The sequence below is a fragment of the Balaenoptera musculus genome, chromosome 1, assembly GCF_009873245.2.
Source record: "Balaenoptera musculus isolate JJ_BM4_2016_0621 chromosome 1, mBalMus1.pri.v3, whole genome shotgun sequence".
NCBI classification, from domain to species: Eukaryota; Metazoa; Chordata; class Mammalia; order Artiodactyla; family Balaenopteridae; genus Balaenoptera; species Balaenoptera musculus.
In genome coordinates, this window is record NC_045785.1 from 129,637,544 (window position 1) to 130,706,330 (window position 1,068,787).

Consider the following 1,068,787-nt stretch of genomic DNA (forward strand, 5'->3'; position numbering starts at 1 on the left):
AACTGTGATTTTTATGTGTGTATAGTAGATGAATCACCTGGAGGATCAGCAGGACACAGGCTTTGTGGGGAAGACCAGGCCTGGCACAACTTAATGTATAAACAACCCAGTCAAATCGTTCAGAGCAAGAAAGGCAGCATCATTTTTTATTGAACTAAAACCACTAATGGAGTTTCAGTGAGAGACTAATTATCCAGGTAACAACTTGTCTAGGTTTCCACAAGCAACACTTGGGCTTTTGCAACAAACAGTGCCAAAAAAAAAAAAAAAAAGAAGGGAGTGTTAGAGTCTATTAATAGCTACACCCTCAGTGTTACTGTCCCTGCGGGGACCAGTGCTTCAGCAACAAAGCAGTCCTACTCATTAACTGAAGCTTTGATTTAGTATCAAGGCAGAGAAAGTATGCCACAGGCTGACTCATCAACACAGTTTCCTACTGAGATTTCCCTGGAGGGTCTCTCCTTCAGGTGTGTAGCAGGCCAAGGCCTATTTTGCTAAAGAGGATGAAAGCTTCATTATTGTTATGTGGGCTGCTCTTTATATTAAAAACAAAAATAGAATCTATATTGGAAAAAATTGCAAAGAAAATGGACTCTTGCCTTTCTAAGTTGACTCACTGAACAATCAAGGCTACATCCCAACAAATGCTTTCCATTTTGGGGAGCCCACCTTTATTTTAGCTTTTTAGTACAGAAAATTTCAAATACAAACAAAAGTAGATAGAATGTTATAATCAAGACTCTAGATACCCATCACTTAACTAGCAATTTTCACGCACTTTGTTTTACCAACTATAGTCAAAGGATCTACTAAAGCTCAATTCAAAAGGCATGTCACTGACGTTGGAAGGGGAAGGTGGTAAACATTCTGATTTGGTGGGAGGGTGGGAAAAGAAACCCATAAGAATTGTTAAAGTTTAACACCAAAGTTAAGGCAAGGGAATTAGTCAAGTCTACCTGGCATTTGCTCCATTTGAAAGAACCCTAGATTTCGTAACATAACCAAATGAATAAATATATCATTTGTTCAGCAATACAATAATTAACCATAATTGCATAATAAAGCGTAATTTAACCTTCCTGCGGACATAATGCTAAGTTAAATCAGAAGCGGTGCAAAATAAGTCACCGTCAATGCATGCTCTAAATCCATTATAAGCTCATGCCATTCAAGGGCAGTGCATTAAACCTTGAGTTTTACTGGCTCAGTCATCCTTACCTTTTGTAGCAAATTGATTGTCAAGGGGTCAAAAGAGCAAGTGGGAGTTTGGCATATTTTTTGTAATTAAGGACCATGATCATTTTGTGTTCAGCTTCTATTGTTCAGTACTTTCCTTTAAAAAATATTTTATGAGAAAATTGTTTTATTTTAACCTTTTTTATCAATTTTACTTCATTAAAATTTTAATCAAAGTATTTATGCACATAATTTTTTAAAAATCAAATTGCACCAAATAAGTTATAAAGACAAACAGTAGTTTCTTGCCCCACCTCCTTCATATTACCTCCTAATGATTGCCTCAGAAACTATTACTTTTTTTTTTTTTTTTTTTTTTTGGCCACACTGCTTGGCTTGTGAAATCTTAGTTCAGGGATTGAACCCGGGCCCTCATCAGTGAAAGCATGGAGTCTTAACTACTGGACCACCAGGGAATTCCCAGAAATTATTACTTAAAAAAAAAAAATCATATTAACTGTTTCTTTGTGTGTGTATAAACGTATCTCTATATTCCTAGATGTGGAAGCCTCTGTCTTGTTTCAATCTGTATTGATTGCTCTCTGGGCCTGCTTCTTCCATGTTGCATTGCAATGTTTCCCAGATTCCATGTCTTTCTCTGTCTTGATCTATATCTCTCTTTTGTTGGAGTGCATCTTTAGTAAAATCCAGAGAAGGATGGACAGAAAATAAATTTTCTGAAACCCGCCCCCCAAAAAAACCCCCAAAACAACAACAACAAAAAAAGCTTGGGAATTCCCTGATGGTCCAGTGGTTAGGGCTCTGCACTTTCACCGCAGGGTGCAAGGGTGATCCCTGGTTGGGGAACTAAGATCCTGCTGTGCAGGCAAAAAAAAAAAATTCTGGGTCCTTGAAGCAATGAAAATATCTTACGGCTTGAATGGTACTTTTTCCTCAGAATTCTGAAAGCATTGCTTCATTATCTTCTAGCATTGTTATTGATAACAGAATTCCGAAGCCATTCTCTTTCTTGCTCCTTTGCATATGACCTGTTTTTCCTCTCTGGAAGCTTTTAGAATCTTTATCTCTGGTATTTAAAAATTTCACAATGTCACACTTTTGTGTGAGTGTTTCTTCAGCCACTGCTCAGAGTACCTGGGCTTTTTCAATTCATAGGCTCCTGTCATTTGGGTCTGGGGAATTTTCTAGTATTATTTCTTTGATAATTTACTCATCTCTATTTTCTCTTTTTGCAGAAATTTTATACTTAGTTTTTGGCCTTGCTGGATTCATCCTCTATATCTCTTTTATTTTCTCTTTTCTATCCTTCTCTGCTTTCTGGGAGATTAATTAACTTTCTCTTCCAACCCTCCTAATCACATTGTTATTTTGGCTATTATATTTTTAATTTCTAAGATAGCTTTTACATTTCCTGTTTATCTTTTTATAGAAGTCCTTTTGGGTTTTTTAATTGGTTGTCATATAATCTCTTACTTCCTTGAAGGTTTTAGAGTTTTAAAAAGAGTTTTCTTCTTCTTAGGTTGGCTCTGTCGTCTCTGGGCCCCTTTGTTCTATTTACTTAGTTTAGGATGATTAGGCAGGAGCCAGCCGTTTCACTGGAGGGTTAGAGAATGTATTTTTTTTCCTGGAGCTATTCAGTTTCTGCTCTGCAGAATCACTTAACTGCTACTTCATCTGATTTCAGTTTTCAAAAACTGTTGACGTCTTTTCTCTCTTGCTGTTTCTTCTCTCATTGTCTTAATTTTAGGGAGTTCTTAGGCAGGAGAAGAGAAATTCATATGATCAATCTGTCATCTTCAACTAGAATCTACTGGAGAAGTGTAAAAGCTCTCAGAAAGACAACTTTTGGATTACTCTTGCTGGTTGTCATTAACGGAGATAGCAAGATTTACAGAAGTAGTCTTTAAATCTCACTTTTAAGCTTTCTGTCTGAACCTATTAACTTAGCTGAGCAGAGCATGGTAAAATAATGCCAGGGTCATGAGTTTGATCTCCATGAAGGTCAATTAGCCTTACTTAATTTCACGGGCTCCATCTTCTCCCTCAACTCACAGAGAAAGTCAAGAATGTTGTTTTATGGGAAAGAAATCCAAAAAAGAGGGGAATATATGTACACATATAGCTGATTCATTTTGCTGTACAGTAGAAACTAACACAACATTGTAAAGCAGCTATACTCCAATAAAAGTTAATTAAAAAAAAAAGAATGTTGTTTTGGATAGCTATGAAATAGGTAAGAAATAATACAGCTTTCATTTTACTGCTGTTGTTAAGATTCTGTGTCCTATGCTGCTACAAGAACTTAAAGGGAACAAAAGTTTTCTGCTGGTGGAAAATCAAATCTGCCTTAGATTGTCTCCCCAGAAGCAGACTCTTAGAGGGTGATTTGTGGAGAAAGGTTTATTGAGAAGTAATCTAGGGACAACACCTGTAAAGAGTGAGGGCAGTGGGAAAAATTGATCTTTGATGCAGTCACAGCAGAGGCCTCAGCTGATCCCACAAGAAGTTTTGGATCTGGGAGTCCCTTCAGAGATGTTCTACCTTGAGACAAGAGATCAGACATTTATAACCTCACATTGACCAGTTGTTGGATGAGAACTATCCTTAGGAAAGAAGCATAAACTCCTGGGGAAGTGGCTCTCATTAGCTGATGGCAATTTCCAGAGTGTTTTGAAGTTTTGGTCACCAGTCAGTTGGGGTAGCAGACCATAGTATCATTTATACTATATAAAGTACTGACCTCTTGAAAGCTTAAGAGCTAAAATATTTGTTCTTCCTTTCACTTCTCCTAGATTCTTATGGGGAGAATAAAATGAGTGGTTAAATGGCAGAAGTGCAACTATATTTGGAGCGAGAAGGAACAAAGGATCTGTTCAGTCCGTAAACCAGATAATTAGCCTCCAAGAAACAAAATGAATGGAATAAACTCTCCAGGGGCTTGAGAATTTTTATTCCACATTATTTCTTGCATTTGTGCATTTTGAGTATATTTACTTTGGTCAACAATCATTCTTAGGTTTTATTTTTATTTATTTTTTTGGCCATGTCCCGCGGCTCACAGGATCTTATTAGTTCCCCAACCAGGGATCAAACCTGTGCCCTCCGCAGTGGAAGCGTGGAGTCCTAACCACTGGACAGCCAGGGAATTCCCAATTCTTAGGATTTAAACATGAAGCCAAAGTTGTTATGTTTATGGTGTTAAATTTGGGATAAGTTCAAAGAGCATACCTTCAGGAGAAAGAAAACACTCAATGTATTTCAAGTTCAGTTAACAGAGCACAGAAAAATAATAGTCAAAAATTCTCACTAATTTTTCACTCTTTATTTATGGAGAAAGCATAAACTAGTGACTCATTACTAAAATAGATGTCTTTAAGCATATATACAAAAAAACATTTTATTAGTACATTATATTAATGTTTATAGCAGTGATATATAATACTGCCTATAGGGACTTCCCTGGTGGCGCAGTGGTTAAGAATCTGCCTGCCACAAGAATATACAATGGAGAAAAGACAGCCTCTTCAATAAATGGTGCTGGGAAAACTGGACAGCTACAAGTAAAAGAATGAAATTAGAACACTCCCTAACACCATACACAAAAATAAACTCAAAATGGATAAAAGACCTAAATGTAAGGCCAGCTTTTGACCCACCTCCTAGAGAAATGGAAATACAAACAAAAATAAACAAATGGTACCTAATGAAACTTAAAAGCTTTTGTGCAGCAAAGGAAACCATAAACAAGACAAAAAGACAACCCTCAGAATGGGAGAAAATATTTGCAAACGAAGCAACTGACAAAGGATTAATCTCCATAATATACAAGTAGCTCATGCAGCTCAATATCAGAAAAACAAACAACCCAATCCAAAAATGGGTAGAAGACCTAAATAGACATTTCTCCAAAGAAGATATACAGATTGCCAACAAACACATGAAAGGAGGCTCAACATCACTAGTCATTAGAGAAATGCAAATCAAAACTACAGTGAGGTATCCCCTCACACCAGTCAGAATGGCCATGGTCAGAAAATCTACAAACAATAAATGCTGGAGAGGGCGTGGAGCAAAGGGAACCCTCTTGCACTGTTGGTGGGAATGTAAATTGATACAGCCACTATGGAGAACAGTATGGAGTTTCCTCAAAAAACTAAAAATAGAACTACCATACGACCAAGCAATCCCACTACTGGGCATATACTCTGAGAAAACCATAACTGAAAAAGAGTCATGTACCACAATGTTCATTGCAGCTCTATTTACAACAGCCAGGACCTGGAAGTAACCTAAATGTCCATCGACAGATTAATGGATAAAGAAGATGTGGCATATATACAATGGAATATTTTTCAGCCATGAAAAGAAACGAAACTGAGTTATTTGTAGTGAGGTGGATGGACATAGAGACCGTCATACAGAGTGAAGTAAGTCAGAAAGAGAAAAACAAATACAGTATGCTAACACATATATATGGGATCTAAAAAAAAAAAAAAGAAACTGGTTCTGAAGAACCTAGGGGCAGGACAGGAATAAAGACGCAGACATAGAGAATGGACTTGAGGACACGGGGAGCGGGAAGGGTAGGCTGGGATGAAGTGAGAGAGTGGCATGGACATATATACACTACCAAATGTAAAACAGATAGCTAGTGGGAAGCAGCCGCATAGCACAGGGAGATCAGCTCTGTGCTTTGTGTCCACCTAGAGGGGTGGGATAGGGAGGGTGGGAGGGAGACGCAAGACGGAGGAGATATGGGGATGTATGTATATGTATAGCTGATTCACTTTGTTATACAGCAGGAACTAACACACCATTGTAAAGCAATTATACTCCAATAACGATGTTAAACAACAACAACAACAAAAAATCCACCTGCCAATGCAGTGGACATGGGTTTGATCCCTGGTCCGGGAAGATCCCACATGCCGTGGAGCAACTAAGCCCATGTGCCACAACTACTGAGCCTGCGTGCTGCAACTACTGAAGCCCGTGCTCCTAGAGCCCACGCTCCGCAACAAGGGAAGCCACCGCAATAAGCCCACACACCACAACGAAGACCCAACACAGCCAGAAATAAATAAATAAATAAATAAATAATTAAAAAAAAAATACTGCCTATACTGTATGCTCTAAAATTGTGTTTTGTTGTTGTCAGTAAAAATATTTTTAATGCTTTAGAAAAAATGATCGAGGAAAATAGGATATCAGTTAGAGTACTTCCATTTCCAGCCTTCCTGCCCTACCACCAAGTCCATCTCAATCACTCTTCCCCTCTCCTGGACTAGGGTTTGTGTATGCTATTTTATCTCTAATAATTACATTTTACTCCTTGGAAAAGGTAGAGAATTTTAATAACATCTTCTGACGCATTTTGTTGTTGCTAAAAAGTCAGAAATTCAACATTTTCTAAGCAAAGATATATCAAAATCATTCAAAACATAGCTAAATAAAACAATGGTTTGAAACTTTAATTCTGTTTTCTCAAGCTTCAAGTCTGTGGAAAACCAAAGGTAAAGAACAATAAGGGAACTTCACAGCTTAAAAGCCTATTTCTCATTGTTGCTGGGAAACTGAAGAACATTAGTCAACTAACCCGAAACTTTAAAAGAGGGAGGGAGCAAATTTTTGTTAGGCGGTGACTTAATGGGTTCAACATGACAAGACGCATGTGAAGAGAAGCGGTGGCTGAGTCATGTGTAGGGAACAACTGAGCTTCAACGGGCAGCTGAATTCAGTGTCATGCGGTAATTGAGAACAACTTAAGCTGGTTTCTCTGTGTCACAATAAAGGCTGGGAAGATGGTTTCAGCATCATCTCAGAGAATCTTCAGGAAACTCTGGAGTTAGGCTCATTTGGTTGGATTTTGTTCCATATGCTCAATGGCTCCTGCCTTTGTGTCAGCAAGGGCTCCATCACCCATGAAATGTTAGAGCTGTAAAATTCAAAAGGTACTTTAGATAGACTGTGAAATATAAGTCTTCCTCCCTCCTCTAGAGTTCTCCAGCCTTCTCATTCCCTTGCCGGAGGCAAGCATTGCTTCCATTCCATTCCATTGTGTATTTGCCCCTAAGATATTCTAAAATGTAGGTTTTAAAAGGCCACACTTTCTATTTTTGCTGCCACTACCTCCTTGTCACTTAGAATCAATGTAATAATTTTGTCTTATGATTTTATAGTAAACCTCTGTTGGCTCTTAATGATCAATTACTATTTCTAAAAGTGATCCTAAACAATGTGTGTGGTTCCTTGAATTTCTGCTGGGACAGATTTCTGTGGTTTCTGGTTACGTACTGAAATTTCTTTGAGGGCCAGACAGGAAATCAAAATATGTAAAATGGCTGGGAGAAGACAACAGGAAGTGGAGGGCAGGGTACAAACTGAAGTGCCCAGTCTAAAGGTATTTCAAATACCAAGACTGTTATATACATATTACTACTAAACTATCTAGTTTTGTAGTCCTTTATTGTACAATTTACTCTTCTTAAAAATCATAAACATACTTACCCACCACCAGTCTTCTAGCACTTAGTCCATTTTTCCTAATTCATAATTACAAAAAGCAATTTAATAATTTTAGGATCCTGATAGATAATTTGGTTGGGTCCCAAGGGATTTAAATATGGTATGGAAGTGTCTTACTTTCATTAGGCAGAATCACAGCATGCTTAAGGACACAGGCTCTGAAGTCAGAGAGACCTGAGTTTGAACTTTGGCTTGGACATTGGCCAGCTGCGGCAAATTCCTTAAGCCTTTGGGCACTTACCTTCTTTATCTACAAAAGGGGATAACAATCCCTTTGCTTTGAAGATTGTATTAGATAACGTAGGTTAAGGGCTTAGCACAGTGCCTGGCACCTACTTGGTGATCAGTAAGTGATTGCAGTTATCATTACAGTACTTTGAAGACCTTGGTGCAAACTTATGCTGCTTTAGACTTGAATTCCCTCTTTTTTTTAAAGGTTTTTTTTTTTTTAAATTAATTAATTAATTAATTAATTTTTTGGCTGTGTTGGCCCTTTGTTGCTGCACGCGGGCTTTTCTCTAGTTTTGACGAGCTGGAGCTACTCTTCGTTGTGGCGCTCGGGCTTCTCATTGTGGTGGCTTCTCTTGTTGCCGAGCACGGGCTCTAGGCGCGCGGGCTTCAGTAGTTGCAGCACATGGGCTCAGTAGTTGTGGCTCGCGGTCTCTAGAGGGCAGGCTCAGTAGTTGTGGCGCACGGGCTTAGTTGCTCCGTGGCATGTGGGATCTTCCCAGACCAGGGCTCGAACCCGTGTCCCCTGCATTGACAGGCAGATTCTTAACCACTGCACCACCAGGGAAATCCCTTAAATTCCCTCTTAACCAATTGTTTCCTACTTTTTAAAAAAAAAATTATTATTATTATTTTAAATTAATTTATTTAATTATTTTTGGCTGTGTTGGGTCTTTGTTTCTGTGCGAGGGCTTTCTCCAGTTGCGGCAAGCGGGGGCCACTCTTCATCGCGGTGCGCAGGCCTCTCACTATCGCGGCCTCTCTTGTTGCGGAGCACAGGCTCCAGACGTGCAGGCTCAGTAGTTGTGGCTCACGGGCCTAGTTGCTCTGCGGCATGTGGGATCTTCCCAGACCAGGGCTCGAACCTGTGTCCCCTGCATTAGCAGGCAGATTCTCAACCACTGCGCCACCAGGGAAGCCCCCTTCCTACTTGTTTTAATCCAGAAGTCATTTCTGACAAAAGGCAGAAACAAGACAGGAATTGATTCATTCGATAATAAATATTTATTAGAATATCTTTTACATGACAGGTACGATTCCGGGCAGAGTATTGAAGACAAAACTCCTCTTCTCATGCAACTTACCTTAGAGTGAGGGAGACAGACAACAAACAAATTAACAATATATAATACAGTTTCAGGTATTGACAGGTGCTAAGATATAAAGTAAAGTAGAGTTAAGAGCCTAGGGTGTGAAGGTGGTGGGGGCAGAAAGGGACTAAAATATTGGTGAATCATAGTTGATGGGCTCCTTGCTGACACAGAGGCAGGAACCAATGAATTAACATTGCCATTGGACTCAAGAAGTAGGTTAGTCCGTTTTTCTTCACACCCTTCTTAGCATTTATTCACAAGGCTTATTTAGTTCATCTGGTTTCAGCCTTCCTGATAACTTTATGTTGGAGCCAATCTCTTATATTTATTCTTGGCTATGGACCCTACTTTCTGTCTTTTGTATTTTTTATTAAGAATTGAGATTACAATACGTTGCATACTTGAAACTAATATAATGTTATATGTCAATTATATCTCAGTTTAAAAAAATACAAAAAGGCGGGCTTCCCTGGTGGCACAGTGGTTAAGAATCCACCTGCCAATGCAGGGGACACGGGTTCGAGCCCTGGTCGAGGAAGATCCCACATGCCATGGAGCAGCTAAGCCCGTGAGCCACAACTACTGAAGCCCACACGCCTAGAGCCCGTGCTCGGCAACAAGAGAAGCCACCGCGATGAGAAGCCGGCGCGCGGCAACGAAGAGTAGCCCCTGCTCGCAGCAAATAGAGAAAACCCGCGCGCAGCAACGAAGACCCAATGCAGCCAAAAATAAAATTAAAAAAAAAAAAAAGGCAGTAATTGAACAACAAGCCGTTAAAAAAAAGAATTGATATTATCAGAGACCTTCCTGTGTAACCACAGTGACTTCCCTGGTTCCCTCTTGGTTTTAGTCTTCACCGGAGTTGTTTGCAAATGCTTCCCCTAACACTTTACTGGTGATACCCTATAGTCATGTAGCCATCCTTCCACAGACCGTGTCTGCCTTCTTGTACAAACCTTGAGACACAATTCATTTTTTTGTCACATTCCCTGAAAACAAATATGCTCCACAGAATATTGAGAAGGAAAGCCAGTTTTTACTAATGATTTCCTGGGAAGAAAAAGGTGTAGAGTTGCAAGGCATATCACACAACATATAACTTTCATTTCCCAGTTGGACATTTTTGTCGCCTTCCCCAAATACTGCGAGCCACCGGATCTCTCACTGTCTTCTAACCCTTTGTATACCCTCCCCTTAGAGTAATTTAGCACTTTTCAACTTCTCCAAGTTATAATTTTCAACCTTCCCTTAGACTTTTATTTTTTTAATGTTTTTGTTGAAGTATAGTTGATTTATAAACCTGGGAACCATCCTTGACTCTTCCCTCCTTTCTCATACCTTCTGTGTTATCACTGCTCCCATCCATTTAGCAATCAATTACCAGGTTCTGTTGAGTCTATTTCCCAAGATTTTTAAATCTACTTCTTTCCATCCTCACTAGCCATAATGAATGGGTTGCTTCTGCTGAAAAATGTACAACAGTGCTCATTGTTTCACAAATAAAATAAAAAGTTCTTTGCTTTTTAAAATGGATATTAACATGAAAACACTTTATTATGATCAGAGGGTTGTTAGGAGTTTCCCTCTCAAGAAAGCCATTTACACATTAATTTGTAAAGATTCCTTTCACTACCTCCTTCTCTTTTTAGTGTTTATCTTCATGAAAGATATATATGCCTCTAAAGAGAAAAATAATTTTATAAGGTTTGAAACTAAAATGAGCAGTCCCCTCACATCTCACCCATTCTTTCTCTGTAGAGGCAGCACTTTTCAACGCTTTAATTAATTCATTTGGTATTCTAGATCTGTAAGTGTGCTATCTTTCTACTTCTGAAATTTTTTTTAATTGAGGTATAGTTGGTTTACAATATTATATTAGTTTCAGGTGTATAACATAGTGATTCAAATTTTTTATAGATTATACTCCATTTAAAGTTATTATAAAATATTGGCTGTATTCCCTGTGTTATACAATATATCCTTGAAGCTTATTTATTTGATTTTATTATTTTTTTAATAGGTCTTTATTGGAGTATAATTGCTTCACAATACTGTTAGTTTCTGTTGTACAGCAAAGTGAATCAGCCATATGCATACATATACCCCCATATCCCCTCCCTCTTGAGCCTCCCTCCCCCCTCCCTATCCCACCTCTCTAATTCATCGCAAAGCACGGAGCTGATCTCCCTGTGCTATGCTGCTGCTTCCCACTAGCTAATTATTTTACAATTGGTAGTGTATATATGTTAATGCTACTCTCCCTTCGCCCCAGCTTCCCTCTCCACCCCCGGTGTCCTCAAGTACCTTCTCTATGTCTATGCCTTTATTCCTGCCCTACCACTAGGTTCATCAGTACCATTTTTTTTTTTTTTAGATTCCATATATATGTGTTGGCATACAGTATTTGTTTTTTCTTTCTGACTTACTTCACTCTGTATGACAGACTCTAGGTCCATCCACCTCACTACAAATAATTTCGTTTCTTTTTATGGCCAAGTAATATTCCATTCTATATATGTGCCACATCTTCTTTATCCATTCATCTGTTGACGGACATTTAGGTTGGTTCCATGTCCTGGCTATTGCAAATAGTGCTGCAATGAACATTGTGGTACATGACTCTTTTTGAATTATGGTTTTCACAAGGTATATGCCCAGTAGTGGAATTGCTGGGTCATATGGTAGTTCTATTTTTAGTTTTTTAAGGAAACTCCATACTGTTTTCCGTAGTGGCTGTATCAATTTACATTCCCACCAACAATGCAGGAGGGTTCCTTTTTCACCACACCCTTTCCAGCATTTATTCTTTCTAGATTTTTTGATAATGGCCATTCTGACTGGCGTGAGGTGATACCTCATGTAGTTTTGATTTGCATTTCTCTAATAATTAGTGATGTTGAGCATCTTTTCATGTGCCTCTTGGCCATCTGTATGTCTTCTTTGGTGAAATGTCTATTTAGGTCTTCCACCCATTTTTTAATTGAGTTGTTTGTTTTTTTGATATTGAGCTCCATGAGCTGTTTGTATATTTTGGAGATTAATCCTTTGTCCATTGTTTCTTTTGCAAATATCTTCTCCCATTCCGAGGGTTGTCTTTTTGTCTTGTTTATGGTTTCCTTTGCTGTGCAAAAGCTTTTAAGTTACATTAGGTACCATTTGTTTATTTTTGTTTTTATTTCCATTACTCTAGGAGGTGGGTCAAAAAAGATCTTGCTGTGGTTTATGTCAAAGAGTGTTTTTCCTATGTTTTCCTCTAAGAGTTTTGTAGTGTCTGGTCTATGTAGTGATTTAGGTCTTTAATCCATTTGGAGTTTATTTTTATATATGGTGTTAGGTAGTGTTCTAATTTCATTAACATGTAGCTGTCCAGTTTTCCCAGCACCACCTATTGAAGAGGCTGTTTTTTCTCCATTGTATATTCTTGCCTCCTTTGTGAAAGATAAGGTGACCATATGTGCATGGGTTTATCTCTGGGCTTTCTATCCTGTTCCATTGATCTATATTTCTGGTTTTGTGCCAGTGCCATACTATCTTGATTACTGTAGTTTTGTAGTATAGTCTGAAGTCAGGGAGCCTGATTCCTCCAGCTCCATTTTTCTTTCTCAAGATTGCTTTGGCTCTTCGGGGTCTTTTGTGTTTCCATACGAATTGTAAAATTTTTTGTTCTAATTCTGTGAAGAATGCCATTGGTAGTTTGATGGGGATTGCATTGAATCTGCAGATTGCTTTGGGTAGTATTGTCATTTTTACAGTATTGATTCTTCTAATCCAAGAACATGTTATATTTCTCCATCTGTCATCTTTGATTTCTTTCATCAGTGTTTTATAGTTTTCTGAGTACAAGTCTTTCACCTCCTTAGGTAGGTTTATTCCTAGGTATTTTATTCTTTTTGTTGCGATGGTAAATGGAATTGTTTCCTTCATCTCTCTTTCTGATTTTTTGTTGTTAGTGTAGGAATGCCAGAGATTTCTGTGCATTAATTTTGTATCCTGTAACCTTACCAAATTCATTGATTAGTTCTAGTAGTTTTCTGGTGGCATCTTATTTTTTTCTTTTTTTGAAATTAATTAATTAATTAATTAATTAATTATTTTTGGCTGCGTTGGGTCTTTGTTGCTGCGCGCGGGCTTTCTCTAGTTGCGTCGAGCAGGGGCTACTCTTTGTTGCTGTGCGCGGGCTTCTTATTACGGTGGCTTCTCTTGTTGCAGAGTGTGGGCTCTAGGCACACAGGCTTCAGTAGTTGTGGCTCGCGGGCTCTAGAGCGCAGGCATAGTAGTTGTGGCACACGAGCTTTGTTGCTCTGCAGCATGTGGGATCTTCCCAGACCAGGGATAGAACCCGTGTTCCCTGCATTGGCAGGCGGATTCTTAACCACTGTGCCATGAGGGAAATCCTGATGGCCTCTTTAGGATTTTCTATGTACAGTATCATGTCATCTGCAAACAGTGACAGTTTTACTTCTTCTTTTCCAATTTGGATTCCTTTTATTTCTTTTTCTTCTCTGACTGCCATGGCTAGGGCTTCCAAAACTATGTTGAATAAGAGTGGCGAGGGTGGACATCCTTGTCATGTTCCTGATCTTAGTGGAAATGCTTTCAGTTTTTCACCATTGAGTATGATGCTTGCTGTGGGTTTGTCATATATGGCCTTTATTATGTTGAGGTAGGTTCCCTCTATGCCCACTTTCTGGAGAGTTTTTATCATAAATGGGTGCTGAATTTTGTCAAAAGCTTTTTCTGCATCTATTGAGATGACCATATGGTTTTTATTCTTCAATTTGTTAATATGGTGTATCACATTCATTGATTTGCATGTATTGAAGAATCCTTGCACCCCTGGGATAAATCTCACTTGACCATGGTGTATGATCCTTTTAATATGTTGTTGGATCCTGTCTGCTAGTATTTTGTTCAGGATTTTTGCATCTATATTCATCAGTGATATTGGTCTCTAGTTTTCTTTTTTGTGATATCTTTTTCTGCTGTTGGTATCAGGGTGATGGTGGCTTTGTAGAGTGAATTTGGGAGTGTTCTTCCCTCTGCAGTTTTTGGAAGAGTTTGAGAAGGATTGTTGTTAGTTCTTCTCTAAACGTTTGATAGAATTCACCTGTGAAGCCATTTGGTCCCAGACTTTTGTTTGTTGGAACATTTTTAATTACAGTTTCAATTTCATTACTTGTGATAGGTCTGTTTATATTTTCTAATTCTTCCTGGTTCAGTCTTGGAAAATTGTTCCTTTCCAAGAATTTGTCCATTTCTTCATGGTTATCCATTTGATTGGCATATAGTTGTTTGTAGTTGTCTCTTATAATCCTTTGTATTTCTATGATGTCAGTTGTGACTTCTCCTTTTTCATTTCTAATTTTTTTTAAAAATTAATTTATTTATTTTAGTTATGGCTGTGTTGGGTCTTCATTTCTCTGCGAGGGCTTTCTCTAGTTGTGGCAAGCGGGGGCCACTCTTCATCGCGGTGCGTGGGCCTCTCACTATCGCGGCTTCTCTTGTTGCGGAGCACAGGCTCCAGACGCGCAGGCTCAGTAATTGTGGCTCACGGGCCCAGTTGCTCTGCAGCATGTGGGACCTTCCCAGACCAGGGCTCGAACCCATGTCCCCTGCATTGGCAGGCAGATTCTCAACCACTGCGCCACCAGGGAAGCCCCTTCATTTCTCATTTTATTGATTTGTGTCCTCTCCCTTTTTTTCTTGATGAGTCTGGCTAAGGGTTTATCAATTTTGTTTATCTTCTCAAAGAACCAGCTTTTAGTTTTATTGAGCTTTGCTACTGTGTTCTTAGTTTCTATTTCATTTATATCTGATCTGATCTTTATGATTTCTTTCCTTCTCCTGACTTTGGGTTTTCTTTGTTCTTCTTTCTCTAGTTGCTTTAGGTGTCGGGTTAGATTGTTTATTTGAGATTTTTCTTGTTTCTTGAGGTGAGATTGAATTGCTATACACTTCCCTCTTAGAACTGATTTTGCTGTGTCCCATAGGTTTTGGGTCGTTGTGTTTTCATTGTCATCTGTTTCTATGTGTTTTTCTTTGATTTCTTCAGTGATCTCTTGGTTATTTAGTAGCGCACTGTTTAGTCTCCATGTATTTGTGTTTTTTACAGTTTTTTTTCCTGTAATTGATTTCCAGTCTCATAGTGTTGTTGTCAGAAAAGATGTTTGATACGATTTCAATTTTCTTAAATTTTCAGAGGCCTGATTTGTGACCCAAGATGTGATCTATCCTGAAGAATGTTCCATGTGCACTTGAGAAGAAAGTGTATTCTGCCACTTTTGGGTGGAATGTTCTACAAATATCAATTAAATCTATCTGGTCTATTGTGTCATTTAAAGCTTGTGTTTCCTTATTTATTTTCTGTTTGGATGATCTGTCCATTGGTGTAAGTGGGGTGTTAAAGTCCCCTACTATTATTGTGTTCCTGTCGATTTCTCCTTTCATGGTTGTTAGCATTTGCCTTATGTATTGAGGTGCTCCTATGTTGGGTGAATAAATATTTATAATTGTTATGTCATCTTCTTGGATTGATCCCTTGATCATTATGTAGTGTCCTTTCTTATCTCATGTAACAGTCTTTATTTTAAAGTCTATTTTATCTGATGAGTATTGCTACTCCAGCTTTCTTTTGATTTCCATTTACATGGAATATTTTTTCCATCCCTTCACTTTCAGGCTGTATGTGTCCCTAGTTCTGAAGTGCATCTCTTGTAAACAGCGTATATATGGGTCTTCTTTTGTATCCATTCAGCCAGTCTGTGTCTTTTGGTTGGGGCATTTAATCCATTTACATTCAAGGTTATTATCAATAAGTGTGTTCCTGTTACCATTTTCTTAATTGTTTTGGGTTTTTTTATTTTTTAATTTTTTTTAAGCACTGTGAACACTTGCATGACCAAGATCAGGTTTAATTATTATTATTTTTTTTAAAAAAATTATTTATTTATTTATTTATTTTTGGCTGTGTTGGTTCTTCATTTCTGTGTGAGGGCTTTCTCTAGTTGTGGCAAGTGGGGGCCACTCCTCATCGCAGTGCGTGGGCCTCTCACTATCGTGGCCTCTCTTGTTGTGGAGAACAGGCTCCAGACACGCAGGCTCAGTAATTGTGGCTCACGGGCCCAGTTGCTCCGCGGCATGTGGGATCCTCCCAGACCAGGGCTTGAACCCGTGTCCCCTGCATTGGCAGGCAGATTCTCAACCACTGCACCACCAGGGAAGCCCCTTGGGTTTGTTTTTGTGGGTCTTTTTATTCTCTTGTGTTTCCTTCCTAGGGAAGTTTCTTTAGCATTTGTTGTTAAGCTGGTTTGGTGGTGCAGAATTCTCTTAGCTTTTGCTTGTCTGAAAAGCTTTTGATTTCTCCATCGGATCTGAATGAGATTCTTGCTGGGTAGGGTAATCTTGGTTGTAGGTTTTTCCCTTTCATCACTTTAAGTATATCCCTCCACTCCCTTCTGGCCTGTAGAATTTCTGCTGAAAAATCAGCTGATAACCTCATGGGGATTTCTTTGTATGTTATTTTTTGTGTTTCCCTTGCTTCTCTTAATATGTTTTCTTTGAATTTAATTTCTGTTAGTTTGATTAATATGTGTCTTGGTGTGTTTTTCCTAGGGTTATCCTGTATGGGACTCTCTGTGCTTCCTGGACTTGGGTGACTATTTCCACTGTAGTTTTCCACTATAATCTCTTCAAATATTTTCTCAGACCCTTTCTTTTCCTCTTCCTCTTCTGGGACCCCTATAATTCGAATGTTGGTGCATTTAGTGTTGTCCCACCGGTCTCTGAGATTGTCTTCAATCCTTTTCATTCTTTTTTCTTTACTCTGCTCCTCAGCAGTTATTTCCACCATTTTTTCTTCCAGCTCACTTATTCATTCTTCTGCCTCAGTTATTGTTATTGATTCCTTCTAGTGTACTTTTCATTTCATTTATTGTGTTGTTCATCTCTGTTTGTTTGTTCTTTAGTTCTTCTAGATCTTTTTTAAACATTTCTTGTATTTTCTCAATCCGTGCCTCCATTCTATATCCGAGATTCTGGATCATCATCTACTATCATTACTCTGAATTCTTTTTCAGGTAGATTGCCTATTTCCTCTTTTATTTGGTCTTGTAGGTTTCTACCTTGCTCCTTCATCTGTGACATATTTTTTTGCCATCTCATTTTTTTTTTTTTGCCTTTTTTTTATGAGTGGGATTGTATTCCTGTCTTACTGGTTGTTTAGCCTGAGGCTCCACCACTGAAGTTTGTAGGCTATTGGGTAGAGCTGGATCTTGGTGCTGAGATGACGACCTCCGGGAGACCTCACTCTGATGAATATTCCCTGGGGTCTGAGGTTCTCTGTTAGTCCAGTGGTTTGGACTCAGAGTTCCCGCTGCAGGAGCTTTAGCCCGACCCCTGGCTCGTGAACCAAGATCCCGCAAGCCGTGCAGGGAAGGAAAAAATAAAAATAAAAAAGGAGAACAATAACAAAGTAAAAATAAAATTAGACAAGGGAACTAACAGATATGTTAGAAAAAAAATAAAAATAAAAATATAAATGAAACAACAACCAGAAGGTAAAACAGAACCACAATAGTAAAAAAGAGGAAGAGAAAAAAAAAAATTTGGAAAAGGCCTTGGCTGTGGAGGGCAGGACCTAGGCAGGGGTGAGATTTGGGTGGTGGGCGGGGCCTATGCTTAGGACCCACAGGACCGGAAAAGGCCGTGGGTGGTGTGTGAGGGGGTGGTGCTTAGGCTCAGCAGAACAGAAGACACCCACGCCTGTTCTCAGAGAGCGGGGAACCCCATCTGGGAGCCCAGCAGCCTTCCTGGGTTTGAGCAGGCTCTTCTGCTCCTCCCGTTCTGGAGCGCCCCTCCTGCCTGCCTCTCCTGATCTCCCTGGCCTCCCTCCTACGTCCCCAGGACCAACCTGGCCCGGAGGGGACCTCTGAGGGCATAGGACCCGGTCTGAGAGCCAGGCAGACTTCCCCGGCCGATTGGACAGGGGAAACGCTGGGCCCAATCCCCTGCTCTGAGCCCCTGAGTGTCCCTCCAGGTGTGGGAACTCCTCCCCCCATCTCAGCCACCCCTCAGGGGTGCCAGTCCTGTCCAGCTTCCACTTCTCTTCCTCCCTCAGTCCCCCCACGTCCTACCTGTTCATTTGGGGGTTCTTCTCATCTCCTTGGGCGTCAGGGTGCCCCACCAGTGTCTGGCAGTTGCCCTAGTTGTGGGGAGACTCGAACTCTGCATCTTCCCACACCGGCATCTTGACTCTGCCCCCCTTATTTATTTTATACATAGTAGTTTTAACCTCTAAATCCTCTACCTCTATCTTGCTTCCCCTCCCCACTTGCCTCTCCTTGCTGGTAACCGCTAGTTTGTTCTCTATGTCTGTTGAGTCTGTTTCTGTTCTGTTATATCATTGGTTTGTTTTACTTGTTAGATTCCACAACTACTGCTTAATTTTGAGCTTTAGGTCTTCCTGCAATTTCACTGTGGTGAAATTTTCTATTATGACCACATAAAAACTATTAACAGTTAAGTCAAGTAATAAACTATGACAACAATTCTTGTACAACTTTCTGTTTCCCCTAGAATTAGTAAGTGTCTTTTTTGAGGCTGTTGTTATACAGTTAGCTTTCTATATACTTATCAATAATTCAACCCCAACTCTCCACCAAATATCTAAATCTCTTCTCTATTCCTTCAGCTATATTAGGTATTCTTTTAATTTAATCTTCATGGCAAAATGTCTCCAGAGCATTCTAAACTGCTCCAACATGGACTAGCTGTGTGGTGCATGTCATCCTGGGATCTCCCTTCACCAATATCCTGGGAATTTTCACACCTCTTCCTGTATACCACATATTCCTTTCTTGTTTTATTTCCCCCCCTAATTTTAATGCAGCACCCACCAGTAGCTTCCTAAGACAGGATACATGGGAGGTAAATTGTTGAGATCTTGTATGTCTGAAAATATCCTTAATTTACTCTAACAGCTAATTGGTAGTTTTGGTGAGGTATATAATTCTAGGTTAGAAATAACTTTTCTTCAGAATGTTGAGGGTGTCTCCATTGTTGTCTAGCTTCCATTGTTGCTGAGAAGCTGTATTCATTTTCTCTTGCTGTTAACAAATCACCACGAATCTAGAGGCTTAAGCAATACCCATTTATTAGCTCATAATTCCATAGTTCAGAAATCTGAGCACAGCACAACTGGATTCTCTGCTTAGGATATCACAAGGCTGAAATCACCTCCAGGCTCATTCAGGAAGTTGGCAGAATTCAGCTCTTTGTGGTCATAAGACTGAGACCCCTATTTCCTTGCTGGCTGGCAGCCAGGGACCCCTCTCAGCTACTACAGGCATTTCTTGCCATGTGGCCTCCTTGTCTTCAAAGCCAGCTATGGAGAATCTCCTTTGTCAGGAAGAGCCCCATCACTTTTAGGCATCCTTTTCATGCTGATTAGGTCAAGCCTTTCTTAAAGTCAGCTGTGCCATATAACACAACCTAGTTATGGGAGTGATATCCATCATATTCATAGTAAATATTTTCATAGTACACATGTACACAAGAGATGGGGAATCTTGAGGTTAGAATTATGCCCACCACAGAAGTCCAGATTTATTCTAATTCATGATCCATATTATATGTCCTATTTTTACCTGTGGAAGCTTGTAGAATTTTTCATTGTCTTCAGGTTTCTGAAATTTCATGATGTGCCTTCATATGGGTTTATTTTTATCTATTGTGTTGCACACTGTATGTCTTTTCAATCTGGAAACACACATCTTTCAATCCAATTTGAAGATGTTCATTGATTATTTCCTCCCTTTCATTTTCTCTTTTCTTGTTTTCTGGGACCCTAATTATTTGAATGTTGGTCCATCTGGATGAGTCTTCTTATTCTTTTTCCCACTCCTCTTCCCATTTTCTCTCTCTGTTTTTTTACTCTTTGCTGTACTTGTTTTTCTACAGCAGCATCTTCCAGATATTGAATTTTTATTTGGGTTGTTTAAGTCTTAATTTACAAGGGCTGATTTTGTTTTTTGTTTTGTTTTGTTTTGTTTGTTTGTCTTATGAATGTCTTTTTTATTTGGCATCATGTTCTTGTTTTATGGATGCAGTGTTTTCTCTTATTTCTCTGAGACTAATGAGGATTTTTTAAAAAAGAGTATTCTTCTCTCCACATGGTTTTTTTCCCCTCCAGTTACTTTTACATATTTGTTAGAGGCTTTTCTGAGATAACTGTGATCTTTACTCATCTGTTTAAACCACTGAAGAGCTGACTGTAAGCTTGAGCCCATGAGGAAGTCTCGCCTACTGTAAAGTGTACTGTAGAGTGAGCTGCTTTGGCCACTATGTTAAAGAACCCCCAATGCTAGTATCTTTACATCTCTCCTCTTGGACACCTCAAATAGTCCTGGAAATATATCTCAAAACTTTTAAAATCTCCTGCCTGGAGGCTGTTGGCCTAGTTTTCAGCTTCTTGGAGCTGAGTAGGGGAAAATAACTGAAGGAGTATATTCCTGGCAATGTGTCTGGAATTCAAAATTCTCTGGGTGTGGTATCAACATTAACATATGCCATGGTTTTCTATATTCACACCTGGTAGAGTGCTTAGAATGCACTCTTTGCCCCTCATCTTTGTCTATTGAATTTCCACCATTCTTCAGAGATCAGTTCAATTGATTTGCCTAGAAACAATCCTTCCCACTTTTGTGATGATTTAAAATATGGTTCATACCACTCATAGCACATTAAGCATGCTTGCTTTGAATCATATATAATAATTGTTTACTTATCTCTTTACTAGAGACAAACTCTTTGAGGGCAGTGACTGTGTCTATACAATGGAGGTTCATATCATAGTTATCCTGCCCTTTATAGGCTTTTAACAAATACCTGTAGAATGACCAGTGATCACAAAATTACATTAATATTCTCCAAGACATATCTCTACTGATTCTTTAGGGCTTTCTGAAGAGACAGTTTTGATCTTATTCATTTGGTTATAGAGACATCATTCAGAAAAGTGCATTGTGTGGTTGGAAATGTAACAGGAATAGAGATGTAATGGCCCACCATCTTCTTATATCAGGTAACTCCCACGTGGAACAGTAAGTGTCAAATATATAAATATTAAGATAAAACTCTTTTTCCATTTCCTTTTCTGAACTGCTGCCAAATTATTGTCAGACACTTCCATGGCAGCAGGTACTACCAATTCTTAAATAATTTGAAACCAACTACCAACATTAGCTATTTTATGAATGGTTGACAATGCTTATGATAAGATGTCTAGTCATTCTCATTCATTCTACATTTATAAAGCTCTGTTCAAATACAATTCAATGTGATCATCCTAATGCTATTCTCCAACAGAGATGCTCCAAAAACTCCTTTTTGATACTAGAAAAACATTTCCCCCAATATTATTGGCAATGTAGACAAGTGCCTGGAGTATCAGAAGAACTTTTTTTTTTTTTCTAGCTCCATCATTAATTTTTGTGGACATGTAACCTTCCTTCTCTTGGGCTCAGTTTCATTTTGTAAAAATGACAAATAAAATGCCCTAAATGTCAATCATCAAATCTCTTTTTAAAAAATATCTTGGAGGAAGCAACTTACAGAAACTCAATTTTCCTCTGCTTTCTTTTCTTTTTTTTTTTACATTTATTTTATTGAAGTATAGTTGATTTACAATGTTGTATTAATTTCTGCTGTACCACAAAGTGATTCAGTTATACATATATATTCTTTTTCATATTCTTTTCCATTATGATTTTGAATACAGGATATTGAATACAGTTCCCTGTGCTATCTAGTAGGACCTTGTTGTTTATCAATTCTATATATAATCGTTTTCATCTTCTAATCCGAAACTCCCAATCCATCCTCCCCAACACCCCCCCTTCCCCTCAGGCAACCACAAGTCTGTTCTCTATATCTGTGAATCTGTTTCATAGATAAGTTCATTTGTGTCATATTTCAGATTCAACATATAAATGATTCCCCTGCTTTCTGATTCACTACAGGGATTATGGTAGCAAACATAAAACCTCCTCCCACTTACTTTTTTTTAAAGGGAAATAATCTAGTATACATGTAAAGGGATTCGCTATAGTTAAGATATGGTCGATTTTTTTTTTTTTTTTTTAGAGTTTCACTTAATTTTATCTATTTATTTATTTATGGCTGTGTTGGGTCTTTGTTTCTGTGCGAGGGCTTTCTCCAGTTGTGGCAAGTGGGGGCCACCCTTCATCGCGGTGCACGGGCCTCTCACTATCGCGGCCTCTCTTGTTGTGGAGCACAGGCTCCAGACGGGCAGGCTCAGTAATTGTGGCCCACGGGCCCAGCTGCTCCGCGGCATGTGGGATCTTCCCAGACCAGGGCTCGAACCCGTGTCCCCTGCATTGGCAGGCAGATTCTTAACCACTGCGCCACCAGGGAAGCCCTCCTCCCACTTACTTTTCTGCCAGTTTTTACTTAATTTCCCTTCATTTGTCAAGCCTCAGCACAATGTTTACCCCCTTTAATAAGTAATCTCTCTTAACTGAAAAACAGTTTTGGAAATATAAAACAGAGAGGAGAATAAAAATGTGTAATCCTACCATTCAGAGAAAATAGTTTATAAATATTTTGGAATATCTTCTAATGCTTTTTTAGAGCATAAATATACTGTCTACATAATTTAATTAAAAATTATATATAAAGTTATATCAATATCTTGCATTTTTTAGCTTCAAAATTATAGTATGGGTATTTTCCCACATTGGAATGCTTTTCTGGAGATGGTATAGTTAAGAGCACAGGCTGTACAGTCAAATTCGTCTCTGGGTTTAAATCTCTCCTCTCCCACTTACTCGCTGTATGACTTTGAGTAAGTTACTTAACCTCTCTGTGCCAGTTTTCTTATCCCATAAAATGGAGATGGTAATGAAATACCTACTTCAGGATTTCTGTGTTTATTAAACAAATTACTATATATAAAACACTAGAAGAATACCTTGCAAATAGTAAGCACTAAATGAACATTAGCTATTACTATTTTAAAATATTTTTGAAATGTAATATAATACTGCATAATTTGAATATACTATAATTTATGTAATCAATCCCTTATTATTGGACATTTAGGTTGTTTCTAATTTTTTAATATTTTAACATTGTAATGTGTCTATATCCTTTTGCTCACACCTATGTCCATTTATCTAATTATTTACTTTGCTAAGTTCTTAGAAATTATGAGCCATATTAATTCATTTATTATTCATTATTTCTTCCTCAACTCCCTGCCCCTGTAAGAGTATGTTCCAGGAGGGCAGAAAATTTGTCTTTCTTGTTTAGTACTTAATTTCTAGTATCTGGAAGAGTTCCTGACAGGAACTTGATAAATATTGTTTGTCATACTGTTTGTTGAAAACAGTATGTCCAGTTTAAGATTCTTGCCGAATTAATCTCCATAAATTAACACTTTCTCCTGAGTGTGTGAGTGCCTGACCCATGCCTCCCTTTCTTGTCGGACAATGTAGTTTACATTCTTTGATAGTTACATATCTTTGATAGCATCCATGAGAGATTGCTCTTTTGGTATGCTGTTTATCATACTCCACTAGCTGTATGCTTGTTAAAGAGAGTGCCTAGCCTTATCCTTTTTCTGTCCTACTAAATGTTCTGTGTATAGAATGATCTTCTGCTTTAGTCAGTCCTGTTCATCATGATCATTCCCATTTTCATGACTGTGCTGGGCTCAGATAAGGCATATTCGTTCTAAGCAACTAACAAGGTGATTTAAGCAAACAGGGTAATTATTTTAAGGACATGGGGTTTTCTTACAGAACTCAAGGATAATGCAGTGAGAGACTCTGGAAGGGTGTAGTAGGCTCTTGAACCAAAAAAATCAGGATTTTTCTCTTGCTCCTTCTTTTTGCAGATCAGTTTTTCCCACTTCTCTGCCCTCTACTGCTCCTGACGTTACATGTCACAGTTCCAGCCATGCTTAAAGACTAACCTACCTATTTTGAGTCCCAATTCAGAATTTCTGAGATAGAAATTTGATTGGCCTGACTTGGTTTGGGTCCAGCATCCAGTGCGGTCTAGTCAGTCGTACCGTAAAGAGTAGGAATCATATAGTAAAACATGGCTGTCAGGTACTCATTCCTGTGAAGGGAGGGTCAGTTCTGAGAGAAAAGGGGAGAATTATTTTGAGCTGAGAAGAAATTCCCCAGAATATCTGCCACAATGGTCTTACACAAATCCTTTCCTTGTCTGAATTTGTTGGTTTACCTAAACTTTATGTATCCTTAAAATTCCAGAAAGAATCTCCTGTTTTAGAACCATAAAGATACAAATTATTATTATTTTTAAAATTTCTGTCCGTCTTGAGAACTTACTTTCTACCCTTAGTATTTAGTATTATGTTAAACAATAGGTTATTTTCTAATTGTTTAATTCAGGGAGTTTCCAATTTCCAAACTGGTACATGTTTTGAAGGGGAGGGAAATTTCTCAAATTTAATTTCTACACAGTTAGAAGGTGTTCAATTAATATTTGGTGAATTGATTACAGTGCTTGATAACAGCCTTGATTTCTTTGAAAGAGTTAAAAGAACTCATTCTGTCAAGTGAAAAGTTTGTATCTTGTGTACTATGCATAGAAACACTTCACTAATAACCAGTAGAACTATGAGTATCTATGATACACCTCAAGTTCCTGAACAACTTTTCATCTCCGTCACCACCTTCATTGAGTTCTTTGTCATCTATCTGAGAGGCTACTATTGCACTTCACTCTCATTCCATCTCCCTGTTGCCCCTCTTGCTCCTTTCCAACCCATTCTTCTCACAGTAGCAGAAAGAATCTTCTTAAAAATACAACTCCAGTCATGTCATTCTTCTCCTTAAAATTCTTCAGAGACTTCATATTGTACTTAGAATAAAATCCAAACTTTTCCATGGCCTGTAAAATTCAGTGTGATCTGACCCCACCATATGTCTTTTTTTTTTTTTTTTTGCTGCGTTGGGTCTTAGTTTCGGCGCACGGGATATTTGCTGAGGCATGCGGGATCTTTCGTTGCGGTGCACTGGCTTCTCTCTAGCTGTGACATGCGGGTTTGCTCTTCTCTAGTTGTGGCCTGAAGGCTCCAGGGTGCATGGGCTTTGTAGTTTCCGGTACACAGGCTCTCCAGTTGAGGGGCGCGAGCTCGGTAGTTGTGGTGTGAGGGCTTAGTTGCCCCCGCATGAGGGATCTTAATTCCCCAACCAGGGATCAAACCCACATCCCCTGCATTGGAAGGCAGATTCTTTACCACTGGACCACCAGGGAAGTCCCGCCACCATATGTCTTAAACCTCATTTTTCAAGTCACTCTCCCTTTGCTCGCCATGCTCTGACCATCCAGTTTTCTTTCAGCTCCTCGGGCACATCAGTATCTTTCTCTCCTCAGGGTCTTTGCACATGCTATTTATTGCCTCTGTCAAGAGAGGTGCAACCCTCACAACATTGCCGCTCTTTCAGGTCTCGGCTTAAATGTCACCATCTTTTCCTGACCTGACTCTTCCTCAGCACTCTCTCTAAGATCACGTTCCTCTGTTTGTTTCTATTTTAACATAATTCATGTTTATTTCTTTTCTTTATGGAATGTTCACAACTCACAGCTATTTTATTTTTCTCCTCACATTTTTTTTTTTGGTCTGTTTCCCCCTCCAGATTATAAACTTCATGAGTGTGTAGGGAATGTGCTGGTTTTTTCCCCCCTCCTTATTGTAGCTCTAGCACCTTCCACAGGGCCTGGCATATAGTAGCTGTTCGAAATATATTTGTTAATTTCATAACCAAATGAATAATAAGATAAATAGAATGGAACTTAGAATGCTAATTTTCCAGTAGTCTTATGTGATCCCAGTAGTTTCCAGTCGTTCTAGGATGATTAGAAGGCAAAAGTCCGTGATTGATACTATGTCATTTTAAGTAAATCATTTGATCTTTCTGTTCCTCAGTTTTCCCATGCATAAGTAAACTATAATCATACCCTATTAATTTGTTAATGGAAACATTACTCATCAAGGCATTTGGAAGTGATGTTGAGTGATCATACTGCTAATTAGGCATGCAAACGGAGTGTGTATGTGTGTGCATGTGTGTTTCGTGAAAAGTGTACAGCTGGATGTGCTTTCTTCCTGAAAACTGGAGAATTTGTCTGTGCAAGTTAATGAAAGTTTGTCGATAGAGATGATTACATCATAAAAAGATCTTTTAGCAAATCTTCATTAATTTGTACTTCTTCAATACTGGGGGTAGAAAAGAGACTTGAAAAATCTTTTTTTTTTTTTTAAATTAATTAATTAATTAATTAATTTTTGGCTGTGTTGGGTCTTTGTTTCTGTGCGAGGGCTTTCTTTAGTTGTGGCGAGCGGGGGCCACTCTTCATCGCAGTGCGCGGGCCTCTCACTGTCGCGGCCTCTCTTGTTGCGGAGCACAGGCTCCAGACGCGCAGGCTCAGTAGTTGTGGCTCACGGGCCCAGTTGCTCCGCAGCATGTGGGATCTTCCCAGACCAGGGCTCGAACCCGTGTCCCCTGCATTGGCAGGCAGATTCTCAACCACTGAGCCACCAGGGAAGCCCTGAAAAATCTTAAGAGGGGAGAAAGTGTCCTGAAATTGTGACGGTAGATTTCTGCCTTTTATCTCTGTCTACACTAGCAAGATATACACTATTGTCAGAAGGTTCTAAAGCCAATCTCCATAGGCCTGGAATCAAAAGGGTATATTGCATTTAGTTTCTGGAATTTCTTTTTCTAACAGCTTGAATTTTCACACTTTATAGTACCTTACATATTTACAACATTTTGCAATACATTTTTACATTCATAAACAGGGGAGAAATTATCAATATTTTAGAGGTATGGAACCTGAAATTACATAATTTGCCCTCAGGCCACATAATTAGTAAAAGCCAATGGGGTGGGGGTAGGGGAGGGGGATGGAGGTGGGTAAGTGCTCTTAAACTCTAGCCTTTTGACTTTTGACCCATAGTTCATTCCACTACCCTAGGCTATCTCTCTCACAAGTGCTAGGTGCTAAACTGACATTTCCTGGTGGCCCTAATACAGACTTGCAAATAAGTCATGAAAATCATTTTATAAATAGAATCACTCAAAAGAAATCTATAATTATGCAAGCATCTAGAATATTAACCTTAGTGATCTCACCAATATTCATATATTAATTTTCTTTGGTTCATGACTTACTCCAGTTTCGGAACCCTTGATATGCTTTTTAAGATAATGACTACGCAGTTCTAAAAAGATGCTTCTATTAACTATTTTGCCACCTGATGTTCAAAACTATCTCGATCGCCTAGTGCCCTCTACTGAAAGAGCCATAGTATAACAACTAATTTCTTCTAAGAAGCTGATTATCGTTTGTTCTCAGGATAGCAAAAGGCCTCCAATTTTGTAGTGGCCCTTCAACTAATTCTTCATTTCTAAGTACGTTATATTATATACGTGAAGAAATTGTATTGCCAGTACCCAGCTCAGTGACCAATTCAGAGGTCACTCAATAAGTGTTTGGTGAATTAGTTAACATGTGTTTTGGTTTATTCTAGTAGTGGTCATGTGACAGTCTGCAGTGGCATTCTTTTGTAAAGTAATATCATTCTTTTGCAGTGTTAATTGGTCCTCAGTAACTTTCTCTTCCACTCCTATAGTCCTACCTTGAGACTTGACAGCCAGAGTGATTTCTTTTTTTAAAAAAAATTTTTATTTATTTGTTTATTTATTTATGGCTATGTTGGGTCTTCGTTTCTGTGCGAGGGCTTTCTCTAGTGCGGCAAGTGGGGGCCACTCTTCATCGCGGTGCGCGGGCCTCTCACTATCGTGGCCTCTCTTGTTGCGGAGCACAGGCTCCAGATGTGCAGACTCAGTAACTGTGGCTCATGGGCCCAGTTGCTCCGCGGCATGTGGGATCTTCCCAGACCAGGGCTTGAACCCGTGTCCCCTGCATTGGCAGGCAGATTCTCAACCACTGCGCCACCAGGGAAGCCCCAGAGTGATTTCTTATCTTTCCCCATTCCCACCCCCAGCCCCCTGATTGTCAGTTTTGGTTTCATTCAAAATACACTGGAAGTTTATAAGAGCTTGGGCTTTTGAGTAAGATCTGAGTTTAAATCCAGACTGCCACTTCCCTGAATAAGTTACTCATCCTTTAAAAGATTTTCCCATATGTAGAATGGGGAAATAGTCAAATCTAACTCCTAGGATTATTGTGAGGATTCAAATGATGTAATGCAATAAAGTGCTCAGCACAATGCTCATCATTTAGCAACTGCTCAGTTACTGTTAGCTTTTACTATTATTTAATTATTTTTTGTTATATTTTAGCTTAAGCATTAGGTTTATCTTGAATATTGAATTCACTGGCTGAGTGAATGCACTGAAGGACTAGTTGTTGCTATACTTGACAGCATTTGCAGAATGTATTTGTTTAATAAAAATCTCTCTCGAGGGAGGACACTTCTGAAGAAGATCCCCACATTCTATAATTCTTTTTCATATCTCATGTTATAACAATTTTTAGCCAGAAAGACTTGCCCCAGATTCCTGTCCCTTCGGACCTCTTTATACTCGTCAAACATTTTTTATTAATTCTTCCCCATTCTTTGTGAAGGTGCTAAATAATCTTCATTTACTAAAATATGAGGGTCTAGAGCACAGAGAAGAGGAAACCTGGAAACCATGGAAGAAGATAGGACAAACAAGATTTTGTGTATTTTACTATACTGGTGTAAAGGAGTTGGCCACATTTTAATTTTGTTTTAATAAAAGAAAAATCTTCAGTTTGTTAGGGTTTTTATTTAATTTAAATTTTTGTCACATTAATGTATGTACATAGTCTAAAAAGCCAAATTGTACTATAAGGCTTGTAATGAAGAATGCAATGTCTGGACCCGTCTCTCCCCCAAGACTACCCCCTCTCCCTCCATTTCCCACGAGTCACTGCTTTCAAGTCTTTTAGCTGGCTGTTCTGGTATTTACACTCATATTTCTAAATAACATACCTATACTGCTATTTCTTAATATTTCAGTTTTAAATATTAACTATTTGTTGCTATTTATCACCCCCACATTCATAGACACAAATGTATTTCCCTCTTTTCATCCCCTCATCTGGTCATATTGTTAGATGAATACTCAATATTTGTTATTATGACCTTTATATACACATTATACTCATGGTTGAGTTAATTATGCAGACTCTTATTTTTCCTCCCTGGTACTACTTTTTATTTTTCTTCAGTTAATAGTTGCCTGGTTCCTTTGCTTAGTTTGCTGTACAACTATGACAAATTACTCTCCCAACTTTTAGGAAGAATTGTAAATATCCTTTCATAATATTAAACATATCAGGTAATCTGCTGTTTTCTTTTTCACTTTCTTTCTTTATTTAAAATTTAAGATACTCATCCTGTAATTCTCCAATGTCTTGTTCCAATCTGGATTATGTTACATAGGAGTCATCCAGGTATTCGCTTCATCTTCAAGTTGAGAAATCCTTTTGCCATGGTGCTGTATTGGATCCCATTTCCTGGATCCTGGGTCTCCCTCTGTACTAGATATATTCCAGTATTCCAGTTGCCTCACTCTCTTCCCTCAACTCCTCTGCTCCCTTTGCCACTCTGCTATGTACAGGCATACGTTGTTTTATTGCACTTTGTAGATAACGCATCTTTTACAAATTAAATGTTTGCGGCAACCCTGCATTGAGCAAGTCTTTCAGTACCGTTTTTCCAACAGCATTTGCTCACTTTGTATCTTGATGTTACATTTTGGTAATTCTTGCACTATTTCATACCCTCCTCCAGCAAAAAGATTATTACTCACTGAAGGCTCAGATGATGGTTAGCATTTTTTACCAATAAAGTTTTTTTTAATTAAGGTACATACATTTTTTGTTTGTTTTGTTTTGTTATTGTGTAAGAAATAATGCTACTGCTCACTTAATAGACTACAGTATAGTTTAAACATAACATTTATATGTACTGGGAAACCAAAAAATATGTGTGACTTGCTGCGATGTTTGCTTTATTGTGGTGGTCTGGAACCGACTCCTCAATAACTCTCAGATATGCCATTCTCTTTGGCTTTTGATTGGGTTTGGCCAATGGGAGACTCAGCATTCGATGTTAAGGAGAGAAGTGAGGATGGGGTATTTATTCTCCGGGCTTCTTCCCTCTGTCTGAAGCCACAGCTCCTGCCTGGTAGTCCTCTTCAGATAGCATTGTCTCTGGCTTCCAGTAACCACTCTCTCCCCCTGCCCCTTCAAGCCTAGGGCTGTTACTAGGCCCAGAGTGCTGTACTACTCCTTACTGCTTTCCCTAAGCCCTGTCCACACCCTTCTAAACAGTCCCTTTATTAAACTCTCTTCAGTTACCCAGTTTGAGTGTGTCATCTGGTTTGTTCCTTCTTTTTGGTGATAGGATCTCCAGCAGCTTCCTGAGAAAGGGTACGTGGGAAGTAAGTTGTTTAAAAAAAATCTTGTTAGTCCAAAAATATCTTAATTCTGTACTTACACATGACCAATAGTTTGGCAGGGATGGATATCTAGGTTAGAAACAATATTCCCTCATGCTGTTCTGGCTTCATTGCTTTCTAGCTTCAACTGTTGCTGTTGAAAAGTGTGAAGATATTCTGGTGTTTAACTCTTTGCATGTGACTTATTTTTTCTCTAACAGCTCTTAAATCATTTCCTAATCCCAGACCTGAAATTCAACAATGATGTGCCTTGATGTGGGTCTTTTTCGTTTGTTGTGCTGGATACTCAATGAGTTTCATTCAGTCCTAAAACTTGTCCTTCAATTATAGGAAATACTCTTGTGTTATTTCTTCAGTGATGTCCTATATGCTTTTTTCTTTTTCATTTCTTTCCAAATTTGGATGTTGTTCAGTTGACCCTTAAATTTTCTTTCTTTCTTTTTTTTCATCACTCATTTTCCTTCAGTTTATGGTTTTGTTTTATTTTCTGATAGGTTTCCTCAGTTTTATCTTTGAACTCTTCTATTGGGTGGGCCAAAAAGTTCCTTCAGTTTTTAAGTAAAAGACACATTTTTCATTTTCACCAAGGACTTTGTTGAACAGTGTTTTCACCCTTTTGTTCCACTACCTTCTGCTACTTTTCAGGCAACTTCATAATTCCATCTTCCCAAAATTTTTTATCTCTTTGAACCAAGAACTATTCCAGGTGCCTTTTACAGTCTTCCAGGGAATTGAAATTTTTTCCATTAAGAGAATTTTGTAAAGATCGAAATAAATGGAAATCTGAAGGTGCAATGTTTGGTGAATATGGTGGATGAATCAGAACTTCTCAGCCAAGCTGTAACAGTTTTTGCCTGGTCATCAAAGAAACATGTGGTCTTGCGTTGTCCTGATTGAAGATTATGCGTTTTCTGTTGACTAATTCCAGATGCTTTTCATCGAGTGCTGCTTTCAGTTGGCCTAACTGGGAGCAGTACTTGTTGGAATTAATCGTTTGGTTTTCTGGAAGGAGCTCTTAATAGAGGACTCCCTTCCAATCCCACCATGTACACAACATCACCTTCTTTGGATGAAGACCGGCCTTTGGTGTGGTTGGTGGTGGTTCATTTTGCTTGCCCCATGATCTCTTCCATTCCACATTGTTGTACAGTATCCACTTTTCATCGCCTGTCACAATTTATTTTAAAAACAGAACGTTTTTGTTACGTTTAAGTAAAGAATCGCATGCGGAAATATGGTCAAGAGGTTTTTTTCCGCTTAACTTACGTGGAACCCAAACATCAAAGTGATTAACATAACCAAGCTAGTGCAAATGATCTTCAACGTTTGATTTGGATATTTTGAGTATGTCAGCTACCTCCCACGTGGTATAAGGTTGATTGTTCTCAATTAATGTCTCAATTTGATCACTGTCAACTTCAACTGGTCTACCTGACTGTGGAGCATCGTCCAGTGAGAAATCTGCAGCACGAAACTCTGCAAACCACTTTTGACACGTTTGATCAGTCACAGCACCTTCTCCATACACTGCACAAATCTTTTTGTGCATTTCAGTTGCGTTTTTACCTTTCTTGAAATAATAAAGCATAATATGCCAAAAATGTTGCTTTTTTTCTCCCATCTTTAATATTAAAATGGCTACACAAAAATTCACCAATGTTTGGGACTTCCCTGGTGGTCCAGTGGGTAAGACTCCACGCTCCCAATGCAAGGGGCTCGGGTTCGATCCCTAGTTGGGGAACTAGATCCCACATGCATGCTGCAACTAAAAAATATCCTGCATGTCGCAACTAAAGATTCTGTATGCTGCAATGAAGATCCCGTGTGCCACAACTAAGACCCGACACAGCCAAAATAAATAAATAAATAAATAGACAAACAAAACTTTCTTTAAAAAAAATTCACCAATTTTGATTTTTAAAAAATATTTATTTATTTATTTATTTATTTATTTATTTATTTATTTATGTTTTTGGCTGCATGGGGTCTTAGCTGCGGCACGCAGGATCTTTTGTTGTGGCGTGTGGGCTTCTCTCTAGTTGTGGCGTGTGGGCTCCAGAGCACGTGGGCTCTGTAGTTGTGGCCTGCGGGCTTAGTTGCCCTGCGGTATGTGGGATCTTATTTCCCCAACCAGGGTTTGAACCTGGGTCCCCTGCATTGGATGGCGGATTCTTAACCACTGGACCACCAGGGAAGTCCCAGTAAGTTTTTTTTTTAATGCAGGCTGACATGACAGCTGTCACAATACAATCTAACAAGATTGTTTGGAATGAAGTTAAAGACGACTAAGCACTACTAGAGCCATCTTACGGAAAAAACCGAACGAACCTTTTGACCAAACTAATACTTAATTTTTATTATAATTATTGTTATATTTTCCATTTCCAAAAGTATTTTGTTGTTTTTGTTCTCTAAGTGTCATCCTTTCCAAAAATAGATTTATCATCTTATTTCATGGATGCTATCTCTTCTTTTTTCTCTTTGAGGATACATTACATTGTTGTTTTTTTTAATAGGATTTTTTTTCCTGTTACCTACTTTTCTTCAAGTTCCTTTTGACTATTTCTATTGGTCTCTTCCATGTTAGAGACTATCCTCAAATGTCTGATGATTCTTGATGTTCATTCACATTTAAAGTTAAATCTCCTTCAGGAATTCTAATTACATATATCTTAAGCTGCTTAAAATTGTCTCACAACTGATTTTCTATTCATTTTTTCCCATCTTTTGTTTTGTTTTTAATCTAGATATATACATAGAAAAATTATATTGGATAGTTTCTATTATTATCCCTACAAATTCACAAAAATTTTCTTCTGCAACGTCTAAACTGCTGTTATTTCCATCCTCATTAGAAGTTCAATTTGCGCCTTTTTACTATTTTCCATGTTTCTATTTATTATGCAGTCTTTCCTCTACCCTGTAGAACAAATGGAATATAGTTATAACAACTTTTAATATTCTTGTCTAGTAATTATATCACCTGTCTCATTTCTCAGTATGTTTCTATTTATTATTTTTTTTCTACTCATAATGGGTTGTATTTTCCTGCTTTCTTTATTTCTGGTAACTTTTTATTAGATGCTAGACATTGTTGTTTTACCTTGTTAGGTGCTGTATATTTTTGCACTCCTATAATTATTCCTGAGCTTTGTTTTGGACATAGTTAATTAGAAATATTTTGATCCTTTGAAGCTTGCTTTTAACTTCATTAGGTGCGACCAGAGTAACCTTTAATCCAGAGCTAATTTTTATTCCACTGCTGAGGCAATGCCTATGAAGTACAATTTTCCACCTTTTTATTTCACTATTTTCTTCTTCTTCTTTTTTTTTTTCAGCCATGCCATGCGGCATGCAGGATCTTAGTTCCCCAACCAGGGATTGAACCCATGCTCCTGCATTGGAAGCACAGAGTCCTAACCACTGGACCACCAGGGAATTCCCTCCACTATTTTCTATCCTTATAATTTTTCAGTATCCCCAGCTCTGAGTCCCAGGGCTTGTACCCTCTGCTCTTTTCAGTTGGTTATTTCCCTACCCTTAAGTAGTTTCTTCATAAACATGCTCTGATCAGAACTTAACTGAAAACTCAAAGGGTGACATTCTGTAGATCTCCAGAACTTTCTACTATGTATCTCTCTCCTCTCCAGTACTGTGCCCAGCATATCATACCTGCCTTGGCTTATCTGGACATCCTGCTCTGTCTCCTCAACTAAGGCATATCACTGGGCTCCACATAAGTTCTCTTTTCCTGTGCTCTGGCCTGAAAATTCTGTCCAGACAGTAAGCGGAGGCAATTGTTTGTTTCCTCTTTCTAAGGAATCACTGTTCTGTATAGCTTGATGGCCAATGTCTAAAAAATGTTGTTTTATATATTTTCTTTAATTGTTCAGCTGTTTTAGGTGGAAAGGTGAATCAGGCTTGGCTGAAATCAGAAGTCCCTTCTAGTCTTTTTTAAAAATAACACACACACGCATACATACATACATACACACACATACACACATATGTGTATTTAATAGGCTCTTTATCATATCACTTATACTCTTTTATGTTTTGCTTTTTTCAATAATGGTATATTCTGGTCATCTTCAAATATTTAAAAATATTTTTGAAGAACAAATTCAAAATTAAAAATGTAAAACCCTTAAAATGCCTAATATTGCACATAATTAAATATCAAGTTTTATGTTTGTAAATGCATACTTTTTAATGACTGATAAATTCTTTCTTACTTATTAATTTATTCATATCTTGGTGAATGGAATACCATCTAGGCCCCAAGTAGGTATGGTTAGTGTGTGGCTGGGAATATCTGCTCCAACATATCCATTTCCCTAGGCCTTAGGTTTCATTCTTACAGAATCCCAAAGAGGTTTTGGCATCTCAGTTTCATTCGCTACACGCCATCATTGAAGCCAGGCCCACTAGCAACCAAGCAAATTGTTAGAGTCATACACAGAGACTCAACAAACATATTAAATCTCCAATCCTAGGTAAGAACACCTATGTTAATAAATTTGGCCAGATCCTATCTTATTTTTTTCTAATTTTTTAATTGAATGAAAGATTCTTTAAATTCTATAGTGCTTTACAATTTTCAAAAGTTTCACACACATGATTTCATATAATCCCTTAATAATCTGTTTTTTCTTTTCCCCTACCCCTATGTTGCCCCTCCCCTCTTCCCTCTCCCCACTGGTAACCCCTAGTTTGTTCTCTTATGTCGGTGATTCTGTTTCTTTTTTCTTTTATTCACTGTTTGTTGTACGTGTTTAGATTCCACGTATAAGTGATATCATACAGTATTTGTCTTTCTCTGTCTGACTTATTTCACTTAGCATAATACCTTCCAAGTCCATCCATGTTGCTGCAAATGGCAAAATTTCATTCTTTTTTATGGCTGAGTAGTATCCCATTGTATATATACCACATCTTCTTTATACATTCATATGTAATGGACACTTAGGTTGTTTCCATACAGATCCTTCCTTACTTTTTTCCTTGGACTGACCCCTGAAGAATATACTCTAAACATGCTTCCCAGATTTCTGACAATGCAAGTTGTCCTTTAACTGCTGTGTTTTCTGTGTATATGGTAATTCCTCCTCTTCAGTATATTGTGCAACTTTCCTTCTGAGCTCTACTGGGAACTAGTTATTGTTGTGAGCTTGAAGCCTTGGTGGGATCCTTGATGTGGGTCTTGAGGAGATATATATATTTTTAATTTGGGTATTATCAGCATATAAATTATATTTAAGCCATAAGATTGGATGTGGCCACTTACTCACCAAGAAAGTGAGTTTAGACATGGAAGAAAAGAGGTGGAAGGGCCAAACCCAACATTTAGAGATCAGGTTGAGGAAGATGAACCAACAAAGGAGGAACGGCCAATGAGGTAAAAGGACAACTGATTCCTAAAAGCAAATGAAGAGTATGATTCAGGGAGAAAAGGGAGATCAATGAACTGAGAATTGACCATTAGATTTGGCCACATAAAGCCTATTGTTGATGTTGGCAGGTAGTTTGAGTTGAGTATTGGTGGCAAAACTCTGATTGGAGTAGGTTTAAGAGAATACATGGAAAGAACTTATAAAACAGAGAATACAGTCAACATTTTTGAAGAATTTTTTTAATAAAAAGAGTGGAGAACTAGAGTGGGAGCTGGAGGAAAGTGACAACTCAAGGGACAACTCCTCTCTCTCTGTTTTAGGATGAGATGTTTTAGAGCATGTTTCTATGCTGTGTGAATGATCCAGTAGAGACAGAAGAGTTAATGTGCAGGAGGGCATGGGGAGAATTACTAGAGTTATGTCCTTGATGAGCTGAGATGAGAAAGAATGGGATCTAGTGCTCAAATGGAGGGGTTGGCTTTAGGAGCACAGATAATTCATTTTTACAAACAGGAAGAAAGGCAGTATCTGGGCACATATATACAGTGGGTAGATGTGATAATAGTAGGAACTTGTGGAAATTCTCTTTTGAGTGCTTTTAATTTCTCAGTGCATTAGTAAATAAGGTCAATTTGGAAACAATATTTTTGAAAAATTCACTAAAATCTTACAAAACCTAGTTTTCATTAATTAATTTTATTGAGGTATAATTGACATAAAGTAAAATGTGCAGATCTTATGTGTATAGCTTGATCATTTAAGACAATTGTACACCCTCATGTAATAAACACCCCAGTCAAGACAAAAACAGGACATTTCCATCAACACAGCAAGGTGCCTCCAGCCGCTTCTTATTCAAGTCCCTCATGTCTCTCCCTTCCACCTCCTGCTGCCCAGCAATGCCAGGCAACAACTGTTCTAATTTTTATCAGTATAGATGCATTTTTCATCTTTTAAATCTTCATATAGATGGAATAATAAAGTAGGCAGTGTTTTGTGTCTAGCTTCTTTTCTCAATACAATGTTTTTGAAATCATCTATTTTATTATGTGTATCAATAGTTCATTATTTGTTATTGCTCAGTAGTATTCCATTGCATGAATATACCACAATGTGTATTTATTCCCCTATTGATGAACATTTGGGTTGTTTCTGGTTTGCGGCTACAGTGAATAAGGTGCTATGAACATTCTTGAGCTAATCTTTTTTTTTTTAATAGATCTTTTTCTTAAAAAAATAAATTTATTTACTTATATTTTTGGCTGCATTGGGTCTTCGTTGCTGTGTACAGGCTTTCTCTAGTTGCAGTGAGAGGGAGTTACTCTTCGTTGTGGTGTGCGGGCTTCTCATTGCAGTGGCTTCTCTTGTTGTGGAGAACAGGCTCTAGGCCATCAGTAGTTGTGGCACGCAGGCTCAGTGGTTGTGGCTCACGGGCTTAGTTGCTCTGTGGCATGTGGGATCTTCGCGGACCAGGGCTTGAACCTGTGTCCCCTGCATTGGCAGGTGGATTCTTAACCACTGTGCCACGAGGAGAGTCCCTTTAATAGATCTTTACTGGAGTATAATTGCTTCACAGTACCATGTTACTTTCTGTTGCACAACAAAGTGAATCAGCCATATGCATAGACATGTCCCCATATTCCCTTCCTCTTGAGAGTGCCTCCCATCCTCCCTATTCCACCCCTCTAGGTCATTGCAAAGCACCGAGCCCATCTCCCTGTGCTATGCTGCTGCTTCCCACCAGCCAACTATTTTACATTCTGTAGTATATATATGTCAATGCTACTCTCACTTCGTGCCAGCTTTGCCCTCCCACCCCATGTCATCAAGTCCATTCTCTATGTTTACCTCTTTATTCCTGCCCTGCAACTAGGTTCATCAGTAACATTTTTTTTTCTTAGATTCCATATATATGTGTTAGCATACGGTATTTGTTTTTCTCTTTCTGACTTCACTCTGTATGACAGACTCTAGGTCCATCCACCTCACTACAGATAACTCAATTTCGTTTCTTTTTATGGCTGAGTAATATTCCATTGTATATATGTGCCACATCTTCTTTATTCATTCATCTGTCGATGGACACTTTGGCTGCTTTCATGTCCTGGCTATTGTAAATAGTGCTGCAATGAATATTGTGGTGCATGACTCTTTTTGAATTATGGTTTTCTCAGGGTGTATGTCCAGTAGTGGGATTGCTGGGTCATATGGTAGTTCTATTTTTAGTTTTTTAAGGAACCTCCATACATTTTCCATAACGTCTGTATCAATTTACATTCCCACCAACAGTGCAAGAGGGTTCCTTTTTCTCCACACCCTCTCTCCAGCACTTATTTTTTGTAGATTTTTTGATGATGGCATTCTGACTGGTGTGAGGTGATACCTCATTGTAGTTTTGATTTGCATTTCTCTAATGATTAGTGATGTTGAGCATCCTTTCATGTGTTTGTTGGCAATCTGTATATCATTTCTAATTCTGTTGATTTGAGTCTTCTCCCTTTTTTGTCGATGAGTCTGGCTAATGGTTTATCAATTTTGTTTATCATCTCAAAGAACCAGCTTTTTGTTTTATTGATCTTTGCTATCATTTCCTTCATTTCTTTTTCATTTATTTCTGATCTGATCTTTATGATTTCTTTCCTTCTGCTAACTCTGGAATTTTTTTGTTCTTTGTTCTCTAATTGCTTTAGTTGTAAGGTTAGGTTGTTTATTTGAGATTTTTCTTGTTTCTTGAGATAGGATTGTATTGCTGTAAACTTCCCCTTAGAACTGCTTTTGCTGCATCCCATAGATTTTGGGTCGTTGTGTTTTCATTGTCATTTGTTTCTAGGTATTTTTTGATTTCCTCTTTGATTTCTTCAGTGAGCTCTTGGTTATTTAGTAGCATATTGTTTAGCCTCCATGTATTTGTATTTTTTTACAGTTTTTTTCCTGTAATTGATATCTAGTTTTATAGCATTGTGGTCAGAAAAGGTACTTGATAGGATTTCAATTTTCTTAAATTTACCAAGGCTTGGTCTGTGACCCAAGATATGATCTATCCTGGAGAATGTTCCATGAGCACTTGAGAAGGAAGTGTATTCTGTTGTTTTTGGATGGAATGTCTTATAAATATCAATTGATTTTCTTCTCAGCCATGCCGAAGTTGTGTGTGGAGTCTGTTTGACACCAGGACCCCCTAAGAGACGTTGATGTTGGGCACCGAAGGTGGCAAGGGATTCGTGGTGAAGGTCCGGGGCTTGTCTTGGTCTTGCTTGGCCGATGAAGTGCAGCGGTTTTTTTCTGACTGCAAAATTCAAAATGGGGCTCAAGGTATTCGTTTCATCTACACCAGAGAAGGCAGACCCAGTGTCGAGGATTTAGTTGAACTTGAATCAGAAGATGAAGTCAAATTGGCCTTGAAAAGAGACAGAGAAACTATGGGACACAGATATGTTGAAGTATTCAAGTCAAACAACGTTGAAATGGATTGGGTGTTGAAGCATACTGGTCCAAATAGTCCTGACACGGCCAATGATGGCTTTGTACGGCTTAGAGGACTCCCCTTTGGATGTAGCAAGGAAGAAATTGTTCAGTTCTTCTCAGGGTTGGAAATTGTGCCAAATGGGATAACATTGCCAGTGGACTTCCAGGGCAGCAGTATGGGGGAGGCCTTCGTGCAGTTTGCTTCACAGGAAATAGCTGAAAAGGCTCTAAAGAAACACAAGGAAAGAATAGGGCACAGGTATATTGAAATCTTTAAGAGAAGTTGAGCTGAAGTTAGAACTCACTATGATCCACCACGAAAACTTATGGCCATGCAGTGGCCAGGTCCCTATGACAGACCTGGGGCTGGTAGAGGGTATAACAGCGTTGGAAGAGGAGCTGGCTTTGTAAGGATGAGGCGTAGTGCTTATGGTGGAGGTTATGGAGGCTATGATGATTATAATGTCTATAATGATGGCTATGGATTTGGGTCAGATAGATTTGGAAGAGACCTCAATTATTGTTTTTCAGGAATGTCAGATCACAGATATGGGGATGGTGGCTCTACTTTCCAGAACACAACAGGACACTGTGTACACGTGTGGGGATTACCTTACAGAACTACTGAGAATGACATTTTTGGTGTCTTCCTGCAGTGGCTAAGGTTGGTTCAGTGGGTTGTGTAGGTTTCCTGGTGGAGGGGACTAGTGCCTGTGTTCTGGTGGATGAGGCTGGATCTTGTCTTTCTGGTGGGCAAGACCACGTCCAGTGGTGTGTTTTGGGGTGTCTGTGAACTTATTATGATTTTAGGCAGCCTCTCTGCTAATGGGTGGGATTGTGTTCCAGTCTTGATAGTTATTTGGCATGGGGATTCCAGCACTGGAGCTTGCTAGTCGTGGAGGGGAGCTGGGTCTTAGCACTGAGATGGAGACCTCAGGGAGAGCTCTTGCCAATTGATATTACATGGGGCCAGGAGTTCTCTGGTGGTCCAATGTCCTGAACTCGGCTCTCCCACCTTAGAGGCTCAGGCCTGACACCTGGCTGGAGCACCAAGACCCTGTCATTCACATGGTGAATGTCAAGACCATTAATCTTCTCCCTGCCAACAACTCCAGAATGTCAGCAGCCAGAGTTTGATGCTCCAGTCAGGAGATTGAATGGGTCATCTCACCATTGCTGCCTCTCCAACAGGCTCAAGGATTCTCCTCTAAACACTTTGAAGAAGCAGTGCTGTAGTCCAATGGGTTGGCAGGGGGGCAGTGGAGCTCCCCCCAATAGATCCTGAGAGAACTGCAGTAATTTTCACCTGTTCCTCATCCTCCACCAGTGCTATGGTGCTGCCATAATACTTCCATACAAAGGCCCTGCGTTTCTCTTTTTGAATTATGGTTTTCTCTGGGTGTATGCCCAGTAGTGGGATTGCTGGGTCATATGGTAGTTCTATTTTTAGTTTTTTAAGGAACCTCCATACTGTTTTCCATAGTGGTTGTATCAATTTACATTCCCATCAACAGTGTAGGAGGGTTCCCTTTTCAACACACCCTTTCCAGCATTTATTGTTTCTAGCTTTTTTGATAATGGCCATTCTGACTTGCGTGAGGTGATACCTCATTGTAGTTTTGATTTGCATTTCTCTAATAATTAGTGACGTTGAGCATCTTTTTATGTGCCTCTTGGCCATCTGCATGCCTTCCTTGGTGAAATGCCTATTTAGGTCTTCTGCGCATTTTTACCTGGATTGTTTGTTTTTTTGATGTTGAGCTCCATGAGCTGTTTGTATATTTTGGAGATTAATCCTTTGTTTGTTGTTTCATTTGCAAATATATCCTCCCATTCTGAGGGTTATCTTTTCATCTTGTTTATGGTTTCCTTTGCTGTGCAAAAGCTTTTAAGTTTCATTAAGGCCCATTTGTTTATTATTGTTTTTATTTCTGTTACTCTAGGAGGTGGGTCAAAAAATATCTTGCTGTAGCTTATGTCAAAGAGTGTTTTTTCTATGTTTTCCTCTAAAAGTTTTATAGTGTCTGGTCTTACATTTAAGTCTTTAATCCATTTGGAGTTTGTGTATGGTGTTAGGTAGTGTTCTAATTTCATTCTTTTACATGTAGTTGTTCAGTTTTCCCAGCATCACTTATTGAAGAGGCTGTCTTTTCTCCATTGTATGTTCTTGCCTCCTTTGTCGTAAATTAGGTGCCCATATGTGCGTGGGTTTATCTCTGGGCATTCTATCCTGTACGATTGATCTATATTTCTGTTTTTGTGCCAGTACCATACTGTCTTGATTACTGTAGCTTTGTGGTATAGTTTGAAGTCAGGGAGCCTGATTTCTCCAACTTCATTTTTCTTTCTCAAGATTGCTTTGACTATTCAGGGTCTTTTGTGTTTCCATACGAATTGTAAGATTTTTTTGTCCTAAATCTGTGAAAAATGCCATTGGTAGTTTGATAGGGATTGCACTGAATCTGTAGATTGCTTTGGGTAGTACAATTATTTTCACAAAGTCGATTCTTCCAATCCAAGAACATGGTATATTTCTCCATCTGTTTATGTCATCTTTTATTTCTTTTTTAAAAAATAAATTTATTTATTTATTTATTTTTGGCTGTGTTGGGTCTTCGTTGCTGCATGTGGGCTTTCTCTAGTTGTGGCAAGCAGGGGCTACTCTTTGTTGCGGTGTGTGGGCTTCTCATTGCTGTGGCTTCTCTTGTTGTGAGGCACAGGCTGCAGACATATGGGCTTCAGTAGTTGCGGTGCGTGGGCTCAGTAGCTTTGGCTTGTGGGCTCCGGAGCTCAGGCTCAGTAGTTGTGGCGCATGGACTTAGTTGCTCCATGACATGTGGGATCTTCCCAGACCAGAGCTTGAACCCATGTCCCCTGCATTGACAGGCAGAGTCTTAACCACTGTGCCACCAGAGAAGTCCTCTTTGATTTCTTTCATAAGTGTTTTATAGTTTTCTGAGTAGAAGTCTTTCACCTCCTTAGGTAGGTTTATTCCTAGGTATTTCATTCTTTTTGTTGCAGTGGTAAATGGGAGTGTTTCCTTAATTTCTTTTTCTGAGTTTTCATTGTTTGTGCATAGGAATGCCAGAGATTTCAGTGCATTAATTTTGTATCCTGCAACCTTGCCAAATTCATTGATTAGTTATAGTTGTTTTTTGGTGGCATCTTTAGGAATTTCTGTGTACAGTATCATGTCATCAGCAAACAGTGACAGCTTTACTTCTTCTTTTTCTATTTGTATTCCTTTTATTTCTTTTTCTTCTCTGATTGCTGTGGCTAGGACCTCCAAAGCTATGTTGAATAAGAGTGGCGAGAGTGGGGACTTCCCTGGTGGCACAGTGGTTAAGAATCCTCCTGCCAATGCAGGGGACATGGGTTCAAACCCTGGTCTGGGAAGATCCCACATGCCAGGGAACAACTAAGCCCTTGTGCCACAACTACTGAGCCTGTGCTCTTGAGCCACAACTACTGAGCCCACATGCCACAAGTACCAAAGCCCATGCCCCTAGAGCCTGTGCTCTGCAACAAGATAAGCCACCGCAATGAGAAGCCTGTGCACCGCAACAAACAGTAGCCCCTGCTGGCCGCAACTAGAGAAAGCCTGCACGCAGCAACAAAGACCTAGTGCAGCCAAAAATGAAAATAAGTAAATAAATTTACTAAAAAAAAAAAAGTGTGGCGAGAGTGGACATCCTTGTCTTGTCCCTGATCCTAGTGGAAATGCTTTCAGTTTTTCACCACTGAGTGTGATGCTTGCTGTGGGTTTGTCATATATGGCCTTTATTATGTTGAGGAGGTTCCCTCTATGCCCATTTTCGGGAGAATTTTTATCAAAAAGCAGTGTTGAGTTTTGGCAAAACTTTTTCTGCATGTATTGAGATGATCATATGGTTTTTATTCCTTAATTTGTTGATGTGGTGTATCACATTGATTGATCTGCGTATACTGAAGAATCCTTGCATCCCTGGGATAAATCCCACTTGATCATGGTGTATGATCCTTTTAATGTGCTGTTGGATTCTGTTGCTAGTATTTTGTTCACGATTTTTGCATCTATGTTCATCAGTGATATTGGTCTACAATTTTCTTTTTTTGTGATATCTTTTTCTGGTTTTGGTATCAGGGTGATGGTGGCTTCGTAGAATGAATTTGGGAGTGTTTCTCCCTCTGAAATTTTTTGGAAGAGTTTGAGAAGGATGGATGTTAGGTCTTCTCTAAATGTTTGATAGAATTCACCTGTGAAGCCATCTGGTCCTGGACTTTTGTTGGTTGGAAAATTTTTAATTATGGTTTCAATTTCATTACTTGTGATATGTCTGTTTATATTTTCTAATTCTTCCTGGTTCAGTATTGGAAAATTGTACCTTTCCAAGAATTCGTTCATTTCTTCGTGGTTGTCCATTTTATTGGCATATAGGTGTTTGTAGTAGTCTCTTATAATCCTTTGTATTTCTACAGTGTAAGTTGTGGTTTCTCCTTTTTCATTTCTAATTGTATTGATTTGCGTCCTCTCCTTTTTTTTTCTTGATGAGTCTGGCTCAGGGCTTATCAATTTTGTTTATCTTCTCAAAGAACCAGCTTTTAGTTTTATTGAGTTTTGCTACTGTTTTCTTAGTTTCTATTTCATTTATTTCTGCTCTGATCTTTATGGTTTCTTTCCTTCTGATGACTTTGGATTTTCTTTGTTATTCTTTCTCTAGTTGTTTTAAGTGTGGTATTAGATTGTTTATTTTAGATTTTTTTGTGTCTTGAGGTGAGATGGAATTGCTATAGACTTCCCTCTTAGAACTGCTTTTGCTGTGTCCCATAAGTTTTGGGTCATCTTGTTTTCGTTGTCATTTGTTTCTATGTATTTTTCTTTGATTTCTTCAGTGATCTCTTGGTTATTTACTAGCGTACTTTTTAGCTTCCATGTATTTGTGTTTTTTATAGTTTTTTTTTCTGTAATTGATTTCCAATCTCATAGTGTTGTGGTCAGAAAAGATGCTTGATGCAATTTCAATTTTCTCAAATTTTCCAAGGCTTGATTTGTGACCCAAGATATGATCTATCCTGGAGAATGTTCCATGTGCACTTGAGAAGAAAGTGTATTCTGCCACTTTTGGGTGGAGTGTTCTACAAATGTCAATTAGATTTATCTGGTCTATTGTGTCATTTAAAGCTTGTGTTTCCTGATTTATTTTCTGTTTGGATGATCTGTCCATTAGTGTAAGTGGGGTGTTAAAGTCCCCTACTATTATTGTGTTACTGTCGATTTTTCCTTTCCTGGTTGTTAGCATTTGCCTTATGTATTGAGGTGCTCCTATGCTGGGTGCATAAACATTTATAACTGTTATATCTTCTTCTTGGATTGATCCTTTGATCATTATGTAGTGTCCCTCCTTATCTCTTTTTTTTTTATGATTTTTATTTTATTTATTTATTTATTTATTTATGGCTGTGTTGGGTCTTCGTTTCTGTGCTAGGGCTTTCTCTAGTTGCGGCAAGTGGGGGCCACTCCTCATCGCGGTGCACGGGCCTCTCACTATCGCGGCCTCTCTTGTTGCGGAGCACAGGCTCCAGACGCGCAGGCTCAGTGATCGTGGCTCACGGGCCTAGTTGCTCCGCGGCATGTGGGATCTTCCCAGACCAGGGCTCGAACCCGTGTCCCCTCCATTGGCAGGCAGATTCTCAACCCCAGTGCCACCAGGGAAGCCCCCTCCTTATCTCTTGTAACAGTCTTTATTTTAAAGTCTATTTTATCTGATACAAGTATTGCTACCCCAGCTTTCTTTTGATTTCCATTTGCATGGAATATCGTTTTCCATCCCTTCACTTTCAGTCTGTATGTGTCCCGAGGTCTGAAGTGGGTCTCTTGTAGACAGCATATATACGAGTCTTGTTTTTATATCCATTCAGCCAGTCTGTGTCTTTTGGTTGGGGCATTTAATCAATTTCCATTCAAGGTTATTATCAATATGTATGTTCTTGCTACCATTTTCTTAATCATTCTGGATTTGTTTTTGTGGGTCTTTTTCTTCCCTTGTGTTTCCCACTTAGAGAGGTTTCTTTAGCATTTGTTGTAAAGCTGGTTTGGTGGTGCTGAATTCTCTTAGCTTTTGCTTGTCTGAAAAGCTTTTGATTTCTCCATCGAATCTGAATGAGATCCTTGCTGGGTAGAGGAATCTTGGTTGTAGGTTTTTCCCTTTCATCACTTTAAGTATATCCTGCCACTCCTTTCTGGTCTGCAGCGTTTCCGCTGAGAAATCAGCTGATAATCTTATGGGCATTCTTTTGTATGTTATTTTTTGTTTTTCCTTTGCTGCTTTTAATTTTTTTTCTTTGAATTTAATTTTTGTTAGTTTGATTAATATATGTCTTGGTGTGTTTTTCCTAGGGTTTATCCTGTATGGGACTCTCTGTGCTTCCTGGATTTGGGTGACTATTTCCTTTCCCATGTGAGGGAAGTTTTCAACTATAGTCTCTTCAAATATTTTCTCAGACCCTTTCATTTTCCTCTTCTTCTCTAGGACCCCTATAGTTTGAATGTTGGTGCATTTAGTGTTGTCCCAGAGGTCTCTGAGATTGTCTTCAATTCTTTTCATTATTTTCTCTTTATTCTGCTCTTTGGCAGTTATTTACACCATTTTGTCTTCCAGTTCACTTATTCATTCTTCTGCCTCAGTTATTCTGTTATAGATTCCTTCTAGTGTATTTTTCATTTCAGTTATTGTGTTTTTCATCTCTGTTTGTTTGTTTCTTCATTCTTCTAGATCTTGTTAAACATTTCTTGTATTTTCTCAATTCGTGCCTCCATTCTATTTCTGAGATTCTGGATCATCTTTACTATCATTACTCTGAATTCTTTTTCAGGTAGATTGCCTATTTCCTTTTCATTTATTTGGTCTTGTAGGTTTTTACCTTGCTCCTCATCCGTGACATATTTTTTTGCTGTCCCTTTTTTTTTTTTTAATTAATTTATTTATTTTTGGCTGTGTTGGGTCTTTGTTTCTTTTTTTTTTTTTTTTTTTTTTAAAAGGCAGTTTAACAAAGAGTTTTTTTTTTTTTTTTTTTTTTTTTTTTTTTATAGCTACTTTATTTTATTTATTTATTTATTTTTGGCTGTGTTGGGTCTTCGGTTCGTGTGAGGGCTTTCTCCAGTTGCGGCAAGCGGGGGCCACTCTTCATCGTGGTGCGGGGACCGCTCTTCATCGCGGTGCGCGGGCCTCTCACTATCGCGGCCTCTCTTGTTGCGGAGCACAGGCTCCAGACGCGCAGGCTCAGTAGTTGTGGCTCACGGGCCCAGCCACTCCGTGGCATGTGGGATCTTCCCAGACCAGGGCTCGAACCCGTGTCCCCCGCATTAGCAGGCAGATTCTCAACCACTGCGCCACCAGGGAAGCCCCAGGGTCTTTGTTTCTGTGCGAGGGCTTTCTCCAGCTGCGGCAAGCGGGGGCCACTCTTCATCGCGGTGCGCGGGCCTCTCACTATCGCGGCCTCTCTTGTTGCGGAGCACAGGCTCCAGACGCGCAGGCTCAGTAATTGTGGCTCACGGGCGGGGCCAGTTGCTCCGTGGCATGTGGGATCTTCCCAGACCAGGGCTCGAACCCGTGTCCCCTGCATTGGCAGGCAGATTCTCAACCACTGTGCCACCAGGGAAGCCCCCCCTTTTTTTTGAGTGGGATTGTTTTCCTGTTTTACTGGTTGTTTGGCCTGAGGCTTCCAACACTGGAGTTTGTAGGCTATTGTGTAGAGCTGGGTCTTGGTGCTGAGAAGAAGAACTCTGTGAGACCTCAGTCCGATGAATATTTCCTGGGGTCTGAGGTTCTCTGTTAATCCAGTGGTTCAGACTCAGAGCTCCCACCACAGGAGTTTCCGCCTGACCCTGGGCTTGTGAACCAAGATACCACAAGCCGCATGGGGTGGCAAAAAGAAAAAAGAAGAGAGAGAAGAATAACAAAATAAAAACTAAAATTAGACCAGGAAACTAACAGATATGTTAGAAAGAATGTAAAAATAAAAATATAGATGAATCAACAACTGGAAGGTACATCAGTACCACAATAGTAAAAAAATTGGAAGAGGGAAAAGAAAATAAAAAAAGAGAGGGAGGGAAGGCTTTGGCTGTGGAGAGTGGGGCCTAAGCAAGGGTGAGGTTTGGGCAGTGGGTGGGGCCTATGCTTAGGACCCACAGGGCTGGAAAAGGCCCTGGGGGCTGTGGCGTGTGGGCCTTAGGCTCAAGGAACAGAAGGGGCCCAGGTGTGCCCCCACCCCTGGTCACAGAGGGCAGGGCACCTCACCTGGGAGCTCAGCAGGCTCCCTGGGCCTGAGTGGGTGGAGCAATTGCCCTCTGCTCCTCTCCCTCTCCTCCTGGAGGACCCCTCCCACCTGCCTCTCCTGATGTCTGCTAATCTTTTTGACAACTGCTTTTTAACTCAAAAATCTATACATTGGGACAGATCTTTTCCCCTGAGAGGCAGATTCATATACCCAGTTGCCTACTTGAATGATTTCTAGGTTCCTCAAATCAAAATGTCCCCAACTGAACTATCTCCCTAACCTGATCCTTCTCTAATATCTCCCCTCTCAGCAGCAGCATGACTATCCAGCCAATAGCCCCTGCTAGAAACTACTAGTTAGTCTTAACTCCTCCTCTCCCTTTTCTGCAGTGTCTAATCATTCATCATGTCCTATTTTTTAAAAATTATTTATTTATTTATGGCTGCGTTGCGGGGGCTACTCTTTGTTGTGTTGCGCTGGCTTCTCATTGCAGTGGCTTCTCTTGTTGCGGAGCATGGGCTCTAGGTGCACAGGCTTCAGTAGTTGTGGCATGCGGGCTCAGTAGTTGTGGCTCGTGGTCTCTCAAGAGCAGGCTCAGTAGTTGTGGCGCATGGGCTTAGTTGCTCCGCGGCATGTGGGATCTTCCTGAACCAGGGCTCGAACCCGTGTCCCCTGCATTGGCAGGTGGATTTTTAACCACTGCACCACCAGGGAAGTCCCACCATATCCTATTGATTGTCTCCTAAATGTCTTTTTTTTTAAAATATCTTTTGAATCTACCCACGTACCTACGCTACAGTACAATCCATTATCTACATACAAGACATTTTTTCCTGAATTTTTTCAAATCAGATTTTCTCAAATCTGATCATCTATTTCCTGTTAAACTTTTCTATAATATTTTGACTTACCTTTAGGATAAAAGCCAACCCCCTTAGCATGGTTTACAGTCATTAACCAGGCCCAGACTATCTTTCTAGCCTGGTCTCCAAGTTTCAGCTACAGTGAACTTTTTTTTCTTTTTAGGTCACGCTGCACGGCTTGTGGGATCTTAGTTCCCTGACCAGGGATTGAACCCATGGCCTTGGCAGTGAAAGCACAGTGTCTTAACCACTGGACCGCCAGGGAATTCCCAAACATATTTCTATTCCTCAAATGTCCTGTATTGCTTCTGAGGCTTATAAGAGCTCTTCAGTTTGTCTAGAACACTCTCTCCCCTCCTTTTGTTTGCCTGGCTAATTCTTAGCAACCTTTTAGGTCTCAGTTAAGAATTTCATTTCTGGTTTATCCTCTTTGACCCCTAAAATAGGCTAGTTCCCTCTACTATATGCTTCATAGCACACATTGATGATTATAATTACTTGTTGAATTTTCTTTATTTCCCACTAACTCCTGGACAACGGTTTTGTTCACTGTTGCATTTCCAACGCTTATCACATAGTAATGGCTCAATAAATACTTGTTAAATGAATGAATGAATGAATGATGTTTAATGGGCTTTAATGTCCACTGCCCATATTTTATAGCACAACTTCCTCATTTGGAACTCTTATTTTGATTTCTTTCTTAATTAGTTGAATATATACTTAAGATTTCCTTAAAGAAGCGAATATGAATGGTATTCTTATTCTGAAGTCTCTCATTTTTCTCTTGCCATTACACATGAACACATTGGCCCACACTTGGTTCATACTTACACAATAGCTTGGATTTCAAATTGTATCCCTGCAAATTTGTTACAAAGTCTGTTACAGTGGAAGCTCTAAATGAGGACTACCAGATTTTTGGTCATTTATAAGTAATCTGTTTTAGTCTGCCTAATGCCTATAAAATCCTTGTTATCTAATTTTTTTCCCAAGGTATGTCTAGATGTGAGTCTTTTTCCATTAATTTCATTAATTTATTTTTAAGTCTTCTGTTAGGTCTGGACATTTTTATTCAATTTGTCTTTGATTTACTATTACTTCTGTCCAAATTCTTTTGGGTTACTCTTCAGACATACTCATAATTCTCAGTTTGGGTTTTATCTCATCTTCTCTTCCTTTGTCCTTCTGAATATGTTTTGGACAGGCCACAACTTCTTGCTTTCTTATTGAGGATGTCAAACAGTTTTCCAAATGAAAATCACTTTCAGAGATAAGTAAGACTCTGAATCTTTTGGACTATGTTCATTTTCCTTTTTCTATATTATTTTTTATATCTCTCTTGGGTGAGAAAAGGGCTTAGGTATCTGATATGGACCAGGGTTCCCAGGATTTGAGGCAAGTTGTATGCCAGTAGGCAGGGCTGGCCACTAGCTGTGGGTAGGGAGCAAAAGGTAACCCAAGTCTAAGAGCTTTGCAGTCTTGAGAAGCAGACAAATAATCTGAAACATGAAATCTGTGGGGTAAGGTGAACCAAGAACTGGATCTTTTTCAAGGATTGTCAGGCAAGATTGACCTTAGTTAGTAGGTGCTGGAGACAAAGCCAGGAATGCTAACCTGAGGAAATAAAACACATGAACATGTGATAGCTTTTCATAGTGCTAGATTTGGTGGAAATTATTAAGACCTTAAGTCAGTTTGGACAGTTTTCTCCGCTCTTTATTTTCTCATCTACAGGCAGTATACTCTTCATATGCCCAGGAGGAAGTATGGATTTCCTTTGGCTCTACTCTTAGATCTTTAGCTAGAGGCCAGATTAGTATGCCCACGTCCAGGGTAGCCCCTGTGTTTCTTCTTACCTTGCTCTGCTATACTTCGATGGGACATTGTGGTCCAAATGTTACTGCCTGAGGGATAGGAACTAACTGATTCTCTGACAAAACAAACCAATGGAATTCATGATGTGCTATCAGCTCAGAAAACACTGTGACCAGCACTCTGTCTGTAGACTTTGTTCATAGGGACAAATCTGCCAGGCCACAATGGACCACTACCTGCTTCTCCATTCCCACTCCATCCTTTCCCAATGAACTTTGGAAGTCGCAGTCTTCAGAAATACACAGAAGGATACTAGCCTCTAACAGTACTATAACCAAAAAGCATGATTTGGGATTTTGTAGGCAAAAGAGGGCTGACTGCTCAGTTTGCAGCTCTGTATGGATCCTGGCTTTCTGAGTCACCAAGCCAACAATGGGGGAAGGATGCTCAGACATCCTACCTTTTTTCAGAGGGTTGGATCTGCTCTGAATCATGAAGCAGACTGTGGGTGGGCCACTGAATGTTTTTCTGAATTCAACTCCATTGGCCTCATAAATCAGGATAATTCCTCTTGGCAATCAGCAACCTGTCAGTCTTCATGTTCTGCACTGGTATACATTTAATCATTTTTCTTTGTCTTCTAATGTAGGCAGCAGTTGGGAGAGGCTGAGTCAGGGGCTGCCAAATAACACTTAAAACTAGAAATGTCTCATTGATTTTTATTACAATTGCATCAGTCTGTTCTCATTCCATCGAGCCTCTGATTGCGGGATTTCCCAGGGCACAGTCTTTGGCTGGCTGTTCAGTCTGCATTCTCCTTCAGAGGATTAATCCTCTCTTACACCTTTACATCTGATACCTGATGACTCTCAAACTGCTGCCTCTAGTCCTGTCTTCTTACTTAAATTGTGATTCTTTATTTTCTGATTAAAAGACATTTCTACTTGTCCACTTCACAAAATTCTTATGTCCCTGAAGGATGTACTTCTACCCTAATTATTAAAACTGCTAAACTAGCAGAACCCAAAGTCATGGCGACAGGAAAGAAACACTTTGTGAAAGGGTCATGGTTAAACTGTGGGTGGCATAACCACCATTTCTACTATTTTGGTTCCTGGAGAGGAGAAAGGACATTATACACACACACACACACACGCGCGCGCGCGCGCGATTGTATGTATATATATATATATATATATTTTTTTTTTTTTTTTTGCCACACTGCGCGGCTTGTGGGATCTTAGATCCCCAACCAGGGTTCAAATCCAAGCCCTTGGCAGTGAAAGCACGGCGTCCTAACCATTGGACTACCAGGGGATTCCCAGGGCATCATATATTAATCAAAGGTTTAGAGAATTTATTTCATCCTGCAGGACCGCACCATCTTCACATCTCAATGTAGCATGATCCCCCAGTTGGCAATGTAACTGAGTTTTTAATAGCCATGTCACTGTTCTATAAGATCAGTACCAACTGCTTCTGAGTGATGGGATGCAAGACAAGACCTGTAAATCCAATGGATATCATACTGTTGACTTACAGAGCTCTTTTGTCTGCAGCAGTGTTATATGGAAAATTCATACCATATAAAATGTTTTCAGTTGCACGGAGCAGACTATCCACTAAGTTATAGTTCTTGAAGTTTTTCTCACAGGGAGGTACTTCTTTCACACTGCTCTTCAGGGTTCACCCAAATGGAGCTGAATGTAACAGAAGTCCTTTTAGGGCAAGAGCTACCATATCGTACAGAGCTTTCTACAAACTTTGTTAGATTTTTTTTTTTCCCCTCTGCAGGCAAGTGATCAGAAGCAAATAACCATGAGGCCACAGAAGTGGGATGTGGGAGGTATGGCAGTGAAGTCAGAAACATCATGCTGGGAATGTGAACCACCTATTTGTATAACTTCCTTGTGACTTTGGGACCTGCTTGGGTATAGTTCTGTTTACATTGTTTCCACTTGATGATGGTGTGCTGATGCTTGACTTTATGTCTAGTTAGATAATATTAAGTTTATGATGAATACAGGTATCTCATGGGCATGCATTCAGTACCCACCAGGGATCAATATCTACTAAGGCTCAGTATAGCAAGCCACAGGCTGTTTCTTTAAAAAGTGACATATATATGTATATACATATATATTTTTATTATATTTTATACAATATATTATATCTTATATAATATATTATATAATTTTTAATAAGCGAGCATAGATTTGTTTTGCTTTAAAGTCCTGGTATGATTCTCCTAACAAACTTTGGCACATTCTCTATATAACATAATCAAATGCACTTTGAGCACCACTGGCACAGAACTACTTGCACTTTAGCGTCAATAAGTTGGGATATTTCCTCTAAAATGAACATCAGGTTGCTACTCTACCTACCACTAAGAAAGAGACACATTGCTTGGTGAGCCCCCTTGGATTTTAGAGGCAACATATGCCACGTAAGTAAGCTGCTCTGACCCATTTTCAGGTTACTGCAAAAGGTTCTCAGCTTTGAGAGGGCTTCAAAGCAAGAGAAGTTTCTCTAGCTGATCAAGGCAGGTCCGGGAGCTGTATGGAGATGATGGAAAGTTCTAATAGGGGAATCAAAATGGAGGCATCCTATACTTTGGGAGAAAAACTACACCCTTTTTGGCAAGCAGCTATGCTATTTTTGATAAGCAACTCTTGTTTTGATACCGGTCTCTTATGTAGACTGAATATCTGACCGTAAGATACCAGGGGGCCATGAATTCTGAGGAGCCCTCCATAAACCAAGCCATAAAGTCTGATGTTCCCAGCAGCATTCCATCATCAAAAGAAGGTGGTTTATGTATGGCCATGAACAAGCAAAGTACAAGTAAGTGACATTTACAGCATCTTTTCTGCTCCTTTTTCCTCATCCCATACCTAGGGCTTCATGTGGAATTCTCTATGATCGTTCACTGAGGAGAAAAAAAATCCCATCCTGGCTTACATATATTCACGTTTTACAACCAGAAGGCTTACAGTTCTATTCAGCCAGAAGAACAGATCAGAGGCTTAATTTTGAACAAACTGAGTTTGAGACATGTATTATTCATCCAAGTGGTGATGTCTTCAGTTGGATACATGAGTCTGGATTTTTGGGAGTAGGATCAGGCTACAGCTCCATTTAGAGGTGATCCTGAAAGGCAGTGGAAGAGAGAACCCTTCCTACCCCCATCAATTAAATTTTAAGCAGGTCATTGCGTTGTTTACTTGGCTTAGAAAAAGAGGTGACAAGGTAAATATGTACATTGATTCACGGACAAGAACTCGTAGTTTTGATGAACGGTCAGAGACTTGGAAGTAAAATAATTGAAGAGTGGCTTACAAAGAGTTTTAGAAAAGCAGTATGAGGGCACATTTCTTAGAATGGGCCCGGAATGTTAGAATATTTATGTCCCATGAGAATGCTCACTGAAGATGCCCACTTCAGAGGAAGATCTCAATAATCAGGTAGACAAAATGTCCAATACTATAGATGAAACTCAGCCTCTTTTCCCATCCAACCAAGTATTTGCTGAGTGAGCTCATAAACACCTAGATTCAGTAACTGTCAACATTGTGTTACATTTGCTTTATTTCTCTTTCAGTTGCACTATTCATATACACATACACACACCTTTTTTTTTTTTTTTTTTTGCTGTTCCTTTGAGGGTTAGTTGGAGACATCAGAGCACTTCCTTCCTAAATAATTCAACATGCATCAGTTATGATACATACACTATGTAACCACAATGCAATTTTCACACTCAGGATAATTCACATTGGTGTGTATATCCAGTCTATTTTTAAATTTCCTCAATTGTCCCAATAATGTTTTTATAGCTGTTTTTAAAAATTTGACACAGCAGCCAATCTAGGAATATGCATTGCACTTAGTAGTCATGTCTCTTAACATTTTGAAGTCTAGAACAGTTCCCCAGCTTCTTTGTTTTTACTTTATAGCACTGATAGTTTTAAAGAGTCCATGCCAGTTGTTGATAAATATCTTCTAAATGAATGCATAATAGTCTCCTCAAAATGTTTTTGCTTCCTGTACCTACAGCTCTGAGCTCTGATCATTTATTAGTCTGAGAAAGCAAGAGAAGAATGCTTCTACCAGGGAATACAACAGTAAATTAATCAAATTTGAAACTCAGACGCTTATCTGGTCATTTCAGGTCACTTTTAACACTGGTCCAATTGACAAAAAAAAAAAAAAGGGGGAATTATGATGGTTTATTGAGGTAATTGATTTGGGATATCGGGGAAAAAAGGATTGCTACTCCAAAATGGGGGCAGGAGTAGTATAGATGGAGACCAGGTGATCATTTGGAGCTCCTTCTGTTATTGACATATTCAGAGGTATAAGGTAATGGAAGACTACAGGAAATTATACAGGCAGGACCACCAAAGGTTCAGATCTTTCAGGTATGAAGGATGAGTATCTGGTGACTATCTGGCTAAAGGCAATGAGAATGTGCAGGCTTCCTTTAAGAAGGAAGTTCATAAATATCTCCTATGCTCTCATGACTATTTTCAGGAAGAAGAACTGTAGCATAGATCTGTATTTTCTCCCCGGCTGTGTCACATCAGAGAAAGAGTCAAAGGTTTCATGATGACTTTTTTTTAAAAAATTTTATTTATTTATTTAATTTAGCCTGTGTTGGGTCTTTGTTGCTGTGCACAGGCTTTCTCTAGTTGCAGCGAGTGGGAGGCTACTCTTCGTTGTGGTGCAGGAGTTTCTCACTGCGGTGGCTCCTCTTGTTGCAGAGCACGGGCTCTAGGTGCGCAGGCTTTGGTAGTTGTGGCTCGTGGGCTCTAGAGCGCAGGCTCAGTAGTTCTGGTGCGTGGGCTTAGTTGCTCCGTGGCATGTGGGATCTTCCCGGACCAGGGCTCGAACCCATGCCTCCTGCGTTGGCAGGTGGATTCTTAACCACTGCGCCACCAGGGAAGTCCTTCATAATGACTTTTTTTTTTTTTTTTTTTTTTTTGGCTGTGTTGGGTCTTCGTTTCTGTGCGAGGGCTTTCTCTAGTTGCGGCAAGTGGGGGCCACTCTTCATCGCGGTGCGCGGGCCTCTCACTATCGTGGCCTCTCTTGCTGCGGAGCACAGGCTCCAGACGCGCAGGCTCAGTAATTGTGGCTCACGGGCCCAGTCGCTCCGCAGCATGTGGGATCCTCCCAGACCAGGACTCGAACCCGCGCCCCCTGCACCGGCAGGCAGACTCCCAACCACTGCGCCACCAGGGAAGCCCCATAATGACTTTTTGACTCTACATCATCTGGCTCCTTCTGATCTCATATTCTGTTACTCTCACCATCACCGGTTTTCTTCCTCAGGGCTTCAGTGCTTGCTGTTCCCCTTGTCTCAATTTTTCTTCCCCACATACCTGCATAACTCATATCTTATCTCATCTCATCATCTCTTTTAGGTCTTTATTCAATGTCAACTTCTCAACAAGGCCATCTTTGGTTACCCTGTCTAAATCTGCAACTCTATTGCTCTTCCATATATTTCCTTCCCCCACCCCCCATTTTATTTTTCTTCTCATCACTATCTGAATGGTATTTATTGCCTGTCACTCCTAATAGAAAGTTTGTTCACAGCTGTAACTCCAGTGTATAGAAGAGTGCACATGGTAAGTATTCAATAAACAGTTGTTGGGACTTCTCTGGTGGTCCAGTGGTTAAGACTTCACCTTCCAACGCAGGGGGTGCAGGTTTGATCCCTGGTTCGGGAGCTAAGATCCCACATGCCTCGGGGCCAAAAAACCAAAACGTAAAACAGAAGCAATATTGTAACAAATTCAATAAAGACTTTAAAAATGGTCCACATCAAAAAAAAATCTTTTTTTAAAAAAATGAACAATTGTTGAGTTAAGTAATAAAGTATATATTTATCTTTTTAAATTATTTAAAAATATTTTCTCTCTGTTTCCCCACTATTTTATATTGGATGTGTAGTTGGTGTCTGTCTTTATAAGTTAGTCTAGAGGTTACAGAATATTGTGATGGGATAATGATAGGATTAAAGGAACAATAGACATTACTCAGGAACCGTGGACTTGAAGTTGGATGAACTAATTCAGTGGTTGGTAAACTTTTTCTGTAAATGGTCAGATGGGAAATATTTTTGGCTTTGTGAGATGTACAGTCTTTTGCCACTGTTCAACTTTGACATTGCAGAACATAAGCAGCCACAGATTATGTGTAACAAATGGGAATGGCTGTGTTCCAATACAACTTTACTTACAAGAACAGCTTACAAAAAATTGTTTACCACCCCCTGCACCAACTGATGATGTCCCCATTTTGGGGAGATGGAGAACATGTTTTCAGTTGTTGAAGGATATATTGCAGTATATTGAGCAGAAGTAGTTAGTGGTACAAGAATGGGAAGAAGTATGTTTGCGTCTGTTGGGCAGTTACAAGAGTGAATTGCAGTGACATTTGCCTTTTTCTTTTTGGCTGCCTAGTATTTGAAGCTCTTTTGTATATATACAGGGCTTCCATCTTATATTAGAGAAGCTGACTATTCCAGATACTTGCTCTTCCAGCACGCTTTGCATTTATGGCACCAACCAGAGGCACTCTCCTAGAACATTTAGCAGGTGCTAGTGGTAATGAGACTATGAGAAACTCAGGGGAAATTGCTGAAAGATCAACTCCCTGGAGCAGAGTGGTAGAATTGTCTTTTGGTGACACAGTGTCTGGTGTTAATGGTATTGGTGGTGCAGGTTGTTGCAAATATTGCTTTGTGTAAGCAGGAATAGTGCCCTCACTGTACCAATTCGAGTTGTTGTTATGAGCATCACTTAAGGCTAGGTATCCCAGTGTCTGGTTCTCCAGTTCTCCAGTAGATTCTATAAGTTATCCAACATCTTTTCAATAAATTCCTTTTCTATTTGAATCAGCCAGAGTTGATTTCTATTGCCTAGAACTAATAACTCAGATTAAAATACATTCTTTCTACATTTACCAAATAATCCTTTGACACAGTCATGAAGCTCTTTTTATAAATGAGTATCAGCTAGATTAAGTAATTTTCCCTTGGGTTTTTCATTTCAATTAAGGTATTTTTTAGTTTCTAAAAGATCTAGTTGGTTTTCTTAATCTGCCTTAAAAAATAATATCTTATGGCCCTTTCCTACTATAGTTCCTTCCTGCATTTCTTTAAATAGCGTTAGATTTATGGTATCTAGAGTTTATGAATAGTACAACTCTGCTTCGCATCACTACTTTTCTTCAAAATGTCAACATGATAGCTCCAATTTAACTTGAGAGGTGCTATTTTAATTTGAGTACTTCAAAGATATTCTCATTACTTCACTACCAAGACACACACACACACGCACACACACACACACACACACACACACACACACACACAATCTGTCCTCTTATTAAACCAAATCTCTTCCAATACTTATTTAAAAATTCAGCTCCCTTTTTTCTAATTCCTTTTGTGCTTAATTTCTAAACTGCATAAATTATCAGGTTATTTTGTACTTCCACAATATTATTTGGGTAATATGGTCTTTTAAAGCAATTGTTTAATATATTTATTGATTGACTATATTGCCAGCTTTTGTACCCAGGGACAGTGTACTCAAGGACCTACATAGAGGTTGCTCAAAAATTATTTGTTGATTGACTTTTTCTGCCATCCACTAGGTAGTTCCTCCCACTGAGGACTCTATTTATTTATTTTTTTTGAGGACTCTACTTAATATTCAAAATAGTAACAGGAAGGAGGCCCTGAATGGGAAAGAAATGTTGTGACCTAGTTCTAAACATAAACTATTAGATCATCTAAATATCTAGGGGTCTTCCTGTGGTCTGAAGCAGGTTATTGCTACATTTGGCTCCTCAGAGCATAGAAATTTTCTCAAAGACCAGTAAAGGACTTCTAAATTCAGAGGGACTTTCCAGGCAGGGTGAAAATGAGATAATGAGCAGGGAGATATGAGATAATCTAGTTTAAAAGCCATTTGATAGCTTAAAATGCCTCTGACAGCTATTTGAGCAACAATGACTATAGCATCTCTGATTCCAGGAAGCCCTGTTATTAATGCATGTATGAATGTTTAACCAAACTGTATGACCTCTCTGTCTTCTTTTTAAGAATGGGGACTCTTGTAGCCTACATGAGTAAGCATAGGGTGTTCTGGAAAATTCTCTGAGCATATGGGGTCTTTCCTCACTGTTTTCACTTCCCTTGTAAGTAGAATGACCATATAGTTTATCTCCCAAATTGAGACAATTTTGATAATGAAGGGGACACTATTAATAATTACACTCAGACAACAGGCAAAAACTACCTCAGGCAAACTGGTTTGTATGGTCACATTATCTATGTCATCTCCTACCAGTTTCATGCTATTCTAAGGCACAGTCCACTAAATGGGATGTTGTTTACTTGTCTCTATGTGGAAAAACCTCCTACTCACAGAGATTTAAGTTACTGGATAAATCTTCCATAAACCAACCCCCCCCCGAATAAAATGCCCCAGGCTTGAGCCATTTATTTTGTAGTAGCATGCTTGAGGCCTCACCTAGATATTGAATGTTGCTTGATGCCACATAAATCATGCTGGGAAGTTTGGGAGTGGTGGTGAAAGGGAGTGAGAGTCTTTTGCTTCCATGCCCATAGTGCATGTGCAGTCTACAGTTCAGATTGCCTTTTTTATATTTCCACAGTATGAGTTGTAGGCATGCTGGTTTCATTAGTTCAAGGACTGATTAAATTACTCATGGAACCTCTCCCCAGATCAGAATTCTTCTCCCCGTTCTTATTCAACATCATAATAGAAGTCCTAACAAGTGTAATAAGACAAGAAAAAGAATTAAAAGGTATACAGATTGGGAAGGAAAATAAAAGCATCTTTGTTCACAGATGACATGATTGTTTATGTACAAAATCCCAAAGAATCAACAACCAAAAAATGCTTCTGAAACTAGTAAGCAACTATAGCAAGGTTGCAGGATACAAGGTTAATATACAAAAGCCAATTGTTTTCCTACATATTATCAAGGAATAATTGGATTTTGAACTTAAAAGCAAAACATCATTTATTTTGGCACAAATTGAGGGAGGGGGTGGAGAGAGAGAGAGGGAAATACTTAGGTGTAATCTAACTAAATATGTGTAAAATCTGTAAGAGGAAAGCTACATGTTCATGAATAGGAACACTCAATATCATTAAGATAAGTCACTTCTTCTCAACTTTATCTATAGATTTAATGCAATCCCAATCAAAATCCCAGAAAGTTGCTCTGTGGATATTGACAAACTTCCTCTAAAATTTATATGGGGAGGCAGAAGACTCAATAGCCAACCCAATACTGAAGAAGAAAAAAGTTTGAGGACTGACACTACCTGACTTTAAGACTTACTATAAAGCTACAGTAATCAAGACAGTGTGGTATTGATGAAAGAATAGACAAGTAGATCAACAGAAAAGTGTAGAGGTCCCAGAAATAGACCCACATATAGCCGATCTTTGATAAAGGAGCAAAGGCAATCCAAAAGAAAACAGATAGTCTTTTCAATAAATGGTACAGGAAAAACTGGACATTTACATGTAAAAATATGAATCTAGACACAGACATTACACCATTCACAAAAACTAACTCAAAATGGATCACAGGCTTAAATTTAAAATGTAAAACTATAAAACTTCTAGAAGATAACATAGGAGAAAATCTAGATGACCTTGGGTTTGGGGATGACTTTTTAGATACAACGCCTAAAGCAGGATCCATGAAAGAAAAGACTGATAAGTTGGACTTCACTACAATTCAAGACTGTTCTGTGAAAGACACTGTTAAGAGAATAAAAAGACAAGCCATCTGTTGGGAGAAAATATTTTCAAAAAACATAACTGATAAAGAACTTGTACCCACACAAAGAACACTTAGGATTCAACAATAAGAAAACAAACAACCCAATTTAAATATGGGCTAAAGATCTGAACAGACACCTCACCAAAGAAGATATACATTTGAGAAGCATGTGTGAAGAGATTCTCAACATCATATATCACTAGGGAATTGCAAATTAAAACAACAATGAGGGCCTACTACATATCTATTGGAACGGCTAAAATTCCAAACACTGGCAACACCAAATGCTGACAAGGATGAGGAACAGCAGGAACTCTTATTTATTTCTGATGGGAATGCAAAATGGTACAGCCACTTTGGAAGACAGCTCCTCAGTTTGTTAAAAAGCTAAACATAATCTTACCATCTAATCCAGCAATAGTGCCCTAGGTATTTACCCAGATAACCTGAAAATTCATGCCCACACAAGAACATATACACAAATGTTTACAGCAGTTTTATTCATAATTGCTAAAACTTGGAGCAACCAAGATGTTATTTGATAGGTGAGTAGATAAACAAACTGTGGTACATCCATACACTGGGTTGTTATGCAGCGATAAAAAGAAATAAGCTATCAATCCACAAAAAGATATGAAAAACCTTAAATGTGCATTAAGTGAAAGAAGCCAGTGTGAAAAGGCTGCATACTGTATAATATCAACAATATGACATTCTAGAAAAGGCAAAACTGTAGAGACAGTAAAAAGATCAGCAGTTGCCAGTGATTTGGAGAGGGGAAAAAAGGAAGGATTGAATAGTTGGTGCAAAGGGGATTTTTATGGTGATGAAACTATTTGGTATGATACTGTAGTGCTGGATATATGACACTATGCATTTTTCAAAACCAAAAAAAAAAAACAACTGTACAACACAAAGAATGAACCCTAAAGGAAACCACAGACTTTAATAGTGCATCGATATTGCTTCATCAATTGTAACAATGTACTCCACTAATGCAAGATGTTAATAATAGGAGAAACTGTATGGGGATAGAGAAGCGGGTATTTGGGAACTCTCTGTATTTTCTGTACAATTTTTCTGTAAACTTAAAACTGTTCTAAAAATAAAGTATTTTAATTAAAAAGCAGGCATTAATTTTTACTAATAGTACAGTCTAAATCAATGTTGTGGGAGGAAATATGTCATTGATTAGTAATGCTTCACCCTACCCATATTTTAATGGGCTTTCATTTTTTTGTGTGGAGCAACATGCCATTTTTTTCTCTTCATATCGGCCTACTGGAACAAGAGGAGAGCTACGTTAGCCTTTGTTGGTGTCTCTCTCATGATTTTGGTTTGGATTAAATTCCTTTGATTCACTAGTCTCCCAGCAAAAAAATAAATGGGGAGTTCTCAGTAAAAGGGAGAACCCTTTTGCATATGCATCTAATTTTGCTCCCTCCTGAAACTTCACTAAAACTTAGTTAAAAAAAAACTTAAGGCCATAAACTGACAAGCTAGAAAACAGGAGAATAAACAAAATTAATGACATTTCGTATGCTATGAAGTGGATAGGTTGGTGGTTACTGAGAGGAGTCCAGTGAAAACGGACTCCTAAACCAGCAGGGGGAAAGCCAAGAACTAAACTGATTTGCATTGCAGAAATGCTTAAAAAACCAGGAATTAGCAGGACCAGGTTCCTCTGGAAATAGAAGTAAAAGTAGGGAGAATGTTAAAAAAGGAATATTAGTTGAAAGGTAATGAAGAAACAGATAGCTGAATTTTATCTCTCACTCTATGCTGCTGATTGATTATCTACTCCCTGCCTCCCACAAAAGACTAGAGACTTTTTCTTTGTAGAGGGTCTCTGATCTGAGGGTCATCAGTCACAGTTGAATGTGGAGTACTGTACCAAACATGGGAGAATGTGAGTGTGTGAGGCCTAAGTCCTCTTACCACAGTTGACTCCAAAATACTGGCAGTCAGGCCTAGACCTTCTAGGCAGGAGATTGGAAGATCCTTCTCTGGGGATCAGACCAGGACATAAATAAAGCTAAAGATAACAATTCAGGGATTCCTTAACAAACAAATCAACCATATCATTTCACACTAGAACTCAGAGTTGACATGTTCAAAGCTTTCAATCAGCTTTTAGTGTCCTACTCTTAAATATGAGCAAAAAAGCAATTGAGTACCAGAAAGTTGAAGAAATCATATAATAGAAAGATAAAAACCAAAATGAATAAATACAAGAAAGAAAGTTTGAGGAGATAGCAACTAGGCAAGGAGAAAAAAACTTAAATACAAGAGAAGATATTACATTTATGAAACAAGATGCTACATAAAAATAGTACTCAGATAGCAAAAATTATTCTTTGGAATGAAAATCATGGTAGCATAAATGAAAATTTCAACAGAAAGCTTGCAAGATCCAGTTGAGGAAATCTTTCAGAGAGTAGAGCAAAAAGAGCAAGAGCTAGGAAATTAGAGAGAAGGGAAAAAAAAAAAATCCAGAAAACAAGTCCAAGAGGTCCAACAACTGAATAATAGGAGTTCCAGACAGAGGGAAATAAGAAAACAATTGGGAAGGAATTAACATGATTTACAAAGATTTCCCAGAACTGAAGCTCATGAGTTTTCAGATTGAAAGATCTCACTGAGTATATATGACCAGGGATGAAAAAAGATCATACCCAGGCACATGACCATGAATTTACACTGTAGACAAAGAGAAGATCCTATAAACTTCAAAAAAAAAAAAAAAAAAGGGAGGTCTCATACAAACGATCAAGAATCAGAATGTCTTTTGCTTTTTCAGAAGCAATACTAGAAGGCAGAAAGCAATGGTGAAATGGCCTCACAATCATGAAGGAAAATTATTTCCAACCTAGAATTCTATACTCAGTATGCAAGTAGAGGGGGAAAAAAAAGACGTTTTCAGACATGCAAGGTCTCAAAAAATTTGTTTCCCTTATATATATCCTTTCTCATGAACTTAATGAAGGTTGTGTTCCATCAAAACAGGACATCTGTTGTAGGAGAGAAGTGAAAGGAATCTCCAAGATGTTTGTCAAGGGAGATCCTAGGATGATAGTTATGCAACAAGTCCAAGCTGGAGTAGGTCAGAGGCCCTCGGACAGAAATATTTAGGAAAATGAAATTAATAGTATACATTAATAAATTTAAACACCTGACAGTTTGACTGAATTAAGGATTAGAAAATTAACTAAACTTAAATGGAAATTATTAACTCCAGAGAAAGCAAAACATTTTGCAAAAATGATCATAGTTGACTACTGTTCTGAAAACATATATACTCATAATAATATAAACACTATACACTTATGTAGTCAATATATTGTGATGATGAGGAATGGGAACTGACTGTGTGTGTATGTGTTTAATTGTGATGGAGTGAGGGAAGACAACAGAGAATACCTACAACTGAAAGAACATGATATAGCGATACAAGCATGTTATTTAAAGTATGGAGGTACATATGAAGAAAATCACCTACAGTTGAAAGTCATTTTCTTTGGAAACAGTGGAAGGACTGAGGACTCTTCTTTGTTTTAAATATCTTGTAAAACTTGTTGACTTTTTTAAAAACAAGTACAAAACATTAATTGATAATCACAGCATTTCAGAGATATTATTTAGGATGCTGCAATAGTAATTTTTTTTACCATGCCTTGTACATGGTGAGTACTCTCAATTGCACTGAATCTTTTAAAATGTGTCAGAAGTTGTTGTACCAAGTCATTACTAGGCTGTAATATCCTTGAGATCAGGGATTATTTCTTATACATTTTTATAGTTCCCTCAGGACATAGTGTGGGATCATTTGCATTTTACTTGTATTAATGTGTAGGATTTTGCATGTTTTAGTCTCATGAAGAACTACGTCAAATTCCTTCATATTCTTAGTTATAAACAATCCTGAGTTGAATGTTTAACTTTACAAATAGATCTATTATTTTCAGTACTGTGAATCTAAGTTCTGCATTGCAATCAAGAAATCAACCAACAAAATTATTATGGGCAAGACAGATCACATAGTTCTTTATTAACAATATCACATTCTCTAGGAAAAGAATCTGAGAGGTTGCTCAAGGTCACCCAGAGAAATAGGCAGTACCATCTCTGCAAATCAAACTATTTGCCTAAGCCAAACTTTTGTGATAAACACACTTAGAGTAGGTGTGAGGGAAAAGTCAGAAGGGTTTATCCCACTTGAGATTAACAGGCAGTGTAGTTTCTCTTCAGCTAAAGTGTTGATGGATAAAAGACAAAAACTGGTGTGTAAATTCAGCTTTCATTTTGTTGAAAGGGGATTAAAAATAGAAAGGAATTCTATTTAGGTTTAGACAGTGAATACTGAGATATAGAAAGAACTTTCATAAAGGAGTGGGATTGAGATATTTTTTCCTACTGAAGAGTCCCAATTATGAAGCTGCCAAAATAAGTATCTTGCCTGCTTGCTTGTATTTCTGGTATCTTGATTAATCACATGGCTGTCCTACATCAGCAGTTTTTAATCTATAAATTAACAGCTCCAGAGAGTTAATATGAGATTATCCAGACACTATTTAAAGGGCCAGAGATCAAGGAAACAAAGGAGCCTCTTCATAGGGGGTATGTGAGTACTTTTCTAGTCCTTAGGTGCTTGGTAATTTCACAAAGTAGATATGGTATATTTGTCAAGCAAATCTCTTTCAACAGATTCTCCTCCTCTCCATTTGTTCCCTCTCATTATAAATGGAGCTTATATTCTATACCTCCATTAGGGGGCAGTTATTTTAAGTAGAACAATTCTACTACTTTCTGTTTCCTGTATTAATGGTTGTTTCCTGTATACAATCTTACCTTGGACATCTTAGGTTAAAAAAAAAAAAACCCACAGAAGAGCATCCCCAGGACTTCAGGGACTATAAATATAATTCAGAAAACTTTTGAAAGAATGGCATTTAGGAAAGAGTAAGAGTAAGAAAACTGCATTAATAATTACTTAAAAATCTGCCATGCAGGGCTTCTCTGGTGGCACAGGGGTTGAGAATCTGCCTGCCAATGCGGGGGACACGAGTTCGAGCCCTGGTCCGGGAAGATCCCACATGCCGCGGAGCAACTAAGCCAGTGCGCCACAACTACTGAAGCCCGCGCGCCTAGAGCCCGTGCTCTGCAACAAGAGAAGCCACTGCAATGAGAAGCCCGCGCACCGCCATGAAGAGTAGCCCCCGCTCGCTGCAACTAGAGAAAGCCCACGAGCAGCGACGAAGACCCAACGCAGCCAAAAATAAATAAATAAAATAAATACATTTATAAAAAAAAAAATCTGCCATGCAGAAGATAACCACAAACTAAAAAGGACTCATCTATTAGCTTCTATAATTTTAAATTGATTTTCAGAGATATGTCTCCTAGATAAAAATCAAAGGAAGCACTCTGCATTTTTAGCACTAAATGCTGCAAGAGTAATTCAATAATAACACTTTGCTATACTTAACACTGTTCTATACTTTAAAAAATGCTTTTTCTCATATATATTTTGAAATAGATAGTGCAGGTATTATTATCATTTATAGATTGGGGAAACTGACACATGAGAATTTAAGTGATACCCTCAAGACTGCACAATTACACCATGAAAGGCAGGACCAGAATTCTTGGTCCATTGTTTTGTTGTTTACTATCAGTAGAAACTGTATCTTTGATTAAGTACAGGCATTCCCATTTTATAGTTCAGTATATGAAGACAAGACAAAAAATCTCAATGGGTTTGTTCCAGGTCATTCTGTAAGAGAAATGAAAAGCTACAAAAAATACATGAGCACTGACTTGAAATCCTTTGCTCAAATCACTTGATCACAGTAAACCTAAGAGTGAAGGCCAAAGGGTTATGCAGAACTCATTGTCCATTACTCTTCTTAAGGTTTGTCCTCGATAAAATGTTTCCATTCAAATCCATTTCTTCTTGGCAAACACTTGTCTCCTCTAGAAATATTAAAAACAAAAGAGAGAAAAAAATTTTCCTGGGTAAATAACGGAAAGGGAACCGTCCATTGTGGCGGACAAAAGTCAGAAGGATTAAATTTTTTACAACCTAAATATAGGATTATGTTTGTCACATAGTTGTAAAAGTTATCACAGGCGTAAACTATTTTGTGGCCAAGTAATTAAGATGGTATTACAGTAACATGCTGTTAATCTGACTTTTAAAGTTTAATTTTAAATCAAAGAAACTACTATATACCAAACGGTTGCCTTAGTGTTCTTAAATAAATAATATTAGAGAATTAAAAATAATTTGGATTCTGTAGTGGAAATTGGTCATTATTTGGGCCACCTAAACTGCTTTCCTATATTTAGAGAATTCCTCACCATGTAAATCTTGGTGGTGAGCAAAGATACCTCCCATAATGGAAGTGGAAGATGTCAGATAATCACTTTCTCTCCCTCCCTTGCAGCTAAGGTGAAGGCATGTGACCTAGGCTTTTCAATCAGACATCTGCTGGACTTTTGACTCAGCCCTGAAGATACAAGCAACAGTCTCTCTCCCTCTCTCTCTCTCTCTTAACCTACTGACAGGAAACATTTCTGCAATCTACAGTTTCCAATGTAGAGGTGGCCAAAGGGCAGACTGTGTGGTCTAGCACCTGATGTCCGTGGTGCTGGCTGCGGTGGGGCGTTGGGGGGGTGGGTAGGGGGAGACCATCTTTTCACAGTTTGCCTAGCACTTACCCAGTTTTAGCATGGAAAACTCTGAATCTCTGGAAACCATTCAGCCCCAGGAAAACCAGGACGGTTGGTTATTCTAGCCAACTTCCTCGTCAGATCAGTTCTGTGGGTGGTTTATTCCTCCTGCTTAGCTTCAAGCCTAGTTTTTCAAGCCCTCCCAGCAATTCTGTAAGCCACCCAATATCATTGTTAAAGATTATGGAAGTATAACCCAATGTCCTTTTTTTTTTTTAACGTCTTTATTGGAGTATAATTGCTTTACAATGGTGTGTTAGTTTCTGCTTTATAACAAAGTGAATCAGTTATACATATACATATGTTCCCATATCTCTTCCCTCTTGCATCTCCCTCCCTCCCGCCCTCCCTATCCCACACCTCTAGGTGGTCACAAAGCACAGAGCTGATCTCCCTGTGCTATGCGGTTGCTTCCCACTAGCTATCTATTTTACGTTTGGTAGTGTATATATGTCCATGCCACTCTCTCTCTTTGTCACATCTTACCCTTCCCCCTCCCCATATCCTCAAGTCCATTCTCTAGTAGGTCTGTGTCTTTATTCCCGTCTTGTCACTAGGTTCTTCATGACCTTTTTTTTTTTTTTCCCTTAGATTCCATATATATGTGTTAGCATACTGTATTGGTTTTTCTCTTTCTGACTTACTTCACTCTGTATGACAGACTCTAACTCCATCCACCTCACTACAAATAACTCCATTTCGTTTCTTTTCATGGCTGAGTAATATTCCATTGTATATATGTGCCACATCTTTATCCATTCATCCGATGATGGACACTTAGGTTGCTTCCATGTCCTGCCTATTGTAAATAGAGCTGCAATGAACATTTTGGTACATGACTCTTTTTGAATTATGGTTTTCTCAGGGTATATGCCCAGTAGTGGGATTGCTGGGTCGTATGGTAGTTCTATTTGTAGTTTTTTAAGGCACCTCCATACTGTTCTCCATAGTGGCTGTATCAATTTACATTCCCACCAACAGTGCAAGAGTGTTCCCTTTTCTCCACACCCTCTCCAGCATTTATTGTTTCTAGATTTTTTGATGATGGCCATTCTGACCGGTGTGAGATGATATCTCATTGTAGTTTTGATTTGCATTTCTCTAATGATTAATGATGTTGAGCATTCTTTCATGTGTTTGTTGGCAATCTGTATATCTTCTTTGGAGAGATGTCTATTTAGGTCTTCTGCCCATTTTTGGATTGGGTTTTTTGTTTTTTTGTTATTGAGCTGCATGAGCTGCTTGTAAATCTTGGAGATTAATCCTTTGTCAGTTGCTTCATTTGCAAATATTTTCTCCCATTCTGAGGGTTGTCTTTTGGTCTTGTTTATGGTTTCCTTTGCTGTGCAAAAGCTTTTAAGTTTCATTAGGTCCCATTTGTTTATTTTTGTTTTTATTTCCATTTCTCTAGGAGCTGGGTCAAAAAGGATCTTGCTGTGATTTATGTCATAGAGTGTTCTGCCTATGTTTTCCTCTAAGAGTTGGATAGTGTCTGGCCTTGCATTTAGGTCTTTAATCCATTTTGAGTTTATTTTTGTGTATGGTGTTAGGGAGTGTTCTAATTTCATACTTTTACATGTACCTGTCCAGTTTTCCCAGCACCACTTATTGAAGAGGCTGTCTTTTCTCCACTGTATATGCTACCCAATGTCCTTTTAATCCACTATTGATCTGCTGAAATCGGTGAGAGCTGGTCTCTATTACTGCTACCAAGAACCTTGATCGAAACAGACACTTTTGTGTGTCAGCAGTTTGGAAACCTGCATTTCATGATGACCCTATGAATCATATTGATTTGATTTGGCTCATAGGGTTATTACAGACACTATTTGATGTTAGTGATTTTTTTTTAACATTTTGAAAAGTGCTGCAAAGGCATCAATAATGATTATTCTTACTGTATTTTTGAAATCCTGAGATGTTTCTGATGGTCGAGACTATTGTGAACCATTTTCCCTTGGTGATGAGATAAACAAACACTGACAGAAGTAAAGTTGCTGACAGAAAATATTTGAATTTCCCCACTCCATCTCATCCCGTACCCCCAAATTTATGAATGCTTATTTCTCCAGATGAAGAATTTTTAAAGCCTCCCAAAATAGAAGCAAGGGGTGACCTAAAAATATCTCTGCTCATTTATTCATTTATGGAGCATATATAAAAGTTCTTTGTCATTTCTCCTGTTAGTTAGACATCCCTCCTGAACATATGCACTTCTCATTCAGCTTCACCTTCAGGACATCATACACCTGCACTCTGATTTTTCATCCTTTGGAGAGAAAACCTTCAGTGAGGATACTCCTGTTCATAAAATGGTCATTAAAATGTTATTATAGTGCTTACTTTGACAGCATATATACTAAAATTGGAATGATACAGAGAAGATTAGCATGGCCCCTGTGTGAGGATGACATGTAAATTTGTGAAGCATTCCATATTTTTTAGACTTATCATAGTGACCATTTCAATATATCTGAATATATATAATTACTATTTTGTACACCTGAAAGTAATATGATATTGTATATCAATTATACTTCAATTAAAATGTTATTACATAAACAGTACATCTTTACTAAAGAAAAATAGAAGATACAAGAAGACAAATAGAATAGGCATCTATAATTCTGTCACTGAGAACATTTTGGTATTTTTCTTTTTTTGTAAGCATTCATGTCTACAGCTATAGAATTTTTTAAAATTTGAGAGGTCAAACTATACATACTATTTCAGAACCTACTTTATTATTAGTATTATGAATTTCTTCCCATGTATATGCATATAGATATTTTAAATGACTGCACATTTTACAATGTATAGAGGTATCATCACATTCATTAATTAACTCTTGGACATTTTCAGCTTTGTAAACAATACTATTAAAATTATATATCTATCCTTGAACATTTTTCTGATTATTTCCCAAAAATAAATATTAGAAGTAGAATTTTTACATCAGATGCTCTGCTCATTTTTGAGATTTTTCTTATATTTTTCCAGAGTGCTTCCCAGAAAAGTCCTGGCTTTTATGCTCCCCCTAGTCATCTGTGAGACTACATACTTCTACCCTCAACAACACTGAGCATTATCATTTTTAAAAAATTTTATTTATTTATTTTTGGCTGTGTTGGGTCTTCGTTGCTGCGTGCAGGCTTTCTCTAGTTGCGGCGAGCAGGGGCTACTCTTTGTTGCAGTATGCGGGCTTCTCACTGCGGTGGCTTCTCTTGTTGCTGAGCACAGGCTCCAGGCGCGCGGGCTCAGTAGTTGCAGCGCACGGGCTTAGTTGTTCCGCGGCACGTGGGATCTTCCCAGACCAGGGCTTGAACCTGTGTTCCCTGCATTGGCAGGTGGATTCTTAACCACTGCATCACCAGGGATGTCCCTGAGCACTATCATTTTTTTAAATTTTTGTTAATTTGATAAACAAAGAGATTATCTCATTTCTTCTTTTTAAAACTATCTGCTCCTATCAAGATGCCCATTTTCCTCAACGTGAATGTATGGTATTAATCACTTCATTCTGTCATGAAATGCAAAGAAGTAAACTCAAATTCTGAAAATGTATCATCCGCTCCAAGAACTGTCATTATTTCTTTTGTCACCATCACCCAGTTATTTGATTTTCACAAATTACTTCCTCCCTGAAATAGGTTTCTAGTTGACTTTCACTCTTTTATTCCCTTCTCAAGTCCTTAGATTTTTAAAATTTATTTTCTCTTATCCTATGAAGTACACTATTTTAAATACAGGCCCTTAGGAGGTTATACCTTGTATAGGAAGAAGTCAAGCAGGTAGTACCAAAATGCAATTAACCTAATCCATTTTCTCTTTAGGTTAAAAGTATTGTCTCCCTTTCAAAAAGGAAGAACATCTTTTGTCTTTTTCTTCTATTTGAGGACCATACAAACTGTTGAATAAAATAGTTACAATGCTGGTATTTGTCATAAGGTGGGAGTTTAGAGGAAGTATAATCAGTATCTTTGCAGCAGTATTTGCTGCCTGTTTCCCCAACTACTTCACTGATTTTGCTGACCCTCACGTCCACTATTGCCTCAAAATCTATCATCACCCACTTCTAAAGCCTACCTGGTAGGCGTTGCTGGCTGCTGTTAATATCTGTCACACCAGAGAGAGGAGAATGGGCGAGAAACTCTTCAGGGGATCTTAGTTGGCTTCTATATGTTAGCTCTGTTTTTAACTCTCTGCAATCAATGTTGATGACATTAGACATTTGCTTAATCTCAGTGCTGTCAGTCACCCTTTCTTTGGCTTATTCCTCTCACACCTTAGAGCCTTCTCCCAAACTACACCCTACGCTTAGAGTGACCATATGCTCTCTTTTTCTGGAGAGTCCCAATTTCAAATATTCTGTCGTATTGCCAAATCAGATGTCAGACCATATGCTTCATATTTTCTTTGGGGAAATATATTCACCTATCTATGCATCAGTTCCCTAAAAACTCTGCTCATCAGGATTTCTACTGGTTTTGCTAGACAGTTTATGGAAAATGTTATTAATCCAAAATGCAGCTCAGATGTCTTCTCCTATGGGAAGCATTCCTTCAGAGCTTTCCTTCCTTAGATGTCGCTCATATGTGCTCCCAGAGCTCTCTATTCTTCCTTCTACAGGGCACAACCCAAACCTCAGATTTCCCTCAGCCACTCATTAGAATCGCCTTCCTTGGTATATTTGGGAAAATGAAGGGTAAGAGGTGTTGCACCACATCTATTATGGATTCACCCACATGCTCTCTGCTGCTCAGAAAGGCATTCTCTGTCCAATTAGAAAACACTCTTCATTTTTCTGCTGCTAATGGATTGTTTGAATCATAGATTATAGCCCACAGCCTCCTTCCCCCTCCTGATAGTCTGTGGATCTGAGTATCTCCTAGCAGCACATTTCCCCACCTTGCATGTTTCAATCTAGAATAATACCATGGAAAAGGCATGGGGGTTTCGGGTGCACTTTCTACTCTAAGTCCAGCTGCATAGTCTAGGATCTAGAAAGAACTTTGGTATTCTAAGGATTTAGGAGACAATTATCAGATAAGGCACACATACACACATTGATCTCCCAAGGACAAACGTCAATTTCCAGAGCAGAATTAAATAAAATGCTAGAAAATACAAACTAATCCTATATGACTGAAAGCAAATTAGAGGTTGATTAGGGCAGAGGTGGACAGGGAGAGGCAGGAGGGAGGGCTTAAAACGCGACAGTGAGAAAATTTAGGGTGGGGCTTCCCTGGTGACGCAGTGGTTAAGAATCCGCCTGCCAATGCAGGGGACATGGGTTCGAGCCCTGGTCCAGGAAAATCCTACATGCCAGGGAGCAACCAAGCCCGTGCGCCACAACTACTGAGCCTGCCCTCTAGAGGCCGCGAGCCACAACTACTGAGCCCGCATGCCACAACTACTGAAGGCTGCGCACCAAGAGCCCGTGCTCCGCAACAAGAGAAGCCACCGCAATGAGAAGCCCGTGCACCTCAAAGAAGGGTAGCCTAGCCCCTGTTCGCCACAACTAGAGAAAGCCTGCACACAGCAACGAAAACCCAACACAGCCAAAAATAAATAAATAAAATTATTAAAAATATATATATATATAAAAAAAAAGAAAATTTGGGGTGATGGATATGTTCATTATTTTGATCATGGTAATAGTTTAACAGGTAATAGTTTCATATATACATATGCCAAGAGGTATCAAATTGTACACTTTAAATATGTACAATTCATTCTACATCATTTCAATCTTAATAAAGCTATTAAATTTTGGAGGAAAAAGAGTTAAAGGAGGCTGTCTCCATGCCCTCACAAAGGCTTAAAAGTCTTTCTTCCCCATAGGTGAAGGGTAAGGCATGTGGCTTTCAATTCAGGTAGCCAGGTTTGGGCCAGGTACCTGGCCTAGCCTTCTGATGATGCCCTGGATCTCTTTAGAGGAACTTTTTTTGGGCCAGCTGAGATTCCTCACTGTGACTTTAAGTGGAGCTGCCTCTTACTCCTCCTTCCTAGATCCTCATTTGCTATTCTGAAAGCAAAGGTAAGAATGAATGGGTTGAGGCTTCTGGCCACCTGCAGATGAGGAAAAAAATTTATCAATTGATTACACTGAATGGAGTCTATATACTTTAAGACTGAAATTTTTATTTTCATTTGTTTGATAAGCATTTACTGAGCACCCACTAAATGCAAGATGTTGTGGACATATTTATTGAGCAAGTTCCCTACACCTTGAATGTGGGCCTTGTGATTTACTGTGACCAATACAATGTGGTAGAAGTAATATTTTGTGCCAGTTCTTAGCCTAGGCCTTAAGAGCCCTTGCATGCCTCTACTTTCATTCTTACAACCTTGACAGTCCATGGGCTGAGCCCAGGCTAGTCTGCCAGAGGATGAGAGACATATGGCTCAGCACCCCCCCACACCCGCCCAGCTGACAGCTTGCTAAGCCCCAGAAGCAGGACCTTTTAGCTGCCAGGCTCTTGACTGCAGACGCGTGAATGAGTCAAACTGAACCAGAAGAGCTACACGTGTAATCCCAGCCCAGATTGCTGAGCCATAAAACCGTGAGTTAAAGAAATGGTTGTTTTAAGTCTTAGACACACACACTTCCTATTCTTACTGTTAGTGCTTGAGTAACTTAGTCAAATTATTTAACTTGATTGTGCCTCCGTTTCCTCATTTTAAAAATGATTATAAAACATACCTGGCTCATAGGGTTGTTGTTGTTATTAAATGAGATAGCATTTGTAAAGTGCCTTACCTAGGGCTGGGCACATAGTATGCATTCAGAATATGGTGGTAATGATTTTTTTCCTTTTTTTTTTTGGCAATGATTTTCCAAGTCAGGACCCATATCTTACTCATCTTTGTTTCTCTAACAGCTAGCACAGGGTCTTCTTCATAAAAGGAACTCAGTAAATGTGACTATTTGGGGGAACTATAGTAAATTCAATGAGTATTCTGACTATAATCTTCTTAAGATAGTACCATATGTTTACCTAAAAGGCAGTAAGAAATCATCACCTCTATCACTGTGATTTTAAAAGCAAACAGACAAACAAAAAAAATCATAGTTGTCTTCATTTCCTTGAAACTCAGGATTGATACTGAATTGCTCACTTCTTATCTTCTTGACCCCATCAGCAGCATTCAGTACCAGCTGATCATTCCTTTCTCCTTGAAACACTATCTTCATTTGGCTCCCTGTACACCCACCCTTAATCTGATTTCCCTTCTACTCCACCAGCCACTCATCTGCAGTTTCCTTTTCGAGTTCGTCTTTATCTCTTCAGCCTCTAAATGTTAAACTGCTCTAGGGATCAGTCCTTGGTTCTTTTCTCTTCTCCATTTCTATTCCCTCTTGTGGTGATCTCTTTTAGCCTATGGCTTTAAATATTGTCCCTATATACTGGCAATCCCAAATTTATATATCTGTTTCAGGCTTCTCTCCTGAACTTCAGTCTCATAAATCCAACTTTGTATATCTAAGTACCTACTTGACATTTGTATTTGGTTATTTAATAGGCACCTGGAACTTTATGCATCCAAAAATGAACTCCTGATTCTGTCCCCTTCTATTTCCTCCTAAAATTTTCCCTATCTCAGTATGCAACAACTCTATCTTTCTAGTCTTCTCTACTGTTAGAAGAACCTAAAATGCAATTCTCCTGGGGTATTTCCCAATGTTCTGCTTCAGATTACACATAGCAGCCAGGGATGAAGAAGGGGAGATGAATTGCGACAGTTACAACAATTCTCAGAAGTTGTCAATCTCAGATTGAGCCCATTCGTGATCCTCTGCCTCTGCAGCAAAATTCCCCAGTCCTACTTTGCCTTTCCTTCTGGTCATTCTAGGTGTCAGGACAGATACTATGATAAACTGATTAGTTTTAAGGTGATATTCTTCAACAAGGTTTGTGTCCTTAAAGATCTTCCTCTTTATTAGTGGGTTTCCCTGCTGGTATCTTATAACAAGCCACTTTTCCTTGCTGAATTATTCCAAGATAATATGTACATGTTAACAGAAACCTTCAGTGTCTTTAATTCAAAGCATAAACATTAGCCACCATAGCATGACCAGTTGAGAATATATTATCGGGCAAGATAGTTTTTGGTACCAGTCAAAAATATCGTACTTGGCCATCTACTTATATTTCTCATAAACAAATTCCCCCTCTCCATGGAGGCTAGTTCTGGCTCAAAAGTATCATTTTAACATTATTCTATCTTCTTTCCTTCTTAAGAGTTTCATATGCAAGGAGCCTAATTCTTTTTCTGGAAGAGTATTCCTGAATGAAATGTAGTCTCTGCCCTTTTTCATAGATTTATCTAGAGTCTGGAAGAGTACTCAAAAGAGGGGTTAATCTGCATGGGTTGGCTTACATTGCATAAAATTTCAAAATTATTTTCCATCCACTTTCTTATCTAATTCCATTACTATCCTAATTCTAATACTATTTTATCCCAATTCTATTACTATTATTACTATTGTATAGTTACCACCACTGCCTTTCATCCCTGCCATGAGCTGGGACCACATCCTTCCAAACCGATTATTTGTATAGCTTCGTAACAGATTCTCTGACTCCCTATTCTTTGCTCTGATTCATTATGCATTCCTCTATTAAAAGAAACAAACCCTGATTATCGAATCTGGACTACTTTTTCTTCCTTTAATCCTTTCGCTTTTGCTTTGTATAAGACTTTACAATTTTCAAGGAGTTTTCATATTTATTATATTGCTTAATTCTTATAATAGCCCTGTAAAGTATTATTAATCCTCCTTTAACAGACAAGGCAGCAACACATGTAGAGAGTAACTATTAGCTAAGAAAATCACATGGGCAATGTATATCAGATCTGCAATTCAAACCCAGATCTTTTTTTAAAGTATAGTTGATGTACAATACCTTATAAGTTACAGATGTATTATATAACGATTCAAAATTTTTAAAGGTCATACTTCATTAATAGTTATTATAAAATATTGGCTGTATTCCCTGCATTGTACACATACTCCCAGATCTTCTTGTTCCAACTTGAGCATTTTTAAAAATAGAGACGTTTTTTATTTGACCCAAACTGAATCATTCAAATTCTCCATACCAGGAAATTGGAAATGGTTCACAGAGACTCTGATAAGTTATTGGGAACTAGCGCTAGGAGCTAGGGTGGGCTTTTTCCTATGTGCATGTTCTGGTGTTTACTTCTCGGAGGATCCAAACTGACACACCAGACTGGAGAGAAAGAGAAAAGAAATAGATAATGAAAAATAGGAATGAAGGAAAGAATAACCTTGGTTCTTAACTTTCTGGTTCCTGGTTCCACACACTTGTGTGGCCTAGATACACTTGCTACCCATTCTTGAATCTGTGAGAAATTTCTTTTTAAACAAATTCTGCTTTAAACATTATCAAGTGGATTTTTGCTCTTGCTGCCAAATGATATTTAAAACATGTTATTCTTGGGAGTTCCCTGGTGGTCTAGTGGTTAGGATTTGGTGCTTTCACTGTCGAGGCCCAGGTTCAATCCCTGGTCAGGGAACTGAGATCCTGCAAGCCATGTGGTGTGGCCAAAAAACAAACAAATAAACAAAAAACAATAAACCCCTAAATCTTAAAAAAAAAAATGTTATTCTTTCCACCCATTTTTTCCCTTCTTACCTCCATGTCTTTGTTCATGACATGCCTTCTGCCTGGAAAACTTTCTTATTCTATTCTCTCTCTTTCAAAATTCTGCCATCCTTCAAGTCCCAGTTGAAATACCATGTCTCTCTGTCTTCCTTAATGACTTCTTCATTCATTCCTGGAATGAACAATCACTCTGTGTAACTATAGATTCAATTTATATCAACAATATAATACTCATCATAAACTGCTTTATAGAATTATTTGTGTGTATGTCTCATCTAGCCTACTGTTGAGGAAACCTCTTGAGCGTAGAAAGCATAGCATATTAATTTTTTTGTCCCCTCACTGAGCCAACACAAGGCAGTTGTTCAAGTATTTGTAAGAGGATATACAATGAATGAATATACAAAGACCTTGACCCACGCAGTTCTAAAAGGGACTGAGGCCTAAGGCATATCTGGATGTTAAAAGTGGAGCCATCTGTGATATACACCTAACTATTCTCACAAAGTCAGTACCAATGGATTTTCCTATTGGCTTATACTATATTTGGAGTGAGATAATAAAATTACTGACCTAATAGCTATTTAAACTGTTGGTGCCTCAAGACAGAACAGAGGTGAGATGAGTCAAAATGGTTAATAGCCTCCTAGATGCAAAGGGAAAAATTTAGCCCAGAATTTCCTAAACTGCGTTCAGTTCTGAGATAAGAAACAATAGCCATTTATTATAGAGCTTATGGTTGTATAGTGAAAATATTGACGATGACAGTAATATTGATTTCTGAATTTATTTAGTATTTGTATCAATAATTCCTGCACACACAAACAATATTAACTCCAAATGTGACTGGCAATTATGGTTAAGAAGATAATATTTTATCTATCTATCACTACACATATACATATGTCACTATGGTGAAACTACTTTATAATTATTAAATTTTTATTACAATGCATTTTTAATTAAAAATTTTTTTTTTTTTTTTTTTTTTTTTGGTCTTGCCACACAGCATGCAGGATCTCAGTTCCCTGACCAGGGATCGAACCTGCTCCCCAACATTGGAATTGCAGAGTCTTAACCATTGGACTGCCGGGGAAGTCCCTAAAATGCATTTTTAAACATTATATGGCTAATATTTTTTAAACTCTTTCATGAGATGGTTTGTACTGTGAGCAGTCATAGCTCACACCCTCAACACGCTTGCCCTTCTCTCCTTTGGTATTTACTTGGCAAAACTCTAAGCCTGCTGTAATACAACTTCCCACCTCCTCAGTGCCTGCACCTAATCAGCTAGAGAAAAAAAGTCATCATGCTGACTGGACTCACTTTAAAATTATGGCCTCAAGTTTCAAGTGGATTCTCAGTGTTACCCAGCCATTCTTTACATTTCCCTAGTCATTTGTCTCTCCCATTCTTCCAGATGACGCCATTCCCCTCAAGAATCTTCCTCCCTTCTCCCTCTCAGCTGATGACCTTTCTTTTTATTTCTGAGAAAAAAGCAGCAGTCAGAAGGGAACTGTCACAGCTTCTCACCACTAATTCCACCCACCTACTTGCATTTCACCTTCCCTCCTATTATGAAGGCTGAACTGTTCCTGTTTCTGTTTGAATCCAAACTCTCCTCTTGTGCTCTGGGTCCTACCTCCTTTTGCCCATTCAAGAACTTTGCTCTTAAAATTATCCCATCTCTTTCCTGTATCAATTTTTCCCTCCCTGTGGGATCATTAACACTAACATACAACTATATTTAATATCTCTTAATTAATAAAAGAAACCCTCTCCATCTCACAACCCCCTTTAGCCACTCCCCCATTTCTTTACTCCTCTTTACAGAAAAACTCAGAAGAATTTTTCATATGTGCCGTCCCATATCATTAACTCTCATTCTGTTTTGAATTTACTCCAATTACATTTTTTCCCCTCACCATTTCACTGGTAATACTCTCATCAAATATACCTTTGCTCTCCATATCACTAAACCCAATGATAAAATCTTCTTCATTATGCTTCACCTTTTAGTAGTATTCAGTGCAGTTGACCTTTTTGCAACACATTCTACTTTGGCTTCCAAGAAACTTCTCTCTCCTGGTTTTACCCCATCTCTGGATCCTTCTTCACAGTGTACTTTTTTTGTTCCTCCTCATTATTTTGACAAGTAAATGTCAAAGTTGGAGTTCCCCCAAGGCTCAGTTCTCCTCTGTCCTCATTTCCTAGGAGATCTAACCAGTTTTGTGGCTTTGCAAACTATATATATGACTTTTCCTCTTTCTTTTACTTCCTTTTCCTTCCCAAAGCCATTAGGTAGGATAGAGCAAGGCTGGCATTGGGTTTGAGTTGGGAAGAATCAGAGAGCTCAGAGAGGGGTTTGGGGGCCATATGTGAAAGGAGGTGCCTATATTAGAGGACTGCCGAGTATGGACAGTCATAGACTGATTGAAGCGAGGAGGGTACCCATGCAGAGGGGCAGCCTGACACGGGCTATCAGGGATCCACACAGAAAACTGGCCATGCATGAGGGGTCAAAGCCTCAGCAGTATGAGGAGGACATTCATATCGTAGGGGCAGACAAGAGTTGTTGTCAGAGCCTGAATGGGTGAGGAGGATATCTATGTAGAAAAGGGAGTGGTGGTGACTCTGGAAGATCTGTTACTTACCAGGGAGTTGATTACATAAGTAAATACATTAAAAAGTTGGAACCAGGTTTCCCACTATCAGATGGAAAAAAAAGAAAACTAGAATAAACATTGTGGTGTTGGATTATTATTGGAGGTATTTGTGTGAATTCATGATTATATATCCAGAAAGATGATAGATAGATAGATAGACAGATATAAATAGATATAAAATAAATATAGATCTAAAAGTGTATATGTGGTTTTTACCTCTATATTTCCTAGCTCTGCCCACTGAAAGGGCCTGGGAGTAACAACACCCCAATACAATTGAGCACATCTATTCCCCAGATTTTGGCTTCTAAATACCATTCTCCACAACTGTAACCAGGCTTCTTGGAGAACTGGCTGATTCCAGTACTGGGGCAGCAAAAGTGCAAGATAAGCTTGGAACATCTTGCTGAGCCAGAAAGCAAAGTGCTCCAGGAATGATGGTGGTGGCGGGGGTGTATATCACAGAATCCAGCCTGAAAGGTCTCCATGGGCAAATCTGGTCCATTTTGAGCATTAAATTAAATATTGATGGAAATAGATTACAACCCATTACATAAAATAAGAAACCACGAGTCAATATATGGAAAGCTTTGACTAAGAAAGAAGAGGAGGTCTTTGAAGTAATATCCCTCAAAAGGCAGAGTTTTAGGGGTGAGTAATGGTGGTTATATTTTATGCTGGTTAGAGAAAAAAGTAATAAGGTAATCATGCCAGAGATACAAGTCTATTATATGCCTGCACGTTTTCTTTTCTTCTTTCTGTTTATCCACTTAGAAAAAAAGGAAAGTCTTTAGATAAGAGAAAGTTAAAATATGTAGAAGCAAGATGTAGAGAATGGACATATGGACACCAAGGGGGGGAAAACCGCGGTGGGGTGGGGATGGTGGTGTGCTGAATTGGGCGATTGGGATTGACATGTATACACTGATGTGTATAAAATTGATGCCTAATAAGAACCTGCAGTATAAAAAAACAAACAAACAAAACAACTAATACTAAACTTTCATTGGGTTATTTGTATGGAAATATGTTAATATAAATGTTTCAGACATTAAAAAAAAATGAAAAAAAAATATGTAGAAGCAGTAACACATATATCAAGAAGGGCTTTTGATTCTTAAAGAGGTGTTTGATTTTAAAGAGGGCCACCAAATATGTATTCTGAAAGATTTTTTTACTCTGAGAGGAAGAATTTAGGATTTGTTAGAGGAAGGTTTCTTAGTTCTGAAAGTATTCATGGTGGAGTGGGGAAGAGGATGTAGGAATTCAAAGAAACTACTGATAAGTTACCGATCAGAGAGAAAAATACCAAATTTTACTTTGAATATAAGTGACCACTTTGTGATTATTATCACCAGCTTATATTCCTGTTGTTCTAATAAAGGATTTTATTTTTTAAATCATAATTTTTTGGAAAATATGCTAGTTTTCTCTTGGTTAAACGAGTATCTGAAAAACCTGGCTCTTTGAATCCTGAAGCTGTAACAAATGTAACAGGAAGTTGCATAGGAAATTGTGACTGAAGCACTCCAACACAACAGGTGTGGTTTTTCAGAGTGAAGTACCAGACCACCAAGCAGAAATTTCAAACAAATTTCCACTGATTAGATGGTTCTTAAAAACCACAAGGGTCAGACAGCTGGATAGTGAGACTGCATTTGCGAAGAGGCATTCTTTAGAGAAAGCCATGCTGTGCATCCTAAGCCCTCTCACAAAGGTAAAGGAGGAGAGGGTGCTTGCCCTTTCACCTCCAGCCTAGTGAGTGTGGAATCTTACAGGATTATTCAGGGAACCGTGGTGGGAAGGAAGGAGAATAAAGGACTGAGGTCTGACTCCCCCCAACACTGCCCCGGGAAAATCTAGACGGCCAGAAAGAGATGGCCTGGCAGACTCTTTGTTATTGGAGAAGCTATACCCAATAGTACTGGGACCAGTAAGCTCTCTTAGAGTTTGTCAGGACAAAGGATGCATAAAGCTTCCTACAGAGCAGATGTGGGCCACGCAAGGGAGAAAGAATCAGTCCAGAGATCTTTTTGACTCCTGTCCAAGAAGAACTGACTAAAACGTCAGTTGGGCTCTGACAGAAAGAACCAAATGGTGTGGATGTCCAAGAAATCTGAGGATAAGGGAAAAGTGGCAGCAAGAGGAATAGGATATATGCCCAGTGTCAGGAGTTATTGGAGGAGCTGTGGCTTGATTGGTCAAGCATGTGAACTCCTGAAGACAAATAATCCGTTTTAAACATCTGTGAGTCCCAAAGAATACAAAGTCATCTTACTATAATGCCAGCCAATTAAGGGACATTTCTGCTCCCTTTTCCCTATTCGTTCCCTGTACTCCAACCCAGAGAGTCAGTAACAACAGCTACTGAGTAGGGAAGAAAGCAAGTAGGAAAGAGAGAAGCAGCTGACCACATTCCGTTTCTCTAAGGCTTTCCTTTCTAAATGTCAAACTGAGGCTGAATTTTGTGATTTAAAGTGATTGTAAGATAAGTGAGCAGAAAAGTCATGAGACTTGCTGGAATTTTCTTCTTAGTGGCAGAGGGTAAAAATCACCCCTCTGAATTAATTTCAAGAGAACAGTTATGTTTTGACTATATCTCACAAGTCACACTATCTCAATGTAATGAGTATACAGATTTTCCACTGTACGGTTAGTGGAAACCTTTCAGAACTCGCAGGTTCAGGTTTTAGGAGGAAATAAGCACTGCAAACCCAAATTTATAAAATAAAAAATTTACAATTCCTGTATTAGTTTTATTCACCAGTCACTACAATAGAATCCTGAAATAAATGAATATAGAATATTCAAACCTTATGGAAAAATAAATGTAAAATTTGAATGAGAAAGTTCAACCTCCCTAAGGCAGAGAGAAAATTCAGTGTACTTTCAGTAAAAAGAATATCAAACTCAAATCGACATAAAACATGCATTTTAGCCATGGTTATTAAGACAAAATAATTACTGAAATTCTCATCCAACCTTCCTGTATCAGCTATCCTAGGTATAATGGGTCTAAATAAAGAATTTCAATTTTAAAGGAATTACAGTATTACGAAACTATTTTAACTATTCTAAAATCATGTGAATCAATGAAGGAGTATGACCTTAAAATAAGGTTTAAGTATTGTAGCAGTGGTTAGATTTAGGTTCAGCTGCAGTGAGTAAAACCAAAAATAAAAAAATAGTAATGGATTAAAAATACAAGGTTTCATTCTGTATAAATGAAGTTTGGAAGTTGGTGTTCCAGGTGGGTTGGAGGTTCTACAAAGTCATCAGTTCATCACTCCTTCCAGTTCATCTAAACTGCTCTGAGTTCATTACTTCACCATTCCTATGGTGTGCATTTGTACTCTCGTTCAAGACGATTGCTAGATTCAACCACCACATCTATGTTCAGGGGAGCAGGAGGAATGAAAGGAGAGGAGCCCATTCCTTTTCTTTGAAGATAATTTCTCAGTTACTTGTCTTTTGCCAGAGTACATAGCTGCAAGGGAGTCCAGGAATTGTAATCTTTTAACTATGCACATTCTAATCTTGAATAAATTTGGGATTTTGTTATTAAGGTGGAAAGAGAAAATGAATGTTGAGGCAAGAAGTTAGGAGTCACTGGCATAGAGGCAAATATATTTCTTCTAATAAAGTAGCTAGGTCAAGTATTGATTGCTGATAAATAAGAATTATTGATAGAGATCCTTAATTGTATTGTTGATACAATTTTTAAAAAATGCTTGCTTTCTCTATGCAGAGAACATTTCTGTCGCTTGCAACCAAAGAAAGTAATTTATGATAAATTATCAGGAAACTCAGTAATTTGTTATATTACTTAAGTTCTCTGTTTCATTGAGAAGAGAAGCATTTCCAAGACAAATGTATGAATGCATTTTCAATTTTTCAAACAATAAACATCTACTAAATGTTTGGGTACTAGGGAAAAAAAAAAGACATGATTTTTGTCTTCAAAGAGATAAAATCTAGTGGAGATAGTCATGAAAAAATTTAAAGGTAAGAAAGTGTTATAGGTGCTGTAAGGAAGTATGTACCAGGTGTTGTGGGGATACAGAAGAGAGAGATATTAGTTCTACAAAAGAGATTGAAGGGTATGTATCCAAAGTAAAGCACAAAGTGACAGTGAAATTAAATTAAAAATTATTATGCCATTTTAAATATACCAAACGGCATAGAGAATAACATAATGAACATCACTCATTCTCCATTTATCTTATGAAATAAGATATTATGAATATGATCACAGGATATACTTTTTATGAAAAATACTCCTCAACTTTGGTATGAAGTTTGAAATTATTAGCAATGATGTATATAGGTATAAATATCATAAACAAATGATCTTCCACTAGAGGTTGTTATTGTCATCAAATCAAAGTATAAAGAGTAGTGAGAATCTTCCTGAAATTGGAGAAGTATTAGAGAAAGTGTTGGGAATCTTTTAATATATTCTAAAGCAACAGTGTCATTTGATAATTCTCAATTACTTTAATGTTAGACTCTCATAGAACTTTGACATAAATCTGTTTTTCAAATTTGCAGCTTATTTTTTAATGTGGCAAAGAGAAAAGGGACTAAAAGAATGTCTTGGGGGAGGGGTGGGAGGTGGTGGAGAGGGTGGATTTCCCATGAAAGTATTTGTAATTTTTGAAGTTGCTTAGAACATATGTATTTAAGGAATAATTACAAAACACATGTATTTAAGGAATATTTCTGGGACTTCCCTGGCAGTCCAGTGTTTAGGACTCCATGCTTCCACTGCAGAGGGCACGGGTTCAATCCCTGGTTGGGGAACTAGGATCCCACGTGCCACATGGCAAAAAAAAAAAAAAAAAAAAAAGAATATTTCTTATATGTCCAAAATCTAAATTCTAGTCCTCTGGCAAGTACTTCAAGGGAACTTGGGGTCACTGCCAAAGCTATGTTTGCATGCTTGGGGTCAGGAGTTCATCAGGGAGCAAGAACTCTGCTAAAATGGCTGACATCACATCAACACACAGGCAGGCTCCCCTCTTTGTATAGTTTCTTTGCATTGTTAAAAAATAGAGCTCCTTTTCAATAGTTTCTTTATATTGTTAAAAAGGAGTTTTTAAAAAAATTTGTTAAAAAATTAATCAAATTCAGAATAAAATGGCAAAGTCAGAAGTTGGCTGACAAAGACTCTCTACATTTCCAAAAATATTAACATGCTAGATAATAATGTAAAAAATTGAAAAAAATATATGTTGACAATTTCAATATTTTGAAATCAAAAAAGGGGAAATTGCCAGGTTCTAGAAAAAGGAAAACAGAAAAATGGAGTATTAGAGGGAGCTGAAGCCAAGTACATGCTGAAGCCCAATGGCTCACGCGGATACTGGAACTGGAAGCATGTCGTGAGACTGGAAGACTAAAAAGCAATGGCTATTGATACAGGAACAGCGAGGATGAATCTCAGAGTAATTCCACTGAGCGAAAGAAGCAACACCGAATAGAATACCTATTGTGTGATTCTATTTATAGAAAACTCTAGAACACGCAAACTAATCTAGAATGACAGCAGATCAGTGGTTGCCTGAGGATGGGGGAATAGGAGAGACAACTTACAAAGAGGCACAAGGAAACTTTTTTCAGAGATAAATACGTTTGCTGTCCTAACTGTTGTGATGGTTTCACAGGTGTATACATGTCAAAACTTGTCAAATTGTATACTTTACATATGTAGAGTTCATTGTATGGCAGTTATACTGCATGAAGCTGCAGTTAAAAAACAAACAAACAAAATGAAGATTCAAGCAATTTAAGCATATCCTCCTTCCTATTTTTATTTATGCAATATATTTGTTGAAGGAACTTGGTGGTTTGTCCCATAGAGTTTCCCACATTCTGGATTTTATTGATTGCAAAAAAAAAAAAAAATCCTTACCTTTTAGAATTATATAATGAAATATATATTTATCTTTTTTTATAGGTGAAATCCATGTGAGGGGTAGGGAAGAGGAGATTGGCCATATGGTGATAATTGTTCAAGCTGAATGATTGGCACATGAAGACATTATACTATTCTCTCTACTTTTTATGTGCTTAAACATTTTTTGTAATAAAAAGTTAAAATAAAACAAGTCCCAAGTCTCACCCCAGAGTTACTGAATCTCTTCGGGGTTGAGTATAGAAGTCTGCATTTAAAAAATAAACTCCCAAGGTGATTTTGTTATACATTAATGAGGATCACTGCCCCAGACCAAGAAAAGGACTCTGATAGTGAAGTGAATTTCAGACTCCTGCCACAAGGCATGGGAATAGTTTTTGGTAGGTGTCCTTTTCATTTCTTATCGAATCACAAAAGTAGTACATCAGCTCTTCTTCTTCAGAGAGATAGTTATGGCTCTGCTTGCCTCTTCTACTGCTGAGGAAATTTTCTTATCCTTATATACATATTGTTTGATTTCGTTCTTATTCAGTCTTAAAAGGGTGATTATAATATTGGTTTGATTTATCATATAGGCTTAGTATGATTTGCCTGAATTACTCTGAATTTCAGCCCTGCATAGAACTGTGAAATATAAAAATTTGTCTTCTATATCTGTAGTTAATTCTATTACATCTTTGCTGTCTCTGTGATTCCTTCCTTCCTCAGGTTCCCATTGTCTCTTTTTCTATCTTCCCACTAGTAAAAAAACCGTATGATAAACTCATTTATACAAGATTACTGATTAGAGTCATGAAGTGCTCTTCTCAGGGTAAGTTGATTTAAATAGGGCATAGGACTGAAGTCAAAGTTTTAAAAAAAAGTATAGTGAAGGATTCTAAGGCATAAGTTAACCTAGTCAGGGAAGGATTTTGGGGTGATGGTGGTGAAGTTCCTTTCAAGATCCTGTAAAATTTTATCACGTAGGTTGTTACCTATTCATCCCATTGGAAGTGTATCCTTAAAGAGTCAAATAATGCAACTACAGCCTTTTCTTCTGTAACATGCATGGAAAATTTAGCTTTGGCTGCAAGTAATAAAGAGCCAACTTCAAACTTTCTTAAGTAGCTAAGAAAATTTATTGGCTCAGGGAAGTTACTAAATCCAGAGGAAGGTGGTAGGTTTCAATCTGGGTTCAAGCTCTTGCACCATGTGTCAGCTTTAACTGCAGGCTGGCTTCCCTCATGGTAGCAAAGTGGCTACAATAACTGTGGGACTCACATGCATCCATCACACCAGGCAGAGAGAGAGAGAGAGAGAGAGAGACAGAGAGACAGAGAGACAGAGAGACAGAGAGAGAGAGACAGAGACAGACACAGAGACAGAGACAGAGAGAGGACTTTTCTTCTCCCAACAAACACAAGATCTGGCCTTCCTTATGACTGGACCAATTTAGACTTGTGTTAGTGTCGATCACTGACAGAGTCAGGTGAGGACCTGATTAGGCTGATTATGTACCTCAGTTAGGGTCTACACTTGGAGCTGGAGCTGGGCCTGTTCCCATTCAAATCATTAGCTAACTTACAATTGCAGAGGGGTGGAAATGCACACTTGGGTGGGAGTCAACCAATAGTGCTCATTATAAACGCAATATAATAATATTCCACTCCATTAAATACCATAGTTTAAACTCTTCCATTTTTGTTCAACGTTGAACTTGTTTCCAGTTTTTGATACAGTATTATGATATTTTAAATTTGGAATTGCAGACCCACATGAAGGAAACAGAGCAGTGTAAGGTACAATAAGGAATGTAAAGACTCTGGAAAAGAGACAAAGCATGTCCTGTAGCTTACTGTCCTCATGTGAAAATGTAGGCCCACTGTTTCCAAATCTTCCACTTTTTAAAAAGAACCCCGAAAAGCATGTGAAATCTTCTGGCTTTTAACTGTGGCTAATTTTTTAAGCACCATGCAGGCCAAGCAAAATGCATTTGTGGGTTAGATCTGGACCTAGGCCACCAGTTTCTGTCATGTTATGAATCGTGTTAGAACATTTTATAACACCTCCCCTCAAAGTAAGAGCTTCAGTCCTTTCATGGACCAGGGCTGCTAGTGTATGCTTAGTACTAAGAAAGTCATAGTGGGGAGAGAAGTGAGCATCACACATTATAGGAAGAATGCTTTGTTATTAGTTCTTTGGCATGTACTTAGAACTGTTTTTCTGGTAGTGAGGATGAGTTTGTACCAAATCACCTTCACTGTCTCTTATCTAGGTTCTCTTGTGACTTGTCTCTTATCTAGGTTCTCTTGTGACATCTCTTATCCAAGTTCTATTGTGAGGAACAGCTCGGTTTTACAGAATGACCCCTGGTGATTAGAGGTGTAACATGTGGCCATGGGACAGAGTTCTTTTCCTTGTAGCAAGCTGGCACATCAATTGATCCTGTAACAGTGACTTGGCTGTTATGCTCCACTTTAATAGGAGAATTAACTGGCAACAGCCAATGGTGGACACTGTTATTGCTGCCGAAGGCATATGGTCATGAATTTGGGAACACTAAACTTATTTGGGACTTGTGATTTAAAAATTTTATTTCCTTTTTCAGGGGCTGTTTCTTATTGAATGCAGATAATTATCACAGTGTTGCCATTTTTGTCAGAAAGCTTTTTTCTGGTTAGCAGATACCAGAAGGCAGAAACTGTCTTTTTCATCTATTGACTTTCTTATGGTGTCCAGTGTAACTTTACTAGTATTTCGTTTAGTAGAGGCTAAGTACATAGTTGTTGGCTTATTTATTAATAGATACAGATGTTTTGAGTTATATTTAACTTTATTAAATATCAAAAGACCAGCACTTATTGGGTCAGGCCCAGAGCTAGGTAGTCTCTTGGGTTACAGAGCTTAAAGAAGCCCAGCAGGTAGGGGAAACACAAAACATTTGCAATACTCTTAATATGTCCCAGCATCTATAAACATTTAAATTAGGAAAAAGGCGTGGTGGGGGGGCGCAGTGTGTGTGTGTGTGTGTGTGTGTGCGTGTGTGTGTAGAACTTGAGAGGGCTCTTTGGACAAATGTCTTATTTCTCAGGTAGCTTTTGGATCTAGGCGGGGAAATGAGTGCAGGGGAATTGAGGTAGGACAGAGGGAGAATTTTAAAGAAGTCACTCTAGAGCAGAAATCATTGGACATACACTTAACTCTTGCTGCAATATATTCACTTATTCATACAATAACATTAATGGAGTACTTTCTATGAGTCAGACACTATGCTAGGCATGGTGGAAGATAAAAATGAAGGAGGGCCTCAAAGATTCTCTAGTGGGATAAAGTATTGCACAGATTTACCCAGGTAAGGCTGAATATATTGGGCGCCACAAACCTATAGAAACAACGTGCTAAGGAAATTCAAAAATTTCCTGGTCATTTTTGCCTGCAGCATCTGGGAAGGAGGATATCCACAGTTGACGGATCAGTACAATATTAGTAGATGAAAAAGAGTTAGCTTATTTTATCTCTACTAGTTTGTGCCCCCAAATTTATGACCCCAAAGGATAAAAAGGTGCAAATGAGGGTACGTTTTCTTCATAAATACATAATAGTGCTTCCTGTTCATTCCACGCAGGTTATTTTCCTCTTCAATCTCCCCTGAGTCTCACACAACGAACCGGCAAGGGAGCACTTCATAAGTACACAAGACACCTTGAAAGAGGCACAGAAAAGAGTAACTGGAGAGAAAAGTTAGTATTCTTTAAAAGGTGACTTTCCTGAGGGTTACCGGGCATTATTAAGAATGAAAATATATGTAAGCCAGGTTTATGAGCAAGAACACAATCGCCCCAAACTCAGAATTATCTAAGAGCTCGGTAACCGCCGGGCAGGGCTTCAGCCCAACTCGCTAGGGGTTCGGGGTCGGCCTCAGCTAGCCCGCGCGGGCTGGCTCACGGCGCGGTTACCCTCCGGGAGGTTCTGAAGCGCCACGAGCGCCTCTAGCCCCTTCGCGGGTCCCTACTCGTAACAAGCCAGGTCGGCCGGGGTCTTCACTCGCGGACCCTAACCCAACCACGGCCAGGTGGGGACGTGTACGCGCGTGCGCACCCTCCGCCCAGGGCAGAGAAGGCGCCTCCGCCCTCAGGAGCGCGCACGCCGCGCCGAGGGGCCCGGACGCGCGCGCTCCCGATTCGTCACCGCCTCCTACTCCTCCTCCTCCCCGGCCCGCCCCCTCCCTCGCCTCTTCCTGCCGGGCGGCCCTCCTCCCCTCCCCTCTCCGCTCCCTCCGCCCTGCTCCCTCCGCCCTCCCAGGGCTCTGGCGGCGGCAGAGTGAACGGGACGGGCCCGGTCGCAGAGCGCGGGGCGGCGGGTGGGACCCGGGCGCCTGGCAGAGTTGTTCCGGCCCTGCCCGCGGAGACGTGAGGAGGTGAGGCGAGGGCGGCCTCCGAGGGGCCGGCGGGCAGACAAGAGACTGGGAGCCGGGCTGGGGGTGCTGGCGCCGGGGCAAGCCGGGGAGGGTAGCGGTGGGGGCCAGGCCCGGCACGGGATGCGAGAGGACCTCGGGAGGAAGGCTCAGGGAGGGTTCGGGACTGTCGGTGGCTTCCCGGACATCGCGGTTCTCCCGGGCGGCGGCTCTTCGCGGCCCGGGCGGGCCGGCTGTCGGGGTCGGCGCCCCTCACCTGGGGGCGGGGTTGGTGACTTGGGAGCTCGTTTCCAGCTGTGTCCTCCTGACATCGCAGCCGCCTCCGCCGCTGCCGCCCGCTGCTGCGCCGTGGCTGCTGCCGGGTTCGCAGTCCCAGCAGCCCCACGTCCGGGGGGCGTGTGGTTAGGTTATTTTCTTACCCACATTCAGGCATCTGTTCGTGACCGCGTCTTGCCCGCGCGCTCCCCCTGTCTCCGCCCGGGTCTTTGCTCCTCTCCTGCTGTTGATGCTTGTGGTTTTGCTGGATGGGATAGGCTGCGTCCTGGGCAGATCTCTACTTGCAAGAAATGCCCCGCTTCAAAGTTGACCGCCTGGCCATGCCAAACAACCCCCGTCCAGGTTGTGGGTGCTCAGTGTCCTGATAACTGAGTCAAAGTTTCTGAGACTGGACTGGTAGTTTGCACTGGTCGCCAACGGTGCAGGACTGGGCAGTGCGTCAGCATGTGGAAAGGGGCCACTGGCCAGCGGGAGGTGTCCGGGTGCTAGGGGACTGGACCGACAGGGTTTGTTTCTGATCCAGGGCAGTGTGTCCAGGTGCTTCTGTATTCTCCTTATACTTCTCAGGATCATCCTAGAAAATGTACTAGAATTCACCTGGTCACTTGCAGAACTGAGGGTTTCATGTAAGTGATAAGAATTGTCAACCTCATTATGCTAACGGTAAGGAGAACTTTTGCTTGCCGGACAGATTTCAGCGCTGACTGGAAACTGATTTCAGGGTCTGCATTTTTGGTACAGGAAGGTTTAGGGATTTTTAAAAATACATTTAAATTATCTTGTACATGGTGGGAGGTAAGTAGTTGCTTCTTAACGATTCTGACAACACGATATCGTGAAAACCTTCTGACTTTTCTCATAATAGTGTTTATATGTGGCTTCTGCTGCACTTCTGTAGAATATCCAGTAGTATGATGTCAGAAGATACAAACATGAAGTTTGCTTGTGGTCAAATTGGAAGTGGATTTTGTGCATGGAAAATATTGGTCCACAAGTTGCTCCTACTGGAAAACTGGCCTGTGATTCGTTATCTCAACAAAGTTCCATTTGAAACTGACAACGAAATTACAAAGGAGAAAGACCAGATGAATTTAATGTATGCATTATCTTCAAATTGTATTAAATGCTTGCTTGGTTGGGGAGTTAGTTGAGACTGAGTTAGACTGATGTCTCTCTTAAATCAGGTCAAAATGTGCCCTCGTATTATGTATTAACAAGTCATCTGGAGAGAAGTGGATGTAGTCTTTATAGGTGAATGTACTATATAGCCTACATTGTATTCTAGAAAGCTGGAAACAAGGTAGTAGGTCCCAGTACACTGGGACATGTAGTGAATATACCAGCCAACATAAAAAGGTGTAACTGTCAGTGTATGACTTTTTTTTTGGCCTGAGTTATTTGATGGGAATTTTTATACATTACAATTGTGATGTTCTGAGAATTTTTGTTCTTTTGCGAATTGTTTCATGATTCAGACCACTTTCTTTTCACTCTAGTAGTTTTTATGGTGTTTTTTAATTTGAATAACAGAATTTTATTGAGTATGTGAAACAGAAGTTTTTATGTTTATCAGCTCACCAATTCTAAATTAGTGACTTCTAAAAACTTATAATTAAAATTTTCTTTGCCTTAACCCAAAGTTGAACTCGTTCAATTACTGTATATTTATTTGAACTCAGATGATACAGCATTAAAGCTGATAGTCCTTTTATCCATTCTTTTGGAGTAGTCAAAAGAAGGAATTCTCTTGTGCCAAGTAAAAATATTATGAGTCGGAGATAGCCGGGTTTCTAGAGATTAGCTTTGAAGAGAGTAGTAGCGAAGTAGCAAAACTTTCTTGTATTGAGGGTGTAGAACTGGGTCTGCATTCTAGCCTACTATTGCCTTGAAGTGGTGTAGGGATGATTATGGATGGACAGAGGGTGTTTGGAGAATGACATAGATACTGGAGGCCATGGGATTGCCAGGCACAGAGGTTTTTTGCTATGTCTCACAAGTTTTAATGAGTTGCTACATGTGTATAGCTCTTGCTTTACATAAATAGGTCAGCCGGTGGGTCTGAGCATGACCAGCAGACCAAGGCTATTCCAGCCTCTGGTACTGCAAGGACAGCTCTGGAGTTTCTTATATAGATAGTCTTATGAGCATTTGGCACCACAGGTAGTGGAGGCAAAGAAAATCGAGCCTTGAGCCTGAGTTACGGTAAAACATACTCAGTTTTTTTTTTAATTTAAAATATTTACTTATTTATTTATTTGGTTGTGCCGGGTCTTAGTTGTGACTTGCGGGCTCCTTAGTTGCGGCTTACGGGCTCCTTAGTTGTGGCATGTGAACTCTTAGTTGCGGCATGCGTGTGGGATCTAGTTCCCTGGCCAGGGATGGAACCTGAGCCCCCTGCATTGGGAGTGCAGAGTCTTACCCACTGGACCACCAGGGAAGTCCCAAAACATACTCAGTTTTTAAGGAGAGGTTTAATATTGTGAGCATGGGGAAAGACATTGCTTGACCTGACTCTTGGCTTTTCAGAGTGGTTAATAATTTTCACTTTATGGTCAATATTTGAAATTAGGTGTAAGTACCTGACTATCAGTGGACCCTAATAAGAAATAGTTAATGGAATTAAGCAGAACTTGTATCTCAACATTCTCTTTTTCATACTTCATTTACTTTCCATATTGCACTCATTCAACAGATAGGATGCCATACTTGAGTATTGCAAGTTTGTGTTCTTGCTGACTTCTTTTTGTCATCTTTTGGTGTTTTTTGGTGTAATTTTTGGGATTTTCCTGGGAAACTTATAGGCATATATTCAGTTGATTTGGAGTTAGATTTGGGCTAAGATTATTAGCCCACTTGAAATTCTGAGCCTTCTTGTTTTCTAAATAACCTTAAAAATAGAAAACACAATTCTTTATAAACACTCATGAAAAATCTGGCTACAGACTGTGTTGTTGTGATAGACATAGTACAGCCAAAAATATATTCAAGAAACTTCCCTTCTCACCCAGTTTAGTAAGCTTAAATAAGAAGAAAATAAAGTATTTTTTTCAATAAAAGCCTAGTTTTCCCAGAATATCAAGTCTAACAACTGTTTGCTGTACTATTTTCCCCCTTGCCTCTTCTAAGTTCAACAAGTACTACATGTCTCTAGTCCATGGCAAAAACTTAATTTTAGTAGTAGGGGATTCTCAGTGCAGGCTTGTGCTGGAGAATTTGACAGGGAAACACCAGGTATGGAAATTTACTTTTTTTACGCACTGGTTTTCTCTGTACCCAGGTTCTTAGTGGAGTAGGGGAATGGACACATATCACAATTACATGGACCTTTTTTCATACTATATTTCCTTTTCCTCTCCTCCTCTTTCTCCTAACCCTTTGCTAAATGAGCCGTTGCTACTAGTAGGGTGTTGTAGCCCTCGGTTGTAACTGAACAAAGGCTGAGAACCTTGCCCTTTTGCTAATACTTCCTAAGCCAGATTTCCACTCCCTGTAATTTGCCTTCTGGCGGTATCAATAGGCACCTCTGTTACTCTCATTTTTGAAGAGACGTATCAATTTTGGTGGTGAAGAGATTACATATGTAACTAAGAGTGAGATTTATTGCATTGTGTAGCATACATGGAAGAGAGACTAGGAGATTGCTTAGCTGAACATTTATGAACTGTTTTGACTGTGGCTCACAGTAAGAAATACATCTTATACCCTGATTCAACACACACACACACACACACACACACACACACAGTTGAAAGAAAAGTTAGGTGAAATAATACTTATCTTTTCAGGACCTTGCTGGGGCTGGCTCATCAGTTGGCTTGTAAGAGCAATCGTGCCTCTCTTCCCACCGAACTCCATGTGTAGCTTGAAATTGGCCCTGGTGGGAGTATTTACACCAGGGACACCTGCAAATGTTACAGTTCGGAGCTTTTCTCTCTCCTCTGGATAGCCAGTTAAACATTTACAGCATACCGCAGCACTGCCTACAACACACTTTGGTATTTTCTATTTCATTTTATTAAAAAATGCTGGGTTTTGACACCCAAATTGATTTTACAGCCAGATAATGGATAACAGTTTATAGTTAAAAACTGGTTTAGTTCACCCTCTTCACTTTGTGGATGAACACACTAAAAGATTGAAGTTCAAGGTCACATAGCTAGTCATTAGCAAAGCCAGGTCTGGGGACTCCTAATCTGGAGTTGTTTCTAGTGGATTTATCTCTTTTCCTAACCCAAGCCATTCATGTAGCTCAATTAGAGTGTTTAATATATGTAAGACATTGTGTTAAGCAGTTTGAATAGAGATGAATAAGGCATGAACCTTGACCCTGAGGCATTATGCTTATGTGGGGGATTAAATATGGAAACAAAGATAATGTAAGGCAGAAAGTAATGTGTGCTAAAGAGATAAAGATAAGGCAGTACAAGTTAGAGAGAGGAGGGAGAGATTACTTTTAGTTGTAAGGATATGGGAAGAGGTGACATTTAAACCATGCTTTGAAGAATGGGTAGGATTTGGACATGTGGAAATAGGACAAATAGTATATAGAGAAAGGCCTTTCTGGGCCAGAGGCCAGGGCGATCAAAGGTATGGAGGGAAAGAGCTAGGCAAGAAAGAGTCAGTACCAGATGGTGAAGAGCCTTGAAGGCCAGTTTTCCTTTCTGCTTTTCAACTCGTCTTTCATTTTTGTCTCTGGAGTCATCTAGTACTTCTTAACGTTAAATAAGCTTTGTATGCTGTGCTCCTGATTAGACTATGACCCAGAGAACACTTAAGTATTCTTAGAGTAAAAGCTGAGGGAAAAATTATTAGTGTAAGAGAAACAACCTTGAGTTTATCAATCCTAAAACTGTTGGAAAGAAAGGGAAAATATTTTCTTTGTAAGGAGATGCCATTATTTTTTGTTTGGCCAAATAGACAGCATCAAATTGGCTGTAGCAGTACAGGAAGCAGTTTTGAAAGTCTTTTCAAAGCGTCTTTAAAAATGTGCTTTCTAAATGACTGGATCTTAATTTTTGGAGGCAGGTTTGGTTTAGGCAGAAAGGCAGTTTATACAGATCCACAGCTGAGCTGACTGCTTTTCACAATTTAGGGCAGCAAAGCAGGGTATTTCATACTATAGCCAGTTGTGAAGGGTAGATTTTTTACTCAAAGAAGTTCCTTTGATTTCAGCATTTATGTCTTTGACAGCCTGTATAACTGGAGATGTTTTGAAGTCTTGGATGGAGCTTGCTGTGTTCCACAGGGGAATTAGGTGGCTAGAAATGAAGGCAAATGACAGTAAGTTGTGTCTGTTAATCAAATTGAAGCTCTGGTGGTAGTTCTCAAGGTTTTCTGTCTGTTGATGATTTCATACTCACTGCTTCTAATTAAAATGATGCACACTCAATTTGAAGAAGCTTTACTTCTCTTTGACCTACCAGTTCTATAAAGCTAAAAGCCCTTTTTGAATGTTGCCCAGGTAACAACACATACAGACTGTTAAAAGTGTGTGGAAAATTTTGGTAATCTTGGTAATGAAGTTGCTATAGTAAAAAACTGCTTGGTTGGTAAAAAGCTGGGCTACTTCTGGATGGTTGACAAGGAATTTTTGGGATGAGCTTTGGTTCCAAAATAAATGTGAATTATGTCTTTGCCATACTGTTTTCCTCATTTATTTAAGCTTCTGATATGTAAAGTATATTGTCCTGTTACTTTAGGTTTTAGCAGTTTCATATGAACCTCTCCGCAAAATAGCACACCCCAAATAGCATGATAAGAGTTTAGATGCAGCATGCTTCAGATACCTCGCACCATTTGAATGGTGTAGCTAATCATGTCAGCACAGAGGTGGGTTTTTTTTTTTTTTTTTTTGAAGATGTGTTAGGTTTTACAAATTGAGTTTATTAAAATTCTTCCAAATTTTCTACCATCATTTTTTTGTGATACAAAGTGTGATGTTGATGTCCTTAATTTAAACTATGCAAACATTTTTCTAAAGATATACACATGCACATGGATGTGTGTGTTTATATGTACGTATAACACACACCCCACCCACTAGCTGTTGGAATTTATGACGAAAACACAGTCTACCTGGTAAATGACTAAAAATAAGTGGTCTGGCTCTTTGAAGACTATCTTTCAAGTCACAAATATGAAAGTAATGCAAACCCAAAGGGATTTTTTGAATGCCACATTTCCAGAAAAGTAGCACATTTTAAAAGGCAAGTGTAGAATTCATTCATGTACCAGTGAAGGATTTCTCAACCTCTCCCTTACCCTGTGTATTATGTACACCCATATTCTTCCCTCATTATCAGCAGTAGGCAAAATTACAGGAGTTTAAAAATCAAACTTCACCAGAGGGGATGCAAATAACAAACACTATTTTTAGTAAAAATACAAACTTGTGGTTTTCAGTTTTGGAGGTTTAAGAGACATGTAACACTAGTTTTTGATAAACAATGTAGAGTATTTATTCTGTGCTTCAAGATGTACTTTGTCATTTTTGAGTCCCCTTGCTAGGAGCATGGTATAAATGCAAATGGTTGTTAGAGTGGATATTAGGTATTTCCTTGAATAGTTTCTCTTTAGTAAATTTATCTTGGTATGACACTTTGAATGAATTATATTTTAGTTTAGTGAAAAGTCAACCATTGACAGGAGCCTATACATATACTGCCAGACAGTATGGTTTCTTAGGTTGTTTTATAGTAATTTTGTTGTCTCAGCAGCTAATAGCCATCAGACTGTATTCATTTATTATTTTATTTCCACAAAGATCTTCTCTCATGGACTGTATTCTTTCATTTAAAATCTTTGTCTCATATTTTGCCCTGCTGTTAGTGGTCAAATTTGGAACAATATTTTGATTTGACTTTGTCCTAGTCTTCCTATGCAAAGATGTATTACTGCCTATCAAGTTGGTACTAAATTGTAATTCAGTTAATGTCTTCTTTCCTCCATCCATTTTTTCCTCTCAATATTCTAGAATTGATTCCAACACTAACCCAAGCTTCCTGGTTAACATTAATGTGAAAAATGAGATTAGATGTTATTATTTAAATCCTAGGACCACCTGTTTGCCAGTAGTAGTGAACCTATAAAATTTTTATGCATGAGTTGGGCAGCTTAATTTTTCACTAATGAGTCTAGGCCTCTGATTATGTATTTATTTTATTTTATTTGGCTGCGTCGGGTCTTAGTTGCGGCATGTGGGATCTTTCGTTGTGGTGCGCGGGCTCAGTAGTTGTGGCACACGGGCTTAGTTGTCCTGCGGCACGTGGGATCTTAGTTCCCCAACCAGGGATTGAACCCGCGACCCCTGCATTGGAAGGTGGATTCTTAACCATTGGACCACCAGGGAAGTCCCCTATTTTATTTAATTTTCAAATTGAAGTATAGTTGATTTAAAAAGTGCTAGTTTCAGGTATACAGCAAAGTGATTCAGTTATACATATGTATATGTATATGCATATATATATATATATTCTTTTTCAGATTCTTTTCATTATAGATTATTACATGATATTGAATATAGTTCCCTGTGCTATATAGTAGGTCCTTGTTGTTTATCTATTTTATATATAGTAGTGTGTATATGTTAATCCCAAACTCCCAATTTACCCCTCCTCCCCCCCCCCCCTTTTCCCCTTGGTAACCATAAGTTTGTTTTCCATGTCTGTGAGTCTATTTCTGTTTTGTAAATAAGTTCATTTTTATCACTTTTTAGATTCCACATATTAGTGATATCATATGATATTTGTCTTTCTCTGTCTGGTTTACTTCACTTAGTATGATAATCTTTAGGTCCATCCATGTTGGTGCAAATGGCATTATTTCATTCTTTTTTATGGCTGAGTAATATTCCATTGTGTATGTATACCACATTTTCTTTATCCATTCATCTGTCAGTGGACACTTAGTTTGCTTCCATGTCTTGGCTATTGTAAATAGTGCTGCTATGAACAATGGGGTGTTCTAAGTTTTAAAAATTCTGACATGTGTTTTATATTTCTTGTCAATTTTGTCAATAGTTTTGATAGATGAAACAGGTTTCTCCTGTTGCACTTGGTTTCACAAACAAAATAGCAATTTCTACCATTTGAAAATATCAGGTAAAAGTTTTAAAAGATAATCTAACAATAGTAGGTTAGAGAAACCAGTTCGTTTAGCAATTAATATGATACTTCTCATTTTGTTTGTAAATTTCATTATGTTTGCATGCTAGATGTAGTAGAACTTTATTATGCTCCACTGAGAATTTACTTTTCTAGATAGAGAACTCTAGCAATTTTTGTACTTGTGAGAATTTCATTTGGAAGAGGAGCATGATAATAGTAGATTTTAGAAACTTTGGTTGGCCAAAGGGAATGGAAAAAAAAAATCAACTTTAAGCTGCAAATATAACTAAAAACATTTTTTGGTTTTGTGGAAGACAAGGTGGATAGAACGTAAGACCTTAGTTCTTGATCTAGTGCTGCTATGAGATTCTGAGAGCGTAAGTGATTTGCCACAGTTTTTTTCTCTTTGCATAATAATAATAATAATAAACTAACATTATTGAGTGTTTAATGGGTTAGTTATTATATTAGATAATATGCATTATCTAGTTAATTTTTGCAATAACTATCTAAGTTAGGAACTATTATAATGTCATTCCCAGTTTGCAGATGAGGGAACAGGCTTAGAGAAAGTAACTTATGATCACACAGCTCATAAGAGGCAGGTCTCTTGCTTCTAAATTTGCCTCATAGTGACTCTCAACTACTACTCTGTATTGATGATTCATTAAATGGGGTTGATGATACTTTCCTTGCCTATTTCATAGGGTGGTTATGAGGACCAAAAAGGTAAGGTTTACATAGGAACACCTATAAACGTGCCTGGTGTTTTCATTTTACTGGATGATTTTTGAGAAGCCAAAGAAGTCATTGAAATAGATAAGCATGTATATTACTTTTAATCACTAAAATAAGTCAAACCATAAAATAAAATAAGTAGAGCAAAATAAAATGGATCTTGAAAGGCTGCTATCTGCAAGGCAGAAGACATGTTTTGTGTGGGTCCAGAGGATTGGTGAGGGAAAGACGAAGGGAAGCAGAAATGTAGGGTGTATTGAATGAAAAGTGGATTGGATGCTCTCTACCAACCCGAACTCTTTCTGCAATGAGGAGGAGTATATAAATGACATTAGATGACCTCTGAGAGCCTTCCAACATCAAGATTTATGGCTGTTTGTAATGGGTGATTTTTATTTTAACACCTCAAAATAGCTAGATACACCCAAAAAACTTTTATTTTAGCTTGGATAATTAACAATCACCATTCCTTAAATGTCAGGTTTTTTTTGAACTTAGGGTGGGAAAAAAGTATATGGTTGCCTGGGAAAAATATAGTTACGTATTTTGCTTTCTTCCCCCCAAGATAAACAGATTTTTTTTGAGGGTGCGGTGGGTAAAACAGCTTAATAGTATGTTGTCACATGCTTGTGCTTAATACTTTTCTTGTGATTTTCCCTCAAGTTTATATTTCCTAAGTGTGTATTTTTTAAAAATATTTATTTATTTATTTATTTTTGACTGTGTTGGGTCTTCGTTTCTATGCGAGGGCTTTCTCTAGTTGTGGGAAGCGGGGGCCACTCTTCATCGCGGTGCACGGGCCTCTCACTATCGTGGCCTCTCTTTTTGTGGAGCACAGGCTCCAGACGTGCAGGCTCAGTAGTTGTGGCTCACGGACCTAGTTGCTCCGCGGCATGTGGGATCTTCCCAGACCAGGGCTCGAACCTGTGTCCCCTGCATTGGCAGGCAGATTCTCTACCACTGCGCCACCAGGGAAGCCCCCTAAGTGTGTATTTTCAGAAGAAAGTTAATATCATTATGAGTATGAAAGTTCGTTTTTATTGTATGGAGTGTTATGGTTTTATGGCTCTTTATACCGTTGGTTTCATTCTCTGACACTGTTTTATTCAGCAAGCATTTATAAGGCAGAGAATGGGTTCAGTGCTAGAGAAGGAGAGATAAGAGACTGTTAAGGAGCTGACAGTCATACTGGAGAAACATGCAAATGCAGTGGTGTGTAGCAAGGATGGGGCAGCTTAGGATATGTCTTACAGAAAGCTTCAGAAGGTTATGTAACCTGGTCTGGGGTTTCAGGTAGGGTTGCTTGGAATATCTGAGTTGAGTTTAAAGAAGGCAAGAGAGACATCTTAGATAGAGGTATGAAAATTTGAAGTTATAACTCTTCACTTATGTAGACCGAGTGGCAGCTCCTCATCTCTCTGAAACATGCAAAAACCCCAAAGTAGATATCATTTTTATAAGTAGTTACTTACAAATAAAGCTCTCACTGAGAACTTATTTTTATTTTATACATGATGCTTGTGGTTTCTAAGGTAATAGATTAAAAGGAATAATTTAGAATTGAAATGTTGTCATAAATATACATAATGATAATAACAGTGTGATTGCTGACATGATAGCAGCAAAGAAGTAGGAAAAACTAAAAACTGCAGATAGTAAAGGAAAACAGCCTTGCGCACCTACTTAGCTTTGGGTATCAGTTGTGTTTTTAATAGCATGGAATAATAATGAAAGTTTGTCATGTTCTCTCTTACAAGAAAAGGTTAAATATATGGTCTGTATAAATTTACAGGGGCATTAAAGTTTTTTCTTAAAAAGATTTTTTAATATGAAATAGTATGAAAACCAGAGGGTAAACTCTTAGTTCAGTTATCAAATTGTTTATCCTGAATGATTGATTTCCAAAGGGCGTTGAATAACCTTAGATTTAATTTTCTTCTTGTATATGATACATAGACCTGCATATTTTATGAGATACTAGACATAGTTCAGCACGTTCTTTGCTATATAACATTGGCTAAAATTATGTGCTTATATAAAATATCAAACTTAGGGTTCTTGACCATTTGGGTATCAGGTATTTTTAGAGAGTGTGGACCAGATTGTCTTTCTGTTCTGGATGGCTTATAGTTGTGGTCTCTCTCAGCCTAGATGTCATCATCTTGAAAACCTTCACTGAGACTATAGACTCTGTTAGTAATCTCTCATCTGTGCTTTTGGAGCATCCTATTTTCCCCCCTGTTGTGATACTAATAAACATTGCATTGTAGCTTGTCCGTTTCTGCTTTAGACTATAGGCTTTTCGAGAAACGCAAAAAAACAGAAACTACTTTGTTTAGGGCTCTGGAATTGGTCTCTCCTTGGTTTGAATCTTGGCTTTGTGTGGCATTGGGGATGCTATCTGTAAAGTGGGGATAATCTTACTGCAGAGGGTTATTTATCTTGAATAAGTTAATGAATGTAGAGGAGACATAACACAGTTCCTGGCACATTGTTTAGTTCTCATAAATGTTTCCTCCTCCTTCCTTTCTTTCTTGTTGTGTCTGGCACTTAGTAGGACTTTCAATAATACTTTTAAAATGGTTTCGTAAACTATGTTAGAGCTGAATTGGATCTATGTATCATTAACCTTATTAAATGAAAATTTCTTAAAATGAATAATAATGAGTATATAAAAATGCAGTCTTTGCGCTAGATGTCAGCAAATCATGTAGTCTCCAAATTAGATTGTCAGCATGAAAAAACTTTCTCCAGGCCTTCTCAAGCTTATAATTGTTGTGAGGCAGTGGGTTTAAAGTAGGTGGAAAAGATTGTGGAGTTCCTTTTTCTGGATTTGCTGCTTTCTGACCTTGTTCACTTGTGTTGGTGGCTCTGTCTCTTATTGCCATCATCTTGGCCTTTTTATGATGGGATGGTCATTGATCTGTTTCTTGGGAAGGAAAGAACCCTGAACCTGATAGACTAATTAACTGTGTGACCTTGGGTAAGTAACCTTACTTCTGGGTTTATATATCTGTATAATGAAAGTAATAATACCTCAAGACTCTGTGAAAGTCAAGAAATAGGTGCCTGGTTATAGAAGATGCTCCATAGATGGTAGGTATTCTTAGGACTTTTACCAAGCCAGAATCCTCAGTATTCCTTCTGTATTAGTAACTTTATTTGACAGCAGCAACCAAGAAATGGGGTGAGGGAGAACTGGATGACCTGGGGAATGATGGCAGAGATTTTGCACCAGCACTCGTGACCTCAGATGGGAGACACAGACGCGGAGGGCCTGTAGCTTTATGTGAAGGAGGACGGGTGGAACCAGATTGGATCAGATATGGCATAACATCTATAGTCTGGCTCAAAACCTCATAAACTGGTTGGGTGGTTTTTAATTTAATTAAATTTTAAAAGTTTTATTTATTTTTTAGTTATTAAAATGCTGACAGTACTAAACTACTTACTTGATTACAGAATGATTTTTCAGTGAGCTGGGTACAACTTATTCAAGGTTTATGAGCTGTAGAATTGTTCCTTTGTGATAATGTGTTAAGACATTTCTAGGAATGAAGTACTTTTCCCCCTTTCTTTCCCCTTTTAGTGCCACAAGCTGTTGAGATCTATACTGCTGCTACTCCTATTGGGATCTGCCCTTTCATTATATCTCTACTGTTAGGTGCTGTGGAGGAATGTAAAGAAGTATAAGGCATAAACCATGTATTTCAGTGATTGCAGTGGGGAAAGTGAAATATACATGTATTAAAAATAACTGATCTTTTAAAAAAGCAGAATTATTGACTGAAACATCTTATTCTCTTAGCCCAATATTTCTAGTGTCATTTAATATAAATATTAAATTTAAATTAAATTAAATTTTTCCTGGAAAAAAGTCTTAGGCTGTTGTATATGCAGGTGTCAAAAGTGGATTAGAAAAGTTGGAAACTGAAGTTTCTGACTAATGTTAATTTTCCATCTTATTTGAAAATCTTTATTAGCATTATCTTGTCCTGATTCCTTCACTGATATCTTCTAAGAATTTAAAAAATTATCTGTAAATCTTAAAGTGTCTTTACTTTGTCACCTTCAAATGCGATCATTGAAAAGTTGGTTAATTATTCTGTGTATCTTTTCAAAGTAGATTAAGTTAAATCATCATGATTTAGATATTTTCCTTTCATAGTATTTTATCTTAGTTTGTGTATCATTTGAAAAAAATCGTGTTAGTGCCATATTTATTATTGAATCTGTAGTATCTTTTATACTTAAATGGTACACATTTTGTTCAAATGAAGCATTGCCACCCTCCCTTTCACCCCCTGCTGTACCTTGACTAACATTTGGATATAAGAGAATCTCTAATCAGAATGCTCTCTCCTTTGATTTTCCTGTTGGTGACTTCTTGTTGTCATTCAGATCTCAGCTTTTAAAAAAATTTTCTCTGAGTCTTTCCCACACCACCCCATCTGAAGTGGTCCTTGATGCTCTAGGCTTGCTCTGCCATGTTGCCCTATGTATTTTAATTCAGAATACTTATCCCTATCAGAAACTTCCTTCCTTCCTTCCTTTCCTCCTTTCTCTCTTCCTTCCTCCCTCCCTCCCTCCTTTGTTCCTTCCTTCACTCCCTCCTTCCTTTCTTCCTTTCCCCAGTAGCATGTAAGCTCCTTGAGAGCAAGGACTTAACCGGTTTTTTCACTTCTCTTATCTCTAGAGCTTCAAATAATGCACTCAATAAAATTTTGTTATTACAGGATGAAGCAGATATTCTTTCCCTGAAGTAGTTTTATGACTGTCTTGAAAGTTTATTTCACTTCATTATGCCTTGGTTTCTTCCCCTGCAAAATGGGTGGGGGATGGGAGAGGAAAGAGATTGAATTAGGTTACTTCTAAAATCTCTGCCATTTAAAGGCTTGCTGTTAGCTTGATGTGAGCTTTGAGTTCTGCTCTAATGGTGTTGATGAAGTTTTGCTGAGCTACTTACTTTCTTACTCTGTCTTCTCTTGAAACCAGTAGTGCATATTTATGTTTGTAAGATTACTGACAGCATTGGAGAGGTAACTCTGTTTGCAGAATCAGAGTTTTTTGGTGTATCTAGATTATTAAAGAGATTAGATCTGCAACATGATTTCTGTTTTGATGATCAAATTTAGTTCTGTGGCATATCCAAGTACTAGGTTGAACTGACCTTTCTGGTATTTATTCTAAATATCAGGAAATTTCAGTCATCTCAACTTTTTAATTAATTTTAATTATGAGAGTTATGATTTCCGTGAAATGAACCTTGAGATAATATACATATAAATAAAATGAAAGTTTACATTAAAAGTATTTTTGTAGTAATTTCTGGAAGGCACTGGGAATTGTAGATATAAACTAGTTTTTCATTTGGTCCATGTGACTAGAATTTTAGACAGTTGGCTGTTTTAGTCTTCACTTGGGAAAGCTTTATTATTATAATGAACAAAAACATTTTTTGAAATGGGTAAAGGAAATGAGCAGACAGTTGATAGCAGAGGAAATACAACCTATAAGCAATTGTCAGAAGAATGTTAGATCTTCTCAGTAATCAAAGAAATGCTTATTAAAGCAAAATGGAATACTATTTTATACTTATTTCAGATTTTTTGAAAATAGTAATATGTAATGTTAGATTTTAGTAAAGCAGGCATATTCAAATATTGCTAGTGGATTGTAATTTGGCAGGATGTATCTAGAATTGTTAGACTATTCATAATCTTTTCATAAACCTTTGATTCAGTAATTTCACTTTTGAGAATATCCTAAAGAAATAACTACAGGAAAAAGAAAGGAAAAGATAAGAAACAGGTATATGCAGGAGGATATTCAGAGCAATGTTATTTATAGTAGCAGCATATTGGAAGCAACTTAAATTTTCAACAATAGGAGACTAAGTTATGATACATCTATTCCAAGAACCATTATGTAGCATGAAAATAATTACAAAGACTGTATCATTTTAAGGAAGGGTGAATGTAACCATTTAAAATACGTAAGTAAAAGATCAGGAATGTACTAAAATGCCAATTGTGTTAGCTTAGTAGGATTATGGACATTTTTATTTGTTTTCTAAATTTGTATAACTTTTTTAATGAAAAAGGTATAAGTAAAGTCAGATTTTGCTAGGTGTGATAATTTTGTTAGTATAACTAGGGTTGCCAGATTTAGCAAATAAAAATACATGCAATATTTGGGATGTACTTAGACTAAAAATTAATTGTTTTTCTGAAATTCAAGGTTAAACTGAGTGTCTTATGTTTTATCTGACAACCCCAAGTATAACACATTTTGGTTATAGTTGAATGTTGTTGAGAAATGCTGGGACACTCTATCTCCCAAATAATTCTAAATATTGTTTTAAATTCAGTTGACTTTTTAAAATAAAACAACTAGGATTATTTAGCTAGGAAAATTACCCTTATGGTCTAATTTTTTTTTCTAGACTTGTTTTTGAGTGATGCTTGAAGGAAATATGCTTCAATGTTTGGCAAGAGTAATTAAAAAATCTTGTTATTTAACAAAAACATAATATTGGATGCTGCCTGTTTACCTTAGATAGAAGGATGATTTGTTAAGCTAACAATTTTTTAGTCTTAAAAATAATGGCATTTCTGGAATTCCCTGGTGGTCCAGTGGTTAGGACTCCACCCTTTCACTGCGAGGAATCCTGTAAGCTGCTTGGCACGGTCAAAAAAAAAAAAAGCCATTTCTGCAATGAAATATCTTTATACATATATCTGGGAAGGTGCTTTCCCTATAGCAAACTTATTAATACAATGTTTGAGAGGTCAAGGAAATTAGAATAAGGGGGAAAGGGGAAATAGTGTTGTAACTACTCTGCTTTGAAAACTGGAACTTTTTGTTTGCAAGTTTCATATTTGAAGTGAAAATAAAATGACACTTGTTAAAAGTTCTAACAGTTTTCTAAATCTTAAAATAGATAATCTTCCCACAGGGTAACATGTCAGGACTTTTTGTATTGAAAAAATATCATGAAATTTTCTGGCCCAACTGAAGATAAATAATATGAAGATGAAGATCAATTTAGTAATCATCGTTGACAGAGTTAATGTATTCAATCAAGGCCTTTGATATAGCAGGCACTAAGTGAACAGATAGAGACCCTGCCCTCGTGGAATTTATAGTTTAATGAGGATGTAGGCAGCTACTGTGCTCTGTGGTAAGTACAATGATAGGCTATATGAGCTGCAGTGGTAGCTCAGAGGAGGGGCACCTTACCCGGAAGAGAGATTCTAAGATGAGAAGGAGTAGGAGTTAGCCAGGGAAATAGATGTGGGAGTACTGGAGATTGAGAGTAGATATGAAGGCCCAGAGGCAGGGAAGAACATAGCAAATTTGAAGAGTGAAAAAAGGAAGTTCAGTATGGATTGGACAGCAGTGTGTATGAAGGAAGGGGGAGAGCCTTACAAATGAGGCTCTAAAGATAAGCAAGGGCCTGGTGATGCTGGGTCCTACAGATCATTTAAGAAGTCTGGGCTTTATTCTAAGAATAGTACAGCATCAGATTTTGTTCTAGAGAGATTATTTTGGCCTGTGTAGAGTGAATTTGGAGAGAAGTAAGGCTGGACTCAGGAAGACAATTTAGAAAACTACTGCAGTAATCCAGGTAAGTGAACTAGGAGAGGAGTGGACAGATTTAAGAAGTTTTCATGAGACGAAATCATTAGGACTTTGTGATATGTTTGATTTAAGGGTGAAAGAGAAGGAGTCATAATTCTTGGGCAGCTTTACCAAGAGGGATTAAAGGAGGAACAGAGTTTTGGGGGAAGAAAATATGAGTTCAAGGTTTGATGTCTGTGAGGTAAACACTGTAGATGTCTGTAGGCAACTTGAAGAATGGTTATAAAACATGAGAAAGATGTCTGGGTTTGAAATATGCTAATTGAGATTAAGTGGGTAGAGTAGAAGAGACCCAGAATAGAACCCTGAGGAACTGCCTTTTAGAGATGGAAGAGGAACTTATTTAAAAAAAAAAAAAGATTGTTTCAAAAATCTTACATATTTGTATATTTTTCTTATTTGTGCTTATTGTGTTTACTTTGTTTTGTTACATGTCTTTCCTCTATTAGATCATAAGCCCCTTAAGAACAGGTCCGTGTCTCCTTTGTTCACCTCTGTATGCACAGTACTGGCACATAGGATACACTCGACAGATATTTGTGAAATGAATAGTTACAGTTTTCTCTATTATTTTTGTTCATCATTGGAGTCTTTTAGTTGTGTCATTCCTGTCATTTATTTCAGGAATCTCTCTTCTATTGTATGATCAGTTTTTCCTCTTTAAATCAGTATCATATGGGTATGTTTCCTTTTCACTTTTCATTGTGGAAAATTTCAAATTTATAAGAAGAGAAAGCTGTTTACTTAGTATCCACATAACAATCTAAATTGAACAATTCTTATGTTTCTCATTTTTGCTTCATCTCTTTTTTTGGTGTAGCACTGCAAATTACAGAAATTGTTTTATTTTTATCCCTAAATACTTGAATGTATCTCTCAAAAGTAAGAACATTTTCTTACATAACCATAATCACATTCTCACATTATCACACCTAACTAAATTAACAATTTCTTAATATCATCAGAAACCCAGCCCATATTAAAATTTTGCCCTTTGTACCCAAAATGTCTGTGTTAGTTTACTAGGACTGCTATAACAAAATACCACACACTGGGTGGCTTAAACGACAGAAATTAATTTTCTCACAGTTCTGGGGACTGTTAAGTCCAAGATCAAGGTGTTGGAAGGTTTTATTTCTCTTGAGGATCTCTCTCTGGCTTGCAGATGGCTGTCTTCTTTTTGTGTCCTCACATGGTCTTTCCTCTGTGTGTGCACATCCTTGGCATTTCTGTGTGTCCAAATTTCCTTCTTATAAGGGCACCAGTCAGATTGGATTAAGGCTCACCCTAATGGCCTCATTTTAACTTACCTTTTTAAAAGCCCTAACTCCAAATCTGAGGTACTGGGGGTTAGGGCTTCAACATACGAATTTTTTTGGGGCGGGGCACAATTCAGCCCACAACAATGTCTTTTATACTGCCGGTTTGTTCAAAGCAAGATTTACTTAAGGAGTGTGCAATTGCATTTAGTTGTAGATTTCTTATGTACATTTTAATCTACATGCATCTCCCCACTTTTTCCTTTTTCTTCTCATGACTGTTCAGATACCTAGCCAGTTGTCCTGTAAAATGTTTCACGTTTTGAACTTGTCTGATTTAATTCATTGTTTTCTATTTCCTGTAAACTGAAAGCTAGATGTAAAGGTTTAAAACATTTTGGGCACCAGTATTTATAGTTTGTGCTGTGTGTATCATAATGCATTGTATCTAGAGGCACATATTTCATTGTCCTACCCTTAGTGATGCTGATACTGATCACTGGGTAAAGTGGTGACCAAATCTAATTGTTCTATTATAAAGTTTATTTTTTCCCTTATCACCAACAAGTTATCTGTGGCACAGTGCTTTAAGTATCATATAGTTTTGATAATTGCTATTTAGGGTAATGTGCTTGCCTGAATGCCATCAATAAGGGTTGTTATGAATAGTGAACATTTCTCATTTTTGGCTTTTCAGCACTTGAACCCCTTTCCTGTATTTGGCAGACTTCCCCAATTTATGAGGCAGAGCCTTCTTTTCACTAGAAAAGCTGAAAATGTTTGATGCTTTATTCCCAGCCCCCTTTTCGTCTAGAGCATGGATTCCTGGGTTCCATCAATCAAATACCTATCTCCAATTTTGGACTGGAAGCTAGTATTATAAAGATGACACTGGAAAAAATCCATTCCAGTGAGAGTTGGTAGCAGTAGCCACAATCTCATTTAGTTTAAGAAGCAGCAGGGGCAGTGGTTCTAAGTGTGGCATCCACCCAGTGTCTAGACTGTTAGTAGTGTGGGCGGTACAAGCTCTGACATCTGTGCCAGCAGCAGTGGTGGCATCACAGGAAAGGCTGAGGCATGCTTTTGGGCATAGTCTTGGCTGTGTGGCCTTTTATATGTCCAGTTCCTTGCTTTTCTGGAGATATCTTTTTAATAAATTCCATTTGGCTTAGGTAGCTATAATTTATTTTTCTTCTTAATAACTAAGAACTCTTACTGGGAGAAATACTGAAGGGATAATTTAGATCAGAAGTTGGACCCAGTGTCATCTTAGGTCCTCTTTAAATCTGTAGTTATATTTGTCTACCCATTCTTAGTTTTTAAAAGTCACTTTATATTTATATTTATATTCTTGTTTCTTGTTCTTTGAGATATAATTTGTCATCGGTTGTTAAGTTTTAGAAGTATTCATTGCAAAAGCATTCATTTTATGCCCACTGTGAGCGGAGCTGGAGATGCAAGATGAATAATAATCTGCCCTCGAGGAAGATAAATCACATAGAGCTGTTAATCTTGAGAGAGGTTCAGATAAAGTACACTGGCAGCTCAAGTAGGAAGAAATCATTTGCAGTAGGAGGGGTAGGGGATGATGAAAGGGGTACAATTTGAGCTGAGTTTTGAAGGCTTGGTGTAGTGTCTAGTTATAGCCAGATGAGAGAGGAAAGGGGCTTTAAGTAAAGGGAGTAGTATGACCAAAGGTAAGATGTTGAATATGTATATGGGGATATTTGCTCTATTAGAAAATAAAATCGATAATTTAGAATGCTTATTTATTCATTAACAGTAATGGTAATAAATCCATTGCATGTTAACATAAATGACATATTTTAAAACAAAAAGTAACTATTTCTAAAACAAACAATTTAGTGAGAAGACAGCATGGTTTTACATTTCGCAAATCCCTTTATTGTCTGCCTTAGTAGAAGACAGATTCTCATATCTGCTACTGCATTCACCCTATTGTAGTATGTTGTTTGCGTTGAAGTATATGAGGAGAATCTGGCCATTTTCCTTTACCTTTAACCACCACTCATCTTGGGGCGAGGAGAGGGGAGCTGAGAATGTAGGTATTTGAAGGTCTCCTATGCATACTATTTAACCAGAATTAATAAGATAAACAGTGAAGATTTTGTGGAGGAGGTGAGATTTGAGATGAGGCTTGTAGGCACTAGATAAACAGGAGGAAATAGAAAGCTTTATTGTTGGGGCAAAATAGTATAAACAAAGTTATGGAAAATTAAATGTCTCAAGATCCAGAGATTGAAACAGTTGCCTTGAGTTCAAGAGGTAGAACAAAAGTAAAAATGATTGCCACATACTGGGATCTGATAAAGTCTAGAGGATAATTTAAAGACCATGGTACAATTAGTTGGCTGGTAATGATGGGAAGTAATAGTTGCTTGCCATTTATTGAGTGCTTTCTGTGTGTCAGTTACTGATCTAAGTATACTACATGTGTTCATTCATTTAATCTGCAAATAACCCTAGAAAGTTGGTGTTATTATTATTATCATCATCATCATTTTACACATGAGAAACTTGAGGCACAGAGAAATTATGTTACTCACCTGAGATCACACCATCAGTAAGTTGCCGAATTGGGATTTAAACTCAGGCAGCTGGGTTCCAAGGCCTGTGCTTTTATGGAACATACGAAATCGCCTCTTAAATATTAGGAAATAAGATTATATAAGGAGGATGGTACTAGCTTATGAAGGAATCTTAAAACAGAGGAATTTGAATTTGATACAGGAGACTCTCAATAAACGTTTGATTTTTTTAAGTTGAATTGATTTGAAATATTTATTGCAAAAATGTTTATTGAGTGCCAGCTATGTATGTGTCAGCCATTGCAGTGAGGATATAAGGACGAGTGTGGCAGAGCCTGCAGGTTGCCTCTCCACAGCTGCCTGTCCTTTCTTCTGAAGTAATAGCATTTTAGGCTGGGCTCGTGTTCGTCTAATAAAGACTACATCTCCCAGCCCTTCTTGAAAGCTGGAGTGGCTGTATAACTAACTAAGTTCAGACCCTTGGGATGTAAGTAGAAGTATCGTTGTAGCGACTTGTTGGAACTGGGCCTAAGTGATAGGTGGTATATAACCTTTGTTCTCTCTCTTTTTTTTTTTCCTTTTTTCTTTTTTCTTTTGATTTGGTCCTTTCCTCAGTCTTACAGGCTGTGAAATGTCAAAGGGAAAAGTGTTAAAAGGAAGAGAATAGAATCTTTTTGAATGGAAATTCTTATAAAGGATTGCGTAGAAGCCTGCTACAATGGCAGGTGAAGGAGAAAACTATCTGTCATAGGAATTAAAATTTGGTGGGGGCAGTAAGAATACCAAAGATGTGTGGAAAGCTGTTTTTTAGATTAGTAGTGCTCAGTTGGTGAATGTGAATCCGTTGATCCTGGAGCAGCAAACACCCCCCACTCCCAACCTGGCATTCTCAGGAATTTCAAACTCCTAAAGTTGATTGGCCAGAAAGGGCCATGATTATCTATTTGAAATATAAGCAAAGCTTGGGAGGAAAGTGGCAACATGGCTTTCAAGTTACACAAGCAACCCTCTTTTATCTTCTTGCTTTTAACCCCATGATGCTATTATTTTTATTTCTTTTAAATTTTTGAATAGACAATTTTCCAGAGAAGTTTTAGGTTCATAGCAAAATTGAACAGAAAGTACAGTTTCCATATACCCCCGCCCCACCCTTCATGGACAGCTTCCCCCACTATCAACATCAGACATCAAAGTGGTACATTTGTTACAATTGCTGAACTTACATTGATACATAGTAATCACCAAAGTCCATAGTGTACATTGGAATCCACTCTTAGTTTTGTACCTTTTATGAGTGTGGATGTATAACAACATGTATCCACCACTGTAGTATCATACAAAATAGTTTAACTGCCCTAAGAATCCTACATGCTCTGCCTTTTCATCCTTCCCTCCCCCGGACCCCTGGCAACCACTGATCTTTCTTCTGCCTCCATAATTTTGCATTTTCTAGAATGTTGACGTAGTTGGAGTCATATAGTATGTAGCCTTTTCAGATTGGCTTCTTTCATTTAGTATTATGAATTTGAAGTACTTCCATGTGTTTTCATTTCTTGATAGCTCATTTCTTTTTAGCACTGAATAATAGTCCACTGTCTGGATTATTTATTTATTTATTTATTTATTTATTATAATTAGTGTATAATTGCTTTACAATGTTGTGATAGTTTCTGCTGTACAAAGAAGTGAATCAGCTATATGTATACATATATTTATTATTTATCCATTCACCTACTGAAGGACATCTTGGTTGCTTCCACATTTCTGTAATTATGAATAAAGCTGTTGTAAACATACATGTGCAGGTTTTGTGTGGACATAATTTTTCATCTCCTTTGAGTAAATAACAAGGAGTGTGATCACCAGATCATATGGTTAAGAGCATGTTTAGTTTTGTGAGAAACCACCAAATTGTCTTCCAAAGTGGCCGTATCATTTTGCATTCCTGCCAGAAGTGACTGAGAATTCCTGTTCCTCCACGTTTTTGTCAGCAGTTGGTGTTGTCAGTATTCTGGATTTTAGTCATTCTACTAGGTGTGTAGTGGTATCCCATTGTTGTTTTAATTTGCATTTCCCTGGTGATTTATGATGTGGAGCATCTTTTCATATACTTATTTGCTATCTGTATATCTTCTTTGATGAGGTATGTGTTTAGATCTTTTGCCCATTTTAAAAATTGGGTTGTTCATTTCCCTAATCATGCTATTATTTTGATACCTTTTTCTAAGTCCCTTAGAATCAGATTGACTGTTAGAATCCTGTCTCCATCATTTAATAACTGTGACTTTGTGAAAGTTAAATAAGCTCTTTGTGCCTCAGGTTCCTTCTTGGTAAAAGAAGGGTTAATAATGTGTGGTGGTTAAATGAATTGATACATATAAAGGGCTTGGATTAGGGCCTGACCTGTAGTAAGTACTTAATAAATGTTAGTACATGGTATTTATTATTCCATCATTTCATATAGTCATCATCAATTGCTGCTTTTTACTGAATTCCCTCTAGAAGGCTTCTGCTAAACTTAGTCACACTAATTTGTGTATGATATTTAGGGATATTTATATTTTCAGTCTTTATTGAATTTTAAAAATCACATTGGTACCACATGAGCATATTCTCTTGGTAAAATATTCAATAAATACACAAGTATATCTAGTTAAAAATGAAAGTTCCCCTGCATGTAACACCCCCTCCCCCTACTTCCTCTTCTCTTTACAGATGTTAAGTACTGTTAACAGTTAATAGTAGGTTGAGGCTGAGCAGATAGGCCTGAGATGTTCCATATCAAAACTATTTTAAAATCTGAAGTCTCCTGGCAGCTGTTCTCATCTAGAGTCTCTTTTAGTAGAGAAGTTTCACGAAGCTCTGCAGTGTTAATCTCTTGTACTCTCCTCAGGACTTCTTTATCGGTCAGATTCCCAGACTAAGACCTACTGCTCTTTAACTACTTCTTCAGTTTGTGGTAGTCAAGGTATTTAGTTTTTGATTTTAGCACTTGTATGCTAAGAATGTCCACCTTATTTAAGAAGATGCTCAGCTTAAGTGGTGTGGAAGGTGATCCCATAGGTCACTCAAGGTTGGGGTGGAGTTGTGCTGGCAACCCTAACCTGCCCGTATTGACGTTTTCTGCATAGGGCATTGATTCTTGACTTCTTAGGCTTTGTGGGCTCCCCTGAAACGTGACTGTAGGGATAGGAGGGATCTATCAGTGCTCTCTGCCATCCTCCTGTTTCTGATAACAGGATCTGGGAAATGTAAGGAGACCTGGAGATGCCTTACAACCTTTCAGCTCTAACTCAGAGCCTACTGGGTAGGTACTGTTCAATAAGTAAGGCGACCTGGAGATGCCTTACAACCTTTCAGCTCTAACTCAGAGCCTACTGGGTAGGTACTGTTCAGTAAGTAAGGATCCCAGTTGAGATGCAGAAAATTGTATGCAGCTTGCTTTGAGAACGATAGAGCTAAAGTACTTTGAAGGGTAATTTAAAATTTTATTTCTCTTAGGTTTTACTTATAATTGAAATTATTTTTTTATTTTATTTAAAGAAATGTAAAATCATACGTTCAAATAATTATTTCTTGAAAATTTCCACCTTTACATTAAAATCCTGGGTAGTATATAATAATCATTGTAACATATTTAAAAGAAGAGTACAGGTAAAAAGTGAAATCTCCTTCTCCTTATACATTTTTTACTAATTCACACATTTAAAAAAAAGAAATGAGCTTACAATAGACTTAGTATATTTTGGATATCTTTCTGTGACAATTCTGTGGCAGCATAATAACACATAATTTTTTGAACTTTTTCCTTATTGTTAGATGTTTAGAGTCCCCCCTCCCCTGAAAGCAAATCTAATGTGAGTGTTCTCGTTATTGTATTTTCATATATTGGTGGGTATTTATATGGGACACATTTTTGCAGGTGGATCACTGGATCATTGTGTACCTTTACTTTAAAATTTGGTTAAAATTTTTAAAATTCTAGTAGAGTTAAATGTCAACTTCTAGATTTTTTGGGGGATCACTAATGCTCAAACTTGTTTTGTTAGAGATGAAAAATGTTTCAATGAACAATGAAAGATGTTTATCAAATAGAATATTGTAGGTAGAAACTCCCAAGGAAATTTCTACATAGTTGAGTTTCAGGTAGATGAAGATGTAAGGATAGTTAATCTCACAAAATAATGGCTAATACTCACGTTTTCATTTTAATTAAAAATTAAGTGGAAATAATTTCTGAAAGACTTGGTGATATTTTGGTAAGCAGCTACATCATTTTAAGCTGCTTCCTAGTGAGGAATGTAATATAATGTTCTGATTTAAAAAATAATGAATGCACATGGTTAAAATTTACACAGTTTCAGAATGTCTGTATCTTCTGCATAGAGCCCTGCTCCCATTCCACCCCAGCCTGCAGAAGAACTACTCAGCTTAGTTATTCAGAGGGTGGTTTCCCAGTTTGTCATTACATATCCATGTACTTTTTTTGTCTTTTTTCTTTTTTTTTAATTTATTTATTTTTATTTTTGGCTGCATTGGGTCTTCGTTGGTGCTCGCGGGCTTTCTCTAGTTGCGGCGAGCGGGAACTACTCTTTGTTGTGGTGCGTGGGCTCTAGGCGCACAGGCTTCAGTAGTTGTGGCACGTGGGCTCAGTAGATGTGGCTCACGGGCTCTAGAGCACAGGCTCAGTAGTTGTGGCACACGGGCTTAGTTGCTCTGCAGCATGTGGAATCTTCCTGGACCAGGGCTCGAATCCATGTCTCCTGCATTCTCAGGCGGATTCCCAGTGACTGTGCCACCAGGAAAGCCCCTCTTTTTTCTTGAGGTATAGTTGATTTATGATATTAAAACCAGATGTACAACATAGTGATTCACAATTTTTAAAGGTTCTGCTCCATTTATAGTTATTATAAAATATTGGCTATATTCCCTGTGCTGTGCAATATATCCTTGTACCTTATTTATTTTATACATAGTAGTTTGTACTTCTTAATCCCCTACCCCTATCTTGTCTCTCTCCTCTTCCCTTCCACTATTGGTAAGCACTGGTTTGTTCCCTGTATCTGTGAGTCTGTTTTTTTTTGTATATTCACTAATTTGTTTTATTCTTTAGATTCCACTTATAAGGGGTATCATACAGTGTTTGTCTTTCTCTGTCTGACTTATTTCACTTAGCATAATGCTCTCCAAGTCCATCCATGTTGCTGCAAATGGTAAAATTTCGTTCTTTTTCATGGCTGAGTAGTAGTTACCACATCTTTATCCATTCATCCTTAGGATTGGACCCTTAGGTTGTTTCCATATCTTGGCAATTGTAAATGATGCTGCTGTGAACATAGGGGTGCATGTATCTTTTCGAATTAGTGGTTTTTTTTGTTTTTTTTTTAACATCTTTATTGGAGTATAATTGCTTTACAATGGGGTGTTAGTTTCTGCATTATAACAAAGTGAATCAGCTATACATATACATATATTCCCCATACCTCTTCCCTCTTGCGTCTCCCTCCCTCCCACCCTCCCTATTCCACCCCTCTAGGTGGTCACAAAGCACCGAGCCGATCTCCCGTGCTATGCAGCTGCTTCCCGCTAGCTATTGGTTTTACATTTGGTAGTGTATATATGTCCATGCCACTCTCTCACGTCGTCCCAGTGTTTTTTTTTTTTTTTCCGGATGTATGCCCAGGAATGGAATTTCTGGGTCATATGGTAGTTCTATTTTTAGTTTTCTGAGGAACCTCCATATTCTTTTCCACAGTGGCTGCACCAATTTACATTCCCACCAACAGTGTAGGAGGGTTCCCTTTTCTCCACATCTCACATTTGTTATTTATGGTCTTTTTGCATATCCATGTACTTTTATTCTTCTTGTATTTAACCATTTTACTGCTCACTTGTATCTCTGCTAATGTGAACATATAAAGGGAAAGGGAAGATTGTGATCATGTCTGGTAGATGATGGGTTAATTGAAAAAGTTGTTTAAAGTAGGGAATCGTGAAAACATAACACAAATACACCTTTTAACATGTTAACTTGAAATCTATGTGTACCTTTATTTTCCAAGCTTTTGCTGTAGGGCCAAGGCCTTCTGGCATTCTGTACATTGGTCTTTCTTGCATACACCTCACCTATAATGCTTCATTTTAGATTTTTTAGTGCACTTAGAATAACACCTTAATTCTTTTTTTTTTGTTTTTTTTTTAAAGATTTATTTTATTGATTGAATGACTGATTGATTGCTATGTTGGGTCTTCGTTTCTGTGCTAGGGCTTTCTCTAGTTGTGGCAAGTGGGGGCCACTCTTCATCGCGGTGCGCGGGCCTCTCACTATCGTGGCCTCTCTTGCTGCGGAGCACAGGCTCCAGACGCGCAGGCTCAGTAGCTGTGGCTCACGGGCCCAGCCGCTCCGCGGCATGTGGGATCTTCCCAGACCAGGGCTCAAACCCATGTCCCCTGCATTAGCAGGCAGATTCTCAACCACCGTGCCACCAGGGAAGCCCAATTCTTTTGTTTTTTAACATCTTTATTGGAGTATAATTGCTTTACAATGGTGTATTAGTTTCTGCTTTATAACAAAGTGAATCAGCTATACATATACATATATCCCCATATCTCCTCCCTCTTGCCTCTCCCTCCCACCCTCCCTATCCCACCCCTCTGATGGTCACAGAGCATTGAGCTGATCTCTCTGTGCTATGTGGCTGCTTCCCACTAGCTATCTATTTTACATTTGGTAGTGTATATATGTCCATGCCACTCTCTCACTTCGTCCCAGCTTACCCTTCGCCCTCCTCGTGTCCTCAAGTAAATTCTCTATGTCTGTGTCTTTATTCCTGTCCTGCCCCGAGGTTCTTCAGAACCATTTTTTTTTTTTTTTTTAGATTCCATATATATGTGTTAGCATACGGTATTTGTTTTTCTCTTTCTGACTTACTTCACTCTGTATGACAGTCTCTAGGTCCATCCACCTCGCTACAAATAACTCAATTTTGTTTCTTTTTACGGCTGAGTAATATTCCATTGTATATATGTGCCACATTTTCTTTATCCATTCATCTGTCAGTGGACACTTAGGTTGCTTCCAAGTCCTGGCGATTGTAAATAGAGCTGCAGTGAACATTGTGGTACATGACTCTTTTTGAATTATGGTTTTCTCAGGGTATATGCCCAGTAGTGGGATTGCTGGGTCGTATGGTAGTTCTATTTTTAGTTTTTTAAGGAACCTCCATACTGTTCTTCATAGTGGCTGTATCAATTTACATTCCCACTAACAGTGTAGGAGGGTTCCCTTTTCTCCACACCCTCTCCAGCATTTATAGTTTGTAGACTTTTTGATGATGGCCATTCTGACTGGTGTGAGGTGATAACTCATTTTGGTTTTGACTTGCATTTCTCTAATGATTAGTAATGTTGAGCATCCTTTCATGTGTTTGTTGGCAGTCTGTATTATCTTCTTTGGAGAAATGTCTATTTAGGTCTTCTGCCCATTTTTGGATTGGGTTGTTTGTTTTTTTGATATTGAGCTGCATGAGCTGCTTGTATATTTTGGAGATTAATCCTTTGTCAGTTGCTTCATTCGCAAATATTTTCTCCCATTCTGAGGGTTGTCTTTTCGTCTTGTTTATGGTTTCCTTTGCTGTGCAGAGCTTTTAAGTTTCCTTAGGTCCCATTTGTTTATTCTTGTTTTTATTTCCATTTCTCTAGGAGGTGGATCAAGAAGGATCTTGCTGTGATTTATGTTATAGAGTTCTGCCTGTGTTTTCCTCTAAGAGATTTATAGTGTCTGGCCACACATTTCAGTCTTTAATCCATTTGGAGTTTATTTTTGTGTATGATGTGAGGGAGTGTTCTAATTTCATACTTTTACATGTAGCTGTCCAGTTTTCCCAGCACCACTTATTGAAGAGGCTGTCTTTTCTCCATTGTATATTCTTGTCTCCTTTATCAAAAATAAGGTGACCATATGTACGTGAGTTTATCTCTGGGCTTTCTATCCTGTTCCATTAATCTATATTTCTGTTTCTGTGCCAGTACCGTACTGTTTTGATTACTGTAGCTTTGTAGTATTGTCTGAAGTCAGGGAGCCTGATTCCTCCAGCTCCATGTTTCTTTCTCAAGATTGCTTGGGCTATTTGGGATCTTTTGTATTTCCATACAAATTGTGAAATTTTTTGTTCTAGTTCTGTGAAAAATGCCATTGTTAGTTTGATAGGGATTGCGTTGAATCTGTAGATTGCTTTGGGTAGTATAGTCATTTTCACAATGTTGATTCTTCCAATCCAAGAACATGGTGTATCTCTCCATCTCTTTGTATCATCTTTAATTTCTTTCATCAGTGTCTTATAGTTTTCTGCATATAGGTCTTTTGTCTCCTTTGATAGGTTTATTCCTAGGTATTTTATTCTTTTTGTTGCAGTGGTAAATGGGAGTGTTTCCTTAATTTCTCTTTCAGATTTTTCATCATTAGTGTATAGGAATGCAAGAGATTTCTGTGCATTAATTTTGTATCCTGCTACTTTACCAAATTCATTGATTAGCTCTAGTAGTTTTCTGGAAGCATCTTTAGGATTCCCTACGTATAGTATGATGTCATCTGCAAACAGTGACAGTTTTACTTCTTTTCTGATTTGGATTCCTTTTATTTCTTTTTCTTCTCTGATTGCTGTGGCTAAAACTTCCATAACTATGTTGAATAATAGTGGTGAGAGTGGACAACCTTGTCTTGTTCCTGATCTTAGAGGAAATGGTTTCAGTTTTTCACCACTGAGAACGATGTTGGCTGTGCGTTTGTCATATATGGCCTTTATTATGTTGAGGTAAGGTCCCTCTCTGCCCACTTTCTGGAGGGTTTTTATCATAAATGGGTGTTGAATTTTGTCAAAAGCTTTTTCTGCATCTATTGAGATGATCATGTGGTTTTTCTCCTTCAGTTTGTTAATATGTTTTATGACATTGATTGATTTGCATATATTGAAGAATCCTTACATTCCTGGGATAAACCCCACTTGATCATGGTGTATGATCCTTTTAATGTGGTGTTGGATTCTGTTTGCTAGTATTTTGTTGAGGATTTTTGCATCTATGTTCATCAGAGATATTGGCCTGTAATTTTCTTTTTTTGTCTGGTTTTGGTATCAGTGTGATGGTGGCCTTGTAGAATGAGTTTGGGAGTGTTCTTCCCTCTGCTATATTTTAGAAGAGTTTGAGAAGGATAGTTGTAAGCTCTTCCGTAAATGTTTGATAGAATTTGCCTGTGAAGCCATCTGGTCCTGGGCTTTTGTTTTTTGGAAGATTTATAATCACAGTCTCCCCTTAGTGCTTGTGATTGGTGTGTTTATATTTTCTCTTTCTTCCTGGTTCAGTCTCGTAAGGTTGTGCTTTTCTAAGAATTTGTCATTTCTTCCAGGTTGTCCATTTTATTAGCATATAGTTGCTTGTAGTAATCTCTCATGAACCTTTGTATTTCTGCAGTGTCAGTTGTTACTTCTCCTTTTTCATTTCTAATTCTATTGGTTTGAGTGTTCTCCCTTTTTTTCTTGATGAGTCTGGCTAATGGTTTATCAATTTTGTTTATCTTCTCAAAGAACCAGCTTTTAGTTTTATTGATCTTTACTATTGTTTCCTTCATTTCTTTTTCATTTATTTCTGATCTGATCTTTATGATTTCTTTCCTTCTGCTAACTTTGGGTTTTTTTGTTCTTCTTTCTCTAATTACTTTAGGTGTAAGTTTAGGTTGTTTACTTGAGGTGTTTCTTGTTTCTTGAAGTAGGAATGTATAGCTATAAACTTCCCTCTTAGGACTGCTTTTGCCGCATCCCATAGGTTTTGGGTCGTCGTGTTTTCATTGTCATTTGTTTCTAGGTATTTTTTGATTTCCTCAGTGATCTCTTGGTTATTTAGTAGTGTATTGTTTAGCCTCCATGTGTTAGTATGTTTTACAGATTTTTTCCTGTAATTGATATCTAGTCTCATAGCACTGTGGTTGGAAAAGGTACTTGATACGATTTCAATTTTCTTAAATTTACCAAGGCTTGATTTGTGGCCCAAGATATGATCTGTCCTGGAGAGTGTTCCATGAGCACTTGAGAAGAAAGTGTATTCTGTTGTTTTTGGATGGAATGTCCTATAAATATCAATTAAGTTCATCTTGTTTAATGTATCATTTAAAGCTTGTGTTTCCTTATTTATTTTCATTTTGGATGATCTGTCCATTGGTACAGTGGGGTGTTAAAGTCCCCTACTATGATTGTGTTCCTGTCGATTTCCCCTTTTATGGCTGTTAGCATTTGCCTTATGTATTGAGGTGCTTCTATGTTGGGTGCATAAATATTTACAATTGTTGTATCTTCTTCTTGGATTGATCTATTGATTATTATGTAGTGTCCTTCTTTGTCTCTTTTAATAGTTTTTATTATAAAGTCTATTTTGTCTGATATGAGAATTGCTACTCCAGCTTTCTTTTGATTTCCATTTGCGTGGAATATCTTTTTCCATCCCCTCACTTTCAGTCTTTACGTGTCCCTAGGTCTGAAATGGATCTCTTGTAGACAGCATATATACGGGTCTTGTTTTTGTACCCATTCAGCCAGTCTGTGTCTTTTGGTTGGAGCATTTAATCCATTTACATTTAAGGTAGTTATCGATATGTATGTTCCTATTACCATTTTCTTAATTGCTTTGGGTTTGTTATTGTAGGTCTTTTCCTTCTCTTGTGTTTCCTACCTAGAGAAGTTCCTTTAGCATTTGTTGTAAAGCTGGTTTGGTGTTGTGAATTCTTTTAGCTTTTGCTTGTCTGTAAGGGTTTTAATTTCTCTGTCGAGTCTGAATGAGATCCTTACTGGGTAGAGTAATCTTGGTTGTAGGTTTTTCTCTTTCATCACTTTAAGTATGTCCTGCCACTCCTTTCTGACTTGCAGAGTTTCTGCTGAAAGATCAGCTGTTAACCTTATGGGAATTCCCTTGTATGTTATTTGTTGTTTTTCCCTTGCTACTTTTAATATTTTTTTCTTTGTATTTAAGTTTTGATAGCTTGATTAAGATGTGTCTTGGCGTGTTTCTCCTTGGATTTATCCTGTATGGGAATCTCTGTGCTTCCTAGGCTTGATTGACTATTTCCTTTCCCGTATTTGGGAAGTTTTCAACTATAATCTCTTCAAATATTTTCTCAGTCCCTTTCTTTTTCTCTTCTTCTTCTGGGACCCCTGTAATTCAAATGTTGGTGCGTTTAATGTTGTCCCAGAGGTCTCTGAGACTGTCCTCAATTCTTTTTTCTTTATTCTGCTCTGCGGTAGTTCTTTCCACTATTTTGTCTTTCAGGTCACTTACCCATTCTTCTGCCTCAGTTATTCTGCTATTGATTCCTTCTAGAGAATTTTTAATTTCATTTATTGTGTTGTTCATCATTGTTTGTTTGCTGTTTAGTTCTTCTAGGTCCTTGTTAAATGTTTCTTGCATTTTCTCCATTCTATTTCCAAGATTTTGGATCATCTTTACTATCATTACTCTGAATTCTTTTTCGAGTAGACTGCCTACTTCCTCTTCATTTGTTTGGGCTGGTGGGTTTTCGCTTTGCTCCTTCACCTGCTGTGTGTTTCTCTGTCTCCTCATTTTGCTTAACTTACTGTGTTTGGGCTCTCTTTTTTGCAGGCTGCAGTTTCATAGTTCCCATTGTTTTTGGTGTCTGCCCCCAGTGGGTAAGGTTGGTTCAGTGTGTTGTGTAGGCTTCCTGGTGGAGGGGACTGGTACCTGTGTTCTGGTGGATGAGGCTGGATCTTGTCTTTCTGGTGGCCAGGACCACTTCTGGTGGTGTGTTTTGGGGTGTCTGTGACCTTATTATGATTTTAGGCAGCCTCTCTGCTAATAGGTGGGGTTGTGTTCCTGTCTTGCTAGTTGTTTGGCATGGGGATTCCAGCACTGGAGCTTGCTGGCCATTGGGTGGAGCTGGTACTTAGAGCTGAGATGGAGATCTCTGGGAGAGCTTTCACCATTTGATAGTACGTGGAGCCAGGATGTCTCTGGTGGACCAGTGTCCTGAACTCGGCTCTCCCACCTTAGAGGCACCGGTCTGACACCCAGCTGGAGCACTTAGGCCCTGTCAACCACACAGCTCAGAAGAAAAGGGAGAAAAAAAGAAAGAAAGAAAAATAAAATAAAGTTATTAAAATAAAAAATTTAAAAAATATTAAAAGTAAAAAAATTTAAAAGTAATAAAAAAGAAAGAAAGAAAGAAAGAGGAGAGCAACCAAACCAAAAAACAAATCCACCAATGATAGCAAGCACTAAAAAGTATACTAAAGGAGAAAAAAAAAAAAAAAAAAAAAAACAAGAAATGGACAGACAGAACCCTAGGACAAATGGTGAAAGCAAAGCTATACAGACAAAATCACCAAAGAAGCATACACATACACAGTCACGAGAAGAGAAAAGGTAAAAAAAAAGATATATCTATATATATTAAAAAAAAGGAAGAGACCAACCAAATCAATAAACAAATCTACCAATGATAGTAAACTCTAAATGCTAAACTATGTTAAACATAAAACCAGAAACAAATTAGATGCAGAAAGCAAACCCCAAGTCTACAGTTGCTCCCAAGGTCCACCGCCTCAATTTTGGGGTGATTCGTTGTCTATTCAGGTATTCCAGAGATGCAGGGTACATCAAGTTGATTGTGGAGATTTAATCCACTGCTCCTGAGGCTGCTGGGAAAATTTCCCTTTCTCTTCTTTGTTTGCACAGCTCCTGGGTTTCAGCTTTGGATTGGCCCTGCCTCTGTGTGTAGGTCGCCTTGGGGTGTCTGTTCTTTGCCCAGACAGGATGGGGTTAAAGTAGCAGCTGATTAGGGGGCTCTGGCTCACTCAGTCTAGGGGAGGGGGGGTACGGAATGTGGGGCGAGCCTGCGGTGGCAGAGGCGGGTATGACGTTGCAACAGCCTGAGGTGCGCCGTGTGTTCTCCCGTGGAAGTTGTCCCTGGATCACGGGACCCTGGCAGTGGCGGGCTTCACAGGCTCCTGGGAGGGCAGGTGTCAATAGTGACCTGTGCTTGCACACAGGCTTCTTGGTGGCTGCAGCAGCAGCCTTAGTGTTTCATGCCCATCTCTGGTGTCTGCGCTGGTAGCCGCGGCTCGCGCCCATCTCTGGAGCTCGTTTAGGCGGTGCTCTGAATCCCCTCTCCTTGCGCACCCCGAAACAATGGTCTGTTGCCTCTTAGGCAGGTCCAGACTTTTTCCCACACTCCCTCCCGGCTAGCTGTGGCGCACGAGCCCCCTTCAGGCTGTGTTCACGCAGCCAACCCCAGTCCTCTCCCTGGGATCTGACCTCCGAAGCCCGAGCCTCAGCTCCCAGCCCTGCCCTGCCCCGGCGGTTGAGCAGACAAGCCTCTTGGGCTGGTGAGTGCTGGTCGGCACCGATCCTCTGTGCGGGAAGCTCTCCGCTTTGCCCTCTGCACCCCTGTTGCTGTGCTCTCCTCTGTGGCTCTGAAGCTTCCCCCCCCACCGCCCCCCCGTCTCCACCAGTGAAGGGCCTTCCTAGTGTGTGAAACTTTTCCTCCTTCACAGCTCCCTCCCAGATGTGCAGGTCCCGTCCCTATTCTTTTGTCTGTTTTTCCTTCTTTCTTTTGCCCTACCCAGGTACGTGGGGAGTTTCTTGCCTTTTGGGAAGTCTGATGTCTTCTGCCAGCATTCAGTAGGTGTTCTGTAGGAGTTGTTCCACATGTAGATATATTTCTGATGCATTTGTGGGGAGGAAGGTGATCTCCATGTCTTACTCCTTCGCCATCTTGAAGGTCTCCCAACACCTTAAATCTTTAAATGTGGTACAGAACTGTGTACAGTCTTGCCCCTTGCCAGTTTCTAAGGAATCAACTCTTCCTCTGGTTTTCTGTGATCAAGTTATGCCGACTTTTCAATTTCTGAAACTTGCCCTAGGGCTTTTCCACATGTTGTTCCCATAACCTGAAATGATCTTTTCTTCAAATCTTTGAATGGAGAATCTTATCTCAAATGCCCTATTCTTCGAGAGGCATCCTTAATATTCCCTTAATACTCCAGTGTAAAGCAGGATTACCCCCATGCCCCACACCTACTAATATCACCTTATTGTTTTCCTTCATTCTACTTGCCACATTTGATAAGTATATATTAGTATGTTTGTTGAATTTTTGCCTTTTCATAAGACTGAAGGTGGTATGAAGGCAAGGGTCGTATCTGTTAGGTTTATCACGTTATAATAGCCTGTGCTTAGAGCAGTGCCTGCATAAAATAAACTTAAATATTTGTTGACTTAATTAATCAAATGTTTATTTTTTATTTTTTTATTTTTTAAAATGTTTATTTATTTATTTATTTATGGCTGTGTTGGGTCTTTGTTTCTGTGCAAGGGCTTTCTCTAGTTGTGGCAAGTGGGGGCCACTCTTCATCGTGGTGCGTGGGCCTCTCACCACCGCAGCCTCACTTGTTGCGGAGCACAGGCTCCAGACGCGCAGGCTCAGTAACTGTGGCTTACGGGCCCAGCTGCTCTGCGGCATGTGGGATCTTCCCAGACCAGGGCTTGAACCCGTGTCCCCTGCATTGGCAGGCAGGTTCTCAACCACTGCACCACCAGGGAAGCCCTCAAATGTTTATTAATTGCATATGTGTCAGGTACTGTGGGGGCATTAATTAATAAAATACCACTTAGTCACCTTATTGGTAGCCTATAGTATATTTTTAAATGGAAATGTGTACATTCAAGTATGCATCATGTTTAATAAAATATAGGACCTTAAAATTTTTCAGATGATAATATTAGAGAGAATATGCAAATTTTATACTAAAATAAATAGAACCCTTTTTAAAACATGGGAGAAAATGTTGCTTATCCTTTGAAAAGTAATCATTTTTTATTGACACTGTCTTGAGAATTCTGATCATCTTGTGGAAAGCTTTGAAAAGCTGGGAAGATTATAAACATTGTAGCCTTTTCTCCCCCTGAAGTAATTAAGATTTTCTTTGTGACTCTGCATAATGTAGTTGTATTTGCCCTCTGGAGAACCAAATAGGTTTAAAGTATAGAACTAGAAGTAGAGCATGGATCATTAAAGCTAAACTAACACACTGCAATTCTGATTTGTTGTCTCTTAAGATCTATTGTCCTTAATAAGGTGTACTGGGATAAACAGAATGACAGGCATCATTTGTAAAGGTTTTTAATCATAGTTTTGTTTTTGAATGACCAGAAATTCTTAGATTTGAAAGGGTATGCTTCATACAAGAGAACTGTGTGCAGTAAATGTTCAGCTTTTGTCTTTATATTAAGTTTATGGAATGTGGTTTCTTGACTCTGGGTGAGTGAATTAGCCGTTCAAATCCCATTATAGTTGTAAAGTGGATTTGGGTTTGGTATTTGTATGGGTTGTCTAATGTAATTAACATATTAACATTTTTTCCATGTTGACATGGTCTAGCTAGGGAGAAATTATTTTCGTCTTTGAAATGTGTAAGTTTAACCCATTCGTTCATTCATTCATTCAACAAGTGTGATATTGTCAGGTGGTGTACTATGTTCTTGACATTTTCCTAGGAGCTGGAAATAAAAGATGAATAGATGTATAGTTGCTGTCTGGGAGGAATTAGTTGTAATTGATGAGATAGACACATAAATAATTATGTGGTATGATAAATGCTAAAGTAGGAATATAAATTAATGTAGAATGTTGTAGAAGCACTGTAGAGGGAGTGATCTACTCTTTCTGGAAGGGTTGGAGAAATTTTCAGATTTGTTAGCCAGAAAAATCCAACTGTTGGGATTTTACCCTCCCAAATTTGTATAAAATAGGGCTTCTTAAGCTACCTGCAAAGAACGTCAAAGGCAGAGGAGAGTAAGTTGGAAGTTTAGAATATGCCTCTGAGCAGCTTGAAAATTTCTTAAATCTCTGTTTTATCTTAAGAATTCATGTGAATGTTATATTCTGTTGTATACTGATTATGTAAATATAGTAATATTTTACTGCCAGAAAAGAAAAAAACAATTCCTGCTGGTTTATTAATTTTGGAAAACGGGGGTGAATGAAGAAAGCTGACACTGCGTTTGAGACACCTTCATTGTCTTGGTGTATCCCCAGCATGTCTCAGTTTGTGCCTGGGGGTATATGTATACTGGTTGAGAAAAAACAGATTGATCAGTCAAATCATGGAACATTGCATTCTTCTTCCTCCTTTCCCTCCCACATTCCTGTTGCTTTCTTTCTCCTTTTCTTTACTCTGGTCTTGTAATTGCTTGGTATGCCATGATCATTTTGCTTACTGCCCTGCAGGTCTTTATGAGCCAGTGAATAGTGAACAATACTACAAGATGTTTGGGGCATAAGCAGGGATGTTCCTGGAATAGCAGAGAAAAGCCAAGTCAGGAGCATTCAATATACAAGGAAAGGATCAGATTTGGCGCATCAAAGTTAGCAAAAGTCTAGGAAGGCGAGTATATTAATAAAGGGAAAGAAGATGGGCCAGACTATAAAGTTTGTGTTTAGAATGTAGGACTGAGTGCATTGATAAAAGCCCAATTTCATAGCAGCAACAAAGCTAGTGGTGTCGACTTACTTTTTTCCAAAGTGGTCAGAGTTTTGGACCAAATGGTCTGAATATTTCATAGATTGAGTAGTGCATATTCAAAAATAGATTATCTTTGAAACTTTGTAGTTAAACATCAAAAGGAATTATGTTACTACTGGCTATTTTGTAGATGATAATACTCCTCCCTGTGGATCTCTTGATGTTGTTAGTGTGTTTCATTAATGACAGCTGCTTGATCTCTAACCTCCTCTATTTCTCTAACTCTGCTGTACATGTCAGTTGGAGTTTCAGAAGGGTCTGATGAAGTCACTTCTCCACCTTTCCAGGTTCTTAACTCATTGAGAACAGAAAAAAGGAGCCAAATGTGGGACAAAATACAAGTGTTGAGCTTTAGTACTAGTAAGGATGGGTTGGGAAATGTAGTAAGGATTCCAGTATTGCATTCTTCCTAGCAAGAAGGGAAAGCCCCCCCACAGAAGTAAGAGAACAGAAGAGTAGGGTTTTTTTGTTTTTGTTTTTTCAGTGCAGTGAAAACCTGCCACAGCCGGAGTTCATTCAGATGGAAACTTTGGTCAGGGAAGTAGGCAGGCGTGTTTTCAGCCATTTAACCTGGTCCCTTCCCTGATCACCGCCAGGCACCCAACCAGTGGGCAGTCCTTGTAGGAAACAGACTGCTGTAAAGTGAGATTGATTTGGTTGCTCTGACTCTGGACTCTGTATTTAATTAGCTGTATTAACTAGAACAAATTATTTAATCTTTTGAATGTATTCCTTCATTTGTAAGGTGAGAATACAGTTAGTTCAGTGATTGTTGTGAATGTAAATAACAAAAAGATAACTAAAATACCCAATACTGTTTGGTTCATAGTAAGCATTTAGTAAATAATAGTAATAAAATAACTGTTATTTATTCTCAACAAACTAGACCTTGAATGTTTAAATCTTTAAAAATGACAACTGCCACATTAAACACATAGTATGTGATACTTGTTACATTCTAAATTGTATTATTAATAGAAAACATGTATGCCTTCAAATTAATATTGCTTCTTTGACCTATTCATTTCATGAAAGCAAAGGCTACAGTTGTTTTTATGCTGATGTGCCCTTATATTGCAAACTTGACTGTATGAAGATTATACAGACCACCAGGTATAAGTTTTCATTTTCTTGTCAGAATGAAATCTCAATAATATTCTCCACATTTTTGGGGAAGGGAGCATATGGGTCAACCATGCATTAGTGAACACCTCTTTATCTTAACTGTCTTGTGTCATTTGAAATAGGAGCTTTAATTTGTTTGAGCCAACATGTTGATATTTTGAAAGAAAGGTATTATTTATATCAGTGTGTGGCAACACATCCCAAAAGCACTGACCTGCTTTAAACTTTATGTGAATGCCTTGCACATAATTATTGTCTACTAAATATTTCTTGACTGGCCTCTTGCTGTACATTTGTTTACTCAGATACTCAGATTAAGGGAGATCCTAAAGTACTTCATTAAGATTTGAATATGTGTAACAGGGTAAATAGTCCCTTTAGAGAACCTGCCGTGGCCGCCGCCGCTGCCGTCCCCGCTGCCACCGCTTCCTCCTCCCCCGCCGCCGCCGCCTCCTCCTCCTGCCCCTCGGCTACCTCTACACGACCCAGGCCCTCTGTCCTTGAGAGGAATCCGTATTCAGTCTCCTTCGCGGGCACGGGGCGCAGCTATGGCGGACGGCGGGGGCGGAGGGGGCACCGGCGCGGTGGGCGGCGGCGGCGCCGGCCAGGCCTCGGCGGGGGCGACGACAGGCGCGACGGGGGCCGGTGGGAGCGGCGGCCCCATCAACCCGGCCTCACTGCCTCCCGGCGACCCGCAGCTCATCGCGCTCATCGTGGAGCAGCTCAAGAGCCGGGGGCTGTTTGACAGCTTCCGCCGGGACTGCCTGGCCGACGTGGACACCAAGGTCAGGGATGTTGGAAGCTGGAGTGGACAGAATTATTTCCCAGGTGGTGGATCCCAAACTAAACCACATCTTCAGGCCACAGATAGAACGAGCAATTCACGAGTTCCTGGCGGCCCAGAAAAAAGAAGCTGTGCCAGCACCCCCTCCAGAGCCTGAAAGCCAGGACCCTCCAGCTCCATCCCAGGATGCTTCCTAAGAATATGCCTGACACGTTTTGGAAGCTCCATTGAATTAATGGTGAAGAACTGGATTCAGTTACATAAGAGTACAACTTCAGAGTGAAGACAGGCCAAGGTCATCACTGACTTCACAATTCAACGTTGACTGTGGGGCGATGTCCAGATAAAGTAGGGAGCCAGTGGGCCAGTAGCAGAGTTGACCATGTGGGCCCCACGTCGTGCTGCCCTCTGGCCAGCCTGTCCAAGGGGTGACACCTAGTAGACACTACAGATACATTAAGAAACACTACATCAACTTGGGGTTGTCCTGAAACAAACCTTTGTACTTGAACTTAGAGACTGTGTATGAATTTTGGGTTTGTTCTTGGGGATAAGCAAGAGCTACAATGAAGGAACATAACCAGTCCCAAAGATGCAATTTCAAAGAATGACAGTAAAGGTTAGCCAGGGGTAGGTATTTAACAATGCTTATTTGATACTGTTTCTCAGAGTTGCAAATAAGAGTGTACAAGCCATTAGCATCAGATAGCTTTAAGGTTGTCGTGACCCTCTTGTCCATGACTCTTTAGCTTCCGTTTCCTTTCCCCTGTAAGAGGTGTCAAAACACGGGACCCTAGAATGCATGAGGAAATGTAGACTTAGGTATAAGGAAAAACATTTGCAGGCTCTCTATCCAGGGCTTCTTCCTATCCTGCAAGGGCTAGTGAGTCTTGGGTGTGTTTATTTTATTCTCATGTTTGTGTTTTTTAGAAGGTGAATAATTAACAAGTGGCTTAAGTTTTGTAATTAAATCATTTGATACTCTGAAAAAAAAAAAAAAATAGTCCCTTTATCTATGGAACGAAATAAGGTTAAAACATAGGTTTAGTTGTATACAATCTGTTTGATGTTAGAAACTGTAACAAGGGCTGGGATTCCGGGTACTAAATTATGTTGTTCTTTGGATAAAGAAGTCTGGAGCTCTTCTGAGACCAGTTACTATTTACTGATTTGGTTTAAAAAATGTACATGAAGAAAGCCATTTAAGACATGGCTTTGCTGAGTTTCCTAAATTGTCTGCATTAAACCTTTCCCTTCCCCCCTTCCTCCCTTCTTCCTTCCCTCCCTCCCTCCCTTTCCCTCTCTCTCTTTCTCTGTTTCTTTCACTGGTTAAGACATTTTATTTAAAGAATTTATTTTGCAGAAGTTACTCTGCATTATGAAGTATGCTAATCTAAAATTTTGGCATTTGAAAGGTAGAAAATACTTCATAATGGAACTGAACTGAAAGGACAGCAGTTCCCCCAGGGGATTTCTAAGCGTTACTGGTTAGAAGCCAGAAAGTGAACAGATAGGTACCAGAAGTTAGTATTTAGGCTGTGGGAACATGCCTTTAACTGCATTTAGATGAACACATTTTCATAGAAGCCAGCCTTGGTCTACTGTGATGCTCGTGGATATTGTCACTGCCCAGATAGCCTTACTCTCTGGCCACTCCTTTTCTTATTGTTAGGGCACACATGAACTTTGTACAACATGTGTAAATACATCTCTTTGTGACCTGGGGTTTGGAATACTCTTGTACTTTTGTGAAGCAAGGAGGATATTGAGAATTTTTTTCTCCCAAAGCACAATGTACTGTTACTAGGTAGCTATATCTAAAACATAATAAATCGATTAGAATTTACTTCAGATGTAGTATTTGAGTTTTATTTCTGTATATATCAAATACGAGTTTCATTTCTGTGTTTCTCCAACTGTCTATTTTCATCATTCTCTTGATAGAACACATTGAAATATGTTCTTGGCTTACAGAAGTTTGATGTGTTTTGACAAGACTATGACAAGTTGTAAAAGGTCCCATCCTTTCATTTTTTAAACTTTCATCTTCTGGTTTGTCATAATATCAAGTGTTATTGAAGTTGTGTGCTAGGGCTATTATGAAAGACTAGTGATATTTAGCATATTAAGAACATATTACTTAAATGACATATATAAATAAAAAATAAAGTCAGAGACAGAGAATTTAAGGCCCTGAGGCGGGCTTTGACTAGTGGGAGGAAAGTTATTTGCTGATATTTGGGGGGGCGGGGGAAGTGAAGTTCAGATGTCAAGCTAACTACTCTGGTTTCTTTGCTGCTTTTTCTTGGAAACAATTTCCCATTTGTAGAACTTGGTTTAGAGGTGGTAATTTTGATATCATATATATGAGTTTTTATTGGAATTCCTTTGTTCAGAAGCAGGAGAGAATTCCTGCCTCTTTTTTTTTTTTTTACCTTTAGGGAAAAAGTACAACAAATAACATTTAGCGGTATGTTAAAAAGATAAGCTGGAGAATTTAAGTGGGGTTGGGGGGACCTTTGACTTCTTACTTTGTGCTTGGGTATTGGTTTACAGTTGTTAAATTCCCAAGTATAAACTTTGGGAATCAAGAAGGGATTGCTTGTATAAAGTAGCATTACTGTGTTTATGACTATATATTTAACTGTCTGGGCCTATTCATACCCTTTAGGAATAGTCAATTTTTATTTTGTATTTATAACCTAGGCTATGTTTTTTATGGTAGAAATACTTGTTTATTTCACTGTTATCTCAGCTGTGACTTAACTAGGTTAAAAGAAAATACCTTTGGTTAAACTGAACTCAAATTTCCCAACAATGTAGTAAAATAAAAATCCTTGGGGGGCTTCCCTGGTGGCGCAGTGGTTGAGAATCTGCCTGCCAATGCAGGGGACACGGGTTCCAGCCCTGGTCTGGGAGGATCCCACATGCCGCGGAGCGACTAGGCTCGTGAGCCACAATTCCTGAGCCTGCGCGTCTGGAGCCTGTGCTCCGCAACAAGAGAGGCCGCGATAGTGAGAGGCCCGCGCACCGCGATGAAGAGTGGCCCCCACTTGCCGCAACTAGAGAAAGCCCTCGCACAGAAACGAAGACCCAACACAGCCATAAATGAATGAATAAATAAATAAATGAATAAAAAAAAAAATCCTTGGGACAGCCAGAGTTTATCTTTCCAACTTAACTAAATAAGTGAGACTGTCATGTTGGAGGATCTATACCAGCTTTTAACTTATTAATTGATAGAATTAGGCTGAACGTTTTGTACATTTGTATTTGCTCCAAGCTTTTAGAATGAATGCTTTTAAAAATTTATTTATTTATTTATTTATTGGCTGCGTTTATTGGGTCTCCGTTGCTGGGCGCAGGTTTTCTCTAGTTGCGGTAAACGGAGGCTACTCTTCGTTGCGGTGCACGGACTTCTCATTGCGGTGGTGGGCTTCAGTAGATGCAGCACGTGGGCTCAGTAGTTGTGGCGCACAGGCTTAGTTGCTACGAGGCATGTGGGATCTTCCTGGACCAGGGCTCGAACCTGTGTCCCCTGCATTGGCAGGTGGATTCTTAACCACTGTGCCACCAGGGAAGTCCTGGAGTGCTTTTTTATATTTGAAGTTTTGACCATGGCTTTAAAATGTAACAATAGTCAGACTTTGGGAACTAGTTAGATCACTTTACTCACCAGCTTTAACCTATAACCTAAAGTATTTTATAACTTCTTGGTGGGATTTGGTTTTGGCATAGAAATATCGCTCAGTATAATTAACTAGAACTTTCTTTTATGTCTTTGTTCCATCTTATGTTTGTAAAAATCAGTACAGAGTTAAAAATTGTTATCCTGATGATTGAAGTTGTGAAAGCCTGGAGTATTTGAATTCAGATAAGACTGATTTTTGTTTTGTTTATGTTAAGTTTACATAGAAGCTGCGGGCTTTGTGACTTGCAATGTGATCTAAGGAACCAGTATTAAGAGGGGCTGTTTAAACTCCTCTAGATGAATGCTTCCATTTGTGAACCTGTTACATAGAACTAGTGCTGTCCCTTTAATTCTTATGTTTTGGAATATTCTCATTTTGATTTTGTGTCAAGTTCAATAACTGGCTTAGATAAATAGTTTGCTCTAAGAGTCTAAATAATATTTTGGGGGAGTAGGGGAGAATTGTTTGGAAGTGCTGAAATTTTTGTTTTCCTTTATTTTTAAAGAGATCAAGTAATCCCCAAAGCATATGTGGCAATTGGAGAAGCTTCAGGGACCCTCTATGCTGTTATAGGTATTAGGGTCTAAAAGAGCCCACAGGTTTGATTCATCCTCCAGCTAATAGTATTAAGTATATAATGGACTTCCAGTAAATGTTTGGATTAATGAATCCATGTCATGCACATTAAAAAAAGATTCTTTGGCATCTTTTACGCAAGTACTTAATTATTTTTCTTCCATTTTTAGGGGTTGTTTTCAGAAATTATGACATATTCTAGTGGTTCCATTTTCTCAAAGTTGGAAAGACATGACCATTTATAGAAATTTTTAGTTTTTATCCAGTGTTGCATGTTCTTGTACTTTTTCGTTGTTGTTAACCAGTTGATCATTTAAATGTTTCTTAAATAATTCAAAGATGGAGTGACTAGTTTCTGATTTCCAAGGTTATTCCTACTGTAAAATATAGGATCGCTCTGCCCTGCTCCCCCCTTTCTTCAACCTAGATACATCTCTTTTAATAAATTCCCTAGATTTTAAGGCATGGCATAATTTGAGAGTGGTATTTTGGAGTAGACCTGAGTTTACATCTCATTTCCATTGCTAACTGGTTGTGTAGTTCCTGGGTGAGTTACTTAATTCCTTTTCAATCCCAACTAACAAATTAATTAACAAATATAAAGCTCCTGGCAAAGCAACTGACAAATAGTAAAATGGTAAATGCTAATAATAACTATCAGCTTCTGACTGTATGTTAACTAAAGAAAAAGCAGAGTTAATCATGCAGATTTAGAATGTGTTTGTAGTTGAGGATGAAGGAAGATTGTACAATTGATAAAATTGTGGCAGCATAGTAAAAATTTATTTTTAATGTATTGAGGACTTTCTAAATTTGTCTTCTGGATTTAGGCTACTTTTTCTCTTAAACTTACCACTTAAAATTCATTGAAATGGCAAAGTAAAAGGCTGTTTTAGTTGAAGAATAATAGTTGCTGAACTTTTAAAAACCTAGAGTTTGTTTAGTTGTTCTTGGAGGGATTATGTGAGAAAGAGAAAGAAAAGTATACAGCACAGTGCCTGCTAGGTAATGAGCTTAATGAGTGGCAGTGCGTGCATGCCTGTGTGTGTGTGTGTGTGTGTGTGTGTGTGTGTGTGTGTGTAGTGGTTAAGAGTGTGGTCTCTCTGTTCAACTGCCATACTAGTCTTGTGACCTTGGGTAAATCATTTAGCATTCTGTTGTTTCTTCATTTATAAAAATGGATTAATGTTAGCTCTATCTTATATTGTGAGGGTTACATGAAATGGAATGTAAAGTGCATAGTACAAAATAAGCACTCAATAAATGTTAGATGTTATTATTGTATATATTTCTTTTGAGAGGTGTCATTTCATAGTGGAAAAAACAGAATCTTTGGGGTCTGGTTGAGTTGGTTTTGAGTTTTGCCTCAGCTATATACTAACACTGTGTCCTTGGGCAAATTACTTAACAACTATTCTTTTCCTGTTTTCATATCTATAAAGCGAAGATAATAGCTACCTTGTAGAGTTTTTGGAAGTATTGTAAATACACAGATACTCAGTAAATGGTAATTATCATAGGCGTGATGCCTGTAATTCAGGTCAGTTGTATTTTCTTAGGTTGGAAACGTGAGCCAGCTGGCTAGATTTTTCCCTGACACTGATGGCTGTCTGAATTGAGTACTTAGTCTACAGTGAAGTCAATTATACTTTTTCTATAAAAATAAACCTCTATAATGAACAGTTTAATATTTACTTATTTATAATATTTTCATATGAAATACAAATTAGGTATATTAGGTTATACTTTTGGGGGGTTCTCTTATTTATTTTTGTAGAACAGAGGTAAAAGCAGCATCACTTTGGACTCAGGATAAACAGATGCCATTCTGACTTCCCCTAGCTGCCTTCTGCCCTTTGTGTCCTGGAAAAGAGAAATCCTACTCGTATGGGGTTGTTTCTAGGCTCTAGAGGCTTTAGAGAAGTGACAGTTATCTGTCTGAGGTGGACAACCTAGAACTTGTCTTGCTTAGAACGCAGAGCTCCTCATCAGAAGTGGCAGGTGTCTCTTCTTTATTGTCACATTCTTTATTGTATGAACATAGCTGTAGCTGTCAGTGGGATCAGGCAGCCCAACTCCCAGCTTAGGTCTGCAAAGACATGAGCATTTTTCCCACAGTAGAGGATCCAGCTATTAGAATTTACTGAGCGTCAGTGACTAATGTGAAAAAAAACTAGTGACCAACCACTCTAAACTGAAACTATAGCAAGCTCTGACAAGGTTCTCTCACATAGAGACTGTTTATGGAGAATGTTAACAAAGGATTTACATGTCCATTCAGATACTCAAATCTTGTAGCTTATTAGGGAGACAAAATATGTACTTGTGCCCTTCCCCCCCTTTTTTTTGAGAAGAGAAATCTTGGAACATATAGAAGCTACAGCTTAATAGTAGATTCTTGCTAAACACAAAATTTCTGATGAGTAACATCATTTACATATATTTTCCATGTCTTGTTGGAAGGTTTTGCATATAAATGTCAGTTAGACGCTGATTTTTTGTTTTTGAGATATAGTTCACCATTTGAAAGTGTACAGTTGAGTGGTTTTTAGTATATTTACAAGGTTGTGCACCATTATCTAATTCCAGGTAGAGTATGCATTTTAAAGAAAGACATCTTTTATCATATTTTGATGAACTTACCTTTGATTTTCTTTTCTACCTTAAGGAAAACCTGTTTTGTCTTTGGGCTTATCTCTGACTGTTAAGTTGTTTGGAGTTGTGCTTTGTTTCAGTTTAGAGTGGTTGATCATCTGTTTTTTTCACATTAGTCACTGGTAGTCAGTAAATTCTAATAGCTGGATCTTCTTGAGGGAAAACTTTTATCAGCTTCAAGAAGTCCTCAAACATTTATTCCTGTGTTAATTTCATTTTTATTCTATTTCAGAATAAGAGAAGATGAAAACAATGTCATTTTGGATGACTTTGCCGCAAAGCTGAATGATTGTTATTTTTTGACATGGAGCATTTGTTTCATAACTTAATTATTCACTCCTTCCTCCTGCATGAGTAGTTAAGTTTTAATATAAACATTATTTTTTATAGACCAGCTAAAGATGATTATTTTTCTTCCTAGAGAAGCTTTACCTCTCTTTCTATCTGAACAGTTTCAGTAAGATTTGTACCGAGCAATATCATTTTCTAGCACATTTACTTTCCCTAGACAATAAAAATATGTGTTTATGTAACTTTTTAATATAAGTAGATAGAGGTCAACAATAGGTATAGAATTTAGCTTTATCTGCTATATTTGTCTAGCCTATTATATGTCTTAGTAACTTGTTCTTTGAACAATATTTTGTGTTGTTTTCCAATTTACTGTTATTTTTGATCCAAACTAAAATGGAATTATCTCATTAACTGCAAAGCATGTCTCTTCAAGTTCTTTAGCTTCTAGTGGAGTAAAAACTTTTTCACTTCTTCTAGAACCATTCCTTACCCTTTCCCTGACACCTGAGATCTCTGATAAGCCTCATGTCTGTATGGCCGTACTGTCCAGAGGGAGGGCAACTTCTTTTTCTTCTCTAGTACATTCTCTTATGGATTCAATGTGATGAGACAGTTAAGTTCTTATATTCTTTCCTGAACCGTTGTCAGGAAAATGCCCTGTTAATTGACTAAAGACTTAGCGCCCCTCTTGGAACAAAGTGTTCAAGTAAAAGGTATTAAGTTAATTGGCCTAGTGTTCATTAGAGACTGCCACCTCCATCCCCCCTCTGCATGCTTACCTCCCTCCTCCAGAGGCTAGGGATACAGCTGCTATACAGTTGGGGAAGAGATAGAATGGATGCTAAAATACATTTAATAATATATTCATTGGTCATTTGTCTTTTTATGTCCTCTATTTCATTTTTTATTGGAGTATTCATCTTTTTCTTATTTATTTCTAACAGCTTGTTATATATTTAGGATAATACCATTTTGTCATGTTCCAAACTTTTGCCTTTAAATTTTGCTCAGATTATTTGATATGTAGAAGTCTTAAATTTTTATGAACTTAAGTTTATCAGTCTTTTTCTTTATAACTTCTTCCTTTGTATTGTGCTTAGTCTTTCCCACACTGATATCAGAAATAGTCGTAGTTGTTTTTTTTTTCCCAGTCATGTTAATTTGTTGAACCAGAATCTTTTTAACATTTATTTGGAGTTTGATTTTAGGTAGGGATCAAATTTAATTTTTTCCCTAGTAGTTGTCCCATCACCTCTTATTGAATAATTCCTCTTTCCACTAATGTTTTGAATAAACTTGTCCTTTCACCAATGGTTTGTAACATGCCACTTTAATCCTATACCAGATTCTTACTTATACTGGTAGGCTCTTGAATTCTCTATTCTGTTTCTTTGATTTACCTGTGATTTCTTATACCAGTATTACATAATTTTAATTTATCTATCTTCTACTATGTGGTAACATACCTTCCCTGCTTACCCACATTTTCTTGATTATTTCCCCCCATATTTCCTCCCAAATATTTTTTTTTAATTAATTTTTATTGGAGTATAGTTGATTTACAATGTTGTGTTAGTTTCTGCTGTACAACAAAGTGAATCAGTTGATTCCACTTTATATTTACTGAGTGCATAATGTGGGCCAAGTTTTGTTTGTTTGTTTTTTTTTTAATGCATGTATTGGCACATTCAGTCTTCTTAACAACCCAATGATGTTGGTGTTGTATCACGATTTTAGAGACACAAAAATTGCGATGCTGAAAGGTTTAATGCTTAGTTTGAGATCACATTAAGCTGAGGGACCAGAATTCAAACCCAGGCAGTCTTCTGGCTTTAGAGCTCATGCCCTTAACCACCATCCTAAAGTTTAGATTATTTTGTTAAGTTTCACAAGAACTTCTTTTTAAAATTTTGATGTAATTCGACTGAACCTGTAAATCAACTTGGAGAAACTGGCATCTTTACACTATGTAGTTACCTAATGGTTTGTTTTCTGAATTTTACTATCCTGCACCATTGTCTCTATTTGTTGGAGTTTTTTTGGCTTCAGTAGAGTTTACTAGTATTTTTTGTAAGTCTGTATATTTAAGAAGTTTATTCTTAGACACTTATTTTATTGACTCTCATGAATGGGTTCCTCCCACCTCCTTTTTGACGTAGAGTAATGAGATACAGCTGGCCTAAAAGAAAACTATTGAATTAATGTATTTTATGTCTGGCAGGCTTGCTTAATAATAAAAACAATACTGATTATCTCCTATCTTCACAGAGAATATATTTCAGAAAAAGTTTAAAGATTAAATGTCTAATAGTAACATGATTGATTTATGTGTGCGTGTGGGGTGAATATATTCTATTTATACATAGCTAAGAAAGTGTGAAATCTCTAGATAACAGCCAGATACTGCTTTTAGGCTGAGGAAAATCCTGAGGCTGGTTGAATTTCTTTCCAGAGACTCAGGGTCCCTGGCGAGGGAGACCCACTCACTTTCCCACTACCTGGTTGGCCAAGGAAGCCTTTGGATGGGACCATACACCTGTCCTTGGTAGTGGTGAGGGTAGGGATTTTACTTGATGGGCACTGCTGCAGAAGAAATCTGACCTTTTTCCTCTGGGGCAGATGATGTCTCCATAGAAGAATAGGAAATAATCTTTGCCCTGTGGATATAAATTACTGCATTTGGCACTTATTATAAAAAGGTAGGCTGAGAGTGTCAATATATAAAGTAAAAAATTATGAAATGTGTGAAAGTAGAGAAATATCATAATAATAATGACTAGCACTATTTTTTGTACTTAGTGTCCTAAAAGATGTTATTTTTTTGAAATCTATTATTAGTTTTAATAGTTTTTCAGTTGACACTTTCAGATTGTGGCCGTTTTGCACAATAATATTACTGTAAAGATATTGTGGAACAAAACCAGCAAGATTTTGATATGTAGTATTCTCATTTTTACATTTTAAATAGTCTGTGATTGTAGCTCTGATGTGTTTATTGCCCCAAGTGTTCAGTGATTTTTAATTTTGTTAATTCAGTACATATTTGGTGTTTAGCATGTGGCAGACACTCTTAGGTACTTGAGATGTTTTTATATAAGCTCTTATGTAGGTGGTAGCTAACAATCTGGTATTCCTAGAATGTGAAACACATATATCACATCTTACTCTTTGGCAAATTAGCAGAGTAAGTTAGCATAAATAACAGTTTCTCTTCCTGATGGGAAAGTTTTATACCTTTTTGTACTTAGTCCATTAGATTTTTATCTCCAGTTACTTGAATGTGAATTAAAAAACCAACAAACATTTATCTGTACATGAGCTAATGTACAATTAGGCTAATATCATTTTACTAGAGTAGATTTAATCAGCTGTGGAGATTGTTGAAACTGCTTCCAGTGGTACAAGTTACATTTTGAAGAATACAAATTTTATTATTTTATTATATCTAGTTTATATTACCTTAATAGTTCAAAGATTTAAATTTTCTATGTCTTTAAAATTTTTTTGTTTACTTGATCTTTCTGGATTGAGATAGTGTTTGTTTCCCACTATATTTGTTTTCTACTCAATTTGATCCGTGTATTCTTTTTTTTGGCTGCGCCTCATGGCATGTGGGATCTTGGTTCCCCCCACCAGGGATTGAACCCATGTCCCCTGCAGTGGAAGCACGGAGTCTTAACCACTGGACCGCCAGGGAAGTCCTGATCCTTGTATTTCTAATAATTATGCTGCAGTGTTATTTGGTACATAAAATTTCAGCCATGTTCTCTTGTCCTTGTTGATTATATTTTGCATTTATATAAATGACCTTTTTGGAATATAGTGCAATGCCTTTTATCTTGAAAAAAGACGAAAAATCTTTTCATTGTATTCCCCATTCTGTCCCAGTCATCCGTACAAATCTGAAGTCACTGTGACCATCACAGTGAATGTCATTTTTTTTTTGACTCTGAAGGAGGGCCTCAGTTTGGTCACTAATTTTTGTTTTAATCTGCTCGTCCTTATGGTGGTTTATAGAAACTATTGTTTAGTTTTGACCTGTACTTTAGCCTTTCATCATTTATTTACTATTTAGGTGCCATGTAATGTGCTAGATGCTAAAGGAAATATAGGCTTTTGTTTTTGTGTTTTTATTTTTTTTAAACTTACTTTCCATATTATTATTACTTTGCTTTTTTCTTCCTTTTATTTTGGCAATTTCCAAACATATGCAAAATCAGGGCAAATGATATGTGTTCCTATGACCTTTTACCAACTTAGCAATTTTCAAATGATGGCGATCTAGTTTCCCCTGTGCTTACCCCAGATTATATGAAACAAATCTCAGATATCATATCATTTAATTTTGTAAATATTTCACTATGTATTGCTAAAAGACAAGGACTCCCTCGGAACAATACCACTATACTCACGCTCTCAAAAATACAACAACGTCTTAATATGACTGACTGTCTAGTCGGTGTTCTCATTATTGTTGCATAAATGGGAAATTCGGTGAGGAGGTCTCTAACATTTTAATTTACTCTGTCTTCTAGTTACCTCATTACATTATAAACCCCTGGAAGTTCTATATAATGTCAGAATGTATGCTGGTTAGTTACCCAATGAAAGAAACCATCAGTGTTCTCGTCATGTCCCTTTAGAGACAAAGTCCTGATCAGGATGGAGGGTACTAGATGGCTCTTTGGATTTTAGGAACTTTGAGTTTATTCATCTTGGACAGTCATTCATTCATTCATTCAGCAAATATTTACCTCTTTGCTACATGCCAGACATTCTTCTAGGTGCTAGGGTTACATCAAAGAATAAAACAAAGATCCTTGCCTTTGAAGATGCTGCATTCTAGTGGGAGAGAAAGACAATAAACGGTAAATATAATACAAAAGTGAAGTAGATTGTATGTTAGAAAATAAGTGTTCTGGAAAAAGAGAGTAAGTGGAGCAGGATAAAGGGGGATTGGAAGTTGGTGGTGGGGAAGCAGTGTTAGATAAAGTAATCAGGGTAAGTCAGGAAGATGAGATTTGAGTGAAGATATGAACAGGGGACTGAAAGTGTTAAGCAGACATCTGGGAGAAGAGTGTTCTGTTTGGGAACAACCAGAGCGTGTGTGCCAGGGTTGTTTGAGAGAAAGTAAGGAGATCATTTTAGGTAGAGTTGAGTCAACAAGGTGGAGAATTGTAGGGAATAAGTCACAAAGGTAGGGTAAGGTGGGGTGAGGGAAGTAGTGAGAAGGGGTAAGTTTGTAGTACAGGCAGGTAATGACTTTTGAAGGTCGTTTGGCTTTTATATGAGTGAAATGGGGGAGTGATTGGAGGGTTCTGATTGGAGGGTTCAGAGGACTGGTAAGAACTAAATTAAAAGGATCATTCTGGCTGCTTTTGAAAATAGACCATAGAGAAGCAAGTAAAGAAGCAGGGAGATTAGTTAGGAGGCTTTTAGAATAATCTAGGTAGGAGATGATGGTGGCTAAAACTGGGTAGTGGCAGGGGAAGTGATGAGAAATGGACGATTCTGGATGTGATTTAAACGTAGAGCCAAAGGAATTTGCTGACAGTATAGCTGTAAAATCAGAGGGAGGGAGGAAGAGAGAAAGATTGATGAAGGAGAGAAAGAGAAAGGAGTAGCATGACTCTAATGTTTTTGGCTGGAGTAACTAGAAGGATGGAGTTGCCATCAATCAAGATGAGAAAGTCTACAGGAGGGTGGTGTGGGTTGACTGGTAGGTTGATGAGGGAAAGATTGGAAGTATGATTTTTGAATGTGTTGAGTTTGAAATGTCTCTTGGATATACAGTTGGAGAAGACCATCTTATAACTATGCCTATCAAATAATGTGTTCAACATCAGCGACAACAATGAAAGTTTGTTAAAAAATTAACTGGGAGATTTCCCTCGTGGCGCAATGGTTATGAATCCGCCTGCCAGTGCAGGGGACACAAGTTCGAGCCCTGGTCTGGGAAGATCCTGCATGCCGCAGAGCAACTAATCCCGTGTGCCACAGCTACTGAGCCTGTGCTCTAGAGCCGGTGAGCCACAACTACTGAGCCCTCATGCCACAACTACTGAAGCCCGCGCACCTAGAGCCCGTGCTCCGCAACAAGAGAAGCCACTGCAATGAGAAGCCCGCGCACCACAAGGAAGAGTAGCCCCCGCTCACCGCAACTAGAGAAAGCCTGCGTGCATCAACGAAGACCCAACGCAGCCAAAAAATAAATAAATTCATTTAAAAAAATTAACTGGATTCTGTGTGAATGGCATTGGAGACCCTGAGGCTCTAGTATTCCATTCTTTGCCTTCAGTATGGCAGCAAGTCTACTGTGGCTTGTAGATTTCAAAGTCCTTTTTTTAGTATTTCAAAACTTGTTTTCACATTTCTTAACTTTCCCCATAAGCATCCTACTGAATCATTTTACTGAAAAAATTAGGAAGTAGTATGAAATGTATACTATTCCTTTGTTAGAAATTCTACCAAATCAGGGAAAAATGACTTTTCTTGAAACCTAGTTAATTTGAGGGATTTTCATGAATTCTAACTCTTTTATATGGATCAATAATTCTGTAGAACTAGGCAGATATAAATACCTACACACATACAAACGTACATTCACACTATATGCCAAGAAGCTTTTGGGTACCGTACATTTAAATTTCTTCTCATGAGCTAGAAGGTGTTAAGTCAAGCATATCTTAAGAATACTCAGTGTTCTAGTATACGCAGAAAGCTCTGTACTTCCAAGACAGAAGTCAGGTCTTTGCTTGTAGGCTTTAATAGAAAAAAAACACAAATCATTTGACTTGCTTTCCTGAGTTGTGTTGATGCTTGGGCAATGTCTTCTTGGGCAATGACTGGGTCTCCCCTGACTGCTGAGCTTGTGCGGATCAAATAGTCGAAGAGGGCAACAGGTAAACCCTTATTCTTTCCCTTAGCTTCAGGAACCATGTCTGGTTGCCAAGTTCATGAAGTTTTGGTTACTACTTTGAGTTTCTGTATACCAGAGGCAACAAATTGGTCACGACCACTTCTCCTGTTAACTTAGTGCCAGTTATGTGGGAAATACACAGTAAACATTAATTCACTCCTTTTCCCTCTTAATTCTGCTTGGTGTTATATTTTGGTATACTTTCATAGAGTTTAGTATGTGAAGGCAGAAGAGATAATTGGATGAAAATGTTTGTAATAGTGTTATAGTTTCCAGCCCTTGGAAAGTTAATATGCTAGTAAATAGATTTCTTAACTGAGGATTTCTAAATTCTACTTCTGACTCTGTAAATTTTTAGAGAAATTATTTAATTTCTCTGTGCCTCAGCCTTTTCATCTATATTTGATTTATTCTTCATCTACAGATATATACAGAAAATATGGACTTCCTGGCAATACAGTGGTTAAGACTTCGCCTTCTAATGCAGGGGGTGCCGGTTCGATCCCTGGTTGGGGAGCTAAGATCCCACATGTCTGTGGCCAAAAAACCAAAACATGAAACAGAAGCAATATTGTAACAAATTCAATAAAGAGTTTAAAATTGTCCACATCAAAAAAATCTTAAAAAAGAGAAAGAAAAGAAATAATGTGTACATTTTTTAGAGCTTAAGAGATTTTGGAGATCAACTAGTCAAACCCCTTATTTTTCAGATAAAGAAACCAGTGTGTTCATAGAAGTGAGATGTCTTTCCCATGGCAAGAAAGAGCTCAAGATTTTTGACTGTTACATGCTTTGTGCAGCAGCACACAACATATGAAGTATTAGGTGGTTTTACTAGACCAGCTGAAGAAGGGGGGCTATAGTTAAGTGGACTCTTTAGTGTAGTTTTTCATGCGATGGATTTTTTCCCTCTTGACCATATGTCTGTACCTGCTGGGCATAAAGCTGTTTATTAGTCTTAAGCCAAGTTTATGGAACACTGAATTGCTTAGCTGTTAATCCTTGGTTTTCCAGGCAAAAAGTGACTATATAATGTATATAATTTTATCAGCCTTACTCTTGAATAAATTACATATATACTTATGGCAGAAAAACCAAGAGAAAAATCTAGAGTTAAAAGTCAATCTTCAGGGCTTCCCAGGTGGCGCAGTGGTTGAGGATCTGCCTGCCAATGCGGGGGACATGGGTTCGAGCCCTGGTCTGGGAGGATCCCACATGCCGCGGAGCGGCTAGGCCCGTGAGCCACAACTGCTGAGCCTGCGCATCTGGAGCCTGTGCTCCGCAGCCGGAGAGGCCGCGATAGTGAGGGGCCCGCGCACCGCGATGAGGAGTGGCCTCCACTTGCCGCAACTGGAGAAAGCCCTCGCACAGCAACGAAGACCCAACACAGCAAAAATAAAAAAAAAAAAAAAAAAAAAAGTCAATCTTCATTAGAAGTTTTGATTTTATTTATTTTCAAAATATTTTTCATTTATATTATTGCCTAGGAGATATTGCTGAGTAGGCTTTTCTAAACTACAGTAGAATGCATGGGTCAAAGTTTTACACAGCTGAGTATACCTAGAGTTGAATATTAGTATTAGAAGGGTAGCCTCTTGAAGTACATTTTAATTCAGTGGAATATAAATGATAATTATAGAAACAACTAGATTTTTTAGGTAATAGTTGAAGAAGTATATTAATCTCTCCTTGGAGATTGATTTGTTAGTTGCAGTGTTAGCTTTTTCTGATTTTTATTTGAAAATAGTATAATAATGCTGAAGAAATTTAAAAATAGTAGGTCACTGAATTAGCTATTACGATGGTAATGCTGTGGAACAATGCTGGAATGTTTGATGGCTTACGAAAACAAACATTTAGGTTTTTTGTTTTGTTTTTTTAAAATAAGTTTATTTATTTATTTATTTATTTTTGGCTGTGTTGGATCTCCGTTTCTGTGCGAGGGCTCTCTCCAGCTGCGGCGAGCGGGGGCCACTCTTCATTGCGGTGCGCGGGCCTCTCACTGTTGCGGCCTCTCCCGTTGCGGAGCACAGGCTCCAGACGCGCAGGCTCAGTAGTTGTGGCTCACGGGCCTAGCCGCTCCGCAGCATGTGGGATCTTCCCGGACCGAGGCACGAACCCGCGTCCCCAAACATTTAGTTTTAACCTCATGGTTCTGTGGGTCTGGGAGGGAGACTCTTCCAGCTGTAGATTGGATCCAGGTCTTTTTCTCATGTTGCATTTTGGGGTCACTGGCTTCCTGGTACATGTTCTTCTCATGACAGTTGGCAGAAACTCAGGAGACCAAGCCAAAAAACTCAAGTATGTTTGAAGTCCTGCTCAAATTTTGTTTATTGATATTCATTGACCAAAGCAGATTACATGGCTAAGCCCAAACTTATTTGGGCAGGGAAATATTTTGCTTCACTTACTCTAACTGGAGATATTACCAAGTAAACATGGCAAGAGGAGTAAATGTACAATTCTGTAATAGGGAGGAAGTAAAAAATTGGTAACAGTAATCTGATCTACCACAGACACCCACACATCTCACCTTCCTAATATAAATTCATAAATAAAAATTTTTTCCTGTATTGCAGTCTGTTTTTATGACATAGGAATATTATGTAGCAATAATCATAATGTGCCTACCATTTTAAATTCTTCTTTGTCCTATGATGGCTTCCTATTTTGGTTATAAAGCGTTTTTCTATTGCCTTTTAAACCATGCTTTGACTGTAAGTACTTGTATTATCCTTTTATTTTCTATAATTATTTCAAGTAAGTGTTTTATGTACTTTTTTTTCTTTCTTTCATCACATTCACTGTACTGTTTATCTTGGAAATTATTGTCAGCTTTTCAGATTCTCTTGTCTTCTTCACGTAGATTTCTGTTTTCACAAATACTATATGAAACCATATGGCCATCTGCAACCTATTAAAATATATCTTGTGTCTCTTTTTGCTAGCATATAATTATGTTAGGACTTATTAGGCTTCACATGACAGAAACGCAATTTAAGCATGCTTATTCAAAAAGAATTTATAGAACGGGATATGGGTTAATTGGTCTAGTTTGGATTCAGTGCCCACCTTTGGATCTGTTTAGCCAAAGGGTTGAGGTTTCTTTAAAAGCCATGTGATTTGAATAGAGGGAAAGCATATTCTCAGAAAAAAAGGTTTGGAGAGTATTGCTGGACAAATAGAAACAGGTATCCACTAAAGTAAAGTGAGCTAATAAGGTCCTTCTGTGCCTTCAATCGGGGCAGGGACACACTTGCAGATATACATACATATTGGTGTGGCTCTTGCCTGAGAACTAGAATAGTGGATGGACTGTTTAGTAAAAAGAGGTCATGGTAGTTTTTTTCTAGGACTGACTCAATTCTTCAAAGCACAGAAGAATTATGGTTGGTAAATGATGTTTTAAATTATTCATGTCTGTTTTCTTTTTGTAAATTAAGCATATTTCCTGTTTCCACTTTTGTAATGGGCCTACTATAGTCATTCTAATTTCCATGCCCTGGTTATCCTCCCAGCTTATCCAATTTTGACTCACACTCATATTTTCAGTTTTCTATTTTAGTTTGAGTCACTTGAAAATGAATAGGTACAAGCACATAATCTAAAAGCAAGGAGTAGGCTAACCACATTCGGCACAGAAAGAAATTGGACCATGTATACAACGATTTTATAGTTTTGAATGTGTTTGGTTATTTTGGGAAGAAGATAGCTTCCAGTTAGACTTTGCTGAATGTTGTTATACTGTTTCTTGTACATGTGAAAATTGTAGTTTTAGGCCTCCAAGTGAGGTGTTAATTTAGATATCATATTGTTCCTTTGACAAAAATGACATGGCATTGAATTAAGAAATAAAAGCTATTTTAATAGAATTAGTACCATTACTATAGGTGTGGGGGATAAGTGTGTGTTTAAGTGATTTAAGTCAGTTAATTTATTGAGTTCCTTTGGGTTTGGAGCAGGGGAGAAGGAAGATGGATAGAAGAAACATTTATCAGATTTTCTGTAGCACTGCTTAGTTTTCTTATTCTCATATACTGTTAAAATGCCGTAAAAATAAAAATGTTTATGCCTAGACTCTAGTTCCCAGTATTGGTGTTTTTTTTTCTTCTTCTGTGCCTGAAGAAACATAAAAATCCTTTGTCAGATTTTACATTATAAATTTTGGGTTATGATAGGGCAGACTTTGAACAAAATGCTTTTAAAAGCAGCTTTGCTTTTGTGCACTGCTCTGTTTTACATGCTGAGTTGAAATGGATGTATTTATTAGTCTTGAGTTCACAGAACAGTGAGCTCCATGTTATTTAAAAGACTCCTGCAAATTTTCCAACTGCTGCTTCTTTTGATTTGACGTAATAGCAGATCCCCATATATAAAGAGAAGGTAACATTTTGCTTAGCATTCTGCTGCATAATCGTAGACTTAGGTTATATTTTGAATTGACATGTTGGAATGGAATTCTTCTACACATCACATAGAATGAGAATCTTAAGATTAAGTGCCTTTAGAATCCATTCAGTACAACTTCCTACCCGATGCAGGAGTCCAGCCTGCTATGTCCAAAATAATTGACTTGTTTATTAAACAGATATTTATTGAGCCCATACTGTGTGTAGGCACTGTGCTGGGGATGTGTTGGTGAATAAAATAAAAATAGACATGGTCCCTGTTCTTGTGTAGATAGTTTAGCTTATAGTTGAGTGCTCAGTCTGTTTATTCAGCCTCAGCAAGTTATTTTTTGAATCTAAGTACTCAAATTGGAAAGAATCGACATCTTAGCAATATTGAGTTTTCCAATCTGTGAATGTTGAGTATCTCTCCATCTATTTAGATCTTCTTTAATTTCTTTCATTAGTGTTTTGTAGGTTTCTACTTACAAATAGATCCTATAGATATTTTGTTAGATTTTTACATAAGTATTTCATTTTTTGGTGCTATTGTAAATGCTGTTGCTTTTTAAAAAACTAAAAATTCCCGTTGTTTATTGTTTGTATGTGGGGAAGAGATTGACTTTTGTGTATTGCCCTTGTATCCTGTGACTTTTCTGTACTCACTTATTCTAAGGTTTTTTTGGGTAGATTCTTTGGGATTTTCTGCATAGATAATTATGTAATCTGTGAATAAAGACAGTTTTATTTCTTCCTTTTCAATCTTTATAACTTTTATTTCTTATGATATTGAATCACAGGTGAGAGAGGGGCATCATTGCGTGGTTCCCAGTCTTAAGGGAAAGTGTCCAGTCTCTTTAGTCTCTCACAATTAAGTATAATGTTATCTATAGGTTTTTTTGTAGATATTTTGTACCAAGTTGAGGAAGTTCCATCAATTGCTAGTTTACTGAGAGTTTTTATAATGAATGGGTGTTGCATTTTATCAAATGCATTTTCTGCATCAATTGACATGATCATGATTTTACTTTAGCTTATTGATGTTTGATTACATTGATTAATTTTTGAGTCAGTCTTGCATCCCTGGGGTATAATTCTTTTTATACATTGTTGGAGATGATTTTATAATATTTTGTCTATAGTTTTCTTGTAATCTGGTTTTGGTATTAGGGTAATGCTGGCCTCATAGAATGAGTTAGGAAGTATTTCCTCTCCTGTTTTCTGGAAGAGATTACGGAGAATTGATACTATTTCTTCCTTAAATGTTTGGTGGAATTAACCAGTGAAGCCATCAGTGTCTGGTGCTTTCTTTTTTGGAAGCTTATTAATTATTGTTGGTTAAATTTATTTAAAAGTATAGAGCTATTCAGGTTATCTGTTTTTCCTGGTGTGAAGTTTGGTACTTTATGTCTTTCAAGGGACTCGTCCCGTTCATCTAAGTCACCAAATTTGTGGGCATAGAATTGCTTGTAGTATTCCTTTATTATCCTGTTAATGTCCAGGGGATTGGTAGTGATGACCTTCTTTCATTTTTTATATTGGTAATTTGTGTATTCTCTTTTTCTTGTTTAGCCTGGCTAGACTATTTATCAATTTTATTTATCTTTTTAAAGAACTGTCTTTTGGTTTTGATTTTTAAATTTTTTTGTATTGTTTTCTTGTTTCAATTTCATTGATTTCTGTTATATTTTTTATTTCTTTTAATCTGCTCTCTCTCTTTTTTTTTAGTTTCCTAAGGCTCCTAAGGAAGCATAAGTTTTTTTTATAATTTTAGGTGTTTTTTTCTTTCCTAGTATATGCATTCAATGCAACAGATTTCTAAGTACTGCTTTCACTGCATCCCACAACCTTTGATAAACTGTATTTTCATTTTTGTTTAGTTCAAAGTATTTTAAAATTTCTCTTGAGTCATCTTCTTTGACTCATGGTTATTTAGAAGTGTGTCATTTAATTTCCAAATATTTGGGAATTTCCAAGCTATCCGTTACAGATGTCTAGCTTAATTCTATTATGGTTTGACAATATTTATATGGGTTTAATTTTTAAAAATTTGCCAAGGTATGTTTTATGGCCCAGAATATGGTCTCCCTTGGTAAATGTTCTCTGTGAGAAAGTATATTCTTTTCTTGTTAGATTAGTATTTTGTAAATGTCAATTAGATCAAGTCGACTGATAGTGCTATTCAGGTCATCTATATCTTTGTTAATTTTCTGCCTGCTTGATCTGTGAGTCTCAGATAGGGGTGTTGAAGTCTCCAAGTATAATAGTAGATTTGTCTGTTTCTCCTTTCAGTTCTGTCAGTTTTTGCCTCAAGTACTTTAATTCTCTGTTCTTAGGTGCATATGCATTTCAGTTTCTTGTGTTTTCTTGGATAATTGGCCCTCTTATTATTATATAATACCCCTGTTTATCTCTGATAATCTTTCTAGTTCTGAAGTCTGCTTTGTCTAAAATCAATATAGTTATTCCAGCTTTCTCTTTTTTTTGAATGTTAGAAATTTCTTTATTATTACTTATTATTAAGTACCAACTAAATATGCAAAAAATTTGAAGCCACCCTTCCACTACCCACTCTCCCCTCTCACACCCAAATTCCACACTTAGCTTCCAGCAATTTGTCAAAATTATCATTTAAGTGTTTCTTCCAGTTTATGGCTCCAGCAGCTTCTGCTGCAGGTAAACAGATCTCAGTTGCTGTCTCTCTCTTGCTTGCCCCCCAATTTGGAATGGCAGTTTGTCCTGTGACCTCAGTTCTCTGATGGATCCAAGAAAAGCTATTGATTTTCAGTTTGTCCAACCTTTTCTTGTGATAGGGAAGGGAGTGATGACTTCCAGGCTCTTTAGCTGATACCAGAAGTTGAATTATTTGTCCTTTTTATTACTGACTTGTAAGAGTTCCTCATATAATCTGGATACTAGACCCTTATCAGATATATGACTTGCAAATATTTTCTCATCCTGTGGATTTTATTTTTACTTTCTTCATGGTGTCATTTTCAGCACATTTTAAATTTTGACGTAGTCCAGTTTAACTGTTTTTTCCTTTTGCCACTTGTGCTTTTGATGTCATATCAGAAACCATTCTTAACCCAAGGACATGAAGATTTACTCCTCTGTTTTCTTCTAACAGTTTTATAGTTTTAGTTCTTATATTTAGGTCTGTGATCCATTTTGAATTAAGTTTTGTGTATGGTGTGAGGTTGGGGTCCAACTTCATTCTTTTGCGTGTGGATATCTAATTGTCCCAACACCATTTATTGAAAAGACTATTCTTTCCCTATTTAAATCTTATTACTTGCCTGTGGAAATATTTTAAAGTATTGACTTTGCATTCTCAGATTTTGTGTTTGTGTGCAAATTTGATAAGCATGTCATCTCTATATTGAGGTTCAAAGCAGTCTTCAGTCCAATAAAGTAGCATTAGGTAAACTTCTAAAAGTATCCATAAGGCCCTTCAAGGCAGAGTTTTTATGGTTGTAGTGAGAGCTGTCTTAATTTTGAGTAGAATGAGATGTGGTGAGCTGTGTTCTGGAGAGGTCACAAAATTACATATGGTAAACTAATAGTTTTCTTGTTAGCATGGCAGAATATCTGACATTCACTTGGGCTAAAGAAAACCTCTGTTATAAATGGACATCTTATTTGAATTGAGCAACCATTAGTATTCATTCACATGCTAATTCAGAATTAACTATTAGTGTAAATATCACTTATCTAAGAAGAATGCTTTGGCAGAAGAGACAGCTAAGTTTTGAAGGAGGAGAGGTGTGGGGGAAGTTCAGTATGCAAAGTGATGTTCTATTGATACCAACCCTGGATCTCAAGAACAGATGAGGAGACTTTAAGAGACAGTATAATGTAGTGCTTTAGAGCATGTACTCTGAAGTCAGACTACCTAGTTCGAATACTGGCTCCACATTTGGTAGTTGTGAGATCTTTAGCCTGATTGGGGCTTTTAACATTTTTTTCAACACATTTATTAAATATCTACTATGTACTAGACACTAAAGTAGGAATGGGGTATTCCCTGGTGAACAAAACAGAGTTGGGATTGGGGAGGGAGTATATTTAGATAGCCTTAACATCAGGGGTGGCCTCAGGCTTCTCTGCCTTTCCTGTCTGTATTTCATCTCATACTAACTATAGTTGACCTTTGAACAACATGGGTTTGAACTGTCTGGGTCTGCTTATACACAGATTTTTTTCAATAAATACTACAATACTACACAATCTGTGGTTGGTTGAAGCCGCAGATGAGGAATCAAGGATATAGAGGGCCAGCTATGGTACTTGAGCATCTGTGGATTTTAGTGTCTGTGGTGGTTCCTAGAACCAATTCTCCATGGATACTGAGGGACAACTGTATTCTTACCCCCATACTCATTATTATGTAGCTATTATGCCCTCCTTTCTGTTCCTCGGTAAGCCTTTTCTTACATCTTGGCTTTTGTATTTGCTATTTCTTCTACTTGAAGTTCTTTCTCCGTAGTTCTTTCCATGGTTTGCTTATTCTTATTAAATCCAAATGTCAACTGAATCCATATTGCCCCCTGCCCCTTCTCATCATCTTTTCCAGTACTTATTCCAGTATGTGATCCTAGTTAATTTTCTTCTGTATTATTTATCACATCCATAAGAATGTTAGTTCTAAGAAGGCTGGGCCTACGTTCATCTCACTAATCATTTAGTCTCCAGTTCCCATTACAGTTTCTGTCACATAGTAGGGACTCATTAAATATTTGTTGAGTGGATGAAGCAAAGCTGATACCTGTAGGAGTCAGCCATATGAAGGTAGGAGATAAGAGCTAAGACCCTAAAGTGGGAAAAAACTTTCTATGACTAAAGAGCTGTAATGATAAAGTGACAGAGGCAAGGGTGTGTCAGGCCTTTAAGTCCTGGCAAGGAGTTTGGATTTTATTTGAATTTTAGTGAAAAGATTTTAGTCTGGAGTTTTAATGTAATCCAACTTACTTTCCGAAAGATTTCTTTGGCTGTTCTGTGAAGAGTAGATTAGGGAGAAAACTGGAGGTAGGAGATGGGTTAGGAGACTTTTATAGTAGATGAGATCATAGCTTGGATTAGGTTGGTAAAATGGATGTGGAGAAAGATGGGGATAGATGTGGGATTTATTTTGGAAGTGGGGCTGACATGACTTGGTAATGAGAGGAATGAAGAAGTGGAGATGCATCAAGGATGATAACCAGATTTTTTGTTTGAGCAACTTGGTGGAAGGTGGTGTTCTTTACTGAAATGGGAAATCTGAATAAGGAACAGCTTTGGAGGGGACATTAGGAATTCCATGTGGGTCACATTTTAAGATACTGATAAAAATTCCACATGGAAATATCAAATAAAGAGTTGGATTCCAAATCAGGAGTTTAGAGGAGACATTTGGGTTAGGATAGAAATTTGGGAGACTTTCAGCATATAGATGCTATTTAAATCCATGGCAATGAGAGATATTACTTAGAGTGTGTGGCAAGGAATCAGAAAAAAAAGCTCGGGACTTGAACTTGGGGAGTTTCCAACATTTAGAGGTCACATAGAGGAGTGGCAACTGAAGAAGATTTGGAGAAGGATTGGCCACAGAAAGAACACCTGGAATGTGTGATGTCTTGGCAATCAAGGATTTGTGGGGCAGCCTGAAGGGTAAAAACGTGGCTTCTAACACATACTGCATTTTCAGAAACATATAATATGCAAAATGAGAAAAACCTTTAGAGGACAGATGAATGTGCTTGAAGGGTTTTAAAAAGGAAGGATGTTTACATGCCTAACAAATAAATGAAGGCTAGCTAATTACACCGGCCTTGGAGTTTGCAGTAGTTATTCTTTGTTTTGATATTATTAGAAACTGATTTTTGATAACGTTAGGAAGTAATTTTTTAAAGTGTAACTTGAAGGGGGAAGTTATTATTTATTTATTTTTTCCTGAGAATAATGGTGTTACTGTCACCTAATGGCAAAATGAGATATTGCAGCCATATTTATATGAGGCAGTGAACAAAATAACCTAATTAGAAAGAGAAAAAGAACATTTCTGGGGGAATTTTTGGCATGGAGCAGACTTACCATGGTTACAAGGTCCTGCGTTCTTTAGCACTGGTCTACTTGTCCTACCTCTCTGTCACATTACCCCTTTGGTCACTGAGCAGATTGTTTAATATACAGTTCTTTTTTATCTTCCAGGTTTCAGCTCAAGTATTTCCCTTTCACAGAGTCCTTTCCTACCACCTTACTTAAAGTTGTCCGTGTATTCCTTACAGCTACTCTTTGTTACATAAGGCTGTTGTATTTTCTTCATAGCCTGAGAATGATTTGGGATTACCTTACTTGCTTGTTTCCTCACTAGACGTAAGCTCCACGAGAGGAGGCAACTTGTTTGCCTTATTCGCTCATGTAACCGCAGTTGTGAGTATAGTGACTGTTGTATAGTGTACATGTTCAGTTAAAATTAGTTGTGTGAATATTTGAATTTCTGGAAGTGATAGAGAATGTTGAGTTTCTATGGTGTAAAGTAGAGATCTATCCAGAAAACAGAATCACACTGTATTTGATTACTGCTGCATGAATGCAATGTGAAAGCTTTGCTCCCCTCACCTCCCCTGCTTTTTTTGCCTCCTGTAGATAAGTGGCTACATGTCTGGAAAAGAGATACATGGCTTAGGGTGTTGAATTCTATGTTAATCAGTCAACTTAAGTGACACAGAAAAAATATTTTAAGGTACAGTACTTAGTCTTGAGGAGATAAGTTTTTGCAGACATTTAGGTTTAGTTATAAAGTAATTTCAGTGAATGTATTTTTGTTTGTGTATGAATTTGTAGATACTTCTAGTTTATTTATTATTTATTTTTCTATTTATTAAAAAGAACAAAAAGTATTTCTAGGAGAAAAATGTAGAGCGCCAAATAGTAGTAAATCCTTTTAGTTGAGATATGGGCAGGTTTGTGTTGTTTTTCAGGGAACAACATGGTTCTTTTAGCCTGGAAACTCAGGGTACATTTCCATTATGTGGCCCAGCCCAAGAAGGTAGCCTCCCTAGTTTTGAGATAATTATCTAGCTAGCAGAATTCTTCCTTGCATGAACCAATTTTAAAGGCCAAAGATTGATCAGGTACTTAATAGTTCATGTTTTTATTCACTAATTTTTGTTCTTACTCCTTGTGATTTTGACCAGGTGGATGTGGGAAGAGAGGTTTGCAGCACTGAAATGGAGGTCAGAGCTTCATTACAGAAGATTAGTGGGTCATCGGATTCTGTGACTACACTGAACAGTGAAGAATTTGTTTTGGTTCCTCAGCATGCAGATGATACTTCTACAAAAGATGATGAAAAACCTGAACTGAAGGTATTTTTCCCTTTTCTACAAATGATATTATTTTAAATTATTATTGTTATTTTTAACTAGGTGAAACTTATCTCAGGAGATATATAAAATCCAAAGGTTTTTGTTGAGTACTGACCTCGAGAATAGAATCAGTGTTTGATTTATCCAGAGGCTAATTATTTGGTTTGTGTATTTTTAAAGTTTTTGCGTTCGGTTTTTTATCTTTTACTTTAGAATTCAGAAAGAAGGAATAGGAGGGAAAAAAGAAGAGAAAGGATAATTGGCAAGTTAGACAATGGTTACATCTTACATAAATTTAATTTATCTGGATATTTTTGTCTCTCTTACTGCTGCTGGATTTTAAAAATTAATTATATAAGTATGTAGTTATGTATTATTTTCACTTGAGAGACTTTTCTTTATGATTTTTATGTTTTAAGTCAGCTGGTAACATTCAAGTATGTGATTTAACACTTGTCTGAATATTTTTGAAGTATATGTTTTGTAATTTTAGCAGTTGAGTTTTTATTTGGTTGTGGTCCTTTTTCTTTTTCATTTTTATGTTGCCTTTCCTAACTCAAAAAAAAAGAAAAAAGAACCAAACAAACTCAGGTATACATGTATGGAAATTGCATAACCACTCTCTAGAAATAGGAAGAGAGAAATTAGCCAAAAATGCTGTATATTATTTATGACTTTTATTTAATATTAATTATATCAAAGGTATGTTAGTATGTTAATCTAATAAAATATCAATCTAATAAAATTTTATAAAAATTAGATTATTAAGTACTAATTTTACATTATGTTGAGGATATATATTTTTATAATTTTGTTAATCAATGAATTTCTTTAAATTTATTCAAATATCTGTATTTAAATAAACAGCTATTTAAATTCATTTAACTCTGTATTTTCATATTAATGTGTTTAAGGCATTTATTTACTTAGGCTTTGTGTCTCACTTGCTTTTAAGAAAAAGATGAGTCAACTTAAGTGTAAGGAAATTAGCAATACTCCTTGACGGCTCAAGCAGAATTTGTAAAGGAGTCAGAAATGTTTATGCTATGATAGCAAAAAATATGACCTTTTAAATGGTATCAACGCTACATATTATCTATTTAAATGTATCCATTTTCCTCTTGAAAACACATCAATTTAGGATTACCCAGTTTTTAGAATACGTTTCTAAAAGAGTAAAAGAAAAAAATAAGAAAAGAAAATATCTGTAAATAAGATCTTCGATCAGATAGAGTTGGAAACTGGGTGGTATGTTTCTGAAGAATCCTTTTCTGATACTAATAATCCTCTAATTTAGTTGAGTTTATAACTCAGGATTTTGTATGTATCTAATGAAATTAGGTACAGCTGTATAAATTCTTGGTATTCAGTAACTATATTTAAATTTAAATATTTAGATTGTTTAAATTTCTTCTAGAAATGAAATATTTTCATTAAGTTCCAGAACCATGTTATGATTGAAATGAATTGTCTTGCTTTGTCTGTAGATAGTTTCTAATGGTGATGAACAACTGGAAAAAGCCATGGAAGAGATTTTGAGAGATTCTGAGAAAGGGCAAAGCAGCCTTCTTGTTGATTGTCCGAGTTCCAGTGAGATTTCAGACCATTCATTTGGAGATGTTTCAGCCAGCCAAATAAATAAGCCGTCTCTTCAATTAATTTTGGATCCGTCGAATACAGGTACTGTATTGAACTCTTAGAAACTATAATAGAAATGGGATAAAGTGATAATGAAAATTTTAAGATGAATATTAGAAAATTTTATTAGCTTCATTTTCTAAGATCAAGGCCAGCAGCTTTTCAGTTCCCACTTTGGTTCTTATGTTTCTGTTTGTATCTCCACCTGTAAAATCAGTCTCAATGTTCTTTGAGAACTGGCTCTATGTCTGGGTATTCATTTTACCCCTAGTACTTGGCATATAGTAGGCCCTCAATAAATACTTATTGAACAAATGAATAAATTCTTGGGTATCAAAGAACAGTGTAATGGACACATTCTTTCATATAGTGTGACTTCTTACTCAGTTTGACTACAGTTATTTCAAATTACAATTTGTGAAAATTCTAAGTAAAATAGCATATCAACTCCATCAGTGTAATAATACTGTAAAAGTATTTATTACAGTGTAATAAATAATATGTACGTGCATGAATGAGTAGGATTTATAGTAGGAATACCAGCTTGTAAGTCAAAATGGTTTTGGATGCAAGAAAAGCCAAACCAAACCCAACCCAACCCCTACTTCAGCTGGTTTAAACACTGGAGGTGTGGTTTGATCTGGGCTCTGGTAGTATTTCTTTGTAAACTACTCAGCTTTGATCTTCTCCATGTCATCTTTCTCCTTAACTGGTTTCCTTTGTGGTCACAAAGTAGGTAGCTGCAGAAATTGATAAGTTAGGCTAGGTGATTTGTTCATGTCTGGTGGCCGAGAGAAAGGCTCTGATCTTTTACCCATTGAACAAAAGTTGTGAGTTTTACTCTGATTGGACCAACTGAACCATTTTCTAGTAGTCAGGGGAGTGATAAGAACCGATATGTGTAAGCCTTGGTTATATTCAAACTCCTCAATAAGTCATTCTGACAGAAGAGATGAGATCATCCTGATTGATTTAAGGCACTCATGATCCTTTTCTGAATGTTCGTATAGGGTAAGTGTAGATATAGGCCAAAGTGCTACACAGTGGAAACACGGTAGCCCTACCTTACACTGTACCCCAAATTTATTCCTAGTGAATCAAATATTTAAATGGGAAAAATGAACCTTTAAGAAGAAAATAATGAGAATATTTTTGTGATTGTCAGGGTAGGAAAAGCCAAATCATAAAGGAAAAGCTACTTGCATTTTAATACATAAAAGCTTAAATCTGAAGGAGAAAAGTACCATAATAAATATGGCTGAATGAAGCTCAGAGAAGATATTTGCCATGTGTTGGGGGTCCCCAAAAGTGCCCCTAGTTTAATGATTCATTATAAAGACTCATAGGTTTCAGTGTATATTCATATTCATGGCTAGATTTAAGTTCAAGGGGACTTTATATGTGTGTGTGTGTGTGTGTGTGTGTACACACAAGATTGGAAATAAGCCTTACAAAATATTAATTTTTGTAGTTCTTGATTGAGGGAACATGAGAGATTATATTTTTCATTGTGCTTTTCTTTATCTTTTGAATTTCTTAAATCTCTAGCCTTCCCCCAAACCCGAAGCATACTGACATCAACATTCCTGTAGTTATCTTTTTGGTTAATAGATTAATCAAAAGGAAGAAATACCTTTATCTTCTCATGTATTGATAGCTCTGATGGGTTGCTGGAATCAGTTGTCCTTTGCAATGGCCTAGATAATATTCTTATTTCTGAGCATATTTGATAGGGACCATGTATAATGTACTTTTGTGTTTTCAACACCCATTATATTAAATACATTAAAAAAAAATGTATCTTTCCCTGAAGATCTCAGTGGATAAGAATTTCCTTTGCTTTACAAGTAAGTTTTTAAAAAGCATTATTTTCTAGTTATATATTGTTTCTTTTCATTTTCAATGAAAAGACATATGTTTTGTGTTCTCCCCAAAATTAATATATTGAAATCCTAGCCCCCAAGGTGATGGTATTAGGACGTCGGGCCTTTGGGAGGCGATTAGGTCATGAGGGCAAAGCCCTCATAACTGGGATTATGTCCTTCGAAAACAGACTCCAGAGAGCTAGCTTGTGCCTTCTGCAGTGTGAGGACATAGTGAAAAGATGCCTAGAAAGTGAGCTCTCATGAGACACCAAATCTGCCAGAGCCTCAGCCTTGGACTTCCTAGCATCCAGAGCTGTGAGAAATAAATGTCTGTTGTTTATAAGCCACCCATGTGGTATTTTGTTACATAGCAGCCTGAAAGAACTATGACAAGACATTTCAGCTGCCTCTTCATAGTTGCAGTTTTTGTTAACAGAATTGTTGTGGTCGATTAAAATGACACATAACTTCAAAGGTAAGGAACTATCTGGAAAGTATCTAGATTTAAATGGACTAAAGTGAATATTAAAGATATGTAATTTGCCAATGATAAAATCAGATAGATAAGGACTTTTGTTTAAACATCATGATAACTCGTTGGTTTTTGTCATCTGGTGATCGTATGTCCTGGCTACTTGGATTCACCTCTACAGGGAATCTGCTAATTTACTGTAATGTACTAAAATACTGTGTGGATACATAGATGAGTCTTCTCTCTCATGCTCTTTGTTATTCTTTGCATCTTTCTGCTAAGGAAGGGATGATAGAATTGAAAAGTATGACTTGAATAGGACTGAATTTATATTTAGGAGGATATGAATTTCTTACGTCGATCTGTGATTTTACGAGATCTAAAAGTGTTGCCTTGCTAAAAATATTTTGCTATTTGCCTGCTTAACTTCAGATTTCCACTAGTGCTGAGTTTTGTCTACATGAAGGCTGCAGTTATGATACATTTAGTTGTGGATGAGATAGGATCTAGGTGGTACCCAGAGATGATGTGTGTTTGCCATTAATTGGTTGCTAAAAGGACCACTAGCTCTAAAAAATTTCATTTATTTACTGATTAATTCATCTGGCATATATTGAGTGTCTAGTCTTTTAGACACTTGTTATAAGTGCTGGGAATAAAAAGAGGATAGAACAGTTCCTTCCCTTGAAGAGCTGGTACTCTATAATTAAGGGCAGAATAAACTTCATTTTGATTTTAATTCATTCTATTTTAGACCTTTCATAGAGGCTAAGACATGATATCTGGAGTTCAGACCTAGATTTGAATCCAGGCTCTGTCTGCGTCTTGGGCAAGTTATTCAGCTTCTCTAATGATCAGTTATCTCATCTGTAAAATAGAGATAAAATAGAACCCGTTTCATAGGGATTTAGAAGTTTAAATGATACCATCCATATAAAGTATTTTGTAAAATGCCTGGCACAAAGTAAGTACCAAATAAAATGTTTGTCATCATCAATAGTTTTGGAAATCTTGAACCTCAGAATAAAATTACATACAGTTTTAGGTCAAAGCCCAGTAATTATAACATATCACTTAAAATGGGCATGGGGGGGACTTCCCTGGTGGTCCAGTGGTTAAGACTCCGTGCTTCCACTGCAGGGGGGCACGGTTTGATCCCTGGTCAGGGAACCAAGGTCCCGCATAGCGTGTGGCTCGGCCAAAAAAAAAAAAAAAAGCAAAGGGCATGGGGCAGGGTGTAGGCCCTTTACCTCCATTGACATACCTAACCCCTGGATTTCTATGGAGCAATGTTCTTTGAATACTCTAAAGATGTTGTCCTGCTGTCTTCTCTTCTCTGTCGTTTCTGATGAGAAATCTGCAGTCATTTGAATCACTTATTGTTCCCTTATCTGTAACATGCTGTTTGTCTACTTTCGATATTTTTTTCAATATTTTTGTTTTCCAGCAGTTTGATTATATGGGTGTGGTTTCCTTTGAATTTATCTTTGTTGGTGTCCACGGAGATTCTTGAATCTGTAAATTTCTATCTTTTATGAAATTTAGGAAGTTTTCAGGCATTTTTTAGAAAATTTTTTTGTGGGTAGTCTTTTTCTTTTCCCGTGACTCAGACAACAAAACTATTAGATGTTTTCATATTGTCCTGCAATTCCTAAGGCTCTTTTCATTGTTTTCCAATCTTTTTTTTTTCTCCCTTCTTTAGTTCAGAAAATTTCTGTTGATCTGTATTCCAGTTTACTGGCTCACTATTCTGTTATCTCCTTTCTTTTGAGCCCATCCAGTGAATTTTTAATTTTAGATATTCTATTTTTCTGGTCTTAAATTTACCTTTTATATTTTCTGTTCTTCCGCTGCGGATTTTAATATTTTCACTCATTCCAGGTTTGTTCACCTTTATGTCATAGATCATGGTTATAATACCAATTTTTTTTTTTTTTTTTTAAATTTATTTATTTATTTATTTATTTATGGCTGTGTTGGGTCTTCGTTTCTGTGCGAGGGCCTTCTCTAGTTGTGGCAAGTGGGGGCCACTCTTCATCGCGGTGCGCGGGCCTTTCACTATTGGCCTCTCTCGTTGCGGAGCACAGGCTCCAGATGCGCAGGCTCAGCAATTGTGGCTCACGGGCCTAGTCGCTCCGCGGCATGTGGGATCTTCCCAGACCAGGGCTCGAACCCGTGTCCCCTGCATTGGCAGGCAGATTCTCAACCACTGCGCCACCAGGGAAGCCCCTATAATACCAATTTTAAAGTCTTTGATAATTCCAGCAACTGCATCATTTTGGGATTGGTATCTGTTGATTGCTTTTCCCTTGACAATTTGTCACCTTTTTCTATTTTTGTTTTTTGTTTTTGTTTTTTTTGTTAGTTGAGTAACTGAATTGTTTTCCAGACTTTCTGAAACTTACGTTTTGAGATTCTGTTTCCAGAAAAAATCCTCTGAAGAATGTTGATTTTGTTTTATTTTAGCAGGCAGTCCACTTGGTTACATCCAGACTGCAAGTTCTCTCTTGCTTTCTGGTTCCAAAGTCAGTCAATTCCAAAACCTTTGCTATGCTTCTTTGATCTGTTCCACACACGTATAGCATGGTGGTGAACCCAAGACTTGTGTTAGTTTATACACAAAATTAGGGGATTACCTTCTCCAACTCTCCTCCTCAGGATTTCCCCCATACTCTCTGGCTTCTTGGGGCCCATTTTCCTTCTTCTCTTGCATAGAAAGACAGGTTTCTCACTTCAGGACAGAGTGGTGAGAGAAAAGAAAGAAAAAAAAATAGCAGAGGTTTCCTTTTCCTTTTTGAACCACAAGAGCCAAGCCCCTTTGTTTGGGTGTTCTAACCACTGAGAGGTTCCTTTTCTTCGAGTTGCATATGCTATGGCACTCCATCCTTTCCCCCCAGCCCCACTTCCCACATAGTGGTGCAGCTCCGACACTGGGGCTGGCCTTGTGGTAGAACTGGGAGAGAAAAAAGAGAGAGAGAAAAAAAATAAGTTATAATTCCCCAAACGTTCTCTGGTTTACAGGGACTCTTTTTTCCTGTCCTTTGGCCAGAAAAATTGGATTTTTCTCACAGTTTTGTTGCTCACTGCACAGTTCTGCAACTTGGGCTGCCCTTAGGTCAAATGTGGGATATAAAGGATGAAAAAATGTAAAAGGGAATTCAATACTATACTGGTAGTTCTTCAAGTTTTGACCTCTCTCCAATCTGTCTGTTGTTATTTGCTTTTTAAAAAAAACAATCCTGGGCTTCCCTGGTGGCGCAGTGGTTAAGAATCTGCCTGCCAATGCAGGGGACACGGGTTCGAGCCCTGGTCCTGGAAGATCCCACATGGCTGCAGAGCAACTAAGCCCGTGCACCACAACTACTGAGCCTGTGCTCTAGAGCCCGTGAGCCACAGCTACTGAGTCTGCGAGCCACAACTGCTGAAGCCCACACGCCTAGAGCCTGTGCTCCGCAACAAGAGAAGCCACCGCCATGAGAAGCCAGTGCACCACAATGAAGAGTAGCCCCCGCTTGCCGCAGCTAGAGAAAACCTGCGCACAGCAACAAAGACCCAATGCAGCCAAAAATAAATAAAATAAAATAAATTAAAAAAAATTAAAAACAACAACAACAACAAAAACAATCCTAAGGTAGTTACTTTTTATATTCTGCCTAGTGTTTTCAGTTAATACATAGAAGCTATAGCAGACTTGTTACTTCAATTTGACTGGTTCAGTTTGAGGATCTTCAGTTCTGCTAGTTTTTGCTTCAGGTATTTTGAAGCTCTGGTATTAGGGGCATAGCCACTTTTTAAATTATGTTTTTGTTATAAATTGACCCTTTTATCATTGTGAAATGTCTCTTTTTCTCCTGTTACTATTTGTTGTTTTTAAGTCTGATTTTTCTGATATTAATATAGCCATTCTGATTTTCTTATAATTAGTGTTTGCATGGTATATCTATTTATTTCCTCCCTCCCTCCTTCCCTCCCTCTCTTTCTTTCATCTTTTTTTTTGGCATTTTATTTTATTTAGTCATTTATTTTTATAAATAAATAAATGAATTTTTTGGCTGTGTTGGGTCTTCGTTGCTGCACACAGGCTTTCTCTAGTTGCAGCGAGCAGGGGCTACTCTTCGTTGTGGTGCACTGGCTTCTCATGGCGGTGGCTTCTCTTGTTTTGGAGCACAGGCTCTAGGCCTGTGGGGTTCAGTAGTTGTGGCATGCAGGCTCAGTAGTTGTAGCTTGTGGACGCTAGAGCACAGGCTCAGTAGTTGTGGTGCACAGGCTTAGTTGCTCCATGGCATGTGGAATCTTCCCAGACCAGGGCTTGAACCCGTGTCCCCTGCATTGGCAGGCAGATTCTTAACCACTGTGCCACCAGGGAAGTCCCTCTTTCTTTCATCTTTATGGAAGATCTTGGTGGCTGCAGTGTGGAGAATAAATTGGAGGAAAGAAAGACTGGAGGTTACTGCTGTAGTAATTTGGGTAATGACTATGGGGCCAAAGAAAGTGGGATGGATTCAAGAGTTACTCAAGGCATGAATAGTTGAGTGGACATCTAATGAATTCAATTTTGGATTGATAAGACTGATTAATAAGATTTCCAAATGGGGATGACCAGCAGTCTGTTGTATTTTAAAGAAATTAAACAGCAAGGAAAAAGTCGTTCCCTCATACTTATAACTTTTGGTGCTCTTCAGTTTCCCTCTAGTATCATTTTCCTTTAGCCCAAGGATCTTCTTTAATATTCTTGTTTTCTTATGCAAATTAGAATTAGTTGTTATATCCACCCAGGGAATATTTCATTTCAGATCTTGCATTTTTTAGCTCTAGAATTTCTTTTGGTTCTTTTTTTTCTGTCTTCCATTTTTCTCCTTCTTTTGTTAGGTGTTTTTCTTTAATTCCTCTATCATATTTATAATAGTTATTTTAATGGTTTTGTCTACAATTTTGTCATCTGTCTTTTTTGGATCCATTTATGTATTGTTTTTGTATTTGGGGTATACAGAGTTTCATGAATCTGTGAGCTACACAGATTTTGTAAAACATTTATTTCTTCAGAAAGCTTTTTCCCCACCCTTTCCTCTTTTGTAGGATTCCAGTTACACATACGTTAGACCATTTGAACTACTTGATCTACCGTGTTCATCAGTCACCAAAGCATAGTTTTTCAATAGAAAAAAAGTGGTGAAGGGTGCATGATTTAGTATAGTATTTGGGAGCTGGAGTGGGGAGGTTGGGGATGGCTTTTGTGAATTATTTATTAATATCCTGAAAGTGTAATCCTGGTAATGAGAATTAGAGCATGCCACAAGGATCTAGTTTGGGTGAGACAGGCTGCTTAATTTTGTACAGCATGGATGTGGGTAGTAGGAAGAGTTGGAGACTAGCTGAATGTGGGTTTTTAGGTGGGGATGGGGAGAGTGGCAGAGGGGAAGCTTTATACTACCTGATATATGCAGATATATACTCTCTAACCACAGTTGGGACTTTGCTACATGCATGCTGTGCTTAGAATTAAAGTGGATTTTTTTTTTTAAAGAATTGGGGGAAGCAATCATAGGATAATTCATCAAAATAATTATTTTGAGGAAAAATTTTTCATTGAAATACTTACATAATTTGTAGAAGCCAGCAAGCTAGGAAGGAGAAAAATAAGGAGCTTGACTTTTGTTGGTATTAGTATGAGATGGAACATTTTAACATTGTTGACTTTTGCTGAGGAATTTGGGCTGATTAATAAATTTGGTGCTATGCAGGATCTTTACCAGAGACACTTTTAACTGATTTTAGTTTTGTTTAATTCTCATTAGTTTTAGGGTAATTCACACTGTCTTTAGTGTAGTCTTTTCTCCTTATTGTTTTATATCATTTGAACTCCGTATTTTTGATTTTTTAAAATACAAAGCTTAGAACTTTGTTTTTCTTTTCCTCTAAAGAAGTTATAGCTAAGTAAGATAATACTTTGAGAGATCTGAAGTACAAAATGGCCAATTCCAGAACTCTAAGTTAAGATGTAGGATAAACATTAAAAGAAATGAAAACACAGAGAGACCTAAATTTTATTTGCAATTTTTCATTTGTTTTTGGGCAATAGGTGAAATTATACTGTGAAGTTTTATATTAACTTTTGAGTGTTTCTTTTTTTTTTTTCTTCAGAAATTTCTACACCCAGACCATCTTCTCCAAGTGGAATACCTGAAGAAGATAGTGTTTTATTTAACAAACTGACCTACTTAGGATGTATGAAGGTTTCTTCCCCACGTAATGAAGTGGAGGCTTTACGGGCAATGGCAACTATGAAATCTTCCAGTCAGCACCCCTTTCCTGTTACTCTGTATGTGCCAAATGTTCCGGAAGGTTCTGTGAGGTAAGCTCTAATCCTTTATTACCCCCTTAGACATGTGTGAAGTTTTTTTGGGTAGTGGTGATGATATTTTATCATAAGTGAGGCCTTGGACTTACTCTGAATTTACTTTTACTCTGTAGCCATGCAAAGTAAACATGTTTAGGTTTAGACTGTATTCCTTATTTGCAAGGGGCATTTGTAAAATTTGCTTAGAATACTATAAATGCAACTATAACTGTAAAAATACCTATGATTTGTGTTTCACCTTGTCACGTAACAGTGGTTCAAAAAACTAGAGTGATCCCTTGATTTCAAGCTCTTTACGTCAGACTGGAAAGAAGCAAAATGGCTTTTTCTCACATGCTTCACTAGGAGTAATATTTAATGTCATCTGAACCTTGAATTTCTTTAAATGTAAATCAGATAACTGTTATTTTCCTACATTCAGCCCTCCAGTAGCCTCCAGTCACACTTGTGATTATATTTGAAATTCTTACCATGTCTGGCCCTGATGATCTGCTTTGACCTGATCTTCTGCCCTTCTCCCCGCTCTTCCCTCCCTCCTTTGCTCTCTCACTTCTTTCACTACATTTACCTCATTCATTCATTCACTTCATTCATTTGCTACATTCCAGTCATAGTAGCCTCTTTGCTGTTTCTCAGACGCAGTCATGAATCCTGCCTCAGGGCCTATCAGTCAGGATTCCTACCTCAGGGCTTTTGTGTAGTCTCTTTACTTTGCCTGAACAAGCTTTCCTTGGTTTTCCAGTGGCTTTTTCACTTCTCTCTGGTTTCACCTCAGGAAACCTTTTTATCAAAAGAAGGCTTCTTTTTCTTCCTGCCTGTTTTTCTTAACAGGGTTTATTTTTTAGATCACTTTTAGGTTCACAGCAAAATTGAGCACAAAGTACAGAGATTTCCCATCTTCCAGATGTGCACCCCCCCACCTCCCCCAAACACACCTCTCACCATCAACATCCTCTTCCACGTGGTACATTTGTTACAATTTTTTATTTATTTTAAAATTATTTATTTATTTATTTATTTTTGGCTGTGTTGGGTCTTAGTTGTGGCACACGGGATCTTTCGTTGCGGCGTGCGGGCTCTTTGTTGTGGCGCGCGGGCTCTCTAGTTGTGGTGCACGGACTCCAGAGTGCGTGGGCTTTGTAGTTGCGGCGTGCTGGCTTAGTTGCCCTGCGGCATGTGGGATCTTAGTTCCTGGACCAGGGATCGAACCCATGTCCCCTGCATTGGAAGGTGGATTCTTAACCACTGGACCACCAGGGAAGTCCCCACATTTGTTACAGTTGATGAACCTACATTGACATAATTTTCCAAAGTCCATAGTTTACCTTAGGGTTCACTCTTGGTGTTGTACATTCTATGGGTTTGGACAAATATATAATGACATATATCCACCATTAGAGTATCATACAGAGTACTTTCACTGTTCGAAAATTCCTGCCTTCTGCCTGATCATCTGTCCCTCCCTGCAGCTGCTGGCAACCACTGATCTTTTTACTGTCTCCGTAGTTTTGCCTTTTCCAGTAAATTATATAGTTGGAATCATGTAATAAGTAGCCCTTTCAGATTGGCTTCTTTTACTTAATAATAGGCATTTAAGGTTCCTTCATGTCTTTTTGTGGCTTGATAGCTCGTTTCTTTTTAGTGCTGAATAATATGCTATTGTCTGGGTGTACCACAGTTTATTTTTCCATTTGCCTATGGGAGGACATTCTGATTGCATCCAAGTTTTGGCGATTATGAATAAAGCTTCTGTAAGCATCTGTGTGTGGGGTTTTGTGTAGACGTAAGTTTTTAACTCATTTGAATAAACACCAAGGAGTGTAATTGCTACATCATATAGTATGGGTATATTTAGTTTTGTAAGAAACTGCCAAATTGTCAAAAGAAGCCTCCTTTGATCATAACTATCACTCTTTCTTTTTACTGGGCCTTTTTTCCTCATAGAACTTTTCTTTGACTTGATATTATATATTTATTTGCTTATTTGTTTATTGTCTATCTTTCTCACTAGAATATAAGTTCCATGGGGGCAGGTTATTGGTATTTTTTCCTGCTACAGCTTCTGTCTGATAGTACTGTCTAGAGCAGTATCAGTCCATAGCAGGTTTTTAGTAAATATTTGCTGAATGAACAAATAAATGAACCAGGTCTGGGAAATTAGGTTGAATGTGTCTTGAACCTATACTATTCTCTGAAGACTGTTTTAATCTTTTCCAAACCCTTTCTGATTTGCCTCATTTTCTGAAGTTTAGAATGTGAGAAAAGTTCTAAGTACCAAACTAATAGCAATTTAAATTTACAAGGTTTTGATAAAAATGCTTTGACTTTTTCAGGAAAGCATTTTGTAGGTATATTGTTTGTATGATATCTCTTAACAGTAAAAGGCATTTTGATATTTGTATCTATTGAGTTTCAAAGTGCCAAACATACCTTAACAAAGACTTAGTGTTTTGATTTGCCTCTCTATTCCGAGTAGGTCCTCCTCAGTTCTACAATTTGAGATCCTGAGGTGGTCTTGAGGTTTTGGATCAAACTAGGGCTTAGGATTTGTACAGGGAAAGTCAGAGAAATCTTTGCTCCTAAGTTCCACAAACTCCTTTTACCTCTTAAATTCCATTGTTAAGTTTATCTTTGGAACCACTCTGACCTTCTTTAGGGTAAGAGAAGTCTTTGTTGAACGATGAATGACCTGGACTTGGATAAACTTACAGGTGCTGCTTTAAATAGAAATGAACTCTCCAGAGATGGTCTGTGCTATTTTTTACTGGCATTGCTCTTGCCATAACAGAACAAGACTAGCATTTAGGGATGCGTGACATCGATTTTACCAGGCAGTGTATACTTGGCTTTGAAAGTAAATGAATTCGATCATAGGACACAAAAATGAAGTAATTGTCAAAAGAAGGTGAAGAATTTGTGTGTTTGTGTGTGTGTATAGCAAAAATATGAAGATAATTGTTTTCTTGCTTTATTAGTACCAGTTTATTTTTGTGATTTTAAGATAATTATTTTGTATGTTATTGGCATAGTAAAACTGTTTGCCTTTGTTCTTTGATAGTTAATATTTTATCCCATTTTTCATCACTGTTCTGCAGAATCATAGACCAATCCAACAACATGGAGATAGCATCTTTTCCAATTTATAAGGTGTTATTCTGTGCACGTGGACATGATGGGACAGTAGAGAGCAATTGCTTTGCATTTACAGAGAGTTCCCATGGTTCAGAAGAATTCCAGATACATGTTTTCTCCTGTGAAATTAAAGAGGCAGTAAGTATAATATGTTGTAGCAATTCGCTATTGAGGTGAATTAGGGTAATATTTTCAAACTCTAATTTCACTGTCATATAATTTAGTATATATGACCATATACCATATTACATAAATTTGGAATATCTTTCTGAAGAGAAAGTTAATATTTATAATGGCATAGAACCGCATCATAGGGAAAGCTAAATCTGATAACTCTGTGCACTAAAGTGGTACTCTCAGTTTAACATATGTAACAGAAAAATCCCCCTTGATAAGCTGTCCTCCCACCCCACCATGGTAGTAATTGCTCAGACTTAGAAGGGAGGAATATTTTTTGCCCCTCTTTTATTGTTTTTCCTAAGTTGGTTGGTCTATGTGACTTTAAAAAATGTCTGTAACAATACCTGTTTCTCTGCTGGGCCTTTCACTTAGATACTGCAGTAAGATTGTTTCATAGATGTCTGTGATTTTCACTGGTGATCATTTATTATGCGCATTCATTCAGAGGCTGGCTTTTGCTCTATAGAACTGGTATTAGTTATAAATACAAATGCTCCCATACAGCAGGGTTGTCAACCTGTAGTCCTTTGAAGATGCCAGTGAGTTCCTCTTACCAATTACTAAATGGTAGTTTATTCTTAGACTCAGAATCAAATGGCTGTTACATACATGGAGAAATTGCCTTCTTTTCTGTATCTATTGATTTCTCCCCAAATTAAAAATAATTTGCACTTTTAGAACTTTAGTACTTATACAACCATTTCAAAGGCATTAATAAATGGACTTGGATGGGCAAGGTCTCAGGTGTGTTTGCTTTTGAAAATATAAATTGTCAGCAGAAAATGCTGAAAGTAGCAGTTGTTCTATTTTCTCTTTACTATGAAACATAAATAAACCATTGTATTAACAGGAGTTCTGAGAGTTTATTTCTGGCCACAACGTGGGAACTCATAGAAATGTAGATTTCTGTGTGTCTGATACTAAGCGTGAGGGGTATGTCAGTTGTTATGCCCTGGTGATTAATTTTTTTTACACTAAAATGAACATGTACAGACATAGAAGTCCTCTGTCAGAACCATGCCTGTGTAAGAAGTTCAAATTTGTTTCTTTTTGTTTGTTTTTTATATAGTTCTGAATCTATTTCATCCCAATGTGTGTATGTATATATACCTACACACACATACGTAATACCTATACATATACCGATACTGACTACTTGGCCAAGTGTGTGATAGGTAGAGTGAATGAGTACAAGTTTGCCTGGCACATAGCAGGCAGTGAATATAAATATGTTGAAAGAATGTGTGTGTGTGTTTGTAAACTGGGGGGGTCTATTTCTGATCCTTACAACTCCACTACAGAGGTGGGGAAGCAGATGGTAGAGTCCTGGCGTTTCATGTTGGCAACCATCATTTAACATACCCGTGTGGATTCTGGATAATTGGTGCTCAACAGTAAGAAAGAGAACTTTGAAGAATTGGAGAACCTGCTGCTTGGAGAGGCAGAAACACTGCTGTAGAAGGAAATTGAAAGGCACCTGGTTGCAAGCATTTTTCATAACTGTGATGGTATGAAACTCTCTTTTTGGATTATAGCATCCACTTGTTTATGGGGGGGGGGGAATATTTGTCATTTTTGAGAGCTTTAACAGTGGGTAAGCAGTGGATAAAACTGGGGGGGAATTCTCGGCCTGACCATTTTGGATATAGTATTAAATAGTATTAATTGTATTTCTGGAGAGGATATTTGGTACATTGCAGGTTGTGATAAAGTGATGTCCATTTATTATTTAATTTTTTTGAGTAAATTTTTCAGAGTGTTACATTCTGGGACATTGGTGGTAAAATTCATTGTTTGAAGGAGAAATAAATGACAGTTTTTATTGGACTTTATTATGAGAGATCATTTCTGTAACAACCCGGTATAAATATAGGGCTTATGACTGGCACTGCGCTAAGCATTTACTTGATACTCATGACATTTCCATAATATAGATGGTATTTATTTAGACTAGTGACCTTATGCTCCTCTTTGCCTGGAGCAGTCCTAGTTTATGCCTGTTGTCCAAGTATATTATTAAAGCACTTCATTTTATTCTCAAAAGTGCTCTGGTTTGGCTGACAGGTTTTATGGTTGGTTACCCTTTCCTTATCCAAAGGCTGAGAGAATAGATGATAAAGCTGGTTTCCTAAGGAAGTTTATGACTCTGAAGACCCATTTAATTTTCAGTCACAGCTTTCCTGTTGCTTTATTATAAAAAGTAAATACGGATTTTTACCTTTCAGTTATGCTTTTATAAAGGGATTTCTCGTTCATATAGCTTGCATTCCAGCAACCTTTGGGTTTTACTCATGCCTTTTATAGAATGTCTGACATCGTCCTCTCTCCCCTCAAAAAATAATTACTCATCTTTTTGTTTCATTTACTGGTTGTCTAGTTATCTGGTTCCTGGAGGTTTCTTGTTGTGTGGTGAAGGGACAACATTAGTCCTTAGTATTTGGGTCCCTCTTAATGGACACAGACAATTGGCAAAGACAGCTCAGGAACAGATGACAGACATTCTTATGGCTTAAATACGTACCATGCAGCAGTGGCACTAATTTGTTTTCCATTGTTTGCAGAGTCCCTGATGAGATTTGAAGAAGTTTGTCAGTTAAAGGCAAGAAGACATCTTCTCAAGAGGGACTAGCAGCATGGCTGCCACTAGCAGTTACCACTGTGATGTGCTCTTATTTCACCATAATATCCCACAAGCAGCAGGCACCAACAGTGGTAGAGGGGAGGCCCAGTGAGGGTGATGGCTTTGTTGGACCCGTGACGCAAGGATTAGGGGTTCCCACAGAAGGGTTAGGACACATTTGACTTACTGCCCTGGCTGTTCTCCTGTGGGACTCTGCTGGAGTGGATCTCAATTATCTATGGCAAAGGAGTTGGGGAATCCAGCCAGAAGTATCTTGATGCTGATGATCTTTGTACAGGGAGAATGATGTGCTAGAGTTCTGCTGAAGAATTACAGACAGGGCAGAGTATCAGAAAGCACAGTGCAAAAAGCCAGAGAGGCACCTATTCTTGTTGCATCTTTACGAATATATTACACAAAACTGTTTTTAAAGATAATTAGTCGACTCTCTTTAAGAATTTGTTTCTACTACTCAGTGTAACCATTTTCTTCAAAACAGATTTTGCTGTTTGTTTGTATGTTATGACATACTTACCATTACTAGCAATTCTCCGTGTTGTGTTCTAGAAGCAGGTTGTTATCAGCTGGTGTTACAGGCATTCAGAGGTATTTCATAATACCAAGGGTATCATTAGGAACATCTTTACTCTTAATGCATTGGTCTTTCTTAGGGTTGCTGGTACACTACTATATAAAAGAAAACCTAATTCCTTGTATGAGAAAATATTATTGCTAAACTATATTTATTGAGATGGTATTTTAGCAAAATGCCTTATTTTGGAAATTAATTTAGAAGTTATATTGTTTTTCTCAAATAAATTGATTTTTGTAATTAAAAAAATTCTTGTATGATTGCCACTTGTTTTAGCTCCTTTCAATTAGTAATATATTTGAGCAAGTTGTTTTTAAAATTTTAACACATATTTTTCTGGGTATCTTTTATAGGATGACTTTTCTACATTTACTTTTTTTGGGTGAACATTTTCTTGATAAATGTTTTTAAAAGAGTTGCTCCTTTTTCACTAATATTAGTGAAAAGGCTTTATCTTAGAAGAATTTGCTATGTTATTTTACTTTATTTTTAATTAATTTATTTTAAAATATTTTATTTATTTATTTATTTGGCTGCGTCGGGTCTTAGTTGTGGCACACGGGATCTTTTGTTGTGGTGTGCGGGCTGTTTGTTGTGGCGCGCGGGTTTCTCTCTAGTTGCGACAGGCGGGCTCAGTAGTTGCGGCATGCAGGCTGTCTAGTTGTGGTGCAGGCTCTAGGGTGCACGGGCTTAGTTGCCCCTCTGCATGTGGGATCTTAGTTCCCTGACCAGGGGTTGAACCTGCGTCCCCTGCATTGGAAGGCGGATTCTTAACCACTGGACCCCCAGAGAAGTCCCCCTGTATTACTTATTTTAAGTAAATATTTCATTTAATAGCATTTCTTGGACTGTTAATGTGTAATACATAATTGAGAATTTGGAAAATACTGAAATACAAAAGAAAATAAAAGTTACTCAGAATTCCATCAGAATTAAGATTTTGGTGTATCTCCTTTCCACATATTTACATGTGTCCTCCTGCCCACCTCTTCAAAAACAACAACAACTCCAAGAGATAGTTTTGTGTTTAACTAATGCTTTCTGTAGGTAGGTGCTGCCTCTGGGGAAAAATTGTACTGTATTATTTGTCAATAAACCTTTTGACTTCTGCAAAGAAAATGCCTGTTCTAGATTATTGTGTGTGCGTGTGTGTTTGTGTGTGTGTATTTAATAGTGTGACATGTATAGAAATGTTTTCCATGGTATTATGTTTTAAATTTTTTCATGATGAAATTGGTTACCCAGTTTGTTCCAATAACTATAGACATTGATAATCATTGTTTTTGAAACTACTCTACCTTACCAATTCTTGGATCATCATTCCAGCTTATTCACAGACTCTAGAAGTCACAAATGATTTTAACCTTGTTGTTGGAAATAGCAACTTCTAAGACATGGTCAGGATTAAATGCAGTTTGATTGCTGTTAATGTACTGTTGTGTCCTTCCTCCAAGAAGAGAGAAAGGTGTAGTCTGATTTCCCCCCCATCATTCTCTACCACTCTGGCTCAGCCCCATATGCTTAGCCTTTTTAAAAAGAAATTCCTGAGCCTTGCCCATCTACTTTAGAATTCGCCAAGTTCTTTGACTTTTTTTTGGTGTGGCCTGATGTGTAGGCTTGTGGACAGCTCTGATACAAAGAAAATGAAATAGAAGAATATAGGAGAGAAGAAAAAATAATAAATAGGGTTGGGGTTTAACTTTACTAATGTATCAAAACCTAAGTACAGGTATTCTATTTTCACATATAATGTTTTCTTAAAAATATGCTTAAAAATGTTTTCTTAAATACACATAAAATGTAAATAAGAGACGTCACATTTTATTTGGAGTTAGGAAGTGGGGAGTACTCAAAGAACTGAAAATAGTTTAAAGTCCCTGTTTACACTTTACCTTGTAGGCATAATCTTCAGTGACTTATTTCTAGCATGTTCTTTGATTCTGTTTTCCTCTATAACATTTAAATTATTGAGCTAAGTCCAATAAGGGTCCAGTTGAGGCTGAACATATCTGTTTTTGCCTTAGCTAATGATTCCTCCCATTCACCCCAAGCACATTCAACTTACATGTGCTGAAATGAAAGCTCCATGTACACAGCTGTATCCCTCTCTCCTAGAATAATACTTAGTACACAGAAGGCACTCACAACGTATTGGTTGAATGAATGAGTGAACTTATCATTGTCTTAATTGTATAAGATTTGAGGTCTACAGTTCTTATTAATATCAATCCTTTGCTGCTTTGTTGTTTTTACTCATTTACATAAAATTATAATGAGATAACACTAACATATTAAAAAATTTTACAAATGCTGTGATACAAATATGATGCTATTGATTGAAGTTGAACTTTAGGCTGGCAGGCAGCATTCTTATACAGTTAACCTGTGTAAGTCAGTTAATTTAGGAAACTATTGATTTGGCACTGGAAAGGCAGTTTAGGGTAGTCATTGATTACTAGATGTAAGTGTGGCCATTGGAAGTTTGAGGACCATTGTGTTAGAGTATGTGTGTGTGAGAAAAGGTAGAATGTATGAATATAATAAAAATAGAATATTAAGGAAAGACCCCCATACTTGAAGAAATTCTACTGTTAATGAGAGTGCTCTTATTTCAAGCAAATTATAAAATATTATCATCTTAGATTAATACAAAGAATAATTTGAATTCACTTTATCTAAAGTGAAGGATTTAATATTCAGAGAAGTTTCTTTACTAGTACCCCCCAGTGTGAGATTTTGAAAATATGACCTTTGTTCAAACCCTTCTTATTTCATCTCGTTTTTATTTGTTCAACCCATGAGGGGCCTGAGAGATTTGGAAGGTCTTTTGTGTTTGAAGCGGACAAGTTTGAGATGGTATGATGTTTCTTTTGGAACCAAGGAAGAGAATACCATCTGGAAGAGTGTGGGATGTAGAGTAAAAGCCATCCATATATATACACACATACATATATTTCTGTATGTGTGTGTATATAAAGTCACCAGGGTGGCTTAATACTAATAAATTAGATAAGAACATTTCAGGATCATTCATTCTGCGACACATTTATACAACAACAACAACGTTGAGTAACAGCACTGGAAGCTCTTTCAATTGTGCTCTTTAAATTTTTAAATCATGTTTTCTTTTTGCAAAAAACAGTATTTATTCTATGCCTCAGGATCTAGCCCCCTGAAGCTGAGAGAAGTGAAAAGAGAAATTGACACCTTGGGCTAAAACCTTGTGTGTGTTCATTGGGAAGGTTTAGATGCCAGTATCATTCTAGTAATTCTCTTAGGATTCATTCATTGCAATATAGTATCTTAGGGGTCATAGAAACATCTATACATACATACAGCTTCTTTTGTGACTTTAAATTAAACGTCTTTATTTTGGTGTTTAAATGCCAGATTGAAAGAAGCAAAGTACAGTTGACCCTTGAACAGTGTGCTGGGGCTGGGGTGTGGGGTGTGGTAGGGGCACTGACCGTCTGCCCAGTCAAAAATTCATGTATAATTTATAGCTGGCCCTCCATATTAGCGGTTCCTCCTTATCCACTGTTCTGCATCTGCCACTTCAACCAACCGTGGCTTGTATACTACTGTAGTATTTACTGTTGAAAAAAATCTGCATATAAGGGGACCCATGCAGTTCAAACCCATGTTGTTTAGGGGTCAGCTGTGTGTGTGTATATATGCTTATACTGTGTATATATACACACTATATATTACAAACTGTGTGTGTGTGTGTGTGTGTGTGTGTGTGTGTGTGTGTGTATATGCTTAGACTATATCTACTTTATCTGCTAAAGAGCATTGTGACCATGGGAAATTATAGATTCAAGAATTAGGGAAGCAGTGTATTAAAATGCAGTTAAATCTTTGTCTAATATTGTTTCTATTTTTATTCTTTTAGGTAAGCAGAATTTTGTATAGTTTCTGTACAGCTTTCAAACGGTCTTCTAGACAAGTATCTGATGTTAAAGACTCAGTTATTCCTACCCCTGACAGTGATGTATTTACCTTCAGTGTCTCCTTGGAGGTAAAAGAAGATGATGGAAAAGGAAACTTTAGGTGAGGTTGTTTGGAAAGATTAAAAATTGGTATTGTGTCTGAAATATAATATTGGCTAATTTAAAGTTTCCAGAATATACAATGTTGGTATAAAGCTTTAGGATGATAAAGAAATATTTCACTGGTGAATGCATGGTTCACTTTTGTCATGCTTTTCAGATATTTTATGTAAATTATTTTCTTAATATTTTAAAATACTGATTTTTACTGTAGAAAATTTAGTAAAATAATAAAATTAGAGTAAAAAGCTATGGTTTTGTCAGCCACAATCACTTTTTTTTTAAAAACTTTTTTTTTTAAAATTTATTTATTTATTTATTTATTTTTAATTTATGGCTATGTTGGGTCTTCGTTTCTGTGCGAGGGCTTTCACTAGTTGTGGCAAGGGGGGGCCCCTCTTCATCGCCGTGCGCGGGCCTCTCACCATCGCGGCCTCTCTTGTTGCGGAGCACAGGCTCCAGACACGCAGGCTCAGCAATTGTGGCTCACGGGCCCAGCCGCTCCGCGGCATGTGGGATCCTCCCAGACCAGGGCTCGAACCCGTGTTCCCTGCATTAGCAGGCAGACTCTCAACCACTGCGCCACCAGGGAAGCCCCACAATCACTTTTAATATTTGATTTCTAGAGTATTTTTATACAGTTGTATATGTATATATAGTTTTTTCTTTTAACTTCATGATACAAGAATTTTTCAAATAAAATATTCTTAAAATCATTTTTAATGGTCACTGGCAGTATGTTGTATGGTTTGACCATCATTTAATTAACCATTTCCTTCTGTATATTTGGAATGTTTTTCTTTAGTTCAAAAATAGGCAGATAATAGGAAACAGTTATACTCTTTAATGATCAGTTATGTGCCTTTACTTTGCCTTTGTTTCTGACCATAATTGTTAGGTAGGTATTTTATCTGTTTTTTACAGATACAGAAATTGAGTCTTAGGTCAAATAAGTTGCTAAAGGTATTTTTCCTTTTCAGATAAGGCAACCTATATTTTAGACACTTAACTGTTTTTGTTTTGTTTCTTTTAGACACTTATTGTTTTAATGAACTAATTCTTGAGAATTGTCAGTCTGGCCTAGGCTAGAATTTAACTTGCCCTGATCTGTACCTCTTTGTTCATCTTTTATTTATATTTACTTGGATTTGTCACAGTCATCTCATATTCTAGATGTTTAAAAGTAAGCTCTTCTCAATTTTTGCCTTGGGTTTCACTCTGTTAAAGGCATTCATGCAACCAGCTAAACCAGAAATGTGACAGTCTTAAAAGTAATTAAATAAACCATGTTCCTAAATTTGTTAAAATTTAAAAACTAAAAGTTGAAATGATGTCATTTAAAAAGTTTTGTTTTTAATCTCGGTTAGGGATAAATTATAAGGCTCTTGTAAACCCAGTTTAAAAATTAATAACACTCTGTTTTGCTGACTGTAAAGTTTGTCGTTACTCTGTGGCAAGATGAGAGTTAGGATATCTTAAGAATAAGGGTGTTGTTGCTTAAATAGTTTGTTGGCTCATTCTAACCTTGAAAGAGAGATCTTTTTTATTGTTTTTAATTATTTTTAATTCCTGTTCTTTTTGCTTGTTTCAGTCCTGTGCCTAAGGATAGAGATAAATTTTATTTCAAATTAAAACAAGGAATAGAGAAGAAGGTTGTGATTACAGTGCAGCAACTTTCTAACAAAGAATTAGCTATTGAAAGGTAAGCAGCTTGCTCCTAAATGCTACCAAAACTTGTATTGACATTGTTACTGTGTTTCAAGAGACTTACTATTGAATCTCAGCTGTATTACTTACTGTGGCTTTTCACCATGCTTCAGTTTCTCCATTTAAAAATGAGAATGAGAAACCTAATGCTTTCCCCTCTTAAATAAGTTAGATATAACTGGTTCATTGAAAATGTCAATTGATGGGGGGAATAAACATGAAATGGCTTTGTTTTATCAGTAATAACTGCTTCTACCCTATTTGGGCTTTTTCCGTCTCTCCCTTATTTACATATAGGACAAATACCTTAACTTCTCAATCATTTTGATTATTAAAAAGTCCATTTAGTTACTGAGATATCAGAATCTTTAAGAGCTATATCTTTAAAATATATAAACACACATGCACATATGTACACACACATGTGTCTGCATGCGTTTGTATATTTATGTCTATATTTTATTTTTTTTGTTAGCAGTAGACATAGCAATATTTTAATGTTTTTATTTAGAGGTAATTTCAAACTTACAGAAGAGTTAAAAAAAAAAGAAAAAAAAACCTAGTACAGAGAACACCTGCATGCTCTTTACTCAGAATCACTTATTAATAACATTTTACCCCATTTGCTTTGCACCCACTTTCTCAATCTCTCTCTCTCTCTGTCTCTCAGTCTTTCTCTCCCTCCCTCCCCCACAACACACACACGCACACACGTGATTGTTTTTCTAAACAATTTAAGAGTAAGTTACATACATCATGGTGTTTTATCCCTATCTACTTCCTTAGGAAATCTATATTTCCTAAAAATAGGGATACGAATATCTCTTATTTAACCACATTATTTGTATCAACCTCAGTAAATTTAGCTTTCATGCAATACTTTTAATCTAACCTACTATTCATCTCTAATTTTGTCAGTTAACCCAATACCATCCTTTCCCCCCCATCCAATTTGGGATTTACATTAGGGTCAGATATTGCATTTAGCTGCCAAATGTCTTTAGGTTTCTTTAATTTGGAAAGATTTCCACAGTCTTTCTCTCTCTTTTAAAACATGGACTTTTTTTTTTCAATAAATAAATTTATTTATTTATTATTTTTGGCTGCATTGGGTCTTTGTTGCTGCATGCGGGCTTTATCTAGTTGTGGTGAGCAGGGACTACTCTTTGTTGTGGTGTGCAGGATTCTCATTGCGGTGGCTTCTCTAGTTGCGGAGCACGGGCTCTAGGTGCGCGGGCTTCAGTAGTTGTGGCTTGTGGGCTCTAGAGCGCAGGCTTAGTAGTTGTGGCGCACGGGCTTAGTTGCTCCACGGCATGTGGGGTCTTCCTAGACCACGGATCGAACCTGTGTCCCCTGCATTGGCAGGCAGATTCTTAACCACTGTGCCACCAGGGAAGTCCCATCAACATGGACATTTTTGAAGAATACATCCCTTTCCCTCTTTTTATTTTTCTTATTTCTTATACTATTTTTATTTTTATTTATTTTTTGCATCTTTATTGGAGTATAATTGCTTTACAATGTTGTGTTAGTTTCTACTGTACAACAAAGTGAATCAGCTATATATATATATACATGTATCCCCATATCCCCTTCCTCTTGAGCCTCCCTCCCACCCTCCCTATCCCACCCCTCTAGGTGGTCACAAAGCGTCGAGCTGATCTCCCTGTGCTATGCAGAAGCTTCCCACTAGCCATCCATTTTACATTTGGTAGTGTATATATGTCAATGATACTCTCTCACTTAGTCCCAGCTTCCCCTTCCCCTGCTGTGTCCTCAAGTCTGTCCTATACATCTGCATCTTTATTGCTGCCCTGCCACTAGGTTCATCAGTACCATTTTCTTAGATTCCATATATATGCGTTAGCATATGGTATTTGTTTTTCTGACTTACTTCACTCTTATGACAGTCTCTAGGTCCATCCACGTCTCTACAAATGACCCAATTTCGTTCCTTTTAATGGCTGAGTAATATTCCATTGTATATGTGCCACATCTTCTTTATCCATTCATCTGTCAGTAGACATTTAGGTTGCTTCCATGTCCTGGCTGTTGTAAATAGTGCTGCAGTGAACATTGTGGTACATGTATCTTTTTGAATTATGGTTTTCTCAGGGTATATGCCCAGTAGTGGGATTGCTGGGTCATATGGTAGTTCTATTTTTAGTTTAAGGAACCTCCATGCTGTTCTCCATAGTGGCTGTATCAATTTACATTCCCACCAACAGTGCAGGAGGGTTCTCTTTTCTCCACACCCTCTCTAGCATTTATTGTTTGTAGATTTTTTGATGATGACCATTCTGACCAGTGTGAGGTGATACCTCATTGTGGTTTTGACTTGCGTTTCTCTAATGATTAGTGATGTTGAGCATCTTTTCATGTGTTTGTTGGCAATGTGTATGTCTTCTTTGGAGAAATGTCTGTTTAGGTCTTCCATCCATTTTTGGATTGGGTTGTTTATGTTTTTGAAATTGAGCTGCATGAGCTGCTTGTGGATTTTGGAGATTAATCCTTTGTCAGCCGCTTCATTTGCAAATATCTTCTCCTATTCTGAGGGTTGTCTTTTCGTCTTGTTTATGGTTTCCTTTGCTGTGCAAAAGCTTTGAAGTTTCATTAGGTCCCATTTGTTTATTTTTGTTTTTATTTCCATTACTCTAGGAGGTGGATCAAAAAAGATCTTGCTGTGATTTATGTCAAAGAGTGTTCTTCCTATGTTTTCCTCTAAGAGTTTTATAGTGTCTGGTCTTACATTTAGGTCTCGAATCCATTTTGAGTTTATTTTTGTGTATGGTGTTAGGGAGTGTTCTAATTTCATTCTTTTCCATGTAGCTGTCTGGTTTTCCCAGCACCACTTATTGAAGAGGCTGTCTTTTCTCCATTGTATATACTTGCCTCCTTTGTCAAAGATAATGTGACCATAGTTGCATGGGTTTATCTCTGGGCTTTCTATCCTGTTCCATTGATCTATGTTTCTGTTTTTGTGCCAGTACCATACTGTCTTGATTACTGTAGCTTTGTAGTATAGTCTGAAGTCTGCGAGCCTTAATTTTGCACATTAATTTTGTATCCTGCTACTTTACCAAATTCATTGATTAGCTCTGGTAGTTTTCTGGTGTCATCTTTAGGATTTTCTATGTACAGTATCATGTTATCTGCAAACAGTGAGAGATGTATTTCTTCTTTTCTAATTTGGATTCCTTTTATTTCTTTTTCTTCTCTGATTGCTGTGGCTAAAACTTCCAAAACTATGTTGAATAATAGTGGTGAGAGTGGGCACCCTTTGTCTTGTTCCTGATGTTAGAGGAAATGGTTTCAGTTTTTCAGCATTGAGAATGATGTTCGCTGTGGGTTTGTCATATATGGCTTTTATTATGTCATGTAGGTTCCCTCTGTGCCCACTCTCTGTACAGTGTTTATCAAAAATGTGTTTTGAATTTTGTCAAAAGCTTTTTCTACATCTATTGAGATTATCATATGGTTTTTACCCTTCAGTTTGTTAATATTGTGTATCACATTGATTGATTTGTGTATATTGAAGAATCCTTGCATTCCTGGGATAAACCCCAGTTGATCATGGTGTATGATCCTTTTAATGTGCTGTTGGATTCTGTTTGCTAGTATTTTGTTGAGGATTTTTGCATCTATGTTCATCAGAGATACTGGCCTGTAGTTTTCTTTTTTTGTGACATCTTTGTCTGGTTTTGGTATCAAGGTGATAGTGGCCTCGTAGAATGAATTTGGGAGTGTCCCTCCCTCCACTATATTTTGGAAGAGTTTGAGAAGGATAGGTGTTAGCTCTTCTCTAAATGCTTGATAGAATTTGCCTGTGAAGCCATCTGATCCTGGACCTTTGTTTGTTGGAATATTTTTAATTACAGTTTCAATTTCAGTGCTTGTGATTGGTGTGTTTATATTTTCTTTTTCTTCCTGGTTCAGTCTTGGAAGGTTGTACTTTTCTAAGAATTTGTCCATTTCTTCCAGGTTGTCCATTTTATTGGCATATAGTTGCTTGTAGTAGTCTGTCATGATCCTGTGTATTTCTGAGGTGTCAGTTGTTACTTCTTTTTCATTTCTAATTCTGTTGATTTGAGTCTTCTCCTTTTTTTTCCTGATGAGTCTGGCTAATGGTTTATCAATTTTGTTTATTTTTTCAAAGAACCAGCTTTTAGTTTTATTGATCTTTGCTGTTGTTTCTGATATTTCTTTTTTCATTTATTTCTGATCGATCTTTATGATTTCTTTCCTTCTGCTAATTTTAGGTGTTTCTTGTTCTTCTTTCTGTAAGTGCTTTAGGAGTAAGGTTAGGTTGTTTATTTGAGATTCTTCTTGTTTCTTGAGGTAGGATTGTATTGCTGTAAACTTCCCTCTTAAAACTGCTTTTGCTGCATCCCATATGTTTTGTGTCATCGTGTTTTCATTGTCATTTGTTTCTAGGTATTTTTTGATTTCCTCTTTGATTTCTTCAGTGATCTCTTGGTTGTTTAACAGCATATTGTTTAACCTCCATGTGTTTGTATTTTTTTACACTTTTTTTCCTGTAATTGATATCTAGTCTCATAGCGTTGTGGTTGGAAAAGATGCTTGATATGATTTCAATTTTCTTAAATTTACCAAGGCTTGATTTGTGACCCAAGTTGTGATCTGTCCTGGAGAATGTTCCATGTGCACTTGAGAAGAAAGGGTATTCTGTTTTTTTTAAAAAATAAATTTATTTATTTTTTGGCTGCATTGGGTCTTCGTTGCTGTGTGTGGGCTTTTGTAGTTGTGGCGAGCAGTGGCTACTCTTCCTTGTGGTGCATGGTTTTCTCATTGTGATGGCTTCTCCTTGTTGTGGAGCATGGGCTCTAGGCTTGCGGGCTTCAGTAGTTGTGGCAAGCGGGCTGTAGAATGCAGGCTCAGTAGTTGCAGTGCACAGGTTTAGTTGCTCCGCGGCATGTGGGATCTTCCCAGACCAGGGCTCGAACCCATGTCTCCTGCATTGGCAGGCAGATTCTTAACCAGTGTGCCACGAGGGAAGTCCTATTCTGTTGTTTTGGGATGGAATGTCCTATAAATATCAATTAAGTCTATCTGGTCTAATATGTCATTTAAAGCTTGTGTTTCCTTATTGATTTTCTGCTTGGGTGATCTATCCATTGGTGTAAGTGGGGTGTTAAAGTCCCCTACTATTATTGTGTTACTGTCGATTTCCCCTCTTATAGCATTTGTCTTACGTATTGAGGTGCTCCTGTGTTGGGTGCATAGATATTTACAGTTGTTATATCTTCTTCTTCGATTGATCCCTCGATCATTATGTAGTGTCCTTCTTTGTCTCTTGTAATAGTCTTTATGTTATAGACTATTTTGTTTGATATGAATATTGCTACTCCAGCTTTGTTTTGATTTCCATTTTTATGGACTATCTTTTTCCATCCCCTCACTTTCAGTCTGTATGTGTCCCTAGGTCTGAAGTGGGTCTCTTGTAGACAGCATATATATGGGTCTTGTTTTTGTATCCATTCAGCCAGTCTGTGTCTTTTGGTTGGAGCATTTAATCCATTTACATTTAAAGTAATTATTGATATGTATGTTCCTATTACCATTTTCTTAATTGTTTGGGGTTTATTTTTGTAGGTTTTTTCCTTTGCTTGTGTTTCCTGTCTAGAGAAGTTCCTTTAGCATTTGTTGTAAAGCTGGTTTGCTGGTGCTGAATTCTCTTAACTTTTCCTTGTCTGTAAACCTTTGATTTCTCTGTTGAATCTGAATGAGATCCTTGCTGGGTAGAGTAATCTTGGTTGTAGGTTTTTCCCTTTCATCACTTTAAATATATCTTGCCCCTCCCTTCTGGCCTGTAGAGCTTCTGCTGAAATATCAGCTGTTTACCTTATGGGGATTCCCTTGTATGTTATTTGTTGCTTTTCCCTTGCTGCTTTTAATATTTTTTCTTTGTGTTTAATTTTTGTTAGTTTGATTAATATGTGTCTTGGCATGTTTCTCCTTGGGTTTATCCTGTATGGTACTCTCTGCACTTCCCGGACTTGATTGGCTATTTCCTTTCCAATGTTGGGGAAGTTTTCGACTATAATCTCTTCAAATATTTCCTCAGACCCTTTCTTTTTTTCTTCTTCTTCTGGGACGCCTATAATTCAAATGTTGGTGCACTTAATGTTGTCCCAGAGGTCTCTAAGACTGTCCTCCATTATTTTCATTCTTTTTTCTTTACTCTGCTTTGCGGCAGTTATTTCCACCATTCTGTCTTCCTGCTCACTTATCTGTTCTTCTGCCTCAGTTGTTCTGCTGTTGATTCCTCTTGGAGTATTTTTTTTTAAATTTTATTTATTTATGGCTGTGTTGGGTCTTCGTTTCTGTGCGAGGGCTTTCACTAGTTGTGGCAAGTGGGGGCCACCCTTCATCGCGGTGCGCGGGCCTCTCACTATCGTGGCCTCTCTTGTTGCGGAGCACAGGCTCCAGACGCGCAGGCTCAGCAGTTGTGGCTCACGGGCCTAGTCGCTCCACAGCATGTGGGATCTTCCCAGACCAGGGCTCAAACCCGTGTCCCCTGCATTGGCAGGCAGATTCTCAACCACTGCACCACCAGGGAAGCCCTTTTTGGAGTATTTTTAATTTCCGTTATTGTATTGTCCATTACTGTTTGTTTGCTGTTTAGTTCTTCTAGGTCCTTGTTAAACATTTCTTATATTTTCTCTGTTCTATTTCTGAGATTTTGTGTCATCTTTACTGTCATTACTCTGAATTCTTTTTCAGGTAGTTTGCCTATTTCCTCTTCATTTATTCAGTCTTGTGCGTTTTTATCTTGCTCCTTTGCCTGGAAGATATTTCTCTGTCTTATCATTTTGTCTGATTTACAGTATTTGAGGTTTCCTTTCCCTAGGCTGCAGGGTCATAGTTCCTCTTGCTTCTGTTAGCTCTGCTCCTGGTGGTGAGGTTGGTCCAGTGGCTTGCGTAGGCTTTGTGATGGGAGGGACTTGTGCCTGCGTTCTGGTGGGTGGAGTTGAGTCTTTTCCCCCTGTTGAACAGGGCCGTTTCAGGTGGTGCGTTTTGGGGTGTCTGTGAGCTTAGTATGACTTTAGGTAGTCTGTGTACTGATGGGTGGGTTTGTGTTCCTGTCTTTGTTTGTTGTTTTATGTGAGGCATCCAGTGCTGGAGGCTGCTGGCAGTTGGGTGGAGCCAGGTCTTGGATTCAGACAGAGACCTCTGTGAGAGGTCTTGGTGGTTAATCTTCCCTGTGGCCAGGAATTCTCTAGTGGTCCAGTGTCCTGGACTTGGTGCTCCCACCTCAGAGCCTGAGGCCCGACTTCTAGTCAAGGAACCAAGACCCCACAAGTTGTTCATACCAGTTATGCAGGGATCTTTACAGTCCTTTCCGGTGTCCATGGTCTTCTGCTAGTGTTCAGCCGGCGTTCTATGAGAGTTGTTGCATCTATAGATGTATTCCTGATGCATCCGTGGAGAGAGATGAACTCCATGTCCTCCTATTCCTCCTTTCCCCTCTTTTTAATATAACATTGCTCAGTTTGGGTTTATCAAATATTTCCTCATGATTAGATTCAGATAGTTTATTGCTGCATAGGTGATGTTCTCTCCTTCACAGTGTGTCACATTTGGAGGCGCTTGATAACCATTTGTCCCTTTCTGGTGATGTTAAATTTGATTACCAGTCAAGATGTCTGGTTTCTCCATTGTAATTCCTTTTTTTTCCCCCTCCCTTGCAGCTAGTAAGCAGTTTGTGGGGAGACCCATGAAAATATCTTGCTTCTCATCAAAATTTCCTCCTTGGTTTAGCTTTCATTCATAATTCTTGTCTGATCCAGTCTTGGATTAACTTAAATATAGAAACCTTGGTGAATATAGGTGAAATAGTCAGATACCTAATTATGTTTCTTTGTTAACTTAGATAAAAATTTACGCATACATTTAAAATATATTATACATAATAACTTAGAAATGTTGCTTTTTGCCCACTCTCATGTTCATAAGACAAACTTATTCAGACTCTCCACAATAATCTTCGACATCAGTGTCTTCATCATCACTTAAGCTACTTTTTGAATAATTTTAAGGCATTTTTCCAGAGCACATTATCTCAACTTCTGCCTAAGTTGTTTGAGATAAAGCACTTTTTGAATCAGTATATATCATTATCATTAGAAATTCTACCTAAGCCGGAATTTTACCTACCATTTGTATAGCATTAAGATAGCTAAAAAAATTCATTCCATATATAACCACTTAATATATTGCTTTTATTTTAATATAATTGATGTCGATGATAATAATATTTAACAACTATGGGTTCATATGCTCAGCAGTAATTACCAAATCTGTTAAGTGTTTTTGCCTCCTTTTTCACACATTCTGTCAGATGACCTCTAAACATCCAAACTAAAATTAACTTGAGATTGCTTCAGGCTAATGGGTCTTCCTCAAAGAATACTTTGTTCAACATAGCAGACAGAATTTCCTGTGATATGGGGTATTTTTTAAATACTTCAATTTATCTTTTTTTTTTCAAAAAAGAAACTCTTGCTTTTTATTGGATTATATGTGGTACTTAATGTGTTTAAATCACAAAATGTAAGTAGTGGAATTTAAGGTAATCCAGTAGGTGGCAGTCTTGTCAAGAGAATTCTTAACCTCTGATTTTTTTTTTTTTTTTTTTTTTTTTAAACATTGCTGCTGACAAAGTTCAGTTATAGTATAAAGACATCGGTGTGAAAGTAAATCCTTCAAATTACATAATTTTGGCTTACTTTCTGAGAAAATGATTTTTAAAAACAACTTCCTATTATGTGAAATTTCCAACATGCACACAAGTAGAAAGAATAATATATTGAATGGCAGTGTACCCATCACCCATTCTGAATGTTAATTTTCAGTATTTTGGCTTTTAAAAATATTAGTTTTTATCATGAAAAAATCTATTTCTCTGTGCATTCAAGGGTTCAAGCATTCCTCATGCATAGATATTTGACGAATTATACTCTGATTATTGGTCTCAACCCCTTTGAAGGCAAGTACTGTGTCATTTATCTCAGAATCTCCAATATCTAGCCCTGTGCTAGGAACCAGAGCTTTGTAGTTACTTAGTCCTTACTTAGCACTTTCTCTGTGCTGAGCACTGTTCTAGGTGCTACTTATGAGGTATAGGTACTATTATCTTCATTGTACAGTCAGGGAAACTGAGGCACAGAGAGGTTAAATAGCTTTCTCAAGGTCATACAATTAAATACCAAGTCTATCTGGTCCCGAATAAATATTCTTACTCTCTACTTCGTTTTAAAAACTTGTTGAGTAAATGAATAAAAAGTATATAAAAATTTTATAAAGTTAAGAGTATTGACTACATTCACTGTAACATGCAGAGAGTAATAGAACATTGCACCCAATAGAATCCTAACCTGTTTAGAGGGTATGTGAAAACTGCTCTCATATTTTGCAAATTTCTAATGTTCTTTTGCTTTTCTCAGTCACCTGTGTTAGATTTTACAAGTTAAGCTTTATTTAGGAACTGGACGTAAGAAAGAAAATAATATTAACATTTTTGTGTGATGGCCATTGTAAAATTTAATTGTCATAACAACATATGAGGAAAACATTTTAATTATTACCCTATTTTTTTTTTTTTCAGAAGATGAGACAGAGGCTTAATGAGATTAAGTAACTTGGTCACTTAGCCAGGAACTGGTAGAGCCAGGGTTTAAACCAAGGCCATCTGACTTCTAGTGTATACTTTTGGAGACTGTACCGAATTAAATTTTGATTATGTGCTAAGTTTAAAATTAATCAAACCAGTTAGAAAATAAATGGATTGGCATTCCTTGGTGTATTTCCAGCAGAATTTGAAAGTGAGAGTATAGATGGGCATCCAAGTGATTGTTCAGTGACTTCAAACCCAGGGGCACCATGCCCTGGGAGAAAAGCTGATAGATTTGTAGAAGAGAAGACCAACAATAAGAGCTGAGAGGAGAAAGCAAGATGATTGTAATCTGAAATGTGTGAGAAGAGCAGCCTAAGCCTAATTATTGAGAGGCTCCAGTTAAAATGTTAAAGCAGATCTGATCAGGTCAGTCTCTTTCTGGTGTTTCCAAAGTGGAGATAGCAATCTTCTCTGTCCCTCTCCAGCTGGCATTTTCATGGGTTTTGGTCTCATCGTGTGTAGAAATACTGCAAAAGAATTTCTTACGTACTACTAAATTGATACGGATTTTTAAAGCTTTATTTAGTATTTAAAATACTCTAGCACTATTATATAGCACCCACATCAATGCTTTGAATAGATTGCTGGTTTTGTTAGATACCCGAAAAGCGAGGGGGAAATTTTTCATTTTTTGCTGTATTAATTTTCTGACTAGTTGATTTTTACCAAGTGTTACTTCTTAATTTGTCATAAAATAATTCAGGGAAAATAATACCATATACATTTGGAAAATGGGTCTCTTTACAGTTCCCTAACAAGAAGTGGAGTTCTAATGATGGTAATTCCAGACCTTTTGGAGGGTTAGTTGGGAAGAGAATTTTGGCTTCAGGGTTTTATGCCTGTCAGATCACTTTGTTCCCAGGGATCTGCCCTGATGCTTGCTGTGTGAACCAGAATGAAGTATTGATACAGCAAGCAGAGTATAATTACTAGATTTGTTTTAAGTATACAGCTTTGTTTGTACTGAGTAACATGGGCCATTACTGCTAGGAAGAAAGAATTTCCATGAATCGCTTTTATCTGATCCTAATTTCGGGGAGTACAATCATTACATATACATTAAAGTATATATATATATAATATAAAACACATCATTACTAGAAGGCAGTTTGATCATTTGTAGAGTGATTCAGAGATGTGCCTGTTTTGATAATAAATTCTGCTTCAGTTCTTAATTTGTGCTTTCTGGCTTGCAGCAAAAACTACATAGTGAGAAGTTGAAGTGTTAAGTACCATACCTCATAGCATGAGTGATTGACAGGTACCTTTCCTTGTGTTATTTTCTTGAGGAAAAGATTTCCAAGCCATGGAGTACTGAAAAAAAAAATCACCTAGGGCTCTTTTCTTCTCACAGAATAAGCAATTTTCTAATATGTTTGACATCACTAAAGTAGATAGATAGTAGAACCTGAACTGTTAATTATTTTGGGGCTGATATAATTGGATGTGAGACCATTCTGAGGGTCTTTTGCTGAATTTATGTAGCACTTATTTTTGCCTTCACCCTAGCAAGTTGTTAAATAGTTTTATTTAGAAAGGAGCTCAAGTCACTGACTTTAAGTTGCCTAGATGTAAAATCAAGAGTTTTAGATGTCTTAATAATTTTTCTTTCATTTTTCTCCAACCTGAAAATGAGAAAAAGTTAGTGGAGTGACCCAAAGTCTGAATAATATATATTTCTTAAATTAATTAATTAATTTATTGTTTATTTTTGTCTGCATTGGGTCTTTGTTGTTGCACATGGCTTTCTCTAGTTGCGGTGAGTGGGGGCTACTCTTCGTTGCGGTGTGCAGGCTTCTCACTGCAGTGGCTTCTCTTGTTGCGGAGCACGGGCTCTAGGTGCATGGGCTTCAGTAGTTGTGGCACGTGGGCTCAGTAGTTGTGGCTCACGGGCTCTAGAGCGCAGGCTCAGTAGTTGTGGCACTCGGGCTTAGTTGCTCCACGGCATGTGAGATCTTCCTGGACCAGGGCTTGAACCCGTGTTGGCTGCATTGGCAGGAGGATTCTTAACCACTGCACCACCAGGGAAGCCCCTGCATAATATTTTACAAGCTGTTTTTGAACTTACTCATTTGTCCTCTTTGAGTTTTCATATAAGGCAGTAGAAAGGTAACTCTCTTTTACCTTAGAAAAACAGGATATATTTATACAAAATACTTTCATTGTTCTCTGATAGTTATTTCAAGTGACAATTGATAAAGAGTTATCGGCGTCATCAGGTGCTTTGGAGAATGAGAAATTGGAAGCTTCTATCTTCTCTCAGCTTTTGGACTGGAACTTGTAATTAGGACAGAATTTTCAGTGTCTTCCATTGCTAGCTTTTGCTGGCACCCAGTAGGGGGGGTGGTGGCACTCCAGAGGTATGTATATAATACGATTACATTTTTAGCATCGTATCTTAAGAACTACTTTTTTAATATTAGCAATGAAAACGTACATTGCTTTCTGTCAAACGTTTTTCTAAGTTTATTCTAGATGTCTTGGGGCTCATTTTTTAATGAACTTTTAAATGTGAAATAATTACAGACTCACAGGGAGTTAAAATAATAGTATAGAGAGGCCCCATGTACACTTCACCCAGCTTCCGCCAATAGTAACATGTTACATAACTATAGTATAATGTACAAACTAGGAAATTGACATTGGTACAATCGATAGACCTCTACTGGAGCTCTTTTTGAATCCTTTTGTAAATCATAGTATGCTTCTATAATATAATAATAATTTCTTAATTAATTAATTGTTTTTCCAGTGGCAAAAGATCTTTACTTAGCTTTATTTAACTTAAGGTGACTAATCAAGATAGTTATGGACAAAGGGGCTACCAGGTCCTAGCAGAGGAGAGAGTTCCAGGTTGTTCAAATGTAGTAGTTTGTTTTTTTTAAACTGAAATATATTTGACATATAACATTGTGTAAACTTAAGGTATACAACATGTTGATTTGATACATTTATATATTGTAATATGATTGCCATTGTAGCAGTAGTTAACACCTCTGTCATTTCATATAATTATCAATTATTTCTTCTTTGTGGTTGGAATAATTAAGATCTAGTCTCTTAGAAAGTTTGATTATATACAGTGTTGTTGTCTATATTCACTATACTGTGCGTTAGATCTCTAGGACTTATTTACTACTAGTTGCAAGTCTGTACTCTTAAACAACATCTCTCCTGTTCCCCCGCTCCCCAGTAACCACCAGTTTACTCTTTGTTTTTACAAGTTTCACGTTTTTAGATTCCACATATAAGTAATATCATACAGTTTTATCTGTCTCTGTCTGGCTTATCTCACTTAACATAATGTCCTCAAGATCCACTTTTGTTGTTGCAAATGGTGGAATGTCCTTCTTTCTCATGGTTGAATAATATTCCACTGTATATACCACATCCTCTTTATGTATTCATCTATTGCCAGGCCCTTAGGGTGTTTCCATATCACGGCTGTTGCAAATAATGCTGCGATAAACATGAGAGTGCATTTATCTCTTTGATATCCTGTTTTCATTTCCTTTGGGTATATACCCAGAAGTGGAATTGCTGGATCATATGGTAGATCTATTTTTAACTTTTTGAGCAATCTTCATATTGTTTTCCATAGTGGCTATAACAATTTACATTCTTGATTTACATTAAGAAAATAACTTCTTAATTTATTGGTTTAAGAAATTTTGATTTCTAACCCGGCTGTTAAGTTATTAGAAGAGATGAGGTATTTTAACTGTATCCTATGCCAATTATCAATTTATGGCCTCTTGGTTCCAAATCTAGCCTCTTACTTGATCTGCATTAGTGCAACTTTATGCATCTTCTTTGCAGCAAGCACAGTATTAAATTATGCCAGTAGAGGGTGCTGGAGAGATACCGCAGGAGGGAGGGACTTTTCTTGGTTCTGGTGTGCTGTGATTGTTTCTTGCTCTTGCTACAAGATGCTGGGACATCCAGTGCTGCTGTGCTCCAGCTATGCACACAGTGCATGCATTCCCTCTGTGAACTCATAGTCCTGGTCCTGGCTCAGCGAGATCTTCCTGCAGCCCTCCAGATACAGACACTGTGGGCCTCAGGCTTTGTACCACTCTGCCTCTGAGCTGCCTCCGGGAGTCCTGATTTCCTTTGTTCACCTGCCTGCCACCCTTGGCTACCTGCACCCTAGAGGGTTGTTTCCTGTTTGCTTGTGGTCCAGCTTTGCCTGGGCAGTCCAGAAAACTTCTTTGTCATCCACTGGGCTGCAGTCATATCTTCTACAGTGAGATCAGAATACCAGCTTTAGGGAGAGGATCTTCTTTCCAAGTTTGCTCTTCTTTGGGGTACTCTTCCTCAGCCTGAGGTTGTTCTTTAGAATTCTCTTTATAGTCACTCTCCTATTACAGAGAATAATTTTTTATAATAAAGTTTTCCTGTTCAAATTATTTCTGTGCTCTCTCTCCTATTTGGACCTATACTGACAGTATCTAATTGAACTAGTATCTAATGAAATTAACCAGTCCCACAGATAAAGTTTCTGATACATTTCTGGGGGAAAAAAGTGTTTATTTTAGACAGTCTTTTTAACTGATAGCCTTTTAATTGTCATAATAATGGCAAGGATAATAACCACTATTTAATGATTTCTACCATATGTTGACATCCATCCCAAGTGTTCATTGCATAGTGTTTTTCATACTAAAGCAAGGAATCCTATAAAGTAAATTATCTTTTTATTTACTTTTTTTTTGGCAGAGGGAGGAAACTAAAGCATGTTATTTTGCCTGCTAAGAAACAGCTAAGAAGAGGCAACATGAGGATTTGAATCCAGGGATTTTTGCTAGTCTTCCTAAAGTCTTTGTATTTGTCTCTTTTGTATGACTTTTTTTGGGGGAGGGATGAGGGGAGGTATTAAGTATCTATAGATACGATATAATTATTTTATATCACTAGTAAACACTGCTTAGTTACTAATATTTTGTTCTTATTTATAATGGCAGCATTTTTTTTTTTTAAAGATCTTGGCTGATTTGAAGGGAAGTGGGAGGAATGACTACATAAAATGTTATTTTTATTTAGTAGGACTTTAGGCAATTAATTAACAAAAGTGAAATAACAGGGGGTGCAGGTTCGATCCCTGGTTGGGGAACTAAGATCCCACATGCTGTGCAACCAAAAAAAAAAAAGCAAGTCAACAAAAGTTAAATAAGTCTTATGTGTGAATATTGTATTTGTGTTTTAAATATTAATTTGATTTTTTCTATTTTTAATATATTTTAATAAGTTTACCCATCCTCTTTATTCTCATATTATTTTTTAATTGTTCTTTACCTGTTTTCTTTAAGGTTTATATATTTAGGTAAATTATTCCATTATTCCATTGTACCATAGAAAATTGTTATGCTTTTGATAATTGATGAAAGCTTTATATGGCTTGATTCAACTGTTTTAAATGGAATCGAGCTTCTGAGGAATCCATATTATTTTACACACAGATGATATTGTTTTGAATTAAATTTTTTTTTTACTTAAAATGTAAATACCAAAATAGGGCTGTACAGAAAAGAGTTAACATAGGAGGAATGACACTACTATTCCTAGAAGATCTGCTTATAAGGTTGGTTCTTGACTGGTATTTGGAAACTTGGCTTTCGGGAGGGTTTCCACCATTCCCAGAACTGAGAATAGTGGCTCACCGTGCCTAAACTTTTAGCACAAGCAATGTGGTTTGTGCTGAACACCAGCTTTCCTTCTGGAGTCTGGATTTTTGGTACATGCTAGGCAGAGGATGCCTATGTGACCAGCCCTGAGAAGAACTGAGTCTCTATAAGCGTGTTGCATATGTGACATGTGACATTTCATCTTTATTTTTCCATCAATTAAGCCTAAAGCCATGCAAGATATGCAGAATTTTTGGTGTCTGTATGGATGGTAACTTGGTGTTAAAAGCTGTTTAAAGTTCTGTTTTGAGAAAAGACTCACTGGGCAGTATGGAAGGTCAAACTTCTCTTCTACATAATAGTGGCAGTTGTAATAATAATTTATAATCTGCAACAGCTCTAGAATTTACAGTGTACTTTCCCTGTGAGTTTTTTCATTTCAGCTTTACATTAACATAGTCAACCTATAAGCAAGTCATATTTGTGTTTCAGAAATGTGGAAAGTGAGACTTTGAAGTGTGTGACTTGCCCAGGATCACACAGGGAATTTATAATCTTTTCTACTGATAGGCTAGGGAGGTGGCAGAGTATAATGTGTAAAAGACTCTGCAGTTTTGGAGTCATAGTCACGGGCTTAATGGCTATGTGGTTTGGACAAATCACTTCTACTTTCCAGAAACCAGTTTTATTATTTGTTATATGGAGGTTGTTTTAAATGTAAATGCAACAATATAGTAATGTCTGACAAAGCATTCAATAAACAGCTGCTATAATTAATATGATAATTATTATTAATATGATAACACCATCATCCCATTCTTAGGAGGTTTGATTTCAAATTTTGGGTCAAGTTAGCTATTTGCTATATTATAAATAATGTTGGGTGTGTCTTCTCTCTGCTTTGTTAACATTCTGTACTTACGGCTATCGTAGAACTTACCGTACAGGTTGTCATTGTCCGTTTACTTATTTTCCTCCCCTACTAGACTGTGACATCCTTGAGAAAATAGGTGTAATAGCAGTTTGCTTTCTACATTATCTATGGAGTTAATAAGAGAAGATTGAACGCTTTGAACTCCCCAATGAAACATTTAATATTCGCATTAGGTGTTTGTGGTGCTAATAATATCTATCTAATTTCTGACATGTTATTCATAATAGACCTTGCTTGTCTCTGTAGGAAACCTTATGTGCTTTAATGAAATATAATTTTGGAAATGACTAATACAGCTTGATAGAAAAAAATTACGCAGTTTTAGTGCTGGAAGAATCCTTAGAGTTCATGTATTGTTACCTCTCCCATTTTCTAGAAGAGGAAGCAGAGGCCCAAGGGGGTTAGGTGCTTTCTCTAGGGTCGCACTGTTGGTTGGTGGCAGGATTTTTAATTTATAACCCAGGAAAAAAGCAGTGCATCAAAGATCATCAAAATAAGGTGATGTGTGTTCCCATTTAAGGAAAACGTAAATTTCCTTTTGCAATGGAGTTTAAGATAGGACATTATCTTAGGAAAATTGTACCCATTTTGCCACTTACCTGTGAGTGCTTGACAAACAATATAAAACTTTAAATTTTCAAAAAGAGCAAAAGAAAGGTAGGGAGGGTGCATACTAAACTCTTAGTATTGGTTCCAAAGGGTCTGAGATTAGAGAGAGAAAGGAGAAATTATTTTTTCCCTATACACTTTGGTATTCATTAGCTTTTTACAATGAGTATATATAATAGTTTTGTAACTTAAAAACCATAATATAGAAAATAGTATTTTAAAACCCAAGAGAGGTGCAAGCTGAAGCAAAGTATGTAAGGAATGTGAGAGAAGTCTTCTGTCCTCATTGACCCGACTTTTAAGTTGAGGGAACTAAATTTTATATCTGAAAAAGAATTAACTCTTTTATTCTTATAAGGAATTTAAGGCAAACTTAGAAGAAATAGTACAATAAAGTACGTGATTAATTAGCATTTAATTTGTATAGACAGTGTTTATTATAGGAGTTCATAGAGAGTTCACAGCACTTTAAAGGAATCATATTAAAATTATGAATATTAGATTATAATAATTTCTATTTTAGTAAGTTATATTTTGTTCACTGGTACAATAATATATCTGGAATTTCCTCAGAACTTACTGACTTTATCTTTGTTATATACTTGATCTTTTTGAATGCCTTGTGCAAGGTATCCTCAAATATTCACAGGAAGTATTATATATATATTTTTACTACTTACTAAGCTCATATTTGGACAGGACTAATCTCTTGTCTTGTTTATGGGAAAAAAAGCCATGCTACTAGAAAAGTAAACCTTTAGAAAACAAGGATCAGATTAAGTATTGACTGCTCAGCTGCCGCTATTTTGAAACTTAAAAAATGGTATATTTAATTTGTTTATAGTCTTCTTGTATAAAATGCTCCATAGCATACTTTTAAATTTTGGAAAGCTACAATGAAAACACTCTATTCTAGTAAGTGTGGGTATGCATTGTTGGCAGAGAGAGGCACACTGTGGGCAGATCACATTGTCTCTCGAGTACAAGACCTACTTAATAACCACATAAATTTGAGTAAAATAACTTTTCTGGACTTTACGTTTCTTACCTATAAAGAAGAAATGACAATAATATCCTAAAAAATATAAAAAAATGTTCGAATTAGCTGAATTTTAGAGTTTATGAAAATCCTTTACAAACAAAGTGGTAGTGTTGATGGGATTCCTAAAGCTTCCCTAGCATTAGGAAGCACAGAATAAAGTAGTTAATAGTATACAGTATGTTGGATAATATCTTCACTAATATAATAGCATTTTTAGTAATGAGTTTCATATAACTTTTTTTTTTTTTTTTCAAACTGAGGATATAGTATTTCAAACTGAGGATGTAGGCTACTCAGTGAACATGACTGTTGAGGGCCAGGGTGACTGTTTCTATTAATCTGGCTTGATGCAAAGAGAGAGTACAGTGTCTTATTCTAATTTTTAAAAAAATTTTCTTTCTTTTAATTTAACTAGGTTAGTTGATCTTGACCAATATGTTTGGAGTAACTCTAAAGCAAATACAATCTCATTTTTACCTAGAAATGAATTTATATGTCACTACTGTATTTTGTTTCAGTTAACAATTTATGGCTATTTTTATCACAAGTTTCTGATCGTTGGTAATCTTTTACATGCAAAAATAAAGATCTGGGAATTTAGGTAACTTATTTCTATGTGATTTTATTATGTATCTTAATGAATTCTTATTTGTGATGTTTCTCTAAAAAATGAAAGCTATTTGTAAGTACAGAGCTCAGATTGTATCGTTACTATTGAGGCTTTTGCTCACTGGGCTTCTATATATTCTTGATACCTTATTTCTCCTTTTTTTTTTCCCCCAATATTTTCAGATGTTTTGGAATGTTATTAAGCCCAGGTCGAAACGTGAAGAACAGTGACATGCATTTACTGGATATGGTAATGAAAATCTCAAGCACCTTAACGAAGTATAGATGATAGTTATTTTATATTTTTAAAGTATTTTCTATTTTGAAATTTTGTCATTTTGTCAAAATTGTTTCTAACTTTCAGCTATCAGTTACTATGATAGTAGTAATTTAATTTGGAACCCCAAACTTAAAGTTACTTATGAGGGAGAGATTTAGGAAAACTTTCATAAAGAAAGCATATGCAAGTGGGAAGCAAATAAAAGGATAGTGTAATGAAAATATCCATCTATTCATCTGTTTGGCTTCTTTGGAATGTGTCTCTTCTTTGAGCCAAAATAACAAATACATGATTATAACAGGCACAATGTTATAAGTGAATATGGTGCCTTTCATTTTTTTTAATGCAATATTATTAATTTGAGTACCGTGATGGATGCTTCTGTTTTCTTTAAAGCGTTTCCCTTTCTGAATTTTTCCTTCTTGATTACATTTCATTAGCAAAGTATATTTACTGTAGGAGTGGTACTTATTTAAGGAGTGCCCTTGAAGGTTAATATATATTTAAGAGTTAGTATTTGATGTAAAAATAGCAAGCCATCTTAACTTTTAAAGAGAAATACCTGCTAATATTGCAGTTAATGAAAACATTTACTTTGTGGTTTAGAAATGTTATAGGAAATAGTTATCTTAGTATAAGTATAAAGTTTTTTACTTACTTAACTGAGATTTTTTGAGGTAGCACTACATGTTTTCTTCCTTTCAGCTGTATTTTGCAAATGTCAGTTAAATACCACAAATTATATCAACTTTTTCTTTGAGTTATTTCATGGTAACATCACATTGATTTTCTACTGGTAGTAGAATGGTTTATTCAGCCTTTTTGAGGACCTAATTTTGTGCCAAGTATTGTGTGAAGTGCTGGTGTTACAGACATGGTAAAACAGTTCTTACCGTCTGTGGGTTCATAATCTTGTGATGGAAATAGATCTTTTAAGTATGTAATGACAGCAGTGGGTTAAGTGCTCTCATAGAGTTCGTACAATGAGCCACAGAAATATAGAGGAAGCACTGCGTGGGTAGGTAAGGTAAGGACAACCAGTTACTTTAAATGTGAAAATGAATTAGCTATTGGTTCATCTCTCTTCCCTCGCTCTTTACAGCATATCAGTAATGCAAGTGGTTTTACTTAAGGCAGGACATAGCATTTTGGAGCCCTGAAAATTCCGTGAGGAGGTAGTTTCAGGGACATTAAACACTTATAAGCTCCTAGATCCTAATTAGTAATGATTTTTCAGAGTTTAAAAGATTAAGATGAATCACTGGCAAAGATTTTTCTGTTAAACCTAAGTTTAGATTATAGAGTTACAGACCTGGCATGAACTTCTGACCCGCCTTGGTCTTAGTGTCTTGCTTGTGGTGCAGCCCTCCACCTTTAAGAGTCCATATTGAAATCAAAGGACTTGTCAGCACTGAAGCTCCTGGAAAGAGCAGTGGGCTTACCTGTGCCACAAATAGTTGGTCAAGTTGGAGGGTTTATATGTACAATTATCAGCAATTGTGATTTGTTATTACCCAATGCTATTAATCTTCATGCTATCTTTAATACACGGTTATTGAGCTTTAGCTAGATTACATCTAATAAAAAGGAACTGGTTACCTTATAATGAAGACTATGGGACAGTTCTGGTTATTACAGGTTATACCTTTGTAATCACCTGAAATCATATTCCTTGTAACTTTGCCTAATTAGTCTTATTTCTTCCCTCTAGAGCCAGATGTTAATACTTTTTCTTCTATGACATCCAAATACATGTACACTTTGAAAACAAATTTCACCTTGCACTTTATTCTGACAAACTTTAAAAGTGTATAATTATATTTAATTTCAGAATTTGTGAGACTTTTCTATTTGACTTGAATAATTTTTAAGGAATGCTGACTTTCTTCCCTGAATGCTAAATAAGCAAGATGAAGTGAGACTTTTCTATAAATTTATAAATTTTGTTTAATATAAAATCTGCATGAAAGAGGAAGTTATACTTATAAATGAAATATATTCTTTAGTCAAATAGCCAAATTACTTATATATATATTATACATAGTATGTAAATAAAATCATATATAAATAAAATTAGTTAGGTTTTTTTGTGGGTACAGATAACAGACTCTCAATTTTCTCCCGGTAGTGAGTGAGAATAGTTTGGGGAAGATACTTGTAGTAGGAATAAGGAAATGAGAATTTTTAATTCATAGCCATTGATACCTAGGAAAAGCCTAACAGGAATGTACCAAAAAGCTGAAAACTAGGTAGAGTCAGATTTCTTGGAACTGGAGCACAACTTAAAGTCCTATACGGCAGAAACTAACACAACATTGTAAAGCAATTATACTCCAGTAAAGATGTTAAAAAAAAAAATCAAGTCACAGAAGACTAAAAACAATGTAATACCATTTTTATAAAAGCTCAGAAGCAGGTAAAATAAAATAATATTAAAAAAAAAGTTCTAGAGATGCCACAGAAAGTTTGTGGATCTTCACAATTAACTATTTATTGACATTAGGCTAGTAGCTGGACTCAGAAATAAAATTTACATTGTAATCCAATACACTTGTAATCTTTACGTATAAAAAAGCTAAAGTAAAATTTTTATGAAACAATTCTTAACCCTTACATGTGTGATGAAATCTGCAATTTTTTTCCTCTACTTGATTAAAAAGTCTGGTCATAATCCACTAAATTGATTTTATGATCCACAAATGGGTCACAAACTGCTGGTTGGAAATCATTAGCCTGTCAGCTCCATAAAGTCAGGACCATTTTGTTTTGTTTGCCTTGCTGGATACTCACAGGTATAGAGCATGACTCACAGTAGGCTCAAATTTGCTTAATGAATGGATGGATTAGAATGAACTTACATTTTTAATTTTTATTTTTTTGTGTTATCTCCTCCTTCTGATGCCACCTGTGTGCTTTACCCTGCTGTCTGCCTACTTGACCTCATAGCTTCAGCTTAGTCATAACTTGACAGTAGTTCATTCATGGCTTAGTATGGATTAGTATGATTCTTCAGCTTACGTTTCCATTGCAAAGTGGCACATTCTCATTATATTTCCCAGTTTATTTTCTTAAGAAGAGGGCATCTGGTGGTTCCAGCCTGGCCTAGTTTGGGCAGAGGCTTTTGTTGTCCAGATTGCCTTTACCTGATGTCCCTGATCTTGTCAGCCTTCTTGGGGGAGCCGGGGCATGCAGAGGAGTCAGGAAAGAACTCTAGAGCAAAGACTGTGACAGTATCTTCATAAGGGGATGGGAGCAAGCCAGGCTATGTAATAGAAATGTCTAGTTCAGTATCAAAAATGACTTGATGAAGAGAAACTTTTATTGAGGGCTTTTGATGTGTAAGACAGTATTATTGTGGTTGTATGTTGTGAGGACTAAAAAGAAATAAAAATATGCTTAATTTGGTTAGGCTGTTCTGGTTACAAGAAACAAAGATTCACTTAGAGCACCTTAAAGGCAAAAGAGGTTATTGATCTTCGTGAAATTATACCTAAACCTGCAAAGTGGTCTCTGTCTGGTCTTTTCCTGTCTGCCTCTCCTCCTGCCATGGGCTTACTCTTTCTGTGAGACTCTTTATTGGTGCCCCTGTTCTCTCAACCTCTGGTGCTCCACCCCCCCTTCTGTCTTTCTGCACCTTCTCCTCTCTCCCCCTCCCTGCCTCCCTTCCTCCCTCCATTCCCCCCTTCTTTCCTTCTCTTCCCTCTTTCTCCCTCTCCTCCCCTTCTCCCTCCTTGCCCTTTTCTCTCCCTCCCTGCCTTTTCTCTGCCCTTCTCTTTCCTCCCCTTCAACTTGCCTCCTTTGTATCTGCCTTTGTTTTTTGACTACATGATTAATTATTTTTAAGGATTTTTTCGGTGTTTGTTTTCTCCATTTCTCTCTTACCACTTAGCAGTTTCCTAGTACTCTGCTGTTCTTTATATATTTTTCCCTACCTTAAATTCTGTTATAACTTCGTTTTGTATGTGGCCTGACATCACCTGACTTCTTATCAAAACCTTTCAGCCCCGCTGCTAACTGCCCACTTTCCTTGGTATTTGTTAATTGAAAGAAAGAATTTGACTGGTCTAGCTCATTTTTTTGGACTCAAGCATAGCACGAGCTCTTGTCCAGAAATGGACTGGAATTTTTTGGGTCAGGTGCTCATTCTTGTTCTGAACGTCTAATTAGACAGTAGAGAGAGAGAATAGGCACATGGAAGGGAGTGAGGGAGAGAGAGAGAGAAAGATATGAATATATAAGTGTGTTGGAGGTACTGAGTGGGTTTCCTTTACATGGCCTTGAGTGTATTTCACCTCTGGAATTCAGGGTCCCTGCACTTAAGCTATACAATCTGATTAGTGAAATATCACGAGTACACTAGAAAAATGTACATAGTAATTGCCAAATGACTACAATAATTTCATAGGGATTCAGAGAAGCATCTGTGTGGGGGAAATATTGAAAACAAAGTTTTTTCTTTTAGTCTGACCCTTTTCGCACTCTCCGTTTATAATATAAGGAAATCGGTACAGAAAATTGAAAGTACTGTGGATAATACTCTTTTGCATGTGCACATATTTGTATACATGTGCTGTTCTCCCACGGGACAACCTCTAAGCTCCCTCACACTACATACACACACACACACACACACACACACACACACAACTACGTGTGGTCTTGCTTTCAAGGCCACATATAGTTGTGGAGTTGCTGCTTTAGCGAGAGTCAAGAGCTGGCTTGGTAAAAGTCTTAAGTAGTGGAGGAAATGAAGAAGAAGAGGAGAAGGAGAGAACAGAAGAAGGAGAATAAGTATGAGGGTAGAGGAAGATAGTTAATTACCTTGAGTGCTGATTACAAACCAGTATTAGTCTCCTAATGTTGATTTATGATTGTTAGAAGGTGTACCTATATCTGGCATATAGGCAATAAAAAGTATTAACTTTAAAGGTATTCCTTGTGATAAAGTACATTAATATTTTAAGAATATATTAAAAATTAGAATATTGGAAGAAAAATCCTGACTTATTTTCCTGTGATTAGCTATTAATTCAGTTTAACTGTCTTCAGTGAGATCCGTACTATAGTTTTAATAGAAACTTCATATATCCTGTATGTGTAGGTATGTGAGATTTTGACAACCAGCCTAAGATAAAGTTAAATATAACTTCATACCAGTATTATGTTTTTGTGAGTCAGCATGTAAGGGTATACCTCCTTTTATCCAAGAGTATGTGTCTCTAAATAGAAACTCTGGAGAAAGCTGTAGGAGAATTTAATATTTAAAGAAATGCTTCTGTGGGATGAAAAAAATTTACAAAGAAAATAAGTCCCCTGTTTGTAAATTCAAATTTTAATAAATTGGATTGCTTAAAGTAAGATATACTTATAATTTAAAATGATGATTTTTTGATGTATATATTCTCAGTGCTTCCTGTTTGAACTTTTATAGGAATCCATGGGAAAGAGCTATGATGGGAGAGCTTATGTTATCACCGGCATGTGGAACCCCAATGCACCAATATTTATGGCACTTAATGAAGAAACCCCAAAAGGTGAATTTTCTTAAAAAATTCCTTATTATTTACTTTAAAATTTACATTATGGACAGTATTGTTTTGCCATGTTTAAAAAAATTCTGGTGCTCATTTTAAATGGAATTATTCTTGTTTTCATGCTTTATACATCTATGGGGAAAACCTCCACTATTCAAAAGAAAGCCCCCCCAATGATATGTGGATTAATTTTATTACATTATGTAGGAAAGTATTTGGGCTTTGTGTTTCATATGTCATTATAGAGTTGTTTTATTTAAGGGGGAAATGATGGAAGAATATGAAAGAAATGATGAAGCAAATTCTGGAATTTTCCCATATCTGATAACTATTTTAACTTTTTTCCTCTATATTACAGATTACTTATATCTTTTCATTTACTATTATTCATTCCAGTCTTTTGACCTTCGGGAACTTAGTAATGTATATTTAGGATTTCATTTGTGGCAAATACTTTTTTCCAAGTTGTTTACCTTTTCATTTTGTTTAATATGTTAGTGTTGAACAGAATTTATAGATGGTAAGTAGGCTCATTTGTCATTTTTCCCATTGTATTTATTTTTATTCCTACTTTATCCAGATATCTGTTAATTGCCCATGTGGTTTTTTTTTTCCCCTCCACCATCTGCCTTTAAACTAAAATTTAGTTTTATCTCATGAGTTATAATCTTCTACTAAATGCTATACTGTGATTCAACCAATAATTTATATTGAGAAAATAATGGATCAGCTTGTTTGATCTTTAGTTTTATATTATTTACTTTATACACACAATAGACTTTCGGTTAAAGACAGGAGCGTTAGTGAATACTGATATGGAAATATAATATATTAATGAAGAACATTAAATGATAATTATTTTTGAATTTCCTTAATAAAAGTATTTACCAGTTCCATAAATTGCATGCATTTGATCACACATCAAGCTATTTCAAAATGAGGGCTAAAAGAGAGAAAAATAATGATGATTATGTAAAATTTAGCTTTTCATATATTAGGAATAAACAATTTTTACACCACAGTTTGTTATTTCTGGATACAGGTTTGTGAATACCAGTCTGTAAACTTCTTCCTTATAATCATTCAGAAAATCAACGTGAAAATGGAAAAAATAAGCCAGTTGATAATTTTGAAGTAAAATATAGAAATTTCAAATAATACCTTATAAAAACACTTTTTACCTGTTCTTAACACATAGTTCAGTTTCATTTTGTATTTTAATACCTATTTGGTCCTCAATTAAAAATAATATATTTTAGGGACTTCCCTGGCGGTCCAGTGGTTAAGGCTCTGCCTTCCAATTCAGGGGGTGCAGGTTCGATCCCTGGTTGGGGAACTAAGATCCCACATGTTGTGAAGTGTGGCCCCAAAATAATAATAATAGTAAAAAAAAAAAAAGAATTATATATTTTAAAAATACACATTTTAAAATTTATTTGTTCAATTAAAAGAAACTACAAAAAAAAAAAAAAGAAACTACATAGTACTATATTACAATAATATTCTAATACAAAAGATAATGTATTTTAAATTTAAAATCATTTCATATGCCACACATAAATGTTGACCTAATTTCTTAAATTTTTAAATGGTGTTCTTGAAATTATAAATTACTCAGAGGAGTCATGAATCAAAACTACAAAAGTTGAAGCCCTGAGAGATGAAATGTCTTGGATCTTTTCACTACGTCAAGTTGTATATTGTATTCTGTGTTTTGTTATTTTCTCTAACCCCTCTACTTTACTCCCCTGAGACTTTATAAGGTCCTTAGGTCAAGTACAATGTCTAGAGAATCCTAGTTCATCTTGAATTGGCAGATAGAATGCTTGTATTTAGTACGAATGTAATACATTTTTTGTTGAGTTTAATGATATTAATAGAAGTGTAGTTGATGAGTATAAATGTTGTATAATGGTTAAAAAGACACTATTGAAGGTTTCTTCTAATGGTAGGCTTGGTTATTTGAACTTTCCTTTAACTGAGAAATGAAAATGGTAGACAATATAAATTTTAAAAATACTTTAAAAATAATGAAATGACAAAATGATATGGAATAAACAAACCACAGTTTCAAAAACCCCAATGAATTTCAAGCAGGGTAAATAGAATAAAATGAAATCCATATTTCAACCTATCATAGCGAAACGGAAGAAAACCAATAGACACTGATCTAGAAAGTCTAGATTCAAATTAGAGGAAGGCTATGGTGAAGAAAACATTTTAAATAGTAACTGAAATTTTGACTGATAACAGTATACTGTTGTCTAAAAGCACTTGCCAGGACTCTGATATATATTTTATGTATATAAAATATATATACATACTATAAATATGTAGTGTGTATATATACTCTCTATATGTAGAGAGAGTATATATGTGTATGTGTACTCTATATGTTATATATAGAGAGAGTATATATAGCATATTTTATATGTTATATATAGAGTATATATATGAAAATTACGCATTAGAGCTTTGGTCAATGATTTTCCTGATGGTTAATATGTATTATGGGCAATGAGGGTACTGACAAATCTCTAGGGACTTCCCTTAAAGCATACAACATTGAAATATTAATAAAATTTTCCCAAACAAATTTAACATAATGAAGGTTGAGCATCTCTTCTCATTTGACAGTCCTTTGCATGCAACTTATCAAACAGACCTAATAATTTCTAGTATCTCTTTTTATAAAATGAAAGGGCAGATCTTTGTGATTTTTCAGGTTTTTTTTTTAAACCTGAAAGATAGTTTTAGTGTAAAAGACATTCTGAAATTTCTATTTTATTTATTTTTTTATATTAAGGGCCTGATTTTGAGAAGGAAAAATTAAAGTTGTCAGAGGAGATTTGAACATTTGATTAAGGTGGGATCAGGAGTGTTGAGAAACATACTTGGGAAACTTGGTTACCTACTTAATCTAAGTGACAATAAAACATTTAAAATTAGACATAGCAGGTAACAGGAGTATAAAGAACCTTAGTCCTTTAACTTTGTTTTCTTAAATAAGTAATAATAAAGCTGGCATAAAACACAGAAAATTTCTACTGCAGATAAACGAGTGTACATGACTGTGGCGGTGGATATGGTAGTCACGGAGGTGGTGGAGCCTGTCCGCTTTCTCCTGGAGACAGTAGTACGCGTGTACCCTGCAAACGAGCGATTTTGGTATTTCAGCAGAAAGACTTTCACGGAGACTTTCTTCATGAGGTTGAAACAGGTAGGACCTTTTTGTTCTTTTCACATAATACATTTTTTCCACCATTTTTTCTTTAATGCCAACATAATTTCTTAAATAGCAATAAAAAGCAATAGAATTCCTCAGATAATCAAATGATATTTAGAGTCAACCAACAGAGTATTTGAAAAATCCATATGTAGGTAATGTCAGTTGAAAAAAAACAACTAGTAATAATTATGTAGAAATTTGTTTTAGAAACCTGTAATGTGTACCTATAAAGTATCAACATACTTAATAGAAATAACGAATCTATATCTAAAACAACTTTTCTTCCTTTTATATACAATTACATAAAACCAAAAAGAAAGGGCACAGAAACATCGTATTAAGTAATAGTGAAAAAATTATGAAGTAATACATGACTAATTGTTATAGTTATTTCTACCTATATAATATTATGTGAAGGTGTTGTTTGACTTATTAGTAAGGTTATAAAATTATTTTAATATTAAATGAACAAAAGTAGGGTTTCTGTGAAGTTCTTAAATTAGGCAGTATAAGTAGGTAAAATACACTTTTTGTTATGTAATAAAGGAAGAAGGTAACAGTGAAAAATAATTTGAGTTCTAGTAGTGTCCATTTTATGAAATCAGAGTAAAATATTCTATTTGAGTGATGGAAATCCTTTTCATCCTGTTCAGTGCTCCCTCTCTCCCAAGTTTAAAAAAATGCTTGTTGCTTCATATACTATAATATGCAAAATGTAATGTGGTAAAAGCAAGCATCAGTTCAGTGAACAAATATAGAAGCCACTTAACCATTTTCATATTAAAAAAAAACTTGTCATTGCTCAGTTAGGCTTCATATATTAGATGCTTTGAAATTGTTGTGGTTTTCATCTTTCATAAAATTATTAGAGCTGTGGTTTGACACAGCTTTTATTACTGTGTAGACTGTTTTTTTTCTTTTAGTTTTTGTAGCATATTCTGATGAAGATAATATGAACAATATTTAAAATTTTAGTGTCCTGAGCATATTTTCATATTTTATTCTGAGATATTTTTCTCCCTTCCTTCTTTCTTTCTTTTCTTTTCTTTTTTTTTTTTTGGTAGCTTAATTGTTAATGACTATCAAAGAATTCATTTGTCATTTTGAGCCAAAGGATTATTCAGAGTTGCATAAGAGTGAATAAAGGAGCTGTATACAAAGTGGTTGTCATCATTCTAGTGACAATTAATATATTATTATGCTGTGAATTTTTCTTCCTTGAGACTTGATAAAAAGTTAGTTTCCCCCTCCCGCCCTGCCCCCCAAATTAGCTTTTTCTATATATATATATATGGCAAGATAAACAAGAGTACTGGAATTTATATATTTATATAAATTTCAAGAATATATATATTAGAGTGGATTTTTATTATTAAATGTTATTTTCGTATTTTTAAAACTACTGATGTTGAGTGACTGAGTGGTAAGTACCATGAGTTAAGAATTTCTTAGTACTAAAACATTAAAAATACTATTTGAGGCCATTTCATGTGAAATAAAAAGATTAAATTAGATTCACTTGTAATATTCAGCTCCAATAAATGTGAGACTGATTTAAATGAATATCAAATAAGAACATGGTTTCTAACTTTAGTGGTATAATTTAATTTCTTCAGTAGATATTGTGTTGTTCTGTTTATTATTATTTTTATTTCTTCTTGAGTCATTTTTGGTGATTTGTGTCTTTCAAGGAATCTTCAGTTTAATCAAGGATATTTAATTTATTGCTTAAAATATTACCTTTTTATTTTTAATGTTTTTAGGATCTGTAGGATCTGCTTTTATTTCTGATATTGGTAATTTATATATTCTCTCTTGTTTTTTGTTTTATCAGCCTAGCTAGAGGTCTATTAATTTTACTGATTTTATTCCCCCCCAAAGAACCAGATTTTGGGTTCATTGATTTCCCTATTGTTTTTCTGTTTTATCTTCTGTTGATTCCTTTTGCTTTCTTTTTTATTTCCTTTTTTTTTTTTCTGCTTTGGATTTAACTTGTTTTTCTAGCTTCTTCACATGAAGATTATATCACTGATTTTTTTTAAAAACTTTTTTTCCTAATATCTTTTAATTTTTAATGTTATAACTTTCCCTCTAACTTCTCAGAGTTGTTACAAGAAAACTCTGTTTCCTTTACTACTATTCACACCACTTCATTTCTGACACCAGATGGGTGAGTGTTTTTCCTATAGCAATTAATTCTCCAATTGGACACCAATTGGATGGCCTTACAATACAATTATGACACTAACTACCTGGAGTAGGCACAGACCCCACAGGTTAAGGGCTCAGTTCCACTAGACTGTGCCCCTCTTCCTTACTTCAGACACCAGTTGCAGGTCCAGGTTGTCCCCTGTGTTTCTGACCAACCAGCTATAACTTGGAGGTTCCCACAACCTCCTCCTCAGGTTTGATAATTTGCTAGAATGACTCACAGAACTCAGGAAAACAGTTTACTTAGTAGATTACCAGTTTATTATAAAAGGATACAGCTCTAGAACAGCCAGCTAGAAGAGATGCACAGGGCAAGGTATGGGGGAAGGTGTATGGAGTTTCCATGCCCTTTACATGCTCGCCACCCTCTCAGTACCTCCATGTGTTCACCAACCCAGAAGTTCTCTGAACACCTAAGTTAGGGTTTTTTATGGATGCTTCATTCTGTAGGCACAATTGAGTAAATCACTGGCTATTAGTGATTAACTCAAGTACCAGCTCCTTCCCCTTTCCTGGAGGTTGGGGGAGTGGGGCTGAAAGTTCCAACCTTCTATCGTGTGATTGATTCCTCTAGCATCCATCTTCCCCATCCCCCTGTATCCTCAGGGGCTTTCCAAAAGTCACCGCATTAACATAAATTCAAGTGTGTTTGAAAGAAGCTCATTAGGAATAACAAAAGATGCTCCTTTCACCTTTATTGCTCTGGAACTATTTCAGAAATGGGATAAAAACCAAATATTATAACAGAAGATGTTTCTTTCGCCTTTATTGCTATGGCACTGTTTCAGGAGCCAGGATGAATACCAAAATATATATTTCTTATTATATCACAGTATCACAGTTGTCATGATGAATAAATATGAATTCATGTTAGGCCCTTTAGGACAGTGCTTGTCACCTGGTGCATGTTCAGTAAATGTTAGCTATTATTGTTTTTATTAATGTTAATTAATACTTGTTTGTCTTCTATCTAGTCTCTATTTTTTTTGGGCAGAATCCTTTGTTTCTTAAGCCTAAAATAAATGAATGAATAAATGAACCAATAAATGAATAACTAACTCTGGTAGAAAGGTCAGGATTTTGGAGTGTGGTAAGGCAGAGGAGGGCATTTCAGTCAGAGACAAGAGTTGAGTCAGGTCATAGAACTCTGATGTAACATGATATGTTCAAGTTCTGTAGGAAATTAGATATTGCCGAAGCATCAGTGGGCATGGTGGGTAATTATTCTGAATAGGTAGGTCAGTACCATGCTTAGTCCTTTATCCTCAGGTTGGGAGAATTTTAAGCTGTGAATGACACTATATTTATAATTGGGAAAGGTCACTGTGACAGCAGTGAAAAAGATATTGATATTGGAGGCAATAAATATGAAGTAAGAAGGCTATTGTGGCCAAGATGAGAAATGATGGCGTGAAGAAAGGCGGTGGCAGTGGGGATAGTAGAAAAGATGAATTTGAGAGGCCTTAGGGAAGTAAGAATCAAGATCTGGTGTTTGATGTGACTTGAGGTTGAGGGAAAACAAGGGATCTAGGATTACTTTCAGGTGACTGGGTGGTTGTTGATCCTTTTGATTGAGATGTTACGGATTCCAAGCTTGCTCTGCTTGCTGCAATGAATCGGGGACGAGGTGTTGAGGCAAGGAATACGACTTTATTCAGAAAGCCGGCAGACGGAGAAGATGCCAGGCTAGTGTCTCTGATAAACCATCTTATCGGGGTTTGGATGCCAGCTTCTTTTATAGCACAGAGAGGGGGAGGAGATGAGTAAGTAAAGTCAAAAGGCCATAAGTTTTGCAAATACCCCCGTGGAATGGCCAGCCTCACGAGGGGATGTGTTAATTTCTTCTTCTTTCTTGAGACATCCACAGGTGGGTGGGGTGAGGTTGTCTCCCTGTGAACTGAACAGAGGCACTTTAGTTTAACATTCAGGCAGAGGGGCAGGTTTCCCTGAGGCAGGCCATTATGTATGATTATAATAACAAAAGCAACAATAAGCAAAGGTTAAAGTCAAAGAAACAGATCGAACCTGGAGTCCGATTTAGCTTTTCCCTGTTACAGAAATAGACTTTCAAGGAGAAATGTTTCGAGGCTCATGAGGAAAGCTAGCGGAGTTTCAGATATGCTGAATTTCACATTTCTGTGGAACTATTAGGTTTAGTAAGCAGTTGGATATTTGTATCCTAAGCTTGGGAAATAAAGATTTTAAAAGTGGTTAAAGCTTGAGAATTGTGACTAGGAGTAGGTAAATTACCCTGTGGCCAAGTGTTGAATGGGGAGACATTGAAAAGATTGGTATAGGAAGAGGATTGAGCCAAGTGAATGTAGAAGGATAAGCACAGATCTAGGGGTAAAATCACAAGAGCACGAGGCCAGGAAAGGTGAGGGAGGAAACTGTTTCCAGCAGGAGAGAATGCCTGCAGCATTAGGTACTTCAGGAAGGTTAGCTAAGGATTTGATTGGTAAATAAGAGACAAAGATCTTAGACTGTAAAACTTGGACAATTTCAGAGGAGTAATGGGGCAGAAGTTAGACTGCAGTTGATTGAGGCTTGAATGGGAGACAAAATGTCATAATTCACCTCTGCAACTGGGAACAAAAGAGAAGCTGGGTACAAATCCAAAGTATTAGGGTACACTTTATTTTATATACAACTTTTATATACAAAGTTAGAATTTTAGAAAATTCAGTCTCTGTTTCTATTTTTCCTGGGTTTGGAAGTCAAACCCTCTGCTAGTGATTTTGCTGAATGAATACCCATCAAAATATGGAGTCAAGTGCTGAAAACCTTTTGTTGCCAACATTTAGAGGAATGTCATAGCAGGTATTTTGAAAGTGAACTAATTTCTTTCTTCAGAAATAGTATAGTTAAGATATTATGTACAAACTGGCAACTAGTAGATAAAAAAGTTCTGGAGGTCTAATGCACAGCTTAGTGATTGTAGTCAGCAGTCTAGTGTGCCCTTTTTCCACGGATTCCTCAAGGGTGGATTCAGTCAACCATTAATCAGTCTGTGGATCAGTCCATGGATCAGTTCCTAGTTGGTTGAATCTGTGGATGCAGAACCTGCAGATACATAGGGCCAACTGTACTATGTCCCTTTTATATAAGGGACACAAGCATCCATAGATTTTTGTGTCCATGGAGGGGTCCTGAATCCAATCTTTCCATAGATAGCAAGGAATGACTGTACTGTATTATAAATTTTAAAGTTGCTAATAGACTAGATCATAATTGTTCTCACCACAAGAAAGAAATGATAAAGATGTGACATGATAGAGGTGTTAGCTAATGCTACAGTGGTAATCGTATTGCAGTATATAAATGTATCAACACGTTGTACACTTTACACAATGTTACATGTCAGTTATATCTCAATAAAAAAGAAATTATGCATCACTTGATATTTTCTTTTTTTAAAAATTTATTAATTCATGGGAGGACTTTCAAAACAGCTGAAAGCAAAATTAGAATTTTGGAAGGTTCTGCTGCTTCAAATTTTATGTGCTTATTATTCTGTCATTTCAAAGTGATTTTTTTTTTTTTTTTTTTTTTTTTTTAGAAATTTCATGTAATGTCTGAAACATTTATATTAACATATTTCCATACAAATAACCCAATGAAAGTTTAGTATTAGTTGTTTTGTTTGTTTTTTTTATACTGCAGGTTCTTATTAGGCATCAGTTTTATACACATCAGTGTATACATGTCAATCCCAATTGCCCAATTCAGCACACCACCATCCCCACCTCACCGCAGTTTTCCCCCCTTGGTGTCCATATGACCATTCTCTACATTTGTGTCTCAACTTCTGCCCTGCAAACTGGCTCATCTGTACCATTTTTCTAGGTTCCACATACATGCATTAATATACGATATTTGTTTTTCTCTTTCTGACTTACTTCACTCTGTATGACAGTCTCTAGATCCATCCACGTCTCAACAAATGACTCAATTTCGTTCCTTTTTATGGCTGATCAAAGTGATTTTTTAAATGACAGTTTTGAAGTACCCCAAAATAGAATTCATATTGAAGATACTCATAACTTTAAACTATAGTGACATCACCTGTTGCTACACTAATAAATTGCCGAAGAAGTAATTTGATGAATTATTATTTCTTCCTTTTCCTATTACTGAAAATAAATGCTGTGAGTCCCATCATAAGATGTTTATTGGCAGGATTCTTTGATAGGAAAGTTATAACCTTTGTAGTAGTGTTTTTGTTTTGTTTTGTTTTATAATTTTTAAAATCATAGAATAATTTTATATTCTTCTGGTTGTATTTTGCCTAAAGAACGATAAGACATTTAGGTGTTACCACTTACTTTCAGATTTGCTTTGTATTGTACTATACAGTGTATCTTACTATGAGACTACATCAAAGGAAATAAAATTGAATAAAGCAGTATTTCATTCTGGGTACTGAAATGAGAATAGGTCAGTTATTATAGGCCTTCATTGAAAACTTGAGGAGTTATTAGTTGATTGAAAAGGATTTATTCTGAAAAATTAGTATTTAAAGATTTGAAATGGTAAGCCAGAAAGGAGAGAATCCTTATGTACATATACTCTTTTGCAATGCATTTAAAAAGTAATATGCCAGTTGTTAAGAAAAGCAAGATGGCAAGCACAGTGACTTGGGATCCTTTCATTAAGTGTTAGCATTCCTTTCCCTTGTCTTTCATTTGTGGAGTTTAAGAAATTACACATTACTACATTACCAAGGCCACATTACCAAGTGGCCTATTAGTGAGGAATAAATGATCCTCATATCTAAAGACTTTTAGTGTGTTGAAGATTTAATAAATAAAACAAAAGGCTTATCACCTGGAGAAAAATGTGACAAGGAAGAGCTACTTGGGCATGATGGGGAAGTAGCAACCTAATTGATATTTAATAATGAAATTTTGCTTATTTCATAGTCAGATATACTTACTTTAGGTCCAGATAATATTCTTGTACTTAAGACTATGGTCTTACTCTTAAAATACTACTTGTTTGAAATTTTGAAATGAAATTATTTTTTATGGACAGAAGTACCTGCTTTTGTTCACAGTAATGGTGTGCAACATTTTTAGCTGTGTTGTTCTTCATAAAAATATTTTCTACTTTTTGCTTGTGCCAAAATGTAGTAAAAATTGATAACAGCAGTTATGTTAGGCATAAAAGAGCAGAAGCATATGGAGATGGGAGCTTGGAAAATGCAACACTTAACTTCATTGAACTCAGTGATCTTTTATTTTATAAATTAGGCATTTATGAATACTATAGAGTTTCAAGAAAAATAGGAGCAGATTTAGCTGCTTAGATGAAGTTAGTGTAAAATAGAGTTCAGTTGTCAAGGGGTCAGCTGAGTCAGCAGCATTGAAAACATGTAGGGGGTGGTTCTTGAATTCTTGCTTAATTTGGGAATGTGTGATAAACTACAAAGAACAATTTGAGGCAATTGAGAAAAAACAGTGTTATGAAGAAAGAAATGCTTATATAATATTCATTTTAAAGATACTTTTAACAAATGTTGTTTACATTAGATTAGTTTAGGAAATCCAGAAGATTTTGAGGCCAGCTCATGTTTTAGTGTAGATTTTTTTTTTAATTTTTTAAATTTTTTAAAAAATTTTTTAGTGTAGATTGACATTTCTTCAGATACAAAGCACATGTTGTAGAATTAGTAAGGTTTAAATAATTTAAATAATTTCTATTAGCATATCTGATTATCATGATGAACAAATTTTCTGAAAAAAAAATGTGTTGCTGCTTATTATGGAGATTTTTAAAATCTAATAATAATAAAAAATTAAGTTATGTTTAGTTATTGGAGCATCTGGCCTAAAAAGACATAGTGAAATTTACATTTGATTGAGAAGGAATCACCTATTCCAGTTTAGATACGTAGTGTATGTGGGTTAATAGTATTCCTGAATTTTTTTTTCATCTCTAAAATTGTATGCCATTTGAATTAGTGAATTATATAAACAGTTTTTAGCACAAATAATTCCATGACTGTTGTAGTCAAGTTAATTCAAAGTTAATTTATAATATCTATTGTAGTGGCACAGCAAGGATAAGATATTTAAAATACAACCTTATCCCCAAAGGAACTTTGTATCACCTCCTATTAATAAGGAAATATATAAAGATTACCATTTTACAAGGAGGGTTATGATAAATACTAGGTGAAAATAATGTACAGAATGCTGTGGGGTTTAGAAAAAGGAGGGACAATAGTAGTAGAATGACACAAAGTGGTGGTTAAAAGGAGTTCCTTTGAGGGTATATGTGAGTCGTTTTCTGTGATCACAGCACAGAGGGAATATTGTAGGGGTGGAAAAAATTTCCCTTCTTCCCTTTTAGATTCTTTGGCTTATCTAATATTTAAATAAATATAAGGCAGATTAACAGGAGGAAAATTTAATTATGTACATATGGGAGCACCATAAAGATATGAAGACACAAAAGGTTGCTGGTAATTGAAACTTATATACCATCCTGAGCCAAAGAAAGGGGAGGGATCTATGGATACAAAGGGGAGGGAGGCCATTCACAAGAAGGGACAGATGTTTGGAAAACAAAGGTTGCCCTATTATACAGATAAGTTTCTTAGGTAAAAAGGTATCTCTGGTAATAGCTCTCTTCCTTTGCTCTGTAAATTTAGGCAATTGAGGGAGAGGTAAAAGAGCTTTCCTGAATCTGCTAGGTTTTGATTGCCTTTAGCTCAAAATAGTAATCCTTATGCTTGTCACTGAACTCATGTTTGGCTGCTCGCCGCTCGCTGCTCGAAAGCCAATACTCATGTGAAAGCCAATACTCGTTGTTTAGAAAGGAAAGGTTGCTTTATTCAGGAGGCCGGCAACCTGGGGAGAAGGCAGACTCGTGTCCAAGAACCAATTCCTAAGATTCTGCTTGACCATGAAAGTTTTTTAAAGGGAGAAAGGGGAAGCTAATCGCATTTAATCATTTGGGGAGGGGATCAGAGTCTGTGTTATCTTCCACTGTGTCCAGACTTTCTTCTCATTGGTTGGTGGTGAGGTAACAGGGTGGTGTTCCAGGAATCTGGTGCTCTACCTGGGGGGGGGGGGGGCCTTAGTTCCTGCAGAAGAACTCAAAGATATGTTGTTATGTATATTCCTTGAGCAAGAACCACGTCTCTGTCCTATGCTGCACTGTTGTTTCTTGACTGTTCCTCATTTCTTTCTGCATTCCCACCCTTCCCTAATTAGTACCTGTTTGAATCTTCCCTTTGGTACTCAGGGAAGATCTGGGAGGCTGAATGAAGCTCATTTCCTACAAACAAGAAATGGGGAACACGGAAAGGATTTGTACCCTAGAGCAGCAGTCCCCAACCTTTTTGGCACCCAGGACCGGTTTCTTTGAAGACAATTTTTCCACGGACCGGGGTGGGGGTGGGTGATGGTTCAGGCGGTAATGAAAGCTATGGGGAGCGATGGGGAGTGGCAGAGGAAGCTTCGCTCACTCACCCACTGCTCACCTCCTGCTGTGTGGCCCGGCTCCTGACAGGCTGCGGACTAGTACGGGGATTGGAGACTCCTGCCCTAGAGCGCCCCATAGGGTCCTGCTTGGTTTCATGCTAATGTGGCATATTTTGGGGTGACAAATTCTGCTCCCCTGCAGTATATTTGAGCATGTAAGATACTGTCTGTGCTATCACTTTGTAGACTGTAAAGTGACACAAAAGGGTAACCCCAAATATTAATGATTTGATTCTGATAGTAGGCATGAGGCTAGTTCCCCATTCTGTCATTTGGTAGTTGTGTCCATGAGCTTCAACTGCTTCATGTGTAAAATGCAGGTAAAAATAATACCTACCATGTAGCGTTGTTTGCTCATTTACTTATTAATTAAATAAACATTTATTAAGTGCCTGCTCTGACAGATCACTATTGTAGACATTGGGGATATAGTGGTAAATGCTGCAGATGAAGTCCCTGCTTCATGAAGCTTACATTCTATGTATGGAGGATACATGGAGGGGACAGACGGGCAGGCAAACAAATGGCAAGATAGCAGATAGTAACAGAGTGCTATGATGACTTGGTGGATATTGGGTGGTCAAGGAAGGCCTCTGTAAGAAAGTGTCATTTAAATGTCTGGGATCTGAGTGACAAGAGGGGACTTACCAAATGAAGATCCAGGGAAAAAGACCTTTCAAGGGATGAGCTTGGGTTGCTGCCAGGATTGAATGCTTGCTATCCTTATTGTTATTAACATAATTATTTGCCCAGAAAGATTTCTAGAAGAGCACTAGAATAGGATATGGAAGCCACTTTTGCTTCTTAGTTATTCTGCATATTGTACCACAGGTTAGACATCTCATGCCTCAAAGTGTTATATCATTTAACAGCACAAAACAGTAACCAGAAGTAACACTTCTATAGCACTTACTATGTGCTGAGTACTGTTCCAAGTACTTTACCTGTTTTTTTTGGTTTTTTTTTTTTTGCGTCTGCTAGGAATAAAATTTACCTTCAGAAAAGAGAAGTCTCATGAAACAGGAGAGAAGGGTGTTAGGGTGGAAGAAATTTTCCTCTACTCTTTTAGGTTCTTCTGGCTGGCCTAAGAATTACATTGACATGAGATAGATTAACAGGAGAAAATCAAACAAAAGTTTAGTAACATGTATACATGGTAGAGACCCAGGAAAACTGAGTAATTCTCCAAAATGGCTGAAGCCCTTCCTTCAATACTATCTTCAGTTGAAGACAAAAGAGGATGTTGGGGGTAGCGTTTTGGAACTTCAGAGGGAAAAAAGGCAGTTCGCATGGAGATGGAAAAGCAAATATTTGGTAAATAGATGTTTGCTGGGCCATGCAGAGACAGTGGGACACAGAATGGACTGTGACCTCTAGGCCCTGCTGAGTTTCCCCCAGCACACCTAGCCCATATCCTTTGCAGACATCTCTTATTGCAGCTCTGTTCCACGAACAGGCCCTCTATCTAAATTTAGGCAGTTAGGGAGAAGGTCAAAGATTTTTCCTGAGTCTTTTTGGCCTTGATTTGTTCCATCTCTAAATAACTTGCATGCCAAAGAGACATTTTGGGGTGGCAAATTTTGCTCCCCTACAAGGGGAAGTTACAGAGAAATGAGAGGCAGAGTCATAATGTCCAAGAGACCTAAAGTAAGACTGGAGGTCAAGTGTTAAGGGGGAGGAGAAGCTTCTCTCTTGACAAGTCTGTTCTCCAAAGGCCATCATCCTGTTTTGTGTTTTCAGTCAAGAGATAGTTTAGAGGGAGGAGGCTTGTCTGAAGAAAAGGGTAGGTTTTAGGGAATGACAAAAGTTCATCACAGTCTTATCTGCTCTCAGAAGCTCCTGTGGCTTGGCCCTTAATAGCGGAAAGTGAGCCACCTCTTCTTTCCTCTCTAGGAGAGCATGAGCCAGGCTGGAAGTAGAAGTAGCTGCCCTTTCTTAGATCTTTTTTCCTAGCACAGGCCTCATTTAGGCTTTTTATGGGCTCTGGGCTAAATATAGGTTTAATGTTAAAATAACTTTTTTTTTGGTCCTCCTCCCAAATCTCTTCTTTGCTTTCAGGTGCCTTAACATTCCTTTCAGTTGGAGGCAAAGTCTTTTATCAGTTATTAGAGTTAAAAAGCATAAAAGGAAAATTCCCTTTTGAAGATGCATGTTGATTTGAACCTGTTTAAATCAAAGTATAATCAGTTGGAATGGATAAATTGGGAATTTGGGATTAGCAGATACACACTACTATATAAATTAGATAAAAACAAGGACCTACTGTATAGCACAGGGAACTATATTCAATATCTTGTAATAATGTATAATTGAAAGAAATCTGGAAAAGAATATATACATATATATATACACACACACATACACACATGCTTATAAAACTGAATCACTTTGCTGTATACCTGAAACATTGTAAATCAACTATACTTCAATTGAAAAAAGTATAATCAGTAAATTACCAAGAGTAACTATGTGAGGTGAAGGATGTTATTGTGGTAGTTATTTTGCAATATATATTGATATAGTGTATCAGATCATTATGCTGTACACCTTAAACTTGGTGCATTTTTTCTAAGTTGTCCAATTAATATGCATAGGGCCATTTGCAGTATTTATTTATTATCCATTTGATGTCATGGGGTCTGTAGTGATATCCACTCTTTTGTTCCTGGTATTGGTAATTTGTATCTTCTTTCTTTTTCACTTTGTGAATTTTAGAGGTTTATCAATTTATTGGTCTTTGTAAAGAACTACCTTTTGGTTTCATTGATTTTTAATTTTTTCTGCCCCCGGTTTTATTGATTTGTGCTGTTATCTTTATTTTCTCACTTCTGCTAGTTTTAGATTATTTTGCACTTCTTTTCCGAGTTTCTTAAGGTGGAAGTTTAGGTTATTGATTTTTGGATGCCTCACTTGAAATACTTATAAGCATTTATAGCTCTAAATCTCCCTATGTACGCTGTTTAGATGTATCCCACTAATTTTGATTTATTGTATTTTCGTTCAGTTCAAAATATTTTCTGATTTGAGCCTTCCTCTTTGGCTTAGATCCATGGAGTATTTAGAAGTGTGTTATTTTATTCCCAAGTATTTGGGGATTTTTCAGATGTATTTCTGTTGTTGATTTCCAGTTTACTTGTATCACGGTCACTAAACATATTATTTCACATTTAAAAATTTTCTTAAAGTTTGTTTTATAATCCAGGAAATGGTTTGTTTTGGTGAATGTTCCATGTGCATTTGAAAAGAATGTGTACTCTGCTGTTACTCGGTGGAGTGGTATATAAATATCAGATCCTGCTGTTGATGGTGTTCAGTTCTTCTATAACATTGCTGAATTTTTGTAAACTTCTTTTCATTACTGTGAGAGGAATGTTCACGTCTCCAATTATAAATGTGAATTGGTCCATCTCCTTTCATTTCTATGAATTTTTCGCTTCATATGTTTGAGAGCCTGTTGTTAGGTGCATACACTTACAAGATTCTTATGTGTTCTTGTTGGATTCATCCTTTTAACATGGTGCAGTGTCCTTCTTTATACGTAGTGATTTTTTTTTCTTGCTTGGTAGTCTGCTTTGTCTTTTATTAATATAGTCTCTTCAGCTTTCTTTTGATTAGTGTTTTTGTGGTATGTCTTCTAAGCTCTTCAACTTGCCTATGTCACTATATTTAAAGTGGGTTTTTTTGTAGACAGAAAATAGTTTTCTTTTTTTAAGCATAATCTGAGAATTTTGTTTTTTAATTGTTTAGGCAGTTTATATTTAACATAAATATTGATATGTTTAAGTTTACCATTTTATTATTTGTTTCCTACTTGTTTCTTATTTTACATTTCTTTATTTCTCCTTTGCTGTCATCTTTTGGATTATTTGAACAGTTAGTATTTCATTTTTATTATATTTCTTTATATAATTATTTTAATGGTTGCTCTAGGGTTTGAGGTCTTTGTTTCTTAAATATAACAGAAATGCAATAAAAATTTGGTTGGTTTAAACGTCACCACTTAACTTTTCATGGCTGTCTTCTTTTTTTTTCTATGTTTAATGTAGTAGAGAGTTTTACATTTCATTATTTGCTAAATGATTTGAAAAAGTACCCGAAATTTGATTTATGGTTCAAAAGTAATTCTTGAAAACAGTGAATAATTAAAGTAGTTTTATATTTATAATTTAAATGGATTACAGTACAGGTAGATGTTAGAGATATTATTTCTCTATCTATGCCTATATTATTCTTTTTTTTTGATTTTTAGAATTTTATTTATTTTTTTATACAGCAGGTACTCATTAGTTATCCATTTTACACACATCAGTGTATACATGTCAATCCTAATCGCCCAATTCATCACACCACCCCCCCCCCCCACCCCCCCACCACTTTTCCCCCTTGGTGTCCATATGTCTGTTCTCTACATCTGTGTCTCTATTTCTGCCCTGCAGACCAGTTCATCTGTACCATTTTTCTAGATTCCACATATATGCATTAATATACGATATTTGTTTTTATCTCTTTCTGACTTACTTCACTCTGTATGACAGTCTCTAGATCCATCCACGTCTCTACAAATGACCCAATTTCATTCCATTTTATGGCTGAGTCATATTCCATTGTATATATGTACCACATCTTCTTTATCCATTCGTATGTTGATGGGCATTTAGGTTGCTTCCATGTCTCGGCTATTGTAAATAGTGCTGCAGTGAACATTGGGGTACATATGTCCCTTTGAATTATGGTTTTCTCTGGGTATATGCCCAGTAGTTGGATTGCTGGGTCGTATGGTAATTCTATTTTTAGTTTTTTAAGGAACCTCCATACTGTTCTCCATAGTGGCTGTATCAGTTTACATTCCCACCAATAGTGAAAGAGGGTTCCCTTTTCTCCACACCCTCTCCAGCATTTGTTGTTTGTAGATTTTCTGATGATGCCCATTCTAACTGGTGTGAGGTGATACCTCATTGTAGTTTTGATTTACATTTCTCTAATAATTAGTGATGTTGAGCAGCTTTTCATGTGCTTCTTGGCCATCTGTATGTCTTCTTTGGAGAAATGTCTATTTAGGTCTTCTGCCCATTTTTGGATTGGGTTGTTTTTTTTTTTAACATTGAGCTGTATGAGCTGTTTATGTATTTTGGAGATTAATCCATTTATTATTTCCATTACTCTAGGAGGTGGATCAAAAAAGATCTTGCTGTGATTTATGTCAAAGAGTGTTCTTCCTGTGTTTTCCTCTAAGAGTTTTATAGTGTCCGGTCTTACATTTAGGTCTCGAATCCATTTTGAGTTTATTTTTGTGTATGGTGTTAAGGAGTGTTCTAATTTCATTCTTTTCCATGTAACTGTCCAGTTTTCCCAGCACCACTTATTGAAGAGGCTGTCTTTTCTCCATTGTATATCCTTGCCTCCTTTGTCATAGATTAGTTGACCATAGGTGCGTGGGTTTATCTCTGGGCTTTCTATCCTGTTCCATTGATCTATATTTCTATTTTTGTGCCAGTACCATATTGTCTTGATTACTGTGGCTTTGTAGTATAGTCTGAAGTCAGGGAGTCTGATTCCTCCAGCTCCCTTTTTTTCCCCTCAAGACTGCTTTGGCTGTTTGGGGTCTTTTGTGTCTTCAAACAAATTTGAAGATTTTTTGTTCTAGTTCTGTAAAACATGCCAGTGGTAACTTGGTAGGGATTGCATTGAATCTGTAGATTGCTTTGGGTAGTATAGTCATTTTCCCAATATTGATTCTTCCAATACAAGAACATGGTATATCTCTCTATCTGTTTGTATCATCTTTAATTTCTTTCATCAGTGTCTTATAGTTTTCTGCGTACAGGTCTTTTGTCTCCCTAGGTAGGTTTATTCCTAGGTATTTTATTCTTTTTGTTGCAATGGTGAATGGGAGTGTTTCCATAATTTCTCTTTCAGATTTTTCATCAATAGTGTATAGGAATGCAAGATATTTCTGTGCATTAATTTTGTATCCTGCAACTTTACCAAATTCATTAATTAGCTCTATTAGTTTTCTGGTGGTATCCTTAGGATTCTCTATGTATAGTATCATGTCATCTGCAAACAGTGACAACTTTACTTCTTCTTTTCTGATTTGGATTCCTTTTATTTCTTTTTCTTCTCTGATTGCCATGGCTAGGACTTTCAAAACTATGTTGAGTAATAGTGGTGAGAGTGGACATCCTTGTCTTGTTCCTCATCTTAGAGGAAATGGTTTCAATTTTTCACCATTGAGAGTGATGTTTGCTGTGGGTTTATCATATATGGCCTTTATTATGTTGAGGTAGGTTCCCTCTATGCCCACTTTCTGGAGAGTTTTTATCATAAATGGGTGTTGAATTTTGTCAAAAGCTTTTTCTGCATCTATTGAGATGATCATATGGTTTTTATTCTTCAGTTTGTTAATATGGTGTAACACATTGATTGATTTGCGTATATTGAACAATCCTTGCATCCCTGGGATAAATCCCACTTGATCATGGTGTATGATCCTTTTAATGTGTTGTTGGATTCTGTTTGCTAGTATTTTGTTGAGGATTTTTGCATCTATATTCATGAGTGATATTGATCTGTGATTTTCTTTTTTTGTAGTATCTTTGTCTGGTTTTGGTATCAGGGTGATGGTGGCCTCATAGAATGCATTTGGGAGTGTTCCTTTCTCTGCAATTGTTTGGAAGAGTTTGAGAAGGATGGGTGTTAGCTCTTCTCTAAATGTTTGATAGAATTCACCTGTGAAGCCATCTGGTCCTGGACTTTTGTTTGTTGGAAGATTTTTAATCACAGTTTCAATTTCATTACTTGTGATTGGTCTGTTCATATTTTCTGTTTTTTCCTGGTTCAGTCTTGGAAGGTTATACCTTTCTAAGAATTTGTCCATTTTTTCCAGGTTGTCCATTTTATTGGCATAGAGTTGCTTGTGGTAGTCTCCTAGGATGCTTTGTATTTCTGCGGTGTCTGTTGTAACTTCTCCGTTATCATTTCTAATTTTGTTGTTTTGAGTCCTCCCCCTCTTTTTCTTGAGTCTAGCTAATGGTTTATCAATTTTGTTTAACTTCTCAAAGAACCAGCTTTTAGTTTTATTGATCTTTGCTATTGTTTTCTTTGTTTCTATTTCATTTATTTCTGCTCTGTTCTTTATGATTTCTTTCCTTCTGCTAACTTTGGGTTTTGTTTGTTCTTCTTTCTCTAGTTCCTTTAGGTGTAAAGTTAGATTTATTTATTTATTTATTTTTTAAACATCTTTATTGAAGTATAATTGCTTCACAATGGTGTGTTAGTTTCTGCTTTATAACAAAGTGAATCAGCTACCCATATACACACGTTCCCATATCTCCTCCCTCCTGCATCTCCCTCCCTCCCATCCTCCCCATCCCACCCCCCCAGGCGGTCACAAAGCACTGAGCTGATCTCCCTGTGCTATGCGGCTGCTTCCCACTAGCTATCTATTTTATATTTGGTAGTGTATATATGTCCATGACACTCTCTCACCCTGTCACATCTCACCCTTCCCCCTCCCCATATCCTCAAGTCCATTCTTTAGTAAGTCTGTGTCTTTATTCCCATCTTGCCACTAGGTTCTTCATGACCTTTTTTTTTTTTTTTTCCTTAGATTCCATATATATGTGTTAGCATTCTGTATGTATTTTTCTCTTTCTGACTTACTTCACTCTGTATGACAGACTCTAACTCCATCCACCTCATTACAAATACCTCCATTTCATTTCTTTTTATGGCTGAGTAATATTCCATTGTATATATGTGCCACATCTTCTTTATCCATTCATCCGATGATGGACACTTAGGTTGCTTCCATGTCCTGGCTATTGTAAATAGAGCTGCAATGAACATTGTGGTACATGACTCTTTTTGAATTATGGTTTTCTCAGGGTATATGCCCAGTAGTGGGATTGCTGGGTCGTATGGTAGTTCTATTTTTAGTTTTTTAAGGAACCTCCATACTGTTCTCCATAGTGGCTGTATCAATTTACATTCCCACCAACAGTGCAAGAGTGTTCCCTTTTCTCCACACCCTCTCCAGCATTTATTGTTTGTAGATTTTTTGATGATGGCCATTCTGACCGGTGTGAGATGATACCTCATTGTAGTTTTGATTTGCATTTCTCTAATGATTAATGATGTTGAGCATTCTTTCATGTGTCTGTTGGCCATCTGTATATCTTCTTTGGAGAAATGTCTATTTAAGTCATCTGCCCATTTTTGGATTGGGTTTTTTGTTTTTTTGTTATTGAGCTGCATGAGCTGCTTGTAAATCTTGGAGTTTAATCCTTTGTCAGTTGCTTCATTTGCAAATATTTTCTCCCATTCTGAGGGTTGTCTTTTGGTCTTGTTTATGGTTTCCTTTGCTGTGCAAAAGCTTTTAAGTTTCATTAGGTCCCATTTGTTTATTTTTGTTTTTATTTCCATTTCTCTAGGAGCTGGGTCAAAAAGGATCTTGCTGTGATTTATGTCATAGAGTGTTCTGCCTATGTTTTCCTCTAAGAGTTTGATAGTGTCTGGCTTTACACTTAGGTCTTTAATCCATCTTGAGTTTATTTTTGTGTATGGTGTCAGGGAGTGTTCTAATTTCATACTTTTACATGTACCTGTCCAATTTTCCCAGCACCACTTATTGAAGAGGCTGTCTTTTCTCCACTGTATATGCTTGCCTCCTTTATCAATGATAAGGTGACCATATGTGCGTGGGTTTATCTCTGGGCTTTCTATCCTGTTCCATTGATCTATATTTCTGTTTTTGTGCCAGTACCAAACTGTCTTGATTACTGTAGCTTTGTAATATAGTTTGAAGTCAGGGAGCCTGATTCCTCCAGCTCCATTTTTCGTTCTCAAGATTGCTTTGGCTATTCGAGGTCTTTTGTGTCTCCATACAAATTGTGAAATTTTTTGTTCTAGTTCTGTGAAAAATGCCAGTGGTAGTTTGATAGGGATTGCATTGAATCTGTAGATTGCTTTGGGTAGTAGAGTCATTTTCACAGTGTTGATTCTTCCAATCCAAGAACATGGTATATCTCTCCATCTATTTGTATCTCTTTAATTTCTTTCATCAGTGTCCTATAATTTTCTGCATACAGGTCTTTTGTCTCCTTAGGTAGGTTTATTCCTAGATATTTTATTCTTTTTGTTGCAATGGTAAACGGGAGTGTTTTCTTAATTTCATAAAGTTAGATTTATATTATTCTTATTTTGTTTAGAGTCTCGTATGTTGGTATAAACATTGAAATAATAATAATAGTAGTAAAAATTTGTTCCAGGCACTTTGGTTTATGTTCAAAGTATTGTTATATTTAATCTTCTGAATAATTTTAAGGTGGTTTATTTCCATTTTATTGATATAGATACTGTGACTCAGCAAAGTTAAGTGTTTTGTCCAAGAGCACACTCTTATTAGTAGTGAAATTTGAGTTCAGATTCAGATCTATTTGACTCTAAAATTCATGTTTTACCATTAGTCTAGTCATTCTTTCCACTGATATTTGTTGAGTACCTTCTATGCGTCAGATACCATATTATTTCTGATTGAAAGTCAACATAATCCTTGTGCATATGATGCTTCCTCTCTTCTGGATGAGATAGCCATTAAACAAATAAATATAATAATAAGAAATATGTTTAGTTATATTGTAGTAAGTTCAGTGAAGGAGAAGGACAAGGTATGCTGGGAATCAAAAACATGGAAACTTAGTTTAGATTCTTTGTAAAGTGACATTATGAGGTAAGGATCCAGGATTGATGGGAGTTAGCAAAGAGTAGGAGGAAAAGCTGTATTGGCAGAGAGAAAAGGATGTCCCAAGACCTTGAGTGGGGAAAGAATTTAAAATTCCCAGAGCTGAAACAAGGCCGGAGTGGCTGAAATGTAGTAACAGTCTTTGGGTGTGAGATGAGGCTTGAGAGAGAGGCAAGATCCAATTTATCTACGGCTTTGTAGGCCATGCTAGGTTGGTTAATTGTCTGTTGCCTTAATTTTTCCTCCTTAACCAAAGGCCATTTAGAATATAAACCATTTTTACGGTGAAAAGTATCTACTTCCATGAATTAGCTGAGAGATATAGCTGGTATCTCTTTACCTCAGAGCAAGGTAGTCAGTCCTGAGAATCCAGCATCACTTGCTTATCTGTCTGCCCTGGAATCCGTGGTGTCTCAGGTTTTTCTGATAAAAGAAATTGAGTTTTCTCAAAATGGTTAGTAGGTTTCATTGTATTGGTTAAAATAATACTAAAAGAACCATACATTTAGAATATTATGTGAAGAACGATATACTTCAAAAATTTTTCTCAACTTCAGACATGCTGTAGATCAAACATGACATGCTGATTTGACATGACATTTTAGCTCTTTTTAATGACCACTGAAAGATACTATCTTTCAATGTTTTCTTCAAATTTCCTTTTTTTAAAAAAAAATTTGTTTATTTGGCTGCGCTGGGTCTTAGTTGCAGCATATGGGATCTAGTTCCCTAACCAGGGATTGAACCTGGGCCCCTTCCATTGGGAGCGTGGAGTCTTAACCACTGGACCACCAGGGAAGTCCCTCCTTCAAATTTCTAATGTTGAAACATGTGTTTATATCTTTCTCAGTCTGAGGGAAAAGGCCATACCAATGCTGGAGATGCAATATATGAGGTGGTGAGTCTACAGCGAGAGTCTGAGAAGGAGGAACCAATCACTCCTACTAGTGGAGGGGGCCCATTGTCACCCCAGGAAGATGAAGCAGAAGAGGGTAAGAAGTGAAATTTATTCAGTTCCCTCTCTTTACATAGCTGCTTTACTTATAATCCTCAACGATGTGTGTGGTGTGTGTGTATGTGTGTGTGTGTGTGTGTGTATGTGTGTGCACGTGCGCACGCACGTGCCTACAGGAGGGATAGAGCGAGGAGTGGTGATTCTCTGTAGTCTTTGCTACTCTTAGACTAGATTCTACTAGATGCAGAAGAGAATTTGGTCTATTTGGTTCCTTGGTTGAATACTCCCCAGTCCCACTTATGCAACTATTTAAATTTGACAGCCTAACTTTGCTGTCTTGCTCCCTATTTTAAGTACTTTTGAAGTGTTTAATGAGAAATTTCAAATTCTCTCAAGTGTTTTTAGAATTTCAGTGATATGTCATGTCCTACTCCTCATTTGACATTCAGTTCTGACTTTTTTTTTGTTGTTGCCTTTTCAGTTACCATTCACTTTTTTGAAATACTAGCTGGTATCTGCTCTGTTTACTACTTGAATGCTGCTGAGAGATGCTAACCAACCTCACGAGAGTCACACTTCATTTGGCTCTGTGCTCAGTACTTTTTATAGAAATTAGAGCTAAATGACAGATCTTTACTTTTAACCTTTATATTATCTGCTTACAGGGTAGGGTTTATTAAAAGAAAATTTCTTAATTTATGTTATCTTTGAAAAGGGCATTTTAGAATTCTCAGTCTTTCTCTCTATGAAACCATTCCTTTCTTTGATTGCCATAAAAATAAGTTATTTTTAGCTAATATTTGTTGAGTGCTTAGTATGCTAGACATTATTCTGAGTGTTTTCATTTAAAAAATTTATGAAGGTATAAATTACATACAATAGAATGTACACATTTTAACTGTATGGTTCATCAAATTTTGACAAATAGATATACATCTGTACAACTACCACAAGAATCATGACATAAAACATTTCCATTAACCACCCCTCCCTCCCCCCTCCCCCCTGGCCAAATTTCCCTCATGCCCCTTTACAGTCCATCTTTTCCCCTCACTTTTGGTCTTTGTCAATCACTGATCTGTGTTCTGTCACTGTGTTTTGCCTTTTCTACAATTTCATATAAAATGAATCATATAGTACAGGCTTTTGTATTGATACATAGCATCTTTCACATAGCGTAATACTTTTGAGATTTATGTATGTTGTATCAATAGGTGGTTCCTTTTTATTGTTAGTAGTAATCTGTTGTAAAGATATGCCACGATTTGTTTACCTATCAATTCACCAGTTAATGGACCTTTTAGTTGTTTTTAGCTATTGGCTATTAGGAATAGAGCTGCTATGAACATTTGAGTATGAGTCTTTGGTGAATATGTGCTTTCATTTCTCTTGGGTAAACACCTAGGAGTGGAATGGCTATGTCTTACAGTAAGTGTATGTTGATAACTTTGTAGGAAACAACTGAGCTGTTTTTCAAAGTAGCTGTGCCATTTTCCTTCCTGATGAGTCAGTTGCTTTGTATCCTTATCAACATTCGGCACTGTCAGTTTTTAAAATTTTAGCCATTCTAGAGGGTGTATCATCGTATCTTGTGATATTAAGTTGAATTTCTCTAATGACTAATGCTGTCGTGCATTTTTCTATGGTATTTGCCATCTGTTTATCTTCTTGGTCAAGACTGTATTCAAATCTGTTTCCCATTTTAAAATTGGGTTATTTGTCTCCTTGTTGATTTTTAAGATTTCTTTATATACGTTGGCAAAGGTCCTTTATCGGATATGGTTTGCAAATATTTTCTCCCTCTCTGTAGTTTGCCTTTTCATTTTCTGAACAATATCTTCTTTTTTTTTTAACATCTTTATTGGAGTATAATTGCTTTACAATGGTGTGTTAGTTTCTGCTTTATAACAAAGTGAATCAGCTATACTTACACATATATCCCCATATCTCTTCCCTCTTGTGCCTCCCTCCCACCCTCCCGATCCCACCCCTCTAGGTGGTCACAAAGCATGGAGCTGATCTCCCTGTGCTATGCGGCTGCTTCCCACTAGCTATCTATTTTACATTTGGTAGTGTATGTAAGTCCATGCCACTCTCTCACTTCATCCCAGCTTACCCTTCCTGCTCCCTGTGTCCTCAAGTCCATTCTCTACGTCTGCGTCTTTATTCCCGTCCTGCCCCTAGGTTCTTCATAACCACTTTTTCTTTTTTTTTGGGTTCCATATATATGTGTTAGCATATGGTATTTGTTTTTCTCATTCTGACTTACTTCACTCTGTATGACAGACTCTAGGTCCATCCACCTCACTCCCAGCAATCCCACTACTGGGCATATACCCTGAGAAAACCGTAATTCAAAAAGAGTCATGTACCACAATGTTCACTGCAGCTCTATTTACAATAGCCAGGACATGGAAGCAACCTAAGTGTCCATTGACAGATGAATAGATAAAGAAGATGTGGCACATATATACAATGGAATATTACTCAACCATAAAAAGAAATGAACAGTGTCTTTTGAGAAACAAAAGTTTAATTTTTATGAAGTCTAATTTGTCTTTTTTTTTTTTTTTTGGCTGTGCCATGCAGCTTGAGAGATCTTAGTTCCCTGACCCAGGATCGAACCTGGGCCCCCTGCAGTGGAAGCATGGAGTCCTAACCACTGGACCGCCAGGGAATTCCCTGTCAGTTTTTTTCCTTAATGATTTGTCTGTGATCTATTTAAATTTTTACATGTGGTTGGAAGTAATTTTTTTTTTGACTTAAAAAACATTTATTATCTCATGGTTTCTGTGGGTCAGGAATTAGGCTTGTCTGGTCAATTCTGGCTAAGAGTTTCTTAGGAAGAGTCGGATATTATCTGGGGGATATAGTTATCCGAAGACTTCATTGGGTGGGATTGAAAGCTTGGAGGAGCTTCCAAGGGGCTGATTCACATGGCTGCCAAAATGATGCTGGCGGTTGGCAAGAAACTTCACTTCCTCTCCACATAGGCCTCCCCATGGTTCTGGTTGGGTGTCCTTATGGTATAATGGTTAGCTTTCCCCAGATGGCAATCCCCGAAACCAAGGTGGAAGTTGCAGTGCCTTTTATGTCCTAGCCTTGGAGTCACAGAACATCACTTCCTTAGTATTCTAGTGATCACAGAGTTCAGCCCTCACTTCCATTGTGTGACTCCATTATATTTTATATGACTTCGGGAACACTGTTGTCATCTCTATCCCAGCCAACATGAAGAGGAAAAGACCAGAGATCACATGAAGGAGAATTTTGGGCCAGACGTAGAAGCTGTGCACATTCTTTTCTGCTAAACAAGAACCACAGGGGTGGTTGGGGAATATAATTGAGCTGTGTGCTCAGGAAGAAGAATAAATAGGTGTGACAAGTATCTACCAGAAAGTTACTTGAACACAAGATTTCAGGTAATGTCTTGCAAAAATGCCATTTCCTTTAGAAATGAAAAAATATATGAAGCTAGAATTGGGAAAGAAGAAAAATGATAGAATGACTCAGCCCTACTCAGTAAAAATATATTATACAATTTAGTATCACATAATTATGCCTTTTATTCTAATTTAGTAAATAAAAATTCCTCACTTCTATCCACTAACTTAAAAGAAGGATAACTAACTAAAATGGATTAAATATCTGCTTTGTGTATATAATATATTTGATATTTAATAGACCTAGTTTCATATTTTACTCACATTAGTCCTGAGAAATGACGATTATCATCTTTATATTACATGTGAGGAAATAGACTAAAAAAATTTTAAGTAAATTATTCGAGGTCATAGGGCTAAAAAAGTATAATCTACAGAATTCAAACCTATGGCAGTCTTACCCTAAAGCACATGAATTTTCATGACACACAAAATCAAAGTACAGGCATACCTTGGAGGTATTGTGGGTTCTGTTCCAGACCACTGCAATAAAGCAAATATCATAATAAAGTGAGTCACATGAATTTTTTGGTTTCCCAGTGCATATAAAAGTTATGTTTACACTACACTGTAGTCTATTAAGTGTGCAATAGCATTATAGCTAAAAACAGTATACATACCTTAATTAAAAAATACTTTTTTGCTAAAAAATGCTAACCATCATCTGAGCCTTCAGCAAGTTATAATCTTTTTGCAATAGTAACATCAAATCATTGATCACAGATCACCATAACAAATGTAATAATAATGAAAAAGTTTGAAATATTGTGAGAATTACCAAAATGTGACACAGGGACTTGATGTGAGCAAATACTATTGGAAAAATGCTGCCGATAGACTTGCTGGACCCAGGATTGCCACTAACCTTCAATTTGTAAAGTTCACAATGTGTGCCAAGAGCAGTAAAGCAAAGACCAATAAAATGAGGCATGCCTGTATTCTTCTTTAAACCACTGAATTGTAACTCTCCTTCTAATTGCTTAAAAGGTAGTATTTTTAGTATTCCCTTTACAGACAAGATATTGTAGATCTTACATTTTCTAGATCATATTTTACATCTGTCTAAAATCATGACCTTTGGATAGAAGGATGTAATGCAATATAATATGAAAATATAACATGAGACCTATTTTCCAAATAGCGTTGTTTTATGTGAAAGCATTTTGAAGAGTGATTTCAAGCATGCAGACAAACTGGTGCATTAAAAAGAAAAAGAACTTTAGATATAGAATATTTTAAATACGTCAGCTAGAAGCCACACATACTTCTTTAAATGACAGGTTGTAGAAAATCTATTGGAAGCCAAAATATTCACTTCAAAAGAAGTCTTTCAGACACAGAAGCACACCATTAGTTTATTTACCATGCATTTTGTCCGACATATTACTCAGTGCCATTCAAGTCTTGGAAAGGTATTTTTTGATCCAGTGAAAATTACTTTAGGGTTGATGAGATTTGAAAGTTGTATAGATGTGTACTTAAAGGGAAGAACCATTTACTTATGGAAAGTAACATTACTAGAAAACGGATACATTTAGAAGTAAATGGCAAACCAAATGATCCCAGTGTTGGTTTGTTATTAATCAGCAAAATATTTAGAAACATTCACTGCCAGAATCTTAAAATCATGTAGGAAGTATTGGCTAGGCCATCATTTTCCAGTCTTGGCAGAGGGCTAAATTGGGCTCACGCTTCATTTCTTTTTTTTTTAATAGATCTTTATTGGAGTGTAATTGCTTCACAGTACCCTGTTAGTTTCTGTTGCACAACAAAGCGAATCAGCCATACGCGTACCCGTGTCCCCATGTCCCCTCCCTCTTGAGCCTCCCTCCCACCCTCCCTCTCCCACCCCTCCAGGTGGTCACAAAGCACCAAGCCCATCTCCCTGTGCTATGCTGTCAAGCTTCATTTCTGACATAGCCATTTTGACAAAGTTCTTTTGACACAGTTGTGTCAAAATGACTACCTCAAAATGTAAGGAATGAGGGGGTAAAAGAGATTTGCGACTATTCCTGAGGTTAAAGCAGTGGGGCTTGTAACTTAATTGGATGTCATGGGCAGCAGAAGAGAAGGGAGGAGAAAGAATCATAGATTCAATCTAGGTTTGTAGCTGAGGTGACTGGATGATGTGGATGCCAACAATTGGAATAGGGAACCCCTGGGAAGAGTCGGCTTTTGGGGGTGGGGGTAAGATTCATTCAGTTTCAGACACTGATGAATTTGAACTCACTGTGGAACATTAAAGTGGAACTACTTTTCAGTTATTAGGAATAGTCTTAAATTGTGAGAGAAGTTTTACAACTGGAGGTAAAGGTTTGAGAGTCATCAGTGTGAAGCAGTGATAATGGCCGAAATTTCCTTGGGAGAAATGTGGGGGGGGTGGCGGTTTAGAAGTAGAGTTTAAGAGATCCTTTAAGTGCAGCTAAAGGACTTATCTGCAGAAAAATGATCAGAACAATATGAGGAGAGCTAAGACAATGGAGTCATAGACTAAGGAGTGGAGATTCAGAAGGAAGGAGTGATGTGCAGTACTGACAAATGGAACAAGAGTTTCAGTACGATTAAGGACCAACAATTGCTAATTGGATTTGGTAAATCTGAGAGATTACTGAACCCCTCTGAGGGTAATTTTAGTAAAGCTGGGAAGGAAACCTTATTGTAGTGGATTGAGGATTGAGTAGAGGTGAGGAAGGGGAGAAGTTTGAATAGTGTTCAAACTATTCTTTCAAGAAGGTTGATGGAGAAGACGAGAAAAGAGATTGGAGTAAAAACATTGGATTGCATCTGGCCAACAAAGGGCATTTTTAGGGTGTAAGAGATTTGAGCTCATCTGTAGTAGGAAAGGGAGAGCTAAAAATAGTTACCCACCCAACACTTAACCATGCAGTTCCCTGACGTGCTTCTGTGTCTTTGCAAATGCTATTTACTCTGCTTAGAGGCTTTTTCTACTTAAGGTCACCTGAGTAAGCTCTTCAACAAAGGCATGTTAACAGTCAAAAGAAAATAGTGATTTTAGCATACTGGCAATTTCCGTACTTAGAAATGTTTAAAAATATTTTCTATGACATTTTTTAGTAGGTTGCTCAGGCAAATTACATTTAAAATGTATTTAGTGCAGAATGGCTTGGGTGAGGAGCTTGGCAAATCCGCTCATCAAAAAGCAATCATAAATGTCAATAAAATTGTCAGAAAACAGCCAGTTAAGGTCTTGAGAAAGTGATCAAATTATATAAAAAATTGAGAAGCATTTATTTAAGAAAAACCACTGAACCTTGGGTGAGAACAGTCTGTGGTGTTTTAGTGCTTGAGGCTGCTCCCATTCTGCTCATTCCCACCACTGGCTTATTATCGTGGTGGTTTTGCTAGGGTGGGGCAAGCTGTGAAAACTAGTAGCTTTGTTTTCACCCCTGGAAGGGACTCACTTGATTTGGAGCAAATGTAGAAAAACCCCGTATTTCTAGAACGTTGTTGGAAACAATAGTGATTTTTTTATGGCAAAAGAATGGGAAGACCAATGTTTTAAGTAGCATGAGATTGTAATTCTGGTTGGGGAAAGCCACAGATTGACCAGAATTTTAATAAGGAGACTTAAGGAATGAATGGACCTCATTAGATTCTACATATCACTGGTGGTCTGGGAGGCTGTGTACACATGCAGGGCTGTGCACACACTCAGAAAGACCAGAGGGGTTCCTAGCTAGTCACAGATCCATGCTGGACGTGAGGCCTTGCATGTGTACGATGGTTTTGCTTCTCTCTTTTCTATTCTACGGAGAGGATGTGTTCCAGGTGGAGTAAATGGGTGAAGGCTGATTCTCCCACAACCAAGCCTTTAGTCTTCCCCTGTCAGCAGGTGGCAACTCCTAGGCTCCAAATCTTAGAATCCAGACTCTGACCTCTCTCTGGCCCTGTCATTTCTTGTCCTGGATTATCGCAGTACCTCCTGATGGGTCTGCTGCCTTCCACCCTTGTCCACAACCCCTTAGTCTGTGTTCCATATCACCATAGTCATCCTTTTGAAATCTGTCAGATCACATTTCTTCTCTTTCAAAAATCCTCCGTTGGCTTTTCATTTCACTTGCCAAAGTTCTTCACCATAGTTTACATGGCTGTTTGTGATTTTGCTGTCTGCTTTTAACCTTTCTGACCTTATTTCCTGTCACTTTCTGCCCCACAAATTCCACCCTTGTCCTTTGCTATTCTTCAAACACACCAGGTGTACTCTGCCTCTGAGCTGTTGCACTTGCTGTACCCTCTGGCTGGAACTCCTTCCTAGATTGCCACATGGGTCTCTCCTTCCTCTCCTTCTAATCTTTCCTCAAATGCCACCTTCTCAATGAGATTCAGTAAACAATATGAAAAATAATAAATGAAGGAATAAATAATAAGTAAATATAAATATATTTATTATAATAAAATTATAGTAATAAATGAATAAATATTTTTCCTTTTACATTGCTTCAAAATGATTTCATACTGAGAAAGACTAGAAAAAAAGAGGTAACATTTATGGAATTGCAATTGAAAATATGAAAAACATACATAAAAATTTCAATTTCTCATTCTTATATATGGTCTGAATAAGAACAAGTCATCAGATTTCTGTTTTTCCCTAAAAACTTTTCACTTCTGTTCTTAACAGTTTTTCACTGTTTGAGATGTCACCTTGTCTTTTGAAAATCTATTAGCCATCACCTGTATTAAAAAAGCTACAAAAATCACAGAGTAGGAAGTAATAGTTTCTTTTCTTTTATAGATCAGACACTTCATACATTTTCAATACACTTTATTATTAGTTCTGTAATTGACATTTCTGTCAACGCAAATATCAAAAGTTAGAACTGGAGGTGGCATAGAAATGTGTTCCTGCTGGGGGGAATTAGAGTATTCTTTTATTTAATTATTTTCAGCAATTTGCCTGTCAAAGCAAAAGTGGAAGTTCAAGTCACTCTAAATTGTCTTACCTTAGCCTGTAATTTAACTAAAAAGGGATGCAGATTTAAAAGGACTAAAGTTGCTCTTAATTTCCTGGGAAACATCTAAAGTAAAATGAGTTAAGGTACCTTTGCATATTTTTCAAATGCTGTTCAAAAAGTGAAGTGTGTTAAAGGGTATTAATTTGAATGCAAGGAATCTTAGCAGAAAGTTAAGTCCATCAATGCAACATCATGGGGATTATTATTATTTTTTTAAATTTATTTTATTTTTGGCTGCGTTGGGTATTTGTTGGTGCGTTCAGGCTTTCTTTAGTTGCGGCGAGCGGGGGCTTCTTGTTGCGGTGGCTTCTCTTGTTGAGGAGCACGGGCTATAGCCACGTGGGCTTCAGTAGTTGTGGCACACAGGCTCAGTAGTTGTGGCTCGCAGGCTCTAGAGCGCAGGCTCAGTAGTTGTGGCCCACGGGCTTAGCTCTCCGCAGCATGTGGGATCCTCCCGGACCAGGAGCTCGAACCTGTGTTCCCTGCCTTGGCAGGCGGATTCTTAACCACTGCGCTACCAGGGAAGCCCTATAGGGATTGTCTTTAAAATACCTTGTCATGTTTATGTACTCCCACAAGTTCTGAATTGCTCCTGCTTTTGAAACTTGAGATGCACTTGGTATTGCTTCCTTTGGATTTCAAACTGGCTTTCTGTTTGTTGACCTCAGAATTGTATTTAGTTACTTGTAAAATGGATAGTAAGTTACAAGAAGGCAACGGATGGCAAATACAGTGTGATTTCCTTTAAGACACATGCCCAAGTAATTGTAAAAGACCAGATTCACAGTAATATTAGGCAAGCTTCACACTTGGTTGTACTTTTTATGTTTCGTGTAATCTGCATTTTTTGTTTTTGTATTTGGATTGGTTAAATGCTATCTAGAAAAAAAAATTTTCCCCTTGATCTGAGTGACTGTTAGCTGTCTAATACTACTTCTAACTCATTTTGAGTAGAGAGCAAAATAGTCTCAAACTCAACTAGAGGTTTATTTTCTTTGAATTTCTTAATTCATAGTCTGATTAGAGAAAAGATAATCACAAACAGCTTTTACTATAGAAATCAGTTTGCAAATGAAATTTCTTTATATTCAAATGAAAAGAAGATAGAGAGTATAGAAAAGAAATGAGTTTTTTAAGAAATATAATGATCATATTGCACTTACATGAGTGATAAGTGCTCATTAATGAAGTGCTTCTTAAACTTTAAATGTGCACATGTATTACCTGGAGATCTTGTTAAAATGAAGTCTTACTAAAAAAAAAAAAAATCTTCTACCAGATGCCATTGCTCTTGGTCACACCAGACTTTGAGTAACAAGAATTTAAGTTGCCTACGGACATTAATTCATTTAATCCTCTTATCAATCCTATAAGGTCAATACTATTATTATATCATTTTACAGATGAGGAAATGTGTTCCAATAAAATAATATTGGTATGCTAGATACTGTTTCTTTTCCAATCAGATACTTTCTATATTTATAAAATTGGTGTGTGTGTGTGTGCATGCGCACGCATGTGTATGAGAGAGAGAGAGAGTGAGTGAGAGGGAGGAAAGGACTTTATAATATTGTTGTTTCATTCTTGCATTTTTACATTATCTGTTTCAACAAATTAAAATGATTAAAAAATACACTTGATAAGGGAAGGTGTTTGAGAGAAAGTAGAGGGAGAGAGTGTATTAATTAGCTTTATATTGCTCCATAACAAGTTACAAAAAAATTTAGCACCTTAAAGTAACACACATTTATTATCTCACAGTTTCCATGGATCGAGAGTCTGGGCATGGCTTAGCTGGGTCCTCTGTTCATGGTCTCATGAAGCTGCAATCAACGTTTCGGTTGGGGCTTCAATCTCATCTAAGACTTGGGGTTCCCTTCAGAGCTCACAGAATTCATTTCTTTGCAGTTGTAGCACTCATGGGGGCTTGCTTCAAGGCTAGCAGGAGAATCTCTCTAAGGGAAGGCCCAAGGCCTCTTTTAAGGGTTTACCTGATTAGGTCAGGCTCATCTGGGATAGACTCCCTTTGATTAACTTAAAGCCAAAGTGGTTAGGGACTTTATATCTGCAGCATCCCTTCACCTTTGACATGTAACACAATGTGATCACAGCCATGACATCCATCATATTCATATGTCCCACCCACACTCAAGTGTAGGGACTTTATAGGGTTTTTATACCAGGAGGCAGGAATCTTAGGGGTCATTTTAGAACTGCCTGTAACAAAGAGTTAGGTACCAGAAATGAAGGAAACTATCCGTTTTCAAGCATCTGTTAATGTAGTAGCCACTTTTGCATACATGTTACCTCACTTGTTACCTGGTCCTGTTAGACCAGGCCCTATCAAGGGTATAAATATATGCAGTATTAGCTAAACAAAAAATGACCTAGATGCTGGACACCTAAACTTTATACAGTACTGTATGTCATTTATATCTCAATACAACTGGAAAAAAAATTAAATTCTAAAAAAAAAAAAAAAGACCAAAAAATGATGTAGACAACTTCAAAACAGTACGTGATGAATTTCCAAATGAATTATAAGAGCATTGATTGCTGTAGGTTTCGAGTGTCTTTTATTGAGCTATTTCCATTACTTGTGAAGTCCTTCCCATCTCTGCCTTTTGAAGCCAAGGTTCAGCTATCAGTTTAAATGATGTTTATCTCATGATACTTCTACTTATCCCCAGTCAGAAGTAATCTCTTGTTCCCTGACTACAGATTCCACTATAATTCTACTTATACATTTTTAGTGTCATTTATGATATTCCATATTAAATTATAGTTACATGTGTCTTCTCTCTCCAAGTGACTGTAAATTCCTCTGAGAAGCTCAATTCTTACTCATCTTTGTGGGTCTGTCAGAGAGTTCCATGCAGTGGGTCTCCGGTAAATGCTAGTTTCAATTCATTTTCAAATGACCAAGTCTGGGAAAGTTTGAAAGAGTTAGTGGGATTTGCAAGAGTAGAAAGTAAGAAGCATAGCATTTTGACATATGTGAAAGCAAAAAGTACAGACATGAACAGAATCTTCAGTATGCCTAGGAGACAGTGAATGTGAGGTTGGAGAGGCAGGTTGAGAGCAGGCCTTGGAGAAACTCCCTAGAAACACTGAACAGCACAGACTTTGTGTAAAGCAGTGGAGAATCTTAGAGGGATTTTGAGCTTGGGCATGGCATGAGCAAAGGTTTGAGTTAGGAAGATTAAGCTGGCAGTATATTATGTAAAATGCAGTTTAGAATAGTGAAGAATCCATGATATATACGTCTAATTTGAGGAGATAAAGCTTGAACTAGGGTGCTGATCCTGGAAATAAAAAATGACCGATTTTAGAGAAATAATTGACGGGAAAAGGTGACTGAGTCATACCTGTCTTTAATTGCCATATTTAAAGGCTTAGTGCTAGGTTAGTTCACCCTGGAAGAGAGCATATTTGTATATTAATTAATTTCATTCATTTATTTAAGAAATATTTGTGTACCTACATATTTTAGCATTATGCTTGGTACTGAGAGTGACAAAAATTCCTTTAAGGTTACTTACGTTTTAGGTGGGAATAAACATTTTAAATCATTGCAGGAATTAAGTAATAATATGCCACATCACAGTGTGTATTGCATTTGACCTAAGTATAATCAAGTGCCAAATATGTGGCTTAGATCCTAAGTGCTGTGAGATTAGGAGTATTGTTTGGGCTTTTGACCTTTTCCCCTGCAAATAACCGGTGGTGTTTCAGAAAACACTGAGATCTAACCAGTGGATGATTGAGTATGATTGGGTCCCATATCAGCTGAACTCAAGCATTTAATTTCCTCCCCTGTGATTTGTATTTCATTTAGAAATCTAAAATACAAAATTGTAGTGTTTAATTCATGAATACAGTCTGTTAAGGTCTAATCTTATTCCACCTCAATCATGTAGCAATCTTTATATTTTAAAATACAGTACCTCCAAGGATGAATATCTGTAGCATTCAGTGGAAAGTAAACTACATTCTCATGTTTCTAGGTTGCATGTCTTTTACCTCCTGTCCACCCTCCCAAAAAACGACAAAAGTTCTCATGCAGTTTTAAAGAGTAATTGACCTTTCAGTTGACAAAGAATATATTTTAATTCATTTCCTGCAGTATTTTTTTTTGCCTGGAAAGTTTATTATCCTGTCTTTAACTTGTGGAAAATTCACTGGGATCTAGAGTTTTATTTTTCTAAGTGATAAGATTCTTGAATTTGGCAGATCGAACTCTGATTCTAACATGTTCAATGTGTATGGGAATGATTTATATTTAGATAGTCTAGTCTTTTATATTACTGTAGGTATACCCTTACTTTTAATGAAATTAATTCCTTTGGAAAATGTAGTGTTGGGCATTTAAAAATTCTTTCATCTTTAATATTTTGAAGCAAATAGGAATGAATAGCTACTTTGAAAGGGAAGGGTCCTAGGGCTGGCAGACTATAGCCTACTGGCAAATCTGGCCCACAGCTTGTTTTTTCTTGTATGGCTTCTGTGCCAAGAATGGTTTTTATATTTTTATACAGTCTTCCCCAGCCCTCCTCCCCCACAAAAAAAAGAAATAAGAAAGATAAGAACATGTGAGAGTCGAAAATATTTACTATTTGGCCCTTTACAGAAAAATTGGCCAACCCTGACAGTCACAGCATATTTATGAATAGCTTTAAGTATGCTTTATGTAATTTTTGAAACTATGGAATGTTCTGTTATAACTGTACTGTCCTTTGTGTACAAAACATGGGGCCACATTATAGTTGCTGTTACTTTTTGCTAGTTACATTTTATTACATAATAAATGCCCTTTTTATTAGTGCTTGAAAATAAACTGTTCTTATAAAACTTTTACTATGTATAGTGTGTTACAGTAAAGTTTTAGTGTATTTCTAGTGGAAAGTATCTAAAAAATAATTTTTTTTTCATTTTGGAATGACCTTAAGCAGAGCAACTCAAATTTCATGAATTGATTTTGTTCTTAATAGAAAATATATTTGAAAGGAAATATGAGAAGTAGCAAGAAGAAAAAGAAAAGCATGCTAGAGTTAGTGTTTTATCACATAGGTGTGATGGCAAGCACTCATCGTCTCATTTAGTTACTTAAGTGTGCCTGAACAATTTGTTAATATTCAAGGTACAATTGTGCTGTTGGTTGTTTTGGCAAGTCCGAAATGTTTATTTAATTCAAACTGTCATAAATGGATAATCTAATGAAAAAGTACACCTTAAGATCATAAAAATATTTTTTCGTATTGATCCAGGGAGGATTGCTCTTCAAGGTTAGTACAGTGCAGAATCTTTGGTAAGAAAATCAGACTTTAAGACATTTTATCCAAAAGATTTTAAAATATAAATATATTGCATGAAACTTAAATTGTAACCTTATAGTAAGCATAAGATTGTGAATATAGTAAATATGAGTTGTGGGTTTTTATATTGTATGTTTTTATTTATTTATTGTTTCTTTTTGTATTGTATGCTTTTAGAAAAGAATTAATTAAATAAATGTTTATTTTAAAATGCTCCTATTTGGTTTTTAAACTTTTATCGGTTTGATTTTCCTTTGGTGTTCCTTTTTTTTTCTTTTGGTGTTTTTGTTTTCATGCTGGTGTCAAATTTGGTTCATTTAGTACTTTGTAGATATACTATTTACATTATCTGGAACATTATTAATGTAAAGATACGCTTTCGAGCCTTAATTGATCATGTTCACCTTTCTTTATTTCTTTCTAATTTATTTAAAATATTTATTTCACAAGTTAGAAAATTAGTTTTGAATTAACCAGTACTCCTGTAGAAACTTATCCCTAGTTCTTTCTAATTAGTGCTATTTTCATGTCATTCCGATATGCATGCAGCTGTCCTTCATCATTTTTCTAACTTCAGTGTGATGAATTCTTCATGTGTCCCAACCCCCCAAATTCTCCTGAATGCCAAATAATGTGATACTTCATTGCCTGATTTCATGTCTTAAACTTCTTGATAGATGGAGGTTAAAATTAATTTATAATTTACTTAGGGACATTGTCACAATGTTGCCTTTGTAATTTCCCTATCAACACTTTCTATAAATATTATAGAATAGGATAGATTGGAGAGGAAAGAATATTAGAAGATAAGAGGGAGATTGAATTCTATAAAATTTGGTTGTGCAAATTGTTGGATGTAGCACCAAGGCTAGTGCTACATCAAGTATGGATGAAAACTTGACCACTTACTCATGTTTCTTATCATATTATTCAGAATTCGCATTACATACAAAGGTGTTTTTATTTGAAATCCCAGAAATTTAACTGATATGGGATTCCCCTCCTTCATGAAAACCCCTTTTTCCTACTTAATTTAAGGGAATTGAGGGAAAATCTTTGATATCTAAAGTTTTAGGTTAATAACAAAATTTCTTTCTTGTCGTTTCTTTTTAAAGGAAAGTAATCATCTCATAACCTGAGGATTTTTATTTTAATGAAATATGTTCAAAGTACAGAATTCTCACACATTTATGTGCACATTAGTCATATTCTAAATAAAGTTATATACTGGTACTTTTTTGAAAATTGGAAGGCTTAATTTAATCTTATAAATGTCATTATTGATAGTAGGGCTGACTTTTAAATGAACCTTGTACTTGAAGGGTCAGTGCAGCTGGCTAAATTCCACACAGTTTTTGTAGAAATTTGACTTGATTTTATTCATCTTTCTATTAACGTTTTTGGTGTAATTATATTTTCCTGAGTGGTTCAGTAAAAGTGAACCAAAAAGTGGTTCATGTGTTTGAAAAGGTTGTTTAGATCCAGCATGCTAAGAGAGAGATGAATATTTATTCACAATGGCTTCAGCTTAATATGATAGCAATAACATTTTAAATGGTAGCCTAATAAAGAGAGGAGATTTGTTAGAAACAGGCTAGAGTTCTTAAAATAATTATTGCTGTTGACAAATGATGAACCAAATGTAAAAAACCCCAAGTGGATTTTCTCTGAGGTAAACTTATAATAGCATGTTCTATTTTTCCCTTGCAAATATTATTGATATGTTTGTCATTTCAATTTAACCAAGCACATGAATCAACTAAAATGGGTTTTGACTGAGAAAATCATTTACTTAATCAAATCTTTAAGACATTTAAATATATTAACAGTACTACTGAAAAATCAGCTGTGTAAAGCCAGTCACTGATTTATGATTTGGGAAGAATAATCATCTTTGTATTACTTAAAAAACAAACACACAAAAATACATGGAGTTTTCTTTCTCTTTTTCATTGCTTAAATTTTTAAAATAAATATAAAATGGACTCCTATTGTCCACCAATGCTAATTCTCAAGAGAAATCATTTAACAGTTTATGTATTGGTTTCCAAAAGGAACATTGTGTATATCGTGTATATCATGTTTGGCAACTTGATTTTCTCATTAAACAATTTATTATGAACACTACATTAAACTATTTCTCACTTTTTCAAATTGCATAGTATTCTGTGGCACGGTTATAGCATAACTTACTTTTCCATTTCTCTTTTGAAGGTTCTAACAGCAATTTCCATTCTTCTTTTTTGCTATTACAGATGTCGTAAAGAATAGTCTTCTTTGTATATATACTCTGAAGCGCAATCTGGTTTTTGATAGGTACTACTAAATTGCTCTCTACAAAGACTGCAAATGTATGCCCCTTCCAGTAGTTTATCTGAGCACCCTTTACCTCCTACCTTCAACAACAGGAGATATTATCAGTCTTTAAATATTTACCATTCTGATTGGTGATAAATAGCATCTCATTTTGTTTACATTTCCTTGATTATAAATGAGATTGAACATGTTTTATATGCTTATTAGGCTAATAGATTTTAATTTTATAAGTGCCTATTTGGTTGTTAAACCTCATATAAATTGCTCTTCCTGTCAGAGATTTAGTATTTCACAATACCTATAGTCAAATTCTAAAAATCTCATTTGGTTGATATATCTGCCTGAATATTAGTCTAAAGGGAAATCAGAAAGAGAGGGAGCATTTTTATTGTGTTAATGTGGGGGAAGAGTCATGAAAAAACATTGCTTCTGTCTACTCGCACCCACTCCTTTTGGATTTTTATCTGTTAAGAGGTATATATTGTTTTGGGATCCCATCAAACCATGGATATACAGATCAAAAGTACTAGGAACCCAGAAATAATACATTGTATTTGAGGGAAAGGGATTTTTGCTTTCCCCTTGGATTCTCTCTCTCCCTCCCAGATGTTTATTGAGTGCCTACTCTGTCAGCACTGTGGTCACTTAAGCTTGCTTCATCTTTGACCAGCACCTGCTTTACTTGGTGTGGTGGTAATAAACCATAACAAAATGTATTTGTGTTAGATTAAGACATTTTAATCATGCTTCAACTGACTGAAGAAATTTAAATGTTCTGGAGAATGATCTCTAGTGAAATCTGGAGACCCTACAGTTTGCCAGCAGTGTTAAGGTATATAGGGTGCCTGAAAGCCTATAGTACTTGAAACTTATTTTTGTGATAGTCCCCAGAGACTGCTTCTATGACATGATAATAACAATAATAGAAGCTAACTTTATTGAACATATCCATGTGCCTGGGGCTATTATCAGCATTTTATTGCTGTTCTCCATATTGCGAAGTGAGCCTTCTCTAGCCTCTGGACTTTTATTCCCATAAGTAATAGCAGATGGTAGTTATGCAATGCCCATTTCAGAGACCTTGCGTCTAGTGTTTGCATGGCCACCTTACCCCCTTTTGCTGCTAACTTAGTGATTAAGATACAGACTGTAAGATTGTAGTGACTACCTTGGTGTGATCATTCACACACCCTGGTGATGGTGATGGTGATACAGCTGCATATTTTCAGTGAACCTTTGAATTAGAAGAGATCTTAGAGTCATCTACTGCTTGCCCTCTCCTGAGGTAGAATGTCCTTAATACTTGGTAGGTAGACTGGTCCCTGGAAACAGGTTGAGTAACTGATTCATAAGGCAGTTAATTCAACTTTCTAGTTATTAATAATAATGAAAAATATGTATGGAAAACTATGTGAATTATCTATTTAATTCTCACATCAGTCCTGTGAGGTGGTATTTTATCCATTTTTTTTTAGTATAGAAAAAAAAGCTTAGGAAGGTTAAGCAGCTTGCCCAAGGTCACACGGTTTATGGGTGGTTTTCATGCTAAAACGTTTTCTTTGTTTTTCAGACTAGCACCTTACTTGAATCTCCCTTTTCCTCCTCAGGCACTGCCCCCATTTCAGGTGGGAGCTGAGTATGTCAGACTGCCATTCTTTATCAGCCTCGTGCTGGGGTTTGGGTTGAAGCCAGAAATTACTGAGAGCAACTATGACTCCCAAGGGCAGGGCTTGGGGAGGTAGGTGCCTGAGGAAAATCCCTGAGGAGGAGGGTGCTAGTTGTTGGGTTCTCTCTCTATTTCAATCAGGACAATTTTGATAACCTCAAATCATTAAAATATTTAAATGTTGGAGCCTGGCAACAATTTAGGCATTATATATTTGCACACAGAATGTACTCAATAAATGTTATTTGAATTTAATTATACTGAACTATCTCATTTGAAGTTCTGGAAACTGAGACTCTGAGATCAAGCGACAGTGTCCAGACCAGAATCTAGTCTCCCGATTACTTTATAATTGCATTTTGTAAACAGTTAACTCCTTTAGCTGAAGCAAGACTGAGAGTTTATTAACTATTTGCAGAAATATTATGGAACTAATTCATATGCGATTCTCTTTAGCATTCTCTCTTTCGGAACTAATTCATGTGCCGTTCTCTCTTTTCCTAAAAGGAAAGGGCTTAATTTTTCAGTTGGAGAAATTATGGCTCTTGTTACACCAGGGGGATATGGTGTTCTAATGATTTGAATATGGCTCTGGGAGTTGAGTGACTCAGATCTCTTATAACTACAGGAGGAAAGCTGAGCTTTCTCAAAACTTAGTGCTAAAAATACCACACTGGCTTTAGTATTTGGGCTGGAGTAAATATTTGTAAAGTGTATGTCAGCAGAAGGTCTACATAATACAGTACTGTTAGTGTTTCCATTATACTGTAAGTAGAGACAGACAAATTATTCAATAAAAATTCTAAGTGGTACCCATTTGAGCACATTAAAATTTTTTGAGTGGTATTTAAAAAATAAAACAGAAGTTTGGCTTTAGATAATCAGAGCTTTAATTTGTCTTTTTTCTTTGTACAAAAACCACAAACAAATTTTACATCAGAGAAATAAGGGTATTAGTTTATTTATATCTCTTCAGAATTGCCCAGCTATAACCTGGTTAATAGCCTTTTCACTCGTCTTTCTCCCCATACCTTTATGGCTCTCTAGTGTTAGTTTTCTTTTCCTTGCTTCCATCATTCCCAAACTTTGCTCTGTTCTACTTACCTTTCCTTTTCAGATTCTGTTCTTTCATCCTTCCTACATTCCATTATATTTAGAACCTGCTCTATGCAAGGCATATATTAAATGCTGTATTAAATGCTTAAGATCAGTTCCTATCTTCAAGGAGCTTACAGTCTAACGATGGAAAGAGACATGTGTAAAATAAATGCAAGCTATTAGAAGTACAGACACTCAGAGAAGGATGAGTTGAATTCCAATAGTTAGAATTTGGATACCTCTTGAAGGCTTTGTACTTACGATCATTTCCAAAGTAAGATTTCTGTTGAATATTTATAACGTCATGTTAATGCAGTTAAGGGATTAAAACTCCATAATTTAAGAAATCTTGAGTTTCAAAATGGATTAAAGACCTAAATGTAAGGCCAGACACTATAAAACTCTTAGAGGAAAAGATAGGCAGAACACTGTATGACATAATCACAGCAAGATCCTTTTTGACCCACCTCCTAGAGTAATGAGAATAAAAACAAAAATAAACAAATGGGACCTAATGAAACTTAAAAGCTTTTGCACAGCAAAGGGAACCATAAACAAGATGAAAAGACAACCCAAAGAATGGGAGAAAATATTTGCAAATGAAGCAACTGACAAAGGATTAATCTCCAAAATATACAAGCAGCTCATGCAGCTCAATATCAAAAAAAACAAACAGTCCAATCCAAAAATGGGCAGAAGACCTAAATAGACATTTCTCCAAAGAAGATAAACAGATTGCCAACAAACACATGAAAGGATGCTCAACATCACTGATCATTAGACAAATGCAAATCAAAACTACAATGAGGTATCACCTCACACTGGTCAGAATGTCCATCATCAAAAGGTCTAAAAACAATAAATGCTGGAGAGGGTGTGGAGAAAAGAGAACCCTATTGCACTGTTGGTGGGAATGTAAATTGATACAGCCACTATGGAGAACAATATGGAGGTCCTTAAAAAACTAAAAATAGAACTACCATATGACCCAGCAATCCCACTACTGGGCATATACCCTGAGAAAACCATAATTCAAAAAGTCATGTACCACAATGTTCATTGCAGCACTATTTACAATAGCCAGGACATGGAGGCAACCTAAGTGTCCATTGACAGATGAATGGATAAAGAAGATGTGGCACATATATACAATGGAATATTACTCAGCCATAAAAAGAAGTGAAATTGAGTTATTTGTAGTGAGGTGGTTGGACCTAGAGTCTGTCATACAGAGTGAAGTAAGTCAGAAAGAGGAAAACAAATACCATACGCTAACACATATATATGGAATCTGAAAAAAAAAAAAAAAGGTTCTGAAGAACTTGGGGGCAGGACAGGAATAAAGACGCAGATGTAGAGAATGGACTTGAGAACACGGGAAGAGGGAAGGGTAAGCTGGGAAGAAGTGAGAGAGTAGCATTGACATATATACACTACCAAATGTAAAATAGCTAGTGGGAAGCAGCCACATAGCACAGGGAGATCAGCTCAGTGCTTTGTGACCACCTAGAGGAGTGGGTTAGGGAGGGTGGGAGGGAGAATCAAGAGGGAGGTGATATGGGGGTATATGTATATGTATAGCTGATTCACTTTGTTATACAGCAGAAACTAACACACCATTGTAAAGCAATTATACTCCAATAAAGATGTTAAAAAAAAAGAGAAATCTTGAATTTCATTCTCACAACTTTTCTTGAAAAGAGGATGATATTTTGCATAAGTAGAATAATACACCTTAATCATAGAATGATGCAATAGATTTCCATTTCTCTCACTATGACTAGCAACCAGATTTTAGGGCAAAGGAGCAGATTGTAGTTTGAATTTAATAGAATGTTTGACCTTCACATAAGTCACGTTTTGTATGTTGGCCTTTATCACATTTAAAAAAAAATGTATTATAAGTTATAAATATACTCATAAAAAGATCAACATATCAAATCCTATGTGATGTTTTCAAATTGAAATAATATATATAGATCAGTAATTCTCAATATATGGAAGTGCCTTGTTACTTCAGAAGTGTGTGTTCTAAGTTGAGAATTCACTGTGTATGTTGAAAAATATAATTCATGAGAATGGGCTACATATGTGAATAATATAGAGGCAGAAAGAATTGAGAACCATTGATTATAGAAGATCACCTGTTCTGAGATTCAGTGGCCCTCAATCCAAGTGGGTATACATGGAAGGCTCTTTGACTTGTGCAGCACAATTTCATTTTACCACTCACTCACCTAAGAAGTGCACAGAACAACTGGATCTTCTCTCTTTCGCCGTACAGACCACAGGTACATTTGGCACTTGCTAATGATCTCCGTTTTGAAGACTCTGTACTATAGACTGTGAAAAATGTAGACTATTGATATTTAGGATGTTCCCTTTAAAGAAAATTAATGATTTATTCTTCTAAGTTTTTCAAATGTGATTCCTGGATCAGTTGCGATCATTAGAAAGCCATCTGTAACTCAAATTTGTTTTTCAGTAGGTTTTATCAAAATTGTAAAAGTTTAATAAACTTTTAGGGGGCACCCACTTGTCTGCTAAGTGCTGTGGACACAAAAATAAGATGTGACTTATCCTTGAGGAGCTTATAGTCTGGTTGAAGAAGAAGACCCATAAATAGATAATTTTAGTAAAATATAGTAAATGCAGTACAGTCATCCCTGTATATTTGCAGGGGATTGGTTATAGGACTCCTTGCAGATACCAAAATCCTTGGATTCCCAAGTTCCTTACAGATGATCCACGATTGTTTGAATCCATGAATGCAGACCCTGCGGATGAGGAGGGCCAACTTCAATAAGATGAGAACAGGGTATAATGTGAACTGACTAAAAGGAACTTAGTTTAGCCTGAAAATTCAGGGAAGCTGTCTTGAAAATTATGCCTCTGAGTTCAGTCTTGATTAATGCATATTATTTAGCTAGAAGTATTTGGACGCTATAGTAAGGGAGCCTTTCCAGGTGGAGGAAAATTTCAGGTGATGGGAAATAGCATTATGAGTGCAGTAAAATATGCATAGTTCACCTGTAAGGGTGGGAAATGAGATTAGAGCGAATACAGAGGTTGGATAATGGAGGGCCTTTTATGTCATACTAATTTTGTATTTTCTACTTTAATCAAAGGTTGGTGTAATAGATATTTCTACAGTTGAGTTAAAAATGTCTTCTTAGACATGATTTATTTTATTCAGTGTAAAAGATTTAGCAGATAAATTGCTTACACAGCTTAGGAAAAAGTATCTCTCTTAATGAAGTTTTAAAAAATCTTTTATCGGTAAGATTTGTGTATATAACCCTTCATTTTTTTCCCTTATTTGCCTTTTTTTTTTTTTTTTTTTGAACAGGTTAAGGCTTAGTTTTTCATTTACCTGTTGTATGTTGCTTTAGCTTAGGTGTTCTGATCTAAGGCATGTTTCCTACCCCACTCCAGCCATTGACTTTTCTGTTCCTGTTTCTGTTATAGCACATATTCTGCTTTGCTCTCATGTGTCTACATCCATTTCCTTTTTTTTCCTACTAGAACATAAAGTCCTCAAAGTTAGGAGGCATGTCTGTTTCACCTTTTTAAGTTTGGCAGTGTAGTGTGTACTTAGTAAATATTTGAATCAATGAATAATTAGTTGATTTTTGCTTCATTTTACTTGTACTATTTTTAACTTCTGCCTAAAAACATTTTTTTTTTTTTGGTAAATGAATAGGGTAGACATAAATAATATATAAATGTACTAGTGGTATGGGCTTCATGTATCTAATCTCTAAAATCATCAGTTTCTTAATACATGGAGAGGACATGATACTGTACTAATAGGTACCGTTTATCAAATGTTTACTGTATTTTAGGTATTTAGAGCTTTCCCTTTAATGGACCTTTCTCAGTGCCATTGCATATGTTACTATTTGTTTGGAAGGTACTTTGATCAGAACTTCTGCTGGCTGCCTTTTCCTTATCATTCAGATCTCAGCTCAAGGCTCAAGTGTTACCCCTTCAGATAATCTTGTTTGACCATTTCTAGCTAAAGTAGGCCCTTTCTTCTCTCTCTTAATTTTTTCTGGAAGTTTTTTTCTTACACACTGAGGCAGTGTTAGTCTTTCTGCCATTATGTTCTAATGGTACTTTGGATACACCACTTAATAATTCTTAAAATACTTGATTATAAATATGGTCTTTTAAATTCATTTCTCTCACCTTCTAGAGTGTGAGTTCCTAAGGTGCAGATGGTATTTTATTATTTTTTGAGTTCCCTATGCCTAGCATGTGGCAAGTGTTAAGTAAATATTTGTTTAATGAGTGGAAATCTCTTTGAAATGTTAGATTCAGAGAAGAGAAACATTTTTGTTTTAAAAATCTGTTAATGGAAGTTAGAATAGGTGATATAGGGGTTAATAAACGTGCAGAAATGAGTTAACATAGCAGGCTTCAGACTGCTGTCCCTAGAAGAGCCTGCTTGCAAGGTTGGCCCTTGGCTGGTATTGGTAAACTTAGATTTAAGGAGGGTTCCCACGTTCCCTAACTGAGAAGAGTGGCTCACTGTGCCTAAACTGTTTGTACTAACAGTGTGGTTTATGCTGAACACCTGCTTTCCTTCTGGCTTCTGAAATTTTGGTGCATGCTAAGCATAGGGTACTTACATGACCAGCCCCTAGAAAAACTTCAGGCACAGAGTCTCTCATGAGCTTTCCTGGTAGACAACATTTCACACATGCTGTCACAACTCATTGCTGGAGGAATTAAGTGTGTCCTCTGGGAGAGGATTCCACTGGGAGAGGACTCTCGGAAGTTTGTACCTTCTTTCCTCCAGACTTCATCCAATGTGCCGTTTCCCTTTGCTTATTTTTCTTTCTGTCCATTCACTGTAATAAATCATAAGTGTTGGGTTTCCCTGGTGGCGCAGTGGTTGAGAGTCGGCCTGCCAATGCAGGGGACACGGGTTTGAGCCCTGGTCTGGGAGGATCCCACATGCCGCGGAGCAACTGGGCCCATGAGCCACAATTACTGAGCCTGCGCGTCTGGAGCCTGTGCTCCGCAAGGAGAGGCCGCGACAGTGAGAGGCCCGCGCAGCGCCATGAAGAGTGGCCCCCGCTCGCCGCAATTGGAGAAAGCCCTCGCACAGAAACGAAGACCCAACACAGCCAAAAATAAAAATAAATAAATAAATTTATTAAAAAAAAAAAAAGAAAATCATAAGTGTTAAGTACAACTATAAGCTGAGTCCTGTGAGTCCTCCTAGTGAATCATTGAACCTGGCAGTGATCTTGAAGACCTCTGACATAATAAGATAGATAAATTTTCTCTACTTATGATTGGGAGAGAGATGACAGATAATAAATAAGAAAAATATCAAGAACTAATGATGCTTGATAGGTCTGGACCACCTTTAGATTAGGTGGTCAGCAAAAAATTTCTCTGAGGAGGTGGCATTTAAATTGAGATCTGAGTGACAAGGGAAAACCAGCAATTGGAAGGTGGGGAAAGGGCACCTTTCCATTGGAAGGTGGGGAAAGGAGGGGGGACAGTTGGTACAGAGGCTCAAAGGTGAAAGTGTGCCTGGTTTGTTTGAAGAGGAGGAAGGGAGGACAGATGACCGAAGGGTAGGGGACAAGCAAGGGAGTAGTACAAGCAGATGTGTACAGGGAGCCAGGGGACATCATGTAATTCCTATAAGCCAAAGGGAGGAGTTTTTCCTTTTTTCCTTTTTGAAGCCTTTGAAGGGTTCTAAGCTGGAAAGGACAAAAATTTGATTCATGATTTCAGAACACAGCATCAGCTGTATACATGGAGAATGGAGTTCAGCAGAGCATGGATGGAATCAGGGAGACCATTTGGGAGACTCTTATAGTAATCTCTGTCAAAATGTTGGAGGCTGGGGTTAGAGTTGTATTTGGAAAGGGAGAAAAGTAGGTAGATTCGAGTTAACGTTTTGGAGGTGGAGTCCACAGGGTTGAGTAATTAAATGTATTTATGTAATGAGGGTACAAGGTTTCAAGAATAACTTGTAGATTTTCAATGTAAACAACTGAATAGTGCTGTCATTTATGAAAATGGTGAGGAAGGGTGGGAAATCAGGCAAATACAGGTATGGGAAGAAAATTAAGCATTTTATTTTGAAATCTTATTAGATATCCAAATGGAAATATTATGTAGGCAGTTGATATAGGTTCTGAAAATATTGCATTCCTTATTTTATTCATCAAACATTTACTGAGTGCTTACCAGTTGCCAAGTACTTAAAAAAAATTATTTTATATTGGAGCATAGTTGATGAACAATGTTGTGTCAGCTTCAGGTGTACAGCAAAGTGATTTAGTTATACATATACATGTATCTATTCTTTTTCAAATTCTTCCCCCATTTAGGTTATTAAAGTCTATTAAAGTCTATTGAGCAGCGTTCCCTGTGCTATACAGTAGGTCCTTGTTGGTTATATATTTTAAATATAGTGGTGTGTACATGTCAATCCCAAACTCCCAATCTATCCCTCCCCCCACCCCTTACCCCCAGGTAACCATAAGTTGGTTCTCTAAGTCTGTGAGTGTGTTTCTGTTTTGTAAATGAGTTCATTTATATCATTTAAAAAAAAAGATTCCACATATAAGCGATATCATATGATATTTGTCTTTTTCTGTCTGACTTAGTTCACTTAGTATGATAATCTCCAGGTCTATCTGTGTTGCTGCAAGTGGCATTATTTCATTCTTTTTAATGGCTGAGTAATTTTCCATTGTATATATTACCACATCTTTATCCATTCATCTGTTGATGGACATTTAGGTTGCTTCCATGTCTTGGCTATTGTAAACAGCACTGCAGCAAACACTGGGGTGCATGTATCCTTTCAAACCATGTTTTTCTCCAGATATATGCCCAGGAGTGGGATTGCTGGATCATATGGTAGCTCTATTTTTAGTTTCTTAAGGAACCTCCATACTGTTCTCCGTAGTGGCTGTATCAATTTACATTCCCACCAACAGTGTAGGAGGGTTCCCTTTTCTCCACACCCTCTCCAGCATTTATTGTTTGTAGATTTTTTGATGATGGTCGTTCTGACTGGTGAGAGGTGATACCTCATTGTAGTTTTGATTTGCATTTCTCTGATAATTAGGGATGTTGAGCATCTTTTCATTTGCCTCTTGGCCATCTCTATGTCTTCTTTGAAGAAATGTCTATTTAGGTCTTCTGTCTATTTTTTGATTGGGTTGTTTATTTTTTTGATATTGAGCTGCATGAGCTGTTTGTTAATTTTGGAGACTAATCTGTTATCAGTTGCATCGTTTGCAAATTTCTCCCATTCTTCGGGTTGTCTTTTCATTTTGTTTATGGTTTCCTTTGCTTTGCAAAAGCTTTTGAGTTTAATTAGGTCCCATTTGTTTATTTTTGTTTTTATTTCCATTATTCTAGGAGATGGCTTGGAAAAGATCTTGCTGCATTTTATGTCATAGAGTGTTCTGCCTATGTTTTCCCTTAGTGTTCCCCTAGGATTCAGATTGCTAGTATTTTGTTGAGGATTTTTGTGTCTGTGTTCATCAGTGATAATTGGCCTGTAATTTTCTCTTTTTTGTGATATCTTTGTCTGGTTTTGGTTTCAGGGTGTTGGTGGCCTCAAAGAATGAGCATGGGAGTGTTCCTTCCTCTACAGTTTTTTTGGAGGAGTTTGAGAAGTATAGGTGTTAACTCTGTAAATGTTTGATAGGATTCGCCTGTCAAGCCAGCTGGTCCTGGATTTTGTTTGTTGGGAGTTTTTCAGTCACAGTTTCAATTGCAGTACTTCTGATTGGTCTGTTCATATCTTCTATTTCTTCTTGTTTCAGTCTTGAGAGATTGTACCTTTCTAAGAATTTATCCATTTCTTCCAGGTTGTCCATTTTATTGGCATATAGTTCTTGTAGTAGTCTCTTATGATCCTTTCTGTGGTGTATTTCTGTGGTGTCCATTGTAACTTCTTTTTCATTTCTAATTTTATTGATTTGAGCCCTCTCCCTTTTTTTGTGATGAGTCTGGCTAAAGGTTTATCAATTTTGTTTATCTTCTCAAAGAACCAGCTTTTAGTTTCATTGATCTTTTCTATTGTTTTCTTTGTTTCTATTTCATGTATTTCTGCTCTGATCTTTATGATTTCTCTCCTTCTAACTTTGGGTTTTGTTTGCTCTTTTTCTAGTTGCTTTAGGTGTAAGATTAGGTTGTTTATTTGTGAGTTTTCTTGTTTCCTAAGGTAAGATTGTATTGCTATAAACTTCCCTCTTAGCTACGTCCCATGGGTTTTTGATAGTCATGCTTTCATTTTCATTTGTCTCTAGGTATTTTTTGATTTCCTCTTTGATTTTTTTCAGTAATCCATAGGTTGTTTAGTAGCATGCTGTTTAGCCTCTACATGTTTGTGTTTTTTACAGTTTTTTTCTTGTAGTTGATTTGTAACCTCATAGTGCTGTGGTTGGAAAAGATGCTTGATATGATTTCAGTTTTCTTAAGTTTACCGAGGCTTGCTTTGTGGCCCAGCATGTGATCAATCCTGGAGAATGTTCCATGTGCACTTGAAAAGAATGTGTATTCTGCTGCTTTTGGATAGAATGCTCTGTAAATATCAATTAAGTCCATCTGGTCTAATGTGTCATTTAAGGCCTGTGTTTCCTTATTGATCTTCTGTTTGGATGATCTGTCCATTGATGAAAGTGGCGTGTTAAAGTCCTGCACTATTATTGTGTTACTGTTGATTTCTCCTTTTATGGCTGTTAGTATTTGCCTTACATACTGGAGTGCTCCTATGTTGGGTACATATATATTTATAATTGTTATATCTTCTTCCTGGATTGATCCTGTGATCATTATGTAGTGTCCTTCTTTGTCTCTTGTAACAGTCTTTATTTTAAAGTCTGTTTTATCTGATATGAGTATTGCTACTCTGGCCTTCTTTTGATTTCCATTTGCATGGAATACCTTCTTCCTTCCCCTCGCTTTCAGTCTGTATGTGTCCCTAGATCTCAAGTCGTTTCTTGTAGACAGTATATATATGGGTCTTGTTTTCATATCCATTCAGCCAGTCTGTGTCTTTTGGTTGGAGCATTTAATTCATTTACATTTAAGGCAGTTATCACTACGTATGTTCCTATTGCCATTTTCTTAGAAGTCTGTATATAAACAAGATTGTTTTAAGTTGCTGCTTTTTTTTTTTAAGATTTTTTTTGATGTGGCTCATTTTAAAGTCTTAATTGAATTTGTTACAATATTGCTTCTGTTTTACATTTTTTTGTTTTTTTTTGGCCGTAAGGCATGTGGGATCTTAATTCCCCGTCCAGATAGGGAAGAATACAGTGATGACTAGAACACAGTCTCTTACATAAGTGACTAGGTTAGTCTCGAAAGGAAGGCAGACAAATATTCAGGCCATTATAGGGAGACGTATTATCCTAGGGCCATGCAAAGAATGCTTAGCAGGCTCAACAAAATGGAGCGTACATTCCAAAACCTTGAGTTTTTCTCAAAAATCCATTATTTACTGTTGTTTTCACAAATACTTTTGTTGCCGCGTTTGAATTTTAAGATCCTATGTGTAAGAGATAGTCTGTATTAAAAACTAACCTAAGTCTATTTTGGCAGTTTCTGCTTTTCCCCCCATTGTGTTCTATACTTGGCCATCTGTTCATCACTTAATATGCTTTCCCTTAAAGGGATCCATTTCCTCCAGAGTTTACATCCCCCACCTCCCTAATTTTGGAAACATGTATTCCATCTCTCTTTTGCCCTCCCTCCTTCTCTTCCTCTCCATATATATGTGTGTGTGTGTGTGTGTGTGTGTGTTCATATGTGTGCCCATATATGTGTTATATATACATACATACAGATAGATAGTTACTCAGTCTTTATCATGTCTAGTTTTCTGATTTTTTCAGTAACTCAACTGGGTTCATATTCAGAAGTATAGACTCTCAGGGGAATATAAAAAAAAAAACCCAAATGCAGACATGAACCTGATCTTACTGTTACTTCCTTGACTGCCTGACTTCATGTGGCTGCTTTGGCAAGTTTTGTGGTCATTTCCCCTTCCTTTCTTATTTATTTGTGAGTATTTTCCCTTTCAGAGTTACACTCTTGGTTGAAGAGGGTGATCTGCTCAGAGGACTCTTGAGTATGTTGTGCATCACATGGTAGATGTCAGTGAGTTCCCTTTCCACCTGTTAGTTAGTTGTGACCTATTCTAATGAGTTCTTTCTTCTCTTGCTCCTCCTTGTTTCTAGTTATCTCTAACCCTTGCTAAATTTTTTTTCTCTAATTGATTAGCTGCCTTTAAAAAAGTCATTCTGCAAAGCTAAGGAGTGGCATGGACATATATACGCTACCAAATGTAAAATAGATAGCTAGTGGGAAGCAGCTGCATAGCACAGGGAGGTCAGCTTGGTGCTTTGTGACCCCCTAGGGGGTGGGATAGGGAGGGTGGGATAGGGAGGGTGGGAGGGAGACGCAAGAGGGAGGAGATATGGGGATATATGTATGCATATGGCTGATTCACTTTGTTATACAGCAGAAACTAACACACCACTATAAAGCAGTTATACTCCAATAAAGATGTTAAAAAAAAAGTCATTTGAATAATATGTTTTAACCTTTAGTATAACTATTCATATATGTTCTTTTTTTAATCTGCCAGATACTGTTTTCCTCTTTCGCCACCTCAGTTTATTTTGAAGAGGCGTAGATAATACATTCAAATAGACATTGCTCATATTTCTTATTCTAAGACTATACTAGCCTTTCCAAACACATCAACTTTTATACATTAAATATCTACAGTTTTTTGTATGTCAGTCATACATAATACACTTTAAAAAAAAGGAAAATGGAAGGAAAATTAAAATGCATTTGCAAAAAAACTGAAATTCAAAATATAAATAACTAAATAAATTCTAACTCATTAACATCCCAGAAAAATGTAAAATGAAACACACATATACACATACAAAGGAATATACTAGTGTCATGATTAAGAAAGCAGTTTGCTTAATGATGTTAATTGTCCTTCAGGTATGGTGTATTGGCTGCCCTAGTTCTCTTGAGTGTGGTTGACAGGTTTCAACAATTAATGATACATTTTTATTAATCACTTACACTTAGCAACTACAGGGATTATTAATTAGAAACTTGTAATTAGATTCAGAATGACAGTGATGATGATTTAGTTGGAAAGAAACATGCAATTTGTGGTCTCCTCTACCATGGATCTTCTCTCTATAATAAATCAGCTTGCTTTTGACAGTGGGAAATGTTAGAACATTTCAGAAATTAAGGAATATCTTTTGTTTTACATTAATGACTTACATTTATATATAAGCTTCTATATAGAACAAGTATATTCTGGCTCTGTGATGTGAGAAAGAGTTAGAGATTATATTATATTAAGTCATTAAAATGTAGCTTTATTGTTTGGCTGTCAAAAGTGACATTATTTACAACTAATTAATCAAAATGAATCACTTTTGTACTATTCCAGGTTGGCAGGTATCGTTATACAAACCTGTGTTCCTGCAGATTTTGCACAATCAGTAAGGTTTTGGGTTTTTTCTCCCCAGTGTGTTTAGAAGAGAGTTTATACCAACCTGTGGTTGCCTATATTACTTTCAACAAACATTTATTACTTATTAAGAAAGACCAAAATTAAGGGGAAAAATCTCTGAAAACCCTCAGTAGTCACATTTTGTCTGTGCTTACTTTGCAGCCTTTTATTTTATGAGTAATTCTTTAGTTGAAAAGAAAAGAAAATGAGATTTTGTGCTTATTTGTCCCTGATTTTGTAATTTATTTTTAACTTTGTTTGAAAAAAAAAGCATTGTGTATGTGTGTGTCTGTATTTTTTTTTTCCTTTTATGATGTTTGTTGATACTAGTTCTGAAATTTTTCTTTTATGATTAGGATGAAAAACATTGCTAACAGAAACACGGTTTTTTTCAAAGCAGGGAGTGGCCAAAGTTAAGAGACCCTTTAAATTATTTTGATTGCAGTATCATACATATTTATTTTGTTTGATCTAAAAATTTACATCTATTGTATCTTCTTTTGGTGTTGCACAATTGGTTTCTGCTCTCTGCATGCTAGGAATCAGTGGATAAGACAAAGCAAACCTGGGATGCTTTTTTAGTTACTTTGAAGTGCTGCTGGGCAGGCTACTGAGGACTCAATAACATTAAGAATAAAAATGATAGCTAACACTTGAGTACTACTATGTGCCAGGCACCGTGTGTAGTACCTCACATGCATTTTCATTTAATTTTTACAACACTACCTGACTGATTCTCTATTTCACTGATGTTTAGGTTAAAGAAAGTAATAGTCCTACAGTATGAGTCCAATGACATCTGAAATGCTCTGTATGGTCCTGCTTTCTGAAGGAGACCAGTAGCTGCAGGGAAATTGAAATCCATGAGGAAAACATTCATGAGAAGGAGTTGAAATTATTCATATTAGAAGAGTCTCTACCAAATCCTACTCTCTAAGTTAAGGAGAGTCTGTCAGAGACCTCTCCTAAAGTTAAACTTTATACAGGAAGTTGAAACTGTTAGCTACAAATTTCCTCAACTAACTCTCTTAACATTGTCAAACTTCATCAAAGCCTCATATCTAGTCGGAATAGGAAATGTCCTCCTTGTCAGTCAACACTCACAAACCTGGGCAATTTCATGTCTTTAGAGAGAATTTGCCTGATTTCTCATTTTCCTCTCTCCAGTGTTTTCGTTCCCAATTACCTTAAGTGTATGAACATATTCTAAAAATAAAGCAACAATGAACTAACTAATCCTTCCATTCATTCCACAGTTGAGTGTTACTATGTGCTAAAGGCTATTATATAAAGGCAAATAAGACATAATCCCAGCCCTCCCAGAGCTTGGGTTTTAAGAGTGGGACATGAATGTTATAGATATTAAATACATGACTAGATAATGTAAACAGGCATGTTTTCATGGAAGTCTTGTAAATATTATTGTAGGAGTCTATATAAGGCCAAAAAGGAAGAAGTGGCCAATTTGGTGGGGAATCGGAGTTGATAAGGGAAATGTAATGCTTGAATTAACCCTGCAGTTCCCTTTAGCTCTATTACTCTCTCACCTCCCATATTTCATTAGTTTGCATAAAGAAAAATCTACATTTAATATCTTTACTTCCCACTCATTCATTCCTCAAACCTTGCACTCCAGATTCTACCCCAGCACTCTACATCATAGGCATTCATATTGTTTGGGTGAAGATAGCTTTTTTTTTTTTTAAACATCTTTATTGGAGTATAATTGCTCTACAATGATGTGTCAATTTCTGCTTTATAACAAAATGAATCAGCTATACATATACACACCTCCCCATATCTCCTCCCTCTTGCATCTCCCTCCCACCCCTCTAGGTGGTCACAAAGCACCGAGCTGATCTCCCTGTGCTATGCAGCTGCTTCCCACTAGCTATCTATTTTACATTTGGTAGTATATATAAGTCTATGCCACTCTCTCACTTCGTCCCAGCTTACCCTTCCCCCTCCCCATGTCCTGAAGTCCACTCTCTATGTCTGTGTCTTTATTCCTGTCCTGCCCCTAGGTTCTTCATAACTTTTTTTTTTTTTTTTAGATTCCATATATATGTGTTAGCATACGGTATTTGTTTTTCTCTTTCTGACTTCACTCTGTATGACAGTCTCTAGGTCCATCCACCTCACTACAAATAACTCAATTTCATTTCTTTTTATGGCTGAGTAATATTCCATTGTATATATGTGCCACATCTTCTTTATCCATTCATCTGTTGATGGAGACTTAGGTTGCTTCCATGTCCTGGCTATTGTAAATAGAGCTGCAGTGAACATTGTGGTACATGATTCTTTTTGAATTATGGTTTTCTCAGGGTATATGCCCAGTAGTGGAATTGCTGCTGGGTCGTATGGTAGTTCTATTTTTAGTTTTTTAAGGAACCTCCATACTGTTCTCCATAGTGGCTGTATCAATTTACATTCCCACCAACAGTGCAAGAGGGTTCCCTTTTCTCCACACCCTCTCCAGCATTAGTTGTTTGTAGATTTTCTTATGATGCCCATTCTAACTGGTGTGAGGTGATACCTCACTGTAGTTTTGATTTGCATTTCTCTAATGATTACTGTTGTTGAGCATTCTTTCATGTGTTTGTTGGCAATCTGTATATCTTCTTTGCAGAAATGTCTGTTTAGGTCTTCTGCCCTTTTTTGGATTGGGTTGTTTTGTTTTCTTTGATATTGAGCTGCATGACCTGCTTGTAAATTTTGGATATTAATCCTTTGTCAGTTGCTTCATTTGCAAATATTTTCTCCCATTCTGAGGGTTGTCTTTTCATCTTGTTTATGGTTTCCTTTGCTGTGCAGAAGCTTTTAAGTTTCATTAGGTCCCATTTGTTTATTTTTATTTCCATTTCTCTAGGAGGTGGGTCAAAAAGGATCTTGCTGTGATTTATGTCATAGGGTGTTCTGCCTATGTTTTCCTCTAAGAGATTTATAGTGTCTGGCCTTACATTTAGGTCTTTAATCCATTTTGAGTTTATTTTGTGTATGGTGTTAGGAAGTGTTCTAAATTTCATTCTTTTACATGTAGCTGTCCAGTTTTCCCAGCACCACTTATTGAAGAGGCTGTCTTTTCTCCATTGGATATTCTTGCCTCCTTTATCAAAAATAAGGTGACCATATGTGCATGGGTTTATCTCTGGGCTTTCTATCTGGTTCTGTTGATCTATATTTCTGTTTTTGTGCCAGTACCATATTGTCTTGATTACTGTAGCTTTGTAGTATAGCCTGAAGTCAGGGAGCCTGATTCCTCCAGCTCCGTTTTTCTTTCTCAAGATTGCTGTGGCTATTCGGGGTCTTTTGCGTTTCCATGCAAATTGTGAAATGTTTTGTTCTAGTTCTGTGAAAAATGCCAGTGGTAGTTTGATAGGGATTGCATTGAATCTGTAGATTGCTTTGGGCAGTAGAGTCATTTTCACAATGTTGATTCTTCCAATCCAAGAACATGGTATATCTCTCCGTCAATTTGTATCATCTTTAATTTCTTTCATCAGTGTCTTATAGTTTTCTGCATACTGGTCTTTTGTCTCCTTAGGTAGGTTTATTCCTGGATATTTTATTCTTTTTGTTGCAATGGTAAATGGGAGTGTTTCCTTAATTTCTCTTTCAGATTTTTCATCATTAGCGTAAAGGAATGCAAGAGATTTCTGTGCATTAATTTTGTATCCTGCTACTTTACCAAATTCATTGATTAGCTCTAGTAGTTTTCTGGTGGCATCTTTAGGATTCTCTATGTATAGTATCATGTCATCTGCAAACAGTGACAGCTTAACTTCTTCTTTTCTGATTTGGATTCCTTTTATTTCTTTTTCTTCTCTGATTGCCGTGGCTAGGACTTTCAAAACTATGTTGAGTAATAGTGGCGAGAGTGGACATCCTTGTCTTGTTCCTGATCTTAGAGGAAATGGTTTCAATTTTTCACCATTGAGAGTGATGTTTGCTGTGGGTTTGTCATATATGGCCTTTATTATGTTGAGGTAAGTTCCCTCTATGCCTACTTTCTGGAGGGTTTTTATCATAAATGGTGTTGAATTTTGTCAAAAGCTTTTTCTGCATCTATTGAGATGATCATATAGTTTTTCTCCTTCAATTTGTTAATATGGTTTATCACATTGATTGATTTGCATATATTGAAGAATCCTTGCATTCCTGGGGTAAACCCCACTTGATCGTGGTATATGATCCTTTTAATGTGCTGTTGGATTCTGTTTGCTAGTATTTTGTTGAGGATTTTTGCCTCTATGTTCATCAGTGATATTGGCCTATAGATTTCTTTCTTTGTGACATCTTTGTCTGGTTTTGGTATCAGGGTGATCGTGGCCTCATAGAATGAGCATGGGAGTGTTCCTCCCTCTGCTGTATTTTGGAAGAGTTTGAGAAGGATGGGTGTTAGCTCTTCTCTAAATGTTTGTTAGAATTTGCCTGTGAAGCCGTCTGGTCCTGGGCTTTTGTTTGTTGGAAGATTTTTAATCACAGTCTCCCCTTAGTGCTTGTGATAGGTCTGTTTATATTTTCTATTTCTTCCTGGTTCAGTCTCGGAAGGTTGTGCTTTTCTAAGAATTTGTCCATTTCTTCCAGGTTGTCCATTTTATTGGCATATAGTTGTTTGTAGTAATCTCTCATGATCCTTTGCAGTGTCAGTTGTTACTTCTCCTTTTTCATTTCTAATTCTATTGATTTGAGTCTTCTCCCTTTTTTTCTTGATGAGTCTGGCTAATGGTTTATCAATTTTGTTTATCTTCTCAAAGAACCAGCTTTTAGTTTTATTGATCTTTGCTATTGTTCCTTCATTTCTTTTTCATTTATTTCTGATCTAATCTTTATGATTTCTTTCCTTCTGCTGACTCTGGATTTTTTTTGTTCTTCTTTCTGTAATTGCTTTAGGTAAGGTTTGGTTGTTTATTTGAGGTGTTTCTTGTTTCTTGAGGTAAGATTGTATTGCTAACAACTTCCTTCTTAGAACTGCTTTTGCTGCATCCCATAGGTTTTGGGTCGTCGTGTTTTCATTGTCATTTGTTTCTAGGTATTTTTTGATTTCCTCTTTCATTTCTTCAGTGATCTCTTGGTTATTAAGTAGTGTATTGTTTAGCCTCCATGTGTTTTTATTTTTTACAGATTTTTTTTCCTGTAATTGATATCTAGTCTCATAGCGTTGTGGTCGGAAAGATACTTGATACGATTTCAATTTTCTTGAATTTACCAAGGCTTGATTTGTGACCCAAGATATGATCTATCCTGCAGAATGTTCCATGAGCACTTGAGAAGAACGTGTATTCTGTTGATTTGGGATGGAATGTCCTATACATATCAATTAAGTCCATCTTGTTTAATGTGTTATTTAAAGCTTGTGTTTCCTTATTTATTTTCATTTTGGATGATCTGTCCATTGGTGAAAGTGGAGTGTTAAGGTCCCCTAACTATGGTTGTGTTACTGTCGATTTCCCCTTTTATGGCTTTAGCGTTTGCCTTGTGTATTGAGGTGCTCCTATGTTGGGTGCCTAAATATTTACAATTGTTCTATCTTCTTCTTGGATTGATCCCTTGATCATTATGTAGTGTCTTTCTTTGTCTCTTGTAATAGTCTTTATTTTAAAGTCTGTTTTGTCTGATATTAGAATTGCTACTCCATCTTTCTTTTTATTTCCATTTGCATGGAATATCTTTTTCCATCCCTTCACTTTCAGTCTGTATGTGTCCCTAGGTCTGAAGTGGGTCTCTTGTAGACAGCATATATACGGGTCTTGTTTTTGTATCCATTCAGCCAGTCTGTGTCTTTTGGTTGGAGCATTTAATCCATTTACATTTAAGGTAATTATTGATATGTATGTTCCTATTACCATTTTCCTAATTGTTTTGTGTTTATTTTGTAGGTCTTTTCCTTTGCTTGTATTTCCTTTCTAGAGAAGTTCCATTAGCATTTGTTGTAAAGCTGGTTTGGTTGTGCTGAATTCTCTTAACTTTTGCTTGCCTATAAACCTTTGATTTCTCTGTCAAATCTGAATGAGATCCTTGCTGGGTAGAGTAATCTTGGTTGTAGGTTTTTCCCTTTCATCACTTTAAATATGTCTTGCCACTCCCTTCTGGCTTGCAGAGTTTCTGCTGAAAGATCAGCTGTTAACCTTCTGGGGATTCCCTTGTATATTATTTGTTGCTTTTCCCTTGGTGCTTTTAATATTTTTCCTTTGTATTTAATTTTTGATAGTTTAATTAATATGTGTCTTGGTGTGTTTCTCCTTGGCTTTATCCTATATAGGACTCTCTGCGCTTCTTGGATTTGGTTGACTATTTCCTTTCCCATATTAGGGAAGTTTTCAACTATAATCTCTTCAAATATTTCTCAGTCCCTTTCTTTTTCTCTTCTTCTTCTGGGACCTCTATAGTTTGAAATTGGTGCGTTTAATCTTGTCCCAGAGGTCTCTGAAACTGTCCTCAATTCTTTTCATTCTTTTTTCTTTAATCTGTTCTGCAGTAGTTATTTCCACTATTTTATCTTCCAGGTCACTTATCCATTCTTCTGCCTCTGTTATTCTGCTTTTGATTCCTTCTAGAGAATTTTAAATATCATTTATTGTGTTGTTCATCATTTTTTGTTTGCTCTTTAGTTCTTCTAGGTCGTTGTTAAACGTTTCTTGTATTTTCTCCATTCTATTTCCAAGATTTTGGATCATTTTTACTATCATTACTCTGAATTCTTTTTCAGGTAGACTGCCTATTTCCTCTTCATTTGTTTGGTCTGTTGGGTTTTTACCTTGCTCCTTCATCTGCTGTGTGTTTCTTTTTCTTCTCATTTTGCTTAACTTACTGTGTTTGGGGTCTCTTTTTTGCAGCCTGCAGGTTTGTAGTTCCCATTGTTTTCGGTGTCTGCCCCCAGTGGCTAAGGTTGGTTCATTGTGTTGTGTAGGCTTCCTGGTGGAGGGAACTGGTGCCTGTGTTCTGGTGGATGAGGCTGGATCTTGTCTTTCTGGTGGGCAGGACCACATCCGGTTGTGTTTTGGGATGTCTGTTACCTTATTATGATTTTAGGCAGCTTCTCTGCTAATGGGTGGGGTTGTGTGTGTTTCTGTCTTCCTGGTTGTTTGGCATGGGGTGTTCAGCACTGGAGCTTGCTGGTCGTTGAGTGGAGCTGGGTCATAGCTTTGAGATGGAAATCTCTGGGAGAGTTTTTACCATTTGTTATTATGTGGAGCTGGGAGGTCTCTGGTGGACCAATGTCCTGAACTCGGCTCTCCCACCTCAGAGGCACAGGTATGACACCTGGCCGGAGCACCAAGACCCTATCAGCCACATGGCTTGGTCAGCTGTCCTGTCACAGAGTCACCTGAGGGCCAGGCATCCTGTCGGGGGCTCCTCTCCTTGCATCCTGGAGACACCTGTAGGCGGCCTCCTGTCAGGGGCTTCCCAGTGAGGTGCAGTCACCTGAGGGCCGGATGTCGGGTCTGAGTCATGCAGGGTGCTGGGTGCTCGCCTTCTCTGCTCCTGAGCGCAGCATTGGGGGGTTTGGACGGCGTCTGAGGCCCAGGTTATGGCTTCCACTCAGGTTTACATCTAGCCCACAGGTTTACATCTGGGCTCCATGTTTACGACTTGGGGGGTTTACGTCTGAGGGTTTACTTCCGGAACCCAGTTTTACATCTGGGCCCGGTTTACCACTTGGGGGTTTACGTCTGCGGGGTTTGCGTGTGGACTCCAGGTTTATGTCTCAAGATAGCTTTAATAGCTAACATTTATATAGCTCTTGCCTTTTGCCAGCCACTGTAATATGTGTTTTGCATATAGTAACTTGCCTAATTCCTACAACTACTCTATAAGATAGATACTGTTATTATTCTCATTTTAGAAATAGGCTGCTGAAGTATAGAGAGGTTAAGTAATTTGACCAGGATCACAGCTAGTAAGTGGTGGAACTGAGTTTCAAATGCATGCAGTTTGGCTCCAGGACCAGTTATGAATGACTGAATGAACCTGGTTCCCATTTACCCATGTCTGCACACAGATGCTCATATACTAAATGTCACTAATTTTCAAGGCATTACTTTTTAATTTTTTTTTCTAGTTGTAATGGATTTTCCTTCTTCCCCTCCCCTCTGATTATCCATTTAGGAAACTTTTATCGGTCTTATGGCCAAGTACTAATCTAGGCACTGGCAATATAGAAATAAAAGTTAGTCTCCACTGCCAAGAAACTGAGTCTGATGGGAGAAGATGTAGAGGATAACAGACAATTATAATAGGATGTGGTAAGTGCTATGATTGAAGATGCCTAGAGGGGGCACACTTAGCCTAGCCAGAAGAGGGTAACTCCTGACCTGAATTTTGATGGAGTAGGATTTAGCCAAGGATAGGAATCCCAGCCTTCTTTCATTTGTCCTCACTATCTCTCTTTTTTTTTCTCTTTATGTAGAATGGAGTGCAGTTGCTTTTTCAGAACCTTCAGAGTTATCCTTTTATGTATCTGCATGATTCCATTGTTCCTTCTCTCTTCTTCTTTGTCACGTTTTACTTGCCAACCTCCTCACTATGTTTTCCACCACACTTTGTGTCTTTTTTCTTTCTTATTTCCTTCTTAGTTTATTTCTTTAGTCCTCCCTAGAAACTCTGTCTTATCTAATATAGTAGAGACTTAAATTTACTTTTCTTTAGCCCCCTTTCTTCCTGTCTAGCAGGATGGCCAGTAAATATATAAGACTCATGGTCAGTAGTATTTAACCTCTCTGTGCCACAGTTTCCTCACCTTTAAAGTGGGCACACTAGTAGTGACTACCTCGTTAGGTTGTTTAGAGGATAAAATGAATTAATGCCTGCAAAACTTAGAAGAGTGCCTGGAATATAAATAAAAAAGGCAGACAATCAATAAAAGGTTGGGACTCCTATCTTCCTTGGCTAAGTCCTATTTTTGTCCAAATATTTTGCCCCTGACTTGCTGTTGTTTCTGCCTTAATTGTTCATCAGGGATCTGGTTTTACTTCAGTGTGCCCATTTTCTTTTCTTCTCCTTGAGGTTCACCTTTGCTAGTCTAGGTGCTTTCAGTTCTGATTTCCTTTTTGTGGTGCACAGTAACTTGGGAAGTTGTCAGGAAGACAAGACATTGTCTTGTCATGTTTCATGACATATTAGTAGGGGTTTATAATAATAAAATAGGTTTTTGTTTCATATAGCAACAGGGTTCATTAAAAGATTAAACTCCTTTCCCCATTCTTATTAGTTATGCATACTTATTTTTTTTTTAAACTGTTCTTTGTTTTTTTAACAAACCATGTATTGTTAAACTATCTTTAAATTTTTATTTATTTATTTATTTTTGGCTGTGTTGGGTCCTCATTTCTGTGCGAGGGCTTTCTCCAGTCGGGGCAAGCGGGGGCCACTCCTCATCGCGGCGCGCGGGCCTCTCACTATCGCGGCCTCTCTTGTTGCGGAGCACAGGCTCCAGGCGCGCAGGCTCAGCAATTGTGGCTCACGGGCCTAGTTGCTCCGCGGCATGTGGGATCTTCCCAGACCAGGGCTCGAACCCGTGTCCCCTGCATTGGCAGGCAGATTCTCAACCACTGTGCACCAGGGAAGCCCCATACTTATTTTAAAAGATAAAAATATTACAGAAATATTAAACTTAGAAGTGAAAGATGCATTCACTAAATATATATTGAGTGCCTACTATGTGATAAGATACTGTTAGGTGCTGGAACATAATTGCTGTTAATAGTTTGTTGTATATGCTTACAGCTATTTTTAAAGGTCTTTGTAATCATATAAGTAATAATATTTACTAAAATAAAACCATACTTAAAATTACTCTTTTGTTTCTTTTCATCACCAAATAATATATTTTAGGTGATTTTCATGTTAGCATATAAAGATTCACCAATTCTTTTAAACTACCGGATAGTATTCTTTTGAATGGATATACTATAATTTAGTTAATAAAACTCCTATTGATGGATTCCTGATAGTTTTCAATTCCTTATTATTATAAGCAGTGATGCAATGAAAATCCTCTTACATATATATTTTTGGCATATGTATTTCTGGATAATAAATTTCTAGAAGTGGAGTTGCTGGATCAAATGGTATATTAATTTAGAATCTTAATAAATTAAAAAAGATTGCTCATTTAAACATCAACCTTCTTGTCTGTTTCCCCATACTTTTATCAACACTAGGTATTATTATTCTTTATACTGTCTGCCAGTCTAATTGGTGAATATGTTTCATTGTTTTAATTTGCATTGAAAAATTATTGAGATAGGGCTTTCTTTAATATCTTTATTGGCTAGTTGTATTTTATATTTTTTGACCTGTACTATGTTCATGTCCTTGGCCCAATTTTCTGTTGGATTGTTCTTTATTTTATTGCTTAGTAAGATCTTGGTATATTAGGTAAAATAGCCCTGTCATATGTTGGAAAAATTTTTTTGCTTATTTTTTAATATATATTGTACCTTACTTCATAGAAGTTTTTAATTTATAGGTAGTTATATTTCTTATTCTTTCTTATAGCATCTTGGTTTTGTTTCATGCTTAGGGATTCCTTTCCCAACAAGAATAATAAGAATCTGAAAGATTCTCTATATCAGTAGTACTTTTTGAGTTTTATCATAATCAAGATTAATGATGTCCATCAGTGTTTGTTTCCTTTTTTCTTTTTCCTTTTCATTGTGTTCTTAGATTTTGGTCTCCAGTTTAGCATGTACAACTTCATCAAATAATTTGGCACCTTGGTGTATTATGATTTACTGTGTAGCAAATTAGAGTATAAAGTAGGATCATCTTGGACCCTGCTTAATTGAATATCAATTTATAAGTACTTAATATTATGCTTGGTACTAATTAATAAGAGGGGTGACCAGCAGTCTGTTTGCCTGAGATAGTCTAAGTTTAACCTGTTTTCCAGTGTAACTTTTAATAGTGTCCCTTTTCCCTGTTGATTTTAAACAAACAAAACCAGCCAATTATTTTACCAGCAAAATAAGTTTATTTTGGAATAGCTGAGACGTGCAGTTTGGGACAAGCAAAAAATGGTGAACTATAGGCATATCTGGAGAATGGATGAGAGGGCCTTGCTTTTATAGAGGAAAGGAGGAAATTGGGGAGGGCTGTGGGGGTTCTTCATTGGCTGCAGATGGCAGACAGCTTGTCCGTGCTGGATCAGGAGGAAATCTTTCTTCCTGCTGGGGTCTGTAAGCTGCGGTGAATGATACATGTGTGAGAACTGCCCCTTCATGGCTTCCTGACTTCACTTTAAATGAGGTTTCCTTTATTCATTTTATATTACTCTCAGAAGTGCCTCAGTTCAGTTTAAAAAATTATAAGGATTATAAGGGGTAGTAGTTCACATTAGGATATTTTAATATTAAGGCTTCAGTTGGTTCTGTTTACCTTATTCCTCCAGTACTTAGTAATACTTCATGTGCTTTAGCTTTAAAAAAATCTCTCATTTCTATTATTTTCATGATGAACTTGTTGCAAAGTTCATAGGGTTGCTTATGTGAGGTATTTCTAGAGCAGTGATGTTAGTGTATATCCTTTTAACCTTCATCCCACCATCCAGAATAATGCTTACTTTTTTTTAAAATTTTGGCTTTCATTAGTTTTTTTGTTTTGTTTTGTTTTTTAATAAATTTATTTACTTATTTTTGGCTGCATTGGGTCTTCGTTGCTGCGTGCGGGCTTTCTCTAGTTGCGGTGAGCGGGGGCTTCTCTTTGTTGCGGTGTGCAGGCTTCTCATTGCAGTGGCTTCTCTTGTTGCAGAGCACGGGCTCTAGGTGCGTGGGCTTCAGTAGTTGTGGCATGTGGGCTCAGTAGTTGTGGCTCACGGGCTCTAGAGCTCAGGCTCAGTAGTTGTGGCACACGGGCTTAGTTGCTCCATGGCATGTGGGATCTTCCCGGACCAGGGCTCGAACCCATGTCCCCTGCATTGGCAGGCAGATTCTTAACCACTGCGCCACCAGGGAAGTCCCAATACTTACTTTTTGAATAAAATGTCCCTCGTGATTCTTGTTTATCCAGTATCGTCCTAAAGATGGTGAAGCATTTGTCTGTGTGTGTGCATAGAGTTTGTTTATATTTTACTAAATATGTGATAAAATCTTTTCGGATGGATATGACCAAATCTTTTAACCTGGCCATATAAACCTTTATTTATCACATTAATTTTTGGTGTTGAATATATCCACTGATACATGAATGAGTTTATGCTTGGATCATGGGATTTGTAGCATGCTAAGTAAAACTGTTCTTAACACAGATCCCAATGTGATTCACTTAATGCCAATCCCTATTATACTGTAACAGAATTGATTAAACCTTAGTAATTGCCATCAGCCAGACAGATTTTTATCTAGCTTATTTCATCATTCAGACAATACTTCTTCAGCCTTTTCTTAGGTAGTACTGTGTCAAAGGCTTTGTTATAATGTAGGTGAATTGTGCCCATTACATCTTTCTCTACCAACTCTGTTACCACTCAAAAGATTTATAGACCTTAGAATTACTCATTTTCACCACTGATTGTAAACTGTAACTCAACCTATCTTATTCTTTCTGAAACTATTACTTTACATCTTGGGATGTTTTATACAGTTGCCATTTTAAAAGGCCAAATAGTTTCATCTTTCCTTAGTCAAAAATATCTTGTACTTATCAATATATCTTTAAAAAACCTTAAAGAATTTTTTTTAGATATCTGGTTGTGTGTTTGTATCATATTATAAATGCTTCTCAGTGTTATATATTGATATATATGTCTGACTCTTGTTTTTAGTATTTATTTGTCTCACTAAATATTAATAACTATAGTAATAAAAAAATATAAATAATTTACATAAAATATTAATATCTGAGAATGTTCAACTGATGAGTAAAGTGCCATATAGGAATTTCTAATCGTGTTACCATTAGCTTTTAAATTTTCTCTCTTTGGGTAAAGATATTTATTTATAGGTATTTTCAATTTCACACTGTATAAACTGTAGACAAGAATTTTCATAAAAACTTGTGATTTGAAAATATTTATTTAGGCACTAAAGATAAAATGTTATCAATGAAATACTGTTATTTTTGCAATGGGTGTAATAATTAAGCAAGAGTATTTGATTGTTCATTAGACACACAGTCATGTTTCTTGTTTTAAAATACATTAATATCTAATATAGTATGTAATATAATGTTTGTTCTTTTTGTATTTCTTCTGCAGAGAGTGATAATGAACTCTCGAGTGGAACAGGTGATGTGTCTAAGGATTGCCCTGAGAAGATCCTATATTCTTGGGGAGAATTGCTAGGAAGATGGTAAAATTTTTTTTTTAATTGAAAATTTTATATTTACATAATTGATGTTAATTTGATTTATTAATTAAAATCTATGTGTTTATATATCTTACTCTTGAGATTACTTAGGCAGTCAATATAGATAGTCATCTAGGGGTTGAGCCCTCAACCACTCCAGTGTTTGGCAGTTGGAAAGATGAGTAGGAAAGATCGTGCAAAGGAGTCCAAGAAAGGTCCTTTGGAGGAGGAGAACCAAGGGTAGGAGGAGAACCAAGGTAGAAATCAAGTGAATTAAGGCTATTAAGAAGGAGAAAGTGATCAACTGCTGATAGGTCAAGTCAGAGGAAGCCTGAGAATTTCGCTGGGTCCAGCGATTTGAATGTCACTGGTTACTTGGACAAGAACCCCTCTGTGGAGAGGTAGGAATGGAAGCCTGATTGGACTATGTCTAAGAGGAAAGGTAATCAGCAGTTATAGATAGATAGGTCTTCAGAGAAGTTTTGCTAGAAGGAGAGGATAAGGAATAGGGACATAATTAGGAAGTGGATGTGGGTTGAGAGATTTTTCTGAAAATTAAGATGGCCAATATAGCCTGTACATTGTATGTTGTTGGAAATGATCTAGTAGGAAGAAAAATTTGATAATGCCAGAGGAAGAGGGCACAGTTGCAAGAGAAGTCGATGAATAGGCAAGAAGAGATGGACTTGTTGACTAGTGGAGGAGTTGTATTTAGAAGCGCAGAACATTCACTGTAACAGAAGGAAAGGTGAGGCATGGCTACAAAAGTAATAGCTGGCTTAAGTGTACTTACTGTGTGTCTAGTGCTGTTCTAAGCACTTTAGATACCTTAGTTAATTATCATCATGACAACCCTCTGACTTAGGGATTATTATTATCTTCATTTTACAGATGAGAAAACGGAGGCACAGCTATGTAAGGTAGCTAGTATAAAAATACACAACAAATAATGGCAGCAAATAGGTAACTTGCTCAAGAGCCCATGGTCAATAAATAATTTGCCCATGATCATGCAGCAAGTAAATGACAGAATTTGAACTTAGGCAGTCTGGCTCCAGAGCCAGAACTTTTTAACCAGTTGGACAGGCTACCATTTCTATAATGTACATAGGTTTCTGGATTACTTTTTATAGGAGCATGTAGAAGTTTTAGTACAAGAGAGAATAAACTAGGAAAATTGATACCCTTCCCAGACTTCTTGTATGAGTTCAAAGAGAGATCATGAAAATGACAGTATGGTGGACAGGAAAACAAAATACTTTTATGACTAATTAAACAGCCAATTGAGATCTTTATTTATAAAAAACAAGATTTATAACTTGGTTCAATATACAGCATCCTCTTAGGTTCTAGGAGATACATAGATAAATACACAGTTCCTACGTTTGAGGTTCATAATCAAGAAGGGTGGGAATATACACTCATAACAGACCATTTTAACAAAACAACTGAAACACTGAGGTTGTTTCAAATTTCTTAACCATTTTGTTAAGAAAATAGTTAAGACATTTCTTTTTTATAAAATGACAATCACTTGATTTTTTTACCCAACTTAAAAAATTCATCTATTCTCTCTTAGGAATTGTATGCTGATTTAAAGATGAATAGGAGATAATTCCTACCCCCAAAGAGTTTACCATCTTATAGAGGCATATAGACATTTAAACAGATAATTGTGACATGATGGATAAATGCTTCTGTTAGCACTGAGGACCCAATGGAAATTTTCGAATGAACACAAAAGTAGAAAAAAAAAATACAATAAATGTGATAAAGAAAATCCCCAACAAATATTTTAAAGGTGAAATTGCTATGATGCTTTTTATTATTTAGAAAGGCAATTTTGGAGTAGGAAGAAACTGTTAATAGAGAAGCTAGTTAGGGTGTAATTGCATGGGTTGATGAGGTCTATACCAAACTCATGGGTCTTTTGTATGGAGAGGAGTTCCAAACAGAGAAAGAATTCTGAAGTAGAGTTGATGGGATTTCTCAGCTATCATTCAGTGTACATTTTTTGCAGAAATAAAATACCATCTTTCTACATTATATTTTTAGTAGTGGGCTTCAAGAAACTCATTGAAAGAATCTGAGGGAGCTATTTTAAAGGACTAAGATAACTGATTTTTAGACCTTTAGAAAACTTGCTGGATCTTTTACAATTCAAGTATGTATTTTTATTTTATTTGGCTTATTATTGCAGTTGTGTCATGACAATTCATATGAAAATGATAAAATTTGCCTATTTGAGAGTTTATATCTATTACACAAGAAGTGACAAAATCTTTAAATTGCTCTTGGAATATCTTTTTTAAACATTCATCTTTTTTAGATTTAGAGCTTTTCAGTGAGTCTTAGGAATACTAGCTTAGGGACTTACATGAAGATATTTTTGTGATTTATTTAGGTAAAGCACCTTTTGGGGAAAACACTACACTTTGTGCTTTGGGGAGATTTTTATGAGGAGACAGCCTGTGTTCTCAAGGAACTTTTAAATAAAACATAGTTGAAAGTATTTTTAACTTATTATAAAACAACTAGGTCACTCTATTAAAATAAAGTGAAGCTTTTATGGATAAAATCAGAATTCAAAAAATGAAATATACTATTAGAAAGATATAAAGGAAGACTCTTTAATACTAATTTGTAATTATCAGAAAAAAATAAGGATACTATGGAAAAGAAAATGGAAAACAGACTGTAAAATGTTCAGTAATGGAGGTCTTCATACAAGACTGGAGTTAAAGTGTCTTGATGAAGGAACTAAATAAAAAAAAAAAGAGGAAACAAGGATTGAGAGAGGAGAGGGAGAGGGTCAGGGAGAGAGGAAATGAGGAAATGTTTGTGAAGGGAGGACTTGGAAACACCAAACTGAAGTGGTAGCAAGATTTCTTTTTTCTGAATATATTCAGAATGGTAATGCTGATGACTTATACATTAAATTATTTAAAGAATTTAAGGAATTGGGGCAGAATTATTTCTGGATAGCTTAAGAAAGCAGAGTGCTGATGCTGAACCCTTAGATGTAAGTCAGCTTTTGTGGCAGGAAGATTTTCTAACCAAAAAAATGAAGTGAACCTCTGAGGTAAAAATTGAGTATTAATTTATTATATATAAATAAAACCATCTTCAAACTATTCATTCTCTTTTATTAGACTTTCAGAAAATCAGTATGCATTTAATAGGCACTCTGATTGTACTTTTCATGGCTATACATATTATCACAGTGGGAAAATGTGTTCTTAGTCTGTGGTTTCTCAACCTAGCTGAGCATCAGCAAACTGACAGGGGAAAAAAAAAATCTAACTTGGGAAACATGAAGGATTTGAATCACTAAGCATGAACATCCATAGCTTCCTTCCTTTTCACATCAATATAATGTTCCACTTTTTTGACTGATGAAAAAACCCGGCCAAAACATATACAAATCAGAATAAAATATGTGCTCTTGATTTTCCCAGTGACCTTTAATCTGTCTCTTTTCTTGAAACTTTTCTTCATGTAGCTTGTTTAACTTAAAGTAAGACCTAGGTTGACATATCTAGGTCTTATCATTAATGGGGGAAGGACAGATCCCTAACTTTACTTGATGTTCTCCATCTTTTAGTTTCAGTTCTAGCTATTCCCTTTTCTGAGAAAACCTTCTAAAATGGGTCAGGCTGCTGCCCTCACATTCTCATATCTTCTAAGCACTTACTTCCACCTCCCCTCTATCAAAACTGCCCTAATTCCATCAGTGACCACTCAGTTTCATTCAATGGCTTTTCTTCTCATCTCTTGATTTCTCTGCTGTTTTTGTTAGAAATGATAGCTTCCCTTTGAAATTGTCTTCTGGACAGCTTTCACAATAGAGAAAGTTCTTACATGCCCAGATAGTTTCAAGAAAAGATGCCTCTTTGAAGGTAACTAGATGAATATAAAACAGCTTTATGATCCTATTAGAATCAAGGAGAATGTTTGCTTTTAAAAAAGCATTCTTTAGCTTAGCCTTAGTAGTTGATCATATTAATTTAGTTTCATAAATCTATTCATTTACCTAAAATGTACTGAAGACCTTTTATATGCCAGGTACTGTTGTAGGTGCTTGGGATACATAACTAAAGAAGACAGAGATTCCTGCCCTTGTGGAGTTTATATTCATGCATTAAAAACTGCCCGATTACTACTCGTTTAGTATATGTCTGGTTTATGTGTGACTTTTTGAATAATTTGATACCTATCTTGCTTCTAGTGCAGAGTTCAGCACCTGTCATAACTAGCCTATTTCCAAGTCTCTTGATAGCTGCAGTTAATGTTGTACGCTATTAAAGCAATGGCCATATGTAGTTATATTTTTATTAGAAATATTGAAACAATGATTATTTCTATAGATTGTTCTTTTGTTTGGGTCTTCTCTGGTCATAGATGTATACTAGTAGCATTTGGCTTAGTATCCACTAGTATCTCTTAAGTACTAGGGTGCTATATGCAATATAATTACTGTGTCATTACAAGAATAATCAGTAAATTAAAGCTGTTAATCATGTTGTGTTATGAATGACCTAGTTCTTTTTAAATGTCAGTCTGTAAAGATAAATAGTGCCTGGGTTTTTAAGAGAGGAGAAAAGACTTTTCTATTATACCCAGCCAAACAGATGGCTGAGGGTCAGCTAGAAGCTGAATGTTGGTTAAGTTGAATCATATTGTGGTAAAATGTGTATTAGGGACTGTTGACTATTAACCTTAAGGTGTGTGTATGCATGAGTAGGAAGAGATACTCCAGGTTCAAAATCTTATATAAATCATTATACAAAGTAATTTGAGCCAACATAACACTTAATCAAGCTGTTTGTCCTTTTCATTTTGTCTGCCGTATTGGAAGCATATCGTAGAAGGATGAGTGGATGTTAGGAGGTCATTGTAGAGGTTGTAGAGTGACTACAGTTGGTGGCAGTGGAAGTAGAAGTGCATGGATTTTGGACAGGTTGGGAAAATAAAATGCATTAGACTTCTTGATGGATTAGTAAAGGATTATGGGACAGAGAGTAATGTCAACCATAACTCCTAGGTTTCAAATTTGGTTGGATTGTAGTGACAGTCACTGAGGTAGGATACCCTGGAAAACGATGAGGTTTAGGAAGAAAGAATATGAGTTTAGATTTGAGCATGTTGATTTCTGGAGCTCAGAATACATGGGCATGGATGATAATGCCCAGAGGCAAGAGACTGAAGAGAATTAGATCACTGAGGGAAACTGGAGAGATTAAAAGCTCAGAATACTTAAGAGGTTAATAGAGGAGAAGCAATCATCAGTGGGGTTTGTGGGAGGGGGGGAAAGAGAGTGCTTTGTTATTGAAGCCAAGGGAAACAAAGTGGTCAACAGTGAAAGGAGTGAAAAATATGTCTTTTGTATTTAGTGGCATAGAGAGAGGTCATGTATTGCTTAAGTGAAAACTGTTTCTAGGAGAGATAGAGAAGCCATGCTGAATTGAGCTGAGGGATGAGTGTGAGGGGAAGAAATAGAGATAGTGAGTATACAGCGATCCTTTAGAGAAATTTGATGTGCAAGGTAGGAGACAGTATGATATCTAGAGTGTGATGTGGGGTGGAATAAAGGTTTCTTTTATAGGAGATATTTATTGGAATTTTCATAGCTGTAGATACACAGTGATGACCTTGATTTCTGTATAACATGTAATCTATTTAATTAATTTGAATTCTTATATGATATTGTACATTATGGGACTCATAATTCAGCATATTTTGCATTTAATTTCATAGGAAATGAGCTTAGCCCTTTGCACACTGTTGTTTTTAGTTAACTCATTTTTTTTTTTACATTAGGAGTACAGAAACTTTCTTAGCCCTCAAACCACATATGTTTTTCCTATTCAAAAGTATAATCAGAATCAAATAATAAATTACAAAAAAGACCCTTTTATGACTGATCCTGGCTCTCTTGTGGTGCAGTATTCTTTTGCTAATCTTTTTTTTTATAGCTTTTTAAAATAATTAATTAATTACTTTATTTATGGCTGTGTTGGGTCTTTGTTTCTGTGCGAGGGCTTTCTCTAGTTGCGGCAAGTGGGGGCCACTCTTCATCGCGGTGCGTGGGCCTCTCACTATCGCGGCCTCTCTTGTTGCGGAGCACAGGCTCCAGACGCGCAGGCTCAGCAATTGTGGCTCACGGGTCTAGTCGCTCCGCCGCATGTGGGATCTTCCCAGACCAGGGCTCGAACCCGTGTCCCCTGCATTGGCAGGCAGATTCTCAACCACTGCGCCACCAGGGAGGCCCCTCTTTTGCTAATCTTAAATTCAGTTGGATAGTGAAGAAGAGGCAGTAGGAAGGAAATCCATGTGTCATACAGTTTACTCAGGTATAAGTCTTCTCAAGAATAATTAATACTCTATCTACTTGACATATTTTATGGAACATATTTAGCTATGGTGTTTTTCCAAATTAACTAAATTTATATTTTAATTGAAGTCCATGAGAGAAATTTAAAGACCTGAAATGGGTTTTTTGGTGTATTATTATAAAAACATTCAAGACCGTTGTAAATATTTCAAACAGTATAGGAAAATAAAAGGAGTACTTTCTCTCTTAATTCCATTACATAGATATTTTGGCGTTTATTCTTCCATATTCTTTCCCTATGCATGTCAAAAGCAGGTTTCAAAATAGTATGTGTTAGGGAGAGAGTGTGAGAGAGAGAATGTGTATTTTAAATAATACCATATATACTATTTTGAAACCTGCTTTTTTCACTTAGCAGCATAATTATGTTCTTTAATGGTGCCGTAGCATGTTACATCATGTAAGCTCTACCTCTTTTTACTTTGTTTTGCTTCAAGCCTGTCAGTATTATCAGCTTAGGTTCCCTAACTCAACAATATAAACGTTTTCCTTTATGAGGCTGAAAGAAAGCAGAATGGTCATACATTTGATGGTTTATTAAAGATATTAATGAGATGAGTTTACTTGAACTTTCGAGTTATGGAACTTACTACAGTTTTTCCAAGATAGCTGGACTATGAGAGGATGGGGAAAGCATGGAACATATTTTCAGATGAAGGGCATGCCAAAACTGAGGTCTGGCCTGGAGCTGGAAGAGTGTGTAAAGATAGAGAAGTAGGTAAAGTAGATGGGAGGCCAATTTTAGAAAATAGACATGTGGTTTCTATGACTTTTCAGGCTTAAAACTTGAAACCAGAACCTGGGATGTTAACCAAACCAGAGTACCTCATTAAGGTTTGGAGTCCAGATGGTTACACTAGGATCAGCTCTAAGAGATCAAAGGTGAGCAGCGAAGTAGAGATAAAGTCTGAACAAAAAGGCATAGAACATAGCTCCAGGTTCAAGCTAGGCATAGACTGGGAACTACAGTTCAGTTTCTTGTTCAGTTGGACAGATTATCATAGTAGCATACCTACTATGTGGTCATTGACTTCATGACAATGTATTTGTCATTGTTCCAATTCTAAACACCCTTGGAAATGGGTAAGGCTGATAAGTGTATGTTGCTGGGGAGTTGGATAGGTTGTATATGTTTTGTAGGAAAGGGCTAGGTTCTTCCTTTAGGAAGCACTTTGGGTCAGGATGTAGAGGTATATAATCAAGGTGTGATAGGCCCCTGATCTACTTTCAGCATCCCTTGTCCCCAACCCTTACCATACACACGTCATTAGCCAACTTGTCATACATTCATCTTAGGGGATTCAAATGGCTCTTTTTATGCCTTGGAATGCTGCCTAGAAATATATACTTAACACATTCATTATTCTGAATAGGTTCATAGGATGATTAAAAAGTAAATGAGGAGAAGAAAGAACTTTCCTTGTGGGTGGAATAACATGGTTCACTAATAAAGAAGATGCAATCAAGAAAAAAAAGTTGAAGACATTACTAAACTTAAACACTACTATTATTATTTCATGCCCCTCCCTGCCATTTTTCTCCTGATCCAGTCTTGCACTTTTATATAAACTCATCAATATACTTTTCATAACAACAGCAGGTCAGCAGTGGCGAAGGGAGTATGAATGGTTTATTTTCTTGTTTTCTCAGGCACAGTAATCTTGGTGCGCGACCAAAAGGGCTATCTACTCTGGTGAAGAGTGGTGTTCCTGAAGCATTGAGGGCAGAGGTATGGCAATTATTAGCAGGCTGCCATGACAACCAGGCAATGCTGGATAGGTACCGACTTCTTATCACAAAGGTAGGAGATCTTTTCATATTATTCTCATGCAACAGTATATTAAGTAAATCCTGTTTTCATAGCTCCAGTAAGTCATAAATGCTTTGAACTTCTTTAAAAACTCTATTGTTGTTCAGTGAATAGTTGCCTTTTGTTCTAAACACTTGTTGGACAGTGATAAACAATGCACTGTAGTGATCTATGAACACTTAATGCCTTGGCTTTCATTTTTTTGTTCTAGTAACTTTATAACTATTTACTAAGTTGGAATATACTTATATTTCAAGTACTCTCAATTAACCTTTCTTACTGTATGAGATTTATGTACAGTTGTACACAGTATAACTGTACTCTAGTATAATTTTAAAGTCAAATTAACTTAAAATGAAATTATAAGCCCTTCTGTGCTTATGTAACCTTACACTTAAATGATGTGGATAGTTGCCCATATCCTTATCCTGTCAGGAGCCTCTGGTTCCAATGTAAATTCCTTTGCTTATGCCCAAAGAACTGATTTTAGAGCACAGGTAAGGGTAATCCTCGATCCTAGGCTCTCTTCTTAGGTCTTACCTCCTAATTTCTTAATCTACTCTAATAAATCATGGATTTTAAAATAATGGTAACATTTTGTTTGTTTTTTAGAAAATCTCTATTCATAAATGAATTTTTTTGATAAGTAAGACTTTATTCCTCAGGCTATATCAACTTTTAAAATTCTTTAGCCCCTCTGATTCCTTCTTCCCTTCCTTACCTCTTTGCCGCCCTCCCTTTCACAAATATTTTCTGAGTGCCTAGTATATTCAGTCACTGCTAAATTCATGCATTTTTTTTTTTAAAAACCTTTATACCATTTTTTATGATTAGTATTTTCTATAGTGGGATGTGCAAGATGATCCATTGATGTCGGGGGCAGAGATGTCTAAAGTTCCATTTGCATTTTTTAAGTTACAAATGCAAAATGTTATTCAGCTATACTAATATTTGTTGTGCCATGCTAGGTCCTTGGGTCTGATGGCCACTTGTCCCGTGTGGTTCAGGAGTGACCTGGGGGAAGAAGGGATTTGCACACCTTGGAATGGAATAACAGTGGTGCTCACGCTCGTATATTCGCTTTTAGAATACTCAGTTTTCTTGCAGTTTGCTTGTGTTAGATTAGGTGGATTTACAGGTTATCTAGTTTTAAATCTTTATAGGGTAGGTGGGTGGTTCATAAAGACTGCTGTCACAGGATGTTACATGTCAAGATATTTAAAAAAAATAAACACACTAATCTGTCCTTCAAGCAAAAATTAATGTTATGGTAATGGATGACAAAGCAACTACTTTGGGAAATAAATTCATGTTATAGAGAAGGATGTTTGAAACATTTAGCAATTTAAACATTACTATGTGATTTTGTGACTGAAAACTACATGCCTGTGTTATTACCAAACTCTTACCATTTTCTTACTTTAAAATCTGGAATCAGAAATTTCAGGTATGTTTAAAACTTGTGCAAATGGTTGCAGAGAATTTGAGACTGTGTTAAAAATATGAAAATACAACACCTTCTGGTTTATTTGTAAGAATACTTTGAGAAAATGAGTACTCTCCTAGCCAAATTTCAACAAAATGGTTGATGGGTGGGACTGAAACAAATGATGTGCCTCTGCTTGGATCTATTGCTCTTTGTTATTATTTTCCAGATATGATCATGATTAAAACCATGAACCAAAAAACTGATTTTGGAAAGTTTTCAAACTGTCATTTTATAAACTGCTAAACAAACATATCAAAAGATGAGGAGTCATATTGTATGATTCTATTTATATGAGATGTTTGGAATAGACAAATATAGAGAGACAGAAAGTAGACTAATGTTTGCCAGGGGATGGGGAAGGGAGGAATTGGGAGTGACTGCTAACAGGTGTGGGGTTACTTTTTGGGGTGATGGAAATATTCTGGAGTTAGAGGTGATGGTTGCACAACATTGTGAATATACTAAAAACCACTGAGTTGTACACTTTAAAATGGTGAATTTTATGTCATGTGAAGTTTATCTCAATAGAAAAATTACACAAAATAAAAAAATTGTAAATGACCCATGTTCAATATTGAATAGTATTTTTGTAGCATTTTATTTAAACAAACATTTTTCATTTTTAAATTTTTCTCTACATTTCTATGCTCTATAGTATTTATATTAGTACAGTAGCACTTGTGAATAATAAAAATAAATAATAAATATACGTATATTGGAAGTTTATGCTCAGACATTTTTATTGATGAGGATATCTGAGCAAAAATGTCCAGAGACCATAACTCTTGGCGTCAAATCACTTTTGCACGTAATTAACAAGCTGTATACCTTTAGTGGCTGCTCATGGCATAGCAGCGACTGTCATATTCCTTCCTCCACTAAGAGGCTTTGTTAGTTCATACCTTTTAATATTTCAGACTTTGGGAGAAAAATGAAAATAGTCTCCCAAAATATTATTTATAAACTCCTGACAATACATATGTTCATATATGTGATACAAGCTTTACCATATATACCAAGCAACATGGTAGTTTTGAATATACAATTTTTAGGAAAAAGTTTAAGATCAAGAGACAGAATGACATAAATGTTTTCACTGAATAAAATATTCCTGGACTCCTTTCACTGTGGGATTCTGGCTGTGATTTACTTTCTGCCTGTGAAGACTGGAGGGAGGGAAAAAAAGCCACATTATTTTTCTCTGGCAGTGGTGGGCAGATGCCTGGGCCTTGCCAGTTGTGAGATTTTGCATCTGCTCTGGGCGTTCCATTCTGAGTCACATGCCTTCATTCTGTAGTTCCTTTTTCCTGCGGTTTCCTATCCCGAGTAGCAATATCAACCTCCTGATTCTTTGGACTGTAGCTGTGGTGGCAAACCTGAAAGCTAGCAGTGATGTTCCCAATCTTTTGGTCTTCCAGTGTGTAAGTGCCTAAGTCCTTGCATTAAATCCTTTTTGAAATACGTAGAGTGGGTTCTGTGTCCCTGAGTGAACCCTGTCTGATATACTTGGCATATGCCTGCCACCTTGTTGTCACAAGATGGCTGCTCTGCATCAAGTGTTGTGTCCAGAAAAGAGAAGAGAAAAGACAAAGGCAGCCAGACTTGAGGCTAAGGGAACAGTCCTCCAGACTGCCAAGTCTGCCCAAGATTCTGACACCAGCTGCAAGTTTGGGGGGGGGTCCCCAGAACCATTCTCACTTCATACCAGTTGGCTACAAATTTGGGCGTCCCCATAGACTTCCTCAAGCATGTAGCAAAGTGTTATACTTACCATTACAGTTCTTTTTTTTTTAAATAGCAAAAGGATGCGTATCAGATATAAATCAGAACGAGCCAAAGGAAGAAATACATTGGGCAGAATCTGGGACTGAGAGGGTTCCAGACAGGAAGTTTGCATTGTCCTCAGGGACATATTACCTTCCCAGCATCAATCTGCAGTAGTACCTATCACCATCCCAGGCATTTCAGCAAGCTTTGGTATCCAGAGTTTTTACTGGGGTTTCATCATATGTATATATGATTGATTGAATCATTGCCCACTTGGTTGAACTCAGTCTTTAGCCTTCTCTTGTTCCCTCCCCTGAGACTGTATTGATATCACCTGGCTCAACACCCCTATCCTCTAATTACATGGTTGGCCAGCTCCCATGCTTAGTCCTCTTATTAGCATAAGCTCTCTAGGGCCCTTCCATGAGTCACCCAAAATGTAAGTATAAACTGTCAGATGTGGTTGGAGGGGCCCACCATGAATAACAAAGATGTCCCTGTCATTTGGGAAATTCCAAGCTTTTAGAGGTTACGTCCCATGAGCCTGGACCTTCCATGAGCCTGAACCTTCCATGAGCCTAGACCTCTTTTTGGCATACCTCTTTTTGACAGAACCAGGTCTGTCACCCTTTTAAATATTTTTTCCTTAAGCCCCAAACAGCAGCTTCCACTTAATCTCCTTGATCAGGATTCTGTTACATGGCTATCTCGATAGAAAGCTGGGAAATATTTTTTTAAGATGGTACATTGCTGCTCCTCTTCGTCCACTGAAATACAAGTTTATTAATAAGGAAGAAAGAGAATAGATACTAGGTAGACAGCTACCTTTCTCTGCTACAGCTGCCTTGTTAGTAGAGACAGAAGTTGAGATCTGTTGTGCAATAATTTATTATGAAAAGCATGTAAACCTAGTAGTTTATTTATTTTAGGACAGCAAATGTTTACTAATTGCCACTTGAGATTGACTAATAATGTACAATTTAAGATAGTATAATAAATATTTCCAACTTTGCTTTATAAGTCAATGACCACATAAAATTTTTAATGTTATTTCTATCATTAACAGTGCAGTTTATCAAAAACATTTTCATACAAACAATGTAGAAATGTGTGGCTCTGATCATGTGCCTTTATTCAGGCTCTCAAGTCATAACATTTCTGTGAGAGGAAGTACAGTGGTATATTTAATTTCATTGTCTTCCTTGCTTCATAGCCAAACATAATAAAAATAAGATGAATAATGTCAGTATTTAAAAAATAATTTTGTTCTTTCTCTATGCTTATAGGTAGAAATGAGACAGCAAGTGCTTGTAGCCAAGAGCATTAAGAATGCACTTTGGTGGTGAATGCATATGAGCTTAGGAGCTGCTCAGGAGAAAGAACATAAACACCCAGAGGATTTTCAGTAAGAAGTACCTGCATATTTGGCACTTTCTTGCCCAAAGCTGGTAGTATTTTCTTTTGGTCCAGTTGATTTTTCCTCTCTTATTAAGGGAACGGAAAGATTTCAAGGTCAGTTAATAACATGGTTCAGCTTGAGCATATAAACTTGCTAAAGACCTCCCAAAGACATCAGATTATATAGGGAAGAAGGAATACGAAGTATTTACAGAAAACCTACTAAGATTTGGCTTCTATGAGAAAGTAGTCTGTTTATCATTAAATCCTATAGTATATAGTGCGCTAGTCCACAATTTGAAAAAACAAATCTCATTCTGAAGCATCCTTTTCAGGTTAGATGGCATATAGCAGGCTGGATCCAGCCTATCATATGCTTTGTGTAATCATCAATAAATACATTAAAGAATAATATACATTTCTGGCTCAAGCTTGTACTTTCTGTTTTGCCATAGACATACTACTCTTTATTACTTACTCTCTGTTCTTCATACATTGTAACACCTGACCAGCCCTCAAATATATTTGATTTTGTGACTCCATTATATTAGCATATCGACCATTGCCTCAGGGGAGGGAGCTGTCACAGTGTGCTTTTAGTTGATTAAGGTCTACTTCACCAGTAGACTCTAAACTCCAGGGGAGCAAGGACCACAACTGTTTTACTCTTTGTGGATACCCTGTGTCTGGTATAGGGCCTGGCATGTACTGGATGAGCAGTAAAATTTGTTTTTGTCCCTCTCACGAGGGACCCAAGGTCATTTGTTGACTTATTCATATAGTCATTTATCTCTTTTTTTTTTCTTCTTCCCCTAAATTGTAAGCCTTACATTGTGTTGTGGATAAAGCTGGTAAAGTGTGAAGCACAGTGTCTTTTCCCAGGAATTTTATCATCTAGTTGGGGAGAGCACAGCAATGGGTTAATTTGAGCAGCAGGTCCTGGTGTGCTAGCCTATGTTGTTTTGCCAGGGAGTAGGTAGGAGCCACTCAGAATTACTGGCATAGAGAGTCTTGCAATGGCCAGTGGGGCATGTAGATCGAGCCACCCTGAATCTTAGTAGGTCAAGGCTAGAGAGTAATATTGAACAGGGAAGAGGGCTGGGGTTACGGTGTGGAACAGTCACTCTCTCTGGCCTTGTTGTTTTTGTAGTGTAATCTATGGAAAATAAAACTTTGCAAATCTTTTTGACCGATCGGAGAAGACTCTAGGGACCAAAGGTTTAAAAAGGATGAAACACTCTAGACTAGATTTAAGATGAAGCAGGACAGGAGCTGCAGGCTAACTGGTAACCTTAATCTGGAGCCGAGGACCAAGCAGGACCAGCCAAGAGAGCTGATCCATCTAAATAATGGAGAAATTCTGTTGATCCCACTGGCAGCATCCAGGAGCTTCTAGGCACAGCTTGCCTTGGTGAAGGCTGCAGCTCCACTTTGGGAGGAAATGTTGGTGCTCACTCTGGAGGGAGACCGTGGGTTCAGATTTCAAGCTCTGCTGGTTAGTAGCTTGTGACCTTGGGCAAGTCCCTTAATTATCCTTAGTCTCAATTCCCTCATTTGTAAAATGGGCTTAATAATACATATCGTACAGAATTGTTGTGAGGATTGAATAAGATAATTCACGTAAAGCACTCAGAGCATGCCTAATATATGGTAAGCACTCATTGTGATAGGGGACGGGGAAAATTATAAAGCAGTGTATGCTTCAGTGTTAAATGAGTGGCACAGAAAAGAACTTTAGGAAATACGGAGATTACTGTGGGTTCTTGACGTCTGTGCAGGTTTCAGGACACCCATCTGAGAAATCAAGAGAAAGAAGGAAAACAAGATGTGTGTAACACTCTGTTATGTACTTGTGCCACTAATTCATTCTTTCATTTATTAAACATTAAGGTGTCTTCTGTGTTAAGAGTAACACTGATATCCTACCTTGTAGGAACGTACAGTCCAGTGTAGGAGGCAGTCCGGAAAGCAGAGAAATGGTGATGACATGGTTAAGTGCTGTGACAGAGATATGAACAAGGTGATAAGGGAGCACAGAGACTGGAGCAGCCAACTCTGCCCAGGAACAAAGAACAGGAGGGTATGTTTAGTCTGAGGCAATGCCACTCCCAAAGACACAGAGTTGTGAAAGGTCCTGCCATGGTCAGAGGCTGTGGGAAGTTCAGTATGACCCACGGGGACACTCTACACCGTAAACTCTAAGTCAGCAAGGATTGTGTATGGATTTTGCTCACCGCTGTGATCTTACCACTCAACGCTAGGACTGCCCTCTAGCAGATGCTAGAAAACACTTGCTGAGAGAAGTAGTGGAGTGTGTGATGGGCATTATGTCTAGTGCTTTCATATGCCCTTTCCATGTAAACCTGACAGCTTTAGTGATATAACTCCCATTTTTACCATCAGTGAGATAGGAGGTTCAGAGAGTTTAAGAGACACACAGTTACTAAATAGCAGAGTCAGTATTTGAATCCACAAAGTAGAAAACTCTAAAATAGAAATGAAAGAGAGCATTCTTACATTTTGTCTTTTAAAGATCCTTTGGAAGGGAAAACTCTTTCTCTCTATTTTCCCCATCATTTAATCCTTAAGGGTAATAAAAGTTTAAAGAAATAAAAGCAGTACTATCCCTTTTCTCTACTTTTGCTATTCATTGTATGGAAATGAAATTTATAATTTACTTGAGGAATTATTCTGTTTATATCAAGACACATGTGTAAACCTTCTAAATGATGGAAATGTTCTAAACAGTACTTTCTAGAATTAGTGATAGAAAAGCCGAAATCACCTAACTTCAAGCCGTCCCTTTTAAAGTGGGTCTTCACACCATCTGTCCTAAAGTGGACTTGCGGCTTCAACCACTGTCTGCTGCTACATGATTTCTGCCAGAGGCTGAGGGCACCAACACGTTGATGAATCAGTGGCAGACTTGTACCGCATATTTCTGCAAGTGTAAGTTCTTTATTGCTTATCATTGAGATTTCTTGTTATTTCTATTAAATTAAGATTCTTTATAATATTGAGGTGATCTGAAAGGACGATGGAAGGATTGTGACCTTGCTGCCCCTTATAGAAACAAACAGAATTTAAAGCTTCTAAACTTAGGATTAAATCTTAATTGCTGGCTTTAGGAGCCACTGAGTAAATGATCACATTTTCACACAGTATGAGCCATTTGACATAGGGAAGATCGTGTGTGTTTTAGGGAAACCTGAATTTTATGTAGCTTTACAGAACTGTATGTGTTATTTTAGTAATTACATGGTATGTGTGGTATAGTTTATCAAGTCTGCTGATACTGCTTATGTAGCATAGGAAATATTAGACTATAATTCTGTGCTTTTTCGTAGAAGTGATCTAATTGATAGCATTCATACTTTATATTTTGTTAAAATCAAAACAAGTTTTTAATTGATAAGCTTTCAGAAATATCATCATAACTCATTTCCTTCTCTCACTTGAATTTGTTTTTTTCCAAATGAATCTTCTCTTCAAGAAGTATATGTATATATGTGCACACACACATACATTTTCTTTTTAAAGGACTTAAGTTCTAGTGTTAGATTGGCCTGGATTTGAGTCTTGCACCTCCCATGTATTAACTTGTGATCTTGAGAAGTTATCCCAACTTTCTAAGCCTCAGTTTCATCGTTTGTAAAGCAGGGATAATAATAGTACCTACTGTGATTGTTGCGGGAATTAAATAAAATGATAAAGTGCTTGGTACGTAGTAAGTATTCAAGATATGAATGCGTGATATTAGTAATAATGGATATTGGTATCAGTGTATATTTCTACTTTAATATGTGTTTGACAACTTCCAGTCGCATAATTTTCATGAGAGCATATTATGTGAACAACAGCTGATGGAATTGAGAAGTGATCTTTTTAGAAGTATGAAAAGTCAGATTTGTCTTTTTCTAATTTTTTTTTTTCTGACTAGTGAATATCTTGGAATGTTTGCATCCTTAGGCTTGACTTTGTAATGATTATATGAATTATTATTTCAGTGATTATGCATATTCAAGTATATCATAAAGTCAAATGATATTCTCTAAAAATCACTCCTGATGCCTGTATGATCTAATCAAGACTGCAAGGCAGATATCAATCTCATTCACTTATTAATTCACTCATTTAGTAACTCTTTATTGAGCATCTTTTATGGGCCAGGCTCTGTGTGGTTTCTAGGCCTATGTAGACAAAACGGGCTCTCAACCTTGAGGAGCGTGGTCTAGGGAAAGCTAGGCCAGTACACAGATAGATCAAATATATGATGATACAGGTTATAACACGTATCTTAATCAAGTGTGTGGAATACAAAAGAGGCAGTGACAACTCTGCTTGGGTAAGTCAGGGAAGACTTCATGGGGAAGTTAATGTCTGAGGTGGGAATTAAATATGTCTGAGCAAGATAGGAGAGGGAGTACAGTATAGGAGTGGCTTATGTAATGATTCAGCTGCCATTTCGTGACTTAGCTTGGATTATCCTGGAAGCCTTAGGAAGTGAAGTCAATGTGCTCCTTCCTTCCCTCACTTCCACCTCAATTGGCCAACCAAATCCACTATTTATGGGTCAGTGCTTGTCCCCTGGTAAAATGGGAAGAACATAATACAAGTTTATTCTTGTTGTAATAAATATGTGAAGTGAAAAACCTCAGGAAATATATTAAAATGATATATTTAGTTGATTACCTAGGGTCGACGTAATAGAATTTTAACAAGTAATTTTACAGTACCTATTTAATAAATGTTTGAGTACCTATTGTGTGCCAGGTACTGTGCTAGGATGGTAATGCATATTAATTTTTAAAATCAATGAACTGAAAAGTACCATCTATTGGCTAAATACAAAACAGTATAAACTTGCAAAGACAAAGTCTAATTTGGTAAAGTACAGAGAGCATGTGTTTAAACCTCTATCAGAGAGTAAAAAGGGCAAAGTTGCAAGTATTACTTTGGTAGTTGCTGCCAAAAATCTTTTTTGGAATATAAATAGAAAACAATGATAAGAGTGGCCTGTTTTAAGATTCTGCAAGTTCTCTGTTTTCTTGAGCATTGTATAGACAGATGAAGCTTCACTGTGTTTATTCTTGTCAGATTATTGGTACCGCTCAGAGTAAAGCCTGTCTTCTCTCTGTTCTCCAGTGCATTATTGTAGCAGATGGCTTTTAATAAAACATGTAGCTAAAGAAAAATTTTTACCCTATTTTAGTGGAACGTACTATAATTATAAATACTGGACAGTCTCAAGAGGAAATGTTTAAATTGGTATTTTTCTTATGATCAAATAACATTTAGTGAATATTTAATTGAAAAGTCAAATTATGGTATCAGTTATGTATTTTTTTAATTTAAGTTTCCACAACTAAATTAAACTTTGTACATCATTTAGCCAGGTAGATATTTGCTTTTTCTTTACGTGGTTTATTTTTTAAAAATTCAATGCTGTATGTTAGTCAAATAACACTCAACACTAGTTTTGTTGAGAGGCAGGGCATTGCTTAATTACATAGCTGCTCTGTTCTCTGTCATCACCTTGTCTAGTTGTAGGAAATGAGCTTTTTGATAGAATGGGGTTACTCCTGCTGAGTCTGTACCATTGGTATTATAAAAATCACAGACTCTTGTACTGGTATATTACTGATGTAGCCATAAAATTTAAAAATTTCTCCAGAAAATTCGTAGTTCTTTAAAATTTATTAACCAAAAAAAATAAAGGAGGCAAGGATACTAAAGAATACTCACTGTGTTGTAATGTAAATGACTTGAACATGTACGTAGTAGAAGGTCTTTACTAAAGGAAACTAAGAATTATTGAGATTCTTTAAGAAAATGTACCTTTTATTTCCTCTTCTCTTGCATAATAAGGGCGATGGTTTCTTACTACATAATTATACCTTTGCTTATTATTTTTTTCACAGCATAATTTTTATTAAATTTTCTTTGTGCTCATTACCTGAGGTCTTTCATTTTCTATCATATCAATATTGACACCTACATGTGTAAAAACTATGATTATATATGTGAATCTGAGAACTCAGAGTTTTCCCGCCAGCATTGATATGTTTCTGTAAAAATTTAAAAATATACTCTTAATTGTTTTCATGTATTTAAGTGATAATGTTCTGCTTCTAGTGGTAAGTGTTGTTTTTGTTATTCTTTAAACATAGTACATGGTTTTGAGGTTAATTAAGGAAAAGATGATTTTGTAATGAATTAGAGTAGGAGTACACTGTTTTGAGGGAAGACTGGGCTATTGCTGAGCATGGATCCGTGACATAAAAGCTATATTTATAGCCATAGAATTAAGGATAAGAGGAAAGCATTGATATTTTTCTTAAATCTCACAATTTTCAAGAGCCTGAGATTATAATGTGATTCCTGGATCCCAGTTTCATCATAACTTTATGGACTTATCTGCACATATTTCTAGAGCATATTTGTATTTTATTGGGTAACGTAGTGTGCTGAGTTTTCTCCAGGGTTTTGCTTTGGCTTTGATTTACTTTTCCATTCAAATTTATGTTTAGATAGGTTTACCGTTAATTAGTGCCAAGGTTAAAAAAGGAAGAGACAGCGGATACCTATGAGGCAGGCACCAAGACTCCCTCCCCAACATATCACACGTTTCTGCTTGTATTTTGGTGACAGTTCTATTTGCAGCTTCTTGCTTGATTACTTCATGAATTTCTCAGTATCTTCCCTTTCTCTTTTTGTGTCTCTTTATAGTTTATATTTCTTTGTCTCTCCATCATATCTTTCATTCTTTTTTTTACCTGCCTCCCTTTCTTAATTGTCATAATGTAGCTCTGAAAAGTGATTTTTTGTTATTTGTTGTTTTATATTTGCTGGGTTTCATGTTCCCTTGAATTTCTCAGATTAGGCTGCTTTTTACTCGCATGGCTTTTAGTTGATTTTTAAACTAACAAGACAGTAGACTGTGTCATCATAGAGTAGAGAAACTGTCATTTTGTTGTACTTTGTATCCCCAGAGCCTGGTATTAGTCCTTAATAAATATTTGTTGAATGACTGTATGAATTAAATTCTATAGGTCAGTGCTCCATGATTCGAATAGAAAAAGTAGGGGTTAATGGCTATGGCATTGTGGTGAAGAATTTGATTAGAATTTATGAATGTTGTTTTTTTTTTTAATAGAACATTTCAAGTTATAGACCAGAGATGATTAATTGAAGTCTCACTTTTTTCATCACATTTAATGAGTAGCTCTTAGGGACCAGATACAAGACTGGCCCTTGAAAAGTTGTCTTTTTAATTTATTCTTTTTTGTTATAAAATAAATAATTACTTCTTTCGAGCTTATGGAGTTGATATTTAATTGTTAATATACGCACACAAAGACCCCAAAATATGACATGGAGAATGTCTCCTATTGCAAACTCATCCTAGTTCCTACTTCCTTTTTCCGTCAAATAGGAAAAGAATAAACAAATGGAAAAAACCAAAAGAATCAATGAATAAATTTAAGGTTATTGTAGGCCTTAGAAAAATTCAGTTTCTTTGTGAAATTTCTTGAGCTTCTTCAACAAAAGATACTAGGTAAAAATACCATGTTGGGGATACTATTGATGCTGCAAAATTTTTTCAGACTTCAAAGCTTTATTTTATAAACTGGCTTTTGGTTTAATTAATATATTCATTCCATAGAGTGTTTCAAACTTAAGTATTGTAATTAATTCAACATGTTGCAATTTTAAAAGAATAGTTATACCATAACACCTTATTATGATTCTCATTTGATTCCTTTTTATATCTGTATTAAATCTTTACTTTTTCCAGTGTCACAATTTATTTTATTAGTTATACTTCTATTAAGCACACAATGGACTTTAATTTTTTATATACAAACATTTTTATTCCTAGTGAAGGATGAATAGACTAGGTAAAAGTTGCTCAAAACTTTTTAATATCTGGATTGGAATATTATGGGTATGCACACTTTCTTCTACAAGAGAGAGCTTTACTTGTTATTACTGTCAGAATAATTCAATCACTTCTACCCTTTAAGAGGATGATCTCTGACATGTTTATAAAAGCTACTTAATCTTTTAATAGATGACTAATTTTTTGAAGACAGCATCATGAAGCTTTTACCTTGATACCTGCAAAGACGATGTGAAAAGGAGCAATTCCATTGAACTCTTTAAACCTTCAGTTCTCGTTTGAAAAAGTATAATGGTAATTTTTAATTGAATGCTTATCTTAATTTTTCTACCCATCTGTCTAGTTGGTACTTAGGTACTCTAAGTAAGGTTCTGTCTTTTCATACAGATTATTTAATCAAAGTCTCTGAGGCTCTCTTACTTTACTTTCTAGGGACCTCAGATCTTTACTTTGAAGAGTTTCAAAGCTCAGGTATATGCAAAGATGATTTGGGTATGTTTACAAAATTTGTCTCATTCAGTCCTATAGAGTTGATCATGCAGTCAAAAGGGAAATTGATCTTTATTACATACTATTTAAAATCAAGATTTTCTAAGTAAATAAAACTATACCAGAAAAAAAAAAAGAAAAAAAAAACTATAACAGAATCTTAAATTAAGGAGGTAAAGGAATTCCCCTAGATAATCTACATGTTCTTTTTTCCTGTTGGGGCTGATGACATACCTCTCCACGTTGAGCTATAGTTTTCCAGCTCACTCTTTCTGAGAAAAGATCCTTTCCCATTGGAACAGAAATTAGATTGAGCTTGATCCTAGAGAAAAGGTGATACCTAGTTGTACCATGAGGAGAATTGTTGTTCGTCCCAGTGGCACAGTGTAGTCTTGCATTAAGTGTTCTGAGACTAATTAATCAGGAAATGACTCTAATTAAAAAGGAAACTGCTCATCAGCTGCCTTCTCAGGCTATTTTACAGAAAGAAACTGTAGACTTAGCTACTTGCTCTCTAGCTTCTAGCAACATTCTTTAACTGCTTATGTCCCAGGTGAAAGGGGTAATTTAGGGATTTCTAGCAGATTATTTTGTAGTAATAAACTTTGATATTTAATGGACTTGTTTTCAGATGTAAATTTACATAATAGCAATAATACTGGAGTTAGAATATTTTGGTTGATCTGCAAGGCTTTTTAACTTATAATCTTATCATGTTTTTTAAATCCTGGAACAAGCCATGCTATATAGAAAGAGTATTAGTAGATAACATTTGGGTTTGTATGTAGATACATATAAATACAAACAAACATATATATGACATACAAGATCAAAATAAACATAAATATCTAACAACGATTAGTGAATTTACCTATTTAAATCACAATGGCATTTCTGTTAACTTAACAGTCTATTTGGCTTACCTGAAGTCGTCTTAGAGAATTACTGTATAAGGGAAGTTACTTCACAAGGGTGTGTGCTTTATGTATTATATGTCTTGTTTCCCAGGCCTGTTTATGTTTGTATGATGATTATTATATCCAGCATATCAGGTATTTCTTAATTTACCAAATGGTAATTGATTATGAACTACTAATAAAAACTTTATAATTTTTCCTGGTGTTGCTTTTGTTAATTTTACTTCCAATCTTTTGATATTTGTCCTAATACACAGAGGTTTATTAATTTCTAAAATGGGCAGGTAGTTGGAAAAATTAGGGAGGTAAGAGCTGGAAAGCTACCCTCAGCAAGGGCGGGAATTGTAACTTACTCTTCCGTGTATCCTTACCACCCTCCTATTCCCAACCATTGGCACATGGTAGAGTCAGAGCATATGAAGCTGATTTGAATTGTGGCCTTTTGGGGATCAATTTATTCTGTGCCATTATTTCAGATCAGTTGTAGTTCAAGGTGGTAAATCTTGTACAAATGATTGCTGGTACAACACAATCTAATATTTACAAACCTCATGGCATGCTTAGCCAGGGCAAACATAGTCTTATGAAAGAAGGAGCAATTGCTTTTTAAAGGTAGATGAATTTCTATTAGACCTGTAGTTTGTGGAAACAAAGGAAGAAAAGTTATTAACCCCAAAATGCCACTAACCTACATTATACGTGATGGGTCTGATGGGAGCAAGACAGTGTCTTGAACAAGAACAGTATTAAAGCCAGGAGCCATAGCTTTTATTCAGGTTTTATATCCAGTCTTATTTTTGTTTCGGGTTTTCTTTGAACTTTAGGTGTATGGATTTGTGTTAATATGAATAACTCAGTTACTCAAATGTTCACCTTATTTGAAGTATTCTCATATGTTTATTTAATACATTAATTTTAAGAATTGAGTTAGAAACATTTATTAATTTATCTTTGTGACTTATCTATGGAATAGATTGATTTCAAGTAATAGTATTACAAGTTAATGCAGAAGTCTAAAGGTTTAAATATTCAGCCCAAGGTCAAATGTGTGTCAGAAATAGAAATAAAAACTGGACTTACCTTAATTTATCTGTGGTTTCTAACTCTCTTTTTAATGTTTTGCATTGAACATTGCTTGGAGCATACGGTCATAGAGAATATTTCTTCTTTATATTGTGATAAAACTGCAGGATTATTAAAGTTTTCATTAATAAATACTACCTCCTGAGACTAAACACTAAGAAGCAACTTGCTGGCTTTCCAGAGCTGGCCTTTTGAATGCTGAGGCATGACAACACATGTGTACAACTTGTTTTGTTTGTTATCTGAGTTGCTCACCAGTGTTGATACCTACCCTCCAAGGTGTACACATGGCAGTGGATGAAAACTGTGTCTTACCCCAAAATGATGCTGAACTGTTCCAAATTAGGCACTCAAGTCCTTAATTTTCTTAGGTAACAGGTCATATTCAGATTTAGCAAGGTAGTAGATATTATTTCCACTTATATTGTTTGTGGAACTCTACATAGAATGACTTTATTACCATATAAGAGAGATTCTCTTGGTATTAAATTCTGTCCAGTTTGTACCAAATTCGTTGGTGTCTTAAGTCACTGACAATTCTTGAATATAGGGTCCTCTGGTGACATATTAATACTTTGATAGAATGGTTACGATTAAATCATGACTATGTCTTTTTATTCTGGAGATAGAGATAGATGGTCTTTAACAATGCCTACAGCAGTGAAGCATCCTTGAAAAACAAGAGAAACCCATGTCTTATAGCGGTAATTTTAAAGGTGATTTAAGAATCGTATAATGCTTCAGGGCCACTCCAAAGAGTCTTTAAAGAGTGTTTAGTCCCATGAAAATATGTCAGTAAAACTAAATGCCAGCATTACGTCACTTTGATCCTATGTAGAGTATAAACTTAGAATACAGTCTAAGATGCTGATTCCATATCCCTCTGCAAGTTTTGATTTAATCATTAAACACTGAGTCAGTTCTTGAGAATCTGTTTTTGGTTTGTTTGCATTCAGTTCTAAGTTCACTGTCGCCTTTTTTTCTTCTTGCCAGAAACATTATCTAGGACAGACCTCTACATTTAACGGGCATTCAGAATACCTGTGGATCTTGTTAAAACGCAGATTCTGATTCAATAAGTCTGGGATGGGGATGGCGATGCTCATTTCTAACAACCCATCAGGTGATGCCAACACTGCTACTGGTCCATGAACCACACTTTGAGTAGCAAAGGTCTGGGTCCTAGACCTTAAACTCTAGAATGTTTCTGAAGTATTTTTTGAATGATTATTAGCTCAGTGAATGGGTGTAATGACTCCTGGCTTATTTTAGTTAAGAAAGATAAAAATGATAAAAAGCCATAACATAGTTTACTATTTACTGCAAAATAGTTAAATTTTTTTTATAATCACGGATAGCCTTCATTAATAGAGAGTTTACAGATGGACAGATGAGACAATATAGTTTAAAAAGTAAAATAGTTATACAGTAGTTCCTTATCAAAAGAATACTATGTAAATAAATATAAAATGGATTAAATATAGTTGCCTTATAAGGTTTAAGGTTTTTTCGTTAATTTATGCTTTATGTAACAAACAAATCATGTGATATTTGGCTTTTACTTGATGCAAAAGAAGGAATGAAAGTCAGAGAATCAGAGAAGTAGAAGATGATTCTTCTGAACAATTTTTCTCTCCTGGGTTTTGGCTGTCTACTTTCATTTTTGATTCAGGCTTCTTCTTTAATTCTCAAAATGTGTGGAGCCTTTTACGTTTTCCACTTGAGCCTAAAGAACAGAATTAAATTTTACTTCCATTAATCTGCATTCCTGTATTACTCGACCCATCACATTTAAAACCGTAATACATTTTACTTCCCAGGAAGAAAAGTCCTGTTTCCCATTCCTTCTGTTGGGTTATACTGGAGAGGAGTCCTTCAGTGAAAGAGCCAACCACATTCATTTGAAATGTTCTGTCTTGGAGATAGTAGCTTAACACAGAGTTTAAGGTTATTGGAGGGCTTTTTTTTCTTTTTGGAAATGGGTGAATATGTAGCCAGAAAAATACTGTGACAAACAGCCCTCTGGGGAAACCCGGCCAGTGCCTTTGCTGTGGAAGTGAAGTGACGCATATAAAATGCATTAACCCCCAAAGCCTCTTTATTTATATTACCTTTTAGAAATCACTCCCAGGAAGAAAATGAGTTTAGATATTCTTCATGACATATTTGATCACTGACATAGATATAATTGTATGAATCTTGAACATACTACGTATTAATCTAGATTATTGATTTAGAGACCATTAGGTTGAATGTTACTAATTTAATTTGCGGGAGTGCTTTTTAAATGATACTCGTTGTTCAAGACATGTTTGGTATTATGCTAAATACCCAAGAGGATTTATAAACTAGCTTTTAATTTTCATTTCTAATATACCTTTCATCTCTGCCTTTTATGCTACTTAGTTTTGTCTGCGTAGCCAATGTGAATTCAGATTTTGGGCTTGAAGCATATATAATTTTTTTGGGGGGGAGCAGGGGAAGCTTTTTAAGGAAAATAATCTTTTTTTGCAAATTTTACCAAAGCATATAATAATGTGAACATATTTCTGGGACCCTTCCAGAACAGAATGAAGCTTAAGCTAAGCTTTATCTTTTGCCAGTATCTCAAACTGAGAAAATACTTTGTACTTTTTTTCCTGTCGAAATGTAGCCCAGTATAGTTGGAAAGAGCATAGTTAGGATTCAAACATGGGCTTTCTCCATCTTTGCTATTGCTAGAGCCTTAGGTACATCTTTTTCCAAGATGACAACAGTAACTTTCTCAATGGTCTTCCCAATTCCATTTTTTCATACCCCGCCCCCTTCCCTACAGCCTGTTTTCCATATTATGGCCAGAAAACGCTTTTTTAAAAAACTTCCATTGATGCATTTAGGATAAGGAACAAAATCCAGATATTTATTACTATTTTCAGTGTTCTTCATTCATTCCTGAAGATCCATGTTTTCTCTCTGCTGTCATTATCCTTGAGCCTTTCTTTAGCATTTCTTATGGTGCTGGTCTGTTGGTAACAACATAGTTTTCTATTATCTGAAAATGTCTTTATTTTGCCTTTATTCTTAAAGGGTATTTTCCCTGGATGTAGACTATTGGGTTGACAGTTTTTTCTTTCAGCATTTTAAGGATGTTGTTTACTGTCTTTGGCTTCCATAATTCCTGATGAAAGTAAATGATCATTTCAGAGTCGATTTCATGGGCATGTGACCTGTGCAGGTGCATAGAGTCCCATATTTAGAAAGGATCTGTGATTGGTTACAGTTTCTTCAGTTGCTGTCTTGAAATTCTTAATAGTTTTGAACAATGGGCTCCGTATATTCATTTTGCACTGACACTCACAAATTATATAGCTGGTCCTGCATCATTCATATAATCATCCTTCATATCTCCAGTATGTAATACGTTGTCTTTCTTAGGCTGCTTTCAAGATTTTCTCTTTCACTTTAGTTTTCAACAATTTGACTATGATATGCCTAGGCATGGTTTTCTTCATTGTTAATCCTGCTTGGGGCTGTAAATCTATAAATTTACGTCTTTCACCAGATTAGGAAAAATTGGGGGCATTATTTTTTTAAATATCTCTTACACCCCAATTCTTTCCTCTACTACTGGAATTCTAAGTATTGGTATTGTGCCCTCACATCCCTGGAGTTCTTTATTTTTTGTCAGTTGTTTTTTTTTTCTTCTTTAGATAGGATAACTTTTGTTGATTTTTCTTCAAGTTTACTTACCTTTTATTTTTTATCTCAATTCTTAGTCCATCTAGTGAATTTTCATTGCATGTTTATATTCTAGAATTTTCATTTGGATCTTTTTTATATTTCAGTTTCTCTATTGAAATTTCTTCTCTTTTTAGTCATTGCAACTATAATTTTCTTTCCATCACTGAGCATAGTTATAATAGCCTCTTTTTTCCCCCTGCAAAGATATGTTTAATAAAACAGATTAAAAATGAGGTGATGATGACACTGGAGTGAAGAGAAGAAAGCATAATAACATATTTAATCAGGGTATAATTGTTATATAGAAATGTTTTTGACTTTTTAAAAATAATTTAGTTTTCTGAACATATTTTTAACTAACGCTGGGGCTACTTTGCTGATAGCTCCATGTACAGCCCATGCTTATTCACGGAATACATTTAAAAATGTTATTTTTATTTTTTTTATGAGGTAACAATTTATTCACAAAATCTCATGCATGAATGAGGCCCAGTATCACCTTGTGATATAAACAAAATAACTATTTCATATAGGCAACAGTTTCTATGAATAAAAGCATTCAGGAAGTGAAGCCATTTACTTATTTTGCATTATTTATACATGTATAATAGCCTCTTAAAAGTCCTTGTCTGGTAATTTCAACATTTGGATCATCTTAAAGTTGGCTTCTTTTGATTGCCTTTTCCTTTGCAAATGGGTTACAGTTTCCTGGTATTTGTTTGTCAAATAATTTTGGAATTCTCTTCTGGAAAGTGTGAATGTTATGAGAGTATTGATTTTTTGTTTTAGCAAGTGTTTAATTTTGTTTTACTTAAACTATAAACTCTGTCTTGCCTGTGGTGGTCAGCAGCCCAATTCTCAGTTCAGTCCATTTATCTTGAGCCTACCAGTTTGTAGTTTGTCATATGTGTGCTTGATTTGGGGGTTACCAGAGACTTGGGCAGATACTATACACAGAATTTAGAGTTCTCATTTTCTAACTCTGTTTCCCCATTATTTCCCTCCTCACTGTGGCAGTTGTAATTACCCTGGGTATTGTCCCTGGTTCCTCAGTCAAAAAAGATACAGTAGTGGGCTTTCTTTTGGAACTTCAGCCACCCTGCATCACACTGTCAATGTGACCTGCCCTCAGGCCAAAGCTGCAAAAATGTGAACTTAGCTATTTCCTTTCTTCAAGTTTTGACTGCCTCTCCAAAGTACTCCTGCTCTTTTTCTCTCTCTAGAGTCCTCAGTGAGTTGTTTTTTTGTATTTAGTCTAGAGCTTATACTTGGTCTGTTAAGGCTTACCCTGTCATACCAGAAGTATAGCTGCTGTATGTATCAAGCTTTAGTACTTTTGAAGGGAAGCAAGAGTGATTCTTCTGAGGCTTATTAGCATATGGTGCTAAGAAGGTAGAAATTTTATAATTTTTATAATTATAGTATTAAATTATATTTAAATATAAATATTAATGATATATAATAATGATAGTTAATAATTTTGAGTATTTACTATTGAATGCATTAACTCATTTAATCTTACCCTATGAGGTTGCTATTGAAGCAGAAAGATTTTATATAACTTGCCCAAAGTTATAATAAACAGTAGAGATGTCTGGTTTAAGAGCACATGCTTTAGATTACTTTTCATAAGGAAAAAAGAGCTTTCTGTGGTTTCTTTCAGTTTGGAGACTTGTAAATGTAACAAAGGAGAATCTCTTCTCTGCCTATTGGGTAAGAATCGCCTTGTGTCTAGGCTTCCTGTGCCTGATTAATGAGGATCATCAAGATTTAAGTAATTTTGTTTTTTAACATTTGAACAACTTCAAAAAAAGTTGTAGGAATAGAAACTTAAATTCTTAGTACTTATTTCATAGCTGTCTTAGTCCACTTGGGCTATTATAACAAAATACCATAAAGTAGGTGGCTTACAAACAACAGAAATTTACTTCTCACAGTTTTGGAGGCTAGGAATTCCAAGATCATGGCATTGGCAGATTCAGTGTCTGATAAAGGCCCACTTCCTGGTTCATAGACAGTACCTTCTTGCTTTGTCTTCTCATGGTGGAAGGGGCACACTTTCTTGGACTGCATTTATAATCACTTCCGAAAGACCCCATTTCCTAATATTTTAAAATTCAAATTTCAAGATACGAATTTTGTTGGGACAGAAACATTAAGTTCATAGAAATAGCCCTTCATAGTTTATAAGATTTTTTATATCTAGTTTCTAGTTTTATCCTTATGAAAGCCTCATATAATACTGAGTTAGGCCAGTAATAATTCTACCCCCTTTATTGATGTGGAAATAGAGGCCCAGTGGAAGTTATATGAAATAGTCTTATGTTGGTCAGGTCCATTCTTCTTTAACTTAAATCTGCTTTAAAATATTTTCCTTTAAGTATTATTAGTAAAAATAATGACATTTTTAACATACTTTATATTTTTCTCAAAATGTTTTATAAATATTTTGTCAATTAATATTCCAAGTAACCATCTGAGAGAAGATGGTTACACAAAACAATTGGTGTATTACCCTATTTTCAGATGAGAAATCAAAGATACAAGAACTTATTTGTATGGGATACGTAGTACATAGTGATAATTATAACATCTGAAGCTATAGCCTAGATCTCCAACACTAAGTTCTGGGTCCATTCTTCTATACCACACTATCTTCTTTTGCTTGTAGGTAACTATGCCAGTATAGAATATACCCTTATCTCACCAACATTTTTCCATAGTATCTTTAGACTGCACCTGACATTGTGGGAAGCACTTAACACTTTACTGAATTGACAGGTAATGAATACAGATAAATATTTTGGCACTGTCTCCTGATGTCTTTTGGACTTTTCTTCATTCTCTTCTGGAAAATGTACTCTGAGTAAAACTGCTTTTTCTTTATCTCAAAATGAACCGCATAGTATTTCCAAAATGCTATGTACCTGTACTTTGAATTTTGAGTCAACTAATAAAAAAATTTAAAAGACTTCTGGGCCAGAGGGGCTATTTAATTGCTAAGTAATATGCTTTGGGATGAAAATGCATTATAAATATTTATGTTTAATAATTTTCCTAAAATTCCTTTTTTGGAAGTCTTTTGAACATTTCTTTTTTGTTTGCGCCTTTCTTTCCTCTTTTCCCTCCTCCCTCCTTCCTTTCTTTCCTCCCTCTTTCCCTTCTTAGTATAGAGGACATTTCTGTAAAAGCTATATTCTATATTCTGCCAAGCCCTCAAATCTAATTTTGGAAGAACTTCTGTAGGTAATTTAAGTACAGAAGGCAGACTAAGTGTTCATTTTACTTTTGACTTATATATGACATCTGTTTAGAACTCGACTTTCTCTCTTTTCAGAAATAGGAAAAATATTATTTGGGGACATGTAGGCCAAAGGCAAATGATCTGAGAAGTAAGCATCCTTGTTCCTAAAGGAAAAGTCACTTCAGTTTATAAGAAAAGATTATTTGACCAAAACCAAAGGATTTCAAAAAGAAAGCATGGTATATAGTAGTCTTTCAAGAAGTTTACTGAATGATGAATGAAGAAAAATGTGTGTCTACGTTTTTATGGCCTACCTACGATGTAAGATATATCTTTTTTCTTTCTGACCCAGTACCAAAGAAAGGTTGTAAAATTGCTGTGTTCAGTAGTATTGGCCTTGAACAAGATGTGCTTATGGTGTGAAAGTAATAACCTTTATGTGTCTTACTCTCAGACTTCATGCCCTTAGAGTAAGTAGAGATACTGGCTCCTAGTTTAACTTCTGCTACTTTTCCGTTCTCAACTTGGCATTTTAAATTAGTAAACTGCAGATTTAACCTTCATTTATTTCCTCAAGTCCATGTCATTTCTCTATTTCTTTAGTTATTAAATGCTTTTTGATAGTGGTAAAATACACATTTTATTGACTTTTAGAAATGTTTTATCATACATTTTTCAGACTTTAATGTAAGGCATTTAGTCACGTGTACTCAACCATATTTTAAGTAAACAAATAATAACTGTATTTTAAATCAAAATTGCTGGAAAAAGGTGCTGAGTAATTTAAGCCACATTCAGTATAGTAATCTCCTTGAAATCACATTCTTTCTGAAGTGTCTTATTGCTAATATGAAATAAAAAGAGGAATAAATTCCAGCCTTTATTGCATTTTATTGACCTGTATATAGCATCAGTTATGGTACACCTTTATGTTCCATTTATGCCCATGATTAACACTTTATTGGCATTATTATTGTTATAAAATTGTAGTATACAATGGAATTCAAGCTTCTGTGGAATTAAAATAAGCCAACAATAGGATTATGATTTAACATTTAGAACAGAATGATTAGATCATCCTTGTTGGTCAGTGTAAGCAAATAATAGGGGACTTTCTAGCTTTTTTTCCCTTTTTCTTTTTTTCTGTTTCAGTTGGTAAGGAACACTGTTACATGCGGAATATTATTTGAGATGTTTAGGTCATCAGCCACAGCACTGGGAATCTTTTTGTCATGCTGAGTTTTTTCATTGGAATTTGTTATGGCATTTGCTGTAAATAGGATTAGACCTGTAAAACCAGCAGATACTGTAGTATGTTATTCTTTATTAGTAGTTTTCTGTAACTTTCATGTCTGCAGTCTTTGTGTTTGAGCCCACCTTTATTATGTTCTTAATAGGCACTGTTTTGGATGCAAAAATTTCAGGGCTCTCAAGAACTCTAAAAAAGGATCTAGTGCATGCTTCATATGTTAAGCATCTCATTTTATAAATGAGGCGAGGCATTTGGGACTGGGAGAAGTCAAGGGACTTTCTCCATATCATGCAATGAATAAGTGAGCCAGAGCTTTCTTCTCTCATTTCCAGTAGTGTTTGGCTAAGACATGAAGAGCAGTTTTAACTATTGTATTCAGAATTCTCCACAAACTTGAATTCTTATGTGAAGCCCCCCAAATATAAGGAGCAAATTAGACATAGCTTAATATTTTTAATTTTAATAGATTGAAAAAGTAAATAAAACAAAACAGAAACAAACCCCTTAGTCTGATTGTCCTATCTATTGTCTTATATTAATGGTGGGGTTTAGGCCAATGTTTTCCATAAATACAGTTAATCCTTATGTTACCTAGTAATTGACATTTTTCTCTTGATGCTGTTCATTTTGGTTAAACTCATTTTATGCAAAGTTAAAATTGATAAATGTAAAGACATTCCATGGATATTGGGTAAATGGTTTGTCTGAAAATTTCCAAAACTTTTCTAACACCCATTTTGTGTGCAAAAACCTTAATTGTAGTAGTGCCATACATCTAGTTTATTAGGAAGCTCAAAGGGTTAGAGTTATATTTATAATTAACTTTCATCTACTTAGAGGGAAGAAGCTTTATTGGTGGAATAACACTTATTATTGTAATTGTTATTGCTCAAAAGGCATAATTTTACTGTATGTTACAGTCTATTGGCCACCATCATTCTCATGAAGTTCTTTAAGAAATTTTTCGTATTTAATACCTTTGCTCTTGAATAACACCAATAATTTCATTTCCCTTTGGGGCATACAGCTGTTTCCAGCCTACTCAGTGTCATGTCAGGGCATAAAATCATCTTGACAGAAAGGTCTAAATTATAAATAGTCCCATAATGACATTCAGCTTGGGCGGTACATTTATAAAAGGAGTTATTAAAGAAAATGTCATTCTAACCTATTACTATAACTAGAATCCTTCACATTTCTGCAGCCATCTTTTGGTACAGAAATTTGGTAATACTTGCATATGTAAAACATTTAAACAGGACTATTAAATTTACAAGTATAAAGACATACTAGGGATGTTAGATAAGTGGTTTCCTAAAATTTTCCAAAACTTTTCTATCACAAATACATGTCTTTTCCCTGTCAAGACTGCTGAAAAACGGAGTATTAAGACTCCAGGTTTTGGGACTTCCCTGGTGGCGCAGTGGTTAAGAATCCGCCTGCCAATGCAGGGGACACAGGTTTGATCCCTGGTCCGGGAAGATCCCACATGCCGCGGAGCAACTAAGCCAGTGCGCCACAACTACTGAGCCTGAGTGCCACAACTACTGAAGCCCGCATGCCTAGAGCCCATGCTCTGCAACAAGAGAAGCCACCACAATGAGAAGCACGCGCACCGTGACGAGAGTAGACCCCGCTCTCTGCAACTAGAGAAATCTTGCATGCAGCAACGAAGACCCAACGCAGCTGAAAAAAAAAAATAGTGTATGTTGTTTTTAAAAAAGAAAAAAGACTACAAGGTTTGATATTATTCAAATAGCATAGCACAGGAAATATATGATAAAAGAAAAAATATATGATAAACATATATATATATGAAAAAAGAAAAAAAAAAACACCAGAGGTTGATTTATCTCGTTGTTAGCATAACAATACTTCATTATGAGATAGCAGTCAGATTATCAGAATCTACTTCTAGTAATGCTTTTAAATTGTTGTGGAAATAAAAATTGAAAATTAAAAAATGCTAATAAGCATGGATTAAGAATAAAGTAAGATATTACAGATCATTCATGTAAAGGATCATAACATTTATTTTTAATAAAAAGCAATAGAATTGTATTGGCCTCAGGATCAAAACAGTAGTGGTCATCAGTAGTCATTTTCTTTACTGGGTAAGGTAGGTAAGAGAAGAGTTTGTGCTTTTGTAATCATTCTTTTTCTATAGAGTTATCAGACTATATATATTATATGTAACAGGAGGCTTTACTAATCAGCAGGTACACCAACTCTCCCTTTCTAGGTCTAAGGCAAATGATGGCCCTCTTTCCCACTGAGTCCAGTCTGAACTTCTCAAGTCGTTGTCACTAGCTCACAAGATAAATCACTGCTAGTTTAAAAATAAGCCGATGGTTTTAGCGGGCAAATGCTGAAAAGCAGATGGATACAAATAAAACAGGGGTATCACGGAGTCTATTCCCGGCCAGTTCTCTTCAGTCCATAAATGCTGGAGAGATGTGCTATGTTAGCACCATATGTTACTACATTTGTTACCTGAATCTTGGTCGTTAGTTATTAGAAAGGAACAAATGAAACTGTGAAAGTGAAGACTTATCTTGATTTTCTAATGTGAAGCACGTATATCTGAAGTTTTAATTTCTTAATCTGGGCATCTCTGAGAAAACAATAAATTTATGTTACCTCATGGTTTAAATCCTTCAAAGATCTTACCACTGCTTATAGGAAGGACCTTTATGAATTTTTCCTTGATAATCTCATTATATTCCTTCATTGTGCTTTACATTTCAGTGATGGTGACCTGTTTTAGTTCTTCTCTACTAGACTGTGAACTCTGTGAAAAAAAAGTCCCAGAACCTTGCACAATACCTAGCATGCAGTAGGACTTCAATAAATTTTTAAATTAATTGAACTCTAATTGGATGAATCTGGGCAAAGCACTTTGGCAGTGAATAAATTTTTTCCCCACTTTTAGTGTTTTCTAGAGCAAAACAGTGAAGACTGGAGGTAAGAAGCAAGTTAGAAAATCAGAAAATCCAGATTTTGTGCCAACTCTGAATAGTTGAGTTTAATTCAACATGCATTTATTGTTTTTTAATTTGGACTCCAGAGACAACTTGTAAAGACAAGAGCATGAGTACTTCAAATTTTCTTTCGAAAACTGAGTCATAGATGTTGCATTTCAAGCCAAGTAAAGGTTTGATTATTTTACACTTCATGGCTTTTTAAAATTCCAGTTGCTATAACAACTTTGATATTTCTTTATTATTTTTAGCACTTCAGTTGCCATAACAATAAGATATCTTAAAAAAATAGCAATTTTCTTTTATAAGGGAAAAATCTCTTTCAATTAAAAATGAATTTGAATCAACATTTCTTTCCTATAATGTGAACCCATTATTTAAAATGTACTTGTGCTGTTCTGTTTTCATATAATTTTAACAGACTTTCCCAGGAAAAGTTTTAAGGTTTAACTTTTCCCTCTATGTTTTTATTGTATAAAAATTAAAGGGAGGTAACTGTATTCAACCCATTCTGTGAGATAATATTAATACTTGATGGGATTTCATTGATATAAAAATCTTCTTAAACAATTTAATTTCCAGATTTGTTGTTGTATAAAGTAAGAAAAGAACATGAATGATTGATAGCTCTTACATGAAAGATGTAAGAAAGCTTGGAATTTCCTTTTTTCCTGTGTTATTTTTAAGTGTATTTATTATGTCTATTGCCTTACTAAAATAGTTACCACCTCACTTACCTAGAAATAACTGACAGTTCAGACCTGAGCTATGACACTTTACTCATAGAGCAGTACTTCTGTTTACTCTTGGATAAAAAATTCTTATAAGCTTAGTTTCTGATTTTTAATCCTCTAGAAAATTAAAGATAGCAAATTAGAAGAGGAATGAAGAGTACTGCTATATTTATATAGAGTCAAAAATATAGGGAGCTATGTATTCCTTTCTATGCAAATAGAGTCAGAAAATATAGGGTGCTATATATTCTTATCTAGGTACCTAGTTACTTGTAGAAATTAAAGTCTCTCTTGATTCAATATACATATATATTGAATCCAAGGTATGATTGTGTTATAAGATAGTATTCTAACTGACATTAACAGTGATGATCCCAGCCTACCAGGCAAACATTAAATTATGTTCAGAATTCTCAATTTAAGAAGGCAAAAGAGTGGATGATACATCTTATAAAGATTTAAATGTAAAATTGGATAAAGTAAAACAAAATTTAAAAAATTAAAAAAGAGAAACCTTCAATTATCTGGGAATTGCAGGATCCATGTAACTGAGATTTTTATGGACCAAGGTTTGGTAATTCTTATATTACTGTGTTGCTAATCACATAAATTTCATAAAATGTGTGGTCAGGTTCAGATAATGTGTTTCTTTTAAGAAGGTACTTTTTAAAAGGAATGTTGAGGGAGTTGGCAACTCAAGAGAAAAGTGAAAGTATTGTATTAAATTTCCTAATCTCAACAGGTTACTGTGGGTGTGGTTTCTTAAGGAGAAATGACTAAACAAAAAGCCTGTAGATAGTAAAGAATATGTTTAACTTCATTATCAGTGAGCTTTGAGTGAACAACTGCTATATGCTTTTTCTGGTTTATTTTTAATTACTAATTTTCATAACCAACTTTAAAAGTTAAGTATTATTATCTCAATTTTACAGATGGAAACTGAGACATGTGGAGAGAATGATGTACCCAAGGCCTCACAGTTAATAAGTGCTACAGCCAGTGCCAACCCAGATCTGGCTCATTCTAAAGCCTACATTTTCTTCTCTAAGTCACAGTCTTTCCTAGTCTTCAAACTAAATAAATGTTTATTAAAGGTAATAACATAACTTGGGGAAAATGGAAGGAAAGATCCTACAGTGCATAGTTTTATTTTATTGTTCTGCATACTATTTTTGACCAATTAATTTGATTTTAAGTATATATTTTATATTTGAGGGTTTCCCCCACTAAGAGTTAAACATCCCCATAAGATAGTATTTCCTTTGTCCATTTTCCTTTGTGATTGACTAAAAATAATGGATTCTCTCAAAGGTTTTGCTTTCTCAGACAGTTGTCTTAGGTCCCAGCTAGCTAAGGCAGTCTCAGAGTGTTGTATAACTGGCATTTAATAAAAAGTCTTTCTCACTCAGTGTCTCACTTGCATCTGGGCTGTTGTGTCTGTGAGTACAAACAGTGAGCCATGAGTCAGGTATAATGATTGAGAGACTGTGAAAGTAGACACGGGCTAAATGTACTTATTCTGTCCAGCAGTATCTGTTCTTTTAGACATTTCAGTAGCCCTTATTCTTGATGGGACTTTGCTTCTGAGGATTCTGATATTTTTCTTTTTCAACATCAATATTTATGATTTCCTGGCAATGCCTTAAAATGCACTCAAGTAATTTAGGTCTCTAATTTGATGGCATTGCACTGAAATGGGGGCACTTGAAAAAAGCAAATGCAATCATCTTTATCATTCTCTTCAGCTATCACTTACATATGGGTGAAATGCACAGATCTTAAGTGTGAACATTTTGGTGAGTTCAACACATATGCATGTATATAGCCCACAGCTATTAAGATAGAAAATCTTTCCATCGTCCCTGAAAGTTTCCTTATACCTCTTGCCAGTAAACACACACGCATACACAGACACACACACACATACCCCTGAAGCAAGTATGTTCTGACTTCTTTCATCAAAAATTAGTTTTGCCTGTTCCAGAACTTCATTGTATGGACATATCACATTTCCGTTTATCCATTCCCCTGTTGATGGATGTATGGGTTGTTTCTAGGTTTGGGCTATTAAAAATAAAGCTGCTATGTACATTTTTATACAAGTCTTTTACGGATATATGTTTCTGTTTCTATTGGATGGGATTGATGGGTCATAGGGCAGATTTGTTTAATGTTATAAGCAACTCCCAAACTATTTCAAAAATTTCCAAGTTGGGCCATTTTACATTACCACTAGCAATTTATGAGAGTTTCAGTTGTTCTACATCCTGACCAACATTTAGTGTTTATCAGTGGCTTAATTGTATCCATTCAAATGGGTATATAGTGGTATCTCATTGTGATTTTACTTGGTCTTTTCTTGATGACTATTGATGCTGAGCACTTTTTCATTTTCTTGAATGGCCATCTGTATATCTTCCTTTGTGAAGTGTCTATGTCTGTATTTTTCCATTTTGATTGAGTTATTTGTATTTTTATTAACAAATTGTAGGAGTCAGTTATGTATTTTGGATACAAGTTCTTTGTAGGATATATGTTTTACTAGTATTTTCTCTCAGTCTTTTGACTTGCTTACTGATTTTCTTAATGACATCTTTTGAAAAGCAGAATTTTAATTTTAAGTATAATTTATTTTTTATGTTTAGATCTGTGATCATTTCAAATAATTTTTTGTGTATGGTATGCGAAAGGGGTCTAAGTTTATCTTCCTGCAGATAGTCAAAATTTTCTAGTACCCTTTACTGAAAAAATTTTCTTTTCACCTTGACTTGTTTTAGAGTCTGTTGAAATTCAATTGGCAATTATGGGTTTATTTTTGGACTGTCTATTCTTTTAAGTCATCTGTTTGCCTGTCCTTATGCCATTCTTGATTATTGTGGCTTTATAGTAAGTCTTGAAATCAGGTTGTACCAGTCCTCCAAATTTTTTCTTATCCTTTCCCAAGATTGTTTTAGCTATCGTAGGTCCTTTGTGTTTATATGTAAATTTTAGAATCAACTTAGTTCTACCAAAAGCCTACTTGGATTTTAATTGGAATAGCAATAAATCTGTAGATCAATTTGAGAAAAACAAATATTCATAACAATATTGAGTCTTCTAATCCATAAAGATGACATATCTCTCCATTTACGTAGGACCTTTTAATTTTTCTCAATGACATTTTATAGTTTTTAGGATAGAGGTCTTACATGTCTTTTGTTAAATTTATTCATATTTTCTGTGTTTTGAGGCTGTTGTAAATAGTTTATTGTTTAAAAATTTCATTTACTATTGTTTGTTGCAAGTATATAGAAATGCAGTGATTTTTGTGTATTAACCTTGTATTATGACAAAATTTACTCATTAGTTCTAATGGGATTTTGGGTAGATTTTGGGGGGGCGTATTTCTTATGTATACAATCATGTCTTCCTTTTCTTGTATTGCTTAACTATTTCTTTATCTTGCTTATTATACTGGTTGGGACCTCCAGAACATTGTGCATAGAAGTGGTGCGAGCAGACATCTTTGCCTTGTTTCCAGTTTTAAAGAGAAAGCATTTACTCTTTCACCATTAAATGTCATGTTAGCTGTAGGCTTTCCCATATAGTGTCTTTGTCAGGCTGAGGAAGTTTTCTTCTGTAGTGCCATTAACTTAACATTTGTTAAATATTTTTAATTGTTAATAATTTGCCTCCTAATAAAATGAAGTTAACTTACAAACTTGTTTTCTGCTCTTGAGGGGTCACGAAATCAGTGGATTCTAACATGTCCCACTTTAGAGAGTTTATTTTTTCCTTAGCACTTAGACCAAGTTGCTTTAATACTACATTTGATAGTACATTTAAAATATATTGATACTGCATTTTGCAGCATTTGACATTCTTAAAATGATAGGTAAATAATCATTATCTCTTGCTAGATATGACTTTTCTAATCAGTAGTCAAATATTCATATTGAATTGGGTTTAGGTAGAGGTATAGATGAATAATATTGCCCTTACTTTGAATATATTAGGAGGCTAATTATTTTCCCCCTGCAATCTGGTCATATAATTTATAGCTTTCTTGTGAATCTTGTATGTCATACAAGGGATTGCAAGGAACTTTGCATATTCGACCTTCACAAAACTGGTTATTAGTGTTTTTCTGTCTTTTTATAGACTCGTCAAGCTATTTGATATGCTTTATATTAACATTATACTAAACACTTATTTGTTCAACTCCTATTCTTTGCCCAACACTGTAGTGTAGGCACTGGAGATATAAGGAGGAACAAAACAGATGTTCTTCCCCTCATGGAGCTTGCAATCCAGTCAGGAAGACAAAACTGAACGAAAACATACTATAAACTATGGTACATGTGGAATCTGGTCTAATCTGGGAATTCAAGGACGGTTCCTCTGAGGAAGTGGTATTTGAACTGAAGCCTGAAGATTGTATCTGAATTAATAACTAAAAGAAATGTGATGGCATATTAAGCAGCAGGTTCAAATACCCTGAAGCAGTAAGGAGCATAGCACATATGTGTGGGACGGGGAAAGGGTGGAGTGGAGGGAGGTAGAGCCAGTTTAGCTAATCCTAAATAATGTAGAAGAGAAGTTAGATTGAATAGATATAAGGAGACCAGATTTTATAGGACCTGTTAGTATTTTATCCTAAGGGCAGTGTAAAACCACTGAAGTATTTTAAATGAGAGTGGTATCATCTCATTTGCATTTTGGAAAGGTTATTCTGCCTGTTTTGCACATAATGGATTGAAGAGAGGCCACAGACCACTCAGGAAGACCAGATTGGCAGCCACTATAGTGGTTCACACACAAGATGATGCTAGTTTGTTTAGGGTAGTGGAGGTGGAGAAAAGTTAACAGATGGGAGGAATAGTTGAAGAAATAAATTCTGAATCCATACACCTTTTTGTACCTTTAAAAAACCTTTTACTTTACCCTCCATTTGTTTTTTACAATATTGGTTGCTCATTTCTCCTTGATAATCATTGCCTACCGTCTATCCTATTTACCGTCGGTGGCTAATGATCCTCTCTTGCTTTGCTGTTTAGATCCTATTGAGTAGTTGCTTGAGTTGCTCAGATGTCTAATAATGAAATATTGATACATATAAAAGGACATATAAGACATATTTAAGGTATAAATGAAAAATTAAACATCTGTGATGTATCACCTCAAGAAGTTATACAGTTTTAGCTATTAGAAGGAATTCTGAAGTAATTCCAAATAATGGTTCCTCTTAGATATTTCACAGCTAGTGTTCATCAGTTGAAAGGAGAGGGGGGTGGTTGATAATGACTAATAAGAATGACAATAATAAAACACCTAATGACCCCTAAAATGAAGAGGATTATGCATAATATAAAAACAAAGAGTGCTTTATGTAATGAGCTGTGTAAATATGATATTAATGCTCTTGTTATTAGAGCTTCACATTATAAATTAGTTTCTATTATAATCAGATCAGAAAAAAGGATGGAAAGGAAAAAAAGTGAGGGGCTAGTAAAAAGAGTCAGTCTCAGAAAAGAAGAAAATTATCTTGTTTGAACTCCTGAAGCTGTTTTTTTGAAGTTGGTAGAAGAAAAGAAGGAAGCTTGGTGGGTCAAAGCTATCGCTTCTTAAACTCTCCCTCTCATATTATCATATACCTTTGGCAGCATGTACAACTAGGGATTATTTACAGTATTCTTAGACTCAAATCCCTACCAGTGATTATTTGTTGGAAATAAATGTGTCAAACTAAAGTGATCTAGTATTTGAATTTCCCTAAATGATATTTTTTGCCATTTCTCTGATTTAAAAAATATTATGATTCAAAACTTGAAAAATAATGCACAGTCTATACTTTTAGAAGGATTTTTTTTTTTTTGAGTTTGGTGATGAGGTAGCTTTAATTATTAATAGCATTGTATTTTTCAATGGTTTTATAGTAAAACTTCGTATTTAAAAAAGCTTCGTATTTAACTGTCTACATTCATGAATATTTATCACCTGTAATTTTTATTTTGAATATTTATTATTATTGTGAAAGAGAGTTTTAGTTAAATAGAATCTTGTTTGATTTCCATGCTTTTCCTAAAAGTCAAAATGCTTCCCTGTAAAACAGGACTTTCTAGCCTTTTTATATTAAATTTAAATATTTACTTTCAAATCTCAATATGGTACTCATTCTAAGATTGTTATTCTAACTTATTTCATACATTTTTCTGGTAATGAGCAATGTGCTTCCATTCTATATTCCACCTAACTCCCTGAAGATTTTAACAGTAATATGATCTTCCTGAAAGGCAGTTCAACATGGAGGAAAGCATAGATCTTCTATTATTTAGAAATCATTTTTTGAAATCCAAAATAATTCTTCTTAAACATTTCCTGACTAGCTGCTCTAGTGGAAAAGAGAGGGAATGAGGGAGGGGTTCATCAAAATGGTGTTAAGGATGACAATTTTGATCTGTTTCATTCCTAGTTTCATGGCTGTGTAATAGTGAGCAAGTTATACTTACCTTCTCTAGGTACCCACTTTCTTCCTTTGGAAAATGATAATGATAGGTATCTACTTCATAGAGATTTAATATTTTTATTGAGACAAAAATGTAAAGCATATAGCATAATGCTTGGCACATAGAATGTGCTCTAAGTGTTGGTTATCCATTTTCATCTCAAATTTCCTGATTCAATTCTGAAATAATGTGTAAAGTAATTCTAAGTCACTTTTAAGAAAATTGCTGACCCCATAAGAAATAGTTTTAAAATAGTGAATGTTTGTCTATAGTAAGTCAAAATAAATGGAAATATTTTTAACCTCCATTATATAAATGAGCTTAATTACTTTCTTCTGACTTGGGTATGAGTAGCTCAAGCAGTGTATGACAAAGTTCTTTGACTCTTTGACTCTTTTTCTATTAGGATAAAAAGTGGACTAAGCAGTCATTCTATTTATTTCTAATGTCTTCTCTTCTGAGGTCATATTTGACCTTAAATATTCCAGCAAGTAGATTTTAGTATAGAGGTGTTAGTTCCAATACTTTGTTTGTACAGTTAAATACATCAGATTCAGCAATTTAGTGTGGGTGTGGCAGGGATTGGAGAGATTACAAAATAACTTCTGTTAATCAAAATATAATATATTTTAAAGAGTAAAAATAGTAGCTCTATCACTTGAGTTCATGAAGACTTAGATGATTTTTAATAATTAATAGGTTTTTTTCTGCCAATGAGCATTAGATTACTGCTGACTTTTTAGTGTCCTAGTACCTTGTGGTAGTTTCTCTACAGGGTTTAAAGGTGTATCTCAGGGTTTGTTTTTTTTTTCTGTCCTGCTCATAGGAAATAATCTTTACACATGCTATAAGGAAAATACCTCTAGAAATTCATACATGTCATTAATATGTTATAAGGATCGGTCAGTTCCATTGTGTTCTTTTGTCAATCTTGATCGGAGCTTGCCGAGTAAGTCTATAAGCCTGCATGTGCCTGGCAACTGTTACCTAGTGACAGTTTCAGCTGCAGTAGCCATTGGCTGTGCTGTTGATTGGGGCAGGAGGACCGAGTCACCTTTCTGATGGTGAGTTCTTCTGCATCAGCTCAGGATGAGGAGGAGGAGCAGGGCTTCGGCTCAGGTGGAGGCAGTGATACTGAGAGATTGTGAAGAATACACCGACAGCATCTCGGTAACTGCATCACAGTAAATCGGACTTCTGAATCAAGCAGCCCAGCCTAGCAGCTGATAAGAGTGAATGTAGGTGAGAAGCATTGTTTTATTCCTGTAACAAGAACTATTTTGTGATAAGTGAAACTAGGAATGTGCAAGGAGGAATATCCTGTGGCTCTTATTATAAAAGAAGAAGGACTTCCCTGAATGACTTGGTGGTGCACAAGAAAATAACTTTAAGAAGAATGCTTTCTGTTAAGCTCCTGCATTGTTCCTGAAGGAGATGTTTCTATTTCTAATGCATGTTCTTTCTTCAAAAGGTATGACAGCAAAGACTGACAAGAGACTCTCTGAAATGCCTGTACTTTAAAAAAGACTTTTGACAAATGTTAACCTCATATCAGAATGACCTTGGAAGCATTTTGGATGGATTCTATCCTGCCAGTCTTTCAGTATTTCAAACTCTAGGATTTAAACTCATCTTGATGCTTTAGAAGTATTTTAAAACGAGAACATCTTATAACCTATCTAATGGCCCCTGTATTAATTGAGCACTTGCTCAAAATAGAATACAGAACTAGAAGAGGCATTTTCTTAACATATGGCTGCTATATAACTGCAAATATAACAAACAAGGTAATTTTCCACTTTGAAAAGGTTTAGTTGAAGTAATGATTTAATGTGTTAATCATTTAATGAAAACAGAAAAGATATAGCAATATAGATTAGAAAGCCTACTAGAAATACCTAAGTAATAAATAATGGCAGCATTTCTAGTCAGAAGCTCAGAGGATATAGGAAAGTTTCTATTGTCTAAATTTCATATATATTTACATATATTTGTGAGATATAGGTGTGGTTGCAAAGGTGAGAAATAACTTTGAGCTGTATATTTTATGATCATGCTCCATTATAAGGAAGGTGGTGTATCAGATAATGAAGGTTGTTTTCAGTTATTGATGCTGAAATTAATAGCAAAAAATGATTTTATTTTCCTTTTGAAAAGGAAGGAGTATAAATTACGATGCTGGTGGTAGCACCAGTAAACTGTAATGGACTAAAACGCTTTTCATCTGAATGCTTAAAAAATGCATGCAGAATTAAAACTTCAGAAGTTCTTCCTATTTTGTCAGTGTTGACCCATTGTGTATTATCTTCTCTACTGGAAGTATGCTTTTTTTTCTCTTATGAGAGTTACAGGGCAATCTGGAGTCCATTACCGCTGTTCTGCTCCTTTGTGCCCCAGTAGAGATGAGTCTTTTAGAATTAATCTTGTTGGAGAAGGGGGTTCTTAGCTTTTGAGAGAAAAGAGAGAGAAATGGATCATAAAGTTGACCCACCAGCATCAAACCCTGAACTGAGCCAAAGACACTCTTTGCCACAATGAACTTTTTCTTAGCTTTCCAACCAAATCTGAGATCTTAACTATTTAAATTCTAAAATATGAATCCATTTCTCCTGAAAGATGAAACAGGAAGCCTGAGCCTATTTAAGGTTTTTTTTCTCACTCTTTCGAGTTGATCCCTAAGAAACTACCTTTCTGAGGAGAATAAACGGCCCACAAGAGCTTTTCTTCCTTTGGCAATTGCTTTTTTTTCTTTTACAGATTTAATTTTTCATAGTGCAAGGTATTATTAAAAAGTCCGTTTTCTCTAGAAGTGCCTTGTGTCTGCAAAAAGTTGTTTGAAAGCACCGGAGGAAGCTAATCGGTGACCTTTTTTTCACCTCCTTTCTAGCTTATCCCCCTTCCTCCCCCCTCCCAAAGCTGAGGTGTGTTACTGCTGCACTGAGGCTGATGAAGAGACTTGAGTACTCCCTGGGATGCTCAGCTGTGACAGAAGCGCTGCCACTGTCTACTGAAGCTGATTCTGAGACACTCATGGGCAGAGTTTAGCAGATGCTAGGCAGGGCACCTGCTTGCTGTAGCCAAAGCTGCAGGTTCTTTTAATTCCAAGCCATGAATGAATCCAGATGGACTGAATGGAGGATCCTGAACATGAGCAGTGGCATTTTGAATGTGTCCGAACGTCACTCTTGCCCACTTGGATTTGGCCACTACAGTGCGGTGGATGTCTGCATCTTCGAGACAGTTGTTATTGTCTTGCTGACATTTCTGATCATTGCTGGGAATTTAACGGTCATCTTTGTCTTTCACTGTGCTCCACTCTTACACCATTATACGACCAGCTATTTCATTCAGACAATGGCATATGCTGATCTTTTCGTTGGAGTGAGCTGCTTGGTTCCTACTCTCTCACTTCTCCACTACTCCACAGGTATCCACGAGTCACTGACTTGCCAGGTTTTTGGATATATCATCTCAGTTCTAAAAAGTGTTTCTATGGCATGTCTTGCTTGCATAAGTGTGGATCGCTATCTTGCAATTACCAAGCCTCTTTCCTACAATCAACTGGTCACCCCTTGTCGCCTGAGAATTTGCATTGTTTTAATCTGGATCTACTCTTGCCTAATTTTCTTGCCTTCCTTTTTTGGCTGGGGGAAACCTGGTTACCACGGTGACATTTTTGAATGGTGTGCCACCTCTTGGCTCACCAGTGCCTATTTTACTGGCTTTATTGTTTGTTTACTTTATGCTCCTGCTGCCTTTGTTGTCTGCTTCACTTATTTCCACATTTTCACAATTTGCCGGCAGCACACCAAAGAGATAAATGACCGGAGGGCCCGATTCCCTAGCCACGAAGTCGCTGCCTCTGGAGAGACTGGGCATAGCCCTGACCGTCGCTACGCCATGGTTTTGTTTCGGATAACCAGTGTGTTTTACGTGCTCTGGCTCCCGTATATCATATACTTTCTTCTAGAAAGCTCCCGGGTCTTGGACAATCCAACACTGTCCTTCCTAACAACCTGGCTTGCTATAAGTAATAGTTTTTGTAACTGTGTAATATACAGCCTCTCCAACAGTGTTTTCCGGCTAGGCCTCCGAAGACTGTCCGAGACAATGTGCACGTCTTGTATGTGTGTGAAGGATCAGGAAGCACGAGACCCCCAACCTAGGAAACGGGCTAATTCCTGCTCTATTTGAAGAAAACTACACAGTAAATCAAATGTAATCTGACAGTAGTTTGGGATTATATTCTTGCTTCATCTGGAAATTTGCCACTAGAGAAATATTTACTTTAATAGTTGACTATGAGAGGAAGGGACTAAAGGTGTTTTTTTCATGGAAAAAAAAAACATCCTGAAGAAAAGGATGTATAGAGGGTAATCTCGTGAGATAACTGCAGTGTGTGAGTATGAATGTGCAGTAATAGGCAAAATCAAGCACTGAGGATGGAAAAGTACCTCAGATCTTCCACAGGGCATGAGCAAAGCCCCTGGCGTCTGTCTCTCTCTCTGACTGGACTCTGTCCTCTGTCTCTGTCTCTCTCATTCTGTCTGTCTCTGTCTCTCTCACTCTCTTTGTGTTTGTGGAAATTATTTACATAAATTGCCCTTTACAGAAAAATGCTACATATTATATATGTGGTAAAGTATAATTTTTTGCATCAAAGTGTACTTGTTTATAAACTCACTTACCTACAATCCCTAAACAGTCTCTCCATGGAGGATGCATAATAAGCATTGTATTTTATTACCTGCCACACAACCATTTTGCTTGCGTTTTTATAATATCCGTAGCACAAAATTTCTGCTATGAACAAAAAGAAACAGTATTTTTGTTTCTTCTGGGTAAAATTATGCTCCCTCCTCCTTCCTAACAGCCTATTTTTTTTTTTCTCCATTTTTCTTGATCTGCATCCTTTGGTACCTTAATCCAGAAGTGTCTTAGCTAATGAAAGAATCTGCTATATAAAAGTCATAATGTTGAATGATTTATTCCTTCCAAAAAAGCATTCTATAGGTTGTTTGAGATACTGTGTTAAGTATTTTTAATGGCTTTGGGAAACCTTTTTATTTGTTTTCTTTTGAATTAGTTCATGTGCCCAAAGTGGTGTCTTTTTGTTTTTTGCAGGGGCTATAGTTAAGCTTTGTTTTTCTTTAAGATAATTCACAAATAATTCTAATGCAGATGCAGAGTACTCACTCAGAAGTGAGGTATTGCTCTTAAAGCTACTTGTGTCCTTTTTTTTTTTTTAAAGAGTAAAATATTAACCTTTTTATGTTAGATTTACAAAGCTTATTGTTGTGTCTGCTAATTATTTGTGTGATAATGCATTTGCACATACTATATTTTTTACAACAAAGAAAATGTAAATTACATTATGTGATCTGTGCCTAATGTCTTCTTAGCACACTATATAGATCAGTGTTGCTTAAGTCATCAACATTGGACAAAAATATACAAAAACTTCTTTTAAGAGAAAAATACTTTTGTGTAGTTGTTATTTAGATATTTCTATTAGACCAAGCTGCATTCTTAGTGATGCTGAGAATAAAATATACTTAATTATCAAATACAGGTAAGAACTGTCAGTATTTTCTTTTGTAATGATCTGTTTTCATATTCAGAGATTAAATTAACTTATTTTTTAGTGTGCTACATGGCATTGTGTAGTAAATTGTCAGGGGTTTAGATGTAGCAAAACGGCATTTGGGAAATTAGTAGTGAAGCAGGTGTAAGTGCTGAAACATCTAAATCTTACTTTTTTTACCATAAGTTTCCTGCCTGACAGATATTTTAAAATTTATATCAAACTACTGAGTATTTTTCTTCTCAGCATTTTTTATTTCTTTATTTTATGAAATGCATTTAGTGAAATGTGCCTATGACTCTTCAAATTGGAAGCCAACCATGTTTGCACACTGGTGGTTTGACTTCAGAGGTCTTTTAGTAAAAGAAATGTCATCATTTTATTGAGGTTGTTCTGAACCCATGTATATTTTTAAACATGTAAGGAAGGTTTAAAATAAAGAATAAAACAGTATTCTACATATTCAAAATCAGACTTTGCTTCAGTTTAATAAAACACTTAGAATAAGAGTTTACTGTTGGGGAATCAAAATTTGTTTCACATTTTTGTGGTTTGGGTTGTTTACATTAATTCTCATCCCGTTTGCCATTGACATCTTGGATAAGTTGAAATGTGCCTTTTGAGTTCAGACCCGTTTAAGGAAAACAAACTTCAAGGAAACATAATGCTGCTGACTTTTCAGGTGGCGTAAATAGAACTTTCAACATTATGTGTATTATTTGGGAATCAGATTTTGATCCTTTAGTTTGGTGTGTAAGTATAATTAGAAAAGACTCCATAGATCCTCTGTACAGAAAACCTGAGGCTGTGTTTATTGCATTTTCCTCTTCTGGCTTTTCCCCGTGGTAGTTAATAACAATAATTATATGCCAGGCACTGTGTGAAGTTTTACATATATGAAAACATTTAATCCTCACTACAACCCGTGGAGATAGGTACTGTTTTTATCCCCATCCTAAAGATGGGGAAACCAAAGAAAAGTGATTTATACAAGGTCAGTCACTCAATTAATCAGTGGTAGAGGTTCATTCACACTCAATTAACCATTATGCTATGCTGCCTTTTCCCCCCAAAGCCTCCAGACCTTTGTACCTCTGTCTATACCTTTTCCCTACAGAACTTGTTTGAGTTTTCTTTTTTTCTCACTTAAATCTTTTGCTTCAGGTCTTTCCTTGTGATACCTTTTTCCTTGATCTTAAAAATCTCTTTTATTAAAGTAGCAATCTGGTAAGCCCACACTTACCAGTTTAGTCTTCAATCAAACTGAAACCCTGGGGCATGACATTCCCTTGACATTACTTTTGTTCATTTTTGTTAAGTTTTCATTGAATATCTTTTTCAAGTCTCTATAAATTTCTTATTGAAAAAAATGTGTTTTGAAGGAAAAGAGTGGAGAAGGAAATCTCTGTTTTAGGCTGAAAGGAGAGCCTCTAGAAGGCAAGTTCTCGGTTTAGATTCTTCATTTATTTTAATGTTTCATGTGCAACTCCAGGGCAAGCCACTTAACTTGCTTTTGACATATTTTAATATGTGTTTATATAATAATACTTATTTTGAAATTATTCTGTCTTTTAGATGAATATGTTTTAAGAATAGAAAGCATAACCATTATTCTTATTATATTGTATTCTATGGTAATTATCCAATTTGGTTATAAATGACAACCAAACAATAATGATGTAGTCTATTACTAAAGGTTCTATTATCTGTGATGTTGTTTCTAAAGTTATATAGTGTTGGAAGGCTTTATAACCTACTAGTTTGTGAAACCTGCACTGAAACCCTGGCCCTCATAAGCTGTTTAGCCCTAGGAAAAATACTGAAATGTTCCACGTCTCCTGTTTTCTCATCAGGAAGATCCAGAGACTTGTACCTTCCTAGTAGGCTGGATTTGAGGACTAAATGAGATAAAGTAATCTCTGTGTTCAGCATGGCTCCTGACACATAGAAAGTATTTGGAATGTGGTAGCTCCTGTTTTATCATCTTTGTGGATGCCAGATTTATTGCCATCACAACTTAAAGATCACTAATTGCAATTTAAGAAAATTGTATTTTATAACAATTAGAGTTTTCTAAAATGGCATTTTTCCCCAAATCTGTCTAAACTTAGATTTTGGCCTAAACTCAGATATTTTTAAATGTAGAAAACTTCCATCATCTCTGAAAGCTCATTTTCCAGGAATAGTTATTCATGAAGATATCATTTGAGATTAAAGACATCCAGCAAGCAGATGATGGGATGAGACAGGAATGATTCTGAGATTAACCTACCTCCTTACTTTATTGTATTAAATATGCTTAAATATTTTTCTTTCATCAGGTTGGCAATAGAAGGAAAGCATTGTTCAGGAATATCTTGCCATTTGTCTTCGCATTTTAGTTTTCCTCATTTACTAAAATGGAATTTAAAGTATTTTGTCATGTACATGTTACCTCGAAGAAACAAAGATTAATAAATAGATTCGCTCTACATGTATCTTCTATAATGAAGATTAGAAATGATGTTGCTGCCTTAAATTAAATGACTTTCCTCTGTCTCTCCCTACCCTGGAAGCTAATCATTAGATGTGAAAAAGTTATAAATATGCGATAAACAGAGAAGATTAAGATGTGGGGAATTTGCTTGTATAACATGCTGAGCGTAGCATCATTTGTGTCCAGGTAGGACCATCACAATGCACAGGAGATTATGTTACTGAGTTGATGCTCTATTCTGATGTATAGGTTCCAAAAGTTGCTCTTTTGCCTGAGTAAAACTTTAAGATTAGAAGGACATGTAGAAAGTTGCATAATCATCAACCAAATATATAGACACTGAGGAAAACAAAATGACTTGAAAAGAAAAAAAATATAAATCCCCTTTTCAGTGTTTCTTATATATGAAAGTTTTATCCAGGGCTAGTTTTGCTCTATAATTTAAAATATTTTAACTTTATTTAATAGTGTAAATGATTGTCTTTTAAAATATTAAAAGTGATGTGATTAAGTTTTTCTTCTTTATTAATATTCTGTTTAAAAATTTTTTACAGTGAGTGTTTACTTATGTTATAATGGGAAACTCGTTTTGTTAAAAAGAATGCTGACTGTTTAAAAAATATTTTGATGTTTCACAAAATTTTTGTTGATTCTACAAGTAACATTATCCAATTTTGTCTCAATACTATATTCTTTTGAAGACAGTTTACGCAGTTTCTGACTTGTGTAATATTTGTTATTTCACGTAAACTTTTTAGAGAAGTTTGATGCCCTTCTGCTTATGATATTAGATGTCCTTGACGTAATTTTGCTTCAGCACAATCAGTTTGAAGTGTTATTTGCTGAATCTGAAAGGGATCTCAATCACCTACCACTTTTCTACTGCACCATTTTTTTAATGCACTGTTGTTGGCACCTTTTAGCATTTTTCACATCTTCAAATAACAGAAGGATGACCTTGCATTAGGGAAATAGGGTCCCGCTGGTGTGTTAACTGCATTTCACAGATAGGCAAGATTCTGCTTTCAGTCCCCCATCCCCAAAGATCATATCTATAACTTTTTAATAGTAACTTTTATTCTGTTTTTATATATGATTCCCTATGAAGGTGAAGAAAATCAGAGTAATAAATTCAGCAGGAGTCTGTTATGTCTGATAGCAGAAAGGCATATGTGATATCAGTATCTTCACTATAGTAAACGGGACCACCAGATTAGTTTCGGAGATTGTAAATTTTTAAAATATGTTGGTGATAAATATCAAGAAACATAGTGCATAATGGTAGAACTTATTGAATGGAAATATTTGCTTAAATTCTAAAACTTCCCCAAATGCTCTTTTATGCAAGAGAAATCACATTTATCTTTGACTTTAGAAATTTGACTCCAATTTTACTGTTTTCTACTTAAGCAAGTATAAATGATGTTGATGCTGGTAAAAAGTGCCCAGATATACTTTATAAATTCAAAGTGGTGGCATTATTTTAGGTGGAAGGCCCACACACAACAAATCAAGTACAAAGTTATATAGCCTGTTCTTTAAAATTCAAAATGTATCTTTGAATGCAGTGCAGACTGTAGCATGACCAGTGCATTTGTCTGAGGTTATGCCTGACACAAGCAAGTGTTCGTGTATATACTCTGTGTAAAATACAGTTTTAAAACATTTACTTATGTTTCTAATAGAGTTTGAAGTTTAAAATAGGTATTAGATTATGCATTTTATAATAGTAAATAGCCTCTTCACAGTTATTCCATTTACTCTTCCAGGAGTTTTATAATTAAAAATAGTAAATTGGTAAAATTGATATTATAAATGATAGATTTTGCTAAGGTTAAAATATAATTTGTGAAGAAGCAGGTTAAAAAAATCCTGAAAATCCTTGTTTTAATATTTTAACAAGTTAAATTATATTTGGATTGTTCTTAAATTTATTATTTTGGCAAGGAAAAGATGGTTCAAAATTCTGTCTTTAAAATTGCTTTAAGTTACCAATTTCAAAATAAAGCATAGTTTCTTATTTGCAAGAAAACAGCTTCTGTATAATGTATATCTAGGTTTTTGTGAAATGTTCTTGCCGTAAGTTAGATTTTAAAATGTAATAAAAATTACAAATAAATATGCATTTAACTTTTTGCTCTCTTCAAACAGAATCTGAGGAAAAACTTGACACCCCAAAGATTAGATTTATCACACTTCTGCTTCTATTTCCCCAACACAATTTTTTTAAACACTTATTACATGTCCAAGGTCTTAAAACTTTACTGGATTTTTAGATGTATTTACTTGGAGATAAACCTGGAAAAGTACATTTTAAAGATTCATATTTAGAGTGTTTTATTATTAAATGGGTCTTGTAATGGCTTCTGTTATTTCAATCATCAGCTTCACTTACAGCCCTACTTTCTCAGTTTCTAAATGTGATTTAACACTTATCATTGAACAAACTATTAAAATTTATTAGAGGACTATACCTTGATTGACTTTTATAGATTTTGAAGTCCAGGACATCCTGTGGTAGCATTTATTTGTGGGACAAGATAAAGGTGTGTGCATGTGGGTATGTGTGTATTTGTTATAATGATTTTACCAATGTTACAAACTTAGAAAAAAATCCCTGAATGTCAATTTGCAGTCATTGTAGAGTGTTTAATTACTTTGCCATAGTTAAAGGTACACATTTTTTTTTTAATAGAAAACTTATTAGGATTTGAAGTAACATTCTTTGGTGAGATTACCCATGATGTCTTAGTTTTGGAATGTTACTATGAGATATATTCAAATGATTCCGTGTGCAATGAGGAAAATGGAGACAAGTACCTGCCTCTCCTATCAAGTGTGTTAAGAAATTATTAGAAAACGCTGCACGTTAAAATTCGAAAAAGCTTAAAATGCCCTCGGCGTTATGAATTAGATGTATTCTAAAAGCTTCTGTGAGTACGCCCTATCTCATTTCACATATAGAAATCTGAGATAAGATTTTTAAGTGACCCTCACGAGATCACATAACCAGATAGAGATACTACTGACCATATGTCTTGTGCAGCAATAGTTTTGCCTGTGATAAAGTTCTTGAATAATGTATTTATGGATGGCTGGTGGTTGAGTGACCTGACCCTTCTTCCTTCAGTAGCAAATGAAGACTTAGTTGATACAGGAAAATTCCATATAAAATTTTATCTTTTAATTTTTAAAGTGGGAAAGATTACCTTAAGGTTGACTATATGTTGAAGGTGGGATTTTGAGGTCATGGAAATTTTTAATAAAATGTATTCTCAGCACTGCTAATTGTGTTGATATTTCTTAAAGCAATTTCTTATCCGTAGAGGGTAATGAAAATTTATCTCTCCTTTTAAAAACGTAACAGTTTGAAAACATCTGCTGAATTTATTGAGAGCTATATAGACTGAATTCAGCTGTATTAGTTATGTATTTAAAAACTATAACCTTGATGAAGAATTGTCAGAAACACACTACTATATTCATATAACTACTTCTGAAAAGTAAACATGTCATAGCTGTGCACTTTGTGTTCTGAATGTTCTTTGTAATGGACTTGCGATGTTGTTGAAGTCATAATAGGATGGGTTTTTCTGAAGCATTATGATGGAAAAGATTTTGACATTTCTGGCTACAGTGCTTTATAAAGTCCTATATATGTTTGTGTATAGTCTAAAAAATAGAACTCAGGGAATCAGAGAGAACAGTCTGAATTAGTGATGTTTTACCTAAAACCTTATTAATATATAATTCAGTTTTCTTTCAATGAAATAATATGTTTATAGAAAAATTAAAGGAACTCAAATTAGGCTAACACAGGATTGTCTTATAAATGTCCTTAGATGAAACCTTTCCTTAGTTTCGAAAGTACATGCATCAGTTGAATATAACTGCATTCTACTGAGTTATTTGAAGTTTGTTGCCTTAAATATTTTTATTTATTTATTTATTTATTTATTTATTTATGGCTGTGTTGGGTCTTCGTTTCTGTGCGAGGGCTTTCTCCAGTTGCGGCAAGTGGGGGCCACTCTTCATCACGGCGCGCAGGCCTCTCACTATCGCGGCCTCTCTTGTTGCGGAGAACAGGCTCCAGACGCGCAGGCTCAGCAACTGTGGCTCACGGGCCCAGTTGCTCTGCGGCATGTGGGATCCTCCCAGACCAGGGCTCGAACCCGTGTCCCCTGCATTGGCAGGCAGATTCTCAACCACTGCGCCACCAGGGAAGCCCTGTTGCCTTAAATATTTAAGATTTTTGTGAGAATTTATGACTATTTAATTTACGGTACTCATTAAAAGGGTTTGCAAGATGAGTCATTGCAAAATTCAAATTATTGCAGTCTGAATTAACCAGATATGTTTGCATTCCATATCAACAAATTAGGGCAATAAATATTTATTGATTGTGTTTTATGTGACATGAATTGTGGTTCTACAGATACTCCTGGACGCTTTTAAGTCCAAAGAATAACTTATTGAATTGTGGGAAGCAAGCAAGGGGGCAGATTATCTAATTTCTAGAATTTGAGGGAGAGATTTTAGGAACAATGCAATAGATTGAAGAATTAGAGGGATTGATTTATTTTAAAAGATGAATTGACCTAAATATTTAGCCATGTGTTTAGATGCTTTAGTCTCAGAAGATACCTTGGGATACTTGAGAAGTTATTAAAATGAAAGGAAAGGAAATGTTCACTGTTTAACATAGTATTGTTGAGAGAAATACACAATAACTTTGGGATACAGTATATTAAAAATAAAATATTCTTTTATATGGATTAAATCTAATTGGAGTAAAATCGTTAGGTATAAGCTTTGAGATTAGGACAAGAATATTAACATGGGTAGAAGTAGCTTCAGGGACTGTACATGGGAACGACACGTTCTACCAACTCAGGTATCATCCTAAACCACTACTACTAGTTTTTCCCTAATATTTGTCATCTGATTATCGATGAATCTTACTTTATGAAGGCTTTTTTAGTGACAGGCAGGTTTTAATTTGTCTGCTACTAAGCTAATCATATGATGTATACCTGATATTTTTTGATTAATAGAATCATTTATGCATTTGTTCCTTAAGTATTTATCAGGTTTTTCCTGTGTAAAAACTATACAGGGACTATACTAAATTCTATGCAAGACAGTGAGATTTATAAGTAAAACAGGTTTTCAGTTCTCTAAGAGCATATAGACTAATAGGGGATAGATGGACCACATATAGGTAACTATAGTATAAGATAGGAGTTGACAAAGTCTACTGCTTACTATTGTAAATAAACTTTTATAGAAACATAGTTGCACCCATTCATTTATAAATCAACCTCTGGCTGACTTCATATTTCATACTGGAATGGCAGAGTTAAGTAGTTGTGACAGATTTTATGTCCTACAAAACCTAAAATATTTACTATTTGGCCCTTTCAGAAAAACATTTACTGACCCCTGATATAAGACATTATATATACCTTGTACATGGTACTCACAGTAATAGAACATTGTGCTTTTATCATTGCTAAGGATCTCATAAGGAGGAGTGATTGTTAATTTCAACCTGATTCACCCAAGTATCAGGAAAATTTCCAGCATATGGGTAAAACCATAGATATTGAGTCTTCCTCTATGATTCCAGTGGTTTGTCAACCGATTACCTCACTCTAAATGAAACAAAGAACTATTCTTTCTAATTAATTAATTCTTACCTTTTACAGTTAATCTACATACTTATTATATTTACACCTTTTCCTATTTGGCTAAAATTCTTTGCATATGAAACTTACTTCCTAGTCTCTTTATTCAACTGCTAATGTATATAGTCATACATTATTTTACCTTTAAATATGGAGCCAATAATACTTAATATTGAATGTAGTTTTCAAATATCAAAAGCATTTGTTAAACTTTCCTTCAGTAAGTGATAACCTTATAGTCTGAACAAATTGATTCACTTATAAATAAGCAGGCCTCTTTTGTAGTGCTCTAATAGGCAGTGAAACAGAAGATCTAGCTATGTAAGAGCCACACTTGTATGCAACTCTAAAATGTATATGATTTAAGAGAGTTTATAGGGATTCCCTGGCAATCCAGTGGTTAGGACTTGGCGCTTTCACTGCCCTGGCCGGGGTTCAATCCCTGGTTGGGGACCTAAGATCCCACAAGTGCTGCGTGGCCAAAATATAAAAAAAAATTTAAAAAGAGAGTTTATAATTCTGCATTTATAGATAACATTATTAGTAGGCTCTTGGTAATATATGTGAGAAAATTAATGGATATAGTTGCACTCATGGCTAAGAGTGCCTACATCAAAAAGAATTTTATGGTGTTTGACATTGTCAGTTGTCAAAGGTGTTTTAAACTAACCTGTCAGAGCGTTTTGGTTTTCCTCAAGTTTAGTCAAATGGGTGAGAAAATGAATAAATGATCTTGAAACTTCTTTGAAGACACACTTCATTTGGTTCATTAGAATAAAAGCAAACAGTTATATATGCTTTCCATGCACTAGGTACTTTTCCATATCAGAGGTAGGAGAGCCATCATTTGAACCCATATAGTCTGGCTGAACACCATAATAATTTATTTATTGTATATTTTTCTCTAAATGAATGAAAGGAAAATTTCTTGTAAAGCTGGATGTTAAAAAATAGTAAATTGTCAGGTTTCCATTAGTTGATTTTAAATGAAAGATCTCGAAGGATTATTAGGATTATTGTTGCCTTTTTTGGAACAGTCAGTAGACTGGAAGACTTTAAGGGAAAACCTCAAGGATTTTTTATAGAGATAATTTGAGTGTTAAGATATTGTCTCTGCTTCTTTATATATCCACCAACTTGCCCTTCCATAATTAGCACTTTTTAATTTCACACAACTCTATAAAAGGACAAGTTATAGCTAACTGCTGAAAACTTATCTCAAAATCCTGCCTTTTCTAATTCTCATCCCTTCTGCATAGCTAATTTCCATTTTTTCATCCTCAATCAAGATTCATTTTAGTTGCTTTTATTTTTAATTTTTAAAGAAATATTACTCCTTAAGGAAATACAGGGAATATTTAAAAGGATAAAAAAGAGACTAAATCACCCATAATTCCATTACCCATATATACTTAGATATAGCAACTCTTCATTTTTTTTTCCCCTTCCATTTTTCCCCCGTGGACCAGGACTTCTTCTATGTAAAGGATTTTTTAATGTAGTTATTTATATCTTAAGGACTTTTCTATTTTATTGAATACTTTTTATGAACATCTTTATAAATAAAACTTTGTCCCTATTTAGTATTATTTTCTTAGAATTTTTAAGAAAGAGAAATACTGAGTCAAACTTATGAAAATATTTTAAGATTATTTATACACGTTGCCAAATTACTTTCCAAAAGAAGTGAGCCGGTTTATCTTCATACCAGTAACTATCAACCTACCTTGCTTCACCACAAACTTGCCAGCAGCAATTCTAATTAACAAGTAAATTAAGGGAATTGATTTTCACTTTATCCCCTCTGAGCCCCTACAGAGGTTGCTTTGCTTAATATGTTTTTTGTGGTATTTTTCTTCCTTGCACTAAAAAAACCAAAAACCAACCAAACAAACAAACCTAAAACTGAGATGGGCCTGCTGAGCCTCATTTAAACCAGTGTACTCAAATTCTTTATTTCAAAGAGGGAGGAGATATGGGGATGTACGTATATGTATAGATGATTCACTTTGTTATAAAGCAGAAACTAACACACCATTGTAAAGCAATTATACTCCAATAAAGATGTTAAAAAAATATAAAAAAATAAAAGAGACTAAAGAAACATAAAAAAAAAAAAGCCTTTGAGCTCAGGTCATCGTCTCACTTTTATTAGCTCACCATTTACTCTGTGTTGCTGCCTTGTTAAGACCAGGTGTTATTTTAAGAATGTTGAATTCTGACAATGCTGTTGTCCCGTTATTGGTACTGTCTTCAGCATTTCCTATTCATTGCATGTGGTGTGTGCCACACAGCTGCCTATATTGGAGTTTGAGAAAGACCTAGAACATTTTCCCCCTTGTATTCTTCTGCCTCTGTGAGGGAGGATCTCTTCCTAAGCATAGACTTTTGAGGCCTGTGTCTTTGGGGTGTATATGGACATCAAGACTTCAGCTGTTAAGGGCTGAGAACCCCAGGCCTGGTTTTGATACTTGGGATTTTTCTAACCCACAGAACCATGGGTATAGTTCCCACAGTGGTGACTGGAGCTGTGGTAAGCCAGTGAGTGGCTTTACCACTTTGGAGCTGGCACACCTGCTGTGGATGTCTATGGAGCAGGGGATGCTTGTAAGTCTGCACCTTTTCTCCCTGTTCTGTCTTTTACATTGCCCTGGTTCCTCAGAGTACTTTGTATATAGGCTACTCAGTTCTTTGTTGAGCTGAGTATAAAGTGCTCTCTATTATAGTTAAGTCATTTATTTGTTGAGTTGAATTCAATTTAATTGTTTGGCTTAACTGCATTTTGAGATCTTTCTCCGTTTCTCCCCCACTCAGTTGAGCACTGGTTGGACTGAAAATTACATCAAAATCCTTTCCCCCTGCCTTTCTAGTAGAGTATATATGAGGGAGCATGGAAAAGAGTACATTAGAAGAGATGAAAGGTTATTTAATGTAGGTATCATTTAATATAGCTACCTACTCTAATTGAATTCTTCCGTCCAAAATCCACATTCAGTGGACTTGGTAGGCTTTGAATACGTGTTTTAAAGGTAGGTGAATGCACTTTGGGGTAACTTTGGATTCAGAATAATTTTTATATTCAGCTGAAATGAATGTCTTTCTGATTTCTTCTCACTGTGATTATATAGAAAAAATTAGCATTTCTATTTTACCCAAGAACCTTCTGTATACATTAGTAGAATCATTGTTCCTATCTCTAGTCTTCTCTTAGTCTTGAGCCATTCCTTGTAAAATATGGTTTTGGAGCTCATCACCAGCTTTTTCATGAATTTGCTCTAATATATTCTTCTTTAAATAGATGAATATAATGTTCTGTATGCGATATGACCAGTAACAGAGGATAATGGAATTATTATTTCCCCTTGGTTTACATACTATACTGCTTTTTTCAGCACAGAAGTAAATTAGATATCTTTGATAGTTATATTTTACCATTTAACATACTGAGTTTATTTTCAAAAAACCCCTAGGTCTTTTTCATACTTACTTAATTACATGTTCCTTCTCCCTACATGCACAGTAGTTCATTTTTTTTTAAATTATTTGCTTTATTTATTTATTTTAAAAATTTATTTATTTATTTATTTATTTATGGCTGTGTTGGGTCTTCGTTTCTGTGCGAGGGCTTTCTCTAGTTGCGACGAGCGGGGGCCGCTCTTCATTGCGGTGCGCGGGCCTCTCTCTACCGCGGCCTCTCTTGTTGCGGAGCACAGGCTCCAGACGCGCAGGCTCAGCAATTGTGGCTCACGGGCCTAGTCCCTCCGCGGCATGTGAGATCTTCCCAGACCAGGACTCGAACCCGTGTCCCCTGCATTGGCAGGCAGACTCTCAACCACTGCGCCACCAGGGAAGCCCAGTTCATGTTTTTTTAAACACAATTTTAGACTATCTTTATCTCTCTTAAATTTCATCATGTTAGACTTGGCTCAGTTGTTCCAGCCTTTTTGAAACGTCATCGTATCTTCTAATATAGTCATTAAACTTTTGCCTTCTGCATATGTGATAAACATCTTTAATGTGTAAATCCAGGTAATTGATGTTGTCTCAAACTATCTTTGTCATTGGTCCCCAAGACCATCCTCAGATTTGGTGTTTTGTTGGAAGGACTCAAGATTTAGTGTATTGTTGTACTCATGGTTAAGATTTATTACAGCAAAAGGGTATAAAGCAAAATTAGCAAAGGGAATCAGGCAGAAGCTTTTTTTTTTTTTTTTTAAACTTTATTTATTTATTTATGGCTGTGTTGGATCTCCGTTTCTGTGCAAGGGCTTTCTCCAGTTGCGGCAAGCGGGGGCCACTGTTCATCGCGGTACGCGGGCCTCTCACTATTGCAGCCTCTCCTGCTGCGGAGCACAGGCTCCAGACGGGCAGGCTCAGTAATTGTGGCCCACGGGCCCATTTGCTCCGCGGCATGTGGGATCCTCCCGGACCAGGACCCAAACCCGTGTCCCCTGCACTGGCAGGCAGACTCCCAACCACTGCGCCACCAGGGAAGCCCGGGCAGAAGCTTTTAAGAGCCCTCTTCCAATGGAGTCACAGAGTATACACTTAATTCCTCCAGCTACTTGTGACAACACGTGCAAAGTGTTGTGTACCAGTGAATCTCATTAGAGACTCAGTGTTCAAGGATTTTACTCAGGGCTGGTCATGTAGGCATCCTTTACCCAGCACCTACCAGAATCCCAGGCTCCCAGAAGAACAGATATTTCACATAAACCATATTGTTTGCACAAACAGTCCAGGCATAATGAATCATCCTTGTCGTTTAGGGGAAGCTTTATATGATTGTAGGGAAATGTTTATCAGCCAAGTTTCCGGAAGCTAGCCAAGGGCCAGCCTTACAAGGAGGCTGTTCTAAGGACAGGCAGTCTCAGGCCTGCTGTATTAACTCTTTTCTATACATTATGTTATGTTGACATTTACTGTGTGTGTGTGTGTGTGTGTATGTGTGTATGTGTATATATATATATGTATATAGTGTAAATGTTTTAGGATATTGGTGGGATACAATTTCCTATAGTATTCACCAAGGGGAGTCATTCAGTTCTTTTTATGTTTGTAGAAATAACTGACTGTAGGCCTTTTGATTAGATTAGACCTGTTATTTTTACAGCAGTAGACCTTTTACTTCAAATACACCTTACCTTACCACTTATATTGATTTCTTCTAAACAGTTTTAGTGATATAATATTTTGATAAGAATGTTGAACATTTGCATCTCCTTTTTCTTCCTGACTTTTAATTGCAAAATACTTAATTTTGTAGTTTCCAGACTTCCAAGTGGCTAAATTACAAAGATGCTATACAACTTTTAAAACCTACTTTTCCTGTAATTTTTATTATTCTTTTAACCTTGTTTATGATTGGGTAAGGTTGAGAAGAGAATTAACAATAACAACAGCAACAAATCACAATTTGGATAAAAATCAACCACTAGATCTTCATAATGTAAATTTCTCAATTTGGTTTAAAAGCAACAACTAGATCTTCATAATGTAAATTTCATTAATTATATTGTCTTAAGTTGATGCAGAAAGTTACTGTTTATTTTAGAACACTGGGGCATTTATGGAAATGCAGAAACCTTTTTTCACTGTTTAAGAAGTTCTTAATTTGTTATAATACAGATAGATATTTTGGACTTGTTAGAAGAGAATATGTTATTTTCTAAGCTTATATATTGAATTATAAATTTTTAAAAGGCCAAGAAAAAAGTGTTTAAGTCCTTCTGCTTATTTATTTAGCAAATCAAAATATAATTTAATATATGATTATGTGATAACATTTACTGCAAGAAAATTTACCATTTGTATTCCATAACTACATTTAAAATATGGAAAGATTTTAATGCAGATATCTTTACTGTTTGGAACATATTTTGCAGGAAGACTTTTAAGAATGCATTTTAGTGGAGATTTTAAGAAGGTGAATGATAATAACCTTTGGAGTTTTTATTTAAGTGGACTTCTGCCTGAGGACAAATGAATGATTAGATGGCATTTAAGAATGATTCTTACAGAGCTATAATTTTGATGCTCTCCTTGTCCTTCATTTATTGTTCCCGTTGAATATTTCCGCAGAAAGCTCATCCATTCTCAGGGACTGAAGTACCATTCTTTTAGCAAGTATTTTTAAATGGAGCTCTTTAAATCTGGCCTTGTACCTACTTTCCAGTCATGTATATTTTGCCTTTTTACTCTGGATTTCTCCTAAAATTTGAAACCCAAACAATTACAAAGGGAATTCATTATTGCCAACTCTTATTCCTTAAACTGACCATCTCCTTTTGTTTTGTTTTGTTTTCTTATTGATTTCATTGGGACCTTCCTAGTATCTTCCTAGATCTCCACATTATAGCTCTGTGTATTTAATAAATGCTCATTGAATAAAAGACTATCAGGACTTTTCTTCTCCCTCATTCTCCATTTCATTCAGAATCCAATTTGTACTGATTTTTTCTTACTGTCTTTAAGATACTGTCTCTGAGAAACCCCACTTAGATCAATTTCTTTCAGTCTTCATGTATGGTTTTATTATATTCTTAATGTAAATACTTTAAATCATAGGAGATTTAGTTTACCTGATAACTTATGGACACACCTAGGAATCCTTTTGTGACTTGTAAGGTGACCTCTTTTTTTTTTTTTTACATCTTTATTGGAGTATAATCGCTTTACAATGGTGTGTTAGTTTCTGCTTTATAACAAAGTGAATCAGTTATACATATACATATGTTCCCATATCTCTTCCCTCTTGCATCTCCCTCCCTCCCACCCTCCCTATCCCACCCCTCTAGGTGGTCACAAAGCACCGAGCTGATCTCCCTGTGCTATGCGGCTGCTTCCCACTAGCCATCTATTTTACATTTGGTAGTATATATATGTCCATGCCACTCTCTCACCCTGTCACATCTCACCCCTCCCCCTCCCCATATCCTCAAGTCCATTCTCTAGTAGGTCTGTGTCTTTATTCCCGTCTTGCCCCTAGGTTCTTCATGACCATTTTTTTTCCCCTTAGAGTCCATATCTATGTGTTAGCATACTGTATTTATTTTTCTCTTTCTGACTTACTTCATTCTGTATGACAGACTCTAGGTCCATCCACCTCAGTACAAATAACTCAATTTCATTTCTTTTTATGGCTGAGTCATATTCCATTGTATATATGTGCCACATCTTCTTTATCCATTCATCTGTTGATGGAGACTTAGGTTGCTTCCATGTCCTGGCTATTGTAAATAGAGCTGCAATGAACATTGTGGTACATGACTCTTTTTGAATTACGGTTTTCTCAGGGTATATGCCCAGTAGTGGGATTGCTGGGTCGTATGGTAGTTCTATTTTTAGTATTTTAAGGAACCTCCATACTGTTCTCCATAGTGGCTGTATCAATTTACATTCCCACCAACAGTGCAAGAGGGTTCCCTTTTCTCCACACCCTCTCCAGCATTTATTGTTTCTAGATTTTTTGATGATGGCCATTCTGACTGGTGTGAGATGATATCTCATTGTAGTTTTGATTTGCATTTCTCTAATGATTAATGATGTTGAGCATTCTTTCATGTGTTTGTTGGCAGTCTGTATATCTTCTTTGGAGAAATGTCTAGTTAGGTCTTCTGCCCATTTTTGGACTGGGTTGTTTGTTTTTTTGATATTGAGCTGCATGAGCTGCTTGTAAATTTTGGAGATTAATCCTTTGTCAGTTGCTTCATTTGCAAATATTTTCTCCCGTTCTGAGGGTTGTCTTTTGGTCTTGTTTATGGTTTCCTTTGCTGTGCAAAAGCTTTTAAGTTTCATTACGTCCCATTTGTTTATTTTTGTTTTTATTTCCATTTCTCTAGGAGGTGGGTCAACAAGGATCTTGCTGTGATTTATGTCAAAGAGTGTTCTGCCTACGTTTTCCTCTAAGAGTTTGATAGTGTCTGGCCTTACATTTAGGTCTTTAATCCATTTTGAGTTTATTTTTGTGTATGGTGTTAGGGAGTGTTCTAATTTCATACTTTTACATGTTCCTGTCCAGTTTTCCCAGCACCACTTATTGAAGAGACTGTCTTTTCTCCACTCTATATGCTTGCCTCCTTTATCAAAGGTAAGGTGACCATATGTGCATGGGTTTATCTCTGGGCTTTCTAACCTGTTCCATTGATCTATGTTTCTGGTTTTGTGCCAGTACCATACTGTCTTGATTACTGTAGCTTTGTAGTATAGTCTGAAGTCAGGGCACCTGATTCCTCCAGCTTCATTTTTCTTTCTCAAGATTGCTTTGGCTATTTGGGGTCTTTTGCGTTTCCATGCAAATTGTGAAATGTTTTGTTCTAGTTCTGTGAAAAATGCCAGTGGTAGTTTGATAGGGATTGCATTGAATCTGTAGATTGCTTTGGGTAGTAGAGTCATTTTCACAATGTTGATTCTTCCAATCCAAGAACATGGTATATCTCTCCGTCTATTTGTATCATCTTTAATTTCTTTCATCAGTGTCTTATAGTTTTCTGCATACAGAAAACTATATTTCTTTTTTGTCTCCTTAGGTAGGTTTATTCCTAGATATTTTATTCTTTTTGTTGCAATGGTAAATGGGAGTGTTTCCTTAATTTCTCTTTCAGATTTTTCATCATTAGTGTATAGGAATGCAAGAGATTTCTGTGCATTAATTTTGTATCCTGCTGCTTTACCAAATTCATTGATTAGCTCTAGTAGTTTTCTGGTAGCATCTTTAGGATTCTCTATGTATAGTATCATGTCATCTGCAAACAGTGACAGCTCTACTTCTTCTTTTCTGATTTGGATTCCTTTTATTTCTTTTTCTTCTCTGATTGCTGTGGCTAAAACTTCCAAAACTATGTTGAATCATAGTGGTGAGAGTGGGAAACCTTCTCTTGTTCCTGATCTTAGTGGAAATGGTTTCAGTTTTTCAACATAGAGGACAATCTTGGCTGTGGGTTTGTCATATATGGCCTTTATTATGTTGAGGAAAGTTTGTAAGGTGGCCTTTTTAATTGTTAGACAGCTGTATGACTTAGAATATGTTTCCTAATAGTGAGCCCAAATCTTTTTTCTTGAAATGTCCACCATTTGATCCTATGTCATCTTTCTGGAGAAAACAGAAATAAGTCTTTTCCTTTTTTCAATACAGGTCTTCTCATATATGAAAACTGCTCTTATATCTTCCTCCTCTTCCCAGATTAAACATCTTTATTTCCCCACACTTTGTTCATTTGTTCATTCAGCAGATATTTATTTAGTACCTCTTAGGTGCAAGTCAGTTTGAAATACTTGCAATATGGTGGTGAACAAGAATGACTAGCTCTCTTTTCTCATAGGGCTTATGTCCAAATAGAGGTAAACAAAAAGTATTCCAGATTAAGACATTGACAAGTAAAATATAAGATAATTTTGGATTATGATAAATGCCATGAAGAAAATAAAACAGGGTTATAGGAGAAAGTGGGCATGGAGATGGGAGGTGACTTCTCCATTTACTTTGGTTTCCAAATGTTTCATCATCTTGGTTGCCCTCCACCACAACAACATGCCTGGCCTTTGGCACTTTTCAGATCCCTGTAATGATGGACTTATCACCTGCTAATGTCCTCTGTGTACATAGGAAGGTAGACAGAGGACATTATATGTGAGATAGAGCCAGATAGACTACAGCATCAGTAAGGCCACTATTAAAAAGGAAGACACAGAAATTTAGATCTCTGGGGTTATTGTTGGACTTAGAGGCACAGCATTCTCTGGCCCAGTGTGCTCTTACATAGTACAGTGGGACTAGTAGTTGCCATATCTATACAGTGTGCTTTCATTAGTGTGGTCCCAGATATATACTTAGCTGTTTCAACAGCAGGGTCATCCTAGGTTTGTAGTGAACTTTTTAAGGTCTGTCATTTTTTAACTATTCTTCAACCAGATTTTTCATATCCGGAACTTGGAAAATTAATTTATTGAACCTAATTGCAGGGCTTTATAGTCATCCCTGTAACATTTAATCTTACTAGCCCTTCCTTCTAGTTTTATGTGATATTTTTGAATCTTGTTATAGATTTGAGAAGCTTACCTTTTCTGTTGTCCTTCAAGTTAGCAATCATGATGTAAGCAGAATAGCAAGAAGGGAACTTACTAAAAAGGTTCCTTCTAAATGGCTTATACTTTATTTAATTAGCACATTTTGAGTGTAGTTGTGTGTCTACCGCTAACTCTACCTAATATCTAGTTCCCATTTTATCTAGTGTTAATATCTAGTTCCCATTTTTCCCTTTTTTTTTTTTTTTAATATTTATTTATTTATTTATTTATTGGTTGTGTTGGGTCTTCGTTTCTGTGCGAGGGCTTTCTCCAGTTGCGGCGAGCGGGGGCCACTCTTCATCGCGGTGCGCAGGCCTCTCACTATCGCGGCCTCTCTTGTTGCGGAGCACAGGCTCCAGACACGCAGGCTCAGTAGTTGGGGCTCACGGGCCCAGTTGCTCCGCGGCACGTGGGATCTTCCCGGACCAGGGCTCGAACCCGTGTCCCCTGCATTGGCAGGCAGATTCTCAACCACTGCGCCACCAGGGAAGCCCCCATTTTTCCCTTTTATGTTCAATTATTTCATGAGATGTTTGCTAAAGAGAGTGAAACATAGTCATTCAGCCTGCATTCCAGAGTCAAACTGATTTGGGTTTTAACTTTTCATTTTGTCTATTGTTATCTGTGTAGTACTGGGCGTGTTACCTAACCTCTCTGAACCTTGGTTTCCTAATAATTATACTTGCTTCATGGGGTTACATGAGATAATGAATGTAAATCACCTATCATAGTGCCTGTCATATAAAAGAGTCCAATGAATATTAGCAACAGCAACTGTAGTCATTGTTGTTGTCCAGCCCTGCAGAAATTAAATGTATTCTGTCTCAGGTTTGCCAGATCTAAAACCCTTTAAATGCATGTGCACATACACAAAGGTAATCATAGCTAGATTGTTGCCATTTTTTCCTCAGTGATGGGCACAGTGAAACATCTTTGTTTCTTAAGTTTTATAAGCCATCTGTCTAGAATTTTACTAGATGAAGCATCAAACTTACTTTATCTGAAATCCGTATTTTCTGATTTACAGCTTAAACTTTATCTTCTTTCTAGTTATTTATCATCTTTCTGCTGGTTCACAATTTCTCAAAGGTTAGCAATAATACTAATCTTTTAATAGCTACCTTGGTTTATCTTTGTTTAAGCCTAGCTGAAAGTGAGGCATGGGCATGGGATGCTGAAAGTAAGTTTGCAGGTTGCTTGGGTATTTCATTAGCATGGTTCTCATCTCTGTTAGCACAGAGAATAAAATTATAGCGGGGAATACAACATTGTAAATCAACTATACTTCAAATAAAATTATAGCGGGGAAGAGAAATAGCACTTACAACACAGCTACTCTGTGACAAGCATTATGAAAACATCTTCATATATTATTTTATTCAACTCTTTTAGTAAGTCTATTTCACAGGCAAGGAAATTGAGCCTTGAAATTTAAATACCTACATCACCTCACATCTATTAAGTAGTGGAATCTATAGAATTTGAATCCAGTTTTGTCTGACACCAAAACCGTTTCCTTTCCACTCTATTTCCTTTCCGTTGCCTCTCTGTTTCCCCTTTTATTTGGCAGTTAACCTGAAGCCACTATTCTTTTCTTTTGTTAGGCATCTATCCTTGGAAAACTAATAGAGGGTTGCTGTAGAGGAGATTTTCAAAGTCAGAGAATTGATGAGGATCATCACTAAAGTTGGCAAATTTTCCTAGATAGGAAATCTTTAGCATTTTAGAGATATTATAGAATCATGGACTCTTAGAGTTGGAAGAGACCTTCTTGGTCATGAGTTTTGTTTTCTGGCCATTTAACAGTTATAAATGTGGGGTATATATATTATAAAGAGGTTATTTTAGTGTTTTTGTATCTGAAATGTTTTGATTGTGATTTAAGGTCAATTTTTGCCTTCTCTACAATTTTATTTCTCTACAATACATTGTATTTTATTTTATTTATTTATTTTTTAACTTCTTTATTGGAGTATAATTGCTTTACAATGTTGTGTTAGTTTCTGCTTTATAACAAAGTGAATCAGCTATACATATACATATATCCCCATATCTCCTCCCTCTTGTGTCTCTCTCCCACCCTCCCTGTCCCACCCCTCTAGGTGGTCACAAAGTACCGAGCTGATCTCCCTGTGCTATGTGGCTGCCTCCCACTAGCTATCTGTTTTACATTTGGTAGTGTATATATGTCCATGCCACTCTCTCACTTCGTCCCAGCTTACCCTTCCCCCTTCCCGTGTCCTCAAGTCCATTGTCTATGTCTGATTCCTGTCCTGCCCCTAGGTTCTTCAGAACCATTTTTTTTTTTTAGATTCCATATATATGTGTTAGCATATGGTATTTGTTTTTCTCTTTCTGGCTTACTTCACTCTGTATGACAGTCTCTAGGTCCATCCACCTCACTACAAATAACTCAATATCATTTCTTTTTATGGCTGAGTAATATTCCATTGTATATATGTGCCACATCTTCTTTATCCATTCATCTGTTGATGGACACTTAGGTTGCTTCCATGTCCTGGCTATTGTAAATAGAGCTGCAATGAACATTGTGGTACATGACTCTTTTTGAATTATGGTTTTCTCTGGGTATATGCCTAGTAGTGGGATTGCTGGGTCATATGGTAGTTCTATTTTTAGTTTTATAAGGAACCTCCATACTGTTCTCCATAGTGGCTGTATCAATTTACATTTCCACCAACAGTGCCAGAGGGTTCCCTTTTCTCCACACCCTCTCCAGCATTTATTGTTTGTAGATTTTTTGATAATGGCCATTCTGACTGGTGTGAGGTGATACCTCATTGTAGTTTTGACTTGCATTTCTCTAATGATTAGTGATGTTGAACATCCTTTCAGTACATTGTATTTTAAAAGTTTCTTTTGTATTTCTAAATCTAAAGGTTACACAAACCTGATATATATGAATAAGGATAAATGAATAGAAATTTTAGAATTCTTTTTTTGTGTGTGAGAGATACCACGGTGCTCCAGTTCATCCAATGACCTAATGATAAAATTCTGCAAGAGAGTTTTACACACACACATAAAAAGTACTGGTAGGCTGATTTTACACTAGATAATTCTGCTTTTTAAAAATTTTTTGTGTGGTACATCTAAGCTTCTAATAGTAGTTTATTTCATCTTTCTGTCAACCATATTTATTAAAAATTACTTTAAAATATTGAAATAAAATGGGCATTATCCTTATTCTCTGATATCCCAATTTTACCATCTTTCCCCCCATCTTTTCCCCCCAGCTTTTCCCCCCAGCTTTATTGAGATATAATTGACAAATAAAATTTTATATATTTAAAATGTGCTTTATTTTTTTATAAGACTTCATCCTGATCATTGTTCAATGATGGCTTCACATTCTACATTGTTTTTATAATCTTGCAGTGTTATAGGATAATATATAATAGTTACTAGCTACTTTGAGTGTAAACAAATATGATTGATGAGATAAAATTAAGCAGGATCCATATGATGGAATAGACAGATATTGTGGTATAAATATCACACAGTGAATTTCAAATAGTGGTTAGTTCCTTAGGCTAGCATTGGACATTATTACCTTAAAGAATCTAAAGAAAAAATTTAAAAAACCTGGAGGAGAAAGAATAGACATTGACATATATATGTAAAATCATTCCAATTTCCTCTTTGTAGAACCTTACATTCCATGGGGACAGGGACTTTGTCACATTCATCACTGTATCCCTGTCACCCAAAGCAGCACCCTGTATGGGGTAGGTGTTCAGTAAGTATTTGTAGACACACTGAATATCTTGGATTTATAGGTGAGCGCTATACAAAAATGAGAATATTTTTGCTTTTGATTAGATTACACTGCTAATTATTTTGGAGTTATGCTTGAATATTTCTAAGAATTTATGATTCTTTCCCCTGAATTTCTAGATGCTACTAGCAGAGTGTTTTACACAAAGTCTAAGAACAGAGCATACTTATTTGAGGTAACTATACCAAACACATGCTTGTGTGTGTTTATGCTTATGTCTTTTTATCTGATATTAGAAAAAGACAGTTGTGACTGTAAACAGCGTCTCATAAATTGCTGAATGTCAGGTAAGTGCTGCTTTGATTTATTGTCCTAGGTAGTAGGCTCAAATATTTGTGTGTATATATAATTTTACAGAGATACATTGGTGATAAAGGGTTTTATTTTGGTTACCAAATATCAGAAGGTTTCATGTTGTTGCCTATATATTTCTAGCAAAGATATCTTTACTACTTTCTAATAAATAAGGTCTTTTCTGATGTGAATTAATCACTAATCTAGCATTTCCCGAAAGTGTAGACTATGAACAGTTTACATCAGATTTGCTGGTAGTGCTTCTTAGAACTGAGGATTCCCTGAAACCACCTTAGAACCACTACATCAGAATATTTGGGATGTGGGTCTCTGGAACCTGAATTTTTAAAAAAATTTTTATTGGAGTATGCTGATTTACAATGTTGTGTTCGTTTCAGGTGTACAGCATAGTGATTCAGTTATACATATACATATATTCATTCTTTGTCAGATTCTTTTCCCATTTAGGTTATTACAGAATATTGAGTAGAGTTCCCTGTGCTATACAGTAGGTCCTTGTTGGTTATCTGTTTTATATATAGTAGTGTGTGTATGTTCATCCCAAGCTCCTAATTCCACCCCTTCCACACACACACATTTCCCCTTTGGTAACCATAAGTTTGTTTTCTACATCTGTGACTCTATTTCTGTTTTAAATAAGTTCATTTGTACCATTTTTTTAGATTTCACATCTGAGTGATGTCATATGATACTTGTTTTTCTCTGTCTGACTTCCTTCACTCAGTATGACAATCTCTGGGTCCATCCATGTTACTGCAAATGGCATTATTTTGTTCTTATTTTATGGCTGAGTAATATTCCATTGTATATATATGTACTACATCTTCTTTATCCATTCTTCTGTTGATGGACATTTAGGTTACTTCCATGTCCTGGTTATTGTAAATAGTGCTTCAGTGAACATTGGGGTGCATGTATCTTTTCGAATTATGGTTTTCTCTGGGTATATGCCCAGGAGTGGGATTGCTGGATCATATGGTAGCTCTGTTTTTAGTTTTTTAATATATTTGTCTTTCTCTCTCTGACTTACTTCACTTAGTATGGTAATCTCTAGGTCCATCCATGTTGTTGCAACTGGCAATATTTTTAATGGCTGAGTAATATTCCATCGTATATTACTCCTACTCCTAGCAATGCCCAGGAGTGGGATTGCTTTATCATATCATAGTTCTGTTTTTAGCTTTTTAAGGAACCTCCATACTGTTCTCCATAGTGGCTGCACCAATTTACATTCCCACCAACAGTGTAGGAAGGTTCCCTTTTCTCCACACCCTCTCCAGCATTTATTGTTTGTGGACTTTTTGATGATGGCCATTCTGACTGCTGTGAGGTGATACTTCATTGTATTGATAGTTTTGATTTGAATTTCTCTAATATTTAGCAATGTTGAGCATCTTTTCATGTGCTTTTTTTGGAACCTGAATTTTTGACTAAGTATTTCTCTTTGCACTCCGAAGATTGAGAGTCGCTGTATTAAATTTTGCTAAAAGTGTCTGCCCTGGGGAGAGGCTGGATCTTGGGGCTCTGCAGAAGGAATCCCTTACCATAAGTGCTCTGTCCCACTTAAGTCCCAAACTAATCAGTTTTAAGACACTAATTGTGTCAATGTGAGTTGGAACCAAACATGCACTATTTTCTAAATCTATTGGACTGGAACAAAACAGGTACATCATAATTGCTCACTAGACCAATACTGAAAGGAAACAAAATTTCACTCAGTTCCAGTTTCCGACAGCATCCTGGGAAGTGGCTCAGCTGCCTTCACTGGGGATTGTCACTTCCAAACAGACCTTACTTACCTTTTGAAGCCTAAGAGAGCCAAATACTATAGAACTAAGTTGCCTAGAGAAGAAAAAAAGCTCTATTTATTCCAGACCTACAAGAGCAGAGCTCTCTCTGGTACACAGAACTTCAACCCAAGCATGCCTTGTGTGTTTGATCATTTCTTGACTCTAGTTGTATGATAAAGTTCTCTCTACAGCCATGACCCACCTTCATGCTCTTACCAGTCGCATAGGACCACTACTGCATTTGGCAGGTACCTACCAAAATGTCCTGGCTCAGCATCACCCCATCTCACAGAATAGGTACCATTTCACGTATTCATACACCTTTTTCTCGCCTATCATCAACTACATCCATGTTGTAATGCCTGGCCCTCCTTGAATTCAGGGACGTTCTAGAACACAGTGTTTAGGGAACAGAGCATACCAATTATCATAGATTAAACCAATGACTTCATTGGCATTGTGCCCTAGCCAAGTTAACTAGCCTCAGAAGTTGGATTTTCCCTTTATATTTGTCGTATTTTCCTAGTCAAGAGTTAAGAGGGCTGACACTATGTATTAAGCTTTTATGTATCCACCGAAGTAACTAATTAGCACAGTGGCTTACATGTAGCAGAAATGTAGAAAAAAAAATCTTGATGTATTGATACTGATTGTTTCAGTACAAGGGCATTTTAGCCACTTTGCATGGATTTCTTTGAGAAAGATTCACTAGGATTTAAAAAATTTATTCCTGTTCTATGTAGTTTTTTGTGTTTAAATTCAGTTATACTTAGCACTTAGCTGTCATTTTGCTGAGGCTCCTTTTTGATTGAATATGATTATTTTACTGACGGTATATTAGTTGTCTTGAAGAATTAATATTCCTTTCTAGTTCAATTAAAAAAGTTTATTGTAAGACTATGACGTGACTTAGACTGGAGATACAAAATTGATATTAAGACAATGTTCACCTTCTCTAACAGGGAAGGAAGGTAAAATATTCAGCTTGCTTTCAAATACCCAGTATACCTATTAGGGAGTAATTTATTTAGGAAGATGATAAGTTCTTCATATATTAGAAATTTTGCTAAGTTAGACAATATCTTAGAAAAGTAGGTATTTATTAGAATTTAATACTAGGCAATTAATATTCTTGAAAAAATTTGAACATATCCAAATCAGAACTAAATACTGATACAGACTACTCTAATTTATTGACCTCCAAAGTAAATCCCATTCTGATGTTAGATGTTGACTCTGTGGTCGCCAGATTAAGTACTTGTTCTGTATACCATAGATGTTGGAGATCCCTCCTTGGTGACTACAGTCTCCTAGGAAGCTTAATCTGGCTGCAGAATGCAGAATTTATTACAGAAGGCAGAGAGACCAGATAGGAGAATGTTATAGACTGAGTGTTTATCTTACACACACACACACACACACACACACACACACACAGGCCCCAAATTCATGTGTTGAAACTCTAACACCCAGTGTGACTGTATTTAGAAATAGGCCTGTGAGAAAGTGGTAAAGGTTAAATGAGGTCATAAGGGTGGGACCCTAATATGATAGGGCTGGCTCCCTTATAAGAAGAGGAAGAGATACCAGAGTGCTCTCTGTCTACTGTGTAAGGACACACTAAGAAGGTAACTGTCTTCAAGTCAGGAAGAGAGCTCTCTCCAGGAAGTAAATTGGTCAGCACCTTGATCTTGGACTTCCTGGCCTCCAGAACTGTGAGAAATAAATTTCTGTTGTTTAAGCCACCCCATCTGTAGTAAGTAAGTCCCCTACATACGAACCTTCAAGTTGTGAACTTTCAAAGATGCAAACATGCGTTCATGTGTCCAATCACGTGAGCTAGTTCATGTGTCTGGCATACATTGTCACATGTGTGCATCCTCTACAAGTGGTTGTGCTTTTATGTGCTTTACTCTGCAGTACTGTATAGAGTACAGTAGTACAGTATCTTTATTTCTTGCCTGTTCACTCGATGCCAGCCCCTGTATGCCAGATGTTGCACTGTACTATGGTACTTTTCAAGGTACTGTAGTATAAGATGAAAAATGTTTATTTTTTAGTGTTTGTTTGTTTTTTATGTATCATTTGTGTGAAAAGTATTATAAACCTATTACAATACAGTACTATATAGCCAATCATGTTAGTTTGGTACCTAGGCTAACTGTTGGACTTACGAACCAATTGGACTTACAAATGTGCTCTTGGAACGGAGCTCATTCATATGTAGGGGACTTACTGTAATTTGTTAGGCAGCCAGAGCAGAATGAGAGACCATTGTCATAATCTGAGCTTGAGGCGATAAGGGGAGTGGTGACTGGAAAGAAATCAAGGGGATTGGTATGGTGGAAATGGAGAGAAAGTAATATAAAAAAAGAGAGTCTACAGGACCTGGTGCCTGACCACATATAGGGGGCAAAGGTTGAGGTACAGATTTCTGATGAGTCTTGAAATGGATTATTTATCTACTTTTCCTAAAGTGGTGAAAAGTGTAATCATGTTGCGTTCCCAAGACCAGGGCAGGTTTGGTGATTTGCTAAAAGGACTCGCAGGACTCAGCATATAGTCACATTCATGGCTATGATTTGTTACAATAAAAGGGATACAAAGCAAAATTAGCAAAGGAAAAAGGCACATGGGGCAAAGTCTGGAGGAAACCAGGCACAGGTTTCCAAAATTCCTCTCTCAGCTGGGTTCTCCAAGACAGGCTCACCTGAGCCTAGAAGTCCAGGGTTTTTATCAAGAGTTAGTCACATAGACACCCTTTATCTAGTGTGTACCAAAATTTCAGACTCCTAGAAGGAACGTAGGTGTTCAATATAAAATGCATGTTTGTACAAACAGTTTAGGTATACTTATCAGTTAGAGAGTGGTGGGACCCCTCCCCAAATTCAAGTTCCCAGATGCCAGCAAATGGCCAACCTTGAAAGCAGGCCCTTCTAAGGATAGCAGTCTCAGGCTTGCTGTGTTGACTGATTTCTGCACAGTAATATTTTAAACTAGAAAGAGAAAATTACATTTATGTCATTCTGTTTTCATTAACGAAGTTTATACATAATAGAAACAGATTTTAACGCATCATTGTCTTCAGTTGGTCACACATATTATAAGGATACTTTTGACAAGTATTAGGAAGAGAAAACAATTCTGAATACAGTGAAATGTTGCCATGTCTTTAAAGTCAAAGCATGGAGCAATATTTTAGATTACATCGGCTTATGTAGTAAGAGTATCTTTACAATACCTTTAGTAATAAATACCTAGACAGGTCAAAGAGGTATGGCCACTTTATAATAAATTAAATGCCTGGGTTCTTTATCTACATTTTTATTAGATTCGTTTCTTTATTATCAATTTGCAGGAGAATTCCTTATTTAGTAGGAATATTAACCCTTTTTCATATATAGTATATTGTTACCTTCTCTCCCTATCCCTGCCAGAATGTTAAGTCAAAGAATTCAAAATTTTTATTCTGTCTCTAGAAGGACTCTATAACTTACCATGAGTTGAGCTTTTGCATGGTTGCTAAAAAATAGGCATGACTAAAATGTGAACATGTTGAAAATCAAATGGGCTGTTAATTTAATTTCCAGGAGAGCCATTTGAGCAGTTTAGTGTTTGTGAAAATTTACGCCCTATTTAAATGGACTTTTAACTTTCTTCATATGAAATGAGGCATGAGCTAGCACATTAGGTGATTTTGAAAAACTCAGCATCAAGAAAAAAACAGCATCAAGTGTTATGCAGGACCATTTCCAGAATAATATTTAGTTGAAATTTGAAAATGGAGATTGTTATTTCTTGAGTTTTATGACATGAATGTGTCTTAAATGTTTGTCGAAGGTCTTGCTGTTTACTTATTGACATTGAACAAGAAAAACACAAAGATCCATTTGAGCTGAGTGATGAAAATGTTGTAAGTGTAATCAAGAATTCTGACAGGGAAAGAAAAAATAATTACAATAAAGAGGATTTGACCTGGTCTCTGATTTTTGTCATAAAGTCAGAAGAGTAACATTCATGTTGTTCGTTGTACTCTGTGAAATCTTTTCAAATAATTGGATACAGGTAGTTTTTTATGGTCTCCAAAATAATGCTAAGAACTGAACTCTCTGCAAGAGAAATAACGAACTAGCAAATTTACTCCCTCCGAAAAATCAAGTACAGTAAACAAAGTTGGCCAGTCATTTCTCTTTGTTGTTGTATTTTCCAACATGCTATTTCATCTATTACCTGCCAGTCATAAAATTATGTTTCCTAACCATAACAGGGGCAAAATTATGGTATAGGAATGTTCACATGGTTTTTGGTATTTTTCTGATTCTGCCCTGTCAACGTTCTCCCCATTGCTTGTATATTCAAGAGCCCAGTTGGTCCTATCTACCTTTCTCTTCTGCCCCGGCTTTCATATTCTTGCAGCCACAGCAGTTTGGTGACATCCACTTCTGCCTCCTGGGAGGCCGCTGCTATTTGATGTTTGTGCTGTGAGTACTGCCTCTTGATAACATAGGACCTCTGTGAACCGTGCTGGTGTGCAGAATTCCTCGTATGCCAGGTGTGTGTTGCTTTCTCTGGGGCTCTGCAGAAGCATGCTGCATTCTGTGTTACCTTAGTAAATCCAGCTCTTTCCACCCCAAAAAAGTGTATTTATTATAATCCACTACATGGATTCCAAAGCTTTCCTGCCTTGTACTCTGAGTGTCTCAAAGAGATTTTTTGAGCAACGTCTTGTTTTCTTGTCTTGGTATAGCATCTGCTTTCCAGAGCTCTGGGACAAATCCCAGTTAGAACTAGGAGGTAGACTCAGCATAGGCTCAGGGGCATCCAGGGAACAAGACATGCTGGTGATGTTTTCCCTTCTTACAGCATCTATGGCCCTTTTTTTCCCTTAGGATGATTTCTTACTTTAGAGGCTCCTTAGCTGTTACTAGAGATAGTCTCCTGGCAGGCTAGACATGCTTTGAGGTAAGCATAATTTGGCATATATAATTCCACAATGCTATAATTTTTTTACGTTTTCAAACATTCTTTTAAAGCCAGCAAAATCTTCTTCTTTTTTTTTTAATTAAAGATTTTTTTTTTGATGTGGACCATTTTTAAAGTCTTTATTGAATTTGTTACAATATTGCTTCTGTTTTATGTTTTGGTTTTTTGGCCTCAAGGCATGTGGGATCTTAGCTCCCTGACCAGGCATTGAACCCGCAGCTCCCTGTGTTGGAAGGCAAAGTCTTAACCACTGGACCGCCAGGGAAGTCCCAGAATCTTTTTTAGATACATACATAAAACATATAATGGCTGAGCTGCTCTAAGTGAAGCAGGTTGAGGAGTCTTACAGTCAGCCATTCCTCTACGGCTCCTGCATAGAATGTTACAGGTTCTCAGCGATTACTCATCTCTAACTCCATTGTTTTATAGATGAGAAAACGAATGCCCATGGAATTAATCCGTATCCATCAGTTCTCTCAGGGCCTTACCAAACTTCTTCTAGACTGTCTTTGACTAACTCCATTTTCTTTGTGAGGTGTGGTAGAGTGGAATTAGCTGTTCCTGTGGTATTTTGTGTACACGTAACATGTAATGCTTATCATTTTCTTTTATACTTAAATGTTTGCAATGTCTTGAAATAGCAAGGTACTAGAGTATTTGAGATTCCCATCATGCATTTTTTTCTATTTGTATATGTCGAATGATTGATTGGATTATTTTTTGCAGTCATTGTATGTCTTGTCAAACATTGTTACAATGTTTTTAAAGTAGTTAACAAGAATATCTTGGACTTATACATTGCTTTGTTTTGAACAACTTTTGTTAAAATGTCAAGGGCACAATACATATTTTTAAAAGCTTGCAGTGCTGGGTATCAAGAAGTTAAGGGCAGACAATTAAGGTAAACATGGCAATCCTGTCTACTTTTGGAGGTTTTGAATTTGAAAGGATACCAAGCAAGGACTGCTAGCACATTAAGGGCGATCAAGTCTTTGGCCATTTTCTTCTTGCTGTATATGAATTACCTTCAGGTCAAGAAATTACAAGTGTAAACCTAAATATCCCATGTAAGATGAACTTTATAAATCTTCCTAAATCAGAATTGAAAGAGCACAAGGTTGGGAGTCAGGAGATAACGAATTCTGTTTTGGGTCCAACAAAGTTTAGCAGAGTAACCTTGGAAAGGTCAGAGTTAATTCTAACTTTATACATTCATGATACTTTATACAGAAAACTTTTCAACAAAGCTCCCAGTCTTCTATGTAAGAAAAGATCTCACCTACAACAATTTTCTAATCTTCAATATTCTGATTTTAAATTTAAAACTATTAAGTACTCTAAAAATTAGTTAATTATGCCTATACTATTTTTATTTTAATTATATTCATTTTGTTAATAAGATTTTAATAAAATTTGGAGCAATTTACTGACCAATCAAATATTTTAGCTATTTCACCAAAATTTGAATACATTTTAATAAAAATATAAATTAAAGCAAATGTAAACACTTTAAAAACTAATTATTTTTAGGTTATTTTTCTTTTAATATGTGCAAAATTATCTATTGATGTAAAAGGCAAACACAAGAGATTTATGAATTTTGTAATATGGAAAATACTCTTCAGCTGCTATGTGCAACTTTTGGAAATACCATGTTAATTTGTGAGTACCTCCAGAACCACAAATGAAAACATGAAGCAATAAAATGAACTTTGGCACTATTGGGAAATGATACTTGGTTAAGCAGGGATTTATTGCATTCATGATGTCTGAGAGGAAGGATTTGCCAAGTTAATTAATTTGTCTTTTCTCTTACCTAAGTGCTTTCATGGCTCAAATCTCCCCAAAGCTCCAAAGCGGTATCTATCTCTGCCTTCAGTGGCAGTGTAGCCCAGAAATCTTCAGAGCATTCTGACGTAATCCCCTTTTATTTTGAGGGCAAGAGATGTGGACAAGCATTTCCTTGGGGCTTGAAGGGTATTACTTGTGAGAGTAGGTGTTCAGGGTCACGGGTCACACTGTGTCAGTGTGAGCCTCAGATCCGAGTGGCAGAAGGCATCCACGTGTTCTTCGGTAGATTTGATTTGGGCTATTTGCGATACTAGGATCCTCTGAAACGCAGGGTTTGTGGTAGTGTTCCCTCTTTCCTGGATCTGAGGGTGGTACTGCTTGAGTACCATGGTTGCAGGAGAACTGGGTGTGCTGAGATATCAAAGCTTTGCTTGTGATCTCTGCCAGATTATTGTAATTAAGGTATTATAATTACTATTAAAGATAAAATGCGGAAGTTATTACTGGGTAGGCTTCTTTCACAAATCATTGCAGTTAATCTGTATGTGTGAATGGCAGCCAGACTATTGAAATACATGAACAAATAGCACTGCAAGCTAAAATTATGCTGTTCATAAGCAAATAACCTCCCCTGTGCTTCTAAGCATCTTGGAGTTTTTTTCTTGACTGTAGACATTGCTGTGATGTTTACATTTAGTAATCATCATTGTCTAACATTTAGGACTTCTGAGCAATGAACTAAGCATTGTATTTTTATCTCATTTCTAGTATAGAAAGTAGAAAATGAAGTAATGTGAGTTTAAAGTTTAGTGCTGATTCAGAATCAATCAATATGCGATAGCTGTTTCACATGATTTTCTGGTATTTGCTTCCTGTAACATTGTTTTCAACCTCAGTTCTAAGGTATTAAGATGGAGGAAAGGTACTAGACATCTGGACAAATTTCTTTCTCTACCAATATTATCATAAACTGTGATATATATTTTATATTTAAAGCTGATGAAACAGTTAATATTGTAGTATACAACAGGGACTCTGACATGATGCATGATAATAGCAAAATTATATTTATTCAAGAGGATATTGACATTTGTTGGACATTTGTACTTGACTACATAAAACTTATTGGTATCCACATTACTAAGATTTCTAGTAAGTGCTTTGAAATCAGTCAGTGCTTAAAAGAGTGCTTAGAGATAATTTCTCCAAAGATATTTTTAACGTATTTATATCAAACCTGCATAGTACATTTTATAATAAGCTGCATATGTAGATACTATTCCCCATGTTGAGTGGTAATAGTGTCATTACCTAGTAATAAATTTTATAACTAATTTAATATGCTTCTGTGATTAAGAAAATAAGTTGTAATTTCTATGTAAAGTGTTATGGCCGCATAATATTTTGTCAGGTAGCACAAAAAATTTATCTAGAATATGCACATTAATTCTTGTTTTGCCTGTCTAGTTTTCAAGTGTATCTTTCTAGACTTTAGTCCTCTGTCTGATTTGTGTCCTACCTTGTTAAAAAACTGAACAAAACAAATCAAAAAAGATTCAAGGGGGGCTGTCTCTTAACATTTTGTTTTTGATTCTTTTCAGCAAATCTTTTTATTCAGTAAGGAACTGTACCCCAACCACAAGTGCATTCAAACATGGGAAAACAACTTTTAGAATGTGCTGAATTAAATGAATAAGATCTTGGTTATTCTTTTTTTTTTTTCCATATGGGTAAAGAACTCTTCTGGAGCCAAAGCAAGGGAGGTGAACTAATTTTCATGGGCTTTGAAACAGAGAAGTGGATGAAGCACTGTTTTTAAGGTGTTTTATTCTAACGACACGGTTTTGATTTTGACTGATACACTATACAGTTTTAATACAGGTGAGGCTAGGATCAGTGTGTTAAATACTTCATAATCTATTTACGAGAAGGGTTTAGATTTCTTTTTTTTCCCAATGTTTATTTATTTATTTATTTATTTTCTTATTAGTCATCCATTTTATACACATCAGTGTATACACGTCAATCCCAATCTCCCAATTCATCCCACCACTACCCCCACCCCCTGCCGCTGTACCCCCTTGGTGTCCATATGTTTTTTTCTCTCCTTCTGTGTCTCTATTTCTGCCCTGCAAACCGGTTCATCTGTACCATTTTTCTAGGTTCCACATATATGCGTTAATATACGATATTTGTTTTTCTCTTTCTGACTTACTTCACTCTGTATGACAGTCTCTAGAGCATCCACGTCTCTACAAATGACCCAATTTCGTTCCTTTTTATGGCTGACTAATATTCCATTGTATATATGTACCACATCTTCTTTATCCATTCGTCTGTCTGTCGATGGGCATTTAGGTTGCTTCCATGACCTGGTTATTGTAAATAGTGCTGCAGTGAACATTGGGGTGCGAGTATCTTTTTGAATTATGGTTTTCTCTGGGAATACGCCCAGTAGTGGGATTGCTGGGTCATATGGTAATTCTACTTTTAGTTTTTTAAGGAACCTCCATAGTGTTCTCCATAGTGGCTGTATCAATTTCCATTCCCACCAACAGTGCAAGAGGGTTCGCTTTTCTCCACACCCTCTCCAGCATTTGTTGTTTGTAGATTTTCTGATGATGCCCATTCTAACTGGTGTGAGGTGATACCTCATTGTAGTTTTGATTTACATTTCTCTAATAATTAGTGATGTTGAGCAGCTTTTCATGTGCTTCTTGGCCATCTGTATGTCTTCTTTGGAGAAATGTCTATTTAGGTCTTCTGCCCATTTTTGGATTGGGTTGTTTGTTTCTTTAATATTGAGCTGAATGAGCTGTTTATATTTGGAGATTAATCCTTTGTCTGTTGATTCGTTTGCAAATATTTTCTCCCATTCTGAGGGTTGTCTTTTCGTCTTGTTTATGGTTTCCTTTGCTGTGCAAAAGCTTTGAAGTTTCATTAGGTCCCATTTGTTTATTTTTGTTTTTATTTCCATTACTCTAGGAGGTGGATCAAAAAAGATCTTGCTGTGATTTATGTCAAAGAGTGTTCTTCCTATGTTTTCCTCTAAGAGTTTTATAGTGCCCGGTCTTATATTTAGGTCTGTAATCCATTTTGAGTTTATTTTTGTGTATGGTGTTAGGAAGTGTTCTAATTTCATTCTTTTACATGTAGCTATCCAGTTTTCCCAGCACCACTTATTGAAGAGACTGTCTTTTCTCCATTGTATATCGTTGCCTCCTTTGTCATAGATTAGTTGACCATAGTTGCGTGGGTTTATCTCTGGGCATTCTATCTTATTCCATTGATCTATATTTCTGTTTTTGTGCCAGTACCATATTGTCTTGATTACTGTAGCTTTGTAGTACAGTCTGAAGTCAGGGAGTCTGATTCCTCCAGCTCCGTTTTTTTCCCTCAAGACTGCTTTGGCTATTCGGGGTCTTTTGTGTCTGCATACAAATTTTAAGATTTTTTGTTCTAGTTCTGTAAAAAATGCCATCGGTAATTTGATAGGGATTGCACTGAATCTGTAGATTGCTTTGGGTAGTATAGTCATTTTCCCAATATTGATTCTTCCAATCCAAGAACATGGTATATCTCTCCATCTGTTGGTATCATCTTTAATTTCTTTCATCAGTGTCTTATAGTTTTCTGCATACAGGTCTTTTGTCTCCCTAGGTAGGTTTATTCCCAGGTATTTTATTCTTTTTGTTGCAATGGTAAATGGGAGTGTTTCCTTAATTTCTCTTTCAGATTTTTCATCATTAGTATATAGGAATGCAAGAGATTTCTGTGCATTAATTTTGTATCCTGCAACTTTACCAAATTCATTAATTAGCTCTAGTAGTTTTCTGGTGGCATCTTTAGGATTCTCTATGTATAGTATCATGTCATCTGCAAACAGTGACAGTTTTACTTTTTCTTTTCCAATTTGTATTCCTTTTATTTCTTTTTCTTCTCTGATTGCCGTGGCTAGGACTTCCAAAACTATGTTGAATAATAGTGGTGAGAGTGGACATCCTTGTCTTACTCCTGATCTTAGAGGAAATGCTTTCAGTTTTTCACCATTAAGAATGATGTTTGCTGTGGGTTTGTCGTATGTGGCCTTTATTATGTTGAAGTAGGTTCCCTCTATGCCCACTTTCTGGAGAGTTTTTATCATAAATGGGTGTTGAATTTTGTCAAAAGCTTTTTCTGCATCAATTGAGATGATCATATGGTTTTTCTTCTTCAATTTGTTAATATGGTATATCACATTGATTGATTTGTGTATATTAAAGAATCCTTGCATCTCTGGGATAAATCCCAGTTGATCATGGTGTATGATCCTTTTAATGTGTTGTTGGATTCTGTTTGCTAGTATTTTGTTGAGGATTTTTGCATCTATATTCATCAGTGATATTGGTCTGTAATTTTCTTTTTTTGTAGTATCTTTGTCTGGTTTTGGTATCAGGGTGATGGTGGCCTCATAGATGAGTTTGGGAGTGTTCATTCCTCCTCAGTTTTTTGGAAGAGTTTGAGAAAGATGGGTGTTAGCTCTTCTCTAAATGTTTGATAGAATTCACCTGTGAAGCCATCTGGTCCTGATTTTTGTTGGAAGATTTTTAATCACAGTTTCCATTTCACTACTCATGATTGGTCTGTTCATATTTTCTATTTCTTCCTGGTTCAGTCTTGGAAGGTTATACCTTTCTAAGAATTTGTCCATTTCTTCCAGGGTGTCCATTTTATTGGCATAGGGTTGCTTGTAGTAGTCTCTTAGGATGCTTTGTATTTCTGCGGTGTCTGTTGTAACTTCTCCTTTTTCATTTGTAATTTTATTGATTTGAGTCCTCTCCCTCTTTTTCTTGATGAGTCTGGCTAATGGTTCATCAATTTTGTTTATTTTCTCAGAGAACCAGCTTTCAGTTTTATTGAACTTTGCTATTGTTTTCTTTGTTTCTATTTCATTTATTTCTGCTCTGATCTTTACGATTTCTTTCCCTCTGCTAACTTTGGGTTTTGTTTGTTCTTCTTTCTTTAGTTCCTTTAGGTGTAACGTTAGATTGTTTATTTGAGACTTTTCTTGTTTCTTGAGGTAGGCTTGTATAGCTATAAACTTCCCTCTTAGAACTGCTTTTGCTGCATCCCATAGGTTTTGGATCATCGCATTTTCATTGTCATTTGTCTCTAGGTATTTTTTGATTTCCTCTTTGATTTCTTCAGTGATCTCTTGGTTATTTAGTAACATATTGTTTAGCCTCCATGTGTTTGTGTTTTTTACGTTTTTTCCCCTGTAATTCATTTCTAATCTCATAGTGTTGTGGTCAGAAAAGATGCTTGATATGATTTCAGTGTCCTTAAATTTACTGAGGCTTGATTTGTGACCCAAGATGTGATCTATCTTGGAGAGTGTTCTCTGCACACTTGAGAAGAGAGTGTAATCTGCTGTTTTTGGATGGCATGTCCTATAAATATCAATTAAATCTATGTGGTCTATTGTGTCATTTAAAGCTTGTGTTTCCTTATTAATTGTCTTTTTTTTTTTTTAATTTTTTTTTTTTAAATTAATTAATTTATTTATTTATGGCTGTGTTGGGTCTTCGTTTCTGTGCTAGGGCTTTCTCTAGTTGTGGCAAGCGGGGGCCACTCTTCATCGCGGTGCGCGGGCCTCTCACTGTCGCGGCCGCTCTTGTTGCGGAGCACAGGCTCCAGACGCGCAGGCTCAGTAATTGTGGCTCACGGGCCCAGTTGCTCCACGGCATGTGGGATCTTCCCAGACCAGGGCTCGAACCCGTGTCCCCTGCATTGGCAGGCAGACTCTCAACCACTGCGCCACCAGGGAAGCCCTATTAATTGTCTTTTGTATGATCTGTCCATTGGTGTAAGTGAGGTGTTAAAGTCCCCCACTGTTATTGTGTTACTGTCGATTTCCTCTTTTAGAGCTGTTAGCAGTTGCCTTATGTACTGAGGTGCTCCTATGTTGGGTGCATATATATTTATAATTGTTATATCTTCTTCTTGGATTGATCCCTTGATCATTACGTAGTGTCCCTCCTTGTCTCTTGTAACGTTCCTTTTTTTAAAGTCTATTTTATCTGATATGAGTATTGCTACTCCAGCTTTCTTTTGATTTCCGTTTGCATGGAATATCTTTTTCCATCCCCTCAATTTCAGTCTGTATGTGTCCCTAGGTCTGAAGTGGGTCTCTTGTAGACAGCATATATATGTGTCTTGTTTTTGTATCCATTCAGCAAGCCTGTGTCTTTTGGTTGGAGCATTTAATCCATTTGCATTTAAGGTAGTTATCGATATGTATGTTCCTCTTACCATTTTCTTAATTGTTTTGGTTTTGTTTTTGTAGGTCTTTTTCTTCTCTTGTGTTTCCCACTTAGAGAAGTTCTTATAGCATTTGTTGTAGAGCTGGTTTGGTGTTGCTGAATTCTCTTAGCTTTTGCTTGTGTGTAAAGCTTTTGATTTCTCCATTGAATCTGAATGAAACCCTTGCTGGGTAGAGTAATCTTGGTTGTAGGTTCTTCCCTTTCATCACTTTAAATATATCATGCCACTCCCTTCTGGCTTGTAGAGTTTCTGCTGAGAAATCAGCTCTTAACCTTATGGGAGTTCCCTTGTATGTTATTTGTCATTTTTCCCTTGCTGCTTTCAATAATTTTTCTTTGTCTTTAATTTTTGCCAATTTGATTACTATGTGTCTCGGCGTGTTTCTCCTTGGGTTTATCCTGTATGGGACTCTATGTGCTTCCTGGGCTTGGGTGGCTATTTCCTTTCCCATGTTAGGGAAGTTTTCTACTATAATCTCTTCAAATATTATCTTGGGTCCTTTCTCTCTCTCTTCTCCTTCTGGGACCCCTATAATGCAAATGTTGTTGTGTTTAATGTTGTCACAGAGGCCTCTTAGGCTGTTTTCATTTCTTTTCATTCTTTTTTCTTTATTCTGTTCTGCAGCAGTGAATTCCACCATTCTGTCTTCCATGTCACTTATGCGTTCTCCTGCCTCAGTTATTCTGCTGTTGATTCCTTCTAATGTATTTTTCATTTCAGTTATTGTATTGTTCATCTCTGTTTGTTTGTTCTTTAATTGTTCTAGATCTTTGTTAAACATTTCTTGCATCTTCTGGATCTTTGCCTCCATTCTTTTTCCGAGGTCCTGGATCATCTTCACTATCATTATTCTGAATTCTTTTTCTGGAAGATTGCCTATCTCCATTTCATTTAGTTGTTTTTCTGGGGTTTTATCTTGTTCCTTCATCTGGTACATAGCCCTCTGCCTTTTCATCTTGTCTATCCTTCTATGAATGTGGTTTTTGTTCCACAGGCTGCAGGATTGTAGTTCTTCTTGCTTCTGCTGTCTGCCCTCTGGTGGATGAGGCTATCTGAGAGGTTTGTGCAAGTTTCCTGATGGGAGGGACTGGTGGTGGGTTGAGCTGGCTGTTGCTCTGGTGGGCAGAGCTCAGTAAAACTTTAATCTGCTTGTCTGCTGATGGGTGGGGCTGGGTCCCCTCCCTGTTGGTTGTTTGGCCTGAGGCAACCCAACACTGGAGCCTACCCGGGCTCTTTGGTGGGGCTAATGGCAGACTCTGGGAGGGCTCACGCCAAGGAGTACTTCCCAGAACTTCTGCTGCCAGTGTCCTTGTCCTCACGGTGAGACAGAGCCACCCCCCAACTCTGCAGGAGACCCTTCAACACTAGCAGGTAGGTCTAGTTCAGTCTCTATGGGGTCACTGCTCCTTCCCCTGCATCCCGATGTGCACACTACTTTGTGTGTGCCCTCCAAGAGTGGAGTCTCTGTTTCCCCCAGTCCTGCTGAAGTCCTGCAATCAAATCCCACTAGCCTTCAAAATCTGAGTCTCTAGGAATTCCTCCTCGCATTGCCAGACCCCCAGGTTGGGAAGCCTGACGTGGGGCTCAGAACCTTCACTCCAGTGGGTGGACTTCTGTGGTATAAGTGTTCTCCAGTTTGTGAGTCACCCACCCAGCAGTTATGGGATTTGATTTTATTGTGATAGCGCCCCTCCTACCGTCTCATTGCGGCTTCTCCTTTGTCTTTGCATGTGGGGTATGTTTTTTGGTGAGTTCCAGTGTCTTCCTGTTGATGATCGTTCAGCACTTAGTTGTGATTCTGGTGTTCTCGAAAGAGGGAGTGAGAGCATGTCCTTCTACTCCGCCATCTTGAACCAATCTCTTGTTATTCTTTATATATTAAATGGGTCTGAAATTGGGGACTAAAGCAACTCACAAACCATTGCTGCTTATGCAACCTCTCCTTTTCAGCTTTTGTCTGTTCTCAATTGTATTTTGAATGAATTCTGTCTTCCATGATTAATAAAATGCTTGGTAGAATAGAATGGAAAGGATATTACCATGAACATTTAAAAATTCACTAAAAGATACTCAGAATCTTCCCTCTGTGTTTTCACAGGGGCTTTGATTGCCTATTTTACTGTAAAGTATATTTTGGGTGTTTACCACAGTATCCCTAATACACTTTGCTGTTTGACCTGTGTAAGGTGCCCCAGGACACCTGCATTCCAGAATAATGCTGCTCTAGACCAGTACAACTCAGGCTTTAATGTAAGTATGAATCACCTGGGGATCTTGTTAAAATGCAAATTTTGGTTCAGCAGGGCTGGAACGGAGCTGAGACTCTGCATTTCTAACAAGCTCCCAGGTGATGCTACTGCTCCTGGTCTAGAGGTCACACCTTGAAAGTATAGGTTATATCTGTACGTCTAGTGCTTCTTAACGTATATACCAAGAGTCACAGTAATAGCCTGTTCTTAGGTAGTCGTTCTCGAACCTTAGCAGGCACTGGAATCTTGTGGGAGAATGTTTGCTAAAAATTGGGCTCCACTCCTCAGAGTTCGTTTTGGTGGGGCTTTGGAGCCCAGGAATCTGCATTTTTCAAACCTCCTCAGATTTTGATGCAGGTGGTCTAAAACCACACTTCGAGAAATAGTACTTTAAAGTTTGAAATTGCTATGGAAATTCTCAAACCTTTCTGGAATGACAGCTTTTTAAAGGCAAAGATGCCATGAAAAGCCCATCTGAAAGGTGATTGCCTAAAATGCCAATGTAGAATTTGGTTAATGAGGAAGCAGTGGTATAAGTTTGTATGTTTCGCTGTTCTATCCCATTGCCTCAGGCAGAAGGTACATAATTTATTATAATACATCAATGGTGAAGACCATAGCTTCATTTACTCCCTAATTAGCCTTGAAGCAGTCTTAAATTGGATACTGTAGTTGGTTAGACGTAATAGGTGGGTAGGTATATTAAATGATGGTGAATGGATGCCAGTGTTGATTCTGCTCTTGGGTATTCTGACCAGGATATTTACTCTCTCTGGGATACATTTATATCTCTAATATTACTTGCTGTCATATATACCTAGTATCACAAGTCTAGCCTGTTCCATATATAAAACGTAGAGTTGGTTCTCAAGTTAAAAAAATAGGAATTCGGGTAACTAATGAGTTGTCATTTCAGTTTAAGGCAGCAGTTAAAATTTAAAAGTATGTCATTCAAAGTGAATTTTTAAAAATGACATCTTTTCATAACTTTAAAATCAGTTCTTCATTTGCTCATGTCTCTCTTTTAAGGATGTGGGTGGTATTTATATAATACCTAATTGATTCTATACAAATTATTTAAAATAAAAGGGTTATACAGAGGTTGCAGAAACAGTGACTGCCATCTAGAATACTCTGATCAGCAAACTGTGTAATGTTAACCAAAGTGATTTAAAAGGTTTGTTTAGGATTAATCCATCATATGCTTAAATTTATTATCTCATTTATTCACTAATTTGCATGTGATTTTGCAATTCAGAAATTTTAAGCAAACAGAGGTGTACCCAAAAATGAAGTATAGGATGAATTGAATTAAAACAGATTTTAACCATGACCAGCCCTGGACAGAAATGTGGGATTAGTGAGCTGTGATTACATTCCTCCTTTTCTGCTCCTCTGCCTTCAAGAGCAAATTCCTTTGTGCCACATCTGGATGGTTTTGTTCCACTGCCACAGTACCCCTCTGAGGTCTCTCTTGCCCTTGAGAATTTCAAGGTGTAGAGCAGAGACAGTTTTGAAAACCATCATGACCTAGTACAGTAAGTGCTGTGTGAGGATATCACACAAAGTACTTTATGATTACAGAGAGAGATTAATTCTGCTTGAAGGGAAAGGGGAGAAGAAGATAGACAAATGATGAGGATATAAACTAAGTGACCTTACTGAGGTACCTTTCTGTTGTGAATTTTCTGGTTTATTAATAACCTGAGAACTGTGCTTCACTATCCATAATATTCGTACCTCTTGACACAAAAGTAGTTAGCATTGGGGAGGAAAAGTATCTACTAGTTTTTAAAGCAGACCAAAAATTTTTTCATTTCATGCTAGGAAGTAGTTTTATTTAAATTTGAGTAAAAATTTTGCTTTGATATTCTCCAACATAATATTAGTTGAACTGTTAATGAATTGAAAAGGCATTACACTTTTCTTGATAGTCCTTTGTATATTCCAGCTGCTTTGAGTTGAGAGACATATGAATGGAAAAGAAATGTAAACAGTATTTAAATCCTGTCACATTTTTAAGAGCAGTGGATTTCTAATTAAGACGAAATTCAGGATAGCTTTTTTTTTTTTTTTTTTTAAAGATTTATTGATTGATTGATTTATTGCTATGTTGGGTCTTCGTTTCTGTGCGAGGGCTTTCTCTAGTTGTGGCAAGCGGGGGGCCACTCTTCATCGCAGTGCGCGGGCCTCTCACTGTCGCGGCCTCTCCCGTTGCGGAGCACAGGCTCCAGACGCACAGGCTCAGTAGTTGTGGCTCACGGGCCTAGCTGCTCCGCGGCATGTGGGATCTTCCCAGACCAGGGCTCGAACCCGTGTCCCCTGCATTAGCAGGCAGATTCTCAACCACTGTGCTACCAGGGAAGCCCCAGGATAGCTTTTTGTACTAAAGTAGAAGATCTGTGTTTCAGACCCACTGTCAAGTTGTCTTCATCTTCACAACTAACATTTTCTGAGTTTCTACAGGTATAGCTCAAGTTAGTCATAATAACATTACTCTAGCAAAATATAATTATAGGCATGTCTCTTATGAAAATAATGTTTACAGCTTTACTATATTGTTATATATAAATTAGGGAGAAATTTTCTGTCATTTAAAATTAACTCAATTACAATTTTGATGTTCCTTGATGCTTAGAGCTGTGCTGTCCAATACAATAGCCACTAGCCACATGTGGCTATTTAAATTTAAATTAATTGAAATTAAGTAAAATATAATATTCTGTGTTAAATGTTAAAAAACATTTCAATTGCTCAATAATCACACATGGCTAGCAGCTACTTGATTGGGCAGCACAGATACAGAACATTTCTGTCACTCTGTTCAATACCACTGGTCTAGATTTTCGAGTATATGACAGGTGTGGAATTGTTAGGATATGCACATTGTATCAGTTAGGATTAGGTTCACTTATGTAAGGCTAGACACCATAGAAAACAGTGGCTTAAATAAGATAGAAGTTTATTTTCCTCCCATAGAAATAAAGTCTGGAGGTAGATAATACAAGACTAGTGAGGTAGCTTCATGGTGTAAAGAACCTAAACTGATTCTTGTTTTGCTGCTGTGCTGCCATCATATAGCTTCTACCTTGAGGTTCAGGATGGCTGCTCAAGCTCCAGCCATCAGGTCTGCATTCCAGCAGAGGAAAGAGGGAAAGAAGGGAAGCAGTTTCCCTCTTTTTTAAGATTTCCCATTTAACTGTCATAGAACACTTTGACTTATATTTCATTGGCTAGGACTTATATTTTATTTTTCACATGGCCAATATTAACCACAAGAGAGGACAGGACAGCAGTGTGTTTCTTTTGAGAGGCCTTGCTGTTGTCAAGTTCCTCAGAAGAGCCGATGAGAAATTAGTTTTAATATTTAGAAATTAATTTAAATGAATAATTTTTCTAGGAGTAAAAACTCTTTTGTAGTGCGTTTTAAAACCTAAGAGAGCAATAGGAAACAAATAATATTACCTCATTTAACTGAGGCAGAGAGGTCATTCAGAAATCACAAATTTAGTTGGATAATCCCTATTGTGCCCATTTTTCATGTTCTTGGAGTTCAGTATTGAGCTTTTTATTTTTTAAAGTAATAGTTTGTCATGTTATCTATGAAATGTTATTATTGAGTTAAGACTTCAATTGTGTGAGGTTTTGCTCAGATGTATAGCCCAAACTGTCCACATTAAAATACTTTGAGATTAATGAAATGAGCAAATTAATTAGTCAGGATTGATACTTTTCAGAAGAGTAGTATTCTTCATTTTATAATGTAATGTTTTCTAACATTTTGTTTATGTTTGTTAATAGGCAGTATAATCTATAGTTGATTTCACTAAAAAATGGAAAGTTGCTATTAATGTTTTCAGTATTTTTTTTTTTTTTAACAAATTCAATAAAGACTGCTTTATCGCTGCACGACAGTCATGAAACTCAGCTGCACCTTACCACACCGCGCAGAGGCTGGTTCACGGGACCTTGTGATCCTGTTAATGGGCCTCTCTGTTGTAATTAACACAGGCCGCAGGGACCAAAAGTTCCCCTCGGCCCTTCTGAAAATGTTCGGGAATGGTAGTGCAGGAAGGTAATACACACTTTCTGCATTTCTGCCCTGCAGTGCAGCAGTTGTTGCTGTTGGGAGTCACTGTGCTAATTCTCTTAGGTCATTTTTCCCTTTAGTTGTTCTGACTACCTCCAAGTGCTCCATGGCTGCACGCTTGTCTCACTGGAAAATGCACAGCCCCAATTCTGTGCAGGGACGACGCAAAGCAGAGTGTGATGCGTCTCTCTGGAGCATCAAGTTTATTCACTAGAATTGGAAGAACCAAGGAGTTCTTGGAACAAGAACTATCCCCCTACCCCACCAACACGGAAGACAGAAGAGTGGGGGAGGGGAGACGTGCCCCAGGAATGACAGTCCAGTCTCTCAAGTTTCACCCAGGTTGGGGTTGAGGGGCAGACCTGCAGCCACGGTGGCCTCGCTTTCGGTCGCCCGGGCTGCTCCGGACCATCCTCTGAGCTGGCCAGGGTCTTGGATACGATGCTTCTGAAGGCCTTGCAGAGAACACACTCCTCTTCCCCTGCACCGGGCCCCAGGGAGCGCGGCGGCCTGACCTTCCTGCCTCGGTCATCCATGGGGTTCACATGGGCTCACTTTATTATGACGCCTCATGCTGGGCAGCTTGCAACAAAGATGTTTCAAGATAAAGTTCCAGATTCTCCCAGCCACCCCTTGCTTTTTCTGGCTCTGGCCAGAGACAGTGGATGAGGACACACTCTCAGGCTGCCCAGCGTGGGAGGACCTTCCAGTGTTGGACACACCCAGGGGGCAGCTGCTTCCCTCTGGGGCTCCAATCTTGCTGCTGCTGCTGGAGGTGGATGTCCCAGTGCCACACTGCGGGGCTGGGCTGGGGGTGGCAGTCCTCGCCTCCAGGCTGGGTGGGGGACAGGCAGACTCACCGGTCTTCTGCCCTGCCTGCTGGTCTTCCTGCAGCTGCACATTTTTTCTGTGGTAGAGCCACCTGGTTTGCAGGGAGGGCACCACAGGGCTTGGAGAAGGCTCAAGTTCACTGCCACAGAGGTCCCCGCAAGAGAAGGGCTTCAGAGTTATGATGGAGACCTCCACCTTGGGTTTCTTGGAGCTCACACTGCCTGTCCCAGTGTCCTGGATCTGGTCGCAAGTCAAGCCCGGAGTCCTCACCATTGTCACCTGCAGGTCCTCTTCACAGGGTGGCTGGAGTGGCTCCTTCTGGCCCATGTTGACCCATGGATGCCTCATGAGGTCAGGTAAGGTGCCTCTGTCACTGGGGTTGAGGGCAATCATTTTTTGTAACAGATCCCTTATCTTCAAAGACAGATAAGGTGGGATGGGGTATTGCCCTTGTAGGATTTGCTTCCGCAGCTCCTGGAAGTCTTTTCCCACAAAGGCCTGGGACCCAGTTACCATGGTGTAGAGCACTACTCCCAAGCTCCACACGTCCACCGCAGGGCCGCTGTAGCTCTGCCCCAGGAAGAGTTCCGGGGCAGCATAAGGGTGTGTGCCGCAGATCGTGTCCAGTTGGACAATGTCATCACACTTGTTGCTGAGGCCAAAGTCTGTAAGTTTGATATTCATGTTGGAATCAAAGAGGAGGCTCAGTGGCTTCAGGTCTCGGTGCACGATGCCCCTCCGGTGGCAGTGCTGCAGGGCGGAGACCAGCTGCTGGAACGGGCCTCGGGCCTCCGCCTCTGTCATACGGCCATGGATCTTCAAATAGCGGTACATGTCCCCCCCACTGAGGTACTCCATCACCACGAAAAAAGTCTCCTCTGTGTCAATCACCCCCAGCAGTTTTACAATATTGGGGTGATTCAGAGCCTTCAGACTGCACACTTCCCGGAAAAGTGCCTGGACACTTGAGAAGCTCTGACGCCTTTTCTTTATGACCTTCACAGCCACCTGTGTCCCGGTCAGAATGTGCCGGGCCAACTTCACTTTACCGAAGGTGCCTTCACCAATGGTGTGGAGGATCTCGAAGTCATCAATATGAGCCTCCTTGCCAGCAGATTTGGCTGTGAGGCCCTTCATCATGGTGATCTGCTAACTACACTGACTGACAGCACTACCTAGCAACGCTAACTACGCTAACTAACAATGCTAACTGTACTAACAGTGCTAAGTATGCTATCTCTACTAACAACGCTAACTATGCTAACTGTACCAACAGCGCTAACTAGTACTAACTACACTATGCTAATCAAGTATTAACTATACCAACAATACTCACTATGCTAACTGTAGAAAGAACAATGACACAAATAAAAAAGAGTAGAGAAAAGAGAAACGAAAATCAACAAAATGGCAGAAACAAGGAAAACACAAGCTAACTGTAGGTCCAAGGCCGTCAGGTCACCAAAAACAGCTTCCTGGGCTCTAAGGACCAAAAACCTGGGCCCACCTTTCTCTTTCATAGGGCTTTGTGAAGTACATCACAATGGTGCACTCTGAGGTCAGAGCAAGAAATGGACCCATCACCGCTGGGGATACACCACAGTGGTTTTCTCACTTTTTGAGTTCAAGGCCCCTTTACACTTAGGAAAAAGGATCCCAAAGAAATTTTTCTTTACGTGTGTTATTAGATATTGGTATTCACTTTGTTATAAATAAAAATCTGCAGGATACTTCAGTGGCCTTTTTATTTCTAGTTTGAAAATGTGTAATAATTTTAGAGACCTCATAATGTCTACACTTGAAATGTTCAATTCCTTTTCCTTAAATTCTGGTCTCAAAATAACGTTACAACTTAACTGACTTCACAATACTATACAAAATGTTCTAAAAATTTCACTAAAAAATGGAAAGTTGCTATTAATGTTTTCAGTATTTTTTTTTAAGGGGCTGCTTTTCAGTATTATTTTTATTTACACATTTTATTCTGTTGGAATCAAAATTTTCTATTTGCCATTTTCTTTATTTTTCTTTGTTTTTCACTAATTACTGGTGTTTTCAGTAATTCACTTTTAAAATGTCTATCTGCACTATCAGGAAGTTTAGAAAGAGTGTGAGAAAATATGATAGTAAGGAGGGCACATTAAACTGCTGTTCTGCTTTTTGATCACAGGCTCTTGCGTGACAGAACTTTACCACCACTGTTCTTGTAATTCCTTTGGTGCCAGTTTCATATAGCTTCTATATGTTGTTTCATACGTTTCAATATGTTGTTTCATATTTCATGGGGGATGTAGAAACAGGCTAGAGTGGTCTTAGAACATGTAATAGACTCGTGTTTAAGTCAAATGTAGTTCCTCAGTGCTACACAATTAAATATTTAATTATATTCTTTTGATTTTTTAGATAGAGACCTTAAAAAGACTATATTATCAGAAGGAGATGGATATAAAATAGCTATGACTTATAACTTAAGAAATCTTATTTCAGCCTATGTTCAAAGAGAGACAGTTAAAATGATGTAAGCTTCTAGGGCTTGTGATTCCTGTTTAACAGTTTGTGTCTTTAAGTCATTAGGTTGTTCCCATGCTCTCCAAACACGTTTTTATTGTCATTTAGGAGAGACTCTGGAAGTCCATATCTTAAGAATTCAAGCAGTTAATATATTTTTCTTCTTCTAAAGGGAACCATCAGTAAAACTTGGCAACAGTTGAGTTTGTATTTTTTTTTTTTTAAAGGAACCATTTTGAGATATGTCAGAGCACACGGTTCTTTTTTTTTTTTTTAATTTTATTTATTTATGGCTGTGTTGGGTCTTCGTTTCTGTGCGAGGGCTTTCTCTAGTTGTGGCAAGCGGGGGCCACTCTTCATCGCGGTGCGCGGGCCTCTCACTATCGCGGCCTCTCTTGTTGCGGAGCACAGGCTCCAGACGTGCAGGCTCAGTAGTTGTGGCTCACGGGCCTAGTTGCTCCGCGGCATGTGGGATCCTCCCAGATCAGGGCTCGAACCCGTGTCCCCTGCATTGGCAGGCAGACTCTCAACCACTGCGCCACCAGGGAAGCCCGAGTTTGTATTTTCTTACATGCTGGGAGGTGACCATTACTGCTATAGGCTTTCTTTAGTTCTAATTTTGCCTAAGAGCCTGTGTAATTTTGCTTGTGGAATTTCCTAGGAAATTTCATATTTGAATCCGGTAAGAATGAAGACAGACAGTATTTTCAATGGACTTATTAGCCCAGTAGTCTATTTGTAAAGCAAGGTTAGTAGGTGAATCTTGCTTTACTATTCCCCTCTCCCCAAATTAAAATTTTAGAACAGAGATTTCTAATTGATATTGTCAGTAACTTTATTATAAATTTCTTTACCCTCATGTATTGACTTGGGGGTTGCAACCTGTGTCTTTGATCTGACTTTATACTCTTACTCTTCTTTATCTGTCCAGTTTCATTGACTTCTTTCCCTTGGCATACTGTGTACTACCGAAACTGTTATCTTACTGTATGCTCAACCTTCTTTTTAAAAAGATTTTGCTTTTTGAACCTAGATTTATTTATTTTACTGATCAAGAAAAGAATATTAGGAGAGGAAGAACATGCCCAGGAGAGACTGGGAAGTCCTTTGTGGCCACTGTCTGTTATTCTGGAATTCAAGAGACTGGTCTGGGTTATAGATCAACTATTAGGCTCTATCAGTATATAAGTGGTGTTTGGGTCATAGGATAATAGGAGGGTGGAGGGAAGAATGCATCAGAGTAAAGTAAAAGTGAGGTTGGTGCCCTACATAATTAAAAGTTAGGGCAGAAATGTAACTGTATGCATACAGTGTTAGCAGAAGTCTTCGGAAATTTTTAAAAAGAGCTAGAAAAATGTCATGCAATTGAAGCAGTGATAACAGAGTTTTTCATTAAAAACAGCAATCAGACATCACAAAGATATTGTGAAACAAGCATTGAACATTGATTAGGACAATGTATTTATCTCCAAGGTCATCAGTGAAGGTTTGAAATTAGATGAATCTGGGTTCAAGTCACAGTACCAGCAACCACACACACAGTTAATGTAGACACAGGTGTTTGTTTCTTGAAATTCAGTTTCATTGTCTGCAAAATAAAGATAACAATGCAAAGTTTATATAACCAAGTGAGGAAAATGAGATCTGTGATACAGAATGTCTTACATACTAGACCCTGCATTAATATAAGATTATATTCCTAGATGGTAAAAATTATAGTGAAGAAAATGGGAAAGGGTGTTAAAGGAAGGATTATAGCTAAAAAAGTAAGTTTGGTTCTTAAATGTTAGAAATGCTCTTTATATTGCTTTGGTCTGAAGAACATTAGATTGGAACAGAAACACTTGGGTGATTCTGCACAGCCAAATGAAAGATAAGTGCCAATAAGAGAGAACTCACTGTTTTATTGAATGAGAAGAATATTGTTGACGAGAAAGATTTTAGATACACAAATTCAAAACAATCTACATAAACAAGCTCATCAAGTAACTTTGTCACAGTAGCAGCCATCAATTCTATCCTTAATATTCCATGAATCTACTAAATCAGATACTGAAATAAATAAAAAACACAAAAATTGTCCTAAAAAATCAATAGGTAATGGCTCTCAGGGATATTTTAACCAGACTACTTAAAAATACAAGAGTATAGCTGAAATTAACTCTAATGTTTAGGAGAAGAATTGTCAATTACCAAGTGCAAATTTGACCTTTGGGAAAGACCTAGAATTTTGGAATTCTGGGTAGCTGAGAAATCTCTTCCTCTGAGACAGAATTATTACATTGATATTTTCTTCCTGGGGCTCAATTATTTCCAATTTTTATTCATATAACACAGGTGTGGTCCTTTTTAGACTGTTCTACAAAATTTGTAATAATTAGGTGTTCAAGTGATACCATTTTGGGAATTTTCTTCATCTTTTAAGTTGGCATTGGGTATGTGGGAAACCTGTTCCTATTAATATTATACATGTGCATTTAAAAAATTCATCCACACCAGAAGAAGCCCACAGGTATGATTCTCATGCACCTAACCCTAGCTAATATCATGACCATTTTGTTCAGGGGCATTCAAGATGCAATGTCATCTTTTGGAATTTGGCCTATAATGGGTGATATTGGCTGTAAATCATTGTTGTACATTCATAGGGTGACTCAAGGCATTTCTCTCTGCACAATTTCTATCTTGAACACTTTTCAGGCCATCAGAATTAGCCCCAGAAACTCTAAGCGGACATGGCTCAAACCCCAAATCTCCACATGCATTTTGCCTTCGTTCCTCTTTTTCTGGGTCATCAATATGCTCATCTACATCTGGATCATCACAAACAATAAAGCCGTCACCAATGCCTCAGCTGACCAACCTGGCTATTCTCTGGCTTACTGTAAAACAAAGCAAGGGGATTACAGGGTGTCAGCAGTATTTCAGAGTGCCATGCTCATCTAGAATTTCCTCTACATCAACCTCATGATCTGGACTAGTGGCTACATGGTGATGCTCCTCTACAATCATCACAAGACAGTTCAGAATCTTCATGGCAACAACCTTTCTCCCAGACTGTCTCCTGAAACCAAAGCCACCAACGCCATTCTGCTCGTAAGCTGCTTTGTCTTCTTTTATTGGACCAACGGCTGTCTTACCACTTACTTGTCCTTAAAAATCTGAAAGTAACATGATGCTAGAGCACATCACTGGATTTCTGTCCTCTTGCTACCCAGCCATCTGTCCTTTGGTGATGCTGAAAAATGCCAGTAGAATTTCCTGCCTCAACTCCTCCCTTGCCAAGATGAGAATGCTCTCTAATAAAAGGGAATTAGTGATGGCATGGTCACCACCCAGCCTTCCTCTCAGTAGAAGGATACAATGTCATAAAAGTGTTTTGAAAGAAAAGACACAGTATAGAAAAGTGTTTGGTTTTTTTTTAAAATTCTGCCTTTGGGCTCTATTCAAAAGGTAATAGAAAAATATAGTTAAAATTTAATTAACCCTATGAAAACTATGTCTACTGCAGGATTCCTCTGAATTTTATCAGATTAAGAAATCTCTCTTACATTCCTACTTTGCTAAGAATTTTTTATTATGAATGTGTTTTGAATTTGATCATTTTTACATGTTTAAAGATTATATGATTTTTAACCCCTTTGCTACTAATGTGGTCAGTTTATTTCCCCACTGCATTTGAGTAGTTTATATTTAAGTGTTTATTCAGTCTTTTAGTCCTGGAATTCAAATATACCTGTTGACAGTATTTTATTTTTACATATCACTGATTTTAACTTGCTGGTATTCACCTATAATTATTTTTTCCACACAGTTGTTGTATACTTTTGGTACATTTATATTGGTTCAATAAAACAAATGCAGAATGTTAAAAATATATATATGTCAAAGGAACCATTTCCACTTCTGTAAGAGCTGCAATCTGGCTCCTGCCACCAGCAGTTGACTAAGTGTTTATACGAAGTTCACCAGTGATCCGCTAATTAAAACTCCAGTGACCTCTTCTCTGACTTTGCATTCCGTCATCTCTGCCACATTTTAATTTTTGGCTACTCTCTCCTTGAAATTCTCAGTTCTCACTGCTTCCCATTGAGTGCTCTTCACTCCATCCTACTGGGACTCGTTACAGTCTAGTAGGACTTCCTTTTTTTTTTTTTTTAATCTTCCTTCCATTTAGTCATGCAAAGCCGCCACCTGAAATATCACCCATTCTCATCTCTGCCTGTTACAGATCCTACCTGTGCTTTAAGACCTACTTTATATGTCATCTTCCCTTTAAGCTTTTAAAAATGTTCTTTCTCATTCCTATAGTCATCTAGTTCCTACTTAAAGTACTTTTAAGATGCATTTTTTCCCCCCGACAGTATGATTTTGTACACATTTTTAAATCTGCCCCAGCAGATAAAAATCACAGGAGTGAAAAGGCCACCATTGCAACTTCCTCAATGTTGTGTATAATCAGTAACCTTAAATATTCATTTACTGTGCTATGGTAGGCAGAATAATGACTCCCCTATCATCCCTAATCCCAAGAACCTCTGAATATGTTAGGTTACATGGCAAAGGGGAATTAAGGTAACAGATGGAATTAAGGTTGCTAATCAGTTAACTTTAAAATACAGAGGTTATCCTGGATTATGCTGGTGGGCTCAGTATAATCATGAGTCCTTAAAAATGGAAAAGGGAGGCAGAAGAGAGAGTTAGAGTGATGCAATGTGAGAAGGACTTGATTAGCCCTTACTTTAAAGATAGAGGTAGGGAGCCAAAAGCAAGGAATGTGAGCGGCCCTTAAAAAGTCAAGAAAACAGATTCTCCCCTTGGAGACTCCAGAAGGAATGCGGCCCTGCTGACACTTGATTTTATCCCAGGGAAACCTGTGTCAGATTTCCAACCTACTGAACTGTTAAGATGTACATATTATGATAATTCAGAGGCAATGGGATAAGAAAAATCAGAAAGTAAACCAATTATTTTAAGACTTAATTACTTCTCAGGGAATTTATCAATTTTACAATAATTACTTTTTCTGGTTGTTTTTCAAAAGAATCGTGTGTAATGTCATCCCAAGAGAAAGAGCCTTTATAAGGTGTATTGATTTCCTTTTATTTGGGCTTTATAATTTGAAAAAGATAACGATACCTTGCAGTTGAACAGGGCAGCTAATAGTAGGAGCTGTGAAATGACAAAACTAAAACAACTTAGTAACACGTTGGATGTCCTTTATTCAAGGGAAAACAATCCATGGGGGAGTACAGTGCCTACAAGCAGTGGAGCACTGTTGCGGAGGGATCTGGGGCAAAAGCAAGTTTTATGGAGCGTTAGAAGAGGCAACTCAGAAATAGGGCATGATTGGCTAGGTCAGGGATTTCCTTATTAGGCAAGCAGGTCCTAGTTTCCAGGCTAAGGTAAGCTAGCTAAAGCTGAGTTGGAGGACTGTGATTAGTGTATGTTAGGTTTCCTTGACACTGAAGTGTTTCCCGTAAGTGCAGGTTGACTTAGGTTTAGATTTGTGATGAGGACTGGGCTAACGGGGCTGCCTCCATTTTTGTGGGTCCTGATATATGCATTAACTTTATCAGAGCTCAGTAAATATTAATTGAATGAATGAACAAGTGGAGTTGACGAGTGAAGGGAGAATGTTTTTATTCATTTTCCTAAGAAATGAATTAAGTACTTTTAGTTTATCAAATGCACTGTATTCTTCTCCCTACCTACCCTACCCTGCCTCTCCTCTCATACAAATAATTCTTCCTTTACTTGGAGCCTTCTTCCTCTTTCCCTTTGAATAAGTCCTAGTGATCCTTAAAGTCCTGGTTTATGTGTGAAACCTTTTAGGAAGGGTCTTAAATTCCTTCACCACTCATTGCCCCTCCTGCTCGTCCATACTTGTCCGGTGTACCTGCTTTGCGGCCCCATTGTACCTTGTACTTCCATCTTAGCCTTAACACACTGCAGTATTTTTTTAAAATTAATTAATTAATTAATTTATTTATTCATGGCTGTGTTGGGTCTTCGTTTCTGTGCGAGGGCTTTCTCTAGTTGCGGCAAGCGGGGGCCACTCTTTATCGCGGTGCGCGGGCCTCTCACTATCATGGCCTCTCTTGTTGCGGAGCACAGGCTCCAGATGCACAGGCTCAGTAGTTGTGGCTCACGGGCTTAGTTGCTCCGCGGCATGTGGGATCTTCCCAGACCAGGGCTTGAACCCGTGTCCCCTGCATTGGCAGGCAGATTCTTAACCACTGCGCCACCAGGGAAGCCCCAACACACTGCAGTATTATAACCCATTTAGTTGTCTTTCTCATTGTCATTGTCAGGGGCTATGTCTTTTTTTGCTCACTGTTGAATTCCCAGAGCCTGGCATAATGTGTATTTGATAAATATTTATTGAATGACATTCATGAAATATAGTAATAATCTCAAATGTGTCAAAAATAACACATATGATCTAAATTTATGTGTAAAGTATTGTTTTCAAGTGCTTTATTTGCTTATCTGTAGAAGTTCATAACCCTACCGAACATTAAACTTAATAATAGGTTTATAGGCAGAATGCAATCTCTAGCAGTAAAATCTACTTTTATTTTTAAATATACTATTGAAGTTTATTCAGACTTCAAACTTGACATTTAATCTCAAAGCTTAATCTGTTTCACCTTTAAATTTGAATTTAAATACTTCTTGGAATTTGCCATTTTACACTTAGTCATTATTTTTTAAGAAATAATTTTATTTTTCTGTGACTTCTCTTCATTGCAGTCTAGCATTTTTAAGAGCATATATTTAGAACATTGATTGTATATAATTTTTTTTTAGAGAGAAAATGGCATTGATCTGTTTCTTGCCTTTTGAAAATAGTACTCTGTTGGAGGCTTGGAAGGGTTTAGGTCAAATTAAGTGGGCTTATACTGTTGATGGGCTCCTGCAGATAAAGCCACAGCCAGCTTTAGCTGGGTTGCTTTTGTGTTGATGTACTGTTTTTCCCTTGGGCCAATAGATGCTGTTTCTTGTAAGATAAGAACATGGTAGGGAAGGAAATTTGCTCTGTTTTGTTGCTATTTAAAGCACTGTGGAACTAGTTGGTAGAACTTGACACACTATTCATTTCATCCTCAGTTGAATTATTATTGCTGTTTTTCGTGGGGAAAAAAGTTCCTCTGAGATAATTTCTACCAAGTAGTTATAATTTACAAGAGATTTTATGGTTTTTCCATGTGAAATAAAATGATTCTCTGGAGATTTGGGCCTCTTTATATTTGGTTTTAGAATCTTAACCACTAGATTGTTTTGCCTCCAGTTTAGATGATTAAAGTTAATAAAGCTAATTTTTTCCTTGGTTTTCATTGTTATTGTGAAATTTTAAGTTGGCCATTAGAAAGAATTCCTAGCAGCCAAAATCTTTGGTCTTTTATTGATAGAATGCTATTTTTTTAAATTAATTTATTTATTTTTGGCTGTGTGTTGGGTCTTCGCTTCTGTGCGAGGGCCCTCTCCAGTTGCGGCAAGCGGGGGCCACTCCTCATCGCGGTGCGCGGGCCTCTCACTATCGCGGCCCCTCCCGTTGCGGAGCACAGGCTCCAGACGCGCAGGCTCAGTAGCTGTGGCTCACGGGCCCAGCCGCTCCGCGGCATGTAGGATCTTCCCAGACCAGGGCTCGAACCCGTGTCCCCTGCATTGGCAGGCAGATTCTCAACCACTGCACCACCAGGGAAGCCCTGATAGAATGCTATTTTAAGCTACTGTTAGAAGAGTTGCTCCAGGAAGCTGCAAACTTCTCCGAAGCCTGTGGGACTCTCCAACATGGGTAGTAAGGCTGTGGTGCGTGTTTGCTCTAGTCCTTGGAACTCCTGGTGGAAACGGGTCTCCCTCTGAGATGTATGCCATGAAATCTCCTTGTTGTAGTTTACTTTCTTCCAGTGTCACAAACTCATGGAATGGAAGTATGTCAGAGAGTGAAACTTTGCCTAGTTCCTATGGTGATGTGAGGAATCTTTAGGGGCTATTAAAAGTATATCTTTGTTCCAAGTATTCCCTTGTTCCTGTGGTTCCAGAGCTTCCCCCATCCACCCATGGAATCATTGACATGAGTTATTTATTTCAGGATGAGGGGAGATACAGCCTCGAATAAAGGAATCATTTGCTCAACTCTGAGTTTTATTTTCAATAAATTATTTTCATGTGTAGTAACAAAATTCAGAAGGTACAAAAGGATATAATTTTACATAAATCCCCTCCCCCTACTTTCTCCCCAACTGGCCTCCACCCTTTATCTCTGTCATTCAGTTCTGTGTACACAAAAGATACATAGTTTACACTCTTGTACACCTTTGCTTTTTTCACATAATATCTCTGTACAGTTCCATATCAGTATCTATAAAACTATCTCATTCTTACCAGCTATAGTAACCATATCCAATCTTATGCTTTTACAGATAATGCTAGAGGGGTTGGTAGGTGCAAACCATTACATTTAGCATGGATAAACAACAAGGTCCCAATGTATAGGGAACTATACTCAATATCCTGTGATAAACCATAATGGAAAAGAATATAAAAAAGAATGTATATATGTGTATAACTGAGTCCCTTTGCTGTACAGCAGAGATTGGCACAGCATTGTAAATCAACTATACTTCAATAAAAAAAAAAATAATGCTACAGTTTTAATCCTGACCATACATCATTTTGCATACATACGAGTTTATCAATATGATAAAATCTTACGAGTAGAATTACTGGGTCAATGTCTAATATTTTAAACTGTGTTTTAAATTAATTTTTTGTCTGTACAAAATAGGAGTCATGACGTTTTGGGTTGTCTGAGAGAAATAAGGATGTTCTAAATTCTAGAAACTCCTCAGCATGTATTAAGAGCAAAATTTGAAAATCTGTACATAATTTCACTATAAACAATGGTATGTAAAGGACTCAGGATGATATATAGGCAATTTCTGCCACACCAGAAGAAATCTTTTCTACTGCTGAGAAGAGCCATAGGTCAGTGTCTTCATTCCCCTACATACCTTTTCAGAGGCTGAAAATCAAAGCAGAAGACAGGGAAGTGTTGATGATGATAGTGATTGTGATAAATAAGAACAACCAGTTAGTTTCAGAAGAGAATCTGAGAACAGCAGGATTGCCTGAAAAAGCTGACTCTCTAGGGATAGAGAAATTCTAAGAGCGCTGGTCGGCTAGCGGAGGCCTGTAAAGAGAAAGCCTGGATACTGCAGAGTATCTGGACCTCAAAACTAAGCTTCTCAAACCCATAGGCTATAGCAGTATTCAAGGTTGTCAGCCAAAAAGACCAGCCAAATCTCAATAGATACAAGCATAGGACAGATAGTGACTAGGTAGAATGACAGGTGTTTAAGGTGAAGCCAGTCAGTGGCCTGGGCCACAGCAAGTGAATCAGCACCCATCTCCCGTTCACCATGACCATGAGACAACTCATCCTCCTCCTTTTAACTAGCCGCCACCCCAAGAGAAAAAAAAAGAGGTTGGGAAAATTCCTTAAAGAGGTTGAACTTGTAATTGAATGACACAAGGAAGTTAAGGAACTTCTGTGTGGAATTTGAAGCTAGAGTTCACGCTGTGAACCAAGGAAGCTGCATTGCGTCCACTACCTTGCGTTTTAGTTTTCAGCCATTCCTTCATAACTCCACTGTGTTCTGTGTAAATTCTTTGTCTTCCTGAACTCCCCTTCCTCCACCCCTTTGTTCCATTGGTTTTCTGGTCTCTCTTTATCGTATGAATTCTGTTTCCCTCCTCTTATCACCTGGAGTCTTTCTGGTCCTCTGAGCCTGTTCTTTACGCTCCCCCTCCCACTCTTTGCCCTTTTGTCATTGGCAGCTTCTCTTGGATTCCTTTGCTCTTTTTCTCTCTCTCTCTCAGTCAACAAAGACTGCTTAGAAAGAGCAGCAGCCTTGTCATTTGAACAAAAGATTCTACAAACCCTGTGTAGGTTGGCTATTGATTTGCTTGACTGAAAAAACTGATTAGCCACTTCATCTCTGGTTGAGTATCTCTATTAATGTCCGGGAGTTACACGTTACAGTATTAGTAGCTCTGACAGTGACTGCCTGTATGTTAATTTTACTTACTGATTTCTATCTCAGAGGCCTTAACTGCACAGTGATTATTGTAGTATCTCCCAGAAGGGAAAATAAAATCCCTGAAAGCACATTACCTTACAGGCTTGATTTATTTCAAGATCCTGTTAGTTTCATGGATAAGTTACTTTCATCACATTTGGAAAACTAGTTTTATATTTTTATTCCTTAATTTTAAAGTTCTAAATCATACTTAGAAAAAATGTCATAATTTAGCCCTTTCAGTTCTTTTAGCTTTGAGCTAATTAATTTGTTTTTTTTTTGTTTCATACTGGAATATGGTAATTGAGCAAGTAAGAGTGTAATGATTCAGCTAAGGAAGAGTGAGGTTATGTAGGGATTTATATGTAATGTAAACCTATTTATAGAAATATGCATATGCTTTCGTAAGTATTATATGTGATTATATAATATTCACATGATGTTGGTTAGGGATATTCATTGATAAAGAGAGCTTGTTGAAATCAAATGTTTTATAATCTTGCTTTTAATAATTTCCTGTTATTATGGTGTAGACTCCCGTAAATTTAATCAGTAGGTAAGATTAATTGAATCCTATGGATATGAGGAATAAGCATTTTTAACAGAAACAAAGTTTTAATTGTGACTATTTAACATTACTTTCTCCTCATAAAAGCTAACAATTGACTCTTTGATCTCTATTATCTAATGCCAGATCATGAACTGAACTTGATATAATGATTTTAATTAATTTCTATATATTTTATCACTTCAAGAAGTCTCTCTTTCCAGAGGAACAATCTCTAAGCCAATATTAGTTGGTGATGTGCTATGGATTTTATTACAACTGGAGTTTTTCTTTACATTCGAAGTTCCTTTTGGATAATATTAGGAATTAGCGCTTATAAATGGAATATGCTTTCTACACATTAATAAGTTGTAATTATTCACCCGAAGTTATTTTTCTTTCAGTCTTACAAAAGGCCAAAATATCACAATGCAACATGCATAGTAGAACTGGGAAAACATTTAAAATGAGTTCCTTTATGCAAGATCAGTTATCACATATAACACACTATGATCCAGGAAGTGGCTTAGATTATAGTGTAGTTCATATATTCTTGATGGAATCTTACAATACATAGAAATTCAAGTTTAAAACACCTGATTATTTTTATGGGAATCAATAATTTTAAAAGGAATAGCACAGTATAATGATGATTATAATCATCAAAGGTTTTAAGATTAGTGTATACAGTTGGTATGACTTAGAACATTTAGGAATACTAGAGGTATATTTTGGTATAAGAAAGAGTACCATGTGGGTGATTGCTTCTTATTATTTGTATGAGGTCAATACTTAGATAATTATAGTGGTGAGATTTTCTTTTATATAGAATTACAAAGCTTATAGATACCTAGAAACATGTATTTTTTTTTTTTTTGTGAGCCAATAAGACTTTATTTATGGACACCGAAATTTAAATTTCATATAGTTTTCATGTTGTCTTAAGCTATTACTCTTTTCACTTGTTCCTCCATTAAAATAATTTTATTTTAATGAATTTATTTATTTATGGCTGTGTTGGGTCTTCGTTTCTGTGCGAGCGCTTTCTCTAGTTGCGGCAAGTGGGGGCCACTCTTCATTGCGGAAACATGTATTCTTAATAGTGGGTTTTGGCATCAGACACACTTTGGCTTGAGTTCTAGCTCCAACCACTGTGACTTTGGGCTGCCACTCTGAGTCTTAGTTTCCTTGGCTATAATGGCAGTAATTACCCCATAGAATTCTCATGAAGATGAAATGATAAAATTTACATGAAGAGTTTAGCACAGTGCTGGCACATGTTGAGACTCAGTAAACGGCAGCTGCTGCTAGCAGTAGAGGTGGCAGCAGTGACAGTTTTGTTCAGTACGAGAAAATAAAACCTGAAACATGTATCACCCTGTCACTTTCTTGGCTTTCTCTGTTCTTTTAAATCTCTATTCCTAGAACTCTTAAGTTCATATATCATAATATAAATTTTAGACCCTCATAACTTCTGTATCATTTAGAGTCACAGTCGTATAATTACAAAATTTTATAGCTGGAAAGGAGTTTTGGGATCTTTTAACCCAAACCTTTTATTTCACAAGTGAGAAAATAATGTCCAGAGATGTTAAGTGATTTACCCACTGTAAATTGCTTGTGGCAGATCTCCTGATACGTGGAACAATATTCATTTTACTATTCCTTCCTGCTGCCTAGGTACCATTCAGTTCAGGTGTCAACCAGTTCTGTCACTATGGTTGACTCACGTGAGCCCTTATTGTGTACCAAGTACTAAGCTAAGTACCCAGATACAAAGATGAGGAATATAGAGTTCCTACTATGCAAGCATTCATAGACAGAGGAACTGATTGACAATCACGATAGCGCGGTAAGTATTATAAAAATGGGGCGTAGTAAGTGCAACTTAAAAAGAAAGGAGAGGAACTAACGTTCATGAAGGGCCTATGGGACAGGTAACTCACATGTATTGCCACGTACATTGTCATTTAATGGTCGCCCTAACCCTCTGATGTAGGTATTACTACCCATAGTTTTGTTTCTTGGCAAAGCACAGTCCCTGATTGAGAAGGAGTGAGGAGGCGCAATAGCCCTGAATCCCAGTGAAAAAACTCAGTGCTCATCAGGACTTGGGGCTTCTGTAAAAGATGTGTGGTAGATATTGTTTCATGGTTAAATGGGAGTGATGAATCATTGAAATGCCACATTTTTTACCTGCAGCTGTATTTAAATACCAAGTTGCTTTTTTGTAATTTGTTTTCTTTAAGCCCATTGCCTTAATTGAGTGGAAGACATGGTCTGATTTCTTAGAAGAGCAACTTGAGTGACTAAACTGAGGAACAAGCATTTTCTATTGTGAACGTTCTTCTCTTATTTTTATTAATGTTTTCTGAGTCAAAATCTAGGGCAGGGGCCAAAGCTTGGGAAAGACACAAAAGCTTCCATGTCCTTTGAGAGCCTACATTTTCAAAACTACATGGTCTTCTCACCTCATTTACTTTTATTACTTTTTTTTTTTTCTCCCTATACCTCCATAAGATCTTTTTAGTTGCTTCTTGGATGGGTACATAAGGCACTATGAGAAGATTTAGTTGTTCAGTGACAACTGTAAGTTGGTTATTTAAAAGAACACTTTTTGGGAGAGCAGCTATATATTGATACTAACAATTAGAATACTTAAAATGTTTCTATTGCATAATAATTTCTTTTTGTAGGTGTTTTTAAAACACTTGGTTGCTCTGGCTTCGAAAAAGATTTTCAGTGGGGAAAAAAATATATCCATTAAGAAAATATTTATTATGATATATATGCCCTCTTTTTGATGAACGTACCATTTGGGATTCTTCAAATATCTATGAATTTTTCCTTAACTTTTAATTTTGAGCAATGATGGAGTGGGTCTAGAAGGTATTCAAAGTTTTTCTAGATCTAAAATTCTGCTAATCTACTGGAACTACTGATTATCTTTGAAAACTATTAACTGATATAAAGATGTATTTCATGTGCAGAGACTGAAAATTATAAATAGAAAATTATGTTAATAAAAATGTGCACCACAACTTGCTGCTCTTCATAATTGCTGAAATGTATATTAAAATAAATTTCCTAACATAGGGAACTTTTTATAAGCAAGAGGTACACAAAAAAGTTCATGTAATTAGCATAAGCAGTTAGAACACCAGGCAGAATATTAGCAACCAGACTTATACAGTGAAGAAATTGAAGGATTCCTCTTTGGGGAAACTGACCGTTCCAAAAGAAAAGTCTCCCAAAGTACTGGCCAGGTCACTGGTCCGTCTCAGTAACGTGTATATTGCACACCTTGCCTATACCTGTAATATGCAATGGGGTTTATTGAGGGGTATGCATGTTAGAAATATGTGTGTAAATACAGGAAGAAATAGCTAAAAGAATTGAAAATGATTTTCTCAGGAGAATAAGAATCAGAACTGGGGAGAGATGGGACAGAACACTGCGGCTTTTCACTTTAGCTTAATAATACTATTTTAAAACCATGTACATTTATTGCTTTGATTAAAAGTTAAAAAATATAGTGACCAGAATTATGTTTGTTGATATAGTGTTGCCATGTTATACTGGTGCTTCCATTGTATCACTAAAGATATGCAGAATTCACATATTTAAACAAAAGGCATCAGAGATACCATAGGAAATATATAGACATACAAAGTATGAGTACCTTCTAACACCCTATTCTATCAGTTTTTATTATCTGTTTTTAAGGACAACTATAGTAGGTAATTGATACTCATAGATGACCTCCATCTCTTACTTTAATGTTATCATTAGTTTCAAAACTTCCATGCAACAACTTCTTTTTTACTATAGCTGCAGTCAAGAAGCTGAAAGAAAGAAAGAAAGAGAGAGAGAAAGGAAGGAAGAAAAGAAAAGAAAACCAAAAACCAAACAAAACTGATTTACTCTCGTGGCACATTCTTTCAGAGGTGGTAATAGTAAAAACAAAACAAAGCAAAAAAACAAAAAAAACACAGAGGGGGAAAAATATACGAGAGTTGCAGTGGCCTTGATAATCCATAGGCTAGTGAATTGGTTTGAAGTGGATCAAATGAGTAAACACTATAACCTAATGATAGATAATAAGATGAATTTTGATTTACTATTAAGTATCTTTAGTGTACCATATTTTATATTCACCAAATAGAGCCATTGCTCACATAGTTAGAAGTTCTTTAAAGGCAGAAAACACACTTTATTTAGTGTTTGTATCCTCTACAACATAGTCATGCCGATAAAGGCATGCTTTATCTTGAATGGATTTTCACTACCTATGAATTAGCATGTTGTAGCTGCATTTCAAGAGAGTTTTAAAGTTGTAAGTACATTAAAAATTGTATGAGTATTATGACATCTTGAATAAATAAAAACATTTCTTTTTCCTGATTTCATATATATATTTGTTTGTGCTAGTGATAATAAAGACTCTACCATTTTCCACTCTGCTGGAAGAGGAGCCCATATCCTCCCCACACAATTCCAGCAGCATGTTGTTATAAAACAAGGCCCAAGATCCCCTATCTACTATTTTTCCCCTAAATTTCACCACCCTGGGAGAGAACATTTTTCTAATGTGGTTTTCTTCAGTTTTCTACAAGGCTTTCAATGTGCCTTGGAATATATTTAGTAAATCTTTTATGTACTATTGTTTCACAGTCCTTTGCTTTTTCTCTGAACGCATACAATTATGCAGTTTACTTTGCTATTGAATCTCAAGGTTATTTTCTTACTTCTTAATATAGTTTTTCATCATTTCTGCAGTGTTCTCTTTGGAAGAATCTTGATTGCTTTTCAGCTAAATGGTACCATAGCCAGAGAAAAAATGGTTAAGATCTGATGACATATGATGAATTGGCATGTCATTTGCAATTGTGTATTCTACCCAGCTCTCTATTTGAGGGAGATGTTTTCTCCTGGGTGTGCTAGAGAAATTGTTATAGCATCATTCCTCAGAAAAGTTATTCGTAAGAATATATCTGTGAGACACATCTAGTCTGAGGATATCTAAAGGAAATGATTGTCCTTTCTGAACAAATGTCACATATTTTTATTAGAAGACTTATTTTCTTCTCATCCTGGAAGTGATATTAAACACATTATATGACTCTAAAGACTTGTGACTCTGATATACAAACAATGCCTGTTTTATTACTTCTATAGAACATGCAAGCCCTGTTTAGTTGTGTTCATTTTGTTAGGAATGAAAAAAGAGCACATTTGTGTTTAATTAAATTGGAGTGATATAGTATTGTACTATCTTTTAAACAGTACTGGCAGATTTTAAATGTTCAAAGCACTATATAAATAGGGATGAGCAAAGACTATTCAGGGCAAGGTAATTAGAGCATCTTTGGCTAGAAGATCTCTGAGTAAAAATAGCTAGTCTCATATAGTGTTAGAGAAAGGTAATTAAAGCTTGAAGAATACTGATGAAAACCTTTTGCTCAGATGCCCTTTCTTTATTTTAGCTTTAATGCCTTACATTCAACATGGTGAACCCTAGCCTAGAAATCGCTATGTAATCAAAACTAGCCCAGTGGGTACTACTAAGATAAATTGTAATACCCTATATTATATCCCTGCTGAGGAAGGGAAATGCATGTGGCCTAATAATGTAACAGCTTATATAAATTAAAAATATTCATCTTGCCTCTCTTTTGTCATATTTTAACTTTGTGCATGTTTATATATATAATCCCCTAACCCCCACCTCCTCCTCCTTCATCCCTTTTCCTCAGGTAATGTACAAGAATGCATTACAATAATCTAAGTTGAGATTGCTGGATTTTTTATGCTCTTCTTAACTCTCTGACAAAGCATTTATTATCCCTTTTTCTCAAGCTTTAAATACAGGCATCCTTCAGTGAGCTGTCTTCAGCGCCCTCTCCATCCCTTAGAAGTCCTTTATATTCCTACCTTTACACTCTATGCAGTGATTCCCAAACATATATTTCTGGTCTTCAAGTCTCCTGGACTCCAAAAACTGCATTGCTTGGATATCTATACTTGAAGTGTAGTGACATCTCACACTAAGTATCTTAAAAGTCAAGAATCATTCTCTATTCTCCCTAACCCTCTACCCTCTGCTACACACAGTCTTTATCGTTTTCAGTTCAAGGCACCGTCAGTCACGTTTGACAATTTTTCAAGTTTTACATATTCAGTGAAAGGCATGTCCATTCTACTTATGTCACCACCATCATCTAATTTATCTCCTCCATTTCTATTCTTACTACCCATTCCTAAGGTTAAGGCCCACACATCTTACTGGGAATGTAGCAATGCTTGCCATTGGTCTTCCTGCCCTCCTCCCACCCCCCATCCATTCCACCCACTGTTCATAGCTCAGGTCTTCCTTAAGCTCTGGCCTGATTATGCCATTACCCTGTTTAAAAACTTCCACTGGGATTTTACTGCATCTTAAATAACCTAAGACAATAATTTTCAACCTCACTTCCAAAGCTTATCTTAGTTTAGCTTTTTAACCTCTTTTTACACATGTGCCATACTTTCGTCAAATGCAGTGAATATTTTCCCTCAAATATTTTACATTCTTTTCCATTCATGTATCTTTTCATATTAATATGTAAGCTTCATGAGTGCAGTGATTTTCTTTTCATCTGTTTTGTTCACAGTTCTTTCCTCAGCTCCTAAGACAATGCCTGGCACATAGCAGGTACTCAATAAATATTGGTTGAATGAATAGACAAGTAAATGAATGAAAGAAGGAATTGGAAGGTACCTTTCATGGGACTCAGCTGTTCTTTTCTGAATTTGCAAAGATTCTGAGTAAGGGTCCTATATCCTTTCAGTAAATTCCCTTTCTCTGTACTAACTTAAGCGGATCCTGTTCCTTCTAATCAAAAGAGCCTTGACCAAGACAGCATAGAAAAGTTGGGAAGACACTATTTCAGAATTTGGATAAAGGAACTTGGTTTAGAGACCTTAGGGCTCCTGTGGCTCCTCTCACCTTTGCCTTCACAAGGTATAAACAAACAAAACTTCACCCCTGAGGTCAGGTATCCTACAACCCAAGTATGTGTTGAATGAGGAGACACCCGCAGTGGAACTGCTCGTTAAATGTATGCAGGGTTTCTCAGTGACTCTACATGCCATGTTTTGCTTACATGTGAACAAAGAAATTTGTCATGTATTAATTATAAAGCTTACTATGGTTAAACAGACTGTCCTATTAAGATATTAATTCAGGACATTAATTAGTTGATTTTCAAAGTACACTAAATTGTTTGATTGTCAAACCACAATAAAAATATTCCCATGTATCAGTATCCACAGATTTTCTTTCTTATTAAATGACTGAAACTTTAGGCAGAAGGAGGAACAGAATCTTGATGAAAATGTTATGTCATAACTTGGAAGTTTTAACTAGTAGACATGACTTAGGGGACTCCACATTCCTAACCTGTTATCGTATTTCTTGTTTGAATAAATGCTTAGAACATCATTAAAAGGCAACCACATGGCTTTGATTATATGGAAGAATATGAAAGAAAAGGGACAACATAGCTTTTAAGCACAAAGTCAAGAAATAAATTTATAATGTACAGAAAGCTACAGATTAAGGAGAATGAGACCGGTTTCTTTACCAACAAAACACTTAGGCAGAGATGTATGTTTTCAGTGAAGACTAGGTTATGACTAATTTTCTTTAGTCATAAAAGAATCTAGGAGGCTCACATGTAATGCTAAATGTTGTAAGCCTGCTCTTAAAAGCACAAATTTAGAATACTGGAACTAAAATAAATTAAGCCATAATTTCCACTTAAGAGAAATTAAAATTTCATGCTTTTTTTCATTACTGGAGTAATTTTAGATATACTGAGCATGCATCCTTCCATTTGATTAAATTTTCGGACTCTCCATCAAGTCCCCTGGTTAATTTCTCTCCTGCTGGACTTTCTCAATAGCATGTGGCTTATTTACACAACTAATCATGTTGTGAAGTATTTTAGATGTTTTTTAATGAACAGTAAACCAATCTTAATTTTAATTAGTAAGAACAAAGGATTTCTCCATATATTTATTCTTAGAACAAGTGCACTCATGAGAAAGTAGGACTTAACTGTTTGGGACAAACATTTCTAGCCTAGTATTCTATTCAAGGCAATAGCTAATAGCTGACATTATTCTTGGGGACAGTGGTAATGGTAGTATTATCACTTATATTTCTTCCATTCTAGTTACTGGCTTCTAGCAAACTTGTGTATTTTCTAACTACCACTTCACATAACTTTTGAAACGTATGGTAGTATGTATTTTAGCCCATTTTACTCTAATATAGAAGATATAGAATAGAGATATAGAAGTCCATGTTTAAGACTGTACTAGAATTTACATGTTATGCTCTAAAACATTTGCTTCTTGGAAGCACGGGGGACAACTGAAATTTATCATCTTGCATGTATGAAAAGTCATGTTTTCAGAGCATAATGACCAACTGTAAGCCTTCAATCTTTCTCTAATCCTCTCTAAATTTACATGTGGGCAGCAGGCCAAGAATTCAAAATGAGGTAGCTAGGTAAATTAGAATCATAGTATCTGGAACTGTATGACTCACCTGGTGAATTTGGAGGGGGCTCTGTGACAGTGGTGCTAAATGTACTCTTTTCTGGAGCCCAGATTGCTGAAGACATTGCTTTAGGCTAGATTGTTCTACTCAGAGAAGAGTGAATATTTAAACATGTACAAGTATAAAATACATTTTTCAGGATAGTTACGTTATACATCAGAAATGTATGTAGTACTAGTTTTTCTAGATCCTGCTAACATTCTTCACCTATAGTGACATTAATGCAGTGGAATTAAGTCTCTCTGATAGCCACAGTCCTCCTTGAGAATGAGTTCTGTCATAGCACTATCATGCTGGTAGGTCATGCAAATGCATTAAAGGAAGGCTTCATAACAGATGTTAATATTATAACCAAACTGTGCTATTATTTCAATTTTAATCATTCATATAAGGCCTAGATAGTTAGCATCCATTAAATATTTGTAAAGCGGTGATTCTACAGCATCCCTCAATAATATTTCTCAATATATTTTTAAGTATTATTTCCTTTTATCTAGTTTGAAATATAATGTCTGACATTCAGTAGATTATTTACTAACTAAGAAATAAATGTTGAGCCTAGTAACTGTTGTCAGTTGTCACTCTTCTAGGAAAGCATATGATATAGGCTAAGTTGTATTACTGGCATCATGTTTTAACTAATGTAAAAATATTTAAAATTTATTTATAGCTTGTCTATTTTGATATGGAATTTCTCCTACTGGTGTACTGAAATTATCTAAAATTATTAATTTTACTTATTTAAAATTATCTACAATGAGTATCTGGCACAAATAACTTAGATATGTAATAGTCTACATTTTAAGCACTCTTCGTATGAAAAATTGTAAAACCAAACAAAATAAATTGTACACATTTTTATGAGTTTGTGGTATATTTTGGGATGATGCATAGTGGGGTGAAAGTCAAAGGAACAGAGAAGCTTGAAAACTAAAAGTGGTAACAATGAATGCTGATATCCATTTAAAGATGGAGGTTCAGCTATCAGAGCAGGAAACTATAGGTAAAATCTGAAATGAATGAATCAAGAAATAGCTATATAAGCTTATGGATATTTAGGTATCGTGCTAATTATTATTATAAGGAAAACAGTTGCTTCTGGGAAGAGGAATCTTGTGAAAAGAGGAAACATAGGCTGTTTTGTGCTACTTGACTTTTAAATCATGAAGCTTGTGCTACATTTTAAGCCAGAAAAGGGGAGGAGATTATCATTTTTGTTGGTGGAGTTCATTTGCTACCTTTCAAAGCTTAGGGTTTTAGATTGGGATAGAAGCCATACCGTAAGGGAACAAGAAATGGGAAGGCGGTGGAGCAGGAACCATAGCCAACTCCTCCAAGAAGCTTGATCTTGGGACTTCCCTGGCGGTCCAGTGGTTAAGACTTCACTTTCCAATGCAGGGGGTGCGGGTTCTATCCCTGGTCGGGAAGCTAGGATCCCACATGCCTCGCGGCCCAAAACCAAAAACATAAAACAGAAGCAGTATCGTCACAAATTCAATAAAGACTTTAAAAATGGTCACATCAAAAAAAATCTTAAAAAAAAAAAAAAAAAAGCTTTTTATCTTAAGGTAAGGGAGTTACTCAGAGGTTAAACACCATGAGATAAACAAAGGTAATTTGCTATAAGTTATAGCTCATACAGTTTACTGATTTTTATCATGTAATATAATGATACCTGTGTGTTTAAACATTACACACTGTTATTTAAGTAGATGCATACATGGCCAAAACCTCTGTATAAGAAGTTGAATGCAGAACCTACAGTCCCAGAAGCTTCAAAGGTTCAGTGTGGAGTTTTTTTCCTAAGAGAAATTTTCTTTTTTTGTTTTTTTTATATTAGCTAATGTTGGTTTCTTGAGCAAGATGGTGATTTTTCTTTTTCTTTTTTTTTTTTTTACAAACACCCCATTCTTTCTATTTTTTTATTTTTTATTTTTTTAATAAATTTACTTATTTATTTTTTTCTGTGTTGGGTCTTCATTGCTGTGAGCAGGGTTTCTCTAGTTGCTGTGAGCAGGGTTTCTCTAGTTGCTGTGAGCAGGGGCTACTCTTCGTTGTGGTGCGCGGGCTTCTCATTGTTGTGGCTTCTCTTGTTGTGGAGCAGGGGCTCTAGGCGCACAGGCTTCAGTAGTTGTGGCACGCAGGCTCAGTAGTTGTGGCTTGCGGGCTCTAGACCACAGGTTCAGTAGTTGTGGCGCACGGGCTTAGTTGCTCCGCGGCATGTGGGATCTTCCCGGGCCAGGGCTCGAACCCGTGCCCCTTGCATTGGCAGGCGGATTCTTAACCACTGTGCCACCAGGGAAGCCCACCCCATTCTTTTTAATCACAGTTTTTTTCTGACAGATTTTCGATTGGATCCAGATTTGCAGCCCAGACCTTAAATCTCATTTATATGTCTATTATAGCCATTCTCAATATTTTAGTCTCCGGACTGCTTTATACTCTAAAAAATTATTGAGGACCACAAAAAGGTTTTCTTTATGTGGATTTTAGCTATTCATATTTACCATGTTAGAAAGACTGAAACATTTTTTAAATGTTTTATTAATTTATCTAAAATAACATTTATAAGTTCATTATATGTTACCATAGCATTTTTTAATGAAAAATAACTTCTAACATAAAAATAATTAAGTGAGACGAGTAATGGTGTTTTACATGTTTGAAAATCTCTAATGTCTGTCTTAATATAGGGCAGTCAGGATCTCAAATCCGCTTTGCATTCACTTTGTTGCATTATCACATGTAACGTGGCCTCTGGAAAACGCTCCTGTATGCTTGAGAGAGTAAAAAAGGTAAATAACCTCTTAGTGCTAGCAGGAAGATAGTTTTGAACTTGAGGACCCTCTAAAAGGGTCTTGAGCCCCTCCCCCCCAATTAAGTTTTGATGCTCTCTGCCTGTTACCCACCATCCAATTAGCACGTGTGTGTGTGCTAGCCTGTGGTGCTCTTGTGCGAGGAAGCTCTGATTTACACCAGTGAGGATTTTTCCTCAACCTTGCTGTCCTTTCTTCTTTTTCTTTGTAAAGGGAGGCTTAAATTCAGCAGCATTCTCTCTCTATTCTTAAACCCACGCTCAGACAGAAATTAGAGGAATTAAATCCTGGACTGCGGGACAAGAGAGGCTTCAGGTATTCCCCTCCAGCTCTGAGCTGCCATTGGCTGTTCTCCAAACTTTTTTGAGTGCATACCCTGTAAGTAAAATACATTTGAGCACACAGTTTTAATTTTTGTAAATTTACTTATTTGGAAGTTATATACATAACCGACTGCACTCATATATTTATGTATTTATGAGTTGCACACATACGCTCTTGCACTCATATGTTATGTTATAAAATGTACGGAAGTATAAATAAACTAGATTAAATTAAAATAAATGTGAAAAATTTGACTGTTTTCTTTCTACATCCAAGTGGATTATGGTACATACCCCCTTGTTGCCTTTCCCTCACTTTGGAAGCCCAGTCAGTTGTGGCTTAAACCACAAAAGAAAGGGGTGAGGAGATGGTATCTTTAGACCAGCTTTTGAGGTTAAGAGAGGTTATTTTCTTTGTTTGTTTGTTTGACTTGGGAAGAATCTATGTAGGGAATGAAAGATATAAGAGATTGTTCACATAACGAATACAATAGAAGTTAGAAAGAGATGAGTGAAGAGTCAGATGTCCAGGGTTCACACTGAAAAGCAGGAGGAACAATTTCTAAATATCCAGCAAATAGAACAGATATTGAGGTATGAAGTGAAGAAGAGGGAAGTTGAGAGAATTTCAGCTTTTTAGTATAGGTGAGGTCATCTGCTAAGACTAAGAGTAGGTGAGATGGAGTTTGAGGCTGAAGAGAGCAAGAAAGATTTTAAATGACCATCGTGGGAAATGTGAACCTGCTTAAGTGGACACAAGAAAAGACAACATGGATTACTTAGCCATAACAAAAGCCTTACTGAAGTTAGATACACATTTGCTTTAGCCCCAAGAAGCATGGTTTGGTGGCTTTTTTTAGCAGTGCTTAGCATCTTGGAAATGAGAGTAAAGAAACTGACAGTAAAGACAATAGACTAGAAAATATCCAAAGTTGGAAATTTGTAAGTTTTGCATAGCAAAATTTCCAGAGGAGAAGGAATAGAGGGTGCTATTGATGATGTATTTGAAATGGTTGCAAATGAAGCTGGGTAGAGAGGCAAGTGAAACCAAAAGAGTTTTGATGAATTGATGGAAGATTAAAATGAGTGTTTACTGGAGTGAGGAATCAGATAGTGGAAAGAGAGTTGAGGGTTATAGTGTTCAGAGTGTGGGATATGAAGTAGGTCATAGTTATTAAGATAGTGGTAATAATGGTAGATAATTGGAGTGGGTGGAAATGAAGATCACTGAAGTTCAGGAAGTGCTAGTGGTCAGTGTGGCTATTAAGGTCACTTTTGAGGAGAAGGAATAGGACAAAGACTAACCTTTAAACCTTTAAAGTCCATGGAGGAGGGTTATGAGGGTGGGAATAGATTGGTAGAAGTTTATGGCTAGGACTTGAAAATGAGAAGTTGGTGGAACAGTGATCTGTAATTGGCAAAGAGGAACTGAGGAGTGGGGGGTCGCACAAGAAATCATTTTCATTGGAGAGGTTGAGAAAGAAAGCCAGATTGTTAAAGAACAATCAATGAAAACTTGAAGAATATAGGAGAGTTAACTCATTATTCTCAAGAACTCAATAAAAGGTGCCGTCAGAATGGTCTGGGTTAAGAGTAGAGGAGGCATGGATAATATTAAGCATTTGGCCAGATGTGCCAAGGATGATAAACACAAATGACAAAGAGGAAGGAAATGTGCGAAAACTAGTGATCCTTGGTGAATTTGACTAAGTGGAGATTCTGTTGTTAGAGACACTTGGAAAACTAACCAATGCCAGTTGTCTAGATGAAGCGTAAGTTTGCTGGAGAGAGCCTCTGCACACTTTCCTTTATAGGACCTGAGGTTCTCACTGTGGAAATTAGCTGATGTAGTGCTCCAGTGAACGAGTTTATAGATAGTCCCTTTCTGAGAATCAGCCCACCAGTATATATTAAATTTTGTAGTACTGATAGAAAGGACTAGTTGTATGAAGACTTACAACCAGGAACTGAATCTGGTTCATCTCTTCCTACCAATTCATCCCCTACCCATAGTATCTGAGTTTCTCATTACACCTTTATCTATATGGTTCTAGGTACACCTTGTTCCTTCAGGATTTTACCCTTAACCCTCTCTTCCCCATCCAGATGACTTCCTTCTTCTTCTGTTATGTCCGAGTCCATATCTACTCTAATAAAGAATCTTGCTTATGAAGTACATTATTCTTTAACATTCACACCTGCCATCCCTTTGAATAAATTTCTTTGATTTATTTCCTAATATTCCTATGTGTTTTCTAATGCTTCGTCCCTCATTTCACCCTCTGCTTTAAAACTCATTTTGTTCAGGAGGTGTTTTTTCCCTCCCCACCTGCAGGTACTTTATTCAGGGCTGATACCCAGCTGAAGGGAGCCTGGCTAGGAGGCAGGTTACTACTCAGCTCCCTCAGGTGTGCCCCTTGGCTTGGGATTGTACCATCCACTAGTCCAGGGGGAGGGGTGCTTTTTCCTAATGTGCACAAAGGGCCATGACTAGGCATTCCATAAAAACTGCTAGCACTGTTACATAGTATTTACCGAATAACAGTAAGAAAAAGAATCATTAACCAGCAATGAGCACTTGGTAGATACTGGGTGTTGTGCTAAACCCAACAAGGATTATTTCATTTATATCTCAAAATAATCCTATGAAGTAGGTCTTGTAATTACAGATAATCTAGAGGAATGGACAAATACTAAGACCAAGTCAAATTCATCTGAAATACTCACTACCTTTGCAAAGTAAAATAATCTGCTCCTTTAATAAGATTGGACAAAATCTTGAAATCAGTTAGAAGGTACTTGAGTTATTCTAGCTTTGAAAATTGTGTGTGTGTGTGTGTGTGTGTGTGTGTGTGTTTGAGATTTATCAGCAGAAAACTCTCCCACAGAGCTTGCTGCCACTTGGCAGGGGAGTTCTTTTTCCTGCTTATGTGTAGTTTGAGGTCATACATCTGATAATTCTGAGAGCTCTTAAGTATTATACTGTAGTTGAAAAATTGATTTGTTTCATTTGCAGATTGGCCAGTTTCTACATATGGTCTTTAATAAACACACCTGTTGTTACTTTCTATGTATTTGTTATTGTGGTAACCATACTTATATATTTTTCATTGAATTGCAAGTTTTTTAAGAACAGTGATGATATTTTTAAGCTCTATAATGACTCACTGTGACTGGATGTATTGAAGTGCTCTGTGCATAGTGAGCATTTAATGCATATTGGCTAACACATACTCAGGTAAAGCGTACTATAAATACAGGTAGTCTTTCTTATTACTCGCAGTAGTGTTAAAGGCATAACGCTGGAAATTATTTTTATTGAAAAAATGATGTAGCTAGTAACCTATCTTGAGTTTGGGTTTTAACCGATTTTGTCGTTTAGATCACTTGAAGACATTTCTTCGGCACCTGCTAAATCTTTGTTAATTAAAATAGGAATAATGGTTCTTGGAAGATCACTTCCAAATATTCAAATGCAAAAAATTGAACTCTTGCTAACAATATAGATAATTATGAAAGTCAAGAAACTAAGACTAAAGCATTAAAATTTTCCATATTAGTATGAATAACATCCTAAAAACAGTGGTTCTTAGCTTAATGTAAAGGCTGAATTTAGACCAGCCCACTATGATTAAATCATAAGAGATAATTATAATGGATAATATTTATGGAGTGCACACTATTTGCCAAGCACTGTGATAAATACTGTATGCCTTATCTCATTTAATCCTCAAAACAACCGTATAAATTAGGTGTTAAAATTACCCTTGTATCATAGATGAAGAAACTGAGGCTTAACAAGGTTAAATAAATAGCCATAATAAGTGGCAGAGGTGAGATTTGAATCCAGGTATTTGAACAGTAATTTTTAAAAAATTATAGATGCTCTAAAATGCATATTAATAAATATAGTTCTTTATTCAAGTGTTAGCTCATAATTCCTTTAAAATGTGGAGCTAATGAATTATTTCCAAAAGAAACCTGTTGGAAGATCCCTGCAATTTCACTAACAGGAAGATTTCAGTTACACGTGTGAATAATATTTCACTAAAGTATAACATTATTATAATTAGTGCAGTATTACGGGGATGTAGGTTAACTTTATGATATTAAAATAGGTTTTATTATATCAAGTTAAACATGGGAAATATTTATTTCATTTCAAATATGTTTTATAGGGAGAAATGTAGAAGCAGGACTTGGCTAAATAGGACCCATTAAAAATAATTTGAAAAAAAAAAAAGAAAAAAAAATAATAATTTGAAAGAAACACTAACATCTTTTGCAATATTTTTGTCTTTGAAAATCCTTGTAAGATCCTCCATCTTTATTTCTAAGAGAGCCAGAAATTCTCTCCTGGCAAGTGACTCTCTGTAAAACATTATAGATTGGTAGTGAACAAGTAATATCCCTCCAATTCTAGGAGACTACTAATACAGCTTCTAGGAAGGCAAGTTTTTAAGTCTGGATCCATAGAAATAGACACTGTAGAAATACATGGTAGCAGTCAGTCAGAGCTGTACCTGTTAAACTTCCTCTTAGCTTATTAGGAAGTAAAAAATCAGCTAAGCCACTGTAAATGCTATGTGGTTATAGTAGCCTTCCAGATGATACTTTACTTATCTCAGTAAATTTATTTCTCTCATGAAGCAAAGTGTTCCACTCCTAAAGAATATTTTGTGGCCTTACATGTATTACGTTGTAATTCCCTAATTGCCTTTGTTTTATATCTTTACAAAAGTGATATTGTTTTTGATGCCATTTTTACATTGACATAATGCTTTATATTTGATGTTTGTTAACATTAATCAGTAAGAATATTACTGATTTTTTAAATGTAAAAGCTAGGAATCAATTTTAGGTAAAAATTTTTAGAGGGTTAAATCATTCATTTTTATCTTGAAAGACTTTGGATCAGATATTGATATTATTAGGCCAGTGGTATTCAATCCTGGTTGTGTGTTAAAACCACTTGGGGAAGTTAAAAACAAATAAAACATACCAAAAACAAAACCAAAACAATCTACTCTGTTCTCATCTCATCCTAGGCATTAAGTATACATTTAGTACTGTCATGTTGCACAACTCTAGGGACACCATTCATGTTGTGTTCTTATATAAATGGCACTTACTCCAGGAGTGAATGGTGCCTCCTGGCGTTGGCTGCTGACTATGTAAGTAAGATAATGGCTTCAGTAATTACTGATACAGGAGTAACAGGGTTACTATATAGGAATATACAATATGGCAGTTGCCCTGTGTACATTCCTCTTCAATTACAATGTACAAATGACTTCCTTGACGGTCACTCTCTATTTAAAATAGGTCGGATGTATGTAATGGCGAGACTGAGAAAAGGTCGGTATCTTACAGTGGCGAGGATTCAAAATATCCCAAGAGAAATCATGGGAGCTGCATTGAAATGAAAATTTGCATGGGGTTTCAGAACTGAAAGAGTGAGGAAGGGTCAGGTACAGCGAAAGGGCTCTTTCGTCATTTCAAGAGCTTATCTCTTTAAAACAGAACAGTAAAATACCTGTGATTTTAGAAAGAAATGCTTCATTAACTATCATTAGAATAAAAAATACGTGGTACAACTATGGAACCTCTTTCTAACATGACAAACATATATTGCTAACTGTGCTTAGGTTCTTTACATCTGAATTAGTCTTCAGTGATATAAAATCACTGGGCTCCAACCAGAGTTTGATTTCAAACCCGTTTATGAGGCTAAGACGAAATGTGGCTTTAGGCTCTCTCCACACCATTGTATATCCTTTATTGTGGTGAATATCAAAACAGCAGTTAATTATAGTAGTACCATTTCTGTTCTTCACTTCATTATCTCTGTCTTGCACTATTATTTTCTGTTGCTGCTGGCTATACAGCATCAGGCCTGGCACCCGTGAAGTGTGAACACAATGCCAGCACTGCATTCAGCACAAGAATAGAAAGGCAGATGGCAGATTTTACTATTTATAGTTGGAGCCAATTTGCCTGAGGTGAGCCCTGCTGAAATGGTTCTTATCAAGAATGTTTTCATTTATTAAAGGTATAAGGAAATGAAAGCCAAATAAAAAGCCTCAGTCCCCAGGACTCTGAGAGTAAAACTCTTGCTATAGATTGGAAAGCAATTCTAAGTATTGATTAGACATTTATGAACTGGAAAATTATATATTTTTCTCCCTATTCTCAAAATAAAGTCTTCAGGTCAGCAGCATGCTTCGTGGCAGAAGTTGAAGAATTTATTTTTCAGTGAAGTTGTGTTGCCATAGCAACTTGATGCAGAGTGAATTTTAATTATTAAGAATAAAATAGGTTTATGATAAGAACTAATTATTTAATACCATCAAATATATTATTTAAACTATGGCTGTCTTTTACTTTCTCAATAATCATTTCTTGACTACCACAGAATAAAACACAAAATAACTGCTTCACATTTGATTCTTTATATTTTTTTAAAGATTGATTGTTTAAAACTCTGACAAATATTTTATATTATCAGCACGTTGAAAGAAATTTTGTATTCAAAATTAAAATAGTGTGTGAATTATCTAGGCTTTCTTATCTTCGAGGCATCTGATTTAAAAAGTGTATTATCAAGAACATAATGTGTTGATAACTAAAACAACCTATTAAACAACTTAGAATTTAGGTGGCCCAGATAATCTGAAATATAGCAGTGAGCTAATGATAGTGGCAAATAAAATTTATATTCCACAGAAAATAAAGAATTTTTATTATAGGCTGAAGAAATTAATTTGATTCTATCATAAAAGAAAAATATTTTGAGTGGATGTATTGGAATTCAGCAGATTATTTAGTCATATTCTAAATTATGCCAAAACATCGATCCATTTTAAATCATGGAAAAATATTTGTCATGTGAGTTTTATTGGTTTTATTTAGATGAAATAACCGCTTGATTTAAAATTTTCCCTTTCCTCTGGCTTGTACTGAGAAAGGAGCTTATGGGAAGCTAGGTTTGGAAAGGGACAACTACAATCTAAATTTAATTTCTTGCTTTGTGAATTTTCTATTCATTATTGAAATATAGTAAAAAAAATAAAATAAAAAGGGCTTCTGCTTAGATTTGACAGATTAAACACATGCTGATAGCTCAGGTCCTTCCCAAAGCCCCTCTAAAAGGAAACTAAAGGGGCTTTAAAATAAATAAACTCACAAAGGCAAAGAAAATGGGAGATGAGATAAGTTATAAAATTTGGAAGATGGAAAGCCAGATGCATGAGTGCTAACTTAGCAGACCTGAGAAAGCTCAGTTATAAGTTGGCAGAGGGGAAAACTGAGAAAACTGATTTACATACCAGGATCTCATACTACTCAGGATTGAAAACACTGGGTACCTCTGGAAGTGGAAGTTAAAATGGGGTTAAAAACAGGAGAACTGATTTTAAAATCTATTTAAGAAGCAGTTGGTTTCCAAGATCCCATCCTCCTCACCTCCTCACCTCCTCACTGTAGCTGGGCTACAGTGCCTGTCTTACGTGGCAGAAGTCTAAAGACATATTTTCTGTAAAGGGTAAAATAAGGGTACCAGGACTAAGAATACCACAAAACAGTAAAAGGCAGAAGGCAGATGGGTACTCTGTTGAAATCAGGGATAGTCAGTGAAATTTTTGCATGTTGAATATTGAGACTTCCAGTCTTCTCTGTCAGCTCACAGGATGTAGGTAATCAGGCATATACTGCCAAGGCAAGAGATTGGAAGAGTTTTCTCTAGTGAATGTAAGAAGTCCAAGAAGGAAAGACTTACAGCTTCTCTGGAGGTTCCCCAAAGACATGGCTTAGTCAGATCATCCTTCAGTGAGTACCACTGTCAGCAAGCCCCATCCCATTCTATTGACCTTCCACTCAGCCCTTTAGTGCCCTACTCTTCCCCCCCCACTGCCGCCACAAGCATTATTGAGCTATAGTTGACATATAACATTATGTAAATTTAAGGTGTACAGTGTGATGATTTGATACACATATTTATTGTGATATGATTACCACAGTAAGGTTAGTTAACACGTCCGTCACATCACACTATTACCTTTTTTTTTTTTAAATGGTGAAAAAATTTAAGATGTCTCTCTTAGCAGCTTTCCAGTATATAATACAGTACTGTTAACTGTAGTCACCATGCTGTATACATTAAATCTCCAGAACTTATCTGTCTTCTACAGTAAATGGAAGTTTATACCCTTTGACCAATATCTCTCCATTTCCCCCATCTCCCCGCCCCTGGCAAACACCATTCCACCCTCTGCTTTTGTGAGTTTGACTTTTATAGATTCTGCATATAAGTGAAGTCATACAGTATTTGTCGTTCTTGTTCTGACCTATTTTACTTAGCATAATGGCCTCAAGATCCATTCATGTTGTCTCAAATAACAGGATTGCTATAATATTCCATTGTGTATGTATGTGTGTGTGTGTATCAATCTTCTTTATCCATTCATCCATCAGTGGACACTTAGGTTGATTCTATGACTTGGTTATTGTGAATAATGCTTCAATAATGCTGCAGTGAATATGGGAGTGCAGATATCTCTTCAAGATAATAATTTTGTTTTCTTCAGACATATACAGAAGTGGAGTTGCTGGATCATATGGTAGTTCTATTTTTAATTTTTTTTTGAGGAACCTCCATACTGTTTTCCATGGTGACTGTACCAATTTACATTCCCACTAACCAGTGCACAAGGGTTCTCTTTTCTCCACATTCTTGCCAACCCTTATCTCTTTACTTTTTGATAATAGTCATGCTAATAAGTGATATCTCACTCTTTAATCTTTAATTTTGATGGTGGTTTAGATTTGCATTTCCCTGATGATTAGTGATGTTGAGCACCTTTTCATATCCATATTCGCCATTTTTATGTCTTCTTTGGAAAAATGTCTACTCAGGCCCTCTGCCCTTTTTTAAAATGGATCATTTGGGTTTTTTGCCATCTGTATGTCTTCTTTGGAAAATGTCTCTTCAGTTCCTCTTCCCTGGTTAGTTGGGTTTTTTTGTTGAGTTGTATAAGTTCCTTATATATTTTGGATATTAACCACTCATCAGATATGTATTTTGCAGGTATTTTCTCCCATTCTGTAGGGTGCCTTTTCATGTTGTTGATTTTTTCTTTTGCTATGCAAAAGCTTCAGTTTGATGTAGTCCTGCTTGTTTACTTATTTATTTATTTATTTATTTATTTATTTATTTATTACTTGTGTTTTTGGTGTCATATCCAAAAAAATTGCCAAGACCAATGTCAAAGGGCTTTTTACCACTGTGTTTTCTTCTAGGAGTTTTGTGGCTTCAGGTCTTACATTTAAGTCTTTAATCCATTTTGACTTAGTTTTTGTGCATGGTGTACGATAGGGGGTCCAATTTCATTCTTTTGCATGTGGACATCCAGTTTTTCTAACATCATTTATTGAAGAGACTGTCTTTTCCCCACTGAGTATTCTTGGATCCCTTAGCAAATATTAGTTGACTGTATATTCATGGGTTTATTTCTTGCTCTGAATTCTGTTCCATTGGTATGTGTGTCTATTTTTATGCTAGTACTGTACTGTTTTAATTACTATAGCTTTGTAATATAGTTTGAAATTAGGAAGTGTGATGTCCCCAGTTTTTGTTTGTTTGTTTGTTTGTTTGTTCTTTCTCAAGATTGGCTTGTCTATTTGAAGTCTTTTGTGGTTCCATACAAATTTTAGGATTTTTTTTCTATTTTTATGAAAAATGCAATTGGAATTTTGATAGGAATTACATTGAATGACTTTGAGTAGTATGGACATTTTAACAACAATATTAATTTTTCTGATCCATGGACATGGAATATTTTTTCAGTTATGTGTCTTCTTCAGTTTCTTTCATCAATGTTTTGTAGTTTTCAGTGTATAGATCTTTCACCTCCAAAGGATTTTATTGTTTTGAGCAATGGTAAATGGGATTGTTTTCTTTATTTCTTTTTCAGATAGTTCATTGTTAGCATATATTCAACTGATTTTTGTATATCAATTTTGTATCCTGAAACCACTGAATTTGTTTAGTAATTCTAACAGTTTTTTGGTGAATTCTTTACGATTTTCTATATATAGGATCACATCATCTGCAAACAGAGACACTTTTACTTCTTTCTTTTCAATTTGAATGCTTTTTTTTTTTCTTGCTGAATTGCTCAGTTAGGACTTTTAGTACTATGTTGAATAAGAGTGTTGAGGCTGGATACCCTTGTCTTGTTCCTGATCTTAAAGGAAAAGATATCAGCTTTTACTATTGATATGATTTTAGCTGTGGGCTTGTCACATATGGCCTTTATTATGTTGAGGCCTTTATTATGAGGTATGTATACAATTTGTTGAGAGTTTTTATCGTGAAAGGATGTTGAATTTTTCAAATGCTTTTTCTGCATCTATTGAGGGATCATGTGATTTTTGTATTTTATTCTATTAACATGGTGTATCACATTGATTTGTGTATGTTTCTCAGACCTTTTCTATGGAAATACCTGTTTCACACTTCTTGTTCCCTCTTCTGGTGGAATTCTTAAGCTTGTATGACTTCTCTTGATCCTACAAAGCTGTGCTGGGTGCTAACAACCTCCTGTTTGTTTACTTTCCCTAGAGTAGTGCTGAATGTGTGAGTCTATGTGGTTTCTCCTAATACTGTAGAGGTGGACCAGTTTTCTTCATGTGCACACTAGCAGCCTGCGTAGGTTTACTCTTGCTGCATTGGGGTTGTGTGTGGGGAGCTGGCCACAAGGTGGGAATGTGTGTGGATGAGGTGCACAGAGCATTGGAGGTGCCAACCGGGGACCAGTTGATGGGATCCTCAGGTGAGGCATCCACAGCGGCTCATGGACAGGCTTCCTAATAGAGTCCGTGATGCATTTGTAGGACCTACATCCCTTTAATGCCCTCTGAGAGCCTCAGTTGCTGTTCTCCTAGCTGTTTCCCACTCCCCCCTCATGCAGCACATCTCAGTGTTATGGATGAGGCAAGAAAGAAGTGGGTCTTTTTGGCACTGTCCAGCACAGCTGGAGAAGCCAGTGCCCTACTATTAAATATCATTAGGCATTAGGAGGACGCATTTGACATTAAAAAAAAAGAGAGAGACCAAAACAAACAGATAAAAAGCTACTTGGAGAACATGGAGAATGTGCAGGGAGAAGAAAAAACATAAAAAATAGAATAAACTAAAATTAATATCTTGAGAGATAAAAGACAATCAAAAAAAAACAGTATATTTATACATGCACATATGTGTTCCTGTAAGTAGGAACATTCAGGGAATTAAAATGAGCAAGGAAAATTAAAAAAAAAATTTTTTTTAAAAGCAAAAATTTAAAAAAATTTATTGTATAAAGGGTTATAAAATGAAGTTGAGGAAGTCCCCCAGCAAGTGTACACAAATAAAGAGAGGTAGAAAATAGAATAGATAATTTAATAAGATTAGATCGTAGCATTAGAAATAACAAAACTTACCACAGGCAACAACGCGAGTGAATCTGAAAATGCAACTATGGGGTGAAAGAAACCAGTCACAAGTATATAGTGCATGTGTCCATCTATATGAATTTCAAGAATAATCAGAACTATGGTCATGGGTCAGAATAGTGGCTACCAATCAGGGGTGGGTATCATACAGCAGTGGTCCCCAACCTTTATGGCACCAGGGACCGGTTTCGTGGAAGACAATTTTTCCACGGACCCGGGGGGCTGGGAGGATAATGGTTTCAGGATGATTCAAGCATATTACATTTACTTGCACTTTATTTCTGTTATTATTACATTGTAATATATAATGAAATAATTCTACACCTCACCATAGTGCAGAATCAGTGGGAGCCCTGAGCTTGTTTTCCTTCAAGTAGATGGTCCCATCTGGGGGTTATGGGAGACAGTGACACCTGAAGTGTGTTGCTTATGTCCTGTCTATTCCGTCATCTCGTTTTGGTTGCTGTCACTGCAGAAAACCCTGCCTCACAAAGATAGGATGTTGGAAATGGAAGCAGGCTTTTCAGTGCTTTTGTGGCAATCTCAGGATATTCCCCCTTGACTTTCATCCAGAAGGTATGGAGATTTGAAGTTGTCTCAAACATACTTTTAAGGCCACTGTCATTTGCAGTCTCAAGCAGTTGATCCTCTTCTGGCACAGACAAAGTCGATTCACCTGGCTTATTCACAAATGGGTCGCGGATCCATTCCTTCCCAGTTCGGGGGTCTTTTGTGGTTGGGAAGTAATGCTCAAACTCTTTTGAAAGCTGAGATAGGTGATCATGCACCAGCTGGGAGGAAGAAGGCCCTGGCTCAGTCTCTTTCAAAATTTCTGCTAATGTTTAAAACATGTCAAAAATCCCAGTGTTCCCTCGTCGTCCCCATAATTCCAGTTTGGCTTTGAATGCAGCCACTTTATCTGCCGACTTGAACACAGTTGTCATTCTCCCCTGAAGTGACAGATTGAGTTCACTGAGCAGGTTGAATACGTCACACAAGTAAGCAAGTTTTGTGACCCATTCTGTGTCACTGAAATGTGCTGCTGCCAGTGGTGACTGTTTTTCTAAAAGAAATCTCTGGAGTGGCTCTCATAACTCAAAAACTCTGGCCAGTGATCTACCTTTAGAAAGCCATCTCACTTCTGCGTATAAGAGAAGACGTGTGTGCCCTATGTCCATCTCCTCACAGAGCTGCGCGAACAGACGTGAGTTAAGGACGTGTACTTTAATGTGGTTGATAATTTTAATCACATCCTACAAAGCGTTGCTAAGTTGAGGTGACATTTTTCGGCTAGCCAGCATTTCTCTATGGATGACAGAGTGCGTAGGCTCACATTCAGAAGCGACCTCTTTGACCCGAGTAGTGAAACAGAAAGCTGTCCAGTCATGGCAGCCGCTCTGTCCGTGCATATACTGAGACAAAATGACCAATTCAGTTTTCCTGATATGTAATCATTCAAAGACTTGAATAGTTCTGCAGCTGTGGTGTTGGTTGGCAACAAAAGTGCACATAACAGGGACTTCCCTGGTGGCATAGTGGTTAAGAATCCACCTGCCAATGCAGGGGACACAGGTTCGAGCCCTGGTCCGGGAAGATCCCACATGCTGCGGAGCAGCTAAGCCCATGCGCCACAACTACTGAGCCTGCGCTCTAGAGCCTGTGTGCTACAACTACTGAGCCCACATCCCACAACTGCTGAAGCCCGCACGCCTGGAGCCCGTGCTCAGCAACAAGAGAAACCACCGCAATGAGAAGCCTGTGCACTGCAACGAAGAGTAGCCCCCACTTGCCACAACTAGAAAAAGCCCGTGTGCAGCAACGAAGATACAACACAGCCAAAAAAAAAAAAAAAAAAAAAAAAGTGCACATAACATATCCTCATCACATCCTCCTGAAAAGTATATTGCACAAAAACAAGCACTGTTGCCTTGTTGTCAACATCAGTAGACTCGTCAACCTGGACTGCGTACCACGGTGACTCATTAATCCTCTCTGACAATTGTGCCTCAGTATCCTCTGCTATTTCAATTCCTCTAGTTATGGTGCTAGCCGAAAGAGGAGCACGTGCCACCTTTTGAACTGCAGCTTCTCCTAAAAGTTCACGACATATGTTCTTAGCAGCAGGCAGGATCAACTCTTTACCAATAGAAGAAGCCCTACTAAAGGGCTTCTTGGCTTTAGCAATGTGGTTAGCCACTAAGAATGATGCTCTCCTTGCAGACACATTTGATGAAGTGGTGGCTTTCAACAATTGCTTCTGTTCTTCGTGTTCATCTTTTTTTCTTTTGAAAAACTCCGAAGCTTGTCTTTTAATGCAGGGTGCTTGGTCTCCATGTGGCGAAGCACTTTTGAAGGTTTCATGGCTTCATTGGATAGCCGGTCGCCATATATTATACAAAGTGGGCTTGGAGAATGTGAATCACCTGTTGCAGTGAACCTGTAATTTAAGTAGGACTCTTGGTATTTTCTTTTAAATGCACTTTCTTTTTGTTGGCAGTCTTAGAGTCTTCTGCTGTCTCATCATTGGGTCTTTCCCTCTTTTCAAAGAAGCTCTCCAGCAACGTTTGTTTTTTACTCATTTTGGCTAGGGTTAGCTTGTGGGCTTACCAAAACTGTGACTGAGACAAGTGTGCAGTGTGGGAAAGAGGCATGGACGAAAGTGGTAAATAAAATAATGGGCAGGCCACACACGGACTAAAATAAGTGTCAGATTCTGACTTAAAGCCTGCCACCAGATACAGCTGTACAACTGAAAGACATCAACTCACTTGCCACTATATAGCTTGCCACCAGATGCAGCTTAATTGTCACTTGCCACTCACTGATAGGGTTTTGATATGAATCTGCAAGCAGTTGATTTATTACAGTCTCTGTGCAGTCTAACCTCTCTGCTAATGATAATCTGTATTGTAGCCGCTCCCCAGCACTAGCATCACTGCCTCAGCTCCACCTCAGATCATCAGGCATTAGATCCTCATAAGGAGCATGCAACCTAGATCCCTCGCATGTGCAGTTCACAATAGGGTTTGCGCTCCTATGGGAATCTAATGCCGCCACTGATCTGACAGGAGGTGGCACTTAGGTGGTAATGCAAGCAATGGGGAGTGGCTGTAAATACAGATGAAGCTTAGCTCGCTCATCTGCCGCTCACCTCTTGCTTTGTGCACCGGTTCCTAACAGGCCACACACCAGGGATTGGGGAGCCTTGTAATACCATATGGTGTATTGATATGAATGTGTCTCCCTAGGTTTTATACCTTGGATGTAAATGTAAAATGTAAAAAATTTTTGACTTGTATACCTTTCTGTACTTTGTTTTATGTACCTTACTGTGTAAGTTAACTCCATAAAAAATAGAAGGAAAATATTAGCTAGTCTAAGAGGCCCAACACTTGAACAGTAAGAGTTCTAGGAGATAAAAATGGAGAGCAGGAAATAAAAGAAGTAATTCAAGGACATTTTCATGAGTTTCCAGAATGATAGGGCACACCAAATATCCAGCATATTGGATAAAAAGGTAGAAGAAGACAATGGAACAACACCTTGAAATATGTGAGGGATAATTAATTCCAACCTAGGATTCTATACCCAGCAAAAATGAACAAATATGAACATAGATTAATGACATTTTAAGATGTGCTAAGTCTCCATTCATCCTTTCTCAAGAAGCTACTGTGAAATGTTCACCATGAAAGGTAAGAGCGAAAATAAAGAGAAGCATAAGATATAGCAGGTAGAAGGTCTACCATGAAAGAGAGGTACAGAGAACCCTCCAGATGAGGGAAAGGAAAATTTGAACCTGATAGCTGAATAGAAAGCCTATTGAGCAACCAGTTCAAATCAGAATTCGGAAGGATCTGGGGAGATTTTTTTTTTCAAGAAGATGAAGTTGATAAAATATTGAGAGTATTTGTATCTATTGAGAAGAGATTTACAAAATTAGGGGAGAGTTTTGGGTATGTAGAAAACTAAGAAACAGGACAACTATGAACTCTGGGGTTGGGCGAAACAATGTGGAAAAGGAAAAAGAAAAATAATAGTAGTGTATTATATGGATCAGCTATGAATAGCTTATGTAAGTACATAACTAATAATAGAAATTTCTCATGCAGATAGTACTCTATGAAAACAGCAAAAAGGGGTGAATCACAAATAATCCTCAACTTGGATACCAAAAACATAATGTGCAGTGAGAAAAGCAAATTTAGGAATACATGCCACTTGATAACCATTTATATCAAGTGTTGGTATGTTATGAGATGTTTCTAAAAACTCATAAAAAACTGTAGAGAATCATGTGCTAAATATCCATATATCCACAACTGAGCTTAAGATGTAAATGTTACAAATGAAATGGAAGCCCCCTGTGTACTCCTCTCTGGTATCATCCCTCTTCCTCTTTGCCTAAAGGTAACCACTATTTAGATGTTTGCATTTATCATTCCTATGCATATCTTTATACTATATCTATCCCTAAACAGTATTTAGCAAGTTGAATGTTTTTAAACTTTGTGTAAATGGTGGTATACTGTATGTATTCTTCTGCAGTTTGTTGTTTCTTAGCTCTACACTAATAAACTATTGTGGTATATCATATAATGGCTACAACAATTAAACTAGAACTAAATAAAACAGATGTCAAAGATAATGTGAGGAGCTTTCCTTTATCATGAGAGTTTTTCAGTATTCTAACTTGTTGCATTACATTTTATATAAATGTTCTGTTTCTAAAACTTAATTTTTGATTGTGAGTTAAACATAATGAATTTCATTAGCTCCAAGTCGTATTAGTTCACTAATGCCTTAGAAATTTTCAAAGGTACCATGTTTTCTACTCAGTAGCTTATTACCAGAGAGCTTCTAACAAACTAGTATAATTGAGTCATTGAGGTCATGCTCGCAACTATAGTAAGAAAGCTGAAAGAAGGTATAGTTTTTATCTCCCCCTTTTTGTTTTAAGGAGAAAAATACAAACCTTGATTTCCACAGTTTAATTTGATACCATCAGTGTTATGGACTATATGTGTCCCCCCAAGATTCATATGTTGAAACCCCAACCTTCCAACAGGATGGTAGTAGGAGGTAGGGTCTTTGGGAGGTAATTAGGTCATGAGGGTGCCACACCTATGATGAGATTAGTGCCCTTATAAAAATAGGAAGAGATCTAGCCTCTCTCCTTTATGTGAGGGTACAATAAGACAGCCATCTGCAAACCAGGAAGAGAGCCTTTATCAGAACCAAACCATGCTGGCACCCTAGTCTTGGACTCTGGCCTCTAGAACTGTAAGAAATAAATCTTTGTTGTTTCAGCCGCTTGGTCTATGGTAATTTGTTATAATAGCCCAAACTAAGACAACAAGGTGAACTATTGTTTAGAGTTCTCTGTTGCATTTAAGACAACTTACCTGCATTTTTTATGTGTAGATGTAAGTGGTTTTCTCGTTTGAAATGTTATCAGTCAAAATATTATATAACTATGCAAGTTAAAAAGAATTTATCTTGTTTCGTAAAAGGAATAAAAATACGGATCTTAAGGACTAAAGCAAACCTTTTGGAAGGATGATGGAGAAAGGGAGCAGAAATAAACCTTAGATTATTTCTTTCAGAAGTTTCCGAGCTGTGAATTTGGTCATTTCTCTTATAAGTGCTCTTAGGAAATGCCCCAAGAAATAACTAGGAATCATTTACCTGGAAGAAAGGAGAGGTTCTCTCTAAAGCAGTATTTTCAAAGCTCGGTGAGCTCATTAAAGCACAGATTGCTGGGCTGTACCCCCAGAATTTCTTATTCAATTGGTATAGGGCCTAAGATTTTGCATTTTTTACTGAGTTCCCAGGTGATGCTTCTCGGGAGCTCAGCTGAGCTGGTAAGAGAGTGCCCTGAGCTGCCAAGCGTTGGAGTAGCAATTAAGGCAACAAGCCAAAGATGAAAGAGTTAAGCCTTCATCGCTTATTGCTATGGTATAAGCAAGAGCCTAAAAATGGAGGAAATGCTGACTCCCCTTTTCCATCTTCCATCTTCCCCCATGGAAGGGCACACTGGTTGAGGATCAGGTCGACAAGCACAGATATGCAGGTTGTCTCACTGTTGAGGGACCCCTGAACAAAAGGCCCCAGATGGGGTCTGGGGAGCCTGAGGGGAAGGACTGGGAGTGGCAAAGTACTGACTAGTGGGGGAAAGTGGCTTCCAGGTGTGTGTGTGTCATGTCCCCCTCTCCTGCCCCCAACCAGAGATCTGGGAATGAAGGCTCCTGGACTGGGATTGTAAATATGGGAAAGAGCGTGATTGGCCAGGGGGCCCGAGTCCTTCAGCGCAACTCCTTTTAGAAACTGCAGTGCATTGGCTGTGCACCAAGTCTGGTTTCGGGAGTTCAGCTTCCTTCATTTTTCCTGGTAAAGCCTTGGTCAGGTCTGGAAAATCATACGTGGGTGTTTAACCAGGAGATGGACTCTTCAATGCTGATGTTGTTGGCTAGGGAACCACACTTTGAAAACCACTGATCTAAATTCTAAAGTAAAGCAGTGCTCTTTCGTCTGCCACTCATCAGCTCATGCCAATTTGAGATATTCACCACATTGAATTGTCTCATTTTCAAAATAATACTCATGCATCATTTTAAGACAGCTTTCAACCATCTGTTGACTAGTAAATATTAGCCTTGTTACTAAGTAATAATATGAAATGTTTGTAGTATGATTAAATGTGAAACCTTATTGTACTTTATATTATATGTAAACTGCCACTGTTGAAAATTAAAGTGGTTTGAATTCCAGTTTGTAAAGCCATAGTCCTCTGCCTTAAATACAGTTTTTTGTATTGTAACAAATAGCATAGTGTTTAAGAGTTAAGGATCTGAAGCCAGATTGCCCGCGTTTCTCGCAGCTTTGCCTCTTTCTAGCTCTGTGAGTTTGGACAAGTTATTTACCCTCATTGAGTTTCAGTTTCTTCATCTATAAAATGGGAGTAATCATAGCACCTACCTCATAGGGTTGTTGTGAGGATTATTACACGTAAAGTATAAAGAACAGCACCTGGCTCCTGGTAAACACACAATCAACATTAACAGCCATTATTATTATTATTATTATTATTTTTTTTTTTTAAGATATAAAAGATTTTAATAACACAATTAATGACGGTGACCTAATGGACATGTATATAGTTCTACATACAATTGGAAAATTCCTTATTTTGGTCAAGTATACTTGGAACATTTACAAAAATTGATTATTGGTTGTGAGGAATACCTCAACAGAACTTCTGCTTCCAATGATGATTGTGTAACAGCGGCCAAATATTCACACACCATAATTATGTACAGTATATAGTTCACAAAATGAACACACCAGGTAACCAGCACCCAGATCAAGACAGAGCACTTTACCAACAATCCTGAGGCCCTTCCTCATGCCCCCTGCCAGTCATTACCTCCCCTGAGGATAGACTTAAACAGACTTTAACATCATAGATCAGTTTTGCCTGTTTTTGTACTTTATAGAAATGGAATAATATGATAGGTATTATTTTATATCTTGCTTCTTTCACTCAAGATTATTTTGTAAGATTCTCGCAAGTTGTGGTGTGTGACTGTAATTTGTTCTTTTTCATTGCTGTGTACTCTTCCATGGAGTTAATATAGCACCGTTGATTTCTCTATTGTTAGGTTATTTTCAATTTGAAATTATTAAAAATAGCTCTTCTCTAAATATATTTGTTCATGTCTTTCAGTGCACATGTGTGCAGGCATTTCTGTTGGGTCTTTATTTTTAAATTTTATTTATTATTTATTTATTTATGCAGGCTATGCCAGATCATCGTTGCAGCATGCAGGCTCTTAGCTGCGGCATGCAAACTCAGTTGTGGCATGCATGCAGGATCTAGTTCCCCAACCAGGGATTGAACCTGGGCCCCCTGCATTGGGAGCGCAGAGTCTTACCCACTGAACCACTAGGGAAGTCCCTCTGCTGGGTCTTTAGGGAAAAAAAACAGTTAAATCCTTGGGTATATGTGTCTTTAACTTTAGTAAATAATGTCAAACTCTTTTTCAATGTAGTTTTTATCAGTTTACACTGCCACCAGCAGGGTATGAGAGAATACCTGCTGCTCCACACCCTTACAAACGCTTGGTATTGTTCATCTGTTGAATTTTAGTTATCCTTTTCTGTGAGTTTTATTTTGTGTGTCCTTAGTGACTAGTAAGGTTGACTACCTTTTCATTTTCTTTTTTTAGTATTTATTTATTTATTTGGCCACGCTGGGTCTTTTTTTCTTTTTTTCAACATCTTTTTTTGAATTTTTGAATTTTATTTTATTTATTTTTTTATACGTAGGTTCTTATTTGTTATCTATGTTATACATATTAGTGTATATATGTCAATCCCAATCTCCCAATTCATCCCACCACCACCATCCCCCCCTGCCACTTTTCCCCCTTGGTGTCCATACGTTTGTTCTCTACATCTGTGTCTCTATTTCTGCCCTGCAAACCGGTTCATCTGTACCATTTTTCTAGGTTCCACATATATGCGTTAATATATGATATTTGTTTTTCTCTTTCTGACTTACTTCACTCTGTATGACAATCTCTAGATCCATCCATGTCTCTACAAATGACCCAATTTCGTTCCTTTTTATGGCTGAGTAATATTCCATTGTACCTATGTACCACATCTTCTTTATCCATTCATCTGTCGATGGGCATTTAGGTTGCTTCCATGACCTGGCTATTGTAAATAGTGCTGTAATGAACACTGGGGTGCATGTGTCTTTTTTTTTTTTCTTTAACATCTTTATTGGAGTATAATTGCTTTACAATGGTGTGTTAGTTTCTGCTGTATAACAAAGTGAATCAGCTATATGTATACATATATCCCCATATCCCCTCCCTCTTGCGCCTCTCTCCCACCCCTCTAGGTGGTCACAAAGCACCGAGCTAATATCCCTGTGCTATGCAACTGCTTCCCACTAACTATCTATTTTATATTTGTTATTGTATATATGTCAATGCTACTCTCTTACTTCGTCCCAGCTTACCCTTCCCTTCCCGTGTCCTCAAGTCCATTCTCTATGTCTGTGTCTTTATTCCTGTCCTGCCCCTAGGTTCATCAGGACCATCTTTTTAGACTCCATATATATGTGTTAACAGCCATTATTATTATCATCATCAATCTCTTTCCCCTGGGAGGACTTTTATGTCACATTAAGTATTTTATTTCCTAAAAAATGAATCATTTGCCTTAAACATGTACTTCCTTTTTTTTTTTCCAGACACCTGCTAGCTGTACTTAGGTGAACTATAGATAATATGTAGCCTTTTGAGGTATTGTGTCTTATTGCAGGACACAAATTTGGGTCTTTAATTAAAAGGTAATTAAATCTAAGTGTATTAGCTCTTTAGATTTGAAAGTGAGTGGTGGTTTTTATTACAGTTTGTTTCAAGGTATGTATGCCATATTGTATCTTTTATTCTCTTAATCCTCTAGGGAAAAATAATTTTTGAAATGATTTTCAAAATGATTTTCATCTTCTAATTTTGGTATATTGCATTATAAGGCATATATGTAAAGGATTTGTGTCCCACTGAGCAGTTTTCAAAATTTTCAATATACATATGATTATATTTGATTAATTTAATTGAAAAAGTTTTGGGTTTTGCTGCCCTTACCCAAGTTAACTCTACCATATTCTCTTTTGAATATGGTAAATTTTTTGGTTTTGACATTATGGGGTCCGTATGGATGAAACTTTTCTACCATGGCCAAAGATTGTAATAATCCCAGGAGCTGAAAATAGATGAATTTAGGGTAAAGAAGTTTCTGTTTCAGTAGACAAAACTTTTGGGATTCTTGATAAGATTCTAAAGTATTCAGAACCAAAAGGTGGAGGCAATGACTAGAGTATCTTAAAATCAAAAGTACAGTGAAATGGAAGGCAATTATTGTTGTTATGAAAACTCCAAGAGAAAGAAGATAAAAGTATGTGTATCAAAACAAAAACTAAATAGTGATAACTATAATTAGTTAAGCTATACAAAGAAAAGCAGGAAGAAGCAATAAAACACTTAATGAGACCTAGTGGAAAAATTGAGAAAAACAATTTAAAGCCTGAACATTGAGTGCAGTTAAACATCAAGGGAACATAGGCCTATTGATATGTAAGAAGTAAGATTAAGGATGGTTAAAAAGTGAAATCCTGAGGTTCTTTTTCTGACCCGCTGTTCTTTTAAATAAAGTCAACTCAGGAAAGAAAAGTAATAAACTTTGAATATAGTTAGATATAGTTAAATTTTTAGAAAATTGAAACATTAGGTACCGATTATTGGGTATTTCAAATGGGAGTTGATAACTTACAACCTGCAGGCCAAATCTGGTTCACTGCCTGCTTTTATGTGGCCTGAAGGCTAATGGTTTTTTACATTTTAAATGGTGAGAAAAAGTCAAAAGAAGAAGAATATTTTATGATATGAGAAAATTACATGAAATTCAAATTTCAGTGTCCATAAATAAATTTTTAATGGAGCACAGCCATACTCATTCATTGACTATTGTTAAGGATACTTTTGTACGAGAAAGACAGAGTAAGTGGTTGTAACAGACACAATATGGCCCACAAAGACTAAAATATTTATTATCTGGCCCATTTCAGAAAAGCTTGGCAGATCCCTGCTATTGCCAATCTCCACTCTTTTCGGCTTCTGAATATCCCCTGTGCTTTCCTGTTTTCATGCTTTTGCTTATGCCACTGTCTGTATTGTTGAAGTTCTTTTGACTGTCTCTATCTGTCAAAATATCAACACTACCAATGTTTTAAGACCTAGTTCAGATGCTTCACCTCCACATGAATATAATTTCCTCCACTTTTCGAGTTCCACAGAACTTGGTTTGTAGTTTTCTTTGAATACTTTTTAATGTTCAACTCTCCATTGTGGATATTTGTGAACCTATATTATATTCACATTTGAATCCCTCATAATACATGAGTGGATTCAGAGGAGAGGTGGGTAACAGAACTAACATTTACCAAGTGCTTATTTACAGATAGTTTACTAGGATCTTTAAGAGTGTTTTCCTTGGTCTTATTGTACCTAATAGGCACTTAAAATATTTTTTAACAAGTAAATTAATAAAATATATCTGACTTATTAGACTGTCATTCACTAACAACATCTTTTTTTTTTTTTTTTTTTTTAATTTATTTTTGGCTGTGTTGGGTCTTCGTTTCTGTGTGAGGGCTTTCTCCAGTTGCGGCAAGTGGGGGCCACTCTTCATCGCGGTGCGCAGGCCTCTCACTGTTGCGGCCTCTCTTGTTGCGGAGCACAGGCTCCAGACGTGCAGGCTCAGTAGTTGTGGCTCACGGGCCTAGTTGCTCCGCGGCATGTGGGATCTTCCCAGACCAGGACTCGAACCCGTGTCCCCTGCATCGGCAGGCAGATTCTCAACCACTGCGCCACCAAGGAAGCCCACAACATCTTTTTAAATAGCTTTTTTAATCCATTCCTTTAAAATTTTTTTCACATTTTTTAATTGAATGAAAGATTCAATTCTTTAGTGCTTTACAGTGTTCAAAAGTTTCACACACATGATTTCATATAACCCCACAATAACCTTCTTTTCCCCCTACCCCATTTTGCCCCTCCCTCCTTCCCTCTCCCGACTCATAACCCCTAGTTTGTTCTCTATATCTGTGAGTCTGCTTCTTTTTTGTTTTATTCATTATTTTATTTTATTTTTTTAGTCCACATATAAGTGATATCATACAGTATGTCTTTCTCTGTCTGACTTATTTCACTTAGCATAATGCCCTCCAAGTCCATCCATGTTGCTGCAGATGGCAAAAATTTATTCTTTTTTTTTTTTAATGGGTGATAGTGTTCTTTGTCTATATATACACCACATCTTTATCCATTCATTTGTTGAAGGACACTTAGGTTGCTTCCATACCTTGAAAGTTGTAAATAATGTTGCCATGAACATTGGGGTGCATGTATCTTTCTGAGTTAGTGGGTTGTTTTTATTTCATTTTTGGATATATACCCAGGAGTGGAATTGCTGGGTCATATGGTAGTTCTATTTTTAGCTTTTTGAGAAACCTCCATACTGTTTTCCACAGTGGCTGTACCAATTTACTTTCCCACCAATAGTGTATGAGGGTTTCCTTTTCCCCACATCTTTGCCAACATTTGTTATTTTGTTCTTTTTGATGATAACCATTCAGACAGGTGTGAATTCATTGTGGTTTTGATTTCCCTGATGATTAGTGACGTTGAGTATCTCTTCATATGCCTATTGGCCATCTGTATTTCCTCTTTGGAAAAATGTCTATTCAGTTCTTCTGTGCATTTTTTAATGAGGTTTTTTTTTGATGTTGAGCTATATGAGCTGTTTATATATGTTGGATATTAACCCCTTATTGGTCATATAATTTGCAAATATCTTCTCCCATTCAGTAGGTTGTCTTTTCATTTTGTCAATGGTTTCCTTTGCTGTGCAAAAGCTGTTAAGTTTAATTAGGTCCCTTCTTTTTTTAACATCTTTATTGTAGTATAATTACTTTACAATGGTGTGTTAGTTGCTGCTATATAACAAAGTGAATCAGCTATATGTATACATATATCCCCATATCTCCTCCCTCTTGCGTCTCCCTCCCACCCTCCCTATCCCACCCCTCTAAGTGGACCCAAAGCACCGAGCTGATCTCCCTGTGCTATGTGGCTGCTTCCCACTAGCTATCTGTTTTACATTTGGTAGTGTATATATGTCCATGCCACTCTCTCACTTCATCCCAGCTTACCCTTCTCCCCCCACCCCGCCATGTCCTCAAGTCCACTCTCTACGTCTGCATCTTTATTCCTGTCCTGCCCCTAGGTTCTTCAGAACCTTTTTTTTTTAGATTCCATATATATGTGTTAGCATATGGTATTTGTTTTTCTCTTTCTGACTTACTTCACTCTGTATGACAGTCTCTAGGTCCATCCACCTCACTACAAATAACTCAATTTCGTTTCTTTTTATGGCTGAGTAATATTCCATTGTATATATGTGCCACATCTTCTTTATCCATTCATCTGTCGATGGACACTTAGGTTGCTTCCATGTCCTGGCTATTGCACATAGAACTGCAATGAACATTGTGGTACATCACTGTTTTTGAACCATTTGTTTATTTTTGCTTGTTTGCTTTAGGAGACAGATTCAAAAAAATATTGCTGTGATTTATGTCCAAGAGTGTTCTGCCTATGTTTTCCTCTAGGAGTTTTATAGTATCCCATCTTACATTTAGGTCTTTAATCCATTTTGAGTTTACTTTTGTATATGGTGTTAGAGAATGTTCTAATTTCATTCTTTTACATGTAGCTGTCCAGTTTTCCCAGCACCACTTATTGAAGAGACTGTCTTTTTTCCATCATATATTCTTGCTTCCTTTGTCATAGATTAATTGACCGTAAGTGTATGGGTTTATTTCTTGGTTCTCTACTCTGTTCCATTGACCTATGTGTCTGTTTTTGTGTCAGTACCTTACTGTTTTGATTACTGTAGCTTTGTAGTAAAGTCTGGAGTCTGGGAGTGACTAACAACATCTTTTTAAAATCTAGCCAGAATATTATTAATTTATTAGCTGATCATGGCATAAATACTTCATAAATACTATATTTTTGGCTCTGGAATTTATTTTTGGTATTTATCAGTATAAATTTTCTTTTCTGTAGGAAATATACTTCCAAAAAATAGAACTATCCAGTTTTCAGTTTTTAACCTTACCTAACTTTTTCCTGCAACTTTTTTTCCCTCTGAGAAGAGAGAGCTCCTTGCTGCTTTTAAGCTGATGCAGCAAGTTAAGCAGAGTGTTTCTAATTTAAATTGTTACCCAGGGCAGATCTGACAGTAAAGTGGATTTTGGATGTTGTGCAAAGTTTTAAGTAAGTAAATGGGGGTGTGGGAGGATTGATTATGTTTTGTTACAACCACTAGTTGAGGGACTGATTTGTCAACAGAGCACTCAAATAGTGCCATGAGTGTAATTTGCTTGAAAGCAACATTTGCCTTATTTGCAATTGTTGTAGTAGATTGTTTTAATAAACAAATTAGTACATTTTAACCAAATTGATAGTTAAAAAAAAAACTTGGAATAGATCTTAGTGCAATGATTATAGTACTTAAGCTTTGATGATTTACAAAGAGAAAGATAACTTAATTTTTAGAAATGGAATTATTAAATCAGTAAGCCAAAAGAAATTTTGCTTGGCAGAAGAGGATGATTTTTGTTATTGCCTTTAGCATGATCCTAAATTTGTAATTATGGTAATTTAATTGATGTGACTTTTCTTGTTTAGTGTTTTATGAATGAATACTTCTGTTATTTTATATATATACATATTCTCCAGAGATCCATGGAAGCCTATAATTCAAACATAAAAATCAATTTCACGGACAATGCCATGTGACTGTTTACTGTAAAGCTACAAGAATGTATTCAGGTAATGTCAGTATTTCTTGTTTTAGGAGTGGTATAAGATGCTTTACATACATTGTCTCCAGTTTTTCCTACAGCTCTTTTTTTTTCTTTTAAATCTTTCAGTATTATGTGAACTTTTAGCCTTGGAGAGAAGTAAAGTGATTTGCCCAGGGTCTCACAGGTGGTGATTTAAACCCAAGTCTCCATTCTTTTTACTAGCAAACAGGAAACTAGATATTTGGCATCTGTGGTCTTTAAAACTATAATTCACTATTAGTCTCTTTGGAGTTGGGATCCTGTATTTTCAAGTTTTGATACCATTGTTGTCATTTGTTCAGAAGGAACTAGATTCAGTAAATGGCAAATACTTACTAAGCATCCAAACCAGAGTTGCCAGATAAAATAGAGGACTTTAAGTTAAATTTGAATTTCAGATAACAACTCATAATTTTTTAGCATGTGTATATCCCAAGTATTGCATGGAACATATATACACTAAAATATTATTTATTGTTTATTTGAAATTCAAATTTAATTGGATGTCTTGTATTTTAATTTGCTATATCTGCCAACTCTACTCAAAAATTTGGCCTAAGTAAATCTTTGGGAAAGTTCCAAGGAGGCTGTTCACTGTCAAAGAATACTGTTATCTCTTGAACACTGAATAAATATGGCCCTGCCTGCCTTTTTCTGATCCATGGTATAATCTTTTCCTCCCTCTCCTATGTACCAGCTAGGATTCTTTATATATATGTATATATAATTATTCTTTATAATTAATATATAAATACTTATATATATGTGAATAAAAAATTGGATACTTTCTCTAATTTTTGTTTTTTTTAAAAAACTATGCTCCCTAAATTATGCTTCTCTCCCTTTCTGGCTTCATACTTATTATAAGTCATCTACTTTTGTAAACCATCATTCCATCCTCATTCCCCACTGAGCATATTCTTTATTACAACCCAATTGTTTTCCTAACCTTGTGGGGAAAAAAGGTGCTAGTGTGTTCAATCTCCTGAATTTATGCCAAGATTGTGTTTTTAAGTGTTTTTCTATATGGTATGAGAAATAAGCAAGAATGAATTGGTTACTTAAGTGTTTCAAAAGAAACTTCTGATTTCATGGTGTTATTTGGGGATGAAAGGAAATAATCGACTGTTAGTAGGTATAGGTAAGAAATTGAAAGATTAGATTATGATTCTATGAGTCTCAACAAAATGAAAGTTAAAAAAATTAAATTAATGAGGGTAAAACCAAAAGTAAACAGTACACACAAAATAATTAATCTCCATAACTTTACAGTACCTATTAAAATTATATTTGAAACTTTTGATGAGCCTGCAATAAGAGCACATATTATTGTTAGGAAAAAGGTATATGCATCGAGGTAATCTGGAGGATAAAAGCCAAAATGCTTACCTTTTTGACTAATGTGGAAAGAGACAAAACATTGATCATGGATGCTGGTGTTCTAATTAGGTATTTGATCCTAAAGTTAGACTCAAACAGTTCTCAGGGGGGTTTACTAGCTTTCTTTGTGATCAAGTTTAGAATGTACGTGAATTTGTTTTTTCTCTATAGAGCTTTTATTTTCATTTGGACTTAAACATTGCTGGATTCTGGTGTCCAGAATTGGATTTTATTAAAGATTTGTCATTATTTAGAAGTTAAAAAGAAATAGGCATAAACACACACAAAGAAATGGTTATTCATTCTCCCTGTAGAATTAATTGTATTCAATTTTGTTAGTCTCTTTAGATATGTGTGTGCATGTACGTATCTTTCAAAGGTTTTAAAATGTCTTAGTTATGTCCCTTGCTTTTAGTAGGTTATTACCTTAGTGTATTCCAGTAGACTGAGTGTTTGTGTTAAAATGGGGTCATGATTCTAGGTTTTAAAGCTTTCATGATTGTTATATGAAATTATGCTTAAATGTTGCTTCTCTCCTTTAGGATTTTGGAACTTCAAAGTACCACTTTCCTGATGTGAGTGATTGGTATTCACTCTAAAGACCACTACTGTTGTAGTTAGTACTATTCTAGTTTACCAAACCTTGAATTTTCTAAATTAATATTTGTGTTTCATCTCATGGGATGTGATGTTTACTGTGTCTTTCCTCTGTTGCACATATGTCAAAATTAAACAAAATCAAGCAGAATTTCTATGACAGCCCCCACTTATACACAAAGTTCTAGACTTTTCAGGATTGTACCTAGTCATTTTTTAAAGGAAATCTCCCCTACATATCTCAAGATTTTGGAATGGTCCAGAAGGCCCAGAACTTTGCAAGTCCAGACTGTTAGGATCTCAGAGAACTAGTTGCTCTGCGTGTTGTATATACTCAGTCAGCAATGATTACTTGTGACGTAAACAGGAGCTATATAATAGCCAGGAAGCAAAGATTCCCAATTAGTTGGTGATTGATTTGCCAAAGGAAGTTGCTGTTTAGTCTGGATAGTTACTATTATGAGAGGACCCTGGAAGATGTACTCAGAATCCTTTTGGAAGAACTGAGGTGTTTAGTTCAGTGGGAACGTATTATGTGTTCCATATTTACAGTTTTATAGCCCTCCATTTCCCAATTTCTTCAACCTTTGTCCTTCTTGAGAGTTATGTTTTCATAGTTATGGAGAAATAATTAGTTTTATGAAACAGGCATTTCCTAAATGATTAAGAATTAATTCCAGAGGAAAAAATATTCATTGTGGTTATGAAAAATGCTCTGACAACAGGCTTTCATCTTTCAGAATTGCTTTACATTGAATTAGAAAACTTCAATTTTTCCATGGGCTTGATAGAAAAATTGGGCATATTTTAAAATTAAATTGAATGTGTATAATTTTATAAGAATCAGAATGAGTCTTGAAAAATTCATCTTTTTTAAAACTTCATTTTGTTGTAGAATAGTGTCTGCGTGTAGTAGGCACTTAATATGGTTAAATGAATATGATAGCCTCATATTAATGGAATTTATAAATGCTAAAATAATGTGGCTATGTGTTTTCTATAGGAAATCTTGTCCTTATTTCACCTCAGGTTTTTGTCATAACATTTTTTTCCTCTTTGTAGATATCCTTTCATCAGTATTTTAATTATTGATGAGGTCTGCACTGGCAGAATTTATTCAAACGAATAATATCAGCGTCAGGGAAAAAAGCACTCTGGAAATTTAATATATGGTCTTTTCTCAGTGTTTATATCACTTTCCTTAAAGGGGCAGTTTAAATGAAAAACTCCAAAGCAAAAATAATCTTAACTTTCTGCAGTTCTATGTGTGTGTGTGTATGTGTGTGTATGCTTGTGTATGTGTGTAAAAAGATTGAGGAAGGAGAGATAGAGGGAGGGCAGGTGGGGAGACAGAGAGGGGAAGATTTTACATGTGCCTTCTATGAAATTGTGACACATTTCCAGGATGACTGAGAGTGATAGATTAAGTAGAAAGAAAAATAAACATTTTTCTTTCATGTGGGAAGAGTTAAACTTGTTTCCTTTTAAAAAATTGGTTTTCATCAAAACAAGTAGTAACAAGGTTAACAAAGAGTAACTTTTCGATCAAGCTGATAGTTGATTGTAGAGAATAGCTTATTTAAGTCATTGACTAGAGGGGGGAAAACATCTTTTAGAAAAAGGTGTGTATTATGTTAGAAATATTTTATAGTCACTTTAAGGAAATTTGCTAACATTTAGCAAGGAGTATTGTTATTCCTTTTGAGCAAAAAGTAGAGTATCTGAATTATTGCCTGCTGGTTTCACACTAAGGCCTTTTAAATAATTCATTTTTTCTTTTAATAGGGAAAAAGGCAGATTTAGATATTATATGTTTATTTTATACTTTAAAATAATTTTCTTTGTTGATATAAGATGAAATAGATCTAAGCTAAGGATATTTTAAAATTGAAGAACATAAATAGATATTGAAATTTTATCTTGCTGCTTCGGAAGTTGGTTTTTTAACTTAAAAGGCCAACAGTCTCATTTATTAATTTCTTTGAAATAGAATTGCCTTTCCTTTCTCCCTCAACAAACCATGAAGATAATTTCAGAAATGCATTCCCAGCTGAGCTTTTGTATTTTGTCAGTTCTTCTATGACTTAGATGAAGTTTCAATTAAAAATAGACTATAAACTTATATGTGGGAAGCAGTTGAATGAGTTGCTATGACAGTTCATATTATGAGGTTGAATCAAGTAAAAGTAGCTTAATAAGATTTGAGAAACATAGAGCTATATTAGTACTAATGATCACCCTTCTTTAACCTGGGGTGGGTGTAAAGGGACATGTCTTCCTCTCAGAGGACAAAAGGCTAACTGGGGGGAATCAGTGGAGCCTGTAGCCCTGAACCCACTGCTACTAAGAACCTGTCTTCCTAAGGAGCACCCCTCTTTCCCGTTTGTGGATATGGGTAAAAGATTTTGGGGAAACAGTCATTTCTATACGGATGTCTCCCCAGTCCTCTATAGCCAGTCCTCAGCAGAGATGCTTAATAAATCTACATACCATCAGTAACTCTTGCACTTCCTGATTCTGAATCAAGGAAATTTAGATTTTTCCTTTCTTTATGGAATTTTCTATGTCACATTCTGCCATATTGTACACTATTTATTTATCAGATTTTTGGAGTATTGCAAAGTGTATCTGTGTGCCTACTAAGAAATTTTAATATTCTATTATTAATGTGCCATTGGGCATTAAGCTTAGATATTGGGCAGGAAAGCAAACAGCATTTTAACTGGCCTCTGTTTTAAGAAAAGATTTCCATTTACAGAACACTGCTGGCAACTAAAAATGAGAAGAATAAAAGAGAAGAAAGTTGGCAGCTCTAGTTCTATGAGGAGATGGCTAATAAAATTCATTTGTATAATGAAAATTCAGATATCAGAAAGCATATATGTAACACGTTTATTTCCACATTTCTAGACGGAGCGGTAGGTAGGTGAAATGGAAAGATTTCAGGAAAAGCTTGGTTCTTCATGGAGGAAGTAGTACAACTAATCGTGTACATTTTGTATATGCTCTTCTCTGCTTATAACCTGTTCTTTTAATTTCACTTAATAAATCATTATAAATATTTTTCCATGCCACTAAACATTTTTCCATAATATAATGTTTAAGGAGTTAAGGAGCATAAAATTTTTTGGTAAGGCTTTTACTGTATATATTAAACCATTTTCCTATTGTTGAGTATTTCCTGATAGAATTTTTAATATTCTACCATGAAGTACAAAGAATCCTATTTTACTTTTTAAAGCACTATATGCTGACTTTTTACAATGACATACAAAGAAAATATTTTGGTTTTTTTTCCCCGCTCATTTTAAGTACTACATGCTAGGGAAGAAATAGTTTCAAAAGCCCACATTAAGTAGCCCAGTTAGTAAACTTCTAAAAACAGCTTTCTTGACAAGGCTAGTAGGACTAAATGGGACACTCATACTTGGTCTTTATTGATTTTTAGAAGGTTACTTGCAACTTTGCTTATTTGCTCTACCATCAGCATTAATCACATCACCGAGAGCAGGTTTCTGTCTTTGCTTCCTCCCTTTTTCCATACTCTGAGCTCTATGAAGGTAGACTCTGGCCTCTCTTCTATGCCTCATGTGCAGCTAGTACTTTTTTTTTCTTATTGGATGATGCAAGAAAAGAAATAAGTAGGGAAGGAAGGGAAGGAGGAGGGTTATTTCTTGCAGTCTTCTCATTCTCAAAACCTATGATGATAAAATTTAACTTGAGAAACGTTTTCCTCAAACCTTATTTATAATTTTAATTAAAGTTCATTAAAGCATTCCTGTGTTTTAAATATTTATGACCCTTATGTTGAGGCATATTTTTGAAGTGTATATTTTTACGTTTTTTTGTTAAAAGATTTTATTGAAAATATAACTGTTGTGACCATAATATTTTGAATATTATAATCTTATCTGGAGATACTGATATACTAGGTTTATAGTTGGTACACCATTACTCCATTAACAAATGTTACTTTAAAACCAGTACTTCTAGACTAATTTTTTTTTAAATATAAATTTATTTATTTATTTATTTTTGGCTGCATTGGGTCTTTGTTGCTGTGCGTGGGCTTTCTCTAGTTGCGGCGAGCGGGGGGCTACTCTTAGTTGCGGTGCACGGGCTTCTCATTGTGGTGGCTTCTCGTTGCAGAGCACATGCTCTAGGAGTGCGGACTTCAGTAGTTGTGGCACGTGGGCTCAGTAGTTGAGGTGCGTGGGCTTCAGTAGCCGTGGCGCATGGGCCTAGTTGCTCTGCAGCATGTGGGATCTTCCCAGGCCAGGGCTCGAACCCATGTCCCCTGCATTGGCAGGTGGATTCTTAACCACTACGCCACCAGGGAAGTCCCTAGACTAATATTTTAAACATAAGCATATAAATGTGAAATTTATATTCACATTCGAATAAAACTCCTTGGTTCACTAAGTCCAGAGAAAGCCTCATTAATATAGCAGAGGTTGCCTTTGGTGTCCCTCCATTACATTACACAGGGTAACCATCCCAATCTCCATGAACGTGCTACTACTTTGTATACAGCATCAGCGCATGTGCGCCGCCCTAACTAAGCAGTCGTTAGGGAAGTGGTTAGAGATACCAGAAGGACAATGCAGCGGCTACTGCCGAGCACTCTTTTGAAATTTGTGGGGACAGGGTAGGGAGGATGGTTGGAGGTGTCTCCTAGACTGACTGTAGTACACCTCACCTTGGCTGAGAGTACATTCTCGCTTTTGGCCTGATTAAATCCTTGATGAAGGAGCAGCATTCTCAAGTCAAATGGTTAGACTAGTTCCTTCCCTCTGTGAAAGGGAAATATGAATAGTTACAATTCCATTTCACCTGTTGCTTCTATAATTACTTAGTCAACAGACATTTACTGAATACTTTACTAGATGCCAGAAGTTGTGCAAAGTATTAAGAATACAACTGTAACCCAAGGCAGTCCCTGATTTGGTATGAATTGAAGTGAGGGATACACAAACAGGAAAACAGTCAATTTGGTATAATAAGTGCTGAGCCAACAGTGTGCAGTGTTCTGTGGAAGTTTGTAGGCTGGGCACCTAACCGAGTCTGGGCAGAAGGATAAGAAAGGGATGACCACCATTACCTTACCCCTAACATCTATCCCACCCATTTCCTCTCTGCAATGTTGCCTGTAATTGTCATATTTTAGACCTTCCCACTTACATTATTAAAACGTTATACAGTGTTTCTCAAACATCTGCAACTTAGAACTTCCAACAGCTAGCGAAGGAGAGGGAGCCTAGTTATTGAGTAGAGAAGAGGAGTGTGGTGCTGCCTTAGAGCACAACCCTAATGATCTGCCATCATGTGAGTTTTACATATTTTTCCACATTGTTTGTGATCAGTGTGCAAAGTGTGATCCTGATGCATGTGTAAGGACCTTTTAAGCAGCACAAAAAATTATAATTGTTTTCAACTCTCCAAATCTTCCAATAAAATTAAATTTTAAGGAAGATCTTCCATGAATATCCAGTGGTTTCACATACCCCAGGCACACTGTCGTTCATCAAGTATGCAGCCAATTAGTTACCCTCTTCCCTAGTCAATCTTCTAAAATGCTGCCAGAGCAGTCTCCTTGAAGCTCACATTCTGTTATGTTATTTCCTTGTCCTTCTTAGTTTAGAAGAAAACTCCAAACTCCTTAGCCTGCTTGAAAACACCCTCTCTAATCTGCATCAAGCCCGCTTTTCCACTCTCAGATCTTACTGTCCTCTTGTGTGTACCATGGTGCAACTATCTCTGAGCTGTTCTTTGGGAAAACCGTTTCTTTGCTTATGATGATACTTCTATCTGGAATGCACATTTCTCTACCTTTATGTGTGACTATTTCAACTGTTCCTAAGGTTCAGATTAAATACTAACTCCCTCGGAAGCTTTTCCCCGTTTTTCAACCTGAGAGTAATATTTCCTCTTTCAGTTTCTTTGTGAATATCTTACAGTTTTTACTAGTACTTACCTCATTCTTCCCTTATGATTCTTCATACATCTCTTTTTATTTTCTGCCAGATTATAAACTATTTAAGAACATTTTTTTTACATTTTTCCAAACATAATATTGTGTGCCATGTATTCTATATAGTATGTGCCCCATGAATGTCTACTGAAGGATGACCTTACAGATACACCACTAAATTTTCTATGACTTAGTTTTTTTTTTTTTACCCACAAAGCGGGTGCAATGATATTTCACTCTGCATTATAAAATTATTTATCGAAGTATAACCTTATAGACATACTACTAATCTAGGACTTTTGTATTCTATTCCCACTGCTGCCGTTTACTCTTTGAATTGCAGCCTGACATTTAATTTTTCTGTGACTTAGTTTTTTTTACCCACAAAGTGGGTGTAATGATATTTCACTCTGTGTTATAAAATTATGTTATTTATCAAAGAACTGCTTTGAACTTCCTGGGAGGAAAATGGTCAAATTTATAGAAAAAAAAACCCAGTATTTTGCCTCTGCAATATGAAAATTTTGAACACAATTTAGAGATAATTTTGTTTAAACATCAAATAGTCTAGAAATACAGGGCCAGTACTAGCACATGTGTAGGTATGTGTGTGTATTTTTTCCTGTTTACAAGCTTATTTTATAATGTGATACCAATACCAGATCAATACCAGTGTGTCTGCTAACTTTTTAGGAGGCTGAAATTGTCACAGAAAAACATATTACTTTAGTGTAGTGGTTGAGAGTCTGGGCTCTGGAGATAGAATTCATTGGTTTAAGTCACTTTTTAGCCTTCTTTGACCTAGGGCAAGTTATCTGACTTTTTATGCTTTGTTTTACTCATTCATAAATCAGAATAATAACTACTCTTAATTAGAGTATCATTTTCAAGAATAATTAAATTAATACTGACACATAGTAAACACATTAGTTATTATTATTATAATCTTTTCATGGAAAAATCCTACCTAGTTAGGCTTAGTTGGAGGTCAGGCTAAGTGGTTAAGAGCTTACCATTAGATAAACCTGGGTTTTAATTCTTGCTCTTCTTGTGCTACATGTATAATTTTGTGGGAGTTACCTAATTGTTTCCAATTTGATTTTTTGAGAATTGGGTGAAATAATACCTATAAAATGCTTAACATATTGCTTGGTGCATGGCAATTTTTAACAAACATTATCAATTGATCATACTTATGTTGTTCTGCCATTGTCTTCTTCACACAGGCTACTTCAATTCTGTGTGGTATTTATATTAGCATAAAAGTAGAAATTTTTAAGTAGAAAGGAGTTCTGTCTTAAAGATAAAAAAATCATGAAGTTAAAGAAGAATAGATCTAAGTGTAAATATAAAGAAAATAAGGCTTTTCTAGACCTGTCCTGAAAACTTTTTTAAAGGTTACTATGAGATTGGATATTCCACTGACACTCCTGAGTGTTAGAAAAAAGCCCTTGAACTGCTGTGCATTTGGGTCTGGTGGCAATTCTAGTGAAATAAGAAGCCAGAAGAATTCTGCTTCTTTCATTCCATGGTCTCCAAAATGAGGAGTATACTATAACCCAGAGGGTAAGGGGACATGTTAGACAATCTATTTATATTTGTATTATCTAGAAGTATTTAATGTATAGTTTGACAGTAGTGCATATAGCAAATCTACTAAGCATAAATATATTAAGGTGGGGACTAAGACTACCACTTTCGAGGCTAGTTATATAAAACAGAAGTTCTAACATAAACAAAGTTTAGATATTTGCTGGTGGTATAATTTGGATATTACTCAGTTCTCTAAATTCATCAGATCTTTCATTTCCTGTAATGTGCCGTACATAATAAGGGGAGTAAGAACTTTGCTCTGAGTCTTTTTCCATAGTAGACTCTTTTAAAGATGCCTCTTTTGGTAAAGGTGAAGTGGGGGGTTTAGAGCCATTAGAATTGTTTTACAAAAATTGAGGAAAAGGACTATTGAGCTGATTTGTCTGATTACTTGTTTTTCTTACATTACATCTGTTGGATAAGATAAAGCAGTTAAGTTAAAACAAAGCCAGTAGACTTCCATTAAGTTCACTTTTGAAAACTGAGTTTTAACACAGTGATTTAAAATTAGACAGGCCTGAATTCAAATCCATGTTCTTGATTGTGCTAGCAGTGATATCTCTTTGTGGGAAAAGTGGGAGTAATAACAGTAACTTCCTCCTAGATTATTGTAGAAAGTCCCTGCACAGTGTCTGCCACATAGCAAGCAAGCTCTCAGTGAATGTCAGCATTTATTATTGTTATGGTGGTAGAGGTGGTGAAAAAAGTAAGCATTTCTTTTTTTCCTTCTTATTTATTTATTTATGTTGACATACAGGTTGTTTTTTTGAAAGTGAAATATTATATTTATTGCATTATTATTTTAGCATCTTTACTGGAGTATAATTGCTTTACAATGTTGTGTTAGTTTCTGTTGTATAACAAAGTGAATCAGCTATATGTATACATATATCCCCATATCCCCCTCCCTCTTGCGTCTCCCTCCCACCCTCCCTATCCCACCCTTCTAAGTGGTCACAAAGCACCGAGCTCATCTCCCTGTGCTATGCAGCTGCTTCCCACTAGCTATCTGTTTTACATTTGGTAGTGTATATATGTCCATGCCACTCTCTCACTTTGTCCCAGCTCACCCTTCCCCCTCCCCGTGTCCTCAAGTCCATTCTCTACATCTGCGTCTTTATTCCTGTCCTGCCCCTAGGTTCGTCAGAACCTTTTTTTTTTTTTTTTTTTTAGATTCCATATATATGTGTTAGCATACAGTATTTGTTTTTCTCTTTCTGACTTACTTTACTCTATATGACAGATTCTAGGTCCATCCGCCTCACTACAAATAACTCAATTTCGTTTCCTCTTATGGCTGAGTAATATTCTATTGTATATATGTGCCACATCTTCTTTATCCATTCATCTGTTGATGGACACTTAGGTTGCTTCCATGTCCTGGCTGTTATAAATAGTGCTGCAATGAACATTTTAGTACCTGTTGACATATAGTTAACTTACAATGTTGTGTTAATTTCAAGTGTACAGCAAAGTGATTCAGTTATACATATACATATATATATATATTGTTTTTCAGATTCTTTCCCATTATAAGTCATTACAAGATATTTAGTATAGTTCCCTGTGCTATACAGTAGGTCCTTGTTGTTTACCTTTTTTATATATAGTAGTGTGCATATGTTAATCCCAAACTCCTCATTTTTCTCTCCTCCCACCACCCGCTATCCCCTTTGGTAACCATAAGTTTGTTTTCTATGTGAGTCTACTTCTGTTTTGTAAATAAGTTCATTTGTATCATTTTTTTTAGATTCCACGTATAAGTGATATCATATGATGTTTGTCTTTCTCTGACTTACTTCACTTAATATGGTAATCGCTAGGTTCATCCATGTTGCTGCAAATGGCATTATTTCATTTTTTTGTGGCTAATATTCCATTGTATATATACCACATCTTCTGGAGCAAGCACCTCTTATACTGTAGAGATTGACTTACTTTAAAAGAACAAAAATTGTAAGTAAACCTAAGTTTTTTTAGAGATGGAGAATTTCTCTGCAGAGTTTAGATATACAGTCATAGTATTAGTATTTAAACTGACCTCAGATCCATCAATTATTACATACTACATTATATTTGAAAAGGATCATATTTATATTGTCTTTCAGCAAGAGTAAATTTACTTTCACATTGAGAAAGACAATTTACCTAGTCAAAGGTGATCTTAAAATGTAGCTTAGGTTCTGTGAAGGTCTCTGTGACATCCTGTCACCAGCTATCATTTGATTAGATGTTCTGATTTCTCACATTTTTGTTCTAGTTCTTTTCATGAGCCTTAATTGTACAAATATGTCCTAAAACACCAACTTCTTAGGAGGCTTAATGCCTGTTAAATTCGTCAGTGCTTCTTGGCGGCTTGACATGAGCGCTGCTCTCTGTGTAAGGGAGCTTATAGTTTAGAAGTAAATTTATGGATCATTTCCCTGGTTATTCTCACACGTGTTCGCTTTAGAACCTGTATGAATAATCTCTCAGGGTGAAGGTAATTAACAGAAAGCATAACCTACAGATTGAAGCCAAACAATCTAAGATTTGTAAACTCTTTGCTATGTAATATTAATTAAGTTGTTTGCCTTCTTAATTTGTTTGTAAAATTACAGTTCTGTTGTCCAAGTGCTTTCTACTCCTTACTTTAAAAGTCCTGTCTACCAGGATTCTTAGGACTATGAATAGAAATAATGAAGAAACTCTGAACTTGTTTATTTATGGATGTATCATGTTATATGCTTAGTATCAGAGATAATTATAGTACTAATCACCCTGATTTTCTCATGCCAGTTTACAAATGGAACTATTCTCTAAGTTTTTCAGAAGAGTAAAACCTCTACTCTTCATCTGTTTCTGAGATACATTTTTATCATCTCCACATAAATTTGCAGGGGCATCTGTATGCCATTCATCTTCCAATATTCCATTACTTGGCTGGAGTCCCCTCAGTTTTGCTTAACTAATTCATCTTGGTTGGAAAGCTTAACTACTACTGAAGCTTCAGGTTCTGTCTCCTTGTCACTTTTCTCATTTTTAAATTTAACATTCAGTAACTACTTGCTGTTACTTTAGCTGCATATGCTCAAATAATGCTAAAAGTATACCTGAATCTCCAGTTGGTATTTTACAAGTTTAGTTAGAAAGTATCAAACAGGTTTAAAACATAATTTAAAGCTGCAACAGTCTCCTAGATTGAAAAAAGAAAATCTCACAACTATAAAAATGTCTTACTACTGTGCTTGTACCATGGAGATTTAAAAATTTAGTGACTGATTCCTCAAATAATATAGGCAGATGTTATATAGTATGTGTTAAGTCATACTGTCAATGTACCTGAACCCCTGTCCTTGAGTCCCCTGTGAATAGTGAAGTGAAGCAATGAAAACTAGATTATTGCCCTCGAATCCATCTGTTAGGTTATCACCAACTCTACAATGGTGGTAAAGCCAAAAGCTACTCTGTTGGCAATTTTTGCTAACATCTCTTAGCATACTGTACCTCACTCTTCTTAAACATATAACTTTATATATATGTGCGTGTGTATGTATACACATGCACACACACTAGTAGTTCTCAAAAGCAGATGGAAGAGGCAGCCTTATTTCTACAGTGTGGTGCATTATTTTGACGCTATTTTCTTTATAATGAAAATTATAGAAAGTAAAGCTCAAAGTTTTCTTGGCTTGTGGAGGTTGTTGGAGTGGTTTCTGGAGATACTTGGTAGAATAAGAATGCTTTGAAAAGGGAGACTGGATTTTAAATATTGTGATGCAATCCTGTATAGGTATCCAAACCCTAGAATGGTGGTGAAGGGAAAAGCAAGTTTGTACAAACTTGGTCACCTTTCTAAGTTAAAGTTTAGAATTATGCAAGGATGAAGTGAAAGCTTTAGACTTTCAGTAATAGCTCTTGAGATCTCAAGAAATGGAAAAAACTGTAGAAGCAAAACTATTGAAAAGCCAGCCCAACTTGTTCCTGAATCCCTAAAACCAAGAATAATTCCAGAAGCTTAGGTTTTTTCCTATAAATAGTTTAGAGGAATTAGCTTTGCCATTAAATAGGAATTGAGCACTATACCAGTTTGGAACCCTTGAATCTAAAACTAGCCAGGGACCAAGCTCTCTTTTAGTTTATAATCCCTTTCTCTATCCTTCCCTGACCTTTGTTTAAAGAAGTACTCTTGTAATAATTGAAGGATCTCATTTTAAATATTTTTCCTGTGTTACTGATATATTTAAACTAATCTCCCTCCTTTAGTCATTATTTTCTGGACCACTCCCCCTTCCCCCCTGACATTAATCTAATCATGTCTTTGTCCTATTTAAAAAATGGCCATGGTACTTACTGCCTGAAGTCCAAAGTCTCTATCAAGAAACACACATTCTCTCACAATTAGGGTAGCCAAGCATCCTATATTTAATGATTCTGTTGTATGTCCTATATTGACTTTATTAGGATGCACTAAATATCATGTATTCAGCATTTCTAATACAGTATCAAAATTCAGCAGTTAGAGCTTTTTTCCCCACCGCAGTAATTGGCACTTAAATCATTGAAATGACAATACTAGCTAAAAATCATACCTCCAGAGATATAGATCTGTGTACTCCTTTATGATCTCTCCTGTACGTTATTCTGAAGGGAACTGAGAATTAAAAGTATTTAATTTTTATGTTCAAGAAAGGAAAAGACTGTTCTTTGCTCGAAGTCCCAAGTCATGAATAAGTAACCATCATTAATTAGACATAACTCTGGATCAGTGCACAAGCTGTGAAAATCAGCCAGTCAATGACAGCCTCACTCCAGTGGCCATGGCTCTGCAAATCAGCCAGTCAATAACAGCCTCACTCCTAACTACAAGTCTGAAAGTTAACAAATCAATGATAGCTCCAGGCTTCTGAAAGTCAGCCAATCAATGACTGCTACTATAATGTTCAGTATACCTGCTCAGCATTTATTAATTAATATTCAGTGGACAAAAGAACAAAGTATGTTAGGTGTGACCACTCTAGAAATTATGTTAAAATGTAAATGGACCCAGGACTCCCTTCTCAGCAACTGATAGAACTACTAGCCAGGAAATCAGCAGGGATATAAAAGATCTGAACAATACAATCAACCAGTAGAATGTATCTGGCATATATAGAACATACTACCAACAATAGCAGAATACAAGTGGAACATTCACCAAGTTAGATCATATTCTTGTTGAGGTTTGGTAAGACAAACCTCAACAAATTTAAAACAATTGAAGTCATACAGAGTATGTTCTCTGACAATAGATTCAAAGTAGAAATCAATAACAAGTATAACAGGAAGAAAAACGATCTATAGGTCAAAGAGTAAGTCTCAAAGGAAATTTTTAAAAATACATAGAATTGAGTTTAAATGCAAATAAAACATATCAAAACATATCAGAGGTAGCTAAACCATGCTGATATGGAAATCTGTAGGACTAAATGGTTGCATTAGAAATGAGGAAAGTTTTCAAATCAATAATCTGAGTTCCTAACACAAGAAATTAGAAAAAATAGAGAAAAATAAACCCAAAGCAAATAAAGGAAGGAAATAATAAAGATAAGAACAGAAACCAGGAAATTCAAAATAGAAAACAGTAGAGGAGAGTGACATCAACAAATGGCAGATGAGGGGGTTCCAGTGCTCAGCCCCTCCACAGAAACAGCAAAAACAATGAATAAACAACTGCATATTGATAAAAATACAATGGATTACAGTAGAGGAGCTGCAGAAACCCTGCAGAACATAGAAACTGAGAATCCTGCATAGAAAGCATTTTGCCTATGTCACCTCATCCCCTTGGTGTGACCTCCCACAAGGAAAAGGAGAATAGGTGGACCCTAGCAATCTTCATCACTCCTGTCGATGCTGGCAGCTTTCACCATTGAAGACCCATGCAGTCAGCATTGATCTTGAGCTCAGCTGACAGAGCTGCCCAGAGTCCCACGTTGCTGTGCTCCCCTGTGCCTCAAGTGAATGAGCCATTGCTATGCCCACCTACTCCCAGGAGAAGTACCAGTTAGCCCCACTTGACTCTGGCTCCACAGCTGTTCATTGCATGCCCACTTAGACAGCAGCTCTACCACTGCAACAAGTGCATCTTTTTCCCATTCCCAGGCACTGTGGTCATTCTGTTCCCCCAACCCCTGGACCTCAGCTCCATACATGCCCACACCTTGGATACTGGTGCCACCACCACAGTGAGTGTGCCTTTGTAGTCATCTCAGGAACTGCAGTTGTTCTACATGTATCTGAGCTCCAGACCCAAGCTTCATGGCTGCTCCATGTGCACCTGTGCCTCAGTCATTTGTGTCACCACTGGCACAAGTGCCCCAGATCCTACTGCTGTCATATACACACTGCATGCCACGCTCAGTGCCAAGAAAGATCCCTTTGGCCAGTACTTCCCCTGTAGGAAAAAAAAGAGAACAAGAGGATCCCAGAAGTCTTTACCATCAAAGCCCCAAAAGCCCTTACTGCCAGTGAGGGCACCCAGAGTGTTGGCTGCTGAGAGCTACTACAGTCTTTGCCAATGCCAACCTCAGCTGACAGAGCTCCATGGAGACTACACTGCTCCACTCTCCCAGAACTTAGACCCACTGCTGCACCCTCACACAGAGCCAGACTTATCATACCCCACCCAGCCGGTGCTCGCATATCTATTTGTAAGTGAAAGTTTTTCCCCTCTAAAGCCAATCTGTAAATCTTGGAAGAGGTGACTGGTCTCTCAGATGTGCAGACATCAATGCAAGGCTATAGAAAACATGAAAAATCCAAGAAAAATGATACCACCAATGGAACACAATAATTTTTTAGTAACTGACCTCGAAGAAATAGAGATCTACAAATTGCCGGGCAGAGAATTCAAAATAATTGTTTTAAGGAAGCTCAGTGAGCTACAAGAGACAAAGATGGACAACTCAGTGAAATCAGGAAAACAATACATGGCCAAAATGAGAGATTCAACAAAGAGACAGAAATAATAAAAAGGAACCAAATAGAGATTCTGGAGCTGAAGAATGCAGTGAATGGAATTTTAAAATGCAACAGAGAACTTCGGCAATAGACTGAATTAAACAGAAGAAAGAATTTGCAAACTTGTAATTTTAAAACCTAGTCATTTGAAATTATCCAGGCAGAGGAGAAAAAAGAAAAAAAGGATGAAAAAGAGTTTTAAAAAAGCCTGTGGGATGTATGGGATACTTAAAACAGAACTAATATATGCATTATGGGAGTCCCAGAAGGAGAAGAGGGTAGACAAGCAACAGTAATAATGCCTGAAACAATGCAGAAATAATGCCTGAAAGAATAATGTCTGAAAATTTCCCAAATCTTGAGACTCAAAGGTCCCCAAATAGTATCAATACAAAGACTCCACTGAGACACATTACAATCAAATTGTGAATAGTTAAGGGCAGAGGGAGAATTTTGAAAGCAACAAGAGGAAAGCAACCCATCACATAGAAGGGCATCCCCATAAGATTATCGATGGATTTCTTTTTTCTTTTTCCAAAGTACAAATGTTTAATAATAATTTTAAAAATATATCTTCAATTCTACTGTGAGCAGAGTAGTTTAACAAGAAGAGGAGGAGATAAAATAGAACACCTCTGGAGAGTGTGAAGTGCCATCCAATGACTTTCAAAGATAAAATAGAACATCTCTGGAGAGTGTGAAGTGCCATCCAATGACTTTCAAAGGTGTTGAAGATACAGGCACTACTGTTTATTATATATAATATCACTTCACATATTAGGATATTCTAGTCTTAGCTGAAATGCTGCAGGCCAGTAGAGAGTGAGGTGATATTTTCAAAATACTGAAAGAAAAAAACTGCCAACGAAGAATACTGTACCTGGCAAAATTATTCTTTAAAAATGACGGAGAGATGAAGTCTTTCCTAGACAAACAAAAACTGAGGGAGTTCATCATCACTAGACCTGCCCTATAAGAAATGCCTAATACTTTAAAACTCTCAGTGAAATAGGTATAGAAAGATCTCACCTCAACACAATAAAGTCCATATATGAAAATCCCATGTCTAATATCATGATAAGTGTGGGGAAACTGAAAGCTTTCCCTCTAAGATCTGATACAAGACAAGGATGCCCACTTTTGCCACTCCTTTTCAACATAGTACTGGAAGTCCTGGCCAGAGAAATTAGACAAGAAAAGGAAATAAAAGGCATCTAAGTCAGAATGCAAGAAGTAAAATGATCTCTATTTTCAGGTGACATTATCATATATGGAGAAAACCCTATGACTCAACCACAATAAAAAAATTGTTAGAACTGATAACGAATTTGGTAAAGTTGCAGGATATAAAATAAACATACAAAAATCGATTGTTTCTGTAGACAAACAACAAACTATCTGAAAGGAAATTAAGTAATCACTCCCATTCATAACAGTAACAAAAAGAATAAAATATTTAGGAATAAATATATCCAAAGAGGTGAAAGACTTATACACTTAAAATTATAAGATATTGATGAAATTAAAGCAGACACAGATACATGGGAAGACATCCCATGTTCATGGATTGGTAGAATTAATGTTGTAAAGTATCCATATTGTTCAAAGCAATCTACGGATTCAGTGCAATTCCCATTATAATCCCAATGGCATTCTTTGTAGCAGTAGAAAAAAAACCCTCAAAATTCGTATTCAACCACAAAATACCCTGAATAGCCAAAGCAGTCTTGAGAAATAATAACAAAGCTGGAGGAATCACATTTCCTTATTTCAAAATATATTTCAAATCCATGGTAATCAAGACAGTATGGTACTGGCATAAAAACTGATGGATAAGCCAATGGAACAGAATAGAGAATTCCAGGTATAAATCCACACATCTGTGGTCAACCAGTCTTTTGACAGTGGTGCCAAGAACACAGAATTGGAAAAGGATCATCTCATCAATAAATGGTGTTGGGAAAACTGGATATACACATGTAGAAGAATGAAATTGGATTCTTATGTCACACCATATATAAAAATCAACTTATAATTAGTTAAAGACTAAATGTAAGACCTGAAATCATAAAACTCCTAGAAGAAAGCATAGTGGGGCAAACACCTTGAAATTGGTCTGGCCAATAATTTTTTGGATATGATACCGAAAGCACAGTCAACAAAAGCAAAATAGACAAGTTAGATTGCATCAAACTATAAAGCTTCTGCACAGCAAAGAAAACAGTCAACAAAATGAAAAAGCATCCAGTGGAATGGGAGAAAATATTTGCAAACCACAAGGGATTAATGTCCAAAATATATAAAGAACTCATAACTCAACAGCAAAATAAAGCAAATAACCTGATTACAAATGAGCAAAGGACTTCAACAGACTTTTTTTTCTCAAAGAAGACTTACAAATGGCTAGGAGGTACATGAAAAGATGCTCAGCTGCACAAAATGCAGATCAAAATCACAGTGAGATATCTCACACCTGTTAGAATGACTACTATCTGAAAGACAAAAAATAACAAGTGATGATGAGGATGTGGGAAAAAAGGAAGCCCTGTACACTGTTAGTAGTAATGTGAATTGGTACAGCTATTACGGAAAAAGTATGGAGGTTCCTCAATAAGGTAAAAATATAACTACCATATGATCCAGCAATCTCTCTTTTAGGTATATACCCAAAGGAAATGAAATCATCATTTGGAGAGTTAGCTGTACTCCCAAGGTCATTTCATTATTATTCACAATAGCCAAGACGCAGAAACAGCCTAAGTCTTCACCAATAGGCAAATGGATAAAGAAAAATTTTTTTTAATTTTTTATATATATATATATATCAGTATATATATATGAAGGAAATCCGGTCATTTGTGACATCATAGATGAACCTGGAGGGCATTATGATAATTGAAATAAGCCAGATGCAAAAAGATAAACATGGCATGATATCATTTAGATTTGAAATCTAAAATAGTGGAAATCATAGAAGCAGAGAGTAGAATGGTGGTCACCAGGGTCTGGGAAAAGGGGGAAATGGGATAATGTTGGTTAAGATATATAAAGTTTCAGTTATGCAAGATGAATAAGTTCTGGAGATCTAATGTACTGCAATGTGACTATAGTTAACAATACTTTATTGTATACTTGAAATTTGCTAAGAGGGTAGATCTTAAGTGTTCTTACCACAGAAAAGGAAAAATTTGCTAACTATCTGAAAAGATGGATATGTTAATTTGCTTGAATGTGGTGATTATCTCACAGTGTATGTGTATATTAAATCATCAAATTGTACACCTTAGATATATACCAATCTTAATTGTCAAATATACCTAAATGGTAAAAAAAAAAAAAAAGAAAAGAAAAAGAAAATTAATGAAACAAAAAACTGATTGCTTAAAAAAATCAATAATATTGATAAACCTCTGGCAAGACTGGAAAAAAATAAAAGAAGTTAAAACACAAATCACCAGTATCAGGAGTGAAATAGGAGATATAAGTACTAATCCTGCAGACATTAAAAAGACAACAAGGGGGACTTCCCTGGTGGCACAGTGGTTAAGAATCTGCCTGCCAATGCAGGGGATACGGGTTCGAGCCCTGGTCTAGGAAGATCCCACATGCCGCAGAGCAACTAAGCCCATGCACCACAACTACTGAGCCTGCGCTCTAGAGCCCACGAGCCACAGCTACTGAGCCCGCGTAGCACAATTACTGAAGTAGTAGTTGTGCCTAGTAGAGGTAGGAGCCTGTGTGCCTAGATCCCGTGCTCCGCAACAACAGAAGCCACCACAATGAGAAGCCTGAGCAATGCAACGAAGACCCAACGCAGACATAAATAAATAAATAAATAAATAAATAAATTTATATTTAAAAAAAAAAGACAGCAAGAGAATACTATAAACAACTTTATACCCTTAAATGGATAATTTAGAAGAAAGAAATCAATTCCTTGAAAACCACACACTACCAGAACTCAACCAAGACGAAGTAGATAATCTGAATATCCCTTTAACCATTAAAGAAATTAAACTTGTAATTTAAAAAAGTTCTGAAAAAGAAACCTCCAGTTCCTGATGTTTCACTGGAGAATTCTACCGAAACATTTAAAGAAAAGTTAACACCAATTTTACACAGTCTCTTCTAGAAAAGTGGAAGGAACACCTCCTGACTCAATTTTTGAAGCTAGTATTACTCTGATACCAAAAATAGACAAAATTAGTATGGGGGGAAAAAAACCCCACTATAGACCATTATTTCTCACTTACTTAGACACAGAAATCCTCATCAGGAATCGTAGAACCACAGGTAATTACAATTAGTATTCCTCCTCATAGAGAGTAATAACAAAGTTTATCACTTAAGTGAAAATATCAATTCGGTGCTCCTTTAGTTACTCCTACCATAGCCTCAAAATTGAATTGATTTATAGCCAAATTCAGCAGGTTTTTGTAGTTTCATTTTGTTCTCTTCATTTATATCTCCAATGTTTTTCAAATATAAGATAATTGCTTTTACAAATCAGACCAAATCCTTGGTATTATTTTTGAAAATTGAGCCTCTCTCATTTGTCTTTTCTGAAAATGGTTTTGCACATTTTCTTTAATTTTCTATTTTTTTAGAATATTAAATCTGCTCAATCTAAAGTTCTCCTTTTTAAAGGAGGTATCTAAAATGTGTCTGGCACTGTGTCATGACTAGGTTAAACCTTCCTCTTTCTCACCTGGTAAAACTGAAATCAGTTTGAGTTATAGTAATCTACTAAATTCCCATGGCATTTGCAAGTGAGCTCCTTGAAATTGTGTGATGGTAGATTTTCAAAAAGCAGTAAATTTACTTGGAAGTCAAATATGGCATGGCAGGTACCATAGGATGAAGTGTTTGGTTTGATTTATACACTGTAATTCCCTTCTTTAAAAAGACATCTTGTACTTGTTTGAAATAATTTCTTTCAGTTTTAGGCGTAGTACATTCCTAGAAGTTTAAAATTAACGTTTTCCCTCTAAATTAAAGTGATGATTCTCTGAAAAAATGTTTTCAGGGGGTAGGGGGTGTCACATATCTTACCACAGATATTATCAGTTTTAAAGCAAGAAAATAAAATCCTCTTTAAATTTATTTGGTAATATAACTCTTTTTGCTTTTTGGTGCTTAGTAACTCTTGAGGTAATAATAAATAGTAATAGTTGCCTAGCCTTGTTCACGTTGTTGTATTTTTGCTTACACTTGTAGTTTCCAAGACCAGCATGCAGGAAATTGTTTATTGCTCCTTAATTAGGTTTCCAGCAGTTAGAATAAGCAAGAGGGTGCCTGGCTTATGTCATTGCAGTATGTCCTGATAGGCTTCCTTTGGCTGTAGTTAAAGACAAAAGAGAAAATAGCAAGGATTCTTCCACTTTTTACTTTCTACTTCCTTTATAAATGAGAACTCTTTGTTTAGAGTTAAGCATTGAGAAATAATAATATGAACATTAAATAAATGGAATATATATTTAGACCCTTTTTTAAAAGGTATAATTATGCCAAGGTACAAATTATCTTTCATACTCAATTGTAACTGTTTTCCATCACTGCTTAACTCACCATTGAGTAATACCAACATTCTTCAAGATTTAAAATGCTCCACAATATGTTAGTAATATAGATAGGATACCCTTCAACAGCTTTATGGCAAAAGCCCTTGCAGTCATTTCTCTTAATCATGTAAACAACAAATATTTATCGAGCACCTGGTTTAATTATTTGTTAAAGTGTTGTAAGTATGTTTCAGGATTCATGCAACAAACATTTATTGACCATCTATTATGTACCAAGAAGAAAAATGCAATATATTTTCCTTTTCCTTAATGTTTAGCATGATTAGGGAAGGTATAGGTAGTATTTACATAGGAAAACAACTAACAATCCATGCCAGTAAATTATCAGTTGGCTCTCAGTTTGGAGGGACATTTTAAGGAGGAGGAAAATCTCACTTTTGGTTTATAGTAGATGTAAATAACATTGAAGGTGATGGAATCTTTGTGAGTGAAGATGATTTTGATAAGGGAAGGGCTAGGGCTGCACTGTGGTAGAGGAGCAAGAGCAGATGACAGGAATGGGTAAGAAGATGATAGGTACTCAAGGGCTGTGGATCGATCAGTTAAATTAGAGTGTAGGATTCATTGTGGAAGATCAGTGAATGGCCAGAATGGGGAGGCATTGGAGTCTGGATGGTGGAGGGCTGTGCAGTTAGACTATACTCTGGGAATGAAATAATAAAAGTGGAGTTTTTCTTTTCACTTAAAATAATTTCCTTATATATGTCCATTTTAGAAGGACTAGAATATACTGATAAGCAAAAAGTAGAAAATAAAGACATGAAATGGAGGTTTTTAGAAATACTAATTTGCTGATATCCAGGATGGATGAAATGAAATAAGGAAAATATTGACTGAAGACAGGAAGCCAATCAGGATACTATTACCGTGGTCCTCTTTCCCTTGCTCTTCAGCCTGTACTCTTCTTTCTCATCAACTGGCTATATAGTGGCAGAAGCTTGAAATCTGAATCAGAGCCCAGATAAGGATGCAATCCAAATAGAACTCTGGGACTAGGTTTAAAAGTTTGAAATAAAAGTAGACATTGCACATTAATTTTCTTCTTTGGGTCCTGAGGAAGTTCTTTACTGAGGGCTCGAGAAATTTGGAATTATTTGTCGATGGATGAAGTGAGCTCAGCTTTGAAATCAGCTTTCTGCTAGTCAGTGGGTGTACATTTATAAACCTATAGTAGCATTGCTTTTGGTATGAAAGAGGAGTCTGGAGGTTTGTACCAATGAGTTAGGGGCATTTTTGTAGAGGGAGTTTTGTGTCTCTGAATTCTTCAACCATCCAAAAATTGAGCAAATCAAGGAATCTTTATCACTGAAAGTATGCTGTAGGAATGTAAAGACATTTCTTTAATGCCATATGTCTTCAAAGGATCTGATCTCATATAATATACACTCTTAAATGTCATGAATTAATTGGGAAGTGCATAACTAGTGCAGAGGGACTAAAGTGCATTCACATGCTAATCTCTGTGTCTGGAAAGGTCAACCTGACTGGCTTGTGCAGGAACCTTTGCAGTTACCCATGGCTGATGATGCCAAGTTGCCCATGATTTCCCTAAGTACTGCATGGAAATTTAGCTCGGGCTCAAACTTAAGGTTCTCCCATAAACTTTTCAGGGCCATGGCAGGTCTAATATCTTTAGTTTGGAAATTACTAACAGTTTGGAAATAGCTGAAATTATTGTAGATGCCTTGATTGAAGCCAGGTGGCACGGTATTCATCTTCTGGATACAAGTATCACTTCTGTTGGTTTGATGGACATGTGTATCTCTTGCTTAGGTGCCAGTTCTGGCCTGAACCAGTGACATGCTATATACCACAAGACCATCCTCCAGGGATTCTTCTCTTCACTCCTGTGACCTTATCTGCAATCCCTTCATTCCAGTCTCCCACTTCGGGGACCTGCACCTCCTTCATAGCCTTGATACAAGACCAGGGGCTAGCATCCTGCTAAACAATTCCTATCTAGATCAGGTCAGAGGCTGTACTTGAATTACATCATCTTACTGCCTTCTTGGTCACATATGAAGACAGTCTGCCCAAGCTTGGATCCACATGGTTCCTTTTTCTTTATGCCAACCTCAGACGAGCTGGAGATGTTGCCTGAGAATTCTAAGCCTCTGCCTATAGAAGTATGGCACAATTTTTAGGGCTAGGGTCTCCTGTCCTTCAGGATACACTCTGGAAAAGGAGGATTCTCTGCCGGCGGGGGGGGGCGGTTAGCTGCTTTCTGATTGAGAAAGATGATGAGCCCATGGAAAGCAAATAGACCACAACAATTTGGGGTCAGGGAGCAGGCAGTCTCAGTGCTATCACCTCAGCTGCCTTCCTCAGAAGAAAAAGCTCTCTAGCTTAATCCCTGCATTTTAACTGTTCCCAGTTCAAAGAGTTATACTGCAGCCTTTTGCAGCCACTTTCACCTAAAGAGAAGGGGATAGAGAAGACATTCTCCTCTCCCCTCAGAGTTTTCTCCAAAAATTGAACAGAGAAAATTTTAAGTCACATAAAGGCAAGGACAGTTTATTCCAGCCACTCTTTGAGGCCCTGATATGTCTAAGAATCTCTGTTAATATTCCCACAGTTCAGTTGTGTTGTGACCTCCTTTTTCACACAAAACGTCCACCCTGGAGCTGCATGCCTGCCACCCTGGTGCTTTCTGTAAAAAAAGCCTGTTTTGCCTCAGCCTAAGGGAACTCCTTATGCCGTTTTATAGTTTTACTGCCAGATTAAGTTAAAATTTCCGTTGAATCAAGTATATATATATATATATATATATAGCTTAATAAGTTTGCTTCTTTACCTCATATAACCTTGTCTCACTTTCAAGGTTTGCTAAGAGTTTCCCTAGAAATATACAGATTCTGTCTGTGACATCTGTCATTCTGTTGACCTCTACAGTTGATTTGGCTGATCTTTCTAAACAAAGGAGGAACAATTGTTGGTAGAAGGCAGAAGTAGCTTGACTCTACTCCAAATAAACTTCCAAGTTAGATTTAGAGATGCTATTCCCGAGTTTTGTTTTAAACCATAATATGTCTCCTTAAAATCATTGTGCTGCTGCTTACCCATAATTTCCTAAGTGTTACCTTATATTTATTATTCCTGATAACGAAAAGTTACTGGTACCATGGTGTTGGGAAGTAAACGCCGATACCCACAAGTGTATTGTTTGAGGCTATAATGAAGCTGAGTGAGAAAGCAAAATAAAGGGAAGGCCAATCTATGGACTTATAACTCAGGCAGGTGTTTTCTTTTGGTTTTATTTCTCAGTCATTATGAGTCTTGAATGCTAGACAAATGTAGGTGTCTTTCCCTCAGAGAATATGATGGAAGGACTCTGAAGACCTAGCTCTCTGTTGACAGAGAAAGAAGGAATAACCCATCCAGAAATGGGTCACTTAGTCATCCTTTTCAAACTATGCTTTTGTTACCTTATTAAGAATTCACTGAAATTTTAAAATCACGTTTTATACTCCCAAAGTTTCATTTTATAATTTATTATTTTAAAATTTTAATTTATTCTTAAATTGTTTAAATATGTTTTTGAAGGAAGTACTACTGTGTTTCTATTGCTCATTAGAAGCATGAACACATAAGTCTTAGAACTTTTAACTATGTATTGCAAAGTATAAAAATTTCAAGTTCAGTATGTCTCAACTAGACCTTAGAAAACCAAATACTGACATAAACAAACAAACACACACGCACACATGCACATTGAACTTTTACTTCATTAAAAAAAAGATTGCCAGAAATTGCAAATTCAAATTATTTAATACTGTGTTCAAGGACAGAGACCTGAAATCATTGTGTTGTCAAGGAGCTTATCCACATCTATGATGATTCAAGATAGAGTATCTTCCTCTGTGCTGGAGATCAAACTGTCCTGGACTGATAACACATCAAGAATATACTTAAAACAGTCTCTGAATTGAAATATTACTTTTTAGTTTATATATCTCTAGTTTAAAGATGGTAGAAGTCAGTTTTCCTATACTATTGAGTGGGATTGAAGATAAAATAGAGAATCGGATGGAAGGAAATAATTTCATTTGAAATATAGTGGTATTTCATATCTTTCCAAACTGGTCAGTTTTTCTGGTTCTGGTTCTGGTGAAGTCATATTGATGAGAACTAGAGTTGATAGAGCCAAAAGCATAACCTGGGAGCTCCCATGAGTTCTTGATTCTGCCAAAGTCCACAAATACCAGTCGCTCTGATACTGTGAGAATGGAGTTGACACATGTGTCCAAAAAGATTCCCTTTGATGGAAGCTGTATTTTAGGATTGACAGTTGTAATCCCATTTGGGTTTCAGTGGAGGGAGTACACTAGGCTTTGGAGGGACTTATTTCTTCCATGTTCTCTGATTCTGCAGACTGAAACTAAAATGCGTCTCCATTTCCACCAAAAATGTTCCTCAGTATAGTAGTCACAGTAGTTCTATATATTCAGTTCTCTTTTCAGTCATATAAGAGTAATGCACCTGATGGTTGCCCCATTCTACCAGTTAAGAAAGGAATTTAAGAACTGTGAGTAAAAAAGAATATTGGGACTGATAGATGACTCTATAAATGAGTAAGCAGAGAATATGAGGGGAGAATCTACCTTCTAAGTTATGTGTTAATTGTGATGATTCTCTCCTAGGATATTTTTGAAAACTTATTTAACGTTTCTGAATTTCCTTTGTACTTTACGTCCCAGAACTGACTCTTAAAGCAATTCAACAAGACGTAAAATAACGGAATTCAGTGTTCTTAGCTTTATATTTTGACAATACAATTTTAAAAGCATTTTTTCAAGTTTATCTGTTATAAACATGTCTTAAAATCCTACGAAGTAAGGGGGGGATGAACAGAGCTTTTAAAACATTAAGACCTTGGTGTGAGTTTTAGCTCTGATATATAATTGGCTTTGTGAACTGATTTACATCATTTAACTTCTCTGAATATTAGTTTTATTCTGTAGAAAATCAGAAAAATGTGCCCACCTTCTCTTCTTTACAGGGTTATTTCAGGACCAAATAAAAAAGCTGTTTTAAGAGGGATAGATAGAAAAGATTATTTACATAAATCATCACTCTTAAAATAAATGTTCTTCAACCTCAGCACTGTTGGCATTTCGGGCAGGATAATTCTTTGTTGTAGGGACTGGTCTGTGCGTTGTAGGATATTTAGCAGCATCCCTAACTGCTTTCTGTTAGATGACAGTAACAGTCCCCTAGTTGTGACAACCCCAAATGTCTCTAGATGTTGCCCCTGGGGGAAAAATCTCCCCTGGCTGAGAATCACTGTTTGAACCAAATAAATTATTTTAAGCAACTTACTTCTAGTAATGCAGTTATTCTAATGTTACCAAAGTAGAGCTTTTGTTTATGTATATATTGTTTTTATTTAGAGCAAGAGTGAGCAAACTAAGACCCTTAAGCCAAATCTAGCCTGCCACTTGTTTTGCAGTAAAGTTTGAAATTTATCATTTACGCATTGTCTACGGCTATTTTTGTGCTACAGAGGAGACATGAGTAGTTCTTACAGAGATGTTTGGGCCACAAGCCTAAAATGTTTTCTCTCTAGCCTTTTACCAAAAAAGTTTGTCCACCCCTTATTTTGGAGTATTTTAGAGTTTTTTAACAGAATGTTTTTTTTCCCATGCACTGAACCATGAATGCTAAGACTTAAAATTGTTTAGTTTTATGTAAAGGTTTTGGTGAAAAAATATTTCAATTTGTACAAGTGTGTAAATTAGGTATAAAATTAAATTTAAAAAACAGTTATTGCATATATCTGTGCTGGCTGCTATATGGACATACGATGTAGCACATTAACTAAGAGCAAAAACTTTAGAGCCAGACGGCTTTGGCTCAAATCCTGGCTCTGCTCTTCTGTAGGATTTAGGACAAGTGGCTTAACCTCTCTGTGCCTCAGTTTCTCATCCATAAATGAAGATAATATTAAAACCTGTGATGAATAAATAAATTAACATATGCAAAGCATGCAGAACAGTGTTTGGCATCTAATAAGCACAATACTTGTTACTGTGATAGCCAAAGGGTTCCAGAAATCAACTCACTTTATATTTGGCCTCTACAATTCTTTACCTAGAAGTGCAGTTTAAAGATGTGACTGTGGGGACTTCCCTGGTGGTGCAGTGGTTGAGAATCCACCTGCCAATGCAGGGGACAAAGGTTCGATCCCTGGTCCGGGAGAATCCTACATGCCGCAGAGCAACTAGGCCCGTGCGCCACAGCTGCTGAGCCTGCACTCTTGAACCCATGAGCCACAGCTGCTGAGCCCGAGCGCCACAACTGCTGAAGCCCGCGTGCCTAGATCCTGTGCTTCGCAACAAGAGAAGCCACCACAGTGAGAAGCCCGTGCAATACAACAAAGAGTAACCCCCGCTCGCTGGAACTAGAGAAAGCCTGCACACAGCAACAAAGACCCAAAACGCAGCCAAAAATAAATGAAATTTAAAAAAAAAAAGAATCTTTTTTTTAAAAAAAAGATGTGAATTTGTAATACTAGTTGTTTTCCCAGTAAAATAAGAACAAAGAGTTTTACTTAATTTATTGCTTCCTCTTAATTCCAGCATCCTCAGTGGCACAGAATATACATGGTCTGGTCTGGTCTGGTCTGCTCAATTATACAGAAATGGATGAATAGGGGAAAAGTTGTTGAATTGGCATCTAGCCAGGCTAGTTGTTTAATTCCAGCCAGAGCTGACAGGGTCTTGGTGCTCCAGCCGGGTGTCAGGACTGAGCCTTTGAAGTGGGAGAGCCGAGTCCAGGACATTGGACCACCAGAGACCTCCCGACCCCACGTAATATCAATCAGCGAGAGCTCTCCAAAGGATGTCCATCTCAACACTAAGACCCAGCTCCACCCAACGACCAGCAAGCTCCAGTGCTGGACGCCCCATGCCAAACAACTAGCAAGACAGGAACACAACCCCACCCATTAGCAGAGAGGCTGCCTAAAATCATACTAAGTTCACAGACGCCCCAAAACACATCACCGGACACGTCCTGCCCACCAGAAAGACAAGATCCAGTCCCACACACCAGAACACAGGCACTAGTCCCCTCCACCAGGAAGCCTACACAAGCCACTGAGCCAACCCCACCCACTGGGGGCAGACACCAAAAACAACGGGAACTACCAACCTGCAGCCCGCGAAAAGGAGACCCCAAACACAGTAAGTTAAACAAAATGAGAAGACAGAGAAATATGCAAAATGTGATGGAGCAAGGTAAAAACCCACCAGACCAAACAAATGAAGAGGAAATAGGCAGTCTACCTGAAAAAGAATTCAGAGTAATGATAGTAAAGATGATCCCAAATCTTGGAAATAGAATGGAGAAAATACAAGAAATGTTTAACAAGGACCTAGAAGAACTGAAGAGCAAACAAACAATGATGAACAACACAATAAATGAAATTAAAAATTCTCTAGAAGGAATCAATAGCAGAATAACTGAGGCAGAAGAACAGATAAGTGACCTGGAAGATAAAATAGTGGAAATAACTGCTGCAGAGCAGTATAAAGAAAAAAGAATGAAAAGAATAGAGGACAGTCTCAGACCTCTGGAACAACATTAAATACAATGACATTCAAATTATAGGGGTCCCAGAAGAAGAAGAGAAAAAAAAGGGACTGAGAAAATACTTAAAGAGCTTATAGCTGAAAACTTCCCTAATATGAGAAAGGAAATAGTCATTCAAGTCCAGGAAGCGCAGAGAATCCCACACAGGAGAAATCCAAGGAGAAACACGCCAAGATACATATTAATCAAACTATCAAAAATTAAATACAAAGAAAAAATATTAAAAGCAGCAAAGGAAAAGCAACAAATAACATACAAGGGAATCCCCATAAGGTTAACAGCTGATCTTTTGGCAGAAACTCTGCAAACCAGAAGAGAGTGGCAGGACATATTTAAGGTGATGAAAGGGAAAAACCTACAACCAAGATTACTCTACCCAGCAAGGATGTCATTCAGATTCAACAGAGAAATTAAAACCTATACAGACAAGCAAAAGCTAAGAGAATTCAGCACCACCAAACTAGCTTTACAACAAATGCTAAAGGAACTTCTCTAGGCATGAAACACAAGAGAAGGAAAAGACCTACAAAACAAACCCAAAACAATTAAGAAAATGGTAATAGGAACATACATATCGATACTACCTTAAATGCAAATGGATTAAATGCTCCAACCAAAAGACATAGACTGGCTGAATGGATAGAAAAACAAGACCCGTATATATGCTGTCTACAAGAGACCCACTTCAGACCTAAGGACACATACAGACTGAAAGTGAGGGGATGGAAAAAGATATTCCATGCAAATGGAAATTAAAAGAAAGCTGGAGTAGCAATTCTCATATCAGACAAACTAGACTCTAAAATAAAGACTATTACAAGAGACAAACAAGGACACTACATAATGATCAAGGGATCAATCCAAGAAGAAGATATAACAATGGTAAATATTTATGCACCCAACATAGGAGCACCTCAGTACATAAGGCAAATGCTAACAGCCATAAAAGGGGAAATTGACAGTAACGCAATAATAATAGGGGACATTAACACCCCACTTTCACCAATGGGCAGATCATCCAAAATGAAAATAAATAAAGAAACACAAGCTTTAAATGACACATTAGACAAGATGGACTTAATTGATATTTATAGGACATTCCATCCACAAACAACAGAATACAGTTTCTTCTTAAGTGCTCCAGGATAGATCATACCTTGGGTCACAAATCAAGACTCGGTAAATTTAAGAAAATTGAAATCGTATCAAGTATCATTTTCTACCACAATGCTATGAGACTAGATATCAATTAGACGAAAAAAATTGTAAAAAACACAAACACATGGAGATAAACAATACACTCCTCAATAACCAAGACATCACTGAAGAAATCCAAGAGGAAATAAAAAAATACCTAGAAACAAATGACAATGAAAACACGACCACCCAAAACCTATGGGATGCAGCAAAAGCAGTTCTAAGAGGGAAGTTTATAGCAATACAATCCTACCTCAAGAAAAAGAAAAATCTCAAATAAACAACCTATCCTTACACCTATTAGGGAAAGAAGAACAAAAAAACCCAAAGTTAGCAGAAGGAAAGAAATCATAAAGCTCAGATCAGAAATAAATGAAAAAGAAATGAAGGAGATGATAGAAAAGATCAAAAAAACTGAAAGCTGGTTCTTTGAGAAAGTAAACAAAATTGATAAACCATTAGTCAGACTCATCAAGAAAAAAAGGGAGAAGACTCAAATCAACAGAATTAGAACTGAAAAAGGAGAAGTAACAACTGACACTGCAGAAATACAAAGGATCATGAGAGATTACTACAAGCAACTCTATGCCAATAAAATGGACAACCTGGAAGAAATGGACAAATTCTTAGAAATGCACAACCTGCCGAGACTGAGCCAGGAAGAAATAGAAAATATAAACACACCAGTCACAAGCACTGAAATTGAAACTGTGATAAAAAATCTTCCAACAAACAAAAGTCCAGGACCAAATGGCTTCACAGGTGAATTCTATCAAACATTTAGAGAAGAGTTAACACCTATCCTTCTCAAACTCTTCCAAAATATAGCAGAGGGAGGAACACTCCCAAACTCATTCTGCGAGGCCACCATCACCCTGATACCAAAACAAGACAAAGATGTTACAAAAAAGGAAAACTACAGGCCAATATCACTGATGAACATAGATGCAAAAATCCTCAGCAAAATACTAGCAAACAGAACCCAACAGCACATTAAAAGGATCATACCCCATGGTCAAGTAGGGTTTATACTAGGGATGCAAGGATTCTTCAGTATACGCAAATCAATCAGTGTGATACACCATATCAACAAATTAAAGGAGAAAAACCATATGATAATCTCAATAGATGCAGAAAAAGCTTTCAACAAATTCAACACCCATTTATGATAAAAACTCCCAGAAAGTAGGCATAGAGGGAGCCTACCTCAACATAATAAAGGCCATATATGACAACCCACAGCCAACATTTTTCTCAATGGTGAAAAACTGAAACCATTTCCCCTAAGATCAGGAACCAGACAGGGTTGCCCGGTCAAACCACTATTATTCAACATAGTTTTGGAATTTTTCGCCATGGCAATCAGAGAAGAAAAAGAAATAAAAGGAATCCAAATCAGAAAAGAAGAAATAAGACTGTCACTTTTTGTAGATGACATCATACTATACATAGGGAATCCTAAAGATGCTACCAGAAAACAACTAGAGCTAATCAATGAATTTGGTAAAGGAGCAGGATACAAAATTAATGCACAGAAATCTCTTGCATTCCTATACACTAACGGCGAAAAATCTGAAAGAGAAATTACGGAAACATTCTCATTTACCATTGCAACACAAAGAATCAAATACCTAGGAATAAACTTACCTAAGGAGACAAAAGACCTGTATGCAGAAAACTATAAGACACTGATGAAAGAAATTAAAGACAATACAAACAGATGGAGAAATATACCATGTTCTTGGATTGGAAGAATCAACATTGTGAAAATGACTATACTACCCAAAGTAATCTACAGATTCCATGCAATCCCTATCAAACTACCAATGGCATTTGTCACAGAACTAGAACAAAAAATTTCACAATTTGTGTGGAAACACAAAAGACCCTGAATAGCCAAAGCAATCTTGAGAAAGAAAAATGGAGCTGGAGGAATAAGGCTTCTTGACTTCAGACTATACTACAAAGCTACAGTAATCAAGATAGTATGGTACTGGCATAAAAATAGAAATTTAGATCAATGGAAAAGGATAGAAAGCCCAGAGATAAACCCACGCACCTATGGTCACCTTATCTTTGATAAAGGAGGTAAGAATATACAATGGAGAAAAGGCAGTCTCTTCAATAAGTGGTGCTGGGAAAACTGGACAGCTACATGTAAAAGAATGAAATTAGAACACTTCCTAACACCATACACAAAAATAAACTCAAAATGGATTAAAGACCTAAGTGTAAGGCCAGACACTATAAAAGGCTTAGAGGAAATCATAGGCAGAACACTCTATGACGTAAATCACAGCAAGATCCTTTTTGACCACCTCCTAGAGAAATGGAAATAAAAACAAAAATAAACAAATGGGACCTAATGATACTTAAAAGATTTTGCACAGCAAAGGAAACCATAAACAAGATGAAAAGACAACTCTCAGAATGGGAGAAAAAATTTGCAAATGAAGCAACTGACAAAGGATTAATCTCCAAAATATACAAGCAGCTCATGCAGCTCAGTGTCAAAAAAACAAACAACCCAATCCAAAAATGGGCAGTAGACCTAAATAGATGTTTCTCCAAAGAAGATATACAGATTTCCAACAAACACATGAAAGGATGCTCAATATCACTAATCATTAGAGAAATGCAAATCAAAACCACAATGAGGATATACACTACCAAATGTGAAATAGAGAGCTAGTGGGAAGCAGCCACGTAGCACAGGGAGATCAGCTCAGTGCTTTGTGACCACCTAGAGGGGTGGGATGGGGAGGATGGGAGGGAGACACAAGAGGGAGGAGATATGGGGATATATGTATATGTATAGCTGATTTACTTTGTTATAAAGCAGAAGCTAGCACACCACTGTGGGGCAATTATACTCCAATAAAGATGTTAAAAAAATAATAATAATTCCATCCAGAGAATTGTTTTAAGACACACACACACAGAGACACATACACAAATGTTGTCACCCTGGGTCTTGGCACTCGTAGAAAAAATTACCTCTAAAAAAACATTATGGCTTTTTCAAAATGTTTATCACTTTCAGTGCCCTTCCTGGGATGCTTGTTCCAACTCATGTAAAGCTCTACCTTGTATCCATCAGAGTTTAGGAACCCCAAGCACAAGGCTCCCTGGCTTCCTAGAAATGCATATTTTAATACAATTTTCTATTTATGGAGTATCATTTTGTCCGGATGCACAAAGATGATTACAGATGATCTTATTAATCCTCTTACAAAATATTTAACAGTTATAGTTTCCTTATTTTCTAGGTAGAAAACTAAAAAGAGAAGGTCAGGAATACCAAGAAGAAATTTTTATTCCCACTTTTTTTCCCTCGGACTTAATGATTATGTCAATGACCGATCAGCTAGCAACTAATTATTGTACTCCTCTGTATGTGAGACATGATGCTAAATAATAGTGTTGGCCAAAAAGTCCGTTCCAGTTTTTCTGTAACACCTAACAGAAAAACCCGAACGAACTTTTTGGCCAACCCAATATAAACTTTGAAAGAAAATATAAGGCCTGGATCTTGCCCTCATGCAGTTTACTTACTGTATGAGAAGAGCACACTACATTTATAGTTGCTTTAATAGCAACATGAAACCACACAATATTCTAAAAGCATTCTAAGAGATGCCACATGATTTTTTCATAGTAATTATCAAGTAGTTGTAGAGATGATGAGTATCTTACGTTCAGAGAAGAAACTGAACTATAGTGTATTTGTAGAAATTGACTATAGTGTATTTGTCCTGAATTCCACAAACATTATGGCCTTGTAAGTATCAGGCACTGTACTTCAGACTGGGGACATAAACAAGATAATATGTTTCCTCTGGGCTTTATAATTTGGTGACAGATTTTTTTTTTTTTTTTTACTATAGGCAGGAATAAAGTAAATGCTTTAATAAAGATTATGAAAATATGAAGGGTAGAGGGAATGCCTGAGAATACATTCATGTGGTTTTTTAAAAAGTCTATTCTAAAATAATCCTTTTTCTTTTCTACCTAAATAACTTGCCATGCAGAACATTTATCAAATGTTTCTCTTTTTTTTTTTTTTTTTTTTTTTTAAAAGGGTAGCTTTAAAAGACCAGTTTAGACAGGGAACATGAGGGAAACAGGCAAATCTCGACGGGGCTTCAGTGAGCAGGCATGTGTCAGAGAGTTTGGGAGGCCCTATTTGACTCTGAGGATGTGATTCCCAATTTTGCAAACAGAGGTGTTTCCTTTTTTTTTTTTTAATAAATTTATTTATTTATTTATTTATTTATGGCTGTGTTGGGTCTTCGTTTCTGTGCGAGGGCTTTCTCCAGTTGTGGCAAGCGGGGGCCACTCTTCATCTTGGTGCGCGGGCCTCTCCCGTTGCGGAGCACAGGCTCCAGACGCGCAGGCTCAGCAGTTGTGGCTCACGGGCCTAGCCGCTGCGCGGCATGTGGGATCTTCCCGGCCTGGGGCACGAACCCGTGTCCCCTGCATTGGCAGGCGGACTCCTAACCACTGCGCCACCAGGGAAGCCCTGTTTCTCTTTTTTGAAAAGAGATTTTCATTATTAAAATAATGCACACATATGCACTAATCATTACCTCAGTGAGGAAAGCAGAGATGAGAACTACTTGCTTCTCATTAGACAGACATATATTATACAAAATAAAAAATGCAGAGCTCCATGTCACAAAAATTCATCTCTTTGTAGTATTTTATAGCAGTTTCACATATCTAACCTTATTTGATTCACACAGTTGGCAAGGTTAAGCAGGTTGTTTTCCTCATCTTTATTTTTCAGATGAGGAAACTGAGGCTCATAGAGATTGTGCTTTATTAACTCTAGGCCACATGACCAGCAAGTGAATCCCAGGAGATGTAGAATCCAAGTCTTCTAAGCTCTTATCTGCCCTCTTTCCATGGTAACATGCTTTCTCCTTGGCAGTAACTGTTAACGTTTATTGACCATTTACGATGAGTCAGCCACTCTACCAGGTACTTTGCATGTGTTTCTTTGTTTAATCCTCACAACAGCCTGTGAGATGTCTACCATTATTATCATCATTTTGCAGGTGAGGATAGTGAAGCGTAGATAAGTAACCTGCTCAGAGTCACGTATTTGGCAAAGTAGCATGTAGGCATTAAACTCAACTGTGGTAGATGCTGACATTCTTTCTTTTTGGCTGCGTTGGGTCTTCGGTTCTGCACACAGGCTTTCTCTATTGCAGCGAGCGGGGGCTTCTCTTGTTGTGGAGCACAGGCTCTAGGTGTGTGGGCTCCAGTAGTTGTGGCATGCAGGCTCAGTAGTTGTGGCTCGCGGGCTCTAGAGCACAGGCTCAGTAATTGTGGCACACGGGCTTAGTTGCTCCCTGGCATGTGGGATCTTCCCGGACCAGGGCTCAAACCTGTGTCCCCTGCATTGGTAGGCAGATTCTCATCCACTGCACCACCAAGAAGTCCCAGGTGCTGACATTCTTAACCACTCTCCTATTCTGCCGCCTTGTACTCTTTTCCTGCTTGATTGAAACATCTCAAATCCCTTGGGCAGGAGAGACAGATGTAATTTAAAGTATTCTCAAAGAGGAAAGATTATCTTTCATTGATTCAAAAAATATTTTTTTGAGCACTTACTGATTACATGCACCAGGAATCTCTTCCCTGAGGCATTCACAATCTGACTGGGGAGGTAGACAAAGCATCAGTGGCTTTTTAGTGTATTAAATGTTCAGCTAGAACTTTATAGAGGATGTTATGAGAATATAGAGGAAGTTATTATTCCCATCTTAGGGGGTCAAGGAAGCCTTCCTGGGAGAGATGGTACCTGAATGAAGGGTGAGTGGGTTTTGTGGGGGACTCCTGTAGCACTCTACTATGGGAAAGACTTCCAAAAGAATGACCCTTATTTTCATAAAGTAGTTGTAGGATAGTCTTAATGTCTGGTACTTTATCAATCCTAAGCAGAACTTTAGAATAATAAGAATTTTTCAGTAGTAGCAGTATTGGTCTGTGTCCCTGGAATCCTTTAGGTATTAACATGACCACTTTTCTGGGATTCCTCTATTGTGGCGGAGGGTAGACAGTTCAGGGACTCGTCATGGTCTCTTCAAATCCTATCTCTGGTGGGAAGGGTTCTGAAAGCTATTTACAAATGCTGGTCCAGAGGTCCTTCCCCTACCTCTTTCTCACACTCTTTCTTTCCATGGTCCAGTTTTCCTGTGGTTATGCTGTTGGGCCTCTCTCCTTCCCAAGGGGAACTCTACCTGCCGAAGGCTCTGATTGGATTTCAGGCACCTGAAATGCCTTGGCAACTTTTTGCTGGGTTAGAAGTATCAACTTCAGAGAAGTTAAATATATGTGGAATTACTAGGGAATCTCTTATTTAGTATGTTTAGAACTCTCTAGATCTTATAGGAGGTAAAATTGTTTTGAAAGTGGTAGAGTGGAAAAAAGGTAGAGCTACCTTGAACTCATGCCAGGGATTAACTGTCTTCTACTTCCCACAAAACAATACAACTTCCTCACCACCCCCCGCCAAGAGTTATTCTGTGAGATCATGTTCATCCTTTTGAGCACTGTAGTCTTTTCCCCGTAGAATATCAAATATTTGCCATAACTTTAGTTGAATGATTCTATTTGAAATGACAGAGAGCATGTGTTGTAGGGTATGTAGGCAGTGTGCTTTGAAGTGAAGGGATATTCGTGATTTAATAGGTTAGTGAGGGGATTATTAGAAGGGGATGGGTTTGGTGGGTAGCGTGAGGTATCTGAGGCCACACTGAGGCAACAGGAACATAAAAGAGCTGGAACTGGTTATTTTCTAACCTAGCACATATCTTCTACTCTTGAGACACATGTAATGAAACATGGTCTTTCCCTATTATCTCCCTACTTACACTCCATATAATGCATGTGTCCAGCTATGCTGTGGACATACTACATCACCTACTCCCAATAGAGGAGTTTTGCTTCCTTAAATTTTAATTATCACTAAGCTCACTGCAGGATTCTCTCACTACTTGGCATCCCATTAATTGCCTTCACTTTTATTTTTTTGACTGGTTACTTTCCTCTTATGACCTCTGTAGCTTCTCTTGGCTTCCACTTTCCTTCTCTTCTCCCCTGAATTCCTTTGTGTATATTAATATTCAGTTGATTGTCATAATATTTGTAATATATTCATTTTCTGGATTTGACACAGTTTGGAATGTTTCTGTGTTTAACTTGTGAAGTTAAATTTCTAATATCAGACAAAGCTGTGCTGCATTATAGCTTAAGCACCAGTCACAACCCAAAGAAATTCTACCTAAGCCTTATTTCCTCATGTCCCAATTGCTTTGTATTGAGAGCTTGGGCACAAATTATTTAGTGAGTCAGGGAAGGTCCTATAGTCGGAAAAAAAAAAAAAGAAGGATGAGATGCTTCAGGAAGCTGATCAGATCCATTCACTCTGTGAAAACTTTAGTGAAGATTTGGCTGATTTTGAGTGGGATTCTTTTCCTTATATATATAAGATATAACCTTTTGGTTGTTTAATAAATGTAAAATAATCCTGTTGTTATTCAGACAGGTTAAGTTTTGATCTTGTGGTATAGCATTATATTAACAGTTTTTCATGCCTAATTAGGATTCTTTTTTTTTTTTAATTTAATTAATTAATTTATTTATTTTTGGCTGCATTGGGTCTTCATTGCTGCGTGCAGGCTTTCTCTATTTGCGGCGAGCGGGGGCTACTCTTTGTTGCGGTGTGCGGGCTTCTCATTGCGGTGGCTTCTCTTGTTGTAGAGCATGGGCTCTAGGTGCACAGGCTTTGGTAGTTTGGCACGCGGGCTCAGTAGTTGTGGCTCGTGGGCTGTAGAGCTCGGGCTCAGTAGTTGTGGTGCATGGGCTTTGTTGCTCTCCAGCATGTGGAATCTTCCCGGACCAGGGCTTGAACCCGTGTCTCCTGCATTGGCAGGTGGATTCTTAACCACTGCACCACCAGGGAAGTCCTAATTAGGATTCTTAAGTCCCTTTAGAATTCATTCCAAGAAATACAAAGATAGCTCACTGATATTTCCAGTTATTAAATATCCAGTTGATGAATACTTTAGCTTCTATTGCATCTTTTTTCCTCTGGTATAAAACTTTTAGTAATTCCATTGTTATTTATGGTTTGTGCCTCCAATAGAAGCCAAGCAGAGAGCAAGAAGAGAAATTCCATGTTGCTTCTTGTCAGTAACTGGAAAGGCGGTGAGCCCGAGTGGTGAGAGATGGAGAAGAGTATGGCTACTGAGCAAGTAGTCTCACCTAAAAATGGTTTTGGAATTTCTTCATCAGAAGGGGTTCAGGTCACTTCCTTAAAGAACAGGTGCTACCTTTGTTTCTTTTTTGATCATGGTCATTGCTGGTGGGTGATAATCTGTTACCTCACCTGAGTTAGGATCTGAAAATACTCCCCTTTTAATTTGGAGAGTATGTTGAATGACGTAGGGGGGAAAGGTGGAGGAGGAGGGCTGCAGGTGGTAATCCGTATTCACCCTACTCTGATTTAATTTCTTGTATGAGTATGAGTATCACAGTTGGTGTTTTGTGGCATTTTTCAAGATCGTATGATCCAGTAACTTACAAATGGGAGGCAGAGAACGGTAGCTATCACATCAGATTTACAGTTATCCAAAGAGTATCACTTCTCTTCTTTGTGCCTTATATTCTCCATTTACAAAGTGGAGATCTTAGGATTTTCCTTGAATGCTGGTGAAATAATTGCAAAGATTATTTATGTATTTGTGTCTTTGAGAGGCTTTGAATATTCAGTTTAATTAAACAAAATTTTATTGAGCATCTTGTTTGTGAGTATGTGTGTGTGTGCCTGCTCAAAACTTTTTTTCTAAAGATATTGTTGATCATGTTGGGAAAGCAAGACATGGTTTTGGATTTACTGCTTAGGTGTTTCATAGAAATGTTAGTTTTCATTTTCTGTCTGCCACAAATTTTAAAGAACTACAAACCAACGATGTAGTAAATTTCCTAGTATCTCCTGGTCCCAGAAGGCTTTCGTTGGCCTTCAAGAGTCTGTCAAGTGTGACTGTAATATAATGTGCATGATATTTTTTATTGTGGTAAAATATAACATTTATCATTTTAACCACTCATAAGTATACAATTCCCTGTCATTAAATCCATTCACAGTGTTGTGTAACCCTTACCACTATCTGTACCCAAAACCTTTTCGTCATTCCCAATAAAAACTCCATACTTGTGAAATAATAATTCTCCTTTTCCCCTTGCCCCCATCTTCTGGTAACCTCTCTTGTACTTTCTTTCTCTATGAATTTCCCTATCTTGAGTACCTTATGTAAGTGAATCTTAACAATATTTGTCCTTCTGTGTCTAGCTTATTTCAGTAAGCATAATGTTTTCAATGTCCATCCATGTTGTAGCATATATCAAAATTCATTCCTTTTTATGGCTGAATAATATTACACTGTATGAGTATACCACATTTTGTTTATTCATATATGTTGTGCCTGATATTTTAATATGTGAAATGGTTATATTAGTTTATAATATAAGGCTATATGTAATTTAATATCTAAGAAAGGGTTACAGGAGAGGAGATAAATTATGGAAGATAAATGAGTGGCAGTATGGTTTAGTGGTGAAAAGCACAAGATCTACATCTAGGAGACCTGGGTTGGAATCCTGGCTCCAACATTTACTAGCTATGTGAGCTTGGGCAAGTTGCTTAGCCTCTCTAGGCCTCATTTCCTCATTGTAAAATGGAGATAATTATGGTCTAACTCACAGTGTTGTTGTGAGGATTAAATGAGTTAGTATATGGTGCTTAGAACTGCCTAGTGTTATAACAGTATAAGTGTGATTTTGCTATTTGTTTTTATTACTATAGTATAATTACTATAATTATTATTACATTATAGTTGATGAGGGCCTCATGGAAGAGATCAGGAATGAGCTAGACGTTAATGACACTCTGCAGGATGTGGTTAGAAAAAGAATTCTAAGGTGACTCAGGTATGTACAGAGAATGCAGGTGGTATGTTTGTGCAAGACAGGTGTCACACAGTGGTTAAATGAAGAACTCTGAAGTCCAGCAGACCTCTGTTCAAATCACAGCCCTGCCATATACTTACTGTGTGACTTTGGGTATAACCTTTCTAAGCTTTAGTTGTAATCTAAAATATGGGGATAATAATGGTAATAACCTCACAGGATTATTATGAGGATTAAAAGAAAGAGTTCAGACAGACATAGAGAACAGACTTATGGTTGCCAAGGGGGGTGGTGGGAGAGGGATGGAGTGGGAGTTTGGGGTTAGCAGATGCAAAGTATTACATATAGAATGGATAAGCAACAAGGTCCTACTGTATAGCACAGGGATCTATATTCAATATCCTATGATAAACCATAATGGATAAATAAGAATATGAAAAAAGAATGTGTGTGTTATGTATGTTATACACATACATAACACACACATACCTAAATCACTTTGCTGTACAGCAGAAATTAACACAACATTGTAAATCAACTATACTTAAATTTTTTAAAAAAGAGAGAGAATTCATGTAAAACACTCAGCATATTACCTGGCAAAGAAAAAACTTTCAAAAAGTGATAGCCTCAAAAATTTAGTACTTTTGGTCATCATCATTTTTTGTAATTGTTATCATTAGTATTACCTACATTGGATCATAGTGGGGGATATTGTTGAAAAGGTATTGGGGAGGTAAAGAAAGGGGAGTTTTAGAGGTTATGGCATAGATTTAGAAGGAGTTTGCACGTGAATTTAGGTAGTGAGGTGCACTAAAGTCTTCTTTCAGAAAGAGAATGTGTGTGTGTGTGTGTGTTGGCAAGGGCATTAGAAAGAGGAGGGGCCTTGCTGAAAGCAGTGATTTGAGAGTATCAATCTGTTTACATTGTGCTGATAATTTGGGGGTTGGGAAAAATGGATAAAATCAGTCAGCAAAAGAAAATGTCTGAAGGATAAATAATTGTTTACTTTGTTGGGTATTATGTGCCAGACACTATGCTAACCTCTCTACGTTGATTATTATTATTTCATGTACACAGTAACTTTATGATGGGAGATTCTAATATTTTTTCCATTTTACAGATGAGACGTCAGGGCATAAAGTGTTTAAGATCACACAGATAGTGTGGTAGAGATAGCTAGTACCCCAATATCTGTTTTCACCCTCTTCTCACAGTAATAACAGCTCCAGCTGGGCACGTGGCCCGCATTTCCTAACCTCCCTTGCAGGTAAGTGTGACTAGCTGAGGCCAAACTATTGTGGGTAATTTTGGTGAACTTTCTTAAGAGAGAGTTGGCTGGCATCCTCTGCCTTCTTCTTCCCTTCTCTACTCCTCCTTTCTCCTGTCTCAAGCATGTGACAGTTGATGCACGTCTTAGACTGTGCCGGCCAGGGCTGCACCTGAAGGTAGAACAGAAAGCTGGAAAGAACTGGGTCCTTGTGGGCTTTGGGGAGCAGAGCCTGTGCACCAGCCCTGAACTGCCAATCTTTGGGCATTTACACAAAAGAAAAAAATTAGCTTCTGTCTGGGGTTTCCTATTATTGTTTTCAGCCAACAGAATCCCCACTAACAAAGATCATAAGGGAAGAACTAGGAGTTGCACCTGAACACTGACTCGGGAGATTGTTGTAACCACTCTGTATACTGCCTCATTGTATTCTTTACCTTGGCAAGCCTCAGATGTCTGCTGGTTTTTATAAGGAATTGTTAAAAACTAACTCTGATGTTGCAGTGCAGAAAGCCAAATTTATCGAGGTTAGGCATATGTCCAGAAATGGATTCAAGAATCTAGCAGCGTTTTCTCTCAGCCAAGCAGAGAAACTTGAAAGCTTTGCTACTTCTACCTCCTCCTAGAGAAGATTTCTTACATTTGTTTTTCCGTTGCATAAATGTTTCTAATCTGGAGAAAGTCGCCCTCCTACGAAAGGAAAGAAGTTGAAGGGTTTCAAGAGCAGTGATTTATAAATGGCTTTTGGAAAAGTGACACCTATCTTTAAGCTAAGAACCTATTGTAGTTGTTATTATGCAAAAAGTAAATTCTGGAAAACCATTGATAGAAAGTGAATGTGCTTTTAGATGCTGCAGAACTATTATTCTATGATTCTTATTTTGAACAATAACTAAAAGATGTTGGAATTATATCAGTTGATCAGTTGCTGATACACAATCCTGAAGTATTAGCTAGAACTAATAGAAGGTTACCAATCTTACATGTTCATAGAAATCCTCAACCTTAAAACAAATAATTCAGTCATCATCATTGCTTATAGAGGTATCACAGTGATAGGGGTTGGATAGGTTTGGGCTGGTTTTCAGCTAAACTGGGTTTTATATTTTCTCTGCTCTGAACAGATTGAATGAACACAGAGCTTTATATCTCAGTGACTAGTGGATAAAGAGTTGTATTTAATAAGCAGTGGCAATATAATGCTTTCTTCTAGAGGATCTCAAGATCATATAGTTTTTCTAAGTCATATATATATCGGAGGTCTTCAGACAGGAGCTTTTCATACAGTCTAAATTCAAATTATGTGGAGTCTCAAAAGGGCAATAAAATTTTGAAATATCCCAGATTAATTAAGAATTATGTAATTTCAGTGTTGGGAACCAAATGAATTATCAACTATATTTACATTGCTTCAACATGGCTCCATTTTAGCTGCAAACAGAAATACTTGTCTTTATTTACAGGATTAGTCTCAATTATTTAATTTTTTAGGTTATCCTGAATCTTTCTTCAGGGACAGCTTGCAAATAAAAATGAAGAAATTTTGATGTACTCTGGACAATATTTTGCTCTAATGGGACTGTGACAGCTTACAGTGAAGCATTTTAAAAAACATTCCCCACTAAATCAAAGTGAGATCTAGGAGGTTTATATGTGCATTTAAAGTAATGTAGTGTAATGGACAAAGCATGGACTATGAAGTAAGAAATCTCCCAATCTTAGTGCCATCTTGGAACTTGACCTTTGTAGAATGGGTAATACAGCTCTCCAACTTACTGAGAAGACTAAACGAGATAACATGTGAAAGTTCCTTATAAACCTTATTGTTAGACATTGTTACACATTTTTCTTTAAAGCCTCTAACCATTGTGGGGTTGTTTTGTTTTTTTTTAATTTATTTAGCTGCACCGGGTCTTAGTTGCGGCATGTGGGATCTTTTTTTAGTTGCGGCATGCAGAATCCTTAGGTGCGGCGTGCAAACTCTTAGCTGTGGCATGTGGGATCTAGTTCCCTGACCAGGGATTGAACCTGGACCCCCTGCATTGGGAGCGCTTAGTCTTAGCCACTGGACCACCAGGGAAGTCCCCATTGTGTTTTAAATACCTTAAAGTCAGAACATATAGTTTTTAAAGGCCTTATATTCTCAACATTAGAGACTCCAGAGAATGGCCGCACTTGGTTGAAACTTGCTGTACTGCTTTGGCTGCAAAGTTTAAGGCAGAAAAATAAGTTGAAGATCTCACAGTTTGGAGTTGAAAAACAAATGGTAGTTTTCCACTTTTAGTAATCCTTATTCAGAATCAGAGTATGTAGGAGCTGGGAGAGACCTTGGTGATTAGTTAAGCCAATTCCTTCATTTTGTGGTTAAGTGAACTGAAATCCAGGGATTAATTGACTTTCTTAAAGCCATATAACTAGTAATGGCACAAAAGGCAGAAACTCTTGAATCCCAAGCCAGTGCCCATTTCACTTTGCCATTATTTCAAAAAATCACTGACTTTAGGGACTTCCCTGGTGGTCCAGTGGTTGAGACCCTGCACTTCCACTGCAGGGAGTATGGGTTCGATCCCTGATCTGGGAAGTAGTATCCCACATCTGTGCGGCCTGGCCAAAAAATCATTGGTTTTAGTATATGCAAAGTTTTCAAGGTCATTTTCCAATGTCAAGGGCCATTTGAAATTAAATCCGAATTCAGAAGATACTACCATTAAAAGTAGCTTATAGTTTTCTGGTTTTGATCATATAATGTGGTTATATAAGAACAGGTCCTTGCTCTTAGGATAAAAAAATAATAATTACTGAATACCAAGTTTTATGCTAAGTACTGGCATCTTTTCTTTTAAAAAACTTATTCTTAAGGGAGTTGATCTATTATCTCACTATGATATGGTAGACTTTTGTCTCACACAGATTTTTTTTCTTCCTGCTTTTGAAATAAGAGTAGAAATGATAAGAAGTAGACACTATAGATCTCAGATTTGTTCTGCTTCTTTTACCATAACAAACTATTGAATGCAAACAAAAAAACAACAACAATAAAAACAACTGAGAGTAATAAATGCTCAACAGAGAAATGTTTAGAAAAAGATAAAACCAAACTTAGTAAAGACCTCATTAATTTAAACTCTTAAGGATTGTTAAATAGTGCCTGAAATGAAATTTGCTTTTGCTACCAGAATTCTTTCTTCATTGCCTATGCAAACTATTAATGTGAGCAAGATTAGAAAGGGAATGTTTTAAATGGTTAAAAGAGTAAAATGTTTCTGAGCAGCCTTCAGTAGTTGGGCTTCCTGATTAACACACAGAGAAGAGGCATGCTAATTATAGGCAGCCTTATCTGGTCATTACAGCAGGTCCTCTACGACCTTTCTGTTACTAGGTAGAATTTGAAAGTAATAAATTTGCTTTCTTTGTAATTAAGAATTGTACAGATTTAAATCTTTTTCTCATGGCATTGCCCTCATTAACTGACTTTAAGCAAATAATCATGCATTTCCTGGTATGTAGTACAAAATAGATACTGACGTTTGAAAAAGCAAGATGGTAATTGTTTGTTAGAAAACATCATCCTTTCTAGTTTTCCACACTACCATTTTGAGGAGAAAGTTTAAAATCTCTTTTACATGTTTTTTAATTGATCCGTGGTGGAAGGTTCATATTGATCTTGTTCTTAGTGGAAGTAACAACCTTCTTAGATCTCAGGACTAATCTTTTCGTTCTTTGATGGAGCAAAGAAAAAAGAAATTCGTTTTTCCTACTGATGTGAAGACTGAAGCCTTAAACAGAAAGGAGGTATCATCAGTTTCATTTCTTAGAGAATATAGCTCATATTTAAATTGTGTCAGTTTTGTTTTCCCACATGTAGAACAATCACGTATTAAAATGGTATGGTAATTTTATTACTTAGAAAAGAATATTATGTAGTTATTATTATTATAGGTATTTATGTGGCATCTTTTGTTAACTTGAAATATTCTTCTTAGGTATCATTACAAAACAACCGATTGGTTGCTGTGCCATTTAATTTTTGGTCATGTTTATTTTTCCTAATATTTAAATAGTGCAAACAAATGAAAATAGCCAAAGGGTCAGACTTCATTGTTTGTACCTAAGAAACCAGTCATACTTTTTTCATTAGGTGGAAGGAAGGATAGAATGGATTCTCTTAAGTCATTTCTACCTCTTGTTAGAGTTTTTATTCAGGTATGATAATGTTTTATCTTGATATAATATTTGGTACATGACTTGTTTCTTTCCCTCTCTCTCTCTTTCTCTAGATCTTGGAGGAATATCACTTTGATCTTTGTTATGCCCAGAAACATAGTTAGCATACCATGTTAACACTCTAGTAACACACTAGCAAAGAGATAAAGATTTAAGTTGCAGAACATTGACTGTATAACCTCCATCACTCCATTACTGTCCTCCACCCCCATCCTTTAGAGTCAGCCTCAATCTCCCTGTTTTATCCAAAGGCAAGGGAGGTTCTTATTTAGATATAATACATATGTGACATTTGATATTAAGTACTCTTTCTTGAGAGTTTCTCCTCCTTTTATGTCCTTATCACCATTCCCTTTTAGTTTCTGTTTTCTTTCTCTCTGTCATTTGTGTAGCCAGTATTTATGGTGCTCTCTGGTAGGTCTTGGCATTTAAGTGGTGAACAAAGACACATTCCCTGCCCTCAAAGAGGTTACAGTCAAAGGAAGGAAATGGGCCACTAAACAGTTCCATGCATTCCTGCTTTTGTCCATCAAAGTCCTTCTAAGCTGGGATCTTCTCTCTCCCTTCCCCTCTTCTCCCCTCCCTCCTCCCTTTCTCCCTCTCTCTGTCACACACACACACACACACACACACACACACCCACACCCATTACACTTATATGCTTTTGAAGATTTAAGATATAGTTCAAATATTAGATGAACACCTGCACAAATTCTTTTTATCACAAGGCCTGGATTTTCATCTTGTCCTGCCATTTTCTAGCCATGTAACTGAGTTGTAATTTAACCCTTCTGGAGCTTTTGTTTTCTCATCTTTAATGTAGTGTAGTAATTATCTGAGCATCTCACCAGATTGCTGTGAGCATTAGATGAGGTAGTAATATATAGGAACTTCTCTATAAACTACAAACACTATAACAAGGTAAAATGGTTTTATCTCCTTCAGTTGGCTCTCTTCTCCCTTACTGTCTTCCTGGCTCTTTTTTCTCTTCTTTTTTCTTTTTCAAAGGACCCTGCAATAAGTTGTTTTTGTCCCTAATAGTGCATTTATTGGAGGAAATACAGCTATTAATCTAATCAGAAAATATATAGATTCCTAGTGGCTATAAACTATTTTCAAGTCATTTAAAAACCAACCGTTACAACCTGAGTTTAATCTGTTTAACACATAAATAAAGCTGTTTCATAAGACCCTGAAACAGATTTATGCTAAATAGTCATAAAATGAAAATGCTGTAGCATCAAATATTAATATTTTGCTAGCAGCAGGCAGCCCAAATGTTAATGGCTGGTATGCATTTGAAGGCCTACTTAACTGTGAGTTTTATTAGGACCATTTCTCAGAGCTAGAGTTATAAATGGGCTTTATAAATGAGAAATTAGCCTCTCCTCTATGGAGCAACAGGTTATTTGAAATCTTAATTAACCAATCACATTGAGCTTCTCTTTTTTCAATTGCCAACACTTGGTTAAATGCTGAAGAAAATATTATCTAGTTGGAAACAGCTTAAATAATGGGAACACCATTCTTTTGTGTATTGAAATAAATATAATCATAAAAAGAAAAATGAAAAACTAAAAACATAGCTCATATTTGCCTTTTTGGATATTTTCTTTTGTCCACTGTACTTAAAAAATTAAACTGTAATAGTAGGAAACTTTTTTAAAAAATTCAGTAATAAGTATAAGAAACAGAAGCTATTTTGTCTTTATGATAATAATTACAATATGACTTTTGCAGTACCACTTTATTTTTTTCCACACAAAACGTCACAAATTGAGGCAATTTGCGTAAGGAAGTTAATTTTTTTTTTGCAGTGAATAATCTATGAGTTTATTGTACTCATCATTGCCAATAAGAGTGCTTTAACAATATGAAGTTTATGAAATAGAGTTTGCATTTTATTTAGCAGAGTCTCTTTGTTTGTGATTCTGTTTGAACCTTAGTGAAGAGTTGGACTTTATCTATGCCCTTGCATGTAATTACCATTATTTTATTTTTTCCACCCTTCTGCTTGATTAATACATATTCTAACATATCCAGTGATGAGCCTCTGAGATTCATCAAGCATTATGTATTTAATTGATACACTCAATCAAAATCTCTTTTTAATAAAAAAATAAGATAAATCTAAACAGTAGACTCAGTGAAATGTAGCACACAATTTGTTAATTTATTTGTTAGATTTCCTTAGTAAGGGTTAAATATGTTAGTACCGGTGTTTTATACCATTTTTCATTAGGGATTTCAACTAAGCCTTAAGGCTATAAATATAGAAAGTTATAAATTTTAAGAAAAGCCCTTCTCAGCTCCCTACTAGTATTTCTTTATGCTTATGCCTTCCCTTAGTCTTAGTTCCACAAATTTCATGTGCAGTTCCCTCAGGATAACGGCAATACTTGCATACTACACTTTGATAACTATTCCTCCTTGAAATTCACCCAGTTACTTTTTAATTATTTTACATCAGCCTTCCTGGATTTTTCCTCTCAAATATGTCCAGCTTTTAGAACTAGTTGTTCTATTGTCTTGATTCTTAAGGGTTGATTCTCAGCTGATATAACTGTGGACACTTGATCTGCAATTTGAAGAGAACACTTCTTCCCCTGCCAAGATACAGGCTTTCTGTGGTGTTAGGTTCCCCGCACTCCAGTTTTATTGAGATGCAATTGACATATCACATTAGCTTAAGGTGTACAGCATAATGATTTGATACATGCATGTATTGTGAAATTATTACCACGATAAGTTTAGTTAACATCCATCACCTCATGGTGATGTACATGTACCACAAGTAGTTACAATTTTTTTTTCTTGTGATAAGAACTTTTCCAAGAGCTGTTCTCTTAGCATCTTTCAAGTACATTATACAGTATTCTTAACTATAGTGATCATGCTGTATATTACATCCCCAGAACTTATTAATCTTAATACTGGAAGTATGTACTTTTGCTCACCTTTACACATTACCCCATCCCACCAACTTTGGCAACCATAGATATATTATCTGTTTCTATGAGTTTTTTTTTTAAGATTCTATATATGTGTGAAATCATACAGTGTTTGTCTTTCTCTGTCTGACTTATTTCACTTTAGCATAGTACCTTCAAGGTCCATCCATGTTGCTGCAAATGGCAGGGTTTCCTTCTTTTTGTGGCTGAATAATATTCCATTGTGTGTGTGTGTGTGTGTGTGTGTGTGTGTGTGTGTGTATACACATACACACATGTATCACATTTTCTTTATCTGTTCCTTCATTGATGGTCACTTAGTTGTTTCCATGTCTTGGCTATTGTAAATCATGCTGCAATGAACATGGGGTTGCAGATATCTCTTCAAGATAGTGATTTTGTTTCCCTCAGATATATACACAGAGTGGTAATTTTAATTTTAACAAAATTTAAGTAAATTGATGCATTTTAAAGTGATGTTTGGAAAACATCATTGATGTATTGGAATGAACATATGTAGGTGAAAATTTGTAACCTTTTAATTGAATCTCTTTTTCTAGAGACAGAACATCATACTTTCTGAGATAAATTCTTCAGTGTTATGTTACAACTTTTTTCAAATGAATGCTTCAACCAATGTAATCTTCCTTAAAAACTTATAAGAGGAACTTATACAAGTGAGATGGTTTTGTGATCAGTTTACCTTCCATTAGACTTATTATTACCTAGAAATTGTCTTGTGCTATATGATTTCCATATATATACATATTAGGTTTTCCAATATTAACTAGTGAATGAAGAAATACAGATATAACACAGTTGTTTAAGTCACTCAAATTTCTGGAAATAAAACATGCAATCCTCATTTCCCAACATTTGCTAAGTCTTTTTTTTCCCCCAAATTTAGCAAACATTATGCCTTCTATATACCAGGCACATTTGCATAGTTATCATGCTTAACGTTTAAAACAATCTCGTGAGCTGAGGAATATGTTTTGGGTGGAAAGAATAGCATGCATGTGCAAAGAAATGTGATTACATAATGTAGTATGACATACTGGATAGAGTCAGTGAGCTTTTAATGCTAACCTGTGGGGAGCCAGGCTGCAGACTGGAAGGCAAGGAGGCCAGAATGATAGGTCAGGGCAGATCATGGGGGGCATTGTGCCAAAGGAGTGCAAAAGAGTTGAGGCTTTATTCTTTGGGCTGGTGGTCTTTGATGGGTTTTAGTGCTTTGGGGAATCTTTTGAAATTACATGCAAAAGTGTGTGTGTGTGTGTGTGTGTGTGTATCTGTTAGTGTACACATGCACACGTACATCCACATCCACACTTCCTGGGGATAGTTTTCATCAGATTCTCTATTCCCACAAAGTTAAGTATCACTGCAAAAGATATGACAAGGCCATTTAGAGATTTTAATTATGTGATGATGGAATAGAAAAAATTGTTTGTTTTCTTTTAAGGAAAATCATTTTGGCAGCAAGACCAAAGTTTGGTAGAGAAGTTAAAATAATAGGACCCTACCTCCCATCATATATAAAAATTAACTGAAAATAGATCAAAGACCTAAAAGTAAAAGCTAAAACTATAAAACTCTTAGGAGAAAACATAGGGGTAAATCTTCATGACATTGGATTTGACAATGGTTTTTTAGATATAAAACTAAAAGCACAAGCAGCAGAAGAAAAAAAGATAAATTTGACTTCACCAAGTTTTAAAACTTTTGTACATCAAAGGACACTACCAAGAAAGTGAAAAGACAACCCAGAATGGAAGAAAACATTTGCAAATCATATATCTGATAAGGATCTAGTAACCAGAATATGAAAAGAACTCTTTCAACTCAATCATAAAATGACAACCCAGTTGAAAAATGGGTAAAGGATTTCAATAGATATTTCTCCAAGGAAGATATACAAATGGCCAACTAGCACATGAAAAGATGCCCCAGATCATTAGCTATGAGAGAAATGCAAATCAAAGACACTGAGATACCACTTCATACCCACTAGGGTGGCTATTATCAAAAAGTTAAGTGTGGAGAGATTGAAGACCTCATACACTGCTGGTGGGCATTTAAAAATGCTGCAGCTGCTTTGTAGAACTGTCTGGTAGTTCCTCAAAAAGTTAGGTAGAGAATTACCATATGACCTAGCAATTCCACTTCTAGGTATATTCTCAAGAGAACTGAAAATATGTTCACACAAAAGCTTGCACACAAATGTTCATAGCAGGATTACTCATAATAGCCAAAAAGTAGAAACATCCCACATGTCTATAAAGGAAGGAATGGATAAATAAAATGTGGTATATCCATACAATGGAATATTATTCAGGAATAAAAAGGAATGAAGTATTGGTACATGCTTCAGCAGGGATGAACCTTGAAAACATGCTAAGTGAAAAAAATCAGTCACAAAAAACCCATATATTGTATGATTCTGTTTATATGAAATGTCCGGAATAGGTAAATTTATAGAGACATACAGTATAGGTTGCCTAGGGCTAAGAGGGATGGGGCAGATGGGATGTTATGACTAAATGGTGTGAGGTTTATTTGGGGGGTGTGAAAATGTTCTAAACTTAGACTGTGGTGATGGTTGCACAACTCTGTGCATATACTAAACACCGTTGAATTGCATGTTTTAAGTGGTGAATTTTTGGTAAGTCATTTGTATCTCAATAAATCTATTTTCAAAAGAAAAAAGTTATAATATTCTAGGGAGAGGAAGCTCAGGTACTGAAATAAGGAGCAATAGAAATGAAAATAAAATGATGATGGATTTGAAGGTCAATAATGAGAAAGAACAGATAGGGCTTTGTAATTGATTTTGACAATAACAGTCATAAAGGAGGACGCATCTGTGAGGACTCCCAGAGTTTTGCTTTGGGGGACTAAGTGAAGAGTGGTGCCATTCACCGCAAGGGGGCAGGAATATGAGAGGGAAAGAATACTTTTGGAAAAAGATGCTGAGTTTGTTTTTTACCACACCGAGTTTGAGGTGCCTGCGGGGCAACCAGGCGGAGATGCGCAGTAGGCAATTTAAAATGTAGGTCTGAAGCCTGGGGACGTAATTTGAAAATCATTAGTGAATGGCTTAAAGTTGAGGCGTTGTATGTACAAAACCACAAAAGGACAGTGTTGGTTAAGAAGAAAAAAGGGCTGAGAATATGTACGAATTTTATAGAAGAAGAGTTGCTGGCAAAAGTGGCTGAGAAGCTGTAAAGAGATGAGAGGAATATCAGGGAAGAGGTATTCAGGAGCCTGTAGGGGAAGAGGTTCAAGAAAAAAGGAATGGTTTATAAAATAAATTAGTACTGGAGATGTAATGTACAGCATGGTGACTATAGTTAATAATAGTAAATTGTATATTTAAAGATTGCTAAGAGAGTAGATCTTAAAAGTTCTCATCACACACACAAAAAGGGAAGGAATAGTTAGGTTTCCCAAGTGCTGTCCACTTCACACAGTATGAACACTGAAAATTATCCTTTGTGCTTGACAATTTTGAGGTCAATACAACCTTAATGAGCAGTTTCAGTGGAGTGTTGAGGGTAGAATCCATAAAGTGTTTGAAGGAGTGTTTCTTTGGAGATAAGATGGAGTTCACTTTATAACAGATAAACTTACTTTCCTTAATTCTTTTCTGTCTTAATGCTAGAATTTTTTTCTTTAAGCATTTCCAATCCATGGTACCTCATTTTTAAAAAGTCACATGTGCTTTATAAATCCAGGTTGGTTTTTCTTTTCATAACCAAAAATAGCATTGCAAACTATAGCATCTATATTATACACATTAGTATTCTCAAATTATGTAAATCTCTAATCCCATACACAAAAAGGGTTTATATCAGATTCTATTTATAAAGTCAGGAATATTCCTTTCACTAGAGCCTGAACTTGTTTATTTCCCAAATGCTTTTAAAAAGAAATAGCCATTAAGAAAAAATGAACATGTCTTACTCAATTAAGAGTTTATATCATTTAGCTAACCAGCTATGCTTTGTTCTATAGTCATTTGAGGGTAGTTGATCTTAACACAGCCATATGGATTGAAACTAGGATTGTTATATCCTTATCCCAGTATCCATGTTTTAGAGCCCATATTTGGCAGCTCTCACGGTTGCCCTAAAAATTCCTTTTCAGAGGAGTTGGATGTTCTTCTTTCCTGCTTATTTATATCTCCTAAGAATTAAAAAATTTCAGGACTCCTTGAAATCCTAGTGTCTTCTAAGGCAGTGGTAGTCAAACATTCTTGACCCTCCCCATATATACATCTATTGGGTTGGCCAAAATGTTTGTTTGGTTTTTTCCATAAGATGGCTCTAGTAGCACTTAGTTGTCTCTAACTTCATTCAAAACCATCTTGTTAGATTGTATGTGACAGCTGTCATATCAGCGTGCATTTGAAAGACATCAAAATTGGTGAATTTTTGTGTAGCCATTTTAACATCGAAGATGGAAGAAAAAAAGCAACATTTTTGGCATATTATGCTTTATTATTTCAAGATAGATAAAAATGGAGCTGAAGTGCAAAAAAAGATTTGTGCAGTATATGGAGAAGGTGCTGTAACTGATTGAACGTGTCAAAAGTGGTTTGTGAAGTTTCGTGCTGGAGATTTCTTGCTGGACAATGCTCTATGGTCGGGTAGACCAGCTGAAGTTGATAGAGATCAAATCGATACATTAATTGAGAAAAATCAACGTTATACCACACAGGAGATAGCCAACATACTCAAAATATCCAAATCAAGCATTGAAAATCCTTTGCGCCAGCTTGGTTATGTTAATCACTTTGATGTTTGGGTTCTACATATAAGCGAAAAAAACCTTCTTGACCATATTTCTGCCTGTGATTCTGTACTTAAACTTAATGAAAACATTCTGTTTTTAAAACAAATTGTAACGGGGGATGAAAAGTGGATACTGTACAATAATGTGGAATGGAAGAGATCGTGGGGCAAGCGAAATGAACCACCACTAACCGCACCAAAGGCTGGTCTTCATCCAAAGGAGGTGATGTTGTATATATGGTGGGTTTGGAAGGGAGTCCTCTATTAAGGGCTCCTTCCAGAAAACCAAATGATTAATTCCGACAAGCACTGCTCCCAGTTAGACCAACTGAAAGTGGCACTCGATGAAAAGCATCTGGAATTAGTCAACAGAAAACACGTAATCTTCCATCAATATAATGCAAGACCACATGTTTCTTTGATGACCAGGCAAAAACTATTACAGCTTGGCTGGGAAGTTCTGATTCATCCGCCGTATTCACCAGACACTGCACCTTCGGATTTCCCTTTATTTCAGTCTTTATAGAATTCTCTTAATGGAAAAAATTTCAATTCCCTGGAAGACTGTAAAAGGCACCTGGAACAGTTCTTTGCTCAAAAAGTAAAAAGTTTTGGGAAGATGGAATTATGAAGTTGCCTGAAAAATGGCAGAAGGTAATGGAACAAAAGGGTGAATACGTTGTTCAATAAAGTTCTCAGTGAAAATGAAAAATGTGTCTTTTATTTTTACTTAAAAACCGAAGGCACTTTTTGGCCACCCCAATATGTTTGTCTGTCAGAAGCAAGAGTTTTCAGAGATGATTCTATGAGATGCACTGTGGTATTTACTATTAACTTTTTTCTTTTAATTATGATTTTGACCCACCACACTGAGTATTAGATCATTATCATGATTCAGAAATGGAGATTTAAAGTTCCCATGGCTCCTGGAGAAGCTCCAAGGACGGCCATATATTCGCTAACCCCCAGTCTGTTCACCATGACTCTGTCTTAGAAGTCTTGGGCATGATCTGCTTGCCGGGCAGCATCAGAAGCCTTCAGCAGTTACCCAGCTTCCAGGTGCTAGAATTACTGCCCTCGTGCTATAGGAAAAAAGCAAAAGAGTTTCAGGCTTAATGATATCCACCATGAGTTGAATGCCTGTTATGTGCCAGGTACTATGATTGGCATATGTAATAGCTAATCTTAAAAAATTCTGAAAATTAGAATTAGCATCATTATTTTGTTGGGGGAGTAGTGAGGATGAAGAAAACAAAGGTTAGAGCCATTAAGTAACTTGTCCAAGATTATATAGTTTGCAGGTGGCTTTAAAGCCTAAATTTTTTCACTACCATACACATTCAGAAAAGGGCATTCCATTGTGAAGGGTCTTCTTTAATGCTGTTCTTTATTGTGCCTAAAGAAGGTTGAGAGACTTGGAAAAAAACAAAAGCCCCAAAATGGACTTTGGTAATCTAGCCTGTAAGCATTCTCCCTCCTTAAATAGAGAATTCAGGCAGTGTCAACATAATTAGGTCAATACTCTCTCAATACAGGGTTAATTAAGCTTGCTTCCCTAATTTTTGGCAGTACCGGAAGCAGAAGTTATCTCTGAGATTTTCACATCTTCTGTGAAGTTCTTTGAAGCCAAGGCCTATAGAAAATGTTTAAGACCATGTCCCTGTTTATACTTTTTACTGGTGTTTATCTGTTAGTCCAGGATGGTAGGGTAAATCCTAGTTAATTATATCCCATATGGAAGTATGGCTAAGAAACATCGTTCTTGGTAATGAGCTTAGCCATTTCATAAGAAACCTTGGCAGAGGAGAGCTTCAGGATGGCAGCATAGGAAGATCCTGAACTCACCTGCTCTCACAGACACAACAAAACTATAGCTACATATGGAGCACTTCCCTCTGGGAAAAAAACCCGAGAACTAAACTTTGTTTATTCACAGTGAAGGATAAAAGGGCCACATTGAGATGGGTAGGGAGAAGCAGAGATGCAGTCTCACCAAAACTCCCACTCCAGGTACAGTGACCCATAATTGGGAAGGATCTCACAAATATGGAACTTTTCCCTGAGGAGAAAGGGGTTTGTGCCCACCTCAGGCACCCCAACCCTTGAGACCTGCACTGGAGAGAGGAGTCCCAAAATGTCTGGCTCTGAAAACCACAGGGCTTATGTCCAGGAGAACCACAGGGCTGTACAAAATGGAGATTCTGCTTTTAAAGGGCTCACATGTAAATTCACTCAGCTGGGGTCCCAATGTAAAAGCAACAGTGTGAAAAGATCTTAGACCATATGAGGAGATTCATTTGCTAATCTTATAGTGTCTGTCAGAGGGGCAAAAGCCCATTGGAATTCTCTCCAGGGACAGAGGCATTTGCAAGCACCATTTTTAATGTTTTCCTTCTACCTTGTTAGTGCTAGTGCTGGTGCTGGTAGGAGCCATTTTTGCACGCTCACTGTAAGCTGCTGCTGCTTGCCTCACTTCATTGCTGCTATGCCCTGCCAGAAGCAGCAGGCAAGTGCCCCATCCCTCCATGACCCCCCAAAGCTAGCACGTGTGTGCAGCCCACCCTAGGGATGCCCCTTGAACCCTGGGCTCTGGTGACCAAGGCGGGGGTTGTGTTTCTGGGCCCCACAGATCTGAAACAATACGCGAGATAGTTAGTTAGAGAGACAACCAGAAACTAGGACAAGGTTAAACAGTCAGGTTCATCTCCTGTATGGGGCCACCCCTTCAAGACAGGAGAGAGAGCTGTTTCACTTGTCATGTAGAAGCAAACATAAAGAGTCAAGCAAAATGAGGAAACAGAGGAATATATTCCAAACAAAAGAGCAAGATAAAACTCCAGAAAAAAACCTTCATGAAACAAAAAGAAGTAATTTACCTGATAAAGAGTTCAAATCAATGGTTATAAAGATGTTTGAATGGTCACCAAACTTGGGAGAAGAATGGATGAACAGAGAGAACTTCAATAAAGAGATAGAAAATATTAGAATGTATCAAACAGGACTCACAAATAATATAGTAACTGAACTAAAAAATACACTAGCGGGGTTCAGCAGCAGACCAGATGAAGCAGAGAAAAAAGCAGTGATCTGGAAGACAGGGCAGTGAAACTCACCCAAACAGAACAGCGAAAAGAAAAGAAGCATTTAAAAAACAGATAGCTTTAGGGACCTATGGGACAGTATCAAATGGAAAAAATTTGCATCGTAAGGGTCCCAGAAGGAGAAGAGGGAAAGAAAGGGGAAGAAAACTTACTTGAAGAAATAATGGCTGAAAATTTCCCTAACTTGGGGAAAGAAACAAACTTCCAGATCCAGAAAGCCTAGAAAGTTCCAAACAAGATGAACCCAAAGAGACCGACAGCAAGCACGCTACAATTAAAATGTCCAAAGTTAAAGAGAGAATCTTAAAAGCAGCAAGAGGAAAACAACTTGTTACATACAAGAGAACCCTCATAAGACTATCAGCAGGTTTCTCAGCAGAAACTTCGCAGGCCTGAAGGAGGTGGCATGATATATTTAAAATGCTGAAAGGAAGAAGCTTCCAATCAAGAATACTCTAAACAGGAAGATTATCATTCAGAGTTGAAGTAGAAATAAAGAATACTTAAGACAAGCAAAAGCTAAAATCCCTAAACTATCCCTACAAGAAATGTTAAAGGAACTGAATAAACATTTTCCCAAAGACATACAGATAGCCAACAGCCACATGAAAATCATGTGGGAAATGCAAATCAAAACCACAATGAGGGGCTTCCCTGGTGGCGCAGTGGTTGAGAATCTGCCTGCTAATGCAGGGGACACGGGTTCGAGCCCTGGTCTGGGAAGATCCCACATGCCACGGAGCAGCTGGGCCCGTGAGCCACAACTACTGAGCCTGCGCGTCTGGAGCCTGTGCCCCGCAACGGGAGGGGCCGCGATAGTGAAAGGCCCGCGCACCGCGATGAAGAGCGGTCCCCGCACCGCGATGAAGAGTGGCCCCCACTTGCCGTAACTAGAGAAAGCCCTCGCACGAACCGAAGACCCAACACAGCCAAAAATAAATAAATAAATAAAGTAGCTATAAAAAAAAATAAAAAAAAAAACCACAATGAGATACTACATCACACCTGTCAGAAAGGCTATCTTCAAAAAGACAACAAAAGACAAGTGTTGGCAAGGATGTGGCGAAAAGGGAACCCTCCTGCACTGTTGGTGGGAATGTAAATTGGTACAGCCACTATGGAAAACAGTATGGAGGTTCCTACAAAAATTAAAAATAGAACTGCCATATGATCCAGCAGTACCACCTCTGGGTATTTACCTGAAGAAAGTAAAAGTACTAATTTGAAAAGATATATGGACTCCAGTGTTCATTGCAGCATTATTTTTTTTTTAATTTTTTAATTTATTATTTATTTATTATTTTTATTTTTGGCTGTGTTGGGTCTTCGTTTCTGTGTGAGGGCTTTCTCCAGTTGTGGCGAGTGGGGGCCACTCTTCATCGCGGTGCGTGGGCCTCTCACTATCGCGGCCTCTCTTGTTGCGGAGCAGAGGCTCCAGACGCTCAGGCTCAGTAGTTGTGGCTCACGGGCCCAGTTGCTCCGCGGCATGTGGGATCTTCCCAGACCAGGGCCCGAACCCGTGTCCCCTGTATTGGCAGGCAGACTCTCAACCACTGCGCCACCAGGGAAGCCCATGCAGCATTATTTACAATAGCCAAGATATGGAAACAACCTAAGTGTTCATTGAGGGAAGAATGGATAATGAAGGTATTTTATTTATATATACATATATATGTATATATAATGGAATATTACTCAAAAAAAGAATGAAATCTTACTATTTGTGACAACATGGATAGTCCGTGAGTGTACTATGCTAGGTGACATAAGTCAGACAGAGAAAGGCAAATACCATATGATTTCACTTATATGTGGAATCTAAAAAACACAACAAACAAAACAAAACTCATAGATACAGAAAACAGAGTGTTGGTTGGCAGAGGGTAGAAAGGTCGGGGCGTGGGTGTTATGGGTGAAGATCAAGAGGTACATACTTGCAGTTATAAATAAATCATGGGGATGTAATGTACAGCATGGTAACTATAGCCAATAATATTGCATTGTAAATTTGAAAGTTCTGAGAATGTAAATCTTAGAAGTTCTTATTATGAGGAAAAAAAAACAATTGCTAACTTTGTGTGGTAACAAATGTTAACAAGACTTATTGTGATGATCACTTCACAGTGTATACAAATGTCAAATCATTATGTTGTATACCAGAAACTAATATAATATTATATGTCCAACACTTCATTAAAAATATTTTTAAAAAAGAAAAAGGGGGAGATATACAAATTTTTTTTAAAAAAGAAAGAAACCTTGGCATATCAGGAGTGGCAGAAGCAAAAGCATAAGCAGCTCTTCTCTGGATCGTTTAATCATAGGCCTACAACTTGCATACTTGGAGGCAGGTATTGAGAACTTCATAGCCATTCTTTTTTCCTCCTTTCTATTTTTACTTCCCCACTCAAAAGACATTTTTCTTTTACCCCTACGGGCTCCAGATATGCGGGCTTCAGTAGTTGTGGCATGCGGGCTCAGTAGTTGTGGCTCATGGGCTCTAGAGCGCAGGCTCAGTAGATGTGGCGCACGGGCTTAGCTGTTCCACGGCATGTGGGATCTTCCTGGACCAGGGCTCAAACCCTTGTCCCCTGCATTGGCAGGCGGATTCTTAACCACTGTGCCACCAGGGAAAGAGATTGAAGGGATTGAAGATATTGAGTGTGGCTTTTGAGTTAAAATTTAGACCTGTACTGTCCATTTGTGGTAGTCACTAGCCACATGTACTTTCAAGCACTTGAAATGCAGCAAATCAGAATGCTGTACATGTAAAAAAATTAATACCAGATTTTAAAGACAGTGTGGAAAAAGAGAATGTAAAATATTTCAGTGTTAATGTTTAATATTGATTACATGTTGAGATAATAATGTTTCAGATTCATTGGGTTAAATTAAATATGTTATTAAAATTAATTTCCCCTATTTCTTTTTACTCTTTTAATGTGGCTACACAACATTTTTAAATTACGTATGTGGCTTGCATTTGTGACTTGTGTTGTACTTCTTTTGGACAGCATTGGTTCTAGACCAATACTTCAGCCACATCACCCAGCCTAGCTATGAATTATGGCCCCTTAACTAATTTCAGGACTCTCTCTACCCAGAGAGGGCTAAATTTTGCCCAATATTTTTTTTTTTTTGATCTTGTACACCTCCCTACTCCTGCTTGAAGGAGTATTTGGCAATTTACTGGACAGGTAGGGCACATAAAAGAAAATCAGTCAAGTTTGCTCAATTAGAGGTGAGGACAGATGGTCTCGTTGGATGGGGTGGAAATACTAGGCCCAGAGGCAATGGATTTGCTGAGGATATTCTGTGAAGCAATTTTAAGGAAGTTCAGCAAAGTTCAGATTTTTCCCATTTTGACTGTCTCAGGGGTTTTGTTTTTGATTGAAATATCAAGTACTTCCAAGATAATTGTGCTCCTCATTTTTCAGTGCCCCTATTTCACCTAGTCACAGTCTGTGTGGTTTACCTTCAGAGACTGTCAAAGGCTTTGTGAGTCCAGCCCCATTAGGGGCTGGTAGGGGCTCGGATGGTAGGCTGTCAGTCTCTGAGCCTTGGGAGCTAAACTCCTGCTGTGGTTAGTTGGTTGCAGCCAAAAAGATAAAAGTAGCTGATGAAAATTGTTTCAAAGGAAGTGGACTTGTGTGTGTGTGTTTTATTAAAGAAGTTTCTGTTTAAATTGTTTTCAATTGGAAATTCTCTTTTAATGAGTATATGAGAAGAAAAATTACATTTTTCAATTAATTTACAATATAATCAAAGACTAACAATTGGTTCAAAGGTATACATTATAATCAGATACTATAGTTACTTGGTCTATGAAATTTCAATGAGGAATTTTAAAACCATTCGGAGAAATAATTAAGAATAATTAAGAATATTTAAGAAATGGATTCTAATATTTATTTACTTCAACTTTTTAATTAAAAAGATCATTTAAAGTATGCAACCCGTAAATTTTAATTTTTCCTGGATTGGAGTTGTATGTGAAGGTTGCTTGTCCCCAGGCCATCATACCCACCAAGTCTTTCAAGTTATGCCTTAATACTTCTTCATATCAATATTTGCAATGTAAATACCAGGGCAATAAATCATCCTTTGATAAGACATAGTACAGTACTAAAAACTCAGGTGTAGTTTTATGTCATTCTGCTAATTTTGAAGCCACTTTCTTCTTAGGCCAGAAAAGCTTTTCATATGTTAATTGATTGGTCTTTATTTGGCATTTGAACAGAGGAGAGACAATGTTGACTAAGTAAACATTCTCAGCATCTTTGTCTTCTATTCACTGGGAGGAATCTTTATCTGTTCCCTGCCTTCGTGTCTGCAGGGACCTCAGATCAGTCTGCTATATCTTAATTTGATCTTATTTTCCAGGTCATCAATTCAGTTTTTCTGTGCCTCACAGGCTTGGTATTCTTACTAATAATGGTGTCTGTCCATTGTTATCTAGATGTCCTCATTTTCCTCTCAGTCTTTTGTAGTTTAGAACAGATCTTTCTGATTCTATTCAAAACAGTTTCTGTGGCTTTTAAATAATATTTGCTCAATTTTTAAGTAAATTTAACACAGCTTTCTTGAGAAGTCAAATGTGACTAGTTTATATCAAATATGGTACCTTTTAGACCAAGTATTTAAAAGCAACTTGAACAAAATGATATATGAAGAGTACTCAGGAATTGATTTTCCCTGTACTGTGATAATAGTAATCTGATAAGACTGCCCAATTTAGCAAAAATAAAAATACAGCACACCTACTTAAATTCGAATTTCAGATAAACAAAAAAATAATTTTTTAATATAAACAAGTAAGTCCTATGCAATATTAAATCCCATGCAGTTGAACTGGGCATCCTGTATTTTATCTGGGAACCCTAAAGCTGGGGCAAAGCACAGTAGTTTCTGACCCTTGTGGAATTATGAAATTTTAAGACAACTAAAACTCTCATTACAGCTGAGCACATTGAATTGAATACATTTTCTTTATAGGGCACTGATTTTTGTAGTAGTTGCCCTACTTAAATCATTCAGTAAAATGCAAACAAAAAGCTAACAAGTCAGGAGTTCTACTCATGAAATATTGTTGAGCCCTCCTCCCCTCCAATGTCATTCTTTCCCACCCCCCCCCAACTTTGCCCACATGGCCTTGATCTCCCTAGGGGTAATGGCACAGTGGTATTGCGATACCTGCGTTCAGGGTTAAAGCCAGAGCACTTTTTTTGCCTCACTTATTAGCCCATCCCATCTCCATCTCTTTCCTTACTTTTAGGAGTTGCAGGTATTCCTCTAGTGGCAAAAGCAGAGGTGTCCTCTTGACTGATACTCAGGGTCAGAGTGCTATAGCTTTGTTGTTTAAAGAATCAAAATCCTTTCCCCTCTCTGTGGCTCTGAGATTTGCTACGTTTGTGACAGGTTTTCTGGCTCATGCTATCCCAGGTTGTCTGGCTCATGCTATCGTGTTTCAGGGCTGTGTTATTTACTATTGTGATTTTGGACACGTTATCACAGCTATAGCATGAAATACCAACTTGGAAGAGCACTGCTTTCAGTGGCTCCTTAGATAATTGCAGCATTACATCATCTTCATAAAGCATTTCAGCCTATGCTAGGTTGAAGATAGATTTAGGTAAAATGTGTGCTTTCTGATGATCATGATAAATCTGTGTAAAGGCTTCTTTGATTCTTTTCTGTATATCAGGCAGTTAGCATTATGAACTAAAATGTGATAACTTGCTCCAAAGTTACCTCCAAGTATCCCCTGGCAAAGCAGGGTTTTGAACAATGAGACTATGTTTTTTGTGGGTGAAAATGTTAACCGTGGCATTGGCTATGGCAGATAACATTCTGCCTTATGATGGTTTTTATAATCCTTGTCCCCAAGGAGCCTGCTCAAAGCATTTCACAGGGCAGATGTGAGTGACCAAGCACAGAAAATCTGTCCCAACCTAGCTTTCATTTGTGGCTCAGTGAGGGGCATGACCTACCCTTTACTTAACTAGAAACACAAGCTCTTCCTTTATTCTCTGCCTTTCTGCTTTGGTTGACCATTTTCTCCTTTCATAGAATCACTTATTCCACAAGTATTTTCGTTTAGCTCCTACTACATAGGGTACTACCTGAGTTACTATAAGACACCATCTCTAGGAGCCAGGAGCTTAGTGGAGGCAAAATATGTCTTACCCCAAGGCAATATATAGTAAGTTTTATATAAGTATATACAAGTTGGTATTATAAGAGCATAAAGGAAGAAGGTACTATTTTCACTTTGGATCATTAGGACCTTAGCATGGAAGAAGTCTGATATGAGCCTTTATAAGTGGACAGGATTTAAGTAGGGGAAAATGTGGGAAGATGGGTCATCCAAGACAGAGGAAAGTGCACAAAAACATTAAAATTTGAAAGAACAGTGAAACTATGTGGAATGGGATGTGATTCAGATGGAATGGATAAGGACTTTTTTCTATTTGAGGATAGCAGGTGGGACCATACTGTAGATGGATTTGAATGCTACCCAGGAGCAAAACATTGCTTTATCACTAAAATATGTAAAACAGATAAATAACAAGGACCTACGGTATAGCACAGGGAACTATATTCAATATCTATTAATAACCTATAATAGAAAAGAATCTGAAAAAGAATATATATATATTTGTATAACTGAATCACTTTGCTATATGCCTGAAACTAATACAACATTGTAAATCAACTATACTTCAATTAAAAAAAACTATGTATTACCAAAAATAATAGTAAAACATTTGTGATACTGTAGAAAAACAACAGCAACAACAACAAAACAGTGTTTTAGGTAGCTTAACCTAAAAGTACTGTGCAGCCTGATTGAAAGAGAGAAAATCTCTGGGACGATTTAGAGGCCATTGAAAGAGCCTAAGCCTAAAGTGATAATATCCTGAACTATGGTGATGGTGCCAGAAAAGGACATATGTCCTAGCTGACCTAAATAATGCTTGGTTTCTCTGAGCAGTAATATTAGTTATTTTCCTATTGTGAACTACTTACAAATTGTACCTACATACCACCTGTATCTTCCTTTGATTTAATATGGTATTAAGACTAATAAAGAACCCGAACCTATTAAGTACTATAATCCAGAGGTACAATGAATAGGAAAAAATTTCCTGATTCTTACCTAACCTTGATCTCAGTCTACTACTTCAAGCTATTTTATTGAGAAAGAGTTAACATGTAAACTATGAAAGATACTTCAGATTTCTAAAACATCATATTTAATGTAATTTGCTTCTAGCAGGGTTTTAAACACATTAATTATGTGATTCGTCTCTCTCACTTTTAAAGTAAAAAGACTAATTTTTTTAAAATGCAGCACTTGAGTGTGTCTTTATCTTTTATGGCTTTTCGTATAAAATGACGTCAAGTTCAGTGAGAAAACTCCAAACAGCTTTTTGTAATGATGATTTTTGGCAATTCCAATAGTGGTAGAATTTCTAATTTCTATTTTAAGATAGAGATCCATTTTGATTTTTTGTCGTTTATATAATATCTGTAATTATTTTCATGTGTCTTCTTTGGTATTTGGAGCAAGAACATTTTGGTATGCATTTTGCTGTGAAATTTTGATTTGGAAGTCTATGATTCCTTGTCATCATCTTTGGTTTTGGTGCAAATTATTTCCTTTTGTCACTGTTCTTGACTAAATGAGGTTAGAAGAGAATTGAAAACTCAAAGTAAAAATTATAAAACTTGAGTCTCTTCCTCATAGGGAATACATACATACTTCCCATGCCTGCTTCACTTATTCTGATTTATTCAGCACCCATTTATGAAGCACCTACTGAAGTCTCAGGCCGCAAGGGAAACAAAGATAAATAAGAACTGATTGTAGTCTAGCTGGGGGTGGCAATCAAGTGGGGATATTCAGACATGGGTACCAGTTAATTAAAAAAGCAGAGTAGAAGACCAAAGGACAAATTGATTAAGAGAGGAAAAGGGAGAAGACTCGTAGAATAACTCTTTGTATGTCAGCTCAGACATGGAAGTTCACTCTGCTGAGAATTAGAATATAGGAAATTCTGAATTGAATTTTTGACTTGTTAAGTTTTAGATGTGGAATGATAGGTCTGTTAGACCAGTAGTTCCCAAATAACAATTTGTGGACTTTTACTCAAGGCTGCATAGATCTTTGTTAAAAATACAGATTGCCTGGAAGTACTATAGAGAATTTGGTAGATTAAATCTAGGTGAAATCTGGGGTTTTGGGTTCAGAAATAAAATTTCAGATGATTCTGATAATCAGTAAGGTTTGGCATCTACTTTAGTAAAGATCCAGGAGAGAGAAGACAGATGGTAGTTGAAGTTGCAGGAGTGGATGTGATTTCCTGGGGAGAGCATGAAGAGTGAGCACAGAACAATGCTAAGGATGTAACACCATCAGATAAGGAGTAGGCAGAGGAGGAATCAGCAAAGAAACTAAAAAAGGAATATACTGTGTCAAGGAGCTGGAATATATTTACCTAGATCCTCTAAGTCTTAGAATAGTAATGCTCATTTCTGAGTCCATATAGAGAAAAACAGTGCAGAATAAAAATCTTTAGGTTTCTACTCATTATTTGGCTTTATTTTAGAAAGGATTAATCAGATTTCAAATGTGCCCTCTTGCAAAAAGATTGCTACTACTTCCAGAGAAGTTTGTTGGAGAAACAGAAATTGACCCTCTTGGATAGAGAATTATGAACAAAGTAGAGTATCAGAAAAGAAAGTTGAAATATTGTAAAACAAAAAATGCGTTATTGTACACTTTCTATATTAAATTAGAATATTTAATTTATTGAAATGACCTTTATAATTGAGAACTAGAACTATTATAGTCTCTCAGGAACAAATCCTTCTGTTCTTAGCCCTTCCTATTTCTTTTGTTATTGTTCTTGTGGTGATCAGTGCAGCTTCTACTCCTATGTGAGTAAAAACTTATATTAATGGAAACATGTACTGTAACAAAAAGGAGTAAAATGGGAATTTTATGTAACCTGACTTGATATAAAAATTAATTGGATTTTTCAAAACCCACATCCCAGTATAGAGTAACTTCATTGATCCTAAAGGATTTTTTAAATATACATATTATTGACATTGTTTACTTACACTCACTCTCCTTTGAGGTTCCAGATGATCCTTTATACAAGTTAATTAGAGGATCATATCAGTAGTTGTGTGACCTACTTTTAATTTAATGGTCTTTACTGATTACATATAGATTTTTGAGGAGCTCATTGAACGGATGGCCAGTGGTCAATAGCGGTCCAACATTTTTAACGTTTGAGGTTCTACATTAAAAGGTCATCTGAATTAACATGGTATTGGAGGACTATTTTATTGTAAATAGTATTTTGTCAGAGACAGATGAAAAGGCAGGCAATGATACATATCTTTGAATAGAGAAAATTTACTGGTGGGAATACCACAATGAAAAACTTCATATTTGTTGATAGCCAACATGTTAGAATTTAACCAACTTCAAAGTTAGATAGGGAGCATAGTCCACACAAGATTGCCCTTACTTCTAACACTAGTTGTGTCAAGTTGTTACCAAAATCACCCTCAAGTTCAGTAATTCACTAGAAGCACTCCCAGAACTCAATGAAAGCTGTAATACTCATGGTGACATTGTATTACAGCTGCAGGATACAGATTAAAGCTTGCCAGGGGATGAAGCACATTGGACAGAGTCCAGGAGAAGTACCAAGCACAGCTCTTCCTTTGTCCTTTCCCCATGGAGTCATGGACAATGTAGCTTTCCTGACATCAGTGTGTGACGATATGCGTGGAGTATTGCCAGATAGGGAAGCTCACTTGAGTCTTGTCCAGAGTTTTCACAGGGGCTCATTCATGTACTGCTCACGTGACTGACCTTTAGTCTCCAGCCCCTCCATAGGTAGAACTAATACTGCATGCCCCAAAGCCCCATGGTAAGTCACATTGTTAGGCTGTTGAGTGGTCAAGGCCCACATGCAAACAAAGACCTCCTATTAGACTTGCAAGGGCCTAGAGATCACCTCCTAGAAGCCAATGGCAAAGGCCAGTTCTGTTTTTGGGTAAGGCTGGTCTTCACTACACACAATTCTTTCAGATAATAAAAGCAGATGAGGCCCAACTGAAACAATAGTTCACAAATATGTGACTACAAAGACCATGGCAGGTGAAATGACTCCTTGTTGTCTGCAGGATTAAAACATCTTCATTCAAGATTACATTTCCATATTCTAGATCCCACTCAACTTGCCCTTTATAAATTTCCTTCTGTAGTCAATTAGAATCATATTTCCTGGGCATGCCAAGTGCTTCCCTGCTTTGGAGCCTCTGCTCACACCACACTTGTATTCTCTTGAGATCTTTCAATTTTGTTGAGCCCATCTTGTCTACAGTGCTCAGCCCAGGCCCCATCTCCTGCGGAAGCCCACTTTCACCACTTGAACCCTTTGATAGTCACTTTCTTTACTGAATTCCTGTAGCTAACATTACTCATATATCATTTATTTGGCTGTTAGGATATGGTTCCTTCCATTGATACTTTGTCTTTACAAGTAGATCTTAACCTCTTGCAAGTTAGGAACATTATGGACTATATCTCATGCCTTTTTGATCCTGTAGATCCTAGTACAATGTCTTGCACGTGGTAAGTGTTAGATAAATATTTGAATAGTAAGCTTTCATACAGACAGGTGCAACTAGGAATACATTGTTCAAATATAAGAGCTAAAACATCTTATAAAAATAATCTAATTTATACTAACAAATTTCTGAGGTAACCATGTTAATCCAAGAGAGTGTCAGAGTTAATTTTTAGCAATTCACTGAAGGCATCTGCAAACATAAAGGTCAGCAAAATGCTGGAAAATGTCCAGAGAAGTATTGCCATCCTGCTCCCACCTCAGGGCTTTTGCACATGCTTTCCAAACCTTTGCCTGTAATGCTTTTTCTCTAAATATTTGAACACTAACTGAGAGAAGCAAACCCACTCTACCTGAAATATCATCCTATTCCTCACTATATCTTTATCGTTTTTTTTTTTGTAGTACGTTTCACTAACCAATATTATATACATGTTTTTTATGTCTTTTTCCTCAACTACTAGAACATAAAGTCCATAGGGCAGGGACATTGGCTTGCTAACAATTATATCCTCTGCACCTAAAATAGTGTCTGATTCTTAGTAGGTACTCAGAAATGCGTTGAATACGTGAACAAATTTGAACTATGCCACAAATAGAAAGCTTAATTTTTTATGTACACTCAATTTTTATGTCATTCAATTCAAGAAGGTTAATTGAGCTCAAAGAGTTTCAAAGAGAAGCATCTAAAATGATTGAAGGGGGCTTCTTTGGTGGCGCAGTGGTTGAGAGTCTGCCTGCCAATGCAGGGGACACGGGTTCGAGCCCTGGTCTGGGAGGATCCCACGTGCCGCGGAGCGGCTGGGCCCGTGAGCCACAACTGCTGAGCCTGCGCGTCTGGAGCCTGTGCTCCGCAACAGGAGAGGCCGCGATGGTGAGAGGCCCGCGCACCGTGATGAAGAGTGGCCCCCGCTTGCCGCAGCTGGAGAAAGCCCTCGCACAGAGACGAAGACCCAACACAGTCATAAAAAAAAAAAAAAAAAAAAAAAAATTAAAATGATTGAAGGGATGGTAGAATGTTTTTTAAATTATTAAAAAAATTCAACCTATAAAAACAATAACTAGCGTATACATGGTCAAAGTTAATAAAATTATAAAATGTAATGATTAGGCAAAACTAAGCATGTTTATCAAATGCTGGTTATCAGAAGCATTCTTTAAAGTTTTGTGGAAAAAATGAAAGAGTTATTTTTACACAATGGTTAGTAAATATGTAGCACTTAAATTTTTTATTTATTTTAAAAGGGTGTAAAGGGCTGTTTTGATAAAAATTATAATTAATAATTTTAAAATAATGCAAAATTAGAAATACATCTTTGGAAAATAATAGCATGGAGTTCAGTTATTGTGCTTCATTTTAACAGGAGTTGCAGAGTTTATCATTGCCTGTTGATACAAGTTTCCAAGACTGTCAAGTACCCCAGTTGAACCTTTATTTTGGGAGAATAAGTGGTCAGCAACCCTGGAAATGAGGACATATCCAAATATGGCTATAGTTGCATTTGGAGTCTAAAAGTAACCCCACATATTCATGATTGAGAGGTATCTGACCTAGATTCCGTAGGATCTCTGGGAAATCCAGGCTGTGCTCATAGGCTGCAATGCTTCTTAGTCTTCTAGTTCCAAAGAATTGCTTTATTCTATTCACATACTTCCCACTGCAGTCCCAGCACTTACTTCAGAATTAAGGTATTCATCATGAATATTGACTGGTCTTATGAAGACACTACTTCCTCTCCTCTCTCTTCTCTTCCCCCCTGCCCTTTGTTCTCATTGTTGCCACTCCCCGCTAGGAGATTTCTTTCTAGGTGAAGGCAGAATATGGCTTAATATTTTTGACCTTTGTGTCAGGCTTTGATTCTGAGACATTTGGCAGCATATGTGTACAATGCCCAGGCAGCAGCTTGCTAACAGTATGATTTAGTTGTTGTTTATTTCTTTGCTTCCATATTACCCTGCTTATGCTGAGATTTTCCCCCCATATTCAAAGAAAGAAGGCTGGCAATGATCCAACCTTTTTGTGTTACTGTTTCTAGCTGGTGGTTTTAGTAGCATGTTTGAAACTAGAATGAACTTTTATGTTTTCTCCTTTCATCTCTGCCTCTTTGGATTTTTGGCAAACATCAAGGTAAATAAATCAGACCCACCACTGCAAACCCATCTGCTTTCAGGGACATGTAAGCTGACTAGTTTGTGATGTTTTACCATAGATCTAGCTCCAACATAGAACTAAAGGAGGATCCCTGTGGAGTAGGAATAGCAGACACGTTTTAAGGTCAATTTTTTTAAAGCTCTGAATCATTTATCTGCTGACTGATTGTGGCTACGCATGGTCTCCGTTGGCATTTCTAATGACACTAACAAGTTGACATGATACTTACAAAGTTGAAATGATTTTGTAGTAGATGGAAAGTGAAAATGCAGTTATAGTTTGGATTTGAAAATAGGGATTAATAAGAAAAGATGCTGCCATTGTTGTAAAAATGTGGCAAATCAGGGTACAGCCAAAGGAGTTTGTTTATCAGGACATTACTTTTATACTTCATCTGGTGCTAAGGTCACATGTGAAAACACTCATCCTCATTAAAATACCTTTCCAGTTGTTGACAGCCTAGAAATTGTTTCCTAAGAAATAATAAGGTATGGTCATCCAAACCTGTCTTCCTAATACTTGTTGACACTTCAATGCTGTATTCATTTCTTTCTCACAACAAGCAAGTAAGTGATGATTCTCTTCAAATAGGAATTAAGAGGATTACAAAGATGTCAGGGTATATACATTATACTGGAAGAACAGCTCATGTAATACTCTTGATAACAGGCTATAAATTGTCTCCACTTAAAATGATCAAAAGTTAATCGAGATACTTATCATACCTCTTAGAGTTGGTTTTAAACTGATCTTCAACAAGCTGAATTATATCCTCTGTTGGGCCATGGATTTTATCACACTAGGGATTGATGTATTTTTTAAGATAAGTTTTGACTTATGACTTAGCAGTTTGGAAATTAAAGAAAATCCTTGAAAGATAAACCAAACAGAAATTTCATTTCTACATGATGGTAGTGTCAGGGGTGTGTGTCTGGGTGGGTGATAAAACTCAACCTTAAAGACTTTCTTCTAAACCTCTCACTACTGCTGCCTGCTTCTGGTCAGCTTTTATGTGTGGCCCAACCTGATGCCTCCTTAGGCAGGATAGAAGATGATCTCAAGGACTTTGCCCATAGTTACTTTCTTGATGGTGTTGGTCCAGAAGGGAGCCATGTAATAGTGACAGTGGCATTTGTTCTCTCCCTAAGCATGACTTCAACCCTTCTCTGATCCTCAGAAGCTGAATTCTAAAGTAATGAATGAAGATGGTAGCTGTTCTGACAAATTTAGCTTTTACCATACCCTGTCCTTCCCAGTCTTTTTTCTGGGTATATTTGTGTACATCTTCCTTTCTTGCATGAATATATGCAAGGCTGGGGCCAGAGTGTATATCAGTTGATGAAAACATCAATTTATCCAAATAATTGTTCACTTTTGCTTTTTTTCATGGATTAATAGAAACAAGGATAACTTCAGACACATAAGATACATGATAGAAAATTCAGAAGAGGGTGTGTATGCATTAATGTATCATCATGCTGAAAGCTCAAAGGGTATTGGTTTCATAATCATAATGTTCATGATATCCAAAGAAAAACAGTGGTTTATTTCATTATTTAAAGTGTACAAATACAGATGGATGTCTAAAATATACATTCACCAAAATTTTTAAACAATTAAATGTGATTCTTAATTAAAAGTGTGAATAATAATAATAATAATTTTTATTTATTTCTTTAATGAGTATTCAATTTATACTAGGCAGTGTGCTAAGCACTTTACACAAGGTATCTTATTCTAAACAACATAAATTTGGTATTACCATCCCATTTTACAGATGAGGAAACCGAGTTTAATGAGATTAAATAACTTGTCTGAGATACTATAGGTGTTAAGTGGAGTAGCCGGAAATCGAACCAATGAGCTTGTCTGGCTCCAGAGCCACTAAACCACCATATTGGACTGAGGATCAGAATGGGAGACACATCTACTGGGAAGTAGATTGTGGGTAAAGTTGTGAGTCTCTAGATATTGGTGAATTAGCTGTCCATGAGAGAGTGAATTCTTCCCTCTTCTCATTCTGAAGATAATTGTCAGGACTTAAGGAGACTCTGCTTATGGGGACCTTCCAAGAAAATGACCTCGTATCAGTTTTGGTTGTGCTATAAAATGTTTTTAGTTATATTTTTAAAAAGGTTTTCACATGAAACTTTTTAACTCCAGATATTTGGATGGTGAATTATTTGGCTTCTTTTTTGTCCTTTTCTGTTCATTTTATTTCTTGTAAAAGTTGACAGCTATAATTGGAATAAGTCTTTAAAAAGAGAAAAAAGGAATGAATATTGAAGAGAAAAATGATTTTGTCTTCCTTTTACAACGTTAGGTTTAGTGACTCCCTGACTCAAATACTTTAATGATTGAGTGAGTAAATTTGGGGGATTAGATGTGGATTCCTGAATATATACTGTTGCTATTCTCAGCAGTATGGGTAATTGGGAGATGGTTAACTTTAGCTTTTGCTTTGAAAACACGATTATTTTCTCTAATCTAGTGTGCCATTTCATTCATATTAGTCTATTTGTAAGACTCTAGTGTACCTCTTAACCTTCACTTATATGAAAGGGATCAGTGAATGATGTAGAAAAATAGCTTATTTAGTTTATAAAGTGAAGTTCCAGAAATTATTCCCTTAGCCTACTGAGAGCAATATGCAGGAAGAAAACTCTAGAAACACACATATGTAGAAAGCATTTAAAAGTAATCATAGGAAGGGAAAGTTTACTAAGTACAGAAAAGTTTATGATTTTTATTTTCATTTGATTTTGCCCCTTTATTTTTTAAAACAGACAAGGAAGATTCAAGTATTCATAGAAAAAAGTTAATCAGTATTATACAAAGTTACTTCCTAGAAATTTTTGCTCAATTTCCCTTTCTCTGAATCAGGCTGTTGGTACCATTTAAACACAGCATGATGCCAGTAGAGTAGGCAGTTTCTAGGGAATATAGTCCAATGATTTCTCTCCCTCAACATCTCAAAAAGTGCAAAAAGAGATATCCTGTGAACCATTCGACATGTTTGCCCCTAAAATGGTTCAGCTTGGGAGGAGTAACATTTTCATTGGTTATTTTTTCAATTAGTTTGTAAGTGGAGACTTACTGTGTGGAAAGAGCATCCTTCTGTTGGAGAAAACCTGGGCAGTGAAAACTCATCTGCCTGGTACCAGATTCCCCGGCTTAGATTCCATAACAGACCCGATAAACCATACATTTCATAATATATCTCTTTATACATTACCTTTATATTTACCGTATTCTAAACCCCCTATCTCACCCCAGTTTTCTTTATCATTAGAAATTACATTTACTGTGATAAATACAAACTTTCTATGTATCCTTCTACTTAAGTTATGGTAATTTTTTGAAAGTTGCATTTTTATTCGGTTTTAGCATTCTCTGGACTGATTTGTAATATGTTTGATGTTTGCTAGCAAATTTGGAACTTTTCAGTTTTCATCCTTTCTCTACGTGATATAAGATCTAATTACCACCCAGCATGATATAGCAGCTGAAATGAAAAAGGCAGCAAGAGAAGGCACTGGCTTAACTTAGAGCTAATCAACTACTTCCTTCTTATGTACTTCTCAGCTAGAGAGAGAAAGAGAAATAGCATTAATTAAAGTAACTCATGTATTAAAACTCATTTTTTTTTCTTTTCTTGATTTTAACTGAAAGAGGGGATTTGTTCAAATCTCTATGGGAGCGAGACATTAAACAATACTTTTAATTTGCATTAGTAGTCATTGATGCTTCTTTAATTGTGCATAATGTTTTCATTATTCGGGTTGGTAGAAGTAGTCCCATCCCATTTTCTTGACATTTAAACGGATAAAAACATTTACAGAAGTAAAATAAAATCAAGTGAGTGATTAATCATTTTTTATAAGGCTTAGAACTTACTTTTGAACTTTTGGATCTTGAATCTGTCTGGAAAAACAAAAAACAAAAAACCTCTAGATTTATCTTTAAAGCATATGTCATTTTAATATGTTGGTTTGAGGGCTTTTTATTTTCTGAAGTGAGTGAGTTGGGTAATTACCCATTGGGAGGAAAGATTGATAATATTTTTTATTTTTTAAATGACTATGGTCTGAGTTTTCACATATCAGATTGTCAAAAATTAAAAAGTCAAATAATATTTGGTGTGGGGCAGGTGTGGAGAAGCACATACTCTACCACTGTTTGGATTATGTGTTGGTACAATGGAAATGCATATTCATTGACCTAGCAATTCCACCTCTAGGAATATATCTTGAACATGTATGTATAAAAATGTTCCTAGTGATATTATTTGTGATATAAATAGAAAAAATGCAAAAAAAATCATTACTAAGAAAATATTAAATAAATTATGATATGTTCATATCCAGGTGTGCCTCATTCTTTTTAAGAGTTGCTATTAAAGAGAATAAAATACATTTGCATGTACTGATCAAGAATATTCTATAAGTTATCCCATTAAGTGAAAAGAGCAGATAGTTTTCTTCTATTTGTGCTTCAAAAAGCAAAGGATGGAGATGTGTGTATACAACTTCCCTCCCTCCCCTCCCCCTCACATAAACACACAGTCACAAGTCTAAAGATAGATGGATGAAAGGACACAAAAGAAATTGTTGATAGTATTTATCTCTGATGAATGGGACTATGGGTCTGGGATGGAAGGCAGTTGTTTGTTTGTTTGTTTTTTTTTAATGGAGAGGGCAGCATACTATTTTTGTGCTGTTTGAAATTTTTTAACGTTATTTTTCATAATTAAGAAATTTTAAATCAATGACCAAGTCTATTTTTTTTTTTTAGGACTCAGCCCAGGAGAGTGTTATTACTCGAGATATTCATCGTACATTTCCTGCACATGATTACTTTAAAGATACCGGAGGAGATGGCCAGGAATCTCTGTACAAGATCTGCAAGGTAGGACCCTCCACCTTATTTTTTTCTAACTTATTATATAGGGCTATATTTTAGGAACCCATCTTAAAGATTTTTAGATTTGCACTGTGCCATGTTCTCTGCTTTATACTTACACTACCAGATCCTCAGTACTGAGTCCTGAGGGTGACGTTTGGGCTGCATGTTCTGTGCCTTCTTGTGAGGGAAGAGGTGTAGTATGACCTCAGTTTGGCTTTGATGCTAACAGGAGAGGAACAGAAGGTCCTCTCAGGCTACTGCAGTAAAGGCTCAGAGGAGTCCTGATGACTCTTCATCTGACAAGGTAATGTGGCAGTTGTCTCAAGTTTTTGACAGTAGGCAAGAGTAAGAAACAGTGTGGCACCTGTTTTTGAATACTGGCAAGTCCTGTGATATTGTTGATGTATTCTGAGTTATGTCACGTCATACATCTTTGTGCAGTTTTTACATCCCATTTTGAAATCTTTCTTCTCCCTCATTATTAGTAGATCTGGAAGAAAACTGCTTCCTGACTTTCAGTAAATATGCGTTGCTTGGATAAAAACGGCTCTGTGTTTAATAGTGGAGAATAGCTATCAGATTATTAATTTCTCAAAGTTATATTAGAAATGCAGAATGACTTTTCAAATCATTATATATCATTAACTTATATTGTCCATGCTAATCAAGACCAAAGACTCAAAACTGCAAAATTTCCATCAAATAAAGTTTTGCCCTTTATCCTCAAAGTTAAGATGCCCTGCAAATTGTGATGGGTATACTCAACATTTGTCCTTACCTACCATTCCACTAGAGATTGTTGATGAATAGTGAACAACACCAAAAATCTTGTAATAATATGGAGAAAAAACAAACACCATGGCTAATTTTCAAGTTAGGTAGTAAGTTTCTGAATAATCAAATTTAGCCTTTTATTAAGTAGCAAAAATTAGCCAGTAGGTAGTCAGAAATATACTCACATATCAATATCATTTAATATTTACTGTTTTTTTAAATGGCACTTATAAAGTACTACCTGCATATGCTAACCAAGTAGGATTGATGTTTAATTCTGCAAATGGCACACTGCCTAAAATCCTTCTTGCATGTTTGTGTTTTAGCCCTCTGCCTACTCCTGTCTTGTCTTTATTTTTTCTTTTCTCTTGATGTAGCCATTTTGGAGGATTATAAACGTACACACTGATCAGAAATCTGTTTTTATATGGATATATCATTTAGAGCTAGAAATGTATAACTAACTTAAAGTCTGAGAGTGTACTAATTTCTAGAACATGATATGTCATCTAGTTTTTAAAATGCCAAAAACCATCAAACACCACAAAAAAATATAATATATTCATTATACGCTTGTGAAAGGAAAACCTAATTATTTAAAAAAAATTTCTACCGTTTTTTTTTTTTTTAAATAAATTTATTTATTTATTTAGTTTTGGCTGCGTTGGGTCTTTGTTGCTGCGCACGGGCTTTCTCTAGTTGCGGCGAGCGGGGTCTACTCTTCATTGCGGTGCGCGTGCTTCTCACTGCGTGGCTTCTCTTGTTGCGGAACACATGCTCTAGGCACACGGGCTTCAGTAGTTGCAGCACATGGGCTCAGTAGTTGTGGCTCGTGGGCTCTAGAGCACAGGCTCAGTAGTTGTGGCACACGGGCTTAGATGCTTCACGGCATGTGGGATCTTCCCGGACCAGGGCTCAAACCCATGTCTCCTGCATTGGCAGGCGGATTCTTAACCACTGCGCCACCAGGGAAGCCCTCCAGCAGTTTTGAAACTCTACAAGCTAATTAGTCTCTGGCTTGTGTAAGGAAGATATCAAAATTTATATAGTTTCTAAGTTATTTAGAAAGATCTGGCTTATAGTATATGGAACAACATTTTTCTCCTAGCATTTAGTATACTTTCAGCCATTCAGTAACTTTTCTCTCAATTTTTCTCTGACTGATACTGGATACTTTTTTTCACATAGCTAAAACAGAAAGCTCTATGTGCTTGCAGCCTCTGCCTTACAGTTTTGCTCCGTTGTAGTAAAAACAGTATTTGCTTCATTATGTAATATTTAGAGGGGAAATATCTGAAACACTACTAAACACAAAGATAAAAGTTAAATGGTTGATACGTTTAAGTAGCTTATACCCCTTGCTTTCATATTGCAGATAATCCAACCTTGAATTCACTAGAAAGTATTTGTTATGCATTCACACAGCTTGTGTAACCATTTTAAATTATCAATGTGTATTTTGTAACATGATTAAACAGTTTTAAATCTCTTTCTGAGTAAAGAATATCATAAAAATATAGGTCTAAGACATATTATAATTACTGAGTAGCTTAAATTGCACTAAATTTTATGGAAAACAAAAGAATCCTGTTAAAAACATTACAAAATTCAAGGTAGTAAATAAAAGTTGATAAGGCTTTTAATATTGTACTAAAATATATACTACCTAAACATAACTTTACAATAGTCTTTGATAATGGAGGAGAGCAGAGATGAATATATCAGAAAATGTCGGAGAAACCAAAATTTTCTGGGTTCCTACCATGTGGACCTCTTGGTTTTTAATCGACACAATTCCTTCTCCTCTTGACCTACTATGATTTAGTAGTCCAGTCCTCATGCAGGGAAACCTCAGATGGTGGTGATAATCACAAAGAGGAGAGCCTACTTATGAGTAATTTAGAATTGGATATTCTTCTCAAGTTTGTACATCCACTTTCCTTTGCTTTTTGTATTCAGTTTGAGCCATATGGCCTTTATACTACCATGTATGACTTTTAAGGTCACTGAGTGTGGTCTACCTGTTCTATCATTTTTATTTTTAGAATAATATCTAACATCATACCTCACATTCTTGGCAATAAAACTGAGTTTCCATTCTGGATACCTTGCACAAAACTGAAGAAACATTAATAAAACCTTGACCTTAAATCAGCCACTTTGTTATATAATGTGTAAATAAGGACAGTTTTGCTTCTTCTTTACCAATTCTTATTCTTTTTTTTTCCTTAATTATTTTCTTGTCTTACTGCACTGACCAGAACCTCCATTATAGTGCTCAAATGAAGTAATGATAGTAGACATCCTTGTCTCACTCCTGATTGTAAACGAAATGCATTTAATGATTTACCACTAAGAATGGCGGTATTCACATCAGCAGCACACTTATAGAGTTCTTTTTAATACGGTACCTTCCATGTGTTATAGTAATTTCAAATTTACAGAGTGTTTCCGTATATATTACCTCATTTATTTCTGACAACTCCTCATCAGTGGAGCCTATTCTAGAAATATAATATGCTGTGCTGTTAAATTGAGACAGAAGTTTACTGAGAGAATTTCAGTTAGAATAAGTACAGAAATCAACTCTGGTTTCAAGGATATAAGAGTCTGACTTTGGAGCTGAAAAGTTTTCTGTGACTTTGGTGAAATGAGGAATGATCTGAACTGTCAGATTAGAGGGAGGACGGTTAAAACTCGCTGTCATGTTTTAATGACCCTGTCAATTTTAGTTTTTGCCTCTTAATATCTTTTTCAGAGTAGGAGGAAATCGAAGTGGTTCAAAGATTCTTCTGTTGTCATAAATTTATGTGTGGAAGTAGAACTGAAAGTATAATAGGATTCATAGGATTCTGGAAATAAGATGGTTTTGACATCCCTCCCTCCTTCCCTCCTTTCCTCCCTCCATTCCTCCCTCCCTCTATTCTCCCTTCTCTCCCTCCCTCCCTCCCTTCCTCCCTTCCTCCCTCCTTTCTTTCCTGTTAGTTTTGTCACTAACATATTTTAAAATAATGTCCTTTAAAGGAGGAAAAATATACGACTCCTCCCCAAGTATCCTTAGGACTTTTCTAATTTACATATGATGTAAAATCTGGTTTTATTTGGGAGACAGGTTGGCATAGTTTAAAGGACTAAACATTAAGAGATCTGGTTCTGGTCTTGATTCCTCCTCTAAGCAGATCTAAGACTTCGGGAAAATCACTTTTTAAAGTTCCTCCTCAGTAAGTGTGTGGGGTGTGATAAGATTATTCTAATTACAATTTGCTATGATTTTAAGTGTTGTTTAAAATTTTTTTTTCCAAAATATAACATATTGAATGCAGAATTTAACAGTTAATTCCTGTGTTAGGTCTTAGCTCTGTTTATCAATACCAGGACTATAAAGGAATGTGATTTTACTTTGAAAACTTTACCTGGCTTTCTGTTATTATGTTTGGGAGTGTGTTTCATGCACACCTGAAATGTAGTGCATTTAGTGATTCACTTCTAGATATACATCTCTTTATAAGACCTAAGACGAGTCAGTCATAGTAATTAGCTAAAACATTGTTCACAACAGAATAGATTGAAGTGACTCTTGTGCCATTTAATTTGAGACATATTGCTTTTTCACATTTTCTGATTACAGCAACTGCTTTATATCAAAGAGGCTATGGCTGTGAACTGAATGGGGGGGGTTGAATATATTACAGAGAAATCAATACCTTTGTTCATCTGGGTTAATAATTTGATAGTATAATGGTTTGTAGAAGGACAAAAATAAACAACCCCTGTCACGCAAATATTTTTCTCAAAACAAGATTGGATTTAATATAAGAACTAAAGCATTTCAGGAGTTATTTTGATACCAAAGTAATGAGTGATCTGATGCATGATTTTGAAGAATGTAAATGATCACCAACTCTTGTGAAATTGGATATAATCATACATTATTTATATTGTTTTCTAGATTTATGGGGGTATTTGTGATTATAGGGCTGAATTGTTTTTCATGGAGTCGACAGTACTCTCCATAGTTTTCTATCTATTTGACTACTCGTAATGCAGCTCCCTTCCTTGGGGTTCCTGAATGATCCCTAGTTTTAATGACAGATTTTCTGAACACATTGTAGCCCGCTATTCTTTACTCTGCGTAGCCCAGTTTTACCAACAGCTTGAGCAACCTGTGAGATTCCTCCTACTCATGTCCTTGGAACCTGATTGGCCCCAGAATGAGGGCTCTTTGGTGTGGAATGACAGGCATTCCTGGATCAAAATGCACCAAAAAGTTTTGTTTAGAGCAGTACCTAGGGGGAATCAGGCAGCCTTTGGAGAATCAAGCAGGTCTTTTCTGTTCTCTGTGTACCTCCTCTCTCACCCTTGGGTTGCTGGCGTGCTTCTTTGAATTACAGTAACCTTTTAAGGCGGATCCAAACGGGGGGGGGGGGGGGCGCTGCTGAGGAGTCCTTTGAGCCCCTGGGGCCACTCTGCTTTGCCAACACATCCTAATGAACAGTGAATTAAGTGGTTTCAGAAGACCTTGAGGGATAGCAGAGTATTCTCAAACAAATTAATTTTCTTAAGGAAAAATTAATTCTTTCAGGCCATACAGGAAGGCTTGGAGTACCTTCCTAATATTCAGATGATGATTGACATAATCACAACAGTAACAGTGGAAACTTGTGAAGCACTGTGGTTAGAAAGCACTTCTGTACATGTTGTTATTTGATCCCCATAGATACCTTTTAACACCTTCCTCCACCCCCACCTTTGGTAGTCTGGTAATCACAAATCTGATCTCTTTTTCTTTGAGTTTGGTGTTGTGGTTTTGTTTTGTTTTGTTTGATTCCACATACGAGTGAGATCATACAGTATTTGACTTTCTCTGTCTTATTTATTTCATTTAGCATAATACCTTCAAGTTTCATCCATGTTAGGCCTTCATCTTTATAAAGAATAGTTTCCTTAAAAGTCACTTCAGGTCTCATTGTTACCATTAAAAATTTTTAGTAAGTCTAACATTTAATACACACATAATAGAGTGCACAAATATTGAGGCTATAATTCAGTGAATTCTTACCAAGTGAACACTGCTGTGTAAGCTCTAGGACAAAGATAAAGCATTTTGCCAGCACTCTGGAAGCCTCCCTTATTTTCTCTGCTAGTAATTACTTCCCCCAGAGGTAAACAGCATTCTGACATCTATTACCATATATTAGTATTGCCTCGTTTTGAACTTTATTTTTTCCTTGTAGTTTTATTGAGATATAACCGACATACAACACTCTATATGTTTAAGGTGTACAGCCTAATATTTGGCTTACATACATCATGAAATGATTACCACGATAAGTTTAGTCAACATCTGTCATCTCATACAGATACAACATTAAAGAGATAGAAAAAGTATTTTTTTTTCTTGTGATGAGAACTCTCAGGATTTACTCTCTTAACAGCTTTCATGTATAACATACTGCCTTTATCCAGTTCCCTCTCCTCACCCCCTGCCTCTTGGTAACTACAAATCTGATCCTCATTTGTTTGTTTGTTCTTAAAGTATAATTGACCTGCAACACTATGTTAGTTCCTGTTACACAGTATAGTGATTTGATACTACTATATATTTCAAAGTGATCATCATGATAAGTCTAGTTACCATCTGTCACCAGATGAAGATATTACATAATTATTGACTATATTTCCCATATTGTACATGTCATACGTGTGACCTCTTTTGGATCTTTAAAAAATTGAATTTCACAAAATGTATCTTGTTGTGTATAGTTTCTTTTGTTCCCATTGTCTATGAGGTTTAACCATATTATTGTATTGAATATGTAACCATATTCCTGTATGACAGGAATTCATTGTTTTCATTGCTACATAATATTCCATGGCAAGACTATATCACAATATATTACCCATTCTACTCTTGTTGGGCATTTGGGGTTGTTTCCAGTTATGAATAATGCTGGTATGTATACACTTGTATTAATAATGTTTTTGTGCACATATGTATGCATGTCTGTTAGATATCTACTAGGAATAGAATTTCTGGGTCAAAGGATATGGGCATGCTCACCTTTGGTGGATATTGCCAAACAAGTTTTCAAAGTTTAACCATTTACATTTCAAATAGCAGTGTATAAGAATTCCAGTTGTTCTGGATTTTCACCAAAACCTGATAAACTTTTAAATTGTAAGCGTTTTGGTGGCTGTGTAGTGGTTATCTCATTGTGGTTCACATGCATTTCCCTGATGACTGTCGAGGATCAGCATCTTTTCTCATGCTTGCTGTCCATTAGGATATCCTCTATCATGACAAACCTGTTTGTCTTTTGCTTATTTTAACAACTGGGTTTTCTCTTATTGCTTTGTAGGAGATTTTTTTGTATATCCTGGGTATGAATCCTTTTTCAGATATATGTGTTGCAAATGTTTTCTCTATGGCTTGCTTTTCTACTGTATTAATGGTATCTTTTGATAAACAGAAGCTATTAATTTTAAAGAGGCGAGATTTATTAATCTTTCCTTTTGTGGTTAGTGTTACTGTGTCCTGCTTAAGAAATATTTGCCTAGCCCAAAGTCAAGAAAATATTCTCTGATGTAATCTAGAAATGTTATTCTTTTGCTTTTTACATTGAGGGTTTTGATCCATCTATGATTGATTTTTGTATAAGGTAGAAGTCAAGGTTTATTTTCTTTCCAGATGTATTTCTAATGCGTCCAGCATTGTTTTTAAACAATCATTCTTTCTCCATTGTATTGCTGTAGCATCTCTGTGAAAAATCAGGTCCATGTATACATGGGTCTGTAGCTGGACCATTCTTCTTTTTTCCCTAATTCTGGCTTTCTTTTTAATTTCTTTTTTGTTGTTGTTGAATATATTTGACATATTATGTAAATTTAAGGTTTTACAACATGTTAATTTGATACATTTATATATTTTAATGTGATTGCTGTTGTATTGGTATTTAGCACCTCTATTACATTATATAATTATCCTATCTTTTTAGTGGATGGGATAATTAAGTTTTAGTCTTTTAACATCTTTGATGATTATAGTACAATATTGTCTATTTTCATTATACTGTACATTAGATCTGTATGTCTTATTTACAACTCATTGCAAGTTTGTACCCTTAAGGAGCATCAATCTTATCTCCCCCCTACACACTGCATCCTCTGGTAACCACCACTTTACTCTCTGTTTTTTAGGAGTTTGACTTTTTTAGATTCTACAGATAAGTGATATAAAATAGCAGTTGTCCTTCCCTGTCTGACTTATCTTGCTTAGCATAATGTGCTCAGGGTTTATCCATGTTGTCCCAAATGGCAGGATATCCTCCTTCCTCATGGCTGATAACATTCCATTATTGTATATATACCACATCATTTTTACCCATTCATTCACTGATGGACATTTAGCCTGTTTCCATATCTTGGCTATTGTGACTAATGCTGCAATAAACATGGGAGTGCATATATCTCTTAAAAATGATGTTTTCATTTCTGGACCACTCTATGACATTGATCTGCTTATCTATCTTTATACCAATACCACACTATTATAATTAAAATAGATTTACAAGAAGTCTTATTATCTGGTGGTGCTGGGCCTACAACTTTGTTCTGCTTAAAAATTATTTTTACTATCTTGGTCCTTTGTAGTTCCATATTTTAGAATCAGCTTGGCAGATTTTCAGGAGAAAACATGCTTTGAGGATTTTGATTGGTATTGCATTGAAGAAATAGTTCATGAATTTTATTATCAATAGTTTTTTCAAAGAGCCAACTTTTGACTTTGTTGATCTTATCTATTATATATTTACCTTCTATTTCATTGATATCTGCATTTTTTCTTCTTGAATAAAATTCTGCATGTTAAAAAAAATTAATATCACCCAAAAAAGTTCCCTAATGCCCCTTTGCAGTCAATCCCCCCCACCTATACCTGATCCCAGGTAACCCCATTATCTTCTTTCTCCATTATAGATTAGTTTTCATTTTATAGAATTTAATGTAAATGAATCATACAGCACATACTTCTGCTTCTCTCCAGCATAATGCTTTTTTTTTTTTTTTTTTTTTGCAAAGCATTTTTTTTTTTTTAATTTTATAGCTACTTTTTTATTTTTATTTATTTATTTTATTTTTGGCTGTGCTGGGTCTTCGGTTCGTGCGAGGGCTTTCTCCAGTTGCGGCAAGCGGGGGCCACTCTTCGTCGCGGTGCGGGGACCACTCTTCATCGCGGTGCGCGGGCCTCTCACCACCGCGGCCCCCCCCGCTGCGGGGCACAGGCTCCAGACGCGCAGGCTCAGCAGTCGTGGCCCACGGGCCCAACCGCTCCGCGGCATGTGGGATCCCCCCAGACCAGGGCCCGAACCCGTGTCCCCTGCACTAGCAGGCAGACTCCCAACCACTGCGCCACCAGGGAAGCCCCAGCATAATGCTTTTGAGATTCATTCATGTCATTGAGTGCTTCAGTGTTCTATTCCTTTTTATTGCTGAGTAGTATTCCATTGTAACCTCTCCAATTTTGATGCCATATTTTATTATCATTTAGTTTTAAATATTATCTAATTTCCATAGTGATTCCTTTGGTCCATCACATTCATTGATTTCTAAGTTCTTTTTTTTGGGTATTGATTTCTAGCTTAATTTCACTATGGTCAAAAATATGCCCTGTGTGATTTTAAAACTTTGGATTGTTGAGACTTGCTTTATGACCTGAACATGTCCTGTTTTGGTTTCAATTAGATAAACTTTGTAATCATGTTTTTCTGATTTTCTTTAGAGTTACTCTTTTTGTTGTTGTGTGTTTTGTTTTTGGTTTTGGTTTTTGTCTGTTCTATCAGTTAGTGATGAAGTTGTGCTAAAATTCCCAACTATGAGTTTTGGACTTGTCTATTTTTCCTTTTAATTTTGCCAAGTTTTGCTTTATGTATTTTGAGGTTATGTTATTAAGTGCATACAAATTTAGTATTGTTATGTCTTCATATTGAACTAACCTTATTATCATTATAAAATGTCTTTCTTGTTGCTAGTTTGAACTTCAATATAAGTATGTCCACCTTAGCTTTATTTTTGCATTGTAATACTTTTAATATCCTTTCATTTTCAATTGAGTCCTTGTATGTACAGTGTGTCTTTAAGCATCTTATAATTGAGTTTTTAAACTATATACAATCTTATCTTTTTATTGGGGTATTGAGTATATTTACATTTAATGAACTTACTGACATAGTTGATTTTAAACTTAATATCTCACTATTTGTGCTGTATATGTCTCATCTGTTACTCATTTTTTCCTCTATTTTTCCATTTTCCACACTGTAACTATTAGTTATGCAGTTTTTATGCTTTTAGTAGTTACCCTAGAGATCACAATGTGCATTCTTTGCTTATTAGAATCCACCTTAAATGATCAATCACACCTTAAGTGATCAAACACTTAAATCATCGATCACTTCCAGGATAATGCAAGAAACTTATATCTCTTTAACTCCATGTACCACTTTCTGCTTGTTGTTCTGTTTTTGTCATGTATTTAATTATGTTTGTGTATCAGTACCCCCCCAAACACATGCACAGGATGTTATTTTTTGTGTCTTAAACCATCAGTGTTCATTTAGACTTATTCACCTATGTATCTGTTCTTGTGCTCTTCATTTCTTTCTGCATTGCCTGAGTACATCTGAGATCATATTCCTTATGCTTAAAGAACTGTCTTTAATATTTCTTTAGTGAAAGTCTGCTGATGAAAATTCTTTCATTTTTTACTTTTCTGAGAACCTCATAATTTTGTCTTTATTTTGGAAAGATATTTTCATTTGGTTCTAGGTTGGTGTTATTATTCCTTAGGATTTTAAAGATGTTATTCTATTGTCTTCAGGCTTTCATCATTTTTGTTGAAAGATGGCTATCAGTATTATCATGGTTTCTTTAAAGGTAATGCATCTTTTTTTCTTTGCTTTTAAATTTTTTAATTTATGTTTGTTTCTTCTATAATGTGTCTTACGTGTGGTTTTCTTTATACTGCTTGGAGTTTGTTACTGAATCTGTGGCTTGACATAGTTTGTCACTTTCAGAAAATGCTTAGCCAATATCTCCCCAAATACTGTTTTGCCTCTGTCCTCTATTCTGGATGTCCAAGTACTAATATTTTACCATCCCTTATGTCTTTTACCCTATTTAATATATTTCCATCCTTTCTTGGTGGCTCCATCTGGATATTTTTTACTAATCCTTTTTCCAGTCTATTGAATTCTTAATTATTGTTGTTTTATTTCTCAGTTCTAGAATTTCCATTTGATTCTTTTTAAAAGTAGATTCCAGTTCCTTGGTGAAAATATTTTTTTATTTTCTTGAACAGATTAATCATAGTTATTTGAAAGTCCAAGTCCGATAAAGTCTAATATCTGATCACCTATGAATGTATTCCTATTTTCTCTTGATTTTTATTTATTTGCTCATTTTTTTTTCATGCTTGATCATATTTAATAGAATTCTGGGTCTTGTGTATGAAAAATTATAAAGGCTTTGGATGATGTTATTGATATTTTACTCCAGAGCAGATTCAGTTTTCCTCTGGTAGGAAGATGGAGTATGGTGTATCCCTTTGAGCCAGTTTTGACTGTTTCTTGCTTAGAGAGTGAGTTTCCAGGATCTCAACTAAAAGTCTGAGGTATTTACTGGAGACCTTCCTCTTTGATGGGCCCCTACCCTTTAATTTTCATGTCCCTGACAGTATGAAACCACTGAAATCTCTGATTAGCTATTCTTAGCATTATTGCAGGCAGTTTTCTGCAAATTTCCCCTTCTATAAGATATATTTCGCTTCTGTGAGGAAATACGAGAGATCAAACTTTTATAATGTTTTCCTCAAACTTTTCAGTAGACATATTGTTGGTTAATAGTTTCAGATTTTCTGGAGGAGAGGGAAAACTTTCACTGATGATCTTGTTTACAGTGGGATAATAGATTATCATACTGATAAATCTTAATCTCTCAGAGTAAGAGCTTATTTAGTTTTTTTCCCCTCCTTTAAATCACTCATTTCAAATTTTATGTTTTAGAAGAATTGGCTAATTCTGCTTCATTGCCAAGGACAAATATGTTTGTAACTATTCAGAACATCAGATGCATGCTTACACATATACATACACATAAAAAGAAATCTTAACCTAAAGTTGAAAAGCTTCACTTGTGTGTTTATGTGTGTGTGTGTGTATGTGTGTATGTGTGTGTTTGGGGGTTAACTTCATGCTTAGCTTTTGCATAGATATTTCAAAAACATTTTTATATTTGTTAGTATCACTAAAGTCATACATTAGGGATGTTTTAGAGGGTTTTGTTCTCTTTAATACACATATTCTATGAGTCAGAGCTCAACTGGGAAGATATAATGTTATTTTAAATGTGGAGTTCTTCTGCAACTGTAACAATAAAAAGGTCAAGTTTGTGAAGCTGGAGTCCTGGAAAGAGAATGAGTGATTTGTAATGCCCTTCAGAGTGTCTGAAGAGATTTTAAAAATTTCTTTATGTGCTTGGCCCCATAAGAGCTTTTCTTGAAATAGCTTTGTAGTTTCTGTGGAGCCTGTAGTCTTTCAACTATAAGTCTAATTGAAGTCGTCACACCATTATTAGAATAAAGAAGAGAAAGGGTGGGATTATGGGGATGATAAAAATGTATGAAATTAGAACACAGGAATTAGAGTATATCCTAAGTGTTTGATTATAGTCACTCTTTTTAGAAAACATTACTCTTTGAGGAAAAGGAGAAAAGTAAGATTACTTTTTAAAAGAGAAAAGGAAAAACAACACTAACCTGCAAAGACATGCACAAAGAACCTTCAAATAAAATTCTACTCATGGTACCTCCTGAATTTATGATTTTTCTCGAAATAGAGATCTATTTCTATACCAGATTCAGATGCGTTAAATATCCTAAATAATACACTCTCAGTTATTTCTGAGTTAATTAGTTACAGACTTATGGACACTTATTTCCTGTTTACTAATTGTTATGCAGTTGGCAATGTCTTTATAACTTTGAAGCCTCCTCCTTAACCAGAGCTCTTCCTGCATCTTTTAAAGACTTTGGAAGGGTGTGAATCTGAATTGCTCTCCTCCTCCTTCCCATCTGTCCAGATCTTAGTTGCCCACTTCCCTTGTGAAGCTTGTCCTACCCACTTCTACCCACAGTGATTTACAGATGAAAAATACTCTGTAAAATTTAGGTTATTGTGGATTATGTTTTGAACAGTATCTGATTAATTTCATTTACGTCTTCTCTGCAGTGTGTTCAGTCTTTGAGGGAAGAGGCTGTCTCTGACATTTTTTTCTTTGTCCCAGAGAGCAGAGGGCAGTACCAGTTACCCGGTGTCAATATAATTAACTCTACAGCCTTGACTTGATGAAACTGACTGTGTTATTCCATGTCCTTTAGGAAGCCTATCACCAAGACAGGATTAAATTGTAAAAAAATGTATTAGGGGAAATGCCTGTAAGAGAAACTGGGAAGGAAGCTGGGAGAGCCATTGGACCACAGTGCTGGTCTGACCCTGAAAGAAGAAGAGAGGAAGGAAAGAAGGTCAGATGGAAGTGTCTTAGACTGTAGTGCACTTTTAAGGAAAGTTTGGCAAGGCCACTGGGGTTGCCTGTGAGCTCCCACTTCTCCCAGAAGCTGGCCTGCCTTAGTGTTCTTGCTGTGCTCAGTCATTAATTGGGAGCAGCCCATGGCAAGTGTGATCTTGGTGCAACTGCTTGGTGCACAGCAGTTGAGACCCTTGGTCAATTATGTTCCTTGCTGTTGGAGTTCTGAGGCGTGCATTTTCATGGTCACCATACTGATATTTTAGATGAAAATTTAATGTGTATAAACTCTGAAAAAGCTCTTTATTTCTACCATTTCCTTCTTCTGTAATTTTATTCATAAACATTCAGGTTAAGCTTCTTCAGAGCATGGCTGCTGATTTTCTTTATTTTGTAGAGTTCCTTCATAATGTCCTTTATGTACCATTTTTTAAAAATCAGAAATCCAAGAGTATAAACTAAACCTTCTGAGTAATTCACCATAATCACACAGTAGTTTCTTGTAATAGGGACATTAAAATTTTTTTTAAGGATATGGTAGTTATTTTACATTTCCTTTTTTATAAAAACTGGGTATATCAGTTCACTTTTAAGTTGTTGCCAAGGGTTTTTTTTTTTTAAGTTTTATATAAAAGGAAACTTACATCTAGGAATTTTGCCAGCCATGTTAGATAAGAAAATTGCTTTGTGAGTGAATATTTGTGAGAACATCTAGCCTTCTACATTTCTCATCACCAGTGTTTAGATTATTTCATATCAGTGAATCTATTTTTAGAGCTTATGTTGATACTTTCCCTTTTATCAGCATATAGGAAAAACTTAATAACCTTTTTTTAAGCTCCAAGTTTTTATTATTAGAATCAACAGACTTAATGATCCTGTCAAACTTATTTATATCTATGTATGTGTATTTCCATATTTTTATATATTTTTAAAACAATCTCAAACATAGAGTAAAGTTGCAAGTACAGAATTTTATTTTTCTCTACTATTTGAGAATGATTTGCCAACATGATGCCACATCACTCCCAAATACTTCAGGGTGTTTTCTAACAAGCAAGAATATTCTCCCACATAACTTTAATACAACATCCAAATCAGGAAAGTAACATTGATATATTGTTACTACCTAAGGCTTAGTCTTTTTCAGGTTTCACTAATTGTCCAAATATTATCCTTTATAGAAAAGGGATCTAGTTCAGAGTCACATATTTCATTTGGTTGTCTTGCCTTCTTGATTTCCTTCTATCTAGAACAGTTTCTCATTCTTTCCTTCACTTTGTTGACCTGAAGATTACAGACCAGTCATTTTTTAGAATGTCCCTCAAATTCATTTGTCTGATGTTTCCTCATGGTTAGATTTAGGCTATACATCTTTGGCAGGAGTAACACAGAAGGAATGATCTGCTCTTATTTCTTTCTCTCAGGTAGCACAGAGTTGTGGTTTTTCCCATTTTCACTTTGATTACATAAATAGGATACTGTTTACCTTCTGCTTCTCTGCTGTAAAGTTACTCTTTTTCCCTTTGTAATTAATAAGTATTTTGAGACAATTTGTAACTATGTAAATATCCCATTCCTTATCAGACTTTCCATTTATTTATTACTTATCATATTCACATGGACTCATGAATCCTCATTTTATTCAGGGGATTATATTCTCTTACTATCATTATTTGTTTTGGTGCTCAGATTGTCCCCAGTTAGACAGTGGGAGACCTTTAAGACCTTCAAGTGATAGACATACTCTATCACTCTTGGAGCATTGCCTTTCTTTCTGGCCAAAAAGATGTTCCAAGATTTTTTCTGTGCCCTAGTTTTATGATTAGCCATTTCTCCAAGGAGCCCCGTTTTCTGTAGTCAAAAATGGTAAGAAACCAAGATCTGTATGCTACATGTATTCATTGCTATTGGGATGTCATAGCACAAGTCACTTCAGTGGACAGGGCTAGGAAATGTATGTACATATAAATATACAGATAGACATATATATGCATGTGTATGCACACAAACATACATTTTTAATTGAGATATTCACATACCATAAAATTCACCCCTTTGAGTAAGTGTAGAATTTAATGGTTTTTAGTATTTTCAAGAGTTTATGCAACCATCACCACTATTTAATTCTAGAATGTTGCCATCACTCCAAAAAGAAACCCTATATTCATTAGAAGTCATACCCCATCATCCCTGCCCTCAGCCCTTGTCAGTCATTAAACTTTCTGTCTCTGTGGGTTTGCCAGGTTTTGTTGTTGTTGTTGTTGTTTGTTATAGTAGCTTGGTTGGTAACTTTTGTGAACTAATTTTGTGAAGTCTATATTGTTTGTCATGTGTGGCCACTGAAGTTGCTGCTTGGTGGTCAGCTAATGATTGGACAGAGATTTCCTTATGCCTGTACCAGTAAGTTTCCCATTCTTTGTCATGGGGCTCTGTGTGTGTATTTAGGTATGTCTTTATTACTCAACCAGCCAGTTGAGAACTCTGTTTTGCCTTCATTTTCTGCTTGTGCAGACTCTCAAGGTCAGCCAGAGATGAGAGCTTAAAGCCTTCTCAGGCCTTTCCTGAGCATACACAAAGCTTTGGGCATCTCTACAGCCTTATGCATAGGTATGACCCTATAAATTCCCAGAAATATGTCTGGGTCTTTCATAGCCCTTATGGACATGTTGTTTCCAAGCTTTTCCTTTTAAGCCTTTTGATTATAATCTCTTGCCTACTCCAACATTTTTTTTTTTTTTTTTGGCTGCGTTGGGTCTTCGTTGTGGTGCACGGGCTTCTCATTGCGGTGGCTTCTCTTGTTGCAGAGCGCAGGCTCTAGGCATGCAGGCTTCAGTAGTTGTGGCATGCGGGCTCAGTAGTTGTGGTGTGCAGGCTCAGTAGTTGTGGTGCACAGGCTTAGTTACTCCGTGACATGTGGGATCTTCCCGGACCAGGGCTCAAACCCGTGTCCCCTGCATTGGCAGGCGGATTCTTAAGCACTGCACCACAGGGAAGTCCCTCTACTCCAACTTTTATCTACCACCTCAGGCAGTCACAGTATTAAACAGTTGCCTGTAATTGTTTTTGACAAATGACCCTGGGGGAAAAGGCTTTCATATTGAGTGAGCCTTGCAGGTAGAATCTTCGGGGAACCACTGGACAGGTAAAATAATGATAATTCTCTGGGTGTGATTCTTTGCAGGAGCTCTAGCCCCGTTGTGCTCCCTCTGGTGGCTGCCAGGCTGCTTGTTTTCACCGCAAATGCAGGCTGTTAGTTTTCAAGGTCATAATGTTGCTGCAGAGCAGGGGATGGAACTATGGCAAGTTTAAAATTCTACAAAGTTCCTTGTTCTTACCAAGATTCAGTTGTTTTTCTGGAATGAATGTTCCTCAGGCTGCTGCAAACCTTTGGTCAATATCCAGAGCTCTGAAAAAGTTGATTATGACAATTTTTGATATTTTTCTTGTTGTTGAGGAGAAGCACGTTTTTGGAGATCCTTACTCTGACTTTCTTTGCTGATGTTTACTGCCCACATTTTTTTAAAATTGAAGTATAATTGTTTAACAATGTTGTGTTAGTTTCTGCTGTACAGCAAAGTGAATCATCTATACATATACATATATCCCCTCCTTTTTGGATTTCCTTCCCATTTAGGTCACCACAGAGCATTGAGTAGAGTTCCCTGTGCTATACAGTAGGTTCTCATTAGTTATCTGTTTTATACATGGTAGTATACATATGTCAATCCCAATCTCCCAGTTCATCCCACTCCCTCTTTCCCCCCTTGGTGTCCATACATTTGTTCTCTACGTCTGTGTCTCTACTTCTGCTTTGCAAATAGGTTCATCTGTACCATTTTTCTATATTCCACATATATGTGTTAATATACGATATTTGTTTTTCTCTTTCTGGCTTACTCCATTCTGTATGACAATCTTTAGGTCCATCCATGTCTCTGCAAAGGGCACAATTTCGTTCCTTCTTATGGCTGAGTAATATTCCATTGTATATATGTACCACATCTTCTTTATCCATTCCTCTGTTGATGGACATTTAGGTTGCTTCCATGTCCTGGCTATTGTAAATAGTGCTGCAATGAACACTGGGGTTCATGTATCTTTTGGAATTATGGTTTTCTCCATGTATATGCCCAGGAGTGGGATTGCTGGGTCATATGGTAGTTCTATTTTTAGTTTTTTAAGGAAGCTCTATAATGTTCTCCATTGTGGCTGTATCAGTTTACATTCCCACCAATAGTGTAAGAGGATTCCCTTTTCTTCACAGCATTTATTGTTTGTAGGTTATTGTTTGTAGGTTTTATGGTGATGGCAGTTCTGACCAGTGTGAGGTGATACCTCATTGTAGTTTTGACTTGCATTTCTCTAATGATTAGTGATGTTGAGCATCTTTTCATGTGCCTCTTGGCCATCTGTTTGTCTTCTTTGGAGAAATGTCTATTTAGGTCTTCCACCCATTTTTTGTTTGTTTTTTTGATATTGAGCTGCATGAGCTGTTTGTATATTTTGGAGATTAATCCCTTGTCAGTTGCTTCGTTTGCAAATATTTTCTCCCATTCTGAGGGTTGTCTTTCGTCTTGTTTATGGTTTCCTTTGCTGCGCAAAAGCCATATTTGTTTTTATATCTGTTTATATGTGTTGAAAACCATGGAGTCATAGGAATACTTCCAATTTCAGTCCAACTCCAGAGGATTAATTCTAGTGTTCTTCGTTCCTGCATTTGTAACTCCCTTCTCTGGCAATGAGAAACCTAGCTCCCATAATCCTTAATATTTATCCATTAGATCTACATTCCTGTATGTAACCAATCTCCCATTGCTGCTATCAATTCTGTCTTGCACAAATAGACTCTACCATGGTAAGGCTCTAACACCCCATGCCAGAATGTCACCCTGCAGGTACTCCTCATCCTGTCAGCCACTGATTCCCCTTTTTTGGCCACCACTTCGCCACGTGGATGCCCTTGTCATTCTGGTTAGGGTCTGATATACCATGCCAGGCCACCCCTGTGTGTGTCTATCTTGCTCTCCTTAATGGCACCAGGAAGGAAATGGTAGCTTAATGATGTTTTTTTTTTTTTTTTTTTTTTTTTTTTTTTTAATTTTTTTTTTTTATAGCTACTTTTATTTATTTATTTATTTATTTATTTTTGGCTGTGCTGGGTCTTCGGTTCGTGCGAGGGCTATCTCTAGTTGAGGCAAGTGGGGGCCACTCTTCATCGCGGTGCGGGGACCGCTCTTCATCGCGGTGCGCGGGCCTTTCACTATCGTGGCCCCTCCCGTTGCGGGGCACAGGCTCCAGACGCGCAGGCTCAGTAGTTGTGGCTCACGGGCCCAGCTGCTCCGTGGCATGTGGGATCTTCCCAGACCAGGGCTCGAACCCGTGTCCCCTGCATTAGCAGGCAGATTCCCAACCACTGCGCCACCAGGGAAGCCCCGCTTAATGATGTTTTAAAGATGAATTTTATTATCCTTTCTGTCTTTCATGAGTTTTTCTTGTGAGAGTTTATAAAGATTTATTAGACTTACACTGGCATATCTGGCTTCAAAGAGTGAAAAAAAAAAAAGGTACGACTTACGTCTCTAAACAAATTGGTGGGGGTTTTTTTTGGCATCTGTAGAAAACTGATCATTCTCAAGAAGTCAGTGAACCTAAGAATCCATAAGAAATTTTAGTAGTGAGTAAGACCCCTTTCAGACAGCTTCATGTTCATTCTGAAGATGGCTCAAATGGGATATTTGGGAAAAGGGCATAGTAATCCTCCTTGATGTCAGCTTGTCATTGCTACCATTTATTCAGCACTTCATTGTGTGCTAGGCACTCTGTTTAATTCTCAAAAAGCTTATATGGTGGTTTCTATTACTACCTTTGTGTTATAGATGAAGATAATTGCTCCCCTGTATCACAGAAGTCCTCAGAAGATTTGGCTATATTTGCTGTGACCATTTCTTCTTCTCCAACTCTTTCCCAAACTTATTTCAGTCAGGATTTCACCTGTATCACTGCACTGAAAATGGTGTGGTCAGAAAACAAATGTATTCCAAATCATAAAGGTTCATCAGTCTCTTCTACCTCAGTTAGGAGTAACTCCATTCTCCAGCTGCTCAGCTGGAAACCTTGAATCATCCTTGACTCTCCTTTTTTTCTCTTACACTACACGTTAAGAAAGTAAAAACTGTTACCTACCATCAGGGGCAGCAGTCGCAGGATGTCGACCCACCGCATGGTTTGTAGGTGTTGGGGTTACTAAGAAAGATAACGACTCACACGGGCACTGGAAGGAACAATGCTTTATTCTCATAGAAAAGAGCGAGCAAGATCAGCGTCAGTAGTGAGTGTCAGTCCCCTGTGGTGAGCAGGTCTTACCCTGCAGCTGTTGCAGGGAGATGGTCTGCATGCACCCTACTTGTGCTGCAGGGAAGGACCACAGTCCCTCCTCACTGAAAATATAGATAACAGTGGGGCTGGCTAGGTGCCATATGACACACACACTTAAGCAGAACAAAGAAGTACACATCAAGCCCGGAAAAGGGAAAGATATTCCCAAACAAGGCAGTAAGCCCAGCAAAAGCTGTGAGGGCTCCTTATCTCCATGTGTGGAAATGTTCCAGGCCTATGGCACACTCTTTTACCACCATGCAAAAGTCGACAGGGTGTGCATGACTGCCTTTCACAGTACCACACATCTATCCATTAGGAAGTCTTTTTGGCTCTGTCTTCAAAATATACCCAGAACCTGACTGTTTATCACCACTTCCACTGTAGTCACCCTGGTCTAAACTATAATTACCTACCTTGTCTTTCTGTTTCCAGTGGCTTTCTGTCTTATTCATTGTAAAAGCCGAAGTCTTTATAGTGGTTTACAAGGCTGTAGATTTCATGTATTACTATTCTTTCCATCATGCATTCTTCCCTAGCCATACCTACCAGACTTGCTCATGCATCAGAGCCCTTGCACTGGCTGTTCCCTCTGCTTGGAACAATCTACTAACAGAGATCTATGAGGCTTGCTCTTTTACCTCTCTCGACTTCTTGCGCAACTGTTACTTTCTCGGTATGGCCTGCTCTAACCACCCTACTTAAAATTGCAATCTCCTCTTAGCCCAAAACTCCTTAGCCCCTTTCCCTGCTTTACTTTTTGCCAGTGCACTTATTACTTTCAAACATACGTGTATGTATGTTTGTATGTATGTTAGTATTTATTTAGGCTGTTATCTTTTTCCACTAGAAAATAAGCTTTATGAGAGCAAAGTGGTTTTTTTAAACATCTTTATTGGAGTATAATAGCTTTACAATGGTGTGTTAGTTTCTGCTTTATAACAAAGTGAATCAGCTATACGTATACATACATCCCCGTATCCCCTCCCTCTTGCATCTCCCTCCCACCCTCCCTATCCCACCCCTCTAGGTGGTCACAAAGCACCGAGCTGATCTCCTTGTGCTATGCAGCTGCTTCCCACTAGCTATCTATTTTACATTTGGTAGTGTATATATGTCCATGCTACTCTCTCACTTCGTCCCAGCTTACCCTTCCCCCTCCCCGTGTCCTCAAGTCCATTCTCCATGTGTGCATCTTTATTCCTGTCCTGCCCCTAGGTTCTTCAGAACCTTTTTTTTTTTTTTTAGATTCCATATATATGTGTTAGCATATGGTATTTGTTTTTCTCTTTCTGACTTACTTCACTCTGTATAACAGTCTCTAGGTCCATCCACCTTGCTACAAATAACTCAATTTTGTTTCTTTTTATGGCTGAGTAATATTCCATTGTATATATGTGCCACATCTTCTTTATCCATTCATCTGTCGATGGATACTTAGGTTGCTTCCATGTCCTGGCTATTGTAAATAGAGCTGCAATGAACATTGTGGTACACAAGTCTTTTTGAATTATGGTGAGAGCAAAATGTTTTTGTCCATTTTGTTCACTGCTTATACCAGTCTTTCACATAGTAGACTCTCAATAAATATTTGCTGTCTCAAAGGAATTGAGACTTAGGGAATTTAAATAATGCTGGTAAATGGCAGAGCTGGAATTTGAAGTATTTGGCATTTAGATCCACTATAAGAAAATTTTTAAGTAAACTTTTTAACAGTCAGTTATTTTAGAGTTACTGTCCTGGTCATTGCAGTTAGGGGCTAATTTTATGATTTCACCTAATCTGAGAACCTCATAACCATATTGCTTTAATGGTAAAGTGCATGCTGATTTTCACAGAAAATAATGGTAAATGAATGGTTAATCACTGTGGACTACTGGTACTGAATAGTAAAGAAATTTAAAAAAAACATGTCATTGATAATATTCTAAAAGCTTGAATGAAAAGAATATGATAAGGGATATTGGGTACTGAAAATTTTTAATAAAAATATTGATTTATAACCAAATTTTAAAACTTTAAATTGTAGTATGGGGATACATTCACATTAAGTTTTCATTTACTTGCTTTTTCTGATGTTTGTGGCCCTTCTTAAAATTAATAATTTATCAGTAACAATTTTGGCTTTATTAATTAAAAATGCTTTGTATCAATTTGCTTTTTATAGACTAATTCAGAAATAAACGATTTCAGCTTAATTCTGGATATGAGTGTGTGTGTGTGTGTGTGTGTGTGTATCCAAAAAGATATATATCTTCAAGAAGATATGTAGACATGGATAGATGCAGATATTGTTCTAAGCGGATACATACACACACACACACACACACACACACACACAAAGTCAATCCTCATTATTCATAGATTCCATATTTGCAGATTCACCTACTTGTTAAGATTTATTTGTAACCCCAAAATCAATACTCTTGGTTCTTTTGTGGTCATTCACTGATGTGCCTATGCACAGTGTGGAAAAATCTGAGTCGCCTGATGCATACGTTCCAAGTTTAGATGAAACTGGGTACTGTTCTGCCTTCTTGTTTCAACTCTGATACTATACCCAAGTGTCTTTTTTGTGGTATAGTTAGTGCCACGTTTTTGTGCTTTAGGTGGTTTTGCTGTTTAAAATGTCCCCCAACTGTCATGCTAAGTGTCTAGTGTTGCTGAGCACAGGAAGGCTGTGATGTGCCTTAGGGAGGAAATACATGTGTTAAGATAAATTTCGTTCAGGCGTGCATGACAACACTGTTGACAGTGATTTCAGTATTAATGAGTCAACAGTAAATATTAAATAAGGTGCATTTAAATAGAAACACACGTAACACAAGGTTATGTATTGATCAGTTGCTGAAAATGTGACCAGAAACTTGCAGAAGCCTAACACACTCTATCCCCTACGGACAGTGGTTGAGTATCTGCTAATTCAGTGTTTGCAGAAACTTCATAGAACATATCTACTGTAAGTAATGAGACTCTACTGTACATATATACAGTTTTCTCCAAGAAGAGAACTTTTCATTGGTCGTCTATTTCACTATTTTAATCATTATATTAAACCCCAGTGAAGCTCAATGTGTGTCTTTCATATATTTATATTCTAGAGATGTCACCCAAATTGAAATCTTAACACAAACCGTTGAATGGAATGTTACTAATAAGTAATCTTTTTAAACTTTAATTAAATTTTTAAAATTATGAAATATATCATACATTCAAATGAGTAAACATAATTTGTATTTATGATTTTTAAAAGTCAATAATAGGAGAAACATCCTTGTACATACAACTTAGGAAATATATTATTACCAATATCTTTGAATACTCCAGATGCTCCTCTCAGATTCAGTGTTCCCTCACCAGAGTCAACCACTGTCCTAAACTTTGTGATTATCATTCCTCTGCATTCTTTAACGAAAGCTCTCTCTCTCTGTTTAGTTTGTGAATATTTATTGAATACATAGCAAAAAGAAAAATTTATGTTTTATCATTAGGTTTTATTGTTGCTCACCTAAACTCTGCCACACATGTCAACAATCATTAAGATCTAGAGACTGTATAGTGACAGTTGCTAAGGCCTTGAGCTCTGGAGCTGCCTGAGTTTGAATTCTGGTCTGCTGCTTACTAACTGGGTGACCTGGCACAAGTTGTTTACTTTCTCTTTGCCTCAGTTTCTTCTTCTATAAAATGGGGATATTAAGAGTACTTAACTCAGAGGTTGTTTTAAGGGTTAAATAAATTACTATATATATATAAATATCTGAAAAAATAGATAGTAGTTATTGATAAATAAATGCTATTGGCTAGTTAACAATTAGAAAAATTAATGCTAAAAGTTATTTGAAAAGCCACTTGTATTCTTGTGCTGTATTAAATAATCTTTTCTTTAAATGTTATCCTAATCTCTTTTAGACAACCATGTGTTTTGATGATTCTCGTCACCCTGTGATCTCTTTTCATTTAGCTTATTGTGGCATTACTTTAAAATAATCTTTCCTGGGTATCTCTTTTTTTGTCTCTCAGATTGTGAGAACAGATCTCTTTTCAGTTTGTAAATGAGTTTATTCCACATATTTTATATTTGGTTGTTTCTCCCTAACATACTCACTTAAGGGCTACTGAGCAATAATCCAAAGGCTGATTTGTTTGTTTGTTTGTTTGTTCATTTTGACCTCATGTTGGCAGAAGTTCATTGTACTGATAGATGAAACAGTTTGTCTAACTAATAAATGGCAAATTGTTTTACATAAATGTCAAGCTCCTGTTAAAGTGAGGAGATCTGAGTTAGTATTTCCTGTTCTCAGTATTGTCCTTAGAGCTATGTTAAATTGTGTGACAGCTCAATATTTAGGTTAGGCTTTGGAGAAACATGAAATGTATCATGGTTAAAACTGGTGAACTGAACTACTGTCTATCGATAGCCAGTAAATCAGCAAACACAGCAGTACTTTAGCAGTACCAAGAAGCCAAATGGGAATCTGTTTTAGAAGTTTAATCCCTTCTTGCATGCCCACATAGCAGCCTTTCTGTCTTGTTAGAGAACATCTTCTGATTTCCTTTTCATTCTTCCTGTGAGTCTGACCTTCCTTCATCTTTAAGTGTGATTGTCTGATAAAATAGTACTGTATGTTGCCTATTTCTGGGACAAAAGAGAAACACCATTCTGTATTTCCTGTACCAATCTGGTAAAGGTTTGTGTGTGAGAGTGTTTTGGGAGAAATAAGGTTGTAGATAAGTCTTTAGACAATCTAGCTGTAAGACTAAAAACATTCCTTAATGATTTTAAGGTAATTCAAGAGTAGTAGTGGTTATTGTATATTTTGGGCTGGCAAACAAAGTCCCACTACCCTGTGGAAAATTATTTTCAAAGTTAACATCCCTATCGATGCATAACAATTATTCACAAGACAAAAAAGTTAAGTGTTTTCCATATTAATTTCAATAAGGAGAACTTACATTATATATAACTGTTAGCACCAACATGATTAAGCTTTAACAGCTATCTCTGTTTTTATGTCTAAGTTTTACCTGTAGTCAGTATGTTAATAAACATGCATGTTACATAAAGAAATTGAAAGTTCTCCTTCCCTAAACCCATAAGTTATGGATTGAAAAATATTAAGCTGCCCTTGATCAGATTGTCATTTCTTTTGAGAGTATGGAATCTTATTTCCTATCTCTCTTGACCCCCAAGGCAAATCAGAAAATAGGCCCTCCTTCATTTTGGGAGAACACAATCTATAGCAGTGGTGTAATAAAGGTACTAAGTGTATAGGCTCTGTATTTGAAAAGATTTGGGTTCAAATTCTGGCTCTAGCTATGTGACCTTGCCCAAGTTAATTTCCCTCTCTAAATGTCACTTTTCTTATCTCATAAGCTTTGTGAGGATTAATTGAGGATGTAGAAAAGCACTTATCACAGTGTCTGGCACTGTCTGCCTTTGTACATGCCTTTCCCCTGCAGCATACCTGAAGCATCTCTGTATTCTTCCTTCAAGAATGTGAGGCCAGGCTTGCAGCAATTCTGGTCACATCCTCTTCTTTAAGATTAAGACAGTATCACCTTGTCTGAGATGCCTCCCTGGCCTTTATCTCTATTCCTGGCATTATGACCTGGTTACCCACCCTTTCCCTCTGATCTTCCATATAACTATCAGAACTTATCTCACTGTGTACTTTTTCATTGTACATGCTGAACTCTTGTACAAGACTCTGAGCTGAGGAGTATAGACCATATCTTTGCATCTTGGTATCTACCTCAACACAGTGTTTGATTACATAATAGGTGCTCAGTAAATAGTGACTTCCTGAATGAATATATAAAGTTCTCTTGGGACCCCAGCCAGAAGAGTAGTCTATAGTCCAGATCACAGAGAAGACACAGAATACAGACACAGATTTTTTTTCCCCAAAAGATACAAAAAATTTTCAAATACACAGAAAAACTCAAAGAATTGTACAGTGAACATCCATAAACCTGTCACCTAGATTCTATAATATTTTGTTACTTTTTTATCACATATGTCTCTGTCCATCTACCCTTATATTCAATTAATTAATCCATTTTAATACTTTAAAGTATTTTAAAGTAAATTGCAGGTCCCTGCCAGGACCTGGCCCCACCCACCACCAGCTGGCAGCATCCACATGAGGCGGTCCTGGCAGCCAACCAGGTCAGGGGCCAGCCTTGACTACCAGTGCACCCTGCCACAACAGAAGGGTCCCACATAGGGGATACCCCTAGAGCATAAAGTTCTGGTGACCAGAAGGGAGTGTGCTGCTATGCCCCATAAGACAGCTCCTACCTAAGGCCACTTCTCAAATATTGGGAAACATAACTGACCTGCCTAATACACAGAAATAAACACAGAGAATTACACAAAATTAGGAGGCAGAGGAATATGTTCCAAATGAAGGAACAAGACAAAACATCAGAAAAAGAACTAAACAAGGAGGAGGTAAGCAATCTACCCAATAAAGAGTTCAAGGTAATAATCATAAAGATGTTCAACAAACTCAGGAGAAGAATGGGTGAACACAGTGAAAATTTTAAGAGTTAGAAAATATAAAGAAGAACCAAATAGCTGAACAAATAAAAAATACACTAGGAGAAATCAACAGTAGATCAGATGATACAAAGGAACAGATCAGCGAACTGAAGACAAAGTAGTAGAAATAACCTAAGCTGAACAGAAAAGAGGAAAAAGAATTTTAAAAATGAGGATAGTTTAGGAGACCTATGGGACAACCTCAAGCATACTAACATTCACATTCTAGGGGTCCCAGAGAGAGAAGAGAGCAGGGGGTTAGAGAATTTTTTTGAAGACATAATAGCTGAAAATGTCCATAACCCATGAAAGCAAACAGACATCTAGGTCCAGGAAGCATAGAGAGTCCCAAACAAGATGGACCCAAAGAGGTCCACATTAAGATACATTATAATTAAAATGTCAGAAATTAAAGATAGAGAATCTTAAAAGCATCAAGAGAAAAGCAACGAGTTATGTACAAGGGAACCCATACATAAGGCTGTCAGCTGACTTTTCAGCCAAAACTTTCAGGCCAGAAGGAAGTGGCACGATATATTCAAAGTGATTAAAGAATAAAATCTACAAGAAAAAATACTATGCCCAACAAGGTTATCATTCAGATTTGAAAGAGAGAGAAAGAGTTTTACATACAAGCAAAAACTAAAAAAGTTGAGCACCACTAAACGAGCTATACAGGAAATGCTAAAGGGAACTCACTAACCAGAAAAGATCATAAATTTAAATACAAAAATTACAAAAGGAAAAATCTCATCAATAAAGACAAACATACAATAAAGGTAGTAAATCAGCCACTTGTAAAGCTAGTACAAAAGTTAAAAGAAAAAAATAGTAAAGTCATCTATATCCACAGTAAGTAGTTAAGGGATGCACAAAACAAAAAATGTAAAATATCATGTCAAAAACATTAAATTTGGGGATGGGTGAGTAAAAATGCATTCCAACTTAAGTGATCATCAGCTTATCATGTATATATATAGGTTGTTATGTATGAATCTCATGGTAACCACAAACCAAAAATCTGTAATAGATATACATGAAAAAAAGAGAAAGGAATCTAAACATAACACTAAAAATAGTAATCAAATCAATAAGGAAGAGAGCAAAAGAAGAAAAAAGGAACAAAAAAGAACTGCAAAACAACCAGAAAACAGTTAACAAAATAGCAGTACGTACATACCCATCAATAACTGCTTTAAATGTAAATGGACTAAATGCTCCAATCAAAAGACATAGAGTGGTGGAATGGATTTAAAAACAGTAAGATTCATATATGCTGCCTATAAGAGACTCACTTCGTATGCAAAGACACAGATGGTGAAAGTGATAGGATGGAAAAAGATATTTCATAAAAATGGAAATAAAAAAAGAAAGCTGGGCTAGCAATACTTATATCAGACAAAATATAGTTTAACACAAAGACTGTAACAAGAGACAAAGAAGGGCATTACTTAATGATAAAGGGATCAGTCCAAGAAGAAGATATAACAATTATAAATATATATGCACCCAACATAGGAAGACCTAAATACATAAAGCCAATATTAACAAACATAAATGGAGAAATTGATAGTGCAGATGGAACATTAACCAGGATAGATCACATACTAGGCCACAAGGCAAGTCTTAATAAATTTAAGCAGATTAAAATCATATCAAGCATCTTTTCTGACCACAATGATATAAGACTAGAAATTAACTACAAGAAAAAAACTGCAAAAAACACAAACATGTGGAGGCTAAGCAGTATGCTACTCAACAACCAATAGGTACTGAAGAAGTCAGAGAGGAAATTTAAAAATACCTGGAGACAAATGAAAATGAACAGTACGTGCTCTCTCCCTTCCCAGCACTGGCACCCTCTCCCCAGAGGGATGGTGTTTGAGCAAGAGGTGCTGGTGTGGGCATTTGGGGTAGATCAGGGCTTGGGCTGTGGCAGTCCAATTGGGGTCTGAGACCCAACTGCTTCTGACACACTGCCTGTGTAAATAACGGTTCCCTCTGCCTGCTCAGTTGCCGCTTTGGGTCTGAGCCATCTCTGTGTCTCACAGCCAAGCTTCCTCCTCAACCATGGCAGCCCTCAACCCAGTGTGGAGCTGCATTGTGAAGCAAGCAGGGCTAGAGTGTTCATTTGGTTCAAACGGGGGCACACACTGGAGTGGTCACAGGAAGCTGGCCAGCCACCCATGCAGTTTACAAACCACCCTGTCTGTCCTGCTTCAGGAGCGAGCGTGCTCATGCTTCTTACAAGTGAAGTCCAGTCTTTTCACAGCTCTCCTGTTGGTCCCATTGGCCCTCCAACCAGCCAGGGAGCTTGTCTCTCCTGTGTTGGTCCCCAAGGCTGTGTCACCCAGTATGTGACTCACACCACTCACTCTCCAGGGAGGATCTCTGCTCATGTAATCTCCCTTTTCCTCTGAGTCTCCTCTTAGGGGCACAGGTCCTAACCTGATCACTTCTCTTCCCTTCCTACTCAATTCTTTGTGGATCTTTCTTACAGTCTTGGTTGTACAGGAGTCTTTCTGCCAGTGTCCAGTTAGTTGTCAGTGACAGTTGTTCCACAAGTAGATGTATTTTTGATGTGTTCATGGGGAGAGGTGAGTTCCTCATCCTCCTAATCCACCGTCTTCATCTCCTCTACACTTGGCCACGTTCCTTTTGCCCATTCATAGATATTTCTTTGTAAAGTGTCTTTTCATATCTTCTGTCCATTTTTAAATTGGGTTGTTTGACACTGAGTTGTAGGAGTTCTTTATATATTCTGATTCAAGACTTTGTTTAGATATATTTGCAAATATTTTCCCAGTCTGTGGTTTACCTATTTATTTTCTTAACGGTATCCTTTTGTCAGTGGAGGTTTCTAAATTTTGATGATGTCTACTGTATCAGTTTATTTTTTTAATAGTTAATGTGTCTGTGCCCTGGCTAAGAAACCTTTGCATTTACCAAGTTACAAAGATGTTCTGTGTTTTCACTGAGTAGCTTTATAGTTTTAGTTTTATGTTTAGGAGCATAGTACATCTAGAATTAATTTTTGCGTATGAAGTGAAGTAGGGATGAAGGTTCATTTATTTCCCCTGTATGGATATCTAATTGAGCACATTTGTTGAAACAATTTTTATATATTTACATTTTTACATATATAAAAAATTTTCCTTTCCCCAATGTATTATCTTCGTAACTTTGTTGAAATTAAATGACTGTATGAGTGTGGCTCTACTTCTAGACTTTTTATTCTGTTCTATTAATTACTTGTCTATATATGTATCAGTTTTACCTTGTCTTGGATATTGTAAATACTTTTACACTAAGTGTAGTAAAGGCTTCTCTTCTGTTACTCTTTTTTTCTAGTGTTTCCACTCTCGCTTTCTAGCTGTTATGGTCACCCCAATCTGTTCCCTGGTTCTTCAGGCGAATAAGTCTACAGTTTTATATCCAAGTTTTAGCCATCCACACTGGTGCATGACCTCCAGCAAAAGCCATAAAGAATGAGAATTTTACCCAGTGTCATTCCCTTCATCCAAGTTTATTTTCCCCTCCAGTTTCTTCCTGCTTTTTTGTTCAGTGCCTTCAGATAGTTGTTTTATATATTTGTCTTGATATAGTTTAAATTTGTTACCAGGGGGAAGGTTGGTCCAGTAGGAATTACTCCTCCATTATAGAAGTGGTACTCAGATGGTTTTTGAAAGTTAGTCTGAAAGCAGGCGTCTGGCCAGAAAAGCAATTAAAATGAGGAGTGGGGAGAGGTATGATGCAAAGAGAGGCAAGTTTCAAATAGAGGGAAAGGATTTGGTTCAACTCAGAGAAGGCTTAGAATAAAGCCAAACAGTGCTTGGAAGAACTCCAAGGGAAAGAACTTTCTAGAACATTGTGTTTTTCAAACTGTGAATCATAAAATCAGATTTAGTAGGTGGCCTCTGAAAAGTCATTTTTGTTGCTAACCTAATCCAAAGCCATAACACAATTAGAAAGTAAGATCAATACATTGCTGATTTGCACTTTTATTCTCAGCTCTCCAGTTAGAGAATAGTTTGTGAGGTCACTGAGTTCATCCCTTCTTTGGTGTGTTATGGACCTTCATTTTATATTGGACTTCTCTTGTAACACAAACGAGCATATAAGTAGCACACTTCTCAGTAAACGTGAAATATATAAAGATGGATCAAACATTTGTCAAAGTTTTGTCAGGGTCGATGAAGCATGATTGACTTTAGAGATCCCCAGTTTTAAGGAATCCTCAACTTAGACATCTTTTTTGGGGAAGGGAGGCCTTGAAAATATATGTGACATAATCTCTTATCAACAGATCTCAGAGTTCCTTGTTCATGGAAAAGGAAGTGATGGAGCACCATCAGGAATGCAGTAAATAGGGATAGTATTAGAACCCTTCCCCTCTTTCTTTGTTATTTTTTCCTTCTCTTTTCTCTCTGTAACTCTCCCTCCACCGTAACACACACACACACACACCCATGAGCTCTGGATAAAAGTACAAATAAGGACTCATAACTATATAAATCAAAGAAAATTAAATAAGTAAAAGGATGCTAATCCATCTTTCAGTTTCTAAAATTAGGCTGAGCTCTGGAAACTGGTTGTGATGAAGAAAGGCTTCTTTCAAATTCTTTAGCTAATGATTCCATGATGTAATTTTTCTCTCATTAGAAGAGAGTGTGATAATATCAATATTGGCAGAAGAAGGTTAAAAGATAACAATAGTACTTCAAAAGACACCATTAAGAGCATGAAAAGGCAGGTCACGCACTGGGAGAAAATATTGGTAATACATATGTCAGACAATGATCTTGTCAACAGAATGTATAAAGAACTCCCATGAATCAGCAATAATAAGATGAACAGCCCAATTAAACAAATGAGCAAGAACTTGACGAGATAATCACAAAAGAATATGTATCAGTTGCCTAAAAGCACATGATAATATGCTCTATGTCATTAGCTATCAGAGAAATTTAAGTCAAAACCACAGGAATTAATAAAAGGAAAAAGACTGGCAATGTCAAGTATTGACAAGGATCTGAAGCAGTGAATACTCTTATGTTTTGCCGGTGTGGATGCAATAACTGAACAACCACCTTGCAAGATAGTTTGGCAATATCTTATAAAGTTAAACATACCCTTATCGTTTGAACCGTGAACCTCCACTCCTCGGTATTTACCCAAGGGAAATGAAAACCTATGTACACAAAAAGCCTTGTGTATACAAACCAGCTTTATTTGTACTAGCTCCAAACTGGAAAAAAACCCAAATGTTCATCAATGGGAGAATGGATAGACCAATTGTGGTATGTTCATACAGTGGAATACTACTCACTGATTAAAAGGGATGAACTACTGATGCATGCAGCAACATGGAAGAATCTCAGAAACATTATGCTGAGTGAAAGAGGCCAGACACAAAAAAGTATATATTATATTAATCCATTTATATGAAATTCTTTTAAAAATGCTAAGCTAATAATAGATTGTGGAAAAAATCAGATCACTGGTGGCCTGGGGTGGAGGTGGTTTGACTGCAAAGAGGCATGAGGAACATTCTAGAATGATGGAAATATTCTATAATGACGGGGTTACATAAATGACTGAAGGAATTGTGAAATTAAAAGGTATGCATTTCACTGAATATAAACTATATTTCAATAAAGTTTTTTTAAGTAAAAAAAAGAGTTCTAGTCCCTGTAATCTGACTACCTTGGCATATGGGAGATACCCCACTTACCCTCCCTATGGTAACCATTCCTATTTATCTTTGATAATCATTGCCCTGGACAGAGAGTATTTTTATACTCACAAAATCATAGTGCATTAAATGGAGATTCCCCTCACTTTAATGAAGCACAACAGATAGGTGGGATACATGGAATGGGATACATGTCCAGGATTTAAACAACACAGTTGGGGTGTTTGTCTTTTACAAATAAATGTAGGAGCATCTGAATGATTTTTGTTGTTTTTGTTGTTCTAAATCAGGGATCAGGAAACTATAGCCTACGCTGTCTGACTTTGTACTACCCTTAATCCACAAAAGCCACAAATGGTTTTTATATTGTAAGGGGTTGTTTAAGAAAAGAAAAACAGGGCTTCCCTGGTGGCGCAGTGGTTGAGAATCTGCCTGCCAATGCAGGGGACGCGGGTTCGAGCCCTGGTCTGGGAAGATCCCACATGCCACAGAGCAACTAAGCCTGTGTGCCACAACTACTGAGCCTGCGCGTCTGGAGCTTGTGCCCGGCAACAAGAGAGGCCGCGGCAGTGAAAGGCCCGCGCATTGCGATGAAGAGTGGCCCCCACTTGCCGCAAATAGAAAAAGCCCTCGCACAGAAACGAAGACCCAACACAGCCAAAAATAAATAAATAAAATAAATAAATTTACAAAATCACTTGCTTTAAAAAAAAAAAAAAAAGAAAAGTAAAACAATATACAACAGATATGTAAGTGTCCCTCAAAGCCTAAAATATTTACTATTTGGACTTTTACAGCAAAACCTTACTAATTCCTATACTATAGTCTTTGATCAGCAGGGTCCACCTACTGTAATTGATTCAACCTCTTAAAAACTTGAACAGGGTTATCTGTTTTAAAAAATTGTAATCTCAGCAGTTTGAAGTATTAAGCATACAACCTTATTTCCTTTCCTATAAAGACTAAGGTGAATATTAAGTTGAATGGTATGATAGCTGCTTCTCTAGGGATACTATATTTCCTCTGAATGGGCCTCTGGCTCTGTACTAGCCGGCCTGGTTAGAATGATGTTGAAGATGGTGAATAGCCAGAACATTCGTGATAGTGTGTGGCATGTGTGGCAAGAGGCTCTCTCCCAGCCATCCTGCTAAAAATGCAGGGCAATACTAAATGTTTTTGGTTTGCCCTAGTGGTATAGATGGGAGGAATCACCCTTTAGCCTCTGGAAAGTGCGAGAGTAGTTTAGAAGGTGTCTGAGAACATGTAGAGGCTAGAGAGGGTGATTTTTTTTTTTTTTTCTGTTAGGTTAGGAGATCTGCACTGCGCTCTCACAGCATTACGGTTTCCCCCGTATAGTGCATTAGAATTCCCACATCAACTGTAGAACCTTCCCACCCTCTTCCACTCTTTGCTCCTGCCTCCCACAGTCTCATTTGCCTGACCACAAACCATAATGGATCTTTAAAAATTAATTTAGGTGCTCTGAGCATCTCTTTATTCCAGATTCTAAAGATGAACCTGGGGATATTGGTACATCTAGAATTGCTTTAGGAAATGTACAGCCTCTTTGAGGGATCCCACTGTGCTAATGGCTCACACATCCAAATTGGGGGATCAGTGAAATTGTGGTGGACAGGCCAGGGGCAAGAACAAGCAGCAGCTTGGTGTGAGCTAGCACTTAGGTTAAACTCTGTGAATGTTTACGATACTTCTTTCTTTTCATCTTTTCTCTAGGCCTACTCTGTCTATGACGAAGACATTGGGTACTGTCAAGGACAGTCTTTTCTTGCTGCTGTATTGCTGCTGCATGTAAGTAATTTTCCGTGTAATAAAGGGCATGGTGCTGCCAAGTTTATTTTATTTGCTGCTTGGTTTTGTTTTCCCTTCTTATTCTCCATTTACCTGATGGAGATTACACATGGCATATCTTTTTTAAAATGTACTTTTGGTGATAAAGTAAGAGCTCTGATGTCACGAACAGGACAGTTTCTCAGTAGAATTAATTTTGCTGGCTGGTAGGGAATAAATTGCTTATTTGGAGTTATTTTTAACTAGAACCCTCTGGAATTAAAGAAGTCAATGTAACTGCCCAAACATGAGCAGGACCAGAGCCATGATGAAGGAATGTGACAAGGAAGTCTTTCATCTTTTTTGTGATTTATTTTTGTATACTCGCTTTCCTCTTAGTCACCTTCATTTAACAGAACATTTATTGAGAATCAGTTGTCAGTACTGGGCTAGGAAGTGGGATTACAAATACAAATAATTTATCGTTTGTGTTCTCAAAGGCCTCATGGGCTAGGATGGGGCACAGGTAATGAACACACATACCTATTATTTTAATTCTTTTTATGTATCTGTGCTGATTTTTGTGATGATCACTATAGAGGAACTTCTAATGTGCTAAGTGAAAGCGATGCACAGAATAAGAGAATAGAGAGGAGAATTATCCAACTCAGCTCTGCCAGAACTTTCAGAAAAGACTTTCTAGAGGAGGTGGTAGCTTTGCCAGGACATAAATAATTGAGGTTGGGGGAGGTGAGCTGGGTAAGAGAGGGAGTAGAGATTGGTAGACAAAAGGAACAACATGAGCAAATGTATGGAAACACAAAGGGCACAGCATATAAAGGGAACAGTACGAAATGACAGTTCCTATACCGTTGCTATAGAAATTGTATGCAGAGAGAAATATGAGGTAAAAATGGTCGTATGGGCAGGGACCAAATTATGAAGAATTTTTAATAATGTCAAGAAATGTGGGCTTTATGCTAAAGCTAATGAGGAGCCATTGATCAGTTTGAAGCAAGGGAATGACAATCAGATGTTCACTTCAGATAAATTATTATATCCATGTAGAGAGTTGAACTGAAGGGAGCAAGCAATAGCAGAGAGACCAGTTAGGAAACATCAATCTAAATGAGAGATATGGAGACCCAGAGAAAAAAACAATTAAAAACATGCAGGAGGGGACTTCCCTGGTGGCGCAGTGGTTAAGAGTCCACCTGCCAATGCAGGGGACACGGGTTCGAGCCCTGGTTCGGGAAGATCCCACATGCCGCGGAGCAACTAAGCCCGTGCGCCACAGCTACTGAGCCTGTGCTCTAGAGCCCGCGAGCCACAGCTACTGAAGCCCAGGCGCCTAGAGCTGGTGCTCCGCAACAAGAGAAGCCACCGCAATGAGAAGCCCGCGCACTGCAGCGAAGCGCAGCCCCTGCTCGCCGCAACTAGAGAAAGCCTGCACGCAGCAACGAAGACCCAACGCAACCAAAAATAAATAAATAAATACATAAATTTATTTTAAAAAAAATCTAAAAACATGCAGGAGGTAAAATTGGTAGGTTTCATGGATGGATTGACAAAGGAAGGGTCAAAGGTAACATGTCTAGTTTTCTTGCTTAGGTGACTGGATGAATTATGGTATTTTGAGGTGAGATAGAAAACATGTCCATTGACATTGAATGGAGAAGAAAGGTTAGGAGTTGATGATGAATTTTGTTTTGAAATTTGTGGGGGGTGGTATTTTGGGGATATCTGAGTAAAGCTGTCCAGCAACCAACTGTTTACTGGAGACTGACACAGGGGGAGAAATCAAAGCTGAAATCATGAGAGTGGATTAGACCATATAAGAAGAATAAATAGAAGAAGAAGAACAGGATAGATCCCAGGAATGCCAGATATTTAGAGGACTGATGAGGAAGAGGAATCCTTGAAGAATTTCTGGATTTTCAACAGAGAAGAAACATTGTATAATGTCAGATGCAACAGAGAGGTCCAGCAAGTTTAAAACAAAAGCATTTCTTTTAGGTTTGCATTCTGGAAACGAAGAACAATTATAATAGACTCGTGGTCCTAATGCTGATCATTTGATTTTAATGATACTAATAATATATGGTGGTTCTATTGTGATTATTCACTTTAACTTTGAGTTTGACTTCTTTCTCTGTGGCATCCTTATCTGTTTATGGTCTTTTTGATCTTCTCCTTGCTGTCCTTTTTTTGTCATCTCCACAGCCCATGTTCTTCAGATTTCTTGTGATAATCAAGTACTTTATAGTCACAAATTCTTGGAGCCTTTGTTCTATTACTAAACCCACCTAGTAGTTAGCATAGTCAGGTCCCTACCACAAGGGGCTGGAGACTATAAACAGTGACATAGACATGTTCACCAAGTTTCATAGCCACCATTCTTCTAAAAGGAGATTTTATGATCATTCTGACGAGCAGCTGATGTCCAAGCCATGGATAGTGAAGCTTTATCTTCCACAAAGTAATCTTTGAATATATCACAGTTTAGCATTTTAGACCTGTAGCCCCATTAAACATACTATAATATATTGATTAAACTTCAGTGAGAAGAATATCACTCCAGGAAATCTGTTCTGAGACTTAACAGAAGTTTAGTTAACTGTAAGTTCATATTTCTCTGGACATACTTCCTCCCCGAAAAAAAAGAGAGGCAGTGATTCAAGTAACTAGGAAACTCAAATAACCCAGATTTTTTTTTTTTTTTTTTTTTTTTACACTATCTACTGTCCTATTACAAGGGTCATGGAAAATCAGCCATTGTAAACATATTCAACAAAATTGCCTCCAAAGTATGTGACAAGATGGATAGAAATTCAGTTTAGTTTCTACACTTTCCAGTAAACTTTAGTTTCTACACTTTCTACATTAATAGAACTATGCAGCTGTTGCCATGGCTTGTAAAAATAACTGGAAATATAGAAATGCTTTCAGAATCCTGGAGGAAAGATGAACTGATATTCAGTGTTAATTAAAAAAACCTTACATTGTAATTTTTAATTAAAAGTATATGTGATAATTCTGTTAATCAGCATATTTCATTGACTGACCAACCCATCCATTAACCAATTTAAATAAGAGAAGTTAACTGTAATTTTTTCTTTTCCATATTTAATTTTGCCTCTGTGGTTTAAGTAGGTAGAAGAATACACTCTAGCTTAAACAATTCATCAAATACACTATCTCGGGTTCCAGGGAGATATGTTATTAGAGTCTTACTGACTAATTTTTTATCAGTTACATAAGCTATTGCTTCTTTTTTGCTGCCAGACGTCCTTTGGCAACTCCATATTAATCATTGTCAGAACCTGCTTCTTTTTGGGATGCTGTCTTTTCCTCACCCATGGTCATTTATATTTCACATTCACTGCCTAAGAGGAAAGAAAGACCAAAAATGAAAGTAGGTTCAAGAACAAAAATTTAGAATTTTAAAGTTTTTCCATGTCTAAATAGTTTTAAGAAATAAGTATCTTCTCCTGGTGCTTGGAAATTTCCAGAAGCTTTGATAATAGCTTTGTAACTTGTAGTAGTTTAAGCAGTGGAAGAATTAAATGTTTATCACATAGATGCTGTTATATCTATTGATGGAATTATAAGAAATTTATCATTTACAGTTTGGAAAAACTGTTACAGCACAGATTGCTTGTAACCATTATTGTGTTTGTCTGCCTTTGAAGTTAAATATGTAATAATTATCAGTAATATCATCATTATATTATTAGTGTAATAAATAATGTCCTTTTATATATTTCATTTATTCTAAGAATCATATAAAATATTTTAGATAATTTTTAACCCCAATATATTTCTCTCATATATTTATTGTCAAGCAGCTTTAAGGTTTTCTTTTTAATTGAACATATACTTTTTTAGACTTTCAGAAAATTATGCTCCTTTTTAAGGTTAAATCACTGTATGTAAACTAATATCAATGTGTATGGAAGCTTTCCAACTGCAAAAAGCATTATTTTTGGATAATCCAGAATGTTTAAAAGTATTACTGTAACCAGGCACAACTCATTTGGAAACCAGTTTGGCTTTATCTGATAAAGATATGCATACCAGGCAGCTCCACTCCTAGATACATACTTTAGTCAAATTTATGAGCATGTACACTAAAATCCATGTATTAAAATTGTTTTGGGATCAGTGTTTATAATATTCAAACAACTCAAATGCCCACTATTATAATGTCTAATATTAGAATTATAATTAGACATTAAAATGGATAAATGGTGGTATATTCATTTTGTGGAACACTATACAGCAATTAAAGAAATGTTTCACACTACACAGGCTAATGTGAATGAATCATACAAACATAATGTTTAGTAAGAAAGCAAATTATTGGTATCATTTGGTATGATTCCATTTTAGTATAATTCAATAACAGACAAAAGTAAACTCTATTTTTAGGATGCTCCATTCATGGAAAATATAAATAATACCAATGAAGTGATTACTGTTAAAATCAGGACAGTGATTTCTCTGAGGAGAAATTGGGAGTCGTGACTGGGTGAGGAGACATAGGGATCTTCAGGAGTATTAACAGTATTCTAGTTCTTAATCTGTTTTTACTTCATAATCATATATTCATTGAAGTATAAATTTAACTTTTATGTATTCTTCTGTGTGCCATATTTCAAAATAATATAAGGTTTAAAAATTACAGATCTTTAAATGCGTCCCCCCAAAAGAGACAAGTTTCAGATAAGATTTAACCAGTGGGCATAAGAAATGAGAAGCAGAGCTACTTCTTAGTTTTCCTGAAAATAAGGATTCTACAGAGTCCAAGGTAACAAAATAGAGGCTTCCTAGTGTCTTTATATGTATATATAAGTGAAAATATGTGTGCCATTATATTATTTAGGAATCTTTCTGCTACATGTGACGTAACATTAACTAAAAGTAGTTTAAATTAAAAAGGAAATATATTGGCTCACATAACTGGGAAGTCCAGAGCAGAGATGCTTTTGATATGGTTGGATTCCAGAGTTCATATTTTGTCATCAGAAATCTGTGTCTCTGTATCTCTGTTCTGCTTAAATTTTCTTGCCTTAACTTATATGGGCAGGCCACAAAGTGGGCAGCCTGGCTGCAGACTGGCCCGGCTTCATATCCTTTCAGTTTTACAACTTCATTTAAAAGGGATCGTCTTTTGCTATAGCTCCTGCACTTAAACAAACAAGCAAACAAAAACCCTGAAGGACTCTGGTTGGCCTGCCTTGGGAATCTGCCATCCTTGAATCAATTACTAAGGGCAGGAAGGTAGGGTATCTGATTGGGCTGGCCCAGTCTTGAGTCCACCTCAGAGCTGACTGTGAACTGGATCAACTCCTCCTGAAAAATGGAATGGTTTTCCTACAAGAAAGGAGATTTTGACATCAGATGATACGGAGATGGGATGCTAGACAGATACATCACGTTATCTTACAGTGATTCTTTACAGTAAGAGTTTTAGTATATTTTTAATAAGCCCTTCTATATTCCCAAATCACTTTTTCCTTATAAATCCAAGAGGTTTTCCTGTTCTCTGTTAATTCTTGCATCAGTGCTTTGGAGCCATTACCCAGCATCTTCTCTTTGTGTCCTATAAATATCCTCAAGACATTTTACCTTAAAAAATATCCTCTTTTGATCCTCCCATTTAGCTCTCTCAGGTTTCTTTGCCCTTTCAAAGCTGAACTCCTTCAAAGGATAGTAAAAAGCACAACTATGAATTTGAATTGTGGTCTAATACCTTTCAAGTTACATGACCTTGGGCAAGTTTCCTGAGCTTCAGTTTCTTCATTTATAATATAAAGTGAAAATAATATTATCATCCTTCTAGGGTTTTTATGAATATTGAATACCTTGTATTATAAGTGTAGAGTCTTATTTTGTATCTGGCACAAAAAGAGTGCAGCCAGGGGATTAAGTCCAGGCTTTACGTAATAGATGTGTAGTTGTTGACAAATCACTTAACTTCCTTGAACTTCACTAGTCTAATATTTAAAATGTAAAATTAATACCTACTTTACAGAATTTTATGAGGATCAAATGGGGTCATGAATGAATGCCTCTAACAATGCTGTTCTTTCTAAACTAATCATTATTTGCTCAGCCGATTCTCTTTTGGACCCTAGCTTATACTGAGCACACATAGCAAACTAATAAGTGGTACAGTATGTTTTAAGACTTACAAATAGACATTAAATTTAAATGTATTTTCGCATGTATATTTGATTTAAAAGGAAAATAAACAAACAAGTTTTCATCTATTTGCTTTTCAATTTGTAAATAGAAAATTAAAACTCATTAATTTATGATTTTCAGAATAGTCACTAGCATCCACCTTTGTTGAAGAAAACAAAAAAAAATCAGTGGAATATTCATTACCTTCATGGAAAAAGGTAGATTGACTACAAAAAGACGTGAAACACAATCATGTGAAATAAAAAACTTAGTTTTATCCTAAATAAGGGGATTATTTTAAATTATCAACCTGTAATTTTACTTCAAAAAACATCTTGATGTCTTTTACTTCAGGTGAGTCTTAAAGACTTTTGAAGCACTTAGGCTGCTTTGTTTTATAGTTCATTGCAGAGAGAAGCAGTGAAGCTTCGAGACTGGCTCCATTCAGTGATCACCTCTGTTAGTACAGGTGGCAGATCATTATCAACATTTGTTAACACACAGTGATTACATCATGCTTGATTCTCAGATTGTACATGTGAGGCAGGTATTTAGTTTTGTATTTCATAGAGCCATGGATGACATTTTGATATCTTAAATTATAAGATTTTAATGTTTATCTCTTTGTTTCCCCAATAAAACAATACTGATTCCATGACAAAGCTCCTATACATAGCAAAGATGGATATTCACTATTAGAGACACACCATGCTCCAACTTCTTAATACTTTATTTTAAAATGTATTGTTCAGTGATTTATTTTTATTGTAATTTAGACATATCAATTGCATATCAATGATAAATTGGATTGTGTAGTTCAATGAAATATTAATCATTGTAATAAGTTAAATAGTCATTTTCATGCTTTTTAAAAAATAGGTGGATGCCACAATACTACTTAGTGGGGGAACCCACTCTTATACTAGTGAGGTTTGATAGTACAGCTAGGTATTGATTATCAGATCTTGATTGATTTTTTATGTTAATTGAGGGACAAGCTTAATAGCCAATACAAAATACAGATTATACAAAAATTTCTTATGTTTAGCATTTGTAATATTAAAAGAAGTACTAATATAGTTACATTTGGCTGCACCTTGCTTCCACTTTCACACCAATCCTTTCCTTCTACATTTTTGTTGGCTCTTACCTTCACAGTTGCCAACAGATTGCCCTGTGTGAGTGACATGCTTTCATTGATAAAGGCAGATGTATTCAGAGTTTTGCTAAAATTATCTTAAATAAATATCGAATACTTGCTATTTATTTAACTCTCTGTGCTAAGAGTTTTGGGGGAAAACTTACAAAGTTAAAGCAGTGTCCAGAGGTTAGTAGAGGCATACAAATTACTATACTACATGCCACAAAGAGCTTTGGGATTAAAAGAAAGCAGAGATCTCATCAGGTTAAAGTGAATAACAGAGACTTCATGTTCTAAGTGCCATTTATGATCAGCCTTAAAAGATCAGTAAAATTTCAAAGACATAGCTATGCTACATAGTATACCCCACCCCAGCCATTCACCCTAAGCTTGTGTGCCTTAACTCCAAGGGAAGCCTTGATATTCTTTTGAGTATCTGTGTATAAAGCACTATGGTAGTTGTTGATGTGTAAGACATAGTCTCTGTGTTCAAGGAGGGAAAGAAAAGGGAAATCTACATTTATTGGTCACCTACCACATGCCTACGTTGTGTCTCACATACATCTCATTTATCCTTACAACATCCCAAGGTGAGAGCCCGAGGTGGACATCCAGCTCCCCCAGCATTGCAAAATGCTTCCCAGGATGCCTACTTTGGTCTCACCTCATAGAGATCACTAGGGGAATCTATGGGGCTTGTGCTCTAGAGATCAGATAGAGACAGAGAAGGGGGTGGGACTTACAACAACCAATGCTGAAATCTTGGCAGACCACATCTCTGCTTGCAGTGGCACTCAAGGAGAAGTCCCAGCCTATAGCTCTGCCCATGTGCAGAGCCAAGCCAGTGACCTCATCTGGCCAGAGGAATTGGTTGGCAGTTCTGCTGGATTTAGATCCTCTGTCAGTGGGCCATAATGGCTGTAGAGCCTGTTCTACTGCCCTGCCCTGGCAGGGAAGCAAATGCACAGGCCCCACACAATTGCCAGTTTAGGCTTCAGTCCTGACCTTCTAGGAAGTTTGTCCAGAGAACTGGAGCAGCTGCAGATCCCATCTTATAGCCCTGCTCAGTCAGAGAGCCAAGGCAGCAGCCCTGCCCCACTGTTGGGCATAGCCTCTGCCCCTGCATAACCAGGTAGCCTGAAGAGTCACCCTGGGCAGCCTCAGAGCCCAGCCTATAGTACCATCAAGCCATGAAGCCCAGCCTACAGTCCTGCCTAATTGCTAAACACAGCCTGCGGCCTCATCTAGTCAAGGAGCCTGGATAGTAACCCTACCTGACCACACAGCGAAGTCTTTAGCCCCACCCAGCTGTGTGATATAGCTGGAAGCCCTTCTTGATCAGAGAGCCCATTCTGTTATCTTGCCCAACAGTGGACCACAGCCAACAGCCTACCTGATCATGAAGCCAAGCCTGTGGTCCTGCCCAACTTCGAAGCACAGCCTGTGGCCCCACCTAAACAGAGTCCAGCCAGTGGCACCATCTGGTGGGGAGCACAACCTGATACCTCATCGAACCAGGAGCTATTGCAGAACTCAGCCCATAGCTCTTCCTAATTGTAGAGTCTACCCAATGGTGCCACCCTGCCAGGGAACATAACCTGTGAACTTGCCTATCCAGAGGTGATTGCAGAGCCCCGCTAGTGGCCAATCTGACCATGGAGCACAGCCAGCAGCCCCACCCAATCAGCGAGTTCACCCAATGGCCCTGCTTGTATGTGGATCCCAGCCAGCAGGCCCACCTAACCACAGAGCCAACCCAGTGTCACCACCACTCCCTACCCCAACCTCAGAGCATGAACAGTGGCCTCCCCAAATTAAGACTTTGAGAGCAAGTCCTGCTTTTTCCCATGGATGCTACCAGCATTATTCCAAACTGAGCTAACTGGTGAAGGTCTTTCCATGCCACAGCAAACCTGTAATGTCTGTAAGAGGGAGACTGCTTACTCAAGTGTGCGGATAACAATGCAGGGAATCAAGGATCATGCAGAATCAGGTAAACGTGACATTACCAAAGGAAACTAATAAAGATCAAATAACTGACTCTAAAGAAATAGAGATCTATGAACTATCTGACAGAGAATTCAGAATAATCCTCTAAAAGAAGTTTGGTGAACTACAAGGACACACAGACAACTAAATGAAGTTAGGAAAGCAATGATGAAAAAAACAAGTTCAACGAAACAATAGAAATGCAAACAGATAGAAATCCTGGATCTGAAAAATACAATGACAGAACTGATGACTTCAATAGAGAGCTACAACACACTCAACCAAACATAAGAAAGAATTAGTGAACTAGAAGGTAGGTCATTTGAAATTATCAAGTCAGAGGAACAAAAAGAAAAAAAGTGGAGAAAGACTTATCAGATACTATCAAATTAAACAATGTATACATTGTGGGAATCTTAGAAATAAAAGAGAAAGAGAAGGGGACAGAAAATCTATTTAAAGCAATAATGGATGAAAACTTCCCAAACTTAGGGAGAGAATGAACTTCCAGATTTATGAGGCCCAAAAGACCTCAATGGTTAGAATCTGAAAAGGGATGCACCAAGACACATTATATTTAAATTGCCAAAAATTGAAGACAAAGAATTTTGAATGCAGCAAGAGAAAAACTACTCATCATATATAAGACTATTTACAGAGTCATAGGACTATTTAGTTTCTCAACAGAAACACTGTAGGCCAGGAAGGAGTGGGATGTTATATTCAAAATAGTGAAAGAAAAAAACTGTCAACCAAGAATACTATACCTGGTAAAGCTGTCCTTCGTAAATGAAATAGAGATAAAGACTTTCCCAAACAAACAAAAGCTGAGGGAGTTCATCATCACTAGACCTGCCTTTCAAGAAATACTAAAGGGCATTCTTCAAGCTGAAATAAAAGGATGCTGATTAACATCATAAAAACATGAATGTGTAAAATTCACTGGTAATGGTAAATACACAGTTAAAGTCAGATTCTCTAATACATAATGGTAGTACATAATTCATTTACAACTCTTTTTAAAAAGTTACAAAAGAAGTGTACTAAAAATAACCTCAACTACAGCAATTTTTATCACAATATATATAAAAAAGATGTAAATTGTAACATCAATAACTTAAAGTGTGAGGTGGGAAGAAATAAAAGTATGAAGTTTTTGTATGCTATCAAAGTTAAGTTGTTATCAACTTAAAATAGGATGTTATAACTATAAGTTGTTTTATGTAAGACTCTTGTTAACCATAAAGCAAAAACCGACAGTAGATTCACAAAAGAAAAGAGAATCAAAGCATACCATTACAAAGAATCATCAAATCACAAAGGAAGACTGTAAGAGAGGAAGCAAGGAGCAAAGGATTTACAAAAAAGAACACAATTATAACAAAATGTTAATAGTGAGTCCTTATCTATCAATAATACTTTAAATGGATAAATTATTTAATCAAAAGACATGGAATGGCTGACTGGACAAAGGAAAAAAAGAAACAAGATCCAATGGTATACTGCCTAAAGAGTCTCACTTAAGCTTTAAGGACACACATAGACTGAGAGTGAAGGGGTAGAAAAAGATATTCAAGTAAATGATAACCAAAAGAAAGTAGAGGTAGCTATATGCTTATATCAGACAAAATAGACTTTAAGGTAAAAATGTTCAAAACAGAAGAAGAAAGTCATATAATGATAAAGGAGTCAAACCATCAAGAAGATATAACAAATTATAAAATTTGTATGCACTCACCTATATGTTCAGAGCACCTAAATATATAAAGCAAATAGAAACAGAACTAAAAGAAGAAATAAATAGCAATACAGTAATGTTTGGGTACTTCAGTACCCCCCTCTCAACAATGGATAGATCATCCAGGCAGAGAATCAATAAGGAAACAGCAGATTTTAGCAGCACTGTAGACCAAATAGACCTAACAGATATACACAGAACATTCCATCCACCAGCAGCAACACATTCTTCTCAAGCACACATGGAACATTTTCTAGGATAGATCATATGTTAGGTCACAGAAAATGTCTCAACAAATTTGAGATATAAGTTATATAAAGTATCTTTTACAACCACAATATTATGAAACTAGAAGCTAATAACAGGACGAAAGCTGGAAAATTCACAAATGTGATGTGTGCAAATTAAAAACACACTCCTGAACATACAATGGATGAAGAAAGAGAAATTTAAAAAAAAAATCTTGAGACAAGTGAAAATAGAAACACAACATATCAAAACTTATAGGATGCAGCAAAAGGAGTTCTAAGAGGGAATTTTATAGTGATAAATGCATACATCAGGAAAAGAGAAATATCTCAAATGAACAACCTAACTTTACACCTCAAGGAACTGGAAAAAGTAGTACAGACTAAGCCCAAAGTTAGTAGAAAGAAGGAAATAATAAAGACTATAAGACAAATAAATAAAATAGAGAATAGAAAGACAATGGGAAGGATTGACAAAACTAAGAATTGATTCTTTGAAGAGATAAGCAAAATTATATACTTTTAGCTAGATTAACTGAAATAAAAAGAGGGTGCAAATAAATAAAATTATTTAAAAAGAGGAGACATTACAACTGATACCTCAGAAATACAAAGGATCATAAGAGACTACTGTGAAAAATTATACACCAACAAATTGGATAACCTAGAAAAAATGAATAAATTTCTAGAAACACACAAGACTCAAGAAATAGAAAATCTGAATAGACCAGTAACAAGTAAGGAGATTAAATCAAGAATCAAAACTCCCCCAACAAATAAAAGCCTGGGACCAGATGGTTTCACTGGTGCATACTACCAAACATTAAAACCAAACATTTTAAGAAGCATTAGTACCAATCTTTCTCAAACTCTTCCAAAAAAATTGAAAAGGAGGGAAAACTCCCAAACTCATTTTACAAGGCAAGCTTTAACCTGATACCAAAACCAGAGAAGGATACTACAAGAAAAGAAAACTGTAAGCCAATATCCCTGATGAATGTAGATCAAAAGTTCTCAACAAAATACTGGCAAACTAAATTGAACAACACCTTAAAAGGATCATATTCCATGATCAAATGGGATTCATCCCTGGGATGCAACGATGGTTCAACATATGCAAGTCATAAAAGTTATGTATCACATTAATAAAATGAAAGATAAAAATCATATAATCATCTCAATAGATGCAGAAAAGCATTTGAAAAAATTCAACATCCATGCATGAGAAAAGCTGTCAACATACTGGGTATAGACGACACGTACCTCAACATAATAAAGGCCATATATGACAAGCCAGCAGCTAACATACTCAATGGTGAAAGGTTGAAAACTTTTTTTCTGGACATACAGATGGCCATCAGGTACATGAAAAAGTGCTCAATATCACCAATCATTAGTGAAGTGCAAATTAAAACCACAACAAAATATCACCTTACACCTGTTAGAATAGCTATCATCAAAAAGACAAGAATTAACTAGTGTTGGGAGGATATGGAGAATAGGGATCCCTTGTGCACTGTTGGTGGGAATGTGAATTGGTGCAGCTACTGTGGAAAACAGTATGGAGGCTACTCAAAGAATCAAAAATAGAACTACCATTTGATCCAGCAATTCCACTTCTGAGTATTTATCCAAAGGAAACAAAGACACTAACTCAAAAAGATATCTTCACCCCACGTTCATTGCAGCATTAGTTGCAATAGTGAACACATGGAAACAATCTTAAGTGTCTATTGAGTGATGGATGGATAAAGAAAATGTGGTATATACATATAGGGGAATACTATTCAGCCATAAAAAAGGAAATTCTGTTATTTGTGACAACATGGATGAACCTTGAGGGCTTTATGCTAAGTGAAATAAGTCAGTCAGAGAAAGACATGTATGATCTCACTTATATGTGGAAACTAAAAACGTTTGTTGATGGTTGGGACTTCCCTGGTGGTCCAGTAGTTGACTGCACGCTTCCAATGCAGGGGGCATGGGTTCGATCCCTGGTAGGGGAGCTAAGATCTCACATGCCCTGTGGCATGGCCACAAGATTTAAAAAAAAAAAAAGACAAAGAGGAGGTTGATGGTCGCCAGGTGTGGGAGATGTGGGACATGGGTAAGTGTGGTGAAAGAGTACAAACTTCCAGTTATTAGGTTAATAAGTTCAGGGGATGTAATGTACAGCATAGTAACTATAGTTGACAATACTGTATTGTATATTTGAAAATTGCTCACCACAAAAAAAACAAAAATTCTCACCATAAAAAACAAAAATCATAACTATGTGAGGTGATATATGTATATATAAATAAGTAAAATCATCACTTTGTACACCTTAAACTTACACAATGTTGTATGTCAATTATATCTCAATAAAGCTGGGAAAAATTAAACGATATAAACTTACAATTACATATATTAAAAACAGAAGGTTGTAAATACTAATTATTTTGCCACATTGTACTGTTATCTATACTTTTTAGTCTGTTTACGTCTGTTTTATCTGATGGAAATAGCATATAATGGTGTGTTGTTGAGCATTGCTTCTCAACTCCAGTTTATTTATTTTCTATATTTGATGAGTTATGGTAATGGCCAACTACTGCTAACGCTACAGCTAGGTCCCTATTACCCAACTTATTATTAGAATTATTAGTATTGGGCTTCCCTGGTGACGCAGTGGTTGAGAATCTGCCTGCCAACGCAGGGGACGCGGGTTCGAGCCCTGGTCTGGGAGGATCCCACGTGCCGCAGAGCAACTGGGCCCGTGAGCCACAATTACTGAGCCTGCGCGTCTGGAGCCTGTGCTCCGCAACAGGAGAGGCCGCCATAGTGAGGGGCCCGCGCACCGCAATGAAGAGTGGCCCCCGCTTGCCACAACTAGAGAAAGCCCTGGCACAGAAACAAAGACCCAACACAGCCATACATACATACATACATACATACATAAAAAGAATGTAAGCAGACAAGAATAGCATTAAAAAAATAAAAAATTAAAAAAATTAAAAAAAAAAAAGAATTATTAGTATTATATTTATTTGCATTAACAAAGCTATAATTTATTGTTGTACGTTTTCCTGCCATCATTGAAGTCATTAGTAGCCACCAGTGATTATTGTTTATAATTTCCAAAGTATGTTTTTATCATATATCTTATGTTCTACAATATCATCAATCTAGGCTCAGCCTTCACTCCCTGTTATTGACACCTCACTGAGGTATATTTCATAAACATGCATTGTCTTACCCTTCAAAGCAAAACACCATTATAAGTCTATGTGTGAACTTCCTTTTTTCTCTGCGGTGTAAATGTCAATCGGTGTTTGTTGTTTAGCTATATTTTATACATTTTTAGGTATTCTCATTTTTTAAATCTTTGACATTTTTGCTAATTTTGTGTGCTCACCCTGCTTGCTGCTAGTAATAATGAATACATTAATTGAAGAAAGAGAAATACCAAGGGAAGCTTAATTAGACATGCTAAACAGATCCCATTTCATCTTTAAACCAGTAAGAGAAGGTTGAATTTCCACTTTCCAAAGGATTATACCTATTTCCCATTACTTTCTCACTCATTTTGTTAGCAACCTTTTTTCTGTTTTCACAGGGATTCATTTTTAGTCACTTTCATGATGAGATAGTATCTGAGATCCCATAAGAGCTTATTATATCTGACCTTAGTCTTCACAGATAGTCAGTATTGATTCTACTCAGCTGGACTGGTATTTTGTAGGTTTAGTCTACCGTTTTCATGTAACACATGAACTAACTAAAAATCAAAACCTTGGCTATATTGCTGAAGCTAGACCTGAAGGATACGAACTCCAAGGCTGCCCCCACACCCAAAATATAGATATATTTTTAAAAATAGGCTGGGATTGTCAGTTTTATTTTTAGGGATCAAGTTCAAACTTTCAAATGCTTTTGTTTTTAAAGAACATTTATTAAATATATTGTTTGTATATGTGTGAGAGACAGACAGTTGAATGGGGAAGGTGGTGGAGGGAGAGGGGAAGGAAGGGGACCAAGAGATAGAGACAGAGATGGGTGCGGGGAGAGAGGGAGAGAGAATGAGTGTGAATGAATGAATATGAATAAATTTAAGCTCCATATCTAAAAACAAAGCAGAAATTTATGTCTATTTGTCATTTTCTTAGTTTATCCTGATATAGCTCATATCCAGCCATCCCTCTATTTACACTGTAACTGTAGTGACATCTAACTCCTCTTTCCACACTCCCATCCTCCCCTACTCCACGACTTCTGTGTCTGTATCAGACTCAAGTAGAGTTGCCTATTTCCTTGTCCTTTGGGAAGGCACTCTACTTTTACCTCTGTATCCAGGGCCTAGAACAGTACATGCATCTTATATGTTCAGTGACTGCACGTATGAATGCTGAAGGGTGTTTAAACTTTTGTTTTAATGGTCCCACCACATTCAAGGAAATAAAGGTTAATCCCTTTTATACCTTGTATATTCAACTAATCATCACTTACTTAGGAAGAGGGAAAGGTTGAGTGAACTAGTTTCTCTAGGGCTGGTTACAGTTATCTTACGTGCAGCTTTTTTGTATAGCCATTTTAGTAGAGATCAGGGAGAAGACGAAGAGGCTTATAACTTGGTAGTAAGAGAAGTATTGTAGACTGTTTATGTGCACATTAGTGTCACTTGAAGCTTCAATGACAGAATTGCTAAAGGGGTAAAAATTACAGTGTGCTTACATTCTAAATAACTGCATAAAAACTGAAAAATGTCTGCTGACTTGAACAGCTGGGGTCAAAGCCAAGGCCCCCAACTCATAGGTGAAAAAGAAATAAGCAAATATTTAGAGAAGCAAAATGACAACAGCTAACTGTACTTATTTAACTTTAGGAGATTTTATTTAACTAATTTACATATTTCATGGTTTATAGTAGAAAACAGAAGTGGTCAGTTTGTATAGGAACTTAAATAAACAGTTACATTTCTGAGTGGGTAAACAGAACTCTACCTGATTCAATTATTCAGGCAAGAAGTTGGTCTAACAAATGTATCAAATACCATAATCAGCCAAGGTCAGACTTTCAAAGAAGTGACATTTAAAGGAAATGTTTACATAATAGTTACATCCTAGGACCTTGAGTAAGGACGACTTTTTCTGTTTGCTTGGTACAAATTCTAGAATATTGAATATGTCCCTCTCTAAATTCTTTCAACTTATTGATACCATAATTTAGAGATCAGTTCTTTTGATTTCAGATTTTATTCTCTGTTCAGGTAAAAATATCTGGGAAGGTATATCAGATTTTATTTGTCATTTAAATCTTAATGAGAGAAGCTCATAAGCTTCTGAAACAGCTGAAAACCTTTTTATAAAGAGAAAAATAGCAACATCAAGAAGATTCTGGGAGGACAGTATCATACTATCTATCAAAATTAAAAATGCATTTTATCCTTTGACTCAGCAATCCCTCTTTTGGGAAATTATTGAGGGAGAAAAGCAAGGTGCATAGCAGTGTATTTAGAATGCTATCTTTTATATAGGAAAGGGAAAAAGTAAAATAAGAAATGTAATTCTTTTATTTGCATAAAGAAACACTGGCAGGATATATGCGAAATTATTGAGTAGTTATGAGATTATGCAAAAGAGGTTGGGGGGACAGATACAGGGATTAGTGGATATAGGGATAGAGAGGAGAGAGAATTTTTTTCTTTTTTTTTTTTTTTTATAATTTTTTTTTTTTCGTTTATTTTTGGCTGTGTTAGGTCTTCGTTTCTGTGCGAGGGCTTTCTCTAGTTGTGGCGAGCGGGGGCCACTCTTCATCGTGGTGCGCGGGCCTCTCACTGTCGTGGCCTCTCTTTTTGCAGAACACAGGCTCCAGACGCGCAGGCTCAGTAGTTGTGGCTTACGGGCCCAGTTGCTCCGCGGCATGTGGGATCTTCCCAGACCAGGGCTTGCTCCGCGGCATGTGGGATCTTCCCAGACCAGGGCTCGAACCCGTGTCCCCTGCATTGGCAGGCAGATTCCCAACCACTGCGCCACCAGGGAAGCCCGAGAGAGAATTTTTTTAACCTTTATATACTTTTAAATTGTTTTGATTTTTTACATCATCTGACTGTATTACCTATTTTTAAGATGGCTTGACGAATAAATGACAAGGTGATTAAAATTAGCAAAAGAGGGAAATTCATCTCAAGTGGGGAAGCTTGAAACTTGGAACACAGGTTTTACCTATGTCACTGCAGAAAGCTGGCTCTGAAGAATTTCATTCACTAGTGGCCTTCAACCACTAATACAGGGGACTAATAACATGAAGGAATGTTTCTGACATTCTGGTCAAATGCCACTCAGTCATGTTCTGTATGTCTGTGTTTTCCTGTAGATGCCAGAGGAACAAGCATTCTGTGTTTTGGTGAAAATCATGTATGACTATGGTTTACGAGACCTCTACAAAAACAACTTTGAAGATCTTCACTGCAAATTCTATCAGTTGGAAAGACTAATGCAGGTAAATAAATATTAGGAACTTTTATCACTCAGGGATTTGTTGACTTACAGGGAAAGTCCAATAAAATTGAAAAATAATGGTTTATGAAAATCTAATGGAAAGTTACAGAAAAGGTAAATGGATTTGGTTTCTGACCAATATCTACAGTGGTCTTAATATCATAAAATATCTATTTAAGGGGCGGGTGGGTGGGGTGGGGGGGAAAAATATTTATTTAACTATTTGACCATTTATAAAAATAGTCTTCCATTTAAAATATTTAACTTTAATACACTTTGAAGTGCGAATATGGTGAATTAAGTCAGTAAAGAGATTTCCCAGTATTATTTGTAAATAAATGAAGATATTTACATAATAAAAACGGAAATACTTAAGATTTTTCTCAGTACTAATTACCACCAGTACCATATTTAGATCCACATGTAGAGAACACTTTAAAGAGACAGAAAGATATTGATGAAATTAAAAACCACCTACAATATTGTAGTGTAGGGACATGCTTTAAATTTTTTCCTCTGTAATTTCCAAATCTCAAACAATGTTGTTAACTATTTCATAATGTATGTGTGTAAATTATATGTATGAGAAATAGGTATTCTTTTACATATCTGTCATAAAAAGGATTGTGAGCAAGGACAAAATTATTGTCTAGTGCTGTTAAAGGAATTACTGAGTAGCTTTGAAATTCCACCTGAGGTTGTAAATCTTAAATTTGTAATGGGTCTATGCAACATGTTTATATGGCTTCCTCTATAAAAGGTATTGGGAATCCAAGAGAAATGTGAAGGAAATACATGAATGGATTGATTCCATATTGGGGAAAAGTAAAGTGGTTGGGGAGGAAGGTTACTGGGATGTGGCAGTAGAGGATACTGGTAAGAGCTTATTGACATGACCTGTCAGGAGATCAATAGGTGTCTAAGGGGGAAGTGAAGCCAACAGGAGACAAAGACTAGAACAGGGAAGTGGAAGGCAGAGAGTTGGCAGTGAGGTTAAGGACAGCTGTATTAGGAGAAGGGAATGTAGGAGGGTAGAAGACCTGAAATGTGAAGAAGAAATAAAGGGGGAGGAGGATGTCAAAAGAACTGTAAGCACAATGACAGATGGGCATTGAGGAGGAAAAAGACTGTGTAGAAGAATCTGGTAACTATGGACAGTAAAAGCAATGGGCTCCTTTTTTAGAGATTTAATTCTTCCAAGTAAATATTTGGGATTCTTCACATTTTTTATCTTTCGTTTACCTTTCATTTAAAAAAGTTCATATTTTTTCAAAGGTCAGTATTCTTAAGAGCTTTGAGAGTCAAATAAAAGTACCTGATAAATGAATGGCGTGTTCATGGTACTATGAAGAAACCCAAATACATTTTCTATTAGCACTTTTGTCTGTTAACTGAATGACCACTTCGATACCCCATTAAAAGTACCTGATGGGTACATTGGGGTGTTTTTCAAAGAGTATCTTGTGCGAAAAGTGGGTTTTTTTTATTTCTGTGGTCTGTTTATGAAAACAAAACTAAAGTGGGCTTTTATATATCTTTGCCTTTGTCTTTCAGTTATGGGAATAGCTATGCTAATGCTTTATACTTTGCCTTTCATGCTTTTGAAAAGCATTTACTTGTATAACTTGGGGAAAAAGAGCTAGCATAAAGGGTTTTTCTAGGAGACATCCAATTTTATACATTATATACTTGTACAATTTCTGTACTTTGTAATTTTTAATATGTTGAAGATAGATTGTTAAAAGTATGGTTATGTTTTGGGCTTCAGTACCATAATGTACTGAAGTAATATCATAGAACCCAGATGATGTTGATACTAAATGGTCTTCAAAGAAAAGATACATTTCTTTTCTGGCTAGTTAGGAGTTCAACCCTGAATGGAGTGCTGTGACTTGACAGTGGAGTCCTGATACTCACTAGACCACAGGTGTTCTGTCAGAGCAAGCATTTCCCAAGAAACAGGAACAGTCAAGTGAGCAAGAGTTGATTTTTGTTATTTGTTCATAGCACGTCTTTCTTGTTCTCTCTCTGTCATATGCCCAGTTCTCATCTCCTATCATCACTTCTATGTAGTTATATAAAAGTCAACAAATGCTGTAGTAAATTGAGAGTGATCATAGGAAGCTTGTCATAAATCGCAGTTGTGGCAGGAAATGAGGCATCTTCAGTGTTCCTCCCCCCACAATTTTCCACTTTGACTTTCAGGAGCAGTTACCGGACCTGCACGGCCATTTTTCTGATCTGAACCTGGAAGCTCATATGTATGCATCCCAGTGGTTTCTCACTCTTTTTACTGCCAAGTTCCCACTCTGCATGGTCTTCCACATCATTGACTTACTGCTTTGTGAGGTAGAGTGACTCCCATCTCTCATATTTAAGTCAAAATAGGAAATAGTTTCTACTTAACACGATTAACAATTTTCTTCATTTTCTTTTTTCCTTAAAAAAGAACATTAAGCCATAAATACTGACCCAAAAGTTCTATTTGAATTTTTAGTAAAGACTACTTTAACTGTAATTTTATTATTTGTGAGAAGTGAAAATGTTAGGCATATATAATTTCTACAAAGTAAAATGAGATAATTAAATTTGTATCATTAAATTCACAATAAGCCTATATCTGTGTAATTATGCATTACTAATACCAAGGACCTTTAAAGTTAAATAAGTGAAATTAGAATCAGGTGTTTTTAATGGTAATGTAATTATACTCCAAGAGTGAATATAAATGAAAATTTTATGGTAATTAAATTCTCAATTCATAAGATATCTCTTCCTGTGTGTTGTTTGAGACTCCTACCAGACAATTGAGAAGTGATAAACTAAAGCTTCTATATCATATAATTATACGTTTAGACAGTAGAATATTTCAAAAATTAGTTTGCAGAATTCCTTAGGTATCTATATTTGTTTCCTTTATTGTTTTTAGTTCCTTAGATGGCTGTATTTATTTACTTTACTCTTTTAAAGATGTAAGTAATATTACACACACATACATCGTATACTGCCCATCAGAATGTTTGTCTTCGTGGTGATGAAAAAGTTGCTGGATAAGAAGAACTTTTTTATTAGGAATATAAATGTATATAAAAATATAACTGTCTTAATGTAAAAAGCTGGAGTAATCAAAAGTATAAGCTTAATATAATCTAGACAGTTTTATATTACAGTATTACTTTTTTAACACAAAGTTTCTTCTTTCTTAGAAGAAAAGTCTAACCATTTTAATCACCCCAGGAACTAGAAATTTCATTATAAAAATAAGGTTTAAAAAGATAAAACGTATAAGCTATATAAAGCATAACTGTTACTTTTCAGCCTACTTACTGCAGTAACCATCTGATATGCAAGCACAGCTGGGTTTTGCTCTTCAAAGGTTCTAGCTGGCAGAAGCACAACATATGAAGGGTGCAGAGCATTTTGTAAACATGTAAGATTTTAAAACATTTGTAACATATTTTGATAAAGAAGAGTTGAGTGACTCGCTGAGAGACACAGAATAAGTTCCCGAATTCTGAATATTGTAACAGCCAGAGTACCTGACTGATGACGCATTAATTCTATTTGTCTTACTTACAAATTAGTTCCTAAAATGCCTATTTAAATTAAACCTAAAGGAAGAATGCAAAATTAGAAGCTAAAACCTTATTCAAAGTTAAAATGGTGTGATCACAGTATGCACAAAGCAAATTGGACGTTTGTACTAAAAACTCTACTTTGCCTGATTATCCAAATGGGTGTGGTGAACAGTTCTGACTCCTCTAATTTAGTTTAATATTCTTTGAAAGTAAAACCAAATTCATTGAGCTCTGTAATCTTAAAACAAGGTGATACTAAAAGTTAGTTTTGATAAATATTTGTAGGTCTTACTTATTGCACACTGAGCTGAGTTTAGTATTTCATGGTATTTATAAAAATAGGAAAAAGTGGGGGCATGACACTTTAACAGTTTTATCTTTATATATAGTAAGAGCTTGCAAATACTTAATATCATTGCTTCATGTTTTTTGCTGATATTATCTAACTTTAGAGTAGATTGGTTCGGTGTTGTTCATTATAGAAAAGAGAATGAAATTAATATGCTTAATCATACCAGTTAAATTGGATTTCTTGGTCACTTTTGGTAAAGTAGTAACACTGGTATAGTGACTTTGTAAAATTGTCTCTACCTGAATGGTGCCATACCTGACATTGGAGCACTGTCCATGGGTCTTCTGGAACCCAGATTCATAATTCCTCAGGAAATTTCATCTTGAAGATATTTGAATTTCTAATATCAGTTGCTAAAACAATTAGCAACATTTATGGTAGGGAAAAGAAAAGTAAATTTATAAGCCTTCTCATCAGTTGTCAGCTGCGATTCATAATCACAATGTTTGAAAGATCTTAATGCTCATTAAAATTAATAAGAGCATCATAGATGCTACTTTTTCTTCCCTTAAACCTGTACTCTGCAACTGTTTAAGGAAGTTGCATAGCTTTCCAAAACAGGGAGTAGGTTGTAATCACAGCATCATGGTAACCAAGGAAATAAATGATAACATCCCTCAACAAAGTAAATAGCCTTTCAAAATAAGTTTATTAGGAACAGTATTGTAGTGTGCTTCAGGATATTTGTTCTTTCCACTAAGTCATCTTTGTCAGAGGATTAATTTGCAAAGGAAATTTTTAGATAAACTTTTATTTCCTGCTTGTCTGTGTTTTCTCTTTGCCCGTTTCCTCCTTGTGGTTAATAAAATATTTATATCAAGGCTATTCTTTCATATGTGATAAAATATTCCAAAAGAAGAAATGGAAACATAGTCTTAAATAGAATCATCCATAGGTATTTGTTTTCATCATATTTTCTCTTTTTAAAGAAAACAATTTAAATCTCGATGGTTATGAATTAATATTGAGTTACAAATGGAAGGCTTGGAAATTCTTAGATGGAAAAGTGTTGATTTTTCAAAGTTCATTATTCTGACAAAAACAATGTATTGGCCTGCAGAGTATTTTGCGCAAAGATCCTATTGCAAAATGAGAAAGTCATTGAGCTTGAAATTTTACTCTTAGAAAGTATATCCTCATTTCATGTTTTCCTAAGTTAAATGTTTTTAAGGATTTCTTCATTCATTCTGAGGTTAAGAATATGAAGTTAATTAAGTAGCAGAAAAGGGAAGAATTTTAGTAGACTTTGGCAATGCAGTTGGAATCAAAAACTAGTTATCGGTAGTTTTATTTAAAATATTTACTTAAAGCTGAATATGCGGTGACTTGGGTTAATTCTTTTGTTTGGTGAAGATGGATTGCAACAGGATTTGAAACTAGAGTTGAAAATACATTTTCTTATATTGAGATGAATGGAACTCTGTAAATTGACATTTAGCCCAAAATTGAAACGAAAAAAAATCTTTTTAAAGAGCAAAGCCTCCTATGTTTATTATCTGTCTCTGTTTATATGGAGGGATAAGAAGAGGGCTAAAAGTATTAATTACAGTGTAAATGCTATGCTGTTAATCCCCTAAGAATAAAACATTGGTTTTTTAAAGAACCTTTTATTTAAATATAACAGAATAAAAGAAAATATGCAAAAATTAGTGTAAAACATGCTGATTTTTAACAAAGCGAACATGCTAATGTAGCAAGTACCCAGATAAAAGAAAAAGAACATTATCTGCATTTCATAAGCCCTCCTGCCCTCAGTCCCTACTCCTCTAAAGAGTGACCACTATCCTGACTTTTAACACCTAGATTAGTGTTAATTGGCTTTGAACTTTATATAAATGGCATCATACAATATGAACTCTTTTTCATCTAGCTTCTTCACTCATCGTTATGTTTGTGAGACCCATCCATATAGTGCATCTAGGCATGGTTTATTTGTTCCATTTTGTGAATATGCTACAATTTATTTGTTCTTCCATTCTATTGTTGATGGGCGTTTGGGTCGTTTCCAGATTAGGGCTATTATGAATAGTGTTGCTATGAACATTCTTGAACTTGTCTTTTGGTAAATGTGTGTATGCATTTCAGTGGGTACACATCTAGGAGTGAAATTTCTGGGTTAGGGCATATGTAAGCTAGGGTTTTGTAGATGCTACCAAACAGCTTTCCAAAGTATTTTGAGCATTGCCTTTTGTGTTGTTTTTGTTCAGTAAAAGTCTTCCTTGTGATCAGGGGCAGATTTTTTTTTTTCTTTTTTTTTTTTTTTTTTTTTGTAGATGGCAGGTCCTAGATCAGATTAGTGTTCATGAACATGGAGCAAAATGAACCTCATTTGGTGATTGAAGTCATTCACTTAATCTCTGAAGTTGCGTACAGATGGGAACTAAGAGCTGGATCTAAGATCCAAATCACTTTTGTGCTTATATGAGGGCAGTTACCCTGATGTGGAAAATTCAGCAATGTATTCAGTTATAGAAGAAGCAACATAGAGACAGCTTAACATTGGCGTTAAGATATTTGGCTTTTTAGTTAACCCTTCCTGTATCACTTTCTTCACATTACTTTACCAATATATGTCTTAGTTTCTTTCTCTGTAAAATGAAGCTAACAATACCTAGCTCCTGGGTTTATTTTAAGGATTAAATGCAATTATGAATCTAAAGTGTCTAGCACTCTGTCTGCTACGTAGTAAATATTTACTTAATAATATTACCTTCCATTCTGCTCCATCCACCTGTATAGTCCTTTTAGTTGCTTCTCAATTTATTCAATTAACAACCGACTTTAGGGATTCTTAAGAGAGGGTTAACTAGCTGTTGGTTCTTTATTACCTTTCTAACCACCTTTGTTTTCCCCCCATTTGAGGCGCCTCTTTGCTAAAACCAAAAATTTAGCCATTGACCTTAATAGAAGTTTTATTCTATTTCTTATTGACTATAGTGATTCAAGTACTCCAAAAGTGTTTTTTCTTCCACCTTCTTTCAAAAGACATAAGGAAAACAGTGTTTCTTTTAGTCTTGACGAGATAACTGACAGCTGGTGTTTAAAGTTGACTCTTCCCAGATAGTTCAGGTTTTAGAGTATCAAATATATTCAGCTTTATATAGTAACTTGGTATTTCATGAAATTTAAGGAAATCATTGACCCTTCAATTGGAGTATATTTCCTGCCTCTCCTTTCTTCTTAGGGTGGTGAGAAAAAAAATGACAGTACTGGATATCCGATTAAATACCACCAAGTATAATCCCCCTTTCAATGCAGTTTTCTAAAGCTGTTATCTGAAGAATAGATTCATTGTATAATATCTTTACTCTTTACCCCTATTCTCCTCCCTCAAATAGTGATACATTGAATTTTTAATTGAGATATAGTTGACATATAACATTGTGTAAGCTTGTATCACAGTGTATCACAACATGTTAGTTTGATACATTTATGTATTGCACTATGATTACTACAGTAGCATTAACACCTTTATCAAGTAATACCTTGAATTTAAAGCACATCACAATGGGGTGATATAAGGAAGATTAAGAACATAAACATAAAATTTTCTGAAAACTTTAAGAATAGTAATTGGTCACAAGAGAGGAAAAAAATGCTTTGACTAACCAATAAATACTGTAGAGGCTATTTTAATGTTTTACTTATCAGTAGAAATCCTCAGGACTAGGAAAATTCTAAAATCTCATTTCTGGCTGCTAATATCTTTCCTACGTACTAGGGTCTTTATGGTTCTCACATCAGTTGTCTTACAGCTCTTTCTTGTGTTTTTGTTAATTTTGACATTACAGAAAGAGGCAGAAACCTCAAGTTAAAAAATGGCAGAATGACTATCTGTGCTTCGTGTGACTTTGAGAGGAATATTCATTCATTCATTTATTCAACAAACGTTTATTGAACTCCTACTAATGCTTGGCACCATTCAAGTTCAGGGATACAACAGTAAATAAAAAACAGATAAAACCCTTGCCCTCATTAAGTTTTTATCCTTGTGGAAAAGGCAGACAAGAAACAAATGACTAAGTAGAATATACAGTATATCAGAGGTGTTAAATGCTATGGAGAAAGATAAAGGAAAGAAGAGAAATGTGGCAGATCTTAACAGGGCCTTCTGACCATGGTAGAGAATTTAGGTTTTACTGGACTGAGATGGGAAACCACTAGACAGGTTGAGTATAGGAATGACATGCTCTGATATATGTTTTATCCTGAACTCCGGTTGCATTGTTGAAAAAAGATGTGGGGAGAATTTGAAGGGAGACGTGGGAGACCAGTTAGAGACAATTGAGGTAATCTGTGGTGTTTGGACCAAGCAGCGGCAGTGGAGGTGGTGAAAAGTGGTTGAACTCTGGACAGGTTTCAAAGGTAGAGAAAACAGGATGTGTTGATGGAACATCTGGGGTAAGTGTTATTGATTACATGTTTTCATTTAAGGTAGTAGTGAGAGGGAAGGATGGCTGGTTGTGTAGCTTCCATGCTTCAGGGAGCATCTTGGAGACAGATGACGCTGTGGAGTGAACGGGGAATGTTACTGTTATGTGCTTTGTTCTGGAAGCGCTTGGATTACAAATTCTCTGCAGTGTTTTTCCAGAGGCAGGTTTCGGTGCCCCTGGGAACATTTAAGGTCAATCTTTAAATAAGAAATATAGAGGGTGGAATAATTATGAAAGATGATCAATGGGGGAATAAGCATGTTAAACCTAGTACTTTAAAATACAACTACATATTTACTGCTAAAAATAGAAGTGGTATTTTGCTTCAATAATATCAGACTCACATTACTGCGAAGACTCACAAAGACTTTATATACCTTGAACCTGTTCAGTAACCCATAGTATTTAGTTGTTGAGTGCTTAGTTCTCATAATCAGAACAAAGATCACTGACTTAAAGTTGTGGGGTGACAGATTTTTTTCCAATAAAAATCTTTCAGTTCATCATAAATTGGAATAACTAAAGTTACTTTATAGTATTTTTGGTTGCAGAAACACTCATAGCAGTTAAACTGTATATACATGGACTGAACAAAATAACTAAACATAGTCTATTATTTTTATGATTAAATATTTAAAACATACCCACAGACATAGAAAACAAACTTATGGTTACCAAAGGAGAAAGGTGGCGGGGAGAGGGATAAATTAGGAGTTTGGGATTAACATGCACACACTACTATATATAAAATAGATAACAAACAAGGACCTACTGTATCACACAGGGAAGTCTACTCACTATTCTGTATTAACCTATATAGGAAAAGAAGCTGAAAAAGAATAGATATATGTATATGCATAACTGAATCACCTTGCTGTACACTTAAAACTAACACAACATTGTGAATCAACTATACTCCAATACAAAATAAAAATTTAAAAGAGAATAATAAAAAAATTAAACATACCAAAAAATCATAAAGACATACAATGAACTCCTGTGTCTACCTCTCTGGTTAAGAAATAAAACAATACCAACAACGTTAGCTTTGTATATTATTACCTCTTCCTGATCACACCTCCTGCTTTTTGCCTTCCTCAGAGGAACCATTCAGTGTTTATCATTCCCATGTATGTCTATACGTTTCCCATGTATGTCTATATGTATGCTATGTATATATGTATCTCTGAGCAATTTCCAATTGAACATATTTGGAAAATATTATTGTACTCACTGGTTTATCAAGTCCACTTCCAAAATATGTTTTGAAAGCAAAATGTGTCTACTCCTCAGTTTCATGTCCTCTTCAGTAACCTCCTAACTCATCTTACCACTTGACTTTCTTTTATCCCATTATTCTCCACAGCATCCAGAGAAATTTTCATAAAACCCAGATCAGGTCATGTAACTCCTCTGCTGAAAATGCTTCAGTGATTTCCCACTAAATAAAACTTAAATTGTTTCACTTGGTCTGTAATCTTACCCTTCCTTCCTCCACAGTGGTGTCCCTGGGTCAGTCTTCCCCTTACTCACTGTACTTCCAACACTGGCCTTCTTTTAGTTTCTGAAACACTTAAGATCTTTTCAGGTTGAAAATGTTTGTGTAGCCTTTCCCTTCTGCCTACAGTATATTCTTCATTCTAGCTGGCTCACTCCTTCAGGTCTAAGTTTAAATGTTTCTTCCTCTAAGAAGTTTTCCCTGATCACCCATTCTTAAGTAGTGCATCCTTTTACCTTCTCTGATAGCACCCTGTAGTTGGTGGTTATTTATTTATTTACTGTGTATTACTTTTCAAATACCTATTTCTTCTACTAGATTATACATTTCTGAAAAGAGAAGCCATGTCTGTCCTACTGTATACCTAGTCAACTTGTAGACACACAGGAAATATCTGTTGAAGGAAAGTAGGAATGAAGAATTAATGGACAAAATTATTTTTATTGTCCTCATGTAGACGTTTTTATGAAATCCTATGGGCCGAAAAATAACTGTGCCCTTGATTCTTAAGAGAAAAAAAATAAGTAAATATATTTAGGAATTCCTTCTCTTTTAGTTAAGAAATTTTAAGAAACAGAAATCCAGACATAGTAGCTCAAGTACAGTGGGGGTTTATTATAAATATAGAGGGAACCCAGGAAAAAATGAGCAAGTAGACCTCAGGAAGGACAGGTGCCACAGAAACTCCGTGCACTCATCTGTATTGATCTCTCGCTGTTTATGAATTGGATGTTCTCCCTTCTTTCATGACCTACATCTTTGTAGCTTTGTTTGTACAGGGCCTAAAATATCTCAGAAAAGTCTGCCATTACCTTTCAGCTCTAGGGTCAACAGCTCTTGGATCAACAGCTCTTGGCAAGCTCCTTATATTTTTAAGATAAAACTCTTGAGGGATAACCTAATTGGTCCTGCTCGTATTTTAAATAAGCCTGCATAGTCATGGGTCAAAGGTATGGGTCACCTTAGGCCAGTCGTCCATCTCTTGTCCAATATTCTGTGATAAGGGTTAACCTTGGGGGGAGTCACATGACCTACAGCCCACTCAACAGGAACTCTACATGGAAGCAGATTTTCGGAGAAGGCTCACTGGTGGATCTGGAAAAACAAAACATTTCTAGGTGCATATACTTCATGGATTGAAATTATTAGTGTTAACTGCTTTGAAATTTGGCATTTGATAAATATTTATTAAATACATATTTATTCTCAAAATTGTATTATCAATCTCAAAATTACATCTCAAAAATGTATTATCCAGCCATAGATATTTATTTAATTAGAATGAAGAGTAGCACAGTTTTAATATAGAGTATAATCTTAACAATTATGGCCCTCAGGGTTGAAGTGGTAGCAGTGTTCCAAATCATTTTCATGATATAGTTTTTCAAGTAGGGTTTTGAGTAAAGGCAACATGTAACTTCATTCTATGTAAATTATTTTAATAATTATCTGCAAAGCAATATAAAGTATTTGAATGCTTCCCATTGTCTGGAAATTGGATTGTGAAAGCATCTTCTAACTAATACTAGTTTAAAGACCTCCATTGCTATTATTCATATCAACAGTCTCTGATTTATAAATTATTTAGATTGTACAGTAGAGATGAAACTCTATCATACAGTGTCAGCTGGAAGTAGATTGGAAATGAGACCTTTTTTTGGAGAGTAGTTCCTTACCCTTACCATTCAGTTTTATTCATACCCAATTCTTGCTGATAAACTTTAAGGCTTCCCTTTTTAAGTCTCGAAGATTTGAGGACAGGATACTGGCAGGCTTTTCTGGGGAGTAATTCTGGGCCACACACTTACCTAAAAGTTTTACATCACTGTCCCACTTCTTCTTACCTTCTCCAAACAGACTGCTGCCCTTCATCTTCCTCATATAGTTGGCCAATTAGAAATAGTTTTTTTTGATAGTCTGATTATTCTTGTCCATTTCCATAGCAAATAGACCAGTGATCTTTGCCTCTCTTAAGAAATCCCCATTATCTACTCTCATTTAAAGATTGGAGTCTTATCGCTTCTCAACATCGGTTGAGGTCTCTCAGTCCAAGAATTTGTTTACCTTATATCTCAGTTGCTCCTTCTATGATCTAGCAGAATTTTCATCATGAAATGGCTTCTTCTGATGTTCCTGATATTCTTCTCTAGCTTCCCTTTTCAGGTACTTTACCATCAGCATCCATTGTTGGGCATTTTTAACCAAACAATGATTTGACCTTTACATTATTTACCCAGAGCAATCATATCTAGACATAAAATAACCAGCTACCACTACTAGAATTGCTGATTGCATTGGTTAAAAAAAGAGGCATAATGGAACATTCTGGTCTCCTGCTTTTTGGATTGTCTCACCAGGGTTTTCAGAAGCTCTTATTTTTTTAAAAGTCTACTTGACATTTTGCTTCTTGTCCATGTCCTAGTAATATAGCCCATTTTGCTCTTCTTTGTGAGGAATAATGCCAGAAAAATTTCCATAATTGAATAGAACAATTTCCTGCACGTTCCACTGGCTCATTGACCTATTGAGTTGCAGCTTGGGCTGTGTCACAGTCTGGTGGTTGTTTCTTACAGCATTTAGTAGTCATGGTCTAGTTGTTCTCCAACATCCCAATGAAGTAGGCACATACTACTTCTGACTAGTTCTCTTGTTTATGCTAATTGACAGATAGGCAAGAGACCATTTTGTTCATAAGAATCCTTAATACAGAGAAAAATTAGTGCATTCTTAGTATTCAGAATCTGTCTTCCTGTAAATCTATTGATAAGATTATTTGTTAATATTATTATATGACTCTTTGTAAAAAGATGAACGATAGATATCCGGCAGTACTGATAAAACCTCTAATTTAAATGCTCTTTTTTTCTATGCAATAGAATAAAGCACATTATTATCTAATTATCTATTAATTAATAAGTGTTCAACTTGAAATGTAAACAGCTTAAAATAAGTGACTGGGTTGAAGCTAATAGTGCTAAATAAACACATTCAGATACAATGAGTCAACCTTGAAATACATAAAATTATCAGGCTTCTGAAAAATAGGTCATCTTTAGAAGATATTACTTTGCCTACTCACCTATCTAGAAATATTATCCAGTTCTTGTCCCAGATATTATTTTTCCCCCAAAATCAGTTTAGTTTTTTTTGTCGTTGTTTATGTCTGACAGTGCACTGCATGGAAATTTTGCAAATATCCCTTGTTCTGTGAGAACCTTCTTGTTAATACTAGAAGAGCATGATGATACAGTGCAATACTGAAAGAAAAGAAGTCTCACTGTTAGCTGATTAGTTATAGGAATAGATATATAGATTAATGGATTAGAATTGAGAGTTCAGAAATATACATTTTTGGGTAATTGACTTTTGACAAGCGTGCCAAGACAATTCAATAAGGAAATAATGGTCTTTCCAACAAAGTTGCTGGGATAATTGGATATTGACATATAAAAGAATGAAGTTGTACCCTACCTCATACCATATGTAAGAATTAACTCAAAAAATAAATCATAGGCCTAAATGTAAGAGTTAAAACTATAAAACTCTTAGAAGGAAATCTAAGTGTAAATCTTCATGACCTTGGATTACACAGTGGTTTCTTACATATGATATTTAAATCACAGCAACAAAAGAATAGATAGATTAGATTTTGTCAAAATTAAAAATTTTTATGTTTCAAAGGACACTATCGAGAAAGTGAAAAAACAGCCCACACAAGGGGAGAGGGTATTTGTAAATCCCATGTCTGATAAGGGCTTTTTATCTAGAATATATAAAGAACTCTTGCAACTTACTGAGAAAAGACAGATAGCCAAATTTAAAAGTGGGCAAAGAATCTGAATAGACATTTCTCCAAAGAAGATATGCAAATGGTCAATAAGTACATTAAGAGATCTTTGACATCATGAGTCATCAGGGAAATGCAAACTAAAAGCACAGAGAGACACGACTTCACACTCACTAGGAGGATAGGTAGGTATAATCAAAAAGGACAAAAACTAGCATTGGTGAGGATGTGAAGACACTGGAACCCTCATAAATTGCTGGTGAGAATGTAAAGTGGTATAGTTACTTTGAAAAGCAGTTTAGAAATTACTCAAAAAATTAAAAATAGAGTTACCATATTACCCAGCAGTGCAATACACACACACACACACACACACACACCTAAAAGAACTAAAACCATAAGTTTACCAAAAAAAAAAAAAAACTTGTATACTAATGGTCATACCAGCATTATTTGTAATAACTAAAAAGTGGAAGCAACCCAAATGTCCAACAACTGATGAAAGAAACAAAATGTTGTATTCCCATATAGTGGAATGTTATTCAGCTGTAGAAAGGAATGGTGTGCTGATACATGATACAACATGGATAAACCTTGAAAACATTATACTAAGTGAAAGGATCCAGGCAAAAAGGACACATATTGTATGATTTCATTTATATGCAAATCCATGGAGACAGAAAGTATTGATAGATTAGTATCTGCCAGGAACTGGGGGAAAGAGGGATTAGATGCAAGGTTTCTTTTTGGGGTGATGAAGAGGTCGGGAATTAGATAGTGGGGATGGTTGTACAGTTTTTTGAATATACTGAAAACCACCAATGTGTACACCTTTAAAGGGTGAATATTATGCTATTTGAATTATATCTCAAAGAAATAACTTGGAAGGGGGGTGGGGAGTGCTTGTTAAACATGCAAATTTTATAGATCCATCTTAGATTCAAGATTCATGGAAGATATGACCCTAGAAATCTACATGTTTAACAAATGTTTCCAAATTTTAAAATTCTCTAAAGTTTAAGGAATGCTCATTTAATAGTTTTATGTACTTGTACATTGAAATGTGTTTGGGCTAAAGGATATGTACTCTGTGATTATTTTAATCATCAATAGCAGCAGTAGCAGAGAGTTATTAGGGGATCTGTCTTCTGTCCCATATGGGAGTTATTGTATGGTACAGGCGTAGTCCTTTTTCTGGAGGATTGAGAAGAATGAGGCGGAGAAGCATGAGATAGTGCACTTTTTCATTTCTTAGAATTCATTACTTTGGCAAATTCTAGGAAGTGAAATAATAGTCTAAGGTAATGAATTCAGAGAAACACAGAACTTAAGGGAAATATCCAGCAGTGTTTATGTGTTTGCTGTATTTTCAGGTTGATTCTGGGGGTAAAAACCTTGTTCTGTTGATTTTTTTCAAGGCTATTTTGGTCGTCTGTTACCATGGGCCTATCAACAAAGCCAAGTTGACAGGAAACAGATGTGTATTTTAACAGCTAAACTTCCTGAGCACTGGCATCTGGATCAGTTTTGTTGCACGGCAATGCTGCAGCAAGACGAATTATGATTAAAAATAGGCAGATATTTTATTCCATGAAGATTTAGGTGAAGAATAAGGTGGAAACTTTTAGAGTTAGCAGTTGTCAAGTAGGGAATGAAATGAATATGCATTTTTTTCAATACAGACTGTTTGTGAGGCTTATTCAGATTTTTACTTTCACCAAGTCAGAAAATGATAATATGATCATTAATAATATGTTATATATATATTAAGCTTAAAAATCTCTTTTGAAAATCTAAAACTTCTCCTTCTCATAAAGTATCAAAGCTTTTCAAAAATCAGATTCACAAGGACCTTTTTTTTTTACAAAGAGAGGTATGGCTTGATACTCAATTCTTTGTGGTCGATATCAGGCACTGACTAAGCCTATTTCTTTCTTTGACAATAGAAATAGATGATCAAGCTGAAAAGATTCTACACTTATATAAATGGTTTATTAGAATGGTTTTGTTATACATAAGCCCAGTAGCATGCTGTAGGACAAGTACTTTGTTCAGACAGGGTGTGGGAGCATGACTGTGACTGGCTTTCCCACTTTTTTTTATGTCAGGCCCCACCAGTCCTATTAAATGGCAAACGGGAGTCGTTTGTGTCTTAACCTGAAGAAGAGGGAATTTTTTTCAAAATATGGAACTTCAAATGCTTGCTTATGCTTCTTATGTACAAATTGATCTAGGTTGAGCCCTAAGCCAACATTTATTGTGGTCTGGTTTAGGCCAGTCACACAGTACTTGATGGTGGAGACAAAGAACTAACAGATATTTTTGAAAGGAGGCAAGTTGGGGTGACTGCATACAAATAAGATAGAAAGACTCTTGTATTATGTTGAACCACAGGAGTGTGCCATTTTTGTAAATCACAAGTCATTGAATATTGGCAATTTCCTATGGTTCAACCTAATATTATATTTGAGAATAGTGATATATTAGAGATGCGCTCATAAGAAAAGGAACACCTGATCCAAACTGGGGAGAGGTCCACTGTTCAAGCCCAGTGTTGCTGGGCCATATTGTCACTATTTATATAATAAATGAATGAAGTCCTCTGTGTTGTTTTTTTTGACACATTTATTGTCTATCTTGTGTCTGACAGTTTCCCAAACTCAAAGCTTCTTTAAAGTTGCATATCATATATTAAATTCATTTTTGAATTTTGCATTTTGCTGCACAGTAGAGTCAGAGCTGTTTTACTATAAATATTTTTTTTCTAAAAATGTTTAAGTAAAAACTGTTTGTCCAAGGACATGTAGCATATTTGCTTTGGCTTTTCCTTCCCTCACACATAACTCGCTGTACCTCGGATTTGGCATCTGCAATTTGGGAAGCACAGTTATATAAGTGGGAAGCCACTGAAACTTTGAATCAGAGTAATGGCATGATGAAATAGATGTTTTAGAAAGGTAATTCTGGGAAAGCCAAAATAGTTGTGTAATATCAGCTGACATATATTCAGTGAGAATCCAACATTAAGAATGAATGCTGATGTTATAGATTGTGGCTTTTACAAATCTATCCTCTTGCCTTTTATCTTTTTCAGTAAGTATACATTTATGAGTATAGGGTATAATGCCAAATTGTCTAACAGTACTACATTTTTGTGTAATTATGGGGAAAGGAACACATTATACAATGTATGCAAAAATTTTAATTAGATTTTTATAGCATTTTTTGATATGGTTTCTTTTATTTGGGGGGGATAGGAGTTCATAAAATACATTAGTTAGTGTGTTGCATTATGTCAGCAGGATAACTAGGTTTTTAAAGGTTGGGCTATTAAAGGTTTATATGAGAGTCTAAAAGGATTCATGACTAATTTGCTTTCAAAGGCATTGAAAAAGAGTGAAAAGTAGACAACTATCTAGTTCCAAACATGAATATGAGACAAACTAGTACTTATAACAGTTAGGAGGATGCCAGGAAAGCCAGAAAAGGAGCAGCATATGCTTCCAAATTGTTTTGAAGCAAAGCTTTGTCTTTTGTCTCTAGAAAAATAATAACCAGTAATTTATCAATTCAACATTTAGGGGACCGGAGGTACTCACTAAAGGGAAATGTCTTACTCATTCATCCAGTCATTCATTTATTTAACAAATATGTCCTGACACTGAGCTAGACCTAACAGATATCATGGTTAATAGAATAGACATCATCTTTCCATCCATGGAGTTAACAGGCTAATGAGCAGACAAAAATAATAAATAAATACAAAAACATATATGATTATACGTTTTGATAAATGCTATAAAGGGAAAGTACAAGCTGCCTCAAGATTTTGTAATAAGTAAACCTATTTTAGATTAGGGTTTTAGGAGTGGTCTCTCTGAGTAAGTGACATTTAGAGCTGAGATCTGAGAGATGAGTAGGAGAATTCCCAGTGATGGGTGGGGAAGGTGCATGTGTGAGGCTTTCGAGTGGGAGGATATCAAAGAAAGCCAGAACTTCTAGATCACAGAGAGCAGTTGGCCAAGAGGTAGCTGGACCCAAATAATACAGAGCTTGGCAGCCATGTTGAGGAGGACCTGGGATTTCATTCCAAGTGCAGTGAGGAGCCAGTGAAGATCTTTAAGCATGGAATTGCATGGTCTGATTTAAGTGTTTCAGAGATGGGTATGGCTGTTGTGAATGCATTGAAGGGGGATGAGAAGACCAAGGAGACAAGTTAGGGACTACTGCTCACGGAAGAGCTGATGGTAGTTAGTTGAAAGTGGCAGCAGAGGAGATGAAGGGTAGTAGATGAATTCATATTTCAGAAAAGAGGCCGTGGTTTTTGTTAAGGGCATGGTTAAGGATTGGAGAGCTTGTTGATGGATTCTGACAGCTCAGTGAGAAAGGATGAGGTAGGGTAGAATAGGGTTGAATTGAATCGGAGAAGAATGCCTACCTAGAACCAAGAGCATGTTGTTAAATGGATTTTTATTTTGCCTTTATTTATTGTTTGGACCTAAAATGAACAATTGAAGGTCAAAGCTATCTGTAAGTTAAACTCTTAAGAAGTATTATTGCTATATTTTACTCAGGAAAAATACCTGTCTGAGACAATGGAAAACATCACCTTCTTCCCAAAGCATTACATACATAGTTTAAAGGTTGAGAAACAGGAAAATATTACAGGATAATTTTTGATGAGTTGTTGGTTTTTTGGGGTTTTTTTGTTTTTAACTTCTGGAAACATGATCTTCTCTTCTCTCCCCTACGAGTTTTCTGTTTGGAAAAAGAGATTTAGTGGAATTTAGACTTACAAATTGGAAGCATCAATAATGTATAACCTTCTACATCACTTTTTATTTTACGTCTTTTAACCTTTCATTTCATTCTATAACTTTTATAAAAATTGTGCCTATGGAGTCTGTCTTCTGTCTTTGTAAAAAGATAGTCCAGGTGCTTTATGTTTCTAGGAATGAAATAGCCTCTGAAGTAATGTCGATTTGTTTGCTGTGTGACTGGGTCAAAGAAGGAAAGGGCTCACTTACGCTCGAACAGTGTTTTGATTTAGCACAGCTCCCAGGTTTTTATTGTGTTCTGGGACAATGCTTGGGAGCGTTTGGAGTCGAAGGAAACAATTATGATGTGGTTTGGTGGCAAAAAATATAATTCTGTGTGAGCTGTAGTTGACAATACCACAGATTATCTTTATTGATTACAATCAATTTTGAAGATATAGTAATTATTTTATGGCCCTTAAGTTGTATATTAGATTTGTTCATTTAATAATTTAGCACTTTGAATTTTCCCTTTGAATTTTCCCTTTAAAATTTTTATTTTTCCAGAAATCTCTCCTGGGTTGAGGTTTTTATGTTAGGATTGATAGAGGCTAACACTTCTATTAAACAGCTTTATTTATAAATTGATTTGCAGTAGACTTTTTAGAAATTAGGATACTTCTTTCTTCTTTTATTTCCTCCCACAATTTTTCATCAGCAAGGCTGGATCAAAAGTAACTTTCTCACCTAAAGTGAATTTTCAAAATGAAGTCTTTTAAATTATCTGTCACTGTTATGAAGCTAATTAGAAAATTTGAGTTATTTCAAAAAGATATCAATTTTGACAGCTTGACCTTTATGACTTTTTTGCCATTCTTTCACTGATGCATGGTGCCATCTGCTGTTTGTGGGAAGTAGATTATAGTTTGAATCATGAGGCAGAATAGATATATAATGTCTAAAAGAAAAATGCAAAAATAGATGAAATGGAAAAATACAGGAGTATGATCTGTTTGAAACTTTGAGGCCTGTGGTTTATTTGCTTATTTTTTTATGTAAAATAATTTTTTAACTGATTTATTTTATTATTTATTAAGATAGCATGTAAAACTGGTGGAAACATAGCTATGTCTTTTAAAAACAATGTCTTATTTTAGAGAATTTGATTAATTCAAAGAAGAAAATTTAAAACAATAATTCTACTAACCATGAGATAATTAATATTAACATGTAAAATCATTTTTAAAATCTGGTTATCTCTAGTATTTACATGAATCACAAGATTTTGTGCTCGTTATATTGTCTTAATTTTGCTTTCTTGCTCATATGTCTTAGGTTTCCTCTTAGAGTAGCACGGTTCTTGGCCCAGAGTAAATAATCGGTAAACATTTGTTTGTTGGTCGATTAAGCTTCACATGGTTTGGTTTTTGTGACTACACTGGGCAGCTTTTCTGAAATTCTTCTCCTGGCCTTGTTGTAGAAGCAGTATAGAACTTGGAGTGAGAAAGACCTGGTTTCCCAGCCAGGCACTGCTGCTTACAGGCTGTGCAGCCCTGGGCAAATCATTTCACTTCTTAGCAGCTCTGTCTCCTCCTCTGTAAAAGGAAGATAATACTATCCATCTTTTGGGTTGCTGTGAGAATTAAATGAGGTAATACTTGTCACATGCCTGGCACAGTCCTTTCTTTTTGTTAAAATGTTATTATGTTCAAATTCAGTGAGTTTCCTTTTTACCTTAAAGACATCTTTGTCAAGAGTCAAATTTTGTTATTATAAAATCCAAAGAAGATATACAGATTGCCAACAAACACATGAAAGGATGCTCAATATCACTAATCATTAGAGACATGCAAATCAAAACTACAATGAGGTATCACCTCACACCAGTCAGAATGGCCATCATCAAAAAATCTAGAAACAATAAATGCTGGAGAGGGTGTGGAGAAAAGGGAACCCTCCTACACTGTTGGTGGGAATGTAAATTGATACAGCCACTATGGAGAACAGTATGGAGCTTCCTTAAAAAACTAAAAATAGAACTATCATATGACCCAGCAATCCCACTACTGGGCATATACCCTGAGAAAACCACAACTCAAAAAGAGTCATGTACCACAGTGTTCATTGCAGCACTATTTACAATAGCCAGGACATGGAAGCAACCTAAGTGTCCATTGATAGATGAATAGGTAAAGAAGATGTGGCACATATATACAGTGGAATATTACTCAACCATAAAAAGAAATGAAATTGAGTTATTTGTAGTAAGGTGAATGGACCTAGAATCTGTCATACAGAGTGGAGTAAGAAAGAGAAAAACAAATACTGTATGCTAATACATATACATGGAATAAAAAAAAAAAAAAAAAAAAGGGTTCTGAAGAACTTAGGGGAAGGACAGGAATAAAGACGCAGGCATAGAGAATGGACTTAAGGACATGGGGAGGGGGAAGGGTAAGCTGGGACAAAGTGAGAGAGTGTCATGGACATATATACACTACCAAATGTAAAATAGATAGCTAGTGGGAAGCAGCCACATAGCACAGGGAGATCAGCTCGGTGCTTTGTGACCACCTAGAGGGGTGGGATAGGGAGGGTGGGAGGGAGGCACAAGAGGGAGGGGATATATGTATACATATAGCTGATTCACTTTGTTATACAGCAGAAACTAACACAAAAATGGAAAACAATTATACGCCAATAAAGATGTTAAAAAAAAATCCAGTAAAAGGAAAAAATTTAAAAACAAAACAAAAAATCATAAGCTCTTCCATTCAAAGGAACTGTAGCAAGTGGGTCTCAAATTTTATGATGCATTTGAGTCACCTGGTGACCCTATTTAACTGCTAATTCAGATTCCGGTTGGTGTTTCTGGGATATGGAACCGGAGAGTCTGCACATCCAACTCACTCTTAGGTGATGCTGATAATGTCTCCACAGAGCACACTTTGTGTAGCAAGGCTTCAGAGAACAACAAACAAACAAAACAACTGGTAAAGCTCCCAGTTGTCCTTCCACACAGTTAATCTCATGTACGAACCATCAGAACTACATTTCTTTGTAGAGGAGAAAAGAAATCCAGAGTCTCTCTCCAGAAGACATGCAGACTAATTTCTCACTCTTCACTCTCAGCAGTAACATTGTTTAGAGAATGACATTCAAGACCTAATCATGTATTGCCCAAGCACTCTAACCTCCAAATACTTCATTGGAACCAGTTCAAAATTCAACATCAATCTTTATTTCTATTTGTAATTTGTTACCCATTTATATTGTCTTTAAAATCTTACAGCATTAAATAATGAAAAGCTAAGCGAATTAGTTTCAATATAAGTTCTAGAACAATTACTTGAATCAAGTAAGTCTTTTTTTTGGTGCGTTGAGTATACAGTGCTTCTCCCTTGATGTTTGAATTTTGCCCCACACTGGTTGATTGTGTTTAAACCTGAATACTCAGTGAACCAGTGTGGGTTCACCAGGATGTAATGTCTGTCCACATATTCTCTGAGAAGGAATGGCTTTGATTTTACCCAGGCATAGAGTTGTTCACACTTGAGGAATCATCCAGCCCAGTCACACAGTTTCAGGGTCCTAAAGGAAATTAAAGCAGGCATAAAATAAATTCTGCTTTGGGACATATGAATTTGATTTAAAAAGTAAAAATTATTGCCTGGAGAATAATTTAATGGGCAGAACATTTTTTCCAAATTCAATCTTAAGTGGAAGAACAACATTGCCCTTTTTGCCTACCTCCCTCAAGGTGTTTCTAACAGCAACCTCCTTTTTTTTTTTTTTTTTTTTTTTTAAGAAGATCCTGCTTTTACCTAGTGCCGCTCACTGCCCTGAGAAGCATTGCTCTGAGACTACTAAAAGGTCATGAGGGCCACTAGGAATTGTATAGACAGTTTTTACTGTCATCCTATCTGCAGACAAGTAGATATCCCTCTAAAATGAGTGCTTGTTCTACTGCTTAGGATGTCTCAAAAAGGAACTTCCTACTTTGGTAACTTTTTCAGGGTTTTTAATTCTCTTGCTTTTCTCAACATTTGTGAAAAATAGATTACAATGCTTTTTTGACAAGTATTTTTTCAAGTGGCTAATCCAGAAAACAAAACAAAGCAAAAATGAAACCTTTATAACCTAGATCTCCAACTTGAGAATTTTCTTTTTCATACCATTCCTGGCAGTCCATCTTTACTTTTATTAATGAACTCACCCACCATTTAAGTTTTCAAGATGCCTGGAAATTCCTCCAGTCTCAAAAAGACTAGATTCTATAGGCATATTCTGTAAATGAGTCTTGGTTTCCAGACTCTGGCCCTGGTAATATTGGTGCCTTTCTTGCTACATCTTCTGGTGAACCAGAACTTAAAAGACAGCTGTATCTCTATAAATCAATCTGTTCTTTATTTGAAACCAGAAAATCAAGTGTGTCTACTATATTTAAATCATAAAGAATCATGGATTGTTCGACTTGGAAAGTACTCTATGGGTAGTTTAAGGTAATAGCCCTTATTTAAAAAGAAGAGGACTTGTGTAAGTACGGCAGGACAAGCTCTAAGATCCATGGCTGATCTTAAGTTCAAAGCAGGAGAAGGCAGTTTGGTATTAGGAATTACATTGAATACTTTGAGTATAGTAGATAACTCTTCAAAAGCTGTCTGCACTATTTGGACCGAGGCTACAGTATACTATCTAATTGCATTTTTTATTAGGAGATTTATGAAGGCCTTGAAGAGAGTTCATAGGTAAACAGTGAAAGAATTTACAATTAGTACATATGAGGACTGATTAAAGGAATTAAGAATATTTAAACTTGAAAAGGGTACATTCAAAAGTATCTCAGTGACATGAAAAATTGCAATCAGGTGTTCTCCATTTCCTTTGAGGACAGAACAAAAGGAAGTAAATATATACTATAGTAAAAGGAACAGCAGTTAGATGTGAAGCAGATCCACACAATGAAGCCAGTAAACTCTGCAATAGAAGGAATATTTGGCTTCCTGGTTATCTTCCTCAAATTCTCTGGTTATTTTCAGTATCTGTTTCCTATGATTGGGATCTGACAGCTCAAGGCCTGAGTTGGAGGCACCTCTGAGATATCCTGTTCAGCCCAGTGATCTTGCACAGGCTGGCTAACATTGACTGTCAGAGGCAAAATAGCAGCCTATCCATGGCAAACTTCTGACATTATCAGTGCAACCAAGTTCTGTTTTATTTAAATGCTTTTTAAAAACTGCAACTAGCCATTAAGGAATAAATACTCAAAGACTAAATTAGTCAGCTTCTATCATTTTCTAAGAAGCGAAACTGGAACCACCTCTCCTCTGTATTCATTTCTAAAGTTTATTAATCTCTTTCTCCTGAAGTACCAGCTGCTTCTACTTCCTAGTGATCTAAGCTTTTCCTTTTAAGACTGAGTCTTTGATATGATCAAATTGATTGGGAGAAAAATTTTTTTTCAAGAAGTTATGTAAGAAATGTATAGGTCAGCTTTTATCAAAATATGGAGCAAATTCCTTAAGATCTCGAATAAATGAAATTCCATATAAAACTTCTGAGAAATTCAGTCTTGAAGACTTTACCGTAATAATGTGTTCAGATCTGTAATGCTGAACCGTGTCAGGCATTGTTCTAAGTGCTTTACATATAATAACTCATTTAACCCTCATCACAACCCTCTGAGATAGGTCGCTTTTGTGAGGAAACGGAGGCAGAGAGAGTTTAATTTCTCTAAGTCATCCAGGTAGGAGGAACTGAAAGGTCGCTTCAGACTTAGGAAGGCTGGCTCCAGAGTCCATATCATAACCTCCCACACCCTACTGCGTTTTATGTCTTTAATGTTGCCCAAGTACCTCTCAAACTGACTGTAATGTGGACCAAGGTCTGGACAGTTGCAAGAGGCAAGGAGAGCCAGCAAGCAGGGAGCACCTGCCTCCCTCTTCAGCTCAGTCTTCTCTGCTCACTTACACTTTCCGTCTCAGCGCTCCTGGATCCCATGCAGTTCCAGGGTGCACCATGCTTCTTTGTTTCTCTCTGCCTTTACAGGTGTCATGCTATTGGTTTTCGGTGCCTTCCTCTCAGAACTTTAACCTGACCGATTGGTGTTTATTCCACAAATCTGTTCAAGCATCCACTGCTTTGTGAAGCCTTTCCCAGTTTACCCAAGAGGAACTCGTGTTTCTACCTTTGGGCTCCCCCTATGGCATATACATACCTCTTTTGCTGTACTTCTGTTCATTCATTTGACAACTATTTATTTCACACTACTGTGTGCCAAGCACTGTTCTAAACAATGGGGAAATCAGTCAGTCCAAGCTTCTGAATTAATGAAGCTATCTAAATTTTTTTAAAAAAGCAGGATTTTGAGCAGAGAAATGATTTGATCGAATGTCTCTTTTAAAAGGGTCACTTTAAAAGGGTCACTCTGGTCAGAAAGAGAAAAACAAATATGGTATATTAATGCATATATGTGGAACCTAGAAAAATGGTACAGTTGAACCGGTTTGCAGGGCAGAAATAGAGACACAGATGTAGAGAACAAACGTATGGACACCAAGGAGGGAAAGTGGCGGTGGGGGGGCGGTGGTGGTGGGATGAGTTGGGAGATTGGGATTGACATGTATACACTAATATGTATAAAATGGATAACTAATAAGAACCTTCTATATAAAAAATAAATAAAAATAAAATTCAAAAATTCAAAAAGAAATTTAAAAAATGAAAGGGTCACTCTGGTTGTTGTTTTGACAGTAGATTGTGGAGGGCCAAGAGGTAGAAGTAGGGATACCAGAAGGCTATTGCATTAATCCAGGTCAAGAGGGGATGGTGGCTTGGGCTAAGGTGGGAGAGATGATAAGAAATAGTTGATAAGAAATAGTTGAATTTTGGATATATTTTGAATGTAGATTCTACAAGATTTGCTGATGGATTGATTATGGGTTATGAGAGAAATAGAGGATAATTCTAAAGTTTTTTGCATGAACAACTAGAAGAATGCAGTTGCATGTTAACTGGGGTGGCAAAGGTTGGAGGAAGAACAGGTTTGTGGGAAAAATAAAGAGTTCAGATTCAGACATATCCTATTCCTATATGGCCTTACAAACAGGGATCTTGAGGTAGCTGGATAAATGAGTCTGAATTCAGAGGAGATAGTGAGGCTAAAGATGCTGATTTTGGAGTCATCAGTATATAGTATGTATTTAAAGAGGACTTGATGGGGTCACCTAGGGAGTGAGTGTCAATAAAGGAGGATCAAAGACTGAAGCTGTGGCACCCAACATTAGACAAGAAAGTATGGAGAATCCTGCAAAGGAAACTGTAGTGGGCAGCCTAATGGGGAATCATTTCATGCCTTTACTAGAGCATGTGATGTTCAAGGGCAGGACTGTGGTTTATTTATCTTTAGAGTTCCTAGTACAGATGCTGGTAAGTGTTAGTATATTGAAAGAAAGAATAGCTCTTAGCAGGAACACCACGCATGACTATAAGGATCCCAGAAAAGGGTAGTATTCAGAATGGAAGGTAGGTCCACTAAAGCTCCCTACCCAAATGGGTAGGATTTGGAAGCAGGACCTCATTTCCAAAGAGGGGACTAGTAACAGTAAAATACGGTCCCTGTCCTAAAAACACCTGGAGAATTGAGCAAGTTCTCAAGCCAGCAACTTAGACAAAGGTAACAGTTCAGAACCAGAATTCAATAAGGAGATGAAAACTTGGTCTTAGGAGAAGGTCAGATGTCATCTATTATAAATAGGGCACAAGATGAGATGAGCTAGAATCAAACCTATCTTGATACTCAGCCTCTTAAATACTGGATTGTAGAAATCCTTACTCTTCTTTGCGACTGAGGCCATGTGCTAAAACCTCGAAGAATCAATGCACTAAGAATCAGAATCTTACAGGGTGGGATTCAGGAAGTGAACTTTCAACAAACCCCCCTTTATTATTTTTAACCAGTGTTCCGCGTTTTATTATTTAAGAATCTTAACTCACAGAGGGGTTAAGACACTTACCTAAGCCAGTCGGTGGCAGAAATGGAATTATGATACTTTTAACTCCTGCTCTGAAACTTTTGGTTTACAGCATTAATGAATTTCTACAGTGAATTTCCAGATTGTTTAATAGGAGGCTTAATTTACTATGTTTAAATGGGAATGAATTTCACAGGGCTTCTGGAATTTTCCCCATAATTATAGAATTTTTGCAGCAACTACTATATTCCTGTTGCTACAGTGTCCTTTATTAATTAGGTCTCTTTGATTTGTTATAGCTCTCACTTTTAACTTGTTTGTTTTTGTTTTGTCATTTAGTAGATCTCAGACCAAATTAACTGAACTAATTCTTCTATCTTTTCTTAAATGGAGACATCTCCTCACTATGGCAGGCAGATCTGTGATTTCTAGTATAGTTCCTTGATGTGAGGCCAGGATTTCTTGGAAAAGAACTTCCAGTATAAGTGATTCAATTATGTGCCTCCTTTAGATAGATACCTTTCTTTTGGTCAGCTCTTAATAAAGGAACAAGTTCCCCCCATCCATTTTATAGCTTAGCATAATTGTGAATGACCTGAATTATATCCTAGAGCAATCAAATGACTATACTTCATGGTACCTGAAGTCCTCGGTGTTTTATTCCATGATAGCTAATTACTAACAAAAAATGATTTGCTGCATAAATCATAGTACTTGATTGAAAATATACTGGAAGCTCATTTACTTTTTGCTTTCTAAACAAGTGGATTATCATTATAGCTCACGGGTCAGAGGTTGTAGATTTTACATATCCATGATGTATGAATGGACAGGTGGAAAAGGGAAAATTATACTCTAAATTATTAAGATTGCTGTGCAAAAATGCTTGACTAGGAACATCATAGAGCTATAGAAAATAGGACCTTTGCCAACTTATAACTGTTTTTGTATTCGAGGAAAATCAATTGCTCATCAGAATATTTTGTTACATTTAAAAATGTGTCATTTCTGTATTGTAAACATTTTTAGTTTCAAAATTAAGTTTTCAGGCTGCAGTAAAAAATTATTATTTTCAAAACATGTATTGTCTCTTCTAGTAAGGAATGTGGTTTCTGGTCAAGCAGGTAATATGTATGTATGTTAAAATTCGGGGCACATTTGTAATTGATGAGCAATGTTGATTTTCATTGGGTTTTTTTTTTTTCTTTCTTTTTGGCCGTGCTGCTCGGCATGCGGGATCTTAGTTCCCCAACCAGGGATCAAACCTGTGCCTCCCGCATTGGAAGCGCAGAGTCTTAACCACTTGACCACCAGAGAAGTTCTGATTTTCACTGGAATTTTTAAAGAAAATAATATTGATAGCTTGTTTTCTCTGAAATTTTTTCTATTACCAGTTTCATAAAATTAACCTGCTAAATTGACATCTTTTTTGCGTAGTTTTTCATTATATGTTGTTCTTTTCTCACCATCAATCTGCCAAATTTTATCACTTTCAAATTTTCCTGTTTGCATTTTTATTAAGCTTAACTCATTTCATTGTATTTCCTGTAGATTTAAAAATAGCCAATTGTATAACTAACACAACATTGTAAAGCAATTATACTCCAATAAAGATATTAAAATTAATTAATTAAAATAAAATAGCCAATTGTATAGTTTCCTATTAAAACAGAATAATACCACCTGTATATAAATATGTACACATATATACATGGACATGAATCACTGAAGACATTTGTGAAATTGGACACAAGTAACCTATTTTCAACAACGTTCAAAGGGACCACTTTATTTTTTTTTTTTCTACTGAGGGGGTATATAGACTAGCCTGCAGTGGATCCCAACGTTTATGTTTTTATTAGTCATTTTATCAGATATGCATCATATCTCTCTTTTTTTGCTGTACTCATTGAAATAAAAGGTCAGATATTTTCCATTATAAAATTCATCCATGCTAGAGGTTGTGAGTTTTCTATACATTATGTTTTCTATATATTATATTTTAGTTTTGATTTATGTTATATAAAGAGTTATGTTCATATTTTATAGAGAATATAGTATGCTTTTTTAGAATTTGTCATATATTCATTTTTAAATGCATAAAATATAATTTACCTTGATATTTTAAGTACTTGATGAGATTTTTTGCATAATTCAAATAAAATCTGATATATTGGTTTACTCACTGTAGGAAGCAAAAACTATCTTTTCTTAGTGGATTATTACCTACATGAATATACTTGAAAGGACCATTCATTAGAGAATTGAATATGTTCCAGTTTTTTTATAACACATGATTGGTATTAATAGATTCTGGAGAGATTATTTAACATCTTCATTTATTTGACCACAATTTCTAAAAAACTATACTGAGCACTGTATCAGTCTTTTTTTTTTAAAGATATATATATATTTTAAGATATATTTTTGATATATATTTTTTAAGATATATTCTATTTCTTTTTTAAAAATTAATTAATTAATTTTTATTTTGGACTGCGTTGAGTATTCATTGCTGCGTGCGGGCTTTTCTCTAGTTGCGGCGAGCGAGGGCTACTCTTGGTTGCGGTGCGCGGACTTCTCATTGTGGTGGCTTCTCTTGTTGCGGAGCATGGGCTCTAGGCGTGCAGGCTTCAGTAGTTGTAGCAGGCAGGCTTAGTAGTTGTGGCTTGCAGGCTCTAGAGCGCAGGCTCAGTAGTTGTGGCTTGCAGGCTCTAGAGCGCAGGCTCAGTAGTTGTGGTGCACGGGCTTAGTTGCTCCGCGGCATGTGGGATCTTCCCGGACCAGGGATCGAAAGCGTGTCCCCTGCATTGGCAGGTGGATTCTTAACCACTGTGCCCCCAGGGAAGTCCAGTTGCTTCTGTTTCTATCATCATCATCATCTTCAGCTAGATTCCGTACCTCTTAATTAAATAATGCTATAATGCAAGTCACAATATCTTTAGTGACATTTAATTTCGATGTTTGACTTTAAGAACTTTCCACATGTGACCTTTAGAAACATTTAAAATATTATGAAATAGCCAAAAGCAGACTTCAAGGAGTTTTAAGATGTGCTTGTTAGAGGCATTGTGTGGTGATTCCCACACTTGGCTGCTATTATAATCACCTGGCCCCACCCAGACCAATAAAATTAGACCCTGGGGTGTTAGGAAAGCTCCCTAGGTGATTCTAATGAGCAGTTGGATTGCATTAAGTAATGCTCCGCTCTCAGTCTGAATTCAAATTAGAGGCTCTTGGGAAATTCTTAAAAGTACAAGTGGCCAAGCTCTACCCTCGAGATTTTTGTATTTCTTTGATCTGAGGTGGACTCCTGCATTCGTGTGTTATGAAAGCACCCCAGGTGATTCTAATAAAAAGCCTGGATTGAGAACCACTCATCTAATGACAAAGAACTGGATTAGAGTCAGGAAGCTTGCCATTCCAGTTCTAATTCTGTGAATTAAAATAAATCACCTAGCATATTTGAGCTTCCTTTGTAAAATAGAGGTATTACTATCAGCTTGTATATGAACAGATATTGTTACAGTTGAATGAGACAGTGTACTCAGAAGTTCTTTTCAGTAAAGCCTATATGAGATGGTAGCAATTAAGGTTTACCATGGAATGGCTTCTGTAAAGTGGTGTGTTCAGTTTGGTACTAAGTCCTATGTGGTTGTTGGCAGAAAGAAGCTACATTTGTCTCAGAGGCAGAAAGAAATTTGGGCTCCTTGGTTATCCCCAGGGTATATCATTCTGATTTTTAAAGTTTGCACTGCGCGGACAGGCAGTGGAGAGAAAGATGGAGCTGCCCCATCTGGAGATTTTTTAAATTTTGTAAATTCCTGTAATTAGTAATATTCTTCTTATACCTTAACAGAGACATGGTGGGCAACAGTGGAGTTGTTTACCTGGTTTAAGTTTTCAGACTCTTTTTCAGTGCTTTCCTCCTGTATCTCTTCTACGTCTACTGTCCCTAGTGTTTAAGCTTCACCAACATTCACCCATATACTGAGTGAGGACAGAAGAAAGAGAAGGGGTCTCCAAAGATGAATACACTCACTAATGGTTTCCCACCATGACACAAACCTCAGGACTTCAGCCATGGAGGGGTAAGAATTAACTATGCAGGACATTCCCCGGTGTGTTAGTCTAGGTGCAGCCATTCACCGGATTCATCAACCAAGCAAAATTACATACAATTTCTTTTTTTTTTTTAATGTTAACAGCTGTTACTTTTTTAAAACTTTATTTATTTTATTTATTTTAATTTTTGGCTGTGTTATGTCTTTGTTGCTGCTCACGGGCTTTCTCTAGTTGCGGCGAGCACGGGCTACTCTTAGTTGCGGTGCATGGGCTTCTCATTGCAGTGGCTTCTCTTGTTGCAGAGCATGGGCTCTAGGCACACGGGCTTCAGTAGTTGTGGCACGTGGGCTCAGTAGTTGTGGCTCACGGGCTCTAGAGCGCAGGCTCAGTAGTTGTGGTGCACAGGCTTAGTTGCTCTGCGGCATGTGGGATCTTCCCGGACCAGGGCTCGAACCTGTGTCCCCTGCATTGGCAGGTGGATTCTTAACCACTGTGCCACCAGGGAAGCCCCTACATACAATTTCTTGAGGTTTTTAAATCCTCTCAACTGTATATTTGACTGAAAATTCTTGAGTTTTGTTTTTTGGTATGATTCTGCTTTGAGAGTACTTAAACTATCAGTTCCTTTTTATCTCTGAAGACCGTGATTAATGTGTAATTGGTTTTGTTTTCCTGATGCGCTATACCCTAGTTTTCAGATTTGGAAAGAAGTGATGAACCTTCTGGGACAGAAAAAGATGAAAGATAACATGTATGTATTTTAGTGTTACTCTCCAGGAGCTTAATTTTTATATTTAAGAAGGAACTGAGCATAACATGTTTATCTTTCCAAATAACCTGAAAAGGAGGCTCAACAACCAAAAAAAAAAGTATGTAGTTAATATCAAGAAATTGTGGAAACAAATTAGTTTGAAGAACATTTTGTGAATTTTAATTCTCATTCAAGGTTTTTTTCCTTGATCCTAACAACCCTATTCATTTCATCAATTCATTCAACTAATTCTGAGCACCTATTCTGTTCCAGGTAGTGTCCCGAGAGATGGAAATATACCAGTAAATACACAGGCAGGGTTCTGCCCTCATTATCACTGACTGATAAGCTGCCCTGCACCTCAACTTACAGGGAAATAGAGACTGGTAAATGGGTAGTTACACAGCAGTAGAATGAGTGCTGTGATATGGAGAACATAGGTGCTTTTAAAGATCACTACTGAGGGGTACCTAACCCAGCAATGAAAAGCCAAAAAGCCTCCCAGAGGAATTAGTGTCTAATCCCAGACCTAGACAAGGGGAACAGTAACTAAGAGAAGAGGGAAGAATGTTCCAGGTAGAGAAAAACACCATACAGTAAGGTCCAGAGGTTCAGGGCATGGTCTAATATGGGGGAGTTCCTTGAGATGAACCTATTTTTCATTTCCCCATAGCTATGAGATGACTAAAGAGGGTGGGATTTGGGGGGAGTGGGTACCACCAGTGAAATCCCTACAAGCAGCAGGGGGGAAAGTGCCATTCCCTGTTGACATCGTGCATGATGGTACATGACACGGTAGCAGCCTACTGAGAGAGTTATCAAGGAAGACCTTATAGTTTACCAGTAGGTCTAAATCTTCCGGTTGGGATTCCCTGGATTAGCACTGTAAAGGAAAAAAACCTGCTTTTCCCTCCTGCTGTAGGGGAAAATCTGAGTTCAGTGTTATCTCCTGTGTTTCTTCTCTGTGTGTCTCCTTTGCTCTCAAACTCCTAGCACACTCACACAGAACACTTCACTTCTGACGCTTTTAGTCTCCAAATGTGTGGATGTTTTTCCCCACACCAAGCAGTTCTCTGCAACACCAGCTGGGTGTCCTACAATTTAACTCAATTCCAACACTATCTACCTGGATATAGTGTCAGATCCCAAAGGTTAAAGGCTCAGTCCCACAGCACTGTGCTCCCACCCTACTTCAGATGCCAGTTGCAAGTAATAGGTCCCCAGGTTACCCACAATTCTGTCCATTTTGGCTACAAATCAGAGGTTCCCATGACCCCCTCCCAAGTTCAATTAATTAGCTAAAGGGGCTCATAGAGCTCAGGGAAACATTTACTTACCTTTCCCAGTTTATTAAAAGATATGATAAAGGATACAGATGAATAGCCAGATGAAGAGGTACATAAGGCAAGGTCTGGGAGTGTCCCAAGCACAGGAGCTTTTGTCCTCGCGGAGTTTGGGGTACATTACTCTCCCAGTGTGGATGTGTTCGCCAACCTAGGAGCTCTCCAAATCCCGTACTATTGGGATTTTTATGGAGGCTTCATAACACAGGCTTGATTGATCATTAACTTCATTTTCAACGCTTCTCCCTTCTCAAGAGAGTGTGGGCCAGGTCTGGAAATTCCAAGCTTCTAATCATGGCTTGATCTTTCAGAGACCAGCCCTCAATCAGGAGCCATCCAGGAATCCACCCACAGTTCTTGCTTCACTAGAACAAAAGACACTCCTGTCACCCAGGAAATTACAAAGGTTCCGAGAGCCCTGTGTCAGGAACTAGTGTCAAAGACCAAATATTCGAACAGAGACGCTCCTAGTGTTCTTATCACTTTGGAAATTACAAGGGTTTCTGGAGCTCTGTGCCAACAACCCGGGCAGAGGCCAATATGTATTTTCTATTGTCTCACAAGCATATATTTAATGCCGCTCAAGTTGATATATTAATATATACCTTGTAATGATAAATTGATACACTGTCATGTATCTCTTAGCTAATGGTCTTCTGGAGCCATGTTTAGTCTGAAGATGCAGTATTAAAATATCTCCATTGTTAATTCAGCTAACCTTTAAAATAATCTTATTCTGACTTTAAATTAATAGCTTCAAATTTGAGGAAAATGTGTAGTGTACCATGGTCATTTCAAACACTGTCTCTGGAGACAGACTGCCTGTCTTGAATCCCAGCTTCAAACATTTGTGTGTGATCTTGGGTGAATTAATGAACCTTCAGCGATGTGTTTCAGCTTCTACATCTCTCATACATCTACATCTCTCTCACCTCTCATTTTTTTATTTTAAAAGAAAAGTGGGGGTGTAGGTACAAGAACTCTAACAGAATTCCTACACCTTCTGGCTTCTTGGTGAGTTGGGTCAATGGAAACTCTAGCAGGAGATTGGAGGAAGGAGAGAATCAAGATCAGCTGGTAGTTAGGAATTGGTGAGAGTACTTTGTCCTCATGAAGGGAATCAAAAACACCCCTGCAGCCTGGGATCACTGACTGATAACTGTAGCTAGAAGACAACATAATCCAAGGCACATCATGACTTGAGAGGATTTGAGAACAGAAGGGTGATTGCCAGTGTTCATTGCCAGTAGGGCATCTTTATAGGAACTACAAAGTGCTTTCCAGGTCACACCTCTCCTTTTTATCCAGGGGTGGTATGTTGTCTGTTTACATTTTTATCTCCTATCCTAGTGTGGGAGTCCCTTGGTAGAGGGATGATTTACCCATCCTTGTAAACATACAAGTGCTTGTACATACTAAGCAGTTCTCAGAATGCCTGGTACACAGATTTCATGAATACTTGTCAAAAGCTGTAATTTAATATATTTCTCTTATTTTACATGCCTTGCTTCTGAAAGGTTTATTTAATTCAGATGACACTAACCTCTAAGAATTCTTTCCAGAGTCACTCATAATGAAGGACTCAGACTTTATAGATAAACCTGTTTTCAGTACTTCACTCAAAAGACAAATCCAAGTCAAGCAAAGGTAATCACCCACAACCAGACAGATGCATTCATGTGACATTTACTTTTCATCCCTCTCCATTCTTGAACTCTCCTTCACCACTCTACTTATGAAAAATTAACAAATGATTCTATAACAAAAATGGACAATATATAATACAACTGGGGGAAAGGAAGGGCGGGAATCATCCAAGTTTTGTTATATTTTATGTTATATTAGTGAATTAGTAGTAGACATAAGGGAGGACTTATCCATGAGGGTTTTGAAATTAGGACTTAAAGTGAATTTGTATGCAAGGCTGCTGTGGAAGTCCCTGAAATCTTTTTTTTAAAAGCTCCTTCTTGGTTTTCAGTGCTACAATCCTGACCTCTAGTGGGCATCCAGAAACAAACCAAAAGCCAAAACATCACATCATTTTACTTATTACTCCATCAAAGTCCATCATTTAGTCATCCTAAAAAACTGAACTTGTAAAGTGCTTACAATACGAGAAACACAGAATAAAGTAAAATACATTTTGGCTAACATTTACAGTATTCTTGTTATAGGACCTATATTTAAGAGCAGCCAGTATTTACTTCTTTATATTTGCATGGTAATTATCTGTCACTCTCTTTTTTCTGTGGAAAAAAATGCATTACTTTATAGATCACAGAAGTAAGAAATTTAACAAAGAGAAGCTGAAGGGTTTCTTCTCAGGTTACCTGATGTGCATAACAAACTACGTCAAACCTGAGTGGCTTTAAAACAATGATTTTAGAGCAAGACATAGTGATATTGTGTAGCCTCCTGATATGATGCGCTGACACAACATTGCTTCGTGGTATATGTGCCGAGAATACATAATCTAAGTTTAATCATAAGGAAACATCAGAAAAATCAAATTGAGGGACATTCTACAAAATAACTGGCCAGTACTCTTAAAAAAAGTGTCAAGTTTGTGGAAGACAAAGACTGAAAACCGTCCCAGATGAAAGACTAAGGAGACATGACAACTATTGGATCCTGGACCAGAAAAAAGACATTAGTGGGACATTTGACAAAATTTGAATATTATTTTCTTGGTTTTGATAGTTGTACTGTGGTTATGTAAGATGTTAACATCTGATAAAGCCAGGTGAAGGGTATGCAGAAACTCTTGGTCCTATTTTTGCAAATTTTTTCTAAACCTGAAATTATTTCAGAATGAAAGGGTTTTTAACATTAAAAATAGCTATTTATTTTGTTGACAGTTTCATAAGTCAGGAATTTGAGAAGAATTTAGCTAATGTGCTTCATCTCTGATCTACATGGCATCTGCTGGGGCACCTGAGGCTGGAGGATTCACTTTCAAGATGACATCTTCACTCACATATCTGGTACCCGGGTGATCCTTGCCTCTCCTTCTGTGCATGGCATCTTGTCCTGCAGGTCCCTTCTTCTTTTTTTGGCCTCTTAGAGCATGGGAGTCTAAGTGTAATTGCACTTCTTACATAGTGGCTGGCTTCCAAGAGCAAGCGCTCCGTGAGATAGGACGTGGAAGCTGTCAGTCTCTTATGAGACCTGGGCCCAGAGTACTGGCATAGCTTCACTTCTACCATATTCTGTTGGTCAAAGCAGTAGCACAGTCTTCCCAGATTTAAGAGGAGAGAATCAAGACCCCACCTCTCAATGGGAGAAGTGCCCAAGAATTATGACTATCTTTAATTCATAACAGATATCTCACCAAAATCTCCCTGACTTTGCAGTAGAGGTGGAATCAGTGAAAGAAGGCATGGGTTTTTTTGGGGGTCAGACATACATAAATTCTAGTCTTGCCTTTCCTATTTACTAACAGTGTGATGTCTCCTAACCTCAGTTTCCTCATTTCTAAAATGGTGGCAGTAACACATATGCCATAGAGTTATTGAGAGAATTAGTGAAAAAATATACATTGAAAATGTAAGATGTGGCAGACAATAAATATGTGAACCTAATAATAATCGCTAGCATTTACTGAATACTTAGCAAGTGCTCAGTTCATTTGATATGCTTTTTATATGCTGTCTCATTTATTCATTGCCCCTTCCTCGGGTGACGTGTCCCGTTGTTGGATGGGCCAGAAAGGGCAGCACCTATTTCCTCTAGCTTTATTTGTATTTGCCTGCGAGCCTGCTCCGTTTACCTGGTTTGATAATTATTCACTGCCTTGTTGTTTGGATTTCCATTTCCACATACTACTTATTTCCCTTTTATTTTGATCCCTGAGGACCCAGGTGCTGAAGCACTTCTGGCACTTTTTGACAGTACCTTTTCAGCATTTGTTCTCGGTGCTGTCAGTGCAGTTTTTGACAGCTTCTCGCACAATCTGTCAGCCCCCTGTGAGCCCACGATTGCCTGCTCATCAGAGCCAAAATGTTCAGTGTCTTTGTTTCAGTGCGTGCTCTGCTGTCAGCCTTCCTTTATGCAAGATTGTGGGTGCTCAGTTGTTGGCCTACCCAGGAACACGATGATCTGCACTTGGGAGCAATTATTTAATTTGGGGCAATTACTTGTAGGTGTTCTTCAAAGTGAAGGTTTTGCCAGGCTGTGACTGAATTTTGAAACAGCAGCTTCCCAATCAGTTAAGGAACTACTCCTTCACACACACAAGGCTGATCTCAGTCTCTTGTCACTGGAGGAAGGTGGTGACCCTTTCTTTTCACAGCAAGCTGAGTCTCTATTGCTTCACATCCTGCAAGGAGTCAGCTAATTTTTGTGTGTTTTCAATATGGAGACAAATAATAAAATTTGGTTTTGGTAGAAGTCACCTATTTGTTATCTTTCTCCTCCCTGCTCTCAAAATGTACTTGCCTTTAAATGGGAAGAATCACTTTAATCCTTTAGGAATTAGAGGCCGCATTAAATGATGCCCAACTAAGTGATTCATTCATTCATTCATTTATTCCTTGAGCCATCTTCTCTAACTTAGTGGTTAAGAGTATGAGTTCTAGAGTTATACTGTGTAGGTTTAAATCCACTTAATAGCTGTGTGACCTTGGGAAATTTAATTTGACTTCTCTAAATCTTAATTTTCTTGTGGGTAAAATGGAATTTCAGGTTGTCGTGGGATTAAGTAAGGACATGTTTTTGGTGTAATTAATTTAGATCTTGGCACATAGAAAATATTCAGTGGATGTTGACTCATTTATTATCTTGCACTTGGAGTTAGACTTTGCACTATAAATAAGTAGCCGTAACAATGTATTTACTTGTTGTTTTTACTCTTAATAATTCTGCAAATGCTTTAACCCTTTCAATCCTATTAGGAACACTTATTTACCCCTCAGTAACAATCAAATTGCTACAAATTACATATTCCTGAAGGTGGAAGCATCTTGAAAATATATAACAATTTTTTTCTTTTAAAAATATATCTCAGCTCAATTAGGCAAAAGTTGGACCATGTAAAAGTAGGTGGACAATAAAATAATGGGGAATTTAGTTCACATGGTGGCTTGGAAGAGTGAAAGGTGATTCGCTTATAATTTACTTCATTGTTTGCTAGCAGGCTGAGGACCAAAGCTTGCATTGACATTGTCATCTTAAAAACAACCTATTGGAACTTCCCTGGTGGCACAGTGGTTAAGAATCCGCCTGCCAGTGCAGGGAACAGGGGTTTGAGCCCTGGTATGGGAAGACTCCCACATGCTGTGGAGCAGCTAAGCCCGTGCGCCACAGCTACTGAACCTGCACTCTAGAGCCTGTGAGCCACAACTAATGAGCCTGTGGGCCACAGCTACTGAAGCCCACGTGCCTAGAGCCCCTGCTCTGCAACAAGGGAAGCCACCACAATGAGAAGCCTGTGCACCGCAACAAAGAGTAGCCCCAGCTCACTGCAACTAGAGAAAGCCCACGCGCAGCAACGAAGACCCTATGCAGCCACAAATAAATATACAAATAAATAAGTAAATGTATTAAAAAAAAAAAAGCAACCTATTTGTAGTGCCCAAATGTTGGCCTGAGCAAGGTTACTGTAATTTAATGATACCTCTAATTGTATCCCTAAATGGGAATGTCTTATTTAAAAGAGAAAAATAGATATTTTTAAATATCTGACTAAAGTTGCCTTTTTTATTCTCTTCTTAGGAAATCAGGATACATTTTGTAGTGAAGTAAAGCACTGGGTAGAATAGCAAGTTTTTCCTGATTTCCAACAACTTAGAGGTCTAAAAATACCTTTGTTTGCACAGTCTGGCCACACTATTCTACGTTAGTTGAAGGCTTATGAAGTCTTTACTTTTCTTCATTTTTGTGGATATCTAGGGTTTCATGTAAGCAGGTGCAATAATACTTTATTATTATGAACTTATTTAAAGAGTTTACATATATAAAATTTTCTGATAACTGAAAGTTACCTCTTTAGCTTCCCAAACTTAAAGAAAATCTACTTTTTATTTAAAACACAGACTATGCTCCCTTCAGCACGATGTTTCAAATATAATGTAAGCATTCATTAACATTGCTGAGATTATCACAGTGAACTAATGTTAACTATTGAAGGGCTATTGGCTCCACTAAATAAGCCCAGACAGCTACACATTTTTTTTAAAGTTTATCTTCTGTTTCTATCAGATCTAATATTTTGATTCTGGCAACTGTCTCAACAGGCTCTGTCCCTAACCCCATCTACCACATACTTTGTCTTTTACTTTGCTACTTCTGGTATCTGTAAACTATAAAATCGTATTACCAAACTAATTCTAAGTGTAAATGAAATTAAAATTGAATAAATTTTTTTCCTGGTATTAGCGAGAGCTATTTTGGCTATCTAGAGATTTTTTTTTTTCCTCCAAGTTCTTGTTTGTGTTTTCCATAGCTCAGTTGTCCAATAGTTTGACTTTGAGATCATTGAAAAACAAGGTTTCTTACTGTCATTTGATGGTGATTCTACAAATTGGTCTAGTTAGGTCCATATGGAAAAGAATAAATCCCAGAAAATTTGGGGATAGCTAGTATAGTTCATTCATTTGGTCATCATATAAGCCCTTATTAAGTACATTACACCAGCACTGTGTGGTGAAAACGCCCTTAAACTACACATTAGGAGGCTTGGAGAATGATCCTAGCCTGCTACTACTAAATGCATGTATAACCTTAGGCTACTCAAGTTCATATTCTGAAAAATGGGAATCATAATACAGGTTGTTATGTGGATCACTGAGATTTCACTCTTCCTGTGAAAGCAAGCAGGTGGGGGAAATGTTTGGCAGGGAGGTCGAGAACATAGCAGAGTTGGTTGAACATGGAGTGGAATACCCTGAAGGGGTTTGGGAATGAGAGGGAAGAGTAGGAGACTGGTTTAGGAGAAAGGGCCAGAGCATTTTGAGGATTAGAGAACTAGAGACAAGAGATGTTTACATTGCCAGCAGTGACTAGAAAAACAAGAGCCAGAGACACCGTGGATTTAGTCCTGATGGCGGCTTGATCAGCACTCAGGTTGTGAGGATTCACTGTGCCAAGCCGCTGCGACGTGGGGCTGGAGGATATGTGTAGCAGGACCTGCAAGTGGGCAGCAGCTAGTGCGTGAGGACCCAAATTTAGATGAGGAAAGCAAATTCTGCTGAATTGTAACCCATGTTCTTTTCTTTTTTTAAAAAAAAAAAAACTTGTTTATTTTTGGCTGCATTGGGTCTTGTTGCTGCTCGCGGGCTTTCTCTAGTTGTGGCCAGTGGGGGCTACTTTCGTTGTGGTGCGCGGGCTTCTCATTGCGGTGGGTTCTCTTGTTGCAGAGCACGGGCTCTAGGCACGCGGGCTTCAGTCATTGTGCACGTGGGCTCTTGAGCGCAGGCTCAGTAGTTGTGGTGCATGGGCTTAGTTGCTCCATGGCATGTGGGATCTTCCTGGACCAGGGCTCGAACCTGTGTCCCCTGCATTGGCAGGTGGATTCTTAACCACTGTGCCACCAGGGAAGCCCCTAACCCATGTTCTTTTGATTGTGATCGTGGTCTCCTTTTTTTTCTAATTGTGATCAAAACCAGTCTAGAATCATTGCTTGGAGTGGTGATGCACTCTATGTCAATTTGATTTTGTCTCCTGGCCTGATTATACTTCCTACTACTTTCTGATTCTTAAAGGATTTAACTGAGTGCACCCAAAACCTTCAATCAAAGATTTTGTGTTTATCATTCATCCCTTCTTACTATTATGTCATATGTTTGGTAGTTGAATATGAAAGATTAGCATATTATAACAGGAATGCACTCTTAATTATGAAACTGAGCAGGACCCTCTGGGGCTCCGGGGCACGGAATCCTTTCTGCATTCCACGTTCCTTGTTTGCAGGGAACAGACTGCAGCCTCTGTGACCTTCCTGAGTCCCAAAAGGCAGATTCAAAGAGTTGCTAATCAGAGAAGGGAGAGGACTCAGAGACAAGGGAGGAGCACTAGAGAAGGCCACCTGAGGCCAGATTAAAGAAACCAGAGAAGCCCATCAAGAGATTACCTGAGACCAGGTTAAAGGAGTGTAGGCCTTGCACACACCCTAATCTTATCAGCAACCCCACCCTTGAACTATTGCTGTAAAACTCACCAAATCCTCCCAGCTGGGACACACAGTTTTTCAGGGCAACAGCCCGCTGCGTCCCCCTTTTGCCTGGCAAAGCAAAAAAACTATTGTTTTCTACTTCACCGAAAACTCTGTCTGGGAGATTCAATTCAGCACTGGTGCACAGAAGCCGAGTTTTCGGCATCAGTTACCTAGTCCTAATTCTTGCTTCTGATTTTGGAGGCAGTAAAAGGATGGTTTATTAAAGGTTCTTTGCATAACACATCTGGTACAGCTGTATATCCAGAAGGTAGATAGATTATATTTGTGACCAAACTGAAGAGGGCACATCAAATAGACCCTGGACTTATGGGAGATGTCAGCTCAAATTTGAAAGGTCTTTCTTCTCATGTATGATGACTTGCATGACAAGGAAACAGCATACTCTGTGGCAGCTTTGTTTCTGACTCTGTCATCTTGAGCATTTAAGATTCCTGTCTCTTGACGTTAATATCTCAACATTTCTTCAGAGTCATTGGGCTGAACTCAGAGTCATGATTCAGCCCCAGTATGGCTTCTTAACAAACTATTTAATTTCTTTATTCATGAAGAAATGTTGCTCTGGTTTTCAGGAAAAAAGGGACAAGGGAGTCTAGCAAATAGCCCCTAATTACCACCTTTAGTTGTACACATACTACTTGAAAGCAAGCACTAAAACAAACAACAAAGCAATAAGAACAGTAGTGGAAATCCAGTGTGATGCTTACAATTCCCCTCATACAATCTGTCCCAGTTATCAGAAACACTATTTTTCTTTGTTTTGTTTTGTTCGCCACTGGCAGTTTAACCACATCACACAGATAATACTTACAAATTTCAATTAATAATTTTAGACTTCAGTGTCACTGCCATTTTGATCAAGGAACTTGACTTTTGCAAGTCCTGAGCCAATTTATTGTAAAAACAATAATTTTATGTGAGCATTAATTAAATAGCACCTAAAAGTTATAATAAGCCTCTCAGAGAAGAAAAAATACCTTTAAAAATCTCATGTTTAATTATTATTGTATGTGAAAATGAAAACAGATTTTACTAATGATGTATGGAAGTCTTGGGAAAATACTTAATAAAATAGTGATAGATGTGACAGTATTGATTTTGACTCTCTTTTTCTGTTTCAGGGTTTGAACATAATCTTTCATGTAGCCTTGGCTCTCCTAAAGGTAAGTCTGTTTTTATGTTTAAGTTACCAAACTGTCTTACCTCTCTGCCCTTGGAACTGGGCATCATTCAATTTACAGCCTTTGACTCATTCTAGATTCTTGAAAGAAAGAAAAAAAACGACTTCTCTGAGTAACTCTGATCCTCTCTCCTTCCCCCATCCTTTTTTGTTGTTGTTTATTTCAAGTTTGGTTTTCTTATAATCCATTTAATCTTGCTATCACAGCGCTTTTTCTAGTAAGATAAAAATATTTCCATTCATTCAAGTTGTATGATATGAGAAAAAAACCTGTTTTCTGTCAAAATAATGCCAGCTTTCTTCTTAAAATACTTATCATAATAACATCCCTAAAGGTACCTAAACATATAATTGAATTATTAGAAAGCTTCTGTAATACACTGACTAAAAAAGAAACTGCTACATTTCAATTTGCAGTTCTTTCTCTGATAGCTAGAAATTTATAAGACATGTTAGATTTCAATTATAATTACCTTGTTGGATTTTATATCAACATATCAATGCAGCTTTAAAAGTGTGGAAACAGCAACACATTTGCTGCAGAGTTGATGAAAATAACCTGGTTGGTTTTTGTCCTTCAGTTAAAGATGAAGTTCTGTTATTGAAGGTGATAATTGCCTTGTTTATAAAAAGATGCAGGCTCACCCTTTTCCCAGTAAAATGTAATGGTTAAAATTGCAGACACTGGACTCAGACAGATTTGGTTCTAATATCAGCTCTAGTGTATGACTTTGGGCAAATTACTCCTAGTACTCAGACCCTGAATTTTGAGATAATAATGAAAACTAATTTATAGGATTGCTAAACGATATGATACATAAAATTCTCTTAACATAATGTCTGGAAAATTGTATCGCCTAATAAATGGTAGCTGTCATTATTGTGATTACTATTATATTGATGAAGTAATTCAGAATTTGTTACTGGATTCCCTATAATTCTTCCAGATTTCCCAAAAGATAATAACTTGAATCTTCAGAGAAGCTCTTGATATTTTAGGAGAGCTTCCATACTTTTTTTTTTAAAAAGAAATCTCCATTTTAATTTTTATTTATTAATTTATTTATTTCTGGCTGTGTTGGGTCTTCGTTTCTGTGCGAGGGCTTTCTCTAGTTGCGGCAAGTGGGGGGGGTCACTCTTCATCACGGTGCGCGGGCCTCTCACTATCGCGGCCCCTCTTGTTGCGGAGCACAGGCTCCAGATGCGCAGGCTCAGTAGTTGTGGCTCACGGGCCTAGTTGCTCCGCGGTATGTGGGATCCTCCCAGACCAGGGCCCGAACCCGTGTCCCCTGCATTGGCAGGCAGACTCTCAACCACTGCGCCACCAGGGAAGCCCGAGCTTCCGTCCTCAACCATTAAATACCTTGATTCAAAACAAAGGCATCACATAATATAAGCCCTATGCAACTCAAGATGTGGGCTGCTGCTCCTCATCTCTTATTCTGTCAAACATTTGTTTTTTATGAAGTTCGTAAACTGTACTTCAAATTTTTCATTAAATCATTTTGAGTTTAGATATGAACAGTTCATGTGACAAAGTTACTTCAGAAGTTAAGGAAAATATTTTAAATATTTTCAATAAAGTAACAAGTGTCTTTGCGTATATCTTTCAATGAAATCATGGATCTCTACCTCATTTTTTTTTCTTGTCATTAAAACAAATCAAAACCAAAAGATGTTTTCTGCAGAGGGCTGGAATAAGACTTTTAGACTGCCTAAGCAGTGAAAGTATTATGTGATTAAGACTAAAAACAATATTAAACCATAAAGTAAGTATAAGGAAGTCCAACAAAGTTTTGATTTTTCCTATCATGTCTAATTTTTTTTGTTTCAGATATTACATCTTTCCCAAAATGCCTTTTCTCATTTTTAATGACCTTTCTTTACTAGTGCTCTTAGCCCGTGCTTAGTCTGTCTTTTGAGGGTAACCCAGGACTTCGCCTCTGGATATCAGACCTGTACTCTGTGTCAGCCTAATAATTTATTCATCTGGTAAATTATCCCCCTGGTTGACAGGTTTTGGGGCTTGATTGTATTGTTTTCATTTATTTATGGCCATGTTAACCCAGACATGGCCTGTGCAGGGGACATTCTCTGGCCACTGGGCAGAAAGGCTTTTGTATCTTCTCTAGCAATGCATGGATACTCATCTAATATCATCCTGGAGAATGTCTAGTTAGAGAAGATAAAAAGGAGAGCTTTCCCATTACTATAGGTTTATATTTATCTCTCTTCCTTGTTTGAATCCTGGACCTGACCTCACATAGAGACAGTACATATATAGGCTGCACTGAAGTGTACTTAATTAATCTGGTTGCCCCACCTAGAAAAAGAATACTCCAAACACATTTGACAGTGACTAACTTTTAGCTTCTAATCTATCAGATAAAAGAATATAAACTTGTTTATATCAGAATAACACAATTAGGGATAGTTCAAAGTGCTTATGAACCCAGCCTAACTAATTTTCAGTATAGCTGCAGAGGGCCTTTAGATTTCTCTGTATTTCTTGTGATGAGGGGAATCAGAAAGGGAAATAACATTACTTGAGCACTTACTGTGCGCTAAGTGTTAACGTAGGTTATCTCATTAGCACACATCAAATGTGTTATTTGTAGGAGAATCATGAACTGTGTTAGAGAAAACGATCTAATTCTCTCCCTCAGTTGATTATTGAGGGAGCCAAGGCCCCAGATTGTCTAAAAGCTTTTGGCTTAGAAAAGGCAAAGCTGAATTTATAATTTTAAACAGCATAAACATAGGTAAATGTCTCTGTTGCTCAGTATGGTTTATAGACACCTACTTTCTGAATGGGAGCTACTTCCTTTTGGGTTAGAAACAGTCTACCAGGCAGCTAGAAAGCTATTGAGCTAAAAGAATGATTCGCTCCAGTAGGTAGCATCATTAAATCATTTAGGATGTTGGCAGTGTCCACTAGGTAGGTTGGATATATTCCTAAAAATCTAATTCACTTATTATATGAAACATTCAGTAGTCATAGCATAGTACATTATAATAGATTGGAGATGATCAGTCAGAATTAATCTTAGCCACTTCATGTTGGCAGAGAAAATTTCCAATCAGGATAGGCTCTTTGCTTTCCAACAATGATTAAGAAGTAAATGACAGAATGTTTTTCTCTCCCCCACCCCCAAGCTCATTTTGTGTCTTACATGTGCTGGGATTGACATACACACACTACTATATATAAAATAGATCACTAATAAGTACCTACGATATAGCACAGGGAACTCTACTCAATATTCTGTAATAACCTATAAGGGAAAGGAATCTAAAAAAAGAGTGGATATATGTATATGTACAACTGATTCACTTTGATGTACACCTGAAACTAACACAACATTGTAAATCAACTATACTCCAATAGAAAAAAAGAAAAGGCCAATCATAACCCTACCCCAGAGGTAACCATAATAAAAATTGGGTATAAAATCTTTCTCCCATGCTTTAGTCTATTGAATATGTAAGCATGCATTACCTACCTACATATACACATATATGTATATATAAACAAATATGTTTTAATATGGCTTTGAGGGTTACAGATAAGAAGATGGGGAGGTAGTGGGTAAATCTAAAAGAACAATGTGAAAGGATGAACATATTTATTTTCTTTAAAAAAATGCTGTTGAACAAGACTGTTTTTCATTTAATAATATATTATGCATATCTTTCCTTGTCACTTCACACATGTAGTGGTTAAAATCATGGATGCTGGAGCCAGACTGGTTGAGTTTAAATCCCATCTCACACAATTTATCCGGTGATCTTAGGTAAATTACAGTTTCTCCATCTTTAAAATGGGGAGGTTAGTAATGCCTGTCCCATAAGATTGTTGTTCAGGTTTAATGAGTTAATATACAGCTGGTGCCTGTAACTTAGTAAGCACTACAGTGCACCCAGGTGCTATTATTACACATAGAACTTGCTTAGCCTTTTAAATGGCTGCTTATTTTTCTGTTGTATGTATCATAATTTATTTAACCATTTTATATTTAATTTTTATGGACATTAAAGTTGTTTCCAGAGTTTCCTGTTAAACAAAACTGTAACAAACATCCTTAAACATCTATCTTTGCATACTTATCTAATAATATCTTCAGGATAAATTCCTAGGAGTGTAATTGCTAGGTCAAACTATAATCACCTTTTAATTTTTGATGCATATTGCAAAATTGCTTTCTGTTAGCAACCATACTCTTGAAAAAACAATATTTCTAAATATGCACTTTTATGGACCCTGAAAGCAAGTTTTAAAACAAAGCAGCTTAAAAAGTAATTATTAATAATAATTTGTTTCGTTGTAAACAAGTGAAACTCCTCAGACAATTTTGAAGACTCCAATGTTATGTTCTTTTGTTTAGAAACATCTAGTTTTTTTAAGGAAGTCAGTTGATCCTGGCTAAATTTTAGAAGAATGAGCCTTAGCTTGGAGTGGCTTTATGTATTATGTGAAATTTCTTAAGTATATATCTTTGATGTTTTTGGCTTTTCAACCCTCTCCACTATGGTGTGTTTCCTTATCATTCTACTGAAGCGTTTTTGGTCGTCACTAATGAAATCTAGTAGACATCTTTCCATTTTTATCTAACTTGATCTCTCACCAGTTATCAAAGCAGCATGACATAGCACTTCCTTTTCTCCTCCTCCCCCTCTTCCTCCTGAGGTCAAATCCCATCTCTGACAATTTATCCAGTGATCTTAGGGAACTTACAGTTTACCCATCTTTAAAATGGGGATATTAGTAATACCTATCACGTAGGATTGTTGTTAGAGTTTAATGAGTTAATATATGATTGGTGCCTGTAACTTAGTAAGTACTACAGTGCACGCAGGTGCTATTATTACACGTAGAGCTTCTCCTCTTCCTCCTCCTCCTCCTTTCCCTCTCCCTCTCCTCCCCCTCCCTATTCTTCTCCTTCTCTCCTTCTCTCCTTCTTACATTCTCCTTTGGCTTCTTATTTTTTATCTCCCTCTCTACTTCTTCTCATTTTCCTTTACTCACTCCTTTTTTTGTCCCTAGTCATCAATTTGGAGTTCCATAGACCTTCAGCCTTTATTCTGTTAATGTTACACATCACGTTGATTGATTTGCGGGTGTTAAACCACCCTTGCGTCCTTGGGATAAATCCTACTTGATCATGGTGTATGTTTTTTTTAATGTACTGTTGAATTTGGTTTGCTAATATTTATTTATTTATTTAGTTGCACTGGGTCTTAGTTGCAGCAGGCAGCCTCCTTAGTTGTACCTCGTGGGCTCCTTAGTTGTGGCACATGGGCTTCTTTTAGTTGCAGCAGGCGGGGTCCTTAGTTGCAGCTCTAGGGCTCCTTAGTTGCGGCTCACCTGCTCCTTAGTTGTGGCAGGAGGGCTTCTTAGTTACAGCTCACAGGCTCCTTAGTTGCGGCATGTGAACTCTTAGTTGCAGTATGCATGTGGGATCTAGTTCCCTGACCAGGGATCGAACCCGGGCCCCCTGCATTGGGAGCACGGAGCCTTATCCACTGCACCACCAGGGAAGTCCCTGCTAATATATTTTGTTGAGGATTTTTGTATCCATGTTCATCAGCGATATTAGCCTAATATTTTCCTTTTTGTAGTGTCTTTGTCTGGCTTGGTATTAGGGAAATGCTGGCATCCTAAAGTGAGTTTGAAAGAGTTCCTTCCTCTTCAGTTTTTTGGAATAATTTGAGAAAAATAGGTATCAACTCTTCTTTAAATGTTTGGTAGAATTCACCTGTGAAACCTTCTGGATGTGGACTTTTTTTTGTTGAGGGTTTTTTGATTATGGATTCAATTTCATTACTAGTAATCAGTCTGTTCAGATTTTCTGTTTCTTCATGATTCAGTCTTGGAGGATTGTATGTTTTTAGGAATTTGTCCATTTCTTGTAGGTTGTCTAATTTGTTGGTGTATAATTATTCATAGTATTCTCTTATGATCCTTTGTACTTCTGTGATATTGGTAGTAATTTTTCCTCTTTCATTTCTGATTTTATTTATTTGGGCCCTCCTCCTTTTTTCTTGATGAGTCTGGCTGAAGGTTTATTGATTTTGTTTATCTTTCTAAAGAACCAGCTTTTAGTTTTATTGATCTTTTCTATTTTTTTTTTTTTTTGGTCTCTATTTCATTTATTTCTCTTCTGGTTTTTATTATTTACTTCCTTCTACTAACTTTTGGCCGTGTTTGTTCTTCTTTTTCTATTTCCTTTAAATGTAAAGTTAGGCTTTTTCAGTTAAAATTTTTCTTGTTTCTTGAAGTACGCCTGTATTGCTGTGAACTTCCCTCCTAGAACTGCTTTTGCTGCGTCTGAAAGATTTTGGAACATCGTGTTTCCGTTTCTGTTTGTCTCAAGGTTTTTAAAAATTTCCTCTTTGATTTCCTTATTGACACATTGGTTGTTTAATAGCATGTTGTTTGGTCTCCATGTGTTTGTGTCTTTTCCAGTTTTCTTATAATTAATTTCTGGTTTCGTATCATTGTGGTTGGAAGAGATTCTTGATAAGATTTTAATCTTCTTAAATGTATCGAGACTTGTTTTGTGGCCTAACGTGTGATCTATCCTGGAGAATGATTCGTGTGCACTTGAAAAGAATGCATTGTGCTGTTTTTGGATGAAATATGCTGTATATCTCTATTAAGTCCCTTGATCATTTAAAGCCAGTATTCCCTTATTTATTTTCTGTCTGGATGCTCTACTCATTCATGTAAGTGGCGTAATTGAAGTCCCCTACTATAATTGTATTGCTCTCTATTTCTCTCTTTATTTCTATTAATATTTACTTTATATTGGGTTGGCCAAAAAATTCATTTGGGTTTTCGTAAGGTGTTATGGAAGAACCCAAATGAACTTTTTGGCCAACCCAATATATTTAGGTGCTCCTATGTTGGGTGTATTAATTCTTGCAAATGTTATATCCTCTTGTTGGATTGACCCCTTTATCATTATGTAATGTCCTTCTTTGTCTCTTGTTACAGTTTTCGTTTTAAAGTTCATTTTTCTGATATAAATGTTGATATCCCAGCTTCTTTCTTTTTGTTTTCAATTGTATGGTATATCTTTTTCTATCCCTTCACTTTCAGTCTGCAACTGCCTTTAGATTGAAGTGAGTCTCTTGTAGGCAGCATATAGGTCTTATTTTTTTAACCATTCAGCTATTCTGTGTCTTTTGTTTGGAGAATTTAGTCCATTTATGTTTAAAGTAATTTTTGATAAGTATATACTTATTGTCATTTTGTTAATTTTTTTCTGGCTGTTTTTGTAGCTCCTCTCTGTTCCTTTCTTCTTCTCTTCCTCTCTTCCCTTGTGTTTTGATTGTTTTCTTTAGTATTATATTTAGATCCCTTTCTCATTTTTTTCTGTGTATTTACTATAAGTTTTTTCTTTGTGGTTACTGTGGGGTTTACATGTAACATCCTATGCATGTACAGTCACTGCATTTCATATTTTTGATGACACATTTTACATCTTTTTAGTTTATGTATCTCTTACTTATTGTATTTTTAATTAATTTTAATAATTTTGTCTAACCCTTCATATATGCTTTGTAAGTGATTAATCCACTACCTTTAGTATTTGTTTACCTTTTTTGGTATGATTTTTACTTTCATATGTTTTCATTATTAATTAGTGCCTTTCCTTTTTAGTTTAGGGAAGTCCCTTTAATATTTCTTATAAGGCCAATTTAGTGGTGACGAACTCCTTTAGCTTTTGCTTATCTGGAAAACTCTTAATCTCTCCTTAAATTCTGAACAATAACTTTGCCAGATAGAGAATTCTTGGTTGGCAGGGGTTTTTTTCTTTCAGCATTTTGAATATGTCATGCCACTCTTTTCTGGCCTGTTAAGTTTCTGCTGAAAAAAATCTGCTGATAGCCTTATGGGGTTTCCCTTGTAAGTAATAAGTTGCTTTTCTCTTGCTGGTTTTAAGAGTCTCTATCCTTAACTTTTACCATTTTCATTATAATGTGTCTCAGTGTGTTTCTCTTTGGATTCATCCTATTTGGAACTTTCTGGGCTTCCTGGACCTGGATGTCTTTTTCCTTCCCCAAATTAGGGAAATTTTCACCCGTTATTTCTTCGAATAGTTTTTCTGGCTTTTTCTTTTTCTCCTATCCTCTTGAGACCCCTATCACTTAAATGTTATTTCACTTGATCTTGTCCCAGAGGTCCCTTAATGTTTCCTCACTTTTTTAAAAAATTAATTAATTTATTTATTTTTGGCTGTGTTGGGTCTTCGTTGCTGTGCACAGGCTTTCTCTAGTTGCAGCGAGTGAGGGCCACCCTTCATTGCAGTGCACGTGCTTCTCATTGCGGTGGCTTCTCTTGTTGTGGAGCACAGGCTTTAGGCATGCAGGCTTCAGTAGTTGTGGCACGAGGGCTCAGTAGTTGTGGCTTGCAGGCTCTAGAGCACAGGCTCAGTAGTTGTGGGGCACGGGCTTAGTTGCTCTGCAGCATGTGGGATCTTCCCGGACCAGGGCTTGAACCCGTGTCCCCTGCATTGGCAGGCGGATTCTTAACCACTGCGCCACCAGGGAAGTCCCTTCCTCAGTCTTCAAAATTCTTTTTTCAGTTTGCTGCTCTGTCTGGGTGTTTCCCATTGCTTTGTCTTTCAGCTCACTGATTTGTGCTTGTATTTCATTCATTCTGCTGTTGAACCCTTCTAGTGTATTTTTCAGTTTAGTATAATTTCTGTTTGATTCTTTCTTATATTTTCTATATATTTGTTGAAGTTCTGTCTGTGTTCTTCCATTCTTCTCCTGAGATCAGTGAGCATCGTTATGATCATTATTTTGAACTCTTTATTAGGTAGATTGCTTATCTCCATTTCATTAAGGTCTTTTTTTCTGGGGATTTGCCATGTTCTTTGGTTTGGAACATATTCCTCCATCTCCTCATTTTGCCTCTCTGTGTTTGTCTCTATGTATTAGGGAAAATGCCTATCTCCCTCCGTCTTGAAGGAGTGGTCTTTGGTAGGAGCTGTTCCTTATGGCCAAGAAGCACAATCTCCGCTGGCCACCAGAACCAGGCCCTCTATGGGTATCTGTCACGTGGGCTACATGCACCTGCTGCTTGGAATAGGGCTGAGACTGCTGTGAGGGGAGGGTGGGGCTCCAGGTGCTCACCTGCTCAATTGTGGCCCATCTGCTGCACAGGGAGAGTGGGGCTCAGGGCCCTGGCCCAGCCTGGTTTCTGCTGGGCTGCTATGCAGGGAGGGCAGGACTCAGGGTGCTCACCTGTCCCAGCTCTGTGTGGAGTGGGAAAGGTTAAGAGCACTCACCCAACCAGTTGTGACTCATTTGCTGTGTAAGGGGGGCAAGGCTTAGGGTGCTCACCCAGCCCAGTTGCACCTCTGTAACTTCTGTGCTAAGGTGGGACTTGGGAAGCTTTACTGTACTGGTTGTGGCTCAGTCTCTGCACAGGTTGGGTGGGGCTCAGGACACCCACCCAGGCTGGTTGCCTCTAGGCTACTGCATGGGGAGGGTGGGGCTCAGGACACTTGCCTGGACCAGTTGTGACCCAGCTGCTGCACGGGGAGGGCAGGGCTCAGGGTGCTCCAGAGCAAAGTTGAATAAAAGTGGAAAGAGCCTGCATCTTTGTCTTGTTCTTGATCTCATTTACTTTCTTTCAGAAAAGTTTTATTACTTAGATCTCCATTTCTGGACTACCACTACCACTACTATCACCACCACCTTTTTCTGCCACATGTGGTAGTAGTTCAACCATATTAGGGTGATGAACAAATTATTTGCTAAAGATCAAAATTGCCATGTGTAAGGAGTAGTAAAGCTCTTCCCCTTATTCTGGAGAAACCTTCATTGTACTCTTATATGTGATTCTTGTGTTTGTCATCACTGTGATTCAGACTAGATTTATAAGAAACTCCAGTACTTTTTTTTTCAGCTATATTGAAATATAATTGACTTTTTTGCAGATTTTATTATTTTTAAAAGAAGAAGCTTTGTGTATGTCTGGGCTTATGTAATCTACTTGCTTAATTAAAAAACTTTTTTCTCAGAGATTATTCATTTGTCCCTGCCTACGCTGTTTACTTCAGTATTCAGCTTTTAGAAATAAATAATTTCACATTACATGAGAAATAGAAAATATATTTGTGTTACAATACCTTTTTTTTCCAGTTCAGCTTGTGTGATTCTGATTTGTATATCAAATAGAATCCAAATGCTTAACTGAAACATCTCTTTCCTTAAATAAACTTCCCTCATATCAGTAGCTTGCTACTACAAGTTTTTATGTCACTGAACCTTCTTTCCAGAAATCTGTCTGGAATTCCATTGGAGAAATAACCATTCATATTTCTTATTTTGGCCCCCTTCAAAAGCTTCCAGTTTACCCTGCTGTCAGTAGCCTGGAAGCTCTGTCATAAGCCATGCCCTGTGTGTCCTATCCTGCTTCCTTGTCCAGTGCCCCTTCTACAGCTAAAATAACCTCCTACCATTCCTTTTTAGGACTTCCTTGTTTTCTCACCTTTAATAACCTGTTATTTTGTAATCTTCCACTTGCTATCTACCAACTCATCTTCCATTCCCTATTCAGAACTCTCCTAGGACACATGAAATGCACTGTATACTAATAACATTTGTTCATTTATTTGTTCATTCAGCAAATGACTTTTGAGCACCTATTGTGAGCCAGACACTGTGCTTAATGATATGGATACAACAGAAGACACATAGTCCCTTTTCTTAAGTTGTTTGAAGTAGTATCTGACAGTCCTCTTAATGCATGTGAACAAATAAAATCTCTTTTTCTCACTTCCCTTCTCCTCCCTCAAAAAAAAAAAAATCTTCCCACCAATCTACAGGAAGAGACTGTCCCAATTTATTTTAGTTATGTCACAGTATTGCAAGTCCCTACAGCAGTATAACTCAAAGTGATTCTTAACCGTTAGTATCCTCCAGAATCACCCAAGGAATTCCCAAGGAATTTGTTTAAATTGAACATTTCTGAATGCCTCCTCTCACCCATCCCTCACCCTCAAGATCTGATGCAGGCAGTTCCGGAACCACAAGGGTAGGAATACTCATGAGTTACATAGAGCAGGAATTCTCAGTCTTTTTTTTTTTTTTTTTAAATAAATTTATTTATTTATTTATTTATTTTTGGCTGTGTTGGGTCTTCGTTTCGTGCGAGGGCTTCCCCAGTTGCGGCAAGTGGGGGCCACTCTTCATCGCGGTGCGCGGGCCTCTCACTGTCGCGGCCTCTCCCGTTGCGGAGCACAGGCTCCAGATGCGCAGGCTCAGTGGTTGTGGCTCAGGGGCCTAGCCGCTCCGTGGCATGTGGGATCTTCCCAGACCGGGGCACGAACCCGTGTCCCCTGCATTGGCAGGCAGATTCCTAACCACTGCGCCACCAGGGAAGCCCCTCAGTCTTAACTCTACATCAGAATCTCCTGTATATTAGAGTTAGCTTTAAACATTTTCTGATTCTGAGTTGTACAGAACAATTTCATTTGAATATCTAGGTGGGACCCAAGTATCACTATTTTTAAAAACTCCCCAAGTGATCCCAGTGTGCAGCTAAGCATCTACTACACTGTGATCAAACATTCAAAATTAAATTATCTAAACAAAGTGGTAGTGAGGGAACAAGGAGAAGAAAACACATGTGCAATTAGAGGAAGCATTCAGTCACACTTAGAAAATGGATGGTCCTTATTTTCATTATTAGCAATTGCTAATGTGTCTGTTTTGTCTCTGTGCTCCTTCATCTCAATGCCCATTTTTTAGGATTGTAGCAATTGCTTAGTGGGGCCTTGAGGTTCCTGAGGAGTATATTAAGGGGAGCCCCTTTAAAATGGAGACAAAAGAAGTACCTGGGTTGAGGTGTGGATTGTGATTCAGCTAATTCATGTTGGGTTACCAAGGGTTGCTTTAACCAGAAAACCTAATTTATAAAGCATAGCTCATCCACTATTAGTATCTTCAAACCAGGAAAAGAGTCTTAATAGAGAACCCCAAAATTCTAAAATTGGGCCTTGTTCATATATCTAGAGAAGACCATAATTTGAAAAGATACATGTACCCCAGTGTTCATTTCAGCACTATTTGCAATAGCCAAGACATGGAAGCAACCTAAGTGTCTGTCAGCAGTTGGATGGATAAAGAAAATGTTGTGTGCATACACACACACACACACACACACACACGCATATATATATAATATATACACAATGGAATATTACTCAGCCATAAAAAGAATGAAATAATGCCCTTTGCAGCAACATGGATGGACTTAGAGATTATGGTACTAAGTGAATCAAGTCAGAGAAAGACAAATATCATATATCACTTATATGTGAAATCTAAAAAAATGATACAAATAAACTTATTTACAAAACAGATAGGCTCACAGACATAGAAAACAAACTTATGGTTACCAAAGGAGAAAGTGGGAGGGAGAGATAAATTAGGAGTTTGGGATTAAAATACATACACTACTATATATAAAATAGATAACCAACAAGGACCTACTGTATAGCACAGGGAACTATACTCAATATCTTGTAATAACCTATAATGGAAGAGAATGTTAAAAAAGAACATATATATATTTATATATATATGTATAACTGTATCACTTTGCTATATATCTGAAACTAACACAACATTGTAAATAAACTATATTTCAGTAAAAATTTTTTAAAAATAGAATCAAAAATGACCAATAAACATTAAAAAAGTAGGGAGTACCTGAGAACTCTGTGATGTAACCCATAAATAAAATAAAATAAAATAGGGCCTTGTTTATTTGAGAGAGTAAAAAGTCAGTTATTATTCAGCACTGTGCTGGCTGGTTAAGTATTCCTTTGACCTTTCAAAGTATAATTCCCCTTTTCCTTTCTGTTGACATCGGAAAGAAGGATCAATTCATGTTCCAGAGATTCTCTCCCTGCAGGACCATATTTGAATACCATACAGGGTTAAAAAACAAGAAGTGAAGAGCAAAACACCTTGAAAATAGACAATGGATTTTAGTTCTCCCTAGTCTTTGATTCACCAACTTGGGTAAAAAAATTTTTGTTTCTGAGCTTGAAGATGGTGATCTGTGACAGACTGAAATTAGGACTGTAGTTTCTGCAGCTGTCATGCAGGTTACAAAATTAGAAGGCTAAAGAACTGAAAAAATGAAGCAAGCCATAAACGTTCTTTTGAATTTGCAATGGGTTTTGTGCCTTCAGTTAGTTTTGTAACTTACATGAAGGAATGCCTGTTGCCCTGTTGGTGGCAGCAAAACACTACTCCTTTGGAAAGCTAGTAGTCCTGCACTCCAATTCTGTGACATTGGTACTCCTTTATATTGGTTTCCCCTTCCAACATAATTTGTCGTGTGAATATTTAGTTTGTTTTCAACTTTTCTCTGTTGTATGTTTAGTTTGAGGATAGGTTTGTTTTAGGATGCTATCCAGAAAACGCTAAAACTACCAACACACACAAGTTTGAGCTTCTAACTAGTGCAAGATATTCAAGGAATTTTAAAGTTTTAAAGTTCCAGAAATCATACATTTTATGGATTAGGGATTTATATCAGAAAATATATATATATCATCATAGTACTATGTGTGTATTATGTAACACTACTAATTTGTTGAAGTGATTTCTCATTGTTTATTTCTCATGAGACAATCCAAAATGCCAGGAAGGGAGAATGGTTGACTAAACATGCCAGTTCCAAGTTGTCAGTAATTAATATGAACTTAATGTATCCTAGGAAATACGGGGTCACTTGACAGAAATAAGAACAATAAAATTCAGTGTCCCCCTATGAGTACTCTTAGCACAAACACTCAAGCTTTCTTCTCTTTTACTTAAAAAAAATCCCTCTCCATCTTCCTCTGATATTCTCCTATCTTTAATGAAGGTATGCTCTGCCTTCATTCCAAAGCTAACTTCCCACTTGCATTCTTGATGCCAACTTTCCTGCCTCCTTTTGGAGAAGCCTGTGATGGTTGGTTAGGTCACATATCCCGCAGATGTTCAGTGAGTGCCTACTATTGACAGGTCCAGGGTCAGGTGTGGGAGCATCCCGAGATGACAGTGTGTGTCCTCAAGTTGTCCTGAGTGTAATGGAGAAGGCAGACACGTAGACACTTATAATCCAGCCTGATTGCCCTGGGGTTTTAAAAGGGAGCTTCAGGAGCCTAAAGGCAGGGCAACCATATTCGTTCTGGCGGACCCAGGAAAGATTTTTCAAAGATGACTGAACTTTGAGGAGAGCATTTTAGGCAGCGTGAACAGCATGCAAAAGAGGCATGCAGAGGAAAGGCTGAGACAAGTCCTTTGCTGTGGTGCATTTGAAGGTGATACATGAGATGAGGTTCCGAAGGGCTTTGATTACATTTCTGCCACCAATTTAATGTGGGGTCTTAATCAAATCATCTCACCTTTCTAACACATAATTTCCTTATTTACAAATAAGGGGATAGGAAAATATGGTTTCTAAGGCTCTAAATTTCTGTCTTGCTGACTGCCAATCTTTGTTATATGTATGTATACGTGTGAGTGTGTATAAATGTATGTGTATATACCCATATATATGTATATACACATACACACAATATATATGCTATACACAACCATCTCAGTCCTTTAATGAATAGATAAGAATTATCTTATAATTATCACATTTGTTGTATAACTTCTTGGCTGAAGTTTATCTTTGTCTCTCTTACAAAAAGAGTTTTCAGAGCAATATAATAAAATTAGATGGGAAAGAATAATCAATCTGTTATAATTAAAAATGCATACCAGCAAATTGCTTATAGTCTCACTTAAAAGCCCCTTTTAGCAACATTCTTGAATGTGAACAACCCATTTGTTCTAAACTAGTAAAATTTTGTTGTGTACATGTGTGTATGTGAGGGTTTGTGTTTAGTGTACGCTCCTCTGTATTACCATTATTCTTACCAGGTGTTTCCAGACACCCAAGGAATATGTTGGATCCATATAAAAAAAATGTAACGACTATCATCAATAATTCTGTAATCGTGCAACATTTATCATTTGTGATGAACTCAAATGCATTTTAAAAATAAATAATAAATAAAATTAATTATAACACAGTCATCATTTGTAAAGCACTTAAAATGTGCCTGATGCTGTACTTTTAAACTAATCTTCATGACCTTTAGTTTTTTCTTTTTTTAAAAAATTATAGTAAAATATACATAACACAAAATTGGCTATTTTTACTGTTTCTAAACATATAGTTCAGTGACATTAATATATTCACATTGTTGTTCAATGGTCATTACCATCCATCTCCAGAGCTTTTTCATCTTCCCAAGTTGTAACTCTGAGCCCATTAAATAATTACTCCCTCTTTCCCCCACCCCCAGCACCTAGCAGCCACCATTCTACTTTGTGCCTCTATGAATTTGGCTACTTTAGGTACCCCATATAAGTAGAATTATACAGTATATGTCCTCTTGTAACTGGCTTATTTCACTTACCATAATGTATGACCTTTCATTTTAACAGTAATCTTATAAAGATTGTTACGAGTCAATATCCTCATTTACAGATGAGGAAACAAAGGCTTTGAGAAGTTGAATAACTTGGCTAAAGTCATTCCTTTAGGTGAGTGACACACTGGCCTCAGAATTGGGCCTGTCTTACTGTAGAACCAATGTTCTTAACCACTAAACTGTAGATGTGTGTGTGTGTGTGTTACACTTTACAGTTACCCTGTGAAGAAGAGATTATTATTCTCATTTGATGCACAATCCCAGTAGCTCTCACCCAAAATTCCATGCTTTTTCACATTGTATAGCAGGAGACTCTTAAATTGTAGTGAAATCCGCTTCCATTTCACAAATCCATGTTGACGTTGTACTATGAATGAAAAAGTTTTCTATCCAAGTTGTTTGAAGACTGTGTAGGGGAGGGAGAAGTTTTCCTCGACCCTCTTAGGGTCCATGGCTGGATCTGAATATTGAATTGACACCATGGCTGGATCTGAATATTGAATTGACAAAGACAGATTAACAGAAGAAAAGCTTACAAATTTATTCAGTATGTTTTACATGACATAGGAGCCTTCAAAAGAAAGTGAAGACCTGAAGAACTGGCTAAACTTGAATGTTTTCATGCTAGGTTTGATGAAGAGTGGACAGTCGTCGAGAAATATGATAAACTGAGAAAAACTTTGCAAGACCTGTTTGTTTGAATTCTTTTCAGCATCCTTCTCTCTGGGAGAGAAGGATGGTTCTTCCTCCAGGTGTAGGAAGGGCACCTCTTATATGAGGGTGTTATGACCTGCTTCAGGGGGAAGGGTAGGGAAAGGCGATTTTCTCAAACTCCTTCAGCTTAAAATATTCAGTGTTCCAAGGTGCCATATTTTGGGGTAGTGTGTTTTGAACTCCTTCAACTGCATGTTTAAAGATAGTCATCCCAATTTTAAAATGTCACTGGTTGAATAGGACAGAAACAGAGCCAGAGCAACTAGGAGTCATTGTTATGTCAACAAATAATTGAATTTAGGCTAATGAAAACCAACTCACTATCAAGAATGATCATGAAATTAAAATATTCTCTGCTCTTGACTAACTAGAATAATATCTGATTCCTGAGTTCAGCCTATCCATTTCTTCTTTCATAGCCTTTAAGACGTATGAAGTCATCCCTGAATTCTGTTTAATGCCGTACTCAAACTCCATTTCACTCTGACCAATCATTGTGTGCGAGCTGAACATAGGGAGATATTATCAAGAGCCTTTGTCAGAGGATGTCACTGCTCAATAAGTTTTTATGACCCTTTTTATCTGCAAGAGTTGCTGGTATTGCTTTTCACCATGGAATAGACTAATTTTGTTCATTAAAGTGCTGACAGGGTTGATGACTCACTGTGGCAATCGATAGATATTATCACAATAGGATAACCAGTCAGAGGAAATTCAACTGAAGCATATAAAAATTTATTTGATACTTGGTTTATGCACGTTGAGAAAATATACTCCTTTTACCAGAAATACAATAACCAAACACTCCATAGGCTTGCTCTTTTTTCTCCTTTGCTGTTTTCCTCTGACTAGGGAAATTTGGGTTTGGCATAACCAAATGAATTTATAACAAAATCTTTTATTTGTGGCATATGTAACTTTGATTAATTAGGGTATAGGCTAAGCTGCTGTTTAAAAAGAGAAAGAGCACATGAAAGAGAAACCATGAAAAATATGGTGGTTAAAATAAGATAGTTTATTTCTCTTTACACGTAACATACCAGTCCAGAAAGAAGAAGACTGGCCCAGAAAGGCAGGCAGTCCAGCTCCATGAGATGACTTAGATTCCATATATGTTTTTGCTCTGCTGTCGCCTAGGATGTTGTCTTCATGTACATGGTTAAAACTAGGTCAATGCCATATGTAAGTTCCATTTCAGAGAGAGGGGGAAATTTTAAGCAAAAATGGAAAGCAAGCAATTTTATTGTAAGCAAATAGTGAGGAATTAGAATATATTACTTTTGCTCATATTCCAACGACAAAATGTTTGTCCATGCCACGCTTAGCTGCAAGGGAACTAAGAGATACAGTCTGTAGCTCAGCAGCCATGTGCCCTGTTAAAACAATTATGTCTATGGAAGAAGGGGGAAATTTTTTAGAGAACAATTTACAGTCAGTCATAGTTTACCTGTCCCTCTGGCCATTCAATATCTATGATCACCTTTATTCCCACACATAAATACTCTCTCCCTCCCAAGGGAGACATTCAAAGGCCCCAGTCAGTAACTTCATCTGCTGAAAGTCAAGGGTCTCTGGATAATTCACAGTCCTGTATATCAGGTCTGGGATGGTTCCTCACACTCCAGTGACAAGGTATCTGCTCATCTCACATCCAGTGTACAGAAGTGGTAGGCAAATGTATAACTGCAATAAAAACTCTCATTTTGAAAAGGGAAGAATGGGAAACACACCATAATCAGTGGTCCATAGAAATGTACAAGATTCCCTGCTCTAGCAGTAGAGAACCTTTCCTGGTTAGCCCATCTGGCTGCCCACTGGTTCTAATTTCTAACAGCTATGCCATTATCCATTGTCCCCTGTGGTGACATCTAAGTTAGTGTTTGAGAGTACACTCTCCTTGGAAGCTGTACAGTTTTCAGAGGTTGCCTCCTATTTGTGGATATTTGGAAGCCTGAGAGTTGTTTTAGTGATCAAATAAATAGGCTGGGTTTTTTTAGGCCAGCCTTTTGATTTCTCTTAGAAATTAATTCCCTCAATAGTTTTGTAGGCTTTTGGTTTTTTGGTTGCAATCAGTTCATTATGAGTAAACAGACCCAAAGCTTTCCTCTAGACATAGTTCTTAAGTCTTCTTGTCTTATTTGTTCGTCTGTTTGTTTTTAGTGGCCCATTCTCTTCTTCCCCCATTTTAATAGTGGTTTCACTAAGGCCAGCTAAAACCACAAGTTTGGGTGGGAAGGCAACACCCTTAATTTGATCTTCGCCTCTTGGCTGTCTCTGTATTTTGGCTGAGAAGTTGTAATGAGAGATACTTATGGAAAAATATAGAGCCTGTTTATCCTTCTAGTGGGGGGACAAGTTAGATTTTCCAGCTCTGAGGCCTCAGATCACTGTACTCGAGCAGTTTAGTTTATAGACCACTTTCCAACCACTTTCTCTAGAGTGATAGGTATCATAGACACATAATAGTCTGCCTTTTAAGTTATCACAGGCCAACAGTTTTACCAATATTGTGACATGGCGTAAACAGGATCACCAGTTTACCAGCTTGCCATATATGTTCTCTTGCCTTGTCTTTCACTCAGACACAAAGCCGGAGAACCTAAGTTTTAAGTTTTAATTTTGGCAGCACCTCACTCCCGGGTACCAATTTCTGCATCAGAGTATAGGCTAAACTGCTGTACTAACCCAAAATACAGTGCCTTAAATACAAAAGAAGGTTTTTTGTTTTTGTTTTTGTTTTTGTTTTTAATGTGACAGACTGTAGAAATAGGCTGGTGGTCCAGGCCTGCATGCAGCTCAGTTCCATCAGATCATTCAGGGACCTGAGTTCCTTTCATCCTATTTTTCTACAGCAGGGTTTCTCAAACTCAGTACTGCTGACACTTTGGGCCAGCTAATTCTTTGTTATGAGTGGCTGTTTTATGCAGTATAGGATGTTTAGCAGTATTCCTGACCTCTATCTGATAGATGCCAGTAGTACTTCACCAGTGAAGACAGAAAGTCTCCAGACAATACCAAATGTCCCCCGGGGGGCAAAATCACCGCTTGTTATGAAACATTACTTTATAACCTCTTCGAATCATCTTCATCTATGTGGTCAAAGCAGATTTTGATCCACAGTGAAGAGAAAAACCAACTGATCAAAATAGGTCCACATGTTATAATTAGCAGTGACATTAACACACTAATTATAACTTTATTTCATATGTTCAAAAAGTTAAGGAAAAAATGGAAAATATTTTAAAAAGACACAAATTGAATTTCAAGATATAAAAATTACTGTGTTTAATAGAGCTAAGAAATATATTAAATGGGATTAATGGCAGATGTGACATTATGGAAGAAAAGATTAATGGACTTGAAGACATAGCAATTGAAACTATGCAAAATTTAAAGAAGGAATGTTTAAAAAGAAAGAAAGGAAAAAGGAGTTGTGAGACACTTCAAAAAGCCTCCTGGATATGTAATTGGGGTTCTTGAAGAAGAAGCAAGGGGGAAGGGGCAGAAAAACATTTGAAGAAATAGTGGCTGATATTTTTCCAAATTTGATGAAAACTATAAACCCACAGATCTGAGTTCAGTTAAATTCCAAGCAAAAGGAACATGAATAAGACTGCACCAAGGCATGTCATAATCAAATTGCTCAAAACCAGTGATAAATCTTTAAATTGACAGAGAAAAGAGACTCAATATCTAACGAAAGAACAAAGATCAGTATTAAGCAGATTTCTCTTTAGAAACAATGCAGGCAATAAGACATAGGAACAACATCTTTAAAGTATGTAACCAAAAAAAAGGGAAAATTTATTTCTCAAAAACTGAGGCACAATACTTTTACAGACACACAAAACCTGAAAGAATTCATAATAGCAGATATGAGTTATTAAAAATGTTAAAGGAAATCCTGTGACTGAAAGGTGAATATATAAAACTTTTTTCATATTAATTGTCTCTAAAACATAATTCACTGTTTAAACAAAAATAAGAACACTGTATTGTGGGATAATCGAGATGAAGCACAGATGCTCGCAGACACAGTTCAAAGCTATGGTAGCTTGACGCTGAGATGCTGAGCATAGTTCCAAGGGAGGAGCTTGTCCGTGCCGCTCTCCCTGCTCTGAGTGTGTGCTGCCTCCGTAACAGCTCGGCTTGCTTCACTGTTGTGAAAGTGAAGGTCCTCTTTGGATTTCTTTAGTTAGCGAAAGCAGGTGCTAATGTGGGTCTTTAGTAAAAGTGAAGTGGCATAAGTGAACTTTCAAAAAGCAGGGGATACCTGAAATAGAATAAAAGCCAGGAGGGAAGAAGTGCTAGTATGACCATTGTACAGCGCTTATACTGTATGTGAAGTGTATAATATCACTTGAAGGTAGATGGTGATAAGTTAAAGGAACTCAAAAGCAACTACTAAAATAACAAAACAAAGAGTTATAGCTAGAAAGCCAACAAAGAAAATAAAATAAAACCATAAAAAATATTTAAAAGAAGCAGGAAAAAAAGGAAAAGGGGAAAAGAGTAGATCAAACAAATAGAGAACACATTGTCAAGATGATAAACGTTTATGTACCTAATAAGACTTCTAAGCAGACTGACCAGGAAAAAAAATAGAGAAGACACAATTACCAGTAACAGAAATGAGAAAGATGACATCACTACAGATTCTACAAACATTAATAAAAGAATATTGTGAACAACTTTATGACAATAAATTTGAGAACTTGGACAAATCCCTCAAAAAATACAAACTACCAAAGGTTGCTCAAGAAGAAAGTGATCACCTGAATAGCCCTGTATCTATTAAAGGGTACTCTTTGCACAATATGTTTAATTTTGCAACTTGAAATTTTTAATAACTGGAGAAATTGAAGCATGGACACATGGGTACTAAATTCCAACAACTGAACAAAATGGTATGTTAATCTTGTGTCTTAAGACATAGAAACTGCTCAGAAAAACAGCTGATTGAGTATATGAACAGAAGATTTCGTGGGGGAAAAAAGCATTCTGCAGAGATGGTACCATTCTGTTCTTCCCCAGTTCTCTACTGTTCAGAACCCTTACTTCTCTGCTCACCCCTTTGGTGGGTTCCTCTTCTTCCTTAGCTTTTAGCAATAGATATGTCTTTGGGCCTTCTGCATTTGTGCATTGCATAAATTCATTTTCCAAAGAAAATAATTCCTAAATTTTGTCCTAGCTCAAGTTCCAATTTTATATCTTTAGCCACCCTGTATAAAGTTTTCAGAGGCCTTTGATATTTCTTTTTCATTATTATTATCATTATTCATGTGTGGGTAAGGCAGCTTATATACACACAACTTCAGGGGGCGCTATTTACATAGATAATGATCTGCACATCTGTTATCATGTCCTTGATTCTTATGCTATATTCATCTTTTCATTCTATCATTGAAAGTCTTTGAGCTAAACTCTAGCACTGTATCCTGAAACCATCTTTATTTTACACATCATGTCCCCTTTTCTCTTTTTATACAGTGCCCTTCTAGCCCCTATGTTCAAGCTTAAATCCTACCTCCTTTAAAGAATGGTTCCTGACTCTTTCTGCCTGAAATGAGCATCTGCTGCAGTTACAAAATGTATCATTCGCTCTTTGGTTTTATTTAGATATTTCATATGTATTTGTTCTGCATTCTCCAGGTAGTCTATTTATTTCTTAGAAACAGTCTGAAGCTTACTATTTATTCCCCAGAGTGGCAAGTGCATTTCTGCATGTTCAGCAAGCATCCCTAATTCCAGGATTGATGCACAGAGTAGCAAAGGACCAAAGGATTAACCTCATCCCTTTTGCATTTGTTGTATTTAAGTAGATTGCACCTCATCGAAAGCAATATTTGAGGTAGATTTGTTTTTTCCCTAAAGATCTATGCTTTGTTTTCAAGTGTTATATTGGAGAGAAGGAAAGCACACTAACCGTTTCTTCTTTTGATTAATATTTGTTAACTGTTTATCCAGTAAATACAGATCTCTTCACATAGTTTATATATGCTGAAAACTCCTTCTTTTGAATACAAAAGTCTCATGTGTCCCAAATTAAATATTTTTAACTTAAATAATTATGCACTGATTAAAATTTCCCTCAGTTAATGCTATTGGTGTCAAGTACAGGCTGAGACACTGTTTCCATCCCTCTTTTCCTATATTTAATAGGACTTCACCGATTCTTAAAGTTTGAAAATGGAGTTCAGATACCTTAGTCTATTCCTGAAAACCTTTCACATTCTATTCACATGGGTGGTTCTAATCTCATCACCTATCTCTACTCTGGCTAAACTAGAAGTAGACTCAGATTAGCCTCATACGCCTTGGGTTTGTCTGCTTTCTGTCTGGGAATAGCTTTTCAGATGTTCTGAATCTATGTGTGTTTCAGGTCCAGCTCACATCTAACCTCTGATTATCGCTGACCTTACTCCATTTTTACATTACCATCCTAAACAGAGATAACTCTCAGGAAATACTGTTGTGTTATAGCTTATTTATGTTGGCTGAAAAAAAAAAAAAAAGAAGCACAACATGAGAGTTGTGAGTTAAGTTTTATTTGGGGCAAAATGAGGACTCTAGCCCGGGATGCAGCCATTCAGAGAGCTCTGAGGAACTGCTCGGAAGTGGTAAAGGGGGAGGTCAGTGTATATGTGATTTTGGTGAAGGGGGATACATGCAGTCAAACTCACATTTTGGCAGAAGGTTGCTGCTACTCACGTGAAGGTTGCTGCTAGTCACGAGGAGCAGATGTCTCCATTAATGATTCTAGTGCTTTTCTAGATACAAGAAGATGCAAGAAATTGGGCTCATAAAACCTTATCCTGAAAACATCCAACTCTCTGAAGGCCTGTTCCATCAGTTTTCCCCAGAGCAAAGAGTGCCTCATTCCTGACCTCCACCCTGAACTCCTTTCAGGGTGTGTCGAAGGTCAGTGGCTGCAGTGGCTTGTGATTTAATTCTTGTAGAGTAAGTGCTTTTGAATACCTGCTTTACTTTACTTAAATGCTGTTTAAAGAATTTGAGGGAAGCTCTTTGAAACTAGCTTGTTCATTTGTTACTCTCCCCTGGGTCAGCTCTGCCTCTCTGTGTAGGTGGCACTTTGCATCATGAGCAAGATTACACTTTTTTGTGGGTATGCTAGATTGGAGTGAAGCTATGAGAGAATATCAGATAAGAAATCTAAGTGCATTCCTAGCTCTTTCTGAGTTAGTTCTTCACTGAATGGCTTCAATCGTTAAACTAAGGTTTTTCCTAATATATGAGCTATTCAAATAGAATTACAATACACATTCGAATCTATGTTAATCCTTAGTTTGAAATTAGTGCCACCTTTCTCTGTTGATAATTGAGAGATCAGTACATATCTTTGCATCTTTGGTATTTTTCTCTTTTATTTGAATAACTATAGATCTGACTACTCTTGCTCTATTCTCCTTTCACTTTAGTGCTCTTTGTTAATTTATTGTATTTACCTTATCTCAGGTTTCTTTTCTTTTTTGACATCACCTCGAAATCACCAGTCTGAGATTGCTCCCGTGTTGTGGTAGGAAGTGGGAGAGACTGATCCCAGCAGGTGTGGGACTGGTAGTGGGGGTATCATCTACCCAGAGGTGGTATTATTACACTGTAAAAGTGGAGAGTTGAGCAGATGAACTGAAGGAAGTAACTGAAACAAGCCTGGGCCATCAGGTAAGGCTGGCCTGAGGTGAGTTTTAGGAACCTGAGTACAAAGCCAAGAATAGACAGACCTGCCTGGATGCAAATCAAAATAAGTGTAAAGGAGGGCGGCCCAGAGATAGGGAGCCCAGAGGTGGGAGGAGAGTATGAGGGAATGGGTAGTAGAGTGGGTGCTGATCTGCTACTAGACTTTGACATATTCTGCAAGCCTTGCATGGGTAAGCCAGCTCCATTTTAAAAGATGAGCCTTGGAAGAAGCTGAGTATGTCAATTTATTCTTAATTATAAATGCCTCCTCCTAGGGGATTCCCTGGCGGTCCAGTGGTTAGGACTTGGTGCTTTCACTGTGGCGGCCCAGGTTCAACCCCTGATCGGGAACCTAAAATCCTGCAAGCCACACTGCACAGCCAAAAAAATTTTTTAAATAAATAAATGCCTCCTCCTTAATTATAAAATTATGGAAGTTGGTATGCTTCAAATAGGACCAATTTTGGTTTTGGTGACATTTAAGCAGGCTCTTGGAAAGTTCTTTTTTTTTCTCATTGGATGGAATATACTGCAGTATTCAAAATAAAATATTTCCAGATAAGTGATGTTAAAATAGAGAATTAAATGTTACTCTCACATTGTTTAGTTTTTCATTCAACTACCACTTTAATAAAATAAGCAATGTTAGTAAAGGGATTATATGTATAATTGTGATTATCATGACTTGGTATTTTATGCTATGTTTAGGCAATTTTTTAAGGTAAAGAGAAGAAATCAAAGAAGTTCTTGCTGAGCACACTTACAGATGATGCATTCCTGTTGGAAAATAAATGTGTTCTCATTTCAGAGCAAAGATAGCAGAATTGACAGTGGTATTTGGATACCTAAAGGAGTAAGGCCTCTTTTAAGAACAGGACCATTCAGGCCCTGCGGGAGCTTTTGAGTGCATGTATTCAAGTACTCACTCTGTCGGGTCTATAACCTGCACTGCTTCTCCAGGGTTATGGGCAGACCACAAGCCTTAGAGCGGTTACACCTGCTCTTAGGGCCCATTGTCTTACATACAGTGGAATGCTTATGCATTAGATTTTCAGTTCTTGAAGGTTGGCTAGATTTTTCAATTTTGATTTAAATGTTGTGGTATCCCATGATCAGAGCATTATAACCTGGAGTATCACTGGTGGGAAAGAAAAAAAAACTATATGCAAATGTGAAACAAATGGAATTTGGAACTTAATTCTTCGGTTACATTGTTTATCTAGCCTGGCTGGTTCCATTTCAAATATCTTACCCATTTACTTGTAGGTTTTTTTAAAAATAAATTTGTTTATTTATTTATTTTTGGCTGCATTGGGTCTTCGTTGCTGTGTGTGGACTTTCTCTAGTTGCGGCGAGCGGGGGCTACTCTTCATTGCGGTGCATGGGCTTCTCATTGAAGTGGCTTCTCTTGTTGCGGAGCACAGGCTCTAGAGCACAGGCTCAGTAGTTGTGGCACATGGGCTTAGTTGCTCCACGGCATGTGGGATCTTCCCAGACCAGGGCTCGAACACATGTTGCCTGCATTGGCAGGCAGTTTCTTAACCACTGCGCCACCAGGGAAGCCCCTACTTGTAGTTTTTATCTTCTCTAAATGTAATGGCTTGTAGGGGAGACATCTGGAAGTGTCTTCCATTTACCACAGTGATTTCTGTGTCATTTTCTTGACTTTGCTCTCAATCCTGTTATTACTAAATTCTGAGCATCTGCCTTCTTGGCACATTAACTTGTCAATCATATGTTTTGTTTTGTTTTGTTTTTAACAATTTCATGTTTCTTTTTTACTACTTTTTTTTAAATAGTAATCTTTTTTATTTATTTATTTTTGTGTTTTTTTGTTTTTTTTTTTTTTTTAAAAGGGAAATTTTACGTTCTTTTATTTATTTATTTATTTATTTATTTATGACTGTGTTGAGTCTTCGTTTCTGTGCGAGGGCTTTCTCTAGTTGCGGCAAGTGGGGACCACTCTTCATCGCGGTGCACGGGCCTCTCACTATCACGGCCTCTCTCTTGTTGTGGAGCACAGGCTCCAGACGCGCAGGCTCAGTAGTTGTGGCTCACGGGCCTAGTTGCTCCACGGCACGTTGGATCTTCCCAGACCAGGGCTCGAACCCGTGTCTCCTGCATTAGCAGGCAGATTCTCAACCACTGCGCCACCAGGGAAGCCCCAGATGTTTTTTTAAAGGTGTATTTTATACTAATATTAGTTTGGGTGCATGTTGGCATTGCTTAGAAACTGTTGTTTGAGAACCGTTAATGATTTGATTTTGCATACTTATTACCTATAGCCAGATAAGTCACTACTTCCATCAACACTTATACTTTGTTTCCATGTGAAATGGAACATGTTGTTTTATTTAACACTCCCCTTCTCAATATATTTTACGCATTAAAATTCAAACTAAAACAGTAACTTCTGGACTTTCATTTGTGTCCCTTCTGCAAAGTACGTAGATCTGTCCATTGATCCACCTCCAGAGAGCTAGCCAGTCTGATGACTGAGCCCCTACCCTCCCCAAATCAAATTTATTTGTTTCTGAAGGAACTATCAAATGAGAGTGAGCAAATTGCTAAATAACACTGAGTTTTATTTGTTTTCTTATGGCATTTACACTGTTTTCTTATGTCAGTATTTTCCCTCTCTTCTTTTGAAATCCATAAACATTGCACTTGCTCTCATTTTGACCTTTCTTCTTACAAATTTAGACATTAAATAAGAGATACATACTTACCATCCTCTAGTTTAATACATGTCTTTTTAAAAATTAAGCTCACATTTTAATCTACTCATAACTCACTTCTTCATTTGAGATTCAGTCATTCATTCATTTACTCAGCACTTATTTGAATGATCTGTGACCACCTGACTAGGAGCTGTTGGGTAGTGGAAATGCAATGCTGAGTATGTTGTAGTTAATCTTGAGGGGTTCACAGAGAAGTAGGGGAGACAGGCAGGTGTACAAATGCAGTCAGGAACAAATGGGACAGGATGAAAAGGTGGAGGAGGGAGGTAATGACAAGGATTACTTGAAAGAGAAAATGACATTTGAGTCTTGAAAGATTAGCAAGAAAAGACAAGGAGTGATATTTCAGGTAAAGAGAACAGCATATGTAAGGAACAGAAACGTCATAAAATACAACACTTTGGGGAAGAAGCTCCATGAGAACATTGGGCATGAAGGGTCAAGGTAACAGATGTAACTGGAAAGGTAGGATATGTCTAGATTGTCTGAAAGTTGTCTTATGGTTAGGGTTGAGTACTAGCCATTGAACCTGTGGGCCAGAGGGTACCCTTAAACAGTTACAGGGTCAGATAGGATATTTTAGGAAGATAATTTTGAAGACAGTGAGAGAAAGAGACTGAAATGTGAAGGGACTGGTAATAAATATGGAGACTAGTTAGGAGACTGTTAAGGGGAGAAGTAATGAAGGCTTCTTTACCCAAGGCTGTAACAGTGGGGATGGAAAGGGAGCGGCAAACTCAGCAGCATTTTCCAGGTGCCGTCAGGGAGACTTGCCAAGATACTAAGAGTCATTGCTGTTCTCCATTTTCTCTCTCTCTCTTTCTCGTCCTCTCAAAAACTTCCCTGTCATGTTCTTTCTTCAATTTTAAGGAAAGGAGCTGCATATGAAGTGTTTTTTTTTTTAGAGAAGGCAGCTTACTAGACCTTACATTCTCATTTACTGCTCATTTGGTGATAATCAGGGTGTCCCTAGACAACTGAATAGTGCTACTGGATCAGCTTCTGCTTAGTTCAGCTTAATATATTATGGTTTGAACTCCATTAATAATTAGACTTTGACAGAAAGTGACCAAACCAGTTGAACTTCTAACCAAACTTTGTGCCTCAAAGTCAGCAACTTTAAGAGAGCCACCTTGTTCATATATCATGGGTGTTTTCTCCATGGTGGACCTTTTTCCTTGACTTGGTAAAGAATATCATCTCTGGCAGTTTTGTATCAGCGAGTTATATAAAGGAGGACATAATAAGCTACATATACTTGGAAAGTTACACAAAGATAACGAAGAGCTGTTATTCCTTCATAACACTTCTCAGATTCAAGCATGGCTCTGTTTCCATGACAACCACACCAGTCCAGGCTCTCATTTTCTCACATTTGGCATACTGCAAGAGCTTTATGACTTGTGTACCTTCGATGTCTTCCTCTCTTAAACTCCCTTGACCTATGCTACCAGATTAGTCATTCTAAAATTTGTCTTCACTGTATTCTTCACCTGTCTGTTGTCAGCTGTAAGTGCATCCTCTAGCATTTCATTTTCATCATAATCTAGCCTCAGATGTACCTCCTGGCCTCAGCTGTACCTACTGGGCACCTTATTAGACAATGTCATGTGGACCTCCTAATTGTCCTGCTCATGGGTCTTGTCTCTACCGTAAAGTCTAGGATGCCATTGAGGATAGAGAACACATTGTGTGCTAGTTTTGTATTCTACCTAGCACAAAGCACAACTCTGGGCTCATGATGTATACAAAAAGAATGGAATATTTCCTCTTTCATCCCTTGCCCCAGGGTTCATTTATTCCTCTCTATCCCCACTGGGCTTAAGGGCTGTTTCTGGTTGTTTTGTGTTTAATTTCTTCCTCCTTCCTAAGATAAGTCAACAGTTATATAGCATATATTATCCACAGCTTGCAGGACACTTTAAAAACCAATATTATGATATCTTTGTTTTTAAATATAGAAACCTCTCCTTTACCAAAAGCCACAGTGACTCAGCTACTTGCATGTCTAAAATGGTTTCTGCATTTTTCTGTGGCCAGTCTTTATGATGGTTATAGATTAATAGTAGGCTTTTTGGAAGCATAACATTTGTTATTAATCATGGCATTACTGTAGTTAACCAGGTAGACCAATTTAGCTGGAGTATCGTCTCTTTCTTTAATGTGTATAGACATAGATTTGGGGAAACAACTTGACATTCATGAAGACTATATTCTAATATGCTCTTAAATTTCCTAATTTTTTAATACCACTATGTTTTTTTATTCAGTTTATTAATAAAATTGAGATAAAATAACTGCCTTCCTGTAAGAACATGTAATAACTGAGAATGACTCTATAAGCAAAGCTTACTCACCATCTGCTACATGAGAGTAACTAAATTCATTCCTTAGCAAACCCACAAGGTGCTATGTTGTGGCCTCATGGGGTCTCTCGGGAGCTGAAGCAATAAACATTAAATCTAAATATGTCAAGGAATCACTTTAGTTGACTCTTGGTTGCTAAAGAAAAGAGAGATTCAAAAGGCCCGGTAAAATAATAATCTTTTAAAGTAAAAATGAATGAATGAATTAATGAAAGAAGCTGAGACAAGAATCTTATTTTATGGTTACATTTGTCGAATAACTTGTCAATCAAGATAATTTAAAAGGTCTCTCTCCTCTCCCCTGTGAGCTTTGTCATTGTATTTTACAGTTGCAGAGAAAGATAATACATAAGAAAGAAGTAAACAATTTCAAATAGTAATAAATGTCATGAAAGAAATAATACAAAGGAGTCTAATGTGTTACTACCCGCCACTAGATAAGATGGTAAGAACAGTCCTCTGTGAGCAAAATAACATTTGAGTTGAATGATGCAGTGGAACCAGCCTTACGAAAATCAGAGGCAACAGCAAGCTCAAAGGCCCTGCTTCCCTGGTGGCGCAGTGGTTAAGAATCCACCTGCCAATGCAAGGGACACGGGTTCAAGCCCTGGTCTGGGGAGATCCCACATGCCGCGGAGCAACTAAGCCCGCGCTCCACAACTACTGAGCCTGTGCTCTAGAGTCCGCGAGCCACAGCTATTGAAGCCCGTGCTCTGCAACAAGAGAAGCCACCACAATGAGAAGCCCACGCACCGCAACAAAGAGTAGCCCCTGCTCGCCGCAACTAGAGAAAGCCCATGCGCAGCAATGAAGACCCAACTAGAGAAAGCCCATGCGCAGCAATGAAGACCCAATGCAGCCAAAAATAAATTTTAAAAATAAATAAATAAATAAAGGCCCTGAGGCAGGAAAAGCTTTGTATATTCAAAACAGAAAGGAGGCCATTGTGACTGGAGCCTAGTGAGGAAGTGAGCAAGATATAAAGAGGAAGGAGATGTGGTCAGAGATTGAGGCAGGGGCCAGATCAGCAGAGAAATATAAGGAATAGAAATGCATTGGCATTTGGGTAGCATGGGAAGCCAGTGTAAGTTTTAAGCAGGAAGAAATTTGATATGATTTATGGTTTTAAGACATCGTTTTGATTGAGGAATTCTGGTGTGTGGAATGTGGATTGAAAAGAGGCGAGAATAGGGCTTCCCTGGTGGCGCAGTGGTTAAGAATCCACCTGCCAATGCAGGGGACATGGGTTCAAGCCCTGGTCCGGGAAGATCCCACATGCCGTGGAGCAACTGGGCCCGTGTGCCACAACTACTGAGCCTGCGCTCTAGAGCCCACGAGCTACGACTGCTGAGCCCACGTGCCACAACTACTGAAGCCCGTGCACCTAGAGCCCGTGCTCTGCAACAAGACAAGCCACCACAATGAGAAGACCGTGCACCGCAGTGAAGAGTAACCCCCGCTTGCCACAACTAGAGAAAGCCCACATGCAGCAACAAAGACCCGATGCAGCCAAAAAATAAATAATAAATAAAATAAATAAAAAATTTTTTAAAAAAAGAAAAGAGGTGAGAATAGAAGCACGGAGACTAGTTAAGTAAGATGTTATTTCAAGACCAGTCAGGAAATGATGGTAGCTTAGACCAAGGTAGTGACAATTAAGATGGAGAAAGAGGACAGATTTAAGATAGCTTTGTAGATAGGGCTGACAGGGCTGACTTATATTTAGATAAATTGGATTTGGAAGGCTGAGGGAAACTGAGAAATCAAGGATGTTGTAAAGATGGAGCAAACTGATTTTTCAAATCATGAGCAAATCATTTATTTTAGCAATGATTTTACTACAGCACATTATGGGAATGAAGTGAGATCGTGTATGGAAGCAGATGGCACAATATCTGGCCCACAACAGGAACTTGTGAGATTTTTATCTTTACCCCCACCTCAGGACATTTTCATTAGGAATTTATATTCTCACATTACCATTTATTTAGGTCACCAAATTTCAAAAGCAAATGATTAGAAAGCCCATTGGTGAGTATTATATGCAATGCAACCATTCATCAACTCAGTAAGCATTTCCTGAGCTCCTTGTATAGGTAATTACTGTACTGAGTGCTGGGAAAATACTAGTGAGTGAAGCTAATGCAATGCCTACCCTTATGGAACTTTCTGTCTGGTAGGGTAGATTAATTTCTCTAACAGTATAATTATACAACTAGTTATTAAATTACATCTGGGATGATTAAGAAGAATATCAAGGTATCCTGTGAAGACATCTCTTCATGACTTCTATATTTCCCTAATTTACTTCATTTATTCCCGTGTTCCATCTTGCACATAGCTACCAGTGATTCCTAAACCCATCTCTTGGCTCCAGATTCTATTTCCCATGGCCTGTGGAACATCTCCAATGGATTACCACATGTTCCTCGCTAACTGCATTCATCCTCCATACTTTCCTGTCCCCAGTGCTTTCCCTATTAGTTAATATCTTTACTATCACGCCAGTTTACCAAGCTAGAAATGTCACAGATGTTAATAACATTAGCAACTTCATAATATTACTATATTAAACCTCATTTTCTTCATGAAAAATGAGACTCAAAGAGGCTAACTTTACTGAAATCATGCAGCTAATTAGACTTGAAATTGTGGTTTTAAATCCAGATCTCTCTGACATCTCAGCTTTTGTTTTTTCCATGACAACAATTTGCAGGATTGTTAAATTTTTTAAAGGAAAAATAATGGAGGAGAACATTTTAGAAAGAGGGAAGAACATTTTTAAAGGCTCAGAAATATTGAAGCGTCAGTATTTCTAATCAGAGAAATGCTTATCTATCCCTCCCATGAATAATAATCATATTTTATCCATTTTGAATGCTGAACCATTTCAACATACACTTTTGGGATAGCCACTATGTGTCAAGTAATTGCCTCTGCTAAGTTTTTAGGACAAAAAGAAGGATAATACATGATACCTATCTCTAAGTGCCTTAGTAGGGGAGAAGGACCCTAAGTGTTGATTTCAGTGCAGCTCATTAAAGTATAAGCCTGCAAGTGTTATGAGACAGACAGCAAGGGTGGAAAGAGAGCAAGCAGGAAGGCCATGTACCCCAACCGTAGGATTGAGGGAGGGTTCCTGCAGGAGGTAATACCAGAGTTGAGTTTTAACAAATTAGGAAAAGGTGGGACTTCCCTGGTGGCACAGTGGATAAGACTCCGCGCTCCCAATGCAGGGGGCTGGGTTCGATCCCTGGTCAGGGAACTAGATCCCACATGCATGCTGCAACTAAGAGTTTGCGTGCCACAGCTAAGGAGCCCGCCTGCTGCAACTAAGACCTGGTTCAACCAAATAAATAAATAAATAAAAACAAATTAGGAAAAGGTAAGTGAACTAGAGGGGAAAAACAGTTCAAGAAAAGGAGAAAGCAAGAACAAAGACATTGAGGTATGCAGTTACCTGGTGTGTGCAGGGGAACTTCAAGTAACTTGAGTATTGCAGATGGTAGACGTCCCAGCATGTCATACTAAGGGGTGAGCTCAAATCAGAAGAGAGGGGAGAGTTTTGAGAGATGGTGAGGAGGTTAAATCAACCAGACTTGAATGATGGGTTGAGTATGGGAAGTGGAGGTAAAAAGAGGACTCTAGGATGACCCCCCAGGTGTCTGCTGGTATAACTGGGTAGATGAGGACACTCTTTGCTAGGATAGGAAATGTAAGAGGAGGAACTGCACTGGGGAAGAAATGGTGACTTTGGACATGCCAGGATTAATTTGCGTGTGAGGCTGCGTTTGTCCAACAAGGAGATAGATATACAGATTGGGGGCTCTGGAGAGAGGGCTGATCTCAGGATTGGGTTGTTCAGTAGTAGTAAAAAAAGAAAGGTATGGATAAGATCACCAGGGTACAGTGAGCATAAGTTTTTGCTTTGTTTTTGGCTTTGTTTTTGTCATTTCTTTTAGAACCAAGACACATTAGTCCCTCTATATATTCATAGTGACTGGACTGTGAAAATCCTGTTCTTTCCACTGGACTAACTTGATTAGCTTTTAGGATCTAGCCTGTTTAACTCTACCTCCTTCATTGTTTCATATAACTCAAATTAGATTTAAAACACTTATATAGCAGATGTGTAAATTATAGTTGCAGTTACCACTTAGTAGTTACATGATCTCTGACAAGTCACTTAACTTTTCTAAGCTCAGGTGTCTCCTATGTAAAATGAGTGTAATTTGTTGTTAACATTAATTGCAATAATGCATACTCTAAGGGCTTGGCATAGTTTATGGCTGTTGTAGATACTAAATAAATGGGAACTATTATTATTCATACTTTTAGTCACTGAAATATTTATGAAGACTTTGTGGTGTATAAGTTGTTTTGTTTGGCCCTGCTTGGAACAAATATGCGTATGAGGTAGAGAAAGGAGCCCACCAAGCAGGAAAGACCTGTACACACTTGTTCACTTGTTACTATCATCATGCAAGACAGCTTGTGGCAACTCTCAGCGTATAGGAGTGCTGAACTCACAAGGGAGGTGGAGAGGAATCCAATCACCTCCAGTGAAAGTGGAGGAAAAATCACCTCCACTCTCACCAGTTTGCTACCTCTGAAAGTCTACTGAACCCTTTTGAAGCCATGAGTGGGAGGTAGGGAGAGGGAAATAGTCTGGCTGTACAATCTATTACCATCTTTATTTCAGAATATGGACTTGTCTATTCAAAAAAAAAAATGAATGTCCCCATCTTGACATATTCATTTTGTGGAGACAAATTCACTTGCTATTACATGGGCTGACCCATATAACTCCTCCACTGAAAATATTATTTTTCACAGTGACAGATGTTAAACTACACCTAGCATTCTATGTAACACGAAGATGCCAGAGATAGCAAATTTAATAGAGAACTGGAGATGGACCATGGGAAGGAGGTAGAGGCAGTTCACAACTTATCAAGATGAATATAGCACCTCATTATTTTCAGCAACAATGACAAAACACACACACACACAAAGGTAAAATGCTGATCTAGCTTGAGAGCATCAAGGAATTCTAGATTCCATGTCATAATTTTAATCTGATCAATTTAGAATTAAAAAACAGGCCTCTGCTAACATTAATTTATGCCTTCTGCTTAAACTTGGAAATAAAGATGAGCCTCATACAAACTGTCCAGAGGAGGGGATAAATGAACTGAGATAGGCTTCCATTGTTAAGCCTGCATCACTAACATGGCTTCAAAAAAGCTGCTGTTATGTAGACACTGTGTCCGAGCGGCCAAGGATGTAGCTTCTCTGTTTGACTGAAAAAGAGAGGGGCTTCCCTGGTGGCGCAGTGGTTAAGAATCTGCCTGCCAATGCAGGGAACATGGGTTCGAGCCCAGATCCGGGAAGATCCCACATGCCACGGAGCAACTAAGCCCGTGAACCACAACTACTGAGCCTGCACACTAGAGCCCGCGAGCCACAACTACTGAAGAGCCCATGCTCCGCAACAAGAGAAGCCACTGCAATGAGAAACCCACGCACCCGAACGAAGAGCAGCCCCCCCTCTCAGCAACTAGAGAAAAGCCCACGTGCAGCAACAAAGACCCAACTCAGCCAAAAATAAATAAATTAATTAAAAAAAAAAGAGAGAGTGCTTCTCAGTTAAAAATTATGAAGGCAGATGTGCTTTATTATCACAGGTGTGTGTTTAGAAGTGCCTATTCTCAAGGCAGGCTTTTGGAAGCCTCCTCTCAACTCAGATCTAAGAATCTTAGGTTCTTTCATACCAGATGGCAGGCACAGGCTCCGGACCAATTCCACGTGGAGTAAAGTGGTGGAGCACAGTCTTCCTAATGAGATAGTTTTTTTTAATGGGCTACATTAATTGAAAGAGAGCAAGTTACAGAGCTGGAAATGCTAGGTTCTCTGCTGTGTAGCGGGGCTCTGGGATCTTGGCTTCCTGGCTCTACCTCAGACAAGTTTTAGGATTGTGAGCAAGTCACGTATCTGCCGCCTCACTCTTCATCAATAGGACGAACATGTTAGACTTTGATGTTTCTAGGGTCTAACAACGTTGCATTATTTCATGATTCTGTTATCATATCTAGAGTATCGAGTATGTCAGTGATGGTAATATTGATACTTTATTGAGAGACACCGTCCAAAAAAAGTGTCTCCTTGGGGCAGGAAGTAGGACAGTCTAGAATGCTGCAGAAACCAGCTCATAGGAGGCCTAGTTAGCAGCAGGGATAATTAGCTTCAAGAAAAGGAAACTGTGTTCAGATGTTTTAACTAACATCACATGGAAAAAAGTCGACTCATTCTGTGTTGTTATAAAATATATGCCTCAACTGAGTGGCTGGAAGCTTCAGATTTCTAGCTTACCATAAGTAGTCCTTTTTAAACAAATATAAATGTCCAGTAATAAAAATAGTCAGCCTTTTCAGCTAATTGTCAATGAAGATAAGGAAGCAGAGGCAAAATGACCAACTCTCAAAGAGACTGTAGAAGAAGTTCTTGCATTAATAAAGGCATTGTTCTTAAATCTGATCACAAGAGTAGGTAATAAGGTAATAGTGATACTACCATGACTATTCAGAATGTTATTAAATTGCTTTTGGTGGGGGAAAGTTCTCTCTTCTATTGAAAAACAGAAACAAAACAAAAAACTCCTTTAAAATAGTTATGCTTGAAGTGTCACAAGAGGTCAGAACATTCCTAAAAAATTAGTAAGTCTATAATATTTTATAGGAATCTTTTTTCTTTTTGAGTTCCAGCAGTCTGGTTACCTGAAGTACCCACCACGGTGTCAGTTAATTATGTACTTTCTTATTTTGAACTCTAATTCCTCAGTGTGTTGAGTTCCAACTATAAGATGATGAGACTCATTTCCCTGTGATATAACTTGTATGCTCAGTCTCATTGACATTTCATTTTAGCCTTTTCTTCAAGTAGCTTGAATAATGCATAAAGTTAGAAGAAGCATCTGATGTACCTTTCTACCTCCAGAAGCATATAGCACAGTGCTGAGAAGAACCAAGACTTGAATGGCAGAGTGTGAGTTGCCTGGGATTCTACAGTACCAAAATACCGGACTACTCACTGTGTCACCTTTATTTAACCTGTTTGTTGCATCTTAGGAACTTGCCAAATTATTGAGGGCTCATCTTTTAAAAAGTAATCAGAAGACAAAAAAGAAATAGGTAGAGAATTGAGTTTTTGCCGTTTTACCTCTCCTAGTTCAGAAGAGCATGGCTCCTTTGCTACTTATTATTAGCTGTCTAAATCTTAAAGGTGGACTGAAGAGGCAGTTGGTCTTACAGGAGTGTCTTTTATCAGTGTTTGGCTAACTCTTTTTCTTTTTTTTAACATCTTTATTGGAGTATAATTGCTTTACAATGGTGTGTTAGTTTCTGCTGTATAACAAAGTGAATCAGCTATACTTATACATATATATCCATATCTCCTCCCTCTTGTGTCTCCCTCCCACTCTCCCTATCCCACCCCTTTAGGTGGTCACAAAGCACCGAGCTGATCTCCCTGTGCTATGCGGCTGCTTCCCACTAGCCATCTATTTTACGTTTGGTAGTGTATATATGTCCATGACACTGTCTCACTTTGTCACAGCTTACCCTTCCCCCTCCCTGTGTCCTCAAGTCCATTCTCTACGTCTTAGTCTTTATTCCTGTCCTGCCCCTAGGTTCTTTAGAACCATTTTTTTTTTAAGATTCCATATATATGTGTTAGCATATGGTGTTTGTTTTTCTCTTTCTGACTTACTTCACTCTGTATGACAGACTCTAGGTCCATCCACCTCACTACAAAAACTCAATTTCGTTCCTTTTTATGGCTGAGTAATATTCCATTGTATATATTGGTTAACTCTTTTTCTAATGTTAATACATCCAGAGTCTTTTGTCTTTCTAAACCCTAACCCAGATGAACAAAATGCTTTTACACTTGCTCTCCTCTTCTCCTGACTTCCTAGAAAGAATGAAGGAAATTACTGGTTATCTGGTACCCACCCTGTGCTAGGCACTATGAAATATTCCTTTACATACATTAACTTATTAAATTTTCAGAGCGACTTGACTAGGTAGGTGATACTGCCTTTTTACAGAGTTCCAGAGAGTAGTAACTTACCCATGTCTTTCAGCCAGTAAATGTGACTAAAAGATGATGTAATAAACAATGCCCTGCTTTGCTCTTAGAGATATGTTTAATTCTCATTACTCTTACATTTGGGTCCAGGACAGTCCCACTAGTCTAAACCCACTTTTGTCTGTATCTACTGTGGACAACAAAGACATGACTAGATCATAACACACAGTGTGTTCCTCCCTTTATGGTGTCCACATCCTGCTTTATCTTTGTGTTTGAATGCCTCCTGGATTTCCACAGATTGGAAAGTGTTTTCCTTTTTCACCTTTGTAACCCTTGAAGTAACTACTTTGTGTGTTACTGTGCACTTACTGTTCTTAATTATAGTTCCATAAGTTAAGTCAAGTATCTTTTCATTTTACAATGGAAATCTATTTATGTCCTGCACATGTCCACAATCACTGAGTGGAGTGGCTCAGGTAGAGCACTCAAGCTCAGGGCTCTAATTAGGACTGCACCACCATCCACCTGCTTCTGTCACTCCAGAGTGAGGCTGCTCTTCTTCAGACCATGGCTTTGGGACCACTGCCTGGCCCTCTTTACCTTTCTCTCACTCTGCCTCATTGGATCATTCATCCAAATTTCCCATATTATCTTCAATTTGCTGTTGAACTTCCTTTATAGAGATTTTTTAAAAATCTCCTTTATGATAGTGTAAGGAAATATGAGAAATCATGTATTATTAACTGGTTAATTCAGAAGAGTTTCTTTTCTATCATTAGTTTCATTTTTGGACTACTTTATAACTCAAAAATTTGTCTTTGAGTTATAAGTACACTGTATTTATTGCTGAATCTGATCATCAATAAATAAATTACTTGGGGAGTTGGGGAGGCATAAGGGGAAATGCTCACTGAGGTTACTCACTCTCGTAGGGCTTCAAAAATTGCTAGAATACATTCTTTCTTTTTGCCAAGTGATATTCTAGAAGAGTTATTTTACCTGATATTGATCAACAGCCTATTCTCAAGGGGCAACCTGAAAACAACCTGGAAAATTATGGAAATTTTGAAAGCAAGGATGATGCTTTCTTTCTTCTTTCTTTTTTTTTTTTTTTTTTTTTGGAAGGGGGCTATGTACGTATGGTGCTTTTATTCTCCATAGAGTGATACATGCTAAGGTGGGTTGGGCTTGGGCTGATGTCCCCATGTGTATAGAACTGAATTAATAAGTCTCTGAGAAGAAGTCTGGTTTACCTTGATGTGGAAAGGGGGATGGAATCACCGGGATGAACATTGCAACCTGGGATATGTTCAGCCCTGGAATGCAGGGAGATGAGGCAGCTCTCAGTACGGTCATTGGCAGGCAGGGGACACCTGCCAGGCTCGGAGGGCCTTCTGTACCACATCTTCCCACTGGGCATTTGATATCACCTCCTTCGCCCTTGTCACCAACTCTGCATGTTCTGGGTCCGTGGCTGTAGAGTTGTGGCTGCTCAGTGCTGTAGCTCCCTCCTCATCTTCATCCTCGCTCTCTGCTGGCCTGTCCGGGGAATGAAGCCCTAGGGCCTAGTTCCAACCCTGGACGTCAGCAGCTCCATCTTCTGCACCCCCCACTGGTGCCAGCTCTGCCTCTTCTGGTTCGGGGTCTTGGTTCAGGGGCTGGTGGGAGCAGCTAGCTGGACCTGCCCCCATTTCTTCCTGTTCTTCCTCAGGCTCTCCACTCCTCTAATCCCCGGTGCCTTCTGTAGGCCCCTGGTGTGACAGTTCCTCAGCCTCACTGGGGTAGGTGTGCCCTGGACCCTGCTGCCGAAAACGACTTCTTCCATCCCAGCGGGGCCCACTCAGAGCCTGAAGCTGAACCTGTACCTTTTACCTCCTCAAGGATAATACGTATTTGAGGGGAAGGATGATGGAGAGATTGGGAAGACTGAAACACACGACCACTTGTTTGTAGTGCCTTTTACACAGCATTTTGTTAAATGTACCTAAATCTTTTAAGTGTAACTTGGTTTGCTCATTAAACTATCATATTTTAATTATTACGTTTAATATTTAGTGCATATAGTTTTAACTTCTTTTGTGAGCATCAGAGCCAAACCATACAGTTCCAAAGTCTTTTGATTAATTTTTTAACTTAATTCCTTTTGGGCAATAAATTTTTTATTTCTGGTTTATATAAGTAAAAAAAAAAAAAAAAATGCTTCTGCCAGTGGTCTTTGAGACCAAGTCAGATGGATGGAAACATCTACCCTATCTTTTAAAAAAAATCAATCATAAAAAATCCTATAAGCTAAGGAGTCACTGAATTTTTTCTTCTTTTGCAAGTCAAAATGTCCCCTTGCTCTTCAGTGTAAAGCTTCTATGGCAGTGCTTTTCACACTTACACAGCAGTAGCACAGTCTTTTTAAACAAAATCTCATGCAGAACTTCACTATGTAAATAAGATGAAAATGGAGCTGTTGTTGCTGGTGGGGGGAGGGTAGGGGGCGCAGGTAATGAGAGACCCAGAACCTCTTCCCTCTTCCCCCTTCTGGCTAAACCAACTCCCACCCTGGGTAGCCCATAAGACATTTCCTCCAAAATCTTAGGGATCTGAAATTTTTATATATATATATGTGTGTGTGTGTATATATATATATACACACACACACACATATATATATACACATATTCTAATGGCTTTTATCATTTTACATTAAAATCTTTACTTTGTATAGGTTTTTTTATTTTTATTTTTTAAAAATTTATTTATTTATTTATTTTTGGCTGTGTGGGTCTTCGTTTCTGTGCGAGGGCTTTCTCTAGTTGCGGCAAGTGGGGACCACTCTTCATCGTGGTGCGCGGGCCTCTCACTGTCGCGGCCTCTCTTGTTGCGGAGCACAGGCTCCAGGCGTGCAGGCTCAGTAGTTGTAGCTCACGGGCCTACTTGCTCCGCGGCATGCGGGATCTTCCCAGACCAGGGCTCGAACCCATGTCCCCTGCATTGGCAGGCAGATTCTCAACCACTGCGCCACCAGGGAAGCCCTGTATAGGTTTTTAAGAAATCATTTTTGGAAGAAATAGAAGGCCTGACAGCAAAATATAAATATCTTATTTAAGATATTTTGTTAATTAATACTTTAAATGTTTAACCAAAAAAAGTTTTGTTTACCTGAGGTTTTGGAAAAATAAACCAAACAGTAATATTCTCTTAAGGAAGGCAATATTTCCCTTTATCCCCAATTCTGTAATTAATGTATTTCTGTAACCAAGATCACAGAGGTATGCTGATAAATATGTTTCTATTTTCTTACTTGCAGAGATCTGTAACTTATTTATCAAAATAGGAAACTAAGACTCAGAAGGAACTTTCTCCAGCTCTCTTAGCCCCATTCATCTTTGCACCATGCTACAGCTTGCATGGAGAAACTGGTCTGGTATTCATACGAGACCAACTACAGAACAGTAGCTCCAAGATTCTGAATATATAGTAGTTAATTGTTAGGATAAAGTTAAGAAACTACCCTTAAAGGGGATCTTGTCCTTCTGCCTTGATTTGGCTAAAACTGATGATTCACATCAAGGAAATCAATATAAAACTTTAATAGTAAGATTGTAAAATTTTAAACTATGAATAACTCTAAGTTATACTATTACAAGGGAAGGATTAGACCAGAATGCATCAAAACAATGTTTTGAACTATTAACTGAGTGTTTATCAAAGTCTTTAGGTTAGGAAAGTTATTTTTGCTTTGAGAATCTCGACTTTAATAGTTACTTAAAGGTATACTCTTATTATTATGTTGTAGGTTTTTATGCTTTATCATATTGTGTATTTATAAAAGTCTTCATTTTTGCTATGTTGTACACCTGAAACTTACATAATACTGTACATCAACTATACCACAATAACAAATAAAAATACGTTAAAAATAAACTTCCTTTTAATTGCAGCTAGCCTTCCCAGAATGCTGAAATACTTCTGCATATCCTGGCATTGCAAAAAGTCATTATTGCATAAACACTTCAACTTGAGGGCCTGTCGTTTCTTGGATGTTCGGTCCTTGCTCTTCTGTCCATACGCTATCATTTTCCCCTAAGCCTCTGTTCTGTTAGAGATTTCAGTAATCTAACAAGGATTGGAGCATCCCACTTTAAATATGCAGTAAAAAAATCAGACTTGTATCTGTTACCATTATTAGAAAGCAAGAGTGAATAAAGGTCAGCCTTTTAGCTGGCAGGCTGTCTGATTTTTCTGTGAGCATCACATGTTAGGAGAAGCGAGTTCATCTGTCTGTGGGTTTAAGATTCAACAGCCTAAACTGTCAGCCTAACACTGATTGAAGGTGGACTGGGAGGGGAAGCGCATCTGTCCAAGGCTCGCCATTGGCTTCCTATTACAGCATTCTCCCCCGAGACAGACTCTGCGTGCTCATTCACCTACCTCCTCCTCTTCCCTCCCCTTCCTTCCCTACCCCTTCATTACTGATTCACAGCGAGAGGCAGCAGCAGCAGAGCTGCTTGTCACGAATCAAGGATTGCAATGAGCTCATCCTTTTCTCCTTGCAGCTTCACAACTGCCCTGGCTTCCTGGCTCCTGCTCCTGCTCTTTGCTCACGCACACACACACACACTCACTCTCTCACATGCACACAGCGCAGACACACACACACACACTCACATGCTAGACCCTTCTAAGCAGCTTGTCCATTTTTACACATGTATGTGAACTCTCCTGCATCACTCTTGGCCATTTTCTTGCATTCGCTTGCTTTTGCTGTTTTTTTTTATTTAGATCAGCATTTGATTTCATTTCCAGTCTACTTTGGGGCTCTGGCACAGTAGATAATTTAGCCAAAATGTTTTTCTTGTGGAGACGTTAGCTGGCAGTTCCCACCACAGACTGGCTTGTGCGTGCTCCTGGGGAGACCTAAGCCTGGCTCCCCTCCCGCCGCAGTTCTCAAAATTGTGGATAAGAGATCCAGCTTTCTCATTCTGGATACCTACTTACTGCTCATGGAAGAAGGGGTGCCCTGCCCAGCCCCAGCTGCTAAGCTCACAGCTCCTGTCAAAAAGTCCCAGGACATGCACGACGAGAGGAACAAGCTGGTGAATGAGTATGCGTGTCGAGTGCTGGAACTTCTGGGGATGGGGCATCGTCTGTTTGTGCCTCGGCTTCTGGCGGTGAGACTGTTTTTCATTGAACTTCATTTGTAAAGAATCTGCCACCCTCTGTGAGAATTCCCTGTATCCCTGGGAGAGGCTTGCGGTCTCCTGTCTCCTTCCCCTTCTCCCCACTCTACCGAGAAGGAAGTGCTGAGTGGCCACAGGCATGGGGCTCTGTCCGAGCCTGGTCCGTGCCACTCCTTAATTGGCTAGAGGAGATATGGCTCTCCTCTCCGAGCCCACGTTAGTGGCATTATCTCTGTGGCAGCAAAAAAAAAAAAAAAAAAAAAAGGTCTTATGGCTGGCCAGGCTCAGCAATAAAGCAGAATACCCAAGTGCTTGATGGAGGTGTTCTGCTATTTCTGTCTCCAAGGGGTTAAATTTTACACCAGACATTATTGCGACTTACCTAGACTATGCCTGCTTTGCTTTCTAACCTCTCCATGTGATGGCCAATTTGGTTGTGTTAATAGGGAATTTTGCCCCTTAAAAATCATTGGTTAGGAAATTACAGATTTCTCTCCTGGAATGTTCGGACTGTGTATCTATGAAACAGCTTAAAGCTGTTGGGTCTGTGCTGAGTCTGGGAAGTCTGCCTTGCTTGTTTTTTGATTTCCTGAACAAGAGAAAAATCACCCTTCTGCACTTCCTACCAAGGGTTAAAATTAAATACCCACAATCACTGGTGCAGTGTTTCTTTTTAGTGGTTTGAGAACTATACCTAGCAACTGTTCTATAATGTAATTGGTCTATGGTAGTCCTATACCATTATTTGGTAACTGGGCAAGAATAATTTTGCTTTGTTTATTTTATACAATGGAGTTTAATACCATTCTAGACTGTTCCCTCATTTGGTTCTCTCATAGTTGAGGCTTTTTCAAAAGTACAATATTGACTTGACTGAATTTAACTCTTTTCTCTCACATATCTCCCTCTAGTATAGTTCATCTCTGTTTATGCTTATGTTTACAATTATTAAGTAAGTCTTCATGTATCTATTTGCATGTAAATATAATCTCTCCTGTATCATCATAACAGACATGTTAGGTAGCCGTGCACATAAGGGATTTCTCACCCAGAAGAAAGTCTGTTTATCATTGCAAGGTGAAGTTAGATGCAGTGACCAGCATACAATTATAGAGAAGGGGGTGGTATATTTTGAGAAATATGGTTCCTTTGTCATTTAAGAAAGAAGAGCTCAATGTATATGTTTTAATGCCTAGGTGAGGTCATCAGTGCTCACTTGAATTTTGTTCCCCTGAATCATCACATTTCTTCTCTTAATAAAGGAGAAAACTGAAGATTCATGATTCTATTAGAAAGGAGTTTTTTGTTTTTGTTTTTGTTTTTTAACAGTGAAATAAAAAGCTTTTTTTTTTCAGGAGCTTTGACACTAAGAAGTGCTAAAATATATTTCAACCAATTCTCTGCCTCTCTTTGAGGAATCAGTTTTTGGTCTAATACACTTCCATATTCTTAAAGACTGCTTAACTTTGTGTCTCACGGGCTTCCACTGATAACTTTACAGTGATCCGGCGCTGCCTATCTTTGGCATTTACATTTTCAGTGTTTTGAAGGAAAACATAAAATTGATAACTAAGAATATCTGTCATACTAAAATCTGCATCGAAATCCAGATGACTCTAGCGTAAAACGATTGTCAACAACAAAACCCATAAGCTTCACAAGCTTCAGTTCTGTGGGAGGTCATAGATATCTATATGTTGCAACTGTACAAAGTCGGCTTGGTTGCTCAATTAGGTACCTGAGGTGGTGGCACAGCCCTCAGGTTGTTTTGGGCTCTAACATTCCAGGTAATAGTGCCATTTGCATTATATGTGAAAAGTGTGTTCTGCGTTGTGTATAGGGCCATTTGGAAATCTCTGACTTTGTTATACAGTGTTGTACTTAAAAGATTGTTGATAGAACTAGGGTACTCTACATTCTGAGAAATCACATGCCCTTTAATTAGCAATATGGCTATAAATTGGGATCAGCTATCCAATGAGCTATTGCTCAAAGTTTAGCATATGTACCAGAGGGAAGTACAGTTGTTCAGCCTTGTGTTATTGGACTGGCTAATGATGTGGGATCAGTGGCTAATCTGCACAGGGTAATCCTAAAAGGAATCCTGCCACATGCAATGTTGCAGTCTTTCCATTACCAGTCAAGAGGGCAAGCACTGAAGTTTAGGTTTTTAATCATGTTTTAAATATGAATGTGTGTGTGGGTTAAACACATACAAATCCCTTATTTTACTTTTAAGATCCCAGTAGTTTTCTTCATATAAGACAAGTTAATTTTCTTAATGAAACTGATCAAATAAATGAAGATTTACCAAGACAGTGTTGTAGATTTGGACTTTGGGCCTTATTTATTGTTCCCTGGTTCACAGAGAGACCATCAAGCTATGAGAACACCAAGCACATTTGGAATTTTTGCTTATTGTTCTTCAAAGGTACACCTAGTAAAGAATAATTTCCCTTTAATAAATCAAGTACAAGTACTCCATTTTAGATATCACCACAAGGCATAAATTCTGTGTGCAGACTCACCAAACACGTTTCTTTGGTGAAATTAAAATATCAAAGCAAGGGATATACGTATCCTAGATACCAGCTAAGTAATGTCCTCTTCTAAAGCCTGTGCTTGCAAATGATTCTTAGACCTCCAGAAACATTTCTCAACGGAATGGAAATCCTGTTAGACACTATAACTAAAGGAAGAAAAGCCATTTGTGGTGAATATAGTAAAGGTGAGAAAGAGAAACATGCCTAGATTTTTTTTTTCAAATAATCCCCTAAAATAATCAAACCTAGATTTTGCTGCTTATCAGAGGCCCTTAAAGAAAGATTTGTCATCCAAGAAAATGAGAGGTTTCGAATAGAAGCATCTGGAGCTAACACTCAAATGTTAGAACTGTTCATTTCCACCCACCCTGCCTTCTTTTTTTTTTTTTTAAATCACTTTAAAATATGATACTCTTGCACTGAATTTTTCAGTGGGAAAAACACACTCCAAATGGTATTAGCAGGGGCACATAGCCAGAGTTCATACTCCTCTGTAAGTGTGTGAAATTTGGAGAAAGAGGAAAAACTTTTACTCAGGTTCAAAATCTTCCCTATCCTCCTAGATTTTTTCTTTTTGCTTTTATATGACATGGGAAGTTATTATCAGATCATTATATGTTGATATCAGGTGTTGGCTATACTTTCAATCTGATACTCTGGGCACTGTGCACAGTGAATCCAAAGGACTCTCAGGCTGAAGAGGATTGACATATATCTATAGCCAAATGCTCCAGCTGTCCCTCCAGTAACCATTTAAAGTTTAATTTTGATCATATTTCTTATGCTGTCAAACTGCATCCTAGTTTTGTTTGTTTTTTTAATTTGTGGACTTCCTTAAAACAGTAATTTTAAGGAGGGAATAAAAGAGCAGAGGAGAAAGTTTCTCTCTCATTTTTACCGCTGTTGTTGACTGCTGCAAGGATTACTCACTGAAGAGAGATGATAACTCTTAAAAGAAGTTAAAGACTCAAGTATAAAAGTTGCCATGTATACTTCTGATGCCCCGCAAATATAAAAATCAATTTTTACATCAAAATAAGTCCTACATCTCCTTTCTATTTTGCATCTTATAAATTTTTGACTTATTAATAGTGAGTATGCTTGAAGTAGATCCTTCATAAATTCATGGAACAGATATATGTTGGTGTCTATTGTGTGCCTGGCAATGTGCTTAATTCATTTTACTGGGGTGAGTGGGAAGGATTCTTACATTAACATCCTACTTACCTTTCCCTCTGGATATTTATTTCTACCTACTTGAAAGGAAGTAGAAGTAGGACTTGTTTAAATGTTTTTTAATTATCCAGGTAATCTTTTTATATAGCTCTATTCATAGAAATGAGGAAGAAGTAATGTTACCTTTGAAGGTGTAATTGGTAAACATGTTTCCTATCATCACTTAAAAGGATTTGACAGAAAGCTTGGAGAGCAGAAGATGAGTATTAGTAGAGCCACTGATTTTCAAAAGTTATCATTTATTAGTTCTTATTTAAAAGCTGGTAGAGTTCTTATTGTACAAGAGAAGAAAACATGCCTTTGCTTATTCAAATTCCCTAATTCTTGTCTATATTATCTTCTGGCTGACATTACTTAACAAATAATGTTAGGAAGGTAATTGCATTTTCATTATTTTACTGTTCCTTCCCTATTCTGAAGGTAATATGGAAAAACTCTAAGAATTTCCCAGTTGAAGAACAGCCTTTCCAATTTAAATCAATTATTCTAGCCTGATGGGGTTCTGTGTAGTGAGTACAGATGGATAATGTTATCCAGAAGCCAGCCCAACCTCTTTCAGGTACTTGGTTTGGTTTTTGAAATGTTAGTCTGCCTTTTAGGGGTGTATTTTTAAAGCTTGGGTCTTATCACAAGATCATGTGTTAAACTTCTCTTCTTTGTTGGAGTAGAGGGTTAACATTCATGCAATTATAAACTCAATTATAACCATTAATTAAGTTAATATCTCCATAGTCAGCTAATTAATAATTAGTATGTGTGATCGAAGCCATGTTTTAGTTTCGTAGAAAGCACCACTACCTATATTTTGGACTAATATTATTACATCAATGCTTGACATTTATGAGGTGTGTATATTTAACAAAATAATAGGTACAAAGTGACTCAAATTTTGTTAAATATATATGAGATGTATCTGTAAGGTTAGGAAAAAAGGACTATAAGCAATGTAACAAAATGTTATACTAAAATTTCAGTATCTGAGCATATTTGAGCAACAGAGAGAACTCCAAAATGTTGTCCCTTATATTTGTTTTGGGGTTCACAAAATGTACTCATATGCCTTAACTTATTTCATTCTCAAATACTCGAGGTTGAAGATAGTCCCACTTTTTTTTTTTTTAATTAATTTATTTATTTTTGGCTGTGTTGGGTCTTCGTTTCTGTGCGAGGGCTTTCTCTGGTTGCGGCAAGTGGGGACCACTCTTCATCGCGGTGCGCGGGCCTCTCACTGTCGCGGCCTCTCTTGTCGCGGAGCACAGGCTCCAGACGCGCAGGCTCAGTAGCTGTGGCTCACGGGCCCAGTTGCTCCGCGGCATGTGGGATCTTCCCAGACCAGGGCTCGAACCCGTGTCCCCTGCATTGGCAGGCAGATTCTCAACCACTGCGCCACCAGGGAAGCCCAGTCCCACTTTTAAAGTAGGAGAACAGTGGAGAATTATGCAGTACCATGAGTTAGCCAGAGTTGGAATTAAAATGACTATTCCATCCTTTGCAACCTTGCTTGAGCACCTTTAATTGACAAGTACTTCCTAGAGGCTAAAATTAGAGGATTAAATAAGATGCATTTTCTACACTTGCCTCATGATTATCAGAGCTCCTCTCTTCAGGGGCTTGAGTTAGGCCAGTCACGCAATCTGGAGCTTCACTGACACCAGCAGTGTCTTGGAAATGGCAGTCACAGGGCACTCTGAATTCTGGTTTCCAGAGACTTAACCTGAGTTGGGCTTCAGCCAACTGGGCTGAGTTGGGCTTCTCCCCACCTGGGTAGGGAGCTCCTTGCTGTACCTCCCCTGAGACTACAGCCTCCTCCAAACAGCATCTCTGTGTGCCTGGCCATCCCTGCCTGACCAGAGGGCAAATGTCACAGGATATTTGACTTCTCATCTTTAATCCTAACCTTTCTGCTTTTGTATGAACTCAGAGGCTGGACTTGAAATTAGGCCTTGGGCAGTATTAGAAAATTAGGTAACCATGCTGCTGCCTGCAGGCAATAGACTGCTCCCCACCATTTTTGGGCATCTGTTTGCAGGTAACTAGAGGTTAGTTGCACTGACAATAGAAGAGGTGCCCTTAGAAGGTTTTTGAGTAATGAAGAAAGCTACTCATCCTGTTTCGCTACAAACTCTATAAGCAGCCTGTGTTGAACTTTCCCAACAATTGCCAAAGAGATAATCATCAGAACCAGTATTACAGGTGAAAAAGGATGTAGTATGTCTGGCATAACTGGTAGGTGGATGCTTTCTCAATAATTCAGCAGTTGATATTTTAGTTGAAGAGGCCCTCTTTGGGGCTGAAGTTGTTTCCAGTAACTGCCTTTTCCGACTAAGTTAAGGTGAGATGATAGCACTTTATCATGCTAAATATTCTCTCCGCTACTTATTGCCACCATCTCTCAGTATCTGTGAGGGAGGAAATAAATCTGAGATGTACTGAAGCTTGTTTTTTTTCCCTGGCACTATTAGCCTGGCTCTGTCTTCTGATTACTAGTTTGTGAATCTAAACTTGGGCCAACCTACTTCCCTGTGAAAATGCCTGCTGTGTGAATTAATATATTATTCTATTTTACATGTTTCTGTGTAAAGGGGAGGAGAGAAGGGAAGAAAAAATTATATATGTATAGTGAAAGAGAGGCGAAAGTAGAATTCATTCACTTATTCAGTAAATGTTAGTTGAGTACCTCCTGTACTCTAGGCAGTAGTCTTATCACTGTGGATACAGCAAAGAACAAGACAGACAAATCCCCTTTCCTTAGGATGAAAACAGATGTAAAACTGGAAAATGACTGGATGGGCTGGGAGGAAGAATTTAAGTGCTCAGAAAAGGCCTAACTCAGATCTTATATTTGTGTTAAAATCTAGATCACAAGAAGTTGTTATCATTATGAAGATCTGGGGGAAGAATATTCCAGGCAGAGAGAACAGGCAGTAGCCTTCAGCTGGGAATGAACTTGGTGTGTACAAGAAAACAGAAAGAAGGCCAGTGTGCTTGGAGTTTGAGAGCAAGGAGGGAGATGTGATTCAACATGAGGTTGGAGGGGAAGGCAAGGGCCCCAGGATCTGGGGTCTTGTGGGCAATGGTAAAGATTTGGGGTTTTATTCTGAGCACAGTAGGAACCACTGGAGAGCTTTACACAGAAGAGCAACATGACCTGAAAAAGTACCATCTAGCTGCTGTAAGGAGAGGAGATGGTGGGGAGCAAGAGCAGAAAGAGGGAGACCAGCTGGGGAGTTACTGCAGTGGCTCAGCTGAGAGGTGACAATGGCTTAGACCAGGCTGGTGGTGATGACAACTCATTAGGAGCAGAATTCCTCTGACTTCCTTATGCTCTTTCAATGCAGTCTTTAAGGTTAATCAGTTTTTAATTTGAATGTAAATAAAGTAATATTTTGAACTAACATGTAGTTCTGTGATTTCTAGCCACCATGTTTTGTCTTTGTCTGTTTGTTTGGTTTTGTTTTATTCCTGCAGTTTTTGACAATTAAGTGCTGACTCTTAACACACCTTATTTCTTTTTGGCTTGGCCTACTTCTGTGTACCCAGTCTTTCTCAGTCTCTAAATTTGTGTCTCAGTGTTTGCCAGCGATTACATATAGTTGTTTATTAAAATATTTATTGCCTTTCTTATTACAAAATCTTTACTGCAGAAAAAACAGCAAACTATAAAGAAGAAAAAAAAATTATAATCCCACTATCCGGAGAAACATTTTCCTTTATTTCCTTTCAGTCTTTTTTCTGTGCATACATATATTTATAAGTGGTGGTTATTTCTTAAGTAAATCTGGCAAGCAGTAGTTTTCATAAGAAGTTCAGTAGTTAAGTGGTTTGCTTCATTTACTTTTTTATAGCAGTCTTTAAGATATGGGTACAATTTCTTATTTTCTTCACTTGAACTGCTACTGTCACTAGTTGAAAAGTCATCCTGTCATTAGGTGTTTATTATATAATTCTGCTGTGCTTTTGATTGCATTGTCTATGTCTTCAGCCAGCTTTGTAAAATATCCTTAAAATGCCTACCAAGCTAAAATCACAGATTAGTCCCAGAGTTCAAATTTTTTCCTTTTCTGGCATTTTTCTTTTTTTAGAGCCATAACATGGTTAGCTTTGCCAGGATCCACTATTCAAATCTTCAGGTAATATAAATTAAATATGTTAGCCTGTTAATTCTTTTGTCACGTCTAGGATTTATGGTGACTTATTTCAGCTTATAGTAAAGAGGTTAGAAATCTCTTCCTAAAAATTTTTGGAGCTCACCTAGATCTTGGCTATAAAAGTACATTCAAGAAAATAGAAATTCCTTTTTCAATGTATTCGTTCTGAACGTAGGTTAAAATGTAATTGATGATTCTTGGTGATTATTTTTTAGACCTCAAAGGAAGATCTTCTGCAGGCTGATTTTGAAGGTGCTTTAAAGTTCTTCAGAGTCCAGCTTCCAAAGAGATACAGGGCAGAGGAAAATGCAAGAAGGTTAATGGAGCAGGCTTGCAATATTAAGGTAAGATATATGAATTTATAGATAATAAAGGTGGAACTTGAATGCAGAATAACATGGCAAATTATATAAAACTCTTTCTCAGTATGTTGCTGGATTTTGACTATGTTTAAGGTGATGTGGTGTATGACCTAGTTTCTCTCAGACTTTTTTGTCAAGCTGATATGTATCTATAGTGGCTGTACCTTCTAGTAGGACTTAGGGTGAACGTTAGCAGGTTCAGGTTGTAACAAGAGGAAGACAAACATTTATCTCATAGGTGGGGCTCTAGAATGGGTTGCTGTGATAGTGGTTTCCATAGCAGCAGACTTAGTATTTAGCTTTTGCCATCTGTTTTAAGATTATTTAGGACCAAGCAAGAAAAGCCTGCTTAGGCCGTGCTTTCCTTTCTCTAAGGGACTTGGAAAGCTCTGTCTTGATCTACCCATTTCCATCCCACACCTGACAGATGTTTGTGGATACATTGCTCCTTATCAGATGTCTGATAAAAATAAACAAATTTTATAAATAAGTTAAAATAGAAATCTCTATCTAGAGAATTGGGGTATCAAGGTGAGATAGCACATTTTAAAAAAAAAATTGGAACCAATTTACTGATGTAAATTCTTGGACCTTTGGAATATACTAGGGAATCTTCTTACCTAACCATGACAAAAATGTAAATTTGCTTTCTGAAAAAGCAAAGATCCCAGGTCTTATGGACTTTACATTCTTGCCGAAGGAAAGAGACAGTAAACAATTAACATACTAAAGAATATATTTAATATGTTAGAAGGTGATAAATAGCTATGAAAAAAGAAAAAGTAGGGCAAAATAAGCAAGATTGGATTGATGGGGAGAAGGAAAGTTATAGTTGTTGTTAGGTAGTCAGAGTAGACCTCACTGAAGGTGAAGGAGATGAATTAGTCATGGAGATGTCTAGGAGAAGAGCAATTCAGCAGAGGCAACAGCTAGTTCAAAGGCCCTGGGGCTGGCTCATGCCATGTGAGTTTGAGGAACAGCAAGAAGACCAGTGTAGCTGGAAAGAAGTGAATGAAAATGAGGGCAATAGGAGAGGAAGCTAGAGAGCTCACAAGGAGCCTAAAAATGTAGGCCACTATAAGGGTTTAGGCTTTGCTTGGAGTGAAGTGAAGAGCCCTTCCAAGGTTTTGAGTAGAAGAGTGATAAGATCTGTCTGAGGTTTTAGAGGATTACAGTGCCTACTGTGTTGAGAACAGACGATAGGAAGGTAAGAGTAGAAGTAGGGAGATCAGATAGGGGGTTTGCAGTAATCCTGTTGAGAAATGATGATAGATTGACCAGGGTGATAATAGTAGGGATAGAGATGGATTGGAGATGGAGGTGGTTGGAACCTGGTTATATTTTGAAAGAGAACCAACGGGATTTCATGATGTATTAAACATGGGTGTGAAAGGAAAAGAGGAGTCAAAATGATTCCACAGATTTGGGATTGAGCAATTAGAAGATAGAGTAGCCATTGATTTATTAAGCTCATTTCTTAAAATGTATTTTGACACAGACTTCACTTAAGCACAATGCACACTGTAACACTTTTCTGGTGTAAGATTTTTTTTGAATTTTATTTTAAACTAAATTCTAAATGTTTCAAAAGTACAACTCAATGCTGAACGTAAATAACTTGAGGAGAAAAAGATTGCATTGTCTTCCAAATGAACTCTATATTCAAAGAGATCATTTTCCAAAGGTATTAAGAAAGATAGACCGCTGAAGTCTTCATCCTGAAATGCAAACTTTTAAAGGCTTTATGACTGATTGTTTTATTTGGCTAAGCCAGATGACTAAGCATAAGCCACATTTGTCTGTAGACGTTGAAAACACAGTGGTCATGGTGCCTTTGATTGAATTTTGTGGGTAGTAGGTTTGAAAGGTAGGCTTCAGCCAGCTGATTGTTCCCGAGCTGTCAGAAAGAAGTACTATAACTTGGGGCAGTGCTGTAGGGATCCATTAAAAGACAGCACGCATTTCTAAGAATAAAAGAGTAGAGAGTTAAGAGGTATAGGTAAATATTTTCAAGGGAAATCTAGAACTGTGGGAAAATAACTGAGAACAAAAAACCCAGGAAAGTAATTTAAAAATATGAAATGTACAGGGAAAGATTTTTTCCCAATGTAATTTAGGAAGCTCCTCAGAGGATGGAGGTAACTAACGATTGTCAAGCCAGAAACGTGAGATCTGAGAGACACTGAAACATAAAATGTTAGAAGACAAGTTCAAAATATGATGTGAATGGATTGTTCCTGGGATGAAAGTGCTATGTGCAACCAGAGTGATTTATTTGGGCATGAACAGATAGATAGGAATTCTTTTTTAAGTAATAATAGGGTTGTTATTTTGTTTTATGTTTTGTTTCGTTTTTTTGTATTATCTAAGGAGAGTACCTTTCTCTTAGATACTTAAAACAGTACCCGAGGGACACCATTTTAATTTATAGCATGATTGTGAGGCTGATGTGAGGTTTAACTGGAAGAAGGAAGACATAAATTGTACAGTATTCAGGGATCGTGCTGGGACTAGAACGTAGATCTCCAACATGAAAATTTAAGATTGTTTTTAAACCAAGACCTACATTTTGTTTTTGTTTTTTTTAATAAATTTATTTATTTATTTATTTATTTTTGGTTGTGTTGGGTCTCGTTTCTGTGCGCAGGCTTTCTCTAGTTGCGGCGAGTGGGGGCTACTCTTCATCGCGATGCGCGGGCTTCTCATTGTCGTGGCTTCTCTTGTTGTGGAGCACAGGCTCTACATGCGCAGGCTCAGTTGTTGTGGCTCACGGGCTTAGTTGCTCCGCGGCATGTGGGATCTTCCCAGACCAGGGCTCGAACCCGTGACCTCCTCATTGGCAGGCAGATTCTTAACCACTGTGCCACCAGGGAAGCCCCAAGACCTACATTTTGAAATAGCTTTTATATCAAGACCTTAAACATACGCACACGCACATACGTGTGCGTGCGCGCGTGCGCACACACACACACACACACACACCTGAAGAGATACTTACGCTTACAATGTATGATGCACTCTGATGTTTTTCTTCTACTATATTTTATTCTATTCCATTTTAAACTTCTACCCTTCCCTCTGCTAGTCACAACCCACTACATGGATTTCACAGCAGCTTGCAGTTTTGAAAAAGCACTCAGGCCTATTCCGCTGTCGGCCCCTCCTCCCCCTTCCCCATTCTGATATGCTGCAAACCGTGAGAGGCTGTGGAGGATGAGGTGTTACACTGAATAATGAAAGTGGGAGTGTGGTAAGGATGTGAGTCATCGTGCCATCATTACAGCAGCATGTGCTGGGAACTGGAAATGTTAGGAGATCGTGGACTTACAGACCACGGCTGCATGTTAAAGCATTCACAGACAAAGGTGACGACAGGCATGGAACAGGCAAAAAAGTTGGAAATCGTGATTTCTTATCCACAGCCTGTTTAACAATAGAATTTCTGTCAAAGGTAATACATTTTTTTTTGGATTTTAATTATTTTTATGGGATTTGTGTACGGTCGTATAGTCTTGGAATGGACATGTTCTCATTTAATTATCCTTGAAAATGAATCACTTTCCTCTAACTTTAAGGAACTAGGTGACCCAGTTATTTCAGTAAACTGACTGGTTTTAAAATAAAGGCAACGGTTAACAGGTAAAAAATAAATTGTTACCTCTGTGTGTGGTTAACAGGATTTATTAATAAAGCACATTGGATTGGGTAAATAACTTTATTCTTCTGAAACCCGTGTGACATTAAATATCAGGAATATTTTTTGGTGTTTATTTTTTTCTAATTTACTAACATGACTTTAAATCATTCTGATATCCCTTCTGTTCCTATGATCCAGCCAGGCTAAAATGAGAAAATACATTCACCCATCAGACTTTACTTTGAAAAATAATGTGGTTACTTAATATATGAATATCCTGCACTTTCACAGGAAGGCAACTTTTGTTGAATATCGTTATTCAGTTGTTAGCTTATAGTTTAAAATTTTGCTATTGCAGAGCTTCTTAAACTTGGATCTTGGCTTCATGGACTCTGAGTCACTAGAAATTTGAATTTCTTTATATAAGCGTTTAAGCATTTTGTTTTTCCTGGTGAGAAAATATGTAGCTTTTATTAGATTCTTAAAGGGAACTCAGTGACTCAAAAAGATTAACTTTTGTGCTGTGGGATCATCTTAAGCTTGTTAAGAAAATTGATATTTCTTTAGAGTATAAGGATTTATAAATGTGATACCTATATATATTCAAGTGCATATACATATAACCTTTATAATTTTTCTTGATCTGTTTTTTTTTTACATAATTTTATTCAATATCACTCACTTATATTGTATTAGGTTGAATTGATGAAATTACCATTCTTGTTGGTCAAAAACTGCCAGGTATTAGACACTGTATATGATTTAATGCAATATGTTATGCCTCCTTATGTTTCAAATAGGTGCCATGTATGTAGATGATGAAATATTAAAAATTTGGCTCTTTTAAACATCATTTAGTGGGCACTGCTCTGATAAAAATAAAGAGATGAATTAGAAGAGTAAAACATCTATAACATAATTTAGAGTACTATATATATATCTATATAGATATATATAGATATATATCTATATAGATATATATATATATATATACATTAATTCTATGGCCATGTCAAACTTTTCTGAGAATTATTCTCCAAAAGCCGGGAAGCAAGTCTTTTTTTTTTTTTTTTTTAAGTTGATTTTTATTTGGAACAGTGTTACAAGTGCCACAGTTATGATGAACCTCATTAGTAGAAAAGTTCATCATATCACTCAAAATATTCTATTGGTAAATCTTCATAATAGAATGTTTTAAAAAGTGAAATAGGCTATTTTGTTTGTATTTTATTAGTAAAATAACTTGAACAATATTAAAACTGCAAAATCTGACATTAAACTAAAACAAGGGAATTAGGAAAGAAAGGTCATTTATTGAGTATCTACTATGTGCCAGGAACTATGCAAGAAGACTTCTCAAAGGAAGTAAGATTTAAGATGAGACCTGAAGGATTAGCAGGAATTAAGGAGTATATGGAGGAAGGGGGAAGGAAGTTCCATGCAGAGAGTATGCAGAGGCCCAGAGGTGAGAAACGATGGAGCTGTCCAAGACTTGAGCGCAGTTCATGACTGGAGAATAGGGTTCAAGGACGGAGGGAACGAGGGGAGTAGATAGAAGACTTAGAGAGGTAAGCAGGAGCCAAACAGCTGGTACAGAGCCATGTAAGCCTGTAATTAATCCAACGGTAATCAACTTGGATTTTATCCTCGGACAGGGGGAAGTATTGTGGGTTTTTAAAGAGGAGACAGAAATGATCAGATTTATGTTTTAGAAAGGCTATTCTGGCTGGTGTGTAGAGAATAGATTAAAATGGATAAGAGTAGATATTGGTAACAGACCGATTCAGGGGTGGTTGCAGTAATCCAGTTGAGAAGTGACCAGACTATTGTTATGGGCTAAAGAGATGTGGACAGATTCCAGAAATATTCAAGAGATAGAATCAACAGATCTTAGTGATTAAATGAGAGCATTAGGGCAGAGAAAGAGAGCCGTAATGACGCTCAGGATTCTCACTTAGGCAACTTGGTAGTAGTCACTCTATGAAGGGATAGAAGATAATGAGTTAAGTGTTGGACATGTTAAGTTTGTGGTGTATATCTACAGTCTCATATCCAAGTACGTGAAAATATCCAATCAGCAGGTGGATATGGAATGGAAATCAGATCTGAGCTAAAAGTAGGCATTTGGATGTCATCAGTATTTGAACCATGGGAGTGGGTGAATTTTCAGAGGAGCAGAGAGAAGGGTTGAGGGTAGGTTCATTAACATATAAAAGATGGGCTGAGGAACAGCAGCTAGTGAGACTGAAAAGGCAGGAAGAAACCCAGAATAGTGTGAAGTGTGAAAGCTAAGGGAACAGGTATATTTTCAAGAAGGAAGAAGTTGAACAATGTCAGTGATGTTTAGAGGTCTCACAAGGTACTGAGAGTGAAAGTGGACATCGTGCAACAGTTAATGAAAGAGGTTCCTTTGTGGTCTTAGTGACAGCAGTTTCAGTGGAGTGATGACGTATAAAAGCCAATGATGCAAGGAATAAATAGGAGGTGAGTAAATGGAAAAAGGAAGATGAGACAACTCTTCTAAGGAGGTTAGTGTGGGGAGACGATGGAGGATGGAAGAAACAGCCAGCAAGCCAGAGAGTAAGTACACGAGAGAGAGAGATAAGTAGACATGAGGTTGAGATGAATTTTTGGAGGATGGGAAAGATGGCTTTAAATGCTTAAATGCTTAAATAACGCTCAGTGAGTCAATGTCTTCATTGAGTACCTACTATATGCCAGGCACTGTGCCAGGCCCAGGAAACACAAGGTTGAGCAAAAGCACATACACTTCCAGAACTCATGGAGTATTTATATCGTGCAGAAGATGTTAATTATATAATTGCCTTAATAAATGTATAATTACAAAGTGAGACAAATGCTCAGAAGAGATATAATAAAGATATATGAAGAACAAAGAGCAAAGGAACCTGACTGGCTCAATGGTTTAGGAAAAGCTTTCTTGCACTGAGATTATAAGGCATTTCAGACTGAAGGAAGCATGTGTAAACACTGTGGGGTGGGAGGGAGTATGGTATGTTTAAGAAACTAGGAGATGGCTCAAGGAATGATGAGGGTTGATATCCAGGGGCCGACCAGACCATCCCTCTTCAAATAAGAAGGAAAGACCCACAAGAGAAAAGTTGAAGATTCAATAAAGAAATTGGAATATATCAACAGAGACAGACCTCAGAGGAGATAAAGGATTAGACTCTAAAGAATGTACTTTTCTTCCATTACAGCAGGAGGGAATGAGCAAGGAATAGATGGGGATAAAGACAAATGTGCAGGTTAAGTAAGGTAAGGTAAGGTGAAGAGGAAAGAAATTGAAAATATTCCATTTGAAGGTTTCTCTTATTTCTATTAAGCAGGATCTAGAACTAAGGGAACGTAGTGGCGCTAGAGATTCAAAGAACATGGACAAACTTTTAGGTATTGCAAAGAATGGAAGAACTAACTGGAAAAACACAAAAGAATTGTTGGGCTGAATTGTTGGAGATCATGAATTCATAGTGGCAAAAATGTGCAATGTTTTGGGAGTTTCTCTATAAATACCCAGCAATCCAAATGTATGCATGAAAAAAGCAGTTACTTTCACCTATAGTTGAGGTTTGCCAGCATGAGACAAAGGAAGGGCAGTGGGACCAGGGCGGTGGTGCACTAATAAACCAGACCTTGGGGATACGAGAGGGAGGAGTAAAGGGGGAATCTCTGATTTGTAGCTTTTGCCAATTTCCAGGTAAAATATGGCCAATTTCAAGGTACCAGTGACTTAACAAGTGGCACACAATTTGCGAATATGAAGTCACTTCTTTTGGACTGGTAGTTGCTAACCGCAGCACGCCACAGGGTCAGGGAGATGAGGCTAGTAGCAGGAGAGTGGTTGACATGATAGATAGTGGAATAGAACTAGTAGAAGAGAAAGCGAAGACAGATAGGGATTGAGAAACTGCAGGACAAGGGGGTGAGGGAGAGGTACCAAGGATTGAACTCTAAGAACACAGAGAACGGTGGAGGGGGGACACTAAATGACTTGTTGGTGATTACCCAAGAGAAATACATCTTTTCTCTAAAACCATTTATATTTTAAGGACAGCTTAGTGACATTAGAAGATAACACTGACCTGTGCTCAAAATTTTCAGTTGGTAGCTCAGGTTACTTAGTGGCAACAAAATCAGGCCATTTGCTATTTTGCCATCTATGGCGAGTTCCTGTGATTTGCTTCTCTCTGTCCTAATGACATTACCACCATCACTACCATTTTACTCTAATCATAGAGATTTGAAATGCATTGTAGGAGGAATAAACAAAGATGGCAGAGGCAGTAAGAGTAAGGGAAATAAGAGGAAGAGGAGGGCCCTAGCGGCTAAAAACAAAGTCCTGCCCTAGCATCTTCTTCTTTCACACCAAAATTGTCTTCCTAACCCATGCTAGAGAGGAGGCCATCATTGACTATATGTTACCATGGTAACTACCTGCCTCAGAAAACTCTAAGCTCTGCTCCAGCTCAGTTATCTATGTATTGTGACAGACAATTATCCACTCTCCCAAAGTGGATTAATACAATTTGATCTTGCCTCTCACAAGTCATGCTTTTAATGGGATAGAGGTAAATTCGTTTATCTAGAGATTTAATATTTTTCTCTCTCAGACCTCCATATTTGTAACCATGGATTTGAATTTAACTGTTTGAAAATAACTTTCACACTAGAGCAAAACTATAAAGAACATTTTATTCAGAGCAATTTACCTCTAATTTCTTCATGCTGTTTGCTATTTCTTTCTGGCTATTGTTGCTATGTATAAACAAGAATGTAATCTCCCAAATAGAGGCTTTTTTTGAATTAGCAATGAGACCACACAGAGGCTTTTGTTGACTCTGTGAATCTAAAATACGTGCCCTTATGTGCACCGTGGAAAGGGTTCATTTTTAATGGAACCACATTTCATGTTCCTTTCCTATAAAGACCTCTGCACATTGACAACCACAGTTTGGAATATTTGGTTTAGAGTGTCATAATCTTCTCCCAGGCAAATGTTAATTTTGTTATAGGCTACAGGGATGTGATAATTAACAAACTGATAATGAAGTAGTTTTTATATCAAAACAGTTGCTTCATTTTTCCTCTGAGGCTTCTGTTAACATTGATAACCCTCAGTGTGTCTGAGATTTGGGGCATTGTTTTCCCCCAAACAGGGATTAATACAATTTGATCTTGCCTGTCACAAATCATGCATTGTGGGAATGAGCAGAAAACACGTAAATGTTAGACATACTCTGAAGCAGTTTATAACAGGTGGAGAAAACAGGGCAGAGCTCTGGGTGCCCAGGCCTCAGGCACCCTCCACATTCAGAAAACTCTGCTTTTCTGGCTGTTCCCAAGTCATCTGGAATGCATTTGTATCCTTTATTACTTCTGCTGTTTTCTTCTACCATCGTACCTGCTTCTGCCAGTCATTTTCTTTCAGTTTATTAAGGAGAAAGCCATAGAAACATTTTAAAATTAACTTGATGGGTGAACCTGGATATTGTATCATGAACCGATCTATATAAATCATTAAATTGTCCTACTCCAAAGAAAAATAAGACAAATGGATATAAAAATTGATTTTTATATGGGCATCTCTTTTTTTCAGAAAAAGAAATAATAAATCATAAGAATAAAGCATATGCCCTTACTTGCATCCCAAACTTGGTACAGTGTCGTTGGTACAGAGCTCTCCACATACATTAACAACAGAAAAGGACACTTCAGAACTGCTGTTTCAACTAGTGGTTCCTCTCCTCTCAAACTTTATTCTTTTTCCCTGCAGCTAATTCACTCTCAGCAGTCTTCTAAAGACACAGTAAGACAAATGGTTATGCTCTTAAGTGGGAGTTTCCATATTTCATATAACTTTCTGCAGTGTTTTGCCAATTACCTCTTATCCAGTTGTTATGATTTATGTTTATCTGTGTTGGAGAATAAAGTTAGAACTCGTCTTCGTTCTTTGGAAGCAGAGGTAATAAATAATTTTCCCACGGCTATTTACAATGAGAGCCACATCTCTTTGATTTTTTTTTTTTTTTTTTTTTACTACTTGAATTCATGTTAAGATTATATTTAAAGTGTGCTTCACAGTTTGTGTTTGGGGATCTGATTTAGACAAGAAAATAAATGTGTTTCTCTGTGCCCCTGTTGCTGCTCATTGGAAGTAATTTAACTTTTTCTTAAATTTAAAGTTAAATTTAATTAATTAAATTTAAATTTATTTTTAATAAATTTAAACGTCTTAGGTGTTTAAAATAGGTTAGGTTAGGAAGGCTGGGCCTTTGGATCTTGGGGGTATTTCAGACACTTCAGCCACAGGTATGTCAGATGCCAGTGCCTCTTCTCTGGGACGAATAAAGTATAATCATATTATATTTACTTAGTTACTCATATTCTTGTTTCACAAGCTCATGGATCCATTTAGCATTTAGCTGGGAAATGACAGAGTCTAATTAGTACTCTGGAGAACTTACTTATTTTGCTATTCAGCCTTTTTCTCCCTCTCCCCCCTCAACCATGAAAAATCCTTTTCTTTTGAAATGGTGGAAGTAACATGTAAATGAGAATAGCAACTCAAAAAAGATAGTGAAGATTTTTAAGTGTTATTCACATATCTCCAACTGTTTGTCAAGCTTTCTGAAGCTCTGCCTAAAGGCAGACAGACTGCTGAGGGGAAAATTATATTCCTTGCTGTAGTTGATAGTTGTGATTAGATGGGCACTCCATTCTTATTATCAATTCCTCTGTCTTGGGGACTTTTTATTGCTGCCACCTGTGGGAGGGAGCGATTTCTTTCATCTGTAATGTCTAGCCTGTTCCTTTTCTATGCCTGTAATCTATCCAAATCTCTGTAATATGTAGTTCAAATGGTTTTATCACCGTCACCATCATCGTCATCATCACTAGTATCATTGTTATTATGTGAGGGAATACTGGCATACAAACCACATGAAGAGGTGGTAAAGCTTCGTGTTCTGTTGTGTCACTCAGGTCAGGGGAGGCTTCAGTTACTCAGTTTGGCGCAGGCTCAGTGCCTCTATCAGTGTGTTCTGTGCAGCGTTTCATTCATCCTCTTTTCCAGGCACTGCGTTATCCTCTGTTATCCCTTGCCCTTAGGGTCACTGTACTTCCTACCAGCTCTTACTACATATTGAAGTTTCTCACTAAGTTGGTTCCTAAACAGGCAGTACTTTTTTTTTTTTTCCTGAGTCTCATGTCTGCCCCCAGTTTCATGTCTGTGGTAGTTTGTTAGGGCTGCTGCAATAAAATACCACAGCCTGTGTGGCTTAAACAGCAGAAATTTATTTCCTCACAGTTCTGGAAGCTAGAAGTTCAAGATCAAGGTGTCAGCAGTTTGGTTTCTTTTGAGGCCTCTCTCCTTGTCTTGGAGATGGCCGTCTTCTCACTGTGTCCTCACATGGTCATCCTGCTGCCTGTGTTATCTGTGTCTAATCTCCTCTTCTTTTAAGGGTACCAGTACTGGGAGTTAGGGCTTCAACATATAAATTTCGGGGGCATACAGTTCAGCTCATAGCAAAGTCTTTCTCATAGTCAACAGAATGCTAGTTTCAACCCAATTTCTCTGAAAACATTCTCTTCTGAACATGAATCTTTCTTGGCAACCCTGAACTGTATCTCCAACATCTGATAACACATGACAGTTTCCTGTGTTTGTCAGCCTACCCAAGTTCTTCCATTTTCTCCTAAACTCTCAGATTTTCTAAAATATCCTATTTTTCTTCACAATTCCACCCTTCACTTCCATCAGCCCACTTGGCTGGCAAGGAATTTCCTCTGGCATGCATGTTAGCTTGTTGTAAGTTCTAACTTATATACCCTGCTCTGGTATGATCTAAATGCATTAACTTCCTTATAATCCTGTCTATCTATTGTATCATATCTTATACAACCATAACCTCCCTGATTCCCCTTCTTTCCTAAAAGAGAAGCAGTGAGTTGTGCAAGGAAATAAGTTATGTCTTAGCAGGATGTCCAGTGAGAAAAGAAAGTCTATATTCTATTGTAATAGAATGAGTATTTTAAGCAACAACATAATTTGGATACTGTATAGAACCAAAGGACTTAGTTTATTTTCTAAAATTATTTACATAAGACCTTTTATTCTAAAATATTTCATCAAATTTTAGGATGGCCATTGTTTAAGAAGCCAGATTGTAGACATTGCACCTGTGAGGGAAAATTTTTGAAAAAAAAAAAAAAAATTGTTTGACATGGTAGGATCTTCTTAGACCCTTCAGAATTCATAGTTGGAGGCCCCTGACATTGCTTGTCTGGACTGCTATAGCTGCCTCAGACTAACTAACTGGTCTCTCTGGCTTAAGTTTTTGTCTTCTGGAGTTTCCTCTACTCACTACCACCAGAGTTTTCTGCCCAGAGAACCAACCTCCTCGTACTACTCCTCATTCAGAGAGCACTGCTGGCTCCTTGTTACCTGCAGGGTAAACCCCACAGCCTTCTCAGCTTAGCACACATCCCCATTTTTCACATCAATGTGCCATGCCCTTTCCTGGCCTCGCTCGTCACATCTTGCGCCTTCTACCTGGGACTCTTACTCACCATCCTGAGAAAGTTACTTAATTTCCTTGAGTATGAGTTTTCTCATCATGAAGTGAGGCTAATACCTACTGCACAAGGATGTTGTAAGAATTAATAAAGCTAAACATGTGTGAAGCACTGGCTGAATTATTTATCAATTCCTTTTTTATTTTTAAAGATTTTTTTTTTTTGATGTGGACTGTTTTTTAAAGTCTTTATTGAATTTGTTACAATAGTGCTTCTGTTTTATGTTTTGGTTTTTTGGCTGCGAGGCATGTGGGGGTCTTAGCTCCCCGACCCGGGATGGTACCTGCACCCCCTGCCTTGGAAGGGGAAGTCTTAACCACTGGGCCACCAGGGAAGTCCCAGCAATTCCTTTTGCAGTTATGGGGTCAAGCAAACCCCTATTCATCCTTTAAGACCCAGAACAGACACCACTTCCTCTGGGAACCTAGGCTGTTATTTATTCTAATTCTGGCAGTTCCTCCACTAGAGCACCACAGTTGGAGTTAAGAATGTGGTTTTCTGAAGCCATGTGGTTAGAGTTAGACCTTGGCTTCTCTATTTATTACCTGTGTGATATCTGGCAAGTTACCTGTATCTCAGTTATCTCTTCTGTAAAATGAGGATTACATTGTTGATACAATAGGATTACCGTGAGGATTAAGTGGGATAATATATATAAGAAACTTAGCAAATGCTGTGCATCATTAGTATACAAAAAAATGTTTGTCGTTATTACCGTAATCGTTTTGAGTCAGTTTCTCTCACTGTGAGTTCCTCAAGAGTTTGTCTCTACCTTGCTCTTCTCTAGATGCCTTGGGCCTGGTCCAACCCCTAGCATAATAGCTGGATCAAAGAAGTCACTCATTAAATATTCAGTTAACATATTCATTTTTTTTTCTTATTTTTTTTTCCCTATTCATTTAGGTTGAGGAGTGTTGGGCTTTAAATCCTCTCTGAAAATACTTCTGGAAATAAACAGAAAAATCCTCATGTATCTCACTGAATAGTATTCCAGGTTTCTTCCTATAGAAAAGCGAAGTAGCTGAGTTTTTTAGTCTGAGTTCAGCTTTAAGAAGGGTATCTATCATATTGTGTAGATTGCAGGGATCATGAAATATAAACTTGTGAATTTTCCATCTTTCAAGACCTTTAAGACTTGGATAGAAGGTCAGCTTTCTTCCTCGATGCTTGGGTAACCAGATGCCCTTTCTTATCTTTAACTATTCGATTTTTCAGATTATTATTCAATGATTTTAGAATTCTAAAAGTTTTTTCAAGTCTTACTTGCATAAACCTCTTGGTTGTCTATGGTAAAAATAACTGTTGAAAGAACTGAAGCTAAGATGTATATGCCACAGCCTTTTAAAATAAGGTAGACATGGGACTTCCCTGGCGGTCCAGTGGTTAAGATTGCCAGCTTCCACTGCCGGGGGTGCGGGTTCGGTCCCTGGTCGCGGAACTAAGATCCCACATGCCGTGCGGCCAAAACATAAATAAGATAAAATAAAATACCAAATTAGTAGAGTTTATAATCAAAAGACTGCTAATACAGATCCCAAATGACAGACTAGTCTGTTCCTTCTTTATGTATGATAAAGTTATAATCACGTTTTATATTTTCTGTGACATTCTCTTTATGTATCTCATAATTATCAATTATATTTTATTCTTCGTAAACTGAAATCAAGGAATGTCAACAATATATCTGCCGATTTGTGCTTGCATACTGTATGAGTTATCTATTGCTGATAGCAAACCATCCCCAAACTTACTGGCTCACAACAACAATATTTCTCACAATTCTGTGAGTCAGCTGGGTGGTTCTTCTGCTGTTGTCTCTGGATTCATTCATGTGGTAGCATTCAGCTGGTGGGACAGCTCAGGGTAGGATCTGCCTTTCCACATGTTTTTTCATCCTTGGCTGCTTCTCATCCTTGTGGTCTCAGGTTTCCAAGGAGGCAAGACCCAATGGCATAAGCACTTATCAAGCTTCTGCTTGTGTTACATTTGTCATTGTCACATTGACCAAAGCAAATCACATGGAGAGTCAATGTTAGAGTGGATATACAGGGAAAATGATGCCAGGAGACATAATTGATTAGGAGCCTTTCCTGTAACGATCTACCACACACATGCATGGCAAATTTATGTTTCAGTACATAAAAACAAACAAACAACCCCCCTACGTTAATTTAGTTTCTGATGAGAAGGCTGAGAGTTTGATGTGGAAAGGAGACTTCCTTTCCATTTAATATATTTACTTTCATTTATTAATACTCTTTATTTAATAATATCCTTTTATACAGTTTCTTTTACTGGTATTGCTTCTTCAATTGGCAAAAAAAAAAAAAAATGACTTTTTTCACAATGCAAGTGAGTGAGTAAACCATCATCAGTTTGGGTTCCCTGATAGCAGAAGCAATAGTTGCTTATGAATTCTTAATAAAACTCGAGTAGAGGTACTCTGGTTACAAAGAAAATCCAGCCTGTGATACTGATTTTATCATACATGAGAAAGTTAGGTTTCCAGAGTTCAGAGGAAACTTAAAATTTTTAAGGTTTTCTACCTCATAGCTATCAAGAATTTATAGGGGATTTGAAATAAATACTATTTAACTGTTTTATTTTCAAAATATTTTGGTTTATTTCCATTGTGCTATGTGTTTTCTATCAAACATTATTGATTAAAAAGGTTCAGATGACATAAATCACTGGGGGAAGTGAAGAATACATTTGCCAAAATGAACATGAACACCTTCTTAAGACAATAGCACATAAGAATATTGCAATCAAAGATTTAGAGACAAATCTGAATCCCCTAAAATACCTACTTCTTTGGCCAAAGTAGAGCAGCAGCTGACCTTTAGATTCACATATTCTGGTTAGGAAGTTAAGGTTGACTATTGAAATTGATTTCTCAAGATAAATGTCCCACATTTTTTTTTTCTGATAGGATGAGTTCACCCTCTTTTAAAGAAAGGACAGTCTGACACTCTGACACTGAGCAATGAAAATATGGTAGAAACAAATGAAAGTTTGCCACAAGATACCAACCTAGCTATTCAATGCTTTGCTGTAGGCAGACGCTTTCTTAGGACCTAGTTCATCTGTTTTTGTTTTAATTCATCTCAGGGTTCAGCTGTAGTCATTTTATCCCAACAGATGTAACTTTAGACTCTTAATGTGGGTGATGTAGTTAAACTCATCTTAATGTAAATTTTTCATGGTGGGCCATGCGTAGATGGTCTCAGGGGTAACTAAAAAAGAACTAGTTTCACAGCTAGAGAGAAGGGTAAAACTTTATTTCTTATATAATAATCAGACCTGTAGTCAGTGTATTATCACAAGATCCAAACTGTAATGACTTTGTTTTAAATGGATCCAGGATCTGGGGAGTGGGGAATGGACACCAGAGAGGAGATTGTATAATATATTCTCAGTATTGTGAGGGAAATGCCATTGAAAAATGAAGGAAGACAAAAGAAAATGAGGAAACTACTTTCCCGCATTAGGATCCACGAGTAGAGTACAGCGTTTGTCAGGAAAACTGCCGTATGAGACAGAACTTGCCTTTAATGCCCAGAGATATTTGCTGCTGTCAAAAGGTGCACAACTTAATCTTGCCTACTGGCTGATGTTCCCAACTATTTTCTATTAACTGAGCCCAAAATCAGATCCAAAGACACTTCCCCACAGCGAGTAGGTGGATGGCTTGAGGGAACGAAGTGCTCCGAGCATGTGGCACAGGGAGGTGGCAGGCCTGTCTCAGTCTCTCTCCAGCAGCCCCCTCTCTCCAGCCACTGTGTCAGTAGTGTCTGCGTGCTGGCCCTGGGCACCCACGCAGCCCGCTTCTCCCTGTCTCCCTTGCGGATGTCCCTGTGTGCTCCTGCCTCTTGCCGGCACGTCCGCAACCCAATTCCCTTTCTACAGCTTGCTGCTCCTACTTATTTTCCCCGTCTGATTCTGTGTAACTTTCTTTTTTTCTTTGATGAGACCACTGATTAACATTAACTTTGTAATGATAACAGGCACAACAATTACATCTTGCTTCCTTGGATGACTGGCATGTTTGTCATTTAATCATCACCTTAACATCGCCAAGTACTCTTACTGACCTGATTGTACAGATCAGAAAAAACAGGCACGGAATGTTTAAATCTCCAGCAAAGGTCACTTGGTTAGTAAGTGGCAGATCAGAAATTTGATTCCAGGCAGTCTGGTTTCAGAGTCTGTGCTTTACTTCCTCTTGTATACTATTTTTTGTATTAATCTTATACTATACTACATACTTTTTGAAGGCAGTCAATTTAAATGTTGTTTAATAGTGCCAGTATTTATTGGTCGCTTACAGGGTTCAAGACTACTCTGACTCAATATGATTACATTACATTGCATCTATTCATTCTTTTGCTTAATAAGTATTTAAAATTTCTTGTGCACCTACTTTGTCCTAGTCCTGCACTAGGCTTTCTATTCAGTAATAATCACAACAGACAGGATTCCTGTCCTCCTGAAGCTTACAGGATAATGGAAGGGGCAGATAACACAAAGTATAATCAAAAGCTGTAATAAAGGTTGCAAAAGGAAAGAGAAGTTTGTTACAAGAGAGAAAATAGTTAGAAGCTAATTTAGATTGAGGAATGAGGATCAAGGAAAACTTGTGACATTTTAAGCTGAAGCTCTAAAAGATTAACAGAAGCTAACCAGCTGGAGAGGAGTAGTAAAGTGTGCTATAGAAGATCTTTTGTTTCTGGCAAAACAGTGGACTAGATGTCGGTATAAACTCTTCTGGTACAGAACATCTAAAACTTCTAGATAAAATAATTAAAGTATATTTTTAAATGTGTGCCTGAGTGAGTGGGAAAATAAGGAAGAATTTTAGGAGCCAGAAATTATGTGAAAACCTGAATTCTGAAATATAAGTAAATTCTAAACCTATACTTTGTTCTTTGGCCGTTTGCTGATCTCTGGTGGCCTAGATCTTGGCCTTTAGCAGGCCTTGTGCAGAAGACAAAGACAAATCCGGGACTTCTGAAAGGCTTCTGTTTCATAGGTGAGCTAGAGGGAAAAGCCCAGCCACTCCATATACCTCGACTTCCCAGAGGGAGACAGTTGGGATAATCACCCAGCTTGGCTTTGGTGCTTGAGTGAGTGAGAGTCATATGCATCAATCACATTCTTCTATATGAAAAGATATTTCATGGTAAAAAGAAAATGAATTTCATTATTAAAAACAAAAACAAAAAACATTTTCTGGACAGAGGAAATGCTATGTGGGAAGGCCCTTAGGGTAAAAGGCATTTGACCTTTTCAGAAAACTAAAATAGCTGGTATAGATTGAGCAAAATAAGTGCTGACAAATGAGGTTGGAGATGAAACTGGGAACCAGATTCTTGCAGGTCCTCAAAGGCTTTGGCTAGGATTTTGGATTTTATCCGAAGTACAATGCAAATCTTTTTGAAGGGTTTTCAAGAGATTATCTGATTTATGTAAGAAAGAATAGATTAGAGAAAATATAAAAGTAGAGAGTTACTCTCAAGGTAGAAGCAGAGATAAAACTACAGCAATAATACAGGTGAGGAGTAGATTTGGCTTGGATTAGGGGCAATTGGAAGACATAATGGATTCAAGATATATTTTGAAAGTAAAACCTGTTGATGAATTGGATGGGAGTTTGAGAATGAGTAGAATATAAAGGGCTATCCCCAAGCATCTGGCCTGAATAACTGGTTGTCCAGAGGTCTTTTTCTGAGTTGAGGAAGTCAGGAGGAGATAGGGAGAGGGAAGATCACGAGTTTGGTTTTAGAGATGTTCAGTTTTAGAAATGCTAAGTTTGACAAGTAAGAAATGCAAGTGGAGACAGAACCACAATTGGATGTAATAGAACTAAAGATATTTAAAATATATTTATATAGTCAAACTCATATTTGAATAAGCCAGTGTGTAATGATAATGGAAATTTACTTTTTACAGGCAATCCATTTTATAGTAAATTTACTTGAGAGGCAAATTTGTTAAGTAGTAGAATTTTATTGTAATAAATACCCATCTAAATTCACATCCCTAGGATGCAAGAACTGGATATATTTGCAGATGAAGTATAATATTCTGGGAAAGACACTGTCAGAAATTGGCTAATTGTTCACCAAACCTATTTTCCTTTCTTCCTGCTGATATAGCTTGAACTACATTTCCCAGCCTCCTCTGCAATTAAGTATAGTCATCTTACTGAGTTTGGGCAGAGGAATGAGAGTACAAGTGATGTACATTTATTCCTTTGGTTTGGCTGTTTAAAAAAAAACAAAAAAACAATTCCCATATAGCTTCCTTGCTTTCTGTCTACCCTTTTGCCAACTAGATGTCCTCAAAGTGACCTTGGAAACCACATACTGAAGGTGATAGAATCTCCATCAGTCAGAGTTCCTAAATGACTACAGAGTTCAGAAACCCCCAACTCCACCCTCCTGCTAGCTGAACTTTGCATGAACAAAAAATACACTGCTTTTATTTTAAGTCACCAAGATTCTGTGATTTAACAGATTCAGTAGTTTGCATCACATTAAAAGAAGATGTCGATTTTCTTTCAAGGTGATATCAAGGAACCTAATTTCATGTCCATTCATTTTTTTCCCCATTTTTCTTCCATGCATGTTTGCTGTCATATGTAACCAGGCAATTCGAGTAGGTTAGGATGTTAGGACGTTTATATAGGAAGTGAGGGAATTTGAGATGCTTGAGGTATGAGAGAGGAGCTGAAGGATAAAATTGCCTCCTCTTCTCCGTGTAACCATATAACCATCACTCCTCCTCTGTGTGGCTGAGTAATTCATTTCAAAGATTTATACTCTTGCAGCCACTTCTTCCCACCTGTTGATAGCACCCTCATTGCAAAACAGAGTTGATGAAGACCATGATCACCTCTCCCTTGCCTTGTTTGACATTCACATAATCAAATTTACACACTGGGATGTAAAATAATCATAAAATTAAAACTGAGAAATATCTTTTCTTCCTTTATACATCTGATAATAGATGCCGCAGGGTCTCTCATGGTAAACACTTTGGGGAGAGATGCAAAATATATCAGAAGATGTGTACATCTCTCACAGGACACGTCGAAATCAGAACATCCCCCTCTGAATCTTTGGCCATTGGATTAGCCAGTTAAACATTCTCTTACATCATTTTCTTATAATTTATTTACCAGTCTATTTGCCTTGCTGGACCTTTAGGACTCCTTCCCTCGAGTGAAGGTAGGAGGTAAATTCAGTTCCATGTACTAAATACCCAACATAATTCCTGGCTTCTTGGTATTGTAAGTGCTTAGTAATTCCTTGGTTAAAAGCCAAATGAATGATGAAAGTAGTATGGTTTGTATCTGGCTGATGGGAAAAGTGTTCCTAGTAGTGTGCAGTATATGGATTATATGCTGCAGAGAATTTCTTTTTAACCACATCAGTGATGTGCCTTTAAGGTATGGGTCAATCAGCAATTCCACTACTGGGCATATATCCAGAGAAAACCATAATTCAAGCAGACACGTGCACCCCAGTGTTCATAGCGGCACTATTTACAATAGCCAGGACGTGGAAGCAACCTAAATGTCCATCAACAGAGGAATGGATAAAGAAGATGTGGTACATATATACAATGGAATATTATTTATCCATAAAAAGGAACGAAATTAGGTCATTTGTAGAGACGTGGATGGACCTATAGAGTGTCATACAGAGTAAAATAAGTCAGAAAGAGAAAAACAAATATCGTATATTAACACGTATATGTGGAATCTAGAAAAATGGTATAGATGATCTTATTTGCAAAGCGGAAATAGAGACACAGGCATAGAAAACACATGTATGGATACCAAGGGGGAAGCGGGGGCTGGGAGGAGTTGGGAGATTGGGATCGGCACATATACACTATAGATACTATGTATAAAATAGATAACTAATGAGAACATACTGTATAGCACATGAACTCTATTTAATGCACTGTGGTGACCTAAATGAGAAGGAAACCCAAAAAAGAGGGGCTATATATATATATGTATAGCTGATTCATTTTGCTGTACAGTAGAAATTAACACAACATTGTAAAGCAACTATACTCCAATAAAAATTAATTTAAAAAAAAGATATGGGTCATTATCTGGCAATTGAAAGTTTTTGTTTTTTGTTTTTAAATAAAGAAGTTTATTTATTTATTTATTTATTTATATTTGGCTGTGTTGGGTCTTCGTTTCTGTGTGAGGGCTTTCTCCAGTTGCGGCGAGCGGGGGCCACTCTTCATCGCGATGCGCGAGCCTCTCACTGTCACAGCCTCTCTTGTTGCGGAGCACAAGCTCCAGACGTGCAGGCTCAGTAGTTGTGGCTCACGGGCTTAGTTGCTCCGTGGCATGTGGAATCTTCCCAGACCAGGGCTCGAACCCGTGTCCCCTGCATTGGCAGGCAGACTCCCAACCACTGCGCCACCAGGGAAGCCCTGAAAGTATTTTTATGAAAAAAATTGTTATTATAATCTTTGTTGTATAAGGAATTTATCAAAATTTACGTCTCCTTTGATGACTACATCTTCAATTTGTGTGCTCTAAAAAAATCTGTCACATCATACAGTTGACAGAGTGTATAATTTTGCAAGAATTAGGCACGTAGGGACATTGCACACGTAGGGACAAGTTGGGCACATGCCCCTACAGGAGCTTTAAAGGAATGCATTGTGGCCCTGTTGGTAATTGCCTTCTCTTCAGTTCCAGTGACATATGGCTAGGCTTGGGTAAACAGATGTTTGTACCAAATCAGGCACTTACTGTCTCAGCTCAGGTGTTAGGCCAGGCTGAAGTTTACAGCTGTGCCCTGCTTGAAATTCTAAAGCCATAGCAGTTTATTCTCTGAATACAGTGTACCTCTAATCTAGAATATGGCATTGTTGGCTTCTGGAATTATTTTCTTTCCCAGTCTATAAGATGATAATAAAACCTGTTCTCATAGGGATCATGATAAGCTAAGTGAAATTCAGTTCTGAATTGTTGTAAGTGAAATAAAAAGCTTTCATCTATGTGGTCTTAGATGACAGAAATGTGATTATAAGTAAGCCCCAATTTCTTCTAGGCACACTAGTGCCTAACCATAGTGAATGGATAGTTCCTTTACAGAAGCCGGTATATTGATAACTTCGGTTCCTTAGAATACTAGCAGTAGGTACTATTTGATACAACTGTTTCCAGGGAATTTCTAGCTGGCTGGACTAAATTCCCATGCCTTTTGTGGTATAGTATATGGACTTTTATCTTGGTAGTGATTACATTTAAGTATAAAAGAAAAGCTTAAATGCAATAAAATAATCATTTCTCTATGACTTCCAAGAAGCAACTAACGCTTCTTGGAAGTCATAGAGAACCTTGGGAAAAATGCATGATTTTGTTTATCAGAACTGAGGAAAGCTTAACCACTGTAATAGGTAGGCCAAATCTCGGAGTATCTGTATACCCACAGTCCTTTTCTAAGGGCTCCTACCTGCAGCCTCTTCCTGAAGATACCAGCTCTACGCAGTGCATATAGGTGACCATGCTCTGTATTGCTTGACCTTACCACCTACATTTGACCTAAAGCAGGCAGAAAAAAAAAAAATGTTTAAGCAGTCAGGCTGTTTGGAGAAGACCTAGCACCTGTGCCTTACCTAACTGATGATGGTGACATAGTAGGCTGATGAGATCCTCTCTCTTAGGAAAGTTTGAAGGAGAGAGAATTATTTGGTAGGGACAGAAGTCAAATGCTTAACCAGAAAAAAGGCAGACAGAGATGACATGAGTCAGTAGAAGCCATGAGTAAGCAAGAGTGATGAGTAAGTAAAAGCTAGGTCGTAAAATTTTTAAAAATTGTGTGTGGGTGAGAAACAAAGATTTTACTTAATATCTGTAGGGGAGGAGCATGATCAACAAATTATTGTTGCCAAAGACACAAGGAACTAAGCAAACCATTACACATCTTTCTCATCCTGGGCGACTTGCAGTTCTCAGTCTATGCTCCTGTGCTTCTCATGAGGCCTGGTTAAGCTGCTTTCCGTGGATTACTATGAGGCCTAGCCACATGGCATACCTTTGTTCCAGATTTTCACTGGAATCCTTGCAATAATGTTCCCACTCATACTCCTCTCACACACACTCATGCACAGCCACACACAGTGACTTGAGATAATTGATTCTCTATTCTTTGTAGCCAAAGGATTCTAAATGACGCAACTGCTCTACAAGTTCAACTTTTATTACTTTGGCTCTGCAGCCAAGGCAAGGACTGATGAACAATAGCAGTTTGTTTTGTTTTGTTTTGTTTTTTAACTTCTTTACTGGAGTATAATTGCTTTACAATGGTGTGTTAGTTTCTGCTGTATAACAAAGTGAATCAGCTATACTTATACATATATCCCCGTATCTCCTCCCTCTTGTGTCTCCCTCCCCTCCCCCTCATCCCATCCCTCTAGGTGGTCACAAAGCACCGAGCTGATCTCCCTGTGCTATGCGGCTGCTTCCCACTAGCTATCGATTTTACATTTGATAGTGTATATATGTCCATGCCACTCTCTCACCTTGTCCCAGCTTACCCTTACAATAGCAGTTTTGTGTCCTCCTGAAGACGGTACAGACTTTGAACAGAAAAGGCAACTTAAAGATGATGTGATATAGGGAGGGACCAGAGAAAGATGGGTAATGCTAATGACAAAACATGGCATTTGAGGAGCCTACGTGGAAATGTGCATTAACAAAAAAATGTAAGCATAATATTTCTTCTTTTCCCCCTACTACAGTATGAGTTCCTAAGGCATTCATCACGGTATGCCTCTCCAGTGCCAAGAAGAGGGCTTTGCACATAGCAGGTGAAACACAAAACTGAGCACATAATGTGGCCCAGCTATCGGTTTGTCTTAAAGTTTAGTATCTGCTTTGAATTGACTGGTAAAAAATATACTTTCAGGCAGACTAAACTGAACTGAACTGAAGAGAGAGACATGAGTGAGAGATGAGAGTAGAATTCCCAGAAGCTTCTGGGAGAGGTAGAGATAGATAGTGTAGAATAGCCTAGAAACCATGGGAGGAATTTCAAAGAGCCGGATAAGAAACTGCCTTCCTCATTCATAGGACTAAGGACCAGAACATGCTGTTATCAGGAACATCTGCAGAGCACAGTACAGCAAAGCCTTTCACCAGAGAACATGATGTAGGGCATAGACAGTGGAGGAGAACTGGCAAAAACAAATTCTAGATTGTAGTTTTTAAATGGCAGAACAAATGTCATGGCATCCAACTGCACTAGGAGAACAAAAAGAAGAAACACGACTCCATCTTCAAGGAAAGTAGGAGGCGTGTACAACCCCATGCCACAGTATGTGATAAAGAACAAATAAATGCAGTTGAAGAAAGATACCCACAGCTGCAGATCCCAGATGAAGTGGAAAGAACTCTCTGAGGGACAAAACCAATAATGCCCAGTTTAGACTAACAGGACGAGATGTATGGGCTGACAGCAGGAGCTTCCTTGGGCATGAAGAAGCAGGGTAGTGGGTTCAATGAAGAATCACACGGACAAGGCTGAAAACGTGAACAAAACCTTACTGGGAAAACAAAAATGTAGGGGTCGCATCTTTAATATAAGACAGCAGTAGATTTAGAGGAGAAAGCTTTTTTTTTTTAATTAATGTATTTATTTTTGGCTGTGTTGGGTCTTTGTTGCTGCGCACAGGCTTTCTCTAGTTGCGGTGCTCAGGCTTCTCATTGCGGTGGCTTCTCTTGTTGTGGAGCACGGGCTCTAGGCACGTGGGCTTCAGTAGTTCTGGTTCGCAGGCTCAGTAGTTGTGGCTTGCAGGCTCTAGAGTGCAGGCTCAGTAGTTGTGGTGCACGGGCTTAGTTGCTCCGTGGCATGTGAGATCTTCCCAGACCAGGGCTCGAACCCATGTCCCTTGCATTGGCAGGCGGATTCTTAACCACTGCGCCACCAGTGAAGTCCCGAGGAGAAAGCTTTAAATAAGGCAAAGAAGGATGATTCATAACAGCAATATACTAGTAGTCACCTATAAAACAGAAACTACAGGAAATGTGAAAAGAAATAATTACATGATAGTGGTAGGAAATGTTAATTCACTCATCTTAGTTCATAAGAGACCATGTGGACAAAAAACAAGAAAAAGAAAACCGGAATAAAAATAATGAATGAACTAACTATTTGATATTTGTCACTATGTGTCCTGAAAGCTAAGAACAGACCTTTTTAAATGCTGAATAAAAACAAAATAGACCATAAAGAAAATGTCAGTGAATTCCAAAAGGCAAAATGAATACATATAGCATTGTCTAATCACATTGCAGTGAAACTAGAAATTAAGAAAATAAATAGAAAAAAATTGTATTATCACCTGAACATTTAAAAAAAATTTTTAAACAACTCTTGGATCATAGAGGAAACCAAACAGGTTATAGAAAATCTAGGGGGAAAAGCACTACATGTCAGAACCTATGGGACAGCTAAAAGTAGAATTCAGAAGCACCTATCTTAATGGAGAAAGAAAATAACTGAATTAAATATCTAACTCAAAAAGTTAGAAAAATAATCAATAAAACAAACATTAGAAAGCAGAAAGTTGGAATAACAATAAAAGTTAATGAATTAGAAAAAGAAAATTAATCAGACTAATAAATAAAAGAGCTGGTTCTTTTTTTAAAAAATCAATTAAATAGATAAATCTCTAGCTAACCTAATAAAATTGAAACTTGGGTGAGGAAGAGAACACACAATGAGAAATAATAATGGGGAAATGATAGAAACAGAAAAGAATAAAATAATTATAAGAAAATATTTTGCTCAGTACTATGCAGATTAATTTGAGAACCTGTAAGGAATGTATGCTTTTCTAGGAAAACAGAGATGATCAATACTAATCTCAGATAATTAGAAAATCTAAACTGACTATTTATCACAGAATAACTTCCCCCCAGCACCCTCAGGGAAAGCCTGAGTGAGGCCCGGGTGATGTAGCAGGGGAATACTAATAACCTTTCAGGAGATCAAATCAGTCCTTCCAAATATATGTGCTTTACCGAACGTGGAGATTTCTCACAGGAGACATAAGAAACTAGTAAACACTTGTTCTTGGGGAGTAGAACTGGGACTAAAGGACAACATTAGAAGGAAATCTTATTTTTTACTAATATCTTTTGTACTTTTACTATTTTATACCATTTGCGTATGTTGCTTATTCAAGTGTGAGGAATTTAGAATACCTTTGTTTCACATTTGGACAAGTTCACGACACCATTTGGCTTCTGTTATTTTGTTTTGTTTACCTTAATTTTTTGGTAGGTAGAATTTCTTAAATGCCCTTCAAAGATGTCCCAGCCTAATTCCTGGAACCTGAGAATATGATGAGGTATGACTTCTCTGATTATATGTCACAGTTGACCATAAAATAGGGGTATTATCCTGGATTTTCTGAGTGGGCATGATCTAATCATATGAGCCTAAATGCAGAGAGCTTTCTTTGGCTGATGGCAGAAGGGAAGTCAAGGAGGGAGGAAGTATGAGAGGGACTCCACGCACAATTGCTGCTTTGAAGATGGAGGGGACCACGGGAGGAGGAAGGCAGGCAGCTTTGAGGAGCTGAGGGTACCGCCCCCCACCCCCAGGGATGGCTGGCAAGGAAACAGGACCTCATCCATACAGCCACAAGGAGCTACATTCTGCCAACAAGCTGAAAGAGCTCGCAGGTGGATTCTTCCCCAGAGCTTTGAGATAAGAGGCCAGCCCAGCAGGTATCTTGATTTCAAGCCTTATGAGAACCTGGGCAAAGCCCAGCAGAACCCACCCGGCCTTCTGACCTTCAGAGTTGTGAGATAATAAATGGCTGTTGCTTTCAGCCACTAAGTCTATGGTAATTTGTTACACAGTAATGGAAAAGTAGTAGAGTAAAATTATATTTTAAAACCTCCAAACATGTGGGGCTTTATGAGGACTTAGAAATGGGAGCCATCTTTCCTCCTGTCTGGAGGTGGTAGGATGGTGCAAATCAGCTTGAGCCCCAGCTACAGGGACCACATGTAGAGTCAGGGTCTATGTGATTCCTGTTAAGTGCCGTAAGTAAAATATACTCTGCTGTATTTTCATTATTTTCTCTGTGTAGAAGTCCAATTTTATTATTATTTATTTTTAGTCAGGGACTCAGTGTGTCGGATAACAATTTTATTATCTTAATGAAGAGAATAAATTTTTTATACCTGTTTTGGTTTTTTTCCCTGTTCAGATTATAGTCTTGAAAGCAATTTTGGGGGCATTTCCATTTTAAACAATCTTTTCTGTTTTCAGTGAGGAAGTTGGAATTTTTTTTCTTTGGATATCTTAGGAAATTAGCTCCTGCCTTCCTAAAAATTCTTTTGTTTTTGTGACCTAGATTTTAAATTTGTCATTAGAACAGTTTTTGATCATGGCAGTGGGGTCAAATGACACTGTAATTCTTTGACTAGTTTTTCCAGAGTATTACTTATCTGACTTGCCCCAGTTTTGTTCCAATGGCAATTTTATCTGAGACTGAATATAGTTTACCTTTTAAATTGCTAGACACTAAAAGTAATCTTTCAATTATTTGAGTTTAGTGGTGTGGGAATCAAATATTTAATTTTTATTTAATCGATTGGAATTTAGTAAATTTTTGCCTCGAAATGTTAACCCCGAGAACTGCAGAAGAGAAGCATATCTGTTCAGGTCTCCAAAGAACACAGGAAGATTCAAGAGTGTGGGGAATTGCTTCTGTGGTCTCCATCACTTCAGATTCCAAGTAGAAAAGCACAAAGCAGTCACAAGCAAGTCAGTGTCAGGAGCCCAGCATGATCAGCAGATGCAATAACACACAGAATCTCTAATACTGAGTTTTGATGCCTTTTCTTTCTGGTAAGTTACGTTGTCCAATTTTCCTTTCCTGGCCCATTCCAGGGGCTTGTCAATAGCCTACCGAGGTCAGGAGATGCTTCTGCCTCATGTACAACACCTCTGGGCAGTGTGGTATAAAAAGATTTATCTATGATAAATGTGAAACCCAGGAGGAAAAACTTAAGCAACTGATTTTAATGACTGTACAGGGTCATTAAAATGACCCTGTTCGACAGAACACGTTTGACAGAACAAACAGTTTCTATTTTGCTTTGATAATCAAATTTCTTTAAAGAAGGTATTGGTCATGTTTAGCAGAAATTTGTCATTTGCCTTAAGGAAATGAAGTTAAATATTTTTGTTTTGTCTTTAATGAGATATTTCTAAAAGGAAGGGAACTGTATTATTGCTAATCCTGTTGTGGATGGAGGCATTCAGAGCAGCCACACTAATTATATTAGTGCTCTGTGCCAAAGCATATATAATGACTGTCACTGATTGGTGTCTAAATTATGAAAAGGTAAAAACTTGCATAATAGAAGAATGCTATTTGGAAGAAAGCAGGGTGCTTTTCTTGGAGTCCAGTAATCTTTTTATCTAATCAAACTACACCTTACAGTATGCTTTGTCTCCTTTATAAACCATACTTTACAGATACTGATTTAAAAGAAATTCCCTCTAGTGGAAATTCTAATTTCGGAATTGTGCATAATTTAGGGGGGGTCGCACTTCCAGGTCTCAGCTCAAAAGCTAGCTTTCCTCCAAAGCCCAAGCCTGGCTCTGGTAGATTATTTTCAAAGACTCTTGATGAACTATGCTAAAGGAAAGGAGGAATGGTACAGATCACCCTAAAATCCTGGTTGACTCTCTCCTGCGTTTGGGGTTTTCCTCTGGCATGTTTACCTTCTGAATAATGCTTCTCCTAGGCTAAATATAAAAAAATTAGTTTGCCGTCTGAACCCACCACCTAATAACAGATGTGTCAGAGTCATGCTGATGGTAATGATATGCTAGCCACAAAAGAGAAAGAAACCTGTGGGAATGAGGCTTTGAGAAGTATTGTGAATGTCATATTGTAGAAAAATCTTGACTAATAAGAAAAAAAAAAAAAGAAAGAAAAATCTAGTGCCTGGTAAATTCAGCATCAGCACACATAGTTTGCCTTCAGTAATTTGGACCTCTGCAGCTTTGGGGCAATATTGCATATAGGTGGTATAATAAGTTTATTTAGCAGAGTTCCATCAAGTAAATATAAAAATCTCAGTTTTGTTATGGTAATAATATTGTCCTCATGTTTTTGTTTTTATTTTTTGTTCAATGATTTCATGAATGAATTGCCTGGTAGAAAAGCAAGTAATACACTTCCCAACCTGATATTATGTATGTGTTGAAGCTAAAGAATGTCATACAGAGGAGTGCCCTTATTCATAAAACATTAGGGGCAGAGAGGGAGGAGGCTTTCCATGTTTTAATAGCAAAGACCTTTTATTGTAAAAATTATTATTATTCCTTTAGAAACCGTATAAATTACTGAAGGGAAATATGACCAAGAATATGTTTTGGGTGAATAAATGCCAGATGCCCATTTCACTAGGTGATTAGTATTCTAAATATTTTTCCATTAGCTAGTTTCAGCTCAGGAAATAGATTAGATGCTTAATGGTCTAAGCAGCCAGGAAATGAGCAATATATTTATAGATTCCGCTAATGAATTTTAAGTAAAACTTCTTGCCTATTAAAAATTCTAACTGCAATACCCAATGTAAATGCTTTTTTAAAAATGCTTTTTAAAATATTCTCTCTCCTCTCTTATCCCAGCCCTTTTGAAGGTCTAGTATTCTCAGTAAGGAGAAGAAATTACCTAAAATCATATTTTGAGGAAAGCCTGAGTTTATATTAAGTGTGGGGAGTCAGTTACCATTGAGCCTAGGTCCTGTGTTTTAGTAGCAGAGACTAATCCATTTCTGGTCTTGTTTTGGGAATCTATAACAATCTGACAGAGCAGTCCACCGTGGACCATTCTGATGGCCCTATTTGGGCGCAGAGATTCTCCAGTCTAAAAGGTGCTGGAGGAAGCTTATTTCCACCTTATTTAGCCCTAGGAGTTTAGCTGTGCTCTGTGGAAGCCTGGGAGTGACTGTATCCTATACGTAGAACAAAGGCAAGACAGGCTTTGGCTTCTGTTAGGGCCCTTGCTTAAGAGTCAAGAGTACTTATTCCCACCTTAACTTCACCATTGAATAGCTTTATTTGGGGTCTTTGATATAAGCAGTTGAGTTAGAGGACCCCAGAGGCCCTGTACAGCTCTTACACCATATTAGTCTAAATCCCACCTGTGATTTCATAGGATCCTGAAGTAAGCATTCTACTCCCCTTCAATGGGCCTTTTTTTCTGCACCTGGTAAACAAAGATACAGGCTCTTGAGATAGAGGGACTGTTAAAATCAGAAAAGAAAGGCTCAAATCAAAGACATTTTAAATGAAATGAGATTAAAAGACATTTGTTTATTTTTTATGGGAAATGAGGGATTAATACTTGGATTTTCATCGTGTATAGAAATTTCTTTCATTTTCTTCCTACAGCCTATAGATTAAAGTTCGAATTCCTTGAGTTTTTCATTCTGGTACCCCAGATGTTTAGCACTCTCCTCTGTACATAGGAAAAACTCAGTAACTATGTGTTCCCTTGAATTTCACTAAAGTACCATTTAAAAAAAAAGTAAAGTATCAACTGCCTTTTAGTATTTGAATTGTTTTAAGCCAATTTTTAATGATTGATTGATGTTTATGCAGTGGCCCATTTTTATTTGTTTGTACTAACAGAGCATAGCTTTCATTAAATGGACAGTTCAAATGAGAAGATAATTTGTGTTCTTGAAGCCAAGCAGGACCCTGTGGGGCTCCTGGGCACGGGAGCCTTTCTGTGTCCCCCGTTTCTTGTTTGTAGGAAATAGACTCCAGCCTCCATGACCTTCCCTGAGTTCCAAAGGGCAGATTCAAACAGCTGCTAATCAGGGAAGGGAGGGAATGCAGAGACAAGGGAGGAGACCACCTGAGGCCAGATCAAAGAAACTAGAGAAGCTCATAAGGAGACCACCTGGGGCCAGATTAAGGAGTGCAGGCCCTGCACACACCCTGATCCTTGTTAGCAACTCTGCCCTTGAACCATTGCTATAAAACTCCTCACCAGGGCTTCCCTGGTGGCGCAGTGGTTGAGAATCTGCCTGCCAATGCAGGGGACATGGGTTCGAGCCCTGGTCTGGGAAGATCCCACATGTCACGGAGCAACTAGGCCCGTGAGCCGCAATTACTGAGCCTGCGCGTCTGGAGCCTGTGCTCCGCAACAAGAGAGGCCGCGATAGTGAGAGGCCCGCGCACCGCGATGAAGAGTGGCCCCCGCTTGCCACAACTAGAGAAAGCCCTCGCACAGAAACGAAGACCGAACAGCTAAAAATAAATAAATAAATAAATAAATAAATTTATAAAAAAAAAAAAAAAAAAAACTCCTCACCAAAATCTCCTGGGTTGGGACACACAGTTTTTGAGGCATGAGGCTGCTGTGTCCCCCCTTTACCTGGCAAATCAATAAAGCTTTTCTTTTCTACTTCACCCAAAACTCTGTCTCCGAGATTCAATTTGACACCTGTGCACAGAGGCCAAGTTTTTGGCATCATTCTTAATTTTAAAATATTATATAGTCCTATTCCCATGCAAATGCTCTCAGATCAAACTGACTAATTACATATTGGAATCACCTGGACCAATTTATTTTTTTATTTTTTAAATTTTTTATTTTATTTTTTTTAACATCTTTATTGGAGTATAATTGCTTTACAATGGTGTGTTAGTTTCTGCTTTATAACAAATGAATCAGCTACACATATACATATATCCCCATATCTTACCTGGACCAATTTAAAATACAACTTAAGGGAATTCCCTGGCAATCCAGTGGTTGGGACTCCACACTTTCACTGCTGAGGGCACAGGTTCGATCCCAGGTCAGAGAACTGGGATCCCACAGGCCACACAGTGTGGCCCAGGAGAAAAATAAACAAAAATAAAATGAAATGAATGAAATAAAATAAAATTTATACAGAAGCAACCAAAGGTTCACCAATGCATTTTACTGGGTCTACCTTTTATTTTTCTGTTTTATTTATTATATTTTTAAGTTATACCTTTAGATTAAAAAGCCCCAGGATAAACACATGAGGAATCCTTTCCAAGTTTAAGTTTTAAACAACACCACACTCTTCCTTCCAATCTACACCCCACCTAATAGCAGCAAATCAAGTTAATCAAGTAGTATAACCCTGAAAGCATGGAGGCTCTATCCACCCCATCACCTGCTTTTACAGGTCTCCACCAGCAACAGTTTCCCCTTGACAGTGTTGTCGAACCCAAGTTCATGTGCCCAACACACAGTGAGACCAAACAAACAGAAATGTCGGAGTTTGGAGCAGCAAAAGGTTTACTGTAGGGCCAAGCGAGGAGAACAGGTGGCTCTTGCTCAAAAACACCCGGAACTCCCTGATGGTTTTTGGGAAAAAGTTGTTATAGGCAAAATTTGGGGTGAGGGCTGCAGGTGTGTGACCTTCTTCTGATCTGTTGGTGGTGAGGTAGCAGGGCGGTGCTCCAGGAATCTTGTGTTCAGGGAAGTTACCATCCTCCACCTGGGTGGGGGCCTTAGTTCCAGCAGGAGAGCTCAAAGGTATTGTTATGTATCAATATATCCCTTGAGGAGGAACCGAGACCCTGCTTTATCAGTGCACTGTTGTTCCTTGACTGTTCCTCCTTTGTTCCTGCATTCCCTCCCTTCCCTAATTAGTAGCTGTTTGAATCTGCCCTTTGGAAATCAGGGACTGTCTAGGCAAGAATAAATTATATTTTAAAAAGTGAGAGGAAAATGAAAGGGAGAAAGTAGCATAAGAAGGAAGAAGAAAACAAAGCCAAGTGGGAGAAAAGCAATGTCTTTGATGGGGTGTGCCAGGGTGTGGCAAACCAAAGCCTGACAAGCTGTAGACCTCAGCCCCTGGGATGCATATAGAATAAGAGCTAAAGAGGTGATGGGTGTAGTTACATAGCTTTGATCAGAGTCAGTGCTTCCTATTGAAACCCAGCAGCACACAGTGGGGCCCTCACAGGTACAAATCCTTTCCGTGTCCCCCGTTTCAGTTGCCTAAGCCCCTAGGCTTTGGTTTCCTCATTCTGTTGCAGGAAGGGGGACTCCTTCTAGGGCCCGAGAGTGGGCTCTTGTCTAACACTCAGAAATGAGTTGTCCGAGGAGACACATGTGCAGACAAAGCAAGAGACTTTATTGGGAAGGGGCACCCGGGGGGAGAGCAGCAGGGTAAGGGAACCCAGGAGAACTGCTCTGGCACGTGGCTCGCAGTCTCAGGTTTTATGGTGATGGGGTATGAGTGTGGGGAGAAAACCTTTTTTCCACCCTCTCAGGTTTGGTTTCTTGGGGCCTGTGAATTAAACTGACAAAAGGCATATGTTTCTTTATAGATGTTAATATTTTTACATGAATGGAAACTTCACAGAAAAGAAGTGAAAAACCAAAGAGGCCGTTAGACCTGGGGACCATTTAACAAAGGGTGATAAATTGTGACTAGACAGAGGAAAAAGGGGTTGGGGCTTGTAGGGGGGTGAATTGTGGGAAGATGACTAGGAAACGTATGGGGGAAACATGGTAGATAAGGGTTGTAGAGCGGGCACCTTTACAAATGGAAATTTCCTTTGCAAAAGGGAAGCGTATGCCCTGCTTTTGGGCAGATAGGGGGAGGGCAGAGAGCTCCTCCTATGTCTGCTGTTTCTCAGTTGCCTTCAGCTCCAGATAATCCTTAAGTCACCTTGGCATAATTTTGGGGTGGTGCATTGTGATCACCTTTAGAAACATAAGAATCTGAAAACCCTTTAGAACCCTGTGTCTCTGAAATTCATGGCTACTAGTGTAGGGGAGGCATCAATAATTTTCCCTCTATCCTTCTAGGTTCTTGGCTGACACACCTCCTGTAATAAAAGACAGATTAATAGGATAAAAACAAACAGAAGCTTAATAACATGCATACCTCCTGTATACATGGGAGATACCTAGGAAAACTGAGTACCTTCCCCACATAGCCCAAGCAACCACCTTAAATAACATCTCCAGCTAAAAACAAATGATGTTTGGGGGGACAGCCATTAATGGGAGGTTGCCAGGAAAAGCACAGTAAACAAGGGCATGGTTGTTATGCAGAGTTAAGTCCTTGCCTTCTCCAATGATAAGAGTTTCTAGAAGTTTAGAATCATCCTCTCTTCCTGTACAGAGAGGGAGACACACTTAAAAATGGAGACTGCTCTTATAAAATGTAAATGTCTCTTACAAAAGGGTAACTTTTACTTGATTTTCAGAGCCTTTCCTGTGTCTGCTCTTTCTTAAAAATAGTCACCCTAAAATAATCATTATGCCTAAGAGGCATTTTTTTGGTAGCATATTCTGCTCCCTTTCACTACCTTATAAAACTGATTGATGAAGTTGAATGATGCATATTTCAACATGTAACTAATTAATACTGATACATAGACAATACCTCTAACAATGAGATACCCACAGGTGATTTGTGATTTTCCAATTTTAAGAATATTTAATATCAAAATATCAAGTTGTATATGTTAAATACATACTTTTTTGTCAATTATACCTCAAAAAAGCTGAAAAACAAAAAAGTATTTGAATGTTCTGGTTGTAATCTCTGAGGCAAAGACCTTGTCAAAGTGAAAGAAAATTTGTCACAGCTATTAATCAATGACTCATTTTTTTGGATAATTTTTTTTTCATTGAGATAACATAATTTAAACTTAGTGAGGCTATTAGCTTTTTTTTTTTTTAATAAGTGTATTTCTTTATTTTTGGCTGCATTGGGTCTTCATTGCTGCACGTGGGCTTTCTCTAGTTGTGGCGAGCGGGGGCTACTCTTCATTGCGGTGTGCGGGCTTCTCATTGGGTGGCTTCTCTTGTTGCAGAGCACGGGCTCTAGGTGTGCGGGCTTCAGTAGTTGTGGCACGCGGGCTCAGTAGTTGTGGCTCACGGGCTCTAGAGCACAGGCTCAGTAGTTGTGGCTCGCAGGCTCTAGAGCACAGGCTCAGTAGTTGTGGTGCATGGGCTTAGTTGCTCCGCGGCATGTGGGATCTTCCCGGACCAGGGCTCGAACCCATGTTCCCTGCATTGGCAGGCAGATTCTTAATCACTGCGCCACCAGGGAAGTCCCTTTTGGATAATTCTGAGACACCATCAGTTGAGTTTGAAGCTACAGAAATTATTTTTAAAAGTCTGATGGTTAGAAGTCAATTTGGGATCAAAAATAATCCCTCTCCATAAATTTAATTTACTGTATATCCACGGTTCCCAACTCAGGGCAGTTTTTACCTCCGGGGGACATTTGGCAATGTCTGGAAAATTTTGTCACAACCTTGGGGGAGAGGTACTACTGTTTTCTAATGTGTAGAGGCCAGTAATGGTACAAAATATTTAAAATGCACAGGACAACTCCATACAGCAAAAAATTATCCATCCCAAAATGTTAATAGTACCAAGGTTGATAAACTTTTCTATATGTGACTCTATGACTCAGGATGAGTTCTTCAAATTGGAGTGTCTACTCATGTTTAATTCTGGTAGGTCTTGAAAAGAAAGTAAAGGTCATTAAAATCTCACATCTCAGCCATGCACATCATGACAAACTGCTTGCTGACTCTTAGATTTTACTCTTACCTGGATAGTTAGATCTTGACAATGGATTCTTGAGTGTAGTCCGAAGCAATGTTATTACTATGGGAAAACTATGGGAAAACAATAAAGAGAAAGCATGTGTTTATTTATTTATTTATTTATTTATATTGGAGGATAATTGCTTTACAATGTTGTGTTAGTTCCTGCTGTAGAACAAAGTGAATCAGCTATATGTATACATATAGCCCCTCCCTCTTGTGCCTCCCTCAAGAGAAAGCATTTACAAGATCCTACTAATTGGTATTAATTGTCCAATCTGAGCAGGTTTAAGGCCTGAGTAATTCTTTCATAGGCAACAATTCTTGTATAATAGTAGGCTTCAAAGTGGAGTCATGGACTGTAAAGCTAAAGTGGACTCGACCAATCACCTAGTCCAATGATGTTGTTTTAAAATAAAATAAGAAGCTGTCTATCTAAGCTCACATGGCGTTTTGGTTGCAGAACCAATACAAGCCATGTTTACAACCGAGGCACAAGGCACTTCCTTCTCCTCCGTGTAGATATTCATCACATTTGTAGGCTCTTTTCGTTGGCTCATTTGTTAAAGTTGACCCTCACTAGACTCTGCATCAAGGTTTGTTCAACGCGGACTTTAAGAAAACTCAGGGAGGAATTGATTTTGTGAATAAGGGGATTGATAGTTGCAACCCTACAACATTTACACAATTTGCAACATAATATTAAAAATGAGGAGGGGGAGAAGTGCAAGGGTAGGGTGGGGAATTTCCCTTGAATCCTCAAAATGATAGAACTGGAATTCTACTTACTATCTTTCCTTTCCCAACAACAGTTGAAATTCTACAGTAATTTTCCCTTCGGTTATTTGCATTTTTCCTTTTTAAAAAAGTTTCCATTATTATACCTAATAGATTAAATAGCATTCCTTTTTACTCACTGAGTTGCTATAGTAAGATCGGTAAAAAAAGGTTATTCCAAAATGCTGACATTAAAGAACAAAATTTTCAGGGATCTAGTAGTTTAAGCAACATCATGAAGCCATAGCTTTACTAAGATACATTTTTTTTTAAGTGTAAACCAGGCTTATGACATATCCTGAAACTGGGGATTTGAAGAAAATACTGTTAGAGAAGGAGATTTATAGAGATCACAATTAGTGATCAGTAGTAGTAATTGGAGTATATCCTCATCTGATTTAATGTGAGATATTCAAAATAATTAGGCTGTTGAGTGTAGAGGTGAGTATAATCATCACCATTTCAATAAAGTTGAAATATTAATGTGCTAAAGTACCATCTCATTTGGTGCCAGTGGAAAACAAAATGCTTAACCATTGTTGCAAAAATCACTAAACCTCTCTTACCGCCTAATTAGCTGGTTAACTCATTTTCCTTTTTGCTTTTCAAATGCTGTTCCCTGATTTTGCATTCAATTTATCTTTTTCTGAAAACCTGCTAATTTCACGTGCATTAGCCCTACAGAAGAGAATGTTGCTTAGCAACCGCCAAAATAACTAATAAGCCTGTATCTAGTAAAGCCTTAAAGGACTTATTTATTTTAAATTTATGTATTTCTTTATTGACCATGAAAATCAAGAGGAAGTTGGTTTCACTTTGAATTTCTTTCAAGTTCTGCTTTTTATTTTTTTGGTTAATTTACATATGCTACATATTTTGTACCAAAAACAAAACACATAGTATGTTTAACATGAATGTCTCTTTTCTCCCATCAACCTCTTAACATTGCTCTGTGTTCATCATTTGCTTTAGTTATTCTTTTCTAACAGAATACCCTATCAATGATAATGCTGACTAAAGAAATGTTTTCTAATTCATTGGATACAGAATTCTACAATATTGCTTTTTAATGCCTAAGAGGCTAATTTTTTAAGGAAGAAATACATTAAGGTTTTAAGAGAGGGAAATACTTAGAGATTCAGTTGAAATGGTTGATATTACCCATAATGGTTTTATTTTTGGTTTTTTGACCCAGAAGTATCTCAGAAGAGTCATCTGAGCTAAGGGCTTGGGGTGGGAAGTGGTGCTATCTCATTGCAGTCTCCTATCAGACTCCTGTCACTTAGCCTTGGCATGTTCGCTTGTCAGAAGTTTGTCTTCCCACTCTGGCATACAGAGCTTTAGTGTTATCCAAATTTGAGACCTGTTTGCTTCACTCTGCTCTGTTCAACTGCCCTGGGGCTCCTTTTGTATTCTGCGGTGTTGAAAAGTTAAAGACCACTTCTACAAAAATATTAATAAAAAGAGCACAGGCAACTTATATTAATAGTGCCAAGGCCATCTGCATTAAAAAGAAATTGCATGTGCTTTCAGGAGAACTTTAGTCTTGGAATGAAACTCCTTTACAAAATGGCCGCTATCTTCCAGGCTTTGGCCAAATTTATAGCTTATTTTCTTTCACAGGAAATAACTCCTGGAATATCATCTTGCATAATGGTTAATTACCCTCTCCACATGTCGGAGGTGCTTTTTTTTTTTTAATGGACTATCGTCAGTAAAATATTATCCTAACGTAAAATAGTGTTTTTTTTAAAAAATAATAGTTAATTACTGAAAGCTGCAATAGCTATAAAAGAGTAATTCACCTATAATTGGCTAATGTAGGACCCATTAATAAACTATAATCTGTAAAACCATATATACTGTGTTCACATCTCATATTGTCAACCCTTGTATAAAGAGAACAGTGCAGAATAACTGGAGTTAAGTTTAAAGATGTATGTAAAAATGAATACTTAGTATAATAAACTATCTGATATAAATACAGTATGTGCCAAAGAGTCAAATAGTTTAGGACAAAAAATAATCTTTTAAGAGAGGTATGTATGAGAGAGAGAGAGACAGAGAAAGGGAGATAGATAATGGGGAGAAGAATGGAGAGAAGACAAAGAAAATAATGTTATGGTTGAAGTTTAAAAAACTCTTTGAACATTAACATGTTAGCTTCAAGACCAGCTTACTGTTCAGTTTTTCCAGGGGAAAAGAAAAAAAAAATTCACAAGACTGTTAATAGTAAATAAAATAGTTAATAAAAGCAGCCACTTATATTAATGCTTCAATTCTGTGTTTGCAAGAATAGATAAGGGGCAATTTCTTTTATCCTTTATAAAGTTTAATACCAGAACTCTGCTTAACATTAAGTTTATTTAGCCAGGCTTATGAGCCAGTTTTCCTGTAATTATTTTAGGCAGTTCTCCTTATACATGGGAATAGAAAATTGAAAGTATGGCTAGAACATTTGATAACTGAAATTTTCATAAACTGAAACTTTTATTTATTTTAGCTCTTAATTTTAACTTATTCCCATAGCCTATTTGACATAGATGATTAGAAATAACATCTACCAATTAGAGTCACAAATTAGAGATTTTCCTTCTTTCCCTGTTTTTGCACTCTTTGAAAGAGAGATACAAGTAGTGAAGTGACAAAGAACTAGTTGCCCATTAGGAGAAGCAAAAGACATTATTTACATAAATTAAAATTCTCCACAAACCACTGATATTTAATACATATTTGTATTCAGTTTTACAATCTGACCATTTATTCAGATTTGCTAGTATAGAAACATATAATCTCAGCTAAAGTAATTTTTTTTCACCATTATTTCAATAATAGTTAAATGTTGGTCATTTTAGTATTATAAGTCATAATCTCATATTACATTGCATAATTAAAATTCTCCCTAAATGCATGCTAAGTTTAATATAAAATAACGGTTTCATAGCAGTTTTGAACATTTAAAATTTATATTTAAGAACACATTGAAAATTTTAGTACAGGATAATAAGGACAACATAATAAGGAATGCATAGCCAGAAATTCTAGAAATTGACAGCTGCTTGTTTTGCCTTTGATTCTTTATGTATCTGGTTAACTAGTAGATAGGCCTTTTTCATCTAAACATTTGCAGCATTACTTAGATCTCAAATGGACATTTAAAATAAGAAGGATGTTTTGCAGAATACATATGTCCTTATGCCTAAAGGTGGTTATCATATTAGAATTTCTTACCGAAAATAAAATCTTTGGTCAGCTATGCAGGCACTAATATTTCAGCTATGCAGGCACTAATATTATCTCTTAACTTCCTGCTTAATTTGAAGAGGAATTAAAGCATATGGATTTTAGCTATTTTTATGATCCTCATGATATTAGAGAGATGTTCTCTATGATGACACATAACAATTCTTAAACCTGAAATGATCACTTTTTGGGAAAAAATTTTAGATTGAACATAAAAAATAAACTCTTATCAAAATGAATAAAATTAGAATGCTTTGGGCATTGCCACTGCTGTTAAAAAGTGAATACTTTTTATTATTTTACTATTAGCCAATTTTAAGCAATTTACTATTGCCCTTAATGCAAAGAAAAAGCCAATTTTTAGCATCATGAAAGCCACCATTGACAGTTCAAAGAATGCTGCCTCAGTCCACATGGTATTTTCTGTTGTAACAGACTGTTAATATGTGCATTAATAAATTATTAATAAATAATATTATCAGATGCAATGAGTTTTTAGTTCATATTTTCAATATATAATGATATAATATGAAAAACAAAATACTAAGAGAAGAGAAATACGGAGTCCCGCTTTAGAAATTTTAAAGTTTCTATTTCAGGATCTCCAAATTGAATTTTTTTTCCTTCTCTCTTGAATTCATGTTATGCAGAACTTGTTGTAGGTGGAGAAAAAACAAAAAGCAGAAAAAACCCCGAGCTTTTGTAATCACGCATTTCGGTTTTAATCATGTCTCTGATTTACTAGTGGTGTGATCTCAAATACACTTAGGGCAGTGGTTTCCTCTTCTGTAAAATGGGGATAATAAAACCAGCTTCACAGTATTGTTGCAAAAACTAAAAGAGATAACAATGTAGTTAAAGCTCCCGCCAGCACAATAACTGTTAAATTTGTGGGGTTTTCCCCTCCTTCCGTCTTCACCCCTAATCAAATTCAGTTGATATCTTTGAACCGAAGTAGATTACAGGTTTATTGGTCAGTTCTAAGCTTCTGGATAAGCTGTTACTCTAAACTATTGCATAGGATATTTCTTTTGACTCTAAGATCCAAATGAACACTGGAAAATCTTTTTATAATACAGTTATAAAGAAAGATTATGTATTTCCACATGATAGCCCATAGTAACAGTGTTTTCTTGATCAGGTTATAACCGATGAATATCGTTATACAACAAATGCTCTCTTTGTTCCCTGTTCTTGTCACAATTGCTCAATTTAATAAGAGGAAATTGATTAGGCTCTGTTTGCATTGTAGTCAGGAAACTGGAGAGGGAAGCTAGACTGTAAGAGATCCCCTCCCACCCCATTATCAACCTTTTACCTCCTCTAACCTGCCTCAATTATTTCTGACAGAAGGACTTGTGTAAATTACCAGATTGCTCCCAAACAAAGCAACATCTAGAAAGATTCATTGTGTAGGGAAAACTGGTACAGGATTGGAGTTGTGGGACACCTTTTATTTCTCCCTCCAGAATTTTTATTAATTGGACAAGAAAATAGAAAATAGAGGCATTGACTGTGTTCTTATGTACTGAGAAGAGACCCCACCTCATATCTAAAGGTTATATTCCATCTTCTCAGTTTTTGGCAGATGATCTTACCACTCCAGTCGTCTTTTTTCTTTCTTTTTTTTTTTTTTCTCACCGTGCTGTGCAGCTTGCAGGATCTCAGTTCCCTGACCAGGGATTGAACCCAGGCCACAGCAATGAAAGCCCTGAATCCTAACCACTAGACTACCAGGGAACTCTCCATCATTTTTATTAATGTTGATAATAACAGCAACTATCACTAATCAAATACTTTATAGAGCCTGGCACCTTACTAAGGGCTTTTATGTGCATTACCTTATTCCTCATAATATCAGCACTGTTATCATTTTCTCATTTATGGATGAGAAGACCAAGGGTGAGACAGCTTATGGAACTTATTCATGGTCAAACAGCTAGTATGTGTCAGAGCATTGTATCAAACCAGGGTATTTTGAACCCTGGAGCCCATGTGTTAACCATTATGCTATACTTACTCTAATGATAAAAAATGGAGGCTAGAAAGGCAGAAACCCTGCAGTCTTCGAGGACTGCCCTTGGCCTACATACCTTGTATTCCAAACTTGTTGACCCGAGATTGGAAACCTACCACAGGCTGATTCAAATCTGCCTTTGAAACTGTACCTCCTACTGTACCTAACATAAATTCACCACCCTGGCCAGGCTAATTTTATTTTCTCTCTAAAAAAATTACTTCACTTTGCTTATGAAAATCCAATCCATTTTTTCCATGAAGACTTTCCTGTCTGCAGAAGGACTTAATTCTATTACAACCCTAATATGACTTGACAGACATGGTGTACTGTATTGTGTAACCTTAAGTGTGTGAGTGTCAAGGAGATCCCAGCGTGGGAGAAGCAGTGGTGTCTGGCACAGGGCAGATTCTCCGTACACGTTTGCTTACTTCCCTGATCTTCCTGTAGTCATGCAGGGCATGCACTGTGCAGCCAGACAGGCTTGTGTTTGAATCCTGTCAGTTCCACTTCTAGCTGTGAGAATGGAGTCCAATCACTAAACTTCTCCACACTTTAGTTACTTCGTCTATAAAGCAAGGATATTTATAGTACCTAGCTCATTGACTTACGCAAAGATTAAATGAGATTCTATGTCTAGGACATAGTGAGTACTTACTAAATACTAGCTGCATTATCATTACAGAGAATTTTTAGTATATATTAGTCATTATTATAACTAGATTATATGTTACTATATTACACATTTATAAGCCCTCCTCGTGCACATTGCATGCATTTAGTAAATGCTGCTGTTTTGATTTTAATTGATATAATTCACATACCATTAAATTCTTCCAGTTTTAACTGCAGAATTTTAGCCGAGTCCACCACTGCAAGCTTCTGTATATGACCTACTACAGGGATCTGAGGGCCCATTTGGAAGAGTTATCCAGGTTGGGTCACCAGCCCTACAGGAAGAACTTGAGACAAATGAACACTAGAATGAAAACGAGTTAACACTTTGTTGTTCTCTAAACCTACCTTCTGACCTTGTGAAAAAGGAATTTGAAACACATTCCATGTGGAATGGTTTGATTTAGTGGTCAGTAAAACTTAAAAAAGTTATTCAAATGCTTTAGAAATTAAGGTAAAGTTATTTGCAGTTACAATTCAGTTGTATATTCTGCTCAAAATGAGACAGGATGAAGCATTACTCGTATTACTTAGATGTGTTTGGAACCGTCCTCGCTTGGGGTGATAGCAAATATCAGTGAATGCTTAGGAGCACTTGCAATGCTTATTTTTGGTTAGGTAAAATTTAAGTGAATGTGTTGTGTTAAAAAACAAAATTCAACTGAGTAAATTTTAAAGATCTTATTGGCTTTATTCAACAGTTCACGAAAGGGCGGCAGCCAATCTAGCAGATAGAAAGGAGCTCCAAGGAGCCGTACAAAATGAAAGGCTTTTATTTCTGGGAGGCAGAAGGGAGCAGGAATAAGAAAGCTACATGAGGCAAAAAAGTGGATTGGTTATCACAATATTACTTTCCTTTAGGGGACAGCAGAGGTCTATCAGGCAGATTACCTAACTAGTACTGACGAGGTGATTCCTGGTTTAAGATTTCATTTCTGGGAGAGTGGAAACTGTAACAAAGTCTTTGGTGACATGGGGCTTAGCATAAGTGACTCCATGTTGGACCTGTTGTCTTGTTTTTAATAGTTGGCTGTGGATTTCAGAGTTACAAATGAGGTAGAAAGCTGACTTGTTAAAGAGTTGCAGCTACTCTTTCATAGTCTGGAATGTACCTCACCCTCATTCTTTGTAGTGAGATGCAAATGAGGAAGTAAGATACCCAGTGTAACTGTTGAGCAAGTATTTATGTCCCACTGGTTTTTGTTTTCTTAGTTTAACTCTGGGGATTTTTTTTTTTTTTTAAAGAATATGTGTTTTCTGAGGTTTTGAATTTGCCTAGCAATTACTAGCAAAGATAGGAAAGATAATGAGCTGAATGGTTGGAATTTGACACGAGAATAATGGTTTTCTTTATTTACCTTTGCATGATTTTAAAGAGAACTAAGATTTCGCTTATTTATCTTTTACTTCATGTTCTTTTTCCTTTGTAAAAACTCAGCATGTTACTGGACTATTCTGAAATCCAAAATATTCTGAAAAGCTTTCTTCTGTTTGATACTTCAGTGGTTTCTCTCTCATTTTATCTTTTGTTCCGCCACTTAGAGCACTTGGGTTCTGTAATGTGCACTCCTAAGTGTAAAGAGAAACCTACTTGGAATATTGTTTTCCTGTGATTAAGAAAGTAATTGTAGAATTTTGTCTTTCTTAGAGTTCTTTATGTCAATACCATGAACATTTTGTGACAGTCCGTTAAAATTGAGTCATGTATACCTCATGAATGTTTATATTGAACTGAATCTATTATATATTAATTGAATCTATAAAGATGTTCCTGAATTATTAGAAAAAGACCACTGGGGAACGAAGAACAGTCTCTACAGGGCTTTGCCAGTACATGTGGGGGACATAGACCTTTCTGCCCTCTAGGCCATATTTCTGTCCTGGTGGTTTTGTCTTCCTTTCTGTCTTATCCTGATTTTACGGCTGTTGTGATGAGAATGTTGAACAAGTAGAACCTGAGGCATGGGAAAAAGGGTCCTTACAGCCACTCTTGTGAGGTGAGATCATATTTTAATGATGTGTGATCATTTTTTAATGTATTGGCTGCTTTGATGGTGGATAAAAAGAATACTACTCCCATAATTAAACTACATTGCTTTGCTGCATTTGGGGAGAACACAGAAATTGAAAAAAGTTCACATCTTATTCAGGCTTCTCTTGATTTTTGTTTTGGCTCTTTCTAAATTTGACACTTGAGAATAGATGTTCTCTAAAGGCCAGGAATGGTTTCTTAGACTCACACTCATTTAGTATGACCCAGGTATGTTTTTGTTAAATAGTAATAATCCTAGAAGAATGGCTGTTGGAACAAATCAGCTAACAGTAAAATCTGTGTAAAAATTTTAAAACAGCATTTAAAAATATTTGGAGATATCTTATTTGTTAATTTGTTCTTATCTTAATGAGATCTAGAGAGGCTTTTGAAAATTATTTTGTAGGCAGTTTGGCTTCTGAATAGAAAGACTGTAAAGAGTAGCTAATAAAAAGTGTAACAACTGTCCCCAAATCCTCTTTTAAAAGCAGAAGAGTTGATATTAGAAAATCCAAATTAGGGTACAAAGTAGACTGCATTTGTCGGGACACATTATAGCAACCTGGGGGGACTTTCTTAACATCTGGGATTACTGTTCACCTTTGTTTTTTATTCTGATAGAGATTAAAAAGGTATTTTCACCTTCAAATCCCCCAATAAGCCTATTTAGTGGAGGGAAATAGGACACACTGCTTTTGACTCTTTCTGAGCACACTGAGCACATGTGAAAACCTCCCATATATTCCATCCCTCTCAATTTACATGACCATGAGGAAACTGAAACCTCCGGAGGTTAAATGACTTGCCCTGGGACAGACAGCTAGATGGTTCCTGCTGGAACTGGAGCCCCTCTGTTGGTTACCACGACTGCCTTGTTTTCTGCTGCCTGCTTGATACCCAATCCTCTCCTGGTAAATTTTAGCAGCAACTGGTGTTGTCGGCACTTCACGCCTTGATCTCAGGTAATTCCCCACCCCCACGCCTTTTTTCAGTGGAGCTGCACAGTGTGAAGTCGAGGACTGCAGAAGCTCAGGTGGAAACCATTCGGGGAGATCAGTGGGTCTTAGTTCACCGGGAAAAAGGCAAGAGTAAGAAAGATGTCTTGCAAGGGAGTGAAGTACTGTATGTAAACATGGCTGTGTACAAATGACTCCTGAAGTTTGGGAGGGTACGATAGCTGTTATTTCTGACACTGGAGAAAATATCTTTAGGAAAAGAGAACACAAAGACAGTTTTTAAAATAGATCATTGGTTTGCAAAAAGTATGCTTTTTGTTGGGAACACAAATATACATTTAACTGTATGACAAAAGGAACATTTGAATTTTTGCTTCCCAGACTCTGAAGTATGGAGAAACATTTAAGGGTGACAAAAAATGAAGGATGCCCATCAAACTTAGAGGAGTCCTTGCTCTAGAAAACATATGCACTGTGGCTATGAGAGAGGACCTCTTGGATTTAGGAGTGAAATGTTGTTAATAATTAGAAGGCACTGTGGCTAATTAGAAGAGTCTTTTGAAAGTAATAAATCAGAAGCATTTTAAAGATACCTAATTGTTTACCTAAGAACCTGTGTGGAATTCTCAAAGGACTTAATTATTTGAAATTGTTAGCTTTTGTTTTTGTAATTTTAAAACTGTCTTTACAGCCTTTATGTTTCTAAAAGTGTTTTGCACTCTTATAGCCCTGATGCCTTAGAAGTTTTATGAGTTTAACACACAGCACCTACAATTATTTGATACTGTTTTCCCTGGCCGTTTTTTTTTCTTGGTTAGGAGTGTTCTTAACCAAGATGATTACCTATTGTTACACCGAATGTGCTCTCCCCGGGTGCATAGGCAACTGCTCAAATGCGGTTATAATTCTTGTTTGCCCCTGGGTGGTTGCCAGCAGGGAATAGAATAAGGCATTATGGGAAGTAGTTTCTTTACCTTCCACAACAGGTGTCTTTGTCAGTGCACCTGAGTCAGATATCATTGTGGAAGCACTGAGTCACTGGAGCAAAGGAAAATATGAAAGTCAGAGGAATTGCTTTCACAGCTAGAAAATGGTCCTGCAAGATAAATCGGAAACCTTCTGGTGCTAGTGAATGCACGAAGAGATTCACAGTATCCTTTAAAGTACTTCTGAAAAGATAAAAAGGAATTGAAAAGGTATGAACTGCCTGACGCTTTATAATGTCTCCTGATGATCATTTAATTTTTACCTGGTTAGTCAGCGTTAAGATGAATGTGCTGGAAGAATTTTTAAGGAAAATAATGCTTAAAAGGCAGAGCTGCATTGTAGGGAAAAAATAAAGTGAAAATGCTTTACCAGCTCCAACAAGGGTCAAACTCAGTTTGAAGCTGTTTTAATCTTGAGGATTTATTTAAAGTATTGCATTTTCTGTTTAAATAAGCCTATTAGTCTTGCTTGTGTTTCCTAGCAATAAGGTGTTTTCCCCCTTCCGTGTATGTGTGTGTGCGTGTGTGTGTGCGCGTTTGTAATCTAGAGTGCTATAGTATTGCAAAACTCTTCTAATCACATTTAAATGGACCCAGGTACTATTTAAGTAATCATGTTCATCTAGGTGGAAATACTTTAGAAAAACAAGGAAAAATAGACACTATAAATTTCATTCCAAGTTTTGTTTTCTGAAAAGCAGACTTAGACAACGTAATACTGCTATTGGTAATTAGGACTAAAAGTTCCAAACAGTATCTGTATTTGATTGTAGACAAACATTGCCAAACTGATTTCTAATTCTAATAAATAATATTTCTCTTGGTACTGCAGTGTCATAATCTATAAAAAGCAGAGAAGATAATAGCTTAATTAGAAATACTGGAAAGACAACTTTTGGTGGAGCTTTATCTGTCCTCCCCCCCTTTTTTATTTGCTTAATACTTTTCCCATGGAAATTAGCATACATTATATTTCCTGGTGATTTAGGCAACCTTGTAATGATAATTATGGGCAGCTTTCACATTTTTTATCAGGGCACATTGAGGTTCATTTATGGTCTCCGGCTGTACTTTAAAAAAAATGCTTCTGGTGGCTAAGGCACGAATAGTTCATTACTATCTGCCGATTTGGGTAATTAAAAGAAACCTCTAAGCTTAAAAATAGAGACCAAGAGAACATCTATCTCTGGGAGAAAAATAATCAGTTTAGAAATGAGAACCTTGTGTTGCTTTCAGAATAACAGCAAAAAAACTAAGCTCTCAATATCAAGAATTCTGTTTAAAATAGTCATGTTTTTTTAAGTGGGAGAAGAGGAAATGGTTATTCACTGATATTGCAGTCCCTGTTTCATTTTTATATTTTGGTACTTTTTTTCTTAACAGAAATACTCAGAGGGAAAAAAGAACCCTTTTTTTTTTTTTTCATACTTCAGGAGATAATTTTTAACTGCACCAAGAATTCTATAAATTCTGAAAAACTAAAGGCTGCCATCTATTTTCTATGAATGTGAAAAATAAGCAGTAAGAAAATCCACTTCTCCTCCAAGAAGAAGAATCTTGATGTAATACTGAAGTAAGAAGATAAACGAAAAAAATTTCTAATTATCAAGACCATAACAATAAATCAAGTTTTGTGTTTTTTGGTTTTTGTTTTTCATTTTTGCTCTAGGATATTTCCACATAGGAGACTTTTATTTCTCTCTTTGAAGTCTAAAGAAGATTTCCAAAAACTGAATTTTCCCAGATGCTCTGTTAAGAATGCAGAAGGTGTTTATAGTGTATACTTCCTCCATAGATAAGAGACCTCTCTCAGTTTTCTACTGGGGATGAATTGCTAGACAAGCCTATGATAGCAGCTGCTTTTTTTTTCTCCTTCTGGAATTTTGACACTCCACCCCCTCAAACTCAGGTGGGTGTGTGCGTTGGCACTGAGCTGCAATAGGATTTTCCCTTGGATAGTCTGGTCTGTAGCTGGGGCAGCAGCTGCTGCTGTGGAAAGGCCAGCTGGCAAGATGATGGAAGAAATCTCCATTATGGTAGCCTATGACGCCCATGTTTTCAGCCAGCTGCACGATGAAGACTTCCTCACTAGTCTGGTGGCCATCAGCAAGCCCAGGTCTATGGTAGGTGGGGCCTTGCACACTACTCTGGGGCTCTTTTTTCTTTTCTAATATGATAGTTATACTCCTGTAGCAATTGAAGCATAACTTCCTGGGAATTAAAATAGAAGTATTGCTGTTGGCGTTGTTACAGCTACAACAAGGTCTACAGGTTTTCAAGGATTTATTTACATAACTAAACACTATTATATCTTAATAGTACATTTAAAAGTGTCCTAGGAGTAACACTTAGGTTAATGCTTTCTTATGTAGTGAGGTTGAGAGGAGTTTTATAGTGCCAAACATAAATTTGTCCCACATGTTTGCCTTGTATGTATGTGTATGATTATTAGGTGAAGGCTACCTACGTTTACACACGTATAATTCAGTCTTTCTGCTGTGGAGCATTTTTACCAGTGGGCCATAACATAGACATTAAGAATTGAACTATCTAAAAATCAAATAACTCTCAGAGTCTTTACATTATTACTAAGAACTATTATGAGTATAATTTTAGTTGGGATTTGTAAATTTTTTTTTAACCATTCTCCAAGAGTCTTAGTTTGTATGTCCTGGCATAATAGAAAAACGAAGTCCTTGTGAGTGTTTGTTATTTCTTCTCTGTAGATGTCATCGTTATAATGGCTACTGATCCATACCTTTTAACAAACTTTCATAACTATTGTTGTAGTAACCTCTTATTTATTATATTCAGTAGTACTCATCACAAGCAACAGAATGAACAAGTATATCATAACGATTACCTTACTAGTATGAAATCCTAATTCTCTATTTTAAGACATGGGAACCTTAAACATAATATGGCAATTTCTTCAAAAAATATATTGTAATGAAAAAAAAAGGGTGGGGGGGAACTCATAGGTTGATTTAAAAAGACTTAAGGGTTATATCAGCCTGATGCAGTGTACTGACATTGTTTCAATGCTGATTGGAACACACCATAAAAAAATCTATAAGATAATCAGGGAAAATTTGACCACTAATTAGGTATTTAGTGATATTAGAATTATTCAATTTTTGTGTATGCAGTAATATTTTGATTATGTTTAAAATGATGATTTAGAGAGATTTATGGATATAGTTAATGATGATGATTAAGATAGGTAGGGATAGTTAATGTCTGCAAAGATTCAAAATAATCTAGTAGAGGGGTTGGTGATGTGGGTGAACTAAATAAATATGTGTTGATAATTGTTGAAACAGAAGATGAGTACACAGGGATTCATTACACTCTCTCCTTTTGTAGATGTTTATAGCTGCAGTTTAAAAGAATCAGCTGGACAAAAAAAAGCAAAAGCAAAACAAATACAAAACCATAATATACTTCTGTAAGTGTTCATCAATAAAGAAATATCCAGCCTATTGCATTCTTTTCCTATTTAATATAATTTCTATTTTTATAATTATATATACTATATGGAGATTGTTGCCAATTTTTAGTTAACCATAAATATTACTATATATACCAAGTCAGGATAGGTTAGTTCACAGTTGTGGATAATCTTTAAGCTTCATTTTAGCCATTAATTTTGCAATATTCCATCATGAAAACTTAACCAAAGAATTCAGAATTCTATTTCACTTTTTTCTGATGGTCCTATCAAGATCTTCTTAAGGGGTCTGAGCTGAGTCTTCAAAACCTTATAGGAATTTTCCAGGCCAGGAGGGAGAAGAAACAAAAACAGGGAGATGTAAAGTGACACAGTGTAGAGGACAGAGGAGGTTGAAGAGGTAGGCAGTGAGCGGGTCATGGAGAGCGTCATGTGCTCTCAATAAATACAAGACGTTGTGGGGTGTTCAGGGTGTGTGCTCACACATGTACAGGAGACAGGAAGAGAGAAAATGAATGAATGAATGAATATTAATATGCTTACCAGGGAACATTCTTCCATATTCTACATACTGATATATGTTACACCTTGATGCAATTCCAGCTCCCCCAAAGGGGATTTAGCCCTGGAATTTATTTGATATGAAATTTGGTCACTAATATGGAAAGTCTCAGAGGTGTGATAAGGACACAAAATACTGCTCTGTACACCAAACTTTTAAATAGTATAGACGTTCGGGTGTTCAATTTAATTGCAGAACTTTCTGGAGATACTGAGTTTTCTTTATCAGATTTGAAATTTGAAATAGTTTATTTACTGGTAACAGCTTTTGGAGGTGGTATTTGGTTTTAGTTTATCTGGGAAAGTTATACTAAAATTGTGGTAAGATAAAATATTTATCATTTGCTTTTGATTCCGTATTGAATTTTTTGCTTTGAGATGAACCCTTTAAATTGTATGAAAGAGATAAATACTCAGATTTTCTATAATATAAAATAAATTGCTTCTCAATATGATTTATTACTGTACTGCAAAGCAAATTATATTCTTGCTAACATATAAAATCCCCTGGGTTTAGGTTGACTATTGCAAGGGTATTTAGAAACTTTCTTAGTCCAGAATTAATTAAATATCTTTCTGTAATTGGACTTTGTTTCATAATAAGAGTTATCTTGATTCCTTAAATGGTAGAAATCCCAGTAAGTACAGTGTTTTTGGTGTGGACACTGAATCTTTTCATGTTCATAAGTAGCTCTGTGGCTTTCTGACTTTTTTTTTAATAAATTTATTTATTTTGTATTTTTATTTTTGGCTGCATTGGGTCTTTGTTGCTGCGTGCGGGCTTTCTCAGGTTGCGGTGAGCAGGGGCTACTGTTCGTTCGGGTGCGCGGGCTTCTCATTGCAGTGGCTTCTCTTGTTGTGGAGCATGGGCTCTAGGCGCTTGGGCTTCAGTAGTTGTGGCATGCAGGCTCAGTAGTTGTGGCACGCGAGCTCTAGAGCGCAGGCTCAGTAGTTGTGGCACACGGGCTTAGTTGCTCCGCAACATGTGGGAACTTCCCGGGCCAGGGCGCGAACCCATGGCCCCTGCATTGGCAGGTGGATTCTTAACCACTGCGCCACCAGGGAAGCCCTTTCTGACATTTTTGATGGAGACACATAGTGAAATATATAAGACACTGTACACACAAGACTAAAAGAAAATTTGACTAAACCAGGTGATGTATTCAAGTTTTTTCTTCCGCTCTGTTATATTTAATTGTTTAAAGGCTAGTTGTGAGCAACCATTAATTTCAGAAATGTCTCGATTCACACTTTGAAAAATATGGCTATATCCTATTGATCCTTTAAAAATGAATGATATTGCAGGAAAATCACAGATCCCTTTTATACAAGTCCTTTTCATAAATGACAGATAAGAAAAAGGATAAGGAAGCCAAGCATAACTTCTCTTATCATCCAGATCATCCACACACACAACATAAGATTACGTGGATCAGTACTGTATTTGCTAAGATAAAGTAAACAAAAGCCTAGAGTCATCACTAGCAGAACTTAACAACTTTTAAACTACAGCATGAAGAAGTTGGTATGTAAGGTGAAAATCCAGTCTAATCAAAATGACTCAAGCATTGATAAAGCTGCCTCATTGGACGCAGTATTCTTGCCTTTCCTTAAATCCAACAGACTACTTTTTCTTTGGTTGTTCACAGGCTTTGGTTGTTAACTCTTGCATTGTGAGACAAAACTGTACCCCTCCCCTCAATCCTTCCCTTAGCACAAGTGCTCACACAAGGAATAATAAGTGAAGGAGGGAGTCTCTGAAGTTTTCCTGTCAGGACCTTCTGTCTCCTAGTGGAATGGCCAGCATTCCTCTCTACCACCTCCACCACTTCTAATTATTTTTGTATCTGACTAGTATAAATAAAGGGAAAAGATCACACCTGTTACATTTATTATGTGTTCCAAAAGAAAGCTTTGAATATGTATTTAAATTCAGAATATTCAATTTAATGTTTAAACAGTGAGTAAGCCTAATAACCAATGCATACTCTGTCAAGCTTGAATATTTCATGTTAAATGTTAATTTATTTTCTACTGAATTATTTCAACTTTTTAATCTATAAAGTGGTTATGAAGGGAACATTGCTTTCCGATGTATGTTAGTAGAGGCCAGTATGTAATATTACAAACATTTTTGGGTTATTGCAAGTGCTGGGTATAAATACAATATCCCTTCCCCCAAAGACCTCACGGTAAAATAAAAGAGAAGCAAAATCAGTATTTATGGGGGTGATATTTACTATTTTAGGGTAGAACGAAGTGGAGAATAATTACCACTGATTGAACAGTGTGGAGGCAGAATTCCAAAGCGGGTGGAAGCAATTGAGTGAGGCTGTGAAGGCTGATCAGGTGTTTGCCAGTGAGTAGAAAGTAGTAGGACCTTTCTGAGCAGGGCGAACAGCTTGTGCAGAGGCCAAGAAGTTAACTATTTCAGAGGCTTTAAAGTTACAGTTCTCAGTTCAAATTTTACATCTGTTACTTACTGGTAAATTACTTCATTTCTCTAAGATTCAGTTTCCTCATCTGATAAAGGAGGGATATAGTAGCATTACATCACTAGATTACTTCAAGGATTAAGTGAGAGCACTTGTATTTAGCACAGTGAAAGCTCTTACTGTCTTCCCTTGTAACTGTCTGGAGAAGGCCTAGAGGAAAGAGTAGGGTGAGTAGCTAAGGTATCACAGGGATGCGGAAGAAGGCAGGGGGTGGGATGGACGAAATGGACTCGTTGGGTAACCCTGGCTAATTGCTTTGTTTGATTAGGGAATCACTATCAGGATATCAGTCCTACAGGAAACTTGAAGCCTTTTGCCATGGAGATGGTGTAGAGCAGCAGTCCCCAACCTTTTTGGCCCCAGGGACCGGTTTCGGGGAAGACAGTTTTTCCACGGGGAGGGGCTTGGGGGGTGGGTGGCGGTTCAGTGGTTCAGGCGGTAATGCGAGTGATGGGGGGGCCGCAGATGAAGCTTCCCTCTTCGCCTGCCGCTGACCTCCTGCTGTGCGGCCCGGTTCCTAACAGGCTGCGGACCGCTACTGGTCCACAGCCCTGGGGTTGGCGACGTTGGGTTGGGGGTGTAGAGGGTCTTAGGTTTGAGCCTCAGGATGGTGAGAATGCAATGTGGAGTTAATAAGAGGGCTTTATATGGGCCAAACCATCTGCTGAGTAGATATATCAATTGCTACAGTAATAGGAAGTAATGGACTGACGGGGGCCGCATTGCGTGCGGAAAAAACATTCTAAAGGGCATTACCTGCTGTAATGGCCTTTAAAAATTGAGTTGACAGGAGTCTGGACTTCTTGACACTTTGACAGTAGCAGTGTGAATAAAGAAATTAGTCCACACATGATGGTTAGTTCTTGCAGTGGATAGGTACAGTAGTATTCCTTAGGAAGAGGCAAGCAGCTGATCTATACAAGAAGAGTAAATGATTGAGACAAGTTGAAAATTAATGTAAGCTTTCCACCTTATAAAATTGGAAAGACTGTTGTTGTGTCAGCTTGAATGGGAAAGTTGGATATCAAGCATGTAATGGAGAAAAGATGGCCCATTTTGGCTTTATTATGTTTCACATCTTGAAATTCTAGATCGCAGCATCACTGTAAGAGACTTGGTTGTTCAGTGGTTTGTCCATTAACAAAAACTGTTTACCCAGACTAACACATGTTTATACTCTATTAGCACTGGATATATGTTCTTAATGGACAGATACCAAAATAGCAGCACTGTGCAGCAAAGGAAGGGAGCTCTTCAGGGAGCTGCAGTTTCTCTGTTGTGTAACTGGGAGATGAGGGTAAGCTTTCTGAAATTACTTCCTTCTTATTGGGTTGGCACATAGATTTCATCTAGCATGCCAAATTTAAAAAAACAGAAAAAATTCAGAGCAATTCCTTGTGCCAGAGATGGAGAAAACAATGAAATCAGTAGTTATTTCTAAATCTTCACTGTATATACAAAAATATTGATTAAAATAAAGCATTGCAACACCAATTGACTCATCCATATTTTTAAAAAATGTTATTATCTGAATATTTTACATTCTCATTATTATTTAAGTGAACATATTTTGGTAGTATTTCATCAACTTCAGTTTAGCAGAAGGAGCCAAATCATCCCTCATGTGGTTTATCAGTTTTGATATGAGTTAAGGTTCTTATGGTTGCAAGTAATAAAATCTTGAGCTATCTTAAACAAGGAAGGGAATTTATCATGTGGGCACCAGGTTGTGTTCCTTTAAACACAAGGGCAGGAGTTCAGCAGAGCAGGTACTAGACTGATGCTGGCAAACATTCTCAATATCTCATGCCATCTAATTAACTTCTCTCTTTGCATCTACTTTATCTCTTTCCCCAAGTTCTCTGCTTCTTCAATCCCATGGCTGAATATGGCTGCCATACAGCATTCAGATTTATAGTTCTGTCATTTGCAGAGTTCAGTTGCTACCCATGAATCACCACTGTAGATTCTTCAGAGAAAAATCTGAGTGTTAAGGGAGGTGACATAGTATAGAGTGGAGCCCAGGAGCACAGACCCTGGAGCCAAACTGTCTGGGTCAAATCCCACCTCACCTCCAACTAGCTCATTTACTTTGGGCAGGTTACTTGACCTCTCTGAGTTTCATTTTTCTCATCTGTGAAATTGGAAGCATATTAGAAGCGCCTTATAGGATTAAGTCAGTTAATACATTAAAGCACTTAAGAATACCCAGCACATAGTAAGAGGTATATGTATATAAGTTGATATAACTCCAAACTGATTCTTCCTTTACAAAATCATGAAATAAAAGATGAACATTTAGCAAGACTTTATAAATTCACTATCTAGAGATCATTTAGGTTGTTTTTCTATTAAATGTGAAATTATTAAACCAGCTTCTATGATAATAATTCGAACTCTTCTGCATTTAATCTTGTTTCAGATGTTGAGAAATAATCTTTCTATACTTGATTCTGGGAGTGGGGCTGATTAGTGAGTCAATTCAAAATATTTTTTTCGGAAGGTGTTATAGGAGCAGTTGACATGAAACATATAATACATAAAATTTTGTTTTATAAAATCATAGCTTGTCTACAATGACTGAAAAATCTTATTCTAGTTTTTTGTTTGTTTTAGCACCCGTATTCGCATTCGGTTTAGTAATTAATCCAAAATATTCATTGATCTGCTCCTGTGTGCTATGCTGTATTTTTGGCCCTGAGAATCTAGGTGTGAGGAAGAAAGACCTGTATCAGTTGCGAATCTTATACTATTTGGAGGAGAGGTAAGACATGAATATTAGCTAATGATATCACTTATCAGCCAGTGATAAGTGTTATGCAGAGACTTAAAATGGAGTGATGTAATTAAAGTCTTTAATTGGAGGCTTTATGTTGGGTAATCAGTGAGTACCTCACTGGTGTCATTTGAGATCTGAATGACATCCAAAGGAAAATAAGGAAAAAAGAGTAGCTCAGGCAGAGGAAATCTCTGAGAGAAAGGCCCCAAAGTGGTACAGAGCTTGATATATTAGCAAAACAGTAGGATCAGTGTGGTTAGAGCACCATGTGCCAAGGGTAGACAGTGGTAAGAAATGAGGCTGGGGAAGGAGTTGGGGGTCAGGTTATGACGTAGGGCTTTGTAAGTCAGAAGAAGGAATTGAGGTTTTATTCCTTATATCATGGCCTGTATTCATGTCTAATGAATCAGATTTTAGACTTGGCTAACAGAAATTTTAAATAATGATTAAATTATTAGGGAAGCCAGTATTACATCAAAAACTCACCACAGAAACTAACACACCACTGTAAAGCAATTATACTCTAATAAAGATGTTTAAAATAAATAAATAAAAATTTTAGGACACTGCTAGAACCCAAAGCAAAATGTTCATGGAAATCCATCGGTGGATTCAGGCATATGCTAGTTTTAATTCTTATTTACGCTGCCCTGTGATTACTCATCTGGAAAAAATGAAATGACCCAGTTGTCAAAATCAAGAAAGAGTTTTTCAAAACCAAAGAAAAAAATAAACATGAGGCAGAGATCTTTTCAGGAAAAAAACCCCCAAAAACTCACCACAGTGCTCAAGCTCAATATGAAATCGAATTGTAGCATTCAAATTCAATGCAAGGACTACAGGCTGGCTTATGAACGGGATTTGCAACAAAACAAACAAAAATAACACCGTTGCTCTGATTATTGTAATGCCCACAATAGAATTTCTAACAAGCTGAAATATTGAAGAAACCCTCTTATCTGACACAGCCAGGCCTGTAGTTGGTTGGTTAACAGAAAATGTTGGTTTAGGTGAAGCATTAAAAATAGTACATACTAACTCACATAAACATTTATTTTAATTTAAAACGTAAATACATATTTATTATCAATTTTGTTATAGGGTCCTTGTGCCTTTGAATAGGAGTTCTGAAATACATAATGCTTTGTCATTTCAGTTTCCTGAAGAGAGGCAATAAATTAATAAACTCATGAAGCAATCTAAAGCAAACTTTACAGTTTTTTTATAACTATTTTTACCTCTTCCATGGTGGCACTGCCACCATTTAATGTGACAGTGGCTTTTGTATTTAACCAGTCATCTTTGTTGTCTGTCCAAATAGCTCAACTTAGTTTTTATAGAAATAGCAGTTCAGTTTCTTTTCGTATTCATTTTATTATGATCATAAACATGTTTGGGAATCAGTGCAATTAACTCTTTTTTAAGCATAAATTCAGTTGTGGGAACAGCCTAGTAGCCACAGGAGTTCAGCATGCCCAGAGTATCAGATTTCTTTGATAGAGAGAACCGAGAGCATTAGTTAGTCAGTCGAGGTTTTTAAAGAGTATTATTTATCATATATTCTTAGTCAGATATTGCTGCATAGCAAACGACCATAAATCTTGGTGGTGGCAGATAATAATAGGCCTGTGTCTTTTGCCTTATGAGTCTTTGGGTGGCAACATTTGGCAGAACATGGCTGGGCATACTTGGGCATGGCTGAGCTTACTCGGCTCAGGACCCAGATTTGGTTAGATCTGTTGTTCCACACCTCTTACTCTTCTGAGACCAGCAGGCTCTCTGGAGTGTGCTCTTTTCATGACAGAGTTTAGAAGTTCCTAGCATGGTCACTGGGAACATTTGATGGCTCTTAAAGGCCTAAGCTTAGAGCTAGCACACTTTGATTTTTGTCCGTGTTCCATTGGCCAAAGCAAGTCAAAAGGCCACTTCCAACATAGTGGGGCAGGAAAGTATACCCCATCTTAGAGGCTGGAGGAGAGGAAAACCAAATATTTGCTGAACAATCATCCACCACATGTATAATAATTGACTTTTGATGTAATCATCATGGTTAGGCTAGCTATCTAAAATATATAAACACTGTGTTTCTCAACAGCATGCGTAGTTTATATTCACCAAAGCTGTATATCCACAGATTTGTCATCAGAAAATGACATATACGCATTGAAAATACAGTAAAACCTGATTGAAATTCAAGCTTAGCAAACACTCTATTACCCTTTTTCATTTTTCTTGGAACTTTGAAGTGGATCAGTACTCTTCTTTCCTGTCCCTCCCAAACATGATTAAAAACAGAAATCTCTTTTCTCCAGTGAGATTCCTTGTGTGCCAGCCATGGAATTGCTGGCATTGTTATTCCAACCTTTATAGCTCAGGGATTTTTAGCAGTTTTGTGGTCACGGTCTCCTTTTGCAGTTTGGTTAAGTCTATGGACCCCTTATCAGAAAACTTTTTAAATGCATAAAATACACTAAATTAAAGGAAACCAATTATATTGAAATATAGGTATCAAAATAGAGAAAAATAAGATTTTTGAACATTGAGATATAACATTATATTGGTTTCAGGGGTACAACGTAATAGCTCTACATATGTATATATTGCAAAATGATCAAAATAAGTCTAGTTAACTACACGTAGTTTATTTCTTTGTGATGAGAACTTTTAAGATCTACCCTTTTAACAACTTTCAAATATACAATAGAGTATTATTAACTAAAGTTAATGTTTCAACCCCAGGATTTATTTTATTCCCAGGACTTATTTATTTTATAACTGGAAGTTTATGTCTTTGGACCACCTTCACCCATTTTGCCCACTCCCTACCCCCCAAAATCAGATTTATGTTACAGTAATATGTGCTTGTTTTTATTAACACATTAAATAACAAGATATGGTAGCAAGTAGAATAACTACTATAATTCTAAAAAAGTCATAAATATAGATAGTATTTTGAGATATATGCAATTACTGTAATGTGAATGAAAATATCTGTAAGGTCTATTGATGACAGAATCACAAATACTGCAGTGGATTGTTGCCTACATTCATGATTTAAAAGAGCTGATAAATTTCAGAGGTTCAGGAAAATAAAAGTATTTTTTCCATCCAAGGTCAAGGACACTGAATTCTCTCCATAATTCCCTAAAATAACATTTAACTTATATTTTCTGAGATATGAAGGTAACTTTTCCTTTCCTTATGGCCACCTAGGAGAAATTTGACCATGCCCGTCAGTTTTTGTCTTCTCCTTGAGTATATAGAAAAATACTTGTGAAACTTGTGTGATTATTTGATTAGTCTCTCATTAACGCGTAACCTCCATGAGAACAGGGCTATGTCTTTTTTTTTTTTTACCATTGTATCTGCAGCCCAGCATTGTGCCTGGTGCATTGTATACTCTCTGTACATATTTAATTGATAGTGTTGGGGGGAAAAAAATGAAGCACTGCATAAGTATAATCATGGTCTGCAGTGGGTAATATGTTTGTGACAATTGGATGCATCCATAAGTATCTGTACACATAAGATAGGGAAAGTTATTTTTAAAATCTTTTTATCCTTAGACTTTTATACTAAATTCTTATAAAATTGATTGTAGAATTAGGTTAGAGTCTAGCTGAGTACTTAAATATTAGTTCTTAACTGTTAAAAACTAATGCATTGCTTATTTCTGTTATGGCTTATTCAGTGGCTCATTTAACATGCATACCTCCTATGTGCAATGCACTGTGTTACCCTTTAAGGTACCTTCCAAGAGATAACAATCTAGTTTGGGAGACAGCCATGTAAACAGTTATTATGAAGCAGTGATGTGAGCACTCTTAGAGATGGGTTAGATCCCTCCTTTTGTGTGCCTGTCACATCCCCCACCCTAGGCGCTCACTGAAATGAGATATTCTATCTGCTCTTCTGAGTTGTACCTTGAGGTTCAATGTCCTTGCAGGTTGTTTTTATTTCCCCTCTCTACCTACCACAGCACTTGGCACAAAATATCTGCAGTCCAATATTCTAATGAATAAATGAAGGAGATGATGGAGGAGAGTATGGGAAACAGAGATACTATCAAAAGATGTGAACACTTTTTTTAGCATTTTGATTTTTAAACTTTTACAGTTTTACCTTTTTTTTTTTTTTTTTTTTTTTTTTTTTTTTTTTTTTGGCTGTGTTTGGTCCTTGTCTCTGTGCAAGGGCCCTCTCTAGTTGCAGCAAGTGGGGGCCACTCCTCATCGCAGCGCGCGGGCCTCTCATTATCGCGGCCTCTCGTCTTGCGGAGCACAGGCTCCAGACGCGCAGGCTCAGTAATTGTGGCTCACAGGCCCAGTTGCTCCGCGGCATGTGGGATCTTCCCAGACCAGGGCTCGAACCTGTGTGCCCTGCATTGGCAGGCAGATTCCCAACCACCGCGCCACCAGGGAAGCCCACAGTTTTACCTTTTGAATAAGTAGTACATTCACATGGTTTAAAATTTCAGTAAGTATAAAATGGTATCCAGTGAAGTTGTTCGTGTTGTCCCAGTGAAGTTCTTATTATTCAGAAGTATCCTTCCAGAAATATTTTATGCAAATACAAGCAAATTTGTGTGTATTCTTCCCCTCCCTTTTTACAGAACTTTTGGTGTCCCATTATTTTCCTTACTTTGCTTTTCTCATGTAACAATATGTGTTAGAGAGTCTTCTATGTCAGTACATCAAGGATTCCTTATTTATTTGATAGCCGCATAGTATTTCACTATTTTTGTAATATGTTTAACCAACTCCCAATGTATGTGTATATAGAGTTGTTCCCATTATTTTGCTGCTACAAACAATGGTGCTGTAAATAATCTTTTTTATGTCATTTCACAAAAGTGTGAGAATATCTATAGGTTCAATTCCTAGGAGTGGAATTGCTAGGTTGAAGGGTGTGTGTATTCGTAATTTTGATATATAGGGCTAAATTGCTCTCCTTAAAAGATGTATCATTTCACCCACCAGCAATGTATTTCTGTGCCCATTTAAAGATGGAAACTTTTGAGCAACATTCTAAAGAAAAAAAGTAGAAAATTTTCAGGTGGTCACGTGGAGAGGAAGGATGTTCCAGGTAGAGGGAAGAACACTTTCAGAAGCACACAGTAGTGAGAAAAAGATAGCACGTCTGGAGATTTCATCTTGTTCCATCTGGCTAGCATATGAGAGGAAGGCCAGGAAGTAGTAAAAGAATGGGAGTTGGTCATGAAAGGTTTTGTGTGTTATGCTAAGAGACCAATATTTTTAATTCTAGACAAAGGTTTTGAGTAGGGAAATGATGTACTAAAGTTGATTAATACATATTACAGAAAGAATAGCTGTTTGTATCATTTATTTAAAGTGAAGCATACCAAATAAGTCTATTCCCTAAAGATCTTGCAACTTAAAGGTTTTTTTCTCTCATCAATGAGTAAAATAATGTTGATTACACAAAATTTGGAAAATAACATATAAATAAAAACAAAAACAGAAATTACTCAAAATTCTATCACTCAGAGATTCTCTCTATCCAAAGAACTCCTGCGGTCCTTAAAACAATAAAAGAAAATCAATATATGTATTAGGTTAAAAAAGACAGACAGTGAATTCCAAAGACAGCCACTTGTTAAGAGATTCTTGTAATTTCTTCCAGAAAGAAAAGAAAAACTAGTAATTATTCCTGCATAAATCACAGCATAATTGTTAATGTAGGGATATATAATGAAGGCCTTTTCTTAAACATATGGGTGCCTTTTAGAGACGTAAAGAACCATTTTGTTTTTATTTTCTTTAAGGGCCTTACTACAACCTTTGAAATCAGTGGTCCCCAACCTTTTTGGCACCGGGGACCAGTTTCGTGGAAGACAGTTTTTCCACAGACTGTGGGTTGGGGGGCATGGTTCAGGCGGTAATGCGAGCAATGGGGAGTAATGGGGAGCAGCAGATGAAGCTTCACTCACTCCCCCACCACTCACCTCCTACTGTGCAGCCCGGTTCCTAACAGGCCTCGGACCCGTGCCGGTCCTTGGCCCTGGGGTTGGGGACCCCTGTTTTATTTTTTAGAAAATATTAATTAATTAATTTATTTATTTGGTTGCCCTGGGTCTTAGTTGTGGCAGGCAGGCTCCTTAGTTGTGGCACGTGAACTCTTAGTTGCGGCATGCATGTGGGATCTAGTTCCCTGACCAGGGATCGAACCTGGGCCCCCTGCATCGGGAGTGTGGAGTCTTATCCACTGTGCCACCAGGGAAGTCCCTTGGGCACCCCTGTTTTAAATAAATCCTGATTACATGTACTGTTTTTCCTCTTTGTGGCATTTCACTGTCAGGTACTTCTCTAATTAGGATCTCAACGATTATCAGCCGTACAAAATGTGTGGAAGGATGGTAAGTTTCAGAAAGCTGGGGTTCACAGTTCATACTCAGTAGTCCTCTTGTGGAATAATCCTAGTATTATTAATAGCCAAGTCTTCCACTTGTAGGGTCTGTTGCAACAGTTTGTGGCAGATCCTTTCCACGCTGTTCTTTGAGAATAGGATTTGAGAAACGTCATCTCCAAGTCACTGATGCTCTGTTTAAATGCATGTGTCCTACCAATGCATGCTTCACAAGTACCTTCAAATAATTTTTTCCCTCCTTGATTAGATCCTAAGAATTATAAAGGGAAGGGGAGGAAGGTCCTAGGTGCATTTACTGAGCTGTCTATTAAAGAAACAAGCTGGTAGATTGTGACAATAATTCTAATGTTTTGGGATTCAGTATATCCAAGATAGTGGTAAACCATACATATACACATGTGATAAATGGTGGAATCAGCAAAATCTTTCTTAATCGTTAAAAGGTGACCTTTGGTTAGAAGCCCAAAAGCTCTGCAGTGCCCTCCAACCTAACAGACGCACTTACGTTAATTTGATTCCTTCATGTAAAACGATCATTTTTATCGCTCCTGCCTGAAAGGTGCAAATTGCTTTCTCTCTTGGGTGTAGACTGTTCAGCTTTCTTCTTATTAAAGAGACACAAGATTTATGTCCATTTAGAAGATTAATGTCACCTGTAAATATGTAGTCTAACTTGTCATTGACTTGAACTCTTCAAAGAAGAGATGAAAAGCAAGGTGTAACTTAGAACTCAAGACTGTTACAAACAGGAATGAGATTTTTCAAGGATCAGCCTTCCCAGTGATGGAAGGCTGCAGAGAGGATATGAGAGAAGGCTGGGGTACATCTGAATATATTTTGTCTAATTAAGACGGCCATGACTGAGGTGGCTGGACTCACAAGTTCATTTTCCTCCTAAGAAGGACTTTCACCTATTTCCTCAGGAAGTGAGCACTCTTTATAATCATTGATGGAAGTGGAGCTTAGCACACTGCATTTGATGCAAGAGGGTTGAGACTGGACCCAGGGGAGAAAAGAGGTCATTTGTTAACGACACTTGCCAACACACAAGGACTTTTTCTCAAACCTTACCAGATCAAAACATGGTAGAGAGTCTACAAAATTGGTCAAATAAGTAAATGGAATAACTGAATGAAACTATTCATTTCTGTTAATTAGAAATAATAGAAACTGTCCCAAGTATTTTCTGCAGAGTTGAGAATGGAGTACTGAAAATATTTAAAGGGTATACAAATTTGAAGTGATATTGATATCCCACAGTAAATTACCATTCATCGTCTCCCCTAAGCAATCTTCAAGGGGAAAACAGAAATTAAAATAACGTAAAAGGTACTAATTCCATCCAGAGTGAAATGAAGGCATTCACCCTACTCAATCTTTTAAACTATGTGGAAGTTTTTAATATATTGTACATATTTGAACATGATAGAAAATGACTATGAATTCATACTGAAAAATTTCACTCACCTGTGACCTATTTAGACCAAACCCATAGGATTCAGCTTGCTTCTGGCCTCAGGAGCCTGGGCCCAGCTGTGCCAGGATAAGTGTGGCAATGACTGTGTGACCACAGCGCTGCTGACATCAGACTGACCCATCTCGCTCTAAGTGCCTCAGTGGCCCAGCTGCTTGTATAATTGGTCTTCCTCAGCTTTTAGAGAATTTTTCATAGAACAGTAAAATGTACTTGCCTTTGGTACTCCCTACAAAGAGAAAGAATTAATTTCCTTTTTTGATTCTGCACTGACTTCATGTTAAGAGGTTTGGAGTGAGAATAGGAAATTAGTACACTCGCAAATTAAGATGGAAGGGAATGGACGTAGTAAGGAACTTAGAGGGGTCAGGGTCTACAAGTCCTACACTGTTATAACCTGGGTTGCATCTTAATAGTGCTAAAATGACACAATAAAAAGAATCACACATTACTTTTTAACTTAATTTAATTCACTTAATTCAGTATTCTTTTTAAACTCATTTAATCTTAACAACAAAATTCTAGGCTTGTTTTACAGATGGTCAGGCTGAAGCACAGATTAAGGTAACTAGCTCCAGGACACACTGCAGGAAAGCAGTAAAGTCAGAATTTGAACACAGGCTCCCTGGCTCTAGGGCAGTGCTCTTCATCATTATTCAAAATGCATGGCGTTATGCTTTGTTCTCACTCATTACTTATACCGAATATTCCTTTGATTATATACCCCTTTAATTATCAGAATCCTGAACTTTGCTACACTTCAGCAGTTTCTAAGGAAAGGTGATCAGTTAGACATTAAACCGATAATTAATGTTTCCTTAATTTCTGTAGCATGGATCTTGAAGGCGAAAGATTGCTCTAACGATGATTAGTACTGTTACTATTAGATTTTTATTCACTTTCTTTCAGGTATGTGGATATTAAGGTAAATGTGCTTAGTTAAATTCTAAAAGTTCCATGTTTGACTCTGCATTCTATACATGAAAAGGGAGCCTTGTTCTTCTTATAGCAAGCATACTTACAAAGAATAAGTAAACCAGTTAACAGTTCTGTCTATTTTGAATTTCTCTGACTGTGGAGAAGGCATATGCTAATGAGAAAGTTATTGTTCGAATGTAGAACTGCTGCCGTCTTACTTGAATCTCATTTTTTCAGTCTGTTTATTCAAATAAGTCTGTGAACTTACTAGTGTAATAGAAAAAAACTTTGATAGTCTAGAAACTGGCAGTTTAGAAGAAGATCAGACAGGTACAAAGGTGGCTTATAGTAAAAATTATCTTTGGACAGTTTCTTAAAGGAAGGACACTTAATTATATAAAGGAAATCTATTTTTTGGTAGCATGTTTATCAAATGCATAGAGGACCCAATGTGGATGGCCAGTGTATTGGTTGACAGAATCAGGACCCAGAAGAGTCTGGCTGGAACAATGTGTCCATGAAACATAATAGGGTTAAAGGTAATATATGAGATTCAAATCCAAAAGAATTCTGTGTAGTGTAGCATGTTAACAGCATTTGATAGGTATTTTTAGTAATTATAAGCTAACTTAAGCCTTTGCAAAACTGAGTATTTATTAACTACGTACTTTGAGCCCAGCAATGTTAGTGGAGTCAGTGCTGAGCTTCCATTAGAGAGCCAGGTCAGTGGGGTTCCTACCTTCATGGGGTTTACAATCTAGTAGGCAAGACAGATGTTAAACAATCTCCAAAAAAGGTTATGGGTTTTATGAAGAGAGGGAGACCCGAGTCCTAAGGGGACTTATAGGGAGATCTAGTCCAACTTAGGGGGTCTAGGTTCTGTGGCAACATATAGGGAGAACTAATCTAAGTTTGAGATCAGGAAGACCTGAGGGATGAGTCGGATTTAGTCAACTGAAGAGAATGAGGGTAAGGGGAAGAGTGTTCCAGGAAGAGGAGGAAGTATATTCTAAGTCTCAGAAATGAGCAGAAGTACTTAAAGAAATGGAGCGGAGAGTGCTGGGTGAGGGAAGCAAGGAATGGCTCAAAATTAGGCTAGAGAAGATAGTGAGAACCAGATCACGAGGAGCTTTAATAGCCATGTTAAGGAAATCGGACTTCAAACACAGGGCGATGGAACACTTTCAAGGTTTTCAGCAGGGAAGACATTAATTTTATGACACTGTCAAAAACACTAGGCTAATGATTTAAACGTGGCAATCCACTTGACCTTTCTAGTTCTAAATTTTCTCATCTTTAGAGCGAGAGACTTGGGTTAGCCCTTTCAGATCAAAGATCTCTAATGTGCGTGTAAACATCCTGAAAGTATCATGTCTAGGAAGAAGTAACACAGTATTTCTCATCTGCTCTGCTCTGATTCTATTTTTCTTCCTTTCAGATTGGAATATAAATTTTGTTATGAAGCATATTTTAGTCAGTATTTTACAGAAAGTACTCTAATGATTCCTATGATGTGGTTGTTTTTTTCTAAAACATAATTTTGTCATTATAAAGGTAATATAGATGTATTATGGAAAAATTTTTAATGTGGAAAATGAATGAGAAGGAAATCATAATGATGGATACCATGATCCTAAAATACTTGGAATATAGCTAGAGTGAAGGGTACAGGCTGGTAAAACTGACCTGAAGTCTTATCAAAAGGGAAATAGTGCTTGCTGGGACAGGGGAATATTGATGGCCCAGTAATAGTCTTCAGATTTCTGAAGGAGTATTGTGTGGAAGTTGGAATAAAAGGCAGAATCATGGTTAATGAGTACAGGCTGCTAGAGATATAGATTTCAACTCAGAAGTGGAAAAAACAGAACTAACAATTAGAACTTTCACGCACCAGAAGGTTACTAAGGCATTCCTCTGAATGCCTGTAAGTGTTCCAGTAAATTAATACATATGTTTAAGCAGTATGTAGTCACTTAGGGATGTTACCGAGGAAATTCCAACATCAGAGGGGAAGTTAAATGATATGAACTTTGACTCCATAGTAAGAGTTTTATTTTGGAATTTTAATTAATTACATATTTTGATGAACACATAATTGACCTGAAGAATAATTTAATACCTGCTTGAAAAAGAAAAGTAATTTAAGCTGCTAGGTGTCTTGACTTTGAAGAGATGCCTGAAGTTTTTAACTGATTTCTCGGTATGTCATTTTTAGGTGTACAATTCAGTGGCATTAGTTACAGTCACCACTATTTATTTCCCAAACAGGTTTACCCACCTTCCTCCCCTCCCCACAGAAACTCTGTACCCATTAAGCAGTTCTTCCCTATTCCCCTCCTTTCTCCTAACCCCTGCTCACCTCTAATCTACTTTCTGTCTCAGTGAATTAGCCTATTCTAGATATTTCATGTAAGTGGAATCATATAATATTTGTCCTCTTGTGTCTGGATTATTTTACTTACTATAATGTTTTCAGGGTTCATCCATGTTATAGCATGTATCAGAACTTCATTCCTTTTTATGGCTAAACGTAGCCTATTGTATGTATATACTATATGAACACATTTTATTTCTCCGTTCATCTGTTGCTGGACATGTGGATTGTTTCCACATTTTGGCTATTGTGAATAATGCCACAGTGAACATGGGTGTACAAGTATCTGTTTGAGTCCTTGTTTTTGATTCTTTTGGGTATATAGCTAGGAGTGAAATTGCTTGCTAGTAAGTTAAATATAGATTTATCATATTAAGGAACCACCCTGCTGCTTTCCACAGTAGCTGAACCACTTTACATTCCCACCAGCAGTGTACAAAAGTTCTACTTTCTCTACTGCCTCACTGACACTCTAACACTTTTCTGGTTTTTTTGGTTTTTGTTTTTATTCTAGCCATCCTTGTGGGTGTGAAGTGGTTATCTCATTGTGTTCTAATTTGCATTTCCTTATGATGACTAATGATGCTGAACATTTTTCATTTGTGCTTATTAGCCATTTACATATCCTCTCTGGAGAAATATCCACTCGAGTCCTTTGCCCATTTTTAACTGTTGTTTGTCTTGTTGAATTGTAAGAGTTCTTTATACATTCTGGATATCAAACCCTTATCAGATATATGATTTACAAATATTTTCTCCCATTCTGTAGATTGTCTTTTGACTTTCTTGATGTTCTTTGCACAACATTTTTAATTTTGATGAAGTCCAACTTATTTTTTTTTGTTCTTGTGTCAAAGATATTTTTACTTGACATAAAGCACCATAAAATTCATAAAAACATCTATTTAAGAGAGTGAACCTCGGGACTTCCCTGGGGGTCCAGTGGTTAAGACACCGAGCTTCCAGTGCAGGGGGCGCAGCGCGTGTTCGATCCCTGGGTCCAGGAACCAAGATCTCGCGTGTCACGTGGCGCGGCTAAAAAATAGAAGGAAAAAAAAACTTAGAAGAGAGTGAACCTTTATGTAATTTAATAATAAGAATGCAAACTGTTCAGTTGAATACATGAAGAATAATATAGTAGCTAAATTGAATGAAAATTTGTGTGAGTTGAGTAGTTTCGTTACCTTCTCTAAGCTTTATCTTTCCGTGAAAAGGTTCCCATGTACCTATGAAGGATATTTTGAGATTTTTAACTAATGCTTGTAGAATCTGAGAATGTGCTTGTAAGACTGGCAGTAAATTTTGTGAGCATATTATCTGCTTAGTAATATCTTATTGGATTTCAAGATGTTAAAAATAACCCATTCAAATACTCCTATTATGTAATTGAATCATCATTTATTTTTATAAAAATTAAAGCTCCCTTGTTACTCCTCGGATTCTTCTAAACTGCTGAATATAGTGACACCTGACTTAACAGTAAGAGATTTTTACTGCTTTCAGGTATCAGGCTGTGCTTACCTTGATGGTGTAGAAAGGAGATACAGATGACTCTGGAGGCAGTAATTTTTAAACTCCTCCCAGAACCAGGATGTGTTTTATTCCAGATATTCCAGTTTTCTCCCTGGAGCTTCTGTGCTATGCTGACTAGGCTCAGAGTAATGCAAGAAGCCCTGCTCAGTTTGGAAACTTCCTCTTACTGCTATGTTTCTGGCATTGTTATTCACGGTAGCTCCTACCCTTGGCAGCCGTGTTTTTGCCTTGTAGGTCAAGTGAGTAAATAGATAAGATTTGATTTTTACTTCTGAAAATTTAAAGTATAAATTGAGTTGGGTAAGCATTTATGTTTTCATGAACTCATTGTTTGATAAAACATAAAATATTGGTCAGTGGCATTGTCCATGGCTGGTAGGCATTGATGACGTACAAGCCATATGCTCCGTATCCACACAAGACAGATGATTGTGTTCTGTTCTGTAGATTTTACTACTTTTCTCTGCCAATAGCCTCTCAAATTTATCTCACAAAAGGGACCAGGCAAGAGAATATGAACAGACCAGCTCACATCCATTGTCCTGGAAAAGTAATGCAAAGGATTGGATACTTGTTTCATCCTTATACAAGCTGGAGCTGTGCATTTATATGTGACAGGAGTATACCATGCCTTATTACAAGAGCTGTCAAAAAAAGCCAAATACGTGATCTTTGATCTCAAGAAGTTTCAGTGTTCTCAGAAAAGAACACACCCACATCTAGAAATGTCTTAAAAGCAAAGTATAAACAGGTACAGATGAGCAAGCCCAAACTGAATCTGTTTGGGGCAGCACCAGCTGTGTCTAATCAGATAAGTTTATTTCTTATGGAAATGTGCATCAATCTGAGAGAGAAGTCATGTCAGGTAGTTGAAATTAACCGTGAATTCCGTTCTCTTCTAGATTTTCAGAAAAGGATTCATTTAACAATAAAATTTATCTCAGATATTTATAGCCTGTATGTTTTCAGATTTTTTAACCTAGAAAATAGTGAAAATAAATGAACTATGTGCCATTTTAATGGCATCAACTTCCTACTGCTGTCATTTCTATTGTCATCTGGTATACCCACTAAGCAGCAAAATAATTCAGTTTAATTATTGCCTAGCACTTTATGAAAGCTTATGTCTCTACTGTATATGACACAGATTGTACCATTGGCTCTAAGTAGTGGTGTCCATCCATAGTCCACTCTGCATGCTTATTTATAAGAGCCATGTGATGAAGCCACATAACTATAAGGATTTTGATTGTTTCCCCCAAGGTTTTGACTTGCACATCATTGCCACATGAGTAGGTTAGCAACACTAAACCTTGTGTTTCTAGAGATAAAATGTTTGTCCCTGTGGACTGTCAGTTAGGACAAGCAGCTTCTCTTGTCTTGCCTGAAGAACATACCTATTTTTGTGATATAATCTTCCTGATGAGGTAAATATGTTTACCAAACCCTTACTTTGTGGAAGTTTCACAAAGCTTATTAACCCTGTCACCTAACCTTATCACTTATAAGGTTAATAACTGCCTTCTGATTTTCAGCTCTCTCCTTTCACACCATTCTATTTTAAGTCAGGTGGCAGGTAAGGAAATACCTAGCTTCTTTATATAAATGAGCTGTCCACAAAAGGCTTTTTTGTAGTATTTAGCTATCTTAAAGTTTTATTGGAGAACTATAGGAAAAAGAAAAGACAAATTTTTACTTAGCACTATTTTAACACCAGTGATTGTATGAAATGAAAGACTGGTGATGTGTTGTTTCAGAAAATAAGTATTGACACCTAAAAGATAGAAGCAAGTTGCAAAGCTTCAATAACTTTTCAGCACATATACTTCAGATATATACTAGTGTCCAGGACAGATTTCCCCGCATATTTATCTACAATGGATCTTAAATATTGAAAACTAACAGAAGTTGTTGCATAAATTTTTCTGTAATTAGATAAGAACATTCTTATTGCTGGTCTGCAGACAGTTCATAAAGATAGCTGCTGCCTAAGATACTTCACAGTTAACAAATGTTGAGTGGTGAACTCCATTCTTCATTTTCTCAAATGTAATTGTACTATTTCTAAAGTTCAGTAGTTTTCTCACATACAGTCCAACATTGTGAGATCCGAGGCTGGTAGGATGTAGGACGGCTCTGCCATCCTTACAAGCTGCTTCCATCTATGGGTCCAAGAAGTTGTTAGAGCTTTTGCCATCTCACTGCCAATAGAGGAAAGAAGAGGAGGACAAACCCCTTCCCTTTTAAAAGCACTGGTACAAAATTGTATACATCATCTTTGCTTAAAGCCAGACTTAGTCATATGGCCTCACGAAGCTTCAGGGAAGGCTGGGAAAGATAATCTTTAGATGGGTATCCATGAGCCCAGTTGAAACTCAGGAAGGATAATTACTTATAGGCTTGTGCATCAATGACCATATCTTGTTTTAGAATATTTCTGTCACCCCAAAAAGTTCCCTCATCATCATTCGCAGTCAGTCCCCATCTCACCCCCAGACCCAGTCAAACTATAATCTACTTTCTGTTTTTATAGATTTGCATTCTCTGTTAATTTTATATCAGTGGAATTAAACAATATGTAATCTTTTGTACCTGGCATCTTTCACTTAGCTTGATGATTCTGATGTTCATCTCTGCTATTGTATATATCAGTCATTTGTGCCCTTTTGTTGCATAATAGTATTCCATTGTATGCATATCCCATATTTTGTTTATTCGTTTACTAGTTGGTGAACTTTTTGCTTGTTTCAGTTTTTAGCTACTGTGAGTAATGTTCGTATGAACATTTATATACAAGTTTTTGTGTGAACATGTCTTCATTTCTCTTGGGTGGGTGCCTAGGAGTGGAATTGCTGAGTTGTATAGTAAGCCCGTGTTTAATTTTCTAAGAAACTGCTGAACTGTTTTGCAAAGTGGCGGTAACATTTTCCATTCCCACTAGCAGTATCTGAGGATTCCAGTTTCTCTGTTTTTTCAACAGCACTTAATGTTGTTAGTCTTTTTCATTATAGACCATTCTGGTGGGTGTGTAGTAGTAGTTCATTGGAAGTTTTTATTTACATTTTCCTAATGATGTTGCGTATCTTTTCATGTCCTTACTAGCCATTTGTATTGCTTCTTTGGTAAAATGTCTTGTCAAAGATTTTGCCTATTTTTTAATTGGGTTATTTGTCTTGTTGAGTTACGTGAGTTCTTTATATGTTCTGGGTATCAGTCCTTTATCAGATATATGATTTATAAATATTCTCTCACAATCTATGGCTTTTCTTTTTTACTTTTTTTTTGTTTTGTTTGTTTTTAAATTTTAATTTTAATTGCGATGATTGTAGGTTCCATGCAACTGTGAAAAATAATGCAGAAAAATATCATTTACCCTTTATCCAGTTTTTCCCAATGGTAACATTTTGTAAACGTATAGTGTAATGTTATAAATAGAACATTGACATTGATATAATCATTTTTTTTTTATGCAAGCCATTTTATTTTATTTTATTTTATTTTATTTTTTTTAAACATCTTTATTGAAGTATAATTGCCTTACAATGGTGTGTTAGCTTCTGCTTTATAAAAAAGTGAATCAGTTATACATATACAATATGTTCCCATTTCTCTTCCCTCTTGCATCTCCCTCCCTCCCACCCTCCCCATCCCACCCCTCTAGGTGGTCACAAAGCACCGAGCTGATCTCCCTGTGCTATGCGGCTGCTTCCCACTAGCTATCTATTTTACATTTGGTAGTGTATATATGTCCATGACACTCTCTTACCCTGTCACATCTCACCCCACCCCCTCCCCATATCCTCAAGTCCATTCTCTAGTAGGTCTGTGTCTTTATTCCCGTCTTGCCACTAGGTTCTTCATAGCCTTTTTTTTTTTTTTCCTTAGATTCCGTATATATGTGTTAGCATACTGTATTTGTTTTTCTCTTTCTGACTTACTTCACTCTGTATGACAGACTCTAACTCCATCCACCTCATTACAAATACCTCCATTTCATTTCTTTTTATGGCTGAGTAATATTCCATTGTATATATGTGCCACATCTTCTTTATCCATTCATCTGTCGATGGACATTTAGGTTGCTTCCATGTCCTGGCTATTGTAAATAGAGCTGCAATGAACATTGTGGTACATGACACTTTTTGACCTATGGTTTTCTCAGGGTATATGCCCAGTAGTGGGATTGCTGGGTCGTATGGTAGTTCTATTTGTAGTTTTTTAAGGAACCTCCATACTGTTCTCCATAGTGGATGTATCAATTTACATTCCCACCAACAGTGCAAGAGTGTTCCCTTTCCTCCACACCCTCTCCAGCATTTATTGTTTCTAGATTTTTTGATGATGGCCATTCTGACCGGTGTGAGATGATATCTCATTGTAGTTTTGATTTGCATTTCTCTAATGATTAATGATGTTGAGCATTCTTTCATGTGTCTGTAGGCCATCTGTATATCTTCTTTGGAGAAATGTCTATTTAGGTCTTCTGCCCATTTTTGGATTGGGTTGTTCGTTTTTTTGTTATTGAGCTGCATGAGCTGCTTGTAAATCTTGGAGATTAATCCTTTGTCAGTTGCTTCATTTGCAAATATTTTCTCCCATTCTGATGGTTGTCTTTTGGTCTTGTTTATGGTTTCCCTTGCTGTGCAAAAGCTTTTAAGTTTCATTAGGTCCCATCTGTTTATTTGTGTTCTTATTTCCTGATATAATCATTTGTGTCTGTTTTATTTGTTTCATTTGTGTATGTATGGATTAGTTCTATATACTTTTTTTGAAATTAATTTTTATTGGAGTATAGTTGCTTTACAATGTTGTGTTAATTTCTACTGTACAACAAAGTGAATCAGCTATAGTATACATATATCCCCTCTTTTTTGGATTTCCTTCCCATTTAGGTCACCACAGAGCATTGAGTAGAGTTCCCTGAGCTATAGAGTAGGTTCTCATTAGTTATCTATTTTATACATAGTATCAATAGTGTATATATGTCAAAACCATAATTCCAAAGGGCACATGCACCCCACTGTTCATTGCAGCACTATTTACAATTGCCAGGACATGGAAGCAACCTAAATGTCCATCGACAGATGAATGGATAAAGAAGATGTGGTACATATATACCATGGAATATTACTCAGCCATAAAAAGGAACGAAATTGGGTCATTTGTAGAGATGTGGGTGGACCTAGAGACTGTCATACAGGGTGAAGTAAGTCAGAAAGAGAAAAACAAATATTGTATATTAACGCATATATGTGGAATCTAGAAAAATGGTACAGATGAACCTATTTGTAAAGCAGAAATAGAGACATGTAGAGAGTAAATGTATGGACACCAAGGTGGGGAATGGGGGAGTGGGATGAATTAGGAGATTGGATGTCTATACACTTTTATCACATATATAGGTTTGTGTGTCCACCACCACAGTCAAGAGGCTGAAAAATTTCATCACTGCAAGGGTCCTTTCTGTTGCCCTTTTATTTATTTATTTATTTTTATTTTTAATTTTTAAATTAATTTTTATTGGGGTATAGTTGATTTACAAAGTTGTGTTAGTTTCTGCTGTACAGCAAAGTGAATCGGTTTATTATATATATATATCCACCCTTTTTTAGATTCTATTCTCATATAGGTCATTACAGAGTACTGAATAGAGTTCCCTGTGCTATTCTTTTTTACTTTCTTAATGATGTCTTTTGAACAGCAAAAGTTTTTTATTTACCATCTTTTTTTCTTTTATGGATTATGCCTTGGGTGTCATATCTAAGAAATCTTTGCCTAATCTAACACAACGAGTTTTTCCTAGGTTTTCTTCTAAATGTTTTTTAGTTTTAGCTCTTACATTTAGGCCTATGATCTATCTTGTTTTCATTTTTTTTGCGGGGGGGTATAAGAGTCTACATACATTTTTTTTTTTTTTCACATAGGGATATCCATTGTCCCTACACCGTTTGTTGAAAAAACCGTTGAGTTTCCTTGGCAAATTTGTCAAAACTCAATTGACTATAAATGTAAGGGTTTGTTTCTGGACTCTCAATTGTGTTCCATTGATCTATATATTTATCCTCACCCAGCTAGATTTTTGAGACTTTCACAGTAATATATCTGAACTTATCTTCTTGCTTTGTCATCCAGTCTAGATGATGATGGGACTTAAAATGACCTCATAACACTTAAACATCATTGAAAAGAGTAGTACAGGAGCTAAGCAAAATTTTATATTCACAGGCCAGATGTAAGTCCAGAAGGCAAAAACGTCGAAACCTTTTCCAAAAAAGGAAGAAAAAAATTATAGTCACAAAAATGTAGTTTTTGTTGTACTAAAATACAGGTTAACAAATAGACCTACACAGACAGTGGCTTTAACAAGGAAGGTCTTCATTTATCTTTCAGTATCAGTTTGAGTACACGCAGTCCAAATTGGATGTAGTGACTGCATTGGGGTCTCTACTGTTGAAACAAACTATTGAAATCAGTATGGGAAAGGACATTTATTTTCAATAGTTAACTGCTGTTTTGAGGCATTCACTCTGCCCTTCAATTTTTAAAACTCCTTTTTTCCTGACATGTTCTTTAGATACTGGCTCTCTCTCCCAGCATTGCTTTCTCACCATGGAATTTAAGAACATGACCTACTCATGTACCAGGAGAGAAATGCTTCTGAATAAGGACCAGGTTTTTGATCATTCTGTGAGATTTCTTGGTCTCCTCCAACTGAGAAATCAGATGACAACATTATTTCTAAAACTGGAACACATGCATATTATTCACATCTCAAAGATACCGAAACTTTTCATTTTCTGGTAAAGAAACTCAATATAGTTGTTAAAGTGTGGACTCTGTCTGGGTTCAGATCCTTTCTGTGCCACTTACCAGCAGTGCCACTTCAGGCAAATCGACTTAACCATATTGTACTTCAGCTTTCTGTTCTGTAAAATGTGGACAGTAATTGAATATGTATGTAAAGTTTTGAGAATTAAATAGGATAAAACATGTTATATGCTTATAACAGCATATGGTACATAGGAAAGGCTCAAAAAATGCTGGTTATTACTGTTACCTATTAGGTATTTGGATATTAGAAACAACTGAAATAACCTTTAAGGCTGATGGTTTGTGTAAAGCATAGTAGGTATTCAGTGAATGTTTGTTGGATAATAGTTAAAAATATATCAAGTGCATATGGAGCCTTTAGTGAATAGATGACTGTTTTTTCAAAGACAATGAATGACAGGTTTTAAAGGGTTGGTTTAAGTGTATGGTCCCTCTCCATGATTTTCACAGTGCTGAATTCTGCTAGAACCTTCCCAATGAACAGGGGCTCAAAACCTTACCCTTAGTGCCGTGTCTGGATAAATGATATGTAGTCAAATTACACAGTAATGTTAATCATTTGAGTATATTCCACATCAGCAAAGATTGAGAAGTCATTTGCTTAATTGTAGACTTTGTCACCTCTAAGGTTTAATCAAAAAAGTATTTAGTCAAAACTTACATTGCCAAGTGGTTGGGGCCACATTGGGAGATATAAACGTAGCTGAGTTATCACACCTTGGTCAGAGGTACCTAAGGCTTCTAAGGGCTTCACTTTTAAACTACAGTCCAGTCAGTTTCATAAGAAAGGTACAAAATACTATAGAAATCCGGAAAAGGGGAAAGAACATTTCTCATTGCATAATCAGAAGGGAGGGGTTTATGAAAAAAATGACATTTATGGGGAGCTGTAAATAATGACCTTGCTTCCTACTTTCCAGAAAATTTAAGGTAAACAGATTCTGCTCAGATACATTTTTTTACTCCTAAACTTACCTTTCTTATTTTCTCCAGGCTTAGGAAAAGATTTGTCCCCCGCTGGTCAACACTAATTCTTTCGGCCTTGCTCCCAATCTGATCCCTTCCCATCTCCCCCAGAGATAATCTCACTTGACATAACAGCTTCAACTTCTCCTCTGGTGACTCTTTCTTTAAACCTGGAACATGTTATCTTTCTCATATTAAGAAAAAACAGCCAGAAAGTTCTTGGGCCCCCTTGTACTGATAATCACCTCTCCCTCTCCCCGCTTCCCTTAAAGACAAACTCTATCAATGAAGAATTTATACTTGTCTCAACTTTTTCTGCATACTTAAAAAACATTATTCATTATGAACTACAGTTGACCCTTGAACAATGTGGGGGTTAGGGGCATCTGACACTCTGCACAGTTGAAAATCCACGTATGTCTTACAGATGGTCCTCCACTTATGTGGTTCCTCTGTAGCCATGATTCTGCATCTGTGGGTTCAACCAACGTGGATCATGTGGTACTGTGGTATTTACTATTGAAAAAAATCTGCTAATAAGTGGGCGTGCGCAGCTCAAACCCATGTTTGAGTCAGTTACATTTCAAAAACAGAATTACAGAATGAATACCCAAGTATTTGTGCCCCCATTAATAAATAGTAATGTTTTGTCATCATATTTTAAGAAATCAAACAATGCAAATATAGTTAAACACTCAGTTACCTTCAATCACTTTATCCTCCCTTCTTCCAGAGGTTTCTACCATCCTAAAATTGGTGTGTATTCATCCCATTAACTTTTTAATACTTTTAATACATTATATTTAATAAGAGCTAATAGTTATGTGGCACTTACTATGTACCAGGCACTATTCTAAGCACTTGGCATATATCACATTAGTCAGGGCTCTACAAAGAAATAGAACCAATAGGATACAGAGAAAGCAGGACAGAAATTTATTTTAAGGAATTATCTTAGTGATTGTGAGGGTGGCAAGTGTGAAATCTGTAGGGCAGGCTGGCTGGCTGGCAGTCGAGGCAAGAATTGATGTTGTGTCTTGAGGTAGAATTCTGCAGGGCAGCAGGCTGGCAACTTGAGCAGGATTTCTATGTTGCAGTCTTGAGAATGTTTTGTCTTTCAAGAAACCTGGGTCTTTACCCTTAAGGCCTTCAACTGATTATATGAGGACCCGCACACTGCGAGTCATCTGCTTTACTCAAAGTCTACTGATTTAAATGTTAATCTCATAGCAGCATCTGCATTGGTGTTCGACCAAACATATGGGCACCACAGCGTACCAAATTGACACATAACATTAACTATCTCATGTATTAACCGCTTTCATCATATTTATTTAGTTATTGTTCTCATTTTTAGATGAGGAAACTGAGGCACAGAGAGGTAAGTGACTTGCTCAAGGTCACACAGGTACCAGGTGGTACAATCAGGATTGCAACCCAGAAAGCCTGGCTCTAGAATCTCTATACTTTATGCATCTTTAAATTTTACATAAATGATTTTATACTATGCTTATCCTTTTTAAGCTTACTTTTCCCACTCAGTATTGGTTTTGAGAGGTGCCTGTATTATTACATGTACATCTACTAGTGATCCGTTGTATGACTGTAACATAGTTTGTTTATTCATTCTCTTATTTATGGTCATTTAGTTATTTCTAGTTTTTGCTATTATAAATATTGATAATATTCCCCCAGACATTCTTATATATATATCTTTGAGCACCTGATCAAGAGCTTTTTTGGGGTATATACTGCAGAATGGAGGTGTTAGACTGTAGGATATGTACAACTTCAACTTTAGATATTGCCAGCTTGTTCCCAAAAGTGGTTATTCTGGGTTACACTCCAGCATCATTATCTGAATTCCTCTTTCCCCTCATCATCACTTACACTTGGTATCTTTAGATTTTCTAATTTTTAAAATTTATTTATTTATTTATTTATTTTTGGCTGTGTTGGGTCTTCGTTTCTGCGCGAGGGCTTTCTCCAGTTGCGGCAAGCGGGGGCCACTCCTCATCGCGGTGCGTGGCCCTCTCACTATCGCGGCCTCTCCTGTTGCGGAGCACAGGCTCCAGATACGCAGGCTCAGTAGTTGTGGCCCACTGGCCCAGCCGCTCCGCGGCACGTGGGATCCTCCCAGACCAGGGCTGGAACCCGTGTCCCCTGCACCAGCAGGCAGACTCTCAACCACTGCGCCACCAGGGAAGCCCCAGATTTTCTAATTTTTGCCAGTTTTATATCTGTGAATGAAATGGTATCTCTGTACATCTTAAAGTTACACAATGCTATACGTCAGTTATATCTCAGTTAAGCTGGGTGGGGGGAAGAAAGGGAAAAAAAGACATCTCCTTGTGGTTTCCTCATTTCGCTGATGACTAATGAGATGGTGCCTCTTTTCATGTGTTTGATGGCTCTCCTTTTCTTTGAATTGCCTATTCACATCATTTGCTCACTTACTTAATGGATTGTCTCTTTTTCTATTGGCTTATATAGATATTTATGTATTAATCCTTTATTGGTTATATTTGTTATATACATCTTTCAGATTTTTTCTTAGCTTTGAACTTTGTGGTGTGTTTCTCTTTACCAAAGTTTATTTATTTATTTATTTATTTGGTTGCGCTGGGTCTTAGTTGCGGCAGGCAGGTTCCTTAGTTGCAGCTCGAGGGCTCCTTAGTTGTGGCACGTGGGCTCTTAGTTGCAGCATGCATATGGGATCTAGTTTTCTGACCAGGGATCGAACCTGGGCCCCCTGCATTAGGGGTGTGGAGTCTTAACAACTGTGCCACCAGGGAAGTTCCCAAAGTTTTTAATTTTAATGAGTTAGACTTACCTTCATTCAGTATTTATTGAGTACTTACTATGTGTCAGACAGTCTTCTACTCTGGGACTATGATAGTAAATAAAGGAGGCAAAATGTAAAACTTACATTTACATAAAGACAGGTAATAACACAATAATTAAGTAAAACTATGCAGTGTATTAGAAGTTGATAGGTAATACAGAAAAAGTGGAAGAAGGTCAGGGAGATCAGTAGGGCTGGCAGGGGGCACAATGTTAAATAGAGGGGTCAGGGTGGATTTCATGGAAAAGGTACATTTGAACAAAGCCTTGGCTGAGGCAAGGGAGTGATCCACGTGGCTGTATAGAAGAGAAAGTGTTGAAGGGAGAGGAGACAGCCAGTGAAAAGACTGAGTCAGAAGTGTGCCTGGTGCACTGGAGAAACTGTAGAGAGGAAAAGTGAGGGAAGACAGAGAGCCGGATGGGGTAGAGCCTTGTAGGCCACGGTAAGGCATGTGGTTTCTGTCTTCTTATGATCTGTGCTTTTGGTTTTTTATTTTAAATTTCTTCCTTACCTAGAGGTCATAGATGATGATGATGATGATGAAGATAATATTTATTAAGTATTTACTGTGTGCCAGGCACTTTTTAAAAACTGATTTTTATAGATTTTCATGGAGATGATAGTGTTCTATATATAAATTTTTAAAAATATTTGTTTTTCTTATTTATGTATTCAGTTCATCTGTGCAGATTTTTTCTATAATGGGAGGTAGAGAACCTAGTTGGGGTTTTTTTTTTCCTCTTTTTAATAGCCAGTTGTCTGATCGCCACTTATTAACTATCCAATCTTTTCCCCACCGATTTGTAATAATACCACCTAAGTTTTATACCAAGTCCCGTATGTACACGGACCTGTCTCTGGGCTCTTTAATTCTGTTCCATTGGTCTATGTGTCTATCCCTGAGCTCTAAGACACAGTTTTAATTAACAAAACTTATTATAAATCTTTGATATCTAAGAGGGGCATTTGCCTCTTCCTTTATTTTTATTTAAAATTTGACTATTCTTGGCCCTTTGCTCTTCAGTATAAATTTTTTCAGTCAGCTTACCACGGCTTATATAAACAAATCTTTTGGGATATTAAATGGAATTGTGTTTGGAAGAGTTGATATATTAATGCTGTTAAGTCTTCCCATCTATCTTATTTTGGTCCTCTTTTAAGTTCTTTAACAAAATTAAAATTTTTCCTCACAAGAGGGTTTTGTTGTTGTTGTTGTTAGATTTATTCCCAGAGACCTTTGTTTTTGTGGCAAGTACGAACAGGCTTTATTTTATGTTTTTTAACTGGTTGTTGCTACTGTAAAGCTATTGTACTGCTATTGATTTTGTAAATCGACCTTGTATCTAATAAACTTGTTAAAAATCTCTAAATAGTTTTATTCTTTTATCCATAGATTATTTTAGCTGTTTCTAATTAAATGATTACAATCATCTGGAAAAAAATGATAGTTTTTTTGTCTTCCTTTCTAATTTCTAAACCTTATATTTACTTTCTCCCTTTTTATTGCATCAGTAAGAACTTCTAGCAGCTGTTAAAAGAGCCATGATAATGAGCATCCTGTCTTGTTCCTGGTTTTAAAGGGAATGTTTCTAAGATTTCATCGTGAAATATTATGTTTACTCTAGGTTTTAGATTGATCGCCTTTGTATGGCTTAAAGCAGTCCTTTATTACTAATTTGCTAAATTTTTTTGTAAATTATTAGTGGCTGTTTAATTTTATCAGTTGTTTGTGCATCTGTTTAGGTGATTTTATAATTTCTTTAATCGAATATGTGAATTACAGTAGTATTTCTTCTTATTTAATACTATTTTAAATAATTGGTAAAATGACATGCTTCAAAATTCAGGATGTAAGACTGAACTTATCATCTAAACCTGCTCTTCCTTCTCACTTCTGTGTTTCAGAGAATGGTACCATCCAGCCAAAAAACTTAGGAGCTGGTCTAGGCATTGCTCACATTTACTCAGTGACCAAGTTCTGTTCATTTTCTGCTTCTTAACATTTGTCCTCACCTCTTGATTCCTTTCTCATCGCCTAATCATTCTCCATATTTCTACTAGAGCATGAAATTCCTTTGTTTAAAATCCTTCAGTGATTCCCTAATTCATAGTATCTAGAAGTCTGAACTCCTTACTGTGCCCTATAAGGCCCTTCAGGATCTGGCCCTTCTTTAGCCTTGCAACCCCTTCTCATTACACCCCACTTCCCGTTGATTCCCCTGAGAATTGGTCATTCTGTGGGGCCTTTCTCGGTGTACTTCCCTTGGTCCAGCTGTTCAGCACTTATTTTTCTAGGCCCAGGACTTACCTACCTCTGTGATACTTGTCCTGACTTCTACCCCATACAGATCTTGGTTAATCTTTTGACACTTAATGGTCTTTATTCATTTATGTACTGTATGGATGAACAAAGGAACAGACACACAGGCAATAATTGAGATACAGGAGAAAGGGATTATCCAGAAGGAAAATAATATAAGCAAAAAGCCTATAAAGATTTAACTTTGACTGTTAATTTCATTATCTACCTAGAGCACTGAGTAGAACCTTAGGGAACTCCAAAAATGTTTGCAATGATTGTCTAATGATTGACTGATTGAAATTGATGCTTTCCATCTGCAGTATTTTGCAACTTTGTTGCCGTTTTTCTTTTTCTGTAATTTCCCTCCCCCTTTTTTGGAGATTTTATTTTCTTTTAAATTCATTTATGTATTTGGTCGATAGATATTTATTGAGTACCTTCTGTGTACATGCTCAGTGCTAGTGCTGGAACTAATTAGAGCCTGTCCCCACCCTGGAGAGTCTGTCTGGCTGGTAGGGGATACAAACTTGTTAACAAACAAATATAGCAGTGCTTTTGTATATTATCCTACTTCTCTCCTCATTTTTCCACTGTGACCCCTACCTTGTTAAGGAAGTCTGCTGCTTACTGGGGTTTTAACAGTTGTGTTTGGTGAACAAGAGAGTAATTGGAAATGATTGAGGATGGGGTGCTGGGAAGAAATTGTCTGAGGCCACTTTCTTATTTTACTTATTGCCCTCTTTCTGTTCTCCACTGTCAGTATTGAAGAAAGATTCTGTTCCTCAGACTGGTTAAAAAAAAAAAACAATATATATATATATGACTAGGTTTTGTGCTCTGGTTAGATTAGAAATTAGAAATGTAGGAAGTGTGTAAATTCCTATTGATTATAAAGCAAAATTCAATGAGCTTGATTTTGTTATTGTTGAGTGATGATTTACTTGGTACTTATTTTCTTCGTTTTCCATGTTGAGGAGGAGATAAGGAAAAATGTGTCTTAAAGAACTATGATCCAGAAATTGACATATAATGGAATCCACTTATAATGAAGTCGTTTACAACATGGGCACTAGGAAATAGGACCAACTTACTTTATAAACCTTTATGTCTAACTTTTACTAAATGTTTGCCCCATGGTATATCTGAATGTGGATGAAAATTGGTTATGTTATATTTGGGGTTGACTATAGCTATTAAATATCTCTAATTATAACATTAGGTGGGTGGAGTATCAAGGATAGAGTTAGATTTCTAAACCAATGTTTTAAATGGAAAGGACTGAAATCCAGACCAAAATTTATTGTGTCATTGCCATAATTATACATAAGAGCTTTAATAATGATGCAGTAAAAATATCTTTTTATTATGGAAATTTTTTGTTGTTCACAGTTTTTTTTATTGAAGTATAGTTGATTTACAATATTAGTTTGAAGTGTACAGCATAGTGATTCAGTATTTTCACAGATTATACGTCATTAAAAGTTATTACAAGGTAGTGGCTGTAATTCCCTGTGCTGTACAATATATCCTTGTTACTTATCTATTTTATACATAGTTTGTATCTCTTAATCCCATACCCCTAACTTGCCCCTTTCTCTTCCCCTCTCCCCTCTGGGAAGCACTAGTTTGTTTTCCATATCTGTGAGTCTGTTTGTTTTGCATATACATTAATTTGTATTATGGAAATTATTAAACACACACAAAAGTAGAGAGAAGAGTACCATACATATCCATATACCCATGACCCAGCTTTAGTAACTATCAGTCTCCCACTTTTCTTTTTTCGTTTCTCAACTATTTTTGCTGAGGAATTAAGTAAAAATTTCAGACATATTTCATTCATCAGTATTTAAGTATATATCTTACAGATAAGAACTTTAAAATTATAACCAAATATTGATATCATACCTGCTAAAATTAACAATAATCTAATGGTGCATTTTTGAAATCCAGGTGAATATGAAACCACCAAAGTCCAAGTAAAGGAATTTATCAGTTTTGATTTACCAAATGGGGAATAGTTTGTTTTTTTTTTTAAACCCCCAATTCTAGTGAGGTTTTGTTGTTGTTCTGGTTTGGTTTTCACCAGAAACATTTAAAAAATCATACCATCAACATCCCCTCTTTTATTATTATTATTATTTTTTTTTTTTTACTAATTTATTTTTTGGCTGTGTTGGATCTTCGTTTCTGCGCGAGGGCTTTCTCTAGTTGTGGCAAGCGGGGGCCACTCTTCATCCCGGTGCGCGGGCCTCTCACTATCGCGGCCTCTCTTGTTGCGGAGCACAGGCTCCAGACGCGCAGGCTCAGTAGGTGTGGCTCACGGGCCCAGTCGCTCCGCGACATGCGGGATCCTCCCAGACCAGGGCTCGAACCCGTGTGCCCTGCATTGGCAGGCAGACTCTCAACCACTGCGCCACCAGGGAAGCCCCCATCCCCTCTTTTAAAGGAGAGAGATAAAGTAAGCAATGTGGATGCTCTTAATGCCTAATTTTATTTACACTCAGGGTACTTCACAATATACTTGTACCTCCTCCAGGCCAGGCTCTGGGTGGTGGGAATGAATATATGTGTCCAGTGAAACTCAGTACTTTCTTATATGATGAACATTTCCCATCTGTTTTAAAGGAGAAAGCTGATGGGATGTCTTTTGCATTATATTTTAAGAATAAAATTCAGAATCCCTAGTGCTAATGGTAAGATTGATATTCTAATACTCTAGCTCTAAGCCTAGCTTTGAATTCTTTGAATAAGGGAAGTCATTTCTTACGGCTTCTAACAGTTAATGCTTTTTTCACTGATCTTCTTTCCGGGATTTTCTTTGTGAGGCTTTTCAAGCTTAATAGAAGTGAGTGCTTTGGGCCAAATCAAAGCTTGCTTCAGCCCTGGCAAGATTTATATTTAAAAAAATAATAATAATAATAATAAAAGGAGAGAGAGAGATTAGGGAAGACAGCTATTGTCATGTGTTTTACTCAGCTGTACTGAACCAGAATTAGTTGTCTCAGCCAATGGGAGTATTTATGAGGGAAGGAGGAAGGCAGGGAGTTTTCGGATCTGTGTAACGTATATAGCTCTGTGCTGCTTTTTGCCTAAAGGTGTTAACGATTCTGACTAACTGGTAACTGTATCCACCTCAAGCTGTTATGAAATAAACTGATAGTACTTTAGATGGACATTTACTACTTGCCAGCAGACCTAGGCACTGTAGGAAGCAAAAAGATGACTCCTATTTTATACCAGAAGGCTTGGATAATAGTTAACTTAAAAAACCCATGTACGGACTTCCCTGGGGGCGCAGTGGTCAAGAATCCGCCTGCCAATGCAGGGGACACGGGTTCGAGCCCTGGTCCAGGAAGATCCTACGTGCCGCGGAGCAACTTAAGCCCGTGCACCACAACTACTGAGCCGGTGTGCCGCAACTACTGAAGCCCGCGCGCCTAGAGCCTGTGCTCCGCAACAAGAGAAGCCACCACAATGAGAAGCCCGCGCACCGCAACCAAGAGTAGCCCCCGCTCTCCGCAACTAGAAAAAGCCCGCGTGCAGCAACGAAGACCCAATGCAGCCAAAAATAAATAAATTTATTTAAAAAAATTAAAAACATATAAATGTATTGTTTTTGATTACTTCCTGGTTGAGCCTATAATCAAGTGGCAGAAATACCATGTGAAAGACTGCATGTGCTGGCCTCTTTTGTGGAAGACATTGTCTGCCTCCCATTTTGTGTCCAGGTGTATGTAGATTTTTGAGATTTGCCTTCTTAGTATTAAGACTTAAATTATAAAGCAGCTTTCCTTAGACTGATCATGTTTCTTTGGTATGTGGTTATTTGCCTGTCCAGTGTGGTTCTGAGCTATCCACACTCAAATTCTACTATTCAGTGTGCTCTGAATGATAGATGAGAAGGTAGATAGTAAACCGGATAGAATTGGTAAACTAGAAAGGACCTAGAGAAATCTTCTTATACTTCTTCTTTCTTCATGTAGGATTATGTCAGAACCACTCTGGAAAGTCAGTACTCTTCTTTAATATTTCAAATTATTCATGTATTTAAAAGAACTTTTTAAAGATGAACTCTGAGCAAGACACTGTGTTCAACCTCTGTCTTTAGACAACTTCAGTCTGGAACAGCTGCTCAGTCTTTCTTTGACATTCATAACCTTGATACTTTTGAAGATTACAAACTAAGTTATTTAGTAGAATGCCTCTCAATTTGAGTTTGTCTGATGGTTATGATGGTCCCTCATGATTAGATTTAGGGTATACACTTTGACCAGACTATCGTAGAGATGATGCTGTGTTTTCCTCATTGTGTCCATTCTATCAGAGGGAGCACAGTTTTGATTTGTCCCGTTACTGGTGATGCTCATTTTGATCGTTTGACTAATGGTGGTTCCTGCCAGGTTCTCCATGTAAAGTCACTCTATTCCCCTACATAACTAATAAGATTTTTGTGGTGAGGGCTTTGAAATTGTGTCAATATCCCAAACCTAATCAAACTTTAAATTTATTTCATTTGTATATATGTGGACTTGTGATTTCCTATTCCATATTCTATTTTGTTCCTATCATTATTCATTTTAAAGCTCAAATTATCCCCTTTTTGGCCATCAGGAGCTCCTCCAAGATGGTGTCTGTGTCATTTGACATGTTCCCATTATTCTCTGAGCATAACTTGCTTTTGGAACAACAAGGTATTCCAGGCTCTTTTTGTGCTTTCCTGGCTCTAGCCTTGAAACCAGGTATTTATTTAAGTAGCCCTCGTTCTTTTTAGTAGAGAATGGTATTTAGAAACCAAGATCTGTGCAGAAGCTATGCTCACCAGGGACGTATCATTGCTTCTAGGCCCCCTCAGCAGACAGAGCTAGGGAATACACACATACACACGCATACACACACACGTGAAAACTCTGACTTTGCACCATTACCTCCACTTCCAATCCAACACTACAGGGTTCATCCTAGTTTTTTTCTCTTTCCCTTAATTTTTTATTAAAATTTTTTATTGAAGTATAGTTGATTTACAATGTTGTGTTAATTTCTGCTGTATAGCAAAGCAAAGTGATTCAGTTATACATATATATATATAAATATTCTTTTCCATTGTGGATTATCGTAGGATATTGACTATAGTTCCCTGTGCTATACAGTAGGACCTTGTTGTTTATCCATTCTATATATAATAGCTTACATCTGCTAACTCAACCTCCCACTCCATCCTTCCCCCAACCCCCTCCCCCTTGGAAACCACCAATCTTTTCTCTGTGTCCATGAGTCTGTTTCTGTTTCGTAGTTTCATTTGTGTCATATTTTAGATTCTACATATAAGTGACATCATATGGTATTTGTCTCTCTTTCTGACTTACTTCACTTAGTATGATAATCTCTAGTTGTATCCATGTTGCTGCAAATGGCAGAATTTTGTTCTTTTTAATGGTTGAGTAGTATTCCATTGCATATATGTACCACATCTTCTTTATCCATTCATGTGTTGATAGACATTCAGGTTGCTTCCATGTCTTGGCTATTGTGAATAGTACTGCTATGAACGTAGGTGTTCTTTCCATTATTATAACTACTTTCTCTGACACTGAGAAATCTGGATCCTTAACTTGTTCCATCAGTCCCCTTGTATGCATAAGTCTGTTATTTCTGCTGTCCCTCACCCCCACCTTGTGTGGCTGCCCTCCTCACTCTGCTGGGGCCCTAACTCCCCATGTCAGACTGCACCCCTCTCATGGACGTCTTCCACTTGAACTGCAGCACATCCATGCCAGGCTGCCTCTCTGTGTAAATGCCCTCCTCACCGTTCTTGGGCTCTAATGTCCCCCATGAGGCCATCTCCTTGCATGGTTACCCTCCTCACTTTGCTTGGACCCAGTCTCTCTGCTTGAGGCCACCCTGCACTCTGTTTTCATGGGTTGGTTACAAAAGGAGATTGGATGACTGACAAGTACTCAAGAATTGGCCCTAATGAGAGGAAACTAGGGCAGAGGTTCTCTAAGTGTGTTCTCTAGACCAGGAGCATCAACATCACCTGGCAACTTCTTAGAAATGCACAGTTTCAGGCCTTAGCTCAGACTCGATGAATCAGAGGCTGTGGGAATCGGGCCCCGTAATGTGTGTTTTAAGAAGCCCTCCAGGAGATTCTGATGCACACTAGTGTTTGAGACCCACTGTCCTGGGGAAGATAGATTTTCTACTTAGTATTCCAGTCTTTATTGAGGTTATCTCTTGCATAATGAAGATTCCCTGGTTGTCAGGTGTGCCTAGGGACCATTTTTAGGGTTTTGGAGCCATCCCAGCATTTATGGCCTTGCGTCAGGGTCAGACTGGAGTATCTATCCAGATCAACTCACAGTCTGTGGAAAGCCTAGTCCTCTAGGGAAAATTATAAAGTTATAGAATTAAACTTTGCTTCGTCTTTTTGGTTTAGAAACCTTTTTATTAAAGCCTAACAGAAACAGTTAAAGCAGGGATCAGAAATGGTAACAGCAATATCAAAGCAATGGAAGTTGTACAGTTGTTTTTTTTTTAATTCTAAGGTCACATATAAAGATATACAATTAATGAACTATTACTTTCCCATACAAGCTATGTTTTCTGCAGCCATTAAAATATTCTTTGCAATCCTTGTGCACCATTGGTGGCAATGTAAATTGGTATAATCATTATGAAAACATCTTTTTTTCCTGAATGGCATGAAAATATAAGCCAAAAATACCTGTGTTTATACTAGAGAACAAAGCATAGTTGGTTCAATGTTGTGACCTTCACCTTAACTGGATTATCAGGGAATCTGTTCTTTGTTTAGATTCCTGGGCCAGATATATTCTGTATCCTCTAGCTTTTCTGTCAGCAAAAAGGGATAATTATGACACAGTACCTGAATTAAAAATACTTTCAATTTGTATTAAAGGTTCCCTTAAATTAAAACTGACTCCCTTCTTAAAAAGTGATATTTCTGATTTTTTTCATTTTCTTTATTCTCAAAGAAGGCCCTTATTACTGTTTTTCACAAAAATTTTGTAAATGTTTCTGGTGGGTTCTCTGTTCTGTGTTCATGTGAATAATAGTTTTGAGAATATCTAGGCGTGTAATACCTTTGACTTTTTCTGGACTGGAAACAGTAGATACGTAAATACATACCCACTCAAATTTAGAGTCTAGGAGATGAAGTAAATCACTTAACGTGAACTTTGGCTTAATTTGGTCTGGTCCTTACATATTTGCATTTATGAGTAATCTTTTGAAAATGTTTCACAGAAAATCATTAGCTTTGAAAAAGGAAATTTGAAAAACTTAGTATTCCAAGATTTATGATATAGATTTTTAAATTCATGAATTTATGATTTGTGATTTCAGCATTTTTGTGAGTTTTCCCCTAAGAGCCATGACACTAATATTTTGTAATTTTGCAAAAGTCCTGATTGTCAATATATGCCCTGTGAGGATGGTGAGGAACAAGTCTTGATGAGCCCAGACTTCTTTTCAGCATCTAGATTTCAACTTAACTTTGTTTCTGAGTGGAAAACATCTCCAAAGAGAAAGCCAGCTCCTAGTACTGATGGTAGAATTGAGGAGAACATGAAGGCCAAGGAAGTTATGGTTTTAAGCAAGAAAAAAACCAATTTGGAATAAGCTAAAGCATGCTTTAACTTATCAAGTTTCATAGTAATTTCTATCTATGCTATGAAACCCATATCGCTGTATACTTTATATAAGCAGCAAAGTGCTTCATAAAACTATCTTAACTATTATGTTAGCCAGTAAAAATTTGCTTATGAAAAGAGAAAGAAAAAACATTTATGGAGAATTGGAAAGTACCAGAATTTATCAATAACTTTGGTCCCATATTTATAGATTCACCTTCATTTTCATTTTTTCAACTACTAACCTGCATTTTATAGCGTAAGTTGTATGTTACATTATAAATGATTTACAAAGTCTCGGGACAACCCTCATGTATACCAAGGTCTATAGTAGTGAAAGCTGGGGAAGGAGAGCTCCATATATTTTTTTTATAAGATTAACTTTAAAATAGTAATATTTCATTAAATAAAAAGGTACCTGGCAGTTAGAAACTCTGTCTTACTCATAAATGTTAGTATTACTAGCATCTGGAGCTAGATGATGAATAGGTTCTCAATGTGTACTTTTTGACGTAAACGAAATTAGACTTAACTTGAATCAACAGTGAAAACTGGATATCCTAACTTGGAGCTCCTCTATAGTTTGTTCTTATATTCTTGTTTTGGAAATATCACGTTGGAGATTGTGGTAAGAATAAAAAGCCCATTTAGGCCCCAAAAGGTTTATCATAATATTACTACTTATCTTGTTGGCCAATGCTCTTGACACCTTTCTGTTGAATTGTATTAGATAATGTTCAGGTTTTGTATTTGCCTGAGGCATGTGTGAGTAGAAGCCAAGTTATAGGGAACAATTTGGAGTAACAGCCTCTCCATGAAGAGTGAAAAAGCACCTCAGAGATAAAATTGAGTCACCGACATATAAAACAAAAAGAATTCTTCTTTTTCTTTCTCAACTTTTGCATATGTTTAAAAGGATCATGTTGAAGAGGGTATTTCCCCTTGAGCTAAAAGCTTAAAACAGATTTCTATCTATAAGTCACTTTACATGTGTATCCTTTAGCCCTTGGATGTAGAGGGGAAATGGGTAATCTTTAGTAAGTTCTGGCCTGTCCTTTTCAATTACAGTAGCAAAAAAAAAAAATTATATATATATGTATATATATATATATATATATATATATATATATATATATATATACATACATATATGTATATATATGGGTATACCTCCTGATTTGAACTCCAGCCAGGGAGATCTGAATACAATACTGTATGTTTATAGAATTCTTTACAAATGCTTAAGTCAAGATCTCTCACCAACATCATTGGACTCAGTGTTCCAACTCTAGGTGTAGCTGACAATATTCACGTAGTTTCTTGTAATAAGATATAATTAAATCGATTTTAAAAGTTAAATTAGGTCCCTCCTCCCCCTCTCTCTCCTTTTCTCTCTCCTCCCTCCATTTAATTAGTTCCTCCACACTTTTCCGCGTCCACCATTTGGAGGAAGTTTGTGACATCAGAGTGACTTGAGCACACTCTTCATTTCACTGCCTGTCCTATCGCAGTCATTTGTTTTAAAATGATACATGATATTGGAATTATGAAAGACAGCAACAGACTAAGCCTCAAGAGATCCCTTTGAGTGTTCTTCCTCATGCTAGTTATATAGTCAGTTTCCCCCTTGTAAATTATTACAGTGGGGAATTTATTAGGGAAAACATCATTTAAAAATTTTAACAGCTGCTGTAAACTCTCATTTGTCAGCTCTCAGCTGACATTCAAACAGCTGCAATCTGTGAGTGAGCTTTCACTTTCAGCTGCTGGAGGTCTTTCAATTTCTGTTCCCATGGAAATGAGGAGGGCTGGATGGGTGGAAGGGAAGTGAGGGTTGACATACACACTTCCCCATACCTTATTTTTCTTGCCTCCTCACAGTTTCCACGGAAATGGGAACATAAATGCCACTCTACCCCAAGCTTTGGAGAACAATCATTCATGTGTAAACAGCAGTAGATGGACCTTAAACAGGCATACACAAAAAACTAATCTTACAGCCTTTTCTCTACCTGTGCAGCCAAGCCTAATTGCAAATATATTTTTATTTGATCTACTTCACCTCAAAAATGATTAAATTAACTTTTAGAAAGTTAGTTTGATACTACCTTTTTTTCAAAGTGAGAATTGTCTTAGACATACTCTTATTGATTGTCAGGTATATGTCTATATATCTGTCCTTCGTGTTTTAAGCATTTAGTATGCGTGATGTTTTTACTTATGTCTTTCCCCCCAAGATTAAAGAAATGAATTTCAATTTAGGAAACAGCATCCAATTGCATAGCATAAAAAGTCTCCTCAAACAGTCTCATTGTTATGCACTACTTTAGAAATTGCCCCACAGAGCAGAGGTAATTATTGGCTCTGTCAAACATATCAAGGAAAACTGCCATTTTTAATTGGTTATCACAATCTTCTCATTTAGGTAACAAAAATATCCTATGTTAAGTGGATTTCTATGTCTTTCCACTTATCAACTCTCTGTCATCACATATCTCCTGTAATACCCATACTCAAGGAAAATACATGGGCATAGTCTTTATCTGTCTTTTTTATTCCAATATTTAAACTGCTTCACAAAATCCCTTTGAACCTTGAGACATTAAGAATATATTTAACTGAACAAATCTGCATTAGGCATCTATTGAGTATTCGGCTTTGTGTTCGATTAAAGCAGTAGATACCAATTTTAAATAAGGCAGGGTTCTTTTTTTTTTGCCATAAGGCATCCTAATTGGGTTAAGAAAGTTCAAACCCAGGAAAAACTCATTACAGCCATATGTGATTATTAAAAGGGGAATAGACTAATTCTAAAGAAGTTTTAGGAGGGGAGGCATAACCTGGCCTAACCAAAATGACCAGGGAAGACTTGCTTTAGAAGACCTCTCTTTTATTGGTTTCAACGGTCCTTCCTTTCCATTTCTACTGTCGCTTTCTTTTATTCTTTTAAATTTTATTATTTAAAAAAAAATTTTTTTTTTTCGGCCTCGCCACATGGCTTGTGGGATTTTAGTTCCCCAACCAGGGATCAAACACGGGCCCTCAGCAGTGAAAGTGTGGAGTCCTAACCACTGGACAGCCAGGGAATTTCTGTATTGTCACCTTCTTAACGAAGGCATTTTCTCCTGAACTATTTTCATAACTTTATAAATATTCTTTCAGTTGCCACCTTCCTCCTTTTCTTTATCCCCCTTTCTAGTTTAGCATGTATACCATTTCCAATGAACATTCTTACCGGCACAGTTAGGATATTTCTATTGCCCTATTTTAAAAACCTCAGTGACTTCTTATCATAACTGGGACAAGACTATTTTTTTTAAAAATACTATCTATCTATCTATTTATTTATTTATGGCTGCGTTGGGTCTTCATTGCTGCGCGTGGGCTTTCTCTAGTTGCAGCGAGCGGGGGCTACTCTTCGTTGCGGTGTGCGGGCTTCTCATTGTGGTGGCTTCTCTTGTTGTAGAGCACGGGCTCTAGGCACGCGGGCTCAGTAGTTGTGGCTCGTGGGCTTAGTTGCTCCGCGGTATGTGGGATCTTCCTGGACCAGGGCAGGAACCCGTGTCACCTGCATTGGCAGGCGGATTCTTAACCACTGCGCCACCAGGGAAGTCCAGGGACAAGACTTTTTTAAAAAGATAGTTCTAATGTCAAATATTCTACCTTCTAAGTCCTATAAGCTACCAAAACAATTTAAAATTTTAGTATTTTATGTTCTTTCATATTCCAGATTGCTTCTCATATCCAGAATGGGTACAAACATCTGTTAAGCCCATGTGCCTGCTTTTTATTTCAGAAAATATGGTCGCTGAAGTAGCAACTACCAAAATAGGTTCACACTTTCATCAGTTTGGCAGCAACCTAGATCTTCTAGTGATCTGGCTCCAGGGTATTCTTTCCAGCCTGCTCTGCAGGTGCCATACACCAGGCACCTAGCTCCTCACCCAGACAAACATAGCTGTGTAGCACAGTTTGTAGGCCCATGTTTTTAGATCCATGCCTTTGCTTACAGCACTTCAGCTTCCTTTGTGGAATGGGGAAAGAAATAAGCCATAATGAGCTGTTCCCTCCTTATCTTGCCCCTCTCTGTAGCTCTTACAGTCCCACCCTACTGTTATACTCTCTGTAATTTACATTAAAATACTAAAACCTACACAGTGTGATACAATATGTGTTAGTTTTAGTCTACACCTTGGACTTGATTAATATTTGAAGCACCCTGATAAGGGAATACACAGTCCAGGGGTAGTTGGTTAGCATTGGAAAGACCCTAATCAGGAGATAACTGCTATAAATTCAACCTACTTATATTTAACTCTACACTAAAGGGTTTTCTAATTAGCATAAAGGATGTCAAATAATTTTTAATTGGATTGGCTAGAAATGCTATATAGGCCTTCTAGCCTTACATGGATTGCATGTAAGATTCTGGTAAGCTAGCAGTCTGAAACCTACAGGATGGCACCTGCAGCCGAATACGCTGAGCTTGTCGACTCTCACCTAACAAACGATGCTTCCTGCCTGGTAGAAAGCTAGTGGGGAGGAGACGTATGGCCATGCTTATCTCCAATCCTTGGAGGCTACTGATCTCTACCAAAAAAAAAAAAAAAGAAAAAAAGAAGACGACGAAGAAGATGAAAAGAAAAATCCTGACACTTGCAAATGGTCAATAGCAACAGCTCCCTCCAGGACAATGCTTGTTTACATGCTAGCTCCATTTTAAAGTCTGTCCTAAATTTCCTTGTAGATTTGTGAAAATATTCTCCTCTAAGCCATGACAGTATGAGGCTCATATTTCAATGATGGCATAAATCAAAGTCTGTAGTGTATTGTAAGTTTCTTGATGAAAGGATTGTGTCATAGCTATCTTTGTATCCCACATGGCATCCGGCATAGTGCCTTGTACACAGTAGATATTTGTTGAATGAATGAGCACATACATGCACTTCCCAATTCTGTAAGGAACAGATCCGGCATTGGGTCATGGGGGCGCTGGGAGCCAATGTGTGGGTTCCCAGAGTTCCACTAATTCAGCATTCAGAGTTCTCAAGGAGTCAGTAGTAATTGTCCATAACTACCTCAGCTCTAGTTGGCCATCAGTACAAAGATGCATTGGGACTGTCATCAGCAGCAGAGGAAAGTAGCATTGTCTGTGTCATCTTCAGAAATCCATACCCAAATGTATCTCACGTTGCTGTTTCTGCCAACTCTGGCTCTAGAGGATGACGATGGAAAAATCTTCAGGAAAATTATTTTTCTTGTCCTGTATCTCTTAGCCAATTTGAGGCAGTATATATAGCTAATCAAGTACATAAAAAGGTTAAAGTAACAACAGAAGATTAGGGAGAAGAAATAAAAAAGGCACAAGAATAACATAGAGACTGTCAAAAGCAAAATAAAACAATGTTTGTACAAATGGTAGTATCATATAGTAGTTCAAAGCAAGGACTTTGCATCTGGACTGCCTGGATTGGAATGAATCCCCACCTTGCTAGCTCTGTGACCTTGGGCAAGTTATTTACCCTTTCTGGCTCTCTGTTTACTCCTCTGTAAAGTGAGGAAGATTAATAGCACCTACCTCATAGGTGTGAGGCTAAAATAAATTAATACATGTAAAGCATACAGCGTCCAGTGCCTGGTATATAAGGCAGTGCTCGGTGTGTTTGCTGTTTCTACAGTGATATGGCCAAATCATTGCTCTAAAGGCAGACGAATGCTAATTTCAGTCTGTTTGAAGTCCTTCTGTCTGTGTGTTTACACACTCTACCTCAAATGAGTAATCTTCATGCCTTGAATCTCCCACAAATTGGTGCTTATACTCTCTTGTGGAACTTATCACATTCTACCCTAAATAATGCAATTATTTGTAAGCTGCTTAAAAGCAAAGACTATCTTCTTTGTCTTCCTCTTAGCACACAGAAGAGTGCTTGCATAACAGCCTGGCTTACACAATAGCTCTTTAGTAACTATTTGTGGAACTATGAAGGAGACAATAGTAGGTTGGTCCCTGGAGGCCCTGTACCTTGGGCTGGTGCCTGTGTACCTCTCATACCTCTTCAGCCTCAGCTAGCCTTTTCTCTCCTCACTGTGCTCCAGCTGGCCTTCAGTCCCTCCAGCCAGCTTCATGGGCATGTGACCTGCGTGACTGCATTTGGTTTAATGCTCTACTGTCACCTTGAAATTCTCACTTTTTGGACAAGGGGCCTTGATTTTCATTTTGTATTGGTCCTGGCAAATTATGTAGCTGGTCTTCCTCTTTCCCATCTTGTGCCCGTTGTGCCCTCTGCTGGGAACACTCTCCCCCACTACTCTTCACTGGCTGACTTACTCTTCAGGTCTCAGCTTCGTTGTCAGTCCTCAGAGAAGCAATCAAAATTAGAACCTTGTGCACTGTTATCCCTCCACCTTTACGTCTCCCTAAGAGCACTCACCTTATGTAAGTGCAGTATTTATTTCAATCGTGTGACCGTTTCTTCACAGACTTCCTCCCCACCAGACTGAGCTCCTTGAGGGGACACGCTGTGCATGTGTTCCTGGATGGCTATTCCTGCTACACTGTATATAATCAATACATATTTGTGGAATGAGTGAGTGAATGGGTGATTTTTAAAAATGCAAAGGAGGGATGAGTTTTTCTTCCCATGTTAAAAAGTTGGTGTATAAAAACGGCAGTGCAATCATCTTGCAGTTTAATACTGCTGCTGATAACTTCTAACCAGTTTGACTTACTACCTTTAAGGTAGTACCTTAAAGATAGGTGAATACAGAAAAGTTTCCCCATTTCTCTTTCTTTCCCCCTGCTTTCCTTTTCAGAGAGTCTGGTATGGTAAAGGTGAATCCCTCTGAAGACAGAAGTACGCAGACTGTTTTACACAGCTGCTGTTTGGCATATTAGTCTTGAATTAAATTTCTTATAGCATAAATATCTATAGCCTTCTGTCTACTGTGAATATTTTTCGCAATAGTGTATATTTACTTTTGATCTAACTGCCAGTAGCAACCGACGTAAAAGTACTGCTTCAGGTTTCTCAGCACCCTCAGTGCAAAGGCCAGCACTATTCTAATGAACGTAGCATTTGATGGTAATAAAAAACAGTGTCCTACTTAGCTCCCCTATCATTCTTCCCCTCTGTCTCATTGTCTAGTTTTAAATAAGCTTAATTAGCTCGCTCTGAATGCATAGCTGTATCAGCTTTCTGTGGCCCAGTTTGGGGACTACATCTGGTTAATCTACTCCCTGGAATCAGACCAATACCATTCAACAGGTAACCAGATTTCGTGTATTACATACCATCTTACAGCCTTAATTTTTAGCACTTGGTAGTCATTCTATATTTTCCAAAACTATAATAAACATTTTAAGCAATACATTTCTAATAAAAAACTCATTCAAAAGTGGAATTTTACATGAGATATTACAGTGGATTTTGAGCACCTCCCACCAAAGGAAATAAAAGCATCCAGTATGGTATACCAACTTAAGTTATCATTGCTTTTTAATCATTACAAAGAGAAAACAGAATTTCCATAATTCAGCCTAAAATGGAAGTTAACCAACATAGTGAGATAAGGATTTGTATTGCTTTAAAACAGGTAAAATGTCTTTTTTTCTCCTTCAAGTATAAAAAAATCTGAGAAAAAGACTTAAAAACCAACAGAAGGAATAGTTGTGACCCAGTTGCAACTGCTGCATGTGGGTGAAAAAAAGAACGCATCTTTTTTTTTTTTGTACAAATCAGTACATGAAGCAGGCGGAACAGAAAGAAATAAATATGAGAAACAATACACAGAGAAGGGCATTCTCAATGAAGCTGTAGGCCTCAAAATATGTTCCATCTAAGCTCTGACCGATTCCAGTACCTTAAGGTAATTTGCTTTGAGCTGTAAATCTCCTGGATTGTTTATGCCTCAATACTTTTTTCAGAAGCCTGGGAGAGGAAAGTATATAATTTCAATCTGCCCCCTCTTGAGACTTTATGGAATTTTAAGCAGGCTTCTCCCAGAGTTAAACTTCTGGTTCAGTCACCTTAGGGTCTATTTGACCTTCCCTTTTTTGTTCTAGTTTGCCCAGAAAGTTCAGGGAAGAGGTGTATATATTTCTGAGCTCCTGCTTTATGCCAGGTAAGATAGCAGATATCCTAGGTTCATGATCTCCCAGTCAGGTGTTAAAATAAAGTATCTCTATCATCTTGCAGTTGATTTGCTCAGTTAGTTGCAGCAGGCGACTGATGAGGCTTAGCAAGGGTCTTGGGTTTGAGAGCTCTGTGTGCTGGGTGGATGACAGGCATGTAACATACTGCAATTAAGGCTTTACCTTTGGTGTCAAAAAGGCCTATTGGGTCAGTCATTACCGTGGTCCCTGTGCATGTCACTTAATCTTTCTCAGTGTACTCAATTTATTGAATGGGCATAGTAAACCCAGTTCAACTTTGTAAGGCTTAAGTAATATAAAATATGTTAAGTGTTTAGCCCAGTGCCATGGCATGCTGTATGCGCTTAATAAAAGGAGATGGACATGGTAGTTGTTATTTGTGTTATACCCCCATTTTAAAAAGTAAATAATTGAAGCTCTGATTAAGAGGTTTATTGCATGATATTTTTTTAAATTTTTTTATTTTTTGGCCCTGCCACGTGGCTTGTGGGATGTTAGTTCCCCGACCCTCGGCATTGAGAGTGCGGAGTCCTAACCTCTGGACCGCCAGGGAAGTGCCCTGATTAAGAGGTTTAAATGAATTGCTTCTATTATAATTACATATCTAGTATTTGACAGAGCAAGATTTCAAGTATAAAGTAAGCCTGTTTAACCCCTAAATCACCCTACATATAATATTGAGGAGTAACTCTATTGTTTAAATAATTGTTCTTGAAGCGTATGGGTTTTCCCTTATTTAAAACTTGATTTTGTCCTTATATCCAAACTGCTTATATAATAGATTCTTGAAATATTTTAGAACATTAAAAATATCAGTTTTTCCTGAGATTCTTCCTGATCTTAACAAATTTATTCTCTCCTAAAGTTTATTTAATAATTGGTTGTTTGAAACTCAGGATGGGTATTCCCTTAGAAACTGATGATTATGTTCTCAGGCCAGTTCATAAAAGCCTCTCTAGCCTGTCTGTCACTCTTCCCTTTCCAGCACTTGATGTTTTCATCCAGTGGTTTTCAAATGGACAGTGTATTGCCTGAGGAGCAGGCAATTTATAAAAATAGAGGTGCCTGACCATACCTCAGACCTTTTGAATTAGAATCCCGAGGTGAATGTGCTGGATCTGTCCCAGCAGGAGCAACGGCAGGCTCGAAATCCTGAGACAGGACAGAGTATGATGCATCTGAGGGACCGAAAGAAGTCCAGTGTGGCTGGAGTAGAGACTGGTCGTCTCTGAACTCTTTTGATCGTGCATTCCTGTCAGTAAAAGGAATTTAAGCACATACCTCCAGTATATGAGTATTCATTTAAAAATAAATTATGTACATGTACTTTGATAAAATAGGCACAAATATAGACATTTTTAAAAGTTGAGGTTAAAAAAAAAGAAGTAGAACTGAAAATTCTAATAGTTGCCTTTTGCCTTTTCCATGTTTTGGATCCTTTTATGTACCCCTTGGGATGGGTGAACCCCACTTTTGTAAAATATAGGCATAGAAAGTGAGGGGGAGAGGTAGATAGAGACCAGATCCTATAGCACCAGCAGAACTATGTCAAGTATTTTTCTCTTTATCCTAAGCACAAGAGGCAATTGAAAAATTTAGGAAAGGGAATGACATCAGATTTGCATCCTGAAAAAAATGTTGACTACCTTTGTGTGTAGAGCAAGCATGGACACAGGGAGACCAGCTTGGAGGTTACTGCAGTGATGAGAGGTGATTATGACTTGAACTAGGGCAGTGCCAATGAGGTTCAAAAGAAGAAGACAAGCTAGAGATATATTTGGAGGCATACACTATAGAATCTAGTGACTTACTTCATGATCATTGATGGGGGGAGAGGTCAAAGGTGACTGCTGGGTTTCTGGCTTGAGCATCTGGATGAAGATGAACCATGGAAGAGTAAGTTGGGGGGTAGGGAGTGGGTTGTGTCTCCAGGTTGAAAATAATCTCAAACGTGAAACATCCAAAAGATAATATGAAATTTGCAGTTGAATTATGTAGGTTGAGCTCAATGGAAGTCTTGGGCTGGGAACTATAAATTTAGGAGTTGTCAAAACATAGATAATAAAGAAATTACCTCCAGATATTATTTATTGATAGGAAAGCTCTAGAGCAGAAGTGCCAAGGAGTTCCATAAAAATAGTATACGACATTAGATTTATAGGCCTGGAGATGAGAAATTAGAAATGAACAGATAAGCAGTTTCTATAAAATGCAAGTGTCTCTTAAAGTTGCTACAGCCTTGGGACCAGACAGCTTATATTACAACATGGTAAAGAAAGTAGAAATCAATATTTCAGAAGCTTTCATAGATACTTTGATGAGCACACTACATTCAGGAGTGAGCCATGAATGCCAGAAAGTGACTCACTTCATACAATTATTCATGAATGAGGACAGGAACCTGTCACAGGTGTGTGCACCATTAGGCTTGAGTAATTGGGGAAACTGAGCATGCCCAATGAAATGAAAGGAAGTGCAGCACTGTGGACTAACGTGTGGATTCAGGAAAAGAATACCTAGTAATTTGATGTCTATAAGCCTTGGGAGTTATGTTAGAGTTACAGCAAGAGATAAATACTTTTCTTGTCCTCACTCCCTTAAACCATTGTATTCCTTAAGTATTGGAATACAACTAATATTGCCAGAGGCTCAGGGTCATGTGAAATGGGTGAAAGGGGGTCAAAAAGTACAAACTTCCAGTTGTAAATAAATAAGTCATAGGGATGTAATGTACAGCATGGTGACTATAGTTAATAATACTGTATTGCATATTTGAAAGTTACTAGGAGAGTAGATCCTAAAAGTTCTCATCACAAGACAAAAAATATGTAACAATGGAGATGAATGTTAACTACACTGATTGTGGTGATCATTTTGCAATATATACGAACATCAAAGCATTAGGTTGTACATCTGAAACTGATATAATGTCATAAGTCAGTTATACCTCAATAAAAAGGAACACAATGAATAATCATTTATAGGCTTTTATGTTCTCTGAAGGTTTTTTCCCCCAGTACCCTGAGGTAAAATCGACTCTGTTCCCCTCCTCCTAATGCTAAAACCTCTAGAAGAGTCAGAGTAGCTTCTTTTGCTAAATACCATGAAGAGGGTTCAGTGAAGCCTATAAGGACATGCTCCCTCTTCTTAGATGTCTTCTCCTCTTGATTTCTTCCCATCTATTTCATTCCAAGTCCTTTGGGCTTCTGCAAACTAACTGTTAGAATTTCGGTTCCCACTGATCCACTTTCTGTCCACAGATCTTGATAGGTCTTCATGGAAGTGACTCTGAATTAAAAACTCTCAGCCTGGGCTTCCTTGGTGGCACAGTGGTTAAGAACCCGCCTGCCAATGCAGGGGACACGGGTTCGAGCCCTGGTCCGGGAAGATCCCACATGCCGCGGAGCAACTGGGCCCGTGTGCCACGACTACTGAGCCTGTGCTCCAGAGCCCGCGAGCCACAACTACTGAGCTCGTGTGCCACAACTACTGAAGCCCGTGCGCCTAGAGCCCGTGCTCCGCAACCAGTGAAGCCACTGCAATGAGAAGCCCAGGCACCACAACAGAGTAGCCCCTGCTCGCCACAACTAGAGGAAGCCCACACACAGCAATGCAGACCCAACGCGGCCAAAAAAACCCCCAAAACTCTCAGCCTGCGCCCCTCCCCCCATCACCAAGAAGTGTGGAACTGTGCTACTTATCTATTTTTTCTCTGTCCAGTGATTAATATATTAAATTGGGATCATTGTTGTTTATCCTAAGAAATTATCTGAAGTAAGAGCAGTACATAATGGTTAATACCTTTGGCCTGTTCATTTTTTAGGCACTCAGACCTCTGACCATCAGGAAAATATTGACTAGATCTTATCAGCCTTTTTCAAAACTAGTGATTTACTTTGCCAGCGTTTGTATCTATCACTAAGTATTTTTATGTTGTTTATTTCTGAAATAGAGAAGCAGATTTCATCAAGCCCTGAAATAGCTCTTACAAGTGACTGGCCCCCTGTTAAAATTTAGCACAGGGAAATACAGCATTATTTAATCGGGCAAGGGAGTCTACATGAACCAGTCATAATGAAAATCCTCCCCCACTGAGGCGCTCCCCCCACCCCAACAAATTTCCTCTTGATCACCCTTGTACCTTTTATGAACGTCTGCTATTGCCCTTATAAAACTGTATGGTAATTAGACACATAATCGGCACTGTGTCTAGACTGTCAACTTCTGGAGGAGCTTTGCCTTAATCATCTGGTGGCAGGCAGTAGATCCAGCTGGTTGAAGAGGGCAGACCCTGGAGGTAGACTGCCTGGGTCCCATTTCTGACTCTGTTTACCAGCTGTGTAGGATCTTGGGCAAGTTATCTCTCTGCAGTTTTCTTATTTGTAAAATCCAAATAATACTTCACAGAGTTGTCTATCATAGGTGTATTCCAAATTTGTGACTTAAGGGTTCTATTACTCCATCAATTACTACCCAAAATTTAAGATTTATTCTGTTTTAAGGCACCTGAACTCCTTAAATGTATAAACATCACATTTGATAAGCAGGAAACCTAAGCAAATCATATACATAAGAGAAGTATGTTTTATTAGAAATAACTAATGCACATGAAATTCAAGTATTAATAAGGAGTATTCAAAATAACGTAATAGAAGTAAAAAATATGAAATAAAGTAACTCAGGTGGATATGGTTACTGAGGTAAAGATTATTAAGACAAATTCATCTAAAATTAGTTGGTATACTTATATGTATATATATTTATTCTATCAGAGTCGTATAAAAACAGGAAATACGTGCTTTAAATGCAAAGAAGAGAGAGAGCATGGGAAACGAAGAATGTTGAGCATACAGTAGTCACCCCTTATCTGTGGTTTCGCTTTCCGAGGTTTCAGTTACCCTCAGTCAACTGCAGTCCGAAAATATTAAATGGAAAATTCCAGAAGTGAACAATTCATAAGTTTTAAATTTTGAGCAGTTCTGAGTAGGGTTATGAGATCTTACACTATCCTACCTCAGTTCATCCGGGATGGGAATCATTCCTTTGTCCATCGTATCCACTCTGTGTACACTACCTGCCCAGGAGTCACTTAGCCACCCCAGTTATCAGATCAACTGTCATGGTATCACAGTGCTTGTGTTCAAGTAACCCTTTTATTACAGCATGTTATCTATATTATTATTAGTTATTGTTAATCTCTTACTGTGCCTAATTTATAAATTAAACTATCATAGGTATGTATGTATGTATAGGAAAAAATAGAGTGTATGTAGGGCTTGGTACTATCTGCAGTTTCAGACATCCCCTGTTGATGAGAGGGAACTACTGTATTCTTTTTTTTTTTCATAAGTACTCGAACAGCTTTTTATTTATTTATTTATTTATTTATTTATTTATTTATTTTTGGCTGTGTTGGGTCTTTGTTTCTGTACGAGGGCTTTCTCTAGTTGCGGCAAGCGGGGGCCACTCTTCATCGCGGTGCGCGGGCCTCTCACTATCGCGGCCTCTCTTGTGGCAGAGCACAGGCTCCAGACACGCAGACTCAGTAGTTGTGGCTCACGGGCCTAGTTGCTCCGCGACATGTGGGATCTTCCCAGACTAGGGCTCAAACCCGTGTCCCCTGCACTGGCAGGCAGATTCTCAACCACTGCACCACCAGGGAAGCCCGGAACTACTGTATTCTTATTCAGTCTTCCCCTCCTACATCTCCAACTGAGGCCTGCATGATTAACCTTTAGAAAGAGAAATGCAAATTAGTAATTACAGTCATCCCTTGGCATCCACAGGGAATTGGTTCCAGGACCCCCGCAAATACCAAACCCCACGGATACTTAAGTCCCTTATATATTGCATAGTATTTGCATGTAACCTATGCACATCCTCCCCTATTCTTTTGTTTTGTTTTGTTTTTGGCCATGCTGCGAGGCATGCGGGGTCTTAGTTCCTTGACCAAGGATCTAGCCATGTCGCCTGCAGTGGAAGCTCAGAGCCCTAACCATTAGACCACCAGGGAAGTCCCCTCTCCCCTATACATCTCATTCTTCAAGTACACACTTACATTAAATTTATTTAACTTAAGGGGAGAGATGCCTATACTGCTCTTGAGATAGTAGGTTGTTTAAATTCTAATAATTCTTAATGACTTTCTGTTTTTTTTTAATTAAAACTACATACTAAAGAGGTTGTTTTAATTCCTTTCTTTGATAAGAAAAAATTCAAGCTCAATATTACATTCCCTAAAATAAAATCAATTTTGTCCTGAAATATAGTTTTGAAAACTGTAACAGTCTGTTTTCTTTGATCATCTCATAAACAACAGGAGTTTCGTATCAGCTCTCCTTCCTCCTCCACCTTTTTTCCCTTTTTACTTTGTGCCAATCACAGGTGGATGCTCAGTATCACCCCACAGCACAAGATAAATAAGCTTTTGGAAGGTTTCCTAGCAACATATTGTTCTGGGAACCTGCTCTGTTTCCCTGAACAAGATGAAGCCAAACATCCTAGAATCTCAGCCAGATGGGAAAGGATTAGCTTATTGAGGGGTGTTTAATGCATTTTTAAAAATTTCACTTTGAAATGAACCTCTTAACATAACAAGATTGACTTTTAAAAGGACACTCTTCTACATATTAAAAAAAAAAACCCTCAGTAATAGTTCCAATTTAAAAAATACAGTTTTAGAAGAAATTCTCTAGAGACAAGCTTGTAATATGTAATTCACTTATTGGTGAATGGATCCATTTTAGAACTATGTGGAAAATACTTCCACATAAGACTGATGTTCAGCCTGATACCCAGTGGTACCAGTATTCAGCTACAAAAATGTTAACATATTGTACTTCCTTCTCATTCTGTGGTAAGTGGCTGCTGGAGTAGGCTCCCTCCTCACAATGCCTCCTCACAAATCCTCTCACTTCTCCCTTGACCCCTCCTCCTAGAGATCCACGGGAAACCCCTGTCACTGCTTAAAACTCTGGGACTTCTTCCCTTTTCTCCTCAGCCCCAGGGCTACTTCAGTGCCAGTGATTTGCCACTTGATCTTGAGAGTCTGGTTTTGGTTTTCAGAGTATATGATTAATACAGAGAAAAGAAAACTAGAGGAAATTGCCCCTCTCAGAGTCAAGAAAAATAATGTTGTTGTTGTTTTGTTAGCACACCATCATGTATATTTTCCTTGTTGTTTATCGATGATCTTGAGGCCACGCAGTTGGCAGGTGGTGTTTTTCTTTCTCTTGCACTCTCGTTGGTCACAGTATACTGTTAAAGGTCTCTGGAGATGGAGTAGTAAAGGGTTAGAGTTTCTCATGCCAATATTCAGCAGTGGTTTTGCAATTCAGTTACATGCTGGAAAATGTTCTTTCTTCTAGTCTGACTGGGTAGGCAGTCCCCCATCAGCCAGGTGAATACTGTCATCATGTGGTGATTGATTGATTTACACTACCTGACAGGTTTGGACTGTGTGAAACTTCCCAGTTGTGGTGAGAAGCAGATAATTCCAGTACTCACAGTGGTCCTGGATGGGAAGAACAAAGTAATTAGAATAAGCTGGGGAATGACACCTGGTGTCTTTGCGTTTTATTTAACAAATTCTGTGGCCAGATTTAAGAGAATTGAAACTATCCTCATCCTGGAAAACCATAAGATAATTTTATTTTCATTGGTGCTTTCCATTCTCTCTTGCTCTCTCTCTCACACACTTACATGTTTTCTAAATACCATGTTTTGAAGTCGACAAGAAACAATCTGTTGAGGGCTTCCTAGGGGCCAATTACATTGGTAGGCATCATGAGGGCCATCAATACCTGGTCCTTGCCTTCACTGAGTCCCCAGTAATTAGCCAAATAATGCACTTATTATCTTTTTAAAAATTTAGATAAATTTATTCTTCATTTCAAGTCATTTACATTAGGACCTAAACGTTAAGGAAAGATTTTGATGTCTAAAGGAATTATATAATTTTGATTGTCCAAGAAAAGCCTAAGAGTAGACTTAGTCTGTTATATATAACATGTAATAGATTAAAATAGATTAATTTTTTTGAATATTTTCTGAAAACACAGTTTTAAAAAAATTCAATGAACCAGGCATTATTTTAGATCCTTTGTCATTTAATTCTCCTGACAACCATTATGAAATAGAAATTTGCCTACCAATTTTAGAATCTGTTTTCTCTCTGGTATATTATTAGCTCCGTTAAAAAGTTTTTGTGTTGCTCAATATTTTATTTTTATAAAATAATAAGTCTCATTTTTTTTTTTTTTTTTTTTTAGAAATTCACGTTATTTATTTATTTATTTATTTATGACTGTGTTGAGTCTTCGTTTCTGTGCGAGGGCTTTCTCTAGTTGCGGCAAGTGGGGACCACTCTTCATCGCGGTGCGCGGGCCTCTCACCATAGCGGCCTCTCTTGTTGCGGAGCACAGGCTCCAGATGCGCAGGCTCAGTAATTGTGGCTCACGGGCCCAGTTGCTCCGTGGCATGTGGGATCTTCCCAGACCAGGGCTCGAACCCGTGTCCCCTGCATTGGCAGGCAGATTCTCAACCACTGCGCCACCAGGGAAGCCCATAAGTCTCATTTTTAACATGTTGGGAGAGTGAATTTTACTTAAAGAATGGCAGTTAACAGAATTAACACCACTGTTAAATACATTAACAAGAAAAAGTGATGCTATATCAGCAGTGTTGTAGAACAGACTACGGCGCATTTTGGTAAATAAAGTTTTATTGGAACACGGCCATACTCATTCATTTGTGTATTACCCATGGCAGCTTTTGTGCCAATAACAACAGTGGAATTGTGACCTAGATTGTGTGGCCCGCAAAACCTAAAATATATGCTATCTGGACCTTTACAGAAAAAGTTTGCAGACCCTGTTCTAGAATCTAGATTTTCCCCCTACATTGAATCTGGTGTGCTCCTTTAGAATGCCAGAGACTTCGTTGGGAAACACATCAGAAAATGGTTTCCTAAATGATCTGCTTGACTAACATGCTTGTCCTCTAATCCCTGCAGGTACCGACCAAGAAGCTAAAGAAATATGAGAAAGAATATCAGACAATGCGAGAGAGTCAGCTGCAGCAGGAAGACCCAATGGATAGATACAAGGTATGGGAGACAGGGGTCACCTGTCAGCACCAAGTGCCTTCTTTCCCCTAAAGCAGCAGTTGTGGGAAGTTTGTTCCCTCTGTTCCTTCTTGGTTGATGTAGACTCTGACCATGCTCAATGTCCAGGTATGTTTTCATCTCAGGAGAGTCCTGAGTGGCCAACCATAATATTTCTTTTCTTTCAGTTTGTATATTTGTAGGTAACTTCACCCGTTGCATTTATACTGGGAGTCTTCATAAGAAGCTGAGAGAAAGAGAGGGAAAAAGAAAGAGAGAAAGTGGCTCTCGACTACTTTCAAAAATGAGAAAAAAGGAAAATGGCAAAGTACGGTTTTAGCTGTGCACAGTCACATCCACAAAGACTTTTAGAAGGCGAACTGCTCCAAGACTGGCACAAGAATGTTTCAGACTTACCTCTGTCTGTAGCCAATGTTCAAAATACAAACTCACTCGAAAGGAAAAATAAAAACCACAAAGCTGTATTGAGCACAGCCATGGTGTTTGTTGCAACATTTATTTCCACAAACAAATTTATGAGTTAACAGTGACATTTCATTACAGCATGCAGTTCAAGAATCAAGATGATTTCAGTTTAATATCTTAGTTAATTGTAGTATTTTAAAAAATGGGGCCAGTCATAAAGATATCCTCAATGGTAATTAGCAACAGTGTTTCCATGAAGCAATGTTGGGGAAGTACTGATTTCAAACTTATTTTTTTTCCAACTGAAATATTCGTGTCTCTCTTCAACATGTTTTAATTCTTCAGATTCCTACAGATACAGAATGATTCCCTCCCTCTCCACATCAGTCCATTAGGATAAGAGAATATCGTATTCATACATTGAGCACCAGCAATGCCAAAAAGTACTGCAATGACATTATTAATTAAACCACCCACTGTGGGATGACTTCTGCTTGTATAACTAGAGTTGCCTTTATGTGGTCAGAGAGCTGGACACGGGCAGCTGCAGTTACACGGTATATCTCGTCTCCGTTGCTGAATTGAATGGCATTGGAGGTTCACATAGGGGAACGGTGGAAGGAGTGTATGGATTTTGTAGTCAGATCTGAGTTCAAAACCTGAATTTCTGAAAAAGGAGACAGAATTTGGAGTCCAAGTTGGGGGTTTTAATCCCTATGCCATTTGTTCAGCATCTTGGACTAATTATTGAGCCTCTTCCTCATCTGTAAAACATATAATATGCACATTTCCTTGAAAGATTGTTGTGAGGATGAGGGATGTTATATGTTAAGTACCCAGCACATAGTTGGTGTTCAATAAATGGTTGTGATTAGCCTTATTAGGTCCACTGCCTCTAATTACCCAATTATTACTAGAATAATATCACCTTATTTGTGTCTGCTCCACCAGTCCTTGATTATCTTTCTATTTCTCTCGAGTATGCTACCTATACTCTACATCAGTGTGTTACTGCCCTTGTTTATAAAACTAGCTGATAAACAAATCCCACATATTGGTTATGGCAGATAACTATTACCATATAAGGTGCTATAGATAAAGTTCGAAGTTAATTCCACCCCTCAATAAAACCAGTTTTAATGTAGCTTATGTAGCAGGCTGCTTTAGAAAGGCTCTGAAGTAGTAATGATAAAATATTATTAAGGATCCAAAGTGAAGCTCTCCTACTGCTCTGCATCATTCTAATTTTCTTATTGCTGCCATCGTATGAGTAAAGCCTAGAAGGATACTTCAAACTAGAAGAGAGGGAAATGAAAGACTAAAATGGTTTTGTATTTAAAATCAGCCTGGAACTGAACTTATTATTTCTTATATCCTTTTTGTGTCAAGAGGTGTATGTATAAATAAATAGTACAATGCATATTATTTCTTAAAAGTAATATCACACATACTAATGATGGTACAGTTTTTACTGAGGGGTCAAAGTAGAATTAAATTTTTTTTGGTCGTTATTTTGAACAACAGTTACTACTTTTAAGCTTGAAGCTCTATTTATGCATATCAGATACCCTTTATAGCTATTTCTTTTGTATTATTGTAATAACTGTCAATAAATCATCCAACTAATATTTCTATATACTTTTAATAATGTCTAGAAATTTGTACTGGAGATAAACTTGGTAAAGTTATGGTCCTCACATTATAATTACATTTTCAAGGTGACAGTTGACAACATAGTGTCCAACCATCAACAGATTTGTTCTTTCAGATATTCAATATCTAGTTTAAGAAGCTAATTACAGTTGTATTCATTAAAGTAGGAAGGTCTCTTAGGAAATACATTTTAGCAACTTATAAATTTAATCCTGTCAAGAATAAGATCTATGCCCTGGGAATAAGCACTTTATAATTCATAGTTCTTGGACTGGGAACCCGAAAATTCTCAAGAATAACTTGGGAAGATCTTTGAAGGCACTGAGTCAGAACTTATACCAGTTCACTAACAACCCCTCCTCAACCGTTAGGATCCATAGTGTTTAAAATGCCCTGTTTATCCTCTAGCTTGCCATATGGGAAGGGAGTTAGGAAGATTGTGTCAGTTAAAAAAAAAAAAAAAAAAAAGAATGCCCAGAAATGTCATACCTTAAGATATTCCAAGAGATTTTTTCAGCTTGATACTATTTCTCTTGGGCATGGTGGGGTACAAAAAGAGAATAGCTCTCAGCAGTCACATTCTTGCTGTAGCTATTTAAACATGTGTTTTGTGTCTATTTTTATGATATATGCAAAAATCTACTTCTGAGGTTATGTCACTATGCTCACCTGTATCTAACACTTGATGAAATGGTGTTGGTAGAAATTTCAATTTTAGAACCCTAAGCACAATGAAAGTGTTCTGGAATTTGATAGTGGTGACAGTTGTACAACTTTGAGAATGTAGTAAAACCACTGAATTGTATATTTTAAAAAGATGAATTTATGGTATGTGAATTATATCTCAAAAGAAAAAAAAAAAATTCAAGCAAGATGTCTGAAGAGAATTGACATCTGCCTGCCATCTTTTTTTCGTAAACCTCAGTCACACCAGAGGTACCTGTGCACAAGCCATACTTGTTGGAGTGAGACCTCCTGTCAGAACTGGAGCTAATCAATGACTATAGATCTTATGTGTACTCATATTTATAAGGGAAAGGCCAACATAAGTGGGTGATGCATTCATTTTCATGTATATATACGTACGTGTGTATATATATATATAGTATATACGCATACATATATACATGCACACAGACATAAACATATAAATAGATAATGCGTATATATATACACACTGCCTGTGCTACCTGGTGTTGGCATCAGTTTGTATTTGAAACCAGTGAGCTCTATAATGATTGCTTACAGCCTTTGGTGTACTCTTTCTGTTTATCTTCCTGACTAGATTCCAAGACACAGAAAGGAAACTTTATGGGAAGAAGAATATACAGTATTTATTCTAAGCCTCTTTTATTGTCCTTCTTAAGTTTGACCTGGCCAGATTTGTGTAGTGGTATTTATCTGCTCTGATATTTTGGTTTGTAAATTTATTTGTAGATTTCAAGTGAAGTGAAATGCAGGATAAAGATTTGTCTGTAGAAATACATCATGTATACTTTTATCTTCATACAAATCCCCAGAAAACAAACATTCATGGATATGTGCAGCTGTTTTAGTCATTTTAAAAATTAGTAGCCAAGCTCCTAAAAAGCAGCTATCAACTTCAGAAATTAAAATATTATTTGCTATTTTAAGGTGATGAATTGTTTTCATTTGGGGGAAGTTAGTTTTCTAATGATGTAATCTACTGATGGCAATTTTAGAGAACTACAGCCTTCATCTGTCTTTAGAAGATGATATGCTTTTCTTGTTTAATTAAAGAACTACTTGTACAAATGTGGGTTAAGCCTTCAAAAAGCACAGCTAATTAATTAAATTCAGTGAATCTCCCAATGTGTAATGAAGGTTATGTTATTACCTGTTCTAGATGGGCAAATCCTAGAAAGAATCAGGAATGCTTAAACTCTCTTGGGTTTGGGAGACAGTATTATAAACACATAATTTCTAATTGAAGAATCTTATCTATGTTCAGTATAATTAAATCTAGAATGTTTAACTTCTTTCTTGAGGTTAGACATAGTACATTTTTTATCAAAATGTAATTCAAACAGAAAGAAAATGATTCCTGTAAGTTCACAGAAGGTTTTTCTTGCCCATACTAGTTTTTGTAGAGCAGTCATCCCTGCATGTAATTTAAAATTAAGCTATTTAATTATAAATAGTACAAACAGCACAAACAAGATTTTCTAAATAAAGCTTAACTTGTATTATTTGCTATCCTTACATATCTAAGGAAATAATTTAGAGCAATTGTCACATTTTGTTTTTAACTTGATAAGTGAAGAAGTTTAAATTATGCTAAACATATGTGGGAAAAAAAAGTATCCCCCACCCCCTTTTTTTTTTTTTTTACTGTATTGGACCCTTCCTTACTCAGAGAAGTCAAGATAAGTGAATCCGTCTTTGAAAAGTATTTTTCTTCCAATGAAAATAAACTTATTATTTTTCACATCACAGAGATATTGCTGGCTTTTGGAAATATTTATGTTATGAAATCATGTGCTTTTAATGAACAGTGATAGTCAAGAGGATGATTTCTATCTGCCTGTGACAACTTAATGATAAACTTCAGAAGGCTGCCACTCTTCCTTTTTGCACTTGGGTAACTCGATGAACTCACTGTTACAGGATGGTGGAGAAGGCAAGCCCAAGTTCTCCTGATGCTTCTCGAGCCACTTAGCTAAGAAGGAGCAGGTGGTTTCTGATGATGCTTGTCTGCTGATTGAGTTATACTTGACACTCAGGAGAGGCGTAAATGTTGTACATATTAAGAATCTCTTGGTATATTTATCAATGATCTTCAGAATTAATTCTCCAAAAATTTTCTTCAATTTTTAGTACGTCTTGTTTCCTGTTCAAGGAGTCTGACGGAGAAAATTACATCACACTCCTATGTTTCTACGTCACCTGTAACCCATTTGCTTTTTAAAAATTTGATTTGTATGCTAGAGTAGTACAGGGATTTGCAAACCATACGGCCTGTGGGCCAAATCTGGCCCACTGCCTGTTTTTGTAAATAAAGTTTTATTGGAACACAGCCACATGCTTATTATCTATAACTGCTTTTGCACAACAATGACGGAGTTGAGTAGCTGCAACAAAGACCATATGGCCTGCAAAGCCTGAAATATTTACTGTCTGGGCATTTACATTAAAAGTTTGCTGACCCCTGTGCGAAAGTGTAATCTAAGATTGTTTTTAAGTGCTATGAGAAATGCAGTCTCGTTTGCCAACTGCCAGTTAGTTAGTACTGACAAGATTTTCTCTTTAGTTTGGCATTTAAAATTGTTCAAATTTCCACCAGAAAGATAAAACTGGATATGCTGGGTAAAGTAGGAGCATAAAATGATTTCAGACATCCAGATTTTCTTTCTGAAATTTCATCTACAGATAATGTAGACATTTAAACATTTCATCTATAGGCATTTGTCTTTGAATGTCAAAAAACTGTTTGATGAAATTTGAATATGATGACTGTCAACTCTTTTGAAAGAGACATCCAGAAGAAAAGATGTGAGAGTTGAGTGTGTTGTTGCTAATAAATTGCACTGGGTCTTTTAGGAAAACATTTTCTCCTGACCCTTAAATGTCTTTAAAAGTCTGTGCCAAGAATTCATTATAGCAGCAGACAGCACACCCAAAATACTGAGCTAGAGTTACAAAGCTGCCTCCTTCCCCATCATTTTTTCCTTTAAGGCTGAGTTTATTTTCTTCTGATTGCCAGTTCACATTTCTCTGGTTTCTCATCTTGGAAAAAATCACATTCACCATTCCTTATACTGCTCCACCCAAACTCCAACCCCCAGACACAGAGAAGAGCTGGGATCCATTTTTCTTTTGCATTCCCCTGCCCAGCAATTTCATTCTGTTGCCTGAAGATGAAATATTTTGCAATGTTTCTGACTTTGTCATATAAGGAAGTTCCTTCCACCCAGCTCTAATAACAGTGTAAACAACTCACACCGTAGTTGCAAATAGTTCCACAGACAGCGTTTTCATCAGTCATGCAAACTGCAAATAACAGCGTGGAGAGGGAGGAGTTTAGTGTATCAGTCTTCCTGAGTTGAGACTTTGCCCATTGGCTGCCTCAAGTATACTTTCTTGCATCAAATGTTAGCTGTCCTGGAGAGAACTTAGAGTAAATGACACTCTAAGGAAAAACAAAAGAGCAAAATAGCATTAACAAGCGTCTGTTTTTGTTATTGCCATTTCCTAATTGTATTAGTAGGTGTGCAATTTCATTGGATATTCTTTTTTTTTTTTCAATTGTCTTTGTACCTATGATTGAAAACGGTAGTTGGTCTATGGCTTTTCAGGAGGTAAGTTTTTTGTCTATGTATGTCTGTAATATCAGCGTCTGTCTCTCTGAAAAATGCAGTATCCTCCTCCCCAAAGTTACTAACCCAACTTTCCCGGCTGCACATCTCCTATGCAAGAGGGGAGGGAACTAATGAGGAAAGTTGTTGTCTGCTGTTTGTTCGAATGTTGTTAATTGTGTGACATGGAGCAGTGTGCTGTGAATTTTAAGGGTTATGTAAGCATTGTCTCCTGTAGCCTTTTCCGAAAGGCAAGGGAAGCGATTTTGCCTGTGTTGTTTATGGGCTCTGGGCGTTCAGCACATCCGCTTGTGCAGACTTACGGCATGTGAGTATCTCTGCACTGGCTGACGTTATGGGGCCACTTCACGTCTTTCTCGGGTGGGCCGCCCTTGCCAACATTTCAGAATGAACCAAGCAAGATTCCGACCTTTCCCAAAGCTAAACTGTCTTCTTTATTCTAGTATAAAGGCAGACTTTTTCTTCAGTCAGTTCTAAAAACAGTTTTGGCTCCCTGGGAAAGGCTGGAAAAGACAGCCAAGTCATGTTGTCTCTCTTTAACCCTTGGTAAGCGTGGGCAAGTTCTTCTTCATAGAAAATCTCCACCTTGCCCCGCCCCCAGGTTCATACTTTGGAGGACGATACTGCATTTTTGGCCCCAGAGCTTGCTTTCCCACGTGTCTGAGTGCAGAGCAGGAGTTGCACACTTCCCACTGTGCTGCTTGCTTTGCACACACTGAACTGAAGCTTCTTGCTAGAGCAAAAGCCACTAGGCTTGCCCCCTAGGCTATTATGCTTTTTAGGGACCCTCAGACACACCCCTAATTTCTCCCCAATCTTCCCCTATCCGCCCCACCCCCGTAGCTATGTGTCTGTGAGGAAAGGTTTGAGTTGCGACAGTCATGGTAATGGGAAGTGACCAGTAAGGTTTCAGCCGAGCTCACACCTCTTTCATATATAATATAACATAACCCATCAGACATGTATCTCTAATCAGTAGTGAAGTAGCTCCTGGTGCGGTTTTTAAGTACTTTGAACAAAGTGCTTTTCCATAGCGTTGTATGACTTTACCTGGAGGTTATTTTGACTTGATTCTAAGCATATGTCACTGTAACCTGAAAAACTGGTAGCTGCAACATTTTTCGCTTGTGCCAAATTAATGCAGTGTAAATAAGTAGTTGAGGGAGCTGTTTGTATCTTGGAGACCTAAGTACAACTTCAGTAGAAATAGGACACTTAGGAATAGGTATTCGAGTAGTCTTATCACGGTCTCTTTTGAGGGGATTTATCAAGAAATGAGAAAAATCTCTTCCCTGCCGAAAGCAGTCTGCCTTGTGAAATATGGTATGATGAAATTGTGCTTGGTATTGCTGCTTGTTCCTGGCAAGGAGGAAATTTGTTGGAAAAGTTTTTGAACCATATTTTTTTATCTGTTTCCAACAAGCATGTAAGTTGTTTCTGTAAAAAGGGGTAATAGTTTGATATATCAGGATGAAAGACTAATCTCTAGCCCCTGCTAGAATTTGGATGACTTCAGCAAAGATTGAAAGATTCAGCTGTAGACACCCTGGCTTTTTTTATATTTTAGTTCCCACTTTTATTATGCTTCTGTGGGAGGGTAGAACTTCTGTAGATTGAGGAGACAGACAGAATTTGATGAGTACAATTTGCCCCTACAAATATGTACACTGTCTTTTCAGGAATATCTCGGGAAAGGGTTCCTGGCAAGGCATCTTCTTTTGAGGGGTTACATTGTATCTTGGTCACAGAGGAAGATCCATTAGGGTTTCACACAGAATATGAGCTTCTAATAGGAGAAGACTTTTAAAAAATTCTCATTTTGGCATTTTATCCTTTCCAGCGGAATTGAAATTCTGAATTGCTTTTTATTTTCTAAACAACTTTTTAAACACGTGTATTATATATTCATTGTAGACAACTTGGAAACATTTTAAAAGCACAAAGACAACAGTTAAAATAATCCACTACCCAGAGTTAATGTTATTTATGTTGTTATGAAAATGAGATTTTCCAGTTATTTGTCTTTTTTTTTCCTAGAAAGTAGCATAAGCATTTCTCCTGTCATTAGAGAGATATTTTTCACTTATATTTTAACACTGTATGGAATTCTATCATTAATTTATTTAGAAGTATTTAAGATCGTTTTTTTCTTTTTTAGTAGATCTCTTTTTCAAAAATGTTTTGACTCTTCCCAACTATCCCCGTCTACCTTTAACAAAGGAAAAGGCAGCAATGGACCCTGTTGGCTGGCTATAGTCAAAGTGCACGTTTGTCCTTCGGCTTCTTTGCTGGCCCTGTTTTTGGATCCTCTCCTTCCTTGAAAATCTCAGGCTTTGCCCTTACCATCTGTTTCTTAGCCCTTTTAAAAAAACAAAAAGAAAAGAAAAAGAAATCAGGGCTCTTCTTTCCATACAACAAACTCCAGGTGGTTCTACAGAAGATAAAATTCACTTCCTCCCCCCGCTCCCTGCCTTGCCTCCAGTATGCTCTGATACACTGTCTTCCAGGGCATAGATTTGTCTTCTGGTTGTACACCACTGCTTTGTCTGAGTTTTTGCCATTCTTGCAGAAAACACCGTTAGGAGTGTAAATCTGAAAAACAGGAAGAGCTCATCACATTGATGTTTTTCCTGTCAGCTCTCTTTTGAATCTTCGGTAACTGCTAACAATAGCAGAGACAGCACTTTTGATACTTTGGAACGGAGGACGCTAAATTGCTATTCAGAAAACAGAGTGAATGTGCACAGTTCATAATGACTGGTGAAGGGGAGATCTTGCTTCATAAGAATTAGTGACTTGCTTCTTTCATCATATAACTGTTTCAAATTTTTTTCTAGGAGTTCAAGGGGAAAAAACTCAGTAATTTATTTTACCCAGAACCTTTTAATCTGAAGCTTTTTAAAAAAGCAAAACAAACATTCAGAGACATTATCATAAGGACGGTTGCTCTTACTAACACAAAAATTGGCGTTCAGAAAAGTAAATACATTCATATCCAAAGAATGAAAATGTCAGTCGATAGCAAAACAAATCCAAACCGTGTATCTTAAATATACTCCATTAATATAAACTCTGATATGGGAAAAACCATTCAGAGAAATGTCTAGTGGTTTCCCCAATTTCATCCTTACTGTGTCTTGCAGTTTCCTTTGAGGTCAAGGGTGGGATTATCGTGCATGTTTCAAACAAAGACTTGCCTGTGTCTGTATTCTAGGTCTATATGAAAACCTCACAAGCTTGGGGGTGTGTTTGGAAATTTTGCTTTTCATGGCACAGTTTTTATGATGAAGTCCTGTGTGGAGGGCTTAAGGGACAATTGTAAGTTTCACTGGGTAGAGTTCCGCATCTGCTCCGCTCGCTTAACCCACTGTTGTTTCCCAGACAGCAATCCTGCCTTCCTGTGCCACTCGCGCCTTCTCCTTTTTACACCTTGAAAAGTTCACTTTGTTGTTGTTGTTGCTGCTTGTTTTTCCTCACCAGTTCCATTTGTTTCTGGTAGTATGTCCAGGCACTAATGCCCTAATGCCCACCTCTGGCTGTTGCTCTTTTTCTGCAGAGGGAGAACCGGAGATTACAAGAGGCCAGCATGAGGTTGGAACAAGAGAATGATGACCTTGCCCATGAACTAGTAACCAGCAAAATTGCTCTGCGGAATGACTTGGATCAGGTAAACCTGTCCTTCACTAGGCGGAAATAAGACTATGACAGCCTCTTCCGGGGCAAGGACCAAGTTGCTCTCAGGGCAGTCCCACCAGGGCTTGCTCTGTACTTGACCCTGAGTGAGCTGCCTGATGGGTGAATGGGTGGGTGGTAAGTGGGAGGGGGGACTGCTGTGCTCACCGGAGACGGTGGAAAACGCAAGCCTTTGAGCTTTGAGATGGGTTTCGGTCATTTCCAAACAGCATGTGCAACATACTTAAAAAAAAAAAAAAAATAGCTCTAAGCTTCTCTGGTGTCTCTTCTCTTAATCTCTACATTTCCTAAACCAAGGACTGCCGGCATCATTACCTGAGAATATCAGTCACCAAGAGTATACAGTGCCACTCTAATATCTGTAGGCACTGTACTTTTTTGTTCCAAAAAGATTTCTCATCTACAGTAAATGTGAGGATTTTATATGAAGTATGTACATTGAGATATGTATTGTTGGATTGACAGGCATCCTAGTGATCGAGAGCCAAGACTGCCTGGGTGTGAATCCTGGCGTCACCACTCACTAATCACATGACCCAGGGCCATTCTTAACCTGCCCATAGGTTTAAAAAAGTGTTGACCTCATAGGGATGATGTGAGAATTAAATGAGGTAAAGCACTACAAGAGTATGTGTTCAATAAACATTAGCTTTTGCTAGGAAGCCCTTAAATTCTTTAACTTCCGTGTCCTTTCCAACAGTACTCACAGCTTTAGGACTTCCTGTTTTTCCATTGGTAGTGTTTTTGGAAATAATTGGAAATATAGAAGGAATCTTGCACAGATTTAAAGTCATCACTCTATTTTCTGACTTTTAAAAAGACAATATTCCCAATGGTGCAGGGTCAGAAAAGTTGAGACTTAGCTGGTTGAATCTGTAAAAAAGAGGCATATTACCTGTGCTCTGACTATGCATTGACAATATTTAAAATACAAATCCATTAATAATATAGATATGATTGGATGTTTAAAATCGCAGGAATTTTTTTACTGTTTAAAAATGGTCCCTGCCACAACTCCTTTTCCCAGATAAACAGCTAATTTTGCAGCTCAGAAGTTTTAGCCACAGTAAGATGGGAGATAAAACCACTGTTAAGGAAAATTGTGCTGAAGGGGGAGAGGAGGAAGCTGAAGGCGTCAACACTAAGTGGAGTTTGAAAATGAAACAAAAACTGTGCTGCTGGGGACACAGGATGTAGAAGGTAGAAGCAGCAGCCCCATGGTGGAAGGCAGGGGGTTGGCCCTTTTAACTGCAAACCCCATTCAGCCAGCCTCTCTGCAGGTTGTTAGAGATGGTATGAAAAATGTGTGACTAAGAGAGTCAGAACCAAGGAAGGTAGAGGGGTCCCCATTCAACAGGGCCACACCCAGCCTGACCTTGGCTGTTGCACTTTTGTAGCAATAAGACCACAGTGTGACTCCGTACTCTAATGAAATTTTTGGTTCCATATCAGCTTTCCAAATGGCCTTGACTGACACTTGATTCTGCCATTTTGAATATTTTATCCATTAATAGTTTTCTTAAGATGGCTAGCTAAATGAAAATGTTTTGCAGTAAATCTATTGTAATCATTCCATGATGTATATAATTCAGATCATTTTGTTGTGCACCTTAAATGTACACAGTACTGTATGTCAATTATATCTGAATAAAACTAGAAGGAACAAAATTTTAAGCAGTTAGACTCAGTAGGGATGCAGTGAAATAAGTTAGAGTTGTAAATTGAAAGTTATGTGGGAAATGTATTTGGTACATTAAAATGTATATTTGGTATATTTAAAAGGTTGAACAATAATGAAATTAAATACTTACTGAGTTCCTACTATGCACCGAGCACTTTATTCAGCAATGTATAAGCATTATCTCGTTTAATTTTCCTAATGACTCCATTAAGCAAGTATTTTATCTTCCATTTTATAAATGAGGAAACTGACGTATATACTCTGACTTGGAAAGCTATCCTAAAAAAAGTAGAAATTTGCTCAAAAATATAGGTACAAGGTTGTTTACTGCAGCATTACTTATAAGAATAAAAAATTGAAATAATGTATATGTCCAATAGAAGGAGAGAATGAAGGTATATCTGTAAAATATCTTTTTGGAATCGTTTTTAAAAACAATGGGAAGGTAATGATATAATAATATTTTTTTTAAAAAGTAAATTTATCTATATATAATGTTTGCATCTAAATTGCAAGGAATATATGCTGGCAAAGGGCCATCCTGTAGGAAAAGAAAGGAGGCTGGAATATACATCGACAGGAAAAAAAGCCTACAAGGAAATACATCAAAATGTTACTACTAGATGTCTCTGGGTGATAACAGTAAATCTAATTTTTATATTCATCTTTATACTTTTTTTCAATTATATATCTTTTATAAGAAGACCTTAAATTACTTAACCACCCTTGGTTAAGTAATAATGTGCCTTATAACTCTTTAATGATCAGAAAAAATATTTTATTTAAAAAAATTGTTTCACCACCCAAAAAACCCATTTTGTAGATTAGTCTGGAACAATTGCTAGGGTCCTCCTGAAATTATTGAGTACCTATAGGTACCTCATGGAGCTACTAGATCAATCCCTGAAGAAAACATCCCTTCATTTATTCCTTCTTTTTATTTCCTCCCTTCATACCTCTCTTTCTCTTTTTAAAAAAGTAGTTAAGACCTGGCCCCTCTGCCTTTTGAAGCTTATTTTCTAGACGAAAGAATAAAAATTGCCATTTCATTGAATTGCTAACTCAAAAATTGCCATCTCCTCCTAACATCTAATTTTGTAGTTTCTGCCTGAGCAGGGTTTATTTGCACATCAAAACGCTGTCCCTGCAGTTTAGGTGTCCTGCCCGTCCAGTCTTTGAGGAGAGGGAGGATATTAGCATGAGGCTTTGCCTGCCTTCACCCAGTTTGCCCAGTACTTTTCCATTCCCAGTTTTTCAAAATCAAATCTTTTAATTAAAATAGCAAAACATTGGCATATATTAAACAAATATGAAAGCAGATTGTATTTGAGACAATATGTAAAGCAAACAAACCTAATTAGGTAATTAGGTAAGTTATTTCATACCCATGTCATTTTAGCGCTGGCTTCAGGCTTCCTGGCCCCCAGCAGCTCTTCATTTTTCTCTCTGACAGAGCCTTCTCTTTTGACAACTTGCCCTCCCTGAGACTCCTTAAATAAGGACTTCTCAGTGATTAGAAATGAAAAAAGATACAACATCTCCATTTCAGTTTCTGTTGCTATCTGCTTTCAGGCCCTTCCTGTTCTTTCTGTTCCCAAGGAACAAAAACAAGGGACACAACCAGTGCTTTCCCACTGCAGCCTGGGCCCAGGTCCCTTCTGACCAGAGGGAGTTCGTGTCAAACCAGAAGCTGCATATCACAAGTGGCACTTTCTTTTGTTCTGTTTTAAATTGAACAACTGCCTTGGCTAGTTCTTTGAGAAATTATTTCTGAAAGAGCCTCATCCCTAACGTGAGAGCTGAGCCTTCTGAGCAGGTTATCAGTTGGTTCGTGATTTAATCACACATTGCAGTGTTTGTTTCTCTCATATATACATGTCATAGAAGTTAGAGAGCAATTAGAAGTTTTCATATCAACAAGGCATTAAAAGATGTTGGTAGGCGATTAGAAGACAGTAATGACAATGGTCCACTCAGTCTTACCAAATTATGGTGAAGGTTTTATCATTTGGGCTCAAAGATAGAATTAGAGTTTCTATCTGTTTAGTATTCTGTTCCTGGAGATTCCTTTAACATTAAAGATGGTTTCTACTTAAGTGAGGTATAGAGGTTGGCTATATAGAGACCCAGAAGACCATTTTTAAAAGGAGAACCTTTTAAAAGGAGACTTCAGATCTGGTTCTATTTTGATGAGCAGAGTCAGTCCTACTTTACTGTTTAGCATGAAGGGGAAACTCTGGATACAGCTTCCTGTGGGACCCACAGCAATTTCTGCAGATGTCAGATCTGATAACAACAGAAATAGAGGGAGGTCACCTGACCTTGGCATAGTGAAGAACGTGCAGCAGAAAATGTGTACGTAAAACTAATAGGCCTGGGACTTCTCTGGTGGTCCAGTGGTAGAGAATCTGCCTTATAATGCAGGGGATGTGGGTTCGATCCCTGGCCAGGGAACTAAGATCCCACATGCCGCGGGGCAACTAAGCCTGAACGCCACAACTACTGAGCTCATGCACCTCAACTAGAGCCCACGTGCCACAAACTACGGAGCCCACGTGCCCTGGAGCCTGCACGCCACAACTAGAGAAGAGAAAACACACACGCCACAACTAGAGAGAAGCCCGTGCGCCGCAATGAAAAAATCCCACATGCCTCAACGAAGATCCCACGTGCCGCAACTAAGACCCGACGCAGCCAAAAATAAATAATAAATAAATCTTAAAAAAAAAAACAAAACAAAGTCCCTCTCATCATACATATTTAAGTGTTTATTAAAAATTTCCAGGGCTTCCCTGGTGGTGCAGTGGTTGAGAGTCTGCCTGCTAATGCAGGGGACACAGGTTCGAGCCCTGGTCTGGGAAGATCCCACATGCCATGGAGCAACTAGGCCCGTGAGCCACAACTACTGAGCCTGCGCGTCTAGAGCCTGTGCTCCGCAACAAAAGAGGCTGTGATAGTGAGAGGCCTGTGCACCATGATGAAGAGTGTCCCCCGCTTGCCGCAACTAGAGAAAGCCCTCGCACAGGAACGAAGACCCAACACAGCCAAAAATAAATAAATTAAAAAAAAAAAAATTTCCTCAGGGAAGTGAGTTTTTTCCCTTTTTTTTTTTTGGCCGCACTGCACGGCATGCAAGATCTTTTAGTTCCCCAACCAGGGACCGAACCCGCTCCCTCTGTGGTGGAAGTGAGGAGTCTTAACCACTGGACCGCCAGGGAAGTCCCATCCCTTTTCTTATAGATATTTCCAAAATCTTACAACATCTAGATATGCTGCAGAATTTTAGAAGCTTGTTGCTGAATGTCAGGACAGCATTGACTATTCAGAAGTTGGCAAAAGGCTCACTTTTGAGTTTGAGTGAATCTCCCTTCAAGAAACCAAACTTAGAAAACATTTGTTTCAGTGTGTCATGATATATACTATAAAAAGGGCTATTTTCTTCACAAAATGGAGATTGCTGAGGGTACGGTAAGAGGTGGTTAAAGTGCAGTCTTTATTAGCAGGGCTGTCGCTCAGATATTCTGGGGTAGAATATCTGAGTGGACTGCCATTCTAGGGAGACAGATTTGGTAAGATTTTTAAGAATGCCGAAGCCATCAGGACAGCATTTTTTTTTTCACTAGAAAAATTGGATTTTTTATTTAAAAATATTTTCAAAGGCTAATGCCATAGTGGAACAACGAAAGGATAGTTGAACCAAATTCTCAGGGCATTAGAGGAGCACCTGCCAATGCAAGCTCATGATTCGCCACCGGGAGACCCTCTGTTGGAGACCTTGGGAAGGATCTCCTGCTTTGTAGGTAACTTGTGACCTGCCTTGCAGCTCTAGAATTCGCAGTTTTGAGTTTCCATAGTCTACATCTGATATCTTACGATTTATTAAAACTTAACTTGCAACATACATGTTGCATTTTTTGAGACCCACCTGTACTTTTAGGATGCGTTTTTGCTGTGTAGATTTTCCCCCCTAAAATCTAATGTATCAGAACAAATTTCAAAGTCTTTAAAAGGGACTTTTTCACTTTAACTACCCGACAGTTCCAAATTATCTGAAAACAGCTATAAGCCCTAGGCTGTGGGACATCAGGAACTGGAAGGCAGAGCCAAGAAGCTGGAATGTAGTTTCTCTGCCAGGACCCAGCAGACTGTGCTGGCCTGGCCGTCTGGACATGTGGGAGATACGGTGAAACACAGACAGAAGGCCACCTGGCCAGTTTTCACAAAGACTTGGACAGCGTTTTGCTGCTGTCAGCCCGGGATGGCTTCTTCAAAGAGCTGCCTCTCTTCTGTGACTGTGGTTTTGTCTGCTGAACTCATCCTGCGGCCCCCTCCACCCAGTCTGCTTCTCCAGGGCCTCAGAGGGCCACGTCCATTAACTCACTTATGGAGCACCTGCTCTGTCCCAGTCGTGGGCTCAGGGCTGGGGATGTAGTGACGAGCAAAAGAGAGAGGTTTCCCGCCTCCCACAGCTGCAGACAGCTGGACGAGGCACACATATCACACGCGCAGTTTGTCACTGTAGGTCGTGCTGTGTGCTGTCAAGGGAGATGCGAGCTTAGGTGGGGTGGGGAACCAGTGCGGAAGGGGTGAGTGGGACAGGGCTCAGACCATGCTGCACTGCAGGAGTGAACCTGAAGGCAAAACCTAAAGGGCGAGGTAAGTGTCCTGACGTGTAAAGCAGACACGCATTAACTAAGTTAAATATACAAACACACAGTGCTTTCACGGTGAATTTTGGTTCTGTATCCAAATTATGAGCAGCGTACTCTCTCCAAGCTTTTCTTGGCTATTCGAGAAATATGGTCTTTTCTGCCTGGATTCCTGGTCCTTACTTCAGTTTTCCTCAGGGCTGTCTCTATCACGGGGTTTTGGTCTTAATTTCTCCTTACTGTACTCGTTGCTGTTGTGAGTAGCCTGGTGGGCCAGGTTAACCTCGGCTGGTCTTGGAATGTTCTCACCTAACTGTGGCCCACGGATCAGCCTGTCTGCTCATCCTCTCTGGATCCGCCCCACGCACCACCAGGTGGAAGCTTCCAAGTGAGGCTCCACCCCTTCATCCAGTCTTACCACGCAGTCTCCGAGTGAGTGCTGTAGTGACAGCTGAAAATGTGGAAGAGACGTTTAGAAAGAGCATGGGCTTCAGTGCCATTCAAATCTGAATTCAGATCGTGGCTCTGATCTTAGATGTGTGTCCCAGTCAGATTTATTTGATCTCTCCAAACCTCACTGTCATTATCTGGAAAATAAATTTTGTTGTGAGGATTAGAGATAATGTGTGCTAAGTGCGTGGGACCTGGCTGGCATTCAGTGAAAGCAGCCACCCCCTGGGTGAGCCAGAGGGAATAGAAAGGCTTCCGGTAATGTTGGAACAATAATAACTGGAGGTCGGAGAAGGTATACACGTGCTTTCTTCACCTTCTTTATGACTGTGATGGACTCTGATTTGCAGGCAGAAGACAAGGCAGACGTGCTGAATAAGGAGCTCCTCTTGACCAAACAGAGGCTGGTAGAGACTGAAGAAGAGAAGAGGAAACAAGAGGAGGAGACAGCTCAGGTAACGGGCGTAGGCGGGCTTGTCCTTACGCAGGTGTATTGGTACGCGGAGTTGATTAATACTATAAACAAGAAGTAACATGAAATTTGTTCACATCAAGGGCGATGCTGAAGCAGTACATGTGAGTAGAACTGAGGCAGCATTTCCCCCCTTGAACAGCTTTTAGGAATTTGCCTTGACTGAGACGTCTAGCGAGAGTGGTACGCTTTCTCCAAGTTTAGGAACTTGGAATTATGATCCAAGAGCTTTGAGGCATCCGCAGATTTCGTGTTGTATCTCCAAGACGTTTGACTTCTCTGAAGCAGTTTATGAGGATTGCTAAGCTGGAAGCCTCCAGGGATCTCTGCTGGGAGTCACCTCCGTCAGTCACGCTTCACTTTCCCGATTCATGCCTTAGAAGAAAGAGCACCCACGTTTCTGTTCCTGGCAGAGCTCTCAAATCTTCTTCCCTGAGAGAACAGAAAGAAACCCTTTGGGAGCCAGCCCTGAAGTTAGCTCCCCACAGTCTTCCTGTGAGTTGTGAGGCTGAGCAGCTGGGAGACACACCACTGCCACTGCCAAGGACCCAGAGGTGACAGGAGGGACCTCTCCACCCTAGGAGTCAAAGCTTCCGGCTTCCCTGAGGAAGAGCAGGCTGCTTCACCAAGGGTCTCCATCTCTGTCCGTCCCAGCCAGGCGTGATTAGCTCACTTATTTTAATGAGTTCAGTTCGGAGACATCAATAATACTCAATATAAAACGGCACACAAAGCATTTCAAAGACCTACATCCAAGCAACCAGAAAAAGTTCCAGTAAAATTACTAATGAAGGGATGTGTCATTTAGCACCTTCCAGGATTTATAAAAAGTACTCCATGATTTTTTTTTTTAAATGATGAAATGAGTCTTGGCAATTACTGTGGACCAAGATTTTTTTTTTTTCTTTAACATACTCAAAAATATTCGCGGGCCGATTATCCAGTTTGATCTAGCCCTTTGGATGGGTTTTGCTGTTTTCTTTACTTCCTGTTTTTTGGTGGCCCATTTCAGTACTTCAGGTAAAGAATGAAGCTGTTAGCAAATGAATTTAATCCATGCCCCTCTCCTCTGTGTGTGTGTGTGTGTGTGTGTGTGTTTATATATGTGTGTATATCCTGTTTTAATTGTTGTGGTTCCCTTGTGAGATGGGGATTATTCTCATTTGTCAGATGAGTAAACTACAGCTTAGAGAAATTAAATAAACTTGCTCAAAGCATCTCAGCTATCTCAGTTGACCCTGAGTCAGTGCGGCCTTATTGCAAAAGGGACGAAGGGTATGGCTGAAGTCCTTGAATTATGTAACATAGAGAACAGAGACCAATATAAACAACTAAGTTTGAATCAGTATAACCTACAAATGCTCTTAGAATTTTAGAATGTAGCAAATATGAAGAAATTCCGAAATCTTGTAATGATAAGACCAGTTATAAATTGCAATGACTTGTGAATTTGCAAGTACCGAGTATACTCCATTCATAATTTGGGATACTGCAAAGCAGAATTCATCAATTTTTTCTGATGGTGTACTTAAAGATTAACCAGAGTTGTTTTTTGTTTGGTCAATTTGGGAGAATTGAATTCTTTCCTTTTTAGCTGGTGGCACCTGAGCTTTTTCATTGCCTTAACCTTCTTCTATACCTAGAATTCTAGAGCTGCCAGGCTACAGAAATAACTGTGGTTTTAGGTTTAGCATTCATAATTTAGTATTTCTGCTACTGTAACAAGTACTGCATTATGTCACTTTAACTTCTTCTAAAGTCAGTGTTTCTTCAGTCCCCATCTCCCATGTCTGTCTCCAGTCCCAAAAGCCTCTTGTTCCTACCTCCTGAGGGGTAACAGCAGTGTCGATATGGGACGAAAGAGGAAGCCCTAAAATGTTTTTTCAGTAATTTACTGCAGAGCATCAAGAGTACATGCAGTGCTGCCTTGATGTTTTGTTTTAGACTCTCATAAGGATAAAGATAGCTTCTGAATGGACACTTATTTAACAATATATTTATAAAGTAGTAAAAAGCATAAGCAGTTTTATACTAGGATTGCTCATATTCTTATACATTGCAGGAAAAAAAGTAAGATTTCTGTATCTCTGGAGATGATTAGGTTTTTCAAATGACCAACATGCAACTGCAGTAGGAAAAATGTGTGTACTTACAGTTGTTTACATTGTTGTTGACTATGAATCAGGCAGACTTGAATATGAATGTTCGTGGACATTTATTAAGATTTTGACTGAGTCTTGATGTTTCTCATTCTTACTCTTTTAGCTGAAAGAAATCTTCAGGAAACAGCTAGAGAAGGCAGAATATGAAATAAAGAAGACTACAGCTATCATTGCCGAGTATAAACAGGTAATGTGCCATTGTGGGCTTCGTCACTATAAAAGTGATTGTTTTGCTCTTTTCTTTGGGGAAAGTTTGTTTGTTTTTAGAGTTTCCAGAACAGTAACTGCACTGCATTGATTATATTTGTTGGCTCATTTTCTCCTCTAGAAACAGACAGTGGTTGGACCTGCTTGCTGATAACATGAGAAGTTTAATTGGGCAAAACAATCTGTTGGTTGTTTTCAATGTTTGATAGATTTAGAGGAACAAGTAATTTTATTACCATTGGGATCCTGTCTCTGCCTTACTCAGAAGCTAATTTCCAATAGATCACACTAGTAACATTTGCCTCTTGGCCGAGCACTAAAGTTTAGACGCTGTATTAAATGGCAACGGCTAGGAGACCCATGAGTCCTTCGCTGTCGCAGTAGAGAACATGGGAGCTCTTTGTCCCACATGGCCAGTGCTAGCAACTAACCTCCTCTTGTTAACCTTAAAAAGATCTTTTAATGGTGGGGCGGTGCTCTTCTCCTTGAGGACATTTCTAGTCCCATCGCGGGGTTGGGGGGGGTGGGTGGCGGCGTGTCTCAGAAAGCCTTCATTCCAGCTCCAGTAGTATCTCCCGGTCCCTGCTGGTTATGCTGGGACATGGCAAGGACTCTTCTTGCTGCCAAAGTACTCTGACTGGACTGTTCAAGTTCCAGTTTTCCAGAATTGTTAAGGTACTGTATGCCACCGACTTATCCAGAAATTTCCCTGGGGTCTCCTGCCTCACCTTGGAGTTTGAAGTCTAAGGCTTACTTTTTTAAAGTGTGTTTTTTACTTATAAATGAAATTTACATTCCTTGGGGAAGTGCAGAAAAGCACAAGGAAAACAAACCTCCCTTCATCTTGCCAAGTAGAAAGAATCACTAAATACACTGAGTATGCTTTGTTGCTATATAAATAAAAATGTAAGTTATATTGTTCATGCATTTGGGGGGAAACTAGTTCATTTGTATACTATGAACACCCTTCCATAAGGATTCCGCCCCTTCATGGAAGATTGCTTAGAAATAAGGCTTCAGAGCTATCTTCTCTTTTATAATCTATTTATATCTACATATCTATATCTACATACAGATATACAAAATCAATATATGTTTATTTAATGCCTGCTACATGTGAGGCTTGTTACTTTGGAGGAATAAAAGATAAATTCATTCAATTTCTCTTCTCTGGAAGCTGATCTTGTAATACGGAGGTAAAACCTGTCCATAATTAAGAGGAGAGGGAATTTCTTACATGTGGGAAATGAGGAATCCCTTCCTGGAGAAGGAAGTGATTTGAGTTGTGCTTCAAAGGCTAGGTGAGGTTTGGGTATCTGGAGATGGAGAGGATGGAAATGGTGGAAAGGTGGAAACAGCATGTGCAAAGGCATGGGAGGTAGATTAGTGACAAAGAGTCTTGTTTAGCAAGAGTTTCAAGTACAGATGAGAGAAGCAAAGGTGAGTTGGGGCCTAGTTCAAGGACGGTCTTCAGGGATAGGCCGAGGAGTTCGGATTTTATTCTGTTTATAGGAGGACAGTGGCATGACCAGGGACATATAATTGGCACTACTCTGTCCAGGGAGAAATGTGGAACCAAGTGGAGAGATGCACGGGCAGAGAAAGACACAGAGCAGTAAGGGGCCAACAGCAGAGTCCAGGGGAGAAAAAAATAGGGCCCTGAACTACAATAAGTAGTAATGAAAACGGAGAAGCAGGAAACACAAGAGTCATTTTTTTGCTAGATAAGGGAAAATACTGGAAGAGATCCTGAGATTTTGAATTTAGGTAACTAGGAGAAGGGCTGGTTAGACATTAAGCAATATAAGGAATGTTAAAGACCGTGTGCTATGGAACTTGCCATCGCTGCAAATGTATTTTTTTCATCACATTAGGCCATGAGTGGCCGCCATATGCAGCACTCTTCAAAGAGCAATCCTTGGGACTATTCTTGAATATTATCTGGCAAGCACTTAATGTAAAAGGCAACAGACCCATCTCTTTGAAGATAATTAAACATATAATGTAATCTAAATGCATTCTGTAGTTGGAATTGGCTATTACTGGCTATATTTCAGAATGTTTGGGCTTATTTAAAAGGGTATATTTGTTTGCCAAAATTGCTTGAGAAATCTCTTCTATTTAACATCAGCCCTACAGTCCTATTTATTGTTTCCAGGCTTGGATCTGGACAAATTGGAGACTGAACTCAACAAGTAGTCCCAGGTCTCTAGAACTATTTTTGAGTAGACTGGGTTTTTTTTTAATGTCCGTTTTGATAATAGAGGTAGACCTTTTATGCTTTTAGTCCAAATTGTACTTGAAAATTTGGCATCCCCTAACTTTTTTATTCCATTTTTTTCCAAAATAAAAAATTCTTATTTCACTCAAGTTTAGCAAGACTTGAACTTCCGTTTTTTTGTTTTTTGTTTTTTAATACAATTTTAGGGGGCTTTGAAAGCACTTATTTCTGTCTGTTCCTGGTACTTGTTAGCACCTTATTTCAGAATCAATAATAATGAGATGTTATTTAACGGTGCGCTATATTAAACCCTTTACATACATTTTCTTTCCCACTGATTATCACAGCACAGCACTTTTCAGTCATGAAGAAATTCAGAATTCTTTTCATCAGATTCCTAGGATAGTACCTTGCCCAAAGTAGATACCCAGCAAAGATTCTATAGATTGATTCCAAAGTGAGGACAGGAATTCACTGGGACCAGTCACGGAAGCTAGTGACAGAAAGAAAGCAAATCTACCCCATGTGTTTCTTCTACTGATCGAGATAGAGAGGTGTGCTTTGCACCCGGAACACTCTCAGGCTTTCTGCTGCTTGTTTTATGGGAATGACTGGCATTTGCAGAGCTACTCATTTGCAAAATTTCTTCTAGCATCAGAGATGTGAGTGAATAAACAGCTGTGTGCACGTGCTACAGGAGACATTCTACTTTCTAGTAAAGTAGCTCTTTTCTTTCTCGTAGATCTGTTCCCAGCTGAGTACCAGACTGGAGAAACAGCAAGCAGCCAGTAAGGAGGAGCTAGAAGTGGTAAAGGTGAGGAAGAATGAAACAGTTCTGTGATACCATTTCTTCCAAATTCATGTAGTCTTGAGTGAGTACCTGACAGGAGGATCCCAATATATGGTGATGCACCACAGGCAGGACAGCCTGTAGACACGGCTCCACCCCACCTTTGTTTTAAAGGAGTTAGGAATTACGGTGAATAGGGTCCCTCTTCTGACCGGGGTGTGGGCCAGATGAAAGGTTATGTTCCCAGAAATCTTTTGGGCTGTCAGAGACAGGTAACAGGAAAGGAGGTAGGATTTCAGCATTGTCACAAGAGGCCCCTGAGCTTTCTTGGTTGTTGGAAACCTGGAAACCCGAACCCTCAGCAGCCGGCATCCCAGCTGTGCCTGAATTGATGTGACTTCATTGTGCAACCCAGTAGGATCATCCCATTAATCTCCTAAACAGTGGACACCATGGGCAGCATAGAACTCAGCTGGCGGAAACACGTTGGGTAACTGATTTTTCCACCAAAAGTAGAGATTTGTTTTTTAAAGAAAACGTGCAGCATTTATTTCTATGCTGCCCCCTGGTGGTAAAACTCCTTACATTGATTACCTACTTGAAAAAAGTGATTGTTTATTGTATAGAAACAGCAGTAAACCAAATGGATTGGTATTCCTAAGAAGCAGTGTTGGTACAGCCAGCTCTTGGGGCCAGTGTTACAGAAACCTGATATAATTCTATTTGAATATATTCAGCTTTATACTAGTAAATAAATGCATTCTAGGCACTTTCGTATATCACTTAACAACTTGACAAGTTATTTAACCTCTCTCAGATTTATTTTGTGTTCTGTAAAATAGAGATAATATTACCTACCTCATAAGGTCATTTTGAAGATTAAATAAGATCGTGTTAATAAAGTGCTTAGTCTAGTACCTGGCACACAGTAAATGCTCAGTAGATACATATTTTAAAAGTTGTAACCTGAAAATCTGAGACATGAGAACTGAAAATAGGAACTTTGTTCTGAGAAGGTGACTTTTTGGGATTCAGGCCTGGGAGACATGCTTGGACATATCAAGAGGAAGAATTTTATGACCAGCTGAATATGGAGTGAAGGAGAAGCTAATGGAAAGATGACACCAAATTCTTTAGGCCTAAACGGTGGGGTAATGCACAGTGACACAGAAGTGTGGGCAGAGTTGCTTTGTGTGTGTGTGAAGAGAGGGGTATAGTTACAGTTATGGACATGCTGAGCTTGTAACAGTAGGACATCAAAATAGATCAAGATTCTGTAGTATCTCTTATCTCTAAACTTTCTGAAGATATTTTAAGAAAACAGTAGCACTGTTGTCTTGAAAAGAGTTGCCATTGTTCAGTGCTCTGTGCTTGATTGGCAATCCAGGCATGTGGCAGAGTTGCTTTTATCACCTTGAACAATGATGATCATCTTCACTTAAAGTTGAACAAAAGGACGTGTACTTCACTTGTTGCAGGGGTAGACTTAGGTTAGTCATAATGACCTTCCTCAGTCTACCACAGGGAAGTTACTTAAACTCTTAAATTTCTTCATTTATAAAATGGGGGTGATAATACCTAATCATAACTAAATGAGGTAATGCATGTAGCATATATGCCATGGGGCTTGGCATCTCGTAAGGATAATGGTAGTACAAAGTTTCTAGAAAACATTTCAAAGAAATGCTATAATACTTTCTATCCCCAGAGTCTCTCTAGAGATACTGTAAGAAAAAGTAGCACCTGTCTTGGATAGTTGGGTTTTGTGCGGACTATAACCATTTTGGTCACAGCACAAGAAAAATAATTACTTTTATAAATGGGCCTGTATTTGATGACCACAAGCAGTGTCTAAAGAAAAATCATATTGCATTGTTTCAGGACATGTTTTATGCTATGAAACGCAGTTTGATGTTGATTATCTCTTTTGGATATTTCAGGGTAAAATGATGGCATGTAAACACTGCAGTGACATTTTCAGCAAGGAGGGTGCTTTGAAAGTAGCAGCCATAAGCAGAGAGGACCAGGGAATTGAATCGGATGATGAGAAGGACTGTCTTAAGAAGCAACTGAGGGAGATGGAGCTGGAATTGGCACAAACCAAACTGCAGCTGGTGGAGGCCAAGTGTAAAATCCAGGTTGGTGATTTGATAAAAGATCAATTTAAAAAAATAAACAGTTAGTGGTCTAGGATAGTCTAGTACTGTAGAGTCGGCCTATTGAGCTCAAAATCATACAGTGTTACCATATAAGATGAATACATTTTCTGCCCACAAATGAGTTGCATTTTACATCATTTTTAAGCACTGATATAAACACATAGTTTTAAATAAATTTTTAATAACTAAAATTATATATATCTTGTGAGAACTTAAGCATATGCCTTTTTATTTTCCCTGATATTTTTTGGCCATGGTCCTTTCCCATTGAACTTGGTCACTTAGCTGATCCTGAAAGTTGAAAGGCCAAACCCCTCCTGTTATCCTTCCCCTGACAGTTAAACATTGGCTGACAGCCATTCTTTTCTTTGGAGCTTCTTTTCATCTTTACCTGATTTTGCCAAATCCCTTTCCCCATAATCTCTTTCCATATTGGAGGATATCAGAATTAGAAAAGCAGTCCTGGCTTCTGATGGACTGTTCCCGCTTCTTTCTTACCAGTGACCCTCACCCTTGCCGTGTCCTGCCATGGCACCTGCTGCGCCACACTAACGATCCTGAACTCTTTCTGCTTTGGACCTTGTACGTCCTCAGGGGCACAGGCCATGCGTTTGGAACTAGAATTTATTCATGCTTACACTATCAGTAAAAATTCATTCCATCTGTATGTTTACCTTTACCTGTGGTTTTAAACATCTTCTCTTAGGCTGCAGCCTAAACCTAGATTTGGACCTAAATTGCAGAGGGAAAAAAGGGTAAAATGAGCTTTCATTTCACTGATCAGAGAAAGCACAGATTCTGGTTTTTAATGGTAACTCTTTCAGCTCTAATTTTTTTTCTTGCATTCAGAAGCCAACTAAATCTCACCTGGGTTTTGTAGGAAGAAAAATGCGGCTATGTAGACCTGCGGATTCCAAAAAGCTATACTCTAATTTTTTTGGCAGAGAGAAGATATTTATATAACTCAGATGATTTTCTTTCTTGAATTAGGAACTTGAACATCAGAGGGGAGCCCTTATGAATGAAATCCAAGCTGCAAAAAACTCTTGGTTTAGCAAAACCCTTAACTCTATCAAAACGGCCACGGGAACGCAGCCACTGCAGCCGCCACAGGCCACCCAGCCCCCCAAGGAGAGCACATAGGTCCAGTCTCACCCAAGTACAAGAGCACAACGATCAAAGCAACGGAAACCCAGGATGATTCCTGGTGTCCCTTTAAAAGGAAGGAAAGGAGGCCAGAAAGCAAGCCAGGATCTTTCAGTAGCTCTTACTCTTTCTTGTTATGACACTTTTAAAAAAGGGATGTTATTTAAACTAACCTGATTTATGTTGAATACCTGTTTTTGTGCTTCCTCATGGAAGACTGTGTTCCGATCCATCGTAGTATTACACATTATTTTACATGCCTGATGTTTGGTTGGAAATAAGTAATTCAGAACTAAATGCTTTTTATTTAGAACTAATTATTCATATTATTTTTATCTTACATAAAAATGGAGATGTCTTTTATTCCAAGGTTGAAGTGATAGGCAGGTATTTGTCACAGCAAAAAAAAAAAAAAAAAAAAAAAAATTGCAACCTAAACCTCTTAACTTTTCAGGATTTATTCAGATAAAGCACATTGCGGGGCCAGTCATGACCACTGTCAGGTTTCCTCCTGAAAGTGATGCCCAGGATAGCGATAATCCTATCCAAAGGAAAGAACAGACCTGGGATTGAACAGTTCCCAAAGACAACTAGTTTATTTTTATTTTCTGTTGGGTACATCTGGAAATGAAGTGCCAAGAACCATGGAATAAGATAGGCTATTGAAAACACACACTAGATAAAAAGAACTGAGATTTTGATAAATGCAGGATAAAATAAATCATTTTGGTCCTGGTCTTCTAACAGGTCCTTTTAAGAACTTCACATGGGAATTGCGAGTTCCTAAGTAAGAACACAGTTGTGACTTCTGGCAAATGTAAAGTCAGAGTGGATATTATGAGTTGCATCTTTAGGAAACCTTCACCAGAGAAGCCTAGAAAGGCCCAGGAACAGCTCTTGTGCTTAGAATGGAATGAAGAACCAGGGACAGAGTATTCATTTAATGTTGACATATACTTTCTAAGGAAACACTAATATACTGTAACTTTGTTAAAGTTACGAAATGGGAAATAGAAGTCAGCTTCATATCATCTTAGTTTAATATTAGGCAACTTTTTCTGATTTCTGTAGCTTCCTAAAAATGTGCCCTTGGTACCCCTAGATGAAGAGATGCAAATGCATTTGTAACATTTTTGATTGCATATAAAACCTTTATAGAAATGCTTATCTCATGGAAAGGTAAAGCTATTGTTTAAAAGTTGATGGAAATATTTTTTTCAACTATATTTAACATGTCTTTATAAATAGTCCTTGCAGGAAATCCTTTGGTAAGGGAAAAACTAATTTTCCCATTTTTTAAGCTATTTTGGAGGGCTTTGGTCCTTTACAGCAACCAAACTACTGTCAGCTATGTATAGTAACATTTATTGATACTCATGCTTGGCTTCACTGTTGAACATACTCTTTGCAAAGTATCTCAAACTCTGTAGTGCCAGAGTGACTCTCATCTGTGCCATATGTTGCAGTTAAAAGTAACACACTCTTGGAAGTAAAAAATCATCTAAGAGCCATCTCAACTCCAGGAGCATGTACTACAAGTTGCTCATGATGGATCCTTTCCTCTAAAATAATCATTAAACTCTAAAAAGTGAAATCCCCTTCATCGGTAAGTGTTCGTATCATCTACAGCCCATAAAACTGATGTGGTTGTTTGTTACCCTTCTTTACACTCATCAAATAATACTTTTCTTACAGAATTCTTTTTTTTTTTTTTTTTTGTCCTGTGACATCTCTCATCATAGTTTTCATTTCCTTTCACCCAAAAGGAAAATAGCATTCTGAGTATCTGTGTTGACTTTAACATTCCCAACATGGTGGTTTAGAAAAATTAATATTTTTTCCTTTTTTTTTTTTGCAAAATATAATGGCTAGAAAATTGCATCTTGGTACTTGTTTCTGTAAATCATTTAATATAATTTGTCAGCTTTACTGGTACTTTATGCTTTGATCCCAAGAAGCCTTGTACAAGTTGCCTTATCAGATGGCTAGCTAAATTAAAGATGTTCTTTTGTGTTTTGTGAACCTCATAATTCTACTGTACAGAGCTCTTTTTACATTTCACAGAATGCCTAAATTGCATAATTTTCCTTAAATGGTAGTTGAGAGAGAAATAGCTCTAGGTCCAGTTCTTATCTGTAGACTTGGCTCAATTTCATAGCCCGTTACATTTTTTTCTTTAAACAAAATAACTAGGTACATATATTCCAAACATTTAATAAATCTGTCTTTTTCATTTTCTTTTAACTCTTTTAAAAGATTATAATGGCCATCCATAGATTTTTTTTTTTCCTTCTCCAGTTCCATATCATACTTGGGTATGTGTATTGGTACCATAGTCTAAACTGTCCCTCACTGCAATGTCTTTGGGTAAGTAGCAATAGCAAATACAGAAGGAAAGAAAATTCAAAAGTTGGTGTATGATATTATTCATACAATATTATAATAGCACTATCCCAGACCCCATGCCCTTTACCATGTGTTGTTTGAAAACTCATGCATTCCATCATTAAATAACTGCTAGTTTTAATTTCTCTTCTTTTGAAGTATATTTGAGAATTGCTACTCTTCTCTTGATTTCTTTTAGAAAAAGATTGACCAGCTCAAATATCCAGGAAATTTTCAGATATTCTAGAGTGTTTTTCATCTTTTCCTAGCATACATAATATAAAACATTCCTCCAAAAATCCAACATTTGCAACATTCTGAGAAGTGATGATTTCTCCTTTCATTAAATTCTGCAGAATAAATTAAGAGAATGAAATTCAATTGGATAATTCAGTCATTAGCTTTTATATCTTGAGAATCTTAACACATTTCCTTAAAGCTGAAAGAAACCAAGCTGAATTTTGCAGTGCATATGTTTGCTAGCTTCCCACATCCTGAGCCATGGCACAATTTGGTTATATTTAGTTACATACAATTTAATGCAAATAAATTCTCAGTTACCTAATGGTCTGTATATGAGTGCCTATCAGAAACATTAGTAGGAATGTCACATAGGCTTATGACTCTATCTTTCCATGAAACCAATGATTCTCTTCCTCTCTCCGAACTATTAAGTTAGTAATTTGTTCTTCATTGGCTTTCTTAAATTTCCATAATAAAGTAGAAAAGTAATATTTGTACTGATGTTGGGGTATTTAATAGTATTTATCTTGTTTCATTGTTTTCAAAAATTTCATTCTCTTATACTATGTATTAATATTCATTTTTCTCAAACCCTTACTCCATTTTCTTAAAATACTTTCTAGTTAATAACTAGTAGCTTCATTTCCTACCTAAAGTAAGAAAAACAAGAGAATACACAGTTTAGGGCACAAGAGATGAGAGTTAGATCCTTAAAGGAATTGATTAGTTACTGAGGATGAGAATCACATATGTAACTAATGTAAGGGATTGAGTTTTCTTTTTCTTGAGCTGAAATCAGTCTACTCATTATTCTGCTAAGGTGGTTGTCTGATTTCAAGACCCTTTTAGAGAAAAAGAAGCTTTCAAAAAATTAAATACCCTGTTTGTTTTATCTTTCTGGAAAAGAACACTTTAAATTACTTAGTAAGATTATTCTGTTGTATAAGTTACTCTTAAAAAAAAACCACTCTAAAGTAGCTCCGATTCTCTTGCTTCAATTACAGGTAAATGAGAGCATGGACAAACTCTGTTGTTTGATTTGAATGCTGTGAGATTCGTGGGTGTGTGTGATCGGTAGAATTTTATATGGAGTATCCCTGCCTCTTTGGTATACCCAGGTACCATGCAACTGAATATGTACATGGCGATCAGATACAGAAGGCCAGGCACAGCTCAGTGGCCTGTGTTTCCTACTACCAGATATATAAAACTCTTTCTGTCTAGTTGCCATGCTGATTGTCACATTGAACTGGAACTGATCCAAAACATCCTTCCTCTCTCATAGTGGCTTCCATATAATACAGGCAAAGCCCTTAGGGATTTCCTTATCTTTCAAGAGCTACCAAAATGAATACTTCAGTGCAGGCTGCACCTCAATAGGAGATGATGATCTTGAGTTGTAAGGAGAAAAGTGGATGTTTATGAGTAGCTTAGTGACTACAGTCAACTGTCAGAAGTCCCTTTCTTAGCTTCCATCTAAAAGACTACACGTCAAGCTTATCTCCAAATGTATTTGCTACCTGCTATAAAAACATGTTCATCAACACGTCCTACTCTCACCACCTCCACCCCTGTTTTATCATTAGTGGTATTCTGAAAACGTTAAGAAAAAAGAATCATTGAGTAGCAGATGAATATTTTGAGTTACTTTCCTTTTTCATTGGCAGTAAGTTAACATGTAAAATCTTTTCTGTTAAAATGTAACTTTTAATAACTATATATTATATATGGAATAAAATATAGGAAACTGAATGATAAGGACATAAACACATCAAGACTCTGGTGTCATGAAAGCACAAGAATAAAGCCTGGAAATGGCCCCAGAATCCAAGATCCCAATAGCCTTTACATCAGTTTCTCTATTTTTGGTATTTTGCATAATGTATGAATCCTTAGTTCAAATAAGGAAGAAAGTTTCTCAGTCAGCCCCACGTCATTTCTTTCAACTCCTACCTTTCCCTTGCTGAGGAGGTAGTAGAAATTCTGTGCCATCTATTTTTATGAATTCTATGATTTTGCCCATGGCTTCTCCAGTGAAAACAGGTTCCAGGATAAAGGAGTTGATTAGCTCAAACAGTGCTAATTGACTACAAAAGAAATTAGTGAGCAGCCTCTCTCGTCTATCAACACTGACCAATTAGATGTTTCCATAATTCCATGTATTATGTATAGTACACTCTATAAATGTAAATGTAATGCTTGTTAAAAAAAGTGCAATTTATTGTACATTGTCCCAACAAATGTTTACTTTTATAATTGTTATGAACTTGAATTGGATTAGTATCTTGTTTTCATGTGTGAATGAAGCCTTGTGAAATAAACAAATGCAACCGAGAAGGTAGCAAGATGACTGTTTTTGTGAGCCAGTGATGTTTTCAATGCTCTGTGTTGCTCCTTTGGCCCCATTAAGCAGTAATAAACATTTGTTCTGAAATCCATATGGCTTTTTTATTTTTTTCTAGTTGATTTGATTCTGAATCATCTGAACCCAATGTTTGTGAAAAACTTATCTGACACTAGACTCTAGTCAATTTAGCAAGAAGAAATATACAGGAGTTTGCTCCAGGTTATACCCTGCAAAATGATATCCTGTACAGCAGGTACAGTCAAGTGCCCTGTATTCCTCTCTATAGTGATTCCTTGGTTGCAAGTAACAAACTCTCTTAAGCTAGCTTAATAATAATAAGGCAATTAATTAAAAGGAAGAAAGTATATTTAGCTCATAGCTACCAAAGGCCAAACCATTGGGCCTGAAGAGGCACGGGGACAAGGGGGGAATGCCATCAGGAACCTAAGCAATTGTTCTTATAATCGCTCTTCTGCTTGTCTTGCCAGGTGATGCTTGCTGCTGCTTCTGTCTCTGAAAAGAGGCATCCCCTGCTTCTAAGTGCACAACTTCCAAGTTTACATGTCTTCTCTTCAAGTGACCAGCAGAGATGGGCTGGCATCTCAGTGTCCCAGTTTCAAAATCTTGCAAAGATCTGATTGGCTAATCCTGGATTGGGTGGCCGCTGCTCATCTTTCAGAGTACAGCACAGTGGGTGACATCAGATAATTCAAACAGAACTCCAGAGGCTCTCTTGAAGTGGAGGCAGGGTGCAGAGAATCCCGATTTGCATTTTGTTCTAATTTGCATTTTGTTTTGGGTGTCCGTGGAACCGAATGAATGCCAGATTAGTCAGCTCCTCTTAGAATTCAGCATGTATTAAAAAATAGTAATCAGAGAGTGTAAAATTAGTTTGCGGTCCAAACCCAGCCACAGACATCTTTTGTTTGGCCTATGCAGTATTTTAAAAAATGAGAAGTTTTACATAAAAAGTGAAACAGTCAAATTATTCAGAAAATACCTACTGAACTTGGCAGTGAGGAGGTCATGAGTGGTCTTGACATGAACAGTAAGTGGAACTCACTGTTCATTATTGATTAAAGGCCCTACACTTAGTGAAGTTACCTGTTAACCTGTAGATTTTTGTCCAGTAGGGATGCAAATCCCTATTTTCTTTCCAGTGGAATAGATGACTCGAAAGGTTATGTATAGTTTTCTACCCTGTAGGACATTAACTAGTTTGTGTCTAACTTTGCAACCTTACACTAATATTCCATTGTTAAATTGCCTAAAGTACCCACCTGTGCAAATGTACTTTTTGATAGTTTTAAGAACTTGTTGCTACCCTCATGGTTTATGCAATGAATTGCATAAAATATTTGTTAATATTCGTTTTATATTTGCATGAGAATCTTGATTTCACCTTTTTGAAATTATACTTTAACAAAACGTTTCAGTACTGTCAAAGGGACACTCAGAGCAAAATCTTTTGAAAGCTTACTTGCAAAGAAAGTTTGCAAGGAAGTTCAGGCTTTAGAAGAACAAGCTCGCCAAACAGAAATTACAGCTATTTATAGGGAAAAACTACACAGTTTCCAAGTATAGAGTCTATAATTACTTTGTTCATGGTGGGAAAACAGCAATTCTCACACTACTATCCATATTTTTAGACATCAGCGTTGCAAAAGTCAGAGATAAAGTGTTTGTTTGATTTTAGGGAGTCCAACTTTACAGGAAAGGCTCAGGTTCAGAATTTCATTTATTTGGGGGACTAGAACTAGACACAATGACCCTGATGTGTGTATGTCTTGTTGATGATGTTTTGTTTTTGACTTATCTCAGGATGCAAAGTTGTTAATTTTTTTTCTTGACTTTGGGATCTGATGTACCCAGTTACTCCTAATGGTAGCAGGGCAAGGAGTCAGTTTGCTTCTACATGATAGATGTAAGGACAATTATAGGATACAGCTGGAGAGAAGCAGCATTGAATTTGTTGACTCTTAAGAATGGGAATTATGAGGTGTTTTAAATGCTGGCACAAAAGGAAGATAGAAAAAGGTTTGTGATGATCTGGAGGAAAACCATTCCAGACAGAAAGGAAGCACAGAGTGCAGGCCTGGAGGTGAGAACAAACTCAGTGGATTCAAGGAGTAACAAAAATGCCACTGTTTAAACCTGGGAGAGGGGAAACTGGTGAGAGATGAGTTCCGTGAGATAAAGGAACTCATAAAGGTGAGATATAAGATCATGCAAAACATTCCAGGTTATGTAAGGAGTTTGGACTTTATTCTAAGCCTAACAGGAAGTTATTGGAGGTTTTTAAGCAAAGGGATATAATCATTTGAAAAGATTACTGTGCCTACCCCGTGGAAAACTAATCGTAAAGGCACAGTGGGGAAGCAGAGAAACCAGCTAAGAGGCTAAAAATCCAGACAAAATAATGATGTCTTGGTCTCGGGTGGTAGCAGTGGAGATTGTGAGAAGTGGCTTTATTTATGTATTTTTTTAAATTTAATCATTTAATGAGGTAATTAGAATTTTGAGTCTGATATCTTTTTAATGTTTTCAGTGTTTTTAAACTTAATTTCACTTTTATACTCACTAGAAATTAAAAAAGAATTTGTCCAGAGTAGCAACCACCTTTCTTAATAGTATGATGTAGAAAGGGAGAAATTTATCTTTTTTTAATTTTTTAATTGGAGTCTAGTTGCTTTACAATGTTGTGTTAATTTCTACTGTACAGCAAAGTGAATCAACTATACGTATACATATATGCCTTCTTTTTTGGATTTCCTTCCCATTTAGGTCACCGCAAAGCACTTAGTAGAGTTCCCTGTGCTCTACAGTAGGTTCTCATTAGTTATCTACTTTATACATAGTATCAATAGTGTATATATGTCAATCCCCATCTCCCAATTCATCCCACCCCCCCTTCCCCGTTGGTATCCATACGTTTGTTCTCTACATGTGTCTCTATTTCTGCTTTGCAAATAAGATTATCTATACCATTTTTCCACATATGTGCGTTAGTATACGATACTTGTTTTTCTGACTTACTTCACTCCAAATGACAGTCTCTAAGTCCATCCACATCTCTACAAATTCCCCAATTTCATTCCTTTTAATGGCTGAGTAATATTCCATTGTATATATGTACCACATCTTCTTTATCCATTCCTCTGTTGTTGGGCATATAGGTTGCTTCCATGTCCTGGCTATTGTAAATAGTGCTGCAGTGAACATTGGGGTGCATGTGTGTTTTTGAATTATGGTTTTCTCAGGGTATATGCCCAGTAGTGGGATTGCTGGGTCATATGGTAGTTCTATTTTTAGTTCTTTAAGGAACCTCCATATTGTTCTCCATAGTGGTTGTATCAATTTACATTCCCACCAACAGTACAAGAGGGTTCCCTTTTCTCCACACCCTCTCCAGCATTTATTGTTTGTAGATTTTTTTTAAACATCTTTTTTTTTTTAAATTTATTTTGTTTATTTATTTTTGGCTGCGTTGGGTCTTTGTTGCTGCACGTGGGCTTTCTCTAGTTGCGGTGAGCAGGGGCTACTCTTCATTGCAGTGCGCAGGCTTCTCATTGTCGTGGCTTCTCTTGTTGCGGAGCACAGGCTCTAGGCTCGTGGGCTTCAGTAGTTGTGGCACGTGGGCTTCAGTAGTTGTGGCTCGCGGGCTCTAGAGCGCACGGGCTTAGTTGCTCCGTGGCATGTGGGATCTTCCCGGACCAGGGCTCAAACCTGTGTCCCCTGCATTGGCAGGCGGATTCTTAACCACTGTACCACCAGGGAAGTCCCATTTGTAGATTTTTTGATGATGGCCATTCTGACTGGTGTGAGGTGATACCTCATTGTAGTTTTGATTTGCATTTCTCTAATAATTAGTGATGTTGAGCATCTGTGTTTTTTGGCCATCTGTATGTCTTCTTTGGAGAAATGTCTGTTTAGGTCTTCCACCCATTTTTTGATTGGGTTGTTTGTTTTTTGATTTTGAGCTGCATGAGCTGTTTGTATATTTTGGAGATTAATCCTTTGTCAGTTGCTTTGTTTGCAAATGTTTTCTCCCATTCTGAGGATTGTCTTTTTGTCTTGTTTATGGTTTCCTTTGCTGTGCAAGAGCTTTTAAGTTTAATTGGGTCCCATTTGTTTATTTTTGTTTTTATTTCCATTACTCTAGGAGGTGGATCAAAAAAGATCTTGCTGCGATTTATGTCAATGAGTGTTCTGCCTATGTTTTCCTCTAAGAGTTTTATAGTGTCTGGCCTTACATTTAGGACTTTAATCCATTTTGAGTTTATTTTTGTGTATGGTGTTAAGGAGTGTTCTAACTTCATTCTTTTACATGTAGCTGTCCAGTTTTCCCAGCACCACTTATTGAAGAGGCTGTCTTTTCTCTGTTGTATATTCTTGCTTCCTTTGTCACAGATTAGGTGAGAGAAGTGATTTTATTCTCATTATATTTTGAAGATAAAACCAGCAAGACTTGCCAGAGAATAGGATGTAGGACCTGAAATTGAAGGCTCAAGTATGACTTGAGAGCTCAAGTATGCTTGGCCTGAGCAATTAAGAAAATGAGGTGACCATTCACAGAGCTGGAGAATAACTGGAAGAACTGATTTGGTGTGCGAGGATGAGAAATCAGGAGGTTTTTTTGGTTGTTTTGTTTTTCAGACAAGCTGAATTTGATGTGCTTATCAGACATTGAAGCAAAGGTAGAGTCTGGAGCTCAGAGATATGGTAGAACTGAAGGTATAGATTTGGGAGTCACTGGTAACAGGTGGTACTTAAAACCTGTGGCTTTAGGATATCTGGCGGAGAAGTTGCCCAAGGTGCATAATCAAGCAAATTTAAAAATCACTGCATTAGGTCAAGTTCTCACGCAGTGGACTGGGATATTTGTTCCTATTTAATTAAGTACCTAAATAATTCCAGGCTTCCAGTTAGACACTCTTTTTTTAAGTGGAGTATTTTATTTTATTATTATTATTTTGGCTGTGCTGTGCTGCTTGTGGGATCTTAGTTCCCCGACCAGCGATTGAACCCTGGCCTCGGCAGTGAAAGTGCCGGGAGTCCTAACTACTGGACCACCAGGGAACTCCCTAGACACTTTTTTAAAAACTTGAGGTATAACTAAACAAAATGCGCAGATCTTAGGAGTTCATTCTATGAATTCTTTTTTTTTAAATTTACAGACAGTATACATTTAAAAAACTATTTTCTTGGCCTCTTTTTAAAATATTTTTTATTTTCTTTTTTTGGTCTCAGTTGCGGCAATAGCATGTATCAGTGTAACACTTCTATCATCTCTGGAAAATTTCCTCCGGGGCCTACTTAAATATAACTTTTAGTTAACTATAACATACAAAAGAAACTACACAAATTACAGCTCAATGAAATTTCTACAAAGTGAACACATCTGTAACCAGCATCCAAAGAAAGGAAACAGAACGTTATCTGAACCTCAAAAGTCCCCTCGTGGCTCCTTTCTGTCACTGTCCTCCCCACTTAAGGAAAGACTAACCCGATTTGGAACGTCTCGCAGTTTTAGACTTCATTTAAATGGAACCAAAAGAGAAGAACTTCTCTGTCTGGCTTCTTTCCCTTTAATGTCACGTTTGAGATTCATGCACGTTGTACGTAGCTGTAATTTGTTTTTGCGCTGTACTTCAGATTCTTTACTACCATAATGGTCAGCCTGCCTTTTTCTAGTCCTTTTTTCCTCCTCTGACGTGCTGATTCTAATCGCTACCGCGGGCGATATATTAAGCTGAGTGTGGGCTATTTGACTTCTCCGGGGTTACTGCTTATGTTCTCAACGGGGCTGCAGACGTTTTCAGTCGGCCAGAGGCTAAAATAGTCTGAAAAGGGGGGTTCGCAAGGGCCTTACACAGCGGGATTGCGGGAGCCAGACCAGGAGCAGAAGGCAGCCCCAGGAAAGCTCAGCCCACATTTTCTTTGGCGAATAGACTCACTTAAACCGAATCCAAACCTGGGTGACAACTAGAGACTCGCACAATGGTCGGTGAAGGTACTAGGAAAGTCCTTCAACAATCTAGGAGGGGAAAGCGGGACCCCAAATGCTATGACACATGGAGGTGCCCGCTATATTAGCACGCTTACTCCCCCGCGGGGCTACTGGGTCCCATCACATGGCCAACGCAACCCCACCTCCTCCCGCAATCCATGATGACGTCACCACGTCGTACAGCCTAAATCATGACGTCTCCAGAGCGCCAGAAGTCACTGAAAATAAAACTGTTCCCTTCAGGACCCGGCGGACTTAACGTTCTCATTCTGTCCCGTCTTAGCATAAACAGGTTTCCTTTTCTCCCCTTTTTTGTCCTTTTCTCGCACTTCACAGATCAACTTTACACAACATGGCCGGCTCGATGGTACTGGGTCCTAGAGAGCACGGAAACAGCCGACTCTCTAGTCAACTTCCGGCTTGGACCCTCGAAGATCAGTGCGTAATTTCCGGGGTTGGGTTATGGTACGGGAAAGCAGCGGTTCTGAGCTGCGACTGCGCAGCCGGGACCTACGGGGTCAAAGTATACTACGTACAGTTGCCCGGGCGTGGAGGTAGAGGCGTTTCTCTTCTCGAACTTCCGGTTTGATCGCGAGAGTTGAGCGTTGCTAAGAGGCGAGGTGGGCGGGGCCAGGCGAGGTGGGGCGGGGCCGAGCCCTGAAGGCGGTGCTTGGGCTCGGGGGGCGGCCTCGACGGACTCGCGAAGGTTCCAGAGGCGTCGCGTGCCGGAGGCGGGCCAATATCTCGCGCAGGGTCGGGTGTGCCCGCAGGCCGCGGCCACTGTGACTGGTGCCGGTGCGGTCTGCGCTCGGGGTGAGCGCGGTCGGTGCGGCGTTTCCTGTTCTCGCCCCTGCGCCGCTGCAGCTGGGGCCTTCCCTGACGCGGCCCGACCATGGCTTCAACTGTGGAGGAGGTAAGGGGTCCGGCCTCATCTTCCTCGCTCGGCCTTGCTGGAGCTTTCCGCTCCGTCTCCCGCCCCACCGCCGTTTCCCGTGCGGAGCTGCCCAGCGGCTGCACGCGGCACCTGCCTGTCGGACCGCCTTCCTGCGTACTCGGGTTCCCGCGCTTCCCCTCGGCCTCCCACCCGCCCAGCTGCAGCCGCCCCGTTGCCGAGCCGGCCACTGCGGGCCTCGGGGCCTCCGCTTTCCCCGGAAAGTTGCCGATCGACGCCCCCGGCTCAGCCTTGGTCGGCGGCGTAGGTGAGCGGGGGCGGGTGTCGTGGTTCCCGGCGGCAGGTAGGTCCGATGGTGGACCTGAGGGCTGGTCACCTTCACGTTATTCTCAGGCCCTTTCCGCCCGCGTTACACTAGCCTGAGGACGTGAAGCGTTGTTAAATTAAAGCTGATTACAAAACCTGAGTGTCGTTCTATGGTAGAGGGCAGTTGGAAGGTGAGAAGTCTTCAGTCCCAGCACTTAAATTCTCTTAGTCATCTTTTCTCTACACAGACTTTGGGCAAGTTATGGTGCTTCTCTGGGCCACAGTATCCTTTTCATAGGGTTGTAAAGACCAAGTAATAGTTCTAAATGTTCAGAGGAGTGCTTGACAAAACAATCTGCTATAGGCGTTTTTAAAAATAAATAAATTGTAAAGTTAGTTGTAACTAGTGGTGGGAAATAGCTTTTTCTCTTTTAAGCTCTTTAAACTCTAAACAGAGGCAGCTTTACTTTTTTGGAGACTTAGTTTGCACAGTTACAGCTTGGGAATAATGAACTTGGATTGCTCTTTTTTTGACTTAAGATGACAGTACTGTTATTCACAGTAAAGTGTTGGGTATCCATTGACTAGATTTGTTCTCCGGAAATCTTTTTGCTTAATATGAACAAGAGTGGGAAATCTCACATTTGACTTTTTAAGTCTGAGGATTTGCATTAAATGAAGAAAAAGTATGTGTGTGTGTGTAAGTATTATTCTGGATAACTTGCCACAAGTTTGTTAGGTGTTAAAGATTGGCCTTGTGGTACCATGTGCCCTGAGGAAAGAATCTCTGAAGTGACTTTACAGTCCTACATTTGGTGTGTTCAGTATTAATCCTCTTCAAAGTAAGGGGCTTTCTAATTGTGGTGTATACATTTAGGGACACTGTTTTTAGTTTGTTTGAGATGAAATTCAGTTTTTAACCATTTTAAAGTGTACAGTGCAGTGCTTTTTAGTATATTCACAGTGTTGTGCAATCATCACCACTATATAATTTGAGAACATTTTCATCAACCCCAAAAGAAACCCATTAAGTGGCCATTAAGCAGTCACTTCCCATTACTCCTCCCCACCCAGCAGCCACCAGTCTACTTTATGTCTCTAGGGATTTGCCTGTTCTGAGCATTTCATACAAATGGAGATTTACAATGTGTGGCCTTTTACTTTTTGGCTTCTTTTACTTAGCATAATGTTTTCAAGTTCATCCATGGTGAAACATGTACTTCTTTTTATGGCAGAATAATCCTTTTTATGGATATACCACATTTTGTTTATTCATAAATTGATAGACATTTGGATGATTTCCACTTTTTGGCTGTTATGAACAGTGTTGCTATGAATACTTGTGTACAGCTTTTTATGTGGATATACGTTTTCAAATCTCTGCGTATATATCTAGGAGTGGAATTGCAGGGTCATATGGTAACTAACTTCGAGAAACTGCTAAACTCCTTTCCAAAGTGCATCATTTTACATTCCCACAAGCAGTGTATGAAGCTTCCGATTTCTGCACATCCTCATCAACACTTGTTATTTGCTGGAGTTTGTTGTTGTTGTTAGTCATCCTAGTGGATGTGAAGTGGTGTATCATTGTGGATTAAATGTGCATTTCCTTAATGCCTGATGATGTTGAGCATCTTTTCATGCGCTTGAGGACCATTTGTCTATCTTTGGAGAAATGTCTGCACAAGGTCTTTGCCTATTTTGAGGCACTTTGGTCTTACTGCTTCCTAGTGAGGAATTTGGAAATAGAAGAGAAAGCTTTAATGTGTTTATGGATAGGGATAAAAGGGAGGTGTGATTTTGCTTAAGGAAAACAAGTGAATGCCTAGATAAATTAGGTAAGAAATGCTGTATCTAAGGCATCTTAAATATGTGTACAGGAAAAGCACCAAAGGGATCAATTTTACTGGTTTCAGATCTGCAAATAACAGAGGAGAACTGAGGAATTACCTTAAACAGGCCTGCTGTAAATTGCTTCAGACTTACAGTGGATATCTTATTTTTGTAGTACTGTAGAGCCAGACTGGCTGTAAAGAGGGCCTGGGGATCTCTTGCTTAACTCTCAGAGTTCTCTTCTGAGTCTCCTAGAAAAAGGATTCCTATTCCAGTCAAGAAGTAAAACCTTTTGTTTAGACTTTATACGTTTACTTTCTTTCTTTCTTTTTTTTTTTTTTAACTAAATCCTTACTCTGGAAACAAAATATACTCATTTAACATTTTAATTTTTTTTTCATCTTGTTAGAATGAATGTGAATTTTGAAAGCCATTATAACAAAAAAGATTGCTTTGAACTAAAAGCATCTTGGTTCTATGCTTGAAAGATGAGTTTGCATTTTTTTTTTCTTAGTAATACGAGTTTTGGGAGGTGGGGATAGAATTTGGGCAGGAGACTGGGCACAGCTGGACTTTTTATACCAAGTTAGCAGTTACAGATAGGTGAAACAAGGGCATCTGAGTTAAATGAGATAAAAGACTTGGGATAAAAGAAAAGCATTTGTTTTTCTGTTTTGCATTTTCTAAGACTCAAGAAATCTAAAGACTTTCAAGCTGTACTTTGGATATTATACTAAGTTATCAAGCATTTAAAGATTTTTATATTGAGCCTTACATGATCTCAGGCTATAATGTCAAAGTATTCCTGTCAGATTGCTAGCTAGTATCAAGCCAGAATGTAAAGTCATTTTAAGAGAAATGAATCCCTTGTTTATAAAGATCTCATGCATTTGCAGTAAGTCAGAGGGTAACTGGGAAAAAGTTTTTAAGCCCATTAATTTTCTAACAGTGTCTTTAACTCTTAAACTTAATACAATGTTGACTCTGTCTCTAGAAGATTATAGAAATAGACTTGGGTAGGCAATGTATTGGCGTAGTTTGCTTTTTCAATGATCCAGGAGTGCATTGCATGTTGGATTGTCTGTCCAGGTTTTTATCCTCTACTGTGCAACCAAGTCCCAGACTTGACAGTAAAATTAACCAGGAGCTTTAGAACTAAGAAGTTGTCTAACTTCTTAGAAGAAGAAATATGTCTTTATTTTTTTACCTTTTGTCTTAAAAATTTAAACTTTCTTATGTGTATTACTTGGGGTAGGAAGGTCAGTGAGGACCGATCACTGAGGGAAAGTAGAGTATTACCTTAGTCAAGTTGCTGTAGCATTTCACCGCACTTACTATGTACTCATCTCTTTTATTTTAATATTTAAAAAATTCCTAATATCTGATGACTAGGACTGGATGTTACAAGGAAATCCACGATTCCCTTTTGTTGGATTTCTTCATGTTACAATCAGAAAATGTTTATAAATCACACTTGTAAATAAAATGTTTTAAAACAAAGGCAGATAACAGTCTACCAAACTGGAAAAATTTGGTTTGATTACCTACTGTTACTTCAAGATTAAGTTTTCCTTTTTAAAAGAAAGGAATCTTGAGTTATTTACAATTCAATAGGCTGGAGGAAAGAATCCTTGTTGCTACCCAACCCTAGGAAATTTAAATGAACCTCCTATTCTTAGCTCTTATTCAGTAAATTGAAATGACCAATATGCACAATATCCAACTATTGTCTTATTTATCATAGCTAACTTAGCTTTTATTTTAACACAGCTACAGAAAGATCTAGAAGAGGTGAAGGTTCTGCTGGAAAAAGCCACTAGAAAAAGAGTACGTGATGCCCTGACAGCTGAAAAATCCAAGATTGAGACAGAAATCAAGAACAAGATGCAGCAGAAATCACAGAGGAAAGCAGAACTTATGGAAAATGAAAAGCCAGCCGCTGTGGTTGCTCCTATTACGACAGGATATACAGTGAAAATCAGTAATTATGGTATGACTCGCCCCTACATACACCTCTATACAGTTCTTTCTGCCTCTGAGCAACGTATTCCTTAGTAGTGACCCACTAACAAAATCAATTTTTTAATAGTTTTGAGTGTTTGTTTTTGGTGATTTGAAAGAGAAGACCCATTAGTTCTTATTTAATAAGATGCTTTTTAAGAGATTAAAAAGAAAATGCTGCATTCTAAAAGCTAATTAATTAATAAGAGAGCAAGATGATTAGTACAATGACGAGTAGCAGCAAGAAGGAACCTATTCTGAAATATATTCAGTATATATGGACACAGCTTTTTGTTTTTTCTTCCTGTTTTGCATTTCTGTTTGCCAAACAACCACCGATATTAACTGAGGAGGAGAATCCAGTTATATTCAAAAAACATTTTTGAGCACCTAGTATGTGCCTTTATTGTACTTGGACTTGTGGATACACAACAGTGAGCAAGACCCAATCCCTGCTCACGGTGTTGTTGGGACATAGACATACAACTAATACCATAACAATGTCATAATACCATTTTCCCTAAATTGATTATAGACTTTTTTATTTTGGAAGCAATGCAACTTGAAGTCTGAGTAATGAGCTCTCACGAGGGCAGGGACAGTCTTATTTTTCTTTGTGCTCACAATATCCAGCACACAGTAAGTACTTAATAAATATTTCATTAACTGAATAGAGATTTATAAAGTATTATGAGAATATAGCTGATAAAGTAATTCTGCTGGAGGGGAGGAACAGGCAGGGAGAATTAGAAGAGACATTTGAGTTTAAAAGGTGAGTTCAGCAAGTATGACGAAAAGAAGGGAATTGCATGAGCAAAGGACATGAGTAGAGACGTGAAAGGCATCATGCATTTTGGGTATTGTCATAGCAAAAAGCAGTGTGTGTGTTGTGTTTAAGTGATGTATTGCAGTACTATAGGAGATACGCTGTGTACTTCATTGACTACAGGAAGCTGGTCTGAAGGTGGTAGGATTCTGGCATAGTAACTAGGAACCTAGGTTTGTGTTTAGGGAAAAGCAGTTATCAATGTGGAGGATGGGTTGAATGGATGGGAAGAAACTAACTGAAGTACAGAACCCTCTAGAACATCTTTTTTTTTTTTTATTAACACTAGATTTCTATAGGACTAAGTAAGAAAAAGTCATACAGTACAATACATAAATATATATTTTATTATATGATGTGCTTTTTATGTGACATTTGTGTATTTTCTGTTAGCAGAATTCATCTAGGTTAGAGACTAGCTTGATAATAAAAAAATGAAATAACTTCTAGATATTGGTAGGTTAATTAAATTGGCAGATTTGGATGAATTTGACTCTCTAAGTTTATATTCTGCTTTGTCAGGGAAAGGAATTGAGGAAGCTAGGATTGCATTTGTTGAACTGCTTAGAGAAGTAGAAATGTTTATGGAATTAGATAATACTGATTCGACAAAGCTGATGTTTAGCCATCCAGCTTGGTGGAGATTATCAATATTTAGGAATAGGACAAAATTATTTCCATAAAAAGGGGAAATGAGCTACAATTAAGGAGGTATTTAATGATCATATTGCTTACTCTAAGGAATAAAAAGAACGTGGGCTTTGTGTTCAGTAAACCTGAATTTGAATCTAGGTTGTTTCACTAGCTAGATGCCTAACTTTGGGTAGATTACTTAACTGCTTTGAAGCTCAATTTTTCCATCTAAAAAGTTTCTTATATCTTTCTTTCTTTCATGTTTCTATTGCTAGATTTTTATCTTAGTGAGTATTATTATGAGCTGTGTGCATTTGCTATTCCAGAGATAGTATCAGACTTTATTCATGGTCCATTTTTTGTTGTTGTTGTTACCAGGATGGGATCAGTCAGATAAGTTTGTGAAAATCTACATTACCTTAACTGGAGTTCATCAAGTCCCTGCTGAGAATGTGCAGGTGCATTTCACAGAGAGGTGAGTTCTCATAATGGGGAAGACAGTGCCTTATTATGGGTTCTTTTCTTTTCAGTTTCTAAAATTCTGCTTAAATTTAAAATTATCCTTTATATCTGCTTTAAAGGTTGAGTCTTATCATCTGGGATGGCCAGGTGCACATCCTAAAGTAAGACTGGCTTTATTTCCACAACGACTGAAGAGCACCTTTCATAGAACCAGAAAGATAAAGTGTTCACTATTGTGTTGTAGGTCATTTGATCTTTTGGTAAAGAATCTAAATGGGAAGAGTTACTCCATGATTGTGAACAATCTCTTGAAACCCATCTCTGTGGAAGGCAGTTCAAAAAAGGTAGGTTTACTTTTTTTGTCGTAATATTGTCATAATTGTCATAATATTTTTTGTCATAATATTGTGAAACCTCATGAAATTACCTGGCCAGTTTAGAATTAAGATGAACTAGAATTAATTTATCCTGTTGCCTGTTTTGTAAATAAAGTTTTATTTGAACATATCAGTGCTCATTTGTGTATGTGTTGTCTGTGGCTACTTTTGTGTTTCAGTGACAGAGTTAAGTAGCTACAACAGACCATGTGGCCCACAAAGCCTAAAATACTAATTATCTAGCTCTTTACAGAAAAAGTTTGCCAGCTCCTGCTCTAGAAAATAGATTATAAAAATATTGCATTAGAATTAGGAGGGTGTTGAATAAACTGAAAATGGTTAAGAATGAGACTTGAGTTTTAATGCCATTTTTATCACGTATTAGTTGTGACCTTTGGCAGCTCACTTAATCACTTTATACCTCAGTTTTCTCATTTGTACAATGGGAATAATAATTTGTTTTACAAAATTGAAATAAACTGTCTTTGAAACAGTATTATTCATATTTTTCACTAATTCAGATAATCCTTCTGTTCCTACCTAATTTAAATAAATGAAGTTTAATGCCTCTGGTCCACAGATGGGCCATTCTGCTGTCTGTGTTTACATAGTTATGTAGCAGCTTAAAGGTAATATTAGAATATAATTTAATGATTAACTTGTGACTCCCTGCTCCCTTCTTGGTCCACTAATCACATGTTGAAGTATTACTCAAGTCCTAGAGTTATGTGGATCATTGTTGAAAGGGTTGTATATTCTTGCTGTTTCTGCTTACTCACCTCCAAACTCCCTAACCAATACTGCCTTACATGATTTTCTGCCTGTCTCTGACCCCTCTTACTGTTTTATTCTCTCCTTCAATCATCAAAATCCAGCCATTCTTCCTCCTCGTTTTCAAAGATACCAGAATCATCTCTTCCTTTGTCAACTGCCTGGAAGGCCCTCTTTCCTGAAGCTTGGGCCACAGCTCACATTTCACCTCAGGCTTTCCTAGTGACGTTCCTGCCCCAATACTCATTAACATCTTCTTTGTCTTGATAGCACCTAGTATTTGAAGGAATTACAGTTTGTGTATGATTTTCCAGCCTATTCATAAAAGTATTACTAGCACCTAAAACGGGTCCTGTACGTAACAGTAACTCGAGTAATTGAGTAAATAATTATTTTCTAAATATTCATGCTTATCTCCATGTGTTCTAAGTTGTACCTGTTTTCCACTTTTCTTCCAGATCAAGACAGATACAGTTCTTATCTTATGTAGGAAGAAAGCGGAAAACACACGGTGGGACTACCTGACTCAGGTTGAAAAAGAATGCAAAGAGAAAGAGTGAGTCTACTTTCATTTATTTAAGAATTATAATGTATTCTTTGCTAGGGTTGTAGATGTTCATCGATAATGGAGGTGTATAGTCTGCAATTTGACCATTTACCTTCTAATGTCCTCTGACTAACCCAGTTATATCTGCTTTCACTTGTCAGAGGGCACCCGAAGAGGGCATGTATCTAGCAAGTTGCTTTTTAAGGAGGCCTTTGTACTTGTGGTTGGTTCTTTTGTGCTGGTTCTTAACCCTGGGCCAGTGGTGCTGCTATTTAGGTACTGTGCTCATTCCAAGAGATTCCATTTCAATAGTTCCATAGTAGCCCAGATACCCATATATGGTTTTTTAATTCCCCAGAAGTTTCTGATATATAGTTAGAATTTTACTATCACTGGTATAGAGTGAAAAAGAGAATATTTTTATCCTACTTAATAATGGCTATTTTGAAAAATGTTTATTCAGAGATACTTCCATCCTAGCTAAAACATTCCTCTGCTTTCCTGCAGTGGTAATGTACTACGTTGAGTCAATTAGCCATCCACATTTCTCTCACTCCTCCCTCCCATAGCCAGTGCGCGTTTGGGATGTGGTTGGCTAAGGTGTTAGGCATTATGTGTGGAATTGCTTTTAAATCTAGAATGGATTACCTGAGTATAGGAACCTGTTTTACTGTTACTGTATCCCCAGGGTCCAGTACAGAATCTGGCATTTAATAAATGAGGTAAGTGAAAAATGAAATATAAAGTTAATGAGCCCAGTTCACACACGGATTGAACTAGAAGTGTTGACTACATTGAGGACTGTGCTTTTATACCACCAGGCCCAAAACTCATGTATCTCAGGCTTGAGAGAAGGCTTTTCTAATTAAAAAAAATATGAGCTTCAGTATGTGTCCATATAGAACATACGTTTGTTTTTTTCTCAATGAAATTGTTTTTCGTATTATATGAGGAAACATGCTTTAAAAAAAATTAAAATAGTTTAGAAAAGTAAAAGCTTATTTCCTTACTTTTCCTGCTAAAAATTAACCTAAAATCCCATAGTCCCAAGATAACCCCTTACTGTTTTTAAAATAAATAATTAATTAATTTAATTAATTAATTAATTTTTGGCTGTGTTGGGTCTTTGTTGCTGCACCCAGGCTTTCTCTAGTGTGGCAAGCGCGGGCTGCTCTTCATTGCAGTGCGTGGGCTTCTCACTGCGGTGGCTTCTCTTGTTGTGGAGCATGGGCTCTAGGGTGCGTGGGCTTCAGTAGTTGTGGCATGTGGGCTCAGTAGTTGTGGCTCGCAGGCTCTAGAGCGCAGGCTCAGTAGTTGTGGCGCACAGGCTTAGCTGCATGTGGGATCTTCTTGGACCAGGGCTCAAACCTGTGTCCCCTGCATTGGCAGGTGGATTCTTAACCACTGTGTCACCAGGGAAGTCCCCCTTACCGTTTTTGATGCCCATTCTTTGATGCACTAAGTGCGGTTATATATTGTTTAAGATGAATTTGTGCATGTTTTGATTGTCAGAGTATGTTTGGATCCTGTCTTCCTCTTACCTCCACTCACGTACTTCCTACATCCTAATTTGTCTCTTTTCATACTTAGTAATCAATCAATCATACCTATAAAATGTTAATAAATGGATTTATGTATGTTTCTATATTCCATATATTATTATTACTATGTTTCATATACATTATATATATTCCTCCATTATTGATTGCGTGTGTTTTCTTTTTTAACAGAAAGCCCTCCTATGACACTGAAACAGATCCTAGTGAGGGATTAATGAATGTTCTAAAGAAAATTTATGAAGATGGAGATGATGATATGAAGCGAACCATTAATAAAGCCTGGGTGGAATCAAGAGAGAAGCAAGCCAAAGGAGATACAGAATTCTGAGACTTTACAGTCTTTTTGGGAACTGTGATGCGGAAATATTGATGTTTCCAATAAGGAAATGTTGGTGAGCTGCACAGATAAATTTGACATATAACTACTTACACAGTCTAAGTAAAGGCAATGAATTCTCCATTTCCTGCTGGAGGATTTATTTAAATAAAATATGCTTATTAAACAAACACTCCCTCCAAAGATGGTTTCCTTAGTAACCGGGTCATTTTATTCAAGAAAAGGGTAATGTTGTATTCTAGTGTGAAATGTGAAGAAGCAAGTCTTGCCTAATGAAAATGCCACATTGTGTGTATTATTGTTCAGCTAAGAGGTAGAAACAAAAGTTACTGCTTGCCTTTTAGTTCCTGACATCAGCTCCCACCAATGTAAGAATAAAAAAATAAAACGTGAATTTTTGCATAAAATGAAAATTCATACCTGTGTTTCAAGGTTGTTATAGAGAGCTTGCTCTCTTCTATTCACAGCTTAAGTGATGTATATACCATGAAGTACCATGCCCTAATAATCTAATCACAAATATTTTTCTCTAGATTTAAATATATTTATTTATGAATAAATTGGAACTAAATCGAAACTTGATAATACACAAACATATTTATATAGTACCAGTAAGTGGGTTTTGCCATGGTTCAGCTGGCTTGTAAAAACAATAACTGTAAAGTAAAAGTAAATATGAAAATCCATCTATGCTGCTGAATAAAAACCTATCATCATCTAGCAGATGTCCAGATGTATGTCAGAAAAGTCAGGCTTTCAGGGGAATTGTTTATTTCAGAGGGTATTACTCTCCCTAAAATCAGAAGTAAGAGCAAGAAAGATGCCTGTGGTTTCCATAACTATGTTGTATTGGAGCTATTTGCCACTGTAATTAGAAAAGAGAAAGCAAATTAAATGCGTAGAGGAGAAATCCAAAACTACTACAGTTAATGAGATTTGGTAAAAGTACTAGGGTAAAGTTTGGTGGGGTTTAAAATTAACATAAAAAAACAGCCAATATGTAGGATAACTATTAATAAATATTGAACACATTATAAAACCTCTATAATTAAAGCTGTGATGTTGGCACATGAATAAACAGACCAATGGAACAGAATAAAAAAGACCCAAGGTGTATGGAAGTTTTAGAATACAGTAAATAGCATTTCAAAACTATGGGGAAGAGATGGGCTCTTATTGAGATAACTAAAAATAGCCATATGGGTACATTCCAAACAGATCAGAAGATCTAAATGTAAAAGTGAAGCTGCGTGAGTACTGAAAGACATAGACTCCATCGTAACCTCAGTGAGGGAAAACTATACTATGTGACTTACTTAAAATCTAAATGTAACAAAGCTAAATATTGATAATTTTAACTACATAATGAACGTTTACATGGCAAAAAACCCCCACAATTATCAAAAACATGACACATTGAGAGAATTCAAAAATTATTAACACTTTGTTAGAAAAAGGAATGTAAGTGACTTTTTTTTCGTTTGTTTTTAACCTTTTTGGCTGTGTTGGGTCTTTGTTGCTGTGCATGGGCTTTCTGTAGTCACGGCGAGCAGGGTCTACTCTTCGTTGCGGTGTGTGGGCTTCTCATTGTGGTGGCTTCTCTTGTTGCAGAGCACAGGCTCTAGGCGCATGGGCTTCAGTAGTTGTGGCGTGTGGGCTCAGTAGTTGTGGCTCGCGGGCTCTAGAGCACAGGCTCAATAGTTGTGGTGCATGGGCTTAGTTGCTCTGCAGTGTGTGGGATCTTCCTGCACCAGGGCTCGAACCCGTGTCCCCTGCATTGGCAGGTGGATTCTTAACCACTGTGCCACCAGGGAAGCCCTAAGTGACCATTTAACATATAAAAAGAATTTAACATATAAAAACATACTGTATTTTAACTTTTATTGGAAAAACTCTAAAACATACGGACTATTCAGGGTATGGGGAAATACATACATGGTAATGGAATGAAAAGGTTGAGAAGCTTAAAACTTGTATAGAAGAGTAGTTGTTGGTAGTATTTACCAGAATTATATGTGCATTTATCCTCTAATTCACAATTCTACTTCTAGGCTCTTTCCCAAAAATAACACTGGTAAAAATTTGGACTAATATATACAAAAGATTGGAAACACCCAAACGTCAACTCATAGGGGACTAGCTGAGTAAACTAGTACTTTGGGACATCCACACAGAAGTACTAATAGTCACCAAAAAATGAAGATTATTTCCAGATACTGATACACAGTGATCAATCAGGATACAGTAAGTGGAAAAGCAACATGCAGAACATTGTTTATGCTACACTTAACTACCTTAGTGTCAGAAAGAGTGAGAAATGTGAATATACAATACATGTATCTGTATAAAATTCAAAAAGAAATTGGAAGAGTAAACCCAAATAAAAATGGTTACCAATAGGGGAAGGAAAGAGATGGGATGGAAGCAATACTGTGATGACTCTATCTTTTTCTATAGTTTTGACCATCTAAAATTTAAGCATTTAAAAGCTAAATAAAAACTTAGGGAATGAGATCAAGATGGCAGAATAAAAGGATGTGGAGCTCACTTCTTCATACAAATACATCAAAAATACACCTACATGTGGAATAATTCTCAGAATGACCACTGGATTCAGTCAGAAGATCTCATACAACCAAAGCAGCAAGAAATACACCATGTAACTGGGTAGGATGAGACCTGTGCCCTTGGGAGGGAGCTATGAAAGGTTTCCTCACCCTGGGATCCTCCTACACCAGCTGAGAGGTCAGCTAGGAAAGATAGCCTGAGACTTGGAGGATAGTGCAACACCTAACTTGTGGCAAGCAGGACAGAGACCAGCGCAGAGGGTCCTTGCTACCTTGCTGCACTTCCCAGCCTGAGAGAAGCACCTGCTTGGTGTGCACAGCAAGTTGGTGCTGAAACTTGGATTTCAGCTGACAGACTGGGGGAGAGGACTGTTTGGAGACAGCCTGAAGGGGCTGGAATGTGCTCAGGGCCACAAGTGGGGGTGTGCAGGATGGAGCCTGGGTCCGCCATGGGAGCCCAATTATTAACACACACATGAGAGAGGGGCATGGCCCCGCCATAGCAGCCTCATTCTCGGCTTACTCACAGTGGGCACAGGTCAGCCACTATGAGTTCTAGGAGCACACAAAACACCAGTGGGTTGCCCACACGTGGAGGCAGGGCTAAGGGTAGTGCCAACAACAGTGTACTTTGTGAGCACACACAGTGAGTGACAAATGACATCAGAGAGTGCAGGTCCTGGTGGACAGCTCCTGGGGAGGAATACGCAGTGGCTCCTTTCCCAGATGGAGCGCTCCAGCCCCACCTACCTCACACCACAGCTTATAATCAGATCTGGGGGCTTCTAAACAACTGGGGAGCAGACCCTGCCCACAAAGGGCTATGACAGCCACAGAGGAGAGAGGAAGCCCCACTCAACATCCAGTGCAGCCTCTGGTCACAACACCAAACACACCCTCTAGTGGGAAAACGGCCAGCACACACTGAGGAAAGATGTGGTAGGCGTCCATAACAAAAAGAGCCCTACGACCAAAAATACTGGACTCACACAAGCTACACAGGGATGCTTGCACATAAAAACAGCCCTTCAAGACCACGGTAGATAACTGTTTTCCCTAAATTCATAATAGATTCAGAGAAATATAAAGAAGAAAAAGCAGAGGAGCTATTCCCAACTAAAAGAACAGTGAAACAGACCTCTCCGGTCTACCAGACCCTGAGTCCAAAAAGGAGGTAATAAAAATGCTGAAGGGATTCAGAAAGAAATATTGATAGAAATGCAGATCACTGTAACAAACTATAAAGAGGAGCCAATTAAAATTAGACAATTCAATTGCCAAGATGATAACCTATCTAAAGGCAATAAATAGCAAAATAAATAATGTAGAAGAACGAATAAGTGATCTGGAAAACAGAATAATGGAAACCACCCAATCAGAACAGCAGACAGACAAATGAAAAAGAATGAAAGCAACATACGAGACTTATGGGATAATATAAAGCATGCCAATCTACGCATAACAGAGATCTCAGAATGAGAAGAAAGAGAAAAGGGGATCGAAAATGTATTTGAAGAAATCATAGCTGAAAACTTCCCAAACCCAAAGAAAGAAACATATCTAGGTAAAGGAAGCACAGAGGGTCCCAAACAAGATGAATCTAAACAGACCTACACCAAGACATATCAAAATTAAAATGGCAAAAGCTAAACATAGAGGATTCTAAAGGAAGCAAGAGAAAATAAGGAGTCAGTTACAAGGGAACCTGTATAAGGCTATCAGCTGATTTCTCTACAGAAACTTTGCAGGCCAGAAGGGAGTGGCAAGATATATTCAAAGTCGTGAAAGGGAAAAGCCTACTATCTAGCATACTCTACCCAGTAAGATTATCATTTAGAATAGAAGGAGAGAGAAAGAATTTCGCAGACAAGCAAAAACTAAAAGAATACAGCAATACTAAACCTATCCTAAAAGAAATATTGAAAGGTCTGCTTTAAATAAAAAAGAAGCAAGAATCTATAGGAAAGGGAAAATCACAGTAGGAAAGGCAAATATATAAAAGAACTGTACATCACTTAAATAAGCCAGTACATAGGTTAAAAGAATATCAAAAAAAACTTTGTGAAAGTGATTGTAACTACAATGAACACCAAAAGGATAAATAGTAAGATATAAAATAGGACATCAAAATCACAAAATGTGGGGGAGGGGAGTAAGAAAATGTAGATTTTTAAAAGAATGTGTTTGAGATTATATGACTACCAGTCTAAAGCACGTAGATATAGTAATGGGTTAACATACTTGAAAACCAGGGTAACCACAAATCAAAAACATATAATAGATTCACAAAAACCAAAAAGAAAACTCAAGCATAATAGAAAAGAAACCAACAAAACACAAAAGGGAAAACAAAAAGAACAAGAAAGGAACACAGAAGAAGTACAAAATCAACTGGAAAACAAGGTTTACAATGGCAATAAATACATACCTATCAATAATTACCTTAAATGTCAATGGGTTAAGTGGAAATGACAAGAAAGCAGGGCGTAGCAATACTCGTATCAGACAAAATAGATTTTAAAACACAGGCCATATAAAAAGCTAAAGGACACTATATAATGATAAAAGGATCAATACAAGAAGATATTACACTCATTAACATATATGTAAGGAATACAGAAGCATCTAAATATGTAAAATAAATACTAACAGACATAAAAGGAGAAATTGACAGGAATACAATAATAGTAGGAGACGTTAACACCCTAATGACATCAATGGACAGATCTTCCAGACAGAAAATAAAGCCACAGAGACCCTACATGACACAACAGTTAGACTTAATTGATATTTTTAGGATATTACATCCAAAAAACCCCCAGAATAGACATTCTTTTCAAGTGCACATGGGACATGCTGTAGGACAGACCACATACTAGCACACAAAATAAGCCTCAACAAATTTAAGAGGAAAGAATTTCAAGCATCTTTTCTGACCACAGTGGCATAAAACTAGAAATCAACCACATAAAGAGAAACGAGGAAAAAAAAAAAACAATGATTACCGGGAGACTAAACAACATGCTACTAAAAATCCAATGGGTCAATGATGAAATCAAAGAGGAAATTAAAAAATACCTTGAGACAAATGACAATGAAAACACGATACAAAATCTATGGGGTGTGGCAGAAGCAGTCGTAAGAGGAAAGTTCATAGCAATACAAGCCTTTCCCAAAAAAACAAGAAAAATCTCAAACAACTTAACTTACCACCTACAAGAATTAGAAAAAGAAGTACAAACAAAACCTAAAGTCAGCAGAAGAAAGGAAATAATAAAGATCAGAGAAGAAATAAATAAAATAGAGGTTAAAAAAACAATAGAAAAATCAATCAAACCAAGAGCTGGTTTTCTGAAAGGATAAACAAAATTGCCAGGCCTCTGGCCAGGCTCACCAAGAAGAAAAGAGACAGGACCCAAATAAACTAAATAAGAAATGAAAGAGTAGAAATAACAACTGATACCACAGAATTACCAACAACCCATAAGAGAATAACTATGAACAATTATATGCCAACAAATTGGACAAACTAGAAAAAATGAGCAAGTTTCTAGAAACATACAGCCCACCAAAACTGAATCAAGAAAAAATAGATAATTTGAACAAAATGATCACTAGAAGTGAAATAGAATCTGTAATAATAATTAAAAACAAACAAAAACAACCCCCCCCCCCCAAAACTCTCTGCAAACACAAGTCCAGGACCAGATGGCTTCACTGGGGAATTCTACCAAATATACAGAGAAGAACTTATACCTATCCTTCTCAAACTCTTCCAAAAAACCAAACAGGAGGGAACACTCCCAAAGTCATTCTATGAAGCTGTGATCATGCTGGTACCAAAATCAGATAAAAAGATACCACAAAAAAAGAGAATCACAGGTGAATGTCGCTGATGAATATAGATGCAAAAATCTTAAAGAAAATATTAGCAAACCGTATCCAACAACACATAAAAAGGATTATACACCATGACCAAGCTGAATTTATTGCAGTGTGACAAGGACGGTTCAACATAGGCAAATCAATCAAAGTGATACACCACATTGACAAAAGAAAAGACCAAAACTGCATGACCACTGCATTAGGCATGGGAAAAGCATTTGATAAAATTCAAAATCCATTCATGATAAAAACTCTCACTCAAGTGGGTATAGAGGGAACGTATCGCAACATGATAAAAGCCATTTATGCCAAACCCACAGCCAACACAATACTCAACAGTAAATACTAAAAGTCTTCCTGCTATGGGACTTCCCTGGTAGTCCAGTGGTTAAGACTCCGCGCTCCCAACGCAGGGGGCCTGGGTTCTACCCCTGGTCAGGGAACTAGATCCCACGTGCCACAACTAAAAGAAGATCCCACGTGCTGCAGTGAAGACCTGGTTCAGCCAAATAAATAAATAAATAAATTTAAAAAATAAATAAATAAATAAAAGTCTTCCTGCTAAATTTAGGAAGAAGACAAGGATAACCACTCCACGACTTCTATTCAACATAGTATTGGAAGTCCTAGTACTCACAGAAGAAAAAGAAATAAAAGGTACCCAAATGGGAAGGCAAGAGGTAAAACTGTAATTATATGCAGATGACATGATACTCTATATAGAAAACCCTAAACACATAAAAATTATTAGAACTAATAAATTCAACAAGGTAGCAGGATACAAGATTAACATACAGGAATCTGTTGCATTTCTTTACACTAACAATGAAATATCACAGAGAAAAAAACAATCCCCTTTAAAACTGTTACAAGGACAAGATGTCAGAGTAGAAGAAGCTTGAGCTCACTTCCTCTCATGAGCACACCAAAATCACAACTAACTGCTGAACAACCATTGATAAAAAAGACTGGAACCTAACAAAAAAGATATTCTATATCCAAAGACATAAAGAAGAAACTCAGTGAGACTGTAAAAGGGGCACACCTGCAATATACTCAAATCCCATACCCCTGGGACAGGTGACCCACAAACTGGAGAAAAATTACATCACAGAAGTTCTCTAATAGGAGAGTTCTAAGCCTCACGTCAGGCTCCCCCATATGGGGGTCTGAAATAGGGAGGAGCCTCCAGAGCATCTGGCTTTGAAGGTCAGCGGGGTTCAAATGCAGGAACTCCACAGGAATGGGGAAAAAAGAGACTCCACACTTGGAGGGCACACACACGGTCTTGGGCTCACTGGGATCCAGGGCAAAAACAGTGACTTCATAGGAGGCTGGGCCAGACCTACCCACTGGTCTTGCAAGGTCTCCAGGGGAGGTAGGGACAGCTGGGGCTCACTGTGGGGACAAGGACACTGGTGGCGGAAGTACTGGGGAATATTCATCAGCGTGAGCTCTTCTGGAGGCCACCATTTGGCACCAAGACCTGGCCCCACCCAGCAGCCTGTAGGATCCTGGAAGGGCTCAGGCCGAACAACCAACAGGGCAGGAACACAGCCCCACCCATCAGCACAGGCTGCCTAAAGACTTCCAGAGCCCACAGCCACCTCTAAACATGCCCCTTGACATGGCCATGCCTACCAGAGGGCCAAGATCCAGCTCCACCCACCAGTGGGTAGATACCAGAAACAAGAAAACTACTATCCAGCAACCTGTAGAACCGAGTCTGCAAAAGCAGTTCAGAAGCTACCCTGGGAACAGCTGGTCTCTGGCCCTTGGGTGGGAGGGCTAGAGAAGGGAGTGTACTACTGGGACGCATAGGACATCCCCTATAGAGGACCACCTCTCCAAGGTCAAGAAACATAAATAACATTCCATATACATTAAAATACAAATAGAAATTTAGACAATGAGATGGCAGAGGAATATGTTCCAGACGAAGGAACAAGACAAAACCCCACAAGAACAACTAAGTGACGTGGAGATAGGCAACCTACCCAAGAAAGAGTTCAGAGTAATGATTATAAAGATGATCCAGGAACTCAGGAAAAGAATGAATATCCAGAGCAAGAAGTTACAAGAAGTTTTTAACAAAGAGAAAATATAAAGGACAGCCAAAGAGTTCAAGAACACAATAAGTTAAATGAAAAAAACACCAGAAAGACTCAATAGCAGAATAAATAAGGCAGAATAATGGATAAGTGATCTGGAAGACAGTGTGGTGGAAATCATTGCCATAGAACAGAATAAAGTAAAAAAAGAATGAAAAGAAATCAGGAAAGTTTGAGACCTCTGGGACAAGGTCAAACACACCAACATTTGCATTATAGGGGTCCCAGAAGGAGAAGAGAGAGAGAAAGGGCCTGAGAAGATATGTGAAGAGATAATAGGTGAAAATGTCTCTAACATGGGAAACGAAACAGCCACCCAAGTCCAGGAAGCGCAGAGAGTCCCACACAGGATTAACCCAAGGAGGAACAAGCTGAGACACATAATAATCATTGACAAAAATGAAAGATAAAGAAAAAATATTAAAAGCAACAAGGGAAAGCAACAAATAACATACATGGGAATTCCCATACGGTTATCAGCTGATGTTTCATAAGAAACTCTGCAGGCCAGAAGGGAGTGACACAATATATTTAAAGTAATGAAAGGGAAAAACTTACAACCAAGAATACTCTACCCAGCAAGGCTCTCATTCAGATTTGATGGAGAAACTAAAAGCTTTACAGACAAGCAAAAGCTAAGAGAATTCGGCACCACAAAACCAGCTCCATAACAAATACTAAAGGAGAGACTTCCATACAAGATGTCAGAGTAGAAGGACGTGCTATCACTCCCTCTTGCGAGAACACCAGAATCACAACTAACTGCTGGACAATCATTGACAGGAGGACACTGGAACTCACCAAAAAAGATACCCCACATCCAAAGACAAAGGAGAAGCCACAATGAGACGGTAGGAGGGATGCAATCACAGTAAAATCAAATCCCATAACTGCTGGGTGGATGACTCACAGAAGGGAGAACACTTATACCACAGAAGTCCACCCACTGGAGTGAAGGTTCTGAGCCCCACGTCAGGCTTCCCAACCAGGGGGTCTGGCAACGGGGGGAGGAATACCTAGAGAATAAGACTTTGAAGGCTAGTGGGATTTGATTGCAGGACTTTGACAGGACTGGGAGAAACAGAGACTCCACTCTTGGAGGGTACACACAAAGTAGTGTGCGCATCCGGACCCAGGGGAAGGAGCAGTGACCCCAGGGGAGACTGAACCAGACATACCTGCTAGTGTTGGAGGATATCCTGCAGAGGCAGGGGGTGGCTGTGGCTCACCGTGGGAACAAGGACACCGGCAGCAGAAGTTCCAGGAAGTACTCCTTGGCGTGAGCCCTCCCAGAGTCCGCCATTAGCCCCACCAAAGAGCCCAGGTAGGCTCTAGTGTTGGGTTGCCTCAGGCCAAACAACCAACAGGGAGGGAACCCAGCCCCACCCATCAGCAGTCAAGCAGATTAAAGTTTTACTGAGTTCTGTCCACCAGAGCAACAGCCAGCTCTACCCACCCACCAGTCCCTCCCATCAGGAAACTTCCACAAGCCTCTTAGATAGCCTCACCCACCACAGGACAGACAGCACAAGCAAGAAGAACTACAATCCTGCACCCTGTGGAACAAAAACCACATTCACAGAAAGAGAGACAAGATGAAAAGGCAGAGGGCTGTGTACCAGATGAAGGAACAAGCTAAAACCCCAGAAAAACAACTAAATGAAGTGGAGATAGGCAACCTTCCAGAAAAAGAATTCAGAATAATGATAGTGAAGATGATCCAGGACCTCGGAAAAAGAATGGAGGCAAAGATCGAGAACATGCAAGAACTGTTTAACAAAGACCTAGAAGATTAAAGAACAAACAAACAGAGATGAACAATACAATAACTGAAATAAAAACTACACTACAAGGAATCAATAGCAGAATAACTGAGGCAGAAGAACGGATAAGTGGCCTGGAAGACAGAATGGTGGAATTCACTGCTGCGGAACAGACTAAAGGAAAAAGAATGAAAAGAAATGAAGACAGCCTAAGAGACCTCTGGGACGACATTAAACGCAACAACATTCGCATTATAGGGGTCCCAGAATGAGAAGAGAGAGAGACAGTACCAGAGAAAATATTTGAAGAGATTAGAGTCAAAAACTTCCCTAACATGGGAAAGGATATAGCCACCCAAGTCCAGGAAGTGCAGAGAGTCCCATACAGGATAAACCTAAGGAGAAACACGCCAAGACACATAGTAATCAAATTGGCAAAAATTAAAGACAAAGAAAACTTACTGAAAGCAGCAAGGGAAAAACGACAAATAACATATAAGGGAACTCCCATAAGGTTAAGAGCTGATTTCTCAGCAGAAACTCTACAAGCCAGAAGGGAGTGGCATGATATACTTAAAGTGATGAAAGGGAAGAACCTACAACCAAGATTACTCTACCTGGAAAGGATCTCATTCAGATCTCATTCAGATTCGATGGAGAAATCAAAAGCTTTACAGACAAGCAAAAGCTAAGAGAATTCAGCAACACCAAACCAGCTCTACAACAAATGCTATAAGAACTTCTCTAAGTGGGAAACACAAGAGAAGAAAAAGACCTACAAAAACAAATCCAAAACAATTAAGAAAATGGTAAGAGGAACATACATATCGATAACTACCTTAAATGCAAATGGATTAAATGCTCCAACCAAAAGACACAGGCTTGCTGAATGGATACAAAAACAAGACACATATATATGCTGTCTACAAGAGACCCACTTCAGACCTAGGGACACATACAGACTGAAAGTGAGGGGATGGAAAAAGATATTCCATGCAAATGGAAACCAAAAGAAAGCTGGAGTAGCAAAACTCATATCAGATAAAATAGACTTTAAAATAAAGAATGTTACAAGAGACAAGAAAGGACACTACATAATGATCAAGGGATCAATCCAAGAAGAAGATATAACAATTATAAATATATATGCATCCAACACAGGAGCACCTCAATACATAAGGCAACTGCTAACAGCTATAAAAGAGGAAATCGACAGTGACACAATAATAGTGGGGGACTTTAACACCTCACTTACACCAATGCACAGATCATCCAAAATGAAAATAAATAAGGAAACAGAAGCTTTAAATGACACAATGGACCAGATAGATTTAACTGATATTTATAGGACATTCCATCCAAAAACAGCAGATTACACTTTCTTCTCAAGTGCACACAGAACATTCTCCAGGATAGATCACATCTTGGGTCACAAATCAAGCCTCAGTAAATTTAAGAAAATTGAAATCATATCAAGCATCTTTTCTGACCACAACACTATGAGATTAGAAATGAATTACAGGGAAAAAAACGTAAAAAACACAAACACATGGAGGCTAAACAATACGTTACTAAATAACCAAGAGATCACTGAAGAAATCAGAGGAAATCAAAAAATACCTAGAGAAAAATGACAATGAAAACACGACGATCCAAAACCTATGGGATGCAGTAAAAGCAATTCTAAGAGGGAAGTTTATAGCTATACAAGCCTACCTCAAGAAACAAGAAAAATCTCAAATAAACAATCTAGCCTTATACCTGAAGGAACTAGAGAAAGAACAAACAGAACCCAAAGTTAGCAGAAGGAAAGAAATCATAAAGATCAGAGCAGAAATAAATGAAATAGAAACAAAGAAAACAATAGCAAAGATCAATAAAACTAAAAGCTGGTTCTTTGAGAAGATAAACAAAATTGATAAGCCATTAGCCAGACTCATCAAGAAAAAGAGGGAGAGGACTCAAATCAATAAAATCAGAAATGAAAAAGGAGAAGTTACAGCAGACACTGCAGAAATACAAAGTATCCTAAGAGACTACTAAAAGCAACTCTATGCCAATAAAATGGACAACCTAGAAGAAATGGACAAATTCTTAGAAAGGTATAACCTTCCAAGACTGAACCAGGAAGAAATAGAAAATATGAACAGACCAATCACAAGTAATGAAATTGAAACTGTGATTAAAAATCTTCCAACAACAAAAGTCCAGGACCAGCTGGCTTCACAGGTGAATTCTATCAAACATTTAGAGAAGAGCTAACACCCATTCTTCTCAAACTCTTCCAAAAAATTGCAGAGGAAGGAACACTCCCAAACTCATTCTATGAGGCCACCATCACCCTGATACCAAAACCAGACAAAGATACTACAAAAAAAGAAAACTACAGACTGATATCACTGATGTATATAGATGCAAAAATCCTCAACAAAATACTAGCAAACAGAATCCAACAGCACATTAAAAGGATCATACACCACGATCAAGTGGGATTTATTCCAGGGATGCAAGGATTCTTCAATATACGCAAATCAATCAATGTGATAAACCATATTAACAAATTGAAGAATAAAAACCATATGATCATCTCAATAGATGCAGAAAAAGCTTTTGACAAAATTCAACACCCATTTATGATAAAAACTCTCCAGAAAGTGGGCATAGAGGGAACCTACCTTAACATAATAAAAGCCATATACGACAAACCAACAGCAAACATCATTCTTAATGGTGAAAAACTGAAAGCATTTCCTCTAAGATCAGGAACAAGACAAGGATGTCCACTCTCACCACTACTATTCAACATAGTTTTGGAAGTCCTAGCCACGGCAATCAGAGAAGAAAAAGAAATAAAAGGAATACAAATTGGAAAAGAAGTAAAACTGTCACTGTTTGCAGATGACAGGATACTATACATAGAGAATCCTAAAGATGCCACCAGAAAACTACTAGAGCTAATCAATGAATTTGGTAAAGTTGCAGGATACAAAATTAATGCACAGAAATCTCTTGCATTTCTATACACTAATGATGAAAAATCTGAAAGAGAAATTAAGGAAACACTCCCATTTACCACAGCAACAAAAAGAATAAAATACCTAGGAATAAACCTACCTAGGGAGACAAAAGACCTGTATGCAGAAAACTATAAGACACTGATGAAAGAAATTAAAGATGATACCAACAGATGGAGAGATATACCATGTTCTTGGACTGGAAGAATCAATATTGTGAAAATGACTATACTACCCAAAGCAATCTACAGATTCAATGCAATCCCTACCAAATTACCAATGGCAGTTTTCACAGAACTAGAACAAAAAATCTTAAAATTTGTATGGAGACACAAAAGACCCGAAACAGTCAAAGCAGTCTTGAGGGAAAAAAACGGAGCTGGAGGAACCAGACTCCCTGACTTCAGACTATACTACAAAGCTACAGTAATCAAGACAATATGGTACTGGCATAAAAACAGAAACATAGATCGATGGAACAAGACAGAAAGCCCAGAGATAAACCCATGCACCTATGGTCAACTAATCTATGACAAAGGAGGCAAGGATATACAATGGAGAAAAGACAGTCTCTTCAATAAGTGGTGCTGGGAAAACTGGACAGCTACATGTAAAATAATGAAATTAGAATGCTCCCTAACACCATACACAAAAATAAACTCAAAATGGATTCGAGACCTAAATGTAAGACTGGACACTATAAAACTCTTAGAGGAAAACATAGGAAGAACACTCTTTGACATAAATCACAGCAAGATCTTTTTTGATTCACCTCCTAGAGTAATGGAAATAAAAACAAAAATAAACAAATGGGACCTAATGAAACTTCAAAGCTTTTGCACAGCAAAGGAAACCATAAACAACATGAAAAGACAACCCTCAGAATGGGAGAAAATATTTGCAAACGAATCAATGGACAAAGGATTAATCTCCAAAATATATAAACAGCTCATGCAGCTCAATATTAAAAAAACAAACAACCCAATCCAAAAATGGGCAGAAGACCTAAATAGACATTTCTCCAAAGAAGACATACAGATGGCCAAGAAGCACATGAAAAGCTGCTCAACATCACTAATGATTAGAGAAATGCAAATGAAAAGTACAATGAGGTACCACCTCACACCAGTTAGAATGGGCGTCATCAGAAAATCTAGAAACAACAAATGCTGGAGAGGGTGTGAAGAAAAGGGAACACTCTTGCACTGTTGGTGGGAATGTAAATTGATACAGCCACTATGGAGGACAGTATGGAGGTTCCTTAAAAAACTAAAAATAGAATTAGCATATGACTCAGCAATCCCATTACTGGGCATATACCCAGAGAATACCATAATTCAAAAAGACACATGCACCCCAATGTTCATTGCAGCACTATTTACAATAGCCAGGTCATGGAAGCAACCTAAATGCCGATCGACAGACGAATGGATAAAGAAGATGTGGTACATATATACAATGGAATATTACTCGGCCATAAAAAGGAACGAAATTGAGTCATTTGTTGAGACGTGGATGGATCTAGAGACTGTCATACAGAGTGAAGTAAGTCAGAAAGAGAAAAACAAATATCGTATATTAATGCATATATGTGGAACCTAGAAAAATGGTACAGATGAACCGGTTTGCAGGGCAGAAATTGAGACATAGATGTAGAGAACAAACTTATGGACACCAAGGGGGGAAAGTGGCGGGGTGGGGGTGGGGGTGGTGGTGTGATGAATTGGGCGATTGGGATTGACATGTATACACTGATGTGTATAAAATTGATGACTAATAAGAACCTGCTGTGTAAAAAAAAAAATAAAAAATTAAAAAAAAATACCCAAGACAGACTTGATAACTGGCTGAACACTAAATGAACACCCCAACCCATATCCAACCAGACCCACCACCAGAGGGTAAAAGACTTACCAGATTTGAGGTGTCTGAGCAAAATCTGTCATTAAGCTATGTAAACACTGACATGACCTCTAGGACGTCAGTCTATAAAAAAACAAAAACAAATGCTAAAGGAACTTCTCTAGGTGGAAAAGAAAAGGCCACAAGTAGAAACAAGAAAATTATGAAATGGAAAAGCTCACCAGTAAAGGCAAACATACAGTAAAGGTAAGAAATTATCCACACAAAAATATGATATATCAACAGGTAATCATGAGAGGAGCAGAGTACAAATGTAGGTTGTTTGAAATGCATTTGAAATTAAGAAATCAGCAACTTAAAACAATCATGTATGTATATAGACCATTATATCAAAACCTCATGGTAACTGAAAACCAAAAATCTATAATAGATATACATACAAGAAAAAAAACCCAAACAAAAAAGGAATCCAAACACAACACTAAAGATAGTCATCAAATCACAAGTGAAGAGAATAAAAGAGAAAAGGAAGAAAAAAGACCTACAAAAACAAATCCAAAACAATTAACAAAATGGCAGTAAGAACATACTTATCGATAATCACCTTAAATGTAAAGGGATTAAATGCTGCAACCAAAAGACACAGACTGGCTGAATGGATACAAAATGAAAACACGTATATATGCTGTTTACAGGAGACCCACTTCAGATCTCGAGACACATGCAGAATGAAAGTGAGGGGATGGAAAATGTATTCCATGCAAATGAAAATCAATTAAAACCTGGAAGAGCAATACTCATATCAGACAACATAGACTTTATTATTATTTTTGATTCTTTTTTACATTGCAATTGTCTGTCTCTGAAGTCTTCTTTTAATATATATTAATTTATTTATTTATTATTTTTGGCTGCACCAGGTCTTAGTTGCAGCATGTGGGATCTTTGTTGTGGCATGCAGGATCTTTCGTTGAGGTGTGCAGTCTCTCCATTGTGGAGCGTGGGCTTCTCTCTAGTTGTGGCATGTGGGTTTTCTCTCTCTAGTTGTGGCATGTGGGCTCTGTAGTTGTGCCATGTGGGCTTAGCTGCCCTGCGCTATGTGGGATCTTAGTCTCCTGACCAGAGATCGAACCCGTGTCCCCTGCATTGGAAGGCAGATTCTTTACCACTGGACCACCAGGGAAGTCTCCAAAATAGACTTTAAAATAAAGGTTATAAGAGACAAAGAAGGACACTACATAATGATCAAAGGATCAATCCAAGAAGATATAACAACTGTAAATATATGTGACCCAATATAGGAGCACCTCGATATATAAGCCAAATGTTAACAGACATAAAATGAGAAACTGACTAATACAATAATAGTGGGGGACTTTAACACCCCACTTACATCAATGGACAGCTCACCTAGACAGAAAATCAATAAGGAAACACAGGCCTTAAATGACACATTAGACCAGATGGACTTAATTAATATTTATATAGCATTCCGTCTGAAAGCAGCAGGATACACATTCTTTTTAATTGCACATGGAGCATTCTCCAGGGTAGATCACATTTTTGGCCTCGGGAAATTTAAGAAAATTGAAATCATATCAAGTATCTTTTCCAACCACAACGTTATGAGATTAGAAATCAACTACAAGAAAAACACTGTAAAAACACAAACACGTGGAGGCTAAAGACTATGCTACTGAAAAACCAATGGATCACTGAAGAATTCAAAGAGACGAAGAATTCAGAAAATACCTAGAGACAAATGAAAATGGAAACATGATGATCCAAAGCCCATGAGAGGCAGTAAAAGCAGTTCTAAGAGGGAAGTTTATAGTGGTACAAGCTTACCTCAGGAAACAAGAAAAATCTCAAACAGCCTAACCTTACACCTGAAGCAACTAGAGAAAGAAGAACGAGCAAAACCCAAAGTCAGTAGAAGGAAAGAAATCATAAAGATCATAGCAGAAAAAATGAAATAGAGACGAAGAAAAGAATAGAAGAGCTCAATGAAACTAAAAGCTGGTTCTTTGAAAAGATAAACAAAATTGATAAATCCTTAGCTAGACTCATCAAGAAAAAAGAGGGCCCAAATCAATGAAATTAGAAATGAAAAAGGAGAAATTACAACCAACCCCACAGAAATACAAAGGACCATAAGAGACTGCTATAAGCAACTATAAAACGGACACTGCCAGCTATAAAATGCCAATAAAAAGGACAACCTAGAAGAAATGGACAAATTTTTAGAAAAGTACAATCTCCCAAGACCAAACCAGGTAGATACAGAAAATATGAGTAGTCATATTACTAGCACTGAAATTGAATCAATTATTTAAAAACTCCCAATAAGCAGAGGTCCAGGACCAGAAGGCTTCACAGGTGAATTCTACCAAACATTTAGAGAATAGTTAACATCTATCTTTCTGAAACTATTCCAAATAATTTCAGAGGAAGGAACACTTCTGAACTCATTGTATGAGGCCACCATCACCCTGATACCAAAACTAGACAAAGAAACCACACAAAAAAAGAAAATTACAGGCCAATGTCACTGATGAACTTAGATTCAAAAATCCTCAACTAAATATTAGCAAACCAAATCCAACGATAGGTTAAAAGGATCATATACCATGATCAAGTGGGATTTATCCCACGGATGCAAGGATTTTTCAATATCTGCAAATCAATCAGTGTGATGCACCACATTAACACATTGAAGAATAAAAACCATATGATCAGCTCAATAGATGCAGAAAAAGCTTTTGATAAAATTCAACATCCATTTATGATAAAAACTCTCCAGAAAGTGGGCATAGAGGGAACCAACCTCAACATAATAAAGGCCATATATGACAAAACCACAGCTAATAGCATACTCAATGATGAAGAGCTGAAAGCATTTCCTCTAAGATCAGGAACAAGACAAAGATGTCCACTCTCACCACTTTTATTCAACATAGTTCTAGAAGTCCTAGCCACGGCAATCAGAAGAAAAAGAAATAAAAGGAATTCAAATTGGAATAGAAGAAGTAAAACTGTCACTATTTGCAGAAGACATGATACCATAGACAGAAAATCCTAAAGATGCCACCAGAAAACTACTACAACTCATCAATGAAACTGGTAAAGTCACAGGATACAAAATTAATACACATAAATATGTTGCATTTCTATACACTAACAATGAAACATCAAAAAGAGAAATTAAGGAAACAATCCCATCACCGTCACATCAAAAAGAATAAAATACCTAGGAATAAACCTACCTAAGGAGGCAAAAGACCTGTACCCCAAAACCTGTAAGACACTGATGAAAGAAACTGAGGATGACACAAGCAGATGGAAACACTGTGTCTTGGGTTGGAAGAATCAATATTGTCAAAATGACTATACTACCCAAGGCAACCTTCAGATTCAATGCAATCCCTATCAAATTATGAACAGCATTCTTCACAGAACTAGATCAAAAAGTTTTTAAATTTGTATGGAAACAGAAAGGGCCCCGAATAGACAAAACAATCTTGCAAATGAAGAACTGAGATGGAGGAATCAGGCTCCCTGGCTTCAGACTATACTACAAAGTTACAGTCATCCAAACAGTATTGTACTGGCACAAAAACAGAAATATAGATCAATGGAACAGGATAGAAAGCCCAGAAATAAACCCATGCACCTATGGTCAATTAATCTATGACAAAGGAGGCAAGAATATACAATGGAAAAACGACAGTCTCTTCAATACATGGTGCTGTGAAAACCGGACAGCTACATGTAAAAGAATGAAATTAGAACATTCTCTTAACACCACACACAAAAATAAACTCAAAATGGACTAAAGACCTAAATGTGAGACTGGATACTATAAAACTTCTAGAGGAAAACATAGGAAGAACACTCGGACATAAATCGCAGCAGTATCTTTTTGTATCTCTCTGCTACAGTAATAGAAATAAAAACAAAAATAAATAAATGGGACCTAATTAAACTTAAAATCCTTTGCATGGCAAAGGAAACCATAAATAAACGAAAAGACAACCTATAGAATGGGAGAAAATATTTGCAAATGATGCCACTGACAAGGGTTTAACCTCCAAAAAATACAAACAGCTCACACAACTCAATAGTAAAATGACAAACAACCCAATCAAAAAATGGGCACAAGATCTAGACATTTCTCTAAAGAAGACATACAGATGGCCACAAGGCACATGAAAAGATGCTCAACATTGCTAATTATAGAGAAATGCAAATCAAAACTACCATGAGGTATCACCTCACACCAGTCAGAATGGCCATCATCAAAAAGTCTACAAATAATAAGTGCTAGAGAGGGTGTGGAGAAAAAGGAACCCTCTCACACTGTTGGTGGCAAAGTAAACTGGTACAGCCACTATGGAGAACAGTATGGAGTTTCCTTAAAAACTAAAAATAGTGTTACCATATGATCCTGCAAGCCCACTCCTGGGAAAATATCCAGAGAAAACCATAATTCAAAGAGATACATGCACCCCTATGTTTATAGTAGCACTGTTTACAATAGCCAAGACATGGAAGCAACCTAAATGTTCACCGAGAGATGAATGGATAAAGAAGATGTGATACACACACACACACACACACACACACAATGGAATACTACTCAGCCATAAAAAAAATGAATAATACCATTTGCAGCAACACGGATGGACTTACGCTTTATCATACTAAGTGAAGTCAGACAGAGAAAGACAAATATCATATGATATCATTTATATGTGGAATCTCAAAAAGAAAAGATACAAATGAAATTATATACGAAACAGAAATAGACCCACAGACATAGAAAACCACTTACAGTTACCAAAGGGGAAAGTGGGGAGAGAGGGATAAATTACGAGTTTGGAATTAACATACACACACTACTATATATAAAATAGATAACCAAAAAGGGTTTACTGTATAGCACAGGGAATTATACTCACTTTATAATAACTTATAAGGGAAAAGAATCTGAAAAAAAAATACATATATATGTATGTATAGCTGAATCACATTGATGTACACCTGAAACTAACACAACACTGTAAATCAACTATACTTCAATAAAACATTTAATTATAATAAAAATAAAATAAAATCATGACAAAAAAATAACTTAGGAATAAACCTAACCAAGGAGGTGAAATACTTATATGCTGAGAACAATAAAACATTGATAAAGGATATTGAAGATGATTCAAAGAAACAGAAAGATATGCCACGTTGTTGGATTGGAAGAATTAATATAGTTAAAATGGCCATACTACCGAAAGCAATCTATGGATTTAATGTGATCAATATACCCATGACATTTTTCACAGAAGTAGAACAAATAATCCTAAAATTTTATATGAAACAACAAAAGACCCAGAATTGCCAATGCAATCCTGAGGAAAAAAAAACAAAGCTGGAGGCATAACCCTCCCAGAATTCAGACAATACTACAAAGCTACACTAAGTAAAATAGCATGGTACTGGCACAAAAACAGACATATGGATCAACGGAACAGAATAGAGAGCCCAGAAATAAGCCCACACACCTGCAGTCAATTAATTTCCGACAAAGGAGGCAAGACTATACAGTGGAGAAAAAACAAGTCTCTTCAGCAAGTGGTGTTGGGAAAGCTGGACAGTCGTATATAAATCCATGAAGTTAGAACACTCCCTCACACCATACACAAAAATACACTGAAAATACAAGATATGACAAGATAAACACAAGATATGGCACCGTAAAACTCCTAGAAGAGAATACAGGCAAAAACATTCTCTGACATAAATTGTAGCAATGTTTTCTTAGGTCAGTCTCCCAAGGTAACAGAAATAAAAGCAAAAATAAACAAATGGGACCCAGTCAAGCTTATATGCTTTTGGACAGCAAAGGGAACCATAAACAAAACAAAAAGACAACCTATGGACTAGGAGAAAATATTCACAAATGATGCAACTGACAAGGGCTTAACTTCCAAAATATACCAACAACTCATACAACTCAATAGTAAAATGACAGACAATGCAATTAAAAATGGACAGAAGGCCTGAATAGACATCTTTCCAAAGAAGACATACAGATGGCCAACAGGCACACGAAAAGATGCTCAACATTGCTAATAATTAGAGAAATGCAAGTCAAAACTACAATGAGGTATCACCTCACACATGTCAGAATGGCCATCATCAAAAAGTCTACAAATAAATGCTGGAGAGGGTGTGGAGAAAAGAGAACCCTCCTATATTGTTGGTGGGAATGTAAATTGGTGCAGCCACTATGGACAACAGTATGGAGGTTCCTTAAAAAACTAAAAATAGAGTTGCCATATGATCCCACTCCTGGGCATATATCCAGAAAAGACAAAAATTCGAAAAGATACATGCATCCCAATGTTCACAGTAGCACTATTTACAACATCCAGATGTGGTCTCTACCATCTCCTACTAAAAGAGGGACCCTTGAAAAAATGTCTGAGGCAGGAAACATACAAGGTAAGCCTGGGTTGTCTTATGCTAGAAAGCAAGGAACTATCAAAAAGTCCTGTATGAAGTCAAAGTGTATCAAGTCAACAAGATACAGGACCCAAGAGTGGAAGTATTAATTTGAGCATCAAAATAATGTCTGGAGTAGACTGAAAAACATTAAATACACAGGAAATCTACAAGCTCATGATAGTGAAAAGTCATTTGTTTCCTTTGGAAGTTGCTAGAGCACCAACTCACTCTAAAAATCATGCATTTATCTGGTCTTTAAGAAATGTATTTCAGGAAGATAAGTTGTTAAGTTCCTTACAGAAAAATTCCAGCTAATGCAGAAAAAGTGATGGAATTTAGAAAATCACCATTAATTGAAATAGAGGTCAGGGTAACATACACCAGTGAAATGCTAAAATCATTAGGTGACAGGTTAATAAATGGTGAACTTCAAATGCAGGGATCAGGCTGACCCCACCTGATTCCACTGATAAATCATCACTAAAAGTTGGACAACCAGATATGTGCCTTCTGATGTGAAGGGACAGAGTACACAGCCCACTTGAGAAAATGCATTCCTAAAATACTGAACCTGAATCTAGTCAAGCCTCTGGATCTAACTTTCACTTTATAGGGATAGAGGACTAAGTTAAAGGACACATAAAAAAGCAAACAGCCAAATGTTGACCTTATACAGGACAAATGACCTGGCTCCTTCAACAAATGAATGATATGAAGAAAAAAGGGAGGAGTAGGAGATGGCAATCAAAACAAATATGTGGATAATGCTTGGACCCTGATTCAAACAAAGGAAAAGGTAGGTTATCAGTGATATGCCAGAAATCAGCAACTTTCATGTTCTAGCTATGATTTGATTAATACTGGTTACTAGTTGAGATATTAGCTAGAGCATTTCAGTTAGTAAGTTGTAATATAAATTTAGGAAATACGAATCCAAGGTATATCGTAATTCCCTCTCATGACCTCACCTGACTTCCAGACTTGACTTTCCCATCAGGATGACACTTGCATCTCAAACATTGTACAACTGCAATCTGAACTCAGGTACGTATCTTCTGTTTCTCCTAAACCCATTCTTTTATCCCCCAAATTTTCTATTTCGGAGTTGCCTTCTACTATCTACATAGCGGCCCTTACCAGGAACCCAGAGAAAGTTCTTTACCAATTAAATATAATCAGTTTCTAAGTGTTGCCCAATTTTCCTTCCTAAACAACACTTTTAAAATTTGTCCTCTTGTCTACTTTGCTAATACCACTACCTTAGATCAGGCCCTAGTCTTCCTGAACAATTAAGACATCCTCCTAGCTGCTTATCTTGCTTGTAGTCTTTTCCTCTCATGGCCGTCTACCACACAGCTGTCATTCGTCTGTAGAGCAAACTATCATGTCGTTCCTTTGCTTAAAACTCTCCAACAGCTGGTATTTACGGCCTTTGTCGTGTGCTGCTTAGTTCTGCTACGCTGAAGTGACTGCAATTTCACTGTTTGATGCCTTAGTGCCTTTGCTTCCACCGTTCCCTCTGCAAACAACCTCAACCCTTGCCTCCTGATTTAAATTCAGGTGTCAGCTCCAGGAGTACCTTCCAGATGGACGTTAGGTAGGTGCACCCATACCACCCTGTGTACACGTTATCACTGGGCTGAGGACACTGTTGAGTTACCGCATGAGACGACACTTTGCTACCTTTACTCATTTCTGTTACAGATGAAATAAATATGAATATAGAGAATATATACCATTCTAGCAAAACTCATCCTCTTTGGACAGATTTTCAGGGCTTAAAGAGACATATTTTGTTCTAAGGGCCCTTGAAGATGGAAAAAGAAAACAATTAGTGGTTCTGTTTTTGTTCAGCCATCACACAAAGAAGTTGAGCATTAGTTAGATAATCCAGAGCATCAGCTTTACCTTCCAATGTACTGTCTGTCTAACAATCAACTAAAAGTAAAGTGAGCTGTGCAGGTCAGGGTAGCCATCCCAGGATTAAAAACTGCCATAGATGAGCACTGACATGTACGTCAATGAGTTGAATTAACAAGAAGATAATACTGCTGTGTGAAATAATGCTCTTAAAGTACAGGAACACTTACGTGTTGCTAAAAGATTAAACATGAAGGAAAAGACAACTATACAGACCATATTTCCACAGAAGTATTTTTTATTACTCTGCTCTTCACACTATGCTTGGGAACAGTAATTTATTAAGTCCAAGAGAAAAGATAATTCACTGACAGAATGAAACTTCCAAACGTTTTCATTTGAAATTTAAAAGTAATTTAACTATAGACAGCATCAGGTAGAGAAGACCTTTATTCTGGACCCCCATAAAAACTAGGTTTTTGTCTATTAGAGAAGTCTCTTCTTGCCAGAACTGGTTTTCCTGTAAGCTCAGTAGGTTCTGGAGCTGATTATTACCACATTGCTCGCTGCACCCCAGACAGTTGCCCATGGTCGGCTAAGTGACGGAAGACGATACGACTAAGCCTCCAGCGCCGCTTTACACCTCGTGGACGGGATGTCATAACACACCGATTTCTGATTCTAACGGGACAGCTATCCCGGGGAAGGGCAGCAATTTCTTCATCAGCCACTTCCTAAGGGAAGTCACAACATTATTTACACAGATCACATGCATTTATTTATTCTAGATGATTAGTCAATGCTCAGAGGAAGAGAACAAAGGGCTCGATTCATTAATGTAGCCAAGTTTGGCAAAAGAACCCTGGACACCATAGTGAACTTTAACCTCTGAGTAGAAACAAACAGATCAGAAAAATGACAGAAATGTTTGACATACTCACAATGTAATTTTTCAAAACTTAATTGAAACAACATAGATACACAAGAATCCACAAACCATAAGTGTAAAGCTCAACAAGTTTTCACAAACAGAACATAGCTGTGTAACCAGCAGCTAGATTAAAAAAAATTATCCGCACCCCAAGCCTTCCCTCTGCCTCCTTTCAGTCACCGACCTCCTGGCTAAGAGCTAACCTGGTTACTAACACCACAGATGAACTTTTCTTGTTTTGATTTTATATAAATGTAACCATGGAGTATAATAAAAACCATTCTTTTTTATTCATTTCTGTTTGGCTTCTTTCACTCAATAAAATGCTTGTGAGAGTCTTCATACTGGTGCATGTGTTGTAATTTGTTCATTCTCATTGGTGCTGATTTTTGTTGTGTGAATATGCCATAATTCATTTATCCATTGTACAGATGATGGACATCCGGGTAGTTTCCAGTTTTGAGCTATTACAAATAGAGCTGCTATAGACATTCTCATTTCTCTTTTGGAAAATATATGAATGCATTTCTGTTGTCTCCCCAAACGATTTTTTCCCAGCTTTACTGAGATATAATTGACATATAACACTGTATAAGTTGAAGGTGTACAATGTGATGTTTTGATGCATGTATATACTGTGAAAAATAATTACCACAATAAGGTTAGTTAACACCTCCATCACCCCACATAATTACTTTTGTGTGTGCGCGAGAATACTTAAGATTTACTCTTTTATCAACTTTCAAGTATATAATATGGTATTGTTAACTGTAGTCACCATGTTGTACTTATTCAACCCCAGGGCTTATTCACCTTAAAACTGGAAGTCTGTACCCTTTGGCCAACATCTCCCCATTTTCCCCAGTCCCCAGCCTCTGGTAACCACCATTCTACTGTTGTTTCTATGAATTTGGTATTTTAGATTCCACATATAAGTGAGATCATACAGTATTTGTCTTTTTTCTGACTTACTTCACTTAGCATAATACCCTCAAGGTATAGCCACGTTATTGCAAAGGGCAGGATTTCCTTCTATTTTATGGCTAAATAGTATCGTACTCTGTGTCTGTGTATGAATCACATTAAGTGCCACATTCATCTGTTGATGGACATTCAAGTGGTTTCCATGTCTTGGCTATTGTGAATAATGCTAGAGTGAACATAGGGGTGCAGATATCACTTCTATTTCTATCTAGTGATTTCATTTCCTTCAGATTTATACTGAGAAATGGAATTCCTGGATCATACATGGTAGTTCTATTTTTAATTTTTTGAGGAACCTCCATACTGTTTTCCATAGTGGCTGCACCAATTTATATTGCCACCAACAGTGCACAAAGGTTCTCTTTTCCACATCCTCGCCAAAACTTATCTCTTGTCTTTTGGATAGTAGCCATTCTGACAGGTGTGAGGTGATAGTTCTTTGTGTTTTCATTTGCATTTCCCTGATAAGTGATGTTGAGCATCTTTTCATGTACCTGTTGGCCATTTTTATGTCTTTTTTAGAAAAACGTCTATTCAGGTTCTCTGACCATTTTTTCCAATTTTTTAAAATTAATTAATTAATTAATTTTTATTTTTGGCTGTGTTGGGTCTTCATTTCTGTGCGAGGGCTTTCTCTAGTTGTGGCGAGTGGGGGCCACTCTTCATCGTGGTGCGCGGGCCTCTCACTATTGCGGCCTCTCTTGTTGCGGAGCACAGGCTCCAGACGCGCAGGCTCAGTAGTTGTGGCTCACGGGCCTAGTTGCTCCATGGCATGTGGGATCTTCCCAGACCAGGGCTCGAACCCGTGTCCCCTGCATTGGCAGGCAGATTCTCAACCACTGCGCCACCAGGGAAGCTGACCAATTTTTAATCAAAAAAAATTTGGGGGCTATTGAGTTGTATGACTTCCTTACATTTTCAGGGTATTAACCCCTTATCAAGTACATGACTTGCAAATATTTTCTCCCATTTTGTAGGGTGCCTTTTCATGTTGTTGTTTCTTTTAGTGTGATGTAGTCTACTTGCTTATTTTTGCTTTTGTTGCTCGCACCTTTGGTGTCATATCTAAAACATCACTGCAAAGACAAATGGCAAAGAACTTTTTTACCCTTTGTTTTCTTCTAGCAGTTTTACACTTTCAGGTATGTCCTTTAAGTCTTTAACCCATTTCAAGTTAATTTTTGTGAGTGGGGTAAGATAGGGGTCCAATTTCATTCTTTCGCATGTGAATATCCAGTCTCCCCAACACCATTTATGGAGAAACTATCCAATACCCACTGAGTATTTTTGGCTCCCTTGTCAAATATTTGTTGACTACGTATCTGTGGCTTTATTTCTGGGTTCTTGAGTCTGTTCCATTGGTCTATGTGTCTGTTTTTATGCCAATACCATACAATTTTGAATATTATAGCTTTTAAATCAGGAAATGTGATACCTCCAGCCTTGTTTTTCTTTCTTGGGATTGCTTTGACTATTTGAGGGTCTTTTGTAGTTCCATACAAATTTTAGGATTATTTTTTCTATTTCTGCTTCAATTTCTTTCATCAGTGCATATAGTTTTCAGTGTACAAATCTTTCACCTTCTTAAATTTATTTCTAGGTTTATTATTAGTTTTGACGCTATTGTAAATGGGATTGTTTTATTTCTTTTTCAGATAGTTTATCAGTGTATAGAAAAGAACCAAATTTTGTAGGTTGATTTGGTAACCTGCAACTTTACTCAATTTATGGATTAGTTCTAACAGTTTTTTGGTGGAGTCTTTAGGGTTTTCTATATATAATATCATGTTGTCTGCAAATAGAGAGAGTTTTACTTCTTCCTTCCTGATTAGATGCCTTCTATCTCTTTTTCTTGCCTGATAGCTCTGGCTAGGCCTTCTAGTACTCTGTTGAACAGAAGTGGCAAGAGTAGGCATCCTTGTCTTGTTCCTGATCTTAGAGGAAAAGCTGTTGAATTTGGTTTGCTAGTATTTTGTTGAGAATTTTTACATCTCTATTCATCAGGGATACTGACCTGTGGTTTTCTTCTTGTAGTGTCCTTATCTGGCTTTGGTATCGGCAATGCTGGGCTCATAAAATGACTTTGGGAATGTTTCCCTCTTCTTCAATTTTTTGGAAGAGTTTGAGAAGGATTGGCACTAATTCCCCTTTAAACGTTTGGTAGAATTCACTCATGAAGGCACATGGTCCTGGGCTTTTCTTAGTAGAAACCTACTGATTCAATCTCCTTACTCATTATTGGTCACTTCAGTTTTAGTTCTAGTTTCTAGTTTCTAGTTCTTCATGATTCAGTCTTGATAGGTTATATGTTTCTAGAATTTATCCATTTCTTCTAGGCTAGCCAATTTGTTGGCATACAATTGCTCTTATCAGTCTCTTATGATTCTCTGTATTTATTTGGTATCAGCTGTAATGTTTCCTCTTTCATTGCTGATTTTATTGGAGTCTTCTCTCTTTTTTACTATGTTAGTCTAGCTAAAGGCTCAACAATTTTATCTTTTCAAAAAACCAGCCCTTAGTTTCACAGATCTTTACTGTTTTTCCGGTTTCTATTTTCATTTATTTCTGCTCTGATCTTTGTTTCTGCTAACTTTGGGCTTACCTGTTCTTTTTCTAGTTCCTTGAGGTGTAAATTAGGTTATTTCCCATAAGATTTTTGAATCATACAAGTCTGAAACCTCTGGACTGAAGATCAAGTAGGAGGAAAATGTGGTTTGAGGTGAAGTTGAAGAAGAAGGAAGGGCAGAAGCCCACAGAACCTTGACACCTATGGTAAATACTCTGATGGCTGGAGATGCAAAGATGAGTGATCAAGTGAGATTTACATTTTTAAAAGATCATTTGCAATGTAGGGAAATAAATATGGTAAGGGCAAAAATGGTTCAGGGGAGAAAAACAGAGATTACTGCAGTAGTTAGCACTAAGGTTGTGTCAGTACAGATTTATTCTTATGTATGTGGTTAAAGTACGTGTATTACTGTGTGTGTGTGTGCATGTGTGTGATTGACCCTGTACTAGACTATGATGGAAGCAAAATAATTACTCTAACATATTAGAAGTACATAAATGAGAAAATGTATATGAAAGCCACTAAATTTATATCCTATTAAGCATTAAGAGTAGTTCCTGATCTCCAAAAGCTTATGCATGTGCTGCTATTAAGAAATACTGAGAGAATTATATAAAACAACATGATTAAGTCAATGAATGGTAGACAGTAAATGCTATAGAGACAGGAGAAATGATTGGGCTGGCAGAATGAAGTAAAGTTTCATGGAGACAGAACTTGAAGAATACCTACAAATTGTTTACATATGTGTGAATGTAAAGATTTAAGGCAGTGTACAAATGAGGAAACTGGGCAAAGAGAAAATGAAACAAAAGAGCATTCTGTGAGAGCCTGTAAGTTTGTTAGCACTGGGGCATAAATTTGACTTGTAAGCTAGTTGGCAGGCAACATAGCGCCATGATCAGTTCCCATAGAGTCTCTGCACAGCTACTGCTGGTTCTCATACCACAGACTCTTCTGGGGATCTTCATACATTTGTCCTCCACAACATCTTAAGCTGAGTTTCTCAGGAGCCACTTCTTATTACTCCCTAAATATAGGCAAGTAGCTTAATGTCATTACAGTAAAAGCCATAACAGAATGGTCCAGGGCACTCAGTGTTCTGCTTATCTGGCTCAATTCAGACAAGATTTAAAAAGAATCCACAGTAATGAAGGGCCTGTATATTATTCTCCAAATTTATATAAATGAAATACTATTTACTCTGAGCTTTTGATAAGTTTAATGGCCTTGAGTTTGAGTTATACTCTCTGATAAGACTCTTGAATGCAGGTATTTTATGTCACCAGTTAGGCAGGACTTATGATTCAGGGAGTCAAACAGAGTTGACATTCTCTTATTCAAGTTAAAGAGTGTGACAAGAAAGTAAATCTAAATGGAAGGCCACCTCATGGGCAGAGGAATTCAGAGAGGCAGGCTTAGGGATGGCCCCGGATAAGAAACAGTGTAGGCCATGTGCTGGGCACCTGGCCCCATGCATTGGCAAAGACTCCCAGTGCCTTGAGAGTTGAATGATTGGGATGACTGGAGAAATAACTATCCAATTTCTGTGTGGTTACCATGCATCAGTACTTTCTAAGCACCACCTAATGAAATGGTTAAAGAGCTAGTTAAGAATGAATAGTTCCTTTTTAATTTGAAACTCATCAAAATCAGTTACAAGGGTATTTGTTTATGTTGACTGAAAATATCTGATTATATTCTCCAAAAAGTATACTGATACTAAGTTACAACAAACAGTATTAAAAGTGATCCGGGGCTTCCCTGGTGGCGCAGTGGTTGAGAGTCTGCCTGCCAATGTGGGGGACACGCGTTCGGGCCCTGCTCTGGGAGGATCCCACATGCCGCAGAGCGGCTGGGCCCGTGAGCCACAGCTGCTGAGCCTGCGTGTCTGGAGCCTGTGCTCCGCAACAAGAGAGGCTGCGATGGTGGGAGGCCCGCACATCGCGATGAGGAGTGGCCCCCACTTGCCGCGGCTGGAGAAGGCCCTCGCACAGGAACGAAGACCCAACACAGCCAAAAATAAATTAAAAAAAAAAAAAAAAGGGCTTCCCTGGTGGTGCAGTGGTTGACAGTCTGCCTGCCAATGCAGGGGATGCGGGTTCGGGCCCTGGTCTGGGAGGATCCCACATGCCGCGGAGCGGCTGGGCCCGTGAGCCACAATTACTGAGCCTGCGCGTCTGGAGCCTGTGCTCCGCAACAAGAGAGGTCGCGATAGTGAGAGGCCCGCACACCGCGATGAGGAGTGGCCCCTGCTTGCCGCAGCTAGAGAAAGCCCTCGCACAGAAACGAAGACCCAACACAGCCAAAATAAATAAATTAGTTAATATTTAAAAAAAAAAAAAGTGATCTGATTTGAGTTAATGATTTTATGGTAGATACTCATCTTACTTAGCTAACCTGAAGGTCTTTTGGCAGAATGGTATTCTTCCTGAGAGAATTGATCCGAAGCCTCTCATCTGCATACTCATAGGCCATTTTTCTTCTCTTCACATCACGCAACATTTTCCAATCTACATAGTAACTTCGAACTTGGCCTGAAGCTGATGAAGGAACCACCTAAGAGACAGAGACAAGGAACAAGTGAAGGACAGTCAGACCCAGACTCTGCCAGTTTCTCCATCCTGTGATCCTCTTTTAGTCACTATTTATGACCTTTTATCCCCCAAGTAATTATGGATAACTTTAATAATTTAAAATAATAGACTTCTTAATTCAGAACAAATAACTTTTACGGACATACATTAAGCCAAAATGGTGGTAATTAATACAATGCCAATAATGTGGGTTGGAAAGTGAAAAATTTTCTGAGATTTTTTATATAATTCTGTTTTACCTTTACTTAGGTTAATAAATATATGGTTCAAAAGTCAAAAAAGTATAGAAAGGGGAGGAGATCAAGATGGTGGAGTAGAGAGACATGGAGCTCACCTGCTCCCACAAATATATCAAAGATACATCTACATGTGGAACAATCCATACATGATACCTACTGAAAGCTTGCAGAAGATCTCAGACAACCAAAGCTGCAAGAAAGATTTCCGCGAAACCACGTAGGATGAGGGGAAAAGGGAGAAGTGGAATTGGGATGGGACCTGCACCCTTGGGCGGGAGCTGTGAAAGACGAAAGGTTCCCTCACCCTGGAGACCTCCTTCACTGGCTGGGAGGTCTACTGGGACAGACAGGGAGCTTCAGAGGCTCAAAAGCAGAGTGCAGGAGCTGGTCTGCTGCCCCACAGGGTAGAGAGACCAGCACAGACGGTCTTTGCCACATTGCCACACTTTCCAGTCCGAGGCGCGCCTGCTGGCGTGCATAGCGATTGGGTGTTGAAACTCAGGCTTCAGCAGACAGACCTGGGGAGATGACTCGGTTTGGCTGCGTGAAGACAGCTCAAAGGGCCTGGAGCGTGGCCCGAGCCACAACTGGGGGTGTGCACAGGATGGAGCATGGGGCTGCCGTAGGAGCCCCACTGTCAACATGGGAAGGGAGGGGCATGGGTCCACTATAGCAGCCTCACTATCAGCATGCTCACAGCAGGGCACAGCTCCAACTGCAGCGGGTTTTGCAAACTTTGTGGGCACGCACACATGGAGGTGGCACTGAATACTGAGGTGATCACTGGCCCTCCCACTTTAGGTGTGGGGCTGCAGCTCCAGAGGACTTTCTCGCCCATGGTTTTGTGAGGGTTTCTCACCCATACCTAATCTCCAAGCCGATTCCAAGCACTCCTGCAGCAGATGCAGCCCCTGAGGGCAGTGCCAGCAAGAGTGATCTCTGTGAGTGTGCACACCAGGTGGCAGGCAGTGTCACAGAGTTGCACATCACAGCAAACAGCTCCTGGGGAGGAACACAGGGGCTCCTTTCCCAGAGGGAGTGCTCTAGTCCTGCCTACCTCACATTGAAGCTTAGAATCGGATCTAGGGGTTTCCACTCCAACAAATGGGGAGCAGACTCTACCCCTGACAGGGTTGTAACAATCGCAGAGAAAAGAGGAGGCCCTGCCCAACATCCAGGGCAGGCTCCAGTCAACACAATGTCAAACACACCACCTATATCAAGGAGACAAGGGCCAGTACACCCTGAGGAAAGACACAGCAAGCCAAAAACAGCCCTCACACCAAAAATACTGGACTCATACAGTCTACACAGGGTCGCTCCCACATAAAAACAGCCCTTCAAAACCACAGTAGACAACTGTTTTCCCTAAATTCAGAGTAAGAGGGACTTCCCTGGTGGCAGAGTGGTTAACAATATGCCTGCCAATGCAGGGGATACAGGTTCGAGCCCTGGTCCGGGAAGATCCCACATGCCGTGGAGCAACTAAGCCCGTGTGCCACAACTACTGAGACTGTGCTCTAGAGCCCGTGAGCCACAACTACTGAGCCTGTGTGCCACAACTACTGAAGCCTGCGCACCTAGAGCCCACGCTCTGCAACAAGAGAAGCCACTGCAATGAGAAGCCCGTGCATTGCAATGAAGAGTAGCCCCGCTTGCTGCAACTAAGAAAGCCCACGTGCAACGAAGACCCAATGCAGCCAAAAATAGAATATAAATAAACAAATTTAATATTAAAAAAAAAATTCAGAATAAGAGAAATATAAGTAAAATGAAAAAGCAGAAGAATTACTCCCAATTAAAAGAACAGGTGAAATCCCCTGAAAGAACAAGCAATGAAACAGACCTCTCCAGTCTACATGACCCCAAGTCCAAAAAGGAAGTAATAAAAATGCTGAAGGGAGAGCAGCCAAGATGGCAGAGAAAGACCCTAAGCACATCTACTCTCACGAGCACACAAAAATCAGGACAATCTGCAGAACAACCATTGTTGAAAAGGACTGAAACTTAGCAGAAAAGATTCTCTACATCTAAATACATAAAAATGGAACCACAATGAGATGGGTATGAGGGGCACATTCATGATATAATCAAATCCCACACCCCCAGGTGTGCAACCCACAAACTAGAGAATAATTATATTGCAGAAGTTCCCCCAAAGAAGTGAGAGTTCTGAGCCTGTCAAACTCCACCCCCAGCCCAGGGGTCTGGCATGGGGAAGAGGAGCCCCCAGAGCATTTGGCTTTGAAGGCCAGTGGGGCTTGATTGCAAGAGTTGCACAGGAATGGGGGAAATAGAGACTTCACTCTCAAAGTGCGCACACAAAATCTCACATGCACTGGACCAAGGGCAAAAGCAGTAATCTGATAGAAGCCTGGGCCAGACCTACCTGCTGGTCTTGGAGGGTCTCCTGGGGAGGTGGCTGTGGCCCACCCTGGGGACACAGACTCTGGTGCCTGATATATCAGGGAGCATTTATCTGCATGTGTGAGCTCTTGTGGAGGCTGACATTTTGGCACCAAGACCTGGCCCCACCCAGCAGTCCATAGGCTCAAGTGCTGACAGGCATTGAGGCAAACAACACAATGGGCAGGGACACAGTCAAACCTATCAGCAGACAGGCTACCTAAAGACTTCCTGAGCTCACAGCCTCCTCTAGATACGCCCCTAGACATGGTCCTGTCCATCAGAGGACCAACACCCAGTTCTACCCACCAGGGGACAGGCACCAGCCCCTCCCACCAAGAAGCCTGCACAAGCCTCTACACCAGGCTCACCTACCAGGGGGCAGTCACTAGAAGCAAGAAAACTACAGTTCCGCAGCCCGCAGACTGAGTCCACAAACACAGGCCAGACACTATCCTGGGACCAGCTGGCCCCTGGTCCTTGAGGGATGAGAGGGGAGTGCACTGCTGGGACACAAAAGACGTTTCCTACAGAGGGCCAGTTTTCCAAGGTGGAGGAACGAAACCAACCTACCACATACATAAAAACACAAATAGCAATTTACATAAAATGAGGCAACAGAGGAATATGTTTCACACGAATGAACAAGATAAAACCCCAGAAGGACAACTAAGTCATGTGGAGATAGGCAATCCACCCAAGAAAGAGTTCAGAGTAATGATCGTAAAGATGATCAAAGAACTTGGGAGGAGAATAGATGCACAGAGCAAGAAATCAGAAGTTTTAAAAAAAAGAATTAGAAAATATAAAGGATATAAAGAACTAAAGAAAACAATAACTGATATGAAAAATACACTAGAAGGAATCTATAGTAGACTAAATGATTCAGAAGGACGGATCAGTGAGCTGGAAGACAGAGGTAGTGGAAATCACTGCCATTAAACAGAAAGAAGAAAAAAGAATGAAATGAAATGAGGACAGCTTAAGAAACCTCTGGGCTAACATCAAGCACACTAATATTGGCATTTTAGGGATCCCAGAAGGAGGAGAGAGAAAGGGTCTGGGAAAATAATTGAACAGATAATAGCTGAAGACTGCCCTAACCTGGGGAAGGAAACAGTCACCCAAGTACAGGAAGTGCAGAGAGTCCCATACAGGATTAACCCACAGAGGAATACACCACAATGCATTGTAAGAAAGATGACAAAAGTTAAATATAAAGAGAGACTATTAAAAGCAACAAGGGAAAAGCAACAAATAACACACAAGGGAACTCCAATAAGGCTATCAGATGATTTTTCAGCAGAAACTACAGGCTAAAAGGGAGTGGCATGATATACTTAAATTGATGAAAGAGAAAAACCTACAACCAAGAATACTCTACCCAGCAAGGCTCTCATTCAGATTTCATGGAGAAATCGAAAGCTTTACACACAAGCAAGAGCTAAAAGAATTCAGAACCACCAAACCAGCTTTACAGCACCTGCTAAAGGAACTTCATTAGGTGGAAATGAAAAGGCCACAACTAGAAACAAGCAAATTACAAAATGGAAAAGCTCATTGATAAAGGCAAACATACAATAAAGGTAGAAAATCATCCATGCACAAAGCTAGTAGGGAGGTTAAAAGACTAAAGTAGTAAAAATCATTTGTAACCACAGTAAGCAGTTAAGGGACACACAAAACAGTCAGACGTAAAATGTAAAATCAAAAACAGTAATAGTGAGGAAAGGAGACTACAAATGCAGTGTATCTGAAATGCATTAGAAATTAAGAGATGAGCAACTTGAAACAAGCATGTATAAATATAGACTCCTATACAAAAACCTCATGGTAACTGTAAAACAAAAATCTATGATAGATACAGACACAAAAAGAAAAAGGAATCCAAACATACCACTAAAAATAGTCATCAAATCACAACACAGGAGAACAGGAGAAAAAAGGGGGGAAAAAGACCTACAAAAACAAATCCAAAGCAAGTAACAAAATAGTAATAGGAACATACATATTGATAATTACCTTAAATGTAAACAGACCAAATGCTCCAACCAAAAGACAAAGACTGACTGAATGGATACAAAAACAGGACCAGTATATTTGCTGCCTATAAGAGACACACTTCAGATCTAAAGACTCATACAGACTGAAAGTGAGGGAATGGAAAAAGGTACTCCATGCAAATGCAAATCAAAAGAAAGCCAGAACAGCTATATTTATATCAGACAAAATAGACTTAAAAAAAAAAAAAAGACGGTTACAAGAGACAAAGAAGGACACTATATAATGATCAAAGGATCAATACAAGAATATATAATAATTTTAGTGGGGAACTTTAACACCCCACTTACATCAATGGACAGATCATCCAGACAGAAAATCAATAAGGAAACACAGGCCTTAAATGACACATTAGACCAGATGGACTTAATTGATATTTATAGAGCATTCCATCTGAAAGCAGCAGAATACACATTCTTTTCAAGTGCACATGGAACATTCTCCAGGATAGATCACATGCTGCGCAACAAAGCAAACCCTGGTAAATTTAAGAAAACTGAAATCATATCAAGCATCTTTTCTGACCACAACACTATGAGGATAGAATTCGACTACAAGAAAAAGACTGCAAAAACACAAACACATGGAGGTTAAACAATATGCTACTAAACAATCAATGGATCACTGAAGAAGTCAAAGAGGAAATCAAAAAATACCTGGAGACAAATGAAAATGAAAACACAACACTCCAAAATCTATGGGACACAGCAAAAGCAGTTCTTAGAGAGGAGTTTACAGAGATGCAAGGAAACAAGAAAAATCTCAAATAAACAGCCTAATCTTACACCTAAAGCAACTAGAGAAAGAAGAACAAAGAAAACCCAAAGTTAGTAGAAGGAAAGAAATCATAAAGATCAGAGCAGAAATGAAATAGAGACTAAAAAAATAGGAATGACGATGAAACTAAAAGCTAGTTCTTTGAAAAGATAAACAAAATTGATAAACCTTTACCAGACTCATCAAGAAAAAAAGGGAGCAGTCCCAAATCAATAAAATAGAAATAAAAAAAGAGAAGTTACAACTGCCACCACAGAAATACAAAGAATCATAAGAAACTACTTTGAGCAACTATATGCCAATAAAATGGACAACCTAGAAGAAATGGACAAATTCTTAGAAAGGTACAATCTTGCAAGACCGAACCAGGAAGAAATAGAAAATATGAACAGACCAATTTTAAGTAGTGAAATTGGGTTGGTAATTTAAAAACTCCCAACAAGCCAAAGTCCAGGGCCAGATGGCTTCACAGGTGAATTCTACTGAACATTTAGAGAAGAGTTAACAACTATCCTTGTGAAACTATTCCCAAAAAAGGCAGAGGAAGGAACACTTCTGAACTCATTCTATGATACCACCATCACCCTGATACCAAAACTAGACAAAGAACCCACACAAAAAAAGAAAAGTACAAGCCAATATCACTGATGAACATAGATTCAAAAATCCTCAACTAAATATTAGCAAACCAAATCCAACGATAGGTTAAAAGGATCATATACCATGATCAAGTGGGATTTATTCCAGGGATGCAAGGATTTTTCAATATCTGCAAATCAATCAGTGTGATACACCACATTAACACATTGAAGAATAAAAAGCATATGATCATCTCAATAGTTGCAGAAAAAGCTTTTGATAAAATTCAACATCCATTTACGATAAAAACTCTCCAGAAAGTCGGCACAGAGGAAACCTACCTTAACATAATAAAGGCCATATATTACAAACCCACAGCTAACATCATACTCAATGGTGAAAAGCTGAAAGCATTTCCTCTAAGATCAGGAACAAGACAAGGATGGCCACTCGTGCCACTTTTATTCAACATAGTTCTGGAAGTCCTAGCCACAGCAATCAGAGACAAAAAGAAATTAAAGGAATCCAAAATGGAAAAGAAGAAATAAAACTGTTGCTATTTGCAGATGACACTATACACAGAAAATCCTAAAGATGCCATAAGAAAGCTACTAGAGCTCATCAACGAATTTGATAAAGTGGCAGGATACAAAATTAATACACAGAAATCTGTTGCATTTCTATACACAAACAATGGAATATCAGAATGAGAAACTGAGGAAACAATTTATATTGTTATATTAACAATATGAACAATTTATATTATTAACAATAATATAAACAATTTCTTTTTATTTAGAGAATACTTTATTAGTTTCTGTAATCAAACCCATGTAGATAAGACCTTACATATTTAATACAGTGTGTTACCCCTGTACAAATGGAAAAAAATATGTTTAACGTTTCGAGACCAATATGGCTGTTGATTTCTGTACAATGCCAACCCAACACGGTACAACTGGGATACTTCTCCAAAGCTGACAGCACAGCTAAAGTTTCCCATCAAAAGAATAAACTACCTATGAATAAACCTACCTAAGGAGGCAAAAAACCTATACTGCAAAAACTGTAAGACACTGATGAGAGATACTGAACATGGTACAAACAGATGGAAAGATATACCATGTTCTTGGATTGGAAGAATCAATATTGTTAAAATGACCACACTACCCGAGGCAATCTACAGATTCAGTGCAATCCAATGGTAATAGATTAGATAGAAATCAACCACAAGAAAAAGACAAGTGTAATCCAATGGCATATCAAATTACCAATGGCATTTTTCACAGAACTAGAACAATGTTTAAATTTATATGGAAACAGAAAAGACCCCAAAAAGCCAAAACAATCTTGAGAAAGAAGAATGGTACTGGAGGAATCACCTTTCTTGACTTCAGACAATACTACAAAGTTACAGAAATCAACACAGTATGGTAGTGGAACAAAAACAGACACATAGATTAATGAAACAGGATAGAAAGCCTAGAAATAAACCCACACACTTATGGTCAATTAATCTATGACAAAGGAGGCAAGAATATACAATGGAGGAAAGACAGTCTCTTCATTAAAAGGTCCTGGAAGAACTGTACAGTTACGTGCAAAAGAATGAAATTAGAACACAACAGATAAAAATAAACTCAAAATGTATTAAAGACCTAAATGTAAGACTAGATACTATAAAACTCCTAGAAGAAAACATAGGCAGAACACTCTTTGACATAAATTGCAACAATATGTTTTTGGATCCACCTCCTAGCATAATGGAAATAAAAACAAAAATAAACAAATGGGACCCAGTTAAACTAAGCTGTTGCACAGTAAAGGAAATCATGAAGAAAACAAAAAGAAAACCAACCAACTAGGAGAAAATATTTGCAAACAATACTTCTGACAAGGGATTAATTTCCAAAATATACAAACAGCTCATACAGCTTAACATACAAAAAAAAAAAAAAACCCAATCAAAAAATGGACAGAAGACCTAAATAGTCCTAAACAGACATTTCTCCAAAGAAGACATACAGATGGCCAACAGGCATACGAAAAGATGCTCAATATTGCTAATTATTAGAGAAATACAAATCAAAACTACAATGAGGTATCACTTCACACAGGTCAGAATCGACACCATCAAAAAGTCTACAAATAACAAATGCTGGCGAGGTTGTGAGAAAAGGGAACCCTCCTGCACTTTGGTGGGAATGTAAATTGGTGCAGCCACTACGGGAAACAGTATGGAGGTTCGTCAAGAAACTGAAAATAGAGTTACCATATGATCCTGCAATCCCACTCCTGGGCATATATCTGGAAAAAAACTCTAATTAGAAAAGATGTATGCACACCAATGCTCATAGCAGCACTATTTACAATAGCCAAGACATGGAAGCAACCTAAGTGTCCATCAATAGATGAATGGATAAAGAAGATGAAATATTACTCAGCCATAAAAAAGAAAGAAATAATGCCATTTGCAGCAACATGGATGGACCCAGAGATTATCATACTAAGTGAAGTAAGTCAGACAGAGAAAGACAAATATAACTTACATGTGGAATCTAAAAAATAGTACAAATGAACTTATTTACAAATCAGAAACAGACTCACAGAAACAGAAAACAAACTTATGGTTACCAAAAGGGATAACAGGGCGGGAGGAAGGAGAGGTAGATAAATAAGGAATATAGGATTAACAGATACACATTAGCATATATAAAACAGATAAACAAGGATTTACAGTATAGCACAGGGAAATATATTCAAGATCTTGTAATAACCTATAATGGAAAAGAATTGGAAAAAATATATATATATATACATAAAACACACCAAATATAACCAAATCACTTTGCTGAAATCAACTATAGTTCAATAAAAAAATAAAATTTTAAAGAAGTATAGACATACAGTGGATGCACCCTCCCACCTTGTCCCTCACCAGCCGAGTGACCACACCCCCACCTCCAGAGGTAGCCAGTTACTATTTTCTTGTGCAGTCTTCCAGAGATTTTTGTCTATAAAATACATGTACACACGCCCATTCCCATGTTTCTTCCCCTACCCCCTTTTTTCACATTTAACAATACATCTTGGAGATCTTTCCATATCCATATGCCAAAAAGCTTCCACGTTGTTTTAGGTCACATAATATTCCACTATATGGATGTGACCAGGTTCAGGAGACACTACCTCAAAATATGGCTCCTTTGGCATACTATTTCAAGCAAATGGAATTTGAGAAACAGCAGGTGCAAGAAGGACTTTCTGACCTTTCCCTGAAACAGGTCATAAGACCCTTATGTGAGAGGTGCCCTCCCTATATAGCCAGGGCATGAAAGAAGCATCTTTATCTCTGAAGCCTGAGGGACACTGAGAAGAATCTGAATAACAGGCCTTGCTAAGTTTCCCTTAGTTTTCTACACTTAGCCCATACCTTTTGTCTTATCACATTTCCCCATGACTTTCCAGGCTTCATCAAACCTAGCACAAAACCACTCAGGTTTAACTTCTTTGGGTCTTCATTTCCCTATGAAACGTCCCGTGTCGGGTAAAACTTACAAATTTGTATGCTATTCTCTTGTTACAAGGGTCCCAGCTGAGAACTTAGAAGAAGATAAAGCAGTTACTTTTTCCTCCCCACAGATGCATCATGATTTATTATCCTGTGACCTACTGGTGGACAGCTAGACCATACCTCACCAGTTATCATTATAAACAATGCTGCAATGAATAATGTCTTATGTAAATCATTTCATATATATTTCTATGTATCAGTAGGATAAATTCTTGGAAGCAGAACTGCTGGGTCAAAGCATTATTTCAAAATGATAATTTGAAATTATCATTGACCTAATATTTCTTAGCATGAGTTGTCCAGTAATAAAATAGTAGGCTCCTCATTGTCACATATTTACATGGTGAGAGTTTACAATTCTTACTGACAGTACAGGCATAGAGAGTATAGGCCACTAGAAACTCTAGTCTCTCCCAAACCAGAGCAAATATTATATGTTCGTTAAATTGCAGCTATAGAAAATAATGATGGTCTCTTATAACTGCTGTTTTAGAAACAAATATATGTACAGCATTATACAGAATGTAAAGCTGAAAATGAGAATACTAGATTAGAAAGAAAATGTTTTTTCAATCTATTAACAAAAGATAAACTGAGCATCTTCAATGCTTCGAAGTCTCATGGGGAAATACAACAACTCTAAAATCTGCTTTTTGGAAATAAGACAGCATGAAGGAAATTTCAATATCGATTTGACACAACTGAGTCAAATGAACACGTGGTCACTGTGGCTGGAAATGAGCATCATGGAAAGGAAGGGAGAGAAGGTGAAGTTTTTCCAAACCAAAAGAGGAAATGATTGTATGGAAATATGTTAATATAAATGTTTCAGACATTACATGAAATTTTTAAAAATCTTATATGTTCTGGTATAATGTTATAAGTCATAATTCTAGTTATTACTTTAAAATGTATATCTCAGAAATAAAAAAAAAAGAGGAAATGAACAAGATATAGTGGTAAGGTCTGAGGAGATCATTTTGGTTGAAAGAAACAATTCACATTAAGGGTCAATGCAAGGTTTGTTTTTATCTATGAAATTGAAAGTTAAAGAGAATTAGAAAACAAAATTAAACATTTTTCCCCTCAATTCTTTTCCAGACTATTCCTAATCAACATCCTCTCTACCATCTCCTAACAGGTTTCTACTTATTTAAGAAAACAAAATAAAACACCTTTCATTCTTTTTGCACAACTTTTTTTCTGACTATAAAAGCAATACACTTTTAAAATAAACATTTATTGGTCTATTATTGTAATTTCTTCTGTAAATAGTGTATGTCCTTTGCCCACATTTCCATTGTCAGTATTTTCTTACCAGTTTATAACAGTGCTTTATATATTAAGATTGCATTCTGTTCTGTACTTATCCTATCCTGCCCCTCTCTCTCACCCCTCTTCACCTCCTAAAACTCTTCCATTGGGCCCTCTTCAACTCATGGTCTACCATTGTCGAAATTTTCTAAATCCTCAATTCCTTAACATCTCCTTCAGATATTTGCTCTAGAGAATCTTGAATCCCAGATAGTTTCCCCGTAGCTCTTTTTTTCTCCCACGAGTGGGAGAAAGCTTCCTTGCTCTTTGCTGCCGCTTCCAGACTGTCCCTCCTTCCTGAAAGGAAGCTTCGGCTCTCGTGCCATTGGGTTATACTCCCACCACCCGTCACCACTGCCCCCACCATTCCCTTTCGTTTTTCACTCACTGTAAATGCTGGCTCACTGTCGCTCTCTCCAATACTCTTCCTGTCTTAACTCCTGGTGACCTCAACACACATGAAATTACACTGTGATCTCTCCATTCCTTGAACTCTTTTCCTCCAGTGATTTTTGTCCTCCACTCTTCTTTACCTATTCACTTCCACGCCCTAGGTCTTTTATTACCAGTAGGTGCAAGCCCTCCATTGTCTCAGCTGTGTGTATCTCTTTCTCTATCACTTCTTTCTAGCTTGCTCCTTCTAACACCTAATAACAGCTCCTCTGAGACTTTTAATCCATTGTTCCTACCAGCTTTTCACTGTCTCTCAGCTTTTGATTTCCTATCTCCCGCTTACCCAGCCTGAGTAAGCCTGAATTCCGTGGTCCGTAAATACAATGTCGTCTTTCATACACCCTCAACTCCCTGGTCCCTCTCTCACTTCACTGTACTGGCTCTAATTCTTGCCACTATTCTTCCAATCTATTCTTGACTATTTTACACCATCTTGCCTTTCCTCAAATCTCTGACACCTGCTCCCACATCCCCACGTTTAGCTGATGACTTCAATTTCTCTTTAATTATGAAATTAAAAGCACCTGTAATCAGATATAGAGAACAGACTTCTGGTTGCCAAGGGGGAGGGACAGATGGGGGTTTGGGATTAGCAGATGCAAACTATTATATAGAATGGATAAACAAAAAGGTCCTACCGAATAACACAGGGAACTATATTCAATATCCTATAATAAACCATAATGGAAAAGAATATGAAAAAAATGTATGTATAACTGAATCACTTTGCTGTACAGCAGAAATTGACACAACATTGTAAATCAACTATACTTCAATTAAAATAAATTTAAAAAAAGCATCTGTAATCACATGTACTACACTCCATCCTGTTACTAAAGATCTTCTCTGTCCAATACAGTAGCCACTAACCACACACAGCTAGTGAGCGCTTGAAATGTAACGAGAGAAACGTAATTCCTAATTTTATTTAATTTTAATTAATTAAAAAATTTAAACTGAAGCAAGATAAACATTAACTTTAGTGTTTTGGTAGGACTACATTTTCCATTTTTTTAAAAAATAAATTTATTTTTTAAAATTTATTTTTGGCTGCATTGGGTCTTCGTTGCAGTGGCTTCTCTTGTTGCACAGCACGGGCTCTAGGTGCCCAGGCTTCAGGAGTCGTGGCTCGCGGGTTCTAGAGCACAGGCTCAATAGTTGTGGTGCATAGGCTTAGTTGCTCTGCGGCATGTGGGATCTTCCTGGACCAGGGCTCGAACCCATGTTCCCTGCGTTGGCAGGCAGATTCTTAACCACTGCACCACCAGGGAAGCTCCTACATTTCCCATTTTAATAGTGGAAAATTTAGCATCCAAACTAAGATGTGCTTTAAGTGTAAAATACAAACCTGATTTTGAAGATCTAGTATGAGAAAAGAATGTAAATATCTTACACATCACGTTTATAAGATTACATGTTGAAATATTTTTGACACACCTAGTTAAATAAAATATTTTAATAAAATTAATTTCATCTGCTTTTTACTTTTTTTAATGTGGCCACTTAGAAACTTTTAAGTTACATATGTGGTTGGCATTTTATTTCTACTGGACAACGCTATTACAGATTAACTATGTTCCTAAGACCAAACAATTGAACACGAAACTCATCACCTCTTGCCTACACAGGGGTACGGCTCCAGCAATTCTTCCCTCTCCTACATCATCCATTTTCCCCACTTTACAGAATCTTTCCCTTTAACACAAAAACATGCAGTTACTTCTGTCACGTTAAAAAAAAATAACACATAACACCCACTCTTAACCCACCTCCTCTCCAGCTATTGACCCATTTTTCTGCTCCCCTTTGCGGCAAAACGTTTTCAAAGGCTTGTCTATATTCGTAGTCTCCAATTTCTTTCCTCCTATTCCGTCATGAACGCTATCGCACCCACCACGCCATCGAAACGGCTATGATCGAGGTCCCAACAATTTCCACTCTGCTAAACCCAACAGGCAATTCTCAGCTCTTCTTTTAATTGACTTTGAGGAGAGAGTTGCCCGCTCGCTGCTCCTGGAGCGCTTCCGGGCCACCACGCTCTCCTCCCTCGCTCTGCTTCTTTCAAGTCTCCTTTGCTCGGCTCTCTTAACATTGAAGGCTCTGGGGCCTCATTCCTCGGACACCTTCTCTCCCCACCTACACTCCTTATAAATTGGCGTCAACCTGGAGCTTTCAATGCCAGTCAGCTCTAAGCTTACGAATACCAAATTTACATCTGCAGCTCGGCCCCTCCCTGAAGCAGGCCGGAGGAGGGAAGTGGGCAGAGGGAAAACCCTGAGACGGGTCTGCACTGGGCGCTACAGCTGGCAGAATAGTGGGGGACCCGTGGGTTTGGAGGTTCAGAGGAGAGGGGGAGGAGGGTATAAGGGCGTGGCCCAGACCTGCCGGACTGTCCGCAGCAGAGCGCCGAGCGTGGAGGCCGCCATGTTGTCCGCCGCAAATGTCAAACCGCTGCAACTTTATTGACGCTGCCGGATACAGCGAGGACACGAGGGGCGGGACCTGGGCCGCAGGGGGCGGGGCGGCAGGCGGGTCTTTAGCGTACAGGAAGTAGGGGGTAGTTAATTGGATGTACGTTCTCGCGGTATTCAACGGAATATGGGCAAATTAACTATGTGGGAGCGGAGCTGTGATACTGATAGTGGAGTCTGACGGTCCTTACCTGTTCCTCGTTTCCTGAGCGCTTTACACAGCCTCTTAAATTACCTTTGTCCCCACCCACCTCCTTTTCCGCCCTCCCCTACCTACCAGTTCATTGTTACCAATTTCTCTTTCCCCAAATTCTTCTCGCTCAACCTACTTGTCCTGTATCCTCCATTAGTTTAGGATGCTACTTGCCAGAAACCTACAAGTATGGACAGCTCTTCCTTCTCTGTCCTCCTTCCTGTGGATTTTGCAAATCTCTCCTTCTCTCTGCTATAAAGGTCATAGTGATCATGTTGAGAATGGCAATGCTATAGTTCCGATTTGTATGTCTAGGGTTTAAAAAATATATATTTAAAAATATGTATATTGTGTATTGGAGCTTTAGATGAAAAGCGCTTAAAATATTTTGGGGTTTTTTTCGGGGGCGGGGCTTGGGTGGGGAGCATTGCCATTTAAAAATTGCTGTTTTCAGTCTGTAGTACAGGGTACTTTCAGTTCATCTTCATAGCAAATGTCCTTGGTCTGGAATGAACCCTTTGTGGGGCCCCTTTATTTTGTGTGGATGTAAGGCAAGTACCACCCACCTACCATCCCGGTAGAAGAGTATCAAGGAGTATATATTAGGTTGGCAAAGACCTGTATTTTAGATGTGCTGATTGATGAAGTGAGGAGATGCCCCTGTGTGCCATTTGCATCTACATTATTGGACAGCAGTCTTCTGGGAAGGGGAGCTGAGTGCAGACTCCTTTCTCTAGAGAGAGATTCAAGTTTATTGGAACATGTGTAATGAACTGGGGAGGGACTGATTGAGGCCAGCTGGCAGGAAAGGACAGCATAAGCCCCTGTCATGGTAGAATCAGAAAATTCCTGGACCAGTGTCAGGCAGGCATCTAGTCCTAATTCTAGCCCATGTAATACCTCTGCACAGTTGAGGGTTATCTTCTGCAATTGTATTCTATTACAAGTTAATCACTAAAGAGATGTTACCTATAAGTTTAAATTATACGTAATGGTGCATTTCTAGGAACCCTGCCTCCTAGGTAATGATCATTAAGCTAAAATACCTTTATTTAGCTCATGGGAAACATCCTGACCAGGCCCACCTGTGAATGGCTGCAGGAAGGAAGAAATTAACTCATCCCCTCCGGAGTCTGGCCGGAACCAAGTCTTTACCCCCTCCCCTTTTAGTATAAAAGAAGCCTGAGTTCTAACTCTGGGAAGGTGGTTCTTTGGGACACTAGTCCACCATTGTCTCTGTCTGCCGGCTTTCCAAATAAAGTCACTATTCCTTGTCCCAACAACTTGTCTCTTGATTTATTGGCCTGTCGTGTGGTGGGCAGTATGAGCTTAGACTCGGTAACACAATTAGCTCACAAAGTAGGTGAGTCAGCTTTATACACAGCAGCCTTTTGTTTTCTTTCTGTAAAACTAGTTCTGAAAGCATCTTTAAACAGCATTGTAACTTTAAAAAAATTGTGGTAAAATATACATAACATAAAATTTACCATCTTAACCATTTTTAAGTGTACAGTTCAGTGGCATTAAGTACATTCACGCTGTTGTACAACCATCACCACCGTCAATCTCCAGAACATCTTTATCTTCCCAACTGAAACTCTGTACCCATTAATCTGTAAGTTCCCCTTCTGCCTGCATCCCAGCCCCTGGCAACCACCATTCTGCTTTCTGTCTCTATGAATTTGACTACTCTCTATATATCTTTTATAAGTGGAATCATACACTTGTTCTTCTGTGTCTGGCTTCTTTCACTTAACATAACGTCTTCAAGTTTCATCCTTGTTGTAGCATGCTTCAATACATCCTTACTTTTTATGACTGAATAATACTCCATTGTGTGGATGTACAACATTTTGTTTCTTTATTCATCTGTCGATAGACACTTGTTGTGCTTCTACCTTTTGGCTATTGTGAATAATGCTACTGTGAATATGTATGTACAAATATCTTAAACAGTATTAGTATGTTATTAGGCTGTTTTTCTTTTGAAGAGATTAAAGCAATTTAACAGCTGGTAAGAAAGGAAGCTCTGGGATAGTAAGAGAAGACTCCAGGATCTTATTTAATTAATTGTGTTCGTTTTGTAAAACAGCCTAAGAGTTTTCCCCCAATGCACCCTCCTCCATTAGTATGTGGGGAAGCCTGGCAAAGCCTAAAGAAGAATCACTTTACCTTGTGTTCTCCCAAAAAAGTCTATGATTCTCCCTGGCCATTTGATGGAAAGTGGGGAAGGCTGTTGGCCTTGCTGTCCTGGAATTCTAAGATCAGGAGAAACATGAGCATTCATTCATTTATTCATTCAAGAAACATTTATTAAATGCCTGTCATGTACCATGGTGTATGTGTGTGAGGCGCAGTGACAGAAAGAAATCCCTGCTCTTCTGATGCAGTTGGGCATTATTTAGATGTAGGTGGAGATATTCAGCATTGCCAGGTATGTTGCCTTTGGTTTTTCAGATAGTCCTTCCCTTGGAGGCTTAAACGTTATTTTTTGGGTAGACAGATTAAAAGTTAATTGTTAAACATTTTGAGATTTGATTGTGAGAGACTGTTCTAGTTACCATATTGATTCTTGGTATAATAAAATAAGAGGAACCATTGTATAGGTGATGAAATTGAGGCACAGAGAGGTTAGATGACTTGCCAAGCTCACAGAACTAGTCCCAGACCAAGACCTACAACCTTAATCCCCGCTCAACACTGTCCTCTGGAGAAGCAACAGCTCCAGGACAAAGGCCTGACTGCTGTCATGGGATCCTTACTTATAAAACATACCAATTGGCAAAAGTATAGGTTTCTTGCCATTTCAATAAAAACCCTCAATGCAAATTTTCTTAAAATACTACTAAAATGTATATAAAAGATTAAGTGGGATGGGAAAGAGGTAGAGAGCTGTGAAATTTTCAAAGAGGAAAAATAGTGAATAGTCTTGTTCTACCAGATTATAAAATGCCATATATTATAAAGCCATAGTGATTGAACTAGTGTGATACTGATGCCAAAATCAACAGACAGGTGTATGAACTAGATTAGTTAGGTCAGAAAGAAACCCCAGTGTAATTACAATTTTTTATACCTTAAAGGAAGCATAAAATCACTGAACAAGTGGTACTGGAACAATTGGTTAAAGAACTGGGAAAAACTGTTTTAATTATATCTTTACCTCTTACCATTTATCAAAATAAATTTTAGGTAAGTTAAAGACTTAAATGCTAACAATTTCTTGAAAAAGAAGAAAAGATAGGTGAACAAATTTTATTTATTTTTTATTTTTTTGAATTTTATTTTATTTTATTTTTCTACATATAGTAGGTTCTTATTAGGTGAACATATTTTAAAACTTAAATCCCAGTAGACAAGTCTCAGAATGTCTAATAACATTACAAGTATCCAACCTCATTAGTTTCCAAGAGAATGCAAATTAAAACAATGACAATTTAATCTAGCAAATTAACAAAGGTTAAAAAAAAAGTTTGGTGTTGTTATGGGTATAGGGAAATGGGAGATTTCATCTATTGGCAGAAAAATAAATTGGTATAACTTGTCTACAAAGCAATTTGGCAAGGTTCTTTTCAAAGTTTTTGTCTATTGACCTAGTTATGGCACTTTTAGGAATCTATACCAAGGAAATACTGGGAAACTCTAAAATTTATATACAAGGACACATACCCTGGGATTATTTATAATAAGAACAAATAAATAACTTAAAAGTCTAACAGTAGGGGGAGAGTTAAATGAATTAAGAAATAACATGTTGTAATTCTAGTTTAAAAAATCTGATGGGTTCCAAAATGTTTAATATATATATTTAAAGATACAGGTATATTTATAGGTTAGATAGACAGATAGATAGAAAAAAGATAAAGAAGGAAATACACTCAGATACTAAGAGTAATAGGTTGAGTGACCAGATTACTGGCAATATTTATGTTTTAATTTTTTTTTTCAATTTCCTTATCATGTATAGATTTTACTTTTAGACTCACAAAAATGTTGAAGTTGATTTAAAAATATTAACTGGAGGGCTTCCCTGGTGGCGCAGTGGTTGAGAATCTGCCTGCCAATGCAGGGGACACGGGTTCGAGCCCTGGTCTGGGAAGATCCCACATGCCGCGGAGCAACTGGGCCCGTGAGCCACAACTACTGAGTCTGCGCGTCTGGAGCCTGTGCTCCGCAAGAAGAGAGGCCGCGATAGTGAGAGGCCCGCGCACCGTGATGAAGAGTGGCCCCCGCTTGCCACAACTGGAGAAAGCTCTTGCACAGAAACGAAGACCCAACACAGCCATAAATAAATTAAAAAAAAAAAAACTTAAAAAAAAAACCAAAACTGGAATTTCCCTGGTGGTCCAGTTTTAAGACTCTGTGCTCCCGATGCAGGGGGCCCGGGTTCAATTCTTGGTCAGGGAACTAGATCCCGCATGCCACAACTAAGAGCCCGCATGCCACAACTAAAGATCTTGCATGCCACAATGAAGATCTCGCACGCAGCAACGAAGATCCTGCATGCAGCAACTAAGACCTGGTGCAGCCAAGAAAAAAAAAATTAACCTGTTCTTGTCTTTTTATGCCTCTGTTATTTCACCTAAAATATTTGAAAAATGTGTTTCTCAGAGGGCATGAAGGAAAAGGTCATGACCTGGCCCCAGTCAATAGCCTATGCTAACCCTTGGGGACAGGCACAGTCAGAACCCTGGACAAAGCAGGAAGAAATGAAGAATCCAGGGATGCTTGCTGCCTTCCTATTTAGTACTAGTCATTCACTCTCCCTTCGGGTTTCATGTCTCTGACTCCTCTGTGTCTACCATCAAATAAGTTGTTCCTTTGGTGTCTAGTCTATACCTAAGACAGGACTGATCATGTCCTTTGCCTCTCTGTTTTGGGGAAGGATTATTTAACTACTCCTTTTTATTGTTTTGTAAATGGTAAATAACAGGGTTAACTTGGCTGCAGTCCTTCGAGTCGCAGAGTAAGAATATTGACTTGGTGATATGCCTGTCTATGCCTGTCCCTAGAGACCTTGTCTGGCCCAGGCTGACTCAGCAACTTCCTAGGACCTGAATACCCTCCCTGCTTCACCCCTGCAGTGCTTCCCATCCACGATGTTCCCCCGGAGGGGCCTCCAGGGCCAGGCCTCCCGCACGTGGAAAGCTGGATATGGTTTGACTCAAAAGAACCAGACTTCTTGGGCTTGTGGTGGTCTGTGTGTGGGGACAGCCAAGAGGAAAAGCAAAGAGGAGGAAGGTGGGAGAGGAGAAAAAGAACGTGTTGGAGGGAGAGAGAAAGGCACAGACACACACAGACACACACGGACACACACACAAGCATTTTCAGCCCTGGCTCTGAAATAGTGTGTATAGATAGTGTGCCTTCATTAAACACCACCAGCTGAAAAGTAATCCTATTGCTGTACCAGCTTGGCCCTGGAGTGTGGTGGCCTTAGCACTTCTTTCTAGAAGCAGCTGCCGTGGCCCCGGCCTGGAAGTCTCCTCCTAGAGCTGTGTGTAGTTCATGGAATTGAACACAACGTGGCAGTAGCGGCACATCTGAGCTCCAACACCTGCCAGCAAGCTGTGCCCCCCACACGCCTGTCCTCCAAGTAAGTTGATGACAGGTTGCCTATCATCAGGTACGACCTGTGTTTGCCACTGAGTTTGCCTCTTTTGTAGGACTCAAGAGCAGGACAGGCTACATGATTTGTAGGGCTCAGTGCAAAATTAAAATGTAGGGCCTTTTGTTCATAAAGCAGGAAAAAGCTGCTGTTAAAGGTAGTAAAATATCAAGTGGAGCTCAGGTGCAGTGAGATAGCCCCTCGGACTTACCTCAGGCACGTCTTACTTCTTGCTCTGGGTCTTCTCTGAGGTTGATGTGGGACTCCTGAGGAACCAAGGGGCAGCTCAGCACCCACACATGCACGGCCACCAAGTGCAGGGCTGTGGATGCCCTTGGGAAACGCTGAACCAACCGGCAATGGAAGCCTACGGATAACGTGCTTCCTGTGACTCCTGCAAGGTCTCAGCGATAGAAACACCTGTCACCAATGCAGTAACACATCCTTGTGTTGCCTTTTCCCCCTTTCTTGGTCACCATCCTCACCCCTCACTCCTGCTCCCTGGGGTTGCTGCCCAGATCAACTACTTGCACGTAAACCTCTGTCACGGAGTCTGCTTCTGCAGGTGGTGGGTGCGTAGGGGAACTCAGGCTAAGACAAAAATATCCCATCCAACAGATCGTCCAAATCTTGCTGATTCTACTTCTAATTGTCTTTTTCGTTTTCTCCTCTCCTACTCCTGCTCCTTTGGTCAGACCCTCTTTATTTCTGCCCAAACTAGTGTTAAGTGTATTCCTAATTGCTCTTTTTCCCCCTTTCTTTTTAAAACGTAACCCATCTCCTTCCCCTGCAAGACCTCCAAGCTTTTCTGCTGCTAGAGCGAACTTTCTAAAACACTGCAACGACTCACTTCTGGTAGCTCCCTTTCTCCCGCAAAATGAAGTCCAGCCCTCTGCAGCTCCCTTTCCATCCCCACAAGAGCCCCTAGCCACACCGATTACGCCCTTCCAAGGTTCCCCTCGGTGGCTCTTCCTCGTGAAGACTTTATTTCAGGCAACGTTTCCATCCAGTTCTGTTTAGTTCACCAAATGCTTAATTGAATGCCAGGCACACAGTAGTTTCTGCCATTCGAGAGGTGAGGAGCCCACGACAAGATGGATGGGTTGGGGGGAGATGCTACACGTTACTGGGGTTAGCACAGGACATGTCACGTGTGGACACAATCCCACGTAAAGGCTTTTAGCTAGTCCACCCCAGTGGAGAGGACTGAAAATACTTTTTCACCAGGCCAGAACCACTGCTGGGGTTTTGGTAAGGAGATAGGAAATTTTGCGTTCGTAGAACTTGAGATCTTGTGGAAAAACAAGGCTCTGAGCTGGGGTAAATATATGAAAAGGCTTTTTATTTTTACATTAATCATAAAGACTGATACCTAAATAAAGGCGATGCGATTACTATCTTGCACATTTTAAATTAATAGTAGCGGATGTGGTACTCAGTTTCCACTTACCATCCCCGACTCAAAAAAATATGTTACATTTTCTTCCCAGCAGTTCCAAGGAGATGCTTGCATATTTGTTTTGATTTGTTGCAGATAATATGCATACAAAGAGGCTTTTCTTTTCTGAGTCTCATGTTCCATCCCCATATTCGGTATCTTCCTGACTCGAGGACTTGGAATTGTTGATTTTCCACCTCCCTCGTTCTGCCTGCAGGCCACTGGATACGGTGTGCAGGTTGGCACTGGCTAAGGAGGTGACAGCCCCCTCGTTTTGCCAGGCCTGGCTCCCTGGCTCGTAGCTGCATTGCTTTTCTTTAATTCTGCTATGATTCAGAGATGTCAAGTAAGTTGGTGCTTGAGATAGATATGGTTTAAGGTAATCTTATTTAACCAATGAGACACAGCTCAGCAGGTCATTCCCAACCCTTCCATCCAGCTCCCAGGATTTATAACCTCAGTCATGGCCTTGGTATCTGCATGCAGAAGCACCTACTACCAACTCCTCTTTCGATCTTAGCTACCTACCTCCTTCCTCTTGGGCTAATTCCCCATTCCAAGGACCTGGTTTACTTTTCTTCATTGTATTCATTTCCTGTGGCTGCCACAACAAATTGCCCCAAACTGGGTGACTTAAAACAATAGAAATTTATTCTCTCACAGGTCTGGAGGCCAGAAGTCCAAAATCAAATGTCAGGAGGGCCACACTCCCTCCAAAGGCTCTAGGGGAGGCTCCTTCCTCCTCTGGCTTCTGGTGGCCCCTGGCGCTCCTTGGTTTGCAGCATCATTATTCCAACCTCTGCTCCTTGCCGTCTTTCCTGTGTGGTCTTTGCGCACTCTTCTGCCTCTTACGAGAACATTCTCATTTGAATGTAGGTCGTTTGAATGGTCTCATCTCAGCCCTTAACCTTAATTACATCTGCAAGGACCCTATTTTCAAATACGGTCACATTCTGAGGTTTTGGGTAGACATGAATTTTGGGGGGACACTATTCAACCCACTACACTCATCAGCTTTATCAAGATGGCAGTGCAGCACGTCTACTTCTAATGCTCTTTCCAGTCTCATTTCCAAGTTCCTCTTTTCCTATCTGACTCCGTTAGGAGTGACTCGTAGTTTGTGCACTGCAGATTCAGCCATCCTGACTTTCTAAAGAGATATCCAAAGGTAAGCACCTATTTACTAGAATTTCCCACGGGGAGAAGTCAAGGTTAGGGAGGGTGGGACTGATAGACTCACATATAGCTCTTTCAATACCGTACTTGGTTGACATGTTTTATTAATTTGTATTAATTTCCCCTACTTATTTGAAAGTTCCTGAAGGCAACACGTTGTTTTCAACTTAATACCCAAGTTCCTAGCAGAATGTCTAGTAATGTAGTAGGTGTTCATAAATATTTCTTGGATTGAAATTATTCAAACTCTTATATTTGACCATGTCCTAACCAGACACTGTCAGTCTGAATGGGAAAGGACTGGACTGGCACAAAATTCTCCCTTCATGGTTTGTGGGATTCCCTTCAAGTTCAGCCTCTATGAATACAACTTGCTGGCCTAGTATTTTAGCAAAAAGTGCCCTTCTGTCTCTCCCTTTCCAGGCATGGCGAAGACCATGCTTGCAGTGCTGATGGGGTAACCTAGACCTTTAGTCTCTTCTGGAGAAGAACCAGAGTTGCCTCAGAGGACGATGGGGGAGTAAAGGGCTCTCATGGCCTTCTCTAAAACACAGTCATAAAGCATGTGCCTTGTCCCCTGGCAAGAAAGTAAAGATGAGCCTTGGCCCCCTTATTCCTAGGATCAAGCATGTTGCCCTGCCTAACGCCAGACCCAACAAACCCTGGATAATGATGCCAATGCTTATTCATCTGGCTGAAACCCAAGCACATGTAGTCACTCTGCTAACCCCTGGAATGCCCAAGAGAGCCTGGCCTGCTACCTGGAGAGACAGGACCCCCAGGGTTACCTGGCCTTCGTGGATTCCAGACCTCCTGCCTCAGTGGAATTCCAGGAGGGCTACAACATTCTCTTTCCCTGTGGCCTCCTTGCCCAAGGCCATGGTCCTCTTTTTTTTTTATTTTTTATTTTTATTGGAGTATAGTGGAATTACAATGTTGTATTAGTTTCTGCTGTACAGCAAAGTGAATCAGCTATATGTGTACATATACCCACTCTTTTTTATATTCTCTCCCCATATAGGTCATTGCAGAGTATTGAGTAGAGTTCCCTATGCTATAAGTGGGTCCTTATTAGTTATCTATTTTATATATAGTAGAGTGTATATGTTAATCCCAATATCCCAATTTATCCCTCCCCCTGCCCTTTCCCCCTGGCGTGGTCCTCTTGATTGTCAAGCTGATTCTCTTGCTCACTCCTGCCTCTCCAGCTGTGTGGGTGCCTCCTTCTCCTCTTACCAGAGGAAAGTCTACACTTACTCTGAGGTTTTGGATCCAACTCAGGGACCTCCAAGGCACTCTCCTCCAGCTGCTTGTGGCCCAGGCTGAAACAAAATGTTTCGTGTGGTTTCAGGGATAAGGTCACACCCATTTTCTTTTGCAACGTTCTTAATAGATTTTCATTTGGGGGAATAAACAGTTGATAGGAAAGCAACTTCTTTCTTTAGCATTGTTTCCCCTTTTCTTTTTTTTTCTTTCTCTTCTTCCTAAGTTTTCTAAATTTCAAACCCTGATGAAAAGGCAAAATATTAACCGTTTAGCTGAAATGCATTGCTTTTGGTAGCTATAGGGACAAAAATACCAAAGAGTCAGAAGTTAGTGGGATTCAAGGGTAGAAAGCCTCTGCAAAGCCACAGGGTGAGTCCTGATGATGCCAGCACAAGGCAGAGGTCCCCTTTTCTGGAGAAGATACATGGTGTGATTCTGCAGACCACCCAGCAGCCCCGGAGCAGAAGTGTGTATCGTGTCCTCATGTCCATGGTCCACGCTGGGGCCTGGGAAGGAGCAAGAGGAGAGCACACTCAATTTACATGTCTGTCCAACAGCCCTCTCCATGGCTTTCTCCCAGAAACCCACAATCCTTAAGTCCTCTGCCATCCCTCACCTCCAGGCTAACATAGTTAGACTAAGAAAAATGTTCCTGGATATACCTTGTCTTCTGCTGAGTTTATCAGTTGTCAGGAAAACTGGGTGAATTTGGATTTTGTTCTGATTTATTTTAGAAAAGGAAATTAAAATTGTGTTTCTACAAAACAGAAACAGGCTCACAGACACAGAAAATAAACTTATGGTTACCAAAGGGGAAGGGGGGAGGGCTAAATTAGAAGTTTGGGATTAACAGATATACACTACTATACACAGAATAGATAAAAAAACAAGGTCCTGCTGTAGAGCACAGGGAACTATATTCAGTATCTTGTAATAACCTATAAGGGAGAAGAATCTGAAAAAGAATATACATATATATATATCTGGATCACTTTGCTGTACACTAGAAACTAACACAACATTGTAAATCCACTACACTTCAATAAAAATTAACAAAACCAAATCACCACCCAAAAATTATATTTCTAGATGTGTTTTTCATTCTCTGCTCTTTGCCATCATAAATAGCTAATATAATCTTTGGTGTTATTCACTACTTGTTTTATGTCTAGTCTCTCTGAGGGTAGGATTCACGTCATAACACTTTCCTGGAGTTCTCACAATGCGCAGCACATAATGGGCATTCAGTCCTCAGTAAATACTTTTTCGTCAAGTAATTAAATTACTGGATTGAGTTTGACTTGCTGGACATCTGCTTTCAGGGTTCCACTTGGGGCTTTGTCTTTTTCTTTCTTGGGTGTAATTCATGGTGAGGAAGCACCCTCGATTTCTCTGCTCAGGGAAGAGAAGAGAGAAAAAAAGTACAATGGTAATTACCTAAATTACTACATCTCCATAGGATTCAGGCTATAGGGTCATTAGTATCCTATACAGCACTGAGAATGTAGTGTATATTCCCTAAAAGACACATGAAGAACATAAACTGCCATTCATTCATTTACTTCTTTCATAGAACCACAGGGCAGTACTTCACTAATATTGATTCACTTCTACTACAGGGAGAGTTAATCTGTCTTTCTTTCTAGAAATGTAAACTCCAGAGGGCAGTGATGATGATGAGTCTAGTTTGTTCAATTCTATATCCCCATCTCCTAGAACAGTCCCTAGTACATATCATGCATTCAATAAATATTTGAATGAATGGAGTTCAGGTTATATTCGGTATACCATTACAGATTATGTTAATCAGCAGAGACTAGACTTGTCCTCTCATACATTTGAGGTCTGACTCAGGCCGAGAGTCTCCCACTCTGATTTGATCTGGGATTCGGTACAAAACCTCAGCCTCATGCTTCCAGTAACCACAAGGGTCTGCTTCTGGAAGAGAAGGAGCATTTGCAGTCATGAAGGGGAGTGGCTGCCCAGTAGGAAAAGTTGATGTAATGAAGATGGAAGAACAGGCCCGCACACGTGGCCACTTCACTGTAGAATATGATTGTCTGTGTGGGACAGCCGTGGTTACCACAGAAGCCTCTTGCAGGATTCTCTTTCTTCCTTTTGCTTCATTTAGTTATCCTTTACCCCTCAATAGTAATAGGTTGGGTTTTGATTAATGTTGATTTTAATATGGGGGAAGAATCAAAGAGGATTGGCACCAACTAGTCCTTGTTGGTCATATTTGGATTAATTGATTTTGGTGATAATTGTTTCCTCTGAGAAGAATCAGACTTCTCAGATACAGACATGAATTTATTCATCTTGTAATGCTCTAACAAGGCCCAAAAAGCATTAGCTCTATTTTTTTGGATGGTGACACCAAAGCATGGACACTGACCTGAGGCCAGTAAAGCCAATCCTGCCCTTGTGGTCCTTTATCCCAATCCCCAGGCCCTCCTGAGCTCCTATTGCCAGAAAGCAGTAGGCCCTTGGCTTGCTGCTATTATCTGATGCAGACAGTAATGTGCTCTGTGATTCTAATATTATCTTGGTTTTTTACGACTTATGTTTCTTACCACTGGAATAAAAGCTGAGGCAAAAGTGATCATCTATAAAGTTCCTTGAATTTAGGATCTACTCAATTCTACAGGGAAACAGAAGGAAACAGGGAAAAATGAACTGATGGATATTATGTAGCTTTAAAAAGTTTAAAAATAATCAGGGGTCTCTGGCTCATACACTGGGGGCAAGCTCAAGATGCTTTGCCCTTAGTCTTCAGTCCTGAGGGTGGGATGCATTAGAAGGTGCAGGCCTGGAGCCAGATGGTGTTGGCTCCACCATCTACTCGCTCTGGGACCTTGTCCAAGTTACATGAGCTGTCGGTACATCGATTGAAGTCCGCACCTGTGATAGTACCCACCTCTCTGTGTTATTGTGAGGATGAAATGATTTAGCACATTTCATATTAAAAGCCCTTAAAACAGCACCTGGAAGTTTGTGTTCAATAAATGCTCTATGATGATTATGATGACGATGATTTCCCTTCTCACTGTAGGCCACTCTATCCTCTCCTCCAATATTGCCTCATGTCACAAAATGGCAATTTCTATATCTTGTTGACATCCAGATTATTGGACCTTACCTCAAAATGAAACTCCCTGGTCATTCCCAGCAAAGGAAAAGAAGAATAAGCTTTAGGAAGAAAGCAGAGGAATAGTTAGAAAGATACAAATAGAAAAAATAACTAATTCTTATGTTCACTCAGCGAGTTTTATTATTATCTGTCATATGCAAAATGCTCTACAGGACCTTGGGGAATATAGATTATACACCTGTGCACATGTGCACACGTGGGCACACACACACACACGTGTGCACACAATGTTATTTCTGCCTTCAAAACACCTATACCTGTCTTCTCCAGGAGGCTTTTTTCTGGGGACCCCAGACAGGGTTTGGGCTGCTCCTCTGTTGGTTCCTAGCACCCTGGACCTGCAGCATTCACTGTGTTAACAGACTTTTAGGAGCCTGTTTGTCTAGACTACTGTGAGCTCCGTGAGTGTGGGACCCTTGTCTTTTGGATTTGCAGTGCCCAGAAGGATGCCTGGTGCCCTGTGTGTTTGTTGGACAGGACAGGACTGGGTGGAACTAGCAGAGGTTGTCTCTTTGGTGCATATCTTCCTGTTTCACCCCGGCTTTGACATCATACCCTTTGCCTTAGACCTCACTTTTAGGCCTAATTATTATCCTTGACCCCTTCTTGGTCCCTCTTTACCTGTGACTTTCCCTCTTGCTGTTTTGCCTCCTCGATTTCACTAAACATATTGGGCCTCACCACAGAGTCAAGAGTAGTAAAGAGGGCTTCCCTGGTGGCGCAGTGGTTGAGAGTCTGCCTGCCGGTGCAGGGGGCACGGGTTCGAGCCCTGGTCTGGGAAGATCCCACATGCCACAGAGCAGCTGGGCCCGTGAGCCACAACTACTGAGCCTGCGCGTCTGGAGCCTGTGCCCCGCAACGGGAGGGGCCGCGATAGTGAAAGGCCCGCGCACCGCGATGAAGAGCGGTCCCCGCACCGCGATGAAGAGTGGCCCCCGCTTGCCGCAACTAGAGAAAGCCCTCGCACGAACCAAAGACCCAACACAGCCAAAAATAATAAATAAATAAATAAATAAATAAAGTAGCTATTAAATAAATAAATAAATAAATAAATAACTGGAAAAAAAAAAAAGAGTAGTAAAGAGGGGCCTGTCTTCTCCAATAAGGCACATCTTCTCAACTTTTTAAAAAAAAATTGAAGTATGGTTGATTTCCAATATTGTGTTAGTTTCAGGTGTACAGCAAAGTGATTCAATTGTAGATTTTTTCAGATTATATTCCATTGTAGGTTATTGCAAGATAACTGAATAGTTTCCTGTGCAATACAGTAAATCCTTGCTGCTTATTGATTTTATGTATAGTAGTTTGTATCTGTTAATCCCATATTCCTAATTTACCTCTCCCCCTCTCCCGTTCCCTTCTGGTAACCATAGTCTATTTTCTATGTCTGGAGTCTATTTCTGTTTTTTGTTGTTGTTTGTTTTTTAATTGGGGTATAGTTGCTTTACAGTGTTGTGTTAGTTTCTGCTGTGAAGTGAATCAGCTATGAGTGTACATATATTCCCTCCTCTTGGACCCCCCCCCACCCCATCCCACCCCTCTAGGTTACCACAGAGCACCGAGCTGAGCTCCCTGCACTGTACAGCAGATTCCCACTAGCTATCTGCTTTACACATGGTAATGTATTTTTGTCAATTCCAATCTCCCAATTCATCCCACCCCTCTCTCCCTGCCCTGTGTCCACACATCCATTCTCTATTCATTTATATTATTTTTAGATTCCACATATAAGTGATATCATATAGTATTTGTCTTTCTCTGTCTGACTTAACTTCACTAAGTGTAATATTCTCTAGGTTCATCCGTGTTGCTGCAAATGGCAATATTTCATTCTTTTTTATGACTGAGTAGTATTCCACTATTAGATTCCATAATATTCCATATACATACTACATCTTTTTAAACCAATCATCTGTTGATGGGCACTTGGGTTTTTTCCATGTCTTGGCTATTGTAAATAATATTGCTACGAACATTGGGGTGCATGTAACTTTTTCAATTAGAGTTTTCGCTTTTTTCTGGAATATATACCCAGGAGTGGGATTGCTGGGTCATAAGATACCTCTATTTTTAGTTTTTTAAGGAACCTCCATACAGTTTTCCATGGTGGCTACACCAATTTACATTCCCACCAACAGTGTTGGAGGGTTCCCCTTTCTCCACACCCTCTCCAGAATTTATTGTTTGCAGACTTTTTGATGATATTCATTCTGACTGGTGCGAGTTGACATCTCATTGCGGTTTTGATTTGCATTTCTCTAATAATTAGTGATGTTGAGCATCTTTTTATGTGCCTGTTGGCTCTCTGTATGTCTTCTTTGGAGAAATGTCTATTTAGGTCTTCTGCCCATTTTTTGATTGCGTTGTTTATTTTTTTGCAATTGAGTTGTATGAGCTGTGTGTATATTTTGGATAATAACCCCTTGTCAGTTGCATCGTTTGCAAATATTTTCTCCCATTTTTGTTTTGTTGAAGGTTTCTTTTGCTGTGCAAAAGTTTTTAAGTTTGATTTGGCCACATTTGTTTATTTTTGCTTTTATTTCTTTTGCCTCAACAAGGCGCATCTTGAGGACACTTAAAGGGATCAGCCACAGGCTTCTTGTGCTTCAGAGAATCAGCTACTCAGGCTCTGGCTTTTGTATCCCTCAGAGGTGGCCTCTCTCCTTAAAAGACTTCTCTGCCTGTTCACTCACCTTCCCCTAGAAGTGAAACTGGGGACTGGGGAGAGAGTTGACCAAAAGCTTGGAACAAAGAACCTCCTATTCAACTGGGCTTACCTTGCTCTTTCTTCCCTATTCTCCCCAACCAGGCTCTCGAGCACAGAGTTCTCAGGGCCAGCCCACTTCCCCGAGGGCAGCAGAACTGTCCAGCTCATCTCCCAGTCAAGACTCTGCAGCTTCTGGCTTCTGTCAGTGGCTGGAACCTTAGGGCTTTCTGAAAGCAACCGCACAATGTGTGTCTGCAAAGTGTTTATGCCAAGTGCGTCTCATGCAGACATTCACAAACACACTGCCAGTTGCTAACCATCGTGGGTACTCTTTCCATTGGTCTGAATTGCTGTTCATTTTTCCAATCTACACGGAGAGACATATCCTTCTGTGACATGCATGCTCCCTAATATGCGCTGCCCACCAAGACATCTGCTGAGGCGCCTTCCTGGACATTCAGGTTCACAGATGCACCATACACCCTGATGCCTTCTGCAAAGATCCAGCTCACCTTCCTCTCCCTCTGTGGTTATGTTTAGCCAGACCCTTAGTTTGTAATTGTTTTTGAAGCCTAGCTTCAGATCTCTCCCCAGGGCTTCCCTGGTGGTGCAGTGGTTGAGAATCTGCCTGCCAATGCAGGGGACACAGGTTCGAGCCCTGGTCTGGGAAGATCCCACATGCCGCGGAGCAACTAGGCCTGTGAGCCACAATTACTGAGCCTGCGCGTCTGGAGCCTGTGCTCTGCAACAAGAGAGGCCGCGATAATGAGAGGCCCGCGCACCACGATAAAGAGTGGCCCTCACTTGCCGCAACTAGAGAAAGCCCTCGCACAGAAACGAAGACCCAACACAGCCAAAAATAAATAAATAAATTTTAAAAAAACAGGAAGGATGAAGATTTTCAAAAAAAAAAAAAAAAAATCTCTCCCCAAACCACAGTGGTATGGTAGAAGGTACAGTTGCCAGGGTTTAGAAGAGTCATGGTGCCTGTCTTCCCTTGCCTCAGGCCATCTTCTTCTTCTTCTTCTGGAACACTGTAATGGAAAGGAGGACAGACATTTTGTCTGCACTTGTCTGATGGCTCCTTCTGGAACATAAACTAACACATGGCTCATGCGGCGCCAAAGAGGCTATCACGGAGGCTATTGGATGCACTGTGGGTGGTTTTGGAGTTGGCTAGACTGGGAGGATTCCTGGGGGATGGTTTTTGTCCTTTGTCTTTGCTGAGGGTCTGGCTATAAGAACCAACGAAAAATAATGATGGCCTTTGAAAGTCTAGGTTGTACTCTTCAGCTTACTCAAGTCAGTGGTGACTTGGGTTAGATGACATATTGTTTAATAAATATATTCTTAACGGACCACTCTCCACTTCCTGTCTCCAAGTCTTGACCATGTGGATCAAGATTTTGGACCCTTCACCTACTGATGTTTCTCAATTTCCCTGCAGGGCTGGGAGGCTCAGTCAGGTACAGCCAGAACATATACACGGTCACCACCACTAATCACGAAGGCTCTGGATAAAGAGTCAACTTCTTTGCCTTGCATTCAAGGACCTCCAAAATCTGGCTTCTATTACCACTCCAATGTACTACTCCCTTATTTGAACTCTTGTTTTGATCAAAATGGCACTCCTTGTTTCATGTAATCTGATATTCTTGCTCCTCTGAATCCCTCTCAGTCTCCTTTTAGCGCATCTCTTCTTCCATAAATATCAGTTTCTCAAGGGTTTGATGTTGGTATCTTTCTGCCCTTCTCATTTTGTACATGTTCTCATTCACCCGATGGGTTCAACTACCACCACTAAGTCTGCATCTCTGTCTCTGTCCAGAAGTCTCTCATGAATTCTAGACCCCGATAATCTCATTGGATATCTTGGATATCTCAGTGAACACCTCACACTCAACATATCCAAAACTGAATTCATATTTCTCTTCAAGCTTGGTTCACCTTCTGTATTTCCTGCCTAAGAGAATAACTCCCTAGCCCAGGTTGGCAATTTCCCCTACATTTCTCCCCCATCCTTACTTTTCATCCAAAATTGCAACTCTTGGTCCCTCCCCTCCACAAATGCCTTTTCCATCTCAGGAAATTGTATCATGATATATCCAGCTGCTCAAGACCAAAACTTCTGAGGCCTTCTTGGTAGTTCTCTTTCCATCATTCTCACGTTTAATCCATCAGCAAGTCTCATAAGTTCTACCGCCAAAATATTCCCCAAACCGTTGCTTCTTGTTGAATGAATCCAGGAAGAAGTCACTAGGTTCTGCAGATTTGATGCCATAACAACTCCACAGGCTGGTTCCTCCCATTCATTGCTCTGCCCTTTCTTTAGTTTAGTTTGTACAGGCTATCATAATCACCTTCTTACTAATCTGCCTGTCTCCAGTCTTACATCTTTTATAGAGGTAGTTGATCATTCCAACAATATTTATGGAATGACAGATGTACTTGGGAAACAGGTGTGAACAAGGTCAGTATGATGCCTTCCCTATGGGGCTTACATTCTGATGAGAAAGATGGGCATCAAGCCCATACCTGTAAGTATAGCAAGTGGTGGGAGACACTCCCAGGGGCTGAGAGTGTCAAACATGGACACCTAACCTAGCCTTAGGGGGCAGGCAAGTCTTTTCAGCGAAGGACAGTTTCAACTGAAAATGGAGCAGTGTCTACGAGACAACAAGGAAGAGGAAGAAAGTGAAAACAAAGGAAGGGTATCCCTAGAGAAAAACATCAAATGACAAATGTGTGATGAATTTCTTTCACATTGTTACCAGTTTGATCTATCTTTTTCTTAAAACTTTTTTTTCTGATAAAAAGTTGTACACATAGATTGTGGGATATTTGGAAAATACTGAAAGATTTAGAAAAGAAAATAATATTTATTCACAATCTCACCATCCAAAGATGAGCACTGATTACACTGAAGTGCATTTCCTTTCAGTTGTGTCTATGCACATATGCATTTTCATAATGATCTCTTTACACTAAAAATCTCATCATATTATTTCCTTTCTTAGAAACAATCGGTGGCTCCTCACTGTCTAGAAGCCCAAGTGCCTAGCCCAATGCTTGGCAATAAATATTCACTGAATCGATGACTAAATGCATGAGTCAATGAGTAAATAAATGTATGCCTACTCACTTCCATGTGCTCTTCCTCTTTTTCATTACCTATTTGATGAAGTCTTGCCTTGGGGTTTGACTCTATCCAAAGCCTTCTTCAAAGGCTCCAACTCTCATGCCAATCCTAATATCTTTTCAAAAATTTATTATTTTTTATTGAGTTACAGTTGGTTTACCTCATTACTATATTGGAATATTATATTAGTTTCAGGTGTACAGCATAGTGATTCACAATTTTTATAGGTTAAACTCCATTTATAGTTATTATAAAGTATTGGCTAAATTCCCTGTGCTGTACAATAATCCTTGTAGCTTATTTATTTTATACATAGTAGTTTGTCTTAATGACAATGCCTGTCTTTAAGCACAGATTGTGTTGCTTCTCAGGTCCTTAGCACAGGTTAACTGCCTTCTAATGTTGTTTTTCTAAATTTACCTTAGAAGCCTTTCATGCTGAATTGTCTGTTGACAACTCAACATCATTCCACCCCTTCTATACTCCGCCCTTATCTCAGGGGTTGGAAGCCTGGGAACCACGCTCCCCAGAATCCTTTACTGCCAGTGTTCCCAGTTGGATTCCACAAATGAGAAGCATTCGCCTGAGATTTCGAGTGAGAAAGAGAGGCAGAAGTGTTTTTATTGCTCCTCTGGCTGTGGAAGCACCTGTGTGGCTGGGTGGTCCCCTGAAAATTTCCTACCTTGATGCTGGAGGCAGCTGGGATCATCAGTGGTGATTTCTCGCAGTCCTGGAAGCTCTTGACTTTCTAAAGGGTAGAGGCAAGTGTGAGAGCTGGCCTTTGCTCTTTTGTCCCTTCCTCTTGCCTTCTGTTTTAGGGCTTCTGTTTCTCTGATCAAAGCCTTGCTGAGCTCTCCCGTGGGCTGGTGTCTGGTGCCTCTTTGGACCCTCTTAACCTGGCTTATTTCCTCACACATACTTGCTGCTGCTGTGAATGACAGTAACACCTGATACTTCATCACTGCAGGCAAAACAACTTACTTAGTGGACACAGCTGCATTTGTTTAGTGATTTAACTTTTTCTCCTCTACAGCAACATATTGAGGATGTGTGTCCTTACACAAACATAACAGAAAAGTACTTAAGACAGGTGAATACCTGTCAGTGACTCAGCTCACTGAGGCTAACACCGATTTTGCAGCACAATAATTGCTCGAAGTACCCACCAATATTTTTTAACTATCTATTGCGTGTCTAGGGCCTGCATTAGGGCTAACGGGGGCTGGATGCAGGGGAAAATTAAAACAAACTCGTGTGTATTTCTTAAGTGCCTGTATGTACCAGGCACGGTGCTAGAGCAGCAGCTGTCTGCCCTCCCTGAAATTACCGTCTAACCATCTCATTGCTTGATGGTGTCGATGAAAATAATCAATAAACAGTCAATAGTAAGAATAGAAAGGAGTTTTATTTGAGCCAAACTGAGGACTAGCCCAGGAGCCAGCTTCTCTCTGAGAAGCTGCTCCAGAAAAGCCGGTTTTCAGCAGTTTTATATCTTGTCAGAGTAAAGATTACTAAACAAGTCAGGGATACATTTCTTCAAGGTTTCAAAAAAACATGCCAGCACATACACATGCAGCATGGACAGTATGACCTTGGCACCTGGGAAGGGAGCCTTATCATCAGAGAAGTACCAGCATTGGCGTCCCAGGAAGAGGGGCATTTAATCTTTATTTTTAACATGGACATTCTTTTTTTTTTTTTAACATCTTTATTGGAGTATAATTGCTTTACAATGGTGTGTTACTTTCTGCTTTATAACAAAGTGAATCAGTTATACATACACATATGTTCCCATATCTCTTCCCTCTTGCATCTCCCAACATGGACATTCTTTACTTCTAGTCAATGTGCCCTTTGCTTTAATAATTAAAGCAGATGTCCAATGTATGTTTGATAGGCCACAAATAGGCTGTTTTATTTAGCATAAAATTCAAGTTAACTCATGTGTAAGCCAGAATGACTTCCCTGTATCTCAATATGTGAAATTTTCTTTTATCAATGGGTTTTACTGAAAAGAAATGAGGCCCGTCGCTCACTATTCCCACCCCCTGTCCCTGTGACCTCAGCGTGAATGTCATCAAGCTTACCAGGCCTACTGAACCCCCAGCACAGCACTAGACTTTCTAGGAGATGAGGCTGCAAACCAGGCCATGCTTGGGGTTCCCCCAGGGTGCCAGCATCTCCGTGGTCAGATTCGGCTTGGTCTTTTCAGCATTGCTGGCTTCTAGCTCAGCATTTCATTCATTGTGGAGTGCTGGCCTGAAAGCCAGTGGCATTCAACCTTAAATACTAGAAAAAAGGCAAGGAGAGTAGTAATGTGACTGTTACCAGGCAGGGTTGGATGAACTTTTTTTTTTTTTTTTTTAAAGAAATTCATGTTCTTTTATTTATTTATTTATTTATTTATGACTGTGTTGAGTCTTCGTTTCTGTGCGAGGGCTTTCTCTAGTTGCGGCAAGCGGGGGCCACTCTTCATCGCGGTGCGCGGGCCTCTCACTATCGCGGCCTCTCTTGTTGCGGAGCACAGGCTCCAGACGTGCAGGCTCAGTAATTGTGGCTCACGGGCCCAGTTGCTCCGTGGCATGTGGGATCTTCCCAGACCAGGGCTCGAACCCGTGTCCCCTGCATTGGCAGGCAGATTCTCAACCACTGCGCCACCAGGGAAGCCCAGGGTTGGATGAACTTTTACAAATGAACTAGAGCGGTATTCTGTGCCAGGCTGCAGGGTGGAATACAGGGGATAGGGTAACACTTAAATACCATATTCTGAGATTTTTAAGGAAAAAGAAAAAAGTAAAAACCCATTAAGTAACTGAATGGTAGTGCAAAGGTGGCCATCCCATGGGCTTAGCTAATGTTTATTGTGTGCTTACTATGTGCCAGGCACTGTTCCCAATAAGTTACATCAGTGATTCATTTAACCCCAGTCGTGAGTAGGTGCTACTATGATCCCCATCTGACGGGTCAGGCAACTGAGGCAGGAGAGAGGAAACACCTTACCCAAGGCCACTTAAGTAAGTGGGGTGTGAACCTGGGTAGTTTGATTAAAATAAGGGGATACATATGTATATGTATAACTGATTCACTTTGTTATAAAGCAGAAATTAACACACCATTGTAAAGCAATTATACTCCAATAAAGATGTTTAAAAAAAGAAAAAGAATATGTAAGAAATGCTATAAAAAATAAATAAAAAGATGCTTTATTGGAATGATAAAAAAGAATAAATAAATAAGGGGACACATCAAGTTCCCATCTTTTGGAATTTCTCCTGGTTCCATCTGAGCTAGTCTGATCTGGATGCCCAGAGAAAAGTGTTATATATATATATATATATATATATATATATATATATATATATTTTAATATTTATTTATTTATTTTGGCTGCACCAGGTCTTAGTTGTGGCACACGGGATCTTCGTTGTAACATGTTTAGTTGCGGCATGCATGTGGGATCTAGTTCCCCGACCAGGGATCAAACCCAGGCCCCCTGCGTTGGGAGCGTGCAGTCTTACCCACTGGACCACCAGGGTAGTCCCAGAAGTGGTATTTTTAAAAGGAAGCTGTAGGGCCTTCCCTGGTGGCGCAGTGGTTGAGAATCTGCCTGCCAATGCAGGGGGCATGGGTTCGAGCCCTGGTCTGGGAAGATCCCACATGCCGCGGAGCAGCTGGGCCCGTGAGCCACAACCACTGAGCCTGAGCGTCTGGAGTCTGTGCTGCGCAACAAGAGAGGCCGCGATAGTGAGAGGCCCGCGCACCGCGATGAAGAGTGGCCCCCACTCGCCGCAACTGGAGAAAGCCCTCACACAGAAACGAAGACCCAACACAGCCAAAAATAAAAATAATAAATAAATAATAAATAAAAGGAAGCTGTAAAGGGGGTTGTAGATGGTTCCCATTACTGTTGGGATCTGAGAAGATGTTAACACTCAGACCCCAACAGTCACATTTATTCCTTAGGCCTAGACTTTTGTCCTAAAATGTGAATGTGCCATCTGATCGATAATTAGCCATCAGCATCTCGGTGTGAATCACCACATGACTTCACTTTATTTTTAAGACATGGGGCTCAGAACAGATAGGTTGTATTGAAGGAAAAGGAGTGAGAAGGGGCCAGAGAAAGAGGGGGCAGGAGAGGGATTTACTGAGCTTGTGCTGCAGGATGTCAGGTGGCAAAACTCCTTCAGAAAAATGTACAGTATATCCTTGCAACTGCAGAAGCATCACCTTGAAAATCAAGATCAAAACAAGGACACCAGCTTTCAGTGCTTCTATTCAATTATGTCAAAAATTATAAGGATAGGAAATTAAATGGTCATTATTTAGATGATATTAGTCCTTACATAGAAACTTGTGAAAATTTATGGAACAATTGTTGGAATTAAAAGAGAATAAAAACAAAAATATAAAGTACCTTAGAGTAAATCTAACAAAAGATCTATAAGATCCCTATGGAGAAAATTGTAAAACTTTCTTAACAGAAGATCTGAATAAATGGAGAGATAGCCTATGTTTGTAGGTAGGAAAACTCAGTGTTGTGACTCTGTCAAAGTTCTCTGTATTAGTTTCCTTGGGCTACTATAACAATGCCACAGACTGGGTGGCTTAAACAACAGAAAATTAATTTTTTCATAGTTCTGGAGGCTAGAAGAGGTCAAGCTGTCAACAGGGTTGGTGTCTGCTGAGGCCTCCCTCCTTGGCTTGTAGATGGTCATCTTTTCTCAGTGTCTTCATATGGTCATGCATGTCTGTGCCATAATCTCCTCTTCCTATAAGGCCACCAGTCATAGTGGATTAGGGCCCACCCCATGACCTCATTTAACTTTACCTCCTTAAAGATTCTATCTCCAAATACAGTCACATTTGAGGTACTGGGTGTAAGCACCTCAACATATAAATTTTGGGGGGATAATATTCAGCCTATAACATTCCCTAAATCAATCTACAAACTGAAGACTACCCCAGTGAAGTCCCAGCAAGGCTTTTCATGGAACTTGACCTTCTGAATCTAAGTTTATATGAAAGAGCAAAGGTCACATATAGACTAAAATTATTTTTGAGGAGAAGAACGGGATGGTAGGGAAGGCCTGATTGGGTATTAAAACTTATTATAAAATTGTAATAATTAAGGCAGAGTATATTGGTATAGGAATAAACAAATAGATCAAGGGAACAGAATAGACAATTGAGAAGCAAACCCACACATATATGAAAACTTGATAATTGAGAGATAACATAGCATATTAGAGGGGCTAACATGGCCTATTCAATAAACGATGCTAAAACAACTAGGTATCTGCATAGAAAAATAGAATAAAATTGGATGCTTTCTTTTACCCTAGGAAGAAAAATAAATTCCAGGTATACTATAAACCTAAATGTGTTAAGAAAAACTTTAAAACCTTTATAGCAAAATATAGGTGACTACCTTTTTGACCTCAGGATAGGAAAATATTTCTTAAATAAGTCATAAAAAGAACAAATCATAAAGGGAAAGACTGATACATTTTACCAAATTAAAATGAAAAACTTCTGCACATAAAAATACCAGAAAAAAGTAAAAAAGAGAAGCACAGATAAGAAGAAAATATCAGTAGTGCAATAAGGCAGACAAAGAATTAAGAACCAGGATACATAAACAACTACAAATCGATAAGAAAAATACACAAAATCCAGGACAGTTCCCAGAAGGAGAAACAAACAAAAATATGAAAATATACTCAACCTCAGTATTAATTAGGGAAATAAAAATTAGAACCAGCAGATACTACTTCACACGTGCCAGATTACCCATAATATAAAAAAATTAAAGTAATTTTGTCAATTTCAAGGGTAGGAGAGTCATACACTTCTGGGTAGAATGGAAATAGGTATAACTACTCCAGAGACTAACTTAGCCATATCTAGGAAAGTTGAAGATGTGCATACTTCAGGGTCTAGAAACTTTTTCCCATGTATAGAAGAGACCTATAAAAATTATTAAGCACAACATTATTTATAATTGCAAGTTACTGGAATCACCCTAACATAATCATTAACAGCAAAATGGGTAGATTTTTGCGGTATATTCATACAATGCATACAATGTACATAACAACAGAAATAAATGGACCAGAGTAACATGTATCAACACTGTGTCAGGTAGATCCTAGGCAGACAGATCTCAATAATTCCCATATACTTGTGTCCACACCTTTGTGCAATCCCCTCCCCTAGAATGCAGTCAGAACCTGTACCTTGATTCTAATCAATAGAATATGACAAAATTGATGAAATAAATCTTATACGTTATATGACTCCATTTTAGCAGACTAGAGTGAGAGATCCTGCTGGCCTTGCAGAGAAGCAAGCTACTATGATGTGACATGCCTAGGGAGCAGGCCACATGGCAGGGAAGTGGGTGTACCCCAGGATCCAGGGCTCTCAGCCACACAAACTCAAGGAAATGAATTCTGCCAACAACCTGAATGAGCTTGGAAGCAGATTCTTCCCCAGTCAGGCCTCCAGATGAGAATGCAGCCCAGCCAACACCTTGATGGCAGCCTCATGAGACCCCAAGCAGAGGACCCAGTTAAGCCACATCTGGACTCCTGATCCACAGAAACTATGAGATAATAAATGTGTTGTTTTAAGCCACTGTATGTGGGGTAGTTTGTTACACAGCAATAGAAAACTAATACAGGGAGTTCCCTGGTGGTCTGGTGGTTAGGATTTGGTGCTTTCACTGCTGTGGCCCAGGTTCAATTCCTGGTTGGGGAACTGAGATCCCACAAGCTGTGTGGTGTGGCAAAAAAAAAAAAAAAAAAAAAAAAGGAAAGAAAAAAGAAAAAAAGCCTAATACAAACATGGATAAAAACATAATATTAATAGATATAAAGCAAGTTTCAGGAAGAGACACACAATGTTTATACTATCGTTAACATAAAGCTTAAAAACGTACAAACCAATTCTGTATACTGCTTTTAGGCTTACATATAGATGTATACAGTAGAAGTATATAGACATGCACTGGAATAATAGTCCCAATTTCAGGAAAGTGCTTCTCTCTTGGAGGGAGGGGAATATGATCAGAGAGGCACATGCAGGGACTTTAACAGTGTTTATAATGTTTTATTTCCTAAGCTGGGTAGAAGTACAAGAGTGTTTATAATACTCTTCTCTATACCTTTTTGTATATCTAAAATATTCCACAATTCAAAAAAAAATTCTGTCTTCAGCTTTAGACTCCAATGGGAATGATGTTTTGTTGACAATGAATTTTGCCCACTTTCCCAAACCTGTAATTGGGAAGGAGTGGGAGAAAGAGGAGCCTGTAAGGCCTGATTGGGGATGGATTTGGGATGATAGAGATGGAAGGAGATGGGAGGAGAGTGGGCCAGAGGGATGGCAGTCTACAGAGGTACCCTCAGTCACCAGGGAGCCACCCATAGACTCATCTCCCAGAGACCACAGTTGGCTTCAAATGGGTGACCTCAGCAGTTCCACAGTAAACCTTATCATTAGTTGTGGCTTTGCCCTTACTTGCAATGGAACAGTTACTGCACAGCAGCCTTGCTGTAATCCTACACTCTGAGAATACAACAATTAAAAAAAAAAACCTTAAATGAAAATGCTGGCAGTTAGGCCATTAGGCAGAATCAAAGTTGCATTAAAAATAAAAACAAAAACCATAAAACAAAAGCCTGAACAGCCTGGCCTTAGAAGAAAAATTTGAGATAGGAAGTTATGACTCAGTTTGTAAAGAAATTGATTGAATTTTCCTATCGTATATCAGCAGTCAGTCATCTTCAGGGAAGGACAGTGGGGTCTATATTTTCTTTGATTTACAGCCATGAAGTTTAAGAGATGTTACAGTATCTTGGTTGTATAAAGGAGCCTCTAATCCCCAGAATGACCAAGAGAGGAATTTCCAGTGGTGTGCTGATAACGTTGAACACCTGGTTCTCCAGAAAGAAAAAGCTCCTTGCTGATTTCCATGCTATAAATATTCTCACTGATTTTTAAGCTACCAATGTGATGTCACTGAGTGTGGAACTGGGAAGAGTTAGGAACCACTTAAAATCCCATACATGCTGGCTTCAACATACAACTGAAATTTCCTTCCTACCATGGTGGTGAGTAGCCCTGGCTGGAGGTCTCAGCTGTAGGTGGGATGACTATTATCAGGGAGGAGACTCCATATGTACGGCTTCTCCTGGCTCTCTCTCATGCCAAAGATGTTGAGATTTCATTGTTCCACTTGGAATGTAAAAGCACTTCCTTCATAGCCAAACATTTTTAGAGCATAAGAATATATTAAACACATTAATACCATAACTATTCCTTTTTTAGAAAAGCCGTAGAGCTGAGCTGTCCTTCCTGAGGAAGCCAGGGACTCAGTGCTGGGATGAAGTTCAACCTAGGTACAATACTTCTGCCATCATCATCAGCCTAGAGGGAAGGTCTCCTTGTAGATCTCAGGGAAGCTCATCTGAGGCTAAGTTTGGAAACTCCCCTTGGAGAATGTCAAGTCCCTGGGTCACTGTCCTCAGTTTTACAGTCCCCTTAAAGTTTTGCACTTTGAAGGCATTTTCTGTGAAGAGTCAGGAGGTCTGGGTTGGTTAGAATGATTTGAGTACAAGTAACAAAGCACTCTGACCCAATTGGCTTAAAATAATGAAGAAATATCTTATCTCAGATAATGAGAAGTCCCAAGGTAGGAAAGCACCAAGATGGGTTAATTCAGGGGTTCAAGAATGTCATTTAGGACCCAGATTCCTCTCATAGTTCTGCTCTGTCATACATTGTCCTGTTTAGCTCCCCTCATGGTTATAAGATGGCTGCCATATCCCAGGCAAGCATGGCAACAGCCCCTGGAAGGAGAAGGACCAATTCTTCTGATACAGGAAAATTTTTTCAGAAACCCCATTTGACAGAAGTGGGTCAAATATTCTTTCCTAAATCAAACCATTTCACAGAGACTGAAATTACTATGATTACCTTAGAATAAATCAGGATTTAACCAGAGAGAGGTAAACACAGACAATATTGTAGTCCTGCTTGATAGACAACTGTCATCCCAAGGATTCTTTTACTGTTTTTATCCTAAGACTGTTGACTTGTACAGGTCAGTTTGGTCCTTTTGACTGATTGGAGAGAGCCACTTGAATCAGATCAATCAACTTGATAAGAAATGAATTATGCTATGTTTACTTAATTGATTAATCTCAAGATCAGTTTTTCAAAAAGTATTTGTTAAGGACCTAGTGGGAACCTGGCACTTAAAAGTCACAACTATCAGGCACTGGACCCACTGATGTGTGGACATAGCCAATTGGACTGAGAGCTCCTAATCAACTGATAGAATAAGTAAACATTTCTTCCAGGTGAGCAGAGGTAAATACTCAAAAAAATACATGACTGTGATTTTCAAGGTGGGTGCCAGGACAATTTAATTGGGGAAAGAATAGTCTTTCTAACAAATGGTGCTGAGACAACTGGATATCTACGTGCAAAAGAATAGAGTCGAACCCTTACCTTACACCATATACCAAAATTAACTCAAAATGTATCATTGACTTAGATGTAAGAGCCTAAACTATAAAAAACTTAGAAGAAAACTTGTAAATCTCACGACCTTAGGTTAGTCAATGGTTTCTTATATATGACACCTAAAGCATAAGCAACAAAATAAAAAATAATAAAAATTTTTTATTTTTAAAAATTAAAAATTTTTGTACTTCAAAATACACTATAAAGAAAGTGAAAAGACAATCCAAAGAATGGGAGAAAATATTTGCAAATCATATATTTATTGAGTCTCTTGTCCAGAATATATAATGAACTCTTACAACTCAACAATAAAAATATAAATAATTCAATTAAAAAATGGACAAAGGATTTGAATAGACATTTCTCCAAAGAAGATATACAAATGGCCCATAAACACATAAAAAGAAGCTCAACATTATTAATCATTGATGAAGTGCAAATCAAAACCTCAAGATATTACTTCACACACACTAGGATGACTATAATAAAAAAGACAGACAATAACAAGTGTTGGAGAGGACATGGAGAAACTGGAACTCTTATACATGGCCAGTGGGAATGTAAAATGGTGTAGCCACTTTGGAAACCATTTGACAGTTCCTTAAAAAGTTAAACATAATAAAGTTACCATATGGCCTAGCAATCAATTTCATTCCTAGGTAAATATGAAGAGAAATGAAAACATACATCCACACAAAAACCTGTGCACAAATGTTCATAGCAGTAACATGCATTATAGGCAAAAAGTGGAAACAACCTGAATTTCCATCAATGGATGAATGGATAAACAAAATGTGGTATAGCTATATGATGGAATATCATTTGGCCAGGAAAAGGAATGAACTACTGATCCGTGTTATAGAATGGATGAATTTTAAAAACACTATGTTAAGTGAAAGAAACCACTCACAAAAGGTCATATATTGTATGATTCCATCTATTTGAAATATCTAGAATAGGTAAATTCGTAGAGACTGCAAGCATATTAGGGTTTGTCACAGGCTGGGGGAGGGGGAAATGAGAAGTGACTATTAATGGATATGGGGTTTGTTTTTAGGTTGAAGAAAATGTTCTCAAAGTAAATAATAGTGATGGCTACACAACCTGATGAATATACTAAGAACCACTGAACTGTACACTTTAAAAGGATGAATTCTATAGTATTTGGGTTATATTACAACAAAAATATTTATAGGACTGTCTCAGGCCTTGGTGGGGGGGGCAGGTAGAATTGGACAAAAAAAACAGTGGGCTAATAAATGTTTAGTTTGCAAAATTTACAGAATTCTTTTATGATTCTGAAATTTACACATTCCATTTTATCTCCTTCTGCCTCTTTGGTCCAAAGAATTATTGTACAGATCAGTGGTTCTCAACCCTGGCTGCACATTTTGGAAATCGCCAAGGGAGCTTTCAGAAAACATAATGCCTTGGCCCGACCCATGGCCAATCAAATCAGAGTCTCTGGTTTCCATCCCCAAAGCCCTGGCATCTTATTTCATTAAAAACTCCCAAGTGATTCCCATGTGTTGCCAAGACAGAAATTAAAAAGTAGACCAAGATCTGGGCAGCACTGGTTCATAGTTTGAGGTGGTTCTTTAGCTAATTCTTTTTTCCCCCTTGAGTTTATTGAGATATAACTTATATACATTAAAATTTACCCTTTTAAAATATACAGTTTAATGAATTTTGACAAATGTATACAGTTCTATGATAACCACCACAATCAAGATAGAGACCATTTCCATTACTCCCCCAAATGCCTTCATTTCCCTTTGTAATCAGTCCTTTCCCCCATGTATTAGATGCATGTACTAGAATACTATGCAACATTAAAAAGCAGGTCCTTGAAAATACATATAAGAAAATGGAGAAAAAAATTTACTATGTAAAGTTAAGAGCAAAGAGCAGAAAAAATATATAATGTAATCTTAATTGTTAATCTTTTTTTACACGTGTGCACAGATATATACATCTCTTCATATAGGTATACATTTGTAGAAAAAAAACCAGTGGTTATCTCGGGTTGTGGGAATTACAGGAAATGTTAATTTTCTTCTTTACATTTTTCTCCATGTTCTAGTTGGTCTATAATAATGTTACTTTTATAATGAAAATAGTAATGATATCTACAAAACAGTGATCTATGGGCAAGTGATACATGAAGAGCTTCTTACAGACCAAACTGCCATCCTCTACACGGTTCCAGGCCCCTAGCTGCAAATCTAGCCCTCTGACCCCATCCACTTCAGATCATTGGCTCATAGCAACTGTTATAGCCAAAAGAGATTAATAAGAAGATATTGACTTCTACTGAGATAGATATCAAAAAATATTGACCCAGAGAAGAAAAAATTGATGGAAGAAGAATCAGGGTCTTCTATTGCCTTGAAGGGAGTAATAAACCTTCCTGTTTGTTGAATGCCATATTCTGTTTATTTCGCAAACACTTGTGCATTTAAAGTCAAAGATGGTACATCCCTGTAAACACTATTAGAAGTTTGAATTCAGAAACTACCACGAAGGGAAAGTGTCCCTATGGGTACAGAATAGATATAATTTATAGCAGAGAGAGTGAGCAAGTGAGCTGAGACAAGATCTTGACAGTGGAGGTCTATTCAGGTTTGGTTTCAGTTCCTTTAGATTCAGCAGAATCCTAATTAAAGATACTAAGACATATCTTCCAACCAGCTCAAACCAGACCCAAACCAGCTGAAACCAGCTCCAGGTCTCCAAACTAGACACAATTGATTCAAACTCCCTCAGAGCCAGCACACTGGTCTTCTGGATTTTGGGTGATTTCTTAGGACAAATAAAATTGGATATGACTGCAGTTGGCATGCTTTTTCCAACATTTTCTCAAATAAAAGAAGATGATATAATAACATGTTGGTTGAACCACCATCTGATCCAGCAACTTTGTTTTTTTCCAGGTTGTTCTGGAATGGGTTACACTTATTTGGGTGAAATAAAGGGGTGAAATTAGTTTCGAGTTAAACTATTCCCCTAGTTTGGGTATAGGCTCTGTATCATTTTTCCATTGTTGCATAGCAAACCTGTCCAAAATACAGAGACTTAAAATAATTACTTATTTGCTCATAATTCTGTGGGTTGGCAGTTTGGGGTAGACTGAACTGGGATGGCTCACAAAGTATTGGCTGGCCTCATTTGTGTGTCTGCGGCCTCAGCTAGGATGGTGACGCCTCTTTCTCCTCATTCTCCTTCATCCTCAGAAGGCACTTGTATTCCAAGAGGGTGAGAGCAGAAGCTGCAAGGCCACTTAAGGCCCAAGCTCAGGTTCATAGTGTCGCTTAGTGTCACATCCTATAGGGCAAAGGAAATCACAAAGGTAGGCCAGGTTCAAGTGGTGGGGAAATAGACCCAACCTCTTGCAGGGAGAAGCTGCAAAGAATCTATGGTCATTTAAAATCCACCATGGACTCTCAAACTGAAGGCAATACAGTATAGCTAGAAGAACAGGAAGCTTTGGAAACTGACTTCCCAGACTCCAAGTTATGGCCTGTCTCTGGCTGTAATGATTTCTTCCGGGAGTTCCCTACATCTCTCTCTATATATTCTCAACAGGATGTCAATAAATCTCTCTGCTACCAAGAAATTAACTGAGCAATGTGGAATCCCTTAGAATGTTTTCAATTCTAAGAAACAAAATCCTAACTCAAGAAAGTTCTGAAGTAGAAAAACTTGAGGGGCAGTGAATTCAGTAGCTCAGTAGTGTCATAAAAAACCCAGATTCCTTCCATCTTTCTGCATGGCCACACTTGATACATTTTCTTTGTCTTTGGCTAGGACCCCTTACACTTGGTTGCAAGGCATCTGACACAGTTTCAGGTGTTACATAAAGATGTAACGATGTCTGTCTCCTCTTTGGGTCATTTATTTATTTTTTGAGTGAAGACCTTTCCTTGAAGCCCCGCCATCAGCCTCTCCCTACAACTTACTGATCCCAAATGCATTGCATGTTCCTGTCTGAATCAGTCAGTGGCAAAGACCATGGGATTACTGGCTGGTTTAGGTCAGTCAGAACTCACTTCCTGGAGCCCAGACTTCCCTGAAGCCCAAGATCAGGAAGAGGTGAGTGGATATCTAAATAAAATTGGGGTTCTCTTGGGAAAGAGGAAGGGCAAGGCTGTTCAATAGGCAGACAAACCAATGCCTTCCACTGTGGATTAGGCCTGATATGTTTGGGGAATGTGCTTTGTCCTTAGGCATCTTGAGGCATAAATGATGAAATTTAAGGGAACATATTATGTACTTTGCAATACCATAGATAGTGAGGGGAAAAGAGGAAAACTAAGTCCTTATTCTCCAGGAGCTCATATTGAAGTTACAGAGCCTCTGCATAAACACATGGAAAAGCCAACCAGCACTACGGGTCTCGATATGAGGGCTACTGAGAAGAAATCGTGTAACTCAGGTTCCAGCTGAAGTCACCTTTCCTAGAGAATTAACTAAAATCAGCTCCAACTTCCCCCTAACAACCTGTGGCAAATCCAAAGCACCCTCTGCCCCTGTTCCCATCACCAGTCTCTGTGAATTCTGTCTTGGACAGGGTGAAGGGGCTTATGGCCTGTGGTCACATCTGGCTCTGGATTCTTGCTTCCTCTGAACTCTATTGCACTGTGTCTTACATCTTATGGCTGTTTCCTTCTCTTTGTGCAATGCTGACCTGATGAAGGACCCAACTCCTCTCCTTTGATTTTTTTTCTTCCCTTCAGGCCAGTGGGGGAAAAAAATTCTTTTCAGGTTCTTTTTTTTTTTTTTTTTTTTTTTTAATTTTTTTTTTTTAAAGATTTATTTATTTAATTGATTGATTGGTTGCTATGTTGGGTCTTTGTTTCTGTGCTAGGGCTTTCTCTAGTTGCGGCAAGCAGGGGCTACTCTTCATCGTGGTGCGCGGGCCTCTCAGTATCGCGGCCTCTCTTGTTGCGGAGCACAGGCTCCAGACGTGCAGGCTCAGTAGTTGTGGCTCACGGGCCCGGTTGCTCCGCGGCATGTGGGATCTTCCCAGACCAGGGCTCGAACCCGTGTCCCCTGCATTGGCAGGCAGATTCTCAACCACTGCGCCACCAGGGAAGCCCATCTCTTCAGGTTCTTTTCCATTATAGGTTATTACAAGATATTAGGGGTTTTTTTGTTTTTGTTTTTGTTTTTTGGCCACACCGCGTGGCACACAGGATCTTTGTTCCCCGACCAGGGATTGAACCCACACCCCCTGCATTGGAGGGGCAGAGTCTTAAACACCAGACCACCAGGGAAGTCCTTATTACAAGATATTGAATAAAGTTCCCTGTGCTGTACAGTAGGTCCTTGTTCTTTATTTTATATACAGTAGTATGTATCTGTTAACCCCAAATTCCTAATTTATCCCTCCCCCCCCAAAACTAACATTTATTGAACCATCATTGTGTCCCTGGGACTAGTCAAAATTCTTTACATGTATCAACTCATTTAATCCTCACCATAACCATATTATTCCTCTTTTAGAAAGACGTAAACGGAGGCAGGAAGGGGTTAAGTCAAAGGTCATTTGCAAGTAGCAGACACAAGCTTCAGACACAAGCAATCTGGCTCTGGAAGCACCCTCACACTTCTGGGGGCAACTCCTTGATCCCCCATCTCTCCTGTCCTCTTCCTTCTCCTTCTCTCCCTCCGACAACATTTGATGTCTATGGAGGTGAATGGAAAACACGTGGGCTCCTTCCATCACGTTGTAGATCTGCGTTCCAGAATCTGCCTCAAGCAGGGCGGGAGAGGGGTGGAGGGTAGGGCTGTGACCTATTGGAATAGCTCTGGTTCATAGAAAGTGTAAAGGCTTGGCCATCTGATGGCGAAAGGGGAAGGGTGTTGTGAAAGGGCACCTCTGTGCTTTCCTGGTGCTGGGGGGTCTTCTGTGGCTGGTGTGTGGGAGGCCTCTGGGAAGGGGTAGGGGGCAGAATGGGCTGTGGAATGGACTCCCTGGGTCTGCTACTGCTCTCAGGTGTGCTCAGAACCCCGCCACTCCCAGCTGTGGGCTGATGGAGGGAGGAGGTGGGGGAGTCACAGGAGGTTCTGTCTCTGAGGGTCTCTGCTCATTTCTTTCTGTGATGAGGGTCTCTTCCTATTTTAAAAATGGTAGGCAATAAAACCCAGAGTGGCTGAAACAGAAAAAGAGAGAAAGAGACTTTATGAATGCACTTTCAAACCAAGCTCTTGGCCAGGAGACATGCAAACTCTTTCAATAACCTTATTCTGGACCTACTTAAATGGAAACAGCCTCCTGTATTTTTAGCTGCTGTGTAATTGAAGTAAAAATGAAGGGGGGAAATGTGTATGTATTTTTTCCTTTCCTAGTTAGAGTAAGAAAGAGTTGCTCATTATCTCTTAATTGAATTTTTGCCTGGAAGAGAAGGGAAGACCCAAGAGTCCTTCTTGGCTCCTCCCCTCGTCTGGATGGGATTTAAACCCAGAGAGGGAAGCCGAGGAGAGGAGAGAACGAGGGACAGACAAGCACCAAGGTCTGCAGCCCCAGGGGCCTGGCTTCCGGGTGGCAGAATTGTTGGAAGTGGTGCCCAGCAGCCTCTGAGGTAAGAGCACCAATCTCTGAAGATTTTACCTGTGTGAGGGAGGATGGTGGCCAGGTGGGATGAAATTCACGTGCCTCAGTTACTGAGCCTGAATATCCAGGCAGTGTAACTGGTCTCCTATCACCTCCATAAGAAGTGAAAACCCAATTACGAAATATTTCCCAGGACCTGAGTAATGTGTCCTTAGATAGTAGTATACTTGGTTCCGCGACTGGGCTAAGTACAATATTCTTCTTACTTGGCCAGATGCAGTCTGTGTTGTAGGGAAATTTCTACCTGGAGTAATAGATTTTTATGTTAAACGTTTCTTTTAAGTCTAGCGTGTTCTCATCTCTATTTTGTTGTTGTTGTTGTTCACTTCTTTACAATGTAAGAGCTCTCTTTTTTTTTGTAATTTATCTGTTATAGCTCACTTTTTTAATCCTAAAATGGCACTTTTATTTCAGTTGTGATCAGGAAACTATTATAACTTTTCCTTTTTCTGGATTTTGTATATACCAATTAAGATGATGTTTGTGAATGTACTTGAAGAGCTTTGAAGTTTATTCAAACATTTAATTTTATCAGTTTTCATTCTTATTTGTAAGAGGACAACTTCTCAACATTCTCATTCTATTACCCTCACAATGTCACAAAGAAAACATTTTGAAACATTTCAAGAAATGATATGGTGGGCTAATTTTTGGAGGTCTTTTTATTTATTTATCTATTTATTTATTTTTATGTTTGGGAGAGAGCTGGGGGAAGGAGAGAGAAAGAATGAGTGAGAACAATCAGTTGAAAGTACAAAACTGAGTTGCTTATATAAGCATTAAAAAAAGAACAAGTCTTAACATAAAAATGAGAAACTGCCCACATCTGGACATAGGTTCACCACAGTGCCCAAAGGCCATTGGTTCTTGGAGAAGCCAAAGTATCACTAAAGTATCAGGTGACACCTGCTCAGCCAGGACTATAGATTGGTAGCTGGCAGAACACAGGATCTTCATGGAAAAAAAAATCAGTGATTTTTGGCCTTTGGGCATTTGTTGGAGACTCAGAGTTAAGGTGTTGGGAGAAGGGACTCAGGAAGGAATAGAGAGTACCAACATCAGTATCATTTTCCCAGGGAGGAGGGAAAAAAACCACCTGACATTCTTTTATGCAATTCTGAATCCTGCTATGTCCCCAAGTATGTGGGCTGCAACTGACTCCTAGAAGACGGAAAATAGGACAGCATGACTTCAAATCATCTTGTGGCTTCTGTTTCCATTCTAGCCCTGTTCTGTGGTTTGAAATGAAGGGTAGACTGAGGTCTGTTCCTGAGAAGATGCCCGAGGAAATCGTGCCCAGACCCAGTGGAAACTCTTGTCCACCCAGTGCTCATTCCAGAACCTTTGTTCCTATAGGGTCTGGATACAGACATGAGATCATGGTTTAGGTTCTGCAGCAGCATGTGGAGCTGCCAGTCTGGGAGGTGATGGTGCTAAGATCTCAGACCTGACCCCTGGATGGGCAGGGGCTTTGCTGGGTTTCACCGCAGTAGATTCACTGCTAATGCCAACCAGCCACCATCTGAATATGTGCTGTTGGCTTCAGAGAGACCCAGGGAGAGTGGGTGGAGCAGTGCAAGGCCTCGGAAATTAACAAGGAAAAGCCTCTCCTCTTTGATAGAAGGCTGGAACTTTAAAGTTATTTCAATATGTGGAAAACCACACACTAAACTAAAGAAAGGAATTGCAACTTTTTCATCATGTGCCTCTCTTCATTATCAATCAGCTGAAGTAGAGTTTGTCATCAGACGCCCTAAGGACCATGGGAAATAAGGTTAATTGTATATAAGGTAATACTTAGTCATTTTGGATACTGGGTATTTGGTTTGATGTGGTTTGAGGTCCCTGAATTTTTGCCCTTGTGTCCTTTTTATCTCCTCCTCGTGCATGAGCCTGTGCATTCCCATGAAAGCAAAAGGTCTTTTTGTGACCTTCCTGTGGGATAAATGAACATCTTTGCCTGATGTTCAGGAAGAGCTTTTAAAAGTGCTTAGCACAGAGGTTGGCACATGATAAGTGCTTAGAAAATGGTCCTTTGATCCACCTTTGCAAGGTGGATCAAGATTCAGTTGATAGAACAAAACAATCACACAAGCCTGTGGCCACCTGTGAAAAAGTGATTGAGTGCTGAGGCTGGGTCAGCAAATGCCACCCTTTGTCTTTTACAGCCTATGGCATATGGCAGACTTGATGGAAAGAGTTCTTTGGGAGAAGGGGTATTGCATGGCAGTGTGAGGTCTCCACAAAGATGTTTTGGACATTCATTGGGTGTATTCTACTGAGCTAGAAGAGTGGTCGGGGTGGGGGGGGGGGGGGAAATGATGCCTGCAATATGACCATATTAAGCCTTATCACATGAAATCAATTTTTCATTCTCACCCACACCCAGCTGCCTCGTGTCCTATAGGGCAGGGGTCCCCAGCCCCCAGGCCGTGGATTGTTTGAGCCATCCCCATCATCGCTCGCACTACCGCCTGAACCCTCCTCCACACCCACCCTCCCTGTCCGTGGGAAAACTGTCTTCCATGAAACTGGTCCCTGGTGCCCAAAAGGTTGGGGACCACTGCTATAGGGAATGCCTGTGTAGAGAGTTCAATGTTGCAGAGACTAGAAATAAAAGTGTTGTATATAATGGGTCTGTCTGGAGTCGGACCCAACAGAAACAGTACGGCCTTGTGCATCATATGTGCTTGCAAACTGAAGGAGAAAGAGACACAGAGGTGAAACCCATTACCTAAGGTCTCCAGTCCAGGATGAGTTGAGCCAGGGCAAGTCCTCAGTTGCACGAGAACTTGCTCTCCTAGACTGAGTATTTGGGTCAAAAGACCCTAGATTCACTCAGTGTCCAGGCTGTAGATCACTGGTAGGATACGCCTAAGGGAGTTTGGGGAAGGAGTAAATTTTCCAGGGGACTTTTGTGACATCGATGCATCCCTAGCTACCCACCACCCTCATTTTTCCTTCATAGTTCAATGATGTCCACCCTGTCATTTGGGGATAGAATATCTTCTTTTTAAGTGATTCCACTAGAAACCCAAGATAATACAGTTTTTCTAAAACCCAAAGTAGTGCTCTTATTTGCTTGTGGTTAACTGTAAGGGCAAGATGAAGTCATAAGGGAACCAGAGAAAGCCCCAAATTTAAGTAGAAAGATCTGTAACGGTGGCTAAGGAATTGGCTGCCACTCTCTTTGGTGTAAGTAGTATATTTTACTCCTGCCCTTCTTTGGAGAAAATGAGGTCACACGAAGATCATCAGCCCTAAGATTGGAGAGGACCATCTGGGATCAGAGCCCATCCTTCTCCTCTGGCCAAAGGCTTGGTTGGTAACTGCCGCTACCGACAGAAGTCTTCGTCTGCTTTGTGTTTCCTAGGAAGGGAATTTTCCAGCCTCTCGTGAGAAGTGACTAGAATTTAACCTCTCTATGGGACAAACACTAATTTATCTTTCCAGGGGATCATCCTTGGTACTGCGCAGAGAAAAGTACAGGCAAAGGATTTAGTTACTGAGCAGCTTATGTTTAACTGAGCATTCAGTATGCCTTGGGTATCCTTTATTTCCAGGAGAACCCCTCTCTTAAATATCCAGGAAGGAGGACATTTGGTCTCTTTTTCACATGTAGTAATCTTCTCATTGGATTTTTTTTTTCATTTGAGACAGTATATACAGCAAAGAGATAAAGAACACAGATATGGGGAAGGGACTGACCTGGTGTTGATCCCAGCTTTGCTGCTTATTAGCTGTGCGTCCTTAGGCAACTTAACCTCTCTGAGCACCTGTAACAAAGAATGACATCAATTGACTCCCAGGATTTTGAGGATTAAATGAGAATAATGTCTATAAACTGTCCGGCATACTACCTGTCATCTAATAAAGACACATGCAGAAAACCCAGTGGCTATTATTATTTACACAAAATATTACTTTGGCCGGGACTGTGCTGTGAGGCTGTGAATATGGAGGGGATCAACACAGTCATGGCCGCTGTCACCCCTGAGCTTATGGGGATGTCTGGGCTAGGAACTCACACACAGATTTGGGAGCTGTCAGTGTGTGGCTGGAAGTTACAGCCACAGGGGTAGATGTGGCTGCCAAGAGAGAATGAATAGGGCATAGATGTAGAGGCCAGTGACATCAGTGTGCCTTCAGGGCCGAACCAGGAGGACCGTCCACCCTTTTCACGGTGTTTCCAGTTCATCGTCAGCAGGGCACACCTCAAAGAGCCTTTCTCAAAATAGCAGTAGCAGGCAGCATTTGTCCTGAGTCTTAATGTGCCCCGGCTCCCATTTCCCCACGTCACCTACCACCCGTCCTGCAGTCAGAATTAAAGACACGTTCAGTCAATGAGACTGATTCTTGTGGACGTCTGGTTTCCTGCGTGCACGTTCCCAGCATGCAAACGCCCTTTGGTCCATTCCTTTAGCAGTTACCTCTCTTTCCGTGGGAAACTATTCCTCAACAGAATAATCATTCCCGTTCAGAAACTTATTATCCCGCATTTCTCTGAGTGACATTAGCTGCCCTCACCACCCCCTCCCCATCCTTGTAGAGCTCGGTCTGTGGTCGCTGTGCATGGAAGAGTCGGTGAGGTCATCCCTTCCTTGTGCTGACCCTCCTGCCACGTGTGGAAGGGAGAGAGCCAGAAGGCTTCTCCCCCTGCTCATTACCCTTGACAGAAGTGCTAGGTTGAGGACTTCCCTGCTCTCATCTTCTTTCGAGCAATCACCCTGCCCAGGAAAATCTGAGCTCAATGTGTGGCATCCGAGAGGCTGTAATTAACAAGAACATCTTGCTATAACTCAGGACGGGTGACAGTGAACGCTCCTACAAGGGCTTCCGGGGTTACTCCTATTCCAGGCTTCAAACGCAAACACTGTGAGACGGCTATGCGCAGCCTTGCTGCGGCTTATGGCAAGAGTCCATGGCTTTTTTGCATTCGTTCAGAACTGCTGAAAACCATCTGCACTCCATTTATATCTTGGAGAATGGTGAGCCACAGGCTGGGGTTGGGGGGTTGGATGCCAGCAGTGGACAGAGAGGTCTGAAGCCTGCCTTTTTAGCTCTATTCTTGCCTGGGAAGGGGAGTTTTGACAGTGCAAACTCGCGTGCAGCCCGTCTGTAGTAGGTGCTTTTCAGATCCATCGGTGTGGTTATTGGTGATGGCAGAGCGCTCAGGTGTTAACAGCTCAGTTAGCGGACACCATGTGTCTGGGTTCCAATCTGCGATCTTGCACTCTCATTGCATAATCAGGGGCACATTGCTTGTTGCCTCTGAGCCTCAGTTTCCATCCTAGGGAGTAAGCACAGAATGAGTGTGTGTGACTGATTTATCACTGGGCTGAACTTTTGAAGATAGCAATGGTGAAATATCATAATTTTTATCCTATACGTGCCTTCCAATCACTCTACTGGTGCACTTCACCTCCCCTACCCTCTGACAAAAGTCTCAAGCAGATTCCAGAGCTTTTCTGGTCATTTTGGGGGTTGGAAGAGAGCCCTTTTGTGAAAGCCAGGTCCATTCCCCGCATCAGAGCCTCAGTCTCCCATCCAGACCACGTCTTTTCTTTTCACCCAGTTTAGGCCGATGCTGGAATCCACGGATGAGCGGGAGGGCAGGGGACCGTGGTTGGCCCTGTGCTTTCTTTCCTGCATCCCCCCAGTCCAACTGGTACGTTGCTGACTGAGGCAGGGAGGGATGTCAGAAGAGAAGGGAAAAGGTATCTTTATTTAGCGGGGGCTGGCGCAGTTCCCTCTGGTTGTCAGAAGCCCTTGTTATGGCAGCTGCCCAGTGCTGGCTCCACCTGCCCCCTCTTTTATTCAGACAGTCCGCATTCTACCTTCTGTCACCTCCTCTGGTAGTTTGCCCACCAGGGTGAGCTGTGGGGCTGCACCATAACTCTGGCCCCAGCGGCATTGTTTGTGTGGCATGGACTTGACCTATGGCAGGACTTAGACATCCTTGTCTCCCCACACTCTGGGGTGCAAGCCCCTCCCACTGTGGCCTCCCTCCAATGTCTGCTATGCAGCCTGTTCCAGGCAAAATCCCATCTCTGAATTCCTCCAGGCACGGGGCAGGCACTGGTCTCTTACCCTCCACCTCCTGTTTACCTCAACCTCCCAGCCCCAGAAAAACCTTCGGTAGAGCAGCTTTCTTTAAACTGTGTGGGCACTTATTACCCACTGTCCAAATCACCTGACAACAAGTAATGTCTCACTGACCATTCCATTACCTCTGCAAGGTGTTGCATCCAGTTTCTGGGATGTAGTAAGTGCTCAGAAAAGGTGAGCTATTACTATTATCAATCATACATGCTTCAGATAATAGAAAGAGCCAAGAAGGAGCATGGGGCAAAGGGGTAACGTGAAGAAGAACTTTGTTTTGGAGTCATTCTGTTTAGTTCGCAGTGGTGGCATGACCTTTGGGTACAACATACAGGACATTTTTCCAAAGGAGGGGATTGCACAGAAATGGTATACACTGAACTCATTTGTTCTTTGTATCAGAATGTCAGTCGTATCGATGCAGAACAAGCACAGGCTTGCAATCAAATGCACTTAAATTAGAATCCTGACTGTGTCGCTTACTAGTTGAGCAACTCCTGGTAAGTGAGTTTACTTTCAACACCTGGTTCCTCACCCAGGGTAAGGAGAGTAGCACCAATCTTCCATGAGGATTAAGTATGAGGCTTAACGCACGTAGCCAGTGTCTGGCATGTAGCAGCAACTTGACACATAACATTTAATATTATTGTAATGTTATTATTATTTTTTTACATAACAATTCTGCCAGGGTCCTTCAGCCTCTATTTCCTCCACTTTCTGATACTGAATAAATGATGACTCTTAAGAATTAAAGATTTTACACAGTATTAGAATTTGGTTTCATGACTAGGAAGTTTTCTTCCTTTTCTGAAGTTATCTGCCCAGGTCAATTCTTTTGATGGTGTTTTGCTGACTTCAACTACGTATTTGGAGAAGAGGCAGCATCATATGAGGGCACGTGGGGGACTTCTAGGAGCTAGCAATATTCTAGTTCTTTTTAAAAAATTTTTAACTGAAGTGTAGTTGACTTACTACATTATATTAGTTTCAGGCGTACAACATAGTAATTTGATATTTTCATAAGTCACAAGCCATACAAATTTATAAAATATTGACTATATTCCCTCTGCTGTACGTTATATCCTTGTAACTTATTTATTTTATACCTAATAGTGTGTACCTCTTAATCCACTTCACCTCTTTTGTCCCTCTCCTCACCCCACATCCTCTGGTAACCACTAGTTTGTTCTCTGTATCTGTGAGTCTGTTTCTGTTTTCTTATATTTATTCATTTTGTTTTTTAGATTCCACATATAAGTGAAAACATACAGTATTTGTTTTTCTCTGTCTGACTTATTTCACTAAGTATGACACCTTCCAGGTCCACAATATTCTAGTTCTTAACTTGGGTGGCGGTTCCACGGCTGTTGCCTTTATAACAATCCATTAAAACTATACAATTTATGTTGTATGTTCTTTTCAATATTGATATCACCCTTCCCAATAAAAAAAGATAACAGAGAAAAGGAAGTCATACTCAGTAGTTGATTAAAAACCAAACAAACCTCAAAACATTTATTGGGCCCTTACTATGTGCTTGGCATGGCGTTAAGTGCTTTCCACATACAACACAGTCAAGCAGGCACTGTCATTCCCACTTAACGGCTGAGGAGACTAAAGCTTAGGATAAGGTAGCCTTCGCAAGGCTAGACACCTAGGACCTGTCCGATTTGCCCTTTCAGTACATCACAGTTGCCTTGCACAATGGGGAAGGAGAGCCCGGGTTTGCATGGGACACCAGGGAAGGACTAGGCTCCCTGACTTTTTCAATCTCTGGTCCAAATGCTTACAAGTCTCGAGTTGGTCACAGAAGTCCATTGTCAAGAGGCAGCTCTGCAGATTGGTTTCTGGATGACAGCCTGACTGCGAGATGTCCTGGTGACTGAGTGCCTGTAAGTCAACGGGAGGCACAAACCCAGTCCCTGTGGTCTGCCCTGACTCGGCTTGCTAGTGGTCAAGAATGTGCCATCCCAGAGGGGGGCCGGGGACACCAGGGGAGAGGGGTCCTCTTACACACTGATGGTGCTGGAGGCCCTCACCTCCTGCTGGCGGTAGAGGTGGCAGAACCTAACAGCCAGCTCTGGTCCGGGTGGTCTGACTTACTAACCACCTGAGCGCTGCAGGAGTGGAGGCTGACTGAACCCCTCAGCACATGGGCCTCTGTGCTCCTGCCTCAGGACCTCTCGGAGCTCCCCGAGAGGAGTTGGCCTTGGGTCCTGTCCTTAAGAGGCTTACAGCCTCGCATGGACACGAGCTGCATACAAGAGTGATTACAACACAAGAATAACCACCAAGAGATGCACAGAGGGACCAATACATTTTTCTGAATGCTTAGCAGAAGGAGAGCTAGTTTCCAGCTGGGGTGAGGCAGGGGGCGTGAGAGAAGACTTCGTGCAGAAGGTAATTTTATTAGAAATTCTCTTCTTTTGCGGCTTGTGGGCAGAGGTGGTGAGCAGCACACTGGCCCGGGGGCTGAGTACAGGCTCTGCCCTTTCCTACCGTGGTACCCAGGTCAACATGCTGTATCCCTTGAGCCTTTGCCTCCTCATCTGTGTGAGGCAGTATGATGTTATCGTGACCAGAACAGACTCTGGAGCCAGATTTCCTGGGTTCAAATTCTGCCACTCTCGGCCGTGTGCCTGCAGGCAAGTCATTTGAGGTAGCTGTGCCTCAGTTTCCCTATCTCTAAAATGGAGGTAACAGTATATTCCATGAAGGGTTGTTGTGACGATTGAATGAACTTATAAATGTAGAACATTTAGAACAGTGCCTTGCACACAGCTTGTGCTCTATGTGCAGCTATGATTGTTGGTGTTGTTAGTGTGGGGATGGTATTAGGGTCAATGTATAGATCAGGGATTAGGGCGAGCAAAGCCTGGCACACAGTATGCCCTGACTACAAGACGTTGTTCTTGTTATTACTGAAGTGCAGGTGAAATACAGAATTAGAAATGAAGAGGAGGGCCTCGAGGGAGTGGGAACAGTGTCAGCAAAGACAGGAGGCAAGAATGCACAATGTGTGAAGAAGGAACAAAAAATTATCTAGTTCAGGTCCTCCGTACAGGAGGAAATCTCTCTTCCGGTTTCTCAGCTTCCTGTGGACTCTTAGAATCCGTTCAAAAGGCCGATTTCCATCAGCTAATCTCCATGGCTTGCTTTTGCATGTTTTTCTGGATGCAGGCCTCCTGGAGCATCTGCTCCCCGTCACTCCAAGGATGGGTCTCCAGGGGATGTTCTGCTTCCCCCTGGGGCTCCTGTTTGGCTCTGTGCTCTTGGTGGCCTCAGCCCCGGCCACTCTCGAGTCTTCTGGCTGCAGCGAGAAGGAGCAACAGGTCACCGTCAGCCACACCTACAAGATTGATGTGCCCAAGTCCGCCCTGGTCCAGGTGGGGGCTGACCCTCAGCCCCTCCGTGATGATGGAGCCTCACTCCTGGCCCCAGGGGAGGCTGAGGAACAGAATATCATCTTCAGGCACAACATCCGCCTGCAGACGCCCCAGAAGGACTGTGAGTTAGCAGGCAGCGTCCAGGACCTCCTGGCTCGGGTGAAGAAGCTGGAGGAAGAGATGGTGGAGGTGAAGGAGCGGTGTAGTGCCCAGCTCTGCTGCCCAGGAGCTGCTGGTGAGCTCACCACCTGGTATCCATTCAACAAACACTGAATGAGCACCTTCATGTGTTCCGTCAGCCTCATGAGCACCCCGCCTCTCACTCTGGGTTTTCTCTACGGGGCGCCACTATTGGCCCTTAGCTCCAGGGGTTATCTTCAAGCCTGAGCAGGGAGGGACCAGCAACTCTTAAAGTGAGTCTGGACTCTTGGGTCAGTGCTTCCGGATGAGAACGCTTTTGGGTGCAGTTTTACCTGGGGATCCAGTCTCCATGGTAAGGGAAAGCAACGGGTTAGAGAGGAAAGCTCAATGGCCTTGGAGCTAGACAGGATTGGGTACAAATCCCAGTTCTGCCATTCTTTAGCTGTGTGACTTTGGGCAAATTCCTTAAGTTTCCTCAACTGTCCATTGAGGAGAATTCTATCAGCTAGTCTAGTTCTGAGAACTACAGATGATGTACAGAAGATTCCCGGCCATTAGCCAGAAACCTGTGAACTCTTTTATCAGTAATAAAGTACTACAATTTGATTTTACAAATAGTGAGCCCTCCCATCACCACATTTTTTTTTCAGCATAAACTGCCAGGCTGATCCAAATGATAACAACCAGTGATACTTTGGCATATATTTTAATGCCTGAAGAAATCGCTACTGTTAAGAGCGCCTCTTATAAGCCAGACACAGAACTAGGCACGGAGGAGGCTGTCATGGATAAAACAGCATGGAACTGCCCCTGAGGGACCTCGATGTCAAAAGTTTTTAGGAAGGAAAGAGGGTGTTCTGAGACAGGAGCTGGGGCTGGCGAAGAGACAGGGCTGACTGGCCCGCCCTCCAACTGCCTCTTGCTGTCTGGGGTTAGAGAGGGGAGCCTGGTTAATCCTTCTCCCATCTTCACACCCATAATGAGACTGGGCTATTTTATAGCTTCTGCAGGTCCACTTTTCCAGGCTTCAATTTGGGATCATTTCCCAAGGACCCAGCCTTGCTAGGTCCAGCCCCCTCCAACCAAGGCAAGCTCCCACGCAGCCTGGAGCTCTCCTGCCTGGCCCAGGAGCCCTGTCCCTTAGTGTAAGCTGCCCCGCTGACATCCAGGTTGGAGCATTTAAGGCGCCTTCATAGAAAGGTACTAAACAATTAGCACCATTCACAGGGGAGGGAACCAAGAGAAGTCAAAGGAGCGCTCGGGATGAAAAGGGAAAGGCAAATGTGGTCCCTGTGGCTATTCAGGCATAAAATATATCAATAGATTTCGCAGGTCCTCCTCTGGCCCAGGTTGGAAAGGGCAGACTCCTTGTCTTCCCCATAGGCCCTACCCTCCTCCACAGAAAGAGCCGTGCAGGACCCTGAAATCACCAGCCTGCTGTTAGGGTCCCCAGGGAAGGAGATTCCCCGCTCACGAGCCCTCAAGTCCCAGCTGACTGTTTTCCTCTCTCGGGCAGGTCTGAGCCGCCATTGCAGCGGCCACGGGACCTTCTCCCCGGGCACCTGCAGCTGCCACTGCGAGCAGGGCTGGGAGGGCGCCGACTGCGAGCGGCCCGCCTGCCCCGGCGCGTGCAGCGGCCACGGGCGCTGCGTGGACGGCCGCTGCCTGTGCGAGCAGCCCTACGTGGGCGCCGACTGCGCCTACCCCGCCTGCGCGGAGAACTGCAGCGGGCACGGCGTGTGCGTGCGCGGCGTCTGCCAGTGCCACGAGGACTTCATGTCTGAGGACTGCAGCGAGCGGCGCTGCCCCGGCGACTGCAGCGGCCACGGCTTCTGCGACACGGGCGAGTGCTACTGCGAGGAGGGCTTCACCGGCCTCGACTGCGCCCAGGGTGAGAGCAGAGAAGCGCCTTGGCCCGCCTCTCTTCTTAACTTGCCCCGGCGGTCCCCACGGCACCATTTAACCATCAATTACATTTTGTCCTAAGAAGGGCACCCCCCCCACCTTTCGCCTACATCAGAATCCCCTGGAGGGCCTGTTAAAACACAGATTCTTGGGCCCCTCCCGGAGGTTCTGTTTCAGCAGGTCTGAGGGACGGCCCGAGAACTTGCATTTCTAACAAGTTCCAAGGTGACGCTGATACTGCTGGTTTGAGGGCCATAGTCTTACCTGATGGTGTGTGCCTGTGTTAGGTGTTACTGAATGAAGTCTTATGGCCCCTGCTCGGGCCCTAGCCCTGCTGAGGCTCTCTGCCTGGTTAGGGGAGGGTTCTGGTTCTAGCAGCCGGTAACAAAACTTCAGCTGAAATCCACAAAGCACAAGCTTTATTCAGTGGCCAAAGAATGGAGAAGTGGGAACTAAGTTCACAGATCAACGTCTCATACACCTGGCAAGAGAGATTTAATCCTAATGAGTAAAGACAAAGGGAGTAGGAGTGAGGCTAATGGTGGGGAGGCATATGCTTTAGTCTACCTGAGAAGGAGCAGTGCTTTTTCGAGGGAGTGGGGAGCCACTCTCTTTTCATCCTTTTTTGGTCCTTGAAGTCCCAGTCATGGCTGCTGGTAGGTGTGTCATTTAATATGCCAATGTAGTAAAATCAGCGTAGAGTGAAAATCAGGGTCTGTCAGAGGTCAGATTCACCATCTTGGTCCCAGCTGGTTCCATCTTTTTTGTTTGTTTGTTTGTTTGTTTGTAGCCTCCTGTCTCATCCCTGGACCATTTAATTTAAAGATTTATGTTAACTCCTGCTAAAGGTGGAGGTTGGAGGGTTTTGAACAAAGACTTGGAGCAGCTCTGGCAACATAGAGGGTCAATATTAACTCCTAACCAGATAATAACTTTTGGGGGCCCACAATGGTGCCCTACACAGGCTCTGTATCCTCCACACCCACCGTCATAGTGTTAAGTAGGTGCTCAACGAATACGTATTGGCTATGGATTCCCACCCTTCTTTCCTCACCGTCTGCATGCTTGTTCCTGTTGTGTGTGCAGTGGTCTCCCCCCAGGGCCTGCAGCTGCTCAGAAGCACAGAGGATTCGCTGCTGGTGAGCTGGGAGCCCTCCAGCCAGGTGGACCACTACCTCCTCAGCTACTACCCACTGGGGAAGGAGCTCTCTATCAAGCAGATCCAAGTGCCCAAGGAGCAGCACAGCTATGAGATCCTTGGCTTGCTGCCTGGAACCAAGTACATAGTCACCCTGCGCAACGTGATGAAAGAGATTTCCAGCAGCCCACAGCATCTGCTCGCCACCACAGGTGAGGAAGCAGCCAGATGCCCCAGGTTTCCCAGTAGAGGCTCTGTTTTAAGCATTTTCTTCCATTGTCCCCACAAGTACCCTTCTACTACCCCAGGCCATTGCCCTGATTTGGGGTTTGGAAAACATAGCCGCTGCAATCCTAGGTTCTGAAGAAAAGTCTCCATTCTTGTTCCTCTCTGTCTCCTCCATGACTATTGGGTCCTCCAAGCCAGTGATGGAGCCTGCTGGTTTGGGGCTCACAGCATCTTCTCCATCCCTGAGATTAGTAAGGTCTGATTGCCCTGCACCCACACACAGGCAGCCGTGGAGTACTCCTGCATCCGCAGGCCCTCACTGAGCCACTGCGACCATTCGGCAAGATCAAGCTGGTATGGAAGGGGGTCTGCTGAAGTCACCTGTATCAATTAGATTCATCTCAGCAGAAAAGAGAGGGTACAAACAGGGTAGCTGAAGAAAGTTTAATGAAGAGGTTATTGATAGAGGTATAGGTAGGGTTTGGATGATGAAACACTCTAGGACTAGCATCAGTGGGGATCCACCCCAGTCTGAAGGGGCAGGGGATGGAAGTTGGTACTGGGACCCAGAAAGGGCTTTAGGAGAGGGCTGCCTGATGGTAGAGGGATACAGGCAGTCTACTGTGTCCCCACCAGGAGGGAGTGAAGGAGATCAGTTGCCCTCTTCTGGTGACTCTCAATGGCTGAATGTAACCAGAAACCAGAGGTCCAGGGAACCAGGCTAATGCATTTCATAGAGGTCATAATCTGGGATACAGAGCAGGAAGGAGGATGGATCTGGAGGGATGGAGTCTCCAGGGCACCACTAAATGCCATCAAAATGCTTGGACGGACAAGCATCATTGCTTATTCTGTAGAAATTCTTATTTTCTCATGAAAGTACTTGAGGCAGCCTAGATCTTCAAGGGTTTGGAGAAACCTAGTTGTTTGAGTGATTCGGATTCATTCCTTTTCTCAGCATACTTTATTGAACATTTACTATGTGCCAGGCACTGTTCTAGATGCTGATAAAAATGAGCTGCCTCCATCTTGCCCTAAACTCTTGAGGAAAATCCAGGGGCATCCAGGTGGATGGGCCTTTGACATGCAGTGTCTTTGGAGAATCATCAGACTGCCTGTCCTTTTTGGTGGTAAGGGTAGAATAGGGTAGGGATAGCTCAGTGTTGGAAAGAGCCACGAAGGACTTGTCATGCTTGGGAGGGCAATTTGTGATTGCCTTTGTCAACACCCTCCAGCCAAAGACCCCTCAGGGCACCCCTGTAGTTGAACAAGTTGGGTTTATTGATGGTTGTGGCATCGGAGCACACACACCATGGGGGACCATGGGTGTCTCAGGAAGACAGTGTAAGAGGGGACTGGTGTAGAAGTTGGGCTTGTGTTAGATGATTTGGGGCAAGAGTTAAGGAAGCAGGGATTTGCTTTGGATTGCATGCTGTCAGGAACTGGGGGTAATCCTTTGATTGGTATCTTAGTGAATCTTATCTAGAAAGAGGGCAGACTAGATGGAGACTAAAGCTGTCATTGGTATAAAAGGAACAGTCACTCATACCAGTCAGGAGGGAGGATGTTTACTCATTTTTGTGAATTGGACAATGTTTCGTTCATGTTTTGCCTGGGTGCAGATGTGATCTTGGAATCGTCTTGTTTGGTCTTAATTTGGCATGGCCACAGAGCACCTTGTCTGCTGTTGATGTCCTGTGGAATTGTTTAGGTTCAAAAGGAGAACACCAAGGCCCACCTATGAGAGCCGGGCCAGCTCCCAGCCGTCGGGCTCCTTTTCTCTTTCCACATTTTTGTCTGTGGCTGCCTCTGCATTTAGACAGGACGGTGCTCACAGCCTCTCAATGAAGAGCCGAGACACCTGTTCTGGAAGTCTTAGCAACCCCTCTAGGCTTCTTGCTCTAGGGACTTGTAAAATCCTGTGACTGTGAAGTCGTCTTTCTAATCTGATTCAAGTGAAACCCATTCTGGTTTGCTCCTCCGGGGAGCCTCAGCCGGAGAGACACTTATCCCCATAATCGTCTTGAACATTTTCATTAAGATCCTGCTTTTTCACTTGTGAGCCATGTAGGGCCCCTTCTGTAATCCTTGAGTCACTTTCATTACTCGCCTCTTGACCTGTTCCCTCAAGGAATTCCCATCTTTGAGGGAAGAACCTGGAGGCGGGCAGGTAGAAGGCAGAGCTTGGGCAGGAGTGCTTCAGAGAAAACGCTCCGTGAGTTTCTTTATCCATAACAGAGGGAATCAGAAACATTCAGAGCCATGGGACCTTGAGAGCGTAGAGTTCACCCCTTGACTGATGCACAAATTCTCTGTCCTGCGTCCTTGACAAGGGGTCAGTCAGTCTGGTGGGAACACCTTCAGAACCAAGGCACTGGAGGTGAGGAAGGGGACGAGGCTGAAAGTCTGGGGGCTTGTCTTTCCTGTTCCAAACTTCAGGCCAGGTGACATCGGCCTGGGATATGGACATTGGAACTCAAAAGTGTTCCCAGAGACCCCAGACCCCTCTTCAACACCACCCAACGGTTCTTGCCACAGAGCCACATCAGCGATCCATTCCTTTGTAATAAACATTATATTTTCATCTTTTTCTGAGTGGAGGGGTGAACATTTAGCCATTAATACTTTACTATGGCAGTTCCCTGGTGGTCTAGTGGTTAGGATTGCAGAGGCCTGGGCTTGATCCCTGGATTTGGCTCAGTGTGGCCAAAGTACAAATAAAATAAAATAAAACACTGCACTCTCTTAAAAAAATACTTTACTATGAATAAATGTGCACAGTAACTCTCTTCCTTCACAGGATGGGCTGGTGGGGCAGCTGAGGACACCAGGTACCTGGTGGAGGTGCTAAAATTTGGTAGAAGGTGCAGGAAGAATACTCAGAAGGACCAACTTAAAATTCTCCTACTTTATAGTTTTGCCTAGGTTTAATCCTTATAGGAGAATTTGAGAGAAGGGGAAGGAGCTGTAATTTGGGAGACTGAGGAGAGAGCTGGTTGTATTACCAGTGTTATGCTCCAGAAAATTTGAAATGCATTTCCCAAACTCTCCATGGAGGGGCCTTGAGCTTCTCATCCTGAGGTTGAGTCTCTGTGGGCAGGGGCTCTGCAGCTGAAGGGTGAGTGTTTAGTTCAGAGCAGTGTGAACCCTGGCCGAGTGGGTTGGATGGCTGGCCTAGGAGGCGAGGTTCAGGGCTTGGCCACAGCAGCGGGGACAGGGAAGACTGCATGGCCTCTGATGGGGTGGGATGGGGAAGAGGCTTTCCCGAAGGACAGTCTATCCTCCACGGACAATGTGAAAACCAACAATTACTTGCTACTTCGGTAGTTCTCGGACACCTTCTAAGGACTGTGTCCTGGGGCTGCAGCCTGCTTTCAGTGTGTCAAGAAAGGGAGCTGACCTGGTAGCCAGTGTCTTGTTCCAGACCTGCGGGCCCCTGCTGTTCACTGCTTTCTCTTGCCCTCCCTGACCCCTGCCCTAGATCTTGCCGTGCTTGGCACTGCCTGGGTGACAGATGAGACTGAGAACTCCCTCGATGTGGAGTGGGAGAACCCCCCTACCAGGGTAGACTACTACAAGCTGCAGTATGGCCCCCTGACAGGGCAAGAGGTGGCCGAGGTCAGCGTGCCCAAGAGCAGTGACCACAAGAGCCGGTACGACATCACGGGTAAGAGCCAACACTGGGGATGTGAGATGTTTGCTGGTGGATGCTGAGGCGGGGACAATGTGTGCAGAGGGGACCAGCATCTGTAGCGCTCAGGTGTGCACAGAAGGTCCTGGGGCCTTGGGAATCACCTGAACCCTGACCCGGGAACTCCCAGAGGTGAGCCCACTCTGGGGGCCTGGGGTCTCTGCTCCAGCATTCTGGCACTACCTCTGGAAGCTCGGAGCACCTGGGTAACAGATTACACATCCGAAATGTTCTCCCAAGTCAGCTAACCCTCTGGAAGCCCCTGTCTGTGTCTCGGGGTGGATTTGATGGGACACAGACATTCCTTTTGGAAGAACTGTGTGTGTGTGTGTGTGTGTGTGTGTGTGTGTGTGTGAGACAGAGAGAGAGAGAGAGAGAGAGGGCGAGAGAGAGAGAGAAATTGGTTGACTGAGTTGGTTTGTTCAGTGCCATATGTGGAAGGAGTTGAGCTAGGCGGCCTGGGGTAGGGCGCTCCTATCCCAGTGACTGAGCTAACTCTGGGAGAGCTGGAAATCAGACGGCTGCAAACAGAGCGGGGCCACGTAGGGCTGGGTAATGTTTTGTGACACCTGAAGTTTGTACAATTTTCAGTGTCCTCTTTAAGAAAAGTAATACACAAGCACGAATACCCGATTCAGCACATGGCCTTGGAAGGGGCTGGTGCAGGTGAGGGGCCCTGAGGCTTTTTAGCTCCACGGTGAGTCCTCCTCTGGGGCCTTGTCCTGCCATCTACTCCCTGCATCCTGTCTTGAGAGGTCATCTTGGGGTTCTCAATGTTTTGTGGGGTGGCAAATTGCGTGTGTGCCTCATACATGCTGCTGTTTGCCTGCGGTTCACCACCAGAGTCTGAATATTTGTGTCATGAGGAACAATCATTCAAGTTGCCGCTACAGAGAAACAATAAACAAAGAGAAAAAAAGAAAAAGAAAGGGCAAATTAAAGCAAAGAAAATAAAGAGGGAAAAATTAAGCTAATTATTACAATGGGGAGGAAAGAAACTTTTGAGGGAAAAGGATTGTTGGGAGCAGAAAAACATTTGGGCTGTAAATACAATTGGGAAATAAGTTCTCAGTGGTCCAAGGAACGAACTGGAACTCCATTAACTTCATCTCATCCACTCTGGCCCGCGCTTCCTGACTGATAAGCTCCGCAATGATGCCTCGTATTCCACTGGTCCTGCAGCTCTTTAGCTGCCTTAGGTAGATTGTAGTCTTGAGGAGAGAAGCATAGCCCTCTCCACACCCTCACTGGAGAAATCCTGGGGAAGAGCAGTGCTGGGGCTCGAGGGTCTGGAGCCTGTACTCACACCCAGCACTGGCTGCTTGTTTCTAGGTCTGCAGCCGGGGACAGAATATAAGATCGCAGTCGTCCCCATGAGGGGAGACCTCGAGGGCAAGCCGATTCTCCTGAATGGCAGGACAGGTAAGAACGACGGGGAGGCACTATGAATGCATCTCATGTTTGTGTTCTGATATTTTCTGGGCTGACTCCTCTTTGGATAAAAACTCTGGGATCTGTGTGTAGAGACAGTCTGTCTCTTTGTGTACTGACATCTTTTGGGGGGCAGGAGAGGGGAAGCAAACTTCTTCTATTTCAAATATTTTTTGCCATTGAAAATCTCCTCCAGGATCCTGGAGTCAAGGGGAAAGGCCATTTCCAACACCTTTCTGCTTATTTTAATAGCTTCAATCACTGGGTTATTTTTAAGACATTTATTATCTTGGACCTAGGCACACAGCTCCACATTACTTAAGACAGGTGATTTGTAATTTTTTTCTTGTCATTCCTGTGGTGTTTTCATGACAAACACACTCAGGGAGTTTGCTTTAAAATGTCAAAAGATATTAAAGACTTTCACATGGGAGTAGCAATAGATTTAGCATCTGCAGATTGAGAAAATATACAGTGACAAACGTTGCTATAAATCAGTAACATTCGACAGTAAGTTTGTAATTTATTAATCAGAAAAGAATTTGAAATCCTTGTAGTTATATATGCAAGATATCCTATGTAAGTTTTAGTTTTTAGGCAGTGCTTGAGCCTGTATTGAATTGTGAGCCTCCTGCGGTCACCCTGTGCTCCTGCCAAGTCGAGTCGGGAGGTGGTGATCTAGCGCCTACAGCCACCCGCTAGAGGCTAATCCTTGGAGCTGACAAAGAAGGGATCTTTGCATTTTGAGACTTCCTTGAAAAGTTTCATAGTTCTGTTCAGTTCAGTCCTGGCAGTAGCTGGTTGGGGTGGTGAGAATAAGGGTGAGATGGTGCAAGAACTGAATTCACTATTTCAGCTGCCTAGTAGGTTGCATATCTGGAGTGTGAAAGAGTTATAGAGTTGGGCAATTATAAAGGATAAAATATACTTTAATTTTCAACCATACAGTATAGACTGTGCAGCCTGCCTGAATGGTGGACTAGTGAAACACATTGGTGAGTTGGAAAATGGCAAGTCTTTCCTTGGTTCTAGTGCCTTTCTCTTTAGCTGTGAATTAATTGAGAGCCTACCATGCACCAGGCATTATACCACTAAGCACTTCTCATAAATTATCTAATTTGGTTCGCATCATAATCCTGTGTGGTAGGTCCTATTATTATTTCCAAGTCACATATAAGACAACTGAGGCTTGGAGAAATTAAGCTCAAGGTCGCCCAGCCGGGAAATGATAGGGCTGGGATTTGAACCCAGGATGTCCACTTTGGTGGACCCAAAACTAAAATGCCACCTACTTTTACTTCTCTGTCCATTATTTCTGGTTAATTTTCATACTGTTTACTCCCTAACTAAAACAAAAAAAAATTCTGTGACACCTCATTGTCTTTGGATAACATAGACTTCTTTTATCTTGGCCGCTGTGGGCCCCTCCAACCTGGGCCATTGTTCTCAAAACTTCCCAACAGGAAGCCTTCCTGCAGCTGGACTGTTCTTGGGGCTCCCTAACACAGAAGGCTTATCTCTACCTCGTGGGTTTGGTCATGTTGTTACCCTTGCCTAGAAAATTCTCCACTGTTATCTCTAGCTATCAATTAATTCAGTTCAGCAAACATTAATTGCAGAGTACCATTGGGTCCTAGAGACACAAGCCCTTTAGATACTTCCAAAGATGATGAGCCCTGGTCCCTGCCCTTCAGGGGCTCACAGCAGTAATATCACTCATCCTTCTGGGTCATCTCCAACGTTGGCTGCTCCACTGAGGCCTTCTAGGACAATATTAAATGGCAGCCATCTTTGCCTTTGAATTTCTAGAGCATTTAATTACATATGGCCTTGAATTGCTAGTTAACCTTTCAAGCATATTATCCCAACTAGAAGATGAGCATTCAAGAAATGTTTTTTTATTGTCAATTCTATTCTAAAAGCAGGATGGGATATTTTATTGGATTGCAAATAAATTTGTGTTATATGTCTTACCAACATGAAAATAAAAGACACAATAATTTCTAAGGTCAGGAAACACTCTCAAACCTGGCTAGACAATTAATGTAAGGGGAAAAAAAAAGAATCTCTCTTTTCCCCAGGTGTTTTGCATTCCATGAGATGGAAAAACACACTGGAATATAAGAATGGCATAAGCACGTGCAGGGAGGAAATGGCACAGTTCAAGTATTTTCCATTTAACGAGTCACTCAGTGGAACTAATACCACGAAAGTGAAAGGGTCGATTGAAAATGCTTACCCTGTTAACATACTCAAAGTGCACTGAAAGGCACTTCTAGACAGGCAAGCCTTTAGAAACAGATCAGTTTCCGGAGAAGCAAGCACCGGCCAGGCCAGTGTCTCCAGGGAGAAATGTCCCTGAACTCCTCCATCACACCGTCACAGCCACTTCACATCAAATGACAAGAGAGGCAGACCCCTAACTAAGAGGTGATGCTATCCCTTTATTCTTCATTTCTCCATCTGTAAAATGAAAGGTTGGACTAAATGCGTTTCAAGTCCCTTCTCTTATTTTTTTTATGATTATGATTTTTTAATCATGTCTATGATTCATGCCTTTCCATGGTGAGTCTAAAACAAAGGACCGCTTGCTTTGTTATAATCTCCCACGCTCCCACGCACAGCAGAGCATACAGCCTAGCATAGTCACTTGTTAACAATTTTCTCAGAACTTTTCCCCTTAGACTATGTTATGAAATAGAAGTTTTGGCGACTCTTATTATCCTTTTCGCTTTTTATTGCTTCCCAAACACAATGCTTCATTTTGAAATGGCCCAGCCCCCAAAACTTTCCTTCTCAAACTCCTTCTTGTTTCAAGATGAGCTCCTGTCAACACTCAGAACTCCTGTCTCTCACAGCCTCCCCACACATACATCCAGTAGCTGAAAAACAATGAGGATCTCTAGCATTTTTGTGTTCTAGGTACCGTGGGGCTTCATAAACATTATCTTCGGTCCTTCTAATAGCATTGTAAGCATTATTATTCCCATTTCACAGGTGAGAAAATTGAAGCCTACAAAGTTTAGGAGATTCAGAGTGAACTAGTGAATGGCATTTGAATTTAGGTTTGCTTTCCAGAAGCAGAGCTAGAGGATAGCAGGAAGGTGGGTTGATCTCTCTGCGTACATTCTCTACAAATGGTGCCTTTTGAGTAATTTTATTGCCACAATGAAAAGCAGTAGAGGAGACCTGAGAAAGCATAGCTACTATAGTCCAGAGGCACCTCTTCCGTGAACTCACCTTCAAACCAGTAGCATGGGCCCTGTCCCCCATCTCTGCCTCCAAACCCATAATATCCTCATGGATTTCAGACCTTGGTTGTTCCGTTTTCCACTACGCCAACTGGGTGACTCACAAGTGGCCATTGCGAACGGAGAAGGCTGTTCCTAATGCCTGTGGCCATGGGCTGGAGTGTGGACCCGTGCTGTTGGGTTTGCCAGCATAGACTGAGGACAGCCGTGCCCTACCCTATCCTGTGGTGAATCTTGTTATAAAGTGGAATAATCTTTCCTGATGTGTCTAGAGCTCTTAATTAGCCTTTTCTGTATCCTCAGTTTTGTAAATTAAATCTCTGACATGGGGCTTACCTTTATTCCAATACATGCACTCAAAAGTGAATCCTACCTATCAAGCCTCTTAAATCTTGTTTTAAATCTCCGTAACCTCAGTGGCCCTGAGAAAGGTCCCACCAGGGCAGCTAGTGTCCAGCAGGTGGGAAGTTGCAGCCTGAGGAGGAAGCTGGGGCCGGGGCGGCAGGGCCTGTCTCCCAGTTGAGGCTGCTGCTGGGGCTCCTCTAGGATCTGGCCAGCTGCTGCAGCTACAGGAAGACTTTGTTCCACGGCAAAAACTGTTTATGATCTTCACATTCCTTCTTGGCAGAGAGGGAGGTTTTGGTCCTGCTAAGCTGGCTTCTTCCAATGATGTGGTGTATTGTGTGGGGTCACAGTATCACTGAGGCTTTCCTTCTACATCTGTATCTTGGCATCTGATTCCCATCCTGAAATTTATCAAGGAGAAGAGCAGCTCTTTGAAGAGCCTCCTGTTGACTTAAGTTGTTGTTGTTGTTAGGGAGTTGAGAGAAAAGGGGCAGGGAGTCCTGAGTTCCAGGCTGGCCCAGCCTCTCACTGGCTTTATGGGTTTGGAGAAGTCACATCTCCTCTCTGGGCTTGGTCTCTGTAACCCTGACATGGTATGATTCTATTTTTCCTTCCTACCTTCTCACTCTTCATAGCCAGGATGCCTTTTCCTGGTTCTCCTCCATTCCTGGGGGTTCTGGGACTGTTGGCGGGGAAAGGAGCTTCAGGGCTATGTGTCAGAAATCAGGCCTTGTGTCAGAAATCCATACTCTCCTGAATCGGTTCCCGTAATCACTGGTGGCAGCTTATCCCTGTTCAGCCAAGTGGGAAGGACTGGCCTCAATCCATAGAAAGTGATGGAAAGGCAACATTCAGTTTCTTCTTTGAGGGTCATTCTCTCATCTTTCTGATCTCTGCTTTCCCAGATGTTATATATTATAGTGGCTGCCACAGAGCTAAATTGTGTAATCCCCAGAGGTAGCCCCTCATCTCACGTTCATTCCTATATGCTTTTTATCTCTAAGAAAAGGTGTGTTACATAAGCTCACTTCTTGCAAATAACCTACAAAACTCTAATGTGTCTAAAAAAAACCAACTGCCATTGATTGACCACATACTATGTGCCAGGAGCTTTTCATACATTACTCTATCAAACCTCCTAATAATAACATAATATTTCCTCCATCCACCCAGGTGGATGTGATGGGTCTTGAGAGGGCTGCACACACAGGCAGCCCTGACCCTTCAAAGCCGTGGGCCTGTGCTGAGCGTCCTGGCAGCCGTGGTGGCACGCACTGATCTGGGGCAGGGAGAGGTGGTGGGAGGCACTTCTGGGACTGCGGGTTGTACAGATGCGGGAGAGGATGAGGGCCAGGGACTTCAAGAGGCAGGACTCTCTGGGTGTTCCCCATCTTCACTTTTCCAGTCCAAATGTCCCCACTCCCGATTTGGCACCAGTTTCCCCCTATTGACATATCACCATTGGAGGCTCTCTTCGTTACCTCCCTGTCATGTGTGGAATCATGCTATGCACGGAAAGGGGCAACGGGATGAGGTGGGAGTCCTCTCCCCTGCTGTGTACACTTTTTCCTGAGCATCCTCTTAGAGCCTGCTCGAGCCCCCAGAGGCCCAGGACATGGCCCTGTTGGTGTCTGTGTTCTGACTGCACTGCCCTTTCATCCCAAGAGGCCCACTCTACCAAGTGGGTATGAGGTATGCCCAGCCCCTGTCTCCCAGAGGCAACAGTCTGGGACCATTTCCTCTTTCTAGTTGCCACTCCAAGTTCCAATCCACTAGTGCTTCTGGGTTTCAGGTCGCAAGAAATTTTCAGATCATACACTATCTATTTTATTTGTAGTTTAGTATTATCATTCTTAGTAGTGGTCATAGTTCCATAAGAAGAGGCCGATGGTAGTGCCTCTTAGCCTATAGTGGTATAAGGTGGAAATGTGTAGTCTTTGGTAGATAGGACTGGGTTCAGATCTTGGCTCTACCAGTTAATATGTCCCATTCCTCTCCCATTGGTCTCATTCCTCTCCCTAGCTTCTACTGCAAACCCTGCCCTCCCTCAGATCTCCCCATCTCTGTAAATGGTCACCCCTTTCTGCAAATTGCTAAAGACCCAAACCAACAAGTCATTATAGCCCACATCAAATTCATGAGCAGATTCTGGCAGCTCTATCTTTGAAATCTCCCCAGCCCACTTTCATCTGCCACACTTGTCCACGTTCCTGTCATCTCATACATAAACTGTGGTTGCAGCTTCCTAGGTGACCTCCACTCTTGACCTGCAATAGTCTGTACTGTCTGCAGCAGCCAGAGGGGTCCTTTTATAAAACAAGTCAGATCATGTCATTCTCCTGTGAAAACCCCCCAGAAGCTTCTCATCTCATTCAGTGCTAAAGCCAAGTTGTTACAATGACTTTCAAAGGCATCCACTTGCCTCCTCACCTCATTGGCCTCACCTCCAGCCACTTGACCTCCTCACTTACTCTGTCCGGATGCACTGGCCTCCTGCTGTTCCCCAAATACATGGAGCAGGGTCTTTGAACTTGCTGCTCCCTCTGCCTGGAATGAGGTTCCCCAGATTGCACATGGCCCAATGCCTCATTTCATTTCAGTCTTTGCTCAGCTGTTACCTTCTCGCTGACCTTTCTTCTAAAATCACAAATATCTTTTGTTCCTCGCTTTCTAATTCCTTTACCTTGCCCTATTGAGCTTCCCGATACTATCCCCGCTTCTTTATTGTCTGGCTCTTCCAGGAGAACATAAGCTCCCTGGTAGAGAGTCTTTATTCTCTTCATTGCTTATATTAGTTTCCTAGGGCTGCTATAACCAAGTACCAAAAACTGGGTGGCTTAAAACAGACATTGAATGTCTCATGGTTATGGAGGCTAGAAGTCTGAAATCAAGGTGTCAGCAGGGCCACGCTCTCTCTGACAGCTCAAGGTGTTCCTTCTTTGTCTCTTCCAGCCTCTGGTGTTCATTGGCAATCCTTGCGTTCTTTGACTTGTAGATGAAGCACTGCAATCACAGGGCTGTCTTCTTCCTGCGTCTCTTCATCTTGTCTTTCCTTGTATGTGTCTGCCTCTGTGTCCAAATTTCCCCCTTTATAAGCACAGCAGGCATATTGGATCAGGCCCACCCTAATGACCTAATTTTAACTTGATTATCTCTAGAAAGACCCTATTTCTAAATGAGGTCACATGTTGATGTGCTGTGGTTTAGCACTTAGATATACCTTTGCAAAGGGCGGGGGACACAACTCATAACACTGCTGAGTCCCCAGCTCCAAGTAGGCACTCAGTGATTGTTTAAAGAATGAGTCAGGAACTACCATTTACTATCTGTGTGACCTTGGGCAAATTATCTAATCTCTCTGAGTCTTGCATATAATTAGTGATCTAAAAATGGTAACCGTTATTAATTTCCCAAATTAGTACATGGAGAATCTGATAAATGCCTTATGTTGTTGCTATGAAGTCTGCTAAAGTAATATATGAAAAGCACCTGGCACTTAATATGTGGTCAGTAAATGGCAGTTGATTTATTAAATAAAATATGCACTGTCTCTGGTGATGGAATGTATTTCATTTCCTTGCACACAAATAAAACATGGCCACTGTGCTTAAGAAAGGTGCATTGTAGCTGATGTTAAAGAATGTAGCTATGTAAAGTTGTAACATCTCTGCTGGAAAATTCTTGGCCAAGAGAACTACAAGATGGGGAAGAAGAAAAATGCTTAGGTTTCTGAGAGTAAGAGACTTTTTTTTTTTTTTAATTTTATTTTTATTTTTGGCTGTGTTGGGTCTTCATTGCTGCGTGTGGTCTTTTGTCTAGTTGTGGCAAGCAGGGGCTACTCTTTGTTGCGGTGCACCATCTTCTCTTTGCAGTGGCTTCTCTTGTTGCGGAGCATGGGCTCTAGGCCCGTGGGCTTCAGTAGTTGTGGCACGTAAGCTCAGTAGTTGTGGCTTGTGGGCTCTAGAGCGCAGGCTCAGTAGTTGTGGCCCACGGGCTTAGTTGCTCCGCGGCACGTGGGATCTTCCTGGACCAGGGCTCAAACCCATGTCCCCCGCATTGGCAGGCGGATTCTTAACCACTCTGCCACCAGGGAAGTCCAGTAAGAGACTTTTTTGTGTGTCTTTACCCAAAAGGATCCCGATCTATTTGTAAGTAGGGTTCTCAGGGCAAGCATCTTTATTAGTGACCTTGATGGCTGCACTCAGATGGTTTGCAAATGATAAGAAGCTGGAAAGGAAAGTGGCCATGTTGGATGAAAGACTAAATTATAAATGGAATCCATAAGATAAAATATAACAAGGATAATTGGTGGATCCAGGACATGTATTATATGCAAAAAATGGGGGAGATGTGGCTTAATGTGAAGGTTCTCAACCTCTGAGGTACATCAGAATCACCTGTAGAGTTTTGCTTACTTGTTTTTAAAATAGAGATATCAGGGCGTATTTCAGACATGCTGAAGTAGACCCTCTGGTGGTGGTACTTAGTAGGTGTCCAATGTTGGCAAAGGTTGAGAGCCCCTGGGGTAACTGGGACAAGTATGAAAAACTTAGGGATTTTTCTGAGACTGTGGGATGAGGCTATGTTATTGGGGGGTAAAGTGTCCGGGATATGGAGGGCATTCTGTTCTGGGTTGGTGCTTCTAGAATATAAAGTCTGCATGAGCAGGGATTTCTGACTGTTTTGTTAATTGGTGATTCCTGAGTGCCATCACATGGCCATGGCATGGGATGGATGCTCAGTGAATTGTTGAATGAATGAACTGAGTTTGGGGAATTTTTCTCTGAAAAGGGAAAGACAAGAGCATGTTTAGATGTAAGTGCCAGGTCTAGAAACTCTAAGTTGGAAGTTGGGAAGTTGATAGTATAAATTTATAACATAATATAGTATGATATGATATAATATAATTGTTTTTATAAGTTGGAAGTTGGGAAGTTGATAATATAAGTTTATAATATAATATATATAATTAATATAATATAATATAATAGTTTTTAACTTATAAGTGCATAAATTAGTGAGGTGAAGCTGTTTGATTAAAGGAGAATTAGGAAGGAGAATGAGAATCATTCTTGAATACTTGCTGGATGGTGTCCAGGAAGAGGAATTAGGGGTATTCTATATGCCCACCGAGGGTAGACATACTCGAAGGAGTAATACTTCAAGTGGCCACACTTGGAGGAGTTTTCTCTAACGTGCTCAGTGATTATAAAATGGAAGTCCCTCAGGAAGACCTTTCTCAGCTTAGGGTTCAAGCAGAGGCCAGTTGTCCACCTGTCACAGATGATGGAGAGGGCTTCTTGCATTGCATAGACTATGGAACCAGCTCACCCAGATGCACTCGATCTTGAAACATTTGTGATCTTGATCAGCCAGATGCCTTCTCTACTTTTTCTTTCTCATATATTTTTATGAAGAAATTGATAGTCCAACCAATGTGGTCACTGATCGAGTGACAGAAGACACAGCGATGGTCTCCTGGAACCCAGTCCAGGCTGTCATTGATAAGTATGTGGTGCGCTACATCTCCACTGACGGGGAGACGAAGGACACAGCTGTGCACAGGGAGCAGAGCAGCACCGTCCTGACGGGCCTGAAGCCGGGAGAGGTGTACAAAGTCTACGTGTGGGCTGAGAGGGGCAACCAGGAGAGCAAGAAGGCCGACACCAAGGCCCTCACAGGTAACAGAAGGATGGGAGTCTTCTCTCATTCTTACTGTCTCCCATCTCTGAATAAACAGGTTTCCTCATGGCAAGGAGAAGATTGATTTTTGAATCAGGAGGCTGATGCCCACCTAGCATCAACGTTTTTGTTTGCAGGTGTGGGGGTGTGGGGTTGCAAAAGCAATTTCAAATTTCGTAATTATGAATTTTTTCCTTTTTAACCTCAAGCAAAAGAGACCATCCTTTTTATTTGATACAGAAGGTCATACTTATTTGGGTTGGAATTCCATATGCAACTCCCTTGGAGTAGAGGAACACTGTCTAATTTTCATGTTTTGGACGTTAAAACTCAAAACATTTGGCTGACAGTGAATTTGAATGCTCATCTCAGTTTGCAGTGACTGTACAGGCATGTTGCCTGTAACCTGGAGCTCTCTTTCAGACCATGGAAATGGTTTCCCTCTTGAGTCAACATTTACCAAATGTACCAATTCTGACTTGAAGCTTTCAGAAACTGTGAGGGCTCCCTTACTCCATCCAGTTGTGTTCTGCTCGGCTGGGGCCTGTGGGTGTCCTGAGGCTGCATGGGGGCGTATCCCAGACATTCCTTCTGCTTAAAACCTCCTCTGGCGCTGTCCCTGAGTTCAGAGAAGCCTAATTCTGGAGTCCACTTGAGGTTCCAAACAGTTGGCAGGAATCATAGAAAACAATTCACTTATTGATTGGCCTTTGTTGTGGACACTTAGTGTAGAGACTCTCAGAGAAGCTGATAATTGGTTAGGAATATCGTTTCAGAAGCTTGACTGTCCAAGTTTTAATCTCAGCTCTACCATTTACTAGCTGAGTGATTTGGGGCAAGTTGCTTCACCTCTGTTCCTCAGATTCTTGTCTGTAAAATGGGGCATATGAATGTCTACATCACTGGGTTAGTGTGAGGGTTACATGAGTTAATTCATGTAAGTGCCTGACATAGAGAGTGCTACATAAATGATAGTCATGCTTATTTCTTAAAATGTGTCTTAGTCTGTTTGGGCTGCTATAGCAAAATACCATAGACTGGGTGGCTTAAATAACAGAAATTTATTTCCAGCAGTTCTGGAGCCTGGAAAGTCCCATGATCTGGGTGCCAGTTGGTTCATTTATTGGTGAGAGCTCTCTTCTTGGCTTACAGATGGCCACCTTCTTCCTTACATGGTGGAGAGAGGAAGTTCTGGTCTCCTCTTCTTCTTAGGAAGGCACTAATCCCATCGTGGGGGCCCCCATCCTCGTGACCTCTTCTAAACCTAATTACCTCCCAAAGGTTCCACCTCTAAATACCATCAAATTGGAGGTTAGGGCTTCAACATATAAATTTTTGTGGAGGGACACAAACGTTCAGTGCACAGAAATGTTAATCTGCATTTGGCCTTGAAGCACTTTGTGTTGCATAGCCTCCTGGGGCCAGATGGGCCTTGTCTCCTCCAGGGGAAGGAGAAGTTAACAGTAAGGATGGTGAAACCTAGATTTGTTTAAAGTCGAGGTCAGGAAACCTTCTGTAAAAGGCCAGATAGTAAATATTTTCAGCTTTGGGGACCATACAGTCTCTGTTGCAACGGCTCAACTCTGCCATTGAAATGAGAAAACAGCCATAGATAGTATGGAAATGAACTAGCATGACTGTGTTCCAATAAAACTTGATTTATAAAAATAGGCAGTGGGTCAGATTTGGCCCATGGGCTCTAGATTACCAGCTCCTGGTTTATATTACACACGGCCCTCCATTCACTAGGATTTTGAGTGCTGTGAAAAGAAAGAGCATGTGGGTCAGCCTTTTTAAGACAGTGGAAGTTGGAATGGAGAAGAGGCTTCCCCTTTCACAGGTGGGTGTGGTGCAAGTAAAGCACCCCAGATCACGGGGAGCCACTGGGGTGTGGTATTGCTGGGGGTGTCAGGCACAGAGCTAGGCTTTGGGGGTACAAAGGTAAAAGCACAGTTTGTGCTCATATGGCATTCACAATCCTCTGGGTAGAGGAGACAAGTGAAAAAGACAAAGTGCAGTGAGTTATGTTCCAGAGCAAACAAATAACCCTGGAAGTATGGGAACCTGAAAAAAAGTGGGGGTAAGAGGGGTCACGGCAGCCTATAGGAATAGGTGACCCCTGAACGGAATCTAGAAGGATGTGCGGCTGTTAGCAGTGAGAGCAGCATATGCAGAGACCTAAGGTGTGGGAATATGACAGGTTGGTTTTCTGTCATGTCTTAATATGCACTTATGTTAATAATGTCATCTTTAGTGGTGCTTATGGTGGGTAGGTCTGTGAGGGGGTGGAGTAGGGAAGATGAGGCTGGGGCGTTGAAGCCAGCATAGAATCCCAGGATAAATTGTTTGTCCTTTCATGTCAGCTGTCTGTGTGTCTTTCATGTCAGGTGTCCTGTGCTCCTTCTGGCAAGTCCTCCCTTGGCTGTGTATCCCACTGAGCTGGCCTGGCTGAGCTGGCAAGTGATGGTGCACAGGTTTGAAATGCAGCTGCTATCAGAGAAAGCTCAGTTTTTCAAGGAGGTGGTTTTTGAAACAGGATCATAAAGGCATGCTAATCATTGCACCCAATTCTTTGTTTTTTTGACTTTTTAAGAGTTTTTATTTTTGAGGAGAAAGTGATATTTCATACCTCAGGTGACATTAGTAATAAAAAAGAGCTCATATTTCAGCACTTACTATGCAATATCTCATGTACTATTCACCATAACCCAGAAGTAGGTACTGATAGTTCCTTCTTTGTAGAGATGAGGAGACCAAGACTTAAGTTATACAGTTTGTCCAAAGTTAGCAACCAGGAAATAGTGTAGCCCACGTTTCAACCCAGTTTAACTGCATAGAAACCCAGACAGATTCTACAAGTCCGATTATTTTTATCAGCCTAGACCTCAAATACCTTCACTTTAAAAGTCTCCCATTTCTATGGCCTCAGACATAATGTTTTATATGGAAAGAACTGACAGGTCCTACTTCTGGGATATTTTTCTTCCAAAAGAAAATGTTAGAGCGGTTGCACAGATTTATTGAAGTATAATTGCTTTCAGGTACAAGGAGCCAGGAACTAAAAAGAGTGTATTATGTAAACCCAGGGTAAAGGAGAAATTTGTATATGAAGACGAATTCTTTTTATCCAAAGGCAACTTGTGGAAAAAGTTTATAGATTTGAGACTGAATATTGGCTTTGTCTGAATGGAAATAACTCATTCTTGGAAATTCAGACCACTTGCTTAATTAAACCCTTAAGTTATCCCAACCATTGGCATATAACAGACTCTGAAATTTGTTGAGGTCATCATTTTGGTTGTTTGTGTGCTGGCCTTTCACGAATTACAGAGTTGGCAAATGATACACTCTTTCATCTTTCTTAAAGAAATTGACAGCCCCCAAAACCTGGTGACCAACGGGGTGACAGAGAACACGGTCACCGTCTCCTGGGACCCAGTGCAGGCCGTGATTGACAGGTACCTGGTGCGCTACACCTCTGCTGACGGAGACTCCGGGGAGGTTCCGGTGGGGAAGGAGCAGAGCAGCACCGTCCTGACGGGCCTGAGGCCGGGCATGGAGTACACAGTCCACGTGTGGGCCCAGAAGGGGGACCAGGAGAGCAGGGAGGCCGACACCAAGGCCCCGACAGGTAATGGATCATGCATCATCACTGTGTCACTGCTAAGCTGATGTCCGTCTAGGTTGGTTTTCCTTCTCTGACCTTGGCTGAAAGGGAGGCTCAAGGATGAGCAGGCTGGTATCCTTGCATAGTAAATTGTGTACCCCTTTCTTCCATTGAATGGCTTCTCTTAGAATGCATAGCTTGTCCTGTTTGGTTAAAGACCAAAGTTTGGTCTTTAAACATTGACATTATTGCTCATTGTCCTTTGTTCTCTGCCTGTGCACCTGCTTTGTTATTAATGCCTAAAGGCTTCACCTTCATAAAGAATAAATATGAAGAAAGCACAAGTAACTATCATGCTGAGGGATGGTTGATCCAAAACGAAATTTTCTTTACTCCTCACCGGTTTAAAGCCTTTCTGTGAAAGACCTACAGTAACAAACCCAAAACAATTAAGAAAATGGTAATAGGAACATACATATCGATAACTGCCTTAAATGTAAATGGATTAAATGCTCCAACCAAAAGACATAGATGGGCTGAATGGATGCAAAAACAAGACCCATATATATGCTGTCTACAAGAAACCCACTTCAGACCTAGGGACACATACAGGCTGAAAGTGAGGGGATGGAAAAAGATATTCCATGCAAATGGAAATCAGGAGAAAGCTGGAGTAGCAATTCTCATATCAGACAAAATAGACTTTAAAGTAAAGACTATTCCAAGAGACAAAGAAGGACACTACGTAATGATCAAGGGATCAATCCAAGAAGACGATATAACAATTGTAAATATTTATGCACCCAACATAGGAGCACCTCAATACATAAGGCAAATGCTAATAATAGGGGAATCGACAGTAACACAATAATAGTAGAGGACTTTAACACCCCACTTACACCAATGGATAGATCACCCAAGCAGAAAATAAATAAGGAAACACAGCCATAAAAGGGGAAATGGACAACCTGGAAGAAATGGACAAATTCTTAGAAAAGCACAACCTTTCAAGACTGAACCAGGAAGAAATAGAAAATATAAACAGACCAATCACAAGCACTGAAATTGAGACTGTGATTAAAAATCTTCCAACAAACAAAAACCCAGGACCAGATGGCTTCACAGGTAAAGTCTATGAAATATTTAGAGAAGAGCTAACACCTATCCTTGTCAAACTCTTCCAAAATATAGCAGAGGGAGGAACACTCCCAAACTCATTCTATGAGGCCACCACCACCCTGATACCAAAACCAGACAAAGATGTCACAAAGAAAGAAAACCACAGACCAGTATCACTGATGAACATAGATGCAAAAATCCTCAATAGAATACTAGCAAACAGAATCCAACAGCACACTAAAAGGATCATACACCATGATCAAGTGGGGTTTATCCGAGGAATGCAAGGTTTCTTTAATATATGCAAATCAATCAATGTGATAAACCATATTAACAAATTGAAGGAGAAAAACCATATGATCATCTCAATAGATGCAGAAAAAGCTTTCGACAAAATTCAACACCCATTTATGATAAAAACCCTCCAGAAAGTAGGCATAGGGGGAACTTACCTCAACATAATAAAGGCCATATATGACAAACCCATAGCCAACATCATTTCAATGGTGAAAAACTTAAACCATTTCCTCTAAGATCAGGAACAAGACAAGGTTTTCCCCTCTCACCACTAGTATTCAATATAGTTTTGGAAGTTTTAGCCACAGCAATCATAGAAGAAAAAGAAATAAAAGGAATCCAAATTGGAAAAGAAGAAGTAAAGCTGTCACTGTTTGCAGATGACATGATACTATACATAGAGAATCCTAAAGAGGCTACCAGAAAACTACTGGAGCTAATCAATGAATTTGGTAAAGTAGCAGGATACAAAATTAATGCACAGAAATCTCTTGCATTCCTATACACTAATGTGAAAAATCTGAAAGAGAAATTAAGGAAACACTCCCATTTACCAATGCAACAAAAAGAATAAAATACCTAGGAATAAACCTACCTAGGGAGACAAAAGACCTGTATGCAGAAAACTATAAGACACTGATGAAAGAAATTAAAGATGATACCAACAGATGGAGAGATATACCATGTTCTTGGATTGGAAGAATAAACATTGTGAAAATGACTCTACTACCCAAAGCAATCTCCAGATTCAATGCAATCCCTATCAAACTACCAATGGCATTTTTCACAGAACTAGAACAAAAAATTTCAAAATATATATGGAAACACAAAAGACCCTGAATAGCCAAAGCAATCTTGAGAAAGAAAAACGGAGCTGGAGGAATCAGACTCCCTGACTTCAGACTATACTACAGAGCTACAGTAATCAAGACAGTATGGTACTGGCACAAAAACAGAAACATAGGTCAATGGAACAGGATAGAAAGCCCAGAGAAAAACCCACGCACATATGGTCACCTTATCTTTGATAAAGGAGGCAAGAATATACAATGGAGAAAAGACAGTCTCTTCAATAAGTGGTGCTGGGAAAACTGGACAGCTACATGGAAAAGAATGAAATTAGAACACTTCCTAATACCATACCAAAAAAATAAACTCAAAATGGATTAAAGACCTAAATGTAAGGCCAGACACTATCAAACTCTTAGAGGAAAACATAGGCAGAACACTCTATGACATAAATCACAGCAAGATCCTTTTGGACCCACCTCCTAGAGAAATGGAAATAAAAACAAAAACAAATGGGACCTAATGAAACTTAAAAGCTTTTGCACAGCAAAGGAAACCATAAGACGAAAAGACAACCTTCAGAATGGAAGCAAATATTTGCAAACGAAGCAATGGACAAAGGATTAATCTCCAAAATATACAAGCAGCTCATGCAGCTCAAATCAAAAAAACAAACAACCGAATTCAAAAATGGGCAGAAGACCTAAATAGACATTTCTCCAAAGAAGATATACAGATTGCCAATAAACACATGAAAAGATGCTCAACATCACTAATCATTAGAGAAATGCAAATCAGTAGTACAATGAGGTATCATCTCACACTGGTCAGAATGGCCATCATCAAAAATCTACAAACAATAAATGCTGGTGAGGGTGTGGAGAAAAGGGAACCTTCTTGCACAGTTGGTGGGAATGTAAATTGATACAGCCACTATGGAGAACAGTATAGAGGTTCCTTAAAAAACTAAAAATAGAACTACCATACGACTCAGCAATCCCACTACTAGGCATATACCCTGAGAAAACCATGATTCAAAAAGAGTCATGTACCACAGTGTTCATTGCAGCTCTATTTACAATAGCCAAGACATGGAAGCAACCTAAGTGTCCATTGACAGATGAATGGATAAAGAAGATGTGGTACATATATACAATGGAATATTACTCAGCTGTAAAAAGAAACAAAATTGAGTTATTTGTAGTGAGGTGGATGGATCTAGAGACTGTCATACAGAATGAAGTAAGTCAGAAAGAGAAAAACAAATACCATATGCTAACACATATATATGAAATCTAAAAAAAAAAAAAGGTTCTGAAGAACCTAGGGGCAGGACAGGAATAAAGACGCAGACACAGATAATGGACTTGAGGACACGGGGAGGGGGAAGGGTAAACTGGGACGAAGTGAGAGAGTGGCATTGATATATATATACACTACCAAATGTAAAACTGATAGCTAGTGGGAAGCAGCCGAATAGCACAGGGAGATCAGCTCGGTGCTTTGTGTCCACCTAGAGGGATGGGAAAGGGAGGGTGGGAGGGAGATGCAAGAGGGAAGAGATATGGGGATATATGTATATGTATAGCTGATTCAATTTGCTATACAGCAGGAACTAACACACCATTGTAAAGCAATTGTACTCCAATAAAGATGTTAGTTAAATAAATAAATAAATAAATAAAGCCTTTCTGTGGTGCTTATTTTTGTTTCTGCTCTTTGGATGAGCGTTTTATGCAGAAATAATAACGTTTTATTAGCTCAAACTAAGCAAATGTCTAGTCACTTCTAGCCTCCAATATGTATCATTTTAGTAATTAAGATGTCTACGTCCATGCAATTGTACGTACTTTATGTAACTTTAAACCTGCTCCTCTCCATCAGCTTGGGCCTTTTGTGGGCTAACTGCCTGCCGTTGAAGGGGGCATGCTCGGCTTCTCTTGTATTTCCAGTCCATTCTTTAAGCACTGTCCTTCCAGAGTGCAAACTCGAGTTCCTGGCCCATTTATGTTTGGTACGTGGGAGGTAAGGGGTGTCGGGAGGAGGAGAGGTGAGGGATCTTGCTTGACAGTAATAGTCACGGCTGGCTTGGGTCTGTCATGGGGCCTAACAAGGGTTAAAACTAACTTTCCCTTCATGGAACACTTCCTTGTGTTCTTCAGAGACACCTCATCTGTCCTCTTTCACTGTAGTGATTCTGTAGATACATGCATGTCTCCTACTGGTCTCCTACTCCCCTCTGCCCATACATCTGGGGGTGCCCTCCAGTGCCCTTCTCTGGTGAGGGATGAGGTGACCCCACCTCACCCCTCTGGGTGATCCTCTTGGACAGCTTCTAAAACAGTCCCAGGTGGGCTCTCCTTTCTTTGCCCCACATCTGGTCCATGGGGGACACACATGCATCCTTTGTCCGTGCAACCAGATGTATGGGTCTGTTGCAATGCTGCAGCCTCTTGTTGCTCTGCAGCAGCACAACCAGCTATTTTCTCACCTCTCAGATATTTTAGGCATGTGTCAGACACCAGCCCACGGTGTTCCCCAAGCTTTGGGCAGGGTTTCTCAGCCTTGGCACTGTTGATAATTCTTTGTTGCAGGGGTCTGTCTTGTGCATTGTAGGATGTTTAGCAACATCCCTGACCTCTACCCATTTGATGCCATGAGCCTCCCCATTCCACACTGAACTGAAAGAACCAAAAATATCTTCAGACATTGCTGATCACCCCTGGTTGAGAACTTTTGCTCTGGAGTATACATGAGCAGCTCCGTAAGGGATCCCATTGCAACTGCTTATTCGAGGCTTGGCTCTCACCCATGGGACTCACGGTGTAACTCTCTCCAAAGAAATCCACTCTTTTAAGTCCCACCTGTTTGTACTCTCCAGCCTCTTTAGTAGTCTGGAGTTGGTTGGTCAATCAAAGGCCACAAAACTGTTGGTGCTGCCTTGGCTGTGGGCCCTCAGGTTGGAAAGTAAATACCAATTTTCTTGGGGGTCACAGCCTAAACCAAGATAAGAATAGTCCCACTTGAACATACCGTTGCATATATGTGATAGGACCTTAGGGTAATGGCTTTTGCAATGAACTATAGGCATACCTCAGAGATATTGTGAGTTTGGTTCCAGACGACCACAATAAAGTGAACATCACAATATAGAAAGTCACATGAATTTTTTTGTTTCCCAGTGCATATAAAAGTGGTGTTTACATTGCACTGTATCTATTAAGTGTGCCATAGTGTTATGTCTAAAAAAGTATATAGCTTAATTTAAAAATATTTTATTGCTAAAAACTGATAATCATCATGTAAGCCTTCAGCAAATTGTAGTAACATCAATGATCACTGATCACAGATTACCATAACAAATAAAATAATAATGAAAAAGTTTGAAATATTATGAGAATTACCAAAATGCGACACAGAGACACAAAGTGAGCAAATGCTATTGGCACATGCAGAATGATGCCAGTAGACTTGCTGGATGCAGGGTTGCCACAAACTCTCAATTTGTAAAAAGTGCAATATCTTTGATGCATAATAAAGAGAAGCACAATAAAATGAGATATGCCCGTATGTGGAACAAAGAAACGCTATTATTTTCTTGGTGAATACATATTCGAACACCTTCCCTGTGTGTAGTATGGAGGAACATAATCCTGTACATTCATAAAATACCAACAAACTGGTATCATTTAAAATAGCTTATGGTCATTGGACATCCACTCTGTACCAGGAGCTGTCCTAAGGGGCATGTTATTAACTCACATAATACCCATCTCTACAAGGTATACACTAATATTATCTCTGCCTGCTTTTTTTTCCTATAAGCACTGTGATACTTTAATATTTTCAAGGACCTTTTCTTCTTATTTATTTGTTTATTTATTTATCTTTGGCTGCGTTGGGTCTTCATTGCTGAGCGTGGGCTTTCTCTAGTTGTGGCGAGCAGGGGCTACTCTTCGTTGCAGTGCGCAGGCTTCTCATTGCGGTGGCTTCTCTTGTTGTGGAGCACAGGCTCTAGGTGCGCAGGCTTCAGTAGTTGTGGCACACGGGCTCAGTAGTTGTGGCGCCCGGGCTTAGTTGCTCCACGGCATGTGGGATCTTCCCGGACCAGGGCTCGAACCCGTGTTCCCTGCATTGGCAGGCGGATTCTTAACCACTGCACCACCAGGGAAGCCCTCAAGGCCCCTTTCTACATGACATTTTTTGTCTTGGTTTTCAGAACTACTCAGAGAGATACGTACAATAACTATTAACAACTCAATGTTACGAATGCGGAGAAGTGAAGTGCCTTGCCCAAGTTCACAAAACAAGTTAGTAATTTATGAAATGAGAGGCATGCATGGAACATTAGTTCTCGAAGGAACCTTGGAGTCCATCCAACTGGAAGTCCAGATTGACAGATCAAGAAGCTGAAGCCCAGCCAGAGGCAGCAGAGTTGTCCAGGGCCACAGCTCTTCTGACTCTGGGCCCTACTGCTCACTCTGCTGTCCTTGTTCTGCCTCCTTGAAAACCCACAAGTCCAGATGTAGAAAGAGGTCTACATCCATGAAACAACTGAAAACTGACATGTGAGATAGGAAGATTCTAAGAAAAGGAAGCTGCCCCAGCCCAAACAGCATGGCCACAAGATCTCACTCTAGTAATAGTGTTTATTGATCCTCATTTTCCTTTCAGACATTGACAGCCCCAAAAACCTGGTGACCGACCAGGTGACAGAGAACACGGCCACCATCTCCTGGGACCCGGTGCAGGCCGTGATTGACAGGTACTTGGTGTGCTACACCTCTGCTGACGGAGACTCCGGGGAGGTTCCGGTGGGGAAGGAGGAGAGCAGCACCGTCCTGACGGGCCTGAGGCCGGGCGTGGAGTACACGGTCCACGTGTGGGCCCAGAAGGGGGACCGGGAGAGCAGGAAGGCCGACACCACGGCCCCGACAGGTAATAAGAAAAAGATGGTCAATTAGAATTGAATTTTGAGGGTGTGAATTTGGGTACACATGGTGCCAAAAGATGCGGCTTGAGTTGAGAGACTTTGCAAAGAGAATCTTAAAGACCAAAAAAGACAGTGAGTTCTAGTGGTGATCTCAAGTGCTGCTCTTCCCTGACAATGACAGCTGCGCATGGAACCACTCAACCAACCAAAAGACAGAAGTAAAGTTGTGCAGTGGCCGTGTTTTTAGCAGACTCAGCAAAGACACTGATAGGCTCTGGTCATTGCAATGCTCGTGATAATACTTTCAGAATGATTGCTTGGGAAGTAACCCCTGATAAAATGATAAATTAGATACCCTGAAGTCATGGCAGATGTTTAATTGATTGTTTTGATGTGCCATAATGTTGCTAAGAAGACATTGTTCCTCCCACATTTTAGGGAGCTGAAAGCCAAGAAAGCATGTCAAGTTTATAATGAGCAGTCCTTTGAGATGGAGAACCAGGGGTTACTTTCTTCCTCGACTCCCACCAGGCCCTCTGGATGGGAATACCATTGCCTTGTGCCAGGAGGGCTCTAGGAGATAAAAATCGCAGTGATGGGGTGGTGGGTATCTTTTACATGGCTTCAAAGCTTAGGTTTTCCCAAACATTTTCTTAAAGAAATTGACAGCCCCCAAAACCTGGTGACCGACCAGGTGACAGAGAACACGGCCACCGTCTCCTGGGACCCGGTGCAGGCCGTGATTGACAGGTACCTGGTGCGCTACACCTCTGCTGATGGAGACTCCGGGGAGGTCCTGGTGGGGAAGGAGGAGAGCAGCACCGTCCTGACGGGCCTGAGGCCGGGCGTGGAGTACACGGTCCACGTGTGGGCCCACAAGGGGGACCGGGAGAGCAGGAAGGCCGACACCACGGCCCCAACAGGTAATGGAGCATCGTTCTTTGAAAATGTAAGCCCTGTCATACTGTCTATGGCAGGTCAAGTTTTGTTTTTCTGTTCCAAAACTGGCAGAATTGATGATTTATGGAAGAGCAGGATGGTAGTATGTGCAGAGTAGTGCAACCATCACCACTGTCTAATTCAGAATATTTTCATCACCCCAAAAGCAACCCCCATACCATTAGCAGTCTTTCCCATCCCTACTTCCCCCAGCCTTAGGAAACTACTACTTTCTGTCTCTAGAGATTTCCTTATTCTGGACATTTCATATAAATAGATTCATATAATATGTGGCCTTTTGTGACTGGCTTCATTCACTAAGCATAATATTTTCAAGGTTCATCCATGTTGTGGCTTGTGTCAATGTTTCACTTGATTGCTGAATAATATTCCATTATATGGATATAATACATTTTGTTTATCCATTTGTCAGTTTATGAGCATTTGGGTTGTTTCCACTTTTTGGCTATTATAAATATGAGGCTACGAGTTTTTGTGTACAAATTTTGTATGGGAATATGTTTTTCACTTCTTTTGGCTATATATACTTTGAGTGTATTCCTAGGTGTCATATGGTAATTAAATGTTTACCTTTTTGGGAGCTGGCCAACTTGTTTCCAGAGCGGTTGCACTATTTTACGTTACTACCAGCAAGGAATGAGAATATATTCCTCATTTAGTTGGTACTCAGAGGACTTTGCTGAGACGGGTAGAGCAGGAATCAATATGCCCATTTTACAGTTGAGAAACCTCAGATACAGAGAAGTGAATGATTTCTACAATTCACAAAGTTAGCTGATGATTCATGGAGTCAGATTTGTGGAATATTCATGGAATATTACGGTACCTTAAAATCTGTTTGGCAAGGCCCACCTTTTACAAATGAGGAATGGAGACCCAGCCAGAGGCAGCAGAGTTGTCAGGGCCACTGCTGGCTGATGGCAGAGCTGGGCCTAGTTCCCTGTCCCCAGCCCAAGGCTGCTCCTGCACCTCCACTCTGCGTCTCAGGCTGGGACTGGAATGTAGCTCTTGTGACTCTGATCTCGTGCTCATTCTGCTGTCCTGTGCTGCCTCCTTGAGGATCCAAGAGTCCAGCTGTGCTGAGATCTACGTCCATGAAACAACTGAAAACCCACAAAGGAGATGGGAAAACCATTAGAACGGAGGCTACCTCACCCAAGAGACATCGTCTCACTCTTTGGTGCTTATTAATAGTGCACTTTTCCTTTCAGACCTTGACAGCCCCCAAAACCTGGTGACCGACCAGGTGACAGAGAACACGGCCACCATCTCCTGGGACCCGGTACAGGCCGTGATTGACAGGTACCTGGTGCGCTACACCTCTGCTGACGGAGACTCTGGGGAGGTTCCGGTGGGGAAGGAGGAGAGCAGCACCGTGCTGACGGGCCTAAGGCCGGGCGTGGAGTACACGGTCCACGTGTGGGCCCAGAAGGGGGACCGGGAGAGCAGGAAGGCCGACACCATGGCTCCGACAGGTAATAAGAAAAAGATGGTCAATTAGAATTGAATTTTGAGGGTGTGAATTTGGGTGCACATGGTGCCAAAAGATGTGGCTTGAGTTGAGAGGACTTTGCAAAGAGAATCTTAAAAGATCAAAAAGACAGTGAATTCTACTGGTGATCTCAAGTGCTGCTCTTCCCTGACAATGACAGCTGCCCATGGAACGACTCAAACAACCAGAAGACAAAAGTAAAGTTGTGCAGTGGCCGTGTTTTTAGCAGACTCAGCAAAGACACTGATAGGCTCTGGTCATTGCAATGCTCGTGATAATACTTTCAGAATGATTGCTTGGGAAGTAACCCCTGATAAAATGATAAATTAGATACCCTGAAGTCATGGCAGATGTTTAATTGATTGTTTGATGTGCCATAATGTTGCTAAGAAGACATTGTTCCTCCCACATTTTAGGGAGCTGAAAGCCAAGAAAGCATGTCAAGTTTATAATGAGCAGTCCTTGAGATGGAGAACCAGGGTTACTTTCTTCCTCGACTCCCACCAGGCCCTCTGGATGGGAATACCATTGCCTTGTGCCAGAAGGGCTCTAGGAGATAAAAATCGCAGTGATGGGGTGGTGGGTATCTTTTACATGGCTTCAAAGCTTAGGTTTTCCCAAACATTTTCTTAAAGAAATTGACAGCCCCCAAAACCTGGTGACCGACCGGGTGACAGAGAACACGGCCACCGTCTCCTGGGACCCGGTGCAGGCCGTCATTGACAAGTACCTGGTGCGCTACACCTCTGCTGACGGAGACTCCGGGGAGGTCCTGGTGGGGAAGGAGCAGAGCAGCACCGTCCTGACGGGCCTGAGGCCGGGCGTGGAGTACACGGTCCACGTGTGGGCCCAGAAGGGGGACAGGGAGAGCAGGAAGGCCGACACCACGGCCCTGACAGGTAATGGAGCATCTTTCTTCGGGAATGTAAGCCCTGTCCTGTTAAGCCTATGGCTGGTCATGTTTTGTTTTCCTGAACTCACACTGGCAGAGTTGATGATTTATTGAAGAGCATGATGGCGTTCCTTCATAATAGACTACAAGCCATCTCTTATTTCCCTTTAACTGGTTTCTTTACAAGTCAGGTCCACCTGGCAGTCTCCAAGCTACACACCTGCCATGACTGCATGGTATGTCCAGGCACTGTTCCTCTGAGTGTGTGAATCTTTTGTTCAGTACTGAGGGTCTCCTGTTGAGTTTGTGATTGGAAACAGGAAATGAAATGAAATGTCATTCATGTTAATCATAATATGTTCAAAATTCAACTTCAAAAAAGTAGACTTTATATCCACCAGAGTGAGTAGTTGTATGTGGTTTATTTACTGTAAATGAATCATATGATAATTCTAGTTTGGAGGATAAGGGTAATTTCTATGTTATGCTCTTTTTTTTAATCAAAGTATAGTTGATTTATAATATTGTGTTATTTTCAGGTATAATTTCTAGGTTATATTCTCATTTTATTGTGAAGGAGATGTATGATTATATTTCTGTACCATGATTTAGCCAGCAAACCAGCATTACAAGTGAATCTATATATGCTAAAGGATATTAAAACTCGATTTCAATTTTGCTGAGTCATTTAACAACATATATTGAGCATTTTCCATGGGCCCTTTTCCTTACTAGGCAGTGGGAACCCTGAGGGAGTAGAATACAGCCCTCTTCCTCTGGGAGCTTACATTTGCATCTGGCTGGTAGAATCTTCTTGTATGAAATGGGAGGTCTTCGTTGACATGATGCTAGAAACAAAATTATCAGTATTAGCTGCTTGTGAGCAGAGACCATGTCTTCTTGAACTGGACCCTGCACACTGCCTGGGCCCATGCCTTACATATAGTGGGCGTTTTGACATATGCTTATTAAACGAAAAAAGAAATTTGTTTTGCTAAACTCTTGGTAGAGGTAATAGTAGAGATGCTTAGATTTTGGTCTACTGTACTTTCTCCTTGAGGAGTCAAAGTCTTTCTGGGGAGAGAAGACATATGTCCATGATGCAGTTAGAGCATGCAAGATGGAAAAACCACAAAACCTGAAAGGGTGTCACCCCAAGAAAAATGGCTGTGAGCTTCTGCACTCTGTGGCCTATAAATAGTGCATATTGATCAGCATTATTCCTTTCAGACATTGACAGCCCCAAAAACCTGGTGACCGACCAGGTGACAGAGAACACGGCCACCGTCTCTTGGGACCCGGTGCAGGCCGTGATTGACAGGTACCTGGTGCGCTACACCTCTGCTGACGGAGACTCCGGGGAGGTTCCGGTGGGGAAAGAGCAGAGCAGCACCGTCCTGACGGGCCTGAGGCCAGGCGTGGAGTACACGGTCCACGTGTGGGCCCAGAAGGGGGACCGGGAGAGCAGGAAGGCCGACACCGCGGCTCCAACAGGTAATAAGAAAAAGACGGTCAATTAGAATTGAATTTTGAGGGTGTGAATTTGGGTGCACATGGTGCCAAAACATGCGGCTTGAGTTGAGAGACTTTGCAAAGAGAATCTTAAAGATCAAAAAAGACTGAGTTCTAGTGGTGACCTCAAGTGCTGCTCTTCCCTGACAGTGACAGCTGCCAATGGGGAACCACTCAACCAACCAGAAGACAGAAGTAAAGTTGTGCAGTGGCCGTGTTTTTAGCAGACTCAGCAAAGACACTGATAGGCTCTGGTCATTGCAATGCTCGTGATAATACTTTCAGAATGATTGCTTGGGAAGTAGCCCCTGATAAAATGATAAATTAGATACCCTGAAGTCATGGCAGATGTTTAATTGATTGTTTTGATGTGCCATAATGTTGCTAAGAAGATACTGTTCCTCCCACATTTTAGAGAGCTGAAAGCCAAGAAAGCATGTCAAGTTTATAATGAGCAGTCCTTTGAGATGGAGAACCAGGGGTTACTTTCTTCCTCGACTCCCACCAGGCCCTCTGGATGGGAATACCATTGCCTTGTGCCAGGAGGGCTCTAGGAGATAAAAATCGCAGTGATGGGGTGGTGGGTATCTTTTACATGGCTTCAAAGCTTAGGTTTTCCCAAACATTTTCTTAAAGAAATTGACAGCCCCCAGAACCTGGTGATCAACCGGGTGACAGAGAACATGGCCACCGTCTCCTGGGACCCGGTGCAGGCCGTCATCGACAAGTACCTGGTGCGCTACACCTCTGCTGACGGAGACTCCGGGGAGGTCCTGGTGGGGAAGGAGCAGAGCAGCACCGTCCTGACGGGCCTGAGGCTGGGCGTGGAGTACACAGTCCACGTGTGGGCCCAGAAGGGGGACAGGGAGAGCAGGAAGGCCGACACCACGGCCCTGACAGGTAATGGAGCATCTTTCTTCGGGAATGTAAGCCCTGTCCTGTTAAGCCTATGGCTGGTCATGTTTTGTTTTCCTGAACTCACACTGGCAGAGTTGATGATTTATTGAAGAGCATGATGGCGTTCCTTCATAATAGACTACAAGCCATCTCTTATTTCCCTTTAACTGGTTTCTTTACAAGTCAGGTCCACCTGGCAGTCTCCAAGCTACACGCCTGCCATGACTGCATGGTATGTCCAGCCACTGCTCCTCTGAGTGTGTGAATCTTTTGTTCAGTATTGAGGGTCTCCTGTTGAGTTTGTGATTGGAAACAGGAAATGAATTGAAATGTCATTAATATTAATCATAATATGTTCAAAATTCAACTTCAAAAAAGTAGACTTTATATCCACCAGAGTGAGTAGTTGTATGTGGTTTATTTACTGTAAATGAATCATATGATAATTCTAGTTTGGAGGATAAGGGTAATTTCTATGTTATGCTCTTTTTTTTAATCAAAGTATAGTTGATTTACAATATTGTGTTATTTTCAGGTATAATTTCTAGGTTATATTCTCATTTTATTGTGAAGGAGATGTATGATTATATTTCTGTACCATGATTTAGCCAGCAAACCAGCATTACAAGTGAATCTATATATGCTAAAGGATATTAAAACTCGATTTCAATTTTGCTGAGTCATTTAACAACATATATTGAGCATTTTCCCTGGGCCCTTTTCCTTACTAGGCAGTGGGAACCCTGAGGGAGTAGAATACAGCCCTCTTCCTCTGGGAGCTTACATTTGCATCTGGCTGGTAGAATCTTCTTGTATGAAATGGGAGGTCTTCGTTGACATGATGCTAGAAACAAAATTATCAGTATTAGCTGCTTGTGAGCAGAGACCATGTCTTCTTGAACTGGACCCTGCACACTGCCTGGGCCCATGCCTTACATATAGTGGGCGTTTTGACATATGCTTATTAAACGAAAAAAGAAATTTGTTTTGCTAAACTCTTGGTAGAGGTAATAGTATAGATGCTTAGATTTTGGTCTACTGTGCTTTCTCCTTGAGGAGTCAAAGTCTTTCTGGGGAAAGAAGACATATGTCCATGATGCAGTTAGAGCATGCAAGATGGAAAAACCACAAAACCTGAAAGGGTGTCACCCCAAGAAAATGGCTGTGAGCTTCTGCACTCTGTGGCCTATAAATAGTGCGTATTGATCAGCATTTTTCCTTTCAGACATTGGACAGCCCCAAAAACTGGTGACCGACCAGGTGACAGAGAACACGGCCACCGTCTCCTGGGACCCAGTGCAGGCCGTGATCGACAGGTACCTGGTGCGCTACACCTCTGCTGACGGAGACTCCGGGGAGGTTCCGGTGGGGAAGGAGGAGAGCAGCACCGTCCTGACGGGCCTGAGGCCGGGCGTGGAGTACACGGTCCACGTGTGGGCCCAGAAGGGGGACCGGGAGAGCAGGAAGGCCGACACCAAGGCCCCAACAGGTAACAGGAGAGAAGAGAAAAACAAACTAGGGTTTTTACTGTGGGCTGATCTACTACTGTTGAATTATGGCACTGCTGCTTTTGTGGCCCATGACCTCAAGGACTGTGGACTATTTTAGGAGAGTTTGCTGTAAAAAAAAACTCTGTTCACCTAAAGAAAGAACAAAGCACAGTAATGGGCTCAGTACTGAGCAGTTCCATGAATATCTGAAAACTGTTTTCCAAAGCCTGTGTTTTTAATCAGTTATAGGAAATCATAGGGAATAAGGTAAAGCCAATATAAAATTCTTAAAAACACTGGGTTAAAGTACTTTTTTGCGGCAACCTATTTTATTTTATTTTTTACTTAATATATGGTGCTTAGTTTAAAGGAACAAGTTTTACCCTTGGCAGCTGGAGCTCTGTGTTCATTTCAACATGTATCTAAAATTTAATGAACATTTCTAAGTGCCAGGCCTGGGCTACAGCAGTGAACAAAATAAATATGCTTCGTACTCTCTTGAAGTCCAGTGGGAAAGACAATCAACAAGCAAACAACATTTATAAGTATAAATTATAATAAGTTCTATGAACAAGATAAACATGGTGTAGGTGTAGAGAATAACAGGGCAAGGATGGAATGGGGGAGTAATAGTTAAGATACACATCGACAGAAACACCCAAATAACAGTGGCTTAAAGAAGAAAGAAGTTTATTTCTCTCTTGTGGAATGGTCAGAGTGTAAGGGACCAAGGCTGACAGGGGAGCTCCGTGGTACAGGAGGCCTGTGCTCCTTCCGTACTGTTGCTCAGCCATTCCTAGGGAGTTGCCTGCATCTACATGGGCATCACCTATCCTCACTCCAGCCAGTGGAAAGGGGTAATGGAAAGGGAAGAGCGTGACGGCACCGCACACATCACTTCTCACATTCCGCTGGCCAGATCCAAGACACAGCGCCAGACCTCAGTACAAGGGGGGGCTGGGAAATGAAGTCTTTAGCTGGAGGGCCGTGTGCCCAGCTTACAGTTCTGTTCTACTATCCCACCCAACACAGTGGCCACTAGCTACATGTGGCTCTTTAAATTTTAATTAATTAACAAAAATTTAAAAATTATTTCCTCAGTCATACTAGCCACATTTCCAACTGTCAGCCACATGTGACTGATTGCTACTGGATTGGGCAGTGCAGATTATGGACTATTCCCATCGTTGCGGAGAGATCTGTTGGACAGTGTGCTTGCAGAGGAAGGGGAGAATGTGTATTGGGGAAAAGTAGCCATTTTGGGCAGAGGGAAGAATATGTGTGATGGCCCTGAGCTGGAACAGCATGAGATGGTTGAAGAACTGAAAGGAGGCTGGTGTCGCTGGAGCATAGATGATGGGAGAGAAAGTGGCATGAGACGATGGGGGAAGGAGGAAGGGTCAGATCATACAAGACCACACGGTGCTTCAAAGAGGGAGCGTGCTACATTTATCAGAAGAAGAGTGGCATCATGCGATATTCATTGTTAAACAGTTATTCACGCCAGAGTGAGGAGAATAAATGGAAGAGATGATAAGGGTAGGAGGGGGAAGTTTAATAAAGTCGGGGGAGAGGCGGTGATGATTTGGACAAGTGTGATGGCAGTAGGGATGAGAAAAGGGGATATCTGGGCACATATTTTGGAGGCATAAATGACAGTATTTGTTGATGGATGAGGTGTGGGACAGGAAGAAAGTGAGGGGCCAAGTATGACCTGTGTTTCTGACTTGAGTAACATGGAAGATTGGGGCATCATCTTCTGAGCAATAAATAGGTTTGAGGAGGAACGTTAAGACTTTTAGATATTTGAGCTTGAGATACTCATGAGATTCCTTGGTTAATTGAGTGACTTATTTATTGATTCCACAAATATTTATTGAGTGTCTAATACATGCTAGGCACTGTGGTGGATATGCTGTTGTAGTTACAAGTCAAGGGCTCAGAGTTGATACAGATTGGGGAGCTATGAGCATCTGGCTGGTATTGAAAGCTGTGGACATGGGTGAGATCACCTGTAGAGAGAGAGGAAGAGAGGAAACCTTGAGCACTCTGACATTTTCAGGTTGCTGATGAAGGAGACTGAAGAGGGGGAGTTAGGGGTTAGGAGAAACCCAGGGGAGTGTGTAGTCATGAAAGCCAAGAGCCGAGAGTGTTTCAAGACAGAGGGAGTGGCTCAGCTCTGACAAATGCTGCTCAAAGGTCGAGCAACGCGAGGATGGCAAGTGTCCATAGGATTTGGCAACATGAAGTTGTTGGTGACCTAGACTAGCAGTTGTAGTGGTGTGCTGTAGAAAATGCCAAACTTCATTGAGCTGAGGAGTGAATGGGAGGTGAGGAGTGAAACTGAGATATGCAGAGGGTTCTCCTGAGAAGTCTGTCAGTTATGGGGAGCAGGGGGATGAGAGATCTAGAGCTTGTTTGTCTGGGAATAATGGTAGAGGAGGAGAGACTGATGATGCAGGTAAGAGAGGGTAGATGAAAGGGAACAAAGTTCTTGAGAAGGTGGGAGGGCTCAAAATTCAGAGGGAACAGGTCTAGGTTTTAACACAAGAAAACAGTTGGATCTCGGAGTCTTTTCATTTCGCTGGGTCTCCCTTCTCCTCCCCTTTTATACAAGAGAAGAAGCTTGAAAGATGTAACTTCTCAGCTCTCAAATTCTGTGAAACAAAATAGCTAGATACCATGGAGATAACAAAAGAGGTTGTTTCAATCGCCATTTGGGTGGCTTATCTTGTTGCTCAGGAGATTTTTATTTTCGTGGGAACTAGAAGGCCAGAAAGTTTCCATGTTGATACATGTGGAGAAGATCTAATTCCTTCCAGTTTTAGTATCCAGTGGCTTGTTTCCCTGGAAAATGTTTTCAATGAATTGTATTGTTAATAAAGATAACGTGAATGATGATGGGGTGGTGGGATGTCCCCGCTTGGCTCTAAAATTCAGCCTTTTCTTTTTAAAAAGAAATTGACAGCCCCCAAAACCTGGTGACCGACCAGGTGACGGAGAACACGGCCACTGTCTCCTGGGATCCTGTGCAGGCCGTGATCGACAAGTACCTGGTGCGCTACACCTCTGCTGACGGAGACTCCGGGGAGTTTCCGGTGGGGAAGGAGCAGAGCAGCACCGTCCTGACGGGCCTGAGGCCAGGCGTGGAGTACACGGTCCACGTGTGGGCCCAGAAGGGGGACAGGGAGAGCAGGAAGGCCGGCACCACGGCCCTGACAGGTAATGGAGCATCTTTCTTTGGGAATGTAAGCCCTGTCCTGTTAAGCCTATGGCTGGTCATGTTTTGCTTTCCTGAACTCACACTGGCAGAGTTGATGATTTATTGAAGAGCATGATGGCGTTCCTTCATAATAGACTACAAGCCATCTCTTATTTCCCTTTAATTGGTTTCTTTACAAGTCAGGTCCACCTGGCAGTCTCCAAGCTACACTCCTGCCATGACTGCATGGTATGTCCAGCCACTGTTCCTCTGAGTGTGTGAATCTTTTGTTCAGTATTGAGGGTCTCCTGTTGAGTTTGTGATTGGAAACAGGAAATGAATTGAAATGTCATTAATATTAATCATAATATGTTCAAAATTCAACTTCAAAAAAGTAGACTTTATATCCACCAGAGTGAGTAGTTGTATGTGGTTTACTTTACTGTAAATGAATCATATGATAATTCTAGTTTGGAGGATAAGGGTAATTTCTATGTTATGCTCTTTTTTTTAATCGAAGTATAGTTGATTTACAATATTGTGTTATTTTCAGGTATAATTTCTAGGTTATATTCTCATTTTATTGTGAAGGAGATGTATGATTATATTTCTGTACCATGATTTAGCCAGCAAACCAGCATTACAAGTGAATCTATATATGCTAAAGGATATTAAAACTCGATCTCAATTTTGCTGAGTCGTTGAACAACATATATTGAGCATTTTCCATGGGCCCTTTTCCTTACTAGGCAGTGGGAACCCCGAGGGAGTAGAATACAGCCCTCTTCTTCTGGGAGCTTACATTTGCATCTGGCTGGTAGAATCTTCTTGTATGAAATGGGAGGTCTTCGTTGACATGATGCTAGAAACAAAATTATCAATATTAGCTGCTTGTGAGCAGAGACCATGTCTTCTTGAACTGGACCCTGCACACTGCCTGGGCCCATGCCTTACATATAGTGGGCGTTTTGACATATGCTTATTAAACGAAAAAAGAAATTTGTTTTGCTAAACTCTTGGTAGAGGTAATAGTAGAGATGCTTAGATTTTGGTCTACTGTACTTTCTCCTTGAGGAGTCAAAGTCTTTCTGGGGAGAGAAGACATATGTCCATGATGCAGTTAGAGCATGCAAGATGGAAAAACCACAAAACCTGAAAGGGTGTCACCCCAAGAAAAATGGCTGTGAGCTTCTGCACTCTGTGGCCTATAAATAGTGCATATTGATCAGCATTTTTCCTTTCAGACATTGACAGCCCCAAAAACCTGGTGACCGACCAGGTGACAGAGAACACGGCCACCGTCTCCTGGGACCCAGTGCAGGCCGTGATCGACAGGTACCTGGTGCGCTACACCTCTGCTGACGGAGACTCCGGGGAGGTTCCGGTGGGGAAGGAGGAGAGCAGCACCGTGCTGACGGGCCTGAGGCCAGGCGTGGAGTACACAGTCCACGTGTGGGCCCAGAAGGGGGACCGGGAGAGCAGGAAGGCCGACACCACGGCCCCGACAGGTACTGTCAGGGACGACGGGGACATCAAACTCTTCATACCTATCAGGAAACAGTCTTCCTCCACATCGGCTGGGGAGGGGAGCCGGGAACACAGTGTTTCACCTGTGGGCATTCTTCAAAGTGCTTCCCTTTTCACCTTTTTAAGGTAATATATGTTGACAGGACAGTTCAGATTAAGATGAAAGAGTGTAGAAGAAGTGGTGTGAAAATAAGACTGTGTGACTCTTCAAGATGGTTGTGCAAAAGGTAGCCTCCCTTCCTACCCCCCTCACCCAGCCCAGCTCCCAGGCTCTCTGCCCTGGCTGTGAGAACCTGGCTGGGCCTCAGTTTAGGGAGGAGGGAGACAAGGAGCCTCTTCTGCTTCCATCTCCAGACTGGGGGCAGTGGTGGAGCATCTTCTTCCCCTTACTACAGTTGGTGACCAAAGGGGCCTGGACTGCTTGTCTTTTCTCTGCGTGATGAGGCCCCGGGTGTCGCCGAGCATCACAGTGATCAGGCCTCAGAGGGACCTGACGGGATCGCTGAGCCCACCCTGATGTCCGTGGGCCTCTTTAGACAGTCTGGGCAAGGCCTGGGCCGTCCCCTGTGTGGCCGAGTACGCCATGCGTGGCCACTGGCATTAGAGGTGACTTGATTCCTTTTTTATTTTTGTTAGTTGCAATGAACAGAATTTTTTAATAAAAAAAGTAATACATGCTTATAGTAAAATTTTTCAAACTAAACAAAGGTATGTAGAAAGAAAAACTCTTTTCCACATTCCAGTGCTGATATCCAGTGCTGCTCTCCCGAGGCAACCAGCACCTTCCTCCTTCCTTCTCCCCTACCCTTCCCTCCCTTCCTCCTTCCCCTCTCTCTCTGTCTTCCTGTCTCATCTTCTTTCCTTTATTCCTTCCTTCCACTCTTCCTTCTTTATCTTCTCTTTGCTTCACTTTCCCCATTTTTAAAGACAAAAATATTTCCTCTTTCTACTTTGTAGAAATGTGGAAATAACTAAGACGACATCTGAAGTTCATGACCCAGGGATGGGTGGGCAGTCAAAGAGGTGGCAGAAGCCAACTTGAGATATTTAAATAGTTAAGGTTTTGCTTTGATTTTGAAAGCAGGAAATTCAGTTTTTCCGTGTGATGGATGGAAGAAAATCCATACCAGATATTATGTTTTAGAAAGTCACACTAAGCTGATGTTACAGAAACTCAAAATTTGTCAAAACATCCTAATTCAAAGCAACAGCTGCCTGATTTCTATTAAAATACTGCAATTCAGTTCTCAGCTGAAATGCTACTGGGTAGAAAATAGCTTGGAGACATCTTTTTTGGGCACTTCTAAATTAAAATCACCTCCTATGATAATGATTTTTCAAAATGGAAATTTCCATTCATATCTTGTTTGGTTAAAAAAGTGAGTTGTCTGACCAGTTATTGTGGTGTTGACTAGAATTTTTGCTGAGATTTAGTTTTCCTGGTCTACAGTGCACACACGCACCCACACTTTCCCTCTGGTGTTTGAGTGGGAAAGTGCATAGGAACCAGAAGAAATCTCTGCTTTTCCTACATCTCTACTACCCTTTCTTCCTTTCTCTCCCCCTTTATACAAGCACCTCCCCTGCTTCCCCATTCTGTACACGGTATGCATCTTAGACTGCATACTTAGTTATATAAGACATAGAACTTTATATTTCTTTTTTTTTTGGCTATGCCACCATGGGGCTTGTGGGATCTTAGTTCCCTGACCAGGGATCAAACCTGGGACCCCTGCTGTGGAAGCGTGGAGTTCTAACCACTGGACTGCCAGGGAATTCCCCAAACTTTATATTTCTATACCAACTTAATTTCCATCATAAGCTCCCATTCTGCTTGTTAGTTGGAAATCTCAGGAAATTTAGGGTCACGCTCCTTCCCCAGGGCTGTCTGTAAGGTCTTGGGTGGTTTTCCAAGGCCAGGGAGTCCCATCCAGTATTTCGGTCATCCTTCTGGGTAGCTTTTTGCTGAGTGCTTCTGGTTTCTGTGTGCAGGGACCTTCTAAATCTGCCTTCCCTCATCCTTCCTTGCCACTTTGGGAGCCCTGCCATCTCAGGGAATCTGTCTGCTGATCGAGATTGCTCATACCTACTGCTCTCTGGAGATCTGCTGGGGAAGTGGGAGCCCAGGTTCACTCCCTCTGGGACTCACCCAACTCCCTGTTCCTCAATCCTCTTGTCCTCGATGGGTTTATACTTTTAGAAACACGGATCCTAAAGGCCTTGTGGCAAGGAAGAATGGAGCCTGCTACCTGCTTGATGGGAGGAAGAAAAATGGGAGGATATGTAGGGAAAAAACATAAGCCAACACCTCAAAAATTACCTTTTCTCATTACCTTAGTAATAATAACTACTTGGTGTTTTATATACAGACATTGACCCTCCCCAAAACCTTCATCCATCTGCTGTAACACAGTCTGGTGGGGTATTGACCTGGACACCCCCCTCTGCTCAGATCGATGGCTATATTCTGACCTACCAATTCCCAGATGGCACTGTCAAGGTACTGGATGTTCCTTGTCTTTTCTCTTCTGCCCCTGCCCAGCCTCCCTATGAAGCAACTCACTTGGGCCAACCAGCTTGATAGTTGGTCCCATGGCAACCTGCTGATGAATGCGTTGATCCTTATTGATCACCATCTATGTGCAAGGGACAATGCTAAACTTGGTCATTTGTGAACAGTTCATGTGTGGTCTCATTTTTTTTAAATAAATAAATAAATTTATTTATTTATTTATTTATTTATTTATTTACTTACTTATGGCTGCGTTGGGTCTTTGTTGCTGTGCCTGGGCTTTTCTCTAGTTGTGGCGAGTGGGGGCTACTCTTTGTTGCGGTGCACGGGCTTCTCATTGTGGTGGCTTCTCGTTGCAGAGCACATGCTCTAGGAGTGCGGACTTCAGTAGTTGTGGCTTGCGGGCTCTAGAGCGCAGGCTCAGTAGTTGTGGCGCATGGGCTTAGTCGCTCTGCGGCATGTGGGATCTTCGTGAACCAGGGCTCGAACCCGCATTGGCAGGTGGATTCTTAACCACTGCGCCACCAGGGAAGTCCCGTGTGGTCTCATTTTATAGGACTAAGCTTTGTGCCTGCTCCTTCCTAGCTGACCATCACATATCTGCTGGCCACACAATCTGCTCCATGTTATTTTGTTTAATGTCTGTCTTCCCCAATAAATGTTAGCACCCTGAGGACAGGGAATTTTTGTCTGTTTTGACTATCCTTGTATCTAAAGTGCTTGGAACTTAGCACATGGTTGGTGTTCAATAAATATTTATTGAATGAATTGATTAACCCTTATTTCAAGAATTATACCTCCCGTCTGGAATCTGAAGGCCAGCACATTTTCGTAACTTGTCCAAGTGGAAAGTTATTATTCTCTCTCCTTCACAAGGAAAAAAGAAGGGAGGAAGGAGAAAAGCAAGGGCCCTTTGATTTATTCATTATCTCAGTTAATGCTTCTGACAGTCCTGCCAGGAAAGTTCACCCTATGTTTATGGAAGGAGTAAAGCAGTTTCAGAAGAAAGGTTATTGAAAAACCAACCATCTCCCTGCCTCACAGATAACCATAGCCCGCTTCACCTTCCCCATTAACTTCTCAGCCTGGTGTTGCCAGCCTGTTGCTTCCAGTGGTGGCTGAGGTTGGTGCCCCAGCATGTATTTGGGGGGCAGAGGTCGCCAGGACACCTAGCAGGTGCTCCCCCAGTGGCAGTGCCAGGTGCTGGTTCCCAGCTAGAGCTCCCAGAAGTGCTGAATCTCCATGGCACAGCCCTTCAGAGAAACAGCTGAAACCTACTTGGATTCTGGTTTGCCAATGAGCCCTCAAAGAGACAAAACTCTACCCTCCCAGGGAGCTTCTGTCATTAGCACCAGGGAATGCTGTTGACACCTAGGGTGCTGGGGGTGATAAATGAATGTCTACTGTCTCCTTTGTTTGGTAGGAGGTGCAGCTTGGAAGAGGGGACCAGAGGTTTGATTTGCAAGGCCTTGAGCAGGGTGTCACCCTCCCTGTCTCCTTGGTTGCCTTTAAGGGTGATCGCCGGAGCAGGAGTGTATCCACCACCCTTTCCACAGGTAACGTGAGCTCGTGCACTCTGAATAAGAATGCAGTGGAGGACAAGCATTGGAGAGGCCAGAAGAGGTGTCCAAGGAAGAGCAAGTGGCTACAGGATTCTGGATTTCTCTAGACAGGGGGAAATGGAAGTGGGTCATGAGTTCAAAAGAAATCCATCCCATGGTAGAGAGATGAAGGAGGGGAGTGAAATAGAGTGTTATTTGGTGAGAGGGGAGTTGGGTCGGAGGAGGAGGAAATGATGTGAACTTGACCTTATTTCTAATACATTTGGAGGGTTTGAGGAGATCAGAATGAGTGAGAAAGAAAAGATGTGAGTGAAGAGTTGGAAGAAGCAAAGTAGTAGGAGGTTCCAAAATAATTTCTAAACATAATAATGTTAAAATAGGGGACAAGCCCCACTCCCCTCCTCCCTTGCCCTTCTCCTAACGACACTGTCCCTCTGCTTGGCTCCCAGTTGGTGCCCGTTTTCCACACCCTTCGGACTGCAGTCAAGTTCAGCAGAATAGCAACGTCGCCAGTGGTCTCTACACCATCTACCTGCACGGGGATGCCAGTCGGCCCCTGCAGGTGTACTGTGACATGGACACGGATGGAGGCGGCTGGATTGTGAGTCACACAGAGCCCTGGGCAGTGTTTCGTTTCTCGGGCCAGGAAGCTCTATTTCTTCTTCATACATGGGAGGGAGGAGATTTGGCGGCTTGCTGCTGTTTTTAAAGGGATCCCACCCCACTGGAAGAATAGAGCCCGAAGTACTTCACTCCTGGTATAGAGCAGGCTTCGTAAAATAAGGTTGATGATTGGGAAGGCTTGTGGGTTTATCACTGTCTACTAATGCCCTTTACACATGTGTTACCTACATTTTACTCTGTGCAAAGCACTCTCGTAAACATGACCCTCACACATAAGCTATAGAGTAAGTGAGAGAGATTATTGTTCACATTTTATAGATAGGTAAATTGAACCCCAAAAGGAGAAGTGCCTTGGCTAAGTCACATGAGTTAATAACAAAGTTGGGACCAGATTTTAGGACTCCAGCCTCCTGGATCATTGGTCTTCCCAATGGGTCATCTCAGGCCATCCAAGATGGAAACACATGGCCTCTTTGCGGGCTCAGTCCTCTGAATTGGAGCCGTTGTCCAAGTTCTGTATCCTGGCTCCACAGTACAGAAGCAAGGCCTTTGGAACTTTGATACGAAAGGCTAAAACCTGAGAGAAGGAAACTTGGCAATGTTCTGACCGTCCCTCTTCCGTGTGGAGGTTTTACTCTCTGTGGGCCATTAAACCACATGGTACCTTCTTTGATTGCATCTGCCTGATCCAATTATATGATGGCTGCTTTTGAGAGTTTCAATCTGATCTTTCCATCTTCCCCGCCCCCTTCTTCCTGTACCCGAACAGAGAGAGGCTCTCACTGCTCCAAACCAGCCTGCAGTCTTACCCACTGTGCTTCCACCACTCACTGTGGGGAGGAGAAAGCATGATCTCACAGAGCTCCAACTATGTTCATTTACACATTCGCTCAGGGGCCTGCAAAACCAAAGACACTTGAGCAGCCATGGATAAAATGATACCATCTAATAAGCAGCAAAGAAGAAAACTTATTATCCACACAGCTGCATCTGATAGCTGAAACACAGTAATGGGATTGGATGGGGTAAATTCCTGATTGATTTATAAAAATCATGGAACAGAATGTAACATGGGAGGCCTTCCACCTGACCAGACTCACAAGGCTGTACCTGCTGCTTCTCATTAGCACCATTGTAATTCTAAGCATTCTGTCCCTTCAGGCTTGAAGCCAGTTCCCTGCCTTTGTGCCCATAGATGCCCATTGGCAGGATGTTTGTACTGTCCAGTGTGACCTTTTTGAAAGCCAGCCTCGCACAGGGCAGGACATGTGTGTCTAGGGCAACCTTTTGAAAGAGATCTGCTAGTCTGTCTGCCTGGGAGTACCCATGATTTTCCCACAAATATTTATTGAGTGCGTACTATGTGTCAAGTACTGTTTTGCATACTCAAGAACCAGCAGTGAACCAAACAGACAAAAATCCCTGACCTCAAGGATCTTGCCTTCTACATCTTGCCCATGCAAGTGACCTTTACCGGAACACAGACGTCAGTTCCAGAAATAACAAAATCACTCTGGGTTCTAACCAATGCCAGTCCCCCACCCCCTCCCAAGTCTTGTTTTCTCACCCAGACTCCTGAAGATAATACATGAACTGAAATTCTATAGGGTTCTCCTCAAAGCTACCACACTCCAGAAAATATATGGAGTCCTGAAAACTTCTCTACCAAATCTTTTACTGATGGTTTCCATGTTTTGGGGGGTTCAGGAGTCTGTTGTCATTGAAAGATGATCATCATATGAATACACTGCTCTTATAAATTGAGCTTCTCAAATCCCTTTAAGGAGATTCTTCTCCATTCCAGGCAGCAGAAACCCAATTTGATTAACAGGCCAGAACTCTGCCGTGAGGTAACTGAGGCTATGAGTGGGAGGCTGGAATGAAAACCATCAGGGAACACTTAAGCATCTCAAATATTTCTATCTTTATTTTCCATCTTGCAAGTCCTAAGGACTACATGAGAGGCTCTTTCCACAGGCATTTAAATGAGATTTTCAGTTTTTCCTCTTGGTTTAGTCATTCAGGACTGTGAGTAAGTTCTAGAGTGCAGTGAAGCTCTGTTGTGTAGAACCAGACAGAAAGAGATTTTTTTCTTCTTTGAGACTTACTCGCTAAGGGGCTTTTGTTACCCCAGATAGTTCATTGCAAGGTATTTTCACCTCATAGAAGGGAATAGACTAGATTCTGATTGAGTCAGTTAAGGCTGACTGATCAAGATGTACAAATGATCCCCGTGGGTCAGTTCATTTGGAATCTGATATTGTAAAATGCAAGCTAACATTTATTGAGATATAATAATCACTTATTATATCTGTCTGTGCCAGACTCTGGCCTCTATACTTTATGATTTATCATGATTGATGACCTTGCTGAAGCCTTGATTTAAGAGAATGGCAAATGGGCTATTTACATCTTGATCTAATAGTTTAGAGAAGTGAGGCTTGTCAAGGTTAACTAACTTGCCCAAGGACACCGCTAGTTAAGTATAGAGCTGGGTCTAAATAGTGACGCCAAGAGCATCAGAACCATTATTTTGGAGTTTCCCTAGCCAAGCTGAAGCATTAGTAAAACAAACAAAGAAAAAAACAAGTAAAAAAATGCTTGGGCACTATGTTCATTGATTAGAGATAGAGACCAAATGCCTTTGTAAAGCCTATGTCCTAGGAGGACAGGATCAGATTTGAGCCTGACCTTATAGTGTAACTAATTATATCAGTGGGAACGGAATTTGATGCAGGGTGTGTGGAACCAAACATTGGTGCCCACATCTGCCCTAGGATTCCACTGTCGGTGATACAGGAGTAGTCCCAGGTGCTGTGCTAGGAAATTAACAGTTAGCTTCAGAATCTTATGACATGCTTTTTGAACAACAGGGTCTGTAGACCTGGTTTTCTCAGACTTTCTCATGGAAAGATGAGGAGGGAGTGTTTTATCTCTGCATCAGCCACTGAATAGTTAGCTGTGTGACTCTGGCTGTTTGCTTTTCGGAACTTTCACATCTGTAAAATGGCATTGTATATTCTTGCCCTGGACTCAGCCCTTAACAAGTGCTCAACAAGTGATTGTTACACAAGTGAATAAATGAAAAAAGAAACAAAGGAAGCCAGAAAAGGAAGGGGACGTCTCTAAAAGACGGACACGTGAAAAGATGGGAAAGGGAACAGCAGTGTTAGTGCAGTGGGTCGTTGTTCGCCACGACCATCCCTAAGTTCTGCTCAGAGGCTCTGTATCCTTTTCACGCGTCCTGTCTCATGAGTCCTCCCAGCACCTCTGAGGTAGACACCTCCTTCCCGCTTCTAACCTGTTGGGCAACAAGCTGACTGAGGCTCAGGAATAGAAATGATGGACTTGCCAACCCCCTGCCAGGACTCCCACCCATTGCCGCCTTCGTTCAGTGCCTCCTGGGCCAGCAGACAGGGATTGGTGCTTCAGGAGCTGGCCGTGAGCTCCCACTCGGAGCTCTGGGCATTGTTGTGGGCAAGCTGCTCTCTCCTCCCTCCCCGTCTCTTCCCAGAGAAAAGTGTCAAGAATGCTCAAGTATCAGGAGGTTTACCTCATCAGATTCAAGATAATGCGCTTGACTTCAAGGCACGTGGTGGTGTGAAGCATGGTGGAAAGGAGGGGGATTGGATTTTGTGCTGGGCGTCTGCTTTTGAATGAACACGAAGGAAAGTAGGCGGAGAGGAAGATGCCACTCCAGCCTTGGGGAGTCCCTGACTCATTTGTGACGTCAGCTAGGATGGAGTCTAGCGTGGCTCTCAAGGCCAGGAGGACTTAGCATACATAGGTGTGTTTAGCTTTTAGGTACTTTTTAGGTTTACTTCATAGAAAAGAATTCAATGTACCCTGACTGGAACTGCCTCCCTTCCTCAGATTGAGGAAGTTTTGGAAAGAAAGCAGCCTGTACTCTCATGAAACAGTCCATTCTCCGTTTCCACGTCGTCCCTTCTCACTCACTCTTCAGCCTGGTCCGGTTTGCCTTCCGCTCTTGTCGCTCACTAGCACAGCCTTTGCTCAAGTCACTGGCGATTCCGTGTCACCAGATTCTGTGGACAGTTTGGACCTCATGCTCCCTGACTTCTCACCAGCATTTGACACTATTGGGCACACCTTTCTCCAGCGGCCTTTCTGATTCCACATTTGCCCAGTGGTCCTTCACATCACTAGTGGCTCCTGTTTCTCCTTAATGCACTTATCCTGCTGTGTGTGGCTCTTATATCTTGGGGTCTGCAAGGTTTCATTCTAGGCCACTTTCTCTTTTCAGTTCCTGTTTTCTTCCCGGGTGGTCTCATCCTTCCAGTGGCTTCATCTTCCTCTCTATGTCCTGGTGGCTTTCCATGTTAGTTAGGATGGAATGGGCTGTGCTGCAGTAGCAAACCAACCCCAGATTTCGATTACTTAACCCATAAAAGGTTTTTTCTCACGTGTGCAAAGTCGCTTCTAAGCGGTGACTCAGGAATTCAGGCTGATTACAGCCTGTGGCCCTGCCCTGTCATCATGTGGCCTTCACCGTGGCACCGTGGCCCAGGGCAATGGAAGAGAGAGTGTGGAGACCTCCAGCCCATAAGCTGTGCTCCCGCTTACAGGCCTGTGGTTGGAACAAGTCATATGGTTCCAGTGTAACTGCAAGAAAGGCTGAAAAAGAAAGTCTCCCTGTGTTCCGGGGGTGAGGAGAGTGAAAGGGGGCTTGCTGAGCACCCAGCACCGTCTCAGATACACAGTCACCTTCTAAGTCCAGCCTGGCTCTCTCCTGAGAACTCCAGCCCTTATATTCAGTGGTTCCTATGGCATCTTCGTTCACCAGGATACCTCAGAAGTCACTCACACTTACCAGGTCCCCAGATGAGCTCTGCTGCACTCACGGAAGCTGTCCTCTGTCACAGCCCCTTTCCCAGTGATTGGCTGAGTGAATCGCCCTCAGCGCTGCGAGACCAAACCACGAGAGGCGGTCTCGACATCCTCCTGCCTCTCAGCTCCACTTCCAGTCGATCACCACATCTGCCAGTTTTACCTTCTGTCCCCTCTGCCCGTCCTCAGGGCAGCCCCCATCCACGGTGCTGCCCTCTGTCACTCAGCCGCATCTGTTCAGGTGTGTCAGAGGGAAACGTCCATCTCCCTCTTCAGGTCTTCCAGAGGCGGAACACGGGGCAGCTGGATTTCTTCAAGCGCTGGCGGACCTACGTGGAAGGCTTCGGGGACCCCATGAGGGAGTTCTGGCTTGGTATGACCTTTGAGTATCCATAAAGGCTGAGGTGCAAAGGGGAGAGTCCCCCCTGAAAAGCTGGTCAGGCAGCTTGAGGAAGCTCACCACGTTCAGGCAGAGCTCCAAGCGACAGGGACTCTCTGAGGAATCTGCCGACCAGGGCGTTGGTGTGGCCGTGTCGCTGGGAAGGTTCTCATGTGCTGTGGGCGTGTGAGAGGGTGGGACTGTCACAGGTGGGTGGGCTTTGTGCTGCATCTAAGGCCCGCACGATCTGCCTGCAGCCTGAACTTTTCAGAAACCACACGAGGAGAAAAATAGTTGATTGATCGGTACTCTGGGCTCTCACTGGGAGGTCCTACGAGTCCCTGAAATTCTAGTAATGCCAGTCGTTATGGCATTGTTTTTTCCCTTTTACGTCTGCTCTATTCTGGAGCAGATGTTCGTAGAGAATGAAATAGCCAAAAGCATCAACTGGGAAATAAAGAATTAAAAAATCATAATCTGGATACTCAGCGTCTGATAGAGTAGATGATGTTTGTGGTTTGCTTGGTACAAAAATCCCTTCGGTGACCTTAGAGTCAGTAGGTGATCTCCTCTCCCACTTGGTGAGATAAGCGGATGATAGATAGAACAGCTTCTGCTTGAGAGAGAAGGAGTCAGTGGGGGCAGATTCATCCCACGATTAACCCCTCCGCTCCCTCCCAGAGGATGTGGCTTCCACACTCAGAAGCATGACTGTGCCAAAGACATAATGGGATGAGAAAATGAGCCCCCCAGAAGAGGTGGTGTAGGGAAGGCCCCCATTAGCAGAGGAGGTAAAGGCTAGGGCAGCTTTGCGGGCTGAAAGTCTCCGATGCCACTGGCGGGTGCTCACACACCGGTTGATTGGTTACCGGAATTCCATTCCTGATTCTTAGGACTCGACAAGCTACACAACCTCACCACAGGCACGCCCACCCGCTATGAGGTGAGAGTGGACTTACAGACTGCCAGCGAGTCTGCCTATGCCATATATGACTCCTTCCAAGTAGCCTCCAGCAAGGAGCGGTACAGGCTGACGGTTGGGAAATACAGAGGCACAGCAGGTAAGACAAAACGTGTCCTTCCTGCTGGGGTCTCCTGCTCTGTGTGTCTGAGGGTTGGTCGGCCACCTGCCATGGGTCTCGGGGGGATAGACTATTGTTCTGTGAATTGTCCTTACTGACAAGTGAGGCCCCGCTCCCTGCAGGGGATTAAACAGAATCGTTGAAGCAGTCTTTGACTATCATAAAATTGGAACTTCTGTACATTACACACTGATCCCCCACCAGTAAAATCCCTCCTCTTGTACTCCCCCAATTCGGGCTGTTGTACATTAGCTGATGCACCCACATTCTGAGAGATTTCGTGGTGTCTGCCCACCACTCATTCGGCTTCAGCAGTGTGACCGCCATTCTTGCATAACAGTGTGTGTGCGTGCATTATTTAAATATTTTGTGGCACTTTGCCATAAGTAAAGACAGAAGAATGAAAGTGCTGAATCAAACAATAAGAAGTATAGGTCTCATTAACGCCACACAACTGTGACAACACAGAAATGAGCAGTTCAGCTGAAAGTGGGGGAATGTTAGCTGCTCACTGGATTTAAGACAGTTGATGGTGTGTTCAGTTGTGAAGAAAAAGAACAAAATTAAGCAGCATGACAGAAATACTGGAATTATATCCCTGAGTATTTTCTTTAAGAGGCAAGGCGTGGTTATTGTTTTACTAGTATACTTTAAACCTGTATTTATGGTCTTTAAACCCTAACAAGTAAGTCTGGTGTTTGACTTAGCATGTTTTTGACTTTGGTGGAACTATGTAGGAATGTGTTACCAGCCAAATCGACTGACTGTGTAAGACATGGTCTCTCCCCTTAGACGCACACGTAAATAGATAAATAATAATATAAGGCAACTTCTGCAAAGAGTCAAATAAGTGGTAAGGAGAATAGAGAGCTACAGGAGTGTGGAGAGGTGGGTACATTGAGGACCGAAGGGATTGCCAGAAGCTCCCTGCGGGACAGTGGGCTGGAGTTGGGTCTGAAAGGTTAGAACTTTCAGATAGGAGGAAAGGGGGCGGGGGGCTCTCCAGGCCTGGGGGAGTCCAGGGGTGAGCAAAGGCTGAGCAGACACAGGGAAATTGGGGTGTACCCTTGAAGCCTGCAGACGTTCTCAAAAGTGTCTACTTGAGAACGCCCTGATGATGGAGGGCTGTGAACAGACACCCCTGAGTGTCCGGGGCCATGACTGGAAGTGGCCAACTACTGATGCATAATTTCCTTCAGGTCTTGTAATTTAATTTTTTAAAAAAATCACATGAATTTTGCACTTGCTCTTGTTTCCCAGTGCTTAGTGTGGAGCCTGGCACAGAGTAGGTGAGTTTGAAAGATGATCCTGCTAGTCCGACCTTTCTAGATAATCTTATGGGTGTTTTATATTGTAAAGAATAGAATCTGAGGCCCAAAATAGCTTTCAGAGGGTCAGTGAAGAGGTGAGTTTGGTGACATGGTAACATGGGAGGAGACAAAGCGGGAGGGGTAGGAACCTACCAGAGCATGAGGAGTTTGGGCGACAGACATGGGGTACATTTCAAGGGTCCCGAGTAGGGGTTGGGGGTGGGAGAAAGTGTGCAAAGAATTGATTCAGGGAAAAACAGTCTTTGGGAGAAAAGCCACTGCAGCTAGAAGAGTCTGCACTGCTTTGGGTGCTGTCCCTTCTTTCCTTGCTGGTCCTGGTCTCCATAGGCTGGAAAAAGGCTGGCAACCGTTTTACATTGTACAAAGTATAATATAAAACACGAGGGCCTCCCTGGTGGCGCAGTGGTTAAGAATCTGCCTGCCAATGCAGGGGACACAGGTTCGAGCCCTGGTCTGGGAAGATCCCACATGCCGCGGAGCAACTAAGCCCGTGAGCCACAACTACTGAGCCTGCGCGTCTGGAGCCTGTGCTCCGCAACGGGAAAGGCTGCAACAGTGAGAGGCCCGCGCACCGCGATGAAGAGTGGCCCCCACACGCCGCAACTGGAGAAAGCCCTCGCACAGAAACGAAGACCCAACACAGCCAAAAATATAAATAAATTAATTTTAAAAAATATATAAAACACGAAGTCAGGCATAGAAAAAAGCCAGTTAAAATGCAATTGGGAAACACAGATGGACATTCAGATGATTATAAGCATATTAATCGAATGAGGGGGATTTAATTTAAAGATGCCCTCTTGTAGGACTAAGCACGCTGCCTCCCCTCCCCCTCCCCCCAGCTGTAGCTAAGATCAGGTCGCATTGGCTCTCCCAGCCAGTAGGTGGAAGGGGTGTGAATGTTACAATCTCCCTTAGACTTGTCAGTGAAATAAAGTAATCAATAGTTGATCTAAGAAAGAAATGGAAATTTTTATTCAAGCCAACCTGAGGATTTTAAGCAGGGAGGCAGTCTTTCAGAAAGCTCTGAGGTCTGTTCTACCTGTTAGAGGTCAAAGCACAGTTATATAAGTTTTTGAGACAAAGGGTTATATGTCAAATGGTGTATTGTTGACAGTTTAGACAATCCAGATCTACATGTACAAAGTAGTGGGTCATGGGTCATGATGGCCCCTTGATGAGATTAAGAGGGAGTGTCACCTCCTAAGGAAGTCTGGTTAACCCAGATGCATGGTACACACTAAAGGGGAGGGAAGAGGCCCAAACGGGCAAAGAAAAATTTTATTTAAAAATTTTCTTGTCTTGCCATAAAATATGAACTTTATTTCATCAGACCCCTCGGGCCTCCTCCTGCTCACATGGCAAATATCTGGTCATCCCTTTTCTTCCCAATACCATTCAGTCTTGACCATCGTGATCAGTCAGCCTTCCTTTCTCAGGCTGAAGAATCCCAGTCTCCAGAGACTCCATTCATGGAACCTTTTGCAGACAAGATACGGGGTTGGGCTGTTTCCCTTTGGCACCTGTGCCCACATCTCTCCCTGAAACCCACCGCCCTCACGGGACTTATGCTGGGGACCTCACTCAGGACTGCCCTCCCAGGCTACCCAATCCCCTTCCCTCTATTATTCGAATGTACCTTTTCTGAGGCCTGTCTTAATCCAGTAAATGAACTGATGCTAATGAGAAAATGAGTGGAAAGGAGTCAACGTATTTGTGAATTACTGTGATTCTCCTCCCAGGGGACTCTATTTGCATTTTAACCGTGATTAGGGTATAATTCCCATTCTAAGGTTGTTCAGGCCAACAGTGCTGGTCAGTGGAGGATGTGTTTTTTAATAGGAAGCCTTGAGAGACTTTGAACTCATGCAGCATTTAGACAACAGTCTAGTCTTCCCCTGTGTACTATCATTCTTATTTTTACATTCGGAATGACAGCGGCGGGGTTAGTGGAGTTTTAGCTTTCCTTATATGTGCTGATTGGTCCCCGAGGAGGATTTGGAAAGTTAGGAAGCTTCTGGGTACTCATGTCCTAGATGATGAGGTACTTTTTAGAGGGCATGGCATTCAAATAGAAAGTGAACATTCTGATATCTCCAGGCATGTGCCAGCTCTCCCCAGCTTTTAACCCTGTTATAGCTCTTTTTGGAACTAGAGGTATACAGCTCTGGTGGGAAGGTGAGGTTTCAGACTCTTCCCCTACTCAGACTGTCCAGGTGGGCCCTCAACTTTTGCTTCCACTGAAGTCAAATCAGAAAGCCCATAATTCCTCCCCAAAGGAAACTCCAGCAAGGTAAGGCCATGTCAATTGACTTTCTGATTTTGAACCTTGGAGTGAGACAGGTAGGACAGTCTATGAACTCTACCTTCAAGAGGCTGCTATTCATCCATTTGGAGATTATAATGAAAACATAAATAGCTAGACATTCGGGGTGGTGCAGAAGGCCTTCTGTGGGCTAACCAGTCATTTGCAGCTGATTTCAAGTCCCACTTGCTGGAGACTCAGAGCTGCTCAAGCAGGGATGGCCCACCCCCTGGGGGCACTTAGAAATGTGCTGGTAGACTGAGGAACTCTACCAGCATTCAGTGGGCTGGGGCCAGGGATGCCAAATACCCACAGTGAAGGATTGTTCCACCTCAAATGCCAGTGCCTTCCTAGCTTTGAAGTGGATTTTTAAGTACTGGCACTTAGAAAGAAAACATTGTTGAACACATGGACAAAAGAGAAAGCTAGCGATGGTACGAATCACTCTTTCATTGGCCAATTCCTGGTCCCAGGGTAGAAGATGTTTAAGATCCAGACATGTGGTCCTGTGTCTGTGTGTGACTTAAAGGGGAAATGATGTTAACAGCTTTTTCTGGTCTGAGATGGCTCAGCTGCCTGGGTCATCTTTCCTAGTACTAGAGGAGAAGAGTTGGCCCCAGAGTGATACTTTGATGAGATGGGTGCTGACCAGCTCAGCAGCCCCATCCTGGGCTTGGGTTCAGACCTCTTATGGGCCTGCCACCAACTCCTCCCACCCACCACCCGAGAAGAATGAGCTCCCACCCAAAGCCATTAGCCTAGAAGTGGGGCACGTATCTCTCATCAGTGTTTTCTCCTAAAACTCCAGCAGTGGGGAGGGAGTCTAGGAGTCTAACCATCTTTGGCTTTTCTACTTTATCTTTCTTGAGGAGATAAGCTTAATAAATCAGAATACTGTCTTGGCCAGGGCCTGATGACCAAAGAAAAATTAGTTTTTGATTTATGAGAACACTCACTATCTATACTCGGAACATAAGTGTGGCTTCAGTTTCTAGAAGGTAGAAAACCCATCTGCGGGGGAAAAAACTCTCACACTCAGGCCACAACCTGCTTCACCTTTCTTTATCCCAATGCCCAAGGTTAGATAACCACAAAGAGACCTTTAAGACATAGCCTGTGCACAGATTCTTAGAAAACAGCTCTGGGAACTTTATGTGCAGGTCAGGTAATTGTTGCTAAGGGAACCATTGTGTGGTATTTGGAGCTGTAGGGAACTGTCTGCAGGGAATCTGAGGAGAGGGGGAAATGTCTATGAATAGATGTGACAATTTGCCCTTCTTTGATTGGAGAGAATGAATGCGGGCAGAGGTTTTGCTGTGTCTTAGGTGAGGCATGAAGGAGCCACTGTTTGATCTCCCAGATCAGAGGGTCAAACTGGGACCTTCCCTTTTCACAATGTGTTGTCAACTGTGTGTCTGTCCCCAGCCACCTGCAACTAAGTTCTTGAGAGCAAGGACCACTGTTTGTATTCCCAGAGCCTAGCATGGTGCTGGGCCATAGCAGGCATACCTGATGTTTTCTGAATGAATGAATGAGGTTTCAGGACAAAAGTTCTCAAGCTTTAGCTGGCATCAGAAGGGCTTGCTGTCATCTGAAGGACTTGTTAAAGCACAGACTGCAGGGTATGACCGTGGAGTTTCTGGTTTTGTAGGTCTGGGGTGGACCTGGGACCGTGCATTTCTAACAAGTTCCAGGTGCTGCAGCTGCTGGCAGTCCAGGGTCCCCTTTGAGAACCATTGCTGTAGATGGTCAGAGACAGCTTGTCCTTGTTAGGCATAATCAAAGCCTGCTGTTGAAATAAGGAAGCTTCCTGTGAATCGGTGTCTCAGAAGGAACTCTGGGCTTGGAATCTCAGGTCGGAGATTTGAGTCCTGGCTCTGCTGCTTCTGGACTGTGGGACCGTGACAAATTCCTAGAGTCTAACCTCTGTGAGTTTGTTTCCTTATGGGATTAAGAGCTGCCTGACCCACCCCTCAGGCTTATTGTGGGCATCAAATGAGAATGTATATGTGAAGGTGATGGGTAAGTCAGAGATCAGATTAAATGGAAGTATTGTTATTGTAGGAACAGAACTTGATTAAGCTTGGGATTGATATGAGCCCTTATTGCCTTTTATGAGCTGAATTAAAAAGTAAACTTATAAAAGGATGACAAATGTGATGGGGGAAATAGTAGAATACAAGTAAAATAATTAAGGCAGATTTCTAGATAGGATTAACGAAGCACTTAATTGTACCTATGTGCCCAGAAGGGCTCTAGAAGTTCAGGTGTGTGTGTTAAGAGGGTGTGTGGGAGGATTAATAAGGAGAATCTTCCTCAGGAGTGGGGTTGAGCTGGGCTTTGAGGAATGGTGAGGATGTGGAGTGATGAAGGGCAGAGAGGAACAGGTGAGCAGAGGCATGGAAGATGGATGCGTCCACTTCACACGTGGAGGGCGCCTGTGGGGATAGCGGGCTATGAGATTGTGCAGAAGGTACAGCCAAGTTACAGGCCTGAAAAGCCAGGAGGAGTAATTCACTCCATGTGGGAGGAAGTAGGCCTGAGATGATGAAAATGGATGCTTAAGCTTCGGAAGAGCTAGGAAGGCTGTTGTATTAACACAGGCCTGGAGAGAGATGAGAACAGCCCAGGGTGGCAGCCGTGGCTGCAGGGGTGTATGGGAGTGGTCTGCAGAAGGAAGGGCTCGATAATGGGGTACACAGGATTGTCAGATGTGGCTCGGGGGTACCCAGTCTGGGTGACTGGGAGGAGGCTCAAGCAGAGACAGGAGCACAGAAAGGGGGTTAGTTGTGTGAGGGTGGTCAGGTACCATGGGGAGTGTCGAGGAGTTTGGTTTTGGGTGTTTGGATATTTTACTGTGAGGCCTCTAAGTGAAAATGCTTTTAAAGCTATTGGAGAAACAGGCCTGAAGTTTGGGTGACAAGCCAGGAAAGAGAATCTGTTCATCCGTATCGTGTTCTCACCTTGGCGATTTTGAGAAAAGAGTGGCTCCTTGTGGCCTAATGGACTGGATCCCTGGCGTTTTCATGCCTGGAGGTTTTCCTGCCCCCAGTCCTCTTTCAGGTCAGAGTTTGATCACGCCCTCAGGGGTGAAACTTGGGCTCTCCCCTCTCATCTCTTCTCTCCTGCAGGGGACGCTCTTAGTTACCACAATGGATGGAAGTTTACCACCTTTGACAGAGACAATGATATTGCCCTCAGCAACTGTGCCCTGACGCATCATGGCGGCTGGTGGTACAAGAACTGCCACTTGGCCAACCCTAATGGCAGATACGGGGAGACCAAGCATAGTGAGGTAGGTGACAGGTGAACATCTTTTTTGTCCCAGGCTTTTCCCACATTGTGTTCCTAGAGTGACACCCTCCAGACTGGTTTGGCTGACCCTCTTCTTCTGATGCCAGCAGTCAGGGCAGTAAGGCTTCTTCTCCAGGCTCCATGGCCTGGAGGTCAAGGCCCTCCCTGCCCATCTGCTGCAGCCCCTCCCCACTCTACATTCCCACCAATGCTGCACCCTTACTCAGTGCGGGGAGGTACTCAGGCTGCCCACTGCTTAATAGAGATGATATGGGTCCCACACCGTCTCACTTTACAAGTTCACACATGGCCACTGTCTTGGTCAGCTCAAGCTGCTGTAACAAAATAATATAGCCGGCATGGCTTAGACAACAGACATTTATTTCTCATGGTTCTGGAGGCTGGGAAGTCCAAGATCAAGTTCCCAGCAGATTCAGTTCCTGATGAGAGCTCTTTCTGGCTTGTGGATGGCCACCTTTTCACAGCGTCCTCACATAGTGGAGAGAGAGAGAGAGAGAGAGCTCTGGTCTGTCCTTCTCTTCTTATAAGGGCACTGATCCCACCGTGGTTGACCTACCCTCATGACGTCATCTAACCCTAATTACCTCCCAAAGGCGCCATCTCCAAATACCATCATGTTGTGGGTCAGGGCTTCAACATATGCAATTTGGAGGGGGAGGGACACAAACATTTTATCCATAACAGACACTTCAGAATTCTTTCTAGTCGTTCATCCAGTTAAACCAGAGCTATTTTTCTCAGTCCTTTGATCACGGGGAAAACAAAGTTTTCTGTCTTATGTCAGACCCACCCTTGGATCCACTTCCTCCAGAGACACCCAAAGTCTGCCCAGAACGTTGTGCTAAATCGGTTTCTCCACTTCAGGAGTGTGCACACAGGGCCAAGAGTTGGCGAGGCCTCCTCACCCCTCCCTTGCTCTGCAACTTTCCAGTCAGTGATTTCTTGCATCCTCTTGCCCCGTGAACATGGCCTAGATTCCTCCCCAGCTTCCAGGCATCTCCTGCCTGCTCCCTCACAGCTTCTTAAAAATTGCATCTTTGTTCCTACTCGTCATTAATCCATCCCCTCCATGAACTCTCCCCTTGCTGGGTTTCTCATTTCCCATCCTGGATCTTGATCCTAGCCTTCAGGAAGCCACCTCTCCCCAGAACTCATACATATTGTACCGATATGACTGTAAATACGAGTACATCTAAAGTCCAGGTACATTTTGATTGCTTTGGTCCTAACCAGGCAGCAGGGACTCCCAGTCCTTATGTAATTTTTCAAAGGGAAGAAGAAATTTGTCCCCAGGGGAGCCATGGAGGGTGTGCCCGTGCATCACGGTGGCAGCATGTGGGCTGACTCAGGGAAGCCTGTGATCAGAGATCAAATGTTTGAAATGAGCAGCCAGCATGCCCTAAACCGTCCCCATATTTGCTAATAAAAGACATTCATCTGGTTAATGTGCTTTTCACAGTCTGCAAGGCATTTAGCTTCTTGTTTATTATTTACCTCACAAATTAAAATACATAAAATTGGTCACTTGGGCTCTTTATTGGCCAGCTTGCAAGGTTATTAAGTGAATTAAATATTATTGTGCTCACCAGTCAAAAGTCGTAAAATGAAATTTAGTTTTCAGCAGGCTATTTATTATCCCAGAGCTAATATCTAAACAGTCTAAATTGAAAATGATTTTCCACAATTGGCCAATTAATATGTTTACTGTTGCCTTTAATTTTTTGTAAAGGAAAAGAGTGAAGCAAAGATAATTTGATCATTGCTGGCCAGGTTGACCCCGTGTTACCTTTGTTGCTCCTCTGGCCTTGCCCGCCTCCTCGGCTCACACCCCCCATCCTCCAACCGCAGGGGGCTTCCAAATTGTCAGCCTGTCTAACCTCAGCTGCCCAGCAGAGGGAGCACGCTTCTAGATTCCTGTCTCACTTCCTTTATATATACCCCAATCTCTCCCCTAAGCAGAGACAGAGTAGTTTCCCTGGCAAAGAAACATTCTTTGGTACCATAATCCACCCCACCCTCTCCCAGGTGCCTCTTCTTGATGTTGGCTTATTTATTTGTTTTATTTAGTTAGTTATTTAATTTGTTTACTTATTTATTTAATGTAGGGGGTGAACTGGGAGCCATGGAAAGGACATGAATTCTCCATTCCTTTTGTGGAGTTGAAGATCCGCCCTCATGGCTACAGCGGGGAGCGTGTCCTGGGCAGAAAGAAGCGAACACTGGGAGAAAATTCGAGAACATTCTGACGGCCCATTCGTGCACTTATCGCACAAGAGGAGACCAGCCCGGGGTTGGGGCCTGTGTAAGCGTGGGGTGGGGTGGGTACTGATGACTGGCTGATGGAAGTTTGAGGGGTGCTCACAGCCCCTGGCTTCTGAGATGGCTGGATAACCTGCAGGACAAAGCCTGTCACCAAGCTTCCAACCATATAGCTCACTTCCTTGTCACCTGCATTTTGCCCACCTGTATTGTGGGCCTGAAAATCAACACAAAAATAGCTGCACAATGTGTATGGGAGAGACAGCCCTGGAACTGCAAGGTTTTCTGCTCTATCTTCAGTGACAAATATACGGGATTAGGGAAAAAAAAAAAAGGGATAAAGAATCACCTATAGTACTTCTTCAATTGGAAATCTCTGGAAATTGGTATATATATTCAGGGCTCTGCTAATACAAATCTTCTGTCTTAAAAGAAACACCAAAGAGGGGTTTGACGACAAGGGGCTGAGGTATCCTGAAACTTACCTTCCATTACCACTGGAAAATTGGTAAAATCTTTTCTGGGGAAAAAGGCATAAATCTTCCCCTTTTAAAAAAAATTGCTGATGTTATGAGGAAGAATAAAGGGAACCAAAGGGACCAAGAGGGATTTGAATTTTGCTGTGTTCTGACCAGTATCCAGCATGCTGGAAACCCCAGCTTCCATGTCACTGCTATTTTTAAGTGCCCCCTTTCCAGCCATCTGCATTATCACTCTTGTAGATCTGCATATGTTGTGAATAAATTCTCACTTATTTCAACTTTAAATAATTTGACTCTCTTGGTAATTGCTTCCTCCCAAAGACCCTTTTCTGTGACTCCCTTTCGTACTGTCAAGTCCTGAGCCTCCCTCCTCTCTCCCTCCTGCCCCTGCCCTCCCCCTCCCCCACTCCGCTCTGTCGGACCCCTGAGTTTCCTGAAAGTGCTCAGCACCAGAGGCTTATTGTTTGAGTGGACACTTGGCAAGGTCAGATCCTTTTGGCTTATTTTCCTGTCACTTTGGAAGGTTTTTCTGTGGCAAAGTCAGTGACCATTGAAGAAACTTAATTTCCTATTCGAGAAAAAATAAATAAATAAATAAACCACTTGATTAAAAAACATTTGCCTTGTGTTGTTTTCCCCACATAAGTACACTTGAATTCTAAATTTAACCTAAGTGCAAGCAAAGGTACAATCTGTGCATTATAATGGAGTTTGGTTGGCCGTGGCCTCTGACTGGTGTGATAGCAAATAATGGTATTTGGAACCAGGAGAAGTGGGTGAGTGGGGAGGAAGACGAGTGCCCTAAAAGCTGCGGTCCTCCTCGAGGATGCTGGAGTCGTTTATTGCCTCGGGTTCTCCAGGTTTTACCCTCTGGCCGAATGCCAAGCCATACTTCCGAAACAGTGTTTGTCAACCTTTAAAATTTTCAGCATCCCCTTGGCTCCCTATACACATGCACTGAGCAATGCCCTGGTAACTTCTCGGTCTGATAAAGTGTGGTCTGGATGCAGTACAGTGTCAGTGTTGGGGCTAATGGTTAAAAAACGTGCTTGCACCTCTCTCATCGATTCAAGGAGAATTTAAGTGTCTGCCTGCTTATCAGGCAGTGTTCTGGGCACTGGGGAGCCAGCGGTGAGCTCACAGAGGTAAGCAAGCCAGACATGGTCCTTGCACTACTGGATTATGTGTGCTGTCATTCATCCACTCATTAACTCATTCATTCAACAAATAGTGATTAAGCCCTATTCTGTGCTGGGTTCTACTCTAAGCCCTGCTGCTATGGAAGTAAACCAAAGACAAGATTCCTGCCCTTGTGCTTATATTCTACTGGTGGAGACTGACAATAAAAAACATACACGTACAATTCCCAGACGTGATGAGTGCCATGGAAGAAAATTATAGTAGGATTAAGAGATGGGGAGATTGGTGGCAGAAGTGGGGGACTCCACGGGCCTCTCTGAGGAGTAGATATTTGCAGAGGCTGGCCAGATGTCTTTAGTTTGATCCAGCTTCCTCAGGGCTGGAGCCTGAGCTAATTTCCTTGTCCGTTTTAAAGCTCCCTTTGCACAGCTTCTCAGTTCCGAGGCCTCTGGTCTCCTGTTTGCACACAGAGTTCTCACCTTGGTGACCCAGGAGCCCTGTGCTCATCCCAGTGGGTGCAGCCTTTCTAGAAAAGAAAAGCCTCCTTTGCAAAGTGGATCTCGGAGCGGGGGTGGGGTTGGGCGCATCGTGGGTGGTGCTTCCCAAATTTAACTGCGCTTGTCACATGTGCCTGGTGGAGCAGGATTGCTGGGCCGCAGCCCTTCTGACTCAGCAGCTCTGGGCCAGGGCTGCTGCGGGATGGGTGGCCGCTCTCTGAGTAGCTCTGGCGGCGCAGGGGGCACCCTCTGATGGCCTGTTTGCTCGGGAGGCGTCTGTGATGGTGGCAGCAGCACAGCCCCGTCCGTGTTCACCAACCCTGCTGTTTTCCCACCGCTGGCCAAGAAGAGGGCTTGTGGGAAACTGGAGTTGTTTCTTGCATTCTTTTGCCTGTAGGGTCCTTGCTGCCCTGAAGGGACAGGACAGAGAAAACCTCAGTTGACCCATTCAAGGATTCCACTGGGGCAAAGAAGAAAGTGCGGGAGGTGGGAAGCTCATTTTCAAAGGATGTTTGTCTGACTGAGGAGAACATTCCAGACCTCAGTCTCTGTGCCTAACCTCATTTTAACATGACCGGCTCTGGCAACTCCTGCTCTGCTAGCTGAATATAGGCCCCAGAATAGATTTCTGGATAGACCTGCTTTTTCAAGGGTCAGACACATTTCTTAGAGCCAGGTTATGAGCCATCAGGGTTTTGAAGCTTAAGGGACAATTCCTACCGGTTAGGACAAACCAAAGAAAACAAAAGCTGTCATAGAAGGCACAGGTGGCACAGCCAGGCACTGAGGTAAAAGCGAGGACAGAAGTATCACAAGCAGTAGACAAAGTCTCCGAGCCACTGCCTGTTCCATGCAAGATACTAGCAAAGCCTCGATGAGCAGAACGCAGCCCCTGTTCGCAGTGTGGTGGGGACGGCCACGGGGACAGACCACGACAGTGGGCACTGCGACGGCGAGAATGCTGTGAGCAGAGTGGGGTGCCGTAGAAAGCATTGTGGGTGTGGTGTCAGCATTACATCCGGAAGGAGGAATCTGCGTTTGCCAGGGGAGAAGCGAGAGGCCTGGGGGAGGCAGGGCACCTTGGGATGAGGACACTTGATGGCAAAGATGAGAAAGGGTGGCGTGTGCTGTGTTTGAGGGAGGAAGACGGTTTCTAGGTGGGGTGAGGAGTGGCTGGTGGGGAGCCTTGCTGGAGAGATGGGCAGGGACTGGCCTTGGCCACGCAAGCACTGTGGTCTCAGGTTGCACTGTTTAGCACAATCAGCTGGAGCTGTTACCAGCCGGATCCTACTTCACCTCCAGAGACGCTGCTTCAGTGGGTCTCAGCTGAGTCCTGTGCCTCTGAGTTTGTTAAGGCTCCAGGGGCTTCTAACGTGCAGCTGGGGCTGAGAACCATGGCTAAGATGCAAAAGGGGGGCAGTGGAGAACACTCAGGGGTGTTTAAACCTTGGAGTGACACTTGTAGTGAGGCTTGTATTTTGGAAACATCAGTCTGGTGACAGCATAGAGAATAGGGGGAGGCGTGGAGGGCAGTTTTAGGGAAAGAGTGGAGATTCACAGACAAGTTAAGGGTTATTGCAATAGGCAATAGGTACTGACTTCCTTCGCCTGAGGCAGAAATTGTGGGAAAGGGAAGAAGAGCATAGGTTAAATAATATTTCAGAGGAAGGATTAACGGGATTTGAGGGGGGTGGGTGGTAAAGGGAGGGGAGGGGTCCTTTCATGGCAGAGTTTAGAGCTGGTTGTTCTTGACAATAGCTTCCTCTGGGAAGAGGGTCCCGACTTTTATGTTTGTCACATGATGTCAAGAGTTCTACTTTTGGGAGTTCCCTGGTGGTCCCGTGTTTAGGCCTGTGCACTTTCACTGCTGAGGGCTTGGGTTCAATTCCTGGTCTATCCCCCCCGCAAGCCCTGCGGCCAAAAAAAAAAAAAAAAGGAATTCTACTTTTTAACTTGGAATTCTCAGGGATTCAAGGATCCTTAAAGCTAGGAAATGCTGAAGGGAGAAAGAAAAAAACAAATGACCCAAGGAACTGTGATCAAAGGAATGACGTGAAAGAAAAGGACCAGGTGTGGTGTGTGAAGAGAGACAGGCTGTGGATAGAATGGAGTGTCAATAGGGGTACAGCATGGCAGTGGAAAAACAATTATAAATAATGAAATGCTCTCGGCGAAACGTAGTCACTTACTGGAGGAAGTCTTCCGCTAAAAGAATTTCCAAGTCGTTCCCTTAAGCCCTTCCCCAGGGCGGTGGAGAGGATCGGGGAAGGTGTTTCTGTCAATAAAGAGCGTGGATCAATCAATAACGTTTGAGGGCAGCCTCCCAGCGCAGCGGGGCGCGCTGTACGCGGCCGGGCCAGCAGATGGCAGTGTGGTCCTGCCGGGAGCCTCTAGCCTCAGCGCCACTTTCCTCTCCTCCAGAAAGGGAAGTTCTGGGGGTCTTCACGTTCCTTCCTTCCTGGGTAGAATGACCTGGAGAGTCAGCCTGTGGGGTACGACTCAGCATCCAGCCGGTGCTTGGTGGTTGCGCAGGCAGTGCTGCTGCACAAAACAGGTAACTGGGAAACACTTTGAAGAGGCTGCCTCGTCAGACGGGGACTCTGTCCCGCGACCTGGTCCACTGGGCTGGTGGTCCGGCAAGGGGAGCGGGGGGCACCCCAGGAAGGGGTTTTAGGCAGTTCCTAAAGTGCAAATGAATCCACTTCCAAAGTCCTTCTGTTGGTTGGATGTTGCTACGGGGGAAATGGGTTGAGTTCCGACGCCAGTGGTATAGAAAGAAGTTAGGTTCTCAGGCTAGCCCAGAAAAGCCTGTTCATTCTATAATGCAGATAAATTGCAGTGCACTTATAATGACAGAAATAGAGAACAAAGGTATTGTAGTATTGCAATTTAAGTAAAAGAACGGTGGGATGAAACCAGTTCTTTATTTTGGCAAGTGAAGAAAATTAGGTTTGATTAGAGAAGGATAGGAGGCAGATACAGCTGTCTGTGTTCTCGGCTGGTCTCAGCCTATCAATACCCAATGTTTTGGTTGGACTGGCCCTTGAGTTCTTATTATAATTGTAAGATACCCTTCAGCAATAGCCGTCAGGAACCTTTGAAAAATAAAGGTTTATTACTTGCAAGACCTGGAAATTACACGGCACACAGGAGGCCACATTGTGAGGTTGTGTGTGGGAGGGAGAGAGAGAGAAAATGAGCTCGAGAGAGAGAGAGCACGCCTAGGGTTCTCCTTTTATTGGAGTCTGCAGCGGGGGCCTAGGGTTTCGAGGGGTCACTCTTCACTGGTGAATCTAAAACATAGGAGCGGGAATTTCAAGTGCAGGAAGAGAAGAAAAAAAATCAAGAGGCCCAAATGGTTAGTTATTGAAATCAAACAGGATCTCTAAAACAAAGGAGCCGCAGTGTGGGAGGTGGCCTGGGTCCTTGTCCAGCTGTGTGGCTGGCAGTGTGTTTATCCTGCATGGTGGCCTTTGAAGTGGGTGCCTCTTTGAAATGGAAGCCTCTGCAATCAAAGCTGAAGTCAGGCACTTGGATTACAAAAAAGAAAAAGCAGAACTGTCAGGGCTCATGCTACACGGTGGAACATCTGAAGGAGACAGTTGGGTGTCTGAAGGCTTGTGGGCAGAGCCCGTTACGGGATTCTATAAGTTTCTGACCCAACGGAGGTGCTCCTGCAAGTTAACAGTCTCTGAGGAGCCCAGATCAGCAGAGTGGCCTGGACCATGATGCCCTGTGTGCACAAGGGGCACTGGGACAGGAGTCTGAAGACTTTGGTCTTCAGGGTTCCAGGCGTGCGTGAGTTGCTTACCTTTCTGGGCCTCACTTTCTTCCTTTCTAAAATGGGGATGACGTCAGTCCCTGATTTACTCACTGCATCAGTTGCTGCAAGAGTCAAATGAGGTATTGAAAGTGCCCATAATTATGAGGTAGAAGCACTCTGGAATGGTAAGATAGAGGCCTTGCATCTTTAGTCTCCATAACTTCACTCAGAGCTTTTGGATTTTTTTTTTTTTTTCCTTGATAGAGGTGTATCCCTAGCTAGCTCTAAGGTATATTTGCTATGAATAACCACCGATAGGATTATTATGGCTCACAGAAGAAAGAGAAAGGGCAGAGTGAGAAAGAAAGGTTTGTAAAGGTAAAGGAGAATCTCTACATTTCGAAAGGGGTTTCCTTGGGGATGATATGAATTGAGGTGTTAGCAGTAAAAGACAAACAGATGAAGCATGGGGGTACACAAACCCTCCACGGCAGCATTTCCCAGACGGTGTTCCTTGGAACCCTTGCTCCTCCAGAGGTGCTAAAAGAAGAGGTTACGTGGTCAAATAAGCTTGGGAAAGCTGAGTTCAGCGGAGTTACACCATTTCCTTATTCCAGTACCCATTAGAACCTTTAATGTGATACCTGCATTGCACATTCCAAGGAGGAGTGGGAAAGTCATGGTATGCAGTGCTTTACAAACTTATTTGACGATAGAATGCTTCTGATTTCTGAAAATCTAGATAATATCAATATTTGTCAAGGTGTGGTTCAGAGACCACTGTCATTTACCTAGAGTTCTTGTTAGAAGAGCAGCTTGTCTGGTCTCGTCCAAGATGTAATATATCCAGCAGAAGGGCAGAGAGGGACTGGGTCTCTGCACTTGTGAGAAACACCCAGTGATTCTCTTTCTTTTTTTCCCCTAATCAATGCATTTTTTTAGCATATAGTATGCACCAGGCTCCACGCTAGGAACTGGAGATACAGCGCTGAATAAGACAGTTACAATTCTGGCCTCATAATGGCTAATTCTAATGCAGGTGAGAATGGGCTAGAGTGCTGGGAACACAGGATCATGGTTACCATACAGTCTGATCTTGTTGTGATGGGAAAACTTGTGTAGTTAGGGAAGCTTTCCTAGGCAGTGATGTAAAATCTGGAATACTTCACCAGAAATATGTTTTAACAGCAGCTAAGACTTAGGGTTATGAAAATCCCTTATCTAGCAAATGAGCGTGGCATCGTTGACCCTGACAGGTTTGTGACTATCACATAAAACCCAGTGAGTCTTTAGCATATTTAGTTTGAGGACCTGTGACGTAGCTGGATTGATGTTCTAAGGCAAACACTGTTGTAAGGTGAAAAAGATGTTGACTCAAACTCTCTCCTGATCTGGCCACCAGGAGGCACTGTCACCCTAGGGTGGCTTGAGGTGAGGCGGGATAGCTACTTAAGAAGTTCACCTGTCACATACTGTAAATTGGGAGCCCTTAATTCAAAGAGTATTAATAATACTGTGGACAGTGCAGTGTGTGGTGAAATTAAGGAATGTATTACATCAATGGGAGTAGAAGATGTACATTATTTTCAGTCCCTATCTCATTTGGCCTGTCTGCACCATCTGACTCTACAGACTCTGGCTTTCTTCTTGAAAGTTTCTTCTCCTTTGACTTCGAGGACACAACTCTCTCATGATCTTCCTTCTGTCCTTAATAATAATGAACATTTACTGAGCACTTATAGTAAGCCAGGCCCTGTGGTAAATGCTTGTATGCATTATCTCATTTAATCCTCTCATCCCTGTGAGATAGGTACTGTCATTAATTCTACACGGAGATTAAGTCCTGGGCCTAAATTACACAACAGTGGAAGTTGGAGTTAACCTCAGAGTCTGGACAACTCCAGTCCTAGCCTCCCACACTTACAGTGGTCCTCACCAGGCTGCACTTTCAAGTTGTATGCAGATGCAAATGGTGCCCTCCTTTCCCAGTTGCCTCCTTCTGGGGGACAGCTTCTGAATGACCCCCCCTCCCCCATCTCCCCACAGCCTGCCCTGACTCCAGCTTTGAAACTTCCCTCTTAGGAAGCAGTGACCATACCGTACTATAATGGTCTCTTTGCTTGTCTGTTCCCACAGCCAGGCTGTGAGCCCCTCCAGATGACTTTATATTGCTGCCACCTGATGTGCTTGGCACATACTAGAATCAAAAATGTTAAACGGGGGGCTTCCCTGGTGGCGCAGTGGTTGGGAGTCTGCCTGTTAGTGCAGGGGACACGGGTTCGAGCCCTGGTCTGGGAAGATCCCGCATGCCGTGGAGCGACTGGGCCCGTGAGCCACAACTACTGAGCCTGCGCGTCTGGAGCCTGTGCTCCGCAACAAGAGAGGCCACGATAGTGAGAGGCCCACGCACCCTGATGAAGAGTGGCCCCCGCTTGCCGCAACTAGAGAAAGCCCTCGCACAGAAACGAAGACCCAACACAGCCAAAAATAAAATAAATAAATAAAATTTAAAAAAAATGTTAAAGGGGGGACTTTCCTGGTTGTGCAGTGGTTAAGAATCTGCCTGCCAATGCAGGGGACATGGGTTCGATCCCTGGTCCGGGAAGATCCCACATGCCGTGGAGCAACGAAGCCCGTGTGCCACAACTACTGAGCCTGTGCTCTAGAGCCCACGAGCCACAACTACTGAGCCCATGAGCCACAACTACTGAGCCCACGAGCCACAACTACTGAAGCCCGTGTGCCTAGAGCCTGTGCTCTGCAACAAGAGAATCCACTGCAATGAGAAGCCTGCGCACCACAGCGAAGAGAAGCCCCTGCTCTCTGCAACTAGAGAAAGCCCACACGCAGCAGTGAAGATCCAACGCAGCCAAAAATAAATAAATAAATTTATTAAAAAAATGTTAATGGAATAAATAGCCTCAAGAGGGAGTTAGATACCTGCACGCATGGCTGTTCCTGAATGAAGTATCACAGGTATTTGAAAACGTCCCTTTGAACCTATGGCAGAGACTGCAAGCTGTGTTAAAGGGACTCTTCAATCTTGTAATCCTGTGACTTTGAATCTGGGAATAATACTAAGGGCAAAGGGCAAGAGGTCAGTGCAGAGTGTTCCGGTGAGTTGAGAATGCTCATAGTGTTGTCCAGATTTACATTCACACCCCCAAGGTCAGGGCTGAGCCTGGGCAGGTGGAGCTGATGGCATTGAGCTCTGGCATCCGCTCAGGCGTGCAGCAGCTGCCTCTACCCCAGATGCTGTCTGGGCAACGTTCCTTCCTCTAGGGTGGAAAGTTTTAGAAGTGCTGGAGGAAGGACCGGAGAGCTGAGTGAAGGGTCTGTGTCCTCAGTTGGTCATGGGATGTGTGGTGATGGGGAAGGGAGCCCAGGGATCAAGTACAGCTACAGGAATAATCAGCCTGCCTCGGAAGAGATGAGGCTCGGGGCTGCCTAGGTGCTTGAAGTGCAGTAAACATGGTGCTTTGCCAGCGTGTTTGACCCCTCCCCCCACAGGCTTCTCGGCCCATGTTCTCCAGGATGGTAGCCACCAGCCGTGTGTGGTTGTTGAGCAAGTGAAATGTGGCTGGTGTAACTCAGCTACTGGACCTTTAACTTTATTTAATTTTAATTAATTTAACTAGCCATATATGGCTAATGGTACCATATCGGACAGGGTAGGAAGATTTCCATCATTCCTAGTTCTGTTGGACAGCACTGCTCTAGATAGTTTCTGCTTTAATGCCAGCTTAGCATCATCAAGGGAGGAATCAGGAGCATCTAACTCATTACATTTCTTAACCAATGCAAAGCTATGGCCGACTTGAAAAAGATATACATTTATACATCCGTACACGTGTGTGTCTGTCTCTATTTCTATATCGTCTACCTACTCTCCTCTATTTATCTATCTGTCTCCCTTGCAGCTACTATAGAAGCTTTCGGTCTCTCCCCTTTCCAGCACCATATTTAACTCAGAAGTCTGTTTTTACTTAGTCTTTGCTATTTTCCCCTTTGACCTCATTGATGGGAACGTTCTCTAAGTGTTGCCAAGGAACGTCAGTGTGTTTTTCTGCAACTGGCACCTCTGAGGGTGCCTAGTCTTCGAGGTGTCTGCTCTGCAGGTAGCGGTGCGAGAGTTCATCCCTGGTCCTTGGACCTCTGACTCTGCCGGGGAAGGCAGTGCCTGGGGATGGCTGGGCATTTGGTGTCCCAGAGGAAGTCACAGCATCCATCATTCTGAGTGATGTCTGGGAGACGGTAATCTCCAATGTCAAGAAAATAACCATCTGATTCCATAAGTAAGGAAACCAGGCATGGCTTTTCATTTTCAAAGTATTTTATTTAAATAAGTTCTTCTCTTGGTGTGTTTGAATTTTCCAGAAAAAAAAAATACTGACAAATACTATACAACTTGGACCATTTATATTCTTCCTGAAGAGGTAACTGCCCTTTTTTCTACATCTTCCCCTCCCCCCAAGAAACCCAAAGCGAATCCATTAAGCAGTGGGAGAAAGACCTCTTCTGACCATTCAGAAGTGCTGGGCCTGGGGGCTCCTCCCCCAGCCTGGGCTGGTTTACCATCCTTTTTGCCCTCTGTTAGCTTAACCTCCTCAAGATGGGCCAAGCAGGCTCCAGTCCTGAGGCACCCCTGGCTGCCAGTGGCTGTTCTGGGACAGAGGCTGGGAAGAAGGAGTAAAAATGGAGAGGGATAGAGGAATGGAGCTGGGGTGGTGCCCAGAGAGGAGGGGAATAAGAGAAGAAAACAGGGGAGAGAAAGATGAGAATGAAGTGGGAAGAAAAGGTAGTGGACTCCAATTATTGCTTTGAGCTCCTTTCATGCACCCACGTATTCAACAAAAATTGGCGGGCGTATAACACTCCGGGACTATTCTGGGTACTCCAGTGAAGGTTTTCGGGGAGGTTGGGTGGGAAAAAGATAAGCCTCTTTCAGGGTTTGGGTCTCCAAACCTGGGTACAGAAGCAACTGAGAAGTGTGTTTCTGGGTGTTTCATACCTGGACGTAGAGCAGGTCCATTCTGTGAGGAGACGGTGGGGCACTGCCCCTGGAGACAGAGGCCTTGTCATGGCAGTGACTACCGACTGCTCTCTTAATTCTAACTAGCAGCCGGTTGTCAAGGCAACCATGGCACTTGTGTGGTCCCTGATCCCGGAGATCCTCCCTCCTAGATTATATCTGACACCAGTCTCGGCCATCAGCCTCCACGTCTCCCCCAAGTCATCCGTTTTAGGGGGCCTGAGAGTTGGAGACTGAAAGAGCAACTCACCCTGCTGGGCAGCGGGGTATGTGGGGAGGCACATGCATGTTGTGTGGGGAGAAGACAAGTCATCCTGGGATGTGAAGGGGACAGCCAGCTGCTCTACGACAAGTCTCCATATGACAAGGGGACAGAGCATCAGAGGGTGCTTCTTTCTCTGGTCAAAGAGGTTTATGCATGAGGAGCCTGAGTGCCCAGGGTCACTTAGGGTGAGAGGGTGAACATGACTGGTTTTAAAATATAAGCAGGCCTGAATTATGCTTCACAGGGTCACCTGTGAGAAGACCTTGGTGCAGCAGTTGCTACCAGACACCTCCCATCCATAGGACTAGACCTGGACTTTACCTGGAGGGCAGTTGAGTACCAGCTAGCCCAAGTGAACAAATAGAGTACATTTTTCCATGAACACAGTCTTTCAGAATTTAGCTTTTGCTTCTATAAATATCATAGTTTAGCTACATTTTTAATTAAGTTGCAATTTCACCACCATTTAGAAGAGCTTCCGTGGGAAAATATTTCAAGAGAGCTACCCAGCAGATTTGCAAATGAACTTTTAGAGCCCAACCTGCTCCCAAGTTGGAAATTATCCATCTTTGTGATATGGTCACAATACAATCAAAATACCAACCAGTTCACCCTATGAGTGGATTAATTCGGCCCCCCAACCTCAGCCCGGTGGGAAGACACTCTCCTCAACTCACCGCGGACCTAGCTTACATGTCCTCATGGCTCTCAGGGCACACTTGTCAACCCGACCCTTGGTCCTGCATGCACCCTCCTCCTGCAGAATTCAATACGCAACTTCCATCTGTTGCAGCAATTAGTGGGCTCACTTAGAAGAGAAGGTCACCTGGGGGAATTGGGGAGGTGTTACAAGTTTACCCTTAACATCATCACATATCCGACAGCATCCACAGACAGTTGTGAGTACCGACTGTGTGCAAGGCACTTGCCTGAGCTTCAAGATAAATATTGATCAACCTCTGTATAGCTTCGTCCTACTTTCATTTAAACTCTGTAACTTCTGCATCCCATCTGCAACATACCATGCATCAGTGACAACCTTATGAAATTGTTTCCAGTGTGCCTTCTGTGAGACTGTACCTGTGATTGTCTTAATTCCTTCCCTGCTGAAAACCTTTGGTTTCATAGGGGATCCCTAGCTCAGGGGTAGCACCCCCTTCCCATCTGTGAAACATACATTGCACAGGTACACAACGGTAGTCCACTGAAGTGGACGGCGTACACCTGGTCTCCATAGCCTCCTAGCGGTCACTACCAGGAGCCGTTTGTCCTCGCTTGGAGAAGGGAGCCTTGCTGAGTGGTTCTGGGGGTAGCGTCTCAAAGAGAGGTCTTGGACTACATTGAACACCCATCAGTGGTGTTGAGGACCTTGTCATGATTTGCAAGACAATAGCTTTTGATGAATTTTGATCCATCACACTTTAAACTTTTCCTCCAGGTGAGAGGTCAGAAGCACAGGAACTTGGTGTGTCTGTATCAATAAACAGGAACGGGGACTGTACCGGGTTGCTGGAATGTCCTAAAATGAAGATCTCCAGTAAAAGGCTATGTAGGGATGGGAACAGAAGAGCATACATCTCTAACCTGAGTGGTGTATGGCATTGACAGTGCGTAGGCCTCTTGTCCGGTTATGTAATTGTGCGTGTGTGCCCGGGTCTGCCAGGCTTTCCTATGAGATGTTTTTCCAAGAGCAGATAATGTACTGCCTTGTTTAGTGCCTTGTACAAAGTAGACAATCAGTGACCATTTGATGAACAGTATATACTTGCCCAGGTACCTGTTGCCTGAATTTGTGTGTGTGTGTGTGTGGTGTGCATGTGTGCATTTGGGAGATATGTCAAGATGTATGGATACATGTTCCTTGTGCTTTTGCATATGGAATGTGCCGGAGGTGGGTGGAAGGCATGCCTGAGTCTGTAGTAAAGAGCATTGCTATTGGACACACAGATGCCGAGACAGCACCCAAGGCTTGTCCACGTGTTCCCCGGGAATGCCCTCCATGGGGATACTCAGTCTGAGGTTTGCTCCTTGGTTGAGCAGCTCCTCTGTGGACGTGAGTGCATCACTTCAGGGATTTCTGCTCCCTACCCTGTGTGTGGTTGGAAGGCAGCCGAGCCCCCAGGGGAGGACACTTCTGCCTCCTGTCTAACTAGACGGGCAGTGATGGCCTCTTTTCCATCTGGAGAAGCTTGGGCTGAGCGGAGATCCAGAGGTCTTCTTCAGCCTTCTTCTTTTTCTTCTTCTTCTTCCCCTTGTTTCGCTCTGGCTGTTGGCCACTTTTGCCTGCCCGGCTCCAGCAGCAATGGCAACAGATGAAGAGGAGGGTGATGATCACCAGTAGGGGCAGCCCCAGCAGGATGCCTAGACAGATGCTGTTGAAGAGGCCCTCTTGGTGTTTGGCCGAGATGGTGTCCCAGATGGCGCTAAAGAAGGCGCTGATTTTCTCCATGGTGCTTGGCTAGATGGGACCAGAGGAGCCTCTCAGCTCACCAGCAAGGCCTGGGCGTGACAGGCTGCAGAATTGCCCACTTGTAACTTATTCCTCTACCAGCTTTGGGTTTGGGCATGCCACGGATAGCACCTAAAGAGAGAAAAACAGATAATTTAAGAGATACGCAGTGGGAATGGTCTGTAATTTTTAATAACATCATTGATTTTAGGCTTAGGAAATGGGAGGAAATCAAAGGTTTCCAGAGTTCACTGAAATTGTATTGAGACTCTATAAACAAGATAAACACATGCATTTAGTCAATTAAGTATTAACTAATTCTTGCTATGTACAACTGTATGGGACTTAGGATATAAAAATGAATAGCATATCAGACCTGGCACATAGCAAGTGCTCTGCAGTTGTCAGATAAATAAATCAATGTGTGTATTCACAGTGTTCTGGTTCAGGGGTTGGCTCCCTGGACCCTCTACAGGAGTAGTTCTCCACTGCAGCTCACCTGATAGGTGTTGAATACATACTCCCCACAGGACAGCTCCGTATCTGGCCTTCTATGAACTTGCCATTTTCAACACTAATTAAAGCTTAAGCACAAGATCGAATGTCCAAGTCTTGCTGGCTGTCATAGGGGACTTGGAGCTCCCCAGGCTAGGAGGTCATCAGTCCTCATCCTGCCTCACTCCTGCCTTCCTTGCTGTCCCTTCATGCTCTCTTCCCTGCTCCGTGTCTCCCCCCTCCTTATACCCCACTCCTGTGCCTGGCAAGGACTCATCGTGCTTTGGGTGGGAAACCAGTTCTCTCTGTTTCTACCTTCCTCTCCCTCATTACCCTTGTCTCTGCTTTCTGTCCCCCAGCCAAAGATTCCCAAGTCTCCTTCCCTGCCTGTTCCCTTTCTTTGCAGTGGAAAGAGTTTTGCACGCTGATCAGTGATGGTGCTTGGAAACAGGGATGGGGTCCCTGGATGTCCCTCTACTCCTACTCTGAGCTCAGCTTACAGCCGGGACTGTTCTGGTTGCTGGTCCAGAGTGGCCCCTCTTCCTGTGGCACCTTCTCCAACTCTCTACATATATCTCAGGCCTCAGCTCTCAAATATAAGGTCTTAGAGGCGCCTTCAGTTCTGGAATCCACAGGTTCTCGGGTCTAAACAAGACTTGGAGGACAGGGATAATTCAAAGAAATTGAAGAGACCTCTTGGCATAAGACATTGCTCAGGAAAATAAAAAAGACATTGCCCAGGCTGCAGACCTTATAAATCATCCTGACCAGCTCTCTCACTTAAAGATGCAGAATCTGAGGCCCATAGTGCTGAGGTGACATGTTTGAGGACACACAGAGCTGTGATGAACACCCAGAGCTCTGAACAATGGGTCCAGCGCTCTCCTGAGGCTGCTGGGCGAGCAGAAAAACTAAGGATGATGACTTTCTATTTGTATTTTATTTGATACTTTTCTAAATCACCTTCATGTGAATGATCTTTTAAGTGAGCAATGGGATGGTGCATTGTGAATGGAGGGAAGCACTGGGGGACCTGGGTCCGGAATCATTTTGAAGTCTGGGCTTCACTGGGTTGTCCTGCGCTGGAGCATAAATGTGTGTGTTACACACCTGGGTGGTGTGTTACACGTGGTGTCCCAGCGGTTGTCCTTGGGGGTCTAATTCCTTGGATAACACACTCTGTAAGTGTCCTACGTACCCAGTGCCCACGTGTCCATCCAGGCACACCCAGTATCTCCATCCTGGTCTGCAGGCATGTGGACCTATCCCCTCATAACATTATTTATACACTTTATGCAATTGTATAAATTGGTACCTGTGCCATTTGGCCCATGGAGCCTGACATCATGCTGTAAGCTGGCACTTATTATATTCCAGGCACTGTTCTAGGCACTTTGCACCTATCAACTCATTTAGTCTTCATCACAACCTTATGAAAGAGGTACAGTTATTCCCCCCATCGTACAGCTGAAGAGACGGAGGCACAGGTCACACAGTGAGGGAGTGGCAGAGCTGGCCTTATGGATTCTGGGAGGTTTGGCTCCCGATCCCCAAGGGGTGAGACGTTCACAGGGGTTGCTCTGGGCCTCCTATTCTTTCATGTGGAATTAACCCATTTTTGGCAAGTAGCCCAGAATTTATAGAATCTTAACAATCCTTTGCTATCCCTCAGGTTAACTGAAACATTTATCCCCGTCTGTTGCAGAAAAAGACTTCAAAGAGATTTATTTACCATTGTCAGGCACCTCACAAATGCATGAAGATACATACAGTAAAAATCCAGTCCCGCCCAAGGGGAGGTTTATAGAAAGCATATGGCACCTGAACTTAAATTCAACGTGCAACAAGGAAGAGCATCCTGAGAAGTTATGTCTCCTTGCTGTAGGCTTTGCTTGAGCCCCTCTGAGTGTCTGGGAACATCTCACGCGATGGACCTACCCACACGCCATCAAACACACAGGCTCTTTATAGAGGAAAACCACCCTTGGTCTCCCCACAGCCCCTCAGCAGGGCCACTTCGCTGCTTGCTCCTTCTCACACCACTTGCCTCTCCTCTGGGTTCTCCTTCTCCCTTTGCTGTAACCTTTGCTTTGACCTCAGCTTTGTATGGCCCAGTATTCTTTGGCCCATCCAGAGGGGTTTTTCTGCTCTGTTGTTAGGTGCTTTTCTCTAACCTGACCCTACACATACACTTTCGGGGACCAGATGCTCCTTGCACTGCATTTCTGTGATTCAATTAGACAGCAGCAAACAACACTTGCTGACAAACTTTACTGTGCCAGGGGTCGTGCTGGTCTCTGTGGGGAGCATATGTGAATCAGAGCCCACTCTTGGGTTCAGCCAGGGAGAGAGAAGAAGGGCATCAAGCCCTTGGAGAATATTAGGGCAGTTTCGTAAAAGTAGAGCCACTTGAGAATAGAGCATCTTGAGAGATGAGTAGCATCTTGACAGAAAAACGTGTGAAAAGGATGTTCAAAGATTCCAGACAGTGAAAGTTCTAGAACATCAGCAGGAGAACGAGGGGCCTTCTGGTGAGCCTCGAGCTCAGGGTGGGAGAGGGAAGGACTGTAGGCTGTGGCCAAGGTAGAGAGTGCCTTCATAGGCTGTGTTTATTTGGGGGGCTTTATAACAGGAGGAGGTTGTGATCAGAGCTGCCCTTCAGGAAAAGATAACAGGATCTGAAAACCTCTGGTAGGTGTTTTAAGAGAAGATGTTTCATCCATTTAGCAAACATTTATTGAGCACCTAATATGTGCCACACACTGTGTTAGGTATTGAGGATTCAGGAATGAACGACAAAGATAAGGTTTCTGGTATCATGGAGCCTTGTACATTCCAGGGATCTTATTATCATTAAGGGATCATGCCAAAAGGCAAATAGAAGAAGCAAATTCCAACTTAGGATGCTTAGTTGGATGAATTAAAAGCATGTATTTGAATTATGTCTTTATTTCAATGTTCCAGGCCCTCCCACCCATCCCAACCTTTGTCTCAAACTCATCCATCCCATGGCACCTAAAATAGCCTGTGAATAAACAGATTTCTTTTCAAGCTAAAGCTAAGTCAATAATTCACTTCTGGATTCCTAAAGGTACTTATTTGAGTCTACTCTCCATACAGCCAAAGAGAGTATTCATTAACGGTTGGGAATCCTGTCTGGGGAAAATTCAATTAAAAGGTATTCTTTATATTTTTTAATCTAAGAATTCTCTTCTAGGCCCCCCATGTTACTTGCTGAGCTCTGCTCATCTATAGTGTTTCATTAGTATTTATGAGCTTTGCATTATTAGCATTTCCAGAAAACAATCAAATATCTCCTTGGTGGTATGAATTAAAAGAGCGTCTATGAACGTTTTTGCAAAAGGAGCCACACTTTGAGCCTTAGAAATGCTCTCGGGAGACCCCATCCTTTGGTTAGCTCTCAAGTATCACTGAGAGCTGACACTGTTTGAAAAACAATTCATCTATTCTTGTAAAACCAACAATAGGTGCTAACCAACCTTGATTGTGGTTGTGGGGGTGGTTATGAGGAGGGAGAAGAGGGGAGAAGGTCCTTTCAGTTTTCTTGAAAGTGAGCAGTATTCATCTCTATATCCTTCGTAGTATCTAGCTGGGAGAGAGTCATTCATCCACTCTTTCTTCCCACAAGCGTCTGTCTGCCTGCATGTGAGGTGTTGATGGAGAACAGAGATCCTGGAGCCAGAGGACCTGAGTTTGAGCCCTGGCTCAACTCTTGTGACCTTGGCCGGTTACCGAACTTCAGCTACAAAATGAAGCTAATAAGCTTCCCTTGTAATGAGGTTGTGAAGATTAAGAGCTCAATATGTTTAATGCATTTCGCAAACTGTAAAATACTATAAAACATAATCTGTAAAATAGCGAGTGATCTCCCCATAACAGTGGACTAATTCTAGCCTTGAGCTTTTCTTCCCCATCCCTCACCTGTAGCCCAGTCTTCATGGCCAGGGAACCATGGACCACCCCCACCCCATTCAAATGAAAAGGGCTTCACAGGTGACCTCCCCGCTTAGAACTGGTCTGCAGTTCTGTGGCTGTAATTCTAGACTCCGGCATCCAGCAACAGGAATGGAAAAGGGTCGCTTGGGGAACATCTGATGGAGTCTGGAGGACTGTTGAGCTCATAAAATGAGACCTGGGGAGAGCACCTAGCCCTCTGCAGGCCGCAGCTTCCCTCCAGGCTTTGGAACCCCTGGAAGTGTACTGGGATGGCTCCTGCCACAGGGATGTCTGATCCATCCCTGAGAGCCAAGAGCTGCTCCAGAGTTGTGTCTAGGGCTGGCCCTCAGACTGCTGTTGCTTCTGGAGCTCCCCAAGAAGGGGGAAGGGCATTCTCCTTTGCACCGGCCTCTTGTAATTTCTGTCTATTAGGTGAAATAATACGTGTAAAGCTGAAGAATAGTGTCTGCTGGATAGCAGATGCTTTCTAGAAATGTTAATGTTAAGGATCATGATGGCACCCAGTTGAAATCCCTGAAACCCTCTCCAGAGTGATTTCCAAATGGTTTAAATCTTTGGGCTTCTTGTAGGGGGTGGGGTGAAGCAGGAGGGTCAGGTTTCTCTCAGAGCCTTAGAAGATTCCTCTGCTGCAGCTGCAGACTCCTGGGTATGTGTGGGGGGCCACCTCATAATTGTAACTTGGGGGCAAAGACCTTCCCTTGGGCCTTTCCTCACATATTCCATTGAGCCCATACCTTGTGTTGTGGTCATCAGTGTGCTTGCTTTATCTCCTCACCCAAAGATCTCAGGTGATGGCAGGATGGCCTTCTGGCCAGGGAAGGGAGTCAGCAAGCGTGTCACCAAGGGATTAAAGGATGCAGGTTCCCGAGTTACACTCCTGGAGACCCTGATTCAGTAGGTCTAGGGTACGCCCAGGAATTTATGTTTATAACAAACAACCCAAGTGTTTCTGGACAATTATCAGGTTCAAAAACTGCTGAATGAGGAGGGTGAGCTGATGACCCTTTTCTGTAAGCTCAGAAGCCATGTGCTGAGTGAGAGGATGGATGGATCATGGGCGAGGAGAGTGGGAAAGAGGTTTATTTTCATACACAGCAGCACCAGGGCCTGCTGCAGGGAGCCTCCTTGGGTGTTACTTCTTGCTCTTGTGTAGTCAGGGCATCTGGGCCAGAGCTACTCTCGTGGAGGTCACAGTTCAATGCAATAAACATTCACGGAACACCCACTCTGTGTCTGGCCCTGTGCATTCAGATCCTGAGCTCCTCCCTGTCTCGTAAGGAGCAGAGACAAAGATAGCAGAAGCACAGTGTGATCAAGGGTCCTGTGGTCAAACTCTGTGTAAAGGGCATGGGAGCGGCGCAGGGGAAGGAGTAAGCAAGCTGGCCTGGAGGGGATTAAGAGGTGAAAAGGAAATGACAATCAGGACAGAGTCTGCTCAGTCATTCCTTCAGGGACTACTTATGCGGCACCTAGTACATGCTGGGAACTGTGTTGTGTCCTGGGTATCCAGGAGCAGGCAGACTCAATCCTTGTCCCTTTTTTGCTCAAAGTCTGGTGTGGGAAGCAAACACTCATCAAAGAACCCTGCAGACCGGTGTGTGAGTATATAGTTGCTATGAAGGAGAAGCCCGGGATGCTGTGAAAGTGAGTGATACCCATCGGGGAAGCCAGGGCAGGCTCTGGGTGGGGATGGCTTCACTAAGATCTGAATGACAAAAACAGCAAACATGTGGGGTCAGGGTGTCTGAAAACTCTTGAGGGCATAGACTGAACTTATCTAAAGCACTTTCAAGTAATATGCGCGATGTGTTTTCTTTCAACTCTCCAATACCTTTTCAGATGAAGTGCCTCTAAATTTAAAGCAATGAGTTCAATTGTTAATACATGATAAACTGTCCCCCCACCGCGAAGTCTGGAAACACAGGAAATAATGTGTTCATTGTATTTTTTTCAGATGAACATGGACCTGTTGCTTCTCCTGCAAAGGACCTGAAAGGACAGTGTGGCTGGACGCAGCAGCAGTGAGTGGGGGTGACAGTGGGGTGACGTGAAGCCCTCGAGGCAGGTGGCCCTACACCTTCAGGGCCTGCGAAGCCATGTCAGTGGCTGGTGTGTACTGTAAGGGCCGTGGGATTTCAAGCAAGGAGGGGACAGAATAGATCTGTGTTTCATAAAGAACACTGTCACTGGGGTGAGACAGAACAGATTGGCAAGGGCAGGAGCGGGAGGAGACGACTGCAGTTGTTCAGGGAAAATGGCACTGGGACGAGGGTGAGGGTGGTGGCGTTGGGTGGGATACGCGCCTGACTTGGGTGTTCTCCAGTGGATGCGGTGAGAGAACTGTCAGGCGGAGGGACATGAGGACTGTCTCTGGGCTGTGCTCTGCTCTTCTTCTAGCCCTAGTCTCCTCTCTGGTCTCCAACTCTGGTATATTCCTAAAATAGGAATCCCATCCAACAGGCTCTACCTGACTCTCGCCATCTCTCCTGAGGGTTTAAAACCTCTTTTTCAGCCCCAGGCCTCTCCACCCTGCCTGCCCAAACCTTGTCCCAGCTCCCAAAACCACCCTGCAGTCCTTGCAAAATCCCTGTGGTTACAATATCACACACTTCGGAAACCAAGGCTCTCTGGCAGCTAGGGCACGGGTGGAACCTCAGTCAGCAGTTATTAACTCTGCTGCTCTGGATATGTATTTTCTTGATGTTTCTCACCTTGCTAACCTGGCATGCTCAGATGCCCTCTAATAGATGTAAGTACTGTTTTGTACAAAAATTGTCAGATCACAGAAAATAATCTGCTAGTGGAATATTACGCTTATAACTTAAAACCTCAAGGCTGAAGGCATGATGAAATAGATGTCTGTATTTCCCCCAATTTAATTAATTGCTTCAAGTAACTAGTCCAAATACAAAATTGGATCCTCTTTTTTTCCCCCCAGAGTATGCATACATGGTGGGGAACTAGATATTGAGTATTAGAAGAAAATAGATAGTATTTTCCCTCAGAATCAATGTTATAATTATGATTGCAATTTTGAACAAAAGCACAAATAGGTCATCAGTACAGAAACGATTAAGGTACCATGGTTATTAAAAATAATAAAATGATGCTTTGTCATGTAGACGTTCTGAATTGGAAGAATCCAGAGATGGGTCATCTGGTTGAGTTCCCTCACTTTATTGATAAGGAATCTGGGACCAAAAGAAGCTGTGACTTGCTGGAGGTCACACAGTTGACAACTGGTGGATTCAGGGCCAGAACCAATGTCTTCTGACTCCCAGCACCCCTCCTGCCAGGCTTCCCCTACAGAAGTCCGTACAGGTAACTACAGAGGCAGCACTAGGCAAGATGCCCACCACGTCCTCATCCTGGGCTCAGGCTAGTCTATGCCTCTCAGCCCCCTGACACCTCTGGAGCTGTGTGACTGAGTTCTGGCCAAAGGAACGTGGGCCTGGCTCCTGAAATCTCCCCCAAGGGCCTCCACATTCTCTCTCTGCTTGCTCACTGGCTGGCCAGATGCAAAGGGCCCAGGGGAGGACTCCAGGGCCCCTGGGACAGCAGAGGTGGAAGATGTTCCTGAATGAGTGCTAGCAGAGCACCTCGCTGACCACAGTGAACAGTGGAATGAATGAGAAAGAAACCTTTGTTGGGGGAAGCCACTGAGATTTAAGGATTATTCGCTATAGCAATTAGCCCATCCTACCTCACACAAGTGACAAAAAGCTAACGTTGACAATGATTATAACAAATATGTGATACATTTAACAACTCTTCTGTGGTGCAGCTTTGACCCAAGAGGGGTTTAGCTAAGTGCTTCAGAGTGCTGGTTCCAGGACCAAATATCCTGGGTTCGAATCCTGATGCTGCTACTCACTAAGTCTATCACGTTGGGCAGGTTACTTAACCCAGGGGCTCACTTTCCTCATTCGTGAAATGGAGCTGATAATAGTAGGCTGTTGTGAAAACTAAATGAGTCAGTAGATGTAGAGCCTCTTGGAGCCACGCCTGGCCGTAGATGTGTGCCCTTATTATTTGACCCCAAAGGAATAGGCTGGCCAAAGAAACACCCTCGACTTCTTAGCTAATGGTGATTTTGTTTGCCTTTTTAGAATTTGGATGGTTCTGGAGTCATGACTGATTCTTTAGGTCTCCTTTAAAAGGCATTTTTTTTCTCCTTTCTCTATACTTTTCCTGTAGTAAGGAGACTCTTACTACACTCATCATTCTTTTTCAAAGCAACCATTTCAGAATTAAAACATGTACAGGCATCACTCAGAAGCAGCACTGTGAGGGTGTGGATACAGCCTTTTCACCCCCCGTGGATCTCATATCACTGGGCAGAGCGGGACATGAGCCTCCATCCTTCCCCCACACCAAACTGTCTTTTTGTTCCTTCCCTCTCTCCCTTCTTTCCTTCTGCCAGTGCACTTAATGAGCTCCTAGTATGTGTCAGTTCCTTCCCAGGCACTGCATACGTAGTCATGAATGATGCAGATATGGTAAAGCTGCTTACTTTCCGCAGGGAGAAGGCAGATAGTAAACAGGTGCACAAACAAAGAAGCCAAGATATGCTGTTGGTGCTATAAAGCAAACAGTTGGCATGGCCTCTGAGGAGGTGACTTTGAACTGAGGTTGGAGGGATGACAAGGGTCCAGTTGCGCGCAGGTGGCAGGAACAGCAGGGCGAAGGCCCGGAGTGGGAAAGAGCCTGGCATGGTCTAGGAGAGAGCTGGAGCCCGAGAGCGCCGGAAGTGAAGCAGGACTCAAGCCAGGCAGCGGTGGTGGCACGAGTATAGAGGGCAGAGGGTGGAGAAGCAGTGAAAGCACCCCGAGGAGCACAGGCACCCGCCTCTTCACCCTCGTTGTTATTGCATTTGTCCAAGCCCTCAGACTGCTCTCTCGTTTTCCTTCCTTCAGTTCATCTTCTAAAATCCACATGGGGTCATGCTCCCCCTGCTCAGCCTGTCTTTGGCCCTTCGTCACTTGCACGATCATCCCAACTCCTCGGCAAGGGGGACAAATCGCTTGTGAGCTGTTGGCCTCTGCTCTCACCCTAGCCTCGTCTCCCACCACCACCCTTATTGCCACATTTCTTCAGATTCTCCCGAGCTTCCTGCTCTCTCACACTGCCATTCTTTGGCACGTGCTGTTCCACCTGCCTGGAATGTCTTCTCACCTCTTCCCTTTGGTCCGTTCACAGGGAAACTCCTTGTCCTGCCAGCCTCCTCTGGGAGGTCTTCTGTGACTGTCAGTCCTCTGCCTGCAGACCTCCCCGAATCCAGTTCTTTCTCTTCTGAGCTCTCATGGAGCCAATAACCTACCATCACAGCCCTTGCTGACTACATTGTAATTGTTTGTTTTCTTTGAAAAAGTAAAAGAATACAGAAAAGCACAAAGAATCATATATATGTATATATATATATATGATATATTTATATGTTACCATCCTAACCCCTATCTCAAAATATGACCTTAGTTGGACACAGCATTTTTGCAGATGTAAATAGTTAAGATGAGGTCACACTGGAGTAAAGTGGGTCCATAATCCAATATGGCTGGTTTCCTTATGAAAAGGGGAAATCTGGACATAGAGGTAGACTTGCACAGAGGGAAGACAATGAAGGGGCATTTAGAGAAGATGGCCGTTGACAAGCCAAGGAGAGCGGCCTGGAACAGATCCTTCCTTCACAGCTTTCAGAAGGAAAGCTGTTGGTTCAGAAGGAACCAACCCTGCCAACACCTTGATTTCAGATTTCTAGCCTCCAGAGCTGTGAGGCAATACATTTCTGTTGTTTAAGCCACCCAGCCTGCGGTACTTTGTCACGGTAGCCCCAGGAGACTCATGTACCCCTCTTGCTTGACACCACTCCCACCCCTCAGCTGGTCTCATCCCTTCTATCTCCAGAATATATCCCGCATCTATCCACTTCTGTCCGTTTCATGGCTAGGTCACCATCACCCCTCACCTGGATTACTGCACAGCTTCCTAACCAGTATCTCTGATTCTACTCTTCCCTCTTTATAGCCTCTTCTCCCCACACGAGCCCCCCCCCCTTCCCCACCCCCACGGCTTCCCAATGCCTGGAAAGCATTGAATAAAAATACCCTACAGGTGCTTCTATCAGCTGGCTCTGCCTCCATCTCTAATCTCATCCTGTAACCCCTTCTCACTCGCTGTGCTCTGGACACACCTACTCCAGAGCTGTCCACCCCTCAGGACCTTGCTTGTCCCCTGGTACATTTTCTCTCAGATCTTGGCGTGGCCGACTGCTTCCTAACATGCAGAGTTCCACACAAAGGCATTTCCACTCACTTGTAACCACAGATGTTACCTCAACACGAAGCCTTTCTCGACCAAGTCATCTAAGAAGCCCAGCCCCCATCAACCTCTAGCACACCATCCTGTCTTATGGCCTTGGTAGTTCTTCCCACTCTAAAATTTTGGAGTCACACGTGATGCTCTTGTCACTGTAGTGTATGCATTTATGGACTGTCTTCCTGCTCTGGAAAATAAGTTCAGTGAGAACTGGGCCCTTGCCTGTCTTATTCTGTGTAGATGCTCAGAGTCAGGAATGTCCCTGAATGAATGAATGAAGTCATTCTGGTTAACCCAAGGGTCCTAAAAGAAAAGAGATCTTGAAAAAAAAATGTAAATTAGTCAACTGAGGTCACTGGGGAGAGAGCAGGGGCAATGAAAGGCATAGAAAAGAGGCCATCAGTCACATCTGTGGCCAGACTTTGATGACAATTATCCACCATTTAGCCCACCATCCAGACGGATCTTCCAGCCAAGTAACTCATTTAAGGAAGAAATAATGATCAAGAAACTCCCATATCACTGAAAGCAGAAGGGAGTGGGGAGTGTGCTTTATCAGCTCCTAAATAATCATCTACCTTCCTTTTGCTCAGTTACAGAGAGCTCATTGTGGCTGGGACTTTCTGATAACAAGGGATCCTTTCCTAATTACTATATGCTCTATTTCAGGTTCAGCAGAAAGAAAATTAAAAAGCTCCATTTCACTCCAGGTTCAATTGAGTCAATCTTTCAATCAATCAAGTATTAATTAAGCTATGCTAGGAAATACAGAGGAGGAAAACGGCACCTTCTCTCTACTCAAAGATGATGTGAGGAAAATAATTAGAGAATAATTTAAGAACAATGAAAAGAATTTAAAAGGGTTTTCATCTGGGCTTTCTTTGACTTTCTGTTATGGATGGCCTAAAATCTCTAGCCACTTTATTCTCCTTTACTCTTTCTCCCGCCCTCTTCCCTCTCTCTTCTCCATTCTCTTCCCTAATTACATTGTCTCCAAAGGGTCCATGTCATAGACTCTGACAATAATTAGTCGCTTTCAGTCACTCTTAGGATTAAACACTAAAAATCGTGTCTCTCCGATACTCTGAAAATTCCAGCTGTGCTAAATGTGATCGAATGCAGTACCCCCAGCCTGTTAGCAAGCTACAGACTTCCTCATGTTTATGTCCCTAGATCATCATGATAACTTCCTGATTTTTCACCTAAACCAGAAAACATGCACCAAGAATTTTGCCTCCTTGGAGATATATGTATACATATAGCTGATTCACTTTGTTATAAAGCAGAAACTAACACACCATTGTAAAGCAATTATACTCCATTAAAGATGTTTAAAAAAATGATATAGTAAGATGAAAAAAAAATAAAACATAAAGTTATCCATCAAAAAAAAAAAAAAAAAGAATTTTGCCTCCTTCACTAACACTGGCGTGGAGTCTGGGCAACATCCACTTAAGTACTTTGAGTTTAGTTTTCTCTTCTGTAAACAGAGATTTGAGCACACTTCTCAGAGGGCGAGGTGTTTTTTCCACCGTGCTACATCATTTTATTCTTTCTCCCCAGAACAGTGCCTGGCAGAAAGTGGGCTGGCAATAAGTATTTGTTGAATGGATGAATGAATGAATGAGTGCGTGAGTGAGTGAATGACGTGTGTAAAGATAATGTGTGTATAGCGTGTAGGCTAAGTACACTTCACACAGTGGGGGCCTTAAAATTGCCTTGAAAACCATATAGCACCCTATTTGTTATTATACTACTCATATTGTGTGAAAGGCAAAAGCGTCCATTCATTACAGAATTCATAAGCAGAGTCTGATCAACTTTTCTGTGAACCGGTGGGAGTGAGTCAGCCAATCCTAGGAATCAGGGCAGACCCATTTGCCTTTCCCCTGCTTTCTTGCTAATTTTATTTCCATTCATTCTCAGCTGCCGCCCCTCTTTCAGCCCTCCTGACCTCCAGGATCTAGTTTCTTAGGGATGCCTTGTTCTGTCCATCACTATCAACTTTCTCCTCTTCATTTCAGCTAGAATGCTCACTTGTTTTCCTTTGACTGGCCTCTTTTGACATAGATACCTCAGGAGGCCAAAGCCTCAAAAACAGAGGCTTGGCATAATGTCTTATCACCTTTCACAGGAACAGGGAATGATCTATTGAATCCAAAAGCCACCATTTGTTGTGTTCTTACTAAGTGCGCAACTCTGCATGTGTAATCAAGGCTCTACAGACATTGCCTCGTTCAGCAACTCAGGAGGTGGGTCTTTTAATCCCCATTATACAGATGAGGAAACCGAGCCTGTCAGAGACTAAGTAATTTGCCCAAGGCCATAGAGCTACTAAAGTGCAAAACACCCTGCTGTAACTGCTGTACTCTAGAGCTGCCATTCTCCAGAAGGACGCTGAGGACTTATCTTTTCTAGGACGAAGGGGTATTCACCAATCATTCATCTGTCAAGCATTTGAAAGCCTGCCATGTGTGCCACACTCTATGGATACACTCTTGATGGACTAAAACACCTTCTGTGACCTCAAGGAGCTCACATTTTAATAGGACCAAAAATATAAGAAGAGAAGGGCAATATGTCACATATGACAGTGGGTGCTGGGGACCCAAAGGCATAAAACTCCTTAGAGTACTCACTGGCAGCCCAGGAGCAATATCCAACCCATAGGCACTTCTATTTTACTTTTTTTTTTTTCTCCTCTGATTTCATATAAAATTCTCAATCTTTAGCGAGTCCTAAAATTTGGTCACACTAACCTCCCACATAGCTATAATCTGCTGGAGCTTTAGAAGGACCGATGTTCCCCCAACCTGTACCCCAGTCCCCACCCTGCCGGCTTCACCCAGTCCTGACACCTACCTGGTCCCTGGAGGCATATTAAGCCTGTAGCCCCTGGACCACACCCTCCCTCCGGAATAGGGACGACATTGCCTATTCTTTGTGCTGTCATCCATGAAGGGGAGAACCACGCAGGGGGCTTGAAAAAGAGATGAGGACAAAAGACAAAAGGCAAGCCTTACTTTCCAGTTGTCACCTCCTGTTTAATGGATTGATCCTGGTCTCTGGCTAATTAGACAAATAATAAGGATGTGGGATGTTTGCAAGAGGAATTAATACATATCATAATGTCCCAAGCAGAATGCAAAATGCTGGTGGAGGGGTGCAGTGGAAAGAATATTAAGAGGACCAAGTTCTAGTCCCGGTTCAGTTGTCCTCCAAGCCTCTGACCTTGGGCAAATCAGTTAAGCTTTCTGAGCCCTTTTCTCATCTGAGAAGTGAGGCTATTAGCCATCTCAGCTATCTCTCAAGATTGTTGTGAAGAACAGACAAGACCTGTGAAAAAACATCGAGAAGGGAAAATTGCAATCTAAATGCAAGCAGTGGCATATTAGAGGATTGTGTTAAAGCTGAATTACAGCTAAAATTAGAACCCTGACTTCTCTTACCGATGCAGCCCTCTGCCCTAAACCTTCTCTTCCCTCTGACCCACTGCCACCATCCCCACCTCCACCCGCCTCAGGTCCTTTATGAATCATAGTCATTAAGGACTACGTTTTCAATTTGGAAAGTTCGCGGGCACATACTCTGACACCACTCAGGCTTGTGTTTGTCGTCTGTATATAGCCAGTCTGACCACATCCTGGTATTAGTGCTAATAAAACCTGTAGCCATGGTTACAGTGACATACCTGGGTTATACTGTTCTTATTTTCACTCTTCGAAACTACTTGGTAAAAGATTTTGGAGCCAATTTTCGTGGGTGTGGTAAAGCACTGAGGCAAGTTTTATTTTTGGAAAGTGTGAGTTGAGGCTCTGAGGTCATCTTCGAGTTAGAAGCAGTTGGGGAGGGGTGGTGCCTTCTCTGGTCCCCAAATAAAGGGGACACTTTGTGGCTGACTCCAATAACTGATGTTTAAGTCTTCCAATGTCATATCTGCTTAGAAGGAAGGTGTGTTTTTTTAAAAAGCAAAAAGATGACCAAGCACCTTTGTGATTCAGGGTCTCCCACAGGTGGTAATTAAAAAATAGACTCAATTTAAAGGTGCATCATTCTCTTTAATATTAGAGAAGAGAACTGAGAACTTGGCAAACTTTGCAGTGATAACCGAATGACTGACTTACTTTCCTCGGTGGTGGCGGGGGAGAGGTTTATGGGCTGGAATAGCTGAAAACTAATGGGGTGGCAAAAATATACAATTATGCAACTCAAAAGCAATACAGATACGGTTTTATTTTCCTTTCCATTTCCTCCCTTCATTTAATGTTAACAAAAGCTCAGGGCAATTAAAAGCCGCAAGCTACCTTACTGCAATATTAAGGCTTAAAATGTAAAGGCCAAATCATGGAGTGAGCAGAAATATTCTCATTCCAGTCATAACTCACCCCTGCGGAATGCACAGTGTGGAATATTTCAGGTTCATCAGACTTTGGGTCACAGGCTCCGTCCACAGGGCGGGTAGTACAGAGTTGATGTTGCTGGAGAATGAACCTTCACTTTCTGTCTGTATGCGTTTACATCTGTATCCCTAACGTTGCATGTAGATATTTTTTTTTCACAGTTTTGATAAATAACTGTTGGTGAATGCAGAGGACATACATGAGTGTGCTAAAATATTTACCGAGCCCCCACTCAGGCAAGAGCACCCCCTTTTTTCCCTCAGTACCCTATTTCTTTGATACAGATGATATTTGCTCAGTCTCATCAAATGCAGCTTTAGGTGCTTCTGTGCAAATAGACTGTTACCCCTAAGCCCCTGTTCTAGAGAAATTCTGCAACTGCCACTGGCTTCACCTCATCCCTGATGCCCTCAACTTGCCTGCCTTTGCCCCCAAATATCTTATCTTCCTCTCCACCCCTGAAATGACCTTCCCAAAGGAGGCTGCAGGTATTGCCCATGAGTGATTTGGGAGTATGGATGGAGGAAACTTCTGGGGACTGTGGGCTAGGGGAGTTCCTCATAGATACCAAAGTGTACGCACACGCACACACGCACACACGCACACACACACACACACACACACACACACTCACACACTCGCTCTTCCCTCAGCCCCACCCCCTCACTCCTCCCCATCCACCACCCCTGCTCCATTATTGCCTGGAGGCCTCAAAGCTTTATGGAAGACTCTCTGGAAAGCACATGGGGCCACTGGGAGGTGGGGGGATGGTGGGAAAGGTCAGGGAATTCTGATCTTGTCTCCCAGCTCTCTACCTGTGGCCTCAGGCCTGGACCGCCTGCAGGCTCTGCACCAGCCTTAAGTTTTATCTTTCCTTAGCAGCCCAGAATGTGTGTGTGTGTATACATATATATATATATGTATATATGTATACACACACACACACACACACACACACACATATACATTGTTATCAGACCAACCCTCAAAGTATCAGGGTCTTGAAGAAATAGAACACTGGGTGGGAACACTTTGATAGAGCAAAACGGTCAGGATGCGTGTTCCTGCCCCTGCTAGGTGGAAGGCAGGAGAGAGCCCTGGAGATGGGAGTTGGCTTGGAGCAGCCAGGGAAGGGTCTTGGAGTGCCCTGAGAGGGGTCGGCAGCTCTGCTTCTCAGTGGACAGCCTGTGGAGCTCCAGGCCTCCAGTTCTGGCTTTGACATTTATCTGGGTTTATTTGTTTACACGCTTGTAGATTTTCATGAGCTGAATTCTTGGCTAAAATATAGCCTGGAGTGCAGGGGAAGTTCATAGTGGTGTGAGAAGCCAGTTCAAATTCTCACCCGTGACTTACTCAGTATGCGTCCTCGGGAAGGTCATTCAGTTGCTTTGGGCCTCAGCTTCTTCATCTCCAAAATGGGGGAAATCTGGGAAGAGACACAAGAAAGTGACAGATAACATTCTTGCCTCTATGGAAGGGCAAGGGGGGCAGGGCTGGGAGGGGGTTGGCTTTCCTCTCAGTCCTTTGGTACAGTCTGAAGGTCTGACTGTATGCAGGCACTTTCCAAAGTCAACAACCAACTGGAAGTGAGTACCTGCCTGGCAGGGAGGGTCCTTGTGTCAAAGCAACAGTGCATGTGAATGTGCTCCTAGGCTGTTAGGAACTGTACAAAATTGAGAGTCATAATTGGTATTATTGCAGGTAGATGTAGGGACATGGCAACAAACAACACTCCTCAGTTCTGCCAGGTAGTCACAGTGGCCTGAAATTCTTAGAAAATTGGCTCCCACGCTGGGAGGTCTTCCTACCTCCAACCCAGAATGGATGGATGGACCCCACCCTTACCCCACCCCAACCTTCGAGGCTCTCTGCAGCGGTTCTGGGCAACCTGGATCCTCCATGTGCCCAAATGACTCCAGATTTCCAAGGGCTAGCCCAGCATGTCAACCCTGCCAGGCAAGTTCTGATAAGCACATTCCATCCTTTGCCAGGAGGCAGTGGGGCCACGCTGCTTGGTGTGAGCAGAACCTGCATGAGTGGCTGCCCTCTGATTGACCCCCGGGGGCAGGGGTGGGGAGATTTGTATAGAACATGTGAGAGCCTCCCTTAGGTTGTTTACTGGGTCACTATAATAAAAATAATGCTGCAAGCATACTGTTCTTTATACGTGAAGAGGCTAATAGTACTAATAGCAATGATGTGCATCAATGAAATATGCCATTCCAATTATATTTCCGGTAGTTGCTTATGGATTTCATTTCAAGAAACGTTAGTTAATAACTATCTGCTGTGTGATCAACATGGTGCTGAGGGGAGAAAAGAAGTTATGATCTGGTTCCCATCCTAGGAGAGTTTCTTAATGAAACTTGGAACATGGTAAGTCCTGACAGGTGACAGTGCAGGTCCCCGAATCTCCAAGCCTCAGGTTCCCCAGCTCAGATAATAATCCCACTGACTCCGCTCACCATCCAGTGTTGTTGTAAAAGTCAAATAATATATACATGAGATTCTTTATAGACTGATAATGCTCTTCACAGTTTAATTTTCAAAAATAATACAAGCAATTAAAGGCTAAGGTAAATATCAGGAAGTGCCAAAATCATGCACGGTTAGAAAGGAGAGAGATCGATGTTGGCTTAGGTTTTTTTTTTTTTAATTTATTTTTTATTTTTATTTATTTTTGGCTGCGTTGGGTCTTTGTTGCTGCACACGGGCTTTCTCTAGTTGCGGTGAGTGGGGCTACTCTTCGTTGTGGTGCACGGGCTTCTCATTGAGGTGGCTTCTCTTGTTGCGGAGCATGGGCTCTAGGTGCACAGGCTTCAGTAGTTGTGGCACGCGGGCTCAGTAGTTGTGGCTCGCAGGCTCTAGAGCTCAGGCTCAGTAGTTGTGGTGCACGGGCTTAGTTGCTCCATGGCATGTGGGATCTTCCTGGACCAGGGCTTGAACCCGTGTCCCCTGCTTGGCAGGCAGATTCTTAACCACTGCACCACCAGGGAAGCCTGGCTTAGGTTTTAAGGGAGAGGCCGCCTGGAGGAGATGGAGGTTGGGTGGGGCCCCTGTGCTGGGTGTTATCACATGGAGGGTTGGACATTTGGGTGGGAGAAGGGAAACTGGGCTGAGCTGCGTAGGATGGGAAAGCAAGAGCAGAGGTCCAGAAGCCAGCACATACAGAGTTTGGGACTGGGAAGGCAGTGAAGAAACCTCCTGAGGAAGAGTGGGAAATGAGGTGGTACCGGCAAGGCTGGTGAGATTTCAGGGGGCTGGGAAGGCTCGCCATAGGTTTGGTGTACAGTAATGGGCCCCAGGGAAGCCCTGAAAGTTGGTGAGCAGAAGACACGTAACAGCGTCGGTGTTTCAGAGGCTACACTCTCTTACCTGATCCCGCTTGTAATTCGAAGTATGCCTTGGCCAGAGCAGGATTAAGCCCCACCCTGGGCTCATGGGCAGTCTGCCCTAACTAGCCAGGCTCAGTAATCACAAATATTACAATTAAAAAAAACCCCTTTTATTAATAGCATACTTTCTCCCTTAGACAAAATCGGATTATGAACTGAAATGAAATATCACCAAGCCAATCAGAAGGAAACTGCTATTTATCTCCTGATCCCTTGGGAAGGGAGGCAGGGGGAAAAAAAACCCTGATGCAATCACTTCTCCAGTCTGAATGGGCTTGCGTTTATTTATGATTGGGGAAAGTCCTAGCAAAGACCCTGCACTTATAACTCGTTTTAATTTTTTAACAGCTTCTGCAAACATTTCTTCATTAAATCCACTGTAGTGTGAGGAGGGAAGGGATTTCTTGCCCTATTTCACAGATGAATAAACTAAAGAACAGAAATGGGTGTTCAAAATTTGTTTAAAATTGCAAAGCTGGTCAGTGGCCAAGGGCAGACTGGGTTCTAGTCTTCCCATTTCCCAGAGTGATACTCTCCTTACTCCGCTAACTCCTAAAAAGCAGCAAGAGAGGAGCAAACAATGGCAACCAGTCACTTTTCCAGTTTACAAAGCCTTCCATTTCTCAGACTCCCTGAGATTTGTGGTCCCTCCTGCTTTAGGGCCTCATGCAAGCTTCTTTATCTGAAACCCCCAACTCTCTCCCAATCCCACCCCAACGAATACCCCCCAGTCTCCTGGTCTCTATGCATTTAGTCTCTGCTGAAATATCATCCCCCTTGGGAAACTTTCTGTGACCTCATTACGTTTAGAGCCCCTGTCCTGTGCCCCATCACTGTTTCTATACTATTACCATAGCCCTCAACCCACTTTAGGTTCATTTTATTTAATCATCTTTCTTCCACTCTAGACAGAATCGATTCCCACTAGGGCATCCAGGGACCTGTTTTGTTCTTGGAAAGTATTTGCTGAATTAATGAATGACCATATTTATAGACGAGGAAACTGAGGTTCACTGAAATTAAGTGAATTGCCCCAGGCCTCACAGCTGATCATGGAAGATGTGGCAGTTCTACCCCTAAATATCCAGAGTGGCTCATTCCACTCTGCCACCCTGGTTTCTGGGTTCTCACCCAGCACTGTGGCCAGATGGAAGCTACTCAGGAAAAGAAAAAATCTACCAACTGGAATTTCAGTATTCTGCGTTTGGAGAATCCATTCAGCTTGGGCTCAGAGTATGCTCAGATGCCAGATATTCTGGGGCATTCCAGACTGCAAGCACACTCTGCAGGCCTCTTTTGGTGACTGGCTACTTTTGAATCTCCAGTGAGGCTGTCAGTGCCAAGAAACAGAGGTGACAGCAGCGAGACCTGACTTCCAAAGATCACTGGCCTCAAATCGATATGGGCCTTCGCCTCACGGGGTGCCATATTGAATATTCTGATTATATCACTTGAAAGTGAGGTTATCGCCACGTTTTTGGAAAGCCCCGATTGGCTGCGTTCCTAACATATTTTGGTGTCATGAATTGACATCATTCCATCTGGTAATTTTCAGATGTCAAGCCGACTGAGTAGAGTACATGTGTGTAGCACTGTTATTACTGCAAAAAGCTCTCCCTGTTTTTTTTCCAGAGGGAGGAACTCTTTGCTGGCTTTTTTCTTCCTTCCCTGAACCTGGGTTGTTGACACAATTGAGTCCAAGGAGGCCAGGAACCGCCCTCTCCCCTCTCTGCAGCACAGCAGCGTGCAATTCAATTCAGTGCACATTAGTTGAGAACCTGCTGTGTGCACAAGGAACGTCTCTCTTTTCTAGGGCTCTCCCAGCTAATGCTGCCTAACAAGATGTAGAAACCTGCCAACTACCTGGGTAAGGGATTCCAAACTGAACTAAAGATGTAGACTGTGAAGTCAAGGAATTTATTTTTTGTTTGGGAAATGGATGAGCACAGGGGAACTATGAAGCATGACTAGTTAAGTGTCCCAGGGGAAATGCCAACAAATGGTTATGGGAGCAGCACAGAGGAAGCTGTTAATTCCAGTGAGGAATCTAGGCAAGGCTTCAAGGAGGGTGTGATTTGAGTTGGCACCTGCAGGGAGAATGGAACGATTAAATGCAGAGAGGATGAGAACGAAGAGATTCCAGACTACTCAAGAAAGCACAGCTGGCTCACAGAAAGAATCCAATCAAGGTGGCCTAGGCAGTGGGCCAAGATCTGGGGACTTTGAATCTCCCATTGTTACCATGGCAACAAGCAGCTCACTCCTGCTCGGCCCTGTCCCAGCCAGCTGCTCTAATCCATGGCATTCCAGTGGCCTGAGGAGAAGGGCTGCTACTGGGAGACCTTCTCTCCCTCCTCACCTTCTTACTTATTATGACTTGAATGTTCAAGGACAGGGCAGGGGGTAACTGATGATACGCTGGGCCAAGGACCTTCAGGGGATGTTTTTCATGTTTAACCATGAAAGCAGATTACTGTGTAAGAAAATTTGAGTGGATAGTGAGTTTTCCGCCTCCTTCCCTCTCAACTCCAAACACGCTTTATTCCTTTGTACGTTCTTAAATTTGGTGATAATCCTGAATTCAAATCTGGGGCCACAAGGGTAACCAAAGCCAGTTCCAGTTGGCACAAGTTCAAAGGGATCTCTCTCTCTCTCACACACACACACACACACACACACACACACACACACACACACACACACACACTTAGCCTACCCATGTAATAATACTGTTAACATTTAGCCCAAGGTTGGTAGAAACCAAATGAGATTTTTGTGCAAGAAGGGCAAACCTAGACCACAGGTTGCAAGCTGGAAGCCCTTGAGGTAGATGTGACCAGTGAAGAGAGGTTGTTTGAGCCACAGCTTCCAGCACAGCCGGTCCTGCCCGTATTCCCACACCGCCTGTGTTACTCCTTCAGGCGGATCAGCTTGGGTCAAAGGTTGCCCCTCCCGCATTCACTAGCTGTCTGACCTCGGAAAGTCCCTTTACCCATCTGTGCCTCAGTTTCCTCAACTATAAAAGAAGAATCAGAAGAGATTCTATGTCATTGAATTGTTATGGAAATCAGGTGAGTTAAATCATCTGTATCATGTCGTTAAAGCAGCACACGGCACAGAGTAAGTGTTCCATAAATGTTAGCTTTATCTGTCAGGCCTCGTGGGTGTTGAGCTTGTGAGCCCTGCTGTGATCCAGCGGTGGGGAGTTCAAGGATGCAGAAGGGACCACAGTGATTGATGACTGCTGTGTGTAGCATGGCAAGACGCTTTGGTTATCTCAGGCAGAGCCCGTGAGGAATGCTCTGGCCTGTAGAACTGCAGCAGAGATTGACCTGTGTACTGTACTGCCCCCACCAGATAGGGTAAGAGAAAGGAAAATTTAGTGGCCTGGGGCTTTTTCTGCAGTCATGGGTCACATAGAGATCATCATGGTTGAACATTTCTGTCCCTCTCTCCTACATTACCTCCTTGACAATGGGTGAAAGATACTGTTGGATACTTGTGTTGTCTTACTATTGTATTCTTATGGTACAGATGCTGTTCATGTCTGCTTTCCCACTTGACTATAGACTGTTTGAGAGTTTTTTCCTCTAGGAATCCCCATGCCTAGTTCATTGTTGGCACATAGTAGATGCTCAATAAATGCTTGTCCATTTGATTAGTGAACTGACTGAATGGTTATGGGATGGAAAAGACCCAGAGTTGAGAGTGCCTTTGTGAGGCTGTATATTACCTCCTGCAGGCCAGGGTGCCCACATTTTCATTCCTGGGAGACTGAGCCCTCATATCTCCACAAGCTTTGCATTGGCCTCTGCAGGACCAGGTCACGGGTGCTATAACAGGGTAGGGTTACAGCAGTGGATGGGGACCAGGACTGGGGCCTGTGCAGAACAAGAAGGCCTTGCTTTCACAGTTGGGGTAGGAGCCCAAAGCAGCAGCTTAGGGCTTAGGTAAGTTGGTCAGAGCCCGGGGAGCCGGCTGAGCAGGGATGAAGCAGGTGTCAGGGATGCTGAGAGTCACACCATACAGAGCCTGGGTGGTGGGTGAAGAGAGGGTGGCACCAGCAAGCAGAGATCCCGGGACAGGCTGTGATCCCAGGGGGGAGGCTGTTTCTTCCACCTCTGGATGAGGGGGCAGGACTACGGCTAAGGGCTGGCAGGTTCCTAGGCATAGGAAGTAGGCCCCTGCAGGTGGGATCTGTGCCTGTTTTTGTGTTTTAAATTCCCCACGGCCTCCAGTATAGTGTCTGGCACACACAAAGACATTTAAGAAGTGTGTATGAAAAAAATGCAGCCAGAGCCACGCTGGGACAGCTCCTGCTTTCTAAAGCAAGGCCAGCAGGGCTCCTAAGAATTTTTACAGTTCTCCTTTTGTAGAGAGGTGCTGAACGTGAACCAGTCTCACTGAAAACCCCTGGGAAAGAGGAGTGAGAATTATCCGCTGGGGAGAGTCTAGACCTTTCTGTGAGGCTACTGATTCTTGTCCCTGCTGGTGAGGTGGATTGCCCCAGATACCGGATAGCCATGAGCTAGGAGTCTTGAAGTAACAACACGACCTTGAGATGAAATGGAGAATGTACAGTTTGGTAGAGAGGTTTAGCAGTTCATTCCAGTTCTGCTTCAGGATCCCAGGCACCTCTGCAGACTTCACAGTCCCCCCCGTCTCCCTACCCTTCTTCCCCCTCTTCTCTTGTCTTCTCATGTACGCGAGCCTGTTCAGATGTAGAGAGAACAACAGAAGCCCTTCTAGGCTTTTTCTAATTTCCTTCCCCTCGTGCCTGGGCCACAGCTTTTTTGAGAAAGCATATGAGTTGAGTTCCAGGCATTGGAGTTCCGTAACAGTGTGACAGGGGCTGGAAGTTCCATCTGCAGAAGCACACGTGTTTATTAACCTGTGTTTAATGAGCAGCTACTGTGTGCCAGACACTGGGCACTGGGAATGATGAGGTGGTGTTGCCAAAGGGAGGATGGGGGAGGGTCAAGCCTTACCAAGGGGCAAAAAGGCTCATTTATTTATAAATGAAATAACAACTTTGACTTAGATTTTGTCTCCTCTGGTAAGTCTGTCACCTAGAGCTGGGCTAAGTGCACTTCCTCCCTGTTGTGACACCTATCATAACATTGATGACACTGTATTATAATTGCCTCTTTATCTATCCATCCACCAAAGTAGACTGTAAGCTCCCAAGGTATTGAACAGCTTCTGATTCATCATTGGTGGCAGTTGCAGAATTTCTTTGTAGGAGAGGCTTACAGATAAGAGAGAGCCAGAGGAAGAGAACTCTGGAGCCAGAGGAAAAGAGTCAGAGGAAGAGAGGAAGAGAACTTTGCTCTTGGTAGAAACCTTAGTTTTCCTCTTCTGTAAAGTAGGTATCATAGTTGAACTGTCATGAGGGTTAAGTGAGAAGCATGTGACTTTCTTAATGCAGTGCCCGGCACACATAAGGTCCTCCATAAATGTTGCTGGTGTTATCTGTTGCTTACTACTCAGCTGCACCAAGAAGGATTTATAGTTTACCCAAATATTATCCATCTCAAGCATCCAAATAACTCTGCATCTCTAGGACCGCAAGAAGCCAGCTTTAATATCTTTCCTTAAAGCATAAGATTAAAGGCAACAAATAAGGGACCAGGCATGGGAAAGCATGCCACTTAATATGCACTTTATCCTCAAGAAAGGAAAGTGAATTTATAAATATGTTGATTAAAATGTGGGAGAAGAGAGAACAGTTTGGTCATTCCTCAAAAAGTTAAACATAGAGTTACCCTATGATCCAGCAATTCCACTGCTGGGTATCTACCCAAAACAATTGAAAATAGGTATCAAACAAATCCTTGTACCTGCATGTTCACAGCAGCCCTGTTCACAATAGCCGAAAGGTAGAAACAACCCAAATGTCTATCAACAGATGAATAGGTAAACAAATGGTGATACATACACACAATGGAATATTATTCAGCCGTGAAAAAGCACGAAGCACCAATAAATGCTAAAATGTGAATGAACCTTGAAAACATTATGCTAAATGAAAGAAGCCAGACACAAAAGGGCATACATTGTATGGTTCCATTTATAAGAAATATCAGAATAGATAAATCCATAAATGCAGATTGGTAGTTGCCACGGGCTGGGAAGAGGGAGCAATAGGAGGTAACTACTTAATGGGCATGGGGGCTTATTTTGCAATGATGAAAGTATTTCGGAAGTAGATAGAGGTGGTGGTTCTACAGCATCATGAATGTACTAAATGCCACTGAATTTTTCACAGTAAAATGGTTAATTTTATGTAATGTGAATTTCACCTCAATAAAAAAAGTGGGAGGAGATAACACAAAATTTCTTGAAAGCTGATTGATGGTTAAATGGAAAAGAATGGAGTAGTTTCCATTATTCATGGTTTGAGAAGTATAACGTCACTGATTATCTTTCTAGTGTGTATTTATTCATCCACTCCAATACCAAATGTTGAATGACCACATACCTCAGTGGCTGAAGTATTCCTTATTGAAGGAATAATATTTTTGAAACCACTGAAGACTTATTCCTGGAAAATGTCAGTCAGGAGCATCAGACCTTCTTCCCCGTGTGTCACATGCTCTGTGACTGTATCCCTTCCTCTTGTCCCAGACAGGGAGGGGGAAATGCAGTATCTCTGTCTGGAAATGAGATATTCTTTCCACATCCAGCCGTGGAAACCTGTGCCATCCATCCATTGAAAACACAGTAAAAATCAGCTCTTTCCTCAGAGGGGTCAATAATGTCTTCGTGCAAAACTACAAAGAACACAGTAGTTGGAAATCAGCAAGTGTCCTAAGGCACCCGGTGCATCATTGCTTTTTTCTTGAACCAGAGAAGGCTTTGGGCCAAATATCCCACAGGGCAGGGTCTGAGTTTCTAATTTGGAAACCAGGAGAGCTCTGAGCAAGCAGGTCATGTCTGGGTGGTGTGCTGTGCCAGTGTGCTCCCCTCTCCCAGGGGAGGTCTCATTATGGGATAGGGTGGGTCACCCACGTAATGAGTCTGGAGGTTTTAATCTAGGCCATGGCCAGGTTGCACTGGCAACTGCTACTCAGCCGACTGTGGGCCTTGGGCAGGAGCGGGGGGATGTTTCAGGTCAGGAATGGAAGGTGGAGTGAGGGAGGGGAGGGTGGGAGCCATCAGTCACTTACAAGAAAGGAGTTTGACAGATGGAGTAAGTCTGCAGGGCTGGCCCTGAGAGTGGTGTGTTCTCTTCCAGCCTTGCCACTTCTCCCCAGCATGATGTTGAGTAAACCACCGTGATGTGCTCGTAAAGCGACCTGGTGGGTTGCTGGGAGGCAGCAGTGGCTGTCATTTTTGTGTGCCTCAAATTCTTAGCACCACTATTCAGCAAATAGCTCTGGAGAGCCTAGTGTGCACACTACAGATTCACGGGAGCAAGAAAAGTTGGATGGACATTTGTTTGCTCCCGGTCCCTGATCACTGGGAAGGTCACTTTGACCCCAGCGTTAGTTCCTGGGTGATTTCGGGCCCGTGTGCCTGAGTGGCTCTCTGGAACGTCAGGCTACGGTGGGACTTTTACAGCAGAAGGGCTTTTGAAAGCCGGCACCTTGTCCCATTGGTGGAGCTGCATAGGAACCTAAGATTAGAAACCTAGCAAGGACGCAGCCTCAGGATCTTCCTTGGGTTGGGGTGGGAAAAGCAGGCTCCAGACTCGCATGCAGCTTTTCTCTTCTCTTATTTAAGGTGGCCGCGGTCACACCTCATTTAGGTTAAGACCCAGCATGTGCACCGTGTGCCATTCTGTTCCCATTAACAGTAAAGCTAATTGAACGTCCCAGTTTCCCCTGCCTCTTTCTCCGTCCCCAATCCCCAGCCTCCATACACATCTCTAAACCTGTGTACCCCCAGCTTTTCCTTCTCAGGACAATTTGAAGACTAAAAGAACTATAACATACAACTATCCTTATTGCTATTACACCTTTTCCCCCTTCTCTTCTGCCAGTTTTCTCTTATGACTTGCCTGGAAAATGAAAAGAAATTGCTGATGGGCTTTACTTAAGCCTGTCTGGCTTGAAATTAGGATTGTATCTAAGGAGAGAGAATAAAAGTCTACTGAAAAACATCCTCACAGGAAGGAGTTATAGACAGTTAAGAGCAAGGGCAAGTCTGCAATGACTTACAAACACAATCTTCAATTTTGACTAAGAAGCATGGCTATGATTCGGTTTTCCTTCATTTCTTAGCAACAAATTCCATGGAGCAGTTTGCTTACAGACGTGGGAGGAAGTCTCTTCCCAGGGCCAGGATTTGGTTCGGACACTGCCATAGCCCCTTGGGAGCTGCCCTAAGAAAGGAATCTTGTGTTTGTGTGAAGTTCGTTTTGGAACTCAGCTACCCTTGCCCTGTCTCCACTAAGGGGCCACTGACGTCCCCAGGTGGTGCTCTGTTCAGATGGCTCGGGCTGATGTGGGAGAAATGTCAGAAACCTGAGCTGGTCGGTGGCCCTGGGGATTGCCCATCCAAAAATTTGCTGTAGATTTTCCTTTTGCTGCTTGGAGAGGGAAAGTCTGTCTGTGATGGTTTTATCTCTTACTGTGCCTGTGATGAGTCTCACTAGCTCCTGTGATTCGCTTAGAGCCTTTCTCATCGAATGGTCAGTTGAATATCATATTTGATGTGTAATGCTGACCCACCCACTGGTCTGGAAACAGTCTTCACGATAAGTTTCATGAAACACTAAACAGGCTTTAGTTCATTAAGGCACCCAATGCCGTTTTCCTTCTTGAGGGATCTCTGGGAATTCTTGAGAACGGTTTAAGGATTGACATCGAGGAAACAGAAGGGATGGGTGTGGTATGGAGATTGTTTTAAAGGAGGAGATCTGCCCACATCTCCTGAAGGTCTGCTCCTGGTTATCCCCAGAGACCACTCGGGGAAGATTCAGCCTTCAAGTAGAATCTTCTCGCTTTTCCTCTCTGCCAGCACTTGAGTGCCTGCGTGTGTCCCTGTGTGTGAGGCACAGAAGGTCCAGGTGATAGAAAGCCCAGAGAGTGTTCGCTATTCCTGAACTTGGATTCTGGTCCCTCCATTAACCAGCTGTTGACCCGGGCACACACTTCCCTCCCTGAACCTTGGTTTGCTCATCTGTGAAGTGAGGGGGAGGGGCTGGCTCATCTCTAAAGTGTTTTTCCATTTGAAGTCTCTGAGTCTGTGGTTATTTCCTTTTCTTCATTCAACAACCAGCCCCTATAGGAAGTCTGTTTACTTGAAAGTTTGGATGTTGGCATAAAACTTGAGCTTCACTGGGTTGGAATATGTCAGGCTTCTCTGGCTGGGAGAAGACACAGAGACATCTAAGCCATCAAAAGATGCTCAGATTCAGGGCCACTACTGGTTCAACTAGCACATTGGTGACGATTAGGAAAAAAGTGTCCCCTCTGGGTGGGCTTGGCTGCAAAGGGAGTGGGTCTGTGGCTTAGCAAGTGGAATCCTGACTGCTTTCGGCCCCATGAGCTCCCAGGAGCCCTTGTGCACCGCGCAACCTGCATACGCTTTAGGAGAGCATTTACTTCTTTGGTCTCTGACCACATTAGGTAAGGAGTGAAAAGAGAAGTGGCCAGAATAGATGCATGTCATTGCTCTGATGGAAGGAGACTTTTATAATTACTGCCTTAAAATATTTCATGCAGTTAAAAAGCTGCAAGTCTGGGCCTAAGACGCTGCCCAGATCCTGCACCTACACAGTCCATCTGATTTGGTAGCTTCAAGAGGAAAGACTAGTAATAAAAAACGCTTACATTTTTATAGAACCTTACAATTTATGTAGCACATTAAATGTACTTTCTTTTTCAATTTGATTCTGATTCTGACTATTGCCCTGGTGAGATATAATTATCTCCATTTTAAATATAAGGGAAATGAACCTGAGAGATTCAAAGACTTGTTCAAGGGCAGCTAGTAAGTGTTCAAGGCAAGAATTAAACCCATGTCTGTCTAGTTCCAGGTTCAAGGTTTTTTTCTTCCACACCAGGACACATAAGATCCTGATCTGGGCATTGGCAGCCAGACCTAAAGGACCACTCTATAGAGGTTTAGAATTAGTCTGAGAAAGTTGTCCTTCTTGTTTTAATGAAGGTAGGACTCTCCCACACAGGTGCCATGACTAGACTTGGGGTATGAGTTCTGGGGATTTACTTGTTTGGTTAAATGCATCTGTACCACCTGTGTGCCATTTTAGGGTTCTCGCCAACATTTTAGGTATCACCGTGCAAGGCATCTGGGGAAAACCTTGGGAGTCTAGAGAGAGTCATCTGGAAGTCACTGTGTGGTATGAAAATAATACCTGTAGGCCATTACTGACAAATCCAAGACTCTTCAGGGTCAAGTGGTCTCATTGACAGTGTAATCAGGCCTCTTTAGCTTCCTTCGACACTGCTTTTCTGTACAGCATCTGAGAGAGTTACGTTGGAGCAGCCTCCGCCTCTCCTTGGGCTCCAGACCTGTGTGCCCACTGCCTCCCATATGTCTTCACCTGGACATCCCCCGAGTACATCCAACTTAAATGTGTCTAAAGTGTTCATCGTTTTCTTCCGAAATCTGCTTCCCAAGCCCACTCCTCCCCTCGTTCATGTGGTTTCCATTGCAAGTGTCACAGTGCATCTCCCCATCCCCAGCTCAACACCTTATAATCCTCTGTCCCGCTCATTCCTCCTTTGCCACATTCACTTGGTCACCAGGTACCTTTGACTCTACTTCCTAAACACCACCGAAGTCCATGCCCTTTTCTCAGTTCCCTCTGCCATTATCTTAGTTGAGGTCTTCCTTATCTCTGTTCCTCATCTCTCCAAGTCAGCCTCCATCTGGCCATCAGTTCTCTCTCCAAACACAAATCTGACCATACTGTTTCCCTGTTTAAAAAATGACTTCCCACTGCTACAGGAAAGAGCTCACCATTCTTTGTACAGTAGTGTAATCCTCATTACTTGCAATTCCCCCAACCTGCCATTGATTTTGCAGATACTCTTTCCTCTGTCTGGAATACCCTTTTCCTGGGAATGCCTAATCATTTTCAAAACCTGCTCAAACATCATTTCTGCAGATAATTCCTGGGGGATTTATTCACTCCCTCCTTTGGATTGTTTTAGTGTCCCGTAGCTATTGCTGTGATGATGTGTATTATTCTGAACTGTAGTTTGTTTCTCTGTCTCATTTACCGGATTTCATGTCCTCAAATGCAGAAACTGTATCATGATAATTGGACTCCAAGGCCCCGGCATACTGCCTGGCACACAGTGGGTACAGTAACTGTTGAATGAATGGATGGGATGGAGGTACACATCCCTGTTTGATGAAATCAGTGACTCCGCTTGTTGAGTGTTCATTACTCTCTTGGGGTTAGTCTTCAGGGAAGAGGACAGAAAAGATCCTTTCTTTACTCCACAGGCTAAATATTAACAAAGTTTGAAGGCTGGAGAAACATTTGTTTTGCAATACATTTCTTTCCTAAAATTGTATCTGGGGTGGGGATGGGGAGCCAGAATTTCAGATGAAATGAAGGACTTGATCAGATTTTTTAATACAGCTGCCTCCCCAGCCCAGCACAGGCGGAAGGTAGACACATCAGACCAGGAGGTTGATGGTGACATCCTTGCTGAATTCTCTAGGCGGAACTTGCAAACCATTTGTACAGAGGTTAGGAACAACCTAGCATCAATGCCGTCTTCCAGTCCTGTTCCATATAACTCAAGGCTCTCCCCTTATCCAACAGGACTTCAGAATGAGGGTCCCTTCAGATTAGCTGCAGGTTCTTATGAACTTCAGCTGAGTGAATGAAATGCAACAGCTTTGGAAGGAAAGTGCCTCTCAGATGCTCAAGTGTACCACCCTTCCTCATTCAACAGAATCTGCGGAGCAGTCCTGCAAGGCAGCTAGCATGTGGGCTGCCAGTGTTCTCTAAGAAATTAGGGCAGTGCCTGTCTGCTTCAGTTTCCCTTTCGGTTAGGCAGGACTGGTGTTCCCACTAGCTAATGACCATAGTTTAACTCTAATGTATTCCTGTGAAACTCTTCAAAATACTAGGGAAACAGGTCTCATTGTGTCCTCCATTTTACCTTCATGGGTGGGGTGAGGGACTGGGAGTGGGTCTGTTGAGAGAGGTAAAGAAGTTAGGAAGCAGTCTGTGTCAAGGCAGATCCCCCCAGAGGCTCGGGGAAGAGCAGACAGGTTCCCATTCCAGCCCTGGCTCCAGGCCATATTTTCGCGGTGGCCAGTTTCTTAGACCCCTTGAAAATTTGGCTTCACCTAGAATAATTTAGAAACCTCTGAGCCTCGGGTGATTTTTGGAGGGTCTCAGGTCTTGAGTTTTTTGTTAGCAAACTGAATGTCCCTCTGTCCCTTTCAAGCCGCTCCTGCCGGCAGCTGTTGTCAACGGGAGTCGGAGAACTCCACCCCAAACCCCACTAGGAACCCATGTGGACTGAGCCCAGAAGCAGAAGTAAGGCTGCCAAGAACCCTCGCAAAGTGGAGGAACACTGGAAGTGAAGTTGCGAAGGGGCAAGAGGCTGTTTGGAAACAATCCTTAAATTTCACTTATCTAGGGAGCTAGTCTCAATCTTCTAAAGAAAGGAGGGAGTGGGAAGCCCCCTTGCAAACGGAGGGCAGCTCAAAAAGTGTTTTAAAACACACACACACAACCACCACAAAAAATCTTGAGACTCACCCTTGAGTCCACTGGAGGGCTTCCTGCAGGCGTGGTCGCTCGGGGGTCCGCCGGGTGCTGCCAGTGCACCAGGGATCGGGCGCAGGGGCGAGGTCCTGGTGTCTCCTTGGAAGCCGCTGTGGGTCCCGCGCGGGCCAGGCCCAGGTGGAGGGTCAGCGGGGGCCGCCCCGCGCTGCGCGTACCTGCCTCCGGCTGCGAGAAAGGCGCCCTCTATGTTCCCTGCCCTCCCGCTGGCCGGCGCCTCCCATTTTTGAGGTTTCACTCCAACTCCGTCCTGCCCCTGATGTCAGAGGCTCGACTTCCTGAATCAGACTCGCTCCTTCTCCCACTCCCTGGGCTCGGCCCAAACTCGCCACCCTGGGGCCCGCGGCGGACGGGTGCCCTTGGACTTGGGCGCACACGGCCCAGACTCGCCCTCCCTCCCACCCCGACTTCCCGCCAGTTACCCCCTCCCTGCCCCGCCCTTAAGTGTCGGTGCCCTGTCGGTCCCGGAACGCGCCTCCTGCAGGACACAGCCGCTCAGGAGCCTGCGGAACCAGTCCCAGTCGCTTTCACGGAGGCACCAAAGTTCCCAGGGATCTGAGACCTAATTCGGGAAAAAGTGGGCTTAAGTGAAAATCGTCCAGCCCTTCCTAATGGAGCAGGCTTCTTGGAAAGGGGGTGGGAGGTGTTGGAGAGGGAGGCCATGGGGCAGATTGGGTGAAGGCTCCAGTGCCTTATCTGGACAAAGGACGTGGTGGGCTCCCCTGGTCAGCACGGTGTGTTTGGTGGGGTGCACGCAACACCTTGGAAAAGTCTCTGCACTGCTCACCAAAGGCAGTAAGAAACAGTGTGGTCCAGCAGGAGCTGTCAGAAGCAGAGATGGAGGGGAAAACTGCCTTCACAAAGTTCTCAAAGGTGCTTCCCCTCTCATCCTCAGTTGCCCTCTATCCACTTTTTATTCAGAGCTGGTGGGTCTGGAGTCCAGCACCTGGAAAGCTAGGAAATGAAAGAGCTGCACCAGCGTGGGATGTAGGACTCCAGACACAAAGCTTCTGATTACCCATGGCAGGGAGCTCAGTGTCTCCCAGGTACTGTGTGTGTGGGGGGAGGGGGGGTTGATGACAGAACCTGGCCCTGGAGTGTCTAGGGGCCTCCTCAGAGGTCCTTCCATGACGTGGACCTGAGATGCTGCCCTCTTGACTATTTTCGCCAGGTGCCCAGGTGCCAGGTGCTGAGCCGTGTCTTGCCCACCAGCTCCTGTGCTTGAGTGCTGGTGTCCTTTGGCCTCTGCGTGTGGGTGTTAAAATGACTAGTGCAGCCAGCTGTTTCGACTGAGGAATAAGAGATCTGTTTCTGTTAGCGATGGAGAAACCAAATGGCTCTGAGTTGAAAGACCAAAGAGAAAACCCAGCCCTCCAGTCAGAAATGCCAAAGATGATTAAGGAAAGAGAGAAAAGAAAGTTTTCCTCCAATGGAAGGAAATTAGATGAGACCTTCTTCCCAGAAACCCAGGTGGAGAAAACTTAGTCTGGATTTGAACAAGAGGGGGAAGGTGGGTCCCAGAAGCAGGTGGGCTAACAGGTGGTCAGGTAGAGCCAGCAGAGATTGGAAGATTGGGCTGAGGAGATTGCTTAGAAGTGTCCAGATGAGGGGCTTCCCTTAGTAGATGTGCTAACCAAGATGGGAGACGCTTATGAACCACATTTTGAGCTTACAACTGTCTACCTACATAGAGTTGGTTCCTCTGACACTCTCGGAGTTTAAAGCCAGAGTCTAACAGAGCCCTGAGCAAGGGATGGGGTAGGGGCAGGGGGCAAAGTGAGGCCTTGAATGCTGGCCTGAGGATTTGGGAATGGAGATTTCCTTTCATGCTAAGGACACTTGGCACTGTGCCAGGAGCTTTGCCCATAACGTATCATTCAGCCTTTCACAACACAGTTATGAGACGTAGTATCATCCTCGTTTTACAGATGAGGAAACTGAGGTTCAGAGTAGCTAAGTAACTTCCTCCCAGTCACATAACTCATAAATGGGGGAACCAAGATTGGAGTCTGAGTGTTTCCAACCCCTCAATCCATCCTTTTACTACTATATCATCAAGTAGAGGAGGAAGTCACCTTCTGTTAAGGAATTCCACATGTGAGCAAGGGTCATGTTCAGGCCTGGAATGAGGCCTATTGAGGAAGGGTTATAGAAGATGCTTTCCTAGAAATCTAGAACAACATTACAGATTGGCTCTGGCCTACATAACGATTCTTAGGGTTGCTTTTAAGAGAGAACGGGAAGAAATTAAACAAGAGAAACTGAGGCAATTGATTTGAGCTTAGGGCTTGATGGACATGCCTGTCAATGGTGGAAAGAAAATCTCGAGCCTATCCATAAGGTGGTATCTCTGTGATGTCTCAGTGAGGAAGGCCAACAGCTTCTGTGGCAGAGAGAGCAGTGGGCAAGATGGCGGATCCGCTCACATTGGTTTGCCAAGGCTGCCAAGTCTGTTGAGGGACTGGCATTACCAGGAAGATGCAATTATGGTAGAAGTAAAGGAGTGGGCGACTGGCCACGATGTTCTCACTCTGGGCGGATGACGCATCCCTTACAAAAAAGCATGTTAGGGCACCCACCTACTATTTTATTCTCTTGGCAGTGAAATCCCAAGTCTGATGACCTCATGGATGGCCCCAGGCCACCATGGTGCTGTTACATTTTGCTTAATCCTCATTATTTTTCATATTTTTAGTAAAGATATTTGAGAGTGGTCAAGAGGTTAGTGGGCTCTAAATGGAGTGAAACAGAACATTAACATCTAATTAAGGAAAAAAAAGAAGCCAAAATAAGCAGATCTGTGAACTGAGACTGGAGATTTGAGTGACTTCCCCCTACTAACTCTAGCACCTGCTAAGCTCTGGTTTCACATCAATATATTGGGGACAAAAGGTGTTGCTTGCCTCTGAGAGGGTTGTGAAAATCAAGGGGGTATTTAGCATAGAACCTTAGCCTGCTATGAAGGCCAGGACTGCCACACTAGCTTTTCTTTCTTGAAAATGCCCCATATCAGACAGGTTGACTTTCACTGTTGGCCTTGTGCTGCCTGAAGACACTGTCCCATCAGTTTGCAAACCCTCTGAGTCCAGAAGCCATGTCGAATATAACGTGTGTGCACCAGGACAGTGCTGCGCCCAAATGGGCCTGTTCTTCAGGGAGGGAAAATATTAAATTGAGAACATTGTCTTACTCTCACCTTAACCGGTGGTATATTCTTGCCTGCGACACTTGGGCGAGGGTCTAAAAGTGTACACGGGTACTTCAGGAAGTACCTGAACAGCAGCCTGGATCCTTAAGGCACCCACTGGACGTCAGAAGGGCTGTTGACAAGAGGCAGGCTGTTAGGAGGAGACGGTCAGCTTATAAATGGTGTGGATAAGACGAGCACAGACTTGTTCACCAGATCCTGAAACGTAGCAGCACCGCGGAACCATGAGGGAGGCAAGTGCAGGAGGAGTCAGTGGAACTACTACACTGCGCTGCAGGTAGTGAATTTATGGGATGGCTTATCTCCCAGAGGTGGCACAAGCTGGCAACATAAATGGATTCCAGAGGGGTTTGGACAGACAGGTGAATGGCAGAGCTGTAAAAGAGTGCTGCAGGAAGCTGAGATGGACTCCATGTGGTCGGGAGTCAGGGTGGCCCGACGGGCCCTTTCACCACGTGTACATGGGGTCTTTGTGGACAAGAGTCCTGGCCTGGTTTTGAGCCAATGGGCATCCCTAATTCTACAGTCTCCATGGCCTTTGCCTCATGAAGGTAGCAAAACCTTGTTCTTTTTACCTTAGCCAAGTATTTTCTGCAGAGGCTATCTTTTATTTTTAGTCTCATTCGTGTTCAGTTTTAGCAGGTTATCCAAAAAACAGTGAGTTTTCCAGCTAAATTATAACTATTCTGAGAAAGCATTTCCTCTCCCCACCTCCGCCCACCCCTCACTCCTGCCCACCCCTTACAGCCCTTTTAAAATGCATTGCTTTTTCATTTTGGCTTTGGATTTCTAAACAGATTTTGAGAGGCTGTTTTCATACCAGTTATTATATTTATCTCTTGCAATTAGATCTCTGTTCCCTAAACTGTCTAATTCTGACATAAATTACTCTAATTATGAAAGCTCCTCTAAAAAGAGCAGTGACAATATAGTTTTCTTGGGAGCTCTTTTCCATGCAGCATCCAAAATGTCTTCAATGCTGCATCCAAGATGCCAGGGAAAATATTACTTTCATAACTGTAGCTCCAAATCTTGACACTGGGGGAAGTTCAGGAAACTTTTAAATGTCTCCTCTGATAATCACCATGTCTCCCCACACACCTGTGCCCCTCTGCTCCACGTGCTTTATGCTTTCTTGAGCGCTCCTGTAAGTTCTAGAGATGGAGCACCCCTTCCAGCAGTGGGGCCGGTGAGGGTGGTGATAGCTCGGAAGGCCCTTTGCTTCTACCTCTGGGGCACGAAGGGGCTCAGTCTTCACTTTCTCTTTCTGCCTCCCAGCCTCCTGGGGCTGTGTCTCGAAAGCCGTTTTTCCAGCACCGTCTCTGGAACTGGCGGCACTGCACACAGCGCTCTTTGTTGGGATTCATCACTGGCTTAGTGCACATGTAAACAAAGGGCCTCAGGATTCCATTTTTCTGGCAGGGGTCTCAGGGTGGGAGGAGGGCTCCACAGAACTCTCATTTCGCCTCTCTTTTTGGCTCCCCTTGTCTCCTGCTCTCGGTTTACTGATCAGTTTATTGAGTGAGCCCATTGTGTGGGTTTCATATAGCATTTCCATGGCCTAGGTAAAACACTTCTTGTCACTTTGTCAGAGAGACCTCTGGAAAACCCCAGCTTGCCCTGCCCAAGCGTATTCATTCTGGAAGAAGTTTTTGTGAAGACTGGAATTGTTTATTCCTTTTGCCCTGAGGGCCCACAAAGTAACTGTGCCTTTGAAATTTGCTTCCTTAACTAGTTCAGTGACTCAGAACATCAACCTTGCTGCAAACAACCTTCCTTTCCCTAGGCTGGCTCTTTCATAACAGGTAAAAGGAAGGGCTGACAAAACCATAAAATAATAGTTTAGCCTTCATTTACCAAGTTGCAGAAATACACTCACCCTCTCCCTTTGTTTTAACTGCCGTTGACTTATTGCTTCCTATGTGCCAGGCAGCTTATGCATTTTTAACACTATGAGATACTATTATACTTCTCTAATAGGTAAGGAGACTGGGATTTGGAAAATTTTTAATTTTGCCAAAGATCAGGTAAATGATGGAAGGCAGAAATCCCAATAAACAGAAACACATTCATTCAGCATATATATATATATATATTCTAAATATTATGCAAAACATGAGATATATAAAAATGAATGAGACTCTAGTCTGGTGGAGCTTACACTAGAGTCAGGTTTCCACCTACAACTTTCTGAATTCAGAGCTCCACTGCTACCCACCTTAGTCAACAGGACAGGTTTGGGAAATAGCCTCTGTGCCCATGGGACACAATCAAGTTCACTGATTCTGGGATGATAAAGACAGCAATAATACTAACTGAAGCTTGCACATAAATTTCAGTTTACAAAGACATTTCAAATGTATTATTTAATTTAACCCAACGTTTGTTGGGAGGGCAGAGTAGATGAGAGACTGGGGGCTTGAAGAGGCTGGTAGCCCACAGTAGTTGCATAACTGGGCTGGAACCAAGGTGTTCTGGCTCCTAGACCAGTGATCTCTACATTGTTGTACGCAGGATGAATGATACCTTCCAGGAACATCTCTTGGTGGGGTGTAGACCTATTGGCATCTGAAAGTATCTAGAAGCAAAGCCTAAACGGATGAACTCAAGCAGTATCTGGATGTCAGCCTTGGATGGAATTTCTGCACTCGGAAAGGGATGGGCTGCAAGAGTGCTTCTCATACTTTTCCACCAGAATATTCCCCCAAAGGAGGACATTTTTGCTTTAGGAAGACATTATTTAATATCTTGTGGCTTCATATACACTTGACTTACTTTTCCATATTCCTCCAGGGTTGTGGGCACCCTAGTTTGAGAAGCATAGGATCAGATGACATACAAAACTTATTAGAGCTGTGCTCTGATCATTTGAACTGTGCTCTAACCAACTGAGCTAATAAATACACCCAATGGAATTTCATCCATCCATCTATCCATTAGCAAATATTCATGGAGAATCTACAATAGCCTCTGCCTTGTGCTAGGTAGGCACTATGATATGGTCCTTAAGCAATTTACAGTCTGATGTGTAACTGACCACATCTCATGAGATGATTAACAGATAGTAGAAAACTGCTTATAATAAAGTGCTCAATTTTATACTTTGGATTTAAGGGCAGTAAGGGCTGGAGCACTCAAGGAAACATAGAGGTGGGTTGGCCAGAATCTAGGAGGTGCAGAAGAATTTAAAGACTGGGAAAGAGAGTGAAAGATTTCTAAATTGGGTACAACATGAACGAATAAACACGGTAGGACTTTTTCGTAAATAACATTAATTATTTTATTACCTTTCTTAATCTCTCTCTCTCTGTCTCACAGAAAACTAGGGAAAAACTCAAAAGTATGAAGGAGAAAAACAAAATATCATCCATAAACCTCATGACCAAATATAACCAATGTTACATTTTGATATGGGCTCTTTTAGTCTTTTAGAAGGAGGTTAGAATTTGTATGTCAGTAGTTGGAGTCACTGCAGATTTTGAACAATGGACTGACCACTTTCAAAGTTAATCTGGTGGCCTTTTGTAGGATTTATTGGAGTGTGGAAAGGCTGGGAGAGTGAAATTCAGCTGGGTAGGAGGCCACTACACACTCCAGCTCCTGCTTTTAAAACTAACTATTAATAACTAGTTGCCTTGATCCGTGGAGAGCTCTCCATTACTGGAGCAATTTGAGCAGAGCCTGGGTGACCATCTGGCAGGGATACTGTAGAAGGGATCTTTATATGTGGTGAGAGGATTCAGTAGCCCATATGATCCCTTCCAACCTCAAGATTCCAGGGCTTACATTGTTAGCTGTCAAAATTCACAGTCAAATAGATTATGATACTGTCTTTTTTCTTGTAATTTGACAGTAATTGGTTTGCTTAGTAGTGTTATGGGGTAAAATGATAAATGTTATTGGGAGGGACTATTTTTGCGGTGCTGGGGTTAAGTTCTCGTATATTTTAGCCCTGCTATGTCCTCTTACCATGTTATTATTTGAGAACTACCCTTTCATAGGGAGTGTTTGAGGAGAAACTCTTGCCCCTACCCAATCTCTACCTGCCTGGGTGCCAGCTCGCCACCATCTTCTCGGAAAAGATCTTGACTCTCCAGGACTGCGGTAGAAGCCAGTCCTCTGTGTTCCCACAGGACTCTGTGCTTACCCATCATAGAGCCTGCCCCACGGTGATGATATTGTCTGTTTATTTCTTCCCCACACTGGAATGCAAGTGACGGTACAGTGGGTTGCTCGGTAAACATTTGCCAGTGAATGAAGACCGCCAGCCATAAGGCCACATCAGGGAAGTTGTAGAGACTCTCTCCCAGCATGGAAGAGCATGGTACCCTTGCTTGGGCACTTATTTCCTTGTAAGCTCCTGAAGCATTGGGTTCTTTCCTTCCTCAGTACTGCTTTGGGGTCTGCAATTCTGTCTGCTCAGAAGGACTGAAAATATAGTTGCGACCATGCATGAAAAGGGCCACAGGAGGGGAAAAGAATGTAATTAAAGATGCCATGGGGTCAGGGTATGGCACAGCCAAAGGTATTTGCATGGCTAAAGAGGTACTTCTGAAATCTGATCAGGTGCATACGTTTCCTAAAACCACTGTGACATGTATAAGGAAAGGTCCCTCCTCTGTGGTGGCCTTGGAACTCCCTTCTCATAATGTCCAATCCTGTTTCAGGCAAACAGAAAGGAGGAACCACAGCTCCTGTTTCTCCCCACCTCCAACATCAGGGTTGTCCTTTCTCAAGATCTTGCTATTGAGTGCTATCAGCGAGGGCTGGGCAGGAGAAAAACGCTGCAGGCTTATTGGGAATTCTGGACCCCAGCCGGGTTTAAGCCTGGAAGATGCTGGATCTGAGTTTCTGCGAGATTCACACAGGTTCTCGCTAGAGCCTAAGTTAAGAGTTGAAAGGTCTCTACTCACAAGCTTGTCTTCCACTCCTCTGATGGAGTCACTACAACACGGTTTTCAGTAGCTCTAAAAACCAATTGGGCAAAAGATGATTTATTTCTATATATGGCCAGAGGAGAGCCCAGTCACCGGCTGGCTTCCTGCTTGTTGCTCTCCAGTTTTTCCAGACCTGCAGACTCCACAGACTTCCAGGCTGGACGTGGGTTTCTGGGGCCTGTGTGTAATTAGGTTCAGCAATGGAAAATTTGGCTCCCAGTATGACTGTCCCTAGTTGTCCTCGTCTCCCACCCCCTCCCCGCTTGCCTCTCCTCCCGCAGAATGCTGCAGCTAAAAAGCAAATAATGAAGCTCTCACAGCTGCAGCCCTGCTAAAAATAGAAAGTTTGTTTATTTTTATGTTCATGAAGCCCTTTTCCTGCTGTTGCTGTTGTTATGAGCCTAAGTCCCAGGCAGGAATGGGAAGGACTCTGTGTGCTGGGCACTGGCCAAAGGAATTCTGTCCCATGTTGGGGGCTCAAACTGAAGCCTGTTCGGGGCCAGAGGATTTGGTGATCTGTTTTCTTTTTCGAGCCTCTCCTCTCCTAGGTGACACCTGTTGTCCAGAATTTGGGGTGTGGGTGTCTTGGTTTTTTGACGATCTGCATGATTTTACTTCCCTTTCAGAGACGGCCTCCCCTTTTGTTATGATCTGCTCGTAGGAGAGTTATGGGCAGAGGAAAGGACACTGGACTAAGAAGCAAGAAACCTGGGTTTTCTTTCTTGCTCTGTGACCTTGAGCAAGTCGCAACCTCTCTGACCCTTGGTTTCCTCATCTATAAAACATGGGTAATGATATATGCCCAGAGCTCAAGATAATAATGGATATAAAACAACTTAGGAAAATTCAAGATATCTGCGAATGGATTGTTTTCCACTTTCTGAACAAACCCAGGTTTCTCAAGTGTGTCCAAAGGATAGATATTCCCTTTGTGTTGAAGGGCTTTTGAGTCCCCTGTCCCAAAAGGAGGAGTGGAAGGGGAACAAGAGAATAGTACCTGAGGAGGTATGTTTTTTATCATATTTCCTTTAAGATCTGTAAAAAAACACACTCATGTTGAAATACCTGAGAGGTAATGCGGCTAGAACAAAGAATTCTGGATTAGGATTTGGGAAATTGAGGAAGGAGATTCTTCAACATTCTGTTAACTTGCCGTGGACATTGGAGCAATGATTATACTGTTATGTGTTTTATGTCCCTTCTCATAAGGTAGAACCGTTATTAATAGCTGACCTTCCCAGCTGGAAGGGACCTCCACTTGCTCAGACATCTAGATCACTTGGTTTATACCACACACATAGGGCTTGTCACATGTTTCACAGACAGCATCCTGGACTGTCACCACTGACACTTTCTCTTCTAAGATCCTAACAGCTGAGGCAGAGCTATGTTGGATACGCCTTTGACTCACCTCGGACCACTATGACTGTTGTGTTTGCTTGTTTTCTGGCATACTCAGGACTCGTCCTGGGGCCTGGGTCACATCAGGTACCTGTATCCTACAGGCTTCTCTTTGTAAGCAACAAAATAACAGCTCTGGCTAGTTGAAGCAGAAAAGGAATTTATTTAAATTAAATTTTAATTAATTAAGTTTTACAATTAAATTTTAATCAAAAAATAAGGGCACTGTGACTTGGATGGATCACTTTAAAAAAATCTCTCACTGAATGTAGCATTTCTTTAAGTTATGAATATAGACAACAAATCAGATACCTGTGACCTTATCACCTTTAAAAGTCATAGGGGGTCTTCCCTGGTGGCACAGTGGTTAAGAATCCGCCTGCCAATGCAGGGGACACGGGTTCGAGCCCTGGGCCAGGAAGATCGCACATGCTGCAGAGCAACTAAGCCCGTGAGCCACAACAGCTGAGCCCATGTGCCACAACTACTGAAGCCCGTGCTTCGCAACAAGAGAAGCCACCGCAATGAGAAGCCTGCACACTGCAACGAAGAGTAGCCCCCTCTCGCTGCAACTAGAGAAAGCCCGCGTGCAGCAACAAAGACCCAATGCAGCCAGAAATAAATAAATAAGTAAATAAAAATAAATATATATTTAAAAAAAATCTTAAAAAAAAAAGTCGTAGGTATTTTCAAGTCACATTTCAGTTGTTGCAGGCATTCCAAAATACTACTTCTGGGCAACAGCAGTTACTAGACCTGCCACTAGATTTATTTAATGTACTAATAAAAAATCACACATACTATGCTATCATATATTTGTTTAAAAAATTTAACTATATTTTAATATAACTGGCTTCCTATGTATTTCATTTTGTGCATTTCAAAATGTTCCTTATATACTTCATAGGCTTCATCAGACCTCCAAAGGGCTCCAGGGCACACAAAAGGTTAAGAACCCCTTAACCTAAAGTATATTAGCTAGCTCACAGCAGGCTCGGCTGCTTAATTTGCAGGGCCCAGTGCAAAATGAAAATGTGAGGCTTCTTGGTGAAAACTTTGAAGGATTGGAAGATGAGCAGCAGACCATTTAACTAAGCACAGGATCATGCTGAGCCTGGGGCCCTGTGTGACCACACAGGTTGCTGACCCGTGAAGTAGGCTCTGGTTCGTAGAATTTCCAGAAAGGTCAAAAGGCCAGGCTCTGGGGCTACTCGGCCAGGGGAAATATCCAAATTGTGCTGGAGAACTGGTCTGGTGAAGACCCAGGGCAGCTCCTGCTAAGCACAGACACTGCAGCTTGTACCCCTGCCACACTGACAGTAAGTGCTGGAAACTGCTCTGAATCTGCCACCACTGCTATGTCAGTAAGCTGGATGGAGCCGTCCCCACACCAGAATGGATTCTGGGTGACTCCTGCTCTTTTGTATAACTAGTTTCCAATTTAAAGTCTGAACTAGGTTCATTTGATTGGTAGAGCCTAGTTCAAGGCTAGCCCATCTGCTGCAAAGGAGGCCAGTAAGCAAATATCTGTCGTTGACAGTTCCACAGAGGGAGACCAGCTCTGCTTGACAGGGAGAGGGACTCCCCAGACAAAGGAAGGATTCAGATGCTAAGTGGCCAACAAGCATGAGAAGTGTCCTTGATGGTACCCACACACCTGATGGGTACCCTGACCACTTCTGAAGAAAGCCCAGGGGCTGGCAGAACATGTCACCTTTAGGTAGATGAGGCTGTCAGGGAGAGAATAATACTAAAACATTTTCAGTTTCTGGGACATTTGGGTGGTTTCTAGGATCAATAAGGCAGAATATTTGGAATAGAGATTACTCAGGAAAATTCACAACCTATGGAGATAGGACAAAAAAACCTGGGACTTTCACCAAAATATTCTCTACCCAGAAGACTGGACAATGCTGGGAAGAACGAATGAGCTGTACACTGTCGTACAGTGTCAAGGTCTAGTTAATTTAAGAATTTCCTTGAAGCAAAAGACAGTGAGTCAGTGCAACATATTAAAAGCTGGGCCAAGCGAAGGGGAGCAAAGGTTGCTCTAGAAATGACCCACCTTGTGGCTTGCACAGTGCCACTCTGTGGGGCAAGTGCTGAGCCCCCAGCCTCAGCTCATGACTCATTTTTTCCCTTCTCACTCTTACTGAAAAGTAAATCCGTTAAGTAAGTGGTAGTTTTTTCTGTCTCCCTATCCCCACAGAGTGATGGGTGGACTGTTCTTTAAAAAGTGGTGCGAGGACAGAGCTGCCCCCAGAGAGTTTGACAAGGAGCCCAGCAGAGTATAAGCTGCTTCTAGAGGTGGGGCTGAGAGACCACAGCTCACTGTCCAGGAGCTAAGACATCCAGCAGGTCCTCTGAGGCCATGAACACGGGGAGCCCTCCTGCCAAGATAGAGGAGCCATCCTTCCACCCAGAGGGACCACCTGTAAGGTTTCCCTGAGGGGCTGACAGGACCCGCCAGTGGGGATGTCCTGAGAAGGAGCAAAGGACAATGCCACTCACCTAGCTCCTGACACAGGTCAAGTGCTCTACCTCTTTTGTGTCCTTGATTCCCCATTGAGACACTTGAGAGAGAGGTCATTATCTCTGTTTTACAGACTGGAGAGCCCACATCCTGGAGCTCCCAGTTCCCTTTAGCTTCCCAACATGTTACCTTGAGGAGAAGTGGAGTTGGCCACCATCTTTTGGTTGATCTCTAGTAAAAAGCTGGAGATTTTTGTCCTTTTAATATGTTTTTCAATGGGGAGAGAGAATAGTAATCCCCACCCCTTTCACTCACCAAAGTTTCTTTGGCAAAGAAATCTTGACTTACTATTTTTTGCTACTTTAAAAATAAATATTTGAATAAACTCGGGAATAATTTTAGATCTATAGACAAGTTACAAAGAAAATACAGGGATCTTACATAGCTTTCACTCAGTTTCCCCTAGGGTCGACATCTAATGTAACCATGGTGCATTTAGAAATTAGCACTTAGAAATTAGCATTGGTATTATACTAATGATTGAACTATGGACTCTTTGGATTTCACCAATTCATGCACTAATGTCCTTTTCTCTGTTTTAGGATCCAATTTAGGATACCACATTGATTTTGGGAAACCTTGAATTTTAAGAGAAATTTCAGATTGCCAATAGAGGGTTTGACCCAGGATGAAAAATGGTTTTATTTGTATTTCCCCTCATTTTTCAAAATTCAAAAGGGCTTTGAATATTAAGTGCTCTTTAAAATGCTTCAACAAACTCCTGGCTGCTTCCCTGAGATGCTAATATCAGACAAGCAGAAGTGGTTTGAGGATTTTGGTATAAAGATGCTGTAAAAATGCAAAATATTGGAGTCTTTGGTTGGAAATTTGTGATATTCAAGTCTGCTTCTTTCCCCCAAGTTCTAAGTACTAAAAAATAGGATACTTTTCACACTTCTACCTCACATCTTTCTGTGGAGTCATATGAATTTGGGTTCAGAGTCCTGCTTTTTGCGGAGGGCAAAAGAGAATAAAAGTAGGTGAGGTATTGTGTGAACTCAATTATGCGATTGGTTTCCCTGGGTTACTGCATCCATTGTTCATAGCATCAGGCTTGTGCTGGCAACATTCCAAGTCATGGAGTGTCTTATTATTTGTCTGGGCTTCTGCTTATCGATTGGGTGTCCTTGCTAATATAGTTTGTTTTCTCTTGAAATGGAACTAAAAGTGGGATTATAGTTAGGCATTCTTGACTCTATGACAGGTCCCTTTTATAGTCTACTGGCCTGGTCTCTGGCTTTATAATTCATGCTTTGAAACACTGCCTTAAATGCCCTTACAAATATGTAGACAGAGCTCACTGTCCTAGTAGAAGGCTGTGACCCAGTGTTGCTGAGCTGGGGGTGGGCTCTTTCTGGGGCAACTCTGTGGTCCTCCTGGCAGGGTGCCCAGTGCAGCTGTATTTCTCATACCTGTTGCCTACTGGCTGCTGGAATCCTTGGGTGCCTCCTCTTTCCTCACCTACCCTGGGGGTTCCTTGAGTCTGGAAAGCACTTTGGAGGGTGGTGCTCCATCTAATTTCATCCAAAGTAGGAAATCCAAAGTGAAGTCCATCTGAATTGTGCTTTCTGCCTGATCCCACGTAAAGAAAAATTCTGTAGTGTTTTAGCGATATCTCACAGCAAAGGAAACCATGCTGAACTCAGAACCTATATCAGAAGTGTTTGTCATCTCAGGCCCCATCTGCAGCACCCAGCTCCATTTCCGGGCAGGAAATGAAACCACAGAAGGCAAGGTAAATACTGATTTTCAAGTCACTGCTTTGGGGGCAGCAATCATTTTCTTGCTGATTTACTTCTAGTGCACGTTTGCCCAAGGTGTGGGGCGAAAGCACTGATCAGATGGGCCCGTGGGGCATTTCAAGTGAACTGTGCTGTTTGGGTCAAAAATTCACACATGTGTCTTCAGGACTAGGGGTTAGACTTCTGCTGCCCCAGGCAATTGGTTGTTAGTACAGATAGTGGCTTGGGATAACTAGATGTGGTAAAAAGGAAAGTCAGAATTGTAAACTGTCAGAATGGCACTTTGGAAGTTATTTGGTCCAGGTCTTCATTTTACAGGAGAGGAATCAGAAGCTTAAAGAAATTATGTGACCTTTGGAAAGGTCACATAACCCTTTCATGGCAGACCTGAGACGCAAAATTGTGTAGATGACATTTTGAAGTGGCTATTTTAATGCAACCATAGAGCCATTTCAATGGTGCCTAACAGCACTATTTTTAACAGCACAAGGGATGGTTCCACTCTAGTCTTTGACCTCTCCTTATCCCCTTATCTCAGGTTCAGTGAGAAAACATACTGAGATCATTTAGTGATACCTGTTGTGGACATATCGACTATTTCTGTAGCATAAATAAGGTGATCTGTAGTGGCACAAAACCCTAGGGTGCTGTGGGTCTCTCCACAAATTGGCATGTCTTGTCTTTGTTTTTATTTTTTTCTTGATGGAAAATTTAAAAATTTTTATATTGTGAAATAAACAATGTAAGGCTTAGGTTTCACAATGTACATAGCTGATTCATATATTACTCACATTTCTAGAATATTTCTTGACAATTCCGAAATGTTTATTTTTCCAGGATGTTGAGTTATTTTGTTGGGCCATTGAGATGCCCATACTGGGAAGCTGTGTCCTTCTATCCTTCAGTCTCTCTTCCTTCCCATTCCTCCCAGGACCTTCATCACTGTGGGTGCCCTGTCTCATAGAAATTCAGGAACCTATGGGGAGCAAGGCATAGATGACTGAGGGACATTTAACAACCTATAACCAATAACTCCAGGTGTTTAGTTAAAAAATATTAGGTGAACTGATTAGCTCATGGAATAGGGAGTGTAAGTTCGTGGTACACGCATCAACAAAATGCGAATAATTATTTGCTGCCAATTTCACAAGGATAGGAAGATATGTATATACTGTGCATGTAAGATACTATGTATATGTACATTATATATGACTTACAAATGTCCCAGTTCTCATGGAACTGCCCACAGTTCCCTGAGTTCACCTCTATATTTAGACTTTGGGTCTTTGTCCTAGGGGTTCCCCTGCCTGGATTGCCTTTACACTCTGTTGGCATGGAAAGTGTCTTATCTTTTAAGGTCTGGCTCAGTTGTTACTACCTCTGAGAAATAGTTCCTTAATCCTTCAGGTTAAATGGACCAGTCCTTTCTTTGTGCCTCCACGTGTCCTTATACATGCCCAGTCACTCTCTACTCGCAATTGTTTATTTGTATGTCTACCTCTCCTCTTGAGGGCAGGGATCATGATCCACCCATCTTAGTGTCCCTGAGCCCAGCATGGTACCAGGAACACAGTAAAGCTCAATAAACATTTGTTATGTAAACCATGTCTTCCAGACGATGATGCTCCAGGAAGTGTTTGAATGGCTGCTTCGGTCATGGGTGTTTAGGTCATGAGTCTGTAGGTCACAGGTGTGTAGGACATCTGGGTCTCCTGCTCCCTGGGTCATGTGGGAGGAGGTATCCACAGATGTCATGAATACACACACCCCTAAGTACCTGGAACACTCTTGCTTCCAATTTAGCAATTTTGCCAGTGAGATGCCAGCATTTTGGGTACTGTGCCTCTAGGTGTTCATATAAACTTGTGGCTGTAAAAGAAAACCTGATTTTTTTCCCCAGTGATTTCCAGTTACCTTTACTGTTGCTTATAAAAATAAAATACTTATTGAAGTGTAATCTTTATCCTGTGCTGATTCCAAATTACCTTTTTATGCTGTTATCTCCTATCTGTGTGATTTTATGATCTGACAATGCATTTGTCAGTCAACAAGTATTTATTGAGAGCGCTGCAGGGTTTCTAGCATAATATTTTTAACACATATCATACTTTTCTTAGGTATTCTCCTGGTGTTATAGCTTTGGCTTCTAATACAGTTTAAATGAGAAAAATATTTCACCTGAAGGTGTTTGGAAGTTCATAATCCAGAGATTGGTGCCTTTGATGGGGAAAGGAACGGTCATAATTTATTGGCCTATTGTGTACCAGGCATTATGCTCCACAATTTACATACATTATCTTATTTAATTCTCATACCTGTCCCATGTGTAAGTGGTCTGATATTGCATTTTACAGCAAAGGAAACAGATTAAGTGGCAGGCTCCTATAACTAGCAAAGGATCAAGCCGGGCTTGAACTCAGGCCTGTTTGAAACTACAGCCCATACTCTTTCCCATGCATTATTTCCTTATTACATTAAACTGCTCTAAAGGCAAATGTTTGGAATGATTACAATGGAAAGTAGATTGTAAATTCCTTAAGGCTGGGACTGTGCTTAAAACTGAAATGTGCTGTGTGATGATTTGACATGTCTTTGTGTCTCTTTTTTCCCTATATGTGAAAAATAGGACTCACACTGGGATTCTTCTCTAAGTAGCTGGAAATGATATGATGATATCTCACCCTCCCTTCTTCCATCAGCCCCAAAGAACAATTCAAAGGACCTAACCCCAAACTTAAAAGCTGTACAGTGATGTTCATGATTCCAACCACGTATTCATCCTTCCCTATCTGTGCTGCTGCTACGTAGGGCTCTTCCTTGTGAGTTATAGGTATTATGTGTATTTTTCTGTCCTTCTGTCCCTCTCTCTATAACAGGTCCTGGAGTAAAGTTAAAAAATAACCTACATTGTGTACTTTACAAGGTATTTCAAGGTCGTTCATTCATTTGTCCACTCAGTTGGTTGAACACCTTGTTTATCAATCAATGTTGAACTCTTTGATGTGTCTACAGTGTGTCTGAAAAATGCACTCTGCCCATCCTTGAGGAACTCTTAGGCAAGCATGTACACAGCTGACTGTCCTGTGAACAAAAATCTAAGGGACTTTAGCAGAGTAAGGAATGAATTTTTTGGGGGGAAAGGATGAGAAAAACGTAGGACAAGGAAACCACCAGAAAGCTGGATAGTCAGCCGTTGCACAAACATTTTGACCACCTGCTGTGTGTTAGGCACTATAGGAAGCACAGGAGCTGCAAAGGTAGAATTACACAGTCCTCATCCTCAAGGCATTCACAGACTAGAAGAGGGAAAGACATGTCAGCAACTGAGTGTTAGGTACCAAGATAGATGCACAAGTTACGGTGCTGCTGCAGATGGATGGTGAATTCTCCTTGGTCTGGGCTCTTAAGGGGAGGAACAGGCAAGAGATCCTAGAAGAGGTGGGTTTAACAGAGTCTTGAAAGCTGTGAAGGTGTTTAGGGGCAGGGTGAACAGGCAGAGAGGCATGAAGCAGCAGGGCACATTAAGGAACTTCAAGTTGTCAAGAGTTGGGGAGAGGAGTGTGCACCAGTGGGCAGGAGTGAAGGGTGAGTCTGGGTTGATGGGCAAGTGTCTGGAAGAGGAATGTCTTTGAATGCCAAGCTAAGGAGTTTTTATGCTATAGGCCTTGGAAAGCCATGGAAAGATTTTTAAACAAGGGAATGATGTCATCAGAATGGCATTTGAGTATATTTTCATCAAAGTTATAAATGGAAGTAAATGTTGAAAAGTGAAAATTTGACATTATTTTTCATGTATGTTACTGAAGATATTTTTTCTAAAGCATTTACAATTATATATTAAAATTAAAAGAAAAACAGGGGTGGTGGTGGTGGTGGGATGAATTGGGAGATCAGGATTGACATATATACACTAATATGTATAAAAGAGATAACTAATAAGAACCTGCTGTATAAAAAAATAAAACGAAATTCAAAAAAGAAAAGAAAAACAAATTATAACTAATGCATGGAATTTTTAAATTAAATTTTTTATTTTCAGATAATTATAGATTCACATGCAGTTATAAGAAATAATACAGAGAGATCCCATATACCCTTTACCCAGTTTTTTTCAATGATATTATCTTATAAAATTATAGCACAGTTTCGCAACCAGGGTATTGAAATTGATAGTTAAGATAAAGAACATTTTTACCACCACAAGAATCCCTCATGTTGCCCTTTTATAACCATACACTTCTTTCTCTCCCCCACTTTCTTCTTAATCCATGGAAATTTATCATTTTTTCCCTTTTTTGGATGGTGCTTTCAGTGTCAAGTCTAAGAATTCTTTGCCTAGCACTAGATCCTAAAGATTTTCTCCCATTTTTCCTAAAAGTTTATAGTTTTGTGTTTTACATTTAAGTCTATGATCCATTTTAAGTTAAATTTTGTATAAGTTGTGAGATTTAGGTCAATGTTTTTTTTTTTTCCTATTGATATCCAATTGCTCCAGCGTCATTTATTGAAAAGGCTATATTTCCTCTGTTGAATTGCTTTTGCATGTTTGTCAAAAATCAGTGGGCATATTTGTATGGGCCTATATCTCGGCTCTCTGTTCTGTCCATTGATCTGTGTGTCTATCTCTCCACCAGTATCACACAGTCTTAATAACTATAGCTACACAATAAGTCTTGGAATAGGGTAGATTTATTCCTTCTACTTTATTCCTTTATTTCAAAATGGTTTTAGCTATTCAAGTTCCTTTGCCTTTCTATATAAATTTTAGAAGAATCTTGTCCATATCTATGAAAAGTCTTGCCTGGATATTGATAGGAATTGTGTTAAACCTGTATAACAATTTGGGGAAAATTGACATCTTTATTAATTTGAGTCTTCTAATCCATAAACATGATATATCTATTTATTTAGATCTTCTTTGATTTTCTTAATCATCATTGCATAGTTTTCAGCATACAAGCCCAGTACATGTTTTGTTAGGTTTACACCCATTTACTTTCTATGTGTGATTGTTAATGGTATTTGATTTTTAATTAAGATGTTTATGTATTCAGTGCTAGTCTATATAAAAACAATGGGTTTTTGCATATTTATCTTGACTCCTGTAACCTTTCTAAATTCACTTATTTGTTCTAGGAGTTTTATTATTATTTTTTAAAATAGATTCCTTGGGATAGTCTATGTAGACAATCATGTCATCTGCAAATAGGGACAGTTTTGTTTCATAATTTAATGTTTTCTAGTCTGTATGCCTTTTATTTCCTTTGCATTATTGCATTGGCTAAAACTTCTGGCACTATGTTGAGTAAGAGTGGTGACAGCAGACATCCTACCTTGTTCCAGATTTTAGAGGAAAAGCATCTAGTCTTTCACCACTAAGTGTAATGTTAGCTGTAGGTTTTTATAGATTCTTTTTATCAAGTCAGGGTAGTTCCCTCTGTTCCTATTTTTCTGAGAATTTGTATCATGAATGAATATTTAATTTTGCCAAAATTTTTTCTGCATTAATTAATATAATCATGTGATTTTCATTATTTGATTTGTTGACTGGTGGATTACAATTGCTTTTCAAACATTGAACCAGCTTTGCATCCCTGAAATAAACCCCACTTGGTCATGGTGTATAATTCTTTTTTCATATTGCTTAATTCTATTTGCTAATATTTTGTTAAGTATCTTGGTGTCTAAATTCACAAGGGATATTGGTCTGAGTTTTCTTTTTATGTACCGTTTTTGTTCGGTTTTGGTATCAGGTAATACTAGCTGCATAAAATGAATGGGGAAGTGTTCCCTCCTCTTCCATTTTCTGGAGAGATTGTATAGAATTGGTATTAACTCTTCATTAAATGTTTGGTAGAATTCTCCAGTGAAACCACATGGTTCTGGAGATTTCTTTTTTGGGAGCTTTTAAGTTAAAAATTCAACTTCCTTAATAGTTATAGGGCTATTCAAATGATCTATTTCATATTGGGTGAGTTGTGGTAGTTTTTATTTTTCAAGGGATTGGTCCATTTGCCAGATGTAGGTCTGTAGAGTTTTTTGTAGTATTCATTGGTATTCCTTTTAACATCTGCCAAGTCTGTAGCAATACTGTACCCACTGTTTCATTCCTGATATTGGTAATTTGTTTCCTCTCTCTCCTTCTCTCTCTCTCTTTCTCCCCCTTTTTGTCCATCTTGCTAGAGTATTGCCAATTTTATTGGTCTTCTCAAAGAATCTACTTTTATTTCATTGATTTTTCTATGTTATCAATTTCCTTGATTTCTGCTTGTATCATTATTATTTCCTTCTTTTCACTTTGGGTTTATTTTGCTTTTCATTTTCTAGGTTCTTGAGATGGGAGCTTGGATTATTGATTTGAGACTTTTTCTCATTTCTAACATATGCATTTAGTGTTATAAATTTACCTCTTAATACTGCTTTACCTGTGTCTCACAAATTTTGATATGTTGTGTTTTTATTTTCTTTCATTTTGATATATTTTAAAAATTTCCTTCAGACTTCTTCTTTGACCCATGGATTATTTAGAAGTGTGTTGTTTAGTTTCCAAGCATTTGGAGATTTTCCTGTTATCTTTCAGTTATTGATTTTCAGTTTGATTCCATTTTGTTCAGAAAACATACACTGTATAATTTAAATTCTTTTACATTTGTTGAGATTTGTTTTATGACCCAGGCTATGGTCTATCTTGGTATATGTTTTGTGGGCACTTGAAAAGAACATGTATTCTGCTGTTGTTAAGTGGAGTGTTCTATAAATGTTGATTATATTGTTGGTTGGTGATGAATTCTTCTATATCCTTGATAACTTTATGTCTAGTTATTATAACAATTGTTGAGGGAAGGGTGTTGAAGTCTCCAACTGTAATTGTGAATTTGTCTATTTCTTCTTTCAGTTCTATCTGTTTTTTCTTCACATATTTTACACCCCCTTGTTTGGCGCATACACATTTAGGATTGCTATGTCTTCTTGGTGGATTGGCCCTTTCCTATTTATATAACATCCCCCTCTGGGTCTGGTAATTTCTTTGCTTTGAAGTTTACTTTATCTGATATTAATATAGTCACTCCTTATTCCCTTTGATTAATGTTTGCATTATATATCTCTCTCCACCCTTTTACTTTCATCTGCTTACACTGTCATGTTTAAAGTGAGTTTCTTTTAGACAGTATACAGTTGGGTCATGTTTTTTAATCTACTCTCCCAATATCTCTCTTTTAATTGGTGTATTTTGATCATTTACATTTAATGTAATTATTGATAAGGTCGGAATATGCCATTTCCTCTTTTTTCCTCATTCTTCTCTCATTTTTTTTTCATTTCTGTTTTCTTTTTCCTGTCTTCCTGTGGGTTACTTATTCTTTAGAATTCCATTTTGATTTATCTATAGTGTTTTTGAGTGTATCTCTTTGTATAGTTATTTAAATGGTGGTTCTAGGAATTACATTTTTACATATATATATATATATATATATATATATATATATATATATATATATATATATAAAACTTATCACTGTCTGTTGGTGTTGTCAATTTACCAGTTTGAGTGAAATATAGAAGCTTTGCCTCCCTTATATCCCTTTACACTTCCCCATTTATTATATAATTGTCTTAAATTTCCCTCTACATACATTTAGAACCATATCAGACAGTAGTATCATTTTTGCTTCAACCATCAAAGATAATTTAGAAACTCAAGAGGAGAAGGAAAGCCTATTGTATTTACTTATATTTTTGCTTACATTTTTTCTTCCCTTCTTTTATTATTCTTTTTCTGTTTAGAGAACTTCCTTTAGCTGTTCTCTTAGGGTAGGTCTTCTTGGTGACAAATTCTCTTAGTTTTCCTTCATTTGAGAATATCTTGATTTCTCCTTTATTCCTAGATAACATTTTTGCTGGATAGGATTCTGGGTTTATAACTCTTTTCTTTCAGCACTTGAAAAATATTGTAAAATATTTTTACTTGGAAAAAACTCTTCTGACCTCCATGGTTTGTGATGAGAAACCACTGTCGTTCAAATTATTTTTCCCCTATAGGCAAGGTGTTTTTCTCTGACTTTTTTCAAGGTTTTTTCCTTTGTCTTTAGTTTTCAGGAGTTTAATTATGATATATCTAGGCATGGATTTCTTTGAGTGTATTCTGTTTGGGGTTTGCTAAGCTTCTTTAATCTGTATATTTATGTCTCTTGTCAAATTTGGAAGGCTTTCAGCCGTTATTTCTTTGAGTACTTCTTTAGCCCCACCCTCTTTCTCCTTTACAACTGCATTGATGTGAATATGAAAATTTTGTTATGGTCCCACAGGTCTCTGAGACACCATTAATTTTTTTAAAATCTACTTTCTCTTTGTTTAGATTGAGCAGTTCCTATTGTTCTGTCTTTCAGCTCACTGTTGAGTCCATCCACTGAACTTTTATTTTGGTTATTGATTTTTAGTTCTACAGTTTCCATTTGGTTCTCCTTTACATCTTTTATTTCTTTGTTGGCACTTTCTGTTTCTTTGCTGAGACTGTGTTTTTCTTTGTTTCATGCGTGTTCTTAATTGTTCCTTGAAGCACTTTCAACATGGCTCCTTTAAAATCTTTGTCAGATTATTCTAACATCTTTCATCTCAGTGTTGGCATCTATTAATTGTCTTTTTTTCATTCAGTTTGAGATCTTTCTGGTTGTTGATGTGATGAGTGATTTTCAATTGAAAATTAAATATTTTTATACTGTGTTCTGAGGCTCTAGATTTTGTTAAACCTGTTTTTATTGGCTTTTTGGTACCACTCTGTCAGGGGAAGGGGAGGCATCACTTCAGCACTGCAAAGTGGGGGTAGAAGTCCAAGTTCCCCACTTGTTCTCTGTTGACATCTGACCCCGAGGGAGCTGCTCCTTGTTACTGCCAGGTGGAGGTGAGAGTTCCAGCTCCCCGTGTGGTCTCCACTGACTCTGCAGTTAGAGTGACCTTGTTACCAGCAGTGGTGAAAGTCCTGACTCTCGACTAGGCCTCCTCTGACAACACCTGAGAGGGGAGTGAGGGGTGAGGGGCACCTTGTTACTGCTGGATGGGGTGCAAGTCTGGGCTCCTCCACTGACAACACAGGCTGGGGGGAGCTCATTACTGGTGGTGAGGGTGAAAGTCCAGGCACCCTACATGACCTTCTCTGACACCACCTGAGGGTGTTGAGGTGCCTAATTACAGTCTTGTGTGGGGGGATGTCTAGGCTCTCACTTTAACTGCTGGCATGGGTGGGAGTGGGGCCGCAGATATTTTCTATGGTGTTTGGCTGGAGTAGAGTTATTATAATATAAAAAGCTTTCTGTCTGCTAGGCTGCCCTTGTCCTATTCCTTTGGCTAGAGAGAGAAGGCTTTTATTGGGGCTTGTTTTGTCTGCCTGTTGGTGTTTCTGAGCTGCTGGGTTGTTTAGCTCTAAGTCTGGGATGCATGAGGCAAAAAGAAAACCCAGGGAACTCATCACTCTGCCATTCCTTGGGTTCTGAAGTCTCTAGTCGGTCTTCCTTCTTCTTTCTAACTTTCAGAGACTTCTTATCTTTATTTTATGTATAATGTCCAAGGTTGTTAATGGAAGAAATAGGTATATCGAAGTATGTCCACTCTATCTTCCTTGAAGAAGTATTGAATATAAGTATTTTAAATAAAACTGAATTTTAATTTGATTTTTCTTGAAATTTAATTAAATATATTTTAAAGTAATTTTACAAGGATAAAACCATTTACAATTTTAACATTCAGTATTCTTCTAGTTACCAATAAAAATATTGATACTATGCTTCAACCATATACACAAATTTAAGGGTGGTATGATTTGTTTAATATTGCATAATGTTCCTCAGCTGCTACCTGCATCTGTTGTAAATACTGTGATCATTTGTGATTACTTCTGGAACCTTAAATTAGAATACAAAGAGATGGAAGAAAACAGACACCTGGCACTTACTAGGAAACAACCATTTGGTATGCAAGAAGTATCGCACTTATGCTGAGAGGAGGATTTGACAAGTTAATTTGTCTCTTCTCTTATACCTAAGTGCTTCTGTTGCTCAAATTCTCCCTATGGTTCAATGTCTGCAGGACAAAACCCACAAACCTTCATGGCATCCAGACACAGCTGCCTTCTGTTTTGAGGACATGGGCAGGAGATGTAAAGTATTCTCTTGGGGCCTGAAGGGTGCTAGAAGCAAGAGTGGATCTTTGGGATTGTGTGTTGCTCTGCAACAGCTCTGAGCACCAGATCCAAGTGACAGAGGTGTTCACATGATCTTCTGTGTGTGTGTGTGTTTGTGTGTGTGTGTGTGTGTGTGTGCTGTGAGGTATGGGATCCCCTCTAATAATTAGGTCCAGGCCAGGGACCCTTTTGCCTGGAACTTAAGTGTAATATTGTCTTCCACAGGGCAAGTTCAGCTAAGGCTTTTAAACCATTTTCACATTCTAAAGGCCTTCTTTCTCATCTGTTTTCTGATAATCTAGTGTAAGACTATTAACAATGTAAATGAGGCAAAACTAAATATTTCCACATTCAATTGAGAATGAATATGAGGTAAACACAGATCAGGGGATGGTGAGCATTCTTTCTCTATGATTTATGATATAATTTTAATGGCACTGCACAACTGTGTCTCTGTGTAGAGACACTGTGTGGGGAGACAGGGATGTTTCTCTTTCTGAATGATGGGGGAAAGAGATGAAGGTCAATTTCATTTTTTTCAAACTAGAGTCAAACGCTTGATATAATTAAAAATACATCAAGTCATCCAGAACAGTAGCAGTTGTGTGTTTGGTTAGATGGTAGTATCATTACCAACCCTTATCTTCAATTTTCAGACTTAAAATCTCTTTCCCATTTCACTTTAATTGGCTCTAGGCTTCCGTCCATCCTTAACTTTGGGTTCATTTGTTGCAGTTGTTTTATCTGAACTAAGTTGTTCTCCAGTGAATACAATAAATATATGTATCTGATTCATCTTTGTTTTTATGGTTAGTTTTTTAAGATTATAAAACCAGGCTCTTCAGAATGTTATATATAGGAGTAAATGTCTGCATCTCAGAATCACTTTGTCGATGTCTCTGAAAAGGCATTAGCTATTAGGCACTAGCTTATTGAATCACGTTTTTAAAAACTCTCTGTAAAAAATAAGAATTTGTATTTTCATTCTCCCTGCTCTTAAATCTTGTTGGTTTTTTACAACTCTCATAGCAGCTATTTTGGAAAAATTACTTTAAAAAAATAATGATTTCTTCTTTTTCCCAAACTGCCAATTAAATAGTGACCTGGTTTAAGCACCTGAGGCTGCATTGTTGATACAGAGCTCTGTTCTCTGGCTACCTGATAAGTGGTTAAAACCTTTGGGGGGAATATATTATTAAAGTTATAACCCCTCTCTTCAGAAAAATGCACATAGTTGCCTACAGTTTTAGGGATGAATGGGCATTCTGTGGTTCTGCCTAGCTTCCCAAGGGGTTCCTAGACCCCAGGTTAAGCCCCTTTATTTAGACCACTCGGTGGCAGAGGCATTTGCAGCAGTTATAACTGGTAAAGTCAAGACATTATTTACAAGAGCCGGAGTGCTGGTGCTGTTTGGGGTGGGGCAATGGGGGGAAATAAAAGGGGGAGAGGCGCGCAAGATCCAAGGTAGGGAAGTCCATTTCTTCAGCCATGAATGGAATTGGAAGCTCAGGACCTAAAAAAGAGCAGGCAGTAAATGCTACAAATCATGGAGTGAGCTTATAGAGTGAAATGGAAGAAATTTCCTTCGCTTCCTAATGAATTATAATTAATTAATTTTATTGGTGAAACAGAGGAAAAGGAGCACCATTTAAAGCAAGTGTCTTGGAAAGCTGGCCCTTCTAAAGGAGTCAAATGGTTTTGGTTCCATTGTACACCTAGATTGGCTTTGTCTATGCAAAGCAGGGGAGGGAGCTCCAGTGCTCTGAGCCAGGAGCGGGTGGAATTCCTGGGGGAGTGAGGGAGAGAGGGAGCCTTGCTGCTGCATATTCAGGCATGGTCTGGCCGGTGAGAAATCCCTAGAGAATGTTCAAGAAATGGGACATCTAGTATCAGATGTTAGGTTGTTTGCTATGTGGTGAGAAAATGTAACCCATCCCTCATGACCTACAAACCATCAATAAAAATTCGGCTAACGTACGATGCTTGTAAAAATGATTGCTTTTAGTCAAGAGGATAGGGTTGGGAGAAGAAGGTGCAGAATTATGGAGAGCAGAAAATAAGAATTCAGTAAGGGGAGGAAATTGGAGCCAGAGGTGAGAGAAGGATATAGGTTCCCTTGCAATTTGCAGAAATCTCAAGGCAGGCAGTAGATTTTTCCCTAGGCTATAAAATGGGGGGTTTGAGCCAAACAGATGTATATTTTAAGGAGCATAGTAACCCCGCTGACCTCTGAGTAACATCTGTCTAAAGTGATTACCTTTCTAGAGCGCCTTTACATTCATTCACATTGTTTGTTCCCGATCCTGAGTGTACCCACGCAGTGGGTGTTCCTGCAGGGCTGGCAGGTGCTGGCCTTCTTTCTTAGTCTTGTGAGACTGGCAGCTGCCCAAGGAGGGAGAGACTGAGGGAAAGTGCAAGGGGGCTTTTAGTAAATCTGGGGAGGGAGGAGATTACTGCAGCTCTGAGAGGCAATGGACAATGTTGGTGGGACCCGATCATTTGAAAAGCATTTGCAAAGCTTCATTTCAAGTTTCCCAGTTCAGTCATATCTAGTTCCCAGGGTGACAGTCCTGGCCCAGGGGTATCACTCCACTCTTTTCTGGGAGAGAGGTCCCATAAGAACCTGCTGGCCTGAGCTGACCCCCTGGTCTCTCATAGGCACGTGGGGCCCTGATTTTTGGGTATTGTGGTAGGGTAGGAGTCGGGTAGGGGAATGGGGCTGTGATCATCCCTTTTTTCTTTCAATTGTTGGCTGACACTTTAGATTCTGGGAGAAATTTGATATGCTGACTTGTACTGTCTCAGGAGAAAAAAAAAAGAATACACCCATCTCCCTTACTTATGAGTGTGCCTTGTGTTATACATGTCTTGACTCTGCACAGAAATTCCTTCCTGAGGAAATCTTCAGTGCTCAGTGAATGGACTCTGTGCGAGGAAGAGAGAGGGGAGGATGCAGGAAGGAGGGAGGGAGGCAGGCTGAGGTGATTCAGAACCATAAAAGTGGAGTCAGGGATGCAGGGCCTGGAGGTAAGGTTGACTGGCTGATTTGTTTCATTTGGTCGCGGTGACCTACATTTCCAGCCCTTTTCTCCAAGAGTTTCAAATAATTGGTCTCTGGAGATGCATGATGTCCTCCTTTAGGGTGGGTGAGAACACACCTTTGGGTGGTGATAATACTGATGTTGCATCAGTGGTGCTTACAGGGCTGGAGCGGGGTGTGGAAGTGCGGGGGAGAGGAAATGGGGGCCCGTGTTGATGACTCAGCACTGGCCCACGTACTGGGACAGCATAAAGAGCTCCCTTCAGAGGCAGTGATTCACTCAACAAGTATTTCATGGATGCAGGTAACGTGCCAGGTGTTGGCGAGGCAGAGATGAGAATGTGTAGCCCCTGCTGTAATGGAGCTCATCGCTGTTCTGTTCAGCTGGTGGGCCCTAAGTTCTAACAGCGGCTTACAGGGCCCCACATGACAGGCCCCGTCACCTCTTTACCCTGTGTTCCCTCTGACGGCCCAGCCAGGCTAGCCTCTTGGCTGTTTTTGGAACGCACCGGCCACATTCCCATCTTAGGTCCTTCGCACTGGCTGTTCCCTCTTCCGGAAATGTTCTCCTCCCTCACCTCTTTCGTGTTTCACTCGAATGTCACTGTACTCTGACCACGGTATTAAAAGTGCAATGGGCCTTCTTCCCAATACTCCTGATCTCCCTTATCTTCTTCTACATTTTCTTTCTAAAGCGTTTGTCTCTCTCCACGATACCATATGACTGATGTATTTTTTATGCTTTTATTATTTATTATCTGTTTTCACCTGCTAGAATATAAGTTCCACATGGACAGGCATCACCGATGCCTCCCGAGCCTATTGAATGAATTAACTGAATAAGTTAGTTTATAGTAGGAGTTTTGGAAAGTCATCCTGCCCATCCCCCTTCCTATGCCAGGCCTTTCCAGGCCTTTACGTGAGCCGAGCTCTCCCATCCATATCTTCCATCTCACCCTTGGCATTGTATCAGGGAAGGTTTATCAGGTCCTCTAAGCAAGCTTGGCCACATGAGGACCCTCCTTCCAGTGATGCCTGAAGGAAGAGCAATATAGCCAAGTAGAAGAGGGGAGACACTGCTTTTCTGATCAGTGCTTTCAGGAACTTAATTGTTGCAGCTTTGAGATAATTTAGCAAAGGAAGTTCTTGAAAGAAGGCTTTGTATTTTGTGTTGGAGAGCCAATTCCATTCTTCCAAATATGATCTAAATCTCAGCCATCTATCCAGTTCTACTTCTCTTTTAAGAGATTTTCCAGCCATCAGCAGTCCCCGCTGCTAATATCCAGCTGTCATGGTCTAAGTGCCCACCCTGCATGTCTCAGGAATCCCATCCCTTCCCCAGGTGTTTCTGAAAATCACCAACGAGTTCCCACACGTCCCTCAAGTCATAGGCTCCTCCCATCTCCATCTGACTTCAGTTTGCTCTGCTGATTACCTTGGGCTTGTAACCGCGTCTATAGAGCTCCCTGTGGTCTAGTCCCCAAAACAAGAACACAGCCTGGACTTTATCTCCCCAAAACAGCTAATTCAAAGCTATAGCTATTTGATAGAATTTTCCCAAGGACCTGACGCTACCACAAGAAAAGTATAACCCGGAAAAGGGAAGCTTAGTACTCCAGATCAATCATCAGTGCTTCTAGAGTCCATGGCCATGCTTCTTCATATCCAGAGTGTCCCTAATTGGCCACCTCTCTCCTTAGACTCCAGCCTGCTACATTGTTCCAGGACTCACTTATCTCCTTTGTAAAAGCTTTCCCTCTTGAGGGTCTTTCTTCCCCTGAATTCAAGCCCCTAACCCCAACTCTGAAGTCAGCTCAACAGTCCCACTGGCCTTTTGTCTGTTACTCCTAAAAGTCAAGTGTGTACCCAACTTGAGGTTTTGTACTGGTGTTTCCCTGCCTGGCATGCTCTTCCCATCGATCTCCATGTGCCAGGCTCCTTGTCCTTCAGGCCTCAGCTCACAGGACACCTTCGTGGAGAAACTCCCCTGACCTCTCAATCTCAAGAGTACTCTTACTCTCCCGCCTATCCCCTTGGTATATTTTCATCCCAGTCCTTAGCACTGTCTGAAAGGATGCTGTTTATCCCTGGTCTGCATGTGGTTACTCACCCTCCCCATGCCTGTTTCTATGTCCCCAACATAGAATAGAATGCAAGCTCCCCGGAAACTGGATCCTCATCTGTCTTGTCCAACATTTAAATCATATCTGCAGGATTATTTGTCCTGCCAGCTTCCAGTTTGAGCTCACTGCCTTAAACTCACACAGGTACTATCCTGGGTTTCTTGGAGGGAGGAGTGAGGGAAGCTATGCCCTTCGAGGGGAAAGAGGTGAGAGACGAGAGAAGGAGAGATTCCTTTTCTCTGGGAAGGGAGGGGTGGGGTGGTCAGAGAGCCTCTCAAAGAGTGAGGACCCCTGCTTCTCTCCCTGACAGTGCCTCTGGGGCTGGGCAAGATTTTGGAGGGGACGGCACTCCTAGGAGGGTGAGACCCAGGCCCCAGGGGAATGGGCTTGCAGCCCCCCAGTCCCCATCTAAGGTTGGGAGAAAGTCACAGCGAGGTTAGATTTCAAGGGGTCATGTGGAGGGTACAGTGCAGTTACCTGTGTGGGCTGGAGGGTCCTCACCAATATTTTGGGCTCAGAAGCATCCCTGGGGTCCTTTGCACAGCCCTAAGGTATGGGGAGTGAGGAATGACTGGGCTGGATTTCCCACCAGACTGGAGGGTAAAGGACTCTGAGTCAGATTTAAATTAAAGTCAATAAATCCGCGTGACATTCATTTCTCGTACAACCAAGTTTGTGGACCAACATTCCTCCCTATTATTTGACATTTTGTTTTTGCCGAAGCTGGGGAGACAGGTGGGAAGGGTTTGGGGGGAAGATGTGACACCAAACCTCACGCCAGCACAAGCCCCTCATCCTAGGGGCCCTTTGGATGCTCTTGCGTGTCTTCTTGTCACCCTCTGACAGCATCCTCCCAGATGTGTGTCTTGGTTTCAGCCCCCGCACTCCCACACAGAGTGAGGGTCCAGCTTGCTCCCAAGCTGTGTTCCCTAGGAGTTTGCAATCACAGCATTTGCCACATATGTTCCAGCAGCAGGGATGAAGTTAAGGCATCAGAGGCCTCTTATGGTCCAGATGAGGGACAATCAGTGCTAAATTTATAGCATCCCTTGTCTGTGTCCTCAACACCACCGGCTTGTGAAGGGGAATTCCTAGGCTCTGCTGGCTCAGTCCTTTTTTGGAAGAGAACAAAACCCTTCCTGAACCTTTTCATGCTCTAAACACCCTTCTCCTGCCCAGTCTCTCCTCCCCCACCCCAACCCTCCCTAGAGAATGACCTACAGAGAAGGAAACCAGCTGGCTCAGGCTGGCAGACAGGATGAGACTTACTGTGCAAGAATGTTCCACAAAGTGGAGCCAGCAGCTCGAGATGGTATTGCTGTTGCCATCTAGAAAGCAGAGTTTCTTTTCTCTCTGGCCAAGTTTAAAGGGCAGGTGCACCATCCGTCTCACACGCTCTCCATCCTTCTGGCCCCGTCCACAGAAATCGTGACCGCCTGGGAATTAAGGCTGCAAAGCTTACCGTGGGTGTGGGATCACTCTATGCTGGAATGTTGCCTTCTTCCCAAGGGAGGTGAGTGCACGCAGCGCAGGGTGAAAGCTCCCAACTCTCTCTCTGAGGACTGGCAAAACATAAAATACATTATCTGCTTGAGCGATGGAGGGAAAGTATCCCCAGGTGGATTCTTGTTTGTGCCTTCCCCCACATCTCACCCATCTTACCCCACCCCCTCTATTTGGACAACTGAAGGAGCGATGGAGGGAGGGAGGGAGGTTGGGGGGAGAAAGAGGGAGAAAGAGAGGGAGGGGGAGAGAGAGAGAGAGAGAGAAGGAATCGAGGGGAACCCAGAGGTTGGGTTTGAAAGTGGGTCGGCCGGGAAATTGGGATGAGATCAGGAGGGCCCTCTTTTTTGAGAGCACCTGTGTAACTGCTGTAGGGGGACCTGAGGCCTGGTCACGTCAGTCACGGATTATAATATAGGGTGTACTGTATCCACCCCTGGAATTCAGCCATGTGTGGGCATCTCTGGCAAATTGGTCCAGTGATCCAGCCAGGGACTCAGGAGCCTCCCAGAAGATCCTTTGTCCTCTGGAAGCAGGAACCAAGCACCACCATCTTGGCCTGGTAACAGGGCCTTGGGTTTCTGAGGGGAGGAGTGATGGGGTGAGCCCAGCATCTGTCATGCAAACCTGTCTGAGCCCTGGCGCCTGCCCTAAGGGAGAGGGAACTGGCTGCAAGAGGTTGCAGAGTTCTTGTAAACTCCACAAGACACTGGGCAGGAACATCCTGCTTCAGGAGCCTGAGAAACTTGTAACCCCACGTGGGGGGAGGGGAAGTGAGCTCTTCCATATTTTGCCGCAGGTAACTAAGTGTCTGGTGAGACGTGGAGGACGCTATGGGAAGTGCTTTGCCGGAGCCACGTGGTAGCTGGTGCGCTGGTGGAGCACACGTAAGACAGCTCCTGAGGATGCCGGGAAACAGTTGGTAGAATTTAGTAGGGTGGGCCTCTGGGGCCCTACACTAGCAGGATTACAACAGCTGCAACAATAATTCCACCTCGTATTTACATACTGGGATACGCTTTACAGAAAATTTCACATACATGTTCTGATTTGCCTCTCAGATCTTCCCATAGGCAGAAGCAAGTATAATAAGCCTCCTCGGTACCACGGGGGGTTGGACTCACAACCTCAAGGCCACTCCAGGGCCCTTAGGAGATGTCTGAGGACGCCTAGTCGGCTGTTCCTTAGGTGGACACTTCAGAAGCTGTGAAGTCAAGATATGAGCATTACCTGGGGACCTCTTCTCTGCTGAGGGTTCTGAACAGGAAATAAAACAGTAAAAATGGAGAAAACATTTTTTTTCTTTATTACTGATAGAGGCTAAGTTGGAAGATGCAGCTTATAATGAGAATCAAATGGCCCTACTAGCTGAGTACAGAGTTAGGCAGACTTGTCTACCCTGCCACGGGTACAGCTGGACGTTTTTCCAGGTAAGACTTAGAGCATGAAAAGGCAAAGGGGAACAGGAAGAAGAGGAAGAGGGTGGGTAACTCATCTAGTTTCTCCATTTAACTCACCAACTGGGTGAGTGAGGGGTGGAGACGGTCAGGAGTGTCACACTAATGGCTGTCCCTCCATGTGGAAGAAATATAAGGGCTTGGGAAAAAGTGTTCCTATATGAATAATTGTACTGAATTGACATGCAATAGCCACTGGGGCCAGGCCCTCTGTACTGGCAGGAGCTGCTTAGTTTTCCAGCCTGTCCAGAGTTGATTGCTTTATTAGTCAAGGTTCTCTAGGGAAACAACAGATTCAATAGTGTGTATGTGTATGTACATATATATGTATATATCTGTATATCTGTGTGTGTGTGTATATGTGTGGCAGGTGCCGGGGGGAGAGATCAATGTGAGTAAATTCACTGAACAAAATTAAATAATAAAGATTTATATCAGGGTATCAATCCTTGGACCGATTAGTACCTCATAACCATCTAGGATCTGTGAACCAATGCCTGAGCCATGATACTTCTTAAATTTTTTTTTTGTGTGTATTGAAAACATAAGAATGACTTGCATCTTGATTCAATAAGTAACAAACAAGTGTCTGCTGTCTGCTAGGACCTGTACTGTGGGGGGACACCAAGGGGAATGACATGTGATGTTTGTTTTCTGGGAGCTCAAGGTTAAGCGGAGGATGGCAAAGCATGTGATGAGTGCAATTAAGAAGATATAAGCAAAGTACTGGTATGGTCCAAGGTAGGATTAATTCTGACTCAAGATCTGAAGAAGGCTCTGTGGAAAAGGAGACATTTAAATTGCACCTTGAAGAATAAATAGACTCCTGACAAGCAGAGATTAAGGAAAAGGATCTTCTAAGCTGTGTTGTATTTGAGGAATGTTGATAAGTCTGGTCTTGTCGGAGTGTTCTGGCTGGGGTCAGGGAGGGCGCGGGGGATGGCTGTAGGGGTTTGCTAGGGGCTAGAGGGCAGTAAGAAAAAGATAGGAAAGATAGGTTATATTAGGAAAGGCACCGAATGCCGTGTCAAAGAGTTAAGACTTCATACAGAAGGTCAGAGGAGGCTGTTGAATACTTTCAAGGAGGAGAGGGGATTTTAGAAAAATTCTGGCAGTGCCTCTTGGATTGAACGATGGTCTGAGGCTGGTGTGCGGGTGTTGGTTAGAGCTGGAGAGGGCAGAACCATTGCAGAGGTAGTGGGAATGGATGCCAGGGGACTCATCTGAGAAAAGTGTTGAAGGCAGGACCTGATACCAGAAGTAGTTTTGGCTGGTGTAGGAGGGAGTCAGTTACGAACTGACCTGCTGGTCTCTGTTTTCACGATGCATTCTTCCTGTGTCAGAGCCTTTTCTACGTCTCCGGCTTCCCTCTGGGCTGGAGGTTCTTTGAAGGCAGAGAGTCGGGGTTTTCATCTTTGTCCCCCTCAGCCTTCAGCTCAGAGCTCTGACCATGTGAAGGTAATATATAAATGTTTGTGGCAACGAAGTGACCCCAGGAGGATAGGCTGTGGCATGCAAATCTCACAAGAGAGGTTCTATTTTTTGCTCTGTGAGTGTGATGCCTGGTACTTGAAGTGAAACTCTCTCTGTAAAGTACACGTGTGGAGCCAGAGAACTTGTATGGGAATCCCCACCTGACATCCCTCAGTGGTCTCCTCGTGGAGCCCCCTGAACAGTTCAGGGAGCCCAGATCAATAACAGGAGGTGGAGGAGGGTCCTGCCACCATCCTGTCCTGGACTGGGGAAACTCACTTTAACTCCGAGGTCAGGCTGGCCAGGATGCCTGCTGAGAGGACAGCAGGCTCTAGCTACTCACTGGCCTAGGAGTCACCACCTCTGACCATCACAGGAGCCAGAAGAGCACCCGGAAGTCATCAGTGGTTATGGGTTCCTGGGGTCACCCACAGGGGCACTTGCTGGCAGGGTGAGGGGTGTGGACTAAAATATTCTCTTCTTTAATTTACTTTTTTTTTCTTTTCTGGAAAAAGTAATGCATGTCCATTGCAGAAAATCTGAAAACAAAAACAAGTAAAAGATATTAAATTACCCATTTCCTTACTAGTAAATGTAGCCAGTGCCACATTTTTATGATATAAGGCAGTCTGTTCTCTCTCTCTCTATAGAGGTATCTTACCATGTATATGGTATACCATACACCATACCATGTATATGTCCATTACCAAATATGTGGTGCTTTTTATCTCCTCAGTTAATCAGTAGGGTCCTCATCTGTCCTCATTTTCGGGAAGTACAGAGCTCATCCGAAGGCCCTTCCTTCTCCCACTGTCCATGAAGACCAGGGGCTCATTCAGTCCAAAGTGATCCAGAGATACGTTCAAACACCGGGAGGTGACAAGGTGGTATCTGATCAATCCTGTGCTGCTTGTTTTTCTTGCTGTCACATGGCTCCACTGTTGGAAGCTGTTTGTAATACTGTGATGTCTTCACAGATCTAGACTCTCATCACTACCATTCCATTGAGGAACCCCATGCTTGGGCTCTGAAATTGTGGCTCTCTAAGCCACAGGCCCTGGAGCTGCACTGTGAGGCTTTGTGCCTCAACCACTGCTCTCCCAGAACTGGCCCAGCCCCACGAACCTCAGGCTCCTGTATCGGTTGGTGTCCCCATCATGGCATCCCTTTGCCTTTCCTGCCTTTGGGGCCTTTGGAATCTCCTTCTGCCAATGAAACATGGTCAGGGCCACCATTTTTCCCCCTAATTTTAAATCGTGAGCGAAAACATGTAGGGGACCAGGTTACTTCCTTCTTAGAAGATCTTGGGTTCCTCATGCAAACTGGTCCTCCTCTGCCCAGAAACTAGTTCTACCTATTAAGGAATATTAGTCAGGCTTCAGAAAATTTAATTGCGTCATTCTCCAAGGAACATGCCACAAAACTCAGATCTCCCTCCTCCAAGATGGCAGATAGGACAAACTCAGTGGATCGTTGTGTGACTGACTGGAAAGTTGTCTGATCTGTCCGCCTAGGCAGGAACCAGCAGGCAGCCCTGGCACATCGTTGCATGGAGCTCTCCTTTGGGACCAAATAAAATCCGCTCATCTCCCCATCCTGGAGCTGTCCTGGTGATTTGGGCATCTCTGCACTCCGGGGGCAGGCTTGGAATGCCAAACACTGCCTCCCGGGCCACTGATGGAGTACCCAGCTCAGCATTTTTCATCATCAGTTTAAAAAGTGAAAATGCTTCCACATCTCAGAGCTGAGGAACTGGATCTGAATAATAATTATGTGTCCGTAATTGAGGCACTCCACCTTCAAAACATCCCCTGTCTTATCACTTCTTACCACTCCAGTTCAGGCCACTATCACTGCTCTTCTAGACAATTGCAGTCTAGACAATGTTCTGCAGGTCCAGTTGGGGATGATATGTTTCATTGGCAAGCCAGAATTATGGGACCTAATGACAGCCCATATCAAGCCGGTGTGTTCTTTTTTTTTTTTTTAAATTCTCATGCTTTTGCATTTATATATCTTTTCACTTCTAAAAAAAAAATTATTTATTTATTATTTATGGCTGTGTTGGGTCTTCATTTCTGTGCAAGGGCTTTCTTTAGTTGCGGCAAGCGGGGGCCACTCTTCATCGCGGTGCGCGGGCCTCTCGCTATCGTGGCCTCTCTTGTTGCGGAGCACAGGCTTCAGACGTGCAGGCTCAGTAGTTGTGGCTCACAGGCCTAGTTGCTCCGCGGCATGTGGGATCTTCCCAGACCAGGGCTCAAACCCATGTCCCCTGCATTGGCAGGCAGACTCTCAACCACTGCGCCACCAGGGAAGCCCTTGTGTTCTTTCTGACAATTCATTTTCCTACAGACTACCCCTTCAAACCACCTAAGGTTGCATTTACAACAAGAATTTATCATCCAAATATTAACTATTTCTAAAGTTCTTTTATCCATTTGTTCACTGCTATGTGATCCGAACCCAGGTGACCCCCTAGTGCCAGAGATTGCACAGATCTATAAAACAGACAGAGATAAGTACAACAGAATATCTCAGGAATGGACTCAGAAGTATGCCATGTGATGCTACCTTAAAATCAGAATACCCTGCATTATAGCTGGAATAAACTTTAAATTACTGTTAAAAAAAAACAAAAAACAGCCTGACTTCTCTGCTTCCACTTGGTCCCCTCTAGAGTCTATTTTTCACACAGCGGGCCAGAGTGTGCTGCTCAAAGCCCTCCAACGCCTTCCCACAACACGCTAGAAGAACATCCGCTCTCCCCACTGTGGTGTGAAGGCTCCGCCACATGACCCCCATGCATCTCCCCAGTCTCCCCACTTCCCCGCCTCCACTCCAGCCACACAGCCCTCTTGTTCTCCGAGAGTAGCCCCAGCCTATTTCTTCCTCAGGGCCTTTACGTGTGCTTTCCCCTCCTCCTGGAATATTCTTCCTCCATTTCTCCACTCAGTTCCCTCCCTGGATTCATTCAAGTCTTTGCTCAAAAGTCACTTTTTCAGAGGGGACTTTAAAACTAGACACTGTTCCCTGCCATACCCCACCTCCCTCCATCATGCTTGAGCCCTAGATCTCACATTGTTTTCTTCATAATTCTTACTATGAACCCCTAATTTTTATATTTTATTGATTTGTTTCCTTATTTCTTGCTTGGTTTCCTAGCTGAAGTTCCTTGAGAGCAGGCAGAGCCATGCCTGCCCTTTTTGTGGTGGAATCCATTGGGCCTAGAATGGCGCCTGCTACACAGAAGCTGCTTTGTGAACATGTTTTACATGAATGAACATAGGAGGCCATTTCTCAGGTTTATGGAGATGCAACACAAGTGGTGAAATTGCTTGCCTGCATAGAGGACGCTAAGCATAAGTGCACACACACACACACACGCACACATACACTGTAGCAATGAAATGGGTAGACAGAAATATAATTAGATTTCTTTCCTGAAATTCAAAACTATGGTTTGGGTCAGTTCTCAGCCAGAATCTGCTCTACCTTTGGGCGTTTCTTCTGGTCCTACAGGGCTACATCATTCTTTGCCAACTGAGCAGGCAGATTCTTCAGGAGAAATGAGTCTGTGAGAAAGCAGTCTGGTTTCTGAGTGACCTACCTTCCTTAGTGGAGCCTCCTGAAGGTCTCTAACATTTTGGATTTAAAAACAGGAATGGTAAGAAATTTGGGTAGGTTTTGGCCAGATAATTTCGTCCAATGTGACATTGACGGGGGTCGTTCACTTGTCTGTAGTCAGCTGCTGCCTAACATGGGCTGGAAAGTCTTAGAAGGCTTCACTCACATGCCTGGTTTCTTGATGCTTCTCTGTGAGGCTTTTTTCTCTCTCCATGTGGCTAATTGGGCTTCCTCACAGCATGGTCTTAAGCTAGCTGGACTCCCAAGAGGGAGCAGCAGTTTACCACTGAGTTCTAACTGTGACTCTGTTACTTATTAGCTTTATGACCCTGGGCAAATTATTTTAATTCTCTCAGCTTAAACTTCCTCATCTGTGAAATGGGGATAATAATACATGTCTTAGAATGTCATTGTGAGGATTTAAAGTGATATATGTATAACAGGAAAATAGAATCCCAGAACCTCAGGACCCAGGCCTTTGCGAGGACAGGGAGAGAATAACTTTTCTATTCCCTCCCTTCCTTTCTACTTATGATAGCTACTTATGGGACAGTGATCTCAGACCACACATGTGACCTGGTGCTTGTGCCAGAAAAATTGCTGTTTCAAAGCTCTGATGATTCTTTGTGTTGTTTGGGGTAGAGCCCAGAGTAGAAACTCACATAGAGAGCCCTCTGTAGTTGTTGAAGGTCATGCACAGGGGAGATGAGGCAGTGCACCAAGGGGACCTGGAAATTCCCTGAGTAATAAAGTAAGAGAAAATGTCTGTTTCCTGGCCCTGGAGTGCAGAGGAAAGAGAGGATGGTGGAAAGCTCACAATGGCGGGTTGAGATCCCGGGTACATGGAGGATTAGCAAGAGATGCTGCCTGGCCTGATGTGTGATATTCCACTTCAGTCTGCTTTCTGGTCTGCAGTTGCCTCCATTATCACAGACTTTCAGGGAAGGCTTTCTGTTCGTGCTGTGTGGAGGCCTAAGGAGCAGGGGCCATATCCAGTCAACACTGGAAAAGGAGAGAGGACAGCATCTCAGAAGGGAGATGGTGAAAGGGGGTAAGAAATGCGCTGACAGCAGGAGTTCGAAGAACATTTGTATCCACCTGGGAAATTCTGGAAAAGATAACTGACTTCTCTAACTTAGCATGGTTAGGTAGGGGCTCAGACTATTACACTGGGGGCGGCTGAGCCAGGAAGCTGGTAGAGTTGGGGATATTCTGGTTATGTACGTAAAGAACTTGACCCATAGATGACTTAGCTTAGTTGGTGACTTCTCTTACTCAGAGTTCTGGTAACTTGCTAAGGGAAATAAAGCTTGGCATGGCAACTGCCATTTGACTCTGGTCTGAGTCTAAGGTCTTTACTTTTACACTATTCAACATTTCCTTCAAGTACTCTATATTTGTGCCTAAGCTTTTTTTTTTTTTTTTTTTTTAGAATATTAGAGCTAAATTAAAAGCGCGGTGGCAGCTTATAGCCAAGTTAAATGGTGACTCCCTCTAGGTCACCGGAGGCAAGGCAGGGCATTCTTAGGGCCGGCTGAGAATTCCCCAAGTGCACTTTCTCTCGAGGTCAAGTCTCCAGTGATTAGCAGGCTCTAAAGTCCTTCTCTGTTCCAGCTATTTTAAAATCTTGTTTATATGCTAATCGTACTCCATCCTTAGCTGGCCTTCTATCATCTGTCAAGTAAATAGTCACCATAATGGGAAAAGAACCCAGAAATGTAAATGAAAAAAGACAAAAGAATGTGAGTGAGCAGAAACCAACTTAGCAGAAACATAAATTCCTGTTCAGAGCCACCTTGTCTCATATCTAAGCTCACACCTTTATTTTTTATTTACTCTGGCATAAGAAGGTTTCCTTGCATTACTAATGGTACTGTTAACGTTTTATAGGATGTAGAAGTCATGGTCACATTGAAGTCCTTCCTCATTAGATGGAGGACTCTCAGACTTATTGAAACATCTACTGAGTTTAAGTCAGACTGTTTTCTGCCCCTACCAAGGACCTAAGAATTCTTTGAGGGTGTTGGTGACATTTAACCCCCTTATCTGCTGTAAACATACACTCTTTCTGCCCCAAAGAGTTTTCAGAAAACTCCTCCACCTCCTTTCCTTAACTGAGACCTGGATCTCCTCAAAGTCTCAACTTCCTCTGCAGTCCTCACCCATAGAGGCTGCTCAGCCTTCCATGCAGCAACCTCCCAGGAAAACGATTGCTGTTCTCCTGACTCTCACCTCATTTCAAGGTTAATCCCTTCACCTGTGCTCTTGATCCTGGTGCTTCCTGCCTTTTCTGGAACTTTGTCACATCGTTCATCCCCCTCTATCCTGTATCTTCTACTTCTCCCCCTCTATCAGCTTGCTCAAGTTGCCTCTGATGTTAGAAGCTTCCCTTGAATCCACATCTTCTAGCTCTCAACAACCTCTTCCTTTCTCATGCAAACTCTTTAGAGTGGGCTGTACTTTCTGTCTCTACTTCTTCACTTCCCATTTCTTTTTAAGTCTCTTAACTTGGCTTCTGGTGCCATCAGTCCATTAAAATGATCAAGTTAAAATGACCAATGATCTCTTAGCTACCATATCCAGTGGGATGTTTAAGACCTTATGTTTTGCTGTACTTCTGTTGCATTTGATGCAGGTTATTGAATCTCTTTCCTATTTTGGCTTTCATGTAGTCTCACTCTTCTGGTTTTTCTGTATGACCCTTCCTCTAGATCTCCTGTGGATGGACACTACTCTCTCTTCTCACCCCTTACATTTTGGTGTTCCTTAAAGGTTACATTGTTAGTTCAGCTCTCTTCTCATTTTACATATTCTCTCAGGGTCAGTGCACCCACTTTTATGGTTTAAATCATCACCTTGCTGCTGATAACTCCTAAATCTCAGACCTCTTGCAGAGATCTTTCAGATCCTTCTGTTGAATGACTTGCCGGAAATCCACACCAGGTTGCTACTCACCCCAACAAACCTAACACGGCTATGGTGAATTCATCATCTTTCTTACCAAACTTCCTCCTGTGTTCTCTAGCTAGATTGGTGGCCCCACCATTTACTAATCACTTAAGTAAGACATTTGAGGGCCATCCTGAACATCTCCCTTTCTTCCCTTCTCATTCAATCTACCTCCAAATGTGGCTGGTTTCGCCTCCCATAGAGCTCTCATTCTATTCCTGTCTCATCCCCACAACCACTTCCCTACTTCAGGCTTCTATCACCTCTCTCCTAACCACAACAACGACTCCTAATTGCTCTCCCTACCTCCATTGTTTACCTCCTTCAACTCATCTTCCAGACAGCTGGCAGAGGATTGCACTTCATAACTAAGTTTGACTATAATATGCCCTTGACTGAGTTCTGTCCATGGCTCCCCAGTTTTTATTTGCAGGGTGAAGTGCACATTCCTTAACATGGTATACACTGCTCTTCATGAGCGACCCCTGCTAGCTTCTCCAGGTTTATTTCCTGGCATCCTCCTCACAGTATATTCTCCAGCAAGAAAGTTTCTTTTGTTCCCCAATGCATGCCATGTTATTCCTCAACACACACACACACACACACACACACAGAGGCACGCACGCACACACTCCACTTTCTCTAAGTTGGATGCCATTTCTTTATTCTACCCCAAGACCCTGCCATTTCTACCTCTACAGTTTACCACATCCCATTGTAATTTTAAGTTCTTTGACTGTCGAGAGCAGTGTTTTAATATCTGGGCTGCCAGTGACTAGCCCATAGTAGGCATTCCTGACTCATGTTACAGATTACTTAGTATTTGTTGAATGGATGAAGGAATGAATAAACATATTCTCTAGGGAGTTCAGTCTCCTGGATCTGTCTATATAGATTGGGCCTCTCTGTATCTTCAACTCAGAACGTGAAGCGTGAACTAACAACTGTGTCTACAGATACCTCTGAGACCACCTTGTCACTGTTCCCATATTTTACCTCCTATTGTAATTCTCAAATTGTTTGGTCACTTCTTTGGTATTGGAATAATAGGAAGATTTTTCCACAGATCCACATGCTGGAAATAGTAAAAGCAACTTATAATTCTGGGATTACTTGCATAAAATTAACATGTACATAAATAAGCTATTTTTTATTTTCAGGCTACCTCAGAAAATGTTGCTTGCTGCTTTTCTTTTTTTTCTACACCTCCTTATTCTACTACTCAGTTGCTGGGTGGGAAGAGTTCCCTTGTCAAGAGAAGGAAATTCTTGGAGCTGGAGGAGGCCGAGAGTCACTGCAAACTTTGCTTCTTCCTGGATTTTATAGAGTATTGCATTAGGATGGGTATCTTCCAGTTTACCAAAGTTTGTCTCTCTGTGAGTCCTACTCTCTCCCAAGCATCCTCCTCCCTATGGCCCCCAGTACCCACCTGGAACCCCCTCTACCCTCCTGAACATATGTGAAAAATTCAGAGCAAGGTTAGTCCTGGGCAAACTGAGGGAGACGCGAATTCGGATGCATCGTCTCGTGTCCCTTCCATCCCTGCAACACAGAAAGAGAAGGAGGGCCCTCCCATCAGCAAATTAGTGGCCGAATTTCAGGCCAGAGAGAGGGAAATGTATGAGGTAAGCAGACCTTTTGTTGATTAATGTCTTCAGACCACATTACAGAAGCAATTGCCTGCTTGACCTATTAATCAAGATAGGGAAACATTTGTCTTTGAGCAATAAGTTTTAAGACTCTTCAGACTTCCTGTATATTCCTTAGCTTCTTCCAATCACAAAGATTTCTCAAAGAAAACTGAGGGGCAGGAGTGGTAGTGATAAAATTATAGGTTTTTCTTTGTTACCCAGGAAATTCTAAATGCAGGCTATTCCTGAGGTTATGAGACAATTCTAAACTGGGAAATACAGCATGTGAGGACAAAGACAGCACAGACAGTTGCTAATAAGTGGCAGGCTCTATTCTTTCTCTTGTCATTTGCTGCAGAAACATGAATCATGACCACATCTTTCTAGATCAGGGAGGGCCTCAGAGTCCCCCATAGATGTTCCCATGCCTGCTGACATATGCCTCATCAGATGGCCTGAGTGTGACTGTGAGCTGTCCAAATGTTCCTTCCCTGCATTGAGAGCGCTGAAATGGAAAAACCCCAAGAATGTACTGCAATGGAACCTAGGCTCTTAGGCTGAGTTTCTTTAGCTGCTTGATACAGGATAAAAAGTTGGAAGAATGCTAATGGATATGTCATGGGTGGAGGTAATGGGTAGATAAATAGCATTACAGGTACGTGAGACTATCTATTTCAGGGTAGGAGACAGTGAGGGATGGAGTGGGAGGTCTGAGGGGCATATTTCTCCTTCTCCTTTCCTCTATCCTTGCCCCAGTCTGCTCAAGAGGTACCAGAAAGATGCAAACATAGAAGTATATTTTATCTAAAAGAATTATTCCGCTTTTGATTTTAGTTAGTTTTGATCCTTCAAATAGGATGACCTTGTAAAAGTGTTCAAAATATAGAGGAGCCACAGAGTATGACCCACAAAATTCTTCATTTAGGAGATCCACAGATTTTAAGATAATTGATCAAACTCCCCAGTTCGTTTTATGAAGCAATCATAATTTTAATCTCAAGATCTTCACCAAGAAAGAAACTAAAATAAAAACTTTAGATTATTTTCATTTATAGATGTAGGTATAGGACTTAAGTAAAATATTATTAGTTAGAGAGACTAGTTGTAAATCCAGTTGATGGAGTCCTAAAAGGGGGGTGGGAAAGGAAGAGGTGAGTAGAAGGCACTAAAGAGAAGCTCTACTCATGTCATTATTTGGACCAGAGAAAGTCCTGGTGAGTGAATTACTTCAAGGAATGAAAGATAAGAAGGCTTATCATCGTATAGAATACAATGAATCCATGTTATCAAAATAATACATAGTAGTGGGTAAAAGAAGTGAATTTGTAACACAAATACTGGTGTATTTTTATGTCAGTGCCTACTATATGTCAATGCCTACTATCCTATGTGGAAATGAAAGCTGGATAAACTAGCTAAATATAAAAATGAATCAGTGGTATTTAAGAGGTAGTGTGGTACAGTTTTAGTAATCAGAAGACCCGAGATCTAGTCCAATTCAGCCACTAATTTTCTGTGAGACCTTAGAGAAGTCACTTGACTTATGGTGAAATGAGGTAGTTGATTTAGATCAACACTTCTCAAACTTTAATATGCATATGAATCACCTGAGGATCTTGTTTAATGTGGATTCTGTTTCAGTCCGTCTGGGGCTGGCCTGAGAGTCTGCATTTCTAATGAGCCTTTAGAAGGTGCCAGTTGCTAATCTGCAGACCACACTGTGAGCAGCGAGGAACTAGATGATCTCTATGTCTCTTCCACTTCAACTGAACATGGTTTTATGATGTGCTCTTTTTTTTTAAAATTTTTAAATTTTTACTTTTTTATAACATCTTTATTGGAGTATAATTGCTTTACAATGTTGTGTTAGTTTCTGCTGTATAACAAAGTGAATCAGCTATACATATACATATATCCCCATATCCACTCCCTCTTGCGTCTCCCTCCCACCCTCCCTTTCCCATCCCTCTAGGTGGTCACAAAGCACCGAGCTGATCTCCCTGTGCTATGTGGCTGCTTCCCACTAGCTATCTATTTTACATTTGGTAGCGTATATATGTCCATGCCACTCTCTCACTTTGTCCCAGATTACCCTTCCCCCTCCCCACGTCCTCAAGTCCATTCTCTATGTCTGCATCTTTATTCCTGTCCTGCCCCTAGGTTCATCAGAACCATTTTTTGTTTTTAGGTTCCATATATATGTGTTAGCATTTGGTATTTCTTTTTCTCTTTCTGACTTACTTCACTCTGTATGACAAACTCTAGGTCCATCCACCTCACTACAAATAACTCAACTTCATTTCTTTTTATGGCTGAGTAATATTCCATTGTATATATGTGCCACATCTTCTTTATCCATTCGTCTGTTGATAGACACTTAGGTTGCTTCCGTATCCTGGCTATTGTAAATAGTGCTGCAGTGAACATTGTGGTACATGTCTCTTTTTGAATTATGGTTTTCTCAGGGTATATGCCCACTAGTGGTATTGCTGTGTCCTATGGTAGTTCTATTTTTAGTTTTTTAAGGAACCACCATACTGTTCTCCATAGTGGTTGTATCAATTTACATTCCCACCAGTGGTGCAAGAGGGTTCCCTTTTCTCCACACCCTGTCCAGCATTTATTGTTTGTAGATTTTTTGATGATGGCCATTCTGACTGGTGTGAGGTGATACCTCATTGTAGTTTTGATTTGCATTTCTCTAATGATTAGTGACATTGAGCATCCTTTCATGTGTTTGTTGGCAATCTGTATATCTTCCTTGGAAAAATGTCTATTTAGGTCTTCCACCCATTTTTGGTTTGGGTTTTTTTTTTTTGATATTGAGCTGCATGAGCTGCTTGTATATTTTGGAGATTAATCCTTTGACAATCGCTTCATTTGCAAATATTTTCTCCCATTCTGAGGGTTGTCTTTTCATCTTGTTTATGGTTTCCTTTGCTGTGCAAAAGCTTTTAAGTTTCATCAGGTCCCATTTGTTTATTTTTGTTTTTACTTCCATTTCTCTAGGAGGCAGGTCAAAAAGGATTTTGCTGTGATTTATATCATAGAGTGTTCTGCCTATGTTTTCCTCTAAGAGTTTTATAGTGGCTGCCCTTACATTTAGGTCTTTAATCCATTTTGAGTTTATTTTTTTTGTATGGTATTAGGAAGTGTTCTAATTTCATTCTTTTACATGTAGCTGTCCAGTTTTCCCAGCACCACTTATTGAAGAGACTGTCTTTTCTCCATATATTCTTGCATCCTTTATCAAAGATAAGGTGACCACATGTGTGTGGGACTATCTCTGGGCTTTCTACCCTGTTCCATTGATCTATATTTCTGATTTTGTGCCATACCATACTGTCTTGATTACTGTAGCTTTGTAGTATAGTCTGAAGTCAGGGAGTCTGATTCCTCCAGCTCCATTTTTCTTTCTCAAGATTGCTTTGGTTATTCGGGATATTTTGTGTTTCCATACAAATTGTCAAATTTTTTTGTTCTAGTTCTGTGAAAAATGCCATTGGTAGTTTGATAGGGATTGCATTGAATCTGTAGATTGCTTTGGGTAGGATAGCCGTTTTCACAATATTGATTCTTCCAATTCAAGAACATGGTATATCTCTCCATCTGTTTGTATCATGTTTAATTTCTTTCATCAGTGTCTTATAGTTTTCTGCATACAGGTCTTTGTCTCCTTAGGTAGGTTTATTCCTAGGTATTTTATTCTTTTATTGCAATGGTAAATGGGAGTGTTTCCTTAATTTCTCTTTAAGATTTTTTGTCGTTATTTTATAGGACTGCAAGAGATTTCTGTGCATTAATTTTGTATCCTGCTACTTTACCAAATTCATTGATTAGTTTTAGTAGTTTTCTTATAGGATCTTTAGGATTCTCTATGTATAGTATCGTGTCATCTGCAAACAGTGACAGTTTTACTTCTTCTTTTCCGATTTGGATTCCTATTATTTCTTTTTCTTCTCTAATTGGCATGGCTAAAACTTCCAAAACTATGTTGAATACTAGTGGTGAGAGTGGCCAACCTTGTCTTGTTCCTGATCTTAGAGGAAATGGTTTCAGTTTCTCACCATTGAGAAAGATGTTGGCTGTGGGTTTGTCATATATGGCCTTTATTATGTTGAGGTAGGTTCCCTCTATGCCTACTTTCTGGAGAGTTTTTATCATAAATGGGTGTTGAATTTTGTTGAAAGCTTTTTCTGCATCTATTGAGATGATCATATGGTTTTTCTCCTTCAGTTTTTTAATATGGTGTATCACATTGATTTGCATATATTGAGGAATCCTTGCATTCCTGGGATAAACCCCACTTGATCGTGATGTATGATCCTTTTAATGTGCTGTTGGATTCTGTTTGCTAGTATTTTGTTGAGGATTTTTGCATCTATGTTCATCAGTGATATTGGCCTGTAGTTTTCTTTTTTTGTGACATGTTTGTCTGGTTTGGTATCAGGGTGATTGTGGCCTTGTAGAAAGAGTTTGGAAGTGTTCCTCCCTCTGCTATATTTTGGAAGAGTTTGAGAGGGATAGGTGTTATATCTTCTCTAAATGTTTGATAGAATTTACCTGTGAATCCATCTGTTCCTGGGCTTTTGTTGGAAGATTTTAAATCATAGTTTCAATTTCAGTGCTTGTGATTGGTCTGTTTATATTTTCTATTTCTTTCTGGTTCAGTCTCGGAAGGTTGTGCTTTTCTTAGACTGTGTCCATTTCTTCCAGGTTGTCCATTTTATTGGCATATAGTTACTTGTAGTAATTTCTCATGATCCTTTGTATTTTCTGCAGTGTCAGTTGTTACTTCTTTTTCATTTCTAATTCTGTTGATTTGAGTCTTCTCCCTCTTTTTCTTGATGAGTCTGGCTAATGGTTTATCAATTTTGTTTATCTTTTCAAAGAACCAGCTTTTAGTTTTATTGATCTTCATTATAGTTTTCTTCATTTCTTTTTCATTTATTTCTGCTCTGATCTTTATGATTTCTTTCCTTCTGCTAACTTTGGTTTTTTTTGTTGTTGTTGTTCTCCTTTCTCTAATTGCTTTAGGTTTAGGTTGTTTGAGATTTTTCTTGTTTCTTGAGGTAGGATTGTATTGCTATAAACTTCCCTCTTAGAACTGCTTTTGCTGCATCCCATAGGTTCTGGGTCGTCGTGTTTTCTTTGTCATTTGTTTCTAGGTATTTCTTTATTTCCTCTTTGATTTCTTCAGTGATCACTTGGTTATTTAGTAGTGTATTGTTTAGCCTCCATGTGTTTGTATTTTTTACAGTTTTTTTTTCCTGTAATTGATATCTAGTCTCATAGCCTTCTGGTCAGAAAAGATACTTGATACAATTTCAATTTTCTTAAATTTACCAAGGCTTGATTTGTGACCCAAAATACTATCTATCCTGGAGAATGTTCCATGAGCACTTGAGAAGAAAGTGTATTCTGTTGTTTTTGGATGGAATATCCTATAAATATCAATTAAGTCCGTCTTGTCTAATGTGTCATTTAAAGCTTGTGTTTCCTTATTTATTTTCATTTTGGATGATCTGTCCATTGGTGAAAGTGGGGTGTTAAATTCCCCTACTATGATTGTGTTACTGTCGATTTCCCCTTTTATGGCTGTTAGCATTTGCCTTATGTATTGAGGTGCTCCTTTGTTGGATGCATAAATATTTACAATTGTTATATCTTCTTGTTGCATTGATCCCTTGATCATTATGTAGTGTCCTTCTTTGTCTCTTATAATAGTCTTTATTTTAAAGTCTATTTTGTCTGATATGAGAATTACTACTCCAGCTTTCCTTTGATTTCCATTTACATGGAATATCTTTTTCCATCCCCTCACTTTCAGTCTGTATGTGTCCCTAGGTCTGAAGTGGGTCTCTTGTAGATAGCATATATACAGATCTTGTTTTTCTATCCATTCAGCCAGTCTATGTATTTTGATTGGAGCATTTAATCCATTTACATTTAAGGTAATTATCAATATCTGTGTTCCTATTACCATTTTCTTAATTGTTTTGGGTTTGTTTTTGTAGGTCTTTTCCTTCTCTTGTGTTTCCTGCTTAGAGAAATTCCTTTAGCATTTGTTGTAAAGCTGGTTTGGTGGTGCTGAAGTCTCTTAACTTTTGCTTGTCTGTAAAGGTTTTAATTTCTCCATCAAATCTGAATGACATCCTTGCTGGGCAGAGTAATCTTGGTTGTAGGTTTTTCCCTTTGATCACTTTAAATATGTCCTGCCACTCCCTTCTGACTTGCAGAGTTTCTGCTGAAAGATCAGCTGTTAACCTTATGGGGATTCCCTTGTATGTTATTTGTTGCTTTTCCCTTGCTGCTTTTAATATTTTTTGTTTGGATTTAATTTTTGATAGTTTGATTAATATGTGTCTTGGTGTGTTTCTCCTTGGATTTATCCTGTATGGGATTCTCTGCGTTTCCTGGACTTGATTGGCTATTTCCTTTCCCATGTTAGGGAAGTTTTCAACTATAATCTCTTCAAATATTTTCTCAGAACCTTTCTTTTTCTCTTCTTCTTCTGGAACCCCTATAATTTGAATGTTGGTGCATTTAATTTTGTCCCAGAGGTCTCTGACACTGTCCTTAATTCTTTTCATTCTTTTTTCTTTATTCTGCTCTGCAGCAGTTATTTCCACTATTTTATCTTTAAGGTCACTTATCCATTCTTCTGCCTCAGTTATTCTGCTATTGATTCCTTCTAGAGAATTTTAAATTTTATTTATTGTGTTGTTCATCATTGTTTGTTTGCTCTTTAGTTCTTCTAGGTCCTTGTTAAATGTTTCTTCTATTTTATTCATTCTGTTTCCAAGATTTTGGATCATCTTTACAATCATTATTCTGAATTCTTTTTCAGGTAGACTGCCTATTTCCTCTTCATTTGTTTGGTCTGGTGGGTTTTTACGTTGCTCCTTTATCTGCTGCATATTTCTCTGTCTTCTCATTTTGTTTAACTTACTGTGTTTGGAGTCTCCTTTTTTGCAGGCTGCAGGTTCATAGTTCCCGTTTTTTTTGGTGTCTGCCCCCAGTGGGTGAGGTTGGTTCAGTGGGTTGTGTAGGCTTCCTGGTCGAGGGAACATGCCTGTGTTCTGGTGGGTGGGACTGGATCTTGTCTTTCTGGTGGGCAGGGCCGCGTCTGGTGGTGTGTTCTGGGGTGTCTGTGAACTTAGTATGCTTTTAGACAGCCTCTCTGCTAATGGGTGAGGTTGTGTTCATGTCTTGCTAGTTGTTTGGCATGGGGCTTCCAGCACAGGAGCTTGCTGGCCATTGGGTGGAGCTGGGTCTTAGTGTTGAGACAGAGATCTCTGGGAGAGCTCTCGCGGATTGATATTACGTGGGGCTGGGAGGTCTCTGGTGGTCTAGTGTCCTAGACTTGGCTCTCCCACCTTGGAGGCTCAGGCCTGACCCCAGGCCAGAGCACCAAGACCCTGTCAGCCACACGGCTCAGAAGAAAAGGAAGAACAAAAAAGGAAGAAAAAATAAATAAATAAAAAAAGAAGAGAGCAACCAAACCAATAAACAAAACCACCACTAATAAGAAGCACTAAAAGCTAAACTAAGATAAACATAAAAATCAGAAACAATTCAGTCACAGACAGCAAACCCAAGTGTACAGCTGCTCCCAGAGTCTACCACCTCAATTTTGGGAACGTTGTTGTCTATTCAGGTATTCCACCAGATGCAGGGTACATCAAGTTGATTGTGGAGATTTAGTCCACTGCTCCTGAGCCTGCTCGGAGAAATTTCTCTGTCTCTTCTTTGTTCAACAGCTCCTGGGGTTCAGCTTTGGTTTTGGCCCACTCTGTGTGTAGGTCGCCCTCAGGCATCTCTTCCCTGCCCAGACAGGAGGGGGTTAAAGTAGCGGCTGATTAGGGCTCTCTTTCTCTCTCAGGCTGGGGAGAGGGAGGGGTACGGTAGTCGTAATTGGAATGCAGGGTGAGCCAGCGGCGGCAGAGGCCATCGTGACATTGCAACAGCCTGAGGTGCACCATGTGTTTTCCTGGGGAATTTGTCCCTGGATCTCGGGACCCTGGCAGTGGCAGGCTGCACAGGCTCCCAGGGTGGGGGGGTATGGGTAGTGGCCTGTGCTTGCACACAGGATTCTTAGTGGCAGTGGCAGCAGCGTTAGCATTTTATGCCCATCTCTGGGGTCCGAGCTGATAGGTGTGGCTCGTGCCTGTCTCTTCTCTGGAGCTCACTTAGACGGTGCTCTGCCTTCTTTGGGCACACAGGGAAGGAATCCCCTCTCTTTGAGCACTCCAAAACAATGGTCTCTTGCCTCTTAGGCAGGTCCAGACTTTTTCCCTGACTCCCTCCCAGCTACCTGTGGCGCACTAGCCCCCTTCAGGCTGTGTTCTTGCAGCCAACCCCAGTCCTCTCCCTGGGGTCTGACCTCCAAAGCCCAAGCCTCAGCTCCCAGCCCCCACCCTCCCCGGCAGGTGAGCAGACAAGCCCTCTCGGGGCTGGTGAGTGCTGGTCGGCACTGATCCTCTGTGTGGGAATCTCTCCACTTTGCCCTCTGCACCCCTGTTGCTGCGCTCTCCTCCATGGCTCCGAAGCTTCCCCCGCCCACCCCCCATCTCTGCCAGTGAAGGGACTCCCTAGTGTGTGGAAACTTTCCTCTTTCACAGCTCCCTCCCAGAGGTGCCCGTCCCATCCCTATTCTTTTGTCTCTGTTTTTTCTTCTTTCTTTTTCCCTATCCAGGTACATGGGGATTTTGCCTTTTGGGAGTCTGAGGTCTTCTGCCCGTGTCAGTAGGTGTTCTGTAGGGGTTGTTCCACATGTAGATGTATTTTTTTGATGTATTTGTGAGGAAGAAGGTGATCTCCATGTCTTACTCCTCTGCCATCTCGAAGATCCGCCCCCATGATGTGCTCTTTCACAGGCAATTAGCTAGAAACTTTCTGAATTATAGGAATGAAGGTAAACTAGAACCACTGTAGTAAATAAGAACAAATTGAGTGGTGTGGGCACACTGTTAGGATAACTCTAAGAGTAAAGTTTGACTCAGTGAATAAGAGAGATGCAGCCAAGTTGAAATCAGAGAATGAATCTCAGGCTGAAGGATATGACCAGAGACAGGGAAGAGCAATGGAGAAAGATAGCCAGGAATCTTGTGAGAGATAAAGGTGCTTGATGAAGCATCTCTTACATTGCAAAGAAACAAAAGGGGTCAAAGCACTGATAGTTCCCTGAGTCTCCTCAGCTTCATTGGGATCACTGTGAACCTGGACACCCCCTCCCTCATCACATTGCTTCTCTAAAATGAAAAGACAGACAGTGGGTTCAATGTGTACATTACAGTGATTTCTGAAAACCCACTCAGATGCTGACTGACAGACATCTTAGTCCTTGGTTTAGGGCCAGGCACCAGGAGTGGAGGATTCACAGCACATGTTTCAGGTTTGTCTGAGACCTGGGGAGGAGAAGGAACAGGTGGGGAGGACCCAACAAGAGGAACAGTCAACGTGCCTTCAAAACCAGAACTCTTCCCCTTTGCATTTATTCATTGGAAAATGACTTCAGCTTAGTGACAATAACAATATAGTAAGCCATTTATGTTAAGAAAAATTCTGTGAGGTAGATAGAGGCAGGCATTGTTATTCAATATGAAAAAGGAACAAGTCAAGAGTAGGCAGGTTAAGACCATCCATCTAGTTAGTAGAACTCAGGTCTCTTCATCTCCCGTTAGTGGAGTTCCCTCTACAGTGTTGTGTATCTAGCACTACATGTATTTAATCATATTGGACTTGACTTTTCTCTCACACTCCAAGTATCATTATGGTTATAGAATTACCAGGTGTTTTGTTTCAGTATTTGATAGCAGGATGTTTTAGAAGATAGTCTGGCATGTTGATGGAGTGACAGCCATTGCTGGTAGCCAACCCCAGAGCATTTCTCCATTCTTCTTTGCTGACAAATTTTATTTATCTTCCTCTGAGAATTCATTTTATTCAGCAGTGACTGGTCCCTTTCCCAGCCTTAGAGCATTGAATATTGGTTGGTAAGCTAATCAAGATGATACCACTTGGCAAGTGATTGGCAAGTTGAGATAAAGGCATATGATGAAATTGTGACCAATGAGATGTGAAGGGAAGTTGCCCCTGCTTTCTAAAAAGGGACATGTTATAAAGATAGTCCCTTTTGTCTCTATACTTTGTCTACACAGGTGATGCCTAGGATTGTGGTAGCATCTTGAAACCATGAGGGGAAGACATTTGACACAATAGAGGTAGTAGAGAAGAAAAATGGAAAGAACCTGAGTGCTTGATGATGTCATTGAAGCGCTGAATCAACTGCTCTTTCTTTGGATTTTTAGCTGAGGTTTCTTTTATTTGCAACCATAAGCATCCTAATGCACATGGAGAGAATGGGAGCTCTCTCATAACTGGCATCAAACAACCAGGGTTGGAATCTCGGCTGTATCACCAACTATCTTTGTGACCTTGGGCAAGTCACTTTCTCTATAGGAACCTAATTCCATGTAAAAATGGAGATAATAAAATATTTCTCAAGTATTTCACAAGCTCAAATGTAAACTGTGAAAGCACCTGAAACTTGTTACTATTATTATTGCTGTTATCTTTATTAATATTATGTGATATAATGATAACAGCCTCATAATCAGACTCCATCATAAGCAATCTGCAGTGAGAATGCATTAAAGTCTTTCGGTATTTTTAGAAAAATCACTGCATCCTGAGACATTTGGGCCTCATCTTTATCCTAAGGGGAAAAAACCAGTGTGGCTACAGTTTGGGGTGGGGGGTTCCTTAATGGAATAGGAGCACTACATCTCAGGATAAGCAAATGGGGGCTTATCAGACTGCTTTGGGACTAATGTTCCATGAACATGTTTCTAGCAATTTCAATGCATATGTGAGGCTACAACACGCACCAGGTAATTCTCCTATTCACTGTCCTTTGCATTAAGAAGTGGAAAGCTCCACAAATTTCAAGTGAAAGGCCATGTCTCTTATCTATGGAAGAGAAATAAATCTGGGAGTCTGTTTTGTATTATGAAAATACTAGTTCCCCAAGTAGAAGCTTACCTTCTTCCATTCCATTGTTTCCGTACTGCCCCCAAACCTCTGCCCCTAGCAAGACCAGTTTTTTTGATGATTTACTATGTTTATTTATTTTTAATTTTTTTGGCTGCGTTGGGTCTTCGTTGCTGTGTGTGGGCTTTCTCTAGTTGTGGCAAGGAGGGACTACTCTTCGTTGTAGTGCGCAGGCTTCTCATTGCGGTGACTTCTCTTGTTGCAGAGCACGGACTCTAGGTGCATGGGCTTCAGTAGTTGCAGCACACAGGCTCAGTAGTTGCAGCATGCAGGCACTAGAGCATGCTGGCTTCAGTAGTTGTGGTGCGTGGGCTCTGGGGCGCATGGGCTTCAGTTGTTGTGGTGTGTGGGCTCAATAGTTGTGGCACATGGGCTTAGTTGTTCCATGGCATGTGGAATCTTCCCAGACCAGGGATCAAACTCGTGTCCCCTGCACTGATAGGTGGATTCTTAACCACTGCGCCACCAGGGAAGTCCCTACTATATTTATTTATTTATTTATTTAAATTTAAGACTTGTTGCTGTACAATATTATAAAAGTTACAGGTGTGTACAAAATAGTGATTAACAATTTTTAAAGCTTATAGTCCATTTATAGTTATTATAAAATATTGGCTATATTCCGTGTTGTACAATACATCCTTGTAGCTTATCTTATACCTAATAGTTTGTGCCTCTTAATCCTCTACGCCTTTTTTGCCTCTCCCCTCTTCCCTCTCCCCAGTGATAACCACTAGTTTGTTCTCTATATCTGTGAATCTGTTTCTTTTTTGTTACATTCACTAGTCTTGTTTTTTTAGATTCCACAAACATATAAGTGATATCATACAGTATTGGTCTTTCCCTGTCTGACTTATTTCACTTAGCATAATGCCCTCCAAGGCCATCCATGTTGCTGTGAATGCCAAAATTTTGTTCTTTTTATGGCTGAGTAGTAGTCTATTGTACATATGTACCACATCTTCTTTATCCATTCATCTGTTGATGGACACTTAGGCTGCTTCCATATCTTGGCAATTGTAAATAATGCTGCTATGAACATTGTGGTGCATGTATCTTTTCGAATTAGTGGGTTTTTTTTTTTCGGATATATACCAAGGGGTGGAATTGCTGGGTCATATGGTAATTCTATTATCAGTTTTTTGAGAAACTTCCATACTGTTTTCCACAGTGGCTGTACCAATTTACATTCCCACTAACAGTGCACAAGTGTCCCCTTTTCTCCACATCCTCACCAACATTTGCTATTTGTGTTCTTTCTGATGATAGCCACTCTGACAGGTGTGAGGTGATATCTCATTTTGGTTTTGATTTGCATTTCCCTGATGCTGAGCATCTTTTCATGTGCCTGTTGGTCATCTGCATTTCCCCTTTGGAAGAATGTCTGTTCAGTTCTTCTGCCCATTTTTTGATTGGGTTTTTTTTTTTGATGTTAAGTTGTATGAGCTGTTTATATATGTTGGCTATTAATCCCTTATCGGTTGGCTATTAATCCCTTATCGGTCATATCACTTGCAAAATATTTCTCTTCCCATTCAGTAGGTTGTCTTCTTGTTTGTCGATGGTTTTCTTTGCTGTGCAAAAGGTTTTAAGTTCAAATAGATCCCATTTGTTTATTTTTTATTTTATTTCCTTTACTTTAGGAGATGATCCAAAAAATTATTGCTGCGACTTATGTCAAAGAGTGTTCTGCCTATGTTTTCCTCTAGAGTTTTGTAGTATCCGGTCTTACATTTAGGTTTTTAATCCATTTTGAGTTTGTTTTTGAATATGGTGTTAGAGAATGTTTTAATTTCATTCTTTTACATGTATGTAGCTGTCCAGTTTTCCCAGCACCACTTATTGAAGAGACTGTCTTTTCTCCATTGTATATTATCACCTCCTTTGTCATATGTTAATTTACCATAAGTGTGTGGGTTTATTTCTGGGCTTTCTATCCTGTTCCATTGATCTATAGTCTTGGTGCCAGTACCATACTGTTTTGATTAATGTAGCTTTTTTTTTTTCATTCTTCTCCAATAAATTTTATTCAAGCAACCCTCCCCAATTTTCTCCTAATCCCTAGTAAAAGCTGACCTTCCCTTTGTCTCTTTGGACTTGCCTATGGTTCACCATAGTTTACATTTTTCTTTTTTTTTTTTCTCTGATGACCTTGGGTTTGTTTTTTTTTAAACATCTTTATTGGAGTACAGTTGCCCCACAATGGTATGTTAGTTTCTGATTTATAACAAAGTGAATCAGCTATACATATACATGTATCCCCATATCTCCTCCCTCTTGCGTTTCCCTCCCATCCTCCCTATCCCACCCCTCTAGGCGGTAACAAAGCACTGAGCTGATCTCCCTGTACCATGCGGCTGCCCCCCACCAGCCATCTATTATACATTTGGTAGTGTATATGTGTCCATGCCATTCTCTCACTTCGTACCTTTGTAGTATAGTCTGAAGTCAGGGCGCATGATTCCTCCAGCTCCATTCTTCTTTCTCAAGATCATTTTGGCTATTCAGGGTCTTTTGGTTTCCATACAAATTAAAAAATTTTTTCTTCTACTTCTGTGAAAAATGTCATTGGTATTTTGATCGGGATTGCATTGAATCTGTAGATTGCCTTGGGTAGTACTGTCATTTTAACATATTGATTCTTCCAATTCAAGAACATGGTATATCTTCCATCTGTTTGTGTCATCTTCAATTTCTTTCATCAATGTCTTACAGTTTCCGAGTACAGGTCTTTTAACCTCCTTAGGTAGGTTTATTCTAGGTATTTTATTCTTTTGATGCGATGGTAAATGGGATTATTTCTTTAATTTCTCTTTCTGATACTTTGTTCTTAGTGTATAGAAATGCAACAGATTTCTGTATATTTTGTATCCTGAAACTTTATCAAATTCATTGATGAGCTCTAGTAGCTTTCTGGTGGCCTCTTTAGGATTTTCTATGTATAGTATCATGTCATCTTCAAATAGTGACAGTTTTAATTCTTCCTTTCCAATTTGTATTCCTTTTATTTATTTTCCTTCTCTGATTGCTGTGGCTATGACTTCCAAAACTATGTTGAATAAAAGTGGTGAGTGTGGGCATCCTTATCTTGTTCCTGATCTTAGAAGAAATGCTTTCAGCTTTTCACCATTGAGTATGATATTAGCTGTGGTTTGTCATATATGGCCTTCATTATATTGAAGTATGTTCCCTTCATGCCCACTTTCTGGAAAGTTTTGATCATAAATGGATGTTGAATTTTATCAAAAGCTTTTTTTGCCTCTATTGAGATGATCATATGGTTTTTATTATTCATTTTGTTAATGTGTTATATCACATTGATTGATTTGCAGATACTGAAAAATTCTTGCATCCCTGGGATAAATCCCACTTGATCATGGTATATGATTGTTTTAATGTATTGTTGGATTTGGTTTGCTAATATTTTGTTGAGGATTTTTACATCTATGTTCATTAGTAATATTGGCCTGTAATTTTCTTTTTTTGTGTGATATCTTGTCTGGTGTTGGTATCAGGGTGATGGTGACCTCATAGAATGAGTTAAAAAGTGTTCCTTCCTCTGCAGTTTTTTGGAATAGTTTCAGAAGGGTAGGTGTTAATTCTTCTCTGAATGTTTGGTAGAATTCATCTGTGAAGCCATCTGGTTCTGGACTTCTGTTTGTTGGGAGTTTTAAAATTACTGGTTCAATTTCAGTTCTGGTAATTTGTCTGTTCATATTTTTTATTTCTTCCTGGTAAGTCTTAGGAGATTGTACCTTTCTAAGAAATTGTCCATTTCTCCTAGGCTGTCCATTTTATCGGCATACTAACAAGACACTTTTTAAGCAGTCCTCAGACACTTCAAGAGTTGCTTGGTTTATAGTTCTAGCCATTTTATTCCCCCTTTTGTTGCAAGAATAAGGGCCAGAGAATCTCTGCATTTTGTGTATATTTATGTTAGAGATGACCTTTTGTTTCTGATTGAAAATTAGAATGTTGGATTCTGATGGGTATATCACCTGGGAGGACACTTTCAGAAATGTTTGCTGTTGAAACTCTGGAGAGGAGAGGAACTGGGCTCAGATGGCATAATGAGGAGGACAAACCCTTGGGTTGGTTCCTTGGCCCAGGTCCAGCCCAGAGCCCACTATTTTTTATGGAAGGTCAAGAAATTAGGAGCTGGGCCTATGGACATCTGCCTGGAGTGATATTTCCAAATTGGTCTTTCTCCTCTGTAGGTTCAGTTCAAATTTAATTAGCTAGCTAATGATGGTAAATTACCATAATTAATTGATGAGTGCTAAAGTGCTTTGACTAGGGGCTTCCCTGATGGTGCAGTGGTTGAGAAACTGCCTGCCAATGCAGGGGACACGGGTTCGAGCCCTGGTCTGAGAAGATCCCACATGCCGCGGAACAGCTGGGCCCGTGAGCCACAATTATTGAGCCTGCGCGTCTGGAGCCTTTGCTCCGCAACAAGAGAGGCCGCAATAATGAGAGGCCCGCGCACCACGATGAAGAGTGGCCCGCGCTTGCCACAACTAGAGAGAGCCCTCGCACAGAAACGAAGACCCAACACAGCCAAAAATAAATAAATAAATAAATAAATAAATAAATAAATAAATAAATAAACCAACCCAAAGTTTAAAGTGCTTTGACTAAAAAGCACTATGCGTAATTTTGAGGGCAGTTAATTTTGGTCTGACTTTGACAAATAATCTAGGAGAGAGGACTTTTAATAATAATAATATAATAATTTCGTTACTTGCACTGAAGCTCTTGGTCAGGAACACTGCCTTAGGGGAGCATCTCATATAGTCTCCCATTTCCCCACTTAGTTAAAAGAAATTTTCTTTGCCAGAGGCATCCCGGAGGAGAAGAAGTCTTGTGAGAGACCTGTTAGTGTGTCTTTAAAGTCAGGTGGGTAAGAACAGAAAAGTAAATAAGCAGTTATTATCCAGGAGGATAAGTGCTGTGGTGGGCAGATGCCCAGGGAGCTATAGGGTCATAGGAGGAGGTCTGGGAAGTGTCCTGGTGGAGGTGAGAGCTCCTGGTGAAGGATGAACAGGAGTTCCTCGGCAGAGGTGGGGGAAGGGGGAGTAAGAAAGCCAATCTGGCAGAGAGAGTAACATGAAAATGTGTGTGTGTGTATGTGTATGTGAGAGAGAGAGGAAGTAGCACATTTGAAGAACCACAAGTAGAGTGGGTTTGGAAGAGTAGCAAGAGGTATAATTAAAAGGCTAGGGGGGGGGCTTCCCTGGTGGCGCAGTGGTTGAGAATCTGCCTGCCAATGCAGGGGACACGGGTTCGAGCCCTGGTCTGGGAAGATCCCACATGCCGCGGAGCAACTAAGCCCGTGAGCCACAACTACTGAGCCTGCGCATCTGGAGCCTGTGCTCCGCAGCAAGAGAGGCTGTGATAGTGAGAGGCCCGCGCATCGCGATGAAGAGTGGCCCCCGCTCGCCGCAACTAGAGAAAGCCCTCGCACAGAAACGAAGACCCAACACAGCCAATAAATAAATAAATAAAGTGAAATTCTTAAAAAAAAAAAAAAAAAAAAGGCTAGGGGACTTTTATTTAAAGAAGGTAAATTGAACACGTGCATTATATTTCTCCCTGCCAAAACTCTATTAAAGAGATGATAATGGGATTTTTATAAATACATAAACCATAAGAACAAAAAGAACAGGAAAAATACAAAAGTAACAAAATTTTAGAAGCTAGGCAATAGATGGAAGAGTGGTAATTGATTAACATACTGGAGAAAGTGGAATCCTAATGTTAAGTAAGCAGTGGGGAAAACTAAATAGGAAGGTGAGATGAACCAGAAAATACCCCTCAAAGTCTCAGGAAGCACAGGTAATGGACACTCTGGAAGTAGAAACGAAGGAGAATATAAAACCAGGAGAAGTGGTCCAAATTACTTGAGAGAAAGAGTTGGACCCCCAAATCATTTCCCCATCTGTATAAGAAAATGACTTCCCACTTCTACGCTGACAGAAGAGTAGAGAGTTATTCTCCTGAAGGGATAAAATGGACACCATATAGAGTCGAGTATGTGAATATCATATTGAAAATACAGTGAGTTAGTGAAAGTTTTCATACTGAGATTGAGACACCCCCGTTCTTCAGCTCTTACCAGGCTCTCAGAATTTTGGCAACCACATCTTTATCCTTCAAGAAACAGATGAAAAGAGCCTTCTCTGGAAATATGACAAACCCAAGAAAAATGATCTAAGCGTACTGACATAAGGCCTTCCACAGGGAGCCAGTGAGATATCAACAGTGAAGTCCATCTATAGGCAGTTTCTTTAAGGCAGTAAAATTGACAGGAAGCCTAATACACTAACGATGTTTACACAATTGGAGGAGAGTTTGGAGCTGAATTACTGATGAGTACATGAAAAGAAATTAAGGGTATGTTTATAGAAATCTAAGCAAATAAACAAACAAAAGACAACAATTATCTCCAGGGAAAACAGAAAGTTGTGCAGAAGGGAAAAGTCATTATAGTATATATTACATGGCTCAGTTATGAAATGTATTTACATAGTTATAATAATATAAATGCAGAATATTTGTCCTACAAAAATTCTAAATACAAGTAGGATGAAGGGCTAGAAAGTGTATTGGGAACAAGGGTGTGTGTGTGAGAAAACACCTTATCCTTATCTTCCACAGTAGATAATTAATAGATTATGTCTAAAAATAGAAAAATCAGGAGGTAGTAATATAGTGACAGCCTTCATCAAATTAGGAAACACAGGAGAAGAGGAATTATGAGAGAAGGCAATAGATTTGTTATTGAAGTGTGGCTTTGAGGAATCTGTGAAACAGCCAAGTGGAACTGCCCCCTAAGCAGTTGGCTCTAGGGATCCAATGCTATCCAGCCCCAGTAAAGGTTCTTGGAGAGAATGAAGCCCTACAGGAAATGATTTGAGTGACTATTTTCCCAGTTCTCCCCCAGGATGGTTGATAGCTACTCCCATTCGAGATACATAGAAGTTAATTAGTTATATACAATGGATGCACTAGGGCTTAATGCCCCTATAGAAGCCAACTGAGAAGGGCTGGGTGGTAGAGTGGGAAGTGGGAATTTGGAGCCCTTGCCAGAAGAGTAGATTGAATTGGCAAAGGGCCAAGGATAATCACTAGAGGACATTAACAGGTTAGGGATGGACAGGGCAAGAGATGACTGCAAGGAGATTAAGAAAGAGCAACTACAATAGAAATAAAAAAACTGAGAAGCTAAAAGAGAAGAAATTTGAAGGAGCAGGTACATGGGAGGTGCTAAAAGTTGCAGAAAGACTAAGTGAAATAAGGATTATAAGGGGGCTGTTGATTTTACCTATAAGGAAGTTGTCAGTAACCTTAGTTGGAGCAGTTTTACTGGAGTAGGTGGTATTCAGAAGCCACACTGCAGTGTACTTGGGGCCCAGGAATCAGTCAACTGAAACTAGTGCCCACATCTCTAACCCAAGCTAAAACTCCATTCATACTCCAAGTCACATCCCTTAGGAGGGAGCTGTGTTTTCACCCAGGAGACCACTTAGACACACAACATTGGGTTTCTGCAATGACTTTGTGAGAACATTTCCAGGGATTCATGGACCCTGGCCAATCCTATCACTGCTTTCTTCAGATTAGTTATTTTTATGATTTTTAAATGTGAAACCTTAAATGGGATGAAGTGCTGAAACTGACCAGAGGAAGAGTGTGTTGAATTACTTTGTCCTTCAAGTAATTTCCCAGCATGAGGCAAGAACTCTTCACCTGACAAAGTAAAAGTTTCCCTATAATATGAATGGGTTTATCGATATGTCACTGGAATCTCTGGTGGTATAGCATTTCTGCTCCAAATACCTTCCCTCCCTTCCTCCCTTCCTTTCTTCCTCTCTCCCTCCCTCCCGTACAATATTTACCACTCTCCTGGGAGTTACAGAGATAAAAACAGCGAGTGGATAAGGATTGTGCTCTTAAGAAGTTTACAATAGAGGCAAAGCGATGATTTGTTGTGCCCAAACAACACCAGTACAAGGTAAAAAGCGCTAAGGAGCCTTATTCTTATGGAGGGTCTTCTATCCAAATCAGCCATACATGGGAGGACTAAAATGAGGTGGGATCTCCTAGGAAATGTGTCAACAGTTCTGCTTTGACATTGCCCCTCATCTGATCTGAGTGTGACCCCAGTCTTTCCAGAGCTGCGTGGGTTGTGAACTCTCAACCTATAGGGCTACTTCCAGATAGAGTAGCTGGGCCACGTATGCAAAGGGAGGGTGAAGAGGAGGTTCCATCTGAAGCTTGTGTTTGGAGTTTGTTACAATGTTCCTTCCCTGTAAAGGGATTATAAATGAGGGTTCATGAGCAAAATGATACTTCTGACCTGTTGGGTACTTAAAGGGGTGTATTACAATTTAAACCAGGAGCCTCAGTCCTTATAACTGGAAGATCCATATCTTATTGTGGCACAACCAGATATGTGGCTATGACATCAAATCAGATTTATAGTAGTACCCCAAACTTCAATACCCAGAGCCCATCCATCCTTGACAGGCAGGAAGTCCTGTTGTTTCCATGAGTTGCTCTCTCCAAGTATTTTTGGACCCTCCCTCATATTTTGTTCATGCATTTCAATTGTTCCCTTGGTCTCCTGGGATTACCCTAACCAGGTTGTATGTGGGGCTAACAGTTTCTCACAGCTCTGCCAGTAGCTCTGATGTCCCTATGCTCCGCTGGCCACAGACGTCAGCCAACCGGTGATGCTGTGTATGCAGCCAGATGGCCTGTTGGCCTCTAGAACTCTTCTCCCTCTGGTCATTTAGGAAATGCTCTTTCTCTTCTGCCCAGCTCTTTCAGAAGTGTTTTGGACAGCAGAGCTCTTGGACCTCGGCAGTATTGTCTCTCTTTGCCCCACAGCCCATGTTTTCCTTGAGTGGACAGCTCGTCTAGGAGGGGTTCAGCTGCCTGGTGTCAAGTTCCACACTGCACCTCTCTGGAACTTTCGCTTCTCCAAATCCCAGGCTCATTCTACCACCAGCCTCGGTTGTCCTTTTGTTTTCCTGTTGGACTCCCAGAATACCAGGGCTATTCCTGGACAGCTCTTTTAGGGTCCCTGAATGTTTCCTGGCAGTTAAGAAGTTCCTTGAACATGCTCAGGGAATCCCAAGAACTTCTTGGCGAAGGTATAGCCTAACTTCACCACACTGACCCAGCCAGCTATGTGTGTTCCCCAGTTAGGGGGAGGGTAGGAAAAGGGGTACATTTTTGTTTCAGTGTTGTGGAAACCAATAGAATTTTCTTTAACAGTGCAAACTGTACAGAGAAGCCTTGAAGGGCTACTTGGGATTGGGGGTGGTGAAGTGAACATATGAAACACCATGGGAGGTTTTGGTTGGAACTTTCAAACCTGAGTCATGGCCAGCAGTGGCAGTTCCTCCGTAGGTTTGAGTGAGCTTGGCTCTTTAAATAACATGCTATTAGAGCTTGCTGCAGAGTCTCAGCTGTTTGTGGATTAGCCTCTGAAACTCTTCATATTGCTGTAAAATTTGTAACAGAGGAGATGGAATGTGTGTATTGTGAGAAGATGGGAGAATAAAGTTTAATTGAATGTGAAGTAAGAAAGGTGGGGGGAATGGAAAATACTTGGGGAAGAGGGTGTTTGTCATGAATTTTGACTGCCTACCCACCCTCCCTCTCCCCCCTTTATCTTTGCGACATCCTCCACCTGGGCAGAGAGCAGAGTCTTCCTCTCTCTGTAGAACCTAGATACTTACCACTCCAGCTTTCCTTACAGTTAGACCATAGGCATATGACTAATGATTCATGAATCAGATTCACCCAGGGTGGATTTTGACTTAGAAGCTATGAATCCAAATGAGCAGGGGCTGTGCAGACACCATCTTGGTGAGGTTAATGGTGCCAATGGAAGCTAGATCCAGTTTCCAGAGTCATGGTGGTAACGGTTCTAGCACCAGGGGCCAGTGTCTAGGATCAGGGTTGTCAGTGGAAGAAGCAGTTGGATCTGTGTCCAGTAGAAGCAACAATTATGTCTTTACAGAATCAGTTCCACAAGAGAATTTTGTGTGCTTTTCTTGGACGGGTGACATTTAAGCCTGATTCTGATCCTCCTGGAGCCTCCATGAGCAGCTCAATATCTTTTAATTATTCCCTTTCTGCCTCAATCACCGAGCTTGCAACCATGAACCTTGACTCCAAAACAAACAAACAAGCAAAATTTATGTTACAAAAGGTTTGAAAAGACGAAGAAAAGGCGCTCATAATCCTGTCACTTTAGCACAGCAATGATGACACCTAAGTTTTCCTCGAACACTTTCCCAAAGTGTTTCCACAGAGCACTCGATGTCGTATGGGCAGAAAAAGTGTCCATCAAATGATTTTGGAAGTTTGGAAAATGTTTTGATAATACAGTTTTCTTTACTTCAATACGTAGCTTCTCAAAATTTTTAGTATGTAAGTAAACTTTGAGAAGATGCAGGAAAGAGATAGGCAATTACATTTCCCCCCCTGGGAACGTTCCAAGGATTTTGAGGAGCACATGCTGCAAAATGCTGCCTTATGCTCTTTCCTGACACGCAAGCGATCTACACAGTGGTAGTCAGAGGGCACTTGTAATTTTATGCCCTGCTTTCTTCAAGATCGTATCATAGGGGCTTTGAGGGCAAAACTTTGCATGGAAGAAGCTTCTCTCTTTTTGTCTCTGGGGTCTCTAAGTATGAACCTGAGATCACCCAGCAGATGAAAAGGTGGGAACCCCGGCCTTGAGTACTTAGTCTCTGCTCATGTGTATTCTGGTAGAAGCAGGTTGTCAGGACTTGAAATTAGGGTCAAGACCTTCTAGTCCTGAAGTAAACTGAATTTATTTGGGCATTTCCAGCTCACTAAAGAGCATATCCAACTTCCACTCCCTAGACATAAACCTCGCACGGTGATTTGACACAGACTATAAAGGACAAAAGAAAATCTGATTTTCCTCAAAGGAAGAAACTCCAGGTGCAACAGACTGACTGCAACAGGGTTTGTCATGCAAATGACTCAGTATCCTTGTTGCTCCCAATTATGCCCACTGTGGAAAGGGCAGAGATTTAAGAAAACTTAGAGGAAAGAAAAATAATGGATCCTCTGTGTGCCACTGGCTGTTAAAGGAAAAAAGGAAAAAAAAAAAACCCTTTTCACTTTATTATTTTTTTACACCTGCTGAGTTGGCCCCAGGAAATATGACACTCGCTGATAGCTCTATCTCAACTGTGCTATATAACTCTGCCGGTTAGAACACGGTGCTGACAAAGGCACAGACATGAATCTCCATTCGAATTTATATTCAATGAGGATAGAAACTTGGTTTTTTCACTGCTGTATCCTCAGGATGTAGATTGGTTGCACTATAAATATTTGTAGAGTTAATGAAATCTGTCTCCTTATAGAAGAGCTAGTTTTGCTGGGCCCACAGACAGAGGTTGAACCTCTAATCCCCACCAGTCTGAAACCTCTAGTTTGGTGTATATTGTGTATAAAGGCAATTACCATCATATTTCTCTAAGTTCCCATTGAAAAACTGTCAAGGCACAGATCTCCACATTGTCCTATTTAGTAGGCATTCACTGTGAATTATCTCCTTGCTATAAACTTGCACATTTAGAAAATGCATAGCTTTGTTTCTGGTAATATAATGGCTAGGTATCTGAAACAATCTTCCTGCTAATAACTATGAAAAATGCTGGTTAATGTGTATTTAAAAAATCTTAAAAGCACTGAAGAACTGGTAAAATATAGCAGCAAAAATTTATCAGTCCAACCTCCAAGGGAAGGCAGGAAGAAAGAGAAGTAAGCAAAGTTTTTACCCTGAGGGCTGTTGCTGAACCTGATGAACTTGAGCTTCAATTTTCATATTTTTTTAGGACAAGTGCCTGTGTGTATGTGTGTGTGTTGAGTGACAGTGGGGGGTGGGGAAGAAAGCAAAGTCCAGCAACTGTTTCCAAATCCTGGAACCCCAATGGGTCACATACTAAGTGTCAGTGTGAACCAGATTGAAACCCAACTGCAGCCCTTCTACACACAGGAAATTTCAAGGCAAGATGCCTAAGCGTCAGACAAAACAAGCGGTAATAATAATAATAATAATAATAATAATAATAATAATAATAATAATAATAATAATAATAATAAAAACTCTTCCTGATGATTAAAAATTTAAGCTGACTTTTGTGTGGACATGTAAGTCAAATTCGTGTGACCCAGGTGGTCCAAAAAACTTCAAGTCAGATTTTAAAGTATTCCCATAATGGCAATGCCCCAATCATCTGGTAAAAGCACGCACAAATCCTCTCTGAAGGAATCCACTTCTATCCAAGGCCTCAAAGAATTCTCCCAAAGAAAAAGAAAAGGAGCAGCTAACAATGAATAATTAGTAAATATGTTGCCAGAAGAAACAGATCTTCACAGATTTCAGATATTGTAATTATCAATCTCATGATCCAAGATAAAGACGATCGCTGCATTTAAAGAAATAAAAGACAAGTTTAAAATGTCTGTAGAAAATACAAAACGAATGAGGGTCTAAGCAGATGTTAAAATCTAAATTGAGGCATATTACAAATTTTAAGAGTTTATTTGAGCAAAAATCTATTCAAATCAGGCAGTGCCAAACTGGAAATGGTTAGGAGCACTCCACCAAGAGAAGCAAGAGAAAGATATATATAGAGAAAGTGTGTAAGCAAAGAAAGGAAATTATTTCATTGGCTACAGCTTAAAGCCTAGCTAGCTGTTTGTGATTGGTTGTCCTTAGTGTTTTGATTTCAGAACCTTGAGGCATTTACAGGCTTAGATTTTGGTTTGTTTCCATAGGCTGCCATGGCATTAGAGCCACGTCAGTTTAATGAGCTCCTTGTTTAATTAATTTAATGCAGATCTGAAGAAGAACCAAATATAATTTATTGAAATGAAAATTATAATAATAAAATTTTAAAACCCAATGGATGAGTTTAATATCAAATTAGATGGAGGTGAAGAGAGAATGGGTGAACTAGAAGATAGGTCAAATAAATTACTTAGAATGCAGCATAGAGACACACAAAATAGAAAATATGACAGAGATCTCGAGGGACTTAGAGCATGGAATGTAAAGATCTAACAAAAATTTAATTGGAGTTCAGAAGGAGAGATGAGAATGGGATAGGGAAAGTGCTCAGAGGTAAGAATTGAGACTTTTTGATAACTGTTAAAGACTAAAACACACAGATTCAACAATTCTCACAAATCCTAAAAAGATTAAATAAAAATAAATGTACATCTGGGCACATTGCAGTGAGACTTCAGGACATGAACAACAAAGAGAAAACTGAAGAGCAACCAGAAGGTAAAATGTATATTACCTTTAAAGAACAGTAGTCAGACAGAAAGCTGTTTTTCAAAAGAAATAATAGAAGCCCAGAATCAAATCTGCAGTGTGCTGAGGAAGAAAATAACTACTAACCTGGAATTCTGTACCCAGGAAAACTGTATTTCAAGACTAAGAACAAAATCAAAACATTTTCAGAAAACCAAAAACCAAGAGAATTTGCTGCCAGGAGAACCTCTCAAAAGGAAATTCTAAGGGATGAATTGCAAGCAAAAAGAAAGCAATCCCAGATAGAAGGCTTACAATCAAAAAAGGAATGAAGAGTGAGAGGATGGTAAACACATGGGTAAATTTAAATACTCATAAAACAATACCAATAACATCTTGTGTGGCACTTTATTTTTTTAAATAAAATAAAAGTAAACTACTTTAATTGAGATAGTAATTCTGGAGAATGATAAACGGTATTAAGGTGTTACAAAGTCCTTGTATTGTCTAGGTGAAGAGTAAAGGTACTGTTTAAGTTTAGGCTTTGACGAGAGAGAGAGAGACAGACAGAGAAAGAGAAAGAGAGAGGGAGAAACATAGTGGAACAAATAGATAGCACAAAATAAAGTGAAGGAATACATATAGAAATATATCAGTAATTTTATTAAATGTAAAAGGAATAAGTGAAAATATATAAAGAACACTTACAGTTCAACAATAAGAAAAATAAGTCAATTAAAAATGGGCAAAAGATGTGAATGGACACCTCAACAAAGAAGTTAAACAAACAGCAAATAAGCATATGAAAAAATCCTCAACATTTTTTGTCATTGGTGAATTTGAAATTAAAACAATGAGATACAACCACAAACCAATGAAAATGGCCAAAATCCAAAGAAACTGACAGTATCAAATACTAGCTAAGATGCAGAAGAGCAGGAACTCTCATTCATTGCTGATGGTAACACAAAATGGTACAGCCAATTTGGAAGATAGTTGGGTAGCTTCTTAAAAATCTAAATATAGTCTTACCATATTACAGCAGTCATATTCCTATGTATTCACCAACTGAGTTGAAAACTTATGTATGTTACCCAACACTGGAAGCAACTGGGATGTCCCTCAGTAGGTGAATGGATAAACAAACTGGTACATCCATGCAATAGAATATTATTTGGTGATAAAGAGAAATGAGCTATTAAACCACAAAAAGACTTAGAAAAATTCTAAATGCATATTGCTACATAAAAGAAGGCAGTCTTAAAAGGCTACATACTGTATGATTCCAAGTATATGACTTCTCTTGAAACAGTAGAAAGGTCAGTGGTTGCCAGGGAATTGGGAGCTGAGTGAGGGGATAGGTGAAGGCCTGGGGAATTTTTTAGGCAAGTGAAACTATCTGTATGACACTGTAATGGTGGATACATAACTTTATTCATTTATCAAAACCCATAGAACTTTACAACATAAGCACTGAATCTCAATGCATGCAAATTACAAAAAAATCATTTAGGAGTCTGAGAGATCCCAGGAAATAATCCAAACTATGGCAATAGAATATAACTGTATCACAAGGGTATTTAAAAAGATCTCACTGAAGAGGATGGGGGAAAATGTGCTGACCTAAGTCACTTTGGAAATGAGTGGAATCTGTAAGACTAAAGGCAAAAGCAACTGAACATAAGCACTGTATTTTAGTTGATAAAGTTGCTTCCCATGGAGGTACAGGTTAGAAATTCTGACACTGCTGGGAGTTCCCTGGTGGTGCAGTGGTTGAGAGTCTGCCTGCCAATGCAGGGGACATGGGTTCGATCCCTGGCCCGGGAAGATCCCACATTTTGCAGAGCAACTGGGCCTGTGTGCCACAACTACTGAGCCTGCGCTCTACAGCCCACGAGCCACAACTACTGAGTCCATATGCCACAGCTACTGAAGCCTGCGCACCTAGAGCCTGTGCTCCGCAACAAGAGAAGCCACCACAGTGAGAAGCCTGCACATCGCAAGGAAGAGGAGCCCCTGCTCGCCGCAACTAGAGAAAGCCCGTGTGCAGCAACGAAGACCCAACTCAGCCAAAAAAAAAAAAAAAAAAAAAAAATTCTGATACTGCTATATGTGCATGCTGGAATTGAAGGATTAAGTAAATGATAGCAGATGGTAGGAGCCTGGTTTCTCACTGTTGGGATAGGAGTTTACCAATAAGCATGAGGAGGAGGCTAGAATCATTCACTTGGTAATGGATTAGAGTTGAAGACATTAGTAAGAATTAATTTCTAACCTAATATAAATACAAATGGTGACATACCATTAACACTGCTTAAAATACACACATATACGGTATATTTCTTTGTTTTATCAGCTGAAAGGGCTTAAAAGAAATGACACCCTAGTAGTAATGAGCATACCTAGTGCCCAGATTTGGTTTGTAATACCATTAATCCAATAAAAGGAAGCAGACTCCTTGGAGAAATGGTTGATTCTAGGACTGGGGAAGGAAATCTACAAGATGAGCTGGGAGCATCTTACAGTGCCAGAAAGTAAGGAAATGCTCAAAAAACGGACAAGCAAACAAACACCTCATACTGCTGTACGTAGATCAAAGGGGCACAGGAGTCAACTGAAAGAGCTCCCAGTGGCCAAAGCTGGAGCAATTTGAGCAAGAAATAAAGTAATATTGGTGTATAACCCAAACTATAAACAAATATCCACGAGTCTGTATTGACATAAATAAAGGATAGAATAAATAAATAAATGGGATAGAAGAGAGATTTCTCCTATGCAGGAACATTTTAAATAATTTATGTAGATACTCTACCCTCAAGGAGGTGACACATGAGTCTCTACTCCTTAAGCATGGATGTCACATAGTGACTTCCTTCCAAAGAATACAGTATAGATGGGGGGTGGGAGGAAGAGTAACTTTATACTGGAGAAATCTGTTTAAATTGTCTCAGTCAAGTGATCAAGGTAAATATCAACAGTAATAAGTCATGTTGATAGTATGTACCCTTGATCTGATGTGATAAAAATGGCACTTTACCTCTGTGGTATTCCTCTCCAAAACAAACTACCCCAGGATAATCATGAGAAAAACATCATACAAATCCCAATTGAGAGACATTCTACAAAACACTAGATCAGTACTTATCAACACTGTCAAGGTCATCAAAACTAGGACAAGTCTGAGAAACCATCACAGCGAAGAGAAGCTGAGAAAAAAATTATAACGAAATGTAATGTGGTATCCTGGATGATATCCTGGAACAGAAAAAAGGTGTTAGGTAAAAACTAAGGAAATCTGACTTTAGTTAATAATAATCTATCAATATTGGTTCATCAATTATAACAAGTGTACCACATGAATGTAAAATGTACCGGTGTTAACAATAGGGGCAACTGGGTGTGGGATATATGAAAACTCTCTGCAGTATCTTTGCAATTTTTCTGTAAATCTAAAACTTTCAAAAAACAAAGTCTATTAATAACATAAAAGGGAATAAGTGCTACAGTTAAGAGAAAAAAGATGGTCTGATTGGGTGAAATACAAAAACAACTATATTCTATTAATAAAAGAAACATCTAAAATAAAAAGATGTAGAAAGAGTGAACAGAAAAAAAAGAGTGAAAAAAATATACTGGCCAAAATCGAACCAAAAGGAAGCTGGTGCAATTATTTTAAGATCAGAAAATATAGACTTTAAGCCCAAATCCTTACTAATGTTATGGATGATTACTTCACACAAAAAAGTTTAATTCACCAAAAAGATATAATTTAAAATTATGTGTACCTTAATAACAAAACTTCTAAATAGTCAAGCAAGTAATAATAACCATAAGGAGAAACAGACAAATCCATAATCATAGTGGGTCATTTTAATTCCCCTTTCTCAGTAATTGATTGAATAAGCAGATAAAAACATCAGTAGGAACATAGAATATTTGAACAACGTGATGAAAAAAATTTGATTTAATGGACACGTATAATTGACTTGACTGGGATATGCATTTTTTCAAAATATACAGAATATTTACCAAAAAATTGGCTGTATGCTGAGCCATAAAGCAAACCCTAACAAATTTAAAAAGGCTGAATAATGTAGATTGGGTCTTCTCAGTTCAATCCAATTAAGAAGGAATCAATGATAAAATGGTAATTTTAAAAGTATGTTTGGAATTGGAAAACACACTGCTAAATAATTGGTTCAAAGAAGAAATGTTTATAGAAATTAGAGAATATTTTATACTGAATGGTAATAAAAAGTACTGCCAATCAAAATGTGTGAGGTGAAGCTAAAGCAGTACTCGGAGAGTTTATACTTCAAATGCCAACATAAGCAAAAAGAAAGGCTAATAAAATTTAACAGTGTATAAAAATGATAATATATAAAGACAAAGTTGAGTTTATCTCAATAAAGCAAGGTTTTAACATTAGAAAATTAAATTTGTTATAACATTACTAGATGAGTAGAGGGAAATCATGCAATAATTTTAATAGATGCAGAAAATTGTTATCCATTTATTATAAATGCTCAGCAGCCTGGAAATAGAAAGGAATTATTTAATTTAATAAAGGATATTGGCAGAAATAGGGGAAGAGGACTAGAGAGAGCATCACTTATAATGGTAAAACATTAAAAGCTTTGTCTTTGAGATAAAGAATGAGATAAGAGTACCATCATCACTTCTCTCAACATCACTCTAGTTTAGCCAGTGAAACATTTTAGCCAGTGAAATACAGCAGGAGAAAAGAAAAGAATAAAAGATACAAAGTTTGAATCAAAAGAAAACATTTCATTATTCAAACATACTATGATTTTATTTGTAAAAATCCTTTAGAATCCAAGGGTAAGTTATTAGAATTAATGAGTTTAGTAAGATTGTTAGATAGTAAATTAATGTGCAAAATTCAATTATATTTCCCTCTATCAGCCACAGAAGAAAAATGAAATTTTTACAAGGTTATGGGAAATACTGTTGGGAGATCCTCCTCCAGGAGTCTTTCATACTCCTGCATGTTTTGTTGGATATGTCAAGAATGCATTGTCCTAACAACTCTTACATGAACCTGATCTTAAGGTTGTTTTTGCATCGAGAGTTCTTGAGGGATGAAATAATGTCTTCCTTTGGGACAAAGAGCAAGCTTGCTTATTGCTTACAATAAAATAATGGGTTTCTCAAACTCAGTGATCCTTAACCATAAGGCAAACCCACTGCATGGATAGACTCCATCTGGGCTCCTTCATGGGACTTGGATTAAGGAAAACCAATTCACATGCTTCTTGTTGGGAGTAATAAGAGTTTTCATTTCTACAGGGGTCTCCTGTCTTCTACCAGCATTCCTGAAACAATAATAGGCCAACATTAGCTTGTAAGTACAGTGAAATCAAATCTCAGTGCCAAAAAGTACCTGGCAGTAAATCCAATGAAAGATGTGTAAAACCTCTTAAGAAGAAAATTATAATCCTTTACTGAGAGACATTAAAGAAGATGTAATAAGTTGAGAGATATTCTGTGCCCACTGGCTAGAGAACTCAACCTGAGAAGAGGCCCATTCTTCCAAATTAATGTGTAGAGTCAATGTAATTCCAAGACAAATATCGATTTTTTGGTGGAAGTTGACAAACTGATCCTAAAGTTTATTTGGAAGTGCAAAAAGTCAAGAATAACCAAAGTCTATTGAAGAAAAGGAACAAGGTGAGAGGTCTTACCCTACAGATATCAAGTTATTTTAAAGCCATAATAATTGAGATGATGTGGTATTGGGTCTGGGATAGACAAAAAGTTCTATATTAGAAAGGTGGCATTGCAGATCAGTGGGCAAGGATAGGCTTTTAAATACATAGTACTGGGAAAATTTTTATTCATATGGAAAAAAATGAAAATATACCCCTGCCTCATATCATATATTGTGTTGAGCCATAGAGAACTATTATTTTGTAGGTGAAAAACAGTCAAACATAGTCAATTTCATATAATTCTACCTAATAAAAAATTCCAGGTAGATTAAAAACCTAAATGTAAAAGATAAAACCACAGATAACACAGGAGAATATATTCATGTCTCAGAAAACAAGACCAACAACCATTAACTATTAAGGGAAAGATTGATAAATCCGATTACATTGAAATCAGAAACTCTCTTTATCAAAGGCACCATAAATGAGTGGAAAAACAAGCAATGGAGTGCAAGAAGATGTTTGAAATGCACGTAACTGACAAATGCTTACTATCTAGAATACATAAAAATAACTTCTAAGATCAATAGGAAAAGAACATAATAGAAAACATAAATATAATAGAAAAACCATTCAATGAGTTATGGAGATATTTCAAATTTGACATATTTTATTATACAAAATCAAACAATCACATTTTTAAACATCACCGCTGATCTCATCTGCAATGTTCTTAAGTATTGGGAAGCTGTCAAGCTCAGCATGGTGGATACAGGTTTTTCAAAATTCTAATTTTCTCTTGAGAGCTCAATTTTTATCACTAGCTACAAATACTGTCAATTGTTTTCCTCAAAATGACAGGCTCCCTTGGCTCATTTTTAAGTAAAGTTCTGCCAAAGTCTGAAATTCTGTAGTTGGTCTGTCAGATGTTCTTTCAAGTAAAAATGGCATTCTGTGAAAAAAACTAGTTCAGCTGGCGACTCAAACAATTGCACAAATTCTTTTCTTTGAGACAGTTATTGTACTTTGGTGTGCTGCAGAAGTGCTTTAAGAATTCTTCCCATTTAGTCACACAGAATTAAAAAGACATGCACTGAGGATCAAGGTGCAATAAAATTAATAATTTTTATTTTTTCGTCAAGGACATTCTTAAGTGAAAGTGACTTTTCTCTTTTTTACTGTGAGGAAAAAATACAGCTATGAGTATAGTTTGTTGCCATTGCCTTGATTTGTGCTAAGGCACCTGCAGTTTTACCACCATTAGTGCAAATGTCAGTGCAATGAAAAAGGTAAATATTATCTTAGTTTTCTTATAAAAAGAGTTTGGAGTTTTAGGGTCCCCTGAAAAGGTCTCATGGACACTTGAGGATCTGTGGACTACAGTTTTCGACAACAGTTGCCCTGGATGGGTGATTTCCCCAATGTCAACAGCAAGGCAATAGTATAAATATCTAGAATTTAAGTGTCCAGTTGTCTTTCTTTTCTGCTATATGGGGATCTCTCAGGACCATCTGGATGAGCTGGGAATCCAGGACACTTTGATGCAGGCTATCTGATGGAACTCTTTTGACATTATCCATTTGAGTATACAACTGACATGACTTCGGGGATGGCGGTAGTTGAGGTCAAAGATGGAAAGAGGCAATTTCAACTTTTCTTAATTTTTTTTCAAAACTAGAAGTGATTGTAGGTATTTTTTAGACTGAGTCAAAAATTTGCTGGGGGGCTTCCCTGGTGGCACAGTTGTTAAGAATCCACCTGCCAATGCACAGTACACAGTTCGAGCCCTGGTCTGGGAAGATCCCACATGCCGCAGAGCAACTAAGCCCGTGTGCCACAACTGCTGAAGCCCGCGCACCTAGAGCCCATGCTCCGCAACAAGAGAAGCCACTGCAATGAGAAGCCTGCGCACCTCAATGAAGGGTGGCCCCCACTCACCGCAACTAGAGAAAGCCCGTGCACAGCAACGAAGACCCAACGCAGCCAAAAATAAATAAATAAAATAAATAAGTTAAAAAAAAATTTGCTGGGACCTAAATGTCATGAACCTACTTACCATATTTTATAGGTTAAGATTCTTTTAGTATCAAATAACAGAAAACCCAACTGAAACTGAAAAAAAAAAGAGGATGTATTCACAAATCCAGGTCAGACTGGATTCTGCAACTTAACTGTGTAATCAGAACCCAGTTTCTTTCAGTGTCTGTTTAGCCTCGTGTGGTGTTAGGTTCATTCTGAGCCTGACTTTTTTCATGGAGAGAAAAAGGATGCACTGGTCCCAAGAATTTCATCCATATACCCCATAATTCAGAGGGAGTGAGAGTTTTATTCCAGGAAGCTGCCAAAAAATGTTTGTCCCAATTTTCTGGAACTGAATTGGGCCTGTGTTCACCACGAACCACTAACTGTGGGCCGGGATAGGGTTGTGCCGCTTGGCTTAGGCCTGAACCTCTGTGCCCTGTCCTTAGAGCAGTGATTTTCAAGGGGCAGGGGATGATTTTGCCCCCAGGGGACAGTTTTGGTTGTCAAAACTGGGGTGTGTGCGTGCGTGTATGTGCGCAACTGGTACCTAGTGGGTAGAGGCCAGGGCTGGTGCTAAATATCCCAAAATGCTACAATGCACAGGACCGCCTGCTCCCCCTCCCCGCCCTAACAAGTACTGGTGGTTAGGGCTTCAGCATAGGAATCTTGGGGGAATATAATTCAGCCCACAACACAGGTTAAGTATGCCTGATGGAAATTTAGCATCCAAACTGAGATGTGCTATAAGTGTAAAATATGTACCAGAGTTTGGAGATAAAGAGTAGAAAAAGGAATCGAACATCTTTTTAATAAATTCTTTTAGCTTACGTGTTGAAAAATAGTATTTTGGATATATTGGTTTAAGTAATATATTGTTAAATCTATTTTACCTTCCTAGGCCACTAGAAAGTTGAAAACTATATATGTGGCTCTCATCCTATTTCTCTTGGCCGGGGCTGTTCTCTAAATGGTCTCCCACTGCTGAGCTGATCTCGTTTCCTGCTACTCTCCATCAGCCTCACTGGTGCATCTAGAACGTGAGCAAAGACCTCAGGGTCTTTGTACTTGCCACTCTTTCCGCTTGGAACACTTTATTTCCAGATATCCTCATGGCTTGCTCCCTCACCTTCTTTTTAAATTTTATTTATTTATTTATTTACTTTTGGCTGTGTTGGGTCTTCGTTTCTGCGCGAGGGCCCTCTCCAGTTGCGGCGAGCGGGGGCCACTCTTCATCGCGGTGCGTGGGCCTCTCACCACCGCAGCCTCACTTGTTGCGGAGCACAGGCTCCAGACGCGCAGGCTCAGTAGTTGTGGCGCACGGGCCTAGTTTCTCCGCGGCATGTGGGATCTTCCCAGACCAGGGCTCGAACCCGTGTCCCCTGCATCGGCAGGCAGATTCTCAACCACTGCGCCACCAGGGAAGCCCCCTCACCTTCTTAATGGGACGTTATTCAAATGTCATTTTCTCATTGAGGCTTTCCCCAGCCTTATATATTTATTTTTTAATGGAAAATAAATTTCTGTTATTTAAGCCACCCAGCCTGTGATATTTTGCTATGGCAGTGTGAGAAGACTAATACATCCCCCTTATTTATTTCTTTATCTTCAGAGGCTTATTACCATTTCACATGCTATGTATTATACTAATTTATCTTATTTGCTGATTTTCTCCATCTACCATGCTATAAAGTCCAGGAGGGCAGATATTTTTTGTCTCTTTTGTTCTCTGCTGTATCCCCAGTGCACAGAACAATACCTGGAACACACTGAGTTCTCAATACATATTTGTGCAATGAACAAATGAATCCATGTCTGCAGCTTCAATTACTCTCAGTATCCTTCTTGATATCATGATATATGTTCAGGACCAGCTCTACAATTTGCTGGACTTTATGCAAAATAAAAATGTGGATCCCCTTGTTCAAAATTTCAAGATGATGACAGCAGAGCATTAGACCAAGAGCGGGGCTCTTCTAAGTGTAGGGCCTTGTGTGACTGCATAGGTCACATGTCCATGAAGCTGGCCCTGAATATGTGATCCCCAAATATCTCTAAATTAGGCCTCTCCTTGAACTGTAGGCCTATACATGCTGCTGCCCTCTTGCTTGGATATCTCAGAGCGCCTCTATCTGACATGCAAAATGGAGTTCCTGCCTTTGGCTCTCACCTGGTGCCTTCTCCCTTCCTGCGTGGCCACTGCCCATCCAATCATGCCATCCAGAATCTTATAGGCCATCTTTGTGACCTCAGTGTTCTTCATCCACATGTTTGAGTTCTGTCAATTTACACCCTAAACATCTCTTGAATATGTCTATCTCCCCAACTCTGCTAAGGCCACATGAGCCCAAGCTATCCTAATTTTTCATCGGAACCACTCCTGACTATCCCCCCCCAGATCTTGTGCATCCCCTGTCATTTATATGACAGCCACAGCCAACTCTTTTATTTATTTTTTTGTCTTGAGCTGATTTATTAAGTAGAGAAACAGACTTCTGAATCAAACAACTTGGTCAAGACACTTTTCTACCTTAAAAGACTTAGGAATTGGCACAATAAAATAGAAAAGGAAGATAAATGATTGGCAAAACAACCAAGTTCAGAAGAAAGCTGAAAGCTGTTTTGCAGGAATGGCTTATAGAATAGACTTGACCATCATTCGGGGACCAGGTAGGTTGTATTTTGGTGGTCACCTATACCCAGCACATAATGAAGGCTCTCTTTTTCTGAAGAACTAGAGCACTTATAGGCTGAACCATTCATTTATTTTATTTTTTTATATAAATTTATTTGTTTTTAGCTGCGTTGGGTCTTTGTTGCTGCACGTGGGCTTTCTCTAGTTACGGCAAGCGGGGGCTACTCTTCGTTGCAGTGTGTGGGTTTCTCATTGCGGTGGCTTCTCTTGCTGCTGAGCACGGCCTCTAAGTGCACGGGCTTCGGTAGTTGTGGAACACAGGCTCTAGAGCGCAGGCTCAGTAGATGCACGGGCTTAGTTGCTCCGCAGCATGTGGGATCTTCACGGACCAGGGATCGAAAGCGTGTCCCTTGCATTGGCAGGCGGATTCTTAACCACTGTGCCACCATGGAAGTCCCCCATTCATTTATTTATTCAACAAATATCTATTGAGAGCCTTCATTGGGTCAGGTAGTGTTTTTCTTTGCTGTTCAGCACAGCCTCCGACCTCAGAGGATTGTGAAGGAGACTGCGATGAGTTCCATGCCAGGAAAGAAAAGCTGTTGACAGGAAAAGCTTCTGACGGGCAAGGGGCTTTTTCAAGTGTTCTCAAAGGAGACAGTTGCTTCAAGCAGGCTGAGGCAGGGATGCCAGGGCTCTGAGAGAGAAGGGGCAGGCTGGCCCGGCTGGAGCGTCTGGGATCCATCCCTGCCTGGCCCCCGAGCTCTGGGAACTGGGTGGGAGGAAAGTGAGAGTTGGGAAGCCCACAGCCAACTCTTTTAAGTGCATGTATGATCATCTCACTCTCCTGTTTAGAATTCCCCCCCCTGTGGCTTCCCACTACTCATAAAATAGATCATAATTCCTGTGTGTCTTGCAAGGCTCTGTCTGGTGAGGTCCTGCCCTCCTTCACAGCTGCATCTGTGTTACACACTCACCACCCATCTGAGCTCCAGCGGCCCTGGCTTTCCACCAGTTCCTTGCACAGTGAGGGCAGACAGGGGGTGTTCAATGACTCTTTGTTGAATGAGTGAATGAATGAATACACAAACAAGTGAAAGAACGAGTGAATGAATGCTCTAGGTGAGGCATGCTTGGGAGGGCTCAGATGAGAAACTGCATTGAAGGACACGGTCTTCCTGTCTGCCCTGTGGGGTCTCTTGGGCAGCGGGCTCTCTGCCTGGGGAGACGTGCTCTTGCTATCAGCATGCAGTCCCGTGCCTTGACGGGGGAAAACGGCTGCCGAGAGGCTCCAGTGCCTCAGCATATCTGTCACAGTCCATATGACACCACCAGAGTGCAAACAACTGGCTTGATGAACTACAAATGCCGCTGGGTGTAAGCGGAAACTGAGGACTCAGCGTGAGCGTGGTAATTTCTGTTCCCCTTCTTTTTTTAAGTCAGGACCTGGGACAGATGAGTGGCTCTGAGCCCTTTGCCCCCTGTAGCAGGGGTCCCCAACCCCCGGGGCACGGACCGGTACTGGTCCTCGGCCTGTTAGGAACCGGGCTGTACAGCAGGAGGTGAGCGGCGAGCAAGCTAGTGAAGCTTCACCTGCCGCTCCCCATCGTCTGTGGAAAAATTGTCTTCCATGGAACCGGTCCCTGGTGCCAAAAAGGCTGGGGACCGCTGCCCTATAGCACCAGGCAGAATCAGAGCTGGGTTGTGACAGGCCGTGGTCCCCATTCCATAGCTGGAGGGGGAAGTGGGGGAGAGATGAGTGCCCAGCTCCTGGGGTGGGTGGGAACAGGGGTCAGGCAAGGGCCTGCTCTGAGAGACCAAGCTTCTGTCAGTGGGAAGTTTGGGGTCCGTTCTGAGGAGCAGAAACAGATACTCTTTCCTATGTGGGGTTTCTTTCTTTTCATTTTTTTTTTTGTGCTGCGCCGTGCGGCATGTGGAACTTCCCCGACCAGGGATTGAACCTATGCCCCCTGCATTGGGAGCGCAGAGTCTTAACCACTGGACCACCAGGGAAGTCCTACGTGAGGTTTCTTAGCAAAGTTTGAGGGCAAGGCTGGGTTGAGACGTGGGCATCCAGAATAATGGCCTTTTCAAGTGAATATTCTTCAAGCATGTGTTTCATGTTTATGTAGGAGTGGGGCTAAGGGTCTGACCCCCATGTCGGGGGAACACAGTGGGGCTGACGGCAGTGCTCAGCCTCTCCGTCCCTTGAGTATTTCAGCTCTAGCCCCAGACTCCTCACTCAAAGAAACTGAAGTCCACAGCTCCTCAGAAGCCAGACAGGAGCCCCCCTCCCTAGAAGTCATCATCTGTGCTAGTGAAGCGTGCCCTTTGGGGGGCTAATGCTGGAGCCCAGCAGGTTTCAACCACAGCCAGGTGTGGTCTCCTGGGAGGAGTTTTGATAAATACAGGGTCTCAGTGAGGAGCCCTCACCCACACATCCAAAAGAGTGCTATTAAGCATCTCTGGTGACTGCTGAGTGCCTGCTACGGTCTCCCTGGTCCTGATTCTATGTCCCAGGGTAGCGTCTGGTGGGGGAATGAGATGGAACCAGACTGTCCTTAGGCAGTAGCTCTGGAACATACTGGGTTGGCTTTCAATGTAGCCTGGTCCTCTTCACCTCTCTCCACCCGAAGAGTCAGCGGTGGGGCTGACCTCAGCTGTGGCTGCTTTGTTCCACTCTTGTGTCCTATGTTCCTTGTTCTCTGGCTTTTCATCTTTTTGCCCCCTCCTGTTCTCTGGTGGCCATCGGCTCACCCATGATAGCAAGCTGATGCTCTTATTTTTCCCAGGGCATTTTTTTAAGGCAATAAGTTGCTTTAGGGAACTAGGTTAGTGAAAGTTTAGATCATAACGCTGCTGGGAAGATATTTGAGGTTTAAGCATGATTTTCAACATTGTTATACCTTCACCAAGTTATCGCATTTCCAGTAGTGAGGATACCTACTTGAAAGCATTTTCTGCACATTTTAAAGTTTGCCTCTCACAGTAGTCTGTTGAAGTAGGAAGGACAGCTATTCTTGTTCCCATTTTAGAGATAAGGACACTAAGCTTCAGAGAGGCAAAGGGACTTACCCTAGGGCATGTTACCAGTAAGTGGCAGAAATGGTTCGATCACATAGGCCTCTGCCCTAATATCCAGCATTCTTTCCTCTGTTCCTCAAATAGTCTCAAAGTATGCTATTTTAGGGATCTATCCTGAATTTTAGCATAATTAAAGCTGTTCATTGAGTCTCTTTTATAGACATAAGATAGGATTGATTCGATTCCGTTTACATCAATTCTATGTTGAGTCCATACAGAGGGCTGGGCTAAATTTTGGGAATAGAAATGGAAAACTCAGGCTCTTCCCTCAAGGAGCTCACAGGTGAGGGGGATGCTCTTCTCACTGGTACTTTCCCAATCCCTTCCCAATCCCCTCCAAGCCTTTGGAAAGAAAATACACTTTCTACTTCACCAAACTGGAGGGCTGACTCTTCAGAGTGGCTTGGTCTTGGAAGAGAAACAAATGGTCTGGCAATCTGATAAAGCCAGACCCTAGTGGGAGAAGCACTTTTTGAGCTGCTTCAGTGTCTCTTGATCCGGAAGAAAACTCTGTGGTGGAAAAGACCATGATGGAGAGCAGCACATCTCCTTTGGTACCAAGATGTGAACCCCACATTTTCCTCCCTTGCTGTGAGCTCTGTGGCTGTGCCCATCCCTGTAGGAAAGGGACGTCATCAGAATCTCTTGAGAGACTGAACCAGACCTGTCCCATTTGACCAAGAGAGCTGTTAGTCACACTTGCATGTTGATACTCTCCTGAGCCCAGATGACCTTTACAAGTAACATAACATTATAGAGATCTACCATGGTGGCTGGTTTTTCTAAGCACAAAACTAGGCCAAGTGGCTCTATAGGCATGGCTGGGACACTAGGAAGGAAAAATCAACACGGTGACTCCTCTGAAAAATCTGGAAGTAAAAATGACATCCCTCCTTGCATCCACCTTCCTGTTCTGGAAGAGCTTGTTTGGGAGGGTGAGCTGGGGAAAGGGTTTAATGGTAGGTGTGCTTCTCTGCCACGTGCTGCAGTAGATTTCTTTCACGGACAGCTATCTATTTTTCCCTTTTGCTCCATTTCTATTCTTGTGACACAATTAAAGTTCTCCCTTGCTGGGGGTCTCAGCCTTTTGCTTTCCCTAACATCACAGAGCACCCTCTTAGGCAAGTGACTTTGATATACACATTCTTCTGGGGAACATAGGCAGTGATACTGTCCTTCCTTGCTTATTTGACCAGAATCCTGGACCTAAGTAGAATTTTGGGACAAAGCCTTCCCTCCTCCTGTCTTTGCTGCCCAACTCTCCCTTGATTTCTTTGTTCTTAAGAAACCTTCAGGACATATAAGATTGAGAAGCATCTGGGGATCTTAGACAATCAATACCATTTATTATTGTCCTTCATGTGGAGCAACAGAGCCATAGGTCTAATTTCCTAGTGACCCTAGATTTGAAACTTAATTGAGCCCTGGAGAGCCATGACAAATTGAACCATTTGTAAGTCATACTATCATTTTCAGCAAGCACCATCTTATAAATTCTACTTGCTGCCTTGGAATCTAATCTTATACCACAAAAATACCCGTGGTAATTGCAACAAAATGAAACTAAAACACAGATATATGCTTTTCAAACATTTATAAATTATATAAAAAGAAATTCAATAGAAAATCTACATCAGTGTTCAATTTGGGTGACTCTTTTGTCTTTTGGACTAAAATGGACTGGCTGAAGCTTCTGAAAATGTTGCTTCGACGAAGCTGGGACTGAAGTCATCTTCTTTTGTGATAAATCTCCCTAGACAGTGGTTGTCAACTGAAGGTGATGTTTTGCTCCTGAGAGGGCATTTGGCAATGTCTGCAGATATTTTTGGAGGGGGTGGTGGTCCTACTGGAGTTCGGTGAGTAGAGACCACGGATACTGCTAAATATTCTACAATGCACAAGACAGTTCCCTGCAACAAAGAATTATCTGACCAAAATGTCAGTCGCACTGCTGTATTGAAACCCTGCCCTATAGCAAGCATGGGCATTTCAAACTGAGTTAAAATTCAGGTCATTTCTTTGGGGGAAAAAAAAGGGTCAAAGGTAGATTTATATAAATGTCTCTCAGAGTCTCTAAATGGTACATGCTGGGGCTGGGGGAGGGCAGGTGGTTCCACCTTGACCTCTTCAGTGATCCCTTGCTCATCTAAGTCAGTAAGTCAGCAAGTCAGCTGAGTTGCCTTTAATAGCAATCCAGGTTGTCATTGCTGCTCATTGTTTCAGTGTAGCTTTGCTTGCAAATACAAGTTTTTGTTATTACTCTGTGGGTTTTATTTATGTGGGGGAAAAAGTCATAAAAAGTGAGTGTGGGTCACAAATCACGCCAGGTATTGCCTGCACACAGACATAATTTACACATTCCCTCAGAGTTCTCTCTGTTTTCCTTGGATCTTTAAATTTCCTGTACAGCTAGCGTATTGAATTTTCATAATTGCCACTGCATTTCTTGTAATTTATACTCATTTCCCAGAAACCTCTAAAGGGCTTATTGTTTGTCATGAAGAGCAGACCCAAAGCTTTTACACAAGCTATGAATGAGTGCTTAGTAGTCATCTCTGAGCATAGCAATTCTTACTTAAGGCATTAAAGGGCATCCACATCCGAAAGTACCAGAACATTTTCTGATGCCCTTTTCCCCCTTCCCCTTCCCAAGGAAGATTCTGTAGTAATCAGTCCTTTGAGAAGGTTCTGTTAACTTTTTGGATTCAAGAACTTTCCTTAATTGCCACATTTCTTAGTGTTTGAAATGTGTTTGAGTTAAAAAAAAAATTGTCAGTTTTGAAATGACAACCCTCATCCTAATTGACTGAATTCTATTACTGTATATCTCTTTCCAATTCCTCATGAACACATAAACATAAATTTGGAAAACTTACTCTATTTTATTTTAAAACCTTTGAATCGAGGGTCTTCACTCACATATGTGTGGAACATTGATTGGGGAGTAGGGAGTTTGGTACCAGTGGACAGAAGCAGAAAGAGGCAAAAAGAGGCGAAATCTCTTCAAGGGAGAGGCAGCCCTTTCATCTCTGCACATGCAGGGCCAGCGTTGGGTCTGGTCCATAGCAGGTGCCCATTGAACGCAGATGGTGAGATGAGGGAAGAGGAATAAGAGATGAAGTTATGTGTAGATTTACGAGTCCAATGCATGTTCCTTGAAAGCCTGGGCAATGGAGACTATTGTACATATCACATGAGAGGAGAGATACAGGCCCCATGGGCTCTTACTCTGCGATGATGTCTTACTGCTAACTGGCAAAGAAGTCACTGCTGGGAGTGAAGAGAAGGGAGAGAAGACGCTACTGTGTTTAGGTCGGGTTCTTGGTAAACGCACTGATTGTTAATGCTGTTAACATTTCGCTTGCTTAATAATCCACTTTAAATTTTACCCGTGGCAGTTCTTCGTTCCCACAACACAGCAATGATTAAATCTGTGTTCAGATGGTTGTAAATGCACCCAAAGATCTTAAGCAATGGGTGAATTATACTCATTTAAGTTAGAACATAACATTAGCATTCAGGCACCTCAGGAATAAATACTAATTCCTGAAATGCCTTTGAGTTCCATTATATTCCTTTAGTTTCCTTTTCCCACGTACACGCAGGACGAGATTCAGGGGATGGGTTTTATCTGAATGTTATAAAGGTCACTCTTCTGGTAACATAATCCTGACATATGGGTTTCCGGGGTGGCTTATTTAAAATAGGACCAGGAAATGTGATTTTTTTAAAAAAGGGCCTCTCTTGTCTGATATTACAGAAATCTGCTTTTTAGGAAAAGAGGCACAGGGAAAGGCTAAGAAAAGTGTTCTGCCCCCTTTCGAGTAGGGTGCCTTCTGTGGGAGATTGTCACGTGATTGGAAGCTGGGATTTTTGTCCGTGTTTCTCACACAGCCACAGGGTTGAGGAGAGGCCTGCTGGTGCTTAGGAAAGGTTTATTCCTAAGAGGAATAAACCTTTAAAAAATTTATTTCCGAGGCTGGGAATCTGCCCCTTTTTAAAAGTACGCTCTATGTCTCCCTTTTAATATGGGGATGTGGAGAAAAGTCTCTCCCTGTTGGCCTTGGGATTTCACAGTGCTCAGTCTGTCCCTGTGAGCGGCTCTGTCATCAAACTCCCGTTCAGGGCCCCAGGGAGCCAGGCCAACATGAATACTCACCACTCCTGGCCCTGCTGTTTCATGCCCTCTGACTCTCATTCATGCCCTCTGACTCTCATTCATGCCCTCTGACTCTCATTCATGCTGTTCCCTCCTCATCTTTCCCTCGGCTAATGCCTATTGTCGTGAAACCCAGCCAGGCTGACCTCCTCAGGTAGTCTCCCCCATGTCCCTGCCCCAGCCAGCTGGGGAAGAGCCTTTCTGGGTTTATGGCGCCTACCGTGCTCTGTCACAGTCATCTCTGTACTTCCTGGCTCTGCATGTCTCTAGAACTGAATTGCATGGAAGTTTCCCTCATGAACCCCCTCTTGGGGCTATTACCTTGCTGGGTCCCACCTAATGTTACCTGGAGGTTAGAGTTGATCTGACAATGTGCACTGGGACCAGTTTCAAGGGAGAGAAAGAGACAGTGTTATCCCAGGTAACCAAGTCTGAGAGGCGGGTGGTCACAAGGAGCTGGAGACTGACTGAGCCAGTGGGAGGCAGGCTCAGCGAGTTGGGCCTGTTAGATGTTCTCCACCGGTGCCCATAGATGGCACTAGAGCCTTGGCGATCTGGCTGCCACTGGGCACTGCAGGCTTGAGGGAGCTGGATAATGAGTCAGTCTCTGTGGCTGATCAAGGGCTCAGAATCATAGACAGAACCAGTCCGGGTGATGCTGGGGCATCCAGCAGAGGCTGCCACCCAGCAGTGACATTTCCTGATGATAAATGCAAAGGGTGAGATGGAGAATTCAAAGTGAGTGGGAGATAGCGAAGGAAGAACGAGAGAGAGAGAGACGAAGAAAGGATAGAGGAGGAGGAGGAGGTGGGGAGAAAGAGGTAGAGATAACGAGGCTATAATGAGAGAATAGGAACAGGGGAGGCAAGAAACACAGATGGAGTAGCAAGACATTGGGAATGAGATCAGCCTACCTGTGTTATTGTGATTTATAATAAATAACATAGTTGTCTTCATCCACCGTTCCTGGCTTACAGCTCCCAAAACCCTTGGGATTTCCTAAAAGTTGAGAAGTGATAAAGGTGTCTTTCGTTATGTGAATGAGGTGACTTTTGGAAGCACCTAAGGATGGGGGCTGGTTGCCAAGAGAACCAACCACATGATTAGAGGGTTGGAAATTTCAGTCCCACCCCCTGACCTCCAGGGAGGGGAGAGAGAGAGGCTGGAGGTTGGAACAGTCACCAATGGCCAATGATTTAATCAATCATACCTATGTAATAAACAGCTAAAAGGACAGAGTTCGGAGAGCTTCCAGGTTGGTGAACAGATGGAGATTTGGGGAGAGCGGTGTGCCTGGGGAGGGCATGAAAACTCCGTTCCCCTTTCCCCATGCCTTGTCCTATGCATCTCTTCCATCTGGCTGTTTCTGAGTTATATCCTATTATAATAAACCAGTGATCTAGTAAGGAAAATGTTTCTCTGAGTTCTGTGAGCTGCTCTGGCAAATTAATCAAACCCAAGGAGAGGGTCTTGGAACCTCCAATTTGTAGCTACCAACCAGAGGCACAGGTCACAGCGTGGTCTTGAGACTGGTGTCTGAAGCGGAGGGCGGTCTCCCAGGGCTGAACCCTTTACCTGATTCTATTCCAGGTCGATAGTGTTTGAGAATCATGTTGGTGTGGGGAAGCCTCCACATACACGATGGGATTGGGTCCAGGAACCCCTTCACCACCCAAGAGGGTGATGCAAAGAAGATACTTTGGCGGAAGTGATGGTTGAACACTGAGGGGCGGGGGAGGGGCCGGAGCAGAGGAGAAGGCTGGCCTGTCGGGAAGAAAGGTGCACCTCCGAGATTCCCCACAGGACTCAGCAGAAGCACGTCATTCCTTCAGGATCTTTTATTAACATATAGAAAATGTGTTTAAAAAAGGAACTATACAGAGGCTAAAAGCAACCAGGACTAAAAATACTAGTTAACAATGGTTAACAAGTGGAGATTCCAGTCTTTGAGCTACAGTGCCACGGAAAGATGGGGGAAATGTGTTAGTCCTCTCCCTTCCTCTGTCTGTTTTTAACGTTATTTTAGTTCATTTACGTGTGCATTGCCTGGGGAGTGTGTACTCCATTTCTTCTTGTTTTTTTCTTCCTTCCAGTCTTTCTTTTAAGGAAATGCTTTTCCCGGCACATTGTAGCTACAAAGTGAGTAAACCGGTCTTTGTTATTTTTACCTGAAAAGGCTTGTTAAAAGTTAAAACGACAAACTCAAATTTGGAGGGACTGGAGGATTTGGTGTTTATGACTTCTCAGAACAACAGTCTAGAGACCATCAGGGTGGGTTCCAGCTGCCGAGCCCCAGGTAACAGCTCCCTCAAAGTCACGGTGACTTGCTTCGGGTACCTGGGAATTCCTGTGGGCCTGGAGTGTCTTTGAGGTTGGAATGATGGGATGGGTGTGTGGAATGAGAGGAAGGGGGAGTCTGTGTGTTAGCAGTAGCTTGTGAACCTTGGTCTGTGGGGCCGTGGTGCGAGTCTAGGCATCAGGGAGGTCATGGGTGGGGACGGAGAGTTGGCAGGGGAGCACTTTCTTGACTGACATGTTTTTGGAACCTGTGGTGTCTGCTGCATCTAACACAGAGGTCGCTGCTGCCCAAGCAGCCCCTACATGGGAGAGGACCATAAAATGCAGAGATCTCCCCCAGGACACGTGTTCCTTTACATATAAATGTTGTTCAAATAAGAGACAGGGGCTCATTTCTGGAGTTTGGGCCAGGCAGTGAAAAATACAAGTTACCAAGTACCAGTTGCCTTCTAAGTTCCCCAAAGTAGCATCTCAAAGTAGCTGAGATTATAGTTCCTGTCTTCTGAGGCCCCCTGCCCCCTGGGAGGTGGGAGCAGGAAGGGAGAAGGGTAAAGAAACCAGGGAATGAACAAGATTAATTTGTCTCCTGCCTTCTTCTAGCCTCATTCCTCAAAAGTTTCCACTGACATGTCCCTGCAAAGAACCATAAAGGTCCTAGTACCCCTGAGAGTCTGGAAGGAGGGAGCCCAAGTCAGTCTATAACTTACAGGTTTTAGCCTAAAAATTCTTGGCATTTCTGCATTTGATGCCATCTGCATTGCTTTGAATACATGAATGATATAATCCTTTTCCTCCCAAATTCAAGAGTAAAACTGACACTCCAGGAACACCTGCCATGCTTATTCTGGGGGCATCCCCCTCCTCAATCCTGGCCACGTCTTCTGCCTCAGTTTGAGAAGAATGACTCTGGAATTTCCCACTCTGCTAATGTTGGATGAGGCAGAGGCTGCATATTCTCCAAGAAGTGGGGTGGGGGAAATAGTGTTTCTGTTCTGGTCTTTACCTTCCCCTCCCAACCCACTGTGACCCTCTCCTTCACCTCCCAAATTAAAAAAAAAAAGGAAAAGGAAGAAGTTGCCAGGATGTTTCTTACTTCTGATGGTGAGGTTGAAGGTCCCCTGGAGTATGTGGCAAAAACTATGCAAGAACTGCCTTTTCTTAAAAGACAGAGAGGAGAGAGGAAGTGGCGTTAGAAGCCCCTGTGTGAGAATATTAGTAAATCCAAGATGGTGGCCACTTGGCTAAATAAATTTAAAGGGCTGCAGCCTCATGAAGCAGCAAAAGCATGGACTTTAGTTAGACAGAGCTTCCAATTATGGCTCTACTTAGCAGCTGTGCGACTTTGGGCATGTTACTTAACCTTCCCGTTCTTCTATTCTCTCATCTGTAAAATGATTAAACTTGAGCCAGGGTGTGGTGAAGATTTAACAGTGTGGTGAAGATTTAACAAAGTAATAGATGTCAAGCTCCTAGCACAGTATCTGGAAAATAGTAGGTATGCAATAAATACCATTTCTCTTAGTCTTCATCTGGGGAGAGAAAAATGAAAAAGCCTATGCCAGATCTGATCTCAGCTCTGTTACTAATTAGCTGGGTGAACTTGGGCAAGTTGCCTAACCTTTCTGGGCCTCAGTTACCTGGAGAATGAAATGAGGGGGATGGGTTAGATGATTTTCAGAGTCCCTTCCAGCTCTGAAGGTTTCCATATTTGCCTTTTGGAGGCTGTGTTGAGCTTATTAGTGTCAAGGACAAGATGTTAATAAAGAACGCAGAGTCTTCCTGGGGGCTGCCAAACCAGTGATGGGAAGAAAACAATAGTTCTCATCCATGCATTTACCTCCTGGCCATGCACCTGGGCCCACACCCTCTCTCGTGGCTTCAGTGTTCCAGGCCTCCTGAGATGTTTGCAATGCCTCCCATGATCCCCTGATGCCAACGAGCCAGTGCCAGTACCTGGGAGAGCTGAGCCCGTGAGACCAGAAGGCTTAAACGAACTGGAAATTTAGCATCAGCCCAGCTTCACAGTCGATAATGAGTAGCTGTTTTATGAAGTTAACAGCGGACAGGGGTTTTCTGAGGAACAAGAGCTGTGTTATTTGGATGCTCTGCAATAGCCTTATTAAGCTTGGGGAAGGAGGGAGGATTTCCGGTGGGGAGAAAATGCAACACTGTCCAAACACTGCAAGGTTTGCCGAGGACATTTGGACAATGAAGTGCTGCAGGTGCAGTGAAGTCATGCTTCAGGCAAGGGGTGACCTTGAAAAAGGAATCAGAAATGCTGGAGATGGCAAGTCGGGCTTGTGGCTGCTGTGAAGGAAAAGCGAGGTCCGGGCAGACTGGTTGAGCAAGCAAAGAAAGCCCTTCTGCTTCTCACTTCTGTGCTGTGAAGGCCTCTGGTGCCTTCGTTTGGTGAAGTGGGTGAACTGACAGGAGGTCTGTGGGGAGGTTGGGGGCTAGAACTCAAGGAACTAATGCTGGTCCCTTTACCAGGGCTCCTCACGCCTGGTCTCTGTTTTTTTTTTTACTGTGGGACCATCTGTAGAAAGCTTGCTTTTTGTCTCCAATGACCCATCAGCTTCTTTTTTATGTTATTTTGTATTTCACATTTAATTTTTTTCTTCCCAGCTGTTTCTCAAAGCTTGAAGAGCCCAGAATGGACATAAGTAAATCCAGTGTGGATACCATTAGGATGCACCAGACCCATTCTTTCAAATTGGACCTGAATCTACACCAACACATTCTTTATCCTAGAGTTTTTCCCTTACTTGTTTTTAGAGGTTTCCATTTGGCCTGTGAGTACTCCTTTGGCCTGGTAGTGCCAGAATGTTCCAGTATTGCTGAGGGAAACCGTATCCCATCTGTGTAGGGTTGGGTTATGGAAGAAACAAAGGTTTAGGGAAGCATTTAGTCAAAGATCTTCAGGGTCTTGGCCAAGGGACCCTAAGGTAGAGCCAGAGAGAGGCTATAGGTACAGTGCAGAAGCCAGCCCCGCGACTCACCTTTCCTCAGAGCAAAGAACCTCTCTGTTATTGTTGCTGGGAGGAAAACAGACCACCCAGGGAGGCTAAGCAGAGCTGAGTCAGCAGCTCTTGGTATCTGGAGCTTTGTGCAAGAGGCAGACTCCTAAACTTCACAGATTCACTCCAGCCCTCTGCAGTCCCAAGGCCCTTCTTGCAGCCATGGCAAGTTTGAGGCAAGTGAAAACAGATTACCCCACCCTCTTGGGATTATTGAAACTGAAGTGCGAATCTTTCTGAGGTTCCTTATCAAAGTTTTAAGAATGGACAGTGAGATGCAAGTATAGGGCCCCCTTTGGAGGGAAAGAAATGGAAGTAAGGGATTAGATTGAGTAGGAGTCTGGTGATAAGAAAGCAAGTGTAGAAAATCACATATCTTGAGTTAAGTGGCTCCACCTTTCCTGAAATTCTGGGTGGAGGTTAAAGAAGAAAAAGAGAAATGTTTTCATGCCCAAGGGGTATTTGCAAATCCAGGCTACCAGCTAGTCTATTTCAACCCCCTCAGCTTGGGCCCCCACTGTTCTCACAGGTTCCATTTATCTTCTAGAGGAGAGGACAAAGGGGAACTCATAAACCCTCTCTCAACTGATGCTTTTAAAAGGGCTCTTTGAAAAAATTCCATAATGACCTTTTGTCCCTTAATCTACAGCTCAGTTCTGGGACTGGATTTTGAAGGTATAAATGTGATTAAGGATTGTTTGGTTTGGCATTGAGCTCATTGGCAACCTTGGTTCTTCAGGTTTGTCTTTGAAATAACAGCTTCACTGTGCAGAGAGCTGGTTGCTTCCCAGGTGGGAGGGCACAGGTGTTGGGTATCTTGCTACTCCATGAGTAGTGGAGTGGGAGCTGGTAGGTGAAGGGCAGGGTGGATTTAACTATTTCTGGAAGTTTGCTTTGCATTTCCTTGCTGCCATTTTTGTTGTTGTTTCTTTTACAAATCGGTTGGCCAGTTTTCCTGGGTCCTGGTTTGGTATGAGTTCTCCTGAAAACCTGGAGGCACTGGGTATCCTCAACCCCACTGTCAGTAGGTGACTGGGGGTTGTAAATGCCCCAGTGGTCACACTTAGCAAGTCTCCCTCCTCCAGTTAAATCTGTCTAAAGGCCAGCAGGAATTTTCCACAGATTTGTCGTCTCCCCCCTACCCCCCGCCCCTTCACCTTCCAGATATAAGCCTGGAGAATGTGAGTTTACTGGGTTGGAAATTATCTGATGGGAAATGCAAAAAGAAGAAACTGTCTGGATCTTAGGTCTAGGCAGTGAGTGTATTGCAGTCATTGGTGGTAGGGTTTTTTTTTTTTTTTCTAAATACACATCCTGATGTGTCTGCTGTTTAACTGCCTCTGACCAGGGTCTACTTCTATTCCCTCTAAGTCCCTTGAGGGAAACTTTGGTGTGTGAGGGTGAGTGCTTTGTGAGTGTATTGCTTACTGGATCCACCCTTGGGAAGAGCACGGGTACTTGGAGGAACAGGATAAGAAGGAATGCATGAGTCTAGTTATGAAGCTTTGAGTCAAGTTGACCATGAGCCTTGGGGAGGTAATGGGCACAGTGTCTCTTAAAAATGGTGAAAATTTGTGAGAAAATCACTCTACTTAATAAAAGGAATCTATAAATCCTTTTATAGAATGTTGGGTGAGCTAATCTTTGAAGTTCCTTTCTAGCCTTTAACATGAATCTAGGCAATGCTGCTGATACTATTTATAAAAATGTTCCATAGGGTAAAATGATTCCAGTAAAAGACAGATTTTGGTTTCCACTGATGTTTCTTGGCTTTCACCTGAATTGACAATATGGAGACTCATAATCTTTTTCCGTTTCAGTTCCCTTGATGAGGTGGGCTGTACTGGCACTAGGTCCCTGGGTTCTGCTTTTATGGACAAAATGAGTTCAGCCACTTATTTGGCACAATCTTTTCTGCAATGTTTTCGTGTGTGTGTGTGTGTGCGCGCGTGCACCGCACACTTGTGTGTATATTTGACTGATGACTTCTGATTCTTCCTTTCTTTCTTTCTTTCTTGCTTTCTTTCTTGCTTTCTTTCTTGCTTTCTTTCTTTCTTTCTTCCTTTCCTCCTTCCCTTTCTTTCTTTCTTTCCTTCCTTCCTCCTTCCTTCCTTCCTTCCTTCCTTTCTTTCTTTCGTT

General features: G+C 38.8%; 7 protein-coding genes, 1 non-coding gene and 2 pseudogenes across 27 annotated transcripts; 8 read left to right on the forward strand and 2 right to left on the reverse strand.

Moving 5' to 3' along the window:
- Positions 1 to 39,140: 39,140 nt before the first annotated feature.
- LOC118906666 (heterogeneous nuclear ribonucleoprotein H-like) lies at positions 39,141 to 89,536 on the forward strand. Its single transcript, XM_036874239.1, is given in 2 exon segments — positions 39,141 to 40,078; positions 89,146 to 89,536. Coding segments are annotated over 2 exon segments (1,329 nt in total).
- LOC118887697 lies at positions 69,262 to 69,368 on the forward strand. Its single transcript, XR_005018127.1, has one exon. It is a non-coding gene; the product is annotated as a U6 spliceosomal RNA (small nuclear RNA).
- On the forward strand, positions 73,475 to 767,315 carry RABGAP1L (RAB GTPase activating protein 1 like). Of its 17 annotated transcripts, none has more exons than XM_036844610.1 (27): positions 89,390 to 89,540; positions 95,004 to 95,093; positions 154,303 to 154,473; positions 155,961 to 156,153; positions 164,590 to 164,800; positions 167,902 to 168,076; positions 175,226 to 175,383; positions 176,974 to 177,084; positions 195,788 to 195,854; positions 201,316 to 201,418; positions 204,472 to 204,638; positions 224,941 to 225,082; positions 268,603 to 268,696; positions 276,738 to 276,888; positions 486,006 to 486,119; positions 519,818 to 519,892; positions 537,531 to 537,656; positions 539,861 to 540,004; positions 579,484 to 579,525; positions 629,972 to 630,100; positions 735,413 to 735,505; positions 745,475 to 745,585; positions 752,742 to 752,846; positions 755,129 to 755,212; positions 758,196 to 758,267; positions 760,184 to 760,381; positions 767,012 to 767,315. In XM_036844610.1, exons 2-27 carry the CDS (start codon positions 95,088 to 95,090, stop codon positions 767,159 to 767,161), a joined length of 3,192 nt encoding a protein of 1,063 aa, XP_036700505.1. In that variant the 5' UTR covers positions 89,390 to 89,540; positions 95,004 to 95,087; the 3' UTR covers positions 767,162 to 767,315. The 17 variants fall into 17 exon arrangements, with proteins under 17 accessions (XP_036700540.1, XP_036700505.1, XP_036700498.1 ...); XM_036844603.1 differs by lacking the exon at positions 767,012 to 767,315 and adding an exon at positions 761,393 to 766,614; XM_036844645.1 differs by lacking the exons at positions 89,390 to 89,540; positions 95,004 to 95,093; positions 767,012 to 767,315 and adding exons at positions 73,475 to 73,492; positions 761,393 to 766,614.
- On the forward strand, positions 128,213 to 129,582 carry LOC118891115 (annotated as a pseudogene).
- GPR52 (G protein-coupled receptor 52) lies at positions 312,055 to 316,401 on the forward strand. Its single transcript, XM_036844748.1, has 2 exons — positions 312,055 to 312,146; positions 313,247 to 316,401. Exon 2 carries the CDS (start codon positions 313,468 to 313,470, stop codon positions 314,551 to 314,553), a length of 1,086 nt encoding a protein of 361 aa, XP_036700643.1. The 5' UTR covers positions 312,055 to 312,146; positions 313,247 to 313,467; the 3' UTR covers positions 314,554 to 316,401.
- A 5,877-nt stretch (positions 767,316 to 773,192) lies between the features above and the next one.
- Positions 773,193 to 783,795, forward strand: LOC118906381 (calcyclin binding protein). 2 transcript variants are annotated; one of them, XM_036873877.1, is made up of 7 exons: positions 773,208 to 773,446; positions 777,335 to 777,554; positions 779,403 to 779,499; positions 779,606 to 779,647; positions 779,731 to 779,830; positions 781,093 to 781,190; positions 782,912 to 783,795. In XM_036873877.1, exons 1-7 carry the CDS (start codon positions 773,426 to 773,428, stop codon positions 783,066 to 783,068), a joined length of 735 nt encoding a protein of 244 aa, XP_036729772.1. In that variant the 5' UTR covers positions 773,208 to 773,425; the 3' UTR covers positions 783,069 to 783,795. The 2 variants fall into 2 exon arrangements, with proteins under 2 accessions (XP_036729781.1, XP_036729772.1); XM_036873886.1 differs by lacking the exon at positions 779,606 to 779,647 and having other exon boundaries at positions 773,193 to 773,446; positions 782,912 to 783,484.
- A 23,136-nt stretch (positions 783,796 to 806,931) lies between these two features.
- MRPS14 (mitochondrial ribosomal protein S14) lies at positions 806,932 to 827,641 on the reverse strand. Its single transcript, XM_036834692.1, has 3 exons — positions 827,510 to 827,641; positions 813,529 to 813,687; positions 806,932 to 807,378 (listed from the first exon to the last, which is right to left on the reverse strand). The coding sequence occupies exons 1-3, from the start codon at positions 827,552 to 827,554 to the stop codon at positions 807,196 to 807,198; spliced, it is 387 nt and encodes a 128-aa protein (XP_036690587.1). The 5' UTR covers positions 827,555 to 827,641; the 3' UTR covers positions 806,932 to 807,195.
- A 44,103-nt stretch (positions 827,642 to 871,744) lies between these two features.
- TNN (tenascin N) lies at positions 871,745 to 933,425 on the forward strand. The gene is made up of 19 exons (XM_036827817.1): positions 871,745 to 872,150; positions 873,573 to 873,947; positions 875,048 to 875,311; positions 878,809 to 878,994; positions 880,351 to 880,440; positions 889,463 to 889,726; positions 900,214 to 900,477; positions 903,560 to 903,823; positions 905,047 to 905,081; positions 907,486 to 907,714; positions 910,674 to 910,937; positions 912,162 to 912,425; positions 914,814 to 914,944; positions 916,380 to 916,512; positions 916,968 to 917,119; positions 922,267 to 922,363; positions 923,263 to 923,430; positions 930,219 to 930,382; positions 932,508 to 933,425. Exons 1-19 carry the CDS (start codon positions 871,745 to 871,747, stop codon positions 932,646 to 932,648), a joined length of 3,891 nt encoding a protein of 1,296 aa, XP_036683712.1. The 3' UTR covers positions 932,649 to 933,425.
- A 9,436-nt stretch (positions 933,426 to 942,861) lies between these two features.
- Positions 942,862 to 977,970, reverse strand: KIAA0040 (KIAA0040 ortholog). 3 transcript variants are annotated; one of them, XM_036834068.1, is made up of 4 exons: positions 977,573 to 977,970; positions 962,831 to 962,903; positions 961,463 to 961,651; positions 942,862 to 946,421 (listed from the first exon to the last, which is right to left on the reverse strand). In XM_036834068.1, the coding sequence occupies exon 4, from the start codon at positions 946,287 to 946,289 to the stop codon at positions 945,990 to 945,992; it is 300 nt and encodes a 99-aa protein (XP_036689963.1). In that variant the 5' UTR covers positions 946,290 to 946,421; positions 961,463 to 961,651; positions 962,831 to 962,903; positions 977,573 to 977,970; the 3' UTR covers positions 942,862 to 945,989. The 3 variants fall into 3 exon arrangements, with proteins under 3 accessions (XP_036689963.1, XP_036689955.1, XP_036689970.1); XM_036834060.1 differs by lacking the exon at positions 961,463 to 961,651; XM_036834075.1 differs by lacking the exon at positions 961,463 to 961,651 and having other exon boundaries at positions 962,820 to 962,903.
- A 35,128-nt stretch (positions 977,971 to 1,013,098) lies between these two features.
- Positions 1,013,099 to 1,013,758, forward strand: LOC118902362 (annotated as a pseudogene).
- Positions 1,013,759 to 1,068,787: the final 55,029 nt, after the last annotated feature.

Bases quoted from the DNA above. Each gene is read 5' to 3' on its own strand.
- LOC118906381 (XM_036873877.1), top strand. From the start codon at position 773,426: ATGGCTTCAACTGTGGAGGAG. The intron at 773,447-777,334 runs GTAAGGGGTCCG...ATTTTAACACAG, and splicing joins TGGCTTCAACTGTGGAGGAG to CTACAGAAAGATCTAGAAGA. The intron at 779,831-781,092 runs GTAGGTTTACTT...CTTTTCTTCCAG, and splicing joins TGGAAGGCAGTTCAAAAAAG to ATCAAGACAGATACAGTTCT.
- GPR52 (XM_036844748.1), top strand. From the start codon at position 313,468: ATGAATGAATCCAGATGGACTGAATGGAGGATCCTGAACATGAGCAGT.
- KIAA0040 (XM_036834060.1), bottom strand. From the start codon at position 946,289: ATGGAGAAAATCAGCGCCTTCTTTAGCGCCATCTGGGACACCATCTCG.
- MRPS14 (XM_036834692.1), bottom strand. From the start codon at position 827,554: ATGGCGGCCTCCACGCTCGGCGCTCTGCTGCGGACAGTCCGGCAG. The intron at 813,688-827,509 runs GTCTGGGCCACG...TCTGTCTCTTAG, and splicing joins TGCTGCGGACAGTCCGGCAG to GTGGTTCCTTCATCAGCTTC. The intron at 807,379-813,528 runs GTTAGCTAAGTA...GACTTCCCTTAG, and splicing joins TTCTGCCAAAAGACCTTCAG to GAAGTGGCTGATGAAGAAAT.
- RABGAP1L (XM_036844603.1), top strand. The intron at 164,801-167,901 runs GTAAGCTCTAAT...ACTGTTCTGCAG, and splicing joins GTTCCGGAAGGTTCTGTGAG to AATCATAGACCAATCCAACA. The intron at 537,657-539,860 runs GTAAATAAATAT...TTTGACTTTCAG, and splicing joins AGTTGGAAAGACTAATGCAG to GAGCAGTTACCGGACCTGCA.
- TNN (XM_036827817.1), top strand. From the start codon at position 871,745: ATGGGTCTCCAGGGGATGTTCTGCTTCCCCCTGGGGCTCCTGTTTGGC. The intron at 910,938-912,161 runs GTAATGGAGCAT...TTTTCCTTTCAG, and splicing joins CGGCACCACGGCCCTGACAG to ACATTGACAGCCCCAAAAAC. The intron at 930,383-932,507 runs GTAGGTGACAGG...TATTTAATGTAG, and splicing joins GGGAGACCAAGCATAGTGAG to GGGGTGAACTGGGAGCCATG.